This window comes from Hyaena hyaena, unplaced genomic scaffold (assembly GCF_003009895.1).
Source record: "Hyaena hyaena isolate Hyena2069 unplaced genomic scaffold, ASM300989v1 scaffold_57, whole genome shotgun sequence".
Classification (NCBI taxonomy): Eukaryota; Metazoa; Chordata; class Mammalia; order Carnivora; family Hyaenidae; genus Hyaena; species Hyaena hyaena.
In genome coordinates, this window is record NW_024080690.1 from 1585416 (window position 1) to 2738848 (window position 1153433).

General features: G+C 45.0%; 12 protein-coding genes, 2 long non-coding RNA genes, 3 other non-coding genes and 1 pseudogene across 36 annotated transcripts in view; 8 read left to right on the top strand and 10 right to left on the bottom strand.

The window, feature by feature from the left end:
* Positions 1–10200, bottom strand: part of ZNF2 (zinc finger protein 2) — a 30490-nt gene extending 20290 nt beyond the window's left edge. The window contains exons 1-2 of the mRNA XM_039231699.1: positions 10044–10200; positions 572–643 (exon numbers count right to left, since the gene is read on the bottom strand). Of these exons, the coding sequence (XP_039087630.1) occupies positions 572–643; positions 10044–10079 (108 nt within the window). The 5' untranslated portion in view covers positions 10080–10200. The remainder of the gene's footprint in view (positions 1–571; positions 644–10043) is intronic.
* A 4836-nt stretch (positions 10201–15036) lies between these two features.
* ZNF514 (zinc finger protein 514) lies at positions 15037–28041 on the top strand. The gene is made up of 5 exons (XM_039231787.1): positions 15037–15623; positions 17083–17171; positions 21255–21381; positions 21731–21814; positions 24393–28041. Exons 1-5 carry the CDS (start codon positions 15605–15607, stop codon positions 25124–25126), a joined length of 1053 nt encoding a protein of 350 aa, XP_039087718.1. The 5' UTR covers positions 15037–15604; the 3' UTR covers positions 25127–28041.
* Positions 28042–36214: 8173 nt separating this feature from the next.
* On the top strand, positions 36215–61232 carry MRPS5 (mitochondrial ribosomal protein S5). Its single transcript, XM_039231782.1, has 12 exons — positions 36215–36735; positions 40016–40096; positions 41824–41961; positions 46403–46528; positions 48838–49071; positions 51873–51907; positions 53275–53365; positions 55193–55239; positions 55671–55728; positions 56028–56090; positions 58468–58604; positions 60827–61232. Exons 1-12 carry the CDS (start codon positions 36678–36680, stop codon positions 61049–61051), a joined length of 1293 nt encoding a protein of 430 aa, XP_039087713.1. The 5' UTR covers positions 36215–36677; the 3' UTR covers positions 61052–61232.
* Positions 61233–89812: 28580 nt separating this feature from the next.
* MAL (mal, T cell differentiation protein) lies at positions 89813–116036 on the bottom strand. The gene is made up of 6 exons (XM_039231743.1): positions 115932–116036; positions 115714–115854; positions 115405–115568; positions 96246–96413; positions 94979–95104; positions 89813–90397 (listed from the first exon to the last, which is right to left on the bottom strand). Exons 2-6 carry the CDS (start codon positions 115850–115852, stop codon positions 90323–90325), a joined length of 672 nt encoding a protein of 223 aa, XP_039087674.1. The 5' UTR covers positions 115853–115854; positions 115932–116036; the 3' UTR covers positions 89813–90322.
* A 32556-nt stretch (positions 116037–148592) lies between these two features.
* Positions 148593–174501, bottom strand: MALL (mal, T cell differentiation protein like). Of its 2 annotated transcripts, XM_039231679.1 has the most exons (4): positions 174394–174501; positions 155093–155260; positions 152049–152171; positions 148593–148655 (listed from the first exon to the last, which is right to left on the bottom strand). In XM_039231679.1, the coding sequence occupies exons 1-4, from the start codon at positions 174499–174501 to the stop codon at positions 148593–148595; spliced, it is 462 nt and encodes a 153-aa protein (XP_039087610.1). The 2 variants fall into 2 exon arrangements, with proteins under 2 accessions (XP_039087610.1, XP_039087611.1); XM_039231680.1 differs by lacking the exon at positions 152049–152171.
* Positions 174502–188209: 13708 nt separating this feature from the next.
* NPHP1 (nephrocystin 1) lies at positions 188210–248929 on the bottom strand. 2 transcript variants are annotated; one of them, XM_039231752.1, is made up of 20 exons: positions 248848–248929; positions 245693–245766; positions 240591–240651; positions 239406–239530; positions 233874–234108; positions 233471–233572; positions 230976–231076; positions 230610–230652; positions 229421–229505; positions 227756–227850; positions 225862–225990; positions 212723–212797; positions 210876–210986; positions 209572–209654; positions 206607–206683; positions 205576–205675; positions 197124–197236; positions 193666–193739; positions 190248–190292; positions 188210–188681 (listed from the first exon to the last, which is right to left on the bottom strand). In XM_039231752.1, the coding sequence occupies exons 1-20, from the start codon at positions 248914–248916 to the stop codon at positions 188409–188411; spliced, it is 2070 nt and encodes a 689-aa protein (XP_039087683.1). In that variant the 5' UTR covers positions 248917–248929; the 3' UTR covers positions 188210–188408. The 2 variants fall into 2 exon arrangements, with proteins under 2 accessions (XP_039087683.1, XP_039087682.1); XM_039231751.1 differs by having other exon boundaries at positions 229421–229508.
* Positions 235987–238053, bottom strand: LOC120231588 (zinc finger protein 131-like). 2 transcript variants are annotated; one of them, XM_039231753.1, is made up of 2 exons: positions 237152–238053; positions 235987–237049 (listed from the first exon to the last, which is right to left on the bottom strand). In XM_039231753.1, exons 1-2 carry the CDS (start codon positions 237881–237883, stop codon positions 236012–236014), a joined length of 1770 nt encoding a protein of 589 aa, XP_039087684.1. In that variant the 5' UTR covers positions 237884–238053; the 3' UTR covers positions 235987–236011. The 2 variants fall into 2 exon arrangements, with proteins under 2 accessions (XP_039087684.1, XP_039087685.1); XM_039231754.1 differs by having other exon boundaries at positions 237145–237234.
* A 1526-nt stretch (positions 248930–250455) lies between the features above and the next one.
* Positions 250456–250559, top strand: LOC120231616. Its single transcript, XR_005528363.1, has one exon. It is a non-coding gene; the product is annotated as a U6 spliceosomal RNA (small nuclear RNA).
* A 3217-nt stretch (positions 250560–253776) lies between these two features.
* On the bottom strand, positions 253777–254779 carry MTLN (mitoregulin). 4 transcript variants are annotated; one of them, XM_039231766.1, is made up of 2 exons: positions 254464–254779; positions 253777–253875 (listed from the first exon to the last, which is right to left on the bottom strand). In XM_039231766.1, the coding sequence occupies exon 1, from the start codon at positions 254748–254750 to the stop codon at positions 254580–254582; it is 171 nt and encodes a 56-aa protein (XP_039087697.1). In that variant the 5' UTR covers positions 254751–254779; the 3' UTR covers positions 253777–253875; positions 254464–254579. The 4 variants fall into 4 exon arrangements, with proteins under 4 accessions (XP_039087697.1, XP_039087696.1, XP_039087698.1 ...); XM_039231765.1 differs by having other exon boundaries at positions 253777–253878; XM_039231767.1 differs by having other exon boundaries at positions 254448–254779.
* A 14824-nt stretch (positions 254780–269603) lies between these two features.
* Positions 269604–310786, top strand: LOC120231581 (two pore calcium channel protein 1-like). Its single transcript, XM_039231742.1, has 19 exons — positions 269604–269678; positions 278850–278941; positions 279955–280069; positions 283216–283344; positions 286907–287023; positions 287120–287238; positions 287447–287548; positions 289803–289929; positions 291909–292110; positions 299490–299634; positions 301022–301207; positions 302522–302586; positions 303861–303948; positions 304226–304295; positions 306330–306549; positions 306680–306770; positions 308535–308648; positions 308882–309006; positions 310221–310786. Exons 1-19 carry the CDS (start codon positions 269604–269606, stop codon positions 310364–310366), a joined length of 2328 nt encoding a protein of 775 aa, XP_039087673.1. The 3' UTR covers positions 310367–310786.
* A 7319-nt stretch (positions 310787–318105) lies between these two features.
* On the bottom strand, positions 318106–362821 carry BUB1 (BUB1 mitotic checkpoint serine/threonine kinase). Its single transcript, XM_039231773.1, has 25 exons — positions 362739–362821; positions 360156–360215; positions 359498–359636; positions 358246–358442; positions 356398–356441; positions 355836–355936; positions 353737–353789; positions 353460–353644; positions 352063–352214; positions 346101–346360; positions 344222–344280; positions 342799–342927; positions 342593–342703; positions 341742–341841; positions 340639–340720; positions 337728–337902; positions 335681–335768; positions 330839–331077; positions 329561–329704; positions 321880–321995; positions 321395–321556; positions 321073–321230; positions 320801–320975; positions 320168–320274; positions 318106–318429 (listed from the first exon to the last, which is right to left on the bottom strand). The coding sequence occupies exons 1-25, from the start codon at positions 362762–362764 to the stop codon at positions 318234–318236; spliced, it is 3258 nt and encodes a 1085-aa protein (XP_039087704.1). The 5' UTR covers positions 362765–362821; the 3' UTR covers positions 318106–318233.
* LOC120231612 lies at positions 333938–334077 on the bottom strand. Its single transcript, XR_005528361.1, has one exon. It is a non-coding gene; the product is annotated as a small nucleolar RNA SNORA29 (small nucleolar RNA).
* Positions 362822–363020: 199 nt separating the features above from the next.
* Positions 363021–366159, top strand: LOC120231607. 2 transcript variants are annotated; one of them, XR_005528360.1, is made up of 3 exons: positions 363021–363375; positions 365034–365183; positions 366006–366159. It is a non-coding gene; the product is annotated as an uncharacterized LOC120231607 (long non-coding RNA). The 2 variants fall into 2 exon arrangements; XR_005528359.1 differs by lacking the exon at positions 365034–365183.
* Positions 366160–374485: 8326 nt separating this feature from the next.
* On the top strand, positions 374486–717073 carry ACOXL (acyl-CoA oxidase like). Its single transcript, XM_039231678.1, has 19 exons — positions 374486–374654; positions 403223–403319; positions 415727–415810; positions 426836–426922; positions 427475–427573; positions 431326–431440; positions 432646–432732; positions 434531–434603; positions 439169–439301; positions 480581–480615; positions 536900–537016; positions 549878–550031; positions 575069–575158; positions 600071–600180; positions 609327–609438; positions 639334–639421; positions 657289–657359; positions 688125–688226; positions 716118–717073. The coding sequence occupies exons 1-19, from the start codon at positions 374530–374532 to the stop codon at positions 716316–716318; spliced, it is 1980 nt and encodes a 659-aa protein (XP_039087609.1). The 5' UTR covers positions 374486–374529; the 3' UTR covers positions 716319–717073.
* Positions 381629–389063, bottom strand: LOC120231525 (annotated as a pseudogene).
* Positions 717074–719407: 2334 nt separating the features above from the next.
* On the top strand, positions 719408–768284 carry BCL2L11 (BCL2 like 11). Of its 12 annotated transcripts, none has more exons than XM_039231713.1 (5): positions 719408–719656; positions 722352–722488; positions 722657–722746; positions 751808–751917; positions 763927–768284. In XM_039231713.1, exons 2-5 carry the CDS (start codon positions 722365–722367, stop codon positions 764023–764025), a joined length of 423 nt encoding a protein of 140 aa, XP_039087644.1. In that variant the 5' UTR covers positions 719408–719656; positions 722352–722364; the 3' UTR covers positions 764026–768284. The 12 variants fall into 12 exon arrangements, with proteins under 12 accessions (XP_039087644.1, XP_039087643.1, XP_039087637.1 ...); XM_039231712.1 differs by lacking the exon at positions 763927–768284 and adding exons at positions 747342–747373; positions 750849–750896 and having other exon boundaries at positions 722352–722746; positions 751808–751894; XM_039231706.1 differs by having other exon boundaries at positions 722352–722746.
* Positions 768285–907579: 139295 nt separating this feature from the next.
* TRNAE-UUC lies at positions 907580–907664 on the top strand. Its single transcript has one exon. It is a non-coding gene; the product is annotated as a tRNA-Glu (tRNA).
* Positions 907665–934246: 26582 nt separating this feature from the next.
* Positions 934247–1074404, bottom strand: LOC120231569. 2 transcript variants are annotated; one of them, XR_005528353.1, is made up of 4 exons: positions 1074010–1074181; positions 1010663–1010784; positions 955640–955745; positions 934247–934391 (listed from the first exon to the last, which is right to left on the bottom strand). It is a non-coding gene; the product is annotated as an uncharacterized LOC120231569 (long non-coding RNA). The 2 variants fall into 2 exon arrangements; XR_005528354.1 differs by lacking the exons at positions 934247–934391; positions 955640–955745 and adding an exon at positions 1074294–1074404 and having other exon boundaries at positions 1010530–1010784; positions 1074010–1074092.
* Between the last annotated feature and the right edge of the window lie 79029 nt (positions 1074405–1153433).

A 1153433-nucleotide genomic window follows, 5' to 3' on the forward strand; every position in this document is an offset into this window, starting at 1 on the left:
GCTTTGTGATTCTATAATCTTACCTCCAGGCCTAAAACTCCAATGTGTCTCCAGTGTGCTTTCAGACATTCTAAGTCACAGCATACAGTTCAAGATGGTGGGTGCTTGGTCAGGAACGAGGCAAGCCACACATCTCTACCCACACTCATCTCTCTTTAAGGTTCTTACTACCTCACTGAGATGCTCTACAACACGTATCGTATTCCCTGGCCTAACCCAACACTTCCTAGAATACTTGGGGTCTGCTCTCAGTACATACACAGCTGCACTAAAGGGAAGTCAAGACTAGAATGGTCCCCCAAACCATCCAAGCAGACCTGTACCAACACTTTCTGGTCAAAATCACTCAGGGGAAAGGTCACAGTATGCCTGGTGACAGGCTAATGGGCACACATTCAAGGCAAGAAAAGGTCACTGAAGGAAACCGCAAACCCAATGGGAAAGGCGCGTCCCCTGTGGAGTCCTTCATTCACCTGGTTCGGTTTGATTGCAGATGCTTCAGGTAGGCACAGAAAAGGGGTTACATTCTGGAGACTAATGGGGTATTCCAGAAACACAGAGTCCACCTCACCTGGCATCTGTCAGTTGGAGACCCAGCGGCCATTCCCTCCTGTATGCTCTCTTGGTAGAAAAGGGCAGAGTCCTAATGAGGAACAGGCGTGGGATGAGAAAGACGGTATGAGAGAGGCCAGTCTTGCAGTTTTCTGACCCATAAAGCAGGAAATCTCCAAATCCCAGTGAGTCACATCCCCATTCTCATTCCTAATACCCTACCAAAAAGGGAAGGCAAAGCAAAGCAAGGCCAGGAGCAACTCCACGCCACCCCAGAAGTGGAGTGAAAGACTGCGGATATTCCTATTCAGGACACAATGCAGTACATGTTTTACTATGATCCCGCAGGAGCAGTTCTGTTCCTGGGAACCAAGAACATATTAAGCTTGTACTGTATTTACAAGTTAACATTCACTACTGCCCTGTTACCAGATAAAAAGTCTAAAAAATGTTATAAATGATTATATGGATAAGATGTGTCAAGTGAACGCCCATAGTCTCTTTAAGGGAAAAATACCCCATTCACATCCCTGGGCTCCTGGCTTGGACAGCCATGTTTTCTTCTGCACGATGCTGCGTCTCACTCCGGGAGCCACATTGATTTAGGCCTCAGGTGGACAATGTGCAGGCTGGCTAGGAGACTGAGATGCGATCTAGCTTGAAAAGGTGACATCTTTCTTCAGGAACGTGAACTAAGAAATGTCAGGATGACAGGTGGGCGAGGAGCTAAAAGGATGTCATGAGGGACGGAAGTAGCCATGAGGATCAGGGGAGCCCAAGTTACCAGGAAGCAGAACCAGTGAGTACATAGGAGGCATGGTACAGTAAGACCAGACACGGCCGGGGGAAGAACAGCCTACTCACACCAGCAGTGGTACAAAGACCTAAGAGTTTTTACTGGCCTTGAAGTCCTTCAGTTCATGCAGGACCACCACTGAGCTCCAGTTTGCATACAGAACAGCCTTATTTATTCTTGGATTTACATAAGACTCTAAACCTCTTGGGCTTTGTGTGAATCCTTATCAGTCAACTCCCTTTACTGGAGTTTGCTGAGCAGGTCTCAGTTTCCCACAGTCAGGAGGAGTCTAATTAAACATAGTTGAATCAGACATTCCTGGGATTTGTGAGCGGAATGGGAAGTGTGGTCCCAGGAAGGAGGAAAAGAGATGGCTTGCAGACTATTCTCCTGCAGTCAAGGGGATGTATGTTCTGATCCTTGCTATTTATTTATTCATCAACTAACCAACACTTATTTAGTACCAACTTTTTATACCAAACACAAAAACTATAGGACACTGTCCCTGTCCTCCAAAAGCTTATAGTCTAGAACATAGGACAAACAAGTATCCCAAATAATATGTTGCTACCAGATGGATATGTACTATAAAGAGATACCCTGATGAGTGCCCATCAGGGGCTTGCCTAACCCAGGTAGGAGGCTGTAGGTTGCTTGGCAGAAGCAGGATCTAAGATTTAAGTTCTGATCTGGGGGAGGAGGTGGAACATTCTAGGTAAGAAAAATAACAAGTTTTTTAAAAACAAGGAGATGGGTCCTTACATGGAAAAGATTAGCAATTGTAAGTAGTTTAGAACAGCAGAAGTCTAGGCTGGGTGAGTGGTGCTGTGAGGAAAGATGAGGCTGGAGAAGTTAGGCAGAGGCCAGCCTGATCAAGGACAGCTTTGCATGGTCCCATACACAGAAGACGAACCACAGGCATGGAGATCACTGAAGGATTTAAACGCCGAAGTGTCATCATCAGATTTGTGTTTTAGAAAGATCATTGCAGGGGAGCCAGGGTGGCTCAGTCGGTTGAGCGTCCGACTTCAGCTCAAGTCATAATCTCATGGTTTGCGGGTTCAAGCCCTGCACTGGGCTCTGTGCTGACAGCTAGCTCAGAGCCTGGAGCCTGCTTTGGATTCTGTGTCTCCCTCTCTCTGACCCTCCCCTGCTCAAACAGCCTCTCTCTCTCTCTCTCAGAAATAAATAAAAACATTAAAAATTTTTCAAAAATAGAAAGATCATTGCAATTTGTATCATAGGCCTTGGAATATACATGCTCTCTGGCAGCAAACCTCTCCTAGGAGTTTGTCCTAAGGAAATAAGTGAGAATATATGCAGAGCTTTTTCTTAGTCATCATTAATACTAACCTTTATCGAGTGCTACATGTGGTAACATTTAACCATTTTACGTGTTTTATCTCATTTAATCCTTAAAATACAGGAAAAATTTGAAATATCTTATGTTTCTATCACAGAAGATATGATTAAATAATTTGTGATCCAGCTCATTCATACACTGTAATTCCATTTAACATCATCATAATAACTAGCATTTATTATTTAGCATTTGCTATTTACCAGGCACTGTGCTAAGCACTCTTTTTTTTTTTTTTAAGTTTTTTATTTATTTTGAGAGACAGAAAGCATGTGCAAGTGACGGAGGGGCAGAGAGAGAGGGCACAAGAGAGAAAGGGAGAGAGTGAATCCCAAACAGGCTCTATGCTGTCAGTGCTGAGCCCAATGCAAGGCTCAAACCCAGGAACCATGAGATCATGACCTGAGCTGAAATCAAGGGCCAGAAGCTTGGGGTGCCTGTGTGGCTCAACTGGTTGAGTGACCGACTTTGGCTCAGGTCATGATCTCATAGTTCATGAGTTCGAGCCCCACATTGGGCTCTGTGCTGACGGAGCCTGGAGCCTGCTTCAGATTCTGTACCTCCCTTTCCCTCTACCCCTCCCTCACTCACACTCTCTCTCAAAAATAAAATAAACATTAAAAAAAAAGTCAGACACTTAACCGACTGAGCCACCCAGGTGCCCCTGCTAAGCAGTCTTTCTAAGGATAATTTAATTCCCTACTCATAAATCAATAAGGTAGGTACTATATTACAGATTAGGAAAGTTAAGGCTTTGTAAAAGGCTGAAGTAGAATTTGAACCCATGTCTGTCAGTTTTTAACCTCTATGCTATAATGTGATTTTTGTTTTCATGCCAAAATAACCACATAGATAACAGACCAATAGACTAGAATACAACCTGCTAGCATATCCAAACATGTAGAGAAGTTTGATATACAACTGAGGTGGCATTACAAATCACCAAGGAAGGGGTGCCTGGCTGGCTCAGTCAGTAGAGCATGCAACTCTTGATCTCAGGGTTGTGAGTTCAAGCCCCATATTGGGCATGGAGCTATTTAAAAAAAAGAAAAAGAAAAAGAAAGAAATCACCAAGGAAAAGATCACTAGTGATAAACCGCAAATGACTTAAATGTTCATCAGTAGGATAAAGCGTGATTTTATGTGTGTGAGTTTGTGTGTATAGGAATATTATACATTAAGATGAAATAGAGCTGTAAGTTAATGATAGAGACAAATCACAAAAATAGAATTACTGAGCGAAAAATAAGAAAGCTTTAGAATTACTGTGTAATATTTACACAAAACTTAAAAACAGGTAAATAATATCTACAAAAATCTATATGGAGGGTGCACGGGTGGCCAGTTGAGTTGTCAGTTGAGTGCCCAACTCAACTCAGGTCATGATCTCACAGTTCAGGAGTTGGAGCCCAATGTCAGGCCCCTGTGCGGTCGGCACAGAACCTGGAGCCTGCTTTGGATTCTGTGTCTCCCTTTCTCTCTCTGCCCTTCCTGTGCTTGTGCGTGCTCTCGCTCTCTCTCCTGAATAAACATTTGAAAAGGAAATAATCCTTAAATATTAAAAAAAAAATCTATATGATTTTTTTGTGAGTTATATCTGGAGAGGGAGGGATATGGGATTGGTACTGATAACCAAGAGACTTCAACTTTGTGATGTTTTGTTTGTTAAAAAAAACCTTTAGGGTCGCCTGGGTGACTCGGTCGGTTAAGTATTCGACCTCGGCTCAGGTCATGATCTCGCCGTTTGTGAGTTCAAGCCCCGTGTTGGGTTCTGTGATTCCAGCTCAGAGCCTGGAGCCTGTTTCAGGTTCTGTGTCTCCCTTTCTATCTGCCCCTCCCCTGCTCACACTCTGTCTCAAAAGTAAACATTACATTTGTTTTTAAATTTAAAAAAAAATTCACAAATATTAAGAATGTACACTTAGGGGTGCCTGGGTGGCTCAGTCAGTTATATGTCCGATTCTTGATTTCAGCTCAGGTCATGATCTCAGTTTGTGGAACTGAGCCCTACATTGGGATCTGCACTGACATCGCTTCTCGGCCTTTTGGCTAAGATCAAGTGGGATCTGCACTGACAGAGCAGAGCCTGCTTTGGATTCTCTCTCTCCCCCCTCTCTCTCTGCCCTCCCCTACTTGTACTCTCATTCAAAAATCAGTTTACTTAAAAAGAAAGAATGCACACTAAAAATTACTTATTTGTGTATGTCCAGGCCTATAGGAAAAAGACTGAAACAATATATACTAAAATGTAAAAGGAATTTGACTGGTGGCATTACAAGTGACTTTATTCTATTTCCTACAATTCTTTATATTCTGATTTGTTTTTACAACAGTGCGTAATTACTTTTGTGTACAGGAAAAATAGCAGGAAGGAAAGGTAGTGTACAGAAAAGTTACCTGAGACTGCTACTCTTAGAAAGGTCTACTTGTGAAGTTGGCCCTTGGCTGGGGTCTGGGAACTTCGATTTTGGGAGGGTTCCCTAAAGAGAAGGGTGGTCCATTATGCCTAAATGATGTGCAAAGAATGTGTTTTATGCTGGACACTTGCTTTCCTTCTAGATGGTCTGGAATTTTGGTATGTGTTAGGCAGAGGGTGCCTACCTGACCTGCCCTCAATAAAAAATAACCTGGGCTCTTAGTCTCTAATGAGCATTTTGGGCTGGAACATCACACACATATTGCTGCATTTTCATTGCTGGAGAGGATGTGTTCTGTGTGACCCCTCCTGGCCCACCCATGAATTCCTCCAGATTCTACCTGTCTTTTCCCCTCATGACTGAGTTGTGGATCCTTGCAAGATCAGTCATCATCTTAGCTATGAGTGCAACTATAGGCTGCGTTCCACATCCTTCCAGCAAATCCTTGAATGTGCGGTGAACCTGGAGCAGCCATGCCACTCTGGAAGCTGCAGCAGAATGGACTAGAGGAGGGCAAGGGGGGAGGGGAGTTAGGAAGGACCAAGGAACAATCTCACAATTAAGTAAAAATGGAGAGAAACTGAACAAAAGTAGTGGCAGCAGAAATGAGAGAAGGGGAACTACTGTCAAGACATGAAGAACAGACAACAGACTGACTGGAAGAGGAGGCTGAAGGTGATGGGAGAGGTAAGGATGACTTCCAGGTCACTCGTTTGCACAACGGTGTGCATAATGGTACCATTGGTGGAGATGTGCAATGGAAAAGAAGGTTTGGCAGAAAAGCTAATGAGTGCAGTTGGGAATATTTAGAATTTGAGCTGTTCCCACATCTTTGGATAGGAAAAATCAGATGACTCTGGATTCCCTGGCCAAGTTGTAAAAATTATTATCGCTGAATGAAATTGTGTGGATTTTGAAAGACCATGAGTTAAATACTCAAAATAGAAAAATGAATATAAAGTATTAAAAACTGGTCATAATATAAACAAGGCAATGATTAAGCCTTTAGTTATATAAATAAGTACTTTGTGGGTTTTTTTTTCTATTAATTGTATGACTATTCACCAAGTACAGATATATCCTTAGGATATATACTTGTGTCCATTCATATAAGCATGAAAAAAAGAAACCTAGGAATAGGGGTAAACCAAGTAATCCCAGAAAGAGGACCTACAAACCCTAAACAGACTAATCAGTACTGAGGACAGAAGACAGAAGGGCACGTGCCCCTAATAAGGAATCCACTTCAGATTCTAAAGAGGCAAAGTAACCATGCAGACTTAATCCTTCCTTCCCCAGGCAGTGAACCCTCCATCTTGCCTTATTAATTATGAGATACTAAGAAGGTAAGTTTTCAAAAACACTGAAAGACCAGATCAATATATTTTACAAGGGGTTATTGAACGCTGGATAAGCAAAACTTGAAGAGTATTACCTTGAGGTGAACACCAGTTTGGAAAAATGCTTAAAACTTATGCAAAAGGTAAAAAATTAAAAGAAAAAACCTTACTAGAAAAACAAGTTTAGTAGAACTATAAAAAAAGAACTGGACCTGGGGAGCGATTGGGGTTTGACTCTTGTAAAGAGGAGGCAGAGAGATACACACACGAATGGGAACAGGCATCATCAGTAGCCTGCAAGGTGAACTGTTTAAACCGTATTCTTTTCTTTGTTAAGATTCCTCCATTTCCAGGATGGTCTTAAAATATTACCCTTGGGCCCTAGGGCCCTAGTAAGAGGTCAAAATTAGTATTTAGAGATACAGGACAGTATACTCATTAGGTGTACAGACTCTGGCAGACTGCCTGAGATAAAATTCCAGCTGTGTCCTGCTACCTGTATGACCTTAGGCAACTTTCTCAACCTCTGTCTCAGTTTACCCATCTGTAAAATTAGAATGATGAAGGGATCTGTCTAATACAGTTATTGTGATGCTTAAATATAGTAATATATATAAAGCATTTAGAATAATGTGCTAAGTGTTAGCATTAGCTAAAAGCTATGTTATAATCCTAGGAAGGTAGAAATCATTTAAATACTAATTACATGAAATTACAATTACAATGTTTTTGAGTTTAAGGTTTAAGTGTAGTAACAACTTTGGAATCAAAGTATTTGAGTATGTTTCCAAAGCATTTGATCCACATTTGATCAAACAGATCAGCTGAACCACATCTGAAACTGTAGCTGAAAACCAGCTCAGTGTTTAAATGCATAAAGATAATTTTCAAAGTTTCGTTTATTAGATTATGGCTTTCATAAAGTGAGCACTGAAAAATTACAAATGATGGTGAGTATCAAAGCTCCCCAGCCATTAAGTAACCAGTCAATATTCCCAAGGTGCTCATTATCTGTGGGCTCCCTGCCAGCCTGACTTCCCTCCTGGGCAGTCGCTTCAGTAGGTTCTTGGTGAAATTCAAGGCTCTTTAAATCCACCAAATTGACATGGAATTACTTCTGTTCTCTCTTGTCCTATTCCCAGTTCTCAGAATAGTTTTGGAGACAAAACTCTTCAAATTCTTATTCTCGATCTTCAAATAAGCCCCTGCCTGGAATGTTTTTAGTGTTCCCATCCTTGCTCTGTAGCTATTCCAAACCTCCATGGCTACCATTCAATTTCAGCAGAATACTCACAAAAGAGAGTTCCAGAGGAGGCAGGTCTGTGTGGTAAAAAGCAATCCACAGGCCTTTAATTATGAACTGTGAAGGCTTGGCCATATTACTTAAGCTAAAAGCTGACCCCCAGTTCTTTAATACCTACTTCACAGAGTAGTTATAAAGAGTGAATGAGACAGTTAATGTAAAGCATTTAGTTTTCTGTCTGTTCAATAAATGCAAGTTGCTTTCCTTTCTACTGCCCAACACCATCCCATTCATTCACTCATTCATCCTACTATTCAACAAGTATGTCCAAGCACCTGCTATGTGCTAGGTGGCATCAGGTATGAGGACAACAAAACAGAAATGTCTGTCTCCAGGACTTTACCTATGTGTCCTCTGTATCCTACTTTCTTTCCCACTACAGTTGCCTCTTAGAATCTGCTCCCGCATTAGCCAGTCTTTGTTTCTCCACCATCTCTCACCTCACCAACAGCTTCTTTTCCCACATCTTCAAACAGTACACCCCTCATCTATCTGAAACTATCTTCGCCAAAGCCCATGGCCTCTCTCTAGCAAAAGAGTTCTCATTTGGGTTTTCCTTTCATGATCAATCTTCTTGGTAACACATACCCATCAATTCTACCTACTCTTCTTGAATCCATTATTCTGCTCTTATCACTACTCACATCCTGAAACTGCATGCTCAAAAATTACTAGTGCATTTCTGATCTCTAATCCTGTAGTCCTTTTCTCCTTTTTAATTCTCTGCAGCTTTTGACTGTTCTGACAAGTCCCCACTTCTTCGAGTGGTTACTGTGATTGCTATGATCCTACACTAGCCTGACTTTCTTCCTACAAATAAAACTGCATCTCTGTGTGACTTTTTCCCAGTCCTGCCCTGGACACACGGACATTGCCCAATGTTCAGTCTTTGTACGAAGTTCTTCTCGCTATCCCTCAGAAAGTCCACCCACTTGGTGCTCCATTTTCCACCTCTACAGAGATGGTTCCCAATCTAGTCCCAATCTCTCTTCCAAACTTAACTTGCATTTCCAAATGACTCAAGTGTTGAATTAGGCATTCCACCGGCACCTCAAAACCATCTTCCCCTATGCAACTCCCCAACCAACCCCTCTCTATTGTTTCATTATTTTCCTAGATGCCCCCAATTCAAACTTTTACCTTTCTCTCTTCCCTTGATTTCAAATCAAATTAGTCACCAGATCCTTTGACTCTTCTTCTGCATTGTTATTTTTATCCTTTCCCACCACTGACACCACAATTCAGGTCCCTAACAACTTGTATCAGGACTACTTTGCATTCCTAGCCGGCTCCCTGCCACTAGTCCGTTTCCTCTCTCTAGTCCTAGATGTGACCTCTAGTGTCCCCAAATAGCTTTATTCCTGTCAGTCCCCAGACCAGAACCATAGAATCCACCCTGCGTACTGTGTTTTGTTCTGATTCTCTATGTCCTCACACCAGTGTACTTTTCTCCACCCTTGTCTCCCGTTATTCCTTGACATTTCACTCCAGCTAAAGTCAGTGCCTTCTCAAATCTGCCTAATGCTTTGCTACTTATTCCCTGTTTTTTTCACCTCAAATCCTACCTCCTGCATGAAAGCCCTTCTCTTCAAGGCCCCTAGCAACTAAAGAATGATAGTAAAGCATTTATTTTACCATTCATTCCTTTGAACTAGGAAAAGTTTGTACATGATGTTGTCAGCTGAAACAGACACATTAGGCATTAAGGTAGCTTTAATTATCGGTTTAATGGATAACCATATATGCCAAACCAAGAGCTTTAAGGACTGAATCTCAGCCTGGATTCACTAATATACTTTTTTAAATCATAGATATCTTCGAGATGTACTTACTTCGAGAACTGAACTTGTCAATAAACTAAATAATGACCATAGTTTTCAATAATGGACTTCAACCGCTTAAAATTTCAACTGCCATGGTTAAAATCAAGTAAAAATGTTCAATGATATAGTCTAATGACGTATCTATCCTTAAATGGTGGCCTCATACGAAGGCCCAAGGCAGGGGGCTAAACGAGACAATCTGAGACTCTTTCTGGGAAAGAGGGAGGGGGCGGAGTGGACGACCCTATAGATTTAGTGTCCATTCCACCCGTATTTTATTAAACACCCATTATGGGAAGAGCGAAAAGGGCGGAGGAAGGCTCCAAACTTCCAACCTGAAAGTCGGGATCTGGCAAAGAGTGACCTATGCTGAAAGACCACTAGTAACAGTGCCCACACCCCCACGGAACGCATGCAAACACAGCGGTCAAGGGGCAACTTTCCGTCCGCACCTCTCCAAGCCGGGACGTCCACACACACATATACATTCCGCAGGTTGGCTCCGCCCGCGTCACCCCGCTCCATTCCCACAGCACCTCCCCCAAGTTCTTAGTGTTCCCTTCTCTCCGCCGCTGCGCTCACTCGGCATCTCGAAGACAAACACCCGCAGCCCTCACCTCCGGCACTGAGTGCTCGGGACCCAGGAAGACGGCGCCTCTTCAGGTCGGGAGAACAATGCGCCTGCGCAAAACCGCTGACGTCCGCGCTCCCAATCACTGTTCGACCTTCTCACAAACTCCATTCCCCAGAAGTCTCAGCGGTCGGCGCGCTTCAATATGACGTATGAAATTCTGCGCAAGCGCGTGCTTCTGAGAAAGACGGTGACAGCGCTGAAGGGGCTAGCTAGGTCACAGCGATCAGGGAGCTGTAGCCGGGAGAGGGAACGGTTGTGGATATAAGGGAGGCTGATGGTCACCCTGGAAGTACTGCCTATGTGTGATGTCACGCCTCTACATTCCTCCGATGGAAGGGCCGTCCGAAGAAAGTGTGTGTGATTTTGGGACCCGTCCCTACCCTTGGTTTTCACTGCCCAGGAAGACCCAAGAACTACGTCTCCTGGCGCTTCGAAGAGGCTTGTTTCTGCTTCACCTTGTCCACTTTCAGGGATTTGGTTCTGAAATTTGGGCCGGAGACATGCAGAATGTTTCTGAGGACGAGGCCGGGCTGGAGGCAGTATGCACATTTTTGCGCCGGAAGAGGAGAGCCTATACAAACTGGGCACCCGGACAAAGTACCGACAAGTTTGAACGCACACCAGCCTTCCTGCCTTGGTACTGCTAGAAGGGCCCTGGTTGGAGACGTCGTAGGGATTCTCAACCTTGGCTGTATGTCGGAATTACCTGAAAAGCTTTGGACATATTGATACCTGGAATCCACTCAGGAGCGAGTTTACTAAGAACTTCAGGTGATTCTAATGTGCAGCTAAAAGCGAAGAACCATTGAGCTAGAAGACTGGAGATTACAGGAAGATGATAACATCCTACTTTGGGAACAAGTCTGCACTTTTATCAAAAAGCCTAAAATGCCAGCTTAGGCAAGGCATTGTTAAGACGCAGTACTGCCCGAAACGAACTCATGGTCCAAAGGAAGATCTAGAATGTAAAAGTATTACAATACAATGCAGTATTTTATACGTCACGTCTAAGACACTATGGCAGTACACCGAGGAAGCAATTAACGATGGCTAAGAAAGTTAGAAAAGGCTTCCTATAACTGCACTTGAAAAAGAATAATTAAGGGAAAAAAGTGCAATCTATGCAGAGAGAATAGCACCTGTAATAGATCTAGACTAGAGGCTAAAAGTTCGAAGAATTAGTAGCAAGATGAGTGGCCAGTGGGTGTTACGGGCTGATAACCATGATTTGGGGCCAGATTGGGGGTGGTTTTGTACAGGACTAAGGGTTTGGACCTTCGAAGATTAGGACTTGATTAAAGTCATGATGTCTAAGACATATTTTCTTGCTGTTCCTTCCTGTGTGGTGTTTGTTTTGACCTAGCCTTATGCTAAGAGTGGAAATTTTGGGGCGTTATGGCTACCTGCTGCTGTGTAACAAACAACTCCAAACTTAGTAGCTTAAATCATCTGTATCATGCTAATAGATTGTGTGGGTGAAGAAACTGGACAGGGCACTGTGGCAATGGCTTGCTTCTGCTTCATTACTTCATGATTTCTGGACCCTCAGATGAGAGGACTCAAACGGCTTCCCTACTCACTGGAGTCTGCTACCTAAACTGGCACCTGTGGCTGGGCTCCCCTGGGGCTGTGGGCCAGAATTTCTACTTGTAGCCTTTCTTTGTTCTTGGACTACTTCACAGTAGGTGGTTTCAGGGTAATCAGGCAGGGTATATGGCAGCTCAGGGCTCCAAGAGAGTGTCCCAGTGAGCAAAATAGAAGCTGCATGGCCTTTTATGACCTACCTTTGAAAATCAATAGTGTCATTTCTATGTACACTATTGGTTGAAGCCATTATAAGCTTGCCCAGAGTCAAGAGGAGGCACCACTTCTCAAAGGGAGGTATATGAAAGAATCTGTGGCCATTAAAAACAAACCTGCTGGGGTGCCTGGGTGGCTCACTTGCTAAGTGTCCAACTGTTGATTTTGGCTCAGGTCACGATCTCATAGTTTGTGGGATTGAGCCCTGCATTGGTTCACGCTGGGGCTCACGGGGCTCACAGAGCCCACACTGACAGCATGGAGACTGCTTGGGATTCACACTCTTCCTCCCTTTATGGGTGTTTCTCTATGAGAAGTAGGGGTGTGGTTGGAATGTAGAATGAAGACATGGTTCAACTCATAATTAGGGACTCTGGCTAGTAGCTCTGTAGTGTCCCTATTTCAACCAACACTTTTGCTCTCCCTTGCAGTTCTGCTTGTTTGTGTTGCCTCCTGAAGTTGCTTCTACCAGCAATCTTTGCTCTTCCTAGGTCACTTCTTGCAGTTCCAACACCCCTCTTCTTGGACACTCTGTGGCTTTATTTTTCTGAGGATCTTTTCTTAGCTGCTGCTACCTAGTACTCTGTGTCCAGATCTACATCTTCCAATATCTATCTATTAATTAAACTACCTCTCACAGAAGAAAGCACCATCTCTTAATATCATGGGGCCTTTTTAGAGGTGTTACCTTAGAGGAATAGCATAGGTCCTTAGTGGTATTTTCAGTTTTATCACTCAGTCTATGGGGGAAGGAATGGTTGGTTGCCTAGCAAAGAGGTTTGACTACTTAGTGGTAATATTGTTTTCTTCTACCAACTTTCTTTCCTGGAGTGCATGTATATCAACAGAAGCTGGGTGATGGGGTGAAAGAGAAATATTCAGGCACAATTTCACACTGTACCTGAAAAAAACACTGCTACTTCTAATACCCAGCTCTGATGCCCGATTGGAATAGCTTTTTACTTCTATGTTTTTGTTTTTGTAATACCTTTTCTCAAAATGGCCACCATCGGGGCATCTTTAGTCCACCCTCAATGGCTGTAAATACCCAAGCCCTAATTGTGAACATGTTTCTGTTTTTACCTTGGGCTCCCAATCCAGGAAAGTTGGAGGTTGTGTGATGATGGATGTCTGACCACAAGAAGGACCTGTAGAAAATTCTGTGCTTTGGGGCACCTGGCTGGCTCAGTTGGTTAAGCATCCAACTCGTGGTTTCAGCTCAGGTCATGAGATCATGGTTCATGAGTTAGAGCCCCACATTGGGCTCTGTGCTCTCTGTCTCCCTCTCATTGTCCCTCCCCCACTCGAACCCTCCCTCTCTCAAAAATAAACAATTAAAAAAAATAAAATCTTTTTAAAAAAATTCTGTGCTTCAGTTCTGCCTTACAAAAGCCCCTTTCACATTTTTGTTTTTTATAATCAGATCTTAAAATAGGTTAAGCCACTTCCTTCAGGCTAATTTGATTTAGGGATGCTCTTGCTATCTGCTCTCCCTCTGGTAAACTACAGTTTATCGATATTGTTCCTAAAATCTGATGTTACCCATTATTTTTTCTCTCCATCTTCCATTGTAATAGAATTTTAGCCAGGCACAGGTTTAAAGAATACATTTCTCACAGCTAGGTGTGGTCAAGCATCCTGGCAAATAGGATGTAGATGAATGTGCTGTGTAGCTCCTTAAGACAGCTTTCCTTATCGGACAGCTGGACCCAAGAGAACAAAGGAATGAATTACTGGTCTCCATGACAACACAGATGGATCTCAAGGGCTTAATGCTGAGTGATAGAAGCCACTCTTAAAAGGTTACATACTTTGTAATCCTGTTTAGGTGACACTCTGGAAAAGGCAAAACTAGAGCAGTGGTCACAATGGGCTGGAATGGGAGAAATGTTTAATTACAAAGAGGCAGTAAAAGGCAATGTTAGGGGTGATGCACAAACTTACCAGGTTTCTAGGAAACAGAGCTACCCTAACATTATGTGACATCAAGTGGCACACCAGAGCACTCTGGAAGAGGGGACATCCTTGTTAAACTGTTAACTCTCCTGAGTAACAAATGTGCATTGTAATGTAGGTCTCTGGATCAAGCTCTGTCACAAATTTAAGAGGACTGAAATTTCAGACACTGTAGCAGGCCAATGCCAAAAGGCACATCAGGGACAAGCAGCATCCCTCAAGTTAATCTGAAGCAGTTGCATCTATGTAGTTGTGCATAGCTACCAATGAGATATTTTTTTCTAATTTGTCCATCCCTTCACCTTTTTTGGTTCCAGAGCACAGAAGAGAACAGAAGCTCCTGGGCCAGCCACGGTTCCTCCTCTTCTAGGAGGAAGAGGGCTTGCTTGTTGGGCACTTACTGTGCTATCCTGGCCATGGGTGCTGCCCCAAGGGTTAGCAAAAAGTGACACCGCGATTGAAAAAGCAAGATGGGAAAATGGCGGGTTTTACCCTGATTTAATAGGTTGTCCCTGAAACCCTAGATAGGGTCTATAAACCCACTCTCAGTTTTCACAAGTCCCCTCTATGGCTGAGGTCTGCCTCTTGAGAGCCATCGTTTTATTATTTTTTTAAAAATACATTTTCTCATAAGATTTTTCTTTTGGTGTTTTAAAAAAAATTATTTTTTTGTAAAGACATATAGAGAGCAGGGGAGGGGAAGAGAGAGGTCTGCTCCGCACTGAGAGCCCAGAGCAGGAGGTGGGGCTCCAACTCTCAAACAGGGAGATCTTGACCTGAGCTGAAGTCTGAGGCTTAAGGGACTGAGCTCCCAGGTCTCAGCCTACCGTGGGAACTCGGGGATACCCTCCATTCACGTCAGTGACGCACAGAGAAGCTCCCACGAGACTCCAGTAACCCCAGCCCAAGTTCGCTCCGACCTCCAGGGCGCAGGCGCCGCCCTTCCCGCCCCGCGGACCCGCCCCCGACGCAGGATTGATTGATCCCGGCGCGGCGGCCCGTCTGCGCAGGCTCGGGACTGATCTTGGAGGAGGGGCCGGGGAAGGGGTGGGGTTTGCTCTTTGTGGGTTCGGAGACATCGGGGGCGCTGACCTGTGCCGAGCACTGTCCCCCCAGCCCGTGACAGAGTTGGGGGTGTTCCTCCGCCTGCCCCTCTGCGAGGGGCTGTGGGGGCCTGGAGCTAGGAGACCGAGTTGCAGGGCCAGTCCCGTATCCCCGTGAGGCTCTTCGAATCCCTGCTCGCTCAGGGCCGCGGAGGCGCGGTGTCTCCTGGTGGTGTGGTCGTCCCGGCGGGCGTGGGTCTGCGGTGGAACTGGGTTCCAGAGTCTGGTCCCGAGGAGCAAGGCGGCGGAGCGAAGCCAGTGGCCCAAGGCCCGGCTCGTGAGGGGTCTGAGAGCGCGCCTGAACCCCGGGCGGCAGCGCTACACTCCCGGACAGGAGTCTGGGTTTGACTGCCCTGCTCTGGGCCTTGCGGGTCGCCTGGGCGTCACTGCGCGGAGTGGGAATGCCGGATGTCACCTAGCTCGCTCCCTGCTCCCTGAGCCGTAAGGGAGGACCGCAGGGCTGCAGCTGCAGGACAGACATTTGGACCTAGTGAAAGGACGTCGTCGCGTAGCCCCAGCTATGGACTGCACAGCATCAGGTTTGGCTCTCGACGGTGGAGAGGGCCAGAAGCCCTTCTGGGGAGTTAGTAGTGGGCCAAGGAGGAGGACGGCCCTAGGAAGAGGCCGAGCAAGCCACGCAAGGGGCAGAACCTGTAGCCGCCTTCCCTGTGGCATTTCCTAATTCTCCAGGCCCAGGAGTGTGAAGCCTCAGTATCCAGACATCGTGGTAGAGGTGGAGGGAATGGCCGCGGAAGACTTCCCAAAAGCCAGAGGAGAGCGGGGAGGGCTCTTCTGTGTGGGAGGGAGAGGGTAAACCATAAACAACCTGTGAAGGAGTGGCCTTGGCCAGGGATCAGAGGGCAGTGGGGCCGTTTAGAGCCTTGCCACCATTCCTTTATCGCTTAAGTAAGAAGATTCCTCCAGCCTTTCTAGCTCAACTGTGTATAAGATTAGCAGTGTACATGGGCGATACTTCCTGTGGTCACCTCTTCACTAGTGTTGGGGACAAGGCAGTCCAGGTGACCCATGAGTTTTTAAGCCATTTCTTTCTCTATTTAGGATCTCCTGTCCTTAACTAAGAGGGCATTTTAACTTTTTATTCTTCAATGCACATGTTCAAGGTCACACTATTGGCCAATGGCAGAACTGGGCCAAATCTCTGGGACTACTACCCCCTCTGTATTCCTTTATGCTTTGTGTTGTGTAGTCTATAGCACAGGAATCATCTGAAACTCTTTAGAAATGCAGACTGTCAGGCTCTACCCCACATCCACGGAATCAGAGTCAGTTTAACAAGATCCTTCGGAGTCCCTACACATATTAAAGTTTGAAGTGTGCTGAACTATGCTATACTATGCTGCCTGCCACTTCCATGCTTTTGTTGTTGTTAGCTATGATCACTTCGCTGGCATGGTTGTGGCTAGTTTTTTGTTGTTTTCAGGCTTTAAAAATAGTATGACATAAAACCCTGTTATAGTGGGATTTGAAAAGTATGCTTGCAGAAACCTATGCTTGGGAACTTCTCAGGAAGAACTGACCTTTGCGCTGGGTTCCCAAGGATGAGGGGAAAGGTGTAACTTCTTTCCCTTAAAGTGTATATCCCTCTAGGCCTTGCCCTGGACCTTGTTTTGTATTCTTAACCTTATTCCATAGGCTATAAAGTTCCTTGAAAGTCTTCTCCATGTTTATATTTTTAAAAGACCTAGTAGAGGACCTATATATTAGATGCCCAGGAAGGAACTCTCTAGTGCAGTGGCTGGAATTTGGTGAGACTTAAGTTACCTGAAGCCTGCTGTGGCCTTTGGACAAGAGAGACGGGTGAGGGCTTGTGCAATTCTGTCTCCTATAGGGTAGCTGGAGGCTGCCCCTCAGCTCCCTTTGACCCAGCTCTGTCCCTAGAACCAGAGGTGACACAGTGATTCTTCAGGGATCTCCAGTTTGGGGAGCCTGGGAGCTGCAGAGGGTTAGCCTTCCTTATGGCTCCTTTTACCTTCCTAGTTCTCCCTTCTCAGGACCCTGCTCTTTCTCCAGAGAGATACCCAGGAGAAAAGGGAACAGCCAGTTTATTCCTGAAAGCCAGGCCCCAGGTGAGTTGGGGTTCTCTTCATTATTCCTCAAATGATTGAACTGTGATGTATTTGCCTCCTTTTCTCTGGAGCCTCTTTGTTTGCCGAAGGGAACTGACCCCAGTTCCTGCTCTGCAGGTGGCTGAACCCATCAAGGTGGATGCTGGCCTCCCTGTTCCTTTCTAGGGCCCTCTCCTCACTGTTCAGTATGTACTCACACAGATCCTTTGGTTTATTTCTGTCATGAGCACTGCAGTGAGACCAAGTGATGTGAGAGAGCCCTGGTCTTGAAGGGGTGTCACTACCACAGAAGGGGGAGGGCTCTGGTGCCCAGGCTGCAGCCCCAGTCACAGTAGGGTTGTGCATGGTCTGAGGACAGATGGAGGTGGCACAGAGAGGCCTTTCCATCAAGGTTTAGTAAAAGGAGAATCAGCCTGTGCTGGCGAGGGTGGGGAGGGCTCGTGGAGAAAAGGGGACAAGGACGTTCTGAAGGTATGGACAGGTGGGGAGGCCGTTCGAGGCTATGTTCAGATGTTATCTTCCTGGAATAGTGAGAAGACAGACTTAACTTACCTCCTGGCTGGAACACTCACCTAACTTCTCTATGCATTGGGTTTGCCAGCTGTGAAATGAGGATGGTAATCCTGTCAATGATACTGGTGAAAATAGTAATAGCCGTTATGTGCTGAGAACCAAATATGTATCAGGAACTGTTCTATACAATTTACTTACACTCACTCATTTCATCTTTCAAACATTCTTATTTTGAAGAATGGCAACGGAGGCACAGACAGGTAACTGAGAAAAGCAAGAGAGATAAAGTAACTTGTTCATGGTTGTCTAGTGTGTAAGGAAGACATCGTCGTTTCAGATCCAGGTTGCCTGGCTCTAAGATCTTCACCACTCAATAATGCAACTACCTCCTATCATTGCTGGAGTCTTCTGGCAAATGGTACTTTCTAGTCAGCTTCAGTTGTGACAGGGGTAAACAGAGTAATGGTGACTGACTCTAGAATTGGGTTCAGGTTTGGCTGTAATAGCCGGATGTGGAGAGAGAATCAAGTGGAAGGCTGTGGATGCCAGGCTGCATCGTTTCCTAGCATCTAAGATGGTAGTTTGTGTATTGTAGCTTAATGATGGACATTTGTATTTAATTTTCTAGCTGGTGGGGGAAACCCCCACCAGTAGAGGATTTTCACAGATAACTAGTAGAATAATAAATAGAGTTTAAACCTCTTTGGCCTTAATGTACACCATTTAGAGGTATATCAGAGCTTAATCTAGGTAGTTGTAGCAACAATGGCCTGTAGATCTCAATGGCTCATAGTAACAAAGGTGCAATTCTTTATGTTATATATGACTAGTAGGCCAGGTCTGACTGCTCTACACTCTCTTTGCTGTGAGATTCATGTGGAAAGATCAACTCTGCTCTAGGCTATGTTGTTATCCTAGGATAACAGGGCAGGGAAACGTGCAGTGTCAGAACCAGGGAATTGGTTCTTCTGGTTTCTGCCTACAACTCATTGGCTGAAGCAAGCCATGTCGCCAAGCCTAATATCAGTGAGGTTGGAAGTATTAATAAGCCTTCCATAGTGAGGGGCGCCAGGGGAAGGGCAGTGAATATTTTGAACAAATAATTAATCTGCCACTGTCTGTTTTCTTACTCATAAATATTCACTCCTTCCTCCACACACAATCTTGCCCTAAGAGAGATAACCCAAAACCTCTATTTAGTTATCTAGTAGGAGCATCAAGATCAAAGTCCTGGATGGTGTGATGGCCTCAACATCAGGTCTGGATGTTCCTCCTCCAGATCTGGAGACCTTTGAACCTATGTAAAAGGACACATTGCCTGAATCCATATATCCAACATACAATGGAATAATGCAGAGAGGATAACCACAATTAAGAGTCAGAAAGGGGAATCCTGGGAGGAGCCCAGCAGTCTCAGGTCTGCAGCAGCTCTGAAATTCCACTGGACAGACTCAGTGAGAAACACTGGCCTTGGGGCTGGAAGTATTTTGGTTTCGCCCTGGTTCTGCTTACCTGGGTGGAGCTCGTCAGGCCAGTGTTCTCCTTAGCACTTGACTCTGCCCCCAGGTTCCTTTTGCAGTATCCTCCTTGGTCATATATGAAATGATATTGGAGAATAAACTCGGTTGAGGGCTAAGCGACTTTTTCATCCTACCTGAGTAAGTTGATGGCCCAAGGATTTTTTCAAGTCATGAACATTCAGTGTAACTCTTGAAAATGTAATAGCTTTTTTTGTATTTGTTTTCTGTCACTTCCATGTGTCAGGAATTTTACCCACAGTTCTTTTTTTGTGGAACTTTTGGGGTTTTCTTGAGAAAGCCATTCTTTGAGTCACTAAGCACTTCAGCTGCCCTGAAAGGATTTACTGGGAGCCAACTGAAATTATGCGGAGATTTAAATAAAAGGTTTGACCACCACACTTGAGTTTTGGTCCTTCTATTAGGTTGAGTGTTAATCATTCCTTTGTCATGCAAAAGCCTTATCTATATTGTCTTTGACCAGCCAGGAACAAGAATTAGTTAAATCTCCAGCTCTGTAAGTCTAGAATGTCTGGATACTTTCTTTGGCCTTTCATTTTTATTTTACAAACTGGCCAACTCTTGAGCTCATTTCTTTTTCTCATTTGAAAATATCTTTTCAAAGATATTTTGTCATTCCAGGCTCTTCTCATAACACCACAAATTCATTTTTACATTGTTCATCTTTCTAGTTACTGCAGACAGTTCACCACCAACTTACATGGGTTGCCAAAGCATCAATGTTTCTTTACTTCCTGGCCCTGAGCCACAGTCACATATTTTAGGCTTTTTGTGATGGCAGAACCCTATCTTAAGTACTAGTTTTTTTTTTATGAGTCAGTTTAGGCTAGTTAGGCTATAATAAGAACAGCAGAACCTCAAAGACTTCTACCATCAAAGGTTTGTTTTTTGCCTGCATTACATGTTTCACATTCTATTTGTGAAAGCAGATTATTGGACTCCACCTAGGTCAATGGGACAGGAAATTCAATCCTGTAGGGAGAGCTAGTGAATATTTTGAACAACTAATATAATCTATCACAAGGGATTATTAGAGGTGAGTTTTCCATATCTGATTATTTTGGACTGACTTTTATGTTAATGTAAAATTTTTACTTTGACTTATTCTATGGAATCAATATCTAAATGGGATTTGACTTCTAAACATATTTTGGGAAAAGTAGCAAGAGTTTATACTGCATTTATCTGCATTTTAGTTCATGGTAAATGGATTATTGTACATAATAATAAGTAATAATAATAATTGTAAGTCATATGGGAGGTGATCTAATTGCTGTTATAGAGGGTGACAGGATGCTTCTGGTTGGGACCCACAGACTGTCCCTTGTTGGGGACCTGGGATCCAGGATCTCACTGTCAATTTTGCACATTCAGGAATTGAATGAGTAGGAATTGAAAAGTGATTAGGCTTTGGGGGAGAGTGGTAATCAAACTCATTAAAGACTTAATGATTCATTATAAGGCTACTTGGTACACTATCGCTGAACTGTGTGCTGGCCTGGGGTGGGCATAAGTTATTATAAATCCCAAATTATTTGATTTGGACTTAGTAAAAATTGTCATTAAAATCTTAAGTCACAAGTTTCAAAAATAGTTAGAAGACTGTTGATACTAGTGCATTTGAGAATGCAAAGCATATAGCCTGTTACTTCTAGTTGATTCTAATTAAGTGGCAACTAAATTGAGAGTAAAATCTATAGAAAATGAAGGAAATGGATTACATTTGTCTCCCTTCCTAAGCAGAATGTCTCTGTAGAGCTGATTCTCTTGGGACCCTGATTATATCTAAGCAGTGTGACAAAAGTATTGACAAAGTAGGCACTTAGTACTTCCAGGTAGTAAGGAAGATACATTTCCTGAAGCAGCTTGACATATTTTTGACATGACAAAACCCCACACTGGGCATTGGGATAGCTAGGAACTCTTGGAATCCCTTCTGCATCCTAAGGCTCTACTCAGACACCCATCCATTCTTCTCCCTGGGGCTGAGAGTATGCTCCCTAAGGTTACAGGAGTGTCTTCTGTGTTTCAGAATCTGATGACATTCAAGGATGTGGCTGTGGAATTCACCCAGTGGGAATGGGGGCAGCTGGATCCTGCTCAGAAGGACCTGTACAGGGAAGTGATGCTGGAGAACTTCAAGAACTTGGCCTCTCTGGGTGAGCTCAGCTCCTCCAAAGCCTAAAGCCTGCTTGTCAGGCCTGCCATCTTTATTTCATTGTTGTTTAAAAGCTTAGGGTTTCTAGGCCTGTTGGCTGAGTTTTGCCCTGGGGTTCTGGAATCAGACATTTACATTTTCTTTGGGGTCCTCATTCTTCATTCCTAGGAAAAGTCTTACTCCCTATGAAACTGTAATAAGAAATTTCACGATTCTGCTCCTGATATTTTACTATGCCTATTCTTTGTAGGCTCTCCACACCTACAGTATTTCTCCTCCAGAAAGACCTAGGGCTAAAGCCTCGGCCTCCAACATACGCAATCATGATCCTTTTCTTTCTCTACCATCAGGGCTTCCAGTATCTAAACCATATGTGATCTGCCAGTTGGAGGAAGGGGAAGAGCCCTGTGTGGTAGAGGGAGTAATCTCAACAGGTGAGTTAGTGAGACCTAAGTAGCATCACACATAAGGGCCAGCCCTAGGTAGGAAATTGCCCTGAAACCTTGGTTAGGGGGCTATCCTCTGAGAGGAGGAGGCTACTTGTCAGAAACCCTGCACCCACTATAGCATTTTGAAAAAAATTTTTAATGTTTATTTGAGAGAGAGAGAGAGACAGAGTGCAAAAGGGGAGGGGCAGAGAGAGACGGAGACACAGAATCTGAGGCTCCAGGCTCTGAGCTGTCAGCACAGAGCCCAACGTGGGGCTTGAATTCATGAGCTATGAGATCATGACCTGAGCTGAAGTTGGACAGTTAACTGACTGAGCCACCCAGGCGCCCCATCAGTATTTTGAATACTACTGGGCTTTTGTAATGATCTCTGGTGTCAGAAAAAGAGATGTTCATTTTCTTCTCTAGCTTTTAAGCTTCCTTTGGTACCCATCTCTGCCTGCCCCTTCTGAATTCTTAGTGCTACTTGGCATCACTAGACGTCACATGATAACTGTTGGATGGACTCTAAGGGTCAGCAGTTGTAATGGCCAGACTATCTTATATCAGCAGGGTTAAGAGAGTTACTAAGAGATCAGACAGAACATTTGAGTGGCCTAGAAATTAAGGGGTTACAGGCAAGGGCAGATGGATGATGTCAAGAAGATCAAGGTGAAGACACTTCAAGCTTGATTAAACTAAGCTTCAACAGAGGTGGTTCCAGAAACAAAGACTACTCCTTGCCATCTGTTGATGTCACGTCTTTGAGACCATGTATTCCTAGGTGATTTAAGAGTACCTGACAGGCCTCACCTCTTGGAGCAGAATTCTGGACTCAGAGCTCTTCTCCTTGCCTGTGTAGCCCAAGCACTCTGGAGGAAGGTGACAGTCTGCCAGTGTCCATCTCTGAGGCAGAATCATAGCCCTGGGTCAGAGTTAAAGCTCAGGAAAGAAGTGCTCAAATCCCAAGAGCACAGGCTGGGGCTCAGAGGAGCCTAGAATAGAGGACAGAGGGGGAAGTTGCTGATCTCTGCTATATTAGTCTTTTCTTCATCTTTTTTTTAAAAGTTTATTTATTTTGAGAGAGAGAGCAAGCGAGCGAGTATGGATGCATGCATGTGTGCAAGTTGGGGAGGGGCAGAGACAGAGAGAGAGAGGGGAGAGAGAATCCCAAGAAGGTTCCCTGCTGTCATAGCACAGAGCCCGATGTGGGGCTTGATCTCATGAACCATGAGATCACAACCTGAGCCAAAATCAAGAGTTGTATACTTACCCTACTGAGCCACCCAAGGAGCCCCTTTCTTGTTCTTTTCCAAATGAGAGCAAGGGTCTGACATCTGGATCTAGTCTCAGAATAAATATCTGTCGGTTTACAGTGCTCTACAAATATGGCTCTGTTTCAGAATCTCTCAGGGAGTTTGTTTAAACATCCAGATTTCCAGAGGTCACACAGACCCACTGAGTCAGAATCTCGCCTCTGGGAGCACTAGCATCACTAGTCATTTACCTCTTCAGACACTTTATTATTATTTTACTAGTTTCCTATTGTTGCTGAAACAAATTACCACAAACTTAGAGACTTTAAACAACACAAGTTTATTAATTACTAGTTCACAGGTCAGAAGTCTGGCATGGGTTTTACACAAGATGTCAGCAGAGGTGTTCCTTTCTGGAGTGGCTAGGGTAGAATCTGTTTCTGTTATTTGAGTTGTTGGCATAACCAGCTTCTTGCAGTTGTGAAACTGAAGTCCTTGTTTTCTTGCTGGCTGTAAACTGAGGAATGTTTACAGCTTCTAAAGGCTGCTACATTCCTTGGCTCTTGGTCCCCTTTCTCCACCTTCAAAGCCAGAAATGGTGGGCTGAGTCCCTCTCACCACATCTCTCTGACCGACCCAGCCAGGAGATGTTCTCTCATTTCAAGGATGTAGGTGATTAGATTGGGCCCATCTGAATAATTCAGGATAATCTCCCCATCTAAAGGTCTGGGCCCTTAATCACATCTGCAAAGTGCCTTTTGCTATGTAAGGCATTTTTTTTTTTTTTTACTTGTGCTGTGTAAGGCGCATATTTACAAGTTCTTGGGATTAGGGCATGGATGTCTTCAAGGGAGAATTATTCTGCCTATCACAATTATGTACAGTAATATAATACTGAGGTACTAAGGGGACCTTGCGAGGGCATCTTCCTACCCTCTTCTCATCTTTACAATCTTTGGACTACCTTGTATACTGTAATCCAAACACTATTTTTTCAGATTTTTCCTAATCTCCATTTACCTGCTTATCACTTATTCTTGATAACTCCAAAACCTCAGACATACACCATTCTTGAAAGAAACTGTACACATCTCAGGTATTGTTGTTGTTGGTATTTTGAGGTGAAAGAATTCACCTGAGGCAGAACAAAGGAGATAGAAATTTATTGAATACACTGCAAGGAAACAGTGGGCAGGACAGCAAAGGACAGGCTGTCGGCCTCAGATATTATTTTAAAGCTTCATTATCTTATATCCATTATAGGGCTTTACTTCCTCTTGGCCCATGGAACAGTTAATAAAAGAATGTCTTTTTTTTCCCCCATCCAGACTGGGAGAAAAGGCCTAAAGCCAAGGAATCAGTACAATATCAGGAAATTTCCAAAGAGGAATTATTCCAGATAGCATCAGTAGAAAAACATATCAGAGATGAACTCTGCTTCTGCAAAGTGAAAGGAACCTGTGGTTGTGATAACCAGTTAGAGCTACCTCCAAAAAACCAGGAGAGACATCTGAAAGAAATATCAATCACTCACAAATCTACTACCACCCTTAGGATAGATCACGAATGGAGTGAATTTGGGAGAAGTTTAGACTTAAGATCTGTCCTTCTTGACCAACACAATGTTCCCATAGGAGAAGCATCCTATAAATCTGACACAGAATTCAGACAGACTTCAGGAAGAAATAACTCCCAGAGAAGCCATCCAGGGAAGAAACCTTGTAAATGTAATGAATGTGGGAAGTCTTTCCATTTCCAGTCAGAACTTAGGCGCCATCAGAGATGTCACACTGGAGAAAAGCCCTATGAATGCAGTGAATGTGGGAGAGCCTTTGGTCATATTTCATCCCTTATTAAACATCAGAGGACTCATACTGGAGAAAAGCCCTATGAATGTAGCGAGTGTGGGAGAGCCTTCAGCCAGAGTTCATCTCTTGTTCTACATTATAGATTTCATACTGGAGAGAAACCCTACAAATGTAATGAATGTGGGAGAGCCTTTGCTCATACTGCATCCCTTATTAAACATCAGAAAAGTCATGCTGGAAAAAAAGCTGTATGAATTCAGGGAACACAGGAAGGCTTTGAGCTGGAGTTCACACATGGCTCACATTACACACATCGGAGAGAGCTCCTATAAGTTTAACGTATGTGCGAAGACTTGGTTGGAAGACATCTTATTTAACATCAGACATGCTAAAGAGAAGCTCCATCAATGTCAAGAGAGAAGGCGGGCTTTGAGTCACACCTTGCCCCTTATCAAACAGCAGAGAATCCATACTAGTGAGAAACCAAGTACGTGTAATGGATTCGGAAAAGTTTATGTCAGAGGATACACATTATTCAATATCAGACAGTTTCTACTGGCAAGAAACCTTATCAATGCAATGAATATGGCACAGCTTTCTGTCACATATTGTTCAACCAATCAATCAACCAGTAAGTAAATGATTATCAGATAACTCATACTGGAGAGCAACTACAAGTGTGGTAAAAGCCATCTGTAATACTTCTTCCTTTACTAAGCACCAAGAACACATATAAAAGGGAAGCCCCATGAAAGCAGTAAATGTGGAAAGGCCTATCAGAGCTCATTTCTTAAAGAGAATCAGAGATTTCATTCTTGAGAAAAACACTATGGAAATGGTGAATGTGGGAGTGCCTTTAGCCAAACCTCTTTCCTTTATAAACATCAGTGAACTCACCCTACTAGTTAGAAACCCTGGGAATATAATGGACTTGGAAGAACCTTTGACAGATTTTCCACTCATTTTGTACATCAGAGAATGTGGTGAAACTAGGAAAACCCACTAGTTCAGGCCTCAACATACATTAAAGCTTCACTCCATAGAGAAACCTGGGAAGTTAATGGACGTGGGGAAAGTTCCTTTCAGGCTTGAGATTCACAAACAAGCGCCGAAAGGAATCTGAGAAATCACCTAGTCTAGGGATTTCCTACCTGGTAGGGGCTCTTTATAACTGCAGTGTGCTTTGCCTCCCCATTCCCTCGCTGATGCGGGAGGGGGTGTGACTGTGTGGGCGGGGAGAATGGAGGCTGAGCAAGGTGGAGAGCCACCAGTGATTTAGCCCCACCATATTTTAGAGCTAAGGAAACTGAGCTTCTGGAAGTGCCATGCCCTGGGCTGGGCCTCTTTCCTTCTGGGTCACAGCTGTGGTTTTTGAGATTGAGAGACGGAAGGTCTTCCTGTACAACGACCCCCCCCCCCCCACCATGCACTCACTACATGTTACCTTTCTCCAAGAGGCAGTGGAGTGGCATTTTTAAAGTTTGAGCAAAAAGCAATTTTTGTTAGATCATTATGCTACTAGATTTGGAATTTTCAAAATTAAATAAAAAAATTTTAAACATTAAAATCATTAAAATATGGGTATTGTATAAAAAAAAAAATCAAAACTTGAAAAACATTATTCCAAGGGAGAGTAGCCAGGTGCCAAAACCCATGTGTTGTATAGTTCCTTTTATAGTAAATGTCCAGAAATGGCAAATCTTCAGAGGCAAAGCAGATTAGTGATTTCCTGGTGCTGGGAGAGGTAACTGGAAGTGAATGCACATGTTACAAGGAATCTTACTGGAGTGATGCAAGTGTCCTAAAACTGGACTATGGTGATGGTTGAACAATTTGGTAAATTTACTAAAAATCATTGAATTGTGCACAGAAAATGGGTGAAATTTATGGTATGTAAATTACACATCAATAAACTTGTTTTTTAAAAAAAATCAAATATACAAATATACCAACTGTTGCTGAACTACTTTTCCTATCTTGTCTCTTACTTCAAGCCATCCCTGTGTCCTGATTTTCTGTAATAGTTACCCCGAAGCGTATTGGGTCTCAAGTTCATATCACGTTACCTCTGAAATTTATATGGAGAAACCAGGAGCAGGAGCTGGCATAGCCCACAATAGTCTTGACTAAAAGATTAGCTTATACTAAAGACAGTCCTTCACCCATTTTAAGTTCAGATGAAGAAGCTGAGCCCAGACATCAGGGAATCAGTTCAAAGTGGGTCCATGCAGACACGTAGGATCTAGGGGTCCAGCAGGTCGGCTAAGACAGAGGGGTGCAGGCAGACAGGATTAAACAGGAGGTGTCTGGACTGCTGAGATCAGAATGCTAGTTTAGGAACCTAGAAATCATGGAAATTTCTTCCCAAAGAGCCAAGTTGCACAGGAGAGAAAGAGCAAATTTATTACATTAGTGATAGCTTAGTTTGCTCTATGTTTTCTTCTAATGCCCTTCTCTAACCCCAACCTAAGTCACTTTATATATCTGGACACCTGTGACTTTACAGGTGGTCTTTGCTTAACGTCTGTCCTTCTTGTGTATCTTTGCCATGTTAACCATTATCCGCATGCACCCACTGCCCCATCTGAAAACCTTGCGAAGAGGGCATTTAGTGCCAGACTAATTTGGCAGTAAATGCCCTTGTCACTCTGCCTTAACCTCCTGCTGCTCCTGACAGAACGGCTAGTACAGACAACCTAGTTTGCTTGCCACACCTCCGACCTGCCTCCACACTCCCCTGCCTGTTCCCCCAGGCTGGAATGCCCTCTTCACTTATCCAAAGCCTAATAATCAGTCATAACCCTGTTCAAACACCACCCTCCTCAGGGGAGAATTCTCTTGAACATGGATGTGAAGTCCTAGCTTACTGATTTGCAATTGTAAAAGCATCTGTGTTTGGTTAAGGTTTTAAAAAATGAAAGGTGTCTTGTCTTAGGATAGTTCTTATTACTGTTTTCATCTATTTAAATCACTTGTTGTTTATCAGTTTGCCACTTTCTTGTCTCCTGAACCAGATTATCTATCAGTTGCTTCAGGTAATTTCTCATACTTCCTCTCAGGGATGAGCAGACGGTAGGTGCTTACTAACCATGTGTTAATTTGAAAAACTTGTATTACCCACGTTCTCTCGCTGCTTTGGACTTTAAAAAAATATTTTACTGTTCAGATATATGACATTAAAATTTTTGTTTATCTTAAATGATCTCTACACCCAATGTGGGGCTTGAACTCATGATCCTGAGATTAAGAGTTGCATGCTCTCCTGACTGAGTCAGCCGGATGCCCCTGACTTCACTTTTGTACTAGATGAAAAACTCCTTCTAGAAAACTACCAATTAAATATTTTCTTAGAAAAATACAATGTTGCTTCCTGTAATTATTTTTCAAATTCAAGTATAGAATGGCATTGTTCCATCTTTTGGAGGTGGGTTGGTATGTATGTACATAAAAACTCATTGCTATTTTATTTTGTAGCACTACAATGACTTAACACACCAACTACCCGGATTTAGGCCAGACTTCACAGATTAAACATACAGTACTCCACAAGACTGTTCTCACTTCAGCCATAAGTTTGGGGGTCCCTAGGCTACTGTCCCCCTTTTTTTTTTAATGTTTTATTTATTTCTGAGAGAGAGAGAAAGAGAGAGACAGTCAGTGTGAGCAGTGGAGGGTCAGAGAGAGAGGGAGACACAGAATCTAAAGCAGGCTCCAGGCTCTGAGCTAGCTGTCAGCATAGAGCCTGATGCAGGGCTCGAACCCATGAACCGTGAGATCATGACTTGAGCTGAAGTCGGATGCTTAACTGACTGAGCCACCCAGGTGCCCCTAAATTTTTTATGTTGTATTTATTTTTGAGAGCAAGAGAGAATACGAGTGGGGGAGGGGCAGAGAGAAGGGGAGACACAATCTGAAGCAGGCTCCAGGCTCTGAGCTGTCAGCAGAAAGCCCAATGGAGGGCTCAAATTCAGACTGTGAGATCATGACCTGAGCTGAAGTTGGACACTTAACTCACTGAGCCACCTAGGCACCCCTCTAGGCTACTCTTCTGACCAGCTGGCTACAAATTTGGGAGTTTCCACTACTTCTTTAGGTTTCATAATTCTCTAGAGCAAATCTCAGGACTCTGGAAAGGGCTATATTATAACTTTATTATAGCAAAAAGAAACAAGTCAAAATCAGTCCAAGGAAGAGGCACATTGATTGAGGTCCAGGAGCATCTCGAATGTGAGGCTTTCATCCTCCCCAAGAGCACATTACCTGCTGGCTTATGGATGTGTAACTATGCAGGGTACTGCCAGCCAGGGAAGCTCACCTGACGTTCACTGTCCGAAGTTTTCACTGGGCTTTCATTAGGTTGTCATGGTTGGGTGACCACACAGTTAGTTGATTTCAATCTCCAGTGCCCCTTCCCTCTGAGGTCAGGCTGTTACCACAAGGCTCAAAGTCCTAATCCTCTAACCACAAGGTTGATCTTTCTGACTAGGTCAGCCCTCATCCTGAATCATCTAATTAGCATAAACTAGGAGTAACCGGGTCACCTCATTAGCATAAACTATCAGAGGTGGTCTCAAGACCCACTATGAATAACAAAGACACGCATCAGGAAATTCCAAGGATTGAGGGGTTACCTCCCAGGAACCAAGGACAAAGACCAATCAAGTTCTTTATCACACAAGCACATGACACAAGCACACACATTCAAGTCAATGTGAAAATGCTTCTTCAATTTTTTTTCCCTTTCGTGGTAAGTGTACTCTTTAATCCCCATCACCTATTTCCCCCATCTCCCCCTCTAGGAAAATATGAGATCATGACCTGAGCCACCCAAGTGTCCCTGTTTTTAATTTTTTAAAGGAACTTCAATACTGTTTTCCAGTGTCTGTAATGTTATTTGGGGTCTGGGAACAAATGGTCAAGAAAGAATTCTTGAGATGTTTTCAGTGCAAAAAGATGGTTTTACAAAGCAAAGGGACAGGACCTCTGGGCAGAAAGAGCTGCACTGCGATTGTGAGGATTTTTAGTAATGAACCTTTTCTCTTCTTCAGTTCCCAAGGACTCTCCCTCGGAATGCCTTTTAACCCACTGGAAACAATTCAAACTGCAAAATTTAAGAAAGGACTCCTCCTACAGTGCCTGGGTGGTTCAGCTGGTTAAGCATCCCACTCTTGGTTTCAGCTCAAATGATGATTTCACAATTTGGGAGTTCAAGCCCACATCAGGCTCTGCACTGACAGTGTGGATCCTGCTTGGGATTCTCTCTCTTTCCCTCTCTCAATCTCTCTCTCTGGAAGAAGAAAAAGCAAGGACTCATCTCCTGTAATGCTGCATGGCCTCAGTATGACCTATCAGTTAGATCTCTACTGCAGGAAATAAGGCAAATGGATGGAGGTAACCTATGTCCAGAACTTCATGGCTCTAAATCAGGACCCGGGCCTAAAGACCTCTTGCAGAATGTGTCTGGCCACTTAGCCAGGCCAATAAACTCCCTCCTGATATATTGGCTAATCTTCTAAATAGGCCTTCTCCTAAACCCAGGTTGCTGGAGGAAACACAGGCCATTCCTAACTAAGGGGCTGGTAACTCTCTTACTGTTCCCTCTTCTTAATAGATGTGGGGGCTTCTTCTCATTCATTTCCTGGGTTAATGGTGAAAATTAGAGCCAACTGAGGTATGTTGGGATGGGAACTTTAAGGAATATTCCTAGGCAGCTGCTGAAACTACTTTTGTTTTGGGAAAGTACCCTGTCTTCCCCAGCCCAACATGGACTGCATATTTCCACTTTGGTGGAAAAAAATCAATATTGTATCTGCTCATCTGGCTGAGCTGATGAAGTTTAGACCCAGGAACCCTCTTTCTCTAACTTCTTTTTTTTTCTTTTTTATTTATTTCTAGGAGAGAGAGAGAGAGAGACAGCATGAGCAGGGGAGGGTCAGAGAGAGAGGGAGTCACAGACTGAAACAGGCTCCAGGCTCTGAGCTGGCAGTCAGCACAGAGCCCGACGCGGGGCTCGAACCCACGAACCGCGAGATCATGACCTAAGCGAAAGTCGGACGCTTAACCGACTAAGCCACCCAGGCGCCCCCCTCTTTCTCTAACTTCTGGTAGTACTTTGCTTCTGTCTCCCACCACTCCTGTTTCTGCACCGCCTTAGGTGTGTGGCCCACATAACTGGTTCCTATACCATCTTCCGTGCCTCCGGCACCATTGGCTCCTCCTCCTCTCTTTGCTGTCAGGGAGCGAAGAGCACCCCCTCAGACTTAACACTGCCCCCTTTAGATATCCCCCCTGGTACCCCAGGCAAAACAAACAAACCAAAAAACCCCAAAAGTGCTGACAATCGGTAACAAATTTTAAGTGAACCCAAGTGGAACATAATTCAATATTTAAACTAATTGAAACTTTTATTCTACCAAGGATTACTGAAGGCTGAATAAGCTCCTGTTTTCTCTGTTGCAATTTGTTAGCAAAAAGATGACTTAAAATGATGGCTGGGGCACCTGGGTGGTCAGTAAGTGTCTGAGTCTTGATTTTGGCTCAGGTCATGATCCCATAGTTATGGGATTGAGCCTTGCTTTGGGCTCTGTGCTGAGCATGAAACCTGCTTGGGATTTTCTACCCCTGCTCTTGTGCACATGCTCTTTTTCTCTCAAAAAATTGATGGTTAATTCTATGTCTAAGTTTTCATGGATAATTGCTAACTTTAAAGTTATGTTTGGATGATAAAATGGATTAAGTTCATTGGACATCTTTCCTTAGAGATTCCTTAGAGAGTTATGCTATGCCTAATGCTCCCCCAACTTGAAAGTATATAATCAGCCACTCCTCATGACCCTAACGCAGCTCTTTCTGCCCCTGGGTCCTGTCCCTGTGCTTTAGTATAACTACCTTTCTGCACCAAAGATGTCTCAATTCTTTCTTGACCTTTCACTCAGAACCTCAACATTCCCACATCATTTTGGTTCCCACTGTGGGGCCTGAGTCTTCTCACCTGGACTTCGAGCCATGGTGCAAACTTGGTGAGTACTTTCTCTTCTCTTTAATTTTAGGGGCTTCTCACGGAGTATGGTCTTATTGGAACACTTTCAGGTCAATTTCTCAGGCTGCAAACCTCTAGCCTATGGTTACTCTATGGGGAGGAGAAAGCCTGTCTTTTGACTGGAAATTAGTACTATGGTCAGAACGGTAATAAGATCCAGAAACTTGATGTCCTCTCTTTCATTGGACATCTAGATCTTTTCCAAATAGGAAGAAGTGCTAAAGCATTGATGACTGAACACAGGTTTGTGCTTTCGGCTTCTTACTGCATGCAGAAAAATTAAGGATATTTGAGTCTGTTAGTAAACATGCTTTGTGCTTAATTGATTCATAAATTTACCATCTAAAGAATTCTAGTATAACAGTTCACAATTTGTTACTCCTGAGTTTTCACTGGAGACTAGTTTCTAAGAGTTCAAAATTCTGCTAAATGTAATTAAGACTGATGAAAATAAGGGAAGCAACTCTGTACGTAGGAAAGTAGATGTGTAAGAAAGATATAAGAAAAAGTACATTTTTGTTGAAGTTAAGGTAATTTTGTCCAAAATGAGACTGGTTGTCTGGAAAGAAATGGCTTGGGACAAAATCTGAATGCAAAGTAAAGTTGTAGAAGGTTTGTGAAGGGAAATCTTTGGAAAGGAATTTTATGTGTGGTCAGGACGGACTAAGGTTAAATGAATGGATTTTATTTTAATTTTTAGAGAGAGAGAGAGCGCAAGCGAGCATGCAAGTGGGAGAGGGAGCAAAGGGGGGAAAAGAGAGAGAATCTTAAGAAGGCTCCATGTTGTGGAGGCCAACACTCGGCTTGATCTCCCGACCCTGGGATTATGACCTCAGCCAAAATTAAGAGTCAGATGGTCAATTAATCGACTAAGCCACCCAGGTGACCCTGAAATAAATAGATTCTAAAAATACACTAGAATAAGATTAAAATTCTACTTCAAAAATGCCTGGTAGGGCAGGTGTCAAAGCGACTAGAGATGTCCCTCGAATGAAATCCCTGTTGATCACTGTCTTGCCATAAAGGCCCTGTGGGAGGGATGCTAGCTTCCCCCGCTTCCCTACTGTATTCTAGGCTACAAGTGGGTGCTGGTGAATGGACTGAAATACCCTGCCATGCTATGAAAGCTATGTTGTGCCATGCTGTGAAGAACCTGCCATTTTTAAAGCCATGGAAAACACTAGAAAAGATTTACACGGGGAATTTACCCAATTTGGGAATTTAAGTATTTAGTAGAGGGCACTGACGGTAAACAGTAAAGCTAGAAATCCATCATGGTCTAAGTGACATTCCAACACATTAAGTCTTAAATAGCCAACTTCCCTAGGAAACAGTCCCCAGATGGGTTTTAATTCAATTGGGTACTGGTTTCGGTGGGGTCCAAGCAGAGGTCTCACAGCCAGAAGCGGCTAGACCAGAGAGGTGAGAGGGATCACATTAGACCAATGAGAAGGAAACCTTGCACAGGAGACTTAAGATTGGCAGCCATGCTAGTGACTTAAGTAGCTGTCCCATGCCCAAGACAGACAACTTTGTATAAGGACAGGAATAAGAAGAGGTCTGTTGGCTCTGACCCCCATCACTCTAAAACCTCCTCACACAGACTCAGAGATGTCCAGACAGCTTTAAGGAACTAAGGCTGACTTTATGAAACATGGAGCCATAGAGTCCCTTGGAAATGTTGGTCTGATATCTTGCTAACAGAGTTCCCAGCAGCCTCACCAGGTGAGTAAAGAAAGTCACTTCCTGGTAGGTGTAGGAACCTCAGGATATTCTGAGGTCTTCATGAAGAGGAATTTGCCCAAATCTATAGGTATTGCAGGCATATCTGATGGCAAGTACTTAGCTTGGCTTCTGGCCTAGAGAAGCTACTAAAACTAGATTCATTATGAAAAGTACTGGCAAAGCAGATTTTAAAAGATCTGGAGAGTCAATTGCTATTCTTACTGAATTTATGTAAATAATCCAGCTAAATTTGTTAAAATTGGGGGGGCACCTGAGTGGCTCAGATGGTTAAGCATCAGACTTCAGCTCTCGTCATGATCTTGTGGTTCATGAGTTTGAGCCCCGCGTTGGGCTCTGTGCTGACAGCTCAGAGCCTGGAACCTGCTTCAAATTCTTCCTCTCTCTCTCTCTCCCCTCCCCTACTTGTGCGCGTGCTCTCTCTCTCTCAAATATAAATAGACATTAAAAAACTTAAAAAAAATAAAACTGGTCTTGTTTTTCAAATGAATTAGTCTTGATTTGGCTATCTCTGGAAATAAGGGTGATTTTAGAGAGAAAAATTATGTTTCAATAACACATCTTTTTTTTTATGTTTTGTTTTTTTTTTAAATTTATTTCTAGGAGAGAGAGAGAGAGCGTGAGCAGGGGAGAGTCAGAGAGAGAGGGAGTCACAGACTGAAACAGGCTCCAGGCTCCGAGCTGGCAGTCAGCACAGAGCCCAACACGGAGCTCGAACCCACGAACCGCGAGATCGTGACCTAAGCAAAAGTCGGACGCTTAACCGAATATCCACCCAGGTGCTCCTCAATAACACATCTTTGTGGATGTTAAGTTCTAGTTGGTTTTTGAATGTTTGTTGTTTGCCTAAGCTAGACAGCTTAAGATAAACTTCAGAGAAACTGACATCATAGCTCATATGTCAACAATCTTCTTGCTTGTTATTCTGTGGGGATAATAACAGGACCCCATGGGCATATGATTATTTAAACAGCTGGAAAATGGGCTGGATTCCTCAACAACTGTATAACTCAACTATCACCTTTACTAATTCCGTGTGGCTGGGATGACAAAATTGTTCCTTAAAAGTCAGAGTGTACCCCATTCCATGGCATTAAGAATGGACTTGTAGAGATAATGGGTAACCCCAATTTCCTTATGGTATTAAATTGGATGATGCACTTGGGGCCCTACTTGTCTATTCTAAATCTTTTCTGATGTCTATTTCTAGACAAGTCTTGCCCCCCTTGTAAATGATTCCTTGTAATTAAGATATTGTTAAGACTAGGCCTCAAAGGGGGCTTCTTAATGGTTTCATCCCTTAGCCATATTTGTCCTAGGAAGTACCTTTATTGATGTAAAATTGCAAACAGAGGCTTTAGCCAAGCATACAGCAGCCCTCCTGGTGGAAGGAGCCTCAAAACTTACTACTGGACAGTCCCTGATAGTAATGACTTCATATTAGGTCTAAAGCGTTTTAGAAACTAAAGGCCACCAATGGATGATGGGGGTGGGGGTTGGGGGCGATTTTCTAAATACCAGGCTATGCTTTTAGACACACCAGAAGTGGTCCTTAAGACCCATCAGACCCGGTAACCCCAGCTACCCTTATGCCTGGACCTGGCCATAGTTCTATAGAGCATAGCTGTTCAGAGGTTATTGATCTTGTTTATTCCAGCTGACCAGACTTGAAAGATTCTCCTACTGATAATGCAGATGAAGGTTTACTAGTGGCAGTAGTTTCATGAAAAGGGGAATATAAAAAGCTGGGTACACTATAGTCAGTCTGACTCAGACTGTTGAGGCCAAAGCACTCCCACCAAATCCATCTGCCCAGAAAGCAGTTAATAGTGCTCACTTTCAAACGCATGGGGCAATCTGGAGAGAGATTGCCCCTATTTCAAACGCAATACGCAATCTGGCTATTATCAAGTCATAACTCTCCTATTAAATATGGACCTGAAATAATAGCTGTCTTAGAGGCTGTGCATGAACCTAAAGGGGTGGCTGTAATTCACCTCGGGGTCATCAAAAGGAAGGGTCTATATAATCTAAAGGAAATAACGGACCATGCAGCCAAGCAAGTTGCACAAAGCATACAAATACTGAGTCTCTCTCACACCACTCCTAACACCAATAGAAGATATATCCCCCATATATTCAGATCAAGAAATTCACATAGCCCAGGAACGAAGATATTTTAAAAAAATGCACAGGACTTGATTGTTAACAATGAGGGATAAAGAATAGATGAAGCAACTGTGTCAATCTTAATGTTTGGAACCTAACTGGTCACAATTTTTGTTTTTTTGTGTTTGAAGTAATTTTATACTAAATTTGAAAATCAGAGGTCGGCCTGAGCAGGAATACCAGGTTCTTACAAGAAGTCCGTGTCTTTTCTCCGTCTACATACTTGGATAATGCGGGCAGACCCAGATGGTATGGAGCCACAAGTGGGGCTGGTGAAAAACCGTAGCATAGGTCTACCGTTTACCAAACGTTAGACTCAGAAGAATACATAAATGCCTGTGAAATCCAAGGTAACTGACGTGCTTAAATAAATCCAATAAACTTCAAAGTTTTACTGAAGGTGGGTATGAACAACTTTATACTCTGTCTTATTCACCTATTAGTTCTAAATCTCCTCCAGACATCAGCCCTTGGATCTTCACTTAGACCCTTTTCGTGCTCATCTGTACCTCGAACTTCTTGTCGTGAACGTTCCGCAGCTCCTGTTCCCTGCACCCCAGCGACCACTGCCTCCTCGGTCCACACACTGCGAGCCAGTTGCCACACACCAGCGGCCAGCCCAAGCCCCGCCCCGGGTCCTAACGCGAGGACCCCAGCGGGGCTGTCCGTGGCTGCGCCGGACTCATTTTATCCTGTGGTCGGTGTAGACGATTTCCCCACCCCGGTGTGAGCTGCGGTGCGGTCCTCTGGCCTCGGGAATTCAGCCGCAGGCCGTGGCCAGCCGTTTGGCGAGAAACAGTCGCGTCAGGCGGTGGGGAAAACAGCCTGCACAGGGGCTCGCTCAGGGCTCCACCATGGCGGCGGCAGTACGCGCTGCAGGCTGCCTTTCTGCGCTGTGTGGCGTGCCGGCGGGTGAGAGGAGAGGGGCTCTGAGAGGGGGGCTGGAGCCGGGGCTCGCCTGCGGCCCGCAGGTGCACGACAGAAAGAAGCCGAGTAGATACGGCCCCTGAATCCATCGTGCCGGGTTCCGATCCTGCCCTGAGACGCTGTGTGACCTTGCACGCTTCCGCGCGCCTTCTCTGGGTCTCAGGGCTTCTGTCTGTAAAGTGAGGGTAGTCTGGACGCTGTCCAAGGCTCCTTCCAGGTCACCAGACTCCTTGTGCGTCCTTGGCGAAGCTCCTTGGGGAGCTGGGGAGCAAGCATCGCCTTCCCGGCGGGCATGACCCACAGGTTCATTTGGTGAAGTCGATGTGGGGTTCGAAGCAGATGGAGGCAGCCCTCCAGATTGGGTCGGATAGGATTAGTGTCAGTCATTTTAGATTCCGGGCTGATCAGTGTCATTATTGAAAAGAAGGATGTTTTGAATGTCCGTAGTTTTGCTGTTAATTGTCCTCTCCCACCCTTGTTGATTTCCAACCTGAGGAGGGGCGGTCTGCTGAATCCTTTCGCATAAGGTGGACCACTGGTGCTTCATGATCGACTTGGCCTTTTTTCCCCATCCTTCTATTTTATTGTAAATCCACAACCCAGCGTTCGTAATTCCAAAATCTAAAGACCTCTGAAAACCGAAAACCTGAAATGATTTGGCAGAAAATCTGACCTGAACATTCTTTACCTTTGTTCATGTTGTGACCACCTCTTTTTTCAAGGCTTCATTCAAATAGCACCTTTAGCGTTTGTAGGTTTCCTTCATGAGTTCTTACCGTGTTCCAGGGACTATCTTAAACTATTATGCTTTTCCTCACTTCATCTATACATTGCCTTTGTGAGGTAGATGCTTTTACTATTCCCATTTTACAAAGAATTAAGACATAAAGGTTGAGAAACGTGTTCAAGGTTACCAGGTTTTGGCACCCACACCATCTGGCTCCAGAGCCTGTTGTTTTGTTTTGTTTTGTTTTTCTGGTGCATCATAAACTTTTCTTTTGGTAGCAGCTTTATAGAGATGTAATTTACACACCATACAATTCATCCTCTTAAGGTGTACAATCCCATGGTTTTTAGTATATCCACAAATCTATATATAACCATCACCATAATAAATTTTTAGAAACTTTTCAGCACCCCAAAAATATACCCTTTTGCTATCATCCCCTGATTTGCTCATTGCCCTCCCCCCCCCCCCCCCCCCCCCGCCCCCCCCCCCAGCTGTAGGCAACCACTAATCTTTCTATATAGTTCTCATGTTCTGGATAGTTCATATAGATGGAATCATATACTATGTGGTTTTTTGTGATTGGCTTGTTTCACGTAGCATAGGTTTTCAAGATTCATGTTACAGCATGTAGCAGTACTTTATTCCTTTTTATGGCTGAATTTCTGTTGCATATATATACTACGTTTTGTTTATCCGTTTATCAGCTGGTGAATATTTGTGTTGTTTCCACCTTTTGGCTCTTATGCCTGATGTTGCTATAAATATTTGTGTGCAATATTTTCATTTCTGTTGTGTATAGACTTGCAAGTGGAATTGCTGGATCAAATGGTAACTCCATGTTTAACTTTGAGGAATGGCTAGACTGTTTTCTAATGGAGCTGCACAATTTTACATTCCCGCCAGCAGTGCATGAGGGTCCTTTCTTCTCTACAGTCTTGTCAACATTTGTTATTATTTGTCCTTTTGGTAATAGTTACTCTAGTGGGTGTAAAGTGGTATCGGTTTGTGGTTTTGATTTGCATTTCCCTGATGGCTTATAAACATTTTTTTTGTGTGTGTGTTTATTTGGCCATTTACGAATGTTCTTTGGAGAAATGTCTATTCAAATCTTTACCCATTTCTAAATTGGGTTGTCTTTTTACTAATGAATTCTAAGAGTTCTTTGTATACTCTGGATACAAGTTCCTTGTCAGATATATGATTTGCAAAAATTTTCTCCCCATTTGTGTGTTGTCCTTTAACTCTCTGAATATAGTGTCCCTTGAAACACATGCTTAAATTTTGGTGAAGTCTGATTTATCTATTTACTTTTTGTTGCTTATGCTTTTAGTGTATCTAAGAAACCGTTGCCAAGTTCAAAGTCATGATGATTTACCCTTTTGGTTTTTTTCTAAGAGCTTTATAGTTTTTCTCTTACTTTTAGGTCTTTGATCCATTTTGAGCAGACTTTTATATATGGTATGAAGTAACACTCTGACTTCATTCTTTTGCATGAGGATATTCATTTGTCCTAGCACTATTTCTTGAAAAGATTATTCTTTCCTTACTGATTTGTCTTGGTACCCTTTTCAAAACTCAGTTACGAGTAAATGCTGTCAGAACCTATTTGGAAGCACTGTACTACATGAAGTGGCACATAATATGGTCACAGCCTGATGCTGCGGGGGTTTCACAGTTTCGAGAGAGGGGAGCAGAGTGCTGGGGGTCCACTGTGGGAACCAGGAGTGGTGTTTCAGGAGAACGTGTCAGAAATAGGGGATTGAAGAGCACAGTGTGTTCAAGAATGACTACTATTTGAGGGTGTCTGGGTGACTCGGTTGACTGTTCAACTCTTGATTTCAGCTCAGGTCATGATCCTGGGGTCATCGAGACCCCTGCTTTGGGCTCTGCTGAGTGTGGAGCCAGCTTAAGATTCCCGCCCCCCCTCCCCGGCTCACACTCTCAACCCCCATCTTTAAAAAAAAAAAAAAAAAAAGAATGACTGCAAGTCTGGTGTAGTCATAGAGGGTGGAGGGGAGAGATTGGTGGCAGGCGAGGCTGATATGGAAGGCTGGGGCCTCGTTGCCTTCATGTAGGCTATGTTGAGGAGTTTTGAATTTGTTGTACAGGGAGTAGGGAGCTAAAGTATGATAAATCAGAGCTGGGAGGTGGCCAGACTTGTTATTTTAGAAAGGCCTGCCTGGCAGCAGATGGGGAATTAGAGGGGTAGTAGCAGGACCTACTATGGAATTGTTGTTACCTTGTGGCTGAGGGATGGCAGCTGAATGAAGAGAGGGCAGTGAGACCGTGGGGGAGGGTGCAGCTGATAGATTTTTGCATAGAATTAATAGGGCTTGGTAACTGGTTAAATGTGAGCATGAAGAGAAGGTGATGTTACCTACTTCACATGGTCATGTGGGACCTGGAAATCACTCATTTACTTTTCTCTTGGTTCTTTTATTCTATAGATGTTCATATTCTTTGGGTGTTAAAAATGTTCCCTTTTAATGCAGAAAGTATCTTAAAAGAATTTTTTTTTTTTTTTCAAATTTACAGGTCACATATGGTCCAGGCAGCTTTACCTAAACACCCTTCCAACTGCTTCCATTTTGGCATTGAAGACGGTTCTCAGCAATGGTGAGATTCATTTATCCAAATACCGTCTCTTACAAGATCTAATGCTAGAGAGAACTTTACGTAAATATAAATAAACAGAGCACATCCTTTATAAGGGAAATACATAAGGTCTAGAGTATTTTTCAAATTTTTTATGATTACAGTTGTTATAGTTCAAGGCTTTAGAAAATAACAGCTACAAGCTTTTGAGTAATTCCTATGTGTCAGGCTTGTAACATGTTATTTTGGTTAATCCTCACCAGTTTTTATGAGGGGGTTGTCCTTTCCATTTTGCGGATGATGGAGTGAGTCTGTGAGAGGCTAAGGGACTTGCTCAAGATTGCATAGGCAGGACTGGGTCCTAAGCTGTCTGGGTACTATGATGCTTCTTAGTAATGCAGGCCTTTGCAGAGGCCTTTGCTCCTACACTGACATAGCACAGGGCTCTCTCTTTAGTCACCCTCCAGAAGGAAAGGAAACCTTGCTCAGTCCATGTTGTACTTACAGTCAGTGAAACCCTGCCTTTTCCTATGGTTAGGGCAGACTTGAAATCTCATCATGTCCTTGACCTTTTGGAACTCTGTGCTGAGCTTTACTTTTAGTCTTCCTCCCTTTCATATTGTTAACCCCACTTTTCAAGATGCCTTCACATCTTGCTTGAGGGGTTCAGAAGAGTGTGATGACCTGAGCCCTTTCCTTTATTTGTTTACTGACTAGTTGGGTGACTCATTCATTGGTAAACTACTGACTGTGCCCTCTCTTGTAAGCCAGGTAGTGTCGCCAACCTGAGCTGATGTGGGGCCTGCGGAAAGCTTCTGTGAGGAAGGCCAGAGACTGGGCTGCCTTCTCAGAGACTTGAAAATAGCTGCTCTCACTCTTTGGCTTTCTGTTCAAGCCTGTTGCCCTTGAATAAACTTTATTCTCTTGAGGGCTGTTTTAATCCGCCTCCTCACTTTTCTCATAGTGACTAAATAAATTCTCCATTGAAATGCAAAGCTGGAGTGTGTACACTTTTTGTAATCAATATTCCCATTTCCTTGAGTCCACTAGTTCCTCTCACCCCTGCCATTTCCCTCACTGGACACCACCATCCGCGGGATTGGTCAAATGGCTGCCTCTAGGACATGGCTGTTTATAAAAACTTTATGTGATACGTGCATATAGTTAGAAAAATTGCAGGAAATGCAAAAAAGCAAATCTCTCAGACGAACTCCAGGTGCATCAGTTTTCTTCCTCAGAGGCAACCGCTGTTCCCAGTTTCCTTTATGCTTCTGAAATTAATCTATAAAGTATATTCATATCCCTTCCTGGTTTTTGCAACACAAAGGGCAGGATGCTGTACTGTTCTGCACCTTGCTCTTCTCAGCAGATCATTTATAGGACTTTCCGCACGGGTTCATTGCCCTGCTCATACACCAGAGGTCGCAATTTGCCAAGAGTAGACGGTTGATCGTGGGCTCCTAAGGGCAATGAAACAATCCTGAGAAGGACAGATCTGCTTTTTTCTTAAGATGGCTACATCCATTGTGTGGATGGACTGTAACTTCTGTAACTAGGATGGCATTTAGGTTAGTAGAATAAAGTTTTGATTTATGTTTTAAAGAAAGACTGTCCTCAAAATATGATTCTTAAAAGTTTGGGATTTTAGTGACTTATTTTCATTAGTAATGGTTAATTCTTTGGTGCTGGCAGTATTTTTCCACAGGCATTAAACATCTAACTCAGAATTTTATTCCATATACCTACAGGCCCTGTGTTATCTCCAGGAACCAGAGGCAGCCATCATTTCACCAGCCTGACCCGTGTACTACAGACACAATGCTGTATTTCCTCTCCCAGAAACTTGATGGGTCAACAGTATAGATCCTACAGTTTCTTCACTAAATGTATGTAGACTTCCCATTTCATAAAACAGGAAAATAAAAGTTGCTTTTGTGTCTTAATTTTTCTTCTTTTTCTTCTTCCTTTAGTGAACGAACACTTTAAAGATTAGTATATGATGTGTTATTAAAATAAAAATATTCCTTAGATAATAGGATTATCTCATGTATTACCAGCTGTATTTGTACTGTTCTTTGAGACGTACTCGTTTACTCTCCCCTTGGTTGGGTACTTGAGACCTAAGGAGTATTAAATTCTGGCCCAGATCCCTGCTGATGTAGATTCACATCAAGAATATAATCAAAATCTGTTTTTAGTTGCACTTCAGTTGAGGAGAGAGTCAAAATCAGGAAAAGTTAATTTTAAGTAGACATTGTTTTGCTAACACTGCTCCTAGTTGCATAGAATTTGAAATAGTCCAATCTGAACTGAAATTATCTTTATTAGTAATAATGGAGATTGATTTCAGAAGTCACATTGGACAACTTAAAAGAAATTAGAATTGGGGCGCTTGGCTGACTTATTCAGGAGAGCATGTAACTCTCAGTCTTGGGGTTGTGAGTTCATGCTACATGTTGGGTGTAGAGATTACTTTAAAAAAGTTTCTGTTTAAAAAAAAGAAATTAGGATTATAAAGCCAATTCATTTTAGATTATTTGGTAAATACAGAAAATCAAAAAGAAGAAAATCTCCTATAATTCCACTACCCTGAAATACTGGTTGGCTACTTTTTTCAGGCAGCAGAGTATTAGACGGTTTTCCATGTCAGTACATAGACTTCTTCAGTGCAGTGTTATGACTGTAGAGTATTTAGTTGTCACTTGTATTGAAGATCACTTCAATTTGGAAGTCTCATAGTAGGTAGGTCATTTGTGTAGCAGTGCAGAAACGGGGACCAGGCCGTAGGGGGATTGCAAGTAACACAGGCTCAGTTGTATCTATGGATTTTGGTGCAAAGAGAAAAGAGGAAAAGATCAAAACTCAAAATTCGAAGTACGGTTTCTACGGCATATATATCGCTTTTGCACCATCATAAAGTTGAAAAATTATAAGTCAAACCATCATGACCCAGGGACTGTCCGTAGTCTTTTCCTCGAAGTCCTTTTCTCTAATTCTTCTTGTTCTAGAGGTGCCCCTCGCCCATTGACACCCCTGTCCCTGCACTGTTGTTTGACACCTGCCTCTGACTCTCCATTAGCCTATGCTCTTCCCCAGTTACAGGACTCTGAACCCTTATGAGTTTATTGCTCCCAAGTCATACTAAGATTAACTTTAAGAGGATGAATTCAGTTGAAACTACCATGTCTAGTTCAAAAGCTAGTTAGCTTTTGCTGTTTCAGTAGGAAATAGTCTTTGATTTTGTAACTCTTAAAAAAAAAAAAAAAACCACACCAAAAATACCAAAAACTAAAATTTATCAAAACTCAGTAAGATTTTCAAAGAGTATTTAACATTGTACTTGTAAATCTGCCATGGAGGGGATCTACCATAAGAATCCCTTTGATCCAGATTAGCAGACAAGCAAGTTTACTTAGCATAATTAAGACCAAAATACTCCACGTACCAAATTGGATGTAATAGTGGATTTTACATATGTGTGTGTGTGTGTGTATAAAACAGAAAATTTATTTTACCTATGGTAGTTAACATGTAAATATGTTAATCTACCTAAGCCCTTCCAGAAATGACAGAAAGAGTTGAAATAACAGTAAATCTATTCTAAATAACATTTCAGGTTAATTAGAATCTTAGACCAGTATGTTCTGAAGTTAAAATAGTAAAATCTCTGTCATACAACTTAATTCAGCTTGGGGCCATTAAAAAAATTATATTTGTGAGTAATAGTAAGAATATGAGATAAGGCTCACAATGTAATATGTAAAAAAAACAGGATGAAAGATTGTACATACAGTATAATTTCAGTTTTGTGTAAAACAAATGAAGCATATGTATATATATATATATGTGTGTATATATATATATGCATGAAGAAAAAAACAGATGTTCTGATTTAACAGTGGGATTATGATTAATTTTCGTATCCTCATCATACTGTTTATATTTTCCAAGTTTCATTTTTTATTTCATTTTATTATTTTTTAATGTTTGTTTATTTATATTTAAAATGTTTTATTTGTTTCTGAGAGAAGAGACAGCATTAACAGGGGAGGGTCAGAGAGAGAGGGAGACACAGAATCCAAAACAGGCTCCAGGCTCTGAGCTGACTGTCAGCACAGAGTCCAATGTGGGGCTGGGACCCATGAACTGTGATATCATGACCTGAGCCAAAGACACTTAACCGACTGAACCACCCAGGCACCCCAGTGTTTATGTATTTTTGAGAAAGAAAGGGACCGAGTGTGAGCAGGAGAGGGGCAGAGAGAGAGAGAGAGAAAGCTGTCAGCACACAGCCTGAGGTGGGGCTCGAATGCATGGACCATGAGAAAGGACATGAGCCGAAGTCGGTTGCTTAACCAACTGAACCACCCAGGGACCCCTGTATTTTCCAAATTAAAAAAAAAAAAACTGTTCCTGTTATAATCTGAAAAAAGACTAAAACCATTTTTAATAGCATAAAGGCATTCAAATTCAAAAGTTCATATATGACTTACTGTCTTTTCCAGATGTAGTTTGGAATTTTATTTTCTTCTTAGAATATGTAAAAAAAATGAACTAAACTCTTTAGTCTTTTACATCTTTGTCTCAATATTAAGATTTTAAAAATCAGACCCTTTTTAGTATTAATGAGTGATTTGCTTCTTCTAAGTGAAGAAAAACTCTAATTGATTGACTTCTTTTTTTTTTTTAATTTTTTTTTTTTAATGTTTTATTTATTTCTAGGAGAGAGAGAGAGACAGCGTGAGCAGGGGAGGGTCAGAGAGAGAGGGAGTCACAGACTGAAACAGGCTCCAGGCTCTGAGCTGGCAGTCAGCACAGAGCCCGACGCGGGGCTCGAACCCACGAACCGCGAGATCATGACCTAAGCGAAAGTCAGACGCTTAACCGACTAAGCCACCCAGGCGCCCCTCTAATTGATTGACTTCTTAATATGCCTGCATTCAAAGTGCTTTCATTGTAGACTTGTGAGTTTTTGAGGGCATCTATAGGTAGCCTCCTTTTTAAGCAGTTAGGAAATAAAATCAAGTGATTAGTGGGAATTTAGTTTGGGTTTTGTAATTTTATTTCAAACTTGTGATTCTTTTAAGTGAATTGGTGTCAAAGTTTGAGCTCAATTTAAAGCCTTTGCTCAGATCAGGGATATGCAAAGCAGCATGTGATGTGTAATCTGTTACTTTTCTGAGCTTCAGTTATGAAGATCAGCTATAATAGTATGTATGTGTTTAGATAAATGAGATACTGAACAGATACAAAGCATTTAAAAATATAAATCCAAAACATGTTTCTCTTTCCATGTTTTCTACCCAGAAGATAAAGGGAAGACCTTTCAGGAAGCAAGCAGTTAGAACTTTTAAGCCCTAAGGGTGAGAGAATGAAGATGCTCATTTGTTTTCCAGAACATGTTTAGTATTTCAGGCACGTAGATACATGTATCTTAGAGTTTGAATAATACAACATTTGTGTGGCTGTGATTCTTTATTAAAGAAATTGGTAATGGGACAGAATCTATGACTAAAATCACTTGGTGATACTGTGAAAGGCTGGAAGTCTTTGGGAAGATAGGATTTAAGTTAGCTGCATCAATAGAATACAGTAGTGACAAAAGTCTGAATGTTCTGCAAGTACAAAGGGGAAAATACTGATTGAAATGTATGGTAGAAAAAGATTTGGGGATTCTAGAAATTCACAAATGGAAATAAATCAGCAGTGTAGGGGTTTATACATAAAGTGAAAGGCAAGCAGGATTTAAGAATATACACATTGCAATCAAGTATTAACCATCAGAGCCCTACATCCTCATTCCTTCCTGTGTATTGATTAGATTTTAATTAGAGTTGAAGGTGAATGTGGGCATCTTATTTTGAAGGATTCACAGAGGTATTTGGGGCATTCATAGAAGAATAGAACACACAGTCCACAGTATTAAGATTTATGGGTTCAGATTGCAAGGTTGGTTATTGTTTGGATTAAGATACCTGTATGTAAGAAGGCTCCGTGTAATCTCAGTGGTTATAGTGGTGGCAAGAGGGCAGGGAAGAGACCTGAAACATAGTTGCTAAGATGTCAGGGAAACGGACTACTGGGCACATGGGATTTCAATGTTGGCCGTCTTTTGCAGAGGGAGGCCAGTGCTTTGAAAATAGTAGAATCATCTCCTGGGTTGTCCAGATGTAACCATGTGTTTGATATGTACAAAGAATGATTTAATTTTACTTTCATCACCACAGAGATACAAGTGAGCTGGTTTCTTCAAGCCTTTTCTATTCATCAGGGGACCATAGATCATTGCTTGATAATTAAAAAACCAAAAAACCTGTGTCGTTACAGTGACAGCAGATGAGCTATGGAAAGGCGCTCTAGCAGAGACTGGTGCAGGAGCCAGAAAAGGAAGAGGCAAAAGAACTAAGAAAAAGAAAAGAAAGGATTTGAACAGGGGTCAGATCATTGGTGAAGGTAAGCTTATTTATAAAAAGTCTAATTTGCTTTTTAAGGTTTCCCTCCCAGTTTCATAGAGATTTTTGTGCATTTCTCATGAAGGTCATTAGGTCTGCAGTTTAGAGTTAAACCAAATGGCTCACTTAATGCCCTGTGATTCTGGGGGAAGGAAATCCCATAGAAAGGAATTCATTTGGTTATTTATTCAACAAGCCTAAGGACCCTTGTGCCACGGCTTCTGTGACCTTCAGTGCCCTCACAGATCTTAGGATTCAGTGAAAGTTGGCAAACCTCTGTAGGGGGCCAGATAGTCAATATTTTTAGCTTTGTGAGCCACATGGACTCTGTTACAACTCTTCAGCTCTGCTAAGGGGCGCAGCAGCAGTCCTGGACAAAACAATGTAACCAGGAGAGCTGTGTTCCAGTAAAACTTTACAAAAACGAGTGGTGGGCAGGATTGGGCCCCTGGGTCTGGGTCTGCCAACCCCTAGAACACATGATTGTTTATACTTGTGTTTTTTGAAGAGTAAAACTCGTATCGTGTCCTTTGATTGACAGTTTGTGCTATGATTGTTGACAAATTATCCTTGGTATTAATAGCCTTCAGACATAAAGAAACCACCTTTCACTGTACTTACATGTCTACTTGAATCCTTTTCTCTGATGACTCACCTTGTATCTCATTTAATTTTTTAACTTTTTTAAAAGGTTATATGTGTACTTTCTCAGTAAAAAATTTAATGATTGTAGAGAAGCCTAAAGTCCCCTTGATGCCCTATCTCCCCCGACCCCATCCCAGTTGCTGCCCCTAAGGAAGGCATTGATCTCATTTTGGTGTGTTTTCTTCTGACCTTTTTAAAGTTTTATTTAAAAAAAATTTAAGAAAATTTTTTTAGTGTTTATTTTTGAGAGAGAGAGAAAGAGATAGAGTGTGAGCTGGGGAAGGGGCAGAGAGAGGGAGACACAGAATCTGAAGTAGGCTCCAGGCCCTGAGCTGTCAACAGAGTCTGACGTGGAGCTCGAACTCACAAGCTGTGAGATCATGAGCTGAGTCGAAGTTGGACGCTAACCGACTGAGCCACTCAGGTGCCACCCCTAAAATTTTTTTTAATATTTATTTTTGAGACACAGAGTACGAGAAGGGGAGGGGCAAAGAGAGAAGGAGACACAGAATCCGAAGCAGGCTCCATACTCTGAGCTGTCAGCACAGAGCCCAGTGTGGGGCTTGAATCCATGAACCATGAGATCGTGATCTGCGCCGAAGTCAGATGCTTAACTAACTGAGCCACCCAAGCGCCCCTTCTTCTGGCCCTTTTAAATATTATTATATACATAAATATCCTAAAAAAATACATATTTTCTTTTTAAAAAAGTAAATTCTATCATATGGCACATACTATCAAAAATTTCTTTTTTTCACTCAATACTAAGTTTTAGAAATTGTTCCACATTAAAATCTGTATAGCAATCTCATTCTTTAAATTTAGTGTAGAATATTTTATGGGTTGAAGGTGCCATAGTCATTTAACCAGTCCTGTATCACTGTACATTTAGATTGTTTCCACTCTTTGCCTTTACAAGTAACACTTCCATGGGCTTCCTTGTCCAAGCACACAAGCCTCGTAATGGTGTGGGAGTGTTTCTGTAGGTAACATGAAGTGGGATTACTAGTTCTTACGGAAGGTACACTTAAAGTTTTAATTGATAGTGCCAAGTGACCTGCCAAGTGGTTGTTAGTTTAAGCTCCCTCCAGCAGTATAGTTATCTGTATACCCATTGCCTGCCATTTTACCACTTTAGAAATGAAATTGATTTAAAACAATTTTTTTTTAACATTTTTAATTTTAGTTTTGAGAGAGACAGAGACAGAATGTGAGCTGGGGAAGAGTAGAGAAACAGGGAGACACAGAATCTGAAGCAGGTTCCAGGTTCTGAGCTTTCAACACAGAGCCCGATGCGGTGCTCGAACCCATGAACTGTGAGATCATGACCTGTGGTGAAGTCAGACGCTTAACTGACTGAGGCACCCCAAGAAATGAACGATTTTTAAAAATTCTGATTAATGTGGGATGTCTGGGTGTCTCAGTCGGTTGAGCGTCCGACTTTGGCTCAGGTCATGATCTCGTGGTTCATGGGTTTGAGCCCCACATCAGGCTCTGTGCTGAATGCTTGCCCAGAGCCTGGAGCCTGCAGCCTGCTTCAGATTCTGTGTCTCCTTCTCTCTCTGCTCCTTCCCTACTCAATGCGCTCGCTGTCTCACTCTGTTTCTCAAAAATAAGTAAGTGTAAAAAAAAATTTCTTATTAATGTATGTTTTCAAACCTTCAGGGCGTCATGGCTTCCTATGGCCTGGTCTGAATGTCCCTCTCATGAAAGATGGAGCTGTGCAGGCCATTGCCCAAAGAAGCAAGGAAGAGCAGGAGAAGATGGAGGCTGATATGGTCCAGCAGAGGGAAGAGTGGGAACGGAAGAGGAAGATGAAGGTTAAACGGGAGCGAGGGTGGAGTGGAAACACGTGGGGAGGCGTCAGTCTTGGCCCCCCGGACCCTGGTCCCAGTGGAGGTAACTGAGTCCTGGTGTTGCTTACCTTTGTGACAGAGAGAGTACTTGTAGTTCTAGAATTCTTAAGAGGATTTTATTTGTCTGTTTAGATTGCCTTTTTCCAAAAAAAGGAATTTGAGCATTATTGAAATAGCTTCACATTATTATTCGGTTGTATTTTATGGAATGCTATAGGCCTATACCCAAGAAGTAGTCTGCACACAGGATGCAAAGCACTGGCTTCCGGCATCCTTATTGGGTGGCTTAGAGCCTTGAATGTGGTAGTATGAAAGCCACTTGTCGGGTGCAGTTCCCCAAACACAGGTGCTCAGGGGGTACCTATGGAGCAGCATGGCATGGGAGTTCTGTTTTGATAACAGAAGATAAACCAGATAGTCGTCACTCACCCTCATAAAAGCATACATAAATAAAAATTGGTAATACTTACCAGACCAACTTAGAAAACAAAGTCCTCCGCCTACCACCCCATCCTGAATATGTAAAGAAGTAAAACTCATCTGAAAAATTCACTATTGTCAATGAGTAGAAGATGAAGAAATAGACAAGAGTTTGGTTACTTTGTTAAGTTTGGCTTAAAGAAGAGAGAAGTTGAGATGGAGAGATTCAGGTAAACATGCTTAGAATGGAGCAAAAATGCTTCAGTTGAGAGGAAGAAGGTATAGGAGGGAGAGAAAGAAACCCATAAACTAAAACCCTAATGAGGGCCCAACCCAGAGTGGATAAGTGGATTAACTCATGACTATGGATTCAGGTGGAGCCTGTGTTGTTGGTAGTGAAAATGTGAGTGTGCATGGTTGTGGGTGGTAGCTATCTGGTGGCTTCAGTTAGTCTGTGAGGAAGAGGTGGGGTCATCTGCTGAAAGTAGGATGGGGGCATTGATGAGCATGGGCACCAGAATATTTTGATGAGGGAGCAAGGTATCTAGAACTGGCTTCAAAATTACCCAGTGGCAGCAAAACTAAAAGGTAGCTGACAGAATGGGAGAAGATATTTGCAAAGGACATATCAGATAAAGGGTAAGTATCCAGAATCTATAAAGAACTTATAAAACTCAACACCCCCCAAAAATGAGTAATCCAGTGGAGAAATGGGCAAAAGACGTGAATAGACACTTCTCTAAAGAAGACATCCAGATGGCTACAGACACATGAAAAAATGCTCAACATCATGCATCATCAGGGAAGTACAAATCAAAACCACAATGAGATACCACCTGACTCCTGTCAGAATGACTAACATTAACAACTTAGGCAACAATAGATGTTGGCAAGGATGCAGAGATAGAGGATCTCTTTTGCACTGCTGTTGGGAATGCAGACTAGTGCAGCTACTCTGGAAAACAGTATAGAGATTCTTCAAAAAATTAAAAATAGAACTATGCTATGACCCAACAATTGCACTACTAGGGATACAGGTATGTTGTTTTGAAGGGGCACATGACCCCAATGTTTATAGCAGTGCTGTCAACAATAGCCAAAGTATGGAAAGAGCCCAAATGTCCATCAACAGATAAATGGATAAAGAAGATGTGGTATAAATATGTAATGGAGCATTACTCAGCAATCAAAAAGAATGAAGTCTTGCCATTTGCAACTATGTGGATGGAGCTGGAGGGTATTATGCTAAGCGAAATTAGTAAGAGAAAGATAAATATCATATGGCTTCACTCATATGAGGAATTTAAGATACAAAACAGATGAACATAAGGGAAGCAAAATAATACAAAAACAGGGAATGAGACAAAACGTAAGAGACTTTTAAATACAGAGAACAAACAGAGGGTTGCAGGAGGGGTTGTGGGGGGGGGGATGGGCTAAATGGGTAAGGGGCATTAAGGAATCTCCTGAAATCATTGTTGCACTATATGCTAACTAACTGGGATGTAAATTAACCAATTAATTAGTTAATTAATTTAAAAAATTACCCAATGGAGTAGGAAGGACAAATATATGACTTCACTCATATGAGGAATTTAAGATACTAAATTGGACAGAGCTTAGAGGAAAGAAGATTGGCTAGGAGTTGATAATTGTTGAAGCTGACTAATGGGTATGTATGATTTCATTTTTCTGTTCTCTCATTTTTTATATGATTGAAATTTTCTATAGGAAAAAGTTAATAAAAATCAAAGAACACAGAGTGTTTGGAATGGCTGCTGTGGTGAGTGGAAAGAGACCTAAACGGACATAAAAGGCCAGCAGGCAGCAGGGAGGACTTGACTGAATTGAATTTTTAGTGGCCTACTTGTGTACTATGCTTTGACTTCTGTCCAGCAGCACCCAGCAGGCCAGGTGGCCAGGCAGTTGCATTGATTCTGGCCTTGATAGTATGGTAGGGAGAGAAGGGGGTGAGGAAGTTGAGGATATTTGCTAGATCTGGTGGAAGTGATGGCTTGCGGTGTCTTGGCTGAGTGGCAGAGGCTGTGAAGACCAGAGGGGGTCAGAGGGAAGAGGAAGAAGTGGTCAAGAGTCTGGTGGTGCTGAGGAGCTCTAGGAACAACCTTGAGAGTTGTTGAGTGAGAGAGCTGGAGGGGTCGGAGGATGCAGTCAGGGAGATGGTGGCTGAGTTTTATGGAGGGGTCGGAGGATGCAGTCAGGAAGATGGTGGCTGAGTTTTATGGATTTAGTGGTGGAGCAGTCTGGTGGTCATGGAGGACCACAGCGTGGCCTTGGGAGTGGCACAAAAGATCTGAGATTCTTCCTCAGTTAAAAATCGGTGATGGTGCCTGTGTGGAAAAATGCTTTCATGCACCGATTGTATAGACCCATTTATCTACATGCCTTCTTCTTTTCTCTCTACAGAAACATACGATGATTTTGATACCAGAGTACTTGAGGTAGGCATGCTGAATCAAATACCCAGATGAGCCTTTGGAGAAGTTGGGGTGGGTACAGCGGGAATAGCGCAAGAGGAGCCGTGAGGAAAAGCCTTTGGTGCATGATTTTTTTCTGAGACACAGCTGATTTGGATAAAGGAATACTGAAACTTTAATTTCACTTGATCTTGACTGTCCTGACTGCTGCCCTTTTTGGGGGCTACCAGTTGCAGTCTCAGGACAAGACAATTCGATGTATGGTCAAGAATGGAATTTGGAGATTACTATTGAAACACTCCTTTCTAAAGCTAAAGTAGCATCAGCAGTCTGTTCTGGCACTCCGTTCAGGAGGCAGAGGGGAGGGTCCATGGGGTAGGGGAAGACAGCTTGGAGTTGCTGTGAATGCCCAGCTCTTGACGGGGAAACAATCCTTTGGGCTGTTTGCGGGTCCTTGAAACTGAAGCCTGTGTCAGGGAAATTTCAGTCACTCTTTCCAGGGTGGTTGAACATCACCAAAACAGTCCACTTCCCTTTGAGCTAGTGCTGCATACTTGGCCACGGTTAACGATCATTTGGAATAACCGTTTATTGATTTTGTGATTGAATATGTATATCATTTCATCAATTTCAGTACTTTATGTTTACAAGCATCTTATGTCTTTGGGTCCCAGTTTATATCTTTCGGAAGGTAACCCCTTTGAAGAATTCCTATATGTGTGGATGACTACCTGTGAGATTATCCATGGGCGTGGACTTGAGCTCTCTTTTCCTTTAACCTTATTTTTGGGAAAGGTAACAGTTTCATAGATCCTGGCCTTTTAAATATGCCAAAACAAAACAACACAAACCAACAAAACACAGATTTTCCTGTAGTTCATAATAAGCAGGTATTTCCAAATTTTGTATTATCCGGTGAGCCTGTGAGCCCAATCCTTAGCATAGAGATCCAACCCTATGCTCATTCTTTCTGTACACTGCATTTTCATTTCTAAGATACACGTCTTCCGTATTTTAACATCTCTGATTACCAGGAATATGTCTTACAATTAGTCAGTTACAAATTCTTTCAAAGTATGGTTAGCAACTTTCTTCCTTTATGAAGTTCACTAAATAGTGTATATTAAGTTGTATGGTTTCTAATCCCTTCAAAAGTTATCTCAGTTCAGCCTTCTAACAACCTTAGGAAATAGAAAGGGAAAGTTCCATTTTACCACTGGAGAAACTGCAGAGAGTGGTTTCCTTTGGAGAAAGTTTGCTGTTGCTGCTCATGACTTTGAGGATGTTGCAGCTACACACTATGGGGCTGTGTGTGTGTAAGGAGCTCAGTCCATTTCCCTACTTCAGAACTTTCTTCAGGTGTAATATGTAGGAAACATTTTGTCTTTTAGGTAAGAAATGTTTTCAATATGACAGCAAAAGAGGGAAGAAAGAGATCAGTCCGTGTCCTGGTTGCTGTGGGGAACGGCAGAGGAGCTGCAGGTGAACGGGGTGTGATGTGTGTGGTGCTCGTGGTGGGGGCACAGGACAGGTGTGGCCTGGGTGTGGCTCTGGAGTCCCGAGGGTTCTTGCTGGTGCCCAGACTCCTTGTACACATTAAGCCTTTTAAGTGGTCTGGGTCATAAACCTTGTGGTAAACCCATAAAATCCCTTGGAGGGAAAAGGAACAGAACTTCCTCTATCTGCCTTTTTCTATGAGAAAAATGGCTATTTTAAAAGATGTAAGACATTGTTGTATTATGTATAACAGGGGAAAATTAGGGAGGGAAAGCCACCAAGTGTTCAACTGTAGGGGCATAGTTACAATAAGAGTATATCCAGAGCACCTGGGTGACTCATTTGCTTAAGCATCTTACTCTTGATTTCAATTCAGGTCATAATCTCACAATCCTGAGATTGAGCCCCATAGGCCCTGTGCTGGCCATAGAACCTGCTTAAAATTCTCTCTCTCTCTCTCTCTCTCTCTCTCTCTCTCTCTCTCTCTCTCTCTCTCTCTCTCNTTAAGCATCTGACTCTTGATTTCAATTCAGGTCATAATCTCATGGTTCGTGGGTTTGAGCTCTGCATCAGGCTCTGTGCTTTCAGTATGGAGCCTCTCTCTCTCTCTCTCTCTCTCTCTCTCTCTCTCTCTCTCTCTCTCTCTCTCTTTCTCTCTCTCCCTCCCTCCCTCCCTCCCTCCCTCTCCTCCTCCCTCTCCCCCTTCCCCCTCCCTCTCCCTCTTTTTCTGCTATCCCTCTCTTGTGTGCATGTGTGTGTGACCACTCTTTAAAAAAAAAAGTATAGCCACACACTGTAATATGCTGTAGCCATTATAATATAATCTCAATTTTTTGTTTTTTTATATAAAGTACGTTTATATGGAAAGACTGGAAGGATATACACTCAGATGGTTAATAATGTTTAATCGGTAGGTTTGCCAGTCATTTCTTCTTTATACTTGTCTGTAAAATCTCCCCAGTGAACATCTGATTTTCAATGTATACGTGAACATGCACAGGAAAGAAAATTGGAAAGCTGTCTACTGACACTTTCTTTTAAAAGTTTATTTATATATTTTGAGAGAGAGAGAGTACAAGAGGAAAAGGAGCAGAGAGAGGGAGAGAGAATCCCAAGCAAACTCCGTGCTATTAGCATAGAGCCCCATGCAAGGCTTGAACTCACAAACTGTGAGATAATGATCTGAGCCGAAATCAAGAGTCAGACACTCAACCAACTGAGCCACCCAGATGCCCTGCTTTACGTTACTTTCTTACATATAATTTAAAAATAAAATAACATTCTTCAAAATAATGGTGATAGCAAATAATGACAGCATTTCCATTAATTTGTGATAAATTTCATTTTATAGGGTTAAGCATTCACAAACTAAAGAATTGATTTTATTTCCTGGTTAATTGAAATCAATTGTATTTTTAAGTGAAGTCATGGTTTTTCTCTATAGGAATGTATATTTTTTCCCTACCTTTCCAGTTATTTTAATCAGTTTAAAAAATGTTCAAAACCATTTATCTCATTAGTTGAGAGCATGATTAGTTTTTGTTTAAGTATATTTAGTTTTATCTACAGATTTATAAAAGGTAGTGTTACACACCTAACCCTGGATTTCATAGATGCTTTCAAATGTAATCTTTCCAAAATGCCCCAAAACAGGCCTCATGTTTTATGTTTTGTTTTGGATAGCAGGTTTTCTGTGGGCAGAAGACAAGTGAAATGCTATCAAATATTGTAGGAACCGAAATCTAAAATGTAGTGAAAGACAGTATGTGCCAAATTTATGCCCCTTTTTATATTTTTACCTTTTTTTTTAAGGTTTTGCCATTGGGAAAGCCACTGAACGAGTGGATGCTTTCAGAAAAGTATGTACATTTTTCTTTTGTGATAGTAAAAGATCGATGTGCTAGGTACCATTAGAATCACACACACACAAAATAATAAAAATAAGAACCCTCCCCTAAGGGAGGGTCAGAGCAGTACCTCTTTTCTTTTGCATCTTTTTTAGCAGACTTGTGATTGCTGACCAAAAGTGTGAGACAGCTGGGAAGGCTTGAACTCTGACAGGATGTTCAAAGATGCTAAGGAATTATTGTTAATATTTTTAGATATGATAGTGATACTGTGGTTATAAATTTTTAAAGTTGAATCCTTAGCTTTTAGAAGTGTATCATGAAGTGTTTATGTAAGTTTGAAATTTTCCGTAATATTTTCTGCAAGCTATTTTTTAACATCTCCAAGAAAATGGAAATTCCAACAGTAGTTTTAAGAAAAATGTTTTCCTTCTTTCTTTCAGGCAAAGAACAGAGCAATACACTATTTACACTATATAGAACGATACGAAGACCATACAAGTGAGTGTCAATCATTTGCAGGATTACACTTGTTTCATTAAGTGTGACAGTATATTTCTAAGGCATCTTTGTGTTTCTCTGCTTGTTACCATGTTCTGGAACAAATAATTATATAAAATGCAGAAACATTTTCTTCCCTAAGAAGGTTAGTAACTTCTAACTCTGAAATCAGAGTGTTGTCACTTATCCTTGGCCAATGTGTGCTGGCTGCTTAGGTAGTATTTGTTGTATTGTAGTATTTACAAGGGCATTAAAGCTACATACCTAATTCTTTTTATGCTTATGTTTTTATCCTCCAGTATTCCACGATATTTCTTTAAGATTTAAAAGGACGCATATCAAGATGAAGAAAAAACCCAGAGGTAACCAAAAATACTCTTGTAATTTGTTAAAGCAGAGTAATTATCACAATCCCAGCCTGTCCCGTATTTTTGATCATTTGTATTGAACTCATTTTGAAAATACCGAAATAAAAAGGCCTAAGTTAGATTTAAGAAGACCAAGGCTCTCAGGGAAATAAAATGTAATCTGCGTACTTGGGCTCCCTTGAACACAGGCATGTACCAGGGGTAATTCTAGGTGGGAAGAGCATACTCTGAATAGGAAATCATAATGGAAGCAGAGGTGCACCTTCTTCCTATTGCAAGCAGGGAGGCAGAGTTCAGGGTCACAGACCTGTGGCAGTCATGCCCATGGGACTCTGGGTATAGAATTCTTGAGCACTTTGATTTGTGTTTAGCTGTGGTTCCATAGTAAAAATAATACTCTAGGTATATGTTTATTTATTTTTTATTCAAAAAAATTTTTTGAGAGAGAGAGTGTGAGCAGGGGAGGAGCAGAGAGAGCGGGAGACACAGAATCTGAAGCAGGCTCCAGGCTCTGAGCTGTCAGCACAGATCCCGACTCGGGGCTCGAACTCCGAAACTGTGAAATCATGACCTGAGCCAAAGTTGAACACTTATCCAACTGAGCCACCCAGGCACCTCTATCTTTATTTATTTTTTTTTACAGTTTATGTATCTATTTTGAGAGAGTCTGAGAGAGAGAGAACAGGTGGGGGAGGAGCAGAGAGAGGGAGAGACGGAATCCCGAACAGGCTCTGTGCCATCAGCCCAGACCTCGAGTCGGGGCTGGAACCCAGAAACTGTGAGATCATGACCTCAGCTGAGATCAAGAGGCAGACACTTAACTGAGTGAACCACCCAGGTGGCCCCTCTAAGTGTATCTTTAAAAGTTTGGATCAGAAAAAGACAAAACACCTAAATTTTTCATGCCGAAGCTGAGATATGGAAATAAATAAGGAGGAAAAAGCATCGATTCAGTACTAAACGTGTAACAAGAGGACTTGCCTATTTTTAAGGGAACTTGCCTTCTACTTTAAAATCACAATTATTCAGGGGCGCCTGGGTGGCTTAGTCGGTTAAGCGTCCGACTTTCGCTTAAGTCATGATCTTGCGGTTCGTGGGTTCGAGCCCCGCGTCGGGCTCTGTGCTGACTGCCAGCTCGGAGCCTGGAGCCTGTTTCAGTCTGTGACACCCTCTCTCTCTGACCCTCCCCTGCTCACGCTGTCTCTCTCTCTCTCCTAGAAATAAATAAAACATTTAAAAAAAAAAAATTAAAAAAAAATAATAAAAAAATAAATAAAATCACAATTATTCAGAGCACCTGGGTAGCTCAGTCGGTTAAGCGTCCGACTTCAGCTCAGTCATGATCTCGCGGTTTGTGGGTTCAAGCCCATGTCAGGCTCTGTGCTGACAGCTCAGAGCCTGGAGCCTGTTTCAGATTCTATGTCTCCCTTTCTCTCTGACCCTCCCCTGCTCATGCTGTGTCTCTTTCTCTCTCAGAAATAAATAAAATATAAAAAAAATTTTTTTTAAATCACAGTTATTCAGGGGCGCCTGGGTGGCTCAGTCAGTTAAGTGTCTGACTTCATCTCCGGTCATGATCTCACGATTGGTGGGTTCAAGCCCCACATCGGGCTCTGTGCTGACAGCATGGAGCCTGTAGCCTCCTTCAGATTCTGTGTCTTCCTCTCTCTGCCCCTCCCCTTCTCCCACTCTGTATCTCTCTCAAAAATAAACATTAAAAAAAATGAAAAAATAAAATAAAATTACAATCATTCATATGCCTAATAAAACCCTTTTATTATTAGAAAAAGTATTAAATTGAGCACTTAGACGTCAAGGTGATACTTACACTATTCCTACGACAGCTGCTATCCTGAGTGGCTACTGAGCACTTGAAATGTGGCTACTGAGATCTGCTGTCAAATATCAAGTACACACCAGACTTCAGAGGCTTAGTATGAAAAAGAATGTATCTCAAGATTATTACTATATTGATTACATGTTGAAGTGATAGTGTTTTGGATGTATTAGGTTAATAAAATAGATTACTAAAATTATTTTACCTCTCATGAAATTTATCAATGATGAGAAAAATTGAAATTCCATATATGGCTTGCATATATGGCTTATGTCATATTTCTGTGAAACAGTGTTGGTTTAGATACATTTATATCTGAATGATTTTTGAAAGATTGCCCACGTGTTTAAGAAATTTATATGTATGTAGTTTTTAGTCTTTGTAACATCTCATTTAAATCAGTGTCATTATGGAAATTAAAGAAGTTGTCCAGGGAAGTGATGAAGCCAGAATGTGAACCAAGGCCTCGTAAGCCCAGAGCCCAGAGCTGTGTGAAGGCCAGCAGGGTGACTGACTGCATTTTTCCTTTTTTAGGCTACGGCCTCCACTGCCACCGGGCCATCATCACCATCTGCCGGCTCATCGGCATCAAAGACATGTATGCCAAGGTCTCTGGGTCCGTCAACATGCTCAACCTCACACGAGGTCTCTTCCGTGGGCTCTCCTGCCAGGTAACCCTTCCCTAGGCTCTGACCCAGAAGTTCTAGTCTGTATTTCAGTTGTGTGCCATTAGACCATGATGGCCGGGGCCACCAAGGGGATTTGGGCATTCTTTGTTGCCTATGGCTGCATCAGTTTAGAGTTAATCCAACTGGAAACAGTTAGTTCTTGAAAATTACCCTTAAAAAATACTTCAGGGTTATTTTGAAGTTTCAAAATAAAGTATTTTTCAAAGCCAATACTTAAAACCTGTGTAGAATTTATACTCATTCTGCAGCTCTAACAATATAGAAATGTAAAGTAAAAAGAGACAGGGCTCTTTCCTAATTCAGTTCTTTCAGTTGGGACTCGACTGAGGCCTCCAGGGTCCCCCCTCCACTCAAGAGTGCTGGCATCAGTAGACGCACAGGCGGTTTTCACGTTATCTGCACAGGTCATTTCGACAAGATACCTGCGTTAGCAGGAACCATGAATGTTAATATGCCAGGTTATTTCTGTGCAGAGATGAGAGCCCTGGGCTTGGCCTGGGTGAGGCTTACAATCATCCTGCTCCACAGTGAAGAGGCCCCTCCTCCTAGGCTGCCCTCCTACCTGCTCTGAGAGATGGGCTGTTTCCTTGAAAGGGTGGACCCTCACGGAGGGTGAGGGTCGTTAGCTAAGGTCGTTGGCAGAGCTGGATGAGCAGAAAAGACAGCCAGGTTCAAGAGACTCCGCTTGTTGACCTTTTAAGGACTTTGACAGGCTTCCTGACACTTAGAAAGTGTAATGGGCAGGGGTGCCTGGGTGGCTCATTAAATGTCCAGTGTCGGCTCACGTCATGATCTCATGGCTTGTGAGTTTGAGCCCCGCGTCAGGCTCTATGCTGAAAGCTCAGAGCCTGAAGCCTGCTTCAGATTCTCCGTCTCCCTCTCTCTCTGCCCCTCCCCTGCTCACTTTCTGTCTCTCCTCTTTCTCTCTCACAAATAAACATTTAAAAAAATTAAAAAATAAAAAGTGCTTCTAAATTAAAACTGTTAGAGGTTTAATTTTTTGATGTAGCTATGGTATTGGTTTTAGATAGGTCATATTTATGATCAAGTAGACTTGTCCTTTTATGTAATATTTTTGTTTTGTGTTAGTACTTTGAATTTCCTGATACAGTTACCATGTATCGTCTCTTCTAAGATGCCATCAACTGTAAAATGTCACATTATTTAATGTGCTATTCAAAACGAAAAAGAATGGCGCCCATTTAAGCAACATACCATTGATTATAAGACTCACCAATTTAAATTATTTTGTGTTTATGAAACAGCTTTTCTTTTTTCTAATTTCAAACTTCTGTAGAATTAAAGAGAATAGTACAAGGTGGCCATAAAATCTGGAAACAGGAAATTGGCATATCAGGTATTTCATTGTACCACCAATAAACCATCTACTAACCATATTTGCCTTTTTCCAGACTTCTGTGGCTGCTGTCCAGGATGAGTCCCCACGGCCCTCTTACCTGGTGTCAGCAGTGAACAGCTCATGGCCAATCTTTGTGTCTCAGGACCTCCCCCATGCAGCCTAGCCATTTTGAACCCAAGCCTCATACATCACTTTATGTCATTTGTAAATATTTCAGTATGTATTTCTAAAAGATAAGGATTAAAAAGTACACCTTGGTACTATTATACCTAAAAGGTAACGGTACCAGAGTATAATCAGTTACCTAGGTAGTGTTCATAGAAATGTAGCTGCTTGTTAGATTAAAAAGAAGTTTTTTATAGGATTTATTTTGCAGAAAAGGTTTGTACATTGTCAGTTCTTGCCATGTCTTTTAAATCACTTCTAATCTGTAGGTTTCCCTCTTCTTTTTTCCCTTGAGTATTTTTTTTTTCTCTTAAGAAACTGGGTTGTTGTCCTGTGGCTTCCCAGTCCGGTGCTGTGGTCCTCAGTGCGGGTCTTACCCTGCACAGGATGTAAAACAGCAGCTAGAGCTAGGGGCTTGATGAGATTCAAGTTCAGTTTGGGGCACAACATGGCACATAGTTGGGAGGGGTTGGAAGGCAAGAGACCAGAGACCATTCCAGTTGGGAGCAGGGTGATGATGCCGCCCACCCCAAGTCACTGTGGTTTAGCCACAAAATACATTACCCAGAATCCGCTTTGAATGTTAAGTCCCCCAAGCAATACGTGTAAGTTCTCATCCTTTATGCTACAGATGTGTCTCATAGAGCTGACCTGGCATTCTCCATTTGGTCTTGCCCAGGAAACCCACCAACAGCTGGCTAATAAGAAGAGTCTCCATGTCGTAGAATTCCGGGAGGAATGTGGCCCTCTACCCATCGTGGTGGCCTCCCCGCAGGGGGCCTTGAGAAAGGATCCAGAGCCGGAAGATGACGTTCCAGACATCAGACTGGACTGGGAAGAAGTGAAGGCCGCACAGGGAATGAAGCGCTCCGTGTGGTCAAATTTAAAGAGGGGTGCTACATGAGCTTCCCTCTGCCTTGTACAGTTGCGTGTCTGGTCCTGCCTGGCACCTAGAAGAGACTCCGCCCTTCACATTTTGCAATGTCACTTCCTTTTTAAAGGAAAGGGCAACCTTCTTTATTTACAAATAATAAAAAGCTATAACTTTAATTTATTGAGCATGTATATACCAGTCACTGTGAGAGGAACCACACATACATATTTTAGTTCAAGACTACTTTAAATATTCATTTAAACTAGCAAAAGCAGGGGCGCCTGGGTGGCTCAGTTGGTTAAGCGTTCGACTTCAGCTCAGGTCATGATCTCACGGTTGTGAGTTCCAGCCCCTCATGGGGCTCTGTGCTGACAGCTCAGAGCCTGGAACCTGCTTCAGATTCTATGTCTTCCTCTCTCTCTGCTCGCGCACGCTCTCTCTCTCAAAAATAATAAACATTAAAAATAAAATAAACTAGCAAAAGCAAATGGATTAGGAAGACAGGGCTTATTATAGCCTGATCTAATCAAAATAATATGCCAAATAATAATTGCTATAATAATTAAAGCTAATATATATCAACTTCGATGTATCCAAAATGAATGTTATTAACTTCATTTTACAGAGCAGGTAAGTACTTGACTAGAGTCACACAGCTAGAAAATAGAGGAAAATGGACAAACCCTGTTCTTTTTGACTCTAGAAATTCTCTTTTTAAACCTTTTTGTTTTTGCTGTTTTAGTAGTTGCTGTAAAGGTTTTACATGTGCACGTGCCACTCCTCACCAGTCTGCTGGGGTTGACGTTTTACCACTTGGAAGTGTAGAAACTTTAAATCCCTTTACCTGCCCTTTAAATCCCTTACCTTCCCCTAATTCTGTAATTGTGTTTAAATTTCCTCTCTCTACATTTAGAACCATATTATTATATTTTTTGTGTTAACCATCAAACATAGTATGGAAAACTCAAGAAGAAAAAAAAGCCTATTGTATACCCATATTAAAATTTTGTTATTTTTTAAAGTGAACTCTGTCCCCAGCACGGGGCTCAAACTCATGAACCCAAGATCAAGAATTACATGCTTTACTGACTGAGCCAACCAGGAGCCCCTTCTCAAATTTTTATTCTTTCAGTTGTTTCTTTTTCTTCTTTTTTTTTTTTTTAGTTTAATTTTTTATTTTAGAGAGAGAGAAAACATGAATGGGGGAAGGGGCAGGGGAGAGAGAGAGGGAGAATCTCAAGCAGGCTCCATGCTCAACACTCAACATGGGGGTGGGGGGTGTGGGGGCTCTACCCCAGGACCCTGGGATCATGAGAGCAATATGTTTGTTTTTTCTATTTTCTACTATATATCTGTTTTCTACAATAAATAAGTAAGTAAATCGATTATCTCACACATTTCTCTTGAGCTGAAATCAAGAGTTGGGCCCTCAACCAATTGAGCCACACCCTGGCACCCCTCGATTGTTTTTTCTTCTTTCCTGAAATTCCAGGAGTCTTTCTGTTACCACTCTGAGTAGGGAAAACACCCAGTTGTCCTGCGTATCTCCTCTACTGCCATACAGCAGTTCTGACACCAGACTTGTGGGGGTTTTCCTTCCCCAGACATTTCAGATGTCCTGCAATTTAACCCAATCCTGATATGCTTTACTAGAGGATGGGGTCAGAGCCCACAGGTTAGGAGCTCAGGCCCACAAAGCTGCCCTCACCCTCCTTTACATGCCAGTTGCAAGTCAGGTTGTCACCAGTGTTTCTGAGTGATCAGCTGTGAATCAAGTTCCCACAATGCCATCACTGAGTGAGATTAATTTGCTAGAGCAGCTCACAGAATGCAGAAAAACAGCTTACTTACTGTTGACCAGTTAGTTTATTATAAAAGGGTATACTGGTGCAGCCACTCTGGAAAACAGTATGGCGGTTCTGCAAAAAATTAAAAATAGAACTACCCTATGACCCAGCAATTGCACTACTAGGTATTTATCCAAGGGATGCAGGTATGCTGTTTTGAAGGGGCACATGTACCCCAATGTCTATAGCAGTGCTATCAACAATAGCCAAAATATGGAAAGAGCCTAAATATCCATCAACAGATGAATGGATAAAGATGTATATATATACACAATGGAGGATTACTTGGCCTTCAAAAAGAATGAAATCTTGGGACGCCTGGGTGGCTCAATCAGTTAAATGTCTGACTTGAGCTCAGGTCATGATCTCACCTTGTGAGTTTGAGCCCCACATTGGCTCTGCGCTGACATCTCAAGAGCCTGGAGCCTGCTTCGGATTCTGTGTCTGTCTCTCTGCCCCTCCCCAGCTCATGCTCTGTCTTTGTCTGTTTCTGTCTCTCTCTCTCAAAAATAAACAAACATTAAAAAATTTTTTAAAAAATGAAATCTTGCCATTTGCAACAACGTAGATGGAACTAGAGTGTATTATGCTAAACGAAATTAGAGAAAGACAAATATCATAGGACTTAACTCCTATGTGGAATTTAAGATGCAAACCAGATAAACATAGGGGCAGAGAAGCAAAAATAATATAATAACAGGAACAAAACATAAGAGGCTCTTAAATATAGAGAACAACAGGGTTGGTGGAGGGGTTGTGGGTGGGGGGATGGGCTGATGGGCAAGGGGCATTAGGGAGGACACTTGATGGGATGAGCTCTGGGTGTTATGTGTAGGGGATGAATCACTGGAATCTACTCCTGAAATCCTTGCTGCACTATACGCTAACCAACTTGGATGTAAGTTAAAAAAAAAAAAGGACATGATAAAAGATCCATATGAACGTGCAGATGGAAGAACTGCCTGGGGCAAGATATGTGGGAAGGGGTGTGCCATTCTTAGCACCTCCATGTTTTCACCAACCCACAAGCTCCCGGAAACCTGTACTTTTGGGATTTATGGCAGCTTCATCACGTAGGAATGATGGATCATTAACTCCATTTCCAGCCCCTCTCCCCTCTTCGGAGAATGAGAGGTGGGACTGAGATTTCCAAGCTTCTAATCGTGACTTGGTCTTTCTGGTGGCCAGGCCCCATCCAGGAGCCCACCAAGAGTCACCTCATTAGAATAAAAGACACTGCCATCACCTAGGAAATTCCCAGGGATTTAGGAACTCTGTCTGTCAAGGACGGGGGTCAAAGACCAGCTATTAGAACAAAAGATACTGCTTATCAGTTAAGAAATTACAATGGTTTTAGGATCTCTGTGCCTGGAACAGGGAGCAGAGAGCAATATGTTTGTTTTTTCTATTTTCTACTATATACCTGTTTTCTACAATAAACGAGTAAATAAATCTATTATCTGACACATTTCCTTCCTGCTTCAAAAACTTCCTTTAGCTAACAAATGCTCTTCGTTTGCCTTCAGTGAGAATGTCTTTTTTTTTTTTTTTTTTTATGTTTTATTTATTTCTAGGAGAGAGAGAGAGAGACAGCGTGAGCAGGAGAATGTCTTTATTTTTATTTCATTCCTAAAGAGTAATTTCACCAAATAGAGAATTCCAGGTTTGTGAACCACACTCAAACTTGTCGGTGCCCGCCAAGGCACAGTAAGCCAATGTCTGAGACGCTGGTTTTGAAGCAAGGAAAGCTTTATTATCCGAAGGGCAGCCCAAAAAGAAGGCAGGAGATCATTCCCAAAGCTGCCTTGCCCTGTCGAGCCCTGGGGCAGCTTGCATACAGGAGAGGAGGGTTAGGGGACCTGAAACAATGTGGAGGCGAGCTTACCTCCAGACAATGAGGCGCTATTTGGGACCTGGTATGATCAGATACATCAAGACAATGTTACCATCTCGTCCCCATTAGGTTTCTACAATCAGTGGGTAAACAAGGAGTAGGAGTGGAAAGGGCAAAGCCAATTAAGTAGAGAACAAGACAGAATGTGGAGCTAAGTTAATAATGCAATGAATACAAATGGTCGTAGGGCTCAGGCTGACAGTTACTCTTTCAGCATTTGACAAACGCCACTTCCTTCTGGCCTCAGTGGTTTCTGATAACAATTTGCTTTGATTTGAATTGTTTCCCCTTATAGACAAGTTATTGTTTTTCTGTGCTTTCAAGAACTTTTCTTTGTCTTTCATTTTCTGAAGTCTGATTATGATGTGCCTTGGTATAAATTTCTTTCAGTTTATTTTATTCGGGGTCGACTCACCTTGAGTCTAGGTTTATCTGTCTTTTTGCCAAGCTTGGAAAATTTTCTCCCATAATTTGTTTTTTAAATTTTCTTTACAACCCAGCAATTTCACGACTAGGTATTTACCCAGAGGATACAAAAACACTGATTCCAAGGGGTACATGCATCCCGATGTTCATAGCAGCATTATCAACAATAGCCAAATCATGGAAGGAGCCCAAATGTCCATTGTCTGATGAATCGATAAAGAGGATGTGGTATATATATTCAGTGGAATATTATTTGGTCGTCAAAAGAATGAAATCTTGGCATTTGCAATGAATGGATGGAACTAGAGAGTATTATGCTAAGTGAAGTTAGTCAGAGAAAGACAAATACCATATGATATCACTCATATGTGGAATTTAAGGAAGAAAACAGATCAACATATGCGATGGGGGAAAAAGAGAGAGGGAAACAAACCATAAGAGACTCTTAATGACAGGGAACAAACCGAGGGTTGATAGAGGGAGGTGGGTGTGGGATAGGCTAAACGACTGGTGGGCATTAAGGAGGGCACTTGTGATGAACACTGGGTATCATATGTAAGCGATGAATCACTCAATTCTACTCTTGAAATCAATATTATACTATATGCTAACTAATCAGAATTTAAATAAAAAATTGAAAAAAAATTTCTACTAACAATTTAGTAGATTTTAGTTTACTCACACAGTTGTGGAACTATATACCACAATCAGTTTAAGAACTGTTTATCACCCTAACAAGATACTAGATACCCATTAGGAGTACCTTCCCGTTACCCCCTCTTTCAGGCCTGTGTTAGCCAACAATCAACTGTCTGTGGATTTGCCAATCCTGGACATTTCTCATGGGTGGAGTCACACAATATGGTCTTTTGTGACTGGGGTTTCAGAATTAGTATAATGCTTTCAAGTTTCATGTAGTAGGTATATACATCAGTATTTCATTTTTTGTTTTATTGCCCCAAAATACTTCATTGTATAGATATACCACATATTAATTTATCCATTCATCAGTTAATAGACATTTGAGTTGTTTCTACTTTTTTTATTTATTTTTTATAATATTTTTTATTTATTTCTAGGAGAGAGAGAGACAGCGTGAGCAGGGGAGGGTCAGAGAGAGAGGGAGACACAGACTCTGAAACAGGCTCCAGGCTCTGAGCTGGCAGTCAGCACAGAGCCCAAAGAGGGGCTCGAACCCACGAACAGAGAGATCATGACCTAAGCGAAAGTCGGACGCTTAACCGACTAAGCCACCCAGGCGCCCCTCTACTTTTATTTTTACTATTTATTTTTGAGAGAGACAGAGCGCAAGTTGGGGAGGGGAGAGAGAGAGGGAGACACAGGATCGGAGCAGGCTCCAGGCTCTGAGCTGTCCGCACAGAGCCTGACGTGGGGCTCGAACTCACGAACTGTGAGATCATGACCTGAGCCGAAGTCGGACACTCAACCAGCTGAGCCACCCAGGTGCCCCAAAGTTGTTCCTACTTTTTAGCTATTATAAATAGTGCTGCTCTGCACATTTTAAAAAAAGATTTTATTTTTAAGTAATCTCTGCACCCACTGTGGGGCTCAAACCTATAACCCAGAAATCAAGAGTCACTTGCTCTTCCAACTGAGGCCAGCCAGGCATCCCTGCAATGACCAATTTTGTACAAGTTTTTGTGTAGACCAATATTTTCTTTTCTTGAGGTATATACCTAGGAGTGGAATTGCTGGGTCATGCCATAATTCTATGCCTAACTCTTTGTGAAACTGCTAAACTGTTTTCCACAGTAGCTGTACCATTTACATTCCCACCAATGGTATATGAGGGTTTTTCTACATCTTCGTCAGTATTTTTTCTGTCTTTTGATGATAGTTAGCTTAGTAGGTATCAAGTGGTATCTCACTGTGGTTTTGATTTGCATTTTCCTAATGGCTAATGTTGTTGAACATCTTTTCATGAGCTTATTGGCCATTTGTTTATATTCTTTGGAGAAATGTCTATTCATTTCTTTTGTGCATTTATAAAATTGGGTCGGGGCGCTTGGATGGTTCAGTTGGTTGAGTGTCCGACTTCGGCTCAGGTCATGATCTCATGGTTGTGAGATTGAGTCTTGTGTAAGGCTCTGAGCTGGAGTGGAGCCTGCTTAAGATTCTCTCTCTCTTCCTCTCCATCTGCCCCTCCCCTAGTCATTCTGTTTTTATCGAGTGTAGTAGTTCTTTATAGATTCTAGCCCCCTATCAGATATATGACTTGCTAAAAGTGTCTCCTGTTCTGTGGGTTCCATTATTATTTTCTTATTTCTTTGACTATTTTTTCAACTCACCCACATTCTCCTGGGACACTGATGACACAAATATTAGATCTTTGGTTGTAGTCCCACATATCTCTGAGGCTCTGTTTATTTTTTTTCTAGTCTGCTTCCTCTCTGTTGTTCAGTTTGGGTAATTTCTATTGTTTAAGTGCAAACCAACAATAATAGGAGAGGGTAGGGAGGGGTGGGAGGGAAGCATGACAAAGGGCATAAGGAAAGCTTTGGGGGTAATAGATATGACCATTATGGTTGTAGTGATGATTTCATAGTGGTTTCATATACAGATGTCCAAACTTACCATAGTTTGGGTAAGGTTAAGCGTGAGCAGTTATGTTATTTAAACTTCATTGAAACTATTAAAAAGTTATACTTAAAACCACTAGGGGGCAGAGAGAACTCCTCCAAATAGTCCGTGTTTTGTTTATCTAATGAGTGTCTACAACAATGTAGAAATGGACGATTCTAGTAGAAACCCATCTCTGTACTCTCAAAGAAATATTTTGTTGTTAGAAATGCTTGCTTACTACGTACATAAATCATTCCAATTTGCATTGCTAGAGGCAGAATCCCTAGGGGAATGAGGGTATAAACACCTACTAGCAACAAGATTCAAGTTAAGCTTTCAGCTTTGTGCTATAAATACTCTCCTGAAAGAATCACATTTGCTCCTCTACCTCTCATGAGGATATTCATTCTTTCTGCTGGTGATCACTGCATTCACACTAAGGTTCACAAACCCGAAGAGGAAGTCAGGGTTGGGGGGCAGCTGTCGGAAACACAAGGGATCTGGGGACTATAGCCCTTAACCTAAGGTTCATCTTTGGCAATGGTGATTCCTTGGAAAGAAAGCTGCCCCCTTCCTCCTGGGGGTCCATGGAAGGCCAGGAGGCCTCTTTTGTCTCATCATATCCCTGGAGATCAGCTCAATTCATGTCTAGTAAACATAAACTGTCAGATTCTCTCTCTCTCTCTCTCTTTCTTTAAATGTTTGTTTATTTTTGAGAAAGAGAGAACACAAGCAGAAGACAGGCAGAGAGAGAGGGACAGAGGATCTGAAGCGGGCTCCCCACACTGACAGCAGACAGCCTGAGGCAGAGCTCGAACTTGCGAACTATGAGATCATGACCTGAGCCAAAGTGGCATGCTTAACGGACTGAGCCGCCCAGGCACCCTGGGAGATTCTCTTTTTAAGAACATTGCAGCTGTAACTTTAAAAATCAGCAAAAAAAATGTTCATCTTACATCAGAATTGTGGACCCTAGTTCCATGGGGATTCAACTCACCCAAGCTGATATTAAACTCTCTTAAAAGTACGTCATCCAGAGCGCCTGGGTGGCTCAGTCGGTTAAGGGTCAGACTCTTGATTTTGGCTCAGATAACAATCTCACAGTTTCATAGATTTGAGCCCAGTGTAGGGCTCTGTGCTGACAGTGTGGGGCCTGCTTAGGATTCTCCCTCTCTCTCTGTGCCCCTCCCCTGCTGGTGCTCTCTTGGTCTCTCTCAAAATAAATAAGTAAACAAAAAAGAAAAGAAAAGAAGTGTGTCATCCTTGGGGCCCAGGACAGAGGCCCAGCAAATGTTTTCTCTGCCTCCTGAGGCCAGGCCTGGGAGAAGTCTCTTGGGGCAGATGCCAGGGGATACATCAAGGGTAGGGGGGATTGCCATCAGCATGGCCAAGGGCATTCTTGGAAGGCAAACTTACAAACCCATGATTCTCTGTGGCTCTCAGGAGCCCCCTTGGGAGGCCTCTGTCTTTTAAAAGGGGAGTTTAACCTCTCTCAGGCCCTTTGCTGATGCTGGGATCACAGCAGTCTTCAGAGGATACCCCATAGCTGCATCCCTTCCTCATGTCCCCTTGGTGAACAGCAATCTAGCCGCCTGCAGTCTCTTGCTGCCTGATGCCTCCCTGCGCTTTCCAGAGGCCCCACAGAGATGGTGGGGACATATACCCTCTTGGGTTCTAGCCTTCTCCAGGGCAGCAAGTCTCCCCCCCCCAACCTCCAGATGTCCTTCCCTGCTGCCCTGGGGGCTTTATTTCTGCTTACCCCAAGCCTTCAGGCTGTGATCAGGCCTCCAGTAGCCCTTGGCCTCTGCCCCCTGGCTCGGTAGGGCTTCTCTCCTCCTCAGAGTCATTCTGGAAGCCCTCAGAGTGGCCATCCCTACCCCAAAGTTGGTAGCCTTCAACAGCAAGAATCTGCTCCCACCACCGGCCCATCCAGCCCGTTCTTCCACCTCTGTTGAAATAAAACCTGTTGGGGCGCCTGGGTGGCTCAGTTGGTTAAGCATCTGACTTCAACTCAGGTCACAATCTCATAGTTTGTGAGTTCAAGCCCTGCACTGGTCTCTCTGCAGTCAGCACAGAGCCTGCTTTAGATCCTCTGTCCTTCTCTCTCTGCTACCCCTCCCCCACCCCCTCCCCCCCTCCCCCAGCCCCGGCACTTTCTGTCTCTATCAAAATAAATAAATAAACATAGAAAAAAAAAATAAAAGAAATACAACCTGAAGGCATTCCTTGGTATTATGTTGTGCAGGAAGAAGACCGCTTGCAAAGAAACGGCTTCAAAGCACCAGAGTCGGAAAGGATTTTACAGGGTGTGGGAACAGAGGCACCAGGAACAAATGGCAACACTTCTAAGGATGAAAAACAAGAACAAGGTTCTAAGCATTCTGTACTGAAAGTTTTAGCAAAAATAAGTTTACAGGTTTCCCGCTAACGCAAAGCAGAGCATTTCTATGAAAACTTGCGTAAGCCAAAATGGCATCGTTTGAAGAAGTGATTACCATTACTTTTTATGGAAAAAATTCTGAGCAGTCCCATACGCCCAAAATAACTTCTCCTCGGCTATTCTGACAGATCTTGCTAATGTATGCGCAAAATAAGTCGAGATAAAGTACTGATCCAAAGCTCTGGTGGCTGCATGTGGAGGTGCTGAGTGTAGTTCCGGCGCCACTCTCGCTCCCGGCACACACTGCCTCGGTGAGGGCTCTCTAAAAACAAACACTGAACGCTGTTTGTGCCTTTTGCCTTTTTCATAAAAGCAAAATCCTCTTCGGATTTCTTACAGTTGACGGAAATAGGTACTGATGTAGGTCTTAAAAGCAAAGTGGCCTAATGCAAACTTTCAAAAAGTGGGTATACCTGTCTTGGTTGGCAAGGGCATGAGAAAAAGGATCCCTAAAGTTTCCTTGAGAAGGTAGAGGGGCTTATTTCTCAGAAACTGCATTTACTCAGGACCAAATAGAATTCCCCAGCTGGGGTGAATGGGGGGTTTGGAGAAAATGCTGTAAGGACAAGAGGTTTTAAGATAGTTCAGGGAAATGAAGTCTTTTAGCATCCTCCCCTGATGCCCCTCAGATGTCTTGTGTGTTCTCAAGATGGTGGCATTGTCAGGGCTTTTGTGCCCTTGAGAGTCACAGGAACAAAGTCTGATGTCCTCTCAGTAGGAAGCCAGGTAGGAGTTTCAGTGACCATCTGATTTAAGCCTGTGAGTGAATAAGACACTCACCAGGTCACCCCAGATTTATAGCTTTTCCTACCTTGGGAAGGGCCAGTAGGTTCCTACCCTGGTTAGGTAATGAGAGCTTATTCACGGTGCCTTGTAGGTCTTACAGAAGCTTTTGAGGCCTTTAATACATAGATTCTTCCACTCAAAGTTGGAAGGGCTGAGATACTCCCTACGAATCTAAGAGTTAGTCTGAAGTGGGGGAGGGAAGGGGAAAGGAGTCCACTTGGATGGCAGCCATAGTGCCCTCCGCCTCCCCCCTACTACTGTTCTAGAGTCAAATAAACCATTCCATCCCTGGGTCCTGAATCTCCTTTCTAACAGAGCCCTCACTGGGTTGGGATGACTGTCACAGACTGGGATGACTCAAGTCCTGGAGAGCACCCCAGCCAGCTGGTCACCCAAGTGGAGTGGGGGTGGGTGGTGACTGCCTGCCCGGTGGACAGAGCGGCAACCTCCCAGCTGCTGTTAACTCAAAGGATACTGCTGGCTCCAGGAGACCTCTTCCCAGGACTTCCCTGCCTTTCCATGGCTGAAAATCCCTACCTAAAATTTAAATAAAAAATAAAGGGTTCCTGGGTGGCTCAGTCGGTTGAACATCTGACTCTTGATTTTGGCTCAGGTCATGATCTCATGGTTTGTGGGTTTGAGCCCTCTTGGGATTCTCTCTCTCTGCCCTTCACGGTTCATGAGTTTGAGCCCTGAGTTGGGCTCTCCACTCTCAGCACAGAGCCTGTTTCCATCCTGGGGCAACTGGATCAGAATCTCCAGCACTTGGGCTCTGGGTTGTGTTTTATTTAAACTCCCAAGTCTATGCAGTACATGAAAAGAAAACTGTGTCAGTCCCACATATGTATCCCCAATAAATTATGGTATATATAAAGAACATTATATCATTACTATGTTGGGCCCTGCTGAAATGAAGAATTATTCCTTTTTCTGGGTGAATCTTTACTTTGATTCCTTTGATCTCAGGAAGATGAATGAACTTTCAAGACACCAAGAGATGGAGACCAGCTAAAGTGTGCTTATCCCAGCCATTTTTCTATCAAGAGTACAATTTTTCCTGAGCCTGCATGTCCTAGACTCTGGAGCTGGTCACTCACTTGATCCTACAGGTGGACACAGCCAGTCACTGAGGGCATGAGCAGGTGGGTGCGGGGATGTTTTAAATGGCTGCTTATATCCCTTAAAACAGAGACCACAGGTCCGGTTCATAGCCTGGCATGGCTCCATCCTCCTTCAGGACCTGAAGTGTGCAACTCTTCACTGAACAATAAGCAAGCCCATCTCCAAAGACTGGTCAGACAAGAAAAGTATAGATCTACACGATGTTGCTACCTGAGGCTATCTTCCAGTAAGGGGGCTAACAGGTACTGGTGAAACCTGCCTGAGAACGTTGACCCTGGTTTGTTCTCTCTGTCTACTCCCTTGAGAAGGAGAAATGATCACATGGTAGGGTAAAGGTGTCCAGAAGGCTTCCAGAACAATGGCTCCAGAGTTAGCTCAATAATAGTCTACCAGTATAATTTAGTAGAATAACAGTTTAAAGGGGGAAAACCTTGTGATGTCTCCAAGAAAGGCCAAGGAGAACTGATCAAAGTCACACTCACTCTCGATAAAAATCTCTTGGCAAACTGGGAACAGAAGGGAACTTCCTTAATGTGATAAGTGGTACTGACAAGAGTAAACCTGGAACTTAATGGTGAAAACTTAGAAACATTCCTTCCATTCAAAGGTGGGACAGAACATGCGTGCCTGCTCCTCTACCATTCAGTTTTGTCCTGGAAGCTGACCCAGCATAGCAAGACAAGAGAAGGCACAGGAAGGAACAAAATAGTCTTCATTTACAGGGGACATGATCGTCCATCTATATTATCCAAGAGGATCAATGGATAGACAGAGCAAATACAAGTGAGGTTCAAGGTGGCCAGATACAGGCAATCCCATAGGAAATTATTAGGTGGCCAGTGCCTCAGAACAGCCAGTTACTAAAAGTAACATCAAAGAGATTCCAACCATGATAACAACACATTATAAAGAACACAGGAATATGTATAACATATAACAACAAATCTCTACTGAAGGACATAAACATGGTGATCAAATGGAGACACGTGATGCTCATGAATGAGAAGACCTGGTAGGCAATTGTGTACATGGATCTGGAGCTTGGGTGAGAGGCAGATGATAAATAGACTTGGGAGTCATTGGCCTGGGTCTAAGTGATTTTTCCAAGAAAGAATGTGCACAGGGGGATTAGAGAAGATGGCTCCAGTTGGAGTGTTGAAGGTCACCAGCCAGAGAAATAGGTGGGAGACCAGGTCAGTGTGAGGTCACGGAAGTTTAGGAAGGAAGCAGTGTCAAACACGTATAGGAGAATTAGGAGAAACTTAACGGAGGACCGTGGAGGAGAAGAAGGGGGGGAAATGGTGGGGGAGAGGGAGAGAGGCAAACCATGAGAGTCTCTTGAATGCTGAGAACAAACTGAGGACTGATGGGTGTGAGGGGGGCGGGGGGGTGATGGGCATAGAGGAGGGCACTTGTGGGGATGAGCACTGGGTGTTATATGGAAACCAATTTGATAATAAACTATTTGTAAAATAAAATAAAATAAAATACATAAATGAACACCTCAAAAACAAAAGCAAAAACAAAAACAGGGAGGCCCAGGGGTAACAAATGCTATTGAGAGGTCAGGGAAGATAAGGGTTGATTGGTGTCATTGTACTTGGTGAGGAGGAGTTAATTAGTGAGCTAGGAAGGAGCAGCTTTCCGTGAAACGGTTGATCGGAAGCCAGATTGCAGTGTATTGGAAATAAACAAGTCCTTTAGGGGGTAAATATGGCAGATGGAACATACCTATCTACTTAAGTGCTTTCTTGAAACTACACTCAAATGACAGTAAACGTTGTTTTTAAAGTAAAGGCTAAACCTGGGGTGCCTGGGTGACTCAGTCCATTGGACGTCCGACTTCAGCTCAGGTTATCAACTTGCAGTTCATAAGTTTGAGCCCCATGTAGGGCTCTGTGCTGATATCTCAGAGCATGGAGCCTGCTTCAGAGTCTGTGTCTCTCTTTCTCTCTGTGGCTCCCAGCTTGCACTCTGTGTGTTTGTCTGTTTGTCTCTCCCTCCCTCAAATTAAAAAAAAATTAAAAAAAAAAAAAAAAGTAAAGGCATAAACCTACTAACAAGAGAATAAAAAAAAAAACCCCACCAAAACTTTAGAAGCTGGAAATCAGATAGATTGCAACTGGTCTCTCAGACTAAAATTCACCCTGAATCCTGAGAAGGCAGTAGGGAAAGCCTAGAACCAACCCAATCTATAACACAGAATACTCAAAAGGCTCCGGACCTGTTGATGCCATGGAGCTCTAGAGGTTGGGCTGAAGGAGTCTAAACTAAGAACAGTTGGAAGATCTGTTTAATGGGGAGGAAGATCCCCCAAATTCCCTCTTCCACTCCTACAGCTAGATTTCTCTGGAGAGAGGGAAATCAAGTCCTCTCCAGGAGACCCCAACTCTGCCCCGCTCTGAGCTGGGAGATGCCTGAGCCTGGACCACGTGAGGAGGGGCAGGGGCAGGCATGCCATGGAACATTTTTTGTTGGATGTTCCCCTCTGGACTGCCACAGGGCAGGCCACCAGCCTAATCCCTTCCGGCTGGAGAGTGGAACACTCTGCTCTGGGGAATCTGAGAGGCAAGAGGAAGATTAACAGATAGTAGTATTAAAGATTCCTTTACTAAATAGCCCAGGCTCTGAGCTAGCTGTCAGCATAGAGCTGACACGGGGCTTGAACCCATGAACCGTGAGATCATGACCTGAGCCGAAGTCAGACGCTTAACCGACTGAGCCACCCAGGCTTCCCCGAGAACCCATTTTAAATATTCAAAGAAAACTCCAGATTAATTCAATGAAACACTAAAAGAATAAAATAATACCAATCCTACATAAACTCAGAAAATGAAAAAGGAGGGAAAACTTCCCAACTCATTTTATGGGTCCATCATTGCCCTAATATGAAAGCCAGACAAATATATTACAAGGCAAGAAAACTGAAGGCCAATAACCCTTATGAACAAAGACACAAAAAGATTTGGTAAAATATTACAAAGTTGAATCTAGTAATATGTATTTTTATATAAAAACATTTTATTTTATTTTTATTTTTATTTTTTTTACAAATAGTTTATTGTCAAATTAGTTTCCACATAACACTCAGTGCTCATCCCCACAAGTGTCCTCCTCCATGCCCAACCCCCCCCCCCCCACATCCATCAGTCCTCAGTTTTTGTCAGCATTTAAGAGTCTCTCATGGTTTGCCTCTCTCCCTTTCCCCCACCATTTCCCCCCTTTTATATAAAAACATTTTAAAAACACCATGACCAAGTGTTTTCATCCTAGGAAAGCAAAGTTGGTTTAACATTTGAAAATCAAATGATGTAATCCACCATACTAACAGAATGAAGAAAATCCATATGATTATCTCAACAGATACAGAAAAAGCATTTGATAAAATTTGGCAAAATTTAACAACTTTCATGATAAAACCTCTCAGAAAATTAAAATAGAAGGAAATGTCTTCAAACTGATAAAGACCAACTGTGAAAAACCTGCAACAAATATCATATTTAATGGTGAAACACAGAATACTCGCTCTCTCTAAGGTTGGAAACGAAACAAGAATGCTCACTCTTACCACATCTAATCAACATTGTACTGGAGATCCTAGCTAGTGTAATAAGGCAGGAAAAAGAAATAAAAGGCATCTAGATTGAAAAGGAAAAAGTAAAACTGTATTTGCAGCTGATATGATTGTATAGATACAAAATCCTAAGGAATCTATGAAAAACTTCTAAAACTAATAAATGTTTAGCAAGATCATACAAGATCAATACATGAAAATCAAATATATTTATATATAGCATGATAACATTTTAAACTTAAAATTAAAAGCTATATCATCTGCAATAGCATTAAAAAGGAAGAAAATGAATAACGATATGCGCAAGATATGTATCTAGGAAACAACATCACCAAGAGACATTAAAGAGATCAAATAAATAGAAAAGATGGGCCACGTTTAAAAATTAGAAGACTCAGTACTGTTTAGGTGACAGTTCTCCCCAAACTGAGCTGTAGATTCAATGAAATCCCAATCACAGACCCATCAGTCTTTTTTGTTAAAATTGTCAAAACATTTATATGAAAATATGAAGGACATAGAAGAGACAAAACAATTTTGAAAAAGAAGGGGAAAAAAGGGGGCTTATAATACCTGATTTCAAGACTTAATATAAAGATACAATGATTAAAAACTGTGGTATTGTATGGAACCACAAAAGACCCCGAATAGCCAAAGTAATACTAAAGAATAAAACCAAAACATCACCATCCCAGACTTCAGCCTCTACTACAAAGCTGTCGTCATCAAGACAGTATGGTATTGGCACAAAAACAGACACATAGAGCAATGGAACAGATTTGAGAACTCAGAAGTGGACCCAAAAGTATACAGCCAACTCATCTTTGACAAAGCAGGAAAGAATATCCAATGGAAAAAAGACAGCCTCTTTAACAGATGGTGTTGGGAGAACTGGACAGCAACATGCAGAAGAAGGAAACTAGATCAATTTCTCACACCATACACAAAAATAAACTCAAAATGGATAAAGGACCTGAACATGAGACAGGACACTATTAAAGCCCTAGAGGAGAAAGCAGGAAACAACCTCCTTGACCTCCACCGCAGCAACTTCTTACTTGACACATCCCCCAAAGCAAGGGAATCAAGAGGAAAAATAAATGATTGGGACCTCATCAAGATTAAAAGCTTCTGCACAGCTAAGGAAACAATCCATAAAAATAATAGGCAACCAACGGAATGGGAAAAGATAGTTGCAAATGACATATCAGATAAAGGGTTAATATCCAAAATCTATAAGGAACTCACCAAATTCCACACCTGCAAAACAAACAACCCAGTGAAGAAATGGGCAGAAGATATGAACAGACCCTTCTCCAAAGAGGACATCCAGATGGCCAACAGACACATGAAACGATGCTCAGCATCCCTCCTCATCAGGGAAATACAAATCAAAACCACACTGAGATACCACCTCACGCCAGTCAGAGTAGCTAAAATGAGCAAATCAGAAGACTCTAGATGTGGAGAAACGGGTACCTTCCTACACTGTTGGTGGGAATGTAAACTGGTGCAGCCCCTCTGGAAAACAGTGTGGAGGTTTCTCAAAAAGTTAACAATAGAACTCCCCTATGACCCAGCAATAGCACTGCTAGGAATTTACCCAAGGGATACAGGAGTGCTGATGCATAGGAGCACATGTACCCCAATGTTCATAGCAGCACTCTCAACAGTAGCCAAAACATGGAAAGAGCCCAAGTGTCCATCAACAGATGAATGGATCAAGAAGATGTGGTTTATCTATACCATGGAATACTACATGGCAATGAGAAACAATGAAATCTGGCCATGTGTAGCAACATGGATGGACCTTGAGGGTGTTATGCTGAGCGAAATAAGTCAGGCAGAGAAGGACAAATACCATATGTTTGCACGTATAGGAGGATTAGGAGGAACTTAATGGAGGACCGTGGGGGAGAAGAAGCGGGGAAATGGTGGGGGAGAGAGAGAGAGGCAAACCATGAAAGACTCTCGAATACTGAGAACAAACTGAGGACTTATGGGTGTGGGGGGGAGGGGGGAGATGGGCATGGAGGAGGGCACTTGTGGGGATGAGCACTGGGTGTAATATGGAAACCAACTTGACAATAAACTATTTGTAAAAAATAAAAAATTAAAAAAATTTTAAAAAACCCCTGTGGTATTGGCAAAAGGGTAGACACACGGACCAGTGATGCACAAAAGAGAATCTAGAAATAGACCACTAATGTTGATGAAGCCTCCAAGGTAATCCAATGAGGAAAAAGATAGTCTTTTCAACATGCAGTGCTGGGAGCCTTGGATATTCATGTGGGGAAAAAATAAATCTTGACCTTACTTTAGGCTAACCACAAAAATCAACTCAAAATGGATCATAAACTTAAATATAACAGATCAATAAAATTTCTAGAAGGTAATATAGGAAAAATTCTTCAGGACCTTGGGTTAGACAACCACTAATGTATCTGAGACACACAAAAAGCACAAATCAGAAACAAAACAAAACAAAACAAAACACTGAGGGATGCCTGGGTGGCTCAGCCGGTTAAGTGTCCGACTTTGGCTCGGGTCATGATCTCACGGTTCGTGGGTTCAAGCCCCTCATCGGGCTCTGTGCTGACAGCTAGCTCAGAGCCTGGAGACTGCTTCAGATTCTGTGTCTCCCTCTCTCTCTGACCCTCCCCTGCTCACGCTGTCTCTCTTTCTCCCTCAGAAATAAATAAAAAATTAAAAAATTAAAAAAATTGATAAACCAGTCTTCATAAAGTTAAAATCTGCTTTCCAAAGACATGTTATAAACTGGGAGAAAATATTCACAATGCATACATCTGACAAAGGTCTTGTATCCAACTTGGGTCATGTATTCCTCTGAATGTATATACAGTTTCTTCTCATTAATTGTGGATTCCATGCTGCAAATTCACCTACTCACTAAAATTTATTTGTGACCCCAAATTCAATACTTGTGGCACTTTTGCTGTGACTTGTGCCAGAACGATTTGAGTTTCTGGATGGGCACAATCTGGCTGGGGATAAACAAGGTAACGCTCTGCTTGGTGTTTCAGTCCTCATACTGTAATCAAATGTCCTTTTTGTGGTCTGTGACATGCCATGTGTCTTGCAGTTTTGTGCTTTTTGTTAGTGATTTTGCTTTTTAAAATGGTGCCCAACCATAGTGCTGGCTAGTACAAAAACAAAAACAAACAAAAAACAAAACTGGGATGTGCCTTATGGAGAAAATACCTGTGTTAGATAACTTTCATCCAGGAATAAATTATTTTATTTTTATTTTTTTCTTCTATAGTTTATTGTCAAGTTGGTTTCCATATAACACCCGGTGCTCTTCCCAACAAGTGCCCTCCTCCATACCCATCAACATTCAGGAATAAATTATAATGCTGTTGGCTTTGGGTTCAGTCTTAATGAATCAACAAAATGTTGTTGATAAAATAAAGTGTCTTTCAACAGAAACACACATAAAAGAAGTTATGATTTGTCAGCTGATGGAAATGTTGTGACCATAGGCTCATAGAACCTAATCTGGCATTTACCCTAAGAGCAGTAGCTCAGTATTCTCTAAGTCAGTGTTTGTGGTGGCTTTATAGAACATAACTACTGCAAATGAGAATCAAATATATATCTGATACACACACACCCTACACATGCACGCGCACACACACACACACACACACACACACACTGTGCCCAATAGAAAATGTGAAAAAGAATGCAAAACACATTTCACAAAAAAAGATATACAAATGGCCAATAAGCACATGAAATATTGTCTGACATCATTAGTTATTAGGAAAATGCATATTAAAAATCTCACCTACAAGAATGACTAAGATTTAAAAAGACATAATGTCAAGTGTTGGTGGGATGAGGAGGACTGGAACTCTCATACATTTCTGGAGTTGTAAAATAGTACAACCATTTCGGAAAACAAAATGATTTTCCTGTAAACCGAAATATTCACTGACCACATGACCTAGGCTGTATAACAACTAGGTTTTTACCCAAGAATAAAGAAAACGTGTTCACTCAAAGACAAAGCTTTACTGATAATATCTCAAGCTGAACCAACCCACACGTCCATTAACAGATGAGTGGATAAAGAAATTATCATGCAGTGGACTAGTCATGCTAGAAAAAAACGACCATAAAGAGGAATGAATTGCTTAAAGCTCAATAATATGGATGGATTTCATACACATTGTGCTGAGCAAAAGAAACCAGGTATAAAAGAGTACATTCTGTAAGATTCTGTTTAGAGTAAACTTAAGAAATGACAAATGTGTCCACAGAGACAGAAAGCGGATGAGCCATTGCCTGGGGCTGAGGGGTGCGAAGGTAGTGAGGAACCGAAAGAGGCCTGAGGGAACTTTGCTAGGCGTTGAAAATGTTCTACGTTTTGATTGTGGCAATTGTTACATGGGTGTGCATATTGGTCACATTTACTAAAATGTATGTGTATAGTGGGTGCATTTTATTGTATCCAAATTATCCCTCAATAAAGTTGGTCAAATCACTTTACTTGTCTCTGAATGTACAAGGGGGCACCTCCTTCAGAAGTCTGTGAAGTGGAGAAGAGGAGGGATGATGGACAGGTTCGGTTTGGTTTGGTTTCATTTGTGTTATTGGTTTCTTATATTTTAGTTTTGCTTGTTTCTTTGTTCATCGGTTTCAGCTTCCTCTCAGTGTTAATGGTGCCTTGGGAGAGGCAGGTAGGCGAGCATGCGCTGTGGCAGAAGCCCCAGCAGGGAACAGAGCAGCCTGGGAAGGTTAGAGGGGAGGAGCGCCTGGAGGAGGTGTGAGGTCTGGGAGTGTGGGACGGACTGGCCTCGGGCTGGTGAAGGGGGCGTATGTGTCCCCGAGGATGAAGGTAGGTTTGTAGAATAGGAAGGACGGAGCAGGAAGGAGCCCAGAAAGGACAAGGAATGGGGATGTTCCTCTGATGGGCTTCTTTTTCTTTTCTTTATTAATTTATTCATTTACTTGGATGTAAATTTGAGAGAGAAAGAGAGAGTATGTATGCACGTATGAGCAAGGAAGGGGCAGAGAGAAGGAGAGAGAGAATCCCAAGCAGGATCCATGCTGTCAGTGCAGAGCCTGACGTGGGGCTCAAAACTATGAACCATGAGACCATGACCTGAGCTGAAATCAAGAGTCGGAAGCTCAGCTGACTGAGCCACCCAGGCACTCCCTTTTTCCTCCTCTTTAAATTTTTTTTAATGTTTTTTATTATTTATTTCTAGGAGAGAGAGAGACAGCGTGAGCAGGGGAGGGTCAGAGAGAGAGGGAGTCACAGACTGAAACAGGCTCCAGGCTCTGAGCTGGCAGTCAGCACAGAGCCTGACGCGGGGCTCGAACCCACGAACCGCGAGATCATGACCTAAGCGAAAGTCGGACGCTTAACCGACTAAGCCACCCAGGTGTCCCTCTCCTCTTTAAATTTTTGGAAGTAGGAGGTGAGGTCACTCTCTGTTCTGGAAAGGAGTGACAAACAAGGGTTTGAGGAAAGATGTGAAGTTCACATTGTCTCAGGCTGTGGAGGGGCCTCCCTTGCCAGTGGAGGTCCTGCTGGGGTTGGAGGCAGGGAGAGCAGTGGCTGATGCATCAGTTTTGAGAGCCACAGAATGTTCTCAGCACCCTGGGTAGGAGGACAGAAGAAAGAGAGCCATTTCTCCTTGACCAGGGAGGAAGGAAAGGTCCCTGGTGCCCATCCGCTGGCCAGGTGGCAGAAGAGTGATCCGTAGCTGACCTTGGCCCCCATGCTAAAGTAGAGACCTGGAAGGAACCAAGACCACATAGAAATCAGAACATGCCAAACCCACATCTGTTCACGTGGCCACGCCCAAGGAAGAAAGGGATCCCTTTACCCATCCTGTACCGTGCACCTCTCCCGGCCACCTGACAGCTTGCAGACCCAGACGGCATCTGCGGCTGCATCTGTTCTTTCTCTCAGCTGTCTGGGAAATAACTCTTCTTGTTGCTCCTCCAGACTGGGGTGGGATTGTGGTCCCACCCCGGCAGGAAGAACATTCTCATTAGTGGAAAAGTTTTGGGACTTGAAAGAGTGGGCTTGCATGTCATTAAAGCCTTCCTCTCGGATGCTTGCTAAAATGCAAGCATCATCTGGAACAGTAGCCCTTTTAAGCTCCAGGGATGAAAGGGGGCAGCTGAGACCCTGTATCCAGCCAGGCCCTGGGGCTGCGGGACAGTGGGAGAGACGAGTGCTGGAGGGAGGCAGGGGGATGTGGGGGATGCCTTGGTCCACGTGACCCTTCTGCAAGTAAGGCTCCATCTCTGCCTGGGCTCCAGGTTGGCCTGGCCCTGGTTCAAGGCTGGGCTCAGCCTGGGAGTTATTCAGTCAAAGAGCTTGCTTCCTCATCTGCAGAGTGGAAATGGTCATGGCATCTACCTAGTAGATTGTCATGAGGTGACAGCAAAGAACACGTGGGGAACTCAGTACCACTGAGAATGCACTCCAGCCACTGGAGACCCACGTATGTTCATGCAGGAGGGAACAAAGCTGAGCAGATGGTGCGGGGCAGGCAGGATGGGGCCCAACGATGACATGTGGCAGTTCTCTCTATCCCTGCATCACCCCTGTCCCCCTCCCTGCCTGCCTAGTAAGACAAGAAACCACTGCCCCTTCCGTTACAGCAGGGGGCTCTGCCAGAGCGTGGACACCCTATGGGGCTACCCCCAAAAGGTCAACATCGTTTGCCTGTTAGCAGCGGGGGCCAGGAAACTGTCTGACTCAGGTAAGTGGGGTGAAGGGCAGGGCGGCCCTAACAGAGCCTCAGGCTGTTGGGGCCGGCTCACCGGGCACACTGTCTCGGCATGCATTCCGGTCATTGTTTACACAAAGGAGGGCACAGGCTGAGACTGGCGGCCCCAACCCCACGTTTAGATGTAAGAGGTCCATGGAAATATGCTGTCTGTCCACCTGTGCTTCCCTTGCTGCCATCGCTTCCTGGCCTGCATGGTAGGAATGAGTCATAGGAGAGGCCCTCGGGGCCAATTCACTTCCTCCTTCCTCTGCCATTTTTCATCCTGGGAGCTGCATAGAGGCCACAGGTCGTTTTGGCTTCTTTCTATCCTCTTGAGGGGTGGGTACAGGTGAGTATCTGCAGAGAAACTGATCAGGGCATCTGCCTGGGAAGTGGTAACGAAGTGGGGGTGCTTGCAGGCTCAAGTTGCAGAGGCTGGGCTGCCGAGAGCCAAGATATGCAGGAACAGGAGCCAGCTGGGTATGGGGACAGTGCAGCGGAGGACGTGGCATGCCAGCTACGCAGGGTTCAGGCTGGTGGATGACATCATTTCCACCACCGTCACCATCATTGTCATCACTGACATTCATAGTACAATGTGCATAGAGTGTGCTGGGTGCTTTGTGCACGATGTGTGGGGACAGCCACGCCCCTCACTCAAGCCATTGGTGGACGTGTATTCTGTGAGATGCTCAAGATTGTCATCAGGTTTTTTTTTTTTTAACATTTATTTATTTATCTAAAATTTTTTAATGTTTTATATCTTGCTGAGAGAGAGACAGTGTGAGCAGGGGAGGGTCAGAGAGAGAGGTAGACACAGAATCTGAAACAGGCTCCAGGTTCTGAGCTGTCAGCACAGAGCCCGATGTGGGGCTCGAACACAGCAGCCGTGAGATCATGACCTGAGCCGAAGTCGGACGCCCAACTGACTGAGCCACCCAGGCGCCCCTATTTATTTTGAGAGAGGGAAAGCAAGCGTGTGTGTGCATGAGCTGGTGGGGAGGGGGGGAAGGTGGAGAGGAGAGAGAGAATTTCAAATAGTCCCTGTGCTCTTAGTGTAGGGCTCGATCCCACGAACCGTGAGATCAAGGATTGCCATTAGTTCTGTCTAACCCCAGAAACTAAAGGCCACATGGTCTCCTGGTACTGAGCCAGGGTATTTATCCTCACGCTCACAGGGATGGCTTTTCCCTCTACCCCCTTGCCATGTCGTCAGTACAGGTTGCTAGTTTAGCTCCTCTCTGTCCACCTCAGTGCAAGTGACAGAAAGCAGTGGGGTGTCTTAAAAGAACAGGGCATAATGCCCTCGAGGTTCAAATATGTTGTACATGGTAAGATGCCCTTCTTTTTTATGGCTGAATAGTTCCCATTGTGTCTATACACCACATTTCTTTATCCATTCTTTCATCAGTGGACACTTACATTGTTTCCAGGTCTTGGCTGTTGTAAATAATGCTGTTATGAACAGGAGGGTGCAAATATTTCTTTGGGATAGTGACTTCCTTATTCTAAGCAAAATAAGTCAGAGGAAGATAAATACTGTGTGATCTCACTTATGCGTGGAATCTTAAAAAAACCACAAGTGCCTAAAGACAGAATTAGTGGTTGTAAGAGCTAGGGGGTGGGAAGGGGTGGGAGAACTGGGTGACGGTGGTCAAAAAAGTACAGACTTCCAGTTACAAGACAAATAAGTTCAGGGATGGGGCGCCTGGGTGGCTCAGTTGGTTGAGCATCTGACTTCGGCTCAGGTCATGATCTCACGGTTCGTGGGTTTGAGCCCTGCATCGGGCTCTGTGCTGATAGCTCAGAGCCTGGAGCTTGTCTTCGGATTCTGTGTCTCCCTCTTTCTCTGACCGTCCCCTGCTCACGCTCTCTCTCTCTCAGAAATAAATAAAACATTAAAAAATTTTAAAAAATAAGTTCAGAGATGTAATGTACAACAGATGACTAGAGCTAACAACACTATTCTGTATAGTTGAAAGTTGCTTAGAGAGCAAGGCTTAAAAGATCTAAGCACAAGCATAAAAATTTTGTAACCATATGAGATACTGGATATTAGTTAATTAAACTCACTGTGGTAAGCAGTTCACAATATATACATATATTAAATCACTATGTTGTACACCTTAAAGTTGTACAATGTTATACGACAATTGCATCTTACTAAAACTGGGGGAAAGAGGCAGGGGCAGGAAAATGAGGGGGCGGCTGGCAGACAAGGGTACCGGGGGGCCCAAGGCTGAGTGCTATCTCCAGCACTAACTTGCTGGGTGCTGGGTGGACCTCTTGGCCTTTTGGGTCTCCTGTTCTTCATCTGCAACTTCCCCAATCCCTCCAAGCTCTGCTGTTCTGCCTCCCTCCTGAGGTGGGGGTGCTGGGGGCATCGGGCTGCTCAGGCCTGGCTCCTCATGCCCAGGAAACTGAGAGGATGCAAGGGTCATCCAATCAGACCCTCTGGGGCCCTCACGGTGTACTTCATGTAGTAGTCAGAAGCGCTCTGGAGGAAATGGCCTCTTTCCAAGGGACCGAAGTTTGGTTTACTAAATGGGGCTATTTTAAACTATGTCACGGCTAATTAAGTGTTCAGTTCTGTGGGGAAGAGCAAAATATCATTCCAGGTTTATGATGTCAGGAACATGGTTAATCAATAAACACAAGGTGAGAAACCATCATCTACCCAGGTTAGAAACTTTAGGATCATTCTAGACTTTTCCCTTCTTCATTCCCATAACAGTGACCGTTACTGGCACTTCCTCAGGCAGACTGAGGTTGAGAAAGAGGACACACACTTGGGCTGGCTCAGGGATCCAGGCCTTTGGTCACTCTCTTCCACCAGCTCTCAGTCCACCAAAGTCTGGTCAAGTCAATCCCACCTCCCAGGCCCAGCCTGCCTGTCCCACTGCTGCTGTCCAGACCCAAGTATCTCTCACTTGGACAGCTGCCACTGTCCCATAGGTATTCTCCTACTGGTGTGTCTGGGGTAAAAGCCAGGCTTTAGCTTCACCTCCAGGACGACCCCAGGACCTATATCCCTCCCCTCCTCCTCGAGACCTCTCTTTCCCCACCGTGCCTGGTTAGATCACCACCCTGGCTCTGCCCAGGAAAGCCCTCCCTGCCTTCCTTGCCTAACAAAGTCCCCATCATCTCAGAGAACGTCCGAGGAAGGTTGGGCTTCTGGCTGGGTTTGCCTTACACCTTTTGTGTGTGGGTTGGAACCTTCTTATATCTTCTGTCAGTGTTGTAGGTGTGAAGAACTTGCTTAGCATGTCTGTGCTCTCTGCTCCCAGAGGGACACAGGCCCTATAATGGTGAGATGTGGCACATGACAAGTAACTTTGGGACTTTGCAGCTAGACCCTTGGAACTGGAATCACATTTGCTTGCTGTGTGACCTTGGGTAAGTCATTTAACCTCTCTGTGCCTCAGAGGCCTCGTCTAAATGGTATCCACCACATAGGACTGTCATGAGGATTAAGTGGAGAAGTAGCACTTCACACAGCACTGGGCACATGGTGTCACTGGCAGGTCTTCTCTCCCTCCCCCTCTGCTAGGATGTCTATCCTAGCAGACTTCCGTTGACCATGCATTGGCCAAAGAAAGCCCTGGAAGCTGGGCACCCTATGTGCATCGAATCCTTGAGAGGACCATCCGTAGAGCCTGGCACAGTGATTGTCCCCGTGTTACCTGAGAGGGAGCTCTGGCATCTGGCTCCAGCACCGTGGCACCATGGCCGCCATGGCCAAGTGTGATGGGGATGGAATAAGGCCTTGAATCACGCAGAGAGTGAGCAACATCCCTTTAAATCTCTTTCTCCAAATCATGTTATTTTAAATGCCCTAGGCAGATGCCCATGTGTGCAGGGACACTTGGTTGGGCCAGAGGCTCTTTGTCCCCTGAATGGCACCATTGTGACCCCCGAACCGGCGCTGAGTGATTCCCGGAACAACAGGCCCTTGTGTGGGCCCTGAAGGCCTGCTTGCCCTGGCCCTCGGCTGGCAGTGCGAATCCTTGGCCGTCTCTTTAAAGTTGGCATAACGAGGCCTTAATTCCCCATTTGGGTTGCTGCCAGGGTTCTGATACAAATACTTTTTAGAGTTTGGTTCTAGGATGTCAATGAAGCTGAGATCCTAGAAACTGTGCTGTCTCTAGAAGGGCCAATCCAGTGGGCACCTACTGTGAGCAGAATGGGGGGGCAAGAGATTGGTTTGGATAGGAGGACCGTATGCGGGTGGGGCCCTTGTAGTCAGCCTGCCCTGCACAGGGAGAGCCTCCAGGAGAATGCCCCCAGAGTCCTGACAAAGCAAGGGGGCCACGGCCACTGAAGTCTTGGCAGGAGTCTCCGAAATTCCCGGTTGGATTTGCTCCACAGCTGTCTTTTGCCGTTTGCCCTCCCGTGATGCATGCCCTCACCACGCAAGTTTTGGCTCTTGGTCACATCACAGATATCAGCTTCTCAATCCTTTCTTGCATCCATGGAGGGATTCAGCTCTTTGTTCCAGGACCGTGAAAACACCTCGTTGTTTACCTTTTTTACCAAGGATCAGCTGGACTAGGTGGGCCTTTGGCTCTCTGGAGGCTGAAAAGTGGAACTTGGTAGCTGCCTGGATTGGCACTGTCATGACTTTGCAGCTCAGAGCGGTCAGCCCCTTTCAAAAGGACAGCGGAGTCCCTGGACTCAGCCACGTGGCCGCCTGCAGACCCTGCAAGTGATCTGGGCTGTCCTAGATGCCTGCCTCAGCCCCTCAGAAGACCCTTGTGCACTAGGCTGGTAGCAGGTACACTATGAGGTCTTATGTCACTGTCGTTTCCTGAGAGGTGGGAGGAGAGACTTGTACGAGGACAGGTCTGGGCACCCTGGCGCAGTAAGCAAGCACAGGGCTCCGGGCCAGAAGGAACTGGCCAGAAATCCACCTCCAGTTCTCACCGGCTGAGTGAGCCTGTTTCCTCACCTGTAAAAGACCATATCAGCCATCTCCTGTGGCCACCGTGGGAATGACAGGAGGCTATATACATGTAAGGTGCTTATGAAGTGTCTAGTCCAAAGCAAAAGCTCCAAAAATGGGAGGCAAATGGCTACACAGATGCCAATGTGGGTCCTTGGGGCAACTGTGGTTGGGTGTCAGTGCTACCTTACCTTTGGTCCATCAGGGACGCCAAGCAGGCATTATCTAAGGAATGTCCCATCTGCCCTTGGGGTGGAACCAAGATATGCCCAGGAGAAGGACCCCTCCTGCTCAAGACCCAGAGGCATTGAGGCGAGGCGTGTCAGCCACAGGAAGCTCTGGGGAGCAGACACCATTCCACACCTCGAGGGACCAATGGTCCCAGTATATACTCAATGGATGCCCATTCTGTGCGGTCACGTACCATTCGGCTACTGACCAGCAGGCTTCTTAAATGCCCCCTTCCACAGACATCATGGGTTTCTAGAGGATCAGTGGCCTTAGCAGGAAGGTCAGCCCCCCAGCCAGCCTTTGTCCCTGCAAACACTTCCTACACGGCAGGATGCAGACTGAGGGGAGCAATGCAATGCATGAGCAAGGAAACTAGAGTAGGTTTCGGGGTGGGAGGAGGCGGGGTGGGGAGGCGGGTCTGGGTAAGCAGAAAAGCAAGACCAGAAGAAGGCATTTTTGGAAGCTGGCCATCCATTAACATCCAATGAGAACAGGATGCAAGTCAAACGCCAGCCTAACTGCAAATTTTAAAAATTACTCAGGATGGGAGGAATGAGGAAGCTATGTCAGAGAGCCATCTGCAAAGCCTTGGACTAATAAGGGTCTCATCGTTAGACCAATTTGCAACTGAAAAAAAGAGAAAGAGCATATCAAGATTCCTTTGGGGGCACCTGGGTAGCTCCAGTTAAGCATCGACTCTTGATTTCAGCGCAGGTCATGAACTCATGGTTTGTGAGATCGAACTCTGAGTCAGGCTCTGTGCTGATGGCACGGACCTTCTTGGGATTCTCTCTCTCCCTACCTCTCCGCCCCTTCCCTGCTTGTTTGTGCTCTCTCTCTCTCTCTCAAAATAAAAAAATAAAATTTAAAAGAAGTTTCCTTTAAAGAGAGTGATTAAAATTCCAAAACATTGAGAAAACTTCGGGAAATTCAACCAAGCCTTTGGTTTCTCTCTCTCTCTCTCTTTCTTTCCGATGGGGGTCAAAAATGTTCTCCTATTGGCATCATATTGCTGGTTCACCAGCAAACAATCAGGCAGTTTTGTTGAAAAAATGAGACTTCCCTCAATCCACACTTGATTGCAAATTTTGCTAAACACATAAACAAACTTCCTATCATTTCTTAATGATTCTTAACTTGTGCTTTTTTAGGATGAAGCCTCAATCAAACCTTTTGCTCTTAGGGGCGCCTGGGTGGCTCATCCGGTTGTGTCGACTTCAGCTTGGGTCATGATCTCATGGTTCATGGGTTTGAGTCCTGCGTCCGGCTCTATGCTGACAGCTCCGAGCCTGGAGCCTGCTTTGTATTCTATGTCTCCCTCTTGCTCTCCCCCTCCCCCACTTGTACTGCGTCCATCTCTTCAAAAATAAATAATGTCAAAAAAATTTTAAACCCCTTTTGCTCCTAATTTACTATGAAAATTTTACTTTACTTTTGTTTAAAGTGGACTCGCTGAAAGTGGCCTTTTATTTCCATGGCTGGAAGCTGACTGGTGTCCGAGGCACCTATTTTGTGTCCCAGCTGCGGAATATGCTTACACTGTTTGAGCAAAGGGATAACACAGCATGTGAAAATGGAAACTGGGCTTTCAGGATTCCCAAGTGTCCTCCTTCCTAACTGTCCCCTCTCCTTTCAATCCAGGCATCACATACTGGAAACCTGGCACTCAGCACTTGCCATTTCACTTCCTTTCCCTAAGTAGTCGGGTCCCCTTTCTCTCCGAGGGAGTGGCCCGAGGAGATTCTAAAAACAGTTTACTCTCCACATCCCTAGTTAGAACAGAGCCCAAAGCACACTGCCCGGAGAACTTCTGATCAGCTTCACAAAGAGCAAGAAGAAACTTTTGCACCTTGTTTCCTTTTGGCTTAAGGACTTTCTTTGTAATTGAGCACAGACCCCTTTGTCTGGTAGGAAGAAGACGGGTTCCCCTGGGCTGGCACTTGGCAAGTTTCCAGAGAGGGCGAAGCCATGTGACCCGCCTGGTAGCTGGGGCCTGTGTGGAATACCAGCGACGGGCGCTCTGACAGTGCGTTGGCCAAGCATACACAGCTGTCATCTGAACTGCCATTGATGCAGCTTCTAGAGACTCAGTCTTGGCCAAAGGATTCCCCAGAAGGAAAGCTGAAATGATGGTGCTCCTGATACTGGGCAAATAAGAACAAACCCCCAAAAGCACCCCACAAAAGGATTGAACATAAAGGCACTTTATAGAGCATTTCAAAGGTTTATCATCTTCCACCGTGGACATCTGCACATATTTGTTGGGTGAGTTTTACTCCCCATGACAGGAAGACTGTCCATGAAGATTTGGAAACATGCCCCAGGATGGGTGCTCAGAGAAGCTTGTGGAAAATTCCAAAAGACAGTTCAAAAGATCCAGTCCGGGAGTCAGCAAGGGATATTTGTTTCATGGTCACACTCCCCATTTCCCACCCCTGCATCCCCCTTTCCCAAACAGGAAATGACTCTAGAAAGACAGCTCAGTAGTTGGAGATTAAACGTAACAAGCCCCCAACCGTGACATGAAGGCATGTAGGAGAGTAAACATAACACCCACAAGAAACAGAGCGCTGTTTTTGCTTGTTTGTGTGTTTTCTTTTTTCCAGCATCGAGAGTATTTCTGCATCTAAAATGTTATGCTGGAAGGCGGGCTGATCAGGTAACACCATCTGGGGTTTTCCGCAAAAGTTCTGCTGCTTTACGAAGACTTCCATCTGATTAAAGAAAACACCGCATGGACCACGTACAGCAGAGTGGCCACGTAGGCAAACACCTGGAACCAAGATAAATCACCATTAATGGGAGTGAATGGGGAGAGGGCGACGCATGGGCCATCAACACCGACCAGCCGCTTGCATGGCACTTGGCGATGATGGACCGAAAGGGTGTGCTCCACTGCTGCTTCCCATCATTCCCGCAGGATGCTTCCCATCCTTTCCTGCTAAGCCTGTGGCCCCAGAATGCTTTCAGCACAGGGCTCCAAGCGGCTGGATTTGGCGTTGCAAGGTCCATTATCTGTCATCACATATCATCATGCTGGTGCCACCCAACTGGAAATGGGGGCCCTCAGAGTCCCCTCAAATGATACTACTCTTCATGGGAAACTTCCTTCCTCTACGCCAGTAAGGCCAGAACCCACCAGCTGATTCCACTGGCCTTGGCTAAGAGACTATGAACACCTGGGTTGCTGGCTCTGGTTAAGGTCTTGATGCTCCCTGGCCATCCTCAGACTCCTGCTGGAATGTTATTCTAGGAATCTTAATTTCACGAGCTTGGGCGAGGGTGCCAGGCTCACAGAAGTGAGGGACTGGGATGAGGAGGAGGGATTGAGGCTTTTGCAAAAAAGAGGGGGCTTACTGAGAAAGCTGCTAGAAAGATCCAGTTGGTGTTTTGGCCCTGGAAACAGGGTAAACGGTCACTTTGTCCCTGTCAAGGCCCTGACTTGCGGTGTTCACGTGGGCACCATCTATTCCTATCGCCCTATTCTGGGTGGCTGGCCTCCCTGAAGGCTTGCCTGCCCCCAAGTCAAATATCTACACCTGGTTTTGTGACCTTGGTGTTGGGGTCAAGAGTTTCCAACCCAGGCACCACATTAGGGCAGCTACGGTTCCGTGACTCTTAAAAATGCCCATAAACACCAGCAGTCATCATGCCTGCTCTCTCCCTGCCTCCACACATGGGCGAACTCTTCACCCTCATTGGCCAGAGGCACTGAGTAAGCCGAGTTATTTAATAACCAACTTAAGGGAATTCATCCGGGAACCCTTAGCTACCATCTGAGAGGAGCGGTTGTACGTGAGTGAGCAGTACCCCCCAAAAACACCTCTCCCTGTTAGATGGGAGCAATTGATTATCTGGGGAATTCCACACGCAGAGCCTGGACAGATGCACCTCAGATGTCCCCAGCAATAACAGGAAACAGACACTTATTTTCCAAGCAAGGTCGAGCAATGGTACACTGGGGACACTGAGAGCCAGGGAGGTGCATGCATATACTTAGGCCTTCAGAAATCCCTCTCCCTAAATGGCTGCCGTTGTTATTTCAGCTTTCTGCAGAAATTTCTAGCTGCCCTCAGTTAATTCCCACCAATCTCAGGGATCCCTTTGGCACAGACTCTCCGCTGCCAGCAAAGGAAAGAGGGAGAAGCTTAGCTTTTGAGACAGGTCCAGCTAAGTATCACAGAGAGGGGCGAGAGGCAGGGCCACATGCTTTCAAAGGTCAGGGACGTGTGGGAGAAGGTCTCGAGGTGCCTCCCTATTCCCTGGCTGGCTACCCCTAGGAAAGGCACATTGTGGTTGGGCAGGGTCTCCCCGTGGACTCATACAACTGATATTTTGAATAGAAAGATGTGACTTTACATTGAACTGGGCTTATATATCTCCTTCAGCCCAGTACCTTGGCCTGCTGGCAATATTTTGATTCTTGATTCTGGCACTCCTGACCTTGCCTGGGCATGTCCATGTATATCTCCTTCAACTAACAAAAATGGAGGGACGTGATCACTTGTGGAGTGGATAAATCGATGTTGGTATAGCCAATGATGGAATGATATACAGCAGTGAGAATAAACACTCTATCTCTCCACCCAAAAACGTAGATGAACCTCACAAACCTAAGGTTGAAAGAAAAAAGCCAGACATAGGGGCGTCTGGGTGGCTTAGTCGGTTAAGCGTCCGACTTTCGCTTGGGTCATGATCTCACGGTTCGTGGGTTCGAGCCCCGCATCGGGCTCTGTGCTGACTGCCAGCTCAGAGCCTGGAGCCTACTTCAGAGTCTGTATCTCCCTCTCTGACCCTCCCCTGCTCACACTGTTTCTCTCTCTTTCTCTCCTAGAAATAAATAAAAATATTAAAAAAAAAAAAAGAAAAAAGCCAGACATAAAAGAATACACACTCTATAACTCCATTTACATGAAGTTCAAAGGCAGGCAAAACTGAACTAGGCAGCTAGAAATCCTTCGTACGGATGCATGGTCATAGCGGTAGCAGGACAAGGGGACTCTGGGAGCCATTTATGATGTCTTATTTCTCAGTCTGGATGCTTGTGACGCAGAGGAGTTCACTTTATGGAAATTCATCAATCCGTACAGTTGCATCCTACTCACTTCTCTGGATGTATGTTGCGTTTAGGGAGGAAGAAAAAGAGAAAAGTTGGAAGACAGTAGATCACAGTGGTTCTCAACTAGAGATCTGCCCAGTGCGCAGAGGCCTATCGGGGTTGTTTCATCAAGTGCTGACCCACTAGCCATGTTCCATGTGCATTTCACTACTATCTGCAATAATTTTATGGAAACTGTCAAATGCCTTGCTGCTGATGTCTGTTTGGAGAGAAGGCCTCTGGGTTTGGGATAGGGGGAGGTATGAGGCTCTCTTAGGTAACAGGAGATGGAAGAGAGTCATTTGAAGGATGATGGAGGAAGTGGGTTACCAGCCCCCCAAGGGAAGGAAGAACAGCCAAGGTGCTTCCTGGCTGTGTTACTATTTAGAAACCAGCCATCTTGGAAGATGAGCCAATATGGGAGACATTCCCACACTGGGGGACATTTGAAGGGGTGCCAGGGCCCATAAAGTGGCCAAGTTTCTGGAACTGGAGAGTAGGCTGGGAGCTTAAGAGGAGCATGTGGCTTCCCTGGGACAGGGGATGGGCCCATCGGGACCTGATGACAAGGTTTTCAGTAACTTTCTTCCAGACCCCACCCTCTAGGAGCAGGAAGAACACCCCCGCCACACCCCTTCCTGGCGCCCAGCAGTGCCCACCCCTGTGGGTTTCCTCTCAGCCTCTGCTCTACTCTTTCCAAAAAGTGGGGACCATTTTGGCACCTGGAGCTGGCATCTTGTGACCTATCATCACATTTGACCTTGGTTTGTATGGTTCACAGGCTGACCTCTAGAAATGTGAGGAGCACTACCTCCTGAAGCTTTTTTCTGTTTCTTAAACATCACTCATGGCTAGAAATACATCTGATATGGAGAGTTTGCATACTGGTGGGAGCCCACACATGCAGAACTCTGGACAAAGGTTTTATGAATCGAAACATTCTCCTACTCTCTGTCATTCCGATTCATCCCATTAAGAAGAAAATCCATTAAAAAGAAAATTGGTGGACCTTGAGTCCACCAATGTGTCTGGTCCCATAGTTGGAGAACGCTTCTTTTAGAGCGCAGAGGCCCGCACGCGGCCTCCGCCCTGGCCACACACAGCTGGCACCCCTGCTGGTTCTGCTGATGGGGTAAAGGAGGCTTAAGACCCCGGCCCACCCACTGCTCGCTGTGAGGCCTTGGAGGAAGGTGTTCAACATCTCTGTAGTCCTGAGGGAGTTGGACAGGAATTACCATACCATTTCACAGATGAGCAAGCTGAGGCACTTGCTCAAGAAAATGGTGGAGGCGTGAGCTCTGGCCCCTCCCCTTCCAGCAGGTTCTCAGAGCTGCTACGCAGGAGGCATCGGTCAGTCAGAGCTGAAGGCCTAACTGCAGCAACAAACACCCACAGCCGAGGGTTCTGGACATGCTGGGCCCAGAAAGCCTTCTCTCCAGTCCCAGTTCCAGAGCCAGGGCTTGGTGAGACACTGGCTACTAGATTTTCTGTCCCCGACTTCAGTGCTTCCCCGAGCCTGACTGTGTGCTTTGAGGGAGACCCAGGAGACCCAAGTGGCCAAGCTCACTGCTCCAAATAGATGCTAAGAGTGTGGATGGGGGTGCCTGGATGGCTCAGTTGGTCAAGCATCCAACTCTTGACTTCAGCTCAGGTCGTGATCTCACAGTTCTTGAGTTTGAGCCCCGCACTGGGCTGTCAGTGCAGAGCCTGCTTGGGATTCTCTGTCTCCTCTCTCTCTGCCCCTCGCCTGCTCTTTCTCTCTGTCTGTCTCTCAAAAATAAATAAAAACTTAAAAAACAAAAGAGTGTCGCACCTTCCCTGGACACCAATAATTCATGGCCACCTTGGAGCAAGTTATTCACATTCCTGGTGTCCTGGTTCTGCATCTGTGAAATGGGTATAATAAGAGCACCTACATCCTAGTGCTGTTATGAGAGTTAAATAAGATCGGTCACAGAGAGCTCAGAAGTTCCTGGTGCTCATGGTCATTTCCCTTTTGCAAAGGCCAACCAGGCATGGACCCCTGGGCCAGCCCAGGCCTGGGCAGTGCAGCGCTGAGCAGAGGGCCAAGGGGAGTCTTGGACACATCTCCTCCCTTCTCCAAGGCTTCGTTTCTTCAGAAATAAGGGGAAGGTTTAATTCCTTTGAAAGTCAGTGAACTGAAAAACAGAAGGGAGGGTCCAAACAGCCTTCTGCTGACCCTCTATCATGGGCGGTGGGAGTTGGGAACAGGAGCAAATTGACTGGGGGACTCACCACAGCAGAGATGTTTTCATGGTACTGTTTGTACGTGTAGCCTTCCTGCATCCCGATGGTTGCCAAAGCTTCCAAGACAGAGGCGCTGAGGTAAAACAGGGCAGCAATACAGTGATAGGCTGCGTCCTGCAGGGCCAAGAAGGGCCGTCAGAGAGCTGGGCAGCCGCTACCCTCCTTGTCCCCTCCCGGCACCGGCTCAGGTCCTGCCCACCCCCACTCCTGTCCCATCCCCCGTCACCATAGCCCCGCCCCCTCCTCACAGAGCTGGTTTTATCTCACTGGTTTGGGGGCCAGGGGCAGGACTTAGGGGAGAAGGCATGCTGCCTTCCCTCGAGGTGGGATCGAGTAAGAGGTGGGGGTCAGGAGGGGTCTCACAGGTAAACATTGGCTCTGGCCCTGAGCAGTGTCATGTGTGGTCAAGTCTCAGTTTAGATGTGGCCTCGGTGACCAGTGCAGGGTGAGAGGCCCAGGCCATTTCCACTGTGGTTTTGTCTCGTTGTTGTTAGTTTTTTGGGGAGGGAGCGTGGGGGAGCTCCAGGAATGTTTAAAGGCAAGAAAGTACAAGAATGGGGTTTTGAGTAGCTGTAATTTGGAGGCAATTTTGAAAAGTCTAAGTAGGAGGCCTTTTGAGAGTAAAGGCCTGGCCCAATGGCCCTGCCATCTTCCATGGTAAGTAATGGCCAGGTGTCCCATGTATAAATTTTACCCCCCCCCCCCCGCCATGGGCCTCAAGGTAGAGCTTATGCAGAATTATGTCCACGGGCCATCCCTTGCCCATTTCCAAGTCCCTCTCTGGGGACCCTGCTTTAGAAGACCATCACTGGGCGCTGGCCAAGAAGCCTGGCCTCACGCTGGGCAGCCAAGGCCCGCCTCCAGGACGCTGCCTGCCCCTAAGGTGGAAAGCAGCCCTCCTGGACGTTGGGAGATGCCAGCAGGCACCTGGCAGGTGCAAGTGGCATGGGGAGGGGTGGCTGGGCTGCTGGTTATCCATGAGAAAGGCAGTCATGCAGGAGAAAACAGAGCAGGCCCATCGGGCAGCCACAACCAAGCTCTGCCTTCACCCTCTCCTGACCTCCTGGCTGTGCGGAGCCCTCAGAGGGCTGCTGGGGACAGCTCAGAGCCGAAGGGCTGGCCAGCTCAGCCCTGGAACTCCCATGGCTAGGAGACATCTATGGGCAGCCTCACCTAGCACTGGGAACGCAGCCTGCCCGGGGGAGAGGGTCCAGTACCCACCCACCCACATCAGCCATCCCAGGCTGGGACTCACCAGGGTGACCCAGGAAGTCTCCCCGCCGTGGGCACCAATTATGTACAGGACAAGCAGGGCTGTGGTGGCCATGAAGCAGAACACAGACACAAACATCACCCAGCCCTGGACCAGGGGGATGGGCACCAGGGACGAGGCAATGAGGATCCATACCAGGCCCCCGAAGACCTGCAGAGGGAGGGAGGGCAGGGGTGAACGTCAGAGCAGGAGAGCCCACACCCAGGAAGGGCCAGACCTGCAGGTCACACTGGGGCATCAGGGCCAGAAGAACAGGAAGGAGGCAGAGAGGGGCTTTCCAAGCCCCTGCTTGCCTGCCTTTACCCATGTTTTAAATACAATCTTAAATTTTTATTTAACAAAAAGGTCTATCACACTTACATGCCAGGCACTGTCCTAAGCACTTGGCAAACAGTAACTCAGTTAATTCTCACAACCCTAGGAACCAGGTACCAACCCATTTGTCAGATGGGGAAACTGAGGCACATGGGCACTAAGTAATTTGTCATCCCAAGACAGGACTTAGGGCATCCAGCAATATCATTATTCTGAGGTTATGCCCTAGATTAAATCCTAGTATTGTGACATTGAAATATCTTTTCTTTTTACTTTAAAAAAATGTTTATTTAATTTTGAGAGAGGGAGAGACAGAGTGTGAGTGGAAGAGGGGCAGAGAGAGAGGGAGACACAGAATCTGAAGCAGGCCCCAGGCTCTGAGCTGTCAGCACAGAGCCCGATGTGGGGCTCGAACCCATGAACCATGAGATCATGACCTGAGCCGAAGTCAGACATTTAACCAACTAGGCCACCCAGGTGCCCCAAAATATCTTTTCTTTTATGAAAGGTTAGTGACCAGCAGGTTCTTTTGGTCTTTACTTGGCAAAATAGATTGATCACACTATGTCATAAGCATATATATTTTTTTAAACTTGACCCCTTAAATCTCCAAGTCCAGGAAGCGCTCTGATTACTAGGATCAGGGCTGGAGTGCAGAGTCAGGCCACCTCTTCGGGGGGCCTACGGCTGGCACAGGAGAAGTGCTTCCCTGCCGTTATCCGGAAGACGCCCCTGTTGATGTCCAAAGGCTCAGTGAGTCCCATGTTTTCAAAGAGGTTCATAAGGACAGTGTAGAGGTCCTGGCTCTCCAAGGACAAAGGCACACAAACCCAATCTGGGACCTTCTGGACTTCTCTTCCCCTCTCCCTCTTCATTGTAGGGAAGTCAGCCTCATCCACTGTCCCCGAACCAAATAAGGACTGTGCTTGGGGAGGCTGGGACGCAGGTGGAGAGGGCTCTGTAGTCAAAGGTCTCCAAGGTACTTCGCAGCATCTCGGGGCTCTGGACGGGCTGGACTGCCCTCCGAGTCCTGTGTCCCCTCCCTTGTGAACTCAAGCGTACCCTGATTCCATCTCCTGTACCAGCTGCCCACCTGCTACGGAAGAGACCACCGTCCCCACAGGTGTTCTCTGAGCCTCTCAGCTGAGAAGCATCAGGAGAGAATCACATTTGAGAGGAAAAGTCAGAGCAATGAAGAATCTAGAGTTATCAAAACCAAACTGGGCCTGACGAACCCGATATGGGCCTCTCTGACGAGAAAACCTCTTCTACTGTGGAATCTGAGGGTGCCTGAAGGCACTAGCAGAGGCAGCGGGGCATATTTTACAACTTGCAGTCATTGGAGCAAACAGATAAATACAGCGGTTACATAAAAATCCTTAGGCCACCGTAGCATAAGATGTGTGTAGATTTCATCCATCACTTGCCTTTAAGATCACATGGATTACTTGGCCTTTTCCATAATGGGCCCTGACAAAGGGACGTGAATGTGCCGGTGGCTGAGAACTTGGGTGTAGGAGGTGCAAGCGTGGCATGGATAAGTGGGGGAACCGGGCATGCCTGTCTGGAAGGCAGAGGCAAGGACCTGGGATGCTCTTCTCCTGACCATCCAAGGAGGACCAATCTCAGTTAGGTTCCCTATTCATATGGTCTCAGGGAGTCCTGCCCTTCTCCTTTGCAGCGCCCAGCACAAAACAGGTGCACTTGGGAGAATATGGCACTATCCCTGATCATGTGATGGAGAGGGTGAGGTCCCTCTTGCTTACGGCTAACTCCAGGTGTGCAACACCTGCCCAGCTGTGCATCAGTGTCTGAGTTAGTTAACTGGCCTTCAGGGTCACATGTCAGATGGGTATGGGTAAGCTGGAGTGATTTATGCGCCCATCCCAAAGGGACAGTTTGCGTTGCACGTGGAGGGGAGAGTGTGGGGTCAGGGAATCCTGTGAGGGACCCAGTGGGTTGGAGGGGCTTGTACGTGGCCAGTGGACATGGCTTTGAGGAACACTGAATGTCACATCAGGAAATGATTCTTTTTCTTTCTTTTTTAATGTTTATTTTTGAGAGAGAGAGAGAGCACATGAGCAGGGGAGGGGCAGAGAGAGAGGGAGACACAGATCTGAAGCAGGCTCCAGGCTCTGAGCTGTCAGCACAGAGCCCCACATGGGGCTTGAACCCACAGACCATGAGATCATGCCCTGAGCCAAAGTCGGACGCCTAACCAACTGAGCCACCCAGGCGCCCCACACTGTTTTTATTTTTAAGGTAATGATACAGTTATTTTGGACACAATTAACTGTGAAAAGCATATGAGGTAAGTTAATGCACAGGTGGTCCTGAAAATGGCAAAATCTGAGAAGACGGCTCTCAGACTGGTCTGCAGACTCATGTAACTTTACCTTTTTCAGCTAGATTTCTTCCTATGTGACTGGGGAAGGAGGGGGGATCGAAGTCAGAGTGAAGCCACCGCACTGAGTGCCTGCTGGAGAGTCCTGAGTACACACCAGGTAGCCTGGACGCTGAGCTCTGGCACCCAATGCAGAGGGAAGCTTTAAGGTAATCCAGACACTTGAGCTGCTTTGGTGCTCTCTCTCTCTCTCAGACTCCTGGAGACCATGGTAAGAATACCTGTCCATAGGAGCAAAGCCCACCCTGGGTTCAACCCCAGCCCTTGCCCCCTGGTAGACAGACCTCAGGATCCTGTCCTACCTCTGGCACTACCTTGCAAAGGTCCTTTAAAAATTATGCTTTTTATTTCTTTGTGTGGTTTATCTATAGCAGTAAGTTTCAGAGTAAGATGGTGGGAAGCAATTCTCTCTTTTACACAGCTTTAATGAGATATAATTCACGTACTATACAACGCGGCCATTTAAAGTATATGGTTCAATGGTTTGGGGATGTATATACAGACACGTGCAACCATTACCCCTAGACCCAATTTTAGGACATTTTAGTCACCTCAAAAGAAACCCTGTAGGGGTACCTGGGTGGCTCAGTCAGTTAAGCATCCGATTTGATCTCAGCTTAGGTCATGATCTCATGGTTCATGAGATTGAACCCCACACTGGACTCTTGCGTTGACAGTGTGGAGCCTGTTTGGGATTCTCTCTCTCTCCCTCTCTCTCTCTGTCCCTTCCCCCACTCTTTCATAAATAAATAAATATTTAAAAAAAAAAAAGGGTGCCTGGGTGGCTCAGTCCGTAAAGCGTCGGACTTCAGCTCAGGTCATGGACTTCAGCTCAGGTCATGGACTTCAGCTCAGGTCATGATCTCACGGTTTGTGGGTTTAGGCTCCGCATCTGGCTCTGTTGGACAGGTTGGAGCCTGGAGCCTGCTTCGGTTTCTGTGTCTCCCTCTCTCTCCCCCTCCCCTGCTCATGCTCTGTCTCTGTTTCTCAAAAATAAAGAAACATTAAAAAAAGAAAGAAAGAAGGAAGGAAGGAAGGACGGAAGGAAGAGGAAGGAAGGAAGGAAGGAAGGAAGGAAGGAAGGAAGGAAGGAAGGAAGGAAGGAACCCTGTACCCTTTAGCTATTGCTCCCTTCCCTCCCTCTCACCCCTAAGAGGCCATTTCCTGCCTCTGTACATTTCCCTATTCTGAACTTTCATATAAGTTGAATCGTATAGTAAAAGACGGGCTTTTGCAAATGGCTTTTCCTTTAGCATAACGTCTTTCAAGGCGAGCAATTCTCTCTCAAGTTCACCTTTGCAAAACATCTACCATCACAGCACACCCCCCTGGCCCATTGTGACCCCCACCACTTTCGGGGACACTGAGTGAATGTGCCTCGTTTCTCTGGAGCCCCCGAGCCGGAGCCCCCGGAGGAAGCACTGGTTTGCAGGGCAGCTCCGAAAGCAAGCATGCCGCGGTCCTGCCTGTCCCCGGAACGTATTTTCAGTCACACATCGTGCGAAGGTCAGGTCCTCACAGCACAGATGAAGCGATGAGAACGGGGTGGTGGTGGTGGGGGGGGGGAGGGTCTGCCCCCAGAAGACGGGCAGGGACCCGTCCCGCATCCCGCACAGCCCTGCCCCATGGGTGCCCGGGGCGGTGGGGGGGGGGGAGAAATGTGAGGCAGCAGCTGAGGAAGGGGCCGCCATCTGGGAGGGTGCTGGGGTGGAGGCAGAACAATGGTGAGGACAGGAGGGGTACGTGGGAAAAGAGGAGGCTGAGCCGAGGAGGGAGTCTCCTCTCAGCTGCGTGTCTGGGGAAACCTTCCCGCTCTCCTGAGAAGCCCGGTGCGGATGCGCCTGGGAAGCCAACGCAGCTGTAAGAGCTGCGCATGCGTGGAAGCTCCGCCCCTCCCGGGCAGAGCCCGCAGCACCCGCGCCTCGCAGCATTTGCACCCCCAGCGGTGGCTCAGTCGTGAGTCCCCCCACCTGCCGTGGGGCGCTCCACCAAGCCGCTGGAGGAGCTGCAGCACGAGTCAGTCCCTTGGGCTTTCTTGTCTGCAGTTGGCAGTTTGCAGCCGTGTCTCCACATTGCGGGCTGGTGCACGCTGGCTGACACTGCGGGTGTGAGTGTGAAGCTGCTGGCGCTGTGCCCAGCCACAACCCGGGTGAGACGCTGTTCACCCAGGAGGCCAACAGCCCTCAGAGACAGATGCAGAGGCAGCCCGTTTATAGTGCTCGATGACTACCAGCCCCGAGTGGGCAAAGCGGCCTGGACTGGTTGAAGGGAGAGGTGGCCTAACTGGTTAACTGGGTCTAAGGGTCAACAAGGAGTGGCCTTCCGGAGGGAGGAAGTATAATAATATAATTAAAAATATAATATAATATAGTATAGTATAGTATAGTATAGTATAGTATAGTATAATATAATATAATATAATATAATATAATATAATATAATATAATAAATATGTCGAGTCCAGAGGATGCTGAAGGAGCAGTGAGGGCTTCAGAAAACCAGGGAGCTGGGCATAAGGAAGGCAATGAGACAGGGAGAGTGGCTGGAGATGGGGCTCAAGAGGGGTGATGCTCAAGACAGAACTGATTGCCAGGCCCTATTCCATGCAAAGCTGGGGTTCAGTGTGAATCATGGGGCAAAGCCAGTGCCTGCCCCACTTCACCTACTAAGTGTGCAGAGAGCAAACAGAGAGAGCAAGCATAGCACCCACACCCGGGGAGATAAGGCATCCTGGGCAGGGAGCAGTCCACCCCATCCTGGCCTCAGGACCCCACTGGCCAAATATTTGTCAACAGAAAGGGGTAGGTGAAGGTTCAAGCATTTCCCTTTGTAAAGAAAACTCCACGCGGCTCCCAGCTCCCCGGTGGCCAATGCTCAGAAGCAATCATTTTAAAACACAAGTGGAGGCATGACCCGGTTCCATTCGTCTCTGTTAACAGGCCAGACTTCCCAGCACCCCCGAGCTACACCCAGGTCACCGTCCTCTGTAACCAAGATGGTGTAGCTGGCTAGGGTGGTTGCAGAAGACAGTCTATAAATTGGGTGGCCTGAGTGTCATCTGCATTGAGCTCTCTCTGTGGGGCCCAGATCCACAGGCTGGGAAGTGCGGGTGGATCTGGGCTAACACCATGGTTTGCAGCCCTCACTCTACACTAGAATTGCCTGGGACAACCTGACAAAACACTGATGCCCAGGGTCTGACTCAAGTGGAGAGAAGCAGAGTTACAGCACACGCATCAGACATCCCAGGCTGTTTGCCAAAAGCCTTAGAACACATTTCCATAACACAAACCCTTGGATTATGTTCTGGTAATTCCTGTCAGACAGAATACGGCCTGGCGCCTGTCTCCAGCGCCTTGCTTGGCTGTCCGGCGGTGCCACTGAGATACCTCGCCAGTTCCTCACTGGGCTCTTGGTGCAAAGCTCCCTTTCCTCCCCTCTCCTCGAGCTTCAATCCCTGTCTTGCCTCCAATGTGAGATTAGCTCGTCCTTGGGTGTCAGGCAGATGCAGGGACCTCAGTGTCCCTGAATGGGAATGAGCTGGAGGTCTGAGGCCCCTACCCCTGCTGTTTCAAGACAGGAAACCACCTGTCTTTAATTCAGTCCAGTTTTGGATGCTGAGCGGGGTTGAGATTCCCTAAGAACCAGAGGTCATCTAAAAAAACCAAACGAAAAAATTTCAAAGACTTAAAACGAGTTTATAAATCATGGCCTGCCCAGTCCAATGATTTTTGTGGAAAAATATTTCCTCAGGAGACAGTCTTTAGGGGAGCTCTTGTGTAAACTCAGAGAAGCTTCTCAATTTTTCTTTCTGAGTTAATCCACAGGAGGCAGGCTAGCATGGTTAAGAGTGTAAACTTCAGAGACTGATTACCAAGTTTCAATCTCAGCTCTGCCACTTACAACAGGGTGGCCTGTTGTCTCTGGGCAAGTTACTTAACCTCTCTGTTCTCTGTGTGAAAAATAGTGACAACAACCGTGCCCACCATATGGGATGGGTGTGAAAGGGGGTTATGTCTGTGGAGTGCCTGACAGATGGTGAGTGCTCTGAGCGCTCACCGTCTCAATGGCCAGATGATGAGGCAAAGCCTCATCTGTCACCATGTGAAAGACGAGTCTAGGATCCAATAGGTCTAGGATGTCAACATGTACGATTATCCATTCCAAACCCTACTGGGACCCAGAACTTAATAATAACTTCAGAGGCTCCTGGGTAGCTCAGTCGGTTAAGTGTCTGACTCTTGACTTCTGCTCAGGTCATGATCCCAGTGATTTCTGCTCAGGTCATGATCCCAGGGTCGTGCGATCGAGCCCCACATCAGGCTCAGTGCTGAGTATGGAGCCTGCTTGGGATTCCCTCTCTCTCTCTCTCTCTCTCTTTCTCTGGCCTTCTCCCCCACTCGTGCGTGAGCTCTCTCTCTCTCAAATAAAAATAAAATGACTTCAAAACCATTAAAAAGAGAAAAACTGATGATCTTCGAGAAATCTAAAGTTGAGAAAAATGTGTCAGCCTTTGTGGAAGGAAACACAAGGGACACTAAAATATGAGAGCTCCTTCCTTCAAACAATGAGCCTTGGTTCCAAAAGGGGGAAAAAGAATCCTCCAGCACATTCTTGAGATTCGTATGGTGTGTCCATTGCTTGAGCAGAGGTGAAAGAGCTCTGCATCCACAATTGTCCAGTGTTAATGCTGCACAACTGGGATAACCGAAGTCAACTCAGAAGAATTGCTCAAATTCCCGGGATGTTTTTCTGGGATTCCATTTTGCGTTGCCAGGGTTTTCACAAGCGGACGCTTTTCCAGTAACAAGTTAAGGCATGAACTAAAGAGGACTTCCCATTCAGGACTTTCCACACACACACACACACACACACACACACACACACACGCCTTGGAGCCCCGCATCGGGATTCCCAGTGGCTCTGGAGGCATGGTGTGTGTGCCCTGCGGGCACCTGTGGACAGGAGTTTGTAATCTGAACTCTTGAGAAGGAAAGGAAACTGGTTACAGAACACACACTGTGCACCTAACACTAAGTTGTCCTGCCACATTGATCAAGGGGGTCACAAATCCTCTCCCCAGGAAGGGAAAGGAAAGGTAAGGTGGCCACACCAGGGGAGACTGGTCCCAGCCGCTGTGAGCTTCGAGCCCTTTGGAACAGTAACCTCAGTGGGTGTTTCTGGAAAGCTCCATACTCAATGGGACTATTTTAGTAGCCAGGGGTTATTGCAATGCTAGATAGGCATGTTGTGTAGGTGGCCTGACCAGTATAGTAACTGTGTGCTCTAGGAGAGACCCGGCCAGCTCCAGGGTTGGGTGGCTATGAAGATTCATCATTCTGTGAGTTAGAGTAGAGGGTGTGTATGTGTGTGTGCGTAGAGGCTGGTTATGGATGATCTGTTGCGGAGCAGGGAAATGGCAGCAAGGGGAAGTCAAGGGGACATAGGTACCAGGTGGTCGGAGAGTGCACAGAGAAAGGTCAGAGGGAAAGACCAAAACCCCAAGACCCCGAAGCCTTCCCCAAACTTCCCTTGGCTCTTCTCTTCAGAAAACAGGTCTGAGAGGAAGAATGGGGGGCTCCTTTCCTGTTCTGAGAGGTGGAGATGGCAGGAAGCACACATGTGGGGTTTATGCCGGCTTCTTGGGTTCTCCTGTGAGCTCCCCCCACCCCCCGCCTGGTGTCGAGGAACTCAGGCCCCCAGCGTCAAAGGAGAGGCTTCCTGCACTTGCCCAATCACTCATTCATTTATTCATTCATGCATTTAAGAGATGATAAGGGTGCCCCTGACCATGGCCAGTAAGCACTGAGCCAGGTACACCTATGGAGGCAGACCTTATCCAAAGACATGCCCTAAAACAGAGTCCATCTCTCCCTTCCAGTCTTGCTGCCAGGCTCCACTGGAGCAGTTCTGGGTCCACCAAGGACACAGTCAGGTCCTGATAAAAGTACTGCCACACAATGAGGGTGATCAGCTAAATACCTCTGCCTAGAACAGGGACAGAGCCCAATGTGCACAGATCCCTTATTTTAACTCTATAAGGAGGTGTCTGTGGGCAGATCCCTGCCCCCCTATGTCAACTGACAAGGCAGCTTAAGGGGAGTCTGACCTCTGAGGCTACTCCTGAGGCAAACACCGGAAGTGGTGTTGAGGCCGCCTGACTCAGTTTACCTATGCAAGTTGCTCTGTCCTCCTAGCCCCTTCATCAGCAGGCTCATCTGTGCAGAAGGACCCATCATGCCATTACCCTTCCCAAAGTAGGCTTCAATAGTGTCCCTTTATCTAGTCTGGAGGTAAGGCCAGGACTCAGGGGGCCTTGAGTCTGTTTGTGAAGAGGGAGATAGAGACTTGAGATTCAAAGGGATGGGGGTGAGTTCAGGTCGGCCACTGACATTAATACGGTGGGCGTGGACTGAGAAAAGACCCCTGTCTGGGCCTGCAGTCCCCCTTCTCTAAAGTCCCTAGGAGATCTCTTCCACAGTACCTGCCACACCTGTGTTTCAGGCACTGGCCACTGATCACTGATCAGTACTATCTCCCTCCCGACGCAGAGGACAGTCACTCAATCCTGAATGAATGAGACGTTCTCTCAGGTCCACAGAGCTAGGGGCTTTCAGACAAGCATGTTCTCATTTGAATGGAAAAGTTTCCTAACCACATGGGCTTTACCCAGCAGGATAAACAGAAACAAGGAGATTCCATGAAAAATACCAGAAGCCATCTATAAAAGAGCAGCAAATCTGTGGAAATTCTAGACGGATGGGAGTGGCTTCAATGCTAGAAAAACAAAAGGTACTAATGGGGATCACCAAGTAGGATAGTAACACGGTGAGCCACCAAATAAAACAGGTATGTATTATGCATATGTACCACCCATCTGCAGGGCCCAGGGCTTCCTTTCAGGGTCCTGGCGGTTCTTTCTTAGGAATTGGTGGTAACTGTCAGTTTCACCTTCATCTGCCCTTGGAGTCAAGGACTCCTCTTGTGATTCATAAATACTAGCCAGGTGGGAGGTGAGAAGTTAGCCCCTGTCCAACCAATGCATGCTACCAACAAATGCTTCAGAGTGTGCAATCTGTGCTGAGAACACGGACAGACTTAGGGTCCAGGCAGGAGACATACCCAAGCAACAGCCTGCGGTACAGGTGCCAAATGCCAGCAAAGGGGTGGTCTCAGGGTGGGCTTCCAGGTGGGGGTAGTAGTGAAGCCCAGGCCTGAAGGATAGAGGACTTAGTCCCGCCATGTCATCTGCACTAAAGGAAGACCTTGAATGGAGACCAGTGGAGGACTATGGGCTCGTTCTGGAAAGTCCTAGGACAGAGAAGTGAGGTGGAATCTTTCCTGCCAGTCCCCTCTATTCAACTGTGTCTGGCTTATCACCAGCCACCAGGCAGGACGGATGCTTAGGGAAGTGAGGGCACACTTTTGTGCCAGAGGCTGCCTTCTTCCTTAACCAGTGCCCTTCCAGATGGCAATACACTGACTCTGAAGACAAATCATTTTTGGAAGGCTTAATCCCAGGCCCGCTGGCAATTGGTCCCTTCCCCTTGGGCAGACGCAGCAATCTGTGTGGCACTGAGAAGTCACAAAGCTCTCCCCACCCATCTTGGCACCAAGCTGGTGGGGTGGTACATGACAGAGGCTTAAGACATCCCCTTCCTCTGGGGCAGAAGGGTGGCCAGGGGCAGCTCTGAGCAGAGGAGCCAGAAATCATGATGCTGCTGGCTGGGTCCTACAGAGGGTGGTGTCTATGTGGTACCCCAGAGACAAGGCAAGTGGGCCCTCAACAGCCCCACCCACTTTCTTTTTTTTTCCCTTTGTATTGCAAAATTTATTTATTTTTATTTTTTTATTTTTTTACAAATAGTTTATTGTCAAATTAGTTTCCACATAACACCCAGTGCTCATCACCACAAGTGCCCTCCTCCATGCCCATCCCCCCTTCCCCCTACATCCATCAGTTCTCAGTTCTTGTCAGCATTCAAGAGTCTCTCATGGTTTGCCTCTCTCCCTTTCCCCCACCATTTCCCCCCTTCTTCTCCCCCTTGGTCCTCCGTCAAGTTCCTCCTAATCCTCCTATACGTGCAAACATATGATATTTGTCCTTCTCTGCCTGACTTATTTCGCTCAGCATAACACCCTCAAGCTCCATCCATGTTGCTACACATGGCCAGATTTCTTTTCTTTCTTTTTTTTTTTTACAAATAGTTTATTGTCAAATTAGTTTCTACATAGCACTCAGTGCTCATCCCCAAAGTGCCCTCCTCCATACACATGGCCAGATTTCATTCTTTCTCATTGCCATGTAGTATTCCATGGTATAGATAAACCACATCTTCTTGATCCATTCGTCCGTTGATGGACACTTGGGCTCTTTCCATGTTTTGGCTATTGTGGAGAGTGCTGCTATGAACATTGGAGCCCCACCCACTTTCAAACCCAGCACACCTCCTGCCTCTACACTGCCTGATGTGGTGTAGGATGAGTCTTATGGCCCCCACCCTGCAGTCACCCCCTTTCAGCAGGGATTGGCTGCTTGCTCTCGAAACAGTTGTCTGAGTCATTAGTAAATTAATAAAAGTGGTGCTTAATAGCTAGTCAGCAGTAACTACGTGCATCATGTTATTTTAAGAGCTTTGTGCGTAATATTCCTCACATCAATCCTCGAGGTAGGTGCTATTATATCCCCATTTTATTGATGCAGAAACTGAGGTGTGGTCACATGCTCACACCCCCACAGCTGCTGAGTACCAGCTCTGACAGGCTAGTTGAGGAGCCTCGGTCACATCCACCTTGAGTGTGGCAGTTACCCAAGGTCACCCACAAGCAGTTCACCATGAAATCTTCCCCATGTCTAGGGTCGTTTTGGAAATGGTCATGAGAACAGCAATAAGAAGTGACAGGAGACTAGCCCATTAGCCTTCACCCTGCTCCCTCCCAGCAGCCCTGGGTTAGAGAGAATTGTAAAGGAGGTGGCTTCTGGAAGCAGGCTTCCCCTCCCCCACTCCTCTGCCTACTCAATAGGCTCTGTTCTTTCAGAGGAAAAGAATACCAAGGTTTGTGTTTAAGACCAAAAAACAAGCAAAAGGTCAGAACACTGAAGGACATCACTCTCTTCCGCAGGCACAGGCCTGGTGGTTCTCATCCGGGGGCCCAGCAACAGGATGTTGGTCAGGACCCGCACCCCCCACCCCCACTAACAGGTATAGGGATGCCAGCTTCACATTCACCTCCTTCCCCATCTGCTCCGTTCCTGGACTGTCCCCCCGGCTTAAAGCCTGGGTTCTTGGTTCTCTTTGGGCCTTCTTCAAAGCTGGATCCAGGAGTTTCAGGGATACCCTCCTCCTCTCACCCCACTCCCCCTCTTCCTGCACCCTTCCCTCCCAGCCCAACTGCAGTATTCTAACAGGAATCCGGGGCTATGGTGTGGAATTTCAGGTCAGCTGAGCCTGGCCCGTGCCTCTCCCCGCTGCCCGTGCATATCAATGTGTGATGGCTGGTGACAAGGCTTTTCTTTTAGTTCCTACAGATTTTTCTCAGGCCTCAGGGAGTTGTTTTGCCCTCATGTGGGCAGAACATTAGCTATTAATGAGATGGAGTGGTAGAGAGCCTGGAACTAAGCATGGCAGAAAATCAATGCCTGGAAAATAATCATGCTGTTGGTGCCCAGCCAGGAGCGAAGCAGGAGCTAAAGCTTTCCACCAGAGTGTAGAAAGCAAGTCGAGGCCCCACAGTGCAGAGAGTCCAGGAACCTGCTCCAGGACCTCAGGAACAATCTGGAGCCTGTGAGGAGTCAGTCTACACTTGCCCATGGCATTAGTGCTTCAGGGTCGAGGGGTGTCACTCATTCACTCACTCACTGTCCTCACATCCATCAGCGCCGCAAGAGAATACCCACCGGAATATTTTAGTGCCTGCCTCTGGTGGCTTTTGGTCCAACCCACTATGTCCTCTATGTCCAGGGACTGAAACTTGAGAGCCCAGAAGGAAGCCCCAGACAGGCTTGTGTAGAGGGTGGAAGTGGGGCTCAACGATGAGTCCATTAGGACTTAGCCCCTAGCCCGATCCAGATCTCCACTGGCCAGCCCCATGGCACCTCAAGGCAGGCCCCATGTGGTCCAACCCCAGCCCTCCTGCCCCACCCATAGCCCTTCCCTGAGGATGTGCCTAAGCCCAGAACAAAGGCTGTGCAGAACTGGCTTAGGCTGGCAGCACAATGTACCCCTCCACCCTCTGCAGGGTGCGGCAGGTGTAGGTGCAAATAGTTAGCCTTTGTCCCTGGCCTGCCTTGAGTGACCTGGTGAGAGCTGTCCCTCTCCCCTGCAGCAGCATCTGGGATCCTCCTACTCTCCCCTGAAAACACTCAGAGAGAGAGGATGCCTCATGCCACCTGCATGGAAAGCTTAAAGGCAACCTTTCTCAGTGTAGCGTGGTTGTGATGATGTATGCATGACCATGTGGGGGTTGAGCCCCATCATCACCCTAGGCAGTTTCCAGAGAACAGCTCAAAGTCACAGACTCTTGATCAAAGCAGTCCTCTGGTTCTTGAAAAACCAGAAAAGTCACTTCTCAACTCCAAGAACCCCCCCACCCCCCAGAGACCTCTACCTATAATTCTTCCCCTCCCTTTAGAGGGGCCTATCAACAGGCACTCAAAACCTTGCTGAGTCAATAGCTTATCAAATGCAGATTCTTGGGCCCAGCCTCGACCTAGTGACTCAGATCCTTCAGGATCTGTGAGCTGCCCCTTCTCTCCCCCAGGGAATGAGTAAAGGGAAGAAGGGAACCAGGCCTTGCCCAGGGTTGCCAGATGGACAAGGCTGCCCTTTCATGATCCTTTCTGCTGCGGGCAAAACTTCATCGTGGGTGTTTGGGTGAACACAGAAACCTGGATGTGACTTGTTGTCACTACAAAAAGTGCCACCCGGGAGACCGAGTTACCTAGGTAAGCTGCACCCCCCCCCGCCCTCCCCCACAACCCGGTTGGCCCAGCCTCCGTAACCTCCCAGCCCCAACAAATTAGGTTTCTGTGATTCCACATCTCTTATCTCCTGTGAGTTCTCATGCTGTCTTCTCAGTGTAACCAGAAGGTGGACCACCCACCAGAAAACTGCTTCGCCATCCTATCCCCACCCCACCCGCACCACCCAATCCTGGCCGCTGGTCCCCAGGCAGGTGAAAATCTAGGGCAGGTCTCCGGACTTGTCCGGTCACTCTCCAATAATAAAAGTCCCCGTTCACTTTGGGTGAGAGAAACAGCCGCATTTTAGTAGCTGCTGTGTCCAGCTCACTAGAAGAATCGTAACCGCAAGCCCAATCCACGTGCCCCCACGCCCCCCACTCCACCTCCAGCCCACAAAGTGCACCCCAGGAGCGGTGGCTCTCAGTAGTCGACCCTACTTCTCTGAGCTCCCCAAGTCTCTCTTCAGTCCCTGCCATTCTGTCAGCAGCCTTCCTTCTTATAGGCTGGGGAGGAGGGAGCTGAGCTGATGTTTTCTGGCATTTCCTTCAAAAGTTCTGGAAGGGGGGGGGGCTGTTATCTCTCCTGGCACTTCGTAAGAGAAGTTTCCTCTGGCCCTGGCCAGGGCTGAGGCGAAAAGCATCCTTTGTTAACCTTTGTTCCGTGAATGGTGGGCCAAGTGTCACGGAGCCCCTGGCTTAGAAGGGAAGAGGAGGAAGAGGAAACAGAGACTGCGGTCCCCAAAGGAAAAAATCCTCCTTGGGTGAGGACAGGGGAGCAGGCCAGAAGCAAAGCCCTGGCGTGACTTGTTGGGAGAGGGGTCATCCCACCCCGAGCCTGCCCATGTGGGGTACACCAGTGTCCCCGCTGTGTATATCAGCAATACGACGTGTGTGGCTCTGAAGGTGCTTGGTGCTGGGACAGACAGGGTCATGGCACCTGGCCGGGCCTGCCTTCCACTTCCTGTGACGAGCCTGCAGCATTCAGAGGTCTGGGATAGGTGTGCTGGGCCAGGGTAAGGTTGCCATACACCTCACCTACGCCTCCTCTGAGCCACCCCCCTGTGGGCAGTTTCCTTGCTTTGGGAGGGGGTGGAGCTCCACCCAGTTCGCTTTGGACGCTGGCATCTGTGACTCCCAGGCTATTGGGAGGTCAGGCATGGGAGTGTGAACTCTGAGTCATCAGCTCATTGGACTACAGATTTTATGCATTCCCAAGCATTTTACACCCACTGGGTGGGTTTGCAGAAAATGACAAATTCTGATGCTGTCAAGTGTGGCACGGCTGAGGAACAATGGGCACTTGCCTACACTGCTGGCAGAGGCTGGAAGGGTCCAGGTTTAGCTCAAAACTTGTACAATTTGGGGACCTTCTTTATTTTTTTATTTATTTATTTTTAAATGTTTTATTTATTTCTAGGAGAGAGAGAGAGAGACAGCGTGAGCAGGGGAGGGTCAGAGAGAGAGGGAGTCACAGACTGAAACAGGCTCCAGGCTCTGAGCTGGCAGTCAGCACAGAGCCCGACGCGGGGCTCGAACCCACGAACCGCGAGATCATGACCCAAGCGAAAGTCGGACGCTTAACCAACTACGCCACCCGGGCGCCCCGGGGACCTTCTTTATTAAAGAATATGGAATAAGGCAGGGTCTGGGAAGGGGCCGGAACCTAATCATGCTTCATCAGCTTCCGGGTAACTTTGATTCTGGGCTATGTCAACTAGAGTTCCCCCTTTGGACACAGATGCAGTAACATCTGGGAAAACAAAGATGTGCATTCCCTATGAACCAGGAGGTCAAATCCTCCCTCTGTATTCTGGGAAGAAATCCCTAAACATGTAACTAAAGAGGCACGTACAAGAATGTTCTTGGCAACGCAACAGCAGAAAGCAACACGTTGAAAATAGCCAAAATGTCCAAGAACAGCAAGACACAGTGTCAACCTGGGTAAGCCTCAAAACAAATTTGTATGAAAAGTATGTTGCAATGGAATAGGTAATGTGTGTGTGTTACTATTTTCATAAAGTGAAAACATAAAATAATGCCATGCATAGTTCACCTATGTTAGGTAGGTATTCAGTAAAGGTCTAAATAAACCCTGCTCTGGAGTAATGAACACCACATTCAGCTTAGGGATTGTCCTGAGGGTGGAGGGAAGAGAACATAATAGTGGACCTTCAGGTGGGCTGGATAGCATCTGAAAAGCTTTACTTCCCTAATACTAAAAGTAAATAAGGTCAACTATTAAGATTTGACAAAGTGGAGTGATAATTATGCGGGTGCCTTTCCTGTGATATATTTCTTCGCTTTTGTGTTTTAAAAAATGTAAGCCTACATAACACAAAATCAACCATTTTAATATATGTGCTTTTAATTAATTTATTGTTTTTGGGAGAGAGAGAGGCAGAAGACAGAGCATGAGCAGGGGAGGGGCAGAGAGAGAGGGAGACACAGAATTTGAGGCAGTCTCCAGGCTCTGAGCTGTCAGCACAGACACGGGGCTCAAACCCATGAGCCTTGAAATCATGACCTGAGCCACAGTCAGACGCCCAACCGACTGAGCCACCCAGGCGCCCCAAAATTACCCATTTTAAATTGACCAGCTCAGTGGCATTTAATATACTCCTGTTATGCAATCACCACCTCTAACTGCAAAACATTTTCACCACCACAAAAGGAAACCCTGTACCCTATCCCTCTCATCTCAGTCCCTGGAAAACCACCAGCTTGTGCTCTGTCTCTGTGGATTTACCTCTTCTGGATATTTTATATAAATGGAATCATACAATATATGACCTTTTGTGTCCGACTTCTTAGCATAGGGTCAAAATTTATCACTTTTGTAGTATGTATCATTACTTCGTTCCTTTCTATGGTTGAATAATATTCTACTGTATGCATATATCACAATTTGTCTCTCCAGCCATGGCACTGGGGCTATTTCCACCTGTTGGTTATCGTAAACAGTGCTGCTAAGAACATGTGTGTACATGTACCTGTTCAGGTCGCTGCTTTTAATCATCTTGGTTAAAAACCTAGGCATAGAATTGCTGGGTCAAATGGTAATTTTTTTCCCTCAGGAGCTACCAAACTGTTTTCCAGAAGCAGATGAACCACGTTACATTTCCATCAGGAATGTATGAGGGTTCTAATTGCCTCACATCCGGGCCAGCACTTGATATTTTCTATTTTTTTTTTTAAAGGAATAATCACCATAATTTCACATGAAATTGTACCTCATTGTATTTTTTAGCTCATTTTCCTAATGATTAATGATGCTGAGCATCTTTCCATGTGCTCATTGGCCATTTGTACAGCTTCTCTGGAGAAATGGCTACTCAAGTTTGTTGCACATTTTCTAACTGGGTGGTGTGTCTTTTTGGAAAGAGCGTCTGAGAGACAACTGAGGCACCCTAGGTCTCTCAGGAAGTTGGGGGGAAGGGAGGGAGGTGGGGGAGCAGGGTTGAGGTTAACGAGGAAAAAAAATCACTTCTCAGACAGCTGAGAGGAAAGTTCCAAGCAGGAGAGAATTATTTCTTTAGAAGCCCCTACTATGTCAAGTCCCAAAACCGCCGCAGGAGGAGTAAGTTTCCACGAATCCATGGTTCTGAGATTTCCCACACCCAGCTTTCCACTTTCACTTGGTGGGTTTGGGCGGCGGGGTGGGGCGTATCCTCCTGTCCACCCAGCAGATCGCCCAGCTGGGCGGCTCCTACCCTCAGGAGCCTTCCTTCCGCTAATTTGTGATACCAAGAGGAGAGCACTGGGAGGCTTATTCTCTCTGTGAGGCCAGCACCCCCCACCATCACCTGCCCAGGGCAGGAGGAGGAAGGTGCACCAGAGTCTTCTGCCTGGGGCTCAACTAACACATTCTTCCCTGACTCTTGTTTTAAGGCTCCTCAAAGAGCTACAAAGGCAGAATAAGCCACTCATTAGGGCAATTTAAGAGACACTAGGAAGACGTTTTGTTGCTTACATATCTCTCTTGCCCCATCACACCTCAGCATTAGCCCTCATCTCTTTTGGTTATGAAACGTCTGCCTTTGTAAAGAGTAGCCTCTGAAGGAACCACCCGGTACTTATTCCCAAGCCACAGGTCTATACGCTCTTTCCAGAAATCCAGCGCTAGGCAGGCACAGGCTAACTGCTGGTAGAAGCACTCAGATGAGCCATTTGGGAAAAGAAGGCTCCAGTGGATGCAAGTCCGTCCCCTCTGGGCCTGGGTGTCCCTATCCATAAGTGGTAGGACTGGGCTCAGTGGTGTCCAGACTTCCTTCTAGATGCCACTTCCTTGATTCTGGCTAGCTCCAGGTTTTGAAGTCATTCTGGATACATCCAGGTTTTGACTCAACTCACACAGCTTCAGCGATACCGTGCCCCAGGGAACCTCAGCCCCCTTCGCCCTTTCCTCCACAATCTCCATGGAGACCAGAACCTGCTCCCTTTGCCGTTCACACTCCTGCCTCCAATCAGACAGTAAGAAGCCGGGGGGTGCGGGGGTGGGTGGGGGGGAAGGGGGTCCCGTAGTTTTACACAGTCGGGTTGGGACGTTTTCTTTTTCAACCAACTCTCCAGGCGGCCACTTCGGAGGTGGGGGTGCAGGGAAGGAGTCTCTGTGGCTGCAAGGCACCACACCCACCGAATAAATACACCACACCCTCTCCCAAGTTAAGGGTCCGGAGCTCCTGCGGAGTTTAGGCAGAGGGCAGCGGGAAGCTTCCCCACGTAGTGATCACCTTCCCAGAAACCTAGAGCAGGAAGCGCTCTCCCCGGCGGCGGAGGCTGTGCGGCTCCCGCTTAAGGTGGCGGCCGTGGGGTTCCCGCTGCTCAAGGTCAGCCCAGGCACAGGACCGTTCAGGCCAGTCCCTCTCCCCTCCCCCCACCCGCCGCACAGCGCAGAACGACTGAGCAAACGACGACCTGTTTGATTATTTCGCCGATCAAAGGGGTGGCAAGTACGGTCACTCGCCAGAAACTTTCAAAGGCCAGAAGAGAATAATCCAGATTCTACTTCTCCTACGACACCGACCCAATCTCCAAACTTCGGTCGGTAATACGTACTCGGGTTTCTTTTTATTTATTTATTTTTTAAACGAAATCCTAACCCTGGGAAAAGCTGGGCACTTCTACAAGGACGTCGCTCTCCAGTAAAGGCATACTCAGGGCGGCACCTGTGAAGCGAGTTGGGCGCGCAGCTCTGGAACCTGCGCACCACAAGTGAATCCGGGGCCTGTGTCCAACATCTGACCCATACTGGGAATTCGGTTTTTCCACCTAGGTCCTGGGGACTGTTTACCCCATTGCCCTTGTCTAGAGGGGGGCCAAACCACTGGGGGGTGGGGTGGGGGTGGGAGGAGAGAGACTTTCCTCACTGTGGCCCCGCTACCCGGATGCTCCGGGGACCCGTGCAGCCGCCACCCATCCCGCCCCTTCCCTGGCACGGGCGCGGGCGCGCCAGCCACTCACAAACTCGAAGATGAAGAGCAGGTCGGGGAAGGTGGTGAAGACCGCGAAGCCACTGGGCAGGGTACTGCCACCCGACGCCGCTGCGGGGGCCATGCCGGTGTGCTGGCGTCGGCCTCGGGTCTGGACGCGCGCGGCTCCGGCTTCGCACTGACCGCTCGCTCGCTCTGCGGAACCCAGTGGCCCGGGCGCCCCCGCGCGCGGGTTAAGAGTAGGGGAGCCAGGGGCCGAAAAGGGAGGAGCCCTGGTCACCGCCCGCCCCGGCCCCGCCCAGGTCCCCGGTGCGCGCCGCGGGCGCCGCCCTTGACCCACCGGGAGAGTGCGCTGCGGGCTGGCAGAGCGGGAGACGGGAGACTGACTCCTGCGACCGACCTCCGGCGCCGCCTCCCACCCGCAGCGGGACAAAGCCGCTTTGGCGAGGCGCTTCGCACGCTTTGCACGTGATCACCATCCCTTAAGAAACATAACCATCAATAACTACGCCCCGCGAACTCCCCAACGTGACACCCCTAGGGTCACCTTTGCTTTACCTGTTCTTAAGTTGGGTGTCCTTCATCTTTCCCCTGGGCGCGTTGATACGCGCGACCTTCGCGTTCCGGCTCAAGGTGGGAACAGTTACGCTCGGCTGCGGGCTGGCGGTCTGCAGGGCGGCGCCGAGACCAGCTCTGGCCACCCACGCCTTCTTCCGTCTGCTCTCAGCCTTGTGACCCCCCCCCCTCCCCGGGAAAGGCTGGGGGGGGGGGGCTGGGGCAAGTCTGCATGGAATTCAAGGGACAGGGGAAGGGGCACTTTTAGAGCAGATTTATTCCCTTCTCTCAGAGTGGGTATCCGGGGCTCCGTGTGTAGGAGGACTCCTCACCATGTCCTCTGACTGCCTGGATTGTGTGCATGTGTGTGTTTCTGGACTATGATTTTACTTATTCTTTTTTTTTTTTCCTTTATTTTTAAACAGGTATCAGACTCCAGTAGTTGCCCATTTATTTTAATTTAGATACTGAGTTTTCTTCTACAAATCCTAAAGCCCCAAATCTGCTGCCAGTTCAGGGCATGGCCCTGGCTCACACTTCGCAGTGCCTCACCCACAGCAGGTAGCAGGACACAGGGCTCCCTCTCTCCAGTGGGACCCTCAGTCTTTCCCCTCTACACAGCTCTTTTTCTCCCAGTTTCTATGGAGAGAAGTAAATTCTTGGACACATTTTCCAAAGCAAAAGTCCATGCCCATGAGCTGTTCATTCTGACTACTTATGGGGAGAGACCAGGCAATTGAAATGAGAAAATCCCACTGTGCCTCTGTGAGCCTCAGGGCTGCTGGCTTTGGTGGCTTGAGTCCTAGGATGCCACTGTGTCAGGGCCCATTAACCAGGTCCCCAGGGCCAGGACCTCTCCTGGCCAAGGTCAATGGAAGGCTTGTCCCTTGCTCCCTGAACACCTCATCTGACCCATAGTCCTTTGTTTGATGTTCGCTTTCCTGACCACACTCTACCTCTTGCAGGGCGTCCACCACCCCCACCCCCTATCTGCCTGCCTCCTTCCCTGATGTATCATATCTCTGGTGTCTAGCCAAGAACCCAGCCCATGGTAAGCGCCCCAGCCCATGCTGGGATGGACCCAGCCTTGTGTGTGCTGACCGCCCAAGGAGGAAATTAAATGACTCTGAACATAAAGAGTATCAGTAAGAAGAGATGGGTCTGTCTTCATTTTACAGCAGAGCTTTAGGAGGGTGCTCCGAGCCACTTGCAGATGATTTAGGTGGTTCTTATTTATAAGACGCCCAGGACATACTTTGGTTCCCAGCAGGATATGAAAAAACAACCCTGGTCACTAATAACTCACTGCAATGTTTGTGGTCTTCTTAGCACCATAGTGGGTGTGAATGCGGGGGTCAGTCCGGGTAGATCTGGGGCGTCTGTTAAAATAGTAACATGGTGGGTTTCTGCAAAGTAGAAGGTGACCATTGCTATGCCAGCCTGGGGGCACAGGAGGTTACTTCCAGCTCGTGTGCCAGGGGAAGGAATCGGGAAGGAGGTCAGGAACATTTTTAGGGAAACATTCATGGGACAGGACTTGCCAATAAACAATGTGATTTGCTATTGAGGACTTTCACTGATGAGATATGGAGGCTCAGAGAGGTTAATAGTTGCCCAGGGCCACACAGCGGGTGAGAGGTGGAACTTAGCCTTGAACCTGAATAATGCTGTCTCCAATGCTGCAAGCACTTGATTAAGACAATACTTAAGATGGGCAATTGCCAAACAAATGTCATGCTCCATGCAGCCACTCAAATCCAGTCTTAGAGGTCATCTCGAGCACGGCATGGGCACCTATTCCCTGGAGGGGGTCTCTGCCTGTCGGACAGGGCTCTGGACATTTCCTCCCCTGACTGAGTATACAGGAATGGAAATCATCATCCTGGTTTGTAGATGGGAAAGCTGGGTAAAGGTCAGAATTCAGAGAGCTACCCTGGGCCAGCACTTATTTCAAGGGATTTTATTTTCATAGTCACCCCACCGCCCCACATTTCCACCCATGGCATGAAGCAATGAGGACAGCTCCTGGGCAGGTGAATTAATGGCATCACAGCTGCCTTGGCCCCAGGAGAGCAGAGGAGAGCCATCATTGCTGATGGCCTACTAAGCGCCCAGCACCACCATAAGCACTTTGCCCATGTGACCTCAATTTAACCCCACTGAGCCCTTCCAGTAGGTGTCATCCCACTATGAAGGCTCAGAGTGGAGAGGAAATGTGTCCAGACCACACGGAAGGCAACTGGGCCTCCTGACTCTAAAAGGCAGACTGTCCCCACTGCCTCTGTGCCTACTAAATAAAATCCACACATTTAGAAACTAGAGATGGTGGTTGCCCATCAGAGAGCTGTCCCTGTTGCCTCCAGTGGCAACAAATCACTGCCTGTGATCTTTTTCGTTTGTTCCCAACTTTTTCTAGGTCCATGTTTCCTAGTGCCAGGGAGATGTGGTAGTCCCCCACCACCTGAGAGAGGCATCGCCAGGCTCTGAGATTCTGAGCACAAAGCAGGGGCTGGCTTTGTCTAGGTGTCAAGGACACAGGGATGGAGGGTGGAATGTCTTTAAAGTGGGAAGATAGAGGGGCGCCTGGGTGGCTTAGTCAGTTGAGTGTCCAACTTCGGTTCAGGTCATGATCTCATGGTTCATGGGTTCAAGCCCCAAGTCGGGCTCTGTGCTGACAGCTCGGAGCCTGGAGCCTGCTTTGGATTCTGTGTCTCCCTCACTCTCTGCCCTCTCCCTCTGGTGCTCTCTTTCTCAAAAATAAATAAACATTAAAAACATGTATTTAAAAAAAAAGAGGGAAGATAGAGTCCCTGCTCCCTAGGTGACTTCCATCCAAAAGGGACCTCATTCCATTCAAAGTCAATAGGCATCTAGACTGGTCCTGCACTGGGCACCTTCCCTGTCTCTGCAGGCTCAACGCTGAGAGGCGGCACGCTGGCCAGTTGCTCTAAGCACCAGTGCACTGGGTGCACTGAAGATGTAACAGTAAGTGAATAAAGGCCCATACCTTCAGTCGTACCATTAATACCAGTTCAGCAAGCGCAGGGCAACAGGGATAGCATGGGAGCAGGATAGCCATGATCTCTGCCTTTTAGAAGCTTCTGTGGTACAGGGAACAGATCAAACACTGCATAATAAATGCGAAAGGAAGTTTAGGGCTGGAAGGAGAATGCAGGGAGCCCCAAGAGCACATACCAGTGCAGCCTGGCTCGGCCTGGGGGTCAGGGAGCCTCTGAAGGCGTGAGTGAGCAGTGGTTGCCTAGGCGGAGGGGAAGCAACCTTCTCTGCAAAGGAATAGCATGTTCCAGGCCCCTGGCTGTCTCCTGGAGGAGCAGCGGGCCCTACTTTGCACACTGAGAGGGCTGTAGGTATGTATAAAGACAGAAATCCATAATACAAGCCCAAGGTACTGAGGTAGGCACAGGAGGTAGAATGTGAACAGCCATAGGAGTCCAAGACAGAGGGAAATCGGCACAGGCAGCAAGTTCTGGAAGAAGAGGGTGGGACTGAAGACAACAAGGGAGTGAAGAGAGAGCCCATGCGGATAAGAGGGAGAAGCGGGCAGGCTAAGGGAGCATCAAGGATGAGTCCTTTGAGGCCAGCTGAGTCCTTTGATCTCTGTGGGGAGCAGATGGGCTCTTGGGGCAGAGCTGGTAAGGCCAAGGGCGGGCTAGGCATAGGAGAAAAGAGGCAACATTCAAAGGGTAGAAAGCACACATCAAGCTTCCTCATTTCCCCCTTTCAGCCTGGAGAATGACTGGGCTCATTGTCTCTGCCCCTTAGTGGGGCTGGACCCTGGGCGTCTCCACGAGAGCTCACAACCTGCCTGGGGACTTGCTCGCAGAATCTGGCCCACGTTGCCTGAAATATCAGTAAATGTCAGATGCACTGAGCAGGGCTGGGCCAGTGGCTCCTCGGAATGTAGCCTCGGCAGGTTTGGGGCTGGCCTGCTCCCAGGTTAGCACTTTCCTTCGAGGTTCCGCTTGCAATACCCCTCAGATAGCCTTTGCCACACAGTGTGTTTCTCAGAAGGGGAAGCAGTTATTGAGTAAATATCAGGATTGGGCAGATACATCCCAACAACCTTGTTCCCCAGGCTTTTTACTCTCAAACTCACTTCACCCTGGGCCTTTCTCCAAAGTCCTCCCCATGGGAACAGGTCCCCTCCTGGACGACCAGGATCCCGCCTTCTAGAGCAGCCACTTGCCCTCCAGCCTTTGAGACTGTGAAGGAAACCTTTAAGCTCCCACTGGCCATGTCGGTGGGCCTTGACTTGCCACCTCTCTTTAGCATTTCTGTTTTCTGTTGGGAAAAAATATACTTACAGGTAGAAAACACAGAGAAGAGCATTGTACCAGGGCCCCTTGATTTCTTCTAAACCAAGGCAACCGTTTTCATCTCTGCATATTATCTCTTAGAACTCATGAAGAAGTGGACTTTTACCCCTGAAGCTTCTATTTCCATGTAGTGACTTGTCTATTTATCCAGCTTCAAACGTACCTTCCCAGTGAAAGGCTCAAGCGCCTGGGCACAGGTAACCAGGCTGGAAAGGGAGGTAGGTGTGGGAGCCTCAGTGGTAGGGGTGAAGCTAATGTACCTGCAAACCATGAAGGCCTTAGCCAAGGCCAGTGTGAGTTTTCTTCTGGACAAAGAGAGGGGGAGTCCAGCAGGTGCCCTTGAACCTTCAGTGTTTGGAACTTGGTCAGTACCCACTCCTCAGAACAGAGCCAAAAGAAACAGAGGTCTAGGGGCCAACGCAGAGATCTCAGAGTTGGCCTTGGGACCCTGGAGATCTGGACTAGCATGAGATCAGAAAATACGATAAAATCATAAAACCTCAAGGAGACAGAATATGAAGCTTGTGCAAAAGAAGAATGAATATTCTTACGGAGAATAGTAGGAACTTGCAAATTCATCTCTGGGTGCCCAGTGTTTAGTACAGTGCCTGGTGCACGAGAGGAGCAATGAGTGTTTGTTGGCCAGGAAGAGAGGTGGGAGAAGGGGAGAGAAAGAAAGGGAGAGGAAAAACTTGGCATTCGGGCAGGCTTCTGGAAAGTGGGGGAGTCCTTAGCCTCCACTGAGCTCTTTTGCTTGTTCCCAGCTTCTTCTAGGTTCCATTGTTGTTCCATTGGTTTCCTCAACTTGCCAACCTTGACACAAAGTGTGTCCTTTGGGTAAATAGATTCCTATCATGATAAACAGACCTGTTTTTCTAGCTCTTGGCTGCCCTGGGTCTTTATTTAAGACTCAGAGCAGCCAAGACCTTAGAAGGCAGAGAGGGGATCTGCTGCTTCCTCACCCAGATGATAGATGAGGAGGCTCCAGGGAGGTGCATGCCGGGGGTGTGCAGGAAAAACCCTGACTGAAACAGTGGGCAGCAACCACAGCTCATGGGGAGCGAGGCTGGGCCCTTGTCTGACCAGCCCAGCTGGCTTGGAGAGCAATCTTGACCGTGCAGTGCTCGCCATTGCATCTTGGGAAATGGTTCAGACCCCATCATCCTCTCCCCTAAATCCCATAAATGTCAGCCAGACCAGGATCAGGCATTGCCAGTTTGTTTGAGACACAACATCCTCTCCGCACCTCCCCTCACCTCTCATTGGTTACTCAGAGGGGACAGCTTTGTGGGAAAGGATGATCTAGTCTCAAGATATCCACTCAGCATAGGGCAAGTCACCCAGACACACGAGGTCTGTGTTCCCAATGTAGGCTGCCATGCCGGTGCCAGAAAAGAGAGAGTAGGCATCCATGTGCTGACATAGGAAGATGGCCAAGAGAGTCTCTTTTGGAGGTGAAAAGAGGAAATTGCAGACGATGCATAGAGTATAATTCATGTTGTTTCTTTAAGAACATATGAATTTGTAAATGCAGAGATAAATAAGCACTTGGAAAGACAGAAGCTGTACTTTTCATGGTGATTCCTTCTGGGGGCAGAATTAGTGGGTAAGGGAGAGGTGGGGCTGAGGGAGGAGAGAGAAGTCACTTTTTTCTTACGTGATAGATATAGCAAGTCAACTTGTAATTGGAAAACCCATTAAAGGAAAGCACGTCTTAGCTCCAGCCTGTGACATGTGGAAGTCTCTGTGTGGAGGTCTCTGTCACGTTGGGAACTCCTGCATGGTGCAGAGTGAGCTAGCTGAGGGCAGGATCTCAAGGCTCCACGGTTCTAGAATCGTCATCGTTTTTCTCCCTACACTCAAATGGCCTTAACCTCTGACAGGCTAGAGGTGTGGCTGGACCGAGATGGCTGCACACCTGAGGCCAGGGACCGGGAGGCATGCCCTGGAGACCCCTGGCTGATGAATACCCCATGCTCTCGGCTTGCTTGCGCTGCCTCAGGTCATCTGGTCATTACAGCCCTCTTGCCCTGGAGTTTTCTTCCCACAAGAAGAAACTGAACATTCCAACATCCGACCTCCTGAACTTTGGTCTCTGGCTTTCTCTTCTGCATGTTGCCTCCCACAGAGATGGCCACAGCTGGGGTCAGGGCTGTGCCCCTAATTTTATCATAAATGTCATCCTCCCTCTGGTCCCATGTTGAATATACATTTAATGAGAGACCTTGGAGAGCCCTCCGATTCTAGACAGTGAACTTGAGACTTGGGTTAAAAAATCTCTCTTCTGCTATTTTCTCACTGTACAATTTCAGACATATTACTTGATTTCTGTGCCTTGGTTTCCTTGTTTATAAAAAGGCAAGAGTGATCCCTCTCTCACAGAGCTCTGTGTAGATTAAGTGAGATAATGTGTGTCGAGTACTCTCAGTGTCTGTCATGAGATAAACCTGAAGACAGGAAATTTGGTATTAATCTGTGCTCACAAAATCCCTCTGGATTCATCACCAACCTGTGTGTGTCTTTCACACACCTTCACTCTTAGATGTTTTTCCCTCTACTTAGATGCAGATGCCATTAGTGAACATTCTGGCTCACCTCACACACCTGCCTCACTGCCTCATTTCCTGGCGGTCACCTCCCTGGCCTGAGGCAGTTTCTGTTCCTTCTTCTTTCAGCAAGTAGAAGCTTCTGTTTTAGTCCCTGCAGGAGCCACCAACCATGAATTCCTCTAACTCAGAAAACGGGAAGGCCACGAGAGCCAATCCCTCCGTCAGCAGGTGACCAACGAAACCAAAGGATGACAATGTGTGAGTGTCACTGCTGCCTAATTTTGAGCTCTTTTTAAAAAATTTTATGGAGCTCCTGGGTGGCTCAGTTGGTTAAGTGTCCAACTTAAGCCCAGGTCATGATCGCGCAGTTCATGAGTTCGAGCCCCGCATCAGGCTCTGTGCTGACAGCTCAGAGCCTGGAGCCTACTTTGAATTCTATGTCTCCCTCTCTCTCTGCCCCTCCCCTACTAGCACTTTCTTACTCTCTCAGAAGTAAATAAACATTAAAAAAAATTTTTTTTAAATTATTTCTAGAGAGAGAGAGTGTGTGTGTGAGAGAGAGAGAGAGAGAGAGAAAGAGAGTTAGGGAGAGGGGCAGAGGGAAAGACGGAGAATCTTAAGTAGGCTCCACGCTTAGCACAGATCCCGACTCAAGGCTCCATCCCATGACTGTGAGATCATGACCTGAGCCAAAATCAAGAGTCAGATGCTCAACCAACTGAGCCATCCAGATGACCCCAAGGTTGTGAAGCTTTGTCCTATGTTTTCTTCTAAGAGTTTTATGTCTTACATTTAGATCCTTGATCGTTGTGAGTTAATTTTGTGTACAGGGTTAGGTAAGGGTCCACTTTTATTCTTTTGCACACGGGTATCCAGTTTCCCAAGCACTGTTTGTTGAAAAGACTGTCCCTTTCCCATTGAATGGTCTCGGCATTCTTGTAAAATATTATTGGACCATAAATGCGGGGGTTTAAACCTGGGCTCGTATTTCTACCCCATTGGTCTATATGTCACACTGCTTTGATTACTGTAGCTTTGTCGTATGGTAGTAAGCTTTGAAATCAGGGAGTGTGAGAAGTCCTCCAGTTTTGTTCTTTTTCAAGAGAGGATTGGCTATTTGGGGATCCTTGAGATTCTATATGAATTTTAGGGTAGGTGTTTCTGTATCTGTAAAAAACGTCATTGGGATTTTGATAGGAATTGCATGGAATCTGTAAATCCTTTGGGTAGTACTGACGTTTTAACAATATCAAGTCTTCTAATTTATGGACATAGGGTGTGTTTCCATTTATTTATGTCTTTTTTCATTTCTTTCAACCACGTTTATAGTTTTCAATGTGAAAGACTTTTACCTCCTTGGTTAAGTTAATTCCTAAACATTTTATTCTTCTTGACGCTTTTGTAAATGAAATTGCTTTTGTAATTTCCTTTGCAGATTGTTAGTTGTTCGTGTACAGAAATGCAACTGATATCTGTGTGTTGATTTTAGTATCCTGCTACTTTTCTGAATTCATTTTTTTAGTTCTAATCGTTGTTTTTGGTGGAATTTTTAGGGTTTTCAATACATAAGATCACATGGTCTACAGAGATAGGGCTACTTCTTTTTTTTCCAATTTGAATACTATGCTGGTGGTTACTATTTTTTTAAAAAAGTTTTATGTTTTTATTTTATTTTGAGAGACAGAGACAGAGAGCAAGCAGGGGAGGGGCAGAGAGAGAGGGAGACACAGAATCCAAAGCAGGCTCCAGGCTCTGAGGTGTCAGCACAGAGCCCGATGCAGGGCTTGAACCCATGGACTGTGAGATCATGACCTGCGCCGAAGTCAGACACTTAACCAACTGAGCCACCCAGGCGCTCCTGGTGGTTACTATTTTTACAGTTTTGGAAAAGGTCACCACATTACAAGTGCTGTCCTGAGTTTCTCATGTGTTTTAACTGCTACTACATTTGTGTTGATTGCTACAGGCTTAAAGCAATTTTACTGCTTTTTTTTGTTGATTGCTTTGCTCTTATATCAGGGCATATTTCTGCTTTCTGGTCACCAAATTCTTGCACAGGAAAGCAGGAAGAAACCAGGTGGCTGGTCACCAACAACCCTTGGCTCAAAATCCCACAAGTTGGGACCAGAAGAGAAGCTGTATTCTTAGCTCCCGGTTCTGAGTGCTGTCGCCGGGACATCCAGTAGAGGAAAAGACTGACTTGGGTTGTTTACATCAGCCGTGGCCTGATGGACAGGGTTGGTGGCAGACGAGCAAATCTGTGCAGGGCAGTGGGTGGGCGGGACCACAAGGAAAAGAATGCTGGGAAAGGAGAGAGGCTAGAGCCCTAGAAAGCAGAAATGACAGTGAAGCCAGAGCCCTGGGCTTGTGGACACTGGACGGGCAGCCTGATTTCTCTCTCATCAGCTTCATACCAAAGCCCATGAACTCTCCAGAAGGTTTCACCCGTCTGTCATCCTTTTCCACTTCCCCACCTCCCTGGTCCAAACCCGAGGCTTCTCTTGCCATGGCCACTCTGCAGCCTCCTTGCTGGTCTGGAACTTTCTCAGGCCATGGTCAGGACATATCACACCTGTGTTAACAGCCTTCTGGTGGCCTTTCCTCCAAAGTGCTGGCCGGCTGGCCCTTGCGCACCTCAACCTTGTCTCAGTTGTTTGCTAGGGCAGTTCAGGGTCTTACCACCCTTCCTTTCCACTCCTCAAACAGAGGAAGCACGTACCCATGTCAGGGCCTTTGGGTTCCCTCCACTCGGAGGGCTCAGTCCCATGATCTCTTAGACCTTCCCTAGAAGTCGCCCATCCCAGGCGCCCCTTCCTCCCCACATCATGTATTATGCCTCCTTGATCAGGTCTCGTGGCACTTTTTTTTAGCAGAAAATTGTCCAGTAAGTCCTTCTTTAATGAATGCTTGCCCTCTGGAATGCCTGCCTTGTTCTCTGAGCCCAGAATAATGCTGGCGTGGAGAAAGTCTTTAAAAATAGTTGTTGAGCGAGTAAATGGATCCCATAAGGTGATAGAGTGAGACCCTTTGAGAAATAGGAAGCCAGTCTAACTCATCAAGCATTGCTGGTCCTTGTTGTTTCTATGGATGAGAATTAATCTGTGGTTAGCACCTGATGCCAAGCACCCGGAGCCAGTACCGTGGCCGCATCCTGGGATGGGGACCCGTGGGTCTGTGGGCAGGGGCAGGAAGCACCATGTCCTGAGCTGTCTAAGCTCTGGTTCGTGATCTGTGCTGCCTCGGTGATGCTGCCCTACTTTCTCAATTCTCCCATCCATATCCTCATTTTTTTCTATCTCCCATCAATATCCTCATTTTTTCTTCTCCTTCGAGGACCAGTCAGAATTCCCTCAGTCTGCTCTCATGTTGCCCTAGATGTCTGATGTGATGCCCACAGGTCTTTGCACGGTGACCAGAACCTTCCTTGCCCTTCTCTGCCTCTGTGCATTTGCCTTCCACCCTCTCTTCCACTAACGAATCTCGACTCCAGGTACCACTTGCGTAGCCCCCACTACCTCTTCTGCACCCCCTAGGGTGGCTCCTTCCCAGAGCTCTCGTGGTGCTTTTTTCACCCAGCATCTCTCCTACAGTAAGTATTTGTTATCCCATGGAAAGGGCTTGGGAACTTCTCAGGGAAAGAACAATCTTAGTCATCTTTCTTTCCTTAAGGCCTAGAGCATACATGTTAAACGAGTGAATGACTGAGCCTGTGAATGAATGAGTGACTGAGTGAATGAATGACCTGTCCCTCCTGGCTGTCATGATGAGTCTATGCTGGTTGTGACATGGGACTTGCAGGGGATAGATATGAAATGGCTGCAAAGTTTGTCCTTTGTGGCTGGCCTCGGAAGCAGCCTACTCACACTCAGCCCTAACTTGCTTTCTTCTTTATTCGAGACATTGAGTTTAGTGAGGTCCTGGGTCCCCATAAGCTGCATGGGAGCTTCCCAGGACCAGTGCTTCCCAGCCTTTCCTGAGTCAGAAAGTGTTTGGCGTATCGGTTTCTTGGACAATTTACAAATGGTACAGAGCATGGAGCTGAAAGGGCAGTGTTTTGTATCAAAAGCCCACAGGCAACTTCTGGACAGCAGGAGCCGCCCAGAGAGCAGAGAGCGCAGGAGACAGAAGGGGAGGCTGCTAAACTCCTCTAATGAGGGAATTTCTGAGGGCAGTAACAGGAATGCCTGCTGGTTTTCATTTGAATGGCTTTTTAGAAACTTGTTGGTGGAAGCCCCATTTAAGGAGAGCCGATTTGTAAGTAGCAGCATCAGTGAGCTTCAGTAGACCCTGGAAATGAGGTATATGGTTCCCGCAGAACTCAGAAGGGACTACAAGAAGTCAGATGTCCGTCATGAGTGTGCGCCAGCAACTCTCCGTGGAGGAGGATTTTGTCATCAGTGTGAGTCACGGCCACCACAGGCCAAGGTGGATGCAGGTAAGATCTTGCTCGTGAAGACTGCTTGATGGCAGAGCTGCTGCTGTGTCCCATGGGTGTGGACTTGGGTCCCTTCGCAGGGTTTTAAACCGTACATTTTATTATTATTCAGGTACGGCGAGGGCCACAGAAGTGTTTTCAGAGTGCCGTTGAAAAGACAGTTTGCTACTCACGGTTCCCAAGAGAAATTATATAATTTTTCTAAAGGAAATTTTGGATTTTCAATCTAGTCAGATTATGGATCATTGTTTCAACTTAATTGTATATATATGTGTGTGTGTGTGTATGTATATGTGTAAATTTATTATTTAAATTTTAAAAAAATGTTTATTTTTGAAAAACAGGGAGACAGAGTGTGAATGGGGGAGGGGCAGAGAGAGAGAGGGAAGCACAGAATCCAAAGCCAGCTCCAGGCTCTGAGTTAGCTGTCAGCACAGAGCCGGATGCGGGGCTCGAACCCACGAACCGCGAGATCATGACCTGAGCAGAAGTTGGACACTTAAACAACTGAGTCACCCAGGTGCCCCTAAGTGTATAATTTAATCATATAAATATTAGATATTTTTCTCCCTAGATCCAGGCTTCTTTCTTTCTTTCTTTCTTTGGTGGAAGGGGTAGGAAGGGAAATTTCTAGAAGCCTAAAGTGTAGTTTTTGGTTTTTATCTCTGATAACTGATAGTTTGGACCTTCTGGGAGGTTACAGGGAAAGGAGGGGAAGAGGTGTCCCTTCCCAGAGGTCAGGGATTGCATTCAGGAGAGCCTCTCCTTGGGACAGTGCGGTTAGCCGCCACATCCCAGGTATCGGTCCCTCTGCTTGTTAATTGCGGGGATACGTACTCAGGCCCAAGCACACCGGCTAGTGGGCTCACATTATTTAAGCAATTCAGTAACTTCTGCAGGAGTTGGGGGTGGGGAGAGTGTGTGACTCACCACGCCCCTGAGGGCCTGGGGGGCAGGAAGTATGCAGGTGACAGGGAGGTATGCAGCAGCAGAGAAGACTGCACCCCCTCACCCCAGAACAAATCGACAGTGAGACCTGGCATGTGGGCTCTTGTTTTTCTTTCATTTTGTGGGAAGTCCAACCAACAGCTTCTTCCACAGGGTTGCCCGAAACACACAGGCAAGCCAGGGTTCTACCCCAAATACTAATAAAGAAAAGGGACGTTGAAGAAGTGGTGAGCTCCTGGAAAAGGGCCTCCACTAAACACTGGCTGTTCTGGAAACACGCTGGGACCCCCAAGCGGGAAAAGCATGGCTCAGGGGGCCTATTGCCGTACAGCAGCCCCTGCCTGAGGTCGTGTGCAGTCCCCAGAGTTTGGTCCGTTAGCAACATTCGCACGCTGAGGAAATACGGGTAGGGAGAGAGATGCAGCAGCAGGCCACAGGGCTTTCACACAGCCCCAAGTTCTGTCCCAAGCCCCCCTCGCCGAGGTCTGGAACCAAATAATAAACCAAGAGCAAGTCTCCCGACAGAACCACCCAAGGGCCAGCAGCCACGGCCACGCCATCCTGCTCACAGCACCAATTGTTTTCTAAGATGTAAAGGTTCCTTTGATGGGGGACACAACACAAAGGCGCTCACACAGATGAAAGGCGGACTCTGTTACTTTCAGCTTCAAACCAGAGCAAGCGGCCAGGCAGGGCCACACAGGAACTCGCGCCAGGGACGAGGTGATGAAAAGGCAGCGGGGGCTGTAGGGTGCACGGGGGTGTGGCACGCGGGTCTCTCAGGCCCCCTGTGGATTGGCTAACTTGAGTAGTGTCTCAGGCTCTGAGAAGGACAGGCTTCGGGACAGTGGAAGGGCTGCGCCCGGCTGTCTGGTTCGGGCTGGTACATGGACCCCGGAGTGTGAGAGCCCCGTAAGGGAAGTGGTGGGGGCTTGGCGGCTCAAGCAGGGCATCTGACCAGCCTCTACCATGGCCTCCAAACCGTGTCAAGACAGCATTAAAGAAAACAAACTATTGGGGCGCTTGGGTGGCTCAGTCAGTTAAGTGCTCAACTTCGGCTCCGGTCATAATCTCATGGTTCAGGAGTTCTGGGTAATTTTTTTTTCAGTCAGTCATCAGATGTTTATTGAGCCCTTGCTGTGTGCTGAGCATTATGCTTGGTGGGATGGGGGACACTCAGAAGCAGACAGAAGTCTCTGGCTCGAGGAGCTCATAATCTAGTTTGAAAGGAGAGGTGGAAAGATAAGAGTGCAAAGACCATGGCCTCAGCCAAGACTGGGTGACATCCCACGAACGGTGTGGATGCCATGGGAACAGTGGGCTTCAGGTGGAAGAGCCGGAAAGGCAGAGGTGCGGGCCTTGGGCTTGAGCGAGGTGTGCCTCTGGCGAGTGTAGAGAAACCGGCTGAATAGTAGGGCCTGGATGAGGTGTGCAGCTCTAAGGGACGGAGTCACTGAACTTGCCTGAAGTGGCACCATGGACCAAAGGGAGAAAAACTGCACAGTGCGGGAGACCAGGAAGTCTGGGCCCCTAATTCTCCACTGAGGCCCCGGGTGAAAGGTCCAGCTTGTCAATGGCTGAACAATCCACAAAGCCTTGGGGGTAGTTGTTGGCCTGGAATGGGCGCCGCGGGACCTTGGTGATGTGGGTGTTGTCATCACGGACAAGATGTGAGAAGGACATTTTCTGTAGAGAGTCCTGCTGCTTCTCTGTGAAGACCCCAGGGTTTTCCCACCAGACTCTGTCTCCATTACCCCCACGTCAGGCTCTGAGCTATCAGCACTCAGATAGGTCAGAGCCTGGGGCCTGCTTCGGACTCTGTGTCTCCCTCTCTGCCCCTCCCCTGGTCATACTCTGTCTCTATCTCTCAAAAAATGACCAAATGTAAAAAAAAAACACCCTATATTATAACTGGCGTGGGTGGCTGGGGCCTTTTCCAAGGCTGAGGGAGGAATATCTCAGCACCCCTGGGACCTGCTCATTGAAACACACCAGATGGGAACCTCTGGTCCAGGCTCAGTCATGGTAAAGCTATTCCCAGTTATGAGTTCAGGCCTGGGCATGTACCACAACCCTGGGCAATTATAAAATTCATTTGTTCAGTTCATTTATACGTGTATCCCACTGATACTTATGGGGGCCCTCCTCTTTCCCAGGCACTGCTGTGGGCACTGGGAAGTTTTCCCTGGACAGCACAAAATCCCTTCACGGAGCCTGCGCATTAGTGGGAGAGGTCTTCTACAGTGGCGCTGGGTGTTTGGGTCCCTCTGCTCATCTGGTTGGAACTGACACCTAACGTTCAGGGGTGAGCGGGGGCTATGTCGGGCCCCCTCCTTGGGAGGGTTGTTTGGCTCAGAGACCTTATCTATGGAGCAAGAGGGGGGAGCGAGCAGTTAGGCCACTGAAGTCCCTTTCCAGTGTGACCAGATGCCAAGGTGGCCCAAGATAATAGGCCTTAGTTTTAGGCCTTACACTGCAGAAGGATGCTCCTGAGATGTGACCTTTTTCTTTATGTCTTTGGACCTTATTATTGAAGAGACGATGCTTGGGGCTGTGGCAGCCTCCCTGAGATAATGAAGAAAAAGCCACGGAAACAACAGAGGCTGACCTAGGACCCAGCTATGATGGAGCCACAGAATTAATCAACCCTGAGGTGCCATGACTCCGGTCTTTTCATTATGTGAGGAATGGCCCTAAATTCTTACAGTCTGAGCCATTTGGGGTTGGGGATTCTGTTCCTTGCGCTCAGAAGCAGCCCAATTCAGTGTTCATACTACACGATTGCATGCATGTCGGGGGCCCTAACTCTACAGGAACTAATTTAAAGCAGTTGTGGTTTCCTTCTGTCTGTGTGTGTCTGTTGAGCCATTTATATATTAAAAAAAAAAAAAAATCCAAGAAATCCCAATGTCCCATCGGAGGGAACTGGAGGGAAGAAGTCTACTGGGGGGCTACCCAGCTCTGGAGAGCCTAGGTGTGGTCCTCCAGGAAGGATGTCTCCTGTCGGACAGGACTTGGAGGTCAGCAGGGCTAATGTGGGTCACAGGCCATCTGGGCTGTGGGGGACTTTGGACTCCATGACCCACACTTAACCAGACAAGAGGAAACTAGAAGAGGGAGTGTCCTCTCTGCTGTTGCCACTAATGACTTGAAGACCCAAGAAGCACCAATGACTTGACCCCTGGGCCAAGCCCCCAGGAAGAAGGGGAGCTTTTGTGAGGGGTGAGGCTCTGGCAACCTGCCCTAGGGCCAGAGAAAACTTGCCTGTGGGCGGTTGGTGTTTGGGGGCACTCCCTTGCAGCCCATGACTTGCAGGCAAGGTTGTTGGTGCAAGAAGGTGTTATCTAGAGCCATCTCCTACCTCCCCTTCTGAGAATTAGAAGGCGGAAGTGGCTCTTTACTGAGCACATATTAAGGACCTTTTTACCCATGATCGCAAATCTTTATAACCATCCTATGAACAAAGAAAGGGATGTTCAGAGATGCCAGTGTCTTCCTAAGCCCACACACAGGGGGAGACGTGGGGGAGCCTGGTTTAAACCTGTCTGACCCAGAATGCAGGGCCTGCTTCCCACCTCCCCTCACCCCCTGGTTACCATCCTGGGTATCCAAAGCCTTGGGCTGTGGCCACAGTGGCCAGCATGAGGTGATGAGGGCGCGTTCAACCTTTACCTGGCTCCTGAGCCTCAGTCTCCCCATCTGTAAAGTGGGGGTGGCGCACCCCAAGATGGATGTGTCTGGTGCCGGACACAGAGCAACCCTTGACCACTGCATAACCTGCCTCCCAGGGGACTGCCTCTTAAGTTTCCATCCATCAGAAGAAAAAGAGGAGGCAGCACAGATGATGGCATCAGGGAGTCAGGCCCAAGGCCTTCAGGCAAATCACAGATGACTCCATTTTCTTCTTTTCCCCACTGCAAAGCCCAAACAGGAGGCCTCTGGCCTCACGGCCCCCGATATGCTGAGAGCTGGAGTGACTGTGTGCATGTAAGGGTGGGGCTGCCCGCAGCCTTCAGGGTTTATAGCCTGGCGACAGACCCTGGAATGTAATCTGAGTTTCCATCACTCTACAGCTGGAGCAGAACTGGCCATCACCAGCCCATGCTGGCCTGGACTGCCGGTCCCTGGGTACCTTTAATACTCTGTTGGTGCTGGACTGGTAGGCCTGGAGCCCAGGGCACCCACAGCAGGACTGACCAACTCGGGGGAGGGCTGGGTCTCCACCCCTGCAGCTCTGCCGGCTCTAGCAGCACCAGATGAAGTGCTCATGTGAGCACTTTCTAGCTCCCAGCCTCCTGGAATGGTTGGTGTATGTGGTGGCTGAGGGGCAGGGACAAAGGGGGTCCTAGGAATTGGTCCTCAGTGGGCACTGTGAGGCCTTCTGGGTGCCAGGTCATATAGCGTGAGTTCAAGTCCACTTCCGTGGCCCGGAAGCTGTGGCAAGTTATTTCACTCTGCTAAATCTCAGTCGTCCAGTCTGTGCAGTGGGTACGCTAGTGGTACCTCCCCTTAGGGTTGCTGAGGGATTGGACAGGTCTTCCCTGTCTCGTGCCCATACCATAGGATGGCTAGTAAAGGAGAGCCCCAGGCACTAACTATGATCCGGAGGCCCTTCCCATCTCTCCCCGCTCTGTATACCCAACCCAAGCTGCGTTCCCCCGGCCCAGGACAGCTTCTTCTCCACTCCCCAAATCCTGCTTCTCTGGCAAACTCCTCCATGAAGCTTCTAGCCTGCAGGAAGCTCAGGGCGCAGACTGGAGGCACTCATTTGAGACATTGTTTAGCCCAGAGTGGGAGCCAAATGCAGCAGTGTGGAGTCAAAGAGGTCCCATGTGGCATCTGTCTCATGGCTATCGTCTGGGGGCCTCCCGCTTTCTCTCCTTCATGCCTCTGCTCCTTAAAAATCTTGCACCTTGCCATTTACCCTCACTCTCCATGAAGCCGTCTGCTGCCAAGGTGCTACTGAGTGCGTTTTCCCCAAATCCATGTGGCGAAGTCGTAACTCCCACTGCAATGGCATTTGGAGGGGGGACTCTGGTTAGCCGAGGCCATGGGGGTGGGGGCCCACGGTGGGCTTAGTAGCTTTATAAACCAGAGCTTGCACTCTCTCTCTGCCATGTGGGGATGGACAGAGAAGGCAGCTGTCTACAGCCGGGATGAGAGCCCTCTCCAAGGACTGAAACTGCTGGCACCTTGGTCTTGGACTTCCCAGCCCTCCAATTTATTTATTGAGAAATAAACGTGTGCTGGGTGAGCCACCCAGTCTATGCTCTTTGTTTAGCAGCACGAGCTCATTAATAGGCAAGGGGAGCACCTCCACCCTTTGTCTCTGGCTGTGAATCCGCAACGATGTTTAAGCTCTGTCCCGTGGTCTGTGTGCTAAACCCCACTGGCTCTGTCGGGGAAGCATTGCAGGGACGCTCATTGCCCAACGTAAAGATAAGAATTGGAGGCGCAGGAAGACGAGGGGACAGCTGGAAAACAGCAGAAACTAAGATTTGCTCCCGGTTCTCTTGAGCTCCAGGGTCCCTGCCTTTACCACAGACCTATATTGTGCTGCAAACCAGCAAAGTTGTCCCTGTGTCTCAGTAATTCAAATTTAAAACTTATTTGTACACTCGCAGTTTGCCAAATGTACACGACACTCAACTATGCATATTGCCAGGACTGTCTCCCAGGGCAAGGAAGGGCCTGGAAGCCAAAGCTTTGTGGCAAAGCCTCCCCTGCTCGTGCTCTAGGCCATCAAGCCTTACAAATAGCTGAAGAGTAGATTTATTCAATAGCAGGATATTTTGAAATGACAGCCTTCATAATGCAAATTAAGAGCCATATATAAAAATTGTGACTCCTGGGGAGAAATCAGGTCTTATCTTGACTAGACTTTACCTGTTTTAAACATGGCTTTGGGGTCACTCTGGCTCCCTCTGACCAGCCCTCTACAGAAGACCTCCTCTCTGACATGAGGAAGTTTTTGGTGTGAGAAATGTTAGACAGAGGTTACTCTGCTTTAATATACAATTCATTAAACTCACAAAAACCTAGTTTTCATTTAAGCTTTGAATTTTAGCCAACAAATTTAAAAATTTTTTAAGGCTTATTCATTTTTCAGAGACAGAGAGAGATAGATTTATTTATTAAGTTTATTTTATTTATTTATTTTGAGAGAGAGAGTGTGAGCAGGGGAGGGGCAGAGAGAAAGGGAGAGAGAGCATCCCAAGCAGGCTCATGCTGTCAGCGCAGAGCCAGACATGGGGCTCAATCCCATGAACTGTGAGATCATGATCTGAGCCGAAATCAAGAGTTGGATGCTTAATCGACTCAGCAACCCAGGCTCCATAAAGATTTTATTTATTACTAAAAAAACTTTTTTAATGTTTATTTAGTTTTGAAAGAGAGAGAGAGAGACAGAGAATGACTGGGGTAGGGGTAGAGAGAGAGGGGGACACAGAATTCAAAGCAGGCTCCAGGCTCTGGGCTGTCAGCACAGAGCCCAACATGGGGCTCAAACCCACAAACCCCGTGATCATGACCTGAGCCGAAGTCGGGTGCCCAACTGACTGAGCCACCCAGGAGTCCCTAAAGATTTAATTTTTTTAGTGATCTCTACAACTAACGTGGGACTAGAACTCACAACCCTGAGATCAAGAGTCATGTGCTCCCCTGACTGAGCCAGCCAGGTGCCTCAAGTTCTCCCAAACACATTAACATCGTTGGTAAATTTAGGATGTTCTAACTTAAAATCACAGACCTTGATTGATGACACATTTTAAATTTTACTAGCCAGATTCTTTTAGAGTTGACAAGACCCCTAGAACATGGACTATATACAAATTTACATGAGAAATCACTACGAATTTGATTCACTCTTCTTTTCATTCCAAACCCACCTGGGCTGTGGTTGCACAGACAGGGAGGAGCCTGGTAGGCAGAGCAGAGAGGAGGGAGGTGGAAGCAGAGGGCCTTGAGCTAAGCTAGAGGGGCTTTCATCACACCTGCCTCACAGATGCTCTGGGATCTGTGTGTGGAAAGCACAAGGTGAACTGACAGTAGCAGAGAAAGATGCTCAAGGGGTGTGTATAGTAGGAGCCATTTAGCTTCATATGCGAGCAGCAGGTAGTAGCATGGAAATGTCATCGGAGGCACCCATAGACAGGAGGGGCTGGACCCTAAAGCATAGAATGAGGGGCCAAGTGCAATCTTCTAGAAGTTGAGAAGCCTGGTTCTCCACTTGACCATCTGAGGATGTGGAGGATGTCAGGGCACAAGTGGGCAGCTGGCATCAAGTCGAGGGCTTTAAGGAGCCTGCCTGAAGAGTTTTTTTTTAAGTTTATTTATTTATTGTGTGAGAGAGAAAGAGAGTGGATGAGAGCGGGGTAAAGGCAGAGAAAGAGCAGGAGAGAGAGAATCCCAAGCAGGCTCCACGCTGTCAGCACAGAGCCCTTTGTGAGCTGGATGCCATGAACCTTAAGATCACGAACCAAAACCAAGAGTCTATGCTTAACCGGCTTAGCCGCCCAGTCGCCCCCTGCCTGAAGAATTTAACCTGTGACCCGCAGTGTGACGGGCATACAGACTGGTCTCTGATCGAAAACTCCTGAGAGGGAATGGCAGGCTGGCAGCCTGATTTCACGTTGGAGCCCACGTGGGTCATGGCACAGGAGGCCAGAGGGGTTTGCCATGGACCAGACAGGGACTAGGCAGCGAAGGAGGGGGCTGAAGTGGCTTCAGCAAACTTGGAAGAGGACCACACGGAGGGGCTGGGAGTGAGGCTGGTGGCCCGAGTTTCCTTAGAAAGCAGCCAGTGTGGACAGAGCCACATGCTCCTCGGTCAGGGTCTGCAGGCCAAAGGGACACAGCAAAGCGGCTGAAGGGCAGGGAGTGGGGGTGGGGCATCTCCATAGAAATCACGAAAACACCTGTCTGAGAAAGAGGCGGCTTCCCGCCTCTGCTGGTGCCAGATCACACCACAGGACCCGTCCCCTAAAGTCCTTCCCATGGCCATTCTGGCCTCTTTCGTGGGTCAAGCCAGGGCGTGAAGAGTAGGGGAGAAGCCTGACAGGTTGGTCCTCCCAGGCTGCAGCAGGCTGGGGCAGGGGAGGCTGGGGTAGGGGTGAGGTTGGAGCCAGGCTTCATCGTGAAAGAAAGACCGGACACCCTGCTGGGAGTTTTCAACCAGGTATGAACTAGCGCCTAAGAATGAATTAAAGGGACAGAGGGAAATTAAAATGTGGCTGCTCGTCAATTGCTTTGCTCATTTGCTCAGTGAACATCTGTCTGTGGGAAGGGCAGGGCTTGGTAGGAAAAGTAGAGACAACTCTCTTCCTTCTCCTGGCTGCCCCTCCAAATGCCCACACAGCCCTTCCTCCCCACTCCTGGGTGAGTGCTCGGCTTCTCTCCTCCCAGGAGCACCTTCCCAGAGAAAGAGAACGTGAGTTTAAACCCTCCAGTAGCCGCAGGAGAAAAGTAAACGGAACAGGTAGGCTTTATTTATTTATTTATCTATTAAACATTTTGTTTATTTCTGAGAGAGAGAGACAGCATGAGCAGGGGAGGGCCAGAGAGAGAGGGAGACACAGCTACTGAAGCAGGCTCCAGGCTCCGAGCTCGCTGTCAGCACAGAGCCCGACGCGGGGCTCGAACCCACGAACCGTGAGATCATGACCTGAGCCGAAGTCGGCCACCCACCTGACTGAGCCATGCAGGCGCCCCAACTTTATTTTAATAATGTATTCTATTCAACCCAATACATATAACACTTAACATTTAAACATGAAATTAATATGCAAATTATGGAGCTATCTTACACTCTTTTTTCCCCATTCTAAGTCTTTGACATGCAGTGTGTACTTTTTCTCTTATTGCACAAACATCTCTATCCCAACCAGGCTCATTTCGACTGCTTCATAGCGGCAGGTGGCTCTGAGATATCAAGGAATGGTTTCGTTTTCAGGTATTAAGAATGATCCAGTCCAGTTTGGAAGCAAAGCTGCAATCCTTCATCCAATTCAAAACGTCTGCCTCCCCAGCCCAGGCATGACCTGGATGTGGAAACCTGTAGAGTCAGCTGGGGTGGGGGGCGAATGTTCTCACTTCCTCACTTACCTGTTCTTCCACCCGATAGCTGTTCTCTCTGCACCTCCCCCCTCAATCCTCACCCCTTTTCCTCTGCCCAAGACTAGCAGGCCTGGGAAGCAGAGGACAAAGACAGAGTCCTAGGGCCACCAGAGTCCTCTCCATCAGGGTACCACCCCGGGCAGCCGTTCTCTCATTTTATGCTTCTGTGCTGGGGAACTCTAGTTCACCAGTGGGGTTTCCTCTTCAGCTGGTTGTTAGCAAAACTCAGCTCTGGGCTGCTGGCTGTCCATCCACCCTGGGTTCCCCTGGGGGAGGTCACTGTGCCTCTCTGGTCCTCCCTGGCACCTTGGAGATCTCATTCCTGCGGATGCCCCTCATGGTCCCTGCGTTGCTCTCTCCTCCCTCCCTCTGCTGGAGAGGCAGCTCCGCCCACAGCTCTTGCTCTTAGCTTTTTTTTTTTGGCAGGGGGGTGTTGCCTCCCTGGTGCCCACTTCCTCACACTCCAGGGGAAGTTCTGTGGCAACTCTCTCGACACCCCCTTTGTTGGGTTTGAGAGCACCCTCCTCCCTTCCCTTCTATCATCAAAGTGGGCAACAGATCAATAATAGCAGCGGAACTCCTCTTTGATGAGTCCCAACTGGCTGGACTTCCTCTCGTGCCAAGACCCCATTGTCACCCTGTGACATTTACAACATAGCCAGGAAGGGCAAGCCAGCGCCCAAATATTAACATTGGCCACCCTTGGGGAGGAGCAGTCCAGGCGATATTTAATTTCACTTTTTGCATCCTGGAATTCTCTAAAATATTTTTACAATGCCTACAATTTATTGTTTCTAAATGAGAACTTTTTTGGGGGGACAAAACCAATGACTCCTGGGAGTCAAGTAAGGTAAGAATATGACCTTTCTGAAAAAAATTTTTAGTGTTTATTTTTGAAAGAGAGAGAGAGAGAGAGAGCAAGCACACATGTATATGAGTGGGAGAGGGGCAGAGAGAAAGAGAGAATCCTAAGCAGGCTCTGCACAGAGCCTGACACGGGGCTAGATCTCAGAACCCTGGGGTCATCACCTTAGATGAAATCAAGAGTCTGATGTTTAACTGACTGAGCTGTCCGGGCGCCCCAAGAATATGAATATTCTAGAGAACGTATACAGCCAGAGTGAGGTAAACAGCAGGAATGTGTGTGTGCGGTGTGTTTGCACACACACACGTGTAAACGAGATGCTGTGTATTTGGAGACTGAACTTCTCAAACAGCAACTGTCCTGCCCTTCTCTGTTCTGCTCTGTATCATCCCTCAGGCTTTGGTGGTGGTGGTGGTGGTGGTGGAGGGGACCCATCGTTCCCGCCCTCTGCCGGGGAAGTCGTTCTGGCTTCTACAGGCAGCTGTGGGGGCACCAGGGGCTTCGGGTACTTCCACTGCAACACGGTCAGCAGTGATGCCCTCCTGGGCTTCGGGGCCACCCCTTCCCCTCCTGTGCTCTGGCCCTCAGGGCTGTGACCACTTCCTGCAGCTACTAATCTCTGGGTTACCTCTCCTCCCCCTTATTACTCGTCCCGCCCTCCTAACCATTGGTCACAGGTCCCTGGATTCAGTCCCCTCTCTCAGTGAGATACCTAACATGGCTTCTGTTTTCCAAACTGGACTCTGGCCAATTCAGTTAGCCAAGCGCGTTGCCAACACCGGGCTGGCTAGCAACATGGCCACCACAGCCATCTTGTCACCCTCCGCTCTGTGGCTCCTGGCCGGCTCCACCACTGGCTGCGCTCTCTGCCTCCCACGGGGAGCAGCCATGCCAACAGCTGGCCCTAGGCTAGCTTGGCCCTGGGCCAGGACTCCTCGTCTCCAGCACCTCACATCCCGTGCCTTGCCCGGCCCTGAGACCACCCCCCTCACCCCCATGGGGCAGGGCACACCCCGGGAGGCCTGTCTGTGCTGTGCAGCCTCTCATCTGTGGCTCAGGGCACACCGTCTGCACAGCTATGAAGGATATCTCTGGGACATATACACCTGTATCTTCCAGCCAAGGAGCCAACAGTGAAATGGAAGAAAAGAGAAGTGTCCTGCCCGGGGTCACGCAGTGACTGGAAGGAACAGCCTGGCCAGATCTCAGGTCTCCTGTCTCCTGATCCAAAGCACTTCAAAACAAAACAACAACAAAAAACCTTTTAATTTTAGATCATCGTAGATTCCCATGCGGTTGTAAGAAATACTACGGAGAGATCACGCGTGCCCTTTGCCCAGTTTTCCTCAATGAGGTTCACTGCTGTCCGCACGGAGCCTGCTTTGGATCTTCTGTCCCTCTTTCTCTCTGTCCTCCCCTGCTTGCGCTCTCTCAGAAATTAAAAAAAAAAAAAAAAAAAAAAAAGTCAGGCGATTAAGCGACTGAGCCACCCAGGTGCCCCTTTCAATTGTGTCGTCTGAAGCATAAGCTTAAAAATTTCCATCAAGTCTGGGGCGCCTGGGTGGCTTAGTCGGTTGGGCGTCCGACTTTCGCTTGGGTCATGATCTCGTGGTTCGTGGGTTCGGGCCCCGCATCGGGCTCTGTGCTGACTGCCAGCTCAGAGCCTGGAGCCTGTTTCAGTCTGTGACTCCCTCCCTCTCTGACCCTCCCCTGCTCACGCTGTCTCTCTCTCTCTCTCTCTCTCTCTCTCCTAGAAATAAATAAAACATTAAAAAAAAAGAAAATTAAAAAAAAAATTTCCATCAAGTCTAATTTATTTTTTATTATTATCATTATTTTTTGCTTGTGCTTTTGGTGCCACATTGAAGAAGCCATTGCCTAGTCCAAGGTCGTGAACATTAACTCCTATGTTTTCTCATAAGACGACAGTAGTTTTAGCTCTCATATTTAGGTTTTTGACCCATTTGGAGTCAGTTTCTGTATCTGGTATGTGGGTATTTAGTTGTCCCAGCATCTTGTTGAAAAGAGGATTTTGCCCCATTGAATTGCCTTGGCACTTTTATCATAAATCAGTTGACCATAAATGTGAGGTTTTAAGTTTGCATTTTTAATTCCGTTCCTTTCATCTACACGTCTAACCTTTGCCAGCACCCTACTATGTTGATTACTATCTGCTGTAAGGTTTGATATGGGGAAATGGGAGTCCTCCAGCTGTTTTTCTTTTTCACAATTGTTTTGTTTTGTTTATTCTGGGTCCTTTACATTTCCATCTGAACTGGGAGGTCAGCTTGTCAGTTTCTGCAAAAACTGCCATTGGGTTTTTGTCAGGGATTGTGGTGGAATCTGTTGATTAATACGGGGAATATTGTCATTTTAAGAATATTAAATCTCCTCAAGCACCTGGGTGGCTTGGTGGATTGAGCATCCGCCCTTGGTTTCAGCTCAATTTATGATCCCAGGGTCGTGGAATTGAGCCCTGCGTTGGGCTCAGCACTGGGCATGGATCCTGCTTAAAATTCTCTCTCTCCCTCTCTCTCTGAAAAAAAAAAAAAGAATATTAAATCTTCTGACCCACTAAACATGGGATGTCTTTCATTTACTTAGGTTTTAAAATTTTCTTTCAACAATGTTTTATAGGTTTCAGTGTACAAATATATTTTTTTAGTTTATTTACTTATTTAGAGAGAGAGAGAGAGAGGGAACAAGTGGGGGAGCGGCAGAGACAGAGGAAGGGAGAGAATCCCAAGCAGGCTCTGTACCATCAGCGTGAACCTAATGTGGGGTTCAAACTCACGAACCGTGAGATCATGACCTGAGCTGAAGTTGGACACTTAACCGACTGAGCCACCCCGGTGCCCCTAAGTGTACAAACCTTGTACTTTTTAAATTGGCTTTATTCCTAAGTATTTTATTCTTTTTGATACTACTATACATGGAATTGTTTTCTTAATTTTACTTTTAGATTATTTGGTCCTTATGGGCCTTTTGATTAACATTTGACTTCAATTGAAAACTTAGTTAAGGAAACTTAGTTAATACCTTCCAGTATTTTAAACTGTCCTTATAAGCTTAATATACATGTTCTCTTTAAATACTTCAGTGCTCTCATAAAGTCATGTTGAACCTTTTAGTTTCGAATATTGAATCTGACATACGATGAATTTTACATTCTCCTGAATGTTCTGATGCTATTTACAAACTTATATTTCTGCCGAAAACCTCAGGCATAAAGCAGTTCTGCAATTACACATAAGCATCTGAGAATCCCAAATCTCGAATATATCACCTGCACAAAATTCCAGGTATGAGATTCCTTCTTGACACCTAGACCCTAATCACTAAATATTTCTGTACTCGTGTGTAGCCCTTCTGAGATGGGCATTTGGGTGTCCACTGGGAAGGGCAGTCACCTGCAGACCATGGGGACAATTCCATTCACTCAAAGGAAGAATACTCGAAAAGTATTGATGAGGAATTGATAGGAGCCAATTCAAGCAAACAAACTTCCACTGAAAAGCATGGACATAAACGCAAGCATGAATTCTTTTGAAAAGACTGTATTTTGATGCTTTATGCCAATTCCACGTTTAATGTCTTCCCTAATACTTTTAAATTATTTCTATTATAATTAAATGTACATATAAAGATAATGTAATGAGGTTTTTGCTAAGCTGCATGTAGTTTTCCCAGTTTGTCCCGAAGTGCAATAAATTGTATTCTTTTCTGTGTGGCCCATGATGGCAAAAAAAAAAAAAAAAAAAAAAAAAAATTGGGAAATACGATGTAAGCAAGGTCCACTATGTGCCAGGCTGCTGACTCGTGCTCCCTTACTTCATTCTCACAACAGAGGGGCCAGGAGAGTGAACTGCCCAGGTTGAAGCCTCTGACTGCTAGCCAGCTGATTCTCAATAAACATTTGCGAAGAAAGGAATGGCTTGTATTAGCCATTTACACTTTAGCATGAATTTATTTCTAGGGCATTACTTCACCTCTACTTGTGAAATAAAAGGCAAATGTTTCATTTCAACTGCGTCAGTCAGAGATCCTAGGAGTCGGGCTGGTTTTGGCCTCACAAGTGTTTTGACTGGGAGCTATAGAATATTCTGGCCTTCCTGAGCACCGAAAACACAGAAGGTCCGTCAGGAATTGTGACTGTACTTGAGGCCTGAGGGGAGCCAGCCGCTTCCTGCTTCCTGTGGGAAGCTGACAAGGTTCCCCCAGGGCTAGGGCGTTTCACACCTCTGCTGGATTGCGTGGGAGGTGTCACTAGTCCGAGCTCACACAAGCCAAGCTGGCTACTGTTGGCTCCTGAAACTTACACTTCCTTACACCTTTTGCCCTCTCCACATCTTATCCTTTAGAAGTCCAGCCAGGTGACTCTAGGCCAGGGAAGGGTATGTGGTTGGCCACAGATTGTCCTGGTAACTTCCTGGGGCTCCTGTTTCCTAGGAGACCCCTTGTAAATTCCTCCCCTCCACTTCCAGTTGGGGCCAGTGCCCTGTCACCAAAGGACATGAGCCCTCTGGCCCCCTGCCACACCCCACTCCTGAGTTCTTGAGAGCCGGAAGGTTCTGGCCAGGGCCGGTCATGCAGCAGAGGTACAGCAAAAATGCACGTAACAGAACTAAACCTGAATTTTTTGCTGAAAGCAGACATCACGGCTGCACCCAGAAGGCATGTATGTACCTGGCAAGGCTCTGCCCTGGCCCGAAGATCCCAGCTTCTCCCACCTCTGTGTCTCCGGAATCACCAAAGGAGCCTGGCGTGGGGGGACCTCTGGGCGTGACTTGGGCTTCATGACCTGCCCTCTCTATGCAAATGTGGCTTGGGGGTTCTCCCTCCTCAACTTTCCCTTCAACCCTCCCCGTCCCCTTACCTAGGACCAAGTAGTCACTCCAGAGGACCTCCGAGGGCGTCTCTGCATGCCCCTCAGTACAGGAAGTAGACTAAGGCAGGCAGAAGGCACGTGCCTGAGACTGTGGGATTAGTGCACACTGGGGTGGCCCCTTTTTGGATTCAGCTACAGAATGGCAGCAACGGGTAGGGACAAATAGCAAGGTGCAGGCCCTGAACCACCTGCATAAATGTGTTTGTTCAGGAACACTGCAGGGGGAGGCTGGGGTGCTCGGGCAGGCTAGGGGTGCCACTGGCAGCTTCTGGAAACCTGGGCATATACCATATAGACAGACGCTAATTAAAGGAACACGATGGCTTTTAACAATATGAGGACATTGCAATTCTTCTCCGATAAGCCTGACATCTGACATCCTCCCCTCCCCCCTCCCCCTCCCCCCTCCCCCTCCCCCTGCCATGGTAGCTCAGTCCCTGCCTAGCACGTGTCCCTCTGTAGCACAGGTTCACCACCCAAGGGCCCAGGAGGGCTCTGTGCATTCGCTGAAAATAGCAGAGCAAAAAAAGGGTGGAGGGGGTGGTGATGGCCAGGAAGGGCATCAGACAGAAGCCCCTCATTCCTCCTTCCAGGCAGAAGAGACCTTTTCTCATGGCTTGGGCCTAGCCATCATCCCGCCACAGTGACATGGAGGGACAGCCGGGACCTCTGTGCCATACCCACCCTCTTCCCTTCAGCTCTGATTCAACATAAAAACTGCAACATAAAAACGGCCTGTCCCTGGGCCTGTTCCCCCATGTGTGAGGCAGTGGACAAAGCTCTGAAGGGCGGGGACGCCTCTGTGCCACTCCCTGTGCAGGAGAAGCCTTCCCTGGCGACATCTCCAAAGATCCCACCTGGGTGGTGCCACCTGCCACTTCTGATTCTGACCACCTGCTCTCCCCAGGAAGGGCCTCTCTTTGTTCCAGTGGAGCCCACACGCCGCCCAGTGGGGCACTTGGGTAACTGCACTGAGCTCTTTCAGCTTGTTTCCCACCTCAGTCGGGCTCTTTAATGATAATGCATTAAAGGGAGTCTTAACTCTAAAAGGAGACATAGTTCTATGATTTTATTGATGATGAGGTTGTTTTCTATCTTTGCAGAAGGAAGGGACATGATCTCAGGGGTGCCTCAGGGGTTCCTGCCAGATTCGATTAGACAGGTCAGTAATGATTACACATCATAGACTCCCAAGGTCCCATTTACTGCTGACCCTGCTTTTACCTGTGCCTCACAGCTGTACCTTTCCCCTACGTGTGCCTTGATGTACCTTGACATAAATGCACCTTGACATTACTACACTTTGGTACGATCACACCTTAACCTAACAGGACCTGTACCTAACTTCACCTTGGCATGACCTCACCTTGATATATCTCTGTCTCGATGTACTACACCTAGATATTATAGCGTGGGGATACCCATGCGTCCCTATTTACAGACAGAACATATTTTGAAACAGTGGCACGTTTTGCCTGAATTCACAGAAAGATGCGGAAGCAGCGTCCTCTGGACTCTCCTCTCTGACCTCCACGATCTCCCAATTCAGGGTCCGGGGCAAGTAGCCTGCTCGGTGGAATTGGCCTTGAGACAACTGTCCCCTGCATTTCCTTCTTCCTAGAGGACAGAGTGGGTGCCTGTAAGGAAATAGTTTATTATTTTTTTCTTTTTTTTTTAATAGTTTATTGTCAAATTAGTTTCCACATAACACTCAGTGCTCATCCCCACAAGTGTCCTCCTCCATGCCCATCCCCCCTCCCCCCCACATCCATCAGTCCTCAGTTTTTGTCAGCATTCAAGAGTCTCTCATGGTTTGCCTCTCTCCCTTTCCCCCACCATTTCCCCCCTTCTTCTCCCCCTTGTTCCTCCGTCAAGTTCCTCCTAATCCTCCTATACGTGCAAACATATGATATTTGTCCTTCTCTGCCTGACTTATTTCGCTCAGCATAACACCCTCAAGGTCCATCCATGTTGCTACACATGGCCAGATTTCATTGTTTCTCATTGCCCATGGAGCATTCCATGGTATAGATAAACCACATCTTCATGATCCATTCATCTGTTGATGGACACTTAGGCTCTTTTCCATGTTTTAGCTATTGTGGAGAGTGCTGCTATGAACATTGGGGTACACGTGCTCCTATGCCTCAGCATTTCTGTATCCCTTGGGTAAATTCCTAGCAGTGCTACTGCTGGGTCACAGGGGAGTTCTATTGTTAGTTTCCTGAGGAACCTCCACACTGTTTTCCAGAGGGGCTTCACCAGTTTACATTCCCACCAACAGTGTAGGAGGGTGCCCGTTTCTCCACATCCTCGCCAGCACCTAGAGTTCTCTGATTTGCTCATTTTAGGGTGCCTGTAAGGAAATACAGGCACGAGGGAGGAGGCGGCCTGGAGGCCAGCGTTCTCCACGCAGAGAATAAAGAGGACTCCTGCCCAGTCACACTCAAGGCCATGGCTGCCCATCCTGGCCCCCAAATCTACGTGCCTCTCAAGTTTGGCTCATTTTGGAGGCAAGGTTTCAGTAGCTGCTTCAGAAGAGCTCCCTGTTACAGGGGCCTGCAAACCTTTCATCAGCCCTACTCTGTGCTGGACTCAGAACCAGGAGTGGAGGGAAGCAAGGCAGCCGACTCAGGTAGCTCAGGTCATACGTGGTGCCGCCTGCAGCAGGGCCCCACAGGCCACCAGAGCTGGCCTAGGCTTCTAGGACGGCAGAAGCTGAGCTGCCACATGGAGGCCCGGGAGTCAAGGGCCGGGCAGAGAACAGCCTTCTGCTCAGGATATAAGACTGTGGGTTGGAGATGAAGACAGGGAGGGCTCGGCCTTCAGTCCCTGCAGACCGGCTATGGCCTTTGCAAGCCCCCATCCTTGTCAACAGTGTGGGGCAGAGCGCTCAGAACTGAGGCTGGTGAGGCCCGGCCGGGGAGGTCCTGGTGATAATGCACCCAAGAGCCAAACCCCTGCCTGTGAAATCTCATAGTCTAGTCAGGGAGGCCCTGTAGCACACCGGGCAACTCAGTGGCCAGCTGCACATGCCCCTGGTGCAGGGGAGTTGGGATTAACTCCAGGGGATGAGAAAAGTGTCCTGCAAGATTAACAAGGGTTTTCATGTGGACAGGAGGGACAGGACCTTCGTATTCCCAGGAGGAGGGGACAGAATGTCCAGAACACGCGTGGACAGAGCCGGCCACAGCAGCTGCTCTGACACAGGAGCGCCGGGCTGGGGTCGGGCAGGGGAGCAGCTGGACGTGGGGTCAGAGTCAGACCTGCATTCAGGGCCTGGGCAGCCCCTTCCTAAGGGTCTTGGACTTTATTTTTGATAGTAGTGACAGGTTTGGGAGCAGGGAGGGCAAGAATTTGATCTGTGGCTGGAAGACCGGCCGAGTGCTCCTGGAGGCAATGCCTGGCTCTGGGGACCCGGGTCCCGTGATACCCAGTGAAGAGGGACTGGTGAGTCGCTGAGCTTGGGGGGAGACCCTTTACAGACAGGAGAGCCTCCCCCCAAGGCTGGAAGGTAGTGGCAAGCTGGGCCCTGTGGCTGCTGCTGGTGAACTTGGGGGAGTGGGGATCAGGGCCAGGGCCAGTGGCTGTCATGGATGGGTGCCTTGCAGTGTGGCAAGAGAGAAGGGCAGCACTCCATCAGAAAGAGTGAGAACATGAGGCAGAGGGCTGGGTAAGGGGTCCACTCTGCCTGTGGAGGCCTCTTCGCCTCCCAGGCCGAGCTATGCACCTGCAGCTTTGCCCTAGCCATGAGTTTGGTTTCTGGAACGTGCTCTCAAGCTGTCCTTACTAAAGTTGTGATGACATGAGCCCCCAAGCCCTGGAGACAAGCTGGGCCTCCCTTGAAGCTGCCCCAAAGCAAGGCTGGGGGGCTGGGCCTCCAAACGCTCCACCGGGTATGGAATGGATGTGTGGGGTGGTGGCCGGTCCCAGCTGCTAATGTCACGAAAGTGACTATCAATATTTCTTACTGTACAAACAACTTTTATTTGGATATGGCTACTCAGTAAATATTGAACAGTAATCATCCCAGGCAATAAAGTGAGAGATAAATGGTGACGTTTCAGGATATCACAGTGGTGAGAAAGTGAGTGGTCAACGATACTGAAGCTCGAGTGTTCGCTTTGGTGGCTCCCTGTAGCCCCCCATGCCCGCCCCCAGGAGCAGATAAAAGCTGATACAAAACTGCAAACCCTGGAATCGGCTAAGACTAGTCCCTTTCACATAATAATTTATTTCATTTCAAAACAGCACATGCAGTTATGGGGCTGAGCCCAACTCGCCGGGGTCAGGAAACCCAGAGTGGAGACAGAGGGCCGGGGCTTGGACCCCCGCGCATATGAAGATACGTCTGAGAGCACACCTTTCTTCTGAAAAACGTTTACTTTGCAAACAAGCACCTCGATTTCGTGTTTCTGTGTGTATAACGCCAGCCTTTTCGTTGAGAATGGCCCCAAATCACAAATGCCTTTTGCGCGTCCTTCACCGCATGAGGCCCCAGGCCCTGCCCTGCTGGCACCAGTCAAGGGGATGCAGGGGGAGCAGGTGCATGGGGAAGAACACAGACCCTGGGATGGGGGTCCTTTGCGGCCTCCTGAGGTGTCCCACGTGGCGGGATAGAAGCGCACAGAAGAATCCTTGCGAGTAATGGTCCTGCTTCCTTCGTTGATGGTCTTTCCTGATGGAAAGGTGGCTTCTAGTCCTTAGGGGTGGGATTCTGGCACAGGTGTCCTGCGGCCCGGCAGTTTTCTGAAAGCCTGATTATGGAGAAGCAGAAGCAGCCTGCGCCTTCCCCCCTGCACCCACCCCCCCTTCCCCCCTACCAGGTCTGACTGCATAACAATTCTGCAGAGTCAGTCACTTATTTTCCCCCACAAATCTACCCTCAACTTCGCTTTTATGAAGATGGAGAGGAAAGGGAAGGGGAGTGGGGGGCGGGCTCAGTGTGGCTCTTCCTTGTCAGCTTACGGGGTAGAGGGTGGGGGTTTGGACCACGGCTCCAAAGCAAAGGCAGAACCTTGCAAACATCAAAGGTCTGTGGATCTCCAGACCTGAAGGCACTGACGGCACCATTTCGATTTTAAGAAAACAAAGACTGAATGTTCCCGTGAACCTGCTCTTAGGGAACCTCAGGGGCTGAGGCAGAGTCCCCAAGCAGGCGTGACAATGGCAGATCTGGGATTCTCGATGGCAGCGAGGGCTTCGGATATCAGTTTTCCAATAGCGTGAGGTTCCTTGTCAGATGAGACAGTTACTTTCCCAGGCAAAAGCCAAGCCAAACAAACAAACAAGCAAACAACCCCCTCCCCCGGCCTTTTCATATTCACCATAATGAATTACAGTGTCCAAACAGATACTCCAGAGCGCGACTTGGTCACTCAGCCTGAAAAGCTGGTCTGTCCAGCCCACTGAAGTTTTTGTTGATCTTCTGTTTACCATCCAGATGGCGGATGTTGACAACTACTTTTGGGAGCCGATCGTCCAGGTGTTAGTGGGACGTTTCTCCCTGCAGCACGCTCCATGGTTCTTCAGTGGTAATAGATGCTGAAGGCATGGAGGATGTAGAGCAGCGTGGTCATAAAGGCGAAAAACTGGAAAAGGACAGGAGGCTCCGTGTTAGTGAGGCCAGATTGCTGCCCCCGCCCCTTCTTCATTTTTTTTCTTAGTTTATTGTCAAGTTGGTTTCCATATAACACCCAGTGCTCATCCCCACAAGTGCCCTCCTCCATGCCCATCCCCCCCCTCCCCTCTCCTCCACCCCCATCAGCCCTAAGTTTGTTCTCGGCATTCATGGTTTGCCTCCCTCCCTCTCCCCAACTATTTTTCCCTTCTTCTCCCCCATAGTCCTCCATTAAGTTCCTCCTAATCCACCTATGTGTGCAAACATACGGTATCTGTCCCTCTCTGCCTGACTTATTTCGCTCAGCATAACACCCTCGAGTTCCATCCGTGTTGCTACAAATTGCCGCCACCCCTTCTAAGGGCTTCAGCCCTTGTAGGCTGGGAGGTGACGTCTTCTTTTTTTTTTTTTTTTTTTCAAATAGTTTATTGTCAAATTAGTTTCCACATAACACCCAGTGCTCATCCCCAAAGTGCCCTCCTCCATGCCCATCCCCCCTTCCCCCTTCCGCCGTCCACCCTCATCTCCTCCCTACCCTCCACTCTCTCCCTTCGCTTCGCTCTTCCCCTCTTCCCCACCTTTTTTCCCCTTCTTCTCCCCCTTGGTCCTCCGTCAAGTTCCTCCTAGTCCTCCTATACGTGCACACATATGATATTTGTCCTTCTCTGCCTGACTTATTTCGCTCAGCATAACACCCTCAAGGTCCATCCCTGTTGCTACACATGGCCAGATTTCATTGTTTCTCATTGCCATGTAGTATTCCATGGTATAGATAAACCACATCTTCTTGATCCATTCATCTGCTGATGGACACTTAGGCTCTTTCCATGTTTTAGCTATTGTGGAGAGTGCTGCTATGAACACTGGGGTACATGTGCTCCTATGCCTCAGCATTTCTGTATGGGAGGTGACGTCTTCTGACCCCACTTGGCCCCTTGCCTACCCCAGGCCCTGCCACGCAGCCACCACCGGCCCATCGCTCCACCCTCCTTGATGCTTGCCATCCCTGGGCATCGTGAGGCCACAGCCTCCTGGTGTCCCGCTCCGGCTCTCCTCGGTACAGGTGCACTTCTACATCCAGGCACAGAGCGGGCTCGCTCCATCCCTGCCCCGGACCCTGTCTCCCTCTCGCTGTCCCCTTGTCCAGGCCAGTCTGGACTCTGATGACTCCCACAGGTGTGCCTGGTAGCCCAGGACTCCGCCCTGAGCGCCTGCTTGTGAGCTCCTCGTGAACACTTCAGAGGCCCCTGCAGGCCTCAGTGGTCCAGACTAGACTCCCGAGATCTCACCAGCCTCACGAGCCCAGGGGGCTCCAGGACCTTCACCCCCTCCCGCTGCTCAAGCCAGAAACCAGTCTGACTCCTCCTTCCCCCTCCACCAGGTCCAGAGCCATCTCCAAACTCATCTGCGTGTACTGCCTGCCCATCTCTTGGTACGCCCACGACTCCCTTGTCCTTGCCGCCATCCCCCCTCGCTAAGACTTCTTGTGGCCTCAACCTGCCCACTTCTGCTCACTCTTCCCCTCCGATCTGTCCCAGGAGGAAGATGTGGTCATGTTCATGTCATGTGGCGAGTCCTGGCTTCTCAGGATGGAGGCCGCTGCCCCTTCTAGGCCTCCCAGGCCCGGCGACCATTCTGGCCTCACTTTGCCCCACTGTCGGCCCCACTCTGCTCTCGTCCCTTCATTCACTCATTCATTCAGCAAATACCTTTCAAGCACCTGCTATACTTCAGAAAGGACAGTAGCTATAACCGTGAGCAAAACATTCAAAGATTTCTATCCTCATGACGCTTGCATTTTGGTGGCAGAAGCAGAAAAGAAGCGGGAAAAACCAGCAGAGTAGCTGGTTTGATGGGGGGTAAGTGCCCAGGGGAACACAAAGCAGAGAAAATACAGGGCCTGCTGGGGAGGGACGAGGCCAGGCCTCCCCGAGAAGGTGACATGTGAGAAAGAAGCAGAGGAGGGGAGGGATTTGGAGCCAGGGCGGAGGCGAGAGCCAGTAAGGAGGAGCAGCAAGGAGGCCAGGGTGCAGCTGAGGGAGAGAGCGCAGCTGGGTGGGGGGGGAGGGCGGAGGGTGCCGGGCCAGACCGTGGGAGGGCGGTGTGTGGGTGCTGTGAGAGTCAGGAGTCTAAGGGAGTTAAAATAGTTTGAGGAGGAGGGAAAGCAGGCAGACAGGCTGGCAGGGTGACTGGAACACCAGTGCTTGCCTGGCACCCCGTTCTTACAGTGGGGAACAGCACTCCATGACGCTCCCCTTCCTCCTGCCACCTGATCCTTGCAGGAGTCCCCAGACTGACACGGGCCTGGATCTTCCTGGTCACGGCAACTGGTCGATGTTGTGCTCACACTCAGTCTGGGTGTTAGATCCCTTCTAAGAAGCGGTGGAGGCAGGATTAAGGAAGGTTAGGCCACTAGGGGAGAAAGCTGCGGGCTGTGAGCGAGGTGCCAGTTGAGGGCGCCATTCCACAAAGGGAGAAGAGAGGCCCGGGCAGCAAGCAGGTAGGCAAGCAGAGCTGGCTGAGTCTCTGGTCCTAGTGGACCTAAGGTCTTGAGGGCCCCGCTCTTCCCACGACTGGCCGGACCACCTGGCCCTGGATTCTGTCAGCCAACGTGTTAGCCCTGTGGACTTCCGTCACTGAGATAAAAGGACATGGGAATGGTCCGGCCATGCTGAGGAACTTGAGTCCCTTTCCACAAGCGGTGGAAATTCTTCCCATGGAAGACAGAAATATGTTCCAGTTTGTGTTTTAGAAAAAAATTCTGAGGGCAACAGTGGATGTGCAAGTGAGCAAGGCTGAGGTGGGAAGAGCAGAAGAGGTGACATGGCACCTGAACCTGGGCTTGGTACCCTCTGAGCAGGTGCACAGCTGTTTACATGTGCATGTGTGCACACCCACCCAGACACACACAATACACACACCCAGACACACACAACACACACACAACACACATGTACACACACAACACATATAGGTACACACATAACACGTATGCAACACAGAGAGACACAAAACATACACACCCAGACACATACAACATATACACACATAACAACACACACAACACACACACGTACACACACAACACATACAGGTACACATACAACACATATGCAACACACACAACACATACACGTACACACAACACATACACAACACAACCCATATGCAACACACACAATACATACAGACACACACAACACACACAATACATACATACACACAGACACACGCACACACACGTTTCCTCCTTTCCTCCAAGGCCCCTTCAGCCTGAGGCTCAGGGTACCCGTTGCACAGCAGACAGAATCAAGCCCCTGCAGTGTGCCCCTGACAGCTGCTCTGTGTCCTGTGTGGCACTCACCGAGGCTGCAGTGTTTATGTAGTAGTTCTTCACGTCCCCGGTCTCAGAAACGATGGTGGCATTTGCTTGTAAGACGGCGGCACTCATGTACAGGATGCCAGTGGTGCCATGGTACAGGCTGTCCTGGAAAGGCAGAGGAGAGGCCACGGCCATCGTCATGTGGGCACTTCAGCAGGTGCACACATTCCTCTCTGACTAGACGGCTGGGAGGAGTGAGCAAAACAGACAAGCCTGCTCCTTCAACTCCTGCTTTTTTCTCTTGCAGTGTTTCTGATGAACTATCCACACAGTGAACAACAGTGGATTAATAAATGGCAACGGGGGCACCTGGGCTCAGTCCATTAAGCATTCAGCTCTAGATCTCAGCTCAGGTCTGGATATCAGGGTCGTGAGCTCAAGTCCCATGTTGGGCTCCATGCTGGGTGTGGAGCCAACTTTAAAAAAATGGCAACAATAATTTAATACTAGCCGACACTTGGTGAGTGCTTCCTCCAGGCTAAGGCTTTTCCCATTTATCTCATGCAGCCTTGTCAACTATGAGGTAGGTACTATTTATCATTAGTGCCAGTTTGAGGAAATAGAAGCTCAAGGTTAAGGTCAATGAATAAATAGCTGAGTCATGATTTGAACCTAGGCCAGATCAACTCCAAGCCTATGCTCTTAACCTTTAGCGTTATGAAGACCTACTACGTGCTGGCCACTGTCCTAACCATCAATATATGCATGTTATCTCATTTCATTTCCAAAGCGAATTTCATAAGGTTACTGCTATTATTATCTCCAATTTACAGATGGTGAAACTGAGGCTTACTAACACGTGGTGGTCGGTAGAGTTAGGCTTATCTGACTCCAGCCTACAATTTTTGAACCTCTATGCTAAAAGCTCAGTGGTCTTCTTTCTTCACCTCAACTAAAATGTTGGGTATTAAAAATGGTTATGAGTTCTGGAAAGAATGTCGTCATAGGCAAATTGGCATTTTGCAACACTTAATGAGATATTCAACTCAGGAAAACTTATTAGGAGATGAAAAAAGGTTATTAGGGGAAATGCTGATGGGTAAGCCTGTCACATTGGAAGAGGGGCCACCAGTCACCATATGTGATATGACTGGAAACCGGTTAATGAAATGTTGCCAGAAAGGTTTAACCCATCTTCAATTCAGGGACTTGGAGGAGCAAGTCATGAAACAAACAGACAAACCCAAAATGTTGGACCTTCTGTAGGACAGCTGACCCACTTTCTTCAACAAAGTCACTGGCAGGGAGAGCCATTCTCGGTTAAAGTTTCCTGAGAGCCATCACTACCAAGTACAACGCATGGCCCCTGTGAGGATCCTGATCAAACAGGCCAACTGTAAAAAGACATTTCAGGTATAATCGGGGCAATCTGAATAAGGTCTGGGTCTTAGATACTGAGGAATTATTGTTAATAGCTTTATGTAAGGGTGATAATGTAAGAAAAGTTTGCATATTTTTTTGGAGACAAACTGAAGTGTGTAGAATGGAATGACATGTTTTGGATTTGCTTTAAAATTCTTCAGGAAAAAAAAGGCTAGGTGCAGCAAGTGTAGTAAACACTTAATAGTGCAGAAATCTGGGTTATGGTTACTTGAGGGTCCATAATATAATGTTCCCTACTTTTGTATATGTTTGAAATTGTTCAATACAGAAAAATTTTATTTAATTTAAGTGTTTATTTGAGAGAGAGAGAGAGACAGAGACAGAGAGAGACAGAGAGAGAAGGAGACACATAGAGTCTGAAGCAGGCTCCAGGCTCTGAGCTGTCAGCACACTAGCCCGACACAGGGCTCGAACTCAGGACTTTGCCCTGAGCCAAAGTCAGACACTTAACTGACTGAGCCATCCAGATGCCCCAATACAGAAAAAAATTTAAATGGTTATCACGATGATGTGACATGAAAACAATTTAATGACATAATATTAACAAAAGAATGGACATTCAAAATTATTGGTTCAGCATGGTATATATACATTTTACATAAAATTCGCAAGGAATATAGGAGAATGCACTCAGTGATTGTGAGAGAACCGTGGGATTGGGGTGATTGTCCTACTATCATTTTCTTTAATGCTGCTCCCATGATTTAACCATAAATAAAATTTAAAGAGAAATGTACCAGGGTGTGCTTTATATAGAATATGTATATTCCTAACAAGGAAGATGATGGAGGGAAGACTTATATAATGAAATATATAATGAAACATATAATGAAAAACTTACTGTGGCAGAGGAATGCTTTCATTCTGGCTTAATAGTAAATGCAGGAAGGGGCACCTGGGTGGCTTAGTCAGTTAAGCGTCTGACTCCTGATTTCAGCTCAGGTCATGATCTCATGGTTGGCGAGTTTGAGCCTCACATTGGGCTCTCTGCTGTCAGGAGTCTGCTTTGGATCCTCTGTCTCCTCTCTCTGCTCTTCCCCTGCCCCTCCCCTGCTCTCCAGCGTGCTCTCTCTCTCTCTCTCAAAAATGAACATTAAAAAAATTGTAAACATGGGAAGATTGAAGAGTCTTGGGTCCATAGTGACCCAGTCCTGAAAAGGCCTCTGGTCCCTGGTCTCTGCTTCTCAACTGGCATCTGAAATGATTATAATTAGTCATTCTTTGTGTCTTACTTATATACACCCTTTTGGAAGTGGGGGGATCCCCCTTTTTTAATTTAATGTTTTTTATTTATTTCTGAGAGAGACAGAGTGAGCAGGGGGGCGTCGGAGAGAGAGGGAGACACAGAATCTGAAACAGCCTCCAGGCTCTGAGCTAGCTGTCAGCACAGAGCCCGACGCGGGGCTTGAACCCAGGCACCATGAGATCATGACCTGAGCCAAGGTCAGACACTTAACCGACTGAGCCATCCAGGCGCCCTGGATACCCCCTTTTAACAATCCACGCCTCCTCCACGGAGCAATGAAGTCACTTACCTTCCCAGCCTTTCTCCTTCCCCACCCAGAAGGACTTTTGCCCTCACAATACCCAGGACAGACATCAGGAGGAGCCCACGGGTCTGGGTCACCCTCTCTGGTTCTTACCAGGACTCGCCAGGACTCGTATCTTTTGTAAAATCCAAACAAGTAAGACAACAGGAACATCAGGGAGATGAGAAAGGAGGTGAGTGAAACATATATCACCCATCCTTGTAGCAGCGGGTTTGCTACCTGGGTGGCAGCTACCAGCATCCAGACCCAGCACCCAAATATCTGTAAGAAAAAACCATAAAACAAGAGCTTTCATTTGCTTCTGCTGGGCATGGTTCCCTTTTCAGGGCGTCTCTCTTCTCCTCTGTCTTTGGTTAAAAGCTCTTCAGGTGAAGTTAGGTGTGAGTCAAGAGGGAAATGGGGAAGGAAGCCTGGCCCCAATTAAGAGTAGACTCTGTTGAGAATTCAAGTGGTTAACACAGAGGTTACCAGTAGAAGGACTTGGGCAATTTGGCCTGTGGATGTGTCTTCTTGGCTCAGTGTGGACATATATGGTTTTTGAAACATTTCTGAATAAGTTGCCAACATTTAAAATGGGATATTTCACACGAAAAATTTAGATTTTAGACATTTCTTGAGAAATCCATAGTTCTAGCCACAGTTGAACACATTCCCAAGCCAGAGTAGGCTGAAATGAGTTGTGATTGTTTCTTTACAAAGGACCTGGAGTCCTCAGTGGACCACATCCCCTTCACCCCCAACTCCACACCATTGTGCAGCATGTTTTCTGTTGCTCACTTTCACTGTGGAATAGTACTCTCCTTCTCCTGGTTCCCTTCACTCACTCACAGTGCCTTCCTGGCCTGTGTACATTTGATTTGGGCTCCTGAGTTACAGTATCTGACACCCTGTGGTCAGATACCAGGCGGGCAATACCATTCCAGTTTAATCATCTCTCAACGCCATCCAGCCTTTTATTATCCCCTTGGTGGAGAAACCAAATCTTTTCCCTGTTCTCTCTGGACTCTGTCTTTGTTTGCTTTTAGACTGGGTTTATACCCATGTTGGTGAGCCCAGGGAAAGAACCAAATGCCTACTAAACAGCATGTTCAGTTAGAGGCCTGAGGGAAAGGGCGAACATGAGCATCATGTGGTTTTGCTGTTGGTTTTTCTCAGAGTTTCTGTGTTCCTCTCCTCCCTGGGTTCTCTTTAGGATGTCCTTGCGAGCCTCCTTGGTTCTCCTTCTCCTCACTCCTGTTAAATCTGTGCTTCTAAGCATCGTATAGGTTGGTGATCCCAGGCCTCAGTCCCACACATCCACTTGCCACTGGATGTCTCTACTCAGATGTTCCATGGCAGAGGCCAACTCTGTACATGCAGGATCCGAGAGTGAGTGTCTTATTAAATTTTGCACCGTGAGCATCTCATTGGCCCCAACCCAGTCCTAGGTTTGCCCCCTCAAGATCCCCAAATCCAACAGATACAAAATCTGAACTCACGGCCACCTCCCAATTCCCTCAGAACCCACTCTCCTCTGCACCTTCTGAGAATGACCCTTCTGAGAGATAGAGTGATGGGCTTGGGAACGAGCATACCAAGTGATAATGTTCTACTTCTTGTACTGCATAGTGGGCATTTTTTTCTTTTATAAAGTAATAAAAAATAGTTTTTTAAGAAAAGAATGTATTGGACTATGAGATCACTGGAGATTTGGAATGATGAGAGGGAGCCAAGGATGGATCCTAGATTTGAGGTATGGAGGAATCATACTACTAGATTTTAAAACTTTGTATAAAGATACAGTAATCAAAAAGAGTTATCAGTGCAGGTGGCTCACATTTCTGCCCATCTCAGGAGATAACACATCCCTTTCCCTAGTTCTGTTGCCTTCCACACAAATTCTTGAAGTAGATTGTCAATATCTACAATACCCATCTTCTGAGACTTTGTGTTAAATTTATGGATCAATTTGGAGGAGAACTGACATCTTTACTATGATGAATTTTCCAATCCATGAACATGGTATACCTCCCCAGTTACTGAGATGTTTCTATGTCTTCTTTTATCAATATTTCATAGTTTTTAGCATACAGATACCATACACATTTCTTTATATTTATGCCTTGTATTTGTGTGTGTGTGTGTGTGTGTGTGTGTAGCTATTATAAATAGTATTGCTTTTTTAAAATTTCATTTCCTGGGGTGCCTGGGTGGCACAGTCAGTTAAGTGCCTGCTCTTGGACTTCAGCTCACATCATGATCTTGTGGTTTGTGGGATTAAGCTCTGCATTGGGCTCTGGACCAACAGCTGGAGCATATTTGGGATTCTCTCTCTCTGCTTGCATGCACTCTCTTTCTCTCACTCTCAAAATAAATAAATAAACTTAAAAAATAAAAATTTCATTTTCCAGTTGTTCAATGCTAGTATATACAAACATGACTGTTTGTTTTGTGTGCTAACATTGTATCCCACACATTGCTAAATTTGCTTATTGGAAGAAGTTGTTTGGTAGATTCCTTGGAATCTTCTAGGGGTCTCATTAGGTTTTAATTTTTATGATTACAAATAAGATTACTTTCATACATTTCATCTTTTGTAAAATTTTTTATTGGTTCCAAATTTCTTGTGGGTTTGCCTTTTTCTTACTGATTCATAGTAATTCTAATAGTGTAGATCTTGTTGGCTGTTAGAATTATTGCAAATATATTCCTCCAGCATGTGTTTCACACATTTTATGATGCCTTTTAATGAACTGAGTTCATAATTTTAATGTAATTGACTATGGTCACCTTTTCCTTTATAGATTGTGCTTCTTTGGTCATTTTTAAGAAATCCTTCCTTACCTTGAGTCATGAAGATAAATTCCTTCTGGGATCACTTTCTTTCTTCCTGCAGTACAATCATTAGTAGTTTCTTTGGGTCAGTTGGTAGTAGTCAGTTTGATTTGTCAGAAAATGTCCTTATTTGTCCCCCTGACAATTATTTCCTCTCCACCCTTCTAAGATATTTTCTCACTGTGTTCTACCTCTTTCTATATTATTCCATTATATTCCAGCTGCCGTTGTTGATGCTGTCCATTGTACTGCTGTTCACCTGTAGGACTCTGTCTTTGGTATCTGGCGGCTTTGGGAGTCTTCTGTCTTTGGTGTTCAGCAGTTTGTGTTGAAGCATGGGTATCTTTGTACTACTTTTCCTTGGCATTAATTTCATATTTGATATCTGAAATTCCATTTTCTCAGTCTTGGTGACTGATTCTGCAGTTTGTGGCTTCTGTTAACTTTCATTCCTGTTCATTTTTTTCCTCCTATGTTTGATGAATTTTGGTTGTGAACGACTGTGGGGGTAGCTTACTTCTGAATGATGCTATTAGAGAACTTCTGGATTAAACAAGTCCAGTTATTTCTTTCTAGGTCAGCTGAAAGATATGCAACTTTCAATTCTGATTTTCATAACATATCCCTGGCTTCCTGCGACTAGCAGTTCTCACCTTACCAATAAGCAAAACATAGACATGGATATGCCAACTATCCCTGACACAGCTTCCGCTGCTGTTATTCTGGAGAGGAAAAGCACTTTTGGATTTATAGAGAACTTACGAGCTCTTAAGGAGAGAAAAGGAACAGGAGGTGAGAAGCCAAAATAGATTAGGAAGGTGACCGCAAGGCTCTTACTGGGCTGGACGGCACATTCAGAAGCATCGCCTTCATGTAAAGACCAGCTCTGGGAGCACATTTCCCCAGATCTCAACAGTCAGTGTCCACGTGAATTTTGGAAATCTTAGGTTGAGCCCGGGACTGCCTGTGAGTGAGTTGGCTAGCTTGTCCTGAAGACGGGGTGTTGAGGGACAGAAGCTGCTGTCCCCCTTCAGCTGGGCTCTTGCATGTCGATTTCAGTGACAGGGGTCTGCAGGTGCTTTGGGGTACCTGCTAAGCATTCTCTGCACCAAGACTTGGGAAGCGCATAAAAACGCCGGCACCCAGTCAACACCCAAACAATGCTAGCTACTAGTGGGGATGGCATGTGGGATTTAGTGACCACACCAGAACTTGTAAAGTTTTTTTAAAAAAACTTATTTCTGAGAGAGAGAGAGAGAGAGAGAGAGAGAGACAGCATGAGCAGGGGAGGATCAGAGAGAGAGGAAGACACAGAATCTGAAGCAGGCTCCAGGCTCTGAGCTAGCTGTCAGCACAGAGCGCGACACGGGGCTTGAACCCACAAACCGTGAGATCATGACCTGAGCCGAAGTCGGACGCTTAACCAGATGAGCCACCCAGGCACCCCTAGAACTTGTAAAATTTTAGACCCACTTCAGACCTCAGAAGGCAGAGCATGGTGTGTGCCATTCACCGCTGTATTCCTGGTGCCCAGCAGGGGGCCTAATACACAGTGGGTGGGGATGGAGTCAAAGAACATTCTTCAGAATGAATCAATGATGACACTTCATGTTCAATCAGGTGCTTTACAGTTTATAATATGCATTTGCTTAGACAGCCTCATTTAGTCCATACAGCAATTCTGACTCCTTGGACTTTCTGAGACCAGAGAACTGCCACTTCATACCTGCCACTGCTTATTGCCAGTTCACCTCTGCCAGACCTGGGCGGTGTGCCAGGATGCCTCAGCCCCACTGTGCCTATCAGTGCCTGCAGAGGGGCCCGCCCCTGCCCCCTCCTGCCATCAGCGGGTGCCCTGGGCCGACACTGCCAGATACACATCATTCACACATCACACTAAGCTCTCACCACAGTGTGTGAGGTGGTGCCGTATTGGAGGGGACTGAGACCTGAGGTCACACGGGATGTGGGGTAGGACAGCTCTGGATCTCTTCTGACAACCAGTTTGCCCCTGAGCACAGGGGCCTCTGAGTGCTTGGGTATCTATTCAAATTGCTTCTTGAAACGGCTTAAGCGTTGCGTAATCAATGTTACGCAGAGAAATGTTATGTTTTATTTTCACACCCTCTACCTCCTGGACAGAAGAAAGGACCAGGGCCAAGGACAAACTCCAGGTGAATTTAAACCCAGTATTTGTTACCTCGTTTCTGCCTCCAGCGGTCTAGATTGGATTCTTTATAGGTAAGCCAGTTTCGAGTATTTGTCTTTACTTTTTTTTTAAATCTGTATTTAGCTTTCCAAATTTTCTTGGCAGGCTAAACTGCTCTCTTATTTTAACCTTCATTTTGTATTTCCCAAGAGCAGGAGATATTTTTAGATGTTTGGGGCTGGCCCTCAAAGTGGAAGAATATTTGATTATAGTAAGATATTGTGATCGAGTGTATTTCAAGTACAGCTTTGCTCAGAGTCTGTTTCTTATGAACACACACTGGCTACTCATCTATGCATTCTGCAAAGGCTGAACCAAAATCTGAAGAGATCTGTTATGGTAGGATGGAGCGAAACAGTAAGTTTGGTCGCTTATTTCTCCTTTGACCATGGGGAATAACTCCCTCGCGTGTAGAGAGCTGGTTAAAACACTAGAATGTAGAAAAAGAGGAGCCTCACTCAGATTGGCATCTGGGAGAAATGCTGATTCCAGGTCTGCGGCGGCGAAGTTGGGCTCTGAGCATCTTCAGGCTAAGTAACAGTGCCATCAACTGCTGTATTCTTTTGACAATCTCAACCAAAACATTAAATACACGTATTGTTTGATCTAATAATTTCACTTTTTCGAGTCTGTCCTATAAATAATGCACAGGAACAAATTGTTGAAAGTACGAGGTTGTTTATTGGAGCCTTGCTGGTTACGGAAAAGATAAGACACATCCTAAATGTGCACCCAGAGAGGACCAGTCAAAGCAATTATGTCTGCACAGTGGAATTATGTCTCAGCAGCTTTCAAAAAGAATGAAAAAAATCTTTATGTGCCAAATAGAACAAGTTCTAAGAACTGTATGAGGCACAGACCGTCATGCCCAGTGTGCTATGATTTTGTTGAAAAGGAAGAAAATGTATGTGTGTGTGTGTGTGTGTGTGCATTTGTTTGCAGATGCACAGAATATTTCTGGAATGAGACCCCATAAACCAATCAGTGCCCCAGGCTCTCAGGAGAACTGCTTGACAGGGTTTTGAACGTTGAAACAGATTTAAAAAAATTTATATTTACAAAGAAAGAAAGAAGGTGCTGTGCCGGATGATGGCGGCTGGCTTCAAAGGTCAAGACTTTTGGATGGAAGAGATAGGAGCACCACCTGTTCTTTGGGGAGGATGGACTGTCCACCCAAATAGAGCCGCTGGGAGCTGAGGTCTCTGATGGGCAGAGCAGGTGAGCTTCAGGCACTGAGAGGTTCTGAAGATGACGCCCTGGAGATGACCCCATGTGAAAGGCAAAGGAGGAGTCAAAAGGCTGCAGGACTGCCGGGAGGCAGGAGGTGTGGGCTCGGGCGGGGCAGCCAGGGGGTGAGAACCAGGGAGGGGCACTGGGGCAGTGCTTGCTGGCAGGTTTTTCTGCATAGCTGGGCACTACCTCAGCATGGCGGGGCTCACCACCGACGCCCATTCCTTTGCTTACCACTTGTCTTAATTTTCATGAAGCCTTGCCTCTCCGTCCCTTCCCTGGGACTTGGGGGAACGCAGGCTCCACCACAAAGCCTCAGAAACTTCAGGCTGGAGGACAAGGCCCAAATGAAGACAGTGAGGCCCAGGAGGTCAACGGTGCCAAGTGAGCTGGGGGCTCCTGGTCCCACTGATGGCCCAGGGTAGGGGGGTGGGGGGGAGGGAGAGACTCCGTGAAGGACAAGCTCTAGCATTGCCCACTGTGGGAACCCAGCCTCCCAGGAGACTCCCTCAAGATGAGGTAATCCATAGTCCCTCACATTCAGGAACCCCTGGCCCACAAGCTCTAAGTCCAGGGTCTCATGGCCATTGTAGAAAATTTTTAGAAAATTGTATAGGGGCACCTGGGTGGCCTCAATTGGTTAAGCATCTGACTTTGGTTCAGTTCGTGGTCTCACAGTTCGTGTGAGCCCCGTGTCGGGCTCCGTGCTGACAGCTCAGAGCCTGGAGCCTGCTTCAGATTCTGTGTCTCCCTCTGTCTGTTCCTTCCCTGCTCACGCTCTGTCTCCCTCTCTCTCAAAAACAAGTAACCATTAAAAAAAAAAAAAGAAATTCTATGAAATACACAGAACAACATTTACCATCTTAACCATTTTTAACTGGTACAATTCGGTGGTACTAAGTGCATTCACGGTGTTGTGCGACCATGGCCACCATCCACATTTACAACGCTTTTCATCTCGCAAAACTGAAACACTGTACCTGTTCCACACTAACTCTCCCCTCCTCCCCATCCCTGTCCCAGTCTTTTGTTTCTGTGAATCTGGTTACTCGAAGGACATCATGTGAGTGAAATCATATGGGATTTGTCTTTTTGTGACTGGCTCATTTCATGGAGCATAATGGCCTCAAGGTTAATCCACGTTGTGGCCTGTGTCAGATGCTCCTTCCTTCTTAAAGACTGAATAACATTCTGTTACGTGGACATGCCACATATATATCTATATATCTATATCTATATCTATCTATCTATATATATGCTCATCTGTTCCTCCATTGACGGACGCTTGGGCTGCTTCCTCTTTTTGGCTGTTGTGAATAGTGCTGCTATGTGCAGCTATCAGACGCATGTTCTTTAAAGGGGAAAAAATAAGATGAAACTCATCTTGGGGTTGTGCTTCGGACCCCATTATTCTGGTGCAAAATGCTCCTTCAAACAGATCCACTGTGTTTGTGCCACTGTGTTTGTGCTGGAGCACGTGTCCGTCCCTGGGGTTGGGGGATGATGTTGTCAACTCAAAATGCCTTCACTCCAGGGCAGCTGAAATGGCTCCAACCAAACCCACATGGCAGGAAGGAGAGCTGTTATTATTTTTCAATCCTAAGATTTTAAATCGATTATAAAAATGATGCTAACTGTAAAGGAATGTTTTGATATATTAGGTTCCCTTCCAGCCCTAGTGTTCACGTACACGTATTTTCTATAACGTTGTAAATCACGATGGACATACATTTTGTATTCTTTATATATTTTTGGATTGTGCTACACGGCTTGATAATACAAATGATTCTTGTTACTCAAGGTAGTTCTCTTCAGCCGGCCTGAGCACTGGATCTGTGAACACGGAGCCATTTGTTCCCAGGGGAAATGGGTGTTATGTTCCTGCAAAACCCCTGGTCACAATATTTTCATCAATTGATCAACACGTACCTTTATTTCAGGTGTTTCAACCTAACATAAAGGTGTCTGTCTGTATAAAGACACCTTATTTAGTACATGCTGTTGATTCATTAACACTGAACTCGTGGCCAACGGCACTATGAGCTTGTCTAACATGTATTGTCTATGAAAGGCAAGCCACAGGCTTCTCATGCTGAAACCCTAGACACAGCACTTTAGCAGGAACTGAGGGGCTATTTTAAACAGCAAAATCACCAACAAAAAGCACGAAGACATGAAAGACGTGGCCCCAAACAGACTTTGGAAAGGACTCTTGTTTACAGGATGAGAGCTGAGACAAGAAGGCAGAGGGTATCGTCTTGTTCAGCCTCAGGGGGTGGGGGGAACATGCACATGAGACACCCCAAACTTTTTGCTGCTCTGCACAGGCCCACCAGTAACCATGAGAGTGCTCCGAGTATTGATTTGGGGACTGCAAATAAATTGTAGAGAATAGGTAAATTTGCAGATAGAGACTCTGGTAATGAGGACTGACTGTACTTTTCGATGCCACAATTATACCCCATCAAGCTGACAAACGTCATTTACTCAGTTAGACCCCTGCGCCTGCATGTTGGCTGTCTCCAGCTTTCGCCGCTACAGATAATGCCACAGGAAGTAGTGTTGCAGAGACTGTGGTCTTCGTTTCAATGGTTTCCTTCAATTCCCCAACTGGGCTTACTGGTAGGAGACATGGGCAGGGAGGAGATGTTGCTGGTGATTTCCCAACATTCACTGGACTCATCACATGCCCAGGCTGCGACATTGGTGTGACCGAGTCTGGCCCTTCCAGGGAGAAGACTTCAGGGGATTCCTGGGAAGGGGTTCTTCCTGCCTAAGGAGACTGAGACAAGACAGTCTCATTCTTGCTCTGGCCATTGCTGTGTCTGGGCTTGAGCCTGGAGCTAGGAAATGGAAGAGGACTGAGGTGGAGAGACGCAGCTAGGGCCCTGGTGACACAGCTATGCTGCCAAAGAATAAGCCCAGAGGTAGAGCTGGCCGAGGTCTGGACTTCCCAGAACGTGACACAGTTCCCTGCTGTTCAAGCCAGTCTGAGCTGGCGACAGCCCTTGTCACAGCACTGCTGAGGACCAGCTGGGGTGCCTGGGCCCTCACCCCCCTCTTAGAATGCCCTGTTGGCTCCCCAAGACCCGCAGACCAAACCAGGGCAGTGGCCCAGCAAGTCCAGCCTGCCTCACTCTCCCCGCTGCTCTGGGCCAGCTTCGCTGAGCCTCTGTCAGCGCCCCCCCCAGCCCTGGGGTTTCCAATTGTGGGCTCAGATTCATTCACGGGGGGGGGAAACCACTTAGTTCATCACCAACAACATTAAAAGATTAAGTAGGGCTGGACTAGCAAACAGGAGTGCATTACCCATGGGAAAGGGAAACAGTGCTCTGAATCTGTCGTTTCATTGCACACACACATAACACACCACATGTGCACGCATGCACACACGTGTACCAGGTTGCCATAAAAGTATCTCTCTTTTGTGGGCCACACTCAGTGTGTGGAAACCTTGGCTCTAGAATGCCTTCCTTCCTGTAGCCAAGGGCCTCTGCCTGTGCTGGTGTGCACCCCTTCCCACAGTCCTTTCCTCCATGGCCCTGGCCAGGGCAAAGACACGCCTGATGTGGGCCCACAGCAAGGCTGCCGTAGCAGGAGCCCATGGGGGACCTAGGGGCCGCACTGGGGCCCAAGTGGGCAGCGTGAGCCTGGGAGGGGAAGGGAGGGGGAACGAAGCTGACAGAACCCCTGGGTGGGACAGGTGGGCGGGGTCCTGGAGTGTCCCATTATCTGCAGTGACTAGAACTCAGTGTGGATGAGCCAGGGTGGATACAGCTGGTGGTGCCGGCCTCCTCTAGGCCACCAGGGCAGTCCTCACCCAGCTTGGACACCCCAGTGCCCATGCGGGCGCTGTCTACTGCCCACGGGGCAGCTCCCGTTTGGGGCCTGCCAGCCTGCGAAGCTTCTGAACGAGAATCATTACCTCCTTTGTTCAGGGGAGGAAACCAGTTTGGAGAGGCCAAGTGACTCTCCCAAAGCTACTCATGGGAGTGCGCCAGGCCTGGACTGGAATCCAGGGCCCGCACACAGCTAGCATTAGAGGGAAGCGTCCACGATTTACCCTAGGACGCTTCCAAACACCGAGTCACTACCTCCTGATTTAGAGTGAGAGTTTTCTCTGCGGCTTTAAGGGTAGCAGGAAATGGTGGCCCAGGCCCCTTGGCGTCCGCGAGGACCCATGTCTTATCCGGTCCACTCCAGGAACAATAGTGCTGGCCAGAGCTCCAGCCACCACCGCTCCCGGCAGAAGAAGTCATAGAGGGAGGCCTTGGTACCCACAAGGCAAAGGAGGGGCTGGCCGCTGGCCAGGGAAAGGCTGCTCCTACCTTGGGGTGTGTGCCCGGGAGAGGCAGGATGCCGCAGCGCGGGAGGGGCTGGTGAGTCAGAGGGCCTCCTCCGCCTTCCTCCCCTCCCTCCTGGCTTCCTCCCCAGGGGCCGCACCCACCCATTCAGACCGAGGCACCCCCCAATGACCCAACTTTTTATTGACTGAGCAGGACAGATTTACATAAAGTAGGATAATAAAAACATTCTCCTCCATTCAAAGTCTAAAGAGCGTTTCCTTCTTGTCTCTTGTGAAAAAAGAACGAAACAAAAAAACCAAAGAAGCACTTTTAGGACAAAAATGGGTTTTACCCTCCTTTTTTTAAAAAAACTTGTTTTAACCTTAGAAAAGTTAGAAAGTCCAGGAAAAGATGTAAAAGCCAATAAATGCATCCCGCACCCCAAGGCGGCCTGGTGGACAGGCTTCCTCCAACCTCAGTCTCTTTCTCTTTGGCTCCCACTATGGTGTGAGCCTCGTGTGCCTTCACATGTTACCAGAAAGTCAGTGATGAGCCCAGGAGTCGGGCTCAGGGGAGGTTCCCCGCCTCCTCCTTCCCCCGGGAACCCACAGATATTATGTGTCCAATGACCGTGATCCTGTTCTTTGTCAGGCACCGAGGACCCCTAGTGATATCGCTATTCAGTCTAGTCCTGGTTGATTCCTGCTCAGCTCCCCCTCCTCCACCTGTCTGTGACCAGACCTCTGAGAGCAGGACCCAGACCAGGGTCACCTCCTCCAGGAAGCCACTCTTGACTGCCAAGCCCCCAGTGTGTCATGAGGAGTGACCGCCCTCATGGTTATTTTCTCTCTCCACTGCCTCTTCCCCAGGCCCCGGGCTCCTGGATACAGGACTCTGCCCTGTGGTTTTTGTGTCCCCAGTGGGGGGCACGGAGCCTGAATAAAGCAGGTGTTCTGTACATGCTGCTGACTTGAAGAGGAGACAGGAGGTGGGTCGCTGGACCCTCCACTCCCTAGCTGCTCAGTGTCGTCTCCCTGGGCCTGATTACCATGCAGGTGGCACCAGCCGACAGCTTCTGGGCTTGCCACTGTGGCCCAACCACAGACTGGCATTTCTGCCAGAGCCGGGACAGAACGGGGACAAACACCCATTTGTTCCATCCCCACCCGTTTCCTGCTCCATTACCTCACAGGCCCTAGGAATTGTCCAGATCGGGAGCATCTTCCCTCAGAGAGCAGAGGGGACTCCCTGGGGTGTTCTCCCACCCCCTCTGCCTTCACCACCACCCCCGTCCCCAGCTCGTAGGAAGGACTATACAAAAATGTGCTGTCAGAGAGGATGATGTTCAAATAGATGCACCATGCCCTCCCACATCAGTCCAGCACCACCTGGGCGGAGAGAAGGTCCAGATGGGCATGGGGGGCGGGATGGGCTGTGAGCAGCTTGGAAAGCAGGAAAGGCAAAGCTCGGAGATTCTCTACAAGGTGGGGAGCGCAGTGGGGCTTTTTTGATACAGGTCAGAAGACTCTGGGGTCCCAAACCTATGATATCTGGCCCTCCTCTCAGACCCACCTGGAACCTTCTACGTATGGCTTGAGGCGGGAGGGCGGGGACTGCGTCTCAAAGGCTGTGGACCCTGGGTTATCGGCTGGCTCTGTGGCAAGCTCTGTGTAGGCCCCAAGCAGACATCAATTCCGGCCAATTTGGGGAAGGTATGACCACGCGGTGACATCCGAGGGGCGGGGCTGGCAGGCAGGTACTGGACAAGGCAAAGGAGGGGCTGGCAGAGAAGAGACAGGTAAAGGCCAGGGAACCCTGGTGTGGGCCCCTCACCCTTCCCTACTCGGGCCTGCTTCCTGCCACCTGCCAATCTGGCCAATCCTCCAAGAACCTCTCCTGCCTCCCACAGGTCTGCCGTGCCCCAGGGGAAAGTTCTCTAGGCAAAGAGCTCCTGGGAGGGCGCTGGCAGCAGGAGGGGCACTTCTCATTGGGGAGACTTCTTATCTGGGGCTCCCTGCATGCCAGCAGGTCAGAATGCGCCCTGCTACTCTCTGCAGGAGGACCCAGTTATTTCCTTCAGAACACCTGTTAGTTCAGTGAAATCGTCCGGGTGGACTGACCTTCCGGCAGCTGGCTTGGTGCCTGTCTTGTCTGAATTGAGGGAGGCCACCGGTTCAGAGCTGGCCGGACAGCCGGGGCAGTTCCCGATTTGGGCAGAAGGGAGTGTGCAGATGTGGACCGTGCCAGTTAGTTCCGAGGGTCTCTCGGCTCAAGCCCGCCCTTCTGGGGTCTGCTCTGTGATGTGGGCTGGAATCTGCAGGCCACAATGCCCAGCCCCCCTTAGAAGCTGGGGTTTTGCTAGGTTATGGCAGGGGCCTGGAGGGGACCTGGGAGAGGAGGAGGGTGGTCTGGGTCCTGTCACTGTCACTCTGGCAGCAGCAGCAGCAGTTGGCTCCGACCCCAAGGTCCCCGTGCCCCTCCTCAAAGGCCCGGGGGCCAGCCGGGCGGGCTTTCCTCTGGATGTCCGAGCACTGGCCACCCTCTCCGGACTCCAGCCACTTCGGACGCTTATTTCTGGCTGCCTCAGCATCTCCCTTCTGCCCATTCAGCTTTGCAACAACTGCATAAACAATTCCCTGTATCGAATCCCCTCTGTGTGCAGTACCTACTATGGCTTTTGCTTCTTCCTGCACCCTGACAGCAAAGCTCCATTTACCGGGCTCCTTGGCTCGTCTCCCTCTGCCCCGATAGGCATCAAACTCTAGAAGGCAGGGGTCACGTCTGCCTTTGTCATCTTTACATGCCCATGCTTGGCACAGAGTGGGTGCTCAATAAATACTTGTGGAGTGACTACATGGCCTTGAACTGTGGCTGTCCCCTCTTTCCTTACAGTCTGATGGCATGTATTTATTTGTTAACCTCCTGGCCAAGGGAGGTTCACAGTTGTCTGAACAAGCGAACATCTAATCCCTCGATCCAGTCCCTTCTAGAATGCCAAGCCCCTGCCTTGAGTCAGCGCATCCTGACAGCTACCTAGTTCCTACAGCCTTTGGCAATGGGGGCTGTGCACCCTGGCTTGTCTCTCTTTCCTATCCTGGGGTGTGCTCCCCATATTCATGCATGACTCCTTCAAGACAGGGCTCCTCACTTCCCTTACCCCCTTTGTTAATACCTTCTTAGCAAGGTAACATCTCAGTAAATAGCTGTTGGTTCACAGCTGGAAGTTTCTCACAAGAGACTTAGCCTCTACTAAGAGGTCCAGATGACAAACGACAATAAAACACAGGGGCTCACATTTCTGGAGCGGTTGCAGTGTGCTGTTGTCTTCTGTGAATGTCCTTATTGAACCCCCAGAACTGTCTTAGGAGACCTTTACGGTTACTTTCTCCATTGTTGAGGCTCAGAGTGGTTAAGTGATCTGCTCAGGGTCTCGCAGCTATTAAGTCGCACAGCCAGGCTCTCCGCCTTGTTGTGAATGACTCTATTTTACAAAACCTGACCACACTGGGGGCCTCCAGAGTAAGGGTGGGACCGGCCCAGGGAGGCTAAAGCGGGTCTAGGCAACGCAGGGAGGTTGACATCGACCACTTCCCACGTTGCCCCTCCCGTCCTTCCCTCCCAGGGCCTGGCTCTGCCCCAGCCCCACTCCGTAATCCTCCTTCCCCATCCTGGGTTCTCCCTTGCAGGGGGCATCCTGGGGCATTATGGTGGGCGTCAGTGGCACCCTGGGCATGGAGGTCGTTAGCTCCTTCCTCCTGCAGGAGCAGGTTGGGGGAGGCCACATGGTGGTGAGGCAGGGAGTGAAGGGAGGGACAGAGGCGACAAAGATGAAATAAGATGGGTAAAGTGAGCTCACTTTTGGGTAAATTCTCCCCACAGCACGTAGAATTGAAAGGGAAGCACAGAAAAACAAGAGAAAGAATTTCTCCCTTTGAAAACTCAGCTGTAAGGGGATGTCATGACAGAAGGGGAGGGCACCTGCCCTGAGCCAGGCCCGATGTGAGCCCTGATTCCTCCTCTCAGCCTCCGCAGTAACTTCAGTCCGCACAGGAGACCAGAGATTGCTTGGGGGGTCAGGAAGTTTTCAGACAAGCTTTTACATATAAGCAGGCTGAAAGAAGAGGCAGGCTGAAATTACTGTAAAGCTGAGGATTTAATTTAAGCAAGACATAAAGGTGAGCTTCCTCAGCTGGAAGATTCTGGAATGAGCTTCTAGGGGCATCACAGTATTTCCCTCTGGCCACAGTGCAAGGCGAATTAAGGAGCTGGAAACATCAAACACCAGTGTGTCCAAATTGTTTCATGTTTTAACTGGCTGACTCTAGAAATCTTCTTAGCTGTTTCTTTTTTAATTAGTTAAACATCGAATCAATTAAGTTAACTAGTGAAAAGACTTCCTTGGACTCTGTTTCCGAGAATCCTCCCTGGGTTGTAGTCACCTGGGTCAGCTCCTGGCATCCCCCTGTCATCTTGTAAAAAAGTTGATGAGTCAACTCACATCCAGGCAGGTAATCAGGTAATCAGCTCCCCCCCCCCTCCCGCCCCCCAATATGTGTGCGCTGAAGAGCTGGGCCTGGGTCACGGGTTGGGGGGGGGCTGGGGTGTGGGGTGCTGTGAGTCACCTGGTCACCAGCCCCACCCAGCTTTGGCACCAGCAGGCTCACACACTCTCTGAATGAAAGACGGGCGGAGTACACCATGTCCGTCCTCAGCTTGACATGCACTGATTCGCACTTGAAGATCACGTTTTGAAACTGATATTGTTTTCACATGGGAAATCTGAATTCAACGGTAAACCGAACACAACGCGAATTTTAAGGTTAAAAATCTCAAAAAAAAAAAAAAAAAAAGCTCCTCCGTCGCTGGTGGGGATGTAAAATGGTACAGGCACTCCGGAACATAGTTCGTCAGTTTCTTAATGAAAGTAAGCACGCGCTCATTGTACAACCCACAGTCACACTGGGGCATTCTCCCCGAGAGGTGAAGACAACACCCACCCCTGCATGTGAACGTTCATACGGCTTTATTCAGAATAGCTAAACACTGTAAGCAAGCAGCCACAATGGTTCTCCATGGGCCAATGGTTAAAGGAACCGCGGCACATCTCTGCCCTGGAGTACTTCGACCAGCCACAGGAAGGAATAATTGGCACACACTCCGCAACCTGGGTGCACCTCACGGGGGTCGCGCTGCGTGGAAGAGGCCACATAGTCCATGGCTCCATTTATTTGCATAGCTTTCTTTTTTTCTTTTTTTTTAATGATGATTTATTTGGAGAGAGAGAGAGAGACAGAGCACAAACAGGGGAGGGACAGAGACAGGGAGACACAGAATTCAAGGCAGGCTCCAGGCTTTGAGCTGTCAGTACAGAGCCCAACATGGGGCTTGAACCCACGAACCGTGAGATCATGACCTAAGCCAAAGTCGGACGCGTAACTAACTGAGCCACCCAGGTACCCCTGTAACTTTCTATAAATAACAAAATTATAGAATAGAATTAGTGGTTTCCAGGGGTTCTGGGGGGGCAGTGGCGAGGGAGGACGGGGTGGGGGTGGGAGGACTATAAAAAGGAAGCGGGAGGAAGGTCTCTGGTGATGGAGCAGTTTTGTATCTTGGTTGTGGTGGTGACATGAATCCACACGTGAGAAGAAGACTCAGAAGCGTGGACACATTTTACCAACGTCGTTTACCTGGGTTTGATGGGGTCGGTGCTACAAAGGATGTAATCTCCGGGGGGAGCTGGGGGAGACCTCTCTGAGCTCTATCTGTAACTGCCTATGGATCTCTAACTACTGCCAAATAAATGTTTTTAAAATGTGCATTTTAATGTTAAAGAGTCTAAGATAAAGCAACATAGGCAAAGGCTTGTAAGAGCAACCTCCGGCAGTAGAGCTGGTAGGGAACACGGAAAATTCTCTTGGAATTTATGCCACCCTAGTTTGTCATTGTCGTGACTGCAAAGGAGCCCGAGACTACTGCTTGCTGCTGGCAGCCGGGGTGGCAGGGGGCTCTCCGGAGGGGGGGGGTCTCAGAGGAGCTGAGGGGAAGAGCTCGGGTCTCACTGGAGTCCCTCCTTAGTTCTATTCTTGTACTTTTGGCCCCTCATTCCCATGGAAAGACCCTGGGCACGGGCCCTGCCCTCCAGACCTCAGAGCGGGTGTTTAGGAAACAGTGGCTGGAGGAAGTGGGCCGGCAGACACCACTGCCTTCCACCCTGGCCCCCCCACCCCCCCACATCACGGACTACATCTGAATCCAGGTATGGATTTCACTTGCTGGCCCCAGCTCCTGGTTTTAGAATGCACGCTCTGAACTCATGTGCTTAGAAAAATACATGCCTGTCTATGATGCCATAGGCCCCCAGACTGAATATCTGCTGGGGCTCCAAGGCCTGGTGCTCTGTGGTCAGCGCCAGTGTGTGGCAGCAGGCAGCATGCCCAAGTGTCCAGGGACAGAGGGGTTCTGCTCGGCTGACTCTCACCCTCCTCCCCAGCCTGGCATATGCTCTGCTCAACGGGATCAGAACCAACCAACCAACTTGACCTTCTCCCTCCTCTCTCATTTACCTCCCCATCCTTGGCCCCAGATATGAGGCAAGCACACTCGGGTCTACAGTCCATGCTTGGAGGGCTCACTTAAGGAAATGGCAGGTGCAGAATAGCCTGTACAGAATAACCCCATTAAATCCATATATATGCGCATATATAAAAATATACTCATATATATGGATTATATTTATTTCTGCGTTTTCTAACTGTTCCACAATGAAGAAGGATCACTTGTGAACTAAAACTAAAGTTGTTGTGGGGAAACATCAGAAGTGGCCGAGTGAAAGGACATTCACAAAATAATGGACTGGTAGTCTTCAAAAGTGTCAAGACAAAAACAGGAGACAGGGAGGCAAGATAAGCAATGTGGAATCCTGGACTGGATCCTGGACCAGAACAGGGACATGAGTGGAGAAATCCGCCCGGTTTGAATGAGGTTTATTAGAACAGTTGATCAATGAAAGTATCCGTGCTAATTTCCTGATTTTGATAGTTAACTTATGTAAGATGTGGACCTTAAGGGAAGCTGAGTAAAGAGTACATGGGAGTTTTCCGTACTGTTCACATGGCTTTGCTGTAATTCTAAAATTACTTCAAAAGAAAAATAAATGAATAAAATTGAGCCAATGACAATATCCGCCTCCTAAGATACATAAGGCCCCAGAGACCAACATAACCATACAGGAGCCCAGCATCGGGGGGCTGGGTACATGGGAGCCCCCTCTCACCACCACTTCCCCCTGGCTTTCTCTCTAGTTCTATAGGCCCCGTCCCTCTAGCCTCCTGCCTGCCCGTTTTCTCCTGGACTCCAGGCCTTTTTCCTTTTCTTGGCTGCCAGCCTGGAAATCCAGCCTGTCTTTCGAGATCCAAACACCAAAACCACCTCTTCGGTGGTGGGCCTGGACCCCTCCCTGGCTCGCCAAGGTCAGATGGTCCCTCATGCTGGTGCCACAGCCCAAGACAGTCCCGGCCTCAAGCATCCTCTGACTGTGGAGAAGTGCTCGCGAGTCTCTCCAGCAGACAGGGAGCCTGGGAAGGCAGGGCCTTGCAAGATTGACATAAGCTATTCGCTCAGTACAAACTGGTTGACTGAACCACGATCCTGGCAATTTATGTGGTTGTTTTGAGCTGAGGGACACGACTAGGTCCGGGCACAGAGAACTTGCAAGAGCACTAAGATGTCATCAGTCTGGCAGGATGCCCATGCTTATATCCTCCTGGGTGGGGGTGGGGGGAGCTGGCAGAAACCTGCCTCTTGGGTGGGGCCTCAGCCGGAGTCACCCAAATGCTGGGCCTGCCCTGCCTGGCTTTCCTTTCTTGGTGCCACCAATGGGCACGCTTTCACGAGTTTGCCATGGGGCCACTCGATCGCGCCCAGCTTTCAGGCAGATGACAAGTGAGGGCTGGTCAGGTCTGACTGAAAACTGGAACCACTTTCTACCTTCCCCTCCCTGGCCCGGGGTCAGCACTGCCAAATTCAGAGCTGGTAAGAAAATATCGCCCACAAGCTAGATATTTCACAAGGTGTTTGAAAAATGAAACAAACTCCTTTGCCCTGAATTGTTTCCTAGACTTCAGTGTCCCCACAAGCAGAAAGGGGTTGGTGACAGCCGGCTCAGAGAGGACTGGAGTTTGGTGGACACTGTAGGTGGTGTTCTGCTGTCTGGACTGTGTGACCCCCTCCCCCAGCCCCCTGCATGTATTAAGGCCACCATTCAGATGTAGGGCACCTCAGAGAGCAAGTTAAGGGTGACCAGGGCGGCTCGCACAACTGTTTTACGGCAGATGTTGTCAAAAGCTACCTCCTGCGCAGAGTCTACAAGTCAAAGTTCAAAGTCGGCTGACATGACAATTAAGAAAATACTGGAAGACCTCCTCTCAGAAGGAAAGACGGAGTCCCCCCCCTCCCCATTTTGCACTTTAGAAAAGCAGAAACAAGCAAGTAGTTGGAGAAAAGAAACCATATACAAGTCCATTTCCAACATCCTCCCGAGGACTCAGGATATTTTAGCAGCATCCTCTCCCTGTCCCCCCCGACCCCCACCCCAGCCTCTCCAATCACCAAGTAGCCTGCTTGTCACCCGTGGTGGGTTTGTTTTAGAAAGAGGAAACCCACTCACACTGCAGAAGAAGCCAGGGGAGCAGAGGGAAGGATGAGGGACCTTCCGGGCAGAGTCCGAGTTGTGGGGGAGATTGGAGACCACATCAGATCTGGTCCGAGTCCCCTTTCTCCAGGGAGCGCGCTCTAGCCACCGGCCAGCGTCTCCGGACCCTCCCCTCTGCAGGCGGGCCGCGGGGCGCACTCACCAGCTCCGGCAAGAAGAAGGCGTAGGGGATGGTGAGGAACAGCGAGACCCCCAGGGGCACGTCGGGCGGGGCGTAGCTGGTGGCGGGCGGTGGGTCCGGGGAGGCCATCTCGCTCCCAGTGCCTGGTGCCCTTGGCTCCGCAGCAGCTCGCAGGCTCCGCAGGGCCGTCAAATATCACCTCCTGCCCGACACACCCATCAGACGTCGCCTGGGAGGGGAAAAAAAAAAAGTTCCAGCCGAGCAGGTCCTTCCACTGGCTCTGGCCAAAAGACTCCTCAGTGAAATGCGACTGCGGATTCGGATTTGCATTAGATGGGCCTTGGCCCGCTGGGGCAGAGCCGCTGGGCACACTGAGGCAAGGAGGGCAGGAGTCTCTTCCTACATTTTCCTTCCTAAGGAATTTTTGAATCCTGGAGCATGTTACTCCAGGGGATGCCAGCTACAGCCACCACGCCTCAACCCTGTGGCCTGAACACAGGCGAAGGCAACTTGCCATGACAAAGACTGTTTATTGAGGCCCTACTATGAGCTAAGCCGAGCTAAGCAATCTGTAGGCAACTCTGGTTCTGCCCACAGCCATGCACAAGGCTATTTTATCGCCTTCCCAAGTAAGGACACGGCGAATCTGTTAGTTAAGGTCACAGAGCTGGTCACTGACAATGCTGGGTCTTATATCCTTCTGGCCCTGCTGTCTGGGTCCCTTCTTCCCCACTCCTGGGGGGCCGGTCACCCTCCATCTCAAACAGAGGGAGAGGAGCCGCACTCACTTCCAGCTCCTGTCCCCAGGGACTTGGCGTTTGCTTCTCCCTCTGCACCCCCTTCACTGCCCTCCCCTCCGGTTCTCTCTGCTGACAGAGCAGAGGGAGGACTTTACCGAGCAGGGAGAAGTCCACCCCGGCAGGCGTCCCTCGGCAGGCACCGGAGAAGGGCTCAGTTGGCTGGGTGCTGCCTTCCTCCTTCCCTGCAGTGGCCCCCCGCCAGTGTCGCCAGGAGCCGGGCTTGGGGCCAGGCAGTTCCTTCCTGCCTCCCGCCCACCCACTGGCCCATCAGGGGGGCTGTGACCCAGTGGCCAAGCAGCTCCTTGCACTTTAAAGATAGATCCTGGAGGCTTGAGTCCTTTGCTTCTCCACCTTAGAGTTGAGTACTTGCAGAAAGGCTTGGAAACCCAGAGTCTGCTGGGGGTGCTTGGGGTTGGGGTCCCTTCTCCCTGCCCTCCGTGGCCTCAACCTCAGCCCTGGGAGGCCAATCTGGGAGCTGCTCCCTGGGGAGGAAGGGATGTGGGAAGGACAGCCTTGTGTGCTGGGGTAACTAGCAGCCCCCCGCAAGAGGCCAGTGCCTATTCATGAGCAAGAGTGGTGAGTTCCAGGGCCTGCCCTCCTGGGTCAGTGGGACAGCCAGCTGGGCCTTTGCCTGGTTGGGGGACAGCCAGCAGAGAGGGCGGCTTTGGATAAACGAAGCCCAAAGCAAGGCATTGCAAGGAGAGGCAAAGAACAAGCCAAGTAAACCTTAAGCCAGCCTCCTCAGGCCCATGGAGACCCAGGAAGAAAGTGAGGCCCTAATCCCACCTGCCATCTGGCCCCCGCCTTGTTTGCAGGGTGAACTCAAGCTAAGCAGGCATCGCCTCAGGAATCCCACCTCTTGCCACCTCTCCTGAAGGTCATAAGTAAGCCCTGAGCCACTCTTATGGCCTGTAGGATGCTTTGACTTGACCACTGACAGCAGGGCATCATGGGAGCAGTTTAGGGAAAGCAAGAAGGAAAACATGGCCCTCATTTGTCATCTATAAAGCAGAAGTAATAATAGAACCTGGGGCCCCTTAGAGGCTGACAGGTCCTGAGCCACTTACACCTTCTGAGGCAATTAGCCCATTAAGAACCGAAGAAGTGACAAAACAAGTTCATAAACACTTTGGCAAATTTTAAAGAGTTTACGTGTAACGAAGTGATGTCGTGTTATATGTGCCAAAGCATAGGACACTCTACTTAAGCTATTTGTAAGGAAGCTGCAAGGATTCATAATGCATCACAGGTAGTGAGATCCCAGAAAGGGCAGAAGCTCAGAGCTGTTAAGAACAGCTTCAACCGGGGGCGCCTGGGTGGCTCAGTCGGTTAAGCGTCAGACTTCAGCTCAGGTCATGATCTCACGGTTCATGGGTTCGAGCCCCACATCAGGCTCTGTGCTGACAGCTAGCTCAGAGCCTGGAGCCTGCTTCAGATTCTGTGTCTCCCTCCCTCTCTGACCCTCCCCTGCTCATGCTGTCTCTATCTCTCTCTCAAAAGTAAATAACATATTAAAAAAAAAAAAAAAAGAACAGCTTCAACTGGGAAGCGATGGAGAACAGCTCACGCGTTCCTGAAAGGATTCGGAGTTTCGTATCCGTATTCCTGGAGGAGGTGTCAGCAGACCCTCTACGGCGATAGCTGTTCTCATGCACCCTGGCTCCTGCAGAAGGAGATGCTTTCCCAGCTGCATCGGGTCCTGTCGGGTATCTTAATGGACGGCCTCAGATAAACAAACCGCATTTGCAGTGTGATGCCCCCACAGCATCTGCCAAGCTGCGTTTTGGTGGCATCTTCCTCCTGCTGGGTCTTTCCCCCCTTTTTTCTTTTTGGATACAGTTTCATTTTTTTTTACTCTATGTCTCAAGAAACTTACTCCAACACAACTGTTAAACATTCTGTATAAAAAGTTATATTATCTGAAAACATATTAGGAGACGAGTTTTTACTTTTCACAGAAACTCTCAAAGAAAAATGAACGAGCAAAAGGATGCCTCTGCCATGCTTTCCATCCCACACAACAAACTTAGGTTTCGCACAAGGAAATTTTTTTAAGTAAAAAGTAAAATAAAATTTGAAAGCCTAGTCCACGCTCCTCTGGGGCCATGGGTATGAATGCACTTGGAAACAAGGTCAGAAATCTGCTGTGAGGCTGTGGGGAATGCCAGGCCCAGAAGAGGGGCCTTCCAGATTCTTCTGTGAAGGGCCTGCTGGTTTCCACCTCATGGGCTGAGAATGAGAGTTAATCCTGAAAATCATGCAATAGTATCTGAAGCTGCTGATTACAATCGTTGCGTTCGCTGGAGTGGGTTCAGTGGGATAATCCACATGAAACTATTTAGGATGGTTCCGCAGATGCTTCATGAGTACTTGCCTGTTTATCTAATTCTAACCCTGAAATCTCTTCTGGCCCTCTTTCCTTTCTATAACAACAGAACCTCCTCTGTTAGTATTTCCACCCTAATTTAAAAAACTAGTTTCAGGGGCGCCTGGGTGGCTTAGTCGGTTAAGCGTCCGACTTTCGCTTGGGTCATGGTCTCGCGGTTCGTGGGTTCGAGCCCCGCGTCGGGCTCTGTGCTGACTGCCAGCTCAGAGCCTGGAGCCTGTTTCAGTCTGTGACTCCCTCTCTCTCTGACCCTCCCCTGCTCACGCTGTCTCTCTCTCTCTCCTAGAAATAAGTAAAACATTAAAAAAAAATTAAAAAAAAAAAAACTAGTTTCAAAATTGTTTTCATTAATGCATAGTACACTTACAGAAAGAGCACACAAAACATCCAGACCATGAAACTGCGACTCAGAGCACGGAGTGTTGCCAAGCTCCCAGGCATTTTGCCCTCCCTCCTCCCTGATACTTGTTCTCATGATGTCCTAACCCTGTAGGCTGGTTTTGCCTGCTTCTGGATGGATTCCTTTCTGTCTGGCTTCTTTCACTCAACGTGACGGCGTCTGTGAAACTTGTCCATGTCACTGTGGCTTGTAGCTCACTCACTGCCTCAGTGTTCCACCTTAGGAGTGTGAGCCACTTTGTCAATCTGTTGTTTCTGCACATTGGAGTCCTTTCAGTGGGGATTATGATAAAGAACACTACTATGAACTTCTAGAACAGGTGCATCTATGTATGCACTTCTATTGGGAATGTCTTAGGAGTAGAATGGTGGGTCACGTGGTATGTGTTTTTAGCAGATGACGTCAAGCTATTTTACTAAGTGGTTTAAACTTCAGTACAGCCTGGAATTGCAAGTAACTTGTTCTGCGAGTGTTCCGTAAGACGAGCAAACATTTCTAATAAATTTTAACTTGATACACGAGCAATGTTTTGTAATTTGAGTAGTACGTGATGCAGAATATTACATGACCACAACTGAGCCAATGTTTCTCTCTCTCTCTCTTTCTCTCGCTGTGGAATTGTGGATGACTGTCTCCCATGCTCAGATGCTCTGTCTCAGGCCACGGGTGTTTGGCAGGAATCAGTGATTTTTCAGAACACTGGAAACAACTGGCACTAGTGTGTTTTTGTCACTTGAAAGCACCCATGGACTGTCCTTTGTATTTCCATAAAGAGTAAGCTCAGGAATGCTTTGCTTCATTCTGGGTCAGGCTGCCTGCAGATCTAGACCTTTCCTCTGCTGCCTTATTGCCAGTTACATTAAATATAATACATGACAAGAGTATTATTAATACCGTACTGTAGTCACATCCGTGCGAGCATATACAATGGCCTCCATGCAGAAAAAGGTTGAAAAGAAAGGTGGGAAGAAGAAGGAGGTGATTATGGTGGAAGTTAAGAAGGAAATCATCAAGAAGTATGAACAAGGTATGTGAGCGGCTGAAATTGCAAGACTGTATAGGGAGTCTATGTCTGTTTCTTATCTGCAGAGGAGGAAGAGAAAAATGTGGAGGAATCCCTCACTTCAAATGAGATTAGGGAGATGTGTAAAATGTGGGAAACAGTGCAAAATGTGGTAGAAAGGCACCACCCAAATAAGGCTGTAGCAGTGGGAGCAGTGAATCTGTTTAACGATGATGCAAATTACATTTCTGTGAAATCCTCAGAAGGAGCAAAAGCAAGCGTCATTGGATAGGCTCCTCATTAAAGGTGCACGAAAAGAAAAAGATTCCATTGAGCCAATAGAGAGCAGTGATTCTGTTAGTGACAGTGAGAGTCATCCTACACAATAACCCTTCTCTCATCTCCCTCACACCAGCCACGAAGGTTTTCAAAGGTAAGTGCAGGTGAATTTGTTTATTTTTCTTTATATTTTGTATTTTCTTTATTATTTTGTATTATATTACAGTATTCTAATCATTTTTACATGAATATTTTTTTGGGTTGTGGAATGCATCATCTGAGTTTCCATTATTTCTTATGGAGAAATTCACTTTGATATACAAATGCCTTGGATTACAAGCGTGTTTCCGGAACAAATAATACTTGCAAACCAAAGTTTCACTCTATTTATGTTCCCACTAACAATATGTGCAAGTACTGTTGCTTGTGATTGATGTTTGCATGTATATTATATCACATTTGGGGTTGGATTTTTCTACCCCTTAATTTCTTTTAAAAAATTTTTTTGGTTTATTTATTTTTTTAGGGGGGAGGAGGGGCAGAAAGAGAGGGAGACACAGAATCTGAAGCAGGCTCCAGGCATTGAGCTGTCAGCACAGAGCCTGACACAGGGCTCATACCCATGAACTGTGAGGTCATGACCTGAGCTGAAGTCGGACGGTTAATTGACTGAGCCACCCAGGCACCCACCCTTCCATGCCTTTACTTTCAACTTACTTTTATAACTATGTTTACATGGTTTCTTTTTCTGTGATTAGGCTTTAGTTGGGTCTTTTTTCTTTTAAAATTCATGCTGGAGTTTGCTGCCTTTGGCGTGTTTAGAATATTTAGACCGAATGTAATTATTGATAAGTTTGGATTTAGGTCTACCGTTTTATTTTTGTTTTTTATCTGTTTGCTTTGTGTTTCATTTCTTTGTTTCCTCTGTCCTGCATTCTTTTGGATTTTTGGAATATTTTTATTGGCCACTTTGGCTCACGTATTGAGTTTTGACTATGCCCCTTTACTGTTTGTTTAGAAGTCTGCTCTCGGAATTACAACATTCACAATTAACTTTCCGGTCTCCTCAGAATTAATATCTTGCCACTTGCAGTGGAATGCAGAAACCTTAAGACCATGTAGGTACCTTTACCCTCTTGTTTTCCCATCACATTGTCATGTGTATTGTATACACGTAAATTCAAAGCTCACCAGACAATACTATGACTTTTGCTTTCAACTTTCGCACATATTTTAAAGAACTTAAGAGAAAAAGAAACGGAGTCCATTCCATGAATGGTTTCATTTTGGTTACTGGAGTTTTAATTCCCCAAACTTCAATTCCATTCTTCTTGTATTGCCTATTTCTCCATTGAGACGATCTTTCTATTTGTTTCAAGATTTGCCCCTATTTCTTGCAGCATGACTAGAATAGCTGCTTTAAGGTCTCTTAGCTCTTGGGCCACCTCAGAGTTGCCTCTTGATGGTCCCTTTGTCCTTTTCCTTGAGAGATGTGGAGATTTTCCTGGGGCTCCAAATATCCTGTAATTTTGGATTATCTGGACAATGTTAATATTGTGATGCAATTGCGGTCTTGTTTAAATCCTGTAAGAATGGTGATTTCTTTGATATCGGGCAAATGCCTGGTTAGGTTCAGGCTGCGAGCTGCTCCCTAGCATCTCTGGGCTGTAAGCACTGAACACCATCATCATCGGTTACATTCTTAAAGGTTTTGCAGTGCTATTCCAATCTGCTCGGTGTGTGTGTGCCAGTCTGGGACTTGGGACAAGTCTGGGACCCTGGAGCTCAGTGCTAAACCCTTTGGGATGCTGTGTAAGGTCCATCTTCGGGTGAGCTCAGGCATTCATATGCCATTTTAGGGAATCACTTTCTTGAGCTCTCCCCTCTCTGTGAACTCCCCACCACTCTCTACTTTCCAGGACATCCTGCCCCCTTCCCCTCTCACCTTGGTGCTCTGGCTGAAAAGCCAGGAATTTCGTTTCTCCACTCTGCTGTACCAACACACACACACACACACACACACACACACACACACACACCCCCCAAGAGTTACAGGGACAGAGACAGAGAGAAAGGGAGAAAAAGCATCAGGGATATCCCCCATGCTCTTAGGATTCCTGTGGTCAGAGAGAAGAGTTTCCCTCTCGTTACCTGCCTGGCTGCCACTTGCTTTCACCACTACTGTCACAGCTGGGGGCTGGGGCAGGAAAGAATGTGAAAGACAAATAGAAACAGGGGTGTTCTACTCTCTCTTGGACCTGTAGGGGCTCTCTTACCCCTTCCTCAGACCAGAAATAGAGGGCTCCTTTTGGAGAGGATTTTTGGTCTGTATCCTGCGCACAGTGCTGGGTTTCACGTTGTGTCTGACCCAGGCCTGGTGATATCAGAGGACAGAAAATGGGAAACTCACCACTAATCTCTATTTGACTAGAACCAAAACTACACCAGCCTGGTTTGAGTCTCTGAATAGCCCTTATCCACACCTATTTTTCTTGTTTATTGATTCATTTGCATATTGTTGGTCTCCTTACCTGCCCTGACATCCCCCCCCCAACCCCCCGCCAGGATGTTGACTTCAGGACAGCAGTAATTTTGCTCATTTTGAATACTGCCTGGAACACAGTAAGCACTCAATAAATGTTTTCAAATGACTGAATCTATGCTTTCAGTCATAACGACTTTGGAGACAACTGCCCATCTTTTTTTTGACTCCTCTTCCTCAACCTCTCTCCCCACCAATAAACTGCCTCATATGTTTTTCAGAAAAGATTTACTGGTTGCCTGACAAATAAGGTGCAGGCCAGGAGAACGCCACAGATGCCTGGGGAAAGAATAGCCGGTGGTATCCCTTAGGGCTCTCCACATTGCAGGGGTTGGGAGAACCCATTCCAATGTTAACAGTGGAGGGAAGACTGGGGGGCTCAAGTCGGTTACATGTCTGACTTCGGCTCAGGTCATGATCTGGCAGCTTGTGAGTTCGAGCCCCACTTTGGGCTCTGTGCTGAGAGCTCAGAGCCTGGAGCCTGCTTCAGATTCTGTGTCTCTCCCTCTCTCTGTCCCTCCCTTGCCATGCTCTGTCTGTCTCTTAATAATAAATAAACGTAAAAAAACTTTTTTTAATAAAAAAAAAAACCAATGGAGGGAATAGATTGCCTAGGGAAAGTGAGAAGTTCAGAGGGAATTCTGCCTTCAGGTGAGGCTGGATCCAGAGGCTCAAGCAATGCTACTGGGGGTCTAGATCCCCTCTGCCTGTGAGCCCCACCTGTCACTGTCACTGCAGTTGGCTTCATCCTTTTTTTTTTTTTTTTTATTTCTAGGAGAGAGAGAGAGAGAGAGAGAGAGAGAGAGAGAGACAGCATGAGCAGGGGAGGGTCAGAGAGAGAGAGAGAAACAAAAACAGAAAAAGGCTCCAGGCTCTGAGCTGGCAGTCAGCACAGAGCCCGACGTGGGGCTCGAACCCATGAACCGCAAGATCATGACCTAAGCGAAAGTCGGACGCCTAACCGACTAAGCCACCCAGGCGCCCCAACAGTTGGCTTCATCCTTGACCTCAGTCAGGGCAAGCCCCCAATCTCCCCCATAGACACACACTCTAGGCTCTCTCTTCCTGGTGACAATGTCCCTGACATTGTCAGTGATTTCACGTCTCCCACTACACTTGGCAGGGAATGAAAAGTGCTCTGGTAGGAGTAAACCTCCTGGGATTTCCTCTCTGTTGGTCCATTCCCAGGGGCCCCTCACTGAGACAGGGCAATGGGGCATGCTGATGTACCGGGGCCAATCAGGGCCTACCCCTGGAGCTGGGATAAAAGTGTGTGTGTGTGTGTGTGTGTGTGTGTGTGTGCGCGCGCGCGCGTGTGTGTAAGAGGAATAGGAATAAAGCTACCAGGAAAGAAGTAGATGGATGCTGGGCATCAAAAATGCCAGCGGCCACTGAAACAACTTTCTACTGCAGAAAAAGGGGCACAGACAACTCTCCCCCTTTATGCTGCAGGGACACACGTGTCCCAATGGCCCCAGCCTCTCGATTCAGGCACAGCTTGACTGCAGCTACTGCCTCTACAAGTCAAGGTCACCTCGACTCTCAAACCAGGGAGATAAAATGCACACATGGATAGGCACGGGCTCGGGAGGAGGTCGTGGTTCATGCTGTTTTTGAGGCCGTCAGGCAGAACAGAGTCTGGCTCCTGGGCAAACTGTCTCTGGTGCAGACTGTCTCTGGGCAGTCTGTCTCTGGTGTTTGGGCAGGTGCAGAACATTTCAGCCCCAAAGGGTAGCTTCGAGGAAGGAGGAGAGACTTACTGAGATAATGTTTGGGTCGTCCAGAGATAGCTATCTGGAGGAGAGCTCAGAAAGCTTGGAGCCTTTTCCTCTTATCCCCTAAAGTGGCCTCTCCGAAAGGACAAAGTTCTGCAGAGTGAAACTTTGCCAGCAAAGTCTGACACAAGAGAGCAGGTTAAGGTCCAGTCTGTCTCCAGGGTGTGAGAAATGGGCTAAGCAATAGACACACTATCAAAGTCCTGAATTTGAGCTGTATTCCATGCGTGATTTTCATCTTCTATTGCTGTCTGCAGATGGACATGCCCTCTCATCTGGTGTGTCATTGTGGAGTCATAAAGCCCGAGGCCTCCATTTTCCTATGTGGGACTCATGTCTTCACTCATGGCTTCACCCGCCCTCCCCATCCAGATCCGGTGGCGAGTCTGGGTGCTGAGAGATACAAGGTCGTCAGATCCAAGTGTTCCTGAGTTTCAGAGTGAAGGGCGGGAGTTCAGATAGTGAGGCATACATACCTCCAAACATGGGTGGGAAGCTAGTCGGTCCCTGAGGGTCTGATAGAGGAGTTGAGGGAGAGAGGATGCAGATAAGGAGAAATCACTACACCCACTGCTTATGTGCTCCCGCTGCAGTGCTATTAGTATTCCAGGCCCCAGTAGGGTTGGAACGCAGGTAGAATGGCAACAACAAAGGTCTGTGCTCTTCCTTTGTAGTTCTCGTGTTTACTGCTGTCCACCTCGTGCATAGTAAGTTAGGACAGGGCTCATGTGGGGGCTGCTCCCCCTGTGTCCTCAAAGCCGAATGCTGGGCCTGGAGTATAGTAGGTACTCAGCGAATACACGCTGAATGAATAAAGGAACGCACAATGATAAAATTCATGCACGGTGCCTTAAGTAGGTAGGGTTTGGTCTCCGATTCTCTGGTTTGAGCAAACAGAACACAGAGCAGCTAGGTAGACAGCTCGCTCTGATCGCCTCCACGCCGCAAGAGAACTTCCCAACTTGGAATGCTTCCCAGGAGAGGAAGTGAGAGGAAGCAGGGCCATTTCACGGCAAAGGATATCCTCTAATGCTGCAAATTGACAAAGCCTTCGGCTGCTCGATGACACTTCCAGCTCCCTCCCTCTACTGATGGGATTCCCAGATGCTACCAGGTTGGCAAGTTAAACCTGCTCTGTTTGTGTGTGGTTTTATATATTTCAAATGGTTCCTTGTGAGTTGTTCAGGCCTCATCCCTGGCACCCTAAAGAGCACTCAAGCCTAAGATTGCACCATCCAGTCCATGAGGGGAGTGCAACATTCTTCACCTCCAGCGGATCTCATGGATATGACACTCAATCAATTACAAGAGGCTGGGAGGTTGGGGAGGAGAGGACCATGTAGTTTCCAGTTTCACAACCCCTTCCTGCCACCAGTGGTTCTGCTGCGGGGAGTCCCCCTGGCCTCACAGGAAGGCAGCACATTCAGGGTCACTCGGCAAAGGTCTGCTGGTCACCTTGTTGCTGCTCCCCCACTAAGGCACTCACAATTAATTCAGCGTTGCCAAGTCACGCTTCTTGAAACAGACCCCAGGACTCATTTCCAGGATGTTTTTGGCTGCCTGACAACCCCTTCCTGTTTTGGAAGTAGAAAGTGACATTAAAAAAGCCAGGGAGGCTTCATTGTTTTTTTTTTTTTTTTGTATTTTTTTTAAAGATTCCAATGACTGAAGAGTGGAGGCTCTTAATGGCAGAGATGTGCTCGCTTGAGGAACTGTCCTCTCCTCGGAGACTAACTGCCTATTGCTTTGTTTTTTGGCCTAATCCTTTCTGAAACTCTTTTCTCTCATGTTCCCATATTTTCCTCATGTGTCAGAAACTATGAAGTTGCCCACATTTGTTAATCATGACACATTTCAAATGAACACGGAAGACAGCCTGAAAACATCTAGTAAAGAAAGCTTGTGCTCTTCATGGGTACATTTGCTGAAAGGAATTCACCAGCAATATTTTCTTTCATTGAAAATGCCCAACTGCTGGCCTAATACTGAGTGATCAAAAAAAAAAAAAAACCCGAGTAGGATAAGGAATTAAGGATTCTACCAAAAAAATGAACTTCACAATGGTGAGTGACATGGTTTCATGTATCTTCAAATGAGACTGCAAGGGCCTAAGAGGAGGCAACTCAGTGACAGAATGGGGGAAAGTCCCTGCACACATGTTCACTACCTCCATTTAGAAAGGCAGAAACCCCTTTCCCTTGAAGCAGGAGCTGCAGAGGGCCTTGGTCCCTGAGAGAGGGAGACAGCGGCTGGGGAAGAGGTCAGGGCAACTGCATCAGGATGGCCATACGAATGGTGTCTGGACGTTCAGCTGCCCGCATGGCACAGAGGGCAGAGGGAGAGAGGCTCCAGAATATAGCTCTTGGAGATACAGTGAAATCTCCTTGTCAAGGCCAAGTTCCCTTGTCCGATTTGTGGCTGGGAACCCTTACATACCATGTTCATTTTTGAGATGAAGGCCCAAGTGGAGTTTAGATTAATGGTTGCGGGCAAGCTAATTAAGTTGAAGCCGAGGAGTTTCAGAATATGGTGGATCTCTGCAAGTAAGGGCCTGTTTTAAGGCCGCGTGTGGCCTGAAAAAGTACCTCAGTTGGTCCTCTGGCCATGCAGGTTAAACTCTAATTTGATCATGTTTTTCTTCAAATAGCGTTCTCATGTTTTATTTGCACCTGCGATTCCTCAGTGTTTGTTCTGATGAGAGGAATATCTTTGGTTGTGGAAAATTATACATGAGATTGTGGAAAATTATACATGACCTTTACTTGGTATATTGTCTATGCTACTTACTAGCTGTCTTTGGACCAAGTGCTTCACCTGCCTGGCCTGTTTCTTCAGCAATAATACAGGAACAAATCAGTACCTAATTCCCATAGTGGCTGTGGGGACTAACCTAGTTAACTGAAGATATGCATAGGAGGCACTCGATAAATGCCAGCTGTATTATTACTATTAACAGTGAAGTCTTGAGACAATTCACCAGCAGCCACAAGTTTATTTGAATGCAACAAAACCTTTGCTCTCTGACAGAGGGGTAGGTTGACTCATTCCTCGAAGCCTGAAAGGTTTTTGTTTTTTGTTTTTGAAAGAGCACTAATATGGACTTGAAAAGGCAAAACTAGATCCTGCTTTTACTTCTAATTAGGATAAATCACATTCAAATAGTAGACTGAATTGAATGATTCTTAGCATATTTTTTTTCCGATTCCTCCTTCATTTCACAACATAGCTTTTATTAGCAACAATAATATATTTTTATATAGACTATTATTAAGCATATGATTTACAATGATCTTTTCTCATTCTGCAGACTGTATTTTCAATTTCTTTTTTAAAATAATTTTATTTTTTTCATCATGATAAGCATCCTCTTTAATCTCCATCTCCTATTTCCCCCATCTCTCCACTATGGTAACCATCATTTTGTTTCCTATAGTTAAGTCTGTTTCTTGGCTTGTCTTCTTTTCCTTTTGTTCATTTGTTTTCTTAAATTCCATCTATGAGTGAAATCATATGGTATTTGTTTTCCTCTATTTCCCTCAGCATTATACTCTCTAGATCCATCCATGTTGTTGCAAATGTCAAGATTTTGTTTTTTATGGGTGAATAATATTCCACTACATATATATCTTTTATATATCTTATATATATCTTTGATATATATATACGTCTTTTCTAAATGTTTATTTATTTTTGAGAGAGACAGAGCCCAAGCACAAGCAGAGAAGGGGCAGAGAGAGGGAGACACAGAATCCAAGGCAGGCTCCAGGCTCTGAGCTGTCTGCACAAACCCTGATGTAGGGCTTGAACTCATGAACTGTGAGAACATGACCTGAGCTGAAGTCAGACCCTTAACTGACTGAGCCACCCAGGCGCCGCCCCCCCCCCCCCAATCTTCTTTATCCATTTATCCATCAATGGACACTTGGGCGCTTACACAATTTGGCTATTGTGAATAATGCTGTAATAAACATGGGGTGCATGTATCCCTTCAAATTAGTGTTTTTGTATTCTTAGGGAAATCCACAGTAGTAGAATTACTAGATCATAGGGTATTTATGTTTCTAATTTTTTTGAGGAATCTGCATACTGTTTTCACAGTGGCTGCACTAGATTGCATTCCCACCAACAGTGCATGAGGCTTCCTTTTCTCCACATCCTCACCCACACTTGTTTCTTGTGTTTTTGATTTTAGCCATTCTGACAGATGTGACATGATATTTCATCAGTTTTGATTTGCATTTCCCTGATGATCAGTGATGTTGAGCATCTTTTCAAGTGTCTGTTGGCCATCTGTATGTGTTCTTTGGAGAAACGTATGTTCATGTCTCCTGCCCATTTTTGAATTGGATTATTTATTTTGGGGGTATTGAGTTGCATCAGTCCTTTATATGTTTTGGATACTAACCCTTTATCGGACATGTCATTTGCAAATATCTCCTCTCATTCAGTAGGCTGTCTTTTAGGTTTTTTGCTTCCTTCACTGTGCAGAAGCTTTCTATTTTGATGTAGTCCCAATAGTTTATTTGTATTTTCACTTTCTTGAATGATCACAAATTTAGCTTTTGATAAAAATCTTGCTTTTATACCAATACAGTCAACTTAAATTTGTTAGTTGGTTCTTGAAAAAAATTCTCTAAATTTTGATAACACTATTTCCTTATGAAATGTATTTTATTGTATTAACATATATTCAAATTCTCAGGTAAGGACTTTTTATAGAATGTGGTCTGTATAAAAAAGAATAGAGCCTAAGTTACAATGGAATGGTTACTTTTGGTTCTGTCATTTTATTCAGGTATCGAGGAGGGTCCATCGATTCAGTGGGAAGCTGTGGATCAACGGCCACCATTGTCAGGCTGCGTTCTTTCTTATTTCACCCAAGAAGTCATAGGTCTGTTCTGAAATGTCAAAAGGTTTGTGGACTCCATGTGGCGAAAGCAGAGCTTGCAGACCACCCTCGCCGCCTTGGTTTTGCTTAAGGAAGTCCGCGATAACCTTCCACCGGGCAGCCTCTGTCTCCTCTTCTGCCCACCTGTACGGGGGCAGGAGTGTGGAGTGCAGAAGAGGCGCCACACAGCCGTGGTACACCAGGAGGAACATGGCCTTCAGGGACTCTTGGTCTCTCTGGGAAAACAGCAGAAACAACTGTGAGTGGACCTACATCATTCCTTTTTAAGTGTTAAATTCTATGAACTCCGTAAACTAAAATCCACCTAAGGGGTGAGATGGAGGGTGCCATTAGTGCCTGGCAAGTAACTGGCTCTGAATCAGCTACTCAGTGGGGAAACAGTACTCTCTGAGACCAGGGTGTCTCCTAAGCTCCGCTGAGGGGTTCCACACGTGCCATCAAGGACACTGGGGTGCTGAAATCTAATTCTGGTGATAAAGGTGTGGTTCCAGGGCAACATGACTAGAACACAATGTGAAGGTAGCCGTGTCCTCTTAATTAGGTTATAGCACATCAGAGACAATGTTAAGTTGTTACAAAAGAAGGGCAGCATGAAATCCAGAGAAAGGAGACCCAAGGACTAAGAATGTGCAGACCCTCCCCAAATAACAAGAGTACTGCAGTCATAACCAGTCAACCCTGACAGTGACAGGCCAGGGTGGGACTCTCAGGGAGCATGGCAGTCGGGCGGGGGAGATACTATACACATCAGATCTGCACATAAATAGGGTTCCTCCAAGCAACCATGTGTGCGGCAATTTCTACAGGCCTGAGGCCCAGCACCTTGTCCACTGATGTCCTAGAAAGCATTAAATCTGCCAATTTTAGCAAAGGTCAAGTGTAGATGGCACTGGTCAAATGGAAGTTCAACTACAAACACAATGCACTTTACAATACATATAGTGTGTGTATATGTATATATCATATACACAGCATACATATTATATATATTATACATATAGTATATATTATGTAAAATACACAGTGTATGTTTTTAAAAGTTTTTAGGATTTTTCTTTGTTCTCCCATGTTCCTTGCAGATAGTTAACATGTTAGACTTGAAGTACAGAAACCATGTACCATAAGCCAAATGCAGCCCACTGCCTCTGTTTGTAAATAAAGTTTTATAGAAACCCAGCCCCACTCACATGTTTACATGTAGTCTGTAGCTGCCTTTGTGCTACAGTGGTAGAGTAGAGTACTGTAACAGGACCTTACAGCCTGCAAAGCCAAATGTATTTACCATGTGGCTCTTTACAGAAAAAGTTTGTCAGTCCTGGATTAGAGCAGTGGAGCCGTTACTCACTGAGGAATACGAGTTCTGTTTGATAATCACCGATCTTCTATGGTAATGTAAGCATGAGCCATGCAGTTTTAAATGTATTATACAGCTTAGGCCAATTTTCTTTTCCCTTCTCCTTACGTGATATGAACTTTGAGAGCTAGAGGAATTTTTTTCTAAATAAGAGAAACCTGATAGCCAATTGGGAGACTTTGTTTAGAAACTTCTCAAATAACACTCACTGATCTGAAATGATTGTTTTGATCAAGTGTTTCTTTTCACATGAGGACTGCTCCCCCATACCCTGCTTGGAACATGTCTTTGCAACCACGATGACACAGTTTAACTGGTTGGGAGGGATTATGACTACGGCTACTCTGGCTAAGACGGGCATTATTAGCAAGTGTAAGCAAGCAGTGAGCGCCGCAAATGTTCAGTTCAGCGTGGAAAATCACATTACCTTCTCTGATCTTTTTAATGTGCTCTCTTTCTCAGCCCACGAACTCTAAAAAGTAAATCAAAGTATCATATTAATCTGAGTATTCACAAGCCTTTGCCACAGATGAACAGGGTTAAAAACGCTGTACGGACCCTACATGGGTGAGAAGTGGATATGTAGGCGCCTACTGCTAACGAGCTGGAGCCAGACTGACCAGGAGGTGAAAGACGCCTTGGATGCACCATGATTCTTACAAGTCAAAACTAATTTAAGAACGGAATCAGTGAAACACTAACAGATCCTTGCAAAGTGCATAAACATAGCACCTGAGCAATAACATACTATGCAGGTTTTAAGTTCAGATGGTAAACGAAAATAGGAAACTGCCAAATACCATACTTCTTGGCAATCCTGTCTGCCATGATGATGATGGGGATCAGAGGGGGATAAAATGAGGTACAGCTTTGCAAGTAAATACTCCACTCTGTTCACAAAGATTCATACAAGCTTCTTTAAGGAAGTAAAAAACCCAGAATTCAACTAATCCCACAGACACATGAATTGAAGCCTTTCTCAGTGCTAGTTCTGGGCAAACTGTGAGCAAGAGGGATGTGCCCATCCCCGCGGCTGCTTATTCCCCGCCTCTGCTTTGTGCCTGTTTGCAGGTATTCTCCTGCTGGTGCCTGTTTTCATGGATTCCTTGAAAGCACCAGCCCTTATTTCAGTAAGGAGGCCCTGGGGTGGATATGACAGATGGCACCAAGAATGAGATTCTCCATGAAATGAAAGAGAAGTTTCCTACCAAGAGACCACAGGCTGTGCCCCTGATGAGCCAGATCTTGGAATGGTTGTATTTACCCTGACCTGTTACCACGAATGGCCAGTTATTACCATGAAAGAACTACCTTATGAGACTGGGGTCTACCACCCTCATTGACTGCTGCACCTGCAGGCCTTGGGGAGTTTCAAGAGGCCCCTTCAAGAGCTAGGGTGCTTTACTAAACAGGCCAGGTATTATTATTATTATTATTATCATTATTAAAATACCAACAACAAACTAAACTTGGCTAAGTTGACACTAGGAGGCTCACACCCTTCATAATGTGAACCTTAAAAGGTATCTGACTTCACATGACTATCACTTAGCAACTTCAGACATACTGTCTGGAAAAGCTTGCCTGTTGTTTGTTAGTTAGTTGTATCAAGGTCCCATCTCATTTTTCACTGAGCTACCAGCAAGCAGTAGGGTGTATCATTTACGCTAAGTCAGTGGCAAACAGCAAACGTGTGTGTGTGGAGGGCCAGTACTATATACCGAGGCCCACTTCTTCCTTCTGGAGCAAGGAGAAGACTCCATCTCCCAGCTCCCTTGAAGTTAACTGGGGCCATGTGATTGGTTCCAGCCAACGAAACACGAGCAGGAATGGCCTGTGCCACTTCAGGGACAGGTGGTGGAAAGGCCAGGGGCAATCCTCTATTCTCTCTTTTCCTGCAGGTGCAACTGGCAACAGAGGAAGCCGCTTGTTCCAGATGATGCTATAAGAAACGAGCCTCCAACAGCCTGCACCCTTGGATGACTACCTTGGGTCTTCCACTGCTCCATGCTGGACAGGTACCATGAGGGAGAAAGAAACCTGTGTCAGCTCCCGCTGCACAGCCTGGCTGATCCTACGTCATATGGTATGCCGTGAAGACATGGCTCAAGACTGAGGAATAAACCACACTTTTAAATTTTTATTATTTAACTCATGATCCAAAGGTAATCAGTATTGCTTTTCTAGAGTATATCCTTCCAGATATTTTTACAGGCAGATATATAAATGTAAACATATATATATTTAAACATACTTATTACAACTCAAATGTTTTTTTTTTTTTTTTTTCACTTAACAATGTGTATGAACAACCTTATGTGCGTCTTTCCTTGAGTCTGTGGCATGTCTGGACACAGCCAAGGCTGGTCTGCAGGCCACTTCTCTGAGCTAACTGCTCATCAGGAAATGCAGAATTTAGACTAGATCAGCCCTAAGGTTCCTTCCTAACTCCAACACCCAGGTTACGTGACTGCTACACACCTAGACAAGTATGCAGGCACCCAGCACGGTGAATTAGCCTCAGTGCGCTCTCGTAAAATATTTGTTGGATCAATCAATGTACTTGTATTCTGTATAATGAATAAATATTATGATACTATGATACTTTTTTAGGGGAAAAAAGAGAAATTCTGCATTATCTAATGATAGTGCCAAATAAACTTGTCTGGAATTACAGATAATCATATGCCATGAATACTTTCTTAAGCCTTTTTGCTGAAGACTGCATTGTTACAACCCAGCCAAACCATCCCATGAGATCAGCTTTAAAGTCTAATAAAAATTCTTGGTAGGTGATTCCTTCCTCCTTCCATTTCTCTGCCAGGCCCTTACGACCTCTATCCTTATGGACAGGAATCACCTCCTTCCATGTCTCTGTCAGGCCCCTACAACCTCTATCCTTATGGGTAGGAATCACCTCTGAGCACAGCTCGCCTCTCTCCTGCACGTGCACTTTTCTACCCTGTGTGTCAGGAGCTGTCCTACAGCAGAGCCCTGCACAGGTTACCTGCTGCCTTCCATACACACTCTTCACTGGCAATGAGAGACTCAGACCGACCTTGCCCATCTGCAGACACGTTTCACATGCCAAACCGGATCACACACAGAATATTCTCTATTCCTTCATGCTGATCCTTTCTACCTGTAATGTCTTCCCCTTCCATCTCAGCATGTCAAAGTCCAACTTGGCCCCAGCTTTTTATTAGGTCTATGTCACCAAAGACCTGTTCTGGAACAGGTTCCTGGCTCTTCTTTGCTGCTCTCTTTACATCTTCACGGACCTGGATTATACAGTGGCACTTATCATGTTATCTGAGTACTGCTTTGCAGGCATAATGGGACTCCTAATATTTGTTAACTCTGATATGTTAAGTTAAACTTTATGAAACTGTCATTTTGGAAAGCCAAAAAATGGCCAAAAATTTGAGATTTCATATGGTTCAAACTCATATCCAGTTGCTATTTCACATAGCAGGCAGTACATATTTAATTAAAATAAAAATGATATGCATACCTTGATGTGACTGAAAACCCAGTCGATTTTTGCTCTGAGGACATGATCAGTGTCCATCTTAAGTCAAGAAACACACCATAGATGAGAGACTGCAATAGTGTGCACAGCAGGTACTCCACCTGCTCACTGGGTCAGGAAAGGCAGCCCTGGGGAAGCAGCGTTCATACCGAGGAAGGATGAGACCAAGTTAGCTAGACAATGGACAGGGATTGAGAGACATTGCCCAGATAGGAAAAAAAACACCCTAGGGCAGGTGTCAGAACTCACTAATGCGATGTGTTCTACTGCATTCAGAACCCATCAGGTTTCCATCATGATTCATGCTACCCACCCTGAGTGCGTCCATCATGTCAGGCTGCTCCAAGAGCTTGGGGAAGGTGGCCAACAGTGGGTTACTAATTAAGTCTGAAATATGAAAGAACAGAAAGGATTTTATATAAACTTCATCCAATGTATTTGACTGCAACAGACATAAAAACAATCATTCAGATGAAAATTATTGTGCCACATGATTTGTTGATAACACATTCCACATACTTTAACCTCTAGGAGGGCTCAAAGCTGTCTGCTCAATCTCCGTCTGCTGCTATACCCATATGCCAGGGAGTTCTGAAATCAGCCTTGTACCAAGGAGAAAGAGCTTTTAGGGTAGAAGTGGCTTTGAACAGAGTAAGACTAGAAAATTTTGTTCTTCTTTTAATGCTGTTTTCCAACCTCTCTTTCCTTATGTATAACTGTGACATGGTGAAAGGAACCAGTTAGAGAATTTATACAACTCAATACCAAAAAAACAAATAATCCAATTCAATAATGGGAAGAAGACATAAACGGGCATTTTTCCATAGAAGATATACAAATGACCAACAGATACATGAAGAGATGTTTAGTATAACCAATCATTGGGGAAATGCAAATCAAAACTACAATGAGATACCACCTCACACCTGTCAGAGAGGCTAAAATTAAGAACACAAGAAACAACTACTGGGGAGAATGTGGGGAAAATGGAACCCTCCTGCACTGTTCGTGGGAATGTAAACTGGTTCAGACACTGTGGAAAATAGTATGGGGTTTCTTAAAAAAATTAAAAATGGAATTACATATGATCCAGCAATTACACTAGTGAGTACTTACCCAAAGAATGCAAAAACACCAGTTTGAAAAGATATATATGCCCCCATGTTTATTATAGCATTATTCACAATAGTCAAATTATGGAAGCCTCCCAGTGTTCATCAGTAGGTAAATAAATATATATATATACACATATACATATATACACACACATATATGTATAAATATACATATACATGTATATTGGAATATTATTCAGTCATAAAAAAGAATAAATCTTGTCATTTGCAACAACACAGATGGACCTAAGGATATAATGCTAAGTGAAATCAGTCAGAGAAAGACAAATACCATATGATTTCACTCATGTGAAATTTTAAGAAACAAAACAGACAAAAAAAAAAAAAAAAAGACAAACCAAGAAACAGACTCTTAACTATGGAGAACAAGCAGATGATTACGAGAGGAGAGATGAGTGAGGGTATGAGTGAAATAGGTGAAGGAGATTAACAGTACACTTACATGATGAGCACCGAGTAATGTATAGAATTGTTGAATCCCTGGGACACCTGGATGGCTCAGTCTGTTAAGCATCTGACTTTGGCTCAGGTCATGATCAAGCAGTTCAAGAGTCTGAGCCCTGCATGAGGCTCTGTACTGAAATCTGGAGCCTGCCTGCTTTGTATTCTGGGTCTCCCTCTCTGCCCCTAACCCACTTGTACTCTGTCTCTCTCAATATTGTATACCTGAAGCAATATAACACTGTATGTTAACTATCCTGGAAATAAAGAAGGAACCAATTAGGAGGCACCCCTGCTCTTGGAAGGCTGAGTAGGAACCAATAAGCATGAGGGGACAGGAGACACAGGGCAAGCTGCTCGGGCCTGACTCCAGTCCACCAGGGCACTCTTGAAATGGCCTGGGCAATATATTCTACAATCTTATGTCTTCAGTAGAGAGAAATCCTCCCTCTAGGTCCTTATGAGAGAAATCCTCCCTCTAGGTCCTTATTAGGTTTACTCCAAAGGTCAGAATGATGACAACAGTTCTGAGTAACTTCCTTCCCAACAGAAAAGCTAATAAGCTTTATCTTCTCTATGAAGTCATATCATTCAAGAAGTTTTTCTAGAGTCATTGAAATAAACTCTCAGGCAAGTGGTGATGAAAAAGGTTAAACTGTCCTTCCCTTGGAGTTATAACTAATTCCTTGAGAAATGGCGGGACTTCTCTAATTTTGAGTTCCGTTTCAATCTACCTATCCAAGTGCTAAGTCTCTAGGAAAGGACTCCTGTCTAACCATGAACTCCACTTGTCCACGAGAACTAAGCTACCTAGGATCCTTCATCTTGCTCACTCTGCTCTAGTCACACTGGCTTTCAACCGCGATCCCTCCAACACACTTGCATTGTCTTGCTTCAGGTCTTCAGACATGCTGGCCCCTCTGCCCAGACACGCACCTGCCCCACACCTCTAACTCCTCTCTCATGTATTATCTTGACTATTACTCACCCAGAGACTTCCCTAAGATCTTACCAGTTGTATGCTCTTGTTTGCTTCCTTCCTTCCTTTCTTTATTTTTATTTTTTATTTAGAGAGAGAATATGAGCAGGGGGGAGGGGGACAGAGGGAAAGAGAGGGAGAATCCTAAGCAAGCTCCACTCTCACCATGGAGCTCAACGTGGGGCTTGATTCCACAGACCTGGGATCATGACCTCAGCCGAAATCGAGAGTTGGATGCTCAACCAACTGAGCCACCCAGATGCCCTGGCTTTCTTCCTTTAGAAAGATTGAAAAGGATGATTCATGTAATTTTGTGTTTGAAGTCTGTCTGTCCACCAGGGGAGGGATGCTCGCGCCTGTCTCATCCATCACTGGGCTTAGCACAGTGCCTGGCATATAAGAGGCATTCAATACATATCTGCTTATTTATTTACTGAGTTCAAAGACTACTCATTAAAATTAAATTCTTTTTTAGAGGCAATTCTTTTTTTTTTTTTTTACAAATAGTTTATTGTCAAATTAGTTTCCACATAACACTCAGTGCTCATCCCCATAAGTGTCCTCCTCTATGCCCCTCCCCCCCTCCCCCCCACATCCATCAGTCCTCAGTTTTTGTCAGCATTCAAGAGTTTTTAGAGGCAATTCTTATAACACATGTAGATCTCTTTGTAAGTTTAATCATGTGTGATGTCATTGATTTTTTTAAATTTATTTTTTAACATTTTACTAGGAAAAAGTTTCAAGCTTACAAAGAAGATGCAAGAATAAAAACAGAACATTTGAATATCTCTTTCCTGTATTCAATTTTAACTAGTCTGTTGATATTTAAACATTGTGCATTAAGAACCAGTTATTTTGGGTGATTTTGGTCTCTTCCCAAAAAGATAGTGTGCATACCAAACATGTGGTAAAAACAGATTATTCAAAAATGCTGAGGGAAAATGTGATTGTATCTGAGCTTTAGTATCTCAAATCTCCAGAATTTGTAATGTGAAAATACGTTATATTGTAAAGAATTCAGAATATTCTGAACTAACACAGGTGCACAATGGAGTACAATGCTTTGCATGTGAAGTAATTTATTGGCTTTGATATTATTCTAAATATTTTATTCTGAATGCACCTTCAGAAGCAGAAGATAAAAGTTGGCATAGGCCACATTTACTCAAAGCATGATACATTACTGCACATAAGGAAATTGCAAAGACTTCTTACCAGTACTCTGCATGCTCATCCTGTCTTTTAGGAGTACATCTCCAAGAATTTGGCGATAAAATATCAACAAATGAATGGAACACATACTTCCGATTAATGTTTCTGGCAGTAAACTGTTAAAGAAGAAAAACATGTACTCATTAAATAAATCCCTATGATCCAACTTCCAGTGTTTTAAAAATATGTACTTACTACTTTAATGAACAGTACCAAGTTTTGCTTCATTACTGGAAAAACATTTTAACAATTTTAAAGAAAAGTTCCAAAGTTGCCCATAGAAAACTAACATTACACTTTCAAGCTTGAACTCTGTCTTGCCATCCTTGTGTTTCATTTTAGCATTTATACAGTCTTACCTCAACCAACTCAATGACAACAGTCTCAACTTCTCACTACTGCTCTTCTCATATATACCCATGTAAATGTTAAATTAAAAAAAAGTCATCAGTTATATGCTTGGGAAGAAAGGGAGCAGTCAGCTACAAGTTTTGACAAAGCCATGTGGCCACCCCTGTTGATGTGACGAATGAAAAGGAAATATGAGTTCAGACTGTTCATGTTGCTGGGTGGAAGGTGGGAGGGTGTGGGCAGACCAGGACTGAATTCTGACTTTGCTTCTTCCTGCTATATGACTCTGGGTTAGTTAATTATTCTCCTTGTGTTTTGGTTTCCTCACTTGTATAATTCAGATAGTAATACCTCCATTTCAGAAGATTACTAAAAGGATTAAAATGAGACAAATATGATGTGCTTAATGAAATGCCTGGTCCATAGTAAGGGCTCAAAAACAGAAGAAAATTTCAATATTGATGTTAAGTTGGTATCAGTTTAAAAGGGACTGTTATCACTTTAATATGTAATATGTAATCTCCATGGTAACCACAAAGAAAAAGAAATCTATAGAATATACACAAAGGAAAAGGGAATGAAAATATGTCATTACAAAAAAAAATCAAACACAAAGGAAGGCTTAAAGGGAGAAAATGAGGGGCAACCATCTACCCCCAGAAAATTAAAAAAACAAAAACAAAATGTCAATACAAAGTCCTTCCCTATCCGTGATTACTTTAAATATAAATGGATGAAACTCCCTCATAAAAAGACACAGATGGCAGAACTAATAGAAAAACAGGCTCTAACTATATCCTATCTACAAGAGACTCACTTTCGATCTCACATCGATGGATGTTCATAGGTTGAAAATGAAAAGGATAGACAAAGATACTCCATGCAAGTAGTTAACAAAGGAGAGCAGAGGTGGTTATATTAATATCAGAAAAAAACATACTTTAAACCAAAAAACTTAAAAGAGACAAAGAAGGATATTATAGAATGATAAAAGGATCAATGCATCAAGAAGATATAATAATCAGGGGGGAGGGGGAATGGGCATGGAGGAGGACACTTGTGGGGATGAGCACTGAGTGTTATGTGGAAACTAATTTGACAATAAACTATTTGTAAAAAAAAAAAAAAAGAAGATGTAATAATCATAAACATGCAACAAACATTAGAGCTCCTAAGTATAGAAAGCAAACATGAACAAAACTGAAGGGAGAAACAGGTCTACAACCATCGTAGGAGACTTTAATACACCACTTTCAGTAAAGAATAAAACAACTAGACAAAAGATCAATAAGAAAACAGAAGACATAACACTGCAGACCAACTGTAATAAAGACACATATAGAACACTCTGTTCAATAATAACAGAATACAGAATATTTTTCTCAAGTGTACATGGGACATTCTCCAGGACAGATATGTTAGGCTACAATACGAATTTTAATAATTTAAAGGACTGAAATCATACAAAACACCTTTTCTGATCACAATGGAATGAAACTAGAAATCGATAGCAGAAGGAAAACTAGAAAATTTGCAAATACGTGGAGATTAATCATCACACTCTTAACCAATCAGTGGCTCAAAGAACTCACAAGGAAAATTAGAAAGTATCTTGAGACAAATAAAATGAAAGCACATCATATCAAAATTTATAGGATGCAGTGACAACAATGCTAAGCTAAGAGGAAAAGTCTATAGCTATAAATGCTTAAATTAATTAAGAAGGAAGATCTGGGGCGCCTGGGTGGTTTAGTCGGTTAAGCGTCCGACTTTCGCTTAGGTCGTGATCTCGCGGTTCGTGGGTTCAAGCCCCGCGTCGGGCTCTGTGCTGGCTGCCAGCTCAGAGCCTGGAGCCTATTTCAGAGTCTGTATCTCCCTCTCTCTCTGAGCCTCCCTTGCTCACGCTGTCTCTCTCTCTCTCTCCTAGAAATAAATAAAAATATTAAAAAAAAAAAAGAAGAAAGATCTTAAATTAACCACCTACCTTTAAACCTTAAAGAATTAGAAAAGAGAAATAAATGAAGCCCAAAGGTAGCAACAGGAAAGAAGTAATAAAGATTAAAGCAGGGACGAACAAAAAAGAGGAGAGAAAATAACAAAATCAATGAAGCAAGAGTTGGGTTCTTTGCAAAGATCAACAAAATTGACAAACCTTTAGCTAGAGGACTAAGAAAAAGAAGAGAAGATTCAAGTTACAAAATCAGAAATGAAAACAGATCTTACTACTGATTTTACAAAAATAAAAAAGGGATTATAAGACAATACTATGAATAATTGTACATCCATAAGTTGGATAATCTAGATGAAAAGCACAAATTCTTAGAAACACACATCCTACCTGGCTGAATCAAGAATAAATAGAAAATCTAAGACTGAATCAATAATCAAAGACCTCCCAATGAATAAAACCCCAGGATCAGATGGCTTCACTGGTAAATTCTATCAAATATTATTAATACCTATCCTTTTCAAACTCTTCCAAATAACTGAAAAAGAAGGAACACTTCCACACTCATTACCTGAAGCCAGCATTATCCAGATACCAAAGCCAAAGATATACGAGAACTCTAGAGACCTATATCCCTGATGAATACGGATGCAAAAATCCTCAACAAAAACCTAGCAAACAGCATGCTGAAAGGTTTATACACTATGAACAAGTGGGGTTGATTCCTGGAATGCAAGGGTGGGTCAACATTGAAAAGTCAGTCAATGTAATAAACTACACATTAACAGAATGAAGGAAAAACCCACATGATCTTCTCATCTGATGCTGAAAAAGAATTTGACAAAAGTCGGTACCTTTTCATAATCAAAACACTCAACGATCCTAGGAATGGAAGAAAGCTACTTCCACATAATAAAGGCCATAGATGAAAACCCCACAGTTAACATCATATTCAATGGTGAAAGACCAAAACCATTTTCTCTAAGATCAGGAAGAAGGCACGGTGCCATGGTGCCAGTGGTGCCTACTTTCACCACTTTTATTCAGCACAGTGATGGAAGTCCTAGCTAGGGGCCCAGGCAAGAAAAGGGAATAAGAAATATCCAAATTGGAAAGGAAGAAGTCAGATTCTCTCTGTTCACAGACCACACGGTCTTCTATGTAGAAAACCCTAAAGATTTGGCAAAACACTGTTCGAATGAACAGACTCAGCAGTTATAGGATATAAAATCAGCATATATAAATTAGTCATGTTTCCATACATTAACCATGAACAATTTGAAAAGAAAATTAAAGCCAATTCCATATACAACAGCCTCAAAAAGAAGAAAATATTTGTAAAAAATAGAAACACAATTTCAATATTATTTCAAAATAATAATCGGGAAACAGGACACGTGAGTGCTTTATAATCCTGACACATGACACACGCTAAATGCTCACTGGGAATATACTGAGCACAGAGCTAACCTTAGAAGATACTCAAGAAAATGTCTTGAGTCCTTCTAAATATACATTTTCTAAATGTTATTTTTAGAAATACGTGAACTCTGTCACTAAGCATAAAGAATGACCACATAGGTAATCTTGAAAACCTTGCAAACAATGTCCTCTCTTAAGGAGGAAAATATCTTTGGGCTAAGAAGAACCTCCCAAAGTTAAAAAAGAGATTTCAACTTTTGTAAGTTAGTCCTTTTGGTTTCTAGAGTGAGCATTTTAGCAGGAAGTCACATCAATCCCAGTGGTAACACTCGGGCTTCCAGGCTGTTGGAAGAGAACAGAATGAATGTAACCCTGATGGTGGTGCTGGAGCAATGGATTCCCCAGGGGTAGTTGCATGGAATTTAATAAATATCCTCGACTACTTCCTAACCCCTGCATTTCTAGAAACATCCCAAAACGCAAGACAGGTTCTCTTACATTCATATATAGCATTTGCTCTACAAAGCTAGAAACTGTTGTTTTCTGACCCTACTATAATACTGGTCTTGTGTCTGACCTGGATTGCAAAGACCGGCCACAGAGGATTATTTAAGCTGCCTTGACGCCACCACATGCCTTCTCAGTGTTCGGCTGTGATTCCTAAGGGTTGTTCCACATTCTGCCCTCTGGTCTATGGCCCACGTGGGCAGTGTCTCAGCTGCATGCCCAAACCATGTCTCATGCTGAAGAACAGCCATTGATTTTGCTAGAGGAAGGGGTGGAACCTTCCTTCCATTTTTCCCTCTCCTCTCACGGAGCCGCCTGCTCTGTCTGGCTGGCATCGCTTCCGGCCCACAGCAGAGGCCTCTGTTCCTCCCACAGCACAGGCACTCTTTTCCTTCGGGCACCTCCCCACAACCTGAGGCAGCACTGCTGTAGTTGATTAGTTCTCCTTAGGAAAATCCTCTGATTTTCCCAAACCCAAGATGAGCAGAAAGCTCTGAGCTACTAAGGTTGGCTAAGCTGAAGAAGTAAAAAATATACTTCTTTCTAATCTCACAGATACACCAGCCAACTCTGATAGCAGAAGTGCCATGAACGTAATAACAGGGCCCGGGCTAGTAATGCTATTATCTCATTTATTTTTAGGAACAATACAATGGAAGTGAAAGAGGAAAAAACATGGGATATGTCAAAAAGGTAAAGACAAACAAGTTTATAGCGAATTTATACACACGCACACAGCCTACTTCTATAGACTGGTATTTCTTGGTATTCTGAACTCATGCACTGGGAGTCTGGGTCTAAATTCAGGGCTTTCCCTCATCAGGGCCTTTGCCTTTGACCAAATCACATCAAAAGTTAAAGTCCATCGAAAAACAGCTCCAAAATTAGAATGGCAAGTCTTGGTGAAACTGAAGGATCTATTTGCTGCCTCTTTCATCTCATGCTGAGAGGGTCACGATGATTATAGCTGTCCCCACAAAAGGAGTCCCATGGGCAGGATTCGGGTGCTGTTTCTTTGGTAAAGGAGATGAGTCTACATTGATTGATTTGCAGTTTTGCTGACATCCAAAGGTACACATACATAAGACTGCTGGCTGGTGAGAGGGCAGAATGAAGCCGACAGGCAAGGACACTGGGTAAAAATGGGCAGGAAGGCAAAATTCTCACTGGGCTTCCCAACCTTGCTCTGTGTGCTTTGTAGTGTGTCCCTAGGCATAATGTTAAGCAGGGGAGTCCGGCTAAACAAAGGTGAAGTTCATTAAGCACGGGAGGGTGGGACAGAGGTGGGATGTACTTTTGCAGGAGAGGAGGAGGGCTGCTGGCACTACTAATTGCCTTCCTCTCCCATCCACTGAAGATGGCGGTCAGGGAAGGAAAGGGGACTGAGAGGGAACAGTTCCGCCTCGGTCTCCACCCTGCGCAGGCTCAGAGCAGAGATGCCCAAAAGCTCCCATGCTGGTGCCCACTCTCACCACAGACTCCCAGCAGGGCCCTTACGCCACAGCCAGCTGTGGGGCCTCTGGATTCTCTGTGCCGATGGCCCAGTCTCTGTGAGAGTTGGCTGAGCCTGGGCTGCACCAGTGAGCTGCCCCAGCTCACACTTGACAATACTGGGCAAACGTATTTCCGGATCATGCAGAGTGGAGTGGCAATTCAAGACAGTGCTCAGGTCCCTCTCTGGGCTCTGGGAGGAGAGAAGAGAGCACCCAGACAAGGTGGGGGGAGGCTGGGAATAGCAGGAGAAAGAGCAGAGCTCTTGAGAAGTACACTTTTGTACCAGCAGGAAGATTTCTACTTTGAAATTCTTTAGCAAACATTTCTTTAAGCTCCTACTGTGTGCTGAGATCAAACAAGCACCTTAGTTCCTGGGACCTGGAGGGCAAGGACTCAGGACCCTTCTCTGAGAACCAGCAAACAGAAGAACACTCACTGCTTTGGAAGCATGGGCCTGCCTACCTGAACTCTGCATCGCCTGGTCAAATCTGATCTTTAGATTGTAAAAAAGTATCTTGGAACCAGTATTTGGGGCCAAAGCAACACTATTAAGAGGTGTACTTGAAAGATATGCTTGGGAGTGCTTGGGGACTCTTGGAGGCTTACCAACGAGATGAGAAGTGGAAGCAGGAAGAATGAAGCCAAACAGGATTTTGGCTTTTCTTTTACAAAGACTGCTACTGTGCTTTTTTTTTTTTTTTTTTAAATCTTGAAAAATAACAATTTTCCAAGGAAAGAGTGGCCAAAAAAGGGAATCTATGGGCTCTATAAACATCCAGTGGGAAAAAAAGTCAAGAGAATGAATGATATCCATGAACACATTATTAATGGTTATTGAAAGATTTAACCGTTAATAGTAGAATTATAAAACACATTTCAGTATCAGATATAAGAACAAAGAACACTTAAACTAAGGGCATGGTCCAGAATGAGAGAAGCAACAATTCAGAAGGCTATGCCAAATTTTCCTCTATTACTCTGTTTCTTGGTAATCAGCAAGTAAGAAGCAGGGCATGGTGGAACAGGTCAACCTATCAGCTTATGTCCCCAGGCCCTGCTGTTCCCTTCCACCCCTCTTGTCCACCCTGTGCCCTCTGTGTTAAGTTCCCTTTCTCCATAGCTGCACATCTTCATGTGTGCACCTCTCCAATCCTTCAAAGCCTATTTCAACCCCCTCTCTGATCTTACCAGCTATATAGCACATCTTCATTTGAACAAGTTTTATAACATAGTACCATACCTGGCATTATATTTGCATTTATCTATATATATGATAATAATAGTAAATAATTATAGATAATACTTATTGTGTTTTAGTATATGGCATATATTATAAAAACAATCTAGGTGTTTTATTTACTTTCTTTTCATTAAACCTCATTATAGCTTTATGGAGTTGATATTATTATGCCCCTTTAAAAGATGTAGATATGGGGATCCTGAGAGAGATGGTTAAATGACTTGTCCGAGAGGTTACTGAGTTAGAAGGTGGTAGATCTGGGAACCCACTAGTATATAAGCTCCCTGAAATAAGTGAAAGGGACTGAGAGTACACTTGTGATGAACACTGAGTAATGTATGGAATTGTTGAATCATGATATTGTACAACTGACAGTAATATAATACTGTAAGTTAATTATACTGGAATAAAAAATCTAAAGAGAGCTGTATAAACCAATAAAAGAAAATTAACTAAAAAATAAATTAAAAAAGCCTACCTGAAGAAAATGCAAACTAAAATGACCATGAGACACCATTACTTATTAAAATGGCCCAAAATGAAAAAAATTCATAATACCAAAAATATGAGTAATTGGAATTTTTGTATATTGCTGCTGAGAGTATAAACTGCTATAGTCATTTTGGAAGAGTTTGGCAGCTTCTTATAAAATTAAAAAGACACCCAGCCATCCTGTGCCTCATTATTTATTCCTCTGAGAAATAAAGTATATATCCACACATGAAAGCCTCATATGCAAATATTTAGAGTAGCTTTATTCATAAATGCCCAAATTTAGAAACAACCCAGGTGTCTATCAACTAGTGATTGGATAAAATGCATTATGATGTATCCATCAAATGGAATATACTGTTTAGAACAAAAAAGAACAAACTCCTAACACAAACTTCTAATAATATGGATGGCTCTCAAATGCACTATGCGAGGCGAAGGAAGCCAGACTCAGAAGGCTACACACTGACTCCGTTTGTATTACATTCTGGAAAAGGCAAAACTGCTGAGAAAGAAAACAGCTGAGCAGCTGCCTGAGGCTGAGCCTAGGGAGCTGACCACAAAGGAGAGAGCTGTTCAGAGTGACGGGAATATTCTCCACCTTGGTTGTGGTGGTAGTTACATGAAAGTATACATTGGTTAAGACCCAAAGAACTGGAAACCAAAGAAGGTTAATTTTATTGCATATAAATTATACCTCAGCTAACTTGACATTAAAAAGAAGTTCCCTAATGATAGGATCAAGGATGGCAAGCCCCATTTAGCCAAGTTTCTATACTATTTCTGACCAAACACCTCACTTGAGCTACTAGAAAACAAAAAATAAGCTGACTTGAATTTTATTACCATTCTGTTTCCCTACTGATCCTTGACAGACAAATTAATGAGACAAAAATAACCGATGAAAGATGACCAAGCTGGAGAAGCCAACAGTGAGATGGTCTACGAACTCTGAAGGACCTCAAGGTCACTGGCCAGGTGAGTGGGTAAGTGGTACCAACCTTAGTAAGTTTCTTGATCTCCTGTTCGAAGATCTCAGTTTTACTAGGAGTTGAGGCTGCCTTCTCATTGTCATAATCTGATGGAAAACGTTCCCATGTGCTTTAAAAAAAAAACCAAAATAACTGTCAAAACTTTAAGTGCTTAGGGAGGTGAGTATAATAAAACAAAGTACCTTTTAGACTAAAGCAAAAATTTGGGGTAAGAAATAATAATTGTATGAAAACCAGGAGTCCCTCACATACCCTAAATGAGCTGATGAAGAGTGAAAGCATGACGCTGATGCCTACCCACCTCCCTAACAGTACCCAACTGGTCCCTGGAGCTGCCACTACATCAGGGGCTGGGACAGCATCATCGCTGCCAGGGTACAAAGGGAAAAAAGCCACTCTGATCCAGGTAGAACCTACTGTGTCCCAGATCCCAAACTCCTTCCTGTTCCAAGGAGGTGGGGCTGGCATCACCAGGGCAGCAGCAATGCCATGTGGCCTAAGTCATGAAGCCAGGACAGGGAGGTCTGAGAAGCGAAAGGGGAGTTTCATATCTGTCAGGAGCTGAGCTCCATGAGGCAAGGACTGTTACCTGTCTTACTTTTCATTTTCCCATTATCTAGCACGGTGCCCAGTCAACGAATATATTTTAAAAAGTGCTTGATATTTTTGAAAGGCAACTTGGCATGTTATGACCACAATTTGAAATGTCTACATTTTTTAAACTAGCAATAAGGCAAGCTCTGAATTACCCTCTTTCATGAATTCTGTGGTGGTCACAAGTATTAGTCCAGGCTTCAATGAGAAGGCATTAATGAAGGGTCCTCACACTTTCTAATTTCTTACATTAGAGTCTCATATGTGCCACCAAGAAAATAGCACTTAGATCAAAATGATTAGGACCTTACTATCAAATGACTTATTTTTAAAACTGTGAACTCAAGTGAAGAATGCTATGCTTATTAGAATAGAGCTCCTTTTGCTGATGCATCTTCTGTTTACTTTTTAAGGCCAGGAGAGAAAGCGACGCCTAAGAGCTGTACCTCTTCTGGATACTGAAGGGTCCACTTCAACACCTTTCTCATAAGGGGTGCCACCATTCAAGAAGAGTTCATACGTTCTGCAAAAGAATAGTAAGCCACGTGTTTCCATTTTAAAACACTGAAGTTTGCAGTGAAATATTTTTTAGGGCAGATAAATTCACAGACATTTTATTTGTCTCATTGCTAAACGAGAATGAAAGCTGTTGATTCCTCTATAAGGTTTTATCTCAGTAAAATTTCTTTTATTTTTAAAAAATATTTATTTATTTTTTTTTCTTTTAATTTATTTCTAGGAGAGAGAGAGAGACAGCACGAGCAGGGGAGGGCCAGAGAGAGAGGGAGTCACAGACTGAAGCAGGCTCCAGGCTCTGAGCTGGCAGCCAGCACAGAGCCCGACGCGGGGCCCGAACCCACGAACCGCGAGATCATGACCTAAGCGAAAGTCGGACGCTTAACCGACTAAGCCACCCAGTCGGCCCTAAAGATGTTTATTTATTTTTGAGAGAGAGACAGACAGAGCATGAGTGGGGGAGGGTTAGAGAGAGAGAGGGAGACACAGAATCCGAGGCAGACTCCAGGCTCTGAGCTGTCAGCACGGGGCCCGAACTCACGAACTATGAATCATGACCTGAGCCACAGTCAGATGTTTGACCGACTGAGCCACCCAGGTGCCCCAAGGTTCTTTCTTAACTTTGAACTATAGAAAATACATTTTTCCACATTAAAATGAGAAAGATTAATTGATATCATTAAAGTGTCTTGACTTTAATGACTTGTGTTAATGGGTGTATTAATGATATATTTTTAAATGTATTTTTCAAATGTTTATATGGCATAGAAATGAAAAGTAAAGAAACAGAAGAATCTCTCCCTATACTGTCCCCTCTAGTCTGGTAAGGCCCTTGTCCTACTTTTTTCTATGCAAACGCAAACAAATATATATACACAGTAAATCTCAAATCAGACACGCTTCTCTTTAAGTTGCACAACACCTACGTGTGGAAAGTAGAAGATAAAAGCCGGCATTGCCTCCCTAGTACCGCTCCTCAGAGGCAACCTGCCCACATATGCACACAATACAGTTTTCCACAAATAAAAGTGGAGCCACAGTACACATAGTATCCTGCAACTTGCTTTGTCCATATAATGATATATATTCAAAATGTTTCTGTATCAATAGACAGGCTTCTACCTCATTTACAAAATAGCTATAAAAAAAAAAAAGAAAAATAGCTATGACTTCGCTTTAGAAAGATGCGAGTAGCTACACTTTTCCCTTCTAACTAGGTACAACTAAAAACCTTTGACATTCTTTTTATTTTTTAATGTTTCATTTATTCTGAGAGAGAGAGAGAGAGAGAGAGAGAGAGAGAGACAGCATGAGCAGGGGAGGGTCAGAAGAGAGAGGGAGAATCAGAGAATCAGAAGCAGGCTCCAGGCTCTGAGCTAGCTGTCAGCACAGAGCCCGACGCGGGGCTCGAACCCACGAACTGTGAGATCATGACCTGAGCTGAAGTCGGGCACTTAACCGACTGGGCCACCAAGGCGCCCCAAAACCTTTGACGTTCTTTTTTTAAATCATAAGAAGCCTGGGCTCTTACATTCTCTAAGGGGGTGCCCCTCCCCTTATCACTGGGGTGATGTCAGAGAAGTGGAATCTGGACTCTTACCTCTGGCTTGTGGTAAAGAGGCCATGCCCACCCCTGGGTATAGTAGAAGTCACAGGAGGCAGGGAGCATTATCTGAATTAATCCTTATAATAACCCTCTTGCGTAGGAACTATTCTAATCTCCCATTTTAAAGACAGAGGAAATTGAGGTTTGCAGACATTAAAGAACCTGGAGCCTGGCTTACAGTCACACAGACAGCACCAGGATGAGAGCCCTGAATTTTACAATTCCAAACCTTGGATCTTAATCACCATCCTGATGACTGCTGATTTGCATCTCCTCTGTGAATTTCTTGTTTATATTTTAGACTTTGATTTTTTGTGTCCATTTTAAAATTTGAATTGTCTTTCCTACTCATTTTTTAGAGCCCTTTTTATATTAGCGATAATCTGTTATGTATATATTATAAATATTTGGTCTTTTGTTTTTTGGTCTTAAGTTTTAAATTTGGTTATAGTGATTGCCATCATGATTTCAGTGTATTACCTTTAAAATAAAGGTGGGGGCGCCTGGGTGGCTGAGTGAGTTAAGTGTCCGACTTCAGCTCATATCATGATTTCATGATTTGTGAGTTCGAGCCCTGCATCGGACTCTACATGGACAGTGCCGAGCCTGCCTGGAATTCTCTTTCTCTGTCCTTCTCTCTCTGACCCTCCCCACTCATGCTCTCTTTCAAAACTAAATAAACTTAAAAAAAAAAGAAGAAAGGTGGCATCACAGACACCCTGGGGACCCTGGACTTAGCTTTCCCACTCTTTGGAGAGAATTAGGCTCTGTTTCAGCACTGTGAAATGTGCTGATATCATAGAAAATTACTGAAAAAATATTCTCAGCAGAGAGTAAACTTTTTTTTTTTTTTACAAGTTTTTAAATGTTTGTTTATTTTGGGGGGAGAGACAGAGAGTTGGGGAGAGGCAGAGAGAGGGAGATAAATGATCCAAAGCAGGCTCCACACTGACAGCAGAGAGTCTGATGCGAGGCCTGAACTCAAAAAAACGTGAGATCATGACCTGAGCTGAAGTCAGACACTTAATCAACTGAATCACCCAGGAGCCTCTAAACATCTTTTAAAATACTTGTTCTATATGTGGCATTTCTTCCTCTCTAGAATGACCCTGTGCATGTTGTCTTCATATACTACTTCAAAGAATATTAAAATCAACATTAAAAGCCCTCTCCCCACAAATTTTTGAAATGCTAACACAATATACACTCTGTAAACCTGAGGTATGCAGATTCTAAACACTGAATTTCTACAAAATTACTCATTTGGAAGGAATATAGAGCCAACTTACTTTGCTGGAATAGGAATTCCACTGGCATCAAAAAGTTTAAGAAACACCCAGCCACAACTTAATTCTCCTCTTTCACCAGTTGACTAGGAAATTAAAAGGCATACAAAACTTAGCGTCTGAATCAGTCAAATTTAAAAGCACATATTAAGTCCTTTATAGGGAACAAAATTAGCATTCACTTTTAGAAATAAACAATTCCTCCCAAGAAAATAAAGTGAAACACGGTGGGTCCCATTTTCCTTGCAGGCCAGACGGCAGAGGCAGTATGAAAAGTGAAAAGCCTCTCTTGTCAAATCACTTTTGAAAATCCCTGAAGCCTGAAGATGTGGCAACTGTTGCTACTGCTCCTTGAATGATACAAGTATTTTGTGGAATGATCTAAACCACATCACTACCTGGGATCTGAGCTTTGCCTCAGTGAGAGATGAAATACACAAACTCAATCCTTTTTCAGTTTTTAATCATTGGTCAGGATTTTATCTCCACTGTCAACTGCTGGAGGCCTCTGGGGACTTGCTTGGGGGCCCTCCTCCCCTCTCCTGTCCTACTCACCCACAACACATAAGGATGAATTTGCCTTAAAGAACTGCAAGTTTGGTGTAATGTTATTAATATAATAACAGTTGGCTTTCTGAGTTACCTTGAGGCCAATTATATACACTAAGCCTACTGGGTATTATCAGAGTGTGGAGACATTTAAATTACTATCACATGAAATAAGTGAAGGGGCGGAAAAGCACACTTATCGTGATGAGCACTGAACAATGGATAGAAACTGTTGAATCACTATATTGTACACCTAAAACTACTGCAATTAAAATAAAAAATTTAATAGAAAAATAAATTACTATCACAGATCCACACCCACTGGTTCAATCTTTTATGTGATATAAGTTAATCTAATTTCTGTTGTTCTCTTTATAAAAGTTACCACTGACAGGTCCTTTAATGAGGACTGTCAGCCACAAGGCTAAGTGCACCCTGACCCTCTAGGACAGAGGTAAAACACTGCTGGAATGCCACTGAACATCTCTTATCACTTTCTGAAAAGTCTCATCCTTTTCAAACCTTGAGTCCTTAAAAGTACTGGACTTCCCTCAGACTATAAATATAAATAAATACAGTTGTATTGTAAACGCTACTGAAAAAGCAGCACTGTATGTTCATTAGACCCACCATTCCCATTCCTCGAGAGATTAAAATTCTATTACACATAAACGCCTCAATTATTTTACTTGTGAATACAGACTTTTTTTTTTAACTTCTCCTTAACATTAGAAAGCTATATCTTTCAACTGACATACATTGCGAATATAAGAAATTCCAAGTTCAAATAATATTCCAAGATCTGGAGATGAAGAATTGGATCTGATAAAACAATCACCATCAAGCAAGCATGGCAAGATGCCTGTAACCTGAAACAATGAAGAAAACTAAGTTACTCATAAAAATGTTAAATGGGAGGGAGGTTTAAGCTTTATTCATCTGTACATGGTTTATACCTTTGCATCATAATTAACAGTCTTTTAAAGAGAACAAAAAGCAAATGGATTGGACCCATCAAGGATTTCAAGTTAAAAAATTTAATTGCTCTGTTTACTTTCACTTATCCTTTGCTTAGAGTAGAGGCTGCTGTGAAACAAGTACTATGCCTAGCTCCCTCAGAGGTGTTATAATTTGCATATGTAATATTTATACTGACCATTGTTCTTTGTAAACAGAACCAAAATTGAAGACTTCATACACACATTTGCTCAACTTTCCCAAGGTGTGCCTTATAAATTTTCCTTTCCCTTCTTTTTTGCTCATTCCTTTCCCTCTGTCTGGACAACCACATCCCTCTGTCTTGCCTATAAGGTCCTCCCCATCCCTCAAGGCCTAGTTTCTCTTCTACAAAACCTTCCCTGAGCCTAAGGGCTAGAATTAGTGTCCCCCTCCTCTGTGCTTCCACAGTACTTGGAGCCCTATAACCATTACATCCTGTCTTTGCCATAGTTACCCACAGGACCCCACCTCCACAGGGTTACTCTAAGGATTAAATGAGAGAGTGTCCAGGAGGACCTACCACCGTGCCTGGCCCTGGATAGAGCTCCATAAACACTGATTGTGGTTATTATACAATAACAATTGTATAAAGTGTTTCTTTTCTACTAACCTGTAAGTTCCCAAATGCCTAGGAAGAATGGCTCGCACCTAACAGATACTTAATTTCATTCATTCAAATATTTTTATTAATTTCAAGGAACAATTTATTATTCATCCTTCCAAACAGTTTATCTTTATACCCAAAAACATTTAGAAAGTTCTACCTAAATGTTTCATGTACACCAAAATACAAGCAGTGGGGCACTTGGAAAATCAAACTAGACTTTTAGGAGATGTGCTAGAGCCAAGGTTGTGAACCTGCAGCACACAAGCCAGGCGGCTGGGCCTCCCCCACACCCTGTGCCCTCTCCTTGAACCCCTACTGCTTGAAGATCTTTTGATGCGTAAGACAAAGGTTAATGAAGGATTTTTAGGGTGCAGCGCCCCAAGGCAACTAGTTATGGGAAGTAAATACTAAAGTAATGAAACTTTGGAGGTAGAAAAAAAGTAAAGCAAAATAAACTATAGACCATAACAAGAGCATAAATATCTTCATGTTCACTAACATCCATGTCACAGGGATGCGGTGGTTTGAAACCACCTAATGTCATTCCAGTCTTTTTTTTTGTTTGTTTGTTCCAGTCTTGATAGTGCCTGGGTATAATGCACCAGTCCTGGGTGTCACCTTTGATTTTATCTGCAGAAAGCACAGCTCTCATTAACACAGTTGGTTTCATTTGTGGAAAACACTTCCTAAACTTATCTTTTTGTTTTCATTTTCATCAGGGGGCATTTCCTAGAATTGAACCCCACGATCCACTGAATGAGATGATTCATAGGAATTAGAACTCTGATGAGTCAGAAGCAAAAGTAATTTGTATCGACGTCTCCAAAGAACATTTAAAATAACCTAGAGATTCAAATCTGGCCCCATATATTCTGTGCTTCACATAAACACATTATTGCAGAGGTACACGTGGACAGCTTTGCTTAGAAATTAACTGCATAGCACTTAACAGGGAAAAGATGTTCACATTTCATTCCACTCACTGAGCAAATGCCTTACCTGGGGAGAAAAAGTCCATGTGTTAGGCTTTTTAGGTTGCCATGTGGCTCTGACCGTGTGAATGTTGCTCAGAACCTGAAATGGAATTTTCCCAGATGAGAGCACGCTGTAGAAAGTTCTCCCAAACGTTACCACTTCTATGTCCCAAACAGCAAACAGGCAATAGGCTATCCTATGTGGAGCAGAGGGCCTCGTTGGGGGCTCTTACAGTTTTTATGTTGTGCCACTCTGCTTTGTTTTCTTTTTACATTAAGTACACACAGAACTTTAAAAATGATTAACAAAAAACTGTTCCAGCACTAATTTATAAAATAATGAAAGAATGGATAAAATAAATTCAGGCTCAGCCATTTGCTCTAGTAATAAATTATAGTTAAGTAAAATACTATCTGAGACAGGTTTACCAGAAAAGCAGGCGAGATGTCAGGGACAAATGACACGTTATTAAGAGATGTGACCTGTAGGAGCCCATCACCATGCCACTAAGACTGACTATGCTAATAACAGCCAGACACGCAGCCTCAGTTTTCTTCAAGATCGCCAGCCTGTAAATTACATTCTTCCTACAACTCAATCTCTTGTAAAATGCTCCTGCAAGAAGTTAGTCCCACAATGTATATAAAGCAATGAAATACAAAAGAAGCAAAAACGTAGAGGAGGGTTCAAATTCTGTAACGTTATGGCTAAAATTAACATCTTCCGAAGAAATAGATAACATCAAAGTTTTACGTAATTAATTTATTTAAAAGTTTATTCATTTATTTTAAGTAATCTCTACACCCAGTGTGGGGCTCGAACTCACAACTCTGAGATCAAGAGTCACATGCTCCTCTCATTGAGCCATCCAGGTGATCCTAAAATTTTTATTTTAGATAAAAATATTTTAGTAGAGCACTTTTAAAACTAAGCTTTAAAAATAATTAGAAGCTACCCCAAACATGTCCTATGACGTCAGGTTCAATTCACTGCCCTCTATGTCCCTATCTGGGACAACTAGGGTCATCTTATGGGCAGCTGAGCTGTTTTCCACATATACAAAGTCCTCATTTCCTTCAACAACTAATACATAGGAATTTACTTAAACTCTTCCTAAAATAATATATATTCTCGGCCTAAACTCTTTGGATTACAAACTTGTTTTGATGGTTACCTGGTGTTTAATGTAAGACTGCATTTTGTTTATTCTAAGATTCCTCTTAGTTTTTCAAGAGGCGTTTCCCACTTCTACTATCCAAAAAGTCCTTTGCAATCACTGAAATTGAGATCTCATACCATCTCTGCTTTTATCTTTTCAAGTTGGAGAATCCCGATTTTAGTTCAGGAGTAACTTCTTCTGCTTGATAATTTCACAGTCGATTTGTGGACTGAGAGCTAAAAAGGACTTAGTCCAGGAGCACCTGGCTGGCTTAGTCAGTTAAGCGTCCAACTCTTGATTTTGGCTCAGGTCATGATCTCATGGTGCTGGGATGGAGCCCCGGATCAGCAGGGTGGAGCCTGCTTGGGATTCTCTCTCTCCTTCTCCATGCCCCTCCCCCACTCACACTTATTCTCTCTCTCTCTCTAAATATAAACAAACATTTAAAAAAGTACTTAGTCCAAATACCTCATTATACATTTTCAAAACCTGCAGCAAGAGCGGGTGAACAATTGGCTCAGAACTACTCTGTTTTCTGTACAAACCCAGAACACAAGGGATGAAGTAATCAAGGATTTAAAAAGTTTAGAGGCTTCTACTTAGCAGACTGTATTTTTTTTTTCCTGTTTATTTATTTTGAGAGGGAGAGAGAGACAGAGTGTGAGCAGGGGAAGGACAGAGAGAGAGGGGGACTGAGCTGTCAGCACAGAGCCTGACGTGGGTCTTAAACCCATGAACTATGAGATCAGGACCTGAGCTTAAGTCGGATGTTTAACCAACTGAGCCACGCAGGCACCCCAGCAAATTGTATTAAGAATATATATGGATTTCTGCTCAGGATGGCATGTTGAATTTATGCATTAATGTAGTGGATCTGCTCCCAACATAAAGGAGTGATAGTTAAAAAGAGTAGAACTCAAACACAAGATGAATAATTCGGTGCACCATAGATGGAAGGGGAAAGCTGTGAGGAGGGTGGGAGTAAAATCGGGGATCTCCTGGGCTCTGAGTCTAGAAGTAGGAAGTGATGGCAAGGAGCTGGCTTTATCTGTTACAGAGGCTGACAGTACTCAGTACATGACAGACAACAGACAAGACAGCCTTACTGCTCGAAGACAGCAGGATGAAAAAGAAATGGTGGCCAACCTTCCCCCTCATAGGAAGTAGTGAACCTAAGCAGGTGAGAGGAAAATGATAAAGCCATGACACCAGGGTGGGAACCAAGGCAACAAGTGGGCCCTTTAATGAACCTTAGATGAAGAATGCTAAACTCCACTGTGACATCTGGTTCTAGACTGGAGTTGGGGAGGGGGTGGTTGATGGTAGCAACCAAGCACTGTTAGGTAGGAGGGAAAGAGAGTCATATATCTTTCACATAAAATGTGCCTCTAAAGATACACAAAGAAATAAAATACTATAGTAACAAAACAAGAAACAACCCCGAGGATTGAAATTAACAAAATATGTTGTTATATGTAATTATATATTGATTACTTAAAAAAAAAAGCCAGGGGCGCCTGGGTGTCTCAGTTGGTTAAGCGTCTGTTTCAGCTCAAGACATGATATCATGGTTCTGGGTTCGAGCATGGTGTTGGGCTCTGTGCTGACAGTTCGGAGCCTGGAGCCTGCTTTAGATTCTATGTCTCTTCCTCTCTCTGCCCCTTCCTTTCTTTCTGCCTCTCCTCTGCTCACACTCTGTCTCTCTCTCAAAAATAAATAAGCATTAAATTAAAAAAAAAAAAAGCCAGATTTACTCCTCGACAACATTAACAAGATGGGGGCAGGGTATTCACTAGGTAGCGAAAGCATGTTATTAATATCTTTGATGTGTTAAGAAAAAGAAATACAGGATAGTTTTAGATTTGTTTATGAGAATAATTTATAAGTAAGTAGATATGTTAAAAATGGAAAGGTAACCACTTAGATATGGAAATATAATCTACAGATTCCAAATCAAAAGACGAAAAAAATGGGGATGCCTGGGTGGTTCAGTCAGTTAAGCCTCTGACTTCGGCTCAGGTCATGACCTCATGGTTTTGAGTTCAAGCCCTGCGTCAGGCTCTGTGCTGACAGCTCAGAACCTGGAGCCTGCTTTTGATTCTGTATCTCCCTCTCTCTCTGCCCCTCCCCAGCTCATGGTCTGTCTGTCTCTCTCTCTCTTTTTTTTTTTTTTAATGTTTTATTTATTTCTAGGAGAGACAGAGAGAGAGACAGCGTGAGCAGGGGAGGGTCAGAGAGAGAGGGAGTCACAGAGTGAAACAGGCTCCAGGCTCTGAGCTGGCAGTCAGCACAGAGCCCGACGCGGGGCTCGAACCCACGAACCTTGAGATCATGACCTAAGTGAAAGTCGGACGCTTAACCGACTAAGCCACCCAGGCGCCCCTGTCTGTCTCTCTCTCTTAAAAATAAACATAAAAAAATTAAGAAAGAAAAAGCATAAAAAAATGGAATGCAGACAACAATATTTCAATAGGTAACAGTAACGAAAAAAAAGCAAAGATAAAAGATGATAAACAGAAAAGATACAGACACACATATAAGGGAAATAAGTCCAAATATATGCATGTTATAATAAATGAGGTTTATCTCATATTTGCTCAATCCAGATAGAGACACTCCAAAAAAAATCATAAGCCTATTTGGCTTATTAATAGTAACACAAAAATCCGAAACAAAGTTTTGTGAACCTAATTGGCAATGTTTCTTTTTAAGCAAAATAAAAAATTTATGATCAAGAAGAGCTTACCCCATTAAAGGATGTTTCAATATCAGAAAATCTATTATTGTGGTATGTCACCTTAACCAATTAAAGGAATAAAGTCAAATGATCATCTCAATAGATGCAGAAAAGAATTTGCTAAAATTCAATATTTACTTGTAAATATGAAAACTTGGAGCAGAAGAGAATCAACCAAAGAAAAGGTACCCATCAACAAACATCCCATTGGTGAGTCTTCAGAAGCACTGACATCTAAATCAGGAAGAAGACAAGGCAGTCTCTCCTGGCAGTCCTTGGCCAAAACAGTAAGACAGCAAAAAGACATGAAGTATAAAAAGGGGAGAGAAAAAACTGTCTTTATTTGCAGGCAATGCAACTGTACACATTAAAAAATTTGAGACTATGAGAAGTGTGACACTATGTTTTAAAGGTATTAGAAATAATAAGCAATTTCGGGGTCCCTGGGGTTGCTCTGTCGGTGGAGCATCCGACTCTTGATTTCGGCTCAGGTCATGATCTCACAGTTCATGAGATCTCTCTCTCAAAATGAATAAGTAAACTTTAAAAAAAAGAAATAGTAAGCAATTTCAGTAAAGTTTGGGATATAAGATCAACTTCCAGATGACAATAGCTTTCTATGCATCAATCATAACCACTTAGAAAATAAAAGAGGTGGGCGCCTGGGTGGCTCAGTTGGTTAAGCATCCAGCCCTTGACTTCAGCTTCGGTCATGATCTCACGGTTTGTGAAATCAAGCTCAGAACTGGTTCTGAGCTGACAGGGTAGGGCCTGCTTGGGATTCTTTTTGTCCCCTTCTCTCTGCCCCTCCCACGCTTGTGCTCTCTTTCTCAAAAATAAAAGTTAAACAATTTCTAAAAAAAAAAAAAAAAGAACAAAAAAGAAAATATAAGAGGAAAAAGATTCCAATTCATATAGCTACCAAAACTAGCTAATTTTCAGGAATAATAAGGCAGGAGGAAGGTAAATAGAGAAACAAGTTAATGATAATAAAAGGAAGTAAAAAGAAATCTTCCAGAACTGAACTATCCAATAGAGTAGCCACTAGTCGCATGTAGGTATTTAACTTTAATTTTAAATCACTTAAGTTAAATGAAAATTTTAATTATTCAGTCATGCGAGCTATGTGTGAAGCCACATTGGGTTAGTGGTTACCAGGCTGGATAGCACAGACATAGAATATTTCCACACCACAGAAAGTTCTGTTGACAGTGCTACCCCTGAAAGTGAGGCATTCTCTGTGATGGCTGACCCAGTTTCTTCTAAGTTAATGGCACAAAAATTAGAAGGCAGGATAAAGGAGACTGCTGGATTAAAAGGGACTTAAGATACATGACAACCAAATGCAATGTTTGAACTTTGTATGGATCAGAACAACTATACAAAGAAAAACTTTAAAATAACAGGGAAATCTAAATATGGACTGGGTATTAGATGGAAACATGGAATCATTCTTAATATTGCATGGGGGATAATAGTGGTTATGTAAGAAAAGTGGTTATGTGGAGCTCCTGGGTGGCTCAGTTGGTTAAGCCTCCGACTTTGGCTCAGGTCATGATCTCATAGTTTATGGGGTTCAAGCCCCGTGTCCAGCTCTGTGCTGACACTTCAGAGTCTGGAGCCCGCTTTGGATTGTGTATCTCCCTCTCTCTCTGCTCATCCCCCACTCGCTCTCTTTCTCTCTCTCTCAAAAATGAGTGGACATAAACCAAGTGGTTATGTAAGAAAATGTTTATATGTTTATACATGCATAAATGTTGATTCATATACACGGGAGTAAAATGGAACGTCAGAAGTTTTCACTACAATGTTTTTATAAAAAATGAAGAAAAACATTGGGGATAGAATAGCCAGTTAAGCAAAATCTTGATAATTATACTATTCTTTCTACTTTTGTGAATGTTTGGAACATTTCATGATGAAAATTTGATTTTTAAATGAAAAGGGAAAGGCAGACTGGAAACAACCATGTCAATCAATTACCAACGTGACTTTATGCTTTACCATCTTTCTAAAAAGTCATAGTTTCAAACATGTTACTTAATAACATTCTTGATGCAGGGACCCAGGGCTGTCCAATAGAACTCTATTAAAACTTTCTGTGATAATAAATACATTCTGTGTGTGCTATCCAATACGGCAGCCATTAGCCACATATGGCAATCGATCACTTGGTGATACTGAGGAACTAAATGTTAAATTTTATTTAAGTTTTAAATTAATATTAATTTAAAGTTATTTTAAATTTAAGTAAATGATGATTTAAATTTAAATAGTCACATTCAGCTAGTGGCTACTGTATCTGGATTTGGACAATGATCTAATTTGCAATAAATTTGATTATATATTTATCTAAAAATGACAAAAGGTATTTGTGTTTAAATTAAAGAAAAAGTATGCAAGACTTTTATAAAGAAAATTATGAAACATAAAATAAAAATGAAGATCAAAATACATGGAAAGATCATATCATATGTTTAAGGCTATATGGCTTAATACTGTAAAGCTTCTACTAAAATTAATCTAAAAATTCAATGCAATTCTACTAAAAATCCCAACTGGGTTCTAAAATGTAATTTAACAAGCTGATGCTAAAATTCACATGGAACGGGGCACCTTGATGGCTCAGTCAGTTAAGCGTCCAACTTCGGCTCAGGTCATGATCTCACGGTTCGTGGGTTCGAGACCCATGTTGGGCTCTGTGCTGACAGCTAGCTCAGAGCCTGGAGCCTGCTTCGGATTCTGTGTCTCCCTTTCTCTCTGACCCTCCCCTGCTCATGCCGTCTCTCTCTCTCTCAGAAATAAATAAAGCATTAAAAAATTTTTTTGAAAATAAAATTCACATGGAAGAACAAAAAGTCTAGATTAGTTAAGAATAATTTATACAGAAAGCAAACTGAGGGGACTCAGTAATATTATAAAGCCATAGTGATTAAGATTAGCATTGGTCCAGGGAAAGACAAATACAACAGTCGATCAGAACAGAGACCAGAACCTGATCCACATACAGATGAATACTTGTTACATAACAGAGCCACCTTGCAAGTCATGGGGAACAGATGGACTCTTCAATAAATGTTATTGAGACAACTGGCTATAAATATGGAAAAAATAAAACTCTACAAAATACATAGAAATAAATTCTAGGTAGAATCAATACCACAATGAACAGAAATATTTAAAAGAAAATAAGAGAATATCTTTATGATCCTGACATAGGGAAGGATTTCTTAAACAAGACATAAAAAGCATAAACCATAAATAAAAAGACTGATACATCTAACACCCGTGATCTTTAGAACTTCTGTTCTTGGAAGCCAACTTAAACGACCCAGGTCTGCCAACCCACAGACCTGGGGGTGCTTGGAATGCAAATAACCAACAAGATGTCCAGTTTTTATCAAGAATTATAAATCAATTATATTTTTAACATACTTATATTATGTGAAGCTTGAAAATCCAAATGAAAATTCTTAAATCTATAAAAATCCAAAAGAAAAATGAGCAAAAGACACAAAACACAATTCATAAGGATGGAAATCTGATTGGTTAATTAACATAAGAGTCATTTAAAAACACACTAGATATCAGGGAAATGAAAGCCAAGACCACAGCGAGATTCCATGTCATACCCAAAACATTGCTAAGATAATATAGATTGTTAGGATGTGGAGAAACTGGGACTGTGGCCGTATTCCTGGAAGAAGCTCTGTGGAGAGTAATTTGCCATTATCTGACACAGTAATCCACCTCCTCCCAAGTACACTTACACATATTCTAAAGCCCTGTCTCATATGAACACAAATAAACGTGTATAAGAATCTTCACTGAAAGACTGTCATAGTAAAAATGTTCAAGAGAAGAATGGATAAATGGCATATCCATATAATGAAATGCCACTCAACAGTTAAAGAGAATGACCAAGAGCAAATTCCATCAACTTGGACAAAACATAATGTTGAGGGAAAAAAAAGAAAGTTGCAGAAGGTACAAGGATATGATACCATTTTATTTATTTATTTATTTTTTTAAATATTTTTATTTATTTCTAGGAGAGAGAGAGAGAGAGACAGCATGAGCAGGGGAGGGTCAGAGAGAGAGGGAGTCACAGACTGAAACAGGCTCCAGGCTCTGAGCTGGCAGTCAGCACAGAGCCCGACGTGGGGCTCGAACCCACGAACCGCGAGATCATGACCTGAGCGAAAGTCGGACGCTTAACCGACTAAGCCACCCAGGCGCTTTATTTTATAAAGCATGAGAATAGTAAAAATTAGGCTGTATAAAATTAATAAAACGAAATTTAGGATAAAGGTTACCTATATGGAGGGAGGAAAGCACTTGGATGTGGGAGGGGTACACTGGGGACTTCAACCATACTTGCAGTACTTAGTTTTATTTTCATTATTTATTTTTTTAATGTTTATTTTTGAGAGAGAGAGAGAGAGATAGAGAGAGAGAGATAGAGAGAGAGAGATAGAGAGAGACAGAGTGAGTGGGAGAGGGGCAGAGAGAGAGAAGGAGACAGAACTGAAGCAGGCTCCAGGCTCTAAGCTGTCGGCATAGAGCCCGACGCAGGGCTTGAACTCACAAACCTGAGATCATGACCTGAGCTGAAGTTGGACACTTAACCGACAGAGCCACCCAGGCGCCCCTGCAGTATTTATTTTTGAATTAATAGACTATGTTTAATGAGAAGTCTTCGGTTTAGAGAAAAATTGAGCAGAAAGCACTTATTTTTTATTTTAAAAGAAGTCAGAGTACATATTACAAACTGGGAGACTTCAACAGAATTAGGTGGTAAGGCCATGGGTATCTGTTATGTTACTCTCTGCACATTTCTTTTTAAAGTTTATTTATTTATCTTGAGACAGTGTGTGTGAGTGGGGCAGGGGCAGAGAGACAGAATCCCATGCAGTCTGCGCACTGTCACTGCAGAGCCCGCAGCTTGAACTCACAAACCATGAGATCGTGACCTGACTCGAAACCAAGAGTCAAATGCTTGACTTACTAAGCCACTCAGGCATCCCTCTGTACACTTCTATGTTTGAAATGGTTAATATTTTACAAAATATTGTTAATTCCAATAAAAATGAGTATAAAATAGATATAAAAGGAGACAAATAAACAAATTGAAAAATTATAATGTTCCAAGATCTGAAAGATTCTAAATGTGAGATACAGGCTTGCTTTCTATGTCTCTTATTGGCAAAACAGATGGGTAATTAGTTGATGTGTTATTTCTTGTAACGAACTATAGAAATGATCACTGAAAGTATAGTCTTTGATGCATTATTTCTTAATGAGTACTTTACGGTTTTCAATTCATTTTTTTAAAGGGTGAAATATACAATGATGGTAATTCTGAAATGTGTCAAACCCATCAGACAAGTTAAAAGAAACATACAATGAACTCTCATATACTCATCAAATAGAGTCTATCCTTAACATCTTATACTTATCCTTGCTTTATCACATGTATCACCTATCCATCCCTCAATTCATCTTATTTTTTTGATGCACTGCAAACCTGCAGACATTAGTAAACCTTTCTCTAAATTAGCATGCATATCATTAACTAGAGTTCATTTTTTATTCACAATTATTTGTTTGATGTAAAATTTAAGATGATGAAATTTGCAAACCTGATTTTTATTTTATATGTAACGTCAGTGTGGAGACAGTAAAGTGGACCGGCTGGGATCACGGTCCTGAGGCAGGACATAGTGAGTGCTGCCAATGGAGGCCTGGTGAGGAGCGTGAACTTCTATTAGGGCCCCAAGTCAGGAAGCACACTGTCCCCCCAGGGATGTGACTAGAAGCCAAGTGAGGAACCTGGACTTCCATTCTCACCTGCAGTGGTGAGGTGCCACCTACCTTCCCTTGACAGCAGGTGTCAGAGGCTTGCTAAAACAGAAGTTAAAATAAGATCCAGAAACTCATAACACCCCAAGTGGCCAAAATGCATTTGAAAAATAACTCCTCATCCCAAGAACCAGGAAAATCTCAACTTGAATGAGAAAAGACAATCAACAGATGCCAACACTGAGATGACACAAATGTTGAAATTATATGACACTTAAAAATTTTAAAGCAGACACCTAAAAATACTTCAATAAGTAACTATGGCTGTGTTTGAAACAAATTTAATTTTTAAAAATGTTTTATTTACTTCTGAGACAGAGAGAGACACAGCACGAACGGGGAAGGGGCACAGAGAAATGGAGACAGAATTTGAAGCAGGCTCCAGGCTCTGAGCTGTCTGCACAGAGCCTGACATGGGGCTCAAACCCATGAACCAGGTCATGAGATCATGACCTGAGCTGAAGTCGGATGCTTAACCTACTGAGCCACCCAGGCGCCCTGAAACAAATTTAAAATATAGAAAGAAATATAAACTCTCAAGAAAGAAAGAAGGAAATCTCAACAAAGAAATGGACAATAAAAATGAAGACCTGGTGGAAATTCTAGAATTGAAAAATACAATAGCCAAGGTGTGCACAAACACACACAACTCATCAGACAGACTCAAATGTTGAATAAAAAAAGAAAATAATCAGGGAACTTGAAGACAGGAAAATAGAAAGTACGTACTCTGAACAACTAAGATAAAACTGATGGGGAAAAAAAAATAAACAGAGCCTCAGGAACTTGTGGGATTATAACAAAAGATCTCACATTCATGTCCTCGGAGTCCCAGAAGAGAGTCTGGAGCTAGAAAAGTATTTGAGAAAATTATGGCTAAAAATACCCCCAAATTTGGCAAAGGACATAAGCTTACAGTTTAAGCAGCTGAGCAAACCTTAAACAGGACAAACCCAAGAAATCCATGCCCAAGTACATCGTAAATATATAAAAACTAAACCCATATATCTTGAAAGCAGTGAGAAATAACACCTAGATTTACCAATAAGGGAACACCAATTCTAGTGGCAGTAGATTTCCATTGAGAAACCATAGAATGAAGGGGCACAATATTTTTCAAGTGCTAAAATCAAGAAAGAAAGAAAAAATAGCCAAATCAGAATTCCGTATCTAGTGACAATATCCTTCAAGGATGAACAGGAAACAGACATATTTGGATAAAGAAAAACAACAAGAATTTGTAGCCAGCAGAAAGAATGGTTAAAGGAAATTCTCCAAATAGTAAGAACATGTTAAAATCAGGAAACTTTTAACATTAGGAAGGAAGGAAGAACAATGGAAAGAGTAAAAATAAGGGTAAATAAAGTAGATTTTCTCTTGAGTTTTCTAAATTATGCTTGGTGGCTGAAGTAAATATAATACTGTGTGATGCGGTTCCCAATGTATGTAGGGTTTTGATAATAATGTCTTTTATTTGTAAGTAGGGAAGCACTCTCAGGTAAATAGCATGAGTATTTATATAACTATTAAATATCATCTCTAACTTGTCGTTTGAAACTTTGACATAAATTAGTTACATAAATTCACTTCTATTATTTTTAATGAATAACTTCTAATATCTTGATATGTTGTATCAATAAATTCCAGTCTTTAGGTTCTCATTTATGAGCACAAGGAGAGGTAAAGGTAAGTATCAGACCAGATCTCAGCAAAGAAGGCAACTCATCTTTTCTTGGTCACCGGTGACACCTACTGGCTTATGAATGGCAGTGGTTTTGTGCAGAGTGTGTAGTAATGAGGGAAGATGACTATAATGACCTGGTTCATTTATTTATTCCTAGTTCAAAGAGAAATAAAGGCACTGGGAGCTGTAGGTATACTCAGCATGAGTGAAGCTAAATCCACAAACTCCTCCAAACCTGATCAGCTCTCAATGCTCCCTATCTCATTGAGTGTCACCACCATCCACCCAGGTGTGGAAGTCAGAGACCTAGTGTCATGTCCGACACCCCACTCTCCCTCACCCTCCATTTCCAAGCCATCACCAAATTGTGGTTTTTATGGCTTAAGTATCCCTGTAGCCACAGTTCTCCTATCTCCACTTCCCTCGTCTAACTTATCAGCTTCATATCTCATCTAGTCACATCTATGTTCTATGTATAGTCTAAGTGCTTTACCATTATATTAACTCATTTCTTCCTCACATGGACCCTAAGAGATGTGTGCCAGATGAGGAAAGCGGGACAGAGCAAGGCCAAGTAATTTGGTCAGCATCCCACACCACGCTGGTGGAGCCAAGGTTAATCTGGGGCAAATGGCTCCAGGATTTGTTTTCTTGGAGATGCTGCTGGCTGCCCTTCGACCACCACACTGTGCCAAAGACCCCAAATGGTCTACTCATGTCCCTTCTGCACCCCCCCCCCCGTAATTCATCTCCAAAGAAGAGCCAGAGATATTCCCAAAGCATAAATCTAAACTCTCTCAGTTCCTCCAATGACTTTTGCTGTCTTTAGGATAAAGACAAAACTCCCTGGCATGATGGCGTACAATGTCTCACACTGGTCCTTCCTGCCGTCTCCCATTTCATCCCATCCTACACTCCCTCTTGCCTCTTTCCACTCGGCCACACTGGCTTTCCCAAGTCCTGTCCCGCCAGGGCCTTTGCCTGTGATGTTCCTTTGTCCACATTCATCTTTCCTTTTCCCTTTGCCTTCTAAAGGCCTATTCATCCATAGATCTCAACCCGAGAACCCCCTCTCAGGAGGGAGCTGTGACTCTCAATATGAGAATTCTTTTCTAATGCAGCTAGTGCTGTAAATTTCTCCCTAACCATTATTTTAATAACATCTCACAAATTATAAATTCCATCTAAGCACTGTATTTAAGCTGTGCCTCTCAAACAAATCAATTAATGTTTTTAAGAGTCATGGAAAAGGACACAAGGAAACTTTGTAAGGTGATGGCAATGCTCCGTATCTTGATGTGGGTGTTGATTATACAGGTATGAACACTGTAAAAAATGCAATACTCTGTACACTCAAGAGCTGAACTATATACAATACTAGAAGACAGGTGTCAGTACCTTTTTTGCAAGTGAGAAATCTAAGGCTCAGAGTAGCTAACTATGACATACACACCAACATCACACACTTAACAACTGAAAGAATTAAACCTATGCCATCAGAGCCTTTCGGTTTGCATTCTACCACATATTATTTTACATGTACACATACACACACACATACACACACACACACACACACACACACACACACACGGAGAGAGAGAAATTGAGAGAGAGAGACAAAGAGACAGACATACCCAGTGCAGTACATGTTTAATATGCAGCATTAACAAAATATTTTTCCATCTTGACTGAACTGTTTTACTCCTCAGTAAGCTCACCTGATTACCATCAAACAGACAGAGGCGAACATGTCTGCTGAGGACCTGAATGCTCGTTCCTGGAAGAGGAATCATTTTACAGCTCCACAGGGTCAGAATAAATGAAACACGACTTGGTCTTGACTTAATCTGAGAAAAAAATTGGTTATAAAAAAAAAGGCTTAATTTATGACTTATAAGACCAATTCATTTTCAAAGCATTTTTAATAAATGCTTTACATGTACATAGAATAAAAAAGGATGAAAGAAAAAAATTTACACATAAACATATGCACACAAGGAAAGTTTCAATAGTCCACTCCACTTAAATAAAAACCTTAGGCAAAATTTCCATAAATTTTTATGTTTTGAAATATTTGCATTTGGGTGGTAAATTCATAAAAATCATAGTGAAAAAGCAGTACAATCAGGTAAAATGCATGACCTGATCATGGAATCACTGCATTCCAGGATCATTGTTACAATTCACACGTGCATGACGTGGGTAAGTAGAGAAGGTCACCACAGCATAATTACCAGTGACACTGGCATTACTGTCCAGCTGGCTCCTCCTTGTTTTAATTCGAAGCATTTTACCTACATGGTTTCTTGGCTTCTTATAGAGATGTTCTGACAGAATGCACTGGCTGTTGGATATGATTATTCAGTTCTACGTCACAAGCATAGATCAGAATGTCAATAAATAAATTGGCACTCTGGTTTCTTTTTATAGACATCTTTGATTCTTAACATTCTGCTTTATAGTCATGAGCCTTTCCATTTAAATAACTTTTCTTTAATGTTTATTTATTTTAGGAAGAGAGAGAGAGAAAGAGTGCGAGTGGGGGTGGGAAGAAAGAGAGGGAAACACAGAATCCGAAACAGGCTATAGGCTCTGAGCTGTCAGCACAGAGCCGGACACAGGGCTTGAACTCATGAACTGTGAGATCATGACCTGAACCGAAGCCAGATGCTTAACCTATGGAGCCACTCAGGAGCCCCTCATTTAAATAACTTAATATCATTGAAAGAATAAGGTAATATCAAACAGCTTGTCACATTTTCAATTTAAGAAATAAGAGCTGAATATTTAGTTCTCTGGGTACAAGTTCATAAAATTAAATGCCCTTTATTCATGTTCTAGTACACTAAATAGACCAAATACAACATTATTATTGACTTGGAATAAAAGATTATTTATATTAAGGAGGTTCCAGGCAATGTTCAGGTTGAGAGGAGAAAATTCTACACCATTCTCCCCACAAAACCTAACCACACTAGGTCCTCTTATTTTTCCCTTGAGGCTCTGAGAGAGGAAGGGAGAGAAGGCAGAAGGTCCATGGGAAGGGGGGGTGATGTGCTCTAATGTGGTTCAACTCTGCTAAAATGGAGGAAGCTAGAATTAAATATAAAGACTATTTCCCACTTCAAGTACTCAGAATATCAGGAATCCTTTACTCTAAACTCTCTCCCAAAAAAGTATAATCATAAAAGACTTTCAACTTCCTCATTCCAAGTTAATTCAACACTTACTGAGTTATCATGTGCCAGGCACTGTTCTAAGCCCTTCACACATATAATGTAACTCAATAGCCCCATGTTGGAAGTATTATTATTATTCTTCCCTTTTCTACAGATGAAGAAATTGAGGCAAAGAATGATTAAGAGAGATACCTAGCATTATTTCCTTTGTAACAATGGGAGAAGAGAGCAACAGAGAAAAGAGATAAAGTCAAGATAACAAATCCAGGTTTTGTCTTAGCAATGAAGTTATCACTCAGTGTTTAAGAATTAAAATACAGAAACAATTATTTTATTTTCAATAATGCCTTAATCAGTGTACACGTTATTCATATACTTGCAACCATGACAAAATCTGGAAAGGTCTAATTTTATTGATAGCCACCATACTCACAGTGCCTGCTTTAGCGTCCCACATCAGATCTCTGAAGGCCAGCTGCGAAGGAGTGAGCTCTGGCTGTAAGAAGTAACTTGCCTGAAATTGATTTCCTGCAAAACCAATTTTTCCTTTATTTTCTTACAAAGAAAGAAAAATCTATAATGCTATGCCACAAATTTAGGAAACAGACATCCAAAATGCCAAGTTACCTACTAGGAACTTGCTTTCTAAGGCATATACGCCAATGGAGATTTATTGATGTGTAAGAATAACAGTAGAAAAGACAGAAGCACATAAGGGCTCATCTTAAGGCAGTTTTAAGAAAGATCTTAGTGGGTTGGGGGAGATGGGCTAGATGGGTGATAGATGTTAAGAAGGGCACTTGTGGTGAGCACTGGGTGTTTTACGTAAGTGACGACTCACTAAATTCTACTCCTGAAACCAATATTGTACTGCATGTTAACTAAAATTTAAAAAAAAAAAAAAAAGAAAAAAACTCCTGTTACTAGAGTACATCTCTGCAATATATCTGGTTGAAAAGGAGAGCTCCAAAAAACAAAACAAAACAAAAACTTTTAGGCCAATAACATGCTCTGTGATGAAGATGATCCATTCAAATATTTTTGCAAAATGCAGAAAATCCAAGAATACTTTTTAGAAAAATATATAATCATGAATTTCATTTCTTAACATAAGACCATTTTTATACTGTTCTCCCATATATTAGTTGTGAAGAATACTGACTATAAAAATCATTTATTCACTTGAGAAGTCATTTCTGAGTTCCCACTGTGTGCCAAGCACTCTGCTAGGATCTGCAAATACGTATGTGAATCAGAGAAACACAGCGCCTGCCCTCATTAGCTTACAGTGGAGTGGGGGGAAGAATTAAAACAAAATAAGTAGAAGGGATTAAGTAAAATAATTATAGACTAACTTAGATCCATAAAGCATGCTCAAGCGGAAGGCTGTAGGGGAAACCTACATTAGTCAAAGGAGAGTCTGGGAAGATGGAATCACCTCTGGGACGCGAAGGATGGGAAGGAGCTGGGCATTCAGGGATGGCTGAGAAGAGCCTTCCAGCAGAGGAGACTCAAAGCAGCCCTTCGGCAGATAACTCAACAACTCGGGACATACAGGAGACCCTCCCCAACATGATTTCTCTTTAACGAGCTTATGGACAAATGTTGTCAAGGACAGAGAAATCCAAGAACGAATAAGAAAATGGAAATGCAAATGATAATAACTCTTCAGAAAAGTCTTTCTGTGAAGAAAAGGGGAGAAAGGGAGGCTTTGGCTAGAATGAGATAGGGTGAGAAGGGCTAGTTCTTTCTTAAAGGTACAGGTACCAGGCATGCTTTTACTACTAATGAGGGAAGAAGCCCGTGTAGGGAAGGGGGGCGGGCTACAGATACATGTAAGGGCTAACAATTAAGAATCGTTATTTCTGAAATAAAGCAAAGGGGCTAGAACCCAGAGCACAGGTAAATAGGCTGGCGGCTGACAGGGTCAGAGGCCCTTCCTCCACTGTCACAGGAAAGATGAAGGAAAAGACGAGCACCAAAGAGAGGTGATATTCAACATCCTTTTAAACAACTTGTTTTGGCTGAAACCAGAAAAAGACACCTGAACCCTGACTGCTTAACTACAAATCTGTGGCGGCTCACAGACACGCGGTACCTTCCTCCAGAAGCTGGAAGAGCGTGGAAGGCCTGAAGCCTGCAGGAATGGCCCCCATTGTGGTTAGCACATCAACAGTGTTTATCTGCTGGAGACAGTAAAAAAAAAAAAAAGAAGGAAACTCAGTTGCTTGTTTTCATTCATGTCTCTTCACCTCTATAATACTTGCTCTTATCACTATAGCAACTACAACCCAAAGAAGAAAACACAAACATGCAGACTTTAGTGGACAAATATAGCAACTAAGCCCCAGATTCCTGAGGATGCCATCACCGAATCCTGGCCTCTCCCAAGGACCTAAGCCCCAAGCAGTGCCCAGCTCTGAGCTCCAGACCAGCTGCTTCCTGTACATCTTTCATCGAAATCTCCCTACTCCTGTCCCGCTCTACAGTGTGCTGCCACAGAACAGGTGAGTTAACATAGTAAACTGATACGCACTGAAGAATTCATAGCTTTTTTTGTATGTGTATACACACACACACACACACACACATACATACATACACATGGGCACGTCCGTGTGAGTGATAAGTGGTGTAAGAGGTCAGAAAGGACATTTACTTAACTATTAATGATTATTACTTATGGGAGGGAGGGAGTGGATTTTCATTTTGTTAAATAACTTTTTAAAATGATAGGCATATGGGAGACATGTGGGTGGCTCAGTCAGTTGAGTGTCCGACTCGATGTCGGCTCAGGTCACGATCTCACGGTTTTTGAGTGTGAGCCCTGTATCTGACAGCCTGGACCCTGCTTGGGATTCTCTCCCCACTTCTCTCTCTGCCCCTACCCTCCTCACACCTCCTCTCTCTCAAAATAAATAAACTTAAATATTTTTTTAAATGATAAGAATATGGATAAGTTCTTACTTTTTTGAGCTTTTGGGAATTTTTCGTATTAACTGAAATTTAACATCTTTACCCAAACAATAGAAAATTCAGGCAGAATCAATAAGAAATAGTTGCAAGCCCTCAAACCTACTCTTCTTAAAGAAAAGGCCTAAAGAGACCTGTTACATGGCTTATTAAACCAGAACTGTATGTTTTACGCTCTGTACATCTCATGCCCTGTATCCTGTTTAAGATCCAATGCTATCTTCCAAAGTCTCCATCCTGTTTTGATTCTGAACTCTATCAGAACTATTAGGTAACAAAACAAGACATCATTTAACAGGACAGCCAATACCAACCTCTGAGATAGCTTTTCGGACAGCACTCCAAGGAGAATCAGTTCTGGGAGAGATAAAATAGCAAGGTGAACGCACAGAGAGCTCATGACTATTTATTCAATTAGGGAGCACCATTAATCAAAGAATAAAATATTTAGTTGTAAGTTCTAAAAACTTAAGTCTCTAAACAAAACCAAGATAGAGAAATATCACGCACTAAAAATAATCACAAAATTAAAGTCGGACTGAAGCAAATAATAGTATGAAAAGCACGGTTCTCAAACTGCAAATAGTCTCCATTTCAAGAGATTCTTGAATTATTTTATGATAGTAAAAATAAACAAAAAGTTTTTTAAACTCACTTTGATATCCTCTCACACCTTTTACCTTTGTTTAACTTCTGCCCCTTCTGCTGTTTGGTCCCCCACCTCTACATCTTCTTCGCTGCCTTCTTCACTTGAGTTTTGGCCTTCTTCTTTATTATAGGGCTGAAAAATTATTGAAATATGAAGTGCTTTTTACCTAATGCAAAAATTAACCAATAAAAATACTTTCAGAAAGGCTCAACTATTGACAGGAATGTACCCGATGGGAATAATCAAAAATCAGTGGGAAAAATATTTCAACACTTTGTTGATAGCTTCACTATTTGAAAAAATTACAAGGATGGAGGTAGAGAGCAAGTTTAATAAAAACAAATTCCAGATAGAATTTAGTCCAATGGAAAAAAAGAAGACAGAAATAAAAGAACTATAGAAGAAGAAAATAATCTCAAGATGGGGACGTCCTTTCCAATTATAATACCAAAACCAAAAATCATAAATGAAATGAAAACATTGACAGACCAAGCAACATAAAAAAGAAACATGGTTGAAGGTCAACAAAGAAAATATCTGTCACAGGTTTCCAATGGTTAATAGCCTTATCCTGAAAATATTACAGAACTCGTATAAAGCAATACAATTTAAAAAAATCTCTTAGAAAAATGGTCAAAAGAACTACAAAAGGCAATTTATAAAGTAAAAGTAGAAATGGCCGTAAAGCATATGAAATGACGCTCAGTCTCACTGGCAGTACAATGAATGCAAATAAAAAACGAGCCTCTTTTTGCCTACTACACTGGCATAAAGATTGGGGGCAGCCATCACAGGTACATGGGTGGGGACACAAGTACGCTCAGATGCTGGGGACAGAAGTACAAATAGGCATAACTTCTCTGAAGGGCAAAATGGCACATCAAATCAAAGTATAAAGGCATAAACCTTTTGAACCAGCAATGAGCACCTAGGAATTTATCGGAAGGGGATAAATCAGACAAAGATGTCTGTGCAGACTGAACACAACACAGGCTGGCACCTTCTACCACCTAATGTCCACCTCTTTTGTAACAGAATCCCTGATTTTAGCAATGAGCCAGCTAAAAGTCTACATGTTCCAAACACTCCTTGCAGCTAAGTGTTACCAGTAGACTCAATTCTGATCAAGGAGATATCACTGGAAGTTTTTTTGTGTAAATTCCTGGAAACCATCTTTAAAAGATAGCAGCTCTTGTCTTTTTACCTCTTATCTCCCTTTCTTCTTTCACTTCTGGGAATCATTAAAAGATCTAGCAGCCAACTTAAACTAAGAGATAATCCTTGGAAGGGCTGCCTCCCACTTAAGTATACAGAGAGAAATATTAGATGGGGGCTCCCCCATCTTTTGATTGCCGACCTCCACACTTCCATGCATAAGAGAAATATGCTTCTACCTTATTTAAGCCACTATTTGGGGGGGATCTTTTGTATCTCATAGTGGAAGACTAAATAAAACCTCCATAAAAACCCCTAAAGGACAGGGTTTAGGGAGCTTTCCAGGTTGGTGGCCACTTTGAAGTGTTGTACTAGTGGGCAGTGGAAGTCTGGAGGGGGTTGTCCCCAGACCAGAAAGGGTACAGGTAGGAAGATCCAGGTCCCATCCCCTCCATGTCCCAATACCTTGTCTATCCACCCCTTGCATTTTGGCTGTTCCTGAACCGTAGCCTTTATAATAAACTGCTAAACATAAGTAAAGTGTTTTCCTGAGTTCTGTGAGGCCCCTAGCAAATGATCAAACCTGAGGAGGCGTGTATGGGAAGTGAATTTACAGCTGGTCACTCAGAAGTACAGGCCCCTGGGACCTGTGAATGGCATCTGAATTAGGGCAGCTTGTGGGGTGAGCTCTTAACCTGAGGGATCTGTGCTAACTCCACAAGTCAGTGTCAAAACTGAATTGAGTTGTTTGGACAGCTGGTTGGTTTCAGAGAACTAGTGTGGAAAAACACATATTTGGTGTTAGAAAAAAATCACACTAGTAGGGTGATAAATGGCATCAGAAAAAAAGGCATTTCAGTGTAGTTATGAAAAAATATAAAAGTACATTTGTAGTTTGCATTATTTTTCCACTGGACAGCACTGATCCAGACAGATATCTACACATATTGGCACAGAAAATGACCATGCTATATACTGAAATATTAAAAAAGAAACAGGTTGCAAACATACATGTATAGTATGCTTACCTCCTAGGAAAAGGATCGTATATTAGTGGAAGTTAACCCAAAGTTAACGGTGGCTTTGCTTGACAACAAACAATAAAATCCTATTAATTTTTATGATTCGCATTAATCCACAAAGCGCTTTCATTGTGTCATAACCTTCTAGGTCTTACCTGCACAAGGGCACTTCACGGGTCCCCATGACTGTTAATACACAAGACTTTCCCATGCCCTGTCCCTCTGAAATTAAATTCTCTATCTCAACTCATTCACTAGTCACCTGATCAAAGAAGAGGGCTTACTATTTTATTAAAAGTGAAAAAAAAACCGTTTTGAAAAAAGGGAAGAATAAACAAAAAAGACTAACCTCCACGTAGGTTCTGGGAATGAGACCTTTGTTTCCTTTGGCATTCTTAGCTATCCACCAGCCATCAGGCTTTTTTTCCATTATAAGAAGAATTTCCCCTTTCTTAAATCAAAAAAAGTAAAAAATTTTAAATGCAAATTTACCACTAAGTCAGGAATTGTCAACATTGAAACTATTTTCAGAAATAGAATAGCATTTAATTTCACCATTTTACTACCAGGTAAGTCTGACAACATACTCTCACATGACTAATTGCCTGTAAATCATAATTTTTACTATTTTATTAAAATAGATTCAGTCTTTAAAAATGGCATCAGGAATATGTAATATAGGTATACAAAGTTTTCTCATTCTGTCAGGTATGCACACCTATCCTTACGTCACGTTCTAGTCTCGTTTCTACCTTAAATGTAAGGTCCCCAGCTTGCTGAGCAGTAAAATCTCCAACAGCAATGTATTCTTTCCTTGTGGCCTGTTGCTGAGATCCATGTTCCTGTTTCTCTTCCTCTTCCTCTTCTGTTTCTTCTTCCTCCCCACTACTTTCTTCGCTTTCCTCTTCATCATCATCTTCTTCTTCAGCTTCTTCGTCTTCTTCAGTAGAATCGTCATCTTCCTCTCCTTCAGGAAGTGCCCCAATTCTGTGAAAAATAATTCTGTGATAAGGATCACTTGAAGTAACATATAAGAACAGATCAACATAACTTCTATGTATAGAAGATCTTGTCCATATTTGGAAATAAGTGCATAACTCACATCCCTTTCATGTTCTATTGTGTTCTTTGCATTCTTTTTTCTTTTTGTGCATATTTGAGAGGGTTTTTTTTTTTTTTTCTCTTCGGGTTCATTGATCTTTTCCTCTATTGTATCCAATTTTCTTTTAAACCGTTCAGTAATTTTTTTTCATTTCATATTTTATATTTTTTAGTTTCAGAATTTTCATTTGGTTTCTGTTAGTTGCCTTTCTCTGCTTGATTCCTCCCTATCCATCCAAGCTATCCATCTTTTCCAACAAATTCTTTAACAAACTGAAAGTAGTTGTCTTATAGTTCTTATTTGCTAATTTTCACATTTGGGTCATCTGAGCTTCTGCTGATTATTCTGTCTCTTTATTATAAGACATTTTGTACCTTTTAGAATCTGAATCTGTATTTAATCAGACTGAGAAATTTCTCAGCCATTATTTCATCAGATATTTTAACAGTTGTATACTGTTCATTTATTTTCTACATTTGAATAATCTTAAAATACTTTGCTTTTTTTCTATTTCATCCTTATTTTCTTCTATTTTTAAGATATTAATCATTATTTAGAAGTCCTTATCAGCTAATTGTATTATCTAGTTCAGATCTAGGTCTGCTTTTATTTTTTTTATTTTTATTTTTTTTTTGATTTATTTTCTGTGGTTGTTATATTTTATTTTCCAAGTAATACTGATTAAAAATATTTACTTTTAAGTACTTTTAAGTCCACAGTTTAGCACTCTTATTTGTATGGCTTTAAAAGTTATAGCACAAGATCTTTACATTAAGGATCAGGGAAAAAGATTCATTCAAAACGAAGCCTGATATATTATATACATGTTTTTCTCTGTACTTTATTTTAAATACATTAATTTTTAAACGATGCTCCTTTTTTTCATCTGGTGGTAAAATACTAGTGCAACTTTTCATTTAAAAAAAAAAAAGTTTACCACAGATATAAATGAATTTTTCCAATCAGAAATGGCCCTTCAGATACCATTAAATGAAATTTGTCACCTTAACTTAAGTTACCAAGAAAAAGAATTGCTAGTTGCCATTATAAGCAAAAACAAACTACTACAGCATCACCTACATTGCTCCTTACAACACAAACTTTGAAAGAACCGGAGACGTTTTATAGAAGTTTAGTTGGTTTTGAAAAGGCACATGGGTGTGGTTTTGTTTGTTTTTGTTCTTGTTTTTTACATTCTCAAAATTTTGCCACCACCGTTTCTGTTGCAGAGATGACATTTGTGACTATCAGTATAGACAAGAAGTTTGTTCAAACTAAAGAAAGCCAGAAGCCAAAATTTAACTGCACAGTAACAATATACTCTTCTTCATGCAGCCTTGTGTTTCCTATATATTCAATGTTCTAACATGCATTAGAATACACAAATTTGTATTCTAATGATTTTATGTTTGATTTTACAACATGGAAAAAAAAAATCTGAGAAACGACATGACCTGGGAAAGAGAGGAGAACCCTTATCATCACAATGAAAATAGATACATTCGTACCCAACTATATAAGAAGAATATAATCCATTTAAGTTTCCAGAAATAATACTTCTCAAAGCTTCCCATTCACTTATGGGAAAGAGCCCTCCTATCTAGCATTATGTGTGTGTGGGGGGGTGGGGGGACGGGGGGTGAGCGGGGAATCAGTTTGTTTCAATAGAAACAGTTCGGCACAACAGAAAGACTTTAACTTTGGTCCACTTGTCTGTTACCTTAAGGACAGTCACACTGCCCCATCATCAAACACCCAATACATTAATTTAAAAATATATTCGTTATTTCATTCTAAAACAGGCATAGGTGTTCTGTTTTCATTCCCTGCCCTTTCAGCCTGGGAATCCACCGCTGTTCTGGTCTCTAAACTAGCATCTTCGTGATCTTCTCTGGCAGCGTCAGCAGCATCTGCTTGGGTGGGCTCTCTCTCCTCCTGGTTTAGGATTTCAGGGGTCACTTGTTCCAAGTCGGCTTCTAGAAGTTCAGTTTGTACTTCCACTGGCATCTGATTTACCCGTTCAACATGCAGCTCCTCCACATGTACTTCAGTGCCTTCTTCAGTCTGAATTCGACCCACTTCCAGATAACTCACCTGGACCTGCTCTGGAAGCTCACTCATATGTGAATCATGTACTTGGCTGTCCTGGAGCAGATCTGGATGGACCTGTTCCACAGTCACTTGTGCTGAATCCACTTGAACTTGAAGCAATGGTAACACATGCACCTTCCCCACTTGTTCTATAATAGTCATTGAGGTAACAGGTTCAGTTTGCACACGTGTTTCTACTGAAAGAACTTCTTCGGTTACCAGACGCTCTGAAATACTGTGAGTATCACTGAGATGCCTCCTTAATTCATTTCCTTGCATAAACCACAAGTCACATAAAGTACAATGGTTGGGTTTATCTCCAGTGTGTATTACCAAATGATCTTTAAACTGGTCCCAGCTGTTAAACACACTGTTACAGACCTGACATTCATAAAGCTTCTTTCTTCCCTTTTTTGCCCCCACTCCAGTTTGGCACGCAGTCAGGTGACATTTGAAGGTGCTATTTCTAGCAAATCTTTCATGACAATTTGGACATTCAAAAGGTTTTTCACCTGTATGTTTTCGAAGATGCTCTTTAAAATGTCCAAAGTGGTCAAACTGTTTTTCACAGTATTGACATATGTGAATTTTTTTCCCAGTTCTTTGCTTCTTACTGACTCCACCTTCTTCGAGGTGGTAACAGTTGAGGTGCTGTTTCCATGCGCTCTCCCGAAGATACCTTTTATTGCATATTTCACACTTGAAACTCTCAGTGGAGTGTGATTTCATGTGTTCCTTAAAATGGTAAAACAATTTAAATGAACGGTTACATTTCTCACAATGGAACAAGTCCTTCACATGTGACAGCTGAAGTTCCACAATTTCAATACATTCTACCTGTTTGCTTGTGGGGTCAGAGGCACAACCATCTTCTTCTTTGATCTGCCCTTTCCTATCACCTTGTCGGTACTTGCTGGTAATATCTGCCAACAGTGCGAGGGCAGAATCATCAGAGGAACCTGTGCTCTGAATGTACTTTAAGGACTGCTTGGCAGAAGCCACCTCCTCCAATGTTTCGATGCCTTCATCTTCAACTTCGATCGTGCCTTCGGCAATCTCCACCTCAATTTCAACAGGTTCCGACTCTGCAGATGGCAATGACTCCGTGATAACATTTGAAGTTTCTGCAATCTTTCTTTTTTTTGCTTCACTTTTTCCTGTGGTATTTTCCTCTAGTGGAGCCGAGTTTTCTTTGTTCCTGACTTCAAGGGCTTTGATAGCTTCTAGCATTTGTAGAAACTCTGCTGCTTTCCATACATCATTGGCTTCTTCTTCTCCTTGTATCATTAATTTTGCTGTATATGTGAACTCAATTAAATGACGGAAGGCCATTTTACTAACACCTTCTATCTCCACCAAAGGTTCCTGAGTAAACTCCTGAAAGAATTTGTAGAAGAACTTACTGCAAGCAGCCAAAACAGCTTTGTGGGCCTTAAAATGGTGTCCGTCGACAATCAGGGTGATGTCAGTAAACCGATCCTGTTCTCGCTGTTCATTCAATCGGTCCAGGATCATTTTATGATGTTCCGGGAACTCCTGAAGGCATTCCATCGTCTCTTCGGCCTCCATGGCCGTCGGATTGCTCTAGCTCTTGATCTTCCTTCTCTCCTCTCCGGCCCTCAGATCTTCTTCCCCGATTTCCCCTCTCCGGGCGAAACTCGACCCACACTGATCCCTACCCCTAAACAGCGCCTCGCCCTCCATTTCCTCACGATTGCCCGGGCACTGCCTCTGCTGGGTCTGGCCGGCACACGTGCCTCTAGGTCTGCTTTTAATTTTTTTTTTTTTTATTAGTGGACATTGTGGACAAGACATTTCGAGACTTTGGATTATATCATCTTCCTTTACAGAGTGTCGAATTTTGTGCTGTTACACAGCTAACTTATCACGCTCCTGTTAAGGCCTGGCTTTAGGCTTGGAGAAAATCTACTTCAGTTTTGTCTTTATTTCAAATCACAGTTCCCAGTCTTAAGCTATTTTCCTTACTCCTAGGGCATGGGCCTTCTGTGATCTCTACTAAATGCCTGAAGCATTCACCAATGTCTGTACTCTAGCTAGGTACAAACGCCAATATTTTTCCAAGACTGTTTGACTTCCCAAATCTTTTAAGCTCCCAGTGTCCTCGTAGGTGCTTTCTGTCAATGCTTCTAGAATCATGCTCTGTGGAGACCAGGAGTCCATTCAGATTTCTATAGTTGTCTCTTGCAACATCCTCCTCCTTTCCTACAAGTCCCAATGGACTTGGCAACTCCAAAATTGATCTCTGCTTCCTAAGCTCAGTGACACTAGTATTCCCTGTTTAGGATCTACCTTCCTGCACTACAGCCCAAAAACGTTCCCAGGGAGAGGGTCTGGGTAAATATAGGACTCCCTTCTTTTGTTTCCCTGTTATAAGGACATCAGCTATTTTGTACATTTTGTCCAGATTTTATAGTTGTTTATGGTAGGAATTTTAAGTCCAACACCAGCTACTTTGTCATTCTCAGTACTAGAAATCAGTGAAAATTCTAGAATCCTTGTATCTACATCCTTCAGCATTTCCCCCAGGGTATAGTGTAAAAGTATGGGAGCAGCACTTGAAGAGTCTAAATAGTTATTTTTTCCTTTTTGATTTCCACAAATTGGGTTGGTTTGTTTATGCCATCAATTTTCTTTCCACTTTGCAAAAGCTGTTATTAACATCCACTACAGCAGAAAAACAGTATATGATCCTACCTCTAATTTTTAAAGTTTCTGAAAGAAGAAAATATGCAAATAGATTATCCAAATAATTTCTGTTTACATATCAACCCTGACATTAAAGCATCATCCTTATTTTCTAATATTTGTTTATTTAGCTTTTCAGATCTCTCTTTTATCTCCCCAACTAAATTATACATTACCAAAGGGCAAGGATTATGACTTCTACTTCTTTACCTCTCTTATGGGACCTAACACTTCTACTATACACAAGAAATAAATGTCAAATGATTATACTTGTTATCACCATTCATTTATATCTATACTCTTAATAGGTCTTTATTCTGAGTCAAACATGAAAACTACTGGTGATATAATACCCGAAAGAAAGAAAGTAAGGAAAGTGGCATACTCAGTTATATTTTCTCTACTTATGGACACAGCAAGTTCCTGCAGTTGGTGGGTAAGCTTATCCAAAAGACTGTGCTCCTCCTCTTTTTTCTGATTATAGTTCCCGACAGGTGCAGGTTCATCAGCCTATGAGAGAATATAAGTTTATTTCACTGAAAAACTGATTTCAGTTTCCAATTATATTTATTTTAGAAGGGAAAAAAACACTCTAGTAAGTTCTAGAAGGCAAAGTAAATGTCAACATGAGACAAGGCCTCCCTGAGAGAAATAATATTAAGAGAAACGTAGATTATTATGTTGAGATGTAACCCGAAAGAAAAATGATATGACCTGGTTTTGTGCTGTCTTCTTGCTAGCTAATCTGACCCTCAATGGTCAGCAAGAGCGAGGTACCAAACAGAACGTGAGTTTCGGAGTCAAAAAGACAGGTGCCAGTCCCAAGTTCTGCCGTTTAGTGGCAGTGAGACACTGAGGAAACTGCTTCACTTTGGGGAGCCTCAGTTTCCCCACCTGTGAAACAGGATAACTAGACTTTTAAATTTAGGGTCAGCCTGACTCCTAAAACCAAGAGTTTTATGTAACTGGAGAAATCCAGAAGAGGTGCCCAGATGCAGTAAAGGAGAGTGATACACGCGTAGGGAGGTGACTTTTAGATGCCTCCCACTTGACATGCTCCATGAGTATCTGGCCCTGGACACTGAGCTGAAGCTCAGGCTCAGATTGAAAGAAAAAATCCTGAAGGGACTTCCAAGAGTAAATTCTAGTTCCTCCTATTTCTGCAGAGTCACCGATACTAGAGCTGCCATGTGATGCAAGCACTTTAGCACTTACGCTTGGGCCAGATTATGCACCCTCCCCACAGTGTCATTAAAATTAAAACAACCCTAGACTGTAAAGCATAAAACTTACATGATGCAAAAATAAAAATAGCCTCTTCCTGGATTGTCTGAGTCCTCAACGCTGGGTAAGCTCACCAGAGCTGAACTTGCCTCAGCATTTAGAGCCCTGGCTTTTTGGCTCCAGAGCACAGCGTCAGTGTGCCAGGGGCAAGTCAGCACTGGCGGCACTTAGATTTCACCACCTCTAAGGCAAGCCCAGGGATGTAACCACTCTAATGAATTCCCCCTTCCTGAAAATGTCTGTATAAAAACAGATGTTTTGTAATATCATTAACCATAATACTTACTTTGTTCAACTTTTGAAGAGCATTTTTATTTTCATCTATTGCCTGTTTTAATTGGATACACCTAAATTTTCAAAAAGAAAGGAAAAAGTATGAATTTTTCATTGTCAGACTAGACAGTTATTTTATGGAATCATACGTAAATCTTTAAGCAGGCAAGGCAATTAGCTATTACACGAACGATGTTGCAAAATTCACCTGTAACTGCCTTTCTACCCACCAGCTCGGGTGAGACTCACACGCTCTAAGGCACACAGATATGACAGCCAGGGCTCAGAAAGCTTACGTGACTCTGAGCTTCAGTGTCCTATCTCAAAAATTAGGAAAGCACTGGACTTCAAATTACTTCTTCAGCTCTGAAGTCCCATGAACTGAGGACCTAGCCAAGAAAACAAGACTAATGGCGATAGTAACAAAGTTTATTTGTTATAAACACAAATGTGTTTGTGTACAATGGTGTGCATTTCACAAGCACCACCTCACATGAGCCTCATACCAACTCACTCCAGCAGAAGGGAGTGAGGTTCTAAGGAGCGGTTGCAGCTAGTCAATGATGGAGTAACATGTGAGGGCAGAGTTTAGGATTCTACAGCTGGCCTCTGCCCACCACAGCACATTCTCCTTTTGAGTGTGGCCTACCTAGACGGGTACGCTGTTTTACTTATTCCACAGACAGCTCAGGTAGTTTAGCTTAAGTCTTAGACCCAAATAAGAAGGATAAAAATGACTGAATATGGGCTATGTCTAACAGTGATAGTTATCAAAATTCAAATGCTTTCTCAAACAATAACCTACAAGAGTCAATACTTTTTATGCTCTTTGAGTAATTTTTTTTCCTTACAGAAGCTAATGGCATGAAATAAGCAGCAAAAAAGGGGACAAAAATCCTTCATGAAGGAGGCAGAAACGAGAAGTGAAAATTGCAAACTGTGGTTGACCCTGTTAGTTACTTACTCCAAAGCCCTCATGCCACCAGGCTCTATGCTGGTGGGGTCGGTCCCACACTGACACCTAAGCGCTCAGAATCTATTGTGGGTAGGGTGGGTGTGTGGCCCAGCACTGGCCGACGCAACATGAAAGAAATATGTTGGGCACTGCCTCCTATTTTATCCTCCCTGGTGCAACCTGTGAAGAATCCTTCACCCTTTCTGGGTTTTTTTTTTTTTTTTTTTTTTTTAAGTTTATTTTGAGAAAGAGAGAGAACACAAGTGGAGGAGGGTCAGAGAGAAGTAGAGACAGAATCCCAAGCAGGCTCTGCAACATAAGCGCAGAGCCAGAGGCGGGCCGAACCCATAAACCGTGAGATCATGATCTGAGCCGAGATCAAGAGTTGAGATGCTTAATCGACTGTGCCACCCAGGTGCCCCTCCCCCTTCCTGTTTTTAGATGCCGATGCCTGGGGACTCTGTAAAGGTGAAGGGAGCCATCACCAACTAGATAAGGACTGACAGAGCACAATGACAGCAAGAGCTAGGCCTCGAAGACATCAACCGCCACTCATCCACCCTGCAGGAACTTACTTCCAGACTTTTGTGGAATGAGACTGACTGTTGAGCCACTTGGTTTAACAAGTGTCCTGTTATTCAGACCCAAAGAATCCTAACTGAAACCTAGAATTAAAAATTTCACTTAAGGGGTGCCTGGGTGGCTCAGTTGGTTAAGCATCTGACTTCAGCTCAGGTCATGATCTTACGGTTTATAGTTCAAGTGCCACATCGGCCTCTGTGCTCACAACTCAGAGCCTGGAGCCTGTTTCAGATTCTGTATCTCCCTCTCCCTCTCTGCCCTCCCCCACTTGTGCTCTGTCTCTCAAAAATAAATAAATGTTAAAAAAATTTTTTTTTAATTTCACTTAAGAGTAGAAAACTATTTTTATATAATATGCAAATAAAACAAATTATTTATTATAATGATCTCCCTCCTATCTATAAAATTACTGAAATCCTCAAACTGTTCAGATATTTCAAGATTTCGGGATCAGGGTAAAAACTCAAGCACACGTTCATCTTCACCACCTCCTGAAGCCCCACAAAAAAATGATAAAAACATTTTAATAGGTAATAAACCCTGAATGTTGGAGAATGAAAGAAAGATCATCTGTCAACAAGACATTTCAACAAATTTCTGCTCCATGGAAAAGAGATGGAAGCATGTTCTTCTATAAAGAGGAAGAGGTCCCTAAGAGGAACAAAATCTGCCAGGGAGAGACTCCATGATTTGGGTCAGCATGTAGGAAGGGTCCGGGAGTGATGGGTAATTAAGATGTGTCTAAAGGGATATATTATGATTTCTACAGATGAGGACATCCACAGTGGCTGGGATTTGCTTTATACATTAATTACGTGATGATACTTTATATTATGTTATGTCATATTAATTAAATGATATCCATAACATCTAAGCTATAAAAGCAATCAGTCTTTTTTTTAATGTTTATTGTGGGGGGCAGTAACAGGGAGAGGGACAAAGAGAAAGGCAGAGGATCCGAAGAGGGTTCTCTGCTGACAGCAGAGCCTGATGCGGGGCTCAAACTCATGAATCATGAGACTGTGAGATCATAACCTGAGCTGAAGTCAGAAACAACTCACTGAGCCACCCAGGTGCCCCTAAAGGCAATCAGTCTTTAGACAATCTAAAGGCTTTATATTATTTGGGGAGAGAGTAAAGATACTGATTAAGTTTAGATTTAGTTAAGGTCCTTTTATAAGAAGTCTGACTTTTTAAAAAGTCTGTTCACAGAAAATCTGAGCCAGCTAGCTAGCTTCCCCTTTCTCTTATCATACCTCCCTCTGCTGTCCTTCTTTACCAGAGAATTCATCTCTAAAAAATAAAATGAATGGCCTGGGGAGAACTACAGTTGTCAAAGAAGTTTCCTGTACACCAGGGTTAAAGCCCACTCTGCTCTGGCATGGACACTCCTCAGCCTAACAGGTAGTTTCCAGGCCCTGAAAATCCCTGCCCATGCACAAAGAACTTCACTCTTACTCTGGGGATAATACTGTAGGAAAGAGACCTATATATACAACAGTAGAAGAACCCTGGACTGCTCTCTACAATAATCAAACTAGTCCCTCATTTCTTAAATAAAAGTGAATAACCCAAGGACCACCAGATATGTTAAAGAAAACCAGGTGGGGCGCCTGGGTGGCTTAGTTGGTTGAGCGTCCAACTTTCGCTTAGGTCATGATCTCGTGGTTCGTGGGTTTGAGCCCAGCGTCCGGCTCTGTGCTGACTGCCAGCTCAGAGCCTGGAGCCTGTTTCAGTCTGTGACTCCTTCTCTCTCTGACTCTCCCCTGCTCAAGCTGTCTCTTTCTCTCTCTCCTAGAAATAAATAAAAAACATTAAAAAAAAAAAAAGAAAACCAGGGGTGCCTGGGTGGCTCAGTTGGTTAAGCATCCAACTTCAGCTCAGGTCGTGATCTCGCAGTCTGTGAGTTCGAGCCCTACATTGGTCTCTGTGCTGACAGCTTGGAGCTTGGAGCATGGAGCTTGAAGCCTGCTTCAGATTCTGGGTCTCCCTCTCTCTCTCTCTCTGACCATCTCCCACTCATGCCCCGTCTCTCTCTCTCTCAAAAACAAACATGAAAAAATAATAAAAATGATCAGTTTATTAAAATAAAATTTAAAAAAGCCCAGTCTTCCCTGGGACTTCAAAGTCAGCTTATAAATCTTATTCTATTGTAAAATCTAGTAAAGCAAGTATAATCACCTTCACTTTTTCTTTATTATTTGAGTAATTCAATCTGAACTAAATTCCTTAAACAATCAATTCTAATTAATATAGTTAAATTTCCTTCAACATTTAAAAATTCATTTTTAAGAACTTTGAATACCTGAATTAAGTAAAACTTTTTCAAATGATTCAAATGAGTCATTTAAACTAATAAAATGAATTTCAGGTTCTTTTGAATGTTATACACACTTTTAGATACCCAAAGATACACATTATCTTAATGATGTCCTAAAAATGAATACAAAAGTATAAATAGTCTAATTTGACCTAGTTCATCATGTCTATGTAATGTCAAATTTGATTTAATTTTAAACTTCTCCAGGGATTAAAAGAAAAAGTCATAGTAAAACAAAAAACACCCACCAAGAGAACAGTTTTCCCATGTCAAGGGAGTTAAGCAAGGTGGGATTCCTTAATAGAATTTTCTGACCGGGTCCCAGGATCTGAGGTTACAGTAGGCCAAGGATCTACCATAATTCTACCTCAGTCACTATCTTGAATCTGAGCAGTTTTTATAGTTGCTGTCACAACACTAAGTCCATAACTCAGGTTTGGGTTAGTTTTTCTAGATCCAAGTTATACCGTGATCTAATTGTTCCATTTGACAACCTGTATCTCCACTGAGACTTCAGGAATTTCTGACTTGAGTGAATTCTGCATTTCCCAGTGGTCTTCAAACATTTTTACTGTCTGCCCACTTTAACGTCTTATAGCAAAGTAATGTCAGACATACTAACAAAACACTATGAACCTTAATTCTCTCACCTATATTAATGAGTATCTCATGGTATGATTGTGAAAATTAATCAATAAAAAGGTTTTATTGTTAAAAAAATTTTTTTAAACATTTATGCATTTTTGAGAGACAGAGTGGGAGTGGGAGAGGGGCAGAGAAAGAGGGAGACACAGAATCTGAAGCAGGCTCTGGGTTCCGAGCTGTCAGCACAAAGCCCGACATGGGGCTCGAACTCACGGACCACGAGATCATGACCTGAGCTAAAGTCAGATACTTAACCAACTCAGCCACTCAGGCACTCCAGAAAAAGGTTTTAGAGTGTGGACCACACTGCTTGGTCCATATAGAGTACAGAATAAATGTAAGTTGCTGCTTTTTAACATTTGTAATTCTCTATTTAATCTGGCCATTCCAATATCTACAACCTGAGAGATACAGATAACTGCAAGAAATACTTTTAAATACATTTTGAAAAATTTCATGTATAATTTCTTTTATTATTATTTCGACTTTTTAGAAACTGTACAATAAAAAGGGGAAAGAAAGAACACTTCAAACAATTTCTAGGCTATACACATTGCCCAATGAAATGTTAAGTGTGGTTTCCGGAAAGCTTATATAATTTAGTGGGTTTTACCTTTGGTAAATATCTCGCCTTTTACTGGCTTCTAGAGCTCCTTTCAACTGACTCTCAGAAAGCAAGCTATCAACCTACGATAAATAGAGACTGTTAGATTATATTGTTAAATACCGTATGACCACAGGAAATAAAATTTTAATTCTTTGTTCCCAAGATGTCACATTGAACACTTTTAAACATATAATGAAGTTGAAAGAATTTCACAGTGAATCCTCACATACCCCTACCTAGGTTCTACCATTAGTATTTTACTATACCTTTTGATCCAACTAATCATCAATCCATCTTATTTTTTTTAATGTATTTCAAAGTAAGTTGCAGTCATCAATACACTGCCCTGCAAATGATGCACTGTAGGTATCACTAACCAGAGTTCAATGTTTGTTATAAAATTTACATACAGTGAGATGCACAAATCTTATACATTTGCGGAGTTAGGCAAATGCATACGCTCAGGTAACTCTAACCTGTATCAATACATAGAAAATTACCATCACCCCGGAAAGTTCTCAGAAAGAATGTACTTTTTTGTGTCATCCTTTCACACAGCATGTTTTTGAGACACTGCCACATTGTATTATAGTTTATTCCTCCGTTGCTCAATAGTATTGTATGAACATGCCACAGCTTTGTTTACACTCATTCTTATATTCTTACACCTTGACATGGTACTTTCTAAACACTTTGTGTAACTTTGCCCATGTACTGTAACTGTACCCGCAAAAGAGGCACAGATTTCTTTTGGGTTCTCTTTTACACTTGATCTTAGCTAAAAGGCCAAGAAGCGATTTGTGGGTTCTCTTCAAAAGATGATGTGGAGAAGACAAAATGGATGAGAGAAGAGAAATTCGAATTCACTAGCTTCTTGTCTACTCCTCCAATTATGCATCTGAGTGTCAGTTACAAAATTCACAGCTGGTGACAGAGTCCGTCATAACAGGCATGGCCCAGATGGGCTCTTGATTGCTTGTCCATGGACATCAAGTTGGAAATCTGTTCATCTTTTGCTTCAAGTGACCTCTGTGGAGACAGGTGTTCCCTGTCAGAGAGCCCTTCCCAGACACTCAGGCTATCAGAAGATTCCTGGGCCAAGTCTTCTCCAGGTTCACTACTCTTTGTAATTGTTTTGTTTTGTCTTTGTGTTAGTAATAATTTTTTGTACCTTACTTCTGAAACTTCCCTGGTTCTCCCAAGGTCCCACTAAATTGAAAATCAGATACAAAACCATATTAAGCATCTAGCCAAAGCTCAATTTTAGTCAAAGCCTCATCAACTTTTATTTCTACCAGAAGAGCATTTTGTTTCCATCGCAAGACTGTAAATCCAAAAGTCACTTATACCCATCAAATCTTTTGTACTTTTTATTTTGATTTTATTTTTTAAAGTTTATTTATTTAATTCGAAAGAGGGAGAGCAGGGGTGGGGCAGAGAGGGAGGGAGAGAGAATCCTAAGCAGGCTCCGCACTGTCAGGGCAGAGCTCCATGCAGGGCTTGATCTCACGAAGTGTGAGATCATGACCTGAGCCTAAACCAAGAGTCAGATTCTTAACTGAATGAGCCACCAGGCGCCCTTCTTTTGTACTTTTTAAATGAGAGTCCAAAACTGGATCAAGTATGAGCACTCAGTAAATCTCTTATCCGTCAAAGATTGGAAAATAATTTTATTTAGTAATAGATCAAATGAAAAAGAGCAAAATTATCAAAGCAAAATAAGAATTTTTGGAAAATAAATTAACATACCACTAATTACTACTTACTTTTTTATTTTTTATAAAAATGATATACATTTGGTGTTCAAAATTATGAAAATATCAAAAAGTATGAAGAGAAACAAAAATCATCGGCATTCTAGCACACACAGTTACCATCCTGGGATGTTTCCTTCAACCTTTTTTCTTTTGTTAAAGTTTATTATTTGTTTTGAGAGAGAGAGAGAGAGAGAGAAAGTGCAAGCAGGGGAGGGGCAGAAAGAGAGGGAGAGAGAATCTCAAGCAGGCTCTGTGTTGTCAGCTCAGAGCCCTATGTGAGGCTTGAAATCACAAACCATGAGATCAGGGCCTGAGCCGAAATCAAGAGTACGACTCTTAACTGACTGAGTCATCCACATGCCCTTCCTTTAATCTTTTTTCTGTGTATATTATACATAAAATAATTTTATTGAAACACTGTATATTCAATTATATATTTGATCTTTTTTTCTAACTTGACATTTTATCACAAATATTCCCCCTAACACACTAAAATAACAAAATTTTAATCATACGATTACATCCCATCATAAGTTATTTATCCATTCCCCTCTTACTGATCATTTAAGTGATATCCAAGCTAAGTAACACTGTGATAAATACTTTTATACATCAATCTGTGTCCCAATCTTTTTATTATTATGCATGGCAAATCCCTGGAAATGTAATTACTTCACCTAGGAGCATGAATGTTTGCTACATCTTGTCATACTGCTTTCCAGACATGCTGTACTTTATACTCTAGAGCCTTGCATATCAGTGCCTGTTTCATCACACCCTCCTCAGTACTGACTATTGTGATTTTTTAAAAATGTTTGTGATATTTTATTTACTTTGCAGTTACTTGATTATTTTTTAAGTTAACTTTTCTCACGTTTATGGGTTCCTTGTATTTCTTCTTCAGTTCATGTCCTTCACTCGGACATGGGTCCAAGTCGGATCCTAATATTTTCCTTACATATTAGGACTATTCTTTAACATCTATTTCGTTTTGAGTTCATGTCAAGCAAACACAGCTTCCACTGGAAAAAGGCTCAAAGATAAGGAGGCATAGAGAGTGGAGGAAAGCGATGGGCACAGAGATAGTTGGAAATGGTTATTGGTAGGTCTAGATTTGGAAGTGACATTGGTTAAGGGAGTTATTAGGTTGGAGACCGAGATGTTAGGGGGAGGGGTAAGGTGCTAAGTCGATGGTCAAGATTTTCGGGAGTTTCAACTTCCGGGAGTTGGACTAGGAGCAAGAGGGGTTAGAATCGGGGTTTAGCTTCAGGATGCTGGGGTGGGGGAAGGAACGCTACAACTCGGGAAGGTAAGTGGATTGGGGTAGGCTCCTAGGATTAGGGTGCACCCCAGATCTCGCCCGCCGCTAGAGCCCAGGCCCGCGGCCGGACAGCCAGACGATACCTGTAGCTTCAGTTCCTGAGTGCGGCGCTGCAGGGCCTGCAGAGGATTACGCTGCCGCCTAGCCAGCATCTCCGTCGCCTCTGCTCCGGGCGCACTCGGGTCGCCAGGGAAACCACGGCGGCTAGCGGGACGCTGACGCAATCACGGCGCGCCCGCCTCGCAGCCCTGGAACCCGGCCGGAGGGTGGAGGAAGAATGTGGAGGTAGCCGTCCCTCCACGCCGCAGGTCCTGGGCTCTCAGGTTAGGCCCACTGCCCAGCTAGTCCTCTTGTGCTGGCCAGTTCCACAGGACTGGGGTGGAGGTGGCGGAGAATGTTCCACGGCGTCGGAAACTACATGTCCCACAATACCTCAGTGTTACCGCGCCAATGCTGTTGAGGTTGTAGGTGTTACGGCATTTGTTCTCTGTACCAGTTTTGTTGAACTAAATCTTAAGGCAAAATTTAAGCGTCTTAAACACTTAAATTAACTGCAAGGATAGCTTTCCTATGTGGTCTACATGATTTTGTCGCATACTCTGACTTCAAAGGACGGTTTTTAATTCTTTGCCAGTTGGGGTATCGCTGTTTTATTTCACTCTAGTTTTGCACGTTATCACGTTGTCCGTCTTGAGTTCTGTGAGGATGGTGATTTTTGTCTGTCCTGCAGCAGGTATGTGAGCAAATAATGATCTCCATTTTACATGTCCACTCAAGGAGATTGTAATAACCTTTCCCCAGATGGTACTGAATCCTTTGAGTCCAGTTCCCAAACTTTGCACTAACTACCCCGAGTAAGAATGATGATGCTATGAGCTCACTTTGCAAAGGATAAATGCTCTTCAGTACAACGAACAAGTTGATTCCATAGGTCCAGCTACTATGCTGCTTATTTGTGTACTTTTTTTCTTCAAATATACATAGAGAAAAATGACAAAGTGTCCATCACACTGAATTTTCACATTGAACTCGCCCTCACGTAACATCACCCATATAAGGATACAGAACATTACCAGCACCCTATGTAGGCTTCCCTTCCTAATCCCTACCCACCTCCACTGCTGATGTCAAAAGTAAACACTATACTAACTTGTAACAAAAACTTGTTTTGCCTCTTTTGAACTGTACAGTTTAATCATGAAGTGTGTATTGGCATCTTGGTGGGCTTTTTTCACTCACCATGTATTTGTGGGATGCATCTGTAATCATCGTGTGTAGTTGTAATTTGTTCAGTTCTTTTGCTCTCTGGTATTTTATTGTGTGATATGCTCTTAATATTCTCATTCATTCCACTGTTGCTGGACATGTGGGTAGTTTCCAGTTTAGGGCTATTATAAACAGCACTACTACATACGTATATATACGTAGTACAAACATGTATATACAGTGCTGGACCACAGGGTATGTTTCATGCTCAGGTTTAGTAGATACTGCCTGTTTTCCCAAAGTTGTACTAATTTACTCTACCTTTATGGGCTGCTGTTCTTCATATCCTTGACAACATCTGGTATTATCTGCTTTTTTGTGGCTCATGTCTTTAGGTTGAGTTAACTTCTGCATTATGACTCATGATACTTAAAAATTAACATAAATAGCCCAACATAGTATCTTCATTAAAAAGATTTGTTACAGTGCTGGCTTGGGCAACTCGTATACTAAAACTGGAACCATAAAGAGATTAGTATGGCCCCTATGCAAGGATGACATGCAAATTCCTGAAGCGTTCTATATTTAAAGAATTTTTAAAAAATGTTGTTTACTTTTGAGAGAGAGAGAGAGAGGCTGAGCACAGGCAGGGGAGGGGCAGAGAGAGGGAGACATAGAATCCAAAGCAGGCTCAAGGATCTGAGCTGTCAGCACAGAGATGGACGTGGGGCTCAAACCCATGAACTGCGAGATCATGACCCAAGCTGAAGTTGGACGTTTAACTGACTGAGCTACTCAGGCACCCCCTGAAGCGTTCTATATTAAAGCAAAAACGAAAACAGGTTTGTAATAACAAATGAGAAAGGAGTGCTATTGTAAGAAGTAAGCAAAATGTATCATTTATGAAAGCCTTAAATACGTATGTATAAATTAGAAAATGTATATCTGATCTATGAGGATTTCCTTATTTTAAATGGAAAAGTTACAGTCATGAATATGGTATAATTCTGTGTTTGTAAAAATAAACAAATAAACCCCTTACGTGTATGCATATGTGAGCAATGAGGAAGATGCAAAAAAGCCTATTACTCTTGTTCATCTCAAGTGGAAAAATGACTTTAACTTTACACATTTTTTACCATATTCAGAGTTATAACCATTTATTCCTTTGAGTTCTGGGTCGGCATCATCACCATCATCTAGGAGCTTGTTAGAAATGGATATTCTCAGGGCGCCTGGGTGGCTCAGTCGGTTAAGTGGCTGACCTCAGCTCAGGTCATGATCTCGTGGTTCGTGGGTTCGGGCTCCGTGCTGACAGGCAGCTCAGAGCCTGGAGCCTGTTTCAGAGTCTGTTATCTCCCTCTCTCTCTGACCCTCCCCTGCTCACGCTGTCTCTCTCTCAGAAATAAAAAACAGTTTAAAAAATTTAAAAAAAAAGAAATGCATATCCTCAAAAAAGAAAAAGATGCATATCCTCAGGCCACACCACAGACCTACAGAATCAGAACCTCTATTTTAACAATACCTCAGTGTTTCATGTGTACATTTCAAGGTTGAGAAATACTATTTCAATAGTATTTAGTGTGCTATAAGAGATGAGAGTACTCAGCTGCCTTCTTTTTCATTAATTTACATTTCTTTTGATTTGTGATGCTCAGCATAGTCATCTTTGCTTTTCTCTTGTTATCCCTTGATGCCATTATGAAAATCAGAGTAACCTAAAACAAAGTAGTGAGGTTGCCAAAACCAAAGCAAAGTATGATGACTGTTTCTCCTGAGAACAAGCTATTTTATAAAACTCATTATGATTTTATTCCTACTGTGTTAAAATGAATATTGTTTGTATTGCTACCTTACAGGAGACACTGAAAAGGAATTTAATGACTTTTGAGAGGCTCATTATGTACAACTAGCAGAACTAAGTAGTTAGGAACCTACTAAAGAAAGATTACAGCAAAGAGGACAGAGAAAGTTGGCTATTTCAGGCTCTTAAAACAATCCACCTCAAATAAAAGTGTCAAGCATTTATGAGCACCTTGGTGCAAAGCACTGGTTGGGCCTATGGTACAAGATGTTTAAGGCACTGGCCTCAAAGAGCTTATGAGCTAGGGTGGTGGACTAGAATCATGAAGCTGTACCAACTACCAAAGATTGTCATAGAAGTGTCACCTGGCATGCAGAATTTCCTGCCAGGTGAACTGTACACATTGGACTTGAGTTCTCTAATAAAAACACCTGTGAGACACTTGAAAGCGTGAAGCTGGAAATAAAAGGATCAGGTTGGATAGAAATATCTTAGAGAGGGTTCTGCTTGGATGTGATAATGAAGCCTGGAGAGGGGCTTGGTAATCAATGGGAAAGGAAAGAGCAGAGGACTATCCTTGAAGTTTCAGGAACTTGGAAAGGGAAGCAGTAGTAAAAGTTCGGAAATGTGGGTAAGTTTATATTATTAGGGAAGTGTGGGAAGAATAATTTCCAGGGAGAAACTGGCATTATCAAATATTCTGGAGGTGAAAAATAAGAGTTAAGAAATGGCCATTGGATAACAATGGCCCTGGAGCGTGCAGAGGGCAGGCTCCAGCAGGTTAATGAACAAAGCATTTAGGAAGAAAGTAATAGTGGACCACTTTTTCTAATTAGCAAATGATGGCCAACTAAAGATTTTTTTTTTTTAATGTCAAGATCTGTGCGTGTTTGTAACAAGACTTTGGAAAGCAGAGAGACTGCAGGTGCTAAAAATAAACTGTGTTAAGAGAGAACAAGGAAGGGGGCGGAGAGATGCAGAATTCAACTGAGGCCAAAGAGGAGTCAACCTTGGAAGGGATGTGTCTTCTCTTCTGAGAAAGGAAAAGCTGATGAGTTGAAGCCTCGAAACCAGTAGTTTTGAACTTCTGCCAAGCTTCACAATCACCTGGAGAGCTTTAAAAATCCTAAAGCCCAGGCACACCCCAAAGTACCTAAATTGAAATCTGTGGCATACTGATATTTTCAAGGCTCTCTAGATGATTATACTGTGCAGCCCTTTTGAAAAACCACTGCCCTTCGGCAGAGCTATTGAGAGAAAGAACAATGAGGGAATTCCAGCCTATAGGCCTGTCTTCTCATATAGTTGAGAAGCAAACTGCAGCCCAGATGGGATGAGCTCTAAGAACCAACATTTTAGTCCTTGCGTTCACAGAATGAAAACAAGAGTTGGAAGTAATAAAGCATAATGGCTCCAGTACAATGGGAAAAAAAATAAAAGCTTTGTGTGGAAACAACTTTTTTGAAAGTTCTTATGTTAATATGGAGCTGCTGTTAAATGTGCTGAGACACAAAATTAATTCGCAAGGACATTGTTATAGAAAACACCTCTTGTGAATTAAAAATAGACAAGGACTTAGTCACTCTTGATTTTTAGATTTTTAGGTAACAACTAGAATTTATCACTAAGCTCTAGTCAAGAGGGGGTTTCCTTTAATATATAACATAATGACATAAATATGAAGTATTTGCCAGTAAAAGTTGGAGTATGTTGTCACTCTCATAGGTGCAAAAGTCTTACATACTCCACCCTTAACTCAGTTATTTTTACACAGTCCCTTGCTTTACCGCACAGGTCCATTAACAGTTGGGCAAAAGGACTCCTAATGGTCCCTACGCCAACTCTCCTTTGCAGTTGTATCTAGAAACTACCATATACTCCTTAAGAGAGAAGATATCTGCTCAAAAACACTAATAGATGAGTTTTGAGAATCCCGATCTTTTGATGCAGTGAACTGCCTGCCAGGCAAGATACTCCTTTTCCTTTTGATAAAAGACTCGAAGAGGTTTAAATATTTTTTTTATTTTGAAAATAAAATTGACTTCATAAAGTGCAAGGAGAAATTAGATCTGTCCAGTGTTCTGTATCCATCTTCGACAAACTGCTGGAAACAGAAGAGAAACACAATTAGAAATATATAATTGTTAACTTCAAATTATTCTCTTGTGGAGTTAAACTATGAACTGTAAGAACTGATGTTACAGATGAAAATTTGCGTTGCTCTGATGAAAAAGCTACCACGAGACGCAAGGCTCCTAACTTCCAGGCCACTGCTCTTTCCACTTTACTAGGCTGCTAATAACCACAGAATTCAGATTGGAGATTACAAAACAGGAGTGCAAAGATGTACCATGGTCTGTCAAGGATATTATCGAAAATAATGATATGGGGGAAAGGAGGTGGCTGGAATACCTCCACAGTCCGTTTCTTTTTTCCTTTCCTTCTTTCCAGTATTTTACTTTGCAGACGTTTAATGGCAAGGTGCAACAGTATTGCACGTGGTATGACATTCTCACTCAAGGCACGCAGTGAACAGAAATACGACATCACAGTGCAAGTTTGGGGGGAAAACAAAACCTCCTCTTTTCTAGTGTCTGCAGGATAGAGTCCCCTATGAAGTACCCACAGGCGCTCCTGCCCCAAGATACCAGCCCGCGCCCGACGTCTCCGCACCGAAAGAAATGCTCACCGACTCTCCAAAACGGGCGAGGCGCTGCAGGCGAGTGTCAGGAGACCGTGGGTCACGGGTCGGAGCCCCTGCAAGTGCAAGGCGAGGTGGGCGCGCGGGGGCCGACAGCGCGGGGGTCAGGCCAAGTCCAGCTTCTTCTGAGTCACCGCCAGCTTGTCCTGCAGCCTCCGCTTCCTCCAGTCCAGGTAGCGCCTCCGCAGCCGGTTCGCCTGCCAGCCCACGAGCACGCCAGACGCGAAGGCCACCAGCACAGACACCTGAAACGTCCGCTCGGACACATTCGCCATGGCAGCCGGCGGCGTGCAGCCTGACCTACGGCGCGGCGGCGGGGTCAATTGGCGCCGGCGTTTCCGGGCGGAGCGGAGGGCCGGGCGTGCGCAGCGCCCCCTGCGGCGCCTTCGCTCAAAACTCGCGACGTCGTCTGCTCGCCTTCTCTAGTTTGGCCGGCCGGTGGGTGTCCCTTCCCTCCTGGGAACCTCTACAGTAGTTCTTGTTTGGCATTAGTCAGCTATTGTCTTGCCTTCTGAGCTAACTTTGATGGTGTGTCCTTTCAAACGTATTGTAAGCTCAACACCTCCTTGCAGTTTTTCTGAGCGGTGGAATTCGAGCCGTATGTGTAACTCTCAATTGACTGGTAACGCATTAAAAAAAAAAAAAAAAAGAAAGAAAGAGGGGCGCCTGGGTGGCTCAGTCGGTTGTGTCCAACTTCGGCTCAGGTCATGATCTTACGGTTCGTGGGTTCGAGCCCCGCGTCGGGCTCTCTGCTGACAGCTCAGAGCCTGGAGCCTGCGTTCAGATTCTGTGTCTCCCTCTTCTCTGACCCTCTCCTGCTCACTCTGACTCTCCCTCTCTCTCAAAAATAAATAAAACATTACAAAAAATTTTTTAATAAAAAATGAAACACATGAAAATTATTTTAATAATATAATTTGTTTAGCCTAATATATACAGGATGTTATTTCAACATGTAATCACCATAATCACCATAAAATTATTAATGAGGTTTTTTTTTTTGTACTAGGTCTTTGAAATTTGGTGTAGGTGTTATAAGTAACAGCACATCTCAATTTGAACACTAAGTTTTCAGTGGAAATACTTGATCAGTATCCAGACTTCATAAAAGTTAGTTGAAAAATTAGGTATATATACCCAGGTTGTTCCAAAGACACAAAAATTTCTACAATGAGTTGAGTATCATTTTTAAATTTAATTTAAATTCATTACAGTTTTTAAAATGCTTATTTATTTTTGAGAGAGAGAGAATACAAGCCAGGGAGGGACAGAGAGAGAGAGAGGGAGACACAGAATCCAAAGCAGGCTCCAGGCTCTGAGCTGTCAGCACAGAACTGGACACGGGGCTCAACCCCACGAACCGGGAGGTCATGACCTGAGCCGAAGTCAGATGCTTAACTGAGAGAGCCACCCAGGCACCCCTAAATTCATTAAATGTTTAAAGAAGTTCAAAGTTCACTTCTTCTGTCACGCCAGTCACATATGTATTGGCAAATATTTATTGACTGGTGCCATCGTCATTGGGAATGTGGAAATGACTACAGCATGTCTGCCCTCAGCTTAGTGCAGGGTGAAAGAGATGGGAAAAAAAATTAAGACACATTCTGGTGAATTGGAATATTTAGTAGGTATCTAGTGTAGACTTAAAAAAAGAAGGAAACCCTCAGAAACACTCTTTCTCTCTCTTTTTTTAAAATTTATTTCTAGGAGAGAGAGAGAGAGACAGCGTGAGCAGGGGAGGGACAGAGAGAGAGAGGGAGTCACAGACTGAAACAGGCTCCAGGCTCTGAGCTGGCAGTCAGCACAGAGCCCGACGCGGGGCTCGAACCCACGAACCTCGAGATCATGACCTAAGTGAAAGTCGGACGCTTAACTGCTTAACCGACTAAGCCACCCAGGCGCCCCACTCTTTCTCTTTATAGTCCCTCCAGTCTATCAGCTAATTCTGTTGGTTGTATTCTCAAAATACAGGCAGAATTAAATCACTTCTCCCTCCACTGCTACCGTTTGAACCAAGCTGCCATCATCTCCTACCTAAGTTACTGCAATAGCCCCCATCAGGTTTCTGTGCTTCTATCTCTTTCCACCACATTCTATTCTCAGTGAAACAGTCAGAGCGAACCTTGGAGATCAGAAGTCGGATCATCTCACTCTTCCGCTCAAACCGTGCAGTGGATGAAGCCCCAGCAGTGGTCCACAGAGCTCTGTGCGTGATCACTTCCTCTGCATTCCTTCCCCATTACCCGTGTGCTCACCAGGCATGCTCCTTCCTAAGAATATTTGCACGGGCGTTCCCCCTGCCTGGCACAGTCTTCTACACTCTTCTCCCAGGTGCCTGCATAACTAACTTCCTCTCCCCTTTTAGGTTCTTGTCAACTGCCACCTCAACAAGGCCTGTGTGACTATTTAAAAATCACAAACCAAACCAACCCCCACTCTCTGGCCCTCCTGATCTCCTTTTCCACACTCTATTCTACTCCTCCACAGTATTTATAGCCTTCCACCTACTGTAGGATGTACAGTGTCCATTTGTATTTATTATACTTGCTATTTATTGCCTGTCTCCTGCTACAATGTAAGCTATTCAAGGGGAGGGATTTTTTGTCTCAATTGTATACTGGTGGTGCCCGCAGTAGGGGCTGGCACCGAACAGTCAGTAAATATTTGGGGTTGATGACAGCAGGAAGTGGTCAGGGAAGTCTTACGGGTGTGTGGCTGAACTGAATCTTGAAAGATGAGTAGGATGATCAGAAGAAATGAAATTAATTTCTCTGGATCACAGTTTTCTCATTGTAAAATAGTTTGCTATGATTCAGTAGCTCTAAGATGTTTTTAAATCGAGTTTTGGCAGCCTGACGCTGTGTACTCAGGCCACTGGTATTATTGCAAATTTGAACCTCACTTGGAATTCTTAATGCATCCCTAAGTGGCCTTTGGGCTAAAAATAAACCAGATCATGTGCACATGTACACTACAGCAGTAAACCTTAGGTGGATGGAGCTGGGAGAGACCATAGAAATGCCCTTATTTTTGTAGGAGGAAACTCTGGCCAGAGGGAAAATAGAACTGCTGGCAAGAAGGCAGGAGTGTAAGACTTTAAATCCCTCTTACAGAGTCAGTGTGTCCCTGGCTTGAAACTATATTTCCCCCCCAGAGTGCATTATTTCAATGGGGCATTTTAGTAGACTTGATTATGGTCACCCAGCTTTGAGGTGATGATTACATTTGGATTCACAGGCTGAATAGTCAAGTGTAATGAGTTAATTGATTACATGAGTGTCTTTTTTTTTTTTTTTCAAAGTTTATTTACTTATTTTGAGAGAGGGCACTAGTGGGGGAGTGGGAGAGAATCTGAGGCAGCCTCTGCACTGTCAGCACAGATCCCGATGCTGGGCTCCATCTCACGAATGTGAGATCATGACCTGAGCTGAAATCAAGAGTCAGACGTTTGATGGACTGAGCCACCCAGGTACCCCTACATGAGTGTCTTTTGAATGATACATTAACTGCCATTGTTGAGTTTGCTGTTTGAAGTGGTTGCCAAGGGAAAAGATTTTGTCATTTACAGTATTAGACCTCTATTGCTTATAAATTTATTTAAGGTGTATAAATGGAATTGATTTCCTCTGCAGCTCCAGGACCGTAAGCAACAAGGCAGTCATTTTATACCCTAAAGCTTCCATAAAGGGTGAAGCTTTGCCATGAATAACATGGAGCATTCATCTCAATAGGTCCTTGAGTTCTGGCCCAGAAGAACCCAGGCTGGGCCTGTTCCCCTGAACCACAGGTGCAGAGCCCTGTGTGTCAGTTTAAACTTGAAAAAAAATTTTAAATTATTTATTTCTGAGACAGCAAGTCAGAGCACGAGTTGGGGAGGAGCAGAGAGAGAGGGAGACACAGAATCCAAAGCAGGCTCAGGCTCTGAGCTGTCAGCACAGAGCCCAATGTGGGGCTCAAACTCACGAACCGCGAGACCATGACCTGAGCTGAAGTCCGACGCTTCACCAATTGAGCCACCCAGGCGCCCCAACCCCACGTGTCAGTTTTAACTGCCAGATCCTTCGATTCCCATTCTCTTCCTCTGAGTTTTTGGAAATGGGAAGAAAAATTCTTGTGTGATTGAGGGTTGAACTGAATTCACTTACTTTCCTCCACCAGTACACGTTCTAAGAGCCTGGGACTTAGGGAGGTAGGCAAGCAAAGTAAATGACCTGATTGTGTAATTTCCAAGTGTGAAGCATTTCCTCCCTGGTGCGTAGGCAAGCATGAAAGTGATAGGATGGGGAAAGTGGAGTCTTGGTCCTTGTCTTTGGCAGGAGCTATAATGCACTTCTCCAAGTCTGCCTCTGTAGTTTCTAATTCTGGGGACACGCACAGTAGAATGGTCCCCCATAATCCTTTAAGAAAGAACAGGAAAATCCTTCTGTGTTCTCTGTAGATAAGACCCCAGCCTGTCTCCTCATCATTGTGAGGCAAATGATCATCTATAATTCACTCATTATTCCAACAAGTATTTGCTGAGTGCATACTACGTGCCAGAGATTTATTGCTACCTATTCCATGCTGAGCCAGTCTCAAGGATCTACCCTCTAGGAGAAAGAATGACAACAATCAAATCCTCACACAAAGAGATATAGCCTTACAAATCCTGATGAGTGCTTAGATGAAAAAGTACTGTGCACCATGCTTGCGGGAACACAGCAGAACTTAACTGTGTTTGGGAGGATGGGAGTCATCAAGAAAGGCTTCCTATGGACTTTGCAGTTCGGACCTGAAGCGAGACACACAAGTAGGAATGATAGGGAGAGGCCTTCTCTTGGCCGGGAGGATGCACTTGTGAATGTTGTGCAAAGAGCGAACTCAGCGGAAACGGGAGGGGCAGGAGTGCAAGAGAGGTAGCAAAAGTGGATAGGGCTTGCAGGCCACGCATGTCAAGGGCTTTGGACTTATTCAGAGTGAAGGAGGCTGCCATTTTTGTGGGCAGGGGAGTTGCATGGTTCTGTTTGCAGATTAATATTTTTCTAATTGCATGCAGAATCTCAAACAAATCTATATTCTCGACCACTAGGTATTTTAACAGTGAAGCAGATGTATTCCATGAACTGGTACGAGGCAGGATTAGTTGGTTACTGTCTTGCCCACCAGCACCTGGTCTCAGGTTTAGCTGGGCAGTCCTATTCAGGACCTGGAATAGCCCCCGCGTGGAGCTGGGTTCTCTAAGGATGGAGGTCCAGACCTGGCAGTCAGGTGTTCTCTTTAGCAGTAGTCTCACAGCTGTGCACAGAACAGTCCAAGTGGAAGATTAAATGTGAGAGAATGAGATCACAAAGGTGGGTGTGAGAACCAAGCTCATGTCCTGACCAGGAACAAATATCCTGCCCATGGTTCTGCAGTCACACCTCCAGGGCCACAAGTCTCAGTCACAAGTCATGACACTCAGGGAAGCCCAGAGCCATGGCTTCCTGCCGGGCGCTTACACACCATTCATGGTCCTTGTAATCCAGAAGCACTTTACCAATCCAGGCTCATTTTTATCACAAAGAGTGTAGACACTCCAGCTCTGTGAGGTTTCTAGAAAGTTAACCCAAGGTCCATTTTGCCTATACACAGGATTTTTGTTAACCTTTTGCTCACAGGTACAGTTGGCGTAAGATCTTTCTTTGCTTCAGCTTTTACAGGATACTAACATAGAACAGAATAAATTCCAGAAATAGACCCACAAAAATATAGTGAATTGATTTTTGACCAGGATGGGAAGCAGTTCAATAGGTATAGGAAAGTCTTCAACAAATGATGCTGGATAATTGGACATCCATAAGTAGAATATGAACCTTGAACCTCAACTCATACTGTATATAAAATTAATTCAAAATGTATCATAAGTCTAAATACAAACCATAACGTTATAGACTTTTAGAAGAAAACATAACAGAGAATCTTCATGAACTTAGATTAGGCAAAGATACCAAAAGCACAACTATTAATTGAACTTGCTCAAAATGACACAACTTTGCTCTGCCAAAGATATCACTAAGACAATAAACAGACAGGCCAAAGACTGGGGAAAATATTTAAAAATCACATATCCAATGAAAACCATATGCAGAATACAGAAAGAACTCTCAAAACTCAACACTAGACAACGAACAGACATAAAAAATTGGGAAGGAATTTAACAGACACTTTCCCAGAGGGGCTATACAAGAGACAGGTGCATGAAATAATGTGTGATGTCATTAGGAACATGCGAAGGACACGATGAGATACACTGCTAAGAACAGCTCAGACATTTTTCAAATGACAATACCAAGCATATTGGCAGGGCTTCTGAGAAATGGAAACCCTTACACATCATTGCCAGTGGGAATGCAAGATGGTACAGTGACTCTGAGAACAGTTTATCAATCTTTTGTAAAGGTTAACAGGCACTGACCAGGTGACCAGCAATTCCATTCCTAGGTATTTGCCTTAGAGAAATGAAAATTTATATTTACCCAAAATCTGTACATTAATGTTTTAGCACCTTTAATTCATAATAGCCAAAAATTGGAAAAGACCCACATGTCCTCTCATGGGCAAATGGATGAATAAACTATGGTGCATCCATACAACCCAACAACACCTGGCAGTATAAAGGAATTACTAGATGCACGCAGCAATAGGGATGAATCGCTAAAGCATTGGGTGATGTGAAAGAAACCAGACTCAAAGCTATATGATTTTATGTGTATGACATTCTGGAAAAGGCAAAACTATAGACTGGAGAACATATCAGTGGTTGCTGAGGGTTCTGGAAGGAGAAGGGCTTGACTTTTGACTACACAAAGAGGTAACACAAGGGAGATTTTTAGGGTCATGGAACTTTCTGTATCCCAGTTGTAGTGGTGGTTACTCAAATCTGTATGTGTGTTCGAACTTATAGAATTACAAACTTTTTTTTTATGATTTTTTTAATTTTTTTATTTATTTATAGTAGAGAGAGAGACAGCGTGAGCAGGGGAGGGTCAGAGAGAGAGGGAGTCACAGAGTGAAACAGGCTCCAGGGTCCGAGCTGGCAGTCAGCACAGAGCCCAACGCGGGGCTCGAACCCACGAACCGCGAGATCATGACCTAAGCGAAAGCCGGACGCTTAACCGACTAAGCCACCCAGGCGCCCCTAGAATTACAAACTTTTTAAAGTAAAATTTATATGTTAACTTAAAAGTAAAAAATGACAGATAAACCCAACTGATTTAAAATGATGTCCACATAAAGTCTGCACATGAATGTTTATAGCAGCCTTGTTAATTGCTGCCAAAACTTCGAAACAACTGATGTGTCCTTTAATAAGTCAAAGGATATGCGAGCTATGCTCCATCCATACAATGGAATATTATTTAGCAATAAAAAGAAATGAGCTGTCAAGCCATGAAAAGACATGGATTGACCTTAAGTGCTTACTGCTAAGTGCAAGATGCTTCTCTGAAAGGCTGCATACTGCCTGATTCCGGCTACACAGCATTCTGGGAAAGGCAAAACTATAGAGATGGTAAGACATCAGTGGTTACCATGGGTTTGTGGGGACGGAGAAGTGTTGAGTAGGTGACACATAGTGTATTTTTTAGGGCGATAAAGCAAAGTGGATTTTTTAGGGTGATAAAATTATTCCATGTGATATGATAAGTAATGATGGATACAAGACATTATGCATTTTTCAAGACCCATAGATTTAACAGCACAAAGACTGAAACTGATGTAGGTAATATTTCTGAAATTTTTATTGTGGTAAAATGTATATAACATTAAATTTACCATTTTGACCATTTTTAAGTGGCAGTGAGTACAGTCACAATGTTGTATAGCCATTCCAACTCCCATTTCCAGATCTGTTCCATCATCCCAAACAGAAACTCTGTTCCCATTGAATAACTCTCCCTTCTCCCTTCACTCCAGCAACTAATAGTCTCGATTATACTTTCTATCTCTATGAATTTACTTATTCTAGGTACCTCATATAAGTGGAATCATACAGTATTTGTCCTTTTGTCTCTGGCTTATTTCATGTAACATGATATTTTTAAGGTTTATTCGTATTGTAGCATGGTTCAGAATTTAATCCCTTTTTATAGCTATATAATATTCTATAGTATATGTAAATACCACATTTTATTCATTCGACAGATGAGTTGTTTCCACCTTTTGGCTATTATGAATACTACTGTTGTGAACATTGGTATCCAAGTATATGTTAGAGTCCTGCTTTGAGATCTTTTGGGCATAAATCTAGAAGTGGAATTGCTGGATCGTATGGTAACTCTGTTTAGCTTTTTGAGAAACCCCCACTGTGTTTTCCACAGAGGTTGCCCCATTTTACATTCCCACTAGCAATGCACCGTTACTCCAATTTCTCCACTTCCTTCCCAACACTGTTTGTTTATTTGCTTGTTTGTTTGTTTCTTTCCCCTTCCTTCCTTCCTTCCTTCCTTCCTTCCTTCCTTCCTTCCTTCCTTCCTTCCTTCCCTCCCTCCCTCCCTCCTTCCCTCCCTCCTTCCTTCCTTCCCTCCTTCCTTCCTTCCTTCCTTCCTTCCTTCCTTCCTTCCTTGTAATAGCCATCCTAATGGGTATGAGGTGGTATCTCATTGTGGTTCTAATGTGCATTTCCCTGTTAATGATGTTGAACATATTTGCATGTGCTTATTGGCCATTTGTACGTCTTCTTTGAAGAAAAGTCTATTCAAGTTTTTTTTTTTTTTTTTTTTTTTGCCGATTTTTGTATTGGGTTGGTTGTTGTTGTTGAATTTAATAGCTCTTTATATATTTTGGATATGAACCCCTTGTCAGATATACACTTTGCATATATCTTCTCCCATTCTGGGGGTTATATTTTTGCAATCTTATTAATATCCTTTGAGGCACAAAAGTTTTACATTTTGTCCAATTTACCTGTTTTTGTTGTTGCCTGAGCTTTTGGTGTCATATCCATGACCTTATTGCAAATCTAATATCATAAAGATGTTCCCCTGTGTTCTTCTCTAAAAATTTTATAGTTTTATCTCTTACATTTAGGTTTTTGATCCATTTTGTGTTAATTTTCATTCATTCATTCATTTATTTTTTTAAAATTTTTTGTAATGTTTACTTATTTTTGGGAGAAAGAAAGAGAGACAGAGTGTGAGTGGGGAGGAGCAGAGAGAGTGGGAGACAGAGCTGTCAGCACAGAGCCTGACACGGGGCTTGAACCTGCAACCTGTGAGATCATGACTTGAGCCAAAGTTGGATGCTTAACCAACTGAGCTACCCAGGTGCCCCATGTTAAATTTTATATATGGTATGAGGTAAGGATCCAACGTCATTCTTTTGCATGTGGATATCCAGTTGTCCCAGCACCACTTGTTGAGAAGACTGTCCTCTCTCATTGAATGGTCTTGACCCTTGCTGAAAATGAATTGATCATATATGCAAGAGTCTATTTCCAGACTTTGTACTCTATTCTTTGTATCTATCTTTCTATCCTTATGCTAGTACCACACTGATTAATGTTTCTTTGTAGTAAGTTTAAAAGTCAAGAAATGTGAGTCCTCCAACTTTGTTCTATTTTTTTGTTTTGTTTTGTTTTGTCATGGATAGCCTCCTGAATGTGAAGTGGTATATCATTGTGATTTTGTTTTGCATTTTCCTAATGATGAATAATATTGAATATTTTCATGTGCTTATGGCCATTTCTTGATCTTTGGAAAAAAGTCCTTTCCCCATTTGAAAAAATTGGGTTCCTGTTTTTTTTTTTTTAATTGATGAGTTGTAAGAGTTCTCTATATGTTTTGAATACTAGACCCTTATCAGATACAGGTTTCCCCACTATCCAAAAGCAGAACATTCCTACGAAAACTAAATTGGTGTAAAGTGAAGAAGCAGTTACTATCAATTTATAGTAGACCCCTGAGCAACATGGAGGTGAGGAGTGCCAATCCCCCATGTAGTCAAAAATCCACGTATAACTTTTGGCCCTGAAAACATAAGTAAGAGCCTACTGTTGACTGGAAGCCTTAGCTTCCAACATAAAAATTTGATTAACACATATTTTGCATGTTATATGTATTATATACTATATGCTTACAATAAAGTGATCTAGAAACAAACAAATGTTAAGAAAAGTTATAAGAGAAAATACATTTACAGTACTATGCTGTATTTATCCCCCCCCCAAATCTGTGTATAAATGGGCCCACACAGTTCAAACCCATATTGTTCAAAAGTCAATTTATATGGAAGAAGTTTTGAGTGTTTCTGGGCCCCAAAATAACCTCTTAGGCTTTTCAGATACCTTAAGACACGTCTCGCTAATGGATGCACAAAGTAAATTGAGATAAAGCACATATGTTCAAAGAAAGAGTTCATAACTATGGTGGTCGGATGCTGAGATGCCGAATGTAGTTCCCAGGGAAGGAGTTTGATAGCGACACCCTCGCTGCTGGGCTCTGTGCTGCCTCTACAACAGCTCATTGCAAAACCAAAGCTGAATGCTATTTTTGCTTTTCATCTCTTCCATAAAAATGAAAATCCTCTTCAGTTAGTGAAAACAAGTACTAATGTAGGTCTTTCAAAAAAGCTAAATGGCCTGGGGGCACCTGGGTGGCTCAGTCAGTTAAGCAGGTGACTTCAGCTCAGATTCATAAGCTCCAGCCCCGCATCGGGCTCTGTGCTGACAGCTCGGAGCCTGGAGCCTGCTTCGGATTCTGTGTCTCCCTCTCCCTCTGCCTCTCCCCAGCTCACACTCTGTCTCTCTCTGTTTCTCAAAAAATTAATAAGTGTTAAAAAAAAAAAGCTAAGTGACCTGATAACAACATTCAAAAAGCAGAGGACATCTGTATATGATTTCAGATACAGTATTTGCTTCCATTCTATGGGGTGCCTTTTCACTCACTGAATAATGCTCTTTCATGCACAAAAGTTTTTCATTTTGATGAAGCCTTATTTATCTATTTTTTCTTTGGTTGTTGGTGCTTTTGGTGTCATATTAAAGGACCCACTTGCCAAATTCAAGGTCCTAAAGATTTGCCCTTATGTCTTCCTTCTAAGAGTTTTATAGCTTCGGCTTTTTAATTTAAGTCTTTGATTTATTTTGAGATAATGTTTATATATACAGTGAATTAAGTGTCTACTTTTATTCTCTTATTTTATTTTATTTATTTATTTATTTTTTTTTAAATTTTTTTAATGTTTTATTTATTTCTAGGAGAGAGAGACAGCGTGAGCAGGGGAGGGTCAGAGAGAGAGGGAGTCACAGACTGAAACAGGCTCCAGGCTCTGAGCTGGCAGTCAGCACAGAGCCCGACGCGGGGCTCAAACCCACGAACCGCGAGATCATGACCCAAGCGAAAGTCGGACGCTTAACCGACTAAGCCACCCAGGCGCCCCTTTATTTTTTATTTCAGAGAGAGAGAGGGTTAGGGAGAGAGAGAGAGGGAGAGGGAGAGAGAGAGGGAGAGAGAGAGAGAGAGAGAGAAAGAAACAGCACATGTGAAAGCAAGGGAGAGGGGCAGAGGGAGAGACAGAGAATCTCAAGTAGGCTCTATGCTTGGCGTGGAGCCCAACGCAGGGCTCAATCCCACGACCCTGAGATCATGACCTGAACTGAAATCAAGAGTCGGATGCTTAACCATCTGAGCCTCCCCTACTCCCTCCCCCTACTTTCATTCTTTTACATGTAGATATTCACTTGTTCCAGCCCATTTGTTAAAGTGAGCCGTCTTCCCCCCACTTACCGGTCTTGATACCCTTATTGAAAATCAATCTTCTTTAAATTTTTTTTCAATAAAGCTTTATTGCTTTCTGTGAAGAGTCCTTGCATGTATTTGTTAGGTATATTTTATTTTTAAATTTTCAATGTGGAAAATTTCAAATATATACAAAACCACATAGGTGTACTCATCACTCATTCTCAACAGCTCATGGTCAATCCTGTTACATCTTATTCTTACACAATGCTCCACCTCCATATTGTCTTTGTAAGTCAAATTTAGTGAAGCACACATGACATACAGTAAAATTTACCCTTTTTATAATTCAATAAGATGTGACCAATGTATACACTCATGTAAGCCGGCATATTCAAGATACAGAATATCTCCAACACCCTGCAAGTTTATGACCCCTTTGTAGCCAAATTCCTTCCTTCCAATCCCAGCTTCCTGGAAAAGACTGATTAGATTTCTGTCCCTATAGTTTTTTCTCTTCTAGTACTGGCCCTCAATTTATAAAATTGTCAATTTTTAACAAACCAGCATTTTAGGCTGCAGACATTATGTTTGGAGTCTCTCATGTTTTCAAGGCTACAATAGCTAGGTTAGGCTGGAGCTCTGGCCACAGCCCTTCTGCTTGAGGGAAAGTTAACAAGTGACCCTCTCCCCATCAGGCTGGCTGTAAGGTGCTTGCCAGGGGTGGTGGGGAAATGCGTGTTTTTTATATGACATTCATAGGACAAGGGAAGGGAAGAGAGAGAAAGAAGTGTCACCTTGGGAGCCATAGCTTCTTTTTAGCCAGGCTTAGCTAATTTGAGTCACATATTTCCCTGAGATCGATAACTGTTGCCAGGAAAACACCCTGTGTAGATTGGCCTAAACCAAACAGGATCATCCTCTAGTGGGAGATGGGGTGGAGGCCTGACCGAGTCTGGGTTCCTGGGTCGGCAGATAGTAGGTCGGGGGTCAGCAGTGTGTTCAGGGTAGGAGTCATTTCATTTGCACAGAGCTGCACACAAGCATGTTCAAGTGTACACAGGTAAAGAGAGATGTAGAGAGGGATGTTCACCCAAACTGGCTAATAATGGTTATCTTTGATTAGTTGTTTCAACTCTTTACAATGAATACATTTACATTATATACAAAAAAATATGGCCATTTTACAGGCCATCAGTCACCTCTTAGAATAGAAATAGAATAATTGTGGGGCGCCTGGGTGGCTTAGTCGGTTGAGCGTCCGACTTTCGCTTGGGTCATGATCTCGCGGTTCGTGGGTTCGAGCCCCGCGTCGGGCTCTGTGCTGACTGCCAGCTCAGAGCCTGGAGCCTGTTTCAGTCTGTGGCTCCCTCTCTCTCTGACCCTCCCCTGCTCACGCTGTCTCTCTCTCTCTCCTAGAAATAAATAAAACATTAAAAAAAAAAAAAGAAAAAAAAATAGAATAGTTGTCTTTTCTCAAGAGCATGCAGAGTTTTATGGTGATCCTCACAATGAACATTATAAGAACAATTTCAGATATCCTGTAGACATGGGTCATTGGTGACAAGCTGGTGTGAATTCTGCTTTGGCATTTCCCCTACTTACCATAAGCCTGTTCAGGAGATGGGGATTAAAAGATGAAAGTTTTCTGCCCCCCTCCTCGGCCAGGTGCTTGTGGCTTAGTGGGGTGGGATAGTAAGACTAGAAGAACTGAGGCACCCTGTGGTTGTTTTCATGAAGAGCAGGAGACCACAGAGAGGAAGTGACCCATTGGCTGGGAGAAGCGGAGGAAGGGCTTGCAGAGGATGTGATATTAGAACTGTGTGAGAACAATCAGAGAGGTGGGTGGTGGCAAACAGTGCCTGGCATCCCCAGGAAGGGACGGGGACTGCATGGTATTCTCATTGCAGGCCAGCCTCATGGCTGGAACTGGACTCTGGCACTGAAATGCAGGCTGGTGTCCTGCATTCATTTTCTATTGTGGTGCCACAAATTTAGGAGCTTAAAGCAACATCGTTTTATTACACATCCTCATAATCTGCAGGTCAGAAGTCCAGCAAGGCATGGCTGGACTCTATGCCGCGAGTCTCATGTGGCTGAAATAAAGGAGTGGGCTGGGCTGTTCCTTTCCGGAGGTTGTGGGGGAAGAATTTGCTTCCAGGTTCATTCAGAGCGTTGGCAGAATTCAGTTCCTTGAAGTTCCCCCTCTGTCTTCAAGGTCGTAGCATCCTGGCCAGGCACAATGAGCCCTTCCTGGGTTTCCTTCCAATCTCTCACCTCCCCTTCTGCTTTTCTCTTATGCTTTTAAGGGCTCATGTGATTCCATTGGACCAACCTAGATAATCCAGGATAATCTCTGTATTTTAAGGTCAACTGATTAGTGACCTGAATTACATGTTCAGAATCTCTTTTTAGGAGTAAAGTAACAGTTCCAGGGATTAGGACGTGGAATCTTTGGGGGGCGGGGGGTGCAGTGGGAATGGGACATAAATCTGCAGGCTGCAGTTTCCGAGCTGGACCTCGGCAGCCATCAATAGCCCAGAGTCCTGATGAACCACTTAGGAGGTTTCCAGGCTTCCTGCTGGGTGACTAGGGCCAGTCTCAGCCCTGCCAGGCTTCTCTGAGAAGTGTCAGTGGAGTCGGTTGGTACTGGGTACAGAGCCACCTGCCCTGCTGGCCAAGGCTCACCCAAGAATTGGCCTCAAGCAGTTTATATGTACTATTATAATAAATTCACGACCAACATTAAAAAAATCAGGAACAGTCTCATGAAAATCTGCATTTTTTTCTTTCTCTGGAAAGTTCATCAGCTCTGACAACGCTGAGTTCCCGGCCAAGCTGGAACTAGGGGCACCCTGGGGGAAGGGAGGAGGGTCTGTGCCCGCTCCGGGGAAGTGTGTGCCCTGGGTGGCCCCACGGAGACCACACCCAGTTTTGCCGGGGTCTCCACGAGGGCGGGAAGGGAGGGAATCCACGTTGACTGGGCTCTCGCCCGTGGCGGCCACTGACTCTGTATTAATTCATTTACTTCTCCAAACAACTATTTTACTGGTGCGCCCACGGCGCACGGTTGGGGCCTTATGCCAGGGTGGCCTCCAGCCCGCGCCGCCAGCAGCCGGAGCTCGTCCCCGGCGCCCCCTCGGCCGCCCGCCCCCGGCCGCCCCCGCCCCCGCCCGCGCCGGCTCCGCGTCCCCGCCCCTGGCTCCGGAGCGCGGCCGGGAGGCCGGGCGGGGAAGGGGCCGGAGCCTGGAAGCCCGCCGCGCCCGCCGCCGCCGGTCCTTCGCCCTCGGGGCCGCCGCGGGCCGTCCCCGCCGTGGTCACGTGAAGGGCCGAGCGGAGCGCGCCCAGCCCGGGCCTCCGGGAGCCCGAGGACAGAGTCCGCCGCGGCGGCCCCGACGCTCCCGGAGCCCGGCCCGCCGCGCCGTCGCCGCCGAGATGCCCGGGGCCGGCCGCGCCGCGGGCATGCGCCGCCTGCGCCCGCAGCCCTCCGAGGAGCCGCCCGCGCAGGAGGTAAGGGGGCGCCGGCCGCCGCGCTCGCGGGGCGCCCCGAGGGCTGGCGGCGCGCGCCGACGGCGCAGTCCCCGGCCCCGAGGTTCCCCTCCCCGCGCGGCCACCCCCGGAGCTCCCGGGTGGAGCGCGACCCGGCGCGAAGCCGGCGCCGGCCGCCGGGAAGGAGGGCCCCCTGTGGGGCTGCGGGCGAGGAGCCCCTCCGCCCCGGGGCTCACTCCGCGCCCTGGGCCGCGGGAGCCCTGGCAGCCGGGACTGCCCCGCTGGAAAGCGCACGGGCGGCCGCAGCCCTCGGATCCGCGCCGGAGTCGGTACGAGGGCTGTGAAGCCCGCGCCGCCTTAGCCCACCGGGGCCGCCTCCGCCGGACGGGGCCCGAGCTGGGACCCGCGCCCGGGCTCCGTGTTGGGGTCCTGTGCCCCTGAAGCGCGTCCCCGAGCTCGCCGCACTGGGCTCCATGGCGGCAGGAAAACATCGAGGGCGCCGAGGCAGGGAAACGCCCGGGAGGAAGGCTGCAGGATGTGGGTCCGGGAGTGCTGATGCAGCCCCGGCTCTTCTGATCCCCGCGGGGCGAAGCAGATGTGCTCAGCTCTGCACTCCTTTGGAAGACGTGGAACTTCCCAGCAGTCATTCCTGGACTGTTTGCTTTCTCTGGACAAGAACTCAGAGCGGAGAGGGAGGCAGGCAGAGCTCCAGGGATAGGAGCCGCTGCTCTGATTCAGAAAACCCTAACTGTGAATTACAAGATGAGGGGGCCCACGATCTGGCGGAGCCTCTGGTTTCCCCCTCTGTAAGGTGGGATGGTAATTCACACCCACCTCAGAGGAGTGTGAAGACCGCGTCTGTCAGGCTCAGGGCACTGTGCCCGCCCCACAGTCATGACAGCCAGGCTTCTCTGGGAACACTCACACGTGCTGCGTTTCCTTCTGGTTGTGCAAGTGTGTGGGAGGTGAAGGGTGTTTTAGTCCCTTCTCCTCGTTCAGCTGGCCCCTTCAGCTCTGGGCTGTCCTGGTATAGCCCCCGCCTCTCCTCACTGGGCTCCTGTCCCCTGCTCTAGAGGGTCTCTCTGGTGTAGGATTTCAAAGCCCCACCTGGTGCATTGGCCTCCCTCTTTGGCCTGCGGGTGTCTCAGAGAGTTCTGGCCACTTATAGCAGGTGAATTCTGCCGTGTCCCCTTAAGACAACAGGTGGAGGAAGGCAGGCCAAGGAGAAAGAGGAAGGGAAGAATTATTGCTTGACCCAAAGGGCCCTGCCCCTCTCATTCTGCACAATGACGGACCTGTGATCGCCAGAATTTTCTGTAGCGAGAACATCTAGCCTGAGATTGTCCATATCCTCCCTCTGTGTATTTAATGTTTCTTTGTCTAAATAAGAGAAGAATGTAAAACAAAAAACAAAAAATAAATAATTTGAGACCTCAAGAAATGCAAGGAGGGCTGAAAACAGCCCAGGGGAGCAGGCAGAAAAAGTGGGGAGCCTGGGTCCAACTGGTAATTCTCAGCAGAAGCTCACTTTCTGAGATAACAGCGATGAGTGAGTCATTAAGCCAAGGCTCTGATCTGAGACACTTGGTAGCTACGATGGTACGATTAGTTTTGGGTCACTCAATAAAAAACCGCCTAGTCATCTGAAATGCCATTTCCACCCTCTCCTCTCAAGCAGTTTTTTTAGAAGCTTTTTCTGCCTGGTGTTTCTTTTGGCAGATTCTAAGATGGGAATCCACTCCTTTGGTACTTTTACCAACACTTTCAGCTGTGAAATTGAAATAATCCAGTACTAGTGATTCTCAGCCTTACTGTTGGTTAGAATTACCTGGGGGAGTTTTTAGAAATGTGTCTGGGTTCAAGCAGGCCCTACCCTGGAGATTCTGATTTAATCGGTCTGAGTGTGGTCTGGGTAACAGTAACTTTAAATCTACCAAGTATTGAAAGTGCAGCCAAGGCTGAGAGCCCATGTCCTGTATGCTGTTACTTTGTGACCTATGTGATTACCTCATAGTATCTTATGGGGTTCTCTCTCTCTCTCTTTTTTTTTTTTTTAATTTTTTTTAATTTTTTTTTTTTTTTTTTTATTTCTAGGAGAGAGAGAGAGAGACAGCGTGAGCAGGGGAGGGTCAGAGAGAGAGGGAGTCACAGACTGAAACAGGCTCCAGGCTCTGAGCTGGCAGTCAGCACAGAGCCCGACGCGGGGCTCGAACCCATGAACCGCGAGATCATGACCTAAGCGAAAGTCGAACGCTTAACCGACTAAGCCACCCAGGCGCCCCTAAAAAAATTTTTTTTATGTTTATTTGTTTTTGAGAAAGAGAGAGACAGAGACAGAGACAGAGCACACCAGGGAAGGGTCAGAGAGAGAGGGGGACACAGAATCCAAAGCAGGTTCCAGGCTCTGAGCTGTCAGCACAGAGCCCGACGCCGGGCTCGAACCCATGAACTGCAAGATCATAACCTGAGCAAAGTCGGATGCTTAACTGACAGAGCCCCCCCAGGGACCCCATCGTCTTCTTTCTTAATAACTGATTTCTACTTGAACTTCACTACAGCCAGATGTAATACTCAATGAGATTTCAATCTTTGGACATTTGTTGAGATTTACTTTATTTTNGAGAGAGAGAGACAGTGTGAGCAGGGGAGGGTCAGAGAGAGAGGGAGATACAGAATCTGAAACAGGCTCCAGGCTCTGAGCTAGCTGTCAGCACAGAGCCTGACGTGGGGCTCAAACCCACGAACCTTGAGATCATGACCTGAGCCAAAGTCGGACGCTTAACTGATTGAGCCACCCAGGTGCCCCTTATGTGTTTCTCTTTGAATGTTCTTATTAAACCTTTTCATTCAAGTCTTAGATTACCCTGTTTTCAGGCTCTGGTCTTCCGGTGTTGTTTTATAGTGATTTGCAGAGAAGTTTTTTTTGCAGGAGGAAAATGGGAATAACCAGGAAGGCTTGGGAGAATATTAGTTAAATCAGGTAGTCTTAAACTGAAGTGCCCACAGGGGCCAGAGAGGAACATAAAACCAGTGGCATAGGTGGGAATGATTCAGCTGTGGAGGAAAGTGGGGCTTGTGGTGACATGGAGAGCATGTTTTTTGCCCAAAGAAGACCATGGTTATCCAATTCCATTTGGCTGTGGCTGCATGGCCTATCATAGATTGCAAAAATGGCCCCAAGCTCTTCCCATCCTGGATACAGCCTCATTTGCAATGAGCCTTTGCAACTCCTTAGGAAGTGGAGTCATACATGAGACTTGCTTTGGCCAATGAGACATGAGCAGATGTGATGCACGCAGAGGTATGAAAAACACTTGAGCATTGGTGCTTGCCGCCTGATGCTCCTGGGAATCCTTTGAGCACCGACGTGTGGAAGAGCCCTGGCCAGCCTGCTGCCTGGCGCACGTGGCCAAGACACGTGAGCGCGGCTGTCCTGGACCGTCCCCTCCAGATGACCACACGGATCAGCTAAGTTGACCTGGACCAGAAGGACTGCCTGGCTGACCCACCGAATTTGGAAAAAATAATGAGTATTTATTCAGGTGACCTGAGTATCAGGCTGGGTAGCAAAAGCGTACTGAAATAGAGCCCAGCGCTGCCAGATGTTATGACCTTTCAAAGAGAAACCAGAAGTTCAAATTTTTGTGTACGCTCCAGTTTTTCTTTAAAAAATTTGAATTAGTAGCCAGCATCCATAAAGCACTCTCTGGGCCAAACAAAACACATCTTTAGGCTGCCCTTGCCTGCAGGTTGTGGGTCTTTCTGCACAGAGGGACATGAGGTGTTTATACTAACAGCTAATTGCCACCTGTTCTCTCACCCATCTTGCCGTGGCTCCTATGCCCCAGCTTACCCTTAGCAGCTAGCTGTTTGTTTATATGAAATGACCACAACATACTTCACAGCCCCGGCTTCTCCTGGCAGTCTTTCCACTTGGAAATGGAAACTGCTAGTATTTCCAGCTGTCATAGAGGAAGTGAGATTTGAGATGGGCCTCCAAAGGAAGAAAGTTCTAGAAAGGATACTCCCAGTTTTTAGGTGAACAAGAGATTGGGTGTGGAAGTGGGGGTGGGGGTGGGGGCAGTGGACAGCGCACCTGCTAGTGTGGCCAGAGAAGAGGGTTTCTGTAGGGAATTGAGGGTGACCAAGTTGGAGAGAGGAGAGATTGTGGAGCCCCTAAATGCCCAGCCAGAGATTTTACATTTGATTCTGCGCACACTCCACGTAAAGAGAAGTCACTAGAAGCTTTTGAATGGGGGTTGGATGGGAGAGCAGTGATCACCTCTCTTCCAGGCATCCGCGTGCTTGTAACCTATAGGGGGAAAGAAGGGAGGCAGAGAGAAAGACAAAGTACAGCGTATGTATTGACAGAGAGAAAAATTGAGATGAGAGAGAACTTTTCTTAAAATTCACGGTAACTGTGTTTTACCTTAGGTTGTAGTTCGTTAGGTTAAATTTCTTATATATCTAAACAAGGCATATCGGCTTTTTTTAAAAGCACTTCTGTTAACAACTTCATCAAGGTTCTTGTTTGACTTAAAGGTATCTGGAGCTTACAGTTTATTCCTACGCTGGGGGCTTAGCAAAGGAACTTCCTTGCCCTCTACTGCGAGCTTCTGGAAATGATCATTCCCTCCCCCACCTCCCTACCCTGCCCTGCACGCTCTTCCCTTTCTCCCTAAGGGATTCCAAGTTATCCACCTTTCCTCAGAATGAAGGCTTACAGGGTTGAGAGGGCGAGAGGAGAAAACACAAAAATCTTAAACACATTTTAAAATCTTGGGGACAGGAAGGGAAATGTCACAGCTACGAGAAGAGGAGAAACAGAAAATCAAGAGAAGCCCGTTATCGCCACGGCGCCACAAAGATACAAAACATAGAAGAAGCAGTAGTAAAATGGCCCTGTTTAGACCGGTGGTTTTTTTCCATCTTGACTGCATGTTGGAATCTCCTGGGAATTTTACAAATTCATCCTGGGTCTCACCTCCTTGAGATTCTGATGCGGTTGGCCTGGGCAACAAGAGTTTTACAAGCAAAGCTCTGAAGGTGGCGGTCTGTGCCGTGGGAGTTCCAGAACTGCTGCCCTGGCACTCACTGGTGCCTTCCCTAGGCGAGGGATGCTGCTTTGAGGTGCAAAACCATCTATTAGCTGCATTGGGGGTGACATTGCTATTTGGTTTGCTGTTTTCATGGTAGATATGGACAGTGGTTGCCATGTGACCTTGAAGTATGCAGTTTTGAAAGAGCATGTCTAACACAAACCACATTCTTGGGTTGGATGAAAGTGATTTGTTTTATGGAAAGATACCAGTGACCTTAATACCAATGAGAATGCTCATTACAGTAAGGTTGCCTGCTAAGAGCACTTCTTCCCAAGCAGAGATGGGCAGGACCCTTAGAAGGTGCACACCAACAGGATGGAGAGAGCAAAGACAGGTAGCAGAAGATGGAGCAGATGAGATTTTAAAAAGAGACAGGTGTCAGAAATGTAATAGCTAAGAATGGGAAAACTCTGGAACGGTATAAAGGTAAAGTTGCTGTTGTGAAAGTGTCAGCATATTTAAATGTAACAGGCGTGTGTCCAGATGGCAAAGGGTGGGGGTGGTTGGAAGAGGCGTCATGATGCTTCTATCATTCGTGCAGTGTGAGCAGCCTGGGTGATGACTGATGGAGGTGACCCCCAGGGCCGGGCTGTGAGGAATTGCTGGTGAGCATCTATTTTCTATTTTCAACCTGGAGGCCATGTGGAGGGTGTGGTTCAAATCCACGATTGTCAAACTCCTCTTGTGTGGACAAACTGTTTCGCTGGGACTGAAAGAATGTTAGTAGCATCATCTTTTTTTTTTTTAATTAAAAGAAAAATTTTTTATAGAGAGAGATAGAGATAGAGTGTGAGTTGGGGAGGAGCAGAGAGAGAGGGAAACACAGAATGTGAGCTGTCAGCACAGAGCCCCACGAGGGGTTTGAACCCATGAATGATGAGATCATGACCTGAAGTGAAGTTGGATGTTTAACCAACTGAGCCACCCAGGCGTCCCAGTAGCATCATCTTTTTAAATTGGGAACAGTAGGGGCGCCTGGGTGGCTCAGTTGGTTAAGCATACAACTTTGGCTCAGGTGGTGATCTCATGGTTCGTGGGTTCAAGCCCCGCGTTGGTCTCTGTGCTGACAGTTCAGAGTCTGGAGTCTGTTTCAGATTCTGTGTCTCCCTCTCTCTCTGCCCCTTCCCTGCTCATGCTCTCTCTCTCAGAAATAAATAAACCATTAAAAGAAAACAACCCAATGTGTTAACCTTTAAAAAAATACAAATAAATTGGGAACAGTAGTGGCTTTAAGAGATATTGCATTATGTATATAAATATATACTTATATATATGTATATACGTATACATATACATATACATATACATATACATATACATATACATATACATATACATATACATACATGTGGGGCTTGATCATGACTTGAGCTGCAATTAAGAGTTGGATGCTTAACTGACTGAACCACCCAGGTGCCCCTGAATATATTTTTTAAAGGAAGGCCTTAATATCATAATTCTTTGCTGTCCCAGTATGACCTTTATGAGGCTTAATGGAACTTCCTTAAAATTGATGTGCCTTCATTTTAAAAAATAAAGTCTTGTCGATGCTAACCATTTTATATCTAAAATAGATTTCTGAGCATATCCTGGGGGGAGTCTAGTGTTCCTCGGTGTTCATGATGTTCAATGAAAAAATAATTGGTATTAAGAGATTGCCTACTAGCAGTTTTTTAATATGTAAAAGAAAAATGTGTGGTAAGTGTTTAATACACTTATATGGTGCTTTTTAATAACCTCCTTTTAAGAATTGCTGTACCAGTCCTGAGAATGCACATGACTCAGAAGGTGATGGGCTCTTATAGCAGTTAATTCATCTTTGAGGTTGTTTCCTACACCTATTTTTAATCAAAACATTTATCTTTGTTTTGGGGCAATTTTTAACAGCTTTATTGCGCCATAATGGATATACATTAAACTACACTTATTTGAAGTGTGCAGTTTGATGAGCCTTGGTGTAGGAAAACACTTGTGAAAGTAATAACCATATTCAAGGTAATGAATACATCTGTCACCCCTACAGATTTCCTCATGCCTGTTTGCAGTCTACCCCTCTCTCCATCCCCTCCTCCCCCTGTCCCCAGGCAACTGATCTGGTGTCTGCCATTACAGATTCATTTGCATATTCTAGAGTTTTATATACTCATGTAGTAGGTGTTCCTTTGGGAGGGTAGGAGTTAACTTCTTTCACTCAGCAAAATTATTCTGAGATTCATCTATTATGTTGTGTTTATCCAGTAATTCATTCCTTTTTATTGCGGAGTCGTCTCCATGGCATAGATAGATCACATTTTGTTTATCCATACACGTATCTGTGGACAGTTTGGTTGTTTCTAGTTTTCAACTACGAAGTTTCTAGTTTTCAACTATTTCGAATATTTGCATACAAACACAACTTGGGAATGGTGTTCTAACATAAGCCACATTCTTGGGTTGGCTGTAAAGTCTTTGCATAGACACATACTTGCTTTCTCTTTGGTAAATACTTAGGAACGGAATGGCCCCAAAACTAACAAGCTGTTTTCTAAAGTAAACGTAGCATTTTCCATTCTTACCAATAATGTGTGAGAGTTCCAGTTGCTTTACCTCCATGTCAAGTCAGTCTCTAGTTTTAGACATTGTTTAGATTTAGTGGAAGTGTAGTGGTATCTCATTGTGGTTAAAATATGTATTTCTCTAATGACTAATGATTGTTTTATAATGTGCTTATTTGCCGTGCATACATATATCTTCTTTGGTGAAATGCCTTTTAAAAGATCTGTCATAGTAACTAATGTTTGTGGTTTTTAATGCAATATAACTTATTTTTTTAAAGTGTTGCGATATGCAATAAATTTATGAAATGCAGTTCTACTGTGTCTACAAATATTGATTTTTGTCTAAAGTTTGGAATCTTTTGATCTCTCTGAATACTAGATGCGTTTGCAAAATTGACTTGCTTGGCCAATGATAGGTCTCCATTCCAATCCATACAGGAGGATGTCCTGAATTTTGAGGACATAACTCTGGTAATTGAATGGATAACCAGGTTGCTTTCCTCCTGGAGGTCATAGGAAGGTGTAAATAGCTAGTCTGTTTGTGTGTGTTCTTTATCTCTTTTATACAGAATCAGAAATGTGAGTCATCACAGATGGGGCTCAGCTGTACTGGTCAGGAGGTAGTGTAAAGTCAAATCTCAAGATGCCCCTCTGGCTGGTTGAATATTATCAATCATTTTAAATGATAAGAATGTTGATGAGAAACGGGAAAACATGGCGCTCGTGTACTATGTAGAGTCATATCAAAGATGTAACTTTGGGGGAAACAATTTGGTGGTATCTGTCAAAACAAAAAATGCAAATACCTTTCATTCACAAGTTCAACTCTATCCTAGAAAAACACTCATATGGCACAAAGATATGCATGTGTGTCTGTGTGTCATACATATTTAAAAAAATTCAATGTAATTGTGATCAAAATAGAAAGAAAAGGGAGATACTACCTAAATGAAGAGGCATTTGTTGAAAAGAATGGGGTATGTATCACCATGAAAAAAATGTCCAGAATATATTGAGTGATAAAAATATGCTTTGGATCATATGAAAAGAATTTTATTTTTAAATTATGTGTCTATAAAGAGTGGGGTCACACCTTGAGAAGGAATTAGCTTCAAAAGTCATCAAGAAAGGCAATAATTTATTTATTTATTACCCTTGAAAAACACCCTAACCACTCATCAAGTACCCTAAATATAGTTTTGTGTTTTTATATATTTGTGTGTATATGGCCCTATATATGTTTGTATAAACTTACCATTTAAGTACGTTTATATGTATTATTTGATAGTGCTTTCTTGTTTCTTCCTCTGAGCGCACACATTACAAAGCACACCTTTTGAATTCAGGAAGGTTAAGCACACCCGTGTCTCAGCCCCACCACAGGGTTCCCAATGCCCAGGAAAGCATATACAGTGCTCTGAATGTTGACTACCTCCGGTGAGAGTGGACTGTGGGGGGAGAGAGGGAGGAGGCTTTCCTTTTGTACTTGTACATGAAAAAGAGAAGTGTCCTTTCCTATTCCGATTGTTGTTTTCTCCTTACTTTTTCCCAAGGAGGACCAGAACCTTCTCCTGGCAGCTGCCTATGTTTCCGATGCCCAGTACAACAGAAATGTTCCATTTGAAACATCTCCTCGGGCCATCAGGTAAGTAAAGTGTTAAACCGTCTTATAGAGCAAGCCGTTCTTCAGTACTTAACAGTCTTGCCGTTGAACCCAAACTGAAGACATTGTCTTCACAAACTTTGAGAAGCCTGTAGGATAAGGCCTAGAGATCTGGATAAAATCCTAATATCCAGTGCTTTTTTTTTTTTAAGTTATAAGAGCATGGTGCCTCACACATAGGGAAGCGTTCAATAGGTACATTAAGGACAGATAAATGAGTACATGAGTAACATATAGAGCAGGAGACAGGGCATCCAGAGGAAAACACATCACCTTTTCCTTGTAGACGAGGTTGTCCACTTAGAGCCATTTAGATGAAAAGACTTGTTTTTTTTCTTTCTGGCGCCTTCTGAGGCAATCCATGTATTTGTTCTTTTCATAAGAATCATACCTGTTCTCTCCCACCCCCTGAATGTGGAACTAAGACCAAGGAGTTGACTCAAAACAAGGAAAAAACATTTCCTATCACCGGGGCTCAGTGCCAGTGCCTCCAAAGCCACGAACGCCTCATTCCTGGAAGCTTCGAGCACGTTGGGGGGACTGTCCCCCACCCCTAGGAAGAGAACTGTGTGACCACAAGAGCTCTCTGAATCTGCCATGTTGAGATGGGGTGATGCACATTTTAAATTGGCTAGGCCACCATGTGACCATAATAGGTCATAATAAGTTAACTCTGCACCAGTCACTGTTCAAAGTCCTCTAAAAGTATCCTTTTATTATTGTCACAAGCACTCTGCAGAAGGTGCTAATCACAGCTTGAGCCTGTTAAGAGACTGTGGTTTGAGATACGAAAATATTGTCGTTTTGTTTTTTTCTGATAGTGTCTTGTAATGTGTGCTCAATTCAGTACTGTCCCTTGTGCCCTAACATTTAAAGGAAATGTGGCCAGAGCCCTACTTTGTATTTTACCTACCATTCGTCTTCCAGTGGGAAGTGTGAGTGCTGTTTAACGCCTGCTCCTTGTTTAGAAACACCTTTATCCTTTTCGTCCTCAGACTTTACTATTTTTATAACCACTGGACAATGCAAGTAGCCATCTACTTCTTTATTTGCATAGACCTCTCTCTCGCGCTGTTTGAAGAACCGGCACTGTTTCCACTGCCTTTCTTGGTAAGGATTAAAAACAAAATGGCTAACTACACTTTATCCTTGATGGGTTGGACCCCACGCCTCTCCTTATTTTTTTCAAATTTCAATAAATATGAATGTGGTTTTCTTTTATAATTTTTTAATGTTTATTCTGAGAGAGAGAGTGAGTGTGCGCCTGCGCCTGCATGTGCACAGGAGAGGGGCAAAGAGAGAGGGAGACAGAGAATCCCAAGCAAGTCCCTCACTGGCAGAGCGGAGCCTGACTCTGGGCTCAAACTCAAACTCATGAACTGTGGGATCATGACCTGAGCCCATATCTAGAGTTGGATGCTTAACTGACCTGAGCCGCATGGGCGCCCTGGATGCGGTTTTATTTTTATTGCTGGGGATTGGAAGAATTCTGCCTACTCACTGAACTGCTGCTCCAGTCTCAATCATAAGGCATTCTAAATGGAGTAGAGGTTTTTGTCTTCTGTGTATGCAGGGATGAATTGGATAGACAAAGGATATTTTCAAAGCACGTCCATTAAAGGGCAAGTAGACACTGTCATAACGTAGTGTGATATACAACTTGTTGTCCTTGCCACATTGCCAGCTTTTGTCATAGTCCTAAATCACTATCTATTGGTTCTTAGTAGCTGATCACGTTTGATTTTGAGTAATACATCAAATTCACCAACTTGGCCTAAGTAATTAACTCTAGATCGGTCCAAGTAATAAACTGATGATCTACTGATGTTAATTCCCGACTTGATGCTGCCCCTGCCTCTGAAGGTGGTTGGAACAGAGACTGGATGACTCACAGGGCCCAGAATATTCTCCTGTCTGGTCCTTTAACAGATAAAGTTCACTGACCCCTATCTTTATTACCTCCCATGACTCTGTGGGTAACTGGGCCCAACTGGAAGGGTTTCCGGCTCCTGTGTCGTTAGCTGAGGTAGTAGATACCCAGAAGCTTTGTGCAGCTCTGGAGGCTGGCAGGGGCTGCTGGCCGTGAGCGGGAGCTTGGCTGGCTGGAGCCGTGGACCAGAGTGCCCTGCTCTCTCTTTTTTTTTTTTTTAATGTTTTTTATTTATTTCTAGGAGAGAGAGAGAGAGAGACAGCGTGAGCAGGGGAGGGTCAGAGAGAGAGGGAGTCACAGACCGAAACAGGCTCCAGGCTCTGAGCTGGCAGTCAGCACAGAGCCCGACGCGGGGCTCGAACCCACGAACCGTGAGATCATGACCTAAGCGAAAGTCGGACGCTTAACCGACTAAGCCACCCAGGCGCCCCAGTGCCCTGCTCTCTTATGCAGCGGCTGCACTGCAGCCCCTTCTCCCGGTGGGGGAGGAGCAGGCCGAAGCAGGCACGCCCGAGTGTACAAGCACACTCTCAAGCCTCCATTCCCATCATGCTTGCTGATGTCCTGTTGGCCAAAGCCCATCAGAGCCCTGGGAGTATGCCGCACACAGGGCTGAACGCTGGGAGCATGATTCACTGGGGGGTGGGGGTGGGGGGGCACCAGAGTGACTGTGTAACCCGCTTCTGTATGATTAAGATGCTACAATTAATGAAGTCTCTGGATAGAAAACTTGTAGCCCAGGGACCACTGAAACAAACACAGAGTTGGAAGAAGCAGAGCTGTGTGTTCCGAGACCAGACAGTCAGTCCCTCCCTAGCACAGCCCTCTCTGGACACGACGAGACTTCCCTGGGGTTGTCTTCTCAGCCTCTTGGCCTCTCTTCCTGAGTCCTGATCCTTCCGTTCGTTGTTGGTCACGTACAGCTCCAGGTGGGCTGTCTGAGTTTCAAGTGCTCCTTCAGCCAACGTTTGTACCTCTGGTCTCTGGAATATCTGGAATAGAATGTGTCATGGGGGCGGAGGGGGGGCGCGGGGGGGGGGGAGGCTTTGGCCCAGATGCAGCATTACCAGCCACACCTTATTTTGAGCAAAGGTGTCCTGGAATTGCCCCAGGCCCTTTTGCTAGCCTGGCCTTGGCAGTGAGTCTCTAGAGTCTTTCGAGGATGAATAGGCTGAGGGCTAGAAGGTTTGCAAGGAGCTGTAGCCCATGTCCACGCCCGGGACCCATGAAGGCTGGGGTGGGGACGGGAAGACTGTGTCAACTGCTGCTGTCAGGGCCCAGAGCCAGCCCCTTCTGTCCTGTCCCCTAGGGAATCTATTCCTTCCAGCCCTCACCCCAGACCTTTCTGTCTTCCTAGCCTAGCCAGCTTGCCTTTTCCCCATCTTTCTGTACTGTGCCACCCTCCTCACCCCCTGATGAAGGCAAGGGGAGGAGCTACTGCCTCAGGGCAATTACAGGAAAGCCTGGGCTGCATCACAGGCTGCCAGTCTAGCTGCCTGTAGGGAGTTTGGAGCTGGTGTCCTGTAACCTACAGAAGAGACGGTCAGGACTTGGCATTGGGTCCCGGTGGCCTCCATTCTTTCCTCTAAACCAGCCACACAAAGGAAGAGGGCAGCAGTGTGGCACTGATGGCTAAGGAATGACCCATATTTCAAAACATGTCTTTGGGAGGTTACTCTATTGTTAGAGAAACTGAACTTCTAGATTCCTTCTCTAAATATGAACATGAAATTGGGGAGCACAGAAGATGCCAGTGTCTGCCGTCCCAGAACTCCCCTTTTCCAGGGAAATGCCTTCTGGGTCCTCTGCCTGCTGACTCAGCCCCTCCCAAGAAGCCCTGACTGTTGGGTCATGGGATTCATGACTCAAGGACAGGTTTCCTCTTAAGAGGAAGAAACCATTCCGACTAGCAAAGAATTTGACTGCAATGTGCTGCCCTCAAAAGGGACAGTGCCATTTCTCAGAGAGTGGCATCAAGGTGGCTTGGGGGGCTGGGAGGGTTACGAGAAAGTGAAAGCTGAGGGGCGCCTGGGTGGCTCAGTGGGCTGAGTGTCCGACTTCGGCTCAGGTCATGATCTTGCGGTTCGTGGGTTCGGGCCCCGCGTCGGGCTCTGTGCTGACAGCCAGCTCAGAGCCTGGAGCCTGTTTCGGATTCTGTGTCTCCCTCTCTTTCTGACCCTCCTCTGCTCATGCTCGCACTCTCTCTCTCTCTCTCACTCTCTCTCTCAGAAATAAATTTAAAAAACACTAAAAAAAAAACAAACAAACGAAAGCTGAGCCTCCAAGTGGCAGGGCACTGTGTTTAGTCTCTGTTTTCTGCATGCAGGCTACCTCGCTAGCAGAAGTACTCTGTCTGACTGCATTCTTTGGGAGACTTGTACATTTTGCAAAAGTCACTCCTCAGATGGTTTTCTGGAAGGATACGAAAAACATCTGCATCATGGTAACCATAGTGGTGAGTGCTCATTATAGGACCCTGAAGATTTTGTGGTTAAAGGCAGAAACTATGAAGACAAAAGGCTGAATTGACTTGACCTGGTTAAAGCAACAATGACAGACTTCGGCACAGCAGACACCATTAGCGTGAGTGCAGGCGAGCCCCAAATGAAGAACAAAGAGGGCAACGTATGACAGTGTGAGTGCTGTATAGTAACATAGCAAGAGCACTTGCAAATTAAAAGGAAAAAGAAAAAAGAGACTCCAACAGGGCTGAAAATAGGTGAAAGCATCTCATAAAAGAAAAGTTTAAATAATGATAGATAATGAAAAAATGTGCAACTTCACTAATTCAGAAATATATATTAAAACAACAACAAAATGCCATGTGTTTGCCCATAACACAGCGTTGGCAAGATTGAGAGAAAACAGGGACAAATAAGCTGTCTTTCTGGAAGGCTGATTGGCAGTTCTTTCAAAAGCCTTAAAAGTGTCTACACTTGGATTGTACACAGGAGTTCCACTCCTGGGACTTTATCTTTAGGAAAGAAGGATGCGTTCAAAGGTTTAGCCACGAGATTGGTCCATGGCTAAACTGTCCCTAATACTGGAAACACTGGCAACAACACTGAATGTTACACATTCACAGAGAAATCCAAAAGGATATCTGCTAAGCAGTCAGGCCAAGCGGAGGAGGGTAAGGTGTACGTTTGCCTGTGCGTGGTGCCTTACGTCCCAACACCCAGTACCACGTCTTCCGAGTCAGCATCCTCCCTTCTCTATTGCATCCGGCCTCCCCAGAGCCCCTCAGGACGCCTCTTGCCCTGTGTCACTCTCCCCACTTGGACTATTGCAGTTGTCTCTAATGTGGCCACGTGTTGTCTTTTTGCTGCATGCCATTCTGTTCCCACGACGCGGCGTAGGCCCTGGTCACCCCTTTCGGGAACTGCCGTGGTCACCTCAACCTCAGATTCCCCGATACATCCATTCTAGATGCTGCTGCTGGATCAATTCTCTGGGAGCACGTGTCAGATCACTTTGCTCCCTTGCTCAAAAACGTCTGTGAGTCCCCAGACTATTCAGTGCCCCCCAGTCCTGCAAATGTGCTTCACAGGGACCTCTTCACTCTAGCTGGAGCGAGGTGCCTGCTGCCTCCTGCACGTACCACTCGCTCCTCCTCAGTCTGGGGTGGCTCTTTTGCCTGGAATGCCCACTGTCCTTTCTCGCCTTGCTCTAAATACTTGACTTCCCTTCACACATCTGCTGAACCCTCAGAATCTGCAGACTACCTATCTGTGCTTTTCTTTTTAGAAATATCTTCATTTTCTACTACTGAAAAAGAAATGCAGGCGCACTCAGTCTGGGAGGGGTACCTGGGGGCACAGGCTCGGTCGGGTTCAGTCTATAACACCACCCTGCCTGAGGCAGGATGGCCGAGGATGGAGTGGGAGGGGAAGGAGGAGGCTATTTTTGGAAAAGAAATCCAAACAATACAGGCTCTATACAACAGAGGAAGACACTCCTGCTAATCTCCAAGGAGACCGTGTGCTTCGTCCATGACCCTGTCTGCGGCATGGCCCCTTACTAGGCCAGGGGGGAAGGCACCGCTTCGTCTCCTAAAACTCCTAGCCAGTGCTCAAGTACGGTGGGCACACAGGCACTCTTAAAGTCACATCACGGGGTCCCCTGCCTTGAATCATCCGATGCTTTTCATCTCACGTCACAGAGAAGCCAGTCCTTACTGTGGCGTAGGCTCTGTGGCCCCCCGTCACTCTGGCCCACCCCCTTCCACCCTCCTCCTCTCCTGCTCTCTCCACGCGTGCTGGGCTGCTTCAGGCCTCCCTTTGCCTCATCTGGGTTTTCCCCAGAGCATGGACCGCCACCTGCCGCAGAGTGTGTTTATCATCAGCTCCGTTCTTTCCTGCCGGAATGTGCGCTTTGTGAGGGCAGGCGCTTTCCACCCAGCTCTTGCTCTGCCTCCAGAGCTACAGTGACGGCCTGCACGAAGAGGCGCTCTGTACTGCGAGTTTGGAGTGAACTGGGTGAGGATGCACTCTTGCCTTGCCCGAGTCTGCCCTACAGCTGTTACTGGGGCGATTCACGCCTTTGCCCTCGTTGCCCGTACTTGAAAGACTTCCTGTGTTCTCCAGGCCCTCGGAATAAGACCTCCCTTTTCAGCCTGGTTCTCAAAGCCACAAGTGAGTCCTTGTCACTTCCTGCTTCCTCTGCCCCCACCTTCGGGATCCTCAGCTCCCCAGATGCACCAGGACAGCTCCTCCCTGAGAGTCCCTTTACTATGTCTTCCTGCTGTGGCTCTTGACTTTTCTGAGTTTTATTCTTTCATTTTATTTTGTACCTTTTTAAAATGTTTATTTATTTATTTTGAGGGGAGGTTCAGAGGGAGAGGAGAGAGAATCCCGCGCGGGCTCCCTGCTGTCAGCACAGAGCCCAATGCGTGACTCCATCTCATGAACCGAGAGACCATGAACTGCAATGAAATTGAGTCAGCCTGAGCCACCCAGGTGCCCCCTGAGTTTTGTTCTTTTAAAACTCTGTCTTTGGGGTGCCTGGGTGGCTCAGTTAAGAGGCCGACTCTTGATATTGGTGCAGGTCATGATCTCATAGTTCATGAGTTCAAGCCCCAGGTTGGACTCCAGGCTGACAGTGTGGAGCCTGCTTGGGATTTTCTCTTCCTCTCTCTGTGCCTCTTCCCCTGCTCTCTCTCTCTCTCAAAAATGACAATAAATAAACAAACAAAAAAAAACCCCTCTATCTTTGCTTTAAGATTATATCAGGGAGTGCTTGCTCATGAAGCCTCCTCCAACACCGTAAACTTTGGTGGTCTGCCTGTCCCCACCCTCCCCGGGACAGCCACGATGGCTCCCTCCTGCAGCGCCCAGGGCAGCAGTCAGCACCTGCTTCCTTCCATGTCTGCATCCCGTCTCCATCCCCGTGTTGGATCTCACCTGGTCCCCTGTGGCTTGCTGAATTAACACTTTTGATGATGTAGACTATTCTTTTCTACTTACATTTTCTTAAAATACACTGGGTTCTTCTTTTGCCCTGTTCCCAGGTGATTGCAAACCTGACAATAAGAATCAGGATTTTCCTACCTCTGTCACTAGGTTAGACAACCTCTCTTTTATATGTCAAATTGAAGACAAGTTAAAGCTAATCAGGATGTTGTGTGGAAGATTGTAACTGTGCAAATAACTGCATGGGCTCTAATGTCAGACCGTGTGGGTTCCAGAGGCCGCTCTGCCCCCTACTAGCTGTGTGACCAGGGCCACATGCTCACCCTCTCTGCGCCTCCAGTGTCTCCATCCAGGAATAGTGCCCACCTTAGGGGTGTGGTGACGATAACATAGAATAATCATGGAAGGTACTTTTTAAACTTCACGGCACATAATAAATATACAACAACAGCTACTTTTAATGTTACATCACAAAACTAGAATTGTACTGTTTATGGGACTTGCATGTGACCCTCCTTCTGGGGTCAGTGAACATGCATCCCCACCATCACTTCCTCTGCCCTGGAGCAGTGTGACACTGACATCTCTGTCCCGTGTTTCTCACAGCTGACCTTGATTGATCTGATTATCTATGGGTCCCTGAAAGCTGTTAACATCCGCAGCGTTCGATGGTCAAGGGCCTTAAGGCCAGTCTTCCTAATTAACTTCCCTGAAAGTCGTCAGGTAAGTATATACTTTAGGATGCACAAGGGCTTCGCTTTTGTTTTTGCAGAAAATTAGCTGATTTCTTGTAAATGAAATGAAATTTTGTCATCACAGATCCGAAGAACTTTCAGAAGCATCCGGAACACTCTGCCCGATATTCTCTACGTCTTCCTCTTGTTTATGTTCAGTGTGCTGATATTCTCCCTTATGGCCTTGAAGCTTTTTGGGGATAGGTGAGCACACTGCTCTGGAAGTTTCTGCCTGTGAACCTCCCCCATCCCCCCTTCGGGTTCAGCCTGTTGGTGGCAGAATCTGTCACGGGGTGCCATCTTTCTTGCTCAGACACTCCAGGAGTGCTTCTGAAAGGGGAAAAGTGTATCAGAAACCACAAGTTCATTTGTGTGTGGGGGTTTTCACTTTGTGTTTTTGGTTCCTCTTTAGGGGTCTTAAAACAGTGGAAGGTTTGCCCTACTTCACAAACATCCTGGATATAGTGTTTGAGCTCTACGTGCTGGTCACTACCGCCAACAGCCCCGATGTCATGTACGTTCATCTTGGCTCATGGTCATGGACGGACACCTGTTACCAGGACGGAATTCATTTTGCTAAAGGCAGCTGCCTCCAAACACCAGCAGGGCTGAGAGAGGAGACCTAGTGATTTTCCGTTTATTCATGTTCATTGTAAAAATGTTTGAAGAATGCAAAATGTTTACACTAACAATAGCCTACCCTGTCTATTTAAAACTAAATTCAGGTGATTTTTTTTTTTTTTAAACTGAAAGCAACAGGAGATATCTCTTGAGATACAACTCTTTTTTTAATTTTTAAAAATATTTTAATTTATTTTTGAGAGACAGAGAGAGAGCATGAGTCGGGAGGGGCAGAGAGAGAGGGAGACACAGAATTTGAAGCAGGCTCTGGGCTCTGAGCCATTAGCACAAAGCCTGACGTGGGGCTCCAACTCGTGAACCGCGAGATCATGACCTGAGCTGAAGTCGGATGCTTCACTGACTGAGCCACCCAGGCGCCCCTTGAGAGATGACTCTTAAATATTGGAGCCTACTTTCTATTAGGGATTTTTTTTTTTTTTTTTTTTGCACCTTGAAGTTAAACAGCTAAGCCATCTTTCGAAAGGAATCATGGCTTGTTCTCCTAAGCATTGATGCACCTTTGTAGTTAGATGAGACAGGAAAGAAATGTAAAGGTTAGTAGTTGTGGCCTGCCCCTTCAAAAGGCCAGTTCTCCACACGCGTGGTCTTCACTTAGGAGGAAATCATTGTGCATTTTCTTTCTTAATATCCTTCATATTCTGGATTAAGCTTGTTTGGGGACACAAAATTATTAAACATGCTACACTGAGTAGACATCCCTTTGGGTCTAGGACATGGACAGGGCTCTAACTGCAAATGTCAGTCCCAACACAGTCCATATTGCACTTTGGGCAGGGCACGTTTTCTGTCCTCTAGTTCTGTGTGGGACCATCATATCACCTTGCTCTGGCTTCTTGCTCACTCTTGGGCCTGGCTTGGGCAAAACGTACACAAGGTGAAGTCCTGGCCCTCCTTGTGTGCTCCTGGATCTTTCTCTCGGACTCTTGCACATCCAACACCCCCTCCTGTATGAAATCCAGTTTCCAAAAGTGTGGAGTTTCCTCAAAAAGTTGACAGTAGAACTACCCTATGACCCAGCAATAGCACTGCTAGGAATTTACCCAAGGGAGACAGGAGTCTAATGCATAGGGGCACATGTACCCCAATGTTCATAGCAGCACTCTCAACAATAGCCAAATCATGGAAAGAGCCTAAGTGTCCATCAGCTGATGAATGGATCAAGAAGATGTGGTTTATCTATACAATGGAATACACGGCAATGAGAAACAATGAAATCTGGCCATGTGTAGCAACATGGATGGAACTCGAGGGTGTTATGCTGAGTGAAATAAGTCAGGCAGAGAAGGACAGATACCACATGTTTGCACATATAGATGGATTAGGAGGAACTTAATGGAGGACCATGGGGGAGAAGGGGAAAAATAGTTGGGGAGAGGGAGGGAGGCAAACTATGAGAGACTCTTGAATGCTGAGAACAAACTGAAGGCTGATGGGGGTCAGGGAGAGGGAAAGGGAGGTGATGGGCATGGAGGAGGGCACTTGTGGGGATGAGCACTGGTTGTTATATGGAAACCAACTTGACAGTAAACTATTTAAGAAAAAAAAAAAAAAGAAATCCAGTTTCCACTGGAGGTGGAGTGAGCACACACCCTGATTTATGCCTCTCACCTGGTGCCATTATTATTGGTGCTCCATTCTTTCTCATGGTCCCAGACTGGCTAGAAAATTATCTGTGCCCTTGCCCCCCAACAAGGCAGTCGGGTGTCCCTGAAGAGCCTTGAGTATAAACCCAAGCCACGCTTCGATTCCTTCTGTAGTCCTGGGGAAATTGGTCTCCTTTTAGGCTTCGAGTGTGAGGCCACAGTGAGTCCTCCCTCATTGTGAAGGGAGGGAAGGGGATTGGAGGATCTCCGACGTCCTACTTGTTTTGAAAGCTGTCACCTCTAAAAGGCATGAAGACATTCAGAAGGCAAGTTTAGGGCCAGCTGTTTGGCATTAGGGGTGGTGATGGCTTTGCTACACAATCGCATGGCACCGCACCATATAGGGGAGAGTCAGAGTGAGAGGAGCTTTTGCTGTGCCTTGTGCCCATGGATTGTCCATGTGGGATGGCTCCTGAGGTCAGCCTTTTATGCACTAAGGACCTAGGCTATGAAAAACCGTGCACCATAATTCTTTCCTTCTAGGATGCCTGCCTATAACTTCAACTGGTGGTATTCTCTGTACTTTATAACCTACACCATCATCAATACCTACATCTTCATGTCCGTCTTTCTGGCTGTGGTCTACAACAATTATAGGAAGCACTTAAAGGTAAGGTGCATGAGTGGAAGGGGGGTGGGGGCGGGGTAGGATAGGCACACGGGCAGGCTGCTATGGAAGGGAGGCTGGCAAATGCATTGGCTCAATATTTGAAAGTGTTCTTTTTCTTTTTGCTTTGGCCAATCTGAAGATTTATTTGGTGTCTTGCTCTATTCTTTACCAGTCTCTGCAATGGGTCTAACAGTGTGTCTGAACATTGTGGACAGTGCTAGGCCCTTGCTTGGCTCATTACTCCTCAGGCATTCAGTTGCTCATGGTTCCTTGAAAGGTTTTACTAAGAATGGGGGTTGAGGATATTCTCCAAGCTTCCATTCCTTTTCCCCTCTCCAGCAAAAGCAGAAACTTCTCGAAGCCAGCAGTTTCTGCCCTGGTGCCTGCCTGTTAGTTAGATTTACGTCCAGAGAATTCCTGGAGGTGTCGGGTGGGCAGAGGCTTCTGAGTACCTGGGGTGGAGGATGTTTTGTTTACAGCCTGGAACCCACCAGGCGGTCTCAGCCACATCAGCCGGCTGCCCTCCACGGCACACATCTTTGCTGGCTGGTTTTCTCTTGTCATAAAACTAGGTGGACAGAGAGGCTTTTCACCGAAGGATGATTTCCTTAAGGGAAGACATTGGCTTTTGGTTTTTGATGCTTTTGGTTGTGTTCTGAGTTTTTCATTGCACAGGGATGGTCCCACCAGGGAGCAAGGAGAAAGTCGGGGAGAACTTAAGTGTGTGCATCTTTGGAGAAGCAGGTGGCGGGGCTGTGTCTGAGATTTGGCCAAAATGGCCTTTGAAGGTGTCTGGCTTGCCCAGGTCCTGAGCTGTCTGTGTACTGCGGGGACTTGAGCTGCTCCTCCCCCAGAGGCCAGTCCTCCCAAAGACCCTCCTCTTCCAACTTCCTCCTTCTGGGTGGAAGGAGGCTGTCTCAGAGAGTCTGGTATGTTTCTCCTCTTTTCCACTGCTGGACACAACTGTTGCTGTACCTCCCCCGGCCCCAAGGAGGTGTTTCTTTGGGTAATCTTGTGCAACGGGGATCAGTCAGCAAACATCTTAAATATGCTTTAGGTGCTCAGCACCATACATCATTCTGAGAAGTCAAAAATTATTTAGACATAGCCCACACCCCTTAAACATTTATAGTCTAGGGGAGCCTGTGTGGCTTTGTTAGTTAAGCGTCCAACTTAGGCCCAGGTTATGATCTCATGGCTCGTGAGTTCAAGCCCTGCATTGGGCTCTGTGCTAACAGGTCAAAGACTGTTTTGGATTCTGTTTCCCCCTCACTCTGCTCCTCCCTGCTTGCACTCTGTCTCTCTCTCAAAAATGAATAAACATCAAAAAAATAAAAAAAAAAATTCTTTTAGAGTCTAGTTGTGTAATGAATTAAGTGATGACAGTATTACAGGAAGCAGTAGGAGTGGGGCATCAGGTGGCTGATTGTAACCCAAGGAGGGCTGTTCAGCCTCCCTGTTTCTGGAAGATTCTCTGTGTTCAGACCAGATGGCAGCTCCAGACAGGCCCAGCTGTCTTTCCTGCCTTGGACTCTTCCTTCCGGACCACTTCTAGCCTAGTTTCACTTCCCCAACTTTTCTCCTCTTCCTTCTCTTTCTTGATTGAGTTAATGGTAGATCTGTCTTCTCCCTCTCTGGGCTCTCCCTGTGTCTCAGCAGCACACCTGATCTCCTTCCTTTCTGGAAGCTTCCTTCCTCCTGGGCAGAGGGGAGTTGAGGCCAGTCTGCCTCCTGCAGCTTTCTCACCGCACAGATTATCCTTCCCGGGCTCCCTCATTTGAACTTGGTAAGATGAGTTCTGTTTCTGCAGATGGGTCAGCTGTGTGTGCCTGCAGCCGGGGAGGGATTATGTACCTAGTTTGTTAAGAGACCCAATGGTGCCTTCTCTTTGGCTGCTCAATTACCTTGAAATGTTTCAGGTAAAGAAATGAGGCTTTCTTGAACCTTTCTCTTAAAAAACACAATTATGTTTTTTAAAGAATGAGATTCGCAAACTGGTGTACCTGAAACGTCACAAAATGATAGAGGCGTTCAACATTCTGAAAGTCAAGGTGGGCTCAGAGTATGTGGTTACGGAGGCCCAGTGGAGGCGGCTGGCCAAGGTCGTGGCGCCACACATCAGCAGTCCCCACCTGGAGCTCCTCTTGAGGATCTCCGACGAGGGACAGAAGGGGCACGTGGGTAAGAAGGCTTGGCCACTGACATTCCTCTTGGCTGTGTGTTCAGAAGTGGGCAACTCCTGGGGCGCCTGGGTGGCTCAGTTGGTTGAGTGTCTGACTCCTGATTTCGGCTCAGGTCACGATGCCAAGGTTGTGGGATCGAGCCCCACATCAGGCTCTGCACTGAACATGGAGCCTGCTTGAGGTTCTCTTTCTCTCCCTTGCTCGTGCTCTCTCTTTCTCTAAAATAAGAAATAAATTTTTAAAAAAGTGGGCGGTTCCTAAAAGTGATTCCCAAAACAACAATACTTCTTAAATTTGCAAATAAAAATGTATATTGGCATTCCCTGCTGGCAATAATCCAGGTCCTCCAGCTGTGGTCTGAGGGTCATCCCTGTTGGGAATTGTCCACATGGGCCATCCCAAAGCCCTTTTCTGTAACAGTTATTCCGCCGCTGATTCTGCTTTAGGAACATAATCTAAAATCCGAAGAGAGCTATAGAAATAAACATCTACATTGCATTCCATATTTGAAAGTAAAAAGTTGAAAGTGACTTAAAATTCATGTATTAATGGTTGGTGGCCTTTATGAATAACGCTTTGTATCTGTGGCACGCTTATCATGTGTGAGCTGTTGTCGGGACTGTGTCCTGCATGTGGTATGTATGTACACGATCGTCCTTCGCCCTGACTCACTGAGGTGGGGATTTTTGTTATCCTCATTGGTGAATATGGAGACTGAGACTGGGAGAGGTTAAGTAGTTTGCCCAAGGCCACGCAGTTGCAAAGTGATAGAGGCCATCTGACTCCAAGGCCCGTGCTTTATACCATTGTGCTAAACTGCCCTAAATTCTGATAGTCACATAATGGGAAATTTTGGTGACATTAACAATGACTGTGAAGATAAGATAGCAATTCAAAAAGATGCAAGGTGACTGAAATACATCCCAAACTGTAAAACACCCTCATTTCACCTGTTTCAAGAAAAGTCTAGATGGAAACACACCCAAAGGGAGTGGTAGGTGTGACAGGATGCAAGTTTATATGAGATAAGGATGCTCAAACTAGTCCCAGCCTAGTCCCTAGGCCTCATTAGGGCTCCGTGCATGTGTGAGAAGGAAAGAACAGTGACTCCATGAAAAAACGAGAGTGAAAAGAAATGGACAGTAGGACACTGCTAAGTGGGGGGTGTCCATGTCTTCCAGGGAGAGTTTTGGGCCCAGGATGGGGGAAGGCCTTTGCCCTCTTGAATTAGCAGGATTTGGCTTCCTGAGCCCTGAACATGTCTCCTCAGCCCCTGATTCGATGTTGTGGCTCCGAGTGTCTGGTCCGGAGCCAGGCTTCTCAGAGCCTGAATGGCTGGCTTGGTGCCCCCATTAGGGAGCATTGGGGGTTGCTGGTGCCCTTAAGCATGCCGGGCTTAGGGTTCTGCTAATGGTGGAGAAGGGCGACGGGTGCCTGGGAACCCCTGAGCACAGTGCTTCCTAAGCTGTGAGGTCGTGAAGTGTTTTCATTTCCAACCGGTCATAGATGAATACTTTGGTAAAATAAGGCAAAAATCAATACTCAGAAGAATGCAAATAAAAAGTGTAAAATCCAAGTCCCATTTTTTTTCATCATTAGAGTCTGTTGACAAGACCCTGGCAACTATTCTACAAGTTTCTGTATTCGGCACTTATCCCACAGAGGGCGGGGAAGACACGGACAGGACCCGCTGTGGTCCAGGAACATCTGTTTGAGGACCACTGCTCTTGAACTTAGAGGAGAGGGTTGGGACTTGGGTTCCCTTGGATGTCCGTCCCCAGAATCGGGGTGAAGTGGCTGGTCATTTCAGTCCAGGTGTTCCCAGACTTTGGCCCCTCTGGTTTTGAGAATTCTGCTTTGACGGTTTAGTACGTCTTCTGCTTCTAGATGGTTGGGACTCTGAACATGTTGATGAATCTTTAGGGCTTTATCAACTTTCTTTGTAATTCCTTCTGTAAAATGAATTCCTGGATTGTTATTAAAAGGTGAGGGGGCGCCTGGGTAGCTTAGTCGGTTGAGCGTCTGACTTTCGCTTAGGTCATGATCTCGCAGTTCGTGGGTTTGAGCCCCGCGTCGGGCTCTGTGCTGACTGCCGGCTCAGAGCCTGGAGCCTGTTTCAGAGTCTGTGACTCCCTCTCTCTCTGACCCTCCCCTGCTCATGCTGTCTCTCTCTCCTAGAAATAAAGAAAAAAAAAGAAAAAAAAAAAAGGTGAGATGTTTCAAAACTAGGGATGGAGGCTTTTCAGACTCTTTGTCAGGCATGGGGAGGCCCACACACTTGGGTACCTCTTGCTCATCCAGAGAAGATACGCAGGATCCCCAGGACATACTCACATGGATGTTTCTTTGTTGATAAGGTCAGTCCAACTCTTGATGGTTGTTTCCCAAGTGGGAGCATGAACTGCCTTTTTTTTGGTCTTGACAGCTTCTTCCATGTTCTGGGCTGTAAGTAGGGTGGATTTTCAACGATATCGTTCAGTTGTGGCAGGGTAAATATGGAGGGCACCAAACACATCCAAGTTCTCCTGGCACCCCTACTCGTTTGGATGTAACATTCCATGAATTACATGAGGAAGAGGAGGGAGATGTTCTTTGATGCTACCGCAAAACTTTCTGGAGAATGCCAGTGGAGATCTGGGTGCAAAACACCACCACCACCATGTGCCCATCTGCAGAGGCTCTTTTCCGAATGTGGGTTGTGATCTTGCACAGGGTGAGGTCTATAAGGGTTACCAAGGGAGGCTGGCCAGTGACAAAAGGGAGCAGAGGAGCATGAGAACGAGGCACGGCCAAAGTCGACTCTGCTGTAGAATGTTTTCACGCTGCCAGGAACAGCCATAGCAAGAGGAATGTGTAGACCAGTTGACATTATAACTGTTCCAGAAGTGAGAGGCCTCACGTGGAGGAGCATTAAATCGATTTGGATTAAAATTTTAAATTACCTTAATTTGATTAATGAAGTAATTTTATAATGTTTTAAGTTTTGGTCAAATGTCTTTAGATTTAAACTTTTTAACCAGATCTTTAAAATGAATCTTTTTTAAATTAAAAAAAAACAAATAAATTATTAAAAAATAAAATAAAAATAAATAAAATGTATATTTTTACAAAAAAATAATTAAGGTTATTACCCCCTCTCCCCACCAATGGACTCTCTGCAATTACTAATTGTGGCTCTATTGTTAAGTGCATGTCTTTGTAAAAAAATTTCTTAACTAGGTGCAGGCGATAATAGTAAATAAAGTTAGATGGTTTCCATCCAATTTTCTTAAAAACTTACAGAAATGCTATTGAAGTTTGTTGTTTTATATCTTTCATAATCATAGGGGCCAGACTTTATAAACCAATTTGTTAGTTCAAGGTTTTATTTGGAAGGCAAGTGTGTCAAACAGAAAATCATTTTAAGATTGATCCACATAACATTTAATTTCTTTACCACTTTTAATATGTGTGTGCAAGCTAAGAGTTTGTCACAGCCTTTGTTAAAAGAAGAAAAAGCAATCGTTGAGCTTGAAATTCCTTTTTTTCCCCCACCCTGGTGGGTATTTTTGTTTATTAGTTTTGTTTATTTTTTTATAGGATGGCACATTTAAAGTATAAAGAATTTTTCATCAATCTCTTAACTTGGGGAGAATTTTTAGGGCTCCATTCAGAATTTAAGGAATGAAGTGTTTGCTTTAAGACAACGAAATTAACAGTTCGTTGAGAGATACTGCCCTGCTGTACCGGTTTGCCAGGCCTGCCAGAACACGGTACCGCACACTGGGTGGCTTAAACAACAGAAATTTATTTTCTCACAAGTCTGGAGGCCAGAAGTCCAAGATCAACTTGTCAGCAGGATAGGGCTCTCCCCTTGGCTTGCAAACGATTGCCTTTCTGTGGCTTCACGTGGTCTTCCCTCGGTGTGTGTCTGTGTCCTAATCACCTCCTTTCTCGTGAGGACACCAGTCATACTGGATTGGAGTCCACCCAGTGACCTCGCTTTAAGTTACCTCTTTAGAAGAGGCCCCTCGCCAAACGGAGTCACTCCCTGGGGCCCTTGGCAGTAAGGTTTCGACATACTAATTTTGAGGGGACACAGTTCCGCTCATAACACCTATGTTTCTGGTTCTGGCCATAGATTGTTACGCTCCTTGAGAACTTTCTTCTGTCTAGGGTTAACTTCCCTCACCCCTCCACACAGCTAATCTTTGAAACCTTGAGTCATACTGTCACTTTGTCAAAATCTTAGACTTGAGAGCATTTGCTCCTGGAAGACAGAACCGCAGTGGTTTTCTCTCATCTGCTGCAGACTTTCCTGTTCATGCCATGTGACCCCTTCGTCCAAGGCTCCAGGGCCGCAGATGGCACCGCATTAACTCACCTGAATGTAATGCTCTTCTTTTCTCATGGCCCTGCAGACATTCAGCAGAAGTAGCTCATGCCCTTTTGAGCAGGTTAGAGGCAGGTGGAGGAGGTAGGCATACACCCTCGAGGCCACCCACAGGACCCTGCTCTCTATTGGCTGCCTCATGATTTGGAGCCAGCAAGAGGTCTGGGTCCTCAGCCCTTAGTTCTGAGCACTTCAGAGATGTGGCAAAAACAAAGTGCCAATGAGCTTATGGCTCAACAGACTTCCCAGTATTTTACGTTTTACCAAACAGCGGTGTTGATGTAAATATTGTTACCATGGGGTTGCACCTGGGTGGCCCAGTTGGTTAAGCATCTGACTTCAGCTCAGGTCACAATCTCATGGTTCTTGGGTTTGAGTCCTGCATCGGGCTCTGTGCTGACAGCTCAGAGCCTGGAGCCTGCTTTGGATTCTGTGTCTCCCTCTCTATCTGCCCCTTCCCTGCTCATGCTCTGTCTTGCTTTCTTTCTCAAAAATAAACATTTAAAAAATTAAACATTTTTACCAAGGCAAACACACCTTTATAGAAGACAGACAATAAGATCTATTGGCTTTTAAGGATCATAGGTTGTATTTTACAGGATATAGCAGTAATTTCTAATGTCTCGTCCAAAAGACTCCTGTGTTTAACTAACACTTTCAAACACAGTTTTATTTGTTTTTATTTATTAAAATTTTTTTTTAGTGTTTATTTTTTTGAGAGAGAGACAGTGTGAGCAGGGGAGGAGCAGAGAGAGAGGGAGACACCAAATCGGAAGCAGGCTCCGGCTCTGACCTGTCAGCACAGAGCCCCATGCGGGGCCCGAACTTGTGAACCACAAGATCATGACCTGAGCCGAAGTTGGGCGCTCTACTGACTGGGTCACCCAGGTGCCCCTCAAAGACAGTTTTAATAATAGAAAGTTGACAGAGTTACATGCTTCACAGTGATCTCCAGTACTTCTGTGAACATTCTCACTCTCCCCCTTGGTCAGGAGTTATGAGCATTGTGGTTTCTAAGGCTAAACACTGGAATTTTATTAGTACTCAAAGTGTTAAAACTTAATCCAGTATTAAACTTACAAAGCTTACATATATGGGAAGAAAACAAAGAAAATATGGAGAGAATAACATAGCTACAGCAGGGTTGGAAGACTATGGTCCACAGGCTAAGTATGGCCCACCACCTGTTTCTGTAAATAAAGTTTTATTGGAACACAGCCAGGCTCATTCATTTATGTATTGTTTATGGCTACTTTCATGCTACTCAGCAGAATTGAGTAGTTAAAACAGAGATCATTTGACCTATAAACCTCACCTAATTACTGTCTGGCCCTTTACAGAAAAAGTTAGCTGACTTCTGATCTCCAACATCGAATGTCAGATGGTTAGAAGTTCCTTCTTAACACAAAATTACTATGATTTTGATTCTCTTTGTTTTTTCTTGTTCTACTGAATCTTCCGGATTAAAAGATGTGAACCCAGTGAGACATAGATTCCCTTTTGGTATAAGTTATTTAGTGAATGATGTTTTGGCTGGATTCCCTGTCTGTAGGTCATCCATCTCCTACCCAGGCCTGTCATGTCATTGTTCCCCTAACCGCTGGTGGTAGAGCTCATGCAGCCCAGGTCCCTAGATCCAAGCTACCCTGGCACATAATTCCCCAAGGCTACATTTCTGCTTGAACAGGTGTTACATGCTTTTGGCTATTAAGACATGTATGTATATTTTCTTTCTCCTGAAGAGCCAGGAGCTTGAATATCCTAAGATATCTGTGTGTGTCTTTTCATCTAACTTGATGGGCTCCTGTTCTTTCGTGTTCTTAGGATCATAAAACTGTTAGGGAAAATAGCAACATGAGTGTGTAACGTCACTCAAGGCTGTGTCTGATTCAGGCTCCTCACTCAGATGAGGCTACACTTATGATAGGGCTGAAGGCTGGGTTTCTGCTGACGGCAGTTCCTTGTCGTCTTTCTTGCATAAGCCACACTGTGGTGACAGGTGTATAGCCATCATTCATCGTTTACTCCCGAAAATTGGCATGGAGATGCGGACATCTGCCAGGCTCTCTGAATGAGAAGCCTCCCGGGACTTAAAAACACCTGCCCCAACTTTGCCCGTTGTCTCAGCTGGACCCAGTCTGCACCAGCAATTTATATTAGCAGCTTTTGGTAAATTTTCCAAACGTCGACTTCGTTTCTAAACTCCAACTTTGTTTTCGAAGAAAACTTGGAAGGAAGTTGTAAGAAGTTATAGGAAGAAGCAGCAACATTCTTTATGTGCCCTGATTTGATCTGTTGATGTGATATTCTTTAGGTTGTACGGAGCAGGAGGTCATCCATGAGCAGGGTTGACAACCAGCCCAGTTGACTCGTGGCCGGCATCTGACCTGTCTGGTTGGGGAGAGGTGTGTGGGGTGGTGGAAAAGAGCCTGCTGGCCCTGGGCATTCGGTGGGTCTGGAGAACACCAGCTCAGCAGTTGCACGGGGCCAGGCCGGTCAAGAAAGCCCCAGTGAATCTTGGCCTAGCTGGTGAGCCAACTTGTGGAGAAAGCTGTTGATTTGAGGGAATCCCCGAGAAGGGGCAGAGAAGAGTAGGGGCGTGAGGTGAAGGGTGTGGATTATGCCTACCTTAGAGGCTTGGTGGAGGGAGAGGGGAAGTGGAGTTGAGGCTGGATAGGCAAGTCAGGAAGATGCTGAAAGCAGGGGTGGCCCACGTGAGGAGGAAAGTGGGTGGAAGGCAGGGCGTGAGGTCGCGGCATCGGTGAACTGGCGAAATCACATGCTCCGGTTGGGTGGCTTGGGTTGGTTGCAGGTCTGAGTGAGGACAGGTGGGGGGGCTCTGCACTTGCTGGCCCCTTGGCCTTGGCCCTTCACCCTTTTGAGCTTCAGATCTTCACCTAGGAAATACAGATCTAAGAGTCTGTGCTGATTTGGCATCACCCTTTGAACCTTAGCGACACGGTGGCTGTGTATTGGGGATCTTTTTTTTTTTTTTTCCATTGCAGACAAAGTGAACTTTCTGCGCTTGCCTGATCTCCTCAACATTCAGGTGGTCACCATCAACATCAAGAGACACCCACTGGAAGACTGGATGCCTCGGGTATACCAGTCGTCTGCAAGCCTCTTGGTCCAGAGGATGGTTCGGCACAGGCAAGTGAGATGGGGCCAGTTTTCTCCCAAGTTCCTTTCAAAATGGGGGAGTTTGCAAATGCTGTCTGGGCTGAATACGTTTCATTATTGAAGTTATAAATCCGCCCCCTGCTTGCTGCTTTTGGTTTCTCAGGGAGGCTTCCAGATGTGTTTCATCAAAAGGACAGGCTTCTCGATTATGCTTCCTTCTGCCCTATTTCCTAAGATGCCTGAGGGCCACAGACTAGATGTGCTTTCTGAGCCAGAGAAACTGACCGCTCTCTGAAATCAGAAGATTCTAGCCCCATTCAGAGTCATTAGGAAGTTGATGTCAGATACGTCACTTTGACTTTGTAAAGTATGTGGTAAGAACTCATGAATCAGGGTTATCGGAACGGTTGTTAAGAAGACCGTTAATTCTTTTATTCTCAAGCAAATGGACTCCAGAAAAAGGGATTCATTCTGGTTGCAGATATTATATTTCAAATGCGTGGCCTAGAGTACCCTTCTCATCAGAGGCTCTTTGAATGTAATGTTTCATAGAAGAGAATGGTTCAGAAGTCCCTGACAGTGTCTCAGCCTGTGACGTCTCCCTTGTAGCTGCCCGTATTTGATATTTCTCAAAGCCCTTTATGTAGAGGTTTCTTCCCATTACTCCCAGCCTTGAATTGCTGATGTGCTTCATGCACTGGATGTTTGTGTGTCCACGTGTGGTATTCTAGGTCTAGAGCTTCACGGAGAACAGTGTGGTAGGAGCCCCTCTTGACTTCCCAAGGGGTCACCCAGGGTTCCCTGAGTCACAGGGACAGGTGCCTGAGTAAAGCAACCTGCTCCATAATTGAAAAGTTGGGTCAGAGCCCAGCTGTCATACTTTTTAACCCATCTGTTCCCAGACTTGGCGAGCAAGATGGGCATGTCGGTCCGCTGGAAGGCTGTGCGCATGAGGTGTGAAGCGGCTCCCAGAAGCTTTCTTAGTTAAGGATGCTAATTTTCGAGGGACAAGTACTTGAGGTGTAATGATCCCATGTGAAGCCCTAAGCCCTCTCCTTGCACCAGTTCTGCCTAAGCTTTCACCGAACCCAGGGATCATGCCCTTAGAGGGGAACCTGGGAAAACCATGCCTCTATCCCCCCTGCTTGCTAAGTCTTCATTTTCTCCTCGGCTGTAAGGGCTACACCAGTGTTAGGGGGAGGCAGGGGAATTTCAGCACTCTGGCTGTGCCGGAACCTTGACTTACTTGAGGCACAAATGTGCACTTGTGTGTGTGTGCGTGCATTGGCAGGATGGGGCTTGAGGGGCATCTCATTTTCATCGCACTGCTGGGGAACAAAGTAGCCCCTGCAAGGCTCTGAACATGCTCCTGTTACTGAAATGTGTGATGACAGGGTCTCTTCTTCCCTCACGGCAGGATTTTTGTCTGGGTTTATGATGTCATCATTCTAATAAATGCCATATTCATTGCTCTGGACGAGAAAAACCCCTTCATTTCCTACGCAGAATGGCTCTTCCTTTCTCTCTATGTTATTGAAATTCTCCTGAAACTGTACACATATGAGCCCAGAGCCTATTTTGGCAGAAAGCAGTTCTGGAACTGGTGAGCACATGTGTTCTGGGGTGGCGGGGGTGTGGGGGGTGGGGGTGCAGAGGCCGCCGGCGACGAAAGGGGGCTTTCTGTCAGTGTGGGGAACATTGTTGTAGTTTTCCAAGCACTAGCTGCCTAGTTTGGGGGCATCTTATAATGAAATCTTGGGGCTGTGGAAAATTCTGGTTCAGGCAAAGCTGTTATTTATGACGTCCATTTGACTCTAGCTAAAATTAGAATCCCAGCTCACGGCATCCTGGATTTGGAAAGGATCTTAGAACATCTACCCAATGAGGCAATTACTTCCATAGCTCCCTCGGCCCACTCCCTGGGCTTTTTATCAGAGAAGCTTGCGGGTGTGGCTGGACAGCGTGACCATTAGCAAGCTTTTCCCCCACATGGGATGTGTCACCTGGAGCCTTTTCTTCTCCAGGCTGTGTACCTCTGGGTCTTGAACCATCACCCACACGCTGCAGACCATCTCAAAGGCCACCGTGTGTTAGGAATTACAGGACACAAAGATACAAGGCACACGCCTATCTTAAGTAGGGCACAGCTTGGCGGGGTTGGATCTCAGTGGTCACCGCTCTCGGCACCCGGAAACTCACTGGGATGCACGTGTGGCCAGAGAGGAACTAGTTATTCTTGTCCAGTGTTTTGGCAGGGCTGTCCTTCGATACTGTCGTCAGGAAAAAAAGTAACAGTGTGATGAATTTCCCCTTTAATTAAAAAGTTACAATGCACTCAGTAAAATTAATACTAAGAAAGATTATGCTATGTGTTCTGAAAACGTGTAAAGTATTCTTGGAAGGACACAGTAGAGCCCTGGATGGTGAGTTACTTGTTCTGGAGTGTTCTGCAAGATGAGCATACATTTCTGATAAATTTTAACTTGATAAATGAGAGATGTCTTGCAATACAAGTAGTATGTGATGCCGAATATCACGTGATCACAACTGAACAAATGGTTCTTGAAACTCACTTTGATATCCAAGTGCTTTGGATCACAAACATGTTTCTGGAATGAATTGTGCTCACAAACCAGGGTTTTACTGTACATCGTTATTTGTTAAGACAAAGTGATAGGAATTGGTTGGTTGCTATGAATTCCCTTGGGTGGTTCATTGGAGCAGCCGGTGAATGGTCATTGGATCATTTAAATGTAGTATTTCTTGCTTCATCTCCACTATTCTAAAAATTATGGAAATCAGTTTCCTGGCTGGATCACTGCTCTGCATGAGACCGGATTTAAAGTTTTCTTGGGGTCAGTTGTGTCCTGACAGGCCTTTCCCTTGTCCTTCACCAACTTTGCTTCTGCACCGTTAGGTTTGATATGCTGATCATCATCGCGGCCCTGGTGGCCACTGTGGCCAACACCACCATTCAGTCAGGTCAGTGCCATGGGCTATCGGCTTCACCACCTCCTGGGATCGTGCCTTCAATTAGTAGACTTTGTGGAACATCCACCGTGCACCATTGAGGTGTTTGGGATGAGGCGGCGGAGGCACAAGAGAATTTGTAAAAGTGTTCCATGTTCCGAGAGGGATGGTAGCTTTGTTTGTGGTTAGCTGTATATTAGAGATTTCATTTGTATACGTCCATCATACCAGATACCAATCTGGTCACTTCCTCTCCAAAACCGCCCTCGGTCTCATGGCTTAACCTCCATGCCTATGACCCCCTGCCCGTCTTGGCCCCCTCCCAGGGTCCAGCTGTAGCTGGAACTCTGCATCGTCCCTTGCCCACTGCTCTCTTGTGTCTGCACGCATATTCCACCACCACTGTGCACACGCCTGTCCTGTGCTGTCCTGTGGACGGCAGAGGGGTTATTTAGAGACAGTGCAACTTCCCGTCGTCGTCGTCTTTCTTCTTCTCCTTGTTCTCCTCCTCCTCCTCCTTCTTTTCTTTTTCCTTTTCCTTCTCCTCCTCCCCCTCCCCCTCCTCCTCTTCCTTTTTCTTCTCCTCCTCCTCCTCCTCCTCCTTCTTTTCCTTTTCGTTCTCCTTCTTATCCATCTTCTTCTCCTTGTTGTTGTTCTTGTTCCTGTCTGCTGCTTCTTTTTCTTTTTCTTCTTTGTCTCCGTCTCCATCTCTGTCTCCTTCTCAAGTTTATTTATTTAGTTTAAAAGGAGAAAGAGAGGTGGAGAGAGAGGCAGACAGAGAATCCCAAGCGGGCTCTGTGCTGAGCCCAACCCCCACCCACCAAAACAGGGCTCAATCTAACAAACCGTGAGATCATGACCGGAGCCGAGATCGAGATTCAGACGCTTAACCTACTGAGCCACCCAGGTGCCCCAGGATGGTGCAGCTTCTCAACATAACTCTATGAAATGAATATTGGGGAAGGAAGGGCTTGTTGAAATGTGTTCTGTAGAACCTGAACCACAGTCATTTCTTAAAGGCGATGTGAAGTCTACACCTACTCTCCTGATTCCCCAGCTCCAGGGATGAAAGGAAAGGCCTGGTGTGGCTTGGCTTTGCTGGGGGAGTGAGTGATTCAAGACAGCACTTCCTTCCTCATTTTCAGAGCCACAGTTCTGTTCTTGAAGCCGCATCTCTGCCCACTACCTACACTCTCAGACCTCACTGAATAAAAGAGACGAGCCAGGGGCACTCGCAAGACGGAATGTTAAATGATTGTGTTTTTTTTTTTTTTTTAATTTCCTAGCAAGAAAATACAACAGTCAGCAGATACTGGATATTGTCTTGATCTTGAGGATACTCCGGCTCTTAAGGATCATTGTCAGCATTCAGAGGTAAAGATGGAGTGACACGCACTCTGGTGGCTCCCACACTGGAGCCTGCTGGAAAGCACTCCTGCCTCGGAACTCTCACCACACCCCATTACAAAGCCGGAATGTAACCTGTATGGACCTGGCATTCCCTTGGCGCGGTGGGGCAGGGAGGGAAGTCTGAGGATGGCGACGCACGCTCACCCAGCAGCTCCCAGAAGGCAGGCCACTAGCCTGGCATCAGTTTCACTTTGCGGCTTCCCTTGTCCCGCCCTGTGCCAGAGACTTTGTTTTATCCTAGGTTCCGGGTTATCGTGACGACCTTAATTAACATTGGGCCCACGATACTGACGTTTGGCGGACTCGTGTTGGTAAGTGGCTTGTTCTTGGTGCTGTTCTACGTGAAGTACGTGGTAAGATGCTCATTCTTGGCCACTCTCTGTAAGCCTTATTTTAAGTGAGGATAAGAAAGGGAGATTAAGCAAATGAGACTCCCTGGTTTCGAGTAGTCCTTTTTAGAAATATCCGGTGCCTGCCAACACTGGGCAAACACCAGTTAGGGCACACCGGCTACCGTGACAGACACCAGCGCATTAACACAGTCATAGTTACTCTCTCGCGCACACTCTAGGTGGGTCTTCCTGGCCAGCAGGTGCTTCTCAGGGATGCAGGCTCCTTCTGGCTCATGGCTGTGCCCCAACCCCACCTCCCCTCAGGGCTCAGATCCTTCTTTGTTCTGCTTGGGGATACAGCCCGCCTGCTCCTCAGATCTCCAGTGGTGACAACACAGGCACATCAGGGGTGCCGGTGGGGGGTGTCTCCCGTCCAAGAGAGGTTCTGCACCATGAACAGGGGGGCTCGGATACTGGTGGACACTTGTAATTTTCGTTTCTGTTATCACAGTGAGAAATCCTGTTAATAGAATAGAATGAAAGATAGACTTCCAGTCACCCATTTCCATACCCCACATGCCTCTTTCCCAGATACAACCCTTATTAAACGTTTCTTGTTACTCTTCCTCAATATCTCGAGGTCTGCAACAAGCATATCATAGGCAGGCATGTCTGTATCTAGGTTATTGTTCCGTCTAATGGAATAATCCACAAAACGTTGCACAACTTTCCTCCTTCTAATATCTTTGTCATATGTCCTGGAGGACACGTGAGTCTGTGTAGGCTCTGTTGTGATCAAGTGTCCCGCTGAGGGAAGACTCCGGAACACATCTGACCAGCCCCTCTACTGACAGACTACTAGGTGGTCTCACCTTTTTGCCGTCACAGCCGATGTGGTCAGGGCCATCCTTGTACACACCTTAGGGTGCATCTGTGCCTATCGGGTGTGTTCTTGGATGTAGATCTGCTAGGTCAACAGGTAAATGTGTTCACACTTTGGATAGATGTGGCTGTTGCCTTCCAGAGGCGTGCTCCCTGTGTATCCCAAACGACAGTGCGTGACAGCCAGTTTCTCAACACCCTTCGCAGACAGGGTTTATTAAACACTGCCCTGTCTTCCAGTCTGCCAGGGGAGAAGGTGCCACCGTGGTGCTTTGATATTCATTTCTGTCACATTTCATGAGGCTGAGAACTTTCTCCATGTTCTTTTGGACACTTTTGCTTATTTTACTGTATGCACCGTGTTTGTATCTTTGGTCCACTCTTCAATTAGTTCTTAAATATGATTTGCAGGAGTGTTTTGCCGATCAAAGAAATCGGCTATTGGTAAGTTGTTCATAGTGTAATTACTTTTCCTTCTTTGTCACTTGTGTTTTGAGTTTTTCTTTCTTACATAAATGTTTTTTGGGTATATTATATATTTAGTATGTTTTGTTGCCTATTTTGGGGGCTGTATAAAAATTTAAATTAATTATATAGTCATATTTGTTAGTCTCTTATTTTACAGTATCTCATTTTTATATCATGCGTAGGGGGGCCTTTTCCTACTCATATTTTTTTTTCCAGTTCCTTCATGGTTCGTTTTTTACATTTGACCCTTTGGAATTTATTTTGGTGTAAAAAAACAGGGTAAAGACACGATGGTTTTATTTTTTCCTGGGGGACCAAGCATTATTTATTGAGGATTTAACCCACTAACTTGCTAGCAGCTTTGGTTTTGACGTTGTGTACCCATGGGAGAGATCACGGTGTGGCCTAGTGGCGGTGTGTCCCTCCCCTGTCCCTCCACGGACAGCTCAGTCTTCTCCAGCAGAATAGCCGATCGGTCCCCCCCCCCCCCCCCCCCCCGCCATCCCACCCCCACCCTGTCACTGCTCGGGACTCGATGGAGAGGGCAGCCCTATCTGCTGGGCGGACGGACCAGCCCTGCCCGCACCTGCCTGTCCCCCACGCCCCTCGCGCCGCGATTCTGCAGCTCGGTGCGCCCCCTGGTGACCCGGACTGCGGTCCTAGGTGGTCTACTACGTGTTCGCTGTCATCGGGATGGAAGCGTTCCACGGCAAAGTCCGGTTCTTGGACCCGAATTTCACCAGTCCTGATGCTCTGGTGTGTGGGAACCCAGCCTTGAAAGATTCGGCATTTGCGCGAGACAGGTACTGCAAGAACAACTTCAACGACCTGGCCTCCTCGTTCATCTTGCTGATGGAGCTCACGGTGGTTAACCAGTGGCACAATATCCTTTCTGCCTCGCGGGGGCGCTGCCTGCTCCCTGGGGTGGGGCGGTGTGGGCGCCGAAAGGGACTTCCGGGGGCATCCGGGGCACCCGCTGAGTTCCCTGAAGGTTGACGTCCTTAGCCTCCTACTCCTCGCAGGCGGCTTTGCCCTCGTGACTCACCAGGCGGCAAAGCTGTACTTCATCGGCTTCCACATCGTGGTCGTCATCCTCATCGTTAAGTGAGTTTGCTCCGCGTGTTGGCGATTCCTCATCTCCGCCCTGAGAACATGTGACCGCTTGACCTCCCTTCTCCCGTGTTCCATCCACCTGCTACACGTTGTGGGTAGGCACTGGGAGGAAGGAGTCCTACGTGTGTCCACATTTGTGTTCCTCATTGCCTGCCAGTGCCGCGCACCCCTGTGCACAACAAGCGTCTCATAGTCTCAGAGGTGATTTGGGTCAGAAGGACTCTGGGGTCCTGGCCGGTCTCCCTCCCCTTCCCGCCCAGACTGAATCCCTTTAGAGCATCCCTGTGAAGGCCCATTACCCTCGGCTCCAATCCACCCATCCGCTGGCTCCTTCAAGCCTCGGAGTCTGTTCCCTTGTGCAGCTCTGGTCCCTTGCTGCCCTGGCGTGGGTACAACGGAACTGTGTCCCCTTATACTGACCCTTCGTTGGTCCCAGTTCTGGTCCTGGCCCCTCTTCCAGGAGAGAACTCAGCCACTCCAGAGGGTTTCCGTTCCAGCTTCTGTTCGTGCTTAACAATCTCTGGTTCTAGCTCCTTGGTTCCTTGTGGGGCCTGGAGCTGAGTCCCCTTGCTCACGGGAATTCTCTTCCAGAGAGGTTTCCTGACGGCCGTACCCCTCCCACAGTCTGGGGGCCTGCAGTCCTTGAGGTGACCTCCCAGCACCAGCACCTTCCTTGTCACAGCAGGCCTGCTTTGGCCAGCCACCAGTTTACGGACTTTGGCTCAGGAACGACTCAAGAATCCTGGCCGAGGGAGGCGAGGGGAAGAAGCCCCGTGGGTGGCTCTGATCAGAACTGCTCATCCTTACACAGCCTGAATGGAATACATAGTGGGAACGAGAGAAACACCTCTCTGGGTGGCTCGTACAGAGGTCGCTGGAGCTCTGGGACCCAGTAGGGCCAACAGCGTGAAAGGCCACAGGGATATTGCTGCTCCTCTCCTCCCAAAAGTATGTGGGTGCTGTGGGAGCTGTGGGCTCCATCATCACCACTGTTAAGTCAGAAATGGTGAAGGGTCTGCAGTGCCTCCCTGCTTGCAAGCCAGCAGGTCAATCTGTGTGTATGTGCCACGTGTACATACCAGTAGGAGCTACGGTGCCTTGGGTCAGAGACAAAGATGCTTTATTACTCATGGCAAAAGCAGCAGTAGAGCAATATCATGTTCCCAGAGCCTTCGTCTGCACTGAGCAGTGTGGTGAGCTGGGGTAGGAATGCAGGAAGGAGAAATGAGGAAACTGGTCCTACGTAGGGCTGCTGGGGGACCTGCCCACCCTCTCCTCTGGAGAGGAAGAAAGGGACTTTAGTTTCACCTGGAATGGAAGCAGATTCCCAGAGAGGGCAAGGTGAGTCTTTGCTGCCCTGGGATGTCTCTGGCAGGAGGCATTGTTAAGCTTTATATCCTGGAATGTCTCTGCAGATAAATAATTCCTTAATTGACCCTCCGTGCCTTTGCTCAGACAGCCCAGACTATGCAGCAACTTGAGATATTCATAGAGAACTGTCTAGCAACAATTATTTGGCCTAAGCTTCCCTAGAAACAAATCCATTTTCTTTTTAATATTCACTGTTTAAAGAAGAAGGATTTTCCAAATGAATGAAAGTTGTACCCAATCCTCAAGAGATGTTGTGTTTGTCACTCCTCCCTTCTCTGTTTTCTTTGCAACAATTGTCTGCCTTTTTATTGAGGCTCATACACTCTTTGAGTCACCTGTCACCTAGACCTCAGCTAATGCCCTCTACCTCTTCCTCTTTCCCAGTATTTTCATAGCATTCATCTTGGAGGCATTTTTTGTGGCATATTCCTTAGAGAAAAGTGAAGTAGAAACTGCTATCGAGAAGAAGATTCAAGAGCTCGGAGTGGGAATCCAAGAGTGAGTAGTGTGTTCCCCTTCATGTAGCTCACAGACCTTTAGAAGTGGACTGACCACGTTTAATCTCGAAGTGTCCCGTGGCACCCAGCCTGGGTCCTGTGGGCCAGTTCTGGACCTTCACTGACCAGAGCCCTGGATGTGGCTGGACAGTAAACCTGGGGCTTCTGCTGGGAGGACACGTGAGGGACTCAGCTGAGGGACCTGACCTTGTTCATGTCTCTTCCTTCTTGAAGAGAAGAAATGCAGGATGGGAAGCTCATTGATAACGTGGATGCCAAGGACAGTGGCTTCAGTGGGGAAGATGGAGACAACAAAAGGAAGGACTTGAAAGGCTTGTACTTCAGAATTGCATCGAAAAGTAAGTTTTAGGGGCGCCTAGGTGGCTCGTTGGTTAAGCATCTGACTTTTGATTTCGGTTCAGGTCATGACCTCATAGTTCGTGAGTTCGAGATCCACATTGGGCTCCATGCTCTTATTGCAGATCCTCTCTCTGTGCCCCTCCCCTATTTATGCTCTCTTTCTCTCTCAAAATAAACTTTTTTAAAAAAGTAAGTTTTAACCCAATGCAAAACTTCCTCCAGTCCATGCTCCTCAATGCAGCCAGTGAGATGTTTCCCACATGCAAATCTGACCTTCGGTGGCTTAAGGATAAAGATAAGGTCAAGGGGTGCCTGGATGGCTCAGTCTGTTGGGCGTCCAACTTTGGCTCAGGTCATGATCTTGTGGTTCATGAGTTTGAGCCCCGAGTTCAGCTCTGTGCTGACAGCTCAGAGCCTGGAGCCTGCTTCAGATGTGTGTCTGCCTCTCTGCCCCTCCCCTGCTTGCACTTTCTCTCTTTCTCTCTCTCTCTCAAGAATAAATAAATATTAAAACTTCAAAAAAACAAAACAAAACAGACAAGGTCTCCTGTCATGGCCTCTGCAGCCCGTGTGCCTGGTCTCTCTTTCTCCCTCAGCCTTTCTTCCTTCCCTCTGTGACTCGCCACGCTGGCTGCATGCCATTGATCACTGAGTGACTGTTGGATCACCCTCTGTCTTCCTTATAGACCCAAAGTGTCCCGTGTGCAGGGCCAGGCCTTTTTGCTCTCCGTTGTATCCCCAGGGCCTCACAATGTGCCCGGGTCGTGGGGGCCTTAACAACCATTTCTTTAGCCACTTTACTCTCAGTGAATTAGCGGTTCGCTGGGTGACCCAGTGCAACCTGAACGTCAGTTTGCTCTTTGGCTGAGGTGCCTTCAGTAACCTCCGAGTGAGGAGCGCAGCACGGCTCGCGGGGGCAGTGGCGAGAGCAGGGCGCCCTTCCCAGGCGCCACCCTCCTCCGTCCTTCAGGGAGCACCTTCTCCTCGGTCTCTAGAGCATTGGACAGCTCAGGAGCCCGTGGGGTCTGCACCAGCAGAGATGAGTGATTCTTTCCTGACTTTTTCATCCTTTAGAGTGTTGGGCTAGCCACGCTAGCCTCGTCTTCGACTCAGGGGCCGTCCTTCTGGAAAGCCCAGCTCTGCCCTGGGGTTAGATTTTCCCCCTCCGGCCCCAACACATGCCAGTTCCATGTGCCTTTCTCCTTTGTCCTAGAGTACAGGACCGTGGACGCCTTGCTGCAGCAGATGTTTGAGTCTGAAATCGCTCCAGAGGAGGAAGGCCCTTCCTTGGATGAGATTCTGAACTTCTCACCCGGTGACATCTATCCCAAGAATCCCAACTTCGAAAACAGTGCGTGATCCTGGGCCTGTAAGGGCCGCATGTGGAAACCAAGCTAGGCTGCTGTCCTGTCTCGCTTATTCTGTCTGAGGTGATTTTCCTGGCCCGGGTCGCTCCGTGCTCTGACCCGCCTGCGCCTCGGCCCCGCGTGCCCCGAACCGTCAGCTGAAAGGTGTGGAAAGGCTGCTTCCGAGTGCCCCGCCTGCCGTTGTTCTGAGGTCTGATCAGAGCAGTAAGGAGGGGGAAATCTCTGAAGAGATTTTGAGGGGCACTTTTCATACACATGGACATATGTGTGTGAAGTCTCTTCAGGGGGCGTATAAAAGCTTTTCATTTATTTTTATACAACATATTGCTGTTCCATTAAATCCCATGCTACAGTGTTACGTGAATGAACTTCGAATATTTAAATACAATAAAGGAATATATCTAATATAGCAGCTTTTAGATGCGGTGTTTATTCAAAATGAGGGAAAACATGAACGTGAAAATAAAATTCTCTCTAAGCTGCTGCTTTTTCCAGGGAAGGCTATCAAAGCTTCTTAATGTTTATTTATTTTTGAGAGACAGAGAGACAGAGCATGAGCAGGGGAGGGGCAGAGAGAGAGGGAGACACAGAATCTGAAGCAGGCTCCAGGCTCCGAGCTGTCAGCACAGAGCCTGATGTGGGGCTTGAACACATAAACCGCGATATCATGACCTGAGCCGAAGTCGGACGCTTCAACGACGGAGCCACCCAGGCACCCCTCTCAAAGCTTCTTTAATGAAATCACATCGAGCTAGATTTTGAGTAAGTCAGTCTCCGAGGTCACTTTCTTCAGCTGGAAGTCCCCCAGTGCGGTGACACACTCCTTCTGGGAAATGAAAAGGGATTTATTTATTAATGGAATTTCTAACTGTGGTAAAATACTTGTAATATAAAGTGACCATCATAACCATTCTAAGCATATATAGTTCAGTAGTTTTAAGTACATTGACACTGTTGTGCAACAGATCTGCAGAACTTGTCTTCCCAAATGCGACTGCAACCGGGCAACCCTAACCCCCTCTTCCCGCTCCCCTCCCCGCCCCCCAGATGCTGGCAGCCACTATTCTACCTTCCGTCTCTAGGCGGCGCAACTGCGTTTTGAGCGAGCGTAACCCTTTGTGAGTTGTCAGGGTGTGACTCATTCTCCTGTGCCTTGTCACGGGCCCCACTATAAAGGGGTCCGTGACCTGAGATCCCTGAATGCAGTGAGGCCTGAGTCCTTGTCACGTCAGGGTGACATCTGAAGCTAGCTTGGGAGGGACTTTTTGTCCTCGCTTCTGAGGGTGACCTCCCGGTGTAGGAGCAGAGCCAAGGTCTCCAGCACCCACTCTGGGGCCAGATCGCCTGGCGTCATAGCCCGGCTCCCCACTGACAGTGACACCTCATTTCTCTTTGCCCCATTTGCTCACGTGCAGTTGAGGGAATGGTACCTCCGTCCCAAGACCGTAGGACTGAAGAAGGATGAGGACCAGTGGACCGCTGACCCGGCCGCTGCAGGGTTTGCTGTTCCCGGTTTAAAGCCACGCATAGGGGCCAGCATTGGTGCTTTAGAGTTTTCTTACCATGACGCACCCCAGGAGGTGGGGCATTGCCGACCCTCTTATTTCTTTGTATATCTAACATTTATTGTTATGTAAAGTATTATACTAACTGTAGTGAGTGGCAACTTAATTTTTCTAGCTTGAAAACATCCTGGGCATTTTTCAGTTACAAACTATGCAGTCATTGTAGGGAAAAAAACCAAAACCCAATGCAGAAATACAGTAAAAAGTCAAAAGTTGCTCCTTCCTCTTCCTTTTCCTGACACCCACCTCCCCTTCATTCTCGCACTGACAATCTGACGCCCCCTTCCCAGGGGTGATGCTGAGTTTGTTGTGTACCCTTCTGGAAACAAATCTACCCATTTACAGCCATGTATATCATGCATATGAATATGTGACATACAGCTGATCCTTGAGCAACACGAGGGGGTAGGGTTGCAAGTCCGCATACTTTTGACTCGCCCCCCAACCAGACTGTGCTGATAGCATACTGTTGACCAGAAAAGCCTTACCAATAACATAAACAGTTGATTAACACACAATTTGCATGTTATGTGTATTATATACTATATTCTTGCAATAAAGTAAGCTGGAGGAAAGAAAATGTTAGGGAAGTCATAAGGAAGGGGCGCCTGGCTGGCTCAGTGGGTGGAGCATGGGACTTGATCTTGGAGTCGTGAGTTCAAGGCCCACATTGGGTGTAGAGATTAAGTAAATAAATCTTAAAAAAAAAAGCCGTAAGGAAAATACATTTACAGTACTGTACTGTTATTATAAAAAATCTACTTATGGGTGTATTTGCACAGTTCAAATTCATGTTGCTCAAGGGTCAAATGTAATTGCACTTTTTATTCTAAGTGGGATGTCATGACGTTTTTCATACATATTGTTCAAGAATCATTTTTCTTACAGTATTTTTTTATCTTGAGATATATACATGTTTGTGTGTACACACACACACACAGAATGCTACCAAGTGTTCCGTACCATCAGTGTTTCGTGACTTATTGAAAACTTTCCTTATTCATGGACCTATATGTCGTTCCACGTGTTCAACATTAAACAGTAAGAGTAAACCATGTCATGTTATTTTCTTCATGTGTGATCCCTTAGGTAGGAGAGACTGGATCCAATTACTATGGACTTGCAGCAGCCCCCATGGCCACCAGGGGGCCCCACTGCCCCCGCCTCTGTGAACAGTCGGGGGCCGGGGGTGGGGTGGGGGGGGAGATAGGAAGGAGTTGTGGCTGTGATTGACATCTCTCTCCAGGTCTTTCTTCTGCCTTTCAGTGAACTTGTTAGCCCCATATTTTGGCACACGGTCTCCCAGCTGGATACTTCATTCCTGTCCCCCTGGCAGGGGAATGGGGTGACATGATTGTATCAGACCTGTGGGCCTTAAGCCCAGCTGGGGTCTGCACCTCACAGGTCTTGCCCTAGGGAGCAGTCTCTATGTCTTCTCCACGACCGAGAATGGCAACAATCAGAACATCCTGGAAACCTTCTGTGGAGAATGGCAGGGTCAGTGCCAGCACGGTATCACTTACCCCCAGATGGTAACAGGAACTTGAAATCACTCTGTCTTCTCTAAACTGTCTGTGGGTTTTCTGTTACAGCACCTTGGCCCGCCTATAGCCTAACCAGCCCAGAAATGGGTTTGTCTGAAATATTCCGGAATGGAACCGATGGACAGATGGATTGACTTAAGGGATCAGGGAAATGGAGGACCAAGGACAATGACTCCTGGGATGAGTGGCAGAGAAAGGCATAGTGATAGCTTTTCAGGTGAACTTAGACTGAGCCACGGGCCTGGCTGTTGAGGAGCTCTTACTTCAGATAGGCAGGGGTTATGCGTGTCGTTTCTTCATGCCTTAGGAAAAATAAATTTTAGAATCGTTGCGTTAGACCACAGATATTATCCAGAGGGAAAAGGCATGGGTAACAGTAATCCCAGAATTTCCCAAGTGACCAGGTTTATTCTTAGTTCGAACTTAGAATGTGGAGCACGGGGCCAAGAATGAATAGGACATGCCTTGACTCAAGACAGATAATAAATCTGAATGTACGTTGAGTGTAGCCAGAGTTTGAGCGCTTAGGATGACTGGCACCCCTGCTTAGCTTTTCAGGAGACACAGATGAATAAGACCCAGGCCTATCCTTAGGGAAACTTTGGGCTCGTTAGTGGAGTGAGCTCAGTTTCCTCCCTCCCAGTGCTGACTTCTGATGCATCATCCATTTCAGTTGTCCTTTAGATACACAGCTTGTTTCCTTGTGCAGATAAACACTGTGTGTGTGCGCGCGCGCACGCGATTCAGACAATATATAATTAAATGAAGAAGTTGTTTGTACTAGGTAATGGACAAAACAAAACAAAAACTATTTGGCTGCAGGGCTTAAAGTAACTTACTTTGTTCCAATTGAGCCTTTCTCCCTAGATACAAGGCTGTTGCTAGGAAATCAGGCTGTGAAGTTTATTTAAGTAAAGCCCTTGGCATAGATTAGACACCAGATGGGCGACAGCAGTGCTGAGACGACACTGTGGTCACGTTGAGGTTGTTGGTGTGAATAACATGGAGGATATTTGGAGGAGGATATTTTGATAGAAGCTGACAGTCCAGTAACAGCAAATGGGTGGATGGGAACAAAGGACATGTCAATAGGGGCTAGACACCAGGGTGCCCGGGTGGCTCAGTTGGTTGAGCATCCAACTTCGGTTTAGGTCATGATTTTGTGGTTTTTGAGTTCAAGCCCTGCGTCGGGCTCTGTGCTGACAGCTCAGAGCCGGGAGCCTGCTTCTGATTCTGTGTCTCCCTCTCTCGCTGCCCCTCCCTGCTCACACTCTAGTCAGTCTCTCGCTCAAAAATAAGTGAACATTAAAAAAATTTTTTTTTTTTTTTTTTTTATAAAATTTTTTTTACATTTATTTCTAGGAGAGAGAGAGAGACAGTGTGAGGAGGGGAGGGTCTGAGAGAGAGGGAGACACAGACTCTGAAATAGGCTCCAGGCTCTGAGCTGGCAGTCAGCACAGAGCCCGACGCGGGGCTCGAACCCACGAATCGCGAGATCATGACCTAAGTGAAAGTCGGACGCTTAACCGACTAAGCCACCCAGGCGCCCCAAAAAATTTTTTTTACATAGGGGCTGGCCACTAAGTGTCCTCCCTGCCCAAGACTGAAGGCATCCACAGCTGCCTTTCCCAGATGGACACGCTTTGCTCTTAGTTCATAGCACCCTTATCTTCTCTTGTCTTGGTTTCCTTTGAAAACATTTTTGAAAGAAAAAAATCCACAATCTTGGCTTTATCAGTGCTCGGTTGTTTTGACACTCTAAGAATAAATTTAATGTTAGTTTGTCTGATGAGGTCTGTCCCTGGGTCATTTTCAACTTTCTTCCAAATTGAGTGTGTGTATAATCAGTCATGTAGATGACATTTTTTATTTTCAAAATAAAACATATTTTGGAATCCCATTCTATTAACTTATCCTGCAGACACATTTGCACATGCGCTTACTTTTTTGTAGCAATAAAACCATGAAACCAATTGTCTCTAAACTGGATTGGTTAAATAAATAAATTCACATAGGGGAATGGCAGAGAGCTGGACCAATACAGATGGAAAGATGGGCAAGAAAACTGTAAAAGTGTTCCTAATACACATGTGCAAGAAGAAATGGACAGGTACTTGTTCAACGTGACTAAAAATGCCTACCGCAGGCCAGCCTCGTGAGCTCACTGGATAAGCAGGAGAAGAGCTCTGCTAAAGCAGGAAGCGGGGCCGCCCAGCACCACCACTGCTTAGCTCTTTTCTTGTAGTCCTAGGCCAGAAATCGCCAGTGAAAAATTGGGAAAGGCATAAACATGATTTTCATACGGGGCGCCTGGGTGGTCATGATCTCATGGCTCGTGGGTTTGAGCCCCGCGTTGGGCTGTGTGCTGACCTGGGGTCTGCTTCAGATTCTGGTTCTCCCTCTCTCTGCCTGCCCTGCCCCCCTCTTCCACCGTGTGCACTGTCTCTCTCTCTCAAATATAAATAGACATTAAAAAAAGTTAAAAACTTCATGATTTTCATAGTGATGACTAGTTAATGGGAAACTTCAAAAGAATCATCTGAAAAGCTTTTAAAAGAGACCAGTACGGTTCATATATTTAAATTATCACGTAGAAAAAATAGGAAACTAGATCGGATTTAAGCAGCCAAAAGTTTAGTCTTAAGTATTTATTTTAAATATTTTAAAATGTTTTTTACTTATATCATGAGAGAGAGCGTGGGCAGGGGAGGGGCAGAGAGAAGAGAGACAGAACTCCAAGCAGGCTCCATGCTGTCAGCACAGAGCCCGACGTGGGGCTCGACTCACTAACCGTGAGATCATGAGCTGAGCCCACACCAAGAGTGGGACGCCTAACCACCCGAGCCACCCAGGCGCCCCTAGTCTTAAGTATTTAAATTAGTACTAGTATCAAACAATGAGAGGGCTTTTTCCTTATTTCTCAATTGAGAATGGCATTTTGACACACAAAAGCCAAAAAGGCCCTTTGAAATTTTATAAATCAGAGTATAAAACCAAAATTTTTTAAATTTGTGGAAACAGAACTCACGAGTTTGAAGACAGATGACAAACTGGGACAAATATTTGTATCTCATATACAAAGGGCTCCTTCAAGTTCACCTGAAAAAGAACAATCAAAATGAAAAGGGGACAAAGAAGAGAGAGTTCACAGAAAACGAACGCACATAGCTCGAATATATTTGGCCTACCTTCAGAAGAGAATGCAAATGGACAGAGTGAGGAGATAACCATTTTTCATGGCAGAGCAGCAAATGTCGGGAGCCTGATCCCTGCGTTTAGTGCAGGCGAAGAGGAATGGATGCTGAGATGTGCTGGCTCGGCCCGTATGGGGGTTATTTGCAGATCCTGACACAAAAGTTTAAATGCACTCACCTTTGGGGCACTTGGGTGGCTCAGTCAGTTAAGCGTCCGACTTCGGCTCAGGTCATGACCTCACGGTTTGAGCCCCATGTCGGGCTCTGTGCTGACAGCTAGCTCAGAGCCTGGAGCCTGCTTCAGATTCTGTATCTCCCTCTCTCTCTGACCCTTCCTTGCTCACGCTGTCTCTCTTCCTCTGTCTCTCAGAAGTAAATAAAACATAAAAAAAAATAAATGTACTCACCTTTGACGCAGCAATTTCGTTCCTAGGAATTTATAGATACATCATATAATGAAATATTACACAGTCCTTAACAAAAACAAGACCATCCTCTATGTAGTAAATACACTCCATACATTAGATTAAAAACATAAGAACACCTAATTATGCTAGTTGTATGAAAAATATACAGAAATATGCTTAGAATCATTTTTGGGAATATTTAAAAGGGAGTCATGGCTGCCTCTGGAATGGGATCCCAGGTAGGTGGGAGTAAGGGAGGTGGAGGAAGCAGTTCACTCTGTGCTCCTGAACTGGGTGTTGCCTCTAATTTCTTTACCTCATAATGCTAAGGAAAGAAGGAGGGAGGCATGGAGGAAGGCTGTTCAGTTGTTTATAGGACCTTTCCAGCTCTAAATGTCAATAAATGCTAAGTTGGCTGTTTTATACAGCTTATAAGACTATTTTCAAGATGGGAGATACTCCTTTGAATGGTACTTTCAAAAACACATGCTAAGATTGATACCTATGTTTTTCCTATGGGCAGCACTGAAGAACAGGTGCCATAAAGAACAGGCAAACTTTATTCACAAACACTTGAAGTCCTTTGAATAGCATTTGGAGAATTTTTGTTTATTTTAGACAAATATAAACCCTCAACTTAGAAGAAAGCTGTCTTGGGGCGCCTGGGTGGCTCAGTCGATTAAGTGTCCGACTCAGGTCATGATCTCATGGTTCATGAGTTTGAGCCCCACATCGGGCTCCGTGATGACAGCTCAGGGCCTGGAGCCCGCTTTGGGTTCTGTGTCTCCCTCTATCTCTGTTCCTCCTCTGCTTGCACTCTGTCTCTGTCTCAAAAATAAACATTAAAATAATAATTTAAAAAAATCTGTCTTGCCCCTTTTTTGGATTGAAGCGAACAGACTGGTGTTAAAGTGACTTTAGAGAATGTTCACATCCAATGATTTACATGAAGGCCTGAATCCCAAGAGCCGTCCGCCCCATCAGCCTGCTATACTTGGTTGAAATATCAGTAACAACGAAGTCACATGGATGTATGTTGTGGACTTTATTTTTAAGAAACACTTACATAAACAATAAATGTGGAAAACATCAAGGGTCAAAGCGAGCAGGCCAGCATTTACAAAGTGAATTTTAGGGGATCTCCGTGTATTATTTTCGAGAACGCTTATATTCTAGGAGCAGTACAATCAGCCTATTACGTAGGGTCTTAATCTTGTTTGTATAGTGTTGCTGAAATATTTTCTTCAGCTTTTGCCTTAACAAATCCAAAGATGGAAGATGATGACAATCTGGTATATTCAACATGATGTGAAAAAACTCACTCCACATGTCCAGATGAGGAAGCCTGGAGAGACAGACAGTGCATGAATACAAGATAAAATGCTGCGCCCAGCACGTGGGGCAGCCTCACTCCTGCCCCTGGCTTCTAATGTGCTTGGAGAGCCGAACAGAACTTCATCTAAATACATCATAATGCATCAAGCAATGGAATCTATTATAAATAAGAGAAATCAGAGATCTAATTAAATGTCTGTACACACCTTACTCCAAAAAAAAATGACTTTAGTTTAGAAATAATACCTCTTCAGTGGGAGAACTTTGTCTTTTATTTATTTATCTATTTAAGAAAATCGCTCTGGTTTTGGCTAGCATTATAAACCTTATGGCCAGAATCTGTTAATGTGGCTGCACGGTTCTGATGGGCCTCAATGTGTTCGTGCTGGGACCAGGAGACAGGCTGGACTGCCCAGAATAGAGTTCACACTCAGAGTTCCAATTACTGGAGTCATTAAAAAGAACTGCAAAAACCCCACAGCATGGAGATGAGGCCCCGGGGAGAAAGCAGAATACAACTAGATTTGAGTTTCAGACAGAATATTTAGCCCACTACTATCAGGCCTGCTGAGGGTTAAGACTTTTCTTTACACTGGTGGTCAGAGATGGAGGGCTTTTGGATAACCCTCTAGTCCTTTGATTATGAGCAAGAGAAGGAATACAGTATTTACTGAATTTGATGATTTATTATGCAGGATAAATCATAGCTGTTATAGGTTCTCCTTCAGGGCCTGAATCTGATCTTATTTATAAACAGACACTACATTTTGTAATATGTTTTTGGTCGAGGAGTGTGGGTGTGGGTGGGAGGGCTGGGGGAGGTCCTAGCCTAAATTTCTTCAAGATATAAACATGTAAAATGTCATTAGACGTTTTGCACACTAAAGGTGACTGTACTTTCTGCATGTTTTTAGACTTCAAAAAAAGTTATTGTTAAACAGCTCGTTTCCATGACACTGTGTTAAGAGAGCCACCTGTGTTGATAGGAAGAGCTCCAGTCAAGTCATTAATTTTCACCATGACTTTATAGATGGGAAAACAGTCTTACAAAAACCGAAATCACACAAGGATGGGACCTAAAAGCCTATCCTGTGACAGACAGCTGTCTCATCATATGACTTCATAATTTGCAGAGCACTTTCACATACGTGATTTCCTTTGCTTCTTAAAAGAAACATCTTAGGAGGGGCACCTGGGTGGCTCAGTCGGTTAAGTGTCTGACTTCGGCTCAGGTCATGATCTCCCAGTTCATGTATTTGAGGTCAGAGCCTGGAGCCTGCTTTTGATTCTGTGTCTCCCTCTCTCTCTCTGCCCCTCCCCTGCTCATACTCTCTCTCTCTCTCAAAAATAAACACTAAAAAAAATAAAAAAAATAAAAATAAAAAAAAAGAAACACCTTGGGAAAGTACGCTCAGCATTATTCCCATTGACAAAGGCAAGAAGACCAGCAAAAGTGTGAGGCTCAGTGACACGGGGTGGTCTCTCTAACCGGTAAAGAGGCCGACCGTGTGGCTAGTAGCTTTCGCTGGTTCTGGGACGGCATTGGCTGCCCCACTGTCTGGGGTCTGGGGACTGTAGGGGGCTTCGGACCTCGCTCACTGTGCCCAGTGTCCAGGACTGTGCTGCCTCCCCGCGCCGCCCAAGGCGGGGCTCTTCCAGGCAGCGGCGGAGATCTGTCTTCCCCCCCGAGGGAACCCCACACTCCACCGCTCGTGATCCTGCACTGCGGCACCCATGCAAACGCTCACCTCCTGAAAAGAACTTCGGGCTTCCAAACTCCTCCTTCGTTTTTCACTTTCATGTAAGTGCCGAAAAGCATGCAGTACACTGTTGCAGCGACTCCGAAGTAATCAATCTACGAAGGAAACGTCAGGGTATGTGACGACATGGTAATGCACACAGGAGTACCTGAAGAAGGCTCGCTAATTTGTGCAGCAAAAACCACAGGATTTTACTTGCAAATAATTTTGGAAGCTGATTGTTCAAGCCCCCACTGATATGCCCTGCTCAGTAATTCCTGTCTGGGCCTCGCTGGAGGCTTCCCGGCCAAGGTCTCTTGAGGCAGCCTTGGAGAAAGCCATTCTTCCACACGTACGTGTGTTCTGTCCAGGGGCCAATGCAGCACTCCGGCCTGTCTTCTGCATGGGCAGCTTGGGAGTGCTCGCCCCGCCCTCCCCTGCAGCCTGGTGGCTGGTCTCTGCCTGTCCTCCAAGCCCCTCACATGCGACTGTGACTGAAAACAACACTTGAGCATGGTCGTCACTCCCAGCGCAGGAGAGGACGAGGCCAGCCAGAACTCACTAGATCCCCAAGTTCATTTGTAAAATATAGGAAGTATGACGAAGGAAACCATTCTTAACTGTCTCACATTAGTTCCGTACCTGGTAGTTCCACGGCTTGTTACTGAGCATCTCAACACACTGAAAACCAGACGTTTCGCACCTCCCTGTAAACACAGTTCCTTTCGGAAAAAGTTTCATATCTATACTCTGACCCAGATCGATCAATGCCAAGCCAGCAGATGCATCATCAGCATCACCATCCTGTTCCAAAAACCTGTATTAAACACGAACAAGGGCCAGGTGGCATGAGCACAAACAGCAGAAGGCTGCTGGGGAAGCAGTAAGACCTGCATTAAAAGTGCCGCACTTGCCTGTTTCCAAGTATGAAATTGTCCGGCTTAATGTCTCCATGAATAATTTCACAGCTGTGCACTTGTTCAACCATGTCGAGCATCCTGATCGCAAAAGAGAGGACTAGAGCTTGAGGCATCACCTTTTCAGGGGTACTTTTATAGAGGTTGATTGCATTCTAGAAGCAACAGAGAGTAGAATCCTGAATTGGTTGCACAGGATTAATGCAATTTCAAGAGCTCTGCACCCACCGACCACTCCAACTACAAAAGGTATGAGCAGGGCACCGGCCAAAGATGTACTTCCGATTCAGGTTCACATCATACCGATGAACACACTCACCAGCAATGTCCCATAGCTGTAGAGATCGCCCACCAATATGCTGCCATTCTGGAATAAGTGGGCGGAGTAGAATTTGATGAACATGTGCCGCACGCTTGGCTTTAGTCGCTCCATCAGCTGGGTCCCAATGTAGAATTCCCAGGGGTTGGGAGGCTTCTGGACCTGCAAGTCAGGTATGTGACATTCACATCTGGTATCACATTCTGGAAAGCGACAGCCAGAAAGCAACATGTACCCCAACAAACGACGTGGGGTAGAAGGTGATGACAAGCTATGGACTGTCGCTGAAGTGCGGGGTCTACTGTGAGGTCATCTGCGGCAAATTCATCCCGAATCCTTGCCAGACAGTTTGTGTTTCTTAATTGTGGACTACAGACCCAAGTGAAGTAACTGTTGTCTTGAAAGAGAAAAAGGGGGCTGACAAACTCAGGTTCTAAAAATGCACTTGTACACCACATAAAAAACTGCTCATCTAGATTATTTACCTTTAAGACAAATTTCTGTTTATTTTTGGTATCATTCACATCTCCATGGGTGACTTCATAGACTTGGGCAAAGGCCCCTTCTCCAAGAAGGTGATCGATGTACACCAGCAAAGAACCTTAGAAGACAGATGTGTCAAAGGGAAGAAGAGAAGGTTCAAAGCATTATTTTTGGTCAATTGTGTATTTGTAGAATTTTCTTGGTGCTTGTTTGCCTTCATATGTAAAAATGGATATAGCTCCCTCAGGAAAGTTTCCCCTTGTGTTAAAAGTTAAACACCTGCCACAAGACAGCCTCCCTTTTTACATGGCATGTGGGGGGACCAAAGGCAGCACTACTGGGTGCTGCACCTGCCACTTTATGGCAGGAATGGGCAGACATCCTCCCTTCACCCATATTCTCAGATTTAAAGGGGTGATGCCTGCGCTGCGTACTTGGCAGGACTGTTGATTCTGTAACTGAATAAAGGTCTACCATAGGCCTTTGAGAAACCCAAGTGTTTTACACTTGGACACAAAGGGCAAAGTATGATTGTCCTAATATTTCTAATAGAGTAATTAAAATTTTTTATTAAAGTAAAAATTTTATCTTAGGTAGTTTTCAATGTACAGAAAAGTTGCAAAGATAGTTGTTTCTGTTTGCTCTGCACTCGGTTTCCTCTGCTGTTAACTTTCGGTAGGCATGATACGTTCATCACAAATATAGAACCCACACTGATATGTTACTAAACCCATGAATTAGCTGCATTTCACTAGTTTTTCCTTGATGTTCCAGGACTCCTCAGCCTCTGACAGGCTGTGACAGCTTCAAACTTTTTGTTTTAGATGACCAGCACACTTCCAAGGAGTACTGGTCACATAAACTGTAGAATGTCCTTCAAATTGGATTGGTCTTGCTATTTTTAATAACACTGGGGTTACTGGTTTGGGGAGGAAAACTACCAAGGTAAAGTTGCAATAGATTTTCAAAGTAATTGAAAAAAATCCACGTGTTACAAATCAAATATAAAAAATAGACTTCCAGTTTCTAATGTTGCTCTTGAAGGAGCATGGAAGTCATTACTCCACCCTCACAATAGAAAACAAAAAAGCTACACAAACTGAAAATTGACAACTCTTCTTAAATCCATTAAAGAACTGAGGTCACAGGGCACTGCCCAAAACTGGGGAGACAAACTGGTGGATACAGAGAACGACAGTTCACGGGAGCAGAAAGCACCACTGGAGCCAGCAGCTGGGGGTTACAGCACAACTGGTGTTTCAGCCCTTATTTAAGCACAAGTCTCGGGGCGCCTGGGTGGCTCAGTCGGACACTTTGGCTCAAGTCATGATCTCATAGTGAGTTCAAGCCCTGCATCGGGCTCTGTGCTGACAGCATAGAACCTGGAGCCTGCTTTGAGTTCTGTGTCTCCCTCTCTCTCTGCCCCTCCCCTACTCATGCTCTCTCTCTCTCTCTCTCTCAAAAAATTAAATTAAAAAATTTAGAAAAGCATTAAAAAAAAAAAAAAAGAACAAGTCTCAGGGGAAACCCTAAGCCAGCAGGAAAGACAGAAATAAGGACACAAATGAGAACTTTAGTTTCTATGGTGGCAACAAACAGTAAAGGCAGCCTAATCCCAAGACAGAGAAGCAGAAATCTTACAGTAAAGGCCTATTTTATCTCAGTTACTTTTACCCAGTACATCAGGCCTGGCTGCTAACAAAAATTACAAGCACACTAAAAGACAAAAACACAGCTTGAAGACACAGAGTAAGTATCAGAGCCAGACAAGCATACAGCAAAGATTTTGGAATTCTAAGACCAGGAATTAAAAAAAAATTATGATTAATACACTAAACTATAATGAAAAAAAAAGAGAGATAATATGCAAAAACATATGGGAAATGTAAGCAAATAGAAACTCTGAGAAAGAATCAAAAGGAAGTACTAGGAAAAAAACCCATTATAACAGAAATAAAGACTTTTTGATGGGCTCATCAATACAGTGTTCATGGCTGGGAAAAGAGTCAGTCAGTTTGCAGGTATGTCAATAGAAACTTCCAAACCTGATTTGCAAAGAGAAAAAAAAAACTTAAAAGATAGAAAAGAATGTTCAAGAATTGTGGGACAAATACCATAGGTATAACATATGTGTAATGGGAATATTAGAAGGCAGAAGAAAAAGAGGAAGGAAGAGAGAAAATATTTAGAGTCGAAATGGCTGAGAAATTCCCAAAATTAATGACAGACACTAAGTCCGGGATCTAGGAATCTCAGAGAACACAAGGCAGGAAAAATACCAAAAAGTCTGCACCTACACAAGTTGTATTCAAACTGCAGAAAATCAGACAAGGAGGAGGTCTCGAAAGAAGCCAGAGGGATAAAAGCACCTACTTACAGAACAGCAAGGATAAGAATTACATGGAATTTTCTTCGGAGACCATACAAGCAAGAAGAGAGTGGAGAAAGTGTTAAAAGAAAAACCACCAAATCAAAAATTCTGTATCCAGTGAATTTATCCCTTCAAAAGTGAAGAAATAAAGACTTGTTTACACAAGGATTAAGGGACTCTGTCACCAGTAAACCTGCCTTGCAAGAAATGTTAAAAGAAGTTTTTCAGAGAAAAGGGAGAGGAAATAGGTCAGAAACTCAGATCAGAAGAGTGTAGGAAAAGGAATAAATGAAGATAAAAGAAAATCTTTTATTTCTCTTATTCTTAGTTGATCTAGCAGATAACTGATCAAAATAATTGCTACAATGTATACAGTAAGTACAGCTTAGGATAAGTGAAATGAGTGACAGTACTGTTATAAGGGACAGGAGGGAAGATTTGGTAATATTCTGTTATAAGGTACCTGGCACTATACCTGTGAACTGGTAATAATGTTCACTGAAGGTGGGCTTGGATTAGTTTAAATGTATATTGCAAACTCTAGGGCAACCACTAAAAATGAAATATAACTGATATACTAACTGAGAAAACAAAATTACAGAAATATCCAAATAAAACCAGAGAAGGCAGAAAGAAGACAAAAAAAGGAAACAAAGAACAAGGGCAGTGAATAGATATTAGCAATAAACATAGTAGACATTAATCCCACTATATCAACAATCTTTTTAATGATCAATAGACTAAATATACCAGTGAAAAGAGAAACTATCACAGAAGATAAAAATATAAGACCCAGCTAGATGTTGTGAGAAAAACATGTCAAATACAGATAGATTAAAAGTGAAGGGATAGAGAAAGATATGCCATGCTAACATTAATAAACAGAAGGCTGGGGTAGCTATTCTAATTTCAGACAGAGCAGACTTCAGAGCAAGGAAAATGATGAGGCATTAAAAGGGGCATTAGATAATGATAAAGGACCAATTTTCCAAGAAGACATAATTCCTTAATGTGTATGTATCTGACAACAGAGCCTCAAAATAGTGAGGCAAAAATTGACAAAACTGTAGGGAGAACAGATGAATTCACTATTCTAGTTGGAGATTTCTAGATGCCTCTATCCATAATCAACAGATCCAACGGGCAGAAAATCAGTAAGGGCATGATTGCCTTGAACAGCAGCATCAATCAACTGGGTCCAATTCACATTTATAGAATACTTCATCTACCAACAGCAGACTATACATTCTTCACAAGCTCACACAGAATGTTTTCCAAGACAGACCATTCTGGGCTGTAAAACACACCTTTACCAAATTAAAACAACAAAAACAACAACGAAATCATACAATGTGCTCCAACCACAGTAGAAATGAACTAGTAATCAATAAGAAAAGATAGCTGGAAAGCCCCAAAACAGTTGAGAGATTAAACAACACATAAATCAAAGAAAAATCTCAAGTGAAATTTTAAAATATTTTGAACTATAAGAAAATGAAAACACCATTTATTAAAATTGTGGGATATAGCAAAAGCAATGCTTAGAGGGAAATTTATAGGATTAAATGTGTATGTTTAAAAAGAAAGATCTAAAATCAATAAGTTTAGTTTCCACTCTAGAAAACTAGAAAAGAACAAATTAAATCCAAAGTAGAAGAAAAAAATAACTAGAGCAGGTATCAATGAAATTGAAAACAGAACATCAACAGAGGATATCGATAAAACAAAAAGCTGATTCTTTGAAAAGATCAATAAAACCCATAACCCCTACCAGATTATCTAAGGAAAAAAAAAAAAGGGAAAGGACACAAAATGCTAATATCAGAAATGAAAGAGGGGACATCACATAGATCCCATGAATTAAAAAGATAATAAAGGAATACTATGAACAACTCTGTGCCCACAAATTTGATCACCTGGATGAAACGTCTTTACACAGGAAGAAACAGACAAGAAATTCAATCAATAATTAATAGCTTTTCCAAAACAGACAGCACCAGGACCGGATGGCTCCACTGGTAAATTCTACCAAACATGTAAGGAAGAAATTATAGCAATTCTCTACAGCCTCTTTCAGAGGATAGAAGCAGAAAGAATACTTTCTAATCCCTTCGATGAGGCCAGCATTACTCTAATACCAGAAACAGACAGTTACAGTACAAGAAAACTACAGAACAGTATCTCTTATGAACATAGATATAAAATTCCTCAACAAAGTATTAGCAAATGAAATCCAAAAAAAAGTATACAAAGAATTATTTATCACGACCAAGTGGAATTTAATCCAGGTAGGTATGCAAGGCTGGGTCAATATTAAAAAATCAATGAATAAATCTGTTATAGCAACAGACTAAAAAGTCACATGATTCTATCATAAAAACAGAAAAAGTGTTTGATAAAATCCAACACCCATTCATGATGAATGGCTCTCTGCAAACTAGGAATAGCAGGAAACTTCCTCAACTTAGTAATAAAAACATCTAGGAAAAAACCCTACTGCTAAAATCATACTTAATGGTAGAAATGGATAAATGTTTTGCCATTAAGATCAGGAACAAGACAAGAATTTCTCCTCTTACTACTTCTATTCAACATTATACTGGAAGTCCTAGCTAATGCAATCAAACAAGAAAATAAAATAAAAGGTATATACCTTTTAGGTATATTGGGGAGGAATAAAACAGTTCTAGTACACAGATGACAGCATCATCTAGCTGGAAAATCCCAAAGAATCAACAAAAAAATCTCCTGTAACTAACACATGACTATAGCAAGGTTGCAGGATACAAGGTTAACATAGAAGTCAATTCCTTTCCTATGTACTAGAAATTAGTAAGTGGAATTTGCAATTTAAAAAAACACAACACTTTAGCATCTTCCAAAATGAAATAACTTGGGTATTAACCTAACAAAATATGTACAAGATCTATATAAGGAAAACTATAAAACTTTGATTTAAAAAAAAACAAAGAAGATCTAAATAAACAGAGATATTCTATGTACATGGATAGGACTGTCAGGATGTCATCTCTTCCCAACTTGATCTATAGTACAAGGCAATACCAATGAAAATCCCTGCAAAGTATTTTGTGGCTACTGACATAGAGATTCTAAAGTTTATGTGGAAAGAGAAAGGCCCAGACAGTGAACACGAAGAACAATTTGGAGGCTGACACTACCCAACATCAAGACTTACTATAAAAGCTAGAGTAATCAGAGCAGTGTGGTGTAGACAAAGAGATCAATGGAATAGAAAAGAGTTCAGAAACACAGCCGAACTAATATACTACACTGATCACTGACAGAGCAAAGACAATTTAATTATGAAAGGAAAGCCTTTTCAATAAATGGTGACGGAACAAATGGACATCAACATGCAAAAATGAATCTAGACACAGAACTTCTACTTTCATAAACATTTACTCAAAATGAATCATGCACATAAATGTAAAACATAACACTATAACATTCCTAGAAGGTAACACAGGAGAATAGGTAGGTGACCTTGGGTTTATTGATGACCTCTTTCACACAACACCAAAGGGATGGTCCATGAAAGAAATAAATTGATAAACTAGACAAAATTTAAAAACTTCTGCTCTGCACAAGACACAGTTAATAGAATGAAAAGACAATCCAGAGACTGAGAGAATACCTTTGCAAAAACAAGTACTTATCTGATAATGGTTATTCAAAATACACAACTCTTAAAACTCAGTTAAGAAAATGGGGGGAAAAATAAGAAAATGAACCACCTGATTTTTAAAAAATGGGCAAAAGATCTGCACATACAGATCACCAAAGAAGATATACAGATGGCAAGTAAACATATGAAAAAATGTGCAACATCATTATGTAATGAGGGAATTGCAAATGAAAAATAATGAAATGCTTTTCAATGCACATCTGTTAGAATGGCCAAATCCCAAACTACTGACACCACCAAATGGTGGTGAGGATATGGAGCAGCAGAACTCTCATTCACTGCTGGTGAGAATACAATATAGTACAAACTCCATTTGAAGGCAGGTTGGCAGTTTCTTACAGAAGTAAACATACTCTTACCACATGTTCTAGCAATCACAACTCATTGGAATTTACCCAAATGAACTGAACTCTTATGTCCATACAAAAACTGCCTATTAGTGTTTACAACAGTTTTGTTCATAATTACCCAAACTTGGAAGCAGCCAAGATGTCCTTCAATAGGTGAATAGATAAATAAACTATGGCCCATTCACATAAACTCAGTGATTGTAAAGAAAGAACTGTCATGGAAAGATCAAGGAACCTTAATTGCATATGGCTAAGTGAAAGAAGCCAATCCAAAAAGCTTGCATACTGTATGATTACAACTATCTGACATTCTGGAAAAGGCAAAAACTATGGAGACAATAGTAAAAAGATTAGTGTTTGCCAGGGTTTCTGGTGGAGGCAAGAGATGATGCATACATGGAACATAGGGGATTTTGGAGGCAGTGAAACTATTCTTTATGATACAATAATGATGGATACATGTGATTAAACATTTGCCAAAGCCCATAGACTGTACAACACAAAGAATGAACCCTAATGTAAACTATGGACTTTGGTTAATAATAGTCTATTAACATTGGCTCATCAACTTTAACAAATGTACCACACTAATACAAGATGTTAACAAGGAAATCTGTATGTGTGTGTGTGTGTATGTGTAAAGTATATTGTGAGAAGTCTTGCTCCCATTGCTGTCCATATCCACTCCGTTAACCAATTCTGTTAGTTTTGAGTATGTTTCAAGGGTTCTCTGGAAATAATATCCAATATGAATATCTTTCCCCTTTCTAAGAAATGAAAGGCAGCATCTAATACTAGTTTGTACTTTCACTTAACAGCATGCTTTGGACATCATGTCCTATCAGTACAGAGTGAGCTATATTCTCCCGTAGAATTGTCCCATAATTTATTTAAGCAGTCCACAAGGACACCTGTGTTGTTTCCAATCTGTTGTTTTTATACGCACACGTCATTCTGAATGTATGCAAGCATATCTGTGGAAATTCTTCAAAGGGAATTTCTAAAAGTATATGCATTTTCTACTTTGACAGATATTGCCAAATTGCCCTCTGTAAATTATAGTCCCAATAGCAATCAAAATCCTACAGTTATGGGTTAATAAAATGTTCTCAGCTTTATACTATAGATAAAACTAGTGGAAGTGGGGATTGGGGGGTAGGGCTAGGGGTGGTACCAGAAGGGGAATCACACATGTTATCATCAGCTTCCCAGACAAAAACAAGAGTTTAAAGTTTTATTACCCACAAAGTCCTTACCCAGTTGAAACTCAGTCTTGGGCTTGATGGCTGGAAGTTTACATTGCCATTCATAAGTATTTGGATAGGATCTCACTGGCTTAGAAAGCCCAGATAAAAGTTTGAGAATCAACTTATCATCCCATGGATTCTCAACAGTCAAGTCTTAGAAGGAATGGGAACAAAAAAAGAAAATGAATTCAGTACCCAAGAATTTTCCCAAAGAAACTATAGATAAAGACATTCATTAAAAAAGCTTTCAAAAGCTTCATTATTAAGAGAGCATTGATTTAAATAATAACCATTCTCAAATACTGAAACAGCTAGTTCTGCATAGTTCATTATTTGTTATTTTAGGTCTACAGATTTAGATCAATATTTAGTTGTGACAAAGGAAGTGAGCCCCAAGGGCATCTGTTCCACTTGCCTGGAACTACTAGACTCTGCCTTTACCATAATTATGTGTTAAAGGCCGACCCAGATCTTAGTTACTTCTAACATGCTCAGATATATATTCTTGACTTGCTTTCCCACTTGTATCTACAAAACACAGTGCCTTTCAATACTTACAAGATCTATGAGCAATTTCCATGGAAGAGATGTACTTTGGATTCATAAAAGAGAAACAATTTCTAAAGGGCAGAATAAAGTTTCTGTCCAATTTATAATGCTATAAAAATTCTTTCAGTGGTAGTTTCAGAGACCAATCCAGCATGACTACCATTTACTTAGTGCTAAGCATAAGTAGGGCCCTGTTCTGAGTACTTTAGGCTTAGTAGTTCACTTGGTCCTTCTAAGACTCTGAAGTAGAACCATCACATCCACTTTGCAGAATAGGAAAGAGGGCCACAGAGAACTGAAATGATCTTGAAAAGATCACATGACAGCCTAAGAGGGGGAGCTAGGACTAGAACCTAATCAGTCTTAGCCACTATGCAAGACTATCCAAGACTGTTTCTGTGTAACCGGGGGAAAGGAGTTAAGCACCGAGCCTGTTTACATTTCTGTGAAACAGGGATACCAGTCTTAAATGCCCGGCACAGAATAGACCCTCCAATTCCAAGTCCCTCTTCCAACAGTATTTATTTTGATACCTTCTAAAATTAAAACAGATTCAGTTGCCCTTCAAGTATGCAACTATTGCAGTGCACTGCAACACAGTATGCAAGTTCTGTCTGAGCTTGTGGTCTACTCAGTGACATTCAGGTCCCTGCTCTTTGAGCTTCTTTCATGGAACAGCTTTCACCAGGCTATTGTCCTTATTCAGGGACACAGTTAGGACTGAAGGTGTGTTCATACTTGGAGCGTCAACATTCCCAAGTGAATCAGTCCGCATCCATTCCACTGGGCACCCAGCACTGGCATCCGATGGATCTTTTTCAACGGCAAGGTCAGCGTCTATGAGTTTACAAGCCTCAAGGCTCTGCTCTACCTCACTGGTCAGCACACCACCTGCAGCAGGCTGTCTCACACGGAGCACGGATGCTGAAGATACATCTGTAGGCAACGCTGGTTTTGGGCTTTTCTCTTGAATGGGACTGAATGTGTTAAAGAGATAGGCAAGAGGAAACAAAACACCACATGATTACAAGACTATTGGATTTGATCACACAGAAAGTCCCACAGAATAGTTCCCTTTCTATTCTAGGAATCACTTTTCAAAACTGCTTCACGAAGAGTTGATTAAAGCATTTTCCTCAGATAAATACTTGCGAATACACAGCTAGTACAATATGAACAGAAATAAAATCAAAAGACATGGAAATAATTTCAATAAGCAGGTGAGGGAATACACTGCATATTCTTCAGTGGGAAACACTTGGAGGGATGGGAGGGATGGGTTTATTTCCCCAAGCTGGCATCTAAGCACCACGACTGTGATCAAGACTATTTAACTTTGGGGCGCCTGGGTGGCTCAGTTGGTTAAGCGTCTGACTTCGGCTCAGGTCATGATCTCACGGTTCGTGGGTTTGAGCCCCGCATCAGGCTATGTGCTGACAGCTAGTTCAGAGCCTGGAGCCTGCTTCAGATTCTGGGTCTCCCTCTCTCTCTGACCCTCCCCTGCTCATGCTGTCTCTATCTCTCTCTCAAAAAAAAAGACTATTTAACTTCATCCCCAAATGGCTTCTTTCACAGCACTGAAACGAACAGAAAATGTCATAATCCAACAACCTAACACCAGTATCTTTCTTTACACACACACACACACACACACACACACAGTTAATCTGAATTATTCATGGGTTCCGTATTTGTGAATTCACCTACATGCTAAATTTCATTGGCAAACCCCAAGTCAATATTCATGGTGCTTTTGCAGACATTCAGAGTGATGAAAAATTTTAGTCACCCAACACACGTGTTCCCAGGGGATGTGAAATAAGGCAACGCTCTGTGTTCTTGTCTCAGCTCTCACACTATAAAACAAGTGCCCTTGTGTGGTATACTTAGTAATGTGATTTTCTGTGTTTTTATTGGTGATTTCTGTTTAAAATGTTCCCCAAGTGCAGCACTAAAGTGTTGTCCAGTGTTCCTACGTGCAAGAAGGCTGTGGTGTGTCTTGTGGAGAAAATATGTGTTAGTATAAGCCATGTTCATGTAGGAGTTCTAGCGCTATGGGCTCTGAGTTCAATGTTAATGAATCAACATGTTTATTAAATAAGGTGTCTGTAAACAAAACATTGTGAACAGAGGCTCATAGGAACCTAACTGTATATCCCCTATGAATAACGAATGGTTCAGTGTTGGATAATTCAGAGTTTCCAGTGACTTTATACAAAAGAACCCATGCAAATAAGAATCGACTGTGTATGTATTTCTACACACACAATTCTCCTCCACCTTTACATCCACATATGCACAAACACATGTATATTTTTAGAAAAAGAACTTTATACATGCAACTTCATGTTGCATTCTTACTTTTTTATTTTTTAATTTTGGGAGAGTGAATGAAAGCAGGGGAAAGGCAGAGAGACAGAGAGAGACAGAGAAAGAGAGAGAGAGAGAGAGAGAGAGAGAATTCCAAGCAGGCTCTGCACTGTCACTGCGGAGACTGATGAGGGGCTCGAATCCACAAACTGTGAGATCATGACCTGAGCCAAAATCAAGAGTTGGACACATAATCGACTGGGCCACCTAGGCACCCCTTCATTCTTACTTCTTGACATGCATTTTTCTTACTATGAATTTTCAGGCATTTTTCCTACTATGAATTTTTTAAAAAAGAAAATAATTTTATTTTAGAAAAAATTTTTTTTAAACATTTATTCATTTTTGAGAGACAGAGACAGAGTACCAGTGGGGGAGAAGCAGAGAGAGAGGGAGACACACAATCTGAAGCAGGCTCCAGGCTCTGAACAATCAGCACAGAACCCGATGCAGGGCTCGAACTTACTGACCGTGAGATCATGACCTGAGCTGAAGTTGGACACTTAACTGACTAGGCCACCCAGGCGCCCCAAAAAGAACCTAATTTTAGAATAATTTTCAATTTAAAGAAATGTTGCAAGGATAATAAAGAATTCCCATATACTCCTCATCAAGTATATGAGGAGGCTCCTCTGTCAAAACCAATAAACCAACATTTGTTACACTATTAAAAAAATGTTGTTTTTAATGTTTATTTTTGAGACAGACAGAGCATGAGTGGAGGAGGGGCAGAGAGAGAGGGAGACACAGAATCTGAAGCAGGATCCAGGCACTGAGCTGCCAGCACAGAGCCTGATGTAGGGCTCGAACTCATAAATCATGAGATCATGACCTGAGCTAAAGTCGGGCGCTTAACCGACTGAGCCACCCAGGTGCCCCAACCATTTGTTATATTAATTAACCTCCAAGCTTCATTTGGGTTTTGCCAGTTTTCCACAGGGCCCTTTATTTGCTCCTGGACCTGATCATGGGCACCATGTTGTATTTAGTTGTCCCGTGTCCTTACTCCCTTCTCATCTGTCACAGTTCCTTAGTGTTTCCTACTTTCCCAAGACCTTGTCCATTTTCAGGAGGACTGGTCAGGTATTTTGTAGAGTGTTCCTTGGAGATTTTCCTCATGACTAGACTGCAAGTACTGGTTTTAGGGAAGAATACTCCAGAGGTAAGAGTACCCTTCTCATTGTGAGACTACCATGAACTATCACTTGTGAAATTAACCTTGATCATTTGGTAAAGGCGGTATCTTCCAAGTTTCTCCACAGTCCTGGCATGGATATATATATATATCCATATGTATATATAAATAAATAATATATATATTATATATATATATTATTCATTTATTCATTCCCTAGCATGGATTTTAATCACCACACAGCTTCTAATCCAGTGGGTATATGCCAGAATAGAACAAGTCCCTGGTCCTTAGATAGTGAAAATATTGCCAGTGTTTTATTTTAATTAATTAATTTTCTGTTCAGCCATTTCATATAGAAGGAGGACACAAATAAATCCTCCCTCTTCAGATCATGGCAATTTTCATCTATCCCATAAGCATAGCCACCAAAATCTATTATTGGGAGAAAATGTGGTAGTCAAATGGGAGTATTTCCAACATTTTATATTACAACAAAACAGATATTAGAGGTACTCATGCACACAGAAAAAGTTGCTTCCAAACCCATATGTATTGCTAGTAGTTATGTGAGTACCCAATTACTATGGCTGATAACCATTGATAAGTTATCAATATAAGTTGATAAGCTTAAGTTGATAAGAATGTTTTCCCTTCTCCATGAGAATTTGAACTCTGGTTAACTTTCTAGCTCTTCTCCCCTGAAAACTGAAAAAGTAAGAGTATCACTGTCAATAATGCTTATGGTAAAAAATAACCATTACTGGCAACTGTATTCTAGACTGAGAGAATTAGAAATATATGCTGGGAATCCACAGCTTCAGGCTTCTGGTATGATGACTCTTGTAATAGGCTGTCACTTGTGGGGACTCTGGAATCTACATCTAGAGTGTTGCAAGAGCCACTGACACACTAACGCCCATGGAAACAAGGCTTCTAAGCTAGGGAACATCTGTACCTTACTCTTAAGTGTTTCCTCGCAACTTAATTGTCTCACGGGGGCCAAAGACATTATTCCCCTGACAACTGATTTTTGCCCTGTATAGGTCTATGTTACACCAAGTGTGGCTGACGGCAGTCTCGTGAATCAAAAGTTCAGTTGCAGGTAGGAAGATTGCTTGTGGGCAGGAACAGGCTATGCCTGTCGAGCAGAATTTTAAATTAAAAGGCAAGATCTGTTAATTTGCATTTATTTTATTATTAGTGAGTTAACCATTTTCTCCATGTTTATTTATTTTTTTTCTTTTGTAAATTCTGCTCATGTCTTTTTCTAATTTATTGGAGTCTTAGTTTAAGAAGAGGTTTTTTAATGACAAGAGGCGGCACATATAATAGCGAGAGCAAGGCTTCTGAAATTAGAGAAACGGGTTCAAATTCCAGTGCTGCAAATTACAAGCTGTATAATTGCAGGTTATTTATTTGCTTGTTTGTTTGTTTATTTTTAACTCTCTAGACCTGCTTTCCTCATCTCTAATGGTGAAAAGAATAGTTCCTACAACTCAACTTACTGTAAGGATTAACTAAAGGATACAGTACATAAAAAGTATCAGCATTATACTGGAATATAATACTCAAAATTTGCAGCTACTTTTAGTGCCTATTACATTTGCCAGACTATTCAAAACCAGTGGAATTTCACTTCCGGAAAGCACTAGTGCATGCTACATCTGCATTCTGTACCAAACCTAGGAGACCTAAACATTCCATCTTCCTCCTCTGGAAAGGAAGTTACGCCTTTCTCAGAATGTGTTTGCTCAGCTCTGCGTAGTCTCCATGTGCCAGGGTGTCTTGCTGGGAAGGGTATGTAGGGCTCTGCTCTCAAAAGGGGTAGAAGTCAGTCACAGGAGCTGCTCCCATAGAGACTCTCTGATGCTCCAGCCGCTCCTCCCCTCCCCCCCCGCCCCGCCCTGTGCGTCCAGCACGCTGTGTACAGACACAGTATCTCCTGGCTTATACCTGCGAGTTAATGAAATCTCTGTTTGCCTCGAAGGGTTGGAATTAGGTATTCAGCTACATCCTAAAAGTAAAGCTAGAGTGACAGTGCGATGACAGAGGCACATGTGCCCTCCCAGTACCTGAACTTTCTGTCTTTTGAGGGTTCCACCATGTGTTTTTCACAAGAATCCAGAGTCACGTGGGGGCACTGCTCTGCTACCACATTTTCTGCAATGTGTAGAAAATTAGAGAAAGACGTTATGCATGCATGTGTCCATACGATCTTACATAGTTATCAAGTTGAGGGTTCCTTTTTACACCAATTTTCATTATAACTTCAAAATAGTGTTCCATGGTAAAATGTTCCATAATTTTTAAAAATGGGGAAAAAAGAATCACTAAAAATTTTTTTTACTACTACTATTTGTGAGCATTTCAACTCTATACAATCTTTCAAGGGAAAAGGGTCCGAAGGGTGGCAAGTCAGCTCTGGGCGGGATGCCTGTGGAGGCTACTGGTACGGCAGAGGGCACAACCCACTTCAGGAGAACCTGATGACAAGGACACGGAGAGCAAAATGCTGCGATGCTTCAGGGGAGGGGGTGGGGGGGGCAGAGATATCCGTGTCCTTCTGTCCAACTGCTTCAATTAGTATGTTAGTGTTTAGTTGATTAAACTGATTTAGAGTGTTTGTATCTGGAAGCTACCTGGCAATACTTACCATCACTCCCTTTAACTAAAAACACACAAATAAAACCTGTCTATGGAAAGACAGGCTAGGGAGGCAGCTACTGCTACATACAGCCAAGTATTACACTGCCCTAAACATAGCAGATGCTGCCTCCCCAGACAGGTGGTAGTCCTTTCTAGAACTAGAACACTAGCTTCTACTTATCTAACTAAAGTGCAAATACTGCAAGGACAGGCAATATTGACTTTCTGAAAGACTCTACTGATTAAACTAGTTTTCCAAAATGGAAAACACTTGAAAAAAATTTTTTTTATTAAAGTGGCAAGCTTGTGACGGCACTTGGCAATTGTCCAAATTTCGACTGACCTCTCCTTCAAAATTCAGAAAAGAAGTGTAACATACTGGGTTAGTACTATGAGAAACTTTTTAGTCTTTAGTTCAAATGTTTAGGTCTATAGGCTCAGACTTTACAGTGAAATATACTTCCACGAAGGGGAATGAAATCCTTTGAAACTTCTTCCATTATTGGTTTGGGGAACAATTACCATTTTTAATGAAAGTGACAGCAGTGGGGCACCTGGGTGGCTCAGTTGGTTGAGCGTCCGATTTCAGATCAGGTCATGATCTCACAGCTCGTGGGTTCGAGCCCTGCATTGGGCTCTGTGCTGACAGCTCAGAGCCTGGAGCCTGCTTTGGATACTGTCTCCCTCTCTCTCTGCCCCTCTCCCACTCACATTCTCTCTCTCAAAAATAAACAAACATTTAAAAAAATTTTTTTAAAAAGTGTCAGCATTAATTGGAGTTTGGCTAGTAGATTAGCATAGTAAATTAGTAGTCATCAAAAATGGTAAAGTGGTCCCAGACCTTATTGTATATATTTTATAGGTTGGTATTTAATTTTAATAGGTTGGTAATAATGAATTATTTGTGCTTAATGCAAATGTCTTATATGAAGGTTCAATTCAGATGAAAATCTTTGATACAGGAGGAGTGTTATGTTTAGGGGAAATAAGAACTGTGAATTTTACTATTACTCTCATGAGGTCAGTCATTAACAAAAAATTTTCATTTTCCTGAGTGTAGCACTTGGCTACAACTCTAACGTAAAATCTGTAGACACTTACCAAGGACTAAAATTTGCTATTTGCTACCCTTAAAATAGACCTGTCTGCAGGGGCCATTTTGTTTGCAGTAAACATAACATAAACCTAAATCCTGCACAAATGGGTTGGACTTTGCATATCTACGTTTAAATGCTTCTATAGGTATTTCTCCTGTACTACCTATAATCTAAGTTATTAAATTTCTAAAATGCACAGACTTTAAGGAAACAATACGCCAAAAGGAAAACTCACATAGGGAATAATACAGTAACTGGATTTGAAGCTTCCTCTTTATGATTTTTAAACTTCCATTTAGAATTTCCAAGAAGAAAACTAGTTGTGCAAGAACCGAAGCTGGCCGAAGACAAGACGCTGAAGTAGTGCGACACACACCTTTATCTTCCAGAGCGTGCACCGAATCCCCTGGTGGCCTGTGGAAAGGAGTGGACGCAAGCTGCGCAGCAGAGGTAAAGGCTCCTGGGCTCTTAGGGCTGGGCGCCAGGGTTTTGTTGCAGCGGATGCCCCATACGGTTGAATCATCTGAGAACTCTTCAGCATGAGGTACTTCCTGCAACAAAAGATGAACTGAGAAAAAAAAGCAGCAATCTCCCTCTTTTGCCCACAAAATGTAACACATTCATACTTTTTAAAATTCCAAAAATGAGGAATTAAAGAGGAAATACATGTCGCCCCTGGCTAACACAAAGTCAAGGACATCGTAGTTCTGTTCTCCCCGAAGTGGGACACCTCATTTTTGACACCCCCCAGTGGAGTCACACTGCATTGAAGGGTCACATTTTATTTTCTAATTTTTACCTTTTTTTTTTTTTTATTATTATTTTGAAAAGTCTGGATTTATATAAGGGTTACAAAGACAGTACAGAAATCCCATGTGCACTTCATCAAACTTCCTCTGATGCTGACATCTTATAGAATCCTGGTACATTTGTAAAAACTACTCTACTACTATAGATGTTATTTGGATTTCATCATTTTTTCCACTAATGTCCCCTCTCTGTTCCAAGGTCCAGTCCAGGACACATGTGACATATATAGTTGTCATGTCTCCTCTTATCTGTGTCAGTGTATTAGCCTGTTTCAGTCTTTCTTACACGGACACTTGAATACTGGGCAGGAGCTGTATACAATGTCCCTCCCATTTGGGTTTAAATTTGGCCTTTTCACATGTTTAGACTGGGGTTATATTGATTTTGGGGAAGAGTATCAGGGTTAAAGTACCCTTTTCTATTACATCATATTAGGGGATATATGATATCAACACAACTTATTACTGGTGAGGTTAGCCAATCACCTGGTGAAGGTGGTGTCCACCAGGTTTCTGCTCTGCAAGAAACTATTTTCCCCTTTCCCGACCCTTATTTGTTATAGTAAATCATAGTCCGCCTACACTTTAAACGAGATGGGGTGCCTGGGTGGCTCAGTCAGTCAAACATCTGACTCTTGATTGTGGCTCAGGTCATGATCTCATGGTTCCTGAGATGAAGCCCTACGTTGGGCTCTACACTGACAGTGCAGAGCCTGCATGGGATTCTCTCTCTCTGTCTCTTCTACACGCACACAAGCTCTCTCTCTAAAAATAAATAAATAAACTTAAAAAAAAAAAAAAGGTAAACGAAGATCCACCTCCTGGAGGGAGGGATATCAAAGAATTTGTGGACAGATGTCAAAACAACCACATTGATAATGTGGGTGAGATACTGCAAGGCTGTACAAATATCTTGTTTCTTCTGAAAGTTTCACTCACTAATTTTAGTATTCATTTGTGGATCCAGCCTGGAACAATGATTACTGTGGTGTTCTAATGGCTACTTTCTATTATCACTCATTCCTTCTACATTTATTACTTCTAATTTTTTACTCATTAATTTAATGAAGTTTTATCTTCTCTCCCATTTTATATCAATGTTGATATTTATTTTATTTCTTGGGTTATAATCCAATGTTACCATATTCTACTTATTTTCTTGTTCAAATTGTGCCAGGTTTGGCCATTGGCTTATTCAGGTTGGCTCCTGAGTTCTTTTGTTATGCTGTCAGTTTTTTTAAAGCGCTTCCTTACTTTTTTGGCACTACAAGATGCTCCAGGCTCATCTTGTATTTTCTTCCTTCAGCCCCAGAATTAGCTATTTGTCCAAAAATGCAATGGTCAAGTTTTAGAGTCTGTACACAAAGAGAAGCTGCAGAGTCAGAATTACACTTGGCAAAGCCCTTTACTTGCCAATAAAAGGCCACCCATGGTTTTACTATGTAGTGCACAGATTTTACATAGCCACCCTCTCTCTCCCAACGCTGGAGAAAGCACTGGCTGGCTGTTTCTTCAGGTGGACACAGGATAAGACAATTGGCTTGTGGTTAGGGACAGGATACAAAAAATTCATCATGGATTTTTTTTTGGCCAAAACACATGTGGGCTGAATAGTACAGTGAAATGCATCTATGAATTGATACCACTATATTTGAAATCCAGTCCATTATTTGGAAGTTTTTTAGAAGGTGAAAAAGTTCATCAGAAGGATTAGTGAACGGACTGATAATTTGTTCAGGAGAAAACAGTGGAGGCACCTGGGTGGCTTAGTCGGTTAAGCGTCCAACTCTTGATTTTGGCTCAGGTCATGATCTTATGGGTTTGTGAAATCAAGCCCCATGTTGGGCCTGTGCTGAGAGCATGGAGCCTGCTTGGGATTCTCTCTCTCTTAAAAAAAAAAAAAAAAGAGTTCACTATGGAATTAGAACTGTGAACCAGGGTTTAGCACGGCTTTTCAGCACTATGCTCAGACACATCACAGCCAGAGGGCTGGGCTGGGGTGAATGGAGAAAAGCACAGCACCCACATGACACAGGCAGAGTGAGCGCAGAAGCGGCGTATGGGCTGGGCACAATCGCTGCTCTGACAGAAGGATGCTGGTGCTTGTCTGCTGAGTTACACTGATGACGGACCCTCCAGTTTAATTCGCGCTTGAGTTTTCTAATATTCCACTGGAGGCCCTACTTCTTGGGTCTAGGGAAAAAATCTATCTCCTACTGGTTCCTCCTGCCAAAGGAAAGGCTCTTTGAGGGCAAGGAGCATATCACTTTTCCATTTCTATATCTATCACAGTGCTTGATACATAGCAGATACTTCAATAATTGTAGAATAACCTTCCAACCCACTCTTCATATAACACTCTATTTTTCAGGATGGTTTTTGTATATACTATCTCATCTGATTGACATAATAATTTGGTAAAATGAAGGGCAAAGAGTTGTAAGACTAATTTCATGGATGAGGTAGTGATTTACTTACATTTGGTTTTGAAGGAAATCTGCTTATAGAGCGTTCTCCAAAGGTCCTGGCTCCTGTGGGTTTATTTTTAGGCTGTGGTAAGCTAAGGGAAGATTTATAAAATTATAAATTGTAAAATATGCTATAGGAGATACTACCACGTAAGTAAGACTGTTAAACATTTTCTACTTATCCTATTTGATTAGTTAATATTTATATACACAATCCTTACTTTTACAGTAGTTGTAGGAAAACTGAGTGCAAACTGAATTAACTTGACTGTGCATATAAACATAGATCTACAGTGACTTAAGAGAGGTGGAAAATATAAAACCACTACTACACTGAATTATAAATAGAACAAAAAGAGAGGTCGGGCTATGGCCAATAGAATGTCATGGATGGCATACATTTTATTTCTTATTTCTAACACTAGGTCTAGCTATGGAACTTCCCTCTGAGTTGGTCAGACTGTTTCCTTTCTGCCTCAATATGAATCTTTTCAACACCATGATAAACTTAATTCACATTGACATCCCTCTTTCTATGATTTAAGCTGAAAATTCCTGGAGCTACCAGCTTCTACTCCTACACATAGCTCCCTGATGATCTTTCAACTTAAAACATCTCTTTGTAGCATGACCCAATTTAAGCCACCTCCTTTTCTGCTTTATCAGTCCTGCAAATATAAACAGAGCATGTATGGATACCTGTGCTGGTAAAATCATTCACACCTAATACAATTTCAAATCTATAGAATCCTTCAGTTCTCTGATAATCTGTAACCATACTCTTTTCCTGTCAACACATGTTTTTGCTGTGGGAGGTCTGTTTTCTTGTAACTCTTGTGTACAGTGCAGATCTGGAGAACTTTAGCAAGAATCTTCCGGTCATGTGGTTAAAATGCTCGCCATTGGCAGAGCTGGCATGGGTACCCAGACCATTTGATCAGCGAGCCACGTTTTCTCACTAGCCCGCTTCCCAGAGGAACCTCTGCCAGCACCTGTCACTGTGACAACACCGATCTCCCCAGTCCACTGCATCTCTTCCAACCCCGGCGAAAAACTGGCTGGTTGTTTCCTCACGTGAACACAAGAAAAAGCAATAATTAAATGTTTCTTTACCCATAATTTTCTTTGTTTCCATCCTCGAACACGGGAAAAGCAGATGACAAAGAAGAGATGATCTTATTGACTCCCCAGGCCCCCGAAGAACTTGCATTTTCTGCATTGGAGTAAAAAGTAGTATCTTATTATTGTATTAGGAAAAAACATTTATACTTGATGCTAAACTTCACCCACAAATAAAATGGACTAACAGCTTACAGAAAAGAACTGACACAGTTTTCGAATACTAGGTAACAAGATAAGTCACTTTGTAGTGAGATGAAGTGACTTAACCGTGGTCACAGGGTTTAACACTCGAGCCTGTAGGCCTTGAGTTCCTGCTACATGCAAGGCACGGTCTTCATCATTCTCCTAAAACATTGCTCTGGTCACCTGACTCGTTGAGAAAAGCTCTCTGTGGTTTTTCTTTCCATTTCCTGTAAGAGATAATTGACTTAACTTTAAATTCTAATGCCTCCCGAGACTAATGATCCTATTTATCTTCATGATGATCTTGGTCTGGCTTCCAGCATTAAACCTGGGACAACAAATGTGGGCTCCAGCACTCCACCCAGGCTATTCATTCCTTGAGTCAGGCAAGGCTCAAGTCATACTTAAGTACTCAGCTTTTCCTGGCCATTCCTTACTCACCAGGATTTTGTCCTTCTATTATTTTTTAAGAAATAAAACAAACCTATGACATATATTTAGTACTTTTTCAAACACTATCACATTTTTTTATTTCATGCATTTCCTGCCCTTATGGGACAAGCTAATCAAGGGAAGGGTAATTTCTTGTACATTCCTTGATACTTCCTGTGGCAACCACCCACAATGCCTGCACTTAGTAGAGTTTAACAAATTATTACTTTGAAACTGGGCCTCAAAAGCATCTTCATTTTGATCTAGAGGTGGCCATTCATCTTTGTCATCAGAAATATCAGGAAGTGTAGGAGCCTGAAACATATTCATGATGAAACCTTAGAAGAATAAAAAGAGCAACTGTAAACATGATTGAAAAAGAGTTTTCACTAATTTGTTGCCAGATGCCACATGTTCAAACAAAAGGCTTTACCTAATGCTTCTTTTGTGTGCACGGTGGGTGAGGGCTGCGCCTTGGAAGGGGTTGCCTGAACCGTTCCCAGTGAGGTGTTTGGAGTTGTGTGAAAAGAACTTGTGTTAATAACCTTATGTGTTTCAGACCCTATGAAGGAAATGTGACAAAATGCATTACCAGCAGAGAAATCAGAATAATTTAGAAAGCACCAAATTTAAGAAACATTACAATGAAAACATTTTATTATTGCTGATAATTACCGCTAAGGACGTCTATTATTATAGTGCTTGCATATCTTTCATTTTTATTTTTATAATAGTCCCATGAGGCAGGTAAGGCAAGAATTATCCTTTTATAGAAAAAGAAATGAAAGTTCTAGGAGGTGAAGTGGCTTGGTCTAAGATCACATCAAATTAGGAGCCTTACATTAATAGCACCCTTCGCTCCACTGTATCCTAAGAAATACATGTCAATTGTCACACAGTGAATCTTAAAACTGGCTTTCTGTCTTACTCAGCTGGAGCCCAGACCATGGCATACAAGGCCCTGCAAAACCTGGGCCCTGTTCACTCAGACCTCATCTTCCTCCTTCTCCTCTGACTCACTCCAGCCACCTCAGCCTCCTCACTGTGCATAGAAACCATCAGGGATATTTCTCATCTCAGGGCTCCGCACTCACTGTTCTCTCTGCCTGAAACAGGCTTTCCAAGCCAGCTGCATGGGCAGCTCCCTCCTTTGGGATTTTACCCAAAATATCACTCTCTTTGTGAACATCTTTCCTGGTCACCTCTGACGTTTCAGTCCCTTCCTCCTAATGCTCACTTTCCCCTTCTGCGCAGGCGGGGGGTTTTGTCCTTTCTATTCATAACCCCACCCCTAACTATCTGGAACAGTGCCTGGCATCTGGCAGGTGCTCAGGAAGTCTTGGTGCAATGCAGGTGTTGCTAGCTGTTTCGAGTAGCTTTGCTCCCCACTGAACCGTCACTCCAGGGATTACTAGTCACAGAGGGCAAGTGAATGCACAATTGGTGTATCTTGTTCTGTTCACAAAACTTACATTTTATGCAAATGCCTAACAAAGTAGTACCAAACAGAAGTAAACACTCCGAATTAAACTTTTATTTTCCTTTCCTACCTCACAATATATTGAAGGTGACTCTTGTTTTAGATAAATCTGCCAAGAAATTTAATAAAAAAGGTTTCATAAAATCAAGTTTCCAAAGGATTCTACCTAATAAGATATGACTAAGAAGTAGATTTCTACCTTTACTTGAGATGGTCGTGGGCTTCTCTTGCCCCTAAATTCTAAGAATTGGAAAGTGAACATCCCAGTTCAGTAAGGTTTGAAGTCTTCACAAGCCACAGCCACCCAACAGACCTCTAGTGACCTGGAGAAGTCTGGGTAGAGGTCAGAAACCAATTTAATACAATTAAACATTACCTTCTTTTATCTCTGCTCCACTCAGTGGTTTGAATTCATGAGTACTTCTAGTCACACATCTGAAAGAGAAAACCCTTGAGACAAACGGACTCCCAAAAATGAATGATAAAAAATGTCAGCAATTATAAGCCTGTTCGTAAAATATGGACAGAAGTGTTTACGTCTATACTGCAAATACATAAACTGTTTTATTTCTTCTTGCATTTCCTTTTGAAGAAAAAAATTCTTATAGATAAAGGTCAGGTACTACATGTTGGCTTGACACAATGGGCCTGTATTCTAACGCCATGATAATCATTCCTATACGTGATAGGGCCGGAAAGTTGCCTCTAATTCAAGTGACCCCATTTATTACACAGGTTAAAGGGCTCACACCCAGGTCCAGGCGTTGGTGACCAATGCAGCTAGCCACAGCCATGCTATGGGAAGCACTGCAATGCTTTAACTGTGATGATGAGCCAGTAGCCACATAGCACGTTTCTTCCGACTTTAAGAGCTCTCAAGAAATAAAAAAGATGGCACACAAGACATATATATCTCACTTTAAGTATAGTCACCACAGTGGACCTCATTTGTCTATTCAACATTGCTAGAATGCCCTTAGCAGGGACCATGTTAGGGTGTAAGGAAAAAGTACAACACACTTAGTTTCACAAATCCTCACTAAACTATCTTAAAAACATGAGTTTTTATATATGATTCCAGACAAAGGCCTCTTTTCTCTGCCACAGTAAGTTGTCCTGGCTAGTGAGAGTACCAATGGGGTCCATTCAAACCTTTGCCTGGGTCGGGGTCAGGGTCAAGCTCAAGTGTCTGACTAAGAGCTAAATGTTCATTAGGTTAGTTTCACAATTTTATAGGGACAGCTTGACTGGCTCCTCCAGCCTCATTGACTCTGTCTCTGCTGGGGCAGAGGGACATGCAACATCTCTTCGGGTCTGCCATTGCTCTCCTGTTTTTATCATTTTATAGCTAAGTTAACAATGAAGAACTAAAGAGGTCAGAGCCCCCAACAACACAACAGTTCTTTTTCTACATACACGGTATGACACAGGACACAGGTCTGTATTATTAATCTAATGTGAATTAAAAAGCATTTTAAATATTAATTCCAGGAGAAATCATGGATAAAATTAACCTCAGATATTAAGAAGAACCCGTCCTTATGAACCATAATCTGTGCTAACAGTTTAGCCTAACGGAAGGGTACGAGTTACACTGTTGCTCTCATTTTTTCTAACAGATCAATAAAACTGTTATATGTAAAAAGAGAGAAACAGCGTGCCGAAGTCATGGGAGATAAAAATTTAAACAAAGCAAATTATTGTTTATAAATTATAATTTCTGAAATCTAGGAAAATCCCTCAGAACTGGAGGAAAAAACCTCCAAAGCAGTGTACAGATAGATTTTGGCATATTGTGTAATGGATATGAATCCTAAATTACTCTTGGTGGGAAGACAGAACGATTAGGAGAACCCAAGTGCAGAACACATGTCTGGACAGTAAAAGTCACTACATGTATTCAAGGCCAGTAAGAAAGGCAATTTCACTTTAATTACAGTTTAATAGCTGCATATTCTTCAGTTACCAAAAAAAAAACAAAACCCAAAAATGGTGAGTTTCAGGGTACTGAATATCTTTAATTGAAGAGAGAAGTACAAAATGAAATAAATACTCAAAAAGGAAAATAGAGTAATAAATCTCAAAGATTTGGGACGATTTTGGTAACTTTTTCAACAATATGCCCATCTAAAAATTACTTTAAAAACAGGAATCATTGATCTTTTACATACTCTTCTTGAAACGGCAGGACATGTAGAGAAGCTGACAAATGCCACTCTTTATCACCATCGCCTCTAGGACTACCTCTGCCTTACCCGTCATCTTTTCTGGCTGCTGTGAACATGGAGTCTGTCGCTGGCTGGGCCGTCAAAGGAACAGGAACAGCTATGCTCTGGCTGACGGCCGGGCACACCAAAGTGGCAGTGACAGCATCTGCCACAGGAGGAGCAACAGGTGTTGGCTCTTTGGGTCTCTCCCCAATGTTCTTTGAGGTCTGCTGATTAACGGCCGGAAGACTCAGAGCTCTCGGTTCCTGCCAGGAGCCTGCACTTGGCCCCATACATGCTGGGTTAACCTTTCATGTTAAGCAAACAAACAAAAACAAAGCCATGAAGTCCTAGTACTACTCATGAGTTACTACAGTTTTTCAAAGAATGGCATCTGTCTTCTGGAGTCCCCTCCCCTCGTGGCATCCCCACACCCCTTCAGGTACAGCCAACAACAACAAGGACCACTGTACATGACGGATGCTTTTGTACCTTCTTGACCACAGATAAATTGGCAGCTCCTATTTCTAATCACTGAAATAACGAGTCCCTGCAGTTTTATCAGTATTTAAGAACTGTCTTATTTTTCTTAATTTTGAGAAAGGACTAACAAATCAATGCCCTTTCGTTAATGGTATTCCTTTCATTAAAATACGCTTGGTAGGGATACAGGAGTGCTGATACATAGGGGCACATGTACCCCAATGTTCATAGCAGCACTCTCAACAGTAGCCAAAACATGGAAAGAGACTAAGTGTCCATCAACTGACGAATGGATCGAGAAGATGTGGTTTATCTATATAATGGAATACTACATGGCAATGAGAAAGAATGAAATCTGGCCATGTGTAGCAACATGGATGGACCTTGAGGGTGTTATGCTGAGCGAAATAAGTCAGGCAGAGAAGGACAAATACCATATGCTTCCACTTACAAGAAGATTAGGAGAAACTTAACGGAGGACCATGGGGGAGAAGAAGGTGGGAAATAGTGGGGGAGAAGAAGGTGGGAATTAGTGGGGGAGAGGGAGGGAGGAAAACCATGAGAGACTCTTGAATGCTGAGAACAAACTGAGGGCTGATGGGGGGTGGGGAGGAGGGGGGTGATGGGCATGGGGGAGGGCACTTGTGGGGATGAGCACTGGGTATTATATGGAAAACAACTTGACAATAAACCATTTAAAAAAAATACGCTTGGTAGCCATCTTCTCTCTAACGAGGATAAAATGTGAATCTAACTTGCAATAATAGCTGCCACAAAAACATGGCTCACAGTGGGAAGGCTGACAAGCTCTCGACTTGAAACCTTTGTTTTTCGACTCGTGCACTTAGACTGTCACTACACACTCTCATGTTAAAAAGTTAAAAGACAGTAGAATTCTTCACCATATAAAAGTATTCTCACAAATTGTTAAAAAAAAAAAGCACCAACATCTATAGCAAGAGTAGTTAGTTCACAAACAAATGGATAAAATATAAAAAGTTCATTTTCACTAGTCATCAAAAAAAAGCAATAAAAAATGACCTATACCATTTTCTCCCCTATCAAACTAAAAAAAGATCAAAATTAATAATATTCAATTCTGAAGACAGGTTTTGAAAAGGAATAATCAGACTTTCTATATCAGATATCAAAACTTACAATAAAGCTATGGTAAATATACAATATGGAATGATCAAGAAGAAACCTACTAACCAAAACAAAGGTACATTTTAGAAACAGATCTTGTATATTAAAAATGTATGCGATAATGATCTTTTAAATCAAAGGGGAAAGGCTGAGTAGCTCAATAAATGATTTAGGGGCAAGTGACAGTCTATTTGGGAAATATTTCCTTATGCTATCCCAATGCCAGCACAAAATCCCAGCACAAAAGCAAACTCCATAAAGAAGGCTTCCAGTTAAAGACAGAGGCTTAAACATGTGCTTTATCATCTACTCCCTCCAGAACCTCAACAAAAGGTTGGTAGAGTAATTCTAATACCTAAAATAACAGTTGGAAGAGGCTGATCAGGAGAAACATTCAGACATTTAGATACATCTCATAATGGAAGTGAAAGTGGAGCTGAGAGTATGAACACTAAAACAATCCTGAAGGAACATGATTCCCCTTCAAGAACATAGCGCCCAGCCAAATGATCACCCGTGTGTGAGGGTACAAGAAAGATGCTTTTAAGACGTGCAAGAAGTCTCAAAAAATTAATCACTCATATGTGCTTTTAAAAAAAAAAAGCTCCTTGAGACTGTGTGCCACCAAAATGGGGCTGTTAAAAGGAAATGATGCTGTAAGAACTAGAAAATAAGCAGGGACACACCACCAAGAAGAGTCGGGGAGGCCAGTGTGGAGGAGGCAGGCAGATGGTTCTGGGAGGCATGTGACCAAGAGAAGTGAAACTAAGAGCGTACCTGATGCGCTTGAAATTAATGAAAGCATATTTCTAGTTTCTCCCAAGAGTTTAGAGAGAAATAAGTGATAAGTACCACAAAAATATAGCACAGGAGAATAATGAAACAATTATTTTAATAATTTCTTGGAATTATCTAGGGAAAACAAATTGTACAAGAAAGGAAATCCAACTAAATAAGAAAAATATGCAACAATCCAATAGAAAAATTAACAAAGTCAAAGTAAAAAAATTAATTTTAAGAAAAAAGATAAATTAAAAAGTTAATTTTAAGAAAAAAAGACAAACAGCAACGAAATGTATTTTTAAAAGTCCAAATTTACCTGTGATTAGGAAAAAACATATCAGATGGTTAAAATATTTAAGACAGCTAATGTTAGCCAAGCATATACAAAAAACACATACTTTTAGTCACTATTGTGTGAGTGTAAGATGGTAAATTTTTGGAGGACAGATGGACAGTATTTTAGGTGCACAAACTTCAGCAGCAATTCTATTTTTCTGCATCTTTCCTAGAGTAATAATCTCATCTATACAAGAATGCTCTCTGCAGCATGGTTTGTAACAGTTTCCACATGACACATGCCCTACCTAAAAGGTATGACAGTAGACTGTGCTGCTATTAAAACGAGTTTGATTTCTGGGTAATAGCAAGGAAAGATCTGCAAGATGGGTTAGGTAGAAAAAGCACAAAGCCTTATACAGAAACTTCAATTGTATACATATTTATGTGTTCATGCATAGTAAACTACATAGTTAGCAATGAAGGATGGCATTCGTTTGTATATGTGTAACTACACACACACATGCACATCCACATATATACACATCCTTGCTTTTATAAAATCGTATAGTCATGCATTTTTATAATTTTCAAAATATGTAAGACATTAAAGTGTTACTAGACGGTCACATGTAAAAGAATAAAGCTGGACCGCTTTCTTACATAACCATCCATCAACGTAGACTCAAAATGGAATAAAGACCTAAATGTGAGACCTGAAACCATACAAATTCTAGAACGGAACACAGATAGTAATTTCTGACACTGGTCATAGCAATATTTCTCTAACTATGTCTTCTGAGGCAAGGGAAACAAAAATAAACTATTGAGACAACATTAAAATAAAAATCTTTCACAGCAAAAAAAAAAAAAAAAAAAAAAAAAAGTAACAAAAAAAAAAGGCAAAATACTGGGAGAAGATACTTGCAAATAACATATCCAATAAGGGGTTAGTATCCAAAATAAATAAAGAGCACCACTCAACACCAAAAAACCCACAATAANGACCTGAAACCATACAAATTCTAGAACGGAACACAGATAGTAATTTCTGACACTGGTCATAGCAATATTTCTCTAACTATGTCTTCTGAGGCAAGAAAAAAAAAAAAAAAAAAAAAAAAAAAAAAAAAAAAAAAAAAAAAAAAAAAAAAAAAAAAAAAAAAAAAAAAAAGCCTGTAACAAAACAAAAAGGCAACCTACTGGGAGAAGATACTTGCAAATAACATATCCAATAAGGGGTTAGTATCCAAAATAAATAAAGAGCACCACTCAACACCAAAAAACCCACAATAACAAACAATCCAATTAAAAAATGGGAATGGGACCTGACTAGATATTTTTTCCAAAGAAGATATCCAGATGGCCAACAGACAAATGAAAAGATGCTCAGCACCACTCATCATCAGGGGAATACAAATCAAAACCACTCTGAGCTATCACCTAACACCTGTCAGATTGGCTAAAATGACAGCCAGGAGGGGGTGCCTGGGTGGCTCAGTTGGTTAAGTGTCTTACTCTTGGTTTCAGCTCAGGTCATGATTTCAGGGTTCATGAGTTCGAGCCCCATGTCGGGCTCTCCACTGCCAGTGTGGAGCCTGCTTGGGATTCTCTCTCTCTGTCCCGCTCTCTCTCTCTCTCCAAATAAATGAATGAACTTTAAAAAAATAAGTTAAATTAAATTTTAAAAAGGAGTCAGAAAACAGCAAGTGTTGGAGAGTGCACTGCTGGTGGGAATGTAAATGGGTGCAGCCACTGTGGAAAGCAGTATGGAGGTTCCTCAAAAAATTGAAAATAGAAATATCATGTAGTCCAGTAATCTCACTACCGGGTATTTATTCAAAGAAAACACAAACACTAATTTGAAAAAATATACACACCCCTATGTTTACTGCAGCATTATTTATAACAGCCAAGATATGGATACAACCTAAGTGTCCCTTGATAGATGAACAGATAAGGAAGATATAATATGTGTGTGTGTATATATATGTATATAATATTCCACACATACACACAATGGAATACTATGCTGCCAGGAAAAGGATGAGATCGTGTCACCTGCAGCAACATGGATGAGCCCAGAAAACATTGTACTAACTGAAATAAATCAGAGAAAGGCAAATACCATATGATTTCACTCATATTTAGGATTATAAAACCAAAACAAATTACTAAAGAAACAAATGACTAAACAAAAAGCAGAATCAGAACTATACAAAGAACAAACTTATGGTTGCCAAAGGGGAGGGAGGTAGGGGGATGGGCAAAATGAGTGAAGGGGAGTAGGATATAGGCTTTCACTTATGGAATGAATAAACCACAGGAATAAAAGGTACAGTAGAGGAAATATAGTCAATGGCATTTTAATAGCATTGTAAGGTAAAGGATGGTAGCTACACGTGTGGTGAATATAGTGGAACACATAGAGAAGGTGAATCACTATGTTGCACACCTGAAACTAATGTAATATTGTGTGTCAACTATACTCAAAACAAAAACAAAACAAAACAAAACAAAACAAAATAAAACAAAAAGGAACAAAAAAGGAGAAAGGATGTAGGTCTGGAATTCATCAGGAAGCAAAACAAACGCAGCATGACTTTCTAAGAACGAAGAGGTAAGAAAACTTTTGGCATGATGTATATGTTCACTATCTTGATTGTGAGGATAGTTTTATTGGTGTATAAACATGTCAAAACTTAGCAAATTTTACACTTTTAATATGTGTAATTTATTGTATGTCATGTATACCTCTATAAAGCTCTAAACTAAAAAGAAAAAAAATCTAATAAAAAAAATAAGGGTGTTTATCTTCATTGTATCCTATATCACAGGCAGACTATACTATGCAATCACTTAAGCAGCCATTATGTAGCTTAAATTTATTCTCAGTCAACCCCATTCCTTAAATATTTTAAGAAAATATACGTGACTCTAACATACTTGTCACCTCTCTACTCTTCCAACATGAAACAATAGCAAGCAAAATATAACTAGACAAATAATGAAATTATTGAATTCATATTCTTATCATATAATTATGTCACTGTATAAAAAATCCAAAAGACTACATATATAAACACATACATAGGCGCACACACACACGCACACACACTTATAAAAACATATACTCTTTGTAACTTCCTTTTCTCATTTTACATTTTGAATTCCTTTCTGTGTCCAATTCTAAAAATTTGGAAAGCTGGTACCTAAATTAACATCAGAGTTAACTCTAAAAATATGGCACAGAAAGGAGAAGTAAAAACAGAATTCAGCGTTACTGGGTACGGAAAGCACTGGGCGAAGAGCACGCACATACCTCAGACCTTCCCTGGAAAGGAGGTAGGTTCTCCTGGGGCGTCTCCTCCACCTGATGCAACTTCTTATGAAGTTCATCCATTTTCTGTTTTAATAGTTGTTCTTCAAAAGCATTTGCTTCTTTTCTTTTCATATAATGTCTATCTTCATTTACTTTAGGAAGGAAAAAATGGTTTCCATGCAAGTTTAAATTCAAGTCATCAGAGGAATACAAAATAATGAGTGAAAGATTATTTTTGAGGTAGTAATTTTTTTTACTAGTCTTTTCCATGTATATTAGGTTATTAGCACCAAAAGGTGTCTTACCTTTTAATTATAATTTTTACCTGCCTTTGGTATGGTTGTTTTTAAGTTCAGGGCACGTAAGGTAAAAATTTGCATGTTGACCAGTAAAAATATTTGATAATAGCACAATGATAATAATCACTTTTTATAAAAGTCATGATTCTGCATATCATTTGAAAGTGGAACAGGTAAAAAAAATATCTAAATCTCTAGGTGCTTTCTGAGAAGAAACAGGAGTCAAGTGCACTGAAAGGTCAGTGCCTCATGTGTACTGCAGTTAGTTTCACTTGCAATAACTGGTTTACATTACCATATCCTATTCAAATCTGATCCTTTGGCTAAGACTTTACGTCATAGAGCGTGAAAGAAAAATGCATCTGCGCGTGGCACACAATGGGACCTCCATGAGTGTTAACTGCTTCTCTCAATTGTTGAACAAATGAGAAATGATAAACAAACAAACAAACAAAACAGGACAACAGAGCAGTTCTCATCCACATGACTTCGGTGGTGTAAAAGCCCTGAGTGGAACAAAGTTCCACTTTCCTCTCTAACGTCCACATTGTTCTAGCAAGGACAAGCACATACTTTGGTGTTAACACTCCTGGTTTTCCCCGTGAGGAACAAAACTTGACCTACTAAGTAGCCATAAATAACATGGCACTTTGATCAGAGGGCTCCTTCTGAATGTGTTTGTTGTTCTTGCAGATTTTAGGAGCTCTCTTCTCAATTCCAGTTCCTAACCTAATCCTTTCAGAGTACAAATAACTGACCTACAGGTTTAAAATTGCCATATACAGAAGTTCAAATCCAGACAGACAATAGTTAAAAGCTTAAAATATCACTAAAAGCAAAGCCAACACTGGTCTATCTACTTAACCTACGTTAGTGCTGTGTCAACTTGAGCTTTGTTGTCAAGACATTAGTTTGGTCCCTGGACAAATGTGGCTGCTACCCTTGTACTTAACAAAGATTTCCAGGCTTCTGATAGCTGAGCTAGACACCATTTTGCAGATTCTTTCAGCATAGTCAATTACCTATTTAAAAAGGTAATGACTCAAAAGTTATTATTTTAAGTGACTAGAGTATCTCAGATCACAAGACTGCAAGTACCCCATTGTTCATGCTTTCTCCGTTGATTATATTTCTGGGCTCTCAGCTCTTCAAAGGAAAATTCAGATTCTCCCCGAATAAGCTTCTCCTTGCAATACATAACGACCTGCTCAACATCAGCTTTGGCCGCTAAAGACGGTTGTGCAGAGTATCCTGATTTGGAAATCATGATCACCCTTTGCTCCCTATAAAGGGGAAAAACGTAATATTACAACAGTGTACTAAAACAGCTCTTGAATGAAACTAAGTAATAGATTATCGCACTGATTATACTTGCATTTTCGACTCTTTATCGCAAGCTGAAGATATTAGCCCAGAAACTTCCGAACCCTAAAAAGATAGAAAGGGAACATCAGCCTTCACTTATCTGAAAAGAAAGTGGCATCCAAATTATTTCACAAAACAATATGAAAGTGTTAGAGGGGCTCTGTAACTAGATTTACATATATGTTCTTTAAAATTATAATTAATTTAATCATAATTATTATTAACTTATAACTTCTGTAACTAAAAGTCCAATAGGAAAGTGATTTAAAAAATTTCTACTTGGCAATAAAGAAGGGCACTTATTTCCCTCCAATCAATAGACAAGAAGCTGGGCCACAGTGCTCATGTGTTATGGGATTCATATTCTACAATTCTATATTAATAAAAAAAAATCGTATAAATTTCCTTCTGGTACTATTCTGTTCTCAGGAGTTCCCAATGAATCACTAAACAAATATTTATTGAACGTCTCATACATGTCCTATCCTGAGCTAGATCCTGGAAATGTGACCATAAGACTTATCTCTCTTCCTAAAAATTTACATAGTTGGGGCGCCTGGGTGGCTCAGTTGGCTAAGCGTCCAACTTCAGCTAAGGTCATGATCTCACAGTTCATGGGTTTAAGCCCTGCATCGAGTTCTGTGTTGACAGCTCAGAACCTGGAGCCTGCTTTGTATTGTGTCTCCCTCTCTCCCTTCCCCACGCCACCCTCCCATCCCCTGCCCCAGCTCACATTCTGTCTCTCTCTCAAAAATAAATAAGAATTAAAAAAAAATTAGGGGCGCCTGGGTGGCTTAGTTGGTTAAGCATTCGACTTTCGCTTAGGTCATGATCTCGCGGTTCATGGGTTCAAGCCCCGTGTCGGGCTCTGTGCTGACTGCCAGCTCAGAGCCTGGAGCCTATTTAGGAGTCTGTGTCTCCCTCTCTCTCTGACCCTCCCCTGCTCATGCTGTCTCTCTCTCTCTCTCTCTCCTAGAAATAAATAAAAATTTAAAAAAAATGAGTAAACCTTAAAAAAAAAAAAGAACTAAAAAAAATTAAAAAATTACATAGTTGGGGCAATAGGAAGCAATGGGGCTGGCAAACATGTAGAATGTAAAATGAGAGGGACACCTGAGTGGCTCAGTAGGTTGAGCATCTGACTTTGGCTCAGGTCATGATCTCAGTTTGTGGGTTCAAGCTCCACATCAGGCTCTGTGCTAACAGCTCAGAGCCTAGAGCCTGCTTCAGATTCTGTGTCTCCCTCTCTCTCTCTCTCTGAGCTTCCCCTGCTCATGCTCTGTCTCTCAAAAATAAACATTAAAAATAAATAAATAAAATGAGATAGCAATGTGTTACAGAAATAAAACTTGTAATGTGCACTAAGAACAGAGGCCTTTCTGTTGGAGTTAGCTTAAAGGAAGTCTTTAGCAAACTGAAAGAGAAATTGTAGTACGAAGAGGAAAAATGCTGGGAAACAGGCTAGGGGAAGCAAAGACTTGAACAGAAGAGATCTCAACAGGGTAAAAATCTCATCAATGAATGAAAAGCACAAGTGGAAGACCACCTTTCCCAACTGTGATGGTAGGGAGGGATGCAGTCACATTTACTGTTTGGTGGCAGAAAACTGACACATATCATCTAATGGCTTTTGTCGTCTCATTAAAATAGTATTTTTCTCAGTTCCCAAGGGAGAGGTTAGAGACAGCTAGGTCCCAAGTTTGGGTTTAAAATCACTACAATGTGGCCTTAGGCAGTGAAATGGGCTGCACAGGAAATACATAAAACATCAAGTGAGCCAGGAAACAGGAAACATAATTTCAGTGGAGTAGAGCCCTGGTTGAGGTTATAGGTATCACTGTTCCTAACTCCTGAGTTTGTTTTTTTTTAAGTTTATTTTTATTTATTTTGAGAGAGAGTACATGTGTGAGCAGGGGAGGGACAGAGAGAGGGAGAAAGAATTCCAAGCAGGCTCTGAGCTGTCAGCAGGTGGCTGACAGAGAGGTTAGAGTCACAGGGACACAGGGACAAGGTCAAACAAAGGAGATGTCAAAGTGGATGTAAAAGGCAGCCGGATACCCATTCAATGTCATTCCCAGTTTCCACACAACCCACAAATGTCACTATTACCTGATTCTTAGAAATGCAGGCTGCGTTGTTTCCTGGATTTGATTTTGATGTTATCATTTGATTTAAAATCTGAGCATTATGGAGAGGTTCTAAGGTTCTAGCTATGTGAGGAAGGATGAAATAAAGAGAAACAAAGATAAAACCATATTAAGTAAAATTATTACAAATATATTCCCCAGTTCTTTCAATGCATTTCTTTAAAAGTTGCATTAAACACATTTGATTCCATTCAGAACAGATGGACTCTAAAGTAAGCCTGGACTCTATTTTGGCCAATTTTGATTATTTTTAAAAAATAAATCCTAAGAATCCCAAAATAGAATGAATTTTTATTAAATTTTTAAATTAAAAATCCTAAAAATATAATGAATTCAAGTTTTCTTTTGGGTTTGCTCTTTTAAATTGCTAAGACAGAGCTCTGGTCTCCAGGGAGAGTGTTTTCACCATCACCTAAGGCAATACAATCAATAAATACTGGATGAATTATTTTCTTAGGGAAAAAAGGCAGTACAAATCAGAGACACTATTACCAATTAGACATTTTCAGAAAGCACTGCTTTACCTTGAGTTGGCAAATGGGTTTCAGCGAGGCGTGCCTGAAATAACCTAAATGACAGGAGTAAAGGCATCAACATAGATTATAAACTTACAGCAAAAACTAAATCAATCTATCCATCTAGATCAATCTAGATCTATCAAGACAGCTTATTGTAAGCTAGTAAAGGCCCAGAGAGAATGTAAAGTTGAATTTTAGAATTGCTTTAAAATTAAAAAAAATTCTGGAATTTTCTTCAAACCCAATATACTGTATTAAAAAATTCCCCCTTCTGTCTAGTTTATGTCAGTATTTCTCAAACTCATATAATAAACGTACCCTCTTTCTCTGTGTATCGTCTGCAAATGTTACAACATGGGGTGTCTGAACTCCTTATCTGAGGCATTCTACACATCTGGACCATAATGAATATAATATTAAGAAGAGAGAAGTTTAAATCTTAGACCACCACTCCAAATGGCAGATATATTATAGTTCATGCTGTGAGAACTTTTAAAATATGTCATTTTGTGGCAGCTTTGCACACCAAATCACCTGCTGAGTAATATACAACTTCCAAACCTGACATTTTTGGGTGATATCAGCAAAAATATAGAGTATAAAGAGAGTAAGAGATGTACAACCAAATGCCAAATCTTGTGACTCTTAATTCAAACAAACCAGTGGTAAAAAAAAAAATCCAAAATAACAAAAAAAAATGTTACAATGTTTTACATAATGAGGAATAACTGAAAACTAGAGAATATTAAGGAATTACAGTTAAAATCTATTAGGTGTGAAAATGGCCTAAGGTTCTATACAAAAAAATCTCTTTCTAGAGATGTTTATGTATTTGGGATAAAATATTTCGCTGTCTTGGATTTGCTTTAAATTCTTCAGCATAGAAAAAACATGATAAAGTGTTAATAATTATTAAAAGTACATGATAGGTAAATGGGAGGTTCATTATATCTTTTAATGCAAACTTGAAAATTATCTCTATAAAGTTTAAAAAGAACATGGACGCTGTAGCAAAGTTGAAAACAATGAGTATATTAAATCCGGCAAGGGGTACAGTGAGATAAGTGATCTCAGATGCTATTGGAGAGGGGCCAGCTGGTTTAACCTTCCGAGCAGGGACTGAGTTTATATGTACCACAAAGCTTAGAAACTCTTCACATACCTTTTGACTACACAGTTTCAATTCTGAGAATCTATCAGAAGGAAAGAGATAAAAATAGGAGATCTATTGGGAGCTAATGCTATGATAAAGGAAAAAGACCTTGACACAAAGCTGGAGATGAAAAGCATGCCTGTAAATCCTATAATGAGCAGAGAAAAACATGTCAACTAAAATGCCAGGTTTCTTCTGCTATTTTCAACATTTCCTAAATGATGTATATTTAATCATAGGAAAAAAACGTTGTGAAAAATAGATATTAAGATATTCATTATGTTGTTCTTTATAAAAATCAAAATGTTGGAAACACCTTCAATGTTCAATGTTCCTTTGGAAAACACTTAAATTATGACATAACTCTGACAGATTTCACAACTGCTTTATAATATAAAAGTTTATGATTTCTTAAGGGCAATATCAAGGCCAGTATAGACATAACAGTACGATTTACTGTTAAAATATACAAATATAAGGACACGCACACAGGGATAGGAAAAGATACTGGAAGGCAACACGCCAAAATGTTGCCAGTAATATTTCTGGGCAATTTCCTTTCCTTTATTAACTATTGTGTACTACCCACATTTTCACAATGAGAAAGATTTCCCTGTACAAACAGATAGCAGTAAAAAGTTTTAGGAACAAACATTAGACTTCAAAGTAGGGAATAGTATGCAGTTTTATTCTCAAACTACCTATAGTGTTGTTGCAGCTGCTCTCTTGGTTCGGCCTGGTTTTGAAGTCCTCTCCGAAAAACGGCGCTGGCATGCTGCAGCTCCCCCTGGCCTTCTAGATGTTCGGCCCAGGCTATGTACAGAGGCGATGACATGGTCCCGATCCCATGATTGTACAGAAACTCAAAAAACTGATGAAGATCACTGTTGTACTCAGCCTACGAAAACCCAAAGTGAACAGATGTAAGAACAAAGGAACTGCTGGTCTAGGTATGGCTCAGAGCCTGGCTCCCTTCAATGTTACTTTTTTTTTTTTTTTTTTTTTAATGTTTATTCATTTTTGAGAGAGAGAGACTGAGTATAAGTGGGAGAGGAGCAGAGAGAGAGGGAGACACAGAATCCAAAGCAGGCTCCAGGCTGTCAGCACAGAGTCCGATGGGGGGGCTCGAACTTAAGAACTGCGAGATCATGACTTGAGCCGAAGTCAGACGCTTAACCGCCTGAGCCACCCAGGCGCCCCCAATGTTTGCTCTCCATAGAGGCTTCAGGATACACTCTGTAGGGCAGGCTTGTGTGGCCTCTGACAGCAAACCTAAAAATTAAGCTCATCCCTTTCCTTACCCGCACTGTTTCCCAGGATAGTGGCTTCCATAAGGACTCACGCTGTGTTACAGTTGTCTTACTCTGAGCTTGCCCAAATGCCACAGGGTGCCTCTAATCCTACTATCTTGTAATTTAGTGAACAATCTATTTTAACTCTATCCATCATGATTACTAGAACCTGTGCCCCCAAAGCCTTTATTTCAGACTGTAAAGACACAACCGTTTAAAGCCTAACGGGAGGCAGCCTGTTCCTAGGGCAGTACCAGTACTAAATTTAGTTCCTGAGAGTTAATATTTTCTTAATTTTTCACAATGAATTTCATTTACTCCCAGGGACCCTCTGAGTACCCGGCAGTGCCCGCTTATCCTTCCCTCTCCAAACACACCTCTCATCCAACCGACCTTTTAATTTAGTGGTTTCTATCCCATGTCATAACACTTACTGACTTGATAGGCAGAGGAAGGTCTTCAAATTAAATGACTGACTCCATAATACAAAAGCCAAAATGTTCTAAAATACAAGTCTCTGGCCATACAACTTTTAAAAATTTATGACTGGAAGCAGAGGAATTAAAATAAGACAGTCTAAAATGATCTTAGAATCTGGGGAAAAAAAAATAAAAATACAATATGATTACAGATTTGATTATACATCTGAAAGTATACTTACAAATTTTAAACAATAATTGATGAATCTTGGATCATTGTGGTATTTCTTCTTATCTAAAAATTCTTTCATTAAATGTTCTAATAAAGTTGTCAAGTAGTTCTTATTCTCAGGAAAGTTCTCTTCTACCCACCGCATGTAACTAGAAAAATATGGATAATATTAATTTTTAGGGCAGCATATAGTTTGTTTGAGAGAAGGAGCGAGCATGAGCTGGGGAGAGGGACTTTTTTTTTTGAGAGAGAGTGCGTGAGCGAGCGTGCGTGTGCAGGGCAGAAGGGGAGAGAGGGAGAAAGAGAGAAAAAGAGAGAGCGAGAGCAAGAGAGACAGAGACAGAGAGAGGGAAAGAGAATCTCAAGCAGGCTCCACACTCAGCACGGAGCCCCATGAGGGGTTCAGTCTCACAACTATGAGATCACGACTTGAGCCAAAATCAAGAGTCAGATGCTTAACCAACTGAGCTGCTCAGGTGCCCCAGAGAAAGAGGGAATCTTTAGGCAAGATCTGCGCTCAGCGTAGAGGCTGATGTGGGGCTCAATCAATCCCACGACCCTGGGATCATGACCTGAGCCAAAATCAATAGTCAGTAGCTCAGCCAATTGAGCTGCCCAGGTGCCCCGGCACAGTTTGTTTAAAGGAAAAAAATAAAAAATACGCTAACCTTTCCCATTCACCGAGTGGGTCATCCCCCTTGTAGCTCTGCATATGGGCTTCAAACATTCTAGAACAGAGAAAAATATGCACGTGACTTATTAGGGATAATTCCTAAAAGCAAAAGATATATTTTATTTTATGTGTATCATTTACAAACCTCAAAATTGAAATCTTAAATATCAGTTCAAATGCTATATTAAAAATTAAAAGATTATTCACTTGGAAGTTGTCACAAAACTTGGACGCAGTGTTTTTCCAGAAGAAAGCAAAACCCAAGACCCTGAAGTTAGCCCTTATGAAAGAGATGGTTGGAAGAGGGTCCCAGACTCTATGTTTAGGCCCTAAAAGTCTCCTCCTGTCATGGATGCCTCATGTCACTACCATCCTGAAGGGCAGAGTCCAGAAGTTTGCTATTCCTCTAATGGTGGGACCCCCTCCTCTTGCGCCCAGGAGCTTGGTGGAGACTTGGCTAGATGGAGACCGGAAGGGGGCCTGTGAGTGGGCATAGGAGTATAGGGTATGACCAACCAGGTTTCCAGATACAGTGTGCTTTCTGGGCCTCAACCAACATGGCATCCCTGAGGAAGAACATGTAATGGCAACATTTGTATATCAGTGACTATAGCTCCCAGAGAACTCTGCTTGTTGCTACTTCGCATACTCAACCACAGCTTAAAAGAAAAAAATCAGCTGGGCAAAGCAATGTTCTCTAAGGGAACTTAGGCGCTTGGGGGGTAAACAAACAAATACCTAAAATAAAGTCAGGTGACATTAGCACTTTGGAAAAAAAAAACAAAACCAAACAAAATGGGACATGAGGTAAGAGTGTGACAAGAGTTAGAAGTTTTAGAGTGGTCAGGGAAGGCCATTCTCTGAGAGAATGACACTAGCTAGATATGAGAGCCAGAGAGCCAGCCAAGCAGCTGAGCTAGAAGGGTGGGGTGACAAAATGTAATTTGCATTTTAAAATGTCCATTCTGCTGGTCCAAGCCAAGGTGGGTGGAATGGAACAGAAGTGGGAAACCAGTTAGGAAGGAAGCTACTACTGTCCCAGTGGGTGGTGAGCTGGACCAGGGTAGGAACAGTGCAAGTATGGATCTGGGGTGTTTTGGAGAAAGACAATGAGACTTGCTGGGTGTGAGTGAGAGTCAAGCTAAGAAAGAGTCTCGGGTTTTCTGTTGGAGAAATTACACGATTTTTGGAAAAAAGGATTTGAAAGCAATACTTTCCTCAAGCTATCATTTCAGTATACCAATGAAATCAATGTTTTTTAGGACTCAAAATCTGGAAGCCACAAAAGAAAAGCTAGATAAAGTAAACTGTATATAAATAAAAAGCTTCTACATGCAAATAAAATATTAAATAGAACCAAAAGAGAAATGATAAACTGGGATAACAAAACAGAGCTTCTAAAAATTAGGGGGAAAAAGAAGACATCCAGATGGCCAACAGACACATGAAATGATGCTCAGTGTCCCTCATCATCAGGGAAACACAAATCAAAACCACACTGAGACACCACCTCACGCCGGTCAGAGTGGCTAAAATTAACAATTCAGGAAACAACAGACACTGGTGAGGATGTGGAGAAATGGGCACCCTCCGACACTAGTGGTGGGAATGTAAACTGGTACAGCCCCTCTGGAAAACAGTGTGGAGGTTCCTCAGGAAACTAACAATAGAACTCCCCTAGGACCCAGCAATAGCACTGCTAGGAATTTACCCAAGGGATACAGGAATGCTGATGCATAGGAGCACATGGACCCCAATGTTCATAGCAGCACTTTCAATAATAGCCAAAACATGGAAAGAGCCTAAATGTCCATCAACTGAGAAATGGATAAAGAAGATGTGGTTTCTATATTCAATGGAATACTACATGGCAATGAGAAAGAATGAAATCATGCCGTTTGCCGCAACGTGAATGGAACTGGAGGGTATTATGCTGAGTGAAATAAGTCCGTGAGAGAAAGATAGATACCGTATGTTTTTACTCATATGTGGATCAGGAGAAACTTAACAGAGGACCATGGGGGAGTGGTAGGGGGAAAATAATTAGAGAGGGAGGGAGGCAAACCATAAGAGACTATTAAATAGAGGGAACAAACTGAGGGTTACTTGGGGGGAGAGGGGGGAGTGGGTGATGGGCGTGGAGGAGGGCACTTGTTGGGATGAGCACTGGGTGTTGTATGGAAGTCAATTTGACAATAAATTATATTCAAAAAAAGAAATTGAGGGAAAAACAATAAAAAAATTAAAGGCATTCCACAGGAAATGGACCCCCCAAGTGCCACCGTGGCCGCAGCTCTGAGGAAAAGGACCCGGGTCTCTGCAGACAGCTCCAGTTACACCGTCCGGGTCCTTTCCAGGACCACGAGTGTGACCCACAGCCTAGCTGGGTGGGAGTGAGGGCAGGGAGGTGACAAACCACAGCCCAGGAAAGGGGCGGGAGGGACAAAAGGAGGCAGGACTGTGGCCTGCGGGCCGAGGAACTTCAGACCCCGAATCTTAGGTGTCGCAGCCCACTCCTCGGCCCGCAGCCCGGGACTGGGCCCCCGCCTCGCCCCCATCCCACCAGACCAACACTTACTGAAAGACATTTTCGGGGCTATCCATGGCGAGAGGACACGGACCAGCAGAGACACAGCGGCGCCTCCAGCGAGGAACCGCCGACGATTTGAATCTCCCGCGCAGCCGCACTTGGCGCAACAAGCGTTTGCAAGAGGCCTGTCCATTGGTCTGGGCTCTAGACGGGATGGCCAATCGCCGGGGCCGTTGCCCGGAGACCGTTATCCCGCCTCCCTCCCGAACGCCTCGAGTTCCTTCCACTTCCCCGCTCTTCCGGATTGAACCGAAAGCTCCGAGCCCGCAATGTGGGTTGAGTTTTGCGATGCCGCACAGCCCTAGGATTTTTGCTTAGGAAACTGCAATGTGAGGGCACGTCGGTAGGCACTTCAGAGCTGTTTTAATAGATTATATATGGCATATGAAGATGATGGGTTAGTACCCTTGGAGACCACTGGGCTTGATTTAACTGATGGGGTGCCCCAGAGCGTGGGAGGGCTAGGTTCTGCGGACTCTGCCTGCATCCGAATGGTAATTATAATGAGAACGGAAGAGTTTGGATAGATTATAGACTGCCAACCAGGAAACTTTCAACATCTGTGGAAATAGGAGCTCCGGGGACTCAAGACCTCTTTGTAAAGGAGCCAGATGTCTAAGAAGAAGTACGTAATATGCTGATTTATAGTACGTCCCATTCTACCTCTCCAGGTTGTTTCAAAAACCACTTGACAATGCAAGTAAAATACAGAGAGCTATTCATGTGATTACTTTCCTTTTACAGAAACTCTGTGGGTGTTTGCTCTCTTAGAGCCCTTAAGTTAAATACCTTAAAAAAAAATAGCAGCTTTTGGATGCTCTCACCGTCCAGAATTCCTTCGATGGTTTTGATCAACTTGGATGTACACAAGAATCCGATTTGTGGCATTTAAAACACAGAGGGTGCTCATTCTGGGAACTTTAGACCAATGTTAGATTCTGCTAACCATCACAGGAATTAATAGATTGTTGCACATATGCAGCTTTTCAGCTGCGTCTGATAGTGGCTCAGTCATCAATTAGGAAATGTTGATTGAGCAGCCATCATCATATACCAGGTGCCATTGGATTTATACCCAATTGCAACCTTGTCTAACCCAAACAGATCCTTTTGTGATCTAAGACTAGTGGCTTTGTCTGGGGGATGAAGACGCAGTCATAGAAAACCATTTAAAGGTGGCATACACATGTATTAAGTACCATATTAGGGTTCAGATTATCTGGTAGGGGTTCCAGAGGAGGGAGGGGAAATGGACCTTTCTGTCTTCATAGGGAAGGTGGGGCTTGAATTGGGCCTTGAAGAGGAGTGGATCTCTCCTTCACTATAGTAGCATTTTTTTAAAAAGTGACTTTGGTAGTTTCTCATGACACCTGCACACAAGGTATAGGGTTATTGTTGGGTTAGACTTTTGCCTTCCACAGTGGCAATCTGCCCAGAGAGATTCTATTACAAAGAATAAACAAGAGCTCTGAGAGCCTCACAAATTGCCCAAATCCCCCTAAACTGCCACGTTAGCTATAGCCCAGCCAAGGAGGGCCAGGGTGTCAGCGGAGAGCACAGGCTACATGGTCAGGGGCCCTTCTTCCACTCAGGTGTGGCCCACAGCCTAGTTGGGGTAGGGTGAGGGTGAGGTGGGGACAAACTTCAAAACCAACAAAAGGGGCAGGAGGGGCAAAAGGAGGCAGGATTGGGGGAGATCCTGGAGGAGGTCATTCTTGGTGTAGACCAGGGTTATTAAAGGATCATCCTTGGGGCGCCTGGGTGGCTCAGTTGGTTAAGCGTCCAACTTTGGCTCAGGTCATGATCTCACAGTTCGTGGGTTCGAGCCCCGTGTTAGTCTCTGTGCTTACAGCTAGCTCAGAGCCTGGAGCCTGCTTCAGATTCTGTATCTCCCTCTCTCTCTGGCCCTCCCCTGCTCACGCTGTCTCTATCTCTCAGAAATAAATAAAACAAAAAAAAAAAAAGGATCATCCTTGAGGACTCCTTTTTATGAGTAGTGGAGATTCTTTTTGAAAGGCTAGTTTGATAATTTGATATTAAATCTTGAATGCTAGATTAAGGAGTTTGTACTTGATCATGACAGTAATTGGTCCTTTTGGGAGCAGGAGGTCTGGTTATGTGTAAAGTACACATTTCCCACTTCAGGGGCAGACATGTGTAGTTACAACTTTCTCTTTCTTTAAAACTCTGATAATTTCAGTATTAAATTACTAACTATATTAGTAAGGTTCTCTAAATTTTTAGGAATACCAATAGTTAAAGTATTTGTATTTGGGTTTTCAGTGACTTGTTATTTCAAACAATAATCTCCATACTTACTGGAGGAAGGACGCCAGGCCACACCACAGGATAAGCTCCAACCTCAACTTTCCCAAGGAGCAGCCAATGGGCAAATGACTCACATTCTTCATCTGGCTCCCAGTTTCCTGATCTGTAAGATGAAAAAAGCAATCTGCCTCCTTGTCTTCCTGTTTCTCCGACTTCTGCCATCCTATAATCTCATAAGGTTTTTCACTTAATTCCTGAACTCTCTTGGCTTGTCACATGATATCAAAGTTAGCGGTCTATTTAGAAAAGAAAAACTGATTATTTTTCTCCAGGTTTTGCCTCTTTGACATATGCATATAGCACAGAGACACATATATCTTCCTTCTCCTGGGAATCTAGAGCAATTTAGAGTAGCGGTATTAGATGTGTTGCTGAAACATCATATAAGATTGGAGATTTATAATTAGAATAGTTACAGAAAACTGACGAGTGTTTTAAGGGACTATGGGATATTAAGGCCTCTGTGGTCAAATATATATATATGTACACACACATACATGTATACACATATATACACACATGTATACATATATACTTGTATGCACACACACACACACACACACATATATATATATGTACTTCTCATATATGTTTGGTCTTCCTCTGCAGTTTCTGGCTTTCAGTTCACAAAACCTTTGCAGTTTCATTGAGAAAATGAGGAGGATATTAAAGGTATCTTTTGTTATGTTAATGCTGTGGCTTTTGGAAAGCACCTAAGTATGGGAGCTGGTTGTGAAGGCCAACTATGTGATTGGAGGGTTGGAACTTTCAGTCCACCCCACCATCACCCATAAGCCCCAACCTCAGGAGAGGGGAGGGGCTGAAGGTTGAGAGTCAATGACTAAAGACTTAGTCAATCAAGACTATGCAATGAAGCTTCCATATAAACCCAAGAGGGCAAGCTTTTTGGTCTTTTTTGTTTTTCAGAGAGCATCCACACTTGGGGAACCAGACTGCTTCCACGTGCAGCCAAATGACACCAAGCTCCATGAGGACAGAAGCTCCTTTGTTTGGAACCTTGCTCTCTGTATCCCTTCATCTGGCTGTTGATTCATATCCTTTAATAAACTGGTAAATGTAAGTAAATGTTTCCTTGAGTTCTGTGAGCTGCTCTAGCAAATTAATCAAGCCCAAGGAGGAGGTGGTTGGAACCTGCAATCTGTAGCTGGTTGGTTAGAAGCATGGGTAACAACCTGGGGCTTGTGGCTGGTACCTGAAGTGGGTGTAGAGTACAGTCTTGTAGGACTGAACCTTTAACCTCTGGAACCTGATGCCACATCTGGGTAGATAGTGTTAAGATTTAAGTTGAATTTTCTGATATCCTGCTGGATGCCCTGCTGGTGTCTGGAAAGTGCTTGGTGTTGTGGTAGAAGGTGGGGGGAGTGATCCCCCCTTGCCATGTTGGAATTGGATCCAGAAACCTTAAAACACTATAATACTACTGTTACTTCAGATGCCAGCCACACTTCTGACTGACTGGCTACAAATTCAGGGGTTCCTACAACCTTCTCCAGGCTTGATAATTCATTAGAATGACTCACAGAACTCAGGAAGCTTACAATTACAGTTTTATCATATTTTTTTTGAGAGAGAGATAGAATGAGCTGGGGAGGGGCAGAGAGAGAGGGAGACACAGACTCCAAAGCAGGCTCCAGGCTCTGAGCTGACTGTCAGCCCAGAACCCGATGTGGGGCCGAAACCCAGGAACCATGAGATCATGACCTGAACTGAAGTCAGATGCTTAACTGACTAAGCCACCCAGGCGCCCCAGAACATGAGACTTTGAATGTTAGGTTTGGGTTGGTGGATGTAATCTCCCTGAATTGATAATGCCTGGTGTACGGAGGAAGGTACTGTTACTAAACATACATTAACTTGAAGTGGCTACTCAGCCTTTGCAGCATTTACCTAAGTTATATTTCTATCCCATGAAGCTTTCTGCCTGGCCTTCTACTGTTGAGGTCACTGTTCCTACTGTCACCCTTGTACTGTCATCTTGTATCCTTGTATCTTTGCAGTCCCTTTGCTTTTGCATGTCGATGCACTACGTCACTAACCCCTGTGTTGTTTAAGGCTCAACTGTAGTTCTTTTGCCTTTATTGGGCTATATTCCTAGTGGGCTCTACAGTCAAAGTAATGAATTTAAGGTCTGAAATAATTTTGCTCTTGTGGTTACGCCACAATGGAATTGCATACATTTGTTTCAGTTTGCTTCTTGATTTTTAGGGACTGTTTTTTTTTTCCTGTTAGATTTAATGTTTTTTTAAAATGTTTATTTTGAGAGAGAAAGAGAGAGCATGTGAGTGGAGGATGGGCGGAGAGAGAGAGAGAGGAGAGAGAGAGACTCCAAGCAGGCTTCATGCTGTCAGTGCAGAGCCCAATGTGGGACTCTGTCTCATCGACTGTGAGATCATGACTTGAGCCGAAATCAAGAGTCAGACGTTTAACTGACTGAGCCACCCAGGCGCCCTTAGATTTAATATTTTCAAGTTATGTAAAAATTTACCAAGTTCCAAAGTCAAAATTATAAAACAAGGTGTATTCAGCGAGGTTTACCTTCCACCTCCATTCCCTCCCTCCTTCTACAGGCAACATCTACAACATCTTATTAGCTTTTGGTTTATCCTTATTTCTTTTTGAAAATGTAAATGTACAATATACACATTCCTCCTAGTATACAAATGATGGCAGATTTTACACATTGTTCCTCACTTGCTTTCTAATCAGTAGTGCATCTGGCCATCCTTTGCTTGTCAACATACAGAGAAAATCCTCAGAGTGGGATCCATGGACTTCACAGAGGGAAGCTCTCCCTGCCTTGGACCAGGAATTTGTCTCTTGCAGGAGGGATAGGACAAATCCAACTTGGCCTCAAAACTGGCTGGTCTTGCTCTGGGGAGCCAGGGAAAGGCACCATGATGGTTTACAGCTTGATTGCTTCCAAAAGTGAGGATCCATGGGAATCAAGCCCAGAGCCCCTGATGTCAGACTGCCTGCTGTGGGCGCTCCCAGCATGCACTACTGGGCCTGGCAAGGCGGTGAAGCCTGTGGTAAGCCCACTGAGTCTGTTTGCAGACTTCATCCTGGGGGAAAAGGAGGCAGGCTCATCAGAGGTGAGCCTGTAATGAAGCCATGGGTCTTGAGAAGGGAGGGCACTCCTGAGGACAGGGCGGTGGCTCTGTCTCGTCTCTTCCCTACTCCTGGACACATGTCTAGCTCCCGAGGCAGGAGAAGCAGTAAGTAAAAGCTGCCAGTTTCCCCATTGCAGGCTATGCTTGGGACCTAAAGGGAACCCATGTCACCTGGGTCCCTTCTCCACACACCACTCTGGGGCTCCATGTGGGGTCAGAGAGTGTCCCATGGGGGAGGCAGCACGCTCCTGGTCACATGGGAGAGACTCCTCAATGTTCCCAGAACATAGGCAACATAGGAGGAAGGGGCTTATGAAGGAGTCAAGGTTCTGCATAGGTAGGTGAGGCAAGGGCCAGGTAAATCTGAGCTGTTACCGTTACTGGATTTCCTGAAGTCCTCAGACTGGGGACTTCTATGGGGTACTGCATGGGGGACACTATAAAGCAGCTTTCCATTTCCCTCCTCAAACCTTAGCAAAGTGGCCAGACTAGGCCATTAGAAGCCATGCCCTGCAGGGTCCTCGTCTAAAAAGAGTGGACTGTCTGGACAAGATCCAAGGTGCCCCCGGTACTGACACTTTATGGTTCCATGATTTCTGTAAAACAAACTGAAGTCCCCTGAGAACAGTCCGTGCCTCCCCTGAACCCTGGATTGTAAAGTTCTTGCCCCGGGTGTCCATAAAAGCAGTGTCCATAAAGTTCCCCGAGGCCCCGGGGTGAGTGCTGCCTGAGTAATGTGACATAGGGTACGTCTATGATCCCTGGGTCCTCTGCCGGGGAGAGCAGCGTGCCCTTGGGCAAGTTGGCTAACATTATAGTCACTCCTCTGTAGAAGAACTAAAGGAAACATGGCTCTGTCAAGAACCAAGGAGCCACCACATGTGGGAATGCTCTTGAAATGTTCTAGCTGAGGGCCCACCTCTCAAACAAGGGCCAAGGGTCTGGGGGCAGCGCGAAGTACAGTCAGCAGCAATGTATGGCCTCCGTCTTGCATGGAGGGTCTAGGGCTAGAGGGCAGCCCCCGGGCACAACCCCAGATGCCATCCCCAGTCCACTGTGGACCAGGGCATCTGAGAGGGCTGTGCCACTGGGTTCTTTCATTTCCATCTGAGGCCCAGCTGTGGGGACCCTGGCTCTTGCCTCAGCCTTCTTCTGCCTGATAAGGACTCAGCTGCCCTGTGGAGTGGGCTGCAGTGGAGGGGGAGGTGGGGAGAGGAAGAAGGAGAAGAGAACACTGGTGGACTTGGAGTAGCTGGTGCCAGCTGTTTCTGATCCTGCCCTTCCCCAGTTAGGATGTCCAAGCCTTCCTTAAATTTTGTGAATGAATGCATTCCATTTTGCTGAAGAGAGTTCAAATTGGGATTTATTACTTATAAGTGAGGAAGTCTTGGTTCGTGTAGACAGTCCGAGGGTGCCCTATTTTTTTTTTTCATCCTGATATGCTCTTTAGTCCTCTTTCCCCGTTTCCCCCACCTCCCTACGCACCTCCCCTCTGGAAACCATCAGTTTGTTCTTTATAGTTAAGAGTCTGCTTTTTGGTTTCTCTGTCTCTTTTTTTCCCTTTGCTCACTTGTTTCTTAAATTCCACATATGAGTGAGATCATACAATATTTATTTTTCTCTGACTTATTTTGCTCAGCATTATACTCTAGGGGGACAACATTTTATGTCTTCTCCCTCCCTCCCCTCCTCTCTCTCTCTTTGTGTGTGTAAGTACCTACATATACACATGTGTGTTTATATAATTTTTACATAGTTTTTTCCTTGATATCTAGAGAAAGTTGTGCTTTTACCTCTAAATACTTCAATTTGCATTCCTTTTTTAAAATTTATTTATTTTTAGAGAGAGAGTGTGTGTGTGCAAGTATGGAAGGGGGGGGAGAGAGAGAGAGAGAGAGAGAGAGAGAGAGAGAGAGAGAGAGAGAAAATCCCAAGCAGGCTCCACACCATTAACTCAGAGTCTGACATGGAACTGGAAAACTCTCACAGACTGTGAGATCATGACCTGAGCTGAAATCAAGAGTCAGATGCTTAACAAACTGAGCCTCCCAGGTGCTCCCAATTTCCATGCTTAAAAAATAAGAACATTTCTGGGGCACCTGGGTGGTTCAGTTGGTTAAGTGTCCAACTTCGGCTCAGGTCATGATCTCACGGTTTGTGAGTTCCAGCCCTGGGTTGGGCTCTGTGCTGACAGCTTGGAGCCTAGAGCCTGCTTCAGATTCTGTGTCTCCCTCGCTCTCTGCCCCTCCCCCTCTCACACTCTGTCTTTCTTTCTCAAAAAATAAATAAACATTAAAAAAATTAAAAAACAAGACCATTCACTTATATATCTAAAGTACAATTAGCAAAATCAGGAAATTAACAATGATACAAGAGTATTTAATCTACCTTGTTTAATTTTCCCCAATTGTCCTAATCATGTAACAGTCTGCTGTGCAGCAAGGCTGTGAACCACCAATTTAAGCCAATGGCTCCACATTAGAATCACCTTTGGGGCAGAGGTTTGAAAATACAGATGCCTAGGCTCTACCTCTAGAAATTGGATTTATTTATTTATTTAGTGTGTGTGCACCACTGAGCAATTTTTAAAAACCCAAGGTCACTCTAATGTGCAGCCAATGTTCTAAACAGTTCTTTGAGCCGATAGCGGTCATTTCCTTCCATTGCTTTATCATGTTTCTAGTGATTGGTTTTTGAGGGGTATGCCAGCTTGAATAGTGCTCCTTGAGTTCATGTCCACCTGGAAACTCAGAATGTGACCTTATTTGGAAATAGGGTCTTTGCAGATGTAGTCAAGGTAAGATGAGGTCATACTGGATTAGGGTGGGCCCTAACTGGTGTCCTCAATAAGGAGAGGGAGATTTGGAGACACGGGGAAGAAGATCATGTGACCGTGGAGGCAGCTATAAGCCAAGGCGCACCAAGGACTGCCAGGAGCCACCAGAATCTAGCAAGAGGCAAGGAAGGATTCTTTCCTGGAGTCTTCAGAAGGAACAGGGCACGTTGCTGACACCTTGATTTCCAACTACTGGCTTCCAGGACCATGAAAGAATAAGAAAAAAATATCTGTTGTTTTCAGCCACCCAGTTCATGGTAATTTGTTAAGGCAGCCATGGCAACCTTAATACAGTGGACATTGGGCCTAGTTAAGGCCAGGAGGCCTAAGGGCAATTCTACTGGGTCATTTCTTTGACAACCTTTCCTGCAAAATTCCTTCCCAGATTCACAGTTTCCTTGAAAGATTCCTTAGGGCTGGTTGGCAAGTACTGTTGATTCTCCCCACTTTGGGCACCTGGGAGGGTAACAGTCTTCTGTCCCCTGGAGCAGGTGTGCCATGTGAACAAACTGGTACTCATCACTTCTGGGGCACCCGTGAGCAATCGGACCTACTCTCGTATCCTGATGCCACGCTAGTGATTCTTCAGATGGGGGCTGCTTGGTCCCAAAGGCCCCAGAGTGACAGGGGACTTGCTAGGAATCCCCAAAATCCATCCAGAGGTCTTAACAGGGGGTAGGTCAGCCTCTTGCCACAAGGGGCAAAGGGGTAGAACTAGAGTTTCCCGAGTTCTAATTGGCTTTTGTTGCTCAAAACCCTTCTGCTGTATCTTTTACTGATAGGACTTGGAGAGCCTTTGTCTCCTCCAACTCCGAATGTCCTTGGATTTGTGGACTCTCTGCTCCCTTTCATCTCTGCTTGCAAACTGCTCAGTTCTTTCTGAGTTCATCTCTTTCTTATTATAGCTTGTCAAACACAGCCAACAGCAGCCAGCATGCAATGCTAGCATTGTCTTTTTAGCATCTTCTCCTCCTGGAGCAATGAGGGTGTTGGTGATATTGTCTGTTGGGCACAGTTTTATCAAATGTTTGCCACTTCGTGTGTGACATGAACTTCCTTCTGTTCAGCTTTGGTTAACAGCATCCTCACTGCCCCTCCCAGTCCCTAAGTCAGTGTGTGTGTGTGTGTGTGTGCGCGCGCGCGCATGCGGGTGTATTTGTATGCATATGTGTGTGTGTGTGTATAATTTATTTATTTTATTTTGCTATTTCAGTAGCAACATTCTTCCAGTAGCTTTGAAGATAGACTAGGTTGTAGTCTCACCCACGTAACAAACAGTGCTCCAAAAAATCTTAGTGGCTTACAACACTAAGCCAAAACAAACAAACCACAAAGGTTTTTTTTCTCCCCCACCCTCCCGCAACTCAATCTACATGCATTTAGTAACATGTTTTTAGCTTATATCTCTGAATCAAGAGGAACCACACCCTGACTTGATGGAGTCACTATGCGTCCCCTACTGGCCCTGAACTTGATGTTGTGACAAAATGGGAATGTGGTTGCCTCCTTTAAGGAGTAGAGAGTGTATTTTACCTGTGGAAGGAAGAGTGAGACAAATATTTAGCTAGATTTAGTAGTCCCTAGTGGGCAGAAAGGGTAGATTTAGTAGTTATTAGTGCTGCTTGCAGATTATTTTGGGTGTTGGCTTTCTGAGCATGGCCAGAATGGTACTTATTTCTCCTATACAGTTAGAATGAACTGCATTGGGCAATGGATTGTGAGTGCAAGTTACACATGTCCTTAACTGCTGGAAGCTCTAAGAGCCTATGTGGCCATACCATGGTGGCTGTTGTGTCTGCTGGGATCTGCCATGAGGGAACATGGAACAGAACCCTCATGTGGCATGGGTGAGAAATAAACACTTATCTTTATAAACCCTAAAGTTTGGGGATGGTTTGTGACCACTGCATACCTGGAAGAGTTTGGGGGTTGTTTCTTACTACTGTCCTATCCTGACTGATATAAAAGGAAACACCCCCTTCCCCCAACTTCTGCTTGGCACCATGTGTTGCTTGGAGCTGCTACATCCATCTTATGACTGAGAGGAGATTAGTGTAAAAAAAAAAGAAAGATAAAGATAACACACTGAAAAAGGATAGTAGAACAGAAAGATGAAAAGAAAACGTGGTCCCTGAGTAGAGCTACTGAACTAGCCCTTGGCACTCTCCTACCTCCAGACCTTCCATTATATGAGAAAGCAATGCCTTATTCATCACATTTGCTTGGGTATTATTACTTGGGGCTGCACAGGTGTTGTGTCGGACAGAATAAAGGCCCATTAGGGGCACCTGGGTGGCTCAGTCGGTTAAGCGTCCAACTCTTGATTTTGGCTCAGGTCGTGATCTCTTGACGACAGCACAAAGATTGCTTGGGATTCTCTCTCTTCCTCTCTCTCTGGCATCCCCCACCCCCCACTCGAACACTCTCTCTCCAAATAAATAAATAAACTTAAAAAAATTTTAGGCCACCTGGGTGGCTCAGTCAGTTAAGGTCGGACTTCAGCTCAGGTCATGATCTCATGGTTTGTGAGTTCAAGACCCACATTGGACTCTGTGCTGACAACTCAGAGCCTGGAGCCTATTTCAGATTTTGTGTCTCTGTCTCTCTCTGCCCCTCCCCTGCTTGCACTCTGTCTCTTTCTCTCTTTCTCTCAAAAATAAAACATTAAAAGCTTTTTTTTAGCAAAAAAAAAAAAAAAAAGGCCCACCAAAGATGTTCATGTCCTAATCCTCAGAACCTGTATACTATCTCACATGGGAATGGGGTGCTACAGCTGTGATTAAGTTTTTTACTTTGAGATAGAAATTATCTTCATTCGATTATTTGGGTGGGCTCAATGCAGTCCCAGCTGCTCTGGACTACAGCGGCTGCGGGCTGGCTACCTCCAGATCACAGTCATATTAAAGGTCACTATAATCCCCATTTGGGGGCCGAGGGGGGTCGGGCAGAGGTTTGAGCTGAGCTGCAGCCGAGTTGGGGCCAGAGGCGGACCAGACCCTCTTGGATCGGGAGAGCCTGGCAGAGGTTGGCACGCAAGGTCGGATGAGTGAAACGCCCCCGCTCTGAGCGGCCGGTCCACCTGACCAACTCCCTCTCTAGGGTTCTAATACTTGCTTTTTCTGGTGCGTCCACAGACTGGAGGGACAATTGAGTAGACGGCATGGGTGGTAGAAACGGACGCCCCAGGGCAAGGCGGTGGGATTTGAGCTTCCCAAGGAGGGCTAGAGGACACGCCACCGTAGGAGCCCTGCCTTCCTGGACAGCTTGTCCCTCGTGCCTAGGGAGCCGAGTCCCGGGAAGGCCGGCTGTGAAGGGGTGGGGCAGGGGGAGGGGACAAGAAGAAGGGGCGGGAGGAGACCGCCCCCCGGGCGGTGCGGATAAGAGGGCGTGCGCTCGCGGGCCGCACGTGCGGGCCTCTCGGAGGAGGCGCGGAGGGGAACTGGCCCAGCGCTGCCCGCGGCAAAGCCCGAAGCCGGGCGGCGCGATGGAGCCGGCTCCGGACCCGGGGCTCGGGGACTCGTCCCTGCACCGCTACCTGGACGGCGAGTTCTGGAGCCTCAAGAACGAACTCCGCAGGCTCCTGGGAGGCAGCCCGCTCTTCCGCCACAGGTACTGTGCAGCCGCGGGGGGCCGGCTGGCAGTGTCCCCTCGGTCTCCGCGAGCCCCCGGGGGGCACCGTCCGGCGTGCTCCCGGCCAGGGCGAGGCATCACCCTCCTACCCTGTGCGGGTGATAGGCTCTCCCCCCGAGAGGTGCGGGCGCCGCAGACGGCTGCCGACCTCACGGGCCCGCAGGGAGGGTGGCCTCCGCCTGCCGAGCTCGCGTGTAAGCGAAGAGTCCGAAGAGACCGGGTGAAGGGGTGGGCCCGCAGCGGCAGGCGCGGTGCTCCGCTGAGAGTCGCGGCTGGAAGGTTTGGCGCGGCTGGAAGGTTCGGCGCGGCTTCTGTATCTCAGTTGCTTGAATGCCCGCCCCTCTTGTCCCACTCCGGGTGGTGGGAGAAGAGGCAGAAAAGCCGGGGTGTGGTGTGCGTGGACCGCGCCCAGGGCGATCGTGCCTCGGTGTACGCAACAGGTGCGCCCGACCAGGTGCGCAGGAACCGGGCAGGACAGCTTAGGCTCTGGGTGGTGTCTGCCTGGAAGAGAGGGACTTTTATTTGCACCGGAATGGACTGGCCCTGCACAGGGCATATCTGGGCGTCTGGGATGGGGCGGACTCCCAGGAGCCTAGTACTTTGGTTCTAAGGGGGAGGGGGTTCAAGTCCACGAGGTCATTCGATGCCAGGACAGCCCTGAGAAGTGGACAGGGAGGCTGTGCTGCTCAAGTTCTTCTCATGGAGAAAACTCGGTGGCAGGCAGTCAGAACCAGAACTCAGCACGTGTGTCCCCTTGTGGGCTCTTCCTCCTGTGCTGGGCAGCTCACCCCTTCACAGACAGTCTGAAAAGCCCACTCTTAGAACCAGGCTCTGGAGTTGTAGCTTAAGGAAGCCCTTAATAAAAACGCCAGTATGTTGCGAAGGACGATTAACTAGTTGGCTGGGCCAGTCCACCCACTTTTAGCTTCTGTCTTAAGAATCAGCTGGGCTGAGGGGCGCCTGGGTGGCTCAGTCGTTAAGCCTCCAACTTTGGCTCAGGTCATGATCTCACAGTTCCTGAGTTCCAGTCCCATTTCCTCTCTGTGCTGACAGCTCCGAGCCTGGAGCCTGCTTCAGACTCTGTGTCTCCCTCTTTCTGCCCCTCCCCTGCTCACACTCTCTCTGTCTCTCGAAAATAAACATTAGAAAAAAAAAAAGAATAAGTTAGGCTGAGGTGGAAGCAGGTGCCTTGCCCTTGGAGAAGAAGCTGGGGGTTTCCGCATTGGAAGGGGGTGGACTTAGGGAAGATGAAATGTGAGTGTGTCCTGGAGTGTTTTCCCGCTTTCTCTTTATGTCATGGTTTTCAAAGTGTGGTCCAGGGGTACCGAAGATCATTTCATGAGATTCAAAGGTAAAACCAATTTTATAATAATACTAAGATGTTATTAGCCTTTCATTCTCATTTTCTCACAATGTTCAGTGGTGGCTTCCAGAGACTACATTAAGCATAATATCCCAACAGATGAAATGCAGAAGCAGATATGAGAATCCCGCTATCTTCTATCAATCCCTTCCATTAAAGGGATTTGTAAAAATGCAAAAAAAGCGCCTCATTACTAATTTTTTGGGGGGTTAGACAATAATAGTTTTTTCATTAAAAGTTTAATGAGTTTAATACTATTTTCTTTTTCTTAAAATTTTTAAATGTTTTTTTTTTAAATTTATTTTTGAGAGAGAGAGAGACAGCATGAGCAGGGGAGGGTCAGAGAGAGAGGGAGACACAGAATCAGAAACAGGCTCCAGGCTCTGAGCTGGCTGTCAGCACAGAGCCTGATGTGGGGCTTGAACCCACAAACTGTGAGATCATGACCTGAGCCAAAGTTGGACGCTTAACCGACTGAGCCACCCAGGTGCCCCTCTTTTTCTTAAATTTTTAATGTTTATTTATTTTTGAGAGAGAGTGAGAGAGAAAGGGAGAAGACACAGAATCCCTCAGACAGAGAGAGAGAGAGAGAGAGAGAGAGAAAGGGAGACACAGAATCTGAAGCAGTCTCCAGACTCTGAGCTATCAGCACAGGGGCTGATGTCGGGCTCGAACCCATGAACTATGAGATCATGACAAGAGCCAAAGTCAGATACTCAACCGACTGAGCCACCCAGGCACCCTTTCAAATGATTTACTGTTACTTTCAAATGATTTAATATATATTCAAATATTTTTCTGTCACAATTTCTAATATGGTAAGAATAAATATTTGAGGGTCTCAATAATTTTTTAAGATTTTATTTTTCTTCTAGAGCAGTTTTAGATTTACAACAATATTGAAAGAGAGATACAGAGATTTTCTGTATATTGTCAAACTCCACACATGCATAGTCTCCCCATTATCAGTGTCACCCACCAGAATGATACATTTTGTTTTTTAACCAAGATTGAACATCGTGATCACCCCAAGTCCATGGCTTATGTTAGGACTTACTCTTAGCATTTATATTCTGTGGGTTGGGCAAATATATAATGCTATGCATTTATCATTATGGTTTATTATACAGAATATTTTCACTGCCCTAAAGATCCTCTGTGCTTTGCCTTTTTGTTTCTCCCCACAAACCACCCCTGGCAACCAGTGAACTTTTTACTCCATAGTTTTGCCTTTTCCAGAATGTCATGTGGTTGAAGTCATATGTGATTAGCTTCTTTAATTTAGAACTATGCATTGAAGCTTCCTCCATGCCTTTCCATGACTTGATAGCTCATTTCTTTTTAGTGCTGAATAATATTTCATTGTCTGCATGAGCCACAGTTTGTTTATCCATTCACCTACAAAAGGGCATCTTGGCTGCTTCCAAGTTTTGGCAGTTAGGAATAAAGCTACTGTGTGCAGGGTTTTTCTTTTAAATTTTTTAATTTTAGAGAGAGAGCCACGTGCACATGAGCTGGGGAGAGGGCCAGAGGGAGAAAGAGAATCTTAAGCAGGCTCCACATTCAGTGCAGAGCCCAACACGAGGCTGGATCCCACCTCCCTGGGATCATGACCTGAGCCAAAATCAAGAGTCAGACCCTCAACTGACTAAGCCACCCATGTGCCCTTGTATGCAGGTTTTTGTGGGAAGGCCCCAACAATTTCTAAGAGTACAAAGAGGTCCTTTCAGTCATACTTGCCCTGCTACAGCCCTGTCCACACACGTCCACACGTCTCTGTTCCTGTACTCCTCAGTCTTCTCAGTGTCACTCCTAGGCTGTCATCTCTTTGCCTTTTTCAATTTAGGAACTGCAGTTTTTTATTAAAAAATTTTTTTAATGTTTATTTATTCTTGAGAAGAGAGAGAGAGAGCAGGGGAAGGGCAGAGAGAGAGAGGGAGACACAGAATCGGAGGCAGGCTCCAGGCTCTGAGCTGTCAGGCATCCTAGGAACTGCAGTTAAAATTTTTTTTTTAATGTTTTATTTATTTCTAGGAGAGAGAGAGAGAGAGACAGCGTGAGCAGGGGAGGGTCAGAGAGAGAGGGAGACACAGACTCTGAAATAAGCTCCAGGCTCTGAGCTGGCAGTTAGCACAGAGCCCAACGCGGGCCTCGAACCCACAAACCGCGAGATCATGACCTAAGCGAAAGTCGGACGCTTAACCAACTAAGCCACCCAGGTGCCCCAGAACTGCAGTTTAAAATATGGAACAAGAGGCATCTGAATGGCTCAGTGGGTTAAGCATCCAACTTCAGCTCAGGTCATGAGCTCACGGTTCCAGGGTCTGAGCCCTGCATTGGGCTCTGAGCTGACAGTGTGGAGCCTGCTTGGAAATCTCTCTTCCTCTCTCTCTGCCCCTCCCTCACTTGTGCTCTCTCCCCTTCTCTCTTTCTCTCTCTCCAAAATAAAAAAAAAATTAAAACAAATAAAATATGGAACAAAATTCTCATACTCAAACTGCTGACTTGGGCCAAGGAGAAGTACTTCCTTGAGATTGTACAACCAGCTTAGGGATGGAGGGAAAGACACCCCAGCGGGTCAGAAAGCCAGCAGGCAGCTTATTTCCCAGTCTGACCATCATCAAGTGATTTTACCTTATTGAGCTGACATTTGCTCATCCACAGAATGGGGATGATACGTGTGCCACTGGGTTGTTATGTTGCTCAGTCGAGAAACTGATGAATAGGTGTTCAGTGATGCTGGCTGTGGTGTGATACCAAAGCCCCCCACCCCATAAAAAAACCCACCAAAAGATAACACCAGAAAAGAAAAAGATTAGAACACCATTATCCTAACAAACACTTTTCTATTCTTGGCAGTTCTTGTTGATTGACTTCATAATTTTGGAGTTCTGGTAAGAGCATAGACTAAATTTATACTGTTTTTCCCAAGTGATTGCCCAAGTGCTTCAAGATTCTGATATCTATTGGTCACACTGTACTATCAGATTTGATCTTATCATGTGTTAGAAGACAGCGATCTTGATTTCTTGATGTTTTAACATTCCACTAAGATAGAATGCTCCAGAGGAGACCAGAAATAAAACTTCTCTAGTCATTGATTCGCTGGGCAATGTTGCATCTCCTGCGCCTGGGTCTCCTCCCCTGGCCTTTGAAGTTAAAATGGGTGTTGGAGGTGGGGTGGGGTTTGTGGCCGCAAGGTTCCCTGAGTGCTGCGTGTGTACAGTGGGACATTTGTACAGGCTCAGGCACTCCCAGGACACAAGAGGCCGGGAAATAGTTTGCCTCCAAAAGAGCAGGGGTTGTGTGATTTCCTGGGCACATAGCGGCCACCCTCCTCAGCACTGGGGTTCACCTCCTTCACTCTGCTCCCAGATGAGGTGTGGGTGCAGCCCGGGCTCCCCTCCTAAGGAATGGCTTACCCTCTTTCCCAAATACTGGCTTGTCAGGCTGACTCCACGCTGTCCCACTCCAGAGAGTCCCCCAGACCCTGGGACTGTGCCATGGCTGCCCTGTGACAGCATGCTGTTTATTTCGACAGCGGGAGGATTGGGGGAGACTCGAGGTTCCTCACTGGGGTTTGCAGGGAATGTTTAAAAGCAACATATGAAATGAGTTAAGCTTTTTACATGTTTTTGAGTTAGTTTCTCAGCAAACTGGAGCTCTTGCCTGAGGGCCAGGCTGGTGAGTGGGTGTGCACATGTGTGGGTATGCGCACATCCCTCTTGAAAACAACCTACAAAGCCCCACTAGATGTTGCTGGTCTCCTAAAACCTTTTACCCGCCCTTCCGCAGGGTTCCCCTCCCTGGTGTCAGTGTGCCGGCTCCCCTCACCCCTTCTTTCTCTCTACTCCCTTGACTTCCCTTTCCTAGAACAATGCACCTATCTCTTCCTAACTGTTGAAAATTTCCCCCCTAAGTCTTCTTAAGATATGCAAGTATACGTGAAGACAGTCTCATTGTGAAAAGCCAAATAATATAGAACACTTGCAAGTTTCCTAAACTGTCCCCTCCTCCAACTACTTTTTTCATTGTAGTAAAATACACATAAAATCAAACTTACCGCTTTTTAAAAAAGACTTATTTATTGGGGCGCCTGGGTGGCTCAGTCGGTTAAGTGTCCGACTTCAGCTCAGGTCATGATCCTGTGGTCCAGGAGTTTGAGCCCTGCATCAAGCTCCGTGCTAACAGCTCAGAGCCTAGAGCCTGCTTTGGATTCTGTGTCTCCTACTCTTTCTGCTCCTCCCCTGCTCATGCTTGTACTCTCTCAAGATAAACATTAAAAAAAATTTTTTTTTAAGATTTATGTATTTATCTTTGAGAGAGAGAGGGAAATTGCAAGTGGAAGAGGGACAGAGAGAGAGGGATAGAGAATCCCAAACAGGCTCTGTACTGTCAGTGTGGACCCTGATGCAGGGCTCAACATGGGGCTTGAACCCACAGCCATGAGATCATGACCTGAGCTGAAGGCGAACATTCAACCCGCTGAACAGCCCAGGTGCCCCAAATTTATCATTTTAATAATTGTTAAGTGTATAGCTCCATGACATTAAGTCCATTCATGTTTCTGTGTAACCACCACCACCACCTCCTGAACTTGTTCATCTTCCAAGTAGAACTTCTGTGCCCATTAAACAACAGGCATTATTCCTCCCCGGGAATTGTCCTCCATTCGCCTCTCCCTGCCAGCCTCTGGCAGCCACCAATCCTGCTTTCTGTCTCTTCACCGTTCCAGGAACCTCATATAAGTCAAATCACACATTTTCCTTCAGTGTTTGGCTTATTTCGCTTAGGGTAATATTCTCAAAGTTTATCTGTGTCGTAGCATGTGTCAGAATCTCCTTCCTTTTTTTTTTTTTTTAAATGTTTTATTAATTTCTAGGAGAGAGAGAGAGAGACAGCATGAGCAGGGGAGGGTCAGAGAGAGAGGGAGTCACAGACTGAAACAGGCTCCAGGCTCTGAGCTGGCAGTCAGCACAGAGCCCGACGCGGGGCTCGAACCCACGAACCGTGAGATCATGACCTAAGCGAAAGTCGGACGCTTAACCGACTAAGCCACCCAGGTGCCCCAGAATCTCCTTCCTTTTTGAGGCTGAATGACATTCCATTGCAGGGATATAGCATGTTTTGTTAGTCCATTCACTCATAGATGGACATCTGATGCCCCAACCACTTCTAGTACTTTCGCGTATGGTAGGGTTTTTCTGCTTCTCCTTGTTTTTCTATGAGTTCATATACACATAAACAGTACGTTCTTCTATAAGCAAGATCGTGCTATATGATGTATTTTACAGCTTGCTCTTTTATAATTTAATTCTTATTTTCATTGTGTGATGTAGGAACATTTTTTTTAACTAAAGCAGTTGACAATTTTATTTTCACGTTTCACAATACAAATGAAAATTGCTTTTTTTTTTTTTTTAATTTTTTGGTCTCACTACTCCCCTGCCAAAACTATTCTCTCTTTGATAAGAAGGGGGAACAAGGCTTCCTCGTGCTGTTGGAAACCACCCACAGTCACAGCACCATGATCTCCTGGTGAAGTAGAACAAGGAATATAAAATGAGTATAAAGAGGCTCCCATCTCTCCTTATCTGTCTGGTTGAGTCATTCCTGGCCAATGGGGCACCACTGTGGGACAGGTGAGAGGTCTCATCATTGGGGGTCCGGGCATCGTTGCTCTGTGGCCTCTGATAGGTGGTCTCATTCCAGGTGCAGTTCCCACTGGTATCATCCCAGGAGGAGGAATGCCCCCCATATGGGGTGCTGGCATCATACCAGGGCGAGGGGGACCCTGGAGACCGGGGGTGGGGTGGGGAAGTGGGATCATTGTCCTGCAGGAAGAGGAACAGAGAATGGAGGAAGAGGTATCTTTGCTTGTTGAAATACTACAGTTGTTCTGTGGATAAGGCTCTGAGCCTACTCTCCCATCGATTTCTGATAGTCTTTCACATTCTCTTTGCGTTTCCTACCATTTCAGTGTGTCTTCCTCGTGGATGGCGAGTCATGGCTGAAGTATATGTCTTAGTAATCACAATAGAACGTAGGTTTCCTGCTCTGCAGGCCAGTGGCTCTCTGTCCCGTGCCATGTATGAATATTCTTAATGCAAAGGGTACAACGAGATTTGTAATGGAAAACAGCCATCCCTACCCCATCTGCTTCTGTCCGTCATTCCTTTCTGCTTTGACAGCCCCACCCAGTTCTTTCACCGGCTTCTTATGTTATTGACCTCCATATTCCTAAACAACATGCTTAAACCACCACTTCCTGAGTGTAAAGTGACTATTACAGAAAATGAAGATTCTCAGTGCTGCACCATTTTCTTTGTCTATGCTCCAAAAATCACCATGTCACCATTTTTATTTAAATCACTATCCAGTATTCACACTGACATGACTACATAAATATTATTCCCAGCCGTGCCCCATGGTGCATCATATTTCATTTCCTTTCTTTTATAACTGTTTATTTCTTTGGAGATATCAGTTTTCCCTTTATTCGTTTGCTTACTTTTCTATAACCCATGAGTCCTTGACTCCACAGTTTGGTATAGAATGGTTACAGTCCTCTCAACTTGGTCAAACCTATCAGGTAATTGGCAATTCCATTCCTCCAGTGCCTGAGGACACATCTCTCCTGGATGTCCCATTTGTCTGGACTGGCTTTCTACATGTCTCTTCAGTATTAGGAATTGCCTTTGCATCTTCTCTGTTCCCCAGGCTTTCTCTTTTTAGCCCTTTATGGAGTATGGCTGCAAATTCCTTAATGCTACTCCCACTAAGAGGTGTGCTTATGTCCCCTCCCCCTTAAATCTGGGTGGCTTTGTGACTGCTTTGGCTTGCAGAGTATGGCTGAAGTGACAATGTGCTAGTTGCTGGGCTCGGGCCTGAAGAGACTGATACCTTTCACTTCCTGTCTCTTCACTCCTGAGCATCCATATAAGAAGGTCTGTTAGCCTGTAGCTGGTCCATGGAGAAAGGCTGCAGGAAGAGAGGTAAAGAGTTGCTAACCCTTCCCAACTGCTCCAGCTCTCAGCTCTTGAAGTCATCTGAGCTGGGGCTCCAGACATTGTGAAGCAGAGACAAGCCATCCCTACTTGTTCCTGTGTGTCCAAACTCCTGATAGAAAGCAGAGAGAGAGAACACTGATGCATTGCTGTTTTAAGCCACTAAGTTTTGGGGTACACTGTTACACAGCTATGGGTAACCAGAACAGTCTTTCATCTAATAGCTTCCTGAGAAAGAATATAAAGAGAAGTAACTTTTTGAGATTTTTGAGATTTTTATGTCTGAAAATATTCACTGTCTAATTGAATGTTGTTCTGGGTATAGAATTCTAGGCTGGGAATAAAATTTCCCCCAGATTTTTTTTTTTTTTTTTACAAATAGTTTATTGTCAAATTAGTTTTTACATAACACTCAGTGCTCATCCCCAAAGTGCCCTCCTTCATGCCCATCCCCCCCTCCCCCCCACATCCATCAGTCCTCAGTTTTTGTCAGCATTCAAGAGTCTCTCATGGTTTGCCTCTCTCCCTTTCCCCCACCATTTCCGCCCTTCTTCTCCCCCTTGGTCCTCCGTCAAGTTCCTCCTAATCCTCCTATACGTGCAAACATATGGTATTTGTCCTTCTCTGCCTGACTTATTTCGCTCAGCATAACACCCTCAAGGTCCATCCATGTTGCTACACATGGCCAGATTTCATTGTTTCTCATTGCCATGTAGTATTCCATGGTATAGATAAACCACATCTTCTTGATCCATTCATCTGTTGATGGACACTTAGGCTCTTTCCATGTTTTAGCTATTGTGGAGAGTGCTGCTATGAACATTGGGGTACATGTGCTCCTATGCCTCAGCATTTCTGTATCCCTTGGGTAAATTCCTAGCAGTGCTATTGCTGGGTCATAAGGGAGTTCTATTGTTAGTTTCCTGAGGAACCTCCACACTGTTTTCCAGAGGGGCTGTACCAGTTTACATTCCCACCAACAGTGTAGGAGGGTGCCCGTTTCTCCACATCCTCGCCAGCATCTAGAGTTCTCTGATTTGCTCATTTTAGCCACTCTGACTGGCGTGAGGTGGTATCTCAGTGTGGTTTTGATTTGTATTTCCCTGATGAGGAGGGATGCTGAGCATCGTTTCATGTGTCTGTTGGCCATCTGGATGTCCTCTTTGGAGAAGTGTCTGTTCATGTCTTCTGCCCATTTCTTCACTGGGTTGTTTGTTTTTCGGGTGTGGAGTTTGGTGAGTTCCTTATAGATTCTGGATATTAACCCTTTATCTGATATGTCATTTGTCCCCCAGATTTTTAAAAGCATCATACCATTGTTTGCTAGTATCCAGCATTGCTATTAAAAGATCTTACCCCTTCTGCACCCTGACCTTTTATAAATGGCTTATTTTTCTTCCTTCTGGAAGCCACACCATTATGAGGATTCTTCTTTAGCATAGCACTGTTGTTACATCATTTACGGAGTGATCTGATGTGGTTCTCTTTTTCTTTCAGTGTGTTGGGCATATAATGGGCTCTTTAATCTAGAAACTAATGTTCTTCAGTTATTTACACCATTACCTGGAACTGTTTTTGTTTAGATACTGGATTTCCTGACCTTGTCCTTTGATTTTCTTATCCTTCCTTCATCCTTATTTTCCATTTATTTATTTATTTACTTACTTACTTACTTTTGTTCTACCTCCTGGGAGATTTTCTTTACTTCCAACACTTCCTGAGTTAAAAATATCTACTGTCATATTATTTTTTTAAAAATTCTGTAAATTCCTTGTTCCTTTTTAAAAAAATATATTTATTTTTGAGAGAGAGAGAGAGAGAGACAGAGTTTGAGCAGAGGAGGAACCTAGAAAGAGGGAGACACAGAATCTGAAGCAGGCTTCAGGCTCTGAGCTGTCAGCACAGAGCCCAATGAGGGGCTTGAACTCACGAACTGCAAGATCATGATCTGAGCCAAAGTCGGACGCTTAACCGACTGAGCCACCCAGGCACTCCTCTTTGTTCCTTTTTTTGATAACACCTGTTATTGTCTTCTGACTGTAAAATCTCTTCTATTTTTAGATGTTCCTTTTTATTCTCTGCTTTGTCTCTGTTTCCTTTTTTCAATTTGTAACTTTGACCTCTGTTTTTTGTGTTTGAAGCTTTCCTTAAATGCCTAGTCCATCTTGTGTGTTTGCTCACAATAGGAGCAAAATAAAAAATATAAAGAAAATTCTTATTGTGAACAGGCAGGGTTGCTGGCCACAGGCTTTCCTGATCACAGAGTAGCCTTTTTTCAGTGACAGATCAGTTTTGTTTTGGATGGAGTTCCTTTCTCCAGGGAGGACTCTTTTCATTTTCTGAGGACTGATGGGTAGAGGATGAGGACACACAGGCCATACTCCTGGCTGCCTAAAGTGACCGTGAACAGGGCTCCTCCCTATGTGACTTTACCCCAACCAGCAAATGCTCTTCTCCTAAGACTTTTGACTTCTGTTTGCTGGAAAATGCTTGTTAGCTCTGAATTGGTTAGAACAAGTCACTTTACAGCCATCTGCTGGGAAGTTGTCCAAGCTGCCCATGATGTACAGGCCATTCCCAATTTTTGGTTATGTCCTAAGTGTTGGCGAGTGGGGCCTCTGGCTGAGGGGTCTCCCCCTGGCCCCACTGTTCTCACTGTGGGTCTTCTCTGTTGCCCTCTCACATCTCCTTCTCCTGACAGTGAACCTTCAGGCTTTGATGAGCTTGGGGAGAGGACTTGGAGCTGTCAGAGGTGCCTGGAGCCTCCAGTTCCCAAGCCTTAGTGGAGCTCAGTCGCACCAGCCGGTTGACTTAACTTAGCATTAACTTAGCATTCTCTGTTCTGCGAAATCTGCTCCCTGTTCACTTGCCTGTTCACTTTCCAGCTGCCAATATGTTGGTGCTGTCCTTTGTCTGCTGGCACTTTCTCTTCCATTCTTGGTTGGCCCGTATGGATAGTCACTCTTGTTTCAGTTGGAGGGGTGGAAACACAGCTCACATTGGTTTCAGGCACAGAGGCGGGAATTCAGGTGCATGAGTGATGCTGTCAGGAGCCCAAGCATTGGGCTCTGATTACCTGTCTTCCTGTTCATGATGATGGCTTTATGGAGCGTGTGCAAACCTCTGTTTGTTTTGAAACTATCTGTAGGCTTACTAAGGGCACTGCAGACCCACTGAGTGCTCTCCTCACCTCCCCCTTGGCTGCCGTGGGAGAGTATTGATTCAACCTCTTCTTGACCCTTGAGGGATCTCAGGCCTTGAAGTCCAGGTTGTAATTAGCCCCCAAGGGAATTTCCATGTCCATCTTTCTAGTTCCCATTTACTTTTTTTAATGTTTTTATTTTATTTCTGAGGGAGAAAGAGAGAGCGAGCGAGGAAGCCAGGCCAGCACAAGTGGGGGAGGGGCAGAGAGGGAGACACAAAGCAGACAAAGAATACAAAGCAGGTTCCACGCTCTAAGCTGTCAGCACAGAGCCCAACGTGGGGCTCGAGCTCATGAACTGCTCGAGATCATGACCTGGGCCGAAGTCAGATGCTTAACCGACTTAGCCACTTAGGCGCCCCAGTTCCTATTTACTTGTAAATGGACAGGTAGGTGGACAGATGGCTCTCACGGTTCAGCAGGGGACCCTGGCTCCCGTGCATGTTGCTTGACCCACTGAGGGTGCTTCCTACATAGCTGTTGAATGGGTTGTTGTTGAAGGTGAGGGATTTCCACTCTAGAGGCCTGCAGAATATGAGTACCATAATATTCCACCCAAAGCATCCTTCAGGTGACCAAGAGTGTCCCTATGGCTAGAAACACAAAGCCTGATAAGCTAGCAGACTCCAGCATTCCATGGGCAGAGCACAGCCCTAGGAGCGAGTCGAGGCCTGGTTATACCTGTAAACCACAGCTCTAGCCATCCGCCAATACACTGAGTTAAGTGGTGCTACCCACCCATTTCTGTTCTCTCAACCAGCCTCTCTTGTGTCACTCCAGCCTCTGCACCACTTACATACACGGCCCAAAATAACCCTCTTTGCTTGAGATTTCAAGTTTCCTTTCTAAGCCAGACGCTGTCCTGGAGGTTGGGATCACTGTGATAGCCTGTATCAGGCGTCACCCTCAGGCTGAGCTGATGCAGCACCTCGGGATCGTGGTGGGCCAGGAAGAGCCAGGAGCACTATCTGGCACCCGAGCTTTTACCTAGTGGGGAAGCCTGCCTGAGTTTGTTGAAACCTTGTATTGCTGTCCTGGGTGGTTGTACCTGTTCCTGTCTTCTGTTCATTTGGTCATACATCTCCCTTCACTTCCTTCCTGCTCCCTTCCAACCCTTTCCCCCTTACGTCCCCTTCCTGCTCCCTCCCTCCTGGGGACTTCCTCTCTCAGCCCACAGACACCCCACTTCTCAGCAGATCTTGCAGAAACACCAGGCTTTTGCTCCTCTGCCTTCTCACTGTCCCGGCAGCTCCTCCTGACAGAACTAAGCAAAGGTAAGTGCTAAACTGAAAACTTTCTGCTCCAGAAAACAACGCTGCCATCGCTGGGGAGGCAGTAACAGCCCTCTGGCCGCTTGAGGTCTAAAGAGAATGTGTGAAAGTATGTCACACTGTTTGGGGACCCTCCTTCTACTCCTGTGTCTTCCAGTCTAGAGTCTGAGCTCCTTCAGGGTAGGGACAGGTCTGGCCTGTTTTGAGTTCCTTGTGTTAACTGTGGTGCAGACGCTTACCGAAAGCTCGGGAAGGGAGGCCCGAAGGAAGGATGGTGAGGGAACATCTCTTCTCCCACAGTCTCTTCTCCCACAGTCACTGGCTGGCAAGCCTGGGCTGCGGGAATGTGGATTGGCAATGCCTTCTGTCAGGGATTCTCATCACATTTTTGTCTCTGGCTGCAAGGGTCTTTTCTTCGTCCTCCTTCCTTTCTCTCTATCTCCATGCTTTCTTTCTGCTAGTTTCGTAGACTTTGCCAACCGGCAAGTGTACTTACTTCTCTGTGGTTGAGTGAACCTCACAGCTACAATTAAACCGCAGTGCTTAGAAAACCCTTCCCGTAGCCTTTTCTGTCACCCTTGTTGGTTCAGGGCCTTGGTCTTTGACAGTTACCACAGGATGGTTTAACGGTTTCTGTTTCCATTCAGGGTCAGGGCATCCAGGCTGTGCGAGGGCTCACAGAGGGGTGGGTGGAGGCTTTGGAAGGTGGAAGGTCAGGTTGTGAGGTAGCTGTGGTATTTACTAGAAGACCGAGGGTTTCTCTTCTCGCTGCCTCTGGGGATCTGTTGTTCATTGCGGCCTTTCATGTGTGTATAGGCTTGGCAGTGAGTTCCTCCTCATTTCCTAAGGGAGACGGAGCATTTTGATTTTTGCCAAGCAAAAAAAAAAAAATCTCTCAGGGTCAGAGAGAGAGAGGGAGATAGAGAATCTGGAGCAGGCTATCAGCACAGAGCCTGACGTGGGGCTCCAACCCACGAACTGTGGGATCATGACCTGAGCCGAGGTTGGACGTTTAACCAACTGAGCTACCCAGGTGCCCCCACAACCACTTTAAAAAAATTTTTTTTAATGTTTGTTTATTTTTGAGATAGAGAGAGAGAGACAGGGAACACCACCAGGGAGGAGCAGAGAGAGAGGGAGACACAGAATCCAAGGCAGGCTCCAGGCTCTGAACTGTCAGCACAGCGCCTGATACGGGGCTTGAACCTACAAACTGCGAGATCATGACCTGAGCTGAAGTTGGACATTCAGCCAACTGAGCCACCCAGGTACCCCCAGAACTGCTTTTTTAAAAAGTTGTTTTTGGTTTGTTGGGTTTTTAAACGGTTTTTAAAAAAATGCACAAAAAAATTTTTTGTTGTTATTATTGCCTCGTTCCTTGTCTCTTTTCAAAATGGACTTAATTTTGGAATAATTTTCAATTTTTAGAAAAATTGTAAAGAAAATACAGAGTTCCCACATACCCGTCAGCAAGTTTCCACTATTGTTAACATCTGACACAACCACAGTACATTTGTCAAAACCAAGAAAGCAGCACTGGTGCATCACTATTACCGAAATTCTAGACTGCATTAGAGTTTTCTAACTTTTTCCACCAGTGTCCCATTTCCATTCCAGGATCCCATTCAAGATGCCACACTGTGTTTTGTTGTCTTGTTTCTTCAGTGTCCTCTCATCTGGGACAGATCCTTAGTCTTCCTGTGCTTTCCATGATCTTGACACTTTTGAAAAGTATTGGTCATGTATTTTGTTGAATACCCTCAGTTTGGTTGGTCTGATGCCTTTCTCATGTCTAGATGGAGGTTATGGGCTTTTGGGAAGAGTATGAGGGCAAATGCCCTTCTTGTCATTCATAACAGGGGGTACGTTCTATCAACATGGCTCGTCAGTGGTGATGTTAACCTTGACCACCCGGGCAGGGAAGCATTTATCATATGTTTTCATTGTAAAATGAAATTTCCCCCTCTGCAAGCAGGTCCCTACGTGCAGTCAACGCTCATGGGACAGTGGTGGTGTGGAGACAGGTAAGCTCTACCTGCTAGAGGGGAGAGTAGCTGCACAAATTATTTATTATAGGCGATTCATCTCTTTTCCTTATGTATTTATTTAACTACTTATATCAGTATGGACTCCTGTATATTTATTTTATGATTGTGTTATAGTCATTTACTTTGTCCAAATTTTTCCAGCATTCCCAGGGGGCTCTTTCAGTCATCTCCTGTGTCCCTTTGACATGCCCCCGTCCTTTGGGGCGTTTTTTTTTTTTTTTTAAATTTTTAATGTTTTATTTATTTCTAGGAGAGAGAGAGAGAGAGACAGCATGAGCAGGGGAGGGTCAGAGAGAGAGGGGGTGACAGACTCTGAAACAGGCTCCAGGCTCTAAGCTGGCAGTCAGCACAAAGCCCGACGTGGGGCTCGAACCCACGAACCGCGAGATCATGACCCAAGCGAAAGTCGGACGCTTAACCCACTAAGCCACCCAGGAGCCCCATTTGGGGCGTTTTTTTGAAGGACTTCTTTACTTTCTAATACTGCAAGGTGTTCCGGGCTCATCTTGTATTTTCTCTGCCTATTTCTGCAGCAAACCTGTGTTCCTTTTATTTGAGAATAGTTTTTAGAAACCAAGATCTGTACTTGAAGGTCTCATTTTTACATAAGGAAATGATGCCCTACCATAATTTCCCTTCTGGTCATCTACTTTTGTCCAATATTTTATATTGAAAAAATTTAAACATATAACGGAATTGAAAGACTATAACATTGAGTTCTGTATACTCACCACCTAGATTCTACCATTAATAACCTATTACTGTATTTGCTCTATTACATATTTATTCATTTATACATCCCTCTATCCATCATATTTCATTTTTTTGGATGCATTTCAATGCCTTCCCCCACCAAATAATTCAGTGTGCATATCATGAACAAGACTTCAAAATGTGTTCGGGTTTTTGTTTTGTTTTGTTTTGCTGTAAAATGCAATGCAAAAATCTTCAATGTACACTCTCAGAATTTTGACACCAGCATACACCTATGTAACTCAAACCTCTATCAAAATATTGAGCATTACTATCACCCCAGAAATTTCCCTCATGCCCTTTCCACTCAATCCTTACTCTTATTTCCCCAGAGGTAACCACTGTTCTGGTTCCCCCTGCCCCTACTGTGTTTGAATTTTGTCTGTTTTAGAATTAAATGTAAGTGGAGTCACACAGTATGTTCGCTCAGCATATTTTTGGTGGTATATTAATTCAATGTAATCCTGTATAGCAGTGATAATGAATGAGCTGCCGCTACAGGAGATACCAAAGATAAATCTTATCAGCCATGTTGAGCAAAAAAAAAAGAGACACAACAGAACACATAGAGTCTAATCTCATTTCCGTAATATTCAGAAGCAGTCAAAAATAATTTATGGAGTTACAAGTCAGGAGCACAGCTCGCAGTGGGCAGGAGAGAGGGAGTGATGATTGAGAGGGAGATTGCGAGGAGATTCTGCATGCTGGTGATGTAATGTGATTTTCTTTGACTCAGATGAGGATTATATAGGTGTGTTTTCTTTGTGATAATTCATTAGGCTATAATTTTATGACTTATGTCTTATTCCTGGTATATTACATATTATTGACGTGTTTTAAAAATAAGATACTAGTTCGTGCCCATCAGTCGTGTGTGTTGTGTGTGTGTATGACAATGCTATGTGTATTAGTTGTCTATTGATATGTAACAAATTACCTCAAAACTTAGCATCCTAAAAGGTAATATGTATGACCTCACCTGGATGCCGTGGGTCGGGGATTTCAGAGCATCTTGTCAGGGTGGCTCTGGGTCTGTCATGAGGTTGCACGTAGGACTTCAGATCTGAAGTCCTATAAAGGTTTGACTGGGGCTGGGCTCTCAAGATGGTCCACCCACATGACTATTGGCAGGAGGCCTCAGTTTCTCCCATATGGAACTTTCCATAAAGCTGCTCGAGCATCCTCACATCGAGGCCTCACATCTGCAGCTGGCTTCCTGCAGAGCAAGTGATTCAAGAGAGCTCAGCATAATGTTTTCTAAGTTAATACATGTCACGTATGTGTATCAGCAGTATGTTCCTTTTTATTGCTAAGCAGTATTCCATTCCATGACTAAATCACAGTTATTTCTCTGTTCTCTTAGCGATGGAAACTTGGGCTGTTTCCAGTTTGGGGCTATTACGAATAAAGCTGATATGAACATTCTTCTACAAGAATTTTGTGAGCATTTGGTTTCTCTTGGGTAAATGTCCAGGGGTCTAATTGTTAAGTCATAAGGTAGATATATGTTTAACTTTACGAGAAGTTGACAGACCTTTTCCCAAAATGGTTGTATCTTTATATATTTGCACAACAAAGTATGAGAGTTTCAGTTGCTCAACATCCTTGTTAGCATTTCATCTTGCTTTAATTTTTTTTTAAGGCCGGTGTATAGTGGTATTTCATTATGGTTTTAATTTCCATTTCCATGGTGACCAGTGTTGTTGAGTGCTTTCCTGTGTGCTTACTGGCCATTTGTGTATCTTCTTTTATTTGTCATCTTTTATAATTTTTCTTTTTAAAAGAATTTATTTATTTTGAAAGAGAAAGAATATAAGCAGAGGAGGGGCAGAGAGAGAGAGAAGGAGAGAGAGAATCCCAAGCAGGCTCCACACTTTCAGTGCAGAGCCCGATGTGGGGCTCCATCTCACAAACTATGAGATCATGATCTGAGCCAAAATCAAGATTTGGATGCGTAACCAACTAAGCCACCCAGGCACCCCTCCTTTAATTAAAAAAAAAAAAAGTTTATTTTTGAGAGAAAGAAAGAGAGCACACAAATAACAGAAGGGCAGAGAGAGAGAGGGGGACAGAGGATCTGAAGTGGGCTTTGCACTGACAGCAGTGAGCCCAATGTAGGGCTCAAACCCATAAACCCACAAGATCACAACCCGAAGTGAGGTCAGATACTCAACTGACTGAGCCACCCAGGCACCCGCCTCTATTTCTCCTTTAGAGTTAGATTCTTCCTGTAACTCTGTCCCCTGACAGCCACCGATCTATTCTTTAACACTATAATTTGTCATTTTGAGAATGTTATAAAATTGGAACCACATAGTATATGACTTTTTTTTTTTTCCACTCAACACAGTGCCTTTGAGATCCATTTGAGTCGTCGTGTGTACCAGTAGTTCACTCCTTTTTATCACTCAGTACCACTTCGTAAAGTTGTACCTTTAGTCCCCAGTTGAGGGACATTTGGATTGTTTCTAGTTTTTGGCGACTGCAAATAAAGTTGCTATAGACATTCATGTGTAAGTGTTTGTGTAAATGAAGGATTTCATTTCTTTTGGGTAAATACCCTGGGATGGGATTGCTGAGTTCCATAAGTGTACGTTTAGCTTCATAAGGCACTGTCAGACTCTTCCAGAGTGGCTATACCATTTCTTACTCCCACCACCAGCAAAAGGAGAGGTCCAGATGCTCTGCATTCATCTTAACACTGGATATTGTCAGTATTATTTATTTCAGCCATTCTAATAGGTGTTTATGATTTGATTTGATTTGATTTTTTATTTTTACTTTGTGCCTTGTGGTTTGGTCTTGATGCCACACGTGAGACTTCCCAGACAGGAATCTTACTCATGCTGGGTATCTACCCCCTCGCACCTCGCTGATGGGAGATGAAATTGGTTATCTTTTGTTTTAGTTCTTGCAGGTGGCATATCCTACTTCACAGGTTTTCAAGCTTGTTCTCAGTAATGGCACTGTTTTTTTTTTTTTTTTTCTCCCCAAGCTAAATCCTACACAGAACACCAATAGGTGAGTCAGATGATGGTGGAGCTGCTAGGAGCAGAGCTGGGCCCCCTCTGTACCCCACAGCTGTCCTCACGGTGTCCCACAGTTCCTAATCTTGACACCAATGCCATCCACCCAGGGCCTGCCAAGGCTCTTAATTCCACAGGGCCTCTGTCCACAGTCTGAGGCATAGAGAACAATATTTTCCATATTCGTATCTTATAGATTCAAGAATGAGAAATTATATATGCCAAATTACCAAAAAAATAATTCCTGTTTATGATTTACACCTCATTCTTTTTTTTTTTAATTTTTAATGTTTATTTTTGAGAGAGGGAGAGACATATAGTGTGAGCAGGGGAAGGACGGAGAGAGAGGGAGACACAGAATCCGAAGCAGGCTCCAGGCTGTCAGCACAGAGCCTGACATGGGGCTCAAACCCACAAACTGTGAGGTCATGATGTGTGCCAAAGTTGGATGCTTAACTGACTGAGCCACCCAGGTGCCCCTATATCCCATTCTTATACAAATGGCATTTGAGGTGGCCTATTAAAATTGTTAGGTGTGGCGATTGATATATAAAGACAGAAAACACACAGATATTCATATTGTGTAGGAATTTGGAGAGTTCAGGATGGGTAGTATTCTAAAAATCCTGATTTTTTCCATTGCAAAGACTGTTACTTTTTTTATTGAAAAGTGTTAGGAATTTAGGTATTCTTATTAAGATAATCAGCTGCTCAAGCTTTCAGGCAGTTTCTTTTTTTTTTTTTTTTTTTTGAGAAACATATTGATAATATTTATTATGTGACAGCATATCAACATTCCAGAAAATCTTCCCATACCTTGGGGATCAATTTACCTTTGTTTCTTTTTTTTTTTATTTTTTTACAAATAGTTTATTGTCAAATTAGTTTCTACATAACACTCAGTGCTCATCCCCACAAGTGCCCTCCTCCATGCCCATCCCCCCCTCCCCCCCACATCCATCAGTCCTCAGTTTTTGTCAGCATTCAAGAGTCTCTCATGGTTTGCCTCTCTCCCTTTCCCCCACCATTTCCGCCCTTCTTCTCCCCCTTGTTCCTCCGTCAAGTTCCTCCTAATCCTCCTATACGTGCAAACATATGATATTTGTCCTTCTCTGCCTGACTTATTTCGCTCAGCATAACACCCTCAAGCTCCATCCGTGTTGCTACACATGGCCAGATTTCATTGTTTCTCATTGCCATGTAGTATTCCATGGTATAGATAAACCACATCTTCTTGATCCAATCATCTGTTGATGGACACTTAGGCTCTTTCCATGTTTTAGCTATTGTGGAGAGTGCTGCTATGAACATTGGGGTACATGTGCTCCTATGCATCAGCATTTCTGTATCCCTTGGGCAAATTCCTAGCAGTGCTATTGCTGGGTCATAAGGGAGTTCTATTGTTAGTTTCCTGAGGAACCTCCACACTGTTTTCCAGAGGGGCTGTACCAGTTTACATTCCCACCAACAGTGTAGGAGGGTGCCCGTTTCTCCACATCCTCGCCAGCATCTCGAGTTCTCTGATTTGCTCATTTTAGCCACTCTGACTGGCGTGAGGTGGTATCTCAGTGTGGTTTTGATTTGTATTTCCCTGATGAGGAGGGATGCTGAGCATCGTGCTTTCAGGCAGTTTCTAAGACTTCTTCATCCAGCTTTAATTGCTGTATAAATGCCTTGTGACATTTCAAATGAAGGACAATCGCCATCTAGTGGTCATTTTAAGCGTACAAGTAAAAAAATTAATCTATATTTAAAGAATCCTTTTTTTATCTTTGCTTCCCTCCTGCGTTTTTGGTGGGTTTTTTTTTTTGGTTTCTTTTTTTAAATATTTTTGAGAGAAAGCACAGGGGAGAAAGGGAGGGAGGGAGAGAGAGAGAATTCCAAGCAGGCTCGGAACTGTCAGCATGGAGCCCAGTGTTGGGGGATCGAACTCACGAACCATGAGATGATGACATGAGCTGAAATCAAGAGTCAGATGCTTAACCAGCTGAGCGACCCAGGCACCCCTAAAATATTTTAAGTGTTTTTTTAAAGATATTTTAATATGATTCAAAAGTCAGAGCACATAAAAGGTAGAGTACTATTTCCCATTTGCCCCATTTGCCAAGTTTCCCCCACTTCCACCCCACATACAAAAAGGTAAACACTGCTAGTAGTTTTAGGGTGTCCTCTAAGAGAGTAAAAAAATAGGAACAATATATATGCGAGCAAATACGTAGTGTTCTTCCCCACCCACCCCTGGCGCTTCTTAACAGTAAAAGTAATATATTCACTTGTTTGCACCTTGCTTTTTTCATTGAAAGAGTATCTTGATGGAGGTGTCTGGGTGGCTCAGTCGGTTGGCATCTTCGGCTCACGTCATGATCTTGCATTCGTGGGTTTGAGCCCCGTGTTGGGCTCTGTGCTGACAGCTCAGAGACCGGAGCCTGTTTGGTTTCTGTCTCCCCCTCTCTCTACCCCTCCCCTGCTCATGCTCTCTCTGTCTCTCAAAAAATAAAATAAAAACATTAAAAAAAATTTTTAAACCTATCTTGACAACTTCCTTATATTGGCATATGCGAGATCTCTGTATCTCATTATATGGATGTTCTGTTCTTTTTGCTCAGTCACTCATCTTTTAGATGCTTGCAGTGTTGTGATGTTGAACAGCTGTTTTGGCCCATGTACCATCATACACATGTCTGGTAGCGCATTTTGGGAGTGCCATTTGGGCAAGGGAATGGGGGTAGACCTCTAATTAAAATGTCTAACATATCTTTATTGAGAAATGTTCTTTAATGTCTCTAGATCCACATTTTTCCTTTTTGAGTACAGAATTTCTTTAACTTGAATTTTAATAGTTGAGAACTATTTAAGAGTAACCCAGTTTTCTTGAGGTCTCTTTATTTTATAGTTTTTAGTAATTTGTCAGGTCCTTTGGTCAGTGTGTGTATTATCTGTGCATTAACCTTCCTCCCCTGATCTTGGAGTATGTTTTATTTTTCTGCACAGATTGACATAAAATCATTACTAAAACTTGACTATTATGAGATGCTTGGTGTTAGTATGAGCAGGAAGCTTAATTTAACGTGAGAATAGATGTGAATTAAAAATTTTTTTTGAGAAAGAGAGCGAGAGAGAGCATGAGTTGGGGATAGGCAAAGGGAAGTGTGAGGAAGGAGCAGAGGGAGAGGGACAGAATGTTAAGCAGGCTCCATGCCCAGTGTGGAGCCCAAGTGGGGCTCTGTCTCAGGATGATGACATCACGACTTGAGCCGAAATCAAGAGTCAGATGCACAACAGCATCTGAGCCACCCAGGTACTCCTAAAATTTTAAAATAGATGAATAATGACCATTTAATCAAAAAGTTACTGGAATGAAAATGTGAAGAAAATAGTTAATAACTTATGTTTTAGAATCTTGTCTGTATAACACACTTCTGGCATTCCCATAGATTTATTGTTTGGTCTTTGTAGTTAGAAATGTCACTTGTTCCACGTTTTTCTTTTCTTTTCTTTTTTTTTTTTTTTTTGATTACAGAATTTGTAATTAATAAATACTAAAGTTTATTAAAGAAGAGGCTTTGTAGCTTATATTATTCTATAACTTACATATACTCCTCACATGTGTAATGACATCCAAAGGATAAGTTTCTAGAAGGGGAATTGCTGAGTCAAAAAGTAGGTACGTTTGTACTTTTGATAAATATTGTCTAATTGCCGTACATATAAATTATACCAATTTATAACTCCCTCTCTTCCTCCCATCGGCTAGCTCATAAGAGCTTTTGCTCTTCATAACCTTACCAACACAGTGTGCTACCACACTGTCTGGATTTGTTCACATAATAGGTAACAATTGAGATTTCAGTGTAGTTTTAATTTGTGCTTCTTTTGTTACATATGACAGCAGAGATTTAAAAATATATTTCTGTCATTTGTATTTCTTATTCTGTGGGCCATCTGTTCAAATAATTCACCTACTTGTTGGTCTGTTTTTAATGAATTATATAGAAGCTCTTTAATTAGGGTTATTGGCCCTTTGCAATGACATTGGTAATAAATATTTTGTTCCATTTTGTCGTTTGCCTTTTGACTATTCTTACAGTGTTTTGTCATGCAAAAGTTTTTATTATTATTATGTAGCCACATTTATCATTGTTTTGTCTTTTAGGTTTTTATTTATTTATTTTGAGAGAGACAGAGAGAGAGTACATGCAAGCTGGGGAAGGGTAGAGAGAGAGATGGAGAGAGAGAATCCCAAGCAGGCTTCTCACTGTTAGTGTGGACTTTGCTGTGTGGCTTGATCTCACCAATCATGAAATCATGACCTGAGCTGCAATTAAGAGTCAGATACTTAACTGGCTAAGCCACCTAGGGACCCCTACATTTATCATTATTTTCCTTGTGGGTTCTAAATATTACATTATATTAGAACGGGGTGGTGTTGTTTTTTTGCATTGTAATTATAAAGAAATTCATGCTTTTTAATGCAATTTTATTTTTATTTTTTTAATTAATTTATTTTTTTTACAAATAGTTTATTGTCAAGTTGGTTTCCATATAACACCCAGTGCTCATCCCCACAAGTGTCCCCTCCATGCCCATCTCCCCCCTCCCCCCCCACACCCATCAGTCCTCAGTTTTTGTCAGCATTCAAGAGTCTCTCATGGTTTGCCTCTCTCCCTTTCCCCCACCATTTCCCCCCTTCTTCTCCCCCATGGTCCTCCATTAAGTTCCTCCTAATCCTCCCATACGTGCAAACATATGATATTTGTCCTTCTCTGCCTTATTTAAAGAAATTCATGTTTTATTGTAATATTCTGTGGTTTTGTTTTCCCCCATGCGAATCACTGATCTACTATAGTTGGAATTTATTTTAGAGATGGTGTGAGATAGGAATCTAACTTTATTTTTTCCCCTATTGGCCACCTAACTGGAACATCTCAATGTGTTGTTTTTTTATATGGCTTGATATCCCAGCTTTGTCTTACATATATTAAATTTCCATATGTATTTACTTCTGTTTCTTGACATTCTATTTCCTTCCACTCATCTATCTTCCTATTTTGCATTTGTTGAATTACTGAATCCTTATCACACATTTTATTTGATAGAGATCTTGGCTCCTCATTCAGAGTTTTTCTGGATATTTTTGTTTTATATATATACTTCAAATCCCTTGTTAGCATTTTTTATTTAGATCATATGAAAATATAAATTAACTTAGGAAGAAGTGATTTCTTTATGATATTGTCTTCCTATTAAAACACACGGTGTGTATTTCTTTTTGTTCAAGTCCTTTCTTCTGTCCTTCAGGAATGTTTCACAGTTTTGTTCGTAGAAGTACATCGAAAAAGTTTATTGCTAAGTATATTTTTCTTTTGTTTTATAACTTTTCAAGTGGAATCTTTTCTTCCATGTATTTCTAATTGATTGCTTATATATCTGTATGAAAGCTACTGACTTTTGTTAATTGGGTTTTCTGACAACTCTTCTTGTTTGTAGTTGGTTGAGGCCTTCAGGGATACAGTCATATGGTATCAGTTTTACTATGGTGTAAAGCATAGTGGTTCAAAACAATAAATGCTTATTATTGATCCTGAGTTTGTGGGTGGCTGAGAGGTTCTTTGAGTCTTGGCCAGGCTCATTTACGAATCTGTAGTATGCTGTTGGTTGGATAGGCAGCTCTTTTGATCTTGACCAGGCTATTCCAGTTTGGGGGTTGTTGGAGGTAAGCTGATCTAGAATGGCCTTGGCTGAGACAGCCTCGCCTCGCACGTCTCTTAGTTTATACCTTGCCTCCACATGGCAAGCTAGCCCAGGCATGTTCTTAGATTAGCTCAGTCATATTCCCATGGGATTACAGAGGCGCAAGGGAGGAAGAGGAATGTACTAGCTCTTTTTTAAGCCTTTGCTTTATTCAAGTCTACCAGTATCTGAATGACCAAAGCAAATCACATGGCCAAGCTCAGATTCAAGGGGTGGGGAAGTATACTCTGCCTCTTGAGGAGAACTGCAGTGTCAAAGGACAGGGATCAGAGGAGATCTGGCAAAGGGGCCATTAAAACAGTCAATCTAACCTGTGTATAACCTGTATACACAGTTTTGCCTGTTTCTTTCAAATTTCAATTTCTCTAATTTCTTTCCCTTGTCAAATTGCATTGGCTAATACTGCCAGAGTAACGTTTAACAACAGCCTCTCATGGGTTTTTTCAAGGCCCAGATTTTGGACTTATTAGTTATTAGTTTTTCTGTTTTCTAACTGGTTACTTTTCTACTTTTATTTTAATAATTTATTTTTTCTCCTTTCTTTTAGTTAATTATTTTTTTCTAATTCCTGAGTCAGCTGCTTAGCATTTGCTGTTAGTATCCTACCCTCATCCCTTCACCAAACCTGTACACGCATCTCCTAGCTACTGTCAGTGTTGACTGGCATCAACTCATAGCTGGACTTCCTGGGAATTGTCCTTGACTTATGGGAATTACTTTCCCAGGAAATTCTTGAGGTTATGCTTTCTGCCCATGATTGAAGGGCAGGACGGGACAACTCCATGGTGCCATTTATATTCCAGAGTGTCCCACCAAATCAGGCTAAGGCTAGACTTCTGCTGAGCCCACATTTTTGCAAGCTCCCTATGCTTGGTGTGCTCTGAAGGCCTGTCCTCACTGATGCCTAGAACACCACTGGCACCCACACTGCCATTTGCCCACGGCTTCCTTCCCCCACCTGCGTTCCTAAAGATAGTCTAATATTTGCGCAGCAACTCTAGACCCTTTTCACATCCTGCAGCTAGGGAGAACAGGCTTTTCTTGGAGTATTTTATGTCTCTGCCTGCTGGAAACTCTGGGTTAGAAGATTCTAAAGCATATATGGGAAGCAATGAGGAAACTCAGAGAATTCTCTGGCATGTCATTCCTCAAGCTCTGAGTGACCCCCAGGTGGCCTGCCTTTTTCTTTGCACCTATCAGAATCTTATGTTTGTTGATTGTGTACTGTTCGTGGGTTTTTTTCTTCGTACGAGGGAGAATCTGGAAGAAAGAATAGTGCTGTTGCATCCTGGCAGAACCAGAAGCCCTTCATTATGTAGAATTTCCACCAACAGACATAAATAACCTGAAGCACATAGATTATAGTAAAATATAACACAACAATTAGGAAGTGATGAGTTTGAGCATTTATTACCTTTATTTAAAAATATGATTTATTAAAGTGTAACTTCATATAGGTTAATTTTTGAATTCACAAACCAGTTCACAAAAATTCACAAAACATCTAACAGCTGCATCCCATGAACTGATTTAAGCTGGCTTTACTACACCACTGTTTTCACTTAACATACAGATAGTATTTGGTCACAATTTTTTGACCAGGCCTTTATTCTGGTAGTGTTTTGGCTTATTAATGGATTTGATGCTCTTTTTCTCCATTTTTCTTATAGGATCATTGTATCAATTATATGCTAGTATCTTTTTATTACTTATAATTGACTGACTTGAATATAATTGATTGATTTCTGGCCTGGCTTTTCTTTTCTTTTTTTTTTAAGTTTATTTAATTTGAGAGAGAGAGCACGAGTAGGGGAGGGGCAGAGAGAGAGAGGGAGAGACGGAGAATCCCAAGCAGGCCCCACATAGTCGGTGCGCAGAGCCCAATGTGGGGCTTGAACCCACAAAACCATGAGATCGTGACCTGAGCTGCAATCAAGAGTCAGATGTTTAACTGATTGAGCCACCCCAGTGCTCCTTGCCTGGTTTTTCTAAGAGGTTTCAGGGTTGGGGAGCAGGAGAAGCTGGGATAGTGGTTCAGGGTAATCCCTTTTCATAATATAGAACTTTTTCCCTTCCTTGCTGCCACAGAGATAGACTGCTTCTTTCAAACATGGCCTGTTCGTGTGATTCTGCATGTTGCCCTGACCTTAAACCTGGCTCAGACACCAGCGAGCCTTCTTACCTGCTAGCTCATTGCCATTCTTACCTTGCGATTGAAGATTCAAGCTACAAGTTATACATCTCAGTGTGTACATCTTATATTAGGAGGCAAATTTTTGTCAATGTTTATTGAGATTTGCCACCATTTGACCCTTATGCTGTGATGTCTCTTTCTGTGGTTCTTCTTTCCACCTCCTCCTGCCCATATCCTGCATCAACCCAGATGCTTTAGCAGCTTTTATCTCTGTGTTAGCATCTGGAGATTTTTCCTGACTGCTAGTTTCATTGGAAATGGAATTTGTTTTCTGTTCTCCTGAGGGAAAACGCTGATTTTATGCAGTCATGTTTATACTGAAATCCCCACTAGTGGTTCTCAGATCAGGTCTGCTATCTGACTCATAAAGAGAAAAAGAGCAAGATTCTCCTGTGGAGGAGTTTCTGTTTCCATCTGGCATTCCAGGGGGGTGAGTGTTGGGATTTATTTTGCATTCCAGGATGAATGGTGGATCCCCTTGAATTTTTTGTTACCTGTCAGTTGAATGGATGAGGGAAAGTCAGGATAGTCAGATTGGTTCTTCTTTGGCCTGAGGCAATCATCCAGCAGGTATTTAGGAAAAATGTTTAAATGGGAGACACTTTGCTGGGTCAGAGGGGCTAGACAGACCAAGGCTTGGACTCTGCACCCATGCAGTTTCTATGTCTTGTTAGGAATGAATTTTAGATAGGGATAGTATGTGGAGTTGGCATGTCTTTTGGGACCTACATGGGAATGCTGTCTCCAGGATCTGGTCATGAAACTATAGGAAGTAAATAAGTTTAATGGGGCATACTGTGGCCAGGCCTTGGGTTGAGACTGTAAAAATGGATCTAACACAGGTCCTTGAGGAGGAGGAGGAGGAAGGGTAACTAAGGGTGTGTATGGAGGTTAATACTATTGAGCGTTTACTGTATATATGCAAACACTGGGATGAGGATTTGAGGTGACAGTCCTCTGAGTTATGTGCGGTTATCATTCCCATCTTACAGATGAGAGGAAGGAGGTACTGGGAAGCCAGGCCACTTGATATTGGTCACACAGAGCCAAGAGTCAAACCTGAATGTGGTTTCTTCCAGGCTCAGATTAGGCTTTCCATTTAAACATTTTAGATGGAAGAGTGGAATCTCCCCTCCTGTGTCAGTTTAGGTTTGTTGAGAAGCAACTGCCAGGATGGGACTAGATGAGCAGGTGACTTAGTGGAGGGGGCGGAGTCTGTGAAGGATAATGTGAGGGAGCTGGGGGGAGGTGGGGAGAAGCTTCAGAGCACGTGCAGGCAGGGCTGACATTGTGAAATGAGAGAGAAGGGCACAGTGCATTCATAAAAAGTCTCAGCGGGCCAGTGGCAGAAGGGGTTTCCTGGCATAAGTTCCTTGTTGTGCAGTAATGGCCTTGATTTAGAACCTTACCCTACTCAATCACAGCTAGGAGCAGGCAACAGGAAAGTAGCTTGGGGTGAATGCCACCATTAATTCAAGGTATGGCAGCTGGAGGTTGTTTGGAAACTGCTCCTGACTCTGGATTCTCTTGAAGGAAAATCTTAAGTGACAGTCTTCATGGCCAGTACAGTCCACCCCTTGTACCATACAGGTCACTCTCTTCTCCCTTCTCCCCCTGTCTCCCTAGTAGCTGCTCTTGAGTTATTTTGGGTACATGAAAATCTTTTGCACCTACAGATGGGGATGTTGGAGTCTTGTTTTAAGGTCACCTTGTCAGGAAATCCTTCCATCGTTCCTTCCATTTTTACCCCACTCTATTGAACACATAGTCTTTGTTACACACAGAGCTGGCCTCCTTTGATCCACAGCATCACATAAGAGAGGGAAGAGATGTAACAAAGCTGTCTGCTCTGTCAGATACCTTGGTCCAAAGGCTCTGCTCGGAGTCACCAAGTCAATGCCTTAACACTCATTTTGTATCTATTCTTCACAGGTATGATTTAAGTCTGGATGAAATGAGAGCTTTGACGTTTCAGAGAGTGCAGTTTATCATGGGTCTACCTCTGTTAAAACGTGCAATTCAGGAACAGGTAAGTTTCATTGTTATTTTGCTGTGATGTATATATGAGTGAGAGACACAGAGAGAGAAAGAAACATATTTTTAGTTCTGGTGTTTTCTTTTGTGACTTGTGGAAGAACATTTATTTTGTCCCAGGGAAACCTGTCATTGGTATGGGGAAATTCCTTCTTCAGCCCCTTCTTTCTTTCTCCTTCCTTCCTTCCTTCCTTCCTTCCTTCCTTCCTTCCTTCCTTCCTTCCTTCCTTCTTTCCTTCCTTAATTTTTTTAAAATTTATTTTTGAGAGGGAGAAAGTGGGAGTGGGAAGAGGCAGAGTGAGAGGGAGACAGCACATCTGAAGCAGACTCCACACTGTTAGCACAGAGCCCAACACAGGCTTGATCTCATGATCCATGAGATCATGACCTGAGCTTAAGTCAGACATGTAACCAACTGAGCCATCCAGGGGCTCTTTCAACCCCTTTATTTCTGCCCCACTCCCACATTACCTAATTGATCTTCCCTTGGCCCATACATTCACATCTCCCAAGATCACAGACTAAGGAATAGGAGAATCAGCAGAAGTAATGACATATCTGTTTGCAAAACAAATATAATTTGGGGCATAAAATATCTGAGAAATGTAATGAATTAATTTGATAAGCTTTTAAAGTATTTAGACCTGTCCAAAATGTATGAGTCTTGTTTGTCTAAACATTGCCATTCTAAACTCAGTTAAATTATTTTAGTTGATTTAGCCTCATTAAAAAGAAAGAAGGAAATAAAGAATATGTGATTAGAGAACTCCTTCATGAAGTGAACATTAGGAACTATATGTTTTAGCTGAGTTTAAATTGATTTCTAGGGGTGCCTGAGTGGCTCAGTCAGTTAAGTGTCTAACTTCGGCTCAGGTCATGACCTCATGGTTCATGAATTCAAGCCCTGCGGTGGGCTCTGTGTTGACAGCTCAGAGCCTGGAACCTGCTTTGGATTCTGTGTCTTCCTCTCTCTCTGCCCCTTCCCTGCTTACACTCTGTCTCTGTCTCTGTTTCTATCTCATTCTCTGTCAAAAATAAAACGATCATTAAAAAATTAAAAATAAATAGATAGATAGATAGATAGATTTTCAGGGGCACCTGGGTGGCTTAGTCAGTTAAGGATCTGAATGGCTCAGGTCATGATCTCACAGTTCACGAGTTTAAGCCCCAAGTGGGGCTCTCTACTGTCATTGCAGATCCCACTTCTTTGGATCCTTGGTCTCCCTCTCTGTCTGCCTCTCTCCCCACTTGCATGGTCTCTCAAAAAAAAAAAAAATAAACTTAAAATTTGATTTGCATTTCATCCAACTCCATAGCTTCCTTAAACTTAAACCTTTCGTTAAACAAAACAAAATAACACTTTTTGTGAGACCCTAGGAGAGGGGTTTGAATCAGGGATAAGCTTCAGTAACCCATCCTGCATTGAGCCTGGCTCTTTCCTGCCCACTGCAGGCCCTGGACGGGGAGTCTGAGGACTGAGGGGGTGGGCGTCTTCCCCAATCTGGAGGCCATTGAAGACTTGTTTCTGTGGAATGTGGATCAGAGCCAGTGGGGGACCTGAGGTAAATAGATCACCACCCTGCCACCCCTTGTGGTTGGCTGTCCTGAGGAAGGGCAGACCCAGGATCATCTTGTCCAAAGGTGGAGCTTTGGCACCTCCTGTGGGAGTATGCAGCCACCTCCAAGGTGACAAGGGCACACTTAGAAGGACAGCATGTGGAAGGAAAATGGCCACGTAACAGAGGGAAGCATGCTTGCAAAGCCTGAAAAATCATTTCATACCAAGCAGTTTGGCAAAGTGCATTTTAAGCTAGTAAACTGCCTTTCCATAGAGCATACATTGAGAGCTGTGAATACAACCAGTAAAGAAAAAAGACAAGAAGCAAAAGACCGCAACCCTCTTTGATTTCAGCCACTGTATGAGAGTCTGGTCTCCAGTGCGCCTGGCATGGGGCTAGATGGAAGGTGAAGGTCAGTCTTGTGGTCAGTCTTCTCTTAATCAGTCCAATATGTCTATTGCCTCATTTAGTGTCAGTATTCAAGACTGGATGTGAGGGTTGATCCCTTAATGAAGTTTACTAATTGCGGCTCATCCCACTGAGGCTGAAGGATTAGCCACTGTAATCTTGCTCCTGCCGAAGCTGTTGATCCCTGCATCCAATTATCTTCCTGTTTCAGTGGCTCCCTCCATGATCTTAGGCAGCCTGGACAACCCTGTCCTGGATGATTAAGTTTATTCCTCCAGGAGCCACAGGATTGGTCTGGGACAATCCCTCCAGTTCATGTCTGTGACTTACTTCAGCCCATTTGGCGCTTCTCTCTGCGCGAATTTGCAAAAGCCAATGAACCTGAATGCCAGTGAACCTAGTCGGTCATCAGCGCAGCAGGCTCATCTCTTTGGGTGGATGTCATGGAACTCAGCAGCACATCTGTGTTTGAAGGCTCTCAAATTCCACCCTGTAGACAGCTGGAGGAGCTGTCCATGTCCAGTAACTCTAGAAGGAGTGTTACATGATTCATTCTGCCTCTTAATAAAAATATTGAGTCATGGCTGTACTGCCTGCTCAGAGAGCTTTCCAGGTCTTTCCATCCTTCCCTGGCCCCCGTTTCGTGTCGCCGTTAACTTTTGTGGATGATCCGATGAGCTCCAAGGGAGAATGCCGTGTGGAATGTGTAATGATGATGTTCTCGAGGACAAATGAGGAGTGAGGCTCATTCATTCCAGGTCTCTATGGACAGTCCACAGGCCAAGAATAAGCCATTAAAATATTTCCACTCTGTGTTTTCCCCTCTGCCATCCGCAGTAGATTTGAGACAGTCTAATAATTTCAAAAGGAAAAAAACAATATCTGAATCTGCCTACAGAGTTATATGCACACATGTGTGAGCACACATGCAGTGTGAACATCATTGCACCTCGCTGACTTCTCATGCACCTGTTTCCAGTGATATCACATTTGTGCCCCTCGGCCAGCTGTCCTCTTCTTCCCCTGTGGAAATCCTGGGTGGATGAAGTCACCGACTCCCTGTATTGGGGAGTCAGAACCTAGGCGGGAGATCTACTTTGTGGGAGCATTGGAACTGGAGTTGCCTGAGACTAACAACCTACACCCAAATCACCATAACCAGTATTGACAGCTCAGACTTATTGAGTACACATTTTATATCGGTCACAGCTCTAAGAACTTTAAATGGATGATCTCATTTAATATTCACAACATCCATGATGGTATTCCCATTTTACAGATGAGTAAATTGAAGATGAGTAATTGGCCTGAGGTTATACAACTAGGAAGTTGTATATGTAACGAGCAGAACACAGATTTAAACCCAGCTGGTCTGGGTTTGAGCCCACTTAAATCTGGTGGTTTTTACCACTGGCTGCATATTAGAATTGCTTGGGGGAACTTTCCAAACTCCTGCTGTCTGGGCTTTCACTCACTCAATCAGTATTGAAATTTCCCAAGTGACCCAGTGTATATCCTGGCTTGAGTATTGCTCTCTTCTCCTTCTTTTCCAAGACTCTGCTGCCCAAATCGTTCCCATTCGACATTTGGTCTCTGCCAATCATGGCTGAGGGCTGACTTATAGGAATGCTCTGTCCCAATATTTCTTTTCCCCAGGAGGAAGACAGTTGAGATCAGGGTGTTCCTGGCTAACAGAAGTGAGGAGTGAGGGCAGATACTTGAATAATGAAGCACCCATTCCATGACTGCACCCCTCCACCTACCATCTCCTCTCTCACCCTGAGTTCTGCTTGTCCTCATCCCCATGATCCACATGGGTGTTGGGCATGGTGGCATCATTATTACTTAAACCAGTGGCTCTCAAAGTATGGCCTGAGGACCCTGGGGGTGCCCGAGACCCTTGCAGGTACCGCCTGAAAAGTAGATGTGCAACTACGTGTGTGTGACACCAGATTTTCATCTTAAGCTTCATCCAAAACAACATATGGCAACAGACTGAACGCAGAAGTAAATATGAGAGTTTAGTTGTCTTTTATTAAGCCAGATGCTAAAATAATTTGTAAAAATATAAAGCAATGTCATTCTTCTCACTGATTTTTTTTGGTTTGGGAATGATATATATTTTTAAAGGTATTTTTCTTTCTTTCTTTTTTTTTAAAGTTATTATTTATTTAGGAGAGAGAGAGATTGAACAGGGGAGGGTCAGAGAGAGAGAGAATCCCAAGATCCCAAGCAGGCTCCACACTGTCAGCATAGAGCCCAATGTGGGGCTTGAACTTATGAATCGTGACATCATGACCTGAGCTGAAACTAACAGTCAGGAGTTTAACTGACTGGCGGCCCTTTTTAAAGGTTAAAAAAAAATGTTTATTTTTTTGAGACAGACAGAGATTATGAGCAAGGAAGGGACATAGAGAGAGGGAGACAGAGCCCCAAGCACTAACAGTGTGGACCTGTACTGGGGGCTCTATCCCATGAACCACGAGATCATGACCTGGGCTAAAATCAAGAATCGGATGCTCAACTGACTGAGCCACCCAGGTGTCCCAGTTATGGTTATTTTTCATAAGAATTATGTCAATTACATGTAATGGGTATAGTATTATTATTTTTAAATGAATAAAAAATTTTTTAATTCTCAGTTTTAATTACTAGTATGGTAAATTGATAGACATAACCTGCATAAGTGAAAGCTCTTTGGAATCCTCAATAATTTTTAAGACCGTAAAGGGGTCCAGAGACCATAAAGTTTGCGAACCACTGATCTAAAGCATCCACTGCTTTCTCAGGAAGTCCACTCTCAGATCAGCTTGAAGGGGAACTGGCAGGAGATTGGTGTCTTTACATTTGTATTATATTTATTATAGTATAATTATTATTTTGATCGGAATTTTAGTCTCTGTTCAGGATGGTTTTTGTTTTTGTATTTAAAGAAATACCGTGTGGGTGCTCATATCTAAAATGGAATAAGCTCACCTCAGAAGGTATTTGGGACTGGGAAGAGTGATTGCATTCCTAATTAACCCCTAAGAAAAAGAGTAGCCTTTCCCAGGAAGTTACCTAGACCCCACAGGTGTGTTGTGGAAAAAGAGCTCAGTAGAGAATATGCCAAAAGGGTGAGGATGTCTACTCTGCCACAGGCCCTTTACACCAGCCCATCCTACTCAGTCCTGCCCTGCTGCTCACAAACAGCCCTGATAGTTCCTGAAGACCATGACCAAATACACCCCCTGCACCCCCACTCCATCCCTGTACTTGTTCTTGACCTACTTTGAACTCTTGGCTCTAGCACCCGAGCCTTAGCTCTGCCCTTGGCCCTCTGGCTTCTGTTTGTCCTGGAACCCAGGCTTTTCCTAGTGGGCTGTGACAGGCTGCCCCTGGCTCTCAGTCTTGCGTGCTGCCTTTGGCAGGAGGCCCTGTCCCAGTTCCAGCTCTACACACTTGGACCCTGGCCACTTGGCCGGCACTCTGGCCAGGCCAGCCCTGCCACAAGGGATGCCGTGGAGGCTTTGAGCAGAGATGACAAGACAGAGTGGCCTGTTTACAGAAGTTCCTCTGTGTAGACTGGCATTTAAAGTGCGTTGTCATCTCTGATGGCCACAGGAATTACTTGAGAGAATGCCAGGGAGTGAGTTGGCTCTGGTGCAGCTGGAATCCTGGTGTTCTTTATTTATTGCACTGTAAACAGTTTGGCATAATGAAAACAACTTATTTTGAGGCTTAATTATTATTCTTGCAGTGACATATTATGTGAAAATAACAATAATTATTACCTGCTGTAATTTGCTAAGTCACTTCTATGTGGCAGGTGAGGTGACTCACTCGTTTTACAACTATTTATTGAACACCTACTATGAGCCAGGCATTGTTCAAGAGGCAGTGAAGAAAGCAGACAAAACTTGTTTTTATGGAGCTTGTATTTTAGTCTGGGAGGAGGCAGCCAATAAAAGAATAAACAAGTAAATTTATGGTATGTCGGATGGTTGTAGACACTGCAGATAAAAGTCAAACATGGTGGATAATAAAATGATTGGGAACATTAAAAAAAAATCAAACATGGTAAACTGGAAAAAGAAGTAAAACTGTCTCTCTTTCCAGACAACATAATCTTATGTGTTGAAAGCATGTACAAAACCCTTTAATGCTAAAATTAATGTAAAATATAAAAGAACTTTCCATTAATGTAAAAGTAAACTCGTGCGTTTTAAGCAGGTCGTCAGTATGACACATTCATCATTACATGCTGTCAATGCTGATAAATGATGTGATAATATTAATAATAAAATTTCCAAAGCAGCTAGGAATTTGGTAAGGAAGCGCGTGCTGCCAAGAGAAGAGGTATTAAATTTAACGCAAGAATTTGGAAAATCCTAAACTGTCAGAGTACGACACTGCTGTTGTTGTGAAAGGAGATAAATACCCTTAGACAGAGCCACGGGAACGTCACCTTTCATTGTTCTTGATATTGGGCTTTCCTGGAGTAGTCAAGGCCCCTGGGAAGAACACAAGTACAATGGTTACATACAGCCTTTGTTTCAGAATTCTCCCCGCATTCTGCTTGGAGTTCTACTGTGGCTCTCAGCAGAGAATCAGCGGAGAATAAGGAACCAGCAGAGAATAAGAAAAGCCAGATGGGGAGGCCATGGTTAGAAGTTTGGATTTTCTTCCAAAAGTAACTGGCATCATTGGAGGGTTTTCATCATGTTGGGTGAGAGGTGGGGGGAGGAGGTGGGGTCAGCACCACATGATGCTTATTTTTAAAATAGTATAGTGTCTTGATCAAAATTTACAAGTTGATTCAAAAATCATATATGGAAATGCAAAAGACCTGTAATCATTAAAGCAATTCTGAAAAAGGGCTTTGGAGGACTTTCATTACATATTTCAAGATGTATTATAAAGCTACTCAAGATTGTGTGGTATTGGCGTAAGGACAAAAAGATTAGTGGGACATTATGGAGAGTCTTGAAATAAACCCATACATATACGATCAATTGATTTTTTAACAGTGTTGTCAAGGCAATTCAAGGGGAAAAGAAAAGTCTTTTCAGTAAATGGTGCTGGAAGAGGTATATAAATATGTAGAAAAAAGTTTACCTTGATCCCTATCTCATAGTATACGCAAAAGTAATTTGAGATGTGTTAGACACCTAAACAAAACTTCTAAAATTACAGAGTTTGTAGACGAACAAAGGAGAATGTCCTTCTGACTCTAGGGTGGGCAGAGGTTTCTTAGAGAGGACCCCCCAAATGCTAAACATGTCAAGGAAAATACTGATAAATTGGTCTTTATCAAAATTGAAAACTGTTTTTCATCAGAAGACATCATTAAGAGAATAAAAGGGCAATCCCCAAATTAGGAAAAACTATCTGCAATGCATATGTCTGAAAAAATTATGTCCAGATACAAAGGATTTGTACCTGTATTACAGAAAGAATTCCTAGAGCTCAGTAATGAAAAGACAAACAATCCAATTTAATTTTTTAAATGTTTGTTTATTTTTGAGAGAGAGAGCCGCATGAGCACCAGTGGGCGAGGGGCAGAGACAGAGGGAGACATAAAATCAAAAGCAGGCTTCAGGCTCTGAGCTGTTAGCACAGAGCCCGACACAGGGCTCAAACACATGACCTGTGAGATCATGACCTGAGCTGAAGTCAGATTCTTAACAGACTGAGCCACCCAGGTGCCCCAACTATGTAAATTTTTAGACACTAGAGATTGGTCTTATTTATGGTCACATTTCCAGGACCTAGTTTAGGACATGACATGTCTGACATGTTCAATAAATATTTGTTTAGTGAATCAGTCCTAGCATTGGGAACTTCTGAGGATAGAATAGTACTGAGGATAGAAGGAAATTTTTATGTTTTTATTATGGTTAAACAAAGGAAATATAACCTGATAATTTCAAAATATTTGCTGTTTTCGGGCCACCTGGGTGGCTCAGTTGGTTAAGTGTCTGACTTCGCCTCAGGTCATGATCTTGAGGTTTGTGAGTTCAAGACACAGCAGGGGAGAGACAAAGAGGGAGAAGACAGAGAATCCTAAGCAGGTTCCACATTGTCAACACAGAGCCTGATCCAGGGCTCGAAGTCACAAACTATGGGTTCATGATCTGATCCAAAGTCAGATGCTTAACCAACTGAAGCACCCAAGAACCCCCAGACAACCCAGTTTAAAAAATGGGCAAAGGACTTGAATAGACACTTTATAGAAGTATACAGATGACTAATAAGCTTGTATAAATATGCTCAAGATCTGTACTCATCTGAGAAATGTATTTTTAAGCCATAATGCGACAACATTCCATTCCCTCCAGAATAGCTAAAAATGGAAAAGATACACAGTACTGATGAGGATGTGCAGAAACCAGAAGTCTCCTATATTGTTGATAGCAGTGTAAAGTGGTATAACTGTTTTTAAAAAACTGTTTGGTATCTATTACAATATTAAATACAACCCTACTCTTTAACCCAGCAATTGCGTTCCTGGGAATTTACAAGAGAAACAGGAACATATGTCTCCAAAAAGACTTTCACAAGACTTTTACAGTTTGAATAACCTCAAACTGTAAAGAACACGAAAGTTCATCAATAAGGGATTGGACAAACTGTGGAATATTCATAGATGGAAAACTATTGAGCTATAAGAAAGAACTACTGACACACAAACATAGATGCCTTATTTGCATGAAAGAAGTCAGACAGAAAGAGGTACATCCTGTAAGATTCAATTTATGGAAATTAAAGAACAGCAAGGTTAATGGCTAAGGATAGCATGAGAACAGTGGTTGCCTGTGGGGGTAGGAACTCTGAAAAGGGTCACGAGGGCAATTTCTGGGGGAGATGGAAATATTCTATAATTTTAATTGGTGTGATGGTTAGATAGGTAGGTAATTGACCAGAACTCATGTGCTCAGGCTCCGGGCATTTCACTATATGTAAATTTTACCTTAATAATAAAAAAAGATCGTAACATGTGAATAAAGAATAGACGCAGGGAAGCCAACTGGAGAGCTTTTACGATAGTCCAGGCACAAGATGGTGATGGGAGATGAAAGAAGTGGCCAAACTCGGGATCTCTTTTCAAAGGAGGGTCAAGGTCCGGTTAGCCCAGTAGGTAAGAGTCTCATTTAGAACGGGTCCCAGATGATTGAATCCCTGAAGCTCATTTATTTATTTTGTTTGTACATTTTACTGTAACCCTTTCTCTTTCTAAAACAATTCAAGGCTGATTATAACAAAGGACATGTATTCAATAAGACTGAGAAGACATAACTAAAATAGAAAATTGAAACCAGAAGGTAGAAGAAGCAAATATACCAGTTTGGGCACTGATAATAGAAAACTAATGTCAGGAACCACTTTCTGTCCAGTACCCTTGACTGGGCACCTAACTGGGGTTGCAGATGCATTATAAAGGGGGTGATGAGGGTCTTTTAATATCAGGGAAAAGGCAACTCAAGCAGTGCTGAATCAAGCTGATTTTAGTTGAAGAAGAATATCTGTCTTTTAGAGACTGGGCTTATAAAGCCAAAAATGTACATTTTTGTGGAACATGATTTATAGCAGAATATTGCATCATAAAGGACTGATACATCAGGTGCTCTACAAAGAAATGGGGAGTATTTTAGTGGAAACTACCATCTTTCCATTTGAGATAATCTGTTATGCAGAAATGTAAATCGCATAGGGTGTAATTTAGGATAAAATACAAGCTTGACAATATTCTCCATACATTTATGGAATCATTATCATAAAATTAATAGACACATTCTGATATGGGAAATGAGTTTGGTTTGAATATATCGAGTCTAAACGAAGGCAGCTGTTGATATAGTAGAAATACTGCAAAAATGTGTGTCAAGAACACGTCATTTATATATATACTTATTAAGTTTATTTTTTTTTTTTGAGACACAGAGAGAGAAGGGGCAGGGGAGTGGCAGAGAGACGAAGAGACAAAATCCCAAGTATGCTTCACACTATCAGTGCAGAGCCCAACATGGGGCTCGAACCCACAAACCATGAGATTGTGACCAGAGCCAAGATGAAGAGTTGGACGCTTAACTGACTCAGCCACCCGGGTGCCCCACATGTTGATTATTTATTGATCATTATCAGTACAGACAATTCATTATGTTGTCAATCGAATGAGAGGGGAGCCTTCTCTGTATTAGGCCTTCTTTAATTAAGAACACTAAATGAATCAGAAATGAAAGAATTAAAGAAAAGAAAGAATTTATGTGTGGAAAGGATGTTTAAAACATATGCCAGCGAGGCAGTCAATCAAATTAAGCCTAGTCTTAGTTCTGGAACTTTTGCCTGATGTCTTAAAATAGACCAATCCAAAAGAATGCTTAAATCACTGTCTCTGGATTAATGGCAAACTCCTATTGGCATTGCCCATCAGATCTAATAGCAAAGATTGCTGACTCGTGCGGAGACTGAGGAAGGAAAATAATCATCATAATTAAATCATAATGCACTAAAATGGCTAAGTTTGGGGTTATTCTTTAGCAAACGTGATTGAACTGATTTCAAACCAGTGAGTAAAAATGGCCACTTGGACAGCATTAGTGACAAAGTCATGCTCTTGCATCAACAGTATAAATGGAGGGAATGAAATATGAAGAAAACTGTGAACAGTTGGAGATTCTGAGGGGTTTGCTTGCTCCTGATGGTTTAGGTTTGGCTATAATAGAGCAGGTGGGTTAAGGTGAGGAAGGGTTTGTCGTAATGACAGAGGGTGGGGTGACTCTCAGGAAGATCACCTGGGCATGTGAGGTGCCTTCTGGGGAAATGCTGGTGGTACGACATAGGGGTGCACTGGCAGTAAAGTCTGGGCCACCCGAGTCCTGGGGCTTCTATAAGCTTAATAAGTGAGGGGTGGGAGCCAGTTGTTCACATGAGGAATCTGAAAGTCTTGTTTCTGGCTCTTGCTTTCCTGCTTGCTAGGTGACCCTGGTTGGACAAGTCTCTTGACCTCCTGAGCCTAGACTTTCCTGTCTGTTGACATGAGCTCTGTACTTCCTGTCTTTCTTAGCCTCTTATGGAGAGTTGTGAAGATCCACAGGATGGAGGATACATGGGCCCTTCGGAAAAGTCCACAAATAACTGCCACAGTTTTGTTTTGTTTTTTTAAATTTTTTATTTGCTGGTAATTAACTCTCCACTGTGAACTGAAGCTGGAGCCACGCAATGGTTCACGCGCACGAGCCTGGAGATATTTTAAGACATAATCAGTACAAGATGCATTGGGTTGGAGCCAGTGTCCAAGTCATAAATTTTGACAGTCTGCTCGATAAAATTAATAATGCTCGAGAGAAACCTTGTCAAAAGCTACAAGAGGGGAAAAACCTAGTGTGTTTTGGGGGAAGAACTTAAGCCATTGTGGAACTGAGAGTCACCCTAGGAAGCTTGGTTGTCATCCTGATGATGGTGGGGCAGCGTCCACACAGGCACGCATGCACACGGGCACACAGCACACACGTGTACACACATGTGCACAATAAACAACAAGCTCCAGTGCTCTTGGTTGGGTCTCAGGAGAGACTGGCGAATGAAGGAAGGCTAGCATTAATTTCAACAATGGATAATTGCAATATGCACACTCCTTGCTTCAATGTGCCCACCACCTTCTATGGAAATGCTGTCTGCTTCTGCATTTTTTTTTAAAGTTTAATTTTACTTATTTTGAGAGAGAGAGCAAGCAGGGGAGGGGCAGAGAGAGGAGACAAAATCCCAAGCAGGCTCTGGGCTGTCAGCACCCACAAACCTTGAGTTCATGACCTGAGCAGAAACCAAGAGTCTGGTGCTTAACCGACTGAGCCACCCAGGGCCCCCTGAATTTGAAAAATAAGACAGCAACAGGGGTTTTGCCCTGTCTCATTTCTCGCCGGTGAAGGGTGTGTTCATGGAGCTTTGGATTTGTGGCTGTTGTGTACAGCGAGAAAGGAGGGCAGTGAAGGGGGACGGGGACCTCATTGTGTTGAATTTTCAAAGCCCTGAGAAGATCTAGAAAGGAAAGTGAAGAATATTGCTTTTCCTGTGTCCTGCGCGTTGCTAGGCAGAACACTGTTGCTAGGCAGAAGCGTGGGGCGGAGGGGCGGGGTGTGTGTGTCAGGCTCCGGAGAGCCGCGAGGGACAAATTTGGTTTAGGCAGCACGAGGCCTGAGCGCAGTCTGTTAGTAGCCTGGCCTCCATGCGGGTGCAGTCGACTCTGCTGCGATGTGGTCAGAGACCAGGCGGCCACATTAAGAAATTGGATGAAAACATTTATTTCAGTCGGATCATGGGAAGTATTCTTAATTTAAAAATTGCTTTTATTGTGTTGAATTTTTATTATAGAAGTAACATACGTTTATTGTAAAAAATAATTTAATTAGTTTTAAATCATAAGGAAACCTTGACATTGGGTCTGTCATGTTTTCAGGCAGAGAAAACAAAGAGTTTTGTCAGTCGGAGCCTGGTTATAGGAGAAGTCCTCTCCATGGCGGACATGGCCACAGCAGTAAAGGTGAGAGGCCCTGGGCACCCTGCCCTTGGTGAGCTGATACCTAGTTTTGAACAGCAGGGGTACCAAGTGGAACCGCACAGGTATCAGTGTATTCACTGAAATAGATGTAACATGGTACACCTTACAACCCGTCGCCCTCACCTACTCTCTACCCGCTGTAGTCAACCTCATATTTGTTTTTTCTTTCTTTCTTGTTTGTTTAGTTTTATTGCACTGTGTCAGTTTTTTTCATTTGTTTTCATTTTATAAAATTAAATTTTCATAACCACGCATGATTCTTCACTTAGATATTGTCACTAAGATTGATCCGTATTGTAGCGTGACACTGCAGTCATATTTTTTTTTAATTTTTTTTATTTTGAAATAATAATGCTCACAGGAAGTTACAAAAATAAGAGCCTAGAGTTATAAGAACTCTTCACCCAGTTTTTCTCCATGGTGACATCTTCTATAGCTGTAATCCGATGTAAAAGCAGGAAATCAACACTGCTACAGAACTGTATTCCTATCGTACTAGCCTACAGACCTTACTCAGATTTCACTAGCTTTTAAGTACCCTCGTGTGTGTGTGTGTGTGTGTGTGTGTGTGTGTGTGTGTATGTGTAGTTCTGTGCCGTTTGGTCCCATCTATGGATTCATGCAACCACCACCACCATAATCAAGATCTGATACTCTTTCATCACCGTAAAGAAACGTATAGTGCTACCCATTTGTGGTTGCTCCCAGTCTCTACCCCATCCCTGTCCTTTGGCTACTACTAATCTATTCTCTGTCTCTATAGTTTTGCCATTTTGAGAATGATGTACAGATGGAAGTTCATTCATTTTTCCTGTTCCTTTGTGTGAATATACGGCAACACTTGGAATTCTTAGACTTCTCCAATTTTACCGATCAGATGGGTATAAAATGGCATTAAGCTGTGGGCTTGCTTTGCATGTCCTCAGGTCATGAAGGTGAACAGAATAATGTAGTAGGTGTGATGGCCGTGGCTCCTCATGGTACCCTAATCCCCAGCAGGGGGTCATCTGTGTGGCATATGCATATGCTCTCCTTTCTCTCCCTGGACACCACTGTACCTCCAAATAGGTCCTTGCTTCCAAAAATTCAGTCCTGATGTCCCCAAAGGGGAGCAATAACCAGAACATGAAGAAAGAAAAAACAGAGAGGAAGCCAGGCCAATCATTGTTGAGTCCAAAATGGCAGTTATTTTTGTTTTGCAGTATAGACATTTAAAAATGGGTAGGACTTATTTTATTTTTAATTTTTGAAAAATTTTTATGTTTTAAAGTAATCTCTACACCCAACATGGGGCTTGAGCTCACAACTCCAAGATCAAGAGTTGCATAGATCTTTGACTGAGCCAGCCAGATGCCCCTAAAAATGGGTGGGAATTAAAAACAAAGAAATTTGTGAGGGCCATCTGTGGTGAAGGCACCCACTGTTAGGTCCTTGGGGAGAGAATGGCTTCCCTGTGATTTCAGCCAGGCAGGGTCTCTTCCCTCCTGGGTGGGTTGGCTGTTTCTTCCAGACAGAAGAAATTCAGCTGAGATACAACAGATAGATCTCCCTCTCAGAAATACTAGAGGACCCTGGTCTAGACTTATGATCCCCAGTTTGTGTTTTTACCGTATTTCCCCTTACCTGCCATCTTTTCAGCAAGCCTGTGGTGAGGTGTGCCCATGCACGAATCACCATTGATTTCGGCATTCTAGGTGGGGAGCCCTCTCCGTGGCATCTTTAGGGACTTGTACTGATCCTAGTGCATAGTATTGCACAGGGAATGTTTGCATAACTAAAGGGGGTCACAGCCTATGGTTTAAGAAACATTTCAACCACTTGCAATATTTGGATGTTTTTTGGATTCTGCTTGAAACTTAAAAAAATCTATTTGTCAGTTGGGGAAACTAGAATTTTGGGTATTTGGTGATATTAAAGAATTATTGTTATTGTATTTTTACATGGGTAATGGTTTTGGGTTACAATAATAATAATTGTTATTATATTTTTAGGTGGGTAATGGTTTTAGGTTACATTTTCAGTAAGAGTCTCCTTTATAAAGGTGTGGGTTATATTTAGGGATGAAATGACAGGATGTCTGAGATAAGCTTTCAAGATTACCTAGGGCATAGCATGGGAAAGTGGATTGGGGAAAAGATGAAGCAAGATAAACCATGAGCTGGTCATTGTTGAGTTCATTATACTCGTGTATTTTGGTTAAGATTTTCTAAAATAAAAGGCTTTTAAAAAAGTTTTTCTCCTGGGGTGCCTGGGTGGCTCAGTTGGTTAAGCGTCCGACTCTTGATTTTGGCTCAGGTCGTGATCTCACAGTTTGTGGGTTTGATACCCGCATGGGGCTCTGTGCTGACAGTGGGGAGCCTGCCTGAGATTTGATCTCCCTCTTTCTCTGAGCCTCCCTGCTCGTACTCCCTTTCTCTCAAAAATAAACACACACACAAGTTTTGTTTCTGAGTATCCTGGATGAAAATTTGAATAGATTTAAAAAAATAGGTCTTTAGAAATGCCTCTCTGATCATGCCACTCCTCTGCTTAAAACTTCTTCCCCTAATGCTTTAGAGAAGCCCTCTTATTTTTAATATGGCCCATGGGTCTTTATGTGCTTTGACCCTACTCACTTCTCCAGACACCTTCTGTCTCACTTTGTCCTCCTCCCTAGGAGCCCTGACATACTGACCTTCTCTTGTTCCTGTTACCCACCTTTGGACCACTGTTGGCACCATCCTAGAATAGATTTTTTCCCCTTCCTTCACCTGCCTGACACCTGTTCCTTCTTCAAGCCCCGGCCCACGTGTCCTCTGCTCAGGGAAGCTCCCTTCAAGCCTGCAGTTTAATTCCCTCTACTTCTTGCCATCTGTATTCATACCTTTGTACCTTACAGCTTCTCTGTCACAGCATGTGCCCACTTTGAATGTACCCATTTATCTGTGTGTCTAATTGCTGGATGTCTCTTAGCACCCCTAGAGGGCAAACTCCTTGAAGACGCTCATCCCCTACATTCTTGTTATGTAGTAGCAGGATGTGAGAATGAAATGAATACAGAATACATAGAATCAGAATGGTTACTGGGAAGGTTAAATGTAGACTTATCACATGACTCAAGAAATCCTTCCTAGGTGTACGCCCCAAAGAATCGAAAGTAGGGACTCAAACAGATACTTGATGCCAGTGTTCATCACGGCATTACTCATAACAGCTAAAAGGGTAGAAACAAACCAAGTGTCTGTTATCAGATGGATGGATAGGCAACATGTGGCGCATGCATACGATGGACTATTATTCAGCCATAAAAAGGGATGAAGTTCTGGTACATATTACAGCCTGGATGAACTTTGAAAATGTGATGCTACATGAAGCCAGACACAATGGGACAAATATTGTATGTTTTCACTGACATGAAGTTTCTCGAATAGGCAAATTCATAGAGACAGAAAGTAGATTATGGGTTACCAGAAGCTGGAGGAACAGGAAAATGGGGAGTCCATCGGCCCGGAGTTTCTGTTTGGGGTGATGAAAAGTTATGGAGATAGATATTGGTGATGGTGACACAACAGTGTGAATCTAGTTAATACCACTGAACTGTATACTTAAAAATGACTAAAATGCAAACTTTATATTAAATGCATTGTACCACAATAAAAAAAACCCTTAAATATTTAACAAAAGTTCTCCTTTAACCCTGTTTACCTTTCTACATGTCAGTCATTGCATAGGACTTGTTTTTCTTGTGCTTGGGTATCACGGGCAGCCACAGAAACGTGTAGACTGCACCCCTGAGTCCAGCCCAGAAGGTCCAGGCTGTCTTTCTTTCTTTCTTTTTTTTTTATTTTATTTTTTATTTTATTTATTTATTTATTTTTTTTACAAATAGTTTATTGTCAAATTAGTTTCCACATAACACTCAGTGCTCATCCCCAAAGTGCCCTCCTCCATGCCCCTCCCCTCTCCCCCCCACATCCATCAGTCCTCAGTTTTTGTCAGCATTCAAGAGTCTCTCATGGTTTGCCTCTCTCCCTTTCCCCCACCATTTCCGCCCTTCTTCTCCCCCTTGTTCCTCAGTTAAGTTCCTCCTAATCCTCCTATATGTGCAAACATATGATATTTGTCCTTCTCTGCCTGACTTATTTCGCTCAGCATAACACCCTCAAGCTCCATCCATGTTGCTACACATGGCCAGATTTCATTGTTTCTCATTGCCATGTAGTATTCCATGGTATAGATAAACCACATCTTCTTGATCCAATCATCTGTTGATGGACACTTAGGCTCTTTCCATGTTTTAGCTATTGTGGAGAGTGCTGCTGTGAACATTGGGGTCCATGTGCTCCTATGCCTCAGCATTTCTGTATCCCTTGGGTAAATTCCTAGCAGTGCTATTGCTGGGTCATAGGGGAGTTCTATTGTTAGTTTCCTGAGGAACCTCCACACTGTTTTCCAGAGGGGCTGTACCAGTTTACATTCCCACCAACAGTGTAGGAGGGTGCCCGTTTCTCCACATCCTCGCCAGCATCTAGAGTGCTCCGATTTGCTCATTTTAGCCACTCTGACTGGCGTGAGGTGGTATCTCAGTGTGGTTTTGATTTGTATATCCCTGATGAGGAGGGATGCTGAGCATTGTTTCATGTGTCTGTTGGCCATCTGGATGTCCTCTTTGGAGAAGTCCAGGCTGTCTTTCTTGTGGGCAGTGGAGGGAGATGTGATGTGCTGGAAATAGTTCCTGTGAGCCCTGGGCTGGGCAGGGCATCCCCAGATCTCACTGCCAGCCCAAGGGCAGCTGCTGGCCTCTGCCTGCTTTCCTTTTACACCTTCACATGAGCAAACTGTCAACCTGACATCAAGGGCATGCCGGCATCAATTCATCTAAGTCATCTGTGCCCCACGGCCTGGGCCCCTTTTCTCTCTCCCTCCATGTCTGTGCTAGCTAAAGGTTCTAGGTGTCCCTGAGCACTTTGGACAAACATAGTTGGACTAACATAGCCAAGTGTTAGCAGGGCCAGGGGCTGGCTCTGAGAGTGACTCACAGCGAGGGGGGTGGGAAAGTGAGAGGTGCCAGGGAAAGACTTCCTTTTCTCAGGGCTCTGAACCCCTGCTTTAGCTTGGGAGCCAGCCCAAGGTCTTCTACCAGACACACTGATGCAATCTGGAAGGCTTCTAGGGCCCAGAGAAATGTGACATGCTTCCTTTTCTTCTTCTTCCCCATGACTGTTCCCCTTTTTCCTTATTGGAGCCGCCCCACTATCTGTCTTAGTTTGCTTGGGCTGCCATGAGAAAACATATAGATCATGGAGCTTAAACCACAGAAATGTATTTTGTCATAGTTCTGGATGCTGGCAAGATCAACGTCCAGATGATTCAATTCCTGGTGAGGACTCTCTCCCGATAGATGGCTGCCTTCTTGCTGTATCTTTGCATTGGAACTGGACAGAGAGAGAGAGAGAGAGAGAGAGAGAGAGAGAGAAAGAGAGAGAACATACTCTCTGGCATCTTTTATAAGGGCATTAATCCCATCATGAAGGCCCCACTGTCATGACTTTATTTAAACTTAATTGTTCCCCAAAGATCCTATATCCTGATGCCATCACATTGAGGGTTAAGGCTTCAGCACATGAATTCTGGGGAGAACCTAATGCAGTCCATATAGCACTATCCATTCTGGAGTCACCATTGTCTCAAAAAAACACCTGCAGGGCCTCATTTGCTCTGGAATGAAAAGAAACTGAATGCACTAGAAGGTTCTTTAGGAAACCCACTGTTGGAGTACTGTGTAGGAAGGGCCTAGCCTAATCACGGCTGTAGCACTAGCAGACTTCCTGGCATGCATGACAGACCTGCCTGGTCCATCGTGGCAGGGAGACAATAGAATGACGTGGGTTTACCTTCTGTCTCTGGGACTTCTCAGTCACAGTTCACGCATGCTCCTTCTACATCTAAGTTCATGATGGGCAACCTTGGGTTTCTCTCCTATGAAGATGGTACTGCTAATGCCCATTCATAGGCTGTGTTCAGATTTAAATTGATGATGCCTCTGAGGAGCTCCATGCCATGGCTGGCAGGTAGCAGGAGCTTGATAAGTGGTGGCGACTGTACCACTCAAGATGTGACCCAGAGTCCTTCCCGTTGGTCTTCTAGGTAGTGGCTCGGTTAGTGGATTGAGGTGAAATCAACCTGCATCCTCGCTCTGGCCCACTAGCTTTCCCTGCCGTGGTGGGGCATACTTCTTGGTAGTCATCATTTGGAGATTGAGAAGCCCCATTCTGGAACCCCGTCAGCCTGTCTTCACTGCAGTTCCCAGCCCTCAGGAAGCTCTTGACTGTGGCCTCCAGAGGCCGCTGCCAGCCATTGCTGCACAAGTTGTGGTCATGACCTCATGCACCTGCTGTAGCTAGCTGTCCTTTTCCTCCTCCAGATAAGTGAGAAAGGAGAAGAGGGAGCTTTCCCAAACGATACAAGGTGCACACAGATTTAGAGTTTTTGTTAGATGTCCTCCCCTTTTTCTCATTTTCTTGCCACTGCTTTCTTTGGTCTTCTCAGAACAAATGGAGTTCTTTGGGTCCTGTCCACTGAGGTGAGCCAGAGGCCAAGGTGCCCACTAGCATGATGACAGCAGCGGACACAGTGCTCTCTGAGAAGGACAGTTTGCCCTGCCGCCCTCACAATGGTTTAGTGCCCGTCTTCATTCAGTCTCTGTGCCCCTATCTTAGCGAATCCATCGCCTCCTCCCTGGCTTCTCCTGCAAGCACCCCCACTCCTGCAAGCAGTGAATGGGCCTCCATCCATCTGGAGGCTCAGGACAAAAACCTGGGTGTCACCTGGAGCCCTCTCTTACCTTCTTCGCCCAAATCCAACCCATCAGCTCTGTCTCCTGAATCTACCTTGACTGCCTCTGCTTCTCACCCCCTTCGTCACCACAGTCTGACCACTGCTCATGGGCTCACCTTAGTGGCTGCAGTGTGGGCACCTCCTTCTGGCTGACTGGGCTGGGATCCATGCCACTCACAAGAGGCACCTGCTGAAAGCTTGTCTTAGGCCAGGGAGTCATCTGCTTAGAGCCCTCAGGTGCTCCACCTGCACTGGCCCCATTTGGTCAGATTGTTTGCGCTTCAGAGAATGTGGCTTTGGCAACACACTGTCCTGCACATGAGGGAAAATCCCCCCATTTTAAGTGACTGTGTGGTTTGGGGACATGCAGACGCAACCTCTGTTAACTGGTGGTTTCTGCAAATCTACAGGTTTCAGTTACCAGTACAGTGCTCCTACTAATGGCATTTAATGAGTGGAAGTTTTCAAAATGTGGATGAAATATTCTCCTCAACTCCCTTTTCTAAAGAGGAAGAAAGGATTTAAAATCTAGAAAAGGAATATTTTGTAAAGAATGCATTAGCCACTAGCCAGAGTGATTTAGGGGTAGGGAATTCAATCTGTTTTAGTTTTGGAAAAACACTTTTCTTTAACTTGATTTCCAAGATGGCTTATGGGGGAAGCATTACTATTTGGATTGATTGCATCTTCCCAGGCTGGAATTAGCTGTGCGTCACAGTGATTCTGTGGAGAGGGTGCTGAGCCATAGAGTGTTGAGCATTTTCCGAGGATACTTTATGATTCCACGAATGAAAGCACCTCATATGTCAGATGCTATTAATGACATTTGTCTGTCATGATGTCAGAGCATTTCAGCTGGTCAGGCTGTTAGAGCTGCAGAGCCCTTTCAGACAGTGAGTGCCAGGCTGACCACACTTGTGGCATGCAGAGACTGGTTCTTCCTAGAGGCAGGTGACAGTTCTCAGACAGGAGCATCGAAAGATTCCGTTCCTGCCATTTCCCTTCCCACAAGGTCTTCCTTGGGGTTCCTTTGTCTGCAAAGGCTCATTCAATTGTAGTGGCCCCAGGAAAACAGTGCACCTCTAGGTCGTTGTATTTGAAGAGTCCAGAGTACAGCAGAGTTCTCCTTCTCCCCACCTTGACCCCATGTGTTGGTTTCATATACCAGCCCTTATGATGGCAAGAGGAGCCAGCAGCTCTGGGCCTCCGTTCTTCCAGGTCCATTGCATTGAAAAGGAGACAGCTGCTTCTGCCTATTAGCTCACCCATGTGTCCCAGAGCCCACTCTGCTTGGATCCACCCAGATCATGGGTCTGTGCTGAAGCCATCCCCTAGGGCCATGATATTGTGCAGATTGGCCAGTCCTGGGTTCCAGGTTTATCCTAGAGCTAAGGGTGGAGGTCAGCATCAGCCACAAACCACTTGGACTGATTGTGGGAGAGGCGGGCTCCCCAGAGGAAAGTCGGGACTGTGTGGTTGGGGCAGGAGAAGGCATGCTAACCTGCAAACACAGCCATGGTCTATATACTTGAACTCTTCTGTCTTTGTCATCATTCCCCTGCTCCTTTCGAATGGCCTCCCTCCAGTCACCCTTCCTTCTCATCTTCCTCCTCATCTTTCCTCTCCTTCACTTCCTTCTTGCCAGCAACTTTTCCAGGGTTTATGCAAGACCAAAGTACTTGGCAGTTGACCATCACTGAATTCTTGCAGCAACCTTATGAAGTGCTATTAGGCATTAGGCAGCTTGGTTTGGACCCCAGCCCTGCTCACCCATCTCAGGGTGCAGCCTTGGGCAGGTCACTCCCCTCTCTGGAACCTCAGTGTCCTCATCTGTCAAGTGGGGGTGATGATGTGATTTTCCCAGGGTGGTTGTGAGAATCAGTGAGCTTGTATGTGTGAAGCTCAGTGCTTGGAAGGGTGAGTGCTCAGGAAGAGTGGGGGCATTCATCACTCACTGCTTTTGTCGGATGTGGAAACTAAGGATTGCCATTCGTTCAAGGTTCCACAGCCAGTGGGTAGCTGAGCTGGGCTTTGAGCCCAAGCTGTCTCATCTCATCTCAGGCTGAGTTCCTTCTTGTTTTGCAGCATTGCATCTTCCATCAGCTTTTGTTTCTCATGGCTGGGCTCACCTCTGCAGACTGGGCAAGTGCCTGGGATTAGTGCACAAATACTTTGTTGTATGTCTTCTTCTTACCAGGCACTAAGCTAGCCCCTGAGCAGACAAGGCAGACTGAACATTCAGAAGTGTCATTTGAAAGATAGAAAAAACTGGTGGTGTCACAATTCCAGATTTCAAATTATGTTACAAAGCAGTAGTAATTAAAACAGTATAGTACTGGCATAAAAATAGAGATGTAGGTCAGTGGGATGGAACAGAAAATCCCCCAAATAAACAATTATATGATCAATTAATATTTGACAAAGGAGGAATGAATATACAATGGGAAAAAGTCTCTTCAACAAATGGGGTTTGGAAAACTGGACAGCAACATGAAAAAGAATGAAACTGGACCATTTTCTTTCACCATACACAAAATAAACTCAAAATGGATTAAAGACCTAAGTGTGAGAGCTGAAACCATAAAAATCCTAGAAGAGAGCAGGCAGTAATCTCTCTGACATTTGGTGTGACAAGGTTTTTCTAGATCTATCTCCTGAGGCAAAGGAAACAAAAGCAAAAATAAACGATTGGGACAGCATCAAAGCAAAATGTTTCTGCACAATTAACAAAGGACACAATCAACCAAACTAAAGTCAACCTACTGAATGGGAAAAGTTAGTTTTCAAATGGCATATTCAATAAAGGATTAGTATCCAAAATATATAAAGAACTGATACGACTCAATACCCCAAAAACAAATAATCAAATTAAAAAATGGGCAGAAGACATGAATAGACATTTCCAAAGAAGACATACAGATGGCCAACAGACACATGAAAAGAGGCTCAACGTCACTCATCATCAGGGAAATGGAAATCAAAAGTATGAGATATCGCCTCACACCTGTCAGAATGGCTAAAATCAAAACCACAAGAAACAAGTGTTAGTGAGGATGTGGAGAAAAAGGAACCTTCTTACACTGTTGGTGTGAATGTAAATTGGTGTAGCCACTGTGGAAAACAGTATAGAGGTTCCTCAAAAAGTTAAAAATAGAACTACCCTGTGGCACCTGGGTGGCTTAGTCGGTTAAGAATTCGACTTTGGCTCAGGTCATGATCTTATGGTTTGTGAGTTCGAGCCCCGCGTCAGGCTCTGTGATGACAGCTCAAAACCTGGAGCCTGCTTTGAATTCTGTGCCTCCCTCTCTGTCTACCCTTCCCCCACTCATGGTCTATCTCCCTCTTTCTCTCAAAAAGAAATAAACTTTAAAAAATAATTAAAAATAAAACTACCCTACTATCCAGGCATTGCCCTACTGGGTATTTACCCAAAGAAAACAAAAACATGAATTCAAAGGGATACGTGCTCCCTTATATTTATTGCAGCATTATTCACCATAGCCAAACTATGGAAGCAACTCAAATGCCCATCAGTAGATGAATGGATAAAGAAGATGTGGTATGTATATATAATGGAATATTATTCAGCAATAAAAAAGAATGAAATGTTGCATTTGCAACAACGTGGATAGAGCTAGAGAGTATAACACTAAGCCAAATAAGTCAGACAGAGAAAGACAAATACCATATGATCTCACTCATATGTGGAATTTAAGACACAAAACAAATGAGCAGAGAGAGAGAGAGAGAGAGAGAGGACAAACCAAGAAACAGACTCTTAACTATAGGTAACACACTGATAGTTACCAGAGGGGAGAAGGGTGAGAAGATGGGGGAAGGCGGGAATGGGGATAACAAGTATATTCATCATGATGAAATAAAAGAAAATAAAGTTAAAAAAAACCCCAGAGAGTCATTTGATGGGCTGAACTGGGCAGCCCTGAGGATGGAGAACTGACACTTTGTGGTGCTGGGGCATCCTCTCCAAGAGAGATAACCATGGGCTATATCTGCAGAGAGTCACTGGAGCTTTCCAGGCAATGAAGGGAAGGGCGTGGATGCCTTGTATGGGGCTTATATAAAGCTTGATGAGCTGAACGGATGCTCCTTGAATGGCATTCGACCAGGGGTTTAGTTGTCATCAAATTGTTGACTGTTGTTAACAGCGGCCTATGTTGTCCTTGTTTTCAGTGTGGAATAATTTATTGGCTATTTGGTGGTGCAGTCAGGAATCTTGGAAGCCCGGGGCATGTGACTAAGTGGCTTCAGCCACTCCAGGTATGGCATGTACCTTAACAGGTGTGTTCTATGTAGAGCCTTAAAAGTTCATAGTAGCTAGATGTATGCATGTGCATGTTTGCAGAAAAAGAAAATAAATCAGAGAATTAGTGTCAGCAAGAATCTTGCTCAGAATGAGAATTTCAATACTGGCTTTTACAAATGGTCATATTGTTATCGCATTAGCTTTCACCAGGCTGAATTCTTGCAGTTATCTCCAATTCACCTCTCCCTCTCTCATCCACATTCTTTTTTTTTTTTTTTTTTAACGTTTATTTATTTTTGAAACAGAGAGAGCTTGAGCGGGGGAGGGGCAGAGAGAGAGGGAGACAGAATCCAAAGCAGGCTCCAGACTCTGAGTTGTCAGCACAGAGCCCAACGTGGGGGTCGAACCCACAGACTTCGAGATCATGACCTGAGCCGAAGTTGGGCACTTAACTGACTGAGCCACCCAGGCCCACTTCTCACCCATATTCTTGATGACCAGAGAAGTCTGTAGTGAGAACAACCATCTGACTAGCTAATTCCCTTATACTGTCTGGTAAACTCCAGGAGCAGAGATACACGGGGATGTTCGCAATGACGGAGAGGGGTCACGGGAGCAATGTGAGAGGGATCCAGACCCAAGCCACCTTTGACTTCTGCACGCAGGTGAGGATTCTGCCCATCATTCTGCAATTCAGGGCGTCAGGTCGAACCAGACTGTCCTTCTGAGCGCCTTCAGAGACAGTCCTCTCTGGGCCAAGGTGCTCAGATTTAGAACAAACAGCTAAGTGCTTTCGTGGAGGTGGGCATATGCTCAGCCTTCGTGTGTCTGATATCAGCCAACACATTCACAGCCCACACTCTGCGTGGACACGGCTCATGTGCCATACATGCACTCGTTAACTGGATGCCTTGTGACAACTCTGTGAGAACAGTACCGGAGCCATTTTGTGGTCCTTCCCATCAGCAGCAGGTAAATGACTGGAAGAGATGCTTTTGTTCGCACTCCCCTTTGCACGGTGTGGCAGGAGAGTGCTGTGTGTGCCGAGGTGTCCTTACTGGGAGCCATGCCCTCACTATTGGCATTAGGCAGCGTTTTTAACCGTGACCTACATGACATGGTTAATTCACATGACAACCAAAACAGAATTTCACAAAATGATCTTAACTTTTACTGTGTTTACTGCATGTGATGAACGTTAATAGTTTTCCTTCTGTTCTCATTTATAAAACACAGTCTGTCAGAACTCTCTAAACTGATCTCTCTCCACTGATGCAAGGTGAAAACCCTGCTGTGTAAATCTAAAGATATCACTATTTCTTTAGCTCCTGCTCCCCCCAAATAAAGAAAGTAACTGTTCACTTATTTCACTCCCCTTCATAGTTTCTTATTTCATTTTAAGCTTTACTAAGAGCTACAAAGGAATACATAAATTCTGCAGTTCTTTCTGGTACTGAGTTTGGGTCAATCTATGTGTGCAAATATGGTGCATGAGCATAGGTGTGGCTACTCAGTCTGTTCTTAATTTTTTCTGAGTTTGACCTTCAGAATCTGAATTTCTGTTAGCAGGTTTTCCTGGCCCACAAATGCTAGTTAGAGGTGATCAGAGTTTAGAATGACAGATTCAGATGAGGGTTGTTTTGGAATATGTTCATCCTGTCCTTCTGCCCAGGTGATAGTTCTCTGCAATAGCTGATGATGTCCAAGGTCCTAGTAAGATTAAGGACTGACAGTTATTGAATGCTTGCTACTTGCCAGGCTCGGCATCAAACCCCTTCAGTTTGGTTTACTGTATTCTCTCGTAGTAACCATCCCATAAACATAATGGTAAGCCACTTCTGGTAATGTAGCACATGTGTGCTAGACCTCAGGCTAAGCACTCTACACCTACATTGGTTAAATATCCTATAGTTTTATAGGAAGATATTATTGTCCCTCTTTTCTAGCTGGAGAAACTGAGGCTCGCAGAGGTTAGGAAATGGGGGCTCTGCGAACGCAGTTAATGAGCATGTCTGGTTCAAGTGGGACTGCCCTTAATGAGCTCAGCTTTTCTGCATCATGTGTGGCATGATGCTGACCACAAGTCTTTTGGGTTTTTGGTTGGTCAGTTTTTTCTCTTCCTAAACCATGGTACTGAGGTCACTTTGCTGTTGTTAAAGGGGGGAGGCGGGGGGAACCCTTCCCAGAACTCTTATTTGTTTGTTTCATTTTACAATTATTGTTTTTTTTTCCCTACAAAAATCACTTCCCCATGTGGGTCCCCTTCTCCCCAAGCAGCATAAATGATTTAGCTACCTGGTGGGCCTCGGCAGCTGCTGCTTCCTGCAGGCGAGTTGCAAAGTTGAAATCCTAATGATGAGGGCACTCCGGAGAGCTCTCTGCCTCCGGTAGGACCCACAGAGAGAAAAAGCCCATCATAAACTCAGGCCGCTGAGGATTGACAGAGCAGGGAATGTGTTTCTCCTTCATCGCTTTCTGCGTTTCCCCCCTCATTTCCCTTTTAAAATGTTAGAGCATATCAAATGAGCCCTCTCTCCCTCAAGGACTATTTCAGTCTCTTACATTTTCTTGGTTATTCTTCTCTGTGGGTTGGTTGGCTTGGCTGTTTTATTTTTATTTTGGGGGCACTGGTGAGGTTAGTGGTACGGATAATTAACAAGTAAGGGAGAGAGTTTTATTTTTACATTTTATGCTAAGTAGCAAAAATGAATTAGGCTAAGAGCTCTCTGGTCAAAGACTTTTTTTTTTTTTTTTTTTTTTTTTTAGCGCTTACAGTACTGACCAATTGGTTGGCCTTCAACAACTAATTATGGTAGGAACCGACACACATGGTGTGCATTATTTAGATCCCGCTTCAGTGCCAGCATTTTGGCTTATGCAAACTTTCCAAATCAAGCGTTTTTGCCAGAAGTGACAAACCTCCTTTCCCAGAGTATATCTGATGTGTGCAGGGATGGATGCATCCCCCTGCCTCTTCCCCAGCTCACCAGGTCTTTCCTGCCAGGACAGTGTCACTACTACTTACTTTCCTACCCTCCAGAAGTAAGCATCTCTTCACTGCATGGGGTTTTGTGGGTTGTTGTGTGTGTGTGTGTGTGTTTGTGGTGTTTTCGTTGTTGTTGTTACTGCACCCAGCCTCAAATAATCCCTTTCTTTAAGAAGTCCCGGCTGACCTGATAAGACAAGGGCATTCTCCAGAGACTTCTTTTAAAGAAAAATTCAGCTTGTCCATTTATGTTTCTGAAAAGCGCTTGCACATGTTAAAAGCTTCCCTGTGCAAACGTATGTCAGAGAATGTTTTCTTAGGCTTCAAGAATATATTTCTTGGCCAGTGGGAAAGTGTAGTCTACGTCCCTGAAAATCTAAACTCTGAGATAATCTTTACATGATCAGTCACGTGTTGGTTTAGTTCAGCCACACCTTTGATATTGTCAGCTCCAATTCAACGTGTAGTTCTGCCCTTTCCCCTGGATTCTCCGACCTGTCCCAGGTACCCTGCCTTCAGAGTTGACAGTTATTGTCTGTCCCTCCTTGTCAAGAGGTTGAAGGGTAACTTGGGTGGTGAGCAGAATTAGAGGTGAAGGAGAGCATTTCCATTGGGATTCTGTACTGGCTTCCGGAGGGAAGAAGACGACCGAGGTTGAGCAGAGCCTGAAAACAAAAGTCCTACATCTTATTTTTGACCAAAGATTATTTCAGACTCTCTGGGCCTGGAGTCCTCGGTCATATTATGGAGACAAACTGGGTGGCATATTGTAAGATTCTTTTCCTTATAAGACAGAGAATTCTTTACAAATGCTTCAGTTTAAGGGCTTATGCATTTTGGAGGAACTTTTAATTATTACATTCCTTGATCAGGAAGATGGAGAGGCAGCTTCTGAAACAATCATCCTAAGGGTCCAATGAGGGTTTTTCTTTTTATAAAAATCAGAATTGTGTGGGCTGAGAGTCTAAGCAATGGTGGGAATAGGTCACGGTTGCCTATTAGGCTTGCTCGCATCCCGGCATAGGGTTTTGGCCTTCAGTTAGTTGCTATTTAAATAAAAGACTCATATCAACGAGGTAGGGATTTTTAAGGCCTGGGCAAGAGTGGAGGGCATGAGGAACCAAGTCATTTGTCCAGAAGGGGTGATGCCCAGCAGACAAAATAAAACATAGATGTGGGCTTATCCAGCTAGGGGCCCCAGGTCATTAGATGTCTCGTCCTTCCTTGTGAGCCTTGCCAGTGGGGTGTTTGGGAATGAGAGCTGAGTGTATATCACCAGGGGTTGGGGGAGTTTGTCTGCTTCTCTGCTGTGAGATCACCTGAACGCGTCCTGCTACTGATGTGGATCTATTTCAGTCTCTACTGCACTGAGCCAAGGGGTTGAAATGAGCCATAAGAAAGGAGAAACTCGAATGCCCTTTTTCTGTGTAGGAGTTCGTAATTGACACGCCATGTGAAAATGCTGAGAAGATGTACATTGGAAACGCGATGTATGGGAATTACGCGGCGGTCTTTGCCCAGCTCATCATAAAGGGAAGATCTCAAGGTTTGTTGGTGGCGCAGAAAGCTAGAATAATTCTCTTTACAATTACTATTTTCCAGTGAGTGCTTTACCCTGAAAGTGCATTTTACAGCCTGTTTTTGGCTTGTATAAAATTCAATACCAATTTTATCTCTTAAATATATATGATGACAAAATTTATGATTACATTTTGGCACAGCACTATTTCCCCTCCCCCCCATCCACAGTTTTGTTTTCTGCGGTTTTGGTTACCTGCAGTCAGCTGTGGTCTGGAAAGAGATGATCCTTCTTCTGACGTGAGGTCAGAGGGTCATTAGTAGTGTGACTCAGCATCCCAATGCCTACCTCATTCCCCGTGCATCTCATCATGTAGGCATTTTAACATCTCATATCATCACGAGAAGGGGGAGTGTGATGCAAGAAGATATTCTGAGAGAGAGAGAGAACACAGTCATGTATGCTCTTTTTAAGAAATGTTTATTTTTGAGAGAGCACAAGCGGTGGAGGGGCAGAGGGGGATGGAGGATCCAAAGCGGGTTTTCTGCTGACAGCTGAGAGCCCCATGTGGGGCTCAAACTCATGAACTGTGAGGTCATGACCTGAGCTGAAGTTGGTCACTCAACTAACTGAGCCACCCAGGTGCCCCCACGTAACTCTTATTATAGCATATTGTTATAATTGTTCTATTTTATTATTAGTTATTGTTGTTAATCTCTTAACCATGCCTTACACCTAAATTAAACATCATCCTAGGTGTGTATGTATAGGAAAGCACATGGCATGTAGAGGGTTCGGTATTATCTACGGTTTCAGGCATTCACTGGGTTCTTGGAACATATTCTTGGAACATATCCCTCTGAACAAGGGGGGACTGCTGTATAAGATTCAGTCATAGAACTCTCTGAATTTCAGGATCAGCACAATTGTATACTGTCCCAGGAAATCAGTAAAGCTTTAATTGTATCTTTAGAAAAGAGAGTTTATCTTTTTTAAATGTTTGTTTATCTATTTTTGAGAGAAAGAGGTAGAGAGCAAGCCGGGGACAGAGAGAGACGAAGACAGAATCCCAAGAAGATTCCACACTGTCAGTGCAAAGCCTGTTGCGGGGTTTGATCTCACAAACCACGAGATCGTGACCTGAGCTGAAATCTAGAGTTGGATGCTTAACTGACTGAGCCACTCAGGCACCCTGAAAAGAGAGTTTAGCACTATCTCTTTGCCTTCCTTAGGGCCCCACTGTTTCATTGTTCCTGTCCGCGATGAAAATGGAAGCTTGTACCCAGGAGTGACGGCCGTTGATATGATGTACAAAGAAGGTGAGTCCCCAGGTGACCCCTCTCCTACCCTTGTCTGCATCTTCTGCTGCTCCCTGCCCCCCACCCGCCACCCCAGGGAGAATCTAACTTACTTCATCAAAACAGTGAAGGCACAGAAGACTGATTTTGAAGCCCGATGAGAGTCTTTTATGTGAGAACTGTTGGGGAATGTTGGGGATTGTCATTTATGAATATGCATTGGTCTCATTTTCTCCCAGCCTCTGGTACTTTCTAGTCATGAGGCAGCTTTGCCTTGAGTAATTTTGCCTCCTCTTCTCTTCTTGGACCTGTGGGTTGAAGCGCTCTTTCCTGTCCCTAAGCCACAGCCTGGTGTTGGTGCCTAGGGGACCCCTGATAAATCCTAAGGACCGACTCAGTGGACTAGTTTGCCTGGGCGGCTGTACCACAGGCTGAGTGTCATAAACAACAGCACTATATTGTCTCACAGCTCTGGAGGCTACAAGTCCAAGGTCAAGGTGCTGGCAGGGTTGGTTCCTTCTGAGGGCTGGGAGGGGGAATCCGCGCCAGGCCTCTCTCCTTGGCTTGTCTGTGACCATCTCCATGCTTACCTGTGTTCTCCGTCTTCATGTGTGTCTCTGTTCAGATTTCCGCTTTTAATAAGGACACAGGTCCCTTGGATTAGGGCAACCCTAATGACCTTTTCTTAACTTGATTACCTCTGTAAAGACCCTGTCTGCAAACAAAGTCACATTCATAAGTACTGGAGGTTAGAACTGGAATGTGTGAATTTTGAGGGGGCAGGGGGCACAATTCAATTTATAACACTTGGTGAGAGCAGGCCATGCCTGTGGGCTCCACTGGTTGTCCCCAGCCAAGGCCAAACCAAGCCAAAGAAACAGGTGGGGGAGGAGGAAAAAGGAAAGAAGAAAGAGAAAAGAGGGAGAAGAAGATGATCCTTTGGAGGAGGGGTAGTCCCACCTTGGCCCGTTAGTGTTTTCTGACCGCCGCTGTGGCTGCTGCAATGGGCTTCAGGTGGGGTTGTGAGTGCTCTAATTGTATCTCTCAGGGGTGACTGAGGCCCTTGCTGTCCTTGCCCCTTGAAAGCGCCTCTTGAGCAGAGGACCCAGCTCTTGTGAAGTAATGCTAGACATTCAAAACACGGACAACTTCAGAGAGTCTGCTTTGGTTTCCTTATAAGCTCCTACATGCAACCGTCTCCTTGTCAAGGGGTGATGTTCTAAATAAAGACATTCGCTAAGTGAAGATTTTCTTTCCTCTCAGATTAAGTCTTCCTAAGTACGGAATGAACTAAAAGTAGACCCCAGACTCTGCTAGGTATCACTAGGAAAAGGGTCCAGGGGCTTTCGGGAGCCTTCTGGGGAGTTGGATCACCCCAGCCACCCATGGCTGTTCTTGTGGCCATTTTCTCTTGTCTTTTTAGACATTTGGCTTCACACATGCACCTCTTTGTGCTGGGAAGGAAGCACTGGGAAAGAGGAGAAATTTGACTTCTGTATTGCTGGGGGGCGGAGGGGGGGTAAGCGGCTTTCCTGCCTTCTCTGAGTTCAGCCTGACATTCCTTCTGTTGCCCAGAGCTCTTCCTTTCCAAGTCACAGCACCAAGACCCTCCACCTGAGCCCAGGGACCCAGAAGGCACCGATCCTCAATGAAACAGAGAGCGTCCCCACCCCCACCCCAAAGAGAGAAACATCGGCCATTCTGTGGGTAAAATAAAGGGTCCTAAGTTTTAGTGGAGACAGGCCTGGGAAGTAGCAGGGGTAGTGGCTCTGATGCCAGCCCAGATTTGGCCCCTGCAGCTCTCTTCTGCTCTCTCTAGGTCTGCATGGTGTGGATAACGGGATTTTAATATTCCACAAGGTTCGGATACCAAGGGAGAACCTGCTGGATAAGTGAGTAGCTTCCTCTTTAACTCGGATTGACTGTGTGTACGATCTCATTGCTCTCCCCGACTGGGCCTGGTGTCTGGGTCTCGTGGGCTGCGTGTTCAGGCCATCTTCGAGCCACTCCCAGAAGTTTACTGGGCACCCACTGGAAAATATAGAAAAGTAAATAGACATCATGCTGTTCCCCAGACTTAATGATTGTTGCACACACTTTCATGTATAACTCTCTAGACATTTTTCCACGCTAATGTACCAACAGGGAGACGTATGTTTAATTTTTACTGAATGAAATCCACTTATAAATTCTATTTTTCATAACGTTTAGTTTCCGTTTAACATTATGTCAAGTGTTTTTATGCAGCATTAATTACGTATATCCATTATCATTTTCAATATTGCCATAACAGACTATTAAATAAGTGAGCTATAATTTATGCAATCCATCCCTTATTGTTGGGCATTTAGGTTGTTTCCTTAAAAATAAGTTTTTTTTCTATTATACACCAGGTAGTGTTCTGTCTTCTTTGTAGGTGGCAGGAGATAAGGTACCACCTTTTAGCTTAATAGGCTGTTGTAACCAATACTACTTGGGCAGATAATGTCAGAGATGTTCAGTGTCCTTTCCCACCATCTCACTGGTGTCAGGGGTGGGCTGAATGATGAGGTGAAGGCTTCTTCTTCAGGTGCACTTTGGGGATGGAGCTCTAGGGGTTCATATTACTCTTTGCCGAGGCCAAGAAACACCAATTACCTTTATTTTTCTCTACAGCATTTCATGTATCCAGTAAAAATCCTGACCTATTGTCCTCTTGAAATCTGTGAAAAAGCCATCAATCAAGCTTTGCATAATCAGCAGTCTCCCTGTTTTATGATAAATTTTCCTTTAATACTTTACTCCCTTTCATTTCCTGCAAGCTCTTGCCAGCAGATAGATGTCATAGATGCCAAAAGTTTAAGAAAAATGTGTGGGAAGTGAACTTTAAAAGGACCAGATTCTGTTGACTTCTCCCCTCCCCCACCGTGAAGTGGTAGGAAATAAAACGGAAACAACGGAAGCATCTTCACAGTGATTGTGATGTGTGCTGAAACCCGTAGGCCCCCTCAGGAGCCATCAGTGCCCGTGACAGCAGGTCTGAGGGCCGGCAGCCTTCCCCCGAGGTGCCTGCACATTTCCTGGCTACTTCCCAGCCGCTCTCCACTCTGGGAGATGGGGAGGAGGGAGGGAAAGCCACACATGTGGAACTCCCCATACCTCGCCCACTCTAATGAGATCTCAATGGCCTGGCCAGTCTATCAGAAGCTGGACCCATTGGCTCAGCACTCATCCAATGCACTCGAGATTAGAAAGTTAGATTTATCCAGAAAGAAAAGTAATAGTGAGCCAAATGATCTGTAGAAGGTATGAGACTATATAGAATTTTTTTGATAGGCAAGGTTTTATTTTATATAAATATATATATCATAATAAATATATCATTTATTTATTTATTTTATATTTAAAATTTATTTATATTTAAATTATTTTAAATTTTAAAATTTAAATTATATTTAAAATTTATTTATTTACTTTCAGAGAGAGAGAGAAAGAGAGAATGCAAGAGAAAGCACCCACACAAGTGGGGGAGGGGCAGAGAGTGAGAGAATCCCAAGCAGGCTCTGGGCTGTGAGCGTAGAACTCGACTCAGGGCTTGATGACTCTTGATTTTGACTCAGGTTATGATCCCACAAACCATGAGATCATGAACTGAGCCCAAATCATGAGTAGCACACTTAACCAACTAAGCCATCCACGCGCGCCAAACAAGATTTGATTTTAAAGCCATTCCATTGGCACTTAAGCTGCCTCCAGTATACCAGAGAACAGCAGTCGCAACACAGGTATTTTGAAGGAGGAGCCCCATTTTTTCAGTGTTGATAAAAAGTAGGCCAGGGGCGCCTGGGTGGCTCAGTCAGTTAAGTGTCCGACTTCAGGTCATGATCACATGGTTCGTGGGTTCGAGCCCCGCATTGGGCTCTGTGCTGACAGCTAGCTCCGAGCCTGGAGCCTGCTTCAGATTCTGTGTCTCCCTCTCTCTCTGCCCTTCCCCTGACTCATGCTCTGTCTCTCTTTGTCTCAAAAATAAATAAGCTATAAAAAAATTAAAAAAAAAAAGTAGGCCAATAAATAGATGTTCAGATTCCTTGGCATCCCTATCAAAATCCTAGTTGCCTTTTTTTTTTGCAGAAATTAAGAAACTGATCCTACAATTTATATGGCAACACAAGAGATTCAGAATAGCCAAAACAATCTTGCTAAAGAAGAACAAATTAGGAGGTTCACACTTCTGATCTGAAAATTTATTACAAAACTATAGTAATTGAGGCAATGTGGTATTACAGTGGATCCCCAGAAAGCAGGTGGGAGGCGAAAAAGAAAAAACAACCCACTGTGATATTGGCATAAGTATAGATATATGGACAATGAAATAGAATGGAGAGTAAAGGAATAAATTCTTACATTTATGGTAAGTTAATATTGAACAAGGGTGATAAGACAGTTTAATGGGGAAAGAATAGTCTTTTCAACAAATAGTGCAGGATAACTGGATAGTCACATGCAAAAGCCTGAAGTTAGATTCTTATCTCATCCTATATATAAAAATTAACTCAAAATGGATCACAGATAGAGGCGCCCAGGTGGCTCAGTTGGTTGAGTGTCCTGAGTATCCAGCTCTTGAGTTCAGCTCAGGTCACAATCCTAGAATTGTGGGATTGAGCCCCACAATTGGCTTCTGAGGGTGGGCCTGCTAGAGATTCTCTCTTTCTCCCTCTGCCCCTCTCCCTGGCTTGTGCTCTCTCACTCTTTCTCCCTCTCTCTCTCTCAAAAAAAAAAAAAAATCACAGATATAAATGTAAGGGCCCAAACTGTAAAGCTCTTAGAAGAAAACCAAATCTTTGTGACCTCAATTTAAGCACCAAAGCACAATCAAACAAAAACAGAGATAAATTAGACTTCATCAAAATTAAAAAACTTTTGCAACTCAAAGGACACTATGAAAAAAGTGAAAAGAACGGAAGAAAATATTTGGAAATCACATATACCGTAATATTTATGATACATGTATATCATGTAGGTCATTTGCAAATCATACATACATAGTATCCAGAATACGAAAGGAACTATTAGTGTTCAAGGCTAAAAAGACAATGACCCAGTTGAAAAATGAGCAAAAATCTGAGTAGACATTTGTCTGAAGAAGATATGCAAATGGCTAATGAGCGCATGAAAAGATGCTCAACATCATTGTCATTAGGGAAATGACAATGATGATACCAATTTGCACCTGCTCGGATAACTATACTAAAAGAGACCAGCAGTAATAAGGAGAATGTTGGTGGGGATGTAAGTGGTGTTACTGATTTGGAAAAGAATTTGGCACTTCTTCAAAAGTTTAAAATTTTTGTAGGAGCCAGCAGCAATTCTGTTCCTGGGTATGTGTGGAAACATTGTTCACAAGAGAATTGAAAACATGTCCACCCCAAAACTTGTACACAATGTGCATAGCATAAATATTCATAATAGCCATAAAAGGGGAAATAACCCAAATATCCATCAGTGGATGAATGGATAAGCAAAATACGGTGAATCCATACAATGGAATATCATTGGCCCATGAAAAGGAATGAAGTACTGATACATGCTAAAACATGCATGAACCTTGAACACAATGAACTGAGTGAATGGAGACAGACACAAAAGCCACACATTGTATAATTCCACCTATGGGAAACGTCCAGAATAGACAAACCCACAGAGATAGAAAGTAGCTTCCTGGTTTCCAGGGCCTGGAGTATGATGAGTATGGGGAGTGATTGCTAATTGTATGAGGTTCCTTTTTGGTGAAAGGTTTGGAATTGGATAGTAGTTATGGTTGTACAAGTTTGTGAAGGTACTAGAATTCATTGAATTGCACACTTTAAAAGGGGGGGGGGTTTATGGTATTTGAATTCTATTTCAACCACAAAAAAGTGGATTGATGAGGGGCGCCTGGGTGGCTCAGTCGGTTAAGCAGCCGACTTCGGCTCAGGTCATGATCTCACGATTCATCGGTTCGAGCCCTATGTAAGGCTCTATGCTGACAGCGAGCTCAGAGCCTGGAGCCTGTCTTCGAATTCTATGTCTCCCTCTCTCTCTGACCCTCCCTTGCTCATGCTGTCTCTATCTCTCTCTCAAAAATAAATAAAACATTTAAAAAAAAAAGTGGATTGATGTGTGGTCTTCACACTCAGGCTCCACTGTTGGCTTAACAAGGGTGGTCTTCATGTGTCTTTCTCCTAGAGGCCATTGCCGAGTCGCAGGCTGATGGTGACAGGAAAACTGCTTGTCCTTTTCATGGGTCAAGCCTTTGTCAGAATTTCCTGAGGAGATACTCCCCCTAGGCCCGACTCTGATATCTCATGAGGGTGGTTCCTGAATCTGGAAACCTGTGAGACAGCCCTCTGTGTGCATGTGGTATCATTTCTAGGGGTGCCAAGCTCTTCTTTTTTGTTAACCCTGCCCCTCTTTTCCACCTGCCTCTTCCCTACCTTAGGTTTGGTGCTGTGGCTCCAGATGGGCGGTACCATTCCCCTATTAAGAACAAGAGTGCAAGATTCAACGCGATGCTGGCAGCACTGACCCCTTCAAGATTAGCTGTGACTTTCCAGGCTATGGGTGCCATGAAGGTAGTTGACTCTGATTTTGATTTATACCACTGTTTTATTCTCTGCTTATTCCAGGGATGGGTAACAGTTTTGGGAACTGAGTTTCCTGAGACACAGTTGGTGTAATGTGGCTAAGGTTAATGATTAGATGCTAAGAAGTCCCAGTTGGCCATACCCAGAGAACATTTCTGTGCCCTTCTTTTCATGGGATCCTGTGCATCTGCATCTTAGATGTGCTGCTGATTCTGGTGGGTGGAACACAGGCACTGCAAAAGAGACACAGACTTTGACCCCGGGAAGGGGGGAATGGGTCATTCAGAACAAATGCATCTGCTGGAAAAGCAGCTAAGAGCTGACACATGAGGAAAGGCTGGCATGTCTCAGCTGAGTTCATTGGGGAGCTTTGATGGGCATGTGGCTGTTTGGGCTGTGGCATTCAGCATCCCAGGTGGGAGTCCATGAAGCCAGACCCCCAGAAGGCAGCTCTACCTCACCTTCTCCCAAACCTTCCCATATACTAGTTTGGAAAGAGCATCCAGGAAAGGAAAGTTCTGGAAGGCTCCTCTTCCTCCTACCCCTCAAGGCTTAGCATCGTCTGTTCTCTGTGCCCTTTTCATCTCTTTGCATGAGGGAAAAGCCTGCTTTAAGCTACATGGAGCTTGGTGAAGCTGGAAGAAAAATTAAGAAACCCATGAATATACATTGTGGCTTGAATCCAGCTTTTCCATCAAGAAGGAATATATTTCATTCATCTGACGTCAGCACATAGTCGTCTGACTAGCGGGAAAATCCTTTACTCATTTCCACTGGGTTGGTCCTGCTTCCCAGGAAGCCTGCCTGACAGGAGTTTCCCTGGGCTTTGCATTTCCTGTCTGCTGGTACACCTGTGATGCCGTGAATACCCACACTCCGAACTGAGGCAGTGATGTCATGCCTGCCCTTGGGCACTACCTCCTGCCCTTGTTTTCCAGTGGTCCTTAAAGGGTGTTCAGTTCTGAAATTCTACATCAGGAGTGGCTCAGCTGGTTGGTCCCCTTAGCCGAGTCATCTGACAAATCAGTGAGGCCCCAGGGAGCCTTGTGAAGAGGGTGCAGAGGTAGGGCCAGGACTCTAACACAGCATCAGGGTAGAATGCTGCATAGAAACCATTGCGGCCATTTCGAGACTCTAGAAAGAGGTGGAAGGAAAGGGGAGAAGCCAGTGAGTTGAGAATTACATTGTAGAGACTATCGGACAAAAATCGGATTCAAGATTAGCTGGTGGCAGGATCTGCATACTGTCCCCTCTGATGGCGGTGGCCTTGGGGTCTCTCTGCGGAGAGTGCTCAGTGGACATGAAAGCACCTGCTGGCTCCTGGCTAGAAAGGCCGTGCAGAAAGCCTGTGCTTTACGTTTCCGAGTGGGCGATGGGGTGTAAAGGACGCCCACACTGCCAGCAGCCCCGATAGCTCATCCAGCCTGGTGCTAGAGCGCTGAGAGGCAGGAGCAGGGCACCGGAGTCGGGGAAGTGGGAGGCCTGCTGGAAAAGACTTGATTTTAAGTATCACCAGGTCTGGAGCAAAGAAGATGGGAGAGAAGAGACAGATACAGTGGATGATTCTTTTTGTTTGTTTATTTGTTTTTGAGAGAGAGACAGAGAGTGACAGCATGAGCAGGGGAGGGGCAGAGAGAGGGGGAGAAAGAGAGAGACAGAGAGAGTCCTAAGTAGGCTCTGCACTGTCAGTGGGGAGCCCGATGCAGGGCTGAATCTCATGAATCTTGAGATCATGACCTGAGCCAAAATCAAGAGTCAGACGCTTAACCCGCTGAGCCGCCCAGATGCCCCTAGAGTGGCTGAGTTTAAAAAGGTTTGAGTTCTCCAGTCTACTGAATGTTGGCACCGTAGAGGCATTATCCTGACCAGGGGCTCTGAAGTCAGAGAACTGAGGGCTCTGGTCTCAGCCTGGACATGACCAGCAGTGGGGTCGTGGGCAGATCGGGAGCCCTCCTTCAGCCTTAGTTTCTTTGTAAAACAGGCCTTGTGGTAACGGTGAGGCACCAGTGAGTGGAGGTGTGTGCGGAGCTGGCACCACAGATGTTCAATTGCTCAGAGCCGTCGCTGACGTGCTGCCTGCTGCCAGTGCGGCTGTTACTGGGAAGATAGCAGCTGGCTGTAAGAAAGGAATAAATAGGCTTTTCCGGGAAACAGATGCCTGGAATCCTGGCTTCCAGGTAACAAGGCAGTCTGAGATGTTTTGCAGAAGTGCATAATTTCCTGTGGATTCCTATGTATCTGCAGCAAAACGCAGTGGCGGGGAGTCAGCGCCTGCTCTGTCCGGGAGGCAGGTCTACTCCGTGGTGGGGAGACCCCCTCACGGAGCCTGCGAGCCCGGGACTCTGCACGGTTCGGGTGCCGCGGCTGTGGTGGGCCCTGACGGACAGCGACCTTGGCCACTGTGATCTCATCGCGAGCGTCTCGGGCGAGGATGATCTCATCCGTCTTTGGCAGCTCCTCCTCTCCTAGGGCTCAAACACATGACAGATGTTTTCTTGGCTGAAACCTAAGACGGCCCTGCTTGTTCTGCTCTCGCTGATGAGTGGAAAAATGGATCCTTTTCTCCTAGGTGCATTCCTCATGTATTAGGAAACTCACCGTGGCCCCCCGTGGTGACATTTTGCTCAAGGCTGAGCATGCCCCGTACTTTTAAACTTTGCCCAGATGTCTTATTCTTCATGGTCATCTCTCATTTCCATGGTTTCTCAGCACTTTCAGATTTTCTCTTAAAGGCTTTGCCTTAATAGCCTTCCTCCGATTTGCGTCCAGAGTGCTGTGCCGGATTAAGTGATTAGCAGAACAAAAGGAAAAGGAAACTACGACGTTTGGCAGGGGTAGGAGGTGGGGGCTTGGGAGAGCTCGTAGCTGGGGCGGGGAGGCCGGGAAGACTTTCCAGAAGGAGGGGAGAAGCAGGGGGAAGTCACTGTGAATTTGGAGGCGGAAGTAGAGGGAGTGTGAAATGTGAAGGAGGTCTAGCCCATCGTTTTGGGTTGATTTTTTGTGGAAGTAGATATTTCGGCCTAGACAGACTGGTCCCCACTCTCCAAAGGGCCTCCCTAGTCTTTTAACAAAATGTTTGTTTATTTTTGAGAGAGAGAGACAGACAGAGGGCAAGTGGGGAGGGACAGAGAGAGAGAGAGAGAGAGGGAACACAGAATCAGAAGCAGGCTTTAGGCTCCAAACTGACAGCGCAGAGCCCAACACAGCTCCAACTGACGAACTGCTAGATCATGACCTGAGCCAAAGTCGGACACTTAACCGACTGAGCCACCCAGGCGCCCCTCTATAGTCTTTTATTATTATTATTATTATTATTATTTTTAAATGTTTTGTTTATTTCTGAGAGAGAGAGAGAGACAGCATGAGCAGGGGAGGGTCAGAGAGAGAGGGAGATACAGAATCTGAAACAGGCTCCAGGCTCTGAGCTGGCAGTCAGCACAGAGCCCGACGCGGGGCTCGAACCCATGAACTGTGAAATCATGACCTGAGCCAAAGTCGAGTGCTTCGGGCCACCCAGGCACCCCCTCTCTAGTCTTTTAAAGTAGGTATTCCTCCGTAGCGAGGTCTCTCTCCGAGGGTCTTGAGCCGCTCTGGGAGGGGCTGATGAGTCTGCATTTGCAGCAGGTTCCCAGGTGATGGTGCTGTTACTGGTTGGGCACCACGCTTGGAGAACCCCAGTGCAGAGCAGATGCATACAGTCATGACTTTCCAGCCCCATCCCAGCCTCCTTGTCACCCTGCCGGCCTCCCCCGGCCCCCAGGATCATGGCCCAAGTTCTCTTCCCATCTCTAGCGCCTTGCATGACCTCTCCCCCCACCTCCTTCTCACAAGCTGTTGTGCTGCCTAGCAAGCCCACCCCCACTTTTCACATGGTGCGTTTTCATGCACATGTCAGAGCTCAGGCAAGTGTCCCTTCTTCAGAAAAGTCACAGCCCACGTGTGGTCCCTCTGTCATGTGCCCAAGGCACTGCTCTCCCCCTTGTTATTATGGTTACGACCAGCTAAAGACATGACAGGCTGTCTCTGTGTCCTGGCTAGCCTCAAAGCTCTGTGCAGTCAGGGCCCTGCTGCCTTCATTCGCTGCTGAGTGTTCAGCTTCCCACGTGGTAGGGCACATGGTAGGAACGCAGCGAGGGGGAGTTGACAGAATGAAGAAGAATGAATCAGAATTCGCAAACAGAGCACCTGATGTCGTTCTTAGGAGAACTAAGCATTCAACATGGGCTTATTCTCATGCTCCTTGCCCCAACCCCTCAGCCCATTCCAGGATGGCAGGGAAGAAGGATGGTGCTACGCCTTCCTTCGGACTTTACATGTAATACATGCTTTACAGGTGTTAATTTGTTTCTCCTCATAACAGTGGGTTCCATTGGTATATGGGGAAAATGAGGCATGAGGAGGTTAAGGGAATTTCCCAAGATGGGCACTGAATATACACAGGTTGACTCTGCTGATCTCTGGTAAGAAAGATGGAGAGAAGGTCATACATAGCACGTTGTGTAGGTAAGATTGCCATGTAGAGACTATTGAAAGATATAGTTGAATTCATTGGGAACGGGGACAGCCCAAATGCACTACATGAAAACTAAGAGACTGGAGGTGCTTGGGCATGTTCGTGATCTGCTGAATTAGCTGAGTTACAGCTTTGGGCCACAGAAGGCTGTGACTGGCCTGCGAGCTGGTGGGTGAGGAAGACCCTCACCACAGCTGTTAACCAGGTCTGCAGCTGGTGGGAGCCGGCTTCCTTCTCACCTCATCCTAGCGCCAGTGCTGAGGCGGCCAGAGGGAAGATGTCCCATATCAAGTTGCTTGGTTGAGATATGTGGGATTGACATGCGTGGAAACAGCTGGAATGTTGTGCTTACTCTAGGGGCCACTAACAGCATGGCCTCTGGAACCAGCCTCTTCGGTTTGCAGCTTGCCTCCTCATGACCTTGACAAGTCACTGAGCCTCTCCACGCCTCTAAAAATAATGACGGCACTCCCTCGTAGAGCTATTGTAAGACCTGAGTGGGTCAGTGCCTGGAAAGTGCTTCTACAGGGCATGCCTACACTACATTGTCAATACACAGAGGCTACTATTATTATTATAAGCGATGTGGGAGCTTATGTGATCAAGTTCAGGAATATGGATCATGAAAATGACATCTGAGGTTGTGAGGATTCCGAATTGGGTTTGTAACACATGCTCAGCCCTCTGTGGTAGTGGTGCTTGAGCTGATAGTGGAAAATTCTGAGGCCGAAGCTGGATGTGGCTGAAAAATGTCTGTGGTCATGGCTGTCTGTGAATATGAGATGGGGAGGTCCGTGTCATCTGACTATCTTCCTGGGGTGCAACGAAGGACACATGGTCTTGAGAGAAGAGCGGAGGGAGTGAATGGCCATCTGTGAGTCATAAAAGGTTGCGGTATGTATGGTGGTAGATAGTTTTCCCCTGAAAACTGGGGTTGAAGGGAGAGCAAAGGGAAGAAATTGGTTTTCATGTGGGAGGCTCAGAACTTGTGATGGGAACATGATCTTTTCTGACAGTGAGCCTTGTTGGACATGAATAAAGGGCCTGAGGAAGGAGGTAGGGTCCACGTTTTCAAGAGAGTCTCTCTCCCCTATTGATAGGAGTGTGGGGATGTTGTGGCCTTGAGTAACCTTTTCAAGACCTCGGGCTGTAAGGTTTCATGGAGAATTAGAACAACAAAGAAGAGGAGGTAGGGGGTATCTGAGTTGTCTGAGTCAAAGTGGGCTCTGTAAACCACAAGGGACGTGATGGTGCTTTGGGTGAGTGCAGATCAGAGCAGGCTGCCTGTTCCTGCTGTTCTCTTGTCTTGCCTGGTGGCTTCCCCTTCACCCAGGCTTTGACACATCCACAGAGACGTCTGGGATGTGAGGGTTCTCACCCTGGCATCTGGCTCCTGCGTCTGGCTCTGCAGGGCCAGGCCTGTGTACTTTAGTCACTGGCTGATGCTGGGGCTGGGCAGCTCTTGTCACAGTGTGACAGTCTGCCTGCCCTGACAACCATGAGCCAGATGCTGTGACCTTTTTCCCCGAGCTGAAGCCCACTCAGTCCCCTGAAATTAATAACCTCCATTTCTGTGGCTACCGCTACTATACTATCAAGTTTTTGTCTGTTTAATTCTTGCTAGGAGGTCATCTACTTTAGTTTTCTTCTGCAATAATTTTATGTTTACCTCTCCTCTTGGCACTTAGTTTCATCTTATTTTTATCGTTATTAAAAGAACATTTAGTGGACAGAGAACATGTGTTTTTATTCAGCTTTAGTGTAGGTCCCAGTAGAGCACTAAATGTCATGCAGTCTTTTATCTTTCCTTCCTCCCTCCCTCCTTCCCTTCTTTCCTTCCTTCCTTCCAACCATCCATCTATCCATCCATCCATCCATCCATCCATCCATCCATCCATCCATCCATCCACTCATTGATCTGCCTGTCAATCTACACACTCATAGACCCACCTGTCCATTCATCCATCGGTCTGTCCATCTATCTGTCCATCCAGCTCACCCATTCATCTGTCCATTTATCCACTGATCCACTCACCTATCCATCCATCCACCCACCCATCTATCCACCTATCCCACTACAAAGACTTCTGAACACAAGAGTGATCCATTCATGAATGATTTCATAGTTAATGGGGAGCTATGGAATGTTCTAAAGAAAAGCAGTCACCTTTCTAATGGACACCGTATTTTACGAAAAAAACTCCCTAGGCAAGAGTGTGTAAGGAGGAGCCAGAGGCATACACTATCCTCCAGAGCCTGGCCCTCACCCAGCACTAAGAACTGACTAAGAAGCATCTCTGTAGGATCTTGTGCCCATGAGGGCTTGGGGTGAGGAGTAAACTGAATGGGAATTGGATGGAAATGGAAGTACTCTGACAGTGACCACACTGAGACTTCTGCACTGTCAAGAGGCATGACATGATGGAGGGTAGGGTGAGGGGGGCTATAGGTTCCCTAGAGTAATGGCTTTACAATGTATGATACAAACAAGTGTGTATATCATTGAAATTGAGGAGGCAAGTTGACTGATGTTTATTCTGTTGATGCTTTTGTAAAGTGGCCAGTCATTGTTATCACAGAGAGTTGGAGAACTGAAAATGGAGCTCATCCTCTGCCAGCTGTATGCTTGTCTCTTTAGGTGTATATGCTTTGAGGAAGCAGGTTCACATAGCTCATCTTGTTCCACTCAGGTTAGCATTATTCTTTCTGTAGCATCCTCACACATACATACACAGGTGTAAGGGGCAGAGTAGCAGGACTTGTTCCGATGCTGGGGAAGACCCATGGGACAAAGGGTTTCATCTGGATGATCCTCGGAGGGGCCATCTGTGAAATATAGTTTCCAGTTTTCTGGTGTAGAAACTTCCCCAGGTTGACCACCAGAGGGTAGCAAATACCAATGATGATTTGCAGATTATTTTTCTTTTCTATTTATTTGCTTTTATATGTAAGAAAAGGCTGGGATTTTGTTGTTCTCGTCAGTTTAGCATCTTGTCAGCTATGAGTGCTGATTATTACAAAGTGGTCAATATAAGGCGAAGGGGGAGTGCATCAGCTGAGTATTTAGTTGTCCGGCTCAAGACCAAGATTGTACATAGGATGCAATTATCTGGATGACCCTTCGGGATATAATTTGACTCACACATTATAAGAAAATAAATTTTCAAGACAATAAGTTTGCAGCATTTGGGGTGGGTGTGAAAACCGTTAAAAACTTTACTTGTGGTGTTTCCATGGCAGTTTACATTTTTAACAACTGAAATTTAAACATTTATTTTTTAAAAGGTGCCTCTGCTTCCTTTTCCCCCAAAGAGCAAAGAGCTAGAGATCCAGTACAACTACAGATAAGTAGCACCTGACATGAATGTTTGAAATGGTTCTTTTAAAGAGTTACCATTTTGAACTTACTTCACTTCTGTGAGCACACATTGGATGAGACGCTGGGGGCAGTGGGCAGAGATGAGCGGGAGCAGGTGTGTGCTCTCCGGTAGCTCATGGTGTATCCAGGTAGCTGAGATACTTCAGCGCTGTGAGGGGCCCCACTGTGAGGAGGCCGCCAGGAAGGAAAAGGGGATGGCGGTGGTCTGGAGAGTAACCCTTTATAAAGAGAGAGCCCTGAGACTTTTATGGTTGGAAGAGATCTCAGAGATAAGAGTCCAGTGCAGACATTTCTAAATGAGGTCTCTGGGTCTCTCAGGCGCGAGGACCTAGAAGCTGACCTCCAGCCCTTCGGCACTGAGCGAAGTCTCCAGGTCACATCTGCAGATGGACAGCCCAAGAGCTCAGGTGGCGTATGGAGATTCTCTGTGCCGTAGGAGAGGAAAGCCTTGGGCATCCCTCCCCCTTTGATGTGGCCCAGGAATGTGAGATGTTTGTGACTATGATAACGTTTCAAGGAACAGAGCTCTCTTGAACTAAGTCATCAGAGGCTGAGAAAACCTTGTAGGAAACCCCAGTCTCGTCAAGCCCTGCATTGTGGCCGTGGCTGCTCTGAGTGTGTCATCGATGGTATTGCCTGTGTAGACTACTTCCAAGCTGCTCTGAGCCCACGGCCTGCCTAGAAGGGGGCTTGCCTTCCTGGACTCTAGCAGACTGCTCACCAAAGGCAGGTAGACAGGGTGCCCAGGCTGCAGCTGTGAGAAGCTCCATTGGCCCTGTTGCCCGTCTCTGGGGAGCATCACTCGCACCACCCGGGAGGTCAAGTATGGATGATTAATGGCTGGCTTGCTGTCCTTAGGAGTTTTTCTGCCTGAAACTTGATATTGCATGTAGCACAAGTGCCCGTACAGGCCTCCGTACCTTTTCCTTACTCCACGTTTTATTAACTCCATTCTTCTGTTCCTGCGGATGAATCTGTCCGTTGGTAGGTTCTCAGAGAAAGGTGACAGGAGCTCAAGCCATCACCAAATGATAACTCCATGCACTGAGTGCTTCTCTGAGCATTTTATATGTAATCACTCCTTTAATTGGGTGAGATGGGTGCTATCACCATCCCCATTTTCCAGATGAGAAAACGAAGACATGGAAAAATCTTAACAGGTTGCACTGGGCCCACCAGCCTCACAGGGCGGCAGCCCGGCACCGGGGTCCTGCCCTTTCCCATGCTGGGATGGCTTTTGGCAGTCCTCAGCAAGGAGTTCCGTGAGTCCGGCACAGACCCTGCTCACCCATACTCTTGAACCACTTTGGAGCAGGATTATATTTGCTTTGGTTAACTTAACCAAACCAAAAATTAAAAAAAAAAAAAAAAAAAGTTTTGTCTACATTTAAAAACGTGGCGATTCCACTCATACTGGGATTTTGGCAGATGCTGGATGGTTAGTGGCTGGGCCAGAATCCCGGCTTCCTTCTCCACTGTGATTTGTGGGCCTGATTTGTTGTTCAGTGGCACTGCCGACTTTGCATGACCACCATGTGTCACAGCGGTCCTGAGCATCTGTCTGTCTGTGTGCTGGGAGCAGGACGGGGGAGGGGAGACTGGCTTGGTCCAGCCTTTATATTGAATGACCTTTTATGGGGTAAAGGTCCATTTATACTGAAGATTCGTTGAGTGGGTACAACTCTGAGCTCAGTTCAGTGGAATGATTTTCATTTTTAAAAAGTTTTTATTTAAAAAATTTTTAAATATTTATAGTTTTGAGAGGGGGGAGAGAGAGTGAGAGAGAGAGAGAGAGAGAGAGAAAGCATGAGCAGGGGAGGGGCAGAGAGAGAGAGGGAGACAGAGAGTCTGGAGTAGGCTCCAGGCTCTGAGCTGTCAGCACAGAGCTCGACGTGGAGCTTGAACTCATGAACTGTGAGATCATGACCTGAGCTGAAGTTGGACGCTGAATCGACTGAGCCACCTGGGTGTCCCTGGGATGATTTTGAATACTTCTGCTTACTCACATCAGGTTTGCTAGTGGAAAGTCATAAATCCCTTGGATGAGACCCACACTTTTATCTCTGGAAGTGGTTTGGCTTTGGTATGTGGAAATTTCTTAGTAATGTGTCCAAATCTGATCTTTCATTTTATCCTATGTGGCACTTGGTAGGCTCTTTCAATCCCAAAACTCTTTGCATTCTAGGAAAATTTCTTCTACTAGTTGTCTGGTAATTCTTTTTTTCCCCAGAACTCATATTGTTTGAAGGTTGGAATTTTTGTCTTGATTGCCTCTCTCTTACTTTTCCCCTCATATTTCTCAGTAGGATTTGCTTTACGTTTTGGGGTTTTCCCTATTATACATTTTTATTTGTATAATTATTTTTAAACTTTTTGTTTCATGTTTATTTATTTATTATTTTTAAAAAAAATTTTAATGTTTTTATTTATTTCTGAGAGAGAGAGAGAGAGAGGGAGAGAGACAGAGAGAGAGAGATCGTGAGCAGGAGAAGGTCAGACAGAGAGGGAGATATAGAATCTGAAACAGGCTCCAGGCTCTGAGCTAGCTGTCAGCACAGAGCTCAACGCGGGGCTCGATCCCACGAACCATGAGATCATGACCTGAACCGAAGTCAGGCGCTTAACTGACTGAGCCACCTAGGCGCCCCTCATGTTTATTTATTTTTGAGAGAGAGAGAGAGAGAGAGAGAGCGAGAGCGAGAGCGAGTGAGTGCGCAGGGGAGGAGCAGAGAGAGAGGGAGATACAGAATCTCAAGCAGGCTCCAGGCTCTGAGCTGTCAGCACAGAGCCCGATGCAGAGCTTGAACCCATGAACTACAAGATCATGACCTGAGCCGAAGTCAGACGCTTACCTGACTGAGCCAGTCAGGTGCCCCTGTATAATTAATTTTGAAGAGTTCTTTCTCTTAACTATTCCTTTTCTGTAGCTGTATGTTTTTGTTTTTTAGATGCAGTAGTTCTGTAATCTCTCTACAGAGATCAGTTAGAGATTTTTTTCAGGGTTCTATTCTCTAAATTATCTTTTTTCCCCCCTGTCGGGTCAGTTGGGGTCAATTAGAGAGGGGTGGGGGCTGTAAGGCAGAGCGACTGGAACCCATCAATTACAATCAGTGTGAGGTTAGTGTTAAGATGGGGTTATTAGCAGGACCAGGCCAAGGGCCAGCAGGATTAGTGTAAGCCATTCAGAGGAGTGTTCCCCCAAAGACTTTACACTGACTTTTCAAGGATAAGTAGAAATTGGGAAGTAAAGTGGAGGAAGAACATTCTAGGCAGAGGGGAGACTATGCATGAAAGGACAGGGGGGCAAATCAATGAAGCCCACTGTGGTTGAATGGAAGGCTGCGTGTGGCCAGAGTTTCTGTGGCCTTCTTGAGAAGTCATGGTGGTTACCCACCCCCCTGACCAAGCTGGTAGGTAAGTCAGGGCCATAATGGAAAAGGACCCATGAGCCTTGGAGAACCTGCAAAGGAAGGGTTGCGTGCAGGGTCCCGATGGGACCACAACTGCATTTTAGATAGACTGTCATGGCAGATGGGTGGGAGATAGAGGGTGAAGGGTAGGCAATGGGCCTGGGATAGTGGTCCAAGTAAGATATGATACACAGTTGGTGTAGAAGGGGTGGGGAAAGAATACAGTGTTTATAGGAAGGACAGAATGGAGAGAATATTGGGACTAATTGGATGTGAGAGACCAAGGATGACAGCAGGTCTGGTTTTGGTGACTGCGTGACTTGAGCTCATTCAGGGAGTTAAGGAGGGGTTGCCTCCTCTGCTTTTACCGATAGAAATTTTCCTTTAAATAGTCAACTGGCTTGACTCTACCCTTTACTTACACGACCGCAGGGGCTGTGCAGTGACCTGCCTCACTGGGAAGCTGGAGATCAAGACCTTGGGGCTTTTGGAGGCCTGCTGTTCCCCTCCCCCCTTCCTCAAGGAGTCAGTGTTGAGGGCTGGCCCTCTCTCATGGGGAGGCCTCCCTGTCCAGTGCTGCCAGGACTGCACGACCAAGTGTGTCTAAGGCTGGACTGTGGTATTAGCGAGTCCCCTTCCACTAGCCTGGCTTGAATCAATAACAAAGGTGACATGTTGGCCTGTGTCCTCTGTTCCTTGGTTTATTTTTCAATTAGTATAAGAGCCAGGTGGGGGTGCCTTGTAAAGCCCAATGTAAGGACCATGAAAGGAGGGGATGTTGTTCATATTTAAAATGTATGTGCTCCTGCATGCCTGATGAGAAGCACAGTCCCCTGCTCCCGTGAGGATGCGTGGCCCTACTATGTTATTACACGGTTTAGGGAATAACCTGCCTGCATTGTAGGGAATCCCTTTGGGTCAGACTTGACCAGAGTTTGGAGAGGCTGTGGCTGGCACAGGAAGACATAACTGAGGAATGGACACTCCCTGCCTGCAAGGTTGGCCCTGGGTGGAGTGCCTAAGGGCTTCTGTGGAATCACCTCTGTTTGCAGCTCAGAAAACTCAGAAGCAAGTAGGTCTTGCCTGGTGTGCCTGACCTACGTGGCCAGTCCTTGGGAATGTCAGCTTCAAGAGAGGAGGATCTGTGTCTTCGTGCTTGCTGTTGTCCCCTCTGAACTTAGAACAGGGCTTGACACTTAGTAAGCACTTAATGAATGAATGCATGGGGGGATGAATAGATGGATGGATGAATGGTTGGATACAGGGATGAAGGGAAGGCTTCTTTGATGGAGAAGAAGTCAGTCCAGATCACAGCTCCAGGGAGATCGGATGTATGTCATTTGGTGGCATTTAAAACGAATTAAGGGCAGTGAACCCCGATCGGAATCTTGAAAAAATTAAAAGCAAATATTCTCCATTTCTTCTGTGTGTATCCACCCTTTCATTTTGTAGCGTTGGAGCTTGCCCACATCAGGGTGTATTCGGTCCATGGAGGCATCTATACAGGCAGAGACTATTTTGTTTTTTTGTATTTTCTGCAGAGCTCACTTGCTCCCTGGCTCACCCTTGCAGATTGCTCATGGGTGAGCCTCATGGGTCTGACGACATTGTCAGTGTGACTGGAGTGCTATTCCGGGCAGATGACACACAGGTCTGGGGACAGTCTCTCGTTTTCCAGAGATGGCTGTGTAATAGGATTAAAGCTTCGGAGCACAGCCCCGGTCCCAGACAGGAGGAGCTGGGTTAAGGGGGATTCTTTCTGGGGAAACAGAAGTGATCTCATACTCAGCAATACAGATCCGATTGCACACCTTGTCACATTTGGGCTCTGCCCATGACTTCCCCATTTTCTTTCCCATTCACCCACTCTGTCCCAGGATAGCTCTTCTTCCCTCAGGAAACTTCCCCGCCCTTGCAGCTGCCCTTCCTGCAGGGAGCTCTCACGGCACTTTGCTGTGGGGCCCCAGGTGTCGAAGGTTGCCTGCTTCTCTGTCAGACTGTTAGACTGGCAGCTGCTAGAGGACAGCACCAGACACAGAGGAGGCCCTCGATAAATATCTGTGAACTGATTCAGCCCTGGGGACTTCCCAGCCCCTCACCAGCATCTTTGGTCTAAGGAAGTCCAAGAGCAGGGAAAGGGAGCTGCCGTGTGCTGACTGCTCACTGACGGGCCAGATGTGCGATGCTCTGTGTGCATTTTCTCACCCAGTGCTCATGACAGCTCTACCCTGGTTCCCATTTTGCACATGAGAAGACAGAGGCTCTGGGAGGTAAGGTAGTTTGGCAAGGGCACACGGCTCATGTGGCGCAAGGCAGTGTTGTGCCCACCTCGCCCTGGAATGACTTGAGGGTCTCCCTCAAACAGCTCTTGTCAAAGACCCCTTTTTAAAAATCGTTTTCTTTTTACCTGAAGTCTAGTTGACATAGAATATTATGTTAGTTTTAGGTGTACAACACAGTGACTTGACATTTATATCCATTAGCGCTCACCATAAGTGTGGCTACTACCTGTCTCCATACAGTTATTACAATATCATTGACCATACTCTCTATGCTGTACTTTTCATCCCTGAGACTTGTTTCTAACTGGAATTTTGTATCTTTTAATCCCCCTCACCTGCTTCACTCATGCCTCCATACCCCTCCTCTGGCAACCACCAGTTTGTTCTCTGTATTTATGAGTCTTTCTGGTTTTTGTTCATTTGTTTTGGTTTTTATATCCCATATGTAAGTGAAATAAGATGCTATTTGTTTTTCTCTGTCTGACTTATTTCACTTAGCATAGTACCCCCTACGTCCATCCACGTCATGAATCGCAAGCTTTCATTCTTTTTATGGTTGAATCCGTCATGATGTTTATATGCTACATCTTCTTTTCCTATTCATCTATCAGTGGACACTTAGGTTACATCCATATCTTGGCTATTATAAAAAAATGCTATAATAATAGCTTATGTCTTTTTGACATATTAGTGTTTTTGTTTTCTTCCAGTAAATACTCAAAAGTGGAATTACTGGGTCGCACATATTACTGTTTTTAATTTTTTTGAGGAACCCCTATACTGTTTTCCATAGTGACTATACCAGTTTGCATAAGGGTTCCATTTTCTCCACATCCTTGCAAACAGTTATTGATTTATTTATTTTTTGTCTTTTTGATCCTAGCCATTTTGACTGGTGTGAGATGATAATCTCATTTTGGGTTTGATTTGTATTTCCCTGATGATGAGCAAGTGTAGCATCTTTCCATGTTTTTGTTGGCCATCTGCATGTCTTCTTTGGAGAAATGTCTATTCAGGCTTCTGCCCATTTTTAAATCAGATTGTTTGTTTTCTTTGGTGTTGAGTTGTGTGAATTCTTTATATGCTTTGGATATTAACCCCTTATCAGAAATATCATTTGCACATGGCCTCTCCCATTCAGTAGGTTGCCTTTTTGTCTGGCTGATGGTTTCCTTTGCCGTGCAAAATCTTTTTAGTTTGATGCAGTCCCAGTTATTTTTGTTTTTGTTGCCCTTGTCTGAGGAAACAGATGCAAAATAAATATTGTTAAGACCAATGTCCAACAGTTTAGTACCTATGTTTTGCTTCAGGAAATTTATAATTTAGGTCTCACATTTAGGTCTCTATCCATTTTATTTTTGTGTATGGTATAAGAAAGGGGGCTAGTTTCATTCTTTTGCATGTAGCTGTCCAGTTTTCCCAATGCCATTTATTAAAGATAGTGTTTTCCTCACTGTATATTCTTTTTTTAAAAGTTTATTTATTTTGAGAGAGAGAGAGAGAGAGAGCTCAAGCAGAGGAGGAGCAGGGAGAGGGAAAGAGAAGATCCCAAGCAGGCTTCGCACTGCCAGTCCAGATCCCGACATGGGGCGTCCAGATCCCGACATGGGGCTCGAACTCATGAACCATGAGATCATGACCTGAGGTGAAACCAAGAGTTGAACACTTAAGCAACTGAGCCACACAGGTCCCCCTTCCCATTCTATACTCTTGCTTCTTTATTGTAGATCATTTGAATGTATAAGTGTGGGTTGATTTTCAGTTCTCTGTTCTGTTCTATTGATTTAAGTGCTAGTACCACACTGTTTTGATTACTATAGCTTCGTAGTATTGTTTGAAGTCTGGGATTGTGATATCTCCAGCTTTGTTCTTCTTTTTTTCGAGATTGCTCTGGCTGTTTGGGGTCTTTCCTGGTTGCATACAAATCTTAGAATATTGGTTCTACTTCTGTGAAAAATACTATGGCTATTTTGATAGGGATTGCATTGAATCTGTAGATTGCTTTGGGTAGTATGGATATTTTCACAACATTAATTCTTTCATTCTATGGGCCTGGTATATTGTTCCATTTACTTATGTCCTCTTCAGTTTGTTTCATCAGTGTCTTACAGTTTTCAGAAGACATGTCTCTCACCTCCTTAAATTTATTTTTTAAATGAAATTTATTCCTAGATATTTTATTCTTTTTGTTGCATTTGTAAATGGGATTGTTTTATTAATTTCTCTCTCTGCTAGGTTGTTATTAGTGTAGAGAAACACCATACACAGAAGTTTCTGTATATTAATTTTGTATCCTTTAACTGTACTGAAATCATGTATTAGTTCTGATAGTTTTTTGGTGGAGTCTTTAGGGTTTTCTATATGTGGTATCATGTCATCTGCAGATAATGACTATTTTACTTCTTCCTTACCAATTTGGATGCCTTTTCATTTCTTTTTCTTGTCTTATGGCTGGGTCTAGGACTTCAAGTACTACGTTGAATAAAAGTAATGAGAGTGGACAACCTTGTCTTGTTTCTGGTTTTAGAAAAAAATCTTTTGGCTTTATACCTTTGAGTATTATGTTACTGTGGATTTGTCATATATGGCCTTTAGTATGTTGAAGTGTGTTTCTTCTATATCCCCCCCCTTTTTTTTTTAAAGATTTTTATTTTTTTAAGTAACTTCTACACCAAGTGTGGGGCTTGAATCCATGACCCTGAGATTAAGAGTCACATGCTCCACTGACTGAACCAGCCAGGTGCCTGTATGCCCACTTTGTTGGGAGTTTTTTATTTTATTTTATTTTTTAAATCATGAATGGATGTTCAATCTTGTCAAATGTGTTTTGTTTCTTCTCCTGTGTCTATTGAGATTATATGATTTTTATCCTTCATTTTGTTAATGTGGTATATATCATATTGACTTTTTTGCAGATATTGAATCATCATTGCCTGTCCTGAATAAATATCACTTGATTGTGGTCAATGCTCCCTTGAATGTATGTTGAATTAAGTTTGCTAATATTTTGTTGATGACTTTTGCATCTACGATCATCACGGATATTAGGCTATAATTTTCGTTTGCATTTTTTTTTTTCTTGTCATGTCTCTGTCTGATTTTGTTATCAAAGTAATGCTGGTGTTGTACAATGCATTTTGAAGCATTCCTCCCTCTTCAATTCATTAAATCTTAAAATATTTGATAGAATTTACTTGTGAGGCCATCTGGTCCTGGACTTTTGCTTGTTGGGAGTGTTGTGATTATTGATTAAATTTCATTACTAGTAATTGGTCTATTCAGATTTTCTCTTTCTTCTTTATTCTGCCTTGGAAGATTTATGTTCTTAGGAATTTTTCCATTTCTTCTAGGTTGTCCGGTTTGTTAGTGTAAACCTTTTTGTAGCTGTCTCTTTAAATCTTTTGTTTTGTTTTTGTTTTTTTATTTATTTATTTTTTACAAATAGTTTATTGTCAAGTTGGTTTCCATATAACACCCAGTGCTCCATGTACCCCAATGTTCATAGCAGCACTCTCCACAATAGCTAAAACATGGAAAGAGCCTAAGTGTCCATCAACAGATGAATGGATCAAGAAGATGTGGTTTATCTATACCATGGAATACTACATGGCAATGAGAAACAATGAAATCTGGCCATGTGTAGCAACATGGATGGACCTTGAGGGTGTTATGCTGAGCGAAATAAGTCAGGCAGAGAAGGACAAATATCATATGTTTGCACGTATAGGAGGATTAGGAGGAACTTGACGGAGGAACAAGGGGGAGAAGAAGGGCGGAAATGGTGGGGGAAAGGGAGAGAGGCAAACCATGAGAGACTCTTGAATGCTGACAAAAACTGAGGACTGATGGATGTGGGGGGGAGGGGGGGATGGGCATGGAGGAGGGCACTTTGGGGATGAGCACTGAGTGTTATGTGGAAACTAATTTGACAATAAACTATTTGTAAAAAAAAAAACAAAAAAAAAAAAACACCCAGTGCTCATCCCCACAAGTGCCCTCCTCCATGCCCATCACCCTCCTTCCCCTCTCCCCCACCCCCCTCAGCCCTCAGTTTGTTCTCAGCATTCAAGAGTCTCTCATGGCTTGCCTCCCTCCCTCTCCCCAACTATTTTCCCCCATCTTCTCCCCCATGGACCTCCATTAAGTTCCTCCTAATGCACCTATATGTGCAAACATATGGTATCTGTCCTTCTCTGCCTGACTTATTTCGCTCAGCATAACATCCTCTAGTTCCATCCACATTGGTACACATGGCCAGATTTCATTCTTTCTCATTGCTGTGTAGTATTCCATTGTGTAAATAAACCACATCTTCCTGATCCATTCGTCAGTTGATGGAAACTTAGGCTCTTTCCATGTTTTAGCTCTTGTCGAGAGTGCTGCTATGAACATTGGGGTACATGTGTCCCTATGCATCAGCACTCCGGTGTCCCTTGGGTAAATTCCTAGCAGTGCTATTGCTGGGTCATAGGGGAGTTCTATTGTTAATTTTTTGAGGAACCTCCACACTGTTTTCCGAAGGGGCTACACCAGTTTACATTGCCACCAGCAGTGTAGGAGGGTGCCCATTTCTCCACATCCTCGCTAGCATCTAGAGTCTTCTGATTTGTTCTTTTCCAGTGTCAGTTGTAACTTCTTTTTTTAGCCCTGATTTTATTTATTTGCATCCTCTCTCTTTTCTTATTGAGGAGTCTTGCTAATGGTTTATCAATTTTTTTTTTATCTTTTCAAAGAACCAGCTCTTAGTTTCATTGATTTTTTCCTACTTTTTTTTCAGTCTCTGTTTAATTGATTTTCACTCTAATCTTTATTATTTCCTTGCTTTTACTAACTGAGACCTTTGTTGCTCTTTTTCTAGTTCCTTTAGGTGTAAGGTTAGATTGTTTATTTGATCTGTGTTTCTTGAGACAGGCCTGTGTTGCTATAAATTTTCCTCTTAGAGCTGCTTTTGTTACATTCCACAGATTTTGAACCATTATGTTTTCATTTTCATTTGTCTCAAAGGCTTTTTTTATTCCTCTCTGATTTCTTCATTGACCTATTAGTTGTTTAGTAGCATGTTTTTTAATCTGCATATGTTTGTGCCTTTTCCAGTTTATTTCTTGTAATTGCTTTGTAGTTCTATACTGTTGTGGTTAGAAATGATGCTTGATATGATTTCAGTCTTTTTAAATTTATCGAGACTTGTTTTGTGGCCCAGCATGTGATCTGTCCTGGAGAATGTTACATGTGTATTTGAAAAGAATGTATATATTCTTCTATTTTTGCATGGAATGTTTTGTGTATATCTATTAAGGTCATCTAGTCTAATGTGTCGTTCAAAGCCACTGGCTTTCTGTCTGGATACTCTATCCCTTGATTTAAGTAGGGTGTTAAAGTCCCTACTATTATTATATTACTGTCAATTTCTCCCTTGATGTCTGTGAGTATTCACTATGTATATTTAGGTGCTCCTAACTGAGTGCATAGATATTTACAATTATTATATTCTCTTGTTGGACTGATCCCTTTATCATTAGCAATGCCCTTTACCTCTTTTTACAGTCTTTATTTTAAAGTCTGTTTTGTCTAGTATGTGTTGCTGCCCCAGCCTTTTTTTTTTTTCTTTTTTGGCACACATTTGCATGGAATATCTTTTTCTATCCCTTTACCTTAAGTATGTATCCGTCTTTAGGTCTGAAGTGGGCAGCATATACATAGATCTTGTTTTTCTATCCATTCAGTCACTACTTGAAAGATCCTCTATTTGAGGCTGCACTGGAGAAGGAGTATTGGACAAGGGGACCCAAAGTGTGGCATCTTAGGGCACCTGGGTGGCTCAGTCGGTTAAGCATCTGACTTTGGCTCAGATCATGATCTCACGGTTTGTGACTTTGAGTCCCACATCAGGTGAGCACAGGTCCATCTTTGAGTGAACACAAGCCGCACTTCTGATAAGATCCACTTCTCTCTCTATCTTTTTCTCTCCCTTTCTCTCTCCACCCTCGCTCACTTGCAGCCTCTCTTTCTCTCAGTAAATACACACACACACACACACACACACACACACACACACAGTATGGCATCTTAGATTTCTGGAAACTTTCGTGCCTTTTGCTTGGATTAACTCTGACCTTTGAGCCCACTTGGCCCATGTGATATTCTGAGGATTAGATCCTATCTATCTCTGGGTTTTTGGGAATGACCTTAGACTCAAACTTGATTTTTGTTCGCAGGGACATCATAGGTCAGGCAGTCAGGGTGATGGGCATTAGCACCAGAGCGACCCTACTGGGCCATGATTTCTTTATTAATTTTCATTTGATGAGAATGTGGTGGGGAGTAGACTTTTTAAAAATATTTGCATATCTCATTTCTTGGTCTAATTAACATTGTAAGAATAATGTCCCAGTTTTCATGCTTGAATAAATAACTGTCATGGTGTAAGGCGCTAAGGGGCTGGTTCGCTGCAGCGCTTTCCCTTTCTTGCATTTGGCATCTCATCTAAGCTTTGTTTCAGTGCACACTCCAGACATTTCTTTTAAAAGAACTAATCTTGTCAGCCAAATAATACCTTCTACTGCCATGAGCGATCTCCTAAATTTAGAGGACATTTTTGTCATTGTTGCGGCATGACTCTGAGCATCAGATCACAAGAGATGCCTAATACAAAAGTATACTCTGTGCCTATACTCCGTTTTTAAAGTAAGCGGAATTTAAAAATGGGGGAGTAAGTTTAAGTATGGCCTTTCTTTTGACGTGACCCCACTTTTATATATGACCTTACAAATTGTATGGTTTATTTGCTTTAGTCCACTACACAGGCTAAAGACATGACCACATGGTACATTTTGGAGGATAGAACATAGATAAAAGTCCTTGCACTTAAGGGGTTTTCAGTCATGTTGGAAGAGCAGAGTGGAGACCTGAAAGGATCCTATACCACCATTGGTGTCCTGGGAGCATGTGGAAGCTTGTAATGAGCACAGGCACCTCAGCTACTATGCTGCAGTTAGGGGCCAGCTGGGTGGGCATGAAGAGGGCACACGGTGTTTGAAGAAGCACAAGTTTCTGAACCCTGCGAGGGGATAGTTCTGCTCAGTACCTGGAGTACTGTTGATTTCTGGGCTTTGTTTATAAATCAAGACCTAAGTCTGGAGATGATACCCAGTAAAAAGCTTTGATACCATGCCATGTTAGGAACTACTGGAACATCTCGAGGCATTTAGCTGGGCAAAGAGGAGGTCTTGGGAGGGGAGGCAAGATAACAACCATCTAATAAACTGGGGCTGTTGGAGGCAGCCGGGAAGCAGGTTTGGATCAGATGATGGAGGGCTTTTCTTAGTTTGTTAAAGATTTTGCATTTTATTCTTTTGGCATTGGGGGTCCACTGATGGTTCATAAGGAAGGAAGGGATGAGAATTAGCTCATAGTTCAGGGAACACCTTGGTCTGGAATGAAGAACACAAAGGAGGAATAGGTGTAGGGAAGAAAGCGTGAGTTTGCAGAAGCATCAGGCAGGAGTGTGGAGGCTCTGGGGTGCACTGGCCGAAGCTGGGAAGAGTAGGTGACATCGTGCAGGAAGAAATAGTTATGAGGGACTCTGGGCAAGCCTCCATTTAAAGGATAAGCTAAAGGGCATGGTGGGGGAATGCAAGAGATTGGTCAGGGAAGTGGGAAGTCATTTGTTGAATGACGCTCATGCGTTGAGTGCCAGCCATTTTGCCTAATGTTCTGCATACGTCATTTCCTTTAATTCTCACAGGACTTCCACAAGGGAGGCAGGAATGATGATATTCTACAGCTAAGGGACTGAGGACCAGGGTATTAGGCTTCATGGGAGACAGAATGTGGGCTTTAGTGTGAGACAAGCTGAGTTTGAGTTCCACCTCTGCTTTTATTAGCTGTGCTTACTTGTACAGATTACTTGGTTTTTCTTCTCTAAACAAAATATAATGGCCCAGGTTCCTGAGGATGTGTATGGGATTCCATAAGCTATTGTCTTATTTTTAATGAAGTCCTTTGCATGTTGCCCAACATGCAAGAGTCCCTCCATAGGCTTTAGCCTGGCCTTGGTTATTTCCCAATGTTACCTAGCTGGTAAGTGGTGGAGCTGAATTTGAACCCATGTCTGTGTGGGACCATACCCTGTGTCATGCCTTCAAATAAGGGAGGTTATAAGGGACCAGAGTTTAAATGCCTGTAGGATGGAGGAATGGTGTTTTAGAAGTAGGAATAGCTTGACCATGTCTGAACCCAGAAGGGAAAGAGGAATTAGGAAGGGAGAGAATAATGTGCCAGAGAGAGGGGGATTACCTGGTGGGAAGGTCACAGGGAGACACTGACAAGCCATTAATACACAGATGGAGGAATGACCCTGAAACCAAAGCAGTTGTTTCTTCTTCAGAGACAGGAGGGACAGAAAGTCTGAAGAGAGGAGGAGACAAAGAATTTTCAAGCAGGGGCAAGAAAATGGAGAACACTCTAGCCAACTATTTCTGTTGTCTCAGTAATGCAGAGTTAGGTCAAAATATGAGGAAGGGGAGTGGGGGTGGGTCAGAAACTTTGCGCGAAGATGCTCAGTGTTTACAGCGCTAGAAGGTGATAGGGTGGGAAGGAGAGAGGCAAAAAAGAAGAGGGATTGTGGAGATTGTTGAAGACCCCGTCTGAGTGACTTGCTGTGATATAATACATTTGTGACCACTGTGTGATGATGTAGGTAGTATATAGGGCGGTGGTAGGGAGATGAGATTGTTGGATCGGTCCAGATTTGGAAATTGCGTTGAAGAAATACAGAGTGTAGCAGTGAGATGATGGCTGCTGGGAAGGTGTGAAACAAGGGAGCCCAGGAGATGAGGGTGAGAGGGAATGGGATGAAGGGGAGCTGGGGTCTAAGGGAAAATTTTCCTCCTTCTGCTGTTGTCAAATACGCAGAGTATGTTAGGAACTTACAGTGAATAACATATATGATTCACTTTCACATCTCATTTTCAAAAAAAGTGTAAGGCATCTGTATGGAACATTTTATGGAAAAAATGGCTGTCATACCTCCTAAGCTGGATTTTACTCAGACTGTTAGGCCAAGTGCAATGTGTTAAACCTGGGTTCTCAAAACCCCTGGTGGCATGGTCATGTACCCCAGTCCTATGATCAGTCATTTTTCAAGAACCCCTGGTTCCTTTTATTGGAGAATGGTTTTAGAAACCAAGATTTGGGTGCTAAGTGTTTTTGCTGCTACTAGCGTGTTGTTACATCTAGGCTCTCTCAGTTGATAGCGTTGGGGGATCCAGTTTTATACTAACCTGTGTGTGTACAGATATCTCTAAATATGTATTCGTTTGTATCTGTATGGAGCTAAGAGTGAGTTCATATTGATGTCTCAGCTCTAATGCATTACCACGTGGATCATTCTAAGCTTTTCTTCTAGATTGTCTGTAACCTCCTGATTCAATAGTGAGAAACCTAGCTTCAGCCATTTGCCATCCGTTCATTTAATTGTTCAATTCCAGTATACATGTCTGGTGGTTTCAGAATTGCTAACTCATTCACCCGTGGGAAACAATTTTATCATCCAGAGTACAGTGCTTATGTTCAGTTTATTTTGCTTTTAGTTTTACATTCTACACTCAGTTCCAAAGTTGCTTATTTCTGTACCTTTATCTCCCACTCCCTTCAGTGAGGTCGTTTAGTACCTTTATCTCCCAGCTGCTTCAGTGAGGTCGTTTTCTACATTTGTGATAGATTCTTTTGTCACAGTCTGGTTTTTCGTATATGTTTTTATTTATTTTTGAGAGAGAGAGAGCGTGCGCAGGGGAGAGTCAGAGGGAGACAGAGAATCCAATGACAGGCTCTAGGCTCTGAGCTAACTGTCAGCACAGAGCCTGATGCGGGGCTCAAACCCATGAACTGCGAGATCATGACCTGAGCCGAAGTTGGACACTTAACAGACTGAGCCACCCAGGCACCCCTGCATGATTTTTTAAAAATCACTACTTTCAGTTTTATTTTTTGTGCTGTAAAGTTTTATGGGTTTTGACAAATAGGCAGTTTCATGTACCTACCATTACAGTATCATACAGAATGGTTTCACCACCCCCAAATAATAATACCCTGTGCTTCACCTGCTTGGTTCTCTTCCCTCCTCAGACCTCTGGCAACCACTAATCTGATTACCAACTATAGTTTTATCTTTTCCAGGATGTCATGTGAATATAATCATACAGCATATAGCCTTTTCAGATTGGCTTCTTTCACTTGGTGATATGCATTTAAGATTCATCTATGTTCTTGCATGGCTTTTATTGTTGAATACTGTTCTACCATATAAAGGTACCACAGGTTTTTTTTCAATGTTTATTTATTATTTTTGAGAGAGAGACAGAGTGCAAGCGGGGGAGGGGCAGAGCAAGAAGGAGACACCGAATCCAAAGCAGGATCCAGGCTCTGAGCTGTCAGCAAGAGCCCGATGCAGGGCTCAAACTCATGAACTGTGAGATCGTGAACTGAGCCAAAGTTGGACACTTAACCAAATGAGCCACCTGGTCCCTCCTAAAGGTACCACAGTTTTTTTTTATCCATTTACCCATTGAAGGACATCTTGGTTGCTTCTAGTTTTTGGTAATTATAAATAAAGCTGCTATAAACATTTACATGCAGATTCTTGTGTGGATGTTTTCAAGTCATTTGGGTAAATACCTAGGAGTGCTGTTGCTGGATTATATGATAAAACTATGTTTAATTTTGTAAGATACTGCTAAACAGTCTTCCAAAGTGGTTCTATCAATTTGTATTCCCACTAGCAATAAATGAGAAAGTTCCTATTGCTCTGCATTTTTGCCAGTTATTGTCAGTGTTTTGGATTTTAGCCATTCTAATAGGTGTGTAGTTCTATCTAATTGTTGTGTTTTTTAAAAAATTTTTTAAATGTATTATTTATTTCTAGGAGAGAGAGAGAGACAGCGTGAGCAGGGGAGGGTCAGAGAGAGAGGGAGACACAGACTCCGAAACAGGCTCCAGGCTCTGAGCTGGCAGTCAGCACAGAGCCCGACGCGGGGCTTGAACCCACGAACCGCGAGATCATAACCTAAGCGAAAGTCGGACGCTTAACCGACTAAGCCACCCAGGTGCCCCTCTAATTGTTGTTTTCATTGGCATTTCCCTGATGACACAGAAGTTGAGAATCTTTTCTTATGCTTATTTGCTCTATTTTTTTTGGTGAAGTGTCTATTTATATCTTTGGCCCATTTTTAAGTTGAGTTGTTTGTTTTATTGTTGAGTTTTAGAGTTCTTTGGGTATTTTGGATATCAATCCATTATCATATATGTGTTTTGCAAAGATTTCCTCCTAATTTATGGTTTTAATTCTCTTAACAAAGTATCTTTGATACAGGAGAAGTTTTAAATTTTAATGAAGTTCAATTGATTTATTTTTTCTTTTATGGATTGTGTTTTTGTTGGTGTGTCTAAAAGTCAACATAAACCCAAAGTCATGTAGATTTTCTCCTATGTTTTCTTCCATTAATTTTGTGGGTTTGTGTTTTACATTTAAATTTTGTGATCCATTTTAAGTTAATTTTGTTTAAGATGTAAGATATGTGTCTTTTTTTTTTGGCATATATGGATGCCCAACTGTTCAGCATCATTTACCATAAAAGGTGGTCCTTTCTCAGTTGAATTGCCTTTGGAGCTTTATTAGAATTTAGCTGACTATATTTATGTGGGGCTATTTATAGGCTCCCTATTCAGTTCCACTGATCTACGTATCTGCTTTTTCTCCAATACACGCTGTCTTAATTACTGGAGTCTTGAAATTAGATAGTATGAGTTCTTCAACTTTATTGTTCTTCCTCATTGTTTTTGGCTCTTCTAGGTCCCATGCTTTTTTATATAATTTTTAGAATCAATTTGTCAACATCTATAAAATAATTTCTTGGGAACCTGATTGAGATTGTATTGGGATCTTAAGAATAGACAGATTGGGGCACTTGGGTGGCTCAGTTGGTTAAGTGTCCAACTTCGGCTCAGGTCATGATCTCATGGTTCATGAGGTCAAGCCCCGCATCAGACTCTGTGCTGACAGCTCAGAGCCTGGAGCCTGCTTCAGATTCTGTCTCCCTCTCCCTGCCCCTCCTCTTCTGTGTGCTCTCTCTCTCTCTCTCTCAAAGATAAATAAAACATTAAAAAAAATGGACAGATTAACAATATTGAGTCTTGATATATGAACATAGATTCTCACTCCATTTCTTTATATCTTCTTTGATGTTCCTTTTTTAAAATCTTTTTTCCCTTTCATTTGCATAGCTTATATTAAGCTATCTTCAAGCTTGCTGACTCTTTCTTTAGGCATTTCCTTTCTGCTGTTAAGTCTACTCATAAGCCTGTTTTATTTTCAGATGTTGTTACTCCCTACCAAAATTTTCATTTGTTTTTTGTTTTTATCATTCATTTCTCTGCTGAAATTTCCTACATTTTCATTAATTAGAGCATATTTTCTTTGACCTCATGGAATATGGCTATCAAGTTGACTCTTGAACAACATGGGTTTGAACAGATCTACTTATACATGGATTAAAAAGATAAATATGGTACAGTACTGCAAATGTATTTTCTCTTCCTTATGATTTCCTTAACATTTTCTTTTCTCTAGTGCACTTTGTTATAAGAATACTATATATAATGCCTATGACATACAAGATATGTGTTAATTGACTGTTTATGTTTGGTAAGGCTTTCAGTTAACAGTAACCTATTAGTAGTTTAATCTTTGGGGAGTCAAAAGTTATATGTGGATTTTCAGCTGTGCAGGGGGTTGGTGCCCTTAACCCCTGCATTATTCAGGATCAACTGAATATTTTCTTGAAAGCCCTTATCTGATAACTTCAATATCTGGATCATTTTAGGGTAGGCATTTATTGAAAGACAGATATTCCTGGTTCTTCATAAAATGTGTAACTTTGGATTATATTCTGAATTCTGAATTATGTTATATTCTTTTTTTCCCCAAATGTTATATTCTTCGGAGGAAAGTTGGTGGTTTATTTTAGGAGACCATTAACTTGGTTAGACTCAAGGCCCAACATTGAGCTTTGTCTTATCTTCTGCGGGTTTCTCAGTTTAATTCTTTAAGCCTTGGCTGCGCTGCTCTGTCCCTCCAGTGGTGCTGGCTTAGTGGTCAGCCTGACATTCACCCAGAGTCCACGCACAGCCTCAGGGGATCCCCTTCTTCTACTCTTGCCTCTTCTCTGAGGATTCCTCCTCAGACTCTTGTGACAATAGTTGATGTTTTTTGGCTTTGCTTATTTTCCTAGTTCCTCTAACCAGAAAGCTAACAGGTTTTCTCTCAGTTTTAGCCACCCATGCTGCACTGCTCTTCACCCGTGACCTGCTTTCAGGGGGAAAAAAATTCGGGAAATTCACCCTGTGCCAGTTGCTACTCTATAATCTATCTGTTTGTTTTCTACTCTCCAGAATTCGCAGTAGCTGTTTTCTGTATTTTGCCTAAAGTTTATAGCTGTGATCTGTGGGAGAGCTGATCTGGAGAGTGCTTACATTGCCATATTAGAAGTGAGTTTTTGGGATGCCTGGGTGGCTCAGTTGGTTAAGAGTCTAACTCTTGATTTTGGCTCAGGTCGTGATCTCATGGTTCGTGGGATTGAGCCCCCGCATATGCAATGAGAGCATGGAATCTTCTTGAGATTCCCTCTCTCCCTCCCCCCCTCCCTCTGTCTCTGTCTCTGTCTCTCTCTCTCTCTACTCGTGCTCTCAAAAATAAATTATTCTCTCAAAAATAAAGATTAAAAAAAAAGGAAATGAATTTCTGCCTGCTTTTTTCACCCTAACATTATTTCTTGGAGACCTTTCCAAGTGAGCATATAGATAACTTCCTCAATCTTTTTAATAGTGCCTAGTGGTTCACTATAACCTGACCCCTCCTGGTGGACATTTATGTTGTTTCCAAAGTTTTGCTTTTGGAGATAATGCTGCAACAGATGTCCTTGTACCCCTCTACATTGCTCTGAGGTCATGATGGAGAAATGTCTTGGGCTCTCAGCTAAGGTTTTTCTTGGAATCTTGAAAAACATTCATCCCCTTGGTAGCAGTGTGATTTCTGTTCCCTCCTATGGTTGACTGAAGCCTGGGCCGTGTTTCTGGGCATATCCAGTGGCAGGAAGATGTGGAGAAGAGGAAGGATAATGGGGAATGCCAAGTATTCCAGAAGTCTTTGAGATTGCTCCAGAATTCTCAGCCGTGAAGAATTAGGGAAGTCTGATGGAAAAGGACAGTGACGTCTCTATCTCATCCCCACACACCTGGGTGTTTTATTTAATTTACCATTTCCGAGTTGGTTGTTCAGCAACAAAGGATAAAAGGCATCTTTGGACAAAAATATAGCACATTAAGGCAAAGCTTTCTCTCCCCGTCTCTCTCTCCTCCAACCTCCAATTCCTCTTATGCAAAGGCCAAGGCGAATCTTTCAGAAGCATAACAGAGTCTATCCCTACTTCGTTCAGCACTTCTTGATCATTTCCAGGATCACGTTCTCACTGTTTAGCGTTGTACTCAAGACTATCATCCTCCATTCCTAAATATCCCCAGGCGTCCGATCACCTTGTAGCTGTGTGACCTTAGGCAAAGTAGGATACTCTCTGCATCTCCCTTTCCCCATCCAAAAATGGGAATAGTCATGCTTTTTCTCAGAGTTGTTGATAGACATAGATGAAGCGATATTTCTGGCACCATATTTGATTTGTGGAAAGTACTCAGTGGATGTCAACCAAAGGTGTACAATTGCCCAAACTTCCTGCCCAACTCAGATTCCTTACTACTAAGCTATTGCCAATGCTGAGGTCCCCACATGATGCCCTTCCTGTCCCATAGCTAACTGAATCCTGCCAATCCCTTGAGCCCCAGCTTAAGCCCCAGCTCCTTTGTGAAGGTTTCTTGAGCAACCTCTCTCACGGCCAGATTACCCTCCTGTGACCTCCTGGACTCTGGCACTTTACACAGTGGGTAACGAGGCTATTTTCTTGGTTTATATTATGCTTTCTGAGCTCAGGGACCACGCCATGTACCTTTTTATGCCCTTCTTGGTGTCTTGTACACAATGGGCTTTTTATAAACATTGATGATGGGTTGGAACCCTGTATTTCACATGCGTTAAATGGGCAGTTTCCCCACAGAGAGAAACATAATACAACTTTGTCACTGGTGGCCATTGAACCAAAACAATGCAATGGTCACACTGGTGTTACAAACATGTCAGAGTGAAGTTTGAAGACATCCAAATAGTCTTCTGAGTTTGGGGGATGTTGTTTTGCTCTTTTCTCTCTTGACTTTTTAAAAATAGCAATTAGGCTCTTCGGTGTACGGTTTATCCTGTAATCTTTTCTCAGGTTCTCAGAAAAACAACCCAGCTGGGTGGGTGCCTTCTACAGACATGTCCCCCTCACCACAGTGAGCAAGCAGAATGTTCTTGGCTGTGGTGTGGCTGTACTAGAACATGGAGGCCACTGGGAGGGCTGTTCTGTTGTCTGTCCGAGGCAAGGGGGAAAATACAGACTTATGTGTATTATGGGCACAGACAACTGTATATCCACATTAAAGAAAAGAAACAAATACAAAACCCACACTTCCAGCAAACGTTCATTGAACTCATACCATGTATCTGGTAGTGGATAGGTACTGCGTGGAAGATAAACACCCACCCTCCAAGAGAGATAGCACGTATGCCATGCAGAAGTAGCTAGACGAGGGGCTGATAAAAGCAGAGTGGGGCACAGAAGCCACCTAGGGGGCATGGTGTCTGAGGGATTGTGTAGAAGAGTGAGAGTTTCAGAGGTGAATGAGGAGAGACGAGCACTGAGGGAGACGGGATGGGGTCTGAAGGAAGTGGACCAGTACTCTGTGTTTGGGAATCTGGCATAATTTGATATCCTGGGAGTAGGGAAAGGGGTGGAATGGATGAAAAGGGGGCAGAAAGGCAGGTAAGGTAGCCTTAGGGTCTTGGCTTTATCACATGGCCCCTGGGGGCCCCAGATGAGTCTTTCATGAGATTCAGTGGTGTGATCAACACTGATTTTTCAGCTGAAGAAAAGCAACCCCTTAAAAAGCTCTTGCTTATTCTTCCTGTCAGAAAAGGTGACATTTTCTTTTCTTTTTTTTTGATATTTTAATATGTCATTTCTTTTTTTTTCTTTTATTTACAAATAGTTTATTGTCAAGTTGGATTCCATATAACACCCAGTGCTCATCCCCACAAGAGAAAAGGTGACATTTTCAAGGCGGTGGCATGGGGCTAATGGGAAGGGACAAGGCCTAGAGCAATGCATTTGGAGATTTTTTTTTTTTGTTTGTTTTCATCTGGAGATATTGACTGGGGCTCCCGAGTGGTTGGGTGAGTGAGCCAAGGGGGAGGAGGAGTCATGTGTTTTTACTTTTTTATGTGGTTTTAACCTCAGTGTTGAAATGCCTATTGCTTATGTCCTGCCTCTTTCATATTGCATCCGGAGCTCATATCCCTTGTTGCTAGCTGCTTTTAATTGTGTTTTTGTACATAAGACTTTAGTGTACATCTTTGGGTTTTCTCTTTTATGCTATTTCCTTAGGGACAATCTAAATGTATTAATGTGTCATGAGTTCTTGATACATTTTGTCAAATTGTTTTCCAAGTGGGTTATGCCAACAGGTGTAAATGTGCTCCTTCCACTTCTGGTGCTTGTTATTACCAAACTGTTTTTTTCCAGCTCTTGTAACTATCAGCGATGACTAACCATCAATGAATGCTCATTGAGTGCTAACACTGTGGAGCACTTTGAGTGCGTCATCTCACTCAGCCTTTTTTACAAAGCTGGGAGAGAGTAGCAATAGGTATCCCCAAGTTCGAGCAAGGAAACTGAGGCACAGAGACATTGAGTCATTTGCCCAAGGTCACATGGTTCAGAAATGCTGGACGTGGAGTTGGAATTCAGATAGGGTCTCTGGGGAGACCTTACCAAGAGTAATCACCAACTTGTACTGTCCCACTGTTTAAATTTCCATTTGGGGGATTTCTGATGAGGTTGAGTATTTTTGCGTATGTTTAGTATTCGTTATATTATTTAGTGACTTTCTCTTCTATGTTCTTCACAGTTTTTTACTTACTAAACACTTCATATTCCAACTCTGTCCCAATTTGGAGTGCCAGTGCATTATAGTCTAAGTAGCACCCACTTCAAGTGGTGGGTTTGTGTTTTGGGGTCTTTGTTGGGTCAAGGTGGCAGTCAGCACTGGTCTTGCACCTCACTGATAGCCATGGGGGATGTGTTGGTCTCCCCTTAGCTGTGTCGCTTGGACTTGGTTACCCCTTGAGAAGTTTGCTCTTTCTCCTCAGAGGAAGAGAAAGCACCCTGGAGAATTGTTCTGGAAATATTGAGAAAACTCAGAATGTTTCTTCTATCTCCTGAGGAGGCAGTGATGGGTCAGAGCAAGATCTATAAACCAGTGGAGGTGGTTTTGCTTTTGTGTCTTCTGCTGCATTTCTTCTCCATGATCACATGATCACACTTCAGTGGGGCTATCTATGTCTGGCTGTGTCCTTCCGTTAACCCGGTCTGAGGCAGAGGAAGAAGAATAAAGATGTCTTTTCCCCACTCTGCTAGGTGCGTGGGTGCAGGCAGACTAGTCCCTGCCTCTCTCACATCCATCACTTTAGATAAATTCACTTCTCTCACATCAAAGTCTGAAGTGAGACTTCTACAGGGGGTAACCTGTAGATTGTACAGACCTAAAAATTCAAATCATGACATGGAAACTTTGTGAGAATTTGTTTGGGGTGGGAGTGGCAGACTTATTTCCAAGAGATGGTAGCCTTGTTCTTTTACCTCCTTTTTTGAGTCTTTGTTTTGAATTTTTGTCCTGGTGGGACATGGTTTAATAATACCTCTCTGCCAAAGCATTCGTGGTTTAGGCTGACAAAGGCAGCATCCTGAGATACACATTGCATTCGGGTATTCGAAAGTGTATATGGTTCATAGCATTTTGTAGTGTAATTTTTCCCCATATTTTTTCTTTATTAAATGTTTTTTGAAACTTAACATTCACTATTAGCTTATGTTAAAACATTCAGATTACACATTGAACAAGAGTATAAAAGAATAAAGGTCCTTTTCTACCCCATTCCTTCCCACCCCACAATTTGGTAGTCTTCCACATGTCTCTCCTTATAATTATGTAAATAATTATCTAATATCAAATATCACCTCAATACATGTCACATACATCTACATTCTATTTGCAATTTTCTTTTTGCTTAAAAATATTGTTGTGTCTCTTCACAGTGAACCTACTGCACTCTTTTCTTTTAAGTTTATTTATTTATTTTTGAGGGAGAGAGAGGGAGAGAGAACAGAAGCAAGGGAGGGGCAGAGAGAGAAGGAGAGAGAGAATCCCAAGCTGGTTCCCTGTTGTCAGTGCGGAGCCTAACATGGGGTCGATCCCACAAACTGTGAGATCATGACCTGAGCCAACACCAAGTTTCAAACACTCAACCAACTGAACCACTCAGGCACCCCTGCGCTCTTTTAAAAAATTTTTTTTAATGTTTTATTTATTTTTGAGAGAGAGATAGAGACAGCATGAGCAGGGGAGGGTCAGAGAGAGAGGGAGACACAGAATCCGAAGACAGCTCCAGGCTCTGAGCTGTCAGCACAGAGCCTGACATGGGGCTCAAACCCACGAACCGTGAGATCATGACCTGCGCTGAAGTCAGACGCTTAGCTGACTGAGCCACCCAGGCGCCCCTCCTGTGCTCTTTTTTAATAGCTGTGATCATGTTTTATGGAAAGCCTGATCTTAGCCTATGTTCTATAAACCTGGACAAAGAACCTATTTTTTAAATTTGTTTTATGTAATTTTTTTTTTTGGTAAAAAGTAAACAGAAGAGAAGATATGGGGTAGTTATAAGGAAGATAAGTGTTTTAAAATGAGCATTTAGCAAAATTCAACATTCATTCATGATAAGAACGCTCAGAAAAATAAGAATAGAAGGGAACTTTAACATGATAAAAAGCATCTACAAAAGAAACTATAGATACTATCATCCTTAATGGGAAAGACTAAATACTTTCTCCCTAAACTTGGGAACAAGGCAAGGATGTCTGTTCTCACTACTCTTACACAGCATAGTTCTGAGATTTCTAGTCATTGCAAAACAAAACAAAACAAAACAAAACAAAACAAAACAAAACAAAACAACAACAACCAAGGGAGTAAAAGGTGTATAGATAAGAACGAAAGAAGTAAAACTGACTCCATTTGCAGATGACATGATTGTCTATATACAAGCCCATGGAGCCTATAACAAAAATTCCTGGAACTAAGAAGTGAATTGAACAATATTGTAGGATACAAGGTAAACATACAGAAATCAGTTGCATTTCTATATATTAAAAACAAATATATGAAAACTGAAAAAACCAATACACTTTACAATTGCTGGAAAAAAATGCTTAGGAGTAAATCTAACAAGACATATGTAGGGATTACATGGCACTTGTGTTCAGAAATGAAAACTTATATTCAAATACCTGTGCACAAATGTGTATAGCAGCTTTATTTACAATAGGCCCAAACTGCAAATAACCATATGTCCTTCAACAGACTAATGGACTGTGGTACATCTATACCATGGAGTACTATTCAGCAATCAAAAGGAATGAGTTATTGGTGCATGTAACAACCTGGATGAATCTGCAGAGAATTATGCTGAATGAAAAGATCTAATCCCAAAGGGTTACATACTGTATGATTCCATTCTTGAAATGACACATTCAGGAATGGAGAACAGATTGATGACTGCCAGGGGCTAAAACAGTGAGTGAGTGTGGGAGGAAAGTGGATGCATTTATAAGGACAACACAAGGGATCTTTATGGTGACAGAAATGTTCTATAGCCTGATTGTATTGATGTCAATATACTCATTGTGATATTGTAGTGTAGTTATGTGAGATGTTACCATTGGAGAAAACTGAATAAAATATACATGGGAACTCTCTATATTATTTCTTTATATAATTCCTAACGCTTGCATATGAATCTACAATTATCTCATACTAAGAAGTTTAATTTAAAACTAGGGGCTCCTGGGTAGCTCAGTGGGTTAAGCATCAGACTCTTGATTTTGGCTCAGGTTTGAGCCCCACTTTGGGCTCTGCACTGGCAGTGCAGAGCCTGCTTGGGATTCTCTCTCCTTTTCTCTCTGCCTCTCCTCTGCTTTCTCTCTCTCAAAATAAATAAACTTTAAAAAAAATAAAAATATGTTTCTTCAATAACTGTTCTACAGTTATTTTAAAATTTAAAATATGTTTAAAAATATTTAAAAATGTTTTTATTTCTGAGAGAGAGAAAGATAGCGTGAGCAGGGGAGGATCAGAGAGAGAGGGAGATACAGGAATCTGAAGCAGGCTCCAGGCTCTGAGCTGTCAGCACAGAGCCCGATGTGGGACTCAAACCCATGAACTGTGAGATCATGACCTGAGCTGAAGTCGGACACTTAACTGACTGAGCCACCCAGGAGCCCCGCTAACATATTGTTTTTAACAGTTGCTGACATATTTCATCAAATGCCTTGTTTTAGCCTATATCCTATAAGCCTGGGTGAAGAGATTTTGTTTACATGTTTTGTGTAAATTTTTGGGGGGGGGGGGTAAAAATTAGAAGAGAACATAGGTAAAAACTAGAAGGAGGAAAAGTGTTTTTCTTTCTTTGAAACGAGTTCCCTAAAACTAATTTTGTGTTTTACATTAAAAAGAGATATACTTTCCTGAGAGTTTTACTCTTGACTCTGATGGGGGCCTGGGGTTCAGAATGGGTCAACAAGCCGTGGTAGGGTCTCTAAGCTGCTGTGATGGCTAGAAGGGCCTTTCATTTTCTTGTATTTAACGGCCCCAAATCCACCTTAGAAATGCCCTCAAATACTTTTGTTATTGTCTGCATTTGAGGGCATCACCTATTTTTTCCCTTTAGTCCTGTACATTTCCTTTTCTTCTCTTCAGCCTCTTCCTCCTCCCCTGGCTGACTCTTTGACTTAATAATCAAATTTTCACTTAAGAGGTATTTGCACTGAAAGTTCCAGAGTGTTCTGGGTTAGGTATTCTGTGTTGGTAGCTGCACACAGAATCCAAGTCCATTGTCATGCTGATTTCTTTTAAACAGAAGTTAGGCTTTCTAGGAAAAAAGGGTGTGGTTTATGACATTATCGAATACCCAACCGTTCATATCAAGAGAAGCAAAGAAACCAAAATCCACGATTATTTTGTTTGAAACCTAAAACTTGAAAAATACATTCATGAACAAACTAAGCATCAGAGGAACCACCTGGAGTGAATTCAGTAGTCCGTGAACTATTTGGCAGCTCCGTTTGTCCATCTCTGGGGACCAGGCACACAAAGATGAGGAACCAGGCCCTGCCACACCCTCACTGTGCTGTGTCATGGGTGGACAGACCGTGGCCACTTAATGACATTGACAAAGACAGTAGCTGGCCTCCTGAAGCCCTTACCTTTGCCAGGCAGTGAGAGCTTCCTCCCCTGTGGCTCCTGGGGACGGCATTTATTTCACCTCTCTGTAGGAGGGCACTGAGGGGGAGAGCAGGGCCATCCTTCCACTGCCAGAGCCCCACAGTTCCTGGGGCCTGGCCCCTGGAAAATGCCTAGCAGCATGGGTACAAGGTGCCGTAACTGTGGGGTAGCCACTCAGAACTAACAAATGTTTTCATTTTGGGTGAATCGGTGGGCAAGGCAAGTCCTTGTGAAAACCTGTCTACACGTGTTTAAAGCGGTGTTGGAATGTTCAATCCCAAAAGATAGTGTCTGGCCCAGGTTCTTGGGGACGGCGGTGAGGAACTGCACCATCATTGGTCTTACCTTTTTAGTCACCTGGGGCTTAGAGGCTTAAAAAAACAACCTGTTTTCTTTGGTTGGTTAAACAACCACTGCCTACATTTCAATACTCGTTCAGTGTTAATTTCCATTAGTAAGAGTCACCCATGCCCAGCACAATGCTACCTTCTTTCCATACATCATCTCATTCAATGGTTCTAAACCACCACCCCCCCCCCCCCCCCCCCCCCCGCCCCGACCATGGATGAATGGCTAAAACACCCCAGAGTTCCTGATTCAGTAGCATTAGGGCCAAAACGTTTGCATTTCTCACAAGTTCCCAGGAGGCGTGGATACTTGCTGGTCCACACCTCTGAGGTTTAAGTCAATCTGTCTAAAACAATCCCCATTTGACATTGAGGAAACGGCAAGAAGTGTCAGGGAGCTTGACCACAAAGCTCACTGCTACTGACCGTAAGCATCTGTTCATCCAGCATGGTTAATTTTTCAGAGGAAGTAGCAAGCGCCTAAGAAAGCCTTAGATGGATGCCAAGGCCGCAGACTAGTGAGCTGTGGCACGTGTGGCAAGGGTTTGAGAGTCAGGCATGGGGGGGAGGGCGGGAATATCTAGGGTGATGCCTCGGGGAGGAGCAGCCCTGGAGGGTGCCGGGTGGGGAGCGTGGGGTCTGTTCTTGTCCGGGGAGAACAGTGCTGGAAGGACAGCAGGGAAGGGGTTAAAGGCCCACTCGGTGGATCACTTTCTTCCGCCGCTGGCTTCCTGGTGTCTGCACCTGCGGGCTGGGTTTGTGCAGGCTTCTGTCTACACCGTGCCTCTTCTTCTCTCCTTCAGGCTCCTTTCCCATGTTTCGCATAAAAGGGAGAGGAATAGCTGAAAAGTGCAGGACGAAAATAAACAACAGGCTTTTCTTTCTGAATTTGTTTTGTGATGGTATAAATCTTTGGACCGTTGAAATTAAAAAAAATAAATAAAAGGAAACTAAAGAAAAAGCTTCACATAATTAGAGGAAAGGGAAAGAAGAGTCATGCATGACGCGAAAGCTATGTCTAGATTTGTCGCAAACACACTCAGATTTTAAAATTTGAAAACCCAAGGAGAGGCTTGGCGGTGTGGAGAGGTGTAAAGTGAGGTTGGAGACCTGGTGGCCCCCTGGCCAAATTCCACTGACATGTTTTGTTTGGCTCACACAGTATTCGAAAAATATTCAAATCGGTTTAAAATGTGGGCGTCTTCACACTCTAGCCCCTGGTTTCCGGCTTTTCTTGAGGACTGGGGAGTGCTAGCTTCGGGCCTGTGAAAGGGCATGGCTCCTGGTCAGAGCGCCTGCCAGCACATCACCCCATCTAGAAGGTTCTGGGCCCAGACTTGGAGCACCACCACTCACCTGCCGGGCCACTTTGGGGCTGGCATTTAACGGACTCTTCCTCCTCACCCGCCCCTGCCCCCGGCTGTCTCGTGTGTGTGACAGCCCATCATAAACACGAAACACAGGGGACCTGTAAGGAGGGGGTTCCCAACCACACAGGCAACCCCTGGGCAAGCGGGCATTAGGAAGAGACACTTCACGACAGCTCACGGACAGGGAGGGAAGCCCACGTAAGGGAAGCGCTCCGCCAAGTGTCACCCATTCCTCTCCTTAGAAAAAATTTTAAAGGTGTTTAAAAACTGTGTTTTCTAAAATTATTATGATTATTTTACAAGATCCATGCAGTCTACATGGTGCTTTATAGGGCGTATCCGGCTACAGCTGGCGCACGTCGGGGGGTTTTATGGCAAATTATTCTCGGATTACTCTTTAATGCAGCAAGGTCTGCCTGTTGTCTGAGCTCCCTGGGTCATACAGAAAACCCTCAGACTTGATACAAAACAGCTGCCTTAGTCAGCTGTTCCAAAAAAGGAGCAGTTTTAGGCCGAAGCAGCAGGAGAGGGGTTTTTGTAGCTGATAGAGATTTTGAAAAATGTTGAATTACTCTTTCCTCGCCATTAAAGTGTGATTTAATTTTGTTTCTAACAAATTGTGTAAGTCGAAAAAGAAGTACCCTGAGTAGGAGTGTGGTAAGTGCATTCTGGCAATACTTTACAGCATGTCCTGGGGGGCTGTTCCCCTGGGAGGGCAGCGGGCACAAAACTCCAGCTGACCTCCGCATCCCTGGGCCTCAGCCCTGGCTGGGCTGGGGTCAGGGGGCCAACCCCTAGGCCTCCCTCCTCTCTCTCCTCTGGCTTCCTGCTGAGACCAGCCACAAAAGGGTCAATTGTCTGAGGCCTCGCTTTGTCTCAGGGGGCTCTCTGGGCCTCTCTGAGTGCCAAAGTGTCTCTGTGCACGTGGGGAAGTGCCTGTCTATATGGATGTGTGAATGTGCATGCGTGCCAGTGCACACATATGTCTGCCTCTGGGTATTGTGTAAGCATGCGTGTGCATGTGTGCACTTACGAACACATGCTTGTTGGTATATGTGCACACACGAGTGGTGTACACGTGCATGCATATGTGTGACTGTGGGCATGTATGCAGGCATAAGTGTGCACGCACACACGTGTGACTTGGGTCTGAGCGTGCATGTATGCATACATGCATGTGTAAATTGGGCACAAAGTGTGCACCTGCACGTGGATGCATGTGTGTCTGTGCAGACAGAAGCAGTGGTGAGACTTGGTTAACGCAGTTCTGAGTTGCTGATGCTTCTTAGCAGGGCGAGGGTTTATAGAGGCTGACTGGCCCATGGGGGTTCCTAATGCCAGGACGGAAGACTATCTCTGCCCCATCTCTCAGTAGATTACAAGTTGCCGTTGGTATTTGCTATGGTACAGAAACCTCGGGGAATTTTCTACCTTCCCTGCCTTCTCTGGGGTCAGATAATATGTAGGAGGGTGGAGGAGTGGACAGAAAGACTGTCCTCTGAACTCATGTTCCCACCTGGGCTTCATGGCAAGCTCTACATGGAATTTTCTACAGTGTTGCAGCATCTGGGCAGGGCTGCCTAATTGGATCCAGTGCGTCTGTGTGGAGCGTACACCGTGTTTCCAGGACGGCTGTGTGATGCTCTGTCCCAATGTGCCACGTGGACTGGGGACGACCCATGCAGCTCCGGGGCCTGTACAGGGGTTTGGATCATCTGATCCCTAGCATGTTGTTACCTGGCCTGCGAGACGTGCCGCAGCTGTTCTGTGTGGTTCCATGATTTGCACTTTTCTTCCTTCACAAAGACGTCCTTTGTAGAATGACAACGAAAACATATTTGAGAAGTCAGGAAAAGGCAAATAAAAGTGCTTAATTGAAATTCATCTCTGTGCAGGATTGATCTCCCAGCCCCTTTTAACCAGCACGGCTACCACTGAACAACTTCCTCTGCTTTTTAAATTCTCGTTGTCCCTCCCACGCCCATTTTCTCTCCCTGCTCCAGCAATAGGCGTATCTTTCAACTGTGGAAAAGCCACCAATGAAGCAGAACTCTAAAGCTTATCAACACATTCAGTTGGTGAAATTATCTTCTAATAAGCCTAACTGTAAGCCAGAGCTTTTTAACTCCAGGAAATGTAAAGTTACGCGACATGGGAAATCTGCAAATTGCTCATCCTGACCTTTGGGCTGTCGTTTCTGTTTTTATTTTCTTCCTTAAATAATTTCCTCCTTGTTCTTTAAATTCTTGATTGTCCCTGAGGCCTCTTCTTCTGGTCCACTTAAATCTCAAAAAAAACAAAGAAACAAACAAACAAAACACCCTCCTGGTTTGTGTGATACGGAATCGGCTGGATGCTATATATTTCACACCCTCACTTTTAGGTGATCTTTTTGTAAAAGGAAGCCTATCTTCCCTGAGCCCTAATGGCCCGCCGCTGTCAGTTCTGCATTTGGCATGTGCACTGATGATGACACATGGCCGGATCATTCCGGAGCGGAGCTGTGCAAACAGTAGCTGGGGGTATTCTGCAGTGTGTCAAGCTGGACAGGTGTTGGGCTTTCTTTCCTTTTTAAAAAAGAATTCTAATTGAGTATGGTTGACATATTATATTCATCTCAGTGGTTTTACTTCTCCTAACTCTCCATCTCCTTGCTTCTTCCTTACCCCTTCTGCCCTCCCACTGCCCGTGGACCCTTGGGTCATCTGGTAGCATCCCAGAGAGCCCACGTAAGTGACCCCCCTTCCTTCCCCCCCCCCCACCCTGCCCACTGTTGCCCACCGCCACTGGGGCTAATGTCAGGGAAACTGGCAGTGATCAGTTTGGGGATGTTAAGGTTCGATGTAGGCAGACTTTGTGGGCAGAAATGATATTATAGATAATACTTGGATTTTTAGCTGCTGTGGTTTCTTAAACTAGTGCAGCCACAAGTGGACTGTCAAGACTTTTATAGGCATGCTTGAGGCTCATCATCATTTTCACATAATGAAATACTTTCCAAGTTCCAAAAGCTAGCTTAAAAATTAAATTTTGGGAAATGAAAACATTTTCATAAATGAGGCACCGCCTATATATAGTGGCAGTAGTGGTAGTTACTATTTATAGACTTTTTCCTACCTATCCGGCAGCACACACACACATGTGTGCACACAGATACAAACACAAAAGTAGAAAAATTGCTCCATCCTTGCGTGAGAAAATAATTCTTTGCCCATTATATAGAGGCAGACACGGTGGCTCTGAGAGTTTATATAACGTGATGCCCATGTAGTCAGCAGTTGAACTCATATGGCCTGACCCTTCTGGAACCCGTGAGCTAGCTGAGGCCCATGCCATATGATTTGACCCCATCTCATGCTTGAGAGCATTCCATGACATCCCCAGAGTGAACAGGAAATCACAGTGCCACCTTGGCCTCTACTTGTTGCTATGTGCAGCGACTGTGTACACTCTCTCTTGAGTTCACTCACGTACAGCAGGCTCAATCTCTTTGCTGCCCTTAGAGGCGCACCTTGTCGGCCTTGAGCTTATGTGTGAAGGTTGTGCAGTATGAAGGTTGTGCCGATCCTGCCAGCCAGACTCTGGCCCGGGTGGCCAGTCCTCTTCATGGCCTGGACTCTGCTCGGCACCCCTGGGGCAAGTGCGAGTAGGGAAGGAGCTCTTCCCAGGACCGGGATATGGCAAACCTCAGAATCAGCCACACTCTGAATCCCGTCCTTTGACGGCTTTGTCTCAGAGCTGAAAGAGCCCTGTTTTGCTCATACAGAGAGTAGAATGGTGGTTGCCAGGGGTTGGGGGTGGGGCGATGTTGGTCAGAGGGTATAAACTTTTAGTTGTAAGATGAATAAGCTCTGGAGAGTTAATGCACCACATGGTGACTACGGTTAACAGTAGTGTATTGTGTACTTGAAATTTTCTATCTCACCAACAAAAGGGAAAACAAGGCATTTATGTGAAGTGATGGATGTGTTAATTAATGGGATAACATATGGTAATAATTTCACAATGTGGATGCATATCAAATCATCACTGTAAATATTAAATATATACAATTTATTTGTCAATTATACCTCAATGAAAAAATTTAAAAAATTAAATTTTAAAGAAAATGGAAGGAAAAAGAAAAGCAAACCACCAACAAAAAGTCTCTGTTATGAAAGGTCTTTCCAGACAAGACAGATGAGAGACACATGTCTAATTCACAATGAAATATTTTGGGTGTCTCTAAGACCCTTTCAAAATCTGACTAGTCTTTAAGAATGACGTTGAAACTAAAGATCTATCATTAAAAGGTGGTATTTATGAAACATAAGCAGTAGGAGATTTTAGGAAATGTTTAAAAAGTAATGGACCATCTTAAGTTAATTTTCTTATGAACCTAGCAATCTCTTCATATTATTTAATATGTATTTTTCTCTTTTTTTAATTACAGCTTGGGTTGACGATAGCCATTCGCTATAGCCACAGGTAAAGTTAAATTTTTTTTTTCCTCTTGAGAGATACCCTTCCTGGTTTATAGCTTTGGGTTTAATCAAATCTGTGGGTTTTTGAGCTAAATTTTGACGGCTCCTCTACCTATAATATCAGTTCACAGCAATTTGAATTGTTCCAGTTGCTTCATTGGTGAGGGCTACTATTTGGAGGAATATTCCTCTATTTGGAGGAATAGAGCTTTTACTTAAAGGTGGTGGCAGGTAGCACATTTCTTTTAAAACAAAAAATGTATTGCTCTGGGGCAGGGACGTGAGTGATTTCTGGGTCGTGTATTCTGTCTAGGGGTAAGAGCAGAAATCAGGGATGTCCCGCATGAGCGGTGAGGCTGGAAACGGAAAGCTGAGTGAAGCCCCTGTCCCTTCCATGCCCCACCCCCTTGTCTTAAGTATATCTGAGAATGGCTAAAAGTGACTTTTTTTTGGGTCTTGTTTCATGATTTCTGCCTTTTTCTCAAGTGCATCATATTTATGAAAAACATTGGTATCTTGTACTAGTATCCAAGTACATGCATCCCCTCATGCACATCAAAATGTAGTAAGATGTTGAGTTTGTTAAAGATCCAGTCTCAGTGGAAGGGTAATAATAAGCAGTGTCCCTCCTGCCCTTGCACACACTGTGCTCATAGCCTCCTCAAAGTGCCACCCTCAGGTCAGCTCAGGACACCTGGCCAACTCTCCACAAACAAGCCATAGTTACTGCAAAGGAGATCGCCTTCTAAATATGCTTGTTACAGGTTGTATATACTTGTTTGCAGTTAACTGTGGCTTGATCAACACAGTGGGCAATCGCAGAAGTGTGAAAAGCTGTTGGTGCACCATGAGGGGTAGAGCAGGAAGAAGGCAGGACTGGGTTAGAACCTCTTGGAACTAGGAGTGCGTGTGTGCGGAGAAAGATGTTTCTGGATACTCTTGAGGAAAGCTGCTACAGAGAAGTTCATGATTACCTTTTGGTGTGTGTGAGGGTGGTGGGGAATTTTCCCTTTCCATTATTTTTTTTAATAAGTGCTTATTTGTTTTTGATAGAGAAAGAGAGCGAGCGAGCACGTGGTAGTGTGAGCAGGGGAGGGGCAGAGAGAGAGGGAGACAGAGGATCCGAAGACAGGCTCCAGGCTCCAGGCTCTGAATTAGCTGTCAGCACAGAGCCCAATGTGGGGCTCGAACCCACAAAACGTGAGATCATGACCTGAGCCGAAGTCGGACGCTTAACCGACTGAGCCACCCGAGTGCCCCTGCCCTTTCCATTCTTTTCCTTTGGTGGAACCTTCCTCATATTCGAGTCCTGCTTATCAAGACTGTTTTCTGCATGAGAGCTAAAGGGGCCTCCTTAAGAAAGCTAAGGTCTTGCTCTAGTCAGGAGAGCAACCATGTGCTCATTCCTGCAGTGGTAAGGATTACTCTGTGGCTCTGTGGAGAGTTCTAACTTGTGCAGAGGCTCAGATCTATATGGAACCTGACCAAAAAATATCTTTCTTTTTAATACTTTGTGAGCCTGAGGGACTTTTGCCAACTATCAACCTTTTTGAATCAGGGAATCAGGTAAGATAGCAGAGCAGGAGAGACCTGATGGAGGTCCCCCAGTTGGATGGTGCCTTTGTCCCCATGCTTATCAGAGGGCCCAGGCCTGTTTCGTGGAAAAGATTCCTGGATGGCCTGCCCGGGGCCATGGCGGGCCCCTGGCATCCTTCTGTATGGTTCCCAACACCATACAGAAGGTGGAGACTGTCGTCTGAGCTGAACATCTTCTTCATTTGGGAAGGGAAAATGTCTTCTTACCCTTGATTGGGTAGCGATTTAGATATGCCAGCTTTCCTGTGGGGTTGGCAGCAGGGGGTGCTCTCTGGGAGGAAGCGCTTTGCTTGGATTACGAATGACCTCTCCCTTTGGTTCCCCCTTCCCTAAAGCAGCCCAGTCTGGCGGAAGAAGTGTGGTTAGTAGACAGTGGTTATGCAGCTGAATAGAGACGTGGGCACCCTGAGCCGTGGTCCTACAGGAGCTAAGGAAAGGGGTTCCGTTGTGGAGAAGGAAAGAATGAGGCTGGGGCAGGTGAGAGAAGTCCATTTTAGAGAAGAAAGAGCTTTGGAATCACTCATCCCATGGCACATTTATGGAAAGCCCGTTCCCGTGGCCGCCTGAGGTCACTGAGCTACCAGTGTTCATGCTGGCAGCGCTCTGTGAGACGGGTTTGGAAAGACGGTGAAAGATGGCTTGACTCTGCTTCTGGAGCCCTCCGCTGGAGGGCTCAGGGCGGAGGACAGAGGCATCTGAAGGCTCATTCATTTCTGTGTCTATCTGTTCCTCTCCACACGGGTGTCCGTGTGGACTCCACGTGGGCTCATTTGGGCTTCCTCACAGCATGGTAGTGGCTCTCTCTGAGTGAGCATCCTGGAAAGGGAGAGCCAGGTAGAAGCTGTCTCCTTTCTGTCATCCAGCCTGGGAAGTCACGTAGCATCACTTCCACCTTATTCTGTTGGGGCGGTCACAGCCCCCTGCTGGCATTCAGAGGGAGGAAGCAGTCACCCCACCTTGCAGTGGAAGGAGGGTTGGTCTTATTGTAACAAGGGCATGAGAAGGGGGAACATCTTCATGTGGCCGTTTTGGGAAAATGGTGTCTGCTGCAGAGCCCAGCTGAATGAGAGGGTACTTATTTAAAGCCCTTGCAAAAGGAAATTTAAGACACTGTCCTGGCAATAGGGCACTTATGAGCCGGGGAAACACAATGAGTGTGTGAGAAGAAGACTTAAGGATAGACACACATTTTATAGGAGGAGGTAAATGAAAGACGGCTTCTTAGAGGAAGCGAATCTTAAACCATCCTCATGGAAGGTAGACTCAGTGGGCTCAGACAAGTGTGCTGCAGGCTGAGAATGCAAGTTCCTGAGCATAAATACAGGGACACTGTGGAGACTTTTTTGGGGTGAGACTGTGACAGGTGTAAATGCCCTATTCACATGTCCCATTCACCCAAGCCTAGATGAGGTTACTGAGGAGCATTTGACCTGTCCATGTACCAACATCTCAGATGCAGTTGGAAATTCAGAAAGCATTATCAGAGGTTGTACTTTCCAGAAATGATTTCTGAAATGTAAGGAATTGTTATGGAAAAGTTCCAGGAAGCACAACAGTGTCTGTAAATCTGTGGTGGGAAAGAAACCATCTTCTGGGAAGCCCCCAGTCTCCAGGAACCAAGGACTCTTAAAATTTTTTTAAATGTTTATTTATTTTGAAGGAGAGAGAGAGAGCGTGAGCAGGGGAGGGGCAGAGAGAGAGAGGGAGACAGAATCTGAAGCAGGCTCCAGGCTCTGAGCTGTCAGCACAGAGCCTGATGCGGGACTTGAACTCATGAGTGGTGAGATCATGACCTGAGCTGAAGTCAGACGCTTAACTGAACTGACTGAGCCACTAGGTATCCTCTGCAGGAACCAATGACTCTTAATAAGGTGTCGTGAAGAGCCGTTTGCAGGTCACTCTCTGTACCACCTTCCTTCACCCCACCTTCTTTGTCCTGTCTCTGGGGTCAGTGGGCACAGGAGGAATTAGCCTTTCCTCTCAGAAGCCTGCATGTCATTGGGTTGCCCGATGGTAGCTCTTCTGTCCCTCTGCTGCCTGTCACCCACTTCTATCCTCAGAGGAGAGGAAGAGGATGAAGGGTATGGGTTTCTGGTTAGGTGTCCTCTTTAAAAAAAAAATCCTGCTAGCTTATTTAAATTAATTGAGGCTTTGATCCTTTTGTTGATTGCTTTTTTTTCCCTTTTTGGTAAAATATACCTAACATAAAATTTACTATTTCAATCCTTAAACAAAGGTTAAAAAATGTACAGTTCAGTGAAATTAAGTATATTCACATTCTTGTGCAACTATCACTTCATCCATCTCTAGAACTTTTTAATCTTCCCAAACTAAAACTCTACACTCATTGAACACTAACTCCTCATCCTCTCCCGCCCTGCCTCCAGTCCTTGGTAACCCCCCCTTCTACTTTCTGTCACTGAGTTTGACTAGTGTAGGAACCTCATGTAAGTGGCATCATCATCCAGCGTCTGGCTTCTTTCACTTAGCAGAATGTCCTCAGGGCTCATCCATGTTGTAGCATGTGTCAGATTTCCTTCCTTTTTAAGGCTGAGTAAAATTCTTGTGTGTGTGTGTGTGTGTGTGTGTGTGTGTGTGTGTGTGCGCGCGCGCGCACGCGTGCACGTGTGTGCACGCACACACACAATTATCTATCAGTAGATATTTGGGGTGTTTCTTCCTCTGGGCTATTGTTAATGATGCTGCTATATACACGAGTGTACACAAATCTCTTTGAAACCTTGTTTTCACATCTTTTGGGTTAAATACCCAGAAGTGTAATTGCTGGAACAGATGGTAATTGTCTTTTAAGGTATTTTTGAGGAATCGCCGTACTGTTCTTCTGTCGATTACTTTTTAAAGTAGTAGTGTATCCTACATGTATGTAGGTCTGGGTCCACTGCAAAGGCTCACAGTTGTTTACCCAGGACCAGATGCTGGGATCGAGAGCTTCCTGGGTCCTCTTCATGTGCATCAGGATGCTTCTGGAAGCAAGGTTTGGGACTTGAGGTTCTCATCACCAGGTCTGTCTCCCAAAGTCTGAGGGAGGGGCAGGGCCAAGAGCGGACTGTGATAGGCTCCTGCGGTGGACGGGGGTGTGACGGAGGGAAGGGAGGTGGTGGGTGGGGCTTCAGACTGCTGTAATCTGGAAGACGGGCTCCTTCAGGAGTGGGCTGGACGTGAGTGTGCAGAGGAGAGGAGGAATCACTAAATCCTGTAAACTTGGTGGGCAGGCTGTGCCTCTTAGGCTGCCATGGACACATGGGGCAGCCTGGAGCAGGGGTCCCTTGTGTGGCAAAAGAGGGGCATAAGGCCCGAGGGATGCCCGGTTTTGTTTTAACGCATCTGCGTTTTGGCTTCGGCCATCAAATCTCCCTTGTTAGGGCGAGCAGTGTTAGAATGTCCTTTCCCCCGATTTCCGTACTAACACATGCACACCCCAACTGCTCCCACTCCTGACCTCAGACGTGCTGGTTCAGCCTCCAACTCTTGCTAGACCGGTAATTCCACACCGGGCGGTATGGTCTGGGAGAGCGTGTGGGTGTGGGTATGTGTGTGTGCGAGACGTCATGTGGGGTCAGGTGCTGAGGGGTCAGGAAGTAGAGAATGACACAGTCATATTCTGATGGGACAGATATACAGGCAAGGAGGAGCCTCTACCGTGACCGACTGTGCATTTAACAACAGCTTCTGTACATATTTCATTTATCCTCATGGCGTTTTAATTTATTTTTGTAAAGTCAAGGCGTTTTCACAGAGTGGAAAATTGTCTCTTGATGTTCATTCCCCACTGCTTGGCTTGAGGTTTTCGAGTGGAATCCACACGGTGGTGACAGCTGGGTAACCCCCAGAAGTGCCCTTTGCAGATAACAGCTCTTGGGGCCCCACCACCCACACAGTGGGGAAATTGTTCCCCACTGTGTGGGTGTTTTGTTTTTTTCTTTCTCTATAAGTTTGAAAGAGAGTTTAGATGCTCTTCCCGCCTGTCACAGTGCAGCAGCCCGAAGCCTGCTTCCTCCCGGCGGGAGCTCCTGGGCAAAGACAAAGCGGCTTCAAAGTGAGCATCTCGCCTCTAGCTCTCGTTTCTCTGATACGACGGACAGGCCATGTAACTAACAGCGTGGCATTTTTGCACATGGCCATGTTTCTAAGAATAGACCATGGAAGCAGGGTGGGCGAGCGGTGAACTAGCTCCCGGCAGAGTTGTGTTTTCTTTCTGTTGATTGTCTTTATTGAGTAAATTGGGACGGAAGCAAAAATTCCACTTGGCTCTGTTATAGTTAAATGGAAGTTCTCAGAGGTTTGGCTTTTCAATGAAGCCTAAAGATGTTTCTTTCCCACAACGGACTCTTTCTATCAGTTTCTTACAGGCTCTAACAAAGGCCGGATTTGGTACCCTGTTCAGGCCTGTGCCCTAACCCTAATTCTGGAGTTACAGGTGCCAACCCCCTAAAAGGCTTTGGTGTTCCCTAAGGGGTGACGAAGGGGCGGGAGCACTGGGGAGCTTGTGTGCGATCAGCCCCAGACAAATTGACAGTTTGACAGCCCCTGTGTTGGCCTTTGGAGGGCATGACCTTACACTGAAAATGCAGACCTCGTGATTAAATCTCATTCTGAGACCGCCTTCGAGTGTTTGCTTTGAACGAGCCAGAGGGCCTAGCAAGTACATGGTCATGTACTTCTGTGTTCTGATTTAGATTAGAAGTGGAGTTTGAAGTTCACAGATGAATCAGAATGCTTATTGAATGGACAGGCTACATCAATGAACAAATGAAATTGTCATCTTGAAATACAAAGGGAGGAAAAGACAAGAAACAGGGCCATCAGGCCTACTGGACTTTGATTCCAAGTGTTGGCAAATACCTAGCATCTCCCATTTGGAGCTGGTTTGATCTTGTGGAGACAGCTGGGGGACACTGTTGTTCTCCACATTTTGTAAAAATAAACAAAGATGCCTTTCTGCCCTTTTTTCCCCTTCCAGGGAATAGTTGTTTCTGTCACTGGAGCTTTCTGGCCGACTGCTCCATCTGTCTGTTTTTCAGACTTCACAGTGAGGCCCCGACCAGATTCATACATGAGGTTGCCAAGAAATGTATCCAACCCCAGTAGTACAATCTTAAAAGCAAAGCCATCTTGTGGAAGGTTGCGTTTTTAAGATAACCTTAACACAAAGTATTGCCCCTAAAAAGCAGAATGTGAATACTCACACAGTTTCTGAATTATATGTTCTTACTCAGTGAGGTCCTTCAAGGCCACACATGTGCTCTCATGGCAGAGCTTGGCCTGGGGCTGTGGAAGTGCCTGGAGAGTGGTGGATGCTTTTCAGGGTCTGGGGGCATCGTGGGGTGGGGGTGGGGTAGATAGATGTGTCTTCCTGTGCCTCTCCCGTCCCCTTCAACCTCATTTGGTGGCCTTGTTTTCCAAAGACATTCTGGTCCAGACTCTCAGCCATTTCCCCAGTCACACCTGCTCATCACATGTCTGTTGCCGTACCCCCAGGGTGATCTCTGGGGGTATATTTTGCCTGCCAGTTAGAGGATCTTTCTCAAACACAGATCTGATTATGCCCTTCCCACTCAAAAGCTCCCATGGGTTCCATGCTAAGGAAACAGAATTCTGACCCCAGACTTCATCTCCAACCCTGTCTCCTCAAATTTTGCACTTCTGAGCTTCCTGCCTACTCCACCCCTTGCTCTTACTATTTCCTTTGAGGAATTAACTCCTCTCTTCTCTTCTGCATTAGTGAACTACTACTCATCCTCTAATGGCCCCTGGGGTGGAAAAGATGTCACCTCATTTTCAAAAATTTGTCAAGCAACCATGCTCCTTTCTGTTGTTAGGGCTCAGGGCTGACCTCAACTTTGTGCCTTTCTTTTCCTTCCTGTATCAGGGAGCAGGTTGGAGAGACACACTACATTCCTGCCCCCCTCACACATGCCCCTCCACCTCAGAACGCTTGAATTCCACAACCCAGCCCTTACAGTCAAGGCCATTTGGCAAAGCCATTCTGTGTGGGTGAGTTTGGAAGGAACTGGTCAGTCTTTCTTCTATGACATCTCTGAGGGATGACCATCGCTCACTCCCTTACTTTTAAAAGGATAAGGCACCTAACTTAAATTGATCCAGAGATTTGACGAAACCCCAGTTAAAACATAGAAACATAAATATAAATATTTTGCAGAATGATAAGCTAATTCAAAAAATGACAAGCTAATTAAAAATGTATGGATAAAGGCAAAAGACCTAGATTAGCCAAAGCACAAGAGTTGGAAGACTGACACTACCAATTTCAAGATTTACTATAAAGCTATAGGAATCAAGACAGTGTGGTACTGGTGAAAGGAAATATAGATAGAATGAAGAGTTTAGAAGCAGACCCACACATAAGTCATCAGATGATTTTCAGTAGAAGGGCCAAGATAATTCGATGGAGAAAGGATGTAAATGGTATTAGAACAATTGGATATCTTTTAAAGAGAAACCCCCAAGCCCTCAACCCATACCTTACGACATGTACAACAATGAACAAAAGTGGGTCATGTGTGTAAAGTAAAACCTAAACGTGAAAACTTTATAGAAGAAAACCTAGCTGCAAATCTTTGTGACCTTGGGCAAGGCAAAGACTGCTTGGACACAGAGAGCATAAACTGTGAAAGGAAAAGTTGGTAAAATGGATTTTATCAAAATTAAAAACATCTGCTCTGTGAAAACCACTGCCTAGAAACTAAAAGACAAGCCACAAACCAGGAGAAAATATTTTCAAAACACATATCTGATAAAGGACTTGTATTCAGAATGTGCAGAGAACCCTTACAGCCCTTTAACAAGAAAACAATTTAATAAATGGGCAAAAATTCTTGAACTGATACTTTACTGAAGAAGAAACACAAATGGGATGGCAAAAGAGAAAGAAAAGAAATGGCAAATAAGCACATGAAGGGATGCTTGACCTTGTTAGTCATTGAGGAAATGTAAATTAAGACCACAATGAGATACCATTATACATATATCAGAATGGCTTAAACATCCCCTCCGCCCCGAAATCCCCCTAAAACAACAAAACACAGACCCACAAAATCCTGACAATATAGTAAGAAGTTGTGAAGTAACTATAGTTCTTCTACATTGTTGGTGGGAAAGCAAAATAGTGTGGCCACTTGGGAAGATACTTTGCAAGTTTCTTATAATGTTGAACATAACCTTACCATATGACCCAGTGCCCCCACTCCCAGGGAGTACTGACATGGGAGAAATGAAAACATTTGCCCATACAAAGACTTTATGCAAAGACCTTTAGCGGTTCTGTTCATAATAGCCAGAAAGTGAAAACAATAAGAGGGTAAACAGACTGTGGCCCATCTGCCCAGGGAAATATTACTCAGCAAATAAAAGGAATCATGTTGAGTGAAAGAACCCAGACTTCAGAGTGCATATGCTGTATGATTCCATTTGCATGACATTCTAGAAAAGGGAGAACTACAGGGAAGAAAGTGGGCCAAGGAGGGGTTAACTAGAAAGTGTCATGAAGAATTGGGGAGGGGGCACATGTTTTTTTTCCCAAACTTGTAGAACCCTAACACCTGAAACAGGTGAATTTTACCGTAATTGAAGTATACCTCTGTGAACTTGAATTAAAGAGAGCTAACACAGGGGAGAGCCTGGGGCACTCTGGTGTGAGACCACCTTGCCTGAGTCCTATGTCCAGGGGCACTTGGGTGGCTCCGTCGGTCAAACATCTGACTCTTGATTTCAGCTCATGTCATAATTTTGCAGTTTGTGGAATCAAGCCCTGCGTCGGGATTCTCTCTCTCTGCCCCTTCCCCGCTCACTTGCTCTCTCTCAAAATATTTAAATAAACATTAAAAAAATAGTCCTGTGTCCAGGTGCTTCAGGGTATGGAATTATGTTGTTTTTGGGATGCCTGGTCATGGTTTTGCCCACTTGATTGTTTTCAGTGAAGGTGAGTTGTTGGATGTGTAACTAACACACGCCTGAAGTTTAACTCACCCTCTTTCTAAGGCTTTCCATGGAAACCAGTTGCCAGGTGTGGTCAGAACTGTTGTCAACTGGATTTTTCATATGGAAAGGTGCTCTAGCCAGGCTCTCTTCTTGGTCAGTTCAGCCTGAGGCCATTGGGTTTGACCTTATTCTTCACTCACGAGGCTGTTGCCGGGGTGGAGGCCTTGGAAGGGCTCCAGGGGGCCACCAGAGCCAGTTCTCCATTCTGTGGTTCACTGGGCCTGTAGGGGGTGCTGGGATGACACACCAGGCTTGACTTGCTCCCCTCCATGGAGCGGAGGTCCCCAGTGTGGGGGCCTGAGGTCACGTTCCAGGAGGCACTGCTCATCTCATCCATCTGGAAAACTCATCGGCGGGCCGGTCTCTCCCCAGAGACTGGGGGAATGGGGTACAGCTGTTTCCAGATCTCACCAGTGAGAGAGTAGTGAGAAAGCAGCTCTGCACTCCACCCCCTGGCTTCCGAGGCAAATGTGGCAGGTGTCACCCCAACTCCCACTTGGTTGATTGCCACTAAGCACCGGGCAGGGGGCGGGGCCCCAGGCACCCAGTAAACGGGCGGTACAGTGCACCGGGGCGAAGGGGAGACAGGGAAAGCAGCCTGGACGAAGATCACCAACACACTCCTCATTGTGCTGAAGGGAGCTGCCATTCTGCCAGGGCCCGGGAGGCCAGCTCACAGACCACGGTCGAGGCTAGAGTTTATAACAGCCAAGCTGGGTGGGGGGGCCTGCAGGGTCCTTCTCTGTATTCCCGTGACTGGTGCCAGAATGCCCTAGTCCAGCGGGCCACTTATAGTGAACATGCAATGGGCCTTCACTCATTTTATGGAAGGAGAGTTTACTAAGACCCTGGTTGTGTTTTCCTTAAGTGGGAGAGGACAGAGGGAGTTCTCTGATCAGCCTCATGTGTTGGGGGGCCCAGTTCTCAGGCCAATTGTCTAAGGCTTTCCCTGCAAGCTTGGCTTAAGGTTTTACATCTCCTCTTCTGAGGAGTGTTTCTCAAGTTTTAACGTACAGTTAACTTGGCAAGATGCAATCTTGAGGCTCTGTTAAGTTAGCCACAGAAAGTTCTAGATTTACTTCCTCCCAGTCACCAGGGTGTCTCATTTGTAAGTAATTTTTTCTGTGTAAATGACATTTTGGCCTCTTACGTGGTTCAAACTATCTATGCATCAGGAACATTGGCTACACAGAGGACTGGGCCTGTAGAGGACCCGAGGGGGTCTCCTGAAGGGGGCGGCATGTCTGCCATCCACTGTGGGCCTGATGGGAAAGAAATCATGGGAGGCAGCTTTTATAGCTTTTTCCTGAGGTGTCTTATCACTTAGATTTTGTTTCCTGCTGAGGTTGGTAGAGCCACAAGTGCCATATAGAGAAGGAAATATGTAAATTTACACTCCCGAGTCTTTTATAAGGTAGATGTGACTGCTTCTACAGTGGCTCGTTATGTTATACAAGACAGCCTCCACTTCCTTTGACTTTGCGGTAGGTGGGGACGGCAAGGGGGTTTTAGAGCCACATTTATATCCTCACGTGTAGGCATCTGTGCATGTCCCCAGCATCCCACCCCCAGAGAATGAATTACTCCCTTGTCTACATTCCCCACTGTGTTGGCCTCTTATGTGGTGGCACATCTTGCAGTTATTTACTTAGGCTCCTCCTAGACTGTTAGTTCTCAACTGGGGAATTTTGTCCCCTAGGGACATCTGGTGATCTTTTTGGTTGTCCCAGCTTTGGGGAGGGTACTACTGGCAATCAGTGGGACATCGCTAACCATCCTGCAGTGCACGTAGCATAGCCCCTCACCATGAACAATAATCCTGCCCAAAATGTGAATAGTCCCAAGGTGGAGAAACTCTGTCCTAATGCCTCTACAGTATTTTTTTAAGTATTTATTTTGAGAGAGAGAGAGAGAGAGAGAGTGAGAGCCAGAGAGCAAGCACATGGGAGAGGTAGAGAGAGAGAGAGGGAGAGAGAAAGAGAATCCTAAGCAGACTCCACACTGTCAGTGCAGAACCCGATACTGGGCTTGAACCCATGAACCATGAGATCATGACCTGAGCCAGAACCAAGAGTTGGAGGCTTAACTGACTGAGTCCCCCAGGTGCCCCAGGCCTCACAGTATTTATTCCTCTTTCAATCTCATTGGCCTGGCAAGTATCAATCACATGTTCAGTCAACAGAGATTGAATCAAATCTGTTATTAAGAGCCTCACATGCTGTGTTGGCTTTGTGTTGACAAAATACTCCCCTGGAAACCTCTTTTTTCTCTTTTGTTTGCCTGTTTGTTTAAACATAGAAATCAAACCAGCTTTCAATTAATCATGCTAATGGGCAGGAGAGAATGTAGGCTCTCCTTAATGGTGTAGCACCCAGAATCGATTTATCTAGGCGATGCTATAGAGGTACAGAATCAACAGTTAGACTCATTTGTCACTCTCTGGAGCCAGTACTCTTCTGTCCCTAGTTTGGCTTTCATTGGAGACACATGGGAGGGCTCTGCCCTGTTGATAATCCACAAGGTGTGACAGGTAATTGGAAGGTAATTGGTTATTCTACCTTGACTGTCCTATTTCTAGTCTTCTTCTCACCTTTCCCCCTTTATAAAATCTTAAAGTGAAAAACAAATAAAATCCAAGACATTGAAAAAAATTCTAGTTGAATGTGAGTTCATTCATTTGTTCATTCAACTAGTATTTATTGAGTATCTACCATGAGTAGATAAAGGTGAAAGCACACCACGTCTACATCAGGTGACTCTGGTGGGAAAACTGTATGGTAAGGGTGATAATGGAAGTGTTCAATGTAGTGAGGCATGAATGTATGTATATGTGTGTGTGTGTGTGTGTGTGTGTGTGTGTGCAGGTGGCCATTGCAGGTTCCACAGGATGGGCGGGAGTCAACTTCTGGAGGAGGAAGAGATGGGCAATGGGCATGGTGGAGGATGTGATTAGCATTGTCAGTACAAATTCTAGATCCCCTCTCATCTGTAGCTGTTTGTGATTGTCCAGCCAGAGACTTGCTGTCCCCTCATGAAGGAGGCATGATATGATGGTTTTACACCAAGTGCATGTGGGGACTTGAACTCACGTCTCCTAGTCCCAGCAGAAGACCTTTTTCCCAGTGTGTCACCAATCCCACTGGGAGTCCCGGGGATGATTTCATGTGGCTTACAGCTTTGATCCAGCCTCAGGAGGAGTTCTTGTTTGCTGGTCACTCGCAGGGGCCAGGGCCTGGTGGTGGGAAGATAATTCAATCACATGTGGGTTGGGAGGGAGAATTAATGCTGATGGAAAATTTCTGTTTAAAATACATCTACTTAGGGGCGCCAGGGTGGCTCAGTCGGTTGAACGGCCAGTTCTTGATTTTGGCTCAGGTCATGGTCCCCTGGGTCATGAGATCGAGCCAGGCATTGGGCTCTATGCTTGGGATTCTCTCTCTCTCTCTCTCTCTCTCTCTCTCTCCCCCCTTCTGCCCCTCCCCTACTCGCTCCAGCACTCTGTATCTCTCTCTGTCTAAAAACAAAAAATAAAATGCATTTACTTAAGTAAAAGCTGAGTGGATGCATGGAAGAGTTGTTAACAAGACTTTAGGCAGTGATAATGTGGCAGAAAGCACAGAGGGCCATCTGTGTGGCCGTGGTCTGGAAAGGGCCCACTCAACCTCAGGGGAGAGGTGGCCCTCCTCAAGGGGTCCAGGAGTGACCAGAATTTTCTGAGTTTTCATACCCTCACTTGATAAGGGGAGGGAGGCAGTGGTCCTTGTCCCACTGCTGGGGGTCAAGGATACTGCTCTGCTCAGCCCACCCCTACCCCCAGTCCATCACACCTGATGGTCAGACCAGGTGGGGGCTGTGGTGAGGGAGCTACCAACCTGTGTTCAAGAAACTCTACCATTTGGGAGAGCTGACTGACTCCAAGGGGCCTATATTTTTTGAAAGGAAACCATTCAGAATCTTTTTTTTTTAATAAAAATTTTAAATTATTCTTTATTGTGGTAAAAAGCACGTGAAACTTATCATTTTAATTATTATTTTTTTTTATTTCTAGGAGAGAGAGAGAGAGAGAGCATGAGCAGGGGAGGGTCAGAGAGAGAGGGAGCCACAGACTTTGAAACAGGCTCCAGGCTCTGAGCTGGTAGTCAGCACAGAGCCCGATGCGGGGCTCGAACCCACGAACTGTGAGATCATGACCTAAGCGAAAGCCGGACACTTAACCGACGAAGCCACCCAGGCGCCCCGTTATCGTTTTAATTATTAAAAAATTTTCCACATGTTTATTTTTGAGAGACAGAGACATTGCACAAGTCAGCGAGGGGCAGAGAGGAGGAGGGAGAGAGAGAGAATCCCAAGCATTTGACACGGGGCTCAATCCCACGACCCTGGGATCGTGACCTGAGCCGAAATCAAACTGATTAACCGACAGAGCAGCCCAGAAGCCCTGCCATTTTAACTACTTTAAAGTGTACAATTCAGCGTCATTTAATACATTCACAAGGTTGTGCCACCAGCACCATTATCTATTTCCAGAATATTTTTTTTAGTTGAAGTATAATTGACGTACAATATTCTATTAATTTCAGGTGTACATTATAGTGACTCGATCTTCATGTCCTTTGTGATGAAAATAGGTAGGAAAAAAAGAAATGTCAGGTGTTGGAGATGAAACTGCTCATAAGGAGGGAAATTCATAGCTTTGTTTCTTTTTTTTTTTTTTTTTTTCCGTATACCGAAAACAAGGGTAGAAGAATAAAACAGTGATTCTGCAAGTTGCCAACAGCTACCCTGGCCGTTAAAACCTGTCTTGATGTGGATGTAGTGACATTGTGCAATGCTTTTGATGATTCACTGCATGCTCCCCATTTGATTCTTTCAGTCCCTAAGACGGGCATTACTAATCCCGTCTTGTAGATGAAGACGTTAATGCTCAGGAGGTTGAGGGATTTGTTCAAGACCACAGAACCACTTAATGAAGATCCTGCTCTTTCCAGTATACTGGGAGCCCACTGACCTGGGCATAGCGATGAATATGAGGTGCTGTTTAAGGAAAAGCTCCAAACAAATCAAAGAGCAACTTTCCTGGAAAAGATACCAGGAAGTATCTGATTGGCTGTCAAAGAAATAAAATATACAATGTGTGCTGTAAAATAAGAGAGAAGATCCTATGTACTAAGGGGAAATGGAATGTAAATCTCAATTTGTATTGGGATTACATTATTGACTTTACTAAGACTCAAATGATGCAGCTAAAACTGGTTATTCTCTCTACACATCAGTCTTCATCCATTCTTTTCTTCATTCGTTGAACAGTTATTTTGTAACAAGTCGGATGCCTTTAGTTATGAGTAACAGGAAACCCTGGCTCAACTGTTTTAAACAGTAAGTGGGTTGTTTTCTCACTTAATGATTCCTGAAGTGAGGCAGTTTCAGGGTGGTTATTTCAGTAACTCAGTGACATCCTCCAAGAACAGGGCTGCTTTGATCTTTCCTCTCTGCAACCTTCAGCAAATTAGTTTTGTCTTTGGTTGAATCCCTCATGGTCACAAAATGGTTGCTGAAGTTCTTTCTGTCACATGCAGGTACAACAGATTTTAGCAAAAGAGGAAGAGCCATCTCTTCCTATATGCCACTTTGTAGCAGCATGAGAGCTTTTCTTTTTCCAGAAGCCCTTTGGGAGACTTCCCCTCATCTTTCATTGGCCAGATAAACCATCTGTCCAGCCCTAAGGCTAAACGAAGCAAGGGGAATTGGGATGACTATGACTGGCTTAGTGAACCTCAGTGGCTCCTTAGAGGAGGGCGAATTATATGAGCAAACGTGGGATTCCACTACTAAGGAGAAGGGAGAAGGAGTCGGACAAACACCTGGAAATACTGCTACGTATTTAAAAATCATATTGAATATGAAAATTTTCAAACACAAGGCAAAATGTTATAATGGATTCCCAATTACTCATCTCTGATGTCTACAGTTACCAACATTCTGACAATTTCAGTTTATTTCTATATTGCCCTTCATCTCCTGCTGAAGTATTTTAAAATAAATCCCAGACATATCATTCTTTAATGACTCTGTCCATGTATTGAGTGCCTTCTTTATGCCTGGTTACAGATCCAAACAGAAATGCCCGAGTTGGTGTTAACTATTTTTTGCTAACGAGCAAAGACTAAACTCCCCAAGACAAAGGAAAATGCGACCTCCACAGAGCAGTTTTCTCCAGAGCTTTTGTTCTGGCTGCATCTGGAATGCTTGTGATGCCAGGGAACAGGTGTCCTGTGCGGTTGAGGTGGGGGATGGGGGGCACTCCCTGGCTTCTTAGTCACACATGGAAGGTGAGTGGAAGTTCGGCATCTCATTTGTCATTTCCACTCTCGGGCGGATGAGGTGAATGCTTTCTAAGAGTGGGTTTTGGTTTGATGACATCTGTTTCTGCATGTTAATAGATTTCTGGGGTAAGACAGAGCCCGGTGATGTCACCTGCAGGTGTGTGAGCCTGTGGTAGCGGTCTGCTGCTTGGCATTTGTTTCACAAGCCATTGCTAGCCACATCTGTCCTCAGCTGTGAGGGCATATTCAACAGCAAGCTGAAGAAAGAGGTGTTTTTAACTAGAACAGAAAGTCAGATGCAACAAGCTAGCTCTGGGCTGGGTCGTAAACACATGTACTTTCCCTATGGCTTTAGCTCATTTCATTTAGTTATGGAACAAAATACAAATGTTATTGCTTTAAAAGATCACGGTGGCAGTCGGAGTACATTTCCACGCACCCTTTTCTGAGTTTCTTGAGGCCACCTGTTTTATGCTAAGTTTAAAAGACCCCTCTTCCTCCGTGTGTATGAAACAGGAAGCCTACCTTCTTATTTTCCTTCAGTTTTTCAACATTTGCTCCTTTGACAAGAGTTCACATGCTTCTCGAGGGGCAGTACCTTGGTATATCACATAAAAATAAATTCACCATCTCTGTAAATGCAGTTCTCCATTTCTACGCGACAATTAAAGGTCAGATTGCAAAGCTGGATCAGTTATAGCTCCATGTGCAGTATCTACTCAACCTGAGCTGATTTTATCTGCCTGGGCTTGGTAAAATGTTAGTATTTGCACAGTGATTAAAAACAAAAGTCTTTTGCATAACTATAGTTGAAAAAAAACGTTTAAAAAAAGAGAAAGACTAGAGTAATGACATGAAATAATGCCATTTGACTTGACACTCGTGTAGTTCAGGTGGCTTTTTAGCAGTTACGTGGTCCTTCGCGGAGCTTTCTAGAATGTGCACGTTGTGGTTGGGTGCCCTTTGTTTCACACGCTGTGCATTTCGGTGCTATGTGAGAATCCATCCGACCCCAATACATTTTATTTGACATGCACAGCTGGGTCTCTGGAACACAGTCCAGACCATTAAAAAGAATGCGAAAGAAAACACAGACAATCTATTCATCAGAGCCCTGTGAAAGGAAGGCTTTCTGGGCAGGCTCTGGCAGGAGCGCACCTGGAGGAAGGAGAAGGAGGGAAACCAACCAGGCGCCCAGGGAGCAGGGAGGAGGAAACGCAGCTGCCGTTGACCTCTGAAGCTGCACACGCCCGGGGGCTTAGCCAAAGGTGAAACCCGATTCCATCTCCAACTGGTGGAATCTTATTTTAGGGTGCTCTGCGAACAGGAGGCGTGGATGACCAGACTACGGTCCTGTACACAGTGCTGGTCTGTGCTCACTGGGCATTGGTGACAACCCAGCATGTGCGAAGCTCCCTTTGCATCTGAGGGTCGCACCCGAGGTTCCTGACGTGTCAGACCATGCTAGGTCTCCCCAGCACCCCTCAGTCTCCCCAAGTAAGGAAGAGAGGAGGCAGCTTTCGGAATCCTTGGGAAGCCTTTCTTTGGCCACGGGATGGTCCAGTAACCTCAACCCGGTTCACAACCTGCCTGGCCCCCAACCCCTCTTCCTTTTCCTACTTCCTATTTGTGATTTTGCAGTAGAGGCTTCACACTTTGCTCTTTTGTCCAGTGCAGCCGGCTTTCCTTTTTTTGTGCATATGTGCATATGTGAGGTTGCCACTTGAACAGCCATTTTGTACTTTTGTCTAAAGGCTCTCCTAGGGGAGGGTCCCTCACCACCTCAGCTGCGCCTTCGCACTGCAGCTGTATGTCTGTGTCACCTTAGTTACTCCAGCCTTTTCAGGATGGCCACTCTGAGCCTGGTCTGGGCTGAGACATTGCTTGCAGTCCCCAGCTTGCTCACAGGTCTTTGGAGAACATCACCGTTGTCATTAACTCAAGGTCATGGACTTTGGTGTGAAGATGGAATGCTGGGGTTACCTAAGAGGCTTCCCCTTGGGCCAGAACTCCACACAGGTCTGTACTGCAGAGACCAGTAGCTTTGGAGAGAGAGACAGACAGACAGACCCAGGTCCAAGCTTGGCTTCTCACCTCTATAGCTAGATGATTTGGTGCAAGGCAAGCACTTCACAGATACCCTGGCAAAGAACACCCAGAAAGTGGTGGCTGGCTCTGTCTCCATCTAGGGGACCACACATGGACTTGGTTGATTAAAGTATCCTTTTACAAATGACTCCCTTTTGCCCAGTGACTCCCCTGTTCTCCCACTTGGGGGTGTTGCTGGAAGTGAATCAGAGCCCATAGTAAATTCTACAAGGGTGTCTGTGAGTAACAAGATGTTTCTTTTTTAATGGCTTTGTTTCAGTACTGATTTTTGCAAATGTAGTTCCCAAGTGAAAGGAGGTTCCAGACTCATAAGGCATTTTCAGAAAGCTTTTATTTTCTGTTAGGTTGCTTATAAAGCTTAGTTAAATTTTACAGCATATTAAAGCAATAAAAAAAAAAAGAAAAAAAAAACTTTAGGACTAAGGTCCTTGACAAATATGGCTTGAGAAGACAGACATAAAAATAAGAGCAGCCGGGTCACCTGGGTGGGTCATTTGGTTGAGCTTCTGACTTAGGCTCAGGTCATGATCTCACAGTTCATGGGTTCGAGCCCTGAATCAAGCTCTGTGCTGACAGCTCAGAGCATGGACCCTGCTTTGGATTTTGTGTCTCCCTCTCTGCCCCTCCCTTGCTCGCACTCTGTGTCTCTCTCCCTCTCTCTCAAAAATAAATAAACATGAGAAAAATTTTTTTAAATGAGAGACATTAAAAAAAAGAAAGAACAACGAAAACCCACACCCACTGAAAATACACATGGCTTTTCCCATCGGGATGGCCCTTTAAGGTGTCCTTTTGATTAGCTGACCTCTGAGAACGACCAGAATGAACATGGCTCCCTGGCTCCTTTCGGTGCTTCATGGATTCCCTGCCCCCCTATGACCTTTCTCGCATACGTTCTGCTTCTTGACCTGGAACGGGAAACTCAACATCTAACCCTGGATATGTTATTAAACTGTAAACTTTTAAATTCACCCAGGGTCGTTGATGGGAACTTCAAAACATGGGGAAATTCTGCTCTTACAAAAGATGGAACAAAAGCTCTCTGTCTCTTGGAGGTCACTAATCCGGTGTTTGCACCTTATTGTCACTACGTAATGTCTGAAAAACTTGGAATTATTTCCAATTAGTGGGTTTAAGTGGATCCTGCTCTCTGAGCCGTTGACCCCTCTTGTTTGTTTAGCAGGATTTTCTCACTGGTCTTCACCTTGTGCACATTGTGTTGCTGTCAGGGCGTCTGAACTGCTCCGGGTGACCCCTGCAGAAATGTCCGTGTTGTGAGACTCGGGGAGCTGTTGTGAATTTTGTGATGACAGATGGCAGAGGCATAAAAGGCACCTCCATGGGCTTTGTGAAAGGGGATTTGAGTTCTCAGAATCTTTTTTTCTCGCTCCGTTCTGGAGGCACCACTGTGATTGCTGTCAGAGCTGCGATGCAGCCCGTTTGGAGACTGAGAACCCTCGCGTGTCCACACCCACCCGCTCCCGGATACATGTGTCCCTTGCAGGTGAGCCTCAGTAAATCCGAAGGTCTCAGCCACTCGCCTGCGTGGAAAAGCAGCTCCTTCCCTGGAAGCTTAGCACCCTGGTGCACAGGGCTTCATTGGAGAGGCATTTCACCTGGTTTCTGGAGATTAGAGGGCCAGACTTATCAAGGAAAGCAAAATAAAGGAAGGCTCTGTGATTCTGCCTCTGCAACGGGCATCTGTAACTAGCTGCTTTCTAGGCTCTGGCTGAGATTTAAAGCCTGGAGTCGTTTCCCTGTGTAGGGAGATGCCCAGAGGGGCACAAAAGGAGGGAACGATGGAGTTGTAAAATTCGTGCAAACTGTACAACCCTGTGTGCGGTCCTAGCGGATCACCCCTGGGATCTGTGCTACAGCCTCACTCCAGTGCCCTGATGCGGACAAGATGCTGTTCATGGCTGAGGACAATCCCACAGGCTCTCAGAAAAGAATCACCTACTGAAAAGAGGCTGTGGCCAGTTCCTGGCCAGCCTGTAGGCGCTGGTAGACCTCTGTTGCCGATATTTACATGTTATCAGACATTCTGGGTCTCTGGCTTCTTTGGAGCACCAGGCAGTCCAGCAGTACGCGGGCCCCATCCCACTTGGCAGCCCCCAGCCAGAGCCCTGGAGCAGCTGCCACCTCTGCACACTCACTAGTTTTTTGTTTCTTCTTACATCCGGCCAGCTGAACTCACTTCCCCGACTAACCCCTGGAGGCATTTGAGTTTGCAAACCTCCCCTTGGTGATCATCTTGTCAGAGAAACTGAAATGTAAATACATAACAAGAACCTTTAGAATCCATCCTAACAAAACAATCCAAGATGCAGAAAGCATTTCATGCTATGAAGTCGTCTCTCTCCATCATTCATGATGAGCAGAATGGAAAGCAACAAAACAGTGGGAGTGGTTAACGAAATTACAGTGCGCTCCTATAGTGGAATATTACGTGGCCATGAAAGTGATGCTTACTCACAGTTCTTAGTAACACAGGAGGCTCACATGATATAATGTTGGATTTTTAAAAAAGCCAACATCAAGTCGTTTTTGCAGTACACACTCCCCTCGTCTCCCGAAATGTAGTAGCAGTTATCAATATGCCTAAACTAAGACCACAAGGAAATTTGTCAAAATATTAACAGTGTTTGCTTCTTAGCAACGAAAATATCCATGATTATTTCCTCTTTATGCTGGGCTTTCCACATTTTCTACAGTGAATGTGCATAGCTTCTATATTTGAAAAAAAAAAAAAAACCCAGTAAAATATAAAGAAAAGATAATAGAAGATTAGGGAGTTTTCCCTGAGTCTCAGATGGGTGATGAAAAGGCAGAAGCCAAACTCAAGTTCGTTTCCCATTTCTGCTACTGATAGGGACTTGCCCCCTCCTGATGGTCAGACTGCCTGCTGCTGTGCACCTGGGATTTAGGGCCCCGTGGATCTCGCTTTATTTGGGTGTGTTCATCCATACGGGCAGCACATGTCATTGTATGTCCTTTGTTGGCCTTCAGTTTCACTGTAAGGAGCAACCTTTATGAACCAGACAGCTGTGCCCCTTCAGTAGATATCAGGCATCATTCAGGTGCAGTAAATGCTGCACAAGCATCACAACTGTGTGATCTGTGGGCGAATTTCCTGGGGGGGGGGGCACACCTAGGCTAGGTCTTCTCCAATTTCTGTTATTCCTCCCTCTTTGCTTCTTCCCCATTGGGGAGGACAAGTCACAGCAGCTCAGGCCCCTTCATTGAGGCAGGGAAGTGATGCTGTAGAAGGCACCCGAGTATACCCACGGACCTTGCGCCACAATGGCAGTGGTGTCCGCAAGCGCCTTGAGATCCAAAGACCTGAGTCCCCTTCCCAACTCCTGTTTCAACTGACTGCTTTGGTGAGCCTAGGCAAATCTGTCCTCTCTCAGGGCATCTCTCGTAATGTCAAATGGGAAGGAGAGTATTTTATGTTGAATGGCTTTCGCTATGGGGTGTGGGAGGCATCTGGTGGGACCCTCAGTAGAGGTTTTCATGGTTCCTAAGGAGGATCCCCCAGAATTGAACACAAGAGGATCTCCACTTCTCAAGGGTGGACTTGTGTTTACCCAAGCACACAGGGACCCACAGCTTTTCATTCTTATCGGCAAGAAATTGAGTAGTCCCTTCATCCAGGAAGCCAAGGCTGACCCCCCAGAACATTCCATCCCTGTAAACATGTCCTTGGGAGGCCCAATTCTTTCTCAGGGTGGCTGAGTTATTGGATCTTCAGAAGTGCTTCTCAGCTGAGGGCGTATGAGGCTTTCCTACCCATGTGGGAATGGTCTTTTCAAGGAGATCAAATGCTTGCTCACCTTAGCTGTGACTGCCTCTCCCAAGGAGAGAGCACTGCCAGTTGCCTCCACGACTCAGCCCCTGCAGTGTTTTCCAGGCTGAGTATCTTTCCCTTGCAATGTGGCTGTTAATCAGGCTTTCACTGACTATAATACGGTGCCCTTCCTAGCCCTTGAGCCTGGAGAACAAGCTGGCTTACCTGATTGGAGCTCTAGCTTAGGTAGACATTACCCATTTTATCCTAAGCAGCTTTGCACCCAAGTTCTTGGTTTCGTGGCTAACAAATCTTGCTCTGATCAGGCACCTGGTAGTCAGTGCTTCTAGCAAATGGGGTGGCTGTACAGATGGGGACCGAGGAGCAGTCATGTGAGTGAGGTGTTGAGGCAGACAGCTGCCTCCCTGCTCTGCTGACTGATGGTTCTATTTCTCTCATATTTCTGTAAGAAGGGTAGATGATTTCTATGTTTTCACGTTTCTGAAAGGACTTCTACAATCGGGGCCTTCAGGAGAATTTTTGGTTGCTGGGGAAATTAATACAACGTGGAACTATGGAAGTCAATATCCAAGCACCTGGATTCATCTGTTGAAAGATATAATTGTAGGTTTCCAGTTGGAAATGGTGAGGGGAGGAAGGAGGCACCCTCGCCCTGGGTCCCTGTCCCCTGGCTGGCACGGGGTCAGAGCAGGTCAGCGTTGGGTGCAGGATGGGTCTGCCTTTTCAGATCTGCCTCCAAACCCTTTCGTTTTTACATTACCTTAACTTTGTGTTTCTACACTGTTGAATTGTGGCCTGATTTTGCATTCTGAAACTAAGCCTGTCTCTCAGTTCTGTGAAGAAAAGGCTGTTTCAGAGGAGTGATGATGCACCTTTCATTTTGAGCCCATTGAGAAGCATCCAATCTAAGAGGCATTAACAGAATGAGCGTGTGTTGTATTTCAAAACGATTATATCGATTTTTAAGTTTTGGTTTTAATGTGCGACTTGGAGCCCATTCTTACTCTAAGTCTTCCTTGCACCCCCACCCCCATTCTGGACCCCTTCCCTAAGGTTGCCTTAGTCACAATTTAATGTGTATCTTTCTGGATGACTTGTATCCATTTACACGTTTGTGTGTGGAGATAAATATATAGGTTTACTTATGTGGGTGGGTATTTTTGCACATAAGTGATAGCATAATCTGTACATTGTTCTGTAACTTGTTTTTTCCACAGAACAATATATCTTAGACAGCGTTCCATATCATTAAAAAAAGATCTGCCTTATTTTTAACTGCTGACACATATTCTGTTGTAGATTTACTTAACCCGTCCCCTCTTGGTAGATAGAAAGTGATTGTATTTCTCCGGGTATCTAAGTGAAGCTCTGTTTCACTTTTTTTTTTCCTTCTCAGAGTGGTAGGTACTATTTCTTAAAAATGTTTGTTTGTTTATTTATTTATTGAGAGAGAGAGAGCTAGAGAACAAGCAGGGGAAGGAAAGAGAGAGAGAGAGAGAGAGAGGGAGAGAGAGAATCCCAATCAGGCTCTGCACCACCAGCACAGAGCCTGATGTGGGGCTTGAACCCATGAACCATGAGATTGTGACCTGCGCTGAAGTCAGACCCTTAACGGAGCCACCCAGATGCCCCCCCCTCGCCTTTTTTTAAGAAAGGAAAAACTAGGGGCGCCTGAGTGGCTCAGTCGGTTAAGCATCCGACTTCGGCTTAGGTCATGATCTCACGGTTCGTGGGTTCGAGTACCGCATTGGGCTCTGTGCTGACAGCCAGCTCAGAACCTGGAGGCTGTTTCAGATTCTGTATCTCCCTCTCTCTCTGACACTCCCCTGTTCACGCTGTCTTTCTCTCTCTCTCTCTCTCAGAAATGAATAAAACATTAAAAAAAAAAAAAAAAGGAAAAACTAAAGAAAGCCTGATTCATCAGTGCAAGAGAAACAACCAGGCTGTCTCTTGTCTGAGAAGGCCCAAGGCTGAGGTGTGGCACCTGATTTGTGGTCAGCAGGGCATGGGGCATTATGACAGCACTGTCACTTGTGCTAGGCATGGAGGTGCTGCAGGGAGGACCATTCAGCAGCCAGGAGGCTGAGTTGGGGCTTGCCATGGTGGCTCAAACAGAAGGCACATCTTTGAGTTGAGGCTGCAGAAATCAGGTGGCCATTGTCCTTCTGCCTGTCTCCTTATTCATTCACTCACTCAGCATAAACTGCCCCAAGCTCTGTGCACAGAACCTCCCATCTGGTCAGGGAGAAGGATGTGCACAGATGTGGATATGAATGGCTGCCTAAGGTGTCAGGGGAGGAAGGCCTCACAGACACTTGTCTGGCCTTGAAGGATAAACAGGGCTTTGCGGAGTGGAGAAGGGAAGGGACAGCACAGCTGTACTGACATGGCAGTCGTGTCCTGGGATGTTGGGAAGCCCGTGTGGTTGAAGAATAAGGCCAAGACGGGCAGATGATGGAGGTGAGGGAAGAGGGCAGGAAGGGCCCTGAGAGCCCAGAGCTGGGGTTCTGCCTTCAGCCAGGTCAGTAATGGGCGGAGTGCTAGCACTTGATTTACGCCTGGAGGAAGAGGCACTGGGGCACCGTAGTAGACGTGCTGGAGCAGGGCAGGTGGGGGCTGGGAGACGGACTGGCTCGTGTTTCTCTGTGGTCTTTCTGTGTGTCCATCTGTTCCTCCTTGGCACTTCCAGAGGACTTGTTCTGTTCCAGATCCTGGGAAGTCAGTGACTGGGGAGTCAGTGGCTGGGAAGTCAGTGGCTGGGGAGTCAGTGACTGGAAGACGTGGCCCCTGATCGGTAGGGATCTCTAGGCAGTGGAATTGTCATCTTGCCCAAAGGACGCACTGGTTCACCTTTAATGAGGGATGAGTCGAGTCAGTGTTCTGAAAGGAAACCGGGCTCTAAACTATAGTAGGTAAAAGAGGGGTGAGGCCAGAAAACAGGGCCACAGCTGGAGGAGGACTGGCAGAATCTGGAACTGGGAGGAAGGAGGGAGGGAGGGAGAGAGGAACTGGCTTACCAGGAGGAGTAGACAGCAAATGGGAAGGTGAGCAGTTCTGGGGAGGGGGCAGGGGACAGATAAGGACTTCTTTTGAATTCTAGGGTCAAAAGAATCTGTCAATTACAAACTGGAGGAGAAATAATGAGTACTTCTTGGTATATAGCAAAAAGACAGCATAAAAAAATTTGATTCCCTATGTAAATGCCACCCAACTGATTTATTTACACTTGTATGTATTTTCTGTTGACTGAATTTGTTTGTAAAGAATTTCACGTAGGCAGTGGAGAAAAGGTAGTTAAACTTCAGAATGGTTTTAAACATAAAGTGACAGCAAAATCATAAGGGCAGTTTCTAAAATTTTTTAATGTTTATTTAGTTTTGAGAGACAGAGAGAGAGAGAGAGTGTGGGGGGGAGGAGCAGAGAGAGAGACAGGAAGACACAGAATCCAAAGCAGGCTCCAGGCTCCTAGCTGTCAGCACAGAGCCCGATGTGGGGCTCAAACCATGAACCTCAAGATCATGACCTGAGCTAAAGTCGGATGCTTAACTGACTGAACCACCCAGGCAGGCGCCCCCATACAGACAGTTTCTAAATTAAACTGATTTAAAAGCTTGAGTTTTTATGGTTGCTTTATCTGGCTCTGTCACTTCCCCTAATTCCTCCAGGACCTGCCATTTGTGGCACTGGAGCTTTTTCTCTGGAGCTGGGGTCTCCGATCCTGGTTCGAGACTGGTTGGTGCCCCTTTCTCCCTCCTGGGCGAAGAAGACAACCATCAACAGTAAAAACAAGGGACAGGTTTCCTTTGACATGGATGCTCTTCCGTATCAACCCAACAACTCCCTGAAGGAATCTCACTTCTGGAGGTTTTCAGATAACAACCACCTAACCTGGAATGGGTACTACATCACTTCCTCTCCATTCTTTTGGTAGAAGCACACCTGACGCCTGCTCAGATCGAGAGGAGAGGAAATAGAGGCCGTCTCCTGCTGAGCGGAGAGCCGAGGACATGTGGCTATGTTTAACGTGCCACACAGGTGCTGTTTGGGCCTGTCCCCGGTTAGAGAGGTGCCTAGCTGCTGGTCTCATGGGTGGATGAAGGAGGGTGGCCCCTGCAGATGGGCAGGCCTCTAGGAGAGCTGTGTGTCATAGGCGCCCTGCCCTGAGCTCAGGAGGCAGAGGGTCGCCATAGCTCTGTTTGCCTTAAGACCTAGTCAGAGGCCCGAGTTCCAGTTCCTTGGAACAGTGAGTGACACTGTGGCATCTCTGTTAGCTGGCTTTTGGAAACCCTTGGCATGTGGATGTTGTAGCAGGGCATGGAAGGAGGGGACGGCTTACTGGTGAACCTCTCAACTTCTGGACAGTGACACCTTGGTCCTTGCTCAATTACAGGACAAGCCTCCAAGGAGAGGAGGGAGGGATTCTCCATGGGACTTGGGGGGATAGTACCGGGTTCCCCAAATGACAATCAAAATATATTTTACTTTCTTTAAATTTTTTTCATGTTTATTTATTTATTTATTTTAAGACAGAGAGAGAGAGAGAGAGCGAGAGCGAGCGAGCAGGGGAGGGGCAGAGAGAGAGAGAGGGAGAGAGAAGCCCAAGCAGGTTCTGTGCTGATGGCAGAGGCTTGAACTCACGAACCGTGAGATCATGACCTGAACTGAGATCAAGAGTCAGATTCTTGGGGCTTCTGGGTGGCTCAGTTGGTTGAGTGTCTGACTTCGGCTCAGGTTGTGATCTCACAGCTCGTGGGTTCGAGCCTCATATCGGGCTCTGTGCTGACAGCTCCGTGCCTGGAGCCTGCTTCAGATTCTGTGTCTCCCTCTCTCTCTGCTTCTCCCCTGCTCACACTCGTTCTCTCTCAAAAATAAACATAAAAAAAGATTAAAAAAAAAAGAGTCAGATGCTTAATCAACTGAGCCACCCCGGCGCCCCTATTTTACTTTCGTAGTAAAAATTCATGTGGCCTTTCTGTGTTGCTTTTTTCCATCTGCATCTGTTTGAATATAAAACAAATGTTTTTTTTTTTTTTTTTACAAATAGTTTATTGTCAAATTAGTTTTTACATAACACTCAGTGCTCATCCCCAAAGTGCCCTCCTTCATGCCCATCCCCCCCTCCCCCCCACATCCATCAGTCCTCAGTTTTTGTCAGCATTCAAGAGTCTCTCATGGTTTGCCTCTCTCCCTTTCCCCCACCATTTCCGCCCTTCTTCTCCCCCTTGGTCCTCCGTCAAGTTCCTCCTAATCCTCCTATACGTGCAAACATATGGTATTTGTCCTTCTCTGCCTGACTTGTTTCGCTCAGCATAACACCCTCAAGGTCCATCCATGTTGCTACACATGGCCAGATTTCATTGTTTCTCATTGCCATATAGTATTCCATGGTATAGATAAACCACATCTTCTTGATCCATTCGTCTGTTGATGGACACTTAGGCTCTTTCCATGTTTTAGCTATTGTGGAGAGTGCTGCTATGAACATTGGGGTACATGTGCTCCTATGCCTCAGCATTTCTGTATCCCTTGGGTAAATTCCTAGCAGTGCTATTGCTGGGTCATAAGGGAGTTCTATTGTTAGTTTCCTGAGGAACCTCCACACTGTTTTCCAGAGGGGCTGTACCAGTTTACATTCCCACCAACAGTGCAGGAGGGTGCCCGTAAAACAAATGTTTTAAACTACTTGCCATGGAGTCACACTGGCCCTCTAGGCAGAAGTGCTGTTTCTCAGTCACTGCCCCTCCCATGCCACTGGAGGCCTCGAGTCTCCAAGAAGGGTGACAATGCTTGGGAAGGCCTTGTCGTGAAACTGTTTCGTCCATATTGGGCCCCACTGAGGGTGGCATCCCCTCAGGGCCCTGTCCGTGGCTGGTAGGAGGTCCCTCAGATGGTGAGGGGTTGTGGGCCCCCAGGTTTGCCCAGTGGCAGGCCTGGGGCAGCGGGGGGCCTGAGCATGGGCTCAAACATGGCTGGGGGGGGGCGGGTGGCGAGCAGTGTTGTAGGTTAGGGTCCACAGGGTGCCGTGAGTCCCAGGTGGCAGGGCATTTATTGAGCCTGTTCTTACAAGCTTCTCTAAGTATTACCTTATTTATACCTCTCAACAACCCTATGATGAAGCCCTGGAATTATCCCCATCTCTCCTGAAGGCACACAGTGGGTGACAGGAAGGACAGGATATGACCCAGGGCCCCCTCAACTACTAATCCCACTGCCTCTCTCCAGAGCAGGCGAGCAGGGCCACAGGAGGCTCTGAGCTCCTGTGCTCAGCACCCAGATGGCCTAGCTCCTGCAGTGGGAGAGGTGAGGGGGCTTCTTGGTGGGTGGGGGCAGTGGGGGAGTCAGGAGTGGCAGTGTTGTCTGCACCTGTCAAGAGCTCAGGTTTGTATACAGGAGACAGACCCTCCGGAGAAGCGACCTGCCTCTCCATCCCCCCACCCCCGTTTCTGGAATGTCTATGGGAAAGGTCATTCAGCCCTTCTCTGAGCAGTGTTTTGAGGCTGAGGACAGGACACAGGTTAGCTCCACCATGTGGGCACCAGTCATCCCCAGGGCCCTCCCTGTGCCGTCACCGTGCCGGGCGGGCAGCCCGATGCCCAGGGGTGCTGTGCTTCTGGGTGAGAGAGGCATGGAAGCTGGGAGGAAAAAACAAACCCCACCCCAGAGCAAGAGGGATAGGGGATGCTCCTGTGAGCACGTGGGCACTGCTTGCCTTGGGAAGGGGGGTTGTGCCAAGGGGAGACTCGCCCCAAGCCACCTGCTGGCCTGGAGGCCAGCAGGAGGCAGTAGAAGCAGCAGGAAGCTCTGAGAGGGGGAGGGCAGGGACGAGGCATGACATTTGCCTGCTGCACGTTGGTAGGCATCGGCAAGAAAGAGATCATTTTGTTCTGTGGTTGGTTTCATGCCTGCCACACACGCACCTCTCCCAGCCCAGCCGCAGCCCCTGCTTTTCCCACAGGCAGGGCTGGGCTCAGACGCTGGAGGGCGCAGCGGGGCAGCAAGGCCGGGATGGTGATGTCGTCTCTAAGAGACAGAGTGAGCCAAGAAATTGGAGCGGGGAGGCCTCGAGAGCCCGTCTCTGCCACTCAGAGACTATGGCCTTCAGCAGATCCATCACCGTCCTCGTTACAGAGGGAAGGGGTGGGCTTTTGGAGGACCCTCTGCGGATCACTTGGGGCCACGCGGGTGCAAGGGGGGGTGGTCGTTAAAATAATGTGAAGGGCACTAACCCATCACCGTTCCCACAGCACAGGGGTGTTGTGAGCAGGGCTCAGCGCGTGGCGAAGGCCATAGGTGCTGCTATTACAGAATGATTGGTTTTGTAATTTGCATATTAGTGGGCTCCCTGATTCAGCCTCCCTAAGGGTAGGACCTGGGAATCTGCCTTTTATGAAAGGGTGCTTCCAGCCGGGAGCTGGCGAGGTTTCTTCTGGGCTCTCTCACTGGCTCCACTCCCCTGTCCTGCCATTGGCTCTTTCCCGGAAAGAACACGCCCCTCGTTATTTTGTGCATGATGCCATGATGGCTCTGAATTCAAGTTCAGCTCCCAGCCTGCTGAGCGGCCCGCGCCGCGTGTCTGCGCCCAGGCGGGTGAGGCAGGGCACTTAATGGGCGGCTCTGCTTCCCACGTGGGCACTTAGGGATAGAAGCTCAGCTTCACAGGGACGGAGAAAACGGCGATACGTGCGTAAATGAACGTGTTGGCAGTGTCACCCTTTAGCGTGTTTTCCTTGACTCTTTACATGGAGAGGCCCACAGTGAGCATTATTTCAGGTTTCTGTGAGTCAGGACACACTTCTACTTTTTAAAAATTAAATATAGTTTGGGGCAAAGAAGAGTGTTAACTTTGAAAACCGGGTCACCACAAGCCACAAGGTTTTGACAGCCCTCTTTACACCTCTGACACGCAAGACGCTTACTGATGCAGGAGATGGGCAGGGCTTGGGGCCTGGCGTCACTGACTTCTCAGGTGGTGTGAACGGTGTGTGTGTGTGTGTGTGTGTGTGTGTGTGTGTGTGTGAAGTCCTAGCGTGTAGGTGAATGAGTCTGGTTCCTGGATGCGTTTTCTAGGTCCTCTCCTCTGGGACTCCCTTCCCTCCCCGCCTCACCCCTGTCCTTCCAGGGGGAAACCTGCTTTTCCAGCAGCCCAGGCAGAATTGCATCCCGCAGTGGGCCCCGGCCCCACCACCACCTCCGCCAGTCCTCCTGGCCACACTCAGCCTGTGCTTGGGGTAGGCAGGGTTCCCCACAATCCAAGTGCTGTGTGATTTAGGGGAGGTTGTCTAGCCTCTCTGAACCTTGGGTTCCTCATGTGTGAAATGTGGATAGCAAACTCTGCCTACTTCGTAGTAAGGCCTATAAAAGGCGTTCTTATTTTATACAAAAGGTGAGGAGATTTAGGGCAGAGCGCAGGTAAGTTACTGGCTTGAAGGCCCAGCAGCGAGAAGTGGCAGAACCGTTTCTGGCCCCTCTGGTCCCAGGGCCTGCATACTCTCACTCTGCTGTATTTTGCAAAGCGTCAGCTCACATCCCAGAGGAAAAGGAGGCGCCACATCTGCCTCTGCTTTCAAGGGTACTTGCATCTGCATTGTGTCCACGCCTCTTTCCTTGACTTTCTGGGCGCTTTAAAAAACATCCCTCACGAAGTCCTAAGTCAGGACACATCCTCTGTGATGGAGAGAGGCCACCTCTGAGGGGAGCCTGTGTGTGAAGCGGAGGTGCCAGGTCTGCAGCTTGGGGCAGAAGGGACCGGGCTGCTTCCTGCCAAGGCAGAGGGGTGGTGTGGGAGGGAGAGAGCAGGCTGGGCTTCGGTGGTCGGGCTTGGGCCAGGAGCCCGCCTGTCAGATGCAGGGGAGGCCACACCGCATGCAGCTTCTCCCTGCGCTCTGCTCAGGACCCCCTGCACTCTGTCGTTTGTGATGTGAGCTGCCAGGGGCTTTCCAGCAGCTGGGGGTGGGGATGGGGGTGTCTCAGCACCCAGGTGTCCAGGCTGAGCACGGTGGGCCCTCGGCCCTGGCGGCTGCATGTCTGGTCTCCCTGTGTGATGGGTGCTGACACAATATAGTGGCCCAGCAAGTCAGAATGAAGACAAGACTCGTATTTTTCTGTCCGTTCATTTATTCTTTCAGCAATTTTTGTCAAGGGCCTACTATGCGCCAGGCCTTATTCTAGGCACTGGGGGTTCAGTGGTGAGAAAACGCAGATGAAAGTGCCTGCCTTCTGGAGTTGGTATTCTAGAACCGAAAACAAAGAGGAGACATGTAAAATACGAATTGTGTACAGTGATATAAACTGAGTGGGAGGGAGGAGCAATTCAGAGGCTCTCAGCTCTGTTCTCTCTGCTGCTCCCTGCTTGGTGCTGCTGTGGCACCTTGCTCGCACTACCTCCGACAGCAGGGACCATTCCAGGCAGTGCCTGCCAATGACTCTGTGGCCTCTCACGTCACAGAACCTTGGGAGCTGCTCCATAGGTGACAGTTAAGCGAACGAAAGGAAGGATGATCAAGTGAGTTTGCTTGTTTGCTGCAGAGGGACCCTCCTGCCTTCCATGTGGCCAGCAGCCGTGGACGTGGCTGTCTGGCTCGTCCTGCCTCTCTGAGGTGGTCCACTGGGCAGGCATACAGGGAATGAATGAAGCTGGCTGCATAGGAACTTCTCCCAGGCCTCCGCCTCACGGTCAGTCCAGAGCTGGCTTTTATCTGCCCTCCGCTCTGCAGGGAGCAGGGTGTCTCTAACATCTTTTTATCTTTTTTAATTAAAAAAAATTTTTTTTAAGATTTTAATTCCAGCTAGTTAACATGCAGCATTATATTAGTTTCAGGTGTACAATATAGCAAGTCAGCACTTCCATATATCATCCTGTTTTCACCTTAAGTGCACCCCTTAATCCCCTTCACCTATCTAACCCATCCCTCCCACCTCCTTTCTCGTAACCATTGGTTCATTCTCTATAGTTAAGAGTCTGTTTCTTGGTTTCTGTATCTGTCTTTTATTTTTTTCCCCTTTGCTTGCTTGTTTTGTTTCTTAAATTCCATATATGAGCGAAATCACATGGTATTTGTCTCTTTCTGACTGACTCATTGTGCTTAGCATCATACCCTCTGGCTCCACCCATGTATTGCTAATGGCAAGATTTCATTCTTTTCTATGGCTCTAATAATATTCCATTATATATATACCACATCTTCCTTATCTGTTCATCTGTAGTTGGACACTTGGGCTGCTTCCCTAAGTTGGCTATTTTAAATAATGCTGCTATAAATATAGGGGTGCATGTATTTCTTAGATTTACTGTTCTTATATTCTTTCCTAAATACCCAGCAGTGTAGTTACTGGGTCATCTTGATGCCAGCTGCCCTTGACTTTTCAGTACCTCTGGAATCACTAGAGTTGGCTCAGGCTTCTGTTGGGGTCCACATACTGGCTTTCTAGAGTCAGTATTTGTAGAAAGATCTGTAACTTCCATCCATTTTTATGTTGGTCTAATAAGAAACCACTCTTCTCTCCGACCTGCACAAATGAGTTCTCGTGTGATTGTTGTTTTTTCAAGCACAGTATATCTAGCTGAAAACAAAACTTAACCCTTTGAACATAACCACTAAGTAGATACAGCTCACAAGCACACAGGATTTCCTTTTCCGACACACTCCCACACCACTTGGGTCACCACAGAGATTAAATGTTACCAGGTTATCTTATCTTTGCAAAGGTCAGGCCTCTACTGACATTGATGCTACACATTCCTTGGATAAAACGCTGGAGGCCTAAAAGGCCCCCTGGCACGAGATTGGCCCCTGGGATGGTAAAGACAGGATGAGAGGGGTGCTAGCTGGTGTCTTACCCTCTGGAGACGCACCTCTGCTCCTGTGCAGTGTGCCGCCTTCTGGGAAGAATGCTGCATCCCACAGCTGTGCAGTGACCCTTCGTTTAAAGCAGGTGCTCCATGCTCTTGATCTAGGGGGCAGATGCTCCAAGCTCTCCCCTACAAGCTAAAAGGTTGGGTGTGGGAAAACCAGGAAGCTAGCCAGGCAGGTTAGCTTTTTGGATTATGTGGATTATGTCTCAGACAAAGTGTTAAACAAAAGCTTGTTTTGAATAGGTCATCAATCTCTATGTCAAACTTTAAAACAATCTTCCTACTTTCTGAAAATCAAGAGTTTTTTTCCTGAGTTTCTGCTTTAAACAGAGGTTAAAAGCCTAGGTTTTACAAGGTTTCAGCTTGTGTTTTAAAAATTTTCTGCCCATGTCTTCTTCATGATTATCCTTCATGGCTAACAGAGAGAAGAACAGAAGAAAGGAACGACATGCCCATTTCACAGATTGGGAAAATAAATATACAACAGAAGAAATTTTTTTTTAAATTTTGTTTTGTTTTCTGGGTACTTTCTAGTTCAGGAGTTGGTAGACTTTTTCTGTATAGGGCCAGATGGTAAATATTTTAGGCTTTGTAGGCTAGGTGATTTCTGTCACAACTACTCAAACCTACTGTTATAGCTCAAGATTGGCCATAGATAATACATCAATAAATGAGCATGGCTGACTTCAATAAAACTATTTATATAAGCAAGTAACTGGCTTGCCAGTTCTACCCTAGGTGAGGGCCAAATGGGAACTAATACTTAGATCCTGTGCATGCCCAGAGCTGAATACTTTCTTAGGTTGTGTGTTGTCCTTTGAAAACAAATTCCATTTGGGTGAATAGCAGACAGCATAACTTAGAATAGCTCTTCCAGAAAGTAGTGGACACATGAAAATGCTGGATAAAATGTAAAAAACATTTTTTAATGCTTTAGTAGGGTGACAGATAAAGTAAGGTGAAGTGGTAAGGAAATACCACTCCAGGTAAGTGGCTATAAAGGAAGCTGATGGTGCCCTGGGTATATCTGCTAATCCATTTTACCAGGCCAGGTGCTTGGGAAATGGGATGCAAAACCAAGGGCCGACACAAGATTAGGAGGCAGGTTAGGAATTGTGCATAAATCTGGGACCTGGCAGGGTGTTGTCGTCAATGGAAAACATAACCCAGAATAAAAGATGGGAAGGGTAGGGAAACTTCCTGTCTCAACCTTGGATCTGATGGAAGGGTCAGAAAACCCAAATGGAGTCTGGGGATAGATCTATGTACTCCTGATTTACTCTAAGATCACCCTGGGTTGAGAATATCTCCAAGCCCTGGAAACCAATCTAATATCTTCTCTGGAGAAAACACATTAAACCTAGATTTCCGGAGATAATTTTCAAAGGCACATGGGATCACCATCTAAACTCACAAAGCACATGAGGATATGAACTACAATGAAGAGGTCAGCAGAAATAGTAAATAATGGTATAGACCTGCAAAGACCGCAGATATTACCAGATTTGGAAAATGAAGTATGTCTAATATATGTAAATAAACAAAAGAAGGTGCCAAAACAATGACCGAGGAATAAGAAGCTATCAGAAATGACCAAAAACATTAAAAATAAATAAATAAAACTTCTAGAAATGAAAAACATAATGATTGAAAATGGAGACTCAAAAGATTGGTTAAATAAATTAGATACAACCAAAGAGAAAATTAGTATCTGAAGAAATTACATATCATACGTTGCAAGGAGACAAAGAAACAGAAACTATATGAGGAGTTAAGGGAACATGTGGGGAAGAGTCAAAAGTTTTCACACATATTTCATTGATATTCCAGAAATAGTAAATACAGAGAAGTGGGAGAAGGAAATATTTAAAGAAATATTGATTAAAAATGTTCCAGAATTGGTGAAAGACTGAAATTCTGGGTCAAAAGCCCAATCAAACCCAAAGATAACGAATGAAAAGAAGGCCACATTCAATCTCATTGTACTGAACTGAAGAGCAGGCTGCCAGGGAATGATGGATGGGCCGAAAGAGCCTTCTTAGCAATAATTCAAGCCAGAAGAATACCTCCAGACACGAATTCTTCATTTGTTTGTTCCATGCATATTCTTTCTCCCTCTCATTGACTGTAAGCTCCTTGGGGGCAGAGTTTGGTTGCTTACTGCTGTATCCTCAGCTCCAGGAAGTACCCAGCAGATAGAAGGTTCTCAATAAAAACCTAACTGATGGAGTAAATGATGAAATGGTAAATCTAGTTCTTTTCTCCAGCGAGGCAAAAGATGAAAAGATGTGCATAAAAGTTTTGTGTCTCGATTCTGACCAGTCAAAAAGTTCTCTGGACCTCTGCATTTTTATTTCTTTGGGAAAAGCACTTCCCACCTCTTCAGGACCTCTCCACTGTCCCTACCTTCTTTAGCTGGAGCTTGGTGGTGGTGTTCTATCAGACTGAGGAACGAGGTCACACACCAACTGTGGCCTGCCTTATCCTTATCAGCCTCCTGGTGTGGCCTTGAGCAGGCAGCCCCTTGGAGCCCTGCTGGCTGTACATATAAGATTGGGATAAAAGTGACCTTGGGCACCATCCAACCTGGCATTTCCAACAGGTGTGTCTCAGAATGCTAAAACTGTGCTCTGCAAAATTGGTTTAGATGCTCAAGTAACTCAAGAAAACTCTGGGGTAAGCAGGTTTCCTTACCGCGGTACTTCTCAGAGCCATTCTCAGAGCATAATGTGCTGTTAAACAAGCATGAGGGCTCTCTTGGGGAGGTGAATGTTAATTTCTGTAGCAGAAATTTCTCCTCTAGAAGTGTTCTTAAAGATACCATATCCTTTGTAGAAGAGCAAAAATGTATGTTAAAGGATAACATTGCTTGTCATAGAAACATACTGTCAACACTTAAATATCTATAAAGGGAGACTGATAAATAAAATGTGTTAACCCATGTCATGAGGTACCATGTGATTGTTACACAGAATGAAGGGTGAGGTGGCATGGTAATATGCACTGGTATGAAAAGAGCTCAAAGATACATTATTAAGTGGAGAAAGCAAGGTACAGAAGAGGAGGTACTGTGTAATCCTATTTGTGGAAAAAAAAAAAGGATGGATGGGTACACATACACACATACACACACACACTCATACACACACTATCTGATAAGATGTATCAGAGATTGTCACTAATAGTTGTTCATAGGGTATGGCAGGCATGGAGAAGGATAATGCCTTTCTTACACCAATTTTTAAACCATGTGCATATGTAACTTTAATATTAAACTCTAGCATTTTTAACAACTGATTGGCAGTGCTGAACAGGTGTAGCCGTTGTCCATTACCTTGTGTTCTAGTATCTTTCTCCACCAGCCTTAAGCTTTCCCCCAAGATCCTTCTGCATACCATTTTTGAGCATTCAACTGGATTTACCCTTGCAGAAGAACTGAGTGCGTTATTTCAGATTTCTTCCCCCTTTTCTGGGCCCGGACTCCTCTCCTTTGGCTTTCAGCTGGTTTTTATTGAGCCCCTACTGCAGGCCAGGACTGTTTCCTGCAAACTGGTTTTTGGTTAACGTTTTCTTTCACTTGCTCACGAAATCTGCCAGTCACTTGTGCTGGCTCTTCCTAGCATATTCATTCAGGCTTGCCATTGCATTACCCCAAAACTTTTTTTCCGTGCTTCCTGACCATGACCCTGAGGATATTGTTGTTTTGTGAGAGGTCTGCAGAATGCAGTTTTGGAAATGCTGGCATGGTGTGAACAGGTCCCACTGTTTAGGCTTCTCCAGGAAGATGGCCTGCCTCCCCGTATTACAGATGATCTGGAATGGGTAAAACCTTGATCTGAAAGTGAAATTGTTGAGTGCGTTAGCATGTTCTGAATTCTCAGATCTTGTTTTGAGAAGTAGAAGTTTGGCCTCTTTTATAAAATACATCCAAATGCTTTTGTATAGGACTGGACAGCTGATATAAAGGGCAGGGCATGGACTTGGTTCTTCTGCATCCTTTGATCATGTTCCCAACTTGCAATGAGAATGGAGAGCAAAAAACGCAGCCCTGGGCCCCATCCTTGTACTCATCTCCTGCAGATCCTCCGAGTGGGCACTGTGATACATGGCTTCCCAGTGTTGGCCAATTGCCGGGGGTCATTTCTGGTATTCCAACATGAGGAGTTAATTTACTATTACTTTAAAAGTATAGAGTTTGTGCAAAAAGTTTGCCATTCTTCTTTTGGATAATATCCAAATTTTTCTCTTTCTCATAGTGGGGAGTGGTGCTCACTTGCTTGCTGACAGTGGAGGGCATCTATCATTAATACTCTCCTAACAGGCACACAAAATTCCCAACATTCATTTGAAGAGAACGACAATTATTCAAATAAGTTGAATGATAAAATATTTTAAAGTCCTCTCAAACGACTTTACCTGCTGATAAATACGTGTGTCCTTATAATAATTAGGCTGCATCTGTTTTGTCTCTTTTTCAGCCAGAGTTTTTAGTCCATAAAGTCATTTACTTTCTGTCAGAAATGGAGGCCTCATGGCTGACTCAAATCCAACATCCTGGTCAGCGAAAATTGGGTCCAGTGCCTCCATAGATTGTTCCAGTCCAGGTCTAGATGGCTGAGAGGACCAAGTTCCATCATGGCCTGCCTGTGTCCTGGGACTTCAGGCAAAGAATTCAGCTCTGCAGGGGTTTGATTCTTCTAGAATTTTGGGTTTACTAATACCTCCCTGGATTAACTGCTATAACTCATATGAATACATATGTTGCTCTGTAAATTCTCATTTCCTTTCTTTATCTCCAACGTGCTTACACATAACAACCCAATAATAATCAATCTTCTCCACTGCCTCCCTTCCTACCCCCCCCCCCCCCCCCCCCCCCCCCCCCCCGAGAAAGTCACTGGACTACAGACTAAATGGGGCCAAGATCCTCATTCATGACGGCAGTGCTAGAAGTCATTCTGGTGGACTCTGTCTGATCTGTGCCAGCCTTAAATCCTTCTACTTCCCCATTACCTGGGCTGCTGATTATCTAAAGACATGTCTACCTCTGCAGGGCAGGGGAGAAGAGGAACGATCTCATTGCAACTTAAGCTATTTTAGTGGTTTGCTTATGAGAAGGAAATTGCAGATTCAAATTATAATAGAACTTGAAGGAAGTTTTCAGTGTCTGGGGGAAAACTGTGACAGAAGGTGCCATTATAACTTATGAATAATGTACGAGCAAAAGGAAATTCATAGTTAGGAGACCAAACCTGTCTGTCTAAAGAGAATCACAGTAAAAGCCAAAGACGCCAGCCCCGTAGCTTTTGTTCAACAAATTAGCTTAATATGACAGCTAAATTTAGAATACCTTCTGCATGGAGTGTTCCTGGAGTGGGTTTTGTCTCACATTTCAGAGGCCTTGTATTGTATCATCAAAATGAACACCTGGGAACGTTTTAAATGCCTTTTTACACTAGATTCTATAGGATCTCCAAGTACTTCGTGCATTTAACACATCAACACATACGCTGCCTCATGGATGTCTATATGTGTATGATGAGATGCAGACAGTGCCTCGTTAGTAGCAGCAAGTTTCCTATTGTGTAGGATTGGAAATTAAGAGCTCATGAAGTAAAATTAGCTATTCCAATTGTATTTTTAAAACTTTATTTTATTTTAATTGATTAAGGAGGTGGGGGTTTTTTTGTTTGTTTTTTCAGTAATCTCTGTACCCAACGTGAGGCTTGAACTCACAACCCTGAGATCCAGAGTTGCATGCCCTTCCATCTGAGCCAGCCAGACACCCCATAAAATAGCTTTATTGAGATACAATTTGCATGCTATAAAATTTGCCCATTTAAATGATACAATTCAATGCTTTTTAGTATATCCAGAGTTGTGCATCCATCACTACAGTTTAATTTTATAAAATTGTTATCAAAAGAAACCCTGTGTCTGTCAGCAGTCATTTCCAGTTACCCCTTAATCCCAACTTTAGGCAAGAACTAGTCTACTTTCTGTCTCTTACTCATTTGCCTTCTATGGCATTTCATATTAATGAAATAATACAAGATGTTGTCTTTTGTGAGTGATGCCACTCCCTTAGCATAATGGTTTTCAAATTTATGTATGTCACAGTATGTAGCAAAGCTTCATTCCTTTTTATATTCCAAATAATATTCCCTTGTGTGGACATACCATATTTTATATATCCATTGATCAATTGATGGACATTGAGTTGCTTTCATTTCTTGGCTATTGTGAATAATGCTTCTATGAATAGTTATGCACAAGTTTTTGTGTTGATGTATGTTTTCATTTATCTACTTAGAAATGGAATGACTAGGTCAGATGGTAACTATATGTTTAACATTTTGAGGGACTGCCAGACTTTCTTCCAAAGTGGCTACACAATTATACATTCCCATCAGCAGTATACAAAGGTTTTAATTTCTCCACATCCTCGTCAACACTTGTTATTGTCTATCTTTTTTATTATAACCATTTAGTAGGTGTGAAGTGGTATCTTATCAGGGTTTCGATTGTATTTCACTAGTAGCTAATGATATTGAGCAACTTTCTATGTGATTATTGGCCATTTGTGTGTTATTTGGGGAAATGTCTGTGTAGATCCTATACCCATTAAAAAAAATTGGATTATTGATATTTTTACTAGAGAGTATCAAGAGTTGTTTATATATGCTGGATAAATTTCTTTGTCAGATATATCATTTGAAAATATTTTCTTCCATTCTGTGCATTGTCTTTTCACTTTCTTGATGATATCCTTTGAAGTACAACATTTTTAATTTATTAAAAATTTTTTAATGTTTATTTATTCTTGAGAGAGACAGACAAAGTGCAAGCAGCGGAGGAGCAGAGAGAGAAGGAGACCTAATCCGAAGCAGGCTCCAGGTTCCCAGCTGTTAGCACAGAGCCCAACGTGGGGTTCAAATTCACAAACTGTGAAATCATGACCTGAGCCAAAGTCGGATGCTTAAATGACTGAGCTACCCAGGCACCCCTCCCCAAATTTTTAATTTTGATAAAGCCCAGCTTATCTGTATATTCTTTTGTTGCTTTTGCTTTTATTATCATATCTAAGAAACTTATCTAACCCTAGGTCATACAGATTTACTTCTGTGCTTTCTTCTAAGAGTGTTATCATTTTAGCTCCTAGATTTAGGCCTGTGATTCATTTTGAATTAAGTTTTGCATATGGTGTCCAGTAGGACTCCAAGTCCAATCTTTTGCATGGGGATATCCAGTTGTCCCAATACTATTTATTCAAAGACTATTCTTTACTGTTGATTTGTCTTGGCATGCTTGTTGAAAAATCAATGGACACAAATGTAAAGAATGTTTTTTGATTTTCAATTCTATTCCATTAATCTATATGTCTATCCCATGCCAGTGCCACACTGTCTTGATTATTTTAGCTATGCAGTCATTTCCAAATGAGTACTGTGAGTCCCACAATATTATGTTAATTTTCAGCATTGGTTTGGCTATTCTGGGTCCCTTATATGTCCATGTGAACTTTAGGAGCATCATGTCAATTTCTGGGGGGTAAAAAGCAGCTTGGATTCTCATGGAGATTTTACTGAATCTGTAGATCAATTTGGGGAGTATTGCTACCTTAATAATATTAAATATTCCAACCCATGAACATGGGATGTCTTTTCATTTATTTAGTTATTTAATTTCTTTCAATAATATTTTATAGTTTTCAGGGTATAAGTCTTATACTTTTTTTGTTAATTTTTTTCCTAAGTATTTTATTCTCTTTGGTGCTTTCATAAGTGGAATTTTTTTTTTAATTTCATTTTGGATTATTCATTGTTAGTGTATAGAAATATAACTATTTTTGTATATTAATCTTGTATCCTGCAACATTGCTGAATTTATTATTTCTAACAGATTTTTATTTTTTTTAAATTTTTTTTTTTTTTATTTCTAGGAGAGAGAGAGGGAGACAGCGTGAGTAGGGGAGGGTCAGAGAGAGAGGGAGTCACAGACTGAAACAGGCTCCAGGCTCTGAGCCGGCAGTCAGCACAGAGCCCGACGCGGGGCTCGAACCCACGAACCGTGAGATCATGACCTAAGCGAAAGTCGGACGCTTAACCGACTAAGCCACCCAGGCGCCCCTATTTCTAACAGATTTTTAATAGCTTCCTTAGGATTTTCTATATACAAAATCATGACATCTGCAAACAGAGATAGTTTTACACCTTCCTTTCCAATCTGGATACCTTAAGTACAATTATAAAATGGATTTTAAGTCCTTAAGTCCTTGTTGGCATCAGCTCTTTACTATAATACAACTTTGTTCCCACCTACTTTTTTTGTGTAATTATTGTCAATTATATTAAATTTCTATATGTTATAGTATGCATAATACGATTACATCTGTAATGCTCTATTTGTAATTTTTTGTTTTTATTTTTTGTATTTATTTTTTCTTCGGGGTTTAGGCTTTATTTTTATTTTTTTACTCATTTAGAATTTTTTAATTTTAATTTTTTTGAGTATAATTGACAGACAATGTTACATTAGTTTTAGGTGTACACCACAGTGATTCAGCATCTTGATAACATTATGCTATGCTCACCAGTTAACCTACCACCTCTCACCATACAGTGCTATTACAGTATCACTGGCTATATTCCTTCACTTGATCTTAGCCAAAAGGCCGAGAAGCGATCACTGGCTATATTCCTTATACTGTCTTTTATGCCTATGACTTATTCATTCCATAACTGCAAGCCTATATTTCCTACTCCCCTTAATCCATTTTGCCCATTCCTCTGGCATCTATCCTTTCCACCTTCCTTCTGGCAACTATTGGTTTGCCCTCTGTATTTATAAGTCTGATTTCTGCTTTATCATTTGTTTGTTGGTTGGTTCATATTCAATCGTTTTATTTTTTTAGATTTTTTTAAAGCTTATTTATTTATTTTTGAGAGAGAGAGAGAACCAGCAGGGGAGGGGCAGAGAGCGATGGGAACAGAGGATTCAAAGCTCCATGCTGATAGCAGAGAGCCTGATGCAGGGCTCAAAGCCACGAACTGTAAGATCATGACCTGAGCTAAAGTCAGATCCCCAACAGACTTAGCCATCCCGGTGCCCCCATATTCAAATGTTTTTTAAAATCAGTTCAATGAAGAAAAGAGAAGAAATATACAATTATATTATCTTATATAATTGCCTACATAATTACCTTTACTGGTGCTCCTTGTTTTTATTTTTTTTTTATTTTTTAATATTTTTATTTATTTCTAGACGAGAGAGAGACAGCGTGAGCAGGGGAGGGTCAGAGAGAGAGGGAGTCACAGACTGAAACAGGCTCCAGGCTCTGAGCTGGCAGTCAGCACAGAGCCCGACGCGGGGCTCGAACCACGAACCGCGAGATCATGACCCAAGCGAAAGTCGGACGCTCAACCGACTAAGCCACCCAGGCGCCCCTGGTGCTCCTTGTTTTTAATTTTTTAAAAAATTTTTATTTATTTCTGAGAGAGAGATAGAGACAGCATGAGCAGGGAAGGGTCAGAGAGAGAGGGAGACACAGAATCCAAAGACAAGCTCCAGGCTCTGAGCTAGCTGTCAGCACGGAGCCCAACACGGGGCTTGAACCCACAAACTGTGAGATCATGACCTGAGTTGAAGTCAGACACTTAACCAACTAAGCCACCCAGGTGCCCCTAAATTACTCTTTGGTGTAACTTGCTTTCACCCTAAAGAACTTCCTTTAGTATTTCTTATAAGGTGAGCCTGCTAGCAATTGATTCTAAGTTTTTGTTTATTTGGGAATGTCTGTATTTTGCTTTAATTTCTGAAAGACAGTTTTGTGGGATATAGGATTCTTATTTGATTTTTTTTTTCCCAGCACTATAAACTGCCCTTGGGCCTCCATTGTTTCTGATGAGAGGTCAGCTGTTAATCTTAGTGGTATTCCCTTGTATGTGATGAGGAATTTTTCTCTTGCTTTGCTGAGAGTTCTCTTTGTTTTTGTCTTCAACATGTTTACTATGCCTCTGGGTGTGGATCTCTTTGATCTATCCTACTTATAAGTTCATTGAGTTCCTTGGATGTACAGGTTATCGTTTTCATCATATTTGGTTAAGTTTTTTGCTATTATTTCTTCAAATACTTTTCTGCTCCTTCCTCCTTCCTTTATGTGTATGCTGGTACACTTCATGGCTTCTCTCATTACTCCATGCTCTGTTTATTCTTCTTCATTCTTTTATCTGTTTTTCTGATTGCATAATCTCTATTGATTTATTTTCAAACTCACTGATCCTTTCTTCCACCAGCTCCTACCTACTGTTGAGCTTCTCTGGTGAAAATTTTCACTTCGATTATTTATTTTTCCACTCCAGAATTTTTGTTTGTTTCTTTTTCAGTGATATTCTCTATCTGATTCAACATTCTCATCATACTTCTCTTTAACTCTTTAAACATTAGGCCATTTAGTTTCTTTTAAACATACTTATCATAACTGCTTTGACTTCTTTGTTTACTAAGTTCAATATCTGGGTTGCCTCAAAGGCAGTTTTTATTACCTGCTTCTTTCCTGTGTGTGAGTCATACTTGCTTCTTTGCATGTTTTGTCATTTTTTTTTTGAAAACTGGACATTTTAGATAAATGTTGTAGCAACTCTGAATATTGATCCCCCCCTTCTGGGGTTTGTTGTTGTTTGTTTATTCATTTGTTTAGTGACCTGGCTAGACTATTTCACTGAAATCTACTCCCCTGCAGTGTGTCGTCTCTGGTGTCACTCTGGAGAGGGTGCAGCCTTGAGCATGTGACTGTCTCCCTGATGCCTTGGAGGACTGTGGTTTTAGCTGAGCTCAGTTTAACTGTCTCCTTTTCTCATTTCCCCCAAAAGCTTTTGGATGATCTGTCTCTGGTGGTATCTACCAGTTTTTATCCCCACTAGCTGATTGCTATACTGTATTCAGTAACGACCTGGGGCATATTTTATGCCACAGTCTGTTCCAGTTAAAGTTAGGCTCCTTTGCAGAAACAAAGTGTTGTCAGTCTTTGAGGCTGCTCCAACCACAGAGGTACTTCTTAGCTATTCCTTTCCCTGATTCGTTCTTTTAATCTTCTGGCTGATCTACCATCTTGCTGAGCTTATCATCTTTTAGCCTGTTGCTAAAAGAATTATAGAACTAAGAGCAACTCTTAATTGCCTACCTCCCAGATCTCCATTGTCTTAAATAACACTTGTAGGCATGATCTTCTCCCTGCTTTGTTCCAAGTAAAGCTAGGCTCCTTACGCAAAGCTGCAGAACTCTCTGTTCTTATGATCTGCCTCTCTTTCTTGTCAGAACTGCTGTACCACTGCATCAGAGCTGGGGGTAGGAAAATGACTTGCTTTACCCAAAGTGATGACCCTGTAAGCAGGACTCTGGACAGGGATGGTAGCCCCTTCTCTTCTCAGTTTATTCTTCTTGGCATACTTCATTCTCCACCCTGGAAGTAAGCTGGGGCAGGGATGTTCAGGATCCAGTATTCCTGGCCTGCTCCATCTGGAGTAGAGTTTCTGCCCTGTGAATGGGAGCTGAGCAAAAGGAAACCCCAGTCCTTTTGGCTGCACCTGTCTGGAATAGAGCTCCTGTACTATGGGGCTGGAGGTGAAGGGTGAATTAGAGATGCCAATGGCCTACATGAAGTCATAGCCCTAACTATAAGCCAGAGGGAGAAGGTTCCCCATATTCTTTGCTGTACCTGCCCAGAGAACAATTTCCATCACATTGAGCTCATCTTGGAGGACGGGAGGTGAAGTGGATGTGAGTGGGTTGTGGGTCAAATGAGATTTAAGTTTAGATATTCTTGAATGAAGCTTCTCCATTTGCTTAGTACCCTTAGGATAATTTCCAGAGACCTTAAGTGTTGTTTTAGACATAATTTTTATTGTCTAAATGAAAAGCATTTGGATATCAGTATCATTGCAGGCAGGTCAGCAAAAGTCATGGAGTCCAGCTAGGGATGAAAATTGGGTTTCCTTTTTGGGCAAAGTTAAGGAGTGTCCTGTTATCTCAGGTTCAGTCCTGAAAGAAGTGGTACAAGAACCTGACTTCTTGACTTCCAGCAGGATCTTTGTGGTCCAGCCTCCTCTAGCCTCCCTGAACCTCTTCAAAACACATTCACCCAGGCCATCATCTTGTATTGCATTCTTTGTCATCCCATGTTTTGGATAATTTCCAATATCCTAAGATCATACATAAAAACTCAAATGACCTCGTGGAAGTTTATTTTCGGACAATTTCCCTGCAAAGCGGATGAATTATTCTTGTCACAGGCATAATAAATTGTTAATTTTGGAAATGTGTTTTTGTAAAGAAAACAACTGTCAGGTTATTTTCTTTTTAATTTCAATTATGTGTAAGGATACATCAGTACAAAGAAATGAGATAGGCTTGTCATAACTTGGACGACAGCATTGCCCCTTGGGAATGCCCAAGAAAGTTGGGAGTCAGGTTAGACTGATTAGACAGGCATTTCCGGGCAAAGTGTGGCAGAGAAACCTGGGTGGTAAAGGAAGAGTGTCCTAAAATGAAGTCCTGGGGCACCTGTGGATGTAATCGGCACCATGTGCAGGTCTATCTGTGGCTAAAGGCAGCAAACCAATGGCGGATTTTTGGGAAAACTCCAGCCGAGGGGACTTTTCCTTGCTGTGTTCTAGGCCTTAATGACAGATGTGTTCACCCTACACCTGACATACTGATTCTGGACATAAATGAGGCCCCATAATTGAGTAGATAGAAACTGTTAGATGGAGGATGAAATATTTAGGTTTTGTTGGGATGGGTGTTTATTACAATATAGACTCACTCAAAGAGATTTTTTTCTCCTTAAATAAATATTCCTTGAAGGCACGTATTTTGTTGCCAACGGAATAGCCAAGTTTGTTTTTACTTATTATTTCAATTTTAGAATCAAAGATGAAAAAGGATGCCTGGAATACACTGTGTTTAGAGAGGCTCAGGACTTGCATTAATTTCCTGGCAGATTAGAGAATAAAGTGAGAGAGAGAGGTTACAGCAAGGACTTGTCTGCCAAGTCAGTTGGAAGGAGGAAGATCAGGGGAATTGTCTGGGATGAGGGAATGGCTATTTTAAGCATATATGAACAAAAGTCAGTTCACCTTCATAGATCCTTCTTGGGTCTACCTAATGGCACTTGCTACAGTTAACTATGTTGGTAGATTTATTCCTGTATCCCACTGGGGTGGACCTACATCTCTCACCTCTGCTTATTTCTCACATTGAAATAAACCACAAAATACACAGATGAAGGGAAAAGGTGACTCATTCATTTGTGCAGTTTGAAAAACCTTCCAAATAGAAAAAAGTAATCCCAAAAGTGTTAAATTGGTTATATAAAAATGTAAAGATGTACATATTTCAAAGGCAGTGCTAAAAACATGACACAGTAGAAACATAGCTAAATAAATATCACTGACAGTGGTTTAATTTTCTTAATATATAAAGAACCTCTATAAATAAATAAGAGAAAATACTAATATCATAGTATATAAATGGGTACATGACATATAACAATTTGAAGAAGACCTAACTATAGCCAGTAAATATATACGCAAATTAATTAAATTCTTAGTAATCAAAGAAAGCCAAGTTAAAGTGAGATAATTTTTTATTTTGTTAAATTAGCAAAGAGTTTGAAAGGGCAGTACTCAGATCTGGAAGAAATGTGTAAGATGGGCAAGCTTATACGCTGGGAGAAGGAATAAAAATTGGTACAATCCTTCTGGAAAGTGAGTTGGTGGTATGTGACTGGAACTATTAAAAAGGTTCACATTTTTCAATCCAGTACTATTTTTTTTCCTAGAAAGCTACCCTAAGGAAATAATCATTAAGATGTAACTTCAAGGATATTTAATAACACCAGAAGTGGCATACAGTGAAATATTAGGTAAACAGAAAATCAGGATATAGAATTCTCCATGTATATTACTAATCAAATATATTAACATTTATTAACATTCATTGGAGATATAAATTATCCCTTGATTGCAAAACACACACTTGTTCCCTTTATTTTTTTTCTGACATTGATGTATTTGTAATTTGGCACACATTAACCATGTAGTGTTTCCTTGTTTATAGATCCATTATTTTTTTAAAAATGTTTTTCTTGTTTTTTTAATTTATTTTTGAGAGAGAGAGAGAGACAGAGCACGAGTGGGGGGGGGTCAGAGAGAGAGGGAGACACAGAATCTGAAGCTAGATCCAGGCTCTGAGCTGTCAGCACAGAACCCGACGTGGGGCTCAAACCCACGAACCGTGCGATCATGACCTGAGCCGAAGTCGGACGCTTAACCAACTGTGCCACCCAGGCGCCCCAATATAGATCAGTTATTAAATTAGCAGCACATCTTTAAGAGATTTTTTTATTGGAGGAAATATGATATTTATATTATATATTAACATCTATGCACGATCTCTCTCCCACTGTCTCTTTACGTATATGGAAGCTAAATGAATCTAATGTTATCCATTACTACACTTTTAACAGATAAACTTACTGAAATTCACATCTAACTATGTCATGTTTAGAAATTTGCAATGGGATTTTATGCTTCTGGTTAGATGGAGTAGATGTACTTTTCTCTAATCTTCCCACCAAGGACAACTAAAAAGCCTGGACATTACATATGAAACAAACATAAGAAGACCTTGAAAGATGGAGACAAGAAAGCAGACCGACTAGGACCTTGAGACCTGAGGAATGACACGGCAGGGAGTTCCCTTGTTTCTTTTGGCCTCATATATCCCATATTGCATACTGATGAAGCTGACAACCCAGAAACACCGAGAACAAACAAGTAAAAGAAAAATAAAATGCCCAACCAAGTCTGCTTCCTCTGTGGTCCCACCCCACACATGGCAGCAAAGGCTAACTAGGGAGCCTAGAGTTGCATCAATTCTGCCACCACTGCGGTATCAGAAGAGGCCAAGCAGAGAGCCGGGAATTTCATTCCTTCAGGAAGGAAACAGGCCCTGCCCCTGCGTTGTTGTGGAGAGCCTGGACATCTACCTCTATCCATCACCTCCTTTCACCTCCTGCTGTAGGGATGTTAGGAGAGGCTGAATGGAAAGTTAGACCTTTCACTGCTGCTCAGCAATAATGTCACAGGAAACAACATAAACATGCAAAAATCAATTCTATTTTTATCTACCAGGAATGAATGCAAGGGTACCAGAATTTAAAATATGATACCATTTACAATTGCTTATAAAAATTGAAATACTTGTGTGCACATTTAACAAAACATGTGTAGGACTTATGTTCTGAACTCTGCAGAACACTGATGAAAGAAATCAAAGATCTAAATAAAGGGAAAGACATACCATGTTTATAAATTGAAAAACTGCTGTTGTTTTAAGACCCTGTGGGTACCCTTTACTTTAAGACTATGGATTGAGAGGGAAAGCAGAGGCAGGAGCCAGCCCTTAAGCTACTTGGGTATGTCCTATTGCCAAGAACAGTCTAAAGCCAGACTAAAGCATTACTAAATGGATGCCAACCCCAAAAGAGTACTTCACTTCTTGGCTTTCATCCCTTGATGATCAACCTTGGTGAAGGGATTACCTGGAGAGTGTTGAAACTCAGTATTTTCTCCTTTCCTTCACTGAACACACACAGTGGCGGTGGCTGTTTGCTGTCTCCAGGATGACAGCAGGCTCTGGATGACTCTTGGGGCAGACGGGATGCACATATACCCTGCCCCTGCCATACAATGGAGAGGAAGGCTGGCCTCCAAGGTCATTGGCCCTCTTGCTTCCTAACTCTACCAGTTGAGGTGCTGGGTACTTCTGCAGGATCTCTGCAGTGGTGCTGATGATCTATGTATGTATAATTTTTTAAAATAGGAAAATAATTCAACAATGAAATTATTAGCCCACCCCAGGCAGTCTCAACTATAATTTATGGCTCCACGTCTCCCATCATTGTAATTTTGTTTTGCATTCATTAGGATATGATTTTTTTAAAAGGACAATCTCAAGGAATTACAGTTCTGACGACTAACATTAACCACCATGTCACTCATAGATATTTCTGAGACTGCTATTCTGCAAAGTAAATTAATTTCCCTTGTGTGGGAACCATCCGAATAACATTCACATTCCTCTCTAGGGTAGGCTGATTGACTCTGGGAAGATCCAGCTGCTTCTATGGCACCTGGAAGGCTCTGCCCACCCCAACTTCTCTGGCTTTATTTTGTCCACCTTGTTGTCCTTCCTTGGAATTTGGGAAGAAAATTGAGTGGTGTTCTTGGATACATAAAAAGTGTCAGATGCTTAAAAGCTTCATATGCTTTCCAATACACGCACACAAGTGCCCACACACATAATTTTTCTAACACACCAATAAGCAGCTTATCTTCTTTTCTGTCAGCAGTTTCATTATATTTAATTTAAGGTTCGGTGGAAGAGACTTTCCTTGACTCTGTCACTTTTTTTTTACAACAGTTTTTGTGATGCAGAATACATTTGGTGCTTTGTTTGGGTTAAAGGAAAAAAGGGGGGCTTCTTTTGGGAGATATCAAAGTGATTTTTTCTAGATCAAGGATAAGTAGAAGAGAGGATAATTTTAGGGACTCGGGATAATGGTAATGACTGTGTGACGACACCCGCTATGACTTGAAGACCTACTATATGTTAGGTGTGGTACTAAACACTTATGGGCAGTATCTCACTTAGTCTTTACCATCACTGTCAGCCTTATTTTATGGGCTCAACAAGTTTGTGGAACTCGCTCAGGTTAACATAGCAAGGGTCAGAGTCTGTATCCAAACCAGGTTTGTCTGATCCAAAGCCTTGGGTTTAACCACTATTTCCTGCCTCCCCTCCTCTGATGCCCCGGGAGATATGACGTTGCCTTGGTCCCAGGATAGCCTCCTGTGCGCAGCGTGAAGCACTAGAAGAGTAAGAACAAATCCAATGGAGAGGCAGCCAGATGCAGTGGTGTTTATTGTGAAGGGGTGTGCCAGCTCAGATCTACTGTTGTTTGCATAATTGAACCCTCACAGGAGAACCTGGAATTGGCCAATCTTCAGATTCAGAGTGACCCACACCTGGCTCTCTACTGGACTTCCGTGGTCAGACTTACAGTGGTTATAATCCAGGATTATAATGTTGACCAGAAGTGGTCCACTCAATGGAAATGTGGGGACAGCACTGCAGGTTTACTCTGCCTTGTGTTGTCTCTTACCTGAAGGGTTGCTGGCGTCTCCACTGCGGTCATCCATCCACTGGGGGGAGGAGTGGCCTGAACCTAATCCCTTGTGGTTCTGTACCGTGCTCCATTTGGCACTACTCTTCCAATGCTAATACACAAGGTGGACAGTCTTTGCAGCCCCAAGTAGCAGGATGTCAGTCCCCACCTGGAACTGGCCATGACTTTAGAACCACAGGTGTCCTATTGGGGAGGGCCTTTATATTCCTGGGGTTTTGATACAGCATGACCTTTGAGAAAGGCAAAGAAGGAAGGGCAAAGTCTCTCTGTGTTCTCTGGTCAAGAATACATGAGCTCTACTGTCTGTTAATGGGTTTGGGGTGGCTGTCTCTGCTCTCTCTATATAGACTCTGATGCTGACAATGAAGCACCCCCGTTTCTTTTTTGTATCTGAAATATTTTCACGTTTATAAATTGCCACTGCCATAGACTCCATCACAACCATGAAGGAGCACCTGTTCTATTGTGTGGTGGTTGGAGGGAGAGACTGTGGAGGGTCAGAGAAATTAAGTGTTTGGAAGGTGGAACAGTTATTTGGGATTTCTGTATGATCAGAGGGTGCTTTAAGAACTCTTCCTTGAGGTCATTTTGCACACTTAATAACAATCAAGTCTACTGTTAAGAAAAGCATGTACTTATATGCTATACACACACACACACACACACACGTGCAAACACACACACCTTCTGTCTTTCCTACAGACAGATTTCAAGATGCCGTTTAAAGAATTCCAGCAAAAGTGATGTGACATCTTGAGCCTGATGTTTTAATGCAGGATTGCTTTGTCAGAATCCGAGGATGCACTATTTAAATGCTCAGCTTTCAAGAAAAGAAAAGAGAAGAAAAGAAAAGAAAATAGCAAGGGTTGTATGCAGCCAGCCCCCCTTCCATGATCCCAAAGTTGACCCCAGGCAGGGGGTTGGTTGGGATTGGGTGTGGTGAGGCTTGGCACTGGGAGTCAATGTGTCTATTGACATTACTTGATAATAAGAAGCCAGGCTTTTCCATCCTGGCTGGACAGCTGAACCAGATCTGTCAGGTCCAACTGGTGGTGTTAAAATATCCTGTGTTGTAACTTATTTTCTCTGTGCGTTTCTATGTTCAGGAGCATCCCAGAGAAGGGGGAAACCGGGATAGATGGACTGTGGGTTCTTTGAGCAGTCAGAGGGTCCCTGTTGGGGGCCAGTCGGGGTGTGGTGGTCCCTCTGTGGGGCATTCACAGGCTCACTTGAAGTCTGTCTGTGGCTGAGATTAATGAGGGAAGGTGGCCACAGGGAGTGCGGCCTGGGCCCAGGAATTTGTTCAGCTTTTGTCTGCCGAGGTCAGCCCTTTGACAGTGAAGGAGGAAGGTTTTGTCCTTTCTCCCTCTGGCAGCAGGGATGCCCATGCCCCAGCTTGCACCAAGAAGTCTCAGGGTCAAGGGCGAGGCCCAGCCACAAAGCTCCTCTCCTTCCAATTTGACTGGATGTCATTCAGAGTATACTGATGCAATGATGCTGCCGAGCAGGAAACATGTGAAGCAATTATCTTCTTAGTAGGTCACTGGCCTCCTTTGGGAGAAGAGACCAGAGGGAGATGGGAAGGCGGGCAGCTCAGCCTCCCCCAGAGGCTGTGCGCGCAGTAGCTGAGCTGGTGATTAATAGCCGTGTCACTTTCCATGAATGTTGCTCTAAGCAGCCGTGTTCAAAATGGAGTGGGAATGAAATAAAACAACCCAAAATAGATATTTCCTCTCTTCCTAACGAGTTGCCACAATCCAGAAATAGCTTTTCAAATCTGTAATTTTCAATGGCATCATTCGCAGCATCCTCAGGGCCGTGGCTTCATTTTCACATGGATGGTGTCGTGCACACACGCGTCCCTTTCCGTTTTGAAAGAGCCACCGAAGGTTTGAGCTCAGTGACTTTGCGGGTTGTTTTTCCAGCGCTGAAATAAAAATTATGAGTACAGAGAAAAATATAGCCTTTACATGTGTTTTTAGAGAAAAACAGTAAGCCGGCGGAGGAAAAGGACAGGAAGAGTGTTGTGCCCATATTGGTCATAAACCGGAGCAGTCAGAACGTCTGGCAGGCAGTAATTGCTGGCCAGCTGCAGGGATTACAGTCCTGTGAGCTGTGCTCGGGGCAGCCTGCCAGGATGCTGGCAACCAGAAGTGGGGCCTGGACTGTCACGACGGGCAGTGCAGTTGCTGGGTCTCAGAGCATAAATAGGAGGGTGACCACACAGTGGCAGGGCAGGGTTCCCGCACGGGCCACACCCTCTCAGAGCGCAGAGACTTGAGGCACCTCTTCTCTGCTGCCTCTGTCGGACCCGGGCTGCCTTTGGAGGCTGATAGTGGCAGACGTAGGGATGACGTCGGGCTGTATCTCTGGGCAGGAGAAGGGTCACTTGACTTTCATGTCACTTTTGTCCTAAGGGAGCCAAAGGACATATCTGATGGGTGAGAAGCCAGCAGGAGCCCTCAGCCCAAAGCTTTGGGGACTGTCACTGTCCTGGGCCAGAGAGAGGGAGGGAAAGAGGGCGGGTGCTGTGTGCCTTCTCCCCACTCATTTCTTTCCTTCTAGTCCCTAGCAAAAAACAAAACCAAAAACAACCAACCAGACAAACCAGCGGTGGGATGGGCTGTTGGACATAAAGGTGGAGTGGATTCCTCATCTTATTTGCTTCTTCCATCCCTGTCCTCATAGCCCTCTGGCTCCCACTCAGCACCCCAGTGTCTGCCCATTGGCCTTTTATCAGGACCTCTAGCAACACATACACATTCCAAAGAGACATGGAGGTGGGCGAGGACTTGGGTGTAGAGCTGCTGGGAGATGGTGGGACATTCCACCTGCCTTCTCTTTCCCAGGAACTCACAGTTGGCCAGGGTGGGGCATGTCAAGACAGAACAGGCTGCCCTCTTAGGTTTTATTATTGTTCAGGTACAGTGAGGCCAGCAGATCAGGGGATGACTGCCATCAAAAAGATAGCTTGTTAACTCACGGTTCCAAGAGGAGGTGGTGTGCCGTGCCACGCAGGCCATATGCCGAAGCAGCACGATGGTTAAGAGGCAGAAGGAGCAAGGGGGAAACAGGGACAAGAACCTTTCTTGGGGTCTCTGTGAGAAGGAATGGCGGAGGGCAGGGCCAGCAGGCTAAGCAGGTGTATGTAGGTTTGGCTAGTTTGAATAATTTCAGAAGGTTCTGGGGCCTAGGGGCGGTCCCTGGCCCTGGGGGATAGTGGCCCAGAGTAAAAATGTTTGGTAAAGGAGGCTGGGGGTGTGGGCTTTGAAGTGGGTAGTTTGCATAAGAAAGATGGAAAGACTATTCAGCCCAAGGGCCGGTCAGCAGGGCCCCAGAAGGGAGTACAAGGAAACATGTGGTCAGTACACATGTGCACCCCACCTGCGTGAAAGGGAGGTGCGTTCCCAGGGGGCAGGAATAACAGGTGAAATGCCCAGGGCGTTCTGAGGAGAAGTAGCTTCCTGCTTTGATTGGTTGGGTTTGGTTTTAGAAGCAGGAGAACGTGTCACTGGCAGGCGAGGGCATTTGGCTATGCCACCAAAAATATGACATGTGGCAGCCAAACGAAGTTGGCTGAGCACCCTGCCTGGACAGAGGCCCGCGATGGGAAGTGTCTGAAGGGGCTTAGCAGGAAAACCAGTTGGGACACTCAAGGAAGGCCAAAGTCGTCTGTTGAATGCCAAGCCGAAGCATTTGGATCTCAACGCTGTCTGAGCCGGCCAGAGCTGTTTTCTTTCGCCCTCTAGTTCTGTTAATGAATTCACAGACGCCGAGAATGCCTGCGCCTGGCCGTATATCATAATCTCAGAACTTAATTAACAAGTTAGGATGCTGATGTAAGTTTATTCTGGATGAAAAAAAAGAAATCCTCCGTGGCAAGGGCTGAAAACTCGGGCCTGTGGAAGGGACTCTGGAGACCCTGGGGAACAGCCATTCCCCAAACAGAGAAGTCAGCAGCTTCTGAGCTCCGGTGGAACAGACTGCGGGAATGGGGGCCGGAATTGCCAGGTCCTCCTAGTTTTCAAGAAAAGCGGGAGAGTCAGAGCCTTGTGTCATCTCCTGGGTTCTGTGACATTGCCTGGCAAGTCTGTGGCTGCTCATTAGTGAAACTCTTTACTCCCACAAAGCACGAGGCAAGGCACAGTGACGCCTGCCGCATGGGCTCCTGCGGCCTTTTTCTGCTCTGCACCTGTCACCCTAATTTTACTGTGAGGGGCAAGGAGGAAATGGGCTGGTTATAGGGTAGGCCTAAACTGGGAAACTGAGGCACAGCAGGTCAGGGGTCAGGTCTGTCCTCTGAAGACCTTCCCCGAGGTCTTGAGTCAGCCACTGTGTGGTTCTTGGTCTGCATTTCCTCACTGGCAAAATTCACTCATTCTTTCATCCATTCTTGCCGTGTGTGGGGCCAACACAAACACTTCACACCAAAAACAGAAGTTTTGCTAGGATGCTGTCTGAAGGGGGATTGCTACTGTAATTGTTTTATAGGTGTCGTGATCAGCGGCTTCTTTTCCTGGCTGAGTCGGGAGGCTCCCTGCAATGATGTTCTAGCAGCACATATGGAAGTACTGGTGATGGACAGGGCAGGGGGAGCGGGGTGCAGGGTTGGGGTGGTGGTGGGCGCACACAAGGCTCTCCTGCCCACGTCACTTGGTGTAGTTCCCTCCGTGTCCAGGGCTGTGAGCTCAGCAGCTGGGCCGGGCCTCCTTAACCCTGGTGGACGTCCAGCACCTTAGAGTGATGCCTGCACAGAGCGGGCACGCGGCTGTCCCCCAGGGGAGTGGGTCTGGTGTGGCAGCAACTCCTTTCAGTAGACAAAAGACAGCGACCATAGAGAAAAGCTACAGTATAAGCATAGCCTTTAAAAATGGAAATTAAGAGAGTGGGGACAAATGGAATTTAAAATGACCTGACATTAAGATGACACCATTATTGGATATGTGATTTTCCTGTTGGTTTTGCAGCAATCCAGCAAAAGCTGAGAGGTTCCCCTACAGGCTGTTAGGCCTCATTTGCACCAGGCCCCGCAGGCGTTGGGGTTTGCTGGGGTGGACGGAGGGCAGAGTTGGGTAGTGATCCTTGGACAACCAGCTGTGGGGCGGTTAGGCTGTGCGCATAGAAAAACGAGCCTGTGCTCATAGTACTTGAAGTCAGCTCTCCCTGTACATGCCTCTGGTCATGTGTGTGCTTACCACCCCTCACCCACACGCAACAGGAACAGGTTATGAATTCTAGAACACCGTGTGCACTAAAGGATCATGGTGGCCTTCTTTTAAGAATAAATAAGGGCAATATCAAAGCATCAAATTATGCTTAAGAAAGTCTATCAAATATAAAAATTTTAAAAACGTACTGTTTCCCTTCTCTCTTTGTGACTGATAGGTACCCTTACCTCACCGATGTCTAAAGCACCGATGTCTGCCTGTTGATAATATAGCACCCACGTGCACCTGTGTGTGTGTGTGTGTGTGTGTGTACCTGGACATGTATGCGTGTGTGCGTATGTGTGTGTGTGTGTGTGTATGCATGTGCACGTGCGTGAGATGTTCTTTCGAAAATCAACATTCAGATCAGAGATGTTCAAAGAGAGGGCTGTAGAGTATCACAGGGCTGGGGAGGGAGGAGACTTCTAACAGGCCAGGATGTTTGCAGTCTGCGGCCGAGGGATTCTGTAGGATTAGACTCTGGGTGTCGCCTGCAGGATGATCCCACACCACTTCATGCAGTGCTCTGGGGAAGGCCTCAATTCGCCCCCAACACCACTGCCTCAGAGCAGCAGCCGTTCATAAATCACAGGCTTTGAGGCCGGATGCGAACACCTTTTTGTGCGGAACTGCAGGGGGGATTTAGGTGGCCTGAAAGTAATGACCTGCCCGCGAATCTGACGGGAGCACTGGGGTTAGGGTTGCCTCCTTGTTGAGAATGTCCTTTTGAAATATGTTCTAGGATATTGCTCCCATCCTATTACTTATGTCACAAACTTAGTAAAGCTGAATAATTAATGATCGCGGGGCACTTGGAACTATAAAATGCCATGTAAATGTTAAGGAGTAAAAATTACTCTGTGTATTAATTAAATAGATAGTCTGCTTTAAAAATATTCCATGGTGGGAAGATTAATATCCAGAGGAGCTAAAAAGTTTTTCTGTTGGACTATCCTAAGAAACTTTTGATATCTAATTATCTCAACCACAGCTTAGGAGACTCAGGCATTCTGTATTCTGAAGTATTTGAAAAGCAAATGGCTGCTTAGCACTTTCAGCTCCTGAAATGAAGTTGCCAATTGAATTTTGGTAAAAACTGTGTCTGTTTGATTCTCTCTAGCCGGAGGCAATTTGGGCCTAAAGCCAAGGAAGAAGTCAAGATCATTGAGCACCAAACACAGACCCTTCGGCTGATGCCTCACCTGGCCACAGCCTTGGCCTTGACCTTCGCCAGCAGGTGAGATGGCTCTCAGGGTTTGCTCTCTAAAGATGAGTGTGATAGGGGCGCCTGGGTGGCTTCGTCGGTTAAGCGTCCGACTTTCGCTCAGGTCATGATCTTGCGGTTCGTGGGTTCGAGCCCCGCGTCGGGCTCTGTGCTGACTGCCAGCTCAGAGCCTGGAGCCTGTTTTGGTCTGTCACTCCCTCTCTCTCTGACCCTCCCCTGCTCATGCTCTCTCTCTCTCTCTCTCTCTCCTAGAAACAAATAAAACATTAAAAAAAAAATTTTAAAGATGAGTGTGAGGTCCTGCCTGGAATTAGTAAGGAGTGAGGGAAGAGGCAGGTGGGGACTTCATTTTCTAAGGGGGAACAGGAAAGTCTGTGGCTAATTGTGATGTTCAGGTTAAAAGTTATGTCTGAATCTTGATTGTCCATATATCTGGGTGGTTGGGATCCATAGAGGATTTGAAAAGCTTTGAACCATGTTTCTCCATATTTTCTAAAAGAAGCAGACTTGGCTCTTAAAATTTCTCTACCTCTGATAAAGGTTCTAATTTAAAGTTTTCAAAAATAGGTCAAGGTTGTGTGCATATGTAGGGTAGGGGGATAGGAGTCAGGCTACTGAAAATAACAGTAACAGTGCTGTAAATTCACATGGAGCTGTGCGTTTTATAGCAGGCTTCAATGTATGCCTCTCAGCTATTCCTCCTCAAAGCCCTGGGAGGTTGCCTGGGCAGCTGTGTGTGTTATCAGCACCTTCTGAAAGTCAGAAAATTGGGGATTTGCCTAAGATCCCAGGGTCTGCGAGCAGATGCACTGGGAGTATAACTCCAAACCTTGTACCTTTATCCTGTGTTCTTCCTCCCTATGCAATCTGCTTCTTAGGGAATTAATTTCTGAGTAATTTAGAATCTTTGTGTGTTTGAAATTTACTGCACCGATGGGTAAGCTGATGCCGGGTTTTACAAAAGGAAAGTTATCGGGGAGGCCCTGCCAATCTGGTGGGGCCGCCTGGCTACGGCTGCCTGGCTGGGAGTGGCTTGGGCAGGTATACCTCTGCTCTTACTGCACTTATGTCTGGGATTCCAGGGTTCCCAGACAGCAAATCTCACCGGCTGAGCTTCAGGTACCATGAAGATCAATCAATCCAAGCCACTCAGAAGAAAATTTAAATCACTCACATCCAACATCTTACTTAAAATAGTTTTGAGTGCTTTTTTAGATTGTATTTGCATATGGTAAAATGCACAGATTTTAGGGTATAGTTCAATGACAAGCATATACCCTGTGTAATGAATGCTCAAACCAAATATAAAATATAAAACATTTCCCTCTTTGGTTCCCCTGGGTGGCTCAGTCAATTAAGCGTCCAACTTTGACTCAGGTCATGATCTCATGCCTGGTGGGTTCAAGCCCTGCGATGGGCTCTGTGCTGACAGCTCAGAGCTTGGAGCCTGCCTCAGATTCTGTGTCTCCCTCTCTCTACCCCTCACCCACTCATTCTCTTTCTGTATCTCTCTCTCTCTCTATCTTTCAAAAATAACATTAAAAACCCCCCAACATTTCACTCTTTGCAGTTGGCCCTCACCTCACCACCCCAAGAGACACCTTTCTGAGTTCTATTCCTATAGCTTAATTCTGTCAGTTCTTGAGCTTCATGTAAATGAAAATATGCAGTATATATTTTGTGTGTATGTGTCTAGTTTATTTCATTCAACATAATATCTTAATGTTCCTCAATGTTGTTGATAGTTTATTAATTATTAGTGTTGAATAGTAGCATTAAATGAATAAACCACAATTTTTTAATATATTCTCCCAGGGCTGGACATTTGGGTTGTGTCTAATCTTTTAGCTACTGTGAATAAGACACAGTGGATATTCTTGTACAAGTCTTTCATTTTTCTCAGGGTACTTACTTGCAGGGTAACTGCATATGTGTATGTCTAACTTTACAGAAACTACCATTTTTCAGAGAGATAGTACTATTTTATACTCATTTGAGCAGTGCATGAGAGTCCTGGTTACTCTAAATTCTGAGATATGAACTGTTTTGTGTCTCAAAACTGTTGCAAAAAAAAATCAGGTTGTATGAGTCATCTAAGTCTGTTCTTTTTCAAAATTTTCTTGGCTGTTTTGGCTTGTCTGGGCACTTTGCATTTCCATATACAATTTTGGATCTACTTACCAGGGTTTTTGTTTTTTGTTTTTGTTTTTGAACAAAAAGTCTGATTGGATTTATTTGTGATCGCATGGAATCTATTAAGCAATTTGGGCAGTACTGGGTCTTTCAAATCCAAGAAGATGGTTTATCCCTCTTTATTTAGGAATTTAATGTTCCTTAGCAGTGTTTTATAATTTACAGTGTAGAGATCTTTCACATTTTTTACTAAATTTATTCAAATAGAATTGCTTTTAAAATTTAATTACCAAATGTTTCTTAATGTCATAAAGAAATATAATTGGATTTTTAATATTTATCTCTTGTATTCTCACTAAATTCACTTATTAGATTTAGTAGTTTCTTTATAGACTCTTTAGGATTTTCTATGCATATCATCATGTCACATGTACATGAAGAGAGTTTTACTTCTTCCTTGTCAATATTTATGCCTTCTAAAAATTCTTTTTCTTGTCTTATTGGACTGGTTAAAACCTCCACTACAATATTGAGTAGCAATGGTAAGAGAGAACATCCTTATTTTGTTCCTAACTTTAGAAGAAAAGTATTCTGTATTTCCCCATTAAGTGTGAACATTCACTGCAGGGGTTTTGTGGGTGCCTTTTATTAGACTGAGGAAGTTCTCTTCTACTCTTAGTTGGCTGAATATTTTTATCATGAATGTTGGATTTTGACTTACTTTTTCCCTCTATTTATTTAGCTGATCATATGAGATTTCTTCATTCAATTAATGGAGCGAGTTACATTGATTACTTTCCAAATATTGAGCCAGATTTGCATTCTTCAATTGGTTATAGTGTATTATAATATTTTTATATTATTGGATTCAAATTGGTAATGTTTGGATAAGGATTTTTGTGTTTTACATCTGTGAAAAATACAATTTTCTTTCTTTGAAGTGTCCTTGTTAGGTTTTGGCATAAGGGTTATGCTGTCATTGTAGCATGAATAGGAAAGTGATTCCTTCTCTGATATTGTCTCAAGGAGTTTTTATAAGATTGGTATTACTTCTTCACTAAGAGTCTAGCCCTTAGTGAGTGCCACCACCCCCACCCTGCATCACTCACATTCTCCTGCCTTTAACAAGGAGAGGACAGAACCTCGATGTCCTTCAGAGCCTGTTCAGTTCAGGAAGAGATGGGACCCTTCTCCCCGCTGGCTCCTCAGCTGCTGGCTAGCCGAGCTGGCTGGCTGAGGCAAGGGCTGGCGTGGGTGGACCTCTGAGACACATGATGGGCTCCTGAGACTCCTGCCAAGGCTTTTCTCCATGCCCACCCTCTCCAGAACTGGCAGACATGTTCCCTCCTCCCTCCATCACATGACCTGTGTGTCACATGACCCTTTCCAGACCCTGAGGACCAGCAGCCAACAGCCCTGCCTGGGTGGCCCATGTGGCCATGTAGGATTCCTGTTTTCTGCCTTTGGCCATGGGTGCCATCCTTGGGTCTCTTACTAACCTCTTCCCAGAGGGCCCAGGACAGCCCAAGCCGGCTTCCCACTGCTGAGTGCTGATGGCACCCTGCATGCTTCCTGGCTCAGGGCCACACTGCTGGGCATCACACTGGTGGGCATCTGGCATGCGGGTCTTGCACTGCCCGGCTGATGCTCTCTATGAGTCATTCACTGACTGTGATTGCAGACCCCCTCCTCTGGTAGCCATAGTGCTCAGTAAATGTCAGTTGTTGTTGTAGCCACCATTGCTGAAACTTTTCCTACCCTCACCTTACCAATAACCACATTGTGACAACGTTTCCTCCTGCATGGAGATCACTCAGTGCTCTCCCTCTTTATTGTGTCACCTGGACTCTCCCCAGCTCCCCTTCCTGCACCCTGTTCCCCACAGGCAGCCTGGTCCTCATACATATGTTCTCCACAAGCAACCAAACCTGAATAGAATATGAACTCCCCTTGACTGCTGGGCCCTTCCAGGACCTTCCACAGTCTTCCATCCTAGATAAACTTAAGCTCTCTCCTGTGGCACATTCCTCTATCTGTCCCCTGCCAGCCTCCAATGTGTCTTCTCTCTTGTACCTTGAGGTTCCGTACTCAACCCCTGCCCTGCTTTGGCCTTCTCTACAAGCAGTCTCCCCACACTGACCCCACATTCATCTCTCACATCTTTGTCTTTCTTCACTGGCAGTTCATAGATATAGTTCAGGCTGTCATCCCCTCCGAGACACTTTCTCTGAGTCTCTCTTGGAATAAGGAGCCCCCTTGTAAGCTTCTTCGAGCAGCAGCCTGGACCCCTCTTATCATTGTACCATTACTCTTGGTTGGTGGTTGTGACCTCTTCACACATAGAAGTTGTGGGTCCTTAATTTGGCATCTCCACATCTAAGGGTACCTAGTGCTCTGCACAGGTTGCTTTAACTGAACCAACAGAAATTGCCTTGTGTAATTACATCACACTTGGCCACATAGTTGTTTGAAGCTTTGCTTCTAAACTTTCTATTGGTCCCTGAAGCAGAAGTTGCATGGTATGAAGGAGTTAGTCCAAGAGCTAGCTGGCCAGTACAGTTGGTAGCTGATACCTCTCCTGGGAGTCATTTAGTGGGATTTGCTACTAAAATGAATTTCCTAGCTTCTAATATCAGTATTTTAAGTGTACCAGCCAAAACGAGTATTTTGGGTCCACCTCACCACTTATTTATTCGAGGCTGGGTTCCAGGCCAGGAGTGGGGAGGGGGGCGGGTCACAGCCGCATTGCTGTTATCTTGCAATTGGATTCTGTCATTTTCTCTGACAATCTCTTTTTACCCAACATTTTATTTGTTTATTTATTTATTTATTTATTTATTTATTTATTTAAGTGTTTATTTACTTTTGAGAGATAGAGAGACAAAGCACGAGCATGGGAGGGGTAGAGAGAGAGGGAGACACAGAATCTGAAGCAGGTTCTGCTGCTTCTTCTCTGTCAGCACAGAGCCCGACGCAGAGCTCAAATTTGTGAACCAAGAGATCATGACCTGAGCCGAAGTTGGACGCTAAATGGACTGAGCTACCTAGGTGCCCCTATTTATTTATATGAGAAAGAGAGAGAGAGAAAGAGAAAGAGAGAGAGAAAGAGAGCTTGTGCCTGAGTGGGGGGAGGGACACAGAGACAGGAAGAGTGAGAATCCCAAGCAAGCCCCACGCTGTCAGCGCAGAACCCAACATGGGGCTCAGTCTCACGAACCATATGATCATGACCTGAGCTGAAATTAAGAGTCAGACGCCTAACTGACAGAGCCATCTGGGTGCCCCTACCCAACATCGTTAAGAAGAAAATTACAACAGTAACTAACACATATTCGATTGCTTATCATGTATCACATCATATATCCATGTAACTTCTTTAACACCTCAGACATCTCACCAAGTTTCTCTTTGTTTTTTAGTTGATGTTTCCATAGTAACTAGAACTGTGCCTGGCACAAAGTAAGATTTCATTAATATTTGTGGATTAAATGAATGGGCAGAATGATACTTCATGGTTTCAGAAACTCACCAAAGTCCTGTCCTTTTCAAAGAATGGAGTCCAGGATAGTTAAGTACTTCAGATATTCCTCAGCAAAAATAACACTGCCATTTGTACCTTGAGCTGTGTTTTTAATATAATCCTGAAATCTTATTCCCAAAATGTCTTGTCTGCTGTTTTTATGTAAAACAGACTTTTGTAAATTGAACCCTGCCCTCTCACTGACTTAATGTTTAGAGACACTCTGCATTTCTCTTGAATCTCACACTGTAGGTGGGTTCTAATATTTCAAGTGGATGTAACCTATACACAAGTACCTTGCATTTTTAGAGGCATTGCCTATAAAATAACCATATTTAGAAATGAGGAATGATTTTTCCACAGAATCCATAAATCCTAATTTATCCTCTGGGCCACTCTGAGTTTCTTATATCAGATATTCTTAAGATATGCACTTTCTGGACTCTACCATACCCTGCTCATGGGAGGCTTTTCAGTTCCCCTTTGCCAGCAGACATGAGAGTATGTTAAAGAATAAGAGTCACTGGGTGCACCTTTGTGTCGGGCAGGTGGAGGCTCTCCCTCAGCAGGGTCTTTGTCTGGTCAGTGGTAAGTAAAACCACAGGCCAGCATTGGGAAGAAATCTCACTAGACCTGTGGTATGAGAGAGTCTCATGAGTCTTTCTTTTCTTAAAGCAGATTCATTTCTTATTCCGCACCTATTTCTACCATAGGGAATGTCCAGGGTTGTGTGTGTGCTCGTGTGTTTAGGGAGGTCAGCAGGGAGTCATATGTACATTTTTTTTTAATGCTCAGCTCTGGGATTCTCTGAGAAATATTGTATTGCAGTCACAGTGCAAGACATGGGTGGTGGTACTATAGCATAGCTCGAGAACACTATTAACTTCCTCAGGGCTTTGACAAACTCATTATTCATCATGAAAAGAGCATGTTTAGGATTAGAAAGTCCTGGGTTTGAATCCTAGCACTGCTCTGCTCTGGAGACCTAGCCTTAGGTATGTAGCCTTAATTGGACTTCTCTTCCCCATCTATAACATGGGGATATAATTTCCTATTTCATGGGGTTGTTGGAAGGATGGAATTAGATGAAGTGTCAATTAAACAAATGATGATTTCCCTGTATTTCCATTTGACCCAGCTTACTGGTTTCAGTAATGAGGCTGGATAGCAGTCTTTCCTGTTTGCCGTAGAATGAGGCCCAGTGCAACATCTTTTACATGTTCCAAGTTTCACTGAGCAAACAAGGATATTCAGACATTGCAGTATTATCCTATGGATGGGAAAAAGGTAAATATCCTAGCTGAAATTGATTTTGTCATTAAGGAAATGAAAAGACAAGCCACAGAATGGGAGGAAATGTTTGCAATACATATATCTGACACTGGAGTATTATCTAGAATATGTAAAAATACTGAAAATAAAATTCAACTAAAAATAAGATGGGCAAGCCAGTAGAGTATGCACAAAAGAACCAAATGACAATTTAAAAAAATGTATGACTGATCAGCCAAAGCGCACATGAAAAGATGCTAGTTATCAGGGAAATGCAAATTAAAGCCATGAGGATACACCATTACATATCCACTAGATTGACTAAAATTTAAAAGACTCAAAAGACCAACTATTGGCAGACGTGGAACAACTAGAATTCTACACTGCAGGTAGGAACGTAAAATTGCACAAACACTTTGGAAAACTGTTTGGCAGTTTCTTTAAAAAGTTAAAAATATATCTACCATATGACCCAGTCACTTCCCTCCTACATATTTACTGAAGAAAAATAAAGACATATGTCTCCTCTAAGATTTTTACATGAATTTCCATAGTGTTTTCTTTGTAATAGCCCTAAACTGGAAACAACCAAAATGTTCATCAACAGTGAATGCAGAAATGATGGGTGATATATGCATTGCATAGAATGCAATTCTGGTCAGCAATAATAAAAGGAACAAATGCTAATACATGCTACAGTAAGGGTGAATCTCAAAACTGTGCTGATTGAAAGAAGCAAGAAATAACATATTGTATAATCTTATTTACATAAAATGTAAACTAATCTCTGTTGACACATAGCAGGTTAGTGGTTGGTTGGAGATGGGGATCAAGGAAGGGATGGACTGCAAAAAGACATGAGGCATTTTTTGGAAGGTGTTGGAAATGTTCTGTAGCTTGATTCTGGTGTTATGGGTATGTACAGTTGTCAAAACTCTTTAAATGGCATGCTTTGAATGAATGCACTCTGTTGTAACATAAATTATCCTCAATAATGTTGATAAGGAAAAAAGATAAATTTGCTTATTTAAAGCAAAAATGCATGAATTTTAAAACATACATATAACATATACAACATATTATATAGAGAATATATATATATAATCTCAAAAATAGCACAATGAGTGGGAGAATAAAATGGAATTATATTGTTGTATTATAAAGTTATTACATTATCTGAGAAGTGGTGCAACATTATTTGAGAGAAGAATGTGTTAGGTTAAAGATGCATAGTTTAGACCATAAAAATCACACAAAAAACCCCCATAAAAGTAACATAGTTAAAACTCTATGGTAGAATACTAAAACCTATTCAGTTAATCAAAAGAAGACAGACGCAGAGGGAAAAAAGAACAAAGAACATATGGGATAAATAGAGGGGAAAATTACAAGATAATAGTTTCATACTTAATCATGTTTATAATTGCATTAGGTATAAATGGTTTAACCCTCCTATTTAATTTGCAGATTGTCAGACATGATAAAAAATCAAGAGTGAACTAGATGCTTTCTATAAGAAACCCACTTAAAATATAAAATATAAGATTAGAAGTGTGAGAATAAAACATTTACACCTGCAAACATTAACCATAAGAGAGCTGAAGTGGACATATTCATATCAGATAAAGTAGACTACAGAAAAAGAATATTACCAGAGTTAAAGAGGAAATAATGATAAAGCAGTCTATTCATCAAAAAGACATAATCAAATATATATGGACTTGGACTCACAAAATAGCTTCAAAATCCATAAAGCAAAAGTGGAAAGTATTGAAAGGAGAAACTAACAAATCTAAAATTAAAGTTGCAGACATCAGTCCTTCTGAGTAATTAATATAATAAACAGTAATTGATATTTAAAAATTGATATAATAAACAGTAATGATATAAAAGATACAGGAACAGTATTACTAATGGGCTTGACCTAATGACATTTACAGAATAGCCAACAACATAATGCACTTTCCTTTTCTCTTTTCTATTTTACTTTATTTTATTTAGGTATAATTAAGATACAGTGCTATATTAGGTTATATTAGTTTCAGGTGTACATGATTGATTCAACAATTCTTTTTTTTTAATAGTTTATTGTCATGTTGGTTTCCATACAACACCCAGTGCTCATCCCCACAAGTGCCCATCACCCCCCTTCCCCTCTCCTCCATACCCATCAGTCCTCGGTTTGTTCTCAACATTCAAGAGTCCCTCATGGTTCTGGCCATGTGTAGCAACATGGATGGACCTTGAGGGTGTTATGCTGAGCGAAATAAGTCAGGCAGAGAAGGACGAATACCATATGTTTGCAGGTATAGGAGGATTAGGAGGAACTTAACGGAGGACCATGGGGGAGAAGAAGGGGGGAAACGGGAGGGAGAGGGAGGGGGGCAAACCATGATTCAACAATTCTATATATTACTTAGTGCTCATCAAGATATGCATACTCTTAATCCACTTCACCTATTTCACCCATCCCCTCCAACCACCTCCCCTCTAGTAACCATCAGTTTATTCTCTATAGTTAAGAGTGGTTTTTTAATTCTCTCTCTTTCAGTCTCCCTCTCTTTGTTCACTTGGTTCATTTCTTAAATCCCACATATGAGTGAAATCATATGGGATATGTGTTTCACTGACTGACTTATTTCACTAAGCATTACACCTTCTGTATCCATCCATGTTATTGCAAGTGGCAAGATTTCATTCTTTTTTTTTTTTTATGGCTGAATAACATTCTACTGTATGTATATATACCAGATCTTCTGTTTCCATTCATCTATTAATGGACACTTGGATTGCTTCCATATCTTGGCTATTGTAAAAACTACTGCAGTAAACATAGGGGTGCATGAATTAGTGTTTTCATATTCTTTGGATAAATGCCCAGTAGTGGAATTATTGAATCATATGGTAATTTAATTTTTAATTTTTGAGGAACCATCATACTGTTTTCCACAGTGGCTGCACCAATTTGCATTCCCACGAAGAGTGCACAAGGGTTCCTTTTTTCTTCATATCCTCACCAACACTTGTTATTTCTTGTGTTTTTTATTTTAGCCATTCTGACAGGTGTGAGATGATATCTCATTGTGGTTTTAATTTGCATATCCCTGATGATTTGTAATGTTGAGCATCTTTTCCTGTTTTTTAGCCATCTGTATGTCTTTCTTTGGAAAAATGTCTATTCTTTTCAAGTGCACATGGAACATTATTAAGACAGACCATGTAAATGTAAAGGATTGAAATCATGCAAAATATGTTTTCTGATTATGATGAAATTAAATTAGAAATTAATTATAAAAACATCTGGAATAAGCCCATACATTAGAAAATTAGACAACACACATAATTTATAGGTCAAAAAAGAAACCACAAGGGAAATTAGAAAATATTTTGAACAAAATGAAAATGAAGCAGAACATATGAGAATTTGTGGTATATAGCTATAGCAGTGCTTAGATGAAAATTTATAATTCAAATGCTTACATTAGAAAAGAAGAAAGGTAGAGGGGCACCTGGGTAGTTCAGGCAGATAAGCATCGAATTCTTCTTGATCTCAGCTCAGGTCTTGATCTCAGGGTCATGACTTCAAGCTCTGAGTTGGGCTCCACTGTGGGCATGTAGCCTACTTTTAAAAAAAGAAAAAAATAGGAAATAAAAGAAGAAAGATGGAAAATCAATGGTATAAATTTCCATTTTAAGAAGTTAGAGAAAAGGAACAAATCAAATTCAAAGTAAGCACAAAGAATAAGAAAAATGAGAGAGGTCTTTGAAATAAGAAGGAAGGCACTTGTGGGGATGAGCTCTGGGTGTTATATGGAAACCAACTTGACAAAAACTATTTAAAAAAATGAAATAATAAAGAGCCAAAAATAAATGTAATTAAGCCAAAATTTTTTCCTTTCAAAAGACAGATAAAATTGATAAACCTTCAGCTAGATCAAGAAAAAAAGAGACACCAATGATCAGTGTCTGAAATAAATGAGATGACTTCACTACACATCCTACAGACATTGAAAGGATAAAATTAAATATTATATTGATGTAATGTTGATGTAATACCAATATGTTTGACAATGGATGTGAAATGGAAAATTTCATGAAAGATACATGTTACTAAAAGTGACTCAAAAAGAACTGAAAAATCTGAATAGCTTCATCTGGCATTGCTGGTGAAATCTACCAAATACTTAAGAAAAGAAAACATACTAACTGTACTAAACATAAATACACTAAACAAAAACCACAAACTCCTTCACAAAATAAAGGAGAAGGGAAAACTTTCTATCGCATTTTAGGAGCATTACCCTGACACCAAAAACCGGACAAAGATGTTGTGAGACCAATATCCTTTATGAACAAAGTGTTAGTAGATCAGTATATTTTACTGTAAAATAATATATAGTGATCAAGTGGGGTTTATCTTAGGAGTATTAGGTTTGTGTAACATTTGAAAATCAACTTATATGATTTACCATGTTAACATTATAAAGGAGAAACACCATATAAGCACCTCAATAGATGACACTCAGTTGATTGAAAACAATCAATGAATCAACACCTCTAACTGCCATCACTCTTATCAATGTCCCGAGTCTGGGACTTCCGTTGAGAAGACCAGTAAGGCCATACTTCATGGTGCTTTCCATGAGTTTGAGGTGCTTAGAGGAAAGTACCCAACCCAGTGTGTTTACCACCCTTGACTTTAGAGCCTGGTCCTGGAGTTTGGCTGAGCATGTCGAGAAAGAGTTCACTAAAGATTTTATTCCCAGTTGTTACAAACAATAACTCATTTTAAGAGGCTTTAAAAACAAGGTCAGTAGGAAGGTGTTCAGAAGAAGGGAGAGAGAGGGAAACCTATACTCTCCATTACAGTAATTTGAAATATGGCGAAGAAGAAAACCCAAGGGGGAGGTGTGCAGATCGAGGGAGGCTCACAGACATTGCACTGTACAGCAGTTGTGGTCACAGGTGGCTGAGAGGTGAAGGGAAACCGTGACTCTTACCACTTTGAAGGAAGAAATTATTCATATTGTATACCTGTCTATTGGTGCTAAAACTAATCGCAGAAACTTGGTGGCTTAAAGGAACACACGTTTGTTGTAGCTCTGGAGATCAGAAGTCTGACATGGGTCTCAATGAAAACTCGAAGTGCACTCACTCCTTCTGGAGGCTCTAGGGGAGAATCTGCTTCCTTGCGTTTTCTAGCTTCTGGAAGCTACCTCATTACTTAGCTCATGGCCCTTTCCTCCGTTTCAAAGCCAGCAATGGCCAGTAGAGTCTCTGGCTGTGTCTCCCTGACTGCTCAGTTGTCACATCTTCTCTTGACTCCCTCTCACGTATGAGGCCCCTCGTGATTACACTAGGTTCTCCTGGATCATCCAGAATGATCTCCCGATCTCAAGATCCTTAATTAATCACAAGTGAAAAATCCCTTCTGCCATGTGGGGTAACCTATTCCAGGCTTCAGGGACGAGGCTGTGGACATCTTTGGGGGCCCTATTCCACCTGGCACACTTTCAGTGGCAGTAGAATTAGAAAAATTAAAAATATGAGAGACATGTAAAACTTCTGTGTGTGTAAAGGGCAGAGGGAGGTAGTTTGGAATGGGATCCTATATGGTGGACTAAAACAGGGAGACAGTGAAACTGAGTGCCTACTTTTCATGGGATTGAGGGGTGTGAAGACAAATGCCAATGTGAAAAGTATACTGAGACAGAAAGCAAGGGAGAAGTTTTCCAAGGGGGAGATGGCATGGCAGAGCCTTACGGCGGCAGGGTGACAGTTCTCAAGGGCACATGGAGCCTTTGGTAGTATCTGAGGAAGGAGCTGGTGGTACCCTGGTATCAGTCGCGCCTGTGCCGTGGTTCCGTGGCGGTGGTGGTGGTGGTGGTGGTGGTGGGCGGGGCCGGGGGAGCTGCTGCGTCCATCACAGGTCTGCACTCCTCTCGCAGGTATGCCGGGGTCCTCCTGGACGAGGACATCTTCCGTGGGAAGGAGCTCGTGGACAGCCGCCCCTTGCAGGCCCTGGTGGTGGGACTGAAGGCCTACAGTACGTGGGAGAACGTCAGCTGCCTGCAGGACTGTCGCGAGTGCACAGGAGGCATGGTGAGCCCCGCAGGTCCCCAGGCGCCAGCCCCTCAGGTCCCCCGGCTGCAACACACGTGCCAGGCCAGCCCTGTGTGCCAGCGAGCGGAGCAGCGGCTTCAGAGCCGGGCGGAAACCCGGTGCCCGGGTGACCCTGGGTGCATCACATGTGTCCGCCCCCTACCATTCGGTCAGGACCGATGCGGACGATATTTGTAGAATGCTGGCCGGGATGGCCTGGCTCGTGGAGCCCCGCAGCATATATCATTAAACTTGTGGTGGCCGTTGTTGACACTATGGGAAAGGGCCAGTGAGGATCGGCCAATGAAAGCACCACTCCAGTGTTTGGATCCTTTGGGGAGAATACAGGAAATGACCCCAGGGGTGTCCAGCCCCAGGAAGAAGACAGACAGGGAAGGGCCAAGCATTTGGAGACTGCTGAGTGTGTACCCAGCCCCAGGCCTCAGCCTGGGTTGTACGGTAAGGGGCAGGAGGTGTGGGAAATGTCAGCATGAGTCTTTGGAGAGTTGAGGGGGACATTGAGAACAGCTAGAATTGGTGCCCAATCCTCCCACACCCCTGAGAGCAGAGGTGCCTGCAAGGTTGGGGGAAACAGGGCCTGGGGAGTCTCTGCACTCCAGTGGGGGCACAGAGCTGGTGAGAAGGGGGACCCACATGGGCTGTGAGGGCACGGCAGGTGTGGTGTGGGGTTGTGGACCTGTGACACGGTGGCACGGAAGGACTCCGGGCAGCAGCTGCAGGGACACCTGGGGTTCATCCTCGGATGACAGACCTGCATCTGCGACCCCTAGGGACGGCGCTGCCTCATCCCCATGTGAGCTGGATGCAGGCGTTGTTGGGTTTTTTGGCCTGAGTTTAATCCTGAATCTGGCTGAATATTGGCCTACAAATGGCAGCTCTCAACTTGCAGGGGAAGACAAAGACTTTTGGCCTCAGTGAGAAGGGCTCAAGAGCAAGTTAAAGACATTGGTAGAAAAGGCAAAGGATAAGTTTCCAGAAAGCCTGCCATCCTGCCTCTCTGTATCAGAGCTGGTGCCTAAGAAGAGGTGAGGAGAGAGGAGTGAGGAGCAAGGTGAGGAAGGGCCAGGCCTTCACAATAGGCCAAGCCCAAGGGTTTCTCCCACATGAACGATGTGGATGGGAATGAGAGCCTCCTGTGTCCTCTCATCTGAAAGCCAGTGTAATCATTTCTCTTAAGGAAGCCTAGTAAAGACATGCCCATGATACAGGGAGGCCTCAGTTGGGTAGGTGTGCACTCTGTGTCCATGATGATGGTGGTGGTGACATTGGTGACGGAACACACTTGCTCTGCTCCTGTGGGGATGTTGTGTGGGAGTCCCCATGGAAAGAAAGAGAATGGAGAGCAAAATAACAGCTGGCACTGGGGCACAGCTGGGCCAGGAGCCGAGGTCCTCTTAGGCAGGTAGGTGCAGTGGCTCACTGTGACCTTCCTTCATGACCTGATGAGGTGGGAGGCTCCTGCCACATGGCCGGTTTCCACCTGTAGCTCCAGGGAGGTGGCTATTTCTTTGAAGAGGGATTCCGGGGTAGAGCAAGAAAATTTAGGTTAGCAGGTGGGAGGTAAGACCAGAAGTGACTCCCCACCCCCAGGCAGAGGTAGCCCACACAGGGGAAGTTTAGGGCTCTGCTGAGAGTGCTGAGCAGATGCAGATATTGTGGCTACAGACAGGTGACTCAACCCGAGGGTGTGCTCAAAACCACCTGCGGTCTTCTAGTCTTCCTCCCTTGGCTCATCCCTTTGATGCATTTCATAGGCTGACATGCCCAGTGGCCTTCTGTCCCTGGGCCTTCATAACCTCCTGGATGACTGGATGGACAGACAGGATGATGGACAGCTGGACTGATGGCAAATAGGATGATGAACAGATTGGTTGATTGAATTGTTGCCCTGTGCATTCACTATCTCTGATAATTTAGTTTCACTGGAATGTTACTAATTTGGCTCTTTGGGATTTAAGATTATGTATTTGAAAACGGGAAAGAGAAAAAGGCTATTATAATGTCTTCCAAGCATTGACACTTTAAAAAGTGATGAGTTCTTCCTGTCTGGTTGGCTTATCTTGGGCCCCGAGGGGAAGACTGAAGCCCCAGCAGCCTCCAGCATTTGGTCTAGGAGAGAGTTCACCCATTCCCACATTGTTGCTCTTAAACTGTTGTGTGCAAGCCTGCGCATTCTGAGGTTCTTTTTCTCCACATTTCATGTCTCCATTGCACTTGGTGGTCTATTTTGATAGTATTATCACTGCGTGTCAGGAAACCAGGAGAAAGTCGTAAGTCGGCTATTTGAACAGGAGCCTCAGCAATTGTCGCTTTCTTTGGGTGATAGGTTGAATGTTGCAAGAGTGACATTGAGTTGCTAAAAGAACATTTTTAGCAATGAAGTGGATAAATGCAGAGTACGAGGGGAAGCATAAGCTGTCACTTTTTGTGCATCAAGCCTGAGACAAATGACATTTCATACATTTTTTTCCCCAAAATTAGATCATCAAATGAACAGTACTGAGTGGGACTTTCATAATTTGTGTTCATGCAAGCACATCATTGCCTTAATGACTGCTGATTAAGAGTCATTGCTAAGTATTTCTAAGTTCTGTCTCTGCATGTGGAGCAGTGCACTAGGTACACGCACACTGTTGTGAGGCCCAGATAATGTGAGGGGGGACACTGTATGCTGTGCATGGAACTGGATGGCCCTATGATTTCTGTCATATGAGCATCTGGGGACTCCCGCCCTGACCAGGTTGAAGTTACATGTGGCAAGTATACCCTTCTGACTGAAATGGCCAGAAGGTGGATGATATATGTGAATTAGACAGTTTGCAAGGTACTGGACATCAGGCAGTGAGGGACAGTGATCTTTGACAGTGAGGAAATAAGCCAAATGAGCCCTCCATTTGCCCCAATTTACTGCCTTGAGAGAGTTTTCACACCATCCCTTAGGTGGGACAGCCGAGGCAGAGCCCAGCGAACTCCCTGACTTGAAGATGCTGAGATTCTAGGGAAACCAAAGCATCTGGAATTCACGGGATAGGGTAGGGGGCAGAAGAGAACTGGCCGGTCAGAGAGAGAATTCAGGCATCTGCAGTGGTCCCTCTGACCATTCAACTGAGCACTGATTATTGCATGTGTGTGTGAGGGAGAGAGAATCATGTGGAAGAATTGGAGGGAATAGTATCAGGTCCTCACATGGGACTGGAAATAGTGTCTTTTCCTACAGGTCAGTCTGGAATACCTTGAGACTCAGACTAAGAAAAAAAGAAATGTTGGGGCGCTTGGGTGGTTCAGTCGGTTAAGCGTCCGACTTCGGCTCAGGTCATGATCTTACGGTCGTGGGTTCGAGCCCCGTGTTGGGCTCTGTGCTGACAGCTAGCTCAGAGCCTGGAGCCTACTTCGGATTCTTTGTCTCCCTCTCTCTGACCCTCCCCTGCTCACACTGTCTCTCTCTCTCTCTCTCAGAAGTAAATAAAACATTAAAAAAATGTTTTGAAAAAAGAAATGTTATGTATAAAAGAACAAAGATAAAGGATGAGAGCAGATTTCTCATTGAAAAAAATATATACAAGCAAGAAGATAGTGGACCACTATTTTAAAAAGCACTAAAGGAAAAAAAATAAGATAAAGTTCTATACTCAGCAAAATTATCTTTTCAAAAAAAGTTATAATAAAGACACATTCAGACTTGCCAAAGTTGAAAGGATTTATCACCAGGGGACTTTCCCTATAAGAAATATTAAAGGAAATTCTTTAGACAGAGGGAAATGATACCAGATAGAAATGTGGATCTGCACAAAGCAATGAAAAGTACCAAAAATAGTAACTTTCTGGGATAATATATAAGACTTGTTTTAGTATTTCAATCTCTTTAAAAGGTAATGGACTCTCTCAACAAAAATAATAATGTAGGATGAGGTTTATAACATAGGTAAAAGTAAAATGCATGACAATAATTACATAAAGGCCAGAAGTGGAGAAAACCTTATACTATTGTAAGGGTTTTATGTTATACCTGACATGGTATCATATCACCTGAAAAGAGACTGTGGGAAGTTGAAGATTTATACTATAAACCCTAAAGCTACCACTAAAATAATAATACAAAGAGTTATAGCTAATAAGCTAATAAGCTATAAGCTAATAAGGAGTTAAAATGGGATCCAGCAATGCTAAGCTAAATCAAAAGAAGGCAGGAAAAGAAGTAGCAGAGAATGAAGAGATTGTTCAAATAGAAACCAAATAGCCATGTGGTATATGTAAACCAAACTGTGTTCATAAACGCTTTAAGTGCAAATACCTCAATTAAAAAGCAGAGATTGCCAGATTGGCTGAACAAGCAAGACCAAACTAGATGCCTAAAGAAACACACTTCAAGTTTAAAGACACAAAGAGGTTAAAAGTAAAAAATGGAAAAAGATACACCATGCTCACATTCATCAAAAGAGAGCTGGAATGACTTAGTATCAGACAAAATGGATTTCAGAGCCAAGAATAAGGCCAGGGATAATAGGGCCATTTCGTAATGACAGAGGGGCCAGTTCCAGAGGACATAGTAATCCTAAACCCAATAATGACCTTTGCAGGTGGCTACTTTGGTTATCCCCACTTTGCAGATGAGGAAATGGGGGCTCGGTGCAGTTGGACTTGCCCGGGCTCCCACACACTAGTTGAAGCCTGATTCGTCTGACCCCAGAGCCCATGTTGATACGGTGAAGCAATGCCCCGAGCAGGAGTGGGAAATCACACTGAGCTGCCTGGGAGGCCTTCCAAGGAGGTGAAACTCACCTTCTCTGTGTAGAATGAACAAATACCACTGAGTGAATGAGACCCCCATTGCACACAGGTCCTACTTCAGTTTAATGTACTGTTATGAGGTCTACACTTAACTGAAGATGAGGTCTGACCTCCATGGGGCTTAGTGCCTCTGGTCCTCCAGACCTGCCCTTCCAACCGATTCTTGATGCTGATGAAAGGGAGCCTCTTCCCATGTCAGACACAGCAGAGGCAGGGGCCCAGGATCCAGGGGCTGGGGCATCTCCTTACTTTCATCTGTTAACAGTCATTAAGCACTTTCTGTGTACATAGGCACCATTAAAAGTGCTTTCCATGTAGTAACTTAGCTAACTCTCAAATTAGATGAGTACTATTATCAGACTGACTTGCTACAAGAGGAAACTGAGGCCTGATGGGGATTAAATAACTGGCCCAAAGTTAAGCAGCTAAAAAGTGACAGAGTTAGGCTTTAAAGCCAGAGTGTCTGTCTCCAGAGACCATGCTCAAAACCACTGTGCCATGTGCAAACCAGATGTGCCCCATGCTCCAGAAAATAGGGGGGTTCACATTAATGGCATGAGCGCAGTTTGAACCTAGCATGCCATTTCACAGCTGTGTGACCTTGGAAAGGTCTCTCCCCTTCCTGAGCCTATAGATGAGTCTTGCTGAACTGCCCAGAAGTTAGCATTAAACTGGATCCTCCCATGATGGGGGACGTTGGTTGGCAGGACTGGACCCTTTTCCTATCAGACCCTCTGAGGTGATTCTCTGCTCTCGCCCCCTGTTGTAGGGCTAGGGAAAGTAAGGCGGGATGTGGTTAAATTACTCACCCCAAACCTCTTTGGTAAGTGAGGGAGGGGCTGGAACAGGAGCTGAGGAACCAAAGTCCTCTCCTGGCGTGCAGCCGGGCACCATTCCCAACGGCTAGGGCTTCATGCTCACACGTGTTCTGCATTTTGGCTTTTAATCTCAGTATGTAAGTGGAGAATCCAACTGGCCTTGCTTGGACCTGATGAAAACCCTTCACCTGCCCATGTGGGAACACCAAGAGTCAAATTCTGTGGGCTCTGGTTAGTCACATGATTCAAGCCTCAGCTTCCACCTTCTTTCTTTAAGGATTGACAGGGTCAACCAAGTTCTTAGGATTGTTCCTATTTAACTGTACTTATGCATTGGCTCTCTTCTCCATATCCAAGCAAACTCAGATTGAATTTCCTACAATGTCTGAGAGAGGAATAGCAAAGCTAACCCCGGATTGCAGAATCTTTTTATGAGGTTGCATCATGAAGAGGGGCGGTATGAGAGGTGGTGAGGGGAGCACTCATCACAGAAGGGGTGGGATCTTTTGGTCAGGGCTCTGCTACCTTGGATCTTACCACTGGGAGCGTCAGTTTCCTCACCTCTTAAAGCCTAGCACATGAGAGGCACTCAGTAAATACTAGAATCTCCTCTTCTTTTTTTCCTGGATGTGATTACATTGAAGAATCCCAGCTCTCTCACCCTCCCCCACCATGACCCATTAGACACATGTGGGAACTGCCTGGTTAGGGCTCCTCAGGATACAGCCTCGGAGAGTAGAAGCAAGTCACATTCTCAGCAGACCTGACTCCATATCATCAGGGTCTGCAAAAACAGGTGTGGGACCTAGAAAGGCTGCATAGTTCCCGCTGTTCCATCCACTGCAGTAGTGCTTAACAAGAACCCTAGCTGTTGACCTTGGCCCTTCACAGCCACATTCTTCACAGGGACCTATTACAGTGTTTCTTGGCCCTTGATCGTTACCTATACCTGGATGCCCATGTCCAGGGGCTGTGCTTTCCATGTGGTCCCCCTTGATATCAACACTGGAAGATGCCACCCCCTCCATCAGGGCCCCTTTGTGAGAGCCTCTTCATCTCGGGCCCTGGCTGCTTCATTTGTCCTCAGTGTGTTTCAGAATCCTGCATGAAAGAGCAAAACTGGCCGAAGCAAAATAAAGAAATTTCTGTACAAAATTGGAGTAGGGGCAAGTCTCAGAAGAGATCTATGACCCAGCATGATGATAAGGTTATCAGCAAACATGCACTGACCATGCCTTTCATGTTAGACACAGAGCTGCTGTTTGCTGTTTGGAGATGTCATCCAGCTGGGCAATGACTGAATCATTATATTTTAAAGATTGCATAAGAGAACTCTAAAACGATGACAAGTGTTTGTAAATTAAAAAAAAAAAAAGTGACGTGATGCGGAGCCCCTCAGTTATTTAGTAGGCTTAATCCCAAGACTAATTCCTCAGGGAGATTCAACACCACCTCATTTATCTGGCATTGACCATTTCTTGGAACAGAGCCAAGGCCTGAAAGAAGCAAAACAGAACTCTGCGAATCCCAGAGATGACATGAAGTCCGTGTGCTGAAGCTCAAGCCCTTACTCATTCCCAAAGGAGCCTGGCCAGCTTCTCTGGAGCCTGGTCCTACTTGTGTCTCACACATGGTTCCTGATTTCCTGGCGTTGCAGAGTCGTAAAGAGAGAGGGCATCTGAACGCAACAGCTAAGAGTGCTGCTGACCAAAGAAGAGCCAGAAGAACTAGAAAAAACGGACTCAAAATCCAAGAGCAGAGTAGGTCCACCTTAGGCCCCAGGAAGAATTGGAACTCTGGTGGAACATGAAGTGCTTCAGGCAGAGTGGGCCCTGCGCAGGCAGGCAGGCTGGTGCAAGGAACAGAGCTGTTTGAGGGTCACCCCTCTGTCCTCGAAGCTGCAGATTTATTATTCCCTGGAATAAACTAGATAGTATTTCTTTAACTGCTCAGCTTTTCATAGTAATCCCCTGGACGTGTATTTCTCAAAACAGATAAGTAGGTCAGCCTGACTTGGATCTAATATGGCAGAGACCATTTTGCTCCCCATCCAATATCTTAAGAAGAAACAGAGCCAAGAAAAACCCTGGCTGGTGCAGGGCCATGTGGAGCTAGCAATGCTGGTGGAGGATTCTAGGTGTGGGGGTCATGGGTCCAGCTGGCTAGGATTGCATGTATGGGCAAGGTAGGGGTGAGTTGGGCTTCACCCTAGTGCCAAGTAACTGGGTAACTGAGTGAAAGGGGTTCATGTATGGCTCATACTCAGAAATGGTGCAAGGAACTGGCAGACCTCCTGAGAAGGGACTGGCTAGGATCCAAATGCTGATCCCAGTAGAAGAGCCCTCTCTGTGCTACTATGACAACTTCTTCAGTCAGACTCTTGGCTCTGCCCCAGCCTAATTTTCTAGAACACCAACGGGTCTCTGATCAACGTCTTCCCTTTACATTTCATTGATCAGAGAACTCTTCCTTTGGACAGAGTTAGGGCCTTCAAGAAGAATCTCAACATTTTGGGACTCTGGATTAAAATCCTAGGTGTCTCCTCATTTCTGCTGTCACTTTCTGGTCATTATCCAGACAACAACCTGTTTGATTTTAGGGATTTAGAAAGACAGCACAATAAAAATGCTTATGATGATAAATTGTTTCTCCACTTTGAAAGAACTTTGCTCCAAGATTAGAAGAATTAGCTCACTCGCTCTCTGTCTCTCTGTCTCTCTCTCTCTTTTCTTTTTCAAAAAAGGTTTCTGTTTTTGACTGCCTAACATTCTCTGAGTCCCTGCTAGGTAAGGGGCCAGAGCCTGTATACATGTTGCCACCTTTAATCCTCCAACAGTCCTATGAGCAAGAATTATTATCCTTATGCTGTTCCCAAGGATTGAAGAACTAAGACCAGAGGTGAGATGCTATTTCTCCAGATCTAGTAGAAATTGGAGACAGGTTCTGATTCAGGTCTCCCAAATCCAAGGCTCTCATTCCTAATTCAGGGCCTTGGGAGGATGATAACTTTGTTTCTGGCCCCTGGGTTCCATGTTAATCAATGTTCTATGCTTAACCTTCATTTAACACAGTCCACGATTGTTTTGCTGTCAACCTGTGGTCATTGGAAAAAATAATCTCCCAGTGAGAAGATCCACATGTCATATTTGTGAGTGTCTTATGTTAGTAGGTCTTATCTTGTCAGGTAAATTAGAGTGGGAGAGTAGCAGGCAGTAAAACTGACCTTCATCATTGATAAAGAAAAGAGAGATTACTAAAATGACCCAAGGACAATCCATTTTATTGGCAACATTTCTTTGAAGATCTCAGCCCAAACTTCTTAAGGGCATAAAGAAGGCAGTTATAAATTTTATATGAAATGGATAGCATTCAGACATATGAGAGGATAATGGATAAAGCTGGCATCCATCCTAGGCCAATTTGCCAAATTTTGAATCTACTGTTTTGTTTTGTTTTTTTTACATTTATTTTTGAGAGACAGAGAGAGACAGATTACAAGCAGGGGAGGGCCAAAGAGAGAAGACGACACAGAATCCAAAGCAGGCTCCAAGCTCCAGGCTGTCAGAACAGAGCCCGATGAGAGGCTCGAACTCACAAACTGTGAGATCATGACCTGAGCTGAAGTCAGACACTTAACCAGCTGAGCCACCCAGGCGCCCCTCCACTGTGTTCTTATTTTAGCCTTCCTTGAGATGGTCCATAACTCTCCACAAGGATTCACTCATCACATCAAGAAAATAAAGAGCGGGGGCAGGGGGAGGAGCAAAGTTTCACAAGTTGACTTTTGAATTTGTAATCAGTTAAAAATGTTTTGGATGAAAGTTAGACTCGTTAGAGACTTGCTCAATCAGGAAAGGAGGAGAGAGAGAGAGGGAGAGAGAGAGAGGAAGGAGGGAGGGAGGGAGGGAGAGAGCACAGGAGCGAGAATGAGAGTGTGAGAAAGAGATGTGCTCTGGAATCTAGATATCACAAGGACCAGGAACTGGGAAGGGCGTCTGCAGTGGAGGCAGCTCTGCTCTTGGTGTCAAGGATCCATCTCTCATGTCCCGTGTTCTCAGCCTTTGCTGAGTGTCTGCTCATTTTCCTTGTTCCTCTGCATTTGTGACTGCTCTTTGGCCATGACATTTATAGCGTCTCCATTTCATCTGTACTCCAGGATGGTGTCTCAAAGATCTAGCACTGAATTCCTGGCTCAATTTGAGTTGTACTTCCCAACTCAGTTGTTTTTGGTCAGAGAATGGGGTCACATATTATGAACATGCCTACTGATGCTTTGATTGTATGGGTGGTGAGACAGCTCTCAGAGAACAGTAGCTGAGCAACTACCTATTAAAGTGTAGATGGTAGCAGGGGCGCCTGGGTGGCTCAGTTGGTTAAACATCTGACTTTGGCTCAGGTCACATTCTCACAGTTTGTGAGTTCAAGCCCCGCTTTGGGCTCTGTGCTGACAGCTCAGAGGCTAAGCCTGCTTTGGATTCTGTGTCTCCCTCTCTCTCTGCCCCTCCCCCACTTGTGCTCTGTCTCTCTCTCTGTTTCTCAAAAATAAATAATTTTTTAAGAAGTTTAAAGTACACACGATAGCTTTTACGATATTTTCGCACTAATCCTTCCAGGCTGATGTATAGATAAGGAGCTCAACTTTGTACATTGATCTTATATCCAGCAACCTTGTTGCACTGTCACAATAATTGTAATAATCTGTTTGTAGTTTTTTTGCATTTCCTATGTAGATAACCATATCATCAGTGGAAAATGATAGCTTGATTCTTCCTTTACAATTATTTACATTTATTTTTTTGTCATATTATTGAAGTGGCAACGACCTCCCATGCAATGGTTGAGACAACTGATTGTTAACAGGCACCTGAATTTTAGTCTTGACTTTAAAAGGCATGTGCCTACCGTTTCCCCATTAAGGGTGTTATTTGGTGTGAGTATGTTACAAATATTCTTCTCCCCCAGTTTCACTGAGAAATAATTGACATATATCACTGTATAAGTTTAAGGCATACAGAATGATAGTTCGATTTATGTATATTGTGAAATGATTACCACAGTAGGTTCAATTAACATCCATCTTCTCATGTAGATAAAATAAGAAGTAAAGAAAGGAGAAGAGAATATAGGGAAAAAATTTCTCCTTGTGATGAGAACTCTTAGGATTTTGCACTTTTAAGTTCTTTCGTACACATCAGTTAACAGTGTTAGCTATAGTCATCATGTTTTATATCACATCCCTAGTTCTAATTTATTTTGTAACTGGAAGTTGGTACCTTTTGACAATCTTTCTCTAGTTCCCCCTTCCTCCCTGCCTCTGCTAACCACAAGCCTTGCCTCTTTTTCTGTGAGGTTTTTTAAGTGCCACATATCAATGAGATCATACAGTATTTGTCTTTCTCTGTCTTATTTCACTCAGCATAATGCCTTCAGGGTCCATTCATGTTGCTGCAAATGAAAGGATTTCCTTGTTTTGTTTTTTTTTATGGCTGAATAATATTCCTCTGTGTGTGTGTGTGCCACAACTTCTTTATCTGTTCATCCATTCACTGATGGTTGGCTTGTTTTCATACCTTGACTACTGTCAATAATGCAGATACAAACCTGAGGGTGCAGATATCTTTTTGAGTTAGTGTTTTCATTACCTTTGAATATATTCCCAGAAGTGGAATTGCTGGATCATATGGTAGTTTTATTTTTTATTTATTTTTATTTTTTATTTTTTTAAAATATTTATTTCTAGGAGAGAGAGAGAGAGAGAGAGAGAGAGAGAGAGAGAGACAACGTGAGCAGGGGAGGGTCAGAGAGAGAGGGAGTCACAGACTGAAACAGGCTCCAGGCTCTGAGCTGGCAGTCAGCACAGAGCCCGACGCGGGGCTCGAACCCACGAACCGCGAGATCATGACCTAAGCGAAAGTCGGACACTTAACCGACTAAGCCACCCAGGCGCCCCTATTTTTTGAAGATCTTCCACACCGTTTTCCACAGTGTCAGTACCAATTTATAATCCTACCGACAGGGCACAGGACCCCCTTTTCTCTCCATCCACACTTGCATTTGTTGTCTCTTGTCTTTTTGACGATGGCCATTCTAACTGGCATGGGGTGATATCTCATTGTGATTTCAACTCACACTTCTCTAATGACTAGTGATGTTGAACATGTTTTCATGTACTTGTTGGTCTTTTTATATCTTCATTGGTGAAATGTCTATTCAAGTCTTTTGCCCATTTTCAATTGGGTTATTTATTGTTTTGGGGTTGGGGTTTTTTTGGGGGGCTATTGAAGTATACATGAGTTTTTATGTTTTATATGTCAGACATTAGCCCCTTATCAGATACATGGTTTGCAAATATTTTTTTCCCATTCCATGAGTTGTCTTTTCATTTTGTTGATGGTTTTTTTCATGCTACAGAATCTTTTTAGTTTGATGTAGTCTCGCTTATTTACTTTTTATTTTGTTGCTTGTGCTTTGGTATCATATCCAAAAAACCATTACCAAAACCTATGTCAAGGAGCTTTGTTCCTATATTTTCTTCTAGAAGTATTATGGTCTCTGGTCTTACATTTAAGTCTTTAACCTATTTTCAGTTCATTTCTGTGAGTGGTGTAAGAATGGTGGGTCAGTTTCATTCTTTACATGTGAATATCCAATTATCCCAGCACCATGTATTGAAAAGACTATCTTTTCTCCCTTACTTCTTGCTCCCTTGTCAAATGTTAGTTAACTCTAGATGCTTGGGTTAATTTCGAGGCTCTCAATTCTGTTCCATTCATCTATTTGTATGCTTTTATGCCAGAACCATACAGTTTTGATGAATATAACTTTACAGTATAGCTTGAAATGAAAAAGTATGATACCTCATGCTTTGTCCTTCTTCCTTGGGGTTTCTTTGGTTATTTGGGGTCTTTTGTTGTTCTGTATAAAAGGAGTGTTTTTTTTCTACTTTTGTAAAGAATACCATTGGAAGCTTAGTAGGGATTGCACTGAATCTATACATGGCTTTTGGTAGTATTGACATTTTACCAGTATTAATTCTTCCAATCCATGAACATGGGATATTATTTTATTTATATATGTCTTTTTTTTATTTCTTTCATTAATGTCTTATAATTTTCAGCATAGAGACCTTTTACCCCCTTAGTTAAATTTATCCTTAAATATTTTATTGTTTTTGGTGCTGTTGTAAATGTGACTGATTTTTTTATTGCTTTTTTTAGAAATTTGGTTATTAGTGTATAGAAACACTATTATTTTTGTATATTAATTTTGTGTCCTGCAAGTTTACGGACTTCTTTGATTAAATCTAACAGTGTTTTGGTTGCATGTTTAGGATTTTCTATATATAAAATCCTGTTGTCTGTAAATAGAGGCAATTTTAACTTCTTCCTTTTCAATTATGATACTTTATATTTTTATTGCCTGATTGCTGTATCTAGGACTTTCAGTACTATGTTGAATAGAAGTGACAAGAGTGGACACCCTTGTCTTGTTCCTAGTATTAGAAAAAATGCTTTTTATCCTTTCATCGTATGTTGAATATGAGGTTAGATATGGGCAAATTATATATGGCCTTTATTATGGTAAGATATATTCCTTCTATGCCTAATTTGTTAAGAGTTTTATCATGGGGGTACATAGGTGGCTCAGTCAATTAAGTGTCCAGCTCTTGGTTTCGGTTCAGGTCATGATCTTACAGTCATGGGATCAAGCCCCATGTTGAGCCCCACATCAGGCTCTGTGCTGAGTGTGGAACCTGCTTAGGATTCTCATTCTCCCTCTGTCTCTGTCTGTACCCTGCTTGTATTCTCTCTATCTCAAAGTAAATAAACATTAAAAAAAAAAAAAAAAAAAGAGTTTTATCATGAATGAATGTTGATTTTTGTCAAGTGATTTTTCTGCATCTATGAGATAATCATGATTCTTTTCTTTATTCTATTAATATGATGTGTTACTCTGATTGATTTGCATATGTTAAACCATCCTTGCATCTCAGGGATAAATCCCGCTTGATCATGGTGAGTGATCCTTTTCATGTGCTGCTGAATTCAGTTTGTTAGTATTTTATTGAGAATTTTTGTACCATATTTATGAGGATATTAGTCTGCAGTTTTCTTTTCTAGTAGTGTCCTTTTTCTAGTTTTGGTATCAGGATAATATTGGCTTCATAGAATGAGTTTGAGAGGGTTCTGTCCTCTTTCATATGTTTGGAAGAATTTTAAAAAGACTGGTGTTAATTCGTCTCTAAATGTTTTGTAAAATTCACCAGTGAAGCCATCTGTTCTTGGGGTTTTCTTTTTTGGGAGGTTTTTGATTACTGATTTAGTCTCCTTGCTAGTAATTGACCTATTCAGATTTTCTATTTCTTCCTGATTCAGTCTCAGTAATTGGTCTGTTTCTAAGAATTTTTCCATTTCTTTTACCTGTCCAGTTTGTTGGCATATAGTTGTTTACATGTGCAGATATTCTTTGTCATGTCAAGGAAGGTCTATTTTACCCTTAGTTTATGAAGAGGCTGTTGTGTGCTTATGTTTATTTTTTATTGGTTTTAAAATTACGAATAGATTTGACTTTTAGGGAATTATGTGCATTTATTTTATTGAGATAATTGTACCTTTTCCTCCTTTTAACCTGCTAATGTAGTGAATTTATATTAGTAGATTTTCTAATGTGTAGCAAATCTTGAGTTTGGGGATATAAACTTAGTCATGGGGTGGGTGTGTGTGTGTGTGTGTGTGTGCGTGCACGCGCGCACGTACATGTGTGTAATACATTGTTGATTCTGTCTGCTAAGATTTATTTAGGACTTTTCCATCTACAATAACAAGTGAGACTGGTCTGTATCATTCCTTTCTAGCACTGCCTTTGTTCAAGTTGGATATCAAAGTTATACCACTTTCATTAAATAACTTGGGCAAAGGGTGTTTCTTTTTTTTGTTTTTTCAAAGAGTTTATGTAAAAGTAAATCATCTGTCCTTGAATATTTGGTACAAATACCTGTAAAGCTGTATAAGGTTAATAGTATATTTCTGGGAACATTTAAAAATGATTGATTCTCTTTTTTTAGTGGTGTAGCTACTCAGATTTTCTATTCCTCTTGAGTCTGTTTTCATCATTTATATCTTTCCAGTAATTTTTCCATTTATTCTTAGTTTTAAGATTTATTGGCATAAGTTCATAATGTCCTTTTATCTCTTCAGTCCTTGCTGTATCTATAGTTACGCTTCCTTTGCCATTCCTAGTACTGTTTATTTTTCCCATCCCTTTATCTTGTGCTCTATATTTGTTTTTTGTTTTTTGTTTTTTTTTTTTACAAACAATACACTTTTGGTTCACTTGATCCTGTCCAGATTGTATCTGGTTTTTCTATTTAATTGGTTTTCATCTTTATTATTTATTTTCTTCTACTTTCCTTGTGTTTATTTTCCTGGTGTTCTTCTAGTACCTTAGCTTGGATATTAGTCATGAATTTTTGCTGTTTCTCCTTTTCTATTATAAACATTTAAAGTTGTAATATTTCTTTTTAAATACTGCTTTGGCTGGATCAACCATAATTTGATAAAGAAAATTTTGTTTATCAATTCTAAGTGAATTTTAATTTCCACCGTGACTTATTTGACCCAGGAATTGAGTGTGTTTTCAGATTTTCTAATATCTAATATCTAATTTTTTTAAAAAAAAATGATAGCTAACCTTTATATAATCCTCACAACAACCCCACAAAGTAGGACTATCACAACCCGAGTGGTGTGTATGTGAAGAATGGGGCACTGAGAGTTTAAGCAATTTGCCCCGAATTATACAGCCCCTGAATTGGCAGATCTAAACCTACCCAGTTTGGCTACAGGGTATAACCACTGTGCAGTACTGCCATCTTTTTAGTAACTTTTCTCATTATTTTATTGTTATAATGATAATTATTACTCTTATGTTGATTTTTGTACTTAATTCCATTGTAGTCAGAGGAAATGACCAATAAGATACAGAGTTTTTGAAATTTGTTATGGTCTACTTTGTGGCCTAGAAACATGGCCAGTTTCCATGTGTGCTTCAAGAGAATGTGCATTCAGTAATTGGATGCAAAGTTTTAAATGTGACCAATAGATGAAGGTTATTAATGGCATTATTCAAATACTCCCTATGCTTACTGAGGTTTTGGCGTATCTGATCTATCAAATCTCCCACTTTGATGGTAGATTTGTCAGTGTCTCCTTGTAATTCTGCCAGTTTGGGTCTCGTGAGTTTGAAGTCGTGTTATTCAATGTTTACAGTTTTGGAATTTATCTCTCCTCCTAGTGAATTGAGCATTTGGTCCTGCCGCAGTGACTCTCTTTAGCTCTAGCAAGGCTTTCAAATGTATTTTGCCCAATAGTAATTATAAGGACAAAGACTTCTATTTGGTTGGTGTTTATCTGTTATATCCTTTTACTTTAAACTTTTCTGTTATTGTGTTGTATTTTTGTTTCTTATAAACAACACTTATCAGGTTTTTAAATTTAATTTACTCTGACAACCTCATTTTTATCTTTTTAGTCTAACTGTCATCACTGACAGTTCTTCCACCTTAGTCTTTGCTTTCTATCTTTGTGTTTTTTAAAAAATTAAAAAAAATTTTTTTTTGTTTCTGAGAGAGAGAGACAGTGTGAGCAGGGGAGGGTCAGAGAGAGAGAGAGGGAGACACAGAATCTGAAGCAGGCTCCAGACTCTGAGCTAGCTGTCAGCACAGAGACCAACGTGGGGCTCGAACCCACGAACCGTGAGATCATGACCTGAGCCGAAGTCGGACACTTAACTGACTGAGCCACCCAGGTGCCCCAACTATTTTCGTGTCTTATCTCTGCTTGTTTGGACTTCTTATGTTCTTTCAGATTTATTATTTCTGCCCCTTTTCCATTCCTCCCTCATCTGGTTTTCATTCAATTTATGCTCATTTTGTGGTCACACTAGCAATTTAAAATTTTTTTAATGTTTATTTATTTTGGGAGCGATAGAGCAGGAGAGGTGCGTAGAGAGAGGGAGAGAGAGAATCCCAAGCAGACTCCATGCTGTCAGTGCAGTTCGATATGGAACTCAATCTCATGAACCGCGAGATCATGACTTGCATCAAAATCAAGAGTCTGAGGCTCAACTGGCTGAGCCAGGTGCCCCCAATCTAGCAATTTTAATATGCACATTTAACGTGTGAAGTCGAAAGTTAATTATCATCCTTCCTTTCTTCCAGCAACACAGAGCTTAGATTACTTTCCCTAACCACCAGCTCCCCACCTCTGTGCTAGGGTGTCCATGACTTCAGCACTGTGTTTTTTAATTCTTCCAACTAGCCATTGTCTATTTATTATTATATGGAGCCAGGGTTTCTTTAGGACTCCTGCCTTCTCCCAGTGCCTTTGCTCATGATTCCTTCTGGCATCTCTTGAGCCATTGTCCTTTCTCCTGGAGTACCTTCATCAGAATACCATTTAGTCTGTGCTAGTGAACCTCAGTTTTATTTGTCTGAGTGCCTTTTCTTAATGCTCAATCTTAAAAGGTTAAGTACTATTAGGTACAGAATTCATGGCTGACAAGCTATTTTCTCTCAGTATTTTCAAGTTTTTATAGTTCTTCTGGATTCCCTTGCCACTGAGGGATCAGATTGGGGGCAGATCTCTGCCTCTTTAAAGATATTTTAGTTTTTGGTGATCTGTGATTTGACTATAATGTGCCTAAGTATTAGTTTGTTTTTAAATTTTTCTTATTTGGAGTTATTTGGGCTTGCTAAGTATGTGGGTTTGTGTCACTTGATTATTTTGAAAATTTTAGGCCACTGTTACCTCTTGATTTTATCCACCTCCAAGTACACTAGGCTGATGTAGGTATGTGCTACCTCTGCAGGTTCAATTCTGCTATTGTTTAGCTCTTCTGATTGTTCTTTATTTCCCCTTGTGATTTGTGATTTTTTTTATTGATCCCTATATCTTTTATTGATCGTACTATCTTGGTCGTTCTTTCAAAACAGTGAGGATCTGCATTAACTCTGCCAGCTGTCTGATGATCTCAACTTTATACAACCCACTTTAAACTAGCTCCTTTGTTTGGGACTTTGAGGGTCTCATAGGAAATATGGATTCTGGGCCAGAGCCATGGTTGAAAACTCTAAGGAAAGATATCTTCTGCCCCCACCTCAACCCCCCCCCCCATACACGCAGCTAGACAATTTCCTCATTATGCTCTTGGATGAGGGGTGGCGGTTTCTTATTTCACCCATAGTGAGGTGTTGTTTTCCAGGAGATCATGTTTATGTAAGTGTCTATATATCCTCTTATCTGGCCTCAACACCTGGTACCCTTTTGGAGTCCATGGTCTCTCATTGTGTCCGGCCTGTGAACATTTCTCTTTATTAGCTTAACTGTGCTTCAAAGTGATTTTTAAAAAATATTTCATGAGTGGGGTACCTGGGTGGCTCAGTTAGTTGAGTGTCTGACTCCTGATTTTGGCTCAGGTAATGATCCCAGGGTCGTGGGATTGAGCCCTGTGCCAGGCTTCACACTGAGCCACGGAGCCTACTTGGGATTCTTTCTGTCTCTCTCTCCCATGGCCCCTCTCTCCCACTCAGGCCCCATCCTAAATTAAAAAAATAAATAAATAAGTAAATAAGTTTTATTAGCATATCTTATGATTTCTACTGGAGAGTTTTAAAAAAGAATATCTAGCCTGATATTTGCCAGAAACAAATCTAGCTTCCCCTCCTCCATGCTCCCTAAACAATTTTGGCCCAGTTGCCACTGATTCCCCATGACTTAGTCCAAAGGACACTTCTGGGTCCTCACCTGCCTGGGCACTCAGCACCGTTCCGCAAAGCACACCTCTCCCTCCCGGACAGACTCTCCGCCTTCAGGGCATGGTGCTCTTCGGCTTTCTTCCTGCTTCTTTGTCTTCTTAGTGTCCTCTGCCAGTGTTCCTCTACGTGACCTGTGAATGTTGGCACTTTCAGAACGTGAGCCTGAGTCCTCTCTTCTCCTGAGTCCTTTTCACACTCCTGATGAGCCTGTCTTTTCCTGAGGTTTTCCATACTACTTGTATGGTGAGGGCTCTCTAATTTATATCTCCATCCCAGATATCTTTTCACACAGACTCCCATACCTCACATTGACAGACATGGAAATTTGATCTTTCCCTCAATTATCCTTCTGCCCCAGGATTCCCCAACTTAGTAGACACCACGCCGTACATGTGTTCATGTGGCCCAGCCTTCCTCATTCTCGTGCACACTCTCAATCCCCTCCGAGCCCTTCTCTCTCTACCTTCATGCCGCCATGTCTCCCACCTGCATGCCACCAAATAGTCCAGCTTCTCTCTCTCTAGGCTGTGCTCACTCAGCAGCTCTAACCAACTTTTAAAGTCACAAGTCCTCTTACTCCAAAGCTTAAAATTATTTATGCTCTCTGCTCTCAGCAGAGAGCCCGATGCGGGGCTCGAACCCACAAACCGTGAGATCATGACCTGAGCTGAAGTTGGACGCTTAACCGACTGAGCCACCCAGGCGCCCCAGCACCGACACTAATCTAAAATGGATTCCTGACTGGCTCTTGAGTCACTTGACCCCTGTCTGCTTCTTCTGCTTTAACTTTAGGCCACTCACCACCCCACAGCTCAGCCTTCTTCCTCGTCCCTGAGCATTCTGTGCTTCTTCATGGCCTCAGGGTGTTTGCACACGGTGTTCTTTCACCTGGAGCAAGCTTTTTTGCTGACTTCTTTAAGTTTCCAAGTTAAACAAGCCCTCTGAAAATATTCTTCAACGTCTATCTAGGTTAGAAGAGGTCTTTCTTGTTATTTTTTTCCTCCTTTCTGGCACTTACCAGAGATTGTTTAATTACTTACTTTATTTGTCTACCTGACCAACACCTGTCTCTCTACTGCAACACACATCTGTGGTTGCGGTGTGTAGCATAGGGCCTGCGATGTGAGACCCTCACTATACATTTGGTGACAGGACCTATGAATGAACTCCCGCCCACCCACCTAACCTAGTTCGTAAGCCCTGACACTATCGGGTCATCTCAAAGCAAACAACGCAGGGCGGGACAACTCGTCATCACCTCCATAGGAACATCTGTCATCTGCTGGGCCTTGAACTCTGGCTGTCAGAAGACGCCCCCTCAGACCACGGCCATCACAGGAAAGGCTGTAGTGAATCTCACACACATCAGCTGACCTTGCACACGGGCTCTGCCCCGTTCAGGGGGTGGAGATACACAGGCATATATTAACACGACTCTAAGAAATGGTCCCTCCTGTATTTCCAGTTGACCCTCCTCTTACAAATAAGGTAAGATTGATTCTGTCTGTTTCTTCTTCTTCAGATTAACAAAATTTACCCTCAATTTGTTTAAAAGGAGGGAAGAAAGCCTGTTTCTAATTTGTTCTTATCCATTTATTAAATGTAATCATACAGTAAAAAAAAAAAAAAAAACCCTCAGAGATGTTAAAAACAGCAGGAAAATATTAAACTTGCAGAGTCCAAAGCTTGAATCATAAAATATGTTTCATGGGGCTCTTACTGAAATGGGACACAACCTTAATGACATTCACAATTACTTGCTAAGAGGCTCGATGTAACCCAGAAGGCAGAGATAGAGTAACACATCTACCCGACGTGCTCTCTCTTCATGGAGACTAGGTTCCAAGCTACAGAGTCCCGTGAGGATTCTGTTGGCTTTGGGAGCGTGGAGTTTAGAGTTCCCTCTGTCGATTCTATGTTTCTTTTTTTAATTAAGAGTGAAATAAGCTAATGGAAAATATTATTCACTTTTTGGGGGATGAGACCTGTTTCTTCCCTCACTTCCCTCCTTTTTCTCATCTGCCTCCCCCCCACCAGAAATGTATAAGCAAATGCCCCTACTTAGGAGTCCAGTGTGGAAAAAAAGAAAGCACACGGGGCTACGATGTCATTTCCCAAAGTGCTGTCGCATAACTTGAGATGATGGCTTAGGGAAGGATTTCCTCAGACTCCAAAGGATTTGCTGATGTCGGAGAAGCAGTTCACACTGATTTCTTGTTCTGTGTGTGCGTGCACGCCCCCTGCGCTGCCTTAGTCTGCCCGGGCTCCTGTCACAAAGTATGTCAGACTGAGTGCCTTAAAAAACGGGAATTTAGGGGCGCCTGGGTGGCTCAGTCGGTTATGCATCTGACTTCGGCTCAGGTCATGATCACATGGTTCATGGGTTCGAGCCCCACATCGGACTCTGTGCTGACAGCTCAGAGCCTGGAGCCTGCTTCCGATTCTGTATCTCCCTCTCTCTCTGACCCTCTCCTGCTCTCTCTCTCTCTCTCTCTCAGAAATAAATAAAACATTAAAAAAAATTTTTTTTAAAAACAGAAATTTACTCTGGAGGCTAAAAGTCCAACATCAGGCTGTTGCTCACAGTGGTTTCTTCTGAGGCTTCTCGCTGTGGTTTGTCGATGGCGTGCCTGCACATGGTCTTCGCTCTCTGTGTCTGTGCCTCAGTGTCCTCTGCTGAGAAAGACGCCTAGAGGGGCGCCTCGGTGGCTCAGTCGGTTAAGCGTTCAGCTTTGACTCAGGTCATGATCTCACAGTTTGTGAGTTTGAGCCCCTTGTTGGAGTCTATGCTGACAGCTCAGAGCCTGGAGCCTGCTTCGGATTCTGTGTCTCCCTCTCTCTCTGCCCCTTCCCTTGTGCTCTGTCTGTCTCAAAAATAAAGAAACATGTAAACAAAAAGAAAGACACCTAGAAATGCTATAAAAAAGTAAATTGAGGCACAGAGAAGGAGAATGAGGGTAGTGGGTGGGGTAGCTGTTTTAGACAGAAGGATGGCCTCCCTGTGGTGGGAATTTCAAACCAGAGACAGGAATGAGAGGAAGCAGAGCCTCATGGAGATCTGAGGGGAGCCCTCTAGACAGGGGGAACAGCACTGCAAAACCCCCGGGCCATGGGCAAAGTCCTGTGGTGGGAGCAGAGTTGGAAAATCTCACTGACCCTTTACTTTCTCATCCCTAAACTGGGGTACTGAGATGTCATTGTGAAAAGTGGAAATGAAATACTGGATGTAACACAGAGCATAGAGTTGGTCTTCAGTAATGGCCATGACGGTCCCTTTTCTCAACACATTCCAGGGTGCTGGTTTATAAAGCCTGGTGAAGGGTGGGCGCCTGGGTGGAGCAGTCACTTAAGCATCCAACTTCGGCTCAGGTGATGATCTCACAGTTCATGGGTTCGAGCCCCGTGTCTGGCTCTGTGTCGGCAGCTCAGAGCCTGGAGCCTGCTTCGGATTCTGTGTCTCCCTCTCTTTCTGCCCCTCCCCTGCTCATGCTCTGTCTCTGTCTCTCTCAAAAATAAATAAACATTAAAAAAAATAATAAATCCTGGTGAAGGTACAAAGGTATGGGTTATGGCATGGAAAGTATCTTAGGCTGCAGAGCCCAGGACTGCCCCTCAGCTTGCCAGCCGTGGGTGCTATAGGTGACTCTGAGGTTAACATATTTCCTTCTTTCCCGAATTCAGCACTCTTACTTTCCCGCTTGCTCACCTGGTTCTGGCTTTCCTCACACCTGACTCACTCCTCAGTCTTCTCTAACTGTTACATACTCAGTCACGTTCCCCCTCCCTCCAGAGCACTCCATGGCTCCCTTTGCCCAGGTCTGATCTTCTGGTTTCCCGGTCCTGCCAGTTTCCTTCTCCTAACACTTATCTCTGCCCTCAGAATCTCAGCTCCTATTCCAAGCCTTTTCTTCGGGGCTTGCTTTCCCAGACACCCTTTTATCTCCTCATTCCGAGATTACAGATGACTTTAACTTTTTTCCTGTTGGTTTTTCTGTGTTCTGATTTTTTTTTAAAAAAATAATGCTTATGTATTGCTTTTAGTAATTTATTAAAAAACCAAATTTCATTTTTAATTAGAAAATCACACACACACACACGCGCGCGCGCGTGCGCGCACAGTATTTATACTCATTTGTCTCCCAAAGAATTCGGGGTCCCAAATGTAGAACTTTACTCCCTCAAGAAGATGGCGGCAAGTATGCATTCAGTAACTTCTCTGCATTATGTGTCTTTCTCTCAACTTGAAAGCCTGTTCACACAGAACACAGATGCCTAGAATGTGTTGAACCTTGTTAGTTTCTCAGTGGGTCACCTCAGATATTTCAAAGATTTACATTTGTATGAGTGTGGGTCCCTTTGGCCTCTTCTAAGGAAATTAGATCATAACTATGCCCTCGGTAGTTCAGGAGATTGGAAGTGATGTGCTGGCCACAACACGGGGTTGGCTTTGGGTTTTCCCTGTGCTGTTCCTTCTTCAGCCGCCTGCAAGCTCTGTGAGGGCTGTGAGCCTTGTACCTCAGCTCTGTCCCAGCCCTGGACAGTCTGGAACCATTGGGAAAGCAGTGATGCGGGTTTACTCCGTTTGCAAACATGAAGAGGGTTTCAGTGTTGAGTTTCGCCATCCAGAAGAGAAATAAACTATATTGCATTGGAAGAACTAATATAAGATAGAGCATCTTTATGTTCTCAGGACTCTATTGTCCCGTCTCTGAGAGACTGTCGGTATTCGTTTGCTGATTCTGCTGCTTCTTGAGTAGATTATCTCTCAGGTTATTTTACAGCCCCAGGGCCTGGCTTCCCGGGGCAGAGTGTGAACATATTCAGAAGTGTCAGAGAACAGCAAAGAACTTGACACTCCCACCCCTACTGGGATAGACCAGAGCATAAGTCTCAGAGAAAAGGTATTTTGTTTCTTCAAAACCATTCTTCTGAGCACTTAGCAGCTATGTTTCTTAAGTATAAATGCTTCTTCCCAGCACCTAGGTGGTATGTGTAGTGTTCATCTTTTCCACACCAGAACTTGAGAGGTTATATTCAAGAACATTCCAACATGGCTCTGAGGCTTCACTTTCTTTGTGAGATGGGGTGATGCCTACCTCACACAGCTGTTGTGAGAGGGAAGGGGATTAGGTGAAATCAAGTGAAATTCAGGTGGAGCACCCAGTCCAGCACCTAACTTGTGGTGGGTCCTCGATAAATGGCAGTGTCACGATGATGAGCATGAAGCAGCTATGGCCTTGTGGCAGGGAAGCACTGTGGGGCCTGGTCACCTTCTGTGGGCACCTAATTTTACGTGGTCTGCCAGTGGGGCGGGTTTATCCCTTTGGTTACGGAGCAGGGGCAGGGGAGGTTGGCAATGTTACTGATATATTTCTCCATAAATACAACCTGTCTGCATTCATGAACGTGACTAAACAGTCCTGCGGACGATAGGTGCACTTCGGCCTGCGCAGATTGCCGTGATGCTGGCCTGGGTGGTGGTGGGGAAAGTCGGGGTGTCCGAAGCTGGCTCCAGGCTCAGGAAGCACTCACTGATGCTCACAGACCTCTGCAGGCCCCCGGCCCCCGGAAGTGCTGGCTTCTGTGACTCAAGTGGCCATTTTCCGGAAGAAAGCAAGGCACCTTGAGATCGGAGTGTATGGCTGCCCAGGAGAGCACCCTTCGGTGCCGCTCCGTGTGGCTTGCAAAATTTTCGCAGAGGCTGAATCTTGTCCTTCCCTCCTCAGAGCTGAAGTGCTAAATGCAAATAGTCTGAGGAGAAGTAGCCTGGCAGCCACCTCTGATATAACTTACTTAGGCAGGATTGATTTGTGGCAGCAAATTTTGAGAGTGGGAAGGATTCCGGAGATTTAATGGGGAGAGCAATGAACTGGAAGAAATAGCGCGCAGGGGCCTTTAGAAAGGGAAGGGCCCGAGGCCAAACAAAGGCAAACTTTGCTGCTCCACGTTTTGCCTGGGGCTGATCGACTTCCTCCTGAGCAGCTGCTTCTCCCAGTTTGTGTGCAGAAATACTGTCAACACTTTGAAAAAGAGCAGCAGGCTACTGCCATTTAAATCAGGATTTCAGGAAAGAAAAAAAGAAGAACAAAACTAGCTGGAAGCTGGAGTGTGAATTTATGACGCAGAGTATTTAATGATATTAACATGCAGAGTGGCAATGTAGATTTTTATGTCATGTCCCAAGAATCAGTATATTTGCTAATTTTGAAAAGGTTGGGGTGGAGGTGGCATCATTCTCCTGCATATATTTAGGGCATAATCACTAATTTCTTGCCATTTACTAGAATTCATAAGATTTGGAAGAGAGAGAGAAAAAAATCAGCACAATTTATTGAAATATTTTGGAAAAAATGTGACATGACTATGTTCAAATGTTTTTTACTAATAATGAAGGCAAATCCAAAATAATATTTATGGATCAAAAGCAAGTGCAATGGTTTAAAACCCTTAGAATGGTTATTCTGGGCAGGAGAACTATAGGTATTGTATCCTTTTCCATTTTCTGTAGTTTTGTATAATTTCAAAGAAAAGGTTAGTCTTTTATGATGATGGGATTGCACATTTAAAATGTGTTTCTTTTCTTTTTTCTGCAATAGGGTTACATGATGGAAAACCGGATCTCAGGCCTAAAATGTGACACAGATGTGTTTGTAACTTTTGAAGGTGACAATGTTGTTATGCTGCAGGTAAGAGTGAGGAAATGTTTATTCTTCTTTTTTTAAAGAATGTTTATTTTGAGAGAGTGAGCGTGCATGAGTGTGCTAGTGCTAGTCAGGGAGGGGCAGATGCAGAGGGAGGGAGGGAGAGAGAGAGAGAGAGAAAGAGAGAATCCCAAACAGACTCCCCACTGACAGCAGAGAGCCTGACATGGGGCTTAATCTCATGAATCGTGAGGTCATAACCTGAGCTCAAATCAAGAATTGGATATTTAACCAACTGAGCCACCCAGGGGCCCCATGGAAATGTTTCTTCTTTTTTTTTTTTTTAATTTTTTTAAATATTTATTTTTGAGAGACAGAGTGAGACAGAGTATGAGCGGGGTAAGGGCAGAGAGACAAAGAGACACAGAATCTGAAGCAGGCTCCAGGCACTGAGCAAGCATTCAGCATAGAGCCTGAAGTGGGGCTCGAACCCGCGACTGTGAGATCATGACCAGAGCCGAAGTCGGACGCTTAATTGACTGTGCCACCCAGGCACCCCTGTTTATTCTTCTTAAACAGCATAACTTTCAAGATCAAGAGTTATCTAGAAATCTGAAGTGTTCCATATGTTTTGTCTTCATCTGATGTCTTCGTTTAATTGGTAGCTGTTTTCCTGTTACGCACTTGATCTTTGCAGTAGTTGAACAAGGGATTAAATTATTTTTCTCCTAGCTGATCTTTGACATTGAACTATGTCTTTTTGGCTTTAAGAAAACAGCTTCTTATACACAATTAGTCAGGTTCTTGTACTGGGAAGGCTATTCCATAAGCGTATATGAAGACCCAGAAGATGAATAGGTTCAAAGACATGAAAAGGCAATTTACAAAAGGAGGGCAATTGATCAACCTCACTGGCGGTCAGAGAAATGCACATTAAGGCAGACTATAATACTGTTTTCTCTATCACACTGACTCCTCTTAAAAGTATACTGAGGTCCCAGTGTTGGTGAGAACAAAAGAGGCACTCTTCCATGCTGCTATTAGGCTGTATGTGATTCTACTTCTGGGACTATCAAAGGTAATCATACTAAAATACAGAAAAACGTTAAGGCACAAACGTTTTCATTAGTACATTATTTATTACAGCAATAATGTTGGAATCTAAATTTTCAACAATAGGAAAATGATTATGTAAATCATGTTCTGGACACTCAGTAGGGAATTATGTAGCTTTTAAAATTGTACTTACAAAGAGTTTATTACAGAAATTAAAAGCTCATGACGTGGTAAGTAAAAATGAGATAAAATTGTATACACAATGTGGTCATAACTTGGTGTTTTTCAAAAAGAAAAATAGGGACTTCCGGTTCTGCTAAGATGGAATGGCCTTATTCCTCCCAGGTTCCCCCTCTTAATAATGAAACACTCTGGACATAATACAACAAACAAGTATAAGAAAACCGAAAGGGAGAAAGAAGAAAGCGGGCTGCCTAGGGATCTGGGAACTGGAGGAAGGAAACGGCAGTGAGTTCTCTGGGTTTCCTAATTGTCTCCCATAAATCCTGGATAGGGGCATACTTGTGTGCCCTGAGCTCTCATAGGCATAGACAAACTCCCAGAAAAGCCTGTTCCCGCAGCCAAAGGATAGGGAAGATAGTGGCCTAACAACAAACAAACAAACAAACAAAACCTTTCTAGCAATACCCGCTCTACATCAGTCAAACAAAAGAAACAAACTGAACACACACACACAGACACACACACACACACACAGACACACACTCACACACATACACACGCCTGTTTCAGCAGGGCCATGGCAGGAACTGATCTTTCACCTAACCTCTGATCCAAGGAAGTAGGCAGAAGCAGGTCGGAGGTGGTAGCACTCCCATTACCCAACCTGGTGTTGTTCGTGGGGCTGAGCAGGGATCTAATCTTCTGTCCCCTGCCTGGTGGAAGCAAGTGGAAGTCAGATTTTTTTACATCAGGGTAATGTCAGCAGGGCCCACTGGTGAGGTAAGCCTCCACCTCTACTTAGCAGCAGCAAGACCCTTTGAGGTGATGTAAAGTGAGGCAAATCACCAGTATGATTGAACCCTGTACCCCGGTGTCAGCAGGATCCAATGGAGAGTTGAGCCCCTACTTCCACAACTAGAATGGAGGTCATCAACTAGACTAACCCAGGAGGTGTGATAAAAAAAACAAAAAGGCTCAAATAACCAATATTAGGAATGAAATGGATATGTCACTAGGTATCTTGCAGGAAATAAAAGAATAATGAAGGAATACTAGAAAATAACTTTACATTAATAAATTTGATGACTTAGTCAAATTGACCAATTCCTCAAAAGCCACAAACACCCAAACCTAACCAACTTGAAATAGACATGAATAGTCCTATATTTCAGTTTCCCACAGAAATTGATTTTTTATTAATAATGAAATACTTCCTCAAAAGAGATCTCCAGGCCTAGGTTTCTTTGAATAATTCTGTCAAACATTTAAAGAAGGATTTTACACAATCTCTTCCAGAAAATAGGAAAGAAGGGAACACTTCCCAACTCACTTCATATAGCTCATATTATTCTGGCACCAAAAGTAGACATTACAAAAAAAGGAAAAATACACATCAGTAATTCTCATAAGCTTAGATATAAGAATCTTCAACAAAATATTAACAAACTGAATCTAACAGTGTATAAAATGAATTATACACCATCATGGAATTTATTCTTGATATGCAAGACTGCTTTAGCATTCAAAAATCAATTGTTACAGTCCATTGTATCATTAGACTATAGGAGAAAAAAAATCATGAACATATTGGTTTACCCACTTAAAGCTTTTGACAAAATCACAGTCTAAAATGTTATCAAACCGGCAATAGGAGGGAACTTCTTTAACCTGATAAAAAGTGTATACAAAAAATATAACATCATACTTACTGGTGAATCACTGAATGCTTTCCTCCTAAGATCAGGAACAAGTCAAGGATGTCTCTTGGCACCAGTGTTATTTAACATAGGGCTGGACATTAGACCAGTGTAATAAAGCAAGAAAAAGAAATATAAGACATAGATATTATAAAGGAAGAAATAAAAACTGTCCCTGTTTCCACATTATGTGATTATCTACATAGGAAATTCACAGAAGCTATCCCCAAACTCCTATAACTGAGTTCAGCAATACTGCAAGATATAAGATCAATACACAAAAATCAATCTCATTTCGGGGCGCCTGGGTGGCTTAGTCGGTTAAGCGTCCGACTTTCCGACTTTCGCTTAGGTCATGATCTCGCGGTTCGTGGGTTCGAGCCCCGCGTCGGGCTCTGTGCTGACTGCCAGCTCAGAGCCTGGAGCCTATTTCAGAGTCTGTGTCTCCCTCTCTCTCTGACCCTACCCTGCTCACGCTGTCTCTCTCTCTCTCCTAGAAATAAATAAAAAATATTTTTAAAAAATCAATCTCATTTCTATATACTAATAACAAACATGAAAACTGAAATTAAACACACAATATCATTCACAATTGTTCTCCCAAAAAGAAATGCTTAGGTTTAAATGTATTAATCATGCATAAGGATCTATATGCTGAAAATTACAAAATGCTTGGAAGAAATCAAAGAAATCCTAAATAAATGGGGAGAGATACTATATTCATTGATTGGATGGCTCTGTGTAGGAAGATGCCCATTCTTCCCAAATTGATCTATAGATATAATGAAATTCCCATCAAAATCAGAACAAAGTTTTGTTGTAGACATAGATAAGTTTATTCTAAGACATCATCAAAATGGTGGAATGAGACTTTTCTGCCGTCTTACCCCTAGAGAACACCAATTTTCATAATGATCTCAGGGTAACAGTCCCTTTGTATAAGTCCAGGAGTCCAGGAAAGTTCCAGCACATTGCTGGAACAAAAAGTAATCTGAGATTGGATGCACTGAAGAAAGTAAGAGGAACAGTTTCACTTTACCTGTGTTACCTCTCCCTCGAAGCAGCACAGCTCAGTGATAAAAGAGATCTTTCGGCCTGTGATTTCCCCCACAGGGGAAAGCGAGAGTATGTAAGTGAGCACCCAGCTTCCCCGGATGTGTGGGACATTGCCCAAGAGGCCCATTTCTTTCTCCTCTTACCCAGATTTCTGAGGTGTGTTGCATGACATGGACTACAAGGAGTAGCTGGGTGAATGGCAGCCAGGGCTGACGTCAGTTGGATATGGATCCTACTAACTGCTTTGCAGACTCCTTCCAGAAACCCACTTATGAACCCCTGGGGACATCTCACTTACAGATCTTTCAACTTGGCCTACAGACACCCACAACACTCTACATGCCTCAGTCACATTCACTGCTACTCCGTGGCCAGTTGTCAGTGTACACTCCCAAGGCAGTAAGAACCAGCCTCTGCAGACAGCTAGTGAGCACCTGCAGAAAGCCAGCCTGACCCTGTGGGATCAGAAGACAGCATACAGACTTGAGCATTCAGTACCACCCAAGGGGGGGCAAACAAGAAGCTAGCTGTAAGCACTAATCCTGGTTTTGCAGGATCAAAAGAAGTAATACAATCTTAAGAACTATTCCCTAAGAGGGAATAAGAGGTGTGGAGCATGTGTATCTATAGAAGGTCTGAGAAAGCCTCAATTCATCAGAGGACCAATAGAAGGTATTTCTCTCCCAAAGCCAGTCACTAAAGACTGTAGGAGGTGACAGCTTCTTCAAATGTGAAGACAGCAATGGAAGACTTCAAGGAACATGAGAAATGAGGGAAACATGATACCACCAAAGGGACATAAGGATTTTCTAGTAAGTGATCCCAAAGAAATGGAGATCTGCAATTTTCCTGATAAGCAATTCAAAGCAGTTGTTTTAAGGAAGTTAAAGAAAACACAGAAAGATCATTCAATGAAATCAGGAAAAAAAGAGTTAGAAATTTAACAAAGAAATATAAAGCATTAAAAACAACCAAATAGGAATTACAGAGTTGCAGAATACAATGAATGAAGTGAAAGACACAGTAGAGAACATCAGCAGCAGACCTAATTGAGCAGAAAAAGATTTTGTGAAGGAGAATACAGGTCATTTGAAATTATCCAGTCAGAGGAGAACAAAGGAAAAAAGAAGGAAAAAGAGTGAAGAAAGCCTATATGAACTATGGGCCACCATTAAGAGGAAGAATCTATGCATATTGGAATCTCAAAGGAAGAGACGGAGATAAGGGTAGAATGTTCATTAAAGTCATGGTTGAGAATGTCCCAAATCTGGGGAGAGATTTGGGTAGCCAAGTTCAAGAAGCTCATAAATCCGCCAAGACTTTCAACTCAAAGAGATCTTCTTCAATGTATATTACAATAAAACGGTCTAAAATAAAAGACAAGGAATTTTAAAAGGAGCATGAGAAAAAAAAAAGTCCTCAAATACAAGGGAACCCCCATAAGACTGTCAGTGGATTTCTCAGCAGAAACTTTGTAGGCCAGGAGAGAGTGAGGCGATATATTCAATTGCTGAAAAAAACAACAACTGCTAAACAGAAATACTTAGCCTAGCAAAGTTGTCCTTCAAAAATGAAGGAGAGCTATAGACTTTCTCAAGCAAGAAAAGCCAAGAGAGGTCTTCACCACAAGGCCTGCCTTCAAAGAGATGCTGAAAGGAGTTCTTTGAGCTGAAATGAAAGGACATGATTAGTAAGAAAACATGAAACAATAGTAAAAGTCAGCATATAGCCAGATTCAGAATATTCTGATACTGTCATATGGCGGCATGTTGAACATTCAACCCTAGTATAAAGGTTAAAGGACAAAGTATTAAAAATTAGTATAACTACAATAATTTAAGAGATAGACAACATAAAAAGATGTAGGGGCATCTGGGTGGCTCAGTCAGTTGAGTGCCTGGCTCTTACTGTCGGTTCAAGTCATGATACCATGGTGGTGGGATCGAACCCTTTGTTGGGTTCTCTGCTGAGTGTGCAGTCTACTTGGGATTCTCTCTCTCTCTCTCTCTCTCTAAAAAAACAAACCAAAAAAAGATGTATTATAACATCAAAAACAAAATGGGGCAGAGTAAAAAGGTAGAATTTTTGTGTGTGATTGAAGTTGCTATTAGTTCAAAGTATTTTACATGAGTCTCATGGTAATTACAAAGCAAAAACCTAGCGCAGCCACAAAAGGTAAGAAGAGAAACAGGGGTGCCTGGGTGGCTCAGTCGGTTGAGCGTCCAACTTCAGCTCAGGTCATGATCTCGCAGCTCGTGGGTTCAAGCCCCACATCGGGCTCTGGTGCTGACAGCCCAGAGGCTGAAGCCTGCTTCAGATTCTGTGTCTCCTTCGTTCTCTGCCCCTCCCCCACTCGTGCTCCATCTCTCTCTCTCTCTCCAAGTAAATAAACATTAAAAAAATTAATTAAAAAAATGAAGAAGAGAAACAAGCTGATTCTCTCTATATAAAATCATCAAATCACAAAGGAAGAAGGCAAAAGGAAAAAAGAAGCAAGGGAGCTACAGAAGAGTCAGAAAACAATAAAATGGTATAAGTCCTTCCATATAAATAATTATTTAAATGTAAACAGATTACATTCTCCAGTCAAAAGGCATAGAGTGGATGAATGGATTAAAAAAAAAAAAACCCACAAGACCCAAGTATATGCTGTATATAAGAGATTTACTTCAACTTTAAGGAAATAAAGCTCAAAATGAAAGAATGGAAAAGATATTCCATGCAAATGGAAACCAAAAGGGAGCGGGGATTGTACACTTATATCAGACAAAATAGAATTTAAGTAAAAAAATCTAACAGGAGGCAAAGAAGACCATTATATAACGATAAATGGGTCAAGTCATTAAGAGGCTATAATAATTATAAATATAATGGACCCAACATTGGAGTACCTAAGTATATTAAGCAAATACTAATAGATCTGAGGGGAGAAATAGACAGGGCAATCATTGTAGGGGACTTCAGTATCTCACTTTTAAAAACGGATAGGTCATCCAGACAGAAAAGCAATAGGGAAACTTTAGACTGAACTATACTTTAGATCAAATAGATATAACAGATATATACAGAACGTTCCATCCGACAACAGCGTAATGAACACTTTTTTCAAATGCACGTGGACCATTCTGCAGGATAGATCATGTAGGTAACAAACAAATCTTAGCAAATTTCAGAAGATTGAAATCCTACCATGTATCTTTTCCAACCACAATTGTATGAAACTAAAAATCAGTAACATATTCAACAGTGAAATGTTGAAAGCTTTTCCTGTAATATCAGGAACAAGACAGGGTGCCTACTGTTGCTACTCTTCCTCTCCATAGTGCTGGAAGGCCTTGCCAGATAATTAGGCAAGAAAAAGAAAGGGCATCTAAATTGGAAAGGAAGAAGTAACATTGTTCTGTTTGCAAATGGCATGATCTTATATATAGAAATCCTAAAGAATTCACCAAAAATTTCTAGAACCAATAAATGAATCTAGTAAAGTTATAGAATACAAAATCAACATACAAAATTCAGTTGCATTTCTGTACTCTAACAACAAAATATCCAAAAAAATAAAATAAAATGAAGCATCATTTATATCAGCATCAAAGACAACAAAATACTTAGAACTAAATACAACCAAGGAGGTGAAAGATCTGAGCACTGAAAGACTATAAGACTTTGAAGAAAGAAATTGAAGAAGGCACAGTAAATAGAAAAATATTCCATTTTGTGGATCGGACGAATTAATATTATTAAAATGTTCATACTACCCAAAGCCATCTATATATTCTACATAATTCCTATCAAAATTCCAATGGTATTTTTCACAGATAGACAAAACAATCCTAACGTTTGTATGGAACCACAAAGGACCCTGAATAGCCAAAGCAATCCTGAGAAAGAACAAAGCTGGAGGCATCACACTTCCTGATTTCTAACTGTATTACGCTATAATCAAACAGTGGTGGTACTGGCATGAAGAAGGGCATATGGACCGATGGAACAGAATCAAGAGCCCACAAATAAATCCATGCATGTGCAGTCAACTAATATCTGACACGGGAGCTAAGAATATGCAATGGAGAAAGAAAAATCACTTCAATACCAGGGGCTGGGAAAATTAGATATTGACATGCAAAAGAATGAAATTGGACCCCTATCTTACACCACTCACAAAAATTAGCTTGAAATGGATTAGATACTTAAACATAAGACCTGAAACTGTAAAACCTCCAGAAGAAAACAGGGAAAACTCTCCTAGAGATTGGTCTTGGCAACAATTTTTTGGATATGATACGCAAAACACAAGCAACAAAAGTGAAAGTAAACAAATGGGACTACCTCAATCTAAAAAGCATGTGCTTGGGGCGCCTGGGTGGCCCAGTCGGTTAAGCTTCTGACTTCAGCTGAGGTCATGATCTCGCAGTTTGTGGGTTCGGGCCCCGCTTCGGGCTCTGTGCTGACAGCTTGGAGCCTGAAGGCTGCTTCAGATTCTGTGCCTCCCTCTCTCTCTGCCCCTCCCCATCTCATGCTCTGTCTCTGTCTCTCAAAAAATAAATAAACATCAAAAAATTTTTAAAAAGCATGTGCTTAAAAAGAAACAATCAGCAAATGAAAAGGCAACCTATGGAATGGGAAGGAATATTTGCAAACCATATATCGAATAAGGGGTTAATAAAAAAAAATACACAAAGAAATTGTACAATTCAATGGCAAAAAAAGGAAATAACCTAATTTAAAAATGGACAAAATACTTGAATAGATATTTTTGTAAAGAAGACATAAAAGTGGCCAACAGGGGTATGAAAAGGTGCCTAACATCACTAATCACCAGGGAAATATAAATCAAAACCACAATGCAAAGAAAGGAGAACTCTTGTGTGCTTGTGCACTGTTGATAGAAATGTAAGTTGGTACAGCCAAAGTAGAAAATAGAATGGAGGATCTTCAAAATATTAAAAATAGAACTACTCTATGATCCAGCCATCCCACTCCTTTGTGTATGTCCACAGGAATTGAAATCAGTATCTTGAAGGGATATCTGCACACCCATGTTCATTGTCACATTATTCATAATAGCTAAGTTACGGAAACAGCCTAAGTGCCCATCAGTGGATGAATCCATGAAAATATGCCCTACTGAGTTTTGTCAAAGTTGCAAAAGCAGTTCAATGCAGGAATGAGAGCCTTCTCAAAAACTAGTGCTGGAGTAATAGAGCATCCATATGCAAAAAGATGAACCTCAGCCTGAGTTTCCTACCTTACAAAAGTTTTGACTCAAAATAAACTACTTAAATAAAGAACATAAAATTATAAAAACGTCTACCAAAAAATGTAAGAGAAAATCTTTGAGAGCTCAGACCAGAAAAAATTCTAAGATTTGACATCAAAAGCACAACGTATAAAAGGAAAAAAAAAACCCTAGACTTTATCAAACTTAAAAACCTTTTTCTTTGTGAAAGACTGCGAATGGGGATGAAAAGACAAGTTAAAGACTGGGAGAAAATAATTGCAAACTACATATCTGACAAAGGACTTGGGTCCGGACTATAGAAAGAACCCTCAAAACTCAACAGCAAAAAACAATCCAGTTATGAAATAGACAAAGTACATGCACAGACATTCCACTCAAGAGGATATGCCAACGTCAGATGGGAACATGAAAAGGTAGGCAACATTCTTAGCCATCAGGGAATTGCAAATTTAAACCACCTTGAGGTACCACAGTAAACCTATCAAAATGCTAATATTTTAAAAAATATGAATAATATTTTTATAATGCCAAAGGTAGCAGAGAAACTGGATCACTCATATATACCCATTACTAGTGGGTATATGAAGTGTTACAGCCACTCTAGAAAAAAGTATGCAGTTTCTTAAAAAAACTAAACATGTACTTACCATAAAACCCAGCAGTTACACTCTTGGGCATTTATTCTTAGAGAAGTGAAAACTTCTGTTTATACAAAAACATGCACATGAATGTTCATAGCCAGTATATTCGTAATGACCCCAAGCTGGAAACAACCTAAATGCCCTTCGGTGGGTGACTGGTCAGACTGTCAGTGGCATGTCCATGGAATACTACTCAGCAAGAAAAAACAACAATTGTTGATACTCTGAACAACTTGGATGCTGAGTGAGAGAAACCAATCTGAAAAGGTCCCATACCACGTAATCCCATTGTTAAAATTATTTTTTTAAGTTTTTTTTTTTTTTTTTTTAACATTTATTTCTTTTTGAGAGGGGGCGGGCAGAGAGAGACAGAGGGAATCCGAAGCAGGTTCCAGGCTCTGAGCTGTCAGCACAGTCTGCCACGGGGCTCAAACCCACGAACCGTGAGATCATGACCTGAGCCAAAATTGGACACTCAATCGACTGAGCCACCCAGGCACCCCTATCCCATTTCTATAACATTCTTGAAGTGACAAAATTACAGTGATGGAGATAAGGTCAGTGTTGCCATGGGTGAGGGAGGGAAAAGAGAGGGAAGTGGCTATAATTTTAAAAAGGTAGCATGAGGGATCCTTGGGATGGAACTGTTCTATAGCTTGCTTGTGGTGTTGATCACCTAGACCAACATATGTGATAAAACTGCATAGAACTAAACACACACACACACACACACACACACACACACACACACACACGCATGTAAAAGTAGGAAAATCTGAGTGAGCTCTGTGGATTGGGCCAGCATAATTTTTCCTGGTTGTGATATTGACCTGTGAACAATACCGTGTTCTGTAAGATGTTATGGTAAAGGATACGAGGGGTCTCTCTTTCTTACAACTTTCTTTCTTTCTTTCTTTCTTTCTTTCTTTCTTTCTTTCTTTCTTTCTTTCTTTCTTTCTTACAACTGCATTCTTACAATTACATAACAATAGAAGGTAAAAAGAAACAAACAAAAAATGAAAGAAGAAAACAAATAGAAACTTCTTCATAGATAAGTTTAGAAATAAATATATAAAATATTGGAGATAGTTATCTTATGTTGTAAAGGCACTGGATGATTGAAAAATTGTTTATATTGAAATGAATTTTTATAATGAAAAAAATTTTACACCGAAGAAATGGTTAACTTAAAGAGTAATGCAGACATTTTTGGAATGCTATTCAGGTATAAGTTTAGTCTGTTGAAAACAAAATCTTGTAGGATACTTACCGGCAGCTTTCCCCTGCCTCCTTATTATCTTAGCTCTCAGACATATCTATAGTTAAGCAAATAATTTAGGGGGAATTATTTAAGAATTGCCATTTAATTTGGGCTAGACTAAGAGTTACCTGCTCTTTTGTCTCCCTCCTATCTAAACATTGCTTCAAAACAAAACAAAACAAAACAAAACCTCTCCTTAAGAATATTCACTAATCAGACACTGCACTACTTTACTTTCTGCATCTCAGCTGGTGATCCAAGTGTGTCGATTTTTCCTTCTCTTTGGGGAGTATGTTTTAAACTTTAGCATCCGGTTCAGCACCCCAGGTCTAAAGTTATGATTCAGTGCTTTAATTGCAAACTCTGGCTCATGGGCACCGTGGACAGATTGTTGAACTTACTTATGGGATGGTCACAGTTTCTTGCTATGAATGAAAGTGGAAGCAAAGAGAGAAATGGGGACTGCTTGCTGTTTGTTATATTAATGGGTGAGTGAGCAATGAGAGGGATGGTCTGTTGACAACAGTGGCCGGTAACTCAGGGATGCTGGGCAAGAGGGAGGCTGAGCTGCCCACCCAGGAGGACATGTGCAGCCCAAAGAGGCAGAGTATCCTTGCAGTAAGAACCCCTAGATGGACTTCAAGGCCCAGGCTGAGGAAGGAAGCCAGGAATGGTTCAGTCTGCTAGAAAGGAGACAGCCAGTGACCTTAAAACTGGATCGTTTTAAGGAACTTGACACATTTCTGGAGAACGAAAAGCAGATGGGATGGAATTGATGGATCAACTGAAGTAGAGAGGGCTAGAGGTGAGAGTTGTTATTTTTGGATGTCTTTGGGAAGACGCTGAGTCACAGGCATTGACAGCAGAATAGGGCTTGGTGCTGAGAGCCAGGCATTTCTGTAAAGTCCTGCCTCACAGCAAGGTGGCCAGGCTCCCACGTCAGAGCACCTGACTGCACCAGTAGCAGCTGCCACAACTCTGGAAACCTGCTCTGGAAAGGACACTTGATAGCCTTCCCAGGGAGGGTTTGGTCTCCTGGGGTGAGAGACTGAGACCCCTAAATGCATTAGCTTTGTGCTGGGGAGAGGGTCAGCCTGCCTGCTTGCCACCAGTTGACACACTGTACAGGAAACCTATCAATTGACATGTCCTGTTTTGTACTCAGAGCTTTCGGGCTAACTGGCACCACACAGTGAAGAGAAAGGTGACTCTGGCTGCCTGCACTGGTCAACCCAGCTGCCTTCCACTTGAGTTGGAATCTGCCCATATTGGGGAGGCTACCTTTCTTTAGGCTGGATTTTACTTTGGTTCTACTTCCTGAAGTAGAAATAAAAATTCAGGAGACTTGGGGACAGGAGAAACCGCTCAGGGACTTTCACAGTATTCGAGGGTTATCTACAGTGCTTTCAGCCCTCTGCCTGAAGGTGAGACTCTAGTGATCTTGAACATGGTCGGCTGCCATCCCTTGATTGAGGACATGGGGACAGAGTAGGCATGCACTATAGAGTTTCTACAGGCTTTACATATTTCTCTTTAAGCAAGATGGAAGGTCCTCTGACCTTTTCATTATTTTCATGGGGCAGAGGTTGTAGGCCCTTGGTGAAATTTAATTACATCCTCCACCAAATCCAATTACTACCCACACCCATGAAATCCCATTATAACTTTCTTTGCTTCATTAGAGATACAGCAGGACAGGTGCCTTACTAATCCACTCTGGCAGATTTCCGAAAGATTATCATTCAGAGGCTTTGGTACATTGTTCTTTACTCTGCAGGCAGAGCAAATATGCAAAGATGCAAATGACTTGTAGTCTAACTTGCTTAAAGACCATGCAAGTGTCTGATTTCCTACAGGAAAGCAGATCCCTTAGAGATTTTAGGCCCCCAGAGGTATGTTCCCAAACATATTCAGATATTTTTATTTTGTTTTTCTTATTATGCCCAGATTTTACTTAGAAAAATTCCTAGTAGAAATTTCAAGAGAAAAATTGAAAGACTAGTACAGTAACTCTTGGACTATATTCTCCACTTAGGTATAGTCCACTTCCAAGTGTTAATACTTTGTTGTTATATTTAAATGTTCTCTCTTTTTCTCTTATATGTGTGCGCACGCACACGCATGTGTGAATGTGCATGTATAACCTGTGAAAGTAAATTGCAGACATCTCTAAAAAACCTCAACATTCGCTTTCTAAAATACAGTTTCTTACATGAGCACAATGCCATCATCATACCTAAGCAAGTGAACAATAATTCTATAATATTACCTGCTGAGGATGATCAGACATTTAAGGAAAATCAACAATATCATAAAGAAGGTGCAAGATGAACAAACAGAACTGCTGGCCCTGGAAGAAACAAAACAGAAGAATGAAAATTAATGAGTATCCTTAAAGACATGTGACAACACTTTATCCATAAAAGAAGAACAGCCTTCTATGAAAAGTGAGCATTACATTAAACCATAGTAGCCACAGTGCAGAGAAACATAGGAAATTAAAATAAGATGATAAGATAAGAGAGTCAAACCTCTCCCCAAACCTTAGACTGAGAAACACCTCGGATTACTTACCAAGAAAAGAGAGCAGATTGACTCAGTCCTCTTTGCAGCAGTGCTGAGGGCTGGAGCAGCACTTCTGAAGTCCAACACACTCACACATCCCTAGTTCACATTCAGATGCTGGGGTGGGGCTGGGGTTCTGTATTCCCAGCAAGCTCCTTGCTGAGACCGCTGGTTTTGCAGCGGCAAAAGTCTAAAATAAAATGAAACAATGCTTTTAGAATTTAGAAGCAAGTGGGGCTCCTGGCTGGCTCAGTCAGTAGAGCCTGCGACTCAGTCTTGGGGTTGTGGGTTGGGGCCCCATGATGGGTGTAGAGATTACTTTAAAAAAAATCTTTAAAAAAGGATTTGGAATAAAGGTATCCTGAATGTAAAAGTTCACAGCTAGCCAAATTATTGATCCAAAATGAGACAAAATAAAGACGTACAGATATATTCAGTTGCTCGTAAGTTTACCTACCATGCACTTCCCTAAAAATATTACTTGTCAATGAACTTCAGAAAAGCATAAAAGGAATTAAGAAGTACAAAGAAATATATGCCTTCTGGAGCTAATCCCAGGGGAGTATGTATAAAGAAATACCTGGATAGTAGTTGTGTGGTGAGCCTGGAACACAATTAGTCCAAATTAGAACAGGAAGTCAGAGGGATCAAAAGAATGGCTTCAAGAGGGAAATGATTTCAGTTCAGCAAATAGAATGATTAAGAAACAGGAAGATCTTAATGATATGATGGAAAAGGCATATGTTTCTTCTGGAAACAAGGTGGTGAGAGTGGGGGTGGGGAATCCATTAAAATTCCAGGAAAAATAAAACTACTCAAGCGAAGCATGCTCCAGTCATGAAGCAAACTAAAACATGACATGAGACTCTGTTTCACCTTGACACTGGAAGCTTCTTCTAGCAGAACAAAACCCACTTAAAAATGGTTGATTTTGGAGTGAGGCCCTAGAGGAAAGGGATTGGGCAAAAGAGTTTTACTTTTTATTTGAGACAACTTAGTATGGCTTGAATTTAAAAATTTGGGTATATTTAAAAAGTCCCTCCTTTAAGTATAAAAAGTGAGGAAAGAGAAGGAATGAAGAGTAACCAAAAAGGAAGACTTCTCTGAGAGAGAGAACAGAGACCAGTGTATCTCTCTCTCTCTCTCTCTCCCTCTCTCTCTCTCTCTCTCTCACACACACACACACACACACACACACACATGCAGATGCATGCATACCCCTTACCCTCCAGCCCTAGTGTTCTCCCCACTCTCACCACTGGAGAGAATTCCAAATTCTCCCGGACGACCAGGACCTCGGGGGCTGGGATGGGGCCTTGGGACCAGTATGATATTAGGTGAAGATGGAGCGTTGGACTGCTGAACCTGGACCCCTCCTGTTCCTGGAAGGACCCATGCAGTAAACTGGAAAGAACATTCTCTCTGGGGTCCCGAGCCTTCTGGCTGTAGCTGAGTAGCAGGTGGAGAGGTTGCGATGACAGAAGGAGAAAAGTACAGAGACCCCTAAAATCAAAGGTGAAATTTGGGTCAGACCCAATCACGGCACCCTGGAGCATCAGTTCCAAAGGGCTTGAGATCCGGGTGGCAAGAGCAGGGGTCTAAGGAGCAGCTGGTACAGGGGCTGATGGGCTGTGGCTGACACGTCTGCTTACCTGAAGGATCAGCTGCCTTCTTATTCTGAGGGCTCTTGGAGAGAAAACACAAAAGCATAGGCTGAGAACCTGCTTGACCCAGCAGAATCAGGGGCAAATGGTTCAAGGGATCTTCCCCAAGACCTGCAGATAGAGTTACATCCAGAACTACCTCTGATGATGGCAGCAAAAATTAAGGGGAAGTGCATGAAGTGAGACCAGAGAGGCAGGCTCTCTGCCTGCCTAGTGAAGGCTGAGAAGGTCATGGGCAGGGCAGCCAAGAGCAGACTTGGGACTGAGTCTCACTTCTGAAGAAGGTAGTGGTGCCCGGGCCAGGGTGGTGGCATTGAAATGGAGTGAGGAGGACAGCTTGAAGATCTGCTTAGGGGATAGAACTGATAGAAGCATTTATAAAATCTCATCATTAGGGGGAACTTAGAGGGACTTTGGGGTGATACCCTCTTAGAAAGCTAACCGAAGTAATTTGAACAGGCATCTTGTTTTTCTATTTCTAAATCCAATGACCAGTACACAAAGCTGGCACCATTTTTTTTTCAAAACCGGATGATTTAACATCTGAATATTGAACGCTGTCCTCGACGACCCCACGTGTGAGATTTTGAAAAAGGGAGCCTTCTGAATCTGGCCTACTTGTTTACCTTTCCTTCTCTGCTCCCCAAAGTGATTTCATTTTCTGTACAGCAAGATTGATTTTGGCATTGTTTTTCAAGCTGGGGGCCTATGAGTTCTTTACAAGAATGTGTTAATTATTTGTTTTAATTTTGATGATAATCTAAACAGAAATAGTCTAAGTGAGTTATGTCGATTGTCTGGATAACAACCACAAAACCAGAGACTGCCAGGGGATGTTGGCCTTAGTCTTTATATTTGCAAGCCTTTGGCACCAAATAACATTCACCTTGGTCACCAGGAACCAATGAAGAAAGAACAGATGTAGGTTTTCTATGACTAAAACAAGGTCTTTGTGCCAGGCAAAGGCCAACGGGTTGGTGTAATGTGCTACTGATGGTACTGATGGTACTGATGGTCATAGTCCGAGACCGCAAGGAGAAGGGCCTCTTCCCCCAGCCCCCGGCAGCATGGGGCATAACCCATCCAGAGGAACCTGCATGGCCAGGGAGGGCCAAGTTCATGCTGCAAAACAGTCTGCCACATTTTATTAGGGCTGTTGATGTGAATCTCATTTGTTTTATAGTTTTGCTTGTATTTAATCTCATAATTTATACTTGAACAAGAGCCAGAAACATATGTTTATATCTGGTTAAATGTTTGAACATGTTTAAGTAACATTATAATTTGAAACAACTTAAGTCAACATTGGGGGTTAAGGAGAATTTTTGTTTCCCTTCAGAAGGGGTTTGTGCCTTACTCAAGATTTAGAAAATTTCATAGGATTTCTGTCTTTTTTTTTCTTTTAACATTCTCCTCATTACCATTTATTTAATTTTGTTGCAGATTTAAAACTTCAGTTGCTTTACCTTTTAAATAAAAGAAAATAAGTGTACCAGTAATATCTCTTCCAACTACACTGGATATTTTGTTGTTGTGAGGGTGTGGCTTCAGGAGAAGCCAGACACACGTGTGGTGCACCACAGGGAAACTTGGCCTCAAGGGGCAGATATGAGCACATGGAGCAGGAGGGAAGGCAGGGGCTGGGGCGTGGGGCTGAAAAAGCCTGGGATAGCAGCAGCAGCCCTGTACTGGGGAACATGGACAAACTAGTCAGGAAGTTCAACTTGGACCCAGCTGCCAGTGGGGTTACCAGTCAGGACACAGCTGCTTGTGACAGAATACCCACCAACATGGCCTACACCACGAGAACATGTATCATCCTCCATGGCAACCCGAGAGCTGTTTTAGTGGCCTCTTTGACCTTAGGCCCAAGACTCACTCTAGCATTCAACTCCACTGACATGGGAGTGGTTCCTGGGTGGTCTCATCTGTGTCTTGGAGGACATTCCAGAAACCTTGTGCAGAAGCCCTCTGCCAAATTCCTCTGAGGTCCCACTGGCCAGGACTGTGCAGCTTGCCAGTGCCTTAGCTGCATGGGAGCTGGGGGTGAGCACTGGGCATTTTCCACCTCTTTAGTGAGAGAAGGTGTGGGCCAGAGAGAAAACTGCGTGTGGGTCAATGGCAGCTAGTCGCAGACACCTGACCAGTAGCATCTGTCCTGCAAAGTAGGTATGCTTCTAAGGTGGGCTCTACCATCAAGGAGAAATGGGCTGGCCACAGATGGCTGATTTATGGGGCTGAGTAGTGGGAGTCAGGACCCATTCCCAGGCTCCCTACACTGCTACATGAGGATCCTTGGGATCCTTGGGATCCTTGAATGAAGCTCACGCCAGGCATCACCAGATCAAGGGTCTTCAGGTCCAGGCAGAGACCTATGTAACTACAGTAGGCCCCTGAAATCTCAGAGTGCAGTGGGGACTGGGGCAGATGTGGGCCTCTGCCCCTCTCCAGGGGGCTGTTGCTACTTATTTCCCACCAACTGTTGCCTCAAGGGAACATGGGTTCAGGCTTCCCAGAAATTCCAATTTTTCAAGAGAAGGGGAAACACATCATTGGTTTTTAATGTGAAACGGTTGGGGAGGAGGAGGTCAAAGAAAACATGTCTGTGGGGTGTGCTGAGCCACAGGGCCTGGCACTCAGTAGGTACAGATCTCTTAGCCCTAGCCTGCTCACCTCCTTTGAAAGCTGCTCTAGCAAACATGGCCCCAGAAGCTGATGGATGAGGTTGTGCCTATCCCTGGAGGGGGGCAGTGAGGAGGGGGGTAAGCTTTTTAAAAGTTCTCTTCCTGCAAAAAATGAATTATTGGGATCTCATCAAGATAAAAAGCTTCTGTACAGTGAAGGAAACAATCAACAAGACTAAAAGGCAACTGACGGAATGGGAGAAGATATTTGCAAATGACATATCAGATAAAGGGTTAGTATCCAAAATCTATAAAGAACTTACCAAACTCAACACCCAAAAAACAAATAATCCAGTGAAGAAATGGGCAGAAGACATGAATAGACACTTTTCCAAAGAAGACACCAAGATGGCCAACAGACACATGAAAAGATGCTCAACATCACTCATCGTCAGGGAAGTACAAATCAAAGCCACACTGAGGAACCACCTCACACCGGTCAGAGTGTCTAAAATTAACAATTCAAGAAACAACAGATGCTGGCAAAGATGCAGAGAAAGAGGAACCCTCTTGCACTGTTGGTGGGAATGCAAGCTGGTATAACCACTCTGGAACACAGTGTGAGGTTCCTCAAAAAATTAAAAATAGAACTACCCTATGACCCAGTAATAGCACTGCTAGGGGTGCTAAACATGTACCCCAATGTTTATAGCAGCACTCTCAACAACAGACAAATTATGGGAAGAGCCCCAATGTCCATCATGGATGGATAAAAAAAAGATGTGATTTATCTATACAATGGAATTCTACTGGCAATGAGAAAGAATGAAATCATGCCATTTGCAGCAAAGTGGATGGGACTGGAGGGTGTTATGCTGAGTGAAATAAGTCAGTCAGAGAAAGACAGATCTATGTTTTCACTCATATGTGGAACTTGAGAAACGGAACAGAAGACCATGGGGGAAGGGAAGGGGAAAAATTAGTTACATATAGAGAGGGACGGAGCAAACCATGTGCCCAGTGGACTTTGAATTTCCTTTGTCACCCTCATCCTGTTATTCTGTCCTACTGACCGTTCCTGCCTGTCTCCCCAGCATACAAGGGTTCTAGCATTCTCTTGGTACCCTCAATGCCCAGCACAGAGCCTGGCACCCAGGAAGTGTGGTGTAGGTGTGGGATTATTAAACATGTGGACTCTGGGTTTAAGTCCTAGTGCCACCACTTCCTAGCTGTGTGACCCTGGCAGACTGACCTCTCTAGGTCTCAGTTGCCTTATCTAGGCGATGGGATGATTCTACCCAAAGTTGTCAGGAGGATTAAATTAGTCATTCCACTTAAAGAGTTTGGAACAGATCTGAGTCTTACTAGGTGATCAAAAAAAAAAAAAAAAGGTAGCTGTTACTGTTAGATATTGAGCAAATGAATGAACAAATAAATAAAGCTTATCCATGCCCCTTGAGGGGTGGATGTTTCTTATTTATCTTTGTAATCCCCACTATACTCAACGTAAACAGTAGGTGCCTTGTACACAGTGTGTACTCCATAAATGTGGGTGGGATGAGGGAAGAAAACCACAAAGATGTACTTTATTTCCTACTGGGAGGAAACATTGGGAAGGTAAGTTAAATTTGATCCAGATTTAACAACCACCACCACCACCACCACCACTACAAAACCCCCAAAGAACTCCTAAGTTATACTGAGCAGTGCGTGAATTTTTGCTAAGCTTGTATCACTGCTTTAGATCCATCCATCCTCCTCAAGTATAAAGTTTTTAATGTTTTTAAATGTTGTATTTATTTCTGTGAGAGAGAGACAGAGAGAGAGACGGAGAGAGAGAGAGAGAGACAGCGTGAGCAGGGGAGGGTCAGAGAGGAATGGAGATACAGAACCTGAAGCAGGCTCCAGACTCTGAGCTAGCTGTCAGCACGGAGCCTGACACGGGGCTCAAACCCACCAGCAGTGAGGTCATGACCTGAGCCGAAGTCGAACGCTTAACCTACTGAGCCACCCAGGCGCCCGTAGATTTATGTGTTAAAATAGCTTCCTACCTTCTCCTCACTCCTGTCCCTTCCTCTTCCCTCTTCCTTCCTTCCTCCCCACTTCCCTCCTTTTCTTTCTTCCTTCTTTCCTTCCTCCCTCCTTTCCTTCTTTCCTTCCTTTCTTCCTCTCTCCTTCCCTCCTTTTCTTCTTTCCTTTCTTCCTTCCTTCCTCCCTCCCTCCCTCTCTCCCTTTCAGAATCCCTTCTGGGCAGGGAATTTTAAAAGATTCTCCTCAGAGAAATCTCACCTTGATGGGATGTCCAGTACCTAACAGGGGAAAAAAGTTAAGGGCTTAGAGAATCACGTCCACTCGGCTTTTTCTCACAGCCTCACACCCTGGGTGACAACCTAAGCTGCCCTCAGGAACCTAGAGTTGCCAGGTACAGTAATGAAGATATAGGACATGCAGTTACATTTGTGTCTGGCAATCCTCCTGAGATGCTGAGGGCCAAGTCCAGCTCTGTGGGGTGAAGCCTGTGTAGTCATATGAGACCTCATGCTTGGAAGGACTATGCTTGGTTTAATACTCTGCTCTCACTGTCGTGAAATTCTCAGTAATTTTTGAGCAAGGGGCCCTGCGTTCTCATTTTGTACTGGGCTCCAAATTACATAGCCAGTCCTGCCTAGAGCATGATTTGGGATCCCAGTGCCATAAGTATTGCCACTTTGAGTGGCTCCATCACCCTGTATGGCTCAAGCCTGAGCGCAGCCCCACTTCCTGACTCCTCCTTGTTGCATAACGGATGATGTCTGGTGGCTTTTCCTAAGACGCTGCGTTTTCTATTCTAATTGGTTCTCAGTATTTCTGTCTTGGCAGCAGACACCACTTGTTAAGACTTTTTCATCCAAGTTTCACTGTACCTGGCATAAATCAGTGAGATACTTAGTATATAGAAATGCTAGTTGCTTCATAGGTGCCTTGAAAAGCCATTTGACCTAAAAAAAAATAAGTTTTATTGATGTTATATAATCAGTTTTGCCTGATACATATGATATTCATTATAAATGCATGTTTATGATGTCATTATTCTGCACAATTGCTTAGACTCATAGTTTCCAAATGTTGACTGTAGATTAGTGTGATTCCTCCTGCAGATGGGATCTTTTTTAAAAGGCAAGAATATGACTGTTTTGACTACTCAGGCCCCTAGAATTCCCTTAAGAAAGGGGCTTATGAGCAGGTGCATTGGGAATTCATCACATATATATGAAAAAGAGTGTTCATATTTAGAACCAGAGAACTGTGCAAATAATCACAGAAACAACATGACCACAAAAACAGTCACCTAGAATGAAATAACATCACAAGTTGTCTTAAGAAAATATTGTCTAAGTATTCAAAACACCAGACTTAGGTAAGAGTGTAAGAACTTGTATTACAACAAGATAATATTTCACTTTACAAAATGATCTACTACTGGGTTCATTTTTATTTTTATTTTTTAAGCTTATTTATTTTGAAAGGGAGGGAGGGAAAGAGAGAGAGAGAGGGAGAGAGGGAGAATCCCAAGCTCTGCACTGTGAGTGCAGAGCCCAGCGTAGGTCTTGAACTCATGAACTAAAGCATGAAATCATGACCTGAGCCAAAATCAAGAGTCAGATGCTTAACTGACTGAGCTTCCCTGGGTTCATTTTTAAATAATGAAATCTCTACTACAACTAAGACAGTCAATGCTTAAAAATTATATTGAATTTCCTAATTTTGGGTAGTCCGTATTGCTGTGAAAGCTGTCACTTTGGGGGGAATCTGAGTAATGACTAGAGAGAAACCTCTCTGTACTATTGTAGGTTTTCAACGTTTTATGGGTCTATATTTTAAAATAGGAAGTTAAAAAATGTGTATGTGTATGTGCACACACACACCCACACACATCCACACAGACACACCATAGCATATTATAATGTATTTAGGAGCACATCTATGAGTGAAAACAAGCACATCTTCATTGCACGCCCAGTTGAGATAGTCACTGTTCTCTTTGCCTCTCTGGTCATTTATTAGGTAAAGTATGGGAATTAGAGATTGTAATGCCCAAACGGCATGGTAGCTGATAGCTTTAGCCATTAATCTTTCACCAAGGGGGTATCCACAGCAGGAAATAAACTCAATTTAAATAATAGTTTCTTGTCTCATGGCCTAGAAAAGGTGGAAAGAAGCCAAGAGCCAGGAACAAAAGGGTAAGAAAAGGGAGCAGAGATCCAAAACGACTGACCTGCTGGCGCCCAGTTTGTCTATCTTTTCTCTTAAGTTTAGCCCCTGAACCGGATTGTTGTATCATTCTAATTTTAATTGTAGCTAGGGTGAGGTATTTTTTCCAGTTTAAGTTGCTTAAATCGGAAAGGTGGAAGTAGTGACAAAAACGAAAGGAAATGATTAATGGATGAGATATTAAAAACAGGAAGGGGATTCATTTACTTACTCATTCAAGAGAGGTTCTTCTGCTCTGCACTCTGGGTTGCCCACTGTCTGACGACATAAGGTTGAGCCAACTGTGACCTCCTGGCATTTACCTTCCAGGCAGTAAAAAGATAAGAAACCAAGAAATAAGTTGCTTCATTCTTTATCATCAGGCAGCAATAAATGCTATGAAGAAAAATAGAGAAAGGTAAAGATGTGGAAGGATAGAAATCAGAGAAAGGAATTTTTAATGCTTGGAATGATGTTGCTCTTGTAACACAGGGGACATGGAATTATAGCCATCATAAATTTAATAGATTGGCAAAAACAAAGACTATAAATATTAATCCTAGTGATGTGTTAGTGAAACCAGACTTAACCACTATCTAATTTTAATTCTAGTTAAAGTTAGTTAATTCCTCCCCTCCCATTTTTCCCCATCGCTGGGAGTGTTTTGATTTTTACACCTATTTTGTATAGCAGCAGGCATAAAAATGTTCATGTCCTTTGACCCATAATACTGTACTGTGATTCTTAAACATATTGGACTAATGCCCTCTTTTTTGTAAAAAATATTTTGTAATACCCCCTTTACTATCCTGAAATGAAGTCATGGATAATATAACTTATCTAGAGATATAATTTCAAGAATTCAAGACAATAATTCAAAGAAACCAAAGGAATTTATAATAAACATAACAACATAGTAAGACCATGTCTGGAAGCCAGTGCATGGTATTATCATGGCAGCCTGCAGCAGAGATGGAAGCCCAGGGCTAGGGATGTGTCACAACTGGGGACATCACACCAGCTTGCATGTCACTGTCCTAAAGCAAGACCCATGGCCGTCCCTAACTTCAGAGAGCAAGGGACTTCAGTCCTTCCATAGGCCTGAGATGGGAAGATCATGAAAGCTTTGGTGTAACTGAGTTAGGCTCTGGGCTGTCAGTTGGCTGCATGGGTTTGACCACATGGCTTTTGACAGGACACTGGAGGTGGCACGGTCCTCTGCTGGCTCAGGCGGTCCCATGAATAATTGCATGACTGGCTCTGCCCAGCACTGCCAAAAAAGTCCCCCTAGACAGATTTGCCTTGACAGGTTTCTAGCATCTTTCTTCTAGGCCACGTGGCCCTCTATAAGGATCTTTGCATCAGTTGAGGTCATGGTCATGAGATTCATTCTTAGGTAGTAACCAAAAAAAAAGGACAATGAATGCTATTTGTCTGAGTATACTGATATCAAATTAATGACAGTATAAAATTGGAAACAAGCTAAATAAATGGATAGGAATGCTTAAGTAGCAATGATGTCTCTAAACATAAAATATCATACAGCCATTAAACAGATAACTAGGATCAGAGGCAGCAGTATGACCCAAAAATATCACTTAATATATACTCTTAATTGAAAGTATATATAACATTTTTTGTAATCGCTATAAAAACATAAATGTATCTGAAACAAAGAAAGAAATATTCTAAAGGTAGTTCTGTACGTGATTGAATCACCTGTAGATTGCTATCTAACAAACCACCCCCAAATTGAATAATTTTTTTTTAATGTTTATTTAATTATTCATTTTTTGACCAAGACAGAGCACAGCTGAGAGGGGGCAGAGGGAGAAAGAGAGAGAGAGAGAGAGAGAGAGAGAGAGACAGAATCCAAAGCAGGCTCCAGGCTCTGAGCTGTCAGCACAGAGCCTGACACGGGGCTTCAACCTATGAGCCATGAGATCGTGACCTGAGCCAAAGTCGGACAGTTAACCGACTGAGCCACCCAGGCACCCCCAAAATTGAGTAACTTAAAACAGCACACAATTGTTAGCTCCTGGTTCTGTGGGTCAGCAATTTGGGCTGGGCTCATATGGTGTCATTCTTCTGCTGGCCTCGCCTGGCCCCTCTCACGCCGTGGCAGTCAGCTCGGTGCCGGGCACGGCAGTCTCACTGACACATCTGGCAGTTGCTGCCGACTGTCAGGTGTGCCTCTGTCTGTAGCAGGCTAGACACGGACATCTTTTTTTTAACAAAACAGGAAAAGCATGCAGTATGTTAGGACCAAACTATAACTTTCAAGCTGCTGAGGGGGAGGATTGATGGAGCCTGTTTTATGTGTACATTTGAATACTGTTCCCCAAAGACCTCAGCAACCACAGAATATTAGAGGCAAAAAAGGAAACTGACCATCCATCTGTCCAGTTCAGGGAAGGCAAGGTTTTATCTGAAGTATCAAGTAAACTACTCGGTCCCAGGACAGGCATTAGAGGCTGCTGTCTCAAGCAGGCGAGAGAGCAGTGAGTAGTTAGCCAGCTGGGCGAGTTGGCCATCGGGGAGGGACTGACAGGGGTAGTGTGAGCACCACACATGGGCCGTGGGAAATGGAAGCCTCCGGAAGGATGGGGTTTGCATTTGATTCCTTTAGAGGAGTTTACTAGAAGCACCCAGACCTTATCCGGCTCCAGCATTTAAAGATACCCTAGCACATCTTTACATTCTTGATAAATGACTGACAAGTGATAAACTCTGCACAGGTTGTGGTCCGGGAGCTGCTGGCTCAGTGCATCAAACAGCATCAAGAGAAACCACTCTCTACCTTGTTCCGAAACTGGGCTGAGTCTGGGAGTGACAAGCTGAGAACCAGGTACGTCATTGCTTAGGCCCTGACCATTCTGGGCCCTCTGCATCTCATTATTGAGCCTGCATGCACGGAGCCACGTCGTGGCACAACCGCTCTTGTCGAAGTTTTCAATATTCCATATATACAAGAAATACACTAATTTGTAGCCTCAGTGCTCATTCGCCTACTCCCCGACTTAAGAACCAGAATACGAATTCTGTTCTTTCTACTCCTGTTCCTTCCAAATTGTGTGTCTGTCGTTCCCAGCACTTCAGAGATTTTAATCCTAAGTACCCCATGAGGTGGGTTCTTCTTTCCATTTCACAGAGGAGGAAACTGAGGCATAGTGGTTATTTTGTCCATGGCTGCTTGCTCATGAGTGACAGAGCTAGGATTTGAATGCAGGGAGTTTGGCCTCAGGATCCACACTTTTGCTTGTTTTTATTGATTTTTAAGTATTGCCTTTAAGTTTGATAAACAAGGGGTGACGTATGTGTTATTCTGTAGCTTCCTGTTTTCACTCTATTTCGTTTCTAAGATTCGTCTAAGTTGTTACGTGTGTGGATGAAGAACTGTTCTCTTCATTTATAACATTTCATCATGTGTACGTGTCCCCGTTTACTTACCCATATTCTAACATCCAACATCAGTGGACATGTGGGTTGTGCTTTTGATATTTTGCACAAAGCCCCTGTGAAAAAAATGTACGTTTTCTGGGTAGTAGGTATAAGAGTTTTGACAGGGCCTTCAAATTTAGTTGCTCTGACTCAGAATAAGAAATAAATTTGACATCAACCACTGACGCCCACACATCCATAGAGCTCCCCCCTCTGCATATACCCAAAATCAGACACCGTTGAAGCAAACATCTCATGAAACATTGCTTATCCTGTTACTCGTAATGGTCTCTGATAGTTTTCAATTTTATTTTTTTAAAAAACTGACCTCAATCCCTTAAACTGATTTCACGGCCCAGTCGTGGTGTGCAATCTGTTGTTTGAAAAATACTCCTCAGTAGTACATCGGAGCGAAATTGCTGTGTGGGGGTATACAAGTGTTCAAGTTCACTAGATAGTAACAAATTATTTTTCAAAGTCATTGTACAAATGTATACCTTCACTGGAAGGATGTGTCCTATGGAGCCATCCTCACCAACATGCAGAATTATCAGTCTTAATACACACACACACACACACACACACACACACACACGTCTCCTGCTGTGACTTTAAATCGCATTTTCCTTATTACTGTTAAAGTTGAGCATGCCTTCACAAGTATATTTGCCGCTTTTATTTCCTCTCATGTGAAATACCTGCCCATGTGTTTTGGCAATTTTTCTTTTTCTTTTTTTTTTATTCTCACTGAGTTTTGTTTTTGTTTTTGTTTTTATCCTTTGTTATTACAGATGTTACAACTACCTTCCCCAAGTTTGTGCCTTGTCTTCCATTTTCTTTATGGTGACTTTTAACACAAATTCTTAAATTACAATTGAATGTATCAATCTTTTGTACTCCACACTTTGTGCATCTTGTCTACTGTGAGACCATGAAATGTAAGTTTGAGAGTTTCACTTTCCACATTTAATTCTCGAGTCTGTTAGAGATTTGTGTCTGTAGTGTGAGGAAGGGATATAATTTCAGGGTTTTTTTTTTTTTTCCTCCCCCAGGGATTGTGTTTTGTTCCAGCACCGCTTACCAAATTGACCATCTTTTACTAGTGATCCTCAGTGCCTGCTCTGGGATTTACATAGATTTCTACATATGTGGGAGCCCATTCTGGGTCTGTTTTATTCCTAGTCTGTTTGTGTATCCTAATCCAACACTACAATACATTGTTGCAATTACACTAGATTTAAATTATAACATTACATTATTATATCTAAAATATAATTCAGAGAGGTGCCTGGGTGGCTCAGTCAATTAAGCATCTGACTTTGGTTCAGGTCTTCATCTCACAGTTCATGGGTTCGAGCTCCATGTCAGGCTCTGTGCTGACAGCTCAGAGCCTGGAGCCTGCTTTGGATTCTGTGTCTCCCTCTCTCTCTGCCCCTGTCTGGCTCACACTCTGTCTCTCTCTCTCTCTAAAATAAATAAACTTTAAAAAAATTTTTAAATATAATTCAGAATCATGTTGACTTTTGCCCTTCCATCTAAGTTTTGGAATCAGTTTGTTATGTTTCTCAAAACAAAACAAAACAAAACAAAACAAAACAAAACCCTGCAGATACAAAAGGAAAATATTCTGTGACTGTGGTTTTATGAGGCATCTGGGGTAGTCAGATTCATAGGTTCAGGAAGTAGAGCATGATTACCAGGGCTGGGAGGAGGAGAGAATGGGGTGCTTTATTGAGTGGGTACAGAATTACAATTTGGGATGATGAAAAAGTTCTGGAGAGGAATGGTGGTAAAGGTTGCACAGCATTGTGAATGTACTTAATGCCACTGAACTGTACCCTTGAAAAGGGTTAAAATGACTGATTTTATGTAATTCCTATCTTACCACAATTTTTATTTTCTTAAATGTTTTTATTTCTGAGAGAGAGAGAGAGAGAGAGACAGTGTGAGCAGGGGAGGGTCAGAGAGAGAGGGAGACACAGAATCTGAAGCAGGCTCCAGGCTCCGATCTGTCAGCACAGATCCTGACGCAGGGCTCGAACCCACAAACCGTGAGATTATTACCTGAGCCGAAGTCGGACGCCCAACCGACTGAGCGAGCTACGCAGGCGCTCCTTTACCACAATTTTAAAAACTCTGCTGTTATTTTCTTTGAAAGTGTTTTGTCTTATAGATCTGCAGAAAAATGGACCTATTTATAATACTGACCTTTGTCTCAAAGATTGTAATTTTCTAAGTGTTTCCCAGAAGTTTATAATTTTTTCCATACATAGTTCATCCTTTGATAAATTATTAGGTACCTTATGACTTTGTCATTGTAAAAAGAATATTTTTGAAGTTATGTTTTTGTTGTTGCCCATTTATTATAAATGCAGTTGACTTTCGTATATAAACCTGACCATAAAAAAATTTCTTCTGGCTCTGTAGATTGAGTGGTTTTTTTTTTTTCCATAGACAATCATACCATTTGCAAATGATGACTTTTTCTTTCTCTCTTTCCACTTCTTATTCCTTTTATTCTTTTTCACGTAGAAGGTGTTCTTTTGTCTTTTTTCCTGGTTTTAAAAAGACTTACCTTAACATTTCGCTATTAAGAAGGCTATTTGCTGAAGTCTTTGATAGATGCACTTTACTTCCTAAAGAATCTTCACTCACTGTTATTTCTAATACCTTTTGGTCATTAGTAGATGACAATTTTTATTGATTTTACTGCAAATGATTTTTTGCATCTATTGAAATGATCTATCTATGTCTTCTTTAGTTTGTTAATGTGGTAAATAATTCTCATAAATCTTTTAATGTTAAACTACTCCTGCATGCTTGAGAAACATTCACTTTTGTTAAACTGCATTGTTATTTTAATATTCCCCTGAGTTTGGCTTTGCTAGTGTTGTTTTAGGGCTTTTGTTTACTTCTTGGCTGCTGTTGTCCTTCCTTGTAGTTCCCTGATTTGAATTCACGTCAAATTTTACTGGTTTCATAAAGCTATTTTGGGAGTCGTTTCTTATTATGTGGGAGAATTTGATAAGTTATTTGAAAACTCTCTGGGCCTAGGGGAATATTTAAACTACTAATTCAATTACAGTTGACCTTGAACAAAGCGGGTATGAACTCCACAGGACCACTTACATGCAGACTTTCTGCGATAAACATAGTATAGTACTGTAAATGTATTTTCTCTCCCTCATGATTCCCTTTTTAAAAATTTTTTTTAATGTTTCTTTTTGAGAGAGAGAATGACAGATTGCAAGTGGGGGAGGGGCAGAGAGATTGGGAGACACAGAATCAGAAGCAGACTCCAGGCTCTGAGCTGTCAGCAGAGAGCCCCGTGTGGGGCTAGAACTCGCGAACCATGAGGTCACAACCTGAGCTGAAGTTGGATGCTTAACTGACTGAGCCACCCAGGTTCCCATGGCATCACATGTAGTTTAATTGTTTTAAGACCATTTAGGCTTTCTCTTTGTTAGGTTTCATAAATAATATTTTCTTAAGAATTTATCCATTTGGATTTGAATTTATTGGTATAAGGTTTTTCCCACTGTTCACTGATTATCTTTTTACCTTCTGCTAGATCTGTAGTTATGTCCCATTTGTCACTCCTAGAATTCATTTCTTGCACTTTCTCTCTCCTTTATTGTTGCTTAATCTTACCAGATGTTTGTCTGTTTTTTTTTTTCAAATAACCAACTTTCCTCTTTGTTGATCCTCTCTGTGATAACTTTGTTTTTTATTTCATTGATTTATGCTTATAAATGTTGTTTCCTTTATTCTACTTCTTTTTTTTTTTTTTTTAAATTTTTTTTTTTTTAATGTTTTATTTATTTCTAGGAGAGAGAGACAGCGTGAGCAGGGGAGGGTGAGAGGGGGAGGGGNGCCCGATGCGGGGCTCGAACCCACGAACCGCGAGATCATGACCTAAGCGAAAGTCGGACGCTTAACCGACTAAGCCACCCAGGTGCCCCTCCTTTATTCTACTTCTGAGGAGTTTTTTGCATTTTTCAGATTCTGTGCATTTTAAAAAATTGTTATTGTTATTTGGAGTCAGATTATCGTCTCCATAACTGAAATGTGTTGAACTAATTCCCAAGCAAACTATTTATTTTAAAATGTCATTTAAGGGTGTCTGGTTAGCTCAGTCAGTTAAGCATCAGACTCTTGATTTCAGCTTATGTCATGATATCACAATTCATGGGATTGAGCCCCATATCAGCCTCTGCACTGACAGTACAGAGCATGCTTGGGATTCTTCCTCCCTCTCTCTGTGGCCCTCCTCTACTCACACGCTCATGCGCTCTCTCTCTCTCTCTCTCTCTCTCTCTCTCAAAATAAATAAACTTAAAAATAAAATGTCATTTTATCATCCTGATTTAAAACATGGGAAATAGGGGCACCTGGGTGGCTCAGCTGGTTAAGTGTCTGACTTCAGTTCAGGTCATGATCTCTAAGGTTGGTGAATTCGAGCCCCATGTTGGGCTCTTTCCTGACAGCTCAGAACCTGGAGCCTGCTTCCAATTCTGTGTCTCCTTGCCTCTCCACCCCTCCCCTGCTCTCTCACTCTCTCTCTCTAAAAAATAAATAAGCATTAAAAAATAAAAAAAGTAAAACATAGGAAACACAATAAATAATACTGTGTGGAACTTTTCAGGTCTGTTAGCATAAAGTGAAATTAAGAAATATGTAATCTGTCCTTTTCTTCTTTTCTCTCTCTCCCTTTCTCTCTCCCTTTCTTTCATTAGTTTGAAAACTCTCCAGCCTATGAGGAGTTGAAAGAACAGTATAACTCCCATCAGAATCAGCTCCATCCATTCAGGAAACATGTTCCCAAACTGGCAGCAAATCATCTGCCCTTTCATTTCTTTTCCAGATAGCAGAGCAGGGCTCCTTTCCATCATTTTGAAAGCACAACAGACCCTCACCCATATGCAAATTTATATTCCTAGCAAATTTTCCGGCATAGACTTGAGATGTGCCAAAGGCAGTATTCCAATTGTAAATATTTGGAAAGTTCCAGTCCATTTATTTTTGTCTCAGTTATTAACCTCCAAAACAGTACATATCTCTGTCCCACACATCCAGGTTTTACTGATTCAGTCTGTCTGTGTTTATCTACTTACCTCCCAAAACCTTGCTCTGATTTTTATGTAGATTGAGAAAAGCCTTTATCATCCAACATGTTTTCGGTGTACGGGGGACTTCTGTGGGCACTGGTGATACGGCAGTGACTGTGGCTTCTCAGCCTTCATGGAAGTTATAATCAGATGGCAGTCATATTGACAACTCATGAGAGATGTACCCATGAGCAGGCAGGGGGTATGAAGAAGGACGGGCTGAGAACTTGCTGGTGCCCTAGAATGCCTCCAAGTAGGCAGTCATTTGTGTGAGCGCTGAGAGGCTAGCCCTCCATCTGGACTGTGGGAGGAATTAGTCTCCAGAGACTAGGCGAGGGAGCCAGGGCGTGGCTCTGAGGGCGGCTGGACCTGGTTCTGCAAACAGCTCCCTTCTGCCCTCCTGTCCTGATGAATGCTGCCTCTCCCCCTCCCCCTGGGGCTGCCTCGCCCCCTCCCCTGGGGCTGCCACTGGAGCCCTGGCTGCCCTCATCACCTCCATGGATCCTTAGGAGGCTATAGGAGCTGAGGAAAGTGAAGATTCTGCATTATACCTAAAAGTTTTACCATATTGTATTATGAACATTTTCAAGTATTGAGCAAATTGAAAGACTTGTAGTGAACGTTTATAAACCCACCATCTAGGTTCTACTATTAACATGTTACTGTGCCTGTTATATCACACATATATCCATGTATCCCTCAACCCGCTCATCAATTCATCTTTTTTTCCCTGATGCGTTTCAAACTGAACAGCAGACATCAGCTCACTTCTAAATGAGTCAGCAGGAACATTATTCACTAGAGTTCAAAATTTGGTTACAGTGTTTTTCTTCCTATGTAGAACTTACATACAATGAAATGCACAAATCGTAAGGGTGCATTAACTGAATTTTGACAAATGCATATATATACCTGTATAACTCTTGTTAAGTTCTAGGTCACCAGCACTACTCCAGAAAGTTCTCCTATGTCCCTTTTCAGTCAGTTCCTGTGACCACCACCCCACATGCAGCCACTAATCTGATATTTTTCTACCACAGATTAGTTTATCCCGTCTTAGAATTTCATGTAAGTGGAACCATATAGTACGTACTCTTTTGTGGCTGGCTTACTAACGTGGCATGATGCTTTCTGTGATTCATTCATGTTGTCATGTGTATTAGTTTGTTCCTTTTTATTGCTGAATAGTATTCTATTTTATGGATATAGTAGGATCTGCTTTCCATTTTCTTATTGTTGGAGAGACACTTAGGATTTTTCCATTTTTCACTCTTCTGAGTAGATCTGCTGTGAATATTCCTATGCAAGCCTTTTTGTGAATATATGTTTTTATTTCTCTAAGGTAAATAGTAGGAGTGGAGCTGCTGAATCATAGGGTATATGTTTCCTTAGGTTTTTCTTTTTTAAATGTTTTTATTTATTTCTGAGAGAGAGAGACAGAGAGAGACAGAGTAAGCAGGGCAGGGTCAGAGAGAGAGGGAGATACAGAATCTGAAGCAGGCTTCAGGCTCTGAGCTGGCAGTTAGCACAGAGCCCGACACGGGGCTCGAACCCACAAGCTGTGAGATCATGACCTGAGCCGAAGTTGGACACTTAACCGACTGAGCCACCCAGGTGCCCCTCTGTTTCCTTAGTTTTATGAGAAACTGAGAACTTTTTCCAAAGTGGTTTTGCCATTCCACACCTCATCAACAAGTATGAGAGTTCTGGTTGCTCTGTATCCTTGTCAACATTTGATGATGTCAGTATATTTAATTATAGTTGTTCTGGTGGATAGATAATACTACCTCACTGTGGTATTCATCTGCATTTCCTTGATGACTAATGATGTGCCTTTGAATTTAACTTAGATTTAGAACCATTTTGACCTTCTTACACAAGAAGGTTGCCTTTAGCAATATTCTTAAGAGTCTTCACAGTGTTTTTTGCTGGGTGAGTTCCTAAAGCTATGCCATGTGGTTGTGCTCGGCATGTGATAGATGAGATCCGCATCCTGTAGAACATGTAGTTCACAACCTCAGGTAGGCAGTATTCTATAGTATACATTCCTAAACAGATAGTTTCTAATGACAAAATTCAGTCTCTAGGCTTCATAGTAACAGTCTCTGGAATGACTGAAACATACATTTCAATAAAATATGACAGTTCTTTCACTTTTTGTTAAGTAAACTAGGACAGAAGCTCAGCTTTCTAATGACCAGATTTGGAATAAGTGTTGATGAAATTTAAATCTCCTGGTAAATTGGCATGTAAATGACCTCCCATCTTTACTGTCTACACAAAGGGAAATTATCGATTCAGTGCTTGGCATTCTCAACAGCACTGTATGAGTTGCCTCTTAATGTTTCTCTTATGGCTTCCGATTAAGCAGCAACAACAGCTACTTGTGGGTTTAATCTTAATTAATGAGAATCCAAATTATTTGGGTCTTATGACAAGTTACTTTCCAAGAATATGGGGTGAGGGGGCCACAAAGGTGTGGCTAAGCTATGGGAAGCCCTAAGTGCAAATTAAGCCCTTCACTGTCTATCTAAGTTCCAAAGACAGAAGTTTCATGGGGCAGAGGGTGGGAGAGTGCAAAATTAACACAAAAGTCCACATGTTGAAAGGCCTGGAGGGCTTTAAGGAAGACAGGTGTTTTGAGTCTCTTTGTGCCTAAGTCTCTTACCTCCCCTGTGCCTGTTTCCTCACTGCCAGATGGGGAAGATGGAAATTACTGCCTGCTGAAGAGAGTCATTATCTCTGCAGAACACTGTACCCTGCACTTGCCCATAGCCCGCTCACTGACCTCTTGGGCTCCTCATTCCTTAAATACAAGTGTTCCCTAAGACAGAACCTGAGCTGGAGCGCATTCTGCCCGTGTGACCTTGAGCAGGTTGCTGAAACTTGCTGAGCCTCAGTTTCCCAAACTATACATTGAATACTTATAGTATCTGCATCATAGAAATCTTGAGATTGTCAAATAATTCACAGTGGTATTTAGCACAGGTCCTGATTCATTATGTATTTAAGCAATATTAACATTGACAAATAACTTGTCACAGTATTTGATGAGTAATATTCCTTTGTGATCATTATTATAACAAATGCCCAACAAGGGTTGAGAAAATTATTATAAACCCAGTGGATGGAAATTATATAGTTCTTAATGAAGAAAGACTATATAAAATATTGAATAACTATCTCTAATACAACAGTACGTGAAAAAAAAGCAGGAAACCAAATCTTTACCACAAAGACAACCACATAGGATAAACTAGAGCCAAGCACTCATCAGAATACTAAAGGAAGCACGAATACAGTGAGTAAGAGAGGTGAGGGGGCTGAATTGTATTTACACTACTTTTCTATTGGAAAAACAATATTTTTGACTCTCTGTTTTACTCAAATTGAATTCTTTGGTAAGGGCCAAATAATAATAATGGACACTGTGTTTCTCCATCAGTTTCCTGGCATTTGATGTGGACACAGTCGGAAATCTCGCCTTTCTGTTGAAAGCAGTGAATTTTCGTGAAAGGGTTCTTCAGCGGAGCCTGGTGGCCAGAATTCATTATAAGGTAAAGATACATTGTGTTGTTGTTGTTGTTTTCCTTTTGACATGTGTTTAAGGCACATCTGCTAAATGTAGAGGATGAGTCAGGGTAATTACAAGCTTCTGGAAGTGGCTGGAGTTCCTACAGGGCATTTGTCTGACATGACAGCCCTGCTTGCTCTGAGGCTCCCGACGCTACTGTTTAACCCTTTTGTGTTGGCTTTTAGAATTCCACCCGCAAGACATCATCTGGCTGCCATCGACGTTGATGAGTGGAGTGATTCTTAACCCTTATTGGAATTGAAAAATCATGGTCTGTGTGTTAAAATGAGTACATTGTTCTCTGGGGGAAAAAAGGTACATTAGGCACATTCAAAAACTTACCGTTGAGGCTGCCTGAGTGGCTCAGTCGGTTAAGCATCAGACTTTGGCTCAGGTCATGATCTCCCGGTTTTGGGGTTAGAAGACCTGCGTCAGGATCTATGCTGACAACCTGGAACCTGCTTCTGATTCTATATGTCCCTTTTTCTCTCTGCCCCTCCCCTACTTATGCTCTCTCTCTCTCTCTCTCAAAAATAAACAAACATTAAAAACATTGGGTGCCTGGGTGGCTCAGTGGGTTAAGCGTACTGACTTCGCCTTCCCAAGTTAGACAACACAGAGTCTGCTTCAGATCCTCTGTCTCCTCTCTCTGCCCCTCCCCCTTCTTGTGCTCTGTCTCTCTCAAAAATAAAGATTTAATAAATTTAAAAAATAGTTACAAAGTTCAAAATCTAAGAATGTTTTGGGGGGAAAACATGAATTAAAAAAACTTGACTCACTGGTTCTACAATAGATAGGGTTTATAATATATTTTAAGGGAAGATAGAAGCAAGGGTAAAAACATGCTCAATTTCTTACTTTAATTGCAGGGTAGGCAAAAGATACTGTTTTGTTCTGACTTTGATCAGTAAAGAAACTTAGGTTAAGATATATCTCATTACATTGAAAGTTAACATGAGTACCAAACACAGAATGCCTGTTATCCAGATCGCTACAGAAGACACAGCAAAGATCAATAAGTGACCAGAAGTTTGTGTAATCAGAGGCAGAGCAAGGAACAAATCAGAAAGCATGTTCTTAGCAGCCTTAAAGATTCCCCAGTGCTGCTTTTTTTTTTTTTTTTTGCTATGTCTACATCATGGCAAGATGGCTATTTTAAGAGGGCTCCTTGGTTTGAGAATTTTTCCAGGATTGCTCCTCAAAATCTGCTTCCTGTTCATTGTGACACCCCCTTGACTCTTGTCTAATTTGGCTAAGTGCAAGTCCCCTGTCTCTGGCCCCAAAAGATTAACAATTTGGTCTTCTACTGCACTGATCTGGTGATTCCTTGAAAACAACGTTTCCATTACAATATGATCCCTAAATTGAATCCACAATAAACCATGGAGGAGGCATCTTCTGATACATTCCCATTATAGAGAGACTGAAATCCCTCCAGCATCCAGCTCTAATATGTAGCCCATTGAATTTAACATGGCCTATAAAATAAAAGAGTTTTCGTTCTCCTAATGAAAGCATAGATGCTCAGTTTAGAAATAAATCTAATTATATGCATTTTATATAGGAAAAAAACCTAATTATTTATGTTGATGTATAGTTGTTAGATACATCCAAACAAAAACGATTTTTTTTAAAAAGTACAGATTGGGCCATAGCGAGATATTTTCAGATTATCTTGCAGAAGGTTGATGTATTAGGCTGCTTGGGCTGTCATAATGAAATACCACAGATTGGTTGGCTCAAACAATAGGAATTTATTTTCTTGTAGTTGTGGAGGCTGGAAGTTGAAGGCCATGGTGTCAGCAGGGTTGGTTTCCTCTGAGGTCTTCTCCATGGCTTACAAATGGCCGCCCTCTTGATGCCTTTTCACACGGTTCTCCCTCCCTATATGCCCTTTCTGGTGTCTGTTCCTCTTCTAATGATATCAGGCAGACTGGATTGGGCCCCATCCTAATGGCCTCATTTTAACTTCATCACCTCTATAAAGACTTAATCTCCAAATATCATTACATTCTGAGGTGCTGCAGATGGAGACTTTCAAGTATAGATTTTGGAGGAATCATAATTCACCTCATAACAGTTAATGATGTTGATCTTAAAAAGAAAAATTCAAAAGTATGGAACAGTACACAGCCCAACTGACGATACTACAAATGTGAACTTGTATGTGCCAAATAGCATGTATCTGCGGTAGCCAGCTTCCAGTGTACCCCCAGGAATCTTCCCCTCCTGCTAGTCACACCCTTGTGTAGTCCTTTCCCATGTTGTACCAGAATTGATCTGCGTGACACACAGCTGAGGTGATAACGTGTCCCCTCTGAGATTAGGTTACTAAAAAAAAATGGTGACTTCCGTGTTGGTCACTCTGTTACTCATTCTCTCTCTCTGTCTTGGATCAACCACTCTGTGGGAAACCTGGAGATGCATGGGGTCAGAACTGCCCTGCTAAGCAGCTGTTGCATTCCTGCTTTCAGAAACTATGTGCATAATGAGTATTTGTTTTAATCTGTTACATTTGCATGCAGTGTCCTACAGAGTAATAGGTACCTCACACAGATTTGGGGCACCTCAAGCTAAATGACAATGTAACAAGAACTCAAAATGTGGGTGTGGTCTTGGAACCAGGCAGTGAGCTTAGGGAAGGGTTTTAGTAGAAGCTTCAAATGCCTTGAAGAAATGGTTCGTAGAAGCCATTTGGACTGGGATAAAGCTGTGGATGAGGACTTAACAGGAAAGCGAGGAAACATTATTGGAAGCTGGACGAAGGGGGATTCTTCCTATGCAGCGGCAGAGCTTTAGCAACGCTGGTGTGTCTGCAGGGACACGGAAAGTAGAAAACATATGTCATCGCCTGAAAGTGTCCACAGTGCCTGCTTTCTTCTGGCTGCTTAGAGTACATGCCGAAAGACAGAGAGAAGCTGAGGGAAACTGTGTTTAGCAGGAAGGAACTAAGACTTGCTGTGGTTTTGAAGATTCCCAGGTTCGCCGTATTGTAATTTGTTTCTTGTGGCCGCCGTAACAAAGTACCACAGTGGTGGCTCCTGGCAACTGGTGTTCCTTGGCTTGTCTCTGCATCACTCCAATCTCCGCTTCTGTCACCATGTGGCATTCTTCAGTCTGTTTGTCTTTGTCTTCTGTTCTTCCTATGGGGACACCGAGTCATAAGGACCAAGGCCGACCCTACTCCTAGTATGACCTCATCTTAACTTGCAAAGACCCTATTTCCAAATAAGGTGTCATTCACAGATACTGGGGATTAGTGCTTCAATTTGTAGTTTTGGAAGACTTAATCCTACCCAAAAGAAACATAGAAGATGGCTTCAGAGCAACGATATAATCCAGAGCACTCTCAGGAATGCATGGTCTAAAGACAAAGCCCAAGATGTAAGTGAAATCCTTTTAAGAACTGAGAAAGATCAAAGATGGGTCTTCAGTAGGGCAAAAGGCCCTCTGAAGAGATTAAGGGTATGCCTCACGGATCTTTTCAATCCAACTATAGCCTTCTAGGGTGCTTTTAAAGGGCATCCTTCTTTAGCCTTCTCCACTCCCTGAAGGCCTATCTCAAGGAGTTTTGTGGATTTTTTTATCTAATGGACTGAACCCCCAAAAGATTCACAAAGGATTCACAAAAGATGTATAAAGTTTCTAAGAGAATTATATCAGCCACATTTTTTCAGTTTGTGCTGAAAGGTACAGAGATAGCACAAAATGAATAGAGCCTTTGAGCCACGAAACTTCCCCAAGCTGGGAGCAGGCTGAGAAAACTACTCAGTCACAAAGATGTGGCCCTTTCACGATAATGGAAAGAATGCCACAGAAGGAAGAACCAAGGGCCATGGAGAATAAAAACTGCTGGACCTGGGTAGGACCGAATCTTAATTTAAAAACTTTTGACATTCAGTCAACTGGATTTCAGAATTTCTATGGATCACTGACCCCTTTATTCCTCCCATTTTCTTCCCTTTTGAGCAAGAATATGCACAGTGGTTACCCAGCCTTCTCCCACTACTGTATATTGGCCGTGCAGAGCCAGAAACAGATAACTTGACTCTTTACAAGCCTTCAAATCAAAAGGAACTGTACTTAAGGAGTGACATCTGGGAAACCTAATCTGCACCCAGACTAGACTTAGATGATGGGATTCTGGGTTCGGAATCGGAACCGCTGCTGTAATGGGATGAGATTTTTGTGGCCCTTGGGAAGGGATGAGGATGGGCTGTGATAGAATTCAAGATGGCCTTCAAGGATCCCTGCCTCCTGCCCGTCCCATCCTTATACATGGTGCCAGAGCTGGTCTGTGTAACCAATAGAATACGGTCGAAGTAATGGGATGTCTCTTCTGAGATTGTGTTAAAAAGACACCATGGCTTCTGTCTTAGCTTCTCTCTCTCCATCTGTCCCTCGCTCTGGGGGAAACAATGTCATGCACAAGAACTTTGGCAAAGAACTGAACCATCTTGCCAAAAGCTATGTGAATGAGCATGGGCGTGCCTCTTGCAGCCGTGTTCAGATCTTCAGAGATGGCAGGGGCTAGGGCAGTCAACAACTTGACCATAGCCTCCTGAGAGCCTGAGCCAGAAACACCCAATCAAGACATGCCCAGATTCCTAACCCTCAAAAGCCATGTCAGATAACAAAAGTTTTTTTAAGATGCTAAATTTGGAGATAATCTGTTGTACAGCAATAGATAACTAATATGACATCTGCAAGCAAAAATCGTTTAATAGCTTTGGCATTGATACACACATTTTTTGAAACAAAATACAAAAGGAGATTGTAACGTTTTCATCAATATTTCCATTTAATAAAATGAGATGGCATTCTTTCTTTGTCAATAAGAGCATGATTGTACAATATTCTAAATGCTTCTTGTTTTTCAGTTTATATTATAGACAGTGCCACAAGGAACATTCTTAACAGTGTGCAGTTTTTAGGCTTTACATACTGCCACATTGTCCCCCACAAATGTTGAACCAGATTGTCCTTCCCCAGCTGCGCATTTCTCCACACTCATTTTTCTAACACTTTTTCTAACTTTTTTTATCTTCAGGATTTGGGAGTCTGTCATCTTCTCTTTATATTTGTATTTTACCGACATTAGAAAAATAGGTCCACTGTAAAACACCTACTTTTTATTCTGTTTTCAGGACGATATTTAGATGCTCTCTGGGACTTACTAAATTTTCAGAACCATTTTTTGCTTGTAATTGTTCTCTGCAAGAGAGCAAATTGTTCACGAGTATCGGTTTTCTAATTTTGAGAAAAGAAAACCTTTGCACACACGTGTTTTCTGAACGTAAAAAAAAAAAAAAAGACATGTGGTGTGGCAAGGAGATACAAGGGTTTTAGAACCAGATGAATATATTTTACTGCTTCTGAGCCTCTGCTTCTATATCTATACATTGAGATAATAAGAGTAGACATAATACGAACTTGCTGCAAGGATGGAAGAAGGTAGAATATGTCCAAAAAAGAAAATAATTTTTTAAAAAAATGATAAACCTTGCTCTCATGTTAATTATCTTAGCTGCTATCATGAATGTAACCATTTTAACGGTCAATTTAAACATTCATGGAGCAGAACAATTTTCTAGGGCTTAAGTTGGGGAAGACCACAAATTGTTAAGATATGCTTCTGCCTTGGGACAAGTCCACTAGTTTTAGCCCACGGCAAAATGAAAATAAGTGCTACATTATACCAAACGTACAAGTTTAGAGAATGTTGACTTCTATATCTTTGTTTGTATTTTTGACTCAGCTGTTTATTCAGCTAACTGTATATTGGCTTATCCCCACGTACATTAATTTGGTGTATCTTGAAATAAAAACAATCTGTTCAGCAATTTGAACATCTAACCCACATGGAGCCGTGACAGTAGTCTTTGGACAGTGTCCAGAGGTGGATGATTTCATCTAGAAAGCTGAGATCTTGTAAAAATAACCATGTGATTTGGTTCGGAATCTTTTAAAGGGGTGAAAAAATGAATGGGCTTCAGAAATCTGCTTTTCTTCTTAAATTTTTGCAATGCTCTTTTAATTTTAGAGTTACTTGGCCAACCCTTCTTCTCACATTAGAGAGCCTATCTGCGTCCTACCCAGAATTAAACTGAAAATAGGACGAGGAGGTGTCCTTCCTTGTGCTGGTGGCCATGAAGAGAGCAGAGCCCCATAGCTTTCTTTGGAAGCCCCACTTCTCCAATTTTCCAAAATCGTGCTGCAAATCTTGCTCATCAAGGTTGCTGAACCGTTTTCCCATTAGTGGGAAGAAAACATAAACTAATAAACAATGGCTTGTCCCTTTGAGAATATTCTATTAAGGACTTCTGTCCTTGTATGGGGAAAAAGCTATGGTGAAAATATAGACCCTCCATAATCAATATGTTTAACAAATGACTACTTATTTCCAAATATGCATGAGAAAAATTGAGTGGGTAGAGGGATGAGACTCCAGATCAGGTGGTAGTCCTAGTTAACTGGGAGCTGATGTTCCATCTCTTAGCACCTGTAACCTCTTGCACCACACTGGTAGTACCCCACTTCAGGGTGCGTAAGGGTCCCCTGGGAAAGTGTGGTTTTCAAAATCTGATTCATGGTGCCCTCCGCCACACTGCAAGCCTGAGTTAAAGGGAAAAGGGAAGTAGTCTGCAAATGAACCTTATGAATCATCCTCAAAATCCAGGGGCAGTAAACTAACTTGGAAACAACTACCCTAGGTTATTTTTCCTTGTTCAGAGTTTGCAGTTTCGATGGAGAAGAATCGGTGGAGGTGGGAAATAAGATTATCAGAGATGTGGCTTTCTAGAGCTTTCTGACTACAGCTTTTATTGTAGACGTGGGTCACCTGACTGCTTGTGTGTGTGCATATGTGTGTGTGTGCCTTTAAAACTCTTCATTTAGATCTTTAAAACATAATAAAGCCAGAGTACTTCTGTCAAGACTGCCTTTCTAACAGATGATGCCAGCTGTTTTGTTGTTGTTGCTATAATTTTAGACTGATAGCATCTTTGCTCAAGTCACCAGGTTGGGGTTTGGAATCTTATCTGAGTTCTTGTCTGTGCCAAATGGGAGCTGTGTTGGATGTTGGACGGCATACACGTGGCACGTGCAGCAGGAAGAGCTGTCATAATCTCCATCAGTCAGAGGTCTTCGGGAGTTTTGGTCACCGGGTAGCTGGTAGATCCATAGAGGATCTTGGAAATGCTATTGTTGACAAGCCCAGAAAGAGGAAAAACTCTGGTGCCGGTCCGCTTGTTCTTCTCTGAGAGCTTGAGGGCAGGAAGAGGGAACAGAAAGTAACAGCAGCTGGGTTGTGTCTGTTACATTTTTAAAAGCCAATACAGTGGCCTGAATAGCAGATGTTTTACTAAGAATCTCATAGCACAGAAATGCCAAGAGCTTTGTTCCATTCAAAGATAGGAAACAGGATTAGAAACCAAATTTCCTGAGTTCATACTTTGCATTGATATTGATGCATCTTCTTACTCCTGTGGTCAAGTTGAATTGGGGAAATGATCAGACGACCAGGACGATCTGATGGAGGGGCCTTTGTATCTTTGGAGCGTGGGTCCTGCCTATGCAAAGGCCACCTGTGCAGAAGTGGGGCTCCCTCTCTGCTGACTGGTGCTTGAAATTCCTTTAGTGGGGAGCCTATGCCCATTTCTCAGTGAGAGATAAGGCTTAAAGTCCTGCAACTCCAGAGAAAGGGAAAGGGTAACTGATTGCGTTGGACACAGTAAGCTATACATGGTGGCTAGGAGAGGGTAGATGTTGGTCTGGAGAGATTGCAGAGTGGACGGGCAGGGAGACCTGAGGCTGACTCCACCTGCTTCCCAGGTGGAGAGTGCTCCCGAGCTTTAGCGTAGCCCTTTCCTCTCTGTTGTTGCTGCTCATAGGAAATGTTTCTGTTCCGTGATGTTTTCCTCTCTTACTTTCTTTACCCTGTAGCAACCCAGTTGCATTTCTCTTTTTCCCCTCACTTCTGACTTACTCCACCTTTCTCTTGTAGAGAGCACCCTAAATTCTCTTCCTAGGGAAACCTAGTATGGGGAGGGGGTGGAAAGAAAAGAGGGAAGGGAAAGTGAAGAGAAAGGAAAGGAAAAGGAAATTGTATCCCTGACTACTACCTGGGAGGGGTGATCCTTTCCTTTGGAGTATGAGAGCTAGAGGGGTCCCTCAGGGTGAACTAGTCAAACCCACTCATTTACAGACAGGCAACCTGAGAATGAAGAAGGCTAGTGTTTTCTTCAAGGTAACACAGTGACCAAGAGCAAAGATATTTGATGGTGTAGATATCCTGTTTTTCCTCAAACTTTTACCCCTGTCCATCTGTGAATCTTCCTGGAAACAATTAACACTATGGTGTCTGCCTAGTGGGAAATTTCTGTTTCCCTCATCTCAATTCATTAGTTAATTAGAACCAAGAACTGTCCCTTCTCCTGCAACTACTTATTTATACAATTAATTGTTACTAATTATCAGTATAGACTCATCGATATCTAGTCTATGTTTGGGCTACAATCTGATACTATCATTATTTATTTTCTTACTCAAATTGGTCCATTTTGGCCATTGAGAGCCCCTTCCACTTATTCCTGATGTCCCTTTGATATGTCACTATTCTCTTTTTTGGTAAGCACTTCCTTATTTTCTCTTACCACAAAATGTATCATATCTTGTATTTTCCCTGCCAGACATATAATCATTTTCCAAGAAACCCTGCTTCCTTTTATTGGAAAATGGAATTACAAACCAGTACCTGGTTGCTGGGTGTGCTAATTATTATTGGGGTGTCACGGCTTCTAGCTGTTCTAAGCTAGGAAATAAATGTATGTTTACTAACTCACACGTTCTCCCACAGCCCTATATGTGTGTGTAAACCATGAGCTTATACTGGTATCTCTGATTCCAATCCAAAACCACAAGGTTGATTCTAGCCTTCCCTCTTTCCTATTTGTAACTTCTTCCTGGGAGACACTGAGAAACCTGGCTTTCATTGTCTAATATGTGTTTACTTATTTCATCTTCCTTAGTATACACAGTAAGTAGTTTCAGAATTGCTAACCCATAGCTCTGCGAGAAGCACATTTACTAACTAGAATATAGTATTCTTTTAGCATATGGTATCTAAACAAAATAGTATTTCCAAATTTACTTTTATTTTGTTTCCTTTTCTACATCCTTTAGTGAGATTATACTATTTGCTTGTTATAGAAGTTCATTTGTTCCTTTTTGTTCCTACTTTGGGGTCTTTCTACTGGTTGATTTTAGGCCATTCATGGTGTAGCTAATGTGAAGCACTGCTAAGTTTCTAGGACTTAAAGCTTTTAGAAAGGTATACTCATCCCATTTTTTATTGCTTCTTTTTTCCCTCTCCATACTCCTATAGGTGTCCTTTTTATTTTTATTTAGTTTTTGGCTTATCTTTTCTTTATTTCTCTCTGCCCAATATGCAGGAACATGTGTGTTTTCTTATACTGCTTTCTCTGTTACATAAAGGATAGCATGCCGTAGATACTCTTCTAGACTTTTTTTCCTCACTTAGCAGTGGCATGTCTTGGTAATTACTCTATATCACTTCATAGAGATCTATCTCATTTTTTTTTAATGATAGCAGAATAATACGCCTTGGATGTGTCATAGCCTCTGTAGCCCTTCTCTGTTACATGGGCATTTAATCTTCCTCTCAATGTTTTTCAACTGGAAATAATGCTACAGGGAATAGCCGTATGCATATAACTTTTAATACAGCTGAATGTGTATCTTCAGGGAAGATTTCTTGAAATTTGATCACCAGGCCCAAACTAAGTGTATCTGTAGTTTGGTTGGGTGTTGTCGAATTCTGTTTCAGAAGAGTTGTACCATTTTGCATCCCTACCCCCCACCCTCACCACCAGGTAATGTTCATTTTTTCACAGCCTCATCAACAGAACCTATTCTCATGCTCCTCCACCCGCCGCCCTCCCGCCATGGTATCTCTGTTTTGGTCTAACTTACATTTCTCTAACTGTGAGTGAGTTTGAACAGTTTTTTTTTATCAGTGTGAGGGCCATTTTAACCTATTTTTCATGCATTGTCTATTCATATCATTTTTCCATTTATCCATAGGGCTTTTGGTCTTTTGTCCATCCATTTTTTTTTTTTTTTACAAATAGTTTATTGTCAAATTAGTTTCCACATAACACTCAGTGCTCATCCCCACAAGTGTCCTCCTCCATGCCCATCCCCCCCTCCCCCCACATCCATCAGTCCTCAGTTTTTGTCACCATTCAAGAGTCTCTCATGGTTTGCTTCTCTCCCTTTCCCCCACCATTTCCCCCCTTCTTCTCCCCCATGGTCCTCCGTTAAGTTTCTCCTAATCCTCCTATACGTGCAAACATATGATATTTGTCCTTCTCTGCCTGACTTATTTTGCTCAGCATAACACCCTCAAGGTCCATCCATGTTGCTACACATGGCCAGATTTCATTCTTTCTCATTGCCATCTAGTATTCCATGGTATAGATGAATGGATCAAGAAGATGTGGTTTGTCCATCCATTTTTAAGACTACTTTCTATATTAAGAATCTTAGCCCTTTGTCCCACTGCAAAATTTTTCTCCCAGTTTGTCACTTGTCTTTCAACTGTTCATGGTGGTTTTTGCCATGCAAAAAGAAAAAAAAAAATAACTTTTATGTAGTTAAATGTAGAAATATTTGTTTTTATCATCTCTGAATTTTAACTGGCAGTTAGAAAGCCTTTTCCTGCATTTAGGTTACAGAGGAAGTTCTCACATGGAAACTTCAATCTTAATGTCATGCGGAGTTCGGCAGATGGAGTTGAGTTTCAGAAAGACTGAAAATCAAAGAGAAAAATCCAAAACAAGGAATGAACCACAGAGAAGGAAACTTCAAAATATGTGTATGACATTACTCAAATCCTTGACTCACATATGACATATGCATGGATATGCAAGACCCCAAAGAACTCAAGGGATTTTTAATCTGGAGGGCTTATAGAGCTGAGCAGAGAATTCAACTGTTGCCTACTACATAGGAAGCAAAATTTGTAGTTTGAATCCTGCCAAGTTAGAAAAGTAAGACAAAGTCAAGGGGCTTTCCACTGAAGCCTTAGGAGGGCCATACCTAATGTATAAGACTAAGTCCCAGGAAAAGAGATTCACCCAAGCACTAAAGGTAAAATTAAAACAGACTAAAGGCAAAACCAAAAATATTCTTTCTGAAAAAGCATAAAACAGCCTCCACAAATTCTAGTTTATATCCTAGTGATCTAACTCATGCTGGGAAACAAAACAAAGCAAAACAAACCAAAAAAAACTCAGCACTCTTTAGAAGAAGATAACAGGATCTAGAATGAGTATTATTCACATTGTCCAATATACAATAGAATGTTATCACACATGTGAAGAAATAAGAACATGTAATGCATAATCAAGAGAAAAACCAGTAACTAAAAAAAGACAGCCCCAAATGACCCAGATGTTGAAATTAGAAGAAAAAGGGCTTTTCAAAACATACAGTGAATTTATTAAAGAATGGGTGAGATAGAATACATTGAAATTTCAAAAGACTTTTGGAAATTGTTAAGAAGAAAGAACTAAATGGACAAAACTAAAAACTATAATATTATCAATAAATTAATTGGATGAGATTACAGATTAACAACAGATTGGACAGAACACAGGGAAGTATCAGTGAACCGGAAGACAAATCAATAAAAATAATTTGAACTAAAGCACAGAAATAAAGATTGATAAAATGAACAGAGTCTCAATAACCTGTGGGACAAGATCAGATACTCTAATAAAAACATAATTGGAGTCTCAGAAGAAGATGACAGAGAACAGAACAAAAAAAGTATTAGCCAAAATTTTTTTTTAATGACAGCATGTACATCCAAAAAGCTCAGCAAGGGGCACCTGGGTAGCTCAGTAGGTGAAGCATCGGACTTTAGCTCAGGTCATGATATTGCAGTTCATGAGTTCAAGCCCCACATTGGGCTCTGTGCTGACAGCTCAGAGCCTGGAGCCTGCTTCAGATTCTGTGTCTGCCTGTCTCTCTCTGCCCGTCCCCTGCTCACACTCTGTCTCTGTCTCTGTCTCTCTGTCTGTCTCTCAAAAATAAACATTAAAAATGTTTTTAATTTAAAAACTCCACATGATTTGGATGTGGAAAAACGGGCACCCTCCTACACTGTTGGTGGGAATGTAAGCTGGTGCAGCCCCTCTGGAAAATAGTGTGGAGGTTCCTCAAAAAATTAACAATAGAACTCCCCTATGACCCAGAAATAGCACTGCTAGGAATTTACCCAAGAGATATAGAAATGCTGATGCATAGGAGCACATGTACCCCCATGTTCATAGCAGCACTCTCAACAATAGCCAAAACAGGGAAAGAGCCTAAGTGTCCATCAACAGACAAATGGATCAAGAAGATGTGGTTTATCTATACGATGGAGTACTACATGACAATGAGAAAGAATGAAATCTGGCCACGTGTAGCAACATGGATGGACCTTGAGGGTGTTATGCTGAGCGAAATAAGTCAGGCAGAGAATGACAAATATATGTTTGCACGTATAGGAGGATTAGGAGAAACTTAACGGAGGACCATGGGGGAGAAGAAGGGGGGAAATGGTGGGGGAAAGGGAGAGAGGCAAACCATGAGAGACTCTTGAATGCTGAGAACAAACTGAGGACTCATGGGTGTTGAGGGGGGGAGGGGGGAGATGGGCATAGAGGAGGGCACTTGTGGGGATGAGCACTGGGTGTTATATGGAAACCAACTTGACAATAAACTATTTGTAAAAAAAAAAATTAATACAAGGTCATAAAAAAATTTAAAAAGTAAAAATAAAAACTCAGCAAGATTCAAGCAGAGAGGATTAAAAAACAAACATAAAAAACAGAAGCATATCATAGTAAAACCAAAGATGTCTGAAAACCAAAGATAAAGAATAAATTATTATAAAAGTAGCTACAGAAGGGATGTAAGAAAGCAATGATAAGAATGAGGACTGACGTTCATTAGAAACCACAGGATCAGAAGCCAATGCAAAAGATCTCTCTAAAGGACTGCTGAAAGAAAAAAAAAAAAAAGAAGAAAGAAATAGAGCTGTCTACCTGGAGTTCTAGATCCAACATAGACATATATCAAAAATGAATTGAAGGTATTTTCAGGTAAGGGATAGCTGAAAGAAGTGTTACCAGGGACCTGAATTTAAAGAAATGCTAAGGAAACTTCTCCAAGCTGAAGAAAGCAAAATTACATGGGGATTCAAATCCAAGTAAAGTACACTGAAAATGCAAAATGTATAGGTAAATATTAATGGCAATTTTCCTTCTTATACTAAATATTTTATAATTCAATTGGCCATTTAAAGCAAAAATAATTATAATTATTTAGGGTTTACAAAGTACATAAAAGCAAAATACATGGCAACAATAGCACAAAAGGAGGGGATGTAGTATACATGGAATTATATCATTATAAGGTTCTTACACATGAATGTTATTAATTAAAAGCAGACTATTATAAGTGAAGAATACATATTGTAATAGAGAAGGTAGACAGAGACAAAAAGAAAACTCTTGAGTGAATCCAGAAGAAGTCATAGAAAGAGGAACAAAAATTAAAGACTTAACGAGATAGACTGCAAGTAGACTTATACTCAACACAATCAGTTATTACATGACATGTAAATGGACTGAACATTCCAATGGAAAGGCAAACATTGTCACAGAGGGCTAAAAATAATACAATTCCATCTATATGCTTTAAAGGTAAAGAGAGACAAGAAAAGGATATAGCATGCAGCTAAAACATAAGAAACCCTATATTAATATCAGATACAGCAAACTTTTAAGACAAAGATTATTGCCAAGGATCAAGAGGGTCATTTCATGATGACTTAAAGGTTACTGCTTCAAGAAGAGAGAATAGCCTGAAATAGATATGTACCATAACAAACATTTAAAATACTTGAAGCAGAAATGGACAGAACTCAAAGGAGGAACAGACAAATCTAGTAAATCATGGAACTCATTGACAGAAATTCAGTACAACTACACGACTGTGAACAACATCATCATTTAACTTGACCTATTTAGGATTTATAGACATTTATTGAAAACTACACCCAGGACTACAGTGCTGTCCATAAGATAAGTCTCAATAATGTCAGTCAATAAACTTTTTAAACGATTAAAATACAGAATGTCTTTTCTATCAAAAATGGAATTAAATTAGAGATCAATAGCAAAAAGATATCTGGAAAATCTCCCAAATATATGAATACTAAGCAACACATTTCTTAATAATCTGTGAATCAAAGAAGGAATCATTATGGGAATTGGAAAATATTTCAAACCAAATGATAATGAAAACACAGCATATCAAATTTTGTAGGGTGTAGTAAATTTCCTTACAGGGAAATTTATGACTTGAAATATTTATCTTAGAAAGTAAAAAAAAGTTTTAAATAAATGACATAAGCTTCTACCTTAAGAAGGTAGAAAAAGAAGAGCAAAATAAGTATAATAAAGGTAACAATAAATATTAGGAAGAAATTAATAAAGTAGGAAACAAGCTATAGAAGAAATCAAGAAATCTAAAAGTGTACTCTTTAAAATGATTGATAAAACTGATTGATCCCTATTAAGATCAAGAGAAAAAGAGACCAAGCACTAACAATAGTAAAAATGAAAAAGGAGACATTGTAACATACAGGATAGATGTTAAAAATACAAAAAAGGGAATATTATGAACAGTTTTATGCAAATAAATTCAAGAACTTAGAACAAACTCCTGGAAAAATACAACTTTCAAAAGCAAGCAAAAAAATGGAAGATCTAAAAATACCTATTAAATGAATTTAATTTGTAATGGGAACATTCCAGAAAGTTCCAGGTCCAGATGGTTCCTCTGTTAGATCTTATCAGAATTTAAAGATAAAAAAATACCAGTCTTACACAAAACTCTTTCAAAAACCATATGACTGATGATACCAAGAACTAATAAGTACATTACCAAAAAAAATTATAAGTCAATATTCTTTAAGAATATAAGTAGAAATGTATAATAAAATATTAATTATCGAATCCAGCAGTATATAAAAGAAAATACATCATCAAGTGCTGTTTTTTCTAGGAATGCAAGTTTGATTTAACTTTCAAATATGTTTGTCAATGAAAATTGCAATATTGACAAAATAGAGAAGAAAAATTACAGGATTATATGGTGCAGAAAAGAATTTTGGTAATATCCAACACAAATTCATGCATAAAAAGTCTTAGCAAACTAGGAATAGAAAGCGGTTTCCTCAATTTTGAAAGAGCACATTTATAATAAACCTATAGTTGACATCATATCTAATGGAGAAGTATTGCACACTTTCCTAACAATAGAGAACAAGGCAAGAAAGTTCATTTTTACCATTTCTATTTGACATTACACTGGATATTCTAGTTGTGCAACAAGACAGGAAAAAGAAATGACTTAAAGATTGTAAGGGAAGAAATAAATCTGTCTTAATTTGCAGATGAAATAATTGTTTACATGGAAAATGAGAGAATTTACCAAAAAAGAGAAAAACCCAAAATACTACTAGAGCTAATAAATCGATACTGTACAGGATACAAACTCAATATCCAAAATCAATTTTATTTTTACATAACATCAATAAACAATTTGAAAACAAAATGTAAAAATAAAATTTATGATATCATTAAAAAAACATGAATTCTTAGGAATATATTTAACACTAAAAATTCAAGCAATGCAAGATCTATATCTTGAGGGCGCCTGGGTGGCTTAGTCGGTTAAGCGTCTGACTTTCGCTTAGGTCATGATCTCGCGGTTCGTGGGTTTGAGCCCCGCGTCTGGCCCTGTGCTGACTGCCAGCTCAGAGCCTGGAGCCTGTTTCAGTCTGACTCCCTCTCTCTCTGACCCTCCCCTGCTCGCGCTGTCTCTCTCTCTCTCTCCTAGAAATAAATAAAACATTAAAAAAAATTTTTTTAAAAGATCTATATCTTGAAAACTTTAAATGTTGCAGAAAGTAATTAAAGAAAGCCAATAAATGGAGACATATGCCATGTCGTGCATGGAAACACTCAATATTACTATGATGTTCATTCTCCTCAAATTGGTCTGTAGATTCAATACCATCTCAGTCAAACATCTCAGCAGGAACTTTTGTAGAAACTCACAAGCTGATGTGACAACTCATACGGAAATGCAAATGGCCTAAAATAACCAAAACAACTATGAGAACGCTGAAGAAATGTGGAGGCCTTTGTACTACCTGTTTTCAGAGTTTCAGTGATCCAGTAATCCAGACGGTACCAGATTGGCATAAGGACAAACAGATTAATGGAACACCATAGAGTCCAGAAATAATTGACCCACGTATATATGTTCATTTGATTTTTGATGAGGGTACAAAGGAAATTAAATGATGCAAAGGTAATTTTTTCAACAAATTGTGCAAGAAACTAGATATCTGAATGGAAACTAGATATCTGAAGGGGGAATAAAATGAATCTTGACTTATTCCCTGTATAATACACAAAAGTTAATTTGAAATTGATGATAGAATCTAAATGCAAATGCAAGCCATAAAACTTGCAAAAGGGAAAAACAAAAGAAGATATTTCTGTGGAGTTGGAGTAAACCAAGATTTCTTAGAAAAGAGGTAAGAAGCACTGACCATTATATTAAATATTGATTGACCGGATTTTTTTTTTTCAAAATTAAAAAATAAATTGTTCTCCTAAAGACTCCAGTAAGAAAACGAAAAGGCAAACCTTAGCCTTGGAGAAATTATTTGCCATACATGTGCCTGGCAAAAGACTTCTATCCAGAATGTATGAAGAACTAAAATACAATAATAAAAAGACACAATCCAAGAAAAAATGTGCACAGAAGACTTGAAAAGGCACTTCACAAAAGAAGATGAAAGAATGGTAATGAGCACATGAAACCTTGTTCAACCATATTAGTCATCAGGGAAATAGAAATTAAAACCACAATGAAATACCACGACACACCCACTGAAATGGTTTGAACTAGAATGATTGATGACACTCGATCCTGGTCACAATGTGGAGCGACGAGAAAGTGCATCGCTGTTGGTAGTATAAAAGGGCAATGACAGAAAACAGTTTGGCATTTCCTTATAAGGTTAAATACATACTACTCTATGACCGGCAGTTCCCCCTCCCCCCCCCCGCCCGCCCCCAGGTATTTACCCAAGGGAAAATGAAAGCATGCTCGCAAAAAGACTTGTACAAAAATATTTATAGCAGCTTTATCAATAACAGCCCAAAATGAGAACAACCCAAATGTCCATCAACATGAGAACTGGATGAACCGGCTGTTTTATATTCATACAATGGAATTGTACTCCTCAGGAAAAAGGGATAAACTACTGATACATGCAACATGAGAGAATTCATGGATGTTATGTTTAGTGAAAGAAGCCTGACACAAAGGAGTTAATAAATGTATGAGCCCATACATACGGCATTTATTTAATAAGGGGCAAAATTAGTTGATGGTGGTATGGGGAATCCCAGAGTGGGAGAGAATGGTATTGCCTGGGAAGGAGTAACAAACTGGGATATGGGAAATTTATATATCTCTGTCTGGGTGGCTATGTGGGTATATACAGATGTTAAAAATCATCAGGCTGTAAACTTAAGATTTATGCAGGTGACACATTTGACTGAATGCATTTTTACTGCAATTAAAATATTTAATGGTATAACTTAAACAGTGCCTCACAGCATTTAAGCAGGCAGTTTACATTACACGTACTTCCTCATCTTTTCATACATGAACCTGGAAACTTATCGGTTTCCAACAGGAGGCCTCAGCTGCTGAACCTTGATTTACTAATTGGGGAAAAGACGAAATGGCTAATGACAACACTTACGAAGTGTAATTTTTGTGCTAGACACCTTGCTGTGTCATATCAAATCACGGTGGGGGGTGCCCCCGCCAGCGAGCAGGATGGAATCTGGAGAGCATGTTGACAGATGATGAGTTTTGATCTAGGCCAGTGGCCAGGATCACAGGAGTCTGGCAAGAGGCGAGCTGTTGAGAGCTGGCTCTGAAGACAGGCAGATACACCTTAGAGGTTCTGAACCTTCTATCCAGAGATCTTGATGTCTGGGAGGCTGGACCACAGGAAGCAGGACCCTGGCTAAGGTACTGGGGAAGGCCCAGTCGTGGACAGCTGGGCAAGTCACCCAGACAGGACAAGGGGACAAGACAGAATTTAGGTTCAGAGAATGTCAAATCCATGGGGACACGTGCCAAGCTCTCGGCTCATGTTTGAAGAATGAAATGACATAGAAATGACATTTTTCTGGTTTATGACACACTGATTATTAGTGAATTTGGCTTGGTGTCAGTGGCTGAGTACTGAACAGCAGTCTCTTTTTAATTTTGTCTGTACTGTTTTTTTTTCTAGCTTTATTGAGGTATAATTGACATATAACATTGGGTAAATTTAAGGTGTACAATGTGATGATTTGATTCACACGTATGATGAAATGGTTACTAGAATAGTGTTAATCAACACATATATTGCCTTACATAAGTATTTTTTTTTTGAGTTGTGGGGGGGACATGAGACATTTAAGATCTAGTCCTTTAGCCACTTTTGAGCATATAATATAGTATTGTTAACAGTTGTCACTATGCTCTACTTTAGCTCTCCAGAGCTTACTCATCTTATAACTGCAGCTGGTACCCTTTGACCATCTTCACCCGTTTCCTCCACCCAACTCTTGTCAGCCACCATCTAGTCTCTATTTCTGTGACATCAGCTTTTTTATGTTCCACATATAAATAAGTTCATACAGTAGTTGTCTTTCTGTGTCTGACTAATTTTACTTAGCCTACAAGGTCCATCCATGTTGTTGCAAATGGCAGGATTTCCTACCTTTTCAGGGCTGGGAAATATTTCATTGTTTATATATACACATCTTTATCCATTCATCCATAGACATATACTTAGGCTGCTTCCATATCTTGGCTAGTGTGAATAACCCTGTAGTGAACATAGGAGCACAGATCTCTCTGCAAGGTAGTGATTTCAGTCCTCCAGAAGTGAGTTTGCTGGATCGTATGGTACTTCCATTTGTAATTTAAAATGGATTAATTAAACTCCATACTGTTTTCCACAGTGGCTGCACCATTCATTTTACATTCCCACCAACAGTGTATAATGATTCCCTTTTCTTGCCAACACTTGTTATCTCTTGTCTTTTTGATAACAGCCTTTCTGACAGGCTAGTAAATGGTATATCATTGTGGTTTTCATTTGCATTTCCCTGGTTACTAGTGATACTGAACATCTTTTCATGCGTCTGTTGGCCATTTGTATGTCTTCTTGGGGAAAATGTCTATTCAGGTCCTCTACCTATTTTTTAAATAAGCAGAATTTTTTTCACTATTCAGTTGTATGAGTTCCTTATATATTTTGGATTCTAACCCCTTATCACATAGATGGTTTGCAAATATTTTCTCCCATTCCGTAGGTTGCCTATTCATTTTGCTGATTTGTTTTTCTGTGCAGAAGCTTTGTAATTGTGAATTAAAGAAGCTCACACAGAGGTGGTCTCGACGTTCTGGAAAGTGTGCTGTGTCAGAATTCCTAACAGGTTAGCCAAAAATATAAGTGTCCTAGTGACAGTGAAATAAAAAAGCTTTGTTGGAGCTTTAGATATATATTTAAATAAGCAATTAGGAAAAAAAGAGAAGACCTATAAACATTTTTATTTTTACTGAATAATTCCTTGTTTGAAAGATGTTGCTCCCCAGTGACTTCATACACCAATCACTCTACAAGTCTGGGCTGCGGAGATGACCGAGGTACGATGGCTATCCTCCATGAACTCAGCCTGAGAGAGATGGTAGCAGTAATGTAGGTCAAAGCGAAGTGCAGTGAAAGGGGTCTGGAACAAAGGGAGGGCCACCCCATTCTGTGGGTGAGGGTGCCCCACAGAATGGAATGTCCCTGAGCTGAGTCCTGCCGGTAAGTGGCAGAGTGTGCCATTTCACACCAGCCCCAGGCAGAGGTGGGCAGGACTTTCCAGGCGTGGCATGGGATGTGAGCTACTGGCGTGTTCAGGCTGAGCATCAAGCCAGTCCACACCCTAGATCCTGGGCTAGAGTAGCCAGCAAGGGAGTGACTATGGTGGCCAGTAGACCCTCACTGCACTGAGCCTTGTGTACTCTGCTTGCAGGCCTGAGAACCTTCTACCACCTCCCGGCAGGTGATGGGACTATGGCCTGAGCACAGTGGTGTCGGGAAGAAGATTCTGGGGTCAGCACTGTGAGGGTGACCCTTTCAAAGGCCACAGTAACCATCATCCCAGAAGAGTTAAGACGCAGCCTGAGTGTGGGGTGGCGGCAGCGAGTATGAAGGGTGGTCCGTGAGACTTGGGATAGGTTGATGGGGGAGGAGGTGAAAGTTGGAGTAAGAGGTGCTCTGAGGGCTCCAGCCTGTGCACCGACTGGGAGGAGGGATGCGTTGCTAGAGAAAGAAGTGCGGAGCCCTAAGGAGTTCCACATTGCAGTGGGCTCTGAGCACGCCACGCCTCCCACCCCCCCGGGGGATTTGGGCTTTCTGTGTGCCCTGCCCCTCGCCTTTCACTCCCAGCCCCAAAAATGCCTCTGCCAGCTGTCTGATGGGCCAGGCACCAGCAGAGCGGCTGCAGAGACTCAGGAAACAAAGATCTTGTGGCCTAATTTCTCTCACATATTAAATGTACATTGTTCTGCCTTATGTCAGCTTTAAGCAGTCACTAAGGGCAGTCAGATTCCATAACGTAGTCTTCAGCTAAATGTGAAGATCGTATTATTGAAACAAGATCTTTCTAGCTGATCGTACTCCAAATACTAGCTTTGGTGCCTGTAAAATCTATTTAAGGCCTCCTGATTTCCCCCTTCTATTCCTCCATCCGCCAGAACTGTTAGAAGGAACTTTTAAAATGAGGAAGTGGTTATGAGAGGGAGAAGGTATCAAACATTTGTTTATTTATGTATCTGTTATTGGAAATTATCAAGATTGATTTCAGGAGCATAGAGTTCAAATGTATACCAAATGACCAAAGAGAGTGGTATCATCCAGCAATCTTTTTCTATTCTGAAAGGCTAAGTAATGAAAAGCAGACTCTTAATTTAACACAAAAAGGAAAAAGGAGGAGAAATTAGGAAGTAATATATTCAATTATAGGAGCCCTTTGCCAAGACCCCATTGATTTCATGTTCTGACAATTTCAGTTAAGCCTTAGCAGGGAAGAGATTTAGAAACAGGTCAGATCAAACATGTGCGGCCCCCCACTCCTGGGTGTGTGTGTGTGTGTGTGTGTGTGACAAAAATAGTGAGGGCTTCACTAGAAATGTACTGCATCTTTGGGGTCTGTTCCTATTGCCAGGTCCAAGACTAGAGCTTGGAGGACACTGCAGGTGAGAGATGACCCCAGAAATTCTGTAACTGCTGTGCAGGAAAAGGCGGACCAGGAGCCTTGTATTGTGTTTCTGCAGAGATCTCTCTACTGAATTCCCTCTTGCTGTTTTTCTGCCCTCTGAATCCAGTTTCTTTTCCTCTCCGTCCCCACGTGTCCATGTCCGCTCTGACCATCCATCCGTGCAAAGGGGCACCTTGACATGGTCATTGACTCTGACCACCATGCTGGGTGCTGAGCTGGTCACAGCCCTGCCCCGGTCAGAGGAGCCCTCACACTGCAGCGTGACAAGGCCTTCTGTGGATGGATGTGCCACTTGGTGGGGACCCAGACCACACTCAGGAGATGGAGCTGTCGGGAGGCTTCCTGAACCAGGAAGAGGCACTTAGGTGAAGGCAGAGGGCAGGTGGAGAGAACTGTACCTCCAAATATCTGAAGCAAGGGAGGGAATGTGTCCTGGGACCGGACATAGGTCAAGGTAGAGAGGAGCCATTATGTGTGTGTGTGCATGCGCGTGTGGGTGTTACATGTGCATGTGTGTCTTTCAGTGCATGTTTATTGAGAACCTGCACCCAGCACCACGGGGGAAGAAGAGCAGCCTGTCTGTAAGGGAAGCCCCTGTGTGAACAATGAGGGCCACCAAGGGTGGGTGATGTCTTTGGTAAGGCCGCTGTGTTGAACAAGCTGTTGGGGACTGAGGACAAGGAGGCCCAGCAGGAGTGCCTCCGGCAGATCGTGCTCTTGGAGCCAGATGCATCCAGGTGCCAGTGGGTGATCTAGGGACCGCTACTGGACTTTGCAGGGACTTACTGTATAATCAGAATGTCTTACTACAGAGCCAAGCACTGCAGCGCACATGAGTGTGCTCAGAAAGGCTTCGTTCTTGCACCCCTCCATCCTATCATGCCATTTATCATTCTTATGCTGGGTTTCTCTAAGAAAACATGGGAACCCCTGCCGTGCACCCCAGGGGCTTATCTCCCTAAACAAGGGCTGTCCCACCCACCCCCTACAGTGCTGCCACCTGCCATCTCCTGAGGGAAGGGGAGATTCTCGTGCAGGAGAGCCTGGTGCAGAGCTGGGATGGGCAGGGGTCTGGGGGTGGGGTGGGGGGTAGACAGAGGGCCCTGGTTTTAAACACTGACCCAGGTTCTGAGACTAGGCATGAGCCCCACAGCTGGCCCTTCCCTTCAGGGTCCCAAAGCCAGGACACAGCCCTCTCTGGGGCATTTTGGGCATATCTACTTTTCCTTCTCATGGGAAACAAGCTGGAACAGTAGATATAAAGGTGTCCCACTGTGCCCGTTCTCCCAGGATGTAGTAAGATGTTGAGTGATACGTGTTTATCTGTCTGTCCTGGAATTGCAGCTCAAGTTCAAAGGACAAAGGTGCACAGAATCACCCAGTTCAGAAAACCACCAGTGAGCTGACCCAGACACCCTGCTTTCTGTGAGACACTAGTAGAGAACTGACCAACATCAGGCCATTAACGCAGGAAGAGGCTGGGGGGCTTTTGGACACCATAGAATTCAGGAAGGAGGCTGTGGTGGAGCTGGGCTGGATCCCTTCCTAAAGTCAATCAGAAGAAACCAAGTAAAATGGGGAAAAAGGTCTAAAGAGAAAAGGGAGAATAATTTGGTGTGCCAACACATAAGAAAGGTGAGAATTAGCCCAGAAAAAAAAAGGTACCGGGAAGAGCAGGGGGGACTGAAAAACAGAAGGGAAAAGTATGAAAGGGCAGAAAAAACTAGAAAAACAAAAACCCCAGAAAATTGGAAAAATATAGACAGTAGAAAATACAGAAAAAATTAAAGATACAGAAGAACGAAAAAGCGGTGGAGTAGGGCTCGAAAAGAACTCATTAAGAGAGAGATAGGGAACTATCGAAAGGGTTTTAAGGGGTGCCTGGGTGGCTCAGTTGGTTAAAGATCCAACTTTGGTCCAGGTCATGATCTCGCAGTCTGTGGGCTCGAGCCCTGCGTGGGGCTCGGTGCAGACAGCTCAGAGCCTGGAGCCTGCTTCAGATTCTGTGTCTCCCTCTCTCTCTGCCCCTCCCTCGCTGACGCTCTGTCTCTCTCTTGCTCTCTCAAAAATAAACATTAGAAAAATTATTGAAAAAAACAAAGGTTTTTATAAAGAAAGACATAAAAAATATAAGAAGCAGAAAAAATATGTAAAGACCCTCCTCCTTGAGCCCCCACCCCACCCCTGAAAGACAAGACAGAAAGTCAGGCAGGAGGAGCGGCAGGAAGGTGGAGATGTGAGCTGAGTGGTGAGGATTGGCCCTTCCTGGCCTGGACAGTAGCTCTGTGAGGATGCCCCTGAAGAGACCGAGCAGCACCTTGATTTTGACTTCTAGCCTCTAGAACTGTGAGAATATACATTTCTGTTGTGTTATGTCACCAGGATTGTGGTGATATGTAACAGGAAACTTATTATAACTCCTTAGTGTGATTTTACCTATTCCTATGCTCACAAGATAGGTAAGTTCCAAGCAGAGATAGGGGAAGTGGACCAAGAAAAAAAGGCCCATGCTAGCTCAGGCGGTATTAAAAATTTTTTTTTAATGTTTATTTAATTTGGGAAAGAGAAAAAGCATGAGTGGGGGGATGGTGCAAAGAATGAGAGGAAGACACAGAATTCAAAGGAGGCCCCAGGTTCTGAGATGTTAGCACACAGGGCTCGAACCCATGGACCACGAGATCTTGACCTGAGCTGAAGTCGGATGCTTAACCTACTGAGCCACCCAGGTGCCCCCACACTGTGTTTTTTAAAATCAGGAGAACAATAGCTTTCACAGAAGCATTGCCCAGTGACTTCCGCCTACTCTACTTGGCCATGGGGGCTACATATCTAACTCTAGCTGCAAGGGAGTCTGAATATTTATATATATATATATATATATATATATATATATATATAAATTCACCAATTTTAAGTGTACAGTTAATGAGTTTTGAAAAATGCAAAGGTCCTATAGTCACCAGCACACTCTAGATATAGAGTATTCCCATCACCCCCAAAAAGTTCTTTCATGCTCCTTTGGAGTCAAACCCCTCCCCCTATTCTGACTCCTGGAAAACACAGATTTTTCTTCAGCTATAGGATTGCCTTTTTAATAATTCAATATAGATGGAATAGCATAGTGTATAGTCTTTTGCATTTGAGATATGTCCAAGTTGTCAGGTGTGTTAATAGTTTGTTCCTTTTTATTGTAGGGTAGTATTCCTTTGCATGGCTGCACTATAATTTGTTTATCCATTAACCGATTGGTAGGCATATGGATAGATTCCCATTTGTTCCATTATGAACAAAGCTTCTGTGAATACTGTCATACAGATCTCTGCATGGGCATATGTTTGTGTAAATAGCTAGGAATGGAATGGCTGGGTTCTACGGTATATGTGTGTTTATTTATAAGAATCCACCAGACTGTCTTCCATAGTGGCTGTACCGTTTTGCTATTTTGCCATTTTACCATCCCCCCCTGCAGTGAGTGCTGGCTGCCCCGTGTCATCACCAAAGCTTGGTATTGCCAGGCTTACTCATTTCAGCCATTCTAATGGATGGATAGAGGTTTCTCATTGTGGTGTCCATTAGCATTTCTAAAATCTGTTTCGTGTGTTTATTTGGCATTTGTTTATCTTCATCAGTGAATTGTCTGTTCAAATTTTTTGCCCATTTGCTAAAGTGGATTTTGTCTTCTTACTATTGAGTCATAAGCTGTCTTTGTAGATTCTGTATAGACATCCTTTTTACATATGTGATTTTCAATATTTTCTCCTAATCAGCTACTTGACTTTCCACTTTCTTGACAGTGTCTTTAAAGAACAGAATTTTCATTTTGATAAAATTCAGACTTTTTGCATCTTCTCTCACAAAATCTTTGCCTATGCTAGTGTCATTAAGATCTTCTCCCATGGTTTCTTCTAGAAACCTTTTTAGATTTAGCTTTACATTTAGGTTTATGAGGCACTTCAACTTTTTGATATGGTGTGAAGTGTTGAAGTCCATTTGTTTGTGTGTGTAGATGTTCACTTCTAGCTCTGTTGAAAAGACTGTTTATTCCCCCATTCAATTACCTTAGTACCTTTGTTGAAAATCAGTTGACCATGCATATATGGCTTTTTATCTGGACCCTCTCTCTTTTCTCCCATTAATCTATGTTTCTGCTCTTATTTTTTTAAGTTTATTTATTTTTGAAAGAGACAGAGACAGCATGAGCAGGGAAAGAGGAGAGAGAGAGAATCCTAAGCAAACTCCACACTGTCAGTGCAGAGCCCGACGTGGGACTCAAACTCATGAAACTGAGATCATGACCTGAGCCCAAACTGAGAGTCAGAAGCTTGACCAACTGAGCCATCCAAGCACCCCTATATTTCCAATACCAAATTGTTGTGTTTACCCTAGCTTAATAGTAAGTCTTGAAATCAGTTAGTGTGAATCCTCCAACTTGTTTTTTTTTTCTTAAAATGGTTTTGATTATTCTATGTCTTCTGTATTTCTATATAAAATTTATGATCAGTTTGTCAACCTCTTACACACAAAAGTCTTCTGGGATTTTGCTTGGCATTGTGCTGACTCTATAGATCAATATGAGAAGTGACATCTTAGCGCTGTAGAGTTTCTTGACCTATGAACCCAATATAGCTCTCCCTCTGCATGGTCCTTTTCAATTTCTTTCTGCAGTGTTTCCTTTTAAGTTTTTCTTTATTTTGAGAGAGAAAATGCGTGAGTAGGGGAGGAGCAGAGAGAGTGGGAGGGAGAGAATCCCAAGCAGGCTCCCAACACTGTCAGCCTGATTCAAACTTACGAACTGTGAGATCATGACCTGAGCCAAATCAGGAGTCAGAGGCTTAACCACCTGAGCCACCCAGGCACCCCTCTGCAATGTTATTTACTCTCTACGTACAGATATCACCTGTGCTGTGTAAAATGTATCTGTATTTCATATTTTTGATGCTATTGCAATGACATTTTTACTTCAAGTACCAATTGTTTGTTGCTAGAATATAGAAATTCAGTTGATTTTTTTTTTAAATCTTGTGATTGTTTCTTAATTTGCTCATTCATTTTTGTAGCTTTATTATACATTCCTTAGTGGTTTTTACATAGAAAATCACATCTTTTGGGACAAAGACAGTTTTCCTTATTCCTTTCCAATCTCTACACCTTTAATTTCTTTTTCTTGCCTTATTATCCTGCCTGGAATCTATAGTTAACGTTGAATAGAAATAATGACAGATATCCTCATCTTCTTCCCAATCCTAGGGCGAAAGCACTCAGTCTTTACTACTAAGTGTGATGCTAGCTGAGGTTTTTTGGTAGGTCCTCTGTAAGGAGATAAGTATTCTTACCTGGTGATATTGCTGCCCAAAGCTACTTGGGAATTTTCTAGAAAAAAAAGAAGAGAGAATGGGTATGGGCATCCATCAAAAGGAAGGCCAGCAGGGGTTTCTTTATGAGTTCACCCCTGTCTTAACTGTGTGATGATTTATTAGGAAGTAAGCATTTATTTCCATTAGGGGCTTTAAGTGTGAAACGTGGTTCACATTAAACACGACCATGGACCGTGTGTGACAATGCATCTTTAGAAACTGTATTTGGGAGGGACAGGTGTTGCCAGGAAACCAGCTCCCCATTAGTCCATTGGGAGGCAGTGTGGCCTGTGGTTAGAAACCAGGCTCGGAAGCCTGGGTGCCCAGTCTGAAACCAGCTCCACAACTTTGGGCAAATTCCTCAGCCTACATCAGTTTTCCACCTGCAGAACAAAGGTATCAAAAGGTATCAGTAATACTTAGCTCCAGGGCTTCTGAAGACTCATAAGCAAGTGCAATTAAGAGCTTAAAACAGCGTCTATTGTCTGGTGTGTCTTAAGAAGGATTTAGTTTGCATGAGGCTAAGCTACACACCAGTTGTCAGGGGCAGTTTTTATTGCTTGAAGTAAAGAGTAGCCATCCATTAAAAAAAAAAATCCACTCTCCAGAAACGTCCTACTAAGATTTTGTAAGGAGAAAAGTTTAGATACTTGATTTCTGTTCTTTTATATGTTACTGGTTCAATAAATACATTTTAAAACCCTCTGCATCGCATAGGCACTTACCAGCTGGGTTACAGCTGTGGGCAGTGACCCTCTGGAGTTCACACTGAGTCTACACTTAAAGGCCGAACCAGACTTTGACCTTCTGATCTGCTTGTTTTGAGCGCTTGGCCGGGGGCTGGGAGGCGCCCCTGCACACTGTTCCTAGGCTGCCCCACCTGGACATGTGGACCACTGCACAGCACCCGACTGGCTTCAGCCTCTTATTTCTTGCCAACAAACCCCAAGTCAAGGGGACAGAGGCTTCTCGGTCAGTCAGTCACTCTCCTGGGCTTGGGCCTTTTTAGCAACATGTTCCAAGTTCTAGGTGTCATCCTTCAGTGGGGGGTAAGTCGTGCCAGCCTCCTTGTCCAGAGAGGGGCACAAGGGGACACTTGGCAGCAGGATGAGGTTACACTGGACCTGGTAAGGTGGGTCCTGCTACAGTGCTGTGATGTCAGCATATGAGGAAAAGCACTTAGGAGCAGGCTGGCAGACCTTTAAGGGGCCTCTCCCCTTAACTTGAACTTGTTTTGGTTTTGGGGTTTTGGTTTTTTTGCCTTGTACTTTTTGAGGGGTGCAGTCACAGTGGGTTTTGTAAAGGGCCCTCTTTAGCGTTTTTCTCTTCCAGGGTCCTTTCTTCAGGCAGCGTCTATGTTGTCCAGCCAATCGTCTGCTCCTGGTTTTCTCTAGATCAGGCCAGTGAAAGACTTAACTCTACACGTTGAGTTTTGAAAAAAACTTAAAAGTGCCCTCAGTTCTGTTTGGACACATCTATCTGCCCAATATTCTATCCTTCCTCTCTCCTCCTTATACAGGGGTGGGGGCAGCCGACACACGCGGAAGAGAGCCTGTGCACCGGCCCAGCACAGGTTTCCGGGTGTTTTCCTCCACAGTGTGATGAGTAGAGTTTGGGAACAGGAATCTTTGGCCAGCTCTTGGGCTCACCTTTGTCAAAGAAGCCCCAGAGCCTGTTCCTTGAGAGCTCCGCTTTCTCCCACACCTGTTCAGCTGCAATTTTGATGTCAGTACAGAGAGTTATTGATTCCGGGAGCAAGACAGACATTATCCTCTCCTTCAGTTATCCTAAGACACCCTGGTTAGGTGGGGAATTCAAGGCACATGTGACTTGGCCCTCCAAACGGTGCCTGCTGCCCTGGGTGATCACGCTAAATTATAGATGGGGAGAGGCTTTCTGCAGCGCTGTTTTTCCACTGGAGGACAAAGCACTCTGTTACAGGAGGGCTTGGACAAAGCGAGTCCTCCAGGCCCGGCAGGCACCGTGGGGCTGCAGGGTGCAGGTAACCTTCCAACCACAGGGCTCAGCGTGTGAGTTTAAAACAAATGGGAAACAGATATGCAGAGAGTCTGACTTTCTATTTGAGTTGTTATTTCTTTGAGCAAAAAAGTGCTAAAAATTTAAATATCAAACTGTTGGGTTTTAGAAACAAAAGAAGGCAAGAAGAAACAAAGGAAAGTCAGAAGTGACAAATGTAACACTCCTCTCTGGTCAGATAAGAATCTGCCCTTAGCTCCACCTAAATGACTATAACTGCCAGCTTCGTGATTCGGCATCTTTCTCATCTTTTTTTTTGTGTGTTTTCTTCCTTCTTACCTCATCCCAGGGAGATTTCTTCACTTCCCACCAACTAAACAAACAAAAAAAGCAAAAAACCAAAGCAAAACAATTCTTTTCACAAGCATGATTGAAAGAGTGTCTTACACAGAGTAGAGGTGCAAATGTTATCTGTCTGTTGGAGGGCTGACGTGGAGGTGCTACGAGTGAGGTTTCCACACTCCCGTTATCTCCTCACACACATCAGGCACAGCCACCACCGCCAGCCCTGGAGCTGTGACAGGCATTCGAGAAACAATCTGGAAACAAATGGAAGTGCCGGACTACAACGGAAGGAAGGAGGGAGGGAGGGACGGGTTGGGGGTTGGCTTTACTGTAGATTAGATTGAAGTTGTTAGTTCTGGTATTTAAAATTTTTCAGACAGTGAGTGACCCAGTTAACACCGTGTCACTTAATCTGTGCGTGCGCTCTCCCCTTCAGATTGTTTCCTGAACGCCTGTCCCATCTCAAGAATTGGCAGCGGGTAGTAGCCATGTTTGATATGAGTGAGGAATTACTATAAACATGTAAACTGGACTCACGGTCCATTTACAGCATTTCTTCATCTAACAAATAGCCTTTGGGGGTGGCAGAGGCCAGCCTGGCTTAAGGCTGAACTAAAAACGTGCAAGTTGGCCATCTGCCTTGCTTCTAAGTTCAGTCCTCTGAGAAGATCATCAGTGGTTATTTTTATTCCATCAATTTGACAGGTGACGACCAAGAAAGAGGACTTTTTCAGTGCCTGGAACTCGTGTCTGCATCATGTTGCCTCCCTGTCTCTGGCGCACATTCACAGAGGTCAGTGGGCTCTTGTTGAATATTTGTAATTGAGTGACATGAAGGGGTGCAAGTTATGTGGGAATAAGACTGCAGAAAAAAGACAGTCCCCACACCAGCCTGAGCCCTGGTGTTGAATTTGGGGCCCTGAAATAACTCCCAACTCACCAGGAACACTGACCACACGACGCCCACAGAACCCAGCGACGAACTCCAGGAGCAGTGCACCTAACACAAGCTGACGGTAGCCAACAGCGCTAGATTGGTCAGAGCCAGCTGGCAAATGGCGGCCCCTCAGCAGCGGCCCCCTGCCCAGTGAGAACGGCCGTTCCTCCGGACACAGACCAGAGAGGGTGTTTTTTAATAGGATCCCTGGCTGAAGGATTTCAGATACCACAGACAACTACTTAAACCTAATCCTCAAATTAGCAAGAAACTGATTCAGCCTTTTAAAGCTGTGGTTCTCAACCAGAGGCGATCGTGCCCTCCTGGGAATATTTTAGCGGCGTTTGGAGACATTTTTCATGGTCCCAACTGTGCAGGGGTTGCTAGTGATGGAGGCCAGGGGCACCGCAGAACTTCCCTCTATGTGTGGATAGCACCCGCAACAAGGAATCATCCCGCCTATGTGTCGGTAGTACTGAGTGTGGAAGCCCGTGTGTTCATCTTGACCTCCACGGACACAAGTCATGTAAAATAAAACGAAACCTTGGAAACGGTGTAAGATCCATCAAGATATGGCAAATTATTCTTTTAAAAATTTTAATGTTTATTTGTTTTTGAGAGAGAGAGAGCAGGGGAGGGGCAGAGAGAGAGGGAGACACAGAATCCGAAGCAGGCTCCAGGCTCTGAGATGTCAGTGCAGATCCTGACATGGGGCTCGAACACATGAACTGCAATATCATGACCTGAGTCGCTCACTTAACCGACTGAGCCACCCAGGCTCCCCAAGATATGGCAGAATATTCTTGAAAATGTTGTGTAAGGTCCGGAATCATTCGTGTATTCATCATTATGCTCTTACTCCTTGGGGGGAAAGCCTTCAAAGAAAAAGGCTCTCACTGTGCTTGTTTGCCGTGTAGGGTTTTCCATCATGCCGGGCTCACCGCTGGCCCTGGGAAGGCGGGGTCTGGTCTGGTCCCCCCACCCCCCACAGCCCTGGGGCCCGGCCCCCAGTCCTCGTGTGTCCCCAGGCACCATCTGGTGGGGTGGAGTTCCTGGATGGCCACTGTTAAGAGTCAAACCAGCAACCCAGGAATGTCTGCATCCTACGCAGCCTCAGAGCCCAGCCACCACCCTCCCTCCCCGACCAGGCAGTGACCACATTCTGTAATAGCCACAGCCTTATTAGCACCCCAGATTGGGATTGATTTCCACCTTCTCCCTGGGGCCGGAAGGAGGTGCCAGCGTAAGACTTAGAGGAGCAGAGGAAGGGCAAAAGCTTCCCTCCCAAAGGTCATTAAGGCACAGGACTGAATTCCCTCATTTCCAGTTCCAGGAATTTTAATTTGTCTGCACACCCACAGTGTATAAGGCTCAGGGGCATTGACTCACCTTAATCAAACTCAAAGGTGGCAGGTATATAAGCCAGAATGCCAGTTTAGTCCTCACAAATGAAAACCCAACTGCTGACTCATCTGTACATGCTCTGCCCTGTGGGGAAATCTCCCTGTGGAATTCAGTTCTAGTCAGATGTTGCAGAAGGCTGGACTGTCTGAATAGCTCATGGAGGAGCGTGGGGGTGTCCGCTCTGGCCTGCCTGACACAGAGGCTGGACTCTGGTCGCCATGGGCTGTCTGCTGCCGGGCTGTCTTGGTGTACTCAGCACCAGCTTCACTCCCCAAGAAATGTGTGCAAACCACCCCTCTTCTGTTGGTGGGCTATTTTTCCAGACTTGCGGACCAGGCTGAGACTTATCTAGGATATAAAGCAGCACACGGTGCACCTTTACTGAAGGCACTTACATACCAGGGCTTCTCATCCATTCCGGGTAGCATTTATGGCTCCACTCGCAGGGGCGCCTGTGGCTTCAGCACCTGGTCTACTCCCTCTGCTCCTCTGTGTGCGGTAATATCCACAGATATTACCCTTTCCAGGATATAAGCAGGTGAAACACTTCTTTTTTTAAGAGCAAGCAGAGAAGGGCCAGAGAGAGAGGAAGAGTGAGAGAATCCCAAGCAGGCTTCTCACTGTCAGAGTGGAGCCTGACATGGGGCTCAAAGTGAGATTATGACCTGAGTCCAAATCAAGTCCGACTCTTAACAGACTGAGCCACCCAGGTGCCCCCAGGTGAAACACTTCTGAACATAAACATTAAGAGATGAGATTAAATATGAAAGGGGGCATCAAAGAATCACTGAACTCATGCCTTTGCCATGGAAACGCTGACCATTATGCCTTGAACCACTCATCTCACCTGTGGAGAGCATACTAAAGTTTAAGGTGAGGGTTGAGAACTTGGGCTCCAGAGTCAGGTTAACTGAATGCGCAGACTTTATTTATCTCAATGTGCTGTGTGACTGGGAGTGGATTAATCAACCTCTCTGAGCTTTAGTCTCATCTTCATTTACAAAATGGAGATAATGTGATATTTGCCTCATGAGGCTATTGAGAAGATACTCGAAAGCCCTTACCTGAGATCGGATCCATCGTTACGGTTCAGTAAAAAATTGTTATTACTGTTAATTACTACTCTACAAGAAACCTTAGTTCCCATTACCAAAGTGAAACATTTAGATCCTTGTTTCTTAAGAGTAAGAATAAGAGAAAAATAAAGCAAGTTAGGTTCAAGTGTATGAAGTCTTAACACTGGCAGGAAACATCAAAGGTTTAATGTTGCCACAGCACAAAAGAACTCCATACTGATTCTCAACCTTTTATTGGTAAATAACCACAGTAGCCAAAGTGATTATTTTTACAAAATTGGCCTCCTGCAATGTCGGATGGAGACAATTTGGCTGTATAAAGTAACAGGAGAAAAATAATAAGAATTTGTTCAATGAACGCATCTGGAAATTCCAGGAATGTTTTGAGATAGAGAAACCCATCTGCAATGAGGAGGTCTATACAGATACAGAATGGGTTCTAACAGTAGGAATGCACTCAGCGCACACCGCGCAGGAACAATTTAGTCAGCATATCATTACATTCAAGTACGCCTCCAGCAGAGGTCCCCAGGGGATGGGAGACGAAGTAGAGGGAGCCCATCTGTCTTCGGTGACCGGCCCCAGATGTTGCCTTTGGAGACTTTCGAAGAAAGAGCACAGAGGAGGGAAGGGAAGGATCAGTCCGCGAAAGCACAGACCTTAACGTCACCCCAGATGAAAATGAACTCAGAATCTAGCCATTTTTATAAGGAACAAATGGAAAAAAGCCTTCTGGCATCAGTATCTGCTGTCACCTGAAGACTCAGGAAAACCATGTTTGAAATAAGAATGTTAACCAGTCTCTAGTGGTTTCTGAAGTGGGATGTAACCATTACAATGACAAATTGTTATTTTTCTACGATACACATTTTTATCTTACCCTAGAAAGAGCAGTTCTGAAACACGGTGCTGTCTGAACCCCTAAGGGTGGACCAGTTCCTAAACAAAAAAGAGAAACTAAACACTTCTATTAGATAAATTACATCCACTGTTCTCCAGCTCCATGCAGAATGGTCTCTTGGTTTTTCTCCTTCTCTAAGCTTGTAAGGTGTTCTTTATGCCACAGAAGTCTCTTTTCTGGTTCTTAATGAAGTAACTAACAATTTAGAATGCTCATATTAAGAGCGCATCGTCCTTGCAATTGGAATGTATAAATAGTGTGGCTGTCCAGCTATCAGAAGGTTAATTTCAGACTCCTCTCAGGGATGATCTGTTTTCAAATAAGACTCCCTTTCTTAATAAAAATGTGATCATATTTGTTCTTAAAGCATGCATTTCTGTATTTTATCTGTGAATGCTCATTCCAGTATTCTTCATGGGATCAGCATTTTTTGCTCCCATTGTTAATGGGGTTGTTCCTTAAGCAAACTACATTCACCTTGGTTTCTTATTAGCCCTGGCACCCATCTTCCAAGGAACTATGGGAATATAGTCACCACCTCATTGAATGTGTGTTTCATTTTTCGAGCTCAGAAGAATAAAATGCCATAACTAGGTAACCTGGGTGGTTCAATCAGTTGAGTGTCTGATTCTTGATTTCAGCTCAGGTCATGATCTCAGGGTTGTGGGATTGAGCCCCACATGGAGCCCCATGCTGAGCGCAGAGCCTGCTCAAGAGTCTCTCCCTCTCTCTCTCTCTCTCTCTCTCTCTCTATCCTTCTGCCCCTCACCCACACTGGCATGTTCTCTCTCTCTCTCTCTAAAAATAAATAAATAATAAAATAAAATAAATAAAATGCCATCACTTCATCCAGGAGTGCCCTGTGAGTTTAAGTCCTTGCACCCCCCTTACACTCAGCTACAGCAGTGCCCCAAGACCTTAAGTTCTCCCAGCTCAAAGGCCAAACCTGTCCTCTGGAGTGGAACCTGAAGTTGAAAGTCAAGACATCTTTATTTGTTTTTTATTTAAAAAAACTTTTTTTTTTTTATTAGAGACAGTGTGCACCTGTGAGCAGGGGGAAGGTGCAGAAGGAGAGGGAGAGAGAATCTTAGGCGGTCTCCACGCTTAGTGCAGAGCCTGACAGGAGGCTCAGTCCCCTGACTCTGGGACCTCAACGTGGGGCTCGATCACACGACTCTGGGATCATGACCCGAGCCAAAATTAAGAGTTGGATGTTCAACCGACTGAGCCACCCAGGTGCCCCTTCCTTTTTTTTTTTAATTTATTTTTAATTTTTAGTTAACATATCTTATTCGAATACAGGTTTCTTCGGTGTTTTGCTGTTGTTGCTGGAGATAGAGGTGTGGCAGGTGGGGAAGGAGGGTGGATACCACAGGTATTGTGTTGGCTGGGACAGTCTGCATACCTCCCTTTCCCATGGGGACCCTCTGCTGGATGGGACCATCTATACAGCAATCCCAGCCTGCCCTGACAGGTGGTCTGGGAGGAGCTTTGAGTACTGCCACCCCTGATGCTGACCTTTCTCTTTGTCTAGCTTCCATCAAATACGTGGGTGGTAGAGTCAGACCAGGGGTTTAGAGAGCCAAGCATGGGCAGATGCAATTTATGGCGGCATCTTGGAGACCCTATCCCTGGGGAAGAGAAAGATTGTCTCCAGCTCTGTTCCCTCTATCCTGGTCACGAGGCTGAGCCTCAGACCCATTCGTTCCTGAGAGCAAAAGGTGCAGCTGGGAGTTGAGGATCCCCATGTCAGAGCGCATGATGCCTAGGGGAGCCCACGCCCTTCTAGTCCTCTGCAGGAGTGGCCGGGTCCCTGAAGCCTGAAGCTGGGGATACCTGAGAGGGACCATCTAGAATGCCAAGAGGTAGCAAGAAACAGGGAAGAAATGAAGTGAGAACTCACTTTACCTGCGCTTGCACAAGATTGCTCCCAGAGACAGATGAGAGTGGAGACTCCCGCTGAGAGAGGCACCCGGTGAAATGGAGATGGTTTTAATTAAATAAGAGCCTAGGGATATTTGGGGCCAACATAAATGGTGGGCATCACAAAGAAAAACGAAGAGGAAATTTGACTGAACTTGAAGCATTATGGCATGGAAACCCTTGGCAGAGTGTGCAACATTGCCTCATGAGCAAATGGACACAGGAAGAGAAAGTTCTAGAATGCAGACCGCCCAACATCAGCTCCCATTCCGAGCCCTTCCCCTTCTGGGAAAGTGGTTGAGACAGAGCGTGGCTCCCGGGCTTCCGGGAGTCTACAGAAGGCTCTTCTCCAGCATCATGAAAGTTGCTTCCGTCATCATCATAAAGCTGGGGTCTCGCCTTCTTCCCTTGACCACGTAGGTAAACTTGCAGTTTGGGTCAGCCCAACGCAAAGACCCCAAGTACTGCTCATTCAAGAACAGCTGTCACACTGGCCTCGCTAGAGCTCTGAGCCCCTGAGGACCCTGATCACCCCAAACCTGCAAGGGTGTCCCCAGGGAAGCTACCTTGGGAAAAGTCTGCCAACTCACTCTACTTTGAAGGAGGTGACAGTTTATGAGACAGTTTTATGACAGATGGCCTGAGGACTTTGCTGTGCTGGGAGGAAGGGGACAAATGGAAAAAGAAAAGTCTTGACTCCTGAATGATACCTGTTCTGTGGAGGAGACTGTTAAGAACAGAATTTAGCTACTTGACCCAGAGGCTAATAAAATGTCACTCTCCCTGGAGCCCTGGTATATTGGCCGACTAATGACCACAGCAGTCCCCATCTGGGGAGAGTTTCCCCTTGCCAGAGCCATGTCCTTTCTTTGGTCTCCACAGCAAGCTCACAAAGCCCATTGAGGAAACAGGCTCAGAGGAGGGCCAGTTGCCTAGGATCCCGTACAAATAAGCTTTGGAGCTGGGGCTTTGTCCTCGGGCTGCCTCACCCCCACGCTTTGCTCAGAAAAGCTTTCTAGGCATCAGGTTTTGAGGGAACCTCTCCCACCACCAACTCCCCAAGGGCTTTCCTTCCTACAGAGAAACACCAGAGAATGAGAGTCACAGCCTTCTAGAACTTTTAGAGATTTTTCTTTGTATATTTATTTCACAAATACTTTCCTATATGCAAGTTGGCCTGGACTGCTTTTCACTACTCTTCCTGGGTTTGTCTCTGAGTAGTGCATCATCTGTTTTCTATCTCACAGGCTTTCTGTGAGAATTAAATGAAAATCATGCAAGGAAGCAGCGGGGTCCTATAATCATAGGGACCGCTAGCACGTAGGGAGGGCTCAGCGTATCAAGCCCCATGCAAAATGTTATGAATGAAGCGTTCATTAATCCCCCGCCAAGGAAACGAGGAAGGGACCACTGTCTACCCAATTCCCATCTGAGGAAGCTAAGCACAGAGAAGTTAAATAAGTTGCCCAGTGTCACATGGCAGAAGGAGGGTTCAAATCCCAACAGACCGCTGCCGGCTGCCCACCTTGCGGGGCCCATAAGCGCTGGGCAGACCTGAATCTGGTAGCTCGGCATTGCTAAAGAGGCATGAGAAATAAGCCCTCCCCACCTTTGAAACGTGGGTTTTTATTTTCCTCTCTCTTTCCCCGTTGTAAGACTGAAAACTGTACCTTGCATTTGTACTACAAAGATCTGATCTGCAGTCCATGCTGGCTCTATAACTTCTGGCATCTAAGTACTTTCAAAATAAGATTAATCAGTACCCACGCTGGCAGGTGAAAGGAACACAAAAGTAAAAAAGAAGCAATTTTTACTGCTGAACTCTGTACTGTAAGTTTTGAGGAATCTGATTAAGACTAATACCTTCTAAACTGTGAATAAAAATAGGAGCCTAGGAAATCTTGTCTTGTAGCAATTCTAGGTGTGATTTTACATTTACAAAATATGATCCCGTATCCCATATTCTGAAGAGACACATATTTGCAATAAACATAAATTTAAATTTAGATTTTAAAAGACAATGTGTCCTAATCTCACAAAACATTTCACAAATAACCTTTGAGTTCACATGAGCCACCCACACAAAAACCAAAATGAACTCAGAAAAAAACATAGAAAAAGCAACTGTCTGTTGACAACCAGATTTTCTTTCAGCTCTGAGTTTTCTTTTTCTTTTTTTTTTTTTGTCTATAAATAATCTGTGTATGTTTCAAATGTGACCATTTTTTTTAAGGTGTCTTCTGACATGTTCTCACTTAGCGTGTTTTAAAAACAAGAAAAAACTGTAAACCATAAGAAGTGGGGGGCTTTTGGAGAGGGGAGCTTTCATATACATGCTTTTCAGATACCAAAAGTGTCACGATGAAACATTAAGATGATGTATCCTTTCTTCAGTGCATCTGTTTTTCTTTTATGAAATCTGGAGTTTGATAAATCACCAGAGATAAAAACATCATTTTTAACCTATCGTAGATCCCAAGTGTCAGGAGGAAAAATAGTGTCATGTCTCCCCTTCATGAATTTACCTCTCTCTTTGCTTGAGAGTTATGGGATTTTATTTGCAGAGAAAACATAATGCTCTATTAACTTGAAAATGATGGCTTTTGCTCAGAAATGTGAGAACCGAAAAGGAAAAAAAGGAGCATTGAATCCTCTGAGATAGAATCAAGTGACAAGTTTTAATATGTGCTTAAAGTGGCCTAGAATGTTAGATGTGGAAGTGATCGCAAGATAACTAACAGCAAGGTTTTCATCAGTATATTTACCTTCCTTTACTGATGCAAAGGATCCCCGATTTGCTATATCAAAGTGGATATTGAAAACTCAACAGGGAAAGTTTATTTAACATCAGGGTAAGTAGAGATGGAGGAAGCTATTTCTTGTCATTTTTTTTCTACTGAAAAATCACTCAGAAATTCTCTCTTAATTGGAAGCCTGGGAAATAAAGGAATTCCCACAGATTTTTATAACTGTAGGTGAGAAGTATTCTGTGCCCAAGAGCGTAACAAAAAGCTCATGTGGTACAGATGGCGTCTAACCTCTTATTGCTGTGATCTGGAGGGGCAAAGTGCATGAATCAGAAAGTGAGCTCGTCACAGAGACATAACATGGCAGAAAAAATGGCATTTTACACTGTTAGAAATAGCTCTTTCTTAATACGTGATGCAGTGAACATTAGAGTTCCTTGCCTTATGCACATTTCATAGTTCATCATTCCTGAGAAGTTAAAGGTAAATTAAATTGTAAACCCATTCTAGGCTATGGACAAGTAGTTGAGTTCTTCTGAAAAGTGCTAGAAAAAACCTTCCTCAAGAGTTGAGTAAGAAGACACTCAGGTTCTGGTCTATGCACCAGAGGTGCCTCAAGTCCCAGCTGTGCAGGACCAGTGACAGCTGTGAACCCTTGACTTCGGTTTGTCTTGCAAGAAACATGAGGAGTGTGCTCATGCTGGTCCTAAGGGATGGGATTGAGCTATTTCCTCGGATCATGGGACAAAATGGCGGGATGTTCCGTAGAAGCTAAAGCTTGCTCCATCTTTCAAACTCTGATTTCCCCTGCCCCACCTGAGTGGCCCTGCCCCACCTGAGTCCAGCATCTATGCAGCTATGCTTCAGAAAGCATGTGGATGTAGCTCTTCCTTCAGTCCCTTATTCACCTATCCTCATCCAACAAGCATGTGGTGAAGGCCTACTGTGTGCCAGGAACTGTGTTGAATTCTGAGGATGAAAGATCCGGTGAAAGGGGCACCTGGGTGGCTCGGTTGGTTAAGCGTCCAGCTTTGGCTCAGGTCGTGATCTCATGGTCTATGAGTTTGAGCCCTGCGTTGGGCTCTGTGCTGACAGCTCAGAGCCTGAAGCCTGCTTCGGATTCTGTGTCTCCCTCTGTCTCTGCCTCTCTCCCACTTGCACTCTGTCTTCTCTCTCTCAAAAATAAATAAACATTTAAAAAAATAAATTAAAAAAAGAAAGATCCAGTGAAGAATGGCCGCTGCTCTCAAGGAGCATTTGGCAGAGCTAGGATGACAGTTTCTATAGACCAGAGACTCTGGGAGAACTGGGGAGATACTTAACTTAGCCCTGGTGTAACGGGGTTCACATGGCTCCCCATTGAAACCCCAGGCAAGACAGTCAGCATTTAAGACCTTGCCTGTTGTAAGGTTTACCTACATTGCAGAAGTGGAAAGGGCTTTATAAGCAGAAGGAAGAGCAGAACGGGAGGTGTGAAATTCATGGACGATATGGGAAAACACTTGTGGTTTATTTGGTGTGTCAGGGCACACGTAGGGGACAAGAGTCAGGATCCCACAGGGCCTCTACAGGCCTATTCCGGGAACTTTCACTGTCAACCTGCACAGTCAGCGGGGACCTGGGAAAGATTCAGAACAGGGGAAGGCACGAGCAGACGGGGCCGTAAGAGGTGAAGTGTGACCAGAGGATGCCAGGCTGCCCAACACGCAGCTATGAGGGGACAGACTGAGAAGCCATTGTGGCAGAACTTGGAGCGGGAAACATTCTGGAGACGTTATGGGGAAGGGATCTATGGGACCTTGAGAGTGATGGGAAGTGAAGGGTGAGGTGGGAGGAAGCACCAAGGGCGATATGGGAAGGGGTGGGCTGGTTCTGGCACCAAGGTGGACCACACAGGACCAAAGCCAGCCCAGATGTGTGCAGCATTGGGGGAACCTGCGGCCTGTGAGTGAGATGCCATGACAGGGAATGTCAGAGAGACCTGAGGGACATAGAGATATCCAAGACCTGGGCATGGCATTATGTTAAACTGAGAGGCGAACCCCTCAAAATGGAACATCAGGGCTGATGCTCGTGCCCATAATGGCCATTATCTTCCTGATTTAAATGCTGTACCTGGAGCCATAGCTCTTGGTGTTCCAAAATTGGTCAACTTCTGTTCTCTTCATGGATCAGTGTGGTGTGGGGGGAGGTGACCTCCAGCTGAGAGTCAGGTGCTGAAGACGCCTTTACAACAAGGGACCTGCTGGTGGGCAGGGCAGTCTCATGGGGACAGCTGTCTGCCATGGAGAGGATACGGCAATAGTGGCCACCACTGATGGCCACCTCAGGGAGCACTTGTTGGCCATGATGAGCTGGGGGCCACACGGAATGGGTGAGAGAGTGCCCCATCCATCTGCTGGTAGGCAGCCTCCCCACACATAGGAAGGCTGCATGTTCCAGAGAGAGGAGTCCAGAAGAGCTGTGCCCACGTCTCTCGTTGAATGAATGGCCATGTTTGCCCCAGGCTGAAAGGACTCTTTCTGGAGGGTCCATACCAAGTGTGCTTGCTCCCTCTTATGACTGTGTACCTGACCTGAACCGGAGACACAGCTGGCTCTCCTTTGAAACCAGCTTCTCAGGAAAGGGCCCTAAGAAGGAAGATCAGATGGGCGTGTTGTGTCGCAGGCACGGAAAGAGCAAAGCCACTTTCCTCCCGAGGTCCAGACACTGCAGACAGTGTTTGACCCCTCATACAGCCTTGCCCCTGTTCCCTACAGGAACTGCCCACCTCTAGAGCTTAGCAACCAGTTGTCCACATCTTGTTCCCATGGCTCAGACTGGGGTCAAGGATTCCAAGATGGCAGTGAGAACCCGCTGCTGTTCCTACCCAGGGCCCGGCTACGGAAGTGCAGTCTGTCTCCCCCGACTTCCCCCTCAGTGAACACAGTTCCTGCAGATTTCAAAGGAGTGGGAAGGGGAAGTACTTGGCAATTTATTTGCTTACAAAGTTTTCAGGACCTCCTGTTTACAAGACTTTGGGCTAGGATGACACATGACCCTTCTCAGGATAGTAGAGGGATAAGCTACGAATGCTGTGCCCTGGTGCATGGGGAGTGTGACAAGCCCATGAGAGGTCCAGGGAGCTTGTAGACATCACAGGACTCTGAGATGCCTTCCAGAAGTTCCCTCAGTACTTGGTCCCGAAGTATGAAGAGGATCCCGGTGTTGGAAGCGTGGCGGTGCATTCCGGGTGGAGGCTGTGGTGTGGACAGAGGTAAAGGTGACAAAGTGAAATCCTTGTTCAGGGAATGGCAAGGCCCCTGTTCTGCCAGAAGGGAAGTATTGGGGGAGGGGCCAGGAAACAAGGCTGAATATCGGGAAAGTGGGCTGAGGAGGGTCATGTGGTGTGCTGCATGCTGCATTACAGAGCTTGGCCTTTGCTGGAGAGACAGTGGGAGGCAAATGAAGGGACTGAGCAAGAGAGTGACTCTCACACGCATACTCCCTTGAGGGGGACTTCCCCAGCTGTGCTACACCTGGGGAAAGAGACCCAGGGTGGGTGTGAGCTGAGGGTAGAGGCCTAAACACTGGAGTATGCCCAGAAAGCGAGAGACGAAGATCTTCAGTTGGGTCGGGGGTGGGGGGGGGGGGAGTTGAAAGAAGAGTTTGCACTGGAGAAGCAGAAGTGCCCATCCCTTTCCTGGAGGGGGCTGTCTCTTTGGAGGTGCTGGGTTCCTGGTACCCAGACAGAGACTTAGTTACAGAGAATCAGAGCTCGTCTGCCCAGAGAAGAGCTTAGGGGGTGCCTGGGTGGCTCAGTCAAGTCACAATCTCACAGTTTGGTAATTCGAGCCCCGTGCTGGCAGCTTAGAGCCTGGAGCTGCTTCAGATCCTGTGTCTCCCTCTCTCTCTGCTCCTCCCGAGCTCTCTCTTTCTCTCTCAAACATAAATAAATATTAAGAAGAAGAAGAAGAAGAGGAGGAGTTCGGGCCCTCTGAGCTCCTCACGTGCTCCTAGATGTGGGCACAAAGCAGGGGGGCAGGGGCATGTTCTTCCTGCTCTCTGGAATGGATTATGTTTAGCCAGAACAGTCTGGGAGACCAGACAGTGACTGCCTGAGAGCCACCTCCACACCCTTCCCAGGGGCAGAAGGCTGGAATTGCCCCAACTGCTAGTTGCCAAGAAGCTAAAAGCCCCTCCTCACCCGGTTGATCCTGAAAACAAAAGTTGAGTTCTTTCTGCAAAGATGAAGCCCTTTTGTTTCTCTGTCTCTCTCTTTAAACATTTCCCTGTTGTGTAGTGATGACTAGGTGGGTGGGGGACTTCAGGGGCTCAGGAGTGACAGTTCTACCAGAGCTGAGCATAGGCTGTCACACATGAGCGAGAGGAGAGGGCTGAGGGACAGCCGCCAGCATGCTCTACCTTGTGCCACAAAGTGGAGGTCCCTTGAGCTGACGGGGAGCCTCAGGTGTGGGCACCCAGGGTGCGTGACCCTCAGGCTCCCAGGGAGAAGCAGGCCTGAGCTGGAGATGTGGGACCCACTGCCCCTGGGGCCAGGGGGGGACACTGCTCCCAGAGCACAGTGCCAGCCCCCAGGTACTCGGCTGTCACACTCTCCCGGGTGGAACCTTCTGTTTAGGGGCACGGGTCGGCCTCCATATTTCTGCTGTCTCCTAAGAGGAGGCAGGTTTCCTTATCTTCATTGTAGGAACGTGAGGTGAAGGCCGCCTTCTCCTGCCAGACTAGAGATGCAGCTGGGCCAGGTGTCCTCTCTCCAGAGCTAGAGGGAAGGGCCTGGCTTTGAAGAGCTTTGGGTGAGCCTGTATTTCAGCATCAGGTCTTCATTCTCCAGCACCACAAGCCTTCCTTTCTACGTGTGGGGCCCGGGGAAGTGTACACAACAGGCCGGCAAAGGGTCGAAGAAAATCTACCCTGTTCTGCCTGAACAAGTGTAGCTTGCTCATCTGGGAAGCCAGGCTCCAATGTACAATTCTGACATCCGCCCTGCAGACCCCCAGCTATCCACATCCCCAGATCCACCCCATGCCGTGTGGATCCTCCAGTCTAGACCCACAAGGTCTGTCTACGCCCCTGCCAACAGCTGCCTCTTGGGCACCCCATGAGTCCAGGGGCATGCACACCAGATGGAGTACCTTCCCAGGGAAGAGACTCAAGCCCCGGACCCTGGGAAGTGGGGTGCAGACCCTGAGCAGGTATCCCCCATTGCCTCAGGGGGCAGGCTGCAGTGGGGGGAACAGCAGAGCAATGCTCTCTAAAGCTTGGTGCCTGGGGCAGGACCCCAGTTCTCCAGGGTCCTGTCACGGGGATCAAGAGAGAAGCTGAAAGAACATTCTGAGGGCAATACAGCCCCCTATGTCATCTATCAAGTTCACTTGTGCCTGCTGACTTAGCGATAGTTCCCCAATTTTACAGCCATATTTCAAAGGGAAACAAGTTCAGTGCTATTGTGCATTTGGTTTGTCTTACTTTCCCCCCTTATTTGCATTAACATGTCATAGTGAAAGATATTCTAGGTACGACCATTTCCTTGTCTTAGGGATCTCCCATGTTGCAGAGTCCCGTCTACCTCGCAGAAATGGCTGCAGGGGTGAGGCTGCTGGACCTCACCTCCCAGCCCATGGCAGCACATAGTCAGAAGGGGAGACTTATGTAGTCCAAGCCAGCCTGTAAGTTTTTTCTCCCCAACTACCATTTTCTCAGTTCTGTTGGGTCATTTTTTTCCCCAGGCTCCCCCTCCACCCCCGCCACACCTCAAAGCTACTTGTTATCTCAAAATCTGTTGTTCTCCCTCTATGGTTAGGCCCGTCCTTCTGTCGCACGGAGTGGAAGGGTTGAACCCAGGGCACTTGACTGTACTCAGGTGGAAGCCTCTGCATCCCCTGATGAGATGAACTGCACTTGAACACTTAAAGAGCAGTTAAAACATTCGATGCAGAATCAAGAACATTTCACCCAGAGTCTTTGAAGGAGACCCATGCCTCTGCCATGAGCCTCGTGTTTTGCTGCAGTGCCTTCTTCTCATTAGGCAGTCAGCCCCTTGAATCAGCAGCAGGGGTAGGGGAACGGAGATACCACAAATGCTTTCATTTTTAGGGTTTTTTTTTTCTCATTTAAAAGCTGGGGAAGGAAGCGAGAGGGGAATGAAATGTCAACCTGGCCACGATGCTTCTCAGTGGGCTAGGCAGCCCAGGCAGGCACGGTGGCCGCGCAGACCTGGTGGAGAATGGCTGGCGGTGTGTATACTCTCTCTCTTCTTCCGGGATTGGCTGGAAGTCAGAGGAGGGGGAGGTGAGCCGCGAGCCTGCTGTGGGCACAAGAGCACATGTCATGCTGACATAGAAGGCGAGGAGAAGACAACCCGGGACTCTGTCAGTTCTGTGGCTGTTGGCGTCCAGTTGTCAAGGTTGGCTCTTGTTGCTTGTGTAGACAGGATGAGAGGGGCTGGCCTCACGAACCCGAGCCAGCCAGTCAAGAGGAAACTGCATCTCTGGTGCCCTGTGTTCCCACAGGGCCCTTTGGTCCAGGTCCACAAAACGGGGTGTTTTTGTGGGTGACTTTGGGCATGTTGGACAACAACGGGCATAGAACAGAGTTTGGGAGAGGACACAAGGCTGCTTATGGAGTGCACAGTCTCACTCCTCAGACAAGGCCGTGTATGCATGCATAAGTCAAAAAACGATTTAAAAAGAAGAACCCAGTGTGTCATGTGTCCCACCAAAGTATCAAGTGGAGAAGAAATCAGTGTGGTGGGGAAAGAGAAAGCTTCTCAGAGGTGCAGAGTGGGGGCCAAGGCCATGCCAGGCACTGTGCCTTGGCCTACGGCCTCTCCACTCTTACACCACATCCGCGAGGCAGGCGCCCGTCTCCACAGGTGAGCATGTGGCTTGACCAAGAACATACAACGTGGAGTGGTGGTGAAGACCACCAGTGAGGTCTGTCTGACTTGGCCTTGACCTGTTGGGCCTAGGAAAGGGGTGGGGTTCAAGTAGACAGGCAGAAGACAGGGAGTAGATCACAAGGCAAGGACCCAGCTGGGGAATGATGATAGTGAGGAGCCGGCCAAGGGGGTACTGCGCCAGGGAAGAGGGGCTGAGACACACAGGGGAGGCGGTGTATGCAGAGCTCTGGCCACGCTAGTTTTCCTGTGGTGGCAGCAATGGGCACAGCGACAGGAGAGGGGGACCAGGCATCAAGGCTGGGGAACAAGTCAAAAGTGTTGTGCAGGAGTCAAAGTGGCCCCTGTGCCATGGGAAAGGGGTGCATCAGGGAGACACTGTGCAAGAAGGGTCAGCAGGCTCAGCAATGGGAAGGAAGTATCAGAGATCAGGCTGGGGCATGATGGTGACACAGAAATGGGAAAATTCCAGGAAGGGCTAACTAGGCATGGAAGTTGATTGGTTTGCATTGTATGTTCAGGGTTCAAAGAAACAGCTACACCTGGCTGGGCACCACATCTTGTGAACAACTAAAAGTGTCACAGTGGAGTCCAGCCTTAGGCAGCTGGAAGTACAGCTCAGGGGTCACCGCATGGGGGGGGGGTGAGAATCTAGGAGCCCCCCTAAGGAGTCAGGCAGCAAGCATTCAGGTTCCCATGGCCTGTGCTCAGAAGATTCCAAGTCCCAGCATAAACTGTCACCAAATGAAATCGCCACCTCCAAGAAGATTATCTAAAGAAAACCTAGCCAAAGGCACCTGGGTGGCTTGGTTGGTTAAGTGTCCGATGTTGGCTTAGGTCATGATCTCACGACTTATGAGTTAGAGCCCTGCGTTGGGCTCTGTGCTGATGGCTTAGAGTCTGGAGCCTGCTTTGGATTCTGTGTGTGTCTCTCTCTGCCCTTCCCCGACTTGTGCTCTGTCTCTCTCTGTCTCTTAAAAATAAATAAACATTAAAATTTAAGGAAAACGTAGCCCCTGAATTTGAGGATTATTCTTTACTCATTCTCGGACAATAGAGTTCAATATTTTGTCACACCAAATTATGTCACAGCGGTAGTCCAAAACAGAGCTGGTATCTTTTATAGGCTGGTGTGTTCTGAACGGATGAGAGCAAAACACAATCGTATGAATGCATAGGTCAGGCTCTTATGTCGTGCTGAGTTTCTCTTGAGCCCCTTTCATGGGGAAGGTATTGTATTTCAATTCTTAGTTCTCCTAAAATTGTTTTAATTGCTTAAAGTCATTTAAGATTCTATGTAATTAATTTGAGCTTTAGCCAGATGACAGCTGGGTGGGCATATACGTATAAAGTGGACAATACTGAATAGTATTGTCCTTCTGCTGGTTCTGAGCATAGTTTGTCTGGATAAGGGCAAAAATTTAGACTTGGAAAAAATAAGGAGCACAAGATACGCGTGACAACAGTTAAAACTGCATAGAGTAATTTAGTCAGAGATGAAAACGGTCTCAAGATTTCTATTCTATAGGTAACATTGAACACAACAACAGAAAGGTACCCAGACAATGCTTTCCTGATGAAAACTCATTCTTGATGATACAGTTCTCTTCAAAATATTTGCATTTGTAACCATGACTTCCGGACATCCTTGGGGTCAGAACAGTAGATATATCAGACTGTCCCTCAGTCAGGAGGCTGGGAAGATCTCTGCCCACTCCTGTGGGCTCTGTGGAGTTTGGACAGGACCCCAGAGGTGGTTGGTGGCCTTGAAAGAGCAGGGCTGCAAAGTTCCAGTTGAGGTCTGAGCTTTGCTCTGCTCAAGGGCAGGCACCTGGCAGACTGTGATAAACGGTTGTGGCAGGCAGAGAGTGATCACAGCTCTGAGTCTAGAAATAATAGGCTCATCTAGATGGTTGACTAAAGTTGAAATCTTAATGCCTGTCAAAAGAAGTAGATTTAAATCTGAGGGTGGAAGGGACTCATGGGAGCATTTTTAAAAGTGAAATAATGTAGTCAAAACAGTATGCAGGGAAGGTAGTGTGTGGTTTGGTTTTTAGTTCAACCAAAAGAAAAAGGGGGTGCCCACACATAGGGGTTTTGATAAGACCTGGGCCATCGTGATGGAGAAGGGGAATGTAATTGGTATAAATTGTCTAAATTAATATTCCTAGAGCTTTCATGGCCAATTTAAATGGATCCTTAAGGTGTTTTCTTGCAAGTATTCCTGAGTTTCTCTCTGCATTTCTGTTGGAGAAGGATGGTTGGGGAAGCATGACTTGAAATACATAGGGGAGTTTGTGGGATTTGCTTGAGTCAACACTGAGGGCCATTATCATGTTCACACCACGCGAGGCCTTAAATCCCTGGAATCATGAACACCAAGCTAGAGCATTTAGCACTGCCACATTTACAAAGGCAGTTGGTCCTCTAAATAATGACGATCACACGAAACTGGGGTGTAGTGTGGCCTTCGGGGGGCCAGCTGGTCATTGATGGCTGCACCCAGGACCTCCTAGAGCTTTAGGATAGAGCTTCGTTGATGGTAATGGCCATGTACCCTGATGTAATCTTCCCGGCTTGACAGTGGTGGAAAAGTCCCCGTGTGCTGGCCCTGTCGCACTCAGGGGACAGCGGGAGCTCTATCTCTCCCATCACCAAGGAAAGACGCAGAGCTTGCCCCCTGTATCCGTTTTAACTACAGTGCTCTTCTCCATACCAGGAGTGCCCAGGGACCGAGGAGGGGTCCTTCACCTTTTCTGTTTCTTCCCTTCCAGTTACTCTAGAGCAGTTCTGGCTGGCGGTAAGGAGCTGTCCTGACCAAGAGGACCAGGCCTTGTTAATGAAGGTAGGTTATCAGACAAAGTACTGATTTCCTTAAAGGCTCACAGCACTTTTATTGCCCTGAGGAGAGTTTCAGTTTTACAGGCAGGAGTAAATTTATCATCCCTGAATGCTGTGCTCCGCGGGGATAAACTTGTCATCGGCGGGTAGGAGGGTTGCTGGTTAATGAGCACAACCGCCGTCCATGGAGTACAGCAAAGTGACAGGGAGTGGGTGTCAACTACTAGCGGGGAATCTATTTAATTCTCTAGAGGGCTCGATCGGTTCTATTTAAGCTTATCTGACAGAATCTTGATTCTTTGAGCAGATTTATGAGGCTTGGCCAAATTCCATGACTCTCACTGTACTTTTTAATTAAGACAAAGGATTCCATACGTTCTGTGTCTGCCACATCCTCCCTTCCGTCACCACGGGGAGCACCACACAAATGAGACTGTCCATATCAACCACTGGAGTGGGCATCCTGTGTCACAGATGCCTTGCCCTTGAGTGGAAGACAAACTTCACCATTTCTTGGGAACAGTTGCTTTCTTTCCTTCTGAATGACAAAGGAGCACAGGTGTGGTATAACCTACATTCAGGGAGTACATGTAGGTGAGCCAAAAGTGTGGAAAAACTTGGCCAGCAGCCTGCATGAATTCAATTAAAACTTTGTCTCTGAAGGCACAGAGCAGAGACACCGGCAAGTCGCGAAGGCATGCAAACACCTTTCCACCAATGACTAAGACTTGTGTTTTCACCCAGAAACTATACTTAGAGTCACCTTGAGACATATACATTTCCATGACGTCATTTCAGTTCTGTACCATCAGGAAACCGCGTGGTCCAGGAATTGCATCTCTTACCTAAACACCATGCCAGGTGTCCTCCAACTTTAGAGATGGGTGGAAAAAAATAGGGCATCACTATAAGGGATTTTCAACTCATTTGCCTAAGATGTGATATTTTGGTCTGTCTTTTTTGTTTTTCCTAAGCTTTCAGAGAGGCGCTGATACCAAATAATGGATACATCTGGGAGACCTGCTCCCCCGGAGTCCAGAGTACAAGGCACCAACTTTGGCATAAAGTCAGGCATATAAGCTTTTCTTGGTATTTTGAGGTTTTCCAGGGTTAGCCCTCAGTCCTCTGTCCTGACATCTATTCCCCAAGGACCTTTCCTCCCAGGTACACACTGTCTTTCTGTGGCCTTGATGCAGCTCTTGGGCCCCTGACACTCCTCTCTTTGTCCCCGGTCACTATTCAAGGTCCATGGGCACTGAGCCTTGTGGCCCTTCCTTCCTATTCTGTCCAGTGCTTTCTCCTGTTGTCTTCTCCTTCCAGCTTCCCTCTTGTTCTTCTACCCATCTACGCCCCATTTTCCCTTCCCCACTGTGCTTTGGTGTGCTGAATGCGTGGCTGTGTGCTGCTTGGTACTGCTAGTGACTTGGGATGCCCCAGTGACCCTGAACTTCTTTAGGTCAATAGCCTAAGGGTGGAAAGTGATACCACCAAAATCCTGCTTCTCCTTTCAGTTTCTCACCTTCCTGCTGACTCTCCTACTGCCCCAGGCTGGCTTCTCTGGAACATTTGCTCAGAAACTAGCAGTTGCAGGTGGTCAAGAAAGGTTCAGATAGCCCAAGGTGTCGTGGAATGTGCACGATCTGCAGTGACCTTCAGTATTTTATGCCTTCCCTGTTGGTTTCTGCAAACTGTACTGTGGCAGCCGCGGACACCGTCTGTGGGTGTTTTCTCAATATTTGCAGATATTTGAACAGGCAGCATCAAAGAAGTTTCACTGAACAAAATGTGTGCTCAGTTCATATATACTGAAACTATCTTATGATTTTTTTTCAGGAGATTTGAGGTTTCTAATGTCACATATCAGAGAGCACCACGTGGGTGTGACAGTGGTGTGCAGGATTTTTTTTTTTTTTTAGATGTTACGTGGGAGAACTTGCTCAGGGTGACAGTACATTGTTCTGACTACAACCAGCCTACAGTCCAGGATATGTTTACGGGGGTGAGCTATTCACTTTGAAGATGATCTGCAACAAACTTAAATATTTAATTCAACTTCATTGGGTAAAAGGTTGTTGGAGGCAAAAACCGTAAGTCTGAAGCAAATACACTTTTTTTTAATGACACTATGCACACAATGCTGTTGTATCCCTACACTGTCAGACATCATTAAGATCTAAGGCTAAATATTTCATTCAGCCCTGTGAGCATGCTCAATACGCAGACTGCAAGAAGATGAAAGAGATGAACATGTAGCCGAGCCAAGGTCAGATACCGCTTGAGCCAAGGTCAGATATCCCTGAAAAAACAGAGCCAGGGTTTGAGACTTTGGAGGTGGCAGAGACCAGAGCCTTCACCTGACAACAGAGAAGAGCAGGGGAGGGAGATGTGACTCTCCACCTCCACACCATTCGTTAGCAGACAGCAGAACTGGGACCAAAAGACATGTCCCTGGAGCCTCAAGCTGGGCTTCGTCCTGGGACTTCCATCCAGATGAGTAGATTCACAGAAGAGTCTACCACCTCACCCCCTCCACCACAGCAGAGCGGCATGGGAGGTCAGACTGCAATGAAACCACAAAATGTACTGTTGTGGCTGGGTGGTGGAATCACTCTTGTGGCTTGTTGTTAATCACACCCCATCTGCAGAGAGGACTATAAGACAGAATGGAGCTGGCCCTTCCATGATTCAATTTCCCCATCTACCAAGGAGAGGTCAAGGCTGTCACTGGCTTATGAGTTTCCCACCACTGCAGCCCTGATAAAGGGGTGGGAAAGAGGTGCCCAGGAATAAGGCAGCTGTTATTAGGGTTTGCCTTTCTGTTCAATTTCACTACAGTCTGAACCAAAGAAAAAATGTTGGTTCTATAAGATACTTATCTGACCCCATTCATGTCCATACATACTGTTTCTTCACTCGTTCTTAGTTCTCCTGGCCAGTTAATCTCTTCAGTCCCTGTGGCCACTGCCCTGGAGAGCTCGGTTACCCCTTGGCTCCACCCACCACTCTGTTGGGGCTCCAGACCTGCACTCCAGCCCCACACCCACTCATGCCCAACAGCTGTGGACCTCACCTGTCTCTGTCCTTCCTTCTCAGCCTCAGAACCACGGCACACCCGGCCCTGACCCTCCAGGGACAAGTTCAGTTCCCACTTTGCCGGGAACCAGGTGTGATCTTGGACAGGTCACTTCTCTCTTTTAGCCCAGTGTCCCTTTGTGGTGAAAGAGGAAGTGATTTAGATTATCAGAGAGACCCTTCCAGCATCCACGCTCTGAATCTATGCCCGGACATTGCCCACAAGCCCGTGACTCTAAACATGCTTGAGAATGAGCCAACCTCTGCTGCCTACCTTTCCTTCAGGCTCAGCAAAATTAACTTTCTCAGAATCCCACATCCTACTTCTCACTCTTCTGGATTCATGTCCAGCCATAACTCTCTCTCTCTCTCTCTCCTTTGGCCTAGGGTGATCATAAAACTTACCAGCCATCTCTGAACTTTTTTGAAAGTGAAAGGGGGCACCACTGAAAATTAAACTTGGGTGGCTGGCATGAAATGGGACAATCCCAAGCACACCAGGGCATTTGGTTAGCCTACTTTTGCATCAAGTCCAAAACCCCTCCCTGAATCCAATGGATCAAGCTTGCCTATGAGGCGTCCCTCTCAAGTGGTCCAGATGCTCCTTGTCCCCACTCCCCCCACAGTTGTCACTTCCTAAAGATCGTGCCCTCCTTTCAGTGATGGAAATCGGCAGGAAGACAGACCCCTTGCTGCCAATCTGCATTTGGACCTTCATTTTCTAAATCAAATGTAAATGATCACACTTCCTCATTCTGTCCTCTAGGGAGTTTCTTACACACCTGGCGGCAGTCATTTCCAATTTGGGTAGGAGACAGCAGCCCCAGCAAGGATCCTCACTGGGACAGAAACTTCCTGAGGCAATCACCTGCTATGCCTCCCTGCTTCCCTTGGAAAAGCAGGAAGGGTGTGCAGGGGAAAGTAGCCCTTCCTGGTAAATGCTGCTTTCCCAGATCAGGAGACAAGAGCTAGTTGATGAAGCTTAGGCTGATCTATTACAACTGGAATAAGACAGTAGAGCAAGGCTTCCCCACTCCAGTGATGCTGAGTGAGTACCTGGAACATTCCTCACATAGCAGCCCTCCTACAGAGGCCTGGGTCAGCCTCTCTGACTAAGGGCTCCAGCTAGAGGTACCATGTGAAGTTCAAGGTAGCCCTTTCTGTAGGTGGGACCCGCTATCATACACGTGGACTGTAGAAAACAGTAACAAGAAACGAGCTACCTGCGTGAAAATAAATAGCACATCTTGAATCTCGGCTCCCCAAATTGCAGACCTTTTGCAGGGCTGTTGGGCCAGCAGCAACGGTGCCCCAGCCCGTCCTCCGTGGAGTGCTGGCAGAAGGGGCCCTCTGTCTGTGGCAAGGCGGGTGATGCCTTGGTCTGAGGACATGAGTAGGGCCGTTTTAGTATCTGCTGGCTGCCCGGCTGGCACGTGCAGGGGCCCATGGGAGTCGGTGAGCCCATGGGTGCCGAGGCCGAAGTCGAGAAACCCTGCAGGGCCGATGCCCCCGGGAAGGCTCCCCTGACCAGAGGTGTGCTGGGCTGGAGTGCTGCTGGGAGCCCCCTTAGCATTTCTTACCAGCTGCCACGTATTAACGTTGCCCCCAGAATGCACAGAGGCAACGGACAGCTGCGGGAAGAGGGGTGCCCGGGCTCCCTGCCACACGCCCCCTCCCCACTGTTCTGGCCAGATTGGGCTCTTTGTCGCATGATGTGCTAGCAAACTGGACACACCTGAGTCCTCCTTGAAACCAAAAATTGTCAAGTGAACAGTGTGACCCAACCTGTTGGTCCTCCCAGTTTCCTCAAATTCAGCTTCTTCCCAGAAACGGGAATTTTCTCCCAGCCTGGTGGGGTGCTGGCCCGGTGCAGATGAGTGTTTAGCTTAGCGCGGGAACGAGGGTGCGTTGAGGAGAAAGGGGATTTTCCACATGACCGCTCCACTGACTCACCTCCCCGCAGAAGGTTGAGAAACACCAGGCAGGCTGGTTATCTAGCGTTCCTTAAATTGTCATTGTCACAAAGAGCCTTTCTGCTTCACTTCCCTCACAGTCCCCTCCTGACCCTGCTCCTCTCCGTGTTGCTCTACTCAAGGGGCAGACACGGAACCATCCAGTTTCAGGAGTGGCCAAGGCATCCTTGCAGGGTCTCTCTGTCGGCTCTTGCCCCATAGGCAAGGCCGCAGCAGCTTCAGCTCCGATGGGGCGCTCGCCGCGGCAACCCCAGTGTCTAAGCAGAGCATTCGCAGGGGACTGTCCCTGCCCCGCAGGCGGCTGGCAGCAGCAGTTTGAGCCTGTCAAGTGGGCGAGGTGGGGTTTTTCCCTTTTTCCTGCATTCTAACTGCTCTTTCTTCCTTTTCTCAACGTGTGTAGGTGGTAGCTAGTTTGAGCACCAAACCTAGCAGCCAAGAGTTAATTATAAGTACCTCCCGTGGAGTGCGGAGAGGACGGTGATGCCCTCCTTTGTGCAGGAGGCCTTTTGAATACCTATGGACCCACCCTGTCAGAGCCCCTTGCCTTTGAGAGCGCCCTAGGCCCCAGAGCAGCAAGCAGAACAGACATCCTGTGTGGGTGCCACGCGTGCCCACAGCCACCGCTCCGTCCTCTGGGGCTGGTCATGGGAGCGAGCCTCCCACACGGAAGGAGCAGTGTTCTCCTTTGGGGCCTGACTGCATTTCCAGACCCCATCCAGGGTGAATAGGGTCCATCCCTGTTTGAATTCCTTTAGCACAGATCTGGAAGGGAGGCGGGGGCCTGAAACGTTGAACTTCAGTCCGTATATCCGCTGTTGCTTCCCTGCTGCCTTCTCTGCTCCTCGCAAGCCAGTGCCTCGTGGAAAGAAGGGAACATGTGGCCGACAGTGTCTGTAGGGACGTGGTTCCACATGTGCCTAGTATGTGCCAGGCGATGTTTTTCTAGTACGTGGCTCTCTTGAAGAATAGGTTTCTATTTTTTTTTTTTTTTATGTTTAATAAAGGACCAGAACTGCTAGTGACGTGGCAGTTGCTTCAGGTGCATTCCAGCAGTCGGTGGTTTTCTCTCGTGCCTGTACCTGCGTGGGCCATTGATGTCCTGGCACGCCTCCCCCTCTTCAACCCCGGTACCCTCATCACAAGCTCCAAGTCTGTGCCGAGGTTCTGAGAGGCTCATCTCCAACCTGATCCCCCCCCCCCCCCCCCCCCCCCCCCCCCCCCCCCCCCCCCCCCCCCCCCCCCCCCCGCTCCATCCAATCTCAGTGACCATTATCCCACCCAATGAGATGCTAATTGTGGGAAGGGATCTTTGGTGCATAGGACTAACTTTCTAACCCAAAGGAACAAATAGCTAATGGTAGTATTTCAGGCTTCACCGCAAGTCAACAGAAGGGTTATTTTGGTGACTGTCTATAGATACCTACCACAGTCCCTCTCTGTAAACATTTGTGAATGCCTGTTTTGTGCCAGGCACCGTGCTGGGCATTGGGGGTGCTAATATCAATAAGACTTGGCTCTCATCCTCAGGTAGCTCCCTGACTACTAAGCTGTGAGAGGTCCTTCAGAACATGCATGCATGCTGGGGTGGGCTAAGCACTGAGAAGGAAGAAATTCAGGATGTTGATGGAGCCTTCAGCTGGGGTGCCCAACTAAACATGGGTCTCAGGAAGACTTCAGAAGAAGTGGCATTTGAGCCATGTCTCTGTGTCTCTGTAAGAAATTAAATTTAGCCAACTGTGTGGGTTCTACTGTGCTTACTGGCGGGGTCAGTGTGAGTTCTGCTCTGAGCTTTCCATTTATAGAGTGTTTCAGGTGCGCTGATGCATGCCTTGAGAGCTGGCTGCCAAAGTAGGGGCCCAGACAGCTGCCTCTCCAGGGGAGGGGTATCCAGAAGCTTCCATTCTTGTTGTGCTGCACATATTTCCTCATTGGGCCATGGCTATCTTGACATTACACCATTCAGTATTCTTTCCTTTGGCTTGGAAGACTTCCCTGACTTTCAAAGGTTGATGTCAAAGTGAGGTGTCTCTCAGAAGGAATGCAGCAGAAGCCATGATCAGTTAACAGTTGCTCTAGAATAGTTCTGAGAGCATGGTCTCCAAGGCCAGGGGCCAAGGACAGAGCAGGAGATGAGCATTGGGAAATTCAGAGGAAAAGGGCAGAAGGATGTCCCTAACCTACAATAGGAGAATATGCTCTGCGCCCCGAGGGTCTGACGAAGTTGGTAGAGCTCAGCACTCACACTCACACAAAACTCTCCTATTAGGGGAATTGGACCAGTATTTTTCCAGGCTAATGTAACCAAATGCAAGCATTACATGGACCTGATCAGCTAAGAGGATCATCTGCTCACATGGTGAGCGGTAGCCCTTTGTGGGGACGTCACACCTGCTCCGCCCCTTTGATACTCATTTGTCGAGCATCTAAATAAACGCCTAAGTGGAAAACCAGCTGGAAGCAGACATACCAGTGTTCAGAAAAGCAGTGACTTGCCCTGAGTGGAGAACGCAGTCTGCTGGGAGTTTCTGGCCCCACAGGACTGGCGGAGGACGCGTGGAGTGTCCCTCCCTGAACACCCTGCCCTCCACTTCTCCGGTGCACAGCTCTGGGGCGCGGACTTCATTTCAGCCTGTTCCAGACGACAAGGCCAAGAGCAGAAGAGGAAATCACTTGAGACAAATAAGAAAAATGGAAGGATTTGCTAAAAGCCATCTGTGGGAAAATGAGAGCAAAATTTGGCCCTGGGGGACGAAAGTGAGAGGAGAGAATGGGGCCCAGCCCAAACTTGTTATTGTATCATTTAAATAAAAAGGTCAAGATGCTAATGTGCCCAAGAGACTTTTCTTGAGTGACTTACCCAGACTTATGGAAAAACTCCGTCAGGGGGGTTCAGTGATATGAATGCAGGCTACCATACATTAACAGAATTACTGAGTGGCTGGGGGATGACAGCTTTCCCAGCACATGGTGAAAGGGACATTAGCACTAAGTTATGTGGGTATCATGCTGGCCCAGGCAGATGAAGGTGACAAAGTTCAGCACTCCCACTCAGGTAGCCACCCTGCCTGCAGCCAATCACATTTGCTCCCCGACTTAAAACTGGGGACTTGAAGAGTCCTGTTATGAGACTTGAAGATTTCTGTTTCCCGCACCTTCTCAACTCTCCCTCTCACCCTTTCTAAATTTTAGCCACTCTGTTTTTTGTTATTTTACAATGTTCTGAAGTCTACTCAAACCCACTCACACACACCATGGATATCAACTTTGAGATGGGGAAGAAAGAAAGAGATCGGTTAGATCTACTCCCAAAGGAGAAAGGGAGGAAGGAGAAAGGAAATTTGTTTTGGAATCAATGCCAGGAAAATGGCCGGCATGAAGGCACCGGTCACCTGATTGCTGCTGCTTCTCAAGTTCTTCTGACAGAATGTGTTCGCCTTTAGGAAGATCTTTCCACCTTCATCTCTCCTAGGACTGTGAAAAGTTCAGGATGGGATGAAGCAACTTGCTGTGTTCTTAAAACCCTTGCCTGATAGGAAGGGTGAGTAGGAACAGCCTATCGACAATAGCTTGATGAATATGTTATCTGTGAAAGGGCCTTTGCAGGACACATAATGCTGAATGTCAGGATTAGGACCAATTATATAAATGCGGTGAACCTGTCATTAAAAGTGAAAGACTCTCAGATTGGGTGAGACACAAAGCCCAGCTGTGGGACGTGCACAGACATGCAGACTTCTGCTTTCAGGAAGACAAAGCAGACATACTCATCCCTATTCTTTCTGAGAAGTTCAACTAAAAACATTGGACATTGGATATAAAACAAGCATAAGAAAAGTGAAAGCAGACCAACTAGGGACCTCAGGAACCAGATGGTGAGAGTCCCCTGGATTTTCTCTTTGCCTCTTATATCTTATATTTGGAGCTGAAGAAGCTAAAAACATGGAAGGAATAACAAAACAGACCCCTCCCCCCCCAAAAGCTTACTCTAGCCAAAAGCTAAAGGACCAGAAAAGGGCCAGCCTGGCAAGACAGAAAACTTGTAGACAGTAATTGCTTTAATCCAGCCAAACACTACAGAAAAATCAATGGCACCACCTTCATCCATGCTGGGAAAGGCCTTGTGCGAAGCACAGATTTAGATTTAGATGCTCGCTAGGCCATAAAGAGGAAATGCAGCCTCACTATTGGGATTATGTCAGAGGAGGCCAAGTAGGGAACTAGGATTTTCATCTCCACTTGGCTTTAAGGAGAACCTCTTCCCCACCCCCACGCAGTGTCTTTGGGGAATACCTAGGGACCCTGAACTTCCTCATTCAGCAGTAACAAGTCACCCCTCCCTCTTCCTGCTATGGTGGTGAAGAGAAGGCCAAATGGAAATTTAGGACTTTCACCACCACGCAGTGGTAATGAAGCCACCACCTGTCCCTGCCTCCTCACCAATAGTGTCAGTGGAGGTCATGTGGGGAGTAGAAACGGGGGACTCCTATCCTCCCAACCAAGGTGATTATCAATGGAGGAGCTAGCACTCCTACCTCTACCCAGCAATAATGAGAGCACTTCCCCCACTTGGCTGTTACCAGTGGCTGCAATGCACGCTCCTCCCTCTCCTTCCTCTGAGGCGGCAGGATCACTGAAAATTAGCTAGGATAGGTTTAAATAAAATTCAGAATCTTATAATATAATATCCCAAATGGTCAAGTCTCCATAAAAAAAAAAGAATCACTCATAATACCAAGAACCAGGAGAATCTCAAACTGAATGAAAAAAAAAAGCCAATTTAGACTCTTCACTGATATGATAGTGATGTTTAAACGATCTGAAAAAGATTTTCAAACAGACATTATAAAACTGTTTTAATGAGTAATTATGAACACACTTGAAACGAATAAAGCAATAAAAAGTCTTATCAAATAGTCTCAGCAAAGAAATAGAAAATATCAACAACCAAATGGAAATATTAGAACTGGAAAATACAATAACTGAAATAAAAATTTCAATAGATGACCTCAACAGTAGAATGAAGGGGACAGAGGAAAGACTAAGTGACTTGGAATATAGAACAATAACAGTTAATTGAATCTAGGGGCGCCTTGCTGGCTCAGTCAGTGGAGCATGTGACTCTTGTTCTCAGAGTTGTGGATTTGAGTCCCACATTGGGTGCAGTGGTTACTTGAAAATAAATCTTAAGGAAAAAAAAAAAAGAAATTAACTGAATCTAAACAACAGAGCAAAAATAGAAGGAGGAGGAGGAGGTGAGAGGGTGGAAATAGAGGATGAAGAAGAGAAAATCAGGGACCTTTGGAACTATAACAAAAGAATTAACATTTGTGTCATTGAAGTCCCATAAGGAGAGGAGAAAGAGGGCAGGGCTGGAAAAGTACTCAAAGGAATAATAGCTGAGATTTCCCAAATTTGGCAAAAAGACATAGACCTACACATTCAAGAAGCTGAATAACAAACAGCATAACCCAAAGAAATCCACAACAAGACACATCATAATTAAAATTCTGAAAATTAAAGACAAAAAGAATGTGAAAGTAATGAGAAGGAAAGAACACCTTTTCTATACGGGAAAATTAATTCATATGGCAGCAGATTTCTCATCAGAAACCATGGTGCCAGTAGGAAGTAATATATTTTCAATTGTTTGGAGGGGGAAAGGCCCTGTCAACCCAAAATATGATATCCAGTGAAAATATTCTTGGGAAACTAAAATATTCTTAGATGAAGAAAGACCAACAGGATTTGCCACAGGAAGACCTACACTAAAGGAATGACTTGGGGTATCCGGGGGGCTCAGTTTGTTAAGTGTCTGCCATAGGCATAGATCGTGATCCCACAGTTGGAGGGTTTAAGCCCCACATCGAGCTCTCTGCTGTCTGTACAGAGAGTCTGCTTTGGATCCTCTGTCCCCTTCTGTTTATACAGGGGACACCTGGCTGGCTCAGTTGGAAGAGCATGTCACTCTTTTTTTTTTTTAAGTTTATTTATTTTGAGGTGGAGGGGGGAGAGAGAGAGAGAAGGAGCAGGGGAGGGGCAGAGAGAGAGAGGAGGAGAGATAGAATCCCAAGCAGGGGATTCATACTGTGAGCATGAAGCCTGACATAAGGCTTGAACCCTGAACTGTGAAGTCATGACTTGAGCTGATATCAGGAGTCAGACGCTTAACTGCCTGAGACACCCAGGTGTCCCAAGCATGTGACTCATGATCTCAGGGCCGTAAGTTCAAGCCCCTGTTGGGTGTAGAAGTTACTTAAATAAATAAAACTTAAAAACAGGTTCTATAAAGAGAAAAGAAGCAATGAAAGAAGGAATCATGGAACATCAGGAAGGAAGGAACAATACAGTAAGCAAAAACAGTAAATTCAAACTCTTCTCCTTTTAATTTTCTAAATTGTGTTTAACAATTGAGGCAGAAATAATAATACTGTCTCATGTGATTCTAAATGCATACAGAAAAATATTGAAAATAATTATATTGTAAACAGAGAAGGGTAAAGAGAAACACTTAACTCAAACTGTTGTACCAGTACACTACGAGACTGTGATAAGCTCTCTCTCCCTCTCTCTCTCATATATATATATTTCCATCCATTTACTTTCTGTCTATATGATTCCATAGACAGCATATAGTTGGTTCATGTTTTTAATCCACTCTGATGACCTCTTTCTTTTATTGATATGATAGGGTTTAAGACTGCAATTTTATTTATTTTTTTCTTGTTTTTTCCATTTTTCACTTCTGTTTTCTCTTCCTTGTCTTACTATATATTACTTGAGTCTTTTTTAGAATATCATTTTGATTTATATATGCTATTTTGGGGTGTATCTCTCTAAATAGCCTTTTTTAGTTGTTTTAGTAACACCTAGAAAAAATATATTGCACTAACATTAATCAAAGAAAGCAAAAGGGCTATATTAATATCAGATAAATAGACATCATAGCAAAGTGAGTTAGCAGAAACAGAGAGGGACATTACATAATAATAAAAGAGCCAATCCACCAAGAAGATACAATAATGTTAGATGTTTATGCAGCAAACATCACAGTTGTAAAATGTGAAGCAAAAACTGATAGAACTGAAAGTAAAAGCAGATACACAATTATAGTTGGATATCCCAAACCCTCTCTCCACAGTTGATAGACAATTACACAGAAAATCAGAACATAGAGAAAAACTCAACACCATTGACAAACAGGATCTAATAGACACATACACCACTCTACCTAACAACACAGATTACCTTATTTTCAAGTGCCCATGGGACATATACCAGGATAGACCATAACTTAGAACAAAAGCAAACGTCAAAAATGTCTAAAGTTCAACGGAAAGTTGAACGGAAACTAAAAAAATACATTGATCTGGATGAAAATGAAAATACAATATATCGAATTTTTGGAACACAGATAAAGCATTGCTGAAAGAATTTATAGCTTACATTAAATAGAGGAAAAGTCTCAAATCAGTAACCTAAACTATCACCTCAAGGGCCTAAAAAATGAAGAGCACCAGTTTACATTCCCACCAACAGTGTAGGAGGGTGCCCATTTCTCCACATCCTCGCCAGCATCTAGAGTCCTCTGATTTGCTCATTTAAGCCACTCTGACTGGCATGAGGTACTATCTCAGTGTGGTTTTGATTTGTATTTCCCTGATGAGGAGGGATGCTGAACATTGTTTCCTGTATCTGTTGGCCATCTGAATGTCCTCTTTGGAGAAGTATCTGTTCATGTCTTCTGCTCATTTCTTCACTGGATTGTTTGTTTCTCGGGTGTGGAGTTTGGTGATAGTGTGGAGATTCCTCAAAAAATTAATAATAGAACTCCCCTATGACCCAGCAATAGCACTGCTAGGAATTTACCCAAGGGACACAGGAATGCTGATGCATAGAGGCACATGTACCCCAATGTTCACAGCAGCACTCTCCACAATAGCTAAAACATGGAAAGAGCCTACGTGTCCATCAACTGACGAATGGATCAAGAAGATGTAGTTTATCTATACCATGGAATACTACATGGCAAGGAGAAAGAATGAAATCTGGCCATGTGTAGCAACATGGATGGACCTTGAGGGTGTTATGCTGAGCGAAATAAGTCAGGCAGAGAAGGACAAATACCATATGTTTGCACGTATAGGAGGATTAGGAGGAACTTAACTGAGGACCGTGGGGGAGAAGAAGGAGGGAAATAGTTGGGGAGAGGGAAAGAGGCAAACCATGAGAGACTCTTGAATGCTGAGAACAAACTGAGGGCAGATGGAGTGGGGGGTGGGGGGGAGAATGGGCACGGAGAGGGGCATTTGTGGGGATGAGCACTGGGTGTTATATGGAAACCAACCTGACAATAAACTATTTTTTAAAAAATGAAGAGCAAAGTAGAAGCAAAGAAATCAGAAGGAATGAAATAATGAAAACAGAGCAGGAATCAATGAAATTGAAAACAAGATCAAATAAAGGAAAACAATGAAGCAACATTGTGTTGCTTTTTTGCTTTAAAAAGAGCAGTAAAATTGATGATCCCCTAATACAACAAAGAGAATACAGAAATTTCTAGTATCAAGAGTAAAACAGATGATATCAGTAGACACCCTGCAGACATCAAAATGGTGATAAGGGGGATACTAAGAAAACTCTACACACAAAATTTGAACACTTAGATGAAATGAACTTAGTTGAACCAATCCTTCAAAAACACAAATTGCCATACTCAATATGAGGTAGATAATTTGAATAATGTTGTAACTATTAAGGTAATTGAATTTGTAATTTTAAACTTAAAAAATTGTAATTTAGAATTCTAATTTTATAATTTAAATTTTAAATTTTAACTTAGAAAAAGAAAACTCCAGTCTCCAGAATTCAGTGAAGAATTTTACTGAACACTTAAAGAAGAATTCACAACAATTCTACACAGTTACTTTCAGAAAGTGCAACAGGAGGAAATACTATTCATTTTATGGAGCTAGTATTTCCCTAATACCACACCAAACATAGACAAAACAAAAATTGAAAAATAAAGACCAATATCCCTCATAAATATAGACCTAAAAGTCCCAAACAAAATATTAAGAAATAGAATTCAACTATATATAAAAAGAAATATACACTCTGGCCAAGTGTGGTTTACTCCAAAGATGCAAGACTGGTTTAGTTTTTAAAAATCAAGCAATTTAGTTATCAGTATTATAGGCTAAGTGAAAAATATCATGATCATATCAATTGATACAGAAAAAATATTTGACAAAATTTGATAGCCATTCATGAGAACAGCTCTCAGACAAATAGGAAGAGAGTTCAACTTTCTCAACTTGGTAAAAGTCTTCTGCATAAATTCAATGGCTAACATCATACCTAGTGGTGAAATAAGGAATACTTTCCCCCTAATATCAGGAATAAGGCAAGTTGTTTGGTCTCACCATTTTTATTTAATATAATACTGGAAATTCTAGCCAGTTCACTAAGGCAAGAAATGGAAATAAAAGGCATATCCTTTCAAATCAGAAAGGAAGAAATAAAATAGTCCAGATTTATAAGTAATAACATTGTCTATTTTTTATTTTTATTTTTTGAGAGAGAGAGAGCACAAGTTGGGGAGGGGCAGAGAGAGAGGAGGAGAGAGAGAATCTTAAGCAGGCTCCTCACCCAGCATGAAGCCCGATGCAGGGCTCTCATGACCTTAGAGTTGGACACTTAACCAACTGAGCCACCCAGCTGCCCTTACACCATTGTCTATTTTTAAAATCCCAAGAAATATGTGAAAACAAACAAAAGCCCTAGAACTAAATGAGTTCAGCAAAGTCATAGAATACAAGATCACCATACAAAAATTAATTGAATTTTTAAATACTAGCAATGAACACATTAACAGAAAATTCTTGTAAGTCAATACGATGTATGGTTTATGCAATTGATACAATTAGGCATACATTTAACAAAACTCGTATAGGACTTGCATGCTTCAAACTACAAAATGCTAATCCTCAGCAAAATACTAGTAAACCAAATTCAACAGCATTAAAAGAAGTATACACCAAGTAAACACCCTGACCTTGTGGGACTTATTCTTGGAATGCAAGCATGGTTCAATAGTGAAACATTGATCACTGTAATTTCCACATTAACTGAATGATCATTAACACATGATCATCTCAATTGATGCAGACAGAGCATTGAAAAAAAGTCAACACCCTTTCATAATAAAAACACTTAGCAAATTAGGAATAGAAGAAAACTACAACAATATAATAAAATCCAGATATGAAAAACCCACAGCCATCATCTTTCATTCAGTCTTGAAAGACTGAAATCTTTTCCTTCATCAGGAACAAAACAAGGATATCCACTTTCACCTCCTCTATTCAACCTATTACTGGAAGTTCTAGCCATAGTAATCAGACTAGAAAAAGAAATAAAAGGCATCCAAATTTGAAAAGAGAAAGTAAAATTATCTCTGTTCACATGTGATATATAGGAAACCCTGAGATTATAGACATACACACACTCACAGAACTTATATCAACACACAGAAATCAGTTGCATTTCTATACACTAACAATGAACAAATCCAAATAAAGAAAAAAAGAAAGCAGTTCCATTTACAATAGTATAAAAAAAATACCTAGGAATAAACTTAACCAAGAAGATCAAAGACTTGTGCACTGATAACTATAAAATGGTGCTGGAATAAATTAAAGATGACGTAAATAAATGAGAAGAAATACAATGTTGATGGATTGAAAGACTTAATATTTTCAAGATGACAATATTACCTAAGGAGATCTATAGATTTAATGAAATTTCTACCAAAATCCAATGATTTTTTTCATAAATAGAAGAATTCATCCCAAAATTTATGTGGGTTCTCTAAGGTACTCCAAATAGCCAAAATAATCTTGAAAAAGAAGAAAAGATTTGGATATCCCACACTTCCTGATTTGAAAGCTACAGTAATCAAAAGAATGTGGTACTGGCATAAAGACAGACATACAGATCAATGGAATAAAATAGAAAATGCAGAAATAAACCATGTATTTGGTCAAATGATTTTTGACAAGAGTGCCAAGATCATTCAATGGGGGAAAGCATAGTCTTTTCAACAAGTGGTGCTGGGAAATTGGATATCCACATGCAAAAGAATGAGGTTGGACCCTTACCTAACTTGATATACAAAAATTACCTCAAAATAGGCCAAAGACATAAATGTAAGAGCTAAAACTATGAAACTCCCAGAAGAAAAACATAGGGGAAAAGCCATGATATTCTATTTGTAGTAGTTTCTTGATATGACTTCAAAGGCACAGGTGACAACAAAATAGTAGACACATTGGAATTCATCAAAATGTAAGTCTTTTGTACATCAACAGAATAAAAAGGCACCCCACAGGATGAGAGAAAAATATTTACAAATTACATATCTGATAGGAGATTAATATCCAGAATATAAAGAGAACTCTTAAAACTAAACAAGAAAAATAACCTTTTTCAAAAATGTTCAAATAACTTACACATTTTTCCAAAGAAAATCTACAAATGGCCAGTAAGTCCATGAAAAGATGCTCAACATCACTAATGATTAGGAAATACAAATCAAAGTCACAGTGAGATACCACCTCTCATTAGGATGGCAGCTGTAAAAAAAGAAAAAAATGAAATCACACGTGTTAGCAAGGAGGTGGAGAAACTAGAACGCCGGTACACTGCTGGTGGGAATGTAAAATGGTACAACCACTATGGTAAACAGTGTGGCAATTCCCCCCTCCCCCCAAAAATACCCCAAACAATTACTGTGTAGTCAGCAATTCCAATTCTGAGTATACACCCAAAAGAACTGAAAGTGTGACTCAAACACTTACCTGTACATGCATGTACATAGCAGCACTATTCACAATAGCCAAAAGTTAGTAGCAACCCAAATATCTATCGATGTATGAATGGATAAACAAAATATGGCATACACATACAGTGGAATATTATTCAGCTTTAAAAAGGGAAAGAAATTCTGGCACGTGCTACAACATAGATGAACCTTGAAGACATTAGACTAAATGAAATAAGCCAGTCACAAAAGGGTCCACTTATATGAGGTATGAGAGTAGTTCAAATTCATAGAGACAGTAGCGAAGGTAGGATGGTGGTTGCCAGGGGCCATGGGGAAGCGAGAATGATGAATCGTTTACTGGGTACAGAGTTCCAGTTTTGCAAGATGAAAAAAGTTCTGAAGATGGATGGTGATGATTGTTGCAAAGCCAAGGACAGATAAGAAATTGGGAGTGGCAGGATGTTGGGATCAATTACAAGTTAAAACAAGTCAGGGAGAAGAGCCTGGCTGAATACTTTTCTACAAGTTGCGTAACCTGTCTGCATAAAGTAGGGGTATAGTATCATTCTGAGCCAGAATAAATAGTAGATTGTGGAAAAAGCCTCAAGGGAATGGCCTCATCTCTGGCTGCAAAGCTTTGCTTTCTGAATTTTCCCACTCCCACTGAAGGTGGTAAGGCCAGCGCACTGCAACACCACAAGACAGAGTGGGTTTGCCAGAGTATGGCAATCACAGGATAGCTTGAATTCTGCAGCTGGCTGTTAGACCCCCAAATAGAAGAAAAAGCATTTATTTCCCTGTCAGTCTGTCCTCAGGGTTCAGAACCAGAGCTGTGGTTTTCCCTGTGCCCAAGCACTGATATTCCCCAGACTGGTGAAAAGAGGTCTCAAGCTTACCTTCTCCAGAGCTTTCCCTCTGTCTCCTTACTGGCTTGTTGAGTTTTATTTCCTACAGATGAATTTTCTGTGCTCTTCATTTCCCAGGGCTGAGGAGGCCAAGATACAGCTATATCTAGAGTTTTCTAATGAGCCATAAAGTAGGAGGTGCCTAGGGTCTGGCTGTCTGTGGCTCATCCCTCCCCTCTATTACACCATCTGTATTTGATCCACCATGACAGCAGCACATGGCCCACCATCACTTTGCTGTGATACTCCTCTCCCACAAAGAGAAACGTGTTCCCCGGCTACAGAACATGGTGGTAAAGAGCAGGCCATTCTGGGTTCCTCTGTATCCAAAGACTTAGAAAGAAAAGATCACTTTCTTCCTCAACACTCTTCTCCCAGAGAGCTCTGAGCTACCAGAATGATCTAACTGCCACACTGCCTGTCACCTCTCTTAAGAAGAGAGCCATTTAGGACACAAGGAATATTGAAAAGATTGGATTTTTAAAAAATCTCCAGGCAGTTTGGAAGGAAAAGATAACCTGATCTTGAACAACTTCCTTGGGTGATCAAAGAAAAAGACACTAAAGTTGCCTCTCCCTGCTTTTCCAGTTAAATATAAGTAAGGCTTCCTCTCTTGTGGAAGCTGATGAGCTTACATCTGGAGCTGATGGCTTGGAGGAGACTGGGAAGGCACATTAGAAGGATTAAAGATGAGCATCGTTCCAGACGGGTCCAATTTTTAATCACTTTCCTATTGCAGGGAATGCCCTTAGAAATTGCAAAGCCAATGTTTTTTTGCTAATGCTGGCAGAAATTCCTTAAACTAAGAAATGGTTCCTCTGCCCATCAATTTTACAAGGCAATAATGCAGATCCCAAGTGGCTAAAGTCTGAGGCAGAAGGCAGAGCACTTCATCACAGTGAGAGAACTGGGTTGTTGCTGGGGGAAACTATTCTGATATCATGCTGGTATTACCATGAATTAATAAGCTTTGTTTATCTTCTCTGACACTAGAGGTCCAACTTAGTCCTTTTGCTTTATCGTCTTGCTTATTATGCAGCTCAGGCCATGGATATAGGCTGCCTACTTGTCATAAATTGCAGGCAACCTCCCTTCTTTCTGTTCTTGGTCCCAGTGGGTTTACTCTCCTGGGAGCCAAGGCTCTCTGAACTTTTCAGTTCCACAAATGCATACTGAGCCCTGATGCTACGTGAGGTGTTGCAGAAATTCTAAGATGCATGAACCACAGCTCCTGCCGTCCTGATCACCTTGTGGTCAGGGAGAAAGTCACATGAGCAAATAATTACACCAACAAGCAGAATGTGTAACAGAAGGGAAAACACATCTCTGGGATCCCAAGAAGGGAAGACTTTCAATGGAAGAAATCAAGGAGGGGTCCTTAGCCATGTCAGCTTGGAGTTTGCCATAATGAACAAAATGGAGTCTGGGTGTAAGAAGATGGTATATTTCAATACAGCAAAATGAACTTGTTTAAAGGTGTGTAGTTCTGTGAATTTTAATACAGATATAGAATTTAACACCTACATTCTGCCACAATCAGGACATAGAACAATATAATCCCTTATAGAAAGGCTTTATAATCATCCTTTTTTTCTTCTGATAACCCTTAGCAACCAGTGAGCTCTTGTCCATCACTATAGTTTTGTCTTTTGAGAATGTTATATAAAAATCACACAATATGTACCTTTTGATAATGACTTCCTTCATTCAGCATGGCATCCTTGATATTCAGCCTAGCTGTTATACCCATCAACAGTTATTTTTCATTGCTGAGTAGTTTCCCGTTGTAAGGATGTACCACAGTTTATTTATTCCTATACCCAGTGAAGGACATTTGGGCCATTTCCAGTTTTGATGACTGAGTAGGGATGCTATAAATGCTCATGTACAGGTTATTATATAAACATAAGTTTTTTTTTTCCTCTGGGGCAGTTTCTCAGTTTTTGGCACTATTGACATTTTGGGCCAGATACTCTTTATATGTATGCTCTATGTATTGTAGGATGTTTAGCAGTATCTCTGGCCTCTACTTACCATACGCCAGTAGAAATCCCCAAGTTATGACAACCAGAATGTCTGCACACGTTACCAATGTCCTTGGGGGGACAAAAATCATCCACAGTTGAGAAACAGTGCTCTGGGGTAAATGCCAAGAAGTGAATTTATTGGGTCATGTGATACCTGTCTGTTTAACTTTATAAGAAACTTCACATCCCTAATGTATGAGAGATTTGGTTGCTCAGTATCATCAATGTGTGATACTGTCAGTACATTTTATTTTTGCCATTCCCGTAGGGATGTAGGAGTAACTCGTCATGGTTTTCATTTTCATCTCTCTAATAGCTAATGATATTGAAATTTTTTTCACATGCTTTTTTTTGCCATCTGGATATCCTCTTTAGTAAAGTCTATTCAAATCCTTCGCTCATTTTTAAACTGGATAATTTGTTTTCCTACTGTTGAGTTTTGAAAGCTCTATATAAATTATGGATACAAATTCTTTCTTGGATGTGTGATTTGCAAATATTTTCTCCCCGTCTGTAGTGTGCATTTTCATTGTCTTAACAGTGCCCTTGGTAAAGCAAAAGTTCTTAGTTTTGGTGAAATCCAGTTTATCAAATACTCTTTTATGGATCGTGCTTCTGTTGTCATATCTAAGAACCAAGGATGTTTAGCCCCAAGCCATGAAGATTTCCCCTGTACTTTTTTCCTAAAAGTTTTATATTTTTATATTTTACATTTAGATCTATGATTCATTTTGTTTTTAAAAAATTTTTTTTTTAATATTTTATTTATTTCTGAGAGAGAGAGAGAGAGAGAGAGAGAGACAGCATGAGCAGGGGAGGGTCAGGGAGAAAGGGAGATACAGAATCCAACACAGTCTCCAGGCTCTGAGCTAGCTGTCAGCACAGAGCCTGATGCGGGGCTCGAACCCATGAACTGTGAGATCATGACCTCAGCCGAAGTCGGACGCTTAACCAACTAAGCCACCCAGGTGCCCCAGTCTATGGTTCATTTTGAACTAATTTGAATAGGTGTGAGGCTTAGGCCAGATTTATTTATCTTTTGATCATTGATATCCAGTTGTTTCAGCACTATGTGTTGAAAGAGTATTTTTCTTCCATTAAATCCCTTTTGCATCTTTGTCAAAACTCACTGAGGCATATTTGCAAGAGTCTGTTTCTGGGTTCTCTGTTTTGTTCCATTGATCTATGTGTCTATCCCATGACAGTACCATGCCACCTTGAATACTGTAACTTCATAATAAGTCTTAAAGTTGAATAGGGTGATTCCCCCAACTTTATTCTTTTTTTTCAAATCGTTTTAGTCATTCTAGTTCCTTTACCTTTTCCTATAAGTTTTAGAATTAGTTTGTCTATATCTACCAAAAACTCTCTGTGATTTTGATTAGAGTTACATTAAATCTAGGGATTAATTTGGAGAGTTTTGACAAATGTACTATTTGACTCTTCTTTTTCTTTAATATATATTTTAAAGTTATTTATTTATTTATTTATTTATTTATTTATTTATTTATTTATTGAAAGAGAGAGAACACAGAGACGGAGGGGCAGAGAGAGAGGGAGGGAGAGAATCCCAAGCAGGTTCTGCCCTGTCAGTGCTGAGCCTGATATGGTGAATTCAGGAACCATGAGCTCATGACCTGAGCCAAAACCAAGAGTTGGGCTTAACCGGCTGAGCCACCAGTGCACCCCCTATTTGACTCCTCTAATCTATTTTGTTAGTTCTTCCTTGATTTCTTCCATCAGCATTTTTAGTTTTCAGCATAAAGATAATGTACATGTTTTTGTAGACTTATGCCTAAGTATTTCATTTTAGAGTGAACTATTGTATAGTGTATATTGTTTTAAATTTCAGTCTCTAGTTCATTTATGTGAACATTTACATTAATCCCTAGATTTAATATAACTCAAATCTGATATGTAAAAGTACAGTTGGTGTTTTTCATATTAACCTTATGTCCTGTGATCTTGCAAGCTCGCTATTAATTCTAGAAATTTTGGATTTTATTTTTTTGTAGATTTCCTGTAGGTTTTCAATGTTTGCAATTGAACAGGAAGTTTTATTTTTTCCTTTCCAATTTGTATTTTTTCTTTTCTAATTGGTATGCCTTTTTGTTTGTTTTTTGTTTTTGTTTTGTTTTTATTTTTATTTTGCCTTATTGGATGAACTAGAACATCTAGTGTGTCAGTGAATAAGAGATGAAAACAGGTATCTGTACCTTGTTATGGATATTAGGCAAAAAGAGTTTAGTTTTTTGCCATTAAGTAGGATATTAGCTATAAGGGCTTTTTGTTGTTGTTTTATTTTTTGGCATGTGTGTGTCTGTGTATGTGTGGTATAGCTGTCCCTAACCAAGTTAAGAAGGTTCACTTCTATTCCGAGTTTCCTAAAAGAATTACAGTGATTCATTTTTTTCTTCTGTCTCTTCATTTATTATATGAAAGATAGTACACTATAGTTTCTTTTGTAAATTTGCTTTTTTTTATTTAAAAATATGTCCTGCATTGATGGATGTGGGGGGGAGGGGGGGATGGGCATGGAGGAGGGCACTTTTGGGATGAGCACTGAGTGTTATGTAGAAACTAATTTGACAATAAACTATTTGTAAAAAAAAAATAATAAAAAAAATAAAAATAAAAATAAAATAAAAATATGTCCTGCAAATCACTCCATATTGGTCCATACACATCTTCCTTATTCTTTTTTCCAGTTGCATAGTACTCCATTGTTTGGATATGCATGTTTTATATCCAACTATATATATATATATATATATAGTTATATAACTATATATTACTATATATATATTTGCCTAATAATATATATATAACTATATATATAACTATATATATATAGTTTCCAGTGTTTTGCAATTAGAAATAATGCTACAATTGCAATGAATAACCTTGTACATATACATATTCTTATTATTGAAGGTGTATCTTTAGTGTATATTTCTAGGAATTTTTGGGTTAAATGATGAGTATATATGTAGTTTTATTATGTATTACCAAATTTTCCTACAGATGAGTTCTACCAATTTGCATTAGCAATATATGTAAGTTTGTGTTTTTCCATTGCATCACTGAGAGAATTTAATATTTATATATCTATATATATAATTTTTGCAAATCAGGTGATAGTATCTCAGTATTGTTTTGTTATTTCTCTAATTATTAATGATTTGAATATTTTTATATATTTAAGGACAGTATTTTGTTTTTAATGAATTTTCCATTCATGTCTTCTTCTCATTTTTCTATAATATCTTTAGTCCTTTGTCCCTTTACTTTTTTAAAAAACACTTTCTAAATTTATTTATTATTTTGAGAGAGAGAGAGCACATGTGCAAGCGGGAGAAGGACAGAGAAAAAAGGAGAAGGAGAATCCCAAGCAGGCTCCTTACTGTCAGTGTAAGTGACACAGTTGATCCTATGAACCGTGAGATCAAGACCTGAACCGAATCAAGAGTCAGACGCTTAACCAACTGAGTGACCCAGGTACCCCTGTCCCTTTACTTTTAATTTAATTTTTTATTTAGTAACTTTAATTATTAAATTTTTATTAAACTTTTTATTTAATTTATTTACCTAATTATTTATTAGGTATAGTAGACATAAAGCACTGCATTAGTTTCAGGTGTACAACATAATGATTCAATATTTGTATAAATTGCAAAATGATCACATTAAATTTACTTAATATCTGTCAAATACATAGTGATAGAATATTTTTCCTTTGATGAGAAATTTTAAGATCTATTCCCTTAACATCTTTCAAATATACTCTACAGTATTATTAACTGTCATTATCAACCTATACATTATATCCCCATGACTTCTTTCTTTTTTTTTTTTTTTATTTCTTTTATAACTGGAAGTTTGTACCTTTTGACCCTGTTCACCTATTTTGCTCACTCCCTATCCCCCACCTTTAGCAACCACCAATCTGTTCTCTGTGAGTATGAGCTTGGTTTGTCTTTTGAGTTTGTTTGTTTGTTTGTTTGTTTTTAGATTCCACATATATATATGAGATTATATAGTATTTGTCTTTATCTGTCTGACTTATTACATTTAGCATAATGCCCTCAAGGTCCATTCATGCTGTTATAAATGACAAAATTTCCTTCGTTTCTTAATGCTGAATAATATTCCATTGTTTATCTAGTGTCCCCTTGAACAACATGGGCTTGAACTCTGTGGATCCACTTATACCCAGATTTTTTTTTTACAGTACCAAGAATATGTTTTTTCTTGCTTGTGATTTTCTTAATGGCATTTTCTTTTCTCTAGCTTATTTTATTGTAATACATTATACAATACATATAACATACAAAATATGTGTTAATTGGCTGTTGTTGTTATCAGTACGACTCTCATCAACAGTAGACTATTAGTCGCTAAGTTTTGGGGAAGTCAACAGTTATATGTGGATTTTTGACTCCACGGGCTATTACTGCCTCTACCTCCTCTGCATTGTTCAAGGGTCAGCTGTATATACTACATTTTCTTTATGCATTTGTCAGTTTGTGGACATTTAGGTTGTTTTCATTTCTTAGCTGTTGTGAATAACACTACAGTTAACATGGGGATGCAGTTGTCTTTTCCAGTTAGCGTTTTCAGGTTTTTTGATAAATACCCAGAACTGTAATTGATGGCTCAATCATATGGTAATTCTATTTTTAATTTTTTGAGGAATATCCATACTGTTTTCCACAGTGGCTATACCAGTTTACATTCCCACCAACAGCAGTGCACAAAGGTTTTCCTTTCTCCATGTTCTCACCAGTATTTGTTATCTCTTGTCTCTTTGATAATAGCCATTCCAATAGATATAAGATGAAAACTCATTGTAGTTTCGATTTGTATTTCCCTGATGATTAGTAATGTTGAACATCTTTTCATGTGCCTATTGGCCATTTGTATATCTTCTTTGGAGAAATGTCTGTTCATGTCTTCTGCCCATTTTTAAATAGATTGTTTGATTTGGGTTTTTTTGTTTGTTTGTTTTTGTTTTTTGTTTTGTTATTGAGCTGTATGAGCTCTTTATGTATTTTGGATCTTAACCCCTTACCAGATAAATGATTTACAAATGTTTTCTCCCATTGATAGGTAGCCTTTACATTTTGTTGATGGTTTCCTTTGCTGTGCAGAAGCTTTTTAGTTTGATGTAGTCACACTTATTTATTTTTGCTTTTGTTTCCTCTGCTTTTGGTGTCAAATTCAAACAGATCATTGACATAACTGTTCATTCATAAGTATTGAACCAGCCTTGCATTCCCAGGATAAAGCCCACTTGGTCAAGGTACATTATTCTTTTTATATATTTCTGGGTTCAATTCATTAATATTCCAGAGAGGATTTTTAGATCTATGCTCATGAGAAATATTTGTCTATAGTTTTCCTTTCCTGTTATGTCTTTGCTTAGTTTTGATATCACAGTAATGCTAGCCTCACAAAATGATTTGGAAAAAATTCTCTCCTCTTCTATTTTCTGGGAAAGACTATGTCGAATTGCTATTATTTCTTATCTAGATGTTGTATATAACTTACCATTCTCAATGGAAAATCTTTATATTTTTGTCTTAGCAGGTGATACACCTGGTTTTTCGCTGTGGTTCACTGTGGTTCCCATGTCAGCTTAGTCTCCTAAACTCCTTTAAACTCCTTTGCAGTACTCTTCTGGTCTGTCCCACATATGCACTACTCAGTGGTCAGTGTGGCACCTGCTTTCTCATCTATGTACTACTTCAGTTCTCAAAGTATTATGTAAGGTAATTAGCATTAGATTCATGTAAGTACCCTGGACGCTGTATAAGCAACTTTATGAGGTTACTTTCCCAAGCCCTTTTTCTCCATGACCTCCTTGGTACTTTCTTATTCCTTGGAGGTAACTTTTTTCATCCTCCAGCAAGAAATCTGGGGTTTAGTTGTCCCCATCTTCCACATATGCCTCCAGGGACAAGCAGCTTGAGGACTAGGGGCAAAAGTGAAAGTTGGGGTGCGGGGTGGCTCAATTGGTCAGTGGTTCCAACTTTGGCTCAGGTCATGATCTTGTGGTTCATGGATTCAAGCCCTGCATTGGGCTCACTGCTGTCAGATTGTCAGCACAGAGCCCACTTCAGACCCTCTGTCTCTCTTTCTGCCCCTCCACTCCCCATCTCTCTCTCAAAAATAAATAAACATTTTAAAAAGTGAAAGTCACCACCAGTTTAGTGGTACTTTGAATTCTGGTCCTTTTCCCCAATCTTCCTGCTACTGTTTATTTTTCAGATTTCTCAAATAGCTTTTCCATTCACTCTGCCCAGGAGTTATGGCTACATTCAGTGGGAGAGACTGGGGAAGTCTTTTACTTCATCTTACCCAGAATAGAGTCTATAGCCTCTATTTTTAGAAAGAGTTGTCTGTTTTTTTTTTAATTCTGAAAAGTAGAGGTCCTATGGTAGATAGAAATATATCTTTGAATCCTGAAAAACTTAGTTCTAACCCTAGCTCTGTAATTCAACTTTCTTGAGGCTCTGTTTCTTCATGTGTAAATGGAGCCTGTGTTAGGGGTCCCCAAGACCACTGTCAGGGTTAGATGATTTGCTAAAAGGGCTCATAGGACCTTTATATATATGTAAAATCTGTATACATATCACAGAAGGATATAAATTAAAATCAGCAAAAGGAAAAGGTACAGGGAGTGTAGTCCAGAAAAAAATGAATCAGGATTCCAGGTGTTTTCTTTTTGTGGAGCCCTATAGACAGCACTTAATTCTCTCAACAATGTAACAACATGACAATGTGACAAAATGTGCAGTGTTACCAACCAGGTACCCAAGCTTTGGTGTCCAGGGTTTTTATTGGGGTCAGCAGCAGAATATTATTCTGATAATATAATAGATAAATAGAAAAAAAAGTTGTGATTTGTGACCCATTATAAGAAACCATACATAAGAGTATTAGTGTGCTCCTGGATGGGCATAGGTCTAAGGTAACTACATATAAGCAATGCGGAGAGAGGTAATGGGAGGGAAACTCTTGTCCAAGGATAAATACGAAAGGATAGCATTTAATAAATGTTGGGGTGGCTGAGTCCCAGCATAACATGAGGCTTGACAAATAATCTGATGAAGATTGAACAGGCCATTTTAAACTACATTTAGAATGTGAAGAAATAAGCATGTGGTTTGGGGGAGAGAGCTTGGTGCTAAGAGATGGTGAAAAGAAAGCAAAGCCCTTTGCCCCTGAAATATTCGCATCTTTTGTCTGAATTGGGAAGTATTTGTAGTTTTGAGAGATCTGAAACCAAGAACAAAAGAGATGTCAAAAAATTATCAATGAGCAAATGTGCACATTTTTTTAATGGGGAAAAAGTAGATTTGGGAAACTATAGAATTTGAGACTGATATAAATCTAAGTTAAAATTCTAGAAAAGACTATTCAGGATAGCTTGTGAGCAATTAGAAAATAGACAGTCACTGGGAGCCTATCTGTGTTCACTGTGGGTAAGACTTGTTAAATGAATCTTATTTCCTTTCTTAACCAAGTTACTAGAAGAGAAAAAGCCAGGGAAATTGGTGTATCTTGACTTTGGCCAACACTTTACCAGACTCTCAGGATATCCTTATGGACAAGGTAGAGAAATATGAGTTAAATGATATCTCATTAAATAGATTCCCAGATACTTGAATCAGAAGACTGAGGCCTATTAGTGGGTTCTATTGTGTAAGACATAGATGGGACTTGACAGATTTGTAAATATGACACAAACATATCAGGTGATTGAGTCAAGATCTGTCTTGAGTTGAGATTTGGGGGACTTGAGACAGGTCATATTGACAAGATGATACTTTAAAAGAAGAAGGAATCAAAGAATTTTGTTTTTTAAAAAGAACACGTTTATATATATATGTCTGTTGGTTAAAAACAGTTCATGGGGGGAAAAGGCTTCGTTGGAGTTTCTCAAGTGAACAAACATTTGATGTTAAACCAAGTATGTATGATAGTCTTTTATTTATTCAAAAAATATTATGTGGCTGTCACAAAAGCAAATTCTGTCTTAACTTGCATATGAGTATAGAATCCTAACCCAGGACAGTGATGGTGCTGCCAACACTATGGTCATGACAGAACATTTGGGTACTCTGCTCAGTTTTCTGAGAGACACCTTGAGGGAAAGAATCAGCACCTAGAAGAGGCCCCCAGGTGCAGGAGGACTAGAAGCCATGTGGTGAGATGGAATTAACTGTCTGTGAAGGCTGATCATCTTGAAGAAAGAACGACTAAGAAGAGATGTGGAACAGAACTTTAAATTTGTTAAGAGCTATTATCTGGATGCTTTCACACATTCCTGTTTTGTTCCTTAGGCAGAAGTTACAGGGTTAATAGCTGTGAGTCACAAGATATTATGTTTCAGCCAGTCTCTTACAGAGTGTTAGCTCCTTTACCAGGCCTTAGGCATGCAGAGATGAGCAGGACCAGATCACTTTCCTACGGAGCCGACAGTCTATAAATTCATATTCCACAGGGAGAAGCAGCTTGGTGCGCCATGCCTCTTCCAATAGGGAGACTGGAACACGAAAGGAAAGACAGTCAGGTTCTGTTTGAGGGTCTGAGGCTGGGCTGGGCTGATGGTATATGGACCTCGATGTGGTGTTCTGGTAGCCACTGAGAACCAAGACACATGTTGTCCAGGATAGGCAAAGAGGGTTGTTTAAGGAGAGTCTGAACTGTGTTCAAGGAGAAAGGCAAAAGCTCAAAGTCAGAAAAGTGCCCCTGAGCATCAGATACACGGGAGCCACAGAAGGACAACTCAGGGGTCCACAGAGGGAAGGAGCAGACCTCGTGGGGAAGCACAGTGTGAGACGTTAAAGCCAGCGGTCTGGAACGAAGCTTGGCAATGGTGTCAGCAGGCAGGGGCTTGTTAGGAGTCCTGTGGGACCAAGTGGGCTTGTGTCAGAATTGGACAGGAATAGACTAGAGGATAGACCACCATCTCTCAGGGGGTGTTAGATGAGATTTGTGCCAGATATCCTCCGTTTGGCTCTCTAGCTCTATACTCCACCCTTATCTACCCAGCTCTAGGTCCAGGAAGTTGACCTACATAACTTGGATCAGTGGAATCCTTGACCTCTGCATCCAGTTAGCTTCTGCAAACAAGAAGCCTCGGTTAGAAATTGGAGAGGGGAGGAGAAAGAGGTTGGGATATTCCTGTCCTCTCCTTGCCTCCCTGTGGGGTCACTTGGGATTTCTGTATTCTTAGGCCAAAGGTCACAACTCCTCTTAAGATGTCTGTCTATAGAGCTGTCTCTTGCAGGATCCAGGAGCCACTCCCTGCCCTCCTCCCTTGAACCCTAGAGCTGGTAATAGTTTCAGAGACTCCAGCTCTGGGGTACTGCACTATCCTTTGTGGCTCTCCTACAACTTGCCCACACCTTTATGAAAAACATTTATTAAACTCTTCTGGAATCATCCTACTATGAAAATGTCATATGTTTCTTGCTTGTACCTTGGCTGACACAGAATTCTGGATTGAGTGAGGAGAGGATGAAATAGGTTATTTCAAAAAAATCCTTATATTTCTGTGGCTCTGGATTTATTATCACTGACCTTATAGGTTTGTAGACCCAGGAGTAATGAGAATTAACTTTCTATATATCTTGGAATCCACAAAAGCATTTCTCTAGTGGATGTGAAATTCACCTAGAGATCTGTGATTCCGTTTAGCCACCAAAGCTATACAGCTTATCAATTTTGTAAGAATTCATGTTATTGGGATGTATGACAGGATTTTCAGTTGCTTTTACTACATCTGCAGGGTCAGCTAACATCTTTACTGCTGTTCTATAAAAGAGCCAAAGATAGCTTACACTGGCCAAGCAGAACATTGGCAAGGTCATTAAAAAGCCATAATTAATCTTAAATATCTTTACAGACAAGTTACTAAGCCATACAGTGACCCTTTCTGGGAAGATTGAACAGTGGAGGCTCTCCATAATGATGCTATTTCAAGGATGTCCAAGAACCTCCAGAAAAGAAGGAAGTCTATGACTTCAGACTGTATAATATCTCAACCTGATGATCCATAGAAAACATTGCCTTCTGGTGTGAAGATCATTGCCACTGGGCTGTGAATAAGAGAGTTTTGTTGTTGTTTGGGTGGACTTTGATATAATCTTACTGTAAAGAGTCATTATCTTTTAGAGATACACAGTGAAAAGCTTATGGATGAAAGATTTAGACTGAACTTTGCCTCACAGTAATACAGAAATGGGGGAAGAGATGGAAGTACTTTATACTATTCTCTCTGTTTTTGTGTAATTTTAAAAGTATTGAATATTGACCGCTAAATGAATAGTTAATTAAAAAGTTGCTTCTTGATACTGGAAAATTCATTTATGACTGCTTGAGGCCACTGATGTCAGGAAGTTCTGTGTGTAGGTTTCAGAAGTGTAATAGGAAAAACATATTGAAACAAATGTAAATGAGGAATGCTATTTTTATGAAAGTTTAATGAAACCAGGCTCAATGGAAACTATCAAGATAACATTCAGAATATACATTTAGAATATGTTTTCATGAATTGAAAAGGAAAACAAACCAAAACACTGCATTCATGTTTTAAAATATATTACATGTGGACTTTGCTGCTGAATAACCTGGGATGAGAGAGGACTGGGTGAAGTCGCGGATGAAATGAGTTTGGCCGTGAATTCATGTTTGTTGAACTGGGGGAACGGCCACATGGCAGCTCATGATGCTATTCTTTCTACTTTTATAGAATGCTTTACATTTTCTATAGAATGGTTTTTTTAAAAATAAAACATATTCTTCACATCAAAAATGTGACCATCTTACATTGAGGAAGTATTAACTTTTATGATTGAATGAAATGTAACATTATGCTATTTCTTTCTCCTCCTTAGATCCTGCATTTTCTAATATATTACTCTGTGTTCATTCCTCTCCTCCTCCCCCATGCCTTAGTTTTGCCTGTTATATGGAACCAAGCTGGTGTTCCAGGAGCGAGCATGGTATCTAGAACATAAATATTTGACTCCCATGACCAGCACTAGGATTAGGAGTCAGGTAAGAGTCCCCAATGTGCAGAAGAAACCCTTTGTGTATCAGCCAGCAGCTCCTTGCTTTCTTAGAAAACAGTCCTGTCAATCTTTTATCAGTTTCCTCTCATGGATTTTTATGCCTCTGGGACTTCACATACATGTTTTCATTGCCTAGCCATGATCATATTACACTTCAGAGTTTAAGTGAAAAGGAAATGGTTCACTGTGCCCGAACTTTCTGACATGAAAGCAGAAGAGAGAGTCAAAAGCGTTTTCCTTGTCTAGGCAAAAAAAAAAAAAAAAAAATGTAGTAAGTCATTTTCATTTTTCTGCTTCTTAGCAAAACCTATTAATTCATTCTTCATATTCAGAAAAAAAGACCTGTGGTATTTTTATGTCAGTGGTAGTCATGGAAATTCGATGTGATGGCCACAGCGTACCTGAAAATAAAGATAGAGCCAGTCAACCACCACCACAATGCTGCTCTAAAGAAAAAGAATATAAAACAGCATAATCATGTGTAAAACACATTTTCTGAGTGTTTTCTGACAGCCTCTCTTCCAGGCCCCCCATTAGATGCCAAAGCATAAGTAGGTATATATGCTCGGACTTTGCCTTCAAAGGAGCTCATTATATTTGAGGACACAAAGCTGACTTTAAAACACAAATAATAGGGCACTTGGTGGCTCGTTGATTGAGCATCCATATCTTGATTTGGGCTCAGGTCATGATCCCAGGATCATGAGATCAAACCCCACACTGGGCTCAGTGCTGAGGATGGAGCTTGCTTGGGATTCTTTCTCTCTCTCCCTCTGCCCCTCTCCCCGGCTCATGCTCTCTCTCTAAAATGAAATAAAAAATTGAAAAAAAAATTTTTAACCACATATAACAACACAAGGGAACAGAGGCTTCCCAAAGAATAAGTTCAGAGTTCAGAGGGCAGAGATCACTTCAGAACTTAGGAGCAAATGTCATTATTGTGCTAGACTTTCAAGAGCGGAAAATTCCAACAAACTGGTGGTACGACTGAGGGGGGAAATGCAGTTGGGCCTTCAGACGGGGTTGGTGACATGAGTAAAATCATAAAAGCAGGAGTACTTAGGACAGACACGTTGAGAAACAGCGACGAGAGCAGTTTGGCTGATGTCTCAAGTGAAAGCCTGGAAAGGTCCACCGGAACCAGATTGCAGTGGACACTGAAGAACCTTGAAGAATCTTTCTCCTTTTCAGGGGAACAAGAATTCTGAAGACAAGCACATGTAAACATGTTTCAGTTATCTTTGCTATGTAACAAATGACCCCAAAACTGAGCGGCTTAGCACAACGAGTTATTATGTGTCATGATTCTGCATCTGAACAGGGCTTAGCTGGATGGTTCTCCCGCTGTGTGAGGTACCTGCCAGGGCTATGCAGGTGCCTTCTTCACTCATGGCAGTCACCTCAGATGGGGTGGCAGGAACATCTGGAGGCTGCTGGGCAGCTGTCTCCTTCTGTGTGACCAGGTGTGGGCTTCCTCACAGCATGGTAGTATCAGGAGGGCTGGATGTTTTACATGATGACTGGCTTCCAAAGAGGAAGTGGAAGATGCCCGTCATCTCAAGGCTAGGCCCACTGGTAACATAGTGTTACTTTAACTGCACTCGGTCAGCCCAGGGAACTCACAAGGCCAGCACAGATTTGGGCTAGAGAAGAGACTTCCCCTCTCATTGTGAGGAGCAGCAGATCACACACGTATAGGGAAGGAAAAATTGATGGCAGCTATCTCTGGATACTGACTGCCTTCTACAAAGAAAATGCCCACTTTGAGGAGAGGAAAGAATACTTTTAATTTAAAAAAAAATGCTATATGAAGGAAGATTTTTAAATCCATGTGATGAGGTATTTCAGTGATATACCATGGATAAGTAATACATCAAAAGAATATTGAGTAAAAGAAACCAGCGTCACATGCAAAATTGAAGTGCATTCTATTGGTGCAACATGCTTTCCACACTTTTCATTTCCTGGATCCTCTGAGCAGCCTGGGAGAAAAGCAGGAAACAGACCTTTTAGAACAAACTTTATCTATGAAGTTAGATGTGGGTTGCTCAGACCTATGGGACATGTCAAGGCCTTCTTTTGCAAGTCTCCATGCTGCCAGCCATGAGCACTCACCCCTTTTCTGGGCTTTTCCGATGTTCCCAGAGGGGAGAGGGTAATGTAGTGGGCACCAATGCTTCCCTTCCCACTTCTGCCACACCCCTTTGTAGGGATTTCAGGGTTTCAGAAACATTATTACTAGCTTCTTTTCATCAAAATGTCTGGGACCCTTGGCCAATAAGCACCAGTCCTGGTGCTAAACAGGAGTGGGCCTGTGAAGGATGGAAAGGGGAAAGGGATGATTAATATTACTGAAACTGATCTAGGTGCTTTACATGATAACTTTTCAAGTTTATTGACTCTTTCTTTCTTTAGGTGCATCTAATGTTCTGACTAATTCGTCCCCTAAATTTTTCATCCCATTTGTTAGAATTTTTATTTTAAAAAGTCTTTTTTCTTTTCTGTTTTATATCATCTATGTCACCTTTTAGTTTCTTATCCCTTAAAAGATATATTCAGTTTTGTCTTGATTTCTTTTTGCATTGAAGCATAGTTATTTTATAGTTTATAGCTAATGATTCTAATATCTTAAGTCTTTACCAGTCTATTTGTTTTGGTCTATTATCTCTGCTATGTGTATAGTTATCTTTTAGTATGTACTGGTCATTGTTATTGGAAAATGATTTGTGAGATACATGGGAAAGCCAAGTTGAAGGCACCTTCTTCCCCTTTATAAAGCATCTGACAGTGCTGTCAGTTTAAGACCCATCTTAAACCAAGCTCAAGGCTTGAGGTTTATTGTAAGACTCAGAGAATTCAAATAAGAGCAGTGATTTCTCCACCCTTCCCCCAGGGTTAAAGCTGTTTGGCATCCAGCTTATTGTAGCAAGGATCTCCTGTCAAATTCCTTGCCTAGTAGTGCTAGCCCTGATTTTGACTATCATCACCCCTGCTCCCATCCCAGCCACCATGAGGCTATCAAAGTGAAAATTCAAAATTGCTGGAAATGGCAAATGCCTTCAGGGTAAATGCAGTTTTCTTACTTGTTTATTTCTTTTGGTTCCTTCTCGCCCATATTTTGTCAGATCATTGGTGCTTTGAAGAGGATTCCTGTATTGTCCCTAAGAATTTTGGTTGTTTTCATCAGAATGGTTGGGGCGGTGGGGGGGGGGGGGGGGGGGGCGGAATCTAGCACTCCAGCATCAGAAACAAAGTTCCTTCAATGTTATACCATGTGAACCTACAATTGCTCTTTTAGTCCTTTTCATCATCCTTACACAGATGAGAAAATGGAAACCCAACATGACAAAGTAACTTGCCCAATGTAACAGAGCTAGTAAAAAACCCGTATCTCCCTGACTCTAAACATTTTCATTTATTTTATCTGGGTAAAAATCAGCAGTAGCTAATAACAACAAGCACACCTAGTGTCCAGTTCTTGGTTTCTATTACCATTTTCCAATCAAAGGAAGCAGAGTCCTTGAGGAAATGTCTGATTCCAAGACTGGGGCAATGCATATATAAGATAAGCCTGAAGCATCTTTCAGTGCTAGAAAGTAAGAAAGTGCTCAAAATGAAAACTGAAACAAAACATCCCATAATTGTAGGGTTATGTCAAAGGGACACCAGAATGAGCTAACTTAAGAGTTCCCAATGGCCAAAGCTGGAACAGTTTGAGCATCACAATAAAGAATGTAGCATTGGATTATAACCCCAAGCATAAAATAATTAAATACAAGTCCATAATGATATAAATAAATGATGAAATGGATAAATAAATGGGGTAAAAAAAAAAAAAAAGCCAGTGTTTCTTACCAATGTATATAGATATTTCCCCCTTCAGTAAATGAAACCTAATTCATGTCCCTTGAGTGTGGGTTGGACTCCATGGTTATTCTTTTCCTTTCTTTTCTTATTTATTTATTTATTTATTCATTCGTTCATTTATTCATTTATTTTAAATACTTTATTGTCAAGCTAGCTAACATATGGCGTATATAGTGTATAGTCTCGGCTTCAGGAATAGATTCCCATGATTCATCACTTACATACAATGCCCTGTGCTCATCCTAACAAGTTCCCTCCTCAATGCCCATCATGTGGCCATTTTCCCCACTCTCCAACCCCCCAACCCTATCAACCCTCAGTTTGTTGTCTGTTTTTAAGAGTCTCTTATAGTTTGCCTCCCTCTCTGTAACTTATTTTTCCTTCCCTTCCCTATGGTCTTCTATTAAGTTTCTCAAATTCCACATATGACTGAAAGCGTTTGGTATCTGCCTTTCTCTGACTGACTTATTTCCCTTAGCATAATACCCTACAGTTCCATCCATGTTGTTGCAAGTGGCAAGATTTCATTCTTTCTCATTGCCAGGTAGTATTCGTGTGTGTGTGTGTGTGTGTGTGTGTGTGTGTGTGTGTGTGTGTATACCATAACCAGTTGATGGACATTTGGGCTCTTTCCATAATTTGGTTATTGCTGATAGCACTGATATTGGGGTACATGTGCACCTACAAATCAGCACTCCTGTATCCTTTGGGTACATTCCTAATAGTGCTATTACTGCACTGTAGGGCAATTCTGTTTTTAATTTTTGAGGAACCTCCACACCGTTTTCCAGAGCGGCTGCACCGGTTTGCATTCCCACCAACAGTGCCAAAGGGTTTCCCTGTCTCTACATTCTCACCAACATCTGTTGTTTCCTGAGTTGTTGATTTTAGACACTCTGACCAGTGTAAAAAAATTTTCTTTTATTTTAAAGAACAGAGCATTGACAGGGAAAACAGTTACTTCACAGTGGAGAAATCTGGCAGATCCCTTCTTAACCAAATGCATTAGGAGATCACCAGTAATGAGTTGTGTTGATGACATGTACTTGTGATATTATGTGGTAAAAACAGCACTTCACTTTTCCCCAAAAATCCATACCCCAGTCCAATCAGGAGGAAAAAAAAATGTCAGACTGAACCAGATGGAAATACGGTCTACACAATACCTACCTAGTCCTCCTTACACTGCCAGTGTGTGAAAGACAAGAAAAAAACCTAAGAAACCAACGCAGACCAGAGGAGACTTAAAGAGTCATGGTAACTAAATGCAGTGCACTGTCCTGCACTGAGAGTCCTGGAAGAGAAAAAGGACATTAATAGAAAAACTGGTGAAATTTGAATAAATTGTAGTTTGCTAGTATTAACGTACCAATATTGACCTCTTAGTTTTTACAATGGACCATAGTTATGTAAAATGTTAACATTAGGAGAAACCAAGTTAAGGGCATATGAGAACTCTTCGTATTACCTTTGAAACTTTTCCATAAATGTAAAAGTATTCCAAAATAAAAAGCTTATTTAAAAAAAGCATCAGGGAATAATAATCAGCCGGAGCCGATTATAAATAATAAAACTTCAGAACACCCAGGAGTTATGAGTTATGTTATGCTGCAGCTCTGGGCTCTGATAATTAGCAATGCATGTATTTATGCTAAAAAAAAAAACAAGAAACAAAAAAAAACCCAAACCTTGATTTAATTCTCAGAAAGATCTTCCAGGTAAGTAAGGCTGACGTAATCCACACTCAACAAGTGAGTAAAACTAAGAAACGGCGAAGTTAAAAGACTGCCCAAAATTCTAGCTGAGCATAGAAACCGGAACCCCTAATCCCAGATGCAGCTGGATTAAGCACCACCCTGTTTGCCTGCATGGAGCACTGCAGAGCGCTACATACCCAAGTTCAAAAGCTTTGCGTGGCCTGCCTGATGTCCCCGAGTAGGAAAAATCCATCCACATATTCCAAAACCAGCACAAGGGCCCTGTTGTCCAACTGGAGCCCATAGGGGAGGAGATTGAGTGGGCTTTGTTTTCTTTTTAAACTCAAGCTGATGCCCTACAGCCCTTCATAGCTGTGATAACTAACTCCTTTCTTTTGTCTGGAACCTCCCTGTTGACAGAGCTGGGCCACATTCCTTATCCTGTGTAATCCCCACAAGCACCCTGCAGTGTGAATAGCTGTTAATCCACTTTACAGATTGGGAGTCTAAGGCTGACTTACTGCTGATGCATGCGGTGGTAAAGGTGAGGCTTTTGGACTCCAGTACACTGCTGTTCTCAGTGTTCCGGGGCCCAAACTGTAGGATGAGTTGTCGCCACCTTTATGTCCTCGAAGTAGGTAGGGCCTTGGTTCAAAGGCAGTCCTGTGGCAATACCCCCAGGACACCATCATAACCAGGCTCCTAAGTTGGGGCAGCCTGGGTGGCTCAGTCGGCTGAGTGCCTGACTCTTGATTTCAGCTCAGGTCATGGTCTTGCGTTTCCTGGGTTTGAGCCCCGCCTTGAGCTCTGTGCTGACAGTGTGGAGCCTGCTTAGGATTCTCTCTCTCCCCCTTTCTCTCTGCCCCTCCTGCTTGCTCTCAGTGTCTCTCTTGAAATGAATAAATAAATTTAAAACAAACAAACAAACAATGCTCCTAGGTAAAAGATTTCTGTGCCCTTTCCATTGGGTACTTTAGCAGGGGTATGTATAAAACAAATGTGTGCTTTGTTCTTGGAAAATTTAGTGTCTGGGCATTATCCTGTTTCATTCTTCATTAACCTAGACATTTGGATTTATTTTTCTTCAGATGATTATCAGCATTAGGGAGTAACAATCAGCCAGGACTCATTTTAAGAAGGCAAGCCTTTCAAAATAATCTACCAGTTAATAATTGTGTATCTCCACTAAAACCAACTTCGTTTGCTTAAAAAAGAGAGACAAAACAAAACAAATACTTCAACGCCTTAAAATAGTGTCTTGTATTGCAAATGAATATTTGGCGTTAAGTCCTCTGCTTTTTACACCAGCCTTTAAATTTCAGTTTTAGATAGAGGAGCCTCATTTTTCGCACTGGAGTGTTTGCGCCCTGAATTCCTGGGCACAGCCCTCCTGCTCTCTCAGTGCCCACCGGCACTGGAGCACGACTCTCGGTGACATGCAAAGAAAAAGCAAGTACATTGGACATGTGGTCAGTTCGTGCCAAAAAAGCAACACAGGAGGCAGCTTTAAAGTTTATGTGTGTTGAGAGAGCCACAGCCCAGCTGTGGGTTGCAGATCAAAAAAGACCCTGTTCAGTGTGGTGAAAATAATACTTAGCAAAATGTTGAATCAGGTTCTATTTCCTGCCCTAAACCCAAATAATGGAACCACGTGAGAAAGCATATTCTACAGGATCTGCAGGGAGGTCAGTGAGGGCTGCATAACCCAGCCCAGACGTACGCAGGGCCACGCTTTTGCACCTTCCAGAGGCTATGGGAGAGTGCCTCTAAGAGCAACAATGTTAAAAACCAAAAATTCATTCAGGAAGAGAGAAAATAAATACTAATCATGACCATGTCCAAGCAATCTTGACAACCCCCGCCCCCCATATTTGATCATATTACACCCAAACATTGCCTCGATGTCCTGTTTGAGCCATGACCTGTCAATTTCTTCCTAAGTGCACAATTCCTGCTGGGGCAACAGATGGCTGGCACCTTGTCCCATCTAAGTCATTCTCCTAAGCCTTCAAGGCCGATTTCATTTTGGTGCCCACTGATTCAGTGTGGAATGGTGACCAGCAGGACAAGCCTAAGTCCTCTTCTGCACCCTTGCCAGCAAGTGGACACAGGAACGGCCCCAGCCCCTGGTAGCCTTGGTCTGCTCCACTGAAAGGGACCATCACTTCTCTCCCTGTGTGAAAGAGAGCTGCTCAGGAACCCAGTTGTAGCAAGGAGGCCCAGGGGAGCCTGGTGATGGCAAGCGATCTCTTAGGTTGTATCTGCTTGAGTCTATAACAATCACTAAGGCTTGGGGTTTAGTTTCAGTTTAGTCAATCAAATGGTTGAATCATCACAGGGGGAAATCATTCAAGCCCATTGACTGATAGGTCATTCAAGTACTTCTGAGCAGAGGTACCACATTGGTTTCAATGACACACTGATTTATTCTTAGGAAATGCGGCTTGGAGTAAGAATGTGCAGAAGTGTGGCAGACACCAGACCCCAAAAGCCAAGACACTACTTGAATTTTTCAAATTTAGAAGATGGATCACATTCTGTATTTACTATTTTGAACTCAGTGTAGAATATAAATTCTTGTGGCCAAATGGCTTGGGGTAGAAGAAACAAAACAGAAAGAAGACTTAAGGAGGAGTTCCAAGCTGGAAAGATGGTGTTGGGATGTTGGCCCTTCGCAAATCTCAGCTTCAAGAACCTGATACCTGTACCTGTGATGCTTAGAAACAGTACACCTGCCCTTCACTTCCTACAAATGCAGTATAGCTGCTTTCCATGCTGCTTATGTTAAAGCCTTCTTTTCAATGGATGCTCAGATTCCCTATTCTATTTCCCTTTCCCCAAACCACCGGCATCATTACAGATGCTCGGGAACCAGGAATAAATACAACATGAACTGGGGCTTTAGGCATAGGATGGTAAAACACGCTTGGACAGGGAAAGGGAGGTGGGGTTTCTCAGTTCCTTGGCTTAATCTACTACCCACAGACTCTTGCTTGCTTGTGTTTTATTTTTGTTTTGTTTTGTTTTTTTGGGGGTTTTTGGTAAGGAATTTGAGAAGGAGTCTGTGGTTCCCTTACCCTGATCCCACTCACCCAACAAGGCCCATCTGACTTGGCTACGAGCAAATGATGAGGCTGTGACACTTGGCTCTGTTCTACAGACTGAGTGGAGAAGCTGGAATGGAATGTAACTGCAGGCACCCATTCCGTCAGGGTGTGAAGGAACATCTCCTATTTGGTGGCTTTGGTCAAGAAGCTGGGGTGTTATGAAATAATAGCACAATGGAGTGGTCACACAGAGAATGCAACGGAGTCAAATTTTAAAGTCTCTGTTGATTTGAAAGCATCCCCTGAACTGTTTTTAACTTTCTTTCACTTCTGTAGAACCCCATGGTTCACCTCCAGGAGACAGCAAGGACCAACTAGAATATGAATGCGTCCTGGTCCACCTTCTCTTTCCAAAGCCAGAGACCTCATACAGAGAGCCAGGGAAAATATCAGTATCAACAGAGTGCTGCTAAGAAAGTGGGAAGTCTCTTTTCCCTTCCCCCTCCCCTTTGCCCCTGGGCCCAGCCTGCTCCTCAGCATAAAATGCATTGCTAAACCTATAAATGGGCACCACTCACCTCAAGATTAAGAAAATACAAGTGGGATTTGATTTCTTCAGTTTGGCCAGGGACCCTGAGGTCACCACTCCTCCAGTCCTGGTTTCCCTGTCGCAGCCACCTGGCCAACCCTCATTCTTTGCCTCATACTATAGTTTTATGTATCTGGGGAATGAACCAGGATCATTCTGTTTCTCTTATTCAAGATTAACTTGTTAGAAGCACAGGAGAGAACAGTTTGTTTTGCTGATCTCCAGCCTCTGAGTTCTTCTGGCAGCTGCATTATTTTGGGCTCCCTGGGGTGATACTTGAAGTGCTAGGTAATTTAGGGCATTCTCATCCCTGAAAGTCTCTGGGCTCACCCCTTACTCCAGGATGCACAGCGAGAATTTCCCACTGGTGAAATGTGTTTCTAAGAGTAGCTGTGTTATACCAAAAAGACCAGTAAGGAGATGGAATTCAGCTCTGTATAAGCAGACAGGGCAAACCCTGTTGCAGTTAAGGACAAGGTGGGTTTTATTATGATTCCATAATAATAAAATGTAAATGAATTACTGAACTCAAAACAGGAACGGTCCCTACTATATCCATTTTGTTAGAAATTAATATTCTACGTAGAAATGAGTAGTTTTTACAAGATAAAATGTGTTTGTAGTTGCTTTTCTTTTTCTGATGCTGTTACCTTTTTCCTTTGATTTTAGAGACTAGATATTGCTGTGGCCTTCTCTACTTCTGTCTTCTGGGGGACTCAAAGCACTTGATACTTGGTAACTATACAAAGTAGAGATGGTCCCATTTTAAAGCATAGACAATGGACAGGACTCACTTGTGAGAACCCACAGGTCTGTCCTTCCCTGGACACTGGTCATTCCCATCACAGAACTCTCAGGCCTTAATTCTGTAACCAAATTGGCTATGGCTGAGACAATGTAAGAAAAATATCCAGCCCAAGTGTGTGACCTTTTGTAGGGTCTTTTGGGATACAGGTGATGGCTACATGAGTATGTTCCTTTTGTGATAATTTAGCTGGTATATACTCACTATTTCTATCTCTGCATGCACGTTATGCTCCAACTAAAAAAGAATGAAAAGGAGAATCTTCTGTTATACTTATATAAAACCTTTTGTTAAAACCTAATCTGAAATTTATGCTCACCTTGATGAGGAGAGGGTAATTAAACTTTTTATTTTGAGAGATCATAGATCCACATGCACTTGTAGGAAACAATACAGAGATATTTCATGTTATCTTACCTAGTTTCCCCCAATGGCATCAGCTGCAGAACCAGAGTACAATATCACACCAGAATTTTGACATGGATACAGTAAATATACAGAGCTCTTCCATCACCACAGAGGGTCCTCCTGTGGCTGTTTTATAGGCACATCCTCTTTCCTTCCCTTGCCTGCCCTACAATCCTTAGCAAACACAAATATGTTCTCCATGTCTATAATTTTGTCATTCGAAGATGTTGTGCAAATGGGATCACATAATATGCAACTTTTGGGGACTGGCTTTTTCCACCCAGCATAATTTTCTAGAAATCTATCCAAGTTGTTGCATGTATCAGTAGTCTGTTTCCTTTTATCACAAAGGAGTATCCATGAAGCAGATATAGCACAGCTTGTTAAACCATTCATTCATTAAAAGACATCTGGTTTTCTTCCAGTTTTGACTATTAGGAATAAAGCTATTATAAACATTCATGTGTGGGTTTTGGTATGAATACATGTTTTATTTTTATTTTATTTTTTTTTTAAATTTTTTAATGTTTTTTATTTATTTCTAAGAGAGAGAGAGAGAGAGACAGCGTAAGCAGGGGAGGGTCAGAGAGAGAGGGAGTCACAGACTGAAACAGGCTCCAGGCTCCGAGCTGGCAGTCAGCACAGAGCCCGACGCGGGGCTCGAACCCACGAACCGCGAGATCATGACCTAAGCGAAAGTCGGACGCTTAACCGACTAAGCCACCCAGGCGCCCCTTGGTATGAATACATGTTTTAATTTCTCTAGAGTAAATGCCCAAGAATGTGTTTGCCCAAGAATGTCAAATGGTGGGTACGTGATGATTTTTCTCTTTTTTAGAAGAAATTGCCAAACTGTTTTTTCAAAGTGTCTGTAACACTTAAGTTTCCCACCAGCAATGTAGGAGTGATTCCATTTCTTCATGTCCTCACTAGCCTTTCATGGTGTCACTATTTTCTATTTTAGCCACTCTGCTAGGTATATAGTAATATTTAATTGTGGTTTTAAGTTGCATTTCCCTAATGGATAATGATGGTGAACATTTTTTCAAGTGTTTATATGCCGTTTGCATATCCTCCTTGTTGAAATGTCTGCTCTCACATCTTTTGCCCATGTTCTAATTGGATTTGGGTTTTTTTGAACTGTTGAGTTATTAGAGTTCTTTATATATTCTAGATACTAGTCCTTTGTCAGATAGATAGTTTGTAAATATTTTCTCCAGGCTTGTCCTTCTATCTTGTTAACATAGTCTTTTTTTCCAGAGTAAAAGTTCTTACTTTTGATGAAATCCAGTTTATCAGTTTTCCTTTTATGGATCCTACTTTTGGTGTCATGTCTCAGAATTCTTCACCTATCCCTAGGTCCTGAAGACTTTATCCTATGGTCTTTTTTTTCCTAAACGTTTTTACTTCTACAGTTTACATTTCAGTCCACAATTCATTTTGAGCCAATTTTTGTATAAGTTAGGCGATTTGGGTTGAGATGCATTTTATTGGTCTCAGAATGTCCAATTGCTCCAGGAACAGTTTATTGAAAGGTTATCTTTCCTCCACTGAATTGCTTTAACACCTTTATCTAATCAATTGGGTATATTTGTGTAGTCCTATTTCTGCAGTCTCAATTTTGATCCATGGATCTATGTGTCTGTTGCTCTGCCAATATCGTATGATCAGTCCTGATTACTGTAGTTACATAACTCTTGAAATCTGCTGAATTTACTCCTCTCACTTTATTCTCTTTCAGTTCTTTCCCTTTTCATGTAAATATTAGAATAATCTTATCTATACTATTTTAAAATCTTGCTGGGATTTTGATAGGAATTATGTTAAGCCTGTATATCAATTTCTGGAAAAGTGACAATACTATACTGGATCTGGGGTACCTGGGTGGCTTAGTTGGTTAAGCGTCACTCTTGATCACTGCTCAGGTCATGATCTCACAGTTTGTGAGTCTGAGCCCCTTGTTGGCCTCTGTGCTGACAGCATGAAGCCTGCTTGGAATTCTCTCTCCCTCTCTCTCTGACCCTCCCCCTGCTCTCGCTGTCTCTCAAAAATAAATAAACATAAAAAATTATGATGCTGAATTTTCTAATCCATAAATATGGTATATCTCTCCATTTATATAGATTTCCTTTCATCTTTTTTATCAGTACATTGTTTTTGGCATACAAGTTTTATACATATTTTGTTAAATTTACACCTAATTATTTCTCTCTCTCTTTTTTTGGAGAGGTTGTATGTGGTATTGCATATTTTATTTTAAGTGTCTACATATCCATCACTAGTATGTGGAAACGCAATTGATTTTTATATATTGATCTTACATCCTATAATCTTTCTGAACTTAACTTATTACTTCTAAGAGTTCCTACAAATTCCTTGGAATTTTCTACATAGACAAACATATCATCTGAAAATAGGGACAGTATTTCACTGGATATAGAATTCTGGGATAAGGATTCTTTTCTTGCAGCACCTGAAAGCATTTTTGGCTTCATGGTTAATAATGAAAATACATTGTCATTCAAATTGTTTTTCCCCTATGAGTAAAGTGTGTTATTTCTACCTTCAAGATTTTTTGGAGGTGGCGGGTCTTTAGTTTTCAAAAGTTTAACTCTGATGTGCCATGTGTGAATTTCTCTGGGCTTATCTTGGGTCAGGTTTGCTCAGCTTTTTGAATTTGTTGGTTTCTGTCTTTGGGCAAAAATGGGGAATTTATTTAGTCATTTCATCAAGTGGTTTTTAGTCCAGCCCTCCCTTTCTTCTCCTTCTGGAACTCTGATAACATTTAAGTTAGATCTTTTTTTATAATCATAGAGGTACCTAACCCTCTGTTCATTTTTTTTTCAGTCTATTTTCTTTCCATTGTTCAGAGTAATTTCTGTTGTTCTGTTTTCCAGTTTACTGACTCTTTCCCCTATCTCCTAAATGTAGCTATTGAGGTTATCCATTGAGTTTTTATACAGGTGATTGTATTTTTCAGTCCTCACATATCTTTTTTTCTTTCCTATTTCTTTGCTGAGATTTCATTTTTTTTTATTTGTTTCAAGTGTGGTCATATCTGCTTGTTGAAGCATTTTTATGATGGTTGGTTTAAAATCTTTGTTGGATAATTCTAGCATTTCTGTCATCTCAATATTGGTATCTATTGATTGTCTTTTTCTTCAGTTTGACTTCTGATTAAAACCTGGACATTTGGGGTATTAAATTATGAAACAGTGGATTTGGTTTAAACCTTCTGTTTTTGATCCAGTGCTCTAGTGGGAGAAAAGGAGCATACTACTTCATTTTTGCCCTACAGGGACAGAAGTCAATTCTCCATTCAACCTCTGCTGATACCTAAGGGGGGCTCCTTGTTACTGCTGGATGAGGGTAGACGTTTCAATTGACAACTAGGCTTCCACTGATAACTTCCTGGTGGTGAGGGGTAGGAGGGCCTCACTGCTGCTCCCCACATTTGTCTCCATTAACACTAGTAGTGTCTTTGCTATCACCATGCAGTGATTAAGTCCTTCTTTCCACTAGGTCGCCTTTACAGCACTCCATCTGGAAGAGAAAGGAGTGCATCTCTATTGCCGGGTATAGATGGAAGTCTAGCCTCCCCATTTGGTCTCCACTGATGTGATGGCAGACCCCTCTTTACAGCCTGGCAAGGGTGGAAGACTAAGCTCACCACTCAGCCTTGAGAAGACATGGTGATAGAACCATAGTCTTCTATGATGTTTGGCTGGAGCAGGGTGGTTATTGTCTAAAAATTTTCTGTCTTGCTTGACTGCCCCTTTTGACTGGAGAGGACACACTTTTGTTGGGATTTATGTCTGCATCTGTTAATGTTCTTGGGTTGACATCTTCTTTAGCTCTGAGTGTGGGATATATGAGGTAAAAAGAAAACCCAGAGAATTCACCACTGTGTCATTCCTTGACTCTCAGTGTCCCTAAACAGACTGTCATCTTCTCCCCACATTTGAAAGTCTTCTTTATGTTATATATATATACACATATATATATATAATGTATATATATATAAATAACGTATATATAATATGTATATGCATGTATTTAATATATATAACATATGTTATGTAATATATATGTTATTATGTAATATATATAACATGTATATATGTAATGTTATATATATAACATAAGTATATATATGTGTGTGTGTGTGTATATATATAAGTATATTTATATATATATATATAACAAAACCTGGACAAAACCCTGGACTATATATGTATATATATATAGATATATGTCAAAGTGGGCTTTCTGATTTTTAAGAAGAAAAACTGGTATCCAATAGAATGCTTTCTGGAGAGCTTCATGAGTTCATTTGAATTCAGACTAATGGCCTCCCTGGATCTTCAATTTTTTTAGTCCTTTGTTGCTTGAACCATCCCTAGCCCCTCTGTTCTCATGCTCCAGTGTCTGCCTGCAACTGTTTCATCCAGTGACAATATTTGACTTTATCTGGAGGATCCTTTCCAGTGCTTGCTGGCCTGAGAACCATACAATCCTGATTCCTATAAGCCCAAGGAAGAAATTTTCCTAGGAAGAGAGTTAACCTGTCTATGGTGAAAAGAGCAAAATAAAATACATGAGTTTTTCATAATGAAAAATTGTTTTTCATTAAAAATGTTATTATGTTCTTCCTACTTTTTAGGTGCTGAATGTTACCATTTAAATAATGGTAACTTAAATAATTTAAATAATGTTTAAATAAAATAGTGATAGTGGTCCATTTTTTTGATATCCTTACCTGACCAAAAAAAAAAAAAAAAAAAAGTTGGCAATTACATGCTGGTTTGCCCCATATTGCTTTTTTCCTTTCCTTTTCTCTTCATTAAAAAGAAATGAAGTCTACTTTACATACATTGAAGTGTACAGATATTAATGGTACAGTTCATTGAGTTTTGGCAAATCAAATGGTAGATTGTATAATGTGCGCTCCATCGCCCAAGAAATTTCCCTCAGCCTGTTTCCATCAATCCCTCCCTTTTGCCCCCGAGGTTCTGACTTTGTCACTACATTTCAGTTTGGCTGCTCCAGAGTCTTATAGGAATGGAAGGAAATAGACTCTCCTTTTGCTCAGCAGGATGTTTATGAGATGTTCAGTAGTTCATTCTGTCTCTCTTTTTTTTTCCTGATTGGTATTTCACTGTAGAGACATCTCCCAACCCCTTTTCTTTCCCAAATGCTGACCTCTCTCAGCCCCCGCTATGTCAGTCTTGAGCAATTGTCCTTGTTTTCTCCAACTGACCTCAGCAGCATCCATAAGTATTAAGATACAATGTCTTATTTATACTCACTATGGAAAGAAAAAAATAACTGAAGGTTTTAAGACTTACTGTTAACTTTTTTCTTGCATTAGAAAAGTTTGGGCTAAAAAATTGTTTATTCTTCTGTTGATAGGACATTTATGATATGAGGGATCAGTATTATGAATAAAATTGTTGGAATCATTTTTATCTTATTTTTATTTTTTTAATGTTTTTTAACTTTATTTCTGAGAGAGAGAGAGACAGACAGACAGACAGACAGTGTGAGCAGGGGAGGAGCAGAGAGAGAGGCGGGCAGAGAATCCGAAGCAGGCTCCAGGGTCTGAGCTGTCAGCACAGAGCCTGACACAGGGCTTGAACCCACAAACCGGGAGATTATGACCTGAGCCGAAGTCAAACACTTAACTGACTAAGCCACCCAGGCACCCCATGTTGGGATCATTTTTATACAAGGTTTTTTTTTTGTTTTTTTTTGACATATGTTTTCATGCCTTTTGGTAAATACTTAGAATGGATGGTATGGTAGACATTTATTGACCTAAGAAACTACCATAAATAGTTCTTTTAAAAGTGGTTATATCATTTTACATCCCCACTAGCAACTTATTGTTCCACATCCTCATCAACATTTGGTGTTGTCAGCCTTTTAAATTTTACCTATGTTAGTGGGTGCCTAGTAATATCTGGTGTTGGGCACCCTTTCAAGTTGCTTATTGTTTCTTCTTATGTCTTAGTCTTTTGTCTCTTTTTAAACTGTGTGCTATTATTGTTGTTTTAAATATTGAGTTATAAGACTTACACATTTTCCCAGTCTGCATCCTATTCATTTTCTTAACAGTTTTTTAAGAGGCTGAAGGGTTTGAGTTCAATTTTTTAAAAACTGTCAACTTAAAAATTTTTGTTAGTGTCTTTGGACCTTGTCTAAGAAATCTTTGGCTAACTCAAGTTTGCAAAGATATTCTCTCATGCTTTCTTCTAGAAGCTATGTGATTTTTGCTTTTTCATTTTGGTCTATGTCTTATCTTAAATAAATTTCTGAGTATAATGTGAGGTAGGGGTTGAAGTTCATTATTTTTTATATAGTTTTCCAAGTGTTCAAGCAACATTGGTTAAAAAGATTATCCTTTATGGCTCAGTCAGTTAAGTGTATGACTCTTAATTTTGGCTCAGGTCATGATCTTACAGTTCATGGGTTCGAGCCCTGTGTCAGGCTCTGCACTGACAGTGTGGAGCCTGCTTCAGATTCTCTCTCTCTCTCTCTCTCTCTCTCTGTCCCTCAGCTCTTCCCCAACACATGCATGCATGCTCTTGTGCTCTCTCTCTCTTACTCAAAATAAATAAACTTTAAAAAATATATTGCCCTTTATCCATGGAAATATTTTGGCTTCTGATTAAGAAAAAATTGATCATGTAACTGTGGGTCTGTCTCTGGGCCCTCTATTCTATTCCACTGATGTACTTGTCTCCTATTTTGCTAAGTCTGTCTTGATTATTATATTAAATTTTATACCAGAAAATGTAAGGCCTCCAGATTTTGTATTCCTTTTCAGAATTGTTTTTGTTATTCTAAAAACTACATATTTCCACAGATATTTTAGAATTCGCTTGTGAATTTCATGGGATAAAAAGGGGGACAACTAGGATTTTGATTATGATTGCATTAAACCTATATATCAGTTTGGGGAGAATTGATATTTTAACAGTCCATGAACATGGTATGTCTCTTCATTTATTCAATTCTTTCCAGCAATGTTTTGTCATTTTCAGTAACAGAGTTCTTGAACCAGTTTCATTAAATTTATTACAAAGTGTTTTTTATTAAACTTTTGCAAATGTTATATTTTAAATTTTAGTTTTCTATATGTATACTTCATATTTAGTACACACACAATTTTTGTACATTGTCTTGTATACATAAGCTCACTAACTCACCTAATCATTCAAGTATTTTATTTGTAGATTCCCTGAGATTTTCTAAGTACTCAGTCATGACATCTAAAAAAGACTTACTTCTTTCTTTTCAACCTATATGTTTTATAAAGATTCCACCAAGAGTCAAGTTGAGCCAGGGCTGCTTTAATTAGACCAAAGTCCTTGTCCCTAGTCCGGTCCTCTCCCCACCCACCCCTCACTCCCATATTGCCTTTTTTGTCCTGTCAGCAATTGAGCTGGGAGGATGTTAGACTACAGTTTGGGATATCTTTGATTCTCCATTGGGTTCAACTTTTGGTTGAAACTATGAGATCAAAGTTACCTTGAATCTTTCTATATCCTAAAGAAGTACAAGTCCTCCCAAATTACTTTTGAGGCAATAGGACACAGTGTTTTCAAATTACTGCTTCAGGTCCTGATTATTTTTGAAGTTTCCATGAAATATTAGTTAAAGAAAAAATGAGGAAGGAAAATTTCCAAATTTTTCTCAAATATACCAATAATGTGTATGTTCATGTTAAAAAAAAATAAAATTTTTGGTATTAAAAAAATTAGTTTTGAAATTGTTTGGGTCCATGAAATTCAAAGCTCCAGGGCCCACTGCCACAGATTTCTCCATAATATCTTGGATTTTTACTGTACATTCTGGTAGTTTGTGGGGCTTCTGCTTTTTTTTTTTTTTAATGTTTTTTATTTATTTCTGAGAGAGAGAGAGACAGCATGAGCAGGGGAGGGTCAGAGAGAGAAGGAGACACAGAATCTGAAACAGGCTCCATGCTCTGAGCTGGCTGTCAGCACAGAGCCCAACGCGGGGCTCGAACCCACAAACTGTGAGATCATGACCTGAGCCGAAGTCGGACGCTTAACCAACTGAGCCACCCCGGTGCCGGTGGGGCTTTTGCTTCTTGAAAAAACTTTGGACTGAAAATTATTCCTTCTTGGGTATGCTCACATTTCTTTGGGTCTGTATTTACAAGGTTGAACTATCAGTTGATTAAACTATCATATTCTTTTGTATGAAAAGGTGTAAAACTAATAGGTGTGAAGCTTTATTACAACCACCTAATTTAATATTCTTTCTAGTTTCATGTAAATGTCTTTGTAGAAAATGCTACCAAGAGCGGCATTGTGGTTACTTTAATTCCATTGCCAATACTTTTATATGGTTTCCTGTATTCTAAAGGGAAAGCTATAAGCACTTTTCTTCTTTTAAAACTTTTCCTCTTATGAATCAGTAGCAGTACGAATAAATGTCAGAAGTTCTTATTAAGTGGTTAAAGTTGATGTCTCTGTCTCAGCACTCTTGTTTTAGGTAATGATGATTAAGCAGACTTCATAATGGAAAATGCCAGAGTTGTAAAGAAATTTTTTTTTTTACGAAGTAAAGAGCACACGATACTAGTAATATTTGTAAACACTTGCGTTGTGCCAAACTTGCTTAATCCTTATATTTTAAAGATAAGAAAGGTAATCATGGCTTCAAAATCACAACATCATGGGGCGCCTGGGTGGCTCAGTCGGTTAAGTGTCCGACTTTGGCTCAGGTAATGATCTCACGGTTCATGGGTTCAAGCCTTGCATCGGGCTCTGTGCTAACTGCCAGCTCAGAGCCTGGAGCCTCTTTCAGATTCTGTATCTCCCTCTCTCTCTGACCCTCCCCTGCTCGTGCCATCTCTCTCTCTCTCTCTCTCTCTCAGAAATAAATAAAACATTTTAAAAAATTCAAAGTCACAACATCAGGGTTCAAAAGTCCCACTCCTTTACTGAAATGGGCATCGTCAGTAATATTTAGAAAATAGCAGGACTATGTATGCTCTAGTTGAAAAACATTGTGATAGAAAGAACATTTTGAAGGTTAGTTTGTCTCTCCTCAAAATGAACTCTTTGGTTAAGCAAAATAAGGTATTTTGTTTTTGTTTGCTAAGGAAGGCAATTTCTCGGGGCACCTGGGCGTCTCAGTTGGCTAGGCGTCCGACTTCGGCTCAGGTCATGATCTCACAGTTCGTGGGTTCAGCCCCACGTCGGGCTCTATGCTGACAGCTAGCTCAGAGCCTGGAGCCTGTTTCAGATTCTGTGTCTCCCTCTCTCTCTGATCCTCCCCTGCTCACACTGCCTCTCTCTCTCAGAGAGAGAGAGATTAAATAAAATGTTTTTAAAAAATTTTAAAAAGAAGGCAATTTCTCCATTCTAACATTTCAGATTATGCTAAATATTTTTATTAGTTAAAGGACTAATCAAATAAAATATAGTTTATATTGATGCAAAGAAAATACTAAGATAGAGTCCTGATTATTTAATATAACCACAGAATTTCATTCCTTGCTAATCGAACTTGGCTGTAGAGAAAAACATGAGAATGTACATGTTCTTGGGATCGGGACGCCCAGGAAGCTAAGCTCCGGTTGCCTTGAGATGTGAGTGGTCAGTAAAAACAAGAGCTGAGCTCCCCTTTCCAGTGGTTTTTGGGTAAATTGAGTTAGAATCATAGCATGTAGTGTGCTATTATGCCTCCATGTGAATGTTTGAGGTATGTTTTTCTTTACATTTACCACTAGCCAGGCATTTGGGCTAAGATGGCAAATTAGCTGTTACAGACCTATTACTCTGACCCTTTTCCTACACAGGTTGGCAGTTCTTTAGGAAAGGTGAATGGATGGGGGAGAGACGGAAGGTCATAGCCTGCCTATGTGACTTCAAAAAGTTGTAATAGCTGCAGATTGAATTACTTGATTGTGATGATTTTCACTGATAATTCTTTGACAGTCAGCATGTTTCTCTTCTGAAGGGATTTGAATTGTGTTTGGTGACTTATGGTAGGACCAGAGGAGCAGAGAGGGTTTGTAGACCCTTGCAGCAGAATTCATCAGAAGAAGAAGAATCTGCACAGCAGGTGGCCCTCCCTTTACAGGAGGAAAATCTGTTGGTTCTTGAACACCCTTGTATCTGAGCCTTGCTGGCCCAGGCATAGTTTCTGGAGACTTGGAGACTTATTCTTCTCAGGAAGAGGATCCAGATCAGCAGGCTGGCCCTTTTGCATCATGGCAGCTGGCTGTGAAGCCAACACCCTCAGCAGCCCCCTCTAGTGGCAAGATCCTAGAGGCCCCCTGGGCTGCCCATTACTGCCCCAGCCCTCTTGGGGAATCTGAGCCAGTGTGGCTGGCCAGACCACATTCCCCACACTCAGCACAAATGGAATATCGATTCTGACTTCAGGGGCCAAACGTTTGGACAGGGGCAGAGGCATTTCCTCACTGCAACCGTCTACCCTCCAGGGATAGAAACAGTGGGGCATAGTTAAAGATGGAGGGAGAATGGGGCTGTGGAAGTAGAAAGCTCTGGATTAAAACCCTGGTTGTGCCAGTTATGAGGTATGATTACCTGGAGCAAAGTTAAATGACATGTTCATGTTCTTTGAGCTAACACAGCAACTATTTCCCGATGGCTGTACTCAGGCAGTCAGCCTGTAACCAAGAACAGAAAGCTTGAGGGAGACTTAATTAAGTTATGGTTTGTCAAGTAAGGGAGAATGGGAAATGTGGTGATTCAGTTAAAGGTAATGAAGAACGTCAAGTGGAAAGCAAGATAAATTTGCTTGGCCCAAGTAGAAGGGGCAGTTTGTGCTTGGGTTGTAGGTGAGGAAACGAGTTGTGGGAACTCCATAAATCAAATACTATTAAAGGACTCAAGTTCACAATCAATAATTTTCCTTTAAAATTAAGCTGAGTAGCAAGTGGAAATGATTCTGGGCTTTTCAGAAGAAAAATGATTAGATCAAAACAATACTCAAGAAAGGTAATCTTGTGAGGCAAGAGTCTAAAGAACTTGGTGAGGGTCTGTCTCAGAGGACTACAGAACAAGAGTGGAAAGGGTTCTCAACAGCAGATTTTTAGTGTAACAACAGAGCAGAGGATTGTGGATGACTTTTCCATGGCAGATAAAGACAGACAACAAAAATAAATCAACCTTCCTCTTGATGAGAGACGTTAGCAATGTGCCTGAGGGATGGACGCAGATACTCATTTTATTTCACTCTTAACAACCTTCTAGAGAAGGTGGTATTCACTGAAATGCAGCAATACATTTTGATACTGTTTCATTCACACACAGGTGGAGACACACATATATACACAATCATTATAAAAGGTTTCAGACATATAAAAAGGGCCAATCCATTCAATAAGTAACTTCGCTGTACCTATTCCCTAGCTTGTCACTTTCAGGCTGCCATCACAGCACAAATGGAGCCCACCCACTCAGCTGATGAACAGCATATGTGGTGATACATACCCTTTTTAAGAAGGATACTCTTTAAAGCTCTTTTAAACAAGAAGCGCCTTAGACATCCTAGAATAAAAAGAGAAATCTGGAGCGCCCGGGTGGCTTAGTCGGTTAAGCGTCCGACTTTCGCTCAGGTCATGATCTCACGGTTCATGGGTTCGAGCCCCGCGTCGGGCTCTGTGCTGACTGCCAGCTCAGAGCCTGGAGCCGGTTTCAGAGTCTGCCACTCCCTCTCTCTCTGACCCTCCCCTGCTCATGCTGTCTCTCTCTCTCCTAGAAATAAATAAAACATTAAAAAAAATTTAAAAAAAAAAAAAAAGAAGTCCATTTGGATAGAAGTGCCAAGTCATGTGTCCCTGTGCATGGGCTGGATTTCCATATACTGTCACACTCAGACCTCAAGTTTCCATGTAAATGGACAGATTCACATTGAAACTCACTAGTCTGAGTTTCTCAGAAGCCTTTAGAGGCCCTAATGATAGTATTGGGTGGTGGGAGGGGGAGGGGAATAAAGTGTCAACAACTCTTTTGCTGCCTTTTGCAGTGTGGGCTTCACATAATTACCTCACTCTATCTTCCCAACTAATTCTGAGATCAGACCTCTAACCTACACTTTAAATTTTTTTTCATGTTTATTTATTTATTTTGACGGAGAAAGAGCACAAGCAGGGGAGGAGGAGGAGGAGGAGGAGGAGGAGAGAGAGAGAGAGAGAGAGAGAGAGAGAGAGAGAGAGAGAGAGAGAAAGAGAGAGAGAGGAAGAAACCCAAGCAGGCTCTGCATTGTCAGCACAGAGCCCAATGCAGGGCTCCAGCCCACAAACAGTGAGATCATGACCTGAGCGGAAATCAAAAGTTGGATGCTTAACCAACTGAGCCACCCAGGAGCCCCTAATCTACACTTTATAGTAGACAGACTCCTGGCCATGGAGATGAACCTCTATTGGCCACTTTGTTTAAGAAATCTCTGGGAGTAGAGAAACACTGCAGTCCCATGAACTAAAGTAATAGAGATGTGCTAATCCAGTCCGTCATACTAGCTGATTCTGGTTAGGTCTGAGCAGGCCCCGTCTGTTTCTCTCTTCTAATGGTGCAGGAGAACCTAAACATTTAGAAGACTTGGAATCTCTAGTTGCAAATATTTTCTGCCTTTTCCCCCCACCCTTGACACTTCGGTGTTACTGAGTATTTTTGTTGGAAGCTGAAGCCTCTTGTAGAGATGGTGAAGCCATGGCAGATGGGTTATACAGCAAGTCATGGGGATTTGCCTTCTATACTGGATTAGGAATATGGGGTGGGTGGTGGTGTGCAGTGGGCCTTCCAGCCTACTGTTCAGATTCTCTCCCAGATACCCCACCAACTGGACAGTCATTTGGCTTTATAAACTCCTCTTTTATGATCCAAAATTCTCTTTCAGTTAAGCCTTTCAGTGAGCTACACCTCGCTGTTAACAGCTTTAATTGTGTAATTATAGAATTGTCCTCAGATAATTAAGAGGGTAGAAATATAGCTGAAGATGACCCTCTCCTCTTCATCCCCATGATGGCAATTTGAATTTTAAAAGGAAGATACCTGGGGTGCCTGGGTGGCTCAGTCCGTTAAGCATCTGACTTCAACTCAGGTCAGGATCTCATGTTCACGGGTTCAAGCCCCGCATCACACTCTTTGCTGACAGTTCAGAGCCTGGAGCCTGCTTCAGATTCTGTGTCTCCCTCTCTCTCCCTGTCTCAAAAATAAACATTAAAAAAGATCTTAAAAGGAAGATACCTGTTTTAGTTACCCATTGCTGTAAAACATATCACCCTAAAACTTAATGGCATAACAAAGCAACTATATATTTCTTGCAATTCCGTGGTAGGCAACCTGGGTCATTGTCTGACTAGTCTTAGGTAGGATCACTCTTGTGGTGGCAGTCATCTGAGTTCAAATGGACTTGGGGGTCCTGGATGGCCTCACTCTCATATCAGAGAGTGGGCCTGACTGCTGACCTAGGGAACTTGGTTCTTTTCCACATGGCGTTGGGCGTCCTCTAGCAGGCTAGACCTGCACAGCAAGTGGTCTCAGGGTCCCAGGAAGTGAGAATGGGCATTGCAAGGCCTCCTGAGACCTAAGCTCTGGAACTCACACAGTGTCACTTTCTCCACATTCTATTGGTCAAGATAAGTCACAAGACAGCCCAGATTCGAGGGATGGAGAAAAAGGCTCTATCCCAGTGCCCAAGCAAGAAAGGGGCTAACGTAGGGACGTTTCCAGATGAGGTAAGGGATTTGACACAGAGAACAGCAGGAGGCCACCTGGTGTTGGCAACAGAGGTGGGGGATGTGGGAAGAGGCAGGAAAACCTTCTGCACAGAGTCTCAGCAATAGCTGGGTGTCACTGCAGGTACACTGGACACCTCACACCTTGAGCATCTATTGTATAGTTAACACCAACACAAGGAAAACTGCGTTTTGTTTAGAAGGCTGTAAAGCTTAGATACTGCCCATTCTAGACCATCTTAGTCTCCCAACTGAAATAAGAAGAATGCGAGGACACATAGGAAGAAAAGAGAGAAACTACTGCAACCAGGTAGGGGCGGGAAGACAAACTCGTTATAAACTTCCCCCCCCCCACCCCCGGAAAATCCACATATCAGCTTGTCCACCCACTGTCCCTCGAGTGTTGAGTGCTTCCGCTTTCTTCAAAGTAGATGTTCTCAAATCCCAGTCCCTGGGTAGTTCCAGTGCATCCCATGTTATTATTTTTAGAGCAATACTGCCCATGCTTTGGGTCCTTTAAAATTTTTCTGTAATAATTTAGAACTTGTTGATGCTCTTTTATTTTTAAAGGTCACCTATGCATTGGTGTTTTTGCAAAAGCTGGTGAGTTTTCTTTGTAAAGGGATGGATGGGCTTGGGATGCTTTGTCCAGAACATTTGGGTCACATACTGGAATTATGGGTGTGGGAGGGGGGCTGGGGGAGGCTACCCTATGTGCCATTTTTGTGCTTATATTATGGAGGTATATGTTTGGTAATAAAACTGAACTTTATTAGTACATATGTACTTTGTTTTATTGTGATTCATAAGTATTGCTTTTTTTTTTTTTTTTTTTTTACTAATTGAAGATTTTGGCAACATGATGTTAAGCAAGTCTGTTGACACTATTTTCCCAGCAGCATTTTCTCACTTTGTGTCTCTGTCCCATTTTGGTAATCCTTGCAATATTTTGAACTTTTTCATTATTATTTTGTTATGGTGATCTGTGATCAGGGACTACGACGAGCTGAAAGCTCAGATGATGGTTAGCATGTTTAGCAACAAAATATATTTTAATCAATGTACATACGTTGTTTTTGAGACTTAACACTATTGCACACTTAACAGACTATGCTATAGTGTGAAACATAATTTTTATATGCACTGGGAAGCCAAAATACTCATTTAACTCACTTTACTGCACTATTGGCTTTGTATTAGTGGTCTAGAACTGAACCTGCAATATCTCTAAGGTGTGCCTGTACTTTGCTCCCTGGTAATAAAAAAAAATACTGTATATATAATAATAAATGCTATATTAGCTACTTAAATTTATTTCCTATTAAGGATTTGTTGTAAAAAGTCTTTAAAATTCTTCAGCATCTCCTTGGTATAGGAGGCCTGTGTTTGCAGTGTACATCGCTAAATCTCCAGTGCCCAGCACAGTCTGTACCACAGGATAGGATTCCAGGATGTACTGAGTAAGGGAAAGGACAATAATAATAGCGATCATCCCCATAGGCAGAGGTAAGGGAGTATCTGGAATCAGAGTCAAACTAATTATATAAGGAGTGATGCCTGGTCCTTGGATCTGGACACTAATGGGCCTGTTGCAGTCTGTGACAAGTGGAGAAAGGGAGGAGGAGGAATAATTTTAGACAGCCTCAGAAATTTAGGTTTACAAAGTCTCTCAGCAGTGGACATACGGTCTTCCCCTTCAATAACAGCATTCATCTGTAGAGTGTCATTTGAGGGGGGTCACTCCCTGAATATTTACAAGTAAGAAAACCCCCTTCTTGTCCAGCCATTAGATCCTTTTTTAAACATCTACTTTACTCTTATTTTTAAAGTTGTGAAGGGGCCCCGGGGTGGCTCAGCTGGTTAAGCATCTGACTTTGGCCCAGGTCACGATCTCACGGTCCATGCATTTGAGCCCCATGTCTGGCTCTGTGCTGACAGCTCAGAGCCTGGAGCCTGCTTCAGATTCTGTGTCTCCCTCTCTCTGCTCCTCCCCCACTCATTTTCTCTCTCTCTCTCTCTCTCTCTCAAAAATAAAATTAAAAAAAATTTTTAAACAATAAAGTTGTGAAAATATTGAGTAGAAATCTGCTTGCTGCAATTTCTATCTCTGGTTGCTTCTTCTGTGTTTGGCACTGGACAGACCAAACCCATACTCTCTTCCACATGACACTCATTCATGTAACTGAATCTCCCCCATTGTTGAATATGTGACACAAATTGGTTGAGTTTCATAATGCAAACCTAAAGGAAACTTATCTTGAATAATGATATTACAATACATAGAAGGTTTAAGGGCTCACACACCATCTCATCGTTTTGAACTGTGTGGTTAAAGACCTTGAGAGTTGACAGATTAGTCAGGGATTTGTCAAGAGTATTAATTACAAACTTTGAAATCTTGGTCAGTGAAAGTTCATCATAGTGCATCTTGCAAATATGATCAAAGTCTTTTCACTACTGATTTTATGATGCTTAACCACAGTGTGTAAAGAATGAAGGTTTTCATTAGAAATTACTGGGGTAATAGAGCACATTTTAAAGGCAGATATATTGTTAGACCATTAAAATTCATGATCTTCCCCTACCCTACCCCAACCCCTGTTTTGGGGACCCCCCTCATTGTGAACACCAGAAATGGCATTTTGGACTGCTTTAAAGGAACTGTGCCCTTTACAGTATTAACGTAGCTCAATAAAGACCACTGCTGTGAGGGCAGCCAAGGTGGGGCTGGTGTGTTGTTTTCACAACCATAAAAACTTGCGGGCGAAGTGTAATTTGGTGAGTGGAAGAAATTTATGGCCGGCTGAAAACTTTAAAAAATGGAGGCGTAAGTTGTGCCGCTGGTTATGGGAAAGGAGAACAGTCCCTTGTCCTTGTCGAGGTGTAGAAAAACAATCGATTATTTTTGTTAGCTTTTTCCCTCCTGGGAATAAAAAAGAAATACATTGGCACCTAAACCATGGAAAAGGAAATTAGAATACATCCAATGCAGCTCCTCCAAAATCACTAGCTTACATTCCCCGCTCCCTTCTGCCAAGATGTCCGGTCTATGCCTTGCAATGGTTTTCAGAGTACACATGGGTATCTGCCAGGTGTTCGCCTTAGCTGCAGGCCGATTTGCTGCAGCAGCAGCCAGCGGAAGATGCGCAGAGATGCCGATGCTTGGCCTTGATACCCCCAGTCCCACTGCGCCTGCATGTCAGGAACTATGGCCTGCTGCCCGCCAGGGGTGGGGAGGCGCTAGACTGGCGAGAACTGGGACCTGTCTGCCACTGGTTCACCTGTCTTATGCTCTTCTGTTCAGTTGCGTCTGCACGCCAGAGGGTGGCACCCCAGGCACTCCAGAGGTGGAAGGGAGGAAAAGGATGGGGACTGGAGGAGAGGGGAGGGCAGGGCCGGCAAGGGGAATGCTGATAAAATTCTCAGACCTCGGTCTTGAGATTCCCATCTAATTTGGAGCCCACCCCTAGCCCAGTATGGAAGACATGGGCTTCTGCAGGACCAGGTGTCATAGATTTAGTAATTTCTAAGACGATTAAGTCTTGTGAAGGTTATTCATGACCATCGGCCCTACCCTCCTGGGTCCCGGGAAATCCCAAGGGAAACTAGTTTCCCCAGCGGCTACCTGTGCCGGTGTTTGGGAGTGGGCGCAAAGCCAATGGCACCCCACGCTGTAAGTGAGGCAACATCTGACCTGTCACTTTGTGTCCTGTTTTGCAGTTGCTGGATTTGTGCGACTCGGTGAAGGATGATGCCCTGAGGGTGATCTCCGCTTTTAACATTCCACACACCTCCCTCCACGCACCGATCGCCGGAATCACCAACGACCGGGCCGCCTGGGCCTTCTACCCTGCACCGCCGCAACCCCGGGCCCGAGAAGGGGCGCGCTCTCAGCGGCCCAAGCTGGGAGCCAAGTTATAGCGGGCGTGGCGGGAAGGGTGGTGGCTCGCTCGCAGCTGCCGCGACATTAGCTTCTCTGACGCCTGGAGCTGGGGCCGAGGCCGGCCCGGCACGCGCTGGGCCTCGGCCCTCGGGGAATTTAGGTCGCAGAGCGGGGTTCCCACCGAGGCTGGCGCGGTGCGCGATGGGCTGTTGGGGAAGGAAGCCAGGCGGCAGCCCGGAACACCGAGCCTTACCACGTAGCCCGGCGGGGCCCAGCAGCAACCTCTCCCAGCTTAGGCGCCGGATCCCCCTAGACAGTGGGTTCCCCTGCTAACACGCCTCACACCCGGGTGCCCCCAAAAGTCTCCTGCTGTCAGCGGTGATTCAGATTTACAGTGATTTTTGGAAAACGCATTGGTGCTGCGTGGGGGGAAAAAATCAAAGCATAAAACTCAAGCACTCGTGGGCAAAGTTCAGTTCAGCAAGTGATGCTTTTCTAGTGAATCAGACCCTCTCGGAGTCTTAGAGGAAACGCTGGGACGGGAAAGGGGAGCGTGCGCCTGGAGTTTTGCTCTCGGCAGAGCGCGAACTCCGGCCTCCCTGGCAGGCAGCTTCCGGGCGTAAGACAACGAACGGAAAATATTTTTACCGTATGAATTTGTAATCTGTTCTTTAGAGGAGCACAGACAACAAAGTTTAATAAAGACATTAAGCGACGGGAAGGCGCTCCGGCTACTTGCGAGGATGGGGAGGCGGGCTAGGGCAGTACACTGCAGTTCAGTTGATTTCGGAACTCGGAGAGACCACACCGGCAACGCCGGTGGTCCGGGTAAGGGCTGTAGATTTCCCATCTCATTTCTTAGATCATTGCCCCACTTCGTACTTTCTCCTCTCTCTCAGTCCAAGCCATCCTTGCTCCCTCTCCACGTCTCGTGCGGAGGCAGGAGTGGGCATAGCTCTGCTCGAGTCAGCGAGGGCGACATCCAGGACCGGGACCGGAGCAGAGAGCCCGCCTACCCTTCCCACACTGTCCCTTTTTCGGGCTGTGGCCCGGTTTCCAGAGGACCTCCGGACCCTGTGGGAGAGGGCGGCAAGAGCGGGCGTGTTCTGCCGAAGCTCCCAGCACAGTCTGGGTTGCACGGACAGCGGACTCCCAGCCGACCCAAATACGAGCGCTTAACCAGTTGCTTTCCCTGAAGCCTTTGGGGTTTTGTTTTTTCTGTTTTTTTTTTTTTTTTTTTTTAAGTGTTCACAGGGTCGCTAAAGCAGACGACGCGGGGGCGGCGGAGCTGCACAGAAGCAGATGACAACCACTAGGACTTTCTTCTGCATGATTCTTTTCCTGTCCCTGTCTGCGTCGCCCAGCCCCACGGAAAGCTCGCAGCACTCGGGCAGTTTGGGGGCTCCCAGCGGGCGCAGGAGTTCTCTTCCCCACCCCCCGGCCCCCGGGTGCTACCCCGGGCGGCTAAGGCTTTAGAGATCGCCGGTAGTCGCCACCTGAGGTCGAGGGCAGCAGCTCCAAGCCACGGTCACGGTAGACATCCGGCCTCTGCGTCCACGGCCCACGCCCTTGTCCTTTCCCTCTTGCAACGAAATCCCGCGGCAGACCTGGCCATGGGTCCTTGAGTCCCTCCAGGAGCCCCTGGCCTCCTACACTTCGCTCGGGACTCTCTGGAGGATGCGCTGAGACTTTAACCAGGGGCTATGCTGTCTCGCTGACGTTCCATATCTGCTTATGCAGCGCAAAACTGACCGAGGTGGCCAGCAGCGGGACATACGCCTGCTGACTTGCTCCTCTGCAACTGAGGACCCTTCCTAGTTGGTTGGGGGTGGGGGGTGGGGGGAAGATAGGTGATCCTTAAATTGAGTTTCTTTATTCCGCCTAACCGGGTCTCTTCCGTGGCAGGATGTTCCGTATCCCAACAGACTTTGTCCCCACTCCCCGGCCACGGCTGTCTCCTAGCCGGGGACTGCGGTGAGGGGTAACGGTCAGGACTCATGACCCACATTCAGGAGAACAATTAGGGGTGCGGACCCAGAGGCGTACCCGTCCCCCCAGCAGGAGTGGGAGTGGGGCCGCGGGCACCAAGGAGGAAGGGGATCGCGGCGCGCAGGGAAAAGGGGTGGGGGAGGGGGTACTTCGCTCTCTACACCACTCAGCACGCGCGCCACCTTCCTTGGCCTCGGCGCGCCTCTCGGGCAGTTCTCTGAGAGCCCCACCAACCTCTAGGATCCTAACCTAGCAGGGCCACCATGCTCTCTCCCACTTGAAGGCCGAGATTCTTCTGGGCCTTTTTTTTTTTTTTTTCCTTAAAAGGATTTTTTTCGAGTTATTTTTTTTCATTTCCCTATTTTCTACCTGCTCTGCGCGCAGTCCCTTCCCGACTCGGGGCTGCGGAACAGACGCCTCCGGGGAGCCGCTCCTTGCCTCTTTCTCCACTCTCCCCACTAAGGGCTCTGCCTCTTATCCGAGGTTCCGCGCAGGAGAAAAGCTAGGTGTCCCTGCCAGATGGCAGGAGGAGGGAGCCTAGAACAATCACGTGAAGCGAGGGCGAGGAAGAGCAGCCCTGCACATCAGGGTCTCTCCCAGCACCCCAGACGCTGAGTGAGGCGAGCTTTGAGACCCTCTGCTCCACCTTGGATCTGCGTGTTCTCGGATCAACCCAGTCCCCGCGTCTGCCCGAGAGTGGTTGAGATAGAAATTCCTGCAGCCCATCAGGGGCTCGGGGGCGCCTCCTGAGGCCTTCCGCAGGCGGCAGCGGCCCAGCCCGCTCCTGTGTGCCCGGAGCGCCCCCTCTGTTCCAAGCGCACGTCTTGGCCTCTGCTGGATGGGGGAGAGGCAAGGGTACGCTTTGGCGGGGGAGGGGGGATGGGTGCGCCTAAGCCACCAGCAGCCCAAGTCGCTCCCGTAAACACGCCCAGCTGGGGTAGAGGGGGCAGCGCGTGCAGGGGAACCCGGCAGGGCCACCCCCGCCTTTACCTGTCGGAGCCTGAAAGCGCCGGCGGCTGCTGCGCGGCGGGGGCGGGGCTTGCCTGCCCGCGCGCCGGGGCGGGACCCAGCGGGGGCGGAGCTCACGGTGATTGGGTGCGCGTGCGGGGCCACCAGCCAGAGCCGAGCTGCCGGGCTGTGCAGGTTTCACTTCGCTCCGCGCAGCCTCCAGGTTCTGATCTTGTAAGAGCGCTCCGTCCCGCGTCGCCGCCGCCACCACTGCCACCGGATTTTCGAAGTCGCCCTGCGATCCCCAGCCCAACTGCGGCCAGCATTACCGCGGGCTGCTCGCTTCACCCCGCTCCCGCCGCCACCCCCCCTCGGCGCCCCTTCCCTGGCCCTCGTCCCCCCAATGTCTGACTCTGACTCTCGGACTGAGAAACGCAAGGTAAATACCTCCGAATCCCCGGGAGCGGGCCGGGTGCCGACGGAAGACGAACACCGGAGCCAGCTCGGCTCCACCTCCCGCTCCCTTCCCGAGCACGTGCAGGCAGAGATGCACGTACCCGTCGCACTTGTCGCTGGGCGGGAGGAGGCGATCCGGCGGGTCGGGTTCTCTACCCCTGCAGGTCCAGTTTGGTGAGGGGTCGTCCGTGGAAAGGCTACGGGCACTTGGCCGAAGTGCGGCTCGGGCCGGGATTCCGCGCGAGCGAGTGGAGAAGCCTCTCAGGGCCAGCTGGGAAGGCAGCGTGTGCTCTTCGCTCTGTCCCGGGAGCTGGGGCCCTCGCTCCACGACACTGGGCTGCGCGGCCGGCCGGAACCTCGCGGCCCGCTCCCGGCGACCCCCAAGTAGCGGCTGCGCCGTACGAGCTGGTTTGGAGCCTTGACTTCCCTCGCGTGCTTGGGCCTGTTGCGGAGGATTTGCGGAACTGAGGTGGTTATTTAACTGATGGGACTCGGCTTTTCCTTGTACCCATTCAGGCCGAGGTTTCAGGGCAGCTACTGCGTTCGCTCTCTCGTACGTGTCTGGGAGCCCTGCCCGGCCTGCGGGTGCGCTGCAGACGATACCAGCCGCACCATCCAGAGACAGCGGGAGAGCGAGGGCCTCCTGCGACTGCCGCGGCCACGCAGTGGACGAGCCTCGAGCAGCAGAACCTGCTGCATCCAGGGGCCGGACTGTCGCAGATACCCGGGCACCCCGACTCGCTCGCATTGCTGGCTGGCGGTGCGGTGCCCTCGAGGGCCCGTAACTCGGTGCTGGTGCTGGTTGTGGAAGACCCGCGGGACGCTGGGAATGGGGGTGTGGATATGTTCGTTGTCTGCAGTGGTCACGGGTGCGCGCAGACATGCGTGCCCGTGGCCGTGGTGGTCGCTTAGATTTGGAGCGTGTCCGCGGCGCACGGGGAGAAGAAGGGAGGAAGTTGGAGGAGGGTCGGTGCTGCAGCTCGGGAGGGGGCGGCCTTTGGGGTCTTAAGCCCTGCCGGCCTGGGCGAGGGTCGGCGGCCAGCAGCAAGGACTGGGGTCTGAGAACGGCCCTGCGGGTGAGGAGAGAGCGAGGCTCCTGCTTTGTCTCCAGGTGATCGGCTGCCTAGGGCGGCGGGAGCTGCCGAGGCTCGAGCGGCGTCCGGACGGACTCGGAGGCGTGGCGGGCGGGGGAAGCCTGGGCAGGCTCGGGTCCCCTAGACTCCGGCCGCTGCTACCGCCGCCGCCGCCGCCGCCACGGCTGCGGCCGGGACCGTCTTTGGAGGCGAGTTTGTCAACAATCGCCTTGCCTTTGGCGGCCTGACCCGTAGGCGCCGCCCCCGCCGGTGGCGGCTATTGGCTGCGGCGCGGAGCGACCGCGCGCGAGCCAATTGGGAGCTCGGGCACCCGGCGCCAGCGGCGCGGGGAGGTCGGCGGTGCCGGCGGCGGCGGGCGCAGTGCGCGAGGGGAGGAGCGGGAGGAGGCGGAGGATGTTCCCGGCGGCGGCAGCGGCGGCGGCCGGGGCAGCGCGGGCCAGAGGCGCGGCGCGCGGAGCCCTCGGCTGCCCGGCTGGGCGCGGCGGCGGGTGGGCGGCCAGTGGTCGGGTCTGCGCTGCCCCGGGGGCTCAGAACGCGAGTTCTAGGCTTTGTCTCCCGCGCTACCTTCGTGCTGACGGTCAGGGGGCTCCGGGTCGGCGAAGGACGCGGGCAGGACGCCGCGCGGCCCGGGCTCGGACTCGACGCTCGGAAGGGAAGGGGCGGACGTGAGTTTCGGCCCGATTGCCTTCACAGAGGAGGGTCAATGGGGTGAAGGAGCCGCGCGCCCCAGTGTCGCCTAGCGTGTAGAGTTACTTGGGGACTTTGCAGGGGGCGCCCGGGGACGGCTTTGGGAGACAGCCCCCCTCCCCATTTGGAGGTGTGCACCTCGCAGTGCGGGTGCATTCCGAAGACGTTCTGTGGCGTTCGGGGCGGCGCGCTGCCCCCTGCGGGAGGAGGGGCGCGCGGGCTGGGAGCGGGAGGGACCGCGGGCGGGGAGCGCCCGACCCGGGCCGAGCCGCGCTCCGACTTACAAACTCTATTGTGACGCACTTACTACGACTGACGGCCCTTGCCAAACCTTCCCCAGACTTGCTGCCCTCAGCACTTTCGGCAGAACAATGGGGCCGGAGCGGGGAACGCGGCCAGCCGCCTGCAAATCGCTGCCTCCGCGCCCGCTCCTGTGCTCCAGCGCGGTATCTGATCCCGGGAAATCAGAGCCCGCTGGGAGTTTCCGACTTCTTCGAGTCGGCCCGGAGCAAAGAGCACGTGTCAATAGACTTAACACTAGCCGCTGCTCCTAAAACTTTGTGTGTGTGTGTGTGTGTGTGTGTGTGTCCGTGTGTGTTAGAGCACCGGTTTCACGTTGACGTTGTAATTGTATTTTGTTTGGTGGCAGGAAGTTTAGTCCCACCTCCTCTCTTCCCCCGCCCCCTCCCCGCAAAGATAGAGATAACATTTGTTATTTTAGGTGTGTATTTATTCTTACTTGGCAGATGCAGAGAAATAGATGAAATAATGACCCTAACGTTAAAGCGTTCGCTGTTTTAAACATTTTGAAGGAGTCCGCGAAAGTTAGCCACATTTCGTTACTCGTTACACTTCTTGTTTTGCCTCAAATAATCTTGGTTTTTATTTTACTTGCAGAAAAAAAGACCAAATGGCAAAGCAACCTTCAGATGTAAGTTCTGAGTGTGACAGAGAAGGCGGACAATTGCAGCCTGCTGAGAGACCTCCTCAGCTCAGGCCTGGGGCGCCTACCTCTCTACAGACGGAGCCGCAAGGTAATCCTGAAGGCGAAGGGGACCGCTGCCCGCAAGGCAGCCCGCAGGGCCCGCTGGCCCCACCAGCCAGCCCCGGGCCTTTTGCTACCAGATCCCCGCTTTTCATCTTTGTGAGAAGATCCTCCCTGCTGTCTCGATCCTCCAGTGGGTATTTCTCTTTTGACACAGACAGGAGCCCGGCGCCCATGAGTTGTGACAAATCAACACAAACCCCAAGTCCTCCTTGCCAGGCCTTCAACCATTATCTCAGTGCAATGGGTAAGCAATACCCCGGTAAGAGGTAGCTAGCGTGTGTGGTTGTTTGACTATCTGCGGAAAGGCTGTGTGTAGCATTTACAGTAAACACCCCCCCTCCCTTGTAGAATCCTTTTACTGACTCATTCCATGTTTTGATAGGAATGGAGGATGTGTCAGATAAGACATGAAGCCAACATTGCTTTTAAATGTTCTCAAGTTTTGTGGCAGCAGTAAAAGACACCCAGTATCTGCCTGTTGAGCAGGAAGGCTGAAATCCCTGCTTTCATTAAAGTGTATGTGTTGTTCTAACCACTAAGACTCACTTTTTCATGATCCCCGCTTGAAGGGGACTCAGGTCAGATACAGCAAATAGCTGAAAAAACATAAACTAAATGTATGAAGAAAAAGTGAGTCAAGTTAAGCATTTTCAACAGTGGCATTTTAGAAAACTGACCTGGCTCGTCAAGGCAAGTACCAGCCTAGAACCATGGAAATGGTTTGTTTTCTACTCACATTTCTCTTTGGGCTAATTCTCTTTGCTCAGAGGTTTCAGATATAGTACTAGTAAGATTAGATTGTGGGTTTTTATTTCGGGGATGAAAGACTGTCTTAGGGTCTGAACCAGGAGCGGCAAACATAAGCGCCCAGGAAAACCTGACCGGACCATCAGAGAGGGAACTGACCTTGTGGGAACTAACTATGGGAAATGGGAGAGCATTTGCACTTTCTACATTGGCAGTGCCCCTCCTCCAGCTGTGGGTGTGTGGCCTCCAGAGTAGTGGTAGTTATCCTATTGTATAGCTCAAGATAACCCAGGAATGCAGATTTTGACGCCAAATACCCTGATGTTTAGACATTGGCAATTAATTTAGAACTTTGGAAGCACTGTGCAAGCCAGATAAAACATCTGCAGGCTAGATTTGACCCTTGAGCCCCCACCATGTGACTTTCAGCATGTTTGGCTCTGGCATCCTTGGTAAGGGAGCAAGTCTGTGCTGATGCAAATCACTCTTCCCCACTAATGGGAAAGGTTCATGTCTTGGTAAGGATTCACCAAGTAAGATGGACAGTAAGTCCATCATTCCTTAAGGATCCAGTACGTACAGATTCCAATACAACGTTGATCATGTTTTTGCCGAAGACTAAGTGAAACAAGTCATCAGGCTAGACACTTGATTGCTGGAACACAGGGACAGGTCTTGCATTTGCAGTTACTGTGGGGCTCTGTCTCCTAATCTTCAGATGGGGAAACCGCTCAGGTCTGTCCCCACGTTAGAAAGCACCTCAGGGTTGGTCACTTGTCCGATTGGGCACGCCTAGGAAATGGCAGGCTGAGATGGCAAATACACCGGAGCTGTGCATCTTGGCTAGGTGTCTCCTGCAAAAAACCGAGATCTACTTTATTAGGATCCCTCCTTAGGGAAAAGAGCTAGAGGTTTTATTGCTACTGTTACTTTATTTCTCTCACTACCATCCTGGACTCCTTTAAATCTTAGAAGTTCTCAGGGGTTGCAAACGTTTTTCTGCCCATGGAAGTGCTCTTGAGTTTATGAACCTGTAGCATTCTTGCTCCCTGAATGAGTGAATAGGGCTTAATGGTGTGTATTTTTAAAAACCTATGTATTTTAAGGATCCTTTGGAAGCCTTAAAGTTTTTCCCTGCAGACCTGTGAATCTGCCTCTACAGGTGGTGGCTTAATGCACAGAAATAGTTTATCTTAGCTCGTTAACCAGGAATAGTGGGTGAGATAATGTATTTTTTTTTTTTTTTAGTATGTATGGTAACATGCTGTTTAGCGAGATTATAAGGTAAGCACTGTTACTCCACATGACAGATGTACAGCTTTGGAGATCACAGTCTGAGTTATTAAGGAAAGTTATGTTTATACCTGTGAAGTCAAGTCATAGATCCTGGGGTGTAATTTTATAGCAGTAACTGCATTCCAGTAGATTGGCATGATAACTGTGAGTTTAATGCACAGCAGTAAATGATAAGTTATAAGGAGTTTGTCTGAAGTTAGTAGATGAAGGTAAGTTTTCAGCATGAAGTTCTGGGGAGATTTGTTTGTTGAGGTGGGGGGTAAATGGGGGGGAACTGGAGAGGACTTAGTCAGATATGAGTTTTATTAAACTGAAGAATAAAACTGACAGCCTTGTAGTCTGCAGCTTCTTTCTCTGGTAATTCTAATAGGCCAGCGCCTGAAAACTACTGAAATATGCTGAGTTGACAAAATTTGGTCCTGTTCTCTTTGTAGTCCTGTTTCATGTTCCTTACTCAACCGTATCCGTTAAGATCTTCAATGAAGCTTTTGATAATTTATTGCAAAATACATTTTTTGACAAAGAAGTCATTATGGTTGGTTTTCCCCAGAGCAACACAAATGTGAGGTTATAAAGAGGTTCCCCTTTGCCAGGGGCTCCTTCTCCTTCACCCACAAAATAGTTTCTGCTCAGCGAGTGGGGATAGGCAGCAGCGGGTCCGCCAGGTCTGTTCCTGCATCTTTGTTCCAGTGAGAAAGTAGATTCTTGTCTGGGATGTAGAGCAAGTAGAGGTTTTATTTGTTCTAGAAGTGTCTTCCTGTTTTCTCCATATCCCCAGTTTTTCTGGAGATGTTCAAAAATATTGTATTTTTCCATGAGAAGAGAGAGGGAGGGTTTGGTTTGGTTTGGTTTGGTTTTTCTTTTACCAGCCAAATTGTAGTCTCCTCACACCCTGGGTCGATTAACTTAACAAATGCTCTCAGTGAATAACTGATTATTTTACTCAAAGTCATTGACAGAGGTATGGATTTCTGAGTGCCTTTGCTAGTGAGTGTGCTTATGCCATATGCGTTTTTAATACATATTGTGTACTAAACCCTGCACAAATTTGTACCTTGAAGGTGTAGTTACTGCTGTTGGAAGTAAGAGCCGAGAAAGGTCAGGATGTGCAAGTGAATATTGTGAACAGGGTGAAAGCTAGGTAATTAACAACTTTCATGTGTCAAATGACTTAAACCTGGAACATCAGAATTCACAGGTAGGGGTTAATTGTGTTCTGTGTACTCCTCTACACGATGTGCACACGCCTCTTGCACCTGGCACTTATCTGGCAGATTGGGAGCCCTCTGAGGAGTGGCACGGTGTCCTGCAGACCCTAATGAGGACCTGGCAAAGAGGTCATGCCCAGGGGATGTTCAGGGTTTGGAGTTTTGCCCATCAGCCTTACCGTAGAGCTACCTGAGCACAGATAAGATTTCTAAAAAAGTCTAGTAGCAGGAAAAAGACCCTGTGTGTCTACCTCCCCCCAAATAATTTTTTTCTTATTTGGATCTAACTATAAGGTTTATCATGTGGGGGGTGACAGGTGGGATCTAGCTGAGTGGGGAAACCACAATTGAGAACTGAGCACTTAAGATGCAACTAGTCCATACTGAGATGTGCTTGTTAGTGTCAGTTCACACTGGAGTTTAAAGACTTAGTACATAAGAAAGAGTGTAAAATATCTTAGCCACGTTTATATGAATGATATATTGAGATATTTTGAATATACTGGGTTAAATTTAAAAATGTGGTTTTTTAAAAAAATTTTAATGTTTATTTTTGAGAGAGAAAGTGTGAACAGAGGAGAGGCAGAGAGAGAGGGAGACACAGAATGCGAAGCAGGCTCCAGGCTCTGAGCTATCAGCATAGGGCCGGACGCCAGGCTTGGACCCATGAACCACGGGATCATGACCTGAGCCGAGGTCAGACACTTAATCAACTGAGCCACCCAGGCGCCCCAACTTAACCTTTTCTAAGTGTACAGTTTAGTAGTGTTAAGTATATTCACACAGTTGTATAACCCACTCCTAGGAGTTTCTCACCTTGTAGAACTGAAATACTATACCCATTAACCATCAACTCCCCATTTCCCCTCCTCCCAGCTCCTGGCAACCTTCATTTTATCTGTGTCTATGATTTGGACTGTTCTAGATGTTTCATGTAAGTGGGATTATACAGATTACACATGATCTTTTCATGACTGGTTTATTTCACTTAGCATAATGTCCTCAAGGTTCATTCTTATTCATTATTAGACTTCCCTTTTTAGGGCTGAATAATAGTCCATTGCATTTACGCAACATACTTTTTTAATTTATTCATCCCTCAGTGGACATTGGGTTGTTTCCATCTCTTGGCTGTTACGAATAATGCTGCTTTGAATATGGGTATGCAGATATCTCATAGATTATCCTGTGGATTCTTTTTGATATGTACAAACATCTCTTCAAAATCATGCTTTTGATTCTTTTGCATACATACTCAGGAGTGGGATTGTTGGATCATATGGGATTTCTGTTTTTAATTTTTTGAGGAACCTCCACCGTCTTTTCCGCAGTGATCACAACATTTGATGTTCCCACCAACAGCATATGGGGGCTCCAGTTTCTCCACTTCCTTGCCAGCACTTATTTGTTTTCTTTCTTTCTTTCTCTCTTTCTTTCTTTCTTTCTTTCTTTCTTTCTTTCTTTCTTTCTTTCTTCCTTCCTTCCTTCCTTCCTTCCTTCCTTCCTTCTTCCTTCCTTCCTTCCTTCCTTCCTTCCTTCCTTAAATAGTAACCATCTATGTGGTGATATCTCATTGTGGTTTTTAATTTTTCTTTCCCTCATGATGCGTGATGTTGAGCATCTTTTCATATGCTTGTTGGTTTTTAAATAAAAGATATTTTTTGTATTAATTTTACCTGTTTCTCTTTGCCTTTTTAAAAGTGTTTCTTCGAGAAAAATGTCACATTAGCTCTGTGGCTGGCATTGTCTTACCCGGGTGGGCTGCTTTGCAGATGGAGGAAGCTAGGATGGACAGCGGTGGTGTCGCCAGCCGGACCTTATTGTTCCTACTTTGAGCACACCGTTTCGATGCAGTGATTCCTTTGGTTCCTTTTGTTGACTTTGGAGTGAAAGTAATTAACCTAATCTTATAAGCATCTTAAATAAGCTTTTTTTTTTTTTTTTGATAGCTGTGTTCTTCAGGAAAGCATAAATATCATTTTTGTTTTACCTTTTCGAAACTCCATGGTACGTGTGGATTGTGGAAAAAGTAGAAGTTGGGATACTGCTTCTTGAGACATCTCAGGGCTGCTCAGGAGCCTGATGATGGTCTTCTATGCTGAAAACCCAGTTCTGGCTCCTGGCCCAGCCGAGTTTGGACACCAAGAGAAACAAACACACTTGACAGGCTCTGGGTGGGGACGGAAAGTGAGAAAAGTGGAAGTTTTTTTTTTTTTTTTTTTTTTTGCTGTTCTAAACAAATCTTTAGTAACTGATGGCTGTGCAGACAATTCTAAACTTTATATCTTTAAAAAAGCCCACTTTTTATTTTAAGATAATTCTAGATTTACGTGCAATTGGAAGAAATAACACAGAGGTCCTGGGGTGACTAGCTGGTTCAGTTGGAAGAGCATGAAACATGGATCTTGGGGTCATGGGTTCAAGCCCCATGTTGGGTGTGAAGATTGCTTAAAAATAAAATCTTTTAAAGAAGAAATAATACAGAGATCCTATATGCACTTTACCTGGTTTCCTCCAGGGCAACATCTTGCTTGTTAATAGTCCAATATCACAGCCTGGAAGGGACATTGATGGACTTCAGCTGCCTTATTCACATTTCCCCAGTTCCACATGTACTCCATTTTGTGTGTGCATGTGAGTGTGTGTTCACTGCTCTGCAGCTTGATCAGATGTGGAGGTTTGTGTGATCACCACTACAAGCAAAATACAGAAGAGTTCTGCCCCAAGGGTTCGTCATACTACCTTTTTAAAGCCACAGCCACCTCCCTTCCGCTCCCCAACCCCTAACAACCACTCATCTGGTCTCCATATCTCTGCTTCTGTCACAAGTGACCTTTTATTAGCTTTTTTGCTCCACATAATTCCATCGAGATCCACCCAGGATGTTGTCTCTATCAATAATTGCTTGGTTTTTTATTGCTGAGTAGCATTCCACAGTATGTTGTACCACAGTTTATTGACCTGCTGAAGGACATTTGAGTTGTTTGCAAGTCCTGGTAGGGACCTGGCACCGCGGGCACTTGGGGAGGGTTAGCCAGCTCACACGGCGTGTTGTGCATTATGCCCTGGTACTTCTTCAGGCAGCTGCCAGTTGAGGACCAAGGGCACAGGCTTCCTGAAGCCTCCCCATCCAGTGACTGGCCGTGACACTGCACCATGGCAACAAACTGCCGCTGTGTACAGTCCCCTACAGGATTTTGTGTATACGTGAGTTTTCGTTCCTAGAGGTGCAGCTGTTGGAACGTGTAGTAGTTTATTTTTTTAAGAAACTGCACAACTGTTTGCAAAACGGCTGTGCCATTTCATGTCCCCATCAGCAATGTGTGAGGGGGTCCAGTATTTATAAATCCTAGCCAGCATTTGGTGTCATCATTAGGGTTTTTTAGCCATTCTGAGACATGCCTCATTGTTGCAATTTGCGTCTCCCTTCTGGCTAATGACGTTGCCAGTCTTTCCATGTGGTCCTTTGCGTATGTTACGCCCTCCTCCATGAAGTGGCTCTTTCTGTCTTTTGCTTATTTTCTAATTGGATTGTTTGGGTTTTTACTCCTTCACTCTCGTTTTTGAGAACTTGTGCACATCCTAGGGTCCAGTCAGATTTGTGATTTGCAAGTATTTTCTCCCAATCCATCATTTGTCTTTTCATCCTCTTCCCAGAGCAAAAGTTTTACATTTTGATGAAGTCCAGTTACCAACTTTTCCTTTTATGGATCATGTTTTCACTGTCATCCTAAGAATTCTTCACCGAGTCCCAGGTCCTAAGGTTTTTGCGTAGTTGTTTCTTTGTTTTTTGTCATGCTAAGTGTTTTATAGTTTGACATTTTGTATTTAGATCTATGATTAATTGTGTTTAAAGTGAGATGTAGACCCATGTTTATTCATTTTGATTATAGGTACCCACTTGCTGCTGCACGATTTATGAAAATTGTTATCCTTTTTCCACCTACCGTTAACCCTTGAACACCTCAAGGTGAGGGACGCCAGCCCTCTGCACAGTCAAAAATCCATGCATAACTTTTGACTTGTCTCAAACTTGACTACTGTTCAGCTCCTAATCACCTGCTTTTGACTGGAAGCCTTAGCAATAACACAAACTGTCAATGAACCCATATTTTACATGTTATATGTATTGTATACTCCATTCTTAGAATAAGCTAGAGAAAAGAAAATGTTACTGAGGAAATCATAAGGAAGAGGAAATACATTTACAGTATTATGCCATATTTATTGGAATAAACTCACCTATAAGTAGACCTGGTTGTTTAAGGGTCAACTATAATTGCTTTTGCACCTTTCTTTAAACCCACCATGCTTTTGTGGCTCTATTTCTGGGTTCTCTTTTGTGTTCCATTAAACGATACCCTCTGCCAATACCACACTGCTTTCATTACTCTAGTTACATACTAGGCCACAGTAATGGATAGAGTGATTCCTCAGATTTTATTCTTTTTTTTTCCCCCCTAAAATTGTTTTAGCTAGGTCCTGTGCCTTTTCGTCTATATTTTAGAATAAGCTTGTCTCTGCCTACAAAAACCCTGCTGGGGTTACAATGGGAATTGTGTTAAACTTACAGGTCAGTTTGGGGGAGAATTTGCACCTTCACAATGTTGAGTCTTACAATCCATAAACAGATGTCTCTTCAAGTATTTGGGTCTATAGTCTGTAATTTTCAGCGTACAGATCTCATACATGTTTTCTTAGATTTCATTTACTTGGGAGCCATTATTAGTGGTGTTATGTCTTTAAATTTATTTTCCAAACCTCCATTTTTAGTAAACAGAAATGCCATTCGTGTTTGTGTGCTCACGGATCCTAGAGCCTTGCTGAACTCAGTAATTAGAGTTTTTTGTAAATTTCTTGGGAGTCCTGTGTAAACAGTCATGTGATATGCAGATAGGAAGTTTTATTTCTTCCTTTCTGAACTGTGTGCATTTTCTTTCTTGTTCTTGCCCTATTACACTGGCTAGAACTTCCAGTGCTGTGTTGAATGAGAGTGGTGAGAGCAGAGTACTTGCCTTATCCCCAGTGTGAGAGGGAAAGCTTTCAGTCTTTAGCCATTGAGTGGCATGTTAAGTGCAGGTGTTTTGTAGACCTACTTTAATAAAGAGAAACTTCTTTTCCTGGTTTGCTGACAGTTTTTAGCATGAATGGATTAAGTATAAAATGTTTATTCTGCATCAGTTGATGTGAATGTGTGAGTTTACTTATTTTAATCTGTTGATGTAGTGAGTGACATGATTGATCTTCAGTGTTGATCTACCTTGCTTCCCTGGGATAAGTCCTTCTTGGTCAGGGTATGGTTCTTTTCATGCATTGCTGGATTGAATTTGCTAGTATTTTGTTAACGGTATCTGCACCTAAGTTCCTGAGAACTATTTATCTGTTGTTTTCTCTTTAGACTCTTCTGGTTTTGATCAGGGCCTTTACAGTGAGTTGGGAAATGTTCCCTCCTTCTCACTTTTCCAGAAGAGATTGTGTAAGATTCGTATTAATTCCTTAAATGTTTAAATGGTTAGAATTCTGTAACGAGAATATGTAGACCTGAAGATTTCTTTATTGTGTGTGTATGTGTGGGGAGGGGGGGAGGGTGTCTTTAAATTATAAATTCAGTTTTCTAGTGTTGTAGGACTCTTCACCTTGTCTGTTTCATCTTCGTAGAATTTTAGTAGTTTGTGACTTTCAAGGGATTGGTCCATTGCTTTTAAGTTGTTGAACGTTGGGCATATAAAGCGTTTATATTGTTCCCTTATTATCTTTAGTGGATACAGGATCAGTTGTGATAGCCCATTTCATTCTTGATATTGGTGATTTCTCTTTTCCTTTTTAAAAAAAAATTTTTTTAATGTTTATTTAGTTTTGAGAGACAGGGACAGCTTAATTGGGGAGGGGGAGGAGCAGAGAGAGAGGAGAGAGAGACACAGAATCTGAAACAGGCTCCACGCTCTGAGCTGTCAGCACAGAGCCCAATGCGGGGCTCGAACCCACAGACAGTGAGATCATGACCTGAACTGAAAGTTGGATGCCCAACCGACTGAGCGACCCAGGTGCCTCTCCTATTTTTTTAACCTTATCAGTCTTTCTGGAGGTTTATTGGTTTTATTTTTTAAAGTCAGCTTTTTTGTTTCATTCATTTTACTCTCTTTTCCTGTTTTCAATTTTATTGCTAATTATTTATTTCCTTTAGTTTGCTTTGTGTTTGTCTTTGCTAGTTTCTTGGGGCAGGAACTTGGAGGAGTAATGTTTTGAGACCTTTCCTCTCTTTCGCTGTAAGCATTTAACATAAATTTCCCTTCACCACTGCTTTAACTGCATCCCACAGGTCTTAGTATATTGTGTTTTCTTTTTCATTACAGTCCTATTTTTTGTTCACTGGTTTTTTTCATTTTCATTGGCTTTCGTGTGTTTGTATTTCCTTTGAGATTTCCTCTCTGACCCTAGATTATTTACAAGCGTGTTGCTTCATTTCTGAGTGCCTGGCAATTATCTTGTCTTTCTGTTACTGTTTTCTTGTTTGATTCCATTGTGGTCAAAGAATATATTATGTATGATATCAGTTCTTTTAAATTCGTTGAGGTCTTTTTTGGTAAATGATCCATGAGTGCTTGAAAAATATTTGTATTCTGCTCCTGTTGGTGGGGGTGTTCATTATGTATTTGTCGATTAGATTTTACTGGTTGGTTGTGTTGTCCAGTTCTACAACCTCGCTCATTTTCTGTGTGGTAGTTCTGTTAGTTGCTGAGACAAATGGCATTGAAGTCCCCAACTATAATGATGACGTGTGTGTTTCTTCTTTTAAATCTATCAGATTTTGCTTCGTGTATTTTTGAGGTGCAGTTGTTTGGGGTTTACACAAATTGAATGGTTAATGTATTCCTGTTGGATTGATCCTTTTATCATAAAGTCTACTTTATGTGATATCAAGATAGCCACTCCTGCTTTTTGTAAAAAATAATAATACTGTTTACCTGGCATATTTTTTTTTCCCATATCTTCAGATGATACTGTTTAATCCATTCTGGCAAATCTGTCTTCTAAATGGTAAATTTAGATCGTTTACATTTATGGTAATTGTTAATATGTTAAAGCTTAAGTCTGCCATTTTATTGTTTTCCTGTTTCCTCTGTTTCTGTGGTTTTGTTTTGTTTTGTTTCAAACCTTGCTGGGGCGGGGAAGGGGGGTGGGCACCCAGGTGGCTCAGTTGGTTAAGCATCTGACTCTTGATTTGGCCTCAGGTCATGCATGATCTCGTGGTTTGTGAGTTTGAGCCCCACGTCAGGCTCTGCGCTGACAGAGCAGAGCCCGCTTGGGGTTCTCTCTCTTTCTCTTGCTCTCTCTCTCTCTGTCTCTCTCTCTGCCCCTCCCCACCCAAAGTAAATAAATAAACTTCAAAAATAAAAAATTAAATAAATCAAACTAAGTTAACCTTACTATGGGTTTTTTGAGCATTATTTATGATTCCATCTTGATTTATTTCTGGTGTTTTTTCTTTTAAGATTTATTTTTCTTAAGTAATCCCTGTACCCATCGTGGCACTCAAACCCACAACCCTGAGATCAAGAGTCATATGCTCCACAGACTGACCAGCCAGGCACCCCTGCTTTTAAATACATTGTTTAGAATAATTTTCATAGTGGTTGCCTTATTATACGGATGTAACTTGTTATGATCTTTTTCAGTGTTTTTTATTTCACTGCAGTATAGACACCTTACATCCCTTGAGGTCCCTTTACTGGTCCCACTTTTCAAAAATAATTGTCCTTTTTTTTTTAATGTTTATTTTTGAGAGAGAGCACACACGTGAGCAAGTTGGGGAGGGGCAGAGAGAGAGGGAGACCCAGAATCTGAAGCAGGCTCCAGGCCCCAAGCAGTCAGCACAGAGCCTGATGCGGGGCTGGAACTCATGAACCATGAGATCAGGACCTGAGCCAAAGTCCTATGCTTAACTGACTGAGCCACCAGGCACCCCTCAAATATAGTTCTCTTAAACATTTCCTCTGTCTACACTGAGTACCATACCTGATGGCATCACATGTTTTTGCTTCAGCCATCAAATATAACTTAAGCTCGTGAGAAATAGTCCAGTTTATTATATTCACCCCTGCCTTTACCCCATTTCAATATTCTTTCCTTTCTGAAGTTCTAAGCCTTCTGTTACTATTCCCTTTCTGTTCAAAGGACTTTAGTCATTTCTTAACAGTAGGCCTTTTAGCAGCGGTCCTTACTTCCTGTATTTCTGAGTCTCTGTGCTTTTCCCTTCATTCCAGAAGGCTGTTTTCATTGGCTATAGGTTGTTGTTTGTTTGTTTGTTTTGTTTTGTTTCCTGAACTTAAAAGACATACCACTTCCTTCTGGCCTTCATTGTTCCAGATAAGAAGCCTGCCATCATTCAAATGTTCTCCTAGAAGTAACGAGTCATTTCTATCTGGCGGCTTCCGAGGGTTTTTTGTTTCTTAGTTTCCAGAAGTTTAATTATGTGCCTTGGATTTCTCTGGGTTTATCCTTTTCGATGTTCACTTGGTTGGTTAAATTTGTGGTTTTAGGTTTTATGCCAAGTTTGGGAAGTTTTCAACCATTATGTCTTTGAATATTTTCTCAGGGCCTCCTCTCTTGGAACTCAGGTGACAAGAATGTATTTTTGTTGTGGCCTCACGGATCCCTGAGACTGCTAGTGTTCGTTCTGTGTTCTTTTGGACTGAGTAGATTCTGTGGATCTAGCCTCATGTCTGCTGACTCTGTCACCTATGCTTCCCACTCTGTTACTCAGCCCAGCCAGTGAAGTTAGGGATTTTTTTTCTCTCTTTGTGGTTTGCCTGCTTCCACCAGGTGAGATGGAAGTTCACACCCTACCTTGGCCTTGCTGGTACTTTCTGGCAAAACCTGGGGCACCGGATTGCATGACTTCATTTGAGCTCATTTGGGGTGTATATGCTTGGTTCCCCGCAGCCCCTCCTGACACCTGGAAGGAGGAAGTGGTGCAGGGCTGACTCCCAGCCTGGCTTCTGCGGAGTGGAGGCTAAAGCTCAGCTCCTCGGCTCCTTGTTTACACCAGAGTAGAATACCAATCCTGCCTCCCCCCACCCTGTTTCCCCGCATGATACTGGGTGTCGGTTCCCGATCATTCTCCTTAATGCCAGGGCAGAGCGGAGACCCAATGACCCAGGGGCCTCACAGACTCCCAAGGCTGGGGTGGGGAAAACCTATGGGTCACCAGCCCTGTTTCCTACCACTTCATTCGGTCTCGTTCCTGCTCAGCTTCCCGCTGGGTGTTCCCCCTACCAGGGGTGGGGGAAGTGGTGTGCTGACTTGTTCTGTCTCATTGCTCACTGATGCTTGGGGGGGGGTGAAGGCCCCGCTTGTCACTGGGCCTGCAGATGGAGGGTGTATGCCTGCGTGTGTGCGCATGAAGTGGCAGCTGACCCTGCCGTGTGCCACCTCCTTGCTGCTTCGTGGGGGTCAGCTTGCTGCTGGGCCCCGCTGATGCCACCCTGGAAGGGGAATCCGCATGGTCGGCTTCCACCGGCCAGGGGATGAGAAGGAACTACCCACGTGATCGCTCCATCACCACCCTGGCAGGATGGCAGAGTCGGCTGCCTGCTTGTGCCGGGCAGAGGTTGGCAGATCAGCGCCCTCTTCACCTGCTGACACCACCTGGGGGTGGGAGCAGAGCACCAGCACCTCCCACCGAGGGGGGGATGGGTGGAGAACCACCCCCTGGCCTGGCCACGTACTGCAGCCTGTGGCCCTGAGCTGGGGTGGGGCAGGTTTTGCCAAAGGGTTTTCTGTTGCGAGGCCACTGTATCCCCAGTGCTTTAGCTAGGGAGAACACACTTTCCAGGGAGCTCGTTCCATCTGTGCCTGTAGGAGACCTCCGGAGCACCCTGTCCAGGATACAGGGAAAACAGTGAGGAAACCGGGGACCTCTCTGCCATGTCATTCCTCAAGTCCCGGGGTCCCCAAGCAGCCTACTTTCTTGTTTCCCTTTCAGTAGTTAAAAAAAGTGTTTAGGGGCATCTAGGTGGCTTAGTCAGTTAAGCGTCCGACTCTTGATTTCAGCTCAGGTCATGATCTCACGTTCATGAGTTCAAGCACAGTGTCAGGCTCTGCGCTGACAGTGTGGAGCCTGTTTGGAATTCTCTACCCCACCCTCCCGCCCCTTTCTCCTCCCCTCCCTCACATGCGTGCACACTTGCTTTCTCAAAAATAAAAAAAAAAAAAAGAAATTTTAATGCTTATTTATTTATTTTGAGAGACAAAACAGGGGAGGGGCAGAGAGAGGGAGAGAATCCCAAGCAGGCTCCATGCTGTCAGCACAGAGCCCAACTGGGGCTTGATGTCATGAATCAGGAGATGATGACCTAAGCCAAAAGCAAGAGTCACACACTCAACCAGCCCAGCCACCCAGGTGCCCCTAGCATTTTCTTGTCTGTTGTGTTCTCCCTAGGGTTTCTAGTAGCACAAGGTTGGACCTGGGGGAATGGGTGGGGTAACCCCACCTTGATGGCACTAGAAATCTGTATCTTCTTTTAACTAAATATTTATGATGGCTATTGATTCGTTCTGATTGCAAAGTACTACTCAAATCTTGGCCATCACCTTTTACACCCTCTGTTTTTACTCTATGGAATATTAGCTTTTTAACATTGAGAGGAGATTGGCCAAAAGCCCTAGCCACTGGCTTCAGATAATGATTACAGTGTCTGTAGTTTTAACTGCCTTTTGTCTGATCCTGGTGGTGAGCCTGTAAGGTGTATATATACCTTGCTCCTCTCAAAAGCACTGCCTGAAAGCTATCTGGGTAACTCAAGTCAGATTCTACATGCCAGAGGGGAACTCCTAATTAGAGAAGAAATAGGCCTGTAGTCCTGCATGGTTAGACTATAAGGCAGGAAGAAAGAGATAAATCATCCATTGGTTTATGTTGTATGTTTTAGGGTATTTGTGGTATTAGATTCGAAGATATGCATGTCAATTGCCAGTTGAGTGCTAGACAGTCTGATATCTTGCCTCCTGACCTATTTTTAAACCAACGAATTGGAACACTTACCCATTACCCAGGTCTCCTCGTGCCCCTGCTCTGTGGTCACCCCGCCTGTGTTAGGCCAGAGGACTCCGTGGACCACTACGAATCCCTGCCTTAGGCACCACGTCCCACACCAGAATTCAGTTGTCTTTAATTCCTCCTTTGTGGAGGATGAAGCCTCCGTCTTTCAACATATTCTTTATGTGACAAAATGTCTAGCTGCTTTCTCATCTGGTCAGTGTCCTCTAGTTTTGTTTGGTCAGTGGCCAGGACCTGTGCTAGGGCATGTGACCCAAGGCTGCTTTCCTTCTCTGTAGAGGTCCTATTGACACAAACCAAACACCTGTCCTGTAAGACCTTGTGGACTCGGCCCTGTGCTGTGCTCCGGGCTCTAAGCACCCTGCTGCCCACCCACACTCAGACCCTGCTCTGCAGGCACAGAGCAGAGAGCCTGACAGTCCTTTCTTCTGTAGGAAATACTTGGTGAAACGTGTGTCCCAGGGGCACAGGGGGGTTGGGTTGTTTGTGCTGGCATTTTTTACCCCAGCCAAAAAAAAAACCTATTAACTGTCCTAATGGTATGGGGAAAATCTCTAAACTATCACACATCCTTTTGACGGACTGTGCTGCTGTCATCCTAATGACATGAAGAAGAAGAATGACATGAAGAAGAAGAATGACATGGCAGAGGCTTCTGGCATGAAGTTCAGTTAAAAACAGTTACAAAGTTGCTGATGACCTCTTAGTGTTTCAGTCTGTTTTTGCTGCTATAACAAAAATAACACCAGCTGGGTGGCTTAACCAGGAAACATTGATCTCACACTTCTAGAAGCCGGAAGTCTGAGATGAGGGTGCTGGCACGCTCGAGTTCTAGGAGAAGGCCCTCTTGCTAACCTTCTAGATAGCTGCCTTATCACCCTGCCCTCCCATGATGGAAAGAGAGCAGGCTGGCTCCCTGAGCTCTTATAAAGGCACTGACCCCGTTCATACAGGCTCCATGCTCATGATCTAATCACCCCCTAAAGGACCTGTCCCCTAATACCATCAACGCTGGAGATTAGGTATAGCGTATGAGTTTTATGGGAGGCACAAACATTGGAGTTCAAGAAGTTTACAAGAAGTTTCTAAGTGTAACAGAAAGGTGTGAAGGAAAAATCTTTCAAAACGTTAAAAGCAAGTATTTTTGTATTCGAGTTTGAGGTGGTCTTACCTGTGTGCCTTTTTGTACAGTTTGCACAATCGTGACTGGCGTTTATAATAGAATAAATCTACAGTACGTACGTTACATTTTGTCTACACTTTAACCTTCACTTGGATCAGGCCCAGCAACGGGTCCCCGTGACACATTCATCTTCCCGTGTGATTTAGTATTAAGCACCATGCCCCTTATGTTGGTAGGGATTTCACCTAGGTAAGATCAGGCTTGTGGCCCATCACCACGAGTATTGTGGGTGGGCATTAGCCCCCTAATATAATTTTCTGGGGTCTGCTTTTTATTTAGCGAAGTGGGTATTTTTACTGTGAACGTCTCCATCCAGGGGGGTTACAGGTTGCTTCAGCACCGGTGGCTGCCATTGCATCATCCGCAGGGCCTTGCGTCCGTCTGGGGCAGGGTCTAGATGGGACCCCAGCTGTGTCCAGACCCACCGATGACCTGGGCAGACCTGTTTTTCTGTCAAATGAGCTTGTTTAATCATTGATCGAATGAAGACAGAAGTGCTCACCACTGGGAGTGTAGGGAACATCCACATAAGCTACCGGAAAGCATCCGGAGGGACGTCAGTCACCAGTTTCCCTTGCTCCTCAGCATCTGTTGCAACCATGGTGGGTCAGTAAGTGTGATGGTAATGAATGTTCTCGCCTACTTTCCGTAGAAAGGAGCTGTTTTAGGCATATAGGAAACTCACAGGGAAGTGGATTCATCTGGAAACGCTACTATAATTCTAACTCCCCCGGGTTCCCAGACAAGCATACAAGCAAAAAAGATCCTTTCTAGAAACTTGCCTGGTGGGGGTGGGGAAGGGAGGCCTGAATCACCCCTAACCTGCCCGTGAACCCGTACGTCACCCTGAAAAGAACTTTCCTTGGCTTGGTTGGCAAATCTTTGGACCATGGAGAGACATGTGGAAACCGCACTGTGTCTGAGCTGGGCCTGTGTCGGGTCCACCTGTGGGAGACGGCCCATTGCACTTGGCAGAAACTTGACTATAGTTCAGTGTGTGTATTTGGAGAAAGAATGGGCTTGAGACATAAGGCATAGCTGAACTACTTTTCCTTGCAGTCAAAAGTTAAGCACACTTTTCCAAAATGAGGTATTTTGCTTGTTGGTTTAACATGAGAAATATTTGTTGCCTGAATAGAATCAAGAATTTTATTTTTTATTTTTATTTTTTTTTATTTCTAGGAGAGAGAGAGAGAGAGACAGCGTGAGCAGGGGAGGGTCAGAGAGAGAGGGAGACACAGACTCTGAAATAGGCTCCAGGCTCTGAGCTGGCAGTCAGCACAGAGCCCGATGCGGGGCTCGAACCCACGAACCGCGAGATCATGACCTAAGTGAAAGTTGGACGCTTAACCGACTAAGCCCCCCAGGCGCCCCAAAATCAAGAATTTTAAAACAGTTCCTCCTCCCCCACCCCCACCCTGAGGGAATTTATGCTCCTTTGGCTGTTTGTTCAGTTTTGGGTTTTATTTCTGAGCGAGTGAATCACACTTCTTGAGAACTTTTCTTCACATGCTATGAGGTGACCAATGCCAGTAGTTAGAGCAAACACCATTTCTTTGATGGTTGAGTTTAAGCTCCATTTGTTAAGAGCCTGTGCCTTCATGGTTTGAAGTATTTGCTTAGAATGGGTTGGTATCTCAGTGTCCTCTGGGAAACCCAAGTTCACTTGGTATCTCCTCTGTTCTGTACCCTGGAGCAGATCCCCATGGTTTGTGAACAGAGTTGTGTCTTAGCCAGACAGTGATGGAGAGAAGCAGCTCCTGACGGGCGGCTGCTGGCAGATGGTTCGTCTCCCGTTCTGCCTGGGCCACGTGTGTCCGTGGCCTGAGTGAGGCTGGGGTCTGTGCTTGAGTTACATCCTGAGCCTGTCTCCCCTTCTCTCCAATGTCTGCACCCAGAGAGGACACAGGCCAGTTGATCACATGGGTTGTGTCTGCTATCCTGAGCACTGGGATTTTCTGTCCTGTTCAGGAATAGAGCTCCTGGGATTTAGAAATGGGTTTGAGGGCACATCCAGTGTTGGATGTAGGAACTCGGGCCTTTGGCACTGATAACCAACTCTCTGCCCAGTGCATGATGCTTGCTTTAATTTGCCTTTTGCTCGTCTGACTTCAGCTCGGGTCACGATCTCATGGCTCGGGTCAGGATCTCACGGTTCGTGGGCTCAAACCCTACGTCGGGCTCTGTGCTGACAACTAGCTCAGAGCCTGGAGCCTGTTTCAAATTCTGTATCTCCCTCTCTCTCTGACCCTCCCCTGCTCACGCTGTCTCTCTCTCTCTCTCTCTCTCAGAAACAAATAAAACATTAAAATAAATAAATAAATAAGTTGGGCTTTGCTGACCTTCTTTAAGAGTGAAAATGGTTTTAAAGTTAAAAATATTTTTAATGTTTATTTGTTTATTTTTGAGAGAGAGAGAGAGAGAGAGAGAGAAGGTGAGCAAGCAGGGGAGGGACAGAGAGGAGAGAGAGAATCTCAAGCAGGCTCCTCTTTGTCAGCACAGAGCCCAGTGTGGGGTTTGATCCCGCAAACTGTGAGATCATGACGTGAGCCAGGATCAAGAGCTCGGACTCTTAATCGACTGAACCACCCAGGTGTCCCTAAAGCTAATTAAAAAAACAAAACTGAATTAATCATTTCAATCTGAGAAGGGTACATGTGTTCAGATTGAAACAGGTTCAGTGTTGATTCTCAACTATATGAGTTGCTCTGGGAACTTTCTTTTTCCCCTAAAATATGTCACATTCCTGGACCAGAACATTATTCCTCCTTCATTTACTGAAGTGTTTTTTTGTCTGTTGTTTTTTTGTTTCAGTCTTTTTTTAATTTATTTGCGAGAGAGAGTGAGCGAGCGAGCACAAGCTGGGGAGGGGCACAGAGAGAGGGAGACCTAATCAGAAGCAGGCTCTAGGCTCCAAGCTGTCAGCACAGAGCCCGATATGGGTCTCAAACTCATGAACTGAGATCATGACCTGTGCTACCCAGGTCCCCTACTGGAGTGTTTCACTATAACCAGTTTGTAGATTTAATGAGTAATTTGAGACTTTTCAAAAAAAGCTGGTTTCTGCAGAAAGGACCTACTTTTTTTTTTTCTTACGGATGTATGTCTGTGAAGGTATATAAGGTGAGTTGAGTTTGTCAACCTTAGTTTATGAAGAGTTATTTTTCTATGGAATAAAGGTGATAGAGGACAGACTAACCTGTTTCTTGGGTTCTTTTTGGTTTGTTTTTTCATCTCTCAAGAAATTTCTCAACATGAAGTATTCTAGAAATGAATTCTAGATATATGCTATGTTAGCTATGTATTTGAATTTAGACCTCAGTGTTACTTATACCTGAGCATAAATTCTACTAAACTAGTCCAAACAAGTCACCAATGTAGGAAAGCAGTTGGTGCATAATGGCAGGAGCCCAAATATTTGTAGATTTAATGAGAATTCAGGTAATATTTAAAGCAATATGTGAATGCCCACGACTGCCTCTTTTTTTCACTTGGGTTTTCCCACTGTGCTTATTTTAAGCTTAGAACTGTGTTTTCTCTGAGGAAAGCCTGGCATATTATATATACCAGCTTTGTTTTCTTTCTAGTTCCTTTTACTGATAGTATGTCATGAAGTGTGGGAGTGGAAAGTTACAGAAGGGGACTAGTCTTGATCCCTCCACTGACCCATTACGGCCCCCTGGGGCTAGTCCCCCAACCTGGCTGGGCACCAACTGCCCTCTCTTCTTACAGAGATGTTGTAGCCATTCAGTAGTGGTGAGAGGGCTAGAGTGGGCGGGGTGGGGGCGGGGCTTGTGCTGAATTAGAACAACCCCAGTTGAAGTTGCAGTATTGCACAGGGGCTTCTCAGCAGAGGGGTAGCCACCCATTTTGCCCCGTTTATGAGCCCATCAGGCATCAGAGCTGGGCCAGCAGTCATGTCTACCCTTGGGGGCGTGGGTATAGGATACTGGGGAGGAAGAGGAAGAATGTGTGAACCAGAACAGATAAAAGATCTTCAAAACCACCAAACCTGATGGTCTTTTGGCACAGAATTGCACACGACTTAACACTTGGGCTTCCACCAGTGGTGATGCCAGCTTCGGGGCTTTTCCTGTGTGGGAGGACATGACACACTTACTTACGTAACAATCGTATGGCTTACAGGCAAGGACTGGGATTCTCCCCCATAACTGCTGAGTTGTGCAAAGGTTATGTGAGCATTAGTGCGGACTGGTCAGTGGAGGGAGAAGCTTGAGGCTCAGACCGTCATTCTCATCGACCCTGTACTGTACCACTCCAATGTTCCGCTGGCTTGGGCCTTCCAGTATCCTTCTTCTATGTGCGGTGTTTAATTCTCACGGCATTGCTCTTTATTACCATGCTTCCTACAAAAGCTATGGGGCATGTGTCCGCCTGTGTCCCTTAGAGGTGGGATACCTATCTTCAGCATAGGCTTTGTGAGTTTTCTAGGGAGGAGTCAGACAGCCCGATTGTGACAGACCTATGTTATAGGGACAGACATTTAAATCATTAAGTGTCCGGGACACCTGGGTGGCTCAGTCGGTTAAGCATCCGACTTCAGCTCAGGTCGTGATCTCACAGTTCGTGGGTTCGAGCCCCATGTCGGGCTCTGTGCTGACAACTAGCTCAGAGCCTGGAGCCTGTCTTTGGATTCTGTGTCTCCCTCTCCCTCTCTGACTCCTGCTGTCTCTGTGTCTCTGTGATGTTAAATAAAACATTAAAAATAAGTAAATCATTAAGTGTCCAAGCCCAACAATTACATCTTTGTGATTACACAACAGTGTTTCTGAGATTCAGGTGTAAAGTTTTTCTCCCTTCCCCTAAGAGGCAAGGTAAAAGGAGGGGCTTCCCTTCCATGAATTTGTGTTAAGTAAGAAGCTTCCAGGGTGCCTCAGACTTCTAATGTGTCACCACTGCCCGTACATCTCCACCAACAGCTTAGTGTTTCACTTTGTGTGTAGCCATGATAACTTCTAATTGTGTACATGAGATTGATAGACTTTTGCATGTTTTGATTAAAACTGCTTAAGATGTCGCTTCTTAGGACTCTGCTTTTGCCCCAGGTCTTGATCTTCACTATCACTGAGATGAAATTCAGAAACTTTAAGGCCTTAACGTGAATTAGAAGAGATTTTTGTCACCTGTTTCCTGCTGCCAGTGTTACATTTCGGAAAGGAAGTCACACTTGCTCTGTAGTCAGGAATTTTTGTATTTGTGGTTTAAATTTTCATTTTTTCCCCCAAGATCAGATTTTTGGCTAGGGATAACATGTACGTAACCAAAAGATAGTAACTAAAAAAAATTTTTTTAACACTTTATTCCTAAGGAGTGGTCTTGAGTGAATTAATGTATGGAGTTGTATATTTACTTTTAAAAGGTCTCTGAAAAGCACTTTTTTCTTTATAGTTGTGATAGAGTAAGTGGTAGAATAAACTAGATAGAAAATTGCCTACACTGTCAGTAGAAGGGATATAGGGTTTACATCTTTATCTTTAAAGCAAACTCAGAGTTGCTTTCCATTTGACTATACTTTGTTTTGGAGTTATTTTTATTTGTTTTTCAAAATAAGATGGCACAGTCCAATCATCTCTAATCCTCTGAAAGAAATTTAAGACTATGGAAATCGAGTTGCAGCTGTGCAGAGACTCGGTGTGGCTAGGGGCAGTGGGGGGAGCAGAGAGCCGTGTCCTGTGTCCGCCTGTGGTCAGCTCCCATGCAGTCCACCATGATAACGCTGTTCAGAGCAGCACATTTCAGGAGCGCCCCCAGGGGACCAGGATGGTGATGGTGGGTCCTCCCACCTCTCAGCATAAAAGGCACGTGGAAGTGGGTGGCTGGATGGCTCAGTCCGTTAAGCATCCGACTCTTGGTTCCAACTTAGGTCATGATCTCATGGTTCGTGAGTTCGAGCCCGGCATTGGGCTCCGCCCTAACAGTATGGAGCCTGCTTGGGATTCTCTCTCTCTGCCCCTCCCCTGCTTATGCTCTCTCTCTCTGTGTCAAAATAAATACACTTAAAAAAAAAAGGCAGGTGGAAGGAACTGGTTGAGGACCAGGTTTGGGGCATGTGGTGACAGCTTCATTAATTTAGAAAGCGATAATGATTGAGAGTGATTATAGATTGTCTTTATAGACCTAAGATTGAGAATAGGGGGTGGAAGGGGAGACATTTCAGTTCCCTCTGAGGAAGAACTTTGTATCACCTAATGCCCTGCAGTGAGGACTGCACTACCTCAGGAAAAGGCATGTCACCTCTGCCAGGTAGTGGGCACACGGGGCAGGCGACCTGGCATCGTGTTGCAAATGGCCCCTGTACCCAGTGTCCCACCTGCCTGAAAAGCTGGGCTTCTGCTGTGGCTGAGAGCTGGCAGGTATGTGCCTGGACACAGACCTGAGAACTCCGTCTGGGTTTGCTCCTGGCATGTCCCCGGCTTCTAGTAAAGATGTAAATGTGGGGGCGGGGCGGGGGGGGGCAGCTCAGGTGAACCGGATAACTGGGTCATCTGATGTCGAATAGTAAATGAGTGAAAAGTCACAATAGCACATTGGTCTCAATGCCTTAGATTCAAATTTCGTTGTGAGAAGCATAATGATAGAAGTGGAAAGATTACAAACGCTGGTTTTCAGACACCTGTCCAACGTCACACCTTTGGTTTACTGGCGGTTTCCAAATGGTCAGACTGGAAATGGATCAAAGCAGCTTGTTTTGACTTTCTTACTTAAGGCCTCATAAAAGCGTGGGCACCACGCACTGAAAAGAGTGGGTATAAAACACTGGCTTCCTCTCATGAACTTCATTATTTGTGGTGGCGTATCCTAGCAGCTGTTTGTAAAGCACTGTCTTGAATTCATGCGACCGCCCAGGCTTGACACCAACTTGTACCAGGGGAGAACAGACGGAGGAACTTTCTGAGCACCGATGCTAACTATGATCACTGTGTTTCATTTCTAATTGCTCTCATTATTCTCCAGTGGCTCAGCGGAACTGATGAAAGTTTACTAACAAATAAAGTGATGCAAGGATACAAGAGAGAAACAGACCCGGGGCGGGGGGGGGGGAGGGGGGAGTGTGTGCACACGTGTGGGTATGCACAGGGTGAAATGGGTTCTAGCCCAATTTCCGAGAACGATCAGTTTTTGAAGGTGATTCTGGTAGCATTTTCTGCAGTAGAACTTACTAGAGTGGCAGTTGTCCTTTCCCCTGTGGCTGCCTGGGAATCCTGGGGCATGTGGGACAGCATGATCCCTCAGGTGGGTTTCCTAAGGAACCCTTAGCAGGCTGGCAGGCTGTTTCCTTTTTCCTTTCATAAGCTGTGGATAACTGTGACTTGATGTTTCTGAAGATACCCATTTAAATAAGGAGACTGTTGGGTTGAATTAATATCCCAGAATTTTTATTTCTCCAAAATGAATGTTGAGCTTCAGAGTGGCCACCTGCAAAGGCAGGGCTTCCCATGGACATCTCTGAAGTATCTCTTTTGGAATTGGTTTGGCACTGGTTTTAGAGCCTACAGAGGAATGGCCCTTTAGGGGTCCATTATGGCTTTTGGTTAAATTAGACTCTCCTTGGGGAATAAATAAAGATGGATGACCCTGAGCTGTCCAGAGCAAGGGCCTGCTCTACAGTCCCTGGTAAGTGCCAGGCAAAATGTGTGCTTAAGTATGGCCTATTGTGTGTTTAAACACAATTAACGTCATGGTTAATTGTGTTTAGTTGTGTGTTTCATTTCCTCAAAGCCGTACATTCCGTATCCATCCGTTCAGGGACTGAGCCCCGAGTTGAATCCATATCAAAGCTTAATTCATGCCGACTACTTTAAAATGTCATCTCAATTCTTCCTCAGTATTTGTGGGTTACTGGACATCTAAAAACAGGATAGTGTGAAGCGTTTCCCTTAATTTTAACTTGGTGTTTTGGTTCCGTGCTTGAAACGCCAGTAGCGACGTGCCAGGAACTAAAACAGCGATCGCCTCCCAGAAGGGAGAGCTGCACCAGGCCTGCCCCTCAGCAGGAGGCTGCTCGGTCATGTGCGCGCATGTGTGTACTGTGCTATACTGCACACGCAGTATATGGCACGCACGGTACCCGCGGTTTACGGCACAGGTGGAGCACGCGGTGCCTGGCACATGTGATGTACAGCATGTACAGTACACACGGTACACGCGATGTACGGCACACGGGGTGTACGTCGTATATGGCACAAACGGTCCACGTGGTACACAGCGCACATGCACGCCCCACTCAGTGGCACTTCTCGGTACCACTCTTGCAGAGCAAGACAGTTGGGTGTAGAAAGAGCAGCAATGGCCTTGTGATGTGACGTTCTGTTCAGCACCTGCCGTTTGTGATAGTGGGGAGGGGGCAAGTAGGTGTTAAGGAAAATTCAGGAGGTTTGGTTTGGCTGGTGTTGCGCTCATTATGAATTGACAATCTTTTTTGTTTTTTTTTCTTTTTCATGTTCCCACCCTAGCTGGCGGTGCTACAGAAAGCCCTTTCCGAAAGCCCCAGCCTGATTTCACTATCAGCCACTTAACCACGACATTAATTTTTTCAAATGCTGAACTTCTAAGACTTGAAATTACCATATGGGTTGGAAAATGTTCTGTAGCTGAACCAGAACAGCCTGTTAATTAAATAACACACGTGTTTTCGTAACACGAAGTTCTTTGACATTAAAAAAAATGCCCTTCTTTCCATCCACCCCACCCCACTCTCCTCACATTGGTATAGAAAAATGAATTAATTCTACCTCAGTGTTTTTTCCTATGGAAGGTAATGTTACCAGGAAATTCTAGATTTCAAAAAATAACTTCTAAGGGTTTTGATGAAAATTCAGCTAACCTCTCACACTTTTGACAGAATGTTTGTGTCTGACATAATTGCATTGTTTTTGATTAGTGGCTTTGGTTAGAAAATCTGGACCTAGCAAGTTCCCCCAGCTCAGTCTCGTGCTTGTAGGATTTGAGTTGGCCCTTCCAGGGCTTTAGGTAACAGCTGGGGGGTGGCTTTATGTTAAGATCTGTGTATATTTTATTCTGCTTTTTCCCCCCTAAATTAATGCCAACCTTATGGTTTCTTAAAAGCTGAAACTACATTTTCTGTGGGCAGAAATACACCTCACCAGAATTTCCCCTTTGGAGAATTTTTTATATTCAAGTAAAATTGCCTTAGAAGTTAAAAATTTTATCTTCTTAACTAGCATTAAGAATTTTTGTTTTAAATAAAGACCCATTTTATTGATCAGACATCAACATTTATAGTTGTGAACCACAATGCATATAGGAAAGTAACATATTTATCCTTGATACTATAGAAATGTACAATGAAGTTATCTTTTCGCAGGTGGACTATCTTACTGTGATGGGAGCAGTCAGGTCAGTACGTGGGTAGTACTGTGAGAGTGAGCGTAGAGCAGTGTGTTGAGTAGTCCCTGCCCCAGGCCCCACCTGCTCCAGGGCCTCTTTGGAAGACCATACTGTGTGGATCTCTTCAATGCCAAGGTTCATGCCCTGGGTGACAGTAGCACAGAATTAAACAAATTAATTGGAGCTCTGACCAGCACTGCTGTGGGGCTAACAAACCAATTCTCTGGGGTCAGCCAGACCCCATTCTTTCGTTCTGGGGGTTCTCTTGTGACAGAAGACCAAATATGTCAGTCACTAAGATTAAACTAGTGATGAAATTCAGAAAAGCTGCTTCTACCTCTCCAATAAAAGAAGACATTTTTGTCACTTCAGAAATAATCTTTGAAATTGATACTGAAAAACGGCACTCTGTTAACTGGCATTAAGACTACCCTTTTGGGGGACCTGGATGGCTCATTCGGATAAGTGTCTGGCCCTTGATTACAGCTCAGGTCATGATCTTATGGTTCATGAGTTCAAGCCCGACATGGAGTTCCACTCTGACAGTGCAGAGCCTGCTTGGGATTCTTTCTCTCCCTCCCTCTCTGCCCCTCTCCTGCGTGCATGCGCATATGCTCTCTCTTTAAATAAAAAAGTAAATGAATAAATAAATGACTTTTTAAAAAGACTACCCTTTTAAAATACAGGAATACAATGCCTTTTAAAAAATCCAAAATAGAATTTCTATCTTAAATTATCTTACTATGTAAGTATTTTGTGTGCATGTTAAGTTTTATTGCAGGATGAATGATGGTCATTAATTTTAGATTCATAGATTCAAGGAACAAGAACAAAGCTGCCCGTTTTTTTAAAAAGCCACATGGTGACACATGCTGTGTTAAGAGTAGCCCAGGCAGATCAGGTTCCTTGGCAAACGTTAAGTTATATTGCTCTTATTGAATTATACCATGCTATTACTATTCTAAGTCACCTTAAAAAAAAAAAAAAAAAGTACACCCCGGAGCATCTAACTGGCTCTGTCACTTAAGCATCTGACATCAGCTTAGGTCAGGATCTCACGGTTCATGGGTTCACACCCCACATCATGCTCAGAGTTTGGAGCCTGCTTTGAATTCTGTGACTGCCTCTCTCTGCCCCTCCCCTGCTCATGCTCTCTCACTCTCTCTTAGTCTCTCAAAAATAAATAAATGTTTAAAAAAAAATACACCTAACTACAGTTAGATAGCTCTCTCACTAATCTGTTGTTCTGGCCAGTTAATTCATGCTTAGCCTGGTCTAATCCATAATCTCTGGTTACTTCTGCCTCCAGGACCTCCCTGTGGTTTCTTACCCATTGCTCAGTTTTCTCAGGGTCTGGTCTGTGGAGCGTCTGCACCACAGGGAACCTGTAAGGCTGTGGCCTCCTGGGCCTCCCACAGTCATACCCACCCTCTGTGTCTCACTGCCACCCACCTCGTGGGTATATTTGTGTCTATACGTTTATTTGAGCTACTGAAATTTTCTCTCCCACAGAAGAAATATCTACGTACCTCCTTGGCCTCCTTCCCCAAAATATAGCAGAACAATTATCTTGAAGCTGAACAAGTTGGACTTGGCCACCAAGGTTCCATATTTCTTTCGTTGCTGCTGGCTAGGGTGACATTTTCACTAGGTGCGAGTTTGATGATAAGCTGACTTCTGACACACATTGGCTCCTTTGATGGTCGCCACCCCAAGCATAAGCCAGGCAGAACCTCTAAACCACACACACAGTAAGGGGACTAAGTAGAATGCAGTAGGTTTCATCTACGGGCTGGGGGAATTAACCAGGGGAGTTAGTTTTGTTTCATGTTTTAACAAGCATAAAGTTTACTTACCAGTGTCTGTGCCCAGAGAAACTTAACATTTAAATGTTGAAATGTAGGAGCGCCTAGGTGACTCAGTCCGTTAAGCATCCAACTCTTGATCACAGCTCAGGTCTTAATCTCCTGCTTGTGGGACTGAACCCCACATTGAGCTCTGCACTGGTGGCCTGGAGCCTGCTTGGGGTTCTGTCTCTTCTCCCTCTCTGCCCTTTCCCAGCTCATATTCATTCTCTCTCTCTCTCTCTCTCTCTCTCTAAATATTAAAAATAAAATGTTGAAATTTAGTCTACAAAAATGTAAATTCCTGTTTGGTTGCTGTACCCAGAGCACCTTCTAGAAAGGTACCTTCTAGAAAGGAATGCACTCAGGCATTCATATTTGTTGGCTGTTGTTAGTGAATATCTTGATTTATTAAACATTGGACGACTTGCCCACAGTGTGACCTATCTACCATCTTTATAAGACATACAACCTGTACTTCACACTTTTTTTTTTTTTTTTTTTGGATAATTGGTATTTTCTTCATTTCTGGCTCAAGGTTTGAAAGCAGATTACCCCCCTTTTTTTTTTTAACTTGAATTTTATTTTTAAGCAGACTCTACACCCAACATAGGGCTTAAACTCACAATCCCAAGATCAAGACTCACACGCTCCACTGACTGAGCCACAGGCAGGTACCCCTAAAAGCAGATTACTCTCCTAAAGAAAGCCTTGTGTAGTAAGAACCAAGTGGGGCTGAAGCCCCGAGGAGGTGTGAGGTGGTCGCTGTTAAGTGGCCATGGTGTCTTGCTTGCTGGTCTGTCACCTGTGTGTATGGGCAGGTGTGTCTCCCTGTAGGGCCTGGTCAGAGGATTGCGTGACACAGCTCGCGGCAAACATTGCAGGCTCTGGTGTGTAGTAGGCATTTGAAGAAAAGATTTCCTTTCCCTCAGGGGTAAGTTAACTTTTTTAATAGCTTCTGAAGTTAGGAGAGAAAACACTTGATTGTTGAGAGTATGAAAAGATTAGTAACAATGGGGTACCTCTGATATAGAGTAAATCCTTAAAGTGCTATAAACCCCCACAAAGGGAGTAAACTGTTATACATCTACCCTGAAATTTTGAGGGCTGCCAGTTTTAGCCATTTAAATGAAACTTAATTTTAATGGGCTTTTACAGAGTAATGATAAAAACATTTGTATGGCAAAGATACAACCTAAGTGGTTTTTACTGTGGGTGGAGGTATATTCAGGGGACGTGCTTGGCCTCTCCTAAAAGTTTCTCTGTGGTCACAGCCCTTGTGTTCTCCCCTAGGGCTTTGGGAGTCTTCCCTTGGTTTATTCACAGAGCACAGATAATTCTATGTTCACACGCACACACACACCCCAGCCTCTCTCAGGCACTCACTCTTTGTGGGGTCATTGCATTTGGGTGCAGGTTGGGGAGACCAAGAAGATGGGGCAAAAATTTTGAGAAGACTTGGTAAAAGCTCAGTGTTTCAGGGGGTTTTTTTCCGAGTACACTTCTAAGTGCTTTTATAGAACTATGAATCCACATTAGTTTTACTTGAAATGATAAAATTCAGAAATCCAAAATATATTTTTATAAACACACAACACAGAAAGCCATATGTATGATATTGCGAAATCTGATTCTTGTAGGTTTTTGAATACTTTGCCGTGGTTAGAACAAAGCACGTGTGTTTAATTGTGAGTACGGCGTGCCCGTTTTAACAGTAAGTTTAAGTCACAAACCCAAGAACCTCATCTCTTTTCCCCAGCCTGCATTACTGAGTGCGGAGAATGCCATCTTCCTGGCACATGGTGGGATCTTTTCAGGACTCCCATATTTGCTCCCCTTCATGGCTTTAAGTGGTTTCATTACCAAACAGATGAGTAGACTGGGTGGGAATGTTAGTGACAGCTTGATGGAAAGGCAAAGTCCCTCTTTTTCCTTCTTTCAAAAATGCCTTTGCTCCTTCACCCAGAACGTTTCCTCTCCCCGTGTGGTATTTGTAGACTTGAATCCACCTTTACTGGCTGCATTAATACAAACACGTAATTATGCTTTAATTTGACCATGTGCTATATAAAGACACCCGCTGCACCTACTTCTGTAGAAGCAGCTCGTTTAGGTAGCCCACTGTTTCTCAGGTTTTCCCATATTTTGCTTTAAATAGAACGACCATTTCATTTCCTATTCCTACATGATGTTTGAAGTTTCCCTGCGAATCCTACCTTGTATAAGATCAAAATAGTTACTGACAGCCTGAATTTTTATGTTCTATGTTTCAAGTATGGTTTTTTGAGGGCAGATGATATTTATTGTACCATCATATTAATTTATCTTGTTGAAATGGAAGTGTGTAATTATTCGGCCAGGATATTTTTAAATTTTGCAATCCTGAGTCTCCAGTTTTGAAGAAGAAAGTTGTTCTTTATCCATTAGTCTTTGTAACCAACTATGTGTGGCACACCTTACCACCAGAAGCTAGTGCGTAGTCCTGGAAGTTAGGGAGATGCCAAAACAAAGCAAAGCAGAGTGTGTGAGATGGGCTTGCTTCTAGAAACTTACATCTGGAATGTGCTAAATGATTCCTGTTCTGTCTGTTCTGATGCAGCATCCATGAGGCAGTCTCAGGCTGTACCTGCAGATATGCGCCCGGAGATATGGATCGCACAGGAGCTGCGGCGTATTGGAGACGAATTTAATGCATATTACCCAAGGAGGGTAATGCTGTTTCTTTACCCCTTCTCCCCCCACCCTCCCCCTCCCCACAAGTTTTTGTTAAGGCGAGATGAGTAATAATTCTGGGCTTATTCTGGAAGCGTGAGGTATTGCTTATGTTTTAACCTACCAGTGTTTCTGCTTTCCCGTTTTCCATTTTAAAATGGAAAAAAGCATTTTAAAATGCTTTATGAATGAATTTTTTAAGTGATGGTAATGAAATACAGTACAAGGTGGCAAAGGGATTTTATGAGCATAGACTTTAGAACATCCATGCCAACAAAGGGATTATCGATAGGCTTTGAAATGTTCCCACATAAATAGTAATACAGCTTTCAGTCTGTTTAAGGTGTTTCTTTTTTTTATTTTTTTTAAAATTTTTTTAGTATTTGTTTATTTTGAAGGAGAGAGAGAGAGTGTGTGTGAGCAGGGGAGGGGCAGAGAGAGGGGGAGACAGAGAATCACAAGCAGGCTCCAGGCTCTCAGCTGTCCCCACAGAGCCCGACACGGGGCTCGAACTCACGAGCCATGAGATCATGACCTGAGCTGAAGTCGGATGCATAACTGACTGAGCCACCCAGGTGCCCCATGTATAGAGTGTTTCTTATTCCCTTTGGGTCCTTTGGATCAAAAGTTGAAGAACTATGAAAACTTGCATCTTTACTCAGCCGAAGGCAATGATGCCAACAGTAGTCATGTAATATCACCCCTGTAACCTGACAGGCGACAAGCCAGAGCAGGAGAGCCATCGCCCTTTGAGTCTGCATTGCTGTCCTCGAGCGCCCATTTACAGAAATGCGTTAGGAGGCCATCAGTCAGTGGTCTGTGATCCCAGGTCTAAGTATTTTACACCCTGAATTGACTGCCACCTAAATTCTGAGGTGTGCTGTTGATTACAAAAAAAAAATCTTCCCAGTATCTTCTTCAACAGACACAGTGTATGTTTTGTGTGTTTTCCTCAGTGGTAACAGACATTACCATTTGGACACGTTTAGCCCATGGAAGACATTTTAAAATGCATAAGCTTTAACTCCGGGAGTTGGGGCTGTTCTGAGTGTAGGCGAGTACTTCCTGCACAGGGTACCCTTGCAGACGTGTAATAGAATGAACCTTTGGCTCATTGACATTTATTTCAAACAAGCAAGTATGAAGATATTTCTGTGGATTTATCCAAAAAGAAGACACATCTTACTTTGTAGAAAATGTTATCATTGTTATTATCACCCTTCCTTATTGTGTCTTATCTCACGGGTTGGTTTGTTTGTTTTTTTCCTGAATGTTACGGCTTCGTATAAATCTCTCTTCAAGATTTTTTTTTCTGATTTTTTTTTTTTTCCTGGAAGGAGAGGTCATCCTTAGAATACCCCAGTACTTCTGTCCTGCTTTAAATGCTGGTCTCTTTTTTAGCGAACTGTTGCTAAGTAAGCGGATGTTACCTATTAGTTGCTTTTAGTCATTCTTGTTTTCCTGTCCATACAATGCCTTTCAGGCTTTTTTTAAACACACATGGAGACATCCTCCTATTTTCAGAGGGTCTTTCATTAATTTTTTCAGCATAGAGTCTTGTACAGGAGCCAGTGATGCTCTGAAAACTCACACTGGATCCTCTTCGCACCTTCCCGCAGGTGTGTTTGATGGGAAATGTGCTATAGTAGGATTCCCGTGTTAAATGACAAATGTCACACTGATGGATGAGTTTAGGAGTTTCTCACGCAGCTGTCTTGAGCTGGCAGGAGTATCCAGCATCCTACATCTGATGGTTACAGCGCATAAATTCCTCCTCAGCCTAGCTCTGAAATGGTAATTGTTCCTGCAAGGTTGACTGTTTTGTAATTTGCCACTCAAGTCCCTCTTCCCCCTCAACTTCCCAGCTCCTTTGCCTTGATTTTGGTGCTCCTGTGTGTGACCGGACTCAGCCCTCCTGGTGGACCAGGAGGGACTGGGCAGAATCAGGAGCCCGGTGCATTCACGATGAGGACCTCATGCTGGGGTGGGGAGGCTGCCTGTGACTGAAGAAGGCAGACTGATTCCGGGGGGCACATCCGTGATTCAGCGGGAGAAGGTGGTATGGTGGCCTCTTGAGTTATAGCCCAAGCAGTGAAGTAACCAGTGTGCCTCCTTCCCGCATCTTAAAGGGGTTTATAGATGTCCTTAGGCCAGATCTGACTTGGGGGGCTGCCCAAGAGACATGAGGTTGTTGGGCTCTGTTGCCTTCAGGGTCCAGAAGCTCTGGACACCACCATGAGTCCACACAGCTCCATTCTCAGGCCCTGGATCAGAGCCTTTGGCCACAGAGCCAGGAGCCTAGTAAGGATATTGTGTGGAAGTTTCTCTTTCAACTTACATGGAGCACCAGTGACTCTATAAGGCGTCCCCCAGAGGGACCTGGTTTGATGCACCGTGCACACCACGGTGGCCTGTGTGATCAGTGAGAAGACACGGGTCAAGTGTGGCATGAGGGCTGGCGCACAGCCAAGCCACAGCCATCCTCACATAGGCCCTGGAGGTGGACAGTGCAAGTCACGTGCAGTTGGGTCACAGGCTGTTGGGTTGTTTACATCACCTTGCCTGTCCGTTGGAGGTGAAGGAACAGTGTCTAGCAGATTGTATCCTTCCTCTCCTCTTCTTCTCCCAGTGTTCGTCCACAGTGCAGCTTTTCGGAGGCTATTTGAGATGGCCAGACCTATTTATTCAAATGAGATACTGTTTGTTCTCAGTGCTTTTGGTAAAATAAATGTGTTTCACCGCAGTACCACACAGTTTCCTGGTGACAAACCTTATTTTGCATCTCTTAAAAAAAAAGTGAACCACTGGGAAAATGCAGTCCCTGATAATTTAAGAGACTCTAGCTTTCTAAGTAGGCTGGGATATCGGGGGAGGCTTGGGGACAGACCGTAGGTTATAGCCTGATTTTGTAAAATGAAGGCAAATACATTCTCCAGATTTGAATGAAGAGCCAGTTCGAAGCACCAGACCCTGGATAGTGACACGGTGACCCCCAAAGCTACAGACGCCCGTCTTGGTAGTTGTTAGGTTAAAAATAATCCTTAGCCTGCAGCCACATTGATGGACTGTCCGTTGTTGAATAGTGGGGGTGGAGATCTGAGGAGGAAGTGGGAGGCTGTAGTGGAAAGTAATGCATTCATGTCGCCCACTGGCTCACGGGGTGGGGGGCTGGGGGCTACTTGTTTGGTGAGTGGTGCGCGCCGTGGCCCTGCTTTACAGATGATTGCTTTTTAATAGATTTTAGCATTTTTAAATACTTAGTGTCTTTATTTGCCTAATACTATTACAGTGCCTTTTCTAAAGTGTTGGTCTTTTACTGCCATGAGCCTTGCGAAGCCTGACAGGATATTTTCCCGTTTTTTCAGTTAGAGCAATAGAGGAAGGTGTCCTGTAGTTGTCATGTGTTCAGTCCACTTAAGGGCAGTGGGGAAGCGTTTGCCGCGGAGCTGTGCAGTCTGAGCCCCTGGAGGAGGTGTGAGAGAGGCGCAGGTGAGCACAAAGTCCCGGTGCATGTTCCCTTTCTCTCTTGTGACTCCATGTCACCACCCCCGCATCACCCTGCCGGGGCAGAGTGGCCCGCGTACCCCCCTCTGCCTGGTGAGCCTGACTGCTCCAAGTCCGGTGTATTTTTGTGACTTTTTCATTTTGAAATAATTGCAGAGTTCATGTGAAAGTTGCAAGAACAGTACAAAGAAGCCCCTTCCGTCCGCCACCTGAGTGCCCCAGTGTTCCTGCGTTGCCACATTGGCTTTAACGTTCTTCCCCTTTCTCCCCGCGTGCCTATTATTTTCTGCACTGTTTGAGAATAAATGGCAGGTGTGACATCCTTTTACTCTTCAGTGCGTCCGTGTGTCTTCCCCCCGCCCCCCCATGAAAATCTCCTCATATGTAACCACACTGTAGTTCTTGAAATCCGGAAATTAACAGTGTTACAGTACTGTTACGTAACCTGTGGACCTCATCCAAACTTTACCAGTTGTGCCAAAAATGTCCTTTATTGTAAGATAAAAACAGGTTTTTATCTGGTCCAAGATGCAGTTTAGAGTCCTGCATTAAATGTAGTTGTCTTACCGCTTTGACACCGTAACTTAGAACCACCCCTCGGTCTTCGTGCCGCTGACACTGTGGAAAGGTCAGGACCGTTATTTTATAGATTCACCCTGATTCCGGTTTGTCTGATGTCACCTCGTGATGAGATTTGAGGTTTGTGTCTGGGGCAGGAGCACTACAGGAGTGACACTGGCCTCCTCCATCCAGGCTACACTGGGAGGCATGGGGCATCCGTTTGTCCTGTTACTGGCGAGGCTGACTGGTCAACAGCGGGGTCCCCGACTCTCAAGTCAGTACGTTTCCATCTGTCACGGAAGGAACGTGTGTGTAGAGGAGGAAGAAGTTCCCTCCCCGACTGTGTGCTTATTTTGTTTGTCGACCTAAATTCACGGGTCCCTGTTTAATTCTACACGTTACTACGCATTACTCTTAGCACTTATTTTGATCCTTCAAATTATCCTAGATTTGGCCAGTGGCAGCCCCGGTGCATTTTCACCTGTCGTTAAGCATTAAGGAGCCTCAGTAGTGCAGGCGCACATAGAAGGTATTACAGGACGAAGCCTGGGGGCCTATGGAGGTGGCGCGGCTCCTGAAGGGCGTCTGTTGCTTAATGATGACCTACACCCACACAGGCCCTGACTGCCCAGCTCCCTGTGCCCGGGATCTTGGTGAACGCCAGAGAGCATGGATCTGTGGGCCTGTAAGGAGGAAGATTTCTCAGAGAAGCTAGGTCTCTGCCTTGAGCTCTACGAAGAGCCTGAATGGCTCGCATGTAGCTGAGTGGTGCGGCATGGAGCACCGAGTGCCCAGCACCACTTCTTGGGATGGTGTCCACTTGGATGGGATTCTTAGCCGTGGGCTAAGGGCGCAGTCCAAGCCTGTGGAGCATGTGCCGGACCTTCATAACACAAGGACGTGTGCTCTTGGGATAATCAGACCCATCTTCTAACCAGCGCCTGCCTCCCCCACCCCCATACCAAGGCTGGGATCGCTTCCCTTTCTGGCCTCCTCCTTGCCTTGCAGTCAGGTTGTCTGGCCTCCGTTGCTCTGTGCTAAGGTAGACTGCTCTCAGTTGATGATGGCTTGGGGATGTCCTTGGTGAGTGGACAGCAATGAGCAACAGCGTGGGAAGCTACGCCAGACCTTCTAGATGGGCCAAGAAGTGAATGAAAACCCTTTCATTGTTGGGTCCCAAGAAACAGTGCATCCTTTGTTTACACTGCCTACTTCCTACTTCTGTCCCAGGCGTGTACAGGCACGAGTTGGCTGAACTGCATGTAGACTGAAGAGTAGCACTGAACCAGACGAGGTAGAGAGGGAAAGGTGGCTTGCAGACTGGTTTGGATGGGAGCAAAAGTTTAATTGAAGTGTCAGCCAGTAGCATTTTCATTTCACTGTATATGAATTTGAAATCTTTGTGTGCTCTCCTTCCTATGATGTGAATTCCCTGTGCTGTGTGATTCTTAGTTTTATAAATGATATTCTACTGTAGATACTAATCGGTACAAGGGAGAGAACGAATTTGTAGCTTGTTTGGTAAGAGCGTAAGCTGAACATGAACCCAGAGATATGTGTTCACTGACACCGTTCTTTTGAGGCCTTCATTAATTGAACAGAGGAGTTTAATAAAATATGCCACTTTCTATTATTGTCTGAGCAAAGCATAGTGGGGAGTTTGCATATCAAATATTAAATTAAAAGTAAACGTATCTCATGAGACCGTGAGTTGCCCATGAGTTTATAGAAAGACCGTTTTCATGGCAAAAACCATTGTGAGTAGCTTCAGTAAATTGGTGCCTGCCATTTATCTGTGATGTAGTTTTCAGGTTTAGTGAGTGTTTTTCTCGCAGTTGGAGGAAGTAGTTCGGTGTTGTGGTTTTAAGAGCCTTCCAACAACCCCCATCAGAGCGATGCTAGAGCCTGTGTGATCGAAGAGTCACCCTTCCTACGGCTTCAGCCCTGAGACCTCTGAGACAGCACATGGCTCAGCATATCTCCACAGTGATGGATTGTAGATTTTCTGAATGAGGGTTTTCCACGACTTGAAGATAAAGTGTGATCTTACAGGAAAGCAGGACTTGTGGACACACATGAGGTCTGGAATGCCGACTCCATCCATTATCCTCTAGGAGCCCCAGTTTCTGCCCCTCTCTTAGGGATGTGGGAAAGGTCACCCGGAAACATTCAGGGGATGGGGCTAGAAATTTCTGTCCTCCCTGGTCCATCATCCTGGTGTCACTTTGAACTAGAACTGAAAACGGTTCCCAGTTGATCTTCAGCGTTTAGAGACGCTACCAGATTTTTCACGCATCTGTGTCTCATTCAACCCTCTGCTTATGGAACAAGTTGTGTCGGGCCCTACTGATGCGTGCTGGGTCTGTCTGGGTGCACAAAAACAGGAGGTGAGGCTGGGGCACTGGGGTGTGTTTGAATGGCTGGGTGGGCAGCGCGCTGGATGCGGCGGTGTCCGCTCACCCTGCCCGCGAGAGCTGTGTCTGCATGGCCGGGGGCACACCTGGATGGCTGGGGTGGGGGGGCGGACCTAGGCCATTCACACAGAACCATTCAGAGGTGCAGGTGCCTGGAGGGGGACTTCAGAGAGGTCTAGCCGGGGGTTTTTAATCCTCTTGAGGAGGAAATGACGCGCCTGAGGCAAGGCTTGGCGGGCCTCACCATCCCCCCTCCAGACTTCTCCCCGATGAACCCGAGCAGAGAGGCCCGGCTTATGGTCACAGTGTGTCTCATCATCTTTTTGAGGCTGGGACATTTCAGAGCCTGGTGTTCTTGCGCTCACGCTTATATTTGGTCTGGTGGAGTCACACAGGAGACATGGCTTCTCTGCAGTGGGCCACGGTGCAGCACCACCCCTCCTGGGCGGTGGCTGGGGGTCCTTCCCATTAGCCGGGGTGGGGTCTGGGATCTGAGGGCCCAAGAGGTCGAGGGATGCCCGGGAGAGGGGCGTGCCGCCCCACCCGGAGTGCACCCAGTGTGCGTCAGGCCTGACTGGAAGGGAAACAGAGAAGTGGCTGTTCCACAAAACCTGCTTTGAAATGACGCATCCAAAATGAAGCGGAGTCAGATTGTGCAAATGAGTTTTCTGTGCCCCACCCCCCACTCCTACCCCCTCCTCCCGCAGCAGCAGGTGAGTGGGGCTCTGGTAGGTCAGTGCTCGGTGCGGGAGAGCTCACTCCTGGTCGCTGAGTGGGAGCACCACATCCGGGGAGGGCCTCCCGGCACCCTTTCTACAGCTGTGTTGACATCACAGCACGTGAAGCGCACGCTATGCAAATACACACTTGGCCTTGGTGCTGAATAGAAAATGAACTTGGTTTTGGGGCAGCACTGCGGCATCCGCCTGAGCCCTGACAGCGGCGGAGTAGCAGACCGGCACTAAAATCTGGACCGCGGTTGGGAGACCCCACAGCTTCCTAAAGATGTCCACGTTTGGGGGCCCTTTTCCTCTCTGGTTTCTGTCCTCCCTCTCTTGGCGTTGAAAATACTCCTTAGATTGATGGTGGTCTTCCATCAGGATCACTGAGGCCTCTCTCTGTCCCCCACCTACCCTGCCATCTTTGATTATGGCAGCACTCAGCATTAGCCCGGAAGGTGCTATGACAGCCCCTTGGGGAGTAGACACCATCCATCCAGATGCTCCCTTGACACATCCTCACTTGCCCGATCCAGAGCACATGTTCCCCATTTGTCAGAGGCTCACGGCCTGAGTTCAGTCTCTTCTAACATGTTACCACTCAAAGATCTATTTAAAAAGAAGAGGCTTCCAGGTGGTTCAGTCAGTTAAGCACCCAACAATTTGATTTTGGCCTAAGTCATAATCTCATGGTTCTTAAGATCCAGCTCCATGTCAGGCTCTGCACTGGGCATGGAACCTGCTTGGGATTCTCTCCCTCTCTCTCTGCCCCTCTGCAGCTTGTGTGCTCTCTCTCAAAATGGATAAATAAAAAATAAATTAAAAAAAAAAAGTTTAGCACCTCTTAGATATTCACTGTTGAAAGTATATAAGGGGTTTTTGAACAAGTTTAAAGATTTCTGTGTGTCTGAGTTTTTATAGGTATTCCTTGCTTTTTGGGATGTCTCTTAGAATTTGCTATTGATCTCCCTTTGATAAAATGGTAAAGATCGTGTCATGTTTCCCTTGTTACTTTGACTGCCAGGAAACTCTTAGCTAAACTATGGCTCTTCTGCTATAGATCTCAGCCGTGGTTCCCAGGCCAAGTCTCTCTGTCATTTCTGATCTCTCTTAAGTTTTGTTTTTATTCTGCCATGCACATCTGTGTGTTTTTATGGTTTAGCTCCCTTGAGTAATGCCAAGTGAATGTGCATGTTGAACTTACTGAGTCATTTGGTACAGTGGAGTTTGGACCAGCCTTCAGTGCATGGATTGGTGAGCCAGTGTGTTCTCCACTGGGCTGAAGTCTGAGTTGACTTGTCAGGATCACTTGATAGTTCTTGACGTTTATTCCACAAGCTTGGTCTGTCATCTCATCCATGAAAATGGCGAGGCAAGCTAGGCTGACTCAGCACTGTCATGAAGATTGTAGAGGTGTGTGGCACGCCATTTTGTCTAATGGTGGCATTGGGTGATTCTTCTGGACCCCAAGGTAGGGCGCACAAAGTCTGAAGACCTGGTGTGTCTTGGGCAACTTTTCAGAGGCTGGGCTCACCTCTGCCTGCAGGAGAGCGAAGCCAAGTGCAGAGCTGTGCTCTGTGGGCGTGCAGTCTGTGGCCCAGTTCTCTGGGCAGCCTGGGATCAGGGTCTCTTGTATCTGCGTATCTGCCTCCCTGGATTGAGGAAGAGAGGATGTTTCTCTGTGATTATTTTGGCACAGGGCTCCCATTTTGCCAGGATGTGTAGGTGTTTTTCCACCTGCAAAGCAGGAACCTGAGTCCTGATTCCACAGGCAGGGCGGTGGTCGCTGTGAGTGGCACCCACGGGTAGCCCTTCAGACAGGCATGCGTTGCTGTTCTGTGCATGTTGCTAATGACGCAGGTATTACCCATGAGGCCTAGTGGATGCAGACACTGCTTTCAGTTTCGGGCCCCAGCACTCCCTGCCCTGGCCCCATGCAAGGAGGTGTGGGGGCTGCGGGAGACCCTTGCCCAGAGAGGAGCATGGACTGTCAGAATTGGTTACTGGAGGGAGACACAAAGCTGACTGTTGAAGGAGTCATCTTCTGGGCACACGAGATAGCTATAAAAGTCAATTACCCCAAATAATAGAGTTTCTGATCTAGTCCATGGAGATAAAAAGACCCAACAGGATGGGGCCCTACACTTTGAGCACGTGTGTGTGTGTGTGCGCGCGCGCGTGCGCGCACAGAAGAGATCACTGTAATACGTAAATTGTACCTTAGTAGCAGTTTTCATTTTTTTAAATCATCTCCTTTACCCAAATGCATCATATTAATGTATTAATGTATCTTCCTAAAGCACTTTAATGAGTTTGACTAAAACAGCGTGCCACAATCTCTGACCTAAGAAGTGGTGTTTTTCTAAAGGGGGAAGGACCAAGAATGTTCGCTTAGCCTGAGAGGGCGTGTGGATTTGCTAAGGCTGTTGCAGCAGAGTACCACCGACTCGGGGGGAGTCAGGGCCTAAACAGCGGAGCCGTGTTTATTCACAGTCCTGGAGGCCAGAGGTCTGAGAGCTCGTGCTGGCTGTACCCGTGTGGTGTACTTGGCGCTGATAGCTGGAGCTCGGCTGGGCGTCCCCACCCTCTGCGGCTCCTGGGCCATCGGGGCGCATGCGGTGGGCTCCCCACAAACTAACTGATCTGAAGGGCTGCAGGTGCCAGAAGGCAGTGAGTGTGTGGGTGATGGGAGCTGCCCATCACCCAGCTGCTCCTGAGGGATGGGCCGCCTGCATGGAGCTGTGCCAGCTGTCAGAGGCTTTCTGGACTGGCATGGCCTTTCTTTGGTTTCGGTCTTAGTGGCTTCCTCCATTGAATGTTGTCCAAAAGCAGTTTCTCACCAGCTTAAAAGCGTGCGCCGTGTTGTCACGCATGCTGCCTGAGAGGGCAGGCGTCCCGCTGTCCTTCCTGAATGGTTGTAGCATCTTGTCGTCTGTCAGAGATTGGGTGTTCCTTTTGCCAGAATTTCTTGCGTTGCCCCCACCCCCTTCCCGGCTTCCTTCCATGCCCTTTACATTTAGAAAGCAAAACTCTTAAACATGTGGAAAGACTTATGAGTGAGTCCTGTCTGCTGTCACGACCACTGTCGTGTACCTGATGTCTTCAAAGGGTGGAGATTTCTCCTCTGAGATGCTCCCAGTTCTGGAATGTAAAATTAGCTAAGTGTGAGCAGTTGAAATCTATCACTAATGGGCCCCAGTCCCCTTGCTGGTGTCACTTAGACTCCGTTCTCTGGTCTCCCTGAGGCTGGTAATGACACCTGGCTGACATGAGATTTCCCACCTTGAAGTGACTGCTTAGCCCTGCATTTACGCCTTTTTCGTTTTAGTAAGTCGTGGTTTTATTTTGAATAAGCCTCTTTCAACCTGTTAATATTAGTCTAAACTAAAATTAACCTTCCCCTAAATTATTCTCACACAGAAAAAGCAAAGTAATTTTGAAAGTTAAATCAAAACAAAGCAATCTTGTGTGTAAAACAGATAAAAATCACAGACTGTGGTTACGGAGCGCCTGTACAGGAATCGCTTACAGAAAGCTGATTTCCTCCAGTCTGGTTATGGAAGGAGAACGGGAAATGCCCCGGCCAAATCACAATCCCATTCTGTCAGACAGGCGCGGGGGGAGCTCGTGTAAACAGCAGGGGCTTGCTCACAGCTGGTGTCTGTGGGTACTGTTTGTGTGTGAGAGGGGACACTTGTTCCCAGCCTGACTTGTGGCCGGCGGTTCGGCGGCGGGAAGCTTCACCTGCTCGCAGGAGAAGGGGGTTCATGGAGACCCCCAGAAAGCAGGTCCCGGGCACAGATTACTCGCTCACTAAGGAACCGACCAGGATGGGTTCCAGACCTGAATTGTGAAACAGATGGTAGCTCCTGGTGTAGAAGCAGGTGTGCTCTGCTGCGGACTCCAGCTGCTCTGAATTTATACCTTGTGCTTAGCTGCAGAATGGATTAGAACTCCGAGGTGGGCACTCTTCAGAAGACTGGAGGACCTCTGGGACCTTTAATCTAGCAGTTTCCCTTTGAACAGTTCGTCAGCTTGCCATAAACATAGGGTAGTCACTGGCAAAGGGGCTTTTTAAAATTTTTTCATTGTCCTTTCTTTGCTCCCCACATGGAGTTGGGGGGGGGTGACTCAGCCTGTGAGTGTGACCATGGACAATGCGCTGAGCCACCATGTTTATGTAACAGAGCTGCCCACCAGCAGCCAAGAGGTTCAGGGGCGCATCGGTGCACCACTTGATTTAGCTTAGGACTAAGTGACTCCAGATCACTGGTTTCTCAAATAAACTCCAGCTACCAGAAGTTCACCCTTGGGGGAGTCAATGTATTTGAAGGTTAATAACCTAGGTAGTTAGATAGTTATTTCCATCTCTCTTCTGTTCCCTCCACCCCTGCCCCTTTCAACGGAACACCAACTCCAGTGAAGTGGTGGGAGTAGGGGACACCTGGTTGATACACTTCTTGATCAAGGCAGTTCTGGCCAACGATGACCTAGAAAGAATAGTGTTTTAGGGGAGCAAATGGAGATTCAAGGATTCTCCTTGAGGCTCCAGGCATTCTGGGAGTTCCTTTAAAGAAGCAGATCATTTGGTCTGCTGCTCTCTACGCAGTGAGGTCTCCCTCTGCAAGGGACGTGGGAGGAGGGACTCCCCTTTCTCTGCCTCGGGGAAGAACCCGTGTTTGGAAGGTGGGGTGCCTCCACAGCCGCGTTACAACGGGATCGGGGGTTCAGGTAACTATAGGCGTCCCCCCACCCAAAAAATAACATTAGGGCTGAGAAACTAAGAAACTGTCCTATTGTCGTTTCAGGTCTTTTTGAATAATTACCAAGCAGCAGAAGCCCACCCCCAAATGATTATCTTACGACTGCTACGTTACATCGTCCGCCTGGTGTGGCGATTGCAGTGACGACGGGTTCCTCGTGGAGCCAGATGTGTGCAGACATTTCACGCGTTCACACCAGCAGGCCCAACACCGCAGTTTCTGGGTGCCGTTGCCGCACAGCCAGCGGCCCCTTCTCCGATGGGGCGTGCGGGCAGGCCGGCCGACGCATTCCTGAGGACGCTGTGCTGCATGTGGACCGGACCTTTCTGTTCACCACACAGCAGAATTTCTAATCGAAGTTTCTTGTGAATGTAAATGAGGGAGGATTCTTTTTTTTAAAAAAAAAAAAAAAGTAAAAATCATGGTTCTTTGGAGCAGGATTTTATGCAAGAATGGTGTTTACACATGGTGTGGGTTTTTTTTTTTCCACCTTCTTTAGTAAGAGCAGGTTTTTCAAAAAGGAAATGGAAACTTTTTAACCAACTCGTGAATGATTTTTGTACTAAAATTTTAAGAACCTATTGCCTACTCTCAGAGGATTATGTTAACTCTGCAGTGGAAACTGAGCCAGCTAATTTGTAAAGCTGCCTTAGTTTATTTTTAGAGATTACTGTACAGAATTTTCAAACGGGAGAGGTATGATATGGCCCCCCTCCTTTCCCTGCCATTGCCTCTTTGACATACTTTTTTTTTTTTTTTTTTTTTTTTACCATTATTATTAATACCAAAAAGTTGTTACGACATAGAACTGATTAAAGGGGCTGGGGGATCTGTTACCAGCCTGTATTGATACGCCACTCCCGTTTTGTAAATACTTACTTACCTCCTTAAATCCAATTGCATCTGTGGCAAAAAAAATTTTTAAGATTCCCTTCGTGTGTTTTTCCTTATCTCCTCTTGTGATGCTCTTCTGGTCTGTCTGGATGCCGACGCATGGATTTGGTCCAGTGTGTGCTCACGATAAAAGGTAATCAGGTCAGAACGTGAGTTAGGATCTGCCCAGATCACACACACTGGGACGTGCTTGATGTTGGTCTTCAGTGGTTTTGATGGGCTCATCATTTAGAAGTGTCCCAAGGAAGGTGTCCTATGCAGTCATAGCATAGACAGGTACTGGGCCCCCGGCACCGTTGACTTTTCTAGTTGTGGACTTGCCTATAGTCACAGGTGCCCTGTCCGCACACGGCGGCAGGTGACCCAGCTCCAGCCCTCTTGGGAATTGGCGCAGGCCTCGGGGCTTGAGGCGGCTGCTTCCTTCCAGGCTTTTTGTCTAACTCCCAAGTTCTTGTGGCCTTTGATGCCCGCCGCTTGGTTCCCACCCCTCTAAATCCATTTTGAAATAAAGGCTTAATTCCGCCTTCAGCGGTGCCATCCAAATAACCCCACTGGGGCACAAATCTGAAGTGGCCTCTCAGCCTTCTGACCAATAGGTTTGACTTGTTCATTTCTCTTGGGACAGTTGGGTTTTGTGGGACCGCCCTGTGTGCACCCACCTCCGTTGGGGGTGCTCTTTCTTTCTCCACACCTTCCTGGGATGGTTGCCGTGAAGGGAGAGCCCATGAGCTGGTCCGTCATTTCAAAGGCAGTTAACTGGGAGACCCAAAATAAAGACCAGGAAGTAGTAAAAGAAGGGAGGTGGCGATCGTTTCGTGAACCCTATATTAACTCTTACAGTTTTTGAAACCTCAGACCATTAAACAGCTTTTTAAGAGAACTACGTCAAACCCAGTCAGCGGCTCCAACAACTCTTGTTTGCTGTTGGCCCCTAAGAGGACCAGTATTTTCACATTATTAAATTAAGTGGGGAAATGCATTCGTTTGTATCTTCATAATTCTATATAAATATATATATGTGTGTGTATCTATAGCATATGCATTTTTTTTCCTTTAGGTAGAGATATTTGATTCCAAATATTCTTCCTCTAGAATTTTCTTTCCCCCCAGAAGTCTTCTTGGGGTCTTGAATATTTTTTTAAGGCTGTGTTGAGTGTCAGCTTGTGTTTCTGATGTGTCTTGAACCCCTTTGTAGGGTCACGAAGTCCACACAGTTGTAAGGCGGTGGTGGACCTGTTGGACACACACACACCAAAGACATATTTGGTTCTGGGCGCCTCCCCCTGACCCAGGACCTCCGTACTCAGTGCCAGTCTCTCCGACTGGAGCACTTTACTCTGTTTCTGCAATACTGCGGCTCCGCGGGAGCAGGGCCCGAGGGCTGTGTGCTGGCCACATGTGCAGGTTTACCTCTGGCTTGGTGGCCCCCTGGCCTCCAGGCCGGCCGTGGAAGCCGCTTGTAAGGAGATGAGATTCTATGAATTGTAGTATTAAGGAGCGGGATGTCACACCAGGACTCGAGAGAGGTGACTGGACGTCTCTGTACTGTACGCGTCTGTTTATCAAGATGCCTCCCTCCGGAAGGTATGCCTACTGTGGTAGACCTTGTACTCTTTATTTTTTATTTCTCTTACTTTTCGTAGAAAAAAATGGCTAGATCCCTTTTTGAAAACTGAATGCGGGTTTTGTGCCTTGACCATCTCTTCTCACGTGAGGTTTGTAGAAAGTGTCCTGTGACTTCTCACGGAAATGCAATAAACACATACAAAATGCTTCCATGAGTAGTTCTTCTAGTTAGCTGTGCTCCTGCCTAGAAAGGAGTTCACGAGGAACTCTTTCTGGGGCTTGTGGAGAAACCAGGTAAAAAATCCATCTGATCAAAACGAGTGTACACCGTAGAGAACGACTTTCTCCTGTTCCCCCCACCTCTTGATATTGTATATATTTTGACTATTTATTAGATTAGGAAGTCACATTTTACTTAACCAACTGAGCCAAATGTCTGTGTGCAATTGTGTTTCCTTTACCTTTCTTGTAAAATTTTGTACAGCATAAATGAGTAAAAAAATCACTGTTTTTACTAAACTTCTTCAGAACTGAGGATTGTAAATATTGTAGATTCTTTTTCTGTGTCATGTGTCCTACTGTTTCATAATGCTGTAACTTGTAGAAATATTGTATATTTATTTCCTGCTTATTTAATGTCTTAAGTTTTGAAAAGTGTTGACCTCCCTGCCCCCCACCCCCACCCCCCTGCTGTACCATTAATCGCTTTTTTAACTCTGACATAGTGACAGCTCAGCTCCTTGGGCCACGCGGTCTTCCCAGGATGGCCCTCCAGCTTTGGTTCCTGTCATTTCTGGTCACATGGGTTTCAAATTCTCGGGGTTTGCCCTCCTGATGATGACATTTGTGTTTGGCCACCAATGAGAGACCATGTGGCAGGCCACCAAATCCTACAAGAAATATCCAATGACTTTTGATTTGTTCCAAAAGAGCTTGCTTCTCATGGAAACAAATTCTATTAACACCAGGCCATCTCTCTCTCTCTTTTTTTTAATATATTATTGGCAGTTGGAACAGATTTTTCCATTGAAAACTTAACCCCTGACAATTCAGTGTTCAGAGAAATAGAAACGTGCCCCCTCTGGAGGTGTTGCCCTGGAGGAGGGAGGGACAGGTGACACGGGTGGCTCCTGCCTGGGGAGTGACTCGGGACCACCTTGTGCCACTAACCCCTTTTTGGCAACTGGTGAGTAGTTGAATCATCCCCCACGTGCTGCATCCTACGCTCTGAAGTGTGGACTAAATGTTCTCCAGGAGCTACCTGTACAGACCCTGCCCCCCCCCCAGCCCTGAGCCGTTCGGTCCCTACATTTGATCAGCCTGCTGCTTCAGGCTGTCTTCCTTCTGCTTCTCTGTTGCCTTTGAGAGAGGTTGAGGGCCCATTAGACTGGATGTGAAGATGTGGAAGCTTTAGAGAGACCCTCCTAGTGGTCCCGCGTCCCTGCTGACTTAGCCTGGTGCCTGTGTGTGCCCAGTCTGCACATGTGTGTGCAGGCATGTGGCCACATGTGACGCTAAACCAGCTGAGGTGACTTCCTATTCTCCAAATGGCATTGTATTCGAGAAGCATTCCTCAAGCTCCCAGCTAGGTAACTTGACTACTTTTATTCAGAAATCAGACTTTAGAAACTCTCCTAAGTTGTATGTCCAGATTCTGTGACCACTAGTTACTGTATCAGAACTCATCAGGTACATGTTTATAAATAGCACTGATCCTCCGTCTGTATACTGACCCATCACTAACTTGTTTCCTAGGACCCAGCGTATGTAGCATTTGTATTGCAATTTCCCTGGCTTACTTGTGTTTTGCACTGATGAATTTTGACAGGGTAATTGCCACTTTACTTGTGCAATACTGCTGTAAATAACTGCAGATTTTTTTTTAAGAAACTTAATCTTTTATGTTCTTAATGAAGTTTATACAAATAAAACTTTCAACTAGTTTTGGTGAGCTGTTTGGTTTGTTTCACAGAACAGTGGAGAAACAGCTGGAGTTCTGTAGAAATATATGCACACCCACACCTCTGCCCTTCGTCAGTCACAGAATGTACTACCTACGTGTCGATTTTGTGAATTCGCGCTTGAAGACGATTCTGTGTAGTATACTTAAAAGCAAACCACTCTTAAAAGTTTTGAAGTGGCTGGCGAGACCTTCTGCATGGTTTTCTGCCCACATAGTCAGATATGACTCAGCACCTGGGGTGGGGGGGTACTAGGTAGGAGCCAGCTATGTATTGATCAGTGATGAGGACAGATTCCCTTCCATCTCATCCCCTCTCGTAGTTGGGAGAAAAAACAAAAGATGGGAAGTCCGGTTTGACTCTGGTAGAAAGGGCTTGTCTGCAGAGCCAAGGGGATCACCAGTGAGTGTCTGGAGCCCCATGTGTGAACTGATCCCTGCCGCCTTGGAAAGGTTCACTGGGTTGAGTGCCGGGAACGCTGTGCTGCGCGGTGAGTGTGAACTGGTTTAAGGGATGACAGAGAAAGTAAAGCTTGGGTTGGGAGCACGGGCTGTAACATCCTAAATAAGTAATTGGAGAATTTGCCGCTTTTGCTTGGAAACAAATGCTGGGAAAGTTAAAGGCCGGCTGGGTTTTGTTTTAAACCGGGTAATCTGTTAATGCTCTTCCTTTTAATTCAGCAAACAATACGTGAGTATGGTCTTGTTACCATAGATGTGTGTGTGTGCGTATTTATTTCAGATCATATTTATTTCACATCAAAGTTGTTCTGGCTCCCATCCCCTATCCTACTTCCTCACCAACACAAGTTCAAATCTTTCCCAATCCTTTACTGTGTGTGTGTGTGTGTGTGTGTGTGTGTGTGTGTGTGTGTGTGTGTGTGTGTACGCGCGCGCCCACACTCTTCGGCTACTTTAATTTTGCTTTTGCTGTAAATGCTGTAATTCGTATGTGATTCTGACTTAGCGGTGGGTGGTAGATCTTCAGAGTGACTCCACTCTGTTCTAAGCTCTGCATCAAGGGCACACAGATAACGCTGCTTGCCGCCTGGCTTCCTGCTTCTGGCATTTCTGCACCTTCAGTGTTGCCCAGTGCTGCCTGGCTGCCCCTGGCCAGCAAGCTGGAGGGCTGCATGGTGGTGGGACAGGGAGGTGGGGGCTCAGCTTCCTGGCTCAGCGGACCCACAGATGCTGCCAGTCCGAGTCCACTCAAACACCCACCGGCAGTACAGGAGAACATCCACCTCTCAAATTCTCTGCCAAGCAGTGATACCATATTGATGTCTGCCTGGAGGAGGAAGAGTAGTGTTATTGGTCGAATTCAGATTTTTCTATTTACAAAAGGATGATATTTCCAGATATAGTTGGCATTTGTCTTTTTTCTAAAGGCCTTCACTTATGATCCATTGGGCTTTTCATTTTTTCTGTTGATGAACTTCATATATATATATTATAAAAATATATATTTTGTATGAGTAAAAATCTCTTATGTTTTAGCAATATCTTTCCTTGAGTCTGTTCCTTTCTCTCCCCAACATTCTATTATCAAGATTTCTAAGCATACAGAAAATGTGAAAGAATTTTACAAAGAACCCTAGTATACCCACCCACTAGACTCTACCTTTCACAATTTACTTTTTCTTATGTTTACCTTTTTTGAGAGAGAAAGCAAGGGAGAGCAGAGAGAGAGAGAGGGAGAGAGAGAATCCCAAGTTGGCTCTGCACTGTCAGCACACAGCCCAAAGTGGGGCTCAATCTCGACCATGAGATCATGACCTGAGCTGAAATCAAGTCAGAGGCTTAACCAACAGAGCCACCCAGGTGCCCCTACTATTTTTTACATCACCTACCCAACCATTAATCTCACCTTCTGATGCATTTCAGAGTAAATTGTAGTCATCAGTACTCATCCCTAAGTACTTCAGCACACTTATCATTTAAAGTTGGCTCTTTTTGGGCCCACTGGGTGGCTCAGTTGGTTGAGCGTCCGACTTCGGCTCAGGTTATGATCTCACAGTTCATGGGAGCTGTCAGCACAGAGCCTGAAGCCTGCTTTGGATTCTGTGCCTCCCTCTCTCTCTGCCCTTCCCCTGCTTGCACTCTGTCTCTCTCTGGCTCTCAAACAATAAGACGTTAAGAAAATGTAAAAAATAATAAAGTTCATTCTTTTTTTAAAAATGTCCTCACTTGAGATAAGATTTACAATAAAACGAATCTTTTTTTAAATTCATTTTTCAGAAAAACACAAATCTTAGGTGCACATTTGCTACGTTTTGACCAAGAATAAAGCTGTCCCCCAAACCCCTATCAAGATGAAGACCATTGCCATCACTGTAGAACGTTTTCTCAAGCTCCTTCCCAGGCAATCCCTCCCATCCACTCCCAGAGATGACCTCTGTTCTGATTTTTTTCCCACCATAAATTCATTTTTGCGGATAGCTTGAATTTCTGGAATTAGGCAGTATGTGCTTTTTGTGTGTGTCTGGTTTCTCTTTTGCTCACCTTAATATTTTTGAGGCCCAAAGTTACAATCAGTAGCTTCCTTTGTATTAAGCCAAGTGTTATTCTACTGAATGAATAGCCCACACTTGGTCCATTGCCTTGTTCATGAGCACTAATGGGGCTAGGAAGAATAAGGCTGCTGCGAATATCCTTCATGTCTTTTTGTGAACATATATTTCATTCCATTGTGTGTCTTTTAACCGCCGATGGTGTCCTTGTACTGTAACCACTTTAGAAGAAAGATTTAATCTTAAATTTCTGTATTTCATATCTTAAAAGACTTTCCCTACGCCCAAGTTTAAAATATATTACATTTTATTCATATAATTCTACAGAGTTTTGTAAAATCTTTAATCCACCTGGATTTTTTTTTTAACAATCTGCAATATAAATCTAACTTTCTTTTTCCCCATAGACAGCTAAGACTCCTCTTTTCTCCACCAGCCTGAAATGGCTTTTTGACATCCACCAGATTCACATATAGTGCTTCTGCTTCTCAGTTCTTTTCTATTCCACAGATCCTGTCTAATCTACATTATTCTGATCACTATAGTTTTTCTTAATTGAAGTATAGTTGATAGAATATTGTACTTGTTTAAGGACACCTGGGTGGTTCCATCATTAAGCATCTGACCTCAGCTCAGGTTATGATCTCACAGTTTGTGAGTTCAAATCCCACATCGGGTAAGCTCAAGCCCCACTTCCGGTAAAACATAAGCCCTGGGTGAGCCTCACTTCTTTATCTTCCTCTCACTCTGCCCCTTGCAGGATTTCCTCTCTCTCCTCCTCTCTCTCTCTATAGTCGTTTAAGGTGTGCAACAGAGTGATTTGAAGTTGTGAACATTACAAAATGCTCACCACAGTAAACGTAGCCACCATCTGCCACCATACGAAGTCACCACAACATGACTACACTCCTTGTTCATCCCTGAGACTTTATTTTACAACTGGAAGTTTGTACCTCAATGCCCTTCACCCATTTTGTCTATCCCTCTACCCACCCCCCCATTGATCGCTATTGTTTTAGGTTTTACATTTCTTATCCTTATTTTTCAAGATTATCATGCCCATTCTACATTTTGTCTTAAATGTGCATTTTAGAATCAGTGTAAGCTGCTTGAGTAGTTCTGTGGAGATCTTGTTCGGAATGATGGTGAGTACATATTGCTTTAGGGGAGCTCTGTCACTTTTCCAAGAGATGTTTCAAGATGGGTAGTGTTTTTATCCCTCCATGAGGCTTGTATTTTGATATTTTTAGGACACTTGATTTCTCTTCCATATATCCTGCATGTTTCTTGTTAGCTCTTCTTTATGGGAGGGAGGGGGGATTATCCCATCCAACCCACCTATCCCCGCCCCCTTTCTTATTTCTACCACAATTTCCCTTTCTCTCCCTGCCCCTGGTACAGCTGGGGGCAGACCCATTTCCTAGACGTGGCCAACCCAACACTCTTTGAATCTGGAGCAAGCGAGGCAAAGAGGGGCTGTTAGGAGAACAGCAACATCCTTGAGTCTGTGGGGGCATGGTGGCATTCCCTGGCCACGGTGCTCTGCTGTCCAGCCGCCAGCATGCCAGTCTCTGGTCCCCAGTTTCCTGTATATTCTTTGAGCTTGGCGCCCCCCCCCCCCCCCCCCCCCGCCCCCCAGGTAAGTTCTCTGTGTGCTGAGTTAACCCAAGTTGCTTTCAGTTGCTGGCAGCCAGTAGTGCTGACTCATTCCTACCTGTCAGGAAGGACTGAAGAAAAAGGTGGTAAGGAGTTCTTGCTAAAGAAAACAAATTCAGAAGGTGAGAGGTGACAACTTGATTGTTAAAAATCTCCACTAGGCAAGACCAGATAGGGTCTGTGAGAAGATGGAAAACAACAAGGCAAAAGCTCTCCAATTTTTCTGGTTTCTTCTGTGGGGTCTCCTTTCCTGATCACTGCTTCCTGGGACAAGCCCTGAGTCCTTAGAAGAAGTCCATCAGGAAGATACATTAGAATGGTGAAGGCCCTTGTTTCTAGAATGTTCTACCTTATAATACCTGTGTTACCAAAAGGAACTCTGCAAGGGAAAATCATCACAACTTCTCCCCTTTGTCTCCTAGAGGCAGATTTGGGGTGATTCAGCTCTACAATAACCCATCTGCTAACTAACCAGGATCAAACTTGGGCGACCACGCTTAAAATACACCCTACAGATATCACATGCCGTTGCTGACTTTCCGGCCCAGAAGGACGTCAGAGACTTTATGCAACCTCATTATTTTTTTAGTAATTAAGGTAGTGGTTTTCCTAAAACATTCATTCATTCAATCCAGGTGTGTAGCCAGACCCTACCACATCCCAGGTACAAATGAAAGTGAAAATGCCTAAGACGAGGCCATGCTCGGGAGCTGTGTTGCTGCGGGTCTCGCGGGCAGTAAGCAGAAAAATTAAAAAAAAAAAAAAAAAAAAGGTATGATAAAATTCTGTGGTGGAATCTCAGAGAAGGAGCTGTTTCAGGAGCTTAGAGAGCGAGGGGGAGGGAGCTGCCCCTCCACCGGCATCTCCCCAGCCCCCACGTGGCTCCAGAACCCCCTGGAATGATGCCTGCAGGAACAAGCCTCCACTGGGCACGTGTGTGTGAGGCCCTGTTCACAGTATCTCATCATCTCCAACATCATCTCCCTTTGAAGAAACTGCCCTTATTACCCCAAATGCCCCTTTAGGGAAACTGAGTCACAAAGCGTTTCAGCTACTTGCCCAGGGTCACTGAACTCATCGGCAGCAGAGCCAGGATGAGACGCCAGGCCGTGTGGCTCTGCCAGAGCACAGGTGACCACTTCCTTCCTCTTTTCGGGTCCCTGCAGAGCAGGAGCAAGAAGCTGCCTTGCCCCAGAGCAGTCCCAGGACTTGTGACACCGTGGCCTGGTCTAAACCACCTTGTAGGGGCAGGAGAGGGTGGGCACTATAGGCCCCAGGGCTCACTTGTTTCCAGTGGCACAGCCTGTAGAGGCCCCAGTCCTGAGGCTCTTGCGTCAGACCTCCTGCAACTCTTGGTGACCTTGTCTCATGCCATCCTGTCGACATGCACGAGGCCCCAAGAGCTCTGGGCGTTGTCTGAGCCTACCGACTGCTGCCCGGGGCCCTGTAACGTGTGGCCTCGGTCTGAGGGAAGCTGTGGTCGCCTCCCGCTGCCTGCTGCTCCTTCTCGCTCCAGCCCTGCAGCAGCCATTCATCCGCCTGTAAGGCCATTTTAGCGGCGGCACACAGTGCTAAGGTGATGCAGCAAAGGGGTCACAGAAGGGGGTCTCCCGGCTAGGAACGTAGAGTGAGGGCAGTCAGGGAGGACCTGTTGTATTTCCATTAGGAACCATCTATTCCCTTCCGTTCCCATCTGGCCCTCAAACCCTTCTTCCCAGACCTGAGGTAGGGAGGTGCTCTGAACCCAGAGCCTCCCCAGCCTTCATCTACCTGACAGCCCTGGGACCTGCACTGTGCCTGAGTCCAGAGCCCAGCTGGGTACAAATGTTTTTCTCGCCTGTCTTATCCCGGTGCACATCCCTGCGTGCCAGGCCCGGGCAGACTTTGGGGTTCAGGCCATCCAGGTCCCCTGTCTACCTCATTCTCTGGTGAAGTCTGTAGAGCTAGAATCAGGACTGGGCTCCCTGGGGGCAGGGTGGGGGTGCTCCCTGCAGGCCAGGCCATCTCTAAAAGCTGCTGCTCTTTTAGAAAACTGAAGCTGCCACAATTTTCTTCTTTACTCTCTTTTTTTTGTTGTTTATTTTTTTTTTTTTTTTGAGAGAGAGCATGCATGCGCATGCGTGTGCATGATCAGAGGAGGGGCAGAGAGAGAAAGAGACAGAGGATCTGAAGTGGGCTCTGCACTGTCAGCACAGAGTCCGATGAGGGGCTCGAACGCATAAACCATGAGACCATGACCTGAGCCAAAGTTGGACAATTAACAGAATAAGTCACTCAGGTGTCCCACTGCTTTTCTCTTTTTTAAAAAAATGTTATGGGGGTTCAAGTGCATACAGTGAAGTGTGTCATTCTTGGCAGAGTGACATGTGTCTAGAGCTGAGGAGTCCTCTCTGCGGTGAACCTGTCCGATTGCAAGCGAGAGCATTTCCATCCTGCCTGTCCAAGGTCCAGGCTCACTGTCCCCTTCCCGTCTGCTTGCTCTATGGGCCCCAGGCTGGGGGCTGTTTCTGCAGAGGCATGAGGAGGGGCTGGGGGTCTGGCCGGGATCCTACAAGGGCATTTGGGGCCTATCAAGGCCCTTCTAGCAGGAAAGGGAGCCCCTTTGCTATTTGAGTCAGTTCCAGGCAGCCTGTGGCTTGGTCAGAAACCCTTCGCCATGTTACTCCACCATGACCTTTAAGTTGATATGTGCCACTTATTTCTGCGGAGAACCCTGTCACAGAAAGCCCTGGATGTAGACGATCCAGCACATTTTCTTAAAAAGTAAATCAATTCTATTATCCTGACATCTGGCCGGTTGGAAGAGGAGAGCAGTGCAAGAGAGAAGACAGAGAGAAGCTTCCTAGGTCATTGGCTGACATTTTGAACAGCTATCTGAGGAAAACACATGTTTTTCTTCTTCCTTCAGCTTCTATAAAATCTCTACGCCATGTGAGTACAGGTGAAAGGATTTTATTGTCGTGAATACAAACAGTCTGATAAAGCTCGCGTGCACGCATTCATTCATTCATTCGTTGACGCATTAACCAATGTTTATTGAACACCTGTCATATACCAGAGTGCCATTTTTTCCAAGTGTTCGGGGCCCAGCAAGGACAAGAACCACTGAGATGCCCGCCCTCATGGGGCTTATATTCTGAGCGGGGGAGGGACAGAAGATAAAGGAATGAACAAATGAGCAGGTCATGAAAGGCGAAGGCATCGAACAAGGCCAAGTGTGGTGGAGGAGGTCTGGTGGTGCCGTGGGAACAAGGAGGGCCTCTCCTCTGAGACCTCAGGGTGGGCAAGGGGCAGCTGGCCAAAAGTTGGGAGTGGTTCCAGACCTAGAGACCAGAGACATGACAGCCAGCGTGGTAAGGAGGCCAGTGAGGCTGCTGCCAGGACCTAGTGCCATAGGGGACAGGGGGCTGGGCCACAGGGCCAGGCGGGTCGTGCCCAAGAGGCCGGGCTCCCTCTAATTCCACAGCACAGCTGCAGAACCAGCATAAGCTGATATAAATAATTCTAGAAGGATTCCTCTGAACTCCAGCCTAAGGGAGACTGAAGGGACATGATGACAGATTGTCATAAGTGATCCGGGGTTTCCGTTTGCTAGAAAGGACGGGATTGGGACAAGCGGTAAAATCTGAGTAAAATATGTAGATTCGATAATAATAAGCCTCCAGGTTAATTTCCTGATTTTGGTCATGGAGCCAGCGTGGTTCAAGAGGATGTGCTTGTTCTTGGGAGGCACACGCCCAAGTAGTTACGGGTGGGGGACATTGCTTGTCCGCAGTTTACTCTCAGACACTCAGAAAGACATAGAGTGTGCACATATGTCTGTTATGTCTTGGAGGCAAAGGGGAAGGATAACATAAATGTGGCAAAATGTTAACATTTGGGGAATCTGGGCAAGGGCTGTGTAAGGAAACTGCTTATACTATTTTGCAACCTCTTTGTAAGTCTGAGTTTATGTCAAGATAAAAAGTACAGGGGCACCTGGGTGGCTCAATCGGTTAAGCCGCCGACTTCAGCTCAGGTCATGATCTCCCGGTTCTTGAGTCCAAGCCCCATGTCAGGCTCTGTGCTAACACCCCAGAGCCTAGAGCCTGCTTCGGATTCTGTGTCTCCCTCTCTCTCTGCCCCCTCCCCCACTCACACTCTGTCTCAGTCTCTCTAAAAATAAACATTAAAGACATTTAAAAAAAAGTTCCAATTTTGAGACCCCTCTGGCGGGGGGGGGGGGGGGGGGCCTGGAGGGAAGGGAGACAGCACCTCCCAGGGTGTAGGGAGAGAGAAGAGGATTCAAGGGTCCCAAGGGAGGACTTGGGCCAGAGCAGTTGGGGTGGGGGAGGGGGGCGAGGGAGTAGGTTTGGGGGGAAGCCGGGGGTGGAAGAAGGGCAAATGGAGAGTTCCGTCGTGTTGAGCTGCCAACTCAAGTCGGGGCTGATCCAGCAACAAAGTGTTATCAATTCGTTTTAAAGGGAAAACGGGATTTTGGAAAGGAATCCCCGCCTCTTGGGCCGTAAACCACTAGCCTGTTGAAGAAAGGCTGCAGCGTCAATGCTTAAAAATTTGCTTTAATGAAACACTTTCAAAACTTATAAACCTGAGGTTATAAACTCATAAATCTGAGGAAGTGGAGTCTTTAATCGTGCGAGATGCAGGACGAGCAGTGCCATCCTCAAGACCTATAGGGAGCGTCCGCTGAACCCCGGCCACACGCTGCCCCGGACGTAGGAGGTGTGGACGCTCAACCCCGGAGGGTGTTGGGCTTTCACCAAATAACCTTTTTACATATTAAACTTCTGTCGTGGTTGCAAAATGTTCAATCCTCATTTCTGTTTCCCTCCGTCGGTTCGCCCTGGCACTGGCATTCGTGCCTCCTGCCAAATTCGGGGTGAGAGGAAGGACAGACAGAATGGGCTGGAGGGCCCAGGGCCAAGGCCGCTGCAAGGCGTAGGTGAGGTGCCCGGGGAGAGCCTGACTCATCAGGTAGGACAAATCCCAAGGGCTTGGCAGGGACAGAGACAGGAGAAGGGGGTCACCGGCTGGGCTGTATGTCTGTGCACGTGCATTCATGCATGTGCACACGCACATGCGTGTGTGTATGGTAAGGATGAGGTAAGACGTGGAATGGGATCGGCGTGTAGAATGGGTGATGAATGACACTACTGGAGTGTGCTTGATCCTGGCCTTCACAGCCCAGGTGGCCATGGTGTATGAAGGAACCTCAGAATCCAGGGGAAAGTGTCATGGTCCCCTGAAAAGCAAGGAGGACACACAACGGGCCTGAGAGCACGCGTTCAGGTGTGGGTGCCTAGAGGGGCCACACAGTCGCTTGTACTGGGGAAGAGATCACCACCTTCATTATGCCAGTTGGAAAAGAAGCTCTTAGGGGAAGGTCACCTTATATGTGCTCAATGCTAGCTAATGATGTTGGGTCAGCACCCTCCCCCCGAAACTGCATCTGTGTGAGCCCCTACAGGGACCCTGCCTTGACTCCTCCAAGTGCTTCTGAGGACAGGACTCCTGCCACCTGCCTGCCCTGGTGAGGGTTCAGGCCACCAAAACTCCCAGGTGACTCAGCCTGACTCGGGCTCCCAGTCACCGCGCTCCAGGGCTGGCCTTCTGTTGACTCACAGTAGAAACTCTCGACCCCACTAGGGGATTTTAATAATTCCATTTGAAGTGGTGTCTTCCTGCTTTCTGGATCCTAAGGGTCACCAAGGCAGCGTCCCTCTGGTTCCACAGGATCTAACGTAGTGCCCGACACCTAGTAGGCACCTGACGCACGAGCAAGGGATGCCTGGGTGACAATTAAATGTCTGGTTAGGATTCTGTGGTAAATCATCTTTTCTCAAAGCCCAAGTCTGTTCTTGGCTGTTTGACCACGATTTGTGTTTTTTGCCTTTAAAAAAAAATAATGGTGGGAACAGTGGCCTATACAAATGACAGACTTCTTCCCTAAGAGGCAGGTCCAAACTTTGGCAAAATGGTTCTTTTTTTGGGTCGGTGGGTGGGGGGGGCGCCTCTTTTACTTCATGGTGGCCCCTTCTTCCTTCCACCCTGTGCCTGCTCGGGCCCCAGGGCCACTAAACTTTCTCCAAACCCTTTTCTTTAGGTGCATCTGGGTGGCTCAGTCAGTTAAGCATCTGACTTTAGCTCAGATCATGATCTCATGGTTTGTGAGTTCGAGCCCTGCGTTAGGCTCTGTGCTGACAGCTCAGAGCCTGGAGCCTGTTTCAGATTCTGTGTCTCCCTCTCCTCTCTGCCCCTCCCCTGCTCATGCTCTGTCTCTGTCTCTGTCTCTCAAAAATACACTTTTTAAAAAAGCCCTTTCCTTTAAAAGCTGCTGCCTAGAGCCAGGGTGCTGGCAGGGTGCTGATAAATAAAGTCCCCCAGGGCATACATGCCTGATAACGCCTGGATGAAGTCGGCCTCTCACGGCGCTGCTGGCCTGTCCAGTCAGGGGCTGTCTAACCTTGGTGGCTAATATAAAGAGCCTTCATTAATCCTAGGAAAATGACACTTTGGAAAAATCGATCCCAACAAATATGGGCTGTTTCCCGGAACACCCCAGGGAACACTCACTCCCACATCATGGTCGTGCTGTGCCCTCTTTCTGAAGTGCCCTCCCCCAGATAGCCACAGGGCTGGCTTCTTCGGCAGCTCCCGTGTCACCTTCCCTGTGTGGCCCTCCCCAACCACCCCACTCAGTCTCCCCTTTAGTTCTGTTCTCTGGGCAGTGAGGCTTTGCACACACTCGCGGAGCCCCCAGTCTGGTGTCTGTTAGAACTCGGGGTGCAGGGAGGCAGCAGGGGTGGGGGACTCAGGCCGTAGTCTCTGGCAAGGTGATTGGCAAGGCCTGAGCTGTGTGCTCCGTGAGAACAGGGACTGTGGGCCCCAGTCCTGGCATCCCAGCATCGGCACATAGTAGGTGCTTAAGGAACATGAGTGGAGCGATGTAGTTCTTTTTTTCAGAGAAAGCGCATGGCTACCCTAGCACCCGAGACAGGTTAAGGGAGTACTAAACTGGGGGGAATGGGAGAGGCTCCTCCATCTCCCTCCAGCCCCCTGCTAGCTCCCCTCTGAGGGACCTAGTCACGTGTACACTTTTACTGTGCACAGATGGGGAGCACCAGGGCAGAAGTTTCTCAGAACTTCTTTCCAGAAGAAATCAGGCTTAAGCTACTTGCCCACCAAATGACTGGGGCAGCCCTGAGGCGCTACGTCTCTTATCTGATGGCCATCTACAAAGAGGCCTCTGGAAGCTGTTCTCAGAGCATCAAAGAGACCAGGCTGTCAGCTGCCCTCACGGGTCACAGCTCTGTTGCCTTTACCCGGGTCCAGCCCATGAGACTGACCTCCCTAGCAAGGCCATGGAAGTTTAGACAGACAGACAGACAGTCTGAGATGGAAAGGACACGCTTGTGCCACCTCTCCCCGTGGCAAAAATCCAGTGTGTAGCCAGTGTAGCCGATTAATTACACATGGACCGGAGGAGGAGGAGGGCGGGGGGTGAGGGGGAAGGGGGATGGGAGAGGTAAAGTCTAACACCTGGACAGTAGAAAAGAGCCCCGTTTGGATGATCTGAACACATTCTCAGACTGCACATTGCCTTTTCTAAAAGCATAAGCATCTGAGAAGGCAGATGTAAAATCTGAAGGACTTTGGCCTCAGGGAGTCATGTATGTCACTTGTGTAAACAATAACACACCGCCTTAAAAATACTCCACGAGGAACAAAACACTTTCATTGTTATAAAACTGGACTAAGACTGCATATTTCCCCCTGAAATTACTTTTCAGAGTTCATAAATACACCTTACAAGGAGGAAGGAAATAGCATTCACAAGATAGAGTACAACATTTTTTTTTTGGATTATTTATGCTTTGTTGTGTGTGTCTAATTCTGAACCCTTTGAAGAACTGAAAGACTATAAAGTAAGTTGAATGGTTTCTTTCCAAGAAACATCAAATAAAACTCCAGTTTCAGAGAGACAGAATTCTTTACCAGAGTTCCCAAATGCCAAGAACCTTCTTTTTCATGTTTTCTGTAACTGAAAGTTATTTTCCATAAGCCTGCATGATTTTCAGTTGAAAATATCCAAAATGGAAGCAAGCCTTGCCCCGTGTGAGTTTAGTTAAAGGAAGACTCCCATTGACCATGACTCATGACTCAGAGCTGGGGGTGGGGGGCGAGGAGTGGAATGTGACCCTAAGGGGAGGGATGTGACTGCACAGCACAGACTCATGTTCTTAGGGGGTCAGCATTTGAAACTGACAGGACACTGACCTATGTTGATCAGTCAGACAGCCCGGAGCCATCTACCCTTCCTCTTGGGGGCTGCCCCTTCCCCACCGTCTCTGTGAGTTTAGTTCTGATTCAAGGGGCACCTGGGTGGCTCAGTCAGTTAATCATCCGACTCTTGATATCTGCCCAGGTCATGATCTCGTGGTTCAGAAGTTCGAGCCCTGTGTCAGACTCTGCGCTGACAGTGTTGAGCCTGCTTGGAATTCTCTCCCTCTCTCTGCTCCTTCCCCGCCCCCCCACCTCAAAATAACTAAACAGCTTATATATACATATATATAAGCTTCAGATGACAGGAATCTCCAAAGTGGATCGGCCTGTCTCCCCACTGCGGTGCCCACTTCTTCAGACCTGCATAGGCCTGGGCCCAGCCTGTGGTCAGCAGATGAAGGGAAGCCTACTTGGTCACACCGTCCACACAGTGGACTATAGGCTGTCTGAAGGCACACCGCCCTCTCCTTCTCTGACATTATTATGTATGAGGTGGGGCGCTGCTCTGAACATTTATTTGTCCCTATTGTGTTTCGCATATGTTGTATGTGCCTGAGCGATCTGCACATCTGCGATTGTTGGTAGTGGTATCTTATTGAGTTCTAAATACACTAAGCAAAGCCTTTGCCTAAGAAAATAACCTGACCGTTCAGAGCAACACATATGCCCAAAGAATGTGTGTGTGTGCATGTGTGTGCACACATGTATACCAGTGTGGTAGAGAATGCGAGGGAAACCCCAGTATTAATTGGTCACCTTTGCTGTACCTGAAATTTTCATGCAATTTCTTCTTTAATGCCCGTGTCAGTTTCCAAAGGTAAGGATAATCGGGGCCCAGATACATGAGGATTATATTCGTTTGCAAGGGCCATCATAACAAATTACTAGAAACTTGGTGGCTGGGCTCCCTCTGACGGCTCCAGGGAAGAAAGTGTCCTTGCCTCTTCCAGCTTCTGGTGCCCCAGGCGCTCCTTGGCTTGTGGTGGCAACCCTGCCTCTGTCATCACATGGCCTTCTTCTGTGTGTGTGGGGTGTGTGTGTGTGTGTGTGTGTGTGTGTGTGTGTGTGTGTGTGTGTCTTCTGACTCTTACCAGGTCGCTTGCCATTGGATTTAGGGCTTCCCAGGTAATCCGGGCTTATTTTATCTCAAGAGCCTTGACTTAATTACAGCTGCAAAAACCCTCTTCCCAAATAAGGTCAGATTTATAGGTTCTGGGAATTAGAGTGTAAACCTATCATTTGGGGGAATGGGGGGTTCCAACCCAACCCCCTATCCGAGATATTATTTAATATTTATCGGCAATTAGTCTGCCCCAGGCACTGTCTTAGGTGCTTCGTCTGAATGCTCTCCTACAGTCTTCACAGTAACCCCAGGGGGCAGGCACCAGTGATCATACCCATTTTTGCAAGTGAAGACACCAGAGCATCTCGAGGGGAAGCAGTCTCCGGATCACTCGTCTAGAAAGGAGTAGCACGTGGGCAGTGCTGGGGACCCCCATCCCCTGCCTGGCTCTTGGAGCTAATGCATGGCTGCACCCCCTCCTAGCCAAAGCCTTCACTTTTCCCACTTCTGTTGCTGTCCTAGGTGACACCCACATCCAGGCCGACGGACTGTGGGGCCTGGACCCTGACAGACCCCTCCCTCCTCTGCTGGCCAGTGCAGGGCTCCACAGCAGCCCATTACTGCAGTCGTGCCTGGATGTGCCTGGACACCCTCCCTGGACTCCCTTGTCACTCTCATCCTCAAATCCGGATTCCCAACACCCCTCCCCCTCCTGCCAGCCCTGAGGCTCAAGCTCCCTCCCAACCGCGCCCCCTCCCCGCTGCCTCAGGGCCCATTCCTTGCCTTCACTGGGAATCTGAATGCACTGAGCCCCCTCCCCACCCCCACTCCTCCACTGCAGGCCTCTTCTTGGCTTCTCTTTCCTCCCCGTCCAGCCACTGCTCCGCAGCTTGTCCTAAATGCCCCCAGTGTGAGTTCCTTCAGCAACCCGGCCTGTCTCTTTTGTCACAGCCCCCTGGCAAAATTCCAGCCTTGGATGCCCTCTCTCACCACCTTCTCCAGGCCTGCCCCAGAGCTATTGACTGGTTTAGGAGATAATCACCCCGTAGGGCGGGCTGCTTTGCTGTAAAGTCCTGGTGTCCGTTTCCACGGCTGAATGCACTGCCAGGCAACTCCACTGTTCCCTCTCCTAGTCAGTCCCCTCCCCTCTCTCACCCATGGCCACCTCCGCGGCCACTTCCAGCAGGTCTGGTCCCTTCGTTAGCATCCTTCAGATCCTGCCAAGCCTTCAAGGTCCAGCCCTGGTCCCCCTCTGGGGACCCAGCCCTTTCTGAGCACCCTTCATTGCACAAACCTGTCTCTACCATCTGATGTCTCCAGATTTTGCTCTTCCCCCACACGCTGGCTCTGTCTCACCAGCTTCTCAGGGGGAGTTTGCTTGTACTGCAGTAACAAAGAAACCCCGGAATCCACGACTTCACCTCAAGCAGCGAGTGTGTACATGCGTCATGCTAGTAGGCCCACCATGGTTGGGGGAGGCTGTGCTCCCCCATCGTCCTGATTCGGGGACACGGGCTGACAGAGCCTTTACCACCTGCAGTCACTACAGTGTGAGGAAGGGAGTGTGGCATCAGCTCCTCAAAACATCGTCCCGGAAGTGCCTGTCGCTTCTGCTCCCATTTTTTGGGCTGAAGCAATCAATCACATGGCCGCATTTGCTCGACCTTGGAGTCGAAGCAAGGTGGAGACGAGAAAGTGACCCTATCATATGCTCAGAAACAGAAGCAATGGAAACGTCGTGAACAACCCTCATGGCCACCACCCCAACTAAGTCCGAAGTTCCAGAAGGTCAGGGGTTGTGTCTGTCCTTACACTTTCTCATCCCCCAAAGAGCGCAGCCTAAACCTGGGGCAAGTGCCCCATCCCTAGACCCAGCAGGGGATCTCCCTTTCCCCTCAAGGAGCTTCTGATGCTGGAGGCAATCTGGCAGAAGCTGTTGAGAGGGCCTCCGGCAGTTTTGGATAAAGCTTATGAGGGGCACCTGGGTGGCTCAGTCGGTTAAGTATCCGACTTTGGCTCAGATAGGATCTCATGGTTCACAGGTTGGAGCCCCGAGTCAATCTCTGTGCTCACAGCTCAGAGCCTGGAGCCTGCTTCGGATTCTGTGTCTCCCTCTCTCTCCCCCTCCCCTGCTCACACTCTGTCTCTCTCTCTCAAAAATAAATAAACATTATTTAAAAAAATTATGAGAGCTGACCTCTCTTTGAACTAGACTTTTTGTCCCAGACTGCATTTCTTTCCCTACTGGTGTGTGTCCACAGCCCTACCCCCCCCCCCCCAGTCCCCCACCCCTCCAGCTTCCCGAGCCTCCAGCCTGGTCTCTCCAGAAAGAGACAGACCTGGGCCAGGTCCACCTCGGAGATGGGATCTGAACTCCCAGAAGACAATACAACAACTTCTCTCTATCAGCTACGATATGTCGAGCCCTTCTCAGACGCCAGGCACCGGGTTAGATGCTTTATCATATCATTTAATTACTTCTTATCACAAGCCAGTGAGGAGGCTCCCATCATGAAGTTCATTGTACAGCTGAAGATAATAAGATCCAGAGAAGTTCAAACACTTCCCCAAGGTGCCTAAATGGTGAGCAGGATCTCTGGGCTCTTCCCCGCCTGACTGGCTCCACCCCCCCACTCCCCCAACCCCCCTCTGTCGCCTGCCTTGTGACTGGGCCAGTGGCTGAAAGAGTGAGTGGTGCCAAAGGCCAATCTTTGGAACATGTGTCCAGCTCCATGGGGAACTCAGTGTTCTTTGTGGGGGCTGAAGGGCACAGATAATGAGGGAATTTACCGCTCAAGATGGCATGGCTAAGTGCGACTTTCATTGGATAGGCTTGGATTTTATGTCCTTAGGAGCAAACAAACAAACCATAAAGTGGTCGTGCATTTTAATGGACAATTTGGAATACATCTCAGCTGAGCCTGTGCCCAGAAGGAAAGGCTCGGGGTCTCTGCCCGAGGGGAAAAATGAAAGGGGCGGGCTCACTGGGAAGGGCAGAATGCCAGACTCGAGCTGAACTGGCTGGACAAATGTATTTGCTCCTTAGATCTTCCTGTTTCCTCATCTGAAGAGTAGGGAGGAGTCAGTCTGATTTCCTCTCTGTTAGTCAGGTGCTATGGGAATGAAACACAGCATCACCACCTAGAAGGCTCATGATGATAAAAATAATAACAGTGATAACAGTAGCTAATGTATCCCCACACCATGTATCAGACAAGATGCTAAGAACTTCGTATTTATTACCTTTTAAAATGATCCCATTTTAAGGGCACCTGGATGGCTCAGTTGAGCGTCCAACTCTCGCTTTTGGCTCAGGTCATCATCTCACGGTCATGGGATTGAGCCCCGCTTCAGGCTCTGTGTTGAACGTGGAGCCTGCTTGGGATTCTATCTCTCCCTCTCTCTCTGCCTGTCCCCTTCTTGCACACACACACTCTCTCTCTCTTGAAAATAAACATTAACAAAATTTTTAAAATTTTTAGTCTCTCTTTCTCATTCAGTGAAGGCACTGACCACTGAAGTAAGCAATACATGCACCCTGCAGTCACTTACCCCTTTTACCCAGGCTTCAGGGCGTTCAACCCAGAGTCCACAGGCCTGTGCCCCCTGCTTTGGGTCCCACAGGACGGTGCCAATACTGTTACCACTGTGTTCCTCATCTTTACCCTTCTGCCTGGAACAGCACAGTGAAAATGTTCGGCGGTCTGCAGACTCAGATGTGATCTCAGGTCTGCATTTGCGCATTTGCCTCCTTCTCCATAAAATGGGCCTGATCATCTCTAGCCCTCAGGACCACAGAGTGGGTGAAATGAAAGAAATGTCAGCAAAGCACTCAGTGCGTGGAGCGTGTCTAATGTGGATGACAACATGGGGCCATTCTCCGTACCACTTTATAAAGCGGGCAGGCATTATTATTACTGTCATCTGCACTTTGTGCGCGAGTGAAGCCAGGCTCGGCGGGGTCACTGCCATGTCCTGAGTGTTTTCGTGGTCAGCAGCTAGCGGCTCTGCCCCGGTCCCCCACCACCACCACCACCCCTCCCGGCCTCCACCGTGCTGGAGGTGGTGCCAGAAGAACTGCCTCCTCTACTTGTGGAGCGGGGAGGAGGTTGGTTTGCCTGCCCCATAGGAAAGGCTGGATCCAAGCGTGTTGGAAGGAAGAGCTAAGTCCTCTGTGACCTAGATGTCTGGTTGAGGGGCTCTGGCTTTAGACACAGCTGCTGAAGGGCTCCTTTCCAGAACCAGCTCCGCAGAGGGAGTGAAGATACTAATCTTTAGGCTTTGATTCTCAGGCCACAGTTGCTTTATACCCAGGTCTTTCCAGGAACTTGTCTGTGTCCAGAAGCGAGACCAAGCAGGTCCATGCAGGAAGCAGCCGCTGGTTTTAACCTGACACCTTTCGGAGGTCCCACCGCATTGAATCACCTAGAGAATTAAAATGCAGATTTCTGGAACTCAAATTCCCTCAGGAACCTGGTTCAGCAGTTGTGAAGGGGGTTCCATGGGGGCGAGCATCTACGTGTCAGATCTCCTGGGGAATGCTGGGCCAGCCAGGCTTGGGAGCCCCTGGGGTCCCCCTTCACAGCCTGGCAGAGTGATCACGACTGTGGGCTCTGACGCCCCACGAGCTGGGGTCCACGGTCCTAGTTCCTGTACTAGCTTCCAGTGGCTGTGGCACCTTGACATGTTATTTAGCCACCCTGTGCCTCAGTTTCTTCATCTATAAAATGGAGCTAATGATTCTAGTGAGACCAGAGCCTTGTGACCTGGATGAAATGAGTTACTATTACTAGAACTGCAGCTTACAAGACCTCCTCCAAAGCAGGGTGGGGGGGATGGGGTGACTTTAATTTTTTAATTTTTTTGCCTCCCGTGGGTTTCCCGGGATAACGAAGCCAGAGCCTTGGCCTCACCTGCATAGGCAAGTCTGGAGCCTCCCTCAGACTCCCATCTGAGACACAGATCCCTTCCCCTGGGAGCCCACAATTCTATGGAGACAGCATAAGCCAGACAGACACACAGGAGGGATTTTTTTTTTCCAAAACACTAGTGAATGCAAAAGAAGGTTTCTATGGTTACTACACACACACTTTAAAATTAAAAAAAAAAAAAAACAGATTTTTTTTTTTGTTTCATTTTAAAACATAAGACAGAACCCAACATAATCTAGTGATTGCTTTCAGTACTCCGGCCACAGCAAAGGCAGGGGGGCTGGAAGCCAAGGCAGGGTGGGCCGCCCACCACGGTCCCCTCGGTGTGGCCTTGACCTACAGCCACTTCCATGGTTGAACCAAGACCTGAGAAGCCCCATCCAGCATCAGCCGCACTTAACAATGTCAAAGGCCAGATCTCTTCCAGGCCAAACCAGAGAGAGGGATGTGATTCCCCGGCTAATTTTGTCAGCTATGACATGTCAGCCCAGCTCCAGGACAGAGGAAGAAATTAGCATCTAGGAAGCCAGCGGCCTTCATGCATTGCCTAAAATGTAATGTGTTTACTTTTTTGTTCTTCAGTATAAATGGCCAAAGGAAAAATGATTCCTTTTCCCTGGAATAACTTACTGGAGGGGTAAGTGTTGGGACCCTGGGGGACAGCAAGAAGCTATCTGCAGTGCTGGCTCCGTGCACCCTCATGTCAGATCTTAATGTGGTTTTCCAGTGTCAGAAGGATTTAAGAATCTGTGTCTCAAGACATGCAGATTCAGGAATACACCTGAGGTCAGCTTCCTGGCCCCCTGACAATTTCCCCACATTGTGTGGAGTCCGGAGCTCTCCTCTCCTTGGACAGGTCCCAGAAATCTTCCTGACTCTGCTCCTCTGCTCTCTGAAAGAGACCTTTTTGCTCTTAAACTGGTCAGGTTCTCTTCTGAGGATGCACTTCGGTTCTTGCTAAATATACTTGAATTAACTCTGAAGGTGGAGTTCTCAGGAGAGTTTCACATCCACGTCTGCCCTATTTCCATTTTCTCCATTTCCTACATTCTGCAAATTACAGACCCGCTGATTCACTAGGCTTCTAATTCACTGACTAGATAAGCCACAGGTGTGCGGCTCTCTCTCCCATCCAGGAGGGGCGGTCAGAATGGAGGCCCAGCTCTGTGGTAACTGTACTCTTCCACCTGCCCGGGACCATCTCAGAGAACGGCTGTGTTCCCATTTCCTGAGGTGTCTGCATCTCCCTACATTGAGTCGTCACATCCTGGCTCACCCTGCGTGGCCGGCATGATGACAGCAACCCATTTTCAGATGGGGAAAGGGAGGCCCATGGAGGTGAATGACTCGCCCAAGTTTGCAGAGCTAGTAGGTAATAGAGTGACACTTTGCACCCAGCCTGTTGGTCTCAGTAAGCCATAACGTCTTGGGCCCCCTGATCTTGTGCTTCCTAAGCGCAAGACAGCAAAATTTTGCAAAGCGGAACGCAGATTCTTGCTCATCTTTGTGCAGAGAACATGCCCATCTGTGGACTCAATCTGAATATGTTTCGGTATAGATCTCGGCCACTGATAACCAGAAAATAGTGGATCTCAACCTTGGCTGTGTCTATAATAAAATTTCCAATGCCCTGCACTGTTCACTGAACCAGTTCAATCAGAATTTCTAGAAGAGGCAGCCAGGGATCAATGATTTTTGAAGCTCTCCAGGTAATTCCGGTGTGCGGTGAGGTTAAGAGCTACCATCTTGTGCTGAATCAGCAAGAATGAGAGGCTCTCCACAGGGTCTAACCTCCTTCTTACATTTAATTTATTTTTTTTAGTTTATTTATTTGGAGACAGAGAGACAGAGAGTGCAAGTGGGGAAGGAACAGAGAGAGAGAGAGAGAGAGAGAGGGAGAGAGAGAATCACAAGCAGGCTCTGTGCTATCAGTGCAGAGCCCGATGCAGGGCTCAGACCCACGAACCGTGAGATAGTGACCTGAGCCGAAACCAAGAGTCTGACGCTTAACCGACTGAGCCACCCAGGCTCCCCTCCTTCTGACATGACACTTTCTGTAGATAAACTGAATACTGCTGTCTTGCAGCAGGAAGGGAAATGTATCTTGACGCACGCATGGTTTTACCATAAAATAGCAGCTGCAATGCTCACGTTATTAACCAGCATCAGAAGGTGTAACTCACTGCCTGCTTCTCCAAGACCCCAAAGGTCTTTTCTGGTAAACGTTCTCCAATCTGTGATCAGACGGTTCTTAACCTTATTTTCACAGCAGCACTTGTTTGGTACTGAAGGATGGATGACCCCACAGCAAACTGTGCCTTCAAATGTCCCTGTCTCTGCTGTCCAGTGACAGGATGCCTGGGGACTGGGAGCCCCCCTGAGCCGGGAGGACGTGGTGATGGGAGACCACTCTCTGGGGATCAGTGTAAGTGGGTGAGTGCCTGAGCCAGTAGCCTTATAAGTAGCCTTATAGAGCTGACTGGTACATGGTATCAGTGGAGTGGTATAGTGGAGACAGGTCTTATTTGGTTAAGCTCCTCTTGGTTAGAAAGATTTCGATGACAAACTTTAGAGGGAAAGAAATCCATAAACTTTCCATCCTTCTAGTCTCCCCTCCCCCCACACATATTTTATGGTTGCACTCATTATATACAGACATTTCACGTCCTGCTTTTTTAATTTACTTTTTATTTTTTAAAAAAATTTCTAACGTTTATTTATTTTTGAGAGTGAGTGGGGGAGGACCAGAGAGAGAGGGAGACACAGAATCCGAAACAGGCTCCTAGCTCCAAGCTGTCAGCCCAGAGCCCAATGCGGGGCTCAAACTCAACGAACCGCGAGATCGTGACCTGAGAGCTGAAGTCAGCCACTTAACCAACTGAGCCACCCAGGCGCCCCACATCCTACTTTTTTTAATTACCACTTGGCTACACTGCTTTCCAGGCCTCAATAGCCACAAGTTATTTGACCATCTCTATTGCTAGCCTAATTCAATTGTCTCCATCTCCTTGTTATTATAAACGATCTTTGAAGGACTATTTTTACACATGCAGTGCTTTCCTTTTTCTGGTTTATTTGTTTCACATAAATTTATAGAAGTAGAACTACTGACGAGGAACTTTTAAATGACTCCATCACCACACTGTTTCCCACAAGAGTTCTATTACTGCATATTGTCACTGATACCCAGTATGTGACAGATGCCAAAATGTCACCAGGATTGTGTATTTCCCACTAGGCTCTTTCTTGGCAGCTCAGTACACGAAATAATGCCACATTGATGTCGTAACGTGTGCTTCTTTGATTACTAGCTAGTTCCGCTCATTCACACACCCGGCGATGAATCTGTGTGTGGGACGCCCGCTCTCAGCCAGGCAGTGTTCTAGACACTGGAGAGATAGCAGTGAGCAAAACAAACCCGAATCCCCACCCCTGAGGAAGTTGTCTTCTAGTGAGCTTTTTCCTGTTTGTCTGTGCTTTGGCAACGGTGTGACTCACTGAGAGTAGGGGCTGGACATTCGGGCCATTTCCACGCACACCCTTAATTGGCACAGCCCAACACAGCAGAGGCTTCTCTCATACCCTGTGTGCAGGTGATAAAGTGGAGGCTTGCTTGTCTGACATCCCCCCCCCCCCCCCAGCTCCCTGGACCTCCAGTCCCTTCTCGCTCTGGCACTGGCCACCCTTCCTGTGTAGACCAAAGGCTGGCAGAGCCAAGGGGGGAACGTGGGCTGGCCACTGCCCAAGGGACTGTGATATCAGGGGTGCCATATCCACCCCGCCAGTCGTCTAGCACCCAGTCACTGGAAGGCTACCGTCTGTGCCCCGCGGAAAACAGCACCGCAGATGAAAGCCGTGTTGTGATGCGAAGGATGCCTGTCTATAGGGCCCCCGAACGGTTAGCCTGTTCAGAGTCCACCCTGCCTACGTGCACGTTGGAGTTTCCTTAGTCTCCTGGCCTAAGGGGGCTGCCTGCGCTCGTGTCTGGTTCTGAATACGAGAGTTCTTCCGGTTTCTTTCCAGAAAATGAGATGAGAAAACACGGATGTGAGAATATCAAGAGTATAGTCGGTACCTGGGGCTGATCATTAGAGGCGGTGGGAGGGCATCTCGCTCGCATGTCTGTGCTTGGGGGAGTCAGGAGAGCAAGTGGTTCCCCTCGTGGGCTGCCTGCCTGGGAAGCGGGATCTTCACATCATAGTGGTATAGACATCGCCACCATCATAGTAGTGTAGACATACGCGCCAATTTACCATGGATTCTTGGCCCCTTCAGAGCCTCTTGCCAGCTTTTTAAAATAAAAACCTTATAAGAGGGGCGCCTGGGTGGCTCAGTCGGCTGAGCGCCTGACCTCAGCTCAGGTCATGATCTCACAGTTCGTGAGTTCGAGCCCCACATCACACTCACCGCTGTCAGCATGGATCCCATTTCGGATCCTCTGTCCCCCTCTCGCAGCCTCTCCCCCGCCTGCACTCTCTCAAAAATAAATAAACATTTAAAAATAAATAAATATAAAAAAGTTTTAAAAGCCTTATAAGAATTCACACACCTCTTATACAAAACCTAGAAAATAAATATAAGCAAGAAGAAAGAAAACACTCGAGATAGCCACTGTTGACATTTTGCTGTGCATCCTTTAAAGGCCTGTGTGTTTGCATCTGTGGATATAAAGAAGAAGGTAGGCAGGTAGGGAAAATGGCATGTTTGCAGTGTAGACATGAGGAAATAAACTTCTTTTCCTGAGCCTTGACTGTTCTTCTACAACAATGTTTCTCGTGGCTGCATGTTGCTCCAGAGAATGGAAAACTAGGGTGTATTCAACCAGGTCCGAGTCTTATTGAGAGAAAGATACATGAAAGTTATATCCACAAAAGGCAGGTTGATTAAATCAAAAGCCTTTCATTTTTGTCCCCAGATTTCTTGGGACCAAAAAATAAATAAATAAATAAAATAAAAAAGGATGGCGACAATGATGTTTACTGACTAATATAATTGTTCTTTGGAAGGTTCTAATTCCCACGTGCCGTCAGTTCACCACGAAGCACTGAGCTTGTGTGCAAGAACCCTCTTGGATCTGGAGAAGCGGCCAGCTTTCACAATCTGCCCTACTGGGCGCTGTCTGGTGCTGGACTTTGCCAGCGGTGGGAGACCATTTTGTCACCACAGAGAAAGGATGTTCATTTCTTCTCAATTCTTTTTGAGTAAACGGATACCAGGGCCTGGTGATCTCCCTCCTTCAGGATTTTATTTATTTATATTTTTATGTTTTAGTTTTGAGAGTGAGAGAGAGGCAGAGACAGAGTGCGAGAAGGGGAAGAGCAGAGAGAGACACACACAGAATCCAAAATGGGGTCCAGGCTCTGAGCTGTCGACACAGAGCTCAAAGCAGGGCTCAAACTTGTGAACTGCAAGATCATGACCTGAGCTGAAGTCAGATGCTCAACTGACTGAGCCACCCGGGCTCCCAAGCATCTCTGTATAAGTAAAAATCTTTTTTTCCCTCTGGCAAAGAACCTGCTTCTCCAATATTGTCACAAAGTGTTCGTGCTTTGTTTCCTTCTTTCCCAGAAAGCAAGTCTAGAAAGAACACAAGAATTTAGAAAAAGTTGAGAAGTGAAGCTTAGGCATTTTGAAAGCAACTTTGCAAAATAAACTTTGTGATGCCAGAGTCAACAAAATTTTTTCCTCGTGATCATTTTATAATATATACAGGTATAGAATCACTGTGTGGTACACCTGAAGCGCATAGTGTTATAGGTTGATTCGACCTCAATAAGAAAAAACAGGAGTTGGGGGAATTCTGAGCTTTGGCCAGAGGTTGATTCTTAAAATTTAAACTAATAAAGTGTTTACATTATTGAAAAAATAATAAAGTAAAGTAACACAAAATATGAGTTTCCAAACAATAAAGGTATTGATAAAATCACACAGTTGAAGACAAATACACTCTCGTTTATCTCCCCAGTGTTTCCTGTTTTGGTTAACACATTTTAATTGCCTTCTTTGGGATTTCCGCTCTAACTCTTTCACCTGCATGTCTGGACTGAGCGGCACACACGCACAGTCCAGAAACCCGGTGCCCAGGGGTTGCGGCAGAGTCTAGAGTCATTTGTTGCCCAACTTGCGCAGATATCTGCCACTTGGACTTACACTGAGGGTGAAAAGCATTAGCGCAGGAGAAAGAAAGCTCTAGATTCGAGCCCAGCCCAGCGCAGCCCAAGACGTCAGAACTGTCCCCATTGCCACTAACCCCTGGTTCTGCCCAGGGAGACTAAGCGGGAACAGGGGATCCTGGATCCAAGTTCAGAATCTCAAAGCAAGCCTGAATCCCCACTGAGAGGTCACACTTGGGGACATCTAACTGTGGCCAGGCATGGAGAGTCCCGCGGGCTTTGGTCGGGTGCTACCAGTGATTTCTGAGACCTGTGGAGGCTGGCCAAGGAGGCGGCCACACTGAGGGGAGGGACAGCCTTCCAACACTTTGTGCAGAAGACCTGCCGTCCGTTCCAGGCCACCACACCGGGGCTGGGTGACTGTCAAGTGGAGAGAGGCCCTGGTCTCTTCGCTGTAGAGAAGACCAGCCTGACTGTGGCTCTAAGCCAGCTCTGGACCTCCAGGCTGCTAAAGCCTGAGCCCGCCATGGCAGACACCCCTCTTGACACATGGTAGAAAGTAGAAAAAGTATATCCCCACCGACCCCTGCCCTTATTTTATTCCTATAGCTCCTAAAACTGAGATCTAAATTACACGCAGTAAAAAGCACAGAGTTACCCAAGTATTCCCCCTTTCCACAACAACCCGGATCAAGGTCCAGAAGGGACAGAGGGTCCCTTCCCGTCCCTTCCAGTCAACACCCCCCACCTCCAGAGGTGACCACTCTCTGATTTCTAACATCCCAGTATTGGTTTTCCTGGGTTTTTGTACTTTATAAATATGGAATCCTACAGTATTCAGTCTTTTTGTGTCTAGTTGTTTTTCCCCCAGCATCGTGTTTTAGAGATTCATCCAATTGTGTGTGATCAGTAATCTGTGGTTGTTCAGTACTGAGTAGTTTTCCACTTTATGGCCATAGCACAAGTGGGTCGTGTCTCCATAGACTTTTGACAGATAGGTAGGTTGTGTTTTGTCTTTGGTTACCTTCACGTGAAACCTGTGAACATTTTGGTGGATATTTGCAATCATTTCTCTTGGCTAAAAACACCTAGGAATGAAGTTGCTAATGATTCAGGAGGCGAATGTTTAACTGGACTAGAAAATGCCAGAAACATTCCCAGGGTTACTGTACCATTTTGCGTGCTACCAGCAGAGAGAATTCCCCTTGGCTTTACATCTTTGTCAATACTTGGTGTAGTCATTTGAGTGGGTATAGAGTGATACTTCATTTGCCGTTTTAACTTACATTTCCTGATGAATAATGGGTTGAGAACATTTTCATGTGCCTCTGGACCATTTTTGATACCCTCTTTTGTGAAGTACCCGCCCATTAAAAAAAAATGTTCTTGCCAAAATAAATTGACATGTTTACGACTTTTCTACTGGCAGCAATATGAAAATTAGTAGGAGTTATACTTTCATCCCTTCCAAATGATCTGCATTAAAACCGTAATTTTTCACATAATGGATACAAAAGACAAGAAACAAAATTCAGTATTAAAAAAATCCTCAAAGCAGTTAGGTATCAAAACTGAAGACAAATTTCTTCTATTATGATGAGAAGAAACAAGATATAGTTTAAACAAGACCTGACCTTAAAAAAAAAGTTAAGTGTTTAACCGGGCAAAGGATCGAAGTGAATTAGAACGTTTTTCAGACACAGAATATCATTTGTGCATTTTCTAGATCTGTTGCAGTAGTTATATCTCCAACAAAACCAACAGGAATTCTGAGATATAATGTAAGATAATGGAATTTGGGCAAACAACTGCTACCGTCATTTTTACTCAGTTTGTATTACCCGTAGATGTGCTGATGGGGTAGGTTCGACGGCCACAAGAGGGTCCACAGACAGGCGCCATCACCAAGTGTGCACTGGATCCTGGCTTCCCTCTTCAGTGGGCTTCCAGAATTTTCTTTGCAGTCAGTCTTTCTTTTACCTTTTTTTTTTTTTTTTTTTTTTGCTGCTGTTCTGCTAAAATTCTTTATAATCCTTTGAGGAAAGGCAGATCAGTATGGCTTTCAGTGTTGTGTGTGCTTGTTTTTACATTTATGCTCTCACAGCATGTTACTTTTTGTTTTTCTCCAATAGCACCTGGTTTTGGCAATCTGCGACTGAAAAGCACTTAACATGTTCCCATCTTTGGGTTTCTCCTCTGAAGGCTGCCTCTGTTAAACCGCTGTCTTCATTCGCAGACCATTTTCTACTCAGGCACAATGGCCGTCAGACAAACCTAATCTTGTCTCCCTTATGCTTTTGTATTCTTTCTTCTGAGAGCCTCACTAGGCTATCCAGTCATCTAGACTGTGTGTGCCTGAATCATTAGTTCTTTCCCTCAGGCCATCTGATGCACAAACCTTCCACTGACATGAACACAGCTCACAAGGTGAAAAGCACCTTTCAGATTTCAGAAGCCCGCCGCGACTTCCCAGGTTGTCTCTCTAGCAAAACCGTTATGGGCTGGTCATAGGTGTTTCCAGACTTTGGGAAAATTCTTCAGTCTCTGATCATGTCTCCCCTGGGTGGGTGTGGTTCACTAGCACACTTGGTACAGTGGTGACCTTTGTGTCAACTTGGTCGGCCCACGGTAAGGGATACCTGGTCAAACATTATCCTGGATGTTTCTGGAAAAGTGTCTTTAGATAATATTACATTTTAATTGGGGGACTCTGCGTATAAGAGATTGCCCTCCATAATGTAGGTGGCCCTTATCCAATCAGTTAAAGACCTGACTAGAACGATAGACTGACCTGCCCTGGATAAGAAGGAATTCCGCTAGCAGACTGATGAGCTTCAGAGTTCTAGAATGGCAACCTTGCCTCTTCCTGGGGCGCCAGCCTGGAAACCCACGCTGCCAGCCTCCATAATCGTGTGAGCCAATTCCTTAAAACAATCTCTTTCTTTTTAAGAATTTTTTAAATGTTTAAAAAAAGAGAGAGCACATGAACAGGGGAGTGGCAGAGAGAGAGGGAGAGAGAATCTGTGTTGTCAGCGCAGAGCCCAGTGTGGGGCTTGAACCCACAAACCGTGGGATCATGACCTGAGCTGAAATAAAGAGTTGGACGCATAACTGACTGAGCTATCCAGGTGCCCGAAAACAAATCTCTTCACACACACACACACACACACACACACACACACACACACACACATTACTGCTTCCGTGTCTCTGGAGAATCCTGACAAAAAAAATGTCAGGGCCAGGAGGCACCTGGGTGGCTCAGTCAGTTAAACATCTGACTTTGGCTCAGGTCATGTCTCACAATTTGTGGGTTCGAGCCCCACGTCGGGCTCTGCACTATCAGCTTAGAGCCTGAAGCCTGTTTCTGACTCTGTCTCCCTCTCTCTCTGCCCCTCCCCGGCTCATGCTCTGTCTCTGTCTCTCTCAAAAAAATAAAATAAGCATTAAAAAATTTTTAAAAGAGGGGCGCCTGGGTGGCTTAGTCGGTTAAGCGTCCGACTTTCGCTTAGGTCATGATCTCGCGGTTCGTGGGTTCGGGCCCCGCGTCAGGTTCTGTGCTGACTGCCAGCTCAGAGCCTGGAGCCTGTTTCAGTCTGTGACTCCCTCTCTCTCTGACCCTCCCCTGCTCACGCTGTCTCTCTCTCTCCTAGAAATAAATAAAAAACATTAAAAAAAATTTTAAAAAAAAATTTTTAAAGAAAAATGTCAGGGCCAGCCTGGAGTCCTGAGCCACAGAGCCTGCTCGTTCTTCTCCTGGCTCACACTTGCCAAGAAAAGCAAACCTATGAACTGGCTTTAAGTTTTCGAGATTCATTGTTCCTAAACTCTTTGTCTTCTTGGGATCAACATAGCTGTGGGAATGCCATCTCTCCGCCAGTCAGGGGCAGCCTTCTCAGGCGGAAGGGCCTTTCCCAAAGCTGGGACAGCTCCTGCCTCAATGTGTATGGCTTCCCAAAAGCTTATTGCCTTATTTTGCAATTTTGTTTTAAGAAGGAAGTGATTTAGGGGCCTGCAATCGAGACCACTGGTGAAGAAATGCTTTATACCTTCTGGCTTGGAGTCATTGGTCAGCTCTATGCAGTGAAAAGTTTCTCCCAGTTTTTAGCTGGCCTTTTCTCTTTTGTAACAGTGCCTTTTAATAAACAGAAGTTTTAATTTTGACAAAGTCTCATATACCTCTTTTTAAATTTCATGGTCATGGCTCTTTTTGGGCCCCGAGAACTCTTTGCCCACCCCCACCTCACCAAGACGTTCTCCCGTGTTTTCTTCTAGAAGAGTCATAGTTTTCGTTCTTACACTTAGGTTTATGATACATCTTGGGTTAACTTTTGTGTGTGGTACGAGGTAGGTGTCGGGAGTTTTCCCCCCACATAACATCCAGTTGCTTCAGCAACATTTATTTTAAAAAACTTCCAGGCCCCCATTAAATGATTTGGCAGCTGTGGCAGAATAGGTAGAGCCATTTTTATCCTAAGAGTCTTTGGGTGGGTGGCCGCGGGCACTTGGTCTGAGTCTGTACTACCTGGACCAGAAGGCATCAGGCTTCTCCTAAGTCCATCTGTGTTCCACATGAGTGGTCCTCCTGGTGCTGAGCTGTCTGCTCCTTCGCCATTTCCCAATCATGTTTGTGAATTCCTGTTTGGAAGTGTAATGTGACAGTTGAGCCTTGGCTTCGTCATTGACTATCTGATATCTTGCCCTCCCCTGCCTCAGTTTCCTTCTTGGCAAAATGGCAATAACAAATGAACTGGGCTGTTGCGAGATCAACATAGCCTTAGAGACTATGTGGCACACAGTAGGTACTTACTACATGTATGGAGAATAAACACTATTCTTTTAGATAGTTTATTTTTTTAATTTTTTAAAAATTTTTAAATATTTATTCTTTTGAGAGACAGAGACAGAGAGACAGATCATGAGCGAGGGAGGGGCAGAGAGAGAGGGGGAACTACAGAATCCAAAGCAGAGTTCAGGCTCTGAGCTGTCAGCACAGAGCCGAATGCGGGGCTCCAATCCACGAACCATGAGATCATGACCTGAGCTGAAGTCAGATGTTTAACCGACTAAGCCACGCAGGCGCCCCTCTTTTAGATAGTTTAGATATGACTATTTATAAGGTGGTGTGCCATGATTTATTGCTACCAACTTCAGCGGGCAAGTCTGTCTTCATCTTACTTGACACAGTTGACCAGTCCTTCCTGATGTCCTTTTTTCTCATTATTTCTAGAATACCACAGTCTCTTTGCTTTCCTCCTGCTACATTGACTTCTCTTTCTTATTAGCCTCCATGGCCACACCTGTTGCCTCTTCTCTAAGAGCTGTGGTTGTCCAGGGTTCATTTCCCATCCTGCTTTTCTTCTGTATGCACACTGCCTCCTCGCCAATTTCATCCACTCGCACTGTTTTCAGTCAGTGCTCTCTCTGAGCTCGTGACTCCGTATCCATTCAGAGTCCACACTTACACATGCATGGTTTTCTCTACTTCAATTTTAACAGGCATTTCTAACTCAAATTTATCCCAAGCAAAGTGTAAGATTTGTGATTTTACCTCACTCTTGCTTGTCTTGGCTTTTCCAGTTTTTCAAGACAAAATCCTATGTGTCAGCTTTGGTTCTTCTCTTTATCCTTACTCTTCACCTCCAGCTCTTCATGAAGTCTGGCTTGACTGTGTCTCTAACATGATTTCTGGGTGTATCCATTTCTTTCCTTCATACCAGCACCACCCAAGTCCAAGCCCCCACCCTCTCTTGCCCAAGTGAGTGCAGAGGACTCCCGGTGTGTCACTGAGGTTCCTTTCTCAGAGGACCTGATCATATCACTCCTCCTGGGCAAAGCCCTGTCTTAGACTAAAGTCCAAATCTCCTACTTTGGCCTGAAAGGTTCCATGCGAAGGTCCCCTGCCTGCCTTCTTGACTTTGTAGACAAATAGATTTACCTTTGGGGAACCGGGAGGATCTGAACACAGCATTCGCAACATCCAGGAAGCTCAGCCTTCTATATAGTTATGTCATATCTTAGAAGGTTCTAGAGGCATCCAGTTGAGTCTAGGTCTGTCAGATCCTCCAGAAAATATCAATGGAAATTGCATATGTCTTGTATCTGGACATCTAATGTGTCAATTACCTAGAAAATACTGATGATCAAAATCCACCAGTGGCTATCAATGTGATAACAGAGCAGTAGTGACCAGTAGGTGGTAGTGAAGAATGGTGACTTGGCAGTAGTAAGGAGTGGTGGTGACCAGGCGGTCGTGGCAAGTGGTGGTGACCTGGCTAGTGCTGGTAAGTGGTGGTAGCACAGTGATTGTGGTGGTTGATGGTGACTCAGAGGTCACGACTGGTGGTGACCCGGCAGTCATGGTGAGGTGGCATGCTGAGTTGAAGAAAGCCAATCCTCTGGCCAGATTGGCTTGGATTTGAGTCCGTGTTCTGCCCCATCTCACTGAGACCTGGGGCATGAGAGCTGCTGAGGCTCTCTGAGCTTCCTCTGTAGCATGGGGGTGATACTGACCTTCAAAGTCATGGTTCCCCAACATGGCATCCTTTTCAGGAAGGCAACAGGAAATGCAGCCAGTGCTATCTTCCCCTTCTCCTACAGATACCAAGTCCAGTGGTTCCCTCAGGATATTACAGCAAAGATGAGCTGCAGAGCTGATTTGGGCTTCTAGAAACCCAGGCCAGCTGGCTCTCTGCCTCATCGTCCCACCTCCCTTCAGAGTGGTTAATTCCAGAAAAGTTCTTGCAAAGACACAAGATTTTCCAGCAAGAAACAGATTGCTGCTTCATATGGCTGTGCCCAGATGGGGCCGCCTTAGTGACAAGACCTGGCATATGTGGGGTGCCAAGAACAGCCCTTAAATCTGGGTCCCTTCACGGCACTTGGGTTGAGAGGTCTGCTCAAGAGGGGGCAGAAGAGGGAAGGAGAGACTGAACATAACGTTGGAATCATTCTCTAGTGAGATAAGATCTCCCACAGGGTGAAAAAAGCAAACTCTTACAAGTTAGAAAATTACAAGAATTGAAAAGATGTATATCATACAGATTATTTAAAAGTGATCCAAGTGTGTTCAATATCGCTCATTCTCAGGGAAATAAAAATCAAAACCACACTGAGATACTACCTCACACCTGTCAGAGTGGCTAAAATGAACAACTCAGGAAACAACAGATGTTAGAGAGGGTGTGGAGAAATGGGAACCCTCTGGCACTGTTGGTGGGGATGCAAGCTGGTGCAGCCGCTCTGGAAAACAATGTGGAGGTTCTTCAAAAAATTAAAAATAGAACTCCCCTACGACCCAGCAATAGCACTGCTAGGAATTTATCCAAAGGATACAGGAGTGCTGGTGCATAGGGGCACATGTACCCCAATGTTTATAACAGCACTATCAACAATAGCCAAATTATGGAAAGAGCCCAAATGGCCATCAACTGAAGAGTGGATCAAGAAGATATAGTTTATATCTACAATGAAATACTACTTGGCAATGAGAAAGAATGAAATCATGCCATTTCCAGCAAAGTGGATGGGACTGGAGGGTGTTATGCTGAGTGAAATAAGTCAGTCGGAGAAAGGCAGATATCATCTGTTTTCAGTCATATGTGGAATTTGAGAAACTTAACAGAAGACCATAGGGGAAGGGAAGGGAGAAACAGTAGTTTCAGGGAGAAGGCAAATCATGAGAGACTTTTAAATACAGAGAACAAATTGAAGGTTGATGAGGAGGCGGGGGGGCAGTAGGGAAGGGGAAAATGGGGGATGGGCATCGAGGAGGACACTTGTTGGGATGAGCACTGGGTGTTGTATGAAAGCAATGAATCGTGAGAATCTACTCCTGAAGCCAAGCGCACACCGTATACACTGTATGTTAGCCAACTTGACAATAAATTATATTAAAAAATAATAATAAATAAATAAAAGTGATCAAAGTGAAGATCATGGGATTTTTTTCTTTTTTTTTCTTTTTTCTTTTTTTTTGTAGCAAACAACCTAGGATACAGCAGTTAGTTTTGACACTGATATAGTCGTAGGGAACTAGCTTGTGGTCAGCCATAGGTACTTTCCACACCCACGAACCACCACAGGGATTTAACTCCAGCAGAGCTCGATTTCAGATTCTCTAAACCAAAGAGAAAAGCCCCACGCTGGGTTAACTGGCAGCCACGTGCTATAGACAACCCAGATCTGAAAACAAAACAAAACAAAAAAAAGGTGTGTGGAAACAGCTATGTTCTGGTGGTTTCTAACATAATTATTGTCTCTTTCTCAGTGATTTGCATAATGCTACAGAGGTGCTGTCAAACAGGCTCGGTTCAATGTGTAAATTTTGTGTGCACCTGTTTGCAGGCCACTTAGAGAAAAGCCGTGTGAGAGCAGAGTCTCGATCCTCTCCGTTGCCTTTCTTCTCTTCTTTTTTTTTTTAAGTTATTTATTTTGAGAGAGAGAGAGAGAGTGCAAGCAGGGGAAGAGCAGAGAGAGCGGGGGAGAGAGAGAATCCCAAGCAGACCCCACGCTGTTAGTGCAGAGCCCGCCTGATGCGGGGCTCAAACTTATGAACCATGAGATCGTGACCTCAAAAGTCTGGTGCCCAACTGCCTGAGCCACCCAGGCACCCCTGCCTCAGGCATCCCTGCCTTACTACTTTTCCTAAAGTTGCTTAACTGCAGTATAACTGACATACAGAAAATTTCACATACTTAAAGCATACAATGTAAGTTTCTCCGTACTTGTATATCCATTAAGCCATCACGGTCAGTACAGAGGACACCCACCCCACCCCACAAATTTCCTCCTTTGCAATCTCTTCCAGATCTCCCCTTCCTTCCCCTCCATCCCTACTTCTTTGTTTCATTTCACTAAAAATTTTCATTTTCTATGGTTTTACGTACATGGAATATACAGTATGTAGTTCTTTTTTTTTTTTTTTTTGACCAAGTAGTAGTCCATTGTATAGATGTACCACACTTTTTCCCCATTCATCTGTAGATGGACATTTGGGTGGGGTCCATTTTGAGGCTGTTACAAATAAAGGTGTGATGAACACGTGTGTACAAGTCTCTGTAGGGACGTGTGCTTCCCTTTCTCTTGGAATTCAACGCGTGGGACACGTGGTAGGTGCATCTTGAATTCTGAAGAAGCTTTAAACGGTTTTGCCACTGTGGTTGTATCATTTTTCATTCTCACCAGCGGCTGTGTGAGGGTTCTAGTTCCTCAATGTCCTTGCCAACACTTGGTGTGGTCGGTCTTTTTCATTTTAGCCATCCTGAAATCCATGTGATGTGGATGGATTTTACATCCTCAGCCCACTGTGACTCAAATTTGCATCCCCCTAATAGCTGACGATGCTGATGCCACCCATATAACTTCTTTGGGGAAATATTCAAATAAGGTGGAAATTGGGAAGGAGCACAGGGCACTTCTTTGGCTGATAGGAATGTTTTGTATCTTGATAAGAGCGTGGGTTGCACAGTCCTATCTATCTTTCAAAATTTTAATGTTAAGATTTGTGCATTTTATGGCATATGAATTGTACCTCAGAATCAAAAAGGACTATCTATAAATTAATTTGGTGTCAGTGGAAGATCGATGAAGGTAAAAAAATCAGAAGGGTAGAAAGAGAATAATTATGAGAGCAGGTGATAGGTACATGGGAGTTCATGAGACCCTTTCGCTTACTCTTTCTGAGATTTTCTCAATAAAAAGTAAAAGCAAATGCACAGTCTCTCTGGCCTAGAGAGGGCGATGACCATTTCATTTTCAGGGAAAAAAAAAAAAAAGGAAATGAGAATAAACCGTTGTGTTGTTTTATTTTTGTAAATTTTTTACTTTGGGGAGAGAGAGAGACAGAGTGCAAGCAGGGGACGGTTAGAGAGAGAGGGAGACGCAGAATTTAAAGCAGACTCCAGGCTCTGAGCTGTCAGCACAGAGCCAGATGTGGGACTCGAACTCACAAACCAGGAGCTCATGACCTGAGCTGAATGAAGGTGGACGCTTAACCGACTGAGCCACCCAGGACCCCTGAAAACAATTTATTATAAGAGAGAGTGTATGTAGCTTAACTGGGAAGATATTTCATCACTAGGAAAACCTCCTGTACAAAGAGTGTCTTAATGTCTGATCATCTTTAACATTTGACCTTTATTAGTTTTAATTGCAAAAGTAATATAAATATTATTGTAAATAATATTAGATAAAATAATTATGTGAAACTTATGTAAAATAATCACATATTAGAAGCAAGGAAGATTTAGAAAATGACCATCTTTTATAAGCCGTTCCGATTTTTATGCACGTGTGCACGCGTGCTGCCAGGACCCGCGTTATACTTACTATACGTGTGATTCGGCTGCTTCCTCTTTTTCACGTAAGCATTCTACTTAGAAATCTTTATAAAACAGAACAAACAGCTGTTTAGAAGCAGAAGGTAAAGCCAGATGAAACGGAAAGTTCTCTCTCTTTGAATTCCAAGATTATGACAATTTTATCCAGAGTTTAAGATCTGATAGGATCTTCAATATGGATTTTTACCTGAATATGTAATTCTACGTACGTATTTTGCTTTTTATCGAAGGCCAACAACAACAAAAACAAACCCCTGGCAGCAGTGTAAACAACCCAATACAAGATCTTAAAATGCATCGGTCATGGGCAGCCGGGCAGCCGGCCCTCCATGCCTCTGGCGACCAGATGGCTGCCGGGTTATGAATCCGAGGGGCCCCGATAGCGGGATGACTCAGCAAAGCAAAGGCCTGGGGAGCACAGAGGAGGCCGGCCACGATTAACTGCTGTTGGGAGGAACATTCTTTTAGCGGGCTAATTAGCAAGCTCTTTTAAGATAATGAAAGTGTTTTAGGTTCCTTTTTGTCCATATGCAAATAAACTGGTGAGGTAAAGTCACTCCCAGTGCAAAGGGGAGTGTACAGAACACGTCTGGCGAAGATGAATGGTTTCCCCTTCGATTTGCATATTTTCTTGTCTGCACTTAACTCTAAAAAGATATTTGCCTTCACCTGATTTACATTCAGGTTTGTTTCTCGCTTTATGGGTCATCTCTCCTCTGTTGCCCCACGGATTATATGTTGTGGCCATTTCAAATACGATGGCCTGGTTTTGTAACGTTAGCTCTACTAGAATATCAGACAAGACCCAAAGATAAGCGCCCGGGGATAGGGAGCCGATGGGGCCTCCCTTGTAGAATAGAATTCTGTGTTGGACTTCTTCTGTATCGTATAATGTTTAGCTCTACGAAGCTCACGTATCTCCATTCCTGGTTTCTGGTTGATTGGTAAGTTTTCTCACTAGGGATGACAGTTCCAATTTGGAGGGTTTGATTTCTGATTTGCCAACTTCAGGATGCCCACAAAAGTGATAAGCGTTCAGTAGAAACCTGGAATTATGAATTTCCAGCTTTTCCTGGGCTAGCAGTATGCTGTGCATACTGTCTCGTGAAAAGGAGCAGCAGCAGGCGGCTGTGCCCCCCCCCCCCCATCATGAGGGTAGCCAGTGCAAACTCCATCATTCCCTTTTTCACGTTCAGTACAGTATTCAATAAATGACATGAACAAATCAATACTCTATTATAAAAGAGGCCTTGTGGGTAGATGGTCTTGCCCAACTGTAAGCTGATGTAAGTGTCCCGGGCATGTTCTGAGCTCTGCTGTTTTGTAGATGAGGTATATTCGATGCAGTTGCGACTTACGATATTTTCAGCTTACAATGAGTTGATCAGAATGTAACCCCATCTGAAGTCCAGGAGGATCTGAATTTAGCGAAACAATTTGATGTTTCTAAGAGCTAGTTGCAGTGACCCATGTGACTGATGCAGGTGAGTGCTGATGAGACAAAGTCGGATCCAATGGATTCCATGGTATTCCACCCCAGTGCTGGGCATAAAGCTTCATGCATTCACCCATTCATACTTCCATTTATTCAGCTGACTCTTATTACTTGAAGTTCAGATACTAGGCTCTGCCCTATACAGCTGGCCTAGTGACTCCTTCAACTTCAGGCTGTTCTCTGAGGACATGATCATGACCACATCCAGCCGCACTCCATTTCCCTTCCATAGGCGGAGTAGGCTGCCTTCTTTAGCAAACCGGAGCACAGGCGCTGTGCCTGTCACTGCCCATGAGAGCCTCCAAGCCCCCGCCCCCCTCCTTCTCCTTGGCCTTTTTCCCCAACCAGTTCCTTGGAGCTTCTCCAGGGTTGATATCCTCACTTTCTCGGGTTCCCCCTGGGGTCCTCATGGGCCTATGCCAGATGTGTTCAGAGATCACCCATTTTAGAGCCAGAAGCTTCCCCAAAGAGGTCGGATGTAAGTTCTCCAACATTTCCCCAACTAAGGGCAGCTTGTCCCTTCTCCAGACTTCTTAGAATCCCTTGAAAATGCTGGGCAGCAAAGGCCTGCCCTTGCTTCTGTGCCCCGCCTGCACCCTGCCCAGCCCACACCAAAGCAAAATCCATTCCCTCGAAGGTGAGACCACCCTGCCCTTCCTGAAAGGCTCCTTCCTGCCCTCCTTGGGAGGGTTCTCAGTTGCCCTTTTTATCTCCACTAGGCAACACTCAAGTCCCTGACATACAGTTTGATTATAATATCACATACTGAATTTGAGAAAGAAAAAAATGGCCCCCTACCTCTTTCGCATGAAGACACAACCACAGTTATCAACCGTGTTGGTGGATCCACTTGGGCTCCTTTCTCCTGCGAAGGCTGTTTTTCACTCACCTGTCATCCACATAGAGACATGACATCTTGTCTTCTGGTGGTCACGGCCACTCCCCCATGATGCTACATTGTTCTCACAGTCACCATTTTAATACACAACACAGAACTAAAGTGTTTGTCATGAGCTAGAACTTGAGCACTGGATACGTCTATCAGGATGACAATTAACAGCCTGATGAAGCTTTCCTCCATATCTTGGATTATTTTCCTGGAGAGAGGGTCATGAACTCTTGCAGTTCTTGACACATAATGATAAATTGCCCTCCATGGGAGATTGTACAAATATATACTGTCAAGAGCAATGTGTGAAGATAGGAGTTTTACCGTATCCTTGCCAACATCCAAATTGTCATTAAAATGTTAACTTTGTCAACGTATTAGGCCAAGGCATGATTCTTTGTTGATATTTCCATTTGATTACAAATGGGAACGTTGAATATTTTCCTTAGACTAGTTAAGTCACCATGGCTTTACGCATTCCCCTTTGGTTTTTATACATCGAAAATTATGTTTTACAGAATTTCTGCCAGCTCCTCACCTCTAGCCGTTAATGCCAAGCCTGCCATGCTTCCGAGAGCTTTGGCAGATTTGTCACTTGGAACCACTGACCCCAGGAATACCATGTTTTAGAGATCCAGCTTTATTTTTGTTTTGAAGTCGTCACCCCCTTTCTCAGAGAGGACTTGGCCAGGGTTCTATCCTGTCATGATGGATTAGGTACTCATCTCCCTTGGTTTTGGGAATTGGCCTGTTGGGCTGGAGTTGGGCACCAAGTACCACCTCCTTGCCTGCCCTTTTTGTGACATTTATACCTGGAGTGCCCAGTGGGCACAAGCCTGGGAAAGCATTTGATCTACCTGGACTGTGTTTGGCCACAGGTCCGTGGCATTTAAGGGGTGACCCAGAAGCAAAGCTGCTCAAGGGCTGTTGGCCACACCCAAGGAAGCTCTAAACCAACTCAACTCATCGCCTTCAACTGCCACCACAGCGCCATGCTTGGTCCCTCAGGGCTGAGAAGGTAAACCAAGAGGGGACCAGAGGCTCTCTCATTCAAGCATGCCGGGGCAAAAGAGAAGGTCCTGGCACAAAACGTGTTCCCTGCCTGAGGCACAGTCAGATGCACTTGTGTGTACAATCAACAAATGTTTGTGGTACTTTTCTGCTCTCCACTCCCCCATTGACTACCTTCACAGCAGGGCAGGCCCTTCCAGCAAAACCACCTTCTCTTGCCATGGCAGCAGACTCCTTGAGCAGAGTACAGAGGACCCAGAATAATGGAAATTACATCTTCCCCAATTAGAAGGAAAGGCTGCGCTTCCTTTAATTGGCTTGGCCCTCAGAAGTTGCTCAGCCACACTGTGGCTTTGGGGACTCCCTGTAGGACTCCCTGTCTCTTCCTCCCACACATTGTCACAGTCTGTACTGGGACATCATGAACTGAGAAATCTGAGATTTTCCTGCTCTCTTCATTAAACTTTATTGAATTTCTACTATGTGCTAGACTCTGGAGACATGAAGCCAAGTTAAAATTGGCCTGCCCTCTAGAAGCTCACAGACAACGAAGTCCATGACCAGAGTAACGGAGGCTAAAAGTTCTATTAGCTAGGCACAGGACGCCCAGCAGGAGTGAGGCCAGGCAATTCTCCCTGAAGACTCGGAGCCCAAACTGCATTTGAATTTGAATCAGAGAGAGAAGACAATTACAAAAGGCTCTGTGTGCTAGAAAGGTTATCTCAAAATCTCTGAGCTTCATGAGAGATCTCAGGCAAATCTCAGGCAAAAATGCTAACTTGGCATTTAGGCAAGTTCCCTTTGGCAGGTTATGTTGGCTGTAGATTAGAAGATGGGGGGAAAAAGAAAAAAGAAGAAAAGAAAAAGAAAGAAAGGATGGGAAGGCCAAGGGTAATGGTCTTACCCCAAGAAGGAAGTGATAAATGCCTGTACCCGAGCAGAAGCAGTGAGATCGGGAACATGGAGTAGCTTGCAGAGGACTTAAGGAAGACGGCTGCCCTACTTGGACTTAGTGGTGGTGGAAAAGGGAGCTTTCTGGTTTAGGCAATGGACACATATTTGGGGGAAAGAAGATGAGTTCAGATTAGTATATGTTGAATTCTAGACAACAAAGAGACATCCAAGTGTTGTTCTGAGTTGCCCAGAGGTCAGGACAATGACCCAATGCCCTACTGTAGCATATAAGAGGTGGGTACATAGCTGGGTGGGTGGGACCAGTCAGTGCCTGCTTATGGAGGAGGTGAGTCTTAAGGCCAGAGCCAAGGTCACTGACCTGTAAGAGGGTCACAGGAGAAAAGGACAGCACAAAAGAGATTGAGAAGTCCTGGTCAGAGTGGTCAGACAAAAAAAAAAAAAAAAAGAGTTTCTGGAAGTAGGTGTCTGCTTATGTCAAATGTTACAAGGATGTCATGTAAGAGAAAGATCAGGAAGTATCTACTGGTTAGGACAAAGGACAAACAGTGAGTGTTGGTAGCGGGTCCAGGAAGCCTGGCTGTGAGAAGTCACAATGAGAGGTCAAGAGAGAGGTCGTGGCAAGATGGGAGACTTCAGGGCGTGTAGCTACGTGGAGGACTTCTTTAAACGGCAATATATAGAAATACAGCCGCCTTTTCCATCTGGGGGGGGGGGGGCGGAGTAGCACAGTTGTTTGTTTGTTTGTTTGTTTGTTTGGCACAACAGCTTCAGAAGCCTGCTCAGCTCTGGAAAGTGAGTTTTCTCCCATCTGCGTGTGGACACAGAGAGCAGGCAAAGTAGAGTGAGGGATGTTCTACAAGAAAACTCAGCAGGGGTGAGGAGGAGGCGGTGTTGAAGAAGGACCTGAGAGAGGGAAGAGCCACAAAGAGGGGCTGAGAAGGGGAAGGCCAAGCAGCATGCCTGGACTTAAAGAGAAGGTGAGGGCCGCTCCGGGAGAGCCAGGCCAGGCCTTGGAAGGGCAGGATTGACTAGGATTCTACTTGAAGTCACTCGCTTGGCCAGGTAACCTCAAACCTCAGTGAAAATCAGTCATGCGCAATTACTTTTTGAAAGTAGAGCTCCGAGGTCTCAATTAGGGACAGGAGGTCTTAGAACAATGTAGGGAGAAGAGAAAGAGACAGCCAGATTATGAGAATGTGAGCGAGGGGTTGGTTGCGCAGAAGAGGTGACAAGATGCCCGGTCAAAAGTGCTGAACACTTAGCACCAGGGTGGTCTAGTCCCTCTTTCTCGCTCACAGGGAGGAGGGTCCAGCCCATTTCATTGACTGAAACAGGCAGAAGGCTGGCAGATGCGGGAGCCCTAGGTACTTGATACTTGGCTTATGGAGGGAAAGGTCAGGAAAGAGGGAGAGGCTGAAGAGAACGGGTCAATGTGCCAAATAACCAATTTGTTGAAAATCCATCTGCTAAAGAACCAATTTCCCTGATGAGTGATCCCTGGAATTCACCCAAAAGTTGTTTGGGTTAATCACTTAAAAATGTATAGCGGTTTGTATGCAATGGTTCCCACAACACTGAAGGCTTTCCCATAGATTTGTTTTTCTCTTTCACTTGCGTCTAGCAGTCTCTTCTGGTTTACAAGTTGTCAGTTATATTTTCACCAGACATTTCCCTATAGATTTCTCAGTCCATCTCTGGTAAATGTCAGTGTTCTGTGAGTTTCCATATTTCAGGAGCAGGACACTTCTTGAGTGTACGATGTTCTTGGTGCCCATGGGTGGATTTTCCCTCAACTGCATTTACTGTCAACTCTAATTTTAAAGACTGGTGCCTACACTGAACTATAACTCCCACTTTGGGACTTTGCCATTGGGGGAGTTGTCATGGATATGTGAAAATTAACATGCAGAAGAAACTTTTATCTGGCTGACTGCCAAACCACTTTAACAAAATTGAGAAAATGCAAATTGGTATAAAATTACACTTGAAGGACAAAACCACTTTTTTTGCAAACCAAAGGTTAAAAAAAAAAAAAGACTCCTGCATTACCAAAACCTTTGTAAGTAACTTTTGAAAAAAGAGGCAGCTTCAGAACCGGGAGTCCCATACCATAAATCCAACATCAAACAGTGGTGGGGAAACCAAAAGCAAAACTTCTCAACTAGATAAAAACAAAGGCCGAAATGTTGAGAAACATCATTAACAGCTTTCAAAACTTCCAGGGCAACACCTATTTTTACATGATTTACATGTTTTGCAAATAATTAAAATATTTGGGGGGCTCTGGGGGTCTACAGAATTGGTCACTGGCAAATCTACTTTTCCATACCGGTGTGGGGAACCGGTCACTCCGAGATTCGGCGTCGGGCAGACTGTCTTTCAGCAAATGGCTCTGTTTCTGACAAGGGGTGAGAAGGAGGCTAGTTCTGAGAGATCAGCTGGTTCTGAGCAGGGGGAGGGATAGGATGCAAATTAGATTCTGCCAGAAGGAAGAGAGGGAGGAAAGGAAGGTTACAGGTTATGCAATAAGGTGGGCATGAGAGGAGTTAGTACTGGAGGGTGGGGGGCAGGACCTTTTGCTGAGGACAGGGGCCTGGCAGTGGGGGTGCCTGGGGCCCCGGAGGAAGCAGCACTTCCAGCACACACCAGCGTGCTTTTCTTCAGAGATTCTCCCCATCCTGGACCGGCTGGATTGCTCTTGGGACTTGGGGTGTTTCCTGGCAGGTGCTTTGGGAAGACAGGGGAGAGGGAGATTCAAGGAAGATGGAGAGAGGCCTTGAGAAGGAGCCAGGATGGTCATGAACACAGCAGCGGCCGAGCACGGGGAGAACATGGTGTGGCCAGGGCTAGAGGGGCCCGTGCAGGGCAGGGGCAGGGCTGCTGGGGGTGGAGGGGCCCAGGGAGAAGAGATGGGTGTGAAAACTGGCAAAGTTGCTCAGACTCTCCAGGGGATGAAGGGTGGGGCACGGGCCTGGAGTTCAGGTCTGGTGACACCAGAGGCCATGACCTTGGCTGAGTCAGCCACAGAGCCCCTGAGGTGGCTGAGTTGGGGCCCTTCTCAGGCCCAGCTCCATGGCTCTTCCCTACTTACAGACGACAGCCATACGTGGCCACCGCCACCACCCATCACCTCTGCTGCTGCTGCTGCTGCTGCTGTTCCCACCACTGTGAGCTCTTCTCCCACAGAGAAAAAAGGGCTCTTAAACACTCTCTCTAGCGCCTTCCTCTCCGCATCCCTATGTCCTTCCTCCATGTCCCTGCCGGATGGCAATTAACACAGTCACAGCTCTGGAACCTGCTCCGTTTCTGGGCAGGCACGGCCATTCATCCGTGAGAGAAGAATACAGTTAATCTACTTCTGGCTTTCCATCGCCCATTCTGCCTTTCCTCCCACTCCTGGGGGCAGCCCCCCTCCCACACACCTCACATTTCTTCCAGGGCTCTGCTGTCCCTGTCGCCCCTAGGCAGCGTCAGCCCTTTGCAGGTGACTGGGTGCCTCTGGGGAGTCTCTGACCTCCCATTCTCTCTCCTGAGTCACAGACTTTGGCGCATCTGTGACTCCAGGGCTGGGGGCCTGGAAAGCCCTATTAAAATGCTAAATAGGGGCACCTGGGTGGCTCAGTCTATTAAGCCTCCAACTTTTTTTTCTAAGTTTTTCTTTCTTTTTAAAAAATTTTTTTATATTTTTTTATTTTTGAGAGACAGAGCATGAACAGAGGAAGGGCAGAGAGAGAGGGAGACACAGAATCCGAAGCAGGCTCCAGGCTCTGAGCCCTCAGCATAGAGCCCAACGCAGGGCTCGAACTCATGAACCGTGAGACCATGACCTGAGCTGAAGTCAGATGCTTAACTGACTGAGCCACCCAGGGGCCCCAAGCCTCCTGCTCTTGATTGTGGCTGAGCTTATGATCTCATCGTTCGTCAGTTCGAGCCCCACATCCGGCTATGCACTGACAGTGGGGAGGCTGCTTGGGATTCTCCTTCTCTGTCTGCCCCTCCCTTGCTCACACTGTCTCTGTCTCTCTCAAAATAAATAAATAAACTTTAAAAAACAATGCTAAAATGGCATCTGGAAGGGGTAAAGCATGACCACAGCACTGAACGTTCACTTCCAAAGCTTCCTCCTGCTTTGAGCAGTCCGGGGTGTGACATTCGGAGGGCTGTGTATCATGTGCAGCAGGACACATCTCACCTGCCCTTCACCTTGTATGATCCATATGTGGGCTCTTCTGCTCTCGAGCTGGAGGCCAGGCACCCCCAGGGCCCGCCGGCCTCAGGGACCTGGCTGCTGCTGCTGCCCGGTCTCAGAACCACAGTCCCGAGTGCTACCAGCTCCGGGACTGCAGGAAGCTCAGCGCTTTTCAGCACCTTGAGCCCCCTGCCCCTCCCCCTGCCTTAACACCCTCCCCCTCTCCCGTCCAGCTAACACTTCTCCTACCTCCGGGCCCAGTATCCAGCCTGCTATCGAGATATGCTGCACCATTCTTACCCCCTTGGGTCAGTGTGCACTTCCTCTCCTCTCTGCTACCTCCGTGAGATGAGGACATACCAGCCCTGTTTACACTCAAATCTAGCACGATGAAACTGGCTCAGTTGGTGATTTTTGAAGTGCAACGCTTTGAGACTTCTACTTACACTCCTCCCCAGCAGTGTAAATGGAAACCATGTTGGGGAGCTTGGACATCCACGCCCAGAGGAGAAGAAGGCATCCAAATTATGTGAAGCAAAATGGATAGAGCTAAAGAGAGAAATAGACAAATTCACAGTAAGAGTTGAGTAGTTCAGTACTTTCTCCTTGTAACTGATAAGAAAACTGGGCAGTAACGTAGAACTCAGCAACACCATCAACCAACAGGATCTAGTTGGCATTTGTAGAATATTCCATCCCAAGGCGGCAGAATATACATTCACTCTGTGTGCCCATAGGTCATATAGTAAGATGTATCATATCTCGGACTGTAAAACAAACCTCAGGAAATGTAAAAGAATTGAAGTCATATATGGTACGTTCTCTGACTATGATGAAATCAAACTAGAAATTAATAAGAGATATCACCCAAAAAAATCTCAAAGAAAGAAACCAATCCTCTTTCAGATAATCCGTTTCAAAGTAGAAGTCTCGAGGGAAATAGAAGTTTAGCCGAATAATAAATGAAAACACAGCACATCAAAATCTGTGGAATGCACTAGAGCAGCCTGAGAGAAAAATGTCTACCATTAATACTTTCATTAGAAAAGAGGAAAATTTGGGTATCCTGTGGCTCAGTCGGTTGAGCATCTGACTCTTGACTTTGATCTCCCAGTTTGTGAGTTCGACCCTTTTATCAGGCTCTGTGCTTATAGTGCAGAGCCTGTGTAGGATTCTCTCTCACCTTCTGTCTCTCTCTGCCCTCCACCCCAAAATACATAAACTTTAAAAAAAAGAGGAAAAATCTCAAATCAATACTGTCAACTCTCATCTCAAGAAACTAGAAAAAAGAAGAGCAAAATAATCCCAAACTAAGGAGAAAAAAAGAAAATAAAAAGATCAAAATAGGTAGTAATGAATATAAAAAACAAAAGGGGGGCAGAGAGAGGGAGAGAGAGGGAGAGAGAAAATCTGTGAAACAACAGCTAGACCTTGAAAAGCTCAATAAAACTGGCAAACTTCTAGCAAGATTCTGCAGACATATGCAAGATTCTGATATCACCTGACTCAATTTGGGAATTGGTGATTTATGTCTTCTCTCCCTTTTTTGGGGTCAGTCATGCCAGAGGTTTGTTTTCTTACACTTGCACCTAAGTATTTCTTTTTTCCTTTTCTCTCTCTGTCTCTGTGTGGTTATAAATAGCATCTATTTTAATTTTGTTTTCCATGTGGTCATTGCCAGTATATAGACGTATACTTGATTCTGGTTATGTTAATCCTGTGACCTTGCTGAACTCACTTACTAGTTCTAAAAGTTTTTTGGTAAATTCCTTGGGATTCTCTGCACATACCTTTATGTAATCTACAAATAGGGACAGATTTATTTCTTCCTTTCTGATGTCTTTTATTTCCCTTTCTTGCTTTATTGCATGGTCCAGAACTTCCAGTACTATGTTAATTAGCCTCATATTGTTCATGGTCTTGGCTGGAAAGCATTGTTTTCATTGCTAAGTATGATGTTGGCTCTAAGTTTTTTGCGGATGTTTTTCATCAAGTCAAAGAAGTTTCCCTTTATTCTTATTTTTTGAGAATTTTTTATCATGAACAGGCAGTGAGTTTGGTGTTTGTCTTATCTGCGTTAGTTGAAATGATCATGTGAGTTTTCTTCTTTAGCTCTGTTAATATTGTGGATTACACTGATCGATTCTAGAATACTGAACCTGTATTGCATCCCTGAAATAAAACTCACTTTGTCATGGAGTATTATTCATTTTTATAGTACTGAATTCTGTTAGCTAACGTTTCCTTAAGAACTTTTAGGTATATATTCATGAGGGATATTAAACTTAGTTTTTTGCACTTTGTCTGGTTTTCTCAAAGTACTACCAGTTTCATGAGATGAATTAGGAAGTATACCTTCCTTTCTCTACCATTTCTGGAATGCATTGTGGAAAACTGGTGTTAACTTTTTAAACATCCTCTGAGCTGGAAAATTTCTATTTAACTTCTAAATAATGAATTGAACTTCTTTACTCACCACAAAGCTGTTCAAATTATCCATTTCATGTTGATGAATTGTGCTAGTTTGTACCTTTCAAGCTATTGGTGTATTTCCTGTAAGCTGCCAAATTTATATATTTAGAGTTCATCATGGTGTGTTTTTGTAGTGATGGGATGGTTCTGTATCTTGATCACAATGATGGTCATAGGACTTTCCAACGATTTGGCATGGAACTACACACACACACACACACATACACACACACACACACACACACACATTTTATCAATATCAATTTCCTGGTTTTCATACTATACTGTAGTTAGGTAAGATGTTAACCACTGGGGGAAATTGTGGAGAAGAGAACATGACACACATCTTTACATGAATCTATACTTATTTCCTCCACCTCTCCTCCATTGACTCCTTATCCCCTTTGTCTTTTTTTTGTTGTTGTTTTTTAAGTTTTTGTTGAGGTATAACATGCATTCAGTAAAGTGTGTAATTCTTTTTTTTTTTTTTTAAATATTTTTATTTATTTCTAGGAGAGAGAGAGAGAGAGACAGCATGAGCGACAGCGTGAGCAGGGGAGGGTCAGAGAGAGAGGGTGTCACAGACTGAAACAGGCTCCAGGTTCTGAGCTGGCAGTCAGCACAGAGCCCGACGCGGGGCTCGAACCCACAAACCGCGAGATCATGACCTAAGCGAAAGTCGGACGCCCAACCGACTAAGCCACCCAGGCGCCCCATGTAATTCTTTTTTTAAACATTGTTTTTTTTCTTTTTTAATGTTTATCAGAGAGAGAGAGAGACAAAGCATTAGTGGGGGAGGGACAGAGAGAGAGAGACTTAGAATCTGAAACAGGCTCCAGGCTCTGAACTGTCAGCACAGAGGCCAACACAGGGCTAGAACTCATGAACCACGAGATCATGACCTGAGCCGAAGTCGGACGCTTAACCAACTGAGCCACCCAGGCGCCCCATGTAAATTGTATAATTCTTAAGGGTAGAGCTGGATGAATTTTTATACAAATATATATATTTGTGACCACCACCCTGAATGAGACATCGAACATTTTCGGAGGCTCCTTTGTATTCTCAGTCCACCCACCACCCTCCCCTGCTCCTCAGTAATGAGCATGGATCACTCAGTCTGCTCTGGAACTTTATATAAATGGAATTGGTATAGTATACCCTTTTGTCTGGTTTCTCTCACGCAAGATGTCTGTTAGATTCCTCCATGGTTTTTTTGTTCATCTGTAGCTCATTTATTTTCATTGGTAGGTAGTATTCCACTGTGTGAATATGCCGTGGTTTGCTGACCCATCCCACTCCTGATGAACATTTGAGCTTTCTCCCCTTAAGTTTTGTAAAACCCTTCAGTGTCTTCATTTTTCTTCGGGTTGTCTCACCCTTCTTTAAAATGGTCCAAAACAATGGGCATTCAGCCTTCCAGGGAACCTGCCTTTTCCTGAGGCAAGAGCAGCAACTGACCCACTTTCTGACATCAGAAGGTTGAGTCAGGTTATCCGTCAAAACACACAGGGAGAGGAAGTGGAAGTAAGTACGAAGCCGTGTGTGATCAAGCAGTTGCAGGCTGTGGGAGACGCCATGGCGAGTGTCAGGGCCTGCTTCCAGAGCTGTAAGGTTCTGCAGGCCAGAGCCTTTGACAAGGGGACACAGGCAGCATCAGACAGCCCCTCGCTGGCACCCTTTGAAGCTCTGCAAGTCTCAGGCTGGAGCTGGACTCCCTGGCCTTGTGCCCAGTGCTCTGAGGCAACCAAAATGAAGGCCCAGAGAGCCAAGAGCCACAAGGTTGTTTTTCTAAGACTTAAAGGAATTATGTCATCCCTCCAGCCTTGTTTGCCCGAGAGAAGAACCTCAGATCTCCTCCTTCAGGACCCTCAGATGAATCTTCCCCTGAGAAGAGTAGGGGGAAGAGAGAGGAGGAGAAGGTGGAGTGAAGGTCAGTTTGGAGCAGCTGGGGATGCAGGTGAGACCATAGTAAAGGGCGGCCTGCACAGGGGCCCAACCAGGAGCTGCTCAGGGAAATCCAGATGGGTAAACTGAGCTCTGTTTGAGAATGCCTTAAGGGCTACAGAGCTAAATGTTTATGTGAATATAATCAGAGGGAAGGGGAAAGGTTTGGGAGAGAGACACTAGAGAAAACTCAAAGAAAGCCACAAGATCTAGACAAGAACTACCAATCTGGTAATGATGGGGTGTGCTCTAGGGTTGGTGTTTATGCCAGACAAGGCCAGTGCTTTCCCGAGATCTGGTGACAATTTAGGGCACATATAGTTAGAGGGAAGGGCAAGCCCTGGGGAGAGGCTTTGAGTCAAGAGACCTGAGTTGAACATCAGCCTTAGCGGTCCTCTGCTCCAGCCATAGGCAGCCCTCTGTCCCTTGGACATTCTGAGTCTCTGCCTGTGAGTGGCAGCTGGACCAGCCAAGCATTGTTGGCTCTCTGGGCTCAAGAGATCTGGTTTCTCAGGCCCAGGCACTTGCTAAGGCACTGGCCAACTTCACAGTGACCTTGTCAGAACCCTGAGACACCCCCAGTGCTTTTGAGATAAACCCAAACCTCTGGCAAGGTTTGCTTTGATTTCTAAATTCTTACTGCAGAAGAGAGGAAGTCACGTTAGAGTCAAATCCTCATAAAATCTTTCACATTACAGGGCATTGATTTGCTCAATGATGTTGAACAATTTATGCTGAAGCACAAAGTCGGATCTGGGAAAGAACTATTGGCTCCAGCATCAAACAAAGCTAGTTTTAGATGCTAATAGGGTCACTAATACGAGGCAAACAAAACAAAACAGACAAACAAACAAACAAAAAACCATAGTCTGGCAATTCCAAGAGTTGAATGTGGTAATCCAGCCTTTTAAGGATCCATTTAGTTAGTTAGTTAGTTAGTTAAGTTTACATCATCTTAAGTAATGTCTACACCCAGCATGGGGCTCAAACTCACAACCCTGAGATCAAGACTCCTGTGTTCCTCTTTATTTTATTTTTATTTTTTGTTTTTGTTTTTTTTAAGTTTATTTATTTATTTGGAGAGAGAGTGCAGGAGGGGCAGAAAGAGAAAGAGAGAGAGAAAATCCCAAGCAGGCTCGGCACTGTCAGTGCGGAGCCCAATGTGGGGCTCAATCTCATGAACCATGAGATTGTTACCTGAGCTGAGATGAAGAATCAGATGCTTAACGGACTGAGCTGCCCAGGCGCCCCAAGTCGTATGCCCTTCTGACTGAGCCAGGCACCCCTTTGAGTGCTGTCACAGTACAGGTAACAACTGCAAACCTAAGGGTCAAAGGCCAAACTCAATCACCCCAATGCTCCATCAATGGCTGTGTGACATGGTCTTCTTGGGGTACATTTCTCAGATTCTGAGTTGCTGCATCTTAAACAATGCTGCTAATGTGAGATAATTGTGAACAAAATGTGACGTAATCAAAAAGGGATCTGGTTAGAGCACCAGTCAGAAAAACAGGTGACTCTTAATTTCAGGATCATGCGTTTGAGTCCCATGTTGGGGGTAGAGATTATTCTGATAGATAAACAAGTAAACAAACAAACTTTAAAGTGCGGGAGGGTATCTAGTGATGACAAAGATGCTAGTGTGAGTATAGAAAAAGCACCATTTACAAACTCATTAATTATTTTAAATAGGTATGTGTCACCAATTCAACAGACAGCTGACTCTTCTCTCCATCTTCCTAAATATAGTTTGGTTTTGTTTTTGTGTTTTTTTTAGAAAGAGAGAGAGAGCTCGAGCAAGGGAGAGGGGCAAAGGGGAAGAGAGAGGAGAAAGAGAGAGAGAATCTTAAGCAGACTCTATGCCCAGCTCAGAGCTCGACACAGGGCCCGATCCCATGACCCTGGAGTCACAATCTGAGCTGAAATTAAGATTTGGCCCCTCGACTGACGGAGCCATTCAGGTGCCCCTACACTTCTAACTGTTGATCAAAACATGGCCTAAAAAATCTCCGTCCCAGATGTCCTATACAAGGTTAACCTTCAGTTCAGCAAATGCTATATTCCCTAGTCTAAAAGAGGATGCTCAAGATTGTATAAGACCCACTTGTGAAGCTCACTAGACTCTACCTGAATGCAATGCCACCCAGGAAGAAGATCCCACACCTAGATGCGTCAGCGTCAATGTAGACCACTCCCCATCCATCAGCTGCCTTGGTCTTACAATCATGTCCCTGCCTATGGCAGGCACTGCGAGTTGCTGAGGGCAGACACTCAGATGACTTGGTGCAGGTTCACGACCACCCGGATGCGAGGTGGGCTGTCAACTGGATACCAAACAGGGGCCATAGGACCAGAGCGCAGGTGTGTGCATGTGAGGTTGGAGGTGGTAGAAAGGAAGGCATGCTGGCTTTCCCCAGAGTGCCTGACGACAAAGAACAGCAAGCTTGCATTTGGTTCTCTAACTTTCCCCTTCTTTCTTCTTCCTCATTGGCTACTTCGATCTCGTAGGAGCTCTAAGCCCTCAGACGCAGAGCGTGTTCAATGAGTGAGGAGCACTGGGTCTCTGCCCTGGGGAGTAGCTGCCTCCAAAGTTCAGAGACCCATGGCTTATAAAATAAAGTTTGCCTTCCAGCTTTTTCTTCATTATCGCCTGGCCGCCCAGAAATTTGACTGACTCTTCATTTCGCGGGGGTGGAGAGATAATATTCTAGTTGGAAGGGAGGAAGAGGGACAGGATTGCTAGGAGGGTTGTTCTCTATTTTCAAAACAAAGAACTTCAGCCTCTTCACTTCCCCCACATGAGGCTTTCCCTGCAGGCACATTCTCTGTTTCAATGGCTGCCTGAGAAGAACAGAGGGTCGTCTAGAATCACATCTCATTGTTCTCCAAGGTCCCCCTTCTCTTCTGAGAGATAAGGATGGTCATCTGAAAAGCAGCCTGTTGGGCGGTGAAGTTGTACTATAACACATTCCAGGAACTCTTTGGATCCTTTGCTCTTCTGAGATCCACTCCTATTAGAACTTACTGGAAATAAGCAGGCTGTCAACAGGGCATGGCCAGGAGCCTGACGTGAAGTGGAGGGTGTCTCAGGGTGGACCATTGGTCAGGTGCAGAAGTTAACCCAGGATCCAACAAGGCAGCAGCCATGGGCCTGATAGGATCTGAGGATTCCCCTCCTGATGCGCCTGTCCGCATAAGATTTCCCTTTGTCAATTTGGGCATCTGTGTGTTCAGTGTTGAGAGAGTCCAGCTCAAGCCTCAGATTCTTGGTCCATCAGAGAAGCATGGCTGCCCTCACTGTAGAAAAGAGGCGGGGAAAACTGCAGTACACGTCATGACCACTTTTCTGGAAACATCTCCCTGATGCTCGCTTCTGAAAAGACATGCTTTTCTCTCAAAGCACTATTCTTTTGAGTGTACCCCAAGACTGACCTGGGTAGGTTCTGTGTCTTTCTGTCTGTGCCAAGATCTTGATGTCTGAATCCACTGTGAAGACACGCCCTTGCCCACCACTGAGGGAATGTTTACAGCGGGGCAACGCATCCTTTCTGAAGCCAAAACTGAAACAACAAAAACAGCAACATAAAAACCCCTTTCTGAACCACAGCTCTGGCTTGGAGTGTAGTTTTTGAGAATATACTTCTCCATTCCTTGAATGGTTATGTTTGTCTTTATGATTCTGCTCTTTATTGTGTTTTGGGAACTCTCTGGAAATCCCTCTTCCAAGAAATGAACTAGCTTTTCAGTGGCCATGTTTACTGGACCTCTCTTTCAGTCATATCTGGAGGGGATGGCAGCTTGGTCCAGTCCCTTACTCCTCGATATTTTCTCCCCTTTCCCCCAGTGCCATAGGTATGTGTGGTCTAGGAATGGGTTGTTGGGAGGATGAAGACACTGTATGATCACATATTATGAGACCAACAGATGGTAGCAGCTAGTAGTGATGACGTCATTGTGATCGCCATTATTGTCATTGTTCCTTTGCTAGTCAGCCTTAATGATCTTTGGAAAATAGTTCCTGGGCTATTAACTGTAATTTCCACCTAAAACCTTTACTGAGCCAAAGTAGCATAAGGTCTAAATTTTTTGGCACTGGGTCTGACTATAGGAATTTTATTCATTCATTCATTCATTCATTCACTTAATTTTATTTATTTATGTATTTATTTATTTATTTATTTATTATTTTTAATGCTTATTTATTTTTGAGAGACAGAGTATGATTGATGGAGGGGCAGAGAGAGAGAGGGAGACACAGAATCTTTTTTTTTTTTTATTTTTTTAATGTTTTATTTATTTCTAGGAGAGAGAGAGAGACAGCGTGAGCAGGGGAGGGGCAGAGAGAGAGGGAGACACAGAATCTGAAGCAGGATCCAGTCTCTGAGCTGTCAGCACAGAGCCTGATGCAGGGCTCAAACCCAAAAACTATGAGATCATGACCTGAGCCTAAGTCGGACGTTTAACTGACTGAGCCACCCAGGCGTCCCTGACTATAGGAATTTTAAATGCTGCACATCATTGTCAGTAAAGGCTGTACTCTTTCTGTATGTATGTACAAAAGGCCTCCCAAAGAGAAGGACTTCTCCTCTTGCAGCTCCAATTAAGGAAAGCAGGGTGAAATTTTTATTTTCTCTTTTCAAGGCTCTTACCTTCAGATTAGCCACCGTTTGACTCCCAAAATATTGCAGAGTTTGAAAATATACACCCACACACATGCTGTGGTGCTGAGATTTTAGTATGAATAATATCTTTAAAAACAAAAAAAAGTTAAAATGCTCAAGGTTCTATTTGGGGCAAATCTTTAATTCAAAAAATAATATAAACAAATCTTCCTACTAAGAACTTTAAATCCAAGAACTTCTTTGTTTAAGTATTAAGTGGCAGATTTTTTTCTTTTATTCTTCAGATTGGGTTTTTCATTTTAGATTTGAGAGTTAAAATAATTCAGAAAAGATCATGCCTTCAAAAGCAATGCTGAGAACTTTGTTTGCACCCGAAGACATATCATGACATAAAGCTGATCTAGGACCCAGGTCATTAAATGACTTAGTACTTAACTGACTCTAAATTGCTGAGGTCTAGAAATGTGGGATTGGCTATGTCTGTGAAACTTTCTGGATATCTTATTATCAGATACAGCCTTCTGTATGCATAATATGTATTTTTTAATTTGTAGAATTCAATTTTAAGTGCTCTGAACCACAGATGTGAAAAATAACATGAGCACAGTGAAACTCTGATATATTTCAGGAACTAAAAATAGGGAACATAAAGAGATATTTCCAATGGATAAAAAAGCTTTCTATAAGAGATGCACTTGAAACAGAAAGAAACATCTTTCTTGATATGTTGAGAGAATGAATGGAAAAAGAAATACCATGAAGACCATAGTGTTAAGTGGCCTGCAGTGGGTCTGTCCTCATCAGATGCAGTTAGCTTTGAGAAAAAGAGTGTTACCAGTCCTAAGAGGGACAAGTCCTAACGATAAATGGATGTGTCATGTGGAAGACATTCTAATTATCAACATGTATGTGCCTAATAACAAAGCTTCAAAATAGATGAAGCAAAAATAGTAGAGTTAAATGAAGTAGACAATTCCACAGTCATAGTCTGAAACATCAACACCTTCCCCTCCCAGTCATTGACGGAGAAAATAGGTCTAAAATCAGTAGAGACATAGATGACCCATACAAAACCATCACCATCTTGGGGTGCCTAGGTGGCTCAGTCGTTTAAGTGTATGACTTAGGCGCAGGTCATGACCTCATGGTTTGTGAGTTCGAGCCCGACAGCTTGGAACCTGGAGCCTGCTTTGGATTCTGTGTCTCCCTCTCCCTGCCCCTGTCCCACTCACGCTCTGTCTCTCTCTGAATCAAAAATAAAGAAACATTAAAAAAAAAAGCCATCACCACCTTGACCTACTGATAAATAGAGAACACTACCCCCAACAACATACATACAGAACATACATTCTTTTCAGGTGCATCTGAGACTTTTGTCAGGATAACAATTTGAGGTTTATCATAAAATAAGTCTCAATGAGTTGAAAAATAATTGAAATCCTACAGTGTATTTTCTCTGACAACATGGAATTAAATTAGAATTGACTGCAATGAGACATTTCAGAAGACCCCTAGATAGTTGGAAATCAAACAACATACTTCTAAATAACACATGGCCAGAAGAAGAAATCATAAGGAAAAATTAAAAATTTTTGAGCAGAATTATAATGAAAATAACATATTAACACTCATGAACTGTAGTTAGAGCAGTCTTCAGAGGGAAATTCATAGTTTTATATACACTTACATTAGAAAAGAACAAAGATCTGGAGCACCCAGGTAGCCCAGCTGGTTGAGTGGTCAACTCTTGATTTCAGCTCAGACAATGATCCCAGGGTTGTGGGACTGAGCCCCACATCGGGCTTTGCACTGCACTAGGTATGGAGCCTGTTTAAGATTCTCTTTCTCCCCTCCTCTGCCTCTCTCCCCTGCTCACACACATTCTCTCTCTCTCTCTCAAAAAAAACCAAAACGAAACCCAAAGTTCTAAAATCAGTGACCTAAGATTCTATCTTAAGAGTGTACAAAAATGAGGAAAGAAAGAAATAAAGGTAAGTCCAAAGTAAGTGGGATGGGAGAAATAAAAAATTTAAGAACAGGAGTAGGTAACATAAAAACAATGGGTTATCTGAAAAGATCACCTCTAGCTAAACTAATGAAGAAAATAGAGAGGACACAAATCACAATAACACTGAATGTGCTACAGACACTAAAATGGTAATAAAATAATATTATAAAATTCCTTATGCCAACAAATTTGACAACTTAGATGAAATGGACAAATCCCTTGAAAAATGTAACTTACTCACATATGACAAAACAGAAATCTGAATAACACTACATCTATTTAGGAAATTGAATTCTTTTTTTTTTTTTTAATGTTTATTTCTAGGAGAGAGAGAGAGACAGTGTGAGCAGGGGAGGGTCAGAGAGAGAGGGAGTCACAGACTCTGAAACACGCTCCAGGCTCTGAGCTGGCAGTCAGCAGAGAGCCCGACACGGGACCCGAACCCACGAACCGCGAGATCATGATCTAAGTGAAAGTCGGATGCTTAACCGACTAAGCCACCCAGGCGCCCCAAGAAATTGAATTCTTTATTAAAAAAAATGTTCCACAAAGAAAACTGTGCTCAAGATAGTCTCCTCAATTCTGTTAACTACGTAAGAGAGAAATAGTTCAAAACCCTTCATGAACTCAGAAAACAAAAGAGGCAAGAACACTTCCCAACTTACTTTGTGAGGCCAACATTAATTCTAATATAAAACTTGACAAAGATATTTGAAAAACAAAACCCACAGGTGCAAAAACTCTTGACAAAACATTAGTAAATTGAACTTAGCCATGTATAGAACAGATAATATATGCTTAAGTAAGATTCATACCAGAAATGCTAGGTTGGGTTAATATTAGAAAAATTGATCAATGTAATCCACCATATTAACAGAATGATGGAAAAAATTATGTGATTATTTCAACAGATACTGAATACAGATACAGAAAAAGAAAAAAAAACACCCATAATAAAAACCTTTGGAGAATAAAGCACAACAGAGAATTCCTCAATCTGATAAAAGGCATTTATGAAAAATAAACAGCTAACAACATATTTAATGGTGAAATATTGAATGCCTTCCTGTATCAGGAACAATACAACGATATCTACTCCCATTTACACCAATTCCATTCAACATTGAACTGGGAAGTCTTAGCCATTGCAGTAAAGGAAATAAAGGCATAAAGACTGGCAAAGAACTATAACTCTCCACATGACATGATTGCTTATGTCAAAAATCCTATGAAATCTATAAACCAACTATTAGAACTAATAAATCAGTTGAACAACATTACAAACTACAGAGTCAATTGTATTTTCATATACTAGCAGCAAAAATTTGGAAAATGAAATTAGAAAAACAATTCCATTAATATCATCAAAAAGGATAAAAGACTCAGGAATAAATTTATCAAAAGATGGGCAAGACATTTATATTGAAGACTGCAGAACACTATTGAGAGAGATTTTCAAAAACCCAAATAAATGGAGAGATCTATTCATGTTCACAAAAGAAGACTCCGTGTTGTCAACATGTCAGTTCTCTACAAATTGATCTTTAGGGTCGTTGCAATCCTAAAAATATTACTAGTGGGAATCTTTTGTAGAAATTTACATACTGATTCTAATGTTTACATAGACATGCAAAGAATCTAGGATATCTGCAATGATCTTGAAAATAGGGGAACAGGGGCACCTGGGTGGCTCAGTCGGTTAAGCATCCAACTTCAGCTCAGGTCATGATCTCACAGTTTGTGGGTTCAAGCCCCTCATTAGGCTCTGTGCTGACAGCTCATAGCCTGGAGCCTGTTTTAGATTCTGTGTCTCCCTCTCTCTCTGACCCTCCCTTGCTCACGCTGTCTCTCTCTCTCTCAGAAATAAATAAAACATTGAAAAAATTTTTAAAAAAAAGAAAAGAAAGTAGGGGAACAAATTCAGAGTGCTCAAACTACCTGACCCGAAAACAGTACAAAACCACAGTACAGAGTAATGTGGGACTAATATAAGGATTGACAAATGATCACTAGATCTAATTAGACAGCCTGGAAGCAGGCTCACACTTACACAGCCCTGGTTTCTGACAAACATGCCAAAACAATCCAACGAGGAAAGAACAATTTTTTCAAGAAATGATGCTGTGTTAACTGGATATTCATATTCAAACCAACAAACAAAACCTCAACTCCTCTCTCACACCATAAACAAAAAGTTTATGAAATAACCATGGACCTAAATGTAAAGCCATGTAGCTTTTCAAATAAATATATGAGAATATCTTCATAACTTGGAGATAGGCAAATGCCTGATAAACAGGCCAGAAAAAGCAAAAACGAAAAATCAATAAATTAGTGTCTATCAAAATTAAAAGCTTCTGTTGACAAAAGATTCCATTAAGAAGATAAATAGGCAAGCACATATTGAAGCAAAATAGTTGCAAAACCTCTGAAAAAGGACTGACATCCTGGATATATAATGAACTCTTTAAATTCAATAATGAAAAGACAATACAATTAAAATGGTCACCGGAGTTGAGGGGCGCCTGGCTGGTTCAGTTGGCTAAGTGTCCGACTCTTGATTTTGGCTCAGGTCATGATCCCGGAGTCACGGGATCAAGCCCTACATTGGGTGCTAAGCATGGAACCTGCTTCAGATTCTTTCTCTCTCTCCCTCTGCCCCTCTCCTCCACTTGTGTGCTCTCTCTCTCTCTCTAAAATAAAAATAAATAAATAAAAATAAAATATAAAGTGGTCAAAGGAGTTGAATGGACACGTCACAAAAGAAGATATACAAATGGCTAATAGGGACATGAAATGCACTCAGTATCTTACTCATCAGGAAAATGAAAATTAAAACCACACTGAGATACCACTACAGACCTACTTAAAATGAAAAAGACTGACATTACCAAATGCTAGTAAGTCATGTGAAGTGGCAACTTCTTATAAAACTGTGCAGACACCTACCTTGTGATTCAGCAATTCGGTTCCCAGATATTTTCCCAAGGAAGACAGAGACATACATTCACAAAAAGACTCATCCAGGAGTCTTCACGGCAGCTCTGTTCATTGGAGTGGAAAAAGCGGAGACATATCAGCTGTTCATGAGCAGAAGAATGGATAAGTGAACTGTGTATCTTCATAAAATGGATACTACACAGCAATTAAAAGGAATGGATATCAGTGCACCTGGGTGGCTCAGTCGGTTAAGCGTCCGACTTCAGTGTGGGTTCGAGCCCCGCGTCGGGCTCTGTGCTGACAGCCAGCTCAGAGCCTGGAGACTGTTTCAGATTCTGTGTCTCCCTCTCTCTCTGCCCCTCCCCTGCTCATACTCTGCCTCTCTCTCAAAAATAAATAAACATTTAAAAATTAAATAAATGATGGGCTTTAAGAGTGTAAATGCATCTATTACGGAGAAAAAACCAAACAGACCTCATTTTTCTCTCCTGCACTCTCCCCTTTCTGGCCTTTTCTCAGCCATCTCTCTACCCATCTCTGCCAAGCTTTGGGTGGTAATCTCTTCACTCATGATACAGGGAAGCCAAGTGCTATGTGTGGATCGGATGGGTGCCTCCTCTTTGGTGGATGTTGGAATGGGTCCACAGCTGTCTCTAGAAAAATGTAGGGTCTTTGAAGAACCTTCTGGGCTCATGTCCACGTGCAAGGTTGCAAACTACAGCATAGCCTATGGCCTTCAGACCCTGCCCGCAGCCTGCTTGGCAAGGAACGGCCCTGGCCGAGATATTTTCCTTTGTTCCAAATAAACATCTGTTCTCCTCTGGTATCCAGGTTCAAAAGCATGGCATTAGTCTTCTCCCTCTCCAGGGACCCGGATGCAGGGGCTGCGTGGTACTTAGCTTCTCAGGCTGCTTTTCATTGAAGGTGCCCTGCTCTTCCTGGAAGGTGGGCCTGGGAGGGCGCAGGAGGCTCTGAGGGAAGAAGGCTCTTCCCACGGTCCTGTGGTTAAGGGAGGAGGAAGAGGCCTGCAAAAGGCGAGGCCCAGAGGGTGAGAGATGTCGCCTGTCTGTCCTTCATCACAGTGCTGGCAGGCGCCAGCTCAGATGCAACCCCAGGGTCGGGGCACCAGTTTCACACACCAAGATCAGCTTCCACTGCAAGAAAGTGGGGACCCAAAGCAGAAATTATGTTCTGTTACACACTAAAAACAGACAAACAGACAAACACTGTCCCTTAAACAGTCGATTAAGCATCGGACTCTTGGGTTTTGGCTCAGGTCATGATCTCACAGTTTGTGAGTTCGAGCCCCGCATCGAGCTCTGAGCTGACAGTGTGGAGACTGCTTAGGATTCTCTCCTTTTCTCTGTGCCCCTCCCCTGCTTGCTCACTCTCTCTCAAAATAAATAAATAAACTTAAAAGAAAATGAAGGCCAGTTTAAAACCAACAAACAAAATCTTCACACATAAAAACAAAACGGAATAGAATTAAACCAACACAAGAACAAGATTTGAAGAAAGTTGCCTGTAGTTTCTTTGTGGCTATATTTTCATGTCCTACAGAAGACTGACAGCCAGTTCTAGTGGAAAGAGCACTGGACAGGGAGTCCAGAGAGCCCATCCCAGTTTCCCACTGTGTGACCCTGAAGAGACAGAAGCCTTTTTGGGGACATCCCCTCTCCTCACCTGCAAAGAGTCAACTTGAGTCAATCCTGGAGGGCACCCGGCTCCCTTGAGATGCCTTGATTCACAAAGCTGCCTTTGCGGTCACATGAAGCACATTTGTGGGAGTCAAGAAGACATCTCACGGGAAGGACAGACAGTAACAACAGCTGCAGGCTTACTGCTGGGATGAGACCGAGATGCCATTGTACATGAGACTTCGAAGGTGACGTCCCCTGTGTGAATGGATCAGGACGCCAACCCAGGCCAGTGGATTTCCACACGCACTGGCCCAGCACAGTTGGGGTCTGAAATGATGAAAGAGACAGTCATATCATTTTTGTCAATTGGGTAGCCTCTCCTTTTCTGAGAAACAGGATGTCTTTTTTTTTTTTTTTAACATTTATTTATTTTTGAGAGACAGAGCATGAGCAGAGAAGGGCAGAGAGAGGGAGACACAGAATTCGAAGCAGGCTCCAGGCTCTGAGCTAGCTGTCAGCCCAGAGCTCAACACGGGGCTCGAACTCATGAACCACGAGATCATGACCTGAGCCAAAGTCAGTTAAGTAACCGACTGAGCCACCCAGGTGCCCCAAAGAAGCAGGATATCTTAACAAAGAAACACCACCGAAGAAAAGAATGTTTGTTGCTTTCTGGGTAAAATGTGTTTTCATTCCAGTAGGCTCATTCATCTTCAATCCTCTCAGGATTGTAACATTTTATTTTTTTAATTGTTATTTTTGTTTAAAGTTTATTTATTTATTTTGAGAGAGAGTGTGTGTGTGTGAGCAGGGGCAGAGAGAATGAGAATCACAAGCAGGCTCCGTGCTGGAGGGCTTAGAACTCACGAACCGTGAGATCATGACCTGAGCCGAAACCAGGAGTCGGATGCTTAACTGACTTAGCCACCCAGAGGTCCCCCAGGATCGTAACTTTTTAAAAAATGCACTTGTGATTTATTCTCTCTGAAAGTGAGGTAGAGTCTTGCATTTCTGGGCCTTCTGTTTTGTTTGCACACACAATGCTTTGAATGAAAATGCGGTGCAGGCAGGCGGGTGCCCTTGCCAGGGTAGCAGAGGTCAGTGTGGGACTCAGAGTCAGCAGGGAGGGATGATGCACATGGAGATATTTGTTGACCCTGGATCGGGAAAAGAAGCCGACAGAATTAGAATGAGCCAGTTCTTGTTCAGTGGGTCGCTCTTGGTGAGAACACAGGCTTTACTCGGTGATTCAGAATGTGTTCCGAGCCCTCAGATGAACTACATCCTTCAAGTCTGTCACTTGCAACTCCATCCTAGTAACCAGTTCATCCTGGCTTGCATTTCCTAGCTTTGAAACCCAAAGTCCTGCATCCTGGGACACCTCTCTGTCCCTCGAGCCACCTGGGCTCCAGCCACACCTATTTTGCAGCAAGACGGTCAAGAGCCTTGTGCTGACCTTCGGGCTCTAACTGTGATGACCAGAGCTGCAATTTCTTCTCTGGGTCTGTGGGGTTTTTTTCAGTGACAGGACGTGGGAGCCTCACGGACCCCATTCTCCTTCCAGCCTGTGGGTGCTGTCGGCCATGCGTAGGCTTGAACATGTCCTTTCTGGTTAAACGATGCAGACAGAGAGGGCACAGACTGGCGTTCCTGCTCCTGGTGGCCAGTGTCCTGGGAGTGCCCTGAACCTCACGGAGCTCCTCCTTTCTGACCTGGGGCCTGTGGCCATCGAACAGAGGGGAATTTGGTGTCCCAAACAGAATAGGGTTGGGCACCACACCTCCACTCCTCGGTGCTAGAAAAATCAGTGTGAAACCTAGGCACGTGGCATAGCACCCGTTCTTCCTACGTGATCGTGTAAGTGTTGGCTTTAGCGCTGGACTTCTTCTCCATCTGTCCCGTGAGAGCCATTTCCCCCATTCTCCAAGCTGCCTGGAGAGCCGGAAAGGCCCCTGTGAGAAAGCTGACCATTGAGGGCTCCTGGGTGGCTCAGTCGGTTAAACGTCTGACGTCAGCTCAGGTCATGATCTCATGGTTCATGGGTTCCAGCCCCATGTCAGGCTCTGTGCTGACAGCTCAGAGCCAGAAGCCTGCTTCGGATTCTGTGTCTCCCTCTCTCTGCCCCTCCCCTGCTCTCACTCTGCCAATCTCTCTCTCAAAAATAAACATTAAAACAAATTTAAAAACAAAAGAAAGCTGACCTTTGAAGGTGTCCCTTTCTGAGGGAGCCATTGTATTAGGGTTCTCCAAAGAAAGAGACTCAATAGGCTGCGTATGTATGTACATACGCCTATTAGTATGTATAATTAGAAGAATGGGCTCACGTGGGTATGGAAGCAGGGAAGTTCCACAATCCACCATCTGCCAGCTAGAGAAACAGGAAAGCTAGTCACATAACTCTGAGTGTAAAGGCGTCGTGGGGTGGGGGGGAAGGGAGTGTAGGCGGATGATGGTGTAAGTCCTGGTCTGAGTCCAGAAGCCCAAGAAACAAGAGCAGTGATGTCCACAGGCAGAAGATGGATGTCCCAGCTCAAGCAGAGAGAATGAATCCATCTTTCCTCTGCCTTTTTGTTCACTTCAGGCCCTCATGGATTGGATGAAGCCCACCCACCTTCTTTACTCCGTCTGCCAGCACAAAGGCTGACCTCTTCCAGAGACAGCTTCACAGAGCACCCAGGAGGGATCTTTTACCAGCTCTCTGGGCACCCCTGAGCCCAGTCAAGGTGAAACATAAAATTAATCATCATAGCCATCCTGTATCCCTGGAAGTAGGAAACATCAGCTGGAGAATAAGAAAGATATAAGTGGACCTGCCTAAGTACAGTACATTAATACATATTAGTACAACATTAATCTTCTGAAAAGGTAGCAAAAGCATTTGTAACTCTAACCCTCAATTTAAATCTTAAAAAGTGTAGGGGCGCCTGGGTAGTTCCGTCGGTTAAGCGTCTGACTCTTGATTTTGGCTCAGGTCATGATATCATGGTTTGTTAGATGGAGCCCCATGTTGGGCTCTGCACTGACAGTGCAGAGCCTGCTTGGGATTCTGTCTCCCTCTCTCTCTGCCCCTCACCGCCCTCTCCTCTCCAAATAAATAAATAAGCATTTACAAATAAATAAATCTTAAAGCGTGTAAAAATACTCTGTGCAGTAATGAGCTGGTAGAAAAGTTCTGCCATTTAAGTAAGCTTAAATGTGAAAAACCCCCAGTGGTGGCTCCAGTAATAATCTAAAGGCTTTAAAAGGTCACAGCCTTTACTTACCCAGTGAAAAGACAAGATTAGGGCCAGGGATTCCACAGCTTCCTTGATGGAACAAAGTTAAAAACAAGATAATTTAAAACCGTGTATCGACTTTATCAGATATGGTCCAGATTATGAAGTCATGGTATTGTCGAGAAATAACAACCACCAGATCCTCCTCTTCATGGGCCAGTGAGGCCAAGATGGGGAGATAGAAGTCCTACCAAAGGGTCATGTCTTGACTGTCTAGCCTCAGACTGATAGAAGTTTATTCTGTATAATGTTGGGCTTTGACTAAATCAAATCCTCTTCAGTAAAACGAACGTTCAGGCAATTATAAATAGGCTTCAATATTGAGGGCAGTTGAAAGGAGGAAAAGGGAAAGAGAAGAGTCACATGCCAGGCATCTCAAACATCTTTCAGTGTGTGGGACCCAAAGCTCTATATGCTTATGTTTATTGATTCAATGAAAGGAGTCGTGTCTTTCCAATTTGGAAAGTACGGTATAGAGCTAAGCACACAGTAGGCGCTCCATAAATACTCCTTGTTCTGAACCATAAGCCTGAATAAACGGGCTTTCCCAGCTCTGCTTACCTCTGTCTTCTCTTTCCAAACTGCTCATCTTCCTCTGGTGGATACTATAGACCCGAGAGTCAACTCACTTATGTCTTTAGAGCACAAGGAATATGTCAGCCACTAGAGCTCAAGGAATCTTGCCCTCTCCAAGACCACAACAAGAAAAAAGTGCAAACTGCACACATGTAATGCCTCCTGACCGAAATCTAAGGTCATCCGATCCAGACCCAAGACCAAGGTTCTGGGTACAATCGCTAAGCTCCCCCACCCGGGCAGAGTGCACTGTCTGGCGTGATTTGGCTCAAGACACTCCACACTGGCTTACCTTGCACCTTGTGACCCTCTTGCTTCCTCTGAAGTTTAAACCATCTTTCTTCTCCCTGCTACGTTTCACCTCTGGGTGGCTCAAGGAATGTACAGGTTCTTTCACTCCCCTCACTGACCATGCTCTTAGCCCTCATCTGTGTCTCCTGTGCCCAACGCTGGCCCATTTTCTGGATTCACAGCAATCACAGTATGTCCCAGGTGTCAGCAGTTCTGTCTTCTGGATCCTGCCTCCGTGGGGTTAGTCTATTTTTAATCACATGCCTAACTCAGCACAGGACTCAAACTCTCTTCAAGATAACCGAAGAGTCTACTTTTCCTACACTGGTAGTGAGAAGCATAGACTTTATAGATGACATAGAGGAGCCCAAGGAAGAGGTTAACCTCACATCCTTCAAAGCCAACAATATATCCCCTAGTGGATAAATTTCTTTTTTTTTCCCCAAAGCTCTTTCTCTTTTGAGACCTCATCCCTGACCCTCCTACTTCTGGAATCCCTGTCTTCACCCAGCCAAATGGAGTTCCTACTCTCTGATATAGAGTAGCTTCTCTATCCCTCGGAAGCCAAGGCGCCCTGCCTTGGCAGCTCGTGCCCACGTGAGCTCCTTAAAACACCTGCTCAACGGACTTGAGTCTGCCCTAGAAGAAGTCTCTAAAGTGTTCCCTGAAACATCACCTCCACTACCGCCACCACCACCACCGCCACCAATTTATTGAATGCTCACCTTGTGTGGCGGGAAGACTCAGCATTTACAGATATGTTTACAGTGAGCTTATTATGACTTAGGTACTATAACAAGGGGTGAGAACAATCAAGTTCTGAGAATCGCCTGCCAGTAGGCATTGTTGACTCCACCACGATTCTCTTACCTCAGGTAGGCCCATCCTGCAGCTGCCACGCTGTTGCTTTCTCCCCAGTGGATCCCCTATTGCATTCCCTATAATAGTTGTCCCAGACCCTCACTAAGCCCTTAATCCAAGGCCAGATGGCCTCTGTGGCTTCTGCAAAATAGTTTCCTCGACAGGCCCTCTCTTCTGCACACAGCTGTTTTGCTCCACGCTCATGGCTAAGGCCAACACTTCTTGAGCAGCAGCTGTTCTAAGCACATTTGGTGCATGACTGCATTATTTCCTTTAATCCTCTCCACAGTGTGTGGGCTAAGGTCTGTTTGTATCCAGAGCCTCTCCCCTTGATTCTGTGTCTCCAGCTTGAAAGCCCACAGCATATTTGACTCCCCCTCCCATGGCCTCTTATCCAGGTATGGGAGGAGCCCTTGTCTTCCTCTTCTGCAAGATATAGATATAGTCACTCTACCTGGAGGCGCAACCAGGATGCTGCATGCTACTGATGCCCATGGTATCAGGGCTTAGAGGGACCATCACTGGGAAAGGACTTGGAAGCCCGATGAGAGCACCACTCAGGGCACATGTCCTACTAACTTTACAACCAGAGAATGAGACATTTGGGAGCTCTCCAATGGAAGCCCCAGCAGCAACAATGGTAACATGACTCAGAGAGGAGAAATGGACCAGCCGAAGCTCCCTTGTCAGTGGTTTTTCATATAGAAATGTCTATCATACTGATGAACAAATGAGCAAAAACTGACCCTAAGACCTCAATTCTATTAGATTTTTTTTTAATGTTTATTTTTGAGAGAAAGAGACAGAATGTGAGTGGGCGAGGGACAGAGAGAGGGAGACACAGCATCTGAAGCAAACTCCAGGCTCCGAGCTGTCAGCACAGAGCACGGAGTGAGATCATGACCTTAGCTGAGCTGGAGTCAGACACTTAACAGACTGAGCCACCCAGGCGCCCCTCAATTCTATAAGATTTTAAGGAGTCCAGCACAAAATTAGCAATCTAATCCTAGTGAGAGCGCAGGGGCCTTGTACTAGAACATGCTGCTCTAACTCACAAGCTGTGGAGTCTGCGGGCTTCTGTGCAGGGCTACAGGTAACCACACACAGCCCAGGCTCAGCAGAGCCCCAGGAGGGGGTTTCCAAATGTGGTCCTTGGCTGTGTATTGAGTGTTCGTTTACTGTGGCCCAAGGCTTGTCAGTCTCTCTTCTCATATCTAACTATTAAGCAGGAACATTCTGTTTCTTGAGGAACAAAAATGTTCAGAAGAGTGGAGGATTGGGGTGCCTGGGTGGCTCAGGCAGTTAAGCGTCCAACTCTTGATTTCAGCTCAGGTCATGATCCCATGGTTCGTGAGTTCGAGCCCCACATCGGGCTCTGTGCTGGCAGTGTGAATCCTGGCTTGGGATTCTCTCTCCTTGTCTCTCTGCCTTCCCACACTCATCTCTTTCTCTCTCTCTCTCTCTCTCTCTCTCTCAGAAAAATAAACATTAAAAAATGATTTTAATAAAAAAAAAGAAGAGTGGAGGCTCACTCAAGTATGTACATTTCCATCAGGAATAATATACCCACAAACTCTGCTAAAAATAAAATCCCAGACAAACACTAGGGTGTCTTGGCCAAGACCCAGATTCTCTAAGCTCAGATGAGACCAAATTTAATTCCAGCTCCTTAATCTGGACTGGGCTTGATAAAGATCGTTTACTGATAATGATGATATAATAAAATATCGTCATGATGATATTTATTATAGACAGATATCTCCTGTTAATCTGGAGGATATATTAATCGGCAGTGGCTTGTCCCAGAATATAGAATATAAAAGGGCTCATAGATTATGGTCAAGAATAAATGGGGCCTGTGGTTCAGTAGGTTGAGCATCTGCCTTCAGCTCAGGTCACAATATCATGGTTTGTGGGTTCGAGCCCCGCATCGAGCTCTGTGCTGACAGCTTGGAGGGTGGAGCCTGGAGCCTGCTTCAGATTCTGTTTCCCTCTCTCTCTGCCTTCCCACCCCCTCCCCCCCGCTTCACACTCTTGTCTCTGTCTGTCTCTCTCAAAAATGAACATCAAAAAAATTTTTTAAAAAAGAATAAATGACTAAGAAAAAAGAAAAATTCAAAGCAGCATGTAGAGTATACAAAAGAGAATTTTCTCTGTTTCTCAAAAATAATGTGCATAGAACTACATCTTGAACAACAGAAAACTGAGTCCCTGATGCACATGTGTCCAAAGTACTGTAGGGGTGATGAGCAGATGCTCTCAGAGGAAGAAGGAAGACTTTTTTTTTTTTAATATTTTTTATTTATTTCTAGGAGAGAAAGAGAGAGAGCGTGAGCAGAGGAGGGTCAGAGAGAGAGGGAGTCACAGACTGAAACAGGCTCCAGGCTCTGAGCTGGCAGTCAGCACAGAGCCCGATGCGGGGCTCGAACCCACGAACCGCGAGATCATGACCTAAGCGAAAGTCGGACGCTTAACCGACTAAGCCACCCAGGCGCCCCGAAGGAAGACTTTTAATTGCTGACTCTTGTGTCTTTTCAATTTTGAACCATTGGACTGCATTATCTTTATTTAGAAGATGGAAATACAAGTCACAACCTATGAAATTCAATGCTTTTAAGTATACAGTTCAGTAGGCTTTATATTCATGAGGTTGTACAAACGTCACTACTGGAACATGTGAATAACCCACCAAAAAAATCAGTACCTGGGGCGCCTAGGTGGCTCAGTCGGTTGGACATCAGAATCTTGATTTCAGCTCAGGTCATGATCTCATGGCTCATGGACTGTGTCGATCTCCATGCTGACAGCACAGAGCCTGCTGGGGATTCTCTCTCTCCCCCCTCTCTCTGCTCCTCCCCTGCTAATGTTCTCTTTCTCAAATAAATAAAACTTAAAAAAAAAATGGTACCCGTTAGCAGCCCCTCCCTATGCCCCTCTCTTTCAGGCTCTGACAACAACTAATGTACTTTCTGTCCCATGGATTTGCCTATCTAGGTAGTTCATGTGAGCATGAACTTTTGAGACTGGCTTCTTTCACTTAGCACAAAGTTTTCAAATTTTGTCCATGTTTTTGTATGCATCAATACGTCATTCCCCTTAATAGCTGAGTAATATTCCATTATATGGATATACTACATCGTGTTTATTTATCAGTTAGGTGCTGGACTTGGGGGTTGTTTAGACTTTGGGGCTATTAGAAATACTGCTGCCTGAACATTTGTGTACAAGTTTTTGTGTGAACCTGTTTTCAATTCTCTTAAGATATATGTGTAGGAATGAAATCACTGGGTCACATAGTAACTCTACGTTTATAGTTTTGAGGAACTGCCAAACTTTTTTCCAAAGTGGCTGCACTCATTTTACGTCCCCACCACCAATGCACTGAGGATATTTCTGCACACCCTTACCAATGCCTGTATTTATCTCTCTTTTAATTGTCTTAGTGGATATATCATGACATTTCATTGTGGTTTTGACTTGCATTTATCACATGACTAATGATAGTAAGAATCTTTTCATTTGTATTTTTGACTACTTGTAGAAATGTCTTTTCAGATCCCTCATCCTTTTTTTAATTGGGATGTTTATCTTTTTATTGTTGAGTTATAATAATTCTTTATATATGCTGGATGCTAGAGTCATCATATATCCAAATAATTTGTAAATGAGTTTTTTGCAAATATTTTTCCCATTCTGTGAGGTATGCTTTCACTCTCTTGATAGAGTCCTTTGAAGCACTGAAGTTTCTAGTTTTTATGAAGTTAAAATTATCTATTTATTTCTTTAGTTGCTTGTGCTTTTGGTGTCATATCTATGAAATTATTGTCTGATTCAAGGTCACAAAGACTTATACCTACCTATATTTCCTTCTTTAAAAATTTTTTTAAATGTTTTTATTTATTTTTGAGAGAGACACATACACAGAGCATGAGCAGGGGAGGGACAGAGAGAGAAGGAGACACAGAATCTGAAGCAAGCTCCAAGTTCTGAACTGTCAGCACAGAGCAGGGCTTGACACAGACACAGGGCTTGAACCTGTGAACACAAGATCATGACCTAGGCTGAAGTCAGACGCTTAACTGACTAAGCCACCCAGGTGCCCCTACCTAAATTTGCTTCTAAAAGGTTTATGGTCTTAGCCCTTACATTAGGTCTTTGATCCATTTGGAGTTAATTTTTGGGTATGGCCTGAGGATGAGGTCTAACTCCATTCTTCTGCATGTGAATATCCAGTTGTCCCAGCACCATTCATTAAAAATACTCTTCTTTTCCCACTGGTTTTGGAACTCTTCTTGACTATCAACTGACCATGAATATATGGGTTTATTTCTAGACTAGTAATTTTGTTTCATTGATTGATAGATCTCTCCTTATGCTAGCATCATGTAGTCTTTATTGCGGTATTTTTGCACTAAGGTTTCCAATCAGCAAATATGAATCCTTTAACTTTGTTGTCTTAAAGATTATTTTGGCCCTTCTGAGTTCCTGACATCTTCATGTGAATTTTAGGGTCAGCTTGTCAGTTTCTTCAATAAGTCAACTGAATTTTGGTAGAGATAACATTTAATCTATAGATTATTTTGGAGAGTTCTAGTACCTTAACAGTTAGGTCTTATGATGATAAATAAGGAATGTTTTTGCATTTATGTAGGTCTTCTTTAATTTCTTTCAAGTTAAAGAAGTGTTTTCAGTTTACAGTATAGATTTTGTACTTCTTTGATGAAGTTTATTCCTAATATTCCATTCTTTGTTATGCTATTATAAATGGAATTGTTTTTTAATTTCATTTTTGGATTGTTAATATATGGAAATACATAACACTGATTTTTTCTTCCTATTGATCTTGTATCTGGCAACCTTGATGAATTCTTTTATTCTAATAGTTTTAAAGTGGATCCTTTAGGATTTTGTAAATACAAGATCAGAGATAGTTTCCCTCTTTGTTTCCAGTCTGGATGACCTTTTTTTTTTCTTGCCTAAATGACCTTCCTAGAACCTCCGGTACAGAATTGAATAGAATTAGTATTTTTTGTCTTATTCTTGACCTTAGGCAGAAACCTTTCAGTCTTTCGCCATTAGGTAAAATGTTAATTGTGAGATTTGCATAGATGTCCTTTATCAGTTTAGAGAATGCCTATCTATCCCTAGTTTGTTGGTGTTTTTGTCATGAAAGGGAGCTGGACATTATCAAATGTCATGAAAGGGTGTGTTTTAGAAAATCCTGTGGTTTCTGTCCTTTATTATGTTAATATGGTGTATTATAGTGATTGATTTATGTATACTTAACCAAACTTGCATTCTTGGGATAAATCCTACTTGGCCCTCTTGGGATACATTCTTTTTATTTGTTGTTGGTTTCAGTTTTATTGAGGTCTTTTGCATCTGTATTCATAGGGATATTGGTCTGTAGTTTTTTACAGATGTCTTGTCTGGTTTTGGTATCGGTAATACTGGTCCAATAGAATTATTTGTAAAGTGTCCTAGCTCTTTTATTTTTTGGGATAATTTGTCAAGGATTTGTATCATTTCTTCCGTAAACATTTGGTAGAATTCACCAGTGAAGCCATCTTGTCTTGAGGTTTTTCTTGTGGGAACTTTTTTTGATTTCTAATTCAATCTCTCTATTTGAGATAGACAATACAGGTTTATATTCTTTTTTTTTTTTTTAATTTTTTAATGTTTTGATTTATTTCTGAGAGAGAGGCAGCGTGAGCAGGGGAGGGTCAATACAGGTTTATATTCTAAAGCCAGTTTGGGTAGTTTATGTCTTTCTAGGAATTAGTCCATTTAGTCTAGGTTATCCAATTTGTTGACATAGATTTGTTTACAGTATTTCCTTAGACTTGTTTTTGTTTCTTTAAGGTTGGTAATAATGTTTCATCTTTTATTCCTGATATTAGTAATTTGAGTACTCTCTCTTTTTCCTGGTCAATCTAGATAAAGGTGTGTCAGTTTTCATGAGATTTTCAAAGACTTTGTTGATTTTCCTTATAAACTTCCTATCCTTTATTTCAGCTATTAATTTCCCTCTAGGCACTGGTTTTGCTGCATCCCATACATAAGTTTGGTATGTTATGCTTTCACTTTCATTTATCTCAAAATATTTATCTCAAAATATTTTGCCTTTCTCATTTTTGTTGACACATTTGTTATTTTCGAGTGCATTGTTTAATTTCCCCATTTTGTGACATTTCCAGTTTTCCTTTTGTTACTGATTTCTCGTTTCATTCCATTATGGTCAGTGAGGATACTTTGTGTGATTTCAACCCTTGTAAAGTTACTGAGGCATGTTTTATGGCCTAACATATGATCCTTCTTGGAGAATGTCTCCTGTGTACTAGATAAGGATGCACATTCAGGTGTTGTTGGGTGGACTTTTCTATAGATGTCTGTTAGATCTAGTTGGTTTATGGTGTTGTTCAAGTCTTCTATCTCCTAGCTGATCAACTGCTTAGTTGGTCTATCTGTTATTAAAAGTGAGGTTATTGAAGACCCCAACTTTAATTGACAAATTGTCCATTTTTCCATTTCTGCCATTTTTGCTTCAGTATGCTGGGGCTCTGTTGTTAGGTGCATATATGTTTATATTGTTATATTTTCTTAATAGATTGAAATTTTTATTATTATAAACTGTCCTTCTTTTCCTCTATCAATAATTCTTACCTTAAAGTCTGTTTTATCTGATATTCAGTTAGCCATTCAGCTCTCTTGATTACTGTTTGCATGATATATCTTTTTTCCATTCTTTACTTTCAACTTATTTGTGTCTTTCAACTTAAATGTGTCTCTTGTAGACAGCATACAATGAGATCGTTATTTTTTTTAAATCTGTTCTGCCATTCCCTATCAATTGAAACGTTTGATCACATTACATGTAATATAATTAATGATAGTGTAGCATTTACACCTACTATTTTGCTATTTGTTCTTTATATGCCTTATGTCTATTTTGTTCCCCTATTCCTCCATTATTTTCTTCTTTAGTGTACCTTAGGAGTTCATGGGTGAATTTCCTGTGTGAGTAGTAGAATGTTTTTCACAAAATTTAAGAAGTTTGCAACATTACTTCTTCAACTACTTTCTTTGCCCTTTTCTCTTTTTCTGATCCTTTTGGGACTTGGTATTATGGGTATTTTGGTGTGCTTAATGGTGTTCCACTGGTCTCTAAGGCTCTGTTTATTTTTCTTCATTCTTTTTCTTTCTGTTTTTTAGTCTGGATTATCTTAATGACCTCTCTTCAAGTTTGCTTGAAGAAGATTCTTTTTTCCATCTGGTCATATCTGCTGTTGAGCCCTTTTAGTAAATTTTTCATTTCATTTGTTATTTATTTTGAGAGTGGGGGAGGAAGAGAGAGAGAACAGATGGGAGAGGAGCAGATAGAGGGGGAGAGTGAGAGAGAATCCCAAGCAGGCCCCACTCTGTCAGCATAGAGCCCAACACAGGGCTCAAACCCACAAACTGTGAGATCACAACCTGAGCTGAAACCAAGAGTCAGATGCCTAACCAACCGAGCCACCCCTGGTTCTTTTTTATATTTCTATCTCTATTGATATTCTCTGTTAAGTGAGACATCATTCTCATATTTTCCTTTAGTTCTTTAGACATGGCTCCCTTTAGCTTTTTGCAGTAAGTTTAAGATTTTGTCTAGTGAGTCCTATGTCTGGGCTTTCTTGGGGACGGTTTTTATTGATTTCTACTGATGACTTTAGTTTTCCTTTGTATGTATCATAATTTTTAATTTCCTTACATGCTATGTAATTTTTTGTTGTTGTTGTAAAACAGACATTTTAAATAACACAATGTGGCAATTCTGAAAATCAGATTTTCCCTTCCACTCCCCAGGGTTTGTTTCTGTTGCTGTTTGTTTGTTCAGTGACTTTTCTGATCTAATTCTGTGAAATCTGTAGTCTTTGTCCTGTGTAGGTACTAAAGTCTCTGCTTGGTTAGTTTAATGGTCAGTTAATGATTGGACAGAGATTTCCTTGAAAGACTAGGAATAAGTCTCCCAGTCTTTGTGGTCTCTATAAGCATATTAGTGCATGTCTTCCACATTCAGCCAAGCAGCTGACAACTCTACTTTAGCCTCTGCTTGTGTGGAACACCAAGGTAGCCAGAGGTGATTTTTTTTTTTTTTCTGAGTACATACCCAGCCCTTAGTATAGGCAAAGTCTTACTCATCCTTGCGGCCTTTGAGATTCCCCCAGAATATATCAGAGCTTTTCAAAGCCCCTTGGGACATCCTATTTCCCAGTTTTTACTTTCAATTTTTTTGGTTAGCTTATTGTTTGCCCCAATTGTTATCCACTGCCTCAAGCATCTGTGAAGTTAAACAATTGCCTCTAAATGTTTTTAACAGATGCACTAGAGGAAATGGCTTTTCACACCAAGCAGACTTCAAGACAGATTAAATGACAGATTTTCAAGTGGGGTCTTCCAGAGGACCACCAGATTGGTTTTTTTCCATGGTTGGAAGCTGTTGGTTTTTTGATGCTACCATGGAGCTAGAGAAAGTGTGATGGGCATGGGGGAGTTAACATGCCACAAAGCTCACTGTTCTTAGTGAAATTCAACTGTTTTGCTTGAATAAACATTCCCTAGATGGCTGCAAGTCTTTGGTTAATGTCCAGAGTTCTGAAAAAGCTGATCCTAACTTATTTTTCCCCCTCAATTTTAGTATTGCTTTATAAGAGAATAGAATTTTCAAAGGTCCTTACTCCATGATCTTTGCGATGTCACCATGTTGCATTATGTCTTCAAACACTATATAATGACATTTACATTTAAAATGAAAAAGGCCATAACAGGATGCCTGGTCCATATGAACAAACTTCTGTGGACTTTAGAGACAAGTGACCCATGGGCCTTTTCTGACCAACACCTTTGGCTGCTCTCATGACCCCTAGTGCCTCTGCAGTAGTGTGCCTGTGTCCCCACTCACCTGTCTGGATGGCCAGGCAGCAAGCCTTAGACAGTACCTCCACTCAGCTATACGTCATCAAACCTTCACAGGTAGTGAAATCTTGTGGAATAGGAGGATTTCATATAGAAAGAGTTCACTACACATTCACACACTAGACATTCAAGAAAACTTCACAGCCAGATCCTTTCATTAGAGGGGCACTGTCCTAATTGTTAGCAGGCTTGGAATTTTCTGTGCACTGTGGGCTGTGGTGTTGATGCTGCAGGCGTTAGGGGGGTGGGTGTGGGATAATGATACTCATTCTTGGGGAGCTGGATACCGAGGAGGCCTTCTAACTCCCCATCCACATTTCTCAATTATTTCACTATTTTGATGCACACGCGCTATATCAATCCGTAAAGCACCATACAAGGGCAGCTGTGAGGCAATTTCAAGACCTCCCTATTAGGGATGCCCTCTCTCCTCCTGTCAAATATTCCTTCTTTGAGAAAAATTCAGCCTGCCAAAAGACCTGCGTTGATATGATTCATTAATTCTGTTTCACATTAATTTTAATCAATTCATGTGGACTATATCACCTCGATATATATTTTTGGAACTAAATAAAATCTACTGAGGCTTCTGTCCAGGATAACTAAGTCTCACAGTGGCTGGCTGGCCCAGCCTATAAAGCATACATCTCTTGATCTCAAGGTCGTGAGTTCAAGTCCCACGTTAGGTGGAGAGATTACTTAAAAAAAAAAAAAAGAAAAGAAAAGAAAAATGATAACCAGGTCCCTCAATAGCTTTAAGGAAAGAAATGTGGCAGTAAGCTGTACCACATTCTTAGGGTTAAAGTCACATTTTCTAATAGGTCTCTTTTTCAGTGTAGTAATTCAGACCTACATGAAAATGAACCTAGCCTCAACTTTTGGTGGGGTGGGGTGGGGGGAATCTTTTATATCACCCCTGTATTGATGTCACCACCCACTTCACGCCCTACTCCTGTACTATCTGGAAGCAAAGTTCAGACTTTAGATAATTCTGTTTGTAAAACGTTCAGTGTATATCTCCAGAAGATAAGCGTCCTTTCTTTCATGACAGCTTTATCAACGTGTAATTGCCACATAATAAACTTTGCATAATTAGAGTGTATATTTGAGAAATTTTGACATATTTATACACCTCTGAGACTATTATCACAATTAAGATAGTGAACATATACATCACCCCCAAAAGTTTCCTTTGGCCCTCTAGTTCCTCTATAGTTTGTGCTCCCAGATGCTTCCTATTACTACAGACTAGTTGCATTTCCTAGTATTTCATGTAGCTAGAATCATAGTATGTATGCACTTTGTTTTGGCCATCTTCTCTTATCCAGCATGATTCTTTTGAGAGTCCATCGTGCTTCAATGTGTATCAGTAGTTTCTTTATTTTTATTGTGGAGTTTCATCCCATTGTATTTATAGGTCACAGTTTGTTAATCCATTCTTCTACTGGGGTTCTTTTGGGCTGTTTCTTGTTTTTGACAATTTCAAACAAAACTATCATGAACATTTTTCCAACAGATCCTGAGGTAGGGGCTACGCCATATTTGTCTTTAAGTTCCTAGGCCCTAGCCCAGTGTCTAGCACATGGTAAGAGCTAAATAGCTAGTAAATAAAGGAATGAATAAATCAGAGTTACTACTGTTTAACATTCATATTATTTCCAGTTTTTTTTTTTTTTAAACAGGTAAGGGCCTAAAATCTTCATAAAACCTTGGGTTCATTTTTCCCTTAAAGCATAGTTCCATGAATTGGATTATTAGATTAAAGCATGCCAATGTCTTTATATCTTCCTTACGTATTTTATATTGTTTTAAAAAGTGATTTTGAAAGAAATGTACAGTTTTAGCATCTCAAAAAAAAAGGGGGGGGAACTAATCATGAACATTTGAGTACAAGTCTTTGTGTGAATATATGCTTTCATTTTTTTGTGTGGAGTGTAAATAACCGGGGTGGAATGGCTGAGTCATATGGTAGATATATTTTTAACTGTTTAAAAAAACTGACAAAATGCTGTTCAAAGTGGTCATACTATTTTCCATTCCCGCCAGCAGTGAATGCGTTTTCCAGTCGCTTCACACCCTTGCAAACACTTAGTATGGTCAGTCTTTTTCATTTTATCCATTCTAGTGGGTGTTCGGTGGTATCTCATTGTGGTTGTAATTTGCATTTCCCTCATGACTAATGATGTTGAGCTTCAAGGGCTCATTTGCCAGTCCTATACATTCTTTGGTGAAGTATCTTTTCAGGTCCTTTGCCCATTTGAAAAAAGTATGTGGTCTGTCTTCTTATAAATAACTTTTTTATATCCTAGATACAAATCCTTTGTCATATCGATGTTTCGCAAATATTGTCTCTCAGTCCGTGGCTTTCCTTTTCATTCTCATACATGTCTTTGGAAGAGCAAACGTTTACTTTTTATTTTGATGGGATCCAACGAATAAATGATTTCTTTGTGATTTGTGCTGTATCTGTTGAATGGAACAAACTGTTGCCAAAACCAAAGTACTAAGATCTTCTCCTGTATTTTCTTCTAGGAGTTTTATGGTCTTAGCTCTTACATTTATGCCTACGATCTGTTCTTGAGTGAACTTTTTTATTTGATGTGAAGTAAGGATTGAATTTCTCTTTCAAGAAATCAGATGTTAAAGAAATCTGCCTACCCTGGTCCTGAGTTCATCTGACCACCAAAACTTATTCACATGAACGCTCAGAGTGATTACCATCCTGAAGACTACGTTTTAGAAAATGTAGGAGTTTGGGGCATCGAGGTGGTTCAGTCAGTTAAGCGCCTGACTCCAGCTCAGGTAACGAACTTGAGGTTTACAGGTTCTAGCCCCACGTCGGGCTCTTTGCTCACAGCTTGGAGCCTGGAGCCTGCTTCAGGTTCTGTGTCTCCCTCTCTCTCTGACCCTCCTCCACTTGTGCTCTGTCTGTCTGTCTGTCTCTCTCTCTCTCTCAAAAATAAACATTAAGAAAAAAGAAAAGAAAATATAGGGGTTTGGCAAGAGGGTCTCTGCTTTTATGAACATACTTTTGCCATAGTCCTGGCACACCGTTTTGTATTTTACTTACATCCACGTTTCTATGTCTTGTGTTTCTGGTGGATTTGTAAACATATTAAGTAAGGAAAGCATGATTTTTGTCTTTTTGAATCCCTGCCCTCTACCATCTGTAGTGTAGTATTCACCGTAGACATTTCATAAATACCCAAGTGGAACTTTGCATCCCTAACGAGTTAATTTAAATACTGCAACTAAATCAAAAACTGCTTATGAAGGTGACCAAAGTGGCAGGCATGGTCCTGGGCGCTGGGGATAGAAGAATAAGGAAGCAAGTTGTGGAGGTGCCTGGAATTCACCATCCAGGGGCAGAGACCTGGCCAGGAGCCACACAGTGGAGGCACCTCTGCCAGTGTGGGGGTTGGGGGGTAAGTTCTAAAGTTATCCCCAAGGCACGTTTTTCACAGAGCCCAAACTTCTCCAGAAAACCTTGAAGGAGGCACTGCGTGTGAGACAGACTTTTTTGCTGCTGACAAGTCCACACAGCTCATCTTTCCTCCGGTGTTAGAAAAGGTGTTTTCCCTTTGCTTGTAGTTGAAGACTTGTACTTAGAAACTGGGATGGACAACACTATGTCTCCTTAAAGAAGAGTCCGTTATTGCAAGCACAGCAGCAAAGCAGGAAGGACCAGGAACAGAGAGCCCAAGGTTCATACTCCCCCAGATCCGCTTTTGAGTATTACTGGAATGGCACACAAAATTATTGGCGCTGTCCAAACAACTTTTTCTTTATTTTGAAAAGTGTGTTGAATTTGCTTAAGTGACGGTGTGGACTTGTAATGTGACTCCCCTGTCCTGGAAGCCAGGCCAGTGCAAACACTGGCCTTTGAAGGAAGAACAAGGCCCTGGAGACCAGAAGAAGGACAATGGCTGGAGGGGGTGGGGCTGAGGCTGCCCAGGGCCGGCAAATCCGAGGGCAGAGAATACAATGTCCTGGGTCTCCTGAGACAACTCCGTGAAAACGTGGGAAAGGTACCCAGGGAAAACCACCGCCAGAGGAATCTGAATGTGACCAGAGGGCCTCGTTGTGCTGAGGGTGCTCATCGTAGGCTGCCTCCTCTGATTCAGAAGCAGCAGGAAGTGTGGATCCACCCTCCCACCCCCACCCCAAGCTGGCTGTAGGCAAGGTTACTGGCCTCCTAGATGAGTACTAGGGAAACCGGTCTTACCTGCTTCTGTGGGGTCAAAGGGCAGCCTTCCCAGCAGGCTGCCCGGCTCTCTGGAGGTTGGTGGGGCCCATCCCGCCCCCAGGGGACCTGGGCCGGAAGTCTCAGCAAACTGGGCTCCTGGATCGCTCCCGAGTGTCCCTTTTCATCCCCCCACAAGGGGCGTGAGCACAGAAGAGATGCACCCGTGGCCAAGAGCTGACACAGCCTTGCAGCGTGAGCTTTTCCGAGGGGCTTGAGGAGCAGCCTCTGGTCTCTCACTGGCTCAGATGCTACAAGCTACTGAATTTACGTGTAATAAAGACCCAAATGCAGACCCGAGTTTCAAAGCCCAGAGTCTGGGTTGGAGATGGAGTCCTTCCCCATCAGTCAGCTCGGTCTTGCTTTTCCTCTGCATATGAGCCTTAGAATTCGCCAAGGAAGGTTACAGAGAGGCTGAGACTGTTTCATTTGGAGATGAGAAAGCTCAAGAATGACTTAACTGTCATCGAATATGCAGAGGCATTGACTACAAGGAGGGAACAGCCGGCTATTTCCTTCTGAAATCGAGGGAAGAGAACATCTCAGCTGGAACCCTAAGGAAGGCCTGCACCCTGGGTCTTCCCTCAGAGAGCCCTGCACAGGGGAGGCTCCCCTTGCAATAAAATCTCAAGACTCCCTACCCTGGAAGCTTAGGCCTCAATGACGGTTGAGAACAGGGGTCCCGGTATCTGTTTGAGATCACGCCAGGAGATTCTGCCTGATGGCTGGCTGCCAGGACACTGAGTCTGTGGTAAAGGGGTGAAGAGGAACAGAATTTGCCCCCCCTGAAATATGCCTCTTCGACCTAAAGATTATTTTGGGCTGTTAATTTAAAACAAAAACAAAAACCAAAAAAAACCCACAGCAGACTCAGAAGCTCTGAACACCAAATCGAAGTTGTCTTTCTTGTAAAAGTATTTACATTTAGAAGGGAAATCTCTATATGTAAGAGTGTCTCACTCTGTACCAGGAAAAAGAAGGATTCGACTCAATCTCTAAAAACTCTGATCAGTGGAGATGGTGTACTTAATCTGCATAACAATCATACCCTTGGTGACTTTGCTTTGCCTAAAAACCTCCCCTGGTTGGCTTTCCCAGCCTCCTAGGATCTTCTTCTATGTTTAGCTGGAAATGGTACTTAAAGTGATTTGCTTGGGCCATTTCAGGGAGTTACTCTGTTTTCCTAAATATCTCCCGTGTTCCAGGGCCGAGAGGCTGGGACTGAGCTGGGCTACTCTGAATGGTAGGGGTGGGAGGCATGGGAGCTGGCAGTTGTGGGGGAGGGTGGGGAATTCAGGAGGAACCCGTAGTGGCCGGGGAGTTGGTGCTGGCCAAAGAGCCACAGGCTTCAGGTCAGTAAAAGCTTCTGGTGAGCCACCGAGAAAGGATTTCTAAGGATGGAAATGCTTTCTAGGGATCGCGAGCAATGCCACACAGCCTACTGCCCTCCCGCCGCCATCTTTGATTTCCTCTCCCACACAGGGTCCTACCGAACAGGTACCAGTTGCTCCAGATCCTTCACTGAGAGCAAGTTCTGTTGTAGGTGGAAGAGGGAAGAGTTTTGTAGAGGGGGAGTCTCTCCTCTTGGCTGTTGCCACCTGGAGAGGGTTAGCATCACCAGAATGACCCAGGTGGCTACTGTGCCCCCAGTAGAACAGCCCAGAACCTAAGTCTGGTCAGAGGACAGTCCCTACTCTCCAGGAGACAGATGAAGAGCAAAGGTTGTGTCTATTTCCACTGGGATTAGAATCTGCCCCACAGCCAGCAGAGTGCCTGGCATGTGGTAGGGAAGAGAAGTCTGGGGATAAAAAGTGAGTACCAGATGTCTGTGATGCTGGTCGGGGGGGGGGGGGGGGGGGGGGGGGGAGAAGAGACCAGTAAAGGAGCGGGTGGACTACTTAGGAACCACAGTTCAGTCTGTGACACTCTCCAACTCACCGGCTTCCCACATTCCCTATATTCCATCTGCATCAGAAACCAGTGACCCAATTCACTTCCAACTGTGTGTCTCTCTTCAAGACACAACTCAAGTGCCCTCCTCCCCCACCCCTGCCCACACTGCCCTGCTGCAGCCACTCACCTCTGGTCAGCTCCTCTGCAGGTCGGGTTGGACATTGGGGTGGATGGCGGTCTGCATCAGTCTTGCCTTCCCAAACAGGGGTCCTTTGAGAATAGTCATGTCTGGACTCTCTCTGGGACTCCAGTTGTGGCTGGGCTCCCAGTCCATTATCTCAGCCCTGACTGGTTCTCAGATTCTCATTCCACATTTTCAACTGCCTGTTGAGTATTCCCATAGAAACCGTATTCTCTTTCAAATTTGTTCTTGTCCCGAGGTTTCTGCTTGGAAATCTCCCATGCCCCAGTCAAGTCTTCACCTTCCTCTCCTTTTGCTGCTCTTGGCACAGCCTGGTGCCTTCCCCTGCAGTCCTTTTCCCTGTCCCCATCAGTCCACACCTGTCACTCCAGAGCAGTGTCCCTTCCTCCCCTGGCACTGTGGGAGTGGATCACTTCTTCCACCAGAAACTCATTTCCTACAGCGCCGCTCTGGAACTCTCTTGGAGTGTGGCTCTGACCATGTCATTGCTCCGTTTACAAACAGTGGTGGTTCCCATCATCTGCCAACTGAGATCCCGCCTCCCTGTTGAGCAGCTCAGGCCCCCACCTTATTTCCAGGCTTCATTCCTCTCCAGGAACTCTTGCCACAGCCCACAGCAAATGTTTAGGGTTGCCTGTAGGGCCCCCCTCAGTTATACCGCATTTCTTCCCTCTGTTTCCCCACCTGGGAAGTCCCATGGCCCTGAGAGTCCCCTCCTTGCTTCTCCTGAGCCAGTCTTTCCTATTCTACATTCAGGGGTAAATGACACTTGCAGCATGGAAGTCTTCCCTGATCTGCCCACGGGGAGGGAACCCTGACCCTTGACTTCACAGCACCTCTGCTGAGTCTCTCTCTGCTTGAGATTGTGATGTCTCACCGCCCCATAGGGAAGGACTTGTGTTATTGGCAGCTTCCTGCTGTGGCTCCGTCAGGGACTGCCTCCGCTACAGAGAGCTAAGGTTAGACCCCTTCCTGTGGGGGCATAAAAGCCCAACTTGGCCCAACTGGGGACAACTTTCAAGCGTTTTTCCAGCTCCAGAGTTCCTTATGTGGTCAGCTGAGGCTCTTCGCTCCATGTCCCCGTTCTGTTCTCTCACCCCCTATTCTTCTTCCTCCCCTCCTTCCACAGGTATTGTTCCTGAGGACACCGCACAGGAAACATGCCACTGGCTAACCTCTATTATGGGTTGAATTTTATCCTCCTCAAAATTCATATATTGAAGTCCTAACTCCCAGAATATGACCTCGTTTGGAGCTAGGGTCTTCGTGAGCTAATCAAGTTAAAATGAGGTCATTAGGGTTGGCCTTAATCCAACAAGACTGGTGTCCTTAATAAAAAGGGGAAATGTAATAATAAACACACATACAGGGATAATGCCGTTGAGCGTGAAGAACGCCATCTACCAGCCAAAGAGAGCAACCTGGAGCCGACACTGTGATTTCAGACTTCTGCCTCCAGAAACACAAGGCAATACACTTTAGTGGTTTAAGCCAGTCTGCAGTCCTGTGTTATGGCAGCCCTAGTGAATTAATACTGTCTTCTGTCTCAGAGTCTACTTCCCATGGAACCCAGCCACCACCGTCATGTGTGTCTGTGCTCAACTTGACCCTGTGACCTCAAGCCTTCGCTCCTTGAAGGGCAAGGTCCGTGTCTTCTTACTAACCATTGTATCTCCAGGGCACACAGTAGATACTCAATTATTAATGTGCTGATTGCTTGGGGCACCTGGGTGGCTCAGTCGGTTAAGTGTCCGACTTCGGCTCAGGTCATGATCTCATGGTTCGTGGGTTCGAGCCCCGCGTCGGGCTCTGTGCTGACAGCTAGCTCAGAGCCTGGAGCTTGTTTCAGATTCTGTGTCTCCCTCTCTCTCTGACCCTCCCCCGCTCACACTGTCTCTCTCTGTCTCTCAGAAATAAATAAAACATTAAAAAAAATTTTTAAAAATGTGCTGATTGCTTGAGAGCACAGGGAAAGAGAGAGGTAGACATCCAGAATGAACACTGACTGAAGTTTCATAAATCACCGTGTGTTTACATCTTTGCCTTTAATTAAGTAATTAGTGCCTTTCCTGGTCATTTTGCCAGCATTCATGGAACACCCACATTGCGGCAGACTCTGTGCTGGGTTTTAGTGGAGACAGCCCATTAATTAGACACAGGTCTTGCCCTCAGATCACTCCACTGCATTAGAGGGAGTCAGACCTGCACACACGGTCATAGCTCATGTTGAAAGGGCTGGTGACCAAAGATTGGGGAAGGCATTCAATGGAGTATCGGAGGGAGGAGAGGTGGCTTTGAGCTGGGAATGGAGGGGCTGGCCCTTGAAGAGAATGCAGGATGGATGGAAGGATGGCAGTGTGCCAGAGGCTAGGATCCAGCCAGGAATAAAGTGAGCCCGGAGTCCATGGCGCAATCAGATGGGTAGCAAGGGCCACCCTGCTATAGTGGGTAATGCATTGCGAGGGCGCCAGATCAGGTAGGAGCCTCAGCCTGGCTTTCTGGCATACATTATTCTAGGGTGTAAGATCTTCCCCTGACCTTGGTGATTTCTGGGGGTTGGGAGGTGTCTTTTTTTAAGTTTATTTATTTATTTTGAGAAAGACAGAGACAGGACAAGTGGAGGAGTTAGAGAGAAGGAAAGAGAGAATCCCTAGCAGGCTCTACACTGCCAACACAGAGCCCAACACGGGGGGCTCGAACCCACAAAGACATGAGATCCTGACCTGAGCTGAAACCAGGAGTGGGATGCTTAATCAACTGAGCCACCCAGGCGCCCCTCTGGGGAGATTTTTCTTTGCAAGGCCTTCTAATTTTGCAAGTTGATCTGACTCATTGTTTTCTAGATTTATGTGGAAGGGGTATCTCATTGCTGCTTCCTATCTTTTCAGGGAAGTCCAAATGCCAATCCCCCAAGCCATTCCCCCGTCCTTCCATTTGACATTTCCCACGTGGTGAGGTCAGGCTGCAGCCTCCCTCCCCGCTTGCCCAGACACGTGCTAGTTTGTTCACTCGTGTGCAAAACAAGAGAAATGAGCCCCTCCATCGCCACAGTGCTAACACCTGACCGGGCTCTCCTGCATGGGTGAGAGCACTTCTGTTTTTAGATGTGTGGAAGGAGCCAGTGACGAGCAAACGTTTGCGTTGTAATCACTGCCCGCAGCAGCAGGAGACCACAGATGAAGTTTCTTTCTAAAGGGTCCTATCCTAGACCCATACTTCCTCGGCTTTTTCTGCTCTAACGTCTTTCTGGAAAGCCCTCAAGTGTGTGATCCTCAAGACTGTTTTAGAGGTAAGATATTTTTCCATCCCGGGTGCTAAGACCCCCACCTTCTGTGTTTGCAGTGTCTTCATTGGGGTCTCCCTTGGTCCATCTTTGAAAAGGGCGCTCTCAAGCCTGGCTTGCCACCAAGGCGCATACCATTCTCTGCCAGGGGTTGCTCAATTCCGGGGCTCTTCACTCGGAGCTCATCCGAAACCTCAGACGTCAGAGTAAGTGACAGGGCAAGGGGCTTTCCTGCCATCATGATTCTTCCTTCTGTTTGTCTCCAAGGGCTGAGATGCTGCCTGCAGAGTCCTATTGGAGGCAGCAGGGAAATGAGATCTTTGTTTTCACAGAGCCTTGGGGTTATCGCCCTTTAGAGGGGGAAAGGAAGGAAGGAAAAGAGGGGGAGAGAGTAAACATTGATTGACAGCCGCCGTGTGGCAGGTGCACCCATCGGTCTCTCAAACCCCAATCGCACCTCCCAGCCCAGGCGCACACCCCCTTCACCAGATTAATGGGCGGGACCCACGTGGATTTCTAGATGGTGAAACTTCAAAGATCTAGTTATGTTTTTCTTTTTCCAGTTTTACATATATAAAAAGTTCAACAGGGATGCTTTTTTTGCTCTGGATTTCCTTGTTTTGAGTTGGGTTCCTCTAGCAAGTCTGGTAGCTCAGTCAGAGAGCGGGCGATGGTTTTGCCAGGGTTTTCTATCTTGCTGGCTGCCGCAGAGGGTGGAGACCATCTGAGAATTAGCTTTTCCATAAAGTGCTGCCCTCTCCTGCCCCACCTTTGACTCCCCGTCTCGTGGGCTTGCTCTGCTGCACTGCACCCTGGTTGAAAGCATGGGATAGCAGAGGCCAGACAGCAGGCTCCCGGGTGCCCTGGCTCCCGGCTAGCAGATGCAGCCTTGGCCTACTTCCTGCTTCCCAGTTCTGTGTCTCCTGGCGGCTGGACACAGGCCATGGCATTACTCTACATTCTGTTATCTGGAACTCTCCATTCCTCTGGCTCATCTCGTCTCCAGCCTATGGCACTCTGTGTGGGCTGGATTTGCCAGGCCCAGCCCTCATGGCCTGGGAAGCCTGCCTGGGCAGAGGGGTTTAATACCCATAATACTCTCGGTGTGGGGAATGACAAATGAGCAGGAGAGGCTATATTGGCAGTGACACAGAGCAGGCATTCACAGAGAAAGTTTGAGGATTCATAATATATTGGTAAGTGGAAAAGAAAGCTTACAAATAAATATACAATAGGATTATATATATTTATATACGTATGTGTCTATATGGATATATGTGTGTGTATATGTGTATATCTGCATACGTGTGCATCTGTACAATGGGATGAATGCATCATTCTGTAATTACACACCAGTCGGGGGCTCCTGGGTGGTTCAGTCGGTTAAGTGTCTGACTTTGGCTCAGGTCATGAACTCAAGGTTCGAGGGTTCTAGCCCCAGGTCGGGCTCTGTGCTGACAGTATGCTGCTCATACTCTGTCTCTGGCTGTCAAAAAATGAATAAATGTTGGATTCTGTGTCTCCCTCTCTCTTTCTGCCCCTCTCCCTCCTCCGCTCGTGCTCTGTCTGTCTCTCTTTCTCAAAAATAAATAGATATTTTTAAAAAACTACACACCATTCAGGTAGATAAGCAGAGGAAAAAAAATGACCAGGAAGATACTAGAAAGATATTCAACAAAGTGTAAATGTAAATAGCAGTGGTTAGTTAGATTATAGGTGACTTCTTTTCCCTTTATTTATTTTTTAAAATTTTTATTTATTTTTGAGAGAGAGAGAGAATACAAGTGGGAAAGGGGCAGTCACCTTCCCTGACTCTCTTTTAATGCCTTGATTATAAATGTCATTATGGTTACCAATTACTCAGGGGGAGCTCCGTCTGATTTACTTTATAATCGCCAATTCCAGAGTCTGGCCCACATGGACACTCAGAAATGAATGAATGATGGATGGATTACTCTGAAAGGAATGACCAAATGTGAATTCAATTGCTAAATACAAGTGTGCAGCTTTCCAAGGTACTGGAGGTTGTCGTTTGGATGTGTGAATCCTGCTTTAATAGTACACTATTTCATGCACACCAGGTTGCAAAATGCACATCTGTTAGAGAGACAAAACCATCAAATGCCATCCTTCTAGGTGGGCTCCAGCATGTGCAGCAGGGTGGCATGGGCAGTCTCATCAGGCTGCTGGTCCACCATCTACCTTTATCATAGATATAGATACGGATATGGATACGGATACAGATGTAGATGTAGATACAGATGTAGATATAGATACAGATATAGATATATTTTGAGGTATAATTGAGATTATATTTGTTTCAGGTATACAACATAATGATTCAATATACCTTTATCATAATTTTGAACTGTCTTGTTATAGTACATTGATTGGAACCCAGGGTTTGAATTCAGGCTGGATTATTTGGGGCACATCATTTTACCGTCTCTTTCAGGTCCTCAGCTCTCTCAGTCATGAGAAGTGCCCTCAGGCTCTGAAAGCAACATGACCCTGAGCTGGTTCTCAGCCTGCATGGGAACTTCTGAGACTCTCCTGACCCATTCTCCGGATGGGTCAGTTGGTGGCAGCGTCTCAGATTGTGGCTATTTTTCATGAGCCTTCATTGGCACGTGAAAATCTGAGAGAAACTCTGGAGATCTCACAACCTTCGGGTTCTCCCACATCCTGCGCACTTTTCTTTCAGAGAACTTTTGCCCAGCCAGAGCTGGATGTGCATTCTCTCCCCCCCCCTTCTCCCCCTCTCCCCACTCACTCTCCAGGCATATCTGTCCTGATCTTCTTATTCCTTTCTTACTTCCCTACTGCACCCTCCCCAAGCGCCCTCAAGCTGCCCGCTCTCTCCAGCTCCCAAGGGAAGCAGGGCTCTTCTTCTCTTACCTGTTACAACAGATCCTTTCCAACCCCAGTCGCCTCCCTAGTCCATCTCCTCAGGCTCCTCCCTCGAGTGCTCAGCCCTGGCTCCTCACAGCTGCCTTTCCCCCTCTGCTGGGGGATGGGCGCCTGGCCCCTGCCTGGTTAGGAAGAAACAGGCCAACTCCTGTGACTGCTTTCAAATGTTTGAATGTGTGAAAGACGGCTCTGGGCCATGGGCAGGGGCCAGGGAGCGTTGCATATTCACAGGATGTACTCGTACAAACAATCCAGGACAACAAAGGCCTCCCGGCTGCTGGCACTTGGCCCCACCTCCCCCCCTCCCCCCACTGACCTGGCACTTGTCAGGGCCACTTCAGCACCATAAAGTGGCGTCCTTTCTTTTCTTTTAAATAGATTTTCAGTATCTTCAAAAGGATGCGGGGGCAAGATACAGATTTTCAATATCTTCAAGAATGCCAGAGCAAGGTTCAGGAGCTGGGGAACCAATGGTCCCCTCCACGTGGGGCTCCCTGGAGGCTGGCCAAGCCCCCAGGCCGACAGGGCAGTACATGTAAATGGGAGCTGGGAGGTGGGCACAAGGCTCCTGTTCTCCCCAAGTCCTGATCAGGAAGACACGTGGGATTTTGTAGTAAGTCTGGCAGCGACCCTAGGGACAGAGCAAAAACAACCAAATGACCAACGTGGCCTGGGGCACAGAAGCTTCTGGAAGAGCAGAATGGCTCCATGTATGGCACTGTTAGGAGGCTGTAGGGAGGCAAGTTCAAGAGCTACCTGCTGCCTGGGACCATCTGGAGACGTGGGCACTGGGAGCTGGGTGGTCAAGGGCAAGATTTGTAAGTGGCACGAGTGGGTGGCAGAGTGTAGGCCTAGCCCTTGGGGGCTGGACCCTCGTAAAGGGCAACACGTGTCTGTGGAAGGAGCCAGGAGCCCCCTCCCCACTCTGTTGGCCTGTGCAGCTGTGCTACAGATGAGATGAAGGAGCTCCCCCTCCATCTTATCCCTGGAGCCGATTCTGCCCCTGGCCCATTGCCCGCCTTGCTCTGAAATGGCTCACCTCTCTGCCCGCAGCTCCCATTGTCCAGGGTGGGGATTGCCCAGCCCGAGATCTGAGCCCTGCCTGCCTCAGTGTCCTCCTCGGAGACAGGGAAGAGTGGCAGCGGCTCTCCAACAAGGTGAAGATTAAAAGAGTAGAAGTGTGTGGAACACAGCCCAGGCCAGGATGGGACAAAGGTTGTTAATATCAGTATTAACGGCAGTGGCCTGGGGCCAATCACTTAACCTCTGTGAGCTTCCATTTCCTCATTTGCAAAATAGGGAAACAAAAATAGCCGCTACACATGATTGCTGTGAGGTTCAGAAGGAAAAGTCCTTGTATGCTGTGGATGATTATACCTGCAGCAGCAACCAGTTGAGATCTTCTGCATGCCTTACGTGGCCTGGTTGGAGGATCCTTTCCCAAAGCTGAGCCTCATTGTGCATTGGCATCCTCATCTCTGCAGATTTCTTTTTTTTTTAAGGAAATTGCAGTTAAAAAAAAATTTTTTTTAATGTTTTATTTATTTCTAGGGGAGAGAGAGAGAGAGACAGCGTGAGCAGGGGAGGGTCAGAGAGAGAGGGAGACACAGACTCCGAAAGAGGCTCCAGGCTCCGAGCTGGCAGTCAGCGCAGAGCCCGACGCGGGGCTCGAACCCACAAACTGCGAGATCATGACCCAGGCAAAAGTCGGACGCTTAACCGACTAAGCCACCCAGGCACCCTTCATCTTTGCAGATTTTTAAAGGTGTCCAGAAAATCGTGTCTGAGAATGCAGCCATGCCCCCTCATTCCCACCTCTCCAAGACAGTCTCCTTCTCACGGGCTACCTAGTCCGCTGTGACCAATGGAGAATGCAGAAGAACACAAGGCTTAGGAGAATTTGCAAACAGGGCCACTTCTCATCTATGCATCCTTGTGTGAATAGAAAAAGGGGCTTGTTCTCTGGGACGGAACACGCCAGCAAGCGTGGACACAGGAACGCGCTGGATTTCACTCCCTCCTGTGTCCTGGGTACACGCGATCTGCATGCAGACTGCAAACCCAAAGTCTATGGGCCTGGACAAGGGTATGCTTTATTCATTTTCTAAGTGTATTTATTTTGAGAGAGACAAAGAGCACGAGTGGGGTAGGGGCAGAGAGAGAATCCCAAACAGGCTCCATGCTGCCAGCACAGGGCCCGATGCCAGACTCTATCCGGCAAACTGTAAGATCAAACCCAGAGCCAGGCGCTTAACCAGCTGAACCACCCTGGCACCCCTGGGCAGGGGTGTAAATGGCCATGAGAGGAGGCCCCCAGGCGTGAGGCAGTTAGAGTGGGGACTGGGCAGATGGAAGGGCCCAGTCCTGAAGTCCTAGGAGCCGCTGTGACCAGCTCTGGTTCGCACGGCCGGGTACAGGCTCGTGAGGTCCAGGACTTTCCGTTGGTCAAGAGAAACCAGCAATCTGGATATCTACAGTGTTTCTGGCTTTCAATAATCACGATGCAAGTCCGACAAGTCACATTTGCAGTGGAACACAGTGTGGGGGCCGCAGTCGCCCCCTGTTCCCTGCACACCCTCATACTGTCACCCTATTACCAGTGGCTGGGGTGTGCCTCCCCTCTTCCTTCCACCACTTCTCCTTGGCTGCTGCTGCGGGCCCGAGACCTACCGCTGATGCCTGGACTTGGCCCTGCCCCAACCCTCTCTGCTCGCGGGCTTTCCTCCCACAGCCATGCCCACCCATTAAAAAACGGCTGCCCCACCACTTTGTCCGCATTTTCCTCCTCCCTCAAGATGTCCTCAACCCCAACCAAATGGAAGGGGTCAGCTGCCATCTCCTGACTATGGGCTTCCGGAAGCCAAGACAACTGCCTGGCATGGCGTCCAGTACCAAAGAGTCCTTTATGTCAAACCCACACTCCTCAATCTGCTGTCTGTGACCTGACCCCGCCCCCCACCTCAAATCCCAGGGATCCCCTATGCCAGCTCACTGCCCTCTTTCCACACCTTGGTTTTTGCTGTGCTCACTGCCTGTGGTTCCCTTCTCGCCTTGTTGACCAACCCCTCCAGACTCGGCGTGAGTCTCAGTTCTTCCTTGTGTCTCCTGGAGAGACCCAGCTGCTCTGCCCCTGAATCCCCGCTGTCTCTGTCTCCAGGGGGGGTGTGCGACCAGGTGTCTATTGGCCTTGCCGCTCTTACCTTTCCAAGCTTGCAGGCTTTCCCCCACTGGAGGCTGCTGGGCAGCAAAGACCCATTTGCAACTGAAAATGGGTTATACTACCTGTCTTGCCCATTGTAGGTGGTCACCGAGGGCTTGCAGAAAAAAACAACAACCCAGGACTTGCTTATCAATAGTGTTTTCCATAGTCTTTCCTTTCAAATCTCCAGAGAACCGGAAGCAGCCCCTGGGTTTCCCCAATGCAGAGAATACCAGCCTCATACCCTGTGCCCTATAGTGCTTTGTTTCCAGAAGATCTGTCCTGGGTATCCCGGAGGGACCGCAGAACTCACCCCTTCTGGGTGAGCATGACCTTGTATTCTGCTCTTGTTTTTGTATGTGCAAGTTCCTCTTCAAGAGAAGAACCCTCCCAAAAGCACCTGGGCCCATGTGCCACCACCGGGCTGGGTCCCCGCCCCGACCCCCCCCCCGTTTTGCACACCCGTCAGACCAGTGCTGGCAGCCCACTGCCCTGGGGACACTTGTGAAAGCCAAGACTGACCTCCTGAAGGAGGCCGGTGGGCAAAGGAAGCCCCCATTGCATTTCTATGCCCAGGGCCGTGGATTGGGACCCCAGAAGGAATATCTTTTCTGGTATCGCCCTCCACTTCTGTACTCTGCTTTCTCCTTTCCATGATCATCTGGAGAGTGACAAATATGACTCTCAGTTCTCAGTGGTTCTGATCAGAGAGGACCGTGGCCCCATGTCTATTCTGTCAAAAATTCATATCTTAAGATTTTATAAGACATTACTTAAATGAAAGGGTTCTGTGACCAAATATGTTTGGAAAATGCTGCACAAAAGTGCATCATGTTTCTTTACTGCAGGACTTCTCAGTGCCTATTTAACGCATGCGTTCCTCCAAGAGAGTAACCATTCACATACCAATTCTACGCTTTTTGAGACCGTGGGATGCCTTTGTTCAAGGAAGATCTCGAGGGACCGCGTGGTAAAGAATGTCCTCTTGGAAATGTGATTCTGCAGGACATGCAGCCTGCACCCAGGCCTGGGCCTTCCTGCCATGCTGGTTCCTCATGCAACTTGCCCTCTTCCCCCTCTAGCCACGCTGGCTTCACTTTAATTGTATTCCCATGTGTCCCGTCTGGCTCCGTACGACTCTGGCCACTGACTTCCGCAATTCTAAGGCCTAACAGAGGCCCCCGTGTCCCGAGATTACCTCTCACCGCTGGCAGCCATCTCTCTGAATTCTGGAATGAAAATCAAAAGCTCGTGGCCAGACTGGCACGGCTGACCACACGCGGGTAGGGACCAGGCTTCGTTCTTCTTTGTCCGTCCTGTGCCCCCGGTGTGGCCAGAGGACCTGGGGGTTCCAGGAATCCAGTCACTCTGGGTTCACACCAGCAGACATTGAAAACAGAACAAAGCATGATTCTCACAATGGCTCCTAGGAGTCGGACATGGGTGGACCGTAAGCTGCCGCCCCATGATTTTAACTACAATTTTCTTGGATTCTAAGATGTCATCAATTGTAAGACACACCATTGTTTTAAGAACTGCTATTTTGTGTGTGTGTCGGGGGTAGGGAGAAAGAAAAAAGAAACACTACATGTAGCATACTAACCAATTGTAAGACATATCCTGATTCCAGAATAATTAACATTTAGACCATTGTGTGCCTTGGAATTGAGGAAATCGACTATTTCTACAGGTCAGGGTTGGCTTCCTTCTTCGTCGCTCATGAGGAAGCTGAGATGCAGGCTGTAAGAAGAAGGCAGGGGTTTGGGGTTCTGGGCAGGTGTCTGATCTCAGCGGTCACCGTGCCCCCACGCAGCCAGGCTCTGTGCCGAGAGGAGGGAGTGGGGTAAAAACATGCCCCCCTTTACCAGCTAGCATGCAATCATGGAATCCTGCCAGGAGGCAATGTTGCTCCTACAGCGCCCCAGCAGGAAATGCTGTTGAGTGCCTGTATTTTGTAACTCTCAGCAACAGAGTAGGACTGTCCAAATGTACGTGAAGCCAGCTCCATAAACTGTGAGGCAGAGAATCACGCTTTTTTCTGCACTAAAATCACCACGAATCAATCACAAAGATAAAATAAAAATGGAACTTTGCTAGGAGTATTTTGGAGGGACTCCAAACTGACAGTGGCCCTCCAGTCATTCCACATCACAGGGTGACTCGCCTCGGCCTCATCCAGGGAATCCATCCCTGCCTCTTTGCCCCACTTCCCAGAAACGCTTTGGCACCTTACAGATGGGAGGCAGATCTGGAGAACCTCCCAGTGGTCCGGGCAAGAGGGATTGCGGTGGAGGTGTGTTTGAGGGCAGGGGAAAGCCTGGGTGGTGTGACCAGTTGCCTGGATGAATCCCTGGGAAGATGGGAGCCTTCATGGGGGTGGTGATGTTTGAGAAGGTTCTAGAAAACAGATGCTGGAGTGGGGCTGGAGATTTTAGACAGGAACCGGAGCTGGAGTAAGTTGAACAAAGACACTTGCTGCTACAGCCTGCAGGCTGAGGAAGCAGGGGGACGGGGGGCGCTGCGAGACGGGGTGCGGGGCTTGGAGCTGGGCTGGGCTGTGAAGTGAGCTTGGACCTTGGCTTTTGTCTTGTCGGTCTACATCAATTGGTTATCCTGCAGATTGCTGCTCATGCATTGCTTGGTTTTCTCTGCCTTCCCGCTAAAATGTGAGCTCTGACTTGGCTTCGTGCTCAGAACAGAGCCTGACGCTTAACAGATGCGCGGTGTTTATTGTTATTGAATTAAACTGTTTCCCAAGTTCTTCTGCATTTATTATTTTGTCAAATTCTCAATATTTTTCTGATTTCTGGACGGGAAAAATACCTAAACGAGACTAAAGAAATTCCCCAAGATAGTACTGGGGCTAGGAAGAGGTAGGGGGTGCAGAGCCTTGCACTGTCTCCCCACCGTGGCATTGACCTTTAGGACGACACACCCTTGACGCTCACTTGCCATTGGCCTGCGCCTCCCTCCTCGTGTGGGAGCCCCGTGTCTCAGGCCCTAGCGGCCTCCTGTTCAAGCCGACTGCCCCTTAGGTGTGAGTGGGATTGGCGCACTGGTATTCCACCACTGGGGAAATAGGACGGAAATGTGAAATGTGAAGGGAAGCATTTGGAGGTGGATGGAAGGTGGAAAACAGACAAGACTCTATGGCAGAGGCTAACACTGGATCTCCCCAGAATTAGCAACTTCTTCAAAGGTTTCTCCAGCCAGGAGGAAGTAGCCAGGTGACTCATCTCTGAGAAGGGTCACAGGAGGCAGGAATAAAGCAAGAGAACGTGAGGAAATGACCAAGATTGAAACTGGCCGCTCGGTTTGGACTATTCTCCCCTCATAGATCTTGGGAGAGCTGACTGACAGAGCGACCAGGCCCTGAACCCAGACATGGCCTTCTGTGACCCAGCACCCACTTGCACCTTGAATAGGAACCCAGAGGCCATCACTCCCCATTGCAGGTCTTCTCTAGACCATGGTCACTGGGACCCCTGAGAGCCTCCTGTAGAGCTGGGTGGATGTGTGGTCAAGCCACCATGAGGACCTCCCCCACCAAGCCCAACCTCAGGGCTGACTCCGATTGTAACATGATTACAGGGGGTGACCTCTGCCACTGCCTTGGTCATAACTGCTTGCACTCCCAGCTAGTAGATTATCTGCCTCATAGAACGCGCAGACTCTAGTGTGACTCTGAGGTCATCACAAACATAATCTCTCAGTTAAGAATCTTTGGAAGATTGTATCCTGATTGTATCAGTTGTATCCCTTATAATAACTGGTGATTATAAGGAGAATGCTTTCCTTAGTTCTGTGAGTCTTCTAGCAAATCACTGAACCTGAGGAGGGGGTGTGGAGACCCCGGAATTTGCAGCCAGCCAGGCAGAAGCATGTAGCCTGATGACCTCACTTGCAGCTAGCTTCTGAAGTGGGGGTGGTCTTAGGGGACCCAGCCCTTCACATGTGGGGTCAGCCTCAACTGTGGGTGGTTAGTGTCAGAATAGAATTGAATTGCAGGATACCCAATTGGTGTTGGAGAGCTGGAGAATTGGGGTTGGGACAGTGTATTTATTTTGTGTCAGAAAAAAACCACACAGAGAGACTCAGGCTTCTCGAGGCCTGGGGGGGGGGGGGGGGGGGGGGGGGGGGGGGGGGGGGGGGGGGGGGGGGGGGGGGAGAGGAGGAAGGGAGGATGGAGAGGTGACTGCTGGAGAGAGAGGGGCGGTTGTCTGGTCCTTGTTGCTACAAAACTCCCATCATGGGGCGTTTGGGTGACTCAGTCCATTGAACGTCCAATTTAGGCTTAGGTCGTGATCTTGCTGTTTAGAGCTGGAGCTGTGCATGGGCTCTGTGTGGACAGCTCAGAGCCTGGAGCCTGCTTCGGATTCTGTGTCTCTCTCTCTCTGCCCCTGCCTGGCTCACATTCTGTCTCCCTCTCTCTCAAAAATAAACAAACATTAAAAAAAAGCTTATAAAACTCTCATCAGAGGCAAGATAACACCTCACAGCCCACAACAGAGTTTCTGCTGTCATGCAAATGTGATTCTGTGAGAATACTTCATATTTAACCTTGGTACTCTCATCTTAAAGTGGGTACTCACTTTCACTATCGTGCAGAGCCATGAACAGAACAGTTTAGGACTAAAATGAAGCTTTGCTTATACTTACTGTCTGCACTTCCTGTGCTGTGTGATTTGAATTAGACAACGTTACCTCTCTGAGCCTCTTTCCTTATCTGTAAAATTGGCGAACAGAATGCGTAGGCATGAGGCCATTGGAGAGATAACAGTTGCAGGGGCCCCCATCCCAGTGCCTGGTCTGGGCAGGCAAGTATGGTTGTTACCGCGGTCTTTTGATTAAAATGTGCTAAAAACCTTTTCTGTAAAATAAATTCCAATCTACAGATGGAACTGAGTGACACATGAAAGTAATGATGTGCTAATATTGAAAGTGTCAGCTTCCTCAAGATGGGCAGCAGCGTGCGAGGCCAGGACGAAGCAGAAGGGGGCATGCCAGTGGGCGGACGGGGGCCGTCTCTGTCCCCTCCCACTTCAGCAAAGGCCCCTGAGCCCCGGGCCCAGGGAAAGCTCTCCCTCTAGGTTTCTTCTGGGGCCACCCTGGGAGGCTGTCAGATGACTTCCCCAAACATGAGCCGAACGCTGTGTGTGACTTCAGTGCTTTGCACACTTAACACTTGGGCCCTGTGACACCCTGTGACACACTGCGTGAGTCCCCTGAGCTGGCTTTGCTTCACTTCTCGAGGTCTCCCCATTCGTTGGGAGGCACCTAGAGGGGCTCCATTCTCCTCCATTACCAGCCAGCCTCTTTGTTTCCAGACTCAAAGCAATTTATTCACATCATCTGATTTCCCCTCCAAACACTCCTGTGACTGCTGCCAAGACACATCTCTGGGTTCCTGGTGTAAGAGCCCTTCCCTGGAACGGGCACCGATGGCAGCAAGGACAGAGCTCAGGGCCTCGTGGTGTGGCCACGGGCTGGACCGTCTCTCTCGGCTTCATTTGATGTCCACCTTTTCATCACTAACGATAAGGCCAGGACGGGGGATGACTGGGGTCATGCATCTGAGCTCATCCGAACGTCCCTCTTCCTTGTGCTGTCCCTCCTTCTCAGGGTTGATCTGAGTGCAATGGGACCCTGGCTTTGCTCACAAAACAGGCTCGTGTGCGCCTTGTAATAAAAATGTTAACAAGTTACCGCTTGTTACCTTTAAACTCACCTTGGGTCAGCAGCTGTTTCCCCAGTCCATCCGAGCCCTGATGGAGGGGGGGCCATCCCAGCCAAGGATGCGGGGAGAGACAGCTGGCTCTGCCTCGCTTCATAGCACAACTGGAAGAAAACAACATAGTTAATGAAAACACATCTAAATACTTTAAAGTGTCTCTTCCTTCCTGTGCAGAGATTGGAGATGAATTTTGTCCCTGCCAAGTGACTCACCTGCACAAACCCCTCTGCAGCACTATCTTTCGGAGACTTCCGGCCCCGAGAATAGTCCCAGGGACTTCTAGACCCATTGGAAAACCCCACGGGCCTCTTCTCATTTCTCAACCCCATGAAAGAAACATGCTGGAAATGTTTTATACTGTCAAATACTTTTCTTAATAAGCTCCCTTCCCGCATTAAACAAAGCAAACTAAACTCAGAGCAAGAGACGGCGGAATGCATAGCCTGATACCCCTTATTTTCCCTTCACACCTCCTTTCTCTCTGTCCTTCTGCTGTCACTGTCTCTGTGTTCAAGAGCCACACAGAATGCCAGATGACGTCAAAGACAAGTTCTCAGAATAACCAGAAACTAGGAAAATGAGATGCTGACTGATTTGGCAGAAGACACCGTGATGCCCGTTAGAGTTTTACTGTGCTGAGGTCATACGGGTGGACTGGCACGTGTGACTCAGATCTTTTTCTTATGTTTATTTATTTATTTATTTTGAGAGAGAGAGATAGAGTGTGTGTGTGAGCAGGGGAGAGGCAGAGAGACAGAGAGGAGAGAGAGAATCCCAAGCAGGCTCTACACTGTCAGTGCAGAGCCCAATGTGGGGCTCGAACTCATGAACTGAGAGATCATGACCTGAGCCGAAGTCAGATGTTCAACCTACTGAGCCACCCAGGTGCCCTGGAAATATTTGAAACACATGAACAGGTGTACACAAGAATGTAAAAAATATATCCACACGCTCCCATGGTTTCATTTAAGTCTGAATATTTTGCCATGTTTGTTTCAGGCCTTCAAAAAATAGTACGTAAAACAATACAGACACAGCTCATGGCTTCCTTGACCTTAGTCCCCATCCCTACTTCTCAGAGTCACCACAACCTTGAGTTTAGTGTTTTAATCCCAAACATACTTTTTAGATTTCCTGCAGTACTCATCCTTAAATAATATGGTACTGTTTTGTATGTTTTTAAACTTTATGGAACTCTGCCCTACTCTATGTATTCTTCTGAAGCTAAGTTTTGTCATTCATTCACCATTGTTTTTAGTTTTATCCATGCAGATACATGTGGTTCTAACTCATTTATTTTACCCATGGTATAATATTCTGTTGTGTTAAAGTATCACAACTGACCGGGTGGCTCAGTCATTTAGTGTGTCTGACTCTTGATCTCGGCTCAGTCCATGTTCTCATGATGTTCGTGAAATCAAGCCTTGTGTCCGGCTCTGCACTGACAGCATGGAGTCTGCTTGGAATTCTCTCTCTCTCTCTCTCTCTCTCTCTTGCTCTCGCTCTCTCACTCACTCTCACTCTTCTCTCTCTGTCCCTTCTTTGTTCCCTCTCTCTCAAAATAAATAAATAAACTTTTAAAAAAGTGAAGAAGTATCATGATTAACTTATCTCTTTCCTGTTAATGGTTTTCTAGTCCCTCTTTAACTTTGCACAGACAAGGCTGCAGTGAATATTTATGCACATGTGTTTGAGCTTCTCCAGTGTGGATCTCCACCCTCCAAAGGGATGGCTCCAGTCTACATCATCAGCACATTGTGAGTTCCCTGTCCTCATGTTTGTATCAATACTTGGTACCGGCAGACAAACACTTTGACTGATCCGATCTATTAGAGGTTATGATGATTAATCGTATGTGTCATCTTGGCCAGGCCAATTCTGGATGTCTCTGAGAGGGTGTTTCTGGATGAGGTTTACCTTTAAAATGGTAGACTTTGAGTAAAGCTGATTGCCCTCCATAACGTGGGGGCGGGGGGTGCTCATCCAATCAGTGGAAGGTCCAAATGGAACAAGGCTGACTTTCCCAAGCCAAGAAGAATTTCTCCAGCAATCAGATCTTTAGATGTCATTTGCAACATTAGCTCAATCTGAACTTTAGCACCAGCTTTTCTTTGGGTCTCCAACTTGCCGGTCCACTCCCACAGAATTTGGAGTTGTTAACCTCCATAACTGCACGAGCCAGTTCTTTATCTTTTTCCACATATACAAATACCCTGTTGGTTTTGTTTCTTTGTTCAGAAGAACTGTAACTAGTACACAGGTGGTATCTCTTTGTTTTTTTGAATGTGCATTTCTGTGATTACTAATGAAGTTGACCGCCTCCTCAAATGTCCATTTGACACTTGGATCACCTCATCCATGACTTGTTCACTTCTTTTGCCCATTTTTTTTCTCATTGGGCTATTTGGTTATTTTCTCATTGATTGGTGGGTGTTCATCTATTCTGATTCTGACCCTTTGTTAGTTATATGACTGCACTGCAAATATCTGAATCTGGCTTGACACTTAAAACTTTTGTATGAACATTGCTTTTTTAAATATAACATGATCCTATTTATTATACTAAGTAGTCTATTAATTTTTTAATTAAAGTTTTCCCATTTGTGTCCAGTTTGAGAAAATAATTTCTTACCCACAGTTCATAAAGATAGTCTTTTATATTTTCTTCTAAATTATATAAAGTAGTTGTTTTTTTACACTTAGGCATTTAGTAAACATAGATTTATTTTTGCACGTGTTGTGATATAAGTAACTTATTCTCATATGGATAACCTATTATTCCCAAGTTATTTAGTGGATGAGCCCACCATTTCCCTTTTATTTACTAATCTATAATAAACATATGACATATGACTTTGGTCATATGTCAAATTTCTATATCTCATTCTCTCAATTATTATAACTTCATAATTAGTCTTGATGGCTATCTGCTTTTTGAATTTTACAAAAACAATACCCTTTGAGATTTTGGATGAAATTGTATTGAATTTAGAGAATAATTAGGGGGTGATTTTCATCTTTGTTAAACAGAGTCTAGTCTTCCATTCAAGAGCACGGTAAGTCACTGCACTTACTTATATTTTCTTTTATGTTCTTAGCAGCACTTGAAAGTTTTCTCCAAAAAAAAGTCTCCTCAAACCCAAATCAAAACTAAAACAACTTACACATCTTCTGTTAAATGTATATAGAGCTATCTTATAGCTTTAGTTGTTACTATAAGTGACATCTTTTTTGCCGATTATATTTTCTAATTGGTTTAACCAATAACATAAAATGGTACTAATTAGTGTGTGTATTATATCTAGCACATTTGCCTGACTCTCTTTCCATTTGAGTAGTTTATCTGAAAATCTTCTTGAATTTTCTATGTAGTTTATCATACTTCCTCGAAATAAGGACATTTTTGCCTTTTTAAAAAAAATCATTTCTCACTCTTCTTATTTCTTTTTGTTTTATTGCCTTCAGCATGGCTTCCATGCTACTAGTACCTCAATAACAGACAACTTCATCTTGTTCCTGATATTGATGTGCAAGCTGCCAAAGTCTTAACGTTAATTAGAAGGTTTACCTTTCTGGTAGATATTGCTGATCACATTAAGGATGTTCCCTATGAGTTTTATTTTGAATACTCAGCTCATTTACTTTAATTTACCTATATTTTATTTATTTATTTATTTATTTATTTATTTATTTATTTATTTATTTTTTACAAATAGTTTATTGTCAAATTAGTTTCTACATAACACTCAGTGCTCATCCCCAAAGTGCCCTCCTCCATGCCCATCCCCCCCTCCCCCCCACATCCATCAGTCCTCAGTTTCTGTCAGCATTCAAGAGTCTCTCATGGTTTGCCTCTCTCCCTTTCCCCCACCATTTCCGCCCTTCTTCTCCCCCTTGTTCCTCCGTCAAGTTCCTCCTAATCCTCCTATATGTGCAAACATATGATATTTGTCCTTCTCTGCCTGACTTATTTCGCTCAGCATAACACCCTCAAGGTCCATCCAATTTTACCTATATTTTAAAAGTAAATTTTTCATTTTGTAAATTTACCTTAAGTATCCTTGGAGTTGTCATCCACAACTTTGAAATGTAATAATTTTATGATCAGTCTATTCCAAAGAAACTTCAAATGTAATTTCCTCTTTAAACTATGAATAATTCAGGGGCGCCTGGGTGGCTCAGTCGGTTAAGCGTCCGACTTTGGCTCAGGGTTCGAGCCCCGCATCGGGCTCTGTGCTGACAGCAAGCTCAGAGCCTGGAGCCTGCTTCTGATTCTGTGTCTCCCTCTCTCTCTCTCTCTGACCCTCCCCTGCTCACGCTGTCTCTCTCTCTCTCTCTCCTCTCTCTCTCTCTCTCTCTCTCTCTCGGAAATAAATAAAAAAAAAACTATGAATAATTTGAATTCCCAACATAGCGATGAGATTATTGATTATTGAATTATTGATTTTTAATTCAATTGGGTTGCACTTAGAAAATATGATCTATGTGACTTTGGTGAATTCTAGACACTTGTTGAGTGACCTACTATGTGACCTACTATGTGGTCAAATTTTTAAGTGATCTTTGTATTTCCAAAGAAAATGATGACTATCTTTGGTTGAAGACTTTTACACACACACACAAGCATTAGATAATGCCTGTTAACTTTTATTTTCCAAAATCTTTCCTGTCCTAGTATTTTATTTAAGTTGCTTGGTTTTATCTTAGTTGGTTGGTTTTGCAATTTCTGATAAAGTGAGACAAGTCAAAATTTTTGACTTATAATTCTGTCAATTTGCTTACTCTATTCTGAGGTGTGCATGTGTTAGACACATATACATTTAGAACTATAACGGCTTCTGAGTGAATTGGTGTCTTGATTATTATGTGGCTTCTCTTCTTATATTACAGTTTGTCTGTTCCTGCTAGCATTTACATGGTGCGTATTTTTCCATCCCTCTATTTTTAGCCTTTCTGTGTGGTTTTGTCCTAGATGGTCTCTCAGAAGCAGGATATAGCTGGATATTTTAGAAATCCAATCTGATAATTTCTCTCTTGGAGTAAGGCAAGTTTAAGCCTATTTATAGCTGCTATGCTGATATATTTCAAAGCATTATTATTTTACTATCATGTGTTTTGTGTGCTTTTTTTTTTTTGAAAAAAAAGTCTTTTTTTCTTCTTCCCTGTCTTTCTCTTCCTCTGTTGCCTAATGAGTGAAGCCCTGTGAAAAATTGTTTGTCTGGGGTCCTGTAATTGTAGAGCCCGGAACAGCCCACTGTCTCCTAAAGCAGCCAGTGCCCCTAGGCTGAGAGCAGCTGAAACGCCTACTTACTCCTTGAACACAGAATGACGCTAATCCAACACTCATCCTTGGCTCCGTGTCCATAATTTTACTTCTAACGTCTATTTTGTCACTTGAGATTCCTGAGCACCTCCTCTGTGCCTTTCCAGCAGCAGCGGGCCCCCAGTGCTGCCTTTTGGCAACAAATGGCTGCAACTGATTAGCAGCGTTCCTTTGGGTGGGTCAACGCTCCAGTTCACCCCTGTCTCCAAAAGGGACAGCCTGGAGTGAGGCAAGTGAGGCTCAAGGAGCAAAAAAGTTAAGGAAGCATTTGCTTTTAGGTGGCAGCCCTGGACTTGCAAGGTCCTGAGTGAGTTCCTCCTTAAAATGTGCACCCCGGTGTCCCGCCTCTGGTCCCCACCACTCCCTACTGTGTCCGCAACAGGGAGGCTATGTGCTTGCTGTGCTGTTCTACCACTAGAGTGAAGGAGGAAGCAAACTTTCTGCTATGCTTGTCGCCATCAAAACTGAGTAAACAAAGAGTAGGTTTATCTCGATGCGCGCTGAGTTACATAAGGAACTGTGGAATCACCACATTGTACACTTGAAATTCACAGGAGGCTGCCCTGGAACTAAAATGTAAATAAATAAATAGATCAATAATGCAAGTCAAAAGAAAAATACCACATTAAACTAATTGAAATGCAAAAGCAATTTTTTTTTGAGTAAACAAAATACAGATCAAAAGAGCCCTGGGTTTCACCTGTCTGATTCCCCTATTACATTCCCCAGGGTCCCGATGTTGAGGACCCCAAGTTCTCAGCGGGACTTGAATGCCAGGCTCAAGAGTCCCCACTGCAAGACCTTAATCAGAGGAGCAACAGGAACCAACAGACCTTTTAGAAAAACAACAGCGGCTTCCGTGGTCTGAGACCTGACCTGGGCTGAGAAACTTAAAGGCAAAGGTGAGGGCGTAGAGAGGAGGGTGGATGGAAGGCCTCCTGGGGTGTGGTTGTGCTCACTGAGGGATTCAACACAGGGCTGGAGGAGGCAGTCCTCAGAAATTACTAGATGGTTTTAACCAAGGTTTCTCGGTCAGTGTGTACAGGAAGGCGGGGGGGTGGGGGTGGGGGGGAAGGGGAGTGGGGTGTAAGGTGCTTAAACATGGAGAGAGAACAGGAGAAAGTGGCCTGTCTACTTTGGGTAAGCGGTGTTTGAGGTCGAAATATTGGAGTAAAAGCGCCAGGGCTGGTACCCTCCCCCTCCCCCACTCCGGGTTCTCCCCAGGGGCGCCCCAGAGGCTTTGTCAAGGCCGCCTCTGTTTAGGGCTGCCCTGTGGTTGGAACGCCGCCTGAAACAGCCCCCTCCGGGGAGCACACTACTTCTCCTTACCAGGCTGAAAAGGAGGCTGTTATTTTGCAGCAGAGATAAAAGTTAATCACAGATTAGGACTGCCCGAAAATATTGATGACTTCATTCACCTGAGTCCTGGCCCCGGGGGAAGCGCTCGCCGCTGCTCAGCCGCCAGACCAGTTCAGCGAGTTCTCTGCTCTACGCAACGGAGCCCAGACTGCAAACAAAACCCTGGGCTCATGAATAGCGAGCATTCACGGGCAGCCGGGGCCCTGTGCAGACCTACTGCGTGCCTGCAGCCCAGCCGCGGATCCCTGCGCTCCGCCTTCTCGCCAGACCCGTCCCACCCACCGCGCCCTCCCTCTCCCATTACAACTTTTATCTGGTGGCACCATCACCCCAGGAGACTCCCAAACAGAAAACCAGACATTAAGGAGCAGAGACGGGAATTGCAAAATAAAAGTGCCTGTGTTCAGGCGCAGGGCGATTTCTCAATTCGGACCAGCCAGGTTGAGCATTAGGGGAATTTATCCCCTTGGATAACATGAAAATGGGGTAAAATCCAAGCTGTGTTTGAAGTAAACATTTAACGAGCTCTTACTGTTTGTTCTGGAGTGTAAAGCAAATAATGAGGACTGTAGTGGTTCATCAGGAACCACTAGAGGGGAAAACTGGGTCGCGACCCCCACCCGCCTCCCAGGCACAGGCAGCCCCCGACACCCCCCACACCCCCCCCCCGACACTCCCCACACCCCCCATCCCCGCTGCTCCTGAACTCGAAGATCCTGATCATGCATTGAAGTCCTGAGCTCAGCTGGGTAAAACGCACACAGCAGAGACGTGGCTGAAACATGTGGACATTCCCCAACCCCACCTCCGGCTTTGGGCTGGAACAGGGCTGGGTGGCCTGGATAGGGCCACCCGGGAGCACTGGTGAGGTCGAGAAACTGAGCTTCCACAGAAAGGCCAGAGGATAATTAAGGCCAGGAAAAGGAGGGTGGCAGTACGCTTAAAGAATATGACAAAGCTTTTTATAGAGTAGTTGCCTGTGCGATTGTTATTCCCAAAGCTGGCAGAAAAAATAATCACAAATTACGGGTGAGGAGGATTCCTGCTCAGAGCCCTCAGAGTCACACACTGTCCACTGGGGAAGGTCCCGGCCCCTCAGTGCAGCTTTCCGGAAGCCCGGCGGCCCCTCCACCTGTTCTTTTTGAAGCTTTTTCTTACTACCTCCGGGCCAGGGCCTGCACCTGGCATCGTGTGCCCATCCTCCGGAGAGCTGGCCCTCTGCGCCACTCGGAACGCACCTTCTCAGCTCCTTTGCTTCTCTGAGGCTCCAGGGCAACCCTGCCCCTCTGAGAGGGCTTCCAAGGACTTGGGCTTTTTCTCCCCGGAATCTCTCCCCCAGCCCCTGGGGGCCCCAGCACACCCACCATTGTGGACCTCTGTGGCACAAAACAATGTAAGCAGCACACGTGGTTTGTAAGGGTGCCCTGTGGGGAGGATAATGGGTTGGAGGCAGGGAGCAGGGAAGGAACTGGAAACTTTAGGGGGATGGGCAGGGAGGATGATGGGGTTGCAGGAATTTTTTTTTTTTTTTAAATCTCAATACTACCCGGGGTGTGTTGTCTCACTGCTTTGAAGAATGAAGAGGTGGACACAAAATGAAATGAGCCACAGGCAAAAGTTTATTAGAGTATGAGGTTAGGGAGTAAGAATAGTGCGTACAAAAGCTCTCTCTACAGAGAGGGGGCATTGGAAGGTAAATGCCCGAGGCAATAGGCAAGGGCCTTTGTTTTATAAGGTTCTGGTAGGCCTTCCCCCCCCCCCCCCCCCTTTGTTCCTTCTCAGGTCTTACCCCTGTTGGCTTGATGGCTGTAGGTACTGGGTTGTCCGTTCCTGATTGACTAGTTTCCATTGTATAAGGGGTGGTCTACTGGCCATATCCTTGTGGGGTCATTTTATGGTCTACTACTTATTCTTAGTCAGGTCTTTAGTCAGATTCCTGAAGAAGACCTGAGGGGGCGTAGTTGGCGTTTGTTACATTCTTAAGAGGAACCTTACACCCTAAGGTGTTTGGTGTGGTCAGCCGCTCACCCCATTGTTCCAAAAGGCGTGTTTTTCTCTATTCAGGGGCCTCAGGTCTATCCTTTCCCTCTCTGCCCACGAAATCCTATCTTTTCCCATCAGAATGGGTTTATAATGGTGTCAGTGCTATGACAAGATTGGAAAGTCTTGGATTATGGAGAACCAAAGAGATGGTCAGAGAATTGAGGAGAGAGACTCTGAGTGTGAGGGCAGCTCAGAGAGTGCAGGGGAATTTGCATTCAGAATTCAAATTCATGTTGAATTCAGAGGCTAAAGGGACCTCAGGAGAAGACAGGGGGACTAAAGTGGCACCCTCTATGGCAGGGAGTTGAGGAGCAGAAATGCAGTCAAGAGGATTCGTCAAAACGCTGCCATGTTCCCAATACATCCCAGGTCCTCACACTCCAGAGAACAGGTGGGGCACCTTTTCCAGGGAAGACGGCTGTGCCCAGGTACTGAGCATGATTGGCAAGATGATGCCCAGGAGCCCAACTTCCTAGAAGTAGGGAAAAATATTAAAAAAGGAAGGAGAAGCTAAGATCTACACATTTTTACATTTTAGGGATATGGGAAAGCCCGAATTAGATTTTGAATGTGATTCCCGCCCCGGAGTGTGGACGAGGTTATTCCGAGTAACTGCTGAAACCCATGCCCAAGGTGGCCTCCTCTCTGGAAAGAACGCGGCTGCTTCCTAGCACATGCGGTACATTGCTGGCAGGTTCTGCCAGACCTCCGATAGTATGTGCTCTATCGTAAAACAGAAAATGCATCTCTCAATAGACCCCTTGGGATACAGAGATGGAGTGTGTCGTGGAGGGGAGAGGGGCTGGACTGAGCTGGAAGGCTGGGGAGGAGGCAGGGGACGGGGGTTATTTATAGTAAGGCAGTTCTTAGCACATGGCAGGAGCTCAGAGAATATTCCTTTCCTTCCAAAGAAGCCCCAGAACCTTTGAAGTTAACCTTGATTGGTCAGAGATCAGGGTTCCCTTTTGCTAGGATCCCCAGGCCTGCATGATATGCACCCATAGCTGCTCTGGGGCCTTTAGGGCAGCTCAGCACCCACTCCAGAAAGACCTCAGAATCCACTAATGTCATCTTTCCAGTGTCCCTCACATCCCTAGTTTGGGTCTTCCCTTCTGCTGAGCCCTGAAGTCAAGGACAAGGTGGCCATTGTCTCCTGGAAACCAGCACAGCACAATACTTAGAAGGTGCACACTACTCTTTATTAACGAACAGATAGGGGCACCTGGGTGGCTCAGTCGGTTGAGCATCCGACTTCAGCTCAGGGCATGATCTCATAGTTCATGGGATCGAGCCCCACATCGGGCTCTGTGCTGACAGCTCAGCATCTGGAGCCTGTTTTAGATTCTGTGTCTCCCTCTCTCTCTACCTCTCCCCCACTCATTCTCGTTCAACATTCATCATTCAAATGTGGTTTTAAAATTCTACATTGGAAGGAGGAATAAAATTCCTTCCAGTCTTTTTTTTTTTTCAGGTTTGCGGATATGTACTGTAGTATATGTAGTAGGATGATGGTCAGAAGGGTCTTAAATTTGGAGTCTCTCCCTCCCAGCACCCTGGGCACAGGTGAGTCCCCTGCAGGCCACCAGACACAGAGCCACCAGGGGCTGGCCTCCCTCTTGGACCCTGCGTCTCACAGCCTCCCTGCCTTGTCTGGGTCACACTCTGGCCTTGCCATCTTACAGCTGTTCGGGTTCATGCATAAGGGCTCATATTTTATAGACTTAAGGACTCCCTTCCTAGGCATTGGCAAATTAATAAATCACATTGCCTTGCTTTAACCTTCAGGTAATTTTTTATTTTTATTTCTAAGATTCATATAAGAATACACTGTGATTGGAAATAATTTGTACTATAGAATATAAAGAAAGAGGGGTGCCTGGTGACTCAGTCAGTTGAGCGTCCGGCTTCGGCTCAGGTCATGTTCTCACTGTTTGTGAGTTCGAGCCCCACCTCGGGCTCTGTGCTGACAGCTAGCTCAGAGCCTGGAGCCTGTTTCAGATTCTGTGTCTCCCTCTCTCTCTGCCGCTCCCCTGCTCATCCTCTCTCTCTCTCAATGATAAATAAATGTTAAAAAACATTTTTTAAAAGAATATAAAGAAAGAGTCTCTCTGGATTTTCCCACTTTCCATTTGTGTTTTGTATAAATTGGCTGGTCATCCCCTTCTCCATTCTTCTATTAGATTGTTGGTCTTTGTCTTTTTTTCTTTACAGAGTGATAGGGATACTTGACAGAACCAGGATAATAATAATCCAAAATTCATGTATCCATGTATATACATTTCTGTATATATGTGAGGTGTATTTTCTATATATACATATATACATACACACGCATATTACGTTACAAATATCTTCCCTTATTTCATTGCTTCTTGGCTTTGTTGTATCTCAGCCTCTAGTGATTTCTGATTTTGAATCAGAGGTTCCACATTTTGATGAAGCTGACATCACTCTTCTCTGTTTGCCTTTGTGGCTTGTGTTTTGCTTGATTGAAGCCTTGCCTACTCTGACTCCTATGTCATTAACACACCGTCCTATATATTCTTTAATCCTTCAGTCTTTCTACGGGATAGCCAATCACCCCAGGACATTTGTTAATGATCCCTCCCTGAGTGCTGGGAAAGGCCACCTGGTCCCCAGATCTCAAGGGTCTCTCTTCAGGGGAATTCTGAAGTTGTTTTTGCTACAGAGAGTCAGGAACTTCTTCTCTTCTAATTCCTAGAAAAGCTTACTGTTTGCTACTTGTTTTGGGGTCTCCCTTTCCCCTGGGTGGGGAGTGGAAGGTAACCTGAGTCAGCCCAGAAGTTGATCTTTGAACAAAGTTCTCCTTGATCTCCAGTCGTTATTTGCTAACTCACTTGAGAATCTGCCAAAGAGGAACGTCAGAAGTACCCTCCTATGGCTTACACAGTCTGCTCCTTGGAAAACTAGGGCATTTGTCTGCCCTCCTTTTCTGGCATTTCTGAGAGTGACTGCCTTCTGCACGACCTTGCGTTGGCCAGGCTCCCCAAAGGAAAACATCCACCAGCAGAAAAAGTTACCTTCCTTTCTGCAGAGGAAATAAATACATGACACAAAACAGACCCAGTCACAAATGCGACTTTAGAAAACATGGCTCTTAGATTTTGAGAGCCATTCCTGCCAGCCCAGCCACCCTTTTGAGATTATAATTTCAAATCCCACATAGCATCCACAGGCCATGTCACTCCTATACAACTACTTTTTACGTTTCAAATATGCAGACTATTTAGTGATTCTGCAGGGAGACAGAGACGTGCATCTAACTTTCTTGGTTAGGTTAGGGGTATATACTACCCGGCTCTGACAGGTCAGCGGTGTGTTCCTCGCCCCTGCCCCTCCCGACACCTTTTCTAGTCAACCTTCCTTCTCCCAAGGCTTAAAAAAAAATTTTTTTTTTAAGATTTTATTTTTACGTAACATCTATACTCAACATGGGGCTCGAACTCACAACCCGGAGGTCAAGAGTCACATACTCTACTGACTGAGCCAGCCAGGTGTCCCTCTCCTGAAGATTTTAAAAAGTCTGTCTTGCCATAAAAAACATAAAGAGCTGGGGTGCCTGGGTGGCTCAGCTGGTTAAGCCTCTTGACTTTGGCTTAGGTCATGATCTCACAGTTCACGGGATCCAGCCCTGTGTTGGGCTCTGTGCTGACAGTGTGGAATCTGCTTGGGATTCTCTGCCTCTTCCCCCCGCCCCCTGCCAAAATAAATTTAAAAACATTTAAAAAAAGAAAAGAAATAATGCAAAGATCTTTGGTTGCTTCAGAAAAATACCTGCAATGGAAAATCCACTCCCTCAGCAGGAAGAGTTAATGGCAGATCTAGAAACACACAGTGGGAACTTGAAGATGCTCCTGACATAGGAATGGAAGAAAAAAAAAGCCTCTTTCTTTAGGGTTAAAATGGAGGTTGTCATTTCACCTTTGAATGTGAAGACCAGGCCCGCTGAAATGACACTGTGGTGTCCTAGTTTTTCCTCACGTTAACATTCCAAGAGGACAACTATTATTCCTGGAAGACATGACGCAGCAAAATGAACAACAGAAGGTAGGGCCAGAGACAACGGTGAGAACCCTCGCTCTGCCCCTGGATCACGTGGTACCTTGAGTACATCCTTCCCGCTCTGGGCTTCAGTTTTCTCATCTGCAAGTGGAGAGGATCCCATCTACACCCTGGTGTTTAGAAAATTACAAAAGTTAATAGGATAACGTTCTGCCAATGAAAAAGTACATGAAATTTTTAAGTAGGCGCCACACCCAATGTGGGGCTTGAACTCACGACCCTGAGATGAAGAGTCACGTGCCCCGCAGACTGAGCCAGCGAGGGACCACATGATACAAGGAATTTTTGGCAGGCCTTCTTATTTGAGAGCCCGGCCACAGTCCTACTTCTCCCTTGTCAACACACAGCCTCACGGCTGACACCCTCATGGCCTTCTGGTCTTAATGATCTTCCTCATATGGTATAATATTGACCAAGTATGCTGCTTTTTGCTTTTTAAATAAAAGTCTGAGACATTAATCTTGCAAAAAGTTCATATGTTCTTACAAGTTGTATAAATTATGTAAGGTGAAACCCAACACTCAATGGCTAGTAGAAATGTCTCTTGGAGTTTACGGTTTTCTAAAACTGATGGGGTGCCTGGATGGCTCAGTTCGACTTGACCTCAGGTTATGATCTCATGGTTTGTGGGTTCCAGCCCCGCGACGGGCTCTGTGCTGATAGCTCAGAGCCTGGAGCCTGCTTCGGATACTGTGTCTCCCTCTCTCTCTGCCCCTTCCCTGCTCATGCTATCTCTCTCTCAAAAAATAAACAAACATTAAAAGAAAAATTGTTTTTAAACCGAGTCTGGGGAAATGTTCCCTCAGAGTTAGCATTTAGGGGCAGAGATCCCACAGCCAGGGCTGAGGGACGAGCACAGTTAGAAATGCTGAGCGTGAATCTGTGTGCCCGCGGCCCCTGGGCCCGGGCCCACAGAAAGAAGGCCTCCGCCTGTGGGTTCTCTACCTCCAGACAGGCCTAATTACCTCAGAAAACCTCACTTGATAGGTAACCTCTCAAAACTTGCCAAAACTGCTCCTGCCTGGAACCATTTGTCGAGGAGGTTGTGTTGTCGAGGAGGTTGTGTTGGGCAGAACTCCTGACTGTGTGGAACGTGATTTTTAAACGTTCTCGTGAGGTGACTTTGAGAGCCAGTTCAGGAAACTGGAAAGGAGTAATTCCTAGAATCCTGTGTGACTTCTGGGTTCACTTAGTTTCTAGTGCCAAGAGGGACCCAAGGTACAGAGGAGCTGATGACAGGAGAGTCTAGCCAAATAGAGAGACAGGGGGCAAGGGGGGGTGGGTGGGGAGGCTTGGCTCTGTGCCCGCTGTGGGGAAGGAAGCTTCTGGAAGTCCTCTGGAACTGTGCAGCTTTCTTTTGCTAAGCCAGGGTTAGCAAGGGTTTCACTCCTGGTCCAGCCACACCAGGTCTCCCGCCTTCTGTCGGGGCCCAGCTCTCCCCCGACCTCACTTAGTGCCTTGGCAGGGACTTCTGTCCATCTTCCCTCCCAACTTCCTCTCAGGTTTCTCCTCTTGCATTTCTGTTTTTCCCCTTTCCTGCAATGTGTTCTTTTCCTTCACCCCCGTTCCACCCCCAAGCGAAGCTAATCAAAGGACAGCATCGAGAATGGGGGGCCAGACCACAGGCGGCTGCAGAGGCCTGGTGGGGGGACACGGGGGCTGGTGGGGAATCCCCTCCGCCAGGCTGGTGACCGACAGCGCTTCCAGTCACCTCACCTGCGAGGTAGGGTTACTAATGCCAGCCTCCCAGGCTATGTTGGCCACACTAAGAGAGAAGACTCAGGTCGGAAATATTCCCAAAGTCTCTCTCCTAAAGGGATCCAAGGGATTGTGAACAAAATGTTCAAGTAATCTTTTTCCCTTCCCTGTTCCTGTGTGCACTCATGCCTCATTTATTCTTGCAAAGAAGTCAAGGAGGTGTTTTCTGGAGGCCAACTCCTGGGTAACTCAAGCATCAGAGAGTACCTTGAAGTATTGGAAGGGTGTTATTCTTCTAGCATTTTTTTTGGTGACTATATTTCTAAAGCTACACCTTTCCTGCCTTTAGAAACAAGGCCCAACGACAGAAGGTATTTGAAGGGACCCAAGGCCAGTTATGATATCAGGTGGCTGAAGCACCACTGCCTGGTGTGAAGTGTCTTGCAAATAAGCCCCACCCACCTGGGGTGGCCTTGAGCCCCGCCCACCGTCCACAGGCCCTTCCCAAAGGCGGACCTGGTTTCCTGTGGCGTTGTCAGAATTCTCCGGATGTGCCTTTTAAAATCTTTTTTCTTTAGGGGCACCTTGGTGGCTCAGTCAGTTGGGTGTCTGACTTCGGCTCAGGTCATGACCTCACAGTCCGTGGGTTCGAGCCCCCGCATCGGGCTCTGTGCTGACAGCTCAAAGCCTGGAGCCTGTTTCAGATTATGTGTGTCTCTCTCTCTCTCTGACCCTCCCCCGCTGGCTCTCTGTCTCTCAAAATAAAATAAAGACATAAAAAAAATCTTTCTTCTTTAAAGTTTTTTAAAAATTATTATTTGAGAGAGAGAGAGAAAAACAAGTAGGGGAGGAACAGAGAGGAGAGACAGAATCCCAAGCAGGCTCAGCACCATCAGCCCAGAGCCCAGTGTTGGGCTCGAACTCAGGAACTGTGAGATCATGACTTGAGAGAGACCATGACTTGAGCCGAAACCACAAGTAGGGCGCTCAACTGACTGCGCCACCCAGGCACCTCCTCAGCTCTGCCTTTTAAACTCTCTTCTTTCTGTGCCCTGTTTGCCTCTCGCAGTGGCTGGCACCTCTTGTCTCCCTCCCTGCCTCCAGCTCCGTGCCCGTGGTGGCCGAGTCCTGGATTCTTAATCCTGAGTGGAGACTCACTGCAGAGATGCGTCTGGTTGTACTTGTACAAAGCACCTCCTTCTTTGTGGCTGGGTGTGTCCACCAGATTTATTTTAGAATAGTTATTTTCTATTTCCTTAGGGAATTGTGCTACCAGCATGACCAGTTTATTGGAAGGATCCAATAAAGAAAGCAGTGGGTGGTCTTTTGAATTCGGGTTGTAATATAATCATATTATGATAGAAGGCAGCATAGCTCAGTGGCTCAAAGCTAGGGCTGCTTGCTTCGCATCTCAGCTTTGCCATTCTTAGTTCTGTGCAGTCTGACCTCTTTAAATACTTTTATTTGAGGAGGGGAGGAGGGGCAGAGGTACGTGCATCTCGGCTAAATCCCATCCAGCCCTCCCCTCAGGGCCTGCCACAGATGGGGGGGTGGGCAGTGAGGACACTGGCTCCTCCAGGGAGAAAAGGGGAGGTGAGGCGCTGCCTTCTGGAAAGCGGGAACTGTGGAGAGAAGGTGCCTTTGTTTCATTGCGTATACAGCCCAGGGTGGGGCTATTTTTGAGCCAATGCAGTTTGCAGGGGTGTCTTGTAAGATTCAGACCACTCTGAGCTACAAATAATCCTTATCGGTAAAAGAGAAATAATAATAATAATGATAATAATAATAATAATAGTCACCTAACAGGGCTACGGTGGAGATTAAATGCAGTGATGACCGTAAACTGCAGAGACTGGGCCCAGGACAGGACGAACACCCAACAATCTGGGTGCTCCGTGCTATCTGGGAGAGCATTTCCAAAATCATTCTCAAAATTATTTTTCCTTTCCTTTTTTTTTTTGGTGGGGGGGTAATCAAACAATGTTCCAGGAGCCACCGGGCACAATGGGGGGTAAGCACCATGTTGTTCCATTTTTACAGTGCAGCCATCTTACCTGGCTCTTCTGGTCTCGTCTGGAGCGGCTTCAGGACCAAAGGTATCCAAGGCGTCCAAAGGGCGAGGGTCTGAGAGGCCTTCCATATTCGCGGACACTTTGGAGGGTCTCTGGGCAGGGGAGAGACAGCACATTCTCTTCCGCATTGGGGCGTAGACTATGGGGCAGGCTGTGGGTGGCAGCTACACTTTTCCCGAGGTCTCTGCAACACCCCAAGAGCCTAGGCGTCACCCTGCAAAGAGGTCTCTATGCTACCGCGAAGGAGTCTTCACAGGCTTAAGTCAATGTGAGAATTGTCCTTAACCTAAGGGGAGTCTGGAGTTGAATAGGGCCCCGCCTCACCCACCTCACATGGTGCTGCTGCTGGGGTCAGAGCCCAACTATCACAAGTGGGCATGGTGCCTGCAAACTGCATATGCCCAGATGCTCATCCGACTGAAAAACCCACCAGAAGTTTTGGTTCGGAAAGAAGAAGATGGTTTTATACGCCGAAGCGGAAGAGGCATCTCAGTCTTTGGAGTCTTTTTATGGTGATGTATCATTATTCCTTCATTGTTAGGCCTAAACTTTGAGGAAGGAAGTAGACTATCTCTTAGGGCAAACCTCCCCAGAAGTTCTCCTTGGGAGTGAGCAATGGGACAGGGTGTCAGAGGTGGGGAGCCGGCTGTGCCCTGAGGGCACAGTGTGGCATTTGGAATCATAAGGCTTGAGGCCATTCTTGGAAATGGGATGTGACTTAATGTTGCCCAGAAAATGGAAGTTGAGGTCATGGCTGTCTCTTCTGAGAAGAGGCTCGTAGCCCAGAGCTCAATTCACCATGTCTCCTTCCTCCTGTCACTGAGACTGATGGCTCTCCTGGGGCTTGGGAGGTGGGGGGGGATGTCTTTCATCAACCTGCTTCCCTGAGCGAGGGTGACGCTGAGCAGAGCCTGGCTGATCCAAGACAGTTTGTTGCACCTGCAACAAACATAAACCCGGCTGATGCAGACACTGGATTTTGGGCGTACTTATTACCACAGCATAAGCTGCCTGTCCTGATGGATGCGGTTGATGGCCAGCCTCATTCTCGTGCCCTGTGAGGACTCATCAGCGTGGCAGCTGGGAGTCCTATCCTGTTTGACAGGCAAGGAAACGGATGCCCTGAGAAAGTCACACAGCTGACTGAGGCTAGTGCTTCCAGCACCCACCGCTCCACAGACTGGGTGGCTTATAAACAACAGACTTATTTCCCACCTGTTGTGGAGGCTGGAAGCCCAAGGTGAGGGTGCCGGTGTGGTCAGGTTCTAGAGGGTCCTCTTCCGGTTGCAGACTATCATCTGGTCATGTCCTCACATGGGAGAGAGGGGCTGAGAAAGCTCTTCTATGGCTCTTCTAAAGGGCAATAATCCCATTCGTGAGGTTTCACCTGTGTGACCTAATCATCTCCCAGAGGCTCCACTTCCTGACACCGTCACTTTGGGGTTAGGGTTTCAACATATGACTTTGGGAGGGGAGTATAGACATTTAGTTCATAAGAGTGACAACTAGGAGGAAATGCTAGGCCACATGGAGACTACGGCAAAGAAGAGACCATGGTCCCCCTTTCAATGGGGCAGCAGCTGCTCTGCTCAGCAGCCTCAGGTGAAAAGATGACTCAGTGTTGCCAGATCATTCCATCTTCGAAAGAACTTATAGGGCACCTGGATGGCTCAGTCAGTCCAGGGTCCAACTCTTGATCTCAGCTCAGGTCAAAATCTCATGATTTGTAAGATTGAGCCCAGCCTTGGACTTTGAACTGACAGCGCAGAGCCTGCTTGGGATTCTCTCTCCCTCTCTCTCTGCCCCTCTGCCACTCATGCACATGTTCTCTCTCACTCTCTTTCTCTCAAAATAAATAAGTAAACTTAAAAAAAAGATTCAAAAGAAATCTTCACATAAAAGTTTTTTTTTTTTTTTTTTTTTTTTTTATGTGACAGGCAAGCTCCTGATTTTAAAATCTTGGCAAGTAATTAAAAAACTGAAAACACATGTGTGCGAAGCAAAACACAGCTCCAGACTCAATGTGGCCCACTGGCCTCCAGCCTGTGACCTCTGGACAGACCTAGAATCTTTTCGCTGCCTGGAGGCATGTTACTGGGGGCAGAAACTCCCTGTCTAAACAAGAAGCATGTCTGGAAATACTGTCGCCTGCCTGACGTGTGGGTGGAATTGGATGCCTTCTGGACCATGGCATTTCCAAACCGCCACCTGCCACAAGGTATCTGACTTTCCACACCTAGGGACTTAGCTCCTATCTTCTGTCTTTGCCTCTTGGTTAAAAAGAGATTAGTCTTGACTGCCTTCTCAATAATTCTTCCCTTTGTAAAAAACACTAAGTCTGAAGACAAGACCTAGAAGTAAGGCCCGTGGGAAGGTATGGTAGAGAGATGGCTCCTTGGGCTGAGATGGAGCCGGGAGGAAAGGGAAGTTGAGGGTGGGTATTTCAGGAAGCTGACTTGGCCTGCTTCATGGCTGCCGATCTGGTATACACTGGTGCCAAATATGATCCCCAATTCACCATAGTGCCCGAGAAAGGTCAGTGAGGCTTAGGGGAGACTTCCGTTGGGCCAAAGGAACAGTTGATAGACAACCTCTCAAATCCAGTTCTCTTAAAAGCAAGCTGAATTTCCATCGGTGGCTCTTTGTACAAAAATAACTTTTTCCGCCCAGCTCCCACCTGTTGAACTTACTGATTTCAGTTAGGTTCTGGGAGAGGAAGTCTTGTACATACTCTAAAAAACTGAATACACAAATGACCATATATAAGATAGAACTCAGATCCACACTCTGTAGCAACCAGCAAAGGAGGCCAAACAATAGCTCCTATAGCAGTCAACCCCAAGCTGCCATGACTTGATTAATAGCTGTTAGTTTTCCTAAATCTTGTCCCCACTTCCAATGTGGGAGCAATAAGATAAAGCCAGACAGGCACTCCTGACCAATCACATAGGAACCATTCACACACGCTAGCTTATACAGCTCCCCCTACCCATAGCCCCCCCACGGTGGCACACCTGGACCCTTCCCTCTTTTCCACCAAAGCTCTTCCATGCCCCTCCCTGCTGCAGTCTGCCAAATCCAAGACGGTGGCTGACTCCCTCGCTAAAGCAAGCTCTGAACAAATAGCCCTGGCTTGTTCTCATTGGATGGTTTGCTCATCTCCAGAGCCCATACACTCTCACACATAACATGGTTTGGTTGGAAGCTGGGATTGCTCCACAGTGGCCAACATGGTGGCTTCAAACATATCTCCAAGCACACACCAAGTCTACAGAACAGACTCGGAGGAGGAAGCAATTCTGAAGGGATTGATGGACTCCTCTGTCCAGATGAAGAGCAAAGAGGCCCAAGAGATGTTTGAATTCATTGTGTTTTGATCAAAAACATTAACCTGGAGACAATGGAGCAATTGTCCTGTGGCAGACAAGGCAAAATACTCTAGACTTGACCAGAGCTGCCTGAGCGGCCCGGGCACGGATCCCCACAGTAGTGCCGGCAGTGGCCACTGATCATGGCGGGTGGGACCCACGCGGGCAGGTAGCCCCATCACCTCCTCACTGCTGAGCGTATCAGGAAGGCAATAGGCATCTCATTTTTTTAAATCTATGAAAATGAATGAACTTTCCACCCTCATCAACTCACCAGACCTGTGTTAGACCCAACTGAAAGATACGCCTTGGGCAAGGGACAGCATTTTCTAGTCTAAGAACAAATGTCATGGACGGAGAGCATTAATTACATTGTACCTGTATTTTGCAGGGAGAAGCGGTTGGAAATTGAATGTAGAAATTTATAATACTAATTAAAAAGAGGACTTGGCTGGTATTCCTGGCTCCCTCTCTCACCACTGTCTGATATTTTAAAAGCTTTAGGAGAAGATTTAGAGTTTTTTTCCAGACACAACTCTATAAAGAGAGTATTTAGAAGTGCTATTTGGAGCTCGGCAAGTTAGGAGAAGGGGGAAGGGGACACCACACTGGAGGCCCCCCTCCCCTGTCCTGGCACAGGACCCCATGAATGGGAAGAGAAGGTGCTAATGTATCTTCATTCTTCCTTGAGAATGTCTGCCAACGACTTAAACCAAGGATTCAATTCCGCTCCCGTTAATTAGGCTGACCTCGTGGAATCTACCAGAAGAAAAGCTGTCTGAAAGCTGCACTGCCTCTGTCTCCACTGCTTCTGTGTTGTCACGTGACACAGCAGTTGCTATGGAGATTATCAGTCGCGAGTGGATTGTCCACAAGTTGAACTTGCATCTGACAAGTCAAATTTGTCACTTTGAGGGGAAAAGCAGAGTCTTACTATTTTTCTGTTGCTCTTGAAGAGATTTCCTTGGTTCCTGGCAATGCCTTCTTTGCCCTTCCAGCTGGGTAGGTGCTGAAGAAAGGTGGCTTTATTTTCTTGCATGTTCTGTAGAGTCTCTAAGGCATTTACGGAGCTGGCACCGATGGCCCTCCATAATTTCTGGATGACATAAAACGCACCCTGTGATTCGACTTCAGAACAGAATTCGAATTCAAATTCGGATTCTTGTGTGATGGGAATGGCGTGCCAGCGACTGGGTGTCTCCCCAACAGGCAGATCTCATACCCTTCACTCCCACCACCTCCGAGGATCACGTGTGCACTTGCACTCACACACGTGTGCATGTATTTTGTCCTGCTGCTCTCTGTCCCTCAGTGGGTAATGACTTTCATGGACAGGCTTTATCAGGTTAAGAGTGAAACAACCATTTACTTAAGGCCAGCCTATCTATGGAGCTGACCACTTGCAGGAAGCTGGGTTGGAGGTATGGAAAGAAGAGAAGGTGAAGGCACCTTCATAGCTTTGGTGGGAGGGTGGGGAAGGAAGCTTCCTGCGCTGGGCAAATCTGCTTCTCCTGGTCCGCAAAGTCTTAGTTTCTTCTTTGCTTCAGCTCCTAGCCAGGGCCTAACCTGATAGGAACCTTTCACCAGTCTCTCATCGATGACGGATGACATTACATTCGAAGGACTCCCAGGTGTGAGGGCTGTAGCCTTATGTGTGTGGGTGCACGTGTCAGAGGTGGCCAACACCCTTTAAGGCCTTGATCCATGCCCCCTCCTCTTAGAAGTCTTCCTGACCCTCCAGGTGAGCCTAGGCCTGAACTGGGAAAGTGGGGCCTGGGACCTCATTCCCAGATGGAGCCAGAAGAAGGCCTCATTGTGGGTAGAGAGACTGAGTCTGGATTGAGCAGTGTCCCCCTCCCCTGTTAACTATAGGCACCAATAGAGTCCCCTTTCATCTGTAACAGAAACGTTTCCAACAGACTAGACATTTTTCCCTGCAAAATTCAACCTCAGAATCACCAAAGACCAAACCAGAAGCAATTCCTCAAGAAGCAGCAGCAGGAAAACCAAGAACTGCAATTTGATTCTACAACTCTCAAGACAGACCCACTTCATTTCAGCTCAGCTGGCCCGTGGCTGCACCCCAGACTTTCATTCTGTTACCCTGCCAGGTGTCTTTCCTTCCCAACTCAAGTGAATGCTGGTAACCTCTCTTTCTACACTCGCTTAAAGGCTTAAAAATCACCCTTGGGATTCTCTCTGGCCAAAGACAGGAGTCTTGCTTAATAAGACTTTGATCTGAAAAATGTTAAAGAAGGAAAAACAAAGCAAAACAATAAGAAAAAGCATGAACTTGTCTTTTTAATTTTATTCACTTTTATTTATTTTAGAGAGAGAGAGTGTGTGTGAACATGAGAGTGGGAAAGAGGGGCAGAAAGAGAGAGGGGGAGAGAGAATCTTAAGCAGACTCCATGCTCAGCATGGAAGCCAACACGGGGCTCGATCCCATGGCTCTGAGATCATGGCTTGAGCCAAAATCGAGAGTCAGGTGCTCAAGTGACTGAGCCACCCAGGCGCCCCCATTTTTTCTTTTTAGTAGCTAAGGTGGGAGACTCCCTTTGTTCAGCAGAGCACCTTAATACATTCGGGGCTATGGACAGGAAGCCTGAGCTCTGCATGGAAACAGATCAGAACTGAGCAATGGAGGCTAGAAGCTGTGTGAGAGAGGGAGAAGAAGAGGGAGAGGGAGGGGGAAGGAAGGGGGAGTGAGGGAGGGAGGTGGTCCGCCGCATAGGGGCAGGCTGGCACCAGAGGGAAGACAACCAGGGACGGTGGGGAGGTTACTGCATTTTCCTGTGCCTCTTCCAGTAACAGACCCAGCACCACTGACCACAGGGGAGGACTGGACTCTCCTGGTGCCTCATTTTGGGACCTGGCATAGATGTGTGTGCGTGGTGGGGGAACAGAGCCCCGGGGCCTGGGAGGGGCTAGTGATCTTTTCTCACAGCAGCCTGTGGGACAACAGGGTGGACATCGGTCCCCTCACCTGCTGCAAGCTCCAGAGGGACAGTCTGCTGGCTCCTGCAGCTGGGGTCCTGTGGCCCGTGGCTCAGGAGAAGACTGCCCATGACAACTTCCATGCTGGGACCTGGCCAGTGGCTGATGTGGGTGTAGGCCCGGCAGGCAGTAGAGAGGCTCCAGGAATGCCAGTTCAAGTCCCGGTCCTCCTGCGGCCAGAGATGTCAAATGAGTCACAGGGAGATAAGGGAGGCAGGCAGCCTCCACGCAAATGGATGTGTGTTGTCAGAGCGTTTGCTTCAGGGTATCGACTGCACACAACAAGGGGCCCAATGCCACCAAGTAAAACCCGACAGTCCCCTGTCGCTGAGCTCATGACTGGGAAATGACATGCCCGTGGACTCTGTCCTTCTGAGGCTGCCTGGGCCATGTCCCTCGGTGTCCAATGGGAACAAGAGCGGATGATGGACAAAAGCCTGTTTCTCTTAGCAAAGCCAGCCCCATGTATTGACCGGGCACTATTGGTGTGTGAGTATATGTGTGTGCACAAGTGAGTTGAGGTGTCTGTGTATGCCTGTGTATGTGTGTACATGCTTAGTGTGTGTGTACGTATATATGTATGAATATGTGTTTTGGCATGTGTGTAAATGTGTTCCCGTGGGTACATGTGCGTGTTCATGTGTCTGTGTAGACATGTGTGAATGGGTATGAGAATGTGTGTGCCTACATATGTGTGTGTCTGTACCTGAGTATGCGTTTCTGTATGTGTGTCTAGACACATGTGCACACATGTCTCTGTGTATGCCTGTGGATGTTCATGCCTGCGTATGTATGTGAGGAGGGGTGTGAATGTGAATAAGTGTGTGAATGTGTCCGTGTGTGTGTAGGCGTAGGTGTGCATCAGTGCTGATAGCTGGTTCTGTTCTGGAAGCCTTGAACTTGGTAATGGCCTGGGCACCCACACTCCCGCCCCTAGCTGGAGCCCAGCCTGCCTTCTCTCCACTGAAACACCAGGATGTCAGGCTATTCTGGGCTCTCAGGGGCTGTCAAACTGGTCGGACAGGCACCATGTTTCTGAGCTGAAGTTCAGTTAAGCTCAGGTGGACGTGGCCCCAAGCTGACCACAGCACGTGCTTTGCTGAGTGGAAGCCATGCAATGACACAGCCCCTCGGGCTGTGCAGAGCCCTGTCACTGCCTGAGCGCCAGCTTTTAATCTCCCAGCCATCCTGCTGAGAGTGGCTCCATGAGCCCATTTTAGAGATGTGGAAATGGGGACCCGAGGCATGAAGCAGGGTACCCCATGGTGTGCAACCTTGTTGGGGTCTGAATTACACTGGGGCCTACTGGGCCTGCACTTGCTCCGTGCCCACGTGTGCCAGTCTGCAAGCACCCGCTGGGCACATGGCCCCACAGGACAGATGTCCAGTGTCGGGGCTGTGGATCTCTCGTTCTCTGTAAACTGGGATGCGTGGGGTCCTCTGTTTCTTTATGGCTCTGTATGTGGACCCCCTTCAGAGCCAAGAGGGTTAGATTCTTCTGGACCTCATGCTCTGCTCTGTGCGTGGGACCTGACACCAGGAGGGTGGAAAAGGGCATCTTCATGCCCACCTCCTTCCCCGTCAGCCGCTAACAGTGAGATGCATCTTCAGGGCCAAGGCTTTGGTGGGTGAGAGTGAAGGGGTGGCTTGGACACAAGAGATGTAAAGACAGAGTGCCCACCCTTTGTGTCTCTTGCTGTACATTATAGGGAACAAACAAAAGTCTCCTAAGTACAGTTTTCTTAGAAGGTCCAATTAAGATAGGTTTTTGTAAAAGCAGCGCAACCCTCCCCCAAATGATTGCACTATTGTATGTATGGGGAAGCCTCCCCCCGCCCCCCACCGTGTCAGACTATCCCCCCCACCCCCCCTCCCCCAGGCCACAGGAGCAAGCCACAAGCACAAGAGCTCAGCTCCTGGCCACTATCTTATCTTCCTGACCGCTGCTGGGCACTGCTGGGCACGTGGCTCTAGAAGCCCGGCACTCTAGCTCTTTCTGTGAACAGAGATGTAGGCCAGGAGCCAGAACGAGAAAATAAATATATAAAAGCAGAAACCTCCTGTGCTGATGTGGCTGAAAAGTAACAGGGAGGGGCCTTACCAAGAAGGAAGGTCCCCAGAAACCACCCAGAAATGCATCCCACAGCCCCACCCCCAGAGGCACAGCTCAAGAGTGGCCGCAGGCTCACAGAGGGCCCTGCGTCCAGTGCTGCAGGCCGGCTGGGCTGGTACTGCAGAGAGAGCACGCCTGCGCCCAGCCAGGCCCTGCCCACTGCCTTCTTCCTCATTCCAGAGACAGGCAGAGACTCCTCTGGAAGCACCCAGGAGTTAACCGTCCCTCACCCCTCCCAGGCCGCCCGTAGACCTGCTCCTTCCAAGTGTTTGACTGGTTCTTAATTTATACAACGGCTCATCTTTGAGAAGCACTTTGGTGATGAGCTGTGGGTCACAGGATCAATCTTAAGGGGCCATTTTTCTCCTCAAGGTCATGGTCACTGGCTGCCCTTCCATACCCATCAGGTGCACAAACACACACTGCCCGTCACCCAGGGGGCAACTAGAACCTCTGGAGACATGTGTGTCTCCCTCTCTGCCTGGCCCAGGCCCAAGCCCAGGCCCAAACCCCGGCCCAGAAAGGTTTGCCCCAAGCTTCCTGTGGGGTGACAGGGACTGAGGTCATTCGCCTGACACACTGACCAGTCTTTTCACCTCCCGGTTTGGGGTGGGTGCCACGGCAAGGTCTCAGGAGAGACCTCCATCTGTCCACCTTCCTTAGCCTGCCACAGAGGCTGGTAGGAGGGGTCACACCCAACCCTGAGCCAAACAGTCTGGGCTATGTTCCCAGCTCTTCTCACTGCTTGTGTGGCCTTGGGCAGCTCAGCTCTCTGGATCTGTTTCCTTATCTGTAAAATGGGGGTGAAAACAGCACCTCTGTCACAGGGCTGGACCTAAGGATTGAATGAGGTTTTCTGTACATACATTGATATATACACACTCATTCACATACACGGCCTTCCGTGTGTAAATGTAAATGACTTCTATATATTTGAGTGTCTAGGTATATAACTATGAGATTATAAATAGATGTAAAGTTCAAAGTTCTTAGAATAATGCCTGGTCCGTAGTAAAGGCTCCGTGAATGTTAACCGTGCCTGTTGCTTTCCCCCTGGTTACCGTCATGATGACAAATACAGCTTTGGAATCAGACAGCTTGATTCCTTTCAAGTCTCCATCTGTCCCCTTAAGGCACCTGTGAGCAGAGGTGAGTTTTCCAACCCATCCAAGCCTCCTTCAATATCAGCATTTTATTATTTTCTTTATAAATTAAATACATTTAATAAAAATTATAATTTTTAATGTTTTTTCATTTTTGAGATAGAGAGAGAGAGAGTGAGTGGGGGACAGGCTGAGAGAGAAGGAGACACAGAATCTGAAGCAGACTCCAGGCTCTGAGCTGTCAACACAGAGCCCGAAGTGGGTCTCGAACCCATGAACTGTGAGATAATGACCTGAGCAATAGTTGGGTGCTCAACCAACTTCGAGCCACCTAGGCACTCCAATATCAGCATTTTAAAATTAGCTAGAAGGGCAGCCTGGCTGGGTCAGTCAGAAGAGCTTGTGACTCTTGATCTTGAGGTTGTGACTTTGAGCCCCCTGATGGGTATAAAGATGACAAAAACAGAAATAAATCAATTGCAAAAAAAAAAAACGTAAAAAGAAAAGAACTAGAAATTGTGGGCCTTAAACTGTACACTTAAGGGGCGCCTGGGTGGCTTAGTCGGTTAAGCGTCCGACTTTCGCTTAGGCCATGATCTCGCGGTTCGTGGATTCGAGCCCAGTGTCGGGCTCTGTGATGGCTGCCAGCTCGGAGCCTGGAGCCTGTTTCAGAGTCTGTGTCTCCCTCTCTCTCTGACCCTCCTCTGCTCACGCTGTGTCTCTCTCTCTCTCTCTCTCCTAGAAATAAAAAAAAAAAAAAAACAACAACTGTACACTTAAAAATGATTAAAACAGGGGGAGCCTGTGTGGCTCAGTTGGTTAAGTGTCCAACTTCAGCTCAGTTCATGATCTCATGGTTCGTGGGTTCGATCCCTGTGCCGGGCTCTGTGCTGATGGCTAGCTCAGAGCCTGGAGCCTGTCTTCAGATTCTGTATCTCCCTCTCTCTCTGACTGTCCCCTGCTCACACTGTGTGTGTGTCTCTCTCTCAGAAATAAAAACATTAAAAAAAATGGTTAAAACAGTAAATTGTATGTTATATATATTTTACCATAATAAACAAATATATAGCTCATGAATTAATATGAAACACTTTTCCAACATTTATCACAGATTCATCAAACAAAGCCCATAATTTTAATGGTAGTAGTAGTACTTGGATGAGGCAACGTTATGGCAAAACAAGTGAGTTGATTTAAAGTCAGTTAAAAAAAATTTCAGTAATTGAGAGTGTAGGAGGCACCCTGGAGACCGGGGAGGCCTTGCAAGGGTCCCTACAGCATGTGTCTAAGGTCTCGCACTTACAGGAGACCTTGGAAGTGGGCCTGGGAATCCGAGACATGTCCAGGTGAGATGCTACCGTGCCAGGGCCCCTGTGGCTCTGGGATGGAGCATCTATGCGGTTCTGCACCAAAGGCAAGCAGGCGTCCCCATGGACACTGCACTTGGGCCTCCAGACAAGCTGTTCCTCATGGACAGATGTCTGGAGGAGGATCTTGCCAGCACTGTCTAGGCAAGATGTATTTTTTTTTTCCCAGAACTTTCCAGAGAGCAGGATCCAGCACAGCCTCATAATACAACGGGTGTCCCTCTCCCCTGCTCACGACCAGGGTGACCCAAGATGTGTTTATCCCAAAGCTCCAACAGCAAAAGGGTAGTTTCAACGTGATGCCTCCAGGAATAAAGGTGATTGAGGAGCTAGGGACTAAGGAGAGCTGTCCCTTATCACAGGGTGCCCATGTACCTTGCTCTGGTTGCCAAGGCAACATGACAGGGCTTCTGTGTTCTCACTGGGACAATCCTGCTGCTTTCTTTGATCCAGACAAGGCTCTAGGCGCAGCAGGATGGGAGCAGCGTGGGCCACAAGTGGGAACCCTGCTGGGCGCGGCAGGAGGGACACCCCATTCTCTGAGCATCCCCATACACCGGGTGCCATGCGAGGCACATTCTCATCCGCCAGTAGTCCTAATCTTTCGCAGACAACCCTCAGTTTAGGCTATATGATATCCTTGTGCTGAAAAAAAATCTGAGGGGCGCCTGAATGGTTGTCGGTTAAGCGTCTGACTTTGGCTCAGGTCACGATCTCTCGGTTCTTGAGTTTGAGCCTTGCATCAAACCTGCTTCGGTCTCTGTCTCTTTCTCTGCCCCTCCCTTGCTCATGCCTTCTCTCTCTCTCTCTCTCTCTCTCTCTCTCAAATACATCAATAAACATTAAAAAGAAGAAGAAGAGGAAGGAGAAGGAGAAGAGAAATCTGAGGTAAAAGATTTAGCAATTGCCATTGGGTCCCAGCACCAGTAGGAAAAACAGAATTTGAACCCAGAATTGTCTTTCCCCAAAACAATGCTGTTTCTTCCACTGCAGTACTGCCCATATTTCAGCAACTCATATGCCAATATGTATCACATTTACTTACAATTCTCTTCACATCAACTTTAAATTAACTCAATTTCTACTTTAACCTCATCCTAAGCAATAATATTCATGAAATCATGGACTCCATGTTCAAGTTACACTTTTTCCAAATCTCATTAAAGTCATGGATGACCGTTAAAGTCATGCACATCCCGCCTGCCGCCATCTTGCTGGTCACTATACCCACCGTGCTGTGGGAAACACCACAGCTGGGACTTGGATACGAAAAGAGTTTCATATGCAAAACTGGAAATGGAACCTGACCCAGGTCTTGAGTGATCAGCAAGTGGATTTTAGGCTGGTGTCTAGAAGTGGTTCTGGGAGTCCCCCGGCCAGGCAGTTGGGGGAAGAAAGGTCCAGACCGAAAGGGGCAAGTGAGGCAGAGGCACCGCTAAGAGGCAAGCTGTTGTGCACAAGTGCACCGTGGTTTGCTTCCAGCGCCGTCACACAGTAACCAAAACCTGAGGGACTACACAACAGAAATCTATTCTCTCATAGTTCTGGAGGCTGGAAGTCTGAAATGGGGTGTGGGCGAGGCTGTGAAGCCTTTCTCTCTGAAGGCTCTAATGGGGGTCCTCCTCTGCCTTTTCCGGCTTCTGGTGGTTGCCAGCAAACCTTGGCTTATATGGCCACACCACTCCAGTTCCTGCTTCTGTCTTCCCATGACTGTATGTGTGTGCATGTGTGTGTGTGTGTGTGTGTGCACACATGCACACGTGTGTGTGCGTATGTGTGTGGCGTTTCTGGGTCTGCTTTCTCCTTAAGATCCCAACTGTTGAGTTAGGATCCACCCTACTCCCATATGGACTCCAATATGGTGGATGGAGTCCAAGGACATCAGAACTGTAAGATCAGAGACAGCAAATGCATGACCCGGGTACCACCAGCTGTCCATCGTTCAGTATTTCACTGAAGGTGAAGACACACTGATGGGAGAAAGAGGCAGACTCCCGTAAAAGGAGAGAGATGAGGGAAGACCCCAAAGAGGAAGGGCACCAGGCAGAGGGGGTGGGACTGCCGTCGCTGCCTTCAGAGGGGCAGGCAGGGTGGGAGTGCTGAATGTGCACCTGCTTCCTGCTGACACTTCCCCCTACCGTGGTGCGGATGGCGCTGGGCTCTGACCAAGGAGCTGTAGAGAGAACACTGCCGTCCAGGGCCGGTGCAGGACGGGCCATGGCTTGCTGGGGTTCGCCCGCTGCGGGCGGACGCTGCGCAGGGGTGCAGCTGGTGTTACTCATCCACAGGCCAGTCTTGCACGCAAGAGAACGTCCCAGTCCCGGTGTGGCCCCTGGGTTCCTAGGAGTTTTAAAACCACTCGGACGGTGGCAACAGCATGCCCAGATGTCAGGCTCGGAGGAAGCCTTCCCTGGAGTCCTGCACTGTCCGGTTGGGTAGCCCCCTCCCAACGCCACACAGCCTGCCCGGGGGCCCTGGGACACCAGAATGCTTGAGCTGAAATCAAAGGTGAATGGCGCGGCTTCTGCACGTGTCCGGTTGGGGGGTGGGGGATAGCTGAGCGGCAGACCTTTCTGGCATTGCTAGTCAGAGTGGCTTGGGATCCTCTGGCTTCACGTGCTGGCTGCCACTTCAGTCACCACTAATTCAAAAGCCATACCTGAGCACTGTCCGTAGGCAAGCCTTGGGCGAGATCTTGGCATACAAAGGCTTAAGGACTGTCCAAGGGCTGAACCACTAAGCTTATGGAGTGTGGAGATTGCACGCACACACACACACACACGCACACACACAGAGTGGCGCACATAATTATGAAGGTGGAGAATTCCCAAGAACTGTCGTTGGCAAGCTGGAGACCCTAGAGAGCCAAAGGTACTCTTCTAGCCTGAGTCTGGAAGCCTGGGGACCAGGAGAGTTGGTAGTGTGAGTTCCGGTGAAAGCCAGCAGCTGTGAGCCCCAAGAAAAGCTGATGTTTCAGGTAGAGTCTGAAGGCAGGAAAAGGCCATTGTCTTAGCTCAAAGGCAGTCAAGTAAGAGAATTCTCACCTACTCAAGAAAAATCAGCCTTCTTCTTCTATTCATGCCTTCACCCGATTGGATGAGGCCCACCCACATGGAGAAGAGCAATGCATTTTACTCTGTCTATCCATTTAAAGGTTAAACTCATCCCCAAACACCCTTGTGGAAACACCATACACAGAGTAACGTTTGAGCAAACATCTGGGCACTCCATGGCCCCATCCCGTTGACAAAAGATTAACCATCACGGACCTCAAGTCAATCAGGTTCTCTCTGCTCAGGAATTTGCCGTGGGACAGAGACAGCGGTCCTCTGCCTTGCGAGGCTTGGGACCCGATGGATAGAAGGCTTTCTTTCCCGACATCCTCCCGGTCTCTTCCGCCCTTGTATCCTATCAGACACTGCACCTTCCTGCCCCTGATGATGACTATCTGCACACACTTTTCCTCAGATGAGTCTGGGCTGGGCTTCCCTATCTGCACCACCCTCCTGTGAACAACACCTCCTCTCTATCGGACCCTCCCTCCTACCTGAGGGTCTCTAGGGACTCCTCCCCTATGCTGTGACCATCGGGCAGGGTCAGCCCCAACAAATCAGTCTGACACAGAGACCTCTGTATTGTCATGACTGCAGATGGGGAGTTTGCAGTACATTTGTTTTTATAGCCTGCCGCTCACTTCCAGTGACATGTTTCCACCCAGATGCCCACCAACCCGCAGGGCTGTGGCACCTCTTGGAGGCTCCGTCAACACCAGTTGGAAAGAGTTTAGCAGAGGGACTTAACCATTCTGCAGGGTGGAGTTTCCAAAGATACCAGTATAGCTGGATATACAGTTTTCATCCCAACCCCGGTTTCGGGGGCTTCCCTTTCCCTCCTCAGCCTGGGATATGTAACACAGCTAAGATGTCACTGTGAAGTTCTGGCCAGGATGTAGGCCTTGGGAAACCTGCTTTGAGGTGCCTTGTTTTGTTTCTGGAGGAGAGAAGAGTAGAGCGGGCATGGCGGCCGGTTCTGGGGCAGTACTGGCTGCCATTTTGCAGGGCATGAGGAAATGTGTGTGATGCGTCACCGGTCCCAGGTTGAAGCCTCAGAGATGACCTAATGTAACCTTCTCACTGGCTAGGTGGGGACACTGGACACCCAGTTTGCTCAAAGTCACACCCCCCAAGAGGTAAGGAGCTGAGCTTCACGCAGAGTCAGGTACAAATTCCACGTGAATGAAAGACCAAAATGTAAAAATGAATCTTTCCAACCATAACAGAAATATCTTAAAGACCTCATAGCGAGGAAGGAAGGAAGGACTTCTTAAGCAAAGCACAAGAAGCGTAAACCAAGGGATGAGAGGTTGGTACACTTGACCCCATTAAAGTGGAGGGCTTCGTTCCATCTTAGTACAAAAAGGAAAAGTGATGTCTAAACTCTGGGTTTCCTGGGTCTTTAGAAAGTTCCTACTGGGAAAGAACAACAGTGTTCCCTCAGGCCAGGCAGGGAGCCAGGTCCCTTGTGAAAGTGTCACCCTAGCAACAGTGCTATGAGGCAAGAGTGTTCCTTGTCACACAGAGGAAACTGAGGCTGGAGAAGCCCGCCGCCTGTGAGCTGGGCCCCAGGACACCGTCTTCGCCTGTCCCTGCAAATTTTTCTTACCAGTCTGCCAACTCCCCTCTCCCTCCAGTCAGCCCAGCAGTCCAGGGGCCCTTTACAAAATGCAGGTCCGTTGTTTAATAGGGGCGCCTGGGTGGCTCAGTCGGTTAAGTGTCCGACTTCGGCTCAGGTCATGATCTCACGGTTCGTGAGTTTGAGTCCCGCGTTGGGCTCTGCGCTCTCAGTGCAGAACCGGCTTTGAATCCTCTGCCTCCCTGTTTCTCTCTCTGTCCAGAAGCCAATGCCACTACCCTTAAACACCACCTCCTGGGGGAACCTTCGCCTGAGCCAGGCCCCCGTTCTCTTACCACTGCACATAATTTAATTCCTATTTATTTGTTTAATCTTTGTCGCTATAATAATCTGTGTGCTCTAGAAGGTCAAGGAACAGGCTATTTTATTCTCGACTGTATCTTTAGGTCCAACACATGCTCAATAAAATGTGTTGACTGAATGCTGAATCCACTGAAATGCTTTGAGCACAAGCCCCAACTAGCTGTGTGACCTCAGGCAACTTCCTAATCCTCATGGGCACATAATACATGCTCAGTAAAAATGTGTGGACTGAATGCTGAATCCATCCTGAAATGCTTTGAGCACAGGCCCCAACTAGCTGTGTGACCTCAGGCAACTTCCTAATCCTCTCAGCCTCCTAAAGCCCGAGCAAGCGAGCCTCCAGCACCTTCCAGCTGAGACACACTTACCCAGCTCCTCAGAGACAAACAGGTCTGCAGTGTCCCAGGCCCAGGGCCAGGTGCCGGGACGCAGCACCGTGCAGCCCAGGGTCAGGTGGCATCTGGCACAAGTCTAAACTCATGTGATTCTCTTGGTCTCCAACTTCCCTGGAGGTGGCCATTCTCCCCAAAATGGTGGCCTCGCTGGCTGTGGAGGACATGGTAGGGAGGACTTCCAGAGTGCAGGAAGGCACCCCAGAGTCCCGAGGTGGAGGTAACGAAGGAGCTGCAGCCAGTGGCCAGTCTGAGGTTGCAGCTTCGATGGGCAAAGAAGAAATGATCACCCCACTCAATGCTTGAGGAAACTAAGGCTCAGACAGGCCAAGCAACTCACCTGAGAGCACACAGCTGGGAAGAGGCAGGGGGAGGATGTGCCTCTGTGGCCGTCTGGGGCCTTCTTACTAGGCTGACTCGTGCAGAAGAAGGGGTAAGGATGGTCTGGAAGGGCAAGTTTGAGTGAAAGCCCCTGCCCTGTCCTAACTGAGTTGGGATCCTCACTACAGATGTGCAGACACACAAGAGAGCTGGAACCCACGGACATTCATTACATCTCTCCCAACCGCCCACACGCCGGCTCACTGTGCCCACCTTGTAGATAAAACACTTCAAAGAGAAGGCATGCGTCTGGCCAGTAGAATCAATAGCAGCTTCTGAGTCCAAAGGGCATGAGCTCTGTGGCCAGTTGTGTGAAGTTGGAGATGGTAGGTTGGGGGTGGGATCACCCAGACCTTTCCTAGGCACTAATGTTTGCAAACCATCCAGGAGAATTCACGAAGTTAAGCGGGGGGGGGGGGGGGGGGGGGGGGGGGGGGCGGGGGGGGGCAGCAGCACAGAATGGATGATCCAAGGAGGCTGCAGCTGACAGGTGGTGGAGGGATGACCTGGGCCCTGAGGCACAGAGCAACAAAGGTCTAGGTCATGAGGGAGAGGGACACTGAGCTGGGGGACCGGGGAGGGAGGATCACTGGGGATGGACCTGGGTACGACAGCTCTGGCTCTTACCTGTCCCTGAGCCCCCCTGCGACCCCCCCCCCCCCCCCACCACGGTAATACATGCCCTGCAGCAGAAAGCTCAGGATGGAGCTGGGGTCTAATGGCAGAAACAGAATTGTCTGCAACATTATCCTTTTTTATAGTTTCTATATTGTGCAGAAGAGGTGGGAAGGTGCGGGGGTGGGGGTGTCCACAACGTTGCCCTCTGACGGTGGTCACAGGTTTTGGAAATCAGGATGAGATGTGGTTTGGGTTGCGGCAGAAGGTAGGGAAGGCAGCAGCAGCTGATGTGGGTCCTCCCAGAGGCGCACATGACCCAGCTGAGCTCGGCAAAGTGCCCAGGGAGAGGTAGCCATGGCAGAGGCACTTCTTACACGTGTTTTTATTGTGGAATATACCACATACTTCATGAAATGTATCACACATTCAGAAGAGTGCAGAACACGTATCTGGGCAGTTCGAGGAATAATCATAAAATGAACACTTGCGTGTCCATGTCCAAGGTTAGCAGCAGTAGCAGCATCTTACAGAGCAGTCCTGCGGTGCCCCCCAAAATGGTGTCTTCCTCCTTCCCTCCACCAGAGGTAACAACCCTCCTGACATTTATGTTAGCGTCATCTTAGCAGGCATGACTGGAAGAGTGCAGGGATGAATTGAGTCCTGTGAGGAGTAAACTCAGGCCATTCAGTGGCAGCAGCAGCGAGAGCCATGTTGCAGGATGAAGCCCCCAGAGTGAAACTCTCAAGGGTGAAGGCTGAAGACATCTAAGAACAAAGACGTCTATGGGGCACATCAGTTGACCATCTGGCTCTTGACTTCGGCTCAGGTCATAATCTCACAGTTTGTGAGATCCAGCCCCCCAGTCTGGCTCTGTGCTGACAGCTCAGAGCCTGCGTGGGATTCTTGCTCTCTGTTCCTCCCTCCTTCTCAAAGTATATAAATAAACATTAAAAAAAACAAGCAAACAAAGACATCTACTCCAATGTTCAATTTGGAGTCCTTCGATGAATTCCTCTGATAAACATTTGTTGAATACCTTCCTTGAGCCGGGCAGGCACCCCCACCCACCATTCAGTAAAGTCTGTGACATACACAAACATCTTTCGAAGACTTTTTGTGGGACATCAGTAAAGGGGCTGGCATCTGTCTCTGGATTTCAGGCTCTAGGAATATGGGAGACCTAGTGGAAGCAGAAACACGGAGCCGGGTTCTAGAAAGCTACGAAAGTTGACAGCAATGTGGGTGCTGTTATCTAGACGTCATTCCCTATCACTGCCCCCCTTCCCACCGCCATCCGGCGCTTCTTGTCATGGGCGTCTCTCTGGACTAGCTGCCTTCCCGGGTGATTGTTAGCTACTCAAGTGCAGGGATCTAGCTCAGGTTTCTTTGACCCCACCCCACAGGTAGTATAATCTCTGATCAAGCCGATGGGTTAGAAAGAACTTCTTGAAGGGACAGACCATGACGTATTTCATCATGACACAGCTTTGCCTCAAATGGGACATTAGTCCAGAAGTAATCTCAGTTCTTTAGAGGAAGCAGAACGTTCTAAGAGCAAGAAGGCGGACGGCAAATAGTTGACACCTTCTTATGGGAGAAAGGATCATCAGAGTGTATATTCTTCCAGTCGTGCAGCCAGTGAATTAACTCTCTCACATTATCATTATGCAAATATTAAAGAAGGAAGAACATTAACAGGTACGAATACATGCCTCCTGCATGCATTCTATCTTTGACTCCTTCTGGAGCAAAACAAAAATGCATCATGGAAGTCCGGTAGTGCACGCCACCCTGGCAAGTTCTCTGGCTGTACCGGAAACCTTGGGGAAGAAGTGCTCTGGGCAGCCCCAGATTCACTTGTGGCTCGAGTCTGGCCCCCTTCCCGTCCAGAGAGAAGGCTGCGGCCACCGTGGGCTGCTGTTACTTCGTCTGTGCACATTGCCCTGCTGTAACGCTGAGCACGGAGCCGGCTGGTTCCAAAATGAGCACTCTCCCCGTCCTCTCCCCCGTGGATCCTGTTGGGAAATTGAATCAGGACGCAACGTTTAAATGGAGGAAAACCTCGCGGGGGAGGGGGCAGGGGAGGTGGAAAATGAAATTCACTCAACTCACCCAAGCGCCAAACAAACAAACAAAACCCCAACAGAAAGAGAAACAAATAATAAATATCACGGGCCATGCAAAACACTGGCCTCTGCTTTTTCACAAGACTGTGAGTCCAAACTGGTATATTAAGAAAAGTCTCCCGTCTTTCCTCAAACAACAGACTTTACCAAACAGCGATGACAATTAACCTTCCAGATGAATAAATGTGAAACAGCCAGCTGATCAATAGTAAATGAGCTCAAATCACCCTCCTCGAATTGACGGGCGAAAGCGACAAGAAGGAAGAAGAGTTCAGCGGGCGAGGAGGGACCTGCGAGCCAGAGGTGGCTTCTGGGAATGGGGCTTTTTGCAGGGTCCCCACCACCACCTCCAGGAGGCGGGGACCCCTCTCAGGAATAACACTAGATAGTTAATTATATTAAAAACTCCAACACTTTGTGAAATTATTTAGGTAATTAGCATGTAAGGACTACACCTCTAATTCCGTCTTCAAATTCTCATTTTGGACCCTGGACTAATTAAAAAACAAAACACAACAAAGCAAACCCAAACTGAGGCTTTTGTAATAGTTGGAGTTTAGCCACTTTGGGAGTTAACATTTCCTGGGGTGGAGGGAGAAAAAAAAAACAGATAAAAAATTGCACTAGAAAGTGAAATTGGATTTTAAAAAAATCAATGAAGTAACCAGGCTATTAAAATGGAAAATAAGTCTGATGTCATTCTGAAAAATAAAAGGGTGAGTCACCTGCAGAGCCACTTAATTAAGCACAGGAAGTAACAAGAGAGCTTGAGTGATTTTCCCGGTTCATGTCAGTATTTCAAAATGAGTGAGGCGTTAGGCCAAGAGCATTCCTTCTAATCAGAGAGTTAAATCGGTTCTTTTGCCCTCAGGACATCTTGATACATTTGAAGTTGATGAAGAGCAAAAAGGAATGTATTAAAAAATTATCCCAACTGCACCAAACAGGCAAAGAAGTGAGCTTTCCACTTGAAGTCCCTGGGGTAGTGTGTGATGGGGGCCACAGGGCAGGTACTAGGACCCTTTGGAGCCCCGAGGGACTCCAGGTTGGGCTGCACCCACCTTCATAAGGTCCCAGGAAAGAAGGTGTTCCCAGGGTTCCTGAGGATTGCAGCCGCTGAGAGCAGGGACAACCAGGTTTGGGTTTTAACAGAAGCGACTTGGGACCCGCAGGCAACTCTGGACAATGCCTTCCATTCTCCATCTAAGCCACTGCTGAGGGGAGCGGGGGGTACAGGGGGCCTGGCCAGGCCACCCCTCCCGCCTCTGCCAAGCAGGTCAGCTCCAGCCAGCTATTAAGTCTGGGGTGCATTCCCCAGCATGGCAGCAGTGTTGCGGTGTCCAAGTCCCACCCCGGGGGAGCCTGAGGGCCACCCCAAAGGGCTCATGGAAGCTCTGAGCCCCGGTTCTCTGAGGCACCCGTGGAGGAGCTCCTGGAGTCACTCCCAGATCCCAAACTACAGCAGCCTCAGAGAGTCTGTCCTGAGACCGAGGGCTCAATGCATGACCTCCACCCACTCCCCCTGAGCGGTTATCAAAGGCCACTTTCCTTTAGCATAGTTCACACGTAGGTCTTTTTTTAAATTTTATGTTTACACTCACACTCTGTCTCTCTCAAAAATAAGTAAACATAAGATTAAAAAGGGAGACAAAGAATCTGAAGCAGGCTCCAGGCTCTGAGCTGTCAGCACAGAACCCTATGTGGGTCCCGAACCCACAGATTGTGAGATCATGACCTGAGCCGAAGTCGGATGCTGAACCCACTGAGCCACCCAGGCGCCCCCACGCTTAGGTCTTTTGATGTTGGTTGGCCATTGTATATTCATTATTATCATTATTCAACTGGGCTAAAAGTGGAAACTTTAATCAATAAATCTGACCTGGTTTGGGTAGAGGGGAGACCAGACTTGTCCAGAAGAGCTGAGCACCAAAACAGAGCGTGGCTGCCAGCTAAGGGCAAAGAGGAAGGGTCCTGGACACACAGGCAGGGCCTCCCGTACCAGGAATGCGGAGTCTCTTCCCCTTGATCAGTAAGGCAGCCTGTTTCCATATAAGCTGAGCTTACTCAGTGGTTAAAACCCAAAACCGGCCACAACCAGGCAGCTGCAGGTTTTAGGGAGCACCCCATACGTTGAGGACAGCTAAACACTTTCCAGATGTTAATACGGATAATGCTCCATTAGTGACATCAACATTAGTAACACTAGTAAAATGATATTAACATTCATAATATCAGAAGTGATCCGCCCTCCCCAAGGGGGTGGGAGGTGGGAGGGAAGTTCCTTAAATGCTTAAAATTGACAATGTAGCACTGGCTTTTCACTTTAACTTTCTAAATGTTTCTCCTTCTCCCTTCCCACTCCAAATAAGGCTGCTCAACAAAAACACAAGCAAGTAAGTATTTGGTGTTGACAGTTTTAACCCTGTAGCCAACCAAGAGCCAGGTAAATGAATCCTAATCCCCTTTTGAAGCCTGTCCTGCAGACAATAGGTTCCACACACGTTTAGCTACTGCCAGCTGAGCATTGAGTTGCAATGCTAGGAGCTCTGGGAATGATAGGATATTATGGGTAAGGGTGGGGTCTGACAGTTAAGTATATCCCTAGAAGTATTGATTATTCTCACTCGCAACACCTTTCCTCATTAGAGAGACCACCGGAATCAAGAATGGGGGGCTGGAGGGAGGTGGTAGCATTCATTGTATGCAAGTGAAATAGAACATGGGTTGGGGGCCCAACACTGCAGGTTCATTGCCCTGTGCTACTGTTTCATCGGTGTGACCTTGCACGGCTCACCTTCTCTTTCTGAGCCTCAGTTTATGCATCTGTTAAGTGGGGTCAGTGAGATTCCTGGGACAGTCCTGGGAAGAGTTCATCAAGTTCTCCAGGACAGGATAACTGCCTAATTCTTATTAGTAGCTACCGTATCAACATTTTTGTTCTAATTCAGTTCTTGCTTTAGACAGTGAGCTGAGAAGGCAAGAGAGAAAATATGGATTGAAAGCTAATAGATGTTGGTGTACTCCAATCTGGCCAGAGAGCCTGGAGAACATCGCTCAGAATTACCTTCATCTTTGCATGATTTCAGTTCTCAGGGGGCAAAGGGAGCATCGGTGCAAGAGAGAACCCAAGACAGGCTGGAGATCCCAGTAAAATGTCCTCCGCAAATCGGAGTGAGTGATTTTGCAGAGGACCAGCTCAGGAAGGGCTTGCTCCTGACTCAGGTGCTGGCAAGGGGTAGCAGGGCCAATCCCAGTACCTTCCTCAGACCCACTGCCTCGCATTCCCTGCCTGCCCCCACCAACTGGGTGGGCACAGCTGGAGGATGTGCTGGGGGAAGTGCACTGCTGTGATTTATAACAAATGTATTTTCCTCTTAGACCCTGTCCCGGGCACAGAGCTCCTAAATCCTTAGAATTTCCCACGAGAAGACTGATAAAGGTGTCTTTGTTATGTTAATGAGGCGACTACTGGAAAGCTTTTAGGTAACCTAACCATTGGCGGCTGGTTGCCTGGAGAACCAACCAGGTGATTAGAAGGTAGGAAATTTCAGTCTCCGTCCCCCCTCCAGGGAGGGGAGAGGGGCTGGAGTTTGAATTGATTGCCAATGGCCAACGGTTTAGACAATGGCGCCTGTGTAATGAAACCTTCACAAAATCCCAAGAGGACTGGGTTCAGAGAGCTTCCCAGGAGGTGGAAACAGTTGGGTGGTACTCCGGGAGAGCGCATGGGGAGTCCTGTCCCCGCACCTCACATCTCTCTCCTTGGGCTGTTCCCGAGTTGTGTCCTTTTATAGTAAGCCAGTGAGCTAGGAAGTAAAATGTTTCTGGAGTTCTGTGAGCTTCTCTGGCAAATGAACCCAACCCGAATTGGCGTCTTAGGAACCTCTGATTCACAGCCGGTCGGAAGCACAGGTAAGAACCTAGATTTTGGATTGGCGTCTGAAGCGCTCAAGGTGGAGGCTTGTGGGACAGACTGGAGTTGTTTAAGCATCGCTCCGTGTTGCGTAGGAAGCTCCCCTGTGCCCCACAGCACATTGGAATTGGGTCCAGGAGTCCAAACGATCAGGTTTGCAGCAGGAGAAGGGGAATCTAGCCCTGGGTGCGCAGGCCTTTAGGAAACTCTTTGCTGAGGTCCAATTCACCTGCACCACCGGTCTTGCCCCGTGATAGTGCCCTCAGGGCCACCCTCCTGCCTGATGTACTGCGTCAAGCTGGGAACTGGCTTGCAAGGTTCACCGAGATGACACTTGCTGTGTCAAGGGGTCAAAGTTCAAATGTCACTTTGACTGGTGGTCAGTCAGTCGTTGCAGAAGGAGATAGGAAAAGGAAGAGATAAAAACCTAGCCGCCACCCCCAAGCTCCCCTCCCCTTCCCCTGGGGTTGCAAGACCCAGCCCTCAAGTGAAATTCCCAGGAAGGGCTCTCTCCCTTTGAATCCCAACACCGTCCTTCATCACCAGTGTGCACACCCATCCCCATTCATATCTTCATTGCTGGTTCCATGTGCCCAGGAGGGACTGGGGCTCGGCCCCCCACTCAGCTGCTCACCGGCTGCCCGCCCCGCCTTGGGGAAGATGAGTGCCCTGCTCACTTTCTCATCTGCTACATGGGAAATGTCCCGGGCTTGGCATGTTTCCGCTGGTGACAGGCCTGGCATGGAGTCAGCCTGTTTCTTTTCCCTCTCCAGATCGCCGGCCCGGCCTGACCCCTCCTTGGGGACACTTCCCCGTGTGGCTGACCTCAGCCCCTGCTGCTGCCGCCCGCCCCCACCTGCGTCCCACACCCCAGCCACCCAGGCCCCCTGCGTCCTCTGTGCCAGCTGGGTCCCGGCCCCCCTCTCAGCTTCCCGCTCGGCCGCCGGCCTGGCACCGGCGCAAACATTGCAGATTGCCGAGACCAGAACAGGTCATACTTGTCACTCATACCAGGGAGTCACTTCTGTCTTCCCAGGATCAGCTGCATGGGGAGAAGGGGATGACATCACCAGACTTCATAGTATCTCCCAGAGGGGTCCCTCTGTGCATCTGCCCTGAGGACACCACCCCCCCCCCGCCCCCCGCCTCCCTCCTCCTTCCCCAGCGACAGGCCTGGAGCTGCCTTCCTGTTGGAGGGGCCACAATCCTGAGACTAAGGTAATGGGACCTTCCTTTTTTCCCTGGGAGAGCGCAGGGACTTCAGGTTATGCCGCCAAAGTTAAAAGCCCACGAATTTTCTGTTGGGCACCAGCCACTCCAGATGCACAAACATACCCCTAAGGTCCCTGGAGAGGAGAGGGGTCCTGAGCGGTGAATCTCGGACAGTTTCGAGGTTCATCCGGGAGGCGCACGGATTTCACGGAAGAATAGGGCTTTGGGCTCTGCCTCGCTGGTTCCTGCTGCCTGTTGGCCCCCAGTTCCCTTTTAGGAGATGATGTCTCCCGAGTGTGTTCGGTGTGGGTGGGAGAATGATCTTGTAGGCTGCCCTCCAGCAGGGAAGTCGAGGAAGCAGAGCCCTCCTTTCCCTGTCCTGGGCCGCTCACGGAAGGGTGTGTGACCTGACTGCTGGCAGATGCCCTCACCAGGGGGGCATCTGCAACGAGTGAAGCAGGAAGGAGGATCAGCGGGTCCAGCTGAGTGAGACCTGGGGAGACGCCCTCACCCGCGAGGCGATGACTGTACTTCCTGCTTTCCCAGCCCTCTGGACCAGTCCTGGTCTCCTGCCACCCCCAATTCCCAGAGCCCATCGTCACCTTCCACTGCATTCTCTGTTTTCTTTTTAAAGATTTATTTATTTTTGAGAGAGAGAGAGCACCAGCAGGGAGGGACAGAGAGAGAGGGGACGGAGGATCCGGTCTGGGCTCTGCACTGATAGGCTGACAGCAGAGAGCCCTCGAACTCACGAGCCCTGTGAGATCATGACCTGAGCCAAAGTCGGATGCTCAACCAACAGAGCCACCCAGGCGCCCCTCCACTGCATCCTTTTATTTGAGCTACCGGGAGTCTCTTTCTCGCTGTGATGAAACCCTGATACTATCAGGGTGGGCACTGCCAGGCTTATACTGAGCTACCTTAAAGCTCCGTGGGGTCCCCGACAGCAGCGGACACAGAGACCAGGAGTTCTGGCCTGCAAACAAGCCAAATGGCGTGCTTCTTCAGGAAGGGGACATCGTTGTGAATATCTGTAACTGACGTCTCCTTTGGGAGAGCCTGAGTGCGTGTGTGTGTGCACGTGCACATGCATGTGCGAGTGTGTGCATGAGATAGTGTTTATTTCTTCCTAGTCAATTAATAGATTATACTTCCTCTAAAAGAGTGACTATTTTGTGCCTGAAGGACTTTCCCTGCCTGAGAGACATCTGGTGCTCCACAGCGCACCAGGGGCCAGCAGTCCTGGATTTACCAGAAAGGTGCATGGCCATCCCACTTTGCCAGAGGAGTATCTACAGCTACCGCACTGTCGCCATCCCAGGAGAGGTCCCCGCGGAGCCCATGGCCCAGCCTCACCCTGGTCATGTGGATCTCAGGGGCACCTCTGTGGCTGAGGTCAGGGCCCTCCACTCTGGAATGCCGTCACCCACACTGGTGAGGAATGAGACTCGGGGACCATCGGGGTCCCGCAAAGGCCAGTGGCCCATCCCACCATGTTCCTGATGATCTGTGATGAGACTATAACCCACACATTTCTCTCAATCTTTCATTTATTTATTTATTTATTTATTTATTTAAATGTTTAGTTATTTTTGAGCCAGAGACAGAGTGAGAGAGAGAGAGAGAGAGAGAGCAAGCAGGAGAGGGGCAGAGAGAGGGAGAGACAGAATCCGAAGCAGGCTCCAGGCTCTGAGCTGTCAGCACAGAGTCCGACGCGGGGCTCGAACTCACGAACGCTGAGTTCACGACCTGAGCTGACATTGAACGCTTAACCAATAAGCCATCCAAGTGCTCCATCTCTCAATCTTTCTTTGAAAAAAGTGCACAACTCAGGGACTTTCAGGACTTTCACAACATTATGCAACCATTACCACTATCTACTTCTAAAACGTTGTCATTACCTCAAGCGGAAAGTCTGTGCCCTTTAACAGTCACTCTCTTAGTTCTGTCCCTCCCAGACCCCCAGTGCCCACCATTTTACTTTCTGTCTCTATGAACTCACCTGTTCTAGGTGCCTCCACTGAGTGGAAGCACACAGTATCTGTCCTCTCGTGTCTGGCTCTTCACTGAGCACAGCATATCCAAGGATCAGCCGTGTGGTAGCATGCATCTGTCCTTCGTTCCTTTGTAAGGCTGGATAATAGTCCATTGTGTGTCGATACCACGTTTTCTTTTTTTTTTTTTTTTTATTTCTAGGAGAGAGAGAGAGACAGCGTGAGCAGGGGAGGGTCAGAGAGAGAGGGAGTCACAGACTGAAACAGGCTCCAGGCTCTGAGCTGGCAGTCAGCACAGAGCCCGACGCGGGGCTCGAACCCACGAACCGCGAGATCACGACCTAAGCGAAAGTCGGACGCTTAACCGACTAAGCCACCCAGGCGCCCCAATACCACGTTTTCTTGATCTAGACATCTCTTGATGCATGTTTGGGTTGATTCCGTCTTTGAGCTGTCAGAAAGGCTGCAGTGAACGTTAGTATACCAGTATCTCTTTGAGCCTCTATCTTCAATTCTTTTGAGTTTATTCCTAGGACTGGAATTTGCCAAGTCATGTGGTCACTTTATGTTTAGCATTTTGAGGGACCACCAAAATTCCCTGAGTTGTATGCAAGAGCTCCGATTTCACTACATGCTTTCCCACACTTGTTTTTACTATTAGCATTGCCGTGCTAGTTGGTATGAAGTGGTATGCGACGGTGGTTCGTGTTTTGTTCTGTTTGTACTTTTTCGTTGTTTTTATTATGCACTACATTAATACAGTGCATAACCTTCTAGAAAGGATGGATGAGCATCCTTTTTATCAATCAAGAAAATACTTCCTGGGGACAGCGGGGTGGTTTGGTAGGTTAAGCGTCAAATTCCTGATTTTGGTTCAGGTCATGATCTCAGGGCTCATGAGTTCAAGCCCTGCCTCTGGGATCCTCTCTCTTAGTCTCCCCTGTTCATGCACTCCTTTGCTCTCAAAATAAATAGACATTAATAAAAGGAAAATGCTTCCTCGATTGAGTCTCCAAACGCTTTGACACATAGTAATGACTCGAGGGACGCACCTCTTTCCATCAAACTCCACTGATAGGAAAATCTGGCGAACGTTTCTTCCTTTGCCCTGTTAGTGAACGTGTGGACGCACGCTGTGGCTATGCCGCCGATCCGGGGTGGAATCTCAAACCACATCTCGCTTTTGTTGCTAAGGCCAAACCCTTCGCCACTGTGGTTTTGATTTGCACTTCTCTAACTAATTATGTTGAACATCTTTTCTTCTGTTTATTGGCCATTTGTAGATCTTCTTTGGGGTAGTGTCTATTCTGATCTTTTCTGCAGTTTTAAACTAAGTTTGTCTTTTCTTTGTTGAGTTGTAAGAGTAGTTTATATATTCTGGATATTAAACCTTTATCACATATGTGATTTGTATGCATTTTCTCCCATTCTATAGATTGTCTTTTCACTTTCTTAATAACATCTTTTGTGGGGCACCTGGGTGGCTCAGTTGGTGGAGTGTCTGCCTTTGGCTCAGGTCATGACCTCACAGTTCATGGATTTGAGCCCCGCATCAGGCTCTGTGCTGACAGCTCAGAGCCTGGAGCCTGTTTCGGATTCTCTGTCCCCCTCCCTCTGCCTCTCCCCTGCTCATGCTGTGTCAATCTCTCACCCTCAAAAAATAAATAAAATGAGGGGCGCCTGGGTGGCTTAGTTGGTTAAGCGTCTGACTTTCACTTAGATCATGATCTCGCGGTTCGTGGGTTCGAACCCCACGTCGGGCTCTGTGCTGACAGCTAGCTCAGAGCCTGGAGCCTATTTCAGATTCTGTATCTCCCTCTCTCTCTGACTCTCCCCTGCTCATGCTGTCTCTCTCTCTCTCTCTCTCCTAGAAATAAATTTAAAAAAAATATTAAATAAATAAATAAATAAAATGATAAAATATTAAAAAAATAATAATGTCCTTTGTGGTGCTTCCTCTGGCTCAGTCGGTGGGGCCTGTAGCTCTTGACTGGGGTTGTGAGTTCAAGCCCCACGTTGGATGCAGAGATTGCTTAAAAATAAAATCTTAAAAAAAACACAATGTCCTTTGATACACAAATGTTTAATTTTGATGAAGTTCAATCTAACTATATTTTTCTCTTGTTGCTTATGCCTTTGTTGTCAAATCCAATAATCTCTTGCCAAATATGACATTATGAAGGTTTCCCTCTGTATTTTCTCCTAAGAGTTTTATGGTTTTGGCATTTATATTATGGCCGCTGATCCATTTTGAGTTAATTTTTGCACATGATATAAGGTAGAGGTTCTACTTCATTCCTTTGCCTGTGGAGGTCTACTTGTCCCTCACCATTTATGGAAGAGATTGTATTTTCCCCATTGAGTGGACTGGGCATTCTTGTCAAAATCAATTGGCCATAGATATATGAGTTTATTTCTGGACTCTCAGTTTTTTTCTGTTGATCTATGTGTTTATTCTTCTTTAAAAAATTTTTTAAAATAATGTTTATTTATTTTTGCAAGAGAGACACAGCACCAGCAGGAGAGGGGCAGAGAGAGAGGGAGACACAGAATCTGAAACAGGCTCCAGACTCTGAGCTGTCAGCACAGAACCTAGCACGGGGCTTGACCTCATGAACTGTGAGATCACGACCTGAGTTGAAGTTGAACATGTAACTGACTGAGCCACCCAGGCACCCCTCTATGTGTCTATTCTTATGCCAGTACCACACTGTTTGGGTTACTGTAGCTTTGTAGTAGTTTTGAAATCAAGAAGTGCCAATTCTCTGACTTTGTTTTTCTATTTACTTATTGAAAGTATAAATGACACACAGTATCTTACTAGTTTCAGGTGTGTATCATAGTGATTTGATATTTTTATACACTACGAAATGACTCCCACAAAAAGTCAAGTTACCATCTGTCACTATATTAGGTTATTATAATATTATTGGCTATACTCCCTATGCTGTACATTCCTCAGGACTTATAACTGAAGGTTTGGGCACCGGGATCCCGTTACCTATTTTGCTCATTTTCCACCCCTTCCCTCTCTAGTAACCACCAGTTTATTTCCAGCATCTATGAGTCTGTTTCTGGTTTGTTTCATTTGTACTTTTGTTTTGTTTTTTAGATTCCACGTACAAATGAAGTCACCCAATACTTGTCTTTCTTTGTCTGACTTATTTCACATAGCATAATACCTTCACAGTCCATCCATGTCATTGCAAATGGCAAGATTTCATCCTTTTTGTGGCTGAGCAATAGTCCATATACATACATCTTCTTTATCCATTTATCTATCAATGGTTTCTTGGGCTGTTCCATATCTTGGCTATAAATAATGCAGCTTTGTTTTTCTTTTTTCAAGGTTGTTTTGGATATGTGGGGCCTTTTGAGATTCCATATGAATTTTGAGAATAGATTTCTTCATTTCGACAAAAAAAAAAATAAGAGAGAGAGAGCTGTTGAAATTTTGACAGGGCCCACATTGAATCTGCAGATCACTTTGCATAGTTTTGCCATTTTCACAACGTTAAGTCTTCCTACCCTTGAACACAGGATGCCTTTCCATTTACTTAGGGCTCCTTTAATTCCTTTCAGCAATCTCCAAAACTTTCTTGAGCCTATTTGTGTCTGTGACTTACATAACCTCTCAGGATAATGAGGGCCATATGTTTCCCTTACCCACTACATAAATTAGTGTTAAAGCCAATAGAACATGTTGTCTCTCTCAATTTTTGCAGGCATTCTTAATTTCAGTATTTTCAGTTTTGGTAAGCAAATCCCAGCGTGTGCTATTGCTAGCCTTCATGATTTCCTTGATATTATACATACATATGCCCTTGCAGCCACCATCACCACAGATTAAAAACTCTCAGTCTTGGGGTGCCTGGGTGCCTTAGTCGGTTAAACATCTGATGTTGGGTCAGGTCATGATTTCATGGTTTGTGAGTTCAGGCTCTGCATTGGGCTCTGTGCTGATAGCTCAGAGCCTGGAGCCTGCTTTAGATTCTGTATCTCCCTCTCTCTCAGCCCTTCTCTCTCTCTCTTTCAAAAATAAATAAATATTTAAAAAAAAAAAAAAAAACTCTCACCCTTGGGGAGCCTGGGAGGCTACTTTGCCCCGGGTCATGATCTTATGGTTCCTGAGTTCAAGCCCCTCATGGTGATCACGCTGTCAGCACAGAGACCACTTTGGATCCTGTCTCCCTGTCTCTCTGTCCCTCCCCTGTTCACATGGTATCTCTCAAAAATAAATAAAACATAAAAAAACAAAAAAACCTCTGGTTCTTTTTGATATCCCTTCACACAGAGCTTTGTCAACCTCCCTTCTTCTAGTTCTGGTATGTTTCTGATCCAGTAAGCAAACATATTCAACCAAGTTGTATACTGCCCAACCTGCTTTTACATCTGGGTAGGAGACACCCAAATGTCCAGGGTATTAAAGAACAGATCCATAATGTTGACCCTGTGTCTAGGTGCCATGACAAGAGGCACTGGAAACCCATGGCCTTGACCTCACAGAGTGAGGAGAGAGACCCAGTGAAGGAGAGGAGATTTCCAGCTGGTGGTTTAGGGGAGACCCCATGAAGGAGGAACCATTTAACTAAGGAGATCATAGTATGGGGTCTTAGACTCACAATTAATTGAGTGTCATCAGAAAGCAGAACTGGATTTTTATGAATGAGTTCCAAGAGGAATCTGAAACTCCTGAAATGAATGCTAGATTTGAGATGTATTAAGATATGTGCATTGTATGGGGTAGAGAAGGGAATCCATGGTTCTCATTAGATTCTCAAAAATGTAGGTCAGGCTCAACTCAAGAAAGATCCTTCCTACTGAGGGGCTGATCAGAGGGCTCATTTCTCGCTTGTTGCTAGGAAGCTCAATGTAGATGTGAAGAAATATTATTATGTACCTGGGCCAGAAGCTAATGCACTCAGAAGCTCTTAACCTAGATTCAAGGTGACTTCGTTGTCCTAAAATTGTGTATTTGTTTTATGTTTTTATTTTGGCTCATTTTTCCAGAAACAGTCAGTCATCTGATTCTTAGAGGTCATGATCCCAATAACTAAGCACGGGAGGCCTTAGAAGGCAAGTCCTCTCAGCGAGGAGATACAAGATGTTGCTGCAGAGGGAGAGAGAGAGAGAGATGGTGCAAAGGAGGAGGCCCAGGTGGGGCAGAGAACAGGAGGCTCTAGATATCAGAGAGCAGTGCTACATCCCTCGGCTGCTGAATGACCAGGTGCAGAAACCCTGAAATTGAGGGAGGGAGAGAAGAGAAAGAATTCAAACCGGGGACCCTCAGAGTCGACTTCCAAAGCTCCGTGCAAAAGCTTACTTCTGGGGGCCTGGCCTGATTTCCCGGGCTTGTCCACATCGCCGGTCCCTGAGCCACGAACTTCTGCTCTCCCCCCAGACCAAGGCACTCTCCAGAGCTACAGGGAGTGTGCCGGGCCTGGCATGCAACAGATGTCTGGGCTCCCTACCCTTCCCCAAAGGGCGGCCCCCTCATTCTCAGAGGGTGACGCTCTGGAAGACCAGGCCTCCCCCTCAGTCACACGGGCCTCGTGTGGTGGCAGTCTCCTCTGGGCGTATTCAAAAGATAAGCTGTGCTGAGCGGTCTTCCTCTCCTAACTGTGGTCACAACGACACACAGACAGAGGTCCCCAGAACTCAGGTGGCCCTGACCTTCCAAACACACCCACGTTGGGACGCCATGGGCCTGGGATGGCAGGCCCCCCATTTGCTCACCCTGTGGGCTGTTCGTTGCCAGAGCAGGATCATGGGATGGCCCGAGAGGGGGCACAGAGCATTTGGTGAGGTTCGTGGCCAAGACTTCCCTTTTCGCACCGTCCCAAGCGGCCCTGGTCCTGGCGGCAGGAGCAGGCACAAGCGTGGGGGTGCCCAGCGCCTCACAGAGGAAGGTCTTCTTTGGGCGCAGGGGCCCTGGCCAGGGACTCCAGAGCACGCAGCTGCTTCTGACGTTTCCAGACCAGCCGGGACCTCTGCTACCCAAAGAAACAGCCATTTCCATTTCGACCCACTTGACTGGAGACCCCGGCAGTTCGCACCCGATGAGCAGCGGGCTGCTGGAATCAGACGCCAAGTGCATCATCGTGTTTTCTGGTACACAAGCCAGCCTTCTGTCTCTCCTCTGCTCTTCCACGGTGGCATCTGTTGGCCGCTGAGTCACACAGCAGGTGACGTGCAGCCCACTCCATATGTGCAAGCTCCGTGGCCATTCGCAGCCTGTGGTTCCCCCATGAGTCAGTAGAATTGGGACATCACTGAGCAGATGTTAACGGAGGTAACACAACGGTCACAGGGTGTGGGCCAAGGATGAGTTCTGAACCTTCGAAGGGGAGAACTGCACTCAAGTCTATTTTGAATAAGCTGAGTCACGGCTGCTTCAGGGGCACCGCTCAGCTGCAGACACCAACCAACGGCAAACCCAACCCCTGGGGCATTTTGGTGCAAATTCGGAAGTTTCTATAAAGTGATGCTATTTCGAGGAGAATGAAAACATTTCTTTCTGATGACAACGTGGAATTGTCTGTACAACTTCACACATGAAAATGCAGAACAATTACTTTCTTCCTAGCGCTTAAGTAACAGACAGTGGTTCATATATTTAAAATCTTAAATCAAGTTCCAAATGTATCATTTTTTTTTTTTTTTTTTTTTTTTTTTTTACAAACTCAGTACAGAAGGAGGAGGGTACAGGAGAATGGGGAAAACCCAGGGTTTTATAATTCGCTGTAAGGTGATCAAGCCATCTATTCCCTCACTGTCTATAAGGGACTCTTGCAGTTTGGTTGGTTGGTTGGTTGGTTTTGGGTAGAGTGTCTTTCTGAAATCTCAGGAGTCAAATTAGGCCTTTCTGTTCTCTGAAGCATCTTTGTTTGTTTGGGGTGGGTCTCCTCAGCCATGCAGAGTCCTCTCAAGTCCTGTGCAGCTGGCTGGGTTGTGTAGACACATGGAGTGAGGGCTCCGTGGAGGCTGTTGGTATGATTTACGAGGCTCTACCCCAGTGCGGGAGGCTGACTCACAGCCCCAGAGATATGAGTTTGGGGTGGAAGGTGGGCTCACTTCAAGTTGTGCAGGCTGAGCTTCCCCCACACCCATCCAGTGCCCAGATGGGAGGCCCCACTCAGGGATTAAGACACTCAGAATCCTGAGGAGACCCCTGGGGGAGCACCCTTGAACCTCACTGGTGGCTGGAGAAGTTGAGGAGCAGAGAAACCAGGAAGATGCTTCTGTCCTCAGACCTCCTTGCATGGGGTCCTCGCTGCAGCCTTCAGGGTGCAACTCCGAGATATGGCCCCCTCCTTTCTGGTTCATGGGACACACCGTCCTTGGACCCTCTGTCTCCCAGACACTTAACTCATCCTTGGATCTGCTGACATTTCTCTCCTCTCCTCCCCACAAGCTTGTCTGACGTGACTCCGTGTGCGGTGGGCTTGTTGAGGAAAGGAGGGCAGGTGAATGGGCCAGAATCACTCCCGGCTTCGACAAATCTCACCTCTGCCCAGGTCTTTGCCCTCCGCCCTCCACAGACCCCTTTACGGAGTGCCTCGCCAAAATGCTCTTGTCTTCCTTCACTCTGCCAACATGGGAACGTGGAGCATCCTAGACCACCAGTGTCATGGAAGATGGCTCCTGAGGCTTCTCACTTGGCCAACTTCCCATGGCCTCCCTGGTGGTCAGGTCTTACTTTATGAGGCCCTAAGCCGGACAGCAGTGAAAGCAGAACTCTTAATCACGGCCTTGGCCTTGCCTCTTACCCTGATCCATGTCTCATTCCCCTCTGTCCTGTTCTCTATCCTGCCAGATTTCTTTAAAAAAAAATTTTTTTAACGTTTATTTACTTCTTTAGAGACAGATACAGAGCATAAGCAGGGGAGGGGCAGAGAAAGAGGGAGATGCAGAATCCGAAGTAGGCTCCAGGCTCTGAGCTGTCAGCCCAGATCCTGATGTGGGGCTCGAACTCACTAACCGGGAGATCATGACCTGAGCCAAAGTCGGACACTTAACGAGCTGAGCCACCCAGGCGCCCCTAACCTCCCACCCCACCCGCCCCCCCCTTTTCCCTCCCCGCCCTCTCTTTCTTGCCCCAGAACATGAAGAGAACCAGAGAGCAAGCCCCCATACTCCTGGTTCCCCCTTTACTGTTGTCGGTCAGGGTAGATGCTGGACCTTTCACCGAGGCAGGACTCAACAGTGAAGTGATGTGGTACATGGTCTTTGTCACAGCCCCTGGCCTCCACCTCCTATCCCTGGGGACATCTTTCAGCTCCCTCCCTCATTCTGAGCAACATCCTGTGATTGACCTTCCAACCCTTGGAGCAGCATGGCAGCCCAGCCCCCCTTCCACACCGCATGGATGGAATTTCCAAGGCCCTTCAGGCTAGGTGGCCTCCCTCCCAGCCCCCCAGCACAAGGATGTTCCCCTGGAGCGTTCAGTCACATAAATTCTTCCAGGAATTTGTTGCCAGGAAAGAAAAATTCCCTGAAGAATATTTTCTTTTATTAGACAATAAGAGCTGCATACCACACTGTTTTCCTTTTTTTTCCCCCTTTCCTTTCCTTACCGGGAAGTTAGAGCTACACTGGTGCTGATTATGCAGGCAATCGTCAGCCCTCTTTCTGTCCCCTTGTTACAGCCACTTGTCTAGCGCATTCTGGGTGTGTAGCCCCGTGTGGACATCATGAATGGGGTGCAGGCTCCGGTAACTGTGCAGGAAGGTCGTCTGGGCGGCCCTGTGGTCTTGACACACCGCCCTCACCCTGCCCCCCTCGTTGGGCCCTGGAGTCTCTCCCAGCACAGAGTCCCCTCCGTGTATTGGATTTGGGGACCTGCGCTCCCCAGGCTCCGGCTTCAGGGTCACGGTGCCACCCAGGACGATCCCTGGCCTCCTTCCCTTCATGAAATTGGAGCTTCTCAAAGAAAAAGAAGGCATTTTGCCTGGACAAAGATGTCTTGAAGCCTGGGGAGGTCCTGGCCAGGGGGGCAGGTTTCCCCCTCTGCTCTCAGTCCCCATTTTGCACCCCATCTGGGGCAGCCCAAAGGCAGAAGGTGAGGAAGGGGGAATTTTGGTCTCGCAGGTGAAGGAAAGGGCTGGTGGCAATGAGAGAGGCCAGCAAGTGTGACAGCACATCAGCAGGTACAACCGTCCCTGGAGAAGGTTCTTACTCCATCCCGGGACACGCCTTCCTCCCAGCCCGTCATGGTGGGGCTGGCAATGTGTGTGGACAGGCTCCCCTCACCAGGGCCCCCAGGGTTTGGAGGTATTTCTGCAACTTCCTTCTGTCTTCCCAGGCTTCTAAACAGTACAATAAGCCAGATGAACACTTGCAGTCAGCAGGGAACTATTTCTTTGAGTTTGGTAGCTGAGCCCTTCACTGAGCCCCAGTGCGGACCACAGGCCCTTTGGTCCTCGGGGAGAAAAGCGGTTTCTTGTAAGCTTTGATTATTTTATCCAGCAGGACTCTGTCCAGTTGTGGTGGAGGAGGTTTCACCTTAAATGCTAACTTGTGTCCTGACGTTAAACCGCCCCATCTTTTCTCCCATATACACACCCCGGGGGAGACAGAGATGTAAAAATCATTTAAAAGTCACCGTGAGCATGGCATTGACCCACTAACGCGGCTAGAAAGGGGCTGCAAAGCGGACAACCCGCACCGTGGCTTCCAGCAGCTCCACCAGGCACAGGAGTGGACGGACACCAAGGTGTCCGGGGCCCCAGATATCACGCCATCTCACTGGTTTGCTGGGTGGGAGTATGAGTGGAGCAGAGTCATCCTTTATCCCAGATTTGGCGTCAGACCTGCTCCTGGGATTAAAGCCTCCATTGTCTGCCATCCTGGGTCTCTGCCGCACCACCTGCCAGTCGGTCCCCGGCCAGCTACGCAGAAAGGCAGGCTCGGCGTCAGGTCACCCAATGGGCCAGCATCTGAAATGGCCTAATAAAGAAACCTGGGTGTGGAGGTTGGCATGCACACATTTGCTGAGCACGCTGGCTCTCTCTGCCTGGGAGCCGATGGGGTAGCCACCCCCCCCGCCCCCTGCCAGCCCCTGGCCCCTGGCAGTGGGGGAAGAGATTTGAAAGGTACAAGAGGCAGTGAGTGCCCTGTATGCCATCATCACACCAAGAGAGAACTCCAAGCCCAAGGGAAGGGCTAAGAAGTGGCTCATGGCTCTTCTTGGCTTATCTGTCTTTCTGGGGACACTTCTGCCCTAATTTGAGACCAGCATCTGGGATGAGGCCTGCCTCCTCTGGGATGGTTTCTGCCCTTATTCCCTCCCTCCGAAATACCTTCAGATCCTTGCAGAAGCCTGGTGCCCCTTGCTCTAGGCCTCTGCTCAAGCAGGGATTCATTGCCTTCCATCTTGGCCTATGTGTTAGGCAGGGGTCTTCAGAGAAACAGAACTAAAAGGATATTTATTATTATTGGACTTGGTGTAAGTTCCAGTCTGTGTTCGAAAGCCCAGGAACCATGAGCGACGTCTGAGGGCAAGAGAAGATAGAGGTCAGCTCAAGCAGAGAGAGAATGAATTCACCTTTTTCTGCTTTTTTTATTCTACCTGGGGACCCACTGGGCAGGTAGGGGTGGGTGGGTGGTGCCTGGGCCCACCAGGGAGGGCCATCTGCTCTACTCAGCCCACCGATGCAAATGCTAACATCTTCCAGAAACACGCTGGCAGACACATCCCGACATGATGTTTCCACCAGTTACCTGGACACCCCTTAGCCTAGTCAAGTTGACACCTGAAATTAACCATCCTGGCCTGTCTACTCCTTCGTCTTTCCCATCCCAGTCTGGAGATTCTCCTGTCCCTCCAAGACTGGGTTGGGACCTCTTCAGTGCTCCCACAACCCTTGTCCCCCTCTCTGGTCCCATCACTGCGTATTGCTATGCCTCTTCTGGGTCCTCCCCCCGGCAGAGACAGGCTCGGTATGAGTCATTGATAAATCCACAATGCCCCTCCCACAGTCTGGCAATAGCAGACTCCTCAGAATACTCCATGCATGAAAGTGCCCTAGGTTTACTGAATTTGAGCCTCTGATTGGACTGAATCAATAGTTCAATTCAGAGCAGCTGGAAGGCAGGGTCCCGCACCATGTGGGGTATGGGTCCTCCAAACCCAGGGACCTGGTCAGTTCTATCACTTGGGGCACTTCTGCAGTGAAGGAGAGGGTCTGTTTCAGCAAGACCGCTCAGGTTTTAGGAAAACTATATAGGAAAACTATAAACAGGTGGGCAGAATATGATGGACTCTTTGATATTTCCAGGTTGGAGTTGCCTAGGTCAGAACACGCAGGTGACCCCCACTCCACCATCTCCATGAGGGAAAACCATCTGGGCACCTCTGCTCCTCCACCTGCCCAAAGGCAGACCATCCAGGCATCCCAGACTCTGCCGTCTCTATGGACCTCTGGAGTTTGGCTCACCCTGGTTCCCAGCACCCAGTGTAATCGCTGATCCAGGGTAGCTGCTCAACAATTGTTGACTGAGTGAGAGAAGAAGAGAGTTCGTGGACAAAGAAATCTTTTCCTGGAAAACTGATAACATAGCCCCTGCTGTGTATCTGCAGACCCTCCACATTCAGATTAGAAAACACAAACAAACGAACCCCAAACTCTCCTTTAATATATTTAAAGGTGATTTCCCACTAGTAGCATCCCCTCTCCCACATGAAGACACAGACGCACTGAATGGGATCTTCACCTAATGCACATCAGGATGTGAAGGGTCCGTGTGACGGAGCACTTACACCCGACAATGAGACTGAGCCACATCCTCAGGTGGTGACAAAGATAGAGCTGAACAACATGGAAAGAACAAAGCAGATGGCCGAATGACTCCATTCACCATTAATGTATAAAGCTGGTTAAACGGTGGGGCAGGGGGGTGGGCTCAAGCTGCATCTTCTTTAAAAAGATCTGGGGACACCTGGGTGGCTCAGTCAGTTGAGCATTGGACTTCGGCTCAGGTCACAATCTCGTGGTTCATGGGTTTGAGCCTTGCATCAGGCTCATTCTGTCAGTGCAGAGCCTGCTTCAGAGCCTCTGTCCCACGCTCTTTGCCCCTCCCCCCTCTCAAAAGTAATAAAAACATTAAAAAAGAAAAAATAAAAGAAAAAGACCTGAAGCCATTTACAGAAAATGTTATCATTCACTGAGTGTGAAATAGTGTCACTACTGGGTGGATTTGTTATGTGACTCTCTGCAGCTTTTTTGGAAGAAACAATGTTCTCCCTTTCTCAGAAATAATTTAGGAACCAAGTGGTTACCCACTTAGCATTTCCTGTAGATCTTAGCAGAATTAGTTAGCGTTACTTTACCAAGATGGTATAGAAATAGTACTTGGGACTGGGGCCCCTGGGTGGCTCAGTCGGTTAAGGGTCCGACTTCAGCACAGGTCGTGATCTTGCGGTTTGTTAGTTCGAGCCCTGCATTGGACTCTGTTCTGCTAGCTCAGAGCCTGGAGCCCACTTCAGGTTCTGTGTCTCCTACTTCTGTTTCTCCCCTGCTTGTTCTCGGTCTTTCTTTCTCTCAAAAATAAATAAAGATAAAAAAAAAAAAAAGAAATCGTACTTGGGAACAAGGATTCCTCTTTGAATTAACTTCTGCCAGTTTTCTGACTCCCCGTTCAGCCTCCTTTGCCCCAGGCTGCCCCCTAACCAATCAATGCAGGTCAGTGTCTCCTACCTGCCTTCCCCCTCGCGTCTTCCTCAGACATCTGAGGCCCCCAGCCATGTCCAGATATCGAGCAAATCTTTCACTTAATGATGACAAGTGAGATGTCTATGCACCAGAAGGTTCTGGGTCTCAAACTTCAAGCAGCCTTGGAATCACCAGGAGCTTATTAAAGCAGATTCCCGGGCCCTGCCTCCAGAGTTTCTGATTCAGCAGGTCTGGGATGGAACTCAGGAATTTGCATTTCTGACAAGTTCTCCTGTGAGGCTGAGACTGCCAGCCCAGGGGTCACACTCTGAGAAGCACTGTACTGGAAAGTGCTGGAACATCATCACACCTCTGCCTTACTTGACGCCGCCCACACCCGCGAGAGGGAATGGCACAGCTCCTGCGAGCCTGGCCTCTCTCTTCCTGGTGCCCTCTGCCCGCCCCCAAATGTCATTGCAACAATCGCAGGCATCCAATTTTGTCTTCCTCCTGCTCAGCATCAAACAGACTTTTTAAAACATTTATTATTTTTGAGAGAGAGAGAGACAGAGACAGAGTGCGAGTGGGGGAAGGGCAGAGAGAGAGGAAGACACAGAATCTGTGCTGAGCTGTCAGCACAGAGCCCAACTCAGAGCTCGAGCCCACGAACCGTGAGATTATAACCTACGCTGAAGTCGGACGTTTAACCGACGGAGCCACCCAGGCGCCCCTCAGCATAGTACAAATTTCATCATGCTGATTTCCATTTGGTCTGAACCAACCAATCCAACTTTCGACTGGAAGAGAATATTCAACATTAAATAAACATTGCCATGTGAAGAATGAAGAGAAGAACAGGAAGGAGCATGAAACGCCTAAGAAGTGATAAGAAATGAAGGAAGAAAAGCAGTGAGGATTCAAGAAACAAGAAGGGAGCCAACATTTTCCATTCCTGCTGCTATGAACAGACTCGGGAACTAGCTAGATGTCCGGCTTCTCAGCAGCAGAGAAAGAACAGCAGGACCATTGTTCATGGCTGTATGCAAATAATGATCTCTAACAACAGAAAATTCATCGGCGTCAGAGGGGATCATTTATGGCTGGCAGGAATTCTCCCTTTTGAGTTCTGTTGTGACCATCTCTTGAGAGGCCATCAGATGTCCTCGGGACTGTCCACACTGTCCTGGAGACCCATACCTCCTGAGGGAGGCGCCATAGCCATCTGGGACACAGGGCCTGTCCCCTGAGGACACCCGTGGGAAGCAGGATGACAAGGTGAATACACACTTCCCTCCTGGGGGGCCTGGGGCTTAAACACATCCATCCTTAGGCCAGGAAGCCAATCTGTGGCAAACAGGATAAGGGTGGGTGTGGGGAGTTGGGTGGGGAGCCTGGGACCCTCACAGAGGTCAGAGCTGAGAGGGAGGGGGGGGAGCTGTCCGCTCCAGGACCCCCAACCCCACTCCTCCCAGCCCTCAACGGGCATGGGAACCACCTGGGCCCACCTCCCACAGATTCTCATGTAACAGGCCTGGAATGGAGTCTGGCTGACAAAAATTCCCCCGGCTGGTTGTAAAGGGCAGGCTCCAGCCTCCCTGACCTAGAGTCAAGTTCAGACCACCACTCTCCTTGCTTTTTTTTTTAATTTTTTAAATGTTTTATTTATTTTTGAGAGAGAGAGAGAGAGAGAGAGAGAGAGCGTGAGCAGGGGAGAGTCAGAGAGAGAGGGAGTCATAGAATCCAAAGACAGGCTCCAGGCTCTGAGCTGGCTGTCAGCACAGAGCCCAACACGGGGCTTGAACGCACGAACCCTGAGATCATAACCTGAGCTGAAGTCAGACGCCTAACCGACTGAGCCATCCAGGCGCCCCCCCCCCCGCCCCCCCACTCTCCTTCTGCAGGAGAGGAAACTGAGCTTCGGAGAAACCAAGTGACTTGCCCAGGGTCACATAATAAGTGACTTAGCAGAAGATAGATGGGAATTCCCATCTCCATAAGACAGTTTCACATGTGGAGAAAAGAAGCTCTCTCGCTTCTGAGGTGAGAAGCAATTGAATATTCTCTCCCCATTGGTTTTCACTGTCATCTATGGACTAAACCTCAGGGCCAGGCAGAAATGGAATCCAGCTCTCACACACGGATTTCCCTGTGGGGCCCTGTCCACACGCTGCTGAAATGAGCCTGGAAGGTTCTTATCCTGCCAAACAGGCTCCTGGGAGGCCTAACTATTGAGTCCTCCGCGACAGCCTGCCTGTGTCTGCCCTGAGGTGGCGCACAGGCCACGAGCCTCCTCTCATTGTTTCTGTACTCTCAGGGAGGGAGCTTGTCACGTCAGGCTGGGGCACAGCAAGTTTGGCATATGGTGCCCACGGAGGGGCATAAGCTAGACTAAAAAATGAATCAGTAACGGAACAATATTTCAGGGCAGCTGCGGTTTCTGAGGGTCCACCCTGTCAGGCACTGAGACCTGCAACTGGACCTCTCATGGAAACCCTCCCGGGCAGACGTGGAAATGAGCCAGCGCAGGCCTCGCCGGGAGCAGTGGTGTGTGGGACAAAGCAGGGAGCCAGACGGCCAGGACTCGGCTGCCCTCAACTTGCTGACTGTGCTGAGCCAGAGCGGGGCCAGAGCGGGCTGGGAGAACTCCCTCGGTGCCAGGAAGTGAGGCAGACCCTCCAAGCGTGGCGGGTCCCATTTCTGCCATCTCGCCAGGTGACCCTCACGTCTTAGGAGGTGAGGTGACTGGGCACCTGGGGTGTCCGCTGTCCCCTCGGAGCTACCCCAGCAACTGGAAAGGAAGGGAGGCCAACTGGAAAGGGTGGAATGCCAGCTGGTCGAGGCCTTAGTTTTTGCAGGTCTACACAGGCATTGGTGTGGGGATTGAATGCAATCGCAAGCGTCAGGTTCCCGGGATGGCACTCCGCGTGTTGGAAGTGCTCCGGGCGGGTCAGCCGTTGCCGGCGGTGCTGGTTTTGTGATGAGTCCGGCAAGGCCTTTCCTACCTGTACCCTCTTGTTAAAGAAATCACACAGAACCCTCCACGCAAACACACAAATGTAGCAGGTGAAAGCAAGTCAGACACCTGAACTGTCACTTGCACTAAAATGGAGCCTTGTCACACTCACGGGGACTTTGCCATCTGCGGCCCTTTCCCTTGCCTCCATGCCTGCCCCCTGCACACAAGCCAGAGGTCAGACCATCAGGAGCTCCATCAGGCCATCAGGAGCTCCATCAGGAGCCCCCCATCCCCTAGCGTTGGCTGCTCTGCTTTCTGTACCCACTGGCCGGGAGTGGGCCTCTGTTTCCTCATCTGCGAAATGGGGGTGGTCCCTGTTCACAGGGTTGTTCAGAGGTTTGCCGGAGACACGGAAAGGGGGCTTCGTAAAAATGTTAGGAATCAGGGGTGCCTGAGTGGCTCTGTCAGTTAAGCGTCTGACTCTTGATTTCAAGAGTCAGGCTCAGGTCATGGACTCATGGTTTTGAGAGTTGGAGTCCCGCGTGGGCTCTGCTTGCACACAGACCTTGAGAAGCCTGCTTGGGATTCTCCCTCTCCCCCTCTGTGCCCCTCCCCCACTAACACTCTGTCTCTCACCCACCCCCCACCCCCCGAAATGTGCAGAACCACCTGAGCCCAGCACATCTGAAATTGGGGCAACTCAGAAGACTGGGTGGGCTCTGCAAACTATGTTGTCATTGCTCCCTCCCTGCAGACACAGGGCAACCTTGAAGCTTTTTCGCCCTTACCTTCTTTCAAACCTACCTGCATGCAACTCACAGGAATCAAGGCTAATCTCCTCTTTGCCAGTAAGGACTCTCTCTCTTTCTCTCTCCCTCTCTCTTTTTGAGAGAGACAGACTCTACCTCTCTTTTTGAAAGAGAGAGAGATGGAGAGCACATGAGTGCAATAGAGCATGCTCGAGTCGGGGAGGGGCAGAGAGAGAGAGAAGAGAGAATTCCAGGCAGGCTCCACACTGTCAGTGCAGAGCCCCATGCAGGGCTCAAACTCATGAACCAGGACATTATGGCCCGAGCCGAAGTCAGACGCCTAACTGACTGAGCCACCCAGGTGCCCCAAGGCTCTGTCTTTTAACTGAGATGCATATATTAAGCCAAAGGAATGACTGTCTAAGAGTGGACATGTCAGCCATCAGCTGACAGATCCCAGGAGGGAATGTTTTCCAAGGGGAGGATATTCCCAGCTCTCAGAGTACCGCAGGTTGCCCTTACGCCTTCCACAGGGGGGCCCATCAGTCAGGGTGACTTTGGTTTGCCTTTGGCACCTCTCCCAGACCCTCCTAGGGCTCCCCTGATCAGATTCTCCCTTTGCTGTCTCTGGTGCCATGTCACGTGGTCATCAGCCCAACCAGTTGGTCATACTAAGAACTGAGGGTTTCACTGAGGCCAGGTAGTAAGTGGTTAGCCTGGGCAACAGACAGCCTCTACCTCCATGACCAAAAGCTGTCTCTGTCTTTTTTTTCACTGACGACACTGGAAGCATGGCCCCTTGTCTTTTTGGGTGCACATCTACCTTCACCCCCCACAGTTCCTTGGCATTCCAGGGCCCTGTTCCAGCATCTCACATTGCTCACAGCAATCTGACCAAGCGGCTACCACCATCATTCCTCCTTCCCAGCTAGAGAAACTGAGGCCTGGAGAGGTGAAGTGGTGGAGGTGGAATTTGAACCCATGACGTGCACTTCCAGAGGCCAAGAATCTTATTCTTCGCTACAGCCCTCTGCAAGCCGCCTCAAGAACTCGTGTTTTTCTGGGCTGGCCCTTCCACACAGCTGCCTCTCTCCTCCAGCTCACCCCAGGTGAGGACGCCTGGAGGCCATTTGCTTGTAGCAGGGGAGGGACATAGACAGCCCCTGGCCCCTCCTGTGGACGCTTTCGGAACCTGACTTTGAAGGTAGGAAGCAAAGAGCAGGAATCAAGGGAAAGAGGTGACAGCTCATTTTGGCTCAACAAGACCTTGCTTTGCTCTCAAATCCCGGAGTGTGGGGTCACTGCCAGGTGCCCCAGGAGACCTGTGTTTTTACAGCTCAGCTCGCAAATCCCTGTCCCTCCCCCAGACATGGCATTGTCTTTGGCAAACCAGGTGGCTGTGCAGAGTGCTCTTGAGGGCCCCCTTGCTCTAACATAACTTTAGCTCCTACTGAGCAGAGAAGATGACAGGCTGCACAAAATGGTTTGTAAACAATGTCCAACTGATGGGTGCCTGGGGGGCTCAGTCAGTTAAGAGTCTGACTCTTGATTTCGGCTCAGGTCATGATCTCACAGTTTGTGAGATAGAGCCCCAAGTTGGGCTCCACACTAACAGCATGAGGCCTGCTTGAGATTCTCTCTCTCTCTTTCCCTGTCTTTCTGCCCCTCCCCTGCTTGTGCTCTCTCTCTCTCTCTCTCTCTCAAAATAAATAGATAATCTAAAAAAAAAAAGTCCACCTCTCATCCTACTGGTTGAAGAGAATAAGGGACTAGAAAGCCCAAAACATCTCGAAAGGAAATAAAACAGCCCTATCGTTCAACAGATACAATCTTCCAGATTAAAACCCCCTTTCTCCTAAAAAATGCCAAGATGATTTTAGCCAAGTATTTCAGCAAAAGTTCCTTTAGTATCTTCAGTATCTTAGCAAGAGCTCTCTAGATGGTTTTAGATCAGAGATTCCCAAAGAACTCTGTCTCTAATTCTATATGTCAGGAGGCATCAGTATGGAATGAAAAGAATGGGTCACTGGTGAGCTCTACACTGACATGGCTCCCTGCCCTGATCCTGGTCATGGCGTCAGGTGAGCAGCTGGGAGGACCACTGCAAGGGCTGGAGGACCAGAGTTGGACATAACGAAACTCCCTTGGCCCAGAGAAGCAGATGGGCTGACGGGTGAGCAGGCCACTCTGCTAAATGGAAGGCTGGTGTGTCTTTGGATGGAAGATTGTAGGACACTGGGTGTAGACTATGTACAAATAAGTCATCTGTGAACCCAATGACTTTTCTGTCAGTTTGTTTATTGGTTCAGAGTGAGAAAACAGCATCTTGGTTTCTGAAGTTTTGGGGCATCATATAAAATACTCTTTGTGAAGCAACAAAGTTTTTGTGGCTGTGTTGAACTTCGCAAACTCCAATACCGTTTTTTAGGTAAGCCCTTTGATGAAATAAAACATACGTGGACAAAAGTGCACAAATGATCTGTGTAAGAGCGCAACAAATTTTCACAAAGGATCCAAATATATGAAATCATGACCAGATTAAGGAACAAGACATTGTTGAGTCATTATATTGTACATTCAATTGTGTGTATCCTGACCGGGGGCTTGATCCCTTTTCCCTGGGATGAAGACCTGAGCTGAAATCAAGAGCCAGACATTCAACCAACTGAGCTACCCAAGTGCCCCACCCTTTTCACTATCTTCATGGCGTCTTTTGATGGACAAAACTTCTTGGCTTTAATAAAGTCCAGAAATGTTCTTAGTGCTTTTTTATACTATATTTGAGAACATTGTTCACGTCCAAGATCATGATATTATTCTCTAATATTATCTTTTAGAAGTTTTGTCATTTTACCTTTCACATTTATCACGGTCTACCTGATTTTATTTTTTTATGTTTATTTATTTATTTTGAGAGAGAGAGAGAGAGGGACAGAGAGAGAGAGAGAGAGAGACCAAGAGAGGGGGAGAGAGAGAAGAAGAGAGAGATTATCCTAAGCAGGCTCCAAACTGTCAGCACAGAGCTGGGTGCAAGTCTCAAACTCACAAACCATGAGATCATGACCTGAGCTGAAACCAAGAGTCAGACTCTTAACTAACTGAGCCCCCCAGGTGCCCCTACCTGATTTGATTTTTGTGCCTGTTGTGAGATAAGGTCAAGATTCATTTTTTTAAAATGAGTATCCAATCGATCCAGCAGAGTTTATGAAAAGACCATTGCTCCTATCTCATTGCATGGCAGCGTCTTTTAAAATCACAAATCAAGTAATTGAATATGCGTGGTCTGTTTTCCAGAACTTCATTTCTGTTCCATTGGTCTATTTGTTTCTGCTTATGCAAATCTTACACTGTCTTATTTACTACAGCTCCAGAATAAGTCTTGACAAATGTTCCTATTCAAGATTGCTTTGGTCTTTTAATTTTCCAAATAAATTATAGGATGAAGTTGATGCTAAAAATAAAATTAACAAAATTCGACTGGAATTTATATTGAAATTGTGATAGTTCTGGAGATCAATTTGGAGAGAACTGACTCTAAAAGAAGTAAATCTTAGGGACCCTGTGTGGCTCAGTTGGTTGAATACCTAACTCTTGATTTCAGCTCTGGTCATGATTCCAGGGTCTTGGGATCAAGCCCCACATCAGGCTCTGTGCTGAGTATGGAGCCTGCTTGAGATTCTCTCTCTCTCTCTCTCTCTCTCTCTCAACTAAAATAATTTAAAAATGAAAAAAAAAATTAGAGTGTGAAGTCTTTCATTCTGTAAATATTTGCTTAGGGTTTCTTTAATATCTTTTAATAAAAATCAAATAGTTCTTAATTAAATTTTATCACATTGATTTCTCTATTTTTTAAAGCCTTTTTAAAGAACAATTTTAGGTTCACAATGAAACAGAGAGGAAAGTAAAGATTTCCTATATACTCTTTCCTTCAACACTTGCATAGCCTCCCCCATAGTCAACATCCCCAACTGGAATGATACATTTGTTATAGTTCATAAACCTACATGGGCTCATCTTATCACCCAAAGTCCATGGTTTACATTACAATTTACTCTTGGTGTCATATATTCTATAGGTTTGTAAAAATGTATAATGATGTATATCCGCCATTATAATATACAGAGTATTTTTGCTGCCCTAAAAAATCATCTGTGCCCCAAGTATTCCCTATATTTTAGGTGCTTTTGTAAATGGCATCATTTAAAATTTGGGATTTGCCAATTATTCGTCACTACTTAAAACTATCAGTTCTCTTAAGTTGATTGAACAGTCCATCTGCAGTGTGGTCAGAGCTACTGATTTGTGAATCAAAGTCATTATTTACAGTAAAACATTTTTTTGGTATGTTTTCTCTTTGTTATTCAGATTGGATAATTTCTGTTGTTCTTCCCTCAATTTTATGGACTCTACCTTTTGTCATATCCATTCTACCATTGAGCCTATCCAGTGAGTTTTTTTATTTCAGTTATTGTATTTCCTAGTGCTATAATTTCCATTTGGTTTCTTTTTTACAGCCTCTGTTTCTGGGCTGAGATTTTTCTCTTCTTTCATTTGTTTCAAGAGAATTGGCACTTCCTTGCTAAAGCATTTTTATGACAGCTGCTTCAAAGTCTGGTCAGGTGCTTCCACCACCACCTGGTTCATCTCAGCATTGGTGTCAACTGATGGTCTTTTCTCATCTAAGTTATTCTCCTGGTTCTTGATATGATGTGTATATTTGGACATCTTGCCTTCCATGTTAGGAGACTCTTGATCCTATTTGAATCTTTTTTTCCCTTTCTTTTTTCTTTCTTCCTTCCTTCCTTCCTTCCTTCCTTTCTTCCTTCCTTCCTTCCTTCCTTCCTTCCTTCCTTTTTCTTTCTTTCTTTCTTTCTTTCTTTCTTTCTTTCTTTCTTTCTTTCTTTCTTTCTTTCTTTCTTTCTTTCCCAGCTATCACCCTATTTAGGCTAGCAAGCAGACCCGAGCCCTGTTTCATGGGCTATGGGTCCAATGGCAATTTAATTTCAGAGGCTTTGTCATATTATTACAGTCCCTTGGGGCTCCCACTGGTCCTTCTTGCTGCTACGTGAGGGGGCTGAAGGAAATTCCTCAGGCTGGTTCTCCTGGTGACTCTAGATATGGGAAGGGAATCTTGGGTTCGTGGAGACAAAGAAGTTTCTTCCCAGGTGAGGTTGCTTGTTACATTATAATCCCCTTTTCTGGTACCGTCTGGTCACTGCAGGTGTCTGTCAGTGAGAGAGGAGAAACTCAGGCCCACCAAAAAGAGGTAAGAGTGAATCTATTTTGGTTATTCTCTGGAGCCAGTCTGGGCAGCAGGAAATGCCAAGCCTAGATCACCTTCTCCTGTTGGACAAGGGGGTAGTAAGACACCCCACTACTATGTTGTTCCTGCAGAACGAAGATCTCTAGCTTGTTTCCCTCTCTCTTTCCCCTTTCAGAGTTTTCTCCGGTGGCCTCTTGCATTATTTCCAGAGTTCATCATTGTACTTAGTTGGGAGGGGAAAAGGAAGAAACTATTTTATGCTATCTTGTCTGGACCAGAAGTCCTTTCAATAACTTTTGAATACAAAAACAATTCATCGACAGAATCAGAGATGACTCCATCTTGAATATAATTCATCGACCTAAATATAGCCGGGTTGGTTATAAAAAGGAAATCAATCACAGACTCTTAGAATTGGTAGGATCTTCAACTCTATTCCACTTTCTTTTACAAAAGAGACACTTTCTGTAGAGCACCCCGACATATGGACAGCCCACTTCCACCATCCCATCGGACCAGGGAATTGTCCAAATAGTGGCTTGCCTGGGATATTCAAGGAAAACATTATGGATCCACCCATGATAGGAGAAAGAGGTAGGGTTGCCTATTTTAATTTCAGGAACTAGTATATTTCAGGGCAGTGCGTGAACAGCCAGTAAAAATGAATGCAAATTATGGGTGGAAAGAATACACGTGGAGAACAGAGAAAGCAAAGCTAGTGAACGTTTTAAACATACATTTTCACCCCACTCTCAACTTAAAAAAAAAAAAAAAAAAAAAAGGAGGCAGAAACCTGCTGTTTAAAGCAGGAAATATTAGAAAACACCAGCTGAGAAACTGCCCACTTGGCATCTGTGAGCTCCAGCTGGCCCTCTGACCCCGCTCCTATTTTAAGTTCATGACGCACAGTCAAGCATTCCTTTGCTGCACCTGAAAGAATGACTTCAGCCCAGACTGAGTCCTTATTGGAAGTGACAGAGTTATTTTTAGAGCTGGGCACGTAGTTTGCTTCAACCTAATTGTTGGAAACTTCAAGGAAATGGTGAGGGGATGGCTCTCTCATTAACGTCCCACCTGGTGTTCTACCAAACGGCACCTCATTTCTCAGACAGCGTGTTAGTTTGGAGCGAGTCACCATTGCCAAGGATGACTCTTGCTTCCCCCACTGTTTGTCACAAACTGCACTCTGAGCCTCCCACACCAGCTCATACCCATCTCGCCCATGGAGATGAGCCCCCATGCCAACCTATTCTTGCCCTCACTAGCTTACCTTCTCTAGAAAGCATAAGAGCACAGCCAGATTTTGAGTGTCTGAATTTGGATTCTATCATTTACAAATTATGTCTTTGGGCAAATTACTTCTTGAGGCCTTAGTTTCCCAATCTCCATAGACTAATAATTCATGGTTATAAGGATTAAGTAAAAGGTTGTAGGCAAAAAGCAATCTGTGGTGCTAGCAGCAGGGAGTGCTTAACAAATTCTGGTCATCATCATCATCATCATCATCATCAAGGGCTCAAAACACTTTGATGTGTTGTTCCACTTGATCTTAACAAGAAACCTATGAGGGAGGGGATATTGTCTCCACTTAATAAATGAGAGCAGTGAGAATTAGAATGGTTGGGTGAGTTGACGAGTCACAGGACTGCTAACAGGGAGAATTCAGGACTCTTGGCTTCAGTGACAGTGCCTGGGGAAGCACAACAAATGGCACCATCACATTCAGTAGCAGCCACAGTAGCAGGACCGGCAGCAACTACAGCGTGACCAATTGTCTGCACACCAGCTCTCGTTAAATATTCACAACAGCCATAGGTTCTGGTTCTATCATAAAACCCCACTTAAGATAAGGGAACCAAAGTTCAGAGAGATCAGGGAAGGTGTCCAGTGGCACACAGCTGAGAGTAGGGGAGTTGGGGTGTCCCCCTGGTCTACCATGCCCAAGCTGTGCTCTCAGCCCCTCTGCTGCTGTCTACTGGGGCAAACCCTGAGAACAACTGCAAATACTTGCCTATCAGCACAGCCAGTGAAAGGAGGACAAGCTATTTGTTCCAGATTCCTTGGGATTTTCTATGCAGTCGTGTTGCTTGCAACAAGAGATAGTTTTATTGATTCTTTTATTTCTTTTTCCTGTCTTGTTATGGTGGTTAGAACTTCTAATGCTGTGTTGAGTAAGAGTGTTAGAGCAGACATCTTTGCTTTGTTCTGCATCTTTGATCCAGATCTTAGATGCATTCAGTCTTTCACTATTAAATACAATGCTTGATGTAGGCTTTAGAAGATATTCTTTATGAGGCTGAAGAACTTCCCTGATATTCCTAGTGCATGGACAGGTTTTTTCATTATTAATGGCTATTGAACTTTGTTAAATGATTTTTTTGCATCAGTTGATATGATCATATGATTTTTCTTCTTTAGCCTGTCAATATGGTAGATTACATTGACTGATTTTTAAATACTGAATCAGTGTTGCATACCTGGCATAAATCCTTCTTGGTCATAGTGTCTTACTATTTTTATACATTGTTGGATTTGATTAAATTTGGTTGATGATTTTTGCACCTAAGCACATGAGAGATAATAGTCTTTAGATTTTTGGCAGGGGGAGGGTACTGTCTCTGGTTGATTTTGGTATCAGAGCAATGATGGCCTCATATGTAGAACTGGGAAGTGATTTATCCTTTCTTATGTCTGGAAGAGATTGTATAGAAATAACATCAATTATTCTTTGAACGATAAAATTTTCCAGTGAAGCCATCTGGGCCTAAAGATTTCTTTTGTGGAGCATTTAAATTGCACATTCAATTTCTTTAATAGTTAAAGAATTGAGTACATCATCTATTTCATCTTGGCTAAGTTTTGGTAGTTTGTGGTTTTTGAAGAATTGTCTCATTTCTTCTAAGTTGTTGAATTTATGAACATAAAGTTGTTTGTAGTATTTTTTATTATCATTATAATGGCTGCAGAATTTATTGTGTTATCTCCTGCGATTCCAATATTAGGGATCTGTGTCTTCTTTTTATCTTTGCCAATCTTGCTAGAGGTTACTGATTTTATTTATTTATTTTTTGAAGAAACATCTTTGTGTTTCAATCACTTTTTCTACTATTTTCCAGCTTTCAATTTCATTGATTTCTGCTCTTTATTGTTTCCTTTCTCTGTTTGCTTTGAAATTATTTTGCTCTTCTTTTTAAAATTTCTTGATGTAGGAACTTAGATTAGTGATTCAAGATATTTCCTTTTCCAAGGCAGTTTTAGTGCCATAAATTTCCCTTTCAACATTGCTTTAGCTGCCTCTCACAAATTTTAATATGTTTATTTTCATTTTCATTCAGTTCTATTATTTTTAAAGGTTCCTTTGAAATCACCTCCTTGTCCCATGAATTACTTAGAAGTTTATTGTTTAGTTTTCAAGTATTTGGAAATTTTCCTGTTGACCTCCTGTTTTGATTTATAGCTTGATTCCATTGTGGTCAGATAACATATTGTATGATTTTAATTCTTTTGAATTTGTTAAGGTTCGCTTTATGATCTAGGATATGGTCTACCTTGCTGAATGTTCCATGGGCCCTTTGAAAGGACAGATGTTCTGCTGTTGTTGACCAAGCATCCTATAAATGCCAATTAGATCTTTTTAGTTGGTGGTGGTGTTCTAATTTTCTCTTTAGTGGTCCTAAAGGTCCTGAGCGGGAATGGGGGTGAGGGTGAAAAGTTCCCAAAGGCAACTGCAAATTTGTCTCACTTTCTTTCAGCTGTCTTAGTTTTTGCTTTGATATTTTGAAACTGTTATTTGGTTCACAGGACAGCTATTTTTTCCTTAATGGAATACTCCTCTTGCCCATGGTAGCTTTCTTTTCTCTGGAGTTTATTTTGTCTAATACTAACATATCCATTCATGCTTTTGACTAATACTTGCATGGTATATCTTTTTCCTTTCTCTTGCTCTCAGGCTCCTCAGTTCATTAAATTTGTAGTGAGTTTCTTGTAAACAACCTATACTTTGTAATCCACTCTGCCAATCTCTTTGAATTGGTGTATTGAGACCATTTCTATTAAAGGTATCTAACGATCTATTAGGGCTAAGTCTGGTGTCACATCTGTTTTCTGTCTGTTCTTTCTGTTTCTCCTTCCTCTGTTCCTTTGTTCTTGCCTTTCTGTGGGTTGCCTGAACATTTTTTAAAGTTCCGTTTTGATTTAATTATTATGTCTTTTAATACATCACTTTATATTGCTTTCTTATGTGATTATTATTATGTTAGGAGACTGTGTTGCTGGGCAACCCTTGGAAGTGGGGAAGTAGCCACTGGGCCTGGGTGTCCTTATGTTACTGGGTCAAGGCCTGGGAGACACGGGGCTTCATTGCTGCTGCCGTGGGTGGATCAGGCCACTCGTTGATGTCTCATTTGTGGCCCAGGGGCCAGAACTGCTTGGGGTTTTGCTGCTTCTCCTGCCGCTGCTGCCCCCACTGCCAACAGATTAGACTGTTTGCAAGGACCCTAGATTGTAGTGGGGGCTGGTAATTCTTACTGGGCCTCTGTTGGATTTTCCCTCTCCTGAACTTTGATCAGAGAGAAGAGGATATTCTTGGGTTTCATTTTTGGTTGTTGTTTTCTTGTCTGTGCCTATTGGTGATTCCAGATTGCGAACATCTCTTGTGCCCAGATCAGGGAACACGGGAAATAAAAAGAAAATCCGGGGAACCCAGAAAGTTGTTTCTCAAGTCTTGAGGTTCCTTGCCAGTCCACCGTGTTTTGTTTTGTTTTGTTTTCCAACTTTCAGATTTCTTTTATCATTGTCTGTTGAATAGTTTTCAGGGTATGCCGTTGTATTTGGAGAAATGGAGTTGGGAAAAGTTAGCCTATGCCATCCTGTTCCAGAACCGGAATAGGACAGCCTATTTTCTACATGTTCCAGACATATTTTTTTTTCCTGGTTGATTTTCCAGAAAGCAGAAAAAATATTATCAATGGTGCTTCCTGTAGTCAAAGCTACACCCTCTTTCTCCTTTTCGGAAGGGATGGATTGCATTACTCAGTAGTCCCGCTTCTCTGAGCCCGCTCTGTAAAGCCTAAACAGGTAGTCACTTCTTTCCTGGACCTAATGTTGATCAGTAGTGTAAATACTTGTCTGCAGCATGGAACATGGTTTTCTTTGAGCTCTTCCTAGTTCTTCCCCGGAGCCTTGAATGCAGAGGTTTTCCTCTGGTGCTGAAAGGCTTTAACTACATTTATCTAGAAATACATTCCCATGGCAAGAATGGAACTTTCTTCATTATGGTTGTTTAGTTGCAAAGACTTCTTATGTCTGTGTTTTACCGATTTCTCATCTTGGACCCTGGCCTGACAATATAGGATGGCCTCTTGGCCCAGTGACTCACGGGAAAGCACAATATTGAAGCTTGAAGTTAGTGTTTTAAATTTACCAGCAAAGGCAGAATAAGCAGAACGCTGAGCCCTGCCCCTCCTTAAAAAAAGAAAAATACAGCCTTCTGTGCCCTTTTCCTCACCATAAAGATAATCCCCTAGTTTCTCTTAAGTAACGAGAGAGTGGAGAGAAAAAAAAAAAACCCACCGATTTGCTGAATATCTTTTACTTAAGAGACACAGTTTAGAAATGAGTAGATCAGATGTAACATGATTTATGCCGCTCTTATTTTGGACCGTACATCACCTCTCCCCAAGATTTTGAAACTCCTATAAAATGAATCCATAAAATATTAAAATATATAGCAACACTTGTAAGTTTACATGATTTTAGGCTTACATCACTACAATGATTCACATAATGTGGTAAATAATAGAAACTTTAAAAATCGAATATTTATATCCTTAGGATGAAATTGAATGTTCACATGTGAAGTAACACATTTTCAAGTACATTCTACGTTTTTCCCTGAAATCGCCTTTTCTCCACTTGCTGTGTCTTAAAAATTTTTTTTTCAAAACATATACCGTTTTTTGGCACCACATGAAAAGTTTATTGAGTGCAGGGTTAAAAAGAGGCCAGTAAATTAACATACTATATTTGATATGGGCACCGTTCACTCCAAAGTTTCAAAAGACCCAGAGAAATCACATACAACCAACCAGCGTATTAAAATTGTTTTTATTATTTAAAAAAATTATCATAAAAATCTGGGTTGAAGCACTTTTTTTTTTAAATTTGTAAAAGTGGGACAATTTGAATGAGTTTGAATAAAACATGAATGGAAACCTCTCTGTCACCTATAACCTCAGCAAAGAATGTGACTGTCAACATTTACCCAGAATCTCAATCTCCCATTATATGTGTGAGCTGAGCTGAGACCATATATATCAGTCTCTTAAAATATTATTTGCCCTTTTCACTGATAAAGCAACAGAGAATGAGAGTAAAAATGTAATAAACATATGAGAAAAATGACTCTTTTTGCCTACTTTCAGCAAACCTAATGTTAAAAAAATATATCATAATAATAAACAAATCCGTTCACAAGGCAAACAGCTTTTCACTTCGTTTCTTTTGAAGTGAATCTCCTTTTATTTTTATTTTTGGAAGTCTACAAATGCAGGCTTCCTTGGAAATGGATGAATTCTGTCGAGTTTCCAGACTCCGAAGATAAACAAAGCCGTGAATTTCTCTTCCCTCCCCCACCCCCACCCCCGTAAATAACCTCAGGCCACAGTCTGAGCCTCTCCCTCTGCTCCTGGGGCTGGGGGCTGGGTAGGCCGGTGACACCGGGGTGAGGCAGAGCGGGGAGGAGGGGGGTCAGGGAGGAGCAAGTGGGGGTGGGCTCATCCCGGAGCGAGCCCCAGCTGCAGCCGGGTAAAGAATGTCACATGCATGCCCGCACACACAAAGTGTACACAGTGGAGCCAGGCGAGAGAGAACTGTTAAAAAAAGAGAAGAAAGAAAGAAAAAGTACTGCTTCATCAGCTAAAAAACAGTCCTGTTCTTTCCTGGTTTGATTTCAGCTTGAAGTACTGGCTTGGAATTGCCCGCAGCGATATTGGGCCCCTGCCCACACAGCAGGCAGACGGCTTTCCCTGCCAGCAACAGGCTTTTAATAAAACGGGATGCTCGCCCATCACTAAGGCCACTGAGGACTGCCTTGGAAAGGGGTCCCAGTCCCTGTGAACTGCTTCCCCCAAAGCACTTCTCTGGTCCTTATCAGGAAACTCCACTCTGGAGCTCCTCTCCCACAAGAAACGCCCCTCCCCCAGGGGACTGCTGGGGTGAGTGCTTGCGGGGTAGGCACCCCATTCCCTGAGCTACCTGCTTCTGCAAGCTTCTCACCACCCGCGAGCGTGCTCCCTTCTTCCTTCTAGGCATTTTGGCTTTTATGACGTCTTCCACCTTGACAATTAAATGGGACAGACTTTTAAATACGGAGCTGGCTTGTATAGGAAGGATGAAGACAGTGAGGCCTCACCTTCACACAGCCAGCTCTAATGAGTCAAATGCCAGGTCTGTATTTGGACCCGACTTACCATCTCAGGTGTGAAGAAAGTTAGCACCTGGGGGAGGTTCACCTGCCTGTTTGTTTTCTCTCCACTCGGGATGAAATGGGGTATGTTTCTGTTGGGACAGTGGTCCTTGAAGTTTACTGGCTGCACTGTAAAAAGATGTCCCAATTAATGGGTGAGCTCCCAGGGTGCCCTTCAGACGCCAGAGACCCTGTGCGCTGCACCTCCCTGCTGGCCCCAGGGCATGGGAAGTGGAGTGCTCAAAGTTCCCCAGAACTATATTACCCATAGGCCCACAGGCACAGCCGGCTCCCGCCAGGATGTTCCAAAGTGGCGGAGTACGGAACACACACCAGGCAATCCCCAGGTGGACCTGGATGACCTCATTCGTGATTGGACTCCAGCGTGAAAGAGATGCCACTGTCATTAATAGAAAAGGCCTTTGGGCACCTGGGTGGCTCAGTCGGTTAAGCGTCCGACTTTGGCGCAAGTAATAATCTCATAGTCTGAGCCCATCGTCGGGTTCTGTGCTGACAGCTCAGAGCCTGGAGCCTGCTTTGGATTCTGTGTCCCCCTCCCTCCCTGCCCCTCCCTTACTCACACTCTGTCTCTCTCTCTCAAAAGTAAATAAATATTTAAAAAAAAATTTTTTTTTTAAATAAGAAAGCCTTGACAACCTAGAATCTATCACCAGAACTGCCCTTGCTTCGTCTTCTCCAGCTTTAGACAACTTGATACGTGTGTGTCTCAGTCTCCTCATTTGTAAAGTGCAGAGGGGGGTGTTGGAGGAGGAGAACTCATCAGCTCCTATGCTGTGCTTTCCCTTCCCACCTCCATGTGAGCCTTGCGGATCCCTCAGGGCACCTTCCTACCCTTCTCTGGTGGGGAAACACAGACAGACATAGCCCATCGGTCAGAAATGGCCCTTGAGTAAAGACCTGCGATGATTTCTAACTTTTCTTCCAAGAGTGATAGTCTGTGAGCCTTTGAGTCTCAATCCAGTATGTGTCTACGTACGTTGAAGTTCTGGGGAGGAAACTGAAGACATTGGTGGTGGTACAGGTGGTGTTTTCATTTCTTCCTTCACTTGAAGTTCGTGACTTTGGAAGTGAAAGGAGGAGGGAGGAAGTATACGGAGGGAACATCTGGGCATGTAGATGGTGTCAGAGTGGAGAATTGTGTCTGCTGGACCGCAGCCCAGATCCACCCCAGAGCAGCAGGGTCCTGGCAGGAAGCACGATGTACTAACCCAAATCTGAGAACATGCGGCAGGAGACCTGCCAGTGTGGCCAGAAAGAGTTTAAACAGAAACTTCAGAGGGAGGAATAAAAAAAAAAAAAAGGCCCAAATAAATCTATAAAACCAGAAACGATGAAGCACAGTGCAAGAATATCAGCTAGCGTTCTTGAAAGAAAGAGAAACGACTCTTGCTGACTCAAGCGAAAGGGGAATGTATTGGACGTTGTCGCGGGGTTCACAGGAGAGCTGTTTTCGGAGATGGAGAGCGGGGTTCAGGCCAGGAGGGACCATGAGTGCGTCAGGTGCCTCCGCGGGACATGGACAGGCTGTGGTCACTCCTGAAGCTGCTCAGCTCTGCTCTGGGGCTGGCAAGGGTGCTGGGGACAGCATCCTTCTACTTCCATATGGGGAGGGCACAGCACCTAGACTCTCCTGCCCCCCAAGACTGCCCAATGGTCAAGACCATGCCACAAAGGAACACTGAATTGTGCAAAGGAAGGGAACATGGATTCTAGCTTACTAAAAAAAAAAAAAAATGGTGCCCAGCACCGTATGTGACAGAAGGGTTACACCATAAACACGATGAATGGCCAGGGGTTTCTTAGGAGGTTGACTCCCAGGTCAGTGACCAGGCATGGAAAACCCAGCTGGCAAGTACCGGCAGCTGTCAAAGGGTAAAGATAAAGCCAAGTGATTACCAGCCACCAGGACCAAGCTTTGTGGAGCCCAGGAAGGAGTCTAGCGGATGTCAGAGATGTAGGTCAAAGCCAAAAATACCTGGACAAGTCAAGGAGGGGGTAAGAAGCAAGGACCTGTGTCCCAGGGTTCAAGATCATCTTTCTGCACTCTGGTGGGGTCTGTCCCACTGGAAAAGAGCCACTTTGAAAGGTCCAGCTGTTAGCCTCAGTGTGGAGGAGATGTCCAAGAGTGTCAGTGAAATCTCTCCCAGCCAGGAAGGCTCCTGAGCTCCCTTTTGGGAAAGCAAATCTCCCAAGTTCAGAGTTTGTCTCCCCCTCCTCTGGGCACGGCACCAGTTACAAGAGGAGCCAAGACACAGAAGCCAAGTCCAAGCTCTGTGGTCCTGCTCCCTATGGTTCTGCCAGGCTGGGGGCCCAAGGGAGACAGGGGCCTGGTGCTGCCGTGACCATTTTACCTCCATGGGAAGCAACAACAGAGCCAAATGGAGAGACTCAGGTCCTGGTGACATTAACAGCCCTCTGAACTCAGCTATGCCTAAAGCCGGGGTGACTTTTAGACTCTGCTTGATGGCAAGCCCCTGGGAAAGGTCCCCTGAGCCAACAGATTCTTTTGGTGTTGAAGCCAGTTTGAGCTGGCTCTCTATCACTTGTAACCACAAAGGGCTTCAATAATAGGTAGAATAATAATACTAATAAGGTTCATAACTATGCACTATTTCCTATATAACAACTCCAGGAGATCAGTGCTGTTATCGTGCCCAATCTGGCATAAAGAAAACAAGGCATGGAAAGATTAAACAAAATTCCCTAATGCCACCCATTCTTAACCTGAGGGACTGGGGCTCAAGTGTCCAGATGTACAGATATCAAGTAAGGAAAGAGACTGAGAGAAAACCCTCAATTCTGCTCATTTATGTGACTAATCTCAGTGAGGAACAAAAAGAGAGGAAATACCTAGGAAAAAAAAACCCAATGTGGCCACCAAAGGTGGTCATTGGTGATCTCAGATCTTAAGAAAATAATGCTTAAAATGTGAAAAGGGGGCACAGACTCAAAGACAATATGCATGAAGGGACTGCCCTTCTGAGGACAGCATCGAAGAAGGTTAACACCCAGAATAAGCAGAAGCTTACTAAAAGACCATGATTTCACAAGGGTTTTTTTCTTAAAAATTTTTTTAACATTTATTCATTTTTAAGAGACAGGGCATGAGTGGGGGAGGGCAGAGAGAGGGAGACACAGAATCTGAAGCAGGCTTCAGGCTCTGAGCTGTCAGCACAGAGCTCTACACAGGACTCGAACCCACAAACAGTCAGATCATGACCTGAGCTGAAGTTGAACACTCAACCGACTGAGCCACCCAGGTGCCCCTCACAAGGGTTTTTGAAACCACTTGAAGAGTGCAAGAAAGGGATAGTGCTGTGCACAGAGAAAGTGCTAAACGTAAAGACTTGACAAAAAAGAGAGCCAACAATTTCAATTTAGCTTCCCACTTTTCTAGTTTTTCAGGGTGGTCTTGAAAAAGATAGAACCCAGGACTGATGAGAAGAAGAGATAGCCCTCAGTTACACTAAGTGAGTCAGTCTTCAGCCCAGGCAAAGAGGAAAGTTCTCAGGTGACCTCAGAGAAGCACAGTGATTAAACACTGGGAAGCAAAAGCCTAAGCAAACTGTCCCTGTCCGTTTTCAAAAACTGTAAAAGGACAGATTGCTTTATGACAATCCCTAGGGGGAATATTCTAGAATTATAGACCACGTGGCTTGCAAACATTTCAAAAAGAATACGAGGGACAACATCGGTTCAAGTTTCCCAAAACAACTAGGGATCTTTTGTGATTAAACAGGTGCATCTGGAAGCATTGTATACCTAAAATAATCTCAGCAAAGCAGTTGGTGTCCTGGAGCATCCTTCAATGCCACTGATGGGGCAGGAATCAGAGCAGCAACGTGGCCAAGAGTACCAGTGTTGGGGACAGATGCAAATTCTTACCCACCAACTGCTCTCTGCATACCCAAGGCAACTCACTTCCTCTCTTGGAGGTACAATGTCTTTCTTGCCCATACAATGGGTATAAGAACTGATCCCACCCCCAAAATGCAAAAGATGACCAAATCATGAATGACACAAAGTCATTTCAACTGGATGGAATAGGAGGCCAGATCATCAGTACAAATTGAATCTGAATTTATGTCAATACAAACACAGAGAATTAAAAATGTAACACAGAAGAATGTGGCATGTAGGGACTATTCTGTCAGCTGCCTATGTGAACATGAGATCCGTCAGGGACTAGCCCAAATGTCCAACAACAGACGCAAAAGAGCTAAGGAAATAGAGTGGCCTGGGAAGCAGAATACAGTACTCAAGGGAAAGAACTAGGTGTCAGTGAGTATAGTCCAGGCACCTGGCCCTACAAATGGAAATTACACGACAAGATGAAAAGCCAAAGACCAATCGACAGCTACTTGAGGGATACTGTTACGTCAAAGTGTTACATTCAAAGTTATAGCAAGTGGTAGAGATGTTTCTCTAAAAGTTGTCCCCTTGCCCCCGGAACAAAAGAAAGTCTGGCAGTTTTAGTTGCCATAGGATTAATGGCAGTAAAGCTTGTGCGTGCTAAAAGCCAACGTGTACCAGTGGAAGTACAAGGTCCAGGTGCACTCCCTGCAGGGGTCCATCTGGGTATCACAAGTGACAGTCCTATACAAGGGCGTCTAAGTACAGGTGTGATGGAAAGGTCAAGGGTATGGCCACCCCACTCAAGCTTATTCAGGTACTTCTGGATTGACCTTTTGAGAAGAAAATTAACAATAATGTCCAGATAGATGAGAGAGTTAAATGCGGGAAATGAACTCATTGTAAAAGAAAAGGTGAATAAAACATTTATCTGCACCTGGCAGAGATGAAAACTTCCTTTGGGTGAAATTCATGGGAATTTCCTCCTCACGGAGGAAAATAATTGGCAGTTATAAAAATACAAAAATTTCTCAGTCCTAAGTCACCATAACAAAATCCAAAGGCACAAAAATAACTGGGGAACATACATGACACATAGTAGGTGAGTTGCATGAACGTTGAGGTACATGCATGTAAGAAATCAAAAGATGCTCAAACTTGCAAACAACCGGATACACCCAAATAAAAGCAGTAAGCTAACATTTCTCTTTCAAGATGGCATAAAAAAAAAAAAAAAAAAAAGATAACAGTTTATCCAAGGGTCCAGGGACACGGGCAACACATGTAAGTGGGAGTGTTAATTAGACTCTCCTCCTGGTACTCACTGAGTAGTTTACTTAACCTTCCACACCATAAACTGAAGATAATCATAATTCCTGTCTGACGGGGCTGTCAGGGGGACTGGGTGAGATTACTCTACCCCAGAAGTGACACTTCAAGGAATCTTTTCTAATTACAGATAAGCAAGCAGGGTATGGCTAAATAAATCACGATACATTTATGAGATGGAGTGGTATGCAGACATTAAGTACATTGTAAAAGACTACTTCCCAGTGAAAATAGGTGTGATCAGCCTAATACTCTAAAGGGAAATACACACATTAGAAAAACTTTTTAAAATTTTATTTGAGAGAGAGAGAGAGCATACATGGGGAAGTGGGGCAGAGGGAAAGAGAGAGACAGAATCTTAAGCAGAGAGAGAGAGAGAGTCCACATGCTGAGTGTGGAGCCTGACACGGGGCTCGATTCCACAACCCTGGGATCGTGACCTGAGCCAAGATCAAGAGTCGGTTGCTCAACCCACTGAGTCACCCAGGTGCTGCTGACACACATGGTATGTTATATACAGAAAAAAGATGGCTAAAATTTTGGTTTGTTTCCTTCTAATGATTATCTCTAAGTGATGGACTTACAGGCAATTTTTCTAAGAAAAAAGCTATAAGGACAAAACAATGTGAAAAATAATATTGAGACTTAGCAAAGTCAAAACCAAGTGAAATATTTTATACTGTGTGCTGAGAATGTCAGTTGGCCTGTTTAGATTGCTGGAAACCTGAATTGCATGAAATAGTTGGAGAAGATGATTATGTACAGCCTGAAGGGGATAAGGTTTTGGGGGCGGTGGGGTTGTGACATCTGTCTGCACAAGTCTGATGGATGTCATATCATGATGTGTCCCGATTTTGCCCTCTGGAATAGCACGTCAGCTGCCTCTCAATGACCATACCGTCTAAAGAAGAAGATTAGGGCTCTAATGTAAGGAACTTGGGGGCCACACTCAGCCCCCCGTAATTCCTCTTGATGATTGTGGGCATCTCAGTCCCAGGAGCAGCAGGCACAGACCTCTTGTGGGGACGCATATAGAGATCTCCTGCTTTGCATGGGGCTTGGATTTGATAGCTTCTTGTTTTCTCTTTAAGATGGACAGCTGTAGAATGATTAACTGTGGAACAAAGAAAAGAACAGTGCAACCATCAACAGATGGAGGGCATGGAAGGGGTGGTTTGACACTGACCTCAGGAATATTGTACTTTACATACAAACGTGACATCAGATCCATTTCTGAGACTTCCCATCCTGCTGCTCTGATACCCACCCTGTAGCAGGGGACAATTAGCCCAGAAATTGCTTTATCACAGTTTAGTGAAATTTAAATAATTTCTCAGTTGACAAGCTAGGTTAAAACGAAGCTAAGCCAATGATGCAGAGCTAACCCCCGGAGTGGAGGCTGTGCGTAGGTTTCCACGTGAGAGCCCATTAATCATCGGTGAGGATCACAGGTCACCGGCCACGACGGTCAATGTGACTGGCAAGGTAAATAGCAGAGGCGTGCGAATATGGCACCTGATATCCATTCCTCACCCTGAAGTTTAGGTCCCCAAATTTCTTTGGGAAGCCCCCCTTTAGCAGCACCAGATATACTATTTGAGGGGACTCCCCTTATCCCATATTTCAGAGGTAGGCTCTCATTGGCTTAAGCCAATTAGCTTGCTCCTTTGCCCTGACTTTGGACCCATGGCACCCGAGGGACCATTTGCTGAGCTTCCTGGGAGACAGAAGCCCTCTCTCTTCTGCTGGAGCCTGTGGAAGCAGCTTCCCCAAATGGCACAGGACAAGGAATGAGGAGTTAGAAAGAGAGAGAGAGCGCAGTAGAGAGAAAGGGGAGGGACAGCCTCTGGCATCCAGTAATGTGGGGGAGAAGTACAAAACTAAAGTATCAGAGATTCAGGAAACTGCCTTGTCCAAGATCAGAGCCTCTGCCTGATTTCTCAGCGTCCTGGGCCAGTCCATCCCCTTGTTTGTTGAAGCTAGTTGGAGCTGAGTTTTTCTGTCATTTGTACCATACACTGCTGGCTGGTACAATACTGAGTACGAAGCTACCATTCTAGTTTAGAAGACTGCATTGCTGTGTCTGTGCCTTTGGCAACCACCAACCAGCAGCTTAGGGAAGATACAATCTGCTTTGACTTTACTGTCAAGATAGTGTTTTCAATATTTTATTCTAAAAACATGACCAGGGGCCCATGGGTGGCTCAGTCAGTTAAGCGCCCGACTTCAGCTCAGGTCATGATCTCACAATTTGTGGGTTCGTGCCCCGTGTCAGACTCTGTGTTGACAGCTCAAAGCCTGGAAGCCTGCTTCGGATTCTGTGTGTCTCCTTCTCTCTCCACCCCTCCCTCACTCGTACTCTGTCTCTCAGAAATAAAAAATAAAAATAAAAATCCAACAAAAAAAGAAAAGAAAAGAAAAGAAAGAAACATGACCACTCTAGGAAGGATTTCATTAAATTTGTCCCCATCTCCTGGTCTGACCCCAGGCAGGGCTGGTCTGAAGATGATGGAGTGAACGAGCCCCCAGGTTCTGGTGCAGCAGGTACCGTCATTTTCTGTTGAGGGGTGTGCACGTGTGTGTGTGTGTGTGTGTGTGTGTGGTGATAATGCACAGAAAGGGATTGGTCAACTGTAAACTATTACAAGCAAAATCAGACATCTGGTGTAAGTTACTGTTTGACAAAAGTTTTCTTTACAGATCTCGTAAAATGATTGTGGTTCAGTTTTACCCAACAGGGCCCAGCACTGAAAACTAAATCACGTGAATGGTAAGATTTGATAATGAAGATCAGTGAATCTTAAAGCCTTCCCTAGAGCAAAGAGAAAATGCTTTTGTTTCACTAGGGGGGAAGTAGCCCAGGCCCTACCCTAAGATCCCATGGGGTCCAAAGTCCATGGGAATCCTTCTCAGGTCCTGAGGGAGCCAAGATTATTCAGGATACTGGTATGCACGCACTTCTACTCTTCTCCAGGGGATAAAGATCAGCCAAGGACTGCTAAGGGATGGATCATATGTTTCAAGTTAGCATTGTATTTAGCTGCATTTAGCAGAAAACTCCAAAGACAGAAGCATGAAACACAAGTGTTTACATACTCACAGAAAAGACTTAAAGAGCTTTTTTTCTTCTGTCTTTCTGGTCTACAACCCTAGCTCTGGCATTTACTCTCAATGTCACAAGGAGGCTGCAGGAGTTCCTGCTCTCACATCTATGTCCCAATAAAGGAAGAAGAGAATATCTCTACAATGGAGTCCGTTCCTTTTAACTTACCTTCCTGTAAATCCCATACTTCTATTTGTATCTCATTGGCTAGAAATTAGTCACATGGCTAAGTGAACTACAAAGGAGCCTGGAGTCTTTTAGTCAGTTACCTCCCTGGATAAAATTAGGGTTCTCTTGCTCAGTAAATAGAATAGAAATCAGGTAATGACATAAGAGAGGTTCACTGGTAAATATCATTCAGAAAAAAAACTGCAAACATGGGTGCACCTGCATTAGAAGCACATGCAATCAAAACTTATTTCTGGGCAATTTTCAATGAGAATTGTCACAGAGGCTGGGCAAGGTGAGAGAATTTACTGTTCACAGGGTCTGGTCTCTGAGACCCCAATTTCTTTTCCCAGAGTGACAGCAGCTTATAACGGGCTGACCTTAGGGCATCAAGGTGTCTAATGGAGAAGTAATTTGGCTTCTTATGTTTGCCTTTCACCTGCCAATTGCCCCCCCTTCCTCCTCCTTTATTTTATTATTTTATTTTTACTGCACGGAGTCACACCGGGAGCTGCAGAGGGAGGGGGCTTTCTTTCTATCATGGGACACAGTGATCAGAACCTTTTAACCTGGTTGAGCAAATGAGCAGTGAGTTGCTGGGCACCAGGTGCCAGATACTTGAGGTCTGTTATTTTAGTTAATCCTCACAACAATCCCATGCAAAAGGTTCTTTCAACATCCTCATGTGAGGCTTGGAGAAGTGAAGTCATTTGACCAGGCTGGCAAGTTTGGCAAGGTAACAGCTGCATGTTGCACTTCCAGGAAAGAAGAACAAAGGTGTAGAAGGTCAAGGAAAGAGCAGGGTGCGGCGCATGGGGTGCACCTGCTGTGACCACCTTTCAGGACCTGATCCTCCTTCTCTGGCACCAGAGAAGCCTTCCACGATCAACTCGAACCATTTTGGTGGGCTGCCTGGTCCGGAGGTGGACAAGTGACCCAGAACCACTAGCTAGCACATCCCGTGTCCCAGTTCCAATGTCCAGGAGGGCAGATGTCCAGTCATGCCAGTACCACGTCTGTCACCTGGGCTACTGAGAAGATGGTCTTTGAGCTAAGCTGTTGGCAGCCAGCTCACAGCCACCTCTAGTGGCTTGAGAGTCCCCCCTCAAGAGACACAGGGTGATTGAGATCCAGTCCTTTGATGTCAGAGTTAAGCCAGTACTGAACTTTTCAGGCGTTGACCAATGAATTTCTTTCTCAGCTACTCTAAGTTAGGCTCTTTCTCTTCCAGCCCAGATGCCTGAGCTTTTCTGCAGGGCAGGCAGCATGAATGCTCCCCTTCGAACCACTGGGGAGCTGTCTGCAAGAGAAGGCGATGGAGGAGGGTGGAAATAAGATAGAATGAGAAGCGAAGCAAACAGAAAAGGTTGTGTTGTCTAAAGTAAGGAGCATTTTTCTCTGTATTTTAAGCCATAGATAAAAAGGAAAGCTTTGGGGGATGTTTTCTGGCCTGGGGCTCTGAGCCTCTGCATTTTGCTCATTAAAAAACATCTCTGCTCCTCAGAGTGGAAAGCCCAGAGGAGAAGCAAGTGCGAGCAAGGCCTCTGTGAGAGGAGAAAGGATGCATTTCAGATCAGTGGGGAAGCATGGCTCACTCAAGAAACAGTATTGGGATGACAGAATGGGGGAACCATCCCCCCCCCTAAAAAAAGGTGAATCTATAATGATCTATCCAAAAAAAAATCCACATAGATCAACTTTTGAAATATAAAACAAATTGAAACCATCAATTTTTAAAAACTTTTTAAAAAATGTTTATTTTTTAGAGAAAGAGCAGGCAAGCCGGGGAGGGGCAGAGAGAGAGAGATGGGGGAAGATAGAAGATATGAAGCGGTCTCTGTGCTGACAGCAGACAGCCCAATGCGAGGCTCAAACTCATAAACTGTGAGATCATGACCTGAGCTGAAGTCGGACACTCAACCGACTGAGGCACCCAGCGTCCCGAAACTATCCGAGTTCTAAAAGAAAATAATAACTTCTACCTTTCCACATCAGAAGGAGAAATGCCTTATTAGCACACAAACAGAGTATAAAACCCCAAAACAGAATGAATTGATGAAAATGACTATCTAAAAATCTAGTTTTCTCTCTATGGCCAACCCTAACGTAAACAAACACAAAAGGCAAATGTCAAACTGGGAAAAACTATTTTGATTAACATCACAAAGTGCAACTATCCCTAATATATAAAGACTCAGACATCAATAAAAGGCCAACAAATAGAAAAATGGGCAAAGGACGTGAATTGGCAAGTTGTAGGAATGGGCAGAGAAAGGGCCCCGAAACATTTGAAGAAATGCTCAGCCTCATTAGTGAGAAGAAAAATACACTGACACCAAGATACCATTGGTCATTGTTCAGGCTGTCACATTTTGATCACACACCATGTTCAAACACACGTTTGGAAACAGGAGCCCCAATGCATCCTGGTTGTCTGTGAAATAGTGGTTTTGGGGAGGGCAGTTTGGCGATATCTATCCAAACTACAAATGCACTTCTCCCTTTCCTGGGAACTCGGTCTCGGAGAATTCATCTATGCATGCTCTCACAGGTGTGTGCACGAGACAATGCTACTCAGGAAGCATTGTCTGTTTGCCAAAGACTGGACCCAACCCAAACGTCTAACATTCTGCAACTGGTTAAATACACTAGGACAGAGACAAACCGTAGGCACAGCTCATTTAGGTAGCAAGTAGTCTGGAAAAGATTCCTAGGGACCTGGTAATGGTGGTAGCCTCTAGGGAAGGAATCCGGGGGTCCTGAGCGGGAGGGGCCACAGGGCCTCTCTTCTTTACACACTGGCTTAGACTCTTTACATTTTGTCCCGTGTTCAAGGATGATCTATTAAAACTACTTTCTAAACTTGGAAAAGTAAGGTACCCATTTTCTTCTAGCATCCCAGGGTCTACCAGATACAGCAGGTGCATGCCCAGGTGAATGCCATTTCCCGCCCCTGCCCCCAGCCCCAGCTCCTGGCTGGCTCACCTCTACTTGGCCTGGAGTCTGACTTGTGAAGACAGTGGGGTGGGCTGGGGGCCCCGCTGGCCCAGCTGCCTGTGATGTGGAGGTACCGTCCACACGCACCTGTACTATCACCACCTTGCGCCTGATCTCAGCCACTCCTCTGCCCTGAAGTTTTTATCCCATTGTGCATTAATTAGTGCACTTTGTAATAAATTTTGTAGCTTCTCAACATCTTTTTGGAGGTAGGCAGAGGAGAAGACGTTTAAAATTTTTTTAAAAATTTTACATTTATTTATTTTTGAGAGACAGATTGAAACAGAGCATGAGCAGGAGAAAGGCAGAGAGAAAGGGAGACACAGAATCTGAAACAGGCTCCAGGCTGTGAGCTGTCAGCACAGAGCCCGATGTGGGGCTGGAACCCAGGAACCACGAGATCATGACCTGAGCCGAAGGCCGACACCTAACTGACTGAGCCACCCAAGCAGCCCTAAATTTTAAATAACTAAAAACTTTGCAGTTGCTGGTGTCCCTTAGGTACTTGGATGTGTCACCGATGGTGAGTACATACATGCCCAGGGTCCCTCTTCTGGGCAGGTTTTAAATAAAACTCCAGAGGTGCCTGGGTGGCTCAGTCAGTGAAGCATCTGACTTCGGCTCAGGTCATGATCTCACAGTTTGTGAGTTTGAGCCCCGTGTCGGGCTCTGTGCTGACAGCTCGGAGCCTGGAGCCTGCTTCAGATTCTGTGTCTCTGTGTCTCTCTCTGCCCCCACTTGCACTCTGTCTCTCTCTTTCTCAAAAATAGATAAACTTGAAAAATAAAATAAAACTCCATAATTCACCCTTCTTGCCCCCCCCCCCCCCCAGTTAAAAACAAGCTCTCCTGACACTGGACCCTGAGAAGGGGGGGGGTGTCCATCATGGGGTCCCCCTGCTCTTGCCAGGGACACAGTGCTGTGACTTAGCACTCTGTCATGGCATCACCACACTCATTTCTGGCCTCAGAGTCCTATCTTTCGAATTGCAGCAGTTGTGGGTGACACCCTGGTGCCAAGCCCCTGGTATGCTCGGCCTTGGCACTAGGCTGCTGCGTTCCTGGGCCGGGGCCCCGATCATGTGGCAGAGGGTGCTGGCAGGAGGAGGCGCCCAGCTGTCACTCTGTGATGGGCCGGTGTCATCTTGGCACCGAAGGGCCTGGCCAGCTGCCGGGGGATGTCTGGAGTGAGCTCTCTGGCGGATGGTGCTCCTGGCCTCCCTGGAAGGTTTCTGTCTTGCAAGGCCCTCCCCTGGGCCCGACAAGAGGCGGCTGTCAGGTGAGTGCGAGCACAGGCGACTTGAGCGGAGACTGGTACTCCTACAAGCCATCAGGCAGAGACCACTTTGAGCTAACATCAGGCTGAGTGACAGGCCCGGAGCAACCCCCTGTGGATGGGCCTCCCCGTGCATGTGCGTGCGTGCGTGCTTGCGTGTGATGGTGTGTGTGTGCACAGTGGGTGTGCACGTGTGTGCCCCAGGACCGCACAGACACCGGACACACACAGGCATCCCCCCAGAGTCACGCACGTCTGCTCTGTGGTCTGACTAGAATCGCCTTCCCAAACTGGCCCACGTATCGGACTTTTTACACAAAGAAAGGGCCAGAGGAATTGGCCCCCTGCCCCCGGGATGGGAACATCTAGGTTTGGGGCAGCCGGGGCTCTTTCCCTGGGCAGAGACGTGGCCTGGAGAGATGGACCGCTGGCCCATCAGGAGACAGGGAAACAAATTGTTTCCTGCGTCTTTGATGTGGGGCCCCTGACGGGTGCAGCCTGGACATGGTTTTGTGCCTCCTCCCTTGGCTCAGGAGGAAAGAATTCTCTAGGCCCGTGTGGGGCATAAGCTCGGCTGCCAGCATGAGGAAAGGGAAAGATGAGGGAGGATTTTCTGCAAGGAAGAAGGAGAGACAGAGACAGAGACAGAGCAGGAGGGAGGGATTATACACATAGACAGGAGGGGTGAGATTTTGGAGAGGCCGGGAGGGAACGGTGTGCAAGCCCACACCTGACTTTCTCTTACGAAATCACTTGCACGCAATGGGTGGGACTGAGCCCCAGCCCCACTGCCCAGGGCTGCTCTGTGTCTGGTTCTTAGACTCTCCAGTAATCATTTCTGGGCAGCCTCAAGGAGCCGGTCAAAGTGGTCCCCTCCTGATGCTTTTGGTGGGTCCGGACAACCTCTGTCACTCGCTAAGTCCCTAGGGACCTCAGGGAAATGGCCTCCTTTCCTGGGCCTCACCCCCCCCCATGCAAAAGGCATCTTAGACACTAACTGATGAGCGGGCTATTAAAGTATTTATCGGGGGGGTGGTGGCGGGGGACCGGGCAGGAAGAAGAATCTGGAAGCAGAAGCCAGAGTGTGTGTATTAAATGTGAAAACGTATGGTGGCGCAGAGAGGATTTTTTCCCGAAAAGCCAGAATATCGCCACAGTCATACTGCCAGACGCTGCCCTCCCAGAACACGCATGCAGGTGGGAAGGGTGTCTGCAACCAGCAGAAAGGGGGTCAGTGAGCACCCGACCGGCACGTCTCCAGGAAGGCACGTGCATGGTGGCTCATGTGGACATGAGTGTGTCTGTGTGTTGGGGGTGAATGCGTGCCCGGAAGGAGCCCTGAGCAGTGCATGGAAAGTAAAAGTAGTGAACACTCCGCTTAAGCAATTGTTTTTCTCCTGGAGGCTAAAATTCATGGGCAGTTAGCCAACAGCCACATTAGGATAAGAAATGTAATCTGTTTATAATAAGTTTGCAAACGCATCTCATTGGTGCAGCGAGTGTGCAGTGCGCCATGACCTGCCGTGACGCCGGCCTTGGCTTGGGGTCCGTGGCGAGCACACCGGAGCTAATAGGCTCGTGTTTGCAAAGCCCAGCCTAACGGCTCGCCTCCTTTCTCAATCATCCACTTCCCTCTGGGGTGGAGAAACACGTTCCCAGAGACGGCAGCTGGAGTGTCTGACAGCCAACGGACACTGCTGGCCCTGCCTTTGCCCGAGCCACCAGCGCTGCCAAAGCAAAGACTGGAAAGGACCTCTCCAGGTCGGAAGGCACTTGGTCCCACCGTCGCAGGGAGCCCAGGTCCTTGCAAATAGTCTCCCATGAGGTTCTGGGCTCTGCTAGGTCTCTCCCCACTTCCTGACAAGCTCTGGGCCACCCCGGCTGTGTAGCCCGTGTCATCCTTCAGTCGTCTGAAGTTTCTGGGTCATAGTGCCTGCCACTTTTCAGAGCAACAGCCAATAAATCAACACCTATTTGCCATTTCTGGTAGCCTGGCACAGCGTTGGCATTTTAGGTACAGTCCTCACTCTACCCACTGGGAAGCTTCAAAGGAGATAACTTGCCCCAACTCCTGCCATCAGTGGGATTTGTGTGGAGTCGGGATTTGAACCCAGGTTTCTCCAATTCTGGAATCCCAGCTCCTTCCAGGGAGAAACGCCACCATTCTCTCCACAGGTATCTCCTGGAACAGTGCAGGTCTGCTGTTAACCCACTCCTCTCCTGGAAACATTCTCTAGCTTTTTTTCTAGGTCCTTCCTTCTGACCTCTGTGAGCTCATTTCCCCAAAGAGCACTCATGCCCTCCAACCAGAATTCCATAAACAAGAAAACGGTGGCTAAAAAGCAAGGGGATTCCAATCACACAGACCCAGCTGAGAATTCTGCTTTAGACTCACACTGACCTTGGTCAAGTTATTCAGTTTCCTTGCTTCGAGTTCCCTGTCTGTAAGAACAGAGGGCACCGAACCACACGGCGGGGGTGACAGTTACATGAGATAAAACCTAAACAGTTCCCCAGCCAGTGTTTGCATAGCTCTGCTTGAGGGCGTGTGTGGTGGCAAATGTGGTAAGGTGAGGAGGACATGTGGGTACACGGACATCTGGTCCCACCCAAGTGTTACTCCTTCCCCGTCTTCTGACTTCTCCCACCCCAGCAGGGAGCTCAGACTTTCATCTGCAGAGTTAACAAGCTTCCCTACACTGTCATCACGGGGGGCGGGTGGGGGACCTGGAATTTCACCCCCGCCTGGCAGAGACCAGGCTCTCTTCTCTCCCTTTTCCCCACTGGCGTCATATCAGAGGAAGCTCTCTCCACCTTCAGCAGTAACCAAGCCACGGGGGGTGGATATCAACGGGGCACTCTGACCCTCTATTTGAGGGAGCTAACCGTGGAGGCCCTGTGGGAGCCAGAACTTCTATCTCCGTCCAGCAGTGAGGTAGAGACCTCTTCCAGCTTTTACTTCTGTGTCAACAGATGCCAAGTAGGGAACATGGACTTCACCTCCACCTGTCAGGAACAACGCAGCTCACTGTCACCCATCACTTTTCCTACTGGGGCAGTGCCCGAGGAAGCCATTTAATGCAGATGATTAAACTAATATCCGGTGTCTCATAACATAATATTCAAAATGTCAAGTTTCAATAGAAAATCGCACATCGTACCAAGAATCGGGATGATCTCTGAAAGAAAACAAGCAATAAATGCTAATCGCAAGATGACAGACATGTTAGAATTATCTGACACACATTTTAAAGCAACCACCCTAAAAATGCTTCAGAGAACAATGACTAATACTCTTGAAACAAGTAAACAATTAGGAAGTCCCAGGCAAGAAGGTTAAAATATAAAGGAGAACCAAATGGAAGTTTTAGAACTGAAGAATACAGGAACCAAAACAACAATAATAAAACCCGAATCAAGGGAGGCACTCACCAGCAGAATCAAGGGGACACAGTGAACTGGAAGAGAGGACGCTGTTACATATCCATTCTGAACAACAGAGAGAAGAAAATGGGCTGGAAAAAAAGGGAACAGAGCTTCAGGGATATGTAGTGCTATAACAAAAGATCTAACTTCCGTGACATTGGAGTTCTGGGAGGAGAAGAAAAGAGGGCAGAACTGATAAAGTGCTCAATTAAGGAATGGCTTAAAATTTTCCTACAAAGCTACGGATATAAGAAGCCAAGCAAATCTCAAACAGGATAAACCCAAAGAAATCCATGTGAAGGCACATCATACTCAAACTTCCGAAAAACAAAGAGAAATATGTATATATTGGAAACAGAAAGAAATGACACTCTACCTAAAGGGGAAAAAGTTTTGACTGATGGATAATTGTTATTAGAAACAAACCATGGAGGCCAGAGTATTGAAGAAGTGTTGAAAGAAAAGAAGGGCCAACTCAAAAATCCTATCTCCAGCTGAAAGGTCCTCTCTAGTGGAAAGATCCTTCAGGAATTGAAAGGGAAATCAAAGCAGTCTCAGAAAACTAAGAATATTTGTCACCAGCAGACATATGGAATAAGAATGGCTAAAAGAATGTTTCTGAACAAAAGGGAAACAATACAAGAAAGACTACTGGAACATCAGTAAGGAAGAAAGAACATAATAAGCACAAATATTGGTAATATTGGTCATTACAAGAGACTTTCATTTTCCTCTTGAGTTTTCAAGATTAGGTTGATGATTCAGGCAAAAACTAACACTGTCTAATGTGATTCTAAATGTATGTAGTAGAAATACTTGAGACAATGAGCTATGTTATAAACAGAGACGGTAAAGGGACGTAAAGAAAGGTGAATATGTTCCACACTTCACTCAAACTTGGAAAATGAAGACACTAGTAAACTGTGGTATGTCTCACACGATGCAAAAAAAAAAAAAAAAAAAAAAAATCATCTGATAAAATCCAACAAATATTCTTGATAAAAACTCTTAGCAAATGAAGAATTGATGGGAACTTCCTCAACTTGATAAAGAGCATTCACTAAACTTACCACGGACATCATTCTTCTTCTTCTTCTTCTTCTTCTTCTTTTTTTTTTCCTGTAGTCTCCATGCCCAACATGGGGCTTGAACTCACAATCTAGAGAACTAGAGATCAATAGTCAGATGCTCTACTGAATAAGCCAGCCAGGTGCCCCTATAGTTACATCATTCTCAATGATGAAAGACTGAATACCTTCCCTCCCGAGATCAGAAATTCTCACAGACTTTATTCCACATTGTACTATAGATTCTATCCAGTGTAATATGGCAAGAAATAGAAACCCAGAGATCCAGGTTGGAAATAGAAAAGGAAAGTTGTTTTTATTGGAAGATGACACAAGAATCAACCTAGAAAATCCTATAGAACTAAAAAGCCACTAGAACTAAAAGTAAAGACTTTTAGTCTTTAGTAAAGATATTTTAGACTTTAGTAAAGATACAGGATACAGGACTAATTCACAATAATCACTTGTATTTCGTATTTGCAAGGAACCATTGGAAAATGAAAATTTTAAAGTACTTAGAGTGAAAATGACAAAAGGTGGACAGGATCTACACATTAAAATTATAAAACATTGCTGACAGAAATGAAAGGGAATCGAAATAGGTAGAGAGATACTGTGTTCATGGGTCAGAAGGCTCAATATGTTTAAAGTACACATTTCCACCAAATTGATGTATAAAGTCAATGCAATTCTGGGCAAAATCTCAGCAAACTTGTAGAAATTGACAAACTTCTTCTAAAACTCATACGGAAATGCAAAGGACTTAGATAGTCAAAACAACTTTGCAAAGGAGGAACAAAGTTGGAGAACTAACACTGTGTGATTTCAAGACTTATTTTATTATAAAGTGACAATAATCAGAACAGTGGAGTGACGGTAAGTACCAACATCAATGGAACTTCAGAATCAAGACAAAACAGACCTGCTCATGTATGAATGACTGATTTTTGCCAAAGTGCTAACAGGGCGGGAAGGGAGACATGATAGTCTTTTCAACAAATGCTAGAGGAAACGAGCAAAACCATAGGCAAAAACATGAACTTCAATCCACACCTCATACCACTGACAAAAATTAACTCAAAGAATGGGTCATCGCAGGTTGAAATATCCACAGCTTCCAGAGGAAAATAGAAAAAAAAAATCTTTGAGACCTTGGGTTAGGAAAAGATTTCTTAGATACAACAAAAGCATAACACATAAAAGAAAAAAAATGGATATAGGAGACGCCTTCAAAATTAAAGAAACAAAAGTCATTGTTTAGAAAATGAAAAGATAAGCTACCATCTGGGAGAAAGCATGTCCAAAATCATATATTTAATAAGGGGCTTGATTTCATTATATATAAAGAGATCCCAAAACTCAATAATAAGAAATCAAACAACCCAATTAAGAAACGGACAAAATATTTAAACAGATATATCACCAAAGACCTACAAATCATAAACAAGTAAATGAAAAGGTGCTCATCGTTATTAGCCATTAGAGGGATGCAAATTAATAGCAGGAGCTATCACTCTGCGACTATTAGGATGACTATAATATAAAAGACTGACCATAACGGGCATTATGAGGGTGTGGAGGAATGGGAACTCTCACGCAAGGCTAATGGGTTTGCAGAAATGGATGGGGCTGTCATCAACGGAATCTTGCCAAACCCCATTCAAGGAATTGCGGCTTAATTTCTTCCCTGCCCAATTTGCTTTGCACAGAGCCACTGTAAAGCCAGCTTTCCAAGGTCACACAAGGTCACCTACAGCAGAAGCAAGGTTTTCCCTTCAAGCAAACTGGGGTGGATCTTGCTGTTTTTGTTTTTTTTTTTTTAACCTGAGGCACCAAGAGTGTGAATTAGTATGGTGGGTTCAAGATCCCCAAGCCCTCTTTTGGTTTACTTCTTGATGATTTCAGGTGTCTTGAAAGGTGACACAGAAGGAGAGGAAGGCAGAAGGCACCATGGCTCTTAGCAAGCTCTCGGTAGACAATTTTTTGAGGGTTGAATTCAACTCTGGGTGTGAGTCAGCTGCTGAGCGAGTGCGTTTCTGTCTGCATGTGTCTCTCTGCCTTTGCAGTCAGAGGAAGGGCCCTGGCTCAGGCCAGGAAGAATCTGCTCTAAGCTGATAAAGCCGAAGGCCAGGAACCCCGTGGTTTTTCTGTCTTTGGAAGTTCTCCCCGCGGGGCCTGGGAGGAGAGGGCACTCTCTAGGAGGAGGTACTTTCCCCGCAAAGCATCGGTCTGAATATGGCCCCAGGGAGCAGTTTGCACACATCCGGACTGTGAGACCCTGCGCACCCAGGGCTGGGTGCTCCATTTCAGGGGCTCCGGACCTGGTTTTCTCTCTTAAATGTGTGAACCCTGAAGTTCCGTGCCGCCTCTTGCCTTCTGGGGATGGAGGTGGGAGGGAGGCAGCCTCGGGCTGGGGTGAGAGAGAGACCTGTGTCCTGTCCGTGTCAAACCGCTCCTAGACAGGGGCGTGCAGCGTCCGGTGACCATGGCCGGAGGGCCCCCTGATCCTGACAAAGCCAGCTAGCTCGCTCCGCTTTTGCTGCCTTTTACTTTTTTCTAAAACAATTCTGGGGAGTTTCAACATTCCCAAATGACCAGGGAAACTCTCTACAGCTCAGCCCCAATCAGTCAATGCGGAGAAGACTTTCATCGGATTGTTTTTGTTTTTGTTTTAACCCATTGTTGGTGTGTAAATGGAGCCGTCAATCTAGAAGCCCCCCAGGAGCCCGGGGCATGAGTCTGCAGAGCTGGGTATTTTTAGTCTGCTCTCTCCCAGATTCCAGCTGGTGGACCCCAGTCAGGCTCCTGTGAGGCTCCTGGTGCAAGAGGTTTTGCTGAACCTGATGCAACCGCAAGGTGGGCTTAGCTCATGCATCTCACAGAGCTGTAGCCCTAGAAGCTCAGAGACATGCAGATAATACACAGAAACTCTGTCCAATTTCACCTTAAAATTGAAAAAAAGACCTCTCAACAGGTTCAGACGCCCCTGTGTATGTGTGTGTGTGTGTGTGTGTGTGTGTGAATCCAACTAGTAAAAATTAAAATCATCACATCGCTTCACAGGATGGCAGCACTATGTTGCTTTTCTTTGGCAACGGTCCACGATTGAGCTACTGATTAAAATATACCCTATGAAGTACATGTGTTTCTATGGAATGTCTCCCTGAGTATTTGCTGACTTGCCTCTGAATTACACGCCTGGTGAAGCGGACCCTGGCCGCAGGGAATCGCTTCTCCTTCATGCAGGTGCTCTCTGCGCCCCTCTCTCAGGCTGGGATCTGGGCTGCTCTGGGCTTTCTCTTTTGTTCTGTCCCGTGAGCCCCGCACAGGACATAGAACAGGGAGGCTGCCGTTCACATCCACCGGGGGCCCCTTCCTGGTCATCTGTCAGTGGGACAATAACTGTGGTCTTACCCTCCTGAGTCTCCTCTCCAGATCCAGTTCATAAAGGACGGGAGAGCTGCTGGAGGCTGCATGCTTCAGCCACGTCCTTTCGCTTTCTGCTCCTTGCTTTGCACATCTGTGAGATAAGGAAAAGGTACACATTTAGCAGCAATGATTCAGTTATTTTACTCTGCAGAAAAAGACCCACTGTTACGAAACAGAATTAACACTCGTTAATTCTGGGGTGTGGTTACTCAGGTGTTTGTTATATCCCTCTTGGTATTTTTCTGTATTTTCCAAAGTCTCTTGCCCCAATAGAGTAAGAGGGAAGACAATTTTTTTTAACTTTTTTTTTTTTAATTTCTGAGAGAGAAAGAGACAGCGTGAGCAGGGGAGGGTAAGAGAGAGAAGGAGTTACAGAATCCAAAGCAGGCTCCAGGCTTTGAGCTAGCTGTCAGCACAGAGCCCGAGGGGGGGCTCGAACCCACAAACATTGAGATCATGACCTGAGCTGAAGACAGATGCTTAACTGACTGAGCCACCCAGGCGCCCTGAGGAAAGACAATTTTTAAAAGGATTTGTATGAAATCTGGTCTCTGGTTCAGAGATGGATGCTCTCTGGTTCTGTGTACAGGAAAATGCTCAGTAAACCCCAGAGTCCTGAGACTGTAAGGAGAGGTATTAATATTATTTGTCACGTTTCTGTTCTGCACTGCTCTAGGAATTTACTGATACCCAGCACTAGGCTTCACCCCTACCCACGCTCTCCGCTGTGCAAGGCAGCCAGCCGTTCGCTCACTAAGCTGTTAACCTTTCTGGTGGGATAGGAGTTTTCTAGTTCAAGGCATGTGAGTCCAGAATGATGTCACTTAGAATGTTCTGATTCAGTTCCATCCAAAGCCGCCCCCCACCCCGCACCTGCAACCCCGACCTACACCAAACAGAACCATATACCTGTATGAACACTCCTATCTCCTGTCATCAAACATTTTGCCTTGTATAATAAATTCCCAACTTTGGGGGCTTTAGCAAAAACACATTGCCGGAGAAAACGCACAGTGACATCTCCGCTCCTCTAACTTAAAAACAGCCAAACTAAAATAAGTAACAACAACAACAAAAAGTTGTTTCCCACACATTTGCCCTGCTCTTACCACCAGTCTTCAGCCTGAAATAATTTCATGCTTGAGTTATTAACTTATGAAAATAGGCACAAAAGGGGAAAAATGCGAACAGATCCTCAGCTATATTATTAGTCATTGCTACAGCTGAGTGCATTCCGGCACAAAGGCGTGTTATTCTGCCTGAGTACCTCAGTTTTGAACAAAATGTAACTCACTAATGGGTTATGCCTCATATACCTTCTTATAATCATTAGGTTGCCATTCTCTGTAATTTATCCTGTTTTTCATTAAGAGTATGCTCATTAGACAGGCGTGCGCTCGAGTGCTCGTGTATGTGTGTGTGCATGGGCATGTGTGTGCACGCGTGTGCACACACACGCATACACACATGCACGCACAAATCCCCTTTTGTCTGTGACTGAAAAGAAAGGTCATGGGCTGAGCTGTCAGTCATTTAAGGAAACCACTGTGTTGATAAATGCTAATTATCACTGATTAAGATAATTGATAATTATCATTGATTATAGTGTTTGGAAATCAGGGTTGTGAATGGACGTGAAATGCAGATTCTGAAAAACTGGTGAATTGGGGATAAGAATATGAGTAAAGGAAGGGACTCCACAGAAGCCTTCTGGAGAAGATGAGATAGAGTGGAGGAGTCTGATCTGCCTCGCCTTGGTCTCTATTTGTCAGGGACAGTGCTGGTCTGAACTCTTCCCGGACTGCCCTCACTTGCTGAGTATGCTCAGGTCTTCTGGATGAGCGACATGATTCCAGGCAGTAGCCCCTTTTTTGGAGGTTTGGGGCTTGCGCTCAGAGATGTAGCCCCAAACCTAGTCTGAGTCAAGTGAAAAAGCCAAGTTTGGACCTACTGATTTTTGCTTCTGTGAAGTCCAGAACTGGTTATAGAAATCAAGGCCTGGGGCGCCTGGGTGGCTTAGTCGGTTAAGCGTCCGACTTTCGCTTGGGTCATGATCTCGCGGTTCGTGGGTTCGAGCCCCGCGTCGGGCTCTGTGCTGACTGCCAGCTCAGAGCCTGGAGCCTGTTTCAGAGTCTGTGACTCCCTCTCTCTCCGACCCTCCCCTGCTCACGCTGTCTCTCTCTCTGCTAGAAATAAATAAAATATTTAAAAAAAAAAAAAAAAAAAAAAGAAATCAAGGCCTTTGAGTTTTAACTTCCGGATAGACACAAATACAACAAAAATAGCAGGCAAGAAAATAATCAGGAGAAAGAAAAACGGAAGGGAAATAGGAGAAGCTTGGCGAAGATCAAGGTCTTCACAAACAAGTGTGGATCATCAGAGCCGTCTCCTAAACTGACCAGAGGTCTGCAAGGGGCTGAAGAGCCTGGAAACAGGGCTCCCCACCCCCCACCAATTCTCAGCCAATAAGAGAAGCCCCGGGCATCTTCCCCCTTGAGTAGGACAATGGGATTCTGATTCTCCACCTGACACTTGCCCAGCCAGGAGGGACACTACTTGGGAACCAAATGTGGTCCTTTAACCTCCCTGAAGTGTTAACGAACGCTTTGATTTTGTTCCTTCCTCCCCATTAAGACACATGTGGTTCCACTTTGCCCTGAAAAAAAATCTGATCTCACCTCCCAAGCCAGTTTCTCATCTTCTTGGTCCTGTGAGCCAAGCTCTGCAAGGGGGTCCCCTCCTGTCAGGTGACAGAGATGCCCACCTTGCCAAAGATGACCCTGGCAGGGCTCTGTCTCGGGGGTCGGCACCCCACACTGCAACCAGAGCCCAGGATGCATCACTGTGGGTTTCCCGCTCATGTAAAAGCACAGAGGGGCTTGTGGTAACTCTCAGCCCAGAGTGTCCTGTTAGATGCCAGGCAACACAGGCGCGATGACGTTCCCAGACGCTATGCTTTGTGGGGGCAGTTGGGCTGGACAGAACTCCAGGAAGAAAGAGCCCCCACCCCCACCCCCAGCAAAGATCTGGAATCTTGAGAGGTTATGAAGCCATCTTTGCCCTTGCCCTTCTTTTACTGGTGACACACCGGGGCAAAGAGGTGGCGGAGCTGGACCTAGAAATGATGTTGCTTCTCTCAGCTGGCACTGAATCCCTGAGGCTCATCTGCTGAAACATCCCCCATGCTGTGCCAGTCACAGGGGAAACGTAGGCCACTGCCGCAGAGCTCTGCTCCAGAGACGCACTGTGCCTGGTGGGGGGTGGGGGGGGCGCCCGGGGGGGCACCCCTGGAGATGGCTGCAGGCGCGGTGGAGTCCTGAGAGGCTGGATGAACTCTGTCAGGTGGGAAATGGGAAGGTGGATAGAAAAGTGGTTGTTGTTGTTTGATAGAGAGAGAGAATGTGCTAGTGACTGGGGAGATGGGCAGGGGTGGGGAAGGGGGCGAGAGAGAATCCGAAGTAGGCCCCACGCTCAGCACAGAGACCGACATAGGGCTCGATCTCACGACCCCGGGATCATGACTTGAGCCCAAATCAGGAATCAGACACACAACTGACTGAGCCACCCAGGCGCCCCGAGAAAAATGTTCCTGAGAACAGAAATTCAAACCTGGGAAAGCATCCCCCATCTTATCTCTTTCTTAGACATAAACTCTACAACCCACAGGCCCAGAGTCCTGTTACATGTGTGTTATTTCCTTGGATCCTCACAGACCTCTGTCTGTGAGAGCAGCATCTGAATTAGACCCTCTCCCCCAATTTTTATTTTTACCATCTTTATCACTTTAAGTGTTTAGTTCAGGAGTTACTAAGCACACGAACATTGTTTTACAATAGATCTTAGATCTTTTTCGCCTTGCAAAACTGAAACTCTACCCATTAAACAGTAACTCCCTGTTCTCCTTCCGTGCGGCCCCTGAGAACCACCAGTCTGCTTTCTGTCTCTGTGACTTTGATGACTCGAAGTACCCCACATACATGGGATCACACAGGATTTGCCCTTCTGTGACGAGCTAACTTCACCCAGCATGACGTCTTCCAGTTTCATATATCTTGTCACATGTGACAGGTTTTCCTTCCTTTTTAAGCTGGAGAATATTCCATTGTATGTATATACCACCTTTCGCTTACACAGCCGTGTGCTGAAGGACCCTTGGGTTGTTTCCACCTCTCAGCTCTTGTGAATAATGCTACAATGAACGTGCGTGTGCAAATATCCCTTTGAGATTTTGCTTTCAATTCTTTTGGCGATATACCAGAAGAGGAATTGCTGGATCATATGGTCGTTCTATTTTTAAGTTTTTGAGGAACCTCCATACTGTTTTTCACAGCAACTGAACCATTTCACGTTCCCACCCGCAATGTGGGAGGGTTCCAATTTCTCCACATCCTCACTAACACTTGTTATTTTCTGTTGAGATATATATATATATATATATATATATATATATATATACACACACATACATATATGCCCCCTGAGTGGGTATGAGGTGGTATCTTCTTGTAGTTCCCATTTGCATTTCCCTAATGCTTAGTGATATTGACTTTCCTTTCATATGCTTGTTAGCCATTTGTACATCATCTTTGAAGAGACATCTATCCAAATCCTTTGCTTTTATTTTTTTAAGTTTATTTATTTATTTATTGTTTAATGTTTATTGATTCCTGAGAGAGAGGCAGAGCATGAGTGAGGGAGGGGCAGAGAGACAGGGAGACAGAATCCAATGCAGGCTCCAGGCTCTAAGCTGTCAACACAGAGCCCGACGTGGGGCCCGAACTCAGGAACCACGAGATCATGGCCTGAGCCGAAATCAAGAGTCAGATGCTTAACTGACTGGGCCACCCAGGCGCCCCTCATTTGCCTTTTCCAAAATCAGATTATTGTGTTGTTGAGTTGTAGGAGTTCTTTAAAATCCCCCTCTTTTTTTGTTTTGTTTTTAGCTGAAAAAACTGAAGGCTCAATGAGGTGGGTAACTAACTTGGCTTGAGTGTGCTGTGTGTGTCCCCAGCAGCGGGGAAGGGGGGCCCCAGGCAGCAGCCAGAGCGAGCCATGGGTCCAGCCTCCCGGCCACACAGCCTCGCAGCCAACACTGCCCGGCAAAAGCACACGCTGTGTCCATAGCCTCGTGTGCCCAATTGCCGTTTGGAAACCAGCGGCAGACACAGGTTGCAGAGAACTCAGAAGCGTGTCATAACCACTTTAACGACAGTTCTCCTCTCTTGCTTTCCGCTCCTCTGAGGAAGGGCAGAGAGAAAAGGCTGTTCATGGAAAAATACACTTAAATGGATCAGTACCCTGATGGGCAACCCTTTGCACATCTGTTCTTAACAGGTTTCAGCTGAGACTACTGAAAATATACATAGATCTGTTTATGTGGAACCAGTTAAATCTGATAAGATTACAATTTGGAGGGTAACTCTGGATTTGGTGGTGGGGGGAAGAAAAAACCCTCCACGCTTGGTCTCCACACACGCTCCTAATGTTTTACCACAGATGTTGTTGAGGGAATCGGATTTGCTGCAAATTAAAAAGATCTAAATTATTTGAGATTAGTTACAAACAAACTCAAGATGTCCCGACGGCCTTTCTGCGGCACACAATTCTCACCTCCACCCACCCCCAATCTGGGCCCTAGTCCTTTGTTATCAGAGCGGAGACCACAGCTGGGAAATCACTTGTTTCTGAGTAATTCCGTCCTCACTCCCTGCGTCAAGCCGTTTAGGAGGAAGATGGTAGGCAGGCCGCTCACACACTGAATGTCTAGTTGTCTTCCCCTGCAGGACGCCTGTGGCCCTCAGGGACATGCAGGGAGCAGGGCGGAAGGACAGAATTACACAGGTGCTGTGCTCTTTCCCAAGTCTTTCTTAGGTAGCACTGGAGCCGCCTTTTGAGATCATCCCATTATAGAGAGGAGAAAATGGAGGCTCTAGGATGATTTGCTCAGGACCACACCAACTGTAAAGAATGAGGTGCTGTGAGGGAAGAAGGAGTTTTCCTCTGATCTAAATGTCTTCCTGGTGGGGGGTGCCTGGGTGGCTCAGTCTGTTGAGTGTCTGACTGGCTCAGGTCATGATCTCGAGGTTTGTGAGTTCCAGCCCCGCGTCGGGCTCTGTGTTGGCAGCGGGGAGCCTGGGGCCTGCTTTGGGTTCACTGCCTCTCTCTCTCTCTCTCTCTCTCTCTCTCTCACTCTCGCCTGTGGGGCAAGGCGTCAACTCAGATACCCACAGGGCTCAGCAGAAATGGAAGGGGCCAGGGGCCTGGGCAGCTACTAAACAGCTTTAGTAGATTGATACTGGGGGAGGGAGGGGGTGGAGAATGAAGATATTGTGGCTGCAGATCTCCTGGATTTGGTAAAGAGAGCCAGAATTGCCAGGTTTTTGCATGGTGAAGTCAAACAAAACACCCAGCGCCTGCTGTGGTTTGCAATCCCATTGCGGGAAATTTGGTGCCTCCAGAGGTGAGAGGCAGAGGCTGCAGTGGCTTTGCTTCCTTTCTGAGCAGCGACTTGGGGGTCTATCAAGACTTGGGGGTCTATCAGGGTCCTTGTCTCCTGGTGTACGAGGCCGCTGTCACAGGCAAGGAGTACACAGGTAAGCACCCCGCTCCCTGTATCCCTTCTTCTTCTTCTTTTTTTAATTTTTTAAGTGTTTGTTTTTGAGAGAGAGACAGACAGACAGACAGAGCATGAGTGGGGAGGGGCAAAGAAAGACAGAGCTTGAGCAGGGGAGGGGCAGAGGGAGAGGGAGACACAGAATCAGAAGCAGGCTCCAGGCTCTGAGCTGTCAGCACAGAGCCTGATGCGGGGCTTGAACTCATGAACCGTGAGCTCATGACATGAGCCGAAATCAAGAGTTGGACGCTTAACTGACTGAGCTCCCCTGGCGCCCCCACCCCCACCCAACCCTGCGTCCCTTCTCAAGCCTTTTCTGATTAACTTTGTGGGAATCTTCCCTTAACTCTAGCACACTGTGAACTGCGTTCATCTATAACCATCGATCTAATAATTTATCTCCAAAAGATGACATCAGGCTATAACATGCACCACAGGATACAAGAATAGCAGTCACATGGCCTCAGAAACAATCAGCCCAAATTGACATCTGACAACACTCCCCCACCGCACCCCCAGGGGCCGGAGCTATGATTGGTAAGGTTTTCATTCCCGATGGACCCCACGCTGTGAAAATGCACCTATTTCTGTTCATTGAAACACATTTCTTTTAATAAGCAGCCCGGTGGAAAACAATTGTGAATGGCAGCTTCATTACATGTGGATTTTTAGAACAAAGAAAATATTGCTCACACTCCACAACCTGTTCGATGATACTGAATTTTAATTAAAAAAATGTTACATGTTAAATTGTGACAGGGAAGGTGTGACACTATGCCTATAAAAGAAATCAGGAAGGCAAATTATGGTTGACAGATTGTCTCCGTGATCTAGTCAGTGTTATTTTGTGTTTGCCTTCTCTCTCTCTCTCTCTGTTTTTCTATATGAAAATTTCAGTTTTGAACTAGTGAAGACACACTCCACGCAATATAGACTTCAAATGGGGAGGCCGGTGGGGCTAGAGGGGGGCATGAGAAGGGGGAGGCTTATTTGCTCTCTGGGGGCCTCCAACATTATCTTGGGCAGAGGATGGGTTATTGTCCTAGAAGGCCTCCTCTAAGTGGCTACTGTCCCAGGCCACCATGGAAGAGCCCTTTAAAAGGGCCAGTGTAAGGTCATCTTAGCAGGCTCGATCACAAAGAATGAACTATTTTGAAGGAATAGATTAAATGGTGTACAGGTGGGAGACCGGGATGTTCAGCCCAACCTGAGGTTCACCAGTTGTAAGAGAATTTTCTTCTGAGCTGATGCAAAATGATGGAGAGGAAAATCCAGGGGCTGAAAGTAGGCCATCGTATTGGGTTTCCGAAAGGCCGACTGGTGCAAGGAAAGGTGGTCAGCTTCTTCTCTGGATGGGCTTCCAGGAAATGACTGTCCACTCATGACCTAAAGCCCCATGAAAGAGTAGCTATTTGCCCCAATCACAGAGCCCCGAGATCTGCCCGCACTGGGAGAATCACACCCAGCCCAGCATGTCCAGGAAGCAAGCCGCTTCCCCTTGTCCGGGAGCCCCTCGGGGTTGCTGAGTGAAGCCTGGGTCGTGGGGCTGGCGGGGGTGGGAGGTGGGGGGGGGGGGAAGAATCAGCCTCACAGTGTGGGAGCTTGAGTGTCTACTTCCTCCCGAGAGAACAGGTGTGCAGGCGCTGACTGCAGAGCTAACTGCCTGCTAGAACAGTGCCTAGAATGCACTCAAGGTCTAGGATCCAAACCCGGGGCACTGAACTGCAGACACAAAAGCCCTGAGACTGGGGGTGCTGGTGCAGACTGGGCGAACCACAGCTATGACCCAAGGGAGGTACTGGCCACGCAGAGGGGAGCGTGGAATTCTGTTCTAAAAACACCCGGAAGCCATTCTCACGTTCCAAGCTGGAGAAGGATATGGCTTGGTTTTACATTTCCCGAAGATCGTGCTGGCTTCTGTTTGGAGTAGGGGTCTAGAGGGGTGGGAGACTGGGCTGTGGGCCAGGTGGGAGGCCAGGGGTAGGAGACTGAGGGTCTGCATTTCACAGGTGGGACCAGCACGGCATGGTGAGGAGGGTGAGGCGGGTGAGGGAAGGGTCCACGGAGGTGACATCTAAGCCCTGGTTTACACACTGAGAAAAGGACTCGACAATCCCCAGCTCTCGGGGAGGTTGTGAAGGTTAAAAGTGGTGCCTGACCCACAACAGGAACCCAAGACTGCATTCCCATTGTCCCCTCTGTCTCCACGAGCACAAATAAGCAGATGGCCGTCTTTAGCAATGTTACTTCTGACCCTCGTCCTCAGCAAAGTGGGAAGTAGGGCCTGGGCTGGAATGGGTGACAGGGAGGGGTTGGACTATCCTTTCTGAGAAATCATGTGCAGATCCACAAACAAAATGGCGATGCAATGAACTTCCATGTTCTTCAAAACATTTTGATGCTTACGGAAAGAAATGATCACTGTCGTGAAGCCCAGCGTGCCTGTGGCCCAGAGTATAACTGGAGAGCCGGCCCAGTGACCGTCCTTCGGGCCAGGATCCCTGTGTCTACCTCCTGCACTCACACCTGGCAAAGCAGGGGTGGAGAGTGGGTGAAGGTAGCAGAATTCCCACTCTCAGGTCAAACGTACACATCTGGGCTCACACCAGGCATAGTACACAATCCCACACTAAAACCTCAAGGTCCCCATTCTTGTGAAGTTTATAAACAGGGCCATCCAGCCCGACCCCATGGGGTCTTCCTATGGCTGGGAAGACTCCCTGGAGGAGAAGGGGCATCTGGACTGTGTGAAAGATGGGAGGGAGTTGCCGATGGGGTCGGGCTCCCTGCTCAGGGTGCAGCATGGAGAAGCACACATGACCAGTTTTCTCTGAGCCAGCACATTTTCCGTTCTAAATATAGCCCAAGATGACCCAAGACATCTTCCCCCTCACAAGGAGACTCAAGGTTCTGTATTTTCCCGCATTCCTGTGACTTCTGAGAGAAACGAACAGTGAGATCTGAGGCTTTTCCCTCCCATTGCCTGATCCCATGGATCCTGGGTCCTGAGGAACAATGTCCACAACCCCCCCTTGAGAGAAGACCCTGCCCTCAACATTTAGCCCCCAACATTTAGTAGCTATCAGAATATTTCACCAGCCCACTCCCTCCAGCAGAGTGAAACAGCCTTCTATCTACCTGGGAAAGGTCGCTCGTCACCCAGGCCGGAAACAAGAAGCTTCCCGCCACCCTTGTGTTGGCTCACCCCAGCATCTCAGGAGCGAGGCCCAGCGTGCTGAGTTTTAACTGGACAACAGATTCCTACTTCCCCTTGGAACCTTGCTGCAACACCGAGATGAACCTTTCATCACATTTCTGGAAGGTCCAGGGTACAAGCCTTTCAGAAAGGGGCACCATGGTGACTCGTGCCTGAAAGGGCCTTCTCTGCTTGTTTGCGAAGGGGGGCGGGGGACAGTTTTCTGTATCCGAGTGGGGATCTGCTAATTGCTGCACAAGCACTTCTGGGGAAGTTCAAGTTTCCAAAGGCCTGTCGTTAACTCTGACAGCGCCAGCCTGCGTTTCCCAAACAGGGTGCTTGAGGGCATTGGTGCAAAGGCCTTATGGGAGACACAAATTGCAGTGGGTACCTCCAAAGGGTTAATGACCAAAGAGTGAGGACAGTCACGTTAAGTTATATATAGCAAAGAGTGAGCAAAGTAGGCAAGAGGAAAAAAAGATAGGAAAAAAAAAAAAAAAACCACATGGATAAACTCCCCCCCGCCCCCGTCCATAGCCCCCTCCCCTTCGGCAACAACACTATATATACAGACCGCAGATTGGGGCACAGTTAAATTTGGCACACAGAGACTACAGCAAAGAAAGAAAACATATCAAGTTACGCGGAGCCCTATTCAGATTTGGGCCTGGGCCTCACCCGCACAATGCTCAGCAGAGGAGAACAAGGCCTTGGTGTGTTGTCGCAAAGCGCACCGGGCGAGCTTTGCTTTCCTTTCAGTCCTTTGCTGGCCCAGCCCTGGGCAACAGGTTAAGTCCCTGGCCCACAGGTGGAGACAGATAAAACAAACCCGAATGGTGTAATGGGCTGCAGGAAACCTTTCTTTCAAAACTTGATCCATCTCCAGAGAGGAAACACGCAAGGACTTTGCTCTGGACAGTAATCTATTTTCTTAGGGCAGCTGGGAGAGACCTGGTGGCCAGGGTAAATAGGCAAAGAGGCAGCGGCAGAGTTTTGGCAGGCAGAGCCGCAAGGGAAGTTTGAAAAGACCACTTCCTACACTCTTTTCCCAACCAAGAGTAAGCTGTCAATCTCACAGGATGAAGGTGCTCTGGAAAAAGCCAGTGGGGAGAGAGGGGGCCCCTCCTGCAAGGGAGAAACCTAAGCCACAGGTGCATGCTGGGATCCCCTCCTCTCCCCCCACCTCCTCCTCCAGGCCAGTTCACCTGGCCAGAACCCAGCCTGAAAGTCGGCTCCCCTCAAAGCTCACTGAGTAGGGAGAGCAGACCGCCGGGACTTCTGAAATGCAACCCGGGTGGGTTTCAGCCTCCGTGTAGAGCAGCCGGACAGGCAGGCAGGCGGCAGGCAGGTTGCCAGCAAAGACTGGCTGAGTCTCTCCTGCATGCAAAGCGGGCACGGGGAGGGTCAGATATGCTTTAGTCATCAGACATTGTCCCTGCCAGCAGACGCTTAGGACTCCCGGAGGAGATGACACAGCCACCGACTGGCACTTGTCAGCTCGGCCTGCACAGAACATCAGCGGTCATAACGATACTCCCCGAGTCACCAAGCATGTGGGTCTTTTCAAGCCGTGCCATGTGGTTACCCTGTTTCGGCTTTACCTGACCTCCGGTGGGCAGGGCAGGGCAGGGCGTAGCATGGCCGCCATTTTGCAGGGAAAGGAATCGAGGCACAGTGAGGAGGCCACATCGCACCTGGGTGGGTACAGAGAGCGGCCCGTACCCTGGCCCTCCTGTAGGCGTACGTAAGGAGTGGTCTGCTCTCTTGGCTCTCTGAGCAGAAAAGATCCTGTAAGATGTCGGATTGTGTCCTCTTAAATTTCATGTGTTGGAGTCCTAACCCCCAGAACCTCAGAATGTGACCTTGTTTGGAATTAGGGCCGCTGTCGATGTAGTGAGGTAAGATGCGGTCATACCACATTAGGGAAGGCCCCTAGTCCAACATGGTGGGCGTCTTTATAAAAATTAAAGGGGAAGTTTGGACAGAGACAGGCACACACAGAGAGAACACCACGTGGACACGAAGGCAGAGATCCAACTGTCGAGTCGACGAGCCACAGAATGCCACAGATTGCCACCAAGCCCCAGAAGCAGGGGGAGAGGGGCCCGGAGCGGATTCTCCCTCACAGCCCTCAGAAGGGACCGACCCTGCTGAGACCTTGATCTCGGACTTCTGGCCTCCAGAACTGTGAGACAGTACGTTTCTGTTCGAAGGCACAGTTGTTGATACTTTGTTATGGCGGCCCTAGCAAATACAGATGACGAAAAGGCCAAGGTATCTGTGGTTAGTTTATCTTGAAAAACTGGCTTTGAAGCCCCCTCCAGCCTGGCTCTCCAGACATTTATTCTATGCTTCGTTGTCCAAACAAAGAGTGAAACAGTGCAATTGCAAGACTGGTCCATGAGTTCTCTGTTCCAGAACATCCCGCCAACAAAAAGAAGGAAAGGCCCCTTTCTCTTCTCAAAATCCTAACCCTACTTTGTTCTCCACAGAAATCATATGCTGTGAAACTTCCCAGGCATCCCAACTAGTTTTCAGGAGAAAACTCAATGGAACCTCATTCGCATGACTGTGATGATGAATGCCAGCCAGTCAGGAGCCTGAAGGGTTAGCTCGCCCAGGTAGGGAATTGGGTCACACAGACCATTGGCCGAAGTTCGGCCTTCTGCCCTGACCACGTATGTTGTCCTTACTGTGAAACATCCCCATTTGGCGGGAATTCTTCCTGGCGTGGCAGCGCCAGCACCCCTGTGCCTTTGTATCCAGATTGAACACAAAGCCTAACTCCCCTGTGCTGGGGGTTAGGTTCCCCTGGCGGTGTGGAGCCCAGAGACGCCAACATCCTCTCAGACTAAGGAAGCCCTCCCAGAACTCGTCACCATCCTGCCCCAAACCCCCAAGTGATGGAGCCTTGGGCACGGTGGCTCTCAGGGCTGATTTCTGGTGTGCTAACGTGGACCACGAAATAAGGCTTATGAGCCTTGGTCTTTGAGCGCCCTCCTTTCTCCCTTGCTTTACACCTGAATTCAGCCTCCCGTTCTACATCCGCCCGCCCAACTGTGTCTTTTAGCTTTGCTGTTACTCCACAGCATCCTATTGTTCAGACAAGTTATTTCTCCTCCGCCAAGAATTCCCTGGTACGTCAGTTAGGATGTAGGATTTTGAGAGACTCATGCTTCCGTCCTCCCCCAACTCCTGCACTTTAGTGATTTGCATGTAGAAGTTACTCAGTACACATTTGTTGACGGTGGATTCAACCTGAATATCTTCTGCTCATCTACTCTTGTTATCTGTTTTGATCCCAAATCCTTTGCCCATGTGGTTCCGAAGTTCCTCCCACGTCAGGATTCGGTCTGCTCTTCAGGGATGCTGGTATCTCCTAATTTAGACAGAATTTACAGGAGTGTTCACTGTAGCTGATTTTCCATCAACTCAGAGTGAAAGAACTCATAAACTTTTAGGGCTGAAAGATTCTCCAGAAAGTATTTAGCCCATTTCTTTAACAAGAGGCCAGGTGACTTGTCCAGGGTCAAATGGTTGGGTAAGTGGCAGAGAAGAGCCTAGAAGCCAGATGTCCTGGTTTGATGTGAGGCCTATTGTCATGTGGATGGAGACATCATCTCTATGGCTGGTGTAGGGTGAGGGGGGATGCCACATCATATCTGTTCTAGAAGGTTCCTCTGTTAGCCCCTGGGCATTTCAGCTTAACTTTAACAACTCCCAAGCGAGTCCCGCTACCTTTGTCACCTTTGTCTGTTCCACAAGGGATGCATGTGAGCAGCTGGGAGATGGACCCAGCCCCAACACAGCCAGGTCACACAGACGCTGTTCCTAGCAGCAGAGACATGGTCTCCTGTTCCATCTCCCAAATCCACAGATATGACTGACAGGGAATGTCTTCCACTTAGAGCCACGCAGATCTCAGAGCCAGGTCTGTTTCCAACCACTGAGGAAGCATAAAGCAAAACAGTCTTGTCGGCATAGACATATGCTTCATTGTTTTCAATCTGAACACATGTTTTTACATCAAGAGAAGGGCTTGTGGTCGGGCTAGGGGGAGCTGAAGGGAGATTCAAAGGTTCTTCAGCGCTTAAAGATCTCAACCTCTTCAAAGTTTCAACCCTCAGAGCTCTTACGGCGTTTCATCCCACTCAGTGGAGGCGCTTCTCTGCCCACACTCTCAGGTGCATGCGTGGGGACTCGACTGTGGTCCAGAAGGAAGAGAAAGGAAACAGGATGGTCACCCCACTGCAGGTATTTTCCCCAGAGGATGTAACTTTCTCCGTTGGGATTTGATGAGCTCTGTAAGGCACGTTCACGTGCAGAGAGCAGGAGATGCCTGGCTGCTAGGGAGGCTACCTTAAGCCATGGCGGTCATGGGTGTCATGAGCTCACCCTGGTGGGGAGTGAGCACCTTCTGTCTAGGACCCTGGGCAGGTGGGTGTTGGCCAGAACCAATGTCAGGGACAACAGGTGATCAAGAGAAACGGAGAAGGGTTTGCATTCAGTTACCACTTTCTAGCCCCAGTGCTGTCAACCACAAGTTGGAGATAATAAGTTCCTTCCATGATATTTTTGGGGCTCATTACCTGTGAAGGTGCTTGGCACAGTTCCACGGACAGGAAGGAATTCCAGCACCCGTGCCAGCTCCTCGTCTCTTCTTTCTGAGATGACTGTTTCCAAGGGGAAGGAGCAGCAAGATGATGCCTCCAACCTGCAGGTCATGTCCAGGCAAGGCAAGTTGGAGGGGAAGAATACCACTCACCCTGGGCCCCAAACGGTTTGTCATCGGAGGGGCACGTGGGAAACAGAGTTGCCAGGTGATGGGTGGGGCCAGGAGAGGCCAGCACGAGCCCTGGGGTCACTGCTCACACCCTTACTACTTTGGATGGGCTCTTTGCCTCCTCAGCTGTCTATAAATTGGCCCATCTATAAGTTGGAGCAGACGGCACACAGCGCAGGGGCGTGGCAAGGCTCCTGCGGAACGATCCAGGAAGATGGCTGGAAATGACAAGGTGCTGAAACCCCTGTGACGGTGCTGTTGTTCTCAAGGAAGGGAGAAAGGAGGGAGAGCATGAGAAGCGACGGGGAAGGGATTAGCCTTTATTTAATCTTTTTAAATTTTAAAATAGTTTTACGTTTCCAGAAGAGTCGAAAAAAAGAGTCTGAAGAGTTCCCATATACATCACGTACAGTTTCTCCTATCATCCAGCTCCTATGTTAGGATGGAACATCTATCCTATTTAATAACCAATGTTGATATGTTATTATTAACTAAACTCTATACTTTCTTCATACTTCATTTGTTCGGACCAAATGTCCTTCCGCTCTAGGATTCCATCCAGGATCCCACATTACATTTTGTTGTCAGGTTCCCTTTAGGTTCCACTTGGCTGGGGCAGTTTCTCTGATTTCCTTTGTTTTTGATGACCTTGACAGTTGTTGGGAGTGCTGGTCAGGCATTTTGTAGAATGTCCCTACATTGGGATTTGTCTGGTGTTTTCCTCATGATTAGGGTAGGATTGTGGATTTCTGGGAGGAAGATACAGAGGTTAAGTGCCATTCTCATCACATCATATCAAGTGTACAGACATCTACATGACTTCTCACTCTTGATGTTGACCTTGATGTCTGGCTGAGGTAGCGTGTGTATGTGTTGAGTTTCTTTTCCCCCTTTTCATACTTTATTCTTTTTTTTTTTTTTCTTTTAGTTTATTTATTTTGACACAGCTGTCAACGCAGAGCCCCACATAGGGCTCAAACTCACGATCCACAAGATCATGACCTGAACAGAAATCGAGAGTTGGACGCTTAACGGACTGAGCCACCCACGCACCCCATCCTGTAGTCTTTGAAAGGAAATCACTATGTGCCCTCCACGCTTAAGGAGTGGGGAGTTCTGCTCCACCTTCTCGGGGGAGAAGTAGCTACATCAATTATTTGAAATTGTTCTGTGTGGGAGAGTTGTCTATCCCCCCCCCCATTCATATATTCACGTGATCAGTAGGGAATATTTCATATTCATATGTATCAGTATGAATCATGGATATTTGCTTTATACTTGTGTTATTTACAACCTGTCACTACGTTATTGCTCAGATTATGCCAGTTTGGGGCATTGAGAGCTCTTTCCAATGGCTGCTGGGTTCCTTTGACACCCCCCCCCCCGCCACCATTGTGTATTGCCGTTTGTTTTTCTGAGCACTTTCTTACTTTCTGACATTATAAGGCACTCCGGGATCATCTTGTATATTCCCTGCCCACCCTAAAATCAGCCATTTCTTCCAGACGTCCTAATTCCTTTAATCAGACAATGACACTAAAATCTGAAATCTGGGCACCAGATGTGCTCGTTGCTGCGAGAGTGTCATTTCTTTTACACCCTGTTAGCTGACAGAGCAAGGAAAGAGATGTGTTTACACCAACCGGTATGTATCTACAGATATTTTGTACGCACCCCTCTGTGTCTATATTATGCTAAACACAAGTTCTTACTGACGTCTCCAATGCTAATCCGTGACCACGTGAGTCATTCCAGCCTCCCCGCTTTGTCTGTGCCCAGTCACTCCAACAACGAGTACCTTGGCTCCCACCATCTGCCACCCATTTACTTCACTTTTCAATTCCAAAATTCACAATGGGTGGCTTCAGAATCATTAACTCATATCCCATGGGAAACACTTCATCAATATACAGTGCTACGTATAATTTCTTTTGCTTTCGGTCTTACGAATTCCACTCATTTCCAACACTACTTGCGGCAGCACATTTTATTCTCACCCATTCAGTGGGGTGATTTCCTGTATTTGTATTACAGTTAGATTTTTTTTGTTTTGGGTCAGACTCAGCAGTCCATCGCAGAATCCCCCAACCCCTCGAACACTTTTTAAAAATTTGCATACATTTGAAAATCTCCTGAGATGAAAACTTGGATGATTGATTTTGGCTCTTTATTTTTTTTCTAATATATGCACTTAACACTATAAATTTCCACTATTCTGCATTTTGTCACTGTGGGTTAGTTTATATATTTAAAAAATTTTATGTAAACAGATTTATGCAGTTTGTGTCCGTCCCCTCCCTCCCCCAGCTCCTTTCACTCAGCGTAATTATTTCAGATTCATTAATGTGCCTGCATGTGTCGCTAGTTTGTCTCTTATTGCTCAGTCGTATTCCATTACATGCATGTGCCACTGTGTGTTTACCTATTTACCTGTAGCTGTACCTCTGGATTCTTTCCAGTATTGAGTCATTAAAAATAAAGCTGCTACTATAGCATTCATGTGGGAGTCATTGTGTGGACATATGCTCTCACTTCTCTTGGCTAAATACTTAGGAGTGGACTGGCTGGGTCATATGGTAAAGGTATGCTTAACTTGGAAGAAACTGCCCACCCATTTTCCAAAGTGGATGGACCACGTTACATTTCCACCACCGCATGTAAGGTTCCAGTCCTTGCCCGCTTCAGCATGGCGAGTATTGTTAATTTCAGACATTCCAATAGGTGTATGGTGCTCTCTCGTTTCCGTTTGCATTTCCCTAGTTACTAATGATATTATACTTATGTACCACTCATACTTCTTCTTTGGTGAAGTCTGCTCAATTCCTTTTCCCATGTATAAAACTGGGTTGTTTGCATTTTTCTTATTGATTTTGAAGGTTGTTTTTTTTTTTTTTAATATTCTGGATTCAAGTCTGTTATCAGATATGTGATCTGCAGGTCCCTCCTAGTTGTGGCTTATCTATTCCCTTCTTTACAGGGGTCCCTCATAGAGCAGAAGTTTTAAAATTCTATGAAATCCAACCTATCAAACTTTTTATATGCTTTTGCTATCTTATCTAAAAAGTCTTTGCCTAGGGGTGCCTGGGTGGGTCTTTTGATTAAGCATTAGACTCCTGATCTCTGCTCAGGTCATGATCACACAGTTCCTGAGGTTGAGTCCTACATCGGATTCTGTGCTGACAGCACAGAGCCTGCTTGGGATTCTCTCTCTCCCTCTCTCTGCCCATCCCCAGCCTGCATGTGCACGTGTGCATGCATTCTCTCTGTCTCTAAAACATAAATAAGTAACCTTTAAAATGGCAAATAGGGGCACCTGGATGGCTCAGTCAGCTGAGGGTCTGACTTCAGCTCAGGTCATGATCTCGCAATTTGTGAGACATTGGGCTTGCTGCTGTCAGCCTGTCTGCGCAGAGCCCGCTTCAGATCCTGTCGCACTCTCTCTCTGCCCCTCTCCTGCTTGTGCTTTCTCTCTCAAAATATAAATAAAATAAGTAATTAATTAATTAACTAACTAACTACAAGTCTTTGCCTGACTCAGGGATGCAGATTCAGTTTCAGAGTCTCTTGGACCTGCCTGTCTGCTTAGATTTTTCTTCTATATTTTCATGTCGCACTTTATACAGTTATACATAGGTTTTCAAAATGGGCCTGTGATCCATTTTGAGTTAATTTTTAGATATGGTGTGAGGGGTTTGTCAGAATCCAATTTTTCATGCAGGTAATTATTCAGTTGTTCCCCAGCATTTACTGAAAGAGTATTTTTTTCTATGGAGCTGTCTTTGTATTTTCACTGAAGATCTGTTGTCCATATATCTGCAGGCCTCTTTTCTGAAACATATATTCTGTTCTCTTGATCTGTTTGTCTGTCTGTACGCCAATATATACAGTGTCGTTCCAAGGACTTTATAACAAGACCTGAAATCAGGTAGTGCTAGTCCTCAAAGTTGTTCTTTTTCAGAATCCTCTTGGTTTTCACCAAGAGCTGATGTGTTTTTTTTTGCATCTTAGGATCAGTTTGTTGATTTTGACAAGAACAAAAGGGATTAGGGATTTTTGACTGGGATTGTGTTGAATCTATGTCTATTTATTTACGTTTTACTCAATTACTCTCAGTCATACTTGATCGTGTTTAGTATATAGGCCTTTCTCATCCTTTGTCAGATTTATCCCCAAGTAGTTCTGATTCTTATGTGTCTAGAAATGGCATTTTTAATTTCAATTTCAGACTGTGTGCTGCTTGTACATAGGCATGCAACTAATTTTCTTGTACCGATCTTCTATCTTACACCCTTTCCAGACTCACTGGTTCCTTTTAGTGGCTTTTTGTGGATTCACTTTTTTTTTTTGCCATTTTTTTGGTTTCATGTGAGAGAACAAATTTAAATAAAGCTACTCTGTTTGACTGTATTGGAAGTCTGATGGGCTTGTTTTTAAAAAGTGTATCTACTAAGGTGAGTGAAGGTATGCGTAGAATCACTGTTAAGGCACGCTGTCAGCAAGACCCCACATACATAGAAAAAAATGGGCCCAATCTGCTTTCTCGGGCCGTGAATACAGAAGGTAATGCTTAGAACACTTTACTCAGTTGACCACACTTAGATATGTTAAGATGTGGCTTGAGAGTCCTACCTGCAGATGAGCGTGTTAAACCCAGTGATTTCGTGTATATCACTGATGCTCACCAAATTATGGCACCTCCAACAGATGTCAAATAAGTTCACTGACATGAAAATCTTGTTGTTTATTACAGTACTCATTATCTAATGCTGCATAACGATTTATCACGGATTTCAGCCGCTCCAGACACAATGCTGGAAGCCATGAGCCCAGGCGGGCTCAGCTGGCTCTCTGCTCAGGGTCTCACAAGCTGAAATCATGGTGCCAGCCAGCTTATGCTCCTGTCCGGAAACTCTAGGGGAGGAGCCACTTGTAGGGTCATTAAATGTGTTGGCAGAATTCAGTTCCCTGATTGGAGGCCTGGAAACCCCGCCTCCCTGCCAGCTGTCAGCTGGGGGTCATTCTCCACTTCTGGAGGCCTCCCGCGTTTCCTTAGCTTGTGGACCCATCTTCAAAGACAGTTACGTTACATCAGATCCCTCTAATTCTTCTCGGCCCTCTTTAAGGGCTCATGGGATTCCCTTGGGCCAACCCAGATAATCCACGATAATCTTTCTATAGGAAGGTCAACTAATCAGTAACTTGAATTAAATCTACAAAGTTCTTTTTGCCATTCATGGGCATGAGAGCTTCTCATGGTCAGAGGTCCTGGGGGTTAGGCACAGAATCTTGAAGGCATATTTAGAATTGTGCCCTATACAATTAGCAAATAAAATCAGGAGTGACAAAAAGTATATGCAGTATGACAACATTTTTATAAGGAAAGATACATGCTGTACAAAATTGTGGGTAATGTTTACTTTGTTCTTTATCCTCTAAATTAAAAAAAAAGCTTTTATCTTAAAGTTTATTTATTATTTATTTGAGAGACAGTGAGAGCGAGCAGGGGCAGGGCAGAGAGAGTGAGGTAATCTGAAGCAGGCCCCAGACCCTCAGTGTGGAGCCTGATGCGAGGTTCAAACTCATCTGTTGTGAGATCATGACCTGAGCCTCAGCCAAGAGTCAGATGCTTAACTGACACAGCCACCCAGGCGCCCCTATCCTCTAATTCTTTTTTTTTTTTTTTTTTAACAATAAACATATATCTTTAGAGTGCTATGAAGAGTTTACATACAACCCAAACTCATAAATAAAAAATTCATTTGCAAGACACAACTCAGGGTGCATTTTTCCCACAGACACAATGTTTTGGGGTGATTAGAATCCTAGGACATTCCACGAATGACTTTATCCTAAAGCTCCATGCCCCAGGCACTATTTCTAGTGGGTAATAAATTCCAAGTTTTAATGCAAGATGTTAAGAATAGATGTTTCCCCCCTTCCTGTGCACCTCCCCCAGCAAGAAGCACCAGTGGGCAGCGGGCTGGTGTCCAAGAGCTACTGTGAGGCCCTAAGCAAGAAAAGACCGCCCCTGCACTAAGAGAGGAGGGGATGAAGCCCCTCCTCGCAGCACTGCCCCACTGAACTGGCCTCGGCACACGCAAGTCTGTGCGCATGCGTGCGCACTAATGTCTGGGCGGGAGCATCTTGGGAGCACGTCGGTGCGCGCATGCTGCGTGCTGCTGGCGACCTCGTGCAAGTTCCCAAGCCACTTCCCAAAGAGTCCACTAAGAAACTTCTGTTTTTCCAAGCATATATGTTTTATGGCAAGTAAGCACTCTGTGGGGTGTGATTATATACCTCATAATCTTAACGACAGTTTCATCCTCTCCTGGAGGCAACCCCTTGCACCTGTCTCCTGTCCCCTGTCCTTCTGGCCACGCTCACTTTCTGCACAGGCTTGTCCTCTCTCTCGCCCTCCTTCTCCCTCAACCTCCTGGACCACTTTCTCCCTGATCTCTCCACCCCAAACTAGAAACAGCCCAGATGTCCTTCAGTGATGAACGGTTACGCACACAAACCGCAGCACATCTACGCCTTGGGGGCGCTATGCAGCAATCGAGAGGGTGCTGGGTGTCCACACGCTGGAGGAATGAATGGGTGGATCTCCCGAGAGTTATGCTGAGCAAAAAAGGCATGCATACCTCCCAGTTCCACTTATACGATATTCTTGAAAGGACAAAATTATGAAAGCAGAGAACAGACTATTGGTTGGCGGGAGTTATAGGAGAGAGAACAGGAGAGATGGAGGTATAGCTATAACAGGCAACATGAGGGGCGCTTGGGTGGCGCTGTCCATTGAGCATCTGACTCTTGGTTGAGGCTCAGGTCATGCTCTCAGGGTTTGTAAGATCGAGCTTGGAGTTGGGCTCTGTGCTGACAGTGCAGAGCCTGCTTGGGATTTTCTCTCTCTCTCTCTCTCTCCTCTATCTATCCCCCCTCCCCAACTGTCTCTCTCAAAATAAATAAACATTTTAAAAAATAAATAAAATGGCAACCTCAGAGATCCTGTCAGTGACAGAAGTAAAGCATAGCTTGGCCATGGGGACAGATACCCAGATCCACACATGGGATAAAAGTGCATGGGACAGAATGCATATGCACACACATGCGCACACACGCACACACACACTCGGAAATATCTGTAAGTGTTATCAGTGTCAATATTCTGATTGTGCTATACTATAGTTCTGCCAGATGTCACTTTCGAAGGAAATGAAGTAAAGGGCACACAAGATTTCTTTGATTTATTTATGAATTTACAAAGATCTTAGAAAAAAATGTTGAATTGAAAAAAGTGAAGAAGTAAAGATTTTCTCAGACACACAAAACCAGAGGGCATTCATTGCCTGGAGATCCGTCCTGCAGGAAATGTGACAGGAAGTTTTTCAGGTAGAAACTTGGGTTGGCATAAGGCAGGGGTGAGTGTTGGAGAAGGAAGACATGAAGGTAAAAAAAAAAAAAATTTTTTTTTTCTTGGCCTTAATTGATTTAAATTACCAGCTGTGGTTTTATAGCTTTCTTATTATATTTTGGAGTTAATTTTTTGTTCAAGTGTCAAGGATTTTTTTTTTTTTTTTTTTAAGTTTCAGGCCTCAGGCAGCCTCTGCACTCATGGACCAATGGGTAGAAGGATCTGGAAGGAACCCTGAAGGCACCAGGTTCTCCTAAGGGTGCTCAGCCTCACCCTGCCATGGTCCCAATTGTCTCTAAGAAACCATGACAGCTTTTATTGAAGGGGGACCACTGACTCCTCAGCACGTGGATGTTGTCCAAAGCCATCAGGGTGAGTGACAAACGAGGGCACTGGAATCACGCAGATCTGAGTTCAAACCCCAGTTTTGCCTCTTAGCTGTGTGACCTGGAACAAGTTACTTAACCTCTCTGGTTCCAGGCCTCATGTTTAAAAGTACTCTTCAGAGCACTGTGGCAGTTATAGGACCTAACACATGGTCCAGAGACTGCCATGTGACCGATACTAAACAATGTTCATTTCTTCCCTATTAGGATGTTGATGACTGTCCCTCTCACCGAGTAGACAGTTGGCACGCCCACACAGAAGACTCCACTCTTTCACGAAATTCCCATGGAAAATCTACAGTGCTTTGTTCTTCCTTGAAAGTGTATTCTCTGCAGGGAGGCAAGCATAACTACCACTTCTTGGTTCTCCTTAAAGCTTAAGCTGATGACAAGTGACATAGGTGGCCTTGCAGCTCGAGGAAACAGCTCTGGATCCAGACAACCTGAAGGAACAACAACCCCACTCTCCCAAATCCCCTTGAGAGCTGGAGCATCATGCCGCCTTTCTGAGGCTCCAAATGCTTGGTGCCTTGGTTTTAATACAATCTATTGCTCATTTCTCTATGCACAAATCAAAATGGTGTCTTTAAAATGAAACTCAGTTCCTGTCAGGCCTCTACTCCCTAAATCCACTCAGTGGCTCACTTGAACGAAGAGCTGTTAATTAGGGAGGCTCACAAAGCCCCAGAGCTGCTCCAGCCTTTCCGCTCCCCTGCTGGCTCGCACCACTCAGCCACACTCACCTTCTGTCTGTTTCTCAACAACTTGAGTGCATTCAGCCCCAGGGCCTTTGCACATGCTGGTTTCTCTGACTGCAGTGCTCTTCCCTGATCTGAGCATGCTGGCCTCCCATCTTCTTGCCCTGTCTCCGGTGCCATCTTAGCAGACAGCCTTCCCTGACCATCTTCTAAACTGGAGGGGCTGCCTCTCCTTCAGCAGTCCCCTTTTTTCTCCCACTTTGTCCCACAGCAGGTACCACAGTCCAAAATGATCACATTCATTTACATGTTTACTTGACTTTTGCCTGTTTCCTTTTTCAAGGACATCAGCTCCATGGGACGAGGGACCGTGACGTTGAAATCCCCGGTGCCGAGATCTAGGCCAGGCATATGGTGTGGGTGGTTCCCAAAACCTACTTGTAAATGAATAATTGTTCCTTCCCATCCCAGCACAAGTACTCACGCCCTGCAAAGGCAACTCAGGCTCAGGAATCCCCGGAGAGTCATTTGTGACGCCAAGCCATCCCCAGAGCACACTGGGTGAAGCTTACCCAACAGAAACATGCTAATGACCTCCACCGGTCATACGTGGCATCGGGCCCGAGAACAGAGGCTTCCCGGGCCAGGCTTGGGGCCAGGACAGGAGGTGCTGGAGAGGGGTTAACCGAGTGGGTGCCCGCGCGCGAGTGCAGTCACGTAGGCGGATTGCTCGGGATTAGGGAGTGTGCTAATTCAGCTGACACCAAGGCAAAGGGATCGTACCTGAGGAAGATTTACATCTCCTCTTCCCTCTCTCGTTGCCCCCACTCCTCCCTGGGCTGCACACCGCTCCCCCAGCGGCCGTAACCCTGCAATAGTAACGGTTCGGCGGCCGCCACTCAGCCTGCTGAGCTCAGGCCAAGACGAGAGGGCTGCCCCCACTCCCCGCCGATGTATAGATATGTAGCTATATCCACAGAGGATCATTTGTCAGAAGGCTCCGGGAGAGAAATGACTATTCCATAAAGATTTCATTTTTGTTGGAGCCTATCCACGTCTCTACATTGTCATAAAAATTCAATAGGAAACCTCCATAAAAAAAAGGGAGGCACAATTAAAAAGAAATAGGGACAGCTCCAGGAGAGGTTGGAGATTAGAGACCAAGAGGCCCCGTTCAGGCGGGGGAATTTTATGAGCTACCAAAGAAAGAAAAACACACCACACAGAAAAAGTACCCAGTGGAAACCTCCCTGGTTACCTTAGGTGAGGCGAACCAGCCCGTCTGGGGCTCTCATCTCTGAAGACTATGGGGCAGGCACCCAGGGCGCCTGTGTGGTGCAGTGGCCATCCTGCCCAGCAGGCGGCTGTGTGTGTGGGTGCTGGCTGGACAGGGGCGTGGACCCCCAGGGAACGCTGTGTCTCAGCGGTCACAGAGCCAGGGAAACACCGAGTCTCTGAAGCAGGAGACCCCTGCCCATGTCGGAGCCACAGAGATCTGGAGCTCTGGACAAGATAATCCTCAGCTGTTCCATGGCCTGGGGATCGGGTTGTTACCCCAGCAATCGTAGCGAGGGAGAAAGGCCTTTTAGCATAATTTCAGGAAGTCAGATCCTTAACCACCTTTGGATCAGAATATTCAACCTCAAGTTCCCCATTCCCTTTCTTTTACTTATTTTTAAAATTTTCTCTTAACATTTATTTGTTTTTGAGAGACAGAGAGAGGCAGAGCATGAGCGGGGGAGGAGCGGAGAGATAGAGAGAGAGGGAGACACAGAATATGAAGGCTCCAGGCTCTGAGCTGTTTGTTAGCACAGAGCCCAACGCGCGGCTTCAACTCATGAGTTGCAAGACCATGACCTGAGCTGAAGCCGGACCGTCAACCGACTGAGCCACCCAGCCCCCTCCCCATTCCCTTTCATCAGTCTGTTTTCCTGACTGCACACACAATAGATGTTCATTGTAGAAATTTTTTAATTTTTTAATCTCCAAAAGGAGATTAAAACTGACCATCATCCTTCCACCTAACTCTACGCATCTCTCATCCTGATGTGTTTATCTCCCGATCTTTGAAAAAATGCTGTTTGTAAAGAAGAAAATTATAGAGCCAGCTTGGGTATTGAAAATGGGGCGGAGAGAGGAGAACCGCCGTCCAAAGCAGCCCACGTGCGCACAATGACCTAGTTCCTAGGGGACAGAGCTGAGTTGGTAGACAGCATTCCTGTCCAGCAGAATCTTGGATAGCTCAGAGGAGAAACCAGAGGCTTACACAATGGGGGCTGGAGGAGGAAAGAAGTGGGGGAACCCTCAGGGTTTGACCACCAAAAAGCAGCAGTAAGATGTGATGGCCTGCCCCCGTATGGATGGTCCCTTGGCAGAGATCATGAATGTGTAAGCCTTTCCATGCTCATTTGCCAATTACATGCAGTTTGTGGTAATGTCTGGTTCTGATGCTGATCCTATCTACCCTTGCTCTAGTGCATGACCTCGGCGGCTAGACCTGCATTTCTGGAGATGCAGACACTAAAAGGCAACGTCCTTGTCATTAAGCTGCTTGTAGCAGTAGGGGTCCCCAGGGGCCACTCTTTTGACAGCAGTGAGCCTCAGCTATCTGCCAACATAGTTTGAAATTTGCAAGGCAGCAGCTCTTGTTACTGTTACTTTTTGTTGTTACATCACTGTCACTGCCATCAATGTGATGCTGAAGATCACCAGGAAGGAAGCTTTGCCTTTAGACAGGGCTGGGCCACGTCTTTCTGCCTGAGACCATTTAGAAAGCGATAAAGTGCTTTTGAGCCACTTTTTCCCCCCTATCAAAATGAAAATGGTTATGTTAGTCCTTGTTCCCCGTTGTTGGACAGAGAATCGTCTATGGGGACTTGGCACAGCTTTTCAAATGTGGCATTTGGCTGGAGACTGAGAAGCAACTCTGGGCAGGCACTGGCCTCCCTTGCAATTAGCTCAGGCTATGGTGCGGCATTGGCTGCTCACAGGGCATACAGGGTGCCTGCCGCTGGGGACAAAGGACACTCTGCCAGGTGTGAAGCAGGCCAGGGACAAGTCCGAGGTGCCTTTCCCAAAGCTGCCCTGTGTTCCTCTTCTGTGGGGCTGGACTGGCCCTCATTTACCCACACCCCTGCTTCTACTATGTCCATGAGCTCACCGTTGTGCATTATACCCATAAATATTATTTAAAATATGTTTAGTGAAATAGACTCAGGAATAGAAAGAACCCTGAAGAAGATGCAGGGGAACCCTCTCCTTCCCCACTTATCAAGCAAAGAGACCAAGGTCAGGGTAGGTAGGGAGGCTCAAAGTCACCTAGCAATCACTCGCAGCTGTCACAGCTGGTACAGGGAAAGGGAGTCTTCCCAGGCAGAGCGTGAAGCCCACAGAATCAGAGGCGGTGCAGGGCAGGAGCAACATCAGTGGCCCCAGCAAGGGCCTGGCGGAGGAGCCCAGTGACCCAGAGGGACGACGGAGACCAGATACAACGGGTGAGCTGGGGATGCATTGGGTCAGTCCTGTGCCTTAGGCAGGCTTCTGGGGAGCCCCGTTCTCGGCAGGGCCCGAGAGGAAAGGGCGAGCTCCTACAAAATGTCTCAAGTCAAAGAACCAGGCTCTTTGAGTCCGGGAGGGGTTCAGCCCCCAGGCCCGGCGTAACAGCAGACCAAAGGCTGAGCATGGTTTTTAGAACCACACTACAAGGGCAGCCTGTGCCCTGTGGAAAAATGACCTTGATGTCAAGCCATTCAGACCACTCGAGTGGGCTTTTGAGTTCTTTTGGGCTGGGAAAGGCCCAGCCCCAGAATCCGTAGACTCGGTGACCTGTTGGTGTAGATGGCCTGTTGGTGACCTGGGTGGTCCTTCTCACCCAGGCCTGTGCACCCAGCTTCATTTACACAGCTACATCAATGGTGCCTAGTGGAAAATCAGCGAAGGCATTAAGGAATAAGTGTTGTTCTAGAAGGAGCCTCGAAGGATGTCAGGAAACTGAGCGCAGTGACTGCCCCAAGGGAAAGAAATCAGCAAGAGCTGGGGGGCTTTTTGTACTTGAAGTTTTTTTTTTACAATGTGCATGTATATTTTTTCTGACAATGTGCACATACTCGTTGTAAAAAAATATTATGACAAAAGAATTCCATTGTTAATGATGATGAAAAAAAATTGCACAGACACTTTATAAGTTGAAAGACAGACGAGGCCCAAACCACAGTCTAGTAAATGCATCTACTCTGTTTCAACACCCGGCCCCAGGCACAGGGACAAGAATTGTGTCTTTGGCCCCAGCCAGAAAGCAAGGGTGAGGGGTTGTGTACAGGCCAGGACTGGGGAGGCGGGAGGGACCTAGACGTCTAGCACACTCATGCACTCAACCTCATGTGCACAACCAGCAGAAGGTACCAAGTGTCTCCAGGTGGAGGTAATTAAACATCAATCTAAGTCCCTTTGAAGCATTAAGTCTTTGCTAAAGTCTCCATGGTGTTGTGATCACTGCCTCAAATGAGAACCCTGACTTTTCTGGAAAAACACAAAATAAACAAGTGAAATAAACCTAAGTTTTGCTACAGAAAATTTATGCTAAAGAGCATGTAACAGTGGGGGTGTTAGAGAAGTTATAAAAGGAAAGCAGTCTGTGCGTCTACCTTATTCCAGTCATTTCTACATGGTTACAAAAGGTAAGAAGCATTTGCTTTTGGAAATTGAGGAGGCATGAATCTGCACACACAAATCCAAATCCAGCATCAAAATGTAAGAAACAGACATCATAGACAAACAAAGGAAAACCTGGAGAGGGGCAATGGGTTTGCATTTGGCTAAAATTCACTCGCCTGGATTGTGATTGGTTTTTACTTGTTCCTGAAAGTTAATAACATGGAAATCACGGACACCTCAAAGAACATGACTGTCCACCCAATTGTTAATATGCTCCCCGGATAGCTCTCTAAAATACTCTTCTCTGAGTTTACCCTTATATATTTTTCTCTGTGAACCATGGTGGATACCGTAATTACTCCTTCACAGTTAAAATGTGCCGCTGTGTTTGGAACAAAGACTCATCTTGGGTTTTGATCTCTGTACCCACAGTGGGAGTAAGTCTGTGTGACTCCAGGCAAGCCCTTTCATCTCTTTGGATTTCAGTAAATAAAGGGGCAAGAGCTATCGCCTTCCAAGTTGTATGAACAAAGATAGATCCAATGATGAAGGCTAAATTCATCTGCAAGAAACTTCCATCACTGTTCCTAGGGCCCAGGGCCACCAGTAATTCCTATGATTACATTCTCCTCAAGGTTGTTATGTCCTAAAAGCCACACTTCACTTATCAATAATCATGTATTTTGCCAGTTTGAGTTGACCAAAATCATGCGTAACTGTTGAGCGGAAGTCCTGACTAGCCAAAGAAACCAATGTCTCCATGAAAAATATGATGTCATTCTAACCAAAAGTAACTGTGTTTAAGGGTTTAGTTAGGGATACTTGTATATTTTATATTTGGAAATCATGTTTATAACTCGTAGAGATTGTCCTTCAACCCTGTACTACCTTCATGAATTGTTTTGGGATTCAGGGACCCTAAATGAGGATTACTATCTCTGGTGATCTCTAAGTCTCTAGAATTCCATGATATTTAGCTTAAAAATCATGGCTGCCAAGTGGGAAGAATATCAAGGACTCTAATCTACTGCCAGTGAGAATGTAATCTGGTATAATCTTTGCAGAGGTCAGTTTCACAATGCATTTAAAAAACCTTAAAATGGGGGTAGAAAACCTCTAGTTCTAAGGATGGTGGAATAGCTCCTACTGGGTCAACCTTCCTGCAGATAACAATAACAAACTCTGAAGAAAATATTTAAAGACTAACTATTTTAAAATATTGCAGAACAACCAGAAACAGACAGAAATTGGAGCGACTTTGACCTTTGAAAGAAGAAACCACACCAGGTGATATCTATCTTTAGACAATTTTTTGCTGAGGGCTTTTCTCAGTCAGCCAGGCAGAAATCTTATTGCTTGAGGTGTCAGAGGACAGAGTTCAAGGCCACCAGAGGGGCTGGAAATGGAGGGGGTAAATCCTGAAAGGAGCTAAAAGCTTAAAAAGCTAAGCAGAGATTTCAACTGCTGCCTATTTAATGAGAGACAGAGTTTAGAGTTTGAATCATGACACTTTTTCCAAGAGAGATTTCATAAACACCTTGGGCATTGCATTGAAATCCTGGGGAGGGGTGTGACAGGAGGGAATCATATCTAGGAGCAGTGACTATGTCTTGGGATTAAAGATTGTCCCTCAGATTAAAGAAAAATCAAAAGACACTCATCTTAAAGAGTGTAAATCCAAGCTTCTGAGACTTCAAGGTGATGTGCTATCATTAACTATCTGCTGTAAGACAACAGAATACAGAATCTCTAAACCTATTGACCACAGAGACCAGTATACAATAAAAAAAAAAAATTCCTAGACGTGCAAAGAAACAGAAAAATGTGACCTATACTCAAGAAAAAAATACAATTCCATAGAAACAGACTTCCAGGTAACTCAGATTTTGAAGGTATCAGAGAAAAGCTTCACAAGTAGCTATTATAAATATGTTTGAGGATGTAAAGGAAAACATTGTCAACATGACTGACTGGGTGGGAAGTCTCAGCAGGGCAACAGAAACAAACAAACAAACAAGAATCCAGTGGGAGTTCTAGAACTGATAAGAATCAGCAATGAAAAATTTAGTGGCTAGGCTTCATATCAAGTTGGGGGCAACCGAAGAAATGTGTCAGTGAACTGGAAGACAGGCCAATGTAAATTATCCAATCTTAAGAACACAGGGTGAGGAAGAGTTTTAAAAATGAAAGAGCCTCTGTGACGTTTGGTACAATGTCAAGCATTCTAATATATGTGTAATTGGAATTTCAGAAGAGGAAAAGAGTGTTAGCAGAAAAAAATACTTGAGAAAATATGACTGAAAATGTCCTGAATTTGCTCAAAGAATATTCACGTATAAACCCAAAAATCACAAAACTATGCACAAGGAAGTTCGCTGTGGACCCGCTCCACAGAAAAGCACATCATAGTTAAGTCACTGAAAAATAATGGGAAAAACCTGGAGGGGCCAGAGAGGAAAATATCACAGATAGAAGAGACCAGTGATAGGAAGCACGGTTGACTTTTTTCGGAAGCAACGAGAAATTATGAGAGAAGATAATGAAATGAGAAATGCTGGAATTGATAACCGGTTAAATATATCTTTTGAAAAATGAAGGTGACGTAGACGTTGTCAGTGAAAGGAAGCCAAGAGAACGCTTCCTCAGGAAATGCAAAAGGAAACTATTCAGGGTGAAGAGAAATGACATCACATGAACACTTGTGCCTTCGACATGGAAAAAAAGATACCTAGCATGGCAAATATGAGGGTAAAATAAAGACTACTTTGTATGTCCTTCTGTAATTTCTTGAAAAGGTAATTGCCAAGTGTTGTTGCCTGTGGTTTATATGATATCGTACAGAGTTTATCTCTGATCCCATGGATAGTGGAAATTGACAACAAAATCCCTAGAAAATCTTCAAATAAAAATTTAGCCACCCATACGGAGGCTTATCAACTGTAAGCTTAAAAGTAAAGCCTTATAATCATGCATCCTTGGAAGAAAACATAGAAGGTCCTTGCAATCTTGGGGGTAGACAAAGATCCCGTAGGATGTATAACGCTCTACTCAGAACCTTTTTGAAATGATAATTGGTCTTCATAAAATTCTTCTCTCTGAAGGAAAGAAAATGACAAAGAGATAAGCCAAAGACTGGGAGAAAACATTCACAACCTCTTTAGCTGACACAGGACTTGCAGCGGAATATACAAAGGATTCCTATACCTCCATAATAAAAGACACACAATCCAATAGTCAGAATAGGCAAAGGACAAGAATGCAGACTTCACAAATGGCCAATAAGCCACATGCAAAGCTCCTCAATATAATTACTAATTAGGAAAATTCAAATTAAAACCACAGTGACTGGGGCACCTGGGTGGCTCAGTCAGTTAAGCGTCGATTTCAGCTCAGGTCATGACATCATGGTTTGCGGTTCAGGCCCTGCATCGGGCTCTGTGCTAACAGCTCAGAGGCTGCAGCCTGCTTCAGATTCTGTGTCTCCCTCTGACTCTGCCCCTTCCCTGCTCTCATTCTCTCCCTCTCTCAAAAATAAATAAACATTAAAAACAAACAAACAAACAAACAAACAAACCCCACAATGAGATGTCATTTCTCTTGCACTAGAATGCTTAAATTTCTTATCAGGACTGATCACACCAGATGTCAGCAAAGACACAAAGCCATTGGAACTCTCATTCTTTGCCATCACCTAGAAAAACTGTTTGGTAACTACTTATAAATTAAAAATCCACTTACAGTATGACCTGGCCATATTTCTCCTACATGGTTTTCCAAGACAAAAAACATTTGTCCATGAAACGATGTGTGTGTATGTATTCATAATACTCCAAACTTGGAAATAGCCCAAAGGGCCATCAACAGGAGAACAGATAGACAAAGTGTTTTATAACGGTGCTGTGGGTTATTCTCAGCCCATCTGGGGATAGACACCAGTTACAGCAGACCTATGGCAGGGCCCACGGTGAAGACAGGCTGAGAGTAAACCCAGACATGGACACTGAGGTTCGGGGACATGGTGAGGTCAGAGACCGATATCTGAAGACCAGGGCGGAGGAACTCTGTTTCCTTATGAGGTTAGACCCTGCCCTCTCCATGCCACAGTGCACATAGATTTACTTCTGGCACTTGGGCTGCATGCTGGAAAAGGAAGATGGGAAAAGAAACCTAGGGCACCATCGGAAAACTTAGACCTCAATGAATTTAAGTTAAAAAAAAATTTTTTTTAATGTTGATTCATTTTTAAGAGTGAAAGAGACAGAGTATGATTTGGGGAGGGGCAGAGAGAGTGGGAGACAGAATCAGAAGCAGGAGCCAGTCTCTGAGATGTCTGCACAGAGCCCGATGTGGGGCTCAAACTCACAGACTGTGAGATCATGACCTGGGCCAAAGTCAGACGCTTACCCAAATGAGCCACCCTGGTGCCCCGAGTTTAAGTCTTAAAACAGTAGACATCAAGACATCTTCGGTGAGTAGAATGAAATATTCTGTTGCTACGGATGGGAAAGGGGCCTTTCATTTATGATGAGCTTAGCTATTTAAAAACACAAAAAGGTGGAAAAGTGATACTTTGTTGCACTTCTAACATGTAGCTGAGCTGTCTGTGTATTTCCAGAGGATCTCAAAACCGTGGCTGAGGCCTCAAGGGCTCCAAATCTAGATTTCGGGGTTCCTTTGCACTCAGGTGTACCCCTAAAACCTGCCACAGTAGGCTTCCCTGAGCTGGGTTAGCTTAAGACAAATTGCTCTTTGAAATTCAAATGAACTCCAGTGCGGTTTCTCCTCTAAAGAAAGCATCTTTTCCACACTGACTCAGTACCAACTCTGAGAAACAGGTCTGCATTTTGTCAAATATTAAAGTTGACTGTTAAAATAAAATCTCGTCATTCTCATGAAATCTTAAAGATGTTTAAGTGCTCACCTTCCACTTCAGAGCCCCAAGTCCTAGACAAGCCCTTGCTTCTGCTCTAGGAGGGAACTGAGGGGTGACCTTTCCCTGCGTCCTCCACTCCCACCATCCCCAAGCTTAAGCGGTGGATGAGAGGGGCATCTCAGTGGCCTCAGGGGACTGAGAGTCTTTCATCACTAGAAAACTCTAGGGGCGCCTGGGTGGCTCAGTCAGTTAAGCATCCGACTCTTGATCTCGGCTCAGGTCATGATTTCTTGGTCCTCACTGAGCATGGAGTCTGCTTAAGATTCTCTCTCTGCCCCCCTGCCCCTCTCCCCAGCTCATGCTCTCTCTCTGTCTCTTAAAAAGAAAAAAGAAAAGGACATTCTAGAGACAGGTTGGAACTTGAGTGACCAACCATGCTGGTTTGCTGGGGACTGTCCCTGCTTTAACACTGAAAGTCCAACATCTCAGGATGTTTCCCAGTCCTGTGCAAATTATACTTTGGACACCCCACCGGTTGGTCAAGGGTTGTAGGTTAGAGGTTCCCCCTCTCTGCAGAGTGGCAGCCTCCAGTCCCAGAGGCTTTTGTTCGAAAGCTTCCTGAGGCCGACGCCTTCATCAGCGCCCTACGTGCCTCAGCCTGTTCTGGCCCTGTGTTCTCTCTGTTATCAACCCCACGCCACCCCATGCCTCCTCGGATCATGGCTACGACCTCTCTGTCTTCCCTCTTCTGATTACCTCTTGGCCAACGATACCGTTCTTGTTCCTCAGAGGATCCAGAGTTTAGAACTCTTTTTTAACACCTGTGAGTTATCCATAAATTTGTATAGCTATCAATTCTGATGATAAAAAAAAAAGCATTTTGTCTTTTATCTGTTGTTTTATTCAGAGCTACGGAATTCCAAAGTTTTAAGGTTATGTGGCACCAACATTCACGTCTATTCCAAGCCCTCTTACGTTCAAGTAAAAGCCCAGTTTGGGGACTGGAGTTCTTGTGTTAGGTTCAGACCTGGTGAGACCTGGTGAGGTGAAATAGTTAACAGAAAGGAGATGAGAATGGGCAGCGCCCCTTGCCCTTCAGCTGCATGTCACAGGGTCCTTCTCTGAGGTGTGACTGCAGTTCTAGACGGACTTGTCAGTCTGCCAGCAGGAAGGATGGTGTGGACCGTGGCAAGCGCGCATTCATTCATTCATTTCACAGATACACTTTGCATGTGGAGGCACTTCAGAGGCGAAACAGAAGCCCGGGCCGTGTTCACCAAGTCTCCGGCTGTCCCTGGCTGCCACTACTAACCCACACGCCCACATTTGTCCCCTATTTGTCCTGCAAACGGCTGTGTGTGGGGGGTTTTCATGAGCACCTACAGCGTTGTAGGAAAGGAAACAGATTTTTTCCTCAACCACATTGGGGGTGCTTGGCCAGGCCTGAGAATTAAACTGACAAAGACAGACGAATAAGAAAAGAAGCACAACCGATTGATTCAATCTGAGTCTCACGTGACACAAGAGCCTTCCTAAGGAAATGAGAAGCCAAAGAAACAGTTCACCCTCAGTGTTCTAGGCAGAGTTTGATAAAGAGCTGAGGAATGTGATAGATTAAAGAGTATGAGGTAAGTGCTACAGACCAGGATACATGCCGTAAGGCCTGTTTGTAGGAATCTTCTTGACATCGATTTGTCTTCAGAGATTAGGATGCTCTTTTCCTCTGGGTTCTGGGGGCATGGGCAGGGGTGCACCTCTCTCATCAGTGTTTTATGACCAGTTTCAGGGAAGAAGGACAACCCGGGGAGGTGGGCCAAGTCATGGCCAGCTGCCACTTTCTTAAACCCCTTCATCTTAACTATTCAGTGTGTCAAGCAAGGTGCCATATTTTGGGGGTAGTGTGCCCTGAACTCTGTCAGGGCTCTAGCTTGGCAGTGCCACTCCATGGAGTAGAAGAGCCTGAAGTACAATAGATAACCAGGGGGAGGCACTGGTGAAGCCAACATCATTCTCTGTAACCATCTCTGCCTCCAGCGCGCCCCGGGCACATCGCTCGGTGACAGAAGCAGGGGCCTTGATGGCAGACCTCGGTTACCTAGACACTCATCTGTTGGTAGGATGGCACTAAAATGAATCCACAGGTCCTTGATCCATCCCACACAGCAGACAAACCCAGAGTCACAGATCTGAGCGCAAGCGCCAGGACCTGCATCCATGAACTCCATCACAAAGGGCCCAGAGGATGGCAGTTCACCGAGCCTTGGGGAAGGCTGGGACATTGGGTTTGGGGATGGGCAGGCCCCAACATGGGCCCAGGGGGGCCAGAGAGTAATGAGGTCAGGGCGTCACTGCTGAGCTGAACGACAACGTAAGCTTTCAAGTTTCAAGCGCCCCAACAATAGAGTTTGGAAATGTATCTACAGCCCCCTGCACCAAGACAGGAAAGAAAGAACTGGCACCCTGGCTCCTGTGTGTTCACCTGTCCCCAAGGTAGCCTGTGATGGAAGGAAGATGCGCTGCCCCGGAGGACCCTGGGAGTTGCAGAGATGGGAAAAAACGCTGTGTGGCCCCAGATACACCACGGCTCGCTGTGTCTTTGTGGCCGGGCTTTTTCAAGTTCTCCTCAGAAATGCAGGAGGCTGCTCCTGGGCCTTCGAGATAACTTTCTGTGCCAGGATGAGTGATGGCCTCACCACAGTACCCACAGGCCGGTCCCTGGGACCTCTGAATGTTATCCTATGTGGCAAAAGGGCACTTTGCAGATGTGATTAAATTAATGATCGTGTGGGACGCCTGGGTGGTTGAGTCGGTTGAGCATCTGACTTCGGCTCAGGTCATGATCTCACTGTTGATGAGTTCGAGGCCCCCGTCCAGGCCCTGTGCTGACAGCTCAGAGCCTGGAGCCTGCTTGGGATTGTGTGTCCCCTTCTCTCTCGGCCCCTCCCCTGCTCACACTCTGTCTCTCTCTCAAAAATAAATAAACATTAAATTAAAGACCTTGAGATGGAGATCTCACCCTGATGATCTGAGTAGACCCTAACTATAATCATTAGGGTCCTGATAAACATAAGGCAAGAAGGTCAAAGGAGAGAAGGCCATGGACAATGGAGCCGGACATCAGAGTGATTGATGCACTTTAGGACAGAGAAAGGGGCCACAAGCCAAGAAATGCCGGCGACCTCTGGAAGCTGGAAGAGTCCAGGCAGCCAAATCCCCCCAGATTCCCCAGGATGAACCCCCTCTTTGACAGTAGCCCAGTGACACTGATTTCAGACCTCTGGCCTCCACAAGGAATGCAGTTATGTTGTTTCCAGCTACCAAGGATGTTTCCACAGCCATAAGAAACTAGAACGCTTTGCATGGGGAAAAAAGCAGGAAGGGAGAGAGGGACCAGGGGCTGACTCATCACATCCCAGGAACCCAGACCTCTGCATCCTGCTGGGAAACACCCTCCTGGCCTCCCAACCCGAGCACCGCCCTAAAATCGTCAGGAAGAAAACAACCAGGTTTCAGCAGAGCCCTGAGAAAAGCCTGTGATCCTTCATTAGCTCCAAGTGGGCCACTCAGCTGCCACCTGCCTCCAGCACATAGGGCATTTTATGGCCATCGAGGACCCTGAGCTGGCTTCATTGCCCCTGGGAAGAGCAGCGAGCCCGGATGGCTGAAGTGGGCACCGGCACACACTTGTCGGGGCCGAGTGGGAACCTCTGAACGCACATGCATTGGCAACGTCCAGATCAGAGGAGGAGTCGCTAAGACTCAGAAGGTCAACGGCGGTGCTGCCCTCTCAGAGCTGCCCCTGTGCTCCGGGCATTTGATCGCAGAGTGCCTGGGACACTGGGCTGGCTCACAGGTATCTTTCAAACGGTGCACAAACAAACCCAGGTGAAAACCAAATGTTTCCTGCTGGCTCATTTTGCTCTAGCCTCAGCCCAAGCATTTACCTCAACATCTCTCAGCACGTGTGGTGTGGAGACGGAGGAGGGGGGGATGCTCTCTCTAGTCGCTCATGGTGGGGGCAGGTGATTTGGGCAAAGGCCCTATTTACTGACATGGCTTTCTACTGACGCAGAAAAAAGTCCCGAAATAAAGGGGCCTGTAATTGTTTGCTTCCTTTTGCTTTTTTGGTTACAACAGTAAAAACTGTCCTTCAGACAGAGTCCCAAAGGACATCAGAGCTTGACAATGACGAATGGGGAACAGATGTTTCTGGGCCATCAGAATGGCAGCTTCCTCCTCGACACGTGGGTTCCGGGACCCAGGGACTGGGTGGCTGTCTGGCCCTGGAGGCCAGACAGTCCAGACCCTGGCGGCCGGCGATGGGAGGGCGTGCAGGAGGACCCAGGGCGCCCAGTGTCCCCTGCCTGTGTTGGGCAACGCCCAGCTTTTAGCTGCCTTGGGAATTAGGGTGGGTGCCTTGAATGAGGAACTAGGAGAGCCCTGATTTCCCAGCAGAGTCTTCTCTCCCGCAGGCCCGTGAGGCAGGTCTCCGGGCCTGGAAACTAGCTCAGCAATTCTGTGCCATCGTTGCAGGGCACTTTCCTGTCCCTTCACTCCCCGCCCCACATCCCTCTCCCTGAGACGCATCCTCACCCCCCACCCCATGCCCCCAGCCTGGCCAGGATGTGGAGCTGGGCACAGGGAGTGCAGAGGGGGCTACTATTAGCCACCTCCTCCACCTCCGGGGCCTCCCCTGCCCCATCTAGCACCTGCCTCATCCCCAGGCCACCCCCGCTTCTCTTCTGGACTCGCACATGGGCTCTTGCTACCCTGGCCTCGGAGCATTCAGTAGGAGGCTCTGGGGGGCTGGAGGGTCCAAGAGGGAGTGGTGGACACAGTCAGGGAGTACTCCCGAGGCGGCCGGTGCAGGAGGCTTGGATATGGGAACAGTGGAGGCACACACGTGGGTCTTGCCAGCCACACTGCCCCCCACGCACCAGCCGATGTCAGATGGGAAGGCTGCTGGGAACAGCGTCACGGCACCGTGAATTCTGTGCAGAGGGCAGGGGGGCGAGGGGGCGGCTGGAGCCCAGTTTGCTCTTGTGAAGCACTTCCTGAACTGCATACTCAGTTACCACAATATGAGTCAAGGTCCCTTTCAAGTGGCTTGTTGAGCTTCCCTCTGATCTGGCACAGCCTCCCCAGGATGGACAGGCAACAGCCTTTCCTCAGGAGCTGTCAGGCCCCACCTGGATGCCCCTTTACTGGGCATTGGCACCAGGCCCTACACAGGCACCGATCTGCTCTCCCTGCAACAGCCCCACGGGGCAACGTCTGCTCTTGTCCCCGTTTGTAAAATGGGGCTCAAAGAGGTAGGGTCTGAGATTGAATCACACAGCTGGTGGGGACCAGGGCTGAGATTCGAACTCACACCTGCCTGGCCAGTGCCTGCCCTGTTCGTCTCCCTGGCTCGCTCTAGTGAGAGGAGGCCACGTTCACCTCCCCTGCCTGGGTCAAGGAGAGGTCTGGCAGCTCTGTCTGAGTTCTTTTGCAGGTCGGGGTGGGCGGGGGGGAGGGGTGAGATTGTGGAGATGGAAGGATTGGAACCAATGTCTCCCATCCTAGGAGGAACAGGGGACTCTCTAGGCAGGAAATACAAGAGCCCCACTGATGCGCCAGTGTTCCCCGTGCACTGATTCCCAATCAGAAAGGGGTCACTCTCCCACAAAGGATCTCCTCTGAAAGTCGGAGGTTCCCTGGATGAGGCAGACAGCTACAAAAGGCTTTCGCTAAAACCTGGCTTCAGGACCAGGCACAAGCCTGAGTGGAGGGGACGTGGGGAAGGGTCCCTCATCCTGGAATGGGGGCAGAGGGCAGGAGGGGCGGCAGCTTTGCCGGGAATGCACTACCCAAGACCTGTGTGGGTCCTTTTGGGTCCCTGGACGAGAAGGAGGGATTCTCAGTGGCACTTGGGAAACGAGAGAGAAAAAAAGGAAGCAGGTGCATTTTGAAATAAACACAGCCTGTGGAAAACCAGCACTAGCCAAGAGGGTCTGAATTGTGCTGGTGGGGATTTAGTTCTTTGTTTTTTGCTTTTGTCATTGTTGTTTTGATTCGGTTCAGGGGCTTTCTTCGTAATCACTGTGAGGAAACCCAGAAGGCTATTAAAACAACAGCGGCAACAAAACGAGACAATAACAACAGCTCAACAAATCTGACATTTTCAGCCAAGTCACCCATCTGTTGAAATGGAAATGAGTCCGAACCTAAAGAAACATCTTCCCCCCCCGCCCCCCCCGCTGCACGACTAAAAACTGCACACATAGATCCAACAAGCTTGGGAGACTTGAATGACTTTCCCTTCCTATAGAGATTAAGAATGTTCATCAGTAGGGGCACCTGGGTGGCTTAGTCGGTTAAGTGTCCGACTTTCGCTTAGGTCATGATCTCGCGGTTCGTGGGTTCGAGCCCCACGTCGGGCTCTGTGCTGACTGCCAGCTCAGAGCCTGGAGCCTATTTCAGAGTCTGTATCTCCCTCTCTCTCTGACCCTCCCCTGCTCATGCTCTCTCTCTCTCTCTCTTCTAGAAATAAATAAAAATATTTAAAAAAAAAGAATGTTCATCAGTATATTGAAAGCCCTGAGAAGTCCTGCAGTTATAGAAATAGTTCGACTACCTATCATAAGATTCCCAAACTTACTAGTCCAGAAACCTTTTTTTTTTTTCTTTTTCCTGGCAAAATGCTTATGTTATCTCCCTGTGAATCACCTACTGAGACCTACAGGCCTGGCCATCTGTGGGGTAGGAGCAACATTGATCCCAGTGGTTATTTAGCAGACATGAACTTCTGCTGCCTAACTGTAAGGGCCCTAGTACCTAATCTTGCCCCTGATAGTTTAGCCAGAGCCCCTGATAGTTTAGCCAGACCCACTGTTTAAGGTGTTGATAAAACTTTCTGGGGCACCTGGGTGGCTCAGTCGGTTGGGCCTCCGACTTCGGCTCAGGTCATGATCTCACAGTTCGTAGGTTCGAGCCCCGCATTGGGCTCTGTGCTGACAGCCAGCTCAGAGCCTGCAGCCTGTTTTGGATTCTGTATCTCCCTCTCTCTCTGACCCTCCCCTGCTCATGCTGTCTCTCTCCTTCTCTCAGAAATAAACAAAACAATTTTTTAAAATTAAAAAAAAAACTTTTAATGATGGCTTGGGTACAAACTAATGGGGTCTGAAACTGTAGCCCTTGGGCCAAATCTGGCCCTCTGTATGTCTCTGTAAATAAAGTTTTATTGGAACATAACCACTCTCCTTCCTTTACATACTGCCCATGGCTGTTTTTCGTTACAGTGGCAGACTGAAATAGTTGTGACAGAGGCCATAAAGGCCTGGAAAGCCTACAATATTTATTATCTGACCCTTCAGACAAAAAGTGTGCTGAAACCTTGTTTAGAAAAAAATCAAAACTCACCTGAAATCGTAACTCTGTCAAAGCCTCAATATCATGCATATTTTAGATTCTAAGTCCCTGTAATTTGGGCCGATCCAGGTTCTGTGGTTAAGGTGTTGATGTAACTGGCCCACCCAAGGGTTCAAGGTGTGTAAAGGTGTGTGTGTGAGAGTGAATGAAGAGGATGCAAGTAGGAACAGGGTGGGGGCGGGGAGAGGTTTTACTGCTTAAGAACATTGAATTTGGAGTCAGAGCATGACTCAGATCCCAGCTGCATCACTGGGCGACTTATGTCACCGCAGAGGCCTGCTTGATTATGTGCGAGAAACATGGAGATAATGCCTCTGGCTGGAAGGGGTTGCTGTGGACAGTGAATGAGATCGTCTATGCAGACCCCCTGCCACCTCGCAGAGGACTCGGCCTTGTTAATTAAATGTGCCCAGCACCTATTAAATGCTCACCAAATGGGATTCAAGGGAGCCATATTCTGGGGGCAGGCACTATCTGGGCGACACACAACCCCCTTTCCTTCCTGGATGGATGTTAGGTGCTAATTTGGGTCACTTCCCGAGTGTGACCTTCCGCCCCGCTCGCAAACGCCGAGTCAGGGCACTGATGATCTCACGCATCACTAGGGCGAGTCCAACCGCTCCGTGTACAAACCACGTCACCACCCAGGAAGCACACGGTCCTGCAAGTGTAACCCACAGACTGAAGATGACCCAAATGGGGAGGCGCGAGTGGCTTCTATGCTGGGATTCATGACACAACATTTGGGATTCCGGGGAGCAAACTTGAGCAGACCTCCGTCAGCCGGCAAGGTCTGCCCGGAGAGATGCTAGTGTTTATCTGCCACAGCCTCTAGGTTTTACTGCACTCAGTTGCCTTGTATATTTAATAGGGAAACTTGCTGAAGTGGTTACTAAGCCACGAGGAAAAAAAAAAAAAGGAAGGGAGTGGGGAGCCGCTCTCCGACCCTGCAGTCGGCAAAACTGCCTCATTAATCAGACCTGCACTTGGATACAACGCTGCTCATGTTTAGGGCATTAAAACTCAAAGCTAAGATTGTAGCAGGAGGTAATTTGAGTACACGCAGCCTGTCTCCCTGCAATAGATTTATGATGTTTACCCAACAATGGATGGGAACTTTCAGGGAAAGGAGGGTTTTGCCCTCCTTCTTTTCAAAATACATCGTCAGCCCACAGTGATCAAGTTCCCAATTTTTGTGTGAGTGTGCGAGACTTAAAAACACACACACACACAAAAAGGCCGCAGGGGTGATAGGAGCAGATCCTGTATTTAATCTTCTGCAATGTGGGCACTGTGGAAGAATAGATTGGAATGAGCTTTCTGGGAGACAAGGGGTTCTTGGGATGCTCTCGCTCTGCACCCCTCTGCCTGAGATGTTTGCCGAGTGCCACCCGTCTTGGCTCTCCGCTGCCAAATCAGGGTCGGCCGGCCACTGTGCTGCAACGACGAGACTCAGAGGATTCCCGGCAAACATCTCCAGGTTCCACACTGGCTATAGTTCCTGGTGAATCCAGAAGAGTGAGACTTCCTCTTTTCCAAGATTCCCCATCTCAAACTCAGGAAGCAGGAGATGCCTCTCACAGAGAGGAGAGAGAGACATGGCAGCTCAGAAGGAAATCCTTTCTAGAAGGAGGTGACTTTACCATGCTCAGGGAGCACGGAGAGCAGTCAGCCTGCTGACTGAAGTGCACTCAGGAGCACTCCTCTCACCTGGCGGCAGGTGCACGGGACCCAGGCAGCCGTGGGTGCCTCTTCCAGTCTTGCTTGTACAACTTTGCCTCAGATCTGCTGGACTGGTGATAAGTTGGAGACAATCATATCCACCAAATAGGGGTGTTTCACAAATTAAATTGAAATTTTTAAACAGTTTGGTTAAACCAACCCACTCCAAGCATCAGCTTTGCCACTTCCTAACTGGTCTCTTTGGGCAAGTTGTTTGCCCACACTGAGTCTTCATTTCTCTGTCTGGTTTTTTTTCCTTTCCTTTCTTTTCTTTTTTTAATGATCACTACTGAATTTGGAGCTCCAGATGAATAGAAATACATCAGATGCTTTTTTATTTTGGGAGAGGGAGAAAGAGCAAGTGGAAGAGGAACAGAGAGAGAGAGAGAGAGAATCCCAAGCAGGTTCTGCACCGGGAGCGCAGAGCCCGATTCAGGGCTCAAACTCACGAACCGTGAGATCATGACTTGAGTTGAAGTCGGACACTTAACTGACTGAGCCACCCAGGCGTCCATCCAATTCTCTGTCTTAACATGGGGATGGATGAGTGTATGGAAGTGCTTTTTAGAGCAATATATGCTCATAGATTTTCAATAAATATTAGACTCCTGCCTCAATTTGATAGAAAGATGCATTTGTCTTTGAATTTGGATGGTGGGAATCAGAGATTGTATTTTACACAAAAGTCACAAACATTTTGCTACAGGAGGGAAGCCTTTTTCTAAGGCTGGCCGAGGATGGGATGCGCAGGGTTAGGAGAAGAAAATCAAAGGAGTTTCAAACATGACTAGCAGTTGTAATGATGAAGTACTGGGGAAGATTTATTCACCAACGGAAGGAATACTTTTAAACCTCCCCTTTTCTATAATGGGGCACACTCTTATATACACTGCAACTGACATACATGTATTTATGTAATTTTGTAAAGAACTTTCAGTGTGGAAACACACACACACACACACACACACACACACACACACAGGAATTACGTTCAGCAACACTACTCATGTTGCCTTGGCCATAAAAAACCCATTTTGCCATCTGGCTGGAAAAACACTGGTCTGGTCATTACCCAGGAGCCCAGAGAGGAAGGGCCTTGTAGAATCAACCAGCAAAGGACAATAAGTTACAATAAACACCACCACAACAAAATGACTTTTTTCAGCTTAGTGCGTCTTAAAACAGCCCCCAACTTTCCGATTTAAATAGTTTGAAACGATTCAAGGGGAAGAAGAGATAGCATTAACCACACACAACTGAGTTTCTCAAAAATACCTTGGGGCCCCCTGGGTGGCTCATTGGTTAAGCCTCCGACTTAGGCACAGGTCATGATCTACGGTTTGTGAGTTCAAGCTCGTGTTGGGCTCTGTGTTGACAGCTCAGAGCCTGGAGCCTGCTTCGGATTCTCTCTCTCTCTCTGCCCCTCCTCTACTCACACTCTGTTTGTCTCTCGTCCTCAAAAATAAATAAATGTTAAAAAATTATTTTAAATTAAAAAAAAATCCTATTAACACAGCCTTCCAAATAAATCCTCTAATTTACCAGTCTCAGGAAACTTGCAGTGACTGATACTCCCTGTTGACTAGGAAGGACACAGATGCGGAAATGAATGACACTTCCATTCTTTAGCATTCACCTGATGTCCCCCCTTGTTTGCTTTGAGAGAGTGGCTGTTTGCGGAGCTTTGGGGAGGTGTGGGACAGTTTGCTGGCAATGCCAGCTCAGGACTTCCAGAACGAAACCTCCCAATGAATTGTAGAGGAAGAAGACCTTGAGTTCTGTTTTTCTGCAGAGTTGACTCATATATGTGTGTGTTCATAACATTTAAAGAAGTAATGTGCCTGAAGAACAGGAAGGGAGCTGCTTTACAAGCAAAGATAAGATGTGATTAGTGTATGAGGTTGATCAGATAAAGATACCACACACACAATTTGGATTTTAGCCGGTTCTGTAATTTATTCTGAAAGGAAAAGGAGGGAAAAAGGATGGGGGCCGAGAGCGTTAGGAACTGGCTTCCCATGAGCTGCCTCTCTTAACAAGCTTTGTGGTTTGTTTCAATCCCATCTTTAAAAAGATGCGGCCATTTGTTTCCCCTTCTGGGACCCCCTCTCCTTCCCTTCATCCTTCTTTATAAGAAGGCAAGGAGAAACTTCCTTAGAAGTCCTATCTGTACTATCTTAGAAGACTTGAAACATTTATTCTCAACATCCTCGGTTTACCTCCCAAGGGCACCATTATTTGAGAGAGATCCCACTAGCATTCGACTAACAGACACACATACTGTAGTGTGAATGGTGAGGGGCGGGAGAGTCATTCCAGACTGGGGTCTCCATCAAGTCTTATGAACCCAAAGGACGCACAGTCATCTGTTATGATGTTGGTGGGACCAACCAAAGGGGTTTCCTTGTTCCATGGAAACCATATTTTGAGTCTTGTTGGTTTTTTTTTTAAGATTTAATTTGAATTCCCGTACTGTTAACATACGGTGTTATATTAGTTTCTGGTGTACAATACAGTGATTCAACACTTCCGTATAGCACCATGTGCCCATCACAAGTGCCCTCCTTAATCCCCCTCAGCTATTTCACCCATCCCCCTACCGGCCTCCCCTCTGGTAACCATTGGTGTGTTCTTTATAGTTAAGAGCCGGTTTCTTGGTTTCTCTCTTTTTACCCCTTTGTTGATTTGTTTTGTTTATTAAATTCTACATATGAGGGAAATCATATATTTGTCTTTCTCTGAGTTATTTTGCTTAGCATAATACTCCCTAGCTCCATCCATATCATTGCAAACGGCAAGATTTCATTCTTTTTTATGGCTGAATATTATTCCATTGTGTGTGTGTGTGTGTGTGTGTTTGTGTGTGTGTATATATTCCATTGCATTTATGTATATATATATATATATTCCATTGTGTGTATGTGTGTGTGTATATATATATACATATGCGCCACATATTCAACTGTATTCATATTATCAATGAACACTTGGGCTGCTTCCCTATCTTGGCTATTATAAATCATGCTGCATGTATCCTTTTGAATTGAATCTTGAATTTTGACAACAACTCCATGGGGCTTGAAGCCAAAAAGTCATATCTTCATTTACTTTATTTCTTTTTAAAAATTTTTAATGTTTATTTATTTTTGAGAGACAGAAAGAGACAGAGCGCAAGTCAGGGAGGAATCGAGAGAGAGAAAGACACAGAATCCGAAGCAGGCTCCAGGCTCTGAGATGTCAGCACAGAGCCCGAAGTGGGGCTCGAACTCACGGACTGCAAGATCATGACCTGAGCTGGTCAGCACTCAACTGACTGAGCCACCCAGGTACCCCACATATCTTCATTTAATAGCTAAGGAAATCATAGGGCAGAAGTCAAATGACACTTTCAGGTGGAAAGCTTGTGCTAGAATCCACGTCTTCCTTGTTCTGACTGGTTCCCTATCATTGTTCCCATTTATCACACAACATTGTTAGACAATCCGCCAGCAGGGACAGTAAACAAACACTACAGGCCAGGGGAGAGAAAGGTAGTACCTTGCATATTGCAGGTCTATTTCACAGCTTGCTCTGAGGCCAGGACCTCAGGTGCCTCTTGACCTGAGAGGTTACAAAGGATGGAAACGGAATAAGGAGATGAGCGTAGAACCAGAGTCCATAGGGAAATGGAAGGTGGAAAGTTTCTAATTAGAAATAACTTAGACTTTGGGTTGTTCTTCTCATCTCAGAAACCTATAGAATGATTCCCCTCCCTCCTTTGTAAGTTTTGCTGTTTTTGAATGGTGTATTTCTACATTTTACAGTTTTCTTTTTCATAAATTAGAATAAAGCAGTTCTTGGTGTCCGAATGTCTCCTGAAGCAGATTTCAAGAAGCAGAAAAGTGAGGCTTTCAATCATGCACAAGACTGACACTTAGCCGATAAAAATCCCTATTTCCCCCCAGTTCCTCAAAAGTCAGTTCTCAGAAAAACAATCATTTACTCCATATGCCCTGTTTACCAGCAAGGTTAAAAGTTCAGGCAAAGAAAGACATCAAAATATTTACATTAAAGCAAATCAAATGCTTCTATACTGTGTCTGGCTCTGCAGATTCAGAATCAGGGCGTGTCACGCTTGTCCCAAGAAGAGGAAGAAGAGGGGCGCCTGGGTGGCTCAGTCGGGTGAAGTGTCTGACTTCAGCTCAAGTCATGATCTCGCAGTTTGTGGGTTCGAGCCCTGCGTCGGGCTCTGTGCTGACGGCACGGAGCTTGGAGCCGGCTTCAGATTCTGTGTCTCCCTCTCTCTCTACTCCTCCTTCACTCACAATCTCTCTCTCTCTTAAAAATAAAAAAAACATTTAAAAAATAAAAAAATAAGAGGAAGCAGAACTCTGGAAGGCTGGCCTTATGTTTCTCCATCTCTCTGTCTCTAAGATTATCTTCGTTTTCTGAGATTGCTGTCTTAGACACCCTTGCTTTTTAGATCTTTTCTTCCTTTTCATATTTTATATTTTATAGCTTAGATCTTTAGGACCCTACCCAAATATTTTTACCAATGGCATGTTTCTATTATTTCCTGATACATTTGGGGTTTCTTTTTAATCCTCAGTCTCTACAAATGAAAATAATAATGATCACAGCCACCATAATGGAATCTGTACATTATGCTTTCATGCATTACTGCAAATACCCTCCTATGTTGACATGGTGAATTGGGAAACCAAAGTTCAGAGATCCCACAGCTTGCGAGGGACCAGGCACACTAGACCAGGGACCAGGCATACCAGAACGGGGGCGTATCTGACTGGGTTGTGTAATTTATGGGGTCTCCATTGCTCCAACCCTAAAGGGAAGGCCCTAGCACTGACCATGTCTTCAGGGGTCAAGCTTGTATTAAGAAGAGACAAGCCCAAGGGGCACCTGGGTGGTTGAGTGTCCGACTTTGGATCAGGTCACAATCTTGCAGTTTATGGGTTCGAGCCCCTGGTCGGGCTCTGTGCTGATAGCTCAGAGCCTGGAGCCTGCTTCAGATTCTGTGTCTCCCTCTCTCTGCCCCCCACATGCTCGTGCTCTGTCTCTCCCTATCTCTCAATAATAAATAAACACTTAAGAAGAAGAAGAAGAGGAGGAGGAGGAGGAGGAGGAGGAAGAGGAGGAGAAGGAGGAGGAGGAGGAGGAGACAGGTCAAGGAAAGTCAGGTAGGCATGATCTAACACGAGTAACTCTCTTCCAGAGGGACAGCACATGAGGGCTGGGACGGAAGCCATGCAGACAGCAGGCCGGGAACCAGCGGCTCTGGGTGGGTCACCGTCACCTGTGGTCAATCATATGGCAGCCCAGTAGATCCCTGGCCGTGACAGAGAGAAAGATCCCAGCATGCCTGGCCTCGACCGCCCATGCAAGACGAGGCATTGCTATGGGTGGCGGCAAGAGACATAGTGCTGGAAAAGGAACTCATGAGTCACCAGACGTGACACTTGGAGGCCGAAGCACCCTGGGACTGGCCCTAGGTCAGCGAGCAGAGCAGAAGGAAGGGTCCTCTGTTCAGGCGGTTCTGTCTTGGGTACATCTTCCCCGAGGTGCTGAGTGAAGGAAGTGAAGGACATGAAGGTCGCAGCTTGGCCTCGCCCTCAGGGGCTCCGGGTGCAGGTGGTTCAGGGCCTGCCCTCCCCGGGCGGGGCAGGCACCCCCGCCCCACCTGTCCCCGCCGCTGTTGGAGTGGCCGCCCCTAGGTGGGGTGGGGGGCAGGGCAGGGGCCTTCCCTTCAGGTGGTGTCATGCGGAGTTGTGTGGGGGTCTGAAGACAGCCTGCCAATAACACTTCTTGCTCTGAGAAGCACCCCTCTCACACTCCTTCACACAGACACACCCACCCACCAGCTTCACACATCCACATAACCCGCTTACCTGGCCCCCATGCATGCCAGGGCCACACACAGGTACACACACACACACACACACACACACACACACCACAGGTGTACACACACACGCCACAGCCCCCCCACATCCACACCCGCTCCACACACACACAGATACCCACCACACACACCACGCCCTGTACACAGGTGCTTACACACGGCAGACACACCCAGTCAGTCATCCACACCACAAACCACGTGTGCACGCACGCACACACACACACACGGAACACACACGTGAGCTACAGACACTGCACCCATACCACACACATGCAGTGCCTGCATCCAGTCACACACACACCACACGCATACCTACCACCTGCACCACACACAGCGCACTAACAAGATGCATACCCAATGGTCCACAGCATGCGCACATGCACGTACCCGCACCACAGGCACGTGCACCGTAGATACACATACCTCACGTATACATCACCCACATGCACACACGCCCCATATTACACACACGCGCGTGCGCGTGTGCACACACGCACACATTCTCACACTCCCTTTGTTGACTCTGCTAATTCTAAGGCGGCCGTGCCAGGACCAGAGCTGAACCGCCAAACACCTTCCTTCTTAAAGAGCTGATCGGTGTGTGGAGGGGTTACTGTCTGTAAAGTGACTTCTTGAGGAAATAAAAAAACAGATACAGGTGAGATAACCCGAGGACAGAAGGACCGGTTACAAGGCTGTGTTCTACCGCCTCTGGAGGTTCTGAAGGTAAAAATAATTGAGGAAGAATCATTCCAGGCCGGAGGTGGAACCCGGTTTTGGATGACCCATTTCCCTCACGTTTGCTTTTCTTCCTCAAACAGCAGCAGCAACCCCTTCTACTGGTGTAAGTCTTTTTACGGTTTCTTAGCCTAATCCCCTTCCCCGTCCCTTTGACTCTCAAACAGCCTCACCAGTTTGCTGAGGAGTGGAGGCCTGCCTGGGACCCCAGAGAGCCTCTGACTGATCCCCTCAAATTCCCCAACGAGCTTCTCGGAAGAATAAAGACCAAATTCACTTTACCAGCATTTCCTCACCACCTACGTAAGGCAGGCACACGTTGGGCTTTGGAGGTAAAAGGTGTCACCACAGAGCTCTGACCTCAAGGGGCCCAGAGTGCTGAGCTCTAGCAGTTGTGCTCACAGGTCTTCTGGGATCTGGTGAAAATGCAGATTCTAGGGCCTGGGCCCCCGGGGGGAGGGGGGCGAACCTCTGCCTTTTTGACCTTCCAACCACACTTGGAGAAGAGGGCACTTTTCAGAACCAAAGTATGTCCACATCCCGGACAGTAGGGCAGGAGGGCAGAAGGCAAGGCCAACATGGCCACCAGTGTTTAGGGAGATAGAGGCTCAGGTGGGGGCTGCGTCAGCCTGAAGTTCTCTGCGGCGAGAGGGGTGCCCAGGACTGGGCAGGGACCCTTGGACTTCTGATTGCCCTCTGTTTTCAGTTATGCTCAGCTATCTGTCCTCTGTCACCTACTAGTCACACTTTTTTTAAAGCTTTATTTATATATTTTTAGAGAGAGGAGAGGGCATGAGCAAGGGAGGGACAGAGAGATGGAGAGAAAGAGAATCCCAAGCAGGCTCCACACTGTCAGTGCAGAGCCCGATGCAAGGCTCGAACTCACACATGGAACTGTGAGATCATGACCTGAGCCGAAATCAGGAGCCAGACGCTTAACCGACTGAGCCACCCAGGTGCCCCTAGTCACACTCCTTTTTAAGGGAAAATGCCTTCACTTTTACAAATTTAGAAAATACAAAGAGGAAGCACGGTAGAGGGATAGGGGAGGTCAGACTATTGCGGATTTAATCCCAGGATATGCTGGTTTTATGATTTGGAGCAAACTGAAACTCAATATTCTTAACTGAAACAAAAGAATAATAATCCCATCTCCGGAGCCTGTGACGAGGACTGGAAATACAGCTGATCCTTGAACGACATGGCTTTGAACTCAGCAGGTCCACTTACATCTGGGTTTTTTACAATATGGCACTGCGATGTATTTTCCCTTCTTTATGATTTTCTTACTATTTTTCCTCAGGCTTACTGTATAGTAAATATACAGTGTGTAATAATACAATGTGTGTATAACATATAAAGTATGTGTGAATCAACCTTTTGTTTTTGGTAAGGCTTCTGGTCAATAGCAGGCCATCAGTGGTTAAGCTTTTGGGGGGTCAAAAGCTATAGGCAGATTTTCAACTGTGTCTGGGGTTGGTTCCTCCAACCCCCAGGTGGTTCAAGAGTTAACTGTAATGTGCAAACCACCACAAGTTGGGTCCCGAGCAAATTAAAGCCTCAGGGGGTAGCTGGGATTATTCTAAACGTTGAGTGTTTATTCATCCATCTACTTAGGTGACCATCACCTGTAGTAGACCTGGGGAAAGTGAGGCAGGGACCCCAGGTTAAAGGAGAGCATGTCCCATTCATCATGGGGACCCAGATGGCTTGTGAGGTCCTGCTGCGTCATGTTAAAAGGGAGGCCAGCCCGCGATTACAGAAGTGTATAGGCGGACCTCAAATCTCACATTTGGAGACATCAGTCCTCCATGGACACCTGTCAGTCAAGGCCAGACATTCCTCAGGTTGACTCCCTTCTACTGGATAAAAGCAAATGTGACTCAAAAGGATCTCGGGGTTAACAAAAAGACATTTAAATCTAGAAATTTGAGGTTGAGCCATTTGTCAGAAAGCCTCAGCAGAGATAAGCATGTTGCCACTCGCCCAGACTATGAAACCCTCACTGCTTTTGAAAACTGAGTCAGAGAACCCAACGCGGGGATTCACGTGAAGGAGGCTGGGCGCTGTCCTTTCAGTTACAGTGCCTTTCTGAGCCAGATGCCCACAAGTGGAGCAGGGCAAGAAGGCGGATTGTTTTCACTAAGTTTTCACCCACTGGATTTGTTTCTCTTGCTGGCACGTCTGATGAAGAGGGAGCATGTGGGCCAAGCAGCATGAGGAGGGTGCTACCTGAAGCCCACATGTGACCCCCTCAGCCAAGGGCACGTACACGGAGCCGTGCTTTTGCTGTGCTTGAAGTTTGCGCACCTCTACCTTCAGAGCAACTTGCAAACACTTAGAGGTACTGGCACGAATGGAAGGGAAGCTGGAAGGCTGGGAATGAATGAGCAAGTATTACCACCCTTTCCCAGAGGAATGGGTTCTAAAAGCTGCAGAAGAGCAGACTCACTCCCATTTCCGGGCCAACCCAGAAGAGGCATTAAGACAAAGTTCACAGGCCTTTGGGAAGAAAGTGGTGGTCTCTAAGAGGCACCACGAGTTCTCTAAGAGAAAGTCATTCCATGCTAACCTCATTTCCTGTTTTGACGAGCTTCACCAGAACAGTCGATTAGGGGAATGCCCCAGAAAGTATGTCTTGCTTTCAGTAAAGCATCTGAAAACCTCTCATCATATCCTATGTACATGAGATACAAAAGATGGGCCAGATGACAGTATGACCAGGAGAATTCACAGCTGCCGAGACGACCTTCCCAAAGAGGTCAGACCATGGCATGACTTTGGTCCTGCTACCGATACTCCCACACCCGCTGCTGGGGACGGCCATGCTGGCCAGACCACCCACTCGATCTCAACATAGACTGTTGGGTGTTTTCTCCCCACTGGCAAGTGAGGTTTGAAATGACCCTCTGCAGCTCTGCATGTAGAGAAAACCGAAGGCTCCAAGGTGGCCGTGTTGGTCCACAGCTTCTTTTTGCTCCCCTCCCGTCCTTTGGAGAGAAGCAGGGATATTTCCATGGAGACCCACAGGGCCCCATCCTGTGCTCTGTCTCACGCTCCACTTTAAAACTAACTTGGGGGTGGGGGGGGGAGACACTGAAGGCGTATTTATCACATTTGTAAATCACACCAACCTCTGAGGGAAAAAAAGGGCCTCCCACAATCAACTCGCAAGAGTTAGAAAGCTAAGACGAAATGAGACAGAACAAACGTGAAGCCTTTGTTTTCTGAAAAACACAATCCCCTGTAGGAGAACAACATTCAGGTATGGCTGGTTCTAGCTGCGCTACTACGTGCTTGAGTGTGACCAGGAAGGTCAAAATAACGCTTCAGAGTCTCCACTTTTACTATTTCATTCTTTCCGTAATACTGAGCTCTTTCTCAGGGTGTCAGACAGGCACTAAAAACCCTTTCCCTACTTACGTTACGGCCTTATTTTGAGGACAAAATAAGTCAGAGGTGGTAAAGTGCTTTGAAAAAGGGAAAGCTTCGAAATTCAAAATAGTATTATTATTTGTTGTAAGGTGCTTTCCCTCCAAAAAAAGAAGAGAACTCTGACAGTCTCTGAGTGATAAGCAGAAAATGATTCAGCCTTGGCTTCTGTTTCTCCACCTGTCACCCCACACTGGCTGAGCTTGCCAAGTGGCCTCAACCAGCCCATCTCACAGCCCCAGCTCCCACAGAACTCTCAACTTCTGCAAAACTCCAAACCCCTCGGTCGGCCATCTGCTTTTCCAGAAGCTCTTCCCGGGAGGCCTGCTTCCCACTGTCCTACATTCTGGTTCTTGAAACAACCACTCCGACAGCCCCCTTTCCAGGGCTGAGTCTTCAAAGATGCAAACTGAGGGAAGAGCCAGAGTGAATGGCAAGTGACCTGGAGCAGAGCCTTGGACTTTTGTAGGTATTTTAAATTCTTTTGGATCCTACCATGCAGGGCTTTGTGACTGCAAGAGCCCAGGCTCAAAAGGTAGATGAAAAATATATTGAAGGCCCAGGACAAGAGAGCAGGCTCTAGTCAAATGAACAGACTGAGATCATTACTTTAAACTTCTCTTGCAATCAGTGTAATTTCACTCGGTGGTTACAGGCCTCAGAGTGTACCTAGACAGAGCCATCTGGTAGAACTTTCTGTGATGATACAGGTGTTCTAGATCTGTGCTGTCCAATACAGCAGGCCCTGTCCCATGTGGATATTTACATTTACATGAACCAAAATAAAAAGGAATTTAAAATGTAGCATAGCTCCTCAGTCACACAGCCACGTTTTAAGTTTTCAGGAAATGCATGTGGCTACTAGACATATCAGACAATATGGCCCCAGATCAGCTGTTCTTAACCTCAGCTACCTGATGGAATTGCCTGGGGAGTTTTAAAAAAAAATACTAATGTCTGCCCCCACCATCCCAAACTCTGTTGTGATTGGTCCTGGTGAAGCCTGGACATTTGGATTTTTGAAAACTCCTGGGTAATTCTGATGTCCGGCCAAGGTTCAGAACCATTGCCCCAACCATCTAGAATTGTGCACTCAATTTATTTTGCTCCTTCTGTTGTCCTTGTGAACTAAACATACCAGGACGGGGATGTGTCTAAAGGACCTGAGGTGTGTATGTGAGCACCCCAAGGGGCACATCTGTAAACCCACAACTGGGCTTGGGCTCTGTGTATTCTCAGGGGGTTTGTCTGTGTTTCCCTGTGATACCTTTCTGCACTGCCTCCTCTTCTAGAACTCTGAGAAACAGAACCGGCAGAGAGGGGAAAGGAACCTCAGGGCAAGGCAGGATCTTTGGGATCATCTGGTCTTCTTGGAGTTCTGCCGAGGAAAGGAGCATCTAGAGAGGTTAGGTGATTCACCCAGGCAACTGCTTGCAGAGGGAGGACGAGGGTCCCATACTCCAGACCCCTCACTGGGGACGCATCCCTGTGCTACATGGTTGCCTTTAATCTTCCAGGAACATAAGCAAATCAGACTTAACTTACGGACATTGATTTGCAAGGCAAAGCTTGGTTTCAGGTGAGAATCTGATTATCCAGATAGAGAGAGCTTATGATCAACCTTTCCTGCCAGGCAGTAAGTATACTGACAGAAAGCCCATGTCCCCACCTTGGCTACTCCAGTCACCTCCTTAGATCACCAGAGGTAAATGGATTCGCAATTTCCTAATCCACCCAACAGTGGTTAGAATACTGGGCAACTCAATATCAGAGTGTCACTACGAGAAATGATAAGATGATGGAGTCAGTCAACACATAGTTATTCAGAGAGTGCCAGGTGCTGGGGACAGACTGGGCCATAAGACAGACTAGAATCTTCCTTCATTGAACTGAAATTTGGAAGGCAGGTGGGAGGAATGCAGCCAATTAATAAATGAACAAACAGGATAATTGTTGATATTGGTAAGTTGGGTGAAGAAAATAAAATAGGATTATGAAGTTGAGGGAAATAGTGGGGGAAGAGGGTTGTCTCAGGACAGATGGTCCGAATGAGCCTCTGAGTGAGGGAGTGGGGTACATTAGCGCCGAGACCCAGACATGCATTTGCGGTATACGGTGGGGCATGCAATAGGGGCAGGTGAGATTATCATCAGGGGCAACTGAGGAGTTAAATTCTGAGAAGCATGAAACAATACAACACTGTCATCTTACATCATTTGTGGACATCTGCTAAGCTTAAAAGTGAAGACTGACAAGAGGTGCTGAAAGGCAGCTACCAATGACCTCTCTGGCCAGGTCCCCAGGAGGACTGAGTTGTCCCATTAAGGGTTGGGGGTGAGGATAAGGTTCCACCCAAAGGATGCTTTGACATTCACCCATTTTAAAGAATGTTTAGATACTAATTCCAGAGGCTTGGATTTGAAGGCTGGATTGAAGAAACCAGGGCTTCAAAATGAAAGGAGCATGTGGTCCAGCCATGACGAGCTACACAGTGATACCATACACTTTGTGGGCAAAGCCCCAGCAGCACCCACTCGCAAATAGGTTAGAGAAGTGGGGGGGGGGGCGGAGAGGCAGAGTTCATCCCATCCAACTTGTCTCTAGAACATGCCATACAGTAAGAGCTCAAGAAACCTCATGGAGCGAAGGTAACCGATGGGTGGGGGAAAGAGAAGGAGGCAGCTGAGAAGACAGAGGTTTCCAGTAGAAAGCTCGAAGTTAGTGATGATTTTGGGGTCACCATTAGCCAGCCATGATTAGAGTAGGTATGGAAAAAGAGTTCCAAGGGGCTTCCAGGGTTTTCTTCAAATGTCAATGTGTCACTACTGACTAGAAGAAAAGGCCAGGCAAACAAGGCTGAGTAATAAGAGATTCAAGTTCAATACACTTCTAAACATGTCATCATGATCTGTGTGGTTATGGCAGGGTTCACTTGTGGTGCTATAGAAATTAATCTCAGACGCTATTTGGTGCCCTTTAAGTTAATGCTCAAGTGTAACTAATAAGCAAGCAATTCATTTTTCTTGACTTTTGCTTTTAATGAAGGCAAAAGACACGCAGAGGCTGGCCAGGTACATAGGAAACCAGCCAGACTAGACCATGACCACAACATCACAGACACATTGTGGGTGACCGTGGAGGGGTTCCTTAGAGTCCACAGCAGTTAGGACCAAGCCCCGGGGGAAACCCTTCACCTGCACTCCGGCCGTGGGCAGCAGGTAGAGGCACTGGAGGGGGCCGAGTCCTGATTTTTCTGTGTCTGTGTCATTTTCGATCAACTGTGTCATAGAGCTTCCTGTTTCATCTCCCAGTTATTCTGAAACAAAAACATGCATGAAAAACACAGGTCACTGCCAACCGCATTGAGAGACAGTCACTCCAGAACATGGAAACCGAAAAGGGAAAGACAGATCATGAATGCCACAGTAAACTGGGGGATCAAATTTATCAGCATCTATTCAAATAGCGATAATCAACTAAAACTGCGGGCACGGATGGTGGGGGTTGAGGGAGGCGGGTGGCAGGGCCGTTCATTTAAAAATAATTCACAAGAGACAGAAAAGGCAGATGTTCCCAGAGGCCCACTACCTGTTTACTGAAAGCTGAAGTTAGTTCCGACCTTCTGGGCCAGGGTCTACTGCTGGGGCCATGTTGAGGCTCTTCCCCTACATGCCCCTGTTGGCCTGGCTAAAGGGTCGCACGGGACTTTCAGGACAACGCCCGGTGTTAGCCCAGTGTTTGCCCAGGTGCTACAGGGAGCAGCACTCCTCAAGGGTCAAAGACACGTGAGAGAGGTCACCAGGGAATTGCAGCCCAGCGAGGACAGGCAAGGAAGATGGAGGCTGAACTTCAGGTCCCTTGTCTTCTTCCCATCCCGGGAGAGTTAGCCTCCCAGGTTCACCAAAGCATCGTGAACGGCCTGGGTTGCACCAAGAAGTCTCAGTGAGGTGGAAGGAGGAAAAGATTAGAAAGGGGCCCGCGACCCAACAAGAGCCCTGAGGACAGCACAGGGCTGAGACAGCTCTGAGGACAATGGTTCTAATTAAAACTGCTTGGCCTCTCGAGACCAGCACTGTTTGGCTCCCAAGCAGCCCGTTGTTTGCGGAAGGAAGCTTAGTCTCAGTTCCCAAACAAGTGAAAGGATCATTCCAAAGACAGGCAGAGGGACAATGTGGATGGTGTCACCTCCCCCAAAGATGGCGGCCCTACCAGCCAGCTTTGCGCTTAAATCTGTGGCTCAGGCATGCGGGGGAGGATGAGAAGGCGGGAGACAGAACTGCCGTGGGAAGGAGGCTGAATCCACACCCGTCTGGTCAGAGAAGAAACAGGCTCCGCCCGTCCACGTGGAGCTTCCTTGGGTCTGCTGTCTCCTCCGCGTGCAACCTGCCCAAGATGGAGCCCTGAGTTCACCAGGAAAACCGGCTGCCTCTGCCCCTCCCACTTCCTGACTTTTGTTAATGGCGCAAAATCCTCTGTAAAAAGGGAGGAAAGGGGTGCATGATTTTGGAAAAACTCCATCCTCCCCCAGACAGTCATTCACAATGCACAGCGGCATACAAAAGACCCTGAGAAGTTAGGAAATAAAGAAATCTGTTGAAATTCATTTATTGTGTGCTTCCCAAACCCTTCTTACACAAGGAGCCTTTGGAGCCTTTGCCGGCAGGGCTCTGTTGAGTGGCAGAGTTTAAAGCTCCTCTTTACGCTCATCGTCCCTGCTGTGCCCAACCCTTGCCTGGCGCTTGTGCTCGTCTGTATTTATTTCTGGAAACTCTGTATTGTTTTCCTTCTACCTTTCCCCTAACCTTCTGCACAAATGAGTGAGCTGATTCACCTCAACTCCTACAGCCTGAGATGTTGTTGTTGTTGTTGTTGCTGTTGCTGTTTGTTTGTTTTGTTTTGCTCTGTCAAGGGCCCCATTTGCCAGCGGCAGCGAAATCCCGGACTTTCGGAGAGGTTATAAATCTGGTTCTGTGCTAGCTAACATTCTGGGAAGAACATTGCTCAGATGAATCTGTTGGGAAAACCAGCTTCCTGATTTGTGTCCTATGAGCTGGCTTTTTCTAATGTGACTTAAAGTCTGGAAACTGACCCCAAGATTTCTAATGCAGTGCCTTCCCGGGTGGCCAAAGGGAAAACAGGAGCGAAGAAATGTGTCAGCCGTGGAGAAGGGTGCAAGGGAAAACCTGGGTCCTGTAGTCTCACCATTGAGATAGAGAGGTGGCTTAGGAACTTGTGCTCTCCTCCAATTACCCCCTTTCTGAGGGATAAAACACCAAAGTATGACAGTCCAGGCAGACTTAAGTACCAGACCCCCAACCATGCAGACCTTGACCAAAACCACAAGAGTGAGACGTGATAGAGCTTTAAGGAACATCTGGTCAACCTTCATTTTACAGGTACCCAAAGGGAGGAAGTTGGCAATTGTCTTAAGATCAGACTGGAAGGGACACTGCTGGGACCAAGGTGTGGAACCCTCCTAACTAGTCCTTAAATTCAGAGCTAGCTTGCATGGACAAGCAAAATCCACAATGACTCCATGTTGGCCTGGCTATCTAGCTTTCATTAAAAAAAAACAACAACCTGAAATAGCCCATTCAGGAACTTTAGAAGATTTGCCCCTAATTCAGAGCCAGTCACACATGTGGCTTCTCACATGCCAGCATCCACTGATACTGGGTGGAAACTACCAGCTCTGCATTGGGCAGTCCCAAAGGTCACATGTTATTCCTTTCCTCACTCCCAGTCTGGCTGAACTACATCTCTAGTTTTGAAGGGGCCCCCAGTAGGTCTCCCACTGTGCACACAAGATCTGAGGGATGGCCTCAGGGTCGTACATGTCACACTGCAAATACCAGCCCTCATCGGGAACCTGAAATGTAGCCCAGGCAATTTTCTGGATGTTCCCTGTGCTAGCTCCCAAATCCTCCCCTTTCTGTTCCTCACGGCAGAGGAAAGGCTCCAGGCCTGGGAAACTGAGGAGGGGCGAGAAAACAGTAGCTCAGACATCCACCCCCAGACCAGATGGTTCACTGGATAGTTTCACCCAAGCCTCTTTCCCAGGCAGTAAGGACCAGGGCGTGGGGGCGGGGGAGCAAAGCCGTAGACTTCAGTTTGCTGTCACGTCCGTGGCACTGTCAATCTCTCACTACTCAAAGGCCAAGCCAGAGCCCCCAGCCACCCATGTACAGAACACACACTTGAGCCTGTTCTGCACCACAGTCTTTGTCAACGCTTGGGAAAATGACGAGCCAGGCACTCACATCCTGTTCGTGCTGACTCACGGTGGATTCTGACAGCATTGGGAGCCAACTTTTTGAGATTTCGAAACAGCTGCCCAGGAGGATGGACCGTATTCAACAACACCAAGGTGTCCAGCTCTGGGGAGTCCACTGTTTTTATTTCTCAGAAAGTTAAAGCCGAGAGGGCACAGAAAATATTCATTGCTCCTCACAGACCAATTTCAGAGATAAGTGATATGTGGGTCCCTTGTGTAAAGTATTAGGCTTCTGTGCTGCCGGACATGTCAGGGCAGGGGAGGGAGAAACCCACGCTTGAGGGGCCCCCCTTCCCTCATTTCTAAAGAAGGGGGCTCCCATTTCTAGAGCTAAAGCCACGTAACTCTGAGCAGATTTAGAGCCTTTCCTGAGGGGACGTCCCCTGAGAAGTAGTTTTTGCAAAGTGTTCCACGCATCATTACAGACTTACACGTGGTTCAGAAAGACTCCGTGTGCCTCAAAAGCCCTGTTAGCAGAGCACGAGCCTATCCCTGGGCCGCCCCAAACACACCCAGATCCTCTTGGCCACCATTTATTGGGCACATCCCATATGCCAGACATGGTTTCCGACGTGTGCTCTCCCTTAAGCATGGCACCGGCCCTCTCAGGTTGGTGCCATCAGGCTCACCTCTCACCTGGAAGACAACGGGGAGTTCTACAACTAGCTGGTAAATGGTGGCACCCACCTTCCCATCTAGCATCCTGACCAAGATGTTCTGCCCCTTTTCTGGGGTGACGAGGAGCTCACAGATGATTCAATCACCCTGTTCTCTCATGGATCTTGGAAGTCTGCCCATCTTTTGGTACAGAGAGGTACCTCTTCAATACCTCCTTCTGTTTGTACTAAAGATGGAAATAGAGACAAGAGCGTTGGGCAAAGAAGAGCAGCCCTCACTGGATTATGTCCTGGTCCCTTCTTGCCACCCCACCCCCTCACCTTGGCCACTTTCTATATCCTTAAGAGAAAACCCTCTTTTCAAAGAACTAAACCTCACCACCATTTTAGCAGACCTATAGTCAGGCTGACACCATGAAAGTCCAAAATTACAGGTACACTTGCTACCTAGTTACGGAGAGAAGGACTGGGTTCATCGCAGAGGCTGTGCTGAGCATATGAAGGGACTTGGCACTGGAGGGAAAATGGAGACAACCGACAGGTCCATCAGCCATTGGCCTTTTAGGTATTCCCATCACCCATGGCCCATGGCCCTAACCACTGTTTCTCAACACGCGTCTCTGGACCAGCAGCATCACATCACTGGAGAATTTGTTAGAAATGTAGGGGCGCCTGGGTGGCTTAGTCGGTTGGGCGTCCGACTTTCGCTTAGGTCATGATCTCGCGGTTCGTGGGTTCGAGCCCCGCGTCGGGCTCTGTGCTGACTGCCAGCTCAGAGCCTGGAGCCTGTTTCAGTGTGTGACTCCCTCTCTCTCTGACCCTCCCCTGCTCACGCTGTCTCTCTCTCTCTCTCCTAGAAATAAATAAAACATTAAAAAAAATTAAAAAAAAAAAAAGAAAAAAAGAAATGTAAATCTGCAAGCCCTTTTCCAGAACTTCTAGATTAGAAACTTTGGCAACAAGGCCCCGAGATGTCTGTTATTGTAAGCCCCAGGGGTTTCAGACGCATGTCCAAGAGTCCTAGGTGGCGACTGGTGTTCAGAAGACCTAGAGATGCTCTTGGACATGGGGCATGGGCTTGGTCCCTAGTGACCGTGGGTGTCTGCACGTTGGCCGTGTACTGATGTTCTCCATTTAGCTAACTGTTCACAAGTTCCTCACAGGATGGTTCTCTCCTGAGATTCCCACGATGGCAGGAAAGACCCAGCAGCTCAGAGGCCATCTGAGATTTTCAACACGTTCTTGGGGTGACCCCCCTGACTGCTACCCTAGGAGGAGAGGTGGGGGCAAAGCCCGCCGTGCTTCAGAGCTCTGCTTGCACCAACATCTGGCACCAGCAGAAGCCCAGGACCAGACAGGTAGGCACCAACATATGACCAGGAGCCAACCCTCCCAAAAAGAACATTAAAAAATATTTTATTATTTAAAACAAAAAATTAACCTCATCCAGGAAGTATGAGAAGAAGAAGAAAGAGGGGGAGGAGGAAGACACCGAGAGTGGCAGTGACGGTCATGCGCACAGATACCGTTCCTCCGTTTCCACTGTCCACTTTGTAGGGGTGGTGGGAACAGGTAGGACAGGGCACTGGGGCGGGTGGCACAGGGGACGTGCAGGGGTGGGGGAGATGGGACAGAGAAGGGGACTATGAGTCACAAGGCCCAGCCTCGCCAGACGTAGGGCACGTCCCATTCAGAGCCCTCTGTGCAGGTGTGGCCGTCGCAGCCAGACTTGGAGAAGACACCTAAAATGGAAACTGCCATTTGAGGTCATCCCACACACCCAGTGCCTCTCCTGTCCCACGTTCTGCCCTCCTGTGCGTTTCAGGTGAAGACCCAAGAGTTCCCAGGTCGTGATCGCCTCCCCGCACGCCCCTTCCAGGGCCGCAAGCCTGACAGCAGTCAGCTAGAGAGACACCCCCCATGTGGAGACTTCCACGAAAGCCAGCAGCCACGCAGCCCTTCAGGACCCCACGCCCAGACTGCCTGACCTGCTTTAGGCGTGACGGACACTGACATGAGGCCACCCAGGGCAGGCAGGAGTCAAGCCAGATGCTTAAGACAGAGCCACTCGCCCCCTCCGAAATACGGCTCAACTGGATTTTGAAAAGCCGGGGGCCCGAGATTCACAATGTCCACCCAAGGATTCGAATGAGGACGACCAGTGAGATTACAGAACGTTTCCTCTTTCACAGCATCAGATGGCAGGAGAACAGGAAATAGGAGCCCTCCCTCTGCCCGTGATCAAAAATAAATACGAACACTGTAAAATATGCACGCGTTGAGAAGATATCAATCAAAAGGATTTCAAGTCACTGCTATCGCTGTCAAAGAAAGCCCTTGGTCTTAAAAAAAAAAAAAAAAGAAGAAAGAAAGAAAGAAAGAAAGAAAGAAAGAAAGAAAGAAAGAAAGAAAGAAAGAAAGAAGAAAGAAGAAAAAGAAAGACAGAAAGAAAGAAAAAGAAAAAACCGTACAACAAAGTCTCAAAATAGAACCAAAACCTGCAAATCATCCTTAAGAGTGTATTAGGAACCTATGTCTTAGCAGGCTGTTGAAAGGTTAATAATTTTCCTACCGAAACTGAATGTGGGTTGTGAAAGAACATTAAAATGAAGAAAATTTCCCCGTGGCTGCTATTTTATTATCACCAAAGCCATCAAGTTTCAGTTTGAGTTATTTGTATTTATTTGTGAAAACAAAGATTAGATAAGTAGAAACATAAACCCCATCCTAATTATTGCCCTGGAGTATCTGATTTTTAAGACAGAAAAATAAGACCATCTCACACACACACACACACACACACACACACACACACAGGCAGGCAGGCAGGGCAGGAGAAGTCAAAACAACGGAGAGGAGAGAGGATGCCGTTGTCTTTTTCTATCACTTGAGAAAAAGTATTCTCGTGTAAAACACTGACATTCATGCACAGTCGGTGAAGATAATGTGAGGGTCGATGTGTACATTTAATTGTTGGCGTTTTTCTCAACTGCATGCGCAGGGAGAGAGCTCTTTTTTAAACTGCAGACTGTAATTTTTGTTTGACACTTGCAAAAAGGTAGTGAGAGCCATACAATTCAATGGTGAAGACCTGAAACCACGGCTTTTAAGGGCTGCTTTAAAAGATCAAATTATGAGCTTTGAGACATTTACGAGCAGGTGGAGCCTGAATGAGATGTGGGCTTTAGGGGCAACGCTGGATTTCAACTCAGAGCCCAGGTGAGCTGCTTTGTTTTCTGGAGTTTTAAAAGAAATCCACTAGATGAAATGGTTAATCAAAATCTATGAGTGAGAGCAAAAACTTATTTTCCAGCGCAACATAAACACCAGAATGAAAAAAATAACATGCAAAAAGACCTTCAGTGGTCTCACATCACCGAACAAACTGTTTTTCTACCTATTTTGTGTTGCTGGCTTTTGTTATCAGCCCAATCGGCAAATTGTGGCCAATTTTGTCATGGTTTAAGCAGACATTTTGTTCCCAAACTGCTTTCAACATTTTTGCTACCAAATACAGTTTATGAGAAATTGAACAAGCCACAATACAAACACAAAAGGTATCTATTCTTGCTACATTAACCCCTTTTAAGGTTAAAATGACACACACAGAAAGGATTAAAAAAAAAAAAAAAGAATTCTAGTAAATCTAAGTTTGCAACAACCACATTTTTTTTCCTGGAAAAAAAGAAGAATGAATGATTAACCCACTGACTGGATTTTGAAACCAGCTACATGATATTCCCCAATTCTGATCACGCTTACACCGTGAACTTGCTTGCAAGGAGGCAGCATGTCATTTTTATTTTGCAGACACACACACTTCAAATATCATTTGACCACGCCGAGCCAAAGTCTAAAGGAATCAGTGGAATTATGCTAAGGTAAAATAACCGGTGAAGCAGTTATTTACTACTGAAAATAAATGACACCCACGTAGTTCATCTTATAGATTAATATTGAAACCAAATGGCAGTCTTATACCGCAAATCATTTCACACACAAAAAAATAATGAAACTAGTTAACATTAAAACACAGGGTTTTAATTTTATGAAACATTAAATATTAAGATCAAAACGACAGAAAGCTGACATGGGTGTTTTTTTTTTTTAATTTTGTTCTTGCTTAATTATAACAACAAATTGAGAATGAAAAAAGAATGCAAGAATCCTCGCTAAAAATCCAAGAATTACTACTTGGAAGAAAAGCATAATGTCAGAGAGAGAAGATTGAAGAAAACTTCTCTGTTTGCAGCCCTACCTCATATTTGAAGGCATAGCAATTATACACCATTTTTAGCCTTTTAAAATACCAGCATGCCCACACACCATCTCAGATTAAACCAAGGAGAAAATGACACATTCTGAAACCATTTTCTAAAGCTTCTTTTCCTGATAACACTCAGACGCTTACAATCAAATTAATGAGTTTCTAAAAAGCCCAAACAACTCTCCATAAAGAGACAATTGTTCACAACAGCCTGCAGACATTTCTAAATTTTTCAGGCAATACTAAGAGCATTAGTCTTTGCTATTTATATTTAGAAAAGCTAAGCTGTTTTTAACATCTATATGAGAAAGAAATGCTACTCAGTGCTTTGGCTAATTAAATTGAGGAACAATTTGAAAAACACCAGTCGATTCAGCCCAGTATCCCCCTCACTTCAAACCATTGAAAAGTGAGTTCATATTTTTCCTCTACCTTCTTTGCACAAATCTGTTTTCTTGTAATCTATTCATACTCGAAAATTCTTCAGGTAGTAAAGAAAGGAAACACCCACAGAGAGTAAGTCATTATTTCTTCTGAAAGTGGATTTCTTCATAAATCATAGACCAGCAAATAAACAGTAAAAAAAAAAAAAAAATTAACAAGAAAGAAATGACAAAACTCAGGAAGGACACTGAAAAATCTATACTGACTGACAGCAAGCTTAGGATGGGGAATTTAAAATCACTGGACACATCTGTCAATTTAAAACCCTCGTGGGGAGAGGTAGACACTGCTTTGGGTGAGCTTGAACCCGTGACAGTATCCATATAATACGTCTATTAAAGGTCATGGGTTATGTTGGTTAATTCCAGACCTAAAACATGTGATTCAGACTTTACACTTCATGCTTTTATGTTCCAATCTTTTCAGCACTTGGTACTTAAAAGCAAGTAGGCTGACTTAGGCAACACAAGAGCATTTAAGAACACACAAACCAAAAAGCCCTGAATGAACGTCACAGCAAATGATGACAGGGAATACGAAGACCATGGTAACCACCTGAATTTGTTACTTGAAGAGATTTTTCTGTATGAGTATTTTACCCTAGAAGATCTGCCCTTACCCTCACCCAGCCCCATCGAAGGCTCACATTCAGAAAAAGCCTGACCTTACCTAATACTTGCCCACTCTTTCAAACCACACATGTCCCCTTCCCCCGAGGTAAGACTTGGGAAATGATGATGATTTTAGTCATCTGGAAAGAGTGAAACATGACATGGTCTTGAAGTACTTTCTTCAAACCCGGTGTCATTTTAACTCTGTTTTACCACAACTAAAAAGGCCGTGCTCACGGAACAGATTCGAGTTCACCCTCAATGGTATCTGTAACCCGGGAATTTCTTAAGAGCGGAGTGGCACGGTACAAAAGCTTTCATTGAAGAAACATTCAAAGCGTTAAAAAGAAATTCCCCACTTTTTAAAATAAGTTTATGAATCAAAATGCGAACCCTTCCATATTAAAAATTGACTTCAGCATAATTACTTCACGTGCCACTAGCTAACTTCTCTTTTCACAAAATGCCTTTGTTAACAGCAAGATTTTAAAACACCACTGTTACATTCAGAGACATTCCTAAGTGGAAGGAGACTAGAGATCCCCCCCACTTGCTAGATATTTCTTTTACCTTGAAGCCAAACTATCATGTATGAAATGGTGACAATTTTGGTAAAGTAACCTGGCTTTAAGGGTTAGAGAAGGTTCAGCTGTAAAATCAGAAGACCAGGCTTTTTATTTATTTATTTTGAATCTATTTATTTTTATTTATTTATTTTGAAAGCAAGTCTTAGTTTTCCAGAGTCTAGAAATAACTGTTCTGGGGGAGGGGGGAGGGAGGAGAAAAAGAAAAAGGAAAGAAAAAGAAAAAGCAAAAAAAAAAAAAGAAGCCAGGCAGACAAGGATGAAAGAAACCTGGTAACTCAGAATTCTTGACCTGGAAAGGAGTCTCTCTCATTTTATTTTCTATTTTCCACAAAGAGAAAACAAACAGCTTTCTAGTCACAAAAGGAGGTGTGTACAAGAATAAGGAATGTGGAATATACTCAACACGATTGTATCGAAGCGAACACAGACACAGGAATCGCATTTCTTCTCAGTGTGAATCGAAGCCACCACGGTGTTACAGTGAGTGAACAAAGATCAGACCATCCAGAACAGGATAATTTGGGTTGTAAACCCAGGCAAGAGCTAAGTAATTCTCCTCTGACAGGGTCTGTTTGCACAAATAAAATGCGTTGTGGAGACTCTTGGACTATGAAGAGTGTAGTATATTTCTGAATCTAAAACTTTTCATTGATGGTGGCTTGAAAGCTGTTTAATTAGCTGTAGGATGCCAACCAATCTCTTTATCAAAGCCAGCTGAAAACAAAACTGAGAGAAACAGCTTGTGGTTTCACAAAAATGTATTTACATGAATATATTTTAAAGGGAGTTCGATCATTAGGTACGATGTCATCTGTGCTGGGCGGTGGATTTGACATTTAAAGATGTCAGGGGTTGTCAGATTTATCTCCAGTCTATACTTAGTTTAGATGTAACCACTTTGGTGAGCAGACCTTATTTTGTTAAATTCCAGCCCAGAAAAGCTGAAAGGACGTAACTCTTATTTACTGAATACAAATCTCCTCATGTCTTCTCACTTCCTTACCGAAGGTCTCCTAAACAGAAAGTGGAGCCCCTGGGTGACAAGTGGAATATAAGCCCACTTTCACACCTCATCACAGGGATGGTGACAGAGGCGAGCAAAGCCTCGGTGAGCAGAGCACCCAGGGAGAGTTGTTGATAAGCACGGTGTTTCCTGAAATAGAGGAGAGTCCGAACTCTTTAGCCTGCTTCTTCGCTGAGACTTGTCTTGGAAAGAACATTCTGATAAGACGGGCTTTCCTGCACTTAACACCTCAAATCGTTGACGACGAGGAGGAAAACCCAGAGCAACACCAAATGTTTCACCGCAATTAAATCTCTCGCGATAGAAGTCCTATCAAAGGAGCAATAAAAGACCCTGGATAAACACCCACCCTCAGGGGTCTTCAACCAGGAATGTGGGTCAGTGGTTTTTTGTCTGTTGGTTTAGCAACCAAGAAGTAATGATGCTTTATATTTTCTCCAGAGATGGTAAGGGAATCACCACCATCTATCACAAGAAGGATGTTTGGTGCCTGGATCAGTCACTCATCCACTCTTTTCCAAATCCCACTTTCCCTTTTGCCTGCTTGCTCTAAGGCAAATGAAGCTGAAGACAAGCTCTAGCAGACCCAAGTGAAATCGCCACACTGTAGCTGACATCACCCCTGAACCACAGAACCCCGTGCAGGGGACCTCATAGATCTCTCAAACAGAAAGGGAAATGGTTGTTGATATAGGTGACAAAAAATGTGCATTCAGGTAGGAACGCTGCTCCTTATGACCCTTCAACCTTAATTCACGCTGTGGAGGTCAAGGGCTATCTTGTGATAGTGCAGCTGACAACATTGTTTTTGAAAGGTTACAGGAAAAAAAAAAATGTTGTCTAAACTGCAGTCTTCATTAATTACTTTCTGCATTGGGTTTTTTAAACAAGGCTTCTCTCTCCAGACCTAACTCTTTCATTGTTAATCATTTTGTTTAATATATATATATATATATATATATATATATATATATATATAGCAGCACACCTAGGATAAAAAAATAAAATGATAAAAAAAAAAGTGTAACATTAAAATCTGCCTATATAGGTTGCTGTTCAAGCCCAGGAGAGCCAGGCCAGAGGAAGTCCCCACCCGGGTTCTGACAGAGCAGTTAGAAAAGGAAGCAGCCCGGGGGCCCGGGGAAGAGGCAGAGGACAATAACCATTGCAAACTGCCACCTTCTCAGCAAGCGTCTCATTCGTGGAAAACAGCACCCTTGATTCCTTCTATAAACCCAGCACACCTGGACTTCATTTAGTAAGAGTCTCTTCTCCTTGCTTGTGCTGTGACATTCATTTGAAAACTTACAGAACCCAGCAAAGCCGGTCTCCAAGGAAGGCTAGAATGAAGAAGTGTCACTCTCCCCTAAGCTCCGGGGAGCCCTGCTTCTAGATTTTGATGGGCTCCATTCTACGTGCTCCTCTGAACACCAGACTGAGGTTCTGAGCCAGGGCACAGAGGCCCTAGGGGACAGTTGATCAGCAAAATTGCTCTATGGATTGGTTTTGAGTAGGACACGTTTAAAAAAAAAAAGTTAAAAAAAAGTTACAACACAGCACTAAAGCACTTCTGGTGGAACTAATTCAGAATGGCCACACTAGGTAGCCTGCAAAATAAAATGGGAGATCTTCCATTTCAGTGAGTCAAAGGGGCTTCCCACCTCATAGGGACCTCCTTCCCACCTGCCTATGGCTGGAGGCATAGAAGGCAGGGAGGGGATTTGCTCTGCCTCCAGCATCCCTCCTCCCTCCATGGCTGCCTTTGTTGTTGACACCGCTCCCACCGCGTCTATTAGGCGACACTGCTTGCAAAGCCTTCTCTCTGCTGCTGTCTGTTGCTAGGGGATGAGCCCTACTGCTTCCCGAGAACACAACAGCCACAATCGTCGCTTGGCAGTGAGCAAGGACGAAGTCTCAGTTTGGTGACAAAGTGGAAATAATCCTTAAAAACATCCTCATTTGCATTTCCCCTTAGAAGGATGGCAACGTCTGCCCCACTCTGAAATGTATATTTTCCTCATCTCCAGTCTTGGGTTTGACGCCTTTGGAATGTATCTCACGTCCATATTGAATTTCTGTCCCCTGTTGCCAACCGCCGTGCCCCAGGTGACTGTGGGCTCTTAGAATTCTTGGCTGTGATCTCACTCAGTTGTCAGACTTTATTTACTTTTCTCTCTCTCTCTTTTTTTCTTGGAGAGAAGCAAACCACATCGTCAAAGCATTTAGAAACACAAACCAAAGGAAACTAGGGTTTCCAGGCTTGAAGCAAATGGTGTTTACCCACAATTTATTTCCAAGAAGTAATTTGGAATCCATTGTCGTTTTTCATTCTGATTCACTTAGAAGCACAACATCATAGTTGTCCCGATGATCTAGTTGCTTCTTGGCAGCAATACATGAAATGCAACTCCTGTCCTCAGACCCAGACTCACCTCAATTCTTGGGACATGGCTTCCCCAACCCTTTTATGTGCCTCCCATGGGGGGTGACCAGAGTCTGGCCCATGCTGGCCACTGTGCCTTGGGAGTTGGTAGAGATGGTGCAAGCCGTTCTCTCTCTAGAAGCTACCATCCCACACTCAATAGAAGTTCAAATGTCACTCTGTGGGTTGAAAGGCACCTCCTTCTACCTCTCCTTGGGAGGATGGACCTTGTCACTGGGCAACCTGGAGGCCTCGTGCTTCAGGCCTCGCTGGCATAGTTGCAAGGTCCCAGAAGTTGAGACTGGCTCCTTCAGGCTCTTGGGGCTGGAAGGCAGGGCTTCCCCGAGTCCCCTCCCCAGGCAGTGTTTGGTGCAGAGTGGACACTGGTGAGAATCAGCTGCGTGGGCTCACAAATGGCGGACAATGCAGTTTGTCCAGTAGCACGAGCCGACTTGCTTGCTCAGGACCTACTCGAGTCCCGGGGTCGACACAGACCAGTACAATGAGATGAAGGAAGCTGATACCTTCCACTTGCTGATGTAGTGTCCTGGGTGCATTGTGTAAATGATCAAGTTTGCCCAGTCTTCTGAGCCAAATCCTCTTAATAGCCTTAGAGAGAAGGAAGCCACCAGATGGATGGTCCACTTCTGCAGATGACAGGTGGGGGGTCAGGGGAGGACGGCAGACATCTGTTGGCCCAGCCGATGTTCTTGCTCTCCTACTATGTTTTCTTCAGCGTCACGGAAGTCAGTGCTCACCATCCCAAATCCCAGAGAGCTTCTTCCATAGAGGCTGTTGGTCCACATCTCCATGTGCCCGGCTGGACTGCGACTTCTCCGGGACAGACTCTGTGGCCAGCCGACCCTACCTGGCCAACACCAAGCGCCTTGGCTGGAGTACCAGCATTTGAGAAGCGGCTTGCCGTCTCCTGCCCACGAGGCCTTCTGGAGCAAAGAGGACAGCGCCTCCAGTATTGGGTGTTCAAGTTTATGCTGACAACAAAATATCAGCTGACCTGGAAAAGGCTCATCACTTCCGCTTTGCACCTTGGTGAGCCCCAAGGTTCCATCTGTTACAAGGACTGAGCACCTTACGCAGGGGCCGAGCCCACCTGCCCTACAGTGAGAGTCAAGGATGGATCGGGCTCGCTCCATCAGTGGCAGAAAGCACTCAGGGGAGGAGGGGGACTTCCTCCTGCGAAGTCGTGAAGAGGACCCCCTTGAGGGGCTAGCGAGGAAGGACAGCTCTAGCAGACTATTTCTCAGATCGTTCCCTCTGTCAGATTCCCCAGCCATACCTTGAAACCACATTATCCCGTGGGCTTGCCTTTTCGTAATCATCCCTGAATATTAATTTATTCATTCATTCCGTCATTGACCCATTCCACACTCTGTCTGGGTGACTAGTATGCGCCAGGAAGAAGCCTTTCACATCGATGCGGACTCAAAAATCTTTTCAAAAATTGCCCTATTAACCGTATCAGCAGCTCCTTGAAACCAAACAGAAAAGAAAATCTCCACAAAGGCTGTTTATCCGATTAAATAACATTTCTCTTCGGAGGTCTGCGTGCGTATAATCTTCCCAACCTAGGCTGGAACACGATTGGCACGGCTAGCCCTTTGTTCTGCTAAAAACCCGCAGGGGTCAGAGGTCAGGAAAAAGAAGAGGGCACATTTCATGTAAGGCGGCTGTCGATAAATCAGGAGGAAGTGCCAGTCGGTCGCACTGGGTCTATTCTAAGGTGAATGAAGCATACCACACGGAGTGTGACTGGGGTGGAGGAAACAAGGAAGGAATCCAGTGTGTTTTTCATAGAAACTAGAAGCTTATTAGAATGATTATTCCAATACCTTCGTCCTTCTCTTCCCTTTGGGTTTGCAAAGTAGCTCCCAGCCCACAGAGGCATTTGTAGATAAGGTTTCATCTACACTTCAAACCTGCACCTGAGAGGCAGGCAGGCAGATGGACTCAGGCCCATTCATTTGTTTATTTAACAGATGAAGGTTTTTCACAGACTGAAAGGCCCAGGGAAGTGGCTGCTTAGACGAATCACATTAATTAGACCCAAGGCTAGGCCCCATGACTCCCGCATCTGTGTGCCCCGGCCTCGCAGGGCTCTGCGAGTGGTGCTGTCCGGGTAATCCGGAGGAGCTCTCGCCCCGGAAAGGGAGGTGGGCACAGGATTGAGTCAATGGCAAGGCTCTGGTTCCTAGCGCTGGGTCTTGATTAAGCTCTAGGTACTATCTGGTCCATTGTCAAAGTGCCTACGCTGGGCACTGTGCTTGGCCTGGAGCAGACACTCAGCATTCGTGAATCGAGTTTCCCACTCTTGTGTGCTAAGTGGGACCCAAGACCGTGTATCCTATGGATTTTGAAGACATATCAAAATAATATCAATCACCATCATGATTGGGAAATGATTAGCAAGGTAATTCACATGAATAAAAATAATACCATCTAACGGCACACTCACATGAGGTCACCACCTTACTGAGCCACCTGCCCCACAGGGTCACAGCACTAGCAGAACCAGCCGAACTCTGGGAGCTAAGAGTGGAATCCTTTATGTAGCAGGAAGGGAAGGAAAGAGAAAAGGACAGAGCTTTTTTTTTCCCATTCCCTGACAAAGGCAAGCCTGGGTCAAGCCCGCTTTAGACTTTCTTTGTACCTGAGGCTTCTCTCTGGGGACCCCTGCCCACCCCAATGCCTGCTCCAACTCTTAAAGCTACCTAGCACCTCCTTTCCCTTCTGCCACCCCTCCTCCTACACCCCCCCACCCCCCATTCCCTGAAAAGACTGGAGAGGTGGGGTGTGGGCATTAGGTCACTGAGCTCAGCCTTCTGGACCAGTGGTTAACATGCTCCCAAAGGAGAGGCTCCAGCATGTCCAAAACTCTAACAGGCGCCTTCTCCAGGCCTCTTTTCAGGCCACACTGTGGACGTGAGGGTTAGGGAGGCCATGTCTGCAGACAGGCCTATCCCATCAGCAGACAGGACTTCTCCCAGGGGAGCCCTTGGACTGTTCTCCTCAACCAGGGCCCCCTCCTGCTTGGCCCACAGTCCCACTCCCGGGGAGCCGATAGATGGCTGCCGTCACCGGGAAGGCTGGTGGGCCCAGGGGGAACCCCTCTCAGACCACCCAGGGGCTTCTTTATTCCTTCCACCTGTCAGTGTCTGACCCACCTCGCCCCCCGGGCACCCTACCTCTGACCATGTATCGCCCACTTGGTGGGAGTATAATCCTCTCTGAGTCACTCCACAATTGAAATTAAAAAGGTAATAAAATAATTGTGTTTCTGTTATTTGCAGCTTACCTCGGCCTTCTTTTCTTCCTATAGACTAATAATAAGGGGTGCTTGTATTGTTTAATTCATGTCTTTTTCTTTAAGAAAAAAATAAGAATGGGGCGCTTGGGTGGCTCAGTGGGTTAAGCATCCAACTGCGGCTCTGGTCATGATCTTGCACAGTTTGTGAGTTCAAGCTTCATGTCAGGCTCTGCGCTGACAGCTCAAAGCCTGGAACCTGCCTCTGATTGTGTATCTCCCTTTCTCTCTGTCCCTCTCACACTCACACTCTGTCTCTCTCTTTCTCTCTCTCTCATAAATAAATAAACATTAAAACAATTTTAAAAAAGAAAAAATAGAAAAATAACATTCTCTTGTTTTTTAAAGCAATTTATGTTCATTGTTTTTAAAAAATGTAGAGAAAAGAGAAGACGGGGACCCAATAGGAAAAGCAAGAGGAAAAAGTGGAGGAGGAAGAGGAGTTTGGGAAGGAAGGAAGGAAAGAAGGAAAGAAGGAAGGAGGGAAGGGAGAGAAATCAACATGGAGACGGATCCCATCCAGACAGAGCCTAGAGGAAGCCACAGCCTCCTTCTGGACTCGGATACTTATTCCATTCAGTTTTGAATAAGCAGTCGTGGGACTTTTAAAGGGAAATGGAGATCTGGTCTCACTATTCTATGGAGCGCGGTCCCCTCCCATTGGGTCTTGCCTTGTTATAAAAATCTTACTTTGCCTACCTAGCTTCATGACAGGACCCTTTAAAAAACAGGTCAGTACATGAAGCCAGCAAGAATGATCTCAAGTCTGTAAACATGACACTGGAAACCTGTGCTATGGAAATAAACCTCTTTGCCTGCAGGGGAAGAACCAATCGAAAGAGATGACTCAGGGAGGCAGCCGGGGGGCATTTCAAGGCACTTTTTTTTTTTTTTTTTTTTTTTTAAATTTTTTTAATGTTTTATTTATTTTTAGGAGAGAGAGAGAGAGACAGCGTGAGCAGGGGAGGGTCAGAGAGAGAGGGAGTCACAGACTGAAACAGGCTCCAGGCTCCGAGCTGGCAGTCAGCACAGAGCCCGACGCGGGGCTCGAACCCACGAACTGCGAGATCATGACCTAAGCGAAAGTCGGACACTCAACCGACTAAGCCACCCAGGCGCCCCGGCTCAAGGCACTTTTAATAAACTATAGCTTTAATGGAAAAATGTTTTGAGGGGTGCCCGCGTGGCTCAGTCTGTTAAGAGTCTGACTCTTGATTTTGGCTCAGGTCATGATCTCTCAGTTTGTGAGTTCGAGCCCCGCATTGGGCTCCACAGCTGTGTGGAGCCTGCTTGGAAGTCCCTGTCTTCCCCTCTCTCTGCCCCTCCCCCACTTGCACTGTCTCTGTCTCTTCTCAAAATAAATAAAGAAACTTAAAAAAAAAAAAAGAAAATGTTTTTATATTAATTACAATTCCGCAACTTATTTGGAATGTCAAAAGATTTTTTTTTTTAATTTTAGAAAGAGAGCAAGTGCACATGAGCAGGGGAGAAGGGCAGAGAGAGAGTGAGAGGAAGAATCTCAAGCAGGCTCCACACTCAGAGAGAAGCTCTTATCGGGGTTCGATCCTACGACCCTGGGATTGTGACCTGAGCCGAAATCAAGAGTCTGAGACTCACCCAACTGAGCTACTCAGGCGCCGCTGGAAAGTCAAAAGATTTGAAATACAATACAATACGAAGAACCACACCCATTATGACTGTCTATGCAGTTCCTGGTTGAGACCCCACATCACTACCTCACAGTAATAAAGAGGCCTTCAGAGGAGCCCTCACTGCCAAGCTGGGGAAGCCATGGTCTTAAGGTGACAAAAAGCTTAACTCCAGGCACAGGAAGATTGTTCGGGAACTCTTCATCCAGGGACAGATCTGTGGGTGTCACCCCTTCTGCCCTACCCAGCCGGCTGCTTGGATGTAAAACATCCACCACTGTCCCTCCGGCCAACAGCCTGGGCTGGGCCATATGGTCCCCCAAACACACACCTCATTTGCCAGTTCTTTCTGTTCGTTAGCTTTTTCTTCTCACCTTCTTTGCAATGTCACTGGTCTGCCAGATTTTTTTTTTTTTTTTTGATAAGCCTATTTCACACTCTGTTGGACACACCCCTGTTTGGAAGTATTTCTCATATTAAATTCCGGGACATCCTCCCTTGGCTTCGCCCCATTACTCTGGTTACCCTCTGTACTGTGCTAAACGCTTCTTTTACCTCCTGGGTATCAATAACCTTCACGGATGTCAGAGTTATATTCCGTTTCCCACTCAAGCACCATCCAGGCAAGCCCAGCATGTGTAATTCTTGAGCGCTACCAGACTATTCTCAGAGACTGTCCTTCAGTCATTTCAGGTGCTTGGTCTTCCTTTTGCCTCCATGTCGGTATTCCTGACTAAACTCATGCTGTCCGTTTCTGAAGGAGCTCAGAATCAGAAAAAAACACCTATCAGAGTAGGGGAAACAGACCTTAGCCTCAAATTCCTAGTTCGTGGGGTTATAAAATGAACCATGGAAATCACCTGGAACAGCCCTGACCTGGAAAGCAGTGTTTCGGGCTTCCCACTGGGATGGTGTTTCACCTCCAATCACAAATCCATCAGAAGTACTCTCCCTCACGCTCTGTTTTTCTGAACGGCACTTACAAAGGTGATGAGTGGGGCTGAGCAACCATTTTATTCAGCAAGATGCATTTTGAAAAGCAAAAGTATTGCCTCATTTGGAAAGAAAAAGTATGTCATGCCTGTCTCACACATCAGGCCTTTGTGGTCCCCTGATCAGGCAATTTCTTCATTTTACTGTCGTCTCCACCCAGCATTATTAATGCTGACGCTGAGCACAGATGTGGTACCATCAAACGCTGTGTCCCAAGAAGTAGGTAAGTTGTCTTCAAATGGGACTTGGGTGCAGATAAATATAATTAGTGTTAATTCCACTGAGGCAAAATTAAAATATATATATATATATAAAATGTGGCTTCAAGTACTTGTTCAATGGTACCAGTAATAATAAATAAATAAATAAATAAATAAATAAATAAATAAATAAGGGCATATCCCAGAAAAGTCTTGAGAAAGTATATTCCAAGGCCATAGAGTGTTTGTTGAAATTTGTCTCCTGAGCTAAACCCTCAGGTTTAGACCCCCAGCTAATTTACAGCACTTAGAAAAATCACATGGATAATTGTCACATATGTACTCCCCCCAGTAAAATATTACCCTTAAGAATAGTAGCCATATGGAAATATGAATTACGCTGGGGAAAGCATGGGGATGCCCTGAGCAGTCCAAAGCCCACATAAAGCAACAGCATCTGCATGTTGGGAGAAGCCTCCAACTACCCCCTTGGAGAATCCGTGGGCTGCGAGCTGCCACTAGGCAGCCACTCTGGTTTCAAGCACGATTTTCCCGGGAAATGAAAGCCGCCCGTCTAATGGCATTCTTCGGTCACAGGGCGCGGTGGGGTCAGCCTCCGGTCTGGGAGGCTCCCCCCAGAGACACACCCGACCCACTCATGGACCTTCCAGATTAAAGGCTGCAGGATTAAAACATCCTTTCTGCAGGTCCTTATCACAAAGCAAATCTACTCAGTGGCACGTTTGCTAGAATGAGAAGGAATGGCTGGTCTGGGGAGAGGCTGTAAAGGGTCAGCACAGAGGCCTGGCCTGGTCTTTCGCCAGCACTCAGGGCCGGTTCATGTTCCCTGGGGACCTCAGCTTCCAGACCTGCAAGACCAGAGGTCTGGACTCTGTGGTGCCTCCGGAGACCTTTCCCCCCTATAACTTCCACAGTTCTTTGCAAATCACCTCTAGCACCTAACTGTATCATACAAAGTAATTCAAACACCTTGTTTCCATTCCATGCACACGGATTTGTTTTTTTTTTCAACTGGGGCAAAATTACACAACATAAAATCTACCATTTTGACCATTTTGAAGCATACAGCTCAGGGGCCTGAAGCATAGTCACACTGTTTTGCAACTACTACCTCTGTCTGTCTCCAGAACCTTTTCCTCCTCCCAAACAGAAGCTCTGCACCCCTTCAACACAGACCCTCCATGCCTCCGCCCCAAGTCCCTTGCTAATCTGAAATCTCCTGTGAGTTGTGCAAATAGGTGTTTCATATAAGCTGAATCATAACAATACTTTATTTATTTATTTTTATTTTTGATAGAGAGAGACAGATGTGAGCAGGGAAGGGACCGAGAGGGAGGGAGACAAGGAATCCAAAGCAGGCTCCAGGCTCTGAGCTGTCAGCACAGAGCCCAGCGCAGGGCTCAAACTCGTGAATTGTTGAGATCATGACCTGAGCCTAAGTCGGACGCTCAATGGACTGAGCCACCCAGGCGCTCCCATAACAACACTTTTTATATCCACGAGCAGCTTCAGCATCCTAAGGACTGAACAGGATTATAGATTATTTTCTGCAATGCATTTTTCCCCCGTCCTGCGGCACGTAAATTATACCACCACAGAGTGGCCCTCCCTATGGCTGCTGGCATGAGCAGTTCTTTCACAGATTCACAAAGTGGAAATTGAGTCCAAACATCTAATTGCCTCGACACATCCCTGCAGGGAAAGAACCCAGGGATAGACATCGGGGGCATACTGTTTTGGTTTGGTGAAAGACACACTTTCAGAACTGGTATTTTAAAAGTCATTTCAGAAGTAAAAGAAACCAGGCTACCATCTCAAACCCACTGTGAGCACTCCGTATACAAACTCTCTCTCATTGCTGAGAAAGGTTTTGCGAAACAAAAATAGGCTCATCGTGGATCCCAACATTAGCCCCTGGTGACCGTAAGCAGAAACCATGGTGAGTAATTGCCCTGAAGATGGGGACCACTGGGGTTGATCATTTAGTGCTCACAAATTTCCAAAGAACCAACAGAAAGGAGAGGGGGGAGAGCAAAGGAAGTGTTCCTTGTTGATAAGAAGTGGCAAGTTTTAATTCTTAAAACTCATCTGTTAGCACCAAAAATTGTTGTAAAGGCAGCATGTGACATGTGTTTTGTACAATAAGGAGTAACATGCATCTTGCTAATTTTCTTGACTTGTACCCTGCACGTTAAGTGAGCTGCGGCATCACAGAAAGCCTAAGTGCCCAGGCGAGCAACTATGAAGTATGAATCTCAGAGGTGAGCTTATATAAAATACTAATTTAATAGGTAAACAATGAAATGCTAACTTCATGAACTACAAAGGAAGATGGAGATAAAAATCACTGACCCCGTCTGTGAATTGTTGATTAAAGACCACTATTTCCTATATCCTAACCATGGCAAAATATGCAAGTGGCCATACAACAGTTCGAATTTGAAACATAATTGCAAATCATATTTGCCTTCAATCTGAAAAGGCCTGATGTCCTACAAAAACTAGGAGGGCTTGACAGAGAGAAAAAAATGAAAGCCAAATGTTGAACTTTAATTCAGAACTGGGTACATGTTAACTTGTTTTAACTTCTGAAGCTTCTGCTCAGGTGATTACACAGTGCCCTTTCTGGTACTGAAAAGGAATAGAGCTTAGTCAACTAATATAATTTCTCTCTATAAAAAAAAAGTCTCACATAGTTTGTATGTGTATTTGTGTATTTACGATATCTTGAATGTTACAATAACCAAGAAGATTTATTAATAAGCTTCCTAGGAAAGGGGAAAAATCTTCTAGAAAAGCAAATTCTCCATTAGGCACAGTTAATCGTAGGCTCTCTTAATTACCTGGGGGAGAGGTTAGAGAGGGTGTATATTTATAGATATTTATAGGAGAGAATGGATCTTTTGTTTTTTTGTTTTTTAATTTTTTAAATGGTGATATATTTATTTTGAGAGAGAGCAAGAGAGAGTATGAGCAGGGGAGGGGTAGAGAGAGGGAGAGAGGGAATCCCAAGGAGGCTTAGTACTGTCAGCGCAGAGCCCGATGTGGGGCTTGAACACATGAACCGTGAGTTCATGACCTGAGCCGAAACCAAGAGTCGGATGCTTCACCGACCGAGCCACCCAGGCCCCTCGAGAATGGATCTTTTGAACAACCAAACAGTAAAGCTCTAAAACTACACCACCAAGTCCTCTGCTGTTTGGACCCTGTGCCAGCCACACACTGTCTGCTGCACAGACTGGCTGCCCCACCACCCAAGCCAGCAGCCCAGCCAGGTCTGCTGTCCATGTCCATGTCCACTGCACCACAGGATTTTGAAATCACCAAGTCACCAGACCACACACCAAGCAAGGAGTGATCGCTTAACAGAGAGAAAATAACTACGTGTAAAATGAAAGCATTATCAACATAGGTCTAAAGATGGCAAGGTGACCTTTGGGGAAATTCCAAACTGAAACAGATCAAATTCATTTTCAATCCCTCCTAAAATATAAAACTCTCAAAAATAAAAATGTGCTGATTAGGCTCAGTGCACTGATGTTTTTAAATGACTAAAATAACATTTGTCGTGGAAATCCCGACAAATTCACAGCAGGGCCATGGAGAACTTGTGTTTAGTCACGTTGCTTTTTTTTTTTTTTTTTTTTGATAATCATGTCCAAACTTTCATGTCCTGACAGCAAAATCCAAGGGTGTGTGACCTTCACAGGACTCTGGGGTGGATGTTTTATCTCCCCCACACCGCGAGTGGGGATGAACATATGCCAAAAATACGACTCACCAATGACGGCAAGTCAACTCACATTTGACTGTGAAAGCCACAGCGGGGTTGGGGGGAGGTCTAAAATGTCTACGGGAGAAGATAGAGCAGTATGTTCTGGAACTCCTGGCATCTGTGGGTGAGCAGATTATTTTCTAATGAGTAAGACTGAAATCAGTGAAAACGCTCAGCATTAAAGAGAAAAATAACTTATCTGCTCTCTAACCACGGAGCTCAGTCATCTAAGAAAAGACTTAATAATTCACGAAACCTGACCCCAAATATCTTCTGTTCACAGACATGGCAGGGGTCTGGTCTAGGAAACATTTAGACCCTCCATTGCTGGAACATTTCCTTTACTGACAGCGGCTGACTTCGATGGATGCCTTGAGTCTGAACAGAAAATAAAATATCAAAAATAGTAACGAGGGTACTGGATATCTACGTTCTTGGCCCCAGAATGTGCAGTATGTTAATGAAAAAAACACTGCTTGCTGTCTCCGGGAACAATGGCTGCCTTGCTCCTAGAGGAAACGTGGTTAATCCTGTCCGAATCAGGCCTCTTTACAGCTATGCTATAAAAGGTCCTGTAAACACAAAACTCAGTGTAGAAACCTTTTCCCCTCTGGACCCTGTGCCCAGAACCTCAGTGACTGTTCACGTACTTCTACATACCCCACTTCTTCCCCGGAGAGGGCGAAACCCAGAAAAGACCTCGCAGGATATCTAATTGGTGAAATCCTATTATGCCCAGGAGGTTTGCTTTTCTCCAGGGGCAGAGTAACAGAGGAGATGTTTATTTAGTCCTTCCTATTTTTTTTTTGACATTAATAACAATTTTTTAAAATGGCTTCCGAGCTCAGACCCGTGGGATCCCCGGAGGCAGGTCCATACACTCGGCCACAACCTCTCTCCCTTCCGCTCCCGCCCAGCCTCACGCTCCTGGGATTGCATCTCTACCTTTCCTTCTAGTGTTAGACATTAGTTTCACGTCCAATAAAGACAAAAGCAAAGAGACAGAAGGGCAGGCCTGGGACAAGCAACTGTCTAGGATTGAGCAGCCATCAGCCAGAGACCCAGGCCTGACTGGAGCAGGTGGGGGAGTTTAGATGACTTCGGGTGGGTGTTAATGAAAACGGCCACTCGGTGGAAGGGGCGCTCTGGGGGCTTCCGGAGAAGGGTGGCTCTCTTTGCCTCCATCTCCTCGGCAGGGACCCTGCTCCCTCCCTGAAATTCTTATTTCCTCGGCTCTCCCTTCCTGCAACTCTGTACCCCCTTTGCCTTGCGTGGTGCCTCTAGCTGTGGGAAACCTGGAGGTGACAGCCTGGCGAGGAGGAACAGGCAAGGACTACGAGGGTCCAAAATTCCGGGCCTCGGTCTGCAAGCCCTCACCCAGCAGTGGGGGGTCACGGGAGACCTAAAACCCCACAAGCGCAGTGTTAGAACAGCTGAGGTGCCATTGCACCGCGAGTGACAGCAGCTCTCCAAGAAGGCGCACATCCCCGTGCCTCTCCAGTCTGCCTTCTGGTTGCTCCAGAGGCCGGAGCTTCCGAACCCCAGGTCACCCGGGGCCGGGACTCGGCCAGGCAGAGGTCCCGGGAAGTGGCGGGGGGGGGGGGGTCACTCCCAGGGGTATCTTTCCTTACCCATAATTCTGTCATAGCTCGTGCCACTGAGTCACTGTGGCTATGATTATTGAAGTCATTCTTTAAAAAAAAAAAAAAGGGAACAAGATTCGGATTTTCTTAACAACTTGTTCAAATGGCAATAGACCGGTTGTAGGTAATTAACTGTCATGAAGATAAAAAAGGTTGCACATTCTTATGACACTGTTCCTGGTGTTTACACACACACACACACACACACACACACACACACGCACGCACACACTGAACATTCAAGGGAAATAAAATATTCCTGAGAACCCAGTATGAGGAGTAGAGAAGAAAAAAAGATATTTTTCATAGGGATGGCCTAGCTTTTACCTCATTAAAATTCTGCAGCGTGGTTCAGGACAAATAAAGAAGAAACTGCTGGAATGTCTGAGCAAGCCCCACTGGTCTGGGAGACTGAGCCCTCGGTAGCAGCAGCGACAGAGAGAGAGAGAGAGAGAGAGAGAGAGAGAGATCAGGCCGACTTCATTTCTTTATTAACACTACCACCTACAGGGACTGCTTTGAATAGGACAGGGTGGCGTGGCCCAGAAAGCCTCACCAGAAAAACAACGTTCAGAACAATTGCACCACATTTTTTTTCAACTTCCTGTTTATTAGTATTTTATCTAAGAGCAGAACAAAAGTCTGTATAAATGGGGGAAAAGAAAACAAAAGCGCTCGCTCTAAAGTCTTACAGCACGCACACAAAACCCCTTTTCAAATGCTGTTTCATTTGGATGTTTGTCATTGGACCCACCCCAGGTCTTCAAATGTCTCTGATGACAGAATGAAATACATGGAATTCATGATCTTCTGAAAAATATATATTAGTAAAAAAAAAATTTTAAGTGGGCTTGTTTTCCATTTCTACACTGGAAAGGACCGCATTTGATCAGTAAGACTGCATTTGTGCTAGATAAACCCATGTGTGCGGTGCAAAAACAAATGTCTCCTATAACCTTTGTTGCAAAGCTTGGTGTGTTGGAAAAGAAGGAGGGCGTGTGATCACATTGCGGGTTCACGGGCTCAGAGACAAAGGGCTGAGGCATCTGTATTTCTCCTTGTAAGAAAGGCCCCAGCAAACGTCATTCCAGCTAAGACAGGAGGTCATGATTTAGTCGCCAGTGACTTCTGTGAATCTGGCTTTCCTCCTTAATTTGGCTGCTGCATTGTTCTTCAGGCCCCTTCCTTGTCCACGTTTGCACAAGGCTCCAGGCCAATGAGATTGAGGCAATAGAGAATGGATGGCCATAGGGTGACCTTGATGGCCACATTTGCTTTTGAAAATAGGCTGGAGTGTGCAGTTTATCTTTATGGACAGGTGTTCATCAAAGGCCCAGGCCCAGTTTTGCTTCTCTTGCCCTAAGCTCTATGGAGTCTCATTTACATTGAGTAGTTCCAATATCAAGTTTTCCCCACTCGAGAAGGACATTAAAAACGTGGGGTCATTGGGGCGCCTGGGTGGCTCAGTCAGTTAAGGATCTGCCTCTTGGTTTTGGCTCAGGTCATGATCTCACAGTTGGTGAGATGGAGCCTGCTTGGGATTCTCTTTCTCCCTCTCTCTCTGTCAATCGATCAGTATTTTCAAAATGTGGGATTATCAACTCAGGGAATTGCCTGTGATATTTTTCTATATTTACCTTCCATGTCTTGTTCTCTTGTGACATGAACATGCAAGGCCTTGCTAGGTATTCCTGCTACTAATGACGTTGTTTGCATGAAAAGGAGGAATAAATGAGAAAATGCCCCTGCTGTACGGGGTAACAAGGAACATATCTGCAGAGAGAATGAAGAATCAAGGCTGAAATGTGGACTCAGCACAGATCAAGACCAGTTTAACTAATCAGAAACAGACTGTGAATGCTCTAGCAGAACAAATAGTGTCTTTCTGGAGAGCGCAGCGAGGTGGCTGAAAGTGAACTAAATCATCACGTTAAGCAGTGAAAGCCACCAAATAATACAGCCCGATCATCTGCTTGCTGGTTGTAGTCATTGGGAACTCACTGGATGTGCCTGGACCCCGGATGACAAAGAAATGCAGGGTTGTTTTGTTTTGCCAAGTGGCCTCGGTCAACCCTCAGTGGTCAACCCTGGAAAGGGAGCTTCTACTGGAAAGAACATCCCTGTGGCATTCTTGCCTCGTAAACGTAGATGAACCTTTAGGTGATACTATCTGTGAAGGGTGGACTTGTTCCTTGGGCATAAGAGTGGACAAAACATTTTATCAGCATTGCAAAGTACTTTTGAAGCAACTCACTGCCTCTAGCGAAATGACGTATAGAAAAATTAGACCAAGTTCCATGACTGCTTCACAGAAAAAAAAAAAAAACCCCTGTGGATGCATAAAATAAATCCCCTTCAAACACAAAAGATGACATTTTATGTCTATCAGGAAGGCTCTAGGTGCCTGGCACCTGGAGCCGGTGAGGAGACAGTCTGTGAATAAGAATTGTCCTGCCACCAATTTCACACTGGGGTGAGGGGTGATGGACACAATGCTCCGTTTGTAAGGGGCTGCCTTGTAAACTACCACGGTCCCTCTTCCAGCCAGCTGGTCCCATCCGTGGAAGCCACGGCATTTTTGCAGAGAATGCTGAGACAAAAACTCATTTCTGCTGGATTCGGACCTGGAAGGACAAGTAAGTGGCCGCCACCTGGAGACCATGAGAGTTGAGTCTGTTTGAGAAGGGAGGCAACGCATGAGAAACTGAGCCAGAAGGAGGAGAAAAGGGCGGCGATCTGGCTTGGCCTCATTTGAGCCGTGCCTATGCCAGCCCTGTTCTGAGATTCTTTAGTTACGTGAGATGATAAATCCTAGATTTTGCAGAAACCACTTTGAGTTGGGTTTTCTGTCACGTTCAACCGAAAGACTCTGACTTAAATCAGAAATGCCTCTGCAATTGTATACTATCCACTCTAAAGGAGAGGGCTTATGAGTATAGAGTGTTCTCCCTTTGTAAAGTACTTGGCATTATTCAATAGTCTGTCCCATTTAACCAAAGACGCGGATACCTACACCAAAAGATCCAATGAGGTCCAATGGAAGGTGGCTCTTCTGGGCCTCCCTGCCTTAATCTGATGAAAATATCCTACTCTGAGAGATGTCAGCCTAGGCTTCCCAGGTGGGTCCCTCTGAGACTCCTTTTTATTGTATGATTATATAGGAAAAATGGATGGAAGTTAAAACATACAGAAAATAACAGCCAAGTTAAGCCGTTTGTTGAAACAGGGAAGACTAAGTAATAACAAGTGACTACAATTTAATTACTAGAATTCCTCCAGATTTCAAATTTTATTCCTTACCCAGCCATTTTATAAAACACCAGTTCCCTCTTCCCCAGGGATTTTATTTCGGAGCTCCCAATATTCTTTGCTTGAAGACAGAACAATGCTTGAAGAGCTTAGGACACAAAGGCTCTCGATCTTCCTATTATAACAAATAATGCTTAAGGTTTCCTGACGCTATTCGATTCTCACTTAGATTCAGAATAACCCAGGATCACAAGGACTTTTAAAAGATGTTCGCAGAGGGGCGCCTGGGTGGCTTAGTCGGTTAAGCGTCCGACTTTCGCTTAGGTCATGATCTCGTGGTTCGTGGGTTCGAGCCCCGTGTCGGGCTCTGTGCTGATTGCCAGCTCAGAGCCTGGAGCCTGTTTCAGAGTCTGTCATTCCCTCTCTCTCTGACCTTCCCCTGCTCACGCTGTCTCTCTCTCTCCTAGAAATAAATAAGACATTAAAAAAAAAAAAAAGATGTTCGCAGAGACTAGCTTTGAAATAGCAAGAAATATGAATCCAACTTTGATCAAAATGTACTCTTTAACAAAGTTCTTGATACTATCAGCTTTGATTTGCTTTGTAGAAACAATTCTAATTATAAGGGCAAATCTGCTGAGATTTGACATCTGAGCTGCCCTGACTTTTCGTTCATTCATCACTGTGCAGCTCTGAGCACAAACTAAAAGCGCCATGACATTGAACCAGGAGTTTAATGTGAAACCAAGATCCACCTAAGCTAAGGACCCGGGAAGGAATTCCAAGCAGCCTCCCACAGGTAGTGGCTGAAAAGCAAAGGAAGCTGCTGACATTAAAACACAGTGGCCAAGCCACACCAGGCAGCCCATCATGCCTAGAGGCAGCCCCTACTGCTGCCCATGTGCTTCCCCCTTCATGGCCTTTTTGGACTATGAATGTATTCTGCTCCTGGATACCCCAGCTTAGCCACTCTTTTCTTCTGAGAGGTGTCACACTCCCAGGTGAAACCCTCTGGCTGGTACTGGGAACACACTGGGTCCCCCAAAAATTTTACCTGCAGATAAAATGAAGGTGTGAATTCTGATTCCTTAGAAAACAGCTTGCTCACTTTCATCCTCCAAGTGAGGGGAGCAGGTCTCTGTTCAATTGGATCGGAGCCTTTGTGGGCTGGTCTCCAAGTAAGAGTTCTAATTTTCTGGTCCACCAGGGGTCCTGTTTTGCCTTCCAGGAGAGACTACTGAAATAAAAGGAAGGCAAAAACCCCCTTCATTTCACCATTGCCCATCAGCTATCCACTAGCCCCTTGTCAAGCCTTCTTGTAGTTCCCAGGCGTGGCTCAGAGCTCCGGAGCCTTCCACACCAGTCTTCCTACAGTCACCTTGGCCTTGGATTCCCGCTCAAGGACCTCCAGTGTGCCCTTCTGCCTTCAACCCTGAATTTAAATTCTCTGCCCAGCCTGAGAAAGACCTCCGTGGTTTGCTCTTGCCCTAGCTATGAGACATGTCCTTCCTCCCGTCCATCTATCTTTGCTTTTATTCAACAAAAATGTATCGTGCACTGGTATTAGGTTGCTCAGGCTTCCATTATACAGTAGCACACACTGGGTGGCTTAAACAACAGAAATGTATGTTCTCACAGTTCTGGAGTCTAGACGTCTGAGATCAAAGTGTTGGCAAGTCTAGCTTCTTCTGAGACCTTTCTCTTTGGCTTGTAGATGGCTGCTTTCTCACCATGCCCTCACATGGTCTTTCTCCTAGTATGTTTGTATCCTGATCTCTTCCTTATGAGGACTCCAGTCATATTGGATTGGCATCCACCTGAATGACCTCATTTTTACTTAATAACCTCTTTAAAGACCCTCATGTCCAAATACAGTCACGTGCTAAGGTGGGTTAGGGCTCCAACACAGGAATTTGGAGTGGGACCCAATTCAGCTTGAATTCACAGCACCAGTAAGATAGGATGGGATGGGGGTAGGATATGACAGAGATGGGGACAAAAATACATACACATGGTCACCACTCTCAGACAGATAAAATCTCCCTGCTCCTGCAGGAAGACAAGTCTGAACGTCTCCTGGCTCACACCTGCCCCGGCCCCTGCCTTTGCTCCGTGGCCTCTGATGCTCCTTCTCCTTCCATCTACTTAGACTTTCAAGGCCCAACCACATCACTCCTTTCCGTGGAGCCCTGACTACCTTGCTGTCCCCAAGGCTCCACTGCTCTGAACTCCTCCTCCTCACGCCCACCCTTTTCCTGCCTTTTAGGCATCAAACTGCCCAAGAGGATCCTGGGGATCCTCAGGGCTGGGCTCTGTAGGCACCCAAATCTTAGTTCTCGTGGGATAAAATTCTTCTCTCCTATCTGCTTTCTGACTTATGAATGCCACCAAAGGGCAGGAGGGGCCCCTGGCTTCTCCACAACCTGTGCCCACATCTTTCGGGTGATTGTTGCCTAAGCCAGAGCATTCCAAAATGCATGTTTTTCATGACTTAAGGGAAACTTTCTACTGCCAATAAGTGAAATCCCCAGGCAGAGTATCTTGATGAAACAGGCTGTTTAGTGTTCTGTTTTTACCTGCTTTATGCCCCGAATTACATGCACAAGAAGTGACATCTTACTGTGTGGGACAGGCATGCTTGCCTCACCAATGCTAACCTTGAAACATGAGATGAGATCTAAGAAGATTCAAATCAACCAGCATCCTTTAAACGATGACCAGATCTTTAGGTGTGAACACGTGGCCCAGCTTTACACTGTTTTTCGACCGTCATTAGCAGAAGAAGCCACCAAGCAACAAACACTGGAGCCTCAACCCTTCCTAGCTTCCGAAACATCAACTCCTCTTTGAACATGCCAGGGATGCTAGCAGCCACAGCCCTCGGGACTGTGCTCCCAGAGTGCTTTGTTCATAGTGTGGTTTAGTGATACGGTTGTTAAGACTATGCACTCTGGGATCCAACAATCTGGCTTCAAATCCATGCCCGACCACTTACCCTGCTGTGTGACCTCGGGCACATTACTTAACCTCTCTTTGCCTTATTTATCCCATCTGTAAAATAAGGATCAAAAGAGAACCTGTCTCATGGATTATGTGAAGAAGAAATAAGATCATTCCCACGATGAACCTGCCTGGTCCAGAGTCTGGCATACATTTGACCCTCTTCGAACTTCCCAAGGACAAGAGCACTGTTCCCGGGGGGGGGGGGGGGGGGGAGCATGGTACCTGGAACATAATAATCATCCAGGTAATGTTTGTGGAAATAAGCACATGTAATAGCCCAATTCTAGTTTTAAGACTGTTTTTTTTCCTCCTCCTTCCAAAACGTAACAAGAAAAGTAACACAGACCAGTAAAAAAGTTTAAGTTAACTAAATAAAGCCTTCCTGCTCTTATCTTTTGGCCTTATCTATGAGGTTTCAGTGCAAACGCCCCACAAATGGCGGACAGAATGACACACATGTGTATTACCTTCTTTTCAGTGATCCATAAACATACTTTTAAATAAGAACTTCATGGGAAAAGCTATACCCCTTTAAAAAAAAAGAAAAGTAGCATCATGGTATTCATCCTGGGGTCAAATGAATAGCAAATGAAGTTTATAGCAGAAAATGCCCGAAAGCACCTTTCCTAGCTGTTAATCACTACCTCCCTGCAGCCCTCCTGCTCAGTGCCAAAGCCCATCTCAGAGCTGTGATGCTCGTGCTCTGAGCCTGAGTTACCACCACCTCCCCCCCACACATTATGATAGTAATTATATTTTTATCCTCTGGCAATTTAAAAATAATATGAGCTTAGCAATACATACAAAAGAATTTGCATTGTTTATATTAAAAGAGCACCTACATCACAGAACACCTAATACCAGAGCCATCAGCTATTTAGTTATTTGCAATGGCTGACGTGCACGTGGACGTCAGAGTCCCTGAGAACATCGGGAGGTCCAACCTCCAGGGTGTGGGCCGCCCCTCCAGAGCGTTTCTCCACCATCTATCCGTACAGATGCAGGCCTGAAGACAGAACAAAAAAAAAAACGTGGCTACAAAAGGCTTCTATTCCTACAGCTCTATAGGGGAGTATATAATATATATATAATATATATATAATAATATATGTATATTGCAGTGGAAAACCCGGTACTTAGAGCAAATCACTCCTGTATCAAAAACATTCTGCTATTATCCCACGCGCCCTGACTCACGCTACCATGTAGAGACATTAGCTAGCCAAACACGACAGAAAACTGTAAGATCGCGTTATTGTCATATTACTATTAACCAAAATGCCTTGCATTGCTTCAGGGATACCGATCAAGCAGGTGGTCAAAGCTGCTGGTCCACGGAGCCCGGTTTAGGATACCTTTGGAGGTTCTGAGCCATTCTCTAGTAAACAGTGGCCAGGGGCTACACGGACCCTCAGGGATCAGACTCTGGAACACTCAAGCTGACTCAGAAACGGACTCAGGGAGAAAAAAGAAGCAGCAGCGACTCTTCAAAAATGATTTCTCCCCATTTATCAAGACTTGCCTTGCCACACAAAATGAGACCCCACTGAGGCAGCTTCCACCAAGCACCTGGGGAAAGGATGGCGTGTGTTTCTTCCTAGGCTGAGACCAGAGAGCCTAGGGCCGCAGCTCCAGGTGTTTATTCTGGTTTCACACTCGGTGCCCCGGCCCCTTTGCCTTGCCATCCCACTGCCTCTGTGGGCGGCTGGAGGGCGCCATGCGTCAGCGGGGGCGTCCGTGGGCGACAGCGCTGACGTTAGGAAACAGGCCCCACCCACACAGCCCGGGTTTCAGTTTCACCAGGCGGCAAACACCATTATGCAAATTATTTTCCTCGCCCACATGCCCCCCACCCCATGGCAGTCTTACATATTCATTCTTCCTTCTGAAGCTAATGTACACCCGAGGCCAGCTAAGTATTTGCATCCTATTTACTTTAAAATGTCCGGGTGCCATTCTGACACAGGATTCTCCTTTCAGAAGGGCGACTGTGAATATAGTGTAATGAATTAGGAGCGGTGTCAGGAGCAAAGCCCGAGGCTAACACCAAGCTTGGAACATAAATGGAACGCTGAACGGCACACACATTAAAGGCGGGAGTCTGCTGGTGTGTGTGTGTGTGTGTGTGTGTGTGTGTGTGTGTGTGTGTGTGTGTGTATCTGTGAGTGTGCCTGTGTTCAGACTCCTCCCAGTTGGTCCAAGGGGGGGGACAGGCCCCATCAAGAGCGGTTGGGGCCGCCCTGCACACTTCGAGAATCTCATGGGGTTGCGAAAAACAAATGTCTGGTTCACATTCAACTCACATGTTTGAATTTCAGAAGCGCAGTGCCTTTCGTCTGCGTTCTGTGTAATTCATTTACACTTTGCCTCCAGTGAGTCAAGCAAATGTCCACTCACAAAAAATTCCCAGCCGGAAACAGTACAATCTGGAGGGGGTCAAGGGGCTGCCACAGAGGTATGCTTTCCTTTTCCCCGTCTGTTCAATAAATTATTCAGGGGGGCCCTAAATATGATTCTTAGACTTGCATTATTCTCTTAAGTTGAAATCATGACCATTTCGTTTATGGGATTCACGTCGTCCTCGTGAATGATTTTGAGTGTTTTTCTGGAAGGTGGCAGGGGTGGCTCTGAGCTGAAACTCGGCGGGAGCCGTTTGCCGGACGGTCGTTCGTTCCTACTTCCCTTGAAGACGGTCTTCCTTGCTCCCACTTGTGCTTGGTTTCACTTTCAAGGTGCTTTTGCCGAGTTCGGGTAGAGCTCACAGCTGCAACGGAGAGGCTGGTGACTCTGTAAATTATCCTGAGTGCAAAGGAAATCTAGCTCATTTATAAAAAGCTCTTAAAATAATTATAAACTAAACTGCAGGTGGGAAACTTTTATAAGACAAAAACTACCGAAGCACAGAACGCCTCTCGGAAAGCCCCTACTGGTAAGAAATCCTCAAGTGACTTGTCACTCGGCTTTAAAGCAGACGTGCCTTGACTGTGGTGTTCTCAAGCCTCCACCGTAAGCTCGATCAAACGTAAGCAAGACAAAGCCCACACTTCCTTGCGAGGGATTCTGAACAAACTCAGAGGCTGCCTGTGGCTCCATCAAAGGTCATGGGCAGGAGGCCAGGTTGGGGAAGCGTGCGGTGGCAGCTAATTCCCTGCCGGGCACTGGCCTGAGCACTGCCCCTGCATCAGGTGCAGAACCAGAAGATGGGTTCTGTCTCCATGTATAGGTCATAAAACCAAGGCTTTAGAGAGGTTCTGAAAAAGCCAGAACTCAAGACACTTGTTTTTGACCCCTATGTACTATTATGTCTATGGGAGAATAAAACTACCAGATGTACAAATTCGGCTCAACATCTGAAAGCCATTTACTGCAGAATGGTTGTCCCTTTCCCTGCCAAGTCATGGCTGCCCAGCCCTTCCTGGTCTGCGTGGACACATCTGGTTAGTTCCGGGGTGTGGCGTTAGGGACCTCAGTGCTCTCGCACACCAAAACCGTGTTCTCCAACAGCTCTGGCAATAAAGTTAGCGGGTGTCAGGGGGCCGGGGGTGTTAGTGTTGGTACAGAAGTCTCTCTAGTGGTCTGGCCTGCAGAGAATTCCTTTCCCTTTCTTACCCCTGGATGGAATCTGAGAATCTGGGTCTCCTTCCCACTCTGCAAAAGAGGCTTGTGGTCTTTCTTCTCTTCCTTCTTTCTTTGGCAGCTTTGAGATCGCCCTAAGGCAAGGAAGGGAGAAGCGTGTCTGCGTCCCTGCTGAGAACATAAGCGGGTCTTCACATTGGCTTGTACGAACTGGTGCCTACTAGGGTTAGTTACTAGTCTCAGAGATGCTCTCAGGGCACAGTGAATGAAGTTTCGCTGGATGCCCTGGAGACCTTCCCTGGGAACTACTTTCTTAGAGTGTCTGAGATCCAAACAGCTCTCCCCCAAAGCCTGCCCCAAAATCTCCTCTCAAGGTAGAAAATACCTTCACAGGGGCTCACATTTACCCATCTGCTCAGGGTAATGTGGTAGCAGAAGTTTGCAGAGGACCAAATAGTTCAGGTATAATTAGCAAATAACTGAGTCTTTTGGATGTTACTGCTATTGATGCAGCAGAGAGAGACTGAACCCCATTAAATAGATGGAATTTCATTCTTGGTGATAGGAAAGATATATCAGAATCTAACACCAATGATTTTCAGAAAAACATTAATCACTGACAACATTAAAATTTTTTAAATATTTTTTCTTAACATTTTTTAAATGCTTATTTATTTTTGAGAGAGAGAGAGACAGAGCATCAGCAAGGGAGGGGCAGAGAGAGAGAGAGAGACAGACAGACAGATAGACAGAACCCGAAGCAGACCCCAGGCTCTGAGCTGTCAGTGCAGAGCCTGACACGGGGCTCGAACTCACAAACTGTGAGATTATGACCTGAGCTGAAGTCGGATGCTTAACCAACTAAGTCACCCAGGCGCCCCCACAACATTAAAAATTTAGGTTGAGTTATATAAAATCCCCCTGCTCGTCTCTTCCGAGGAAGGTGGATTCTGAAGGTGTCAGCGGTGACCACCTGAAGGTTATGGGGTGAGGAAGAGATAAAGGTTAGAGCAAAGCAAAGAACCCTCACTGGCCAGCTGCCTAAGTCAAGGAAGAGGAGCTCAAAGGGCAGGACCCCAAGTTGGGTGGAGGAGAAGGGACACACGGAGGTGAAGCAGAGTGGACCAGAAGACAGGTGTGCGGGAAGAGGTAGTAAGACATGAGGCTGCCTCAGAGAACACAGGTGCAGGATGAGAAAAGTGACCAAGGGAAGATTTTGAGGGTCTCTGCCGAGTGTGATGTCACCTCCTCCTCCAACACAGAAAGGAGAACACCGTGAATGCTGTCTTCTCAGTGCCCTCTGGGGGGCTTTGAATTCAGCTCAGGGGCAAGCCTTGGACCGGGAATTTAGCTGTGTTCCTCGGGCCATTTTCCAGCTACACGCAATACGAATAGATTAGGCAATTTCACCGTCTCCTCCAAATTCCTATTTCTCATAGGAAGTTAAATTGGAGCATTGAAAAAATTTCCCTCAAATAACTCTTCAGGAATTTAAATATATTTCTATGCGTGTATACATTTCTGTATGTTTATGTAAATCCATTCATATGATAAATGCTATTTGTGTACACTACAGCTGTAAGGACGGTGTTGGCTGCGTGATTTTAGATATTCATGATTAAGGAGTGTGTCAGTAAGAACACGCTAGGCTGTGTTGCAGTAACAAATTCCACCTCCCATATCTTAGCAGCCTATCCCAACAAAAGTGTATTTCTTCCTCACACCGCATGTCCAACACTCATTTCTTTTGCCAAAACAAGGCCCATGGCCACATGTGACTTCACAAAGGCTGGGCAACTACAATCCTGCTCCAGGTGTGCAGAAGAGAGAGGGAATATCCGTGAACACCAGTGACTGCCGGAAGGAAGGAGTGATGGATGAGTAGAGGAAAAGCACAGCTCAGAAGGCCTTCGAGGGTGCACCTGATGAAGGCAGGAAACACCTTTCCCAAACCTGGCACTCTGCGAAGTCATCAGGTGCCTCTTCTCCCCTAAGCCCCACAACCCCTCCGTGAAGTGAGCGCTGTCAGAATCCCCGTCACAAATGAGGAGACTGAGGCCCAGGAAGGTTAAAATTTTGCCCAAGACTGGACTGCAAGCAAGCGGCAGATTGTAGATTGAGGCCAAAGGCTCTCTGACCCCAGGCCCTGGGGTTGTGACTACCCTGTCTGTTGTGTTCAGATGGGCAAAGGAGAAGGCTCTGCCAAATCAGGTGTTCCTGCGACTCCAGGAGAGTGGGCTCCAAAAAGGCCTGGTCGTGTAAACTGAGTCCCTAGGGAAAGGATGGCTCAAAAGGGCTGGGGGGCTCTCCGATGTTTAATTTTCCTCTACAATAGCATGTGACCCCAAGGAGGAAGAAGAGCTGCATACTTAGGGAGATCGTCACAGACATATGACCAGCCTAGCTCAAATGGAACGGGCATGAATGAAATACAGAAAGATGGTGCAAAGGAGGGCCAGTGCCTGTGGGGAGCCAGTGCCCGGCACATAGTAGGTGCTCATTTCATGTTTTTAAATGAAACTCAGCAGAGCCTTGGTGGAGCACTTTCAGAAAGGAACAAATCAAAACGGGCTACAAAGAAACAGAAGAGTGTGGCTCATGATAGAAAGCAGAACTTCTTCACTTCTATTTTATCTATTTTGTCAGTCAAAATCATGCTAATCCTGGGCAGAGGACTGTAGTCATCAGAGTTCTCCAGAGAAGTAGAACCAATAGAATATGCATAGAAAGAGAAAGGGGGAGAGAAAAGAGAGGGAGAGAAAGTTTTATTTTAAAGAAGTGATTCATGACATGGGGGAGGCTTGCCAAGTGCAAACTCCACAAGCTAGGTCACCAGGCTGGAGACCCAGAGAGCTGCAGTTTGAGTCTGAAGGTCGTATGCTGGTAGAATTCCCTCTTCTTCAAAGGACCTCAGTCTTTTCCTATTGGGGCCTTCAACTGATTAGATGAGGCCCACCTTCATTGTAGCAGCAATCTGCTTTCCTCAGTGTCTATAGATTTACGTTTTAATCTAATCTAGAAATAACTTCACAGAAACATCTTACATAGGGTTTGGCTAAATTTCTGGGTACTGTGGTCTAGCCAGGTTGACACGCAAAACGTTAAGCATCCCAAGGACCATAAATAGCATTTGAGGCAACTGAGGCCCAAGAGAGGGTGGAGATGGTAAAAGGGTACCTGGATGATGCAGATGGAGTCCTGCCTCCCGCCTCAGTGACCTGTCAGCCCACAGCCAGCGGATGAGCTGCACATTGACAGACATGGGCTATTATGGTGGCTCAAAAGGGCAAGAAGTTAATTCCAAGAGCTCCGACCTTTACGGTTACCCTTGACAAAATTCTAGAAAGCCAAAAATAAGGCTTTAGCAGCCCTTAGAAAAAGAAGTAGCGTGTCCCAAGTGCCAGCAAGGTTAGTAAGACCAGATCATGCTCAGCTGATCTCATTTTCTTGCTTCAGGGGCTCAAGATTGGTAAATCAAGGAAATGTGGGGAGAGGCCACGATGGAGAACTATGTTCAGTAACAAGTTTAGTAGATTCACAGTTGGTTGACTGGGCCCAGAATTCTAAGTGGTGTCAGGTGGAGGGCTGTCTCCCTTCAGCCACCCTCCAGGCCCCCATTCTCCGCCCTGTCCTGTCCACCACGTCTCAGGGACTTGACAACAATATAGTCATGTGTTTGTCAGATCTACTGATGACCATTCTCTGCCAGGAGTGCGTTTATTGATCTACAAACAGAATACCAGAAGATTTTGATGGGATAGGATAAAGGCGTAAATATTCTATACTGACATTTAATAAAGGCAAGTCTTATTAGGTTGTATACTTTTAGATACAAATAACCCTAACTTTATAAGTTTAGAGTATAAGAGCCTTGTCTTTTGCAGCAGAAATTAAAGAGGGAAAAAAAATCTTACAGGATTACATTGACAATAAATGTGATACTGACAGAAGTGTAATGGAGCCACCAGCTGAGCAAAGGTCTCAGGGTGCATAGTAAGGCATGAGGTGGTGGCCCATTCTGCTCTGGGCTGGTCAGTCCTCACTTGAAGCATCCTGTCTCTTTCTAAGATCCACAGTTAGAAGGATGGAAGCGGCTGAGAATATTCAGGGGAGAGTGGCCAGACAGCAAAGGGATTTGTTTATTAGATGTGAAACAGTCAAAGGCACTTCAGACCTGGGAGTGTCTTGGAGGAACATGAGAACAGACAGATTGAACTATGCTGCACCAAAGAGGAGAATGGGGATCAGAAGTTTGAAACAGGCCGGCTCAATGAAAACCAGGTTTTTCCAGCCATTGGAGAAGGTAGTCTGGTGGTCTGGCATCTGGTCAGCGGAGGGGGCATCACAGAGCAGAGTGAAGAGTTAGAGTGGATTTATACGAGGTGGCACCTTCCAGGTGAGTCTAGGAAAGGACTAATAGCTTTGTGAAATGCTACGGCATGCACAAAATAAAAGTAAAAATAATCGTAGAGCTGACGTTTTCCATGCATCTACTCAGTACGGAACTCTGCATTAAGAGTTTTAAAGAGGAGGGGTGCCTGGGTGGCTTCGTCAGTTAAGCATCCGACTTTCGCTTAGGTCATGATCTCGCGGTTCGTGGGTTCGAGCCCCGCGTTGGGCTCTGTGCTGACTGCCAGCTCAGAGCCTGGAGCCTGTTTCAGAGTCTATGACTCCCTCTCTCTCTGACCCTCCCCTGCTCACACTGTCTCTCTCTCTCTCCTAGAAATAAATAAAAATATTTAAAAAAAAAAAGTTTTAAAGAGGAAATTTAAATTTTTTTTTTAATGTTTTACTTATTTCTAGGAGAGAGAGAGACAGCGTGAGCAGGGGAGGGTCAGAGAGAGAGGGAATCACAGACTCCGAAATAGGTTCCAGGCTCTGAGCTGGCAGTCAGCACAGAGCCCGACGCGGGGCTTGAACCCACGAACCGCGAGATCATGACCTAAGCGAAAGTTGGACGCTTAACTGACTAAGCCACCCAGGCGCCCCTTAAAGAGGAAATTTAAAGAGGAAATTAAGGCAAAATGAGGTCACACAAGCGGGCCCTAATCCATTATGACTATCCTTATAAGAAGAAGAGATGAAGAGGCACCTGGGTGGCTCAGTCAGTTAAGTATCTGACTCTTGATTTCAGCTCACGTTATGTATGATCTCACGGTTCATGAGATCAAGGCTTGCATTAGGATTTTCTCTCTCCCTCTCTCTCTGTCCCTCCTCTGCTTATGTCTGTCTGTCTGTCTGTCTCTCTCTCTCTTTCTCTCAAAATAAATAAACTTTAAAAAATATTTTTTAAAAAAGAAGACAAGCACATGTATAGGGAAAAGAACATTTACAGGCCAAGGAGAGAGGCCTCAGAAGAAACCAAAGCTGCCAACACCTTGATCTTGGACTTCTGGCCTCCAGGAATGTAAGCAAATGAATCTCTGCTATTTAAGCCATGGAGTCAGTGACATTTTGTTATGGACGCCCTAGGACTGGTTTGAAAATCACTTCGGTTTTTCTGCTTGGCTGACAAAGAGTTGCAAGACGTTCAAGGTTTATATCTCGTGGGCCATCAGACACAACTGAGGCAGCCCCAGCTACACGCTTTCAGAGGACCCTCAACCCACATAATCTCAGTCAACATGTGAACTTCGATTTCCCAAAGCTTGGTAATGTCCTTCCGGTGGAATCCTAAATAATAAGGAAAAGAGTATAGAGCCTGGACTTCAGCATGGACGACACAGATACACACGGAGAGACACACAGAAAGACACATGCCCAAAGTTAGCTTGGAATAGTCGGAGAGAAGCGATCGAATTCAGGTTGAGCACTGTGACGAGTCTCTGACTTTAGAAGAAAGTGCCCACCATCACAAAAGGAAAGACCACAGTTAGGTAATTTGGAGTTATATTACTGCTATAGTACGTGATTAATAAAGAATATTCCAAATGGATCTGGTGGTCCTTTAGACAAGGGAATTTTCTTGCTTCTTAGAACCAGAGAAACCTGGTTCCCAGAACTGCCTGTTCTAGAATCGCACCTTTTTGAGTGTTGATGTTGTTCATAAAGGACTACGGAGATAATTCACACAAACCCTGTGGATTGGAAGTCGGGGTTTCTGCTGCTTAAGGGTCAATTTTCAAGCTCTTCTTTTGAAAAACCTTTTCAGGCTCAAAGTGCATTTTATGGATCCTTAATAGAGTGACAAATTCCGTGTGAGAGATTTTAGAAACTGTCAGGTGAAGTGAGCCAGCTGGGGCCATGAGGGTTCTAATCCTTCTGGTTGCTGCATGGGCTCTGAGAGTAATCCCCCCAAAGGAAAATTCCAGCCATGGTTTGGGAAAGTCAATCTTGCAAGAAACTATGTGTCCTAAGGGCTCTTCCCTGAGGGTCTGTACTCATCTGTGTATTTGTGTCACAGCAGCCAGATCAGAACCAACCTACTTTTACTGCTGGGCCCCATACCTCCACCTCTGTGCTGATTCGCACATCATCCCTGCTCAAACCCTTCTCCTGGACACACCCACCGCCTGGACACACCCACCTCCATGTCTTTGAGCACACTGAGCCCTACGCCTGCCCAGCCTCCCGTGTCCACCACTGCACATCCACATCCACCTGCCTCTCAAGGCCTGGTCCACATGCCGCCACCTTCACAAGCACCGTGGGCCTCAGGGTAAGTCACCCTCCAACCCCTCTCCAGCATTCTCCCTTCCTCCTTTATGCTCCCATTGCTTAGACTTGTCTCCTTCAAGGCTGTAAGCTGTTCCCACCAGGATTCCTTTCTGATGCTTTGCTGCATCTTCATCAGTACCTTCATGCTTAATGAAATAACAGTGGCTTTTCACCACTCATTACTTCATTATGCAATGCAGGAATATTCCTTAGTATGTTTTGGTGTTCTTTATAATGCAAGATGACTTTTAAGTCTGTTCTTTCAAGTACTAAAAGCTTTCCATCAATCTGTCCTGGTTATATACCTCGATTAAGGATGGGTTAAAATTTCATGAGTCAAGTGTCTCCATATGAGGGCATGCTCATGCATGTTCATACATGAATGTGAACACACATACCTACATGCATGGGATGAGGCCATAGGAGGGGAATATATCGACCACAAAGGCCAGCTGAATTCCTTTGGGAGATTGTCTAGAGTTGCGGCATTTGATCCAAACATAAAGCCTCAGTCTAGGAAACGTTCTTCAAACGCTTTGCCTTATGCATGAGCATTAAGCACCAAAATCTGTGACTTCCAAACCACAGGGCTTGTTTGAATTATCTACTTAGTCCTTTATTAACAAGGTCAATGTGCAAATTTGTGAGAATTTGTGAGATTCCAGGACAAGCAGTTCGGTGAGTAGTGGATTCTGGTGGCTCCAAAGAGCAAGAAGAGCCAGACTGAGTTGGACGAGGTCTTACTAAACGCTCATTACTTAATACTGCATTATCTCCAGGCTTGTGGTTACGGACCAGCCACAGTAAGCCGTCCATCACAGCTCTTGCCTCTTACTTCTCCCGGCCACTACTCCTTCATGTGGACAGCTTTTGAAGGGGGGCGTGCAGTGTGCTCCTGGCACACGAGTGTTCCCACATGCTGCTGGCGGCTGCAGGCCAGTACACACTTGAGGGAAAGAGGGGCAACCCCTCTGTAATATTCTCATCTTTTCTTTATTTTGAGAGAGACAGAGAGCGCCAGAGGGGGAGGGACAGAGAGAGAAGAGAGAGAGAATCCCAAGCAGGCTCCGCACTGTGAGCGCAGAGCCCAGTGCAGGGTTCAAACCCACCGACCGTGAGATCATGACCTGAACCGAAGTCAGGAGTCAGACGCTAAAATGGCTGAGCCACCCAGGTTCCAGCCCTCTGTAATATTCTTAATGCTCGGGTTGGAGAAACTATTTCCACTCCACACCCTCCCCTCACATGGCCGAAGTCATTCTCCTGACCCCTGTACCGGCCCAGGTGTTACCATCTGGTCTGAGCTTTTGAAATGTCAGTGGTGACATGGGTGACCTGGAGTTTCAGAACTCAGCCAGTCATCCGTGCTGCCTCTTCTACCTTGATCCGTGTGTCCATCTGCCACCCCGCCACTTGGGTCCATTCCCTCCTGGCCACACCTAGCTTCCATGCTGAGGCTGCCTTCCACGAGGGTTATGAGTCTCCAAGATGTCTTCAGTTCTTCCCACCGAGTCATTTTTCTGAAGCTGTGCATGCATCATCCTATGCTTTGCTCAAAACCTTTAAGCACTGTACACACACACACACACACACACAAATGCACACTGCCTGCAGGTGAAAGCCTCAACATTGTGGTCTGGCAATTGAGGTTCTAACAAACTTGCCCAGTCTCCTCTTGCCCCCAAGCTTGCCCTAGCCAGCCAGCGCTAGATCCGCCACACGCCACTAGACTTTGCCATGCCACTCTTCCCCTCTGGGAAGATCTAGGGATCTTTTCTGATAAAAAAAAAAATTTCAATCCAAATGTTGCTCTCTTTTGTCCCGTACTAACATATTCCTTCTAAATTTCCATAACATTGGTGTGTTTTATCTTTGGAACTCTGGTCCTCTATAATTTTTCAAGATAAAAAGAGAAGGAAGCTTCCATCACCATCTACATTTAGCATACACTGGCCGTTTCAGTAAATATCTGCCATTTCAGATATTTACAAAGCACATTTCACATATTTACAAAGCATGGCCAAAGGCTCTGAGAAGTCCTGCAATAATAATAATTCTTGGGACATCGCATCTATTATGTTCTACACCGTTCACTGGTACCCCTTCTCTTCCATTGCCACACTATCAAATAACTGACCCACAAGCAGCCTGAGCATAAAAACAGCAGAGAGGAAGTTTTATTGAAGCTTCTGCTTCCTATGGGAGCAACTGCCACTGGGTGTCCTGGATGTCCCATTTCACAAGCCATCGTGTTGGATGAGCCTCCAGAGTCCGAGAACCCTGCAGCAAGCCCTATCCTCAGCACCCTCTCCTTGCTTGGAAGCTGATCTGTCAAATCCAGAAGGAGAATTCACCAGATAACTATGTGTTTAGGAGAATTTCAGTGGGACGGTATGTTGGTATCATGCCCTGTGGTGCTTACTCTATAACTGGGCGACAAGGTTCTCCCTGTGTGGGGGTATCTGGGTCTAACGTGCAGGAGTGGTAGAAATGGGCCCCCCTCTGACTGGTGCCGCCAGGCTGATAGTCTTGCCTAGGGAGGCCCTTGCACAAGGCAGGATACAGGGGGTGTAAGTGATGTAAGAGAAGAAGTAAGAAGTAAGAGAAGAATCCCAAAGAGAAACGAAGATTTCTTCGATCTGCAGGAATCCCCAGGGATTGGTGGATAAACTGGAAAGGTTGGCCAACAGCCCCCCGCCACAGAGCATGTCATCAATGGGGACACAGAGGCCCCCTACAACTCGTGTTTCAGGGCCCCCGACCCTTAGCTCTGGGAACCTTTAGGATACGTGCACGGCTGAGCACCTAAGCCTCCTGCTGGCAGCCTTCTTTCTCTGTGGGTTCCGCGTAGGGCAGAGAACACGGCCCAAGTACAGCAAGTCTTGTGGCTGGAGGTTCTTTAATGGGGACAGAATCTCACTGTAAATTCTGTAAGTTGCATTTCTGTAAGTTGCTTTTAAGGTACATTTCATAAATCAGGATCTGCTGTTACATAAAGCTGTAGTGAAGAGTCCAAGTCACTAAAGGCAACTACATTTCATCTCCAGCTGCCTCTGCTTTCCAGCAGAGCTCACTGGAACACGGTGCTGGAGGATTGTAAGCAACGTCTGGGCTCCCAGGACCAGTGCTGGGACCCATGGCCTACGTCCAGGCCCGAATGCAGAACATGTGCATTCCCCTGTCCGGAATGTGTTGAGAATTTCAAGATGGCAACAGCAGAACTTTTATCCAGGTGTGGGCACTCTGAACACAGAGCCCTAGACAATCTCACAGATCATCAGCCCATGAGGCTGGTTCAGCTGGCATCTGCCATGGACCCAGATGGGACAGTTCTGGGGACTTAATGGTCTCCTCCCACTGGGGACTTCACAGCACAGCATTCTGGAAAGACTTCTTTGAAAAGGGGGCTTCAGGCTGGCCCTCTGGGAGCTCTTTCTAGATTTCTACCCTCACAAGCTATTAGCAGACTCAAGCTCCACTAAATCATCTGCTTTGACTCAACCCCTGCGCTTTGGTGGGGTAGAGTTCCTTCTCATAGGCCATGTCCATTCTTACTCTTCAGGAGATCTGCCTCGGCTCTGGAAAACTCAGGCTTCTCTTTTATCTGGATCACATGCCTCCTTTGCACACTTCACAACAAATTTTTCAGTATGGAAATATCCGAACCTGATTCTAGCCATGCCTGCAAGTCTTCCCGGGACCTGGCCCAGCCTGCCTGCTTCCAGCATGAGCGTCTGCCTTTCCCTGAGCTCACTGCCAGCTGGGGCCATTTTTTCCAAGCTTCTTCTTGGCTCTCCACTCACACCCCCCTCTGCTGCAGCTCTACCTTCCCTCCACCATGTTCATGGTCTGCTGGCCCCCAGTTACCACCCTGACCCTTTCTGGTTTCTATCTCCTAGTTTCTGAAAGCTCTACACTGTTTTTCCATCCCTCAGCCCCAAGTCCGGATAGCAATGCTGTGCCAATGCACTGACTTCCACATTCCAACCCAAACTGCCTCCTTTCCCCCACCTAAATCTCCCAGGACAAAACCCATAAACTTGAAATATTTTCAGCAGTGGGGAGTGCTGGGATGCTGGTTAAGCATCTGACTCTTGATTTTGGCTCCGGTCATGATCTCATGGTTCGTGAGATGGAGCCCCACGTTGGGCTCTGCTCTGACAGCACAGAGCCTGCTTGGGGTTCTCTCTCTCTCCCTCTCTCTCTCTCTCTTTCTTTGTCCCTCCCCCATGTATGCTTTCTTTCTTTCTCTCTCTTTCACTAAAAAATAAATAAACTTAAAAGAAATCTTTTAAAGTATTTTCAGCAGGAAAAAGTAGGCTGCTTAATAAATGGTGCTAGGAAAAACTGCTATCCATTTAAAGAAAGACTGGATACCTCTTCTTCAAAATGTAAAGGAAAATAAAACCCCATGAACTTGGTATTTTACACCAGAAAGATAAAATTATAAAATACCACAAGATAAAAAAAAAAAGTATGTGAGAATAGTTTTATAATCTAGGGGTGGGAGTAGACTTTCTATGCAAGCCAGAACCTGGGTGTCCAGAAAATAATAACAGATTGGATTACATAAAAATTAAATATTTCCACAAAATAAAAGACACAGTATACAAAGTAAGAGGTCAAACAATGGACTGGGAGAAATGATTTGCAGCGTGTATATCGAAGGTTTAAGACCCAGAATATGAGAAGAGCTCTTCTAGAACGATAACCAGTGTCAGCTGGTTGAGCATCCGACTTCGGCTCAGGTCATGATCTCACAGTTCGTGAGTTCAAGCCCCACAGTCGGTACAGAGCTTGCTTCGGATCCTGTCCTCCCCTCTCTCTGCCCCTTCCCTACTTGCACTCTCTCTCTAAAATAAATAAACTTAAAACAAAAAAGAACAACAACCAAAAAGAAAAGAAAAAAATAAGAAACGAAAAGAAGGAAGAAAGGAAAGGCGAGAAGGAAGAAGAGGAGGCAAAGAATATGAACAGGCTGAAAGAAATGTATAAATTATATATTTTCTTGTTTGAAAGATTGAAAATTAAATTTTAAAAAAAGAAGCTAGAGACAGTGAGACCATCACGGCTGCCACGGTGTCTGGGACTCTGTCCAGCTGTGAGGACAGGCCTGCACTAACCACGAAGGAGCCCCGTGGAGGGTCTCCTGGGAGCTCTGATGGGAAAACCCTTAAATGACCACTGTGTTCTGCTCAGCCACATAGAGGGTCTTCTCCCCTGAAGTTTAAAAAAAAAAGGAATATGAGCAAGCAAGTTATAAAAGACTAATGAGTAGTCCACAGCCCTTTTTTTAAAATGTTTATTTATTTTTGAGAGAGAGAGAGAGAGAAACAGAGAGAGAGAGAGAGAGCGTGAGCAGGGGAGGAGCAGAGAGGGAGACACAGAATCCAAAGCAGGCTCCAGGATCTGAGTTGTCAGCATAGAGTCCAATGCAGGGCTCGAACCCACGAACTGTTAGATCATGACCTGAGCTAAAGTCTGGCGCTTAGCCGTCGGAGCCACCCAGGTGCCCCCATAGCCCTTCTTTAAACCAGCTCCCCCCAGAACAATCCGCTAATTTACACATTTGTGTTTTTTATCTTTTTTTTAAAGTTTATTTATTTAGAGAGTGGAGGGGGGGGGAGAGGGAAGGGCAGAGAAAATCCCAAGCACTCTCTATGATGTCAGCGCAGAGCCTGATGCGGGGCTCCATCTCATGGGCCGTGGGGTCGTGACCTGAGCACAAAGCAAGCACTGGCCCCTTAAGTGTATGAGCCACCCAGGTGCCCCAATTTATATGTTTGTTTTAAAAATTAGTATTTCTGGAGGCTGAATTTAATCCTTTCATTTTCTTTCAGGGCTTAATTACTTTTTGTTGGATTTATGTCCTAAAACTCTTCAGCAGGGAGGGCAACATTTTCTAAAAGATGTTATTTAATTTTTTAATTTTTTAAAAAATATTTATTTCAGAAAGAGAGAGAGAGACAGAGCATGGGCAGAGGGACAGAGAGAAAAGGAGACACAGAATCCAAAGCAGGCTCCAAGCTCTGAGCTGTCAGCACAGATCCCGACGCGGGGCTCGAACTCACAAACTGCAAGATCATGACCTGAGCTGACGTCGGATGCCCAGCCAACTGAGCCACCCAGCTGCCCCTAAAGATTTTATTTTTAAGTCATCTTTACATCCAACGTGAGGCTCAGACCTACCACTCTGGGATCAAGCAAGAGTTACAAGCTCCCCCAACTGAGCCAGCCAGGTGCCCCAGGGAGAGCAACTTTTAAACCCACCCCCAGATCCAGAGCCTTCTGAAGAGATACCAATTCTATGTAGCTGCACAGTAAGATGACCACAAAAATGGGGCAAAGAGCTCTATGTGAACTGTACTGTTCTACAGTTTGAAGAAGATTTAATTATTCGATGGATTGCCCAGGCAACACTGGAAGAAAACAAGCCTTCAGGGGAACGGCAGATAGCTCTGTGGGGAGACAGCTGGGTGAGTACCCTCATCCTAGATGCTTATTCTTTTTTTATTTTTTTAAACTTTTTTTAATGTTTATTTAGTTTTGAGACAGAGAGTGACCGAGTACGAGCAAAGGAGAGGGGCAGAGAGAGAGGGAGACACAGAGTCTGAAACAGGCTCCAGGCTCTGAGTTGTCCGCACAGAGCCCGATGTGGGGCTCAAACCCACAAACCAGGAGATCATGACCTGAATCGAAGCTGGACTCTTAACGGACTGAGCCACCCAGGCGCCCCCTAGTCACTTGTTCTAAAGCCCCGCACCTGGTGTCCTGACAGCTGACCAGCACCATCAACCCGGGTCCCAGCCGAGCCCTCTCTCTGCCCCAGGGCAGTCACCCAGCACCTCCACCCTTTGGACATTCTCCACCTGGTACATTTATTGTTTCTCCAAACTCTACCTTGAGGTCACAAGCTGTTTATATCCCACAGTCACAAGCTTGCACACCAGTTTCCTCGTAGCAAATGATGCCCTCTATTTTACCATAAAAGAATTACTAAACAATTTTTGGGGGCGCCTGGGTGGCTTAGTCGGTTAAGCGTCCGACTTTCGCTTAGGTCATGACCTCGCGGTTCGTGGGTTCGAGCCCCGCGTCGGGCTCTGTGCTGACTGCCAGCTCAGAGCCTGGAGCCTGTTTCAGTCAATGACTCCCTCTCTCTCTGACCCTCCCCTGCTCACGCTGTCTCTCTCTCTCTCTCCTAGAAATAAATAAAACATTAAAAAAAAAAATTAAAAAAAAAAAAAAGAATTACTAAACAATTTTCAAGCTGGCGCTTGTAGCAAACTACAGCGACCCAAGGGCCCCAGCAGCGGGGGTGTGCCCTGCCGGGTCACAAGGGCACCCCAGTCAGTACATGTGTGAGCAGAGACCCAACACCTCCAGCTGCCTCGAACCCCTGGCTGGGCCCAGTCCCCGTCCCCGGTACACCCTGCGAGTGCACTCGGGCTCTGCCTCCTGACTTTGAAGTCAGGGTTTCACTCTCTTAACCAATACTCATTGCTGAAGGCTACCCTTGCTACTAAAATAACTTTCCATGAAATACTCTTGACTGTAAATGCCCTTATATTATAAGAAACGCTCGTGTTTGTGTGTGGTTATGTCTTGTGTAACTGACTCCACCAGGTTTTCGAGGTGAAAATTGCTCGTTTTTGTCATTTCCAAAACCTGACATTCTTTCACTATAATGTGGCAATTTCTCAGTTCTTTAAACTATTTTTTTCTTTAAGTTCTCATGAATCGGCGGTTCCTGTTTTTCTGAACTGCTTGTCAAAGCCATGTTTGTGTTAGGCTCACAGTCACCCTTGTTCAATAACTAGGAAACACGGTGAAAAGTCCCCACAGAAAGTGTGACTTCCCGGCCCTTGGGAGCCTCCCTGTTTGCTCTGTAAGTTGTAATTTGGAGGGATGCGTGTGAACGCGGGTGGAAGGGAAAGGACTGGGCAACAGACAGCGGGTGAAAGTGCCGATTGCCAGGGGGAGGTCCTCGGACTGAGGTTAGTCGGAGCTCAGCTCGTGTAGATTCCGCGGCTCGGAAGCCGGCCCTGCCTGGGGACACATCATCCGGCCCACCAGAGCATGGATCCCGTCACCTACGAAGACAAAGTGGCTCTTTCTTTTTCTCCCTCCCCCAACACCCACCACCCACCGCCCCCTTTTTAAAGAGCTCATGTCAAGACCAAATTCCGCTTTCAGACCTCCGTGTTTCTGCAGTTCGGGAAAAGTTAAAACAAAGCGAGAGCATCTTCGTTGTTTAAATAAAGCAGGACTGCCTGGGTACGGGCTGAGCTGGACCTGGGGCAGAAACCGGCTCAGAGCAGCCTCCTTCAGCTTCTGGAAGGATGTGCACTATTTCTGTTTCTTCGAGTTGCTGTAACAAAGTACCAGGTACTGGGGGCTCAAACCACAGAAACGTATTGTCTAGTAGTTGTGCGGGGAAGAAGCCTGAGCCCGAGGTGTGGCAGGGCGACACTCCCGCTGTCGGCGCCACAGGAGAGAATGGGACCCCAGCCTCCCTCCCGCCTTCCCCTGGTCTATCACAGCATCACTGCAATCTCTACCTGACATCCTCCTCGTGTGCGTGTTGGCGTCCAAACGTCCCCATCTTGTAAGGACACCACCCTCCTCCACTATGACCTCATCTTTAACTATGGTTACAATGACACCATTTCCAAATAAGGTCTCATTCTGAGTTACTCGAGGGGTAGGGCCTCAACACGTGAATTTTGGGGAGACACGATTCAGCCCATGACACACACAGAGGCCTTGAACGATGACTCACAGAGTCTGGACCTCTGCTCACATTCTCTGTTATTTCTCCTGCCAGTGTTTCCCCCCCGACTCTCTCCCCTGAAAATAAATTGCCTTCTGATAGACCCATGTGCTTCCTTTTCTGTCAGGGTCAATGTCTATGCTAAGAGGGAAGTTGAAGGTTGTTAGCAGTGTGGGATTCCATACAGCTCAAAGTGCTGCTTTGGGTGGAAATGGCCCCCCCCCCCGGTCAGGAAGTGCCTTCGAGGAGACCGGTGGCCAGCCAGTCCCTGAAAAGAGCAAGGACACCCAGACAAGGGCCACGGCTGTCATGCCTCAGTGCGGATGTCCAGCCGCCCCGGGCTCTGTGTTGTCTTCTGTTTTTTAGCCCCGGGGGTGCTCTGAGAGTCAAATCCGGGCAGCCTCTTGGGCCCAGGAGCTGCTGTGAGAAACCAGCTGTGGCTGGGTGGCCGGCTGTCTGGCCTGCACTCTGGCTCCCTCATTGTTAGCTAAACGGTCATTTTATGACCAATGGAGGAATCAGGCCCAGATTCCTCCCTGAGAAATGGAGATCACCACTGAGGGTCACTCCGCGACACTCGGAATAGCGGCTGGCCCAGAGAAGGTGCTGTGAAACGTCAGCCACTTGGGTGCCTCCTGCCACAGTGAGACCACACGCTTTCCCGGGGGTGAGGTGGGGGATGTTTAAAAGAAGTCTGAGATTGATTCTTTTTCAAGTCTCAATCTCCATCACCTCCTCCGTGTCTCTTGTAAATATAATTTGGTGTCAGGCTGACCGTGGGGGCCCGGGACCCTCATGAAACACAGGGCGGACAAGTCACTGCTCACCTTTGTCGGCCCTTGGCTCGTTGCCAGATCTCCACCCCCAGGAAATGGAGTCCCAGGCTGTTAGAGGGCATCTCAGAGCTGGGGCTTTGCTGGGGACCAGAGCTCCAACACGGGGCCTTCCCTGTGTGCTCACTTGTCCCTCTAATGCCTAGACAAGTGCCTGCCTCACCCACACGACACCTGAGACAGGGGAGCATGGCCACCCCACTAGCTCTGAAATTCAGCAGCCCCCACTGCAGGGGACACACAACCTGGTATTCTCGAGAACACAAACATGGTTTAACAGTAAAAACGATTGTGATAGTTTTTATGGAAAGTAGGAAAGAAGAGAAAAAGATTCATTCAGGTACTTGCTTGCATTTGCATAAAGAAACTCTGGACACGTAAACAATGAAAAGAAGGGTTTGAGAGGAGAGGTCAATGGGAACTGAGCAAGAGAGGGGGGCCAGGGTGCTTTTCACCGGACCCCTTCTTATTTACTTTCACTTTTGAACCTTATTCCAAAAATTAATTAAAGCTGGAAACGCTATTCCCTAGACACTTTTGCAGATTAAAAGAGACATCCACATGCCCATCTCAAAAGATGCTGGAAAGCCCCAGCTGAAAGTCAATGCCACCTTTGAGGAGGGTGCTTTGTCAGGTGAGTCCCTCAAGGTGCCCCTAGCATGAGGGTGCTCCCCATGACTCATCACGGAGATGCCAGCAAGCTTCCTTGAGGTCATGAAAGAACCACTCAGGTTACAAAGAAAAGCTGTTCTCCATTTGGGGAATGATTTATTTGAACGATCTACAAAAAGTTTTAATCTGGTTGTGGTCCCGGGAAATAGAATCCACACAGAGCCTGACATCTGGCCTGTTGGGAGGTTTGTGGTGTTTTGGGCGAGGTTGGTGGGAATTCTGGCTCTGCCTTGAGCTGGGCACCCTGGAACCCAGCTGCCTGTCTGCAACATGGGCAAATAGTTGCCTGTCCTCACAGGATGGATATGGGGGTTGGACAAATTAATGGATACAAAGCAGCCAGCACACACCGGTCTGTGGAAGACACTCCATAAATATTAGTTTCTCCATCCCCTGCTGTGGCCAGGAGGCTCTTTCAAAATCAAATTGATTTACTACATACAGTTTAAGCCACATGGTTAATCTCCCCTAAGTCCTGCACAAGATATAAATTAAAACCTCCACCTTGAGAACCAGGGGGCCCCCTTTTTCTACCAACAGAGCCCCAGTCACTGTAATGATCTTTGGAATCCATTTGCTCAGAAACTTCTGGAACTCTCTCCTTTCTGAACCGTGGAAAACAATTTCCATTTGAATAAGAAGTCCGTCGCTTGCCCCTGGCTACTCATGTTCACAGAGAGTGGTAGAAATTAGAGCTGGAAGATTCTAATAATTTTGGCAACCAGAGGGCAAGGGGAAGGGGGGGATGGGCTGAGAGGGGGCAGCACTTCCTAAAGACAGTGTAATCTGGCCCCTCTGGAGGGATTGTTCCTGTTGAGTCCAAGTGCCCCTGGTGACCGACTCAGAGAGTGAACACAGAGCAGGTGATCCCCGCTTTGGGAAGGTGAGACAGTGACTGAGCGGCTCACTCTGTCACCGGGAGCATTCTCTTTGCAGTCACCTCTGGTGCTGCTGGGTGGCAGTCTGTACTCATTCTGCATCTCTCCTCTCCCCTCCACAGAGCAGGCACTTCTGGGGACTTCAAAAGGACCGCCACACAGAGACAGCCACCCATCTGTCAGGCCGTGCTCAGTGGCCTATCTGAAAGACATATCTGACAGGAATCAAACGCATCCAACCCACAAACCCCGAGGAGGCGACTATGTATAACCAGCTAAAGCAACAATCTGCAACAACGGAGCATTTAAATGTTCTAGATATTTAAGGTGACTTACTGTTAGTATCTCACGACAGACTCAAGGGTTGAGCTGTCCTCTGCAATACCTGCCAGGATTTGAGGATGGGGAAGAGAGGATGAGAGAGAACGAGGTGAGGCTACGCATCAGGAGGAGTCTGGCTGAGTGTCTAAATTATCAATACCTGCCCCATTTGTCAACAGGATTACCTCACACATTTGATATGTGACATGTTTCACCATCCATTCATCAGCGTCAGTGAAACCAGCGCAGCAAGGTGAGCTGTCGGTGAGGTGCCCTGGAATGGTAGATGCTGGCAGCCTTGAAGGCAGGCACTAGCGGAGTGCCACCCGTCTCCACTGTTGGTCTACACGGATCCAAACAGTCTTCTGGGGAAGACGTCAAACAAACAAACAAACAAACAAAAAACACCTCTCTCTCTCTAACTTGCCGATGATGTAAAGCTTCACATTTTATGTTAGAGAATATATGGGCCAAATCTAGAAGATTCGACCAAGGGTAATGCAAAGTTCTACCTAGCCTAAAAAATAAATTTCAAAACCAACAAAAAAAAGTCAGTCCCCAACTGCAAAACGAGGGAGATGTGGTTTTGCACGCGCCCCACACAGAGAGGCAGGGACGGGAGGCGACTACAAGTGCAGCTTGAGGGCCGATGGACAGGTTGGCCCCGAACCTCAGCCTGGCATCCTGCACAAGGGCGGCCATTGTGCTCCTGTGAGGGCGGGATGCCAAAACCTGCCGCCCGTGACCAGAAGGGCAGCACGGGGTCAAGGTTGCCAAGCACCTCAGTGCACACATTCAGGAACCGTGGAAAGGAGGAAGAGCTTGAACACAGTGGTCGCGGCCACGCAGCTGCAAGGGCTCGTCTTGGAAGGAGCCGGGGCTCGTGTTATTATTCAGCAGTTTCTGGGACAGAATCATTGCTCAGTGAATGGTAATGAATGTGCTGAATTGGGCCCATAATTATGACCACGGATATGACTGAATGGCTTCAGCAGGGCAGAGTTAGGTCCAAAATGCGGAAGTGCCAGAAAACAGGCTTTGGATTATTTATGGAATGCTGTCTCCTCAGTCGGCGCTTTGCAGGGATAGGCTGGGCTGGCTCCGGAAGGAAGGAAGGGGTTTAAGTATAGATTAAATGGCCCCTCCTGGGGTTCACATAGAGGGACTGCCGTGGTGGGCAGTGCCCTTTGACCCCAGAGAGCTCCTGACAGACAGTGAAGAGTGTCTTGGCAATGAGGATGGCTCCAAATTGGGTTGTTGAGCCCTCGTCATGGCGGGTCACCTCACCACACTGAACAGCCCATCAGAGAGGCTTGGTGACTCGCTCGTGGTCACACAGCTAGCCAGGGGGAGCCGGGAAGCTACCCTAGCTGCCCTATCCACACAGAGAAAACAAAGCAACACACAAATGCACAAACCGACTCCTTTCAGATCTTCACTCAAAGGGAGGGACCCTCTGAGGGACGCTCAGAGCCCCCCCAACACACGAGAGGCCCCTGGCCTGCATGGCCTGCGTCTCCCTCCAGCAGCCTTTCTAACAACTGCACTGGCTCATCCCCTCTCTCCCTAAGTCTCAATGGATAAATGAAGGGCTGGACCACTGAATCAGCCCCCGCCCCGAGCTCTAGGCAATACAGCTCATGCTGCCCGGGGCCTGGAGAAAACCAAACATGGAGGCAGGACAATGGGATTCCCCGGTGCCCGAGTTGGGAGCGGATGGACCGCTGGGGGGGGGGGGGGGGGGGGGGGGGGGGGGGGGGGGGGGGGGGGGGGGATGAGGTCCAGGGCCCAGAGAAAGGTGTCTCTGTCAGAAACAAACAGCAAAAAGGCAGCAATTCCAATAACAACAGCTGATGCTACTGAACACCTGCTGGGTGCCGCACTTTGCTACGACTTCTTCAGGCACTGACCCTTTTCGTCCTCACAGCAGCCCTCTGTGCCACTTATTCCTGGATTTCCATTTCACAGGTTAGGAGACCGAGGTCAGCAGGCACTGAGGCTGGGCAGCGAGAAGCTGGTGGAGCTGAGCTGGCTTCCTCTGGGGGGCTCGTGGCCTCCCCACTGACAGGTGGTCGTGGCATAGAGCACACAGCACTGCGCCTGGGGGAGTGGCCAGAGCAAAGTCCCGGAATCTGGAGGTTGCTTCAGGGGAGGGATGGCAGCATGTCCCCCCATCCCCCACGTGGGAGAACATCATTTTGCTGTGTTGTAATGTCGCAATGGAACAGGGCAGGGGGGAGGAGGGGCGTGGGCTTGGGGCCTGAGTTTGTTTCTTCCCCCCATTCAGCTTATCTCCACACCGCTTGCTTGCGTGTTTCCTGTCTGAATATGGGTTAATCCTTCTCCCTTAAAAAACCGAAAGAGTCAAAAGACACATTTGGGGGACTTGTAGAACAACAGTGACAGGAATCAAGCCTGAGATTTCCCTCAGGCCAGTCTGGTCAGTCCCAGGTTGGCTCCGCACAAACAAAAATGAGGATGCCTCTCCCCACACGCTCATGATCAAACACCACATACCAGGATGGTCTGAAGAAACCATCAACACGACTGGCAGAAACGCTCCAGGTGTCAGGTGCTCAGCCTGGGCGGCCTTCTGGCCAGGTCATCCTCCTGGGCCACTGAGACCCTGAGAGCCCGCCTCACGTTTTGTCCCCAGAAAGGGGGACGCTAAGACTTGCAGTAGTGGCACTGGTGGCAGAGAGTCTCGTGGGACCCCCTCCCTGCCTGGCCCATAGCCCTTGGCCCAGAAGCTCTCCACCCCTCTGAGGACTGACTGAGAGCCAGGCTCTACTTCACCCCTTCACGCCAGCACCACACTTGTCCTCAGGGTGATGGCCCCTTTTCCAAAGCTGCCCAGATCAGGAAAACACGCTCTAGATTTGTGCTTTCCGATATGGCAGCCACTAGCCACTTGTGCCTCTATGTACAGTGAAATTTGAAACAAGTTGAAATAAAATAGAAGTTTAAGTTCAAAATCTCTGTCACATTAGCCACTTTTCAAGTGCTCAGTAGATGCGTGTGGCTTATAGCTACACATTAACACAGAAACAGAACATTTTCATCATCGCAAAAAGTTCTGTTGAACAATGCTGTTCACTGGTCCCTTGAGGGTGTTCTGTCTCTCCTCTGCTGCCGTCATTGCTCCTTCTTACCCCCCACACCAAAATTGGGGGGGTCCAAGTTAGGAGAGGCCCAGCTGCAGTTAGCAGATGGGACGAGGCATGTAGAGGGGGGTCCCCAGCAGATACTCCTTAGCTGCAGAGGCTGGGAGCTCACACCATGGTCAGGAAAGCAGGGGCACATTTCCAAGAGGGACCTAAATTCAGAGACAGACACCCAGGTGGTGCGGGCTCCTCCAGCTGGAGTGGGGACCCCAGTCAGCTCTGGAGCCCCACGCATGCTGAGTGTTAGATGTCGAACAGCAATGGTGGCGGCCACCTCAGACGGCGGATTGCCCCGCCCTGGTTTTCTGCCACCGCCCTCCCCCAACCCTGAGACTGTGTGATGATGCCAGGAGCATGGGGACAAACAAAGGTTCCCAAGAATGGCCGAATCTGAATATCCTCTCAGCCGGGTTGAGGGAGTAAGACAGAGTTATGTAGCAGCAGGGAGAGCATGAAGCAGATGATACAATATAGAAATTTCGAGAATAAAGGAGTGTTAGATTTTTGATACCTTAGCCCTGTGGACTGAAGTTCATGCCCCTGAACAGAACAACTGGACAAGCAGAGCCATTACAGGGGAGATGAGGGATGATGGGGAAACTGACACAGGATGGACAAATCTCCTCTGAAAGTCCTCCGTATCATTTCTGGAGGTGACAGAAGTGTCGTGGCTGTTGAGGCTCATCAGCAGCCCGGGAGGAGCCAGGCTCACCTGCCATCTACAGAGGGGCTGCCTAGGGTCACCCACCATCCAGAGGCACCCCTCCAGGGACCAGTCCCCATGCTCCATGAGGAGGGGCCCTTCTGTGGTTGCCCTCTGCCCTCCAGGGGATGCCCTCTGCATAACCCTCTCGCAAATCAAATGTTTTTATTTCTTTCAAAATCAGAAGAAAAACCTGAATATAGTGGATATGATTATATACCAATGAATCCAGTATGGATGACATTCATCTTTTCACCAAGACCGTCATAATATGTTCTCATATGAGGAAGGTGCCATGAGAGTCCATAACCCAGGGATGCAGCCCTGCCTGAGTCCTTCCTCACTCCTTATACCAGAGGCATAAAAGACAGCTTTGTACAAAGGGAACTGGCACCCCGCAGACCTCCTGGTAGAACCTACAGACTGAATTTCAGCAGTGATTTCTCATCCCTCCCTCTGCATCACGCAGGTAAACCTGCTCCAAAAATAGTTACATCTCCAGGCAAAGCCCTGTGACGATCTGTTGGCTCTACTGTCGTTAGCACTGGCTTTCTTTCTCCAAGTCGTCTTCTGACTTCAATAAGGCTGTTGGAGGTCCAGCCATCACCTCTGCATTCCACACAGGGGGACGGAGGGAAGTGGGGGACAAAATGTTAAGCCTCTTAGATGTCAGACTCCTTTAAGGAGCTTTCCTAAAATCCCCACTACACATTGCAGCCTATGTGTCACTGGCCAGCCCATCTGTCTGTCTGTAAGGGAGCTGGAAGAGGAAGATGGAGGCATGAAGCAAGGCTCTGGGATGGTGCAAAGCAAAGCAAACACAGGAGGGGACTTGGTCCACGGTAGAATTACAGCAGACACCCGTTACCGGAAACTCCATCTTGTTCTCTCGTGAGTCTTCGTGGCCCTGGTTGTGCCACCAGATAAGGGAGGTCGTGTGGAGCGTAGGGTGTGACAGGTTCCCCTTCTCTGGCCTTTGAGCAGGTTGAATTATGTGAATAAACTGCATGTCCCTGGCACTGAAACTTTTCTACTTCGGCCATTCTGTTCTTTGCTGGAAGGCTGCAGAACTTCTGAAGCCCCGTCTGTGTCCTTGGGGCTGGGAGGGTGTGGTCCTGACTCAGGAGCTGACTCTGGAAAAGCTGGCTGCGAGGGAGGGGGTGAGTCACGAACCCAGACATAGCTGAGATTCCTGGTATGTGCTCTGCGGGGGAACGAACGCTAAGCTTGGACTGAGTTCCCTCTAGGCAGGAGGTGCTGCAAGATGTGAGGCGCCCCAGCTCCCTGTGCCCTTCCCCTAGGGGCACTGACGGCAACCTGACATTATTGGGCTCGCATCTGTCTCACCAGAAAGACAAATAGAAAAGACCTGGTCTGCCCAGTTCACCTCCACCTCCCTGAGTCAAAGAACCAGACTGTTGGGTTCAAAGCCAAGCTCCATTCCATACTAACAGTGTAATTTAGCCCTCACCCCAATCCTTCTGTGTCCCAGATTCCTCATCTGCTTGATGGGAACAAGAATGATAATCTGCTGCACACAGTTCTGTGCAAACTAAGTAAGGTCATATTTGCAAAGCTTCCAGAACAACGCCTGGCACCAAGCAAGCACTCAGGAAACAAGTCAGTGTTTGAATGATCTTTATTTTATTGGGGGAATGATAAATATGTACTAATGCAGACAAAGGCATGGAAAGAAATCTTATTTGACTCTGATACAAAAAGCAAGGGATTTCTGTCCCTTTGAATGCCCTGCTCCAGTTGTTCAGGGCTCTTGAAGCCCGTCTTCTCCTGATAGTTCTGATGAGACCGATGTGGTTATTTCACAAAGTAGACCCTGGTCCCAGAGGAGCTAAATTCTGTAAAGCATAAATCTAACTGTCTTCAGGAGCACTCTGTTGTGGAGACTGCTTGTTGTCTGTCCTATATCCATTCTCCTCTACTTCCTGTGTTGTCAACAACCCTCATGTTGTCAGGGGGTAGCAATGTTCTCAATTAAAAAGCTATATTCCTCTGGCTGCTGTGGAAACAGTGGCCAATAAAGATGTAGGCAGAAAGGGTTAGTTGGGAGTTCTGGGAAAGCTCTTTAAAGAAGCCTGATGTCTGGAATGCCTAGCCTTTTATCCTCCCACTTTCCTCTTTCCTCCTTTGTGGAATGCAGATGTGATGGCTGGAGCTGCAGCAGCCGTGTCAAAACCATAAGATAACTTTGAGGAAGGAAACCAGTGCTAACAGAGAGGACAGAGAAGGGAGATGAATGAACTGGCTGCCCACTGACCCTCTCCCTGGACAGCCTGCTTCCAATCTTTTTCTGTCCCAGACAAAGTAAGCTTGACACTTACTGGAGCCACTGTTAGTTTGTAAAGTTTTCCTTTGTATCTGTCTAAATTGACAGAAACCCATGCATCCCTCTCACACTCTGTGAAAGATTTGTCCAGGGAGAACAGCTAAAATACATTTCTGCCATTGCTAAAAATTCCAAAATTATACGTATGATCAATATTTGAAAGGGCCACATGGGGAGAGAAAGGCTAAACACCTCTGTGACAGAAGCCCTCACTCGCAGGGTGATCGATTCTAAAAGCAAAAAGTTGAGCAGGAAAGCCACAGTGGATAAGATTCGCCATCACCATTAGCTTTCTTGATTATAAAAAAAATGCAATAAAACCAGGTGGTTATTGTTCTGTTTTAATCAGAGTAGTCATCAAGCCTCCTGACCACTCCTCCTTCCTGTGGACCCAACTTCCTTCTGATCCTCTGTTGGCTTCTCCCTGCCTGAGCTCTGTGGTCTAACCAGAACCCTCTAGAAGCCATGAGGAACCCCAGCTCTGCCCCGAAGCACCGGACCCAGTGCACGACCGCCCTGCCTCCGCACCGTAAACAGAAAGGGGTGTCTGCACTCTGGCACAGGTAACCGCTGGGGGAGAAAACCACCCACAAAGTGGCACCATTTGTAACTGGTCACCACGAGACAGCCATGGCCAGCAGGCAAAGCCTACACTCTCAGGAAGAGCTGTCGAAAGCACCCGGTGCCCAACAGTGCGAGGTGATACCAGAGAAGGCTGACTGAGCCACGGGACCCACCTGGCCCTTCTTCCGGACCCCTGCAGAATGAGCGTGAAGATTTGGCTTCTGGGGACACGGCGTGATCTTGGGTACCTTCAGAACCGGCGAGGAAAGGCCATGTTATGCTCACCCTGGTTTTAGTTTTAAGTGTACCTTACTTAATATTTTCAATATGAGTCACCTCCACATACTGCGATGGTTTTCAAATCAGCAGAAGTTGCCTGTAGCTGGCTTTAGTCAGGAAGCGTGAGTGCAGCATCCATCTGTTTCCACTCTGGAAGCAGGTCTGAGGCCAGTGGTCCTGGCTTCTCTGGCCTGCGGCCCCAGTCTGCTGGATTACAGACAGCACCCTCTTGGGTCCCCTGCTTCTCCTGATGCTCCTCTCCTGATGGAGGCGAAGACCCCCTCCGTCAGCCACGTGTATCTTGAAGCGGCCGCTCCGTCTGATACACCTGCCTGGGACTCCTGTACCTGGAATAGGCTGAGCAGCTGGCCATCCTTCCTGTCTGCCAGGGTGGGTACGTGTGCGCGCTGGGGGCAGCGGGTTAAAGGAAATGCACAGAAAGCTACTGCCCTGTGGTTGGGCTGAAGGAAGGGGGAGCTGCTCTCACCGCGTGGATGTTAACGATGAAAACGATGGTGGCCACGGCAGTGAGCATAGTGACAGTGTCTAGAGCCCCAGGTTTTCCCAGAGACACCCCGGAAGCATCCTCCCTTTACCTCATCAGATCAGAGCAGGACACAGATGAGATCTCGCTTCAGGAGCATGAAGGCCAATTCTTTATGGACACCCCCAGGGCCCGGGGCCCAGGTAGACATAGAAAGGTGTCTGGATGCGTGTCTGAATCAGTGGAGGTGTACTTAACAGCCGTCAAGTCCCCTTGCAACTTGTGTGTGAAGCATCACTGATCTTTCCAAGGCCCCGGGAGGCGGGTACTCTTATTAATCCCATTTCACTGTGAGGAAGGTGAGACCCCAAGAAGTATAAGTTGCCCAACGTGAGGGTGAGCTCTCCGTACAGCAACGGGTAGTGCGGACACCTGTCAGCTTCCATGAAAACCTCTGGGCGGGAAGTACTGAGAGCGCAGGTTGGGGTGCTGATGAAAGGGGAGGGGTGGTCGGCAGGGCCAGCCAGCGACAGGCCAGTCTCTAAGCCGAGGGGCGCCATGACCACGGGGCACTGGGCAATTTCCAAATGTCATCAGACTGTCAGCACTTTTCTTTTCGCAGTAGGTGTCCTTTTAAAATATCTGCTCAGTTTCTATCATAGAATGTTTCCTTTTCTCACTCCCTGCCTGCACCCTCACTTAGAATCAGCATCTTTTGGTAGTTGGAAAATATGACAAAGCAGCAAATCGTATTAATGAATACTCGGTTCTCAGATCTGCCCAGGGCCTTATTTCTGGCTTTTTAAAATGACTCTCCTGATTATAAGAGTGATCATATCAGTTCACCACAGGCTTGTTTCTCATGGGTAAGTTGACTTCCAGTGTTCATACAACTGCTCGAATTCTACATGAAAGAATACAGTCCATACCTCGGATGAAATCAACCACCTCAAAACTACTTCCCAACAGCGTTTTTATCCAGGAGGATTTAAAGACACGGGAGCTGGGGATAAACACACGTCTGATACCTGGCATGTTCTCTGAAATGGGAACAAGAGAAAGTGCTAGTGCACCCACACCACTGAGACACCGCCTAGGACATTTCGCCTTGTTGGGCTCTGTTCTCCATGGAAGTGGCGTTTCTCTGTGCGCTTACATACTTACTCACCAAGAGAGACAGACTGGGCTGGGATCCCACCTCAGAAATCCCTGGTGTCGGCCTTGCTGAGGTCCTGAGTTTCAAGACTCTCAGCCTTGCCACTGAGAACACTGAAATCACAGGATCTTGCCTGGAAAAGTCATGGCGCTAACTCAGAGGCCACAAGCCCAGACACCTTCAGAGCCCAGGTAAGGAGGGAAGCAGGTAGAGCTAACATCGACGGGGCTCCTGCGGTGTTCAAGCGCTGTTGGAAGCAAGCACTGGACAGATGCTGACTCTCCAAGCCCTCCCAGCAGCCTCTGAATGTCATGGTCCAAAAGCCCAAGGCTTCCAAGCCAAGGCTAATCAGGGCCTTGCAACATTAGGGTTCCATGGACCTTGCGATCTAAACAATAGGGGGTCCCACCATAGTTAGCTGAATCCAAAAATCCAATCCTGGGCAGATGAGCGGAACTGGGGTGGGGGCGGGGAGGCTCAAACAAGACTGCATTTGGCCTTTGAGCCTCCCACCTGCAACCCCAGCTATTTAAGAAAGTTTTTTCTTAACATTTTTTTCAGTTTACAGATAAAAGGAGTAAGATTCAAGGGAGATTTTCTTCCTCGGAATCCTACTGTCTGATTTGAAGGTGACGTGCCCTTCCTCCCTTCCACCCCCCCCCCCCCCGTGTGTCACATGCAGAGTGCCAGCTTTGACACTCAGGCGGTGACCCGCTCCCTGCTCCACTTGATCCCCCAGCAAGTGTGACGTCACAGTCCACTGGAGGCAGCTTTAACCCCAGGCTGTCCCTGCCCTTCACAGACTCTGTATTTTTAATTTAACGAATTGTATGCCCAACCAGTTTTATCAAGGCAGACCCTAAAAATGATGGAGATCAGCCAAAGGGGAGGGTCCCGGCAGAGGGACCTATTAGCAAAGGGTCTTCTGCAGGGGTGCACTGGAAGGCTGGGACTAAACTGGGAGGGGGCGGGGAGGGGGGTCACAGAACAGGGAAGGTACCCAAAGTTGAGTCTAACCACAGACCAAACAGCCCAAGCGTCCCGGAGGGGCCAGCCAGCCACGGTGCTGTGCCCCAGGGCAGATCGCATGTGCTCTTCGAGGTGCTCCAATTTTAGCAATTGGTGCTGACTCATTATTAACCCAGAAAGCCCACACACTCAAATGACCCTACTGAAAAAGCTCCCTGTCATCTCCTGCTTACTGATCTGCAGTTTTTAAGCAAATTTAAAAAAAAATGTTTATCACAGGGTATTTATGACATTTTAACCGTTTGCATTTACAGTAACTAGAATGACATTTGAAAAAAAAGTTTCCTGTAGTTTACTTGACTGGAAGGCTAGGGCTCATCAGAATAGTAACAGGCTGAGAAACACATATCAAGGTTGTATCAGGCCTCAAGGGCTCAGCTATTCAATCTTCACCCACTGCCCCAGGCCCCCAGCCCACCATCTCTCAGCACATTTTCTTTCTGATTTTACCAGTTAGTGATAGTCACAAGCAAAAGGAAAAGGCATACAATAAGTTCCCAGCATCATTCACAGGCTCTTGGAGAGGGAAGCCAAAATTCTGCCTCTCTATTGTATTTCTTGCACTAAAAACTGGGCGGCTCAGATCATGCAGCCAGAAATGTCTCAGGGGGCTGTCTTCCTACACCTCAGAGAAGCAGAAGCTGGCCCAGCCTCCACAGCCATGGGTGAACACAAAGTCACCCACCTCTATCTCTGAACTTCACCATGGCTCCAAAGGGGAGTGTGGAACAGCTTATTTTCCAACCAAGCACAACTCTCTCTTCCGAGACAACGTAATGTACGACGAATGAATTTCTACACACTCCCAATTAGTGACTGAGATGAGCAGGCTCAGATGCAGTCATTGGGGGGGGGGGAGTGGGGGGAGAGCAGAGGAAGCAACTTTTCTAAAATCATGGATCCTCTAAGTCTCGAATGCATGCCCCCTCCAAGAAGCGACTACCGTAACCCAGCCGAGACTCTGAGGCAGACTATAGAAATGATTGTAAAAATGACAGAAACCTACTCACCGGGGGAGAAGCAGCTGGCTCCACCTTCCCAGGGCCCCGGGCCGTGAAGAACTGAAGCCGGCACTGACTCAGGCACAGCCCGCCTGGAATAGGAGTTCGCAACTTAGAAAGCATCGACCATGCAGTCACGTATTTCCCTCCATTCCCAGTGGTGTGTCCACATGACTGAGACCAGAAAGGAAAGAAAAAAAAAAAAGAGAGAGAGAGAGAGAGACAGAGAAAGAGAGAGAAAGAAAAAAGGGAAAAAAAAGAAAAAGAAAAAGAAAAAAAAAAAGGGCGCACACCTCAGCCTTCATTCTCATTGGAACAAGATGACTCAATGCTGACTCACAGCCGCCACTTCCTCTCCGGCATTCTCTTCATACTTGTGAGCTGGGCTGGTCCCGTTCCCAGGGTCTCTGCAGGCCTTCCTGGAAGAACAGCCTTCTGACCCTGGCAAAGTGGCCCAAACACTGACCTCACACGGAGTCCCCCCCCCACCCCTCCCCCACCCCCTCTCCCTCCCCTCTCCCCACAGGCAGGAGCGCCTACCCAGGGGAAATGCTTTATTTAGGAGATCTGAACCACAGAAAAAAATCAAATGCATGAATCTCATGCGCGTTTGAATTTCAAATATATGCTGAGATGTCATCTATCGCAAAGCTCATAGGAACCTCTTCCTCGTTTCAAGGCATTTCAGGGAAGGGAGAAGAAAGGAATGTTCTTATTCTTTAAGGAGGCTGGGCTTACTTTGCCCTGGCAAGGCTTCCTTCAGTGTGTGTTGCCTTCTGCATCTCTCCCTCTGACATAGCACATCATGGGATCTAACATCATGATCTCTTCCAAGCTCTTTATTAGGAGCGTGTGTGCTCTGCTTTTAGGAGTAAGGGACTCACAAAATCTTTTCTATCCATCTTGCAGACTGCAAGCATTTGCCAGATACGAATATTAAAACCTCAAGAAATGAAAGGAAGGTGTAACCATCAACTAGTAAAAACCGTTGATGACCGTTAACACGCAAGAACAGAGAGTAGCCTCTGCCTCCCAGTGATCTCTGGGATGCTATGGGGTGTGGGGCAGTCTTCCGCCACTTCCTGCATTTTTAAATTATGAAAGACCCCGTGACCGCAATAAGCTCCTGAGAAGCCAAGACGGGCAGCTGTGATTGCATTAGGACAGCCATGGTTTCTAGAAGGTGACACACATGGCCATGCCTGAACACTGATCCTCTTAGACATGTTTTGACTTAGTGCCTCCTGCCATGTAGACCACACCCTGATACCCTAAAAGATAGAGAAAATGAGATTATGTCTTGTGGGAGGACAAAAGACCCAGGCAAGCCGCATCTGTGAGCAGCGGACCTCACCCTGGTGGGATCAGAAGATCCACTTTCCATTTACAGCTCGGTCCATTTTAGGGAAGGACATAACTCCTATACCTCACGTTCTTCTCATAGGATAGGTAAGGCATTTTCTATCAGACAGGACCAAGGGCTCTGACTTCCCCACGAAAATTGCAGTGTGCCAGCTGGCCAAATATTCTCATTTTGTGCAGGGTTTTTTTTTTTCAAGAGAGGGAAAAGACTGTGGGTTTTCTGGAATTTAGGAATAGCTTTGCTGTGCTGTTCATTGCAGTGATTTCTTTAGGGGAGAATGGGGAATGCGGATGGGGGCTGCAGACTCACGAACAGCCTGAAGACATGGCTACAGCAGCACCTCATGTCATCCCCAAGGGACATATCTTAGCCAGTGGGGGCCCAGCAGCCCCGTGGGAAGTCCATGCTGATGCCAGGAGTCTGTGGGGGCTATCGACACAGGGGTCAGGGGTGGTTACTTTGTCCTATATGGAAAAAACCAGGCTTTATTTTACTTAGGAAGACTTGTATTAAATCAACTCATTAAACCCGGGGAGAGAACTAAAAAAATATATATGAGTTTTTAAAAATCACCAGGAATAAATGAAAGAAATTCAAAATGGTTGGGAACAGTAGGCTCCAGGTGGCAGCCACACCCTCCTGCCAGGAGGCCTCATCAGTATAGCGGTGGGCTCTTCCACAGCAACAGTGTTAACAGTGAGCCTTCTGGAACATTCCAGGTCAAAGCCTCAGACATGAAGCTGGGCCTCCTTCCAAAGAACGATTTGAGCCATGACTGTGGAAGGTCACTGGGACTATGTCTTCCCTATGTACTGTTTTGTTGAATCATCCCATGAATGCTATCTCTCAATTCCTGATTCAACTTCCATCTAGAGTTCCTCTGGTTTGGGCTGGAAAATGGGGAGAGGGTATTGGTGTGAGAAGGAGGAGGCCATTCCCTGCATATTCATAAATAAAGCATTCATTAAGGCATATGGGTAGCACCGCTTCCCATAATTGTTAATACGGAATGTTCTACAGTGGATTCTCTTTCAACTGGCTGATTTCTGCATCTTCCACCAGAAAGGAAACGATGATGACCCTCTGAACATGGCTACCTGGAAACACGATTGAAACTTCTACATGTTCTGTCACCAGTGAAAATAGCACTGTGAAAATTTAGGTTCCAGTGAATTAGGAAAATAATCAAGTTTTGCTCCTGAGGTGCATAGTCTGAGGACACATTGTGGGATTCTTATAAATATCGATGTTGAAGAATATTTGTTTATGCTAGTCACTCTCCTACACATGCACAGATATAACAACCTCTGTTCCTCAGAATAGCCCTCTGAGTAAAATCATCCCCACTTTCTAGCAAAGAAACCAAGGCACAGAGAGAGCCAGAAGGCTGCCCAAAAGTTGCGGAGCCCAGATGTGCACCCAGGCTGCCTGGTGTCAGAGCCCACATTCCTAACCCCCAGACCACATGAATTACCACAAGGAACTTATAAAGAGTCTTTGCACACACATCTCCTCACATCATGGTACGTTCTCCCAAATTCTGCAGATGTGTGTAAGGTAGATGTTTTGTCTGTTTGTTTGAGAAGTAAATCCAAAGCCTAGCCTCGGAGTGACCTATCCCTTACAACAGTAAGAGTTCTCACTGATGGAAAAAGCCGGTTAGAATTGCCCACCGGCACATCCTAAGAAGTACACAAAGCTGTACATGTCACCAATGCCTGCACAGACAGTACTCCTCCTAATCGGGGACACGAGGGCATCGGGGACCGTCCCTAATGGTCCTTCCGTCACTCGAGTAAACAGGTTTCCTCACCACTGTCTTGCCCAGAAGAAGACCCATCGCCTTATGGCAAATCCAGCACGGTCCTTCCCCCACACTCTATCCTTACTTCTTGTCTAGGATGTTGTTAATAATCAAATACAGGTATCTTCCCTCCAATATCCTGAATCTTTTCCCATCTGTGGGCCTCAGCACAGGCTCCAGTCACTCCCATCTCCCAAATCCTTTCCTTGCCTTTGATCTCGTGGAGTGGAGCCCATGGACGCCCCCCATTCATCTTATCCCTTCCCCATTAGTAGCAGCCCTGACACTTGTTTGGGACTGACTCCACCTGCATACCCAGAGCTTGGATTGGGGTAAGCAAAACAAGGGACTATCACCCCTTGTCACTATGACTGGCTCTAGGATAGGCCACCAGGCTTATGTTAGCTAGGGCCTGACTACCTCTAATCACGCTGATGGAGTCAGGGTTACCCAAGTGGAGCAAAGCCCAGGACTATGGCCATTGCTTCAGGGATGATAGGGAAGAATGAACAGAACTCAAGAGTCTCATCCTTACTCTTAAGTTTCAAAAACTTTGGACAGGGTATTATAAAGAGAGAAAAAAAATGATACGGAAAAATGAGTGAAGTCAGGCAACAATATAGAGTTGTGCAGGTTGTACACTGTGCAACCCCAGAGAACAAATGTACATACCCCATGATGTACACAATCACACATAGGAGAGGATACCACTCTAACACCATATTGGGATCCCACAGGCTGGGAGGTAAAGAGAACTGGGGAGAAACCATAGAGAGAAGAGTGAATCCTGCTCCCCCACAGGGAAGCATTACCACTCACCCCACAGCAGTCCAAGGACTCTGAGAGTAAAGAGACACCTGCAATTGGAGTGATGAGACATAAGAGTTTACTTGGCAGTGTTTCTTTTCTTCCTTGGTGGAACTTGGACTTGATGGTGGACCTTCAGTTAGATGGAATATAGTCTGTAAAGCCATGGGAGTGGATGAGTTCACCAGAGGAGTGAGTGTGGAGAAAGGAAATAAAAACTGAGCCCTGGGGCCCTGTAGCTTTAGCAGATCATGGGGTGAAAGGAGCCAGCAGAGAAGGGATAGTGAGGGAGGATGGGGGGCAGGGCCAGCCAGGTGGGAGGGGAGCCAGGAGAGGGCAGTGCCTGAGGTGGGGGGTGGAGAAGGAGCCTTAAGAGGAGAGAGTGATCAGCTGTGTAAGCACTGCTGAGAGATGACGGATTTGGTAAGCAACGTCTGTGTTGGGAGGAGTGGCTGAAGATCTGAATGGAGACAGGAGAGAAAAGGGGGAGAGAAGTGAGAAGAGACACCACTTTCTGGGAATAGCTATAACTGGAGAAGGAAATAGGGTCCAGAGAAAGGTCCTTTTTTGTTAAAAGAAACAGTAACTTGTCGGGATACTTACCTGATAGAAATGACTTCCTAGAAAGGGAAAAACTGATGATTCAGGAGAGGACCAGAGGGAATTTGGTAGAATAGGAGGGACCAGACCTACTGCTCAAGGGGAGGGCTCGGGCCCCGTAAGGAAGGGCCCTCCATAGCATCGGACATTGACCAGACAAGGAGGGGCCAATACATGCGTGTTTCCAATGCTCTTGTATATTTCATCATTCGTGGTAAAAGAAAAGTGACACCAATTTTTTAAATTTAATGACAAGTAGTACATGACTATAGTCTTTCTTCTAAAAACCTTAAATGATGACAGATAAAACTAAAAGTCCCCTTTGAAGAGGAGGTGGCGTTTTTCACTAAGGTAAGGAGGATGGCTTTCAGGGATGAAAGAGGCAGGATTTAGGGAAGTGGAGAAGAAGCATATGTTCGTAGGAAAGGGAGAAAAATACTAGAGAAAAATGTCCACGGTGGCACAGACTGGATGGTGGATCAGGCCTAGCCTCCCCAAGAGGAGGTTGGTGTGAAACTATCAATGAGATGGAGTGTGCCTCGCTGTGGGGCTGGACCCCACGTATTGACTCCATGGGGATGAGCCATGCTGTGGCCTCCATGAGAAGCCAGCTGTGCTGAGGCCTCCAGGACTCTGCTGACACAGGACTTGGAATGCAGAGGTACCACCCTGTTCCAAAATACCCCCAATACACACACACACACACACACACACACACACACACACACACACACGAGCCTTCCAAGATGTGCATATCAATACGTATTCCTTTATTTATTTATAAGTGGTTTTCCATTGTATGGATATACCATAGGTTGTTTATCCATTCACCTGTTGAGAGATATTTTGGGCTATGACAAAAAAAGCTGCTGTGAACATTTGCATACAGGTTTTTGCATGGACACTAATTCTCATTGCTCTATGGTAAATATTCAGCAGTGGAATTTCTGGTTCATATGGTAACTGTTTGCATATCTTTAGAAGAAGCTGACAAACTGTCTCCCAAAGTAGCCATATCATCCATTTTGCATTTCCACCGATGCATGCATGAATTGTGCCTCTTCCTTGCCAGCGCACCATTGTCAGTATTTTTTCTGTTAGCTGTTCCAATGGGCGTGTAATGGGATCTCCTCATGCCTTTAATTTGCATTTCCCTGATAACTAATGATGTTAGGCATCTTTTCGTGTGCTCATTTGCCATCTGTGTATCTTTTTTTGGTGAAGGGTCTGTCCATATCTTTGCCATCTTTTTAATTGAACGGTTTGTTTCCTTACCGTTGACTTTACAGTTTCCTTTATACATACGGATGCAAGTCTTCAACTCAGATATATGATTTGCAAAGATTTTCTCCAGTCTGTGGTTTGTCTTTTCATCCTCGTCAATAATATCTTTTATAGAGCAAAAGCCTTCATTTTAGTGAGGACCAATTGATTGATTTGGTTTCTTTTACGGATTGTGCTTTTGGTCTCATATCTAAGAAATTTTTTCCTAGTCCTCAGTCTAGGTAATAACTATTTTTTTACTGTTTTGTTCTAAAAGTTTTAGTGTTATATACTTTATATTTAGATCTATGATCAATTTTAAGTTAATTTTTTTATCAGGTACAAGGTTTAGATCGAGATTCTTGCTTTCTTTTTTTTCTTTTTTCTTTTTTTTTTTTTAATATTTTTTATTTATTTCTAGGAGAGAGAGAGACAGCATGAGCAGGGGAGGGTCATAGAGAGAGGGAGTGACAGACTCTGAAACAGGCTCCAGGCTCTGAGCTGGCAGTCAGCACAGAGCCCGACGCGGGGCTCGAACCCACAAACTGCGAGATCATGACCTAAGCGAAAGTCGGTCGGACGCTTAACCGACTGAGCCACCCAGGCGCCCCTCTTTTTTCTTTTTTTGGCCTAGATGTCCAATTGCTACACCATTTGTTGAAAAGAACAATCCTTCCTCCGTTGAATTGCTTTTGAAAATTTGTGGAATGTCAGTTGGTCTTATTTGTGTGTCTCTGCATCTGGACTCTCTGTTCTGTTCCATTGATCTATGTGTCCAGCTCTTCCCCAACCACACAGTCTTGATTACTGTAGCTATGTGATATGTCTTAAAATCAGGCAGTGTAATTCCTTCACCTTTATTCTTCTTTCTCAAAATTGTTTTAGCTATTCTTATTTCTTTCTATATAACTTTCAGAATCAGGTCCTCTGTATCTACAAAATATCCTGCTGGGATTTTGAAAGGAATTGCATGAAACCTATACATCATCAACTTGGGGAGAATTAGCATCCTTACAATGTTGAGTCTTCCAATCTATGACCATGGTATGTCTCTCCATTTGTACAGACATCTGTGTATAGTCTTTATAGCTTGGTGTCTCCTCTATATGAGGTAAAAGTTATTGTCCCTACAGAGTGTGGGTTTGGTCCTTTTATTGTCTTCAATAATCAAAGACTATTAAGTCTAATAATTAAGTACTATTTTATAAATAGCTACCAAGACTTGATGTCCTCACCCTATTAGTCTTAAAATTTGGGTACTGACCATGGGCTGAAGAAGATAAGCAGCCCCTCACTCCCATCCTCCCCTCTTTAAGGAATTCATGAAGCATTGTATGCTCAATAAGCCACATGTGTTGTTCTAATGGCTCCAGTTTGCTAATCATCCTTCTGTTCCTGACCATTCTTCTCTCTCCTCCCCTCTGCCTCTTCTCTGGGCTATTTGCCAAGATTCTTAGTCCCGATTTCCCCCTTTTTCTCTCAGGAGTGACTCTACCATCCCAGTCCATAGGGCTGTTCTCCTGGACTGACATAGGCAGTTGCCAGTCGTGTCTCCAAGTCCCCACAGGCACTGCCAGCACCTCCATACTCCTAGTCATGGAAATGGAAGCCTTAGGCTTTCCTGTCTGTCACCCCCTCCATCTTCCTTATGTCCACCTAAGAATGTGCTACTAGGCTTTCCAAACATAAGTGAAGAAAATAAGCCCTGATTTGTAGTGTTTCCCAACCTCTCTGATGCAAACTCTCTCCAGTGCTAATGCATGCTACCAGCATGAAGTCCCTGAAAGTTAGTTGGGAAGAAAGGCACAAATTAGTTCTTTCAAGCCAGGACAAGCCAGCATACCACTGCATCCATCCGTTGCCAAACCGCCTGAATGTCCTTGTCCCTGGAGTTTTTCATACAGTAACTAACTGGCCACCTGTTCAGGATCCTCAAGGAGCATTTATTTCTCCATTTATAAAGGGTGAGGTTAGATCAATTGTTCTTCACTTTGGGTGCACAGAGACCCCTTTGCGATTCTGATAAAAGCTACAGTTGGCTCTCCAGAAAGAGCAACAAAATGTATCCTGGACCAGATAATCTCAAAGGTATACTCCACTCTAAACCTTATGGTTGGCTTTGATTCACACCATGGTGCATGGTGACATTTGACAAATTGGGAAGTAAGAGGCGCAAAAAGAATCCAGATTCTCAAGGTTACACTTGTGTCTCATGTGAATTAAAATATAAAGGAACCTCAGAATTGAGGATGTTGTGGCTGATGGCAGGACCCCGCTATCCAAGAAACAGCAGCTTAAGTGCAGCGGAGAGGGCTATTTCTGAACCCCAGCCAGGAACTCTGGCCATGGGCAGCTAGAGCTCTGACTCCTGGTCAATAGTGCAGGGAGCATGGGCACACTGGACCTTTCTAGGGAGGCAAAGTTCAGGCTGATGTATAGAATAGTGGCTGTCCTCCCAGACATGGGCACTCATCTCTTGGAAACATCAGCTCAAATAAATCAGATTCTCATCATTCACTTGGAACAAGATGTGCTTCTGCTAGCACCACTGCAGGCGATCAGAGCCAGGAGCTGTGTCACACAACTGCTCAAGGTCAATCCTGGCACCTCACCTTTTACCCCCCATAAAGACCATCATAGACTTAATACTGACGACATCAGTGCTCTTCAACGATCCCTGTCACTGTCAGGTGGCAAAAAAAAAAAAAAAAAAGGAAAACTAAACACTTGATATGGCTTTTCTAGAAGTTTTTCTAATAAAAAGAATTTGTGAGCAAGGATTACAATTTGGACAATCATTGTTTGCACAGTAAGGTTATTCTTATTCCTGGTTATTCAGTCCTACATGAATCTAAGGATTTCTGGGAAGGGATTTTCTGGAAAGGATGTAATTAAGGCCAAGTCCATTGACCATAAGATAAGGGAATTAGTGGCTGGGCCTGACCTTGTCAGGTGAACCTTTTCAAAGCACAGAGTTTTTCCCAGCTGCAGGCGGAAGAGGAAGTCAGGTACTTGAAACATAGGAATGGTCAGGATGAGGGCAGCCTTTAACTGAGATCCAGCAAGGAACCTCAGATTTGCAACCACAAGACACTAGACTCTGCCAAGTATGAAGATGAACTTGGAAGTGAATTTTCCCCGAAAGCCTTCAGATAAGAGCGTAGCCCCGATGACACCCTCATTTCAATGGGTGAGACCCTGTGCAGAGAACCTGGTGAACTCACCCAGACTTCTGAGCAGCAGGAGTGTGAGCTAACAAATGGGAGCTGTTTCAAGTCACTCAGTTTGGGAGAATTTGTTATGCAGCATTAAAAAGCTAATACCATTGGCAACACAGAGACAACAATAGTTCCAACTTCATAGGGTTACATGAGAATGAAAAGTTAATGGATGTAAAGTCCTTACAACAATGGAGACTATCTCTAAGTATTGGGTGTTCTTCATAAATGCTCTTGACTTGGTAAAATGCCAGGCATGTGTGGTTGATTATTTGAAAGTTTTCCTATCAATACAGTATTTGACTCACAGGACATAATCAAAAGTCTAGAATTTTAAATGAATGAATCACATACTAAATATGCATCGTCTTCTAAAGCTCCACGACTATGAATGAGCTGCATGATTACAAAACATTACTGAACAAAGCAGACTATTATCAAAAAGCTAGAAGACCACATGGAACAAAATGCGAGAAGTTTGGAATTCAACCATCCAACAAATATTTAATGAATCTTTGCCAGATGTCAAGTGCTGATGCAGGCCCTGGGGCACGGCTAGGAAAAATACACCAAAGGGCCCTATTCTCATGAAGCTTACATTCTGATATGGTAAGACAGATAAGTGCACAAGAAAAATACAAGCTAATGATATGAACTGTGAACACATTAGCGTAGGTAGGAGGAAACTACTTGAGATGAGTAGGCCATCTAGATAGGACACTGAAGAGATGCCATTGAAGTGGAAAATTGAACGGCAGCTGGGAGCCAGCCAGCAGCATTCTGGGATGAGGAGTCAGCTAATGCTCAGATCCCCAAAGCCAAAAGGAGGCTGATGTACCACAGGACGCAAAAGAGTCCAGCATGGCCGATGCTTGGTAAACGATAGGGAGAGAGGATGGGCTGGTGACGGTGGCAAGGAAAGAGCTCAGATTTTCTGCCAAGTACAATGAGGAGGGATTGAGGGCTTTAAACAGGAGGGTATTATGTTAAGTGAAATAACTCATTCAGAGAAAGACAGATATCATGTGTTTTCACTCATCTGTGGAGCTTGAGAAACTTAACAGAAGACCATGGGGGAAGGGAAGGGGAACAAAATAGTTACAAACAGAGAAGGAGGAAGGCAAACCTTGAGAGACTCTTAAATACAGAGAACAAACAGAGTTGATGGGGGTGCAGGGGAGAGGGGAAAATGGGTGATGGGTATTGAGGAGGGCACTTGCTGGGATGAGCACTGGGTGTTGTATGTAAGCAATGAATCATGGGAATCTACCCCCAAAACCAAGAGCACACTGTATACACTGTATGTTAGCCAACTTGACAATAGATTATATTAAAAAGTAAAATAAAATAATAAAATAAAATAAGTAGGAGAGTGAGTGATCCAATCTGAATTTTCCAAGGCTGACTCTTACTGCTAAGTAGAAATCACTCATGTATGACCAAGTGGAAACTGGAAGTCCAGGGTACCCTGTTGAGGATGTGATGATTGAGCCAGAGATGGGAAGATGAGAACCTGTTAGGAAAAAGTTCGGGAGGTAATGTCGATGAATGGATTGGGCTTGGGAGTAGTGACAGAGAGAGATTAATCAAACATAACCCTCAGATTTTTAGTTTGAGCAACTGAGTGGTGCAGGAGGAGGCGGTCTGGGGCAGGGAGAAATTTGGGGTTCTGTTTTGGTCATCTTCATTTGGACATGCCTATCAGGCAACCATGTGGCGGTGCTGAGTAGGCCTGGAATTCTGGGGGAAAGGTCAATATTGGAGGTAGACTTGAGAGTTAATGTTCTAAAGATGGAATTAAAGATTTGATCTGGATGACAACTTGAGAGGGAGAGATAATATATAAACACTGGAAGGGAATCTAGTATCCTTGGCCAGTGAGGTTGGAGGAAAGCCAAGAGAATTTGTGCTCAAATGGAAAAAGTATTATGGCATAGGGTTAGGTGAGTGCTAGTAAAGAGTGTGTCATCCACAAGTAAGTATTCAACCTACCATGATATTATTTAATCCTGGCAAACATGTTAACAATGTTCTGATTTATTGTTTGTATCAGCTGTTTCTGGTTTGGTGAAGACAGACTCTATTGAAATGTTAACAAGAAAAACATAAAGCAAAATTATTATTAAGACTGAAAGCAGTCAAATTCTCCATTCTTGGCTAACAGGGAGAACTTATGAATGGCTTTTCCATTGTAAACAGCAGAGGATGATAGTCTTCATCATTGTGCATGATTTGGGGTAACTGGGGAGTTTCTTAGGCTTGATAACTGGAAAAACAAAACCAAATGAAACCCTGAATGTCTAAAGAATTCTTTGGCCTGTTGCAAACAGCCAAGAGATCAGTGGAGCCTATTTTCCTGTTCTACCATCTTAATTTGGAGCCTGGTGATGTTTTTAACATCAGCATTAGCTTCTTAATTTTCACTTCATTTCACATGGACACATATACCTCAGGCGATCTGAGTTTTCCCTTTGTAAAAGTACATAACCAAAACCTTAACGGTGTTGAAAAAGATCAGTACATTTTCTGATGGTCATGGATGAATTATTGATACAATCAAATAAGCACTTAAGAAAGTACATTTAATCTAGAGTGTCTCTTAATGGAAACTTACAGGTTAAGTCTGATGTAATAGGGATCAACCCCATCGAGGGCTTAAGAAGAAGTTACATTGAGAACATTCTGGTCTTCACGTCATTCACCCCGACCTCACTCAGAGGCACTGCCCACATCCATTGCAGCAGCAATGGTATCACAGGGTCTGCCCGTGTCTTCCTGCCTCTGGCTTGTCATGCACCACTCCTTTCTCTGAATTGTTTCTTTCACTTTTGTGATGAGACAAAGCCACAGATCTGATCAAGCCACTCTTCAGCCTCCATATCTACACAGCTTCTTGAGGTCTGTGTAGGGTTTAGGGGTTTTTCCTTCCATCCAACAGACCCAGATGGGAACCCACCTCCCAACTTGAGAAAGTGACCTTTCTGGGCCTTTCTCCTCTCCTTTGTAAACTGACAATAACCATGGTCATAGGAGAGTCTTGTCACAGCATTTTGGTGTGGCTTAAATAATGAGGCAAGTAGAGTGCTTAGCAGAGGGCTGGCTGGGCCTTTAGTAAGCACCCAGCAAGTGGTAGTTCTTTGGAGTGGGTATGCTGTCATTTTGTCTAACAGCACCCTTTCCTGGTGGACCCTCCCCTTCCCCTTTCATGTGGTACTGGCGGTTCTATCATTCTAGTGTGCTCCACCACCTTTCACACAGTTGAGCAAGTGCATCAACTAGGATTTGGTCTGGCTGCATGTTTGCGGGAAAAAAAAAAAAGTAACAATGGCTTAAGTTAGGACTTTGTTTCTCTCTCATGTCAAAGCAGTCTGGAACAGAGAGAACAGGCTGATGTGGCAACCCCAAAAGATCACCAGGAACTTGGGCACCTTTCTGATCTGCCGTCTTGGAGGATGATGTTCAACCTCCAAGTGACCTCATGATCCAAGGTGGTGTCTGGGTCTCTAGCCAGCAAATCCACATTCTCCCAGATGGACAAGAGGGAGAAGTGATGGAAGATGAAAGAGTGCATAACGCCATTCCCAGCCCCACCATTATGGATTCTTACTGAAAATCCTATATCATAATTCCACACCTAGAACTAAGTCCCATGAGCCTTGCCTAGCTATAAGCTCATCTCAGAAAGGTAGATTTTCCACTGGACACGTTGCCACCTGAAACAGAATGTGTTTGTTAATTAAGCAAGAAGGGGAGAAGGGCTCTCAGTCAGCAAATAGCAGTATCTGCCATGGTATGGGTCCAGGCTGGGCCATCAGTACTCTTCCATAGCATCTGGTTTATGATACTGGGAAAGAACAGGTCCATGTTCCCTATGGATGGGCATAGTCCCCCCCACAGAAAACACTGTCAGCACACAGACGAATTTGAGCCAAGGAAGGGACAGAGCGTGCCCGGGAATGAGGCTGCCAACAGAAATTCCTTCTGCCTGTCTTGCTTTCGTATTTTACTATAATCCTTTACCCCTCCCAAGAGACTGAAAGGTCCTGATGGGAAAATCCTTCCCTCACCACATGCACACTCCTACAGGTGACCATAAACATTTGTCACCGGAAGACTGAATGAAAAGCAAGTGTACTAAGGTTTGGCAAATGCAAACTATATCCCAACAGTAATCTTCTAATCAAGAGATATAGAGGATGTCAGACTCTTCCCTCTGCCTCAATCGCTCTATTGTATAAAAGAGATCATCATAATGATACCTCTCCAGATAAAATCCACAATCCTGATCAGGTAGTAAGACTTCATTTCCTGTTGGCCATTAATGTTATTATTATTATTACTGCATGCCATCGACTCTGAGATGGACTTTTTTAAATATACATATACATTGTAACAGCATTTACACTAAATGGCATGCCAGGATTTAATCAGCAGGGGTTTATTTTTTTGGTGGCATATAAGATCATGCTCTGTTTTACAGTCAATGTTGTGTGAGAGCCAATGGAGTGGTTATTATGACAAAAGGAAGAGAAAGAGTTCAGAAACTCAGGCTTTGCAAAGTCAAAAAAGTCAACTGTTTAAAGATTCCAAATAGTATGAGATGGGATTGAGAAGGTCTCTGAGTGACCAAGGCCTGAACTGGCATGGCCTTTCCCACATTGTGTTCTGGGAAGATCCAGGATAGCCACCTTTTAATCAAAACAGACAGAGGCAAAGGCAAAGAAAGAAAGGAAATAATGTAGGCAGAGACCTATGTTTTGGCAACAACTCTGGGTATGATTACTTCCACGTGAAACTGACTAAAAGCAGACTGATCAGAAGCTGACTGTTTTTGTAGACCCTCACTTATCAAAAAAATTGTGACTTAAGAAAGTATTTGATACATACAATGGAATATTATGCAGCCATAAAAAGGGAGTGAAACGCTGATACGTACCCTAATGTGACTGCACCTTGAAAACATTATGCCAAGTGAAAGAAACCAAACACAAAAGATCATATACTGCATGATTCCACTTATATGCAATATTGAGAATAGGTAGGTGCACAGAGATCGAGTGAGCTTAGTGGTTGTGAGGGGCCAGGGAAGGCAGGGATAGGGGGCGACTGCCAAATGAATGTAGCATTTCCTTTTGGGGTGATGGAAAAGGTTTTGAACTAGATAGAAGTGCTGGCTGCACGAGGCTGTGGTCCTACTAAATGCTCCTGAGTTGTTCATTTTTAAACAGTTACTTCTACGTGATGTGAATTTCAGCTCCCCCCGCCCCAAAAAAGCACTTACTATTCAACTGTGGAACTCCCAACCTTTCAGCAACAGGAAGTAGGCTACAAAAAATGCCCAGCTCCCACTGAGGATGTTTCCAACCCCATATCATTTGCAGTACCCCAAGGTGAAGGAAGGGCACCCTCCCACACACAATAGGGGCCCCAGAGCACAATGGATGGGCAGGGTCCCCAAGGAGAAACCGACAGATGGTGGGACACCCACCCCCAACACCATCTCCTGGAGAGGCTTTACCCTGTGTGCCGGGAAGTCTTCAGAAGTGCTGGACCACGTGCCCTTGTGTGCCTCTTCTTCCTCGCCATCTCTCCCTCTTAGAATGGCAATGCTGTTGTCATTATCCTGACCCACTCCACCATTTGGGGCAGGTAATTTATCTTATTGTTCTGCTCTTTGTTCATAGGCCTCTCCATCAAGAAGGACACATCAGACCCTACTGAGAGACTGCCATGCATCACCTGCAGATCCAGGAATATTCTACCAAACACAGCTCAAATGGCAGCCACTGCTCATTGCCCAACCCCACCTCTGTTTTCCCTTTTGCCCCAAATAATGGAGCTCGTGATTTTCAGTTGAACCCAGAGTAATAATTCCTAGAACAATTCCTTATTTGTTAGTCCCCCTTGCAGCTGGGCATGGCCACCACTTGAGGAGGGCAGGATCAGGAGCTGGAAAGAGCCTAAGTTATCTGGGATGGACAGGCACCATGTGACCCTAGACTGCCTACTTCTAAAGTTCTTTTACATAAGAGAATAAAACATTCCATACTTGAACCTCTGTTGTTGGAGGTTCCTATTAGATGCAACCAACCCTAATCATAATTGATACAGTGGGCTCTACCCTACTCAACTCTGCATACCAGAATGTGAGAGTCTGCAAGTAGCCTTAAGACCACCATCATTCAGGATTTGGTGAACCTCCCCATTCTGTCAGAGCTTTCAAAAATTGATCAGGCACACTGCTGTACAGCACATCTCTAAAATTTATTCATCTTACATAATCAAAAAATTTTTAGTGTCTTTTAATTTATTTTATGAGAGAGAGAAAGAGAGAGAGAATCCCAAGCAAGCTTTGCACTGTCAACACAGAGCCCAGTGCAGGGCTCATGAACTGTGAGGTCATGACCTGAGCTGAAATCAAGAGTTGGACGCTCAACCAACTGAGCCACCCAGGTTTCCAGCATAACCAAAATTTTATACCGGTTGAATAGCAACTCCTCATTTCCTTCTCCCCTCAGCCCCCAACAACCACCTCTCTATTCTCTTCAATGAGTTTTACTATTTTAGATAGCTTATATAAGTGGAATCACACAGTATTTGTCAAATGACTGGCTTATTTCACGTAGCATAATGTTCTCCAGATTCTCCATATTATCACATTTTCTTTATCCATTCATCCATTGATGGACACCTGGATTGTTTCCACATCCTGGCTATTGTGAATGATGCTGCAATTAAACATGGAAGTGTGCATATCGAAGATCCTGATTTTAGTTCTTCCCCATAATACCCAGAAGTGGAGTTGCTTGATCATATGGTAATTCTATTTTTAATTTTAAGAGAGTAGATCTCATGTTAAATATTCTTACCGAAAGAAAGAAAGAAAGAAAGAAAGAAAGAAAGAAAGAAAGAAAGAAAGAAAGAAAGAGAGAAAGAAACAGAGAGAGAGAGAAAGGAAGAAAGGGAGGGAGGAAAAAATGAAATGCTATTGTCTGCAATGAACACTATATAAATATTTTAAGTATGAAGATTTAAAAAAAAAACTTGATCAGGGCACTAACAGCAGAACGATGCCACAATTCCATATGAAAACTTACAACAAGAACTTGGCCAAGTTCAGGAAAGAGAGTCATCCTTGAGCCTTTAGGCTGCCTCCCTGGACACAGGAGTTTCTAGACAGATCTGCAAAGCAGTAAAGGAAAACAGCACTGAAGACTGCATCTTTTCTGTGCTTAAGAAATGATTGCAAAAAATGCCTTCATTTTACCCAGGGTCCTTCTTAACGTGCCCCGAAGAGGAAATCGTCTTTGAATGTAGTTCATGAAATTTTAAATTTTGTTTTCATATCATTTTTGTTTTGCTTTCATTTCACAGGTGATTTCATCCACTGATTACCCAACAAACCATAGCTCCCCCCAGCTTCTGTTTAACACTTATCCGGTTAAGGTTAAAGAATACATACTAATCAAGATAGCATCTGCTGGTCAGAATAACAGGGGTTTCTTTTATCTGATGTTCTTAAAGCTGCGGGCAAGTACTAAGATCTTGAAGGCATGTATGCTTTCTTATAAAGTTTATACGGTTTTTATTCTAAAAGCTATAAATGCTGTCTGGGGATAATCTAGAAAGTACAGAAGAGTAAAGACCATTCATCCCACTCCCCAAAGCCAAGCAGTGTTAATATTTTGATGTATTTCCTTCTGCTCATTCCTCCCTTTCTCTCCTCCTCTGTTTGCATAGATGTATTCACACTGTATATATAACGGTGCCCTGCTCTTTTTCACTTGCTCTTACAAAATGAGCATGTTTTTTCTTATTAAAACTCCCTACTGCCTGGAGGGGGCAGGGGTCTAATTTCATGCTGAAGTGTCCATGGTCCTCACTTGGGATCGTTCCACCCTGTCTTCGGGACACACAAAGGCAGGTTCCCAGCAAAGTCATGGGCTGCTCCTTATCTACCGAACAAGAACCAGAAGGAAGATAGACACAGAGGGAAGGACATGCCCAGACTTGTCCAGCTGCCCACTCCCATGGCCAGTTCCTTGCCTGCAAAGCAGCCTTACTAATCCATACGTTCTTTTCTGCAGACATACACGTTGGCTTTGAACCAAGGAGGATGCAGCCCCATGCCGGAGCAGGCCCAGGGGGAAATAAAATCCAGACACAAGAAGAAAAAAGCAAACCATGCCAGCGATTGCAAGGTGAGATTGTAGGACCTCTCGTTTTAATTTCCAGAGGAGAAAAGCATTGTCCTAAGTCACACTCATTCCACAGCGACCGCCTCCCTGCCTGTAACGCAGCGAGCAGCCTGGAGGTTGTGGGGGCTCTGGACTTGGATGAGGGGAGACGGCAGGTACAGCAAGCTGAACAGCCCCCGACATTGACCCCGGTATGGACCCCCTGCTAGACTCCCTGGTGTCTGGTTTGGCTTACCTGAAGCAAAACATCTTTTCTACAAAAATGCAGCAACATGAGGACAGGCTGTGCCTTACTTGACCATTTCTGTGTCCCCAGCACCTGGCATGTGCTGGGCATAGTTTGCAGCATTTGATACAGTTCACTGCATAATGGTGCTTTTTACAAATGCTTTAAAATATTGACCATTACAACTCAATTTGAGTTTACGAGCATTTTCTTGTGAAGGAGCCAATGCCTCCAAGGATACTTAGCCCTCTTGCTGGGTATGGGCCAGCCTCTCAGCTCACTGTCCCTTCACTGACCTATTCCCCATGGTGAAGTGAGCTCGGCTTCAGCAAAAGAAGGGGGATGGGAAGGAGAACACCACATTGAGCATTGGAGGTATGGGTGATCATAGGTAAACTTCCCTATTTCAAAATATTTTTTCAGCATCCTTGCCTTCTTCAAATCTCTTCTTCCCTGTTTCTTATTCCTTTACGTCTCTAATTCCCAGGACCCAGAGGTCAAGTTGATCCTATTAATGCTACCGACAAGTCATGTTAAGAGTTAAGTGTACCTTAGGGGCATCTGGGTGGCCCAGTCAGTTGAGTGTCCAACTTGGGCTCAGGTCATGATCTCGGGGGTTTGAGCCCCACATAAGGCTCTGTGCTGACAGCTCAGAGCCTGGAGCCTGTTTCGGATTCTGTATCTGCCTCTCTCTCTGACCCTCTCCTACTTGCACTGATTCTCTCTCTCAAAAATAAATAAACATTAAAAAATGTTTTAAAAAGGAGCTAAATGTACCTTCAGTGGGCAGACCTCCATGCAACTTATATCAGTTTATTTCTGGGAAATTGCAATGACACTTAGCAACTTTAAAAGAATTCTTTGGACCCATGTACTCTCCTAAGTTAGGTGCTTCTTGTCTGTAGAATTGTATGGGCCTCTGGACCAACCAAGAGTTGTTCTGGACTCTCTCCTACCTTGGGAGACAGGGAAGCAAAGGGGTCCATCTGCAGTGGAAAAGTATTTTCTCTGTAATAGGAAAAATAGACAATATGCGTGATATAGACTCACATGCATTCCTCATAAGTAAGGAAAGCATAATCAAATTCTAATGTGGAAACAGTCATCATTGTCATCGTCACTGTCATTACCATCATCTTTATCAGCACTGTCATCTATGTGGTTGACATGTGCATGGCTCTTACCGTGCCCCTGGCCCTATGCTAAGCAATATGCATCTTCTCACATAATCCTCCCACAACTTCATAAAGCAGGTACTTTATAACAAGGAAACAGACTCAGAGACATTCAGCAGCTCACCCGAGGGGACACAGGAGTAGCAAGGCAGGGACTCGAACCGAGACCATCTTTCTCCAGGACTCTGACTTCTAATTACTCACTGTGATAGGGAAGATGCAAGAGAAGTAGATGGGATTCCAGGACTCTGACTTAAGTCCCTGGAAAAGTGGGTCCCTTAAAGGTGCCCACATGCTTACCTCTCTTATTCAAGGTGCCATGCACACTCTAGACACTCAAAAGATAGTTGTTGAATGGACATATGAATGACCTCGTTCTTAAGGACATTTCACACTGTCAGCTTCCCCAAGTTAGTTTCCAATATTTTAATTAGGCTTCCCAAGCTGTCTGTACTGTGATTTCTATACTCCCATTCAAAATGATAAAAGTCTAATGCTTCCTTCCTTGTCAGCTTGAGAGTCCGCAGGCTCGGGGGAGGGTACTGAAATCCCCCTGCCTGGTCACACAAACTTATAGAACACAAGAGCAGCTACTAACAGAGGCCACGGTTGGCTCAATGGGCACAGGATCAGGTTGAGAGGCAGGCATGGTGGTATAGCAAAGTAGTCAGGTCCCTGTAACCAGGAGCCAGGTAGGCTGGAGGCAGTGGGTACTTTGAGATAATGGCTCATATGGTTACCATTCCCCAGGCTCTACAACAGGTAGGGACATCTCTGGAAATGTGAATTGAGCTTGTTGAGGGGCACTTGCTAGAACAAAAGAGGAAGAGATGGGGCTGGAACTATTTTCACCTTCTTCCCCCATCCCCCACCTACCCTACTGCTATTTGGAATGCAGACATGAAGGCAGGAGTTCTAGCAGTGACCTTGGGCCAGAGAAAAAGCTGGAAGAGACACAAAGCCCTAAGCTTCCGAGCAAAGGCCAGTAATTATCTGCCTCTAAATTCCTCATTCTGATAGAAAAATAAATGCTTATGTGTTTAAGCCACTGAGCAGCCAAATCCAATTCCTAACTAACACACCTTCTGTAGTCAGTAGCCTCTCAGATAGCCCCCATTTGATGATGGCCTCTCATACCTCCTGGGAGAATACTATTTGTCATGTGAAGTTAGAATACTGCTTAATAAATCCCAACATTTATCTTTGAGTCTAAAAGTAAGCAACAGTTTTACTTATTAACATGCTCAACTAAACTACACATTAATATGATGTGTTAAGGCCAGAAGCTACCTCCTGGTGTTCATACCTCTGTGTAATTCATCTCCTTGAGTCTGAGCTGGACTTTCTGACTTGCCTCTAACAAAGAATATGGCAGAAGTGATGGAATGTCACTTCTGAGATCAAGGTATAAACAGACTGTAGCTTCTGTTTTTTGTGCTCTCACACTAGCTTCTATGTGATAAGACAGCCCTACAGAGAGGTCCATGTGATGAGGGAATAAGGTCTGACAACAACCACATGAGTATAACTGGAAGCAGATACCACCAGCCCCAGTTGAGCCTTCAGATGAGACCACAGCCCTCACCAACAACTTGACGACAACCATTTTAGAGGTGTTGAGCTGAAGATGTCCAGCTAAGCCATGTCTAGGTTCTTGACCCACAGCAACTGTGATAGTAAATGTTTATTGTTTTAAGCTTGTTTTAGATAATTAATACATCCTCTAATTATCTTGGATTAACATGCAACTTAATGTCTATTCTCTAAGTCTTCTATTGCATGTCTTAGCCTATATCATCTCACTGAAATATTGCTTCTGAACAGAAATCTTGGCATAGAGCCTGGCACATAGTAGGTACTGAATAGAATGAGTAAATGAATGAATGAACAACAGACACTGTTTCTTGATGAGATGTTCTACAGTGCCTTGAGCCTCCATAAATATTGAGCCAAACACACAGGTAAAGACAAGGGGAAAATAACAAAGTGCATCACATCAGCCAAACATGATTAGAGGTAACTTGACCTGGACGGCCAGTAGATCCTGTTCTGTGATTTACTGAAGACATATTCCTCCTGGGAGACCTTATTAAGTTAGAAGAGTATTTAATTGCTCCCAGCATTTATCTTTGGGTCTAAAATTAAACAAATGTTTTATTTATCACTTTGCTCAACTAAAGTACACATTAATATGATGTGTTAAGGCCAGAAGTTACAAGTCAAAAGAACAGACTCTCAGCAAATACAAAAACTCACTAATTTCCCCAATGATTTATGAACTGATGCAGAAGTAAGAACTCATTTCAAAATCAGCTACAAGGGTCATGGAAACAATGATTACGGCTGTTCAAGAGAAAAGGAGAGATCATTCTTTGTCGTCCAGCTCGGATAAGACTCTTATTTTAGTCCATTCGGTTTTCCATTTCATTATCCAAGTCATTTAAATGGTGGCCTAAAGGCAAACTATACAACCCATCATGTGCTTTAGCCTAAAGTGAGTCCATTTAAAAGCGTTGCATCATTGTTTGCCAAATTCTACTTTGATATTAGAGGGGTCAGGGAAAAAGGATTTTGCAACATAGACCTGAAAAGCATATTGGTTGGTGGGGGTGGTCATGGGTGAGAGAGGGTGGGCAAGAAAAAGAGTAAATGGCAAAGAGGGTGGCTGGGTAAGGGCTCCATGCCAGGACCCCTGCGGCCTCACCTTAGGAGGGGTAGGAAGGACACACTAAGTGCTTATGGCCAGGATCTACAGCACTCTCATACAGTGGGGACATGACTCCCTCACCAGTTACTTACATGGCAAGGGCAATATTTCTTACTCTACATTCTAAATCCATTTTAAATTCAAAGAAAATTCTGTCCAGGCTTTTTATATAATTTGCTTCAATGCATTAAGTGATAAATGGCTGTCTCTGGGGTCTTGCCGTGAACTCGGAGGAAATTCTGCACATCAAGGAGCCTGGGGGTTTTCTCTGGTATTTATTTTGGCAGCAGTTTGATTCCTTCATTCCCTCCATGCCTGTGTTCCCCCCCCCCCACACCCCTCACGACAGTGTTTATAGTGCTATATAATCCTATAGAACAAAGCTCTCATCCTTTGCTCAGCAACATCACCTATATTTCTTAGAAAGAATTTTATCCTAGCAATATCCTGGAAATTTAACTGGATTCTACTACTGGCCTCAGAGAAAAAGGGAAGTTCACAACATTACTCAAGGAAAACATGAACATTGAGGAATAATCTCTTAAATGAGCCTCCTGACAGAAAATAAAATGTTATTTATTTTAAAAAAATAGTTCTGGATGTTTATTTATTTTTGAGAGAGAGAGAGTTGATAGGAAACCATATAGTAGCTCCTCGAGTGAAAGTGGGGGAGGGGCAGAGAAAGAGGGAGACACAGAATTCGAAGCAGGCTCCAGGCTCTGAGCTGCCAGCACAGAGCCCGACGCGGGGCTCAAACTCACGGACTACGGTATCATGACCTGAAGCAAAGTTGGAGGCTTAACCAACCTACCCCAGGTGCTCCAGAAGACAAAATGTTCTGAGAGAGCCAGGCTTGCCCAGGAGACACAGACACCAACATCTCTCTATCAGCCCCTCTCTAGCACCCAGGACAAAAAGGAATACAGAAGGCATTCCTCAGTCACACAGGCTACTTCGTTCCTGGCAATAAGCAAGCCTTAGGGTACGTTTCCAGCCCCACTGCTCTGGATCCGTCGGCAGAGAGGACCCACCAGCCCAGAAGGACCATCCCTTTCCTCAGGTCTATTGGTCCGTTTACATGACAACTTCATTCCTCAGCCAGCAGAAGGAAGACTTCCCACGCTCCCCGTGCATGAAGCTTTTCACTGCAGAAGCCAAACTCTCCTTCAAAAGGCACTCAGTTCTCACGGCTTCCCCAGGCCAAGGTACTACGCCTGGGAAAACAGCCAGTCCCCAAAGCTAGAGAGAGACAGGGAAAGCCTGTGTGAGGGCCAGCCGGAAAAAAATGTGGTCGCAAAAAGAGAAATCACACACACACACACACACACACACACGCACACACGCACACACGCACACACGCACACATGCACATGCACACATGCATGCCCACAAGAAAATAGCAAGCAAATGTTGGGGAAGTCGGGGAGAAATTGGAGCCCTTGTGCACTGTTAGCAAGAAAGTAGAATGGTACAGCTTCTATGGGAAATGATATAGCAGCTCCTCAAAAGATTAAAAATAGAATCACCATGGGGAGCCTGGGTGGCTCAGTTTGTTAAGCATCTGACTCTTGCTTTCGGCTCAGGTCACGATCTCACGGTTAGTGGGATGGAGCCCCTTGTTGGGCTCTGTGCTGATAGTGCGGAGCCTGCTTGGGGTTCTCTCTCTCCCTCTCTGCCCTTCCCCCAATCATGCTCGCACACTCTCTCTCTTTCTCTCTCAAAAAAAAAAAAAAAAAAAGAGTCACCATATCATCCATATCATCCATTCATTCCACTTCTGGGCATTTATCCAGAAGAATTGAACACAAGTTCCCAAAGAGATATTTGTACACCTGTGTTCACAACAGCATTATTAACAAGAGCCAAAAGTTAGAAGCCATCCAGGTGTCCATGATGCATGAATGGATAAACAAAATGTAGAACACACCTACAATGGAATATTATTCAACCTTAAAAAAGAAACAAAATTCCTGCACAGGCTACAACATGGATAAACCTTGAGGGCATTATGCTCAGCGAAATAAACCAGGCACTACAGGACAAATGTCCTAGAACTCCACTTATATGAAATATCTAGGCAGGTAGATAGAAGACAGAAAGTGGAACGGTGGTTTCCAGGGGTTGGGGGAGAAGGAACTGGGGAGCTATTGTTTAATGGGTTCAGTTTGGGATGACGGGAAAAGTTCGAGAGATGAATGGGGGTTATGGTTGCACAACATTATAAATGTATTTAACACCCCTGAGCTCTACATTTAAAACATGGCATATTTTATGTTATGTATGTTTTACCACAATTAAAATATGTTTTAATCATAAAAAAGAGGGGCGCCTGGGTAGCTCAGTCAGTTAAGTGATCAACTTTTGATTTTGGCTCAGGTCGTGATCTCACCGTTTGTGGGTTCAAGCCCCACGTCAGGCTCTGTGCTGATAGCATGGAACCTGCTTGGGACTCCCCCCCGCCCTCTGCCCTTCTTCCGCTCACTCTCTCTCTCTTAAAATAAATAAACATTTAACAAAAAAGATAAAAAGAAAATCAGGTCACATGCTGAGTTTTCAAAGAAGAGCATCAGACCCTGAGCTGGCTTCATAATCATCACCAAACTCAATCTTGATTCCATCTGTTAGAGCTGCTCGGGGGTCAGTGGCTGAGACATGTGGCTCAGCCCTGGCTCCACTTAAGCATCTGAACATCCTCCAGCCAGACCCCTCCCCAGACTTGAAACACTCAAATGTAATCACCAATTTCTAAATGTGGCATCTCCAGGTATGTAAACTGAAATCCAGAACTATGCAAAAAAAAGTATGATGTGAAAATATGTCTCCCTGGAATTACTTGGAAAGGTGATAGCCATTCGCTTAGAACAACATTCCAATCCTTTTGTTACTTTGTAATAGTCGAATCCCAATCCTGTTGGAAAACTAGAGGATCTGTGTAGGCCAACCACCCAGTTTGTGGGTGAGGAAGCTAAGCGCGGCTTCTGTGAGGTGACCCCGTGGTGGGTGGCCGGGCCAGGAGGCTCCTCTGACTTCAGCCTAACTCCTGCCTGCCCATTCATGTCAGGCCTTCCTCTGTTGGTTGATCACAACAGGGGCAGTTGAACCCACCTCATCCTTGATCAGGAGGCCCCATAGATACAAGGCAGATCAGAAGCCTGCCCTGTCTCCAGGTCTGGATGCCCTCAGGAAGAAATCTCCAGTACGATCTGATGGACTTCCGCAGGGTGTGTTCAGGGAGCTGGCCCCCAGGCTCGGTCTCTTTCCCCGAAGACCAGGAAGCCTCGTCCTCACACGCATGCCCCTTTTTCTCTCAAAATGTCAGTGAATCCCCATTTCTTCCTACTAACATTTTTGTGACTTAGCATACCAGGTGCTCCAGAGGCAGAAATCCTTCCCATGAGAACCAAACCTCCTGTTCCACCAGCATGTTCCTTGTGTTGAAGAAACTGGGTACCTGGAGGAAGTCTAGAAAACGACAGACCCACCACCATCACCATCCATAGGGACCGTGATTCCAGCTACTGGGTTCCTGCCCGTCTCTCTGAACTGGAGGGACCCGGGTTGGCAAGTGGCCGACCTGCTTCCCACCCCTTCCCAGGCCTTGCTGTTCAAACCTCTCTCTGATCCTAGAAGATACTTCTGAATTTTCTCAAAATTCTCCTCTTTCTTATGTGACCCCCACCTTTCTGAGTTTTCTCTATCTTGCTACCAAAAAGTCCTCGCAAGTACAAGATCTGATACACACCCCTCTTTGCAGCCTAAGCTACGTGGCACACCAGAGGACAGCGTTCATGCAGTTTTTACAACTTCACAAAGTTGTAATGAACAGCTCAGTGAACAGCTGCAATGAACAGCTCAGTGAATATTTTCCCGCAGGGGCAGTGAACGACCATGGTTTCAGCCCCAGGGACCAAGAGTGGGATGACATTTTAAGATCTCGGCGTCTCTCTCACGTGGGGTATATGTATTAGTGTTTCCATTGTTAAAAGCCTCCTTGAGACTCTGGGCATAAGAGCAGACCCGTTAGTTTTATGTTAGCAGCTGAACTACTAGTGGAAAGATGTGGAATGGGGAACAGCTGCTGGGGGCGGGTGGGTACACGGATCCTATTCCTGCTATTAGTTGCCTGTCTGGCCCTGTGCTAAGCACGCCCCAGTGTGGCCCTCCATCACAGAGTAAACGCATTCAGCAGGACATCACTTACTTATTGCTTGCTTAGAACATGTTAGAGACAGGGGCGCCTGGGTGGCTTAGTCCGTTAAGCGTCTGACTTTCGCTTAGGTCGTGATCTCGCGGTTCGTGGGTTCGAGCCCCGCGTCGGGCTCTGTGCTGACTGCCAGCTCAGAGCCTGGAGCCTATTTCAGAGTCTGTGACTCCCTCTCTCTCTGACCCTCCCCTGCTCACGCTGTCTCTCTCTCTCTCTCTCCTAGAAATAAAAAAAAAAAAAAAAAAAAAAAAAAAAAAAAAAAAGAACATGTTAAGACCATGGGGGCCGGGAGGAGAGGATGTGAATCACACAGCACTCACTGCAATTTCAAAGACATGTGAGATCGGACAGGCAATTCCACGCTATACACAACAGGTCCTCAACGGGCCCAGAAAGAGAGGGACCCCGTCCTGCCAAGGCCCCCATCCTTGGCATGGTTTCAATGTCAGAGGCAGAGGCTGTAAGAGATGCAGAGACTTTTGTATGTCAGTTTAACATCCCTGAGAGTCTGGAGCTTATTCAACAAAAAAAGAGAATCCCTTCCACAGAAGGCACCTGTGAAGGTGAAAGAGATTCTGATGGTGGATAGAAGGAAGTGGCGATCTGATTGGAGGGCAGTAGAGGGTTGCCAACGTCAGAATGAGTGGGAATGAAGAAGACAACCAGAAATGCAAATTCAGGCAGTGGTGGATTCAAAGGGACCCGGAGCTGGGTGACCGTACCTTCAGTGGAAGAGCCATGATCAGAGGGACCAATCTCTTGGCAAGTGGTGGCATCTAAGGTGCAGTAAATATAAACATGGCTGGGAAAGTCAAATCCATATCCTTAGCCCAAATTCTTTCTGGTGGGTCCTTGAGAAGGAAACTCTAATTTGCTTGATCTTGTGAGACTGGACATATACCTCTTGAACCAGAAGGTCAGAATTAAGCAGAGAAATGAGGGAATAAGTCAGGCCCACTTAATAATTAAATTATCCCACTAATAATTAAATATCCCACTAAATAATTAAATTATCCCACTAATTTTAGTGGGCAATCAATATGTGCCTCATCTTTAAGGGGTTTGTAATATTTCAGAATTTTTTAACAAATCAAAGAGTTTAGCCTGGTGGTTATAAAGCACATAATCAAGTGTTTGAGTTCGGAATCTGGATATAAGTTGAAAGGTGTAATGTGATTTGTCTAAGGTTGTACATAAACCGAACATGTGTTGTCAGTTCAATTCAGCGGAGTTACAAAACCTTTTAAATGCCTGGAAAGTTCTGCTTGTCACAGACCTTGGGAGTGCTTAAGAAGACAATCAAATATACTAGATGTTCAATTCCATTTAAAATATTTGGGAGGTATAACTAATAGGTTGTAAAATGGGACTACTAAGTAATTTAAAAAAATGTTTAAGTTGAACTCTAAAGCTTAAGGAAACTAGGTTTTTGAAAGTTTAAGAATTCTAACATCTCTCTGGGGCACCTGGGTGGCTCCGTTGGGTAAGTGGCCGACTTCGGCTCAGGTCATGATCTAGCAGTTCATGAGTTCAAGTCCTGCATCGGGCTCCGTGCTGACAGCTCAGAGCCTGGAGCTCGCTTCCGATTCTGTGTCTCCTTCTCTCTCTGCACCTTTCCTGCTCACACTCTGTCTCTCTGTCTCTCAAAAATAAATAAACGTTAAACATTTTTAAATAAAAAATAGAAAAAGAATTCTAACATCTTTCTGACATCATGTAGAAAAAGGAACCTTCATGCATTCCTGGTGGGAATGTAAATGGGAGCAACCATTGTGGAAAACAGTATGGAGGTTCCTCAAAAAGTTAAAAATAGAAATACCATATAATTTGGTATTTCCATTGCTAAGTATTATCCAAAGAAACTGAAGACACTAATTCACTAATATGCACCCCTATGTTTATTGAAGATTATTCACAATGGCCAAGGTATGGAAGCAACCCAAGTGTCCATCAACAGATGAATGGATAAAGAAGATGTGGTATATATAAATACATACACATACATACACACAACATTCACACACAATGGAATATTACTCAGCTATAAAAAAGAATGAAGTTTTGCCATTTGCAACAACATGGATGAAGCTAGAAAGTTTAATGCTAAATGAATTAAGTCAGACACAGAAAGACATATCCCATATGATTTCTCTTATAAGTATCATTGAAGAAACAAAACAAACAAAAGAGGCAAGTGAGAAAAACAGATTCTTAAATGCAGAAAACAAACTGACGGTTACCAGGGGGGAAGTGGGAGGGGGTGTGAAATAGGTGATAGGGATTAAGGAGAGCACTTGTCATGATGAGCACTGAGTAATGTATAGAATTGTCGAATGACTATACCGTACACCTGAAACTAATACAACACTGTATGTTAGATGCACTTCAATAAAAAATAATGCTCTTTGTAATATCCCTTTAAAACCCCAACCAGTCTTGTTGTACCCAGTCTTCTCTATGCACACTACTGCCCTCCAGCACACACACACACACACACACACACCCTGTTGTCACACCTGGTGGGTGAGAGACTTTGCGAAGGAAGGAGCAGGTAAAAATAAAAATAAAAGATAAGAGAGTGGGAAGTTAAGGGTATATTCTAGGCCAGGGGAAACTAAGAGGGAGGGGGGCGAGTTCAGAAACCTGAGTGGGGAATACAGAGCCGGATTCTTTTTACGAACATCTGTGGCTTTGATTGGCTAACGTTTAGTTGAAGCAGATTGAACCGAAATGACTTCATCTGGAGAAGAGAAAGACCTAAAGGAATAAGTTGAGCTTGGCTTGCAGGACATTGACCATCAGATGAAGTGTTTCTTTCAGACTCAGGACACCTAGAGCCAGACGACCTTTAGCAAGTCTCTCGCTGGGTAGGCAACAGGCAGCATACACTGACTGCCGAGGGCAGGAAGCTCTAAGAAAAGGCAACTGGCCTCAAAGTGGAGGGCAGACCAGAGCCATGGTGCTGAGGCAGGAACAGGGGCTGGTGGGGAAGCAGAAAAGAAGCCATCGGAAATGGAGAGAGAAGAGGGAAGGGGAAGGGGTGCCACCCAGGCACCTGAGCGGTGAGGACAGGAGGAAATAGGAATGCGGGGGGGGGGTGGTGGTGGCAGGAAGAAATGCCAGTGAGGAAAGAGGAGATGAGTATTGGGCACATGTGTGGGTGGGGCCGGTGAGACCCTGAGGAGATGGTGCTGCACAAGGAAGCAAACATGGGGTTCAGGGCCAATAAGCTGGATTAGTTCAAGAACCAATCTGGGATTGGGACCGGAGCCAGCCCTGCATGACGGTCAGAGTGGTGAGCAGGGGGCTGAGGGGAACTCTTTCCCCAGGAGGTGGAGGGAAGATGGAGGGGAGGCGCCCATTCCATGGAAATCACCTCCCGCTCTTCACTTGTGCGGCGGCCCCTGTACCCTGTGTCTCTAGCCAACACAGCAAGTATACAAAGTGTGTCATTTTGCCCTGTTTCGTAGATAAGGTGGCTGAGGCCTAAGAAGCTATGATTCTCTCCCAAGGTCAGATGTGTCTGTCTTAGGTGGCAGAACTGGATGACACTTAAGTCTATGTGACTCTATTTCTGGGTTCTTCCTTCCAAGGCCCTATGTCTCCCGGCAAAAGGCTGGATCCCTCCCAGCCCTGCTTAATGTGATATTTGCCCTTAGAACATACCAGGGCCATGTTTGGGTTACTGGATCATTTATAGTTTCACAAGAACTCGGTACATCTACATTTTAGGGGGAGAAAACCCACGATACTGTTTCCAGGTTTCCGAAGGGCTATGATCCAGGAAAGTATAAACAGTGCAAAGCAGGCTTGAGCCCTGGGTCAGTTCTGGAAAGACTTCTTAATGATTCCTCTGGAACCCTGAGAACCAGGCCAGAAGTAATTCAGATGGTGAGGTGCCTGGGTTCTATGTCCCCACTGCCCAGAGTCTTGTCTCATTACCTGACCGGCCTCAAAGCTGCTTCTGGGCAATTACCTTCTTTCCTGCTTGTTTGCTTGCTTTTTTTTTTTCCAAATTAAAATCAATATCATAATGATGAAAACACAGAAGACTTTGCAAAGCACAGGAAGCCCCTAGGATCTGTGTTTCTCCTCCCACGTCTGCCAAAAAATGCAAATACATTTCCCTGGGGCCTCGATTCACTTTCCATATACTAAAGATACCAGCAGTCACTCAAACTTCCACGTAGGAAGTGTTAGACGTCTAAGAGGAAATTTGCTTACTAAACCCTTGAATAAGCACATAAGGTGTGGCAGAGAAGGCATGTTGTCAACCTCTTCATGCCAAGTTGTGGCCAAAAACTGCATGGCTCAGCCCCGCTGCAGCCTACTGAGGCCATGGGCCCCGACCTCACCAATGGGAGATGGCAGGAAGTGACACGGGTCTTAGCAAGGCCAAGGCTTTGACAAGCAGATGAAATTTCTCCATTCTCTTCTGCTGGCTGCATCCAGAGACCTCCAAGGCCGCTGGGAATGGTGGAAAGCCAGGGGAAGGAAAAAGCCAGGGTCTCTGGGGAAAGGAGAAGTCCTGATACCCAGAAGAGTCATTTCTGGATTGTTCCCTGAGCTTTAAGCCACTGACATGTTGGGGGTTACTTGTACAGGTGCTGGCATTACTCTGTCTGACATATCTGTGTGTCTATAAACATGTTTATACGTGTGCGTGGCATGTGTACTGTTTTAGGAAATTCTGAGATGCCAGGGTAGGCTTTTATTAAGTTAACTGCATCGCAGGCAGCTTCTTCATTGTACAAATGATTCACCATGGGACACCTCTCCCCCAGGGCAATTAAAATATTATCCGGCTTTACAAAAAAACCTGATTTCCATACAGCTCGAGAACACACTGCCACACGTCATGAACGTGTGCGCTGAGCCGCACAGGAGACAAGGAGGCCCCAGCTAACCTGGAAGTCCCTGAAGGCCTCTTGCCTGTCCCCTGCCTCCGAGCCGATGAGGCTGGGGTGGCTTTCTTCCCACACGACAGTCTGATCTGAAACGCGGCTGGATCTCTGCGAGACGTTTTCTGATGGGGCCCTCCACCACCAACACCATTTTCATGAGTGGCCACAAACACAGGGAAGCATGGGTGTAAGCTGCAATGGGGCCCCTTCTTGTTGGTGAACTGGGAAGTCAAGGTTCCCAGGCTTCTCCTTTTAGAACACGGAACTGCAGCTGCTTGATAGCTCGGACAGTTAAGCATCCGTCTCCTCATTTTGGCTCAGGTCACAACCTCACGGTTTGTGAGTTCGAGCCTCACAATGGATGCTGTGCTGACAGAATTCTCTCTCTGCTTGGAATTCTCTCTCTCTTCCTCTCTCTCTGCCTCTCCTATGTTCTTGTCCTGTCTCAAAATAAGTAAAATAAACTTTAAAAATTATTTTTAAAAAGGAGAACATGAGACTGAGGGCCCAGTGAGAAACGTTGGTGCCCAGGGTATCTAGCCACAGTGGGCTGGGGGCCTGGGAGTCAAGGCTGGGGGCACGTAAGAATGAGGTGTGGGTGGGTAACCAGAGATGGAGGCTGCTGGAAGGGAAAGGCAGTGAAGGAAAGAGAGTCCGAGAGTGATACTTGTAGCAAATTCACATTAAAGCAGCAAAGAACACATTTCAAGAAAACTCACCGGAGTCAAGCCAGGAACAGTGGGATAAATCTAAGAAGGAAAAGTGACTCTGAAAACTGCCCGGCCTTTAAGTCCATTAGTCATTTATGTAAAAAGTCAAAGTGGCGGGATAGAATTTTAAATGTTTTTGTCTCAACTGGGGAGGGAATTGTTTGTTTATCACACAGAAATGTGTGATACTAGGCAACTACTAGGACAGAAGACTGGGTTGTAGCTCAGTTCCAAATATTCTGCTACTCTATCATGAGCACTGGTGATGTCTCGTCCCAGAGACAGCCCTCGGACGGCCCCACGGGTGGCCAGATCTCGTAAGCTCCCCATGTCCCCTAGCTGCCAAAGCCCCTTCACTCTGTAATTCTGTTCTCCAGAGAGGAGCTTGGGGGGCAAGCTACTGAGCAATACACTTGACCAAGAAAGCCCAGACTGCAGATATGATGCCAAGCAAGCATCAGAAAGCCAAGTAGGTTTTAAAACATTCAGTCCCTAAGCATGTTTAATGACAAAAATCACCAAAGCAGGGGACTGAAGAACCATAGAAATATGCTCTGAAGAGTAGGAGGAGAGAGTGTCACCTGCATTCACCCTGCTGAGCAGTGTTTCTCAGCTTCTCAAACGCCCGTGGCTATTCGGGTCCCCAGAGGATCTTGGTAGAAGGCTTGTTCTGATTGTCTAGGTCTGGGGTGAAGGCAGGATTCTGCATTTCTTTTAAGCTCCCTGGGGATGCACTGCTGCTGGTGCACACGTTGAGGAGCAAAGGTCTTGAGCTTCAAAGAGCAATGGACATTAGAGGCACAGCTCCTGAGACTTGGGACATGAAGACAAACTGGGACGTCACCAGAGTTCTGCTCACGTCCTTGACAACGCCAAGGGTTAAATACATACACACACACACACACACACACACACACACGTAGGCTCACACACGAAGGAATCTATTCAAAACATGCGCTACAGACTTTTATTCATACCCTACATCACATGAGGATTACATTCAACCTGGAAGTTTGAACATTAATTCTTGAAGTTTCCGTTTGAGTCTCAGTCACAGGATTAACCCTTAGAAGCAAATGCCTGATATCCAAGCATGTGCACCGAACCGACTCTTTTAATATCACCAACCTCAGCAGGTGGGTATTGGCATTTTTAATTGATATCAACAGGCTACATGGCACTCAAGTGCTCCTATATCCTGAGCCCCCACAATGAGTGCGATTATCTCGCTCTTCATAAATCTGACAGCTGTTGACTGCCAGCAACGTGAAGTGTACCAGACACTATGGAAGGAAGGAGATGCAAGGACATTGAGTCCGGGCCAGGCCCCAAGACACATTTCTCTAGTCACTCAACAGTTAGCTGCCACCTTGAATTACCTTGGAACTTACAGAGAGGAGCTGTTCCCATTGTTCTCTGCCCTCCAATTGTATCACAGGATCTTCAAACCGAAAAGATTTCCAATGAAAACACAGTGTGTAAGTAAGAAAAGGCCACAGCTCCGTTTCTTTGAATCTCTGCTTTGTTTAGAATTAAATTAGATTGTGTTTTTTCTGATCGGAGAGTTCATTCATACTTTGAATGAAACAGCACAGAACATGTGCACACAGGAGCCCTTGCCAGAAAGAGGCAGGAAAGGAGCAGACAGAAACTCATGCTGAGCTTGGGGATGGCTGGGCAATTTCTTGGTTGAAGGCCCAGCCCTGTGCCTGGAATCCAGGAAGATATAGCATGGTGCCCTGTCAGACCCACATGGGCTCCAATTCCCCAGTTACCATTTATGAACTGCCTGACCTTGGGCTGGTCATTTGACGTTGCTCAGCCTCGATGTCCTCAGCATCATACCCGCGTCATTGGGCTACCACCAGGATAGAATGAGATCTTGTGTACGAAGGGCTGGCACATTACAAGCCGCTCCACATGGTGGTGGACGGTACTGTTGCCCGTGAACCTTTCTGTCCCAAAGAGTTTTCACCTATTTGCAAATCCGCACTCTCCTCTGAAGCCTGTCTTTCTAAGATAAGGGAAATGGCCCACCCATCCTCTCTGGGTTCTTCCTGATTCTTTCAACCAGGTAAGAAATCATTTCTGTGCCCAACATTACATCAATGTCGTTATTTTATCCATTTTTTTGTTTTGTGGTCCTTTTGGTACCCTCCCTAAGAAATTTTTGCCTTTGCCAATATTGTGAAAATATTGTTTTCTCCTAAAAGTGGAATCGTTTTATCCTTCACGATTAAGCCTTCATGTTTAAATCTGCCATCTGTCTGGAACTGATTTTCAGTAACATTACTTGAAATATTAATTTTTCATTTAAATATAATTTGAATATTAATCTGATTGTATTTGTCATAATTTTTTTCTGTTTTGTTTTAAAATTTTTTTTAATCTTTTAAATCTATTTCTGAGAGAGAGAGAGAGTCAGCATGAGCAGGGGAGGGACAGAGAGAGAGGAATACACAGAATCTGAAGCAGGCTCCAGGCTCCAGGCTCTGAGCTGCCAGCACAGAGCCTGATGCAGGGCTCGAACCCACGAACCGTGAGATCACGACCTGAGCTGAAGTCAGACACCCAACTGACTGAGCCACCCAGGCGCCCCCCTTTTCTGTTTTGTTTTTAAATAATAAACTAGAAGTGTGGAAAGTACTCATTTTCTGGGTGGAAAAAATTGTAAATGCTGAAATTATAATATTGTTCTGTTTTTTTCAATGTCAGTGTTGTCCTATTAAACTTAAGATATTGCCAAAATATCAGAAAACAATTTTTCCATTTTATGAGGCAAAATAAAAAGCAGTTTGCCATAAGTATTGTTTTACATACAGAGAGGGGATGCTTATATGAAACAAATGAGTCTTGGTGACTACTTAAGACACAGACTGTTTTAAGAAAGAGGTCATTCATTTGACAACATGTTATTGATATTTATATTAAAAATATACATTCACAAAAATATATTTATATAAAACATGCACTCTGTGCGGACTGCCAGCTCAGAGCCTGGAGCCTGTTTCAGAGTCTGTGACTCCCTCTCTCTCTGACTCTCCCCTGCTCACGCTGTCTCTCTCTCTCTCCTAGAAATAAATAAAACATTAAAAAAAAATGCATACTTGTTTGCTAGGTTATGTTCATTATATTTATTTGTACATATTCATTAGTATATATTATATTAAGTGTATTTGTATGGGCGTGCCTGTGAATGTATATGATTTGCTTGGATGAAGCTGGGGACACTCCAAAAGCACTTGACCTAGCCACAAAATGAAAACTTCGGAGGCTTGGTTAAATGATACCATTCTTATGCAGTATTGAGCTTCACTCTTTGCCTCTGAGCACTTTCATTATTTCGAGCAGGGTCTTTTCGATCATGGGACTCCATGTGCCCCAGAAAAGTTCAGTCTTCATTTGGTATGAAAGACCCTGACATTTACAGTATAGCCGCTCCGTTTACAGTGTAGCATCCTGAGTCAGAACCGGAACGGCAGAGACTGATTTAGGTAGATGTGGTAAAGCACGATTTCTCCCACTGGGAACTGACTTCAGATGCTGGGTTTTTCAGGTGGCCACGCCGCCGAGCAGGGGAAGCAGTTTATTGTACCCTTCATCAGAATGTGAAGATAAATGGAATCGTGAAGTAACCTGATAGCCTAGGGTGAAAGAAACAAAATTATATGCTGTTGTATTCAGAGCACCACACATCATTTTTTCTTTCAAGCTGTAAGTGTTATCATCGGTGGTCCTGGCAGGTTCATATTAAAACAAAAAATGTGCTGCCTCAGTGAAGGGTCAGGTGGAGGGTATCAGGGTTCCCATATTATAAAAACTGGGGCAGGCTGAGAGGCAAGCACTAATGAACTGAATATGCTTCTGGCTGTCTCTGGATTCTGGTTTGCTTGAAACAGCTGACAGGCTCTTCTGAAACCTTTGTTTGTCCACATTCCCACTCAGATACAAAGACTAACTTAATTATCTATCCACATGGCCTGGGGATGTCTGAGAGGACCCACACCTCCCCCCATATCACTTTAACCAAAGGTCGTGGGTGAGACTCATGACCCCACTCACTGTCCCACACGTGGGTCTTGAACATGACTTTTGAACTGGCAAACTTTTTTCAGAGCCCAAATGACTCATGACTGCATCAGGCACATAGGCATGTCAGCCTGGGACAGGCAGACACCAAGAGCCGTGCCCGTGGGGGAGGTGGGAAGTACTATGAGTCTCTATTGTCCAGGCCTGTGTTGAAAACATCTACCCACACTCAGCTTTTGTTTACTTATAGCGGGCTCCAAGCCCTCTGCCTCACAATAATTTACTTGCATGACTTGCTTCTTTGAACTCCGAAGTAGGAAAACTAAAACTCTGACCTCACCTCAAGATGTCAGCCGCTGGCCATTTCAAGGTGCCGACTGTGAGTTAGAAAGGAGGAGAGCCGGTCCGTGGGCCCTCCTGCATGGTGTTGCAGACACCTCATATCACCGTCTGTTGCTGGGTTTTAACAGGTGTGGTCTTATCCACAGCCAGATATAAGAGCAGGGTCAACCCCGAACAGGACAGAAGAGCACTGGGAGCAGCCCTTCTTCTCCTTGACTGGTTTCTTGAAATTAAATAGAGGATGTAGTGAAATCTGCCGACCCCAACTGCTCTTTGCGTTGGTGTCTGTGGGAAGACCCCACGGTGCCCTGCGGGTCCTTCAGAGCCTCCAGGACTCCACTGCTTATCAAAGAAGCTATCAGCATCTCTTTCCCTTCTGCGATGGGACCCTTCACAGCGTAAAATACTCCAGTTCGAATTCCAGGAGTGCAAAAATGTAAAAACAGCATTTGCAGACTCAGCTGCCAGTTACTTTGTCTAGTCTGAGAACAAGATGGTTAATTTTCAATGTTATTCTGCGACCCACCTGGTTCAAAGCTCTGTGCAAAGAACATGGCGACTGCCATGACTGGTACTATGGCCAAAACTCTTCCAATTCTGATAGAAAATTTGATCTGATGTTGGGGGCGCGGGGGGAATAACACCTTAGAAATGAGAAAATGGAAGACGTGGGTACCATGTGTTCAACTACCAGAGCAGCTTCCCCCTTCCTGGCTTAAGCAATACAAAGGCATCAGTGCCAGTCGCCACCACACAGGATGCAGGTGTGAAAGCCCAGAAGGGACAGAGGGTCATATTTCACAGCCACGTTGCTTCTCACGACCAGGCTGCCCTGGAGGCTGAGCGGCCAGCTGGCTCCCTTGCTCATCTCTCCGGTCTTCTGCTAAGTCGCAACCTACTTCAACGTGGACAATGGAGGGAGACCCACCAGCATATAGCTTTCCAAACTTCGACCATCTGAAGTTCGATGGTGCTTACGCTGGTTTTATCGCTCTTGGCAAAATCTTGTCCTTCCCGCAGTACCGCCGAAATACTAGGTTGTATCAGTTGCCATTGAAAACCCAACCTGTTCTATGTCAGACACAAAGGAAATCAAAATTGCTGACGCTGTGTTTTGCAAGGACAAATTAATATGCCCCAGAAATGGAGCGTTCACCACCGATCTCATTAAAAGCACTGTGAGATTATCAGGAAAAAATTAAGACAAGCTGTTGGTTATCAGCTACATCACCTCAACTCACAGAGGCAAGTCCTGGTTGTCAGTTTGCTGCTGGGGGCAAGGACAGACGTTAACAAAGAAAGTCACATTCAATTAGAAACTATCACTGGGGCCTGGCATTTGCGGTTATTCTGCACGGATCAGCTTGAAGCACAACTACACTGCTGCTTTTTGGTTTGAACTTGAAGGCAAGGGCACTTTTGGCAGCAAGGGGAATCAAGTCCTCTCTCTCTTTAATATGTTGATGAGAGAGAGAGAAGTTTGCCTGGAAAATTTGGAGACGGAGGAGCATGAACAGGATACATGGGATTGAATAATTGTTTTTCAAGTGCTTTCGAAATACTCGATTACTAAAGGTGGGCTGGTTGAATCTGCAAGGTACCAGTGATGCCTACCCGCTGTTCCCGTGTCCAGGTCCTGTCAGAACCTCACACCCTACAGCACCGCCCCCAGGCGACTAGCCCTTGGTCTGCAGGCATGGCTGGTAGGCAGCGCTGGTCCGCGCAGCCACTCACGGAAGGCTTAGTACGCTCACTGACAACACCACACTGAAGATGCCCGCATGCCTCCTGAAACATCCACTTAACAAACTCTTATTGGGCAGCACCACTTGAGGCTCTGAGGATAAGTCGTGAGCGAGAGCCCCAGAGAAAGAGAAAATCATTTCAGTGCTTTCATTGCTAAACAAATGTCAATGGTTTTCAACTTTTACAGATTGGACATTTGAGCTCTGGGTCATCCCTGAGTGAAGTTCACCCAAGACTTTTCAGGAAGGGCTCAGATTCCAGGTACCCTGCACAAGCGTCTGTTGTAAGTGCTCCTTTGTTCCCCTTAGGTCAGCCTAAGGCTCATACGCGTACATCGACACTGGATGAAGGCTGTCGGCACCAGCCTCAGGACTTCTGCACATGCTGCTCTCTCTGCCTAGATTTCGCTTCTTCCTGGCACCTATGTGCCCGTTTCCTATTCATTCTTATAAAATAATGGAAGCAACATGCAATAAGCTGCTCAAAAAATTGCACCAACATGACTCAAAGGACATTGCTGAAGCTGAATGTTGATGGCCTAGGGGCAGCACTGTCATGAAAGGTTTTCCAACCTGTTCGTGAAAGAACTAATTTCAGCCCTGGTACCAGCCCCAGTATATTAATGGCCAAGGTGATTCAAGAGTATTTATTTGAAAAAAAAAATACATATATATACATGTATATATATGTATATATATACATATATATATATGTTAAAAGCATATATGAAAGTCTGGGAGGGCCTGCATCTGACTTAGCCTTGGTTAGAGTTGGTTTATTGGCTCATCTCTCCTGCTGGACCTTTCTGTTCTGCGGGGGCAGGGATGGGAGAAATAACTTATCACATCCTATCCCTCATAGCATTTTGGATACAAGTTTGCTATAGCAAATGTAAAAAAGAGAAAAGAGAAGTGTGACTGACATAAGTTGACTATGGAATGTTCTTTATCCTTTCTGGGCTGTGAATCCCAGGATCCACAACACTTCCACACGGTCACATCCAGTTTCTCACAGTGGTTCGAGAAGAAACAAGAACAATTCTCTTGCACTGAAAGCAATTGGTCTAGGCCCCAGGAGGCTGAGCCTCCCACAGGGGACTTGTGTGGTCACGGAGACAGGCATGGATGGCAGCTCCATGCACACACAGAGAGGCCCGTTCGGGTGGCTTCCATGAACCAGAAGCTTCCAGAAGCTCTTGGGGATCTTTTGTGGATATGCACCGTCAAAGCCCTCCTTGAAGAGGGAGAATAAACCCTTCATCTGAAAGATATGTACTTCAGAGGGCAGATGATCCTCGACGGTGATGGAGTGGCTACTGACTTAGCCTTGGTTAGAGTTGGCTTATTGGCATCCAAGGAATCGGGATGGAGCAGAGTTATGGGACAATGCGTACCCCTGAGTGTCCTTCAAAAAGCAAGCTCCTAAACCAAATGGGGTGGCTTCGGACAGAGACCCAGTAGGGCATCACTACAGAATGGGACTCTGTTGGTAGGCGTCAGGGGGCAATCTGGACAATTTTTACAACAGTCAGATAGAGTGAGAGACATATATACCTCTAGTTGAAAGAAACACATTAAGAGCCGGTAAGAGGGAGGATATATTTTCTCCTTCATGCTAGAGAAAGCATCCCCCCCTGAAACGGGGGCGAGGCTGCGCAGGAGCTGACAATGACTGAGTGGTGTTTACAGTGCTGCAAGGCTGGGACTCGAACACTCTCTGATTGTGATTCATAGAGCAGCTCTTTACCTTTCCATCTGGCATTCTCTGACAAGCTCTCTGAACCTCCTTCTGGCTTGTGCTCCAGGAAAGCCACAGAGGGGAAGATTCAGCATATGGAACTTCGCTTCCCATTCAGCCTTCCCTCGCAAGGCTGTGCCTGGAGATAGCTTAGCCTCCAGTGGATGGAGGCTGTAGGGCAGAGCACGATGTTCTGTTATGGTCACGACTCCATAGGTGTGCTGTGTTTTTCTCAGCATACCCATTTTAGGCTTGTGTGGTATTAAACCTTTCTGCCAGTAAGTAGAAAAGGCAATTTTTGTAAAAACTGAGAAACAACTTGCAGGCGAGAGCAGATATTTCAGAAATGACTCAGAATCGTGTTTTGCTAGAAGAATGCCTAATGAAACGCAGAGCGTATATTCATGAAACTGATAACACGCCCTCGGACAGAAAATCACTCTTGGTAGACATCTGAACTTGAGCAAAACATCCATGTCAATGAGTATGAGAGAATGGATTGGCTCCTACTCTAGCAGCAAGCTTTAGCTTTAATATCACTGCAGAAGGAAAGATATTCTCCGGGAGCTAGGAGAGAGTGTATCTTTTTGATCATCTGAAACAGCTCATTCACCTCTGAAACTGAACTGTACACCATGGTGAGGAAGGTTCTCAGAAATACCTGACCCAGTAAGCTAAGAAGCAACTCCCCAGGGCAGCATCTTCCACACCCACAACCTCAAATTTGGGGACCCACATAAAGACAGCTTTTACAGCATCCCGCAAGATGCTTAGAGAATCATGTAATAGCACCCCACAACCAACTGTCCATGAAAGACCAAACGATTACACTTGAGCATGATGACAAGAAGCTTCCTACTTTCTGTCTGTTAGAGATTAATCAAGTCAGAGCGTCTTTGCGATTCGTATCGCCTACATGGGGCATTTCCGTAGACAGCCAGTCAGCAAACACTATCTGGATGTCAAATGCATCTCAAATGTTGACAACTCTTTCTCTTCCTTTCAAAGAGATAATGCTGGCAGACACTTGCCCTTCACCTTGCTGTTCTGTTTGACAATGGCCATTTTCAGTCCTTCAGCTGTGAACAGAGATGGTTCATGCATAAGAGGGTCAGATGGATACAAAATCGGGAAAGAGGGCAGGTGCATTTATAAAGCCATGTCCAGAACTCTGGATCAACTCTCTCCAGAATCCAGAGGCTCAATGCCTAAGTGGCTCATTCTCACATGGCACCTCTTCTGTCTCCAGGAGCAGCTTCTGGAAGGATAGGAGTCAAACTGCAAAGGAGGCTTTAAAGGACAGAAAGAGTCATTTAAAACCAAAAGCAATAAGAAGAGTGTGCATGCTGGAAATTTCTTTTTCCAACCTCATGGATTTTTCTCAAAATCATTCCCTAGAAGTATAATCATTGTGGTTATGTTTAAGAAAAACAAGAGTTCTTATGTTTTAGAGATGCATGCTGAAATACTTACAGAGAAAACGATACAATATTTGGGATTTGCTTTAAAAAATCCAGAGGGTGCCCAAATGGGGTTTTTGATAAAACATAATTTTTGAACTCTAAGTTGGTAACTGTTAAAGGCAGGTAATGGATGTACAAGGTTCATTATAATATTCCATTTTGTGTATGTTTGAGATTTTCTATAACACGAAGTTAAAAATTCAATATTATAACAGAAAATGAATGTCTTTCTCAGCGACAGTTATTTAATTTGAGGCTCAGTTTCCTTCAACTCTTTAAATTTGTTTGCCTAAATATCTGCATCGCACAGTTTTTGTCTTGCAAAAAAGAAACCATAGTGTTACAGCCTCTCTTCTCCCCACCCCTCCCCACCTCTCTGCTCTCCTCCCCTCTCCTCTTGGCTCTGCTTTCTTCCCAGGGAATCCGGGTGACGGGGCGCGGAGCAGAAGGCCTCACACCCAGCAGACATACTCCTGAAATCCTGCGACTTGGCCGTCCCCACCCAAACAGCTCTATGCTGAGGACTGAATAGATACACTGCTACATGGAGTGGCCGGCCTCCACCTTGGAAAACACTCTTTAAAGAAACAGTCATAAAGCTTGACCACTGACAATCAACAAAGTATTAATTTTGAAATTCTTGGAGGAGAGAAAACACATCAACCTGCCCTGCTACCGGGAACCACAGGGCTGAGCCCACCTGTCTCGGCCCCTGGCCCACTCGGACTGTCCCTCCTTCCTTGAGGGCAGGACTGGCCGAGTCTGGACATGGTAGATGCCCTAGCTGTGAACAGAACTGAAGTGAACTCCCGTCACTTAGGCAGACCTGCATGGGTTCTCTGTGGGATCTTCGTATCCCCCACTGACTCCTTTCCAAACTCAAAAGGTAGTTCCCTATAATGAATGAGTACAACTGAAAGGAATCCATTGACTGAATTAAGAACTCTAAAGAATGAAACATTCCAAAAGGAACAAACTCTCTAGAAAGAAGTTGATGGCATCTCCCGGGGACCAGGATGGGTGTCACATTCAATGTTTGTTCCAACTATAATAGCCTGGTAGGTAGACAGGGAAACTTTGCCAAAAGCCAGAAAGAATGTCTGCGGGTCAGTGTAACAGAAGGGAAGGGTAGCTGAATACAAAAACAAGGAAGGAAGGCTAATGACTGGCTGATGTATAAGTGAACTTGGCCAGAGGCCCTGCAGAAAAAGTCTCATTAGTGTGGTACCCCACCTGTTGAGTACTTATTAATTGTGCCCACAGCTCCTTTCCAAAAAAATTGTGAAGTCCACTTTGTGAAAAGAACTGTGTTTTGAATGCCTGGGGTGGAATTTTATTTGAAGGAAGTCTGTTGCAGGTTATCTTAGAGAACTTCTGAGGTTATCTGTGTGACCTCAGGCAAGTTACCCAACCTGTATCATCTATTCTGTTTCTCCATCTATAAAACAGAAATAAGAATAGTGCCTACTTCATTGGGTCATTGTAAGGATTAAACGATTAACACATTATTTGAAGAGCTGAGAACAGTGCCTGGGATCCAGTTAGTGGTCAATAGAGTATAACTCTATTGTCATCTGGAATTTCAAATGTCCATATACTAAGTTTTCAAATGTGAAGGCAATTCACAAAGTTCTATGCGTTTATTCCCAGAAGTATAAATGTGTGTATTATATAAGGTGCCTCTGCTGTATGTTATAACCTCATGGCAACATTTGTGAGTGCTCTTCCTATGGACGCATTGAGTACAGGATTTCATCCTCTGTCCCTAACTGCCTCATTCTGCCTCTTGAGTAAATTTTCTGGCTCCAGCTCATGATGCACAAACACCAATAACCTCCTAAAAGATCAGCTCCTCCTCACCTTCTGCCGAAAGACCTTTAGTGACTCCCCTTTATCTACCAAACCCCAAGCTTTTCAGTGGCATTGGGAGCAGTCCAGAATCTGACCCAAACTCCCTTTAGAACCTTCTGGAAACCCCTGTCCCTGTGGCCTTAAAATCTAATGGAACAACATGACTTTCTCTTAACTCTTCATTTCCCTTTCTGTTGTGAAGCCTCTGCTTAGAATCCCAGTTAGTCCTCTGGCTTCAGCTCCAAGGACAGCCTGCCCTGCTTACCAGTCCGACAGAAAGAAGCTCTCTCTTGTTAGTGTTCTCTCACACTCAGTGGGCCCTGGCCCAGGTGGGGCCCCTACTCCATGTGTGTTAGACCACAGTGGGCGGACAGTTACTACCTGCCGGAGGGTAAGGTCTGGCTCAATTTTCTACTTTCCCCACTGAACTACCGTGATGTTTTGCATATGCTAGATGCTCTAAAGACATTCTTAGAAGGCAGTAATGAATGAAGGGGCAGTAGGCACGAAGATTTCACCCACAGGCTTTCATTGCTATAAATTTAGCTGTTACTGGGCCCTGTGTCTGGGAGGAAAACAGTGCTGTTCTGTTCAATTCCTTTGAATCCTTCTGACCTCATGAAGGAGAAGGAGTGGCGATTTAAATGGTCCAAATTCTTGCTGCATTTCCTTTTCCACAGACAGGACAAGCCTGAGGCTCAGGCTTGGGTAAGAAAACCAACAACACCACGTTGTTACCGTGTGGTCTTTTCCCAATGTAAGGTTGATCGTATGCTTCAATCTAATATTGCCAATGAATGCCAAGTAATTCTGGCTTTTTCTATCTGATAGCAATGTAAAGTGGGCACTCTAGGTAAAGTTCTCTAAGCACAACAAATGACTCATCGTGAATACACCAAACAAGTGAGCAGGATACCAGTGCATGTGAGGCGAGCGTGCTGAGCATATGATGTTGTTTGAGAGACGCAGGTTTGGGTTTGCACACCCTCTCCCTTTGCTAAACTGACAGTGTAGCCGTTTTCCCCACTACGTGTCTGTGTCCTCCCCGCCCACCCCCCAGTCTGGTATCCCAGATTCTTAACATCTCCCATGAACTCAAGTCCATAGTTTGTATGAGGGCTCATTCTTTGTGTTGTACTTTCTAGAGGTTTCAACAAAAGGATGATGACAGTATCCATCATACAGAATAGTTTCGCTGCCCTAAAAATCCTTTGTGTTTCTTTTCTTTTAAAAAAACCTGCTTCTGCTCAAAGGCCAGCTGACTTCTTACATAGGTGGCCACATCCCTGGGGGAGTCTTCCCTGCTCACCAGCCATAGGTGTCCTTGTGGGCTGGGGGTGGGAGGGCAGGTGGAACAGGGCTCTCCTGAGAGGAGGGACATGAAACTGCCTTTGTCACTGAGAAAGAGCAGCAAACTGAATTCTATTCTTAAGTCACTGGTGATGATTCTTCCCACAGCTGTTGGGAACACCTTGCTTTTGTAGTCATCCCTTGCGGACACAGCATGGATCCAACACGGTAAAGACTGAGGTGCCCTCGATGGGAGGGGTGGGGGGGAAACGTGCTGCAGGCGTGGACTGCACACCTCTTTCTGCTGCATCCCAGAACTTAGGACAAGCCCTGGCACACGGATGCCCAACCGGGAAGCGAAGATGTTCCCTTTAAGCTTATTTTTTACCCACATTACCTCTGCCTCACAAGAAGATCTGGAGCCTGTGTGGTCCGGCCAGGAGTTCCTAGCCTCTGAGGTTAAAGGACCCCATCTGGAAAGCAGACCCACAGCCAAGTTTCTTGCAAGTTGTTTGCTTGAGCTGCCTGTCTCTGAGGACCCAGGCTTTAGCTGCACCTCTTCCATACAAGGAGAACAGACAAGTGCGGGACCTGACCTAAACGGCTGTGACATGCAGTCTGTGACCCATGGGCTCCACGAGCATGGAGCCTGGTGCCTACATCTCAGCCTTGGGAGCAGAGGCAGGGCTCTCCAGGGAGTGGTGTGGGAATGGGTCTCAAGGGGTGGCCAGGCAGGGTCAGCGGATTTGGGGGATGAGTGTAGGGAAGGCTGGTAAACTTGAACTTCTCTGCCCAAAACATAAAAAGGTATCAGTGTAAGTAAGTATTCCCCACGTCAAGTGGCTCTGCACAGAGTCAAGCATCAGCTTTCCCCTTTCCTAGGAAATCACATCCAGAGGCTAGAGCTGGCCTGTTTCTGGACACGGGGTGAGATCTGTTATGGCTCCTGCTTCCTGGGCATCCCAGACGCTCTGCTGCTCCGTCCACACCTCTCCACATCATAGACCCAAGATGGTCTCCAAAGGTAGATTAGAAGCACGAGCCTTTTTCCTACCAAACTGAAAGGATTTGAAGCAGAGTGAAAACAACCACATCGAGGGACCCAGAACATAAAGGATGAAGGAAGCACCTCACCTCCCATGCCCCACCCGTGCCTGCCCAAGTCCACTGCTCCCACAGACCCACGCCTGGGGCAGAGTGGACCACACAGAGAGGAGGCTCCTGGGGGTGCGTGCCCACCCTGATAAAGCCTGAGTGGGCCAAAGAAGCCGCCAGAAACACCCCTGCGGTTAGAGAGAGAACCAGGGAATTTTTCTCCTGCTCCAATCATAGCAGACTCCAAGGAATGAATGGAAGGGGACCCAATACAAAATATGACTTCAAATCCAGCTACCTCTTGAATTCCTCTGTGAAGACGGTTGTCAAGAAGAGTGGGGTTAGCAGGCAGGCCTGGAGCCACATTGCCGGCTTAACTGCTTATTAGCTGTGCCACTCCAAGCAGGCTAAGGCACCACTCGTGGCTTTCTCTGTCAAGTGGGGATGAAAATATATAACCATTGACCCTACAGGGTGTAATAAGAAGAAACAAGTGACTAGACGCATGGCCTTTAGAACAATGACAGGCAAGCAATAAATGATCAAAAATGTTAGCTATTCTTATCAGCGCAAAGCACGTGGAGGCAAACCTTTATTTGTGTGTTTGTTTATTTCCTCAGAAGATGAGAGAGATCTTTTCTCTCTGATTCATATATGGTAACAAAAGCCACCTGGAGTCTTGGGGTTTGTATTCATAAATTCACATAGCTCACTTTCTGACTGACACCATTCACGCTCGTTTCCTGTGACTGCTCAACATCATTTCTAGCTACCGGACACAAACTCTCTCATCCTCACCAAACTCCAGGAAAAGGCAATTACGATTTACAAAGCAGGAACATGGGGAAGGGGTAATGGTCTCCTTAGAATGTATTTTCCTTTGACCACATTAAGCACCTAGGTTTTAATAAAAAGGCATTGTTAACAAGGAAGATAAAGTAGTAGGATGCTATCAATTCTATTGACACAACCCAGCAAATACTTTTTAATAAAACTTTTTGAAAACACAATACACATGTGAGGACATAGACATGGTAGATTCGTCTCAGAAAGGGCAATCTTTCCTTTTTTAGAATTGATATCCTCACTAAACACTTCTGTGCTTCCTCACCTTTGCCCATATCTATGACACCCTTTCACTGTCCACTGAGGAACAACCCAGAATTCTCTGGAGAAATGGTTTTTGAGGTGTCTCTAACACTCACTGGAAAACCATGGAGGCATTAAGCTAAAAACATTAGCAGAAACATCAACTGAAACACCGACCTGCATGTCAGGAGTGAGGGGCACTCCAATTCACTAGGGTCAATATATGGCGCATATATGTAAGAGGTGTGCCAAAAGACTGTCACGTGCATGCACACAAACCCACATATGCACACGCAAGAGCACGTACTCGGTGTCAGGCTAAGCCCTGCCGGCCACAGGGAGACAGCGTCGCCTTTCAGTGTGATTTGGGACACCACTCTCAACTGAAATGTCATGTTGGCAACAGAGAATGCTGCTTGGGCAGATGCTCCCAAAGGCCAAAGAAATTGAATTGTGTGTCTTTGGGCGTCCACTCAGAGGAAGCTCCACTCACATTTCACAACAAACCCACTCGCCGAGAGCCCCTATGGGGCCCTACTTAATTTACTTGACTTTTGTTGGCAACGGAAAGCAGGTCTGCCACGTCTGATGACTTGAGTGTGCATTTCCATTCAAGTCACCTGCCTTCCCTCATGACCACAACAGGGTGCATTACCAGGACGGGAACCACGGCCAGCTGCCATGCAGTCAGAGCATGGCGTAAAACATGCTCTGGTACCGGCCCTGGCGGAACAGGGTCTACAGGAGCAAAGTCTCAGACCTGTACTATACCCAGAGCACAATGGCCTTTATCAAGAGTAAATATTGTTGAGCCTTCTTATTTGTAGGAGCCAAGAAAGTTAGTCTACAACAGTCTTGCTTTTCCTTGATTCTCAGGACCTGTCCTTCCTGGTTATATCGGATTTTGCCGCATAAGCATAGCTGCTGTTAGTTCCTTTATGCACATATTTTATTCCTTTAAGCAGCTGTCACGCAGCACTTCTGTCCTACTTTCTCTGGGCTCTCACAGAGCCATATCCATTGTAAGTCCTCGGTAAGGGGTGGAGACCAAGTGGAGGATAGACAGGGATTTGCAGGGTGGAAGTCAGAGGCCGTTCTTTGAGGCATGTTTAGTTCCAGCATCCTGGGCAATAAGCAGAGACAGGCTGCTGAGGACAGACAGATCAGATTTTCATTAGTTCAGAGATGGACCAAGGAAGGGAAGAACAGGATCCTGCGTCCATAAAGACAGGCACTTGCACAAACCAAGAGGCTTGTTCCACACAACTGCAGTCTTACTCGTCATCCCAAAGTCTGCCATGACCTGGCTGATTGGGATAACACTTGGAAGAGAATTGCGTGGCAAAACTGATATTTTTAGAGGTCATAAGGAAATAGGTCTTGTTGAGAAAGGACACACATTATTCTAGATTTTAAAAAGCTCCCTTAGTCTTTCAAGAGCCAGGCCTAGCCAACTTGACCATGGAGTTCACTACAAGGCTGAAGAGAAGATGGAGGACTTCAGTAGAAGGTCTCCAGAAGGAAGGGGAAGTAGGTCCTTATCTGGTGGAGAGATGCAGGGAGCAGAGGAGCGGTGGCCTGGTCCTGGTGTGTCCTCTGTGAGGCAAGTAGGAGCATACCCAGCCTGTGGAGGGACAGACGAGAGGATGAGATGAGAGATGAGTAGAGACTGAGCTAGTGTCTGGGAAGATCCTGTCCTGCATACTGCTCTGAGTCCATACTAGGGAGGCACGGGAAGCAGGGGGTATCTTTGTAAACCAGCCCGACCCTCCCTCTGCTTCCATGTGGCCAGAGAAAGGCCCCAAGATCCTATGTGCCCTCAGAGGGAAAAAAGGCATAGCTGTGAGTTGACCATTAAAGGGCCTGAGGACAGATGCCAGACAAGGCTGGCTTTGAGAGAATCTGCAAGGTCAGAGAGATGTGAAACCATGGGCATTCCAAAGGACCTGGAGGGCCAGCCAGTGCCAGTGGTGCCCAGATGCTCGAAGACTGGACCAGGCAAGCCCCAGCCCAGTCAACACCTGCTGTGTCCCAAAGAGTAGAGGAGTTCAGGGGCCTCACCTCACACCACGAGAATACATAAACCTCTCCCTCTTCTGGATGCCAACGTGGGACAGAGACTCCAGAACACCTTTTGAGAAGGAAATGTGAATCTTGATTTAACTTGGTTTATACCCGAAAGAAAGTAAGTTAAGTCACAAGAATCCACAGGCTGCCTGGGTGGCTCAGTCACTTGAACATCCAATTTTTTATTTTGGTTCAGGTCATGATCCCAGGATCATGGGATTGAGCTCTGTGTCAGGTGCAGCTCTGAATGTGAAGGCTGCTTGGGATTCTCTCTCTCTCTCCCTCTGACCCTCTTCCTGCCCTCCCCCACTCTTTCTCTTTCTCTAAAATAAAAATATATATATATATTTTTAAACTTTAAAAAGAAAACCAAGAGTCCAGGCTGTTTTCAGTAGGCAGAATTAAAGTTCACCTCTATTCCCTGCCATCAGCAGGAAATGATAAGATCGATATAAGTTTTAAAATAAAATAAATTACCATTTTCTGTACATCTGATTGCAGAGTGTACATTTTTTTGTCTGCTGGAAGTGTGCACGATGTGGGATGCCCAACACACAGTAGGAGCTTAATTTGTGTGCTGATTTAATAAATGCTTGTCATGGACAGACAGAAACCTCACTCACAGAGAAGCTCCCATTAGCAGAAGTTAGTGCCAGACAGAAGCACACACTAATGTGTGATTTGGGGTTAAGACAAGGGACACTTGCTTTTGTAGCCCAGAAACTCAGGTTTTCTGGGCCACTCTGGGCCCCGAACAGCTACAGAATCCTGGGTGAATCATTAAACTATCCCATGATTCTGTTTCTTTCTTTAACAGAAGGGGCTTGGTCAAGACAACTTCTAAAATTCTTCCATTAATTGATAATGACCGTCATGTCAATAAGCAGAAACATTTACTGAGCCCTTACTGGCTACCAACCACTGCATAATTTGCTTGGCTTGCCTAGACCCAATTCACCCCTAAAATAATAGTATGAAGGAAGTAAAACTGGCATCATCTACATAAGATATGACTGCTTACATAGAAAATACAGAAATCTACAAATCCTCAGAAATGATAAATTTTGGTGAAGATATAAAATATATATACATCAAAGAACTAGGAAACATAATTAAAGTGACACCATTTACATGTATCAGAGAATAGCAGTTCCCTGAGAATAAATCTAGCAATAGATGCAAGACTTCCATGAGGAAAAGTATCAAACTTTATCAAGAGGTGTTAAAGGAGACCTAACTAAATGGAGAGATATTTATGGATAATACGATTTAATACTGTAACAGGATCTATGCATTCAGTGTAATTCCTACCAAATTCCCGTTATGTTCTCTTTTTAACAGAACCTGAAAAAATGATTCTAAACTCATTTGAAAGAGTAAAGGACCATAATAGCCAGACCTTTCTGTGAAGGAAGTAAGGGGGATGTACTTTATGGGACACCTGGACTTTTATGAAGCTGGACAGAAAAACCGGTCAAGGATATGAAGGAGATCCCAGAAGAAGACTCATGTGTATAAAGAATTTTGGTCCATGACAGATGATAAAGGAGATCAGCAAGGAAAGAAGAGTAATCAATAAAAGGAGCTGGAAAAAATAGATATCTCTGTGTGAAAAGAGAACTTGGTTATCTCCCTCAAACCATATCTGGAAAATAACCCCAGATAGATTAAGAAATGAAATGTCAAAGACAAATTTTAAAATTCATAGTGGATAATATAAGTGGCTCTTTTATACCTTCTGGTAGCTGAAGATTTTCTTAGGTGAGCACCTAAAGTTGACTATAAAAGATAAATTTAACTACATTAAAACTAAGAATGTTTATTCACCAAGAGATACCCTTAAAAGTGAAAGCTTCATCTGCAGCAACATGGATGGAGTGAGAGAGTATAATGCTGAGTGAAATAAATCAACCAGAGAAAGACAAATACCATATGATTTCACTCATATGTGGAATTTAGGAAACAAAACAAATGAGCAAAGGGAAACAAAGAGAGAGGCAAACCAAGAGAAACTGTTAACCTATAGAGAACAAAGGGATGGTTTCCAGAGGGGAGGTGGGTGGGGGGATGGGGAAAGGTGATGGGGCTCAAGGGGTGTACTTGCCGTGATGAGCACAGGGTGATGGTATGGAAGTGTTGAATCACTAAGTTGTACATCTGAAACTAATGTTACACTGCATGTTAACGAACTGGAATTTAAATAAAAACTTTAAAAAAATTAAAAGTGAAAACTCAGGCTAAAAACTGGAACAAGATATTCATAATATCAACCACAAAGATTTACTATCCATAATATATGTAAAAGTGCTACAAATCAAATTAAGAAAAGAAAAGCACAAACAACCTGAGGAAATGATGGGGGAAAGACACCAAGAGGTATTTCACAGAGGAGGAAACACATATGTCCAATAAATTTATGAAGACAAATGCAAGTCAAGATCACAATGAGATAACATTGTGGACCCATTCAATCTGCAAAATATCGTAAAAGGACTAACACCACAAAGTGTTGGAGAACATAAAGTCTGTGGCTCTGTGGACTGGTGAAAGCCTCTAGAAAAAGGTTTGGCCTATCTCCTGACGTTGAACTTATGTTCCCTGTCATGATTCCCTTTCAAGGCAGCCAGAAGAAGCCCTTACCCTTTGATGGTAGCAGATGAGCAGATGGGCACAGGATGATTATAATAGCACTGTTCTAACTAGTACAGACCTGGACCTCCTCCCTCCCAGGTGCCCCTCTGCCAGGAGAGAGGTGACTACACTCCGGCATATTCATTCCCTACGCTGCCTTAGTCAGAACAAATGAATTACAAAGATATGCAATACTATGGACAGATCTTAGCAGTCTAGCATTAGGTGTAAAAACCAAGCCCCTTAAAGTTCCATGTAGCATGCCATTTTTATAAAGTTAAAAACAATTAAAATAAAAATATGCAGATTTTCTAAAACTACAGAAGCCTGAAATCAAATAAGCAGAGGCAGGAGGGTTAGGAACATGGGGTTCAAGGGGACAGTGAACTCAGGAGTGGAGAGAAGGGGTTACTGACAACAATGGGGACCATCCAGTGGACCATCTAGATGTAGGTTACTGTCCTCATCAGAGATGTCATTTTGGGTGGTGGGTTCCTGGGTGCTCATTACACTGATCACATAATAAATGACAAAGATGGCCACACATAGATCAGACGTAGAGACTATTATAACCAAGGATTGTGGTTTAATCTAACTGTGGAGCTCTGAGGGATAGGGATGGGGGTAACCTATGGAGTAAATGCTGTTATTATCTGCCCGTTACAGCAAGGAAACGAGGCTCAGGCTGGCTAGGCAGCTTGCCCCAGGCCGCACAGTTAATAAATAGCAGAGCCAGGACCTAAAGCCAGGGCATTAATTAAACCCATGTAATCAACAGGCAGCCAGGAGTCCTTGCGTCTACAAGTGGCTTGTTCGGTAGGAGCAGCAGCCCCCATGGTGTATATAGCAGGCGGGTCTTTCATTGTGTAAAGCCGGGCCGTGTATTCCCACAATAGCTCTAGCAATTGCTCCTTTGTAGTCACAACCCAGAGGCCTGGGTGTCCCCCCCCCCACCTCCATGTGCACCCAGAGTCTTTTCTGGAGCCCTTTCAAATTGTTTTCGTATTCTCTTCGAGCAGTTTCATTTTCTAGTCCTGCTACTTCAGAACTCATTCATAGGGTGCACATGAAAGAGATGCTTCTCAGTACTGACTAAGCACATGAGTAAGCGCTTATTTTAATAGCACCAGTAGGAGGTTTCTTTATAAATGAATGGTGAGAGGAGGAGGGAAACGTTTGCAAACTGCCCACGGACAGGAGCTAAAACCCGTGAGAGCACGCTAACCCAGAATTACTCTTTCCAGTTTCAAGGTAAGCTCTGTTTTGTACTATCTTCTGCAAAGAAAAAAAAAAAAGCAAGAAAGACAGTAAATAATTTCGTTTTACAACATAGCTCTTCATGATGGCTGCCATCCCAATGAGTGGAAATGAGTGGACCAGATACACAGACAGCAAAGGTACCAGAATCCCACTCTGGGCTGGATGCCTGCATGGATGTGTGCAGCAGAAATGCTCATTTCTGACAGAGGAGTGGCTGCCTGCTCTGCACTTAAACACCGTGACTTTGCATGGCCTCGAGCTGCTCAATGCTCCTCTTAGCAAAGTCACGCTCAACGTGATTAGGGCGTGATTGGATTTGTGATGGGGAAGAACTGGTCAGAGTCAGGAAGTACTCTTAACTGTGTGCACTGCCCCCCAGCTTGCATGTCCAGCCCCTTCTTGGCACTAAGGTGCCACCATCTCCTGAGAGCAGCGCCCAGCAGGACCCGGCAGGTAGCGTGTGGACATTGTGGGGCCTCGGAAGGGGACCCTGGGGGTGGTCATGCTGGAGTTGGGTGAACTCCCAGAACCCTCCCCATCTAAGTGAGTGCCTGTTGTGTGTTTTGTAGCCTCGGGACATATCCCCTAGCTGGCAGCCCCGAGCCTCTCCTGTGATGGGGCAAGGTCTGGAGACTGCTGACCTCTCCCTGGCTTATGCCCAGCAAGTGCTTCAGTCCTTCTAGACCTGACTCACCACTTTGCAGTAACTTCAGTATCCACCTCTCTCTCTCAGGGTCACAAAGTTCCCACATCCCTAGCTATTGGTCATTTCCCTGGAAGAGGTCTGATGGCCAAGGCTATCCTGTTTCCCAGGCAATTCCAGTGCCAAGGGATAAGCCTAGGATCCTTCCAGAGGCTTCTCCTTGGGAAAAAAGATGAGGTCTCCTCCTTTTTCCTGCAGACCTTGGCTGCCCTTTTGCCCTGAGCTTCTGCACATGGCCAGGCCAGGAATTACACAGGTGGGGACCAGGCTGATTCAAGGATGTGTGAGGGAGGCATGCGATGACCTTGGTGCAGATGACTGTCCTGCAGAGAAGCACTAAGACACCCAGCAGTGAGACAGATGCTTGGCCTCCTTGTATTAGGATTTTCCACTGACCTCCTTCTTGCTTTCTAGGTAGGTCCAGTTTCCACAGCACAGCCGTCCCTCTTCCTGGACTGTCTTTAATTAGCCACTTCTGAATATTGCAAGTATATAATCATTATAGATCATCAAAAGCTACAGAAGTGCATAGGGGAAAAGCCAGGCTCCCTGCACCACCTCCAACATGATGCTGCACAAGTACGCACAGTCAGCAGGTGAGTGTGCCACCTCCCGTCATTTTCTATGTGCATCCGGTGGGTACAGCAACGGCTAGACGCGTGGAAAGGGATCCGGGAATCTATCCATTGACCCCTCTCTTGAAGGGGCTGAAAATGTGCACACCCTTCTCTGAGGCCACCGCTCCATCTGGTGTTAATCCAGCTGCAGCTGTCAGGAAATGATCTGCCCTGGGGGGGGGGGGGCGACTCTAACGACGCAGGGTGGAGCATTGTAGATGAGCAATGGGCTGCAGAAGCCTAGGTCATGTTGGACCGATTTTCCCTTGTGACTGCAGACTAAGGGGGCAGGGGCTATTCGTGGACCTTTAATGCTACTTTTATTTTCAGCATTATCTCCCCAATTTCTTAGGATGCTTGTCCTAAACCCAGGAGACTGGTCTTTCCTGGTGTTTAGGGTCTTCCTCCCTGACATCCGATCTGATCTAGCTTTCGTCTCAAAGTTACTGAATGTGGGTATATTGTTTTCAATGCTGGCACCAAATGATCTTGATTCAGTTTTAAAGATGATAACACAGCAAAAGTTAAAATGACTGCACAGTAATCCACAAAAGCCCAAGAGTCACGTAGCACACGAGCTGCGTGGTTTGCACCAGAAAGCAAAGGACCGTGGGGCCTACCCGCCCCGCCGCTGAAAAGAAAGGAAATCTATTCACGCTCCCCAGCCCTACCCGTAGCTCTGCTGCTTTGAAGTTAGGTGATTTTTGTTTTTCGGCTAGAGAAACTTTGTATTATTTCAAAAGTTGCAAAGCTCATGATTCCAATTTATAGAAAATGGGCTGCACTAGTTAGGTGGTGGCCACGCTCTATTCTCCTTTGTTGCTAAAATGAGCCACAGGCGGCTGTGGGGCCCCCTCCTCAACCAGGATGCCAGGAGGTAAGGGCCCCCCACCGGGGTTCTCCTGGTTTCCCCAAAAAGGCGGCCCGGGTTGCCAGGCTTCAGCATGTCTGGGCAAAGCAGGACACTTGACCCGCTCCGGCCAGTGTGGTGGAACTTCTCCGAACAGGACCAGGGTGTGGAGGGAGCTGTGCCCCCCAAGGACTGTAGCATCCCATCGGGCTGCCCTGTGAGACCCAGCCTGTTCAGGGAGTGCCTCGGTTGGCAGAGAGGCCCTGCTCCTGAGTGCTCTCAAGTGTCGAGCTTTCCTGTCTGGAGTCAGGTGGCCCCAGAGAACCAGACTGTCACTGCTGGGCCTGGCCACCCCGTGCACGTGCCCCCAGCACGCTGGACACAGGCACAGGGTGGGCATCGCTTAATGCTGGTGCTGCACCTGCTGCTTGACCAGGGTTTGCTGTGGACACGCCAAGCATTTGGTTTAGAGCCCACCCACCACCCTGGGCAGTAAAACTGCCCCAAATGGTCCTGATTGTTTCCCGGGCCTCGCCTTCTATGTGCTGGGCCAAAGCTACAGGATGGGTCCTGCCCGGGTCACCTTACCCTGCACCTTCCCCATCACACTCCATCACACGCTCCAACATTGACCGGCTCTTGGTTCCCATGGAATGTGCTACAGACCACGAGGATTTTATTCTTTCTCTTGTGTTCGTGCTCTCATCTTCATTTGTATGTTTCCACTAAAACTTTCTGCAAATTAACATCGACCCTGAGAATTTCCCTGGGGAGAAATAGTACCACTTTGGGAGGCAGCCCTCTGCTCTGCCAAACCAGGCTGGTTGAAGGCAAGACCCTGGTGGCTGTCCCCAACTTATGGGACATGTGTGTAACTCGAATTCCAGTAGCCGCTGGAAACTTAACTCTGCCTCAAGCTGAGGCCAGAGACATGGGGACAGCTCTGGGGGAGCAGAGGAGCGGGAAGAGTTGGCAACAAGGGTTAGGTGCAGGAGCCTGGGGTGGGGATGGTGGAGGAAGGGTATGGGGAGGAGGCAAGGAGGAGAGAGAAGGGTGGGGGATGGGAACGGGGTTAGGAGAGAAGGAGGTGGGCAGGAAGATTCTCAAAAAAACACACTTGAGAAGCAGAGCCAGCAGGGTGTCCAGGAAGCAGCTGCCGAGGGGGCGATGTGGGCAGCTGAGGGTCACTCCACAGTTAGGGTGATTTATACTGTCCCGAGGAGGTCCTTGGCAGGATCTGTGTTTGGGAAGTGCCCAATCCATCACTGCCATCTAGCACTGGGATCTGCCCCCATACTGAAAACCAGAGCCACCAGGGCAAGGGTCCCCGTTCATCATGGCAGCTACAATTTAGGCCCTAGACGGCATAAGCTCTCACACTCTAGAGTCATTCTGACAAAACCTGTCCCCACCACAGCACCAGAGTCACTTGTGGGGGAGAATGGCACATGTGGTATGCGAAAACGTATGCAGTCCCATAACCTTACCAAGTGCCTCCTTTTATCTGTCACTACCACGTTATCACATATTTTTTATAACATCACAAAGTGCTCTCAGCACCAGTGAATGAATGACAAGAGAAATTGTAAATCAGTACTTCCCTTAAAAAGATTTGTCACTGAACTTTAAAGAAATGGTTGCAAATTATGGTATCTCTCAGAGGGGCCCTGTATCCCAGGATGGACACCCCGCAGAAACACTCCCTACCACGCATGGCTGGAGGAGTGAGGGAGACAGAGAAGAGGAGGGACAGAGGGAGAGGGAGACAGAGAAAGAATCCCAAGTAGAGTCCTCACTGTCAGCGTGAAGCCTGATGCAGGGCTCAATCCCACGAACTGTGAGATCATGACCTGAGCTGAAATCAAGAGTTGGACATTCAACTGACTGAGCCACTCAGGCTCCCCAGAGAGAACTGTCATTCCAGAAGCTCAAGGATCCAGGGCTTGTGACTTTGCAAGGACATTTAATCTCCCACCCAAGAGAGTGTCATGAGCAGTGCTTCATGAGACTCTCTCTGGGACCCACCTAGAGGAAGGGAAGACAGGTGAGGTGGTGGGAAGAAGAGGAGCTCGGATGACAGCACAGCAGGTATCAAGGGACCAGCCAGTGAGCCCCCCAACCCGCCCACAGGGTGCTGGACATAAACTCGCAGGGCAAGATGGCGTCCTCAGAGATGCCTGGCCTAACACCTTGCGTCTATCCAGCCTCTGGCCCGGGTGTGATTTTTCCTCATTGCCACCTGATATTATATTATATCATGATTGTTCATTTATTGTCTCCTTTCCCTACCAGGGTCTAAATTCGCCGGCAACAGAGCTTCATACGCTCACACAGATGAACGTCCTACCTGGCATTACTCATCACCATTGGTGTCACCACTGTCATGGACACGTGTGCTCACCTAACCCCCGTGACTCATGCTGCAAGTGACTGTCACCCCACATTACAGATGGAGACTCCCAAGTGCTGCTGGTAGTCAAGCCCAGCTCTCAGAGTACAGTGCTGGTAACACGGAGGGTATTACGGGGTAGAGGAAGGAGGGCGTGCGGAAAGCTATGTAGAGACCTCCCCTTGGCTGCCCCTGACCACTCTGGCCTCTGTGTGGAGGTCTAGTTCTTAGGTCTAAACATCACTTTGTCATGTTTAAACAAAAGCCTTTGGGCCACATCACTGGTTTTCAACCTCTTCCTTAGCAGAATTATTTTATCGTATATAATTTTGCACATAGCTCCAGTAGGGACAACTGAAATTTATTAGCTGGGCAGTGTTCTAAGAGTTTTATGTGTATTAACTCATTTAAACATCACAAAAGCCCTATGAGATAAGAACTAATATTATCCTATTTTGCAGAGGAAGAAATGGAGGCACAGAGTACCCAAGTTCGCTCAGCCAGTAAGAGTAGTGAAGCTACATTAACGGTCTTGCTCACAGGGCCCACAGTCTCAACTACCATCTCTCAACAACGAAATGTTCTCCATGGTCTGGAGTCTGAAGGGCTGTGGGTGAAGTGCTCCCCTTTCCTAGTTAGATAAAATCCTTAGGTTCCATATGCGGTTCAAGGCTGTCTGTAAAGGCCTCTTCCAGCTAAAATTCAATCATCTGCCTAAATTCTCATTTCTCCCAGAGGTGTCCGGATAGAGGAAGAAATGCATATGGCAGACCTGGGGGGACTTCTGAGTGGAGTCCAGGTAGCATGGGCGCAGGTATAGACAGCTGTCACTGGTTTTGGTAATGGCAGCGGTGCTGTTACCACAGCCCAGGAGAGTCCGGCTAGCATAAGTAAACTGTGCCCAGGGCATGTTGTGATGCAATCAGAAGAATGGGGAAACAGTGGCAAGAAAAGAAGGACTTGGCTGAAAGGCCAAGGGAAGCTACATAATAAATGCTCGAGAGCCACCGTGGGGAGAGAGACAACCTATACCCGGGTGGGGAGACAGCAAGCTGCGGCATGGCAGGGAGGGTGTGAGGGGGATGGGCTGGGAGAGCCAAGGTCCAGAGGAGCCGCAGGAGTTGGACAGCAGAAAGGGGAGGATCTCCAATCTAAACCAGCGATGTCACCGGCCAGGCTGGCACCCATGTGTATAGTACTCAAATGGTGTGATCACTTATTTTCAATAAACAGACCAATGGCACGTAAGCAGTGGTGTGCTGATAAATGTTGAACAGCCGGCTGTCCAGCAGCACCTGGGTGGCTCAGCAGGTGGAGCATCCGACTCAATTTCAGCTCAGGTCATGATCTCACCATTGTGAGATGGAGCCCCGAGTGGGACTCTGTACTGAACCAGTAGCCTGCTTAAGATTCTCTCTCTCTGTCTTCCTCTCTCTTTCTCCCTCTACCCATCCCCTGCTCACACTTTCTCTCTCTCTCTCAAAAAACAAAAACAAAAACAAAAACAAAAACAAAAAAAACCCAAGGCCTCCAAAGAACAAAGCACTAATTTATAAGATTTGTTGACTTCCATGGTGTAAATACTCCTACAGGGCCCGTGTCAAGCTACCAACATGACAATGTCACTGAGCCCAGAATTGGGAAGATATGGGCAGCCACACAGCACCATCCAGTAGAGAATTCCCACTGTACAGGTAACAACAGATATGAATAACTCAAGAGTATTGATTATAGAAAACTGTACTAAAATACCTAGGAAGTGCTAAGTTCTGAGTTCATTACCATCCATTCCCTTTGCTTTTCATATAATCTATTCAATTGCAAGTTTATATAATTTTTAAGAAGGGCGATGGCCAATAACCAACTCACAAAGTTCCTGAAGATCTTACAGTCAACTCTAGACAGCCAACACCCCCGCTCCACACACCTCTGCACCCCTCTGCACCGGGTGTCTGCCAAGGCCGGTGGAGGCGTGGCCATGAGCTGGGCCAGTCTCCTGGGAGGGCCCCAGGGCTCTGCCACACCCACGCTTTGGGCACGTGGGACCCACATGGCTCAGGGCTCAGGGGCCCCCAACAGGAAGCAGGCACTGAGAGAGTCTAGGAAATCATGTGCACTGTTAATCCCGGCAGACAGCTCCTGTTCCCACGTACACTTGAGAAAAGGAAACACACTGGCTGGGCCGAGGCCCCTCGGGAATTTCGGGGATGTTGCTACAACAAGCCATGAAAGCATCTGACTGTGGGAACGTGTTAGAGGGGCAGCAGCTGGAGAACAAGAGAAGGGGGGGAGGGGGTTGGGGACAACAGAACCTACTAAAAAGACCCAGAAAGATGCAGTGATTCTGGGCCCACCACGGACCAGAGCCACCAACTCGGTTCCTAGCCTCGAGCAAGAGACTTAGCTGGAATGCCTTAAAAGCTGAAAATGTTGGGTCATGTCCAGGGAGGCACAGGAAGAGGAAGATGAGGAGGAAAGGTGGCCAGCATCGGACCCTGCCTCCCCACTCTCTGGGGTCTGAAGTTTGCCCAACAGGCCTCCCCAGCTTTGTGAAGGAGGAACACTGAATGTGTGCCCAGAAGACCCCGAGCTCCTCAACTGTCTTGCAGGCCATTTCTCCCTGGCTTCCTGGCAAGCCCGGGTTGTAAGGTTGCCAGATCTGAGGCCAATAACAGTCAAAATAAGACCCACAAGAAGGCTTACAGAGGGGTCAAATTTGGGAAAGAGGGCCCAGGAGGGGAGGGGCCCACTTGAGCCCAGCTGTGCCCTCAGCCCACTATGAGAGTCATGGACACAGGAGGGGCCCAGACTAGACTAGATTACCTCAGAGAATCAGCAAGCCCCAAAGCCTCACTCACCTGCAGCCCACAGAGGTGACAGCAGTGGCTGAGACAGAAAATGAATGGCACTGAGAAATGGGAGGGTTGCCAGACAAAAACAGAGGACGCCCTGTTAAATGTGAATTCCAGATAAACAACAAATGTCTCTTCATATATGCACCTCCCAAATATAGTGCATAGGACATATTTATACCAAAAAGTATTCATTGTTTAGCCGATATCCACATAGAACTAGGTGTCCTGTTTGTACTTTGCTAAATCCGGCAACCCTGTAAATAGGTCTCTTTGATCCCCTTAAGTACCCCTCTGAAAAATAGCCACACTCTTTCCTCAAAGGCAAGACAAAGCTTTAACAGTGCAGTTGCCCTCATGGACTTCCTGACATCCCACATGTCCCGAGGCACACGGTTCATTCCATGGCTCAGGACAGGTCACCAGGACAACCAACGTCAACATGAAATTGTAACATGAGTTTCTGTCCTGGGCAGGTGACGTGCTAGGTGTCTGTGTTCAGCTGTCCCTCAGCCTATGAGTTTGATAGCCTTGTCATAATCCCCCGTTGACAGACAAGAAAACTGGGCTCCGAAGGCCAAACCAAGGTAAGACATGCAATATTTGAAATTCCTCTTTGCATTCCTTTGGTGCTCATGATATAACATGCAGAAATGACACATTAGTAAAAAAGAAGAAGAAGAAGAAGCAGCCAAAAAATGGCACCCACAGTTCTACCCCTACAGGAATTCTTGCTAAAAATAGGCTGAAATTAATACTCCCAGAGATCTCTACCTTGAAGGAGAAGATGTGCTGCTTCTCTTCTTTGGAGATACTTTCTCCTGCACCAAGAGACACACAAAGCCACGCTGTCTTCCCAGGTTGTGCCATCACAGTCTCCCCAGGAGTTGCCTGCAAGCCATCCCTAGCTCATCTACCTCATCTTTTTTTTAATGTTTATTTATTCATTTTGAGAGAGACAGAGACAGTGCAAGCAAGGAGAGGCACAGATAAAGGAAGAGAGAAAATCCCAAGCAGGCTCTGCCCTTTCAGACAGTTCGATGTGGGGCTCGAACTCACAAACCATGAGGTCATGACCTAAGCAAACACCAAGAGTCGGACGCTTCACCACTGAGCCCTCCAGGCACCCCCACCTCATCTTTTTCAAAGCTGACATGAGAGTCCCATCTGGTTACTACACAGCTCCTTTCTCTGTTTAAACCCAGTGTCAGTAATAAGACACTGAGTGATGTCGGTCTGGTGGATGCCCTCCACTCCCACTCCCCTCACGTGATCCTTGCCCTTTGTGCTGTTTCAATATGAAGATTCTCCACATGGTGAATGTTCCATTTGTGGTGCCTGAGAATTGGCCAGGATCCAACCGAAGACATTCCTGCCCAAGGTCCCACGGGGATGGGTCACACTGTCAGGTCTCAGGGGATTGGGGGCAACCAAGCCCCCAGATGACTCCTGCCCAGAGCCATCCCTTCCCCTACTTCACCCCGCATGCTCAGATTTCAGCACATCTGGCTTTGGATTGCATCTGGCTTTGGCCCAATCCAGACTCTCGATTCTTTGTATTTGAAATCAACTCCTAAAACTTTGGTTGATTGCTATTTCTGGGAAAAGGGAAGGAATATGGAGGTCACAGCGAAGCAGGGATATGGCCAGTGGTGTGAGCAGAGCTTGCTGCCTTCTTTATTCCTTCCAACTCTCTTCTCTTCTTGTTTGCCCTCCTTTTGGGAGCAACATTCACCCAGTCTGCAAGGAAGACAAAATAAATGAGGATTTCAGACGTGGAGGAAAGTTCGGGCTCACTACTCTCTCTCAGGTCCAGAGCACTTTGTTGTTTTAGGATCAAAAAGCATCTTATAATGAATGTGAGCATGTGATGTAACTGCTCCTTTTGCCCTGAATGCGCCGTGATTAAATGAACAATGGCATCTTAGAAAGCAGGAAATGTGACAGTTGTTCAACTTACTCCAGGCAAAGATCATAGACTCACACCCTGATCTCCTCTCCTTTCCCAAACCCCACCAAAATGTTGAAAGAACATGCAAACATGGGGCGCCTGGGTGGCTTAGTCGGTTAAGCGTCCGACTTTCGCTTAGGTCATGATCTCGCGGTTCATGGGTTCGAGCCCCGCATCGGGCTCTGCGCTGACTGCCAGCTCAGAGCCTGGAGCCTGTTTCAGAGTCTGTATCTCCCTCTCTCTCTCTGACCCTCTCCTGCTCACGCTGTCTCTCTCTCTCTCTCCTAGAAATAAATAAAAATATAAAAAAAGAAAGAAAGAAAGAACATGCAAGCAAACGAAGGTGTCAGTGACTAATGGAAAAGGGAACAGGAGGGAGATTTTGAGGAGAGTGAGGACGTTGTCATCTGCAAACCCGCAGGGAGAAGGCACCAATGGATGGTGGACCCTCCAAAGTCTAACAGGGGTTCTGCAGCAGGGATCCCAGGTCTCTGAGGAAGAGGGGCGCTAATAGAAATAATGTCTGGAAGATAGACTGCATATTGAGCCGCAGACACTCCAGATGACCTCCTTAAACCCACAGGGCCAGGCACCCAACCAGGAGATCGCAAATGGCCCATGGCCTTCAGTCATGATCAAAGGTGAGGCACATGGATGAACCCAGTGCATCCTTTCCTGACCCTGACCCAGCATAGAACAGCTAGAAGATGCCATCTCTAGAAGATGCCATCCCATCCGCCCCAACCCACCCCTGGCCAGGCCAGAGAATGTCCAGTTCTGACATTTGAGGTTCACTAAGGAAAGGCCAACTTACTGCTAATCTACCTTCCAGGGAAGCCTACGTGCTACAAGCCTGGCTTCTCCCCACCCCACAGTCAGACCAGGCTGGCGATCAAAACTGTAGTCCCTAGTTCACAAGAAAACAGAGGCAGGGGTACCCAGCACCGTCAGAACTCCCAAACAAACAAAACAAAGGAGGCAGAGAAAATAGACAATGCAGAAAGCAGAAGACTCCCAAAGCAACAGCAATTGAATTTTAAATTACGATTTTGCTACAATAATCAAATGTTTAGCTCCCATAAAGTACCAATCATTAGAGATCGATCTAAAATTACCTTCCGTTAATAAATCAAAGAATAGCAATCCAAGCATATAGAAAATCATGGAAGTCAATAGCAAAGAAATACAACCGAAATAGATAAAAATGGCTCTCTGGGGGAAGGCTATGGCAGGGGCTGCTTTTTTTCAGCGTTTTCTAAATTAAACTTTGAATTTGAGGTAATATAGATTCCTGTGTGGTTGTGAAACATAATGCAGACACCCCATGTACTCTCTCCTAAGTCTTCCCCAATGGTAACGTCTCATAAAAGCGTAGTAAAATATACTGCCAGCGTATTGACATTGATATAGTCAAGACACAGAACATTTCCATCATAGCAAGATTCCCTCGTGTCACCATTCTATACCCACTTCGCTCCCCACCCCAGCCCACTCCTTAACCCCCAGCAACCACTAATCTGTTCTCCATTTCCAGGATTTTGCCACTTCAAGAATATTCTATAAATGGAATAATATATTACGTCACCTTTGGATGCTGGCTTTTTTTGACCTTGCGTAATGCTCTGAAGATTCCTTCAGGCTTATGTTAATAGTTTGTTCCTTTTTATAGCTGAGCAGTACTCCAGGGTACAGATGTGCCATTGCTCGTTTACCTGTTCACCTACTGACAGACATCGGCGTTGTTTCCACTTTCTGGCTATTATGAATAAAACTCCTGTAAACATTACGGTACAGGGTTTTGGGCAAACATACATTTTCATTTCTCCGCAACAAATACCCAGGAGGGTAATTTCTAGGACTCATGGTGGTTGCAGGTTTAGTTTTTTAAGAAACTGCCAAGTTCTTTTCCAGAATGGCTATAACACATTTCATTCCCACCAGCCACATAGGAGTGATTCAGGCTCCCCACAGCCTTGCCAGCATTTAGATACGTCCCTATTTTCTATTTTAGCAATTTCAATAGGTGTGTAGTGACAAGTGTTGTGAATTTAACGTGCATTTCCCTAAAGGTCAGTGATGGTGAATGTCTTCTCATGTGCTGATTTGCCATCTCTATAGCCTATCTGGTGAGGTGTGTGTGTGTGTGTGTGTGTGTGTGTGTGTGAGAGAGAGAGAGAGAGAGAGAGTGTGTGTGTGTGTGTGTGTGTGTGTCTTTTCCTCATTTCTAATTGGATTCTTTGTCTATTGCTGTTGAATTTGAGAGATTTTTACATATTCTTGATAGAAGGCCGTGGTCAGATGTGTGTTTAAAAATATTCTCTGCAACTTGCCTTTTTATCCTATTAACAGAGTGTTTCATGGCACAAAAGCTTTTAATTTTGATGAATTCCAATGTATTGGCTTTTTGTTTTTGTTTTTTCTTTGTGGATGGTGCTTTTAGTGTTATATCTAAGACTTTGACTATTCTTAGATCCCAAAGATTTTCTCCTATGTTTCTTTTTGAATATCCTATATATTTTTTTATTTTATATTTAAATCCATGTTCTACTTTATTCATTCATTCATTCATTCATTTAGACAGAGAGAAAATCCTAAGCAGGCTCTGGCTGTCAGCTCAGAGTCTGATGAGCGGCTCAAACCCACGAACTGCGAGATCATGACTTGAACCAAAATCAAGAATGAGACGCTTAACCGACAGCTACCCAAAGGCCTCAACACTTTTTAAATGTTTGCTAGAATTCTCAAGTAAAACCAGCTGGGCCTGAAATTTTGTTGGATAATTGAAATTATAGGTGTAATTTATTTAATAGTTATAGGAATATTCAGGTTGTCTATTTCATACTGGTGAATTGTGTGGTTTGCCTTTTAGAGGATTTGGCCCATTTCATTGAAGCTGTTGAGTTGTGTAAAACTGTTTTAGTAGACAGAAAGATCTGGAGTTGAATTCAGTATTTCATTTCTGTTTTTGGTAATATGTGCCTTCTCTATTTTTATTATGGTCAATTTTGCTAAAAGTTTATCAATTTTATTGATCTTTTCAAAGAATCGGTTTTTCTTTTCTTGATTTTTCTCTATTGTTGGTTTTCAATTTCATTGAGTTCAGTTCTTTTGCTCTACTTTGAGTTTATTTTGCTGTTCTTCTTCTCTGGACGGTAAGAATTTAGATTACTGGTTTGAAATCACTCCTGCCTTCTAACATAAGCATTTAGTGCTATAAATGTCCTTCTTAATACTGCTGCTTTGGCTTTGATATTTTGTCTTTTCATTTTTACTCAGAATTAAGTACTTTTCAACTTCCTTTGGGCTACCTCTTGAACAAATGAATTTCTAAGTGCTCTGAGAATTTACTGTTAATTTTCTGTTACTGATCTCTAATTGGATTCCATTGTGGTTGGAAAACTTATTCTGTATGATTCTAATGGCTTCAAATGTGTTGAAGTTTGTTTCATGACCCAGAATATCTTGGTGAATGTTCCATGAATGCTTGAAAAAAAAATGTGTATCTTGCGGCCATTGGATGGAACATTCTATAAATGTCAGTTAGATCCTGTTGACGGATGGCATTGTTGAGTTCTGTATCGTTGTTGAATGTCTATATAGTAGCTTTAGAAATGGCTGAGTGAAGGATATTAAAGCCCCTGATTGTAATCAGCGTGGCTTTATTTATTCTGAAGCTCTGGTGTTTGGTACATTTGAAATTGCTATGCTCTTGGTGTCCGGCTTCTTTTCTCATTAAGCAATGTCTCTTTGTCCCCAGTAGTTTCTTTGTTCTGACATTTACTTTACCTGATATTAACATATCTAGTCTTTTCCTATTTAATGGTTCCATGGTATATTTTTCCATCCTTTTACTTTCAATCCACCTATATGGTTAAATTTAATGTGATTACCTTATTAATGGGCATGTAAGCCAAGTTGTTTCTATGGTTTGTTGTTGTTGTTGTTGTTATTGTTCTTTATCCTGCCAATTTCTGTCTTTTAATGATTGGATTTAGATCATTTACATTTGCTTTGAACACCTCCTCTTCATGACGTTGGTGAGGGATTCCCACCCTGGTGTTATCGGGATGACGGAATACCTCACACCCAACACTGGTCAGATGAGATTAATAGCAGTCTGTCAACTACTGACACAGCCTGGGGAAGGAGGACTCAGGGCCACACGGGGCCTGCACTGTGGATTACAGCTGATTCGCTAACCAACAGGGGCCATGGGAGGTGGACTTTGTAGTAGAAAGAGGATGAGGTGACCCCTGTATCCTGTGGGATGACGTGATTAGCGTGTTTGAATAACCCCGTGGGCCGGCAAGCGTCTGAAGCCTGCTATTTGGGGGCAAGGGGGCACTGTGCCGGACCCCCATGGTGAGGAGGCTTGACTGGCTGGCAGGCTTTATCTGCCAAGATGCACCATAATTAAACTTTTAGTTACTAAAGGCAAATAAACAATTTTGAAAGACACTAGAGAGAAATGAGGCATTACCTCCAGGGGAACAGCAACGTGAATACTAGTGATTCCTCCTCTGAAATCATGGAAGCCAGAAAGAAGTGGCACCACATCACTTAAGTGTTAAAAACAAAAAGAAAACCGTCAAAACTGGCAATCCCAAATCACATATCCAGCAAAATCACCTTACAGGAAGGAAGGGGGGAAAAGACCTTCTCAGATGAAGGAAAAGTGTGGAAGAAAATCTGTCATCAGCAGACTATCTTTAAACAATGACTGAAGAAGCTTCTCTAACCAGGAAGAAAATGGTAACAGAAGAAGTGTAGCCCTTCAGGAAGGAAGAAAAGCAGCGGCAAATGGGGAAAAGTTCTCAGGATTTGCACAGATGATGTTGAGGTAAAAGCATGATGCCTTTGTGTCTGCTGAGTGGAAGTGTGAAAGGTCTGCTCCCCACTTGGTTTCCCAGTTGGGGGATGGAAGTGTTGCCTGCTTCCACCAGGTGGGGGGCTGGGGTGAACAAGAACACCCTCCCCTTCCTCCCCCATCCCCCCACCTCCCACCTGCTTCCACCTACAGGACATGGAACATATAGAAGATTAGTATTCTCTCATCCTGGAACAGGGGACAGCTCTTCGGTTGGTGTTTGACTGGTGTAGGGCGCGTACCATGCAAAGATTTTCTTTTCTGCTTGGCTCCTCACTTCCCATTCTTTTGGCTAAGGAGACACAGGCTTTTCTTGGAAACTTTTTAGTTTGTTTGTACCCTGTTGGTGGTTCTGAGTTACAAACTATTCCAGCACTTTATCCCATTTGGAAGGAAGACAAACAAACTGAACTCCCCACCATGTCGTTCCTCAAGTCCTGATGCCCCTAGGCAGCCCACCTTCTTCTTTTTCCCCTTTCAGAGACTTCTTATGTTCGCCATGTTATGTCCAAGGATCTTTTTCTCATTGAAAGAGGAAAGGCCTGGGAGGGATGGAACCACTCCATTTGGACTGGAACTAAAATCCAGCAAATATTAGGGCACCTGGATGGCTCAGTCGATTAGGCATCTGACTTTGGCTCAGGTCATGATCTCATGGTTCATGGGTTCGAGCCCTGCGTTGGGCTCTGTGCTGACAGCTAGCTCAGAGCCTGGAGCCTGTTTCAGATTCTGTGTCCCCCTCTCTCTCTGACTCTCCCCTGCTCATGCTGTCTCTTTCTCTCTCAGAAATAAATAAAACATTTAAAAAAAATTTTTTTAAATAAAATAAAATCCAGCATATACTGAAGTTGAAGAAGAAAAATATATTGCCAACAGATTGTTATAATTTTCTTATATCTACAACATCATATGTAGAATCATTTTCCATATAGCTTGTGCAATCCTAAAATTCTGATTTTTTTTGTAGCTACGTTGAAATAATTCCATCAAGGACATCACTGGTGAACTACTAATCTCTTTTCATCATCTGTGCTGAGAAGGTCTTATTTGGGTCTAATTTCACATTTGGCTTCAGATTTTCTTTTTTATTTCTTCCCAATATTTGCCCCTCCCAATGCATCTCACAAAAGGCAAACCGTTCATGTTCTTAGTGCACAGTCACTGGGCTTCTTTTTTTTTTTTTTTAATTTTTTTTTAACATTTATTTATTTTTGAGAGACAGAGCATGAGCAGGGGAGGGCAGAGAGAGAGGGAGACACAGAATCCCAAGCAGGCTCCAGGCTCCAAGGTGTCAGCCCAGAGCCTGACACAGGGCTCGAACTCACGAACCACGAGATCATGACCTGAGCCAAAGTCAGCCACTCAACCGACTGAGCCATCCAGGTGCCCCACTGGGCTTCTTAAGAGGAATATGGGGCTGGGTCTTTGCTTGAATGTTTAGGTGGTCTTCTACAGTCTGTTTTTGCTATTGGATCAGAACTAAAAGGAGGTGTGGAACAAAAGTCATTTTTCTTCCGTTCTTTTTCAGGAGAAAGCATAGTGTCTGCCTTTTGTTTGAGGCAGCGATATCTGCACTGCTATCCTTACTGAAATCAGAAACTTGTGTTGATGCCTACTGCTTTTCTAAGTCATTTTGTTTATAAATACTTCCATTTACAAGCATCAAGAATGTACCCTTTTCATCAGTATGTGGAGAGGGCTGTGTACTTTCTCCTTTATAGCATTTTTCTTTTTTTTTAATTTTTTAAAATGTTTATTCATTTTTGAGAGACAGAATGCAAGTGGGGGGAGGGGCAGAGAAAAAGGGAAACAGAATCTGAAGCAGGCTCCAGGCTCTGAGCTGTCAGCACAGAGTTTGAAGCAGAGCTCGAACCCACATGAGTTCATGACCTGAGCTGAAGTCGGATGCTCAACCGATTGAGCCACCCAAGCACCCCATTTATAGCATTTTTCTTAAGCTGGATTCAACACGCAACACTTGTTACTTGCAGGGTAGGGGGAGATTCTGGAATACATCCATGCTTTGGCTCAGTTCCTGGGCTTTTTTTTTTTTTTTAATATCAAAAGACTTGCTCTCTCACCCATACCACATTATTTTTCTAGAAATCTTTCTGAAAAGCATGTCATAATTGTAGTTGGTCTTTTGGTTTGATTTTTTAAAATTTAATAATGTGTGTAACATAGCTAATCTTGCATTTTTAAATTCACTTTTAGGTGTGTTTCTTTATTATTCCACGAAGAGAGAGAAAGACAGAATACCTTGACTATGATGGGCCACGCCATCCAAAATGTCAGCATAGGCAAATTCGCAGACCAGCTGAAAACCATCACGTTCCTGCAAGCAACATCTATCACTTCCTTTTGTTCTTTGCTTTCACATGCATTTGAACCTGGGTACCACCGTCTTTATCATTTGTTTGGATTCTTGGTTTAAGCTGAGTTAGCTTTGGATGCCAGATGGCTTATCCACATCAGAAAAAATGCAGAGCTCCAGAAGAGAGTAATTTACGAAAAGCACTTGCTCAGCGGACCGTGCGGTGCCTTTACAGTGGGCCTGTGTCTTCTTCCTGCACAAAGGAACATTCAGAGTTTACAACTTGTTTTCCGGGCACCGGCTCTGTTCCCCCTGGCTCTTCCAGAAGTGTTTGACTTCTCAAGTAAATACAACTCTTTGTGGTTGCTGCTGCTGTTGTTCAAGTGATATCTATTCCCCCGGTCCTGGAGAACTTTTCAACTAAAACTTTTCCTCTGTTTGCATATGTTGAGTCTGGAGCCTTAGATGCATGCTCGGTAAGACTGGGATAAGGTGCAGGGTGTTGGCAGTACACGCCAATTCTCAACTTGGTACAAGGTTTGTGCTGATGTTGCTTCCTTTTCATTTGAAATAAGATAACTGATATTTTATTGGAGTTCACCAGCTCTCACTCCCAGAACTTTAATGTCCTTTCATAGCTTTTCAGATATCATGACAGAAAGCAAATGAAGGAAATGTGTTTCCCCTAAGTGCTCATTTTTAACTGTTTTCAATTTGTTATTCATTTCCATAGATTTTTAAGATGACATCTTTTTCACTTTCATGGTCTTTACTTAGATTTCACCCCGGAAATTCTCTCTGCTAAGGACGCTCATGGCTTCGGGATGCGTGGTAGCTCTCGGCACCTACATACTGAGTCCAAAGAGGGGGGCGGTTAAGTTTCCAACTTCAGTTCAAGTCATGATCTCACAGGTTTGTGAGTTCGAGCTCTTCTTAGGGCTCTGAGCCTCCAGTGTGGAGGCTGCTTGGGATTCTCTCTCTGTACCTCGCTCTCTGCCACTCTTCCACTCATGCTTTTTCTCTCTCTCTCAAAAATAAATAAATAAACATTAAAAACAAAAAGAGGGTCCTCCATACTGGGGCAACAGAAAACATGGCACTTTCATGCAAGCGAGATGCTTGTCTACTTCTTCATTCTGGCCCCCTTCCCCAGAGCACGGACACACTGGCCTCCTTCCTGTCCCTGACACACACTGACTCTCTGCTACACCGTGGCCCTTGCACTTGCCATTCTTCGGTCAGAATGCTCTTCCTCTGCCTCCCACAGGGCAGCCACCCTCCACGTTCAGGACTCAGCCTCCATACGCATGTGACACGTGACATGTTGCCACCAGTCACAGCCCACTATTCCACTCTGACTCTTTTGCGGTGGCAATGGTGCTTTGGGTAGCTCTTATTAAAATTAAATTACCCTGCGTAATTACTGGGTAGGTGCTCAACATCTTGTCCCCTTATAGAATGTGAATTCCACCCAGGCAGGAAACTTGACCATCCTCTTCTCGGCCGTGTGTGCATAATAATACCCAATATATCATGAGTACTGTGTTCATTGCTTAGATGAATTGCACAGCATCCAAATGAAATGATTTGAAAGGAGATTAATGAAACGATCCAAAGGTAGATATATTTTTGGCTTGATCTGAGGGATCATTAAGAGAAACAAAGATGTCCAAGTTAAGTGTTTGACATGGATTGCTTTGATCTTGCAACTAGAAGGGAACATTCTATTAAAGCTGGATTCAACAAAGGAAGAAGCGTTACCGGTCTATCTCCTCTCATTGCCTTCACTCGCTGCTTCATGCATTCGGCTAAGAAGCACTGGAGCATGTCCTGTGGCCAGATGCCTGCCGGGACCAGGGAATGGTACGAGGGCACCCTATTCCTGTCTTCACCACCTTTGCCATCTAGACACACGATACTTGCAAAGGTAAGGAGGCATACCTGGGGCCCTGGGAGCACAGAGCAGAGTAAGCCACCAGAGATCAAGGTGCACAGAGATGTCAGGAGATGGCTGAGAAGTGCCAGCTATGGGCAGGCATCCAGGAGGCCTACCTGGAGGCAAAAGCACAAGCAGCAGCAGAGCTCATGGGCAAAGGTCCAGACAAGGGGAAAACAGCCCAGGAGCAGGGGTAGGAGCAAGGGACCAAGAGACTGGTGTCCAGACGGGGTCGGTGGCCTGTGCAACCTCCGTGGTGGCTGTGAGCCTCGGTGGGGGCCCAACCTTCCCTCCAGTGTTGAGAAGAAGAGGAAGAATGGTCAACATTAAGCAAACACTCCTTTTTGCCAGTCACCATGGTGACATATGACATACTTGATCCCATTTCATCCATCACGACAGTGTGACAATGTGGGAACCATTATTCACCTCCCTTGATCTATGTGAAACGAAGGCTTTGACAGCTTGGCTCACGGTCCCAAGGTTGCACAGCTAATAAGTGGCAGGTCTGGGCTAGAACTCAGGTCTCTCTCCTCTGGATATGTCAGAGGACTGGACCATGTAGCAAGCTCCCAGATCCAGCAAAAGTCCCCTCACGGTCTCCCATGCAGTGGCTTTCTCTGTACCCAGGCTGGGCCTGGCCTGACCTTGACATGCCTGTACAGGGGGCTCTAGAATGGTTTCAGGTGAGGATAGAGCATGTGCAAAGATGGGGACAAGGAAAGCACCTGATGAAAGAGAAACAAAACCAAGCCCTATACACTGAGAGCAAGAGCGTATGGAAAGCCAAAAGCCCAAGCTGAGTTTGGCACAAATGCTCATCACATTAGAAAAGAATTTTGTTGGGATGTTGTATGTTGTTTTTTTGTGTTTTGTGTCTGGTTTTTGCTTTTGTTGATTTTGATCTGTTTTTTAAATCACTTATTTGTAGCGATACTATGAAAGGTGTACTGTTTGCCTGATAGCTGTCAGTCTCAAATGAGCATCAAAGCTGTTCCTATACTCATAAGTGGTTTCTGGAATCCAAAAGACAAGACTTTCACTAGATATGGCATGCGACTCATCCAAGATGAGGCACCACAAACTCTGGATGGAAGGAGAGGCATGGGAACACGGGGTGGGGCAGAACTGGGAAAATCTGTAACAGAGGAAACAAAAGGATGGGGAGTGGGGGAGAAGGGGGAAATTTTCCCCACATCTGTGAACCGGCTCTATTGGCTCTTGAGAGGTCCTAAGTCGCTTCTTGAGTGAAGTCTGATGTATGAACACATCCGAAATCCTGGTCTGAAACTGAAACCGAAATCAAGGATACAGAGAAGAAAAGCCAAAGGATGAAACCGATGACGAGAAACAACATAGAAAGAAAAGCACATGATGGTGAATAACAGCTTTTTAAATTTCTACCAAGTAATTTTAAAACCATGTGAATTTCATAATCAGGTGGTGGTGGTTCAGATGGAAACACTCATGCTTGGCCACAGCGGTTTCTGGAGGCCATGGTGGACACTGAAGCCTCTCCTTTATGGAAGATGTTCAAGGACACACTGAACCGACACCTGCCTGGGCTTGGGGGTGGTTTTGCTGCCGCCCCAGAGATAAATGAGAGGGCGTATTCAGATGGCTCTCATAACCCTGACTGCCCTTGCATAGAAAGAGATAAATGGGCAATCCATTTTGAGACCCAAAGGGCAGTGCAGTAGAAAACAACCTGAGTGATGAAATCTCACCAAAACCCCCCAGAGAGTCACACAAAAGTGTTTATCAACTTGTGCTTGAAAAAGCAAAAAGAAAAAAAGAGCCATGTAGTTAGAGAGATGTGTACGTGTAGGGAAAAAAATTGAGCCCCCAAATTTTATAAATCATTGTAAAGAACCTAGCTTTCATGTTGTGTGGGGATATTCATTATTAAAAATAACAAACAAACAGGGGTGCCTGAGTGGCTCAGTCCGTTGGGTGCCTGACTTTGGCTTAGGTCGTGATCTCACAGTTTGTGGGTTCGAGCCCTGTGTTGGGCTCTGTGCTGACAGCTCAGAGCCTGGGGCCTGCTTCAGATTCTGTGTCTCCATCTCTCTCAAGAAATAAACATTTAAAAAAATCTTTAATAAAAATTTTAAAAATAACAAACAAAAAAAGAAAGCCCTTGATGATAGGAGAATGTCACGAATCAGAGAACTCAAGTAATCTGGTTTTGTGCTCCTGATAAAATAATTGGTAGGATGCAGTCTTTAAAAAAAAATTTAAAAAGATAGAAATTAATGCTCTGGGAGAAAGGATTATGAGAGATTTTTATTTATTTTTCCAAGTTTTCTTGGAAAAGTTGTATGTTCATAAACAGAGATAAGCAGGAAGGAAGGTATTTTCAAGGAAAAATAAACATTATGGCTCCACATTTGGGCCTTCCACTTCTCAGCCTAATTTTTATCAGTCTCCTAACTATATCAGTTCTTAGGCATCGGGTTTACTCTTGAGTGACAGGACATTTCCTAAGCCGGACCTGGTTCTGCTGAGAACACACAGCAGCCCAACACAAAGCCGGGCCTCCCAGAGGATGCCTGGCCATGTCTCTGGCCCCAGATCCCTGCTCTGAATGCCAATGTCTAACCCACAGTGTGTTTTCCCAAGCCCAGGCGCCTTCTCAGGAGTGGGCCCTTTGCCATGCTGGCTGGGGAGAATCACCGCCCAGCCCAAGCCATTCAGCTCAGACACTGGCCCCTGGCCAACGTCCGTCCCGTGAGCCCAGGGGCTGCCAGTCTGCTGGGGTCAGGAAGCTGTCATGAGCTGGCGGAAGTCTGGAGCACACACGCGCTCACTCTGAGGTCCTCTTATTCTCCTGGTGTTTACAATTCTCTCCAAAAAGACACAATGCTTTCCTAAATAAAATTAGTTGTGGCAGCAAAAGTGAAAAACAAGCCCCTTCTCCTTCCTTCCCGTAGACACAGAGAGCTTCAAGGCTGTCTCCATCAGACTTAGGCAGTCCAGCCTGAGTGCAGGGATGGCCACAAAGGGGAGATCAGAGCTCACCCCCAATGGTGATTCGTTGTCATTGCATTTCCTACAAGTGAAGGAACGTGGCCTCCTGTCAAGTGAGGACTTCTGTGTCTGAAGATTGTAAGACAAGAACGTGTTTGGAAATTCCAAGGGGGTCTGGGAAATCCCAGTGGGTCACTACAGATCTTTATCTCCACTTGGCTCAAGTATTTCCCTGCTCTGGCCTTGGACTAGCTCTAGAACTTCTTGGAGCTTCTATTTGCATCTCTAGAAAATGACAGTAATGATACTAACAGGGTTGGGTGAGGATTGAATACATAGACGTTAACTGGTATATGGAATGCCCTCAATAATTACTGGTTATTATTGTTGTCGAATGATTGTCTAATGGCGATGTTGCAACAAAGAAGCTTCTGGCCAAGGGAGACTGGGACACGGCACGAATGATCGCTGCTCTCCCTGACGACCCAGGTAGAGACCCCGGTGAAGAAAACCAGCCAGTGACCACCATCTTAAGTCATGCCTATCATGAGACCATGACACGGACACTGGGATGAGAACTGGGAACGTCACGTCATCTCAAACGCTCCTCGTTTCATTGAGGACAGAGCATGTGCCAAATGTAGTGCCTGAAGCTACAAGAACAATGGGGCAATTTTGGACAAACCACTTATCATATCTGAAGATCCGTTTCCTCATTTCTAATGTCTGGACCAAAAATTAGACTCTGAAAATAAAAGTTCATTGTCAACAGTGAGGGGACTCCCAGATACACCATGGTAGAACCTTCCACAGGAGTGCGTTCTAAGATCACAACATACGAACCACACGTGAGGCTTCTCAAGGGACCTTGGAAATGTGTGGATGCTGATGCAGGGGCAGAGGGGATTGTCAGGGATGTTGAGGGTGCAGGTGAAAATCCACCCGCCAGGTCCTCACCTCTGCAGTTGGTGATTCAACTGACGTTTCTGGAACACAAACCGTGCACCAACGCCCTACCTGGAGCTTTTGGCTCTCTGCGTACGATGGAGAGAGCTGGACCAAGCAGGACATGACGATATGGGAAGTCATATAGAAGTGAAGCTACCTCCCGTTTTGGAAATAATACTGGTCAGAGAAAAGTGCCACTGATCTAGTGACATGACACTTGATAGATATGTGATGGTTTCTATGTGCACTTCCTGCTGATAACGTGTGCCAGGCCCATCTTTCACTGTGCCGGGCATCTTTGTGATATCCCTGAGTGAGAAGGGTTTTAACATAAGGAATTGCCTCAAAAGAAAAAGGCAAAATCAAATATAATGACTCTCATCAGGATACAGGAATTGTATAGATTCCTTGGAGAACAAGAAACTGTTTGTGTGAGACTCAGGATTAAAAAAGTTTAATTATATTATCTTGTTATATCATCCTGTTTGATTACATCAGCCTTGTAATTATTGCTCAAAATTCAGAAACGTTAAAAGATGAAAACATTCAACTACATTTAAAAACAACAACTTTTTCATGGCAAAAAATAATCATAGGCAAACACAAAAAATGAAGAGCAAACTAGGGTAAAATATTTCAATTCTTAACTTAGACAAAAGATAATTGCCTTAATGTGTAAAGAGCTCCTAGAAATCAATAAGAGAAAGAATAAAACCCAATGGACAAGTGGACAAAGAACAGAAAGAGACATTTCACAGAAAAGGAAGTTCAAGTGGTCCTTAAACATTTAAAGCCATCATAATATGGGCACCTGGGTGCCTCAGTCAGTTGAGCATCCAACTCTTGATTTTGACTCAGGTCATGATCTCACAGTTTGTGGCACTGAGCCCCTCATCAGGCTCTGCACAGACAGCACAGAGCCTGCTTAGGATTCTCTCATTCTCCCTATGTCCCTCTCTCTCTCTCAAAATAAAAGAAATAAAAACTTTAAAAACTAAATAAAATAAAATCACATTTAAAAAAACTCACCATAAAAAAAAATTAAAACTCTTGAGATAGGATTTTCTACCTTTAGGGTTGGCAAAATTCCAGTAGTATTCTGAAGTGGCTCTAACTAGCTCACCGGAACCAATTACTCAACTTTCAGGAATTTAGCAAGCCAGTCGTTAAATACAGTCATTACTAAAGTTTTAATTATATAAACTTATAATTATATTAAAAACAAAGGAAGTAAAACCCAGAATTTCCCGACTATATTACTCTATATCCGTATTACCTATGCCACCTGCGTCTCTTGTGGCTGTGTGGTGAAAACGGCATGCGATGGTGTGCTATTGCTCACCTCTTCCCAAATCCATGGTCAGAGACATCGTAGTGTTTGCACTCAGCCTGAGTGCAAGCAGTTACACCATGCAAATCAGCAGGCGCTACACATCAGGGCTTTTTCACTTTTTGTGTTTTGGGGGGGGTGCTTTTGAGACAGGTGGTTGTTAAACATTTCACCAGCAGCCCCGTGCAGAACCCCAAATGTTAGCAACATCAGAAAGGCCAGAGTGGGAGAGGAGCAAGTACTCTCATTCACCGCTGATGGGGGGGGGGGGGGGGGGGGGGGCAGTACGATAGAACCCCATTGAGGGGCAATTTGGCAATCCGTACCAATGTTAGAAAGAGATTTGCGCTTTGCCCAGCATTTCTCCCCTTCTGAGAATCCATCCTACATCCCCGACTGCGTGTGTGTGAAACGAGGGGATTGTGGGCTTACCCAGCAGGGCGTGTAATAGAGGGGAAGGGTGAAACCAAACAGTCCATCCCGATCCTGGTCCCCTGTGCAGCTGTGACAGAGGAGGGAGAGCTATGGAAAGATCTCTGAGGCCTAGTACATAAAAAAAGCAAGGCACAAAACAGGACGCCTCATTTTCCCTGTCTTTGTTTGTTTGTATTTGCATACGGGAACTGTCAAGGACAGGCGAGTGCTAATTAAAATCAGTTACCAGGTTCAGCAAGTGGTTATGGGGTCTATGGGACAGATGGGAGAGAAACTTGTCTCTGCGTACATTTTAAAAGGGCTTTCAGGGGCGTCTGGGTGGCTTAGTCGGTTAAGCGTCCAACTTTCGCTTAGGTCATGATCTCGCGGTTCGTGGGTTCGAGCCCCGCGTCGGGCTCTGTGCTGACTGCCAGCTCAGAGCCTGGAGCCTGTTTCAGAGTCTGTGACTCCCTCTCTCTCTGACCCTTCCCTGCTCACGCTGTCTCTCTCTCTCTCTCTCTTCTAGAAGTAAATAAAAATATTTAAAAAATAAAATAAAATAAATAAAAGGGCTTTCATTTTTAAACTATGTGACTCTATTCTCTTTTCAAAAATAGTTAAATTAATAAGTCCTCTTTTGGGGATGTGATTTATCCTGACGGAATCTGACACATTCAGCTGTTGCAGCAGCTTTTCCACAGTATATAAACTTTAGAATACTTCGTCAATAAAGAAAAAAATGTATGGATAGATGTTGTGGTCCCTGACACAGATAGGTTTACTGGGAAATTTAGATAAAAGCAAACGTCGATGGAAAATGATTGAAGACCGCGTGTAAGATGTTATTGCTGTTGTTTGGCAATCCCCAGGAATCACAGGATTCATTTTTAGAGGGTCTGAAGGGACCATTCATGACCGCTCTCAGATGTGCTAGGATATTTTGCTGCCCTAGGAGGTGGGAAGCACCAGCGTGGCTTTCTGCTGAGGCGGGAGGCGGAGCCATAAGGTTAGGAAGCTGCAGACAAGGGCAGGTGGTGTGCAAATCCCAGCAGACTTGGCTGCCGTCTCCAGCATCCTGTGAGCCACTCAGGGCCACAGGCTGCTCCCCACTCAGGGGCATGCCACCTGCCACTGTCCCACGCTGCTCACAGCCCAAGCCCAGAGGGAGCGGGAGGATTACTGTATCAGTCAATGATGGAGGTCCCTCCTTTTGTGGACATCGGTGTGACAGTGGCCTTTGCAGTTCCCAAGCAGAGAGGCATCCCCAGCCACACAGAGGGAACTATCTGCCTCTCCAGTGGCCCCTGCTGCCCCACAGTGGGATTCATCTCCTTCTCTTGTCTGCCAAGGTAAGGTCCACATCCTCCCACCTTCTCCTTCACTGCTGTAGCTATTTCTGTGCCTTGAACACATCATGCTTCTTCCTGTCTCAGGGCCTTTGCACTTGCTTTTCCCTTTTCTCCAGACCTTTCTCATGATTCAGGAGTTAAGAGTTTGGGCTCTGGAGTCAGACTAGCTGCCTGTTTCTGTGCCTAAGAAAACCATAGGCTTGTACATGCTCATGGGACTTGGATGTTTCTGGAATAAGCAGTAGACTCCCAACTTGACTAAGCCAGAGCTGGCTCAGCATTTCGCCTTCAACCGACCTACCAAATGGGGGTTGGAGAAGAAAGGTACACGTTCCTGATTTTCTGATTCTTTTTTTATTTTGTTTCGCCTTCGTAAGACAGATTTTACTCTTTTTGCCCTCCTTAATCAGCTAAAGAGTGGTCTTTCCTCAGAGACCTAGCTTCTGCCTTGTGAAATCCCAGGCTGAGAGGAAGAAGGGGAGTCTTGGGCAAAGACTCCCAGGAATTGCCAGCTTCTCTTGAAGTGACAGTAGCAAACACTCCGGGGTCAACTGTCTACCAGATTCCGTGAGGCAGTGAGAGCTTGTCACCCAGCAGGACACTGTACTGGCTGCAGCTGTGGAGCAGCTCACCCGGCAAGGTGCTGTGGACTGGGGAGGAATGGGGGGGGGGGGGCATCACCAAGCATGACAGGACTTCCGGTGTGTTTGGGGGGAGGAAGGATTCTGTTTCCCTTCTGAATAAATAGGTGGAATGTAGAAAACATCAATACCACCAGAACTAAGAGGATATAGGAAGGTTCTGGTAGCCCCGTGAGCCCAGAGCCTCCAGTATTGACAGTCAGGGACTTGACTGTTGAGGCTTTTTTTTAAAACTGATGCCAGTAGGTGATATACATGCAGATAAGGAGGAAGGCTTTTTGTTTGTTTGTTTGTTTAAGTTTATAGTGAGAACGTGGAACAGGAAGAAGGCAGGAGAGGAAGAGAAAGAAACGGTCTCATTGCTTACAGGGTGCATCAGGGTTTAGTGGCTGTGTGCAGACAGAATACTTACGGGATTGTGACACCTACTGGGAAACATCCAGAAGGAGACCGTGGCTGGGGTGTGAAGTCACAAGGGCCACCTCTCACCAAAATGCCAAAGACGGATTCCACTGCCTGTGACTTCCTGACCAGGGAACGAGCTGGACAAAGGAAGGGAGTCCACTGAGGAAGACCAGGTCAAGGTAAGAAGGCAGAGATGACTGGGCACCTGGGTGGCTCAGTCAGGTGAGCGTCTGACTTTGCCTCAGGACATGATGCCACAGTTAGTGAGTTTAAGCCCTGAGTCGGGTTCTCAGCAGTCACACAAAGGCTGCTTCAGATCTTCTGTCTCTCCCCCCGCCTCTGCACCTCCCCTGCTCACACTCCCTCTCTCCAAAATAAATAAACATTGGGGGGAAAAAAAAAAAAAAGGCAGAGATGAGTACCCTTCCTATAACTCAGGAATGCCGAGGCAGCTAAGCTACAGCCCAGACAGGACCAAGGCGGGCAGCTACCGGACTGGGAATTTCAGCAGGATGTGAGGAGAGGAATGAGCTGGGCAGTGGAAACAGAGGAACACAGGGGAGTGTGGAGCCCTGTGGGGGGTCATGTGTAGTCAGGATGGCCTCCCTGGAGGAAGTGGCATTAAAGCCCTCAAGGATATAGTAGATAGGGTATGGCTCCTGGGCAGGAGCTGCAAAGGAGATAACTCTTCTCCCACTTCTTCTCCTCTGCTGGGTGAAAAGTGAGCTGTCCAGGCTTGGATGGCATTTTACCAGATCATTCAGAAAGTTCAGGCAGGTGTGACCTGAGTCAGGGCCCAAGGGAGGGCAGTGAAGCTGCTATGTCATCTAGGCCAGTCTACACGGCCTTCTAGCCCACCTACACCCTCCTCTCAGTGCCGCACCAGACGGAGCCCGCGTTCACGAGGACGCAGCAACAGCACCTCGGCCTGGGCGGACCCAGCAGAGCAAGCCATGCGTGGCCAGAGGACTCACAGTAATCACACCCCTGTGGAGAGACTCTCGCATTGCCCCGGGGAACGGGTCAGTGTCCCTAAGGTCCCTGAAAGTGATACACGCTGAATAATCCTGGAGCTCGTCGTGACACCCCTGGCTCGCTGTCTAACACCGAAGCCTCTT

Bases quoted from the DNA above. Each gene is read 5' to 3' on its own strand.
- ZNF514 (XM_039231787.1), top strand. The intron at 17,172-21,254 runs GTGAGTTGGGGT...TCTGTGTTTCAG, and splicing joins TCCTGAAAGCCAGGCCCCAG to AATCTGATGACATTCAAGGA. The intron at 21,815-24,392 runs GTGAGTTAGTGA...TCCCCCATCCAG, and splicing joins AGAGGGAGTAATCTCAACAG to ACTGGGAGAAAAGGCCTAAA.
- MRPS5 (XM_039231782.1), top strand. From the start codon at position 36,678: ATGGCGGCGGCAGTACGCGCTGCAGGCTGCCTTTCTGCGCTGTGTGGC. The intron at 36,736-40,015 runs GTGAGAGGAGAG...TCAAATTTACAG, and splicing joins GCTGTGTGGCGTGCCGGCGG to GTCACATATGGTCCAGGCAG. The intron at 53,366-55,192 runs GTGAACGGGGTG...TTTTTTTTTAAG, and splicing joins GAACGGCAGAGGAGCTGCAG to GTTTTGCCATTGGGAAAGCC.
- MAL (XM_039231743.1), bottom strand. From the start codon at position 115,852: ATGGTGATCACGTGCAAAGCGTGCGAAGCGCCTCGCCAAAGCGGCTTT. The intron at 115,569-115,713 runs GTGGGTCAAGGG...TGGGTTCCGCAG, and splicing joins GCCCGCAGCGCACTCTCCCG to AGCGAGCGAGCGGTCAGTGC. The intron at 96,414-115,404 runs GTGAGTGGCTGG...CTCCCTCTGCAG, and splicing joins TGCTCTTCATCTTCGAGTTT to GTCTTCGGGGGCCTGGTATG.
- MALL (XM_039231679.1), bottom strand. From the start codon at position 174,501: ATGGCCTCCCCGGACCCACCGCCCGCCACCAGCTACGCCCCGCCCGAC. The intron at 155,261-174,393 runs GTGAGTGCGCCC...TTTTTCTTACAG, and splicing joins CCTTCTTCTTGCCGGAGCTG to ATATTTGGGTGCTGGGTCTG. The intron at 148,656-152,048 runs GTGAGTGCCACA...GTCCTTTTCCAG, and splicing joins ACATAAACACTGCAGCCTCG to TTTTTCGCCTTTATGACCAC.
- LOC120231588 (XM_039231753.1), bottom strand. From the start codon at position 237,883: ATGGAGGCCGAAGAGACGATGGAATGCCTTCAGGAGTTCCCGGAACAT. The intron at 237,050-237,151 runs GTAGAATGTATT...TACCATTTTAAG, and splicing joins CTGACCCCACAAGCAAACAG to GAACACATGAAATCACACTC.
- NPHP1 (XM_039231751.1), bottom strand. From the start codon at position 248,916: ATGCTGGCTAGGCGGCAGCGTAATCCTCTGCAGGCCCTGCAGCGCCGC. The intron at 245,767-248,847 runs GTATCGTCTGGC...TATTTATCGTAG, and splicing joins CTCAGGAACTGAAGCTACAG to GTTGATAGCTTGCTTTCTGA. The intron at 210,987-212,722 runs GTAAGGCATTTG...TCATTGTTTCAG, and splicing joins CATGGACTTTTTCTCCCCAG to GTTACAGGCATCTTGCCATG.
- MTLN (XM_039231766.1), bottom strand. From the start codon at position 254,750: ATGGCGAATGTGTCCGAGCGGACGTTTCAGGTGTCTGTGCTGGTGGCC.
- LOC120231581 (XM_039231742.1), top strand. From the start codon at position 269,604: ATGCCCGGGGCCGGCCGCGCCGCGGGCATGCGCCGCCTGCGCCCGCAG. The intron at 287,549-289,802 runs GTACGTTCATCT...CTTTCCTTCTAG, and splicing joins GCCAACAGCCCCGATGTCAT to GATGCCTGCCTATAACTTCA. The intron at 299,635-301,021 runs GCAAGTGAGATG...CCCTCACGGCAG, and splicing joins CAGAGGATGGTTCGGCACAG to GATTTTTGTCTGGGTTTATG.
- BUB1 (XM_039231773.1), bottom strand. From the start codon at position 362,764: ATGGATAGCCCCGAAAATGTCTTTCA. The intron at 358,443-359,497 runs GTAAGTATACTT...GGGTTTTCGTAG, and splicing joins TCAATTATTGTTTAAAATTT to GCTGAGTACAACAGTGATCT. The intron at 321,557-321,879 runs GTAAATAATCTA...CCTGACTTGCAG, and splicing joins AACAGAAATTTGTCTTAAAG to GTCCAGAAGCCTCCCAACCC.
- ACOXL (XM_039231678.1), top strand. From the start codon at position 374,530: ATGGAGCCGGCTCCGGACCCGGGGCTCGGGGACTCGTCCCTGCACCGC. The intron at 480,616-536,899 runs GTAAAGTTAAAT...GATTCTCTCTAG, and splicing joins GCCATTCGCTATAGCCACAG to CCGGAGGCAATTTGGGCCTA. The intron at 639,422-657,288 runs GTCAGTGGGCTC...CTTCCCTTCCAG, and splicing joins TCTGGCGCACATTCACAGAG to TTACTCTAGAGCAGTTCTGG.
- BCL2L11 (XM_039231706.1), top strand. From the start codon at position 722,365: ATGGCAAAGCAACCTTCAGATGTAAGTTCTGAGTGTGACAGAGAAGGC. The intron at 722,747-751,807 runs GTAAGCAATACC...GTTCTGATGCAG, and splicing joins CCATTATCTCAGTGCAATGG to CATCCATGAGGCAGTCTCAG. The intron at 751,918-763,926 runs GTAATGCTGTTT...TTGTCGTTTCAG, and splicing joins ATGCATATTACCCAAGGAGG to GTCTTTTTGAATAATTACCA.